General features: G+C 42.6%; 7 protein-coding genes, 1 long non-coding RNA gene and 3 other non-coding genes across 47 annotated transcripts; 6 read left to right on the top strand and 5 right to left on the bottom strand.

Annotated features, from left to right (window-relative positions):
* Nucleotides 1–34,148: 34,148 nt before the first annotated feature.
* On the bottom strand, nucleotides 34,149–34,255 carry LOC114113304 (U6 spliceosomal RNA). The gene has a single exon (XR_003588365.1). It is a non-coding gene; the product is annotated as a U6 spliceosomal RNA (small nuclear RNA).
* A 165,886-nt stretch (nucleotides 34,256–200,141) lies between these two features.
* On the top strand, nucleotides 200,142–602,731 carry MGAT5 (alpha-1,6-mannosylglycoprotein 6-beta-N-acetylglucosaminyltransferase). Of its 17 annotated transcripts, XM_042244930.2 has the most exons (21): nucleotides 200,142–200,516; nucleotides 219,699–219,783; nucleotides 261,671–261,720; nucleotides 318,203–318,448; nucleotides 356,749–357,131; nucleotides 372,789–372,947; nucleotides 430,787–430,863; nucleotides 431,734–431,823; nucleotides 434,095–434,163; nucleotides 448,520–448,591; nucleotides 451,376–451,537; nucleotides 453,718–453,887; nucleotides 459,512–459,646; nucleotides 466,705–466,838; nucleotides 487,808–487,941; nucleotides 544,435–544,584; nucleotides 555,766–555,912; nucleotides 565,918–566,034; nucleotides 574,311–574,385; nucleotides 589,200–589,357; nucleotides 596,944–602,731. In XM_042244930.2, the coding sequence occupies exons 5-21, from the start codon at nucleotides 356,891–356,893 to the stop codon at nucleotides 597,140–597,142; spliced, it is 2,289 nt and encodes a 762-aa protein (XP_042100864.1). In that variant the 5' UTR covers nucleotides 200,142–200,516; nucleotides 219,699–219,783; nucleotides 261,671–261,720; nucleotides 318,203–318,448; nucleotides 356,749–356,890; the 3' UTR covers nucleotides 597,143–602,731. The 17 variants fall into 17 exon arrangements, with proteins under 17 accessions (XP_042100864.1, XP_042100865.1, XP_042100862.1 ...); XM_042244931.2 differs by lacking the exon at nucleotides 219,699–219,783 and having other exon boundaries at nucleotides 356,752–357,131; XM_042244928.2 differs by lacking the exon at nucleotides 219,699–219,783.
* On the bottom strand, nucleotides 532,331–534,992 carry LOC121818827 (uncharacterized). The gene is made up of 2 exons (XR_006058964.2): nucleotides 533,804–534,992; nucleotides 532,331–532,724 (listed from the first exon to the last, which is right to left on the bottom strand). It is a non-coding gene; the product is annotated as an uncharacterized LOC121818827 (long non-coding RNA).
* Nucleotides 602,732–603,706: 975 nt separating the features above from the next.
* Nucleotides 603,707–881,033, bottom strand: TMEM163 (transmembrane protein 163). Its single transcript, XM_027965021.3, has 8 exons — nucleotides 880,600–881,033; nucleotides 874,502–874,621; nucleotides 700,573–700,616; nucleotides 699,094–699,185; nucleotides 650,769–650,865; nucleotides 614,526–614,637; nucleotides 606,012–606,153; nucleotides 603,707–604,685 (listed from the first exon to the last, which is right to left on the bottom strand). Exons 1-8 carry the CDS (start codon nucleotides 880,793–880,795, stop codon nucleotides 604,625–604,627), a joined length of 864 nt encoding a protein of 287 aa, XP_027820822.1. The 5' UTR covers nucleotides 880,796–881,033; the 3' UTR covers nucleotides 603,707–604,624.
* A 29,420-nt stretch (nucleotides 881,034–910,453) lies between these two features.
* TRNAA-UGC (transfer RNA alanine (anticodon UGC)) lies at nucleotides 910,454–910,526 on the top strand. The gene has a single exon. It is a non-coding gene; the product is annotated as a tRNA-Ala (tRNA).
* A 446-nt stretch (nucleotides 910,527–910,972) lies between these two features.
* LOC101107417 (NHP2-like protein 1) lies at nucleotides 910,973–911,566 on the top strand. Its single transcript, XM_042242741.2, has one exon. The coding sequence runs from the start codon at nucleotides 911,029–911,031 to the stop codon at nucleotides 911,413–911,415; it is 387 nt and encodes a 128-aa protein (XP_042098675.1). The 5' UTR covers nucleotides 910,973–911,028; the 3' UTR covers nucleotides 911,416–911,566.
* A 2,756-nt stretch (nucleotides 911,567–914,322) lies between these two features.
* Nucleotides 914,323–914,429, top strand: LOC114113467 (U6 spliceosomal RNA). The gene has a single exon (XR_003588489.1). It is a non-coding gene; the product is annotated as a U6 spliceosomal RNA (small nuclear RNA).
* A 20,169-nt stretch (nucleotides 914,430–934,598) lies between these two features.
* On the bottom strand, nucleotides 934,599–1,044,402 carry LOC132659133 (craniofacial development protein 2-like). The gene is made up of 3 exons (XM_060408828.1): nucleotides 1,044,251–1,044,402; nucleotides 953,710–953,880; nucleotides 934,599–934,749 (listed from the first exon to the last, which is right to left on the bottom strand). Exons 2-3 carry the CDS (start codon nucleotides 953,871–953,873, stop codon nucleotides 934,599–934,601), a joined length of 315 nt encoding a protein of 104 aa, XP_060264811.1. The 5' UTR covers nucleotides 953,874–953,880; nucleotides 1,044,251–1,044,402.
* Nucleotides 969,999–1,037,273, top strand: ACMSD (aminocarboxymuconate semialdehyde decarboxylase). Of its 17 annotated transcripts, XR_009599363.1 has the most exons (11): nucleotides 969,999–970,188; nucleotides 977,890–977,934; nucleotides 985,569–985,665; nucleotides 990,408–990,457; nucleotides 991,808–992,044; nucleotides 997,051–997,144; nucleotides 999,685–999,780; nucleotides 1,000,886–1,001,058; nucleotides 1,013,893–1,016,219; nucleotides 1,026,909–1,027,007; nucleotides 1,031,565–1,031,660. XR_009599363.1 is itself a non-coding variant. In XM_042243944.2 (10 exons), the coding sequence occupies exons 1-10, from the start codon at nucleotides 970,132–970,134 to the stop codon at nucleotides 1,029,692–1,029,694; spliced, it is 966 nt and encodes a 321-aa protein (XP_042099878.1). In that variant the 5' UTR covers nucleotides 969,999–970,131; the 3' UTR covers nucleotides 1,029,695–1,037,273. The 17 variants fall into 17 exon arrangements, 15 of the variants coding, with proteins under 15 accessions (XP_042099878.1, XP_042099880.1, XP_004004786.1 ...); XR_006058789.1 differs by lacking the exon at nucleotides 1,031,565–1,031,660 and having other exon boundaries at nucleotides 1,014,105–1,014,188; nucleotides 1,026,909–1,027,008; XM_042243944.2 differs by lacking the exon at nucleotides 1,013,893–1,016,219 and having other exon boundaries at nucleotides 1,029,677–1,037,273.
* An 88-nt stretch (nucleotides 1,044,403–1,044,490) lies between the features above and the next one.
* Nucleotides 1,044,491–1,078,621, top strand: CCNT2 (cyclin T2). Of its 5 annotated transcripts, XM_012139105.5 has the most exons (10): nucleotides 1,044,491–1,044,675; nucleotides 1,045,456–1,045,537; nucleotides 1,061,708–1,061,836; nucleotides 1,063,656–1,063,716; nucleotides 1,065,620–1,065,682; nucleotides 1,068,789–1,068,834; nucleotides 1,070,473–1,070,636; nucleotides 1,073,857–1,073,927; nucleotides 1,074,404–1,075,562; nucleotides 1,075,664–1,078,621. In XM_012139105.5, the coding sequence occupies exons 1-10, from the start codon at nucleotides 1,044,518–1,044,520 to the stop codon at nucleotides 1,075,729–1,075,731; spliced, it is 2,001 nt and encodes a 666-aa protein (XP_011994495.1). In that variant the 5' UTR covers nucleotides 1,044,491–1,044,517; the 3' UTR covers nucleotides 1,075,732–1,078,621. The 5 variants fall into 5 exon arrangements, with proteins under 5 accessions (XP_011994495.1, XP_004004785.1, XP_060266075.1 ...); XM_004004736.6 differs by having other exon boundaries at nucleotides 1,074,404–1,078,621; XM_060410092.1 differs by lacking the exons at nucleotides 1,044,491–1,044,675; nucleotides 1,045,456–1,045,537 and adding an exon at nucleotides 1,046,422–1,047,502 and having other exon boundaries at nucleotides 1,074,404–1,078,621.
* Nucleotides 1,078,622–1,078,875: 254 nt separating this feature from the next.
* Nucleotides 1,078,876–1,150,631, bottom strand: MAP3K19 (mitogen-activated protein kinase kinase kinase 19). Its single transcript, XM_004004734.6, is given in 15 exon segments — nucleotides 1,078,876–1,085,494; nucleotides 1,089,747–1,090,365; nucleotides 1,090,368–1,090,443; nucleotides 1,091,862–1,092,011; nucleotides 1,094,857–1,097,307; nucleotides 1,099,257–1,099,300; nucleotides 1,115,286–1,115,545; nucleotides 1,116,479–1,116,557; nucleotides 1,122,384–1,122,480; nucleotides 1,131,509–1,131,624; nucleotides 1,133,797–1,133,912; nucleotides 1,139,203–1,139,357; nucleotides 1,141,217–1,141,405; nucleotides 1,144,638–1,144,833; nucleotides 1,150,369–1,150,631. Coding segments are annotated over 14 exon segments (4,593 nt in total). The 5' UTR covers nucleotides 1,144,812–1,144,833; nucleotides 1,150,369–1,150,631; the 3' UTR covers nucleotides 1,078,876–1,085,427.
* Nucleotides 1,150,632–1,153,433: the final 2,802 nt, after the last annotated feature.

Genomic DNA, 1,153,433 nt, shown 5'->3' with positions numbered 1-1,153,433 from the left:
AATTAAAATACCGTCCTGTAAAAGCACCCCAAAATATAGAACACTTAAAGGATCAATTTAACAAAAGATACGCAGCACTTTTATACTGAAAACTAAACATCATTGCTAAGAGAAATTAAAGACATAAATGGAAAAAATTCCATGTTCTTGAGTGGGAAGATTCAGTGTGTTACTATGGGAATTCTACTCAAATGCTTTAGAGTCAGTGCTACCCAGCCAAAATAACAGCAGACTATGTGTAGAAATTAACAAGTTGATTCTAAAACTTCAACAAGGGGCTTCACTGGTGGCCTAGTGGTTAAGACTGCATTTCCACTGCAGGGAGTGCAGGTTTGATGCCTGGTCGGGGAAGTTCCTCATGCCATGAGATGCAGCCAAAGGAAAAAAACTATATATATATATATATAACTTACATAAACAAGAAGGATCTACAAGAGTCAAATTTTCAAAAAGGATAAACAAGCTTAGAGGACTTAGCTTCATGTCAGTACTTGCTTAAAAGCTACATTAATCATAACAGTGTGATATTGGTTAAAAGATAGGCAAATAGATTCTTGGAACAAAACAGAGCAACCCACACATAATATAGTGAAATGATTTTTCAACACGGGCACCTAAGAAATTCAAAGAGAAAAGGAAAGTATCATTAAAGCATGATGGATGTACAACTGGATATCTAAATACAGGCATACCTTAGAGATATTGCAGGTTTGGTTCCAGACCATTCAGTAAAGTAAATATCGCAATACTGCAATAAAGCAAATCATACAATATTTTTTGTTTCCTAGTGCCTATGAAAGTTATGCTCATACTAGACTGTAGTCCATTACATGATCAATGTGCAATATCATCATGTCTGAAAATAACAGTTTACATACCCCACTTTAAAAATACTTAATTGCTAAAAAAAAAAAAAAAACCTAACTGACATCTGAATATTGAGGGAATTTCTTTTGTTGGTGGTGTTGGTCTTGCCCCGATATTTGCACCTGCTAACTGATTGGGGTAGTGGCTGTTGAAGTTTGGGATGGCTGTGGCAAACCCACATCTTCCTATCATGGATAATTTCCCTGTAGCGTGAAATGCTGGTTGATAGCATTTTACGCACAGTATTAAAAAACTGGAGTCAGTCCTCTCAAACCCTGCTGCTGCTTTATCATCTAAATTTATGTCATATGCTAAAATTTTTGTTGGCATTTCAATAACCCTATAGCATCTTCACCAGTAGATTCCATCTCAAGAAATCACTTTCTCTGCTCATTCATAAGAAAGCAACTCCAAATCCATTAATCATAAGGGATTCTATTTAGGTCATAACTGAATGGTCTAGTGGTTTTCCCTTCTTTCTTCAATTTAAGTCTGAATTTGGCAATAAGGAGTTCATCATCTGAGCCACAGTCAGCTCTCAGTCTTGTTTTTGCTGACTGTATAGAGCTTCTCCATCTTTGGCTGCAAAGAATATAATCAATCTGATTTTGGGGTTGACCATCTGGTGATGTCCATGTGTAGAGTCTTCTCTTGTGTTGTTGGAAGAGGGTGTTTGCTATGACCAATGCGTTCTCTTGGCAAAACTCACATGCTAGTAAAGTAATGCTCAAAATTGTCTGAGCCAGGCTTCAGCAGTACGTGAACCGTGAACTTCCAGATGTTCAAGCTGGTTTTAGAAAAGGCAGAGGAACCAGAGATCAAATTGCCAACATCTGCTGGATCACTGAAAAAGCAAGAGAGTTCCAGAAAAACATCTATTTCTGCTTTCTTGACTATGCCAAAGCCTTTGACTATGTGGATCACAATCAACTGTGGAAAATTCTGAAAGAGATGGGAATATCAGACCACCTTATGTGCCGCTTGAGAAACCTAAATGCAGGTCAGGAAGCAACAGTTAGAACTGGACATGGAACAACAGACTGGTTCAAAAAGGAAAAGGAGGACGTCAAGGCTGTATATTGTCACCCTGCTTATTTAACCTCTACGCAGACTACATCATGAGAAACACTGGGCTGGAAGAAGCACAAGCTGGAATCAAGATTGCTGGGAGAAATATCAATAACCTCAGATATGCAGATGACACCACCCTTATGGCAAAAAGTAAAGAAGAACTAAAGAGCCTCTTGATGAAAGTGAAAGAGGAGAGTGAAAAAGTTGGCTTAAAGCTCAACATTCAGAAAATGAAGATCATGGCATCTGGTCCCATCACTTCATGGGAAATAGATGGGGGAACAGTGGAAACAGTGTGAGACTTTTTTGCGGGGGGGGGACTCCAAAATCACTGCAGATGGTGATTTCAGCCATGAAATTAAAAGACGCTTACTCCTTGGAAGGAAAGTTATGACCAACCTAGATAGCATATTCAAAAGCAGAGACATTACTTTGCCAACAAAGGTCTATCTAGTCAAGGCTATGGTTTTTCCAGTTGTCATGTATAGATGTGAGAGTTGGACTGTGAAGAAGGCTGAGTGCCAAAGAATTGATGCTTTTTAACTGTGGTGTTGGAGAAGACTCTTGAGAGTCCCTTGGACTGCAAGGAGATCCAACCAGTCCACCCTAAAGGAGATCAGCCCTGGTGTTCATTGGAAGGACTGATGTTGAAGCTGAAACTCCAATACTTTGGCCACCTCATGCGAAGAGTTGACTCATTGGAAAAGACCCTGATGCTGGGAGGGATTGGGAGCAGGAAGAGAAGGAGATGACAGAGGATGAGATGGCTGGATGGCATCACCGACTTGGTGGACATGAGTTTGGGTGAACTCTGGGGGTTGGTGATGGACAGGGAGGCCTGGCGTGCTGTGATTCATGGCGTCGCAAAAAGTTGGACATGACTAAGCGACTGAACAGAACTGAATCCATTAATGTTTTTCATCTTCATAACTTCAGGCTCCACTTAGTAATTTTAGTTTTCTGGCTGTTTCTATGACATCTGCAGTTAATTCCTCCTGTGAAGTCCTGAACCCCCTAAAGTTATTCATGAACTTCTTTCAAACTCTTGTTAATATGGATATTTTGACTTCTTCCCATGAATCACAAGTTTTCTTAATGGCATCAAGAATTGTGAATCCTTTCCAGAAGTTTTAAAATTTACTTTGCCCAAATCCATTACTCTCTATGGCAATGATAACCTTACAAAATGCATTTCTTAAATAATAAGACTTGAAAGTCAAAATTACTCCTTGATCATGGGTTCTAGAATAGATGTTGTGTTGGCAGGCATGAAAGCAACATGAATTTTGTACATCTCTATCAGAGACCTTTAGTGGCCAGGTACATTGTCAGTGAGCTATAACATTTTTAAAGGAATCATTTTTCTGAGCAGTAGGTCTCACAGAGGGTTTAAAATATTCAGTAAACTGGATAGCCTGGACGTATTATCATCTAGGCTTTGTTGGTCCATGTATAGAGCATAGGCAGAGTAGACTTAGCATAATTCTGAAGGGTCCTAGGGTTTTCAGAATGATAAATGAGCACTTGTTTCAAATAAAAGTCACCAGCTGTATTAGCCCCTAACAAGAGAATCACATTGTCGTCTGAAACTTTGGACACAGGCATTGACTTCTCCTCTCTAGCCATGGAAGTCCTAGATGGCATCTTCTTCCAACACAAGACTGTTTTGTTTACAATGAAAATCTGTTGTTTAGTGTAGCTACCTTCCATAGCTCTCTTAGCTAGATCTTGTAGGTAACTTCTACATCAGCACTTGCTGCTTCACCTCACGCTTTCATGTTGCAGAGATGGCTTTTTTCCTCAAACCTTATGAACCAACCTCTGCTAGCTTCAAACTTTTCATCTGCAATTTCCTCACCTCTTTCAGCCTTCATAGAACTGAAGAGAGTTGGGGTCTTCTTCTGGGCTAGTCTCTTGCCTAAGGGGGTGTTGTGGTTAATTTGCTTTTCTGTCCAGATCTCTAAAACTTCCTCCATATCAGCAATAAGGCTGTTTTGCTTTCTTGTCATTCATGTATTCACTGGAGTAGCACTTTTAATTTCAAACAACTTTTCCTTTGCAGTCACAAGTTGGCTAACTGTTTGGTGAAAGAGACCTAGCTTTTTTTTTTTTTTTTTTTTTTAAATTATTTATTTTAATTGGAGGCTAATTACTTCACAATATTGTAGTGGTTTTTGCCATACATTCACTTAGCTTTTGATCTATCTCAGCTTTGACATGCCTTCCTCATTAAGCTTGGGCTTCCCTGGTGGATCAGCAGAAAAGAATCGCCTGCAGTGCAGAAGACTGCCTGCAATGCAGGAAACCCAGATTCAATTCCTGGGTCAGGAAGATACCTCGGAGAAGGTATACCTTGGCAACCCACTCCAGTATTCTTGCCTGGGAAATTTCATGGACAGAGGGACATGGTGGGCTACAGTTCATGGGGTCACAAGAGTTGGACATGACTTAGCGAGAACCACCACCACCCACCTCACTAAGCTTAATCATTTCTAGGTTTTGATTTAAATTGAAAGACATGTGAATCTTCCTTTGACAGAATAGGGTTATTAGTTGGCTTAATATCAATATTGTATCTCAGGGAGTAAGGAAGCCCAAGGAGAGGGAGAAAGATGAGGGAACAGCCTGATCCATGGAACAGTCAGAACACAAACAGAATTTATCTATTAAGTTCACTGTCTTCTATGAGCATGGTTCATGGAGCCTCAACAAAATTTCAATTGTAACATCAAAGATCAGTGATCACAGATCACCATAACAACTATAACAAAATTTAAAAATTTCAACTACTACGAGAATTACCAAAATGTGACACAGAGATCTGAAGTAAGCAAATGCTGTTGAAAAAATGGTAAATGGTCCCAATAGATTGCTCAACACAAGGTTGCCACAAATCTTTAATTTGTGGGAATAAAAAGAGCAGTATTTCCAAAGCATAATAAAATGAAACACAATAAAATGAGGTATGCCTGTAACAAATTACCAATACATGCAACAAACTGAATGAATCTTTAAAATATTAAGCTTAATAAAAGGAGTCAGATACTCAAGAGTATACACTGATTTATTCTATTTGTATGAAGTCCTTTCCACAGTAATAGATACCAGATCAAGGGGCTGCTTCTAGGGCCATTGACTGATTGCTAGCACACACAAAAAAACTTTATAGGGTGAAAAAAATGTTCTGTATTTCAGTTGAGGGGTAGGTATTTGTTCCCTTGTCAAAAATGATCAAAAGCACATTAAAATCGGTATATTTCACTGAATGTTAAGCTTCAATAAACTTTTCCAATAAAAAATGAAGTATTGTTCTGCAAAAGTAGGCTTTAAGTTTCTCAAAAAATTGTAATTTGTAAGGATGGTACAAATTTCATATTTAATATCTTCTATAATATATGTGTTTTATTTTTCTTATTTTATATATGTATATTTCACCAAGACTTATCTAAAGTGCTTCAGAGGACTCTGCTGTTTGTTTCAATGAGCCATGCAAATGCCACGATATGAAAATGCTGGGAAGTAATGTCTACCTGGAGTTGAAGCAGGGAGGATGAATGGGGAGAGAGACAGGTTTGGGAAGCATGATGTGGAAAATGGAAGCAATGTCTATGTCATAGTGTTGCTGTAAGGATTAAAATGAAATGGATTCTGTGAAAGTATAATGAGATCATGCATCTAATGCTTTTAGATTCCAAAGCAGATGCTCAATAAATACTATTTCCTCTCCTTGGGCACTATTATTTTGGGGAGATGTAGATTTTGCCTTTCTATATGGAAACCTACAAATTCTATTTGGGGAAATGTATTTCCTGTACCTTTATTTCCTATAAGAGAAAGGTTGGAATAGTCAGGGGATCCAGTTTTGGCTGCTCTTTGGAAATGAGCTTCTGTTGCTGCTACTGCTGCTAAGTCACTTCAGTTGTGTCTGACTCTGTGTGACCCCATAGATGGCAGCCCACCAGACTCCCCCATCCCTGGGATTCTCCAGGCAAGAACACTGGAGAAGGTTGCCATTTCCTTCTCCAATGCATGAAAGTGAAAAGTGAAAGTGAAGTCACTCAGTTGTGTCTGACCCTCAGCGACCCCATGGACTGCAGCCTTCCAGGCTCTTCCGTCCATGGGATTTTCCAGGCAAGAGTACTGGAGTTGGAAATGAGCTAATTTATAAAAAAGAATATTCTGAGTCTTTGTAGTTATGGCCTTAAACTATGCAAATCAGGGATTCAGAATCCATTAATTGATCTTTTGCAATCATGTGAGCTGTGAAAAGGGCAATATTCCTACAAAATTAAATACTTTGTCATAATTACGATGATAGTAGGAAGCTTTTCAGAAATATAGAAAGACTTTTTTCTAGACAATAGGTGATTACTTAATTTGAAATACCAAAGTTAGAAATTCATTTATTTATTGAGATAACAAGTGTTCAAGAAGAATTGTTTTTAAGTTACTTCAAACAGTCCTATGACTTAATCTCTCAAATTAATTTAGAAAGAGTATGTCACTGATGAAAACATCTTTCAAGGGAGTTTTAGGCCAGTAAAATCTAAATCAATGGTTATTTTTTAAACAGTACTACCAATTTAGACTTGAGGTAATCATCAAAACAATCCACTGGGTGTTATTTCATGCTTTGAACAGGAGGCCTGGAAAGCTCAGGTTTGGTTATGGCTCAGGGGTTTTGTTTTGTTTTTGTTGTTGCTGTTTATGATGTATTCTCTATTTCTCCAACATTTAACATTAATGATTTTTAGACATTTTTGGAGCACCCACAGTACATCATAGCAAACACATTTCTGCGTTTCATTTTCACAGTTCTTATTTTACAGATGGTTGAGTCAGGGAGCAACATAGGGGTGTTGATTTATTTACTTACCCAGGATCCCCAGCTGATAAAAAACTGAGCTGGGGGTTGTCTTATGCCTTCTCTGTTTCCCAGTGGTTTCTGACATCCCACTCTGTCCCTGTGCACCCTATCCTCTGTAAGGGAATCTGAAGGAGAAGGGCTACCACGATGTCAGGAACCACCCCCACTAAGCCTTCTTTAGACTTTAGGTAGGGAGACCTCAGGGCACTGTGGCTGAAGGCATAGGCACCCAGCAAGGTCACATTCCCATCAGGGCTCTCCTGAGTAGTCTCTCTGCTTACCACCCATGACAGAATCTTGGGGATGTATAGTTTTTCCTACCCATTGTGCACTCAAGGGAACTTCTGATCCAGGACCCCTGCTCCCAACCCACCATGCTACTCGCAGCCCCTCCCCATCCCCAAGTAGACGCTAGCTTCAGAAAACCACTCATTTCTCTGCCTGCCACGGAGCATGAGGAGAAGACTCAGCCACTTGGGTGTGATATGAGCAGTACCTCACCACATAGCGTGAATCATGAGGCACAAAATGCACCCTTGAGAAAAGGCATCACACTCAACACTCTGCAAAACCATGAAACGCCCACCATTTTATTCCCTCCTCAAGTGCCTTCTGGAACTACTGCTATTTTAAATAGTTTAAATCATTTTTCTTATAAGCTAAGTCTAATGTCTCAGCAAACTCAGCTGTCAGTGAATGTTGGAGGAAGGCAAAAGAACAACAGATTTTTCTTTTCAACCTTGGGGTTGAGAGCATTTCAGCCATTTAAAAAAATTAGTCCCAGGCAAAGCTGACATCTTTCCTAATCTGTAGCTTTTCATTTCCTTCTGATAGTTGGTTTTACAAAATAGAACATGGGCGGTGGCAGTGGCTTAGTCACTAAGTTGTGTCTGACTCTTGTGACCCCATGGACTGTAGCCCACCAGGCACCTCTGTCCATTCCAGATTTCCCAAGCAAGAATACTAGAGTGGGTTGCCATTTCCTTCTCCAAGAACGTGAGTATACGGAAGCAACTTCCCATCTGGGACCGCATTACTAGCATTGAGACTACTTATCTACACTTTTCTGAATGCTTAGTATTTATCTGCAGATACTCAGTGATAAAAGTCTCTAGGGCACTCTGGACTTGTGAGTTGCCATTTTTTTGGTGCCAGGTACTTTACATACATTTCTTTAATGATTATACTATAATACAGATATCATTTTCCCATTTTACTAATAAAAAAACCAAGACTCAGAGAGGTTAGGAAATTATTGAAAACAATAATAATGAGAGTTAGCATTCAGTAAGCACCCTCTAGGTAACAAGCATGGTACAAAATGCTGTGTCTCTACTGTTTCCTTAAACATTCTTGGTCTCATTTCTTCTTGACAACAACCCAGTGAGGTGGATACTATTATTATGCCTGTTTCACAGATGGGAGAAAGAGGTTAGACAGGACAAGTAGCACATAAGTGGAGGTCACATAATTGGTCAGTGGCAGTGCCAGGCCTGGAACATGGGTCAGATAGATACCAGAGTCCATACTCAACCACTCCACTCAAAAGATCTCCTCTGAAGTTCCAACTCCAACCCAAGTCTGCCTAACTCCAAAGCAGACAGACTTTTCACTACCATGTTTCCTAGCAATAAATACCAGTTTCAGGAAGTTACTCATACAGGTGGTTTGAACAGTGCAACTAATTCCACCCAAATTGTCCTTTAATAACTCCATTTGACAACACTTTCGTGGAATTTGTCAGACCCATTCTTACACTGTCTCTTGTTGGCTGAGTGAACTTGTAAACGTTCCTCAACCTCTCTGAGCCCCCACTCCTAATTCCTTGAATGGGGAAATAATAGTACCCACCTTGGAATATTGTGGTAGGAATTAGATGAGGAAGTACTGGGAAAATCTTAGAATTTGATAAATAATTATTGTTGTTGTTCAGTCGCCCAGTCGTATCTGACTCTTTGCAACCTCCATGGGCTGCAGCATGCCAGGCCTCTCTGTCCCTCACCATCTCCCAGAGTTCACCCAAGTTCATGTTAATTGCATTGGTGATGCCATCCAGCCATCACATCCTCTGATGCCCTCTTGTCCTCCTGCCCTCAACCTTTCCCAGCATCAGGGACTTTTTCAATGAGTCATCCATTCATATCATATGACCATAATACCGGAACTTCAGCTTCAGCATCAGTCCTTTCAGTGAATATTCAGGGTTGATCTCCCTTACGATTGACTGGTTTGATCTCCTTGCAGTCCAGGGCACTCTGAGGAGTCTTCTCCAGCACCACAGTTCAAACGCATCAATTCTTTGGTGTTCTACCTTCTTTATGGTCCAGCTCTCACAACCGTACTTGACCACAGGGAAGACCATAACCTTGACTATATGGACCTTTGTCGACTATATGGACCTTTGTCGACTATATGGACCTAATGTCTCTGCTTTTCAACACACTGTGTAGGTTTGTCATTGCTTTCCTGCCAAGAAGCAAACGCCTTCTGATTTCACGGCTGCAGTCACTGTTGCAGTGATTTTGGAGCCCAAGAAGAGAAAATCTATCACTACTTCTACCGTTTCCCCTTCTATTTGCCATACAGTAATGGGGCCAGATGCCATAATCTTAGTTTTCTTTTAATATTTAGTCTTAAGCTGGCTCTTTCACTCTTCTCCTTCACCCTCATCAAGAGGCTCTTTAGCTCCTCTTCGCCTTCTGCCATTAGAGTGGTATCATCCACATATCTGAGGTTGCTGATGTTTCTCCCACCTGTCTTCATTCCAGCTTATCCAGCCTGGCATTTCTTGTGATGTGCTCAGCATACAGATTAAACAAACAGGGAGACAGCAGACAGCCCTGTTGTACTTCTTACTTGTTCTTGAACCAATCAGTTCTTCCATACAGGGTTCTAGCTCTTGCTTCATGACCCACATACAGGTTTCTCAGGAGACAGGTAAGATATTCCCATCTCTCTAAGAGCTTTCCACAATTTGTCATGATCCACACAGTCAAAAGCTTTAGTGCAGTCAATGAAACAGAGATAGATGTTTTTTGGAAATACCCTTGCTTTCTGTATAATCCAGCAAATGTTGGCAATTTGATCTCTAGTTCCCCTTCCCTTTCTAAATCCAGCTTGGACATCTGGAAGTTCTTGGTTCACATAATGCTGAAGCCTAGCATGACTTTATTAGCATGGGAGATGAGTCCAACTGTCCGATGGTTAGCATATTCTTTGGTACTACCCTTCTTGGGAACTGGGATGAGGATTGACTTTTTTCAGTCCTGTGGCCACTGCTCGGTCTTCCAGATTTGGTGACATAATGAATGCAAAACCTTGATTTCATCCTCCTTTAGGGATCTGAATAATTCTGCTGGAATTTCATCGCATTCACTAGCTTTATTAACAGCAGTGCTTCTTAAAGTCCACATGACTTTGCACTCCAATGTCTGGCTCTGGGTGACTAACTGCACCATCATAGTAATCTGGTTCATTAAGATCTTTTTTATACAGTTCGTCCATGTTTTCTTCCAATCTCCTCTTGATCTCTTCAGCATATACTAGGTTTCTACCATTTTTACCCTTTATTGTGCCCATTTTTGGGTGGAATGTTCCCTTGATGTTTTCAATTTTTCTGAAGAGCTCTCCAGTCTTTCCCCTTTTGTTGTTTTCTTCTATTATTAAACACTGTTCACTGAAGAAAGCCTGCTTGTCTCTCCTAGCTCTCCTTTGAAACTCTGCATTTGATTGGATGTACCTTTCCCTCTCTCCCTTGGTTTTCACTTCTCTTCATTCTTCTGCTAATTGTAAGGCCTCCTCAGATAACCACTTTGCCTTCTTGCTTTTCTTTTTCTTTGGGATGGTTTTGTTCACTGCCTCCTATACAGTATTACAGACCTTTGCCCATAGTTCCTCAGGCACACTGTTGACTAGATCTAGTCCCTGGAATCTATTTGTTACTTCCACTGTGAATTCATATGGGATTTGATTTAAGTCATACCTGGCTGGCCTAGTGCTTTTCCCAGTTTACTTTAGTTTAAGCCTGAATTTTGCTATGAGGAGCTGATGATCTGAGCCACAATCAGCTCCAGGCTTGTTTTTGCTGACTATACAACTTCTGCATCTTTGGCTACAAAGAATGTAATCACTTTGATTTCTGTATGTAACTGATTATAAATAATAGCTACCATTATATTAGTCTACATCATCCATAAAGATAAAATTCACTCAAAGGTGTGTTTAGGAACAGAGTGTCACCCACGTTTTTCATCTTAATCTTGCCCTTATCTAACTGAGTGACCTTGGATACATTTTACATAGAGTCTCTTAACCCCAGTTTATTCATGGATAGGAGTAAAGAATGAGATAATTTTTAAATTATCTTCAAACACTAATATTTGATCATTCTATGAATGTATATGAACCTGCTTTGTATTTTTAAAATTACAGTAAAATGTACTGCATTATTGTCACCAGAATCCCCTTATTTATAATGAGAAAGGGGGGAATGGAACTGATACCTATTGGCAGGCGCTAACTCCTAATGTATTTTTCCACTTCTCCCTCACATTCCTTCTAAGGGATTGGTATTTTATTTTTTAAGTAAACATCTGTGGAAAGTATGTATTTTATTCATTTAAACACGTGTATTTGCGCAGGTAGAAAAAACAAATAGAAGATGAAATAAGTTTTTAAATGAGTTTGTTAAAATTTTTTTCTCTTTTTTTACTGAAGTAAAGTTGATTTAAAATGTTGTGTTGGGTATACGGCAAACTGATTCAGTTATACATACATATATATCTATTTTTTTCAGATTCTTTTCCTTTATAAGTTTTCACAAAATATTGAGTATAGTTCTCTGTGCTATACAATAGATCCTTTTTGGTTTTCTATTTTATATATAGTAGTATGTATGTGTTAAGGGGTTGGTATTTTAAAGCAAATGTTACTGAAGCATTTGGGGGTTGGAGAAATAACACAACTTGCCTCAGTTTGCACAGTTAGACTCTATGATTGCTGAACTATATGGTAAGAGTATGTTTAGTTTTGTAAGAAATCATCAGACTATGTTCCAAACTGATGGTATCACTTCACACTCCCATCAGCAATGAATGAGTTCCTGTTGTTCCACATCCTTGTCAGCATTTGGTATTGTCAGCGTTCTGGATTTTGGCAATTCTGATAGGTGTATAGTGGTAACTCATTGTTGTGCTAATTTGCATTCCCCAATGACAAGATGTGGTATATCTTTCTATTTGTTTGTTTGCCATCTGTATATATTCTTTGGTGAAGTATCTGCTAAGGTCTTTTCCCCGTTTTAGTTGATTTGTTTTGATTTTTTTGTATATGTTGGATTACAGTTCTTTATCAGGTGTGTATTTTGACAATATTTTCTCCAACTCTGTGATTTATCTTCTCATTCTCTGGACACTATAAATTTTACAATTCTCAAATCCTTTAAAGTTATAGCCCAGGCTTAACACCATCTCCATTCTGTCTGATAATAGGAAACTACAAGAACTTTATTGCTAACACTGATGTCTTCCAGCCCCAAATACCAAAAGTGTCAACAAGAAAAATTATCCAAAATTTTGATTCTGTGCCAATATATACCAAGTACTAATAATCCACATAGATGTCCATGGCCTCTTGTCTTACATGTGCTCTTGAAAGAGCCTTGGAAACACCACATGAGCAGACTGCTGACTCACAAAGCACAGAAATCCTACTATAGAGTAACCCTCACATTATATCAGGGGCTGGATTTGAGCTCTAGCTCTGTCACTAACCATTTCTAGACTTATAGATTAGGAGACCCTGGAGATCAAATCTGTTCTCAAATAAAATTTTTTTTATTATATAATTCTTTTATCAGGTGACCATTATGTTTATGACACACATGAGTTAAAAAGATATATAAAATTCTCAAGGTAATTATCATCTTATAGATATTATATGGCATGTATATAAATTTAAATAGCCTTTCTGGTCAGAGAGGCAATAAATCTTGAGAATCACTGTGGTTAATTGTATCCATAAAGTCTTAGATTAGGAGAGAACTTAAAGTTCATCTCATTTTATCTTCTTCCCAATGCAAGAATCAGAAAAGCCTAGACAGGAATCCTGGCTCCAAATTAACTGGCTTTGTGAGCATAGGCAAGTTATTTGATAGCTTTGGGACTTTGCTTTTCTTCTGTAAAATGAGTATCCTAAAATTCTGGTTGGACATGACTGATGGAACACACATGTTTGTCTCCACTCTCTTTAAACTCTTATAAATTGCAGCAAAGAATTTTTTACCCACAAGAAACAAGAGACAGAGAGGGGAAAATGGGCAAAAATGCTTGTAAGCAGAAAGAAGCCAATTTCTTTCAGGGAAAGAAGTAGATTCACAACACAAAGAACCTCAGAGAGTTTCAAGATTTGGAGGGGACATGACACTGTGGAGGGCTTTCCAACTGGTGCAGCATAAAAAAATTCTCCTGCCAATGCAGGAGACACAAGAGATGTAGGTTCAATCCCTGGGTCAGGAAGATCCCCTGGAGTAGGATATGGCAACCCACTCCAGTATTCTTACCTGGCTGAGGGTGGGAGAAGGGGATGGGGGAAGGTGGAGGAAGCAGATAAAATCCTAGGTTCCCTTCTAGCTGCATGTGGTCAGATCTTCCTTCACAGCAGCCAAAGACTAGATGAGAAGTTGAACCAAGGGACTCAGAGACACCAGGAATAGACAAGATAGGCTGTTGCAGTAAATTGAGCAAAACTCTTCTTTTTGGATGGCAACATCCCCATGACGCCTTTGTTAATTGAAACAAATACCTACTCCTCCCCACAAAATATCCACATCCTAATCCTCAGAACCTGTGAATATGCTACACTACATGGTAAAGAGGAATTGAGCTACTGGATAGAATTAAGATTGCTAATAATCCGACCTTACAACAGGAAGAGTATCCTAGATGATTCAGTGAGCCCAAGAAAATCATAAGCATCCTGAAAAATGAAAGAGGGAGGCAGAGGATCTCTCAAAGGAAGATGTGACTACAGAAGAAAAGCACAGTGACACAAGGTTGCTGGCTTTGAAGACAGATGAATGGGGCCAGGAGCCAATGAATGTGAGTGGCCTCTAGAAGATGGAAATGGTAAGGAAGTAGATGTTGCTCTCGGGCATCCAGGAGAAAACAGAGCTGACGGCTCAGTGTTAGCCCAGTCTGGCCAGTGTTGGACTTCTCTTCTGCAGAACTGTAAGACGGTAAGTCTGTGTTTTTTAAGCCACGAAGTTTGTGGTCATTTGTTACACAAGCAACAGAAAACTAAATCATCCTCTCAGGAAGCAATAGTATAGCACACACATGTTATTTCAAAATACAGAGGGAATTCCATGGTAATCCAGTGGTTAGGACTTGGCGCTCTCACTGCTATGGGCCTGGGTTCAATCCCTGGTCAGCAAACTAAGATCCCACAAGTCATATGGCACAGCCAAAAAGCAAAACAAAAATAAACACTATCCATACCAACCATCACCCCCCAACACACACACAGACCCAACTCAGAATAAATTCCAGAAGAAATAGCTAGAAAAATTAAACATAAAAGATCTTCACGACCCAGATAATCATGATGATGTGATCACTAATCTAGAGCCAGACATCTTGGAAAGTGAAGTCAAGTGGGCCTTAGAAAGTATTACTATGAACAAAGCTAGTGGAGGTGATAGAATTCCAGTTGAGCTATTTCAAATCCTGAAAGATGACGCTGTGAAAGTGCTGCACTCAATATGCCAGCACATTTGGAAAACTCAGCAGTGGCCACAGGACTGGAAAAGGTCAGTTTTCATTCCAATTCCAAAAAAAGGCAATGCCAAAGAATGCTCAAACTACCACACAATTGCACTCATCTCACATGCTAGTAAAGTAATGCTCAAAATTCTCCAAGCCAGGCTTCAGCAATACGTGAATCGTGAACTCCCTGATGTTCAAGCTGGTTTTAGAAAAGGCAGAGGAACCAGAGATCAAATTGCCAACATCCGCTGGATCATGGAAAAGCAAGAGAGTTCCAGAAACACATCTATTTCTGCTTTATTGACTATGCCAAAGCCTTTGACTGTGTGGATCACAATCAACTGTGGAAAATTCTGAAAGAGATGGGAATACCAGACCACCTAATCTGCCTCTTGAGAAATCTGTATGCAGGTCAAGAAGCAACAGTTAGAACTGGACATGGAACAACAGACTGGTTCCAACTAGGAAAAGGAATACGTCAAGGCTGTATATTGTCACCCTGCTTATTTAATTTATATGCAGAGTACATCATGAGAAATGCTGGGCTGGAAGAAACACAAGCTGGAATCAAGATTGCCGAGAGAAATATCAATAACCTCAGATATGCAGATGACACCACCATTATGGCAGAAAGTGAAGAGGAGCTAAAAAGCCTCTTGATGAAAGTGAAAGAGGAGAGCGAAAAAGCTGGCTTAAAGCTCAACATTCAGCAAACGAAGATCATGGCATCTGGTCCCATCACTTCATGGGAAATAGATGGGGAAACAGTGGAAACAGTGTCAGACTTTATTTTGGGGGGGGGGGCTCCAAAATCACTGCAGATGGTGATTGCAGCCATGAAATTAAAAGATGATAACTCCTTGGAAGAAAAGTGATGACCAACTTAGATAGTATATTCAAAAGCAGAGACATTACTTTGCCGACTAAGGTCCATCTAGTCAAGGCTATGGTTTTCCAGTGGTCATGTATGGATGTGAGAGTTGGACTGTGAAGAAGGCTGAGCGCCGAAGAATTGATGCTTTTGAACTGTGGTGTTGGAGAAGACTCTTGAGAGTCACTTGGACTGCAAGGAGATCCAACCAGTCCACTCTGAAGGAGATCAACCCTGGGATTTCTTTGGAAGGAATGATGCTAAAGCTGAAACTCCAATACTTTGGCCACCTCATGAGAAGAGTTGACTCATTGAAAAAGACTTTGATGCTGGCAGGGATTGAGGGCAGGAGGAGAAGGGGACGACAGAGGATGAGATGGCTGGATGGCATCACAGACTTGATGGACGTGAGTCTGAGTGAACTCCGGGAGATGGTGATGAACAGGGAGGCCTGGAGTGCTGCAATTCATGGTGTCGCGAAGAGTTGTACACAACTGAGTGACTGAACTGAACTGAACTTAAGGGGAGAGGGAGTTGGTGGTGGGTTAGCATAGATGAAGGTTCTGAATGTTTTTATGGCAAGTCTTATTTTTTTAAAAATGCATGTAACCTTTAAAATGATGTTGTAATATTATGGTAAAAATACTAAAAAATATTAAGTTTCTTAGATTTTGACATAGTCAACTTGGTATGCCACAGGTAGTGAAAACCACTTGGTATGCCAGAGGTATGGTCCTTGGAAGAAAAGCTATGACCAACCTAGACAGCTTATAAAAAGCAGAGACATTACTTTGCCGAGAAAGGTCCATGAATCCATGATTTATCCATTAGGCATGTATGGATGTGAGAGCTGGACCATGAAGAAAGCTGAGAGCTGAAGAATTGGTGCTTTTGAACTGTTGTGTTGGAGAAGACTCTTGAGAGCCCCTTGGACTGCAAGATCAATATTTTACCATAATATTACAACTGAATTAACCAGTTACTATCCAGCCATTCTGTAACAAACAAGATTATTATTTACATTATTCTATTATTGTATCTTTCATTTTATTTTAAGCATATCCCATATCATTTAAATATTCAGTGTTGTATGCTTAAAGTGTATGCATTTGAATCATCATATTTGTGAAATCATGAAATATATGATGTTTACATGAGAGTGATGGTATTTCATTTACAGTTCTATCATTTGACTAATGGGGTGTCCTATGTTCTCTTGATTCCTGCCATGTTCAGCCTCTAATGATAATGACTAACATGAGGACTTTGGACTCAGTGTTCTAAAGGTTTTCAACATAAAAGATGGATTTTAGAGCCAGTTTAAACCATATTAATGTGTATCTTGTTGTAAACCATAGGAAGTCCAACAATGTATCAGTAACAGACATGAAATGTGCTTTTCCTACCTTTTTTAATATAAAAATAATCTGCTGTTTGAAAACTTGAAAGAATCCATTCCAGAATGATAAGCTCTCAGTTCAGTTTAGTTCAGTTGCTCAGTCATGTTCGACTCTTTGTGACCCCATGAACCGCAGCATGCCAGGCCTCCCTGTCCATCACCAACTCCTGGAGTCCACCCAAACCCATGTCCACTGAGTTGATGATGCCTTCCAGCCATCTCATCCTCTGTCATCCCCTTCTCCTCCTGCCCTCAATCTTTCCCAGCATCAGAGTCGTTTCAAATGGGTCAGCTCTTTGCATCAGGTGGCCAAAGTATTGGAGTTTCTGCTTCAACATCAGTCCTACCAATGAACACCCAGGACTGATCTCCTTCAGAATGGACTGGTTGGATCTCCTTGCAGTCTAAGGGACTCTCAAGAGTCTTCTCCAGCACCACAGTTCAAAAGCATCAATTCTTCTGCACTCAGCTTTCTTCATAGCCCAACTCTCACGTACATACATGACCACTGGAAAAACCATAGCCTTGACTAGACGGACCTTTGTTGACAAAGTAATGTCTCTGCTCTTTTTATATGCTGAATAGGTTGGTTATAACTTTCCTTTCAAGGAGTAAGTGTCTTTTAATTTCATGACTGCAATCACCATCTACAGTGATTTTGGAGCCCCCAAAAATAAAGTCAGCCACTGTTCCCACAGTTTCCGCCTCTATTTCCCCCTCTATTTCCCAAGAACTGATGGGACTGGATGCCATGATCTTAGTTTTCTGAATGTTGAGCTTTAAGTCAACTTTTTCGCTCTCCTCTTTCACTTTCATCAAGAGACTCTTTAGTTCTTCTTCACTTTCTGCCATAAGGGTGGTGTCATCTGCATATCTGAGGTTATTGATATTTCTCCCGGCAATCTTGATTCCAGCTTGTGCTTCTTCCAGCCCAGCATTTCTCATGATATACTCTGCATGTAAGTTAAATAAGCAGAGTGACAATATACAGCCTTGACGCACTCCTTTTCTTATTTGAAACCAGTCTGTTGTGTTCCATGTCCAGTTCTAACTGTTGCTTCCTTACCTGCATATAGGTTTCTCAAGAGGCAGGTCAGGTGGTCTGGTATTCCCATCTCTTTCAGAATTTTCCACAGTTGATTGTGATCCACACAGCCAAAGGCTTTGGCATAGTCAATAAAGCAGAAATAGATGTGTTTCTGGAACTCTCTTGCTTTTTCCATGATCCAGCGGATGTTGGCAATTTGATCTCTGGTTCCTCTGCCTTTTCTAAAACCAGCTTGAACATCTGGAAGTTCACGGTTCACGTATTGCTGAAGCCTGGCTTGGAGAATTTTGAGCATTACTTTACTAGCGTGTGAGATGAGTGCAATTGTGCAGTAATTTGAGCATTTTTTAGCATTACCTTTCTTTGGGATTGGAATGAAAACTGACCTTTTCCAGTCCTGTGGCTGCTGATGAGTTTTCCAAATTTGCCGACATATTGAGGGCAGCACTTTCACAGCATCATCTTTCAGGATTTGAAATAGCTCAACTGGAATTCCATCACCTCCCCTAGCTTTGTTCATAGTGATGCTTCCTAAAGCCCACTTGACTTCACATTCCAGGATGTCTGGCTCTAGGTGAGTGTGTGTGATCACACCATCATGATTATCTGGGTCGTGAAGATATTTTTTGTTCAGTTCTTCTGTGTATTCAGCTTATTTCTGCAAGGTGATGGTAGGCAAAAACAAAGGAGACTCCTGTGTGTTGACAATACAGCTGTACATTTGTATTTGCTGTTTGTAATATTGTCTGAAATGTTTTTAAGAGGCTACTTTCTCGTTCATCCATATTATATTCTTAAAAAGTAACTTTTATGAAATAGATGTAAGTGATGACAATGCTACCTTGATAAATACATCTTATGGTAAAATTAGCATCTTGCCTTTATGATAGCTTTCTGAAACAGTGGCAACTTTGGCAATAGCAATATTCACCTGCCCACATCAACCATATATGTGTAAACATCTATCTTAAACACATTTCACAGTGCATTTGTGATGACTTGCTTTACTTGTGTTAAGAAAGCATCTTAGAATGCTCCTAAGGTCACTAGTTTCTGTGTGAAGTCATACTGTGTGGTCAGTTCACTTACTGTAGCCAATTGTAAAGGCATCAACCTGAATTTCAGCTGTGAGATTTTTCAGTAAAGAAATATATTTTTGAGAGAAATTCCATTTCTACTTTAAGTCAGATGAAAAAAATTGATTATTTTAAATATTACCAATCTGTAGGGAGTTGGAAACAGACAATATTATGCTGTCACTAAAGCAAATTAAAGAGGTTTTTCCTTCAGCTATATTATAAATATCAGCATTTGTCCTAAGTATGAGTTTTGAAAAGAAATTTTACAAATTGCAATATTTCCCTTTTGTATAGCTGTGAATGAATGATTTAAGTTAATCTCATTTTTACTCTCATTTCAAACCCTCTTTACATACTTTGATTAAATAATTTATCCAAATGAGAACTGGTTCCTCGAATTTCATCTTTGTATCCCTCGTAAGCACATGTTCCTTTGTTAGGCCAACTCAAACACCTGGTGCTGAATATTTAATTTGAAGAGAACCTCCAGCATCTGGCATTAACTGTCAGTCTCTCTGCATCTGGCTTAGCTGGGCTCGTTGTATGTTTATGTTTAGTCTTTTCAAAGACATTTTATAAAGAAAAAGAATGTGGGACAAACTAAGAAAAGAGATAAGGGCAAACAATACTGACGTAAGGTCGCAAAATTGTTACAGTACCTGGTAAAAAAAAAAAAAGTAAATGCAAAATTGAATAGATGGCTATAGAAAATATTTAAAAACTCAAAAATATATTTTAGAAGTTAGTGTGATGGATAAGATTTCCTTATTATATAAAGAGGATTGTAGGTTGGGTTAGTTATCAAATTTAGGTTATCCTCCAAAAGAAATGATTCATTTCTAGGCTGATGTTAAGCAGTGGTGGGTTTTGGAATTTTCATGTAGCAGATAAGACTTGGAGTTGATGAGCAATAGTAAAGCAGGCAGTTTAACTCCTTATCTTACCCACTTATGAAAGAAAGCGTTTGAACTTCACAACTAGTGAATATTAGGACAACAAAGGTCAATTTTCCTACTATAGAATAAATGAAGACCCATTATCCACTAGGTCCTGAAGACACTACAGGGAGGCTGTTGGGCAAACATATTGAATTAATCATAATGGAGATGAAAGTGCTTTATCTTGTCCATATTTAAAAATCTTATAGGATACTATTTGCTGTAGAAGTGAGTTTAGAACTATTTATCAACTTAAATAACCATGAAATAGTAAAATTACAAGTATTTATGACAAAGATTGACACTACCTGTAGTATAATTCTATACATTATTTTTTACCTTAAATATTATTGAAATATTGCCCTATGTACAATATTTAGTAACTTTTTAAAAAATGGATATGAACTGTCTGTTTTGCTTGATTGTTATAGAGATTAAATGAGTCTTGTCTGTCTTATTAGCCACTCAGTCATGTCCAACTCTTTGCGACCCCATGGACTATAGCCCACCAGATTCCTCTGTCCATGGAATTCTCCAGGCAAGAATACCAGAGTGGGTAGCTATCCCCTTCTCCAGAGGACCTTCCCGACTGGGACTGAACTGAGGTCTCCTGCATTGCAGGCAGATTCTTTACCATCTGAGCCAGCAGGGAGGCCCTAAGAGTACTGCAAAATTGTTAGTGTGTGATAGTCACTCACTGTTATAAAGATTACATGAGTAAATTTATATAAAGCATGTATTAGCCACTGCACTTTACATACAGGAAGCCTGCAACAGATTATAGCTATTAGTTGCTGCCTATTTGTCAAATTACCAAATAAGTGACTGTCCATGTTCAGAGCCAACCTTTCCATTGATGGAGACCTTTATCATTCATTAGGTCATCAATTTCATTGTTGGATAGCTCTAAGGTTTAGAAAGGCCACATTTATTTTTTTTAATAATTATTTATTTTTAATTGAGTGATGGTTTACAATATTGATTTGATTTCTGTCATACATCAACATGAATTAATCATAAGTGTACATATGTCCCCTTCCTCTCTAGTCTCCCTTCCACCTACCGCCTATTCCCAACCCTCTGTGTTATTACAGAGCCCCCATTTGAGTTCCCTGTCATAAGGAAAATTCCCCTTGGTTATTTACTTGCGTATGTTAGTGTATATGCATCCACACTACTGTCTCCATTTACAAAAGGCTATCTTTATATTGAGTCAAAATCTTCATTCTAACTTCGTACTCCTGGGATCAGTTTTGTCCACTGACTCAAATAGAACATCTACTCTGCCTTCCATACGGCAGCCCTTTAAACTTTCCTACTTAGCTGCATCCTCCTCCTCTAAAACTTCTCCCTGTTGACAGGCATTTGTAGAAAGTTGAACCTAGGAATGACCACAACAGTCCATACTAGTGTGGCCAGGACAGAGCTTCAGATTATAGCTACCTAGAGATTTAGTATTTAATGATTCAGTTCAGTTCAGTTCAGTCACTCAGTTGTGTCGGATTCTTTGTGACCCCATGAATCACAGCACACCAGGCCTCCCTGTCCATCACCATCTCCCAGAGTTCACTCAAACTCACATCCATCGAGTTGGTGATGCCATCTCATCCTCTGTCGTCCCCTTTTCCTCCTGCCCCCAATCCCTCCCAGCATCAGAGTCTTTTCCAGTGAGTCAACTCTTCGCATGAGGTGGCCAAAGTACTGGAGTTTCAGCTTTAGCATCATTCCTTCCAAAGAACACCCAGGGCTGATCTCCTTTAGAATGGACTGGTTGGATCTCCTTGCAGTTCAAGGGACTCTCAAGAGTCTTCTCCAACACCACAGTTCAAAAGCATCAATTCTTCGGCGCTCAGCTTTTTTCACAGTCCAACTCTTGCATCCATACATGACCACTGGAAAAACCATAGACGGACCTTTGTTGGCAACGTACTGTCTCTGCTTTTCAATATGCTATCTAGGTTGGTCATAACTTTATCCCACCATTATTCCAGAAACTAGAATTGGAGCTTAAGTTTGTGTATTATTACTTATGACACTTTGTATTATAAATTACAGAAACGTAAATAACTTGAGTTAAAAAGTAATTTCTCAGGTTCTGCTCAGTTATAGGTGGTACTAGTGGTAAAAAGTCTGTCTGCCAGTTCAGGAGACACAAGAGACAAGGGTTTGATCCCTGGGTTGAGAAGATCCCCTGGAGAAGGAAATGGCAACCCACTTCAGTATCTTTGCCTGGAAAATGCCATGGACAGGGGAGCTTGGTGGACTACAGTCCATGAGCTTGCAAAGAGTCAGACACACGTGCACACGTGTGCGTGTGCACACACACACACACACACATTAGGCTAATAGAATAGAATGATGGCAAGAAAGGAGGAATGGAGCTGAGTCGCAGGCACAGCTGACCCAAGGAACCCAAACTTCAACAGAAGTTTCTTTTTTCATCTCTCATCTGATGTTCTCTCCATGGCACATTCCTCTGTTGCCCCAGTGGTGAAAACATGGCTGCCTACAAATCCAGAGCTTTGCCTTTCAAAACCTAGGGTTTCAGGGGGAGACTGGGTTACCATTCTCTATATCAAAATAATCATATCTTTAAATTACTATGAACTTAATAATTATTAAATCAGAACTAAGTGATGGTATCTCATTTTTGAGTCACATGCCCACTCCTGGACCCCTTAACTATGGGCAGGGAACCAGGTCTTGTTGTGGTACAAGTGGGCATGCAAGTGTTTACTAGAGAATACAATGTTTTAGGTTTCTTTTTTTGACTAGCAGTTAATTTCCATTTATATTTAAATTGATGTATAGTCTCATGTGTCCCATTCTGTATTTGTGATATTGTGAACCTATGACATCATTTGTACTGATTGAATTTCAGCACATCTTTAAAGCCTTAAATTTTTACTGGAATTTCTCATCCGACATATATTACTAATGTATTCCAATTGTCTGTCTGAAGTCTGGATTTCATATATTCACGAGTAGATAATAAAATGGATAGAGTCACAGAACCTTGTTGCAATCCATTAGAAACATTTTTCAAGGTTGACTTGAGTCCATTAATCAATACCTTTTGTAATTAACCAACCATGATATCTTGGAAATGAGCCTTACCTGAAGCCCACAGATGTAAATGTCAGAGACACTGAGGTTAGGAGATTCATCATCTCCTCCTCCCCAAGGAGGAAACTGTTTGAGGAGCAGTGTTCCTGCAACACAAAAAAAGAGAAATTCTTTAACAGTGACCTGAAATGCCAATCTTCCCCCTAGAAGCAGAGGTGGCGCCTGAAATATTTTTTAGCATTGTATAGATCATTATCTCAACAAATTGTATTTCTAGTGAAAAGAGAACTCAGAAAGAAATTTCCAAAAAATGCAGTTCTGACAGGAAGGACAAAGGTTCTAAAGCCCCAAGATGGAAGGGCTGAGGCAGATGCCTTGGGTAACATGTCCATGTGCTGGCCCTAATCCAAGCCACCTCCACCCTGTGCTCTAAGATACCCCCAGCACCTAAATGCAAAGTCATGCTTGGAAAGCTCAATTTCCCTGAATATTGTCTCAATAAGTTTGGCTGATACCATCTTATTTTCTGGGTACTTTTTAACTGGTGTGTCAAATTGTGTTATTCATGGAGTAAAAGAACTATGCCATCTATAAACAGTTACCTTTAGCTGAATTTTTAAAAACTTTTTATTTTATATTGGAGTATAGCCAGTTAACAATATTGTGATAGTTTCAGGTACAGAGCAGATAGCCATACATATACATGTTTCCATTCTCCTCCATCCAGGCTGCCACATAACACTGATCAGAGTTCCCTGTGCTATACAGTAGGTCCTTGTAGGTTATTCATTTTAAATATAGCAGTGTATACATGTTGAGCTCCAACTCCCTATCTATCCTTCCCGCCCGCCCCCCTCCACCCCAATCCTGGTAACCATGAGTTCATTATTTAAGCTTGTGAGTCTGTTTCTGTTTTTTTTTTTTTTAATAAGTTCATTTGTATCATTTCTTTTTAGATACTACACATAAGGGATGTCATACAATATTTGCGTTTCTCTAACTTCACTCAGTATGATAATCTAGCTCTATCCATGTTGCTGCAAATGGCATTATCTTTTTCTTTTTAATGGCTGAGTAATAGTCCATTGTATATGTGTGCTACATCTTCCTTATCCAAGCCTCTGTCAATGGACATTTAGGTTGCTTCAAATCAATTTTGATATGAAACTTATCATTTACCCTTTCATTCATTTAACAGATATTAATCAAGCATTTTAAATGTGTCAAGCTCTAGGAATAACTCAGTTCTCACAACAGACACAATCCCTGACTTCACGGAACTTGAAAATCCTCTTCTTCAATCAAACAAGTTGCTTACTGACCACTGAAACTCCCAGGACTTACCTGACCACCTCCAACCTCAACCAAGGATTCTTTCCCCTCCATGGGTTTCCTGTTTAAATCCAATCTGAAAGGGTATCCCCCTCCTCCACACAGCTTCCAGATCAACCCAGCCTGCAGTGTTCTCTCTGCTGTGTGAGTTCCTGTAACTGAATTACTTGTACAGTGAACAGCTATGGGCTACATTTTATGAAAGAAATAAGCTTTAGAGTGGGATAGATCCATGTTCAGATCTCACCCCAGTGAATTGCTAGATTGTATAGTCATAGGTTATTTAATAGTTCTAAGCCACATCCATAAAGTGAAGATAAGGACAATTTCATAGAGAAATAATTGATTCCACATGACCTTTTTTTAAATCAAGCATCCTGTTCTTTAACCATGGTGAACTTCTTTGCCTCTTGTTACCACTTTTGGCCTAAAAAGGTCTAATCTGTGTCATATAAATACAAGTATCTCTGCTTCCATTTGGTTTCCTCTTGCATAAAATATCTTCTTTCATCCTATTCACTTTGTTTCTATGTGTGTCCTTAGAGCTGAAATGAGTCTCCTATAGGCAACACATAGTTGTCTTACGTTTTATCTATCCATCCTTTCTGTGCCTTTTGATTGGTAAATTTAATCCATTTACATTTAGAGTGATTAGTGACATGTAAGGACTTTCACTTTGGCCACCTGATGTGAAGAGCCAACTCACTGGAAAAGACCCTGATGCTGGGAAAGATTGAGGGCAAGAGGAAAAGGGGGTGACAGAGGATGAGATGATTGGATGGCATCACTGATTCAATGGACATGAGTTTGAGCAAACTCAGGGAGATAGTGAACGATAGGGAAGCCTGGCATGCTGCAGTTCATGAGGTTGCAAAGAGTCAGACACAACTTAGCAACTGAACAACAGCAACAAGGACTTACTACTGCCGTGGTATTGTTTGCCTCCTGTTTGTCGGGTATCTCCATTGTTTTGTTTTGTTTTTTCCTTCTGGTAAGCTCTGTTGCCCTATTTTATGTTTCATGAATCTATTATACAGTTTTGTTTTGTAGCTATCTTGAGGCTTATATAAAACATCTTACAGATAAAACATTTGGTTTTATACTGATAGCAACTTATCTTCATTCACCTATAAAGTCTCCACTCTTATACTCATCCCCTTTCATACCTTTGATGTCACAATTTATCTCTTTTTACATTGTATATTTATTAACAAATTATAGTGCTATGCTGTGCTTAGTCACTCAGTCGTGTCTGACTCATTGTGACCCCACGGGCTGTAGCCCACCAGGCTCCTCTATCCATGGCATTCTCCAGGCAAGAATACTGGAGTGAGTTGCCATGCCCTCCTCCAGGGGATCTTCCCAACTAGGGATTGAACCCAGGTCTCCCACATCGCAGGCAGATTCTTTTACCATCAGAGCCACAAGGGAAGTCCATGAATACTGCTGTGGGTAGCCTGTCCCTTTTCCAGGGGATCTTCCTGACCTAGGAATCAAACTGGGGTCTTCTGCATTATAGGTGATTCTTTACCAGCTGAGCTACCAGGGAAACCCAACAAATTATTGTACCTATAGTTATTTTTAATATTCCTTTCCTTTAATTTTTATACTCTGGTTAAATGGTTAACACACTATTTCAATACAGAACTACATTTTTAAAATTCTGTTTTCGCTTACACCAGTGTGTGTTGTATCCCTTCATATATTCTCATGTTGCCAGTTACTCTCTGTACATTTCAGCTTGAAGAACTTTTTTCACTATTTCTTGCAAGGCAGGTCTGGTGGTGGTGTGCTCCCTCAGTCTTTTGGTTGTTTCTTTTCTAATTTTTTGTTAGTTTTAAAAAAATCTTTTCCTTCATAACTGAAGGATAACTTTACTGAAATTATTCTTGCCTGACAAATTCATCTTTAAACACTTCAAACATATCATTCTGCTTTCTACTATCCTGTAGGGTTTCAGCTAAGAGATCTACTGATATCCAAACAGAGCTTTCTTTGTCGGTTACTTTCTTTTATCCCTTTGGCTACTGTTAAGATACTTTATTATAGTTTTTAACAGTTTCACCATAATGTGCCTTGGAGATCTTTTTGCATTGAAATAATAAGGTGTTCTATTAGTTTCATGGAATTTTATGTTCAAGTCTTTCCCCAGGTTTGGGAAATTCTTGCTATTATTTCTTTAAGTATACTCTGTTTCTTTTCTTTCTCCCTTCTTCTTATAAGCTAGTTATTCTTATATTTACCTTTCTTATCAAATCCAATAGATTTTGTAGGGTTTCTTCACTTAAAAAAAAATCTCAGAACTCTTTCCTCTTCTAATGAATTACTTATGTCTCTATCCTACAAGTCACTTATCCTTTCCTCCATGCGGTCTGCCCTCTTACCAGTGGCCTCTATTGTATTATTCATCTCATTCATTGAATTACTCAGATCCAGAATTTCTGTTTGTTTGTTTGTTTTAATTTCACTCTCTTTGGTAAAGAGCTCCTTCTGTTTATTAACTGGGGTAGCCGGGCAGTTACTCATCAGTTTTGCTCTCCAGCTGCTCCATAGGAAAAGTCACTGCTCTTCTCCTCCTTTGCTGGACACGTCTCTCTGCCACCAAAAGTTCAACCCTTTGCAAGAACCCTTGTGAGGGTTGCCACCTTGGCAAGTTCCTCCCTCTCCTCTGCATTCGCACTCACCCCTCTCCCTCTCCAGTGTTACGCTGGGCTCTCCCCCTTAGGCAGATTCTCTCTCATCCGTGGGCATCTGCCTACATGTGCAATCTTCGGGTTTCCTTTCTCCCCGTCATGACTAGTGGGGTGGGACAGGCTTGCTGATGCCTTCGAATCCTCGGCTCTTTCCCAGGCTCGGCACATTTGTTTTTCAAATGCACAGGTGGGCTAGAAACCTGCTGAGTGCCTTGGTGTAATGTACGGAAGCACTTTTGTTCAGTCATGGACGTCTAATTAGTTGTTTAAAAAGGAGACAGAGGGGTAGCTTATGCTTCCATGATGCACATGTCACTCCTAGAGATTCGCTCTTTGTTGCATGTAGCAGTGGGTCATTATTATCACTTGTATTTATTGTATAAACAAACAAAAATTACACATTCAGCTATTGGCAAATACATATCATTTCAGTTCAGAGCTATTTCAAATAGTACAATAAACTTCCTTGTAAGTTTTGGATGCCCTGTGTTTGTATTTCTATTGAATGAATACCTAGGAGAGAAATTACTGGCTCATACAAAATATATACGTTCAGCTTTAGAAGACTGTCAAGCATTTTTCCAAAGTGGTTGTATGAATTTACACTTAAATTGGCAGCAGTGAACAAGAGTTCAGTTCTTCTACTCCCTTGCTAAAATTTGGTAGTGTCTGACTTTGTGTTGGCTATTCCGCTAAATGTGTGGTGATACTACTTTGCCATTTTAAGTTGCATTTCTTGATGATTGATGAAGTTAAACATGTCTCATATGTTTATTGGCCATTTGGCTATCCTCTTTGACTGTTTAAGTCATTTGTCCTATTTTATATTGAATGTTTAGTTGCTTATATATTCTGCATATGAGTCTTTTTATATGAATTACCAATATATTCAATGTTGTGTGGCTTGAGTTTTGATTCTCTTCTTTGGCCACCTGATGCAAAGAGTTGACTCGTTTGAAAAGACCTAATACTGGGAAAGATTGAGGGCAGGAGGAGAAGGGGACGACAAAGGATGAGATGGTTGGATGGCATCACCGACTCAATGGACATGAGTTTGGGTGGACTCAGGGAGTTGGTGATGGACAGGGAGGCCTGGTGTGCTGCATTCATGGATTCAGACACGACTGAGCGACTTAACTGAACTGAACTGAACTGAATGGTGTCATCTGAGGAAGAAGGTCCTAATTTTAATATGTGCTTAGTTGCTCAGCCGTGTTCAACTCTTTGCGGCCCCATGGACTGTAGCCCACCAGGTACCTCTGTCCATAGGGATTCTCCAGGCAAGAATACTGGAGTGGGTTGCCATGCCTCCTCCAGGGGATCTTCCCACCAGGAATCAAACCCATGTCTCCTGGATTGGCAGGCAGATTCTTGCCATCTGAGCCACCAAGGAAGTTATATAGTTAAAGTTAATGTTTTATGATTAGAATATTCTGTATCTTATTGAAGAAAACTTTGTCTACTTGAACTAATAAAAATATTGTCCAATTTTTTTCTAAAAGCCTTTGCTTGACTTTTGCATATCTAAATCTATAATCCACCTAGAATTGATTTGTGAAGGGTGACAGTAAAGAGTAACTATTCTTACTTGGGAATCCAAATAGCCTAGCACCATTTGTTAAAAACAGCAATATTTCTACACTACACCACAGTGCCACCTCTGCCAATCTGAGGTAGCCCTGAGATGTGGAACTCTTTTCTATTGTTTTTTTTAGTCTATTCTTATACTAACTTTAATCTATATTAATTTTAATAGCTTTTTAATTGTTATGACACCTGGCTGTATAAGTCCTCCAGCTTGTTTCTATTTATTAATGATCACCTTGATAGTTTTTGCCCTCTTCAATTCTTATATGAATTTTAAAATCAGCTTGTCAATTTCTACACAGATGTATTGGGATTTTAATCAGAATTGTGTTTTTAATCTAAAAATTAATTTAGGAAAAATTTGCATTCTAACAGTTTTAAATTCTTCCAGTACATGAAAATGAAGGAAAATAATTCATCTATTTATTATGCCTTTATCCATTTCTTTTGACAAAGTGTTACAATTTTCAGTGTGGAGGTCCTGATCATCTATCATCAAATACATTTTTTGACTTAATGGGTTTTATGCTGCTATAAGTGTTATCACTTTAATTTCTTTTCCAAACCTTTTGTTGCTGGTATGTAAAAATGCAATTGATTTCATACATTGACCTTAGATCCAACAACCTGAATAATAAATTTTAATTCTAGATATTTATCTCTAGATTGTTAAAAAGATTTTTCTCTATATAAAATTATATTTTCTGTGAGTAATGAGAGTTTTATTTTTTCTTTTCCTAAATATTATGATTTTTGTTTCTTTTTATTGCCTCATTGCATTGGTTAAGATCTTATTTTTTCTTTTAATGGAAATAGTGTTAGTAGAATCCATCTAGTGTTCCTAATCTCAGGAAGAAAGTTTCAGTAATTTGCCATTAAATTAACTTCTCTTTTTGATTTTCTAAGAGTCTTCATCATAAATCAATATTTTATCAAAAGTTTTTCTCTAGTTATTAAGATCATCATTTTATTTGTTTCCATTTTTCTGTGAATGTTGAATTATATTGACTATTGTGTGTGTGTGTTCAGTCGCTCACTTGTTTCCAACTCTTTGCAACTTCATGAACTACAGCCCACCAGGCTCCTCTGTGCATGGAATTTTCTAGGCAAAAATACCAGAGTGGATTGCTATTTCCTACTCGAGAGAATCTTCCCAAACCAGGGATTGAACTCATGTCTCTTTCATCTCCTGTAATGGCAGGCAGATTCTTTACCAGAAGTCCTATTAATGGTAAACTCATGTATGGATGTGAGAGTTGGACTGTGAAGAAAGCTGAGCGCCGAAGAATTGATGCTTTTGAACTGTGGTGTTGGAGAAGACTCTTGAGAGTCCCTTGGACTGCAAGGAGATCCAACCAGTCCATTCGGAAGGAGATCAGCCCTGGGATTTCTTTGGAAGGAATGATGCTAAAGCTGAAGCTCCAGTACTTTGGCCACCTCACACGAAGAGTTGACTCATTAGAAAAGATTCTGATGCTGGGAGGATTGGGGGCAGGAGGAGAAGGAGACGACAGAGGATGAGATGGCTGGATAGCATCACTGACTTGATGGACATGAATCTGAGTGAACTCCGGGAGTTGGTGATGGACAGGGAGGCCTGGCGTGCTGCGATTCCTGGGGTCACAAAGAGTCAGACACAACTGAGTGACTGAACTGAACTAAACTGATTATTAGCATTCCTAGAATAAACTTCATTTAATTGTGATGCATTATCCATTTTATATATTACTGAATTCCCTTTTCTAATCTATTAAATTTTTATATGTGTATGTTCCTGCTGCATATTGATCTGTAATTTTCCTTTCTTTTAATTTTTGTTACAATTTAGCTATCAAGATAATGCTGATACCATAGAAATATTGGAAAAGGTAGCTTCTTTTTCTATTTCCTGGAAGAGTATATATAGAATTGAAGTTTCTACTTTCTTTACTATTTGCTAGAATTCACCAAAGTAACCATCTGGGCTAGGAGAATACTTTGTGGAGAGGTTAAAATAAAACATTTAATTTCTTTAGTAGATATATGATATTCTGTTTATTCTTTCTTTTTGTGTCAGTTTCAGTACATTATATTCTTTAAGGAATTTATTTCATTTAAATTGGCATAAAGTTATTTGCAGTCTTATTTTTAAAATATCTATAGGACCTATACGAATGTCTCTTTATTCATTAGTGATATTAGTATATTGTTTCTCTCTTTTTACATCAGTCTTTCCAGGGTTTTATCAATTTGATTAATTTTTTTCAAGGAACAAAGTTTTCATTTTGTTGATTTTCTATATTGTATTTTGTTTTCTGTTTCTCTTATTTCTGCTTTTATTTTTTATTGTTTCTTTCCTTCTGCTTTCTCTGTACTAATTAATTGTATGTGCCATTCTTTTTGTTTTGAGATAGAAAATTGAATCACTGATGAATAGCATCCTATTTTCTTTCTATTATATACACTTAAGAATATAAATTTTCCTCTAGGAACTGCATAAATTCTCTCAATTTTTGTTAATCTGAAGATGAAGTTAAAGGATACTTTTGATGATTATAGAATTACAGGTTGGTAGTTATTTTCTTGATCATCATGTAACTATCTTCCAGATGTTTTAATATGCCATATTTTCAATGTCATTTAGCTCAATATTTTCTAATTTCTATGTATTTCCTTATTTGATTCATGGATTGATTGGAATTTTATTGCTCAATTTTAAAAGCATTTGGTACTCTTCTAATTAGCTTTTGTTATGAGTGTTGAGAGAAATTCCACTATACTTGGAGAGCATACCCTGAATGATTTCAATCCTTTGAAATATATTGCAGGTTGCTTTATGACACAGCATACAGTAAATTCTAGTAAATGTTTGATATGCATTTGAAAAACACTGTGTATTCTGTCATTGTTGAATGCAGTTTTCTACATTAAATTTTTAGAATATCTCTAGGTTTTTGCTATTATAAGCAATGATGCAGATACCGTATGTATCTTACTATATATATAACTTTTTGTTCTTGTTGAATTACTTCCTTCAGGTCATTCTCAGGAGTGGCATTATGAGGTCAAAGGGTTGGGAATATCTGTATGGCTCTTCCTGTTTATACGTTGCTGGTTACTAAAAGTACTATATCTAATTATAATGCCAGGTATCGTGCATGAGTTCACAAATTTCCCCATGGTGTTGGGTGTTGTAATTGTTTTGTTAATAAAGTGGATACTAAATTGTAACTGAAAGTTGCAATAATTTTCATATCTTTGATAACCAGACAAGATAAATACTTTTCTAGATGTTTACTTACTACTTCAATTTCCTCTCATATAAATTGCCTATTCATCTGTTTTACAACCTACTGGGATCTTGATACTTTTAGAATAAATTTGAATGGGTAATTTTATAATGTCAGCAATTCACCCTTGGCTCATATTTGTTGCAAATGTTTTCCCAATTTATTATCTTTTAGTTTTAGCTTTGCTGTTTTTCACCATAAACTTATGTTCAGTTTATGCAGATTTGAATCTGTTCCTTTCCTTGTGACTACTCTTCTCTCTCGGAAACTGTGACAGTGTTTGATTCTTTCCTAGCTGAGTATTTCTTTTTGTTCTTGTAACATTTTTGTTAATATACGGTATACAGCAGCACTGTCTAATAGAAATTTAATGCAAGCCACGTATGTGATTTAAAATGTTCTATTAGCCACAGAAAGTAAAAATAAACAGGTATAATTAATTTTAATCATATAATTTATTTGACTTAGTATCCAAAATACAGGCAAATTTTACTTTGCGTGGTTTTGGCATGCATTAATTTCAGTTATCACCATTTAGTTTAATAAAAGTAGTCTTCCAATAACATGATCTGAATCTCTATTATTCTGATATAATAACTGTGAGTAGTTGCATAAAGTACAAACTTCACTACTAGACTTTCAGTCCACAAACAACTACCTGAACAACAAGTGAGCATCATTATCAGTGACCAGTCAAAATATATTTTTCTTTTAGAGTCTGTTGGTAATTGTTCACTGCACACCTGTTATTCAATTCATGCATAGACAGTGAAGCATATAGTTGTGTTGCCTTCTTGTAGCTCAGTGTTAAGCCCACATAACACGTTATAAAAATGGATAATCATTTAGGGAGTTGCCTGACAAAGTGAGAGATCAGCAAAGAAATTTTTAAAAGATACTATTGAAAGTGAAAGCAGAGGTGATGATGAACAATTGCGGGGACTCTGACAATTCTACTGTTCAAAAGACTAGATGAATAGCCTCAGAAACTTAGTGAAGGTAAACTTATTGACAGAAATGAGGAACGTAGTTGTGACAAAAAGGAAAATTTTCTGTCTGGGTGATCTGTCCTTTGGTGTAAATGGGTGTTAAAGTCTCCAACTATTACTGTGTTACTATTGATTTCTTCTTTTTGTGACTGTTAGCATTTGCCTTGTATACTGAGGTGCTCCTACATTGGGTACATATGTATTTACAGTTGTTATATCTTCTTGAATTGATTCCTTGATCATTATATGGTGTCCTTCCTTATCTCTTGCGACAATCTTTATTTTAAAGTCTGTTTTGTCTGATATGTGTATTGCTATTCTTGCTTTCTTTTGGATTTCATGTGCATGAAATATCTTTCTTCATCCCCTTACTTTTAGTCTGTAGTCTGAAGTGAGTCTTTTTATAGACAGCATATATATGAGTCTTGGTTTTGTATTCATTCAGCCAGTCCATGTCTTTTGAATGGAGCATTTAATCTGTTTACATTTAAGGTAGTTATCAATTTATATGTTCTTATTGCTATTTTCTTAATTGTTTTTGGATGTTTTTGTAGGGCTTTTCTCTTCCCTTTCTCCATAGTTCTTTTATGATTTGATGACTATTATTGTGTTTGGATTGCTTTTTCTTTTGTGTGTATGTGTCTATTATAGTTTTTTGGTTTGCAGTTTTCAGTGGTTTTGATATAGCAGTCTATTTATATACAAAGTTGTTTTAAGTTGCTTGTCTCTTTAATTTCACCTTCCACTTCCTGCGTATGTATTTTCCTCTTCTTGTGTTTTCTGGTTTTGATTTCATATTTGCGTGTGGATGCTTTCCTATTTTTACTGTATGTTTTCTTTTATTGGTGAGCTTTCCCGTTTATGATTTTCTTGTTTCTAGTTGTGGTCTCTTTTATTCCTTCTGCCTGGAGAAATTCCTTAATGTTTGTTATAAAGCTAGATTGGTGGTGCTGAATTCTCTATGTTTTCTTAACTGTAAAGCTTTTGATTTCTCCATCGAATCTGAATGAGAGCCTTGCTGGGTGGGGTATTCTTGGTTGTAGGTATTTCCCTGTTATCACTTTAAACATTATCATGCCACTCCCTTCGGGCCTGCAGAGTTTCTGCTGAAAAATCAGCTGATAACCTTTTAGGAGTTCCCTTGTATATCATTTGTTGATTTTCCCTTGTTGGTTTTAATATTTTTGTATTTAACTTTTGTCAGTTTTATTAATATGTGTCTCGATGTGTTCCTCCTTGGAGTAATCCTATATGGGCCTCTCACTGAATATTTCAAGTGGACTTGAGTGAATGTTTCCTTTCTCGTGCTAAAAATACAGAATGCTTCATGAACTTGTGTGTCATCCCTGCACAGGGACCATGCTGATCTTCTCTGCATCATTCCAATTTTAGTATATGTGCTGCCAAAGTGAGCACTAAAGGTCACGTAATAATCATAACTTCCCTCCATTGATTATTGCAATCATTTTGGCTTACTAAGTGTAGTTTTGGCTTACTAAGTCACTTTTGTGGTTTTGCACTGTCTGTAAAGCAAGGACTGCCTATATTATCATTTCCATAATCAACGTAAAAGTTTGGGATATATTGCATTGTTTTTTTCATACATCTTCAAAACGATATGTATCTCACACTTACAAAACTGCTCAGATTAGATTAACTACATTTTAAGTGCTCAGCAGCCGCATAGACTAGTGACTAAGCATATGTGTGTGTATGCGTGGACTTAGTTGCTCAGTCAGGTCTGACTCTTTGCAACGCTTTGAGTTGTAGCCCACCAGGCTCTTTTGTCCATGGGATTTTTCAGGCAAGAATACTGGAGTGGGTTGCCATTTCCTCCTCCAGGGTATCTTTCCAACACAATGACTGAAACCTGCATCTCCTGTGTCTCCTGCATTGCAGGCAGATTCTTTACCCACTGAGCCATCGGGACTATAGCCCCCAATAGCACAAATCGTCTCTAGTCTTTTTAAACCAGAGTTTAAAAGTGTTGGTGTTGATGGGAATATGAGTACCTGATTAGAAACTTTCTGTCCAAATAAATCAAAGCTTAAGGTGGGGAACAATATGGAAATACACTTCTCCTTTGGTGGTAACAAAGATACTAATATTACTTAGCTCCCTTTGGAGAAAATAGGCCTTGAATTATTCTCCAAAACTTACTGAAATAATCAGCTTTGTTGGAACAATAAGGGAAAGGAAGAAAGAACTAGTCTTTCAGGGAAAATAGTGGCTCCTTCGTGCCCCATGTGAGCTGAAGTAGCTTGGCTCATCTTAGCTCTGGGGTGATTTGTGAGAGCTTTTGGCTTAACACATTATCTCTGAAATATCACCAAGAGTCAGAGAATCCCTGAACAGTGGACAATAATCTGCTTGGAGTTTTGAAAATATTTTGCAAGTTAGTGGAGTCAGCAAAGTATTGATTTGATTTCCTCCTCAGCCTCACATTCTGAGAATCCCCAGTAGCCTAATAGTAATGCTAGCAACACCTGCTTGACTGTCGATTTGCAGTCATCTTTCCTCCTAACACTCCCCAAATGACTACCCTGCCTATTGTCCTAATATCTCTAGATTTTTCTTGGGTGAACAAGATTATAACATCAATTCCCTGTTCTTATCCCACCTCTACCTGAAAGTTGGCCCATAGATATTTGTAAGCAGTTAACATCTGAAGTTAGATGAGGGGTGTGTGTGTGCGTGTATGTATGCTTTCAAGCTACTATACTTTCTAACAGATTTCTCATTTATTAGGAAAAGAATACAGCAAAATGGATAAAAGCACAGTCTTTGAAGGTAGACCAAAGTGAGCTCACTTTTCAGTGCTATCACTTCCTATCTATGTAATCTTATTATATGTCACTTAATATTTTTGTGCCTCAGTTTCTTCATCTATAAAGCAGGAATTATAGTGCCACTGACTTCCTACAGTTGATACAAGAATTAAATTAGATCAAGCATGTGAAGTCTTAGTCAATGGCTATCAAATTCTAAATGCCAAAATAGTAACCAGTCTTCATTGTTGATATTAGTATTATCACTATTTTACTATTATTGTTATTACCACTGTTACAACCTTCACTTTAAAGGTGAAAAACAAAATGGAAATAATAAAAGAAAAAGAATCCAACTTCACAAACTGCATTAAGGATGAAGATTTCCTCAAGCAAGGGGCATCTTGGCAAAACAATGGTATACTACTCCAACAGTCTGCAAAACGTCTCAAAAATCCTCTTTAACACCATATCTTCTGACAGTCTCCTTCAGGACAAACCCCCCTGCTTTTCCTCAAAGCTCCAGCTTGTACTTGCATCTTCTTCACTCCCCTGCTTCCCTCACTTGGACTGCAGCTTCTCACCTCTAATTCTATTTATTACCCTTCGGCTCACTGACACCATGTGTACGGCACAACATTGTAAAGGCGCAAAAGGCAACCATAATGTGTTTCTCCCATCTTTATTCCCTATAATCCAGATTCACGGAAGCAACCACCAAGAATATTCTATGAACAGAAAATACACACAACACAGTTTCTTTTCTAAATCACTACACTCTGCCTTTCAATTCATAAAACTTGGGGATTGTACCCTACCAGTACCTCAGAGATTACCTCATCCTCTGTAACAGCTGTGTTTCTTCCATTGGATGGAACGAATGTAATTTATCTTATTCTCTATAGAAAGACATTTAAATTGTTTCAGTGTTTTATTATCATAAATGATGCTGCAGTAAGTAACTAAGTACATATATAATTTTACTCATCTGTAAGATAAATTCCTAGAAATTTAATCATTGGCTCAAAGGTACATTTTTGGCACATTTTAGATCTACATTTTTGTAAATTCGGCCAAATTATCCTCCGTGAAGGTTTTGCTAATTTATCCTCTTGTTAGCAATGTTAGAGAGTGTCAGTTACCCACACACTCAGCCCACATAGCTAGTTTTAAACGGCATGACATTTTCCATGCTTTTTCTTAGGCAGAGTAATCTTAACTTACTCAGTACTACATCTCCAGCCATTTATTCTTATGGGAAAATGTTTTCCCTCAGTGCAATATTTGCAATCTACCTATGGCATCCATACTGTCTTCTATCTATAGCCTTGAACCACCAACCCTCCTTGTTCTCCTCTGTGCTTGTAAGTGTCTCCTCCACATTACCCCTGGGATGTGTCTTATCTGGATCAGTCTGTTTAGTGCTGGGAAACCTCTAAGTGGCCTGGGAGCAAATAGCTTAGGTTGGGGTGGGACTCCCATCTCCCACCTAGAGTCTTAAGCACCTGTCAAGGGAGAAAGACATCCTTCTCCAAACCCATCTCCTTGGCAATTTAGCCAAATATCATTGACTAAATAGAGTCATATGTCTACATGAGAAGACCATACATCCCTGAGAAACAAAAGAACAATTGCATGTGTCAACATGGTTGGATCTCAGAGACACATGCCAAGCATAAAAGCAAGTCACAGAAAACATATGCGGCATAATACCATGTCTACTAACTTCTATGAGCAAGCCAAATGATTCAATGCTTATTAATCTACACATTAATGATAAAACTATGCAAATTGTAACAGAATGATAAACAGAAACTCAGGATTGTAGTATCACGAGAGCATAGGGATGAGGCAAGATGATCTAATTAGGAAGAGACACATAGGAGGCTCAGAGTTGCAGGGATATTCTCCTGTTTAAATTATATGGTGGGCTCCTGGGTGTTCATTTTATCCCTCTTAATGACTTCTATGCTACTCATTCTTTAGTTCAGTTTAGTTCAGTTCAGTTTCTCAGCCATGTCCGACTCTTTGCAACCCCGTGAATCGCAGCACACCAGGCCACCCTGTCCATCACCAACTCCTGGAGTTCATTCAAAATCATGTCCAGCGAGTCGGTGATGCCAACAAGCCATGTCATCCTCTGTCGTCCCCTTCTCCTCCTGCCCCAATCCCTCCCCAGCATCAGAGTCTTTTACAATGAGTCAACTCTTCACATGAGGTGGACAAAGTATTGGAGTTTCAGCTTCAGCATCGGTCCTTCCAATGAACACCCAGGACTGATTTCCTTTAGAATGGACAGGTTGGATGCCCTTGCAGTCCAAGGGACTCTTAAGAATCTTCTCCAACATCACAGTTCAAAAGCATCAATTCTTTGGCACTCAGCTTTCTTCACAGTCCAACTCTCACATCCATACATGACCACTGAAAAAACCACAGCCTTGACTAGACAGAACTTTGTGGGCAAAGTAATGTCTCTGCTTTTGAAAATGCTATCTAGGTTGGTCACAATTTCCTTCCAAGGAGAAAACGTGTTTTAATTTCATGGCTACAATCACCATCTGCAGTGATTCTGGAGCCCCAAAACATAAAGTCTGACACTGTTTCCACTGTTTCCCTATCTATTTGCCATGAAGTGATGGGACCAGATGCCATGATCTTCGTTTTCTGAATATTGAGCTTTAAGCCAAGTTTTTCACTCTCCTCTTTCACTTTCATCAAGAGGCTCTTTAGTTCCTCTTCACTTTCTGCCATAAGGGTGGTGTCATCTGCATATCTGAGGTTATTGATATTTCTCCTGGCAATCTTGATTCCAGCTTGTGTTTCTTCCAGTCCAGTGTTTCTCATGATGTACTCTGCATATAAGTTAAATAAGCAGGGTGACAATATACAGCCTTGATGTACTCCTTTTCCTATTTGGAACCAGTCTGTTGTTCCATGTCCAGTTCTAACTGTTGCTTCTTGACCTGCAAACAGGTTTCTCAAGAGGCAGGTCAGGTGATCTGGTATTTCCATCTCTTTCAGACTTTTCCACAGTTTATTGTGATCCACACAGTCAAAGGCTTTGGCATAGTCAATAAAGCAGAAATAGATGTGTTTCTGGAACTCTCTTCCTTTTCCATGATCCAGCGGATGTTGGCAATTTGATCTCTGGTTCCTCTGCCTTTTCTAAAACCAGCTTGAACATCTGGAAGTTCACGGTTCACGTAGTGCTAAAGCCTAGCTTGGAGAATTTTGAGCATTACTTTACTAGTGTGTGAGATGAGTGCAATTGTGCAGTAGTTTGAGCATTTTTTGGCATTGCCTTTCTTTGGGATTGGAATGAAAACTGACCTTTTCCAGTCCTGTGGCCACTGCTGAGTTTTCCAAATGTGCTGGCATATTGAGTGCAGCACTTTGACAGCATCATCTTTCAGGATTTGAAATAGCTCAACTGGAATTCCATCACCTCCACTAGCTTTGTTCATAGTGATGCTTTTTTGACTTCACGTTCCAGGATGTCTGGCTCTAGATGAGTGATCACACCATCGTGATTATCTTGGTCATGAAGATCTTTTTTGTACAGCTCTTCTGTATATTCTCTTCTTAATATCTTCTGCTTCTGTTTGGTCCCTACAATTTCTGTCCTTAATTGAGCCCATCTGTGCATGAAATGTTTCCTTGGTATCTCTAATTTTCTTGAAGAGATCTCTAGTCTTTCCCATTCTGTTCTTTTCCTCTATTTCTTTACATTGATTGCCGAGGAAGGCTTTCTTATCTCTTCTTGCTATTCTTTGGAACTCTGCATTCAGATACGTATCTTTCCTTTTCTTCTTTGCTTTTCGCTTCTCTTCTTTTCACAGCTATTTGTAAGGCCTCCCCAGACAGCCATTTTGCTTTTTTGCATTTCTTTTCCATGGGAATGGTCTCGATCCCTGTCTCCTGTACAATGTCATGAACCTCCATCCATAGTTCATCAGGCATTCTATCTATCAGATCTAGTCCCTTAAATCTATTTCTCACTTCCACTGTATAATCATAAGGGATTTGATTTAGGTCATACCTGAATGGTCTAGCGGTTTTCCCTGCTTGCTTCAATTTGAGTCTGAATTTGGTAATAAGGAGTTCATGATCTGAGCCACAGTCAGCTCCCAGTCTTGTTTTTGCTGACTGTATAGAGCTTCTCCATCTTTGGCTGCAAAGAATATAATCAATCTGATTTTGGTGTTGACCATCTGGTGATGTCCATATGTAGAGTCTTCTCTTGTGTTGTTGGAAGAGGGTGTTTGCTATGACCAGTGCATTTTCTTGCCAAAACTCTATTAGCCTTTGCCCTGTTTCATTCTGTATTCCAAGGCCAAATTTGCCTGTTACCCCAGGTGTTTCTTGACTTCCTACTTTTGCATTCCAGTCCCGTATAATAAAAAGGACATCTTTTTTGGGTGTTAGTTCTAAAAGGTCTTATAGGTCTTCATAGAACCATTCAACTTCAGCTTCTTCAGCATTACTAGTTGGGGCATAGGCTTGGATTACTGTGATACTGAATGGTTTGCCTTGGAAACCAACAGAGATCATTCTGTCGTTTTGAGATTGCATCCAAGTTCTGCATTTCGGACTCTTTTGTGAACCATGATGGCTACTGCATTTCTTCTAAGGGATTCCTGCCCACAGTAGCAGATATAAAGGTCATCTGAGTTAAATTCACCCACTCCAGTCCATTTTAGTTCACTGATTCCTAGAATGTTGCCATCTCCCATTTGACCACTTGCAGTTTGCCTTGATTCATGGACCTAACATTCCAGGTTCCAATGCAATATTGCTCTTTACAACATCAAAACTTGCTTCTATCACCAGTCACATCCACACCTGGGTACTGTTTTTGCTTTGGCTCTATCCCTTCATTCTTTCTGGAGTTATTTCTCCACTGATCTCCAGTAGCTTATTGGGCACCTACCGACCTGGGGAGTTCCTCTTTCAGTATCCTATCATTTTGCCTTTTCATACTGTTCATGGGGTTCTCAAGGCAAGAATACTGAAGTGGTTTGCCATTCCCTTCTCCAGTGGACCACATTTTGTCAGACCTCTCCATCATCCACCTCCCACCCTCCCCCCCCCCCCACGCCACCCCCACCCTCCCCTACCCCCACCCTCCCCCACCCCCCACCCCACCCCTACCCCACCCCCCGTCTTGGGTGGCCCCACGCTGCATGGCTTAGTTTCATTATGTTAAGACGAGGCTGTGGTCCGTGTGATCAGATTGACTAGTTTTCTGTGATTATGGTTTCAGTGTGTCTGCCCTCTGATGCCCTCTCGCAACACCTACCATCTTACTTGGGTTTCTCTTACCTTGGACGTGGGGTATCTCTTCACGGCTGCTCCAGCAAAGTGCAGCCGCTGCTCCTTACCTTGGATGAGAGGTATCTCCTCATGGCCACCGCTCCTAACCTTGAACGTAGAGTAGCTCCTCTCCGCCCTCCTGCGCCCGTGCAGCTGCTGCTCCTTGGACGTGGGGTGGCTCCCCTTGGCCGCCGTCCCTGGTCCCTGACTTCCGGCAAGGGGTGGCTACGCTTCTGCGCGGTCCCTCGCAGCCGGCACGCTTTAGTCATTCTTTAGCAAGTATAAAGTATAAACTGGAGAAGGCAATGGCACCCCACTCCATTACTCTTGCCTGGAAAATCCCATAGACAGAGAAGCCTGGTAGGCTGCAGTCCATGGGGTCGCTAAGAGTCGGGCACGGCTGAGGGACTTCACTTTCACTTTTCACTTTCATGCATTGAAGAAGGAAATGGCAACCCACTCCAGTGTTATTGCCTGGAGAATCCCAGGGACGGGGGAGCCTGGTGGGCTGCTGTCTATGGGGTCGCACAGAGTCTGACACGACTGAAGCAACTTAGCAGCAGCAGCCGCAAAGTATAAACTGAAGTAAAACCTGAAAAGAAAGTCTGGTCATGGTATGTTAAGTAAGGAAAAAGAGACAACAAAACAATGTGTACATTATGACCCTGCCTTGAACCAGATATGCATACACCCATACACACACACACACACATACATCCACACTAAAATTCTAGCTAGATATTGAGCAAAACAATATTAAGAAGTGTGTGGGTTGTGGAATTATAACTTTTAAACAGCTTTTCTTATTTTTTGATATGTATTTCCTAATTTTTCAACAATGAAGTTTTTTGTAATGAGAAAATATTTCAGAATATTTTTTAAAATAATATAATGTACTAAATGCTATGACTAAGGAGTTAATAATAGTTAACACTTGCTGAGCTTACCCTATGCCAAGTTCTGTGTCAGGTGCACTACAATCATTTTCTTGTTCTGTCCTCATGGAAAAAATCTGTGATTAGCAATAGTAGCCCCATTCCGCGGAGGAGAAAGCAGACAGCCTGGGAGGTTACATACATGTGCATGAGTGTTAAGTCCCTTCAGTCGTGTCTGACTCTTTGCACCACTATGAGCCGTAGCCCGCCAGCCTCTGTCCATGGGATTCTCCAGGCAAGGATACTGGAGTGGGTTGCCATGCCCTCCTCCATGGGATCTTCCCAACGCAGGGATTGAACCCACATCTTTTATGTCTCCTGCATTGGCAGGCAGGTTCTTACCACTAGCACCACCTGGGAAGCTCAAGAGGTTAGGTAACTAAACTCATAATCACAAAGCCAGTCAGTGGCAGAGCCTAGAATCAACTGTCTGTCTTCCTATTTGGTGCATGCCCTAGTGAAACAGCATGCACCCCACATTGGTCCAGGGAAGCCCTAGGAACTATACAGTGTCAACAGGGGTGAAGGTTATGATTTTGCTTTACTTTTAAAGCTAGTAAATTACTTCCTTACTCTTTTCATGGATGTTGGCAGGAGACAGGAGGCTTTTGGGTAAGCAACAAAGGTCATTAGCAGTCACAGCCAGGAAAATGTCAACATTCTGTTGGTTTGTGTCTCTTCTCCTGTTTCCATTCCCAGGCTCCGCAGCACACACAGTTGGATCAAATGAATGTCTGCAAATATGGTAAGTGGTGGTATAGGAAAGGAACACTGAGCTTGGAGGATTCACCACTTTTATAGCACTTGGAAACAAGTGTGCTCTTTATGGAAGAGGTCACCTCATCCCTCAAGTTGCTCTGTGCAAAACAGTCCCGAAAAGTGTATCAAAAAAAGATCAGTCAGGGCCTTGAGGCCTTGGCATATCCAGCAAAAGTGTGCAGGGCCCATGCAGGTTGCTCCCTGACATTACCCAAGACCCTTCAAGCTGCAAATTACAGAAACCCAGCTTAAATTTGTTTAAACAAAATGAAACCAAAAAAAAAAAAAAGGAAGAAGAAGATACAGAGAAATATATCAACTCACAAAACTCCTCTCTCTCTTTTCTCTCTGTTCCCTTTTCCTCTATGTTGTCTCCACTCACCTCTAGGTCCTTCCCTTGTGATTGGAAGAGGGGTACCATCACCAACCCCAAAACAAAGCATGCCTTTTACAACGCTTCTAATAAACATCTGGGAATCAAGTCTTGATGGCTTGACTGGGATTGGGTAATCAGTTCATCCTAAACCAATTACTAGATCCAGGAGATACAGTGCTCTGAAGGCTCATCCCTGGGTCCTGTGCCTCCTTCCAGAGCCAAGGGTGGGAGCAGTCTCACCCAATCATGTGGACCAAGAGTGTGTTCTACCCCGCAGGAAGTCAGTGCTATTAACAGAAGACAAAAGAGTGAATACCTTTGTTATCTCTCAAACATTGCAAATACAAGCAGTAAGCTAAGGTATTGGGCTCACAAGATGAAACATAAGCTGTTCCAATAAGATTCACATAATTCCATATAACTCAGTGGTGTTTCTGCAGAAATGCTGCCTGACTGCTGGTACTCCCTGTGACTTCTGACATTCAAGGCAGTTATCAGAAGATTGGAGCAGTTTGATTGCACCCAAATGCAGTATGTGTGGGGACTTGCCAATACAGAAATGGGGAAAAGAGAAAAAGAACAAGGAAACTGTTTCAAGCTAATGGGTTTATAATTGATATCAATGCCCTCTTTCAGTCTGAAGCTTTTCTTCTGAACTCTCCTCACGTGAAGAGCCAGGAATAATGTTCCAATATGATGACACTCAAGGGAAAAAAAATCAATAGATAGGAAAATGATCTAGATGCCCAGGGCTGCTTTTGTTAGAATACACTATTTGGGATGAAAAGGCAGTTTACCTTGATAGTGGTTTAGGGATCCTCAGCTGTAGGTAGCAGAATAAAAAATAAATAAATAAAACTACTGCTTCCAATGTTTGGGCTAAGTTGAGACTTTTTAGGAGAAATGGTGACTGTCCAATTTCTCGTTCATGACTACCTTCACTTCCACCACCACCCGCTTCCATTTTCAATAAAGTAGTTCCAAAATTGGTTCCATCATTGGTAAATGATTGCAGATGAGAATCACTGACTCAGAGCTCCCATCCATTCTATGTGTTCCAATCACAGAAGAGATGGGGACTAAGGATGTCACTCACAGGCAGTCCTTCCTAGCAAAGATGTCCTCAGTAAAGGCCTAGGGCAGAACATGTGTGAATATATGAAGCAAACACGAGTATAGCATCAACATGCCCCCCCAAATAGATGTTGATTTGAGCTAAATTCAATAGCAGAACAGCCCTGATTTTTCTTTTCTACCACTTGATGCTATTTCTCCAACTTCTGCCACCCAACTGAAAATACAAATATTGTCATTTCAAGTAAATGAACTTTTGTAATTAAAGAGAATGCCTTGTCTAGAGGAAATCCACCACAGACATCAAAAGCCATTATTGCCTGTTCATCAATCTGAGTATCCCCTTCTTCCCATCTCACCACCTGAAGCCTAATTAACCAAATCCATGTCATTCTGCCCAGCTCACATTTATTATCATGGATACCCATTCCAAAGAAATTCTCATCCTAGAGCAAAAGCTATTGGAGAAGAAGGACCATGTACTAGTTATCTATGGCTGCATAACAAATGCCACCCCGCCCCCCCTAAACTTAGCAGCTTCAAAAAGAAAACATTTTTTATCTCATGGTTTCCAAGGGTCAGGAATCCAGGTGGTTTCTCTGGGTTTCTGTCTCAGGGCACCTCCTGCAATCAAAGCTGTAATCAAGGGTCAACTAGAGCTTAAGGTCCAACATGGGAAGAAATCAAGCTCCCTTACATGGCTATTGACAAGACACACTGGATGTTGACAAGAGACATCAATTCCTTTCTGCATGGATCTATTTATGGGGTGGCTCACAACAGGCAGCTGACTTTCTTCAGTAGTCTTATCATAACCTAATATTAGAAATGGCATTCCATCACTTTTGCCATATTCTCTTTGCTAAAAGTAAGTCACTAGGTCCAGCCTATACCCAAATGGAGAGGATTCAGAAGATCATAAAAACCAAGAGACCTGGGAAATTGCCCAAGGAGGTAGGGATCACCTGGGCTTTCCTTGAAGCTTCATTCAAGTCACATGGGTGTGCCTAGCACCTAATACAGAGTTAGGCAAATGGTAGGCTCAATTATAATTGTTTTACCAGAAGTAATCCAGTCCAAAGGACACACACCGAGGAGAGTAGAAATACATATAAGGAATAACCAAAGAAACATGTGATGGGTATGACTTTCATTCCACCAACTCAAGCATGTGAGAAGTACAAAGTTTCCTATAACTCAGTTTGTTTTATTTGAGCCCTCATTCTGCCAGAATGGCAAAGATGTGATCTCACATGATAGCAATCCACTTCTTTGCCCAGGGTGTCATGTTTTTTGTTTTTTTTTTTTAATTCAAGAGATATTACTTAGTGCCAAGGCCATGAGGGTGGGGGTAGAGGGAAGGCATCTGCTGTTCCTTGAGTCACAGGTATTAACCAAAATATGCTTTACTCCACCTGCTCCTGTCACCTGTCCACATCCTAACATTCTTATTCATGTAGCCCCTTTGGGGCTGCACTTCTCTGGTCTATTTATGACCCATTGTGAAGTTTCTGAGCAGAACAGAACACAAGATTCTTAGCCAGGTTTCCTGTGGCCTATCTTGTGGGACATCCTGCTCAGACGTAATCCATCTAGGCGCTTGCAGGCTCTCTGGACTATTGCCATGGAGGAAGGTTGCAAACCTGCTCTCCAGCTTCCCCAAAGTTTCTGTGGCTGCATGGGATCCCAGGCCCTGCCTTTAAAGTAGGGTGCACAAGTCAACTTCTCTGACTTGTTGACTTTCTGCTCTCACCTCTTCCCTCTGAACCTAACCCTCAGCCCAGAGGATCTTTTCCTAGTCTGGAGAAAGGAGAGTAGGTGGAAGAACCTCTTCTCTGTTGACCTTGGGCATTTTTCCTCAGAGGCATTTCCATCTTCATGCTTTCCTATTATCTCCCAATCCTACCCAGGGCACCCTACCAACTCTTGTTCATGGGTCAGGATTCAGAAATATGAAGCCAGTGACTGGCAAGCTAGCCTGCCCTTTCAAGCTGGTCCTGAGGCAATGAACACAAAATGGAACCTGGTTTGTCAGAAGGGGGAAAAGAGAGAAAAGAGGGGAAACTAGAGGGATTTTTTAAATTCTGTGAATCTTTTTTTTTTTTTTTTTTCAAAAAAAGTATTATTTTCCATAAAGGCAAATAGTTTGCACCAAGCCAGAAGCCTAGAAAATACTAACTGATACTGAAAAAGAAAATAGAAGACCCAGGGACCCAAAGGGCACATGAAGATGAAAGCAGTGTCAGTTACCTGGGCAAGTGAGAGGTTGGAGAGAGAAAGATTGTATGCTCCTCTCTCTCTCCTAGCTGTCTCAGTCTCACTTCATATGGGCCTGTGGCCCATTGCTTTGGCAACTCCTGCCATCAGAAAGAAAGAACTCCTGTCCCAAAAACAAACTCCTGGGACCTGGCATCTTGAGCGTTCCATGATTTGGGCGCACTTCTGAGAGTGTGCACACCTCCTACTTGTTCCAGAGGAAGGGAAGCCACATAGACTCATGGCTCTCTGAAAATAGATGACCCTCTAGAAGAGTCTGGGAATCTTATTAGGTATCAGGCACATTAGTATTAAAGAGGGCTTCTGAGGTGGCTCTGTGGTAAAGAATCTACCTGCCAATGCAAGAGATGAGGGAGATGTAGGTTTGACCCCTGGGTTGGGAAGATTCTCTAGAGGAGGAAATGGCAACTCATTCCATTACTCTTGCCTGGAAAATCCCATGAACAGAGGAGCCTGGCTGGCTCAGTCCATGGGGTTGCAGAGAGTCAGATATGACTGAGCACATCCACATTAGTATTAATGTTGAAATGGTGCACTAATGACAAAAACATCCTTAAATTATTGAACTACTTCTCTTCAAGTTTCTCCTTAATTCTCATATCCAAAAGTTAGCTATTACTACTTTTATAACTGATAAAGAAATGTGGACTGGTAAGACAGGGGTTTGAGATGAGCTCAAATATTTTTATGCTAAAATCAGTGATCTTTCAATTAACATGTGGCAAATGGATCTTTCCAAGTAAAAGAGAATAAAAAAACTAAACATCTGGGCAGTTGTAAGCAATCAGCATATTTCATTCTTTTATTCAGTAGAGCTCCTTGACTCATTAAAAAAATGATAATTTTTCATTTCTTCACTTTGTTTCAAATATAAAGAAAAGTGGTAGCAGCAGGAAAGATCAGAATGTTTCGTAAGTTTTGTTTTCTTGTTTTGTATTTTTATAAAGACTGGTAATTGGAGGTGTCAAAGAAAAAATGTTACAGTATCTCTGTGGCTAATTTGTTCATCTGAGTTTTACTGCCAATTAGCTCAATTGTTAGATCATTTTGGGAGCAAGGATTCTAAGCCAGGTGAGACAATCAGCATGGTTGGCCGGAGACGGCAGGGCAGTGGCTCAATAAGGGATTTCCTTCTCCCACAAGAAAATCAGGTTATCACAAGCACTGGATTGATTGTGGACTAATTCTCAGGGGCCAGTACTGGCTAAACTTCCTTCTTCTGTGGCTGAGACATTCTGTACAGAAAGAAGGAATGCTATGATGGAATACATAAGAAGGACTTCTATTCCGACCAGAGGTTCTCAGCATGGGAGCCATTGGGCAAATGATACAACAGTGGCGTAAATATACAGCATATGACTGAAGACAGAGTACTTAGCATTTCTCCATGTTATGGCTTATGACTCTGGATGTTATATAGATGCAACTGTGAATTGATAAAATACAAATTCACATGAAAGCATTATCAAATTCATAATAGTTTTTGTTCTTGTGTACTTAGGCAATACATGATTATTATTAATTTAAAAAGTACAATTCTTACCCTTTAAGGAGCCAACAGTAATAATTTGTATTACAGAGGGACATTGATGTTCAAAACTGTTGGACATCATTGAGGAAAGTTACCCAGATGATCCATTCTCACATTTGGTAAACAAAAGGGTGAATACTGATCCTAGAATTATCCCCAAGCTGATCTGCAGATTAACACAATCTCTATCAAATATCAGTAACCTCAGATGTGTGGATGACACCACCCTAGTGGCAGAAAGTGAAGAACTAAAGAGCCTCTTGATGAAAGTGGAAGAGGAAAGTGAAAAAGCTGGCTTGAAACTCAACATTCAAAAAACTAATATCGTAGCCATTCTGACTGGCGTGAAATGGTACCTCATTGTGGTTTTGATTTGCATTCTCTGATAATGAGTGATGATGAGCATCTTTTCATGCGTTTGTTAGCCATCTGTATGTCTTCTTTGGAGAAATGTCTATTTAGTTCTTTGGCCCATTTTTTGATTGGGTCATTTATTTTTCTGGTATTGAGCTGTAGGAGCTGCTTGTATATTTTTGAGATTAGTTGTTTGGCAGTTGCTTCATTTGCTATTATTTTCTCCCATTCTGAAGGCTGTCTTTTCACCTTGCTTATAGTTTCCTTTGTTGTGCAGAAGCTAAAAGTCTACAAGCAATAAATGCTGGAGAGGGTGTGGAGAAAAGGGAACCCTCTTACGCTGTTGGTGGGAATGCAAACTAGTACAGCCACTATGGAGAACAGTGTGGAGATTCCTTTAAAAACTGCAAATAGAACTGCCTTATGACCCAATAATCCCACTGCTGGGCATAAACACCAAGGAAACCAGAATTGAAAGAGACATGTGTACCCCAATGTTCATTGCAGCACTGTTTATAATAGCCAGGACATGGAAGCAACCTAGATGTCCATCAGCAGATGAATGGATAAGAAAACTGTGGTACATATACACAATGGAGTATTACTCAGCCATCAAAAAGAATACATTTGAATCAGTTCTAATGAGGTGGGTGAAACTGGAACCTATCATACAGAGTGAAGTAAGCCAGAAAGAAAAACACCAATACAGTATACTGACACATATATATGGAATTTAGAAAGATGGTAACAATAACCCTGTATGCAAGACAGCAAAAGAGACACAGATGTATAGAACAGTTTTTGGACTCTGTGGGAGAGGGAGAGGGTGGGATGATTTGGGAGAATGGCATTGAAATATGTATAATATCATATACGAAACAAGTCACCAGTCTAGGTTCGATGCACGATACAGGATGCTTGGGGTTGGTGCACTGAGATGACCCAGAGGGATGGTATGGGGAGGGAGGAGGGAGGGGAGTTCAGGATGGGGAACACATGTATACCTGTGGTGGATACATGTTGATGTGTGGCAAAACCAATACAATATTGTAAAGTAATTAACCTCCAATTAAAATAAATAAATTTATATTTTAAAAAAAACTAATATCATGCATCCAGTCTCATCCCTTCAGGGCAAATAGATGGTGAAATAATGGAAATAGTGACATATTTTATTTTCTTGGGTTCCAAAATCGCAGCATATTAAAAAGCAGAGATATCACTTTGCCAACAAAGCCCCATCTAGTCAAAGCTATGGTTTTTCCAGTAGTCATATACGGATGTGAGAGTTGGACTATAAAGAAGGCTAAGCATCTTGATGCTTTTGAACTGTGGTGCTGGAGAAGATTCTGGAGAGTCCCTTGGACAGCAAGGAGAACAAATCATTCAGTCCTAAAGGAAATACACCCTGAGTATTCATTGGAAGGACTGATGCTGAAGCTAAAGCTCCAATACTTTGACCACCTGATGTGAAGAGACGACTCACTGGGAGACACTGATACTGGCCAGGAAAGACTGGGGGCAGGAGGAGAAGGGGACAACAGAGGACAGGAAAGTTGGATGACATCACTGACTCAAGGGACAAGAGTTTGAGCCAACTCTGGGAAATAGTGAAGGACAGGGAAGCTTGGCGTGTTGCAGTCCACGGGGTTGCAAAGAGTCGGACGTGACTGAGTGACTGAACAACAACAATCAAAAATCCCAGATGGCTTTTTTTTTTTTTTTTGCAGAAATTAACAAATTTCTTAAAATCCAAAATAACCGAAACAGTCTTGAAAAGGAAGAATAAAGTTAGAAGACTCATACAATTACAAAATTTATTACAAAACATCAGTAATGAAGACAGTGTGGTATAAACATAAGGATAGACATATAGATCAATGGAACAGAACTCACAATCAATGAATAAACTCAAATTTGACTTTCAACAAAGATGTAAAGACAGTTCATGGGGAAAGAATAATCTTTTCAACAAACAACATCATATGCAAAAACTTTAAGTTGGGCACCAACCTCACACTATATAAAAAAATTAACTTAAAATGGATGATAGACCTAAAGGTAAAAGCTAAAGTCATAACACTCTTAGGAAAAAACATGGGAATAAATCTTTGTGATATTGAATTAGGCAATGATTTCTTAGATATGGCACCAAAAGCATAAGTGAACAAAAAAAATACATAAATTAGACATCAACAAAATTACATCTTTTTTCTACTTCTAAGTGTATCATCAAAAAAGTGAACAGCAACCCACAGAATGAGAGAACATATTTGCAAGTCATATATTTGATAAATGACTATGATCAAGAGAATATAAAGAACTGAACTCTTACAATTCAACAGTAAAAAGACAAATAACTCAAATTTTTAAATGGGCAAAGGATATGATAGACATTTCTCCAAAAAAGGCATGTGCTTTTCCTTCCATTTATCCAAAGAGAGTATATAATTGTCTAGTAAGCACTTGAAAAGATCAGCCTTATTCATCATGAGGGAAATGCAAATCAAAACCACAATTATATACCACTTCACACCCAGTTAGATGGCTAGAATAAAAAAGACAATAAGAAGTGTTAGCAACATTTGGAGAAATAGGAAATTTCATACATTGCTGCTAAGCTTGTAAAACAGTGCAGTTGCTTTGTGAAACAGTTTGCTAGTTCCTCAAAATGTTAAACATATAGTTACTGTTCCGTTCAGTTAAGTTGACTCGTTCAGGTGTGTCCGACTCTGCGACCCCATGAACCTCAGCACACCAGGCCTCCCTGTCCATCACCAACTCCTGCAGTTCACCCAAACCCATGTCCATTTGTTGGTGATGCCATACAGCCATCTCATCCTCTGTAGTCTCCTTTGCCTCCTGCCCCCAATCTTTCCCAGCATCAGGGTCTTTTCCAATGAGTCAGCTATCCCCATCAGGTGGCCAAGGTATTGGAGTTTCATCTTCAACATCAGTCCTACCAATGAACACCCAGGACTGATCTCCTTTAGGATAGACTGATTGGATCTCCCTGCAGTCCAAGGGACTTTCAAGAGTCTTCTCCAACACCACAGTTCAAAAGCATCAATTCTTCGGTGCTCAGCTTTCTTTATAGTCCAATTCTCACATCCATACATGACCACTGGAAAAACCATAGCCTTGACTAGACGGACCTTTGTTGACAAAGTAATGTCTGTTTTTCAATATGCTGTCTAGGATAACTTTCCTTCCAAGGAGTAAGCGTCTTTTAATTTCATGGCTGCAATCACCATCTGCAGTGATTTAGGAGCCCCCCAAAATAAAATTTGACACTGTTTCCACTGTTTCCCCATCTATTTGCCATGAGGTGATGGGACTGGATGCCATGATCTTAGTTTTCTGAATGTTGAGCTTTAAGCCAAGATTTTCACTCTCCACTTTCACTTTCATCAAGAGGCTTTTAGCTCCTCTTCACTTTCTGCCATAAGGGTGATGTCATCTGCATATCTGAGGTTATTGATATTTCTCCTGACAATCTTGATTTCAGCTTGTGCTTCTTCCAGTCCAGTGTTTCTCATGATGTACTCTGCATAGAAGTTAAATAAGCAGGGTGACAATATACAGCCTTGACGCACTCCTTTTCCTATTTGGAACCAATAGGAAACCAATCAGTCTGTTGTTCCATGTCCAGTTCTGTTGCTTCCTGACCTGCATACAGATTTCTCAAGAGGCAGGTCAGGTGGTCTGGTATTCCCATCTCTTTCAGAATTTTCCACAGTTTATTGTGATCCACACAGTCAAAGGCTCTGGCATAGTCAATAAAGCAGAAATAGATGTGTTTCTGGAACTCTCTTCCTTTTCCATGATCCAGCGGATGTTGGCAATTTGATCTCTGGTTCCTCTGCCTTTTCTAAAACCAGCTTGAACATCTGGAAGTTCACGGTTCACATACTGCTGAAGCCTGGCTTGGAGAATTTTGAGCATTACTTTACTAGTGTGTGAGATGAGTGCAATTGTGCGACAGTTTGAGCATTCTTTGGCATTGCCTTTCTTTGGGATTGGAATGAAAACTGACCTTTTTCAGTCCTGTGGCCACTGCTGAGTTTTCCAAATGTGCTGGCATATTGAGTGCAGCACTTTGACAGCATCATCTTTCAGGATTTGAGATAGCTCAACTGGAATTCCATCACCTCCACTAGCTTTGTTCACAGTGATGTTTCTGAGGCCCACTTGACTTCACATTCCAGGATGTCTGGCTCTAGATGAGTGATAACACTATCATGATTATCTGGGTCATGAAGTTCTTTTTTGTACAATTCTTCTGTGTATCCTTGCCACCTCTTCTTAATATCTTCTGCTTCTGTTAGGTCCCTACCATTTCTGTCCTTTATTGACCCCATCTTTGCATGAAATGTTTCCTTGTTATCTTTAATTTCCTTGAAGAGATCTTTAGTCTTTCCCATTCTGTTGTTTTCCTTGATTTCTTTGCATTGATCACTGAGAAAGGCTTTCTTATCTCTCCTTGCTATTCTTTGGAACTCTGCCTTCAAATGGGTATATCTTTCCTTTTCTCCTTTGCTTTTCACCTCTCTTCTTTTCACAGCTATTTGTAAGGCCTCCTCAGACAGCTATTTTGCTTTTTTGCATTTCTTTTCCATGGGGATGGTCTTGATCCCTGTCTCCTATACAACGTCAAGAACCTCCACCCATAGTTCATCAGGCACTCTATCAGACCTAGTCCCTTAAATCTATTTCTCACTTCCACTGTATAGTCATAAGGGATTTGATTTAGGTCACACCTGAATGGTCTAGTGGTTTTCTCCACCGCCTTCAATTTCAGTGACCCAGCAATTCCACACCTAGTTATATACTCAAGAGGACAGAAAACTTAAACCATACAAACCAAATGTTCAGAGGAGTATTACCCATAATAGTAAAAAAGTGGAGATGATCTTAATATCAACTGATAAAAAGGAATAATGTGGTATATTTACACAATGGAATATTGTTTGACAATAAAAAGAAATAAAGTGTTGATCCATGCTGTAACTGGATGAACTTGAAAAATAGTATACTTGGTGAATGAAAGAAGACAGTAACAAAAGGTCACATATTAGTCTACCTATATGAGATGTCAGGAATGGACAAATGCATAGAGATAGGTATTACATTGGTTGCCAGGGGTTAGCGTGTTGGCTGCTAATAAACACTGGGTTTCTCCTGGGGTGATGAAAATGTTGTCAAATTCAGTAATGGTGATGAGTGTGATAATTCTGTAAATATATTAAAAAATCACTGAATTATACAGAGGTGGGCCAACGTCTTCTGTAAAGAGCCAGATGGTAAATATCATAGGCGTTGTGGGTCATACAATCTTTGTTACAACTCTTCAGCTCTGCTACTGTAGAGGGAAAGTAGCCATCAGTTCAGTTCAGTTCAGTTCAGTTGCTCAGTCATGTCCAACTCTCTGCGACCCCATGAATCGCAGCACGCCAGGCCTCCCTGTCCATCACCAACTCCGGAATTCACCCAGACTCACGTCCATCAAGTCAGTGATGCCATCCAGCCATCTCACCCTCTGTCGTCCCCTTCTCCTCCTGCCCCCAATCCCTCCCAGCATCTGAGTCTTTTCCAGTGAGTCAACTCTTCGCATGAGGTGGCCAAAGTACTGGAGTTTCAGCTTTAGCATCATTCCTTCCGAAGAACACCCAGGGCTGATCTCCTTCCGAATGGACTGGTTGGATCTCCTTGCAGTCCAAGGGACTCTCAAGAGTCTTCTCCAACACCACAGTTCAAAAGCATCAGTTCTTTGGTGCTCAGCTTTCTTCACAGTCCAACTCTCACATCCATACATGACCACAGGAAAAACCATAGCCTTGACTAGACAGACCTTTGTTGGCAAAGTAATGTCTGTTCTTTTAAATATGCTATCTAGGTTGGTCATAAGTTTTCTTCCAAGGAGTAAACGTCTTTTAGTTTCATGGCTGAAGTCACCATCTGCAATGATTTTGGAGCCCCCCAAAATAACGTCTGACACTGTTTCCACTCTTTCCCCATCTATTTCCCATGAAGTGATGGGACCAGATGCCATGATCTTCGTTTTCTAAATGTTGAGCTTTAAGCTAAATTTTTCACTCTCCTTTTTCACATTCATCAAGAGCTATAGGCCATGTGTAAATGAATGAACATGGTTGCGTTCTAATGAAACTTTATTTACAAAAACAGGCAGCGGTCTTCAGCCCTCAGATGTAGTTTGCCAACCCTTTCTCTAGATAGTGAGGTCTTTGAGATGGGCCATGCTTCCTTCACCTTTGTGTCCCCTGATGGCCTCATCAGTATGTGGTACTTCGTATACTCTTACTTGAATTAAACAGAAATTCCCTTTTACCATCTATCTCCTTTCCATGGACAAAAGGAGTTGCTAGAATTTCTTACCCTGTTTGGCTTCTGGCAGCATGTGGAAATGTAGTGACCAGATACCCTCTAGTTGGGTATGGAAGAAGTCCTATAATTTGCAGACAGCTGGGCATAAGATCAAAAAGAAAGGGATGGAAATAGGACAAGAGCAAGTGTCAACGGAGTGATGGAGACTAAAACACGGAATCCATTGAACACTTGAGTTACCTTATTTAGAGTCTTCCTGTAATAGCAGCGCTGCTCAGAGGAAAGAACTCTGGCCTAAATGTCCCAATAACTGCCCTGCTTCCAGCTACAGCCTTAGGGCAAACCCACAGGTTTCTAGTATAGCTACCACACCAAGTGGAAGTAATCTGTTTCTCCTCTGAGAAAGGACCTTGACCTATTGTTCTAAACTTAGTTAATGCTCTGTCATAGTCTTTATGTAGGAAAGTCTTAACCACTCGCCACATTTATCCAACTTCTCCAAAGAGGAATGGCAAATTCTTTACAACATTTGCCATCCTGACTTAATGGGGTTGCTTTGAAGTGTGCACATCCCAAAACTGCTTGCTCTTGCACAGGCTATGGGGAGAGATGGAGCAATGAGATTGTGTTCCATTAAGGGTAGTGAGAGGAAATAGGGCACATAGTCCCTCTCTAGACTTTCCCAGTGATGAATGATGGGGATGCTCCATTGATCACTGCTGTGCCTCTGCATTCACAGGTTTCAGCTTTCTCCAAATAACTCAGCCTTGTTCTTCTCTCTTTAGAAAGACACCCCAGAGTGAGTAATAAGGACAAGCTTTGAGTTTTCACCCAGTAGTGGGGATAGATACGAGTCATTCCCATCCTCTGATTTATTTAGAGCTTAATGACCTCAGCACAGTGACTTATTATAGATACAGTTGAACCTGAAGACAATTACAGATAAATAACTACTAATTTCTATAACAGTCTCTTACAACTTGATACTCAAGTAGATGTTGGGGAAACATTAGGAAATATAATACAGTCTTCTTTGCAGGAGAACATGTCAGATGGAAACAGTGTTATAAGCTGTGCTTTTATTTTTACAGAAGGCTATTGCACACTTTTTTATGTCCAGAAAACCAGAATATGATATTTTGGAAGATACGGTTATTTTAACATATTTATGTGTGTCTTTTATTGCCTTTTTAAAGTTTCAAGCACCAGAGGGAAAAGACAGCAGATGTGTTAGGCACTGAGCAAGAAGGGATAAGAGAAGTGTTTATATCTGTTGTGCCCCCAACGCCCTTTGGAGCAAGGATAAATGGGTATTGCCCACTTGGGTCACAAGATGACAATTGGAACCAAAAAGTCTATCTTAGTTCAAAATGAATACACATAACCCATAATAATTCTGCATGGCTGTGATCCTCTAAAATTACCAGCCTGGCTTCTTGCTGCATCCCAGTGCATTTTAGAAATTGGTCCTGAGGGGACTGGGTAGGAAGAAAGTAAGCACACACTGATAGAGCCTCCCCATTGAAGATGGGAAGTAGTTTGCAAATAGTTTTATTTATAGAATTTCCAGCTTGCAATAAGCACCCATGTCAAGAATTTTATTTCCAAAGATTAAAAAGACAACAAAGCCAAAGCCTATATTGTTGCACTATATTGCACTTTCAGCTACAAGTAACTGAATTTACTGAAAAGCTCACACAAAACGTTAACACATTAACCCATTAACAAGAAGACCAGGGGCAGAGAGGGGACCAGACATGTTGTATTAGAGTTCCAGCCCCACATCTCTAACTTTTTCATTTCTTCCACTCCTCCTATGCTGGCTTCATTAACAGGCTTTGTAGAAAGATGATGATAGGTCGTCAAGTCATGGGGGCAATGACTATTGAGAGGAAAAGGACTTTGTTAGGATCAAGAAACTATAGAGGCAGAGAGCTATACTCAATATTTTATAATAACCTATAAGGGAAAAGAATGTGAAAAAGAACATATATATATATATATATATATATACACATATATATACTGTAACTGCATCACTTCACTGTACACTTGAAAGTAACACAACATTGTAAATCAATTATACTTGTTTAAAAAGTGAAAAAAACTAAAAAGAAACCATATATATCCCCATTGCAGGATCACCCTCATGCTTCATTGGCCAAAACTAAGCCACATATTCCTTCCATAACCAGTATCTACCCCTGGGGACTGGGGTCATCTTTCTACAAATCACCTAGAGTAGAGATGTATACCTGGTCAGAATCTGTTAGGAAGAGAAATAAAAAATAGCAGATAACCGACAACACCCTCTGCAGACAGATCACTATGTCAGGCCTGGGTCAAGTCTCCACCTTTCAAACCCCTAAAGCAACAGTTAATTTACCAACCTGTAGGCTTGACTGAACCCACTAGCTTTAGGGCCAGTTCTGACCTAAGACGGCAACTTTGTAGATAGGAGGTCACCTGTTTTGGTTACCCATTGCTGCATAACAAAGGGCCCTGAACTTAGTAACCTGAGGCAACAACTACTTGCTTTGTTTCCAGTGCTATGCAGCAGGAAATGGAAAGGACACAATGGAGAAGATTCGTTTCTGCTCCATGATATCTGAAGCTTCAGATGGGGGACTGACCGACTGGGGGACCTAGAGTTTGGTTCTTGGCTCAGTTCCTTGGTTGTCCTCCATGTTGAGAGCCTACATGGCGAACTTGGGCTTCCTCACAGCATGGTGGCTTCAGAGTTCAAAGAGGGAGAATTCTAAGAGTGTAAAGTCAATGAGCAAGTGCTTATCAGAGCTCTAATTAATCAGATTTGCTGACATCTCATTGGCCAAAGCAGTTATCTGGCTGAGCCCAGAGTCACTACTATGGGAAGGACCACACAAGAGTGTGAATACTGAGACACATGGCTTCCTAGGGACCATAAGCATAACAGTTACCACAATCTGGCTCATCTGAGAGTCCTGTCCAGACCCAATCCTGTGCCGCAGTTCTGACCATTGTGTGTCTGCTGTCTCCAGTGAACTATTACCTTAGCAGCTTTCTCTGTACTCAAAACCTAAGCCACAGATATCCCATAAAAAGCAGCCACACCTACCCTTTCTTCAACTCAGGAATTTCTCAACTCTACCTCTTTCATTCCTCTTTGAGGGTCTTCCCTCTCATCTGCTTCTCTTCTCTTCTGGGTGTGTGCTCAGTCACCAAGTCTCTTCTGTCTGTTAGGTAGGTGAAGGTAAAGGTGAAGTCGCTGAGTCGTGTCCGACTCTTTGCGACCCCATGGACTGTAACCTACTAGGCTTCTCCGTCCGTGGGATTCTCCAGGCAAGAATACTGGAGTGGGTTGCCATTTCCTTCTCCAGGGGATCTTCCCAACCCAGGGATCGAACCCAGGTCTCCCGCATTGGAGGCAGATGCTTTAACCTCTGAGCCACCAGGGTAGGTAGAACAGGAAAAAGGAGTCCAAAATGGCAGTGGCTACAAGACCAGGAAGGGAAAAGCCCGCAAAAATGAAACAAAAGAAGGTCCGAGGACCGGAGTGAGGACCTCAGGTAAAACAAATAACACTCCTGGCTGGCCCAATTTACATAGGACAGGCTCAGGGAGAGATAAACATATAAATAGAAGAGCCAAAGCTAGCTCGCTCTCTCTCTCCCCACGCGCTCCCCCCCCCGCCCCCCCCTCCACCCGCCGCACGCTGGGGCGCTCTTCTCCTCATGTCTTTAGATAGATGTGCCCTCATGCCTCAAAGATGGATTTTCCTGCTCTCTTCTAAATAAAATAGAGCTGTAACACTGATTTGTCTAAGAGCTATAACATGGTCCATTCAAGACCTGAGAGCTATAACACGGTCTATCCAAGACCTGAGAGCTGTGACACACCAAGGGGGCTTTAATGTCGTCACTCCAAATCTCTGTTGTGACGAGACAAAGAATCGAGGAACATACACTCGTGTGACATCTATAGTACCATGACTCAGATATAACCTGGCTGAAACAACCTCCACGTGGAAGAGGCCAAGCACAGCTGGAGCCCAACTCAGCGAAACTCCTGCGGTAGAGGGGGAACACGAAGAAAATCCATCTTCGAGGCGTGAAGGCACATCAATCTAAAGACATGAGAAGAGCGCCCCAGTGCGCAGGGGGAAGAGAGAGAGAGAGAGAGAGCTAGCTTTGGCTCTTCTATTTATATGTTTATCTCTCCCTGAGCCTGTCCTATGTAAATTGGGCCAGCCAGGAGTGTTGTTTGTTTTACCTGAGGTCCTCACTCTGGTCCTCGGACCTTCTTTTGTTTCATTTTCGCAGGCTTTTCCCTTCCTTGTCTTGTAGCCACCGCCATTTTGGACTCCTTTTTCCCGTTCTACCTACCTAACAGAGACTTTGGGAATGGCTGACACACTTCCATAGTACTCACAACTACCTGTCTTCTAAGATGCCCAACATCCCCAGGTCCAGGGATCTCTGTCACTTTACACCGCTTGACCAGAAGGGCATTCCTGCTGTGTCATGTATGAACAGAATACTTGACCCAGCTTAAGCAGGAGATGAGGATTTGGGAACTCACAAATAATAGATTCCAGGACTGGAACATAGTTAGGACCTGCTTTCTAGTCCTGCCTTCCACCAATGTTGTCTTAAAATCTTGGCTTCATCTTTACTCCCTAAAGAAAGTTTTTTCTAAGGGCAGGAACCATGGCCACCAGCAGCCATGGAATCTCTGCTACTGCTACTGCTACTGCTAAGTCGCTTCAGTTGTGTCCGACTCTGTGCGGCCCCATAGACAGCAGTGCACCAGGCTCCCCCGTCCCTGGGATTCTCCAGGCAAGAACACTGGAGTGGATTGCCATTTCCTTCTCCAATGCATGAAAGTGAAAAGTGAAAGTGAAGACGCTCAGTCGTGTCCGACTCTTAGCAATCCCATGGACTGCAGCCTACCAGGCTCCTCCGTCCATGGGATTTTCCAGGCAAGAGTGCTGGAGTGGGGTGCCATTGCCTTCTCCATGGAATCTCTAGTGGGTATGAATTTCGGTACCTGGACAAAAATTCCTTCTCTTTCTCCTATCAATAAAGAGAGCAGAAAGATGGAGGTTTATAGCTTCTTTTATTTTTTACTGAAGCTTAACTGATCTATAGTGTGTTTGAAGGAGGAATCAGAACAGGCCCTATCTTGAAAGCAGGATTCCATCTTGGGCTGGACTGTGGACTTTGAGCTATATGCCAGTATTATGGAAACAACATACCAACTGGAAAACCAGGCCCCCAGAAGGAAGAGCCCCACTCTTTCTTCGCTAAAAGAACACCCTAATTATCTGTGTAACTGAATAGAATCACACATCCTATTATGCTTATTGGGGTATGACCACAGGCCTATTGATAATTGTCCACTGTTAACTACCTAGGCTTAAGGCGTATGAATCACGGGTTAACTTTGATTGTCAGGGAATTTGGGGATGTGGGTTTGTGCACATACACTTAGGGTATGTAAGGTTTTCACAAAAACTGGTGGGGATCCTTGGCTAAGAGGAGACCCTGCCTTGGGCCTGCTGGTGTAATAGACTGCAGCACTCCACTATCTGCATTGTCCTTCTGAGTGAGTTTGTTTCCTGGAATACATGCCTACAACATGTAGTTTTAAGTGTACAGCAAATTGATTCAGTTATACATGCATATATATATGTGTGTGTACATATATCTATATGTATATACTTTTTCAGATTTTTTTTCATTATAGGCTAATACAAGATACTGAATATTGTTCCTTGTGCTTATATAGTAAGTCCTTTTTATCTATTTTATATATAATAGTTTGTATCTGCTAATCCCAAACTCCTAATTTATCCTTCCCTCCACCTCTTTCTCTTATGGTAACAATAAATTTGTTTTCTATGTCTGTGAGTCTATCTCTGTTTTGTAAATAAGTTAACTTGTATAATTTTTTAGATTCCACATATGAGTGATATCATATGGTATATTTGTCTTTCTCTTTCTGCCTTACTTCACCTATTATGATATTATTAATCTCTAAGTCCACCCATGTTGCTTCAAATGGCATTATTTCATTCTTTTTTAAAAAATTTTGTTCTTTTCTGTGGCTGTAGTTTTGCTTCTCTTCCTATCTTGTTTTGGCCTATAGAGAAAGAGACTGGAGCTCTCACAGTGTTCCCAGGTGGGGCCAAGTCCCATGAAGCTGCCCCACCTTCAAGGGGCTTGGGAGAGATTTTTGCACACTTGGTTACATATGTAAATACAAAAACCTCTACCCAAGACCTTAGGAGTCAGATAAGTTTTATAACTTTTCAGATTTTACAAACATAATATAGGGTATATATTATATATTCCTGGGCTTCCCTGGTGGCTCAGAGGTTAAAGGTTATATACCCCTACCAGTGAAGTGTAGAGCAGTACTCCATCATCCAACTCAAGCAATCTTTTATGGTAAAATGTTTGAAGAGTCATACTTTCAAGATAATGATGTTAATGGAAATTTTCTTGTTAATTCAGATCAGGTCAGACTTTGCCAATAAATGCATAATACAAAACTTTGATTTTCAAAGTAGGAGGATTTCCAAATAAGGGATAAGAGATGGTAGAGCTACAAGGATGTGGACAAAAGATCATTAAAACCTGGATACTGGTTTCTAGTGTTAGAGACCATCTCTGATGGGAGCTGGGGTCTGTGATTGGTTGAATGTGTCACATGCCTGCTCCTATGTTCTACGCCACCATGCCTATCCAGTCATGCCTCCACCATCAGGAACATCACAAACAACCATCCCCAGGACTTCCTCTTCACTGTTACCATCTGCCTGAGAATTTACTTTTAAGAAGAGGATACAAAAAAAGATACAGTCACAATGGACTGTCCACCTCCCAGTCAGAGACCATAAATGCCATTCCCATCTAATCCTACATTCCTGTTTCCCTAAGTCACCACAAGATTCCACAATTCCAGTCTTTCTTTTCCACGTGGACTCTCATCCTCGTAAGCTTCAAAACATCCCCTAATCAAATCCAATTTCCTATTTATTCATAACTCTTTCATTGTGCATTCTGAAACTCATGATCCACCATCAGTAAAATCCCATCCATCCTTAACAGTTGAATGTGTCCTTCTTGGTGCTCTGGCTGAAGCCTGACTCTTCCCTGAGGCCTTTCCCCAACCCCTGCAGCCCTCTCAAGTCCAAGATTTATCTCACTCCTCTCCAACCACTGAGGTAATATGTGGGAAACATATCCTCTTTCCTCTTCAATGCAGCTTTCAGACCTTCATTCCTCCTGTACACACACACAAACAAGCACACACACACATGGCTTCCATGATGCTTGTGCACCATATGGTATCATCTTATCAGAGCCATGTGAAGGTCTTTGTTTCCTTCTCTCTCCTTCTAGTACTCCTGGTACAACACTTGATAGTTCCAGTATTCACATAGATAACAACTCCAGGACTTTACCTCCCAGTTTCCTGATCCTCTCTTCTCCACTTATTTTGTCCTCCCTACTTCTGCTCACCATCACTTTATTCTTCGTCGTTACCATATGCCACACCCTTCCACAATCTGTATTCCAAGTAAACCAATACCAAATCACCTTACCTGCCTCCTGAGAAATCTATATGCAGGTCAAGAAGCAACAGTTAGAACTGGACATGGAACAACAAACTGGTTCCAGTTTTTCCTAGACTACTGGAAAAACCAGTAGTCCAGGCCTAGACAGCATATTAAAAAGCAGACACATTACTTTGCTGACAAAGGTCTGTCTAGTCAAAGCTATGGTTTTTCCAGTAGTCATGTATGGATGTGAGAGTCGGACTATAAAGGAAGCTGAGCACCAGAGAATTGATGCTTCTGAACTGTGGTGTTGGAGAAGACTCTTGAGAGTCCCTTGAACAGCAAGGAGATCCAACCAGTCCATCCAAAGAAAATCAGTCCTGAATATTCATTTGAAGGTCTGATGCTGAAGCTGAAGCTCCAATACTTTGGCCACCTGATGAGAAGAACTGACTCATTGGAAAAGACCCTGATGCTGGCAAAGATTGAGGGCGGGAGGAGAAGGGGACGACAGAGGATGAGATGGTTGGATGGCATCACTGACTCGATGGACATGAGTTTGAGCACACTCTGGCGGTTGGTGATGGACAGGGAAGCCTGGCATGCTGCAGTTCATGGGGTTGCAGAGTTGGGCATGACTGAGCGACTGAACTGAACTGATTCTCAGTCTTTTGTCTCAAGCTTATTCCCTCTGTGCTCCAGTATCACTGATGCTTTGACTACATTGGGATCATGAACCCTGTCATCATTTCACTTGTCCATTCCCTCATTAGATTCCATGGTCCATTACTGGAATAATCCTTCATAGACATAGTCGACTCCTTTGCTCCTCTCTTGCTCTGTCATATTCACTTGACAGCTCCATATCCACACAGCTGAAAGTGGTCAGAGAAAAGCATACAACTAGGATGACTTGTCTCCACTTAGTCACTCCAGTGAGCCTGTAGCACTGATTGTCACACCCACCACGTTCCCTGAGTCAATTCACTCCCCCATTGCATGATGAGTAATTCACACCACCTTCTCTCCTCTCAAGCTGCCCACCTCCTTCCCACAGCTCGTCTCAGCTGAAGACCTCACCTTTCATTTCGCTGAGAAAATAGAAATAATCTAGAGAACTTTCATGTGCTGCCATCTGCTTTTCTCACCCTCTTAGACTTATACCCATTTTCCCTTCATTCTTTATGGTCTTTACGTCAGATTTTCTTGGCTGTTTAATTCAGTCTCCTCCTTTCTGAAGATCATCATTCTCATCTCATTTTCCACCACAGTCACCTCAAAATGGTAACCTGAGCCCCCGAGACTACTTGATTTGTTTCTAAGTGTTCCAATTTCAAATTCCTAGTGTGAAAACCCTTATTGCCCAGCTTGGGTCAGGTGGTTACCTCCAATCCATTTACCTGTGACTGTGGAGGAGGGGTTACACTGCACATGAGGCTTTATAAAGAGATTTTGAGTAGTGGATACAGGGACATAGAAAATACCGGACAGCAAACAGCCAAAACCAAACAAACAAAACAGAAAGCCCCTCCAAAAGTCTGTCTTCCACTGGGGGAAAACCAAAGCCAAGACATTAAAAAATTCAGACAACTGTCAGGTGTAAGATAGGCTCAAGGATGTACAACATTGTACATGTAGAATATATTGTACAACACAGGAAATATAGCCCATATTCTATAACTATAAATGCAAAGTAATATTTAAAAACTATATAAAAACATTTTTATTAATTTATTTATTTTAATAGGAAGCTAATTACTTTACAATATTGCAGTGGTTTTCGCCATACACTGACATGAATCTGCCATGGGTGTACATGTGTTCCCCATCCTGAACCCCCCTCCTGCCTCCCTCCCCATCCCATCCCTCAGGGTCATCCCAACGCACCAGCCCTGAGCACCCTGTCTCATGCATTGAACCTGGACTAGCAATCTGTTTCACATATGATAATACACCTATTTCAATGCTATTCTCTCAAATCCCTCGTCTTCTCCCACAGAGTCCAAAAGATTGTTCTTTACATCTGCGTCTCTTTTGCTGTCTTGCATTATAGGGTCATTGTTACCATCTTTCTAAATTCCATATATATGCATTAATATACTGTATTAGTGTTTTTCTTTCTTTTTAAAAATTTATTTATTTATTTTAATTGGAGGCTAATTACTTTACAATATTGTGGTGGTTTTTGCAGAACATTCACATGAATCAGCCATGGATGTACATGTATTCCCCATCCTGAACATCCTTCCCACCTCCCTCCCCATCCCATCCCTCAGGGTCATCCCAATGCCCCAGCCCTGAGCACCCTGTCTCATGCATCAAACCTGGACTGGCAATCTATTTCACACATGTTTCAATGCTATTCTATCAAATCATCCCACCCTCCCACAGAGTGCAAAATTCTGTTCTTTATATCTGTGTCTCTTTCACTGTCTTGCATATTGGGTCATCATTACCATCTTTCTAAATTCCATATATATGCATTAATATACCATATTGGTGTTTTTCTTTCTGACTTACTTCACTCTGTATAATAGGCTCTAGTTTCCTCCACCTCATTAGAACTGATTCGAATGCATTCTTTTTAATAGCTGAGTAATATTCCATTGTGTGTATGTACCACAGCTTTCTTATCCATTCATCATATATTTTTTTTTAATTCATATAACAAAGCTTTATAGGCACTACTGAGAAAGTGAGGAGATGTTATAAGAAGAATCTGAGGAAAGTATCGCTATAATGGAACATGTATTTCACTTTGCATCCTGTAGACTATATTGAGTAAATGTTCCAGACCCCAGAGCCGGCCCTGCTCATCTTTATAAACCAATGTAACATGGTTCCCAGCATCCAGTATTTGCTGCATTGAAGAGAATCCCCTGAAAGATAATGCAGAGGAAATGACAGAATGATGGGCATTGCAGTTCTCCTCTATAGACAGTCAAGTTTTCCTGGAGAGTCAGATCTTTCTCAGGGACTGAATACCAAGAAGAGAAATCTTTATTTGGGTGACATTTGGTCACACAGCAAACAGTGGCCTCATCTAAGTTTCTGCAAATGATTCAGAAATGCCCTTCAACTCTCTTGCTTGTTTCTCATGTTATCCCACTTTAAGAGCCAAGGGCATAATTCTCCATCATAACTGGGATGGCATTTCCATGGAGAGATGAGCTAGTCTGGCAAAATGAGCTGCTGCCTGACCAAACACAAGGATAGAGCTGAAAAAAACTGGAGATGTGGCTCTGAGCTCTGGGGAGAGGATTGGGAGACAAAGAGGTATATCAAAAATCACCTGAAAGAATGTTTCAAAATACAAATCCACCCTTCACCTTGATTTTCATATTACCTAGGAAGCTGGGGAGTGGGGGTAGGGAAGGATGAGAAAAAAAAAAACTAGAATGTATATTTTGAAACAGACAGCTCCCTTTCCTTTCCCCTCCCTTGTCACTATCTTGAATGTCAATAACCTAGGGGGATGCATTTGTGTTTGATGTCTCTCTCAAATCTCAGCATTTCATTTTATGTATGCATCTATGTATGTATTTATATGCCATCTCATTCCAGAAAGGATGGCAGATGGCTTAAAATGATATATCAAATACCAAAAAAAGGAGCATAAAAAATAGAAACAAAATGCCAAAGAGGGAAAAAATTGGAAATGTAAATGTGAGTCACCCTGAGGTCACTTTCACAAAGTTCAGCTGGCTTCCATTCAGAAGAGACTCAGCTCACAGAGAGAAAATCCAGGATCATGCAGGCTGGGTGTTCAGGGAGCCTTAGGCACTGGATTGTCTGCTGGAAAAACTGCTCATCTGTTACCAAGATGGGGACCCATACTCTTTAGGTCCTCACAAGCTGGAAGCACTTCTGAGTGAAAAGGGAGTGGGCAACCAAGGTCCTGTTTTCTACAACTTGGGATGTTTCAGGTTTCTCAGAAGAAAGCCCAAGAAGGATAACACTTTTAAGGACTTAGTGGGCAAGATCAAGGATTGTTATTAGGTCTTACTATGGCCTTTCCTGACCAGAGAGATGCTCCAGGTTGAAGCATCTGGAATCCAGCCTTTTATACCCAGGTTCCATTTTGACCACTGTCCAAATTACAGATCAATGCTGATTCTAGTTGACTATCTTCTTATGTATACAACAAATATATACTTGGAACATGACCAGGCATTTATATAAGATCCTATGATAGTACTGAAGACATGTGTGGAGAAGTCACATGGAGGTGGCATTTAGGTGAAGGAGAGCAAAGGATCAATTAATTCTATCCCCAGATATTAATAATGATAGTTAATATTACTGAGGACTTTTTAAGCGCTGGACTTTAAGTGCATTATCTCATTTAAGCATTTCAATGACCATCTTAAGAGTACTCTTATTATCCTTCTTACTTTATAGATGAGGAAATGGAAGTTCAGAGAGATAAAATGTGTCACTCAATACAGTTCATCATTTAAGCTGTTGAAACAGGATTCAAGTCTAGCAGTTAGCCTTGTCAAGCAGGACTACAGAGGGAAGGTGTGAGCTGATGTGTAGTCTGTAGTTCATAGAAACCAGGTGGAAAAAAATAAACCTTGATCTGTTCTCCAAAGCTCAGAGAATTCTGCTTTTTTAGACAAGTGAAAGAGCAGAGATCCATGGAAAAATGTTTCTCCAACTCCCCTTCCAATATTGAGTCCTCAATTATCCCATAGAAAAATGTCTGCTAATATTTAGCAGTCATCCCAGTTTGTCTTAGCCAATGGTGGAAGATAGGGAGGTAAAAGTTGTTGAGGGGGGTGGGGGGGCAAATAAGATGTAGGGTATCTGTTGTACCATCTAGTCCAGAAGTTTTCAATAGATTTTCTTCTAGTTACTTGTAAGAATTAATTGTGACTGGAAACAATGTAAGAAAACACAAATGTAATGCCATATTGCTACTTTTAAAAGTTCTATCATTTTAAAAATAAGAAGGGGCTTCCCAGGTGGCTCCAATGGTAAAGAATCTCCCTTGTTGAATAATGACTTCAGAACCACTTATTCTTCATCAGTATAAAACTTCTCTTCAAATTTACCATTCCTTGTGCATTTTTATACTCTACTGCTTCTGCTGTATCATTTGCCTTCAATAAGCTCATCTGCCATTTAATTAAAAATATAAATTAAAATGATTATTAATATATGTTCTTTAATATAAATTTATATATATTTAATAGTTGTCTATATAAATTGTTTTGTGTTTTTATTAAAGTATAGTTGATTTACAATGTTGTGTTAATTTCTTCTGTGCAGCAGATTCAGTTATACATATACATATATATATTCTTTTTGAAATATTCTTTCCATTATGGTTTGTCACAGGATATTGAATATAGTTTCCTGTGCTACGCAGTAGGACCTTGTTGTTGATCCATTCATATATAATAGCTTACTTACATCTGCTAACGCCAACCTCTCAATCCATCCCTTCCCCAAATCCCTTCCCCTTGGCAACTGCAAGTCTGCTCTCTATGTTCATAAGTTTGCTTCTCTTTCATAGACGAGTTTCTTTGTGTCATATTTTCGATTCTGTGTGTAAGTGATATCATATGGTATTTGTCTTTCTCTTTCTGACACACTTGGCACGATAATCTCTAGTTGCATTCGTGTTGCTGTAAATGGCATTATTTTGTTCTTTTTCGTGGCTGAGTAGTAGCCCAATGTATATATGCACCACATCTTCTTTATCCATTTAACCAGTGACGGACATTTAGGTTGTTTCCATGTATTGGCAATTGTGAATAGTGCTGCTTTGAACATCAAGGTGCATGTATCTTCTTGAATTATAATTTTGTCCAGATGTATACCCAGGAGTGGAATTGTTGGATCATATGCTAATTCTATTTTTAGTTATCTGAGTCAATAGTTTTTTTTCACCCATATCACCATTTGATGAGGGGCTTCATCAAAAATCTTCATGTTCCTCCCTAGAGTAGCAAAAAAGACTCTGATGCTGGGAAAGATTGAAGGCAGAAGGAGAAGGGGACAACAGAGGATGAGATGGCTGGATGGCATCACCGACTAAATGGACATGAGTTTGAGTAAACTCCGGGAGTTGGTGATGGACAGGGAGGCCTGGCATGCTGCAGTCCATGGGGTCGCAAAGAATCAGACACTACTGAACAACTGAACTGAACTGAACTGAGAGTAGCAAAAATCACCTGATCAGTAGGGGTTTGGATGTATTGTTCTTTTTTTTTCTTTTTTTTTTTTTTTTACTTTATTTTACTTTACAATACTGTATTGGTTTTGCCATACATCCACATGAATCCGCCACGGGTGTACATGAGTTCCCAATCCTGAACCCCCCTCCCACCTCCCTCCCCATACCATCTCTCTGGGTCATCCCAGTGCACCAGCCCCAAGCATCCTGTATCCTGCATTGAACCTAGACTGGCGATTTGTTTATTACATGATATTATACATGTTTCAATGCCATTCTCCCAAATCATCCCACCCTCTTGCTGTCCCACAGAGTCCAAAAGTCTATTCTATACATCTGTGTCTCTTTTGCTGTCTCGCATACAGGGCTATCGTTACTATCTTTCTAAATTCCATATATACGTGTTAGTATGCTGTATTGGTATTCTTCTTTCTGGCTTACTTCACTCTGTATAATCAGCTCCAGTTTCATAGACCTCATTAGAACTGATTCAAATGTATTCTTTTTAATGGCTGAGTAATACTCCATTGTGTATATGTACCACAGTTTTCTTATCCATTCATCTGCTGATGGACATCTAGTTTGCTTCCATGTCCTGGCTATTATAAACAGTGCTGAGATGAACACTGGGGTACATGTGTCTCTTTCAATTCTGGTTTCCTCAGTGTGTATGCCCAGCAGTGGGATTGCTGGGTCATAAGGCAATTCTATTTCCAGGTTTTTAAGGAATCTCCACACTGTTCTCCATAGTGGCTGTACTAGTTTGCATTCCCACCAACAGTGTAAGAGAGTTCCCTCTTCTCCATATCCTCTCCAGCATTTATTGCTTGTAGACTTTTGGATAGCAGCCATTCTGACTGGTGTGAAATGGTACCTCATTGTGGTCTTGATTTGCATTTCTCTGATAATGAGTGATGTTGAACATCTTTTCATGTGTTTGTTAGCCATCTGTATGTCTTCATTGGAGAAATGTCTATTTAGTTCTTTGGCCCATTTTTTGATTGGGTCATTTATTTTTCTGGAATTGAGCTGCAGGAGTTGCTTGTATATTCTTGAGATTAGTTGTTTGTCACTTGCTTCATTTGCTATTATTTTCTCCCATTCCGAAGGCTGTCTTTTCACCTTGCTTATAGTTTCCTTTGTTGTGCAGAAGCTTTTAAGTTTAACTAGATCCCATTTGTTTATTTTTGCTTTTATTTCCAGTATTCTGGGAGGTGGGTCATAGAGGATCCTGCTGTGATTTATGTCAGAGAATGTTTTGCCTATGTTCTCCTCTAGGAGTTTTATAGTTTCTGGTCTTATGTTTAGATCTTTAATCCCTTTTGAGTTTATTTTTGTGTATGGTGTTAGAAAGTGTTCTAGTTTCATTCTTTTACAAGTGGTTGACCAGTTTTCCCAGCACCACTTGTTAAAGAGATTGTCTTTAATCCAATATATATTCTCGCCTCCTTTGTCGAAGATAAGGTGTCCATAGGTGTGTGGATTTATCTCTAGGCTTTCTATTTTGTTCCATTGATCTATATTTCTGTCTTTGTGCCAGTACCAAACTGTCTTGATGACTGACTTTGTAGTAGAGCCTGAAGTCAGGCAAGTTGATTCCTCCAGATCCATTCTTCTTTCTCAAGATTGCTTTGGCTATTCGAGGTTTTTTGTATTTCCATACAAATTCTGAAATTATTTGTTCTAGCTCTATGAAAAATACCGCTGGTAGCTTGATAGAGATTGCATTGAATCTGTAGATTGCTTTGGGTAGGATACTCATTTTCACTATATTGATTCTTCCTATCCATGAACATGGTATATTTCTCCATCTATTCGTGTCCTCTTTGATTTCTTTCCCCAGTGCTTTATAGTTTTCTATATATAGGTCTTTACTTTCTTTAGGTAGATATGTTCCTAAGTATTTTATTCTTTTCATTGCAATGGTGGATGGAATTTTTTCCTTAATTTCTTTTTCTACTTTCTCATTATTAGTATATAGGAACGCAAGGGATTTCTGCGTGTTGGTTTTATGTCCTGCAGCTTCTATCGTTCTTTTTAATGTCTTAAAAATTATATTCCTGGGTGTTTTCCTCCTGTTTCTTTCCCTTTATGTGATGCACAAGATTATACCATATGTTCTCCATTCTTACACGGGGCTTTATTGGACACCTGAGCCATATACACATGACAAGTAGATGACCTCTGAGGTTCCTAAGGCAAGTGTGTGTTGTGTATATGCACACACACCCTGAACTCAGGCTACTAAAGACTTTTGGCCAATGTCTCCCACTCATAGTTAAACTGGACAGAGTGATATTTCTGTCATTGCTTTTAACTTCTGGGCTTCTCAACTAGAAGTTACTTGCAGTTCCTTCTAGGTTTAATTAGTTGCTCCATAAGTAGTTAACACTCTTCTCTATATGTATAGTTGGACCCTAAAGAACTGTTTGATTAATTTTGCAGTCCTTTAGGCCAGAGCAGTTACTGTAGAGGAACATTTAAGAAATGCCTTTTCCTAATAATGAAGAAAGAGACATCTAAGGATGGATACAGGCTTTGGAGTCAGGAGATTCCCTTTTATTTATATATCATTTTATTCTGAAAGAATTTAAGACACACAAGATGTTACAAAAACAGTGAAAATTATTCCTATGAATCCCTTCACCCTGCTTCCCCTGAAGATCATATATTATTAATACATAGCCACAGTACACTGCAGAGACCTGCTTTCAATAGCAATACTTACTGAGCACAAGGACAGTGTACCAGCAGCTGTTTTAAGGGTTTTAATGTGTTAACACCTTTAATCATCAGAGCAAACCTTGGGAGTACGCACAGTAGCCCCCACTGTACAGTTGAAGAAACCAAAGTACAAAGAGATTTGATAAGCCATGCCTAGCCATGATTCAAACCCTCACCAACTGGCTCTAGAATATATGCTTTGAAACACTCCACTACCCTGGTTTCTGCCCCCACCCCAGCCCCCATGTTGTCAAGCAGCATTTGCACTGAGGTTTGCACAAAATAAACCAGTCATTGGTATGTTTCTAATGCTCCAAAAGAGCACCTTCTCATTATCTCTGTGATGTCAGGTCCGTCAGATAGTTTTCTTAAGCAATTGTATAGGGATATGAAAGGGATAATTTTCTGATTACACAAAATTCGAGATTTAAAGGCAAAAAAGCTCTCCAGAAGTATTCAAGCAAAAAGGATGGGAATGGGATTTATTTGCATGCTTAGGCCTAATGATAAGAATTGATACCAAGTGTTTTATTTCATGCTGACTCTGTGCCAAGCTCTTTACAGTAGTGTATGCATGCTCAGTCATGATCAACTCTTTGCAACACTATGGACTATAGCCCAGCAGGCTCCTCCTGTCCGTGGAATTTTCCAGGCAAAAATACTCCAGTGGTTTGCCATTTCCTATGTCAGGGGATCTTCCCAATCCAAGGATCAAACCAGAGTCTCTTGCATCTCTTGCATTGGCAGGTGGATTCTTTACTATTGTGCCACCTTGGAAGCCAGAACTCAGGTCTTTACAATGTCTCTAATCATCAACACTTCCACAAAACGACACCTCATTCAAAGAGAAAGAAACTAGAATTTATATACTTTTCCTTCCAAAAAGAAGGAGCAGGAATAGAATCCAGGTGACAATAGCATCCTTTCCTAGTTCTGTTGTCTATTCACCTCAACACAAAGGTTAAGAATAGGCTGACAATACAGATAAGCTAATAAGGGTAAAGATAGCTGCCTTGCTAGTTAGGAAGTGTGCCTTATCAATCTCTTGGGGATTCTAAAGAATGTACATCATGGCGTGAATAGTGACCAGTAAGATCATTATATACCATATAGATTCTCTATCCTAGCTTTCTCCTTCACTCCCTCTCCTTTCCTGCCTTAGTTCAGATAGAAGAATTATAAACTGGAATCAATCCAAACTTATTGATAAGGACTCTAAATTGTTTAATTTTCTGTGTTAATTTGATCACAGAGTGCCCAGATGTTTGGTAAAATATTATACTGGATATTTCTATGAGGCTGTTTTTGGGTGAGATGAACATTTATCAGTAGACTGAGTAAAGCAGGTTGCTCTCTCTCTCATGTGGGTGGACAGTCAAAGATCTGAATAGAACAGAAAGGCTGAACTTTCCCAAGTAAGGAAGAGCTCTCCTGCTTGATGACCTTCAAACTAGGACATTGACTTTTTCATGCCTTTGGCTTGAACTGAAACATCAGCTCTTCTTGAATCTCAAGCCTGCTCACTTTCTCACTGGAACCATCCCATCAACTCTCCTGGGTCTCCAGTTTACCAACTCACCCTACAGTCTTAGGACTCACCTCACAAATCTCACCTTGCAGATCTTGGAATTAATCTGTATGGTCATGTGAGCCAATTCCTTGTAATAAATCACACACACACACACACACACACACACACACACACACACACACACACACCTGATTGGTTCTGTTTCTCTGGAAAGATCTAATTAATACAGGCTCACTGAGTAAAGAATCCATAATTGAGGATTTAGCTCAAGGAAATTGGAATAGCTCTCACATTTTGCCTGATTGATTGAGTAAAATTTGTATCCAAAAGTGGTCTATAGTAAATGAGGATGGGATGCCAAAACTTCCTTGCTGAGATTGGGATGGATAGGATGGAGAGATTGTATAATACCACCTCATCCACTCTGGGCGGGATCCAGAGGATATACTTTTCACTAAGGCTGTGATAAATTAATTAGAGGATACCCTCCACCAGCATTGTTGAAGAGTTTTGTGATTGCTCTTCTCTGTAGGTCAGATATTATAGTGTGACTTGTGACTCAACTGTGATTCCTAAGTGTGATGAGAATGATCAGACTCTGGAGTGGCACAGAAGAGTCCAGGCAGTAATCAAAAGTCTGACTCACAGAGATCTTTAGCACTGAATAACTGATCCTGCTCTCCCTAGGACCAAAATAGTTGGACGGTATATTAAAGCCTTATTTTAATTGTATAGTTATCAAAGCTCGAAGTTAAGTGAACAGAATTCTGACTCAAGCTACCAAACTAGAAAGTTTTAGTCTTTCAGTCCATCTCCAAACTTAAGCCAGTTCACCAGCCCAGATTCAGTGGGTCCTTGAAGAAGCCTACCACGCTCTCAAAAATGTTTCTTTTTTATTGAATTATAGTTGATTTATGGTGTGTAATAATTTCTGCTGTGACTCAGGTATCCACGTATACATTCTTTTTCATATTCTTCTCCATTATAGTTTATCACAGGATATTGAATATAGTTCCCTGTGCTATACAGTAGGACCTTGTTGTTTATCCATCCCATACATAACAGTTTGTGTCTGCTAGTCCCAAACTCCCAATTATTCCCTCTCCCCCACTCCTCCTTGACAAACATGACTGTTCTCTATGACTGTGAGTCTGTTTCTGTTTATAGATATGTTCATTTGTGTCATATTTTAGATTCCACATACAAGTGATATTATATGATATTTGTTTTTCTTTCTGACTTAATTCACTTAATTTGATAATCTCTAGGTCCATCCATGTTGCTGCAAATGATATTATTTCATTCTTTTCATGGTTAATAATATTCATTCATATTCATTCAATATTCATATTATGTACAACATAATATGAATATTATATATATATATACATAACACATCTTCTTTATCCATTCATCTGTCAATGGACACTGAGGTTGCTTCCATGGCTTGGTTATTGTAAATACTGCTGCTATGAAAATATGTGTGCATATATCTTTTCGAATTATGGTTTTGTTTGGATATATGTCCAGGAATGGGATTAAAGGATCATATGGTAACTCTATTTTTAGCTTCTTGAGGAACCTCCATACTGTTCTCTATAGTGGCTGCACTGGTTTATTCAATACATTCCCACCAAAAGTGTTAAGAGGGTTTCCTTTTCTCCACACCTCTCCAGCATCAAAAATATGTCTTGTTTAACCCACTCCCATCCTTCTCTCCAAAAATCTCTGACTGTTTACCAAGGAGGCTGTGCACTGGGGAAGGAGACACATTCAGACTTTTCAGGGATTCTGGGACACTGAATCTGGATGTACATGATTTCCTAGAAAGCCTAAAATGTCACCGTGGTCCACCAGTCAGAGCAGGGGTTCTGTTGATCAGATGATTGATGGAATTCTGGTACAGTTACACTTCATAGGGGGCTCAGTGGGTTCTTGAAATCATCCTGCAGTTACTTGCCCAGATCTGGGCTGCATAGTTGGAATAAACATAGCAGAATCCCTAATCTGTAGAATGAGGACTATTGTGCTAGGAAAGACCAAGGGAAGCCATTAGTACTCTCTATATGGAGGAAAATCACAAACCAAAGGCAGTACCACATTTCAGGAGAGATTGTGGGGACTGTTATCACTACTGAGGACTTGAATATGTAGGCATGGTGATTACTACCACATCCCATACAACTAGCCTATAATAGTTCACCTGTGTTGAAAACAGATGGAACTTGAATTACCTTAAACTTAATCGGGTGGTATATTTAGTTGCAGCTGCTCTTCCAGATGTGGTTTCATTGTTGTAGCAGATCAACACATCCTCTGGCACCTGGTATGCAGCTATTGGTCTATCAAATGCCTCCTTCTCTATACCTATTAATAAGATCATCAGAAGTAGTTTACTTTCAGCTGGCAAGGCCAGTAATACACCTTCATCGTTCTATTTTAGGGCTATAGAAACTCTCCAGTCCTGTTCCACAATCTAGTCCATAGGGACATGACTACCTTTCCATCCCATAAGATACTGTGTTTGTCCATTTCATTGATGATATTATAATAATTGAACCTGTTGAGCAAACTTCAGGCATATTGAGGTAACATCTAAGTAAGGTAAGGGAAATAGATTCCACAAAAACCTTAATGAAATCTCATTGTCTGAGGCATGTTGCAATATCTCTTTCAATGTGAAGGCCAAATTGCTATATCTGCCCCATCCTGCATAATGGTTCTCTGGATTTTGGAAGTAACACATACCCATTTACCAAGTGATTCAAAAAGCTTCCTGTTTTGAGTGGGTCCCAGAACAAGAGAAGACTTTAAAGCAGGTCTGCCATGCCAGCTGCTCTGACACTTGGACCACAGAACCCACAGGCCCAATCACGCTTGAAGTGGCAGTGGCTGGTAGGCATGATGTCTGGAGGCTTTGGAAGGCACTTGTATGTGATTCACAGGGTAGATTCTTAGGATGTGGAAGCAAAGTCATGCTATCCTCTGCAGATAACTACTTTCCTTTGAGAAACAACAACAGCTTTGGGCTTTCTACTGGGCACTGATGGGGACAAAATGCTCCTGACCATGCTGCTGCTGCTGCTGCTAAGTCGCTTCAGTCATGTCCGACTCTGTGCAACCCCATAGATGGCAGCCCACCAGGCTCCCCCACCCCTGGGATTCTCCAGGCAAGAACACTGGAGTGGGTTGCCATTTCCTTCTCCAAGCCATGAAAGTGAAAAGTGAAAGTAAAGTCACTCAGTCATGTCTGACTCTTAGCAACCCCATGGACTGCAGCCTACCAGGCTCCTCCATCCATGGGATTTGCCAGGCAAGAGTACTGGAGTGGGTTGCCATTGCCTTCTCCACTCCTGACCATAGGACACTACATTATTATATGACTTGAGCTACACATTGTAAACTGGGGTCGGGGGGAGGGTTGTCTGACCCACAACAGCATTCCATTATCATATGGAAGTGGTACATATGATGTACCCTGCTTGATCAGAGTCAAGCAGGTTTTAAAGATTCAAGTTGCACAAAGAAGTAAATCAGATCCCTACAGCTCCTCTAGGGCTTCCCTCATAGCTCAGTTGGTAAAGAATCTGCCTGCAACTCCAGAGACCTCGGTTCGATTCCTGGGTTGGGGAGATCCCCTGAAGAAGGAAATGGCAACCCACTCCAGTATTCTTGCCTGGAGAACCCCATGGACAGAGGAACCTGGCAGGCTACAGTCTGGGGTCACAAGAATCAGACCTGACTTAGCGACTAAACCATCACCACCACAGCTCCTTTATCTTCTAATCACTTTCTCTCTTTTAACCCCCACCTATGGCCTCATAGGATATTCCCTATGACAATTGGTTGAGGAGAAGAATGAAGAACTTTTGGGTATGGTTCACAGTTCATTCTGTACCTGAAAGCGGGTGGCTGCCTCATTATAGCCTCACTCTTGGATGAGCCAGAAGGACAGTGGAAAAGGGAAATATTCCCAGTGGATATTTATGGGATATTTATGGAATATTATGGAAGAGTAGTCACTTACTCTGGGTAGAAATTTGCCTTTCCTCCCTGCAGGTCTTCTGCCAAAACTACTATCTATGAACCTACAGAATGCCTTATCTACCTTCCTTGTATTTTAATCTCAATATTTAAAGTAGAGGATATAAAAGAGGTGTGCGAATCTCCTGGGGGAAGAAGAAACATTACCCAAAGACCAAAGAAAGGATTCTATATTCTTTTTTGGAGAAATGGCTGGAGTGTTTCTGTTTGCACACTGCTGCTGCTGCTGCTGCTGCTGTCACTTCAGCCGTGTTTGAATGACAGCCCACCAGGCTCCCCCATCCCTGAGATCCAGGCAAGAACGCTGAAGTGGGTTGCCATTTCCTTCTCCAATGCATGAAAGCAAAAGCTCAGTTGTGTCTGACTCTTCGCGACCCCATGGCCTGCAGCCCACCAGGCTCCTCCGTCCATGGGAGTTTCCAGGCAAGAGTACTGGAGTGGGGTGCCATTAAATAGTCATATTATGGTAGCTGGAAGGATGACTTTGCTACTGTCTTTATTTGGAGATTAAAAAGTGTGCTTTCAGGAGTGTGTATGAGTGCCAAATGGTCAGGAAGCAGACTCCAGTATCTGTGTGATGTGTCAGTGTGGTTATGCTACCCTACATTTGCTAGATTCCCTTTTTTGGCTCAGTGTCTCTGGTTAGGATGGGCCACAAGAGATATTCTTGTGGGAGATTGGAGTTGGAGATGGAAGGGATGGAAGCTGCAGGTGTTGAAAAGCTCATGCGTGTGCTCATTTATCTGCTGGCTCATCTCTTTGGTGTGAAGAAGTCAGAGCTGCAACTGCTCTGCCTTCTCCTGAACTCTCCTTCAGCTTGTGCAGTTCCTGGACCAGGAGTGTGTTTCACACCTTGATGAAGAGCCTCAGCTTCTTATGGTGGTGCTCATACCACCCAGTTCAGAGGCAGTGAGAACTGACATGGGCTTAAGTTTATCCTCATGAGACTCCACTCATCCGGTGGGTTCCAGCTTGTCCTTTGTTCTCTTCTACTTTACAGTCACATATATAGGCATATAATGTGTTTCAGAAGTTTGACCTTACCAATAAATAGTATGAATAGAGACCAATAAATAGTCTCCCCCATATAATATTATTAGTCAACCGCAACTATCTATCTATCTATCTATCTATCTATGATTTGTTGCAGGAATTTGACCTTACCAATAGTGAGAACTATCTGTGCAAATATATAATATAAAAGCATTATATTATATTATATGTAATACACACAAATACTTTGTTGCAGGGATTTGGGATAGATATTCTTTTTTATTAATTTGTTTTGTTTTTCTCTATGCTGATCTTCGTAGCTACATGCAGCTTTCTCTAATTGTGGCAAGTGGGGGCTACTCTCTAGTTGTGGTGTGCAGGCTTCTCATTGTGGGAGCTTCTCTTGGTGTGGAGCACAGGCTATAGGAACAAGGACTTCAGCAGTTGCAGCTCATGGGTTCAGGAGCACAGGCTCAGTAGTTGTGGTGCATGGGTTTAGCTGCTTCTCAGCACGTGGAATCCTCCCTTGGATCAAACCTGTTTCCCCTGCATTAGTATGCAGACTCTTGTCCACTGTCCAACCATGGAAGTCCCTGGTATAGATATTCATTCCCAGTGACTCTGCTTCTCTGATTGAATCCTGACCCATATGTTACCAAACCAAACTTGAGTCCACTCACCCTGCTGAAATAAAGCCAGTCTTCTGACACCAGGTTGTGGTGAAGGAAAGTGCAGCGTTTTTTGCAAGGCCAAGCAAGGAGTGTGGGCCACTAATGTTCAAAAGGCCCGAACTTCCCCTTTTATGAAAAGATATTTTAAAGACAGGGTGAGGGAAAGGGTTTCAGGATGTGTGATCAGCTCTTGGCCATTCTTCTGATTGGTTGGTGGTAAGGTAATCGGGAGTCAGCATCATCAACCTTCTGGTTCCAGCTAGTATGGGGTCTATGTGCTTGCGGTCAGCATGCTGTTGATTTCTTCCAGCTCGTGGAGATTTCAACTCAAGGATATGACTCAGAATATTATCAAGAGCCAACGAGGAGGCACTAGAGGTCCTTGACTTTATCTAATGGCTAAACTATTATTGTTTTGTCTTGCTTAACTGTTTTCTTTTGTTTCTGTATTTTCTCATCTCTCTGATTAAATTTGTTCTTTGGAACTCAGGGAAGGCCTAAAAAGCTAAAGTTTTTCATGAAACAAGAAGCAGACAGATCATGGGTGGGAAGTGGTGGTCAAGGGGTGAGGGTGGGTCCTGTCCCTAGAAGATCCCATAGGTTCTTGCTTGGTAGGTCTAGCTCAAAGGATCAGAGATGTGACCCCCAGGTACACACCCTGTGAGACTCTGAAGAGCCCTCAGTCTGCACAATAACCATCCATCATAAAACTCCCAACCCTGGGTCTGGAGGAGAAGTCTTTGTTCCTTTATGGCTTCTTTTCTTTCTAGGCTCATCCTTTCCCCTATTACACCATCTCAGGGAGGGGATTATGACAGGGATGATTCCAGAGCAATAATGCTGGAGGAAATGAGAAATGGCTGCCAAGACCTTTGAACTGTGTCCCAGGCCTGGAATAATTACACATCAGCTATATTCCTCAAGGACTCAGGATTCTTCCCTTATCTCTGTGCATCTGGGGAGGAGGTGATTTCCTGCTCATTCCCAGTGACCTGTGAACCCTCTCCAGTCTTTCACCAAGAAGCACATATTCCTGTCATGTAAAACTGCATGTATTTCTGGCTTCATCCAAGAAGGGTCTACACACTCCCTTTCAAAAGACTTCAGCTCTGCTATCCATTTTCTTGAGAGCTTTCTCTCAAAATCCCACCCGTCCCCCACATAAGCAGTGAATCTGACTTTCCAGGAGGACCAATAACATTGTCCTCCACATTTAATCATCCTGATAACTTCAGAAGTTTCTATCTGATACCATGCAGAACTCTGTGGGGTTCCTGGGCACAAAGGCCTTTCTGTGTTCCCCATTTTTTTTAAATTATAGGAAACAGCCTTTTCTCATCCTCCATGACCCTCCCTGAGTTCCGATAGGCAGATTCAAAGGGTTGTTAATTAGGGAAGGGAGGTGATGCAAGACTTGGGAGAAACAAACAGTCAAGAGCAGCCTTGGGGCAAGGTCCGGTTTCCCCATCAATACATACAACAATATCTTTGAGCTGTTTTACAGATACTGAAATCCCCTCTAGGTGGGAGAAGTTAATGGTATCCTATCCACAAGCATGCAGACCCAGACCAGTTGGACTTGAAGGTTGATGCTGACTCCCACTTACCTCACTACTAACCCATCAGAAGAAATGTCCAGAAACTGATCATGCCCTCATTTACCATAAAATTTCTTATGTTTCCAAAGTGGGAACTAATGGTTTTGAAGGCATTAGCCCACTGTGTCCCCCTTTGCCTGGCAAAGCGATAAAGCTCTTTTACCTCACCCAGGACTCCGTCTCTGAGATTTGATTTGGCACTGCTGTACAGAGAAGCTGAGTTTTCAGCACCATATACAAAAGCTGTTTGTTCTAGTGGGTTTCAGGAGCAGAGATGGAGCTAGAAGACTTCCAATTGAGGGGGTGAAGGGGGAAGCAGGATTCACCCCTGACCCCCTGACCCCGGGTGTTCACAGGGATGAATGATAAGAACTGTCTTACCCTCCAGGACATTTATGCTGCTCTGAATTTTTCAAAACATTTCCTTCCTCTGGGAAAATGCCACCCTGAGCGTGACCTGAGGGACCAAGTAAGGGACCCAGAGTTCAGTGATCCACCCTGCAAGACAGCACTCAACCCCAAAAGTCCTTGAGACAATGGTGCGAGTGAGAGGTGAGGTCAGGAGTCAAGGTGAGACCAAAGTCAAGAGCCCTATTTGAAGACTGAATCCTTGATACTGATTTGCTTAGCAAACAAGTGCCATTAAAAATGTCCTACCTCCCATGGGGGCTTCCCTCATAGTTCAGTTGGTAAAGAATCTGCCTGCAATGCAGGAGACCCCAGTCTGATTCCTGGGTCAGGAAGATCAACTAGAGAAGGGATTAGGGTACCCACTTCAGTATTTTGGGGCTTCCCTTGTGACTCAGCTGGTAAAGAATCCACCTGCAATGTGGGAGACCTAGGTTCGAGCCCTGGGTTGGGAATATCCCTGGAGAAGGGAAAGGCTATCCACTCCAGTATCCTGACCTAGAGAACTTCCTGGACTGTGTAGTCCATGGGGTCTCAGAGTTGGACATGGCTGAGTGACCTTCACTCACTCACTACCTCCCACAGACAAAGATGTCTATATTAGGGTGTTCTCAGCATTCTTTAGAATATTGAGAATGCCAAACAATGGAAGTGTTCGATAATAGAATCTTGGAATAGCTAGTGAAAAAAATCACGTTTTCACTTTTTTTGTATAAAAGAAGTGGCTACAAAATGCTAAATCTTTTTTAAGAGCAAGTGACAGAATGATATAAACCCATTTGTTTATTTTCTTTAAACTTTAAATTACTGACTATGCCTGGAATAAAAAGTCTCAAGCTGTTGGCAGTGATTTCTTCTAGGGAATGAATTTAGAGAAGAGAAAATTTCTCTTTTCTACTATATAAAATTGTGAATCCTTGGGTTTACTTACTATAATTTTTTATAATTAAAAAAATAAAGATGAAAAATTATGGGTATTTTTTTGGTCACACCATTTGGCATGTGGGATCCTAGCTCCTTGACCAGGGATCAAACACATGCCCCCTAGATTGCCAAGGAAATCTCTAAAAATTATGTTTTTGAAGATTGATGGATGACAGAGAAATGTTTACAATGCAAGGTTAATTTTTTTAAGTAGGACACATATAAAGGCTGCTGCTACTGCTAAGTCACTTCAGTCGTGTCCGACTCTGTGCAACCCCATAGATGGCAGCCCACCAGGCTCCTCTGTCCCTGGGATTCTCCAGGCAAGAATACTGGAGTGGGTTGCCATTTCCTTCTCCAATGCATGAAAGTGAAAAGTGAAAGTGAAGTCACTCAGTCATGCCCAACTCTCAGCAACCCCATGGACTGGAGCCTACCAGACTCCTCCTCCTCTGGATTTTCCAGGCAAGAGTACTGGAGTGGGGTGCCTAAAACCCCATAAAATATCCTGCCCCTCCAACACACACATACACACACACATACATGCACGCATGCACACACAAAGTCAAAAAAGACACTGAAAGGAAGAAAATAATTCAGCATGTAAATGCAGGTAATTTCTATGTATGAAGGTTGTAGATAACTTATGTCCTTCAGGATACATTTTGTGTCCTGAAACTTCTAAAATGTAAATTAATTTTTCAAGTCAAAAAAAGTAGACATTATTATTTTTTAAAGTCAACTTTTATATTACTATCCTGTGAAGTGTTAGGCCAGAGCAGCTGTGTAAAGGCTCACATTTCCTTATTTCTTTTCCCAAACTGAAATTCTTTGGGGAAAAGTCTTCTCATGGATGGTGCAGTAGCTTGTGTTCCTGTGGAGAACATTAAGGAACAAATCTTGGAAGCAGCCTACCCAGGAAACAGCTTTGCAGGCCACCTGGGCTCTCAGCTGCCCAGCACGACTACTCTCAGTATCACCAGTGGACACTGCCTCCACCTGATTGATTAACAGGTTATTAATTCACCTTCCTAGGCAGACTTGTTTTTGTACCCAATTCTCTAATGCATATCTACTGTCAAACTTCATTCCCTTCATTTTACCAACATTAGAAATGGATGGGAGAGTATTTAACTCACTGCCAAAACAACAAAGAGCAATAGCAGGGCCAGGACCAGACACCCACCTCAATTATTCTCAAGTTTATTCAAGTACCTAGTGTGTGTTGCTCATTGTGGACAATGAGGATACAAAAACCTCACTGGCATAATCTTTGTCCTTTGGGTGTTCATAATAGGCATGTTGGAGAAAGAAAAGAGGGCCAGGGAAAAGCAAAGAATGGATATAAAATGATCGGAAGTCACAAGTAGTGATGGTAATAAGCAGAGGAAAAACTTGTGGCCGTTGTCATTGAGACAGAAGGAAAATGTAGGGCGGTGACCGTGGAGGGAAGCAGGGTCTCGACCTGTCCCTCTTTTCAGAACACAAGTTTTCCCGGTATGGCCCCCAGACCAGCAGCATCAGCCTCTCCTGGGGCCTTAGCTGACATGCACATTTGAGTTCCCCATCTGGGACCTTCTGGGAATCATAAACCCTGGAGGTGGGGCCACTGCCATCTGCATTTTAACACATCCTTATTCTCCTTTCCCCTCTTCACCTGCCTCTGACCAGCCCTCACCTCCACTGCCAAGTGACTCTGACATCTGCTGAAGTCTGCTGCTGCTGCTGCTGCTAAGTCGCTTCAGTCGTGTCCGACTCTGTGCGACCCCATAGATGGCAGCCCACCAGGCTCCTCCGTCCCTGGGATTCTCCAGGCAAGAATACTAGAGTGGGTTGCCACTGAGAACCCCTGACTCAAAGTTCAGCAAGGAGCAGATTCTAAATAACTCAGGAAGGCAAATGCACAGCAGAAAACTTGACATAGATGAGTTACCCATGTCTCCTGAAGAAACCACCAAAAGATACACCTGACAGGGGTGCTCACAAGACAAGCCCCTAAAATGCCCTCCTCCAGTTGCAAATGGAGATCTAGGGCTATTCGTAGCATGCTACTTCCAAAAGTAAGCTAAACGCCTATGCATGCAACTTTGAGGAAGAACTCCCTGCTGATATTTCAGCCATCTCCAGGAACGCTGAGTGAGAGAGAATCACACAACAGCCAAATGCCATGAATCTAAAGAATCGTGTAAATATGCACCTGCACAGGTGGTAATGTGTGATAAGGGCTTCATTAGAAGTTTGAACACAATGTGATCACACTGCTGACTGCTGATAGAAAAGGAAGGCTTTCCCCAACAGACAACATTCATTGTGGAGCTTGAATCACCAGTAGAATTTTACAAGGTAGAGAAACAAGTTGGAACAAAGGTTGGGGGCTTACAAAAGCCTCCTGGGAAGGAGAGGAGGATGGGAAGGTGGATGACAAAGAGCTCCAGGAGCAACCTGAAGAAGATGAATATTCTTCTGTGGCAAGACCCTTGGAGGCAGGGGGATGATGTGATGAAATAGACACATAAAAGACTAATTGATATGAGTGGGAAGAACCACTCATAATCTTTAAGTTGGAGAGGGAGCCAGTTCAGTGAGATTATGGTTGATTTTTTCAATTTATTTATATTTTATCCTACTATGAAAGTATTTTACTCAGGGCTTCCTTTGAAATTAAGAAGAATAGCCATGAAGAGAAGGAGTAACCCAAGATGGGAAAGCCCTGGAGACCCAGACTTCAAGACAAGGGCAGTGATCAAGCCCACTGGCAGAAGGGTTAGTACTGGCAAAGAGGAGGGGTTGTTTGTCCTTTGAGAGCAACAAGAAGAGGATAAAAATTCATGTAATGCCAAATTTTTTTCAGATGACTCAGGTTTTATTGGGTACTCAATCAATTAAAAACAATCCAAGGCCAAGTGTTGATGTTGTTTGTCTAATTGTAAAATTAACATACACAGAATATAAGATTTGAACTAGAAATATCAATTTTTGTAATGGAACAGAGCTGAGATCATTGGTAGTAGAGGCCTCTATTTCCTCAGTCATGAGACAGCAACACAGCAACACCGTCGCCTGAGAACACAGCTAACACCTCCATAGTGTGTTATGTGTCAGGCACTGTCATCAGCGTTTTATATATATTGACTCATTTAATCCTCCCCACAACTCCAGGAGGGAGACACTATTATCATCACATCCATTTTACAGAAGAGAAAACTGAGGCTTAGAGGTTATGGTCATGTGGGGGAAAGTGGTAAAGCCAGGACTTGAACCCAGGTGGTCACCAAGCAATGTCAGGATTTAGAGAAGAAATACCCAGGGAATGACTGAGGGATCAGAAAGTAGTATTGAAATCTCAGCTGAGTTTAAAACCCACTCATTTGCCATAGAAGGCTGCCATCTGATATCCTACTTTTGCCCGTTCTGGCAAACAGAACCTTAGAAGAGCTAGCATGAGTTCTCCCAAGGAAGTACTTCTAGGGCTGCCCTCAAAATGTTGCCATGAGTTGCATTCACAGGAGGTGACGTGAGCTGTCTGGTCGCGTGAGAAAGCCTCCTTTGGAGCTTTCCCACAGAGGACGCCAGCTGCGGGCCAGTGCACGCCCTGCTGAGTCCAGGTCACCCGCGTCCTGGTGACTCAGGAAGGCGGCAGTGGGAAGGGGTTTCTTCCCAGCCACCTCAACTTTGCCTCATCTGACTGTGAAATTGGAAGTTCTTCAAGTATTTGAGGGAAGAGCAGCTGCCAACTAAGGATCTAAAAATAGTTAAAGCAAACACAAAGACAGAATGTGAAAATCAGATTATTTGGGCAGCCAAGCCAAACTTAGAAAAACTACAAGATGGGAGAGAGAGAGAGAGAAAACAGAACCGCAGCCTCACTCCCCAGCAACAATTACACCCCTCCTTGTTGTGGGCTGGCTGAGCAGCACTCTCTCCCTCCGCTATTCCTTCCCGGTAGAAACCATCTCAGGTCACCTGCACCACACATCAAAGCCTTCAGATCAGATAAGCAAACCGCCTTGTCTAGTACTGTGCTACCATTAAACAAAGCAAAATCCTGGGGCAGCAAGAGGGTCTCCACACCCTTCTCTCCCATGGGATGGACCCACCTTATGCACAAGGGAAATAAATTGCAAACCTTTGTGTCTAAGAAATGCGCAGCCCCCGCACAATATTTTGAGATGCCCCCAGGAGACTCAGCCAAGATTTGGGTCTGTTCAGACACACCTGGCTATCACATCAGGAAACCCTCCTAAACAATGACCTCACCCAGAAGGGTGCATATGTTTTTGTGATGTAATAAGACGGTTGGGGGGAAGCTAGTTCCAGGATCAGTTCAGCTGCTCTGTGTTGTCAGTACATTAGTCTGTGCAGTTTGGGGAGCCGCCCTTGGGGTCTGCCTTCCTACTTGTGTAGAGACAGGTTTGCCTTCTGCTCAACTGATGTCTTCATGCCCCACCCTTCTCAGGGACAGTAATGCGTTTTCCAGCTATTCGTCTCTCTTGCCTTTTCCATCTTCTGGAGACCAGCAGCATCTTTGGCTCGTGACCTCTTCCTCCATCTGTAAAGCACACCACTGCAACTGCTACTATCACCTTCACGTCTCTCATCCTCTTTGATCCTCTCTGCCTCTTAACGAAGACCATTCCAGTTACACTGAGCCTGCCTGGACCATCCAGGACAAACTCCCCATTTCAAAACCTTTAGCTTACTCACCACGAAGTCCCTATTGCCATGAAAGGTAACGCAGCCACAGGTTCTGAGGATTAGGTCATTGTCATCCTTGTGCTGTGCTGTGCTCAGTCGCTCAGTTGTGTCCGACTCTTTGCGACCCCATGGACTGTAGCCCACCAGGTTCCTCTGTTCATGGGGATCCTTCAGGCAAGGATACTGGAGTGGGTTGCCATGCCCTCCTCCAGGGGATCTTCCCAACCCAGGGATTGAACCCAGGTTTCCCTTATTACAGGTGGATTCTTTACCATCTGAGCCACCAGGGAAGCCTATGGTCATCCTTAGGGGACCATTATTCAGCCTACCACAAGGCCTCACAAGTGTATCTCTTCGGTGACATCCTCTAAGCTCTCACTCACTGTAAGGAAATAAACCATTCTTTCTAAAGATTTAGTCAGATAATTCTAGAAATTTCCACATGTGTTTCTCAGTTCACTCAGCTTCCCCAGGTGGTTTGGCTACTCCATGACAGGTATGATGAGGTTAAAGGTAAACCTTTATTTTGGGCCCCTGTGGTGATGTTCCTGGACAGTTAAGAGTTTTTCAAAGCATCATTAGGAGATTAGCTTTAGGTATAGATATAGATATAGATGAAAGGAGTTATTATAAGGAGTTGACACACACAATTCTGGAGTCTGACAAGTGAGTCCAAAATCCAGAATCCGTGGAACCAGGAAGAGCTGACGTCCCAGTCTGAAAGGCGCAGGAAGCAGAATTCTCTCTCAAGTTATGGGTAGGTCAGCCTTTTTGTTCAATTCAGGTCTTCAATTGATTGGCTAAGGCCCACACACATTAAGAAAAGCAACCTGCTTTTTCCCCAATCTCCCACCATCGCCTAGACAAGTTGACACCTAAAATTAAGCACCCCCCCAGGGCTGGCGACAGAGGTGGCAGCTGTGCTGCTTATGTCTGCTGGGGTGGCTGTCCCCCAGCACTGACACTGCCTCTGATGCCACTAAAGCTGCGCCAGGGTACACAGAGTCCAGGGATATCCAGCACCATGGCCCACGCTTCACAGTCAGTGCATCACTTGGAGCTAATGGGGCTGATACAGAGCAGCATGAGGCTTCCACAAAGAAGGCAGGGACACGGCTCACGCATAGTATTATTGTTCAATCGCTAAGTCATGCTCAACTCTGCAACTCTGTAGACTACAGCACGCCAGGCTGCCCTGTCCTTCACTGTCTCCCAGAGTTTGCTCAAACTCATGTCTACTGGGTCACTGATGCCCTACAACAGTCTCATCCTCTGTCTCCCACTTCTTCTCCTGACCTCAATCTTTCCCAGCTTCAAGGTCTTTTTCAATGAGTCAGCTCTTCATATCAGGTGGCCAAAGTATTAGAGTTTCAGCTTCAGTATCAGTCCTTCCAATGAATATTCAGGACTGATTTCCTTTAGGATTGACTGGTTTGATCTCCTTGCTGTCCAAGGGACTCTCAAGAGTCTTCTCCAGCATCACAGTTCAAAGATACCGATTCTTGGTGCTCAGCCTTTATTATGGTCCAACTCACACACACACATAGTTCATGTGGCTGGCACCAAATCTTTACCATGGCTGCTTCTTCTGATGGAAAAAGAGCTTGCCCCACCTCACCTTCATCCCCTTCCTTACCCTTTGAACCAAAGTATGGCTTTAACTTTCTCTTCTCTAAATCTAAGATCCTTCCCCACAAACTCCTTTATTTTTCATATAAGTAGCAACCCACCCCCAACCCCCGCCAGTGGCCTCTCATGGCACCCCACCATCAGCTTTCCACTTGATTAGGCAAGGCTGAATCCTAAGATAAACACAACCCTAACCCTAAACACAATTCAAATTTTCAATTGGGTTGGGAAACCCGAATAAGATCTCACAGGCTTCAAGATGAAAGATATGCATCTCTGCTATTGGTAGAGTTTCTGGGGTTGGAGACAAGTGGGAAGTTTGAGGGCAGCAGGATAGAACCAGGGGCCTCATGTCACACCAGATAGGCCCTGCCCTGCCTCTCAACTGAATGATTTGCCTGAGAACAATCCACTGTACCTGCCCTGCCACCACAGAACCAGTTGGTGGGCAGCCTTTCTGATCCCAAGCTGCCCTCAAAACATGAAGATACTCCAGCCCCTTAATGAAGTGAAAGTGTTTGTCACTCAGTTATATCCAACTCTTTGGAACCCCATGGACTGTAGCCCACCAGGCTCCCCTGTCCTTGGAATTCTCCAGGCAAGAATACTGGAGGGGTTAGCCATGCCCCCCTCCAGGGGATCTTCCTGACCCAGGGATCAAACCTGGGTCCCCTGCATTGCAGATAGATTCTTTGCTGTCTGACTGTTGGTGGAGGACAAACAGCTAAATAAAAAAGTAGCTCTCCTCAGCCTGACTTATCAGCCCACCCAGCTCATCCTGGCAGGCATAGACTTCCCAGAACCATAGGAAAAAGCATACATATTTCATGGAAACCTAATCTGACTAAGAATGTGGAGGTTGGAAAAACAAGCCCTAGGGAGGGTTTCCGTCCTGGCTGGGCAGGTCAACCAGTGCAGTGAAGCTGGCGCTCTGGAAGCTGAGAGCTCAAAGGTCCCAGCAGGGAAGCTGATCCTTAGGCCCGGCCTATGGAGGTAGGGTGGGGGAACTGCAGAGCCAGTAATCAGGCTTCAGGTCCGGGTAGCACACGTCACTCAGGGGAACTTGGCAGAAAACTTCCCGCTGTATCAGGGAAGAGGCTGACCTCTAGTCCCGCCCCAAACAGGCCCCTGTACAACTTATTTCCCAAAGGTTGACCACAAGCACCCTTGACTCAGTAGAATGAGGTAGCAGCTAAGAACATAGGTTTGTAATCAGATGGTTCTGAGTTTCAAGTCCTCTTTGGCCTTTCTTAGGAAAAGGATGTGAAGCCAGTTACTTTATCCCTCAGCATCATGCTTCCTTATCTATAAAGACCTGTCTCATATGAGATTTAATAACAGCATCACTAGCAGCTCCACACTGGCATTAAGGACCCAGATTTCTTATCCTACTGTGTCTGCCTAGTACAAGGCTTCCATTCTCAAGGTCACCTAATGATTCAAAATGCTCTTGGAGCTTCTGACTTTTAGGCTAGAAGGAAGAGAAAAGTTGAAATGGCGAAAAGGAAAGACAGAGCCTTGTCTGGTTTAATCAGCTCCTTTTAAGCAGACTGTGCTGCCCACATGACATGCATTTACGCTTCTCTTTCAGGGAGGACAAGTCAGTTTCATGAACAAGCTGTAAGGTACAAGGGCACCAGGGAAATCTTTTATGTGCTTTTATTAAATTAGGTTCATTGCTCATCCCCTTAAATAAAATCGGGCTCCTATTCCTAAGAAGGAAGGAGAAATGAACTTTGAAGGCGGCAACCAACTGTTGCCACAAAAGCTCCCATTTTCCTGAGCTCCTTTCTAGGTCACTCCCGTCACAGGCATCATGCTCATGTTTCTCTTCAGGTTAAGAAAAGCACCAGATAGCAGTGCTGGGACCAGAGCATAAACTTTAAGGAGGCTCGCACTCTTAGGTTCATGCAAGTGCTAACAGTGTACTTGTGTGAAGCTGGGACTGAGAGCCTCCTTAAATTTTGCATCCTGGGCCACTTGCAGGCCTAATTTTAATCCCTTATTTCCCCCTCACCATGTTGTTCAGGGCAGTGTCTTCCCATTAGATCTGATTTTCCAAAATGAACAAGCCTTCTAAGTGAGCCTCAGAATTTCAGTCAGCTGGGAGTTCTCAGAGACCTTGGACCTCTTCACACCCTCTATAACACACAGGTCTCACCATCAGCCATGTCCCCATCACCCCTAGAGAGCAGGTAAACACATCACAATGGTGAGGCTGAATGCCACTTCACCAGGAAGGGCAAAGCCACTCAGCACCTTGGCACAGCTTCTCCTAGCTTTAGACTTTAGAAATGATGCAGAATAGCCATCTTCAAAAAAATCTACAAACAATAAGTGCTAGAGAGGGTGTGCAGAAAAGGGAACCCTCCTACACTGTTGGTGGGAATGTAAATTGGTACAGTCACTATGGAGAACAATATGGAGGTTCCTTAACAACAAAAGATAGAACTACCATACGAAGCAGCAATCCCACTTTGGAGCATATATCAGGGAAAATCTTAGTTTGGAACCATATATGCACCACTATTTACAATAGCTAGAACAAGGACGCAATATCAATGTCCGTAAACATAGGAATGGATAAAGAAGACGTGGTACATATGTACAATGGAATATTACTCAGCCCTAAAAACTGAGATAGTGCCATTTGCAGAGACATGGAGAGAGCCAGAGACTGTCATACGGAGTGAAGTAAGTCAGACAGAGAAAAGTAAATATCATATAATATTGCTTACATGTGGAATCTAGAAAAATGGTATGCTGCTGCTAAGTCGCTCCAGTCGTGTCCGACTCTGTGTGACGCCACAGACAGCAGCCCACTAGGCTCCTCTGTCTCTGGGATTCTCCAGGCAAGAACACTGGAGTGGGTTGCCATTTCCTTCTCCAATGCATGAAAGTGAAAAGCGAAAGTGAAGTCACTCAGTCATGCCCGACTCTTAGCAACCCCATGGACTGCGGCCTACCAGGCTCCTCCGTCCATGAGATTTTCCAGGCTAGAGTACTGGAGTGGGGTGCCATTGCCTTCTCCAGGAAAAATTGTATAGATGAACTTATTTGCAAAGCAGGAATAGAGATACAGATGTAGAGATCAACTTGCAGGGGATGGGATGAATTGGGGGATTGGGATTGACCCACATACTCTACTATGTATAAAATAGATAATGAATGAGAACCTACTGTATAGCACAGGGAACTCTACTCAGTGCTCTGTAGTGACCTAAACGGGAAGGAAATCTAGAAAGAAGGGGGATATATGTACAATTGATTCACTTTGTTTGTACATCAGACACTAATACAACATTGTAAAGCAACTATACTCCAATAAAAAAATAGTATAAAAAAAAAAAAAGAACTGCCGCAGAGCTTGGAAAAATCAAGGGCTACAGCTGGTACCATCCCTCCCACCCCCTCCTTCCCTGCTTTGAGTTCTTCCAAGAAAGCACCAACCACACTAATGCTAGTGTTTTGCAAACCAGCTGGCCTGAAACAAGTGTGGATGTGTTGTGCGTTCCATACACAATGGGTTAATTTCCAGTCCAGCTATAATAATGGTAATAATTGGCCACACTCAGGCAGCTGGCAATTACCACTATTTTTAACCTGCATCACTAAGGCAAATGGTTTTCTGTACAGCTGTTTCCAAGAAGGCTGGGTTTTCTCCAGCTGGGAAAATTCTGTACCAGAGTCACTGCCCATCTCTCTCTCCCCTGACATTCTTCTTCCACTATGGCAGCACCTGCAAATCCCAGGCTCCTGGGGCCATCAGCCTGTCTCTTTCTTGCCTGTCCTGTCCAACTGGCTCTCGAAACCAACAGAAATCTGATTTATCCTTACAGTTGGCACATGCTCAGTGGCTTTTCAACCCGAGGCCCACTGAGGTCCCCTATCCATACTCCCTCATAGCAAGAGAAATTTGTATTCCTAGTTTTATTTTGACAATGTGCTTTCTGAACCCTGGCGTGGGTGTCTTGGCTCTGGATGTTTGTTTTGACACCATTATGGGCTTGACCTCCTCACTCACAAACTTGGCCAAGAGAGAGGAGGTTTTGGCACACCACCAGGAGGACCACACCTATCAGAAAGCAGGGGGGAGGTAACAAGGCAAAGGAAGCTCTCCCACAGCTCCATCTCTTGTCCTGTGGATGAGAAGGACAAGGTCCAGGGAGTGTTTTGCGAAAGGCCTGGAAGGATCCTTGCAGATGAAAACCTCTGGGGGACTGTGGACCCCACTCTATGCCATCTCTCTCTGTGGTGCTTGTGTCCGTCTCTTATATCCCCTTCTCACTGCAGAGATTCTGTGTTTCAGCGTTGTCACTCAGCACAGTTTCTGACACTGCTCATACCTAGTATTTGTTAAATGAATGAATGAATGCCACTAGGCACATCTATAGCTTGGATATGTTGACCTCACCAACCAGAGGTTCAAATAAAGTTACATTAGTATCAATCATACACCACTGATATGTGGAATCTAAAAAAATGATACAAATGAATTTATTTAGAGCAGAACAGAAACAGACTCACAGACTAGAATCAATATTTAAGGGGGCACACAAAACCTCAGTAGTCAGATAAATACTTTAATGCAATTGTGTTAGTTTCCTAGCACTGCCATAACAAAATATTACAACTGAGTGGCTCAAAATAATGGAAATTTATTCTGTCTCAGTTCTGGGCACTAGAAGACAGAAGTCAAGGTGTCAGCAGATACATGCTCCCCTAAGTTCTCCCTTGCCTCTTCCTAGCTTCTGCTGATTGCAGGTGGTCTTGGGCATCCCTCTGCCTTCACATGGATGTCTTCCCTTTGTGTCTCTGAATCTCACATCGACATGGTAGCCTTCTCATAAGGACACCAGCCATTGGTCTTAGAATCCACCCAAATCTCGTATGATCTTATTGTAACTAATTACATCTGCATAGACTCTATGGATTTCCAAATAAGGTCATCTTCTGAGGTTCTGAATTTGAAGGGACACTATTCAACCACAGCAATATTTCTTAGAGCAATATTCATGCAAAAAAAAAAAAGAACAAAATTTCCAAATTCTAAGTACAGGATCCACCCCTGCACTGGCACAATGCCCTTCATTCACCTCCCGCAGGCCCAGCCCTGATGAGATCATCTCTTTAAAAAGCCTCCAGAACAAGATCAGGGAGCTAGAAAGACACACTCAACAACGACTTCTTCTACCGCTTTGCACTGCATATGCTCTCGCGAGGAACTATCATCTGTGGCTGGGATTTGACCTCTCAGTTGTCAAGGGGCACAAGCACAGTTGAAAATATTTCTTTTCCCTCTTGCACCCACTGTCCATACTGGCATGACTCCATTCTTTTTTTTCTTTCTTTCTTTTCCATTATGGTTTATTGATACTGAATATATTTCCTTGTCTATACAGTAGGACCTTGTTGATTATCTATTTTATGTACAGTAGTGTGAATCTTTTAATCCCAAGCTCCTAACTTATCCCTACCCTCTCCTTCCCCTTTGGGAACCATAAGTTTCTTTGCTATGTCTCGGAGTCTATTCTGTTGTCTAGAGAAGTTCATTTGCATCATTTTTAATTCCCTGTATAAGTAACATCATATGATATGAGTCTCTCTCTTTCTGACTTACTTCACTTAGTATGATAATCTCTAGGTCTATCCATGTTGCTGCAAATGGCATAGTTTCATCCTTTTATGTGCCTGGCCATTCTCCATGAATGACCAGCCATAAAAACCCATAGACAAATCTATGGTTTTTCCAGTAGTCAGTTATGGATGTGAGAGTTGGACTATAAAGAAGGCTGAGCACTAAAGAACTGATACTTTCAAACTGTGGTGTTGGAGAAGACTCTTGAGAGTCCCTTGGACTGCAAGGTGATCAAACCAGTCAATTCTAAAGGAAATCAATCATGAATATTCACTGAATACTCAGCTAAAGCTGAAGCTCCAATGCTCTGGCCACCTGATGTGAAGAACTGTCTCATTGGAAAAGACCCTGATGCTGGGAAAGATTGGAGGCAGGAGGAGAAGGGGGATGACAAAGGATGAGATGGTTGGATGGCATCATTGACTCAATGGACATGAGTTTGAACAAGCTCCAGGAGATGGTGAAGGGCAGGGAAGCCAAGCATGCTGCAGTCGATGGGGTTGCACACCCCATCAAGAGTGTTGTGTCCAAAGAGTCGGGCACAACTGAGGAACTGAACAACAAATTCTCAGTGAAATAATGGTGTTTGAGAAAGAGTCAGAGCCCATCCTTCAGGCTGGATGGGATCTAATTCTTGTCAGTGAGTGTCAGAGAGATGAGCGCATATGGAGGCAAGAACTTCCCCCAGGCTCATGGCTGCAAGACTGAGAGAGCAGACTTGCATGGGTTTGCATGACAGCCTGTCTCCATCATTCTCGTAGCTTGTGCTGCACACTTGGAAAGGTTTCCAGAATTTCCAGAGAAATTCTACCCACCTCTTTATGGAAAACCACACAGCCTCTGCTTGGACATTGAGTTCTCAGCAAGAGAACATGAGAAACAGCACTGCTTGGGCTGCAGTGATTCAAAAAGTAGGTCATAAATATCCTTGAATTTAATTACTGGGGCTAATGGCTGACCGCAGCCACCACAGCAAGCAGGTTATATGTGGTTTATTTTTCTTTCCTTTCTGGAGTTGTAGAGATGAAAGCATTGAAATTTTCATTTCTTTCACTATTAAATTAAAAAAATGGCAGAGAATTCAGTGCTTTTAATATCTATGATTTTTTTTTTAGTGTACATAAAATTCCACACTCTTTCTACGTGTAATTTCCATGAAATCAAACTGATAAGTCTCATATGGAATCATCCTCATTTTATCTTTTTCCTTTTTAAAAAATTTTTAAATTGGAGTATAATTGCTTTACAATGTTGCGTTTGTTTCTGCTGTACGATGAAGTGAATCGGTTATGAGTGCACATATATCCCCTCCCTCTTGGACCTCCCTCCCACCCTGCTGCTACTGCTGCTGCTGCTAAGTCACTTCAGTCGTGTCCGACTCTGTGTGACTCCATAGACGGCAGCCCAGGAGGTTCCTCCGTCCCTGGGATTCTCCAGGCAAAACACTGGAGTGGGTTGCCATTTCCTTCTCCAATGCATGAAAGTGGAAAGTGAAAAATGAAAGTGAAGTCGCTCAGCTGTGTCCAACTCTTAGCGACCCCATAAACTGCAGCCTACCAGGCTCCTCCGTCCATGGGATTTGCCAGGCAAGAGTCTTGGAGTGGGGTGCCATTGCCTTCTCCACCCTCCCACCCTACCCCACCCTTATCCCCATCCCAGCCGCCTAGAGTGTCACAGAGTGCGAGCTGAGGTTCCTGTGCTCATAGCAAGTTCCCTCTGGCTAGCTATTTTCCACACGGTAGTATATATGTCAGTGCTACTCTCCCAGTTCGTTCCACCCTCCCCTCCCCTGCTGTGTGTACAAGTCAGTTCTCTACATCTGTGTCTCTGTTCCTGCCCTGGAAATAGGTTTCCCAGGTGGTGCCCTTGGTTGAGATCCCACCTGTCAATGCAGGAGACATAAGAGATGTGGGTTCAGTTCCTGGATCGGGAAAAATCCCCTGGAGGAGGGCATGGCAACCCACTCCAGTATTCTTGCCTGGAGAATTCCTTGGACAAAAGAGCCTGGCAGGCTACAGTCCATAGGGTCACAAAGAGTCAGACACAACTGAAATTATTTAATACACACACACAGCACCATTTTTCTAGAGTCCACATATATGTGTTTATATGCAACATTTGTCAACCAGAAAAGTCTCAGACATCTGACTCACTTCTGGTGTCCCAGGCCATGGTGTGGTGCCAGAGTCTGAGCCTAGGATGTAGACGTTCCTTCAAACACTAGACTCCTCTGTCTGGTTCACAGACTACATGCAAGGTGCCAGTTCTGATAGACACATGACCCTACAGATGGCTGTTCTTCTAGGGAGTTCAAGGACAAAAGCAAAATTGCTCTACATAACATGCCTTTGAAATGGGCATATCATCACCCACACAATTCCACTTCTAGCATTTTCTCTAAGGATGCAATCAATAATATACCCCAAATTTATCTATAAGGCTGCTTGTAGAAGTGTTATGAATGATAGTGGAAAATGGAGAGGAAAATGTCCCAAATTAGGAAATGGTTAAATAAGTTATATACACTTATGGTTAAAGTGTCCCAGGCTTTCCAACCCTGTGAAGTCACCCTGCTATTTAATTCTCAAATGAATCAACTGGATTTTTTATTCTTTGTGACACTGAGACTCCTGAATGTTTCTAACAAGTCCTAGGAAGTAGCCATAGTAATTGGTGGTGGCTCTCACCCCTTGATTCATGCTCTCTTGACTTCGAGTATCTTTTGGTGGTATCCTTACCCTGTCTCCACTTTACTGCAAACATGGAAATAGCCCCCTTGTTTCATTTCTCAAGGCATCACTTGGGTGTGTGACTGTGAATCTTGATTGGGGAGATCATAGAGTTCAAGACCAAAAACACTGAACTTAAATCTCAAAATCAGACATCAATATTCGTAAACCCATCTTTGGTGCTTCAATACAAGGATCTCCTTGCTGACCTCACCTCTTTGTCCTGGTCCATCCCCTACTGCACCACTCTCTCCCCACCCCCACCCTCAAAAGTCCACTCTTACTTATATCCATGTTCTTCTCACTTTTCTGTGTCCTAAGCCTGTAACCCTGACCCCAAAGGAAGCCAAAAATCAATAACTATTAGAACAACTAAAGAGGCATTTTTAGCTGCCACTTATTTCCTCCTTGTTTCAAACTTTGGCTCCACTGAAGGAATTCGTTCTTAACTGTGCATCATCAAAGACCCATTGAAATGTTTCTTTTGTATCAGTTAAAAAAAAAAAAATTATCCCCCAAATGAATTTTGCTACCACATCCTAGAGAAACCAAGACAAATTGCCAATGGCTTTTAAAATAGCAATTTATTTTCCTTCCCATCACACATTTAATTGAATTCCTCAGAGTCATTAAAAGTCATGTTGTAGAAAAGTATTTAATGACATGGAAACAGTGTTCATGGCATATGGATAAGTCACACACAAAAAAGGCCTATCCAAAAGAATGTGCAGTGGAAGTGGTATGTATGTTTGATTAGGAGAAGCCGGTAAGATTTAGAAACATATTGTTGTGTTTTTCTATTTTGCCTTCCTACTTCTATCTGCCTAGAGGCAAGGCATGATTACAGATGCCAAGGGAAAGAATGACTGTTTAGCTTTTGACATTCAAAAGAGGATTTTACACCTGAGATGGGCTTGAAAGCTGGGAAGCCAATAGCTTTGCATAAGGGATTAGAGAGAAGAAAAATGGAGACAGAGCGGGAAAGCTGTCTCTGCTGAGCTCAGGGGACTGAAGGCAGACAGAATCTTCCCCAGGTCTCCTCCTGAAGAGGGCAAGGCCAAGGTGCAAGACAAGTCCATGTGCACAACTCATAGCAGAGAGATACAGCTGGGTAGAGCAAGCATCCCCGTGGCTGTGGAATCCGAATTAAATGTGGACAGGTGACAGCATGGGTGGATCAAGCTGATCAAGAGTAAATAAGAAGAAAGGACAGAAACTCAGGGGGCTGCAGCACCTGTAGGAGCCGTGGAAGGACCTAGGTTGCAGACGGAGGCTCCCGGCCCCCAGACAAGCTGGGAAAGAATGGGACACATGTCAGCAGCCACACGGAAGAGGCGAACGCCAGCAGAATGTCCGAGAGCCGTCTCTCGCTATCAGCAGGCAGCACACAGGGGACACCAACACAGGGCCAGGGGTCGCTCTGGCTATGGGGACACGAAAGCTTAAGCCTTGTATTTCCCAAATGCTACTTGGAGAAGAGCTGGGTAAGAATCTGAAAGACTCAACTATTGTCCCAAGATGAAGGTAAACCTAAAGAGACTATATAAATAGTCTGGATTAAGTTTCGACTCCAATGAGCTAAGTGGAAGATTTTCTCTAGCAACCCTGTGTAGTTATGGAGGATGTGGTAGGGGTCAGAATGGCACAGAGGATCAGATTAGTTACAGATATAGAAGTCCTCAGGCTTTAGCGTGCATTAGAATCACCAGAAGGGCTGGTTAAATTACAAATTACTGGACCCACCACCAGAGCTTTGGACTCCCGTGAAGTCTGACATGGGGCCTCATAATTTGCATTTCTAAGAAGTTTCCCCAAAATGCTGCTAGTTCAGGAATGATATCTTGAGAACCACTCTTCTAGAAAGTTAAGGAACACCATGGACTGGACATGGCTAAACGTAGTAATGTTAAGGCTCCTCCATCTATCTGTCTGTCTATCTATGACCAGAAGCACAATGTATACCAAACGGTAGTTGTGATTATAACTAGGCTGTAAGATTATGGATGATTTATATTTTTTAACTCTGTCCATTCTGAACTTTTCTAATTACCTAAACCAGGCACTCATTTCTCTTGAAGTTTGAAAAAAAATATATAGGAAATATGTTATTAAAAAGATACTTTTATAGGAAAAGTATTATTCAAAAGAGACTTGCTGGCTGGGACCTCTCTAATATAATCCTAGAAAATGACACTGACCAAGGGCTGGGGCACTCACTCTTCCTTCCAGGCCTAGCCTGGCCCTTCCCTTCTCAGAACCTTGTGCGATAGAAATTTAACAGCAAAAAATGAAACAAGCGAACAAAAACAGCATATTTTTAAAGACAAAGACAGCAGCCACCCAATAGGTGTGATTCAATGGGTAAAGCAAATCCCACAGGCCTGCAGTGACAGATTTTAATTTTCTGCAGACGGTGACTGCAGCCATGAAATTAAGACACTTTGCTCCTTAGGAAGAAAGCTATGATAAACCTAGACGTGTTAAAAATCAGAGACATCACTTTGCTAACAAAGGCCCATATAGTCAAAGCTATAGTTTTTCCAGTAGTCATATGTGTACGTAAGAGTTAAACCATAAAGAAGGTTGAGCACTGAGGAATTGATGCTTTCACATTGTGTTGCTGGAGAAGACTCTTGAGAGTCCCTTGGACTGCAAGGAGAGCCAACCAGTCAATCCTAGAGGAAATCAACCCTGAATATTCATTGGAAGGACTGAGGCTGAGGCTGAAGCTCCAATACTTTGGCCCCCCAATGTGAAGAGCTGACTCATTGGAAAAGATCCTGATGCTGGGAAAAACTGAAGGCAAAAGAAGGGGGCGACAGAGGATGAGAGGATTAGATGATGGTTAGTGTCACCGACTCAGTGGACATGAATTTGAGCAAACTCTGGAGATAGTGAAGGACAGGGAAGCTTGGCATGCTGTAGTCCATGGGATTACAAAGAGTCAGATGTGACTTAGCAACTGAACAACAACAGCGCTAGAAGACTTCAGGAGTCTAAGGAGACAGGTGACAGATTGATTTTGCTGGCCAATTTGGTACCCAAAGTTCCAGGGCACACCACCCAGCCTGGAAGAAACAGTGGGCAGCTGTGCGTATCCAGGAGCACACCCAGGAAGGGGACTTGGAGAAGAGGCGCTAAGGCTGACATGCACAAACAACATTAAGCCTGGACACAGGGCTTCCTGCCTGGGCTTCACTGCAGGGCCACGCTTAAACCGCCCCACCCTGGGACAACTAACATGCACAGCAGTTTGGCAGGGGGGCTACTGTGACGGCCGAATGGCCTAGACAGCTGGGAATAGCACATTTCACACACGATTGTTTGGAAAGCAGTTGGACTCTTTGAATGTCTTAGGACATCTTATTTTCCAAAGGCAAAATTTTGTGTGTTAGAAGAGGTGCAGGAGGCCCAAATCTGGCTCATAATGAAAATGGCAGAATGCATGGTGATTCTTTTTTAAAGGACACCTCAGTTCTTATGAGACCGAGTTTGCCTCTTGCAAGCATCATCGCTCCCTCTGATTTCCAATTTACTGCCTTGCTTGTATAATAAAAGTGGCTCAAATACAGATTCGTTAAACTCTGCTTCAGAGCTGTCCCAACTTAGAGACTAAGCAGGCTGACTTACAGTTCTGAGAAGACCAAAGAGATCCATTTATTTAAGGTGTAGAATCTGTCTTTGCTATTGCCCTTCCCCTCCTCACTCAGGGAGCAGATCCTTCAGCAGCAACAGTGACAGTTCTCTTGAATTCTGCCCCAGAGCTGACAATCCCCAGCCTCTATGCACAAGGGGACAGGAGCAGAAATGGCCAGCTAGCTGCACAGTATCTGTCCTCTCCTGTGTTTTTTCTCCCTACTTGGTTGTGAGCTCCTTGAGAACAAAATATCTGAATCCTCACTGTAACTGTGAATGCCTAACCCTGTGCCTGGTGTGCGGTAGGCTCACTCAAGTTTGTTGCCTGAATGAAGGATTCAGTAAATAGATAGCAATTGTAGCGGTGCGCATATAGAACAGGCATTAACTACGTAATCAACACTATGCTAAAAACTGACATTTTATCATCCCATTTAGTCCTTCTAACAAAGCATTTTGTAGGCAAGAAATGAGGAGGAAGAGAAATGGAAAAAGAAAAAGGAAAGAGGGGAGAAGGATGAAAAGAGGGGATGGAGGGTGGCTGAGGGTAGACGGGAAGGGGAGGGGAATGGAGAGCGGAAAGAAAAGGGGGTGCGATAGGATCACGAGGGGAAGGGGGACTGGGAATCGAGAAGAGGCGCCATGGAGAAAGAGTGAGGGAAGGAAAGATTTAAAGAATAAACAGCTGGCACCTGCAAGTAGCTTTGCCCCAAAGGAAGCCCAGGTCCAGCAGAAGACGTCCAGAGGACCTGGATTGAGCACACCATCCTGAGGGCTGGACCAGAGACACCCAATGCGATACCAAGACAGCAGTCAGCACCAAGATCTGACAAGAGTGACCTGCTGGGACACCAGGCTTTGGCAGGAAGACTCTCCCCACCAGCCAGATTGGAAAAGCAAGCAGGCAGGCTCAACGTCTGGCAGCAACTAGGGAAGCCGGACACGCTGGATGAGAAACCAGAGACTGGACTCTCATCCAATGTCATAAAAGAGATTTAGGACCAGAGGAATTCAGTTACAGAACAAAACACAAGGAGAGACCAGATAAGATGCCTCCTGGTCAGACTGAGGGGGAATGTTTTATAGACTATGCATACATAGAAAATTATTTACATATTCATTTGTTTTCAAAGTAAAATGACTTCACTGTTTTAGGAAATGAACATGTGGTCATTATAACATAAAATTAAGCAATACAAAAAAGAACAGAGACCAAAGAATAAAACATTAAGTTGCATCAGTGAGGAATAAGCTTTCTTCCTGTTAGATGGATGTCATTTCAGACAATTCTAAGCACATATACGCAAAGAAACCTAGACAAATAGATCCAGGGACACATGGATGAACACCTGAACAGACAGGTAGATACTGTTACTTTTAAAGTATTAAAGTTAATTTTATTTGATTTTACTTAGATTTTCTTAAATTTAAATTTTGCTTAAATCCGTACCCCCAGATTCATACTTCTTTATGTTTTAAAAATCTTCAAACCAAAAATAGTTTCAAATCATGACAGACTGTGATACCGCCTTAAGATACAGAGAAGAAATAAACACAGTTCCTCTCTGAAGGGCCCACTCACCCCAGGTCCTGAGAATTCCTATGCATCAAGTTCCAAGAAAAATGAGCAGTGTAGAATATAATGCCATAAAACACACATGAACACCAGTCGCCAGGTCTGCGAGTAAGCCAAAACAAGAAAGAGGGCTAAAGCAACATGAAATATTTCAGATATTAGAATTATCAGACACATAACTTAAAATTGTGTTTATCATGCTTAGAGAAACTGAGGGGACACTTGAAAAATGAACAAGGAACTAGAAATAGCTTTGCTGGGTCTTCCTTGCTGTGGAGGTTTTTCTCTAGTTGCGGTGAGCAGGGGCTACTCTCGTTACGGAGCATGGGCTCTGGGTGCAAGGGTTTCAGTAGCTGTGGCCCCCAGGCTCTAGAGCACAGGCTCGATAGTTGTGCCACGCGGGCTTAGTTACTCTGTGGCATTTGGGATATTCCTGGGTCAGGGATCAAATCCACATCTCTTGCACTGGCAGGCAGATTCTGTACAAGTGAGCCACCAGGGACAGCTCATGTCAAGCAGGACTCTTAACGGGTTCATCCAGCTAGTAAATTTCAGAGTTAAAATTCAAATCAAGTTAGCCTTGTTTCTGAGACTATGCCCTTGACCACTATATTCAATCAATTATCTGTGCTGAGAGAAATATCAGCCTGAATTTTTTACCTGTGAAGATTTCTTTTGATAATAAGGCCATAGGGAGTTTCCTTTCTGGTAATGGCAAGCCATATACTTCAATTAAAAATTTGAAGCTGTAATTTGAAACCTCCCCACAAGGAAAACTCCAGGCCCAGATGGCTTTCCTGACAAATTCTACTGAATAATTAATAAATAAAAAATAAAACCAACCTTATACAAACTTTACCAACGTAAACAAGGGGATATCCCAAATTTGTTTTCTGAAACAAACATAATCCTGATACCCCAATCTAACAAGAACATGACAAGAAAGCAAGTCCATCTAACTCATGAACATAGATGTAAAAAATCTTAACCAAAATATTAGCAAACCAAGTCCACCAGGGCAATTTGGAAAGCTCTGTTCAATGAAAACTAAATATATCCTATGACCTGACAATCACAATTCTGAGAATTTGTTTCACAGATTTAATTCAGTTCAGTTCAGTTCATTTCAGTCACTCAGGCGTGTCCGACTCTTCGAGACCCCAGGATTCGCAGCACACCAGGCCTCCCTGTCCATCACCAACTCCCAGAGTTCACTCAGACCCACGCCCATTGAGTCAGTGATGCCATCCAGCCATCTCATCCTCTGTCGTCTCCTTCTCCTCCTGCCCCCAATCCCTCCCAGCATCAGAGTCTTTTCCAATGAGTCAACTCTTCGCATGAGGTGGCCAAAGTACTGGAGTTTCAGCTTTAGCATCATTCCTTCCAAAGAAATCCCAGGGCTGATCTCCTTCAGAATGGACTGGTTGGATCTCCTTGCAGTCCAAGGGACTCTCAAGAGTCTTCTCCAACACCACAGTTCAAAAGCATCAATTCTTCAGCACTCAGCCTTCTTCACAGTCCAATTCTCACATCCATATATGACCACTGGAAAAACCATAGCCTTGACTAGATGGACCTTTGTTGGCAAAGTAATGTCTCTGCTTTTAAATATGCTATCTAGATTGGTCATAACTTTTCTTCCAAGGAGTAAGCGTCTTTTAATTTCATGGCTGCAGTCACCATCTGCAGTGATTTCGGAGCCCCCCATAATAAAGTCTGACACTGTTTCCACTGTTTCCCCATCTATGTCCTATGAAGTGATGGGACCGGATGCCATAATCTTAGTTTTCTGAATGTTGAGCCTTTAAGCCAACTTTTTCACTCTCCACTTTCACTTTCATCAAGAGGCTCTTTAGTTCCTCTTCACTTTCTGCCATAAGGGTGGTGTCTTCTGCATATCTGAGGTTATTGATATTTCTCCCGGCAATCTTGATTCCAGCTTGTGTTTCTTCCAGCCCAGCGTTTCTCATGATGTAATCTGCATAGAAGTTAAATAAGCAGGGTGACAATATACAGCCTTGACATACTCCTTTTCCTATTTGGAACCAGTCTATTGTTCCATGTCCAGTTCTAACTGTTGCTCCCTGACCTGCATATAGGTTTCTCAAGAGGCAGGTTAGGTGGTCTGGTATTCCCATCTCTTTCAGAATTTTCCACAGTTTATTGTGATCCACACAGTCAAAGGCTGTGGCACAGTCAATAAAGCAGAAATAGATGTTTTTTTCTGGAACTCTCTTGCTTTTTCCATGATCCAGCAGATGTTGGCAATTTGATCTCTGGTTCCTCTGCCTTTTCTAAAACCAGCTTGAACATCTAGAAGTTCACAGTTCACATATTGCTGAAGCCTGGCTTGGAGAATTTTGAGCATTACTTTACTAACGTGTGAGATGAGTGCAATTGTGCAGTAGTTTGAGCATTCTTTGGCATTGCCTTTCTTTGGTATTGGAATGAAAACTGACCTTTTCCATTCCTGTGGCCACTGCTGAGTTTTCCAAATTTGCCGACATATTGAGTGCAGCACTTTGACAGCATCATCTTTCAGGATTTGAAATAGCTCAACTGGAATTCCATCACCTCCACTAGCTTTGTGTATAGTGATGCTTTCTAAGCATCTAAGTGATGCTTTTTTTAAAAAATTTATTTATTTTAATTGGAGGCTAATTACTTTATAATATTGTATTGGTTTTGCCATACATCAACATGAATCTGCCACGGGTGTACACGTGTTCCCCATCCTGAACTCCCCTCCCACCTCCCTCCGTGCACCATCCCTCTGGGTCATCCCAGTGCACCAGCCCCAAGCATCCTGTATACTGCATCGAACCTAGACTGGCGATTCATTTCTTATATGATATTATACATGTTTCAATGCCATTCTCCCAAATCATCCCATCCTCTCCCTCTCCCACAGAGTCCAAAAGACTATTCTATACATCCGTGTCTCTTTTGCTGTCTCGCATACAGGGTTATCATTCTTGACTTCACATTCCAGGATGTCTGGCTCTAGATTAGTGATCACATCATCATGATTATCTGGGTCATGAAGATCTTTTTTGTACAGTTCTTCCGTGTGTTTTTGCCACCTCTTCTTAATATCTTCTGCTTCTGTTACGTCCATACCATTTCTGTCCTTTATCAAGCCCATCTTTGCATGAAATGTTCCCCTGGTATCTCCAATTTTCTTGAAGAGATCTCTAGTCTTTCCCATTCTGTCGTTTTCCTCTATTTCTTTGCATTGATCGCTGAGGAAGGCTTTCTTATCTCTTCTTGCTATTCTTTGGAACTCTGCATTGAGATGCTCATATCTTTCCTTTTCTCCTTTGCTTTTCACCTCTCTTCTTTTCACAGCTATTTGTAAGGCCTCTCCAGACAGCCATTTTGCTTTTTTGCATTTCTTTTCCATGGGGATGGTCTTGATCCCTGTCTCCTGCACAATGTCACAAACCTCAGTCCCGATTTAATTGCCCTCCTATAAAAAGATAGTTTTCACATATAGAGTATTTATTGCTTCATTGTTTGTATTAGGAAAGGATTGGAGACAACCCAAGTCGCCAATGATAAAGACCTTGTTAAATATATTACTATACACTCAGACAGTAGAATATTGTGCAGCTATATAAATGAATAATGACAATCTCTATGTATTTATGGGCCTCTCAGGTGGCTCAGTGTTAAAGAATCTGCCTTTAATGTAGGAGACCTAGGTCTAATTCTTGGGTCAGGAATAGTCCCTGGAGAAGGACTCCAATATTCTTGCCTGGGAAATCCCATGGACAGAGGGGCCTGGCAGGCTACAGTCCATAGAGTCACAAAGAGTTGAACATGACTTAGTGACTAAATGACAACAACCACGTATTAATATGAATCATTTCTAAGGTACACTGTTAAACTTAAAAATCAAAATACACAAGCATTTTACAGTATGCTGGCAGTTATGAAAGTTAAAAAATGAGAATTTATATTTACAGCTGTTTGTACAAATATTAAGAAATACTAGAAGATTATAAAAATCTTCTCTTTGGAGGGGTAAGGAGGTGGGTTGTAGTCAAAAACAAAGGAAGAATTTTTATTAAACTTCCCCTTTAATGTTGTGTTTTGACTTTTTGAACTATGGGCTGTATTATAAAAACCAAATAAATATCAAAGAACAACATGGCAAGAAAATAAAACAAAATTACACTGAAAATAACTGACAAAAACAGCATATAAAGAAAGAGCACATGATTGGAACTGGGGTTTATTGTTTGAGATGTTAACCGAGCATCTTGTATAACTTGAGAATGGAGATGTGCCAGATGCTCAGTCATGTTCAACTGTTTGCGGCCCCTGTGGCTCCACGGGCTGCAGCCCACCAGGCTCCTCTGTCCGTGGAATTCTCCAGGCAAGAATACTGGAGTTGGGTACCATTTCCTCCTCCAGGGGATCTTCCCAACCCAGGGATGTAACCCACGTCTCCTGTGTCTCCTGTATTGCAGATGGATTCTTCACCCACTGAGCAATCAGGGAAGCCCTAGAAGGTAGTAAGTTAAGCACTAATGTTACAATCCTAGGTTAATGACTAACAGAAGAGGAGTAGTAGCGTATGACTTCTGAATCTGTGGACCAAACAATGAATAAAGAAAAAATATTTAATCTTTCAAAAAAAGAGAGAGAGGAAAACCCACAACTAGAAAAATCACAACAGATAGAACACACAACACACAATGGCAGAGATAAATCTAAATACACAAATAATAATATATGTAAATAGATTGCTCATTCATACACAAAGTCTGTCAAACTTTAAAAATCCATTTAAAAATATAAAGACTTTCTAAAAGCAAAGTTTTAATTACATAGCATTTGATATGACTGATGTAATTAATATAGTATTTCTCTAATAATGTAGCCTCAAAAAAATAAAGCAAAATTTGACAGAACTGTTAAAAGATAGATGAATGTTTCACAGTCATAGTGGGAGATTTTAGCATACCTATCTCAGTATTTTGACTTTTTGGACTATGGGCTGTATTATGAAAACCAAATAAGTAACTATCAAAGAACAATATCTATGGCAAGAAAATAAAACAAAATTACAATGAAAATAAATGACAAAAACAGCATACAAAGAAAGAGGACATGATTGGAAGTGACTGTATGATTTCAAGTCGACAAAAAATAAATAAGAGTATAAACAATTTTGACCTAATAGCACATATATAATTCTGGACCCAATAATAAAATAAAACATATGAAGCAAACATTAAGCATTTGTAAGAATGACATTGATATTTGTATTGGGGAATGGTATTTGTACTAGGCTATATGATATATCAGCAAATTTCAAACAACTGGCATCATCAGACTATCCTTTCTTACTGTTAGGCTAGTAATATAGAGATTCACAACTAAAAACACTTATTACATAACAACTAAAGAAAATTAATTCCAATCTTATCCAAACTATTGAAAAAAATACATACTAACTCATAAGGTAAACATCACCTTGATTCAAAAATAGCAAGGACATTATGAGAAAGTAACACTTTAGCTCAAGCAGCAGCAGCATTTATGAATATAAACTCAGAATCCCTGCATTAAGTATCATGCTCTTGTTACTGACAGGGTTCTTGGCCTTCCCCAATGAATAGAAATTAGCTAGAGGCCAGACAAGAAATTCAGGCAAGGCTTACTAGGACCCCAGCTGCAGCAGGGGGTAGTGAGAACAAACACCCATTTCCCTTGTTTGCCCGCTCCCTGATGGTGGGGCAAGCTTGTTTCTTAAGTGGGGTGAGGGTAGGGGTGGCCTAGGTGGTCTGCCCACCCCCTTGGTGATGTTGAGTGCAGGGGGTGTTTGCAGTACCCTGCTTTTGCTCCTGACACTCTGTTTTTGTGCCAGGCTCCTCAAAACTCTCAGCTGGATATTTTGGTCTCTCTGGATTTTGGGGGTCCAGAATTTGATCCAACTGCACAAGCATGCAGTTATTTTTAGTCCTGTGCATTTTTTTTAATGCATTTTGTTGCTCGAGGAGAGGGGTATCCAGGTGCAAGCATTGTAGCACTACAGCAAAGGGTTCCAGGTCCCAGGCCTATCTCACTCTTTCTGTTGGCAGACCAAGGAGATAGAAGTGAGAGTGGCGGAGATACTGAGGTCAGAATATGAGATGGCACAAAGGCAGCAATAATCCAAGGTAAAAGTTTCACAGAGCATCTGCTCATCACCAGAGGGCTTCAACTCTCTGTTTTGCAAGACTTCTGAGTCTAATCACTAAATTCAGCTCTCACATGTGCACGTTGGGGGCTGTGGAGAGGAGTCCTCACTTTTCTGCTATAAAATCAATGTGACTATAAAATCTTTGAGTCACACTTTCTTCACCTGAGAAATTTGTAGACATTATTTCACTGTGTTCTTGCATAAATTGTTCCATTAACCTTTTGTTGTTGTTTTTCTCCTTATGGCCTCTCCATTCATCTCTTGATCACTGAATTTTATTACAAAGTAACTGTTGATTTATTTGCTTCAAGAATGGTTCATATGTGCTTATTCCCTCATTCTTTAATGTGTGTTAATTGCTAAGTGGGGGTTTTTTTTTTCATACTGTCCCTCATATTAATTGTAGGCATTGCTGCATTGAATATTGCTATGGGAAGTCTAAAGATAACCTGATTCTTGTTCAAAAGACTTTTTATTCATGGTGACCTAAAGAATATTGTTTTTCCCTTCTTCAATAAGTTTAAAAGGATACAATTCAGAGTCTACCATCTGGACCAATGATTTTCTACAGCACAGATTATCTTCTATATCAAACTCAAGTATTCTTTGCAGGGACGTTTTTCTTTTATGAAATTTAATAAATGTTATATTCTATTTGATGGATTTTCTGCTTCATCTTTATAAATGTTTGATTATTCTTATCTCCCTTCTATAGCTGTTATCTTCTCTTTCTCTAATTCCTTTAGTTTGTTCCTAAATCATTTAAATTTGTTGAAATTACCTCTAGCTTTTCCTAAATTTCCATAGTTACATTTCCAACCACAATTATTCCATTCCTTCCTGTTTCTAAACTATTCTAAGTAATAACTTCTATAGTGATAGTGGTTTATTTATTATCACCCCTTAGTTGTGCAGCTCCATATCCATCTCATTTAGATATTTTATCAGCTAATTTCAGAGCTCTTCTAAATATTGCATTCAAATTCTCATCTAATTGTTGTATAGAATGAAATATTTGCAGACAATTTTCTTCTGTTTCTTAGGGTTTTTTTCCCAGAATGGCATCTTCAGCTGTCAGCTGCGTTCTATGTTCCTTTCACTTATTGTTATTTCTCTTAATACTATTAGTACAAAGGCCTAAGTGCCATGCATAAGAGGGAAGTTCTGTCCTATAACGGAAGACAAATGAATTATCCTTGACTCCTTCCCACTTGACATCTGTTTCCTTCTGCTCCAAATCAACTAAGTATGAAATTTGATTCACCTGAAGATAGAGGAAGTGATCAGCTTGCACTGTATGCAATCTCCATTGGAAAACTTGGCTCTGACCTCTCAACTCTACTCCTCTCAACTCAACTCCTCTCAACTCACTCTCAACTCAAGTGAGTTGAAATGTCCTGTAAAAGGGCTCCACTTAATAAAATGGGAAGTATTAGTTCTGCACTTCAACGTTGGATTATTTGCTTAATTCAGTATGACTCCCTAGAAACTATATGTCATATGAGATGGTCAGTTCCTGTTGTTTACTTTCTCTTTTCACTCATCTCTTCCTAGCAGATGTTCTTACTTCCCTAGATAGAAAAGATCCTGAGCTTCCTGTTTAACTCTTATTCTTTTTTCCTTTCATATTAGAAAATATTTGCAAAAACTCTCAGGGCTTTGTTGATTAATATTCTTTTTTTCATGACCTGCTTCTGAGGGTTGGAAAAAGAAGTATTTGTCTTCCTGATCAGAAGGCTAGGGACTTCCCTGGTGATCTAGTGGTTGAGACTTTACACTTCGAATGCAGAAGGCATTGGTCAACCCCTGGTTAGGAAACTAAGATCCCACATGCCATGCAGTGAGGTCAAAAAATAAATAAAAATTAAAAAAAAAAAGAATATTAGGTTATAATGATGTTGTGTTCATTTATTTGGTTGCATTGGTTTTATTTTTTGTTTTTGCTTTTGCTGCTTTTATTTAATTAGACAGAGAGAAAAATAAACTCTAAGTTCCAATTTCATTTAACTACACTTATCTGGAAACTAGATGGATATAGACTGACATGGAGAAACAAATCGATAAAAAGGCAGGTTATGAAATAAGCATTTTATTGTTATAAAAATACGTATTTGATCAATGTTTCTGTATCTATCTGTATCTATACTGAAACCTAAAAATATAGATATATATGTGTATATAGGACTGAGGAAGGAGCCTCTTCTGTCTATGGAATTCTTTAGGCAAGAATACTGAAGTGGGTTACCATTCCCTTCTCCAAGAGTTCTTTCCAACCCAAGGATCAAACTGAGGTTTCCTGCATTGCAGGTAGATCCTTTACCATATGAGCCACCAGGGAAGCCCACAAATATAGATATGGAAAACTACAGTGTAGAAATTTTACGTAAAAATTTGTAAGGGCAAGACAACTGAAAAAAATTCACAGCCTAAAATTGTGCATTATGTTTTATTTGGAGATATTATTGAGGACTGTAGCCTGGGAGAGTGCCTCTTAGATAGTTCTGAGGAATGGCTCCAAAGAGGTAAGGAAGGAGCCAGGATACCTAGGAATTTGTGCTGAAAAAAATGTGAAGTAGAACATCAAAAGATTACTGCTAATCACAAAATAGACACTTCAAGTTAATGTTAGTGCTTTCCTATATGTGGAAAGATGCAAGAGTTTGGGCTCATTGAAATTATTCCTTTAATACACATTTTAACTATCTAGGGCTAATATCCTATTTTCTCCATCCTGAATTCCCTTCAAAGTGCACTGTTTGCTACAGGGGGTGGGGCACTGGCTGATGGCTTGATGGTGGGCAGCATTCTTTGTCTACAGGTATTTACCAAAATGTTAATACCGCTATTCTCTAAATAGTTTTTTTTCTTTTTACCTGTCTACATGTCATAAAATTTCTGTAATACAAGTGTATTGCTTTTTTCAAAAGCATGCTATTGTTTCCATTTTTTCTTGGTTTTATTTATAGCCTGCCTTTTGTACAGTATATTTGACATGGCTTTCAGCAACAGAAATATACAATGAGGTTAATGAAATAGAAAATCAAGACCAAGTGAGAAACAAAGAAAGCAAATAAAGAAAGGAGAGAGAAACGGAGGAACTGCAAAAATGATTTGATTCTGTCCTGAAATAAAATGTTGTATGTCCAGCGAGGAAGGGCTCTAGGCTTGCTTAGAGGAGTCAGTGGGATCCAGTTAGGAAAACAGTCAAACAAGGGAATGCAGAAGAGACTGGACCTACACCTGCCCTTGAGCTGACTGGTTCTCTCCCCACATATCCCAGCAGAAAGCAGAATATGCAGGCATATCATAAATGAAGAAACTGCTCCTTATACCTAGAGACAGCCTAGCCAAAGCCATCAAGAAATACACATGATTACGCTTCCAGGGAGATTTCAACAAATCAACGCTTGGACCATTAAATGGGACATTCAGATTGAAAGCTAAGGGGGACAATTCAGAAATTGGCTAATTGTTCTCTTCTGCAAAAATAACGCCTTCACGTGACTGCTTGTGGAGAAGGAAATGGCAACCCACTCTGTATTCTTGCCGGGAGAACCCCATGGACAGTGGAGCCTGATGGGCTACAGTCCATGGGGTTGCAGAGAGCTGGACATGACTTAACGACTGAATAACAACAACACGACTGTTTGTAATGTGTGAGGAAATTATTACTGACGCATGTGGGCTGGGCAGGCAACCCAGCTGCCCTTCCTGCCTCCACGGATACCTGAATTGTTCCTTTGTTTGATGCTGACTTCTTTTGTTAAGCACAGGAGAGCTCATTTTATTACCTACCACTCACCCAGCTCCAATCCTAATGCCTCTCCATTGTCTGCACGATAAACACAACTTCCACAAACTGATATTCAAAGCTCTCAACAACAGCCACACCCAGACATCTAAATTATTTCTAACTCGAAAGAGCAAAGATTACCCAGCCTAGTAGATGAGGATATATAACCGCATAAGCTTCTCCTCAAATCTGACTGCTTAGAAAGAGAGAGCAAGAGAGAAGCAAACAACCATAACACAATGGAATAATTTATTCCTCTGTGTAGGATGAGGGGGCTTTTAGAAAAACCTAAGGTGGCCAGGAGCCATCTGAGCCGGGTCTTGGAGTAAGAAGAGACCCCACCTATGGAAGGGGTCTCCTGGGAACATGAGAAGGAATACAAAGGTGTAAATGTAATTTATTTAGGGGGGAACAGAAAACAATCTAGAGATACTACAGTATAACCAAGCTATTTCACTGCAAAAACTCCAGTGAGTGACATTGCATTTTACAGGATGTCATTTATATAGAATTCTATATGAATGGTGCCCAGAAGCTGCACATCAGTTGGTCCACAAGCATCTAAGTGGGAGGACTAGATGCGTGACTAGAAAGGTAGGTTTGGGCTAGGTTATAAAGGACTTTGTGGTCTAAAGAATTTCTACTCTATTCCTGATAGCTCTCTTAATTCCCATGGAAGAAAGTATAAGTTTAGAATTCAAAGATCCTTGTAACTGAGCCCAAGTCTTGGAGCTATTCAACCATGTTTGACTCTTCGAAATGATATTTATTTTAAAAGATCATTCTTAAAGTAGTAAGTAAAATTGTGTGTGTGTGTGTGTGTGTCTGTGTGTGTGGTGTGTTTCTAGAAAAGAAACAGAGAGAGAGGCAGAGAGAGGCACCAGAGTTCAGTCAGGAAGCTGTTATAATAGTTTGGGCCAGTGATTCCGAAGGCCTTGAGTACAGCAGAGGTAGGGGAGTCAGAGAATGGATTTGTAAGAAGACTCCAGTGAAATGATTATCATAACCCATTGCTAGGATAGAGAAAGAGAAGGAAAAATCAACAAATTTGGGGGTTGAGTGGCTGGGTGGGTGGGGATGGTATTCACCAAGATAGGAAATTCCAGATAGGAGCTGGTGTATTACGCTTTGCAAATGTCAGAGGGTAATAGAATATTAGCATAACTAGAGATAAAGGTCTGGGATTCATTAGCATAATCCTGGCTCAAAATAAACAACTGAGAATCAACAACAGGACAATAGTTGTTGAAATTCATGGAACTCTGTTTCTAGCTTCGGTTCTGACAGAGACAGTTGTAGTGGCTCATCACACTCCCTGTAATAACTTTTTTGAAAAATGGATATGCCAAATAAAATGTACATTTTTAAAGGACTCCAGAATTTGGGAGAGCAAAGAAGTCTAAGGGAACAAAGTACCAGCAAAGGATGGGATCTCCTCAGAAGAGAGGAGATTACAGATTGCTTTTTACCTTTGAGGTATCTGCTGAATCTTGACATAAGTGTATGGAGAATCCATCCTTGTAGGCAGACTTTATAGGGATAAGGAGAAACAAGTGGAGCTCAGAAAGTCTTTGGGTTGGCCAGAGAGCCTGGGATCTGTTAGGGCTTTCAGCGCAGAGCTAACTCTCCATGTCCACCAGTTCTTCCCATCCCAAGCGCTGGGTGTGCAGTGACAGCAGGTGGAGAAACTAGAGCCTGGCTGGAGGGCAGAGAGAGAGGCACAGGCATTCAGAGTTTGAGGCCCAGAGTCCCGCTAGAGGCAAGGGCCTGTAGGATGATACTTCGACCCTTATCTCTCACCATATGCAAAAATTAGTACATAGATATGTGAATGTGAAAGCGGAAATTATGACTCAGTCAAAATAAAACACTTTTACTCATTGACAAGACATGATTCAGAGAATTAACACTATCTTCATATCTGACATAACTTGTACCTGGAATATGCAAAGAACTCTGAGAAATCAAGAAGAAAAACCAAACTGTCCAATTAAAAAAGTAAACAAGAGACTCAAGAAGGCATTTCACAAATGAAGACATCCAATGACCCAAAGGTCCATGCAAAGATGCTTAAAATAATTAATCATCGGGGAAATACAAATGAAAATCACAGACAGAAACTAATGTATGATCACTAGAATAAGCTAAAATGAAAGACTGATAACTGCAAGCCTAGGTGAGAATGTGGGGCAACAGGATTTTCATGCTACGAGTTTAAACTGATAGAACTATTTTGGAAAACTAGTGATTTCAAAAAAAAAAGTGTAAGCATAAGCTTTCTCAAGCAATTCTACTCCAAGCTAATTACCCAAGACATATAAAACTGAATATCCACAAAAGGCTTGTAAATAGGTTTTTCATAGCAATTTTATTCACAATACCCAAAAGCTGGAAACATTCTCCATCAACAGGAAAATGGATAAAAATAATTGTGGTGCATTCATACAGAAGAGTACTAAGCAACAAGGGGGAAAAAGTGAACTACTAATATACACAATATGAAAGCATCTCAAAAGACTATGTTAAATGAGAGAAGTAAAACGTAGAAGAGTAACATGTGTATGATTCCATTTATATGCAGTCCAAGAACACAAAAAACTGATATATATTGACAGAAGAATAGTGGTTCTCTCAGGTAGGGGTGAGAGTGGGCATTGACTGAGAAGGGACACAGGAAAACTTTTTGAGTGGATGGAAATATTTTCAATTTTGACCTTGTCATGTGGGTATATGAATACGCAAAGAAAAATTATCAAACTTTTGTTTACCAAAGGAGAAAGGGAAGAGGAAAGGAATAAATTTGGAGTAGGGATTAATAGATTAAAAACTACTACACATAAAATAGATAAGCAACAAGGATTTACTGTATAGCACCAGGAACTATACTAAGTATCTTGTAATAACCTATAATGGAAAAGAAAAAGAGTCAGAATATATGTATATATGTATGTATTTTTCATATATATTTTATGCACATATATATCTGAATCACTTCACCATATGCTGAAACTAACACAATATTATAAATCAACTATACTTCAATTTAAAAAATACATTAAACTATGCACTTTGGATTCATGCATTTTTCTGCATATAATTTACACCTTTAGATGAAATACTCTGAAAAGACTATAATATCACCTATGCAATATTCTGGGAAGAATAAATAACCTCAAACTAATCACAAGGAAATAGCATGTGTGTGTTCGTGTTTAGTAGCTAAGTTGTGTCCCACTCTTTTGCAGCCCCATGGACTAGCTTGCTAGTCCTCTGTTTATGGGATTTGCTAGGCAAAAGTACTGGCGTGGGTTGCCATTTCCTTCTTCAGGGGATCTTTCTGACCCAGGGATTTGTATCCCACTCTTTTGCAGCCCCATGGACTAGCTTGCTAGTCCTCTGTTTATGGGATTTGCTAGGCAAGAGTACTGGCGTGGGTTGCCATTTCCTTCTTCAGGGGATCTTTCTGATCCAGGAATTGAACCTTGTCTCCTGCATTGCAGGAGGATTCTTTACTGCTTAACCACCAGGGAAGCCCCAAGGAAATATCAAATGAACACAAAATGAAGCATTTTCTATTTTTAAAATGTTAACGTCATAAAGGACAAAGAAGGGCTGTGGAAACATTCCAGATTAAATAAAGCTATGGAAACATGACAGCTAAGCGCAGTCCCTGGCCCTAAATTGAATCCTGTCCTGAGAGGGAAGAAGACTGTGAAGGACATCATTAGGATAGCTGGAAAACTGGACTGTAGACTGTAGGTTAGGTAAGACTGTCATATTGGTATAAAGTTATGAAATTGACAGCTGAGCTATAATCATATAAGAGAATGTTCCTATACTTACATATATACACTAAAGAATTTAAAGGTTAAAGTGAAAATGAAAGTTTAGTCGCTCAGTCACATCTGACTCTTTGCAACCCCATGGACTGCAGCCTACCAAGCTCCTGCGTCCACGGGATTTTCCAGGCAAGAGTACTGGAGTGGGGTGCCATTGCCTGATGTATATTATCTACCTTCAAATGACTCAAAGAGAGAAAGCAAAAGAAAAGTAAATGAGATAAGATAAATCTAGGTTTGCTTTCTTTTCACGGTACTGTTTTTAACTTTTCAAAATTTTGTAAATTTGATATTATTGCCAAATTTAAAAAAAAAACTTTCTAAATAAAATGATTTTAAAAGAAGCCCATAGTGAGGAAAAAAGTAGATTATAGAATACTGTGTATTCATCCCATATTGTTAACAGTGGTTATTTCTTGAGGCTAGGATTAAATGACACTAGGGATAAACACTATTTCTGTATTATTTGAAATATTCATATTTTTAATATTATCAGGGGAAAAGTTATTTCAATTTTTTTCCAAATACAAAATGACAGTTGAAATGTGATTTGACTCATTTTATCTGGTAGCTCAGGCTTGGAGCAAAAGTCAAAACTTAAAACCCTCAGTCCTATTTATTGTTCAAGCTCAAATTTCACCTCTTCTGGAAAGTCTTTAGTTTTAGAAAGGATTCTTTTAGTTGCAAGTGATACAAACCCAACCCTAAGCAATAAATACTGGTGGTAAATATGTCAGCTGTTGAAATATAAGGAAGACTTTACCAGACAATATGACCAAAAAATCACAGCTAGTCTGCAGAAACAGCTAGAACCACGAATGAAAGGCATCAGATTCTCCACCTCCTTCATGCAGGCTCCATTCTCTCTCCCTGCAGCCCCCATTCTCTCTCCCTGCAGCCCATTTTCCCCCACATATCAAGAAACATGCTGCCTACAGCTCCTTGGAACTTTTCCTCTTAAAATGTACATTCTTAGAAAGAAATGGATACTCTAGATTTTAATGTGAAATACTCCAAGGAAGGAAGCAGATTCCTTCTCTACACCTTGACCAGAGGATAGTGATCAGTTTGAATGACATCCCACCATTGGACCAAGAGCTGAAATTATATGGGAACTTCCATATATGGGAATAGGGGAACTCCATCATGAAAGAGGTAGTGCTTCACTCGTAGCAATTCTTAGTTTCTTTTAATAGCTCTCATATCTTCTTGTATTATGGCTATTTGTGTGCTTGCCATAACTCATCAGTAGACCTTAAGTTCCTTAGGAATCAGAACCATGTCTCTTTCTCTGTAGCATTTTCTAAATTGATGGTGCAATGTTTTCCATATAATAGATGAAGTATAAGCTCCAAGAAAAAGGAAATGTTAGCCATCATTTTCACTTAAACTTGAACCATGCCTGGCACATGGTAGACAATAAATATTTTTGAGAGAAGGAATAATACATGTTCACTCTGAGTAAGATGGATGAATGGATGGGCAGGCTGACAGATGATGCCTGGTTAGAGAGATATGTAGGTTTTCCTCTAGTAAAGATAAATTTGTCCTCTTGGGGCCTAGATTGGAGGATCTGACCATGGTCATCAGGCAAACACAATTAATTAACAGTTGAAATGATCAGACTCTGACCTTGACTTCATTACCTGCACACTGGGCAATGCAGCCTTAGGACAATGGGTGAACTGGAGGTTAAATCAGTCTTCTAAAACTTTTCTCTGAAAAATGAAAAGATATCTGAAAACCCTGCTGAGAAGCATTAATGACCATATAAATTCAATTAGCATATGCTTGTATACCTGCTGTAGACCAGACACTATTCAAATTCTGGGAGCTTGGGAGAGAACAAGACAGAAATAAATGTCCTATTGCTGTGAAAGTGAAGTACAGTAGTTACCAAGTTATATAATAGTAGGTCTAACCTAGCCTTGGGATCAGGAAGGCTCCCCGAAGGAATTGATATTTTAGGCTCACAGTTACTAAGTAAAGAGCCTAGAGAGAGGGAAGTGTTACAGACAGAGGGTATAAAAGCCCACATCTCAGAACTTAAGAGGAAATGAAAAATCATCAATACGTGTGTCAAGACTTGGCTTCCCAGGTAACTCAGTGGTAAAGAATCTGTCTGCCAAGCAGGAGATGCAGAAGATGTGGGTTTGATCCCTGGTCCGGAAAGATCCCCTGGAGAAGGAAATAGCAACCCACTCAATTATTATTGCATGGGAAATCTCATGGACAGAGGAGCCTGGCAGGCTACAATCCACGGGGTTGCAAAGAATAGGACGCAACTTAGTGACTAAACAGTAGCAACGGTATCAAGACTTATCTGTAAGGATGATCATTAATATTTATGAGAATGAAAAATAAAGAACAACCCATGGGTCCAATAACAGGGGAAAAATTAATTATGCTATAGAGGATTTTTAGGTCAGTAAAGAAAGCCTATATGATGTTATAATGATGGATACATGTCATTATACATTTGTCTAAATCCTTGGAAAATCCACCACCAAGAACCCTAATGTAATCTATGGATTGTGAGTGATTATGATGTTTCAGTGTGGGCTCATCAGCTGTAACAAATGTACCATTCTGATGGGTGATTTGATAATGGCGGAGGCTATGCATGTGTGGGGGCAGGAGATATATAGGAAATCTGTACTTTCCTCTTAATTTTGCTGTGAACCTTAAACTACTCTCAAAAAAAAGTTTTAAATAAGCTATGCTATCCATGCAATAGAATCCAATGAACTCTTTAAAATAACACTACAGATGACAATGCTCAAGATATATTAAGTTTGAAAAAAACAGCACAAAGATGTGCAATCAATATGATCCAAATTTTGTTCTTATCTATATTTTATTGTATGTATTCATGGCTTGTCCAGGCCAATTACCCTATTATTCTACCTGTAATCATCTCTGAGGAGTAGAATACAGCTGATGATTTTCTACCTTGTGCTTTTCAGGATTTTTCAAATTAAAAAAAAAAAAAAGAACATGCACTTTTGTTGTGGAAAAAAAGTGTTAAAGAAGAATCAGGCCCCGGGAGTGTTGCTCAGCAAAGCTGCCTCCCTTGGATCCCTCTGGTACCACCTTCCACAGGAGGACCCAGCTCAGAGTTACCTGGGGTCAGGAGGTTCCTGCCCTAGCCTCCTCCTATGTGGGTGTTTTCCTCCCTCATGAGGGTTTGTTTTCTCTGCAACACACCAGTGCTAATGCTCTGAAAATGACCTCGCTCAATGAAAGCTTGATTAAGGGGCTTGACTGCAAGAGAAACACAGTGGGTGGAGCCAAGCTGCTCTAAGCCAAGAGTCTGGGAACAGCTGCTCACCCCTGTGGCTGCAGTACCAAGGTGTACCTACGTCTCTGTTTGCTGAGGAATAAGAGACTGCTCTTCCTCTTAAAGGGGCTGCTGTTTCTCCTGCCCACAGCCACTCTGCCCCCCAGTGCAGAAGTGATCCCTTCCATCCCCAAAAATGGACTCCTTCCAAGGTGGAAGATACCATGAGTGAAGCAGGGAGGGGGCATGAGGATGATTTTGAACATGAATGCATCCATGTCTCATTTCAAGCACTTGGTCTCAGCCTTGGCCCCACATTGGAATCATTTGGAATCACTTTCAGGGCTTTCAGAACCACTGATGCTCAAGAACCATGCCTAGAGTCCCTGATTTAACCTGTCTGAGCTGCAACCTGGGCAGAGGATCTGGCACCCTTTTCATTTTTTTTTTCCCCCAAGCTTAATGCCTGCATTGCATTTCCCACCTTGAGCTGTTCCCTAATAAGAAAACTCTTCCAACATTACCATCCTACCAAGCTCTCTCTCCTTTCCAGTGTTTTTATGGCAATTCTGAAAAATTGTTTCCTGGAGGAACTTACAGTTCTGCTCCTAGGGTTGTGTGGTCTGAAGGCAGGCTCTTAACCCTTGTGAGCCTCATTTCTTGGCTCAAAGGGACAAAGGTTATAGTTCTTCCAACCCTTGGAAAACCAGCAGTATGGTGCCCCATCCCTGAAACTCCAGCAGCAGCCAGACTGCAACCCCTCCTCTCTGGTCTCGCTTTTGGCTCCTCCAAGCTTCTAAGTGTTAATAATTCCAACTCTTTCTCTTTGTTCCCACCCTTCTAGAGGTCAAAGTTGCTTCCTGCAATTGCTGCCTCCTTGAAACTAAACATGAGTGTGAGCTCCGTCAGTCATATCTGACTCTGTGACCCCATGAACTGCAGCACACCAGGCTTCCCTGTCCTTCACTGTCTCCCAGAGTTTGTTTAAACTCATATCCATTAAGCCATTGATGCCATCCAACCATTTCATCCTCTGTTGTCCCCTTCTCCTCTTGCTCTCAATCTTTCCCAGCATTAGAATCTTTTCCAATGAGTTGGCGCTTCGCATCAGGTAAAGTATTGGAGCTTCCATGGGATTATCCTGACAAGAATACTGGAGTGGGTTGCCATTTCCTTCTCCAGGGGATCTTCCTGACTCAGGGATCGAACCTACGTCTCCTACAGCTCCTGCATTGGCAAGGGAGTTCTTTACCACTGAGATAAATACTGGGAAACCCTTGATACTGATACTGAGCAGAGGTCCACAAACCTTTCTGGCCAAGAGCTGGATGGTAAATATTTTAGGCTTTTCAGGCAATGTGGTCTCTGTTGAGCTTATTTAATTCTACCACTATAGCACAAAGTGGCCATAAACAGTCTGTAAGGAAGTGAGCATGGCTGTGTTCCAATAAAACTTTATTTTCAAAAATAGGCAGCTGTCCAGATTTGGCCCACAGGTTGTATTATAGTTTTCAGACCTCGGCCTTTTTCTCTGTTTACTCTTTCAGTTACCTAGTTAACCACTTTATACCTAGTTAGCAATTCTTTACATAAAATTTGCTTCATTCAAATAACTATCATTATTTCTGTTTCCTAACTGGACTCAGCCTCACACAGGTTCTTTGATTTTTTTTTTTTTTTAGGTGAGCAAAAAATTTTAAGTATTCTCTACAACACTGCCTTTTGTTTGAATTTTTTATAAGCATTTTCTCTCTTGGAAAAAATTGACCTAAAAATGTGTTCTCCTTTAATAAGCACTTAAGTGCTGTGCTTCAGCAGAAAGGAATTATTTATATGTTAAATATTTCATTTCATTTGAATTTTCTCTCTAAGGAGGGAGCCATTGTATCCTTCTCAGAAATATCACTGTTTATTCCATTTTGAATCTTTGCTCTGATTCTGGTAAATTTGTGTTTTAAATATATCTTTGTAGAAGAAGCGAAAGAGTAAGAACTGCTGTGCCTACACCAGGGTAGTTGTAAACAACAAATTAGATGATGGGGAAAATGCTTTGAGAAGTTAAAAGTGCTACCTAGATATGAGGAGGTGGAAGAAATCACAAAGCCCTTTCAGCAGTCCTAATAGGGGCTCTCAGTGTACCTCGGGGAAATATTTAATCTACTCATTTCCTGTTTTTTAACTACGTTTCTCTTACAAGCAGGTGTTTATCGTGCATTCTTCCTCGCCACCTGCATTGTGCACATACAAAGTGGCAGACAGAGGTCATGTGTTCACCACGAGCAGAACAGAGCCATGGGTTGCTGCTGTTGTTATTGTTCAGTTGCCAAGTAGTGTCTGACTCTTTGCAACCCCATGGACCACAGCACTCCAGTCTTCCCTGTCTCTCATCACCTCCTGGAGTTTGCCCAAGTTCATGGTCATTGAATTGGCGATGCCATCCAACCATCTCATCTTCTGTCACTCCCTTCTCCTCCTGTCTTCAGTCTTTCCCAGCGTCAGGATCTTTTCCAATGAGCTGGCTCGTCACATCAGGTGGCCAAAATATTGGAGCTTCAGTTTTAGCATCAGACTTTCCAAAGAGTATTAAGGGTTGATTTCCTTTAGGACTGACTGATTTGATCTCCTTGCTTTCCAAGGGACTCTCAAAAGTATTCTCCAGCACCACAGTTCAAAAGCATAAATTCTTTGGCTCTCTGTCTTCTTTATTGTTCAGGATTGAGAAACGCATACAACAAGGCTGTTTATTGCCACCCTGTTTATTTAGCTTATATGCAGACCACATCATGTGAAATGCTAGGCTGGATGAGTTACAAGCTGGGTCAAGATTGCGGGGAGATATATCAACAACCTCAGATATGTGGATGATACTACTCTAATGGCAGAAAGCGAAGAGGAACTAAAGATGAGGGTGAAGGAAAGTGAAAACACCAACTTAAAACTCAATATTAAAAACAATAAGATCATGGCATCTGGTCCCATCACTTCATGGCAATTAGATGGGGGAAACTTCAAAGGCCTCACCCAACTCAGCTATACAGAACAACTCACCTGGGGAACTGTGTCAAGGTACTCAGCAAAATGAGGGTCTCTCCAGACACAAAACCCATCTTCCTGTGAAAGCAGTTCACAGGTTATGTTTTTTTGTTTTTTTTCCCCTTGAAGAAGGTCTTGGGTTCCCAGCCACTACATCACAGGCTTCTCAAGAGTAATTTTGATTATTGTAGAAGATAAGTCCTCAGACTTCAGACTTTGAAGAAGACTTTATTACTAACCCAAAATCCTCATACAGGAAGAAATGAGGGAAACACACACACACACATACACACATGACAAAAAGTTTCTACAACACTCACACCCCATCCTTTGACTGACCTTTCTCAGCTTACAAATTAAATCTACCAAAGAAACAATGGATTCTTTTAGGTACAATGGATTATTTTAAATAAGAAGCAAACTGATCTCAGCCAAATATCACAACATGGCAAGGTGGTCTGTGCAGTTCTCTTAAACCGGAGCCTGGGTTAGAAATTTCTAAAGCATACTTTTAACGGACTTTTGAAAGAGGTCACACTATTTGTTCAGTAGAACTAAAACACAAGGTTCTTATTTGTTTTCCAAGGTCTAAACTATCAGTCTCTGTGACAGCAACTTTATTGTTGTGGGACAAAGAGGGAGGGAAGATTTCTTCTGTACAATGATGTCTTTCCTTTTTACTGCACCGAGTTTACAGTGTTTTCTATGAATGACACGGGAAATGTTGCTTGGTAACTATCAGGTCAAGGAATTGCCAGGCAGTGAGAGGACAGTCTTTCCAGGCAAGTAGTAACAAATTGCTGGCTCAGTGGTAGAGAATCTGCCTGCCAGTGCAGGAGATGCAGGTTTGATCCCTGGGTCAAGAATATCCCATGAAGAAGGAAATGGCAACCCACTCCAGTATTCTTGCCTGGGAAATCCCATGGACAGAGGAGCCTGGTATGCTACAGTCCATAGAGTCACAAAGATTCAGACATAACTTAGTGCTTAAACAGCAGCATACAAAGTCTATATTTGAACAATATGTTTTAGAAAAACAAGATCACCCCAAAACATAAAAAATCACCCCCACATATTTTCTTTCTTGAACTAGGACTTTTTATTCCTTGGCTTATGTTTTCTTATTAGCAGATCAGAAGTTTCTGAGCTTAAGACTGTAGTGGAAAAATAGAAGTTTTGTTTTTAAAACAGTTTATTTCATAATTTTTAGTTGTATACAAACAAATTCCCGTATTTTTCCTCGTCATAAAAACACACAGATTTTAGGGAATCTCCAAACAGTACTTACAGCTTTATCAATGGAAACTTTACACTTTCAGTCAAGTGGTTTTTTTTTTTTTTTAATTGTTTGCTTAGAAGGAATGTTCCAAGGGGTCAGGCATTCTTGAGACGTTGCAATACAAAACACCACTGCTATTCAAAAGTATCTGTGTTTGTTTTGCTGAATGTTTGTGTTTAGGGGGAGTTTGTTGTGATCCTGTATGTTCCATCAGTGGGCAGGCACAGGAGACTATGCTCTTAGGCCACTGACCCAGTGATTGGCTGTGGGCTCCTCTTGTGAAGCTTGTGAGGCTCGTATGTGAGCACATTGGTGGCCCTGCAGCCTCCTGCATTGTTCTAACTGTTTTGACCTGGAAGCCTTCCCTTAACCCATAAAACTGCTCCAAAATGAAACATTTATAGTAAGTCTGTGAAAAGGAGGCTCACTATCATTAGGGGGCCATACACATGTCTTCCCTCGTGGCTCAGCTGTAGAGAATCAGCCTCCAATGCAGAACTCAGAAGAAGTAGGTTTGATCCCCAGGTCCGGACGATCCCCTGGAGGAGGGCATGGCACCCCACTCCGCTATTCTTGCCTGGAGAATCCCATGGCCCGAGGAGCCTGGTGGGCTACCAGTCCATAGGGTCAAAAAGAGTCAGGCATGACTGAAGCGACTGAATACATGCACACACCCAAGCCTAGCACTGACTTATTTTCCAGCGCAACTGCCAGGTTTAGGGAACTGGTTTCTAAACCTTCTGCTGGGGTATTGGACACGGATAATGAAGATGGCAGGAGGAAAGGTCTTCCTAGCAGATACAGCAACGGCAATGGTGAGCGACGTAAAGATGGTTAATAATCCTATGGGAACATGGAAACTCAGCATTTTCAAATGCACATCTCAACATCTGGGTTCACATGGCCTGTGGTTCCAAAGAGTTCTTCATGTCTTTGCAGGTTTCCCAGTCTTCACTCAGCAGATGCCACAAGGTAACCTCTTTTCCCCTCTAGAGTAGGGGTCAGCAAATGTTTTCTGTAAAGGACCAGACAGTAAATTATAGGTTTTGTGGGTCATAGTGTCTTCGTTGTAACTTCTCAACTTTGCCATAGACAACACATGCCAAACTGGCCATGGCTATGTTCCAGGAAAACTTTACAGACAATGAAATTTGAATCTCATATAATTTTCACATTCAATGAAACAGTCATCCTTATCTTTTTTTTCCTTTTAACCATTTAAGAATATAAGAACCATTCTTAGCTTGCAGACCATACAAAAACAGATGGCAGGCCTGATTTGGCCTGTGGGCCGTAGTTTCCCAACTGCCGTTCTAAAGAAAAACAGCTGGAACATAAGCTGGAACCAGCCTGAGCTGTTCCCCTTACAATTCACATGGGCTGAGTTCTCTGGCTACAGAACTTCATGTTCATTACGATAATTGGAGAGGACTCAGGCCATTTAAGGTCTTCACTGAAAAGTCTACTTAATTCTTGCTTCACATCATAATCTACCTTGTCAAAGCTTTTCAAGCTTCTGGGTTCTGTGGTTAGAATTCAATGCCGGGGGCTTTACATAAAAATTGGAAAATTTATCCCATAAACCTAGAAACTGGATCAGAGTCTACATTGAGGAATGTGTTTTTGGAGCAAGGTTTTGGCAAAGTCATATGTCTGCTTTCCTCTAGGGCAGTGGTTTTCAAAGTGTGGTCACCAGATTGATAGCACTAGCAGTACCTGGAAAGTCTTTAGAAATGAAGATTCTTAGGCATTACCACATACCATTGAATGAGGAACTGGAGGTGTGACCCAGAAACCTGTATTTTTTAATTGAAGTATAGTTGCTGTACAATATTATATGTTACAAATGTACAATATAGTGATTTACAACTTTTAAAGGTTATGGTCCATTTATGGGCTTCCCTTGTGGCTCAGCAGTAAAAAATCCACCTGCAATGCAGAAGACATGGGTTTGATACCTGAGTGGGGAAGATCCTCTGGAGACGAAAATGGCATCCCACTCCAGTATTCTTGCCTGGGAAAATCCCATAGACAGAGGAGCCTGTTGAGGTACAGTCCATGAGGTCACAAAGGAGTCAGATACAACTCAGCAACTGAACAACAATAAGTCCATTTATAGTTATCATTATAAAAGATTGGTTATATTCTTTGTGTTCTACAATATATGCTTGTAGCTCATTTTATACCCAATAATTTGTACCTCTTACTGCCCTGCTACTATGCTGCTCCTCCCCATTCCCCTCTCGCCACTGGTAACCATCATTTTTTCCCTCTATATCTGTGAGTCTGCTACTTTTTCATTATATTCATTAATTCGCTGTCCTTTTAAAATTCTACATATAAGTTATATCATACAGTAGTTGTCTTTCACTGTCTGATTTATTGCACTTAGCATAATACCCTCCAAGTCCATCAGAGTTGCTGCAAATGGCATTATTTCATTCTTTTTTGTGTCTGAGTAGTATTCCATTGTATATATGTACCATATCTTCTTTATTCATCTGTCAATGGACACTTAGTTTGCTTCCATATGTTGGCAACTGCAAATAATGCTGCTATGAACATTGGGGTGCATGTATCTTTTTGAATTAGTCTTTTGGGTTGGTTTTTTTTTTTTTTTTTTTTTGGATATATACTCAGGAGTGAAGTTGCTAGGTCATATGGTAGTTTTAGCTTTTTGAGAAGCCTCCATACTGTTTTCCTCAGTAGCTGTGATACTGACCAGTGTTCCTGGCCTTCCTTTAATTAATAGAAATTGATAAGAGGTCACACAGGAAATTCAAGCAAGGGCCCCTGCAGCTGCAGGAGGGGGCAAAAACAAGCAAACAAGCAGTAGCTTAACTTGCTCACTTCCCCAGAAGGGAAAAACTGACTCCTTATATGGAGTGAAGGTATGGACAGGCCCAAGGATCAGGCCAGAGGGGTGGCTTGGGTAGTTGGCCCACCACTTTGGTGGTGTTTAGTGCAGGCGGCATGCACAGTACTCTGTATTTGCTCCCAACATCCTGTTTTGCCTCCAGTATTCAAGAAGATAACATGCACCCCAGATGTTCATAGCAGCATTAGTTACAATTGCCAAGACATGGAATTAACCTAAATGTCCATCAACAGATGAATGGATAAAGAAGATATGGTACTCTTGGTTATTCAAGGCCTTTTGTGTTTCCATACAAATTTTTAATTTTCTCTAGTTCTGTGAAAAATGTCATTGGTATTTTGATAGGAATTGCATTGAATCTGCAGGTTGTGTTGGGTACTATGGTCATTTTCAACAATGTTGATTCTTCCAATCCAAGAACACAGTATGTTTTTCCACATGTTTGCGTCATCCTCAATTTCTTTCACCAGTTTCTTTTAGCTTACTGAGTACAAATCTTCTGCCTCCTTAGGTAGGTTTATTCTTAGGTATTTAATTCTTTTTGATGTGATGGTGAATGGAATCGTTTCCTTAATTTCTCTTTGCGAGAGTTTGCTATTTCCCTTTCTGATAGTTCATTGTTTCCAGTAGTTTGGAAACTTTTCTCCTAGGGAAAATCCTTGAAGCTTCTGTAAAATAAGCATATTATAATTAGGACTTGGGGTTATCACTTGATAGGAGACTGTTGATACATTTAATTCACTAGTAGATAGAGGGCATCCAGCTATCAGTCAAGTCCTGGATAATTCCAGCACCAGCTGCCCCGAGCCATAAGCAGAGAGCACACACAATAACAAGCTGCTGTGTTGGATAATGCAGGTGCACACAGGCAGTTCTAATTTGTTCTGTTCCCTCGAATTTCCTGGATGTCCCCTCCAACTGATGTATTAACTGACAGAGGGGACTCAGGAGTTATGAGATGACTGTGTGGATATAAACAGGTTGTAAAAAGGGTGAAGGAGGCAAGCTGCTGTTTTCTGATGGCCTTTTTCTAATCAGAGGCCTCATTCTTTAAGTCATATAGTTGTTTTATGGTTGGTAAGTGGCAAGAGGAAATATATGGTCCTTGAGAGAAGCAGCTTCAGTGGCTGCAACAGCTCAAGCAATTCCCCGACTAATCTCGTTTGTGTAATTGATGTAAGCTATTGGTCATGGTAGAAAGCGTAAGAGGTTAGGAATATACTGGAGAGGAAAAATAATGCTTTGGCCAGGTAAAACAATAGCGACCTGAGTTGGGATACTGGATGGTATTAGAATTAGGAACTGTGGAATGAACTGGGCTGACATACAAATGAATGTGGTAAAGGTTTCAGCAAAGCAATAGACATGTCTGTCATCAGAACTAAAATTCCCCAACCTCTTTCTTCACTAAGTGTCTAGTGGACTCTGGATTAGAACTAAGACATCCTGTTCAAGGAGGTTATTAACGAAGCCCTCAAAACTTCTGCTTCCTTTGAACACGGATTTTAGGGCATCAAAGTGGCCACATAGGCAATTTGACTTTGGCTTTAGCAGGAAGTACTCTGAGCTCATGTCCCATCTCATTAGGGTATCTCTCCACAGACAGATGGGACTTCTACAAAGGTCAGTCCCAAACTGACTAAATCCCAAACTAAACCACAAGTACAGTGCTTCTGATTTAGTCATTGTATTTTCCACTCAAGGTTGTCCAGGTAGGAAAATCTGGTCCATGTGCAAAATGCTATATTTTGCACTATATTTGCAAATATAAATAAACATTGCTATATTTAATTTACAAAGTGAAAGTCAATTCAATACACACACAGGTCAAGGAGGAAGGTATGTTCATTCACCAAGGGTTGAGAGATGGTTTGAAGTCATTTAGTAAAATGATGCTGATTGCTCTTCTTCAGTTCTTATGGCAATAACAATTCAACCAGATAATGGAAAGAAAAAACAAAAGAAATGGATCAGAATCTCATTTTTTTAAAAGTAACTCATCCTTTAAAGACAAATTTCAGAGAATACATGCATTTTGTTGTTGTACAGTCACTCAGTCATGTCTGACTCTTGCAACCTCGTGGAATGCAGCATGCCAAGCTAACCTGTCCTTCATTATCTCCTGGAGTTTGCTCAGACTTAAGTCCATTGTGTATGTGATGCCATCCAATCATCTCATCCTCTGTCGCCCCCTTCTCTTCTTGCCCTCCATCTTTCCCAGCATCAGGGTCTTTTCAAAAGAGTCAGCTCTTCACATTAGCTGGCCAAAGTATTAGAACTTCAGCTTCAGCATCAGTCCTTCCAATGAATATTCAGGACTGATTTCCTTTAGGATTGACTGGTTTGATCTTCTTGCAGTCCAAGGGACTCTCAAGAGTCTTCTCCAACACTTCAATTCAAAAGCATCAATTCTTTGGTGCTCAGTATTCTTTATGGTCCAACTCTCACATCTGTACATACCTGCCTAGGACCTTCAAATTTTTCTATCAAACAAAACTGCCTATAGAATTTCTGTTCAAGCAATAAGACTAAAATAGGCAAGTTCAGTTCAGTTGCTCAGTTGTGTCCAGCTCTTTGCGACCCCATGGACTGCAACATGCCAGGCCTCCCTGTCCATCACCAACTCCCGGAGCTTGCTCAAACTCATGTCCATTGAGTTGGTGATGTCATCCAACTGTCTCATCCTCCGTCATTCCCTGCTCCTCCTGCCCTCAATCTTTCCAAGCATCAGGGTCTTTTCAAATGAGTCAGCTTTTCGCATCAGGTGGCCAAAGTATTGGAGTTTCAGCTTCAGCATCAGTCCTTCCAATGAATTTCAGGACTGATTTCCTTTAGGATGGACTGGTTGGATCTCCTTGCAGTCCAAGGGACTCTCAAGAGTCTTCTCCAACACCACAGTTCAAAAGCATCAGTTCTTCAGTGCTTGGCTTTCTTTATGGTCCAACTCTTGCATGACTACTGGAAAAATCATAGCTTTGACTAGATGGACCTTTGTCAGCAAAGTAATGTCTCTTCTTTTTAATATGCTGTCTAGGTTGGTCATAACTTTTCTTCCACGGAGCAAGCAAGGAAAATAGATAAAACCCATCCCTAATATTTGCCAATACAAGGGGTAAAACTACAAATGGATATTCACATAGCCGTTTCTACACATATTTAAAAGTTACACATCAAGCTAGAAAATTATTAAAGAAAAGATATCCTAATGACTTGGAAGCCCATATTCAAGTTAAAATTCTTAGACTACTTAGAGTTCTGTATCAAAGATGGAGACATGGAGAGAGTCAGTCTCAGGCCAAGCCTTACTCTCCCCAGCCCTTCTCTGTTGTATATTTCCAGGGACTGCTACACCATGCATGTAGACACCCTAGCCACCTAGCTAAGCTTATCCTTATACCTGCAAAGAGTATACCCCTCCCAACACATTCACTGTAGGCATAGGCAAATGAAAACCAACGGCATAATCAAGAGTAGATCCAGGAGGGTGGCTGTACAGTTTCCAGAACTGGTCTTGGGACCATTTGTGCAAGGAATTCTAGGCTTCCAGCACCCAGAGCATGATTTAGGAGAAAGTGGTGGTAAAGTCACGTGGGCTCTTGGAGGTCAGTTTATGGTGACCAAACTGGTTTACCTATGTCTGTCCTGCTGTTGGCACTGAAAGTCTCTTGTCCTGGGAAACCCTTCTTTAGGAAGTTAAACAGTCCCTCTTCTCCATTTTGCACCAAAGGTTAAAGGAGAGTTCAAGGTCCATATGACAGCCCCCAAAATACAGGTTGAAATTATTACTCTTTTTAGCATCATATAGATAGGAGATTCCCAGGTAGCACAGTGGTAAAGAATCCGCCTGCCAATGCAGGAGACCCAGGAGATGCAGCTTCGATTCCTGGGTCAGGAAGATCCCCTGGAAGAGGAAGTGGCAAACTCACTCCAGTGTTCTTGCTTGGAAACTCCTATGGACAGAGGAGCCTGGCTGGCTACAGTTCGTGGGGTTGCAAAAAGTCGGACACAACTGAGGGACTGAATATGCACACACATGCAGTGTCACACAGATATGGTGCACATTGTCCATCCACCATAGTCCTTGTCACTGTCTTTTCCCCCGCCTGGTTGAAAACAAAACTTTCCTGAAGTGATTTTAAGAAGCCTGAAGGCATTTTTCTGACTTCTATTTTTATTACATTAATTTTTAAATAATTCTCCCTAATATAAAACTAATGGGCATACTTCTCTTGTGCCATGCATTAATTCTTTTCATCCCAAGCTAGCTTTTCAGAGCTAAGGAAATTTAAGAGTCTAAAATTTCTTCAGATTGGGAGACAAGGATGTGACTGGTCGGCCTCAGGGGGAATCAACATTCACCATTTTTGAGGCTCAAAGCTACTGCTAGAAGCGTTTTGACCTCCTCCTAAGTAAGATCTGCTACATCAAAAATTCTTTCAAGCTTTGTTGTGAATCTTCCCAGTCCTTTCTGATATTGTCACCATGGCTACTACTTCAGACCCAGGCTGAGAGACATAGTATCCTAGGGGCAAGACTATAGACGAATTTTGACAAAGGGATCCTTGGGGTATAAGTTGATCTACAGAATTATCGATATCAACATAACATTTATTCAGTGGAAGCCTCTACGTCTGTATAATATATACCCAGGAAGGAAGGACTCTGACTCAATCACTGTGAAAAATAAGGCTTCCTAGGGTGAAAAGCCTGGTATTGCGGCTTCATTTTATCTAGATATTATCCTCTAAGGGTCCTGGGGAGTAATGGCCAGAAGGTCTTCAGCTCTTATCACAAGCCAGGAAAGAATCCCAGGGCCTCATTCCGGGGGCTATGGGAATAGACCCTTGGGAAGGGTTTCCAGGGACATGAGAAGTCTTTTCCTTGAGTGTTGATTCAAGTTTTCCACAGTCTAGAGTACTTATGTCAGAGGCACTCAAGAATTTTGTACCTTATAAAAGATTTTCTTCCTGCTTTCATCTTAACTGTATCTGCTCAAGCCAAATATTCCTCAGGTTTTCCCTACAGTATGACCTTCAAAGTGAAAGTGAAAGTTGCTCAGTTGTGTCTGACTCTTTGTGACCCCATGGACTATACAGTCCATGGAATTTTACAGGCCAGAATCATAGAGTGGGTAGCCTTTCCCTTCTCCAGGGAATCTTCCCAACCCAGGGATCAAACCCAGGTCTCCTGCATTGCAGACAGATTCTTTACCAGCTGAGCCACAAGGAAAGCCCAAGAATACTAGAGTGGGTCTCGTATGCCTTCTCCAGTGGATCTTCCTGACTCAGGAATTGAACTGGGGTCTCCTGCATTGGAGGTGGATTCTTTACCAACTGAGCTATCAAGGAAGCCTCATGACCTTCAAAGGAAAGCATAATTTCAAGTTCTCTCTCTTGTGCTTTTTTCGTATTCTAATAAACTTCTTAGACAAGACAGCCTAATGATTTAGCATGAACTAAGCAGTAATGGGAATTTCTTTTTAAACACTGGACCAAGCAGTGTTCCATGGTTGATTAATTTGTACCAGGGATGGAAACAGGAGAATAAAATATTTTATGGGGTATTCCCAAGTGGCTCAGTGATAGAGAATCTGCTTGCCAATGTGGGAGATGTGGCTCCCTGAGTGGGGAAGATCCCCTGGAGAAGGAAATAGCTACATACTTCAGCATTCTTGCCTGGGAATTCCCACAGACAGAGGAACCTGGGGTGCTCCAGTGTACGAGGTCACAAAGAGTCAGACATGATATGCAACTAAGAAACAACATAGGAAAGATACCATAGATAGAAATAGGTGACACCAAGAATGGATCACAATAAACTGTGGAAAATTCTGAAAGGGATGGGAATACCAGATCACCTGATCCGCCTCTTGAGAAACCTATATGCAAGTCAGGAAACAACAGTTAGAACTGGACATGGAACAACAGACTGGTTCCAAATACGAAAAGGAGTACGTCAAGGCTGTATATTGTCACCCTGCTTATTTAACTTCTATGCAGAGTACATCATGAGAAACGCTAGGCTGGAAGAAGCACAAGCTGGAATCAAGATTGCCGGGAGAAATATCAATAACCTCAGATATGCAGAAGACACCACCCTTATGGCAGAAAGTGAAGAGGAATTAAAAGCCTCTTGATGAAAGTGAAAGTGGAGAGTGAAAACATTGGCCTAAAGCTCAACATTCAGAAAACTAAGATCATGGCATCCGGTCCCATCACTTCATGGGAAATAGATGGGGAAACAGAGGAAACAGTGTCAGACTTTATTTTTGTGGGCTCCAAAATCACTGCAGATGGTGACTGCAGCCATGAAATTAAAAGACACTTACTCCTTGGAAGAAAAGTTATGACCAACCTAGATAGTATATTAAAAAGCAGAGACATTACTTTGCCAACAAAGGTCCATCTAGTCAAGGCTATGGTTTTTCCAGTAGTCATGAATGGATATGAGAGTTGGACTGTGAAGAAGGCTGAGTGCTGAAGAATTGATGCTTTTGAACTGTGGTGTTGGAGAAGACTCATGAGTGTCCCTTGGACTGCAAGGAGATCCAACCAGTCCATTCTGAAGGAGATCAACCCTGGGATTTCTTTGGAAGGAATGATGCTGAAGCTGAAACTCCAGTACTTTGGCCACCTCATGCGAAGAGTTGACTCATTGGAAAAGGACTCTGATGTTGGGAGGGATTGGGGGCAGGAGGAGAAGCGGATGACAGAGAATGAGATGGCTGGATGGCATCACTGACTCGATGGACGTGAGTTTGAGTGAACTCCAGGAGTTGGTGATGGACAGGGAGGCCTGGCGTGCTGCAATTCATGGGGCCGCAAAGAGTCGGACATGACTGAGCGACTGAACTGAACTGAACTGAACTGAAGGATAGAAAGACAGCCTGGTTTTATGACCAGAAATTGAAATGACATAGCCTTCCAAAATGAAACCATTCAAGATCAGAGGTAGCTTTTTTGGCCCCAGACAGCAAAGGGAAATCAAGAGCAGAAACTGAAGATTAGATAGCAGGCGGCCACCTCCCCGCCCAGATCCTCATGGGACCAACCTCTTCACTGGCCTCCAGGACCTCAAGTCTACACATCTTGCCTATTAGGCCAGATTGATGGGGGGAAATAATAGCACTTCCTATTTTCAAGTACACTCTGTCATTCATTAAAATCAGCAAGCAGAGTTAAAAAGAAGGAAGCACATACTTCCTAAAAACCAGGGCTTTAATTTTTCCATCTTACTAACACTTAAATCAGAGGTCAGCAAAGTTTTTTCTATGAAGGGCCAGATAGTAAATATGTTAGGTTTTCTGGGCCATACAGTCTCCATCACAACTACTTAACCCTGCTGTTACAGTGAGAAACCAGCCACAGAATGAGTGGGGGCTCTGTTCAAACAAAACTATTTGTGGACACTGAAATTTTTTTTTTTTTTTTGGACACTGAAATTTGAATTTCATATAATTTTTACATGTTGGAAAAGAATATTCTTCTTTTTATTTTTTCAGCCATTAAAAAGCCTAAGAGCCATTGTCACTGAACAGTACACTTTAAAATGTTTAATGGCGCATTTTATGTTACCTGAATTTCAACTCAATAAAAAAAAAGAAAAATTGAGCCATTTTATTTGTGCACTATACAAAAACTGACAGCAGGCCAGATTTGATCAAAGGGGTGGTATCTGTCAACTTTTGCCTTAAGGGTACAAACATTATTTTAGATACTCATGTGGAGCTAAATTAATGTTTAATATAGTATTTAAGATCCACTAAAAGTGTACAGCAAAGTGATTCAGTTTTATATATATTTATATATTGCATATATATTCTCTTTTAGACTCTTTTCCATTATAGGTTATTACAAGGCATTGAGTATTGTTCCCTGTGCTATACATAGGTCCTTGCTGGTTATCTGTTTCATATACAGTAATACATATAATTTATTTAAGATCAACAAAGTAAGCTATGTGTAATAATCAACATTTTTTTGAGATGGAGAAACCAAGGTACTTACATGTCTTTAACTTATATGCAGAGTACATTATGAGAAACACTGGGCTGGAAGAAGCACAAGCTGGAATCAAGATTGCCGGGAGAAATATCAATAACCTCAGATATGCAGATGACACCACCCTTATGGCAGAAGGTGAAGAGAAACTAAAAAGCCTCTTGATGAAAGTGAAAGAAAAGAGTGAAAATCTTAGCTTAAAGTTCAACATTCAGAAAACGAAGATCATGGCATCTGGTCCCATCACTTCCTGGGAAATAGATGGAGAAAAAGTAGAAACAGTGTCAGACTTTATTTTTGGGGGCTCCAGAATCACCGCAGATGGTAACTGCAGCCATGAAATTAAAAGACGCTTACTCCTTGGAAGAAAAGTTATGACCAACCTAGATAGTATATTAAAAAGCAGAGACATTACTTTGCCAACAAAGGTCCATCTAGTCAAGGCTATGGTTTTTCCAGTAGTCACGTATGGATGTGAGAGTTGGACTGTGAAGAAGGCTGAGCACCGAAGAATTGATACATTTGAACTGTGGTGTTGGAGAAGACTCTTGAGAGTCCCTTGGACTGCAAGGAGATCCAACCAGTCCATCCTAAAGGAGATCAGTCCTGGGTGTTCTTTGGAAGGACTGATGCTGAAGCTGAAACTCCAGTACTTTGGCCACCTCATGCGAAGAGTTGACTCGTTGGAAAAGACCCTGATACTTGGAGGAATTGGGGGCAGGCGGAGAAGGAGCCGACAGAGGATGAGATGGCTGGATGACATCACCGGCTTGATGGATATGAGTTTGGGTAAACTCCAGGAGATGGTGATGGACAGGGAGGCCTGGCGTGCTGTGATTCACGGGGTCGCACAAGAGTCGGACATGACTGAGCGACTGAACTGAACTGAATCTTCCCCAAATTAGACCCCACAAACCAGTCAATGACAGTTTCATGATTTGAATCCAAGTCTTTCTATGTACCCTCCCTTCATGAAAATGATAAAAGCCAACATATATGGAGTATCCAACATGTGCCAGGCACTGTTCTAAATGTTTTAGACCAGTGCTCCTGAATTTGGTGACATCTGAAAGTGTCTGGAGTCATGGCTGGTTGCCATAGTGTCGGGAAAAGGTGCTTCCTGGCATGTAACAGGTAGAGGCCAGGGATGAAAACTCCTACAATGTACAGCACAATCCTCCACAATGATGAATTACCCAGCCCAAAATGCCTATCATGCCAAGGTTAGGAATCCCTACTCTAGGGGTATTATCTCATTTAATCGTCACAACAACCCTAAGAGATGTCGTTATAATTCCCCATTTAATAGATGGAGAAACTGAAGCCTTGCAGAGTTAAGTAACATACCAAATCTCACCCTGCCAGAATTCTGGGCTCAAAACCAGGCAACCTGGCACCACCAGGCCATAATTCAGAGCAACCTTTGCAGTTTTTAAAAATACATTCTTTAGTAGGATTATTTTATTAATGCTTCCCCTAGGTTAAAATGGACACAAGTATATTGGTCTCTTCTTACCACCGAATACCCAGTGCCTAGCCTCGGGCCTGCTCCATGCTGGTTGTTCAGTCAGCAAGTCATATCTGACTCTTTTGCAACCCCATGGATATAGCCCGCCAGGCTCCTCTGTCCATGAGATTTCCTAGCCAAGAATACTGAAGTGGGTTGCAATTTCCTTCTCCAGAGGATCTTCCCAACCCAGGAACTGATTCCCTGTATCCTACATTGATAAGTGGATTCTTTTCCACTGAACCACCTGAGAAGCCCCTGCTCCCTGGTAGACACTCAGGAAATCAATGAATGAATGAACATACACTTTCTACATAAGAGACTCCAGAACCTCTGCTTTTACCATCAATGAAACTTTCCATTTCTCTCTCTGTGGATGGATAAAGAGATAGATAGATAGATCAGTACAGTCAGTTCACTCGCTCAGTCGTGTCTGACTCCCTGTGACCCAAAGGACTGCAGCACGCCAGGCCTCCCTGTCCATCACCAACTGATGGAGTCTGCTCAAACTTGTGTTCATCAAGTCGGTGATGCCATCCAACCATCTCATCCTCTGTCATCCCCTTCTCCTGATTTCAATCTTTCCCAGCATCAGAGTCTTTTTCAATGAGTCACCTTCACATCAGGTGGCCAAAGTATTGGAGTTTCAGCTTCAGCATCAGTCATTCCAATGAATATTCAGGACTAATTTCCTTTAGGATTGACTGGTTTGATCTCCTTACAGTCCAAGGGACTCTCAAGAGTCTTTTCCAACACCACAGTTCAAAAGCATCAATTCTCTGATGTTCATCTTTCTTTATAGTCCAACTCTCACTTCCATACATGACTATTGGAAAAACCATAGCTTTGACTACATGGACCTTTGTCAGCGAATTAATGTCTCTGCTTCTTAATATGCTGTCTAGATTGGTCATAGCTTTTCTTCCAAGGAGCAAGTGTCTTAATTTCGTGGCTGTGGTCACCATCTGCAGTGATTTTGGATCCCAAGAAAATAAAATCTCTGTTTCCTTTGTTTCCCCAGCTGTTTGTCATGAAGTGATGGGAATGGACGCCATGACCTTCGTTTTTGAATGTTGAGTTTTAAGCCGACTTTTTCACTCTCCTCTTTCACTTTCATCAAGAGACTTTTTAGTTCCTCTTCACTTTCTGCCATAAGGGTGGTGTCATCTGCATTTCTAAGGTTATTGATATTTCTCCTGGCAATCTTGATTCCAGCTGGTGCTTCATCAAGCCCTGCATTTTGCTTGATGCACTCTCCATAAAAGTTAAATAAGCAGGGTGACATACAGCCTTGACATATTATATTCCTTTTCCTATTTGGAACCAGTCAGTTGTTCCATGTCCAGTTCTAACTGTTGCTTCCTGACCTGCAAATAGGTTTCTCAAGAGGCAGGTCAGGTGGTCTGATATTCCTATCTCTTTAAGAATTTTCCACAGTTTTTTGTGATTCACACAGTCAAAGGCTTTGGCATAGTCAATAAAGCAGATGTTTTTCTGGAACTCTCTTGCTTTTTCTGTGATCCAGTGGTTGTTGACAATTTGATGTCTGGTTCCTTTGCCTTTTTAAATCCAGCTTGAACATCTGGAAGTTCTCAGTTCAAGTACTGTTGAAGCCTAACTTGAAGAATTTTAAGCATTACTTTGCTAGTGTGTGAGATACGTGCAATTGTACAGTAGTTTGAACATTCTCTAGCATTGCCTTTCTTTGAGATTTGAATGAAAACTGACCTTTTCCAGTCCTGTGACCACTGCTGAGTTTTCCAAATTTGCTGGCATATTGAGTGAAGCACTTTATTGGCATTGTTTTTTAGTATTTGAAATAGCTCAACTGGAATTCCATCACCTCCACTAGCTTTGTTCGTAGCGATGCTTCCTGAGGCCCACTTGACTTCACATTCCAGGATGTCTGGCTCTAGGTGAGTGATCCCACCATCATAATTATCTGGGTCATGAAGATCTTTTTGTACAGTTCTTCCATGTATTCTTGCCACCTCTTCTTAATATCTTCTGCTTCTGTTAGATCAATACCATTTCTATCCTTTATTGTGCCCATCTTTGCATGAAATGTTCCCTTGTTATCTCTAATTTTCTTGAAGAGATCTCATAGTCTTTCCCATTCTATTGTTTTCCTCTATTTCTTGCATTGATCACTGAGGAAGGTTTTCTGATCTCTCCTTACCATTCTTTGGAACTCTGCATTCATCTGGGTATATCTTTCCTTTTCTCCTTTGCCTTTCACTTCTCTTCTTTTCTCAGCTATTTGTAAGGCCTCCTCAGACAACCATTTTTCCTTTTTGCATTTGCTATTCTTGGGGATGGTCTTGATCACTGCCTCCTGTACAGTGTCACAAACCTCCGTCCATAGCTCTTCAAGCACTCTGTCTATCAGATCTAATCCCTTGAAACTATTTGTCACATCCACTGTGTAATTGTAAGGGATTTGATTTAATCATTTGATACCTGAATGGTCTAGTGGTTTTCCCTACTTTCTTCAATTTAAGTCTGCATTTTGCAATGAGTTCATGGTCTGAGTCACAGTCAGCTCCTGGTCTTGTTTTTGCTGACTGTATAGAGCTTCTCCATCTTTGGCTGCAAAAAATATAATCAATCTGATGATGTTCACCATCTGGTATTTTCCATGTGTAGAATTGTCTCTTGTGTTGTTGGAAGAGGGTATTTGCTATGATCAATGCATTCTCTTGGCAAAATTCTGTTAACCTTTGCCCTGCTTCATTTTGTACTCCCAGGCCAAACTTGCCTGTTACTCTAGGTATCTATTGACTTCCTACTTTTGCATTCCAGTCCCCTATGTTGAAAAGGACATCTTTGTGTGTGTGTGTGTGTGTAATTTCTAGAAGGTCTTGTAAGTCTTCATAGAACTGTTCAACTTCAGCTTCTTCAGCATTAGTGGTTGGGGCATAGACTTGGATTACTGTGATAGTGAATGGTTTGCCTTGGAAATGAACAGAGATCATTCTGTCATTTTTGAGATTGCACCCAAGTACTGCATTTCAGACTCTTTTGTTGACTATGAGGGCTACTCCATTTCTTCTAAGGGATTCTTGTCCAGAGTAGTAGATATAATGGTCACCTGAATTAAATTTGCCCATTCTGGTTCATTTTAGTTCACTGATTATTAAAATGTTGGTATTCACTCTTGCCATCTCCTGTTTGACCACTTCCAGCTTACCTTGATTCATGGACCTAATATTCCAGGTTCCTATGCAATATTGTTCTTTTTTTTTTTTATTTTATTTTTTTTTTTTTTTAATTTTAAAACTTTAATTCTTACATGTATTCCCAAACATGAACCCCCTCCCACCTCCCTCCCCATAACATCTTTCTGGGTCATCCCCATGCACCAGCCCCAAGCATGCTGCATCCTGCGTCAGACATAGACTGGCGATTCAATTCACATGATTGTATACATGTTAGAATGTCATTCTCCCAAATCATCCCACCCTCTCCCTCTCCCTCTGAGTCCAAAAAGTCCGTTATACACATCTGTGTCTCTTTCCCTGTCTTGCATACAGGGTCGTCATTGCCATCTTCCTAAATTCCATATATATGTGTTAGTATACTGTATTGGTGTTTTTCTTTCTGGCTTACTTCACTCTGTATAATCGGCTCCAGTTTCATCCATCTCATCAGAACTGATTCAAATGAATTCTTTTAACGGCTGAGTAATACTCCATTGTGTATATGTACCACAGCTTTCTTATCCATTCATCTGCTGATGGACATCTAGGTTGTTTCCATGTCCTGGCTATTATAAACAGTGCTGCGATGAACATTGGGGTACATGTGTCTCTTTCAATTCTGGTTTCCTCGGTGTATGCCCAGAAGTGGGATTGCTGGGTCATAAGGTAGTTCTATTTGCAATTTTTTAAGGAATCTCCACACTGTTCTCCATAGTGGCTGTACTAGTTTGCATTCCCACCAACAGTGTAGGAGGGTTCCTTTCTCCACACCCTCTCCAGCATTTATTGCTTGCAGATTTTTGGATCGCAGCCATTCTGACTGGTGTGAAGTGGTACCTCATTGTGGTTTTGATTTGCATTTCTCTAATAATGAGTGATGTTGAGCATCTTTTCATGTGTTTGTTAGCCATCCGTATGTCTTCTTTGGAGAAATGTCTATTTAGTTCTTTGGCCCATTTTTTGATAGGGTCGTTTATTTTTCTGGAGTTGAGCTGCAGAAGTTGCTTGTATATTTTTGAGATGAGTTGTTTGTCAGTTGCTTCATTTGCTATTATTTTCTCCCATTCAGATGGCTGTCTTTTCACCTTGCTTATATTTTCCTTTGTTGTGCAGAAGCTTTTAATTTTAATTAGATCCCATTTGTTTATTTTTGCTTTTATTTCCAGCATTCTGGGAGGTGGATAATAGAGGATCCTGCTGTGATTTATGTCGGAGAGTGTTTTGCCTATGTTCTCCTCTAGGAGTTTTATAGTTTCTGGTCTTACATTTAGATCTTTAATCCATTTTGAGTTTATTTTTGTGTGCGGTGTTAGAAAGTGATCTAGTTTCATTCTTTTACAAGTGGTTGACCAGTTTTCCCAGCACCACTTGTTAAAGAGATTGTCTTTACTCCATTGTATATTCTTGCCTCCTTTGTCAAAGATAAGGTGTCCATAGGTGTGTGGATTTATCTCTGGGCTTTCTATTTTGTTCCATTGATCTATATGTCTGTCTTTGTGCCAGTACCATACTGTCTTGATGACTGTGGCTTTGTAGTAGAGCCTGAAGTCAGGCAAGTTGATTCCTCCAGTTCCATTCTTCTTTCTCAAGATTGCTTTGGCTATTCGAGGTTTTTTGTATTTCCATACAAATCTTGAAATTAATTGTTCTAGTTCTGTGAAAATGTGGCTGGTAGCTTGATAGGGATTGCATTGAATTTGTAAATTGCTTTGGGTAGTATTGCAATATTGTTCTTTACAGCATCAGACTTTACTTCCATCACCAGTCACATCCACAACTGGGCGTTCTTTTTGCTTTGGCTCTGTCTCTTCACTCTTTCTGGAATTATTTCTCCACTTTTCTCCAGTAGCATTTTGGGCACCTACTGACCTGGGAGTTCATCTTTCAGTGTCATATCTTTTTGCCTTTTCATATTGTTCATAGATGGATGGATAGATAGAGATACGTCGATCACGTATGCATGCGTACTCAGTTGCTCAGTCATGTCCAAGATTTTGCAACCCCATGGACTATAGCCTGCCAATGGGATTTTCTGTCCATGGGATTTTCCAGGCAAGAAAACTGGTATGGGTTTCCATTTTCTCCTCCAGGGGATCTTCTCACCCCAGGGATCAAATCCACATCTCCTGCATTTTTCACTGAGCCACCTGGGAAACCCCACACACATTTACTTAAGTGAAATCTTCAAAGAACTGAGAGTCATCCCTTCCCATTCTGGAACTCTTTACAAATCTTCCTACACACATGTCTTCTTAAACATGGAGCTGAATAATTAAACTCAAACATTTGCTTTGTGCTTTTAAACTCACAGAGGACTTTCTATCTGTATTATCTTGTTTTCACAAGAACCCTGTGTTCCGCTATGAGAATGTGAAACTGGGAATCTGAGGGGGACTTGCTAAAGGTCACATGGCTGTTAAGTAGTGGGATTGTGTCTGACCCCTGGTCTTTGGTATCATTCTCTCCTTTTTTTTCCACTTAGGCCCGCTACTCCCTCTCAGTGGTTAACCTCACCTTGACAACTTAGGGTCTCCTTCTGCCCATGGGTTGCCCTACATGCGGTCGAGTGGGCTACAAAGCCATGTCAAGTGATTATACTCTTATTGGGCCCTAGGAGTGGAATTCTCTGTGCAGATGTATTTATTATGTATTAATATAATGTCTCAGTTTCATCAGTGCTTCCCAGGTGGCTCAGTGGTAAAGAATTCACCTGCCAATGTAGGAGACTCAGGAGACACGGGTTCGATCCCTAGGTCAGGAAGATCCCCTGGAGAAGGAAATGGCAACCCAGCCCAGTATTCTTGGCTGGAAGATCCCATGGACAGAAGACCCTGACCAGCAGACTACAGTCTGTAGGGTAGTAAAGAGTAGGATATGACTTAGCAACTGAAAAACAAAACAGAGTATACAATCTGAGAGACTCAATACAGGCATACCTCATCTTAGCGCTGTTTGGTTTATTGAGGTTTTTACAGATTGAAGGTTTGTGGCGATCTGAATTGTAAGATGAGGGTTAGTACTTTTTAGAAAGTTTTGTTAATTAAGGTATATATAGTTAGTTTTTTTAGACATAACAGCATTGCACACTAGACAGACTACAGTATAGTCTAAACATAACTTTTGTATGAACTGGAAAACCAAAACATTCGCATGCTTGCTTCATTGTGATATTCACTTTATTGCAGTGGTCTGGAACTGAATCTGCAATGTCTCTGAAGTATGCCTATATATGATTTTGGGAACTGTGTCAATAGTTATCCCCAGGACAGCAACAAGATTATGCAATGTGAATAAATCTCACACTGGCAGGAAGAACTCCAAAGAGGCCAACACAGCTGCCAAGGCTCACTGAGGAGTGTCCTGCTGTGTCTAGTGTCTAGCTGTCCCCAGAGGGGAGTGGGAGTTGGGCATGGAGGATGGAGGGAAGTTAAATTAGACAAGACCTGCCCTCTGGGGTCTCCTTCCTGAGGATGTGAAGGCTTGAAAGGGCTTCTTTCCAGGGCTGCTGCATTGTACAACTCCAGGGGGCACTAGTTCCCCCACACTCTAAGTAAGTGTACATGGTAGCCCCTGATTCTCTTTCAGAGGAAGCTGATCTGCTGGGAGGGAAGCGGACTAGGTACTTGGGCATGTCACCTCTATGAAGGGCTAGCTTTGCTTTTTCCTCTTGGCCACCGTAGGTGGCAATATAAAGTTCAGTTTTTTAAATGTTTCCCTCCTGTGTCTGCATTGCTTCTTACCTCTCCTCACCCTTCAGTGAAATCAGACCCTCCCACACAGCCTTCAGAGATGGGGTTGTGAGAAGTTGCTGGGGGAGGTAACAGGAAGGGCACTCTGTCCACACTCCTGCCCTCACACTCAAAGCAGTGGCACTGATGCAGGTAAGGATGCAGGGGTCCCGGGGCTACCAGAAGTGACCTGTGGTTAGGAAAGAGGCCTGTGGCTGTGCTGGGGTGGAAAGGAGAGCCCCAGTTCCAAAGAGGAACAGTTCAGGGCAGCACATTCGAGACAAGCTTCCTCCTCCCAAATATTTCAGACAAAGGGACCCTTCCAGGTGAGGCAGTTTGCACATGCCTTTTGGGTCCAAGGGAAGTGAATTTACTGTTCTCATGTCTCAGAACTGTGAAAATTATTTCTGGCTTCTGACTCATAGCTATTTTTTTTTTCTTTTTTAACTTTTTTCTCTATTAAAGAGAAGGGTACTTTAAAAAAAAAAAAACCTGTTATCTTGTAAATAAGAGGGGAAAAACTTTCCAAGTTGTTTTCCCTTGGAAACACATTTACTTCCTGTTCCTACTTCATGACTTCCCTCTTTTATTCATGTATTCATTGAGAAAGACTCAATGCTAATAGGTGCCCCCTTCCTGAGCCTGCTAAGGGCTGGAAACCAACAATGGCAGGCCAGGTCCCTACAGGGGAATTGTTGATGACTTACCCAGGAGGCGCCAAACAAAGGTAAGAACTCTGAAAGCCATAGCTGGAGGGCAGCCCCCGGAAGCTGGAGCTGGTCTCCCTTGCAGGAATTCTCTCCATGGAGGGAGGTGTGCAAAGAATCAGAATCACATATCCCCAAGAAGGTCAAATAGGCCCACCTGCAGGATTGTGTCCCTGGCCCCAGCCACGGAGGACACCTTCAGGGTGGAAGGACCCCAATCCCTGTTGTTTGGAGTAAGTGACGTTTTAACACCCTTAAAAGGTGAAGAACTTCCCTGGCAGTCCAGGGAATGGCCTTCTAATTCAGGGACCACAGGTTCAATCTCTGGTCGGGGAACTAAGATCCCACATGCACGCAGTGTGTACCCTGCCCCGCGCACCCCGTGCCGGTCAAAAATGTGAAGGTGTTTCTCCCGTAAAGAAGGGAGGGAAGACAGGCCTGGGCAGAGGGACCAGCATATATTAAGGGACGGAGACTTGGAACAGTGTGAGCATTTAGGAATCTTCTAGAAAGGTACCCAAGTGAGGGGGACACAGGTAGGAGTGATGGGAAAACAGATTGAGCAGGGAAGGCTAACTATGATCCAGGCTTGGAAAGTTAAGGAATCCCTTCATCTCTAAAGTAGTTTCTCTGTGTTTGTAGCAAGTTAATTTCCTCCTGTTTGGATAACATTAAGTATTAGGCTGTGAGAGAATGGGGCAGGGAGAACTTTCAACAAAGCCAAAAGAAACCCACACCTTGACAATTCACTCCGCTATCTGATAAGCATGAAATTAATTTCCATATTAACACATTATGTGGAGATAACACCCAGAAACAGGAATCACAAAAGACACACAGGGCTCTTATTAGATTTCTGAGACAGTGCGTGAATTAGTCTGAAGCCCAGGAAGCATAACACAGGAGAGCTTTGCAGGGAGCAGCTGTACAGAGATGGATTACCTGGAGAAATAGGTTTGGCTCTGGAACTGATGTTTTCTTTTCCTCTGTGAATGGAACAAGATAAGACACGTCTCTTAACAAAATGTAACTGTTTCTGACACTCTTTCCTCCTGACTCCCGCCCGCACCTCACCAAGTGCTGCCAGGCACCCAAGGAAGCTCTCGGCAAGACCCAAGCGTTCGTTATCCAGCCACGTGGGCCTCTCCAATCCAGGCCCCAGCACACCTTGTGGATGAAATTGTGCAAATCCGGGAAAAAAGCCTGTTTCCGATCCTCTCAAGCTTGGCTCTGTGTTCCGGATTCTGTCAGTCCAGCTTTGTGAAGTGAAAGTCGCTCAGTCTTGTCTGACCCTTTGCCTCCCCGTGGACTATACAGTCCATGGAATTCTCCAGGCCAGAATACTGGAGTGGGTAGTGTTCCCTTCTCCACGGGATCTTCCCAACCCAGGGTTCGAACCCAGGTCTCCCACATTGCAGGTGGATTCTTTACCAGCTGAGCCACAAGCGAAGCCCAAGAATACTGGAGTGGGTAGCCTATCCCTTCTCCAGCCAATCTTCCCAGTGAACCGGGGTCTCCTGCATTGCAGGTGGATTCTTTACCAGCTGAGGTACCTTGCATGATGAATTAAAGAGTTTTCCATGTGGCTGAAGGCACTGAGGAACTGCTACCACTGGGCCTAATACTAATGCTTTTTTAACTTTCCCCCTTTTAACCAGGAGCCGGGGAGAAAAGACAGACTCCAGCTGAATTCTTTCTATGCTAAGACATGGAGAGCCAGAGCTCCCCAGAGCCCTGCAAGTTGCATTTCTCCAGGTTCACTTGGGCAAGACAGAACCCTTCATGTTCCTTCTCTGTTCAATGAAAAAATTGAGCTACATGATTTCTTTTCTTGTCTTGTTTGTCTATTTATATATTTCTGGCTGTCCTGGGTCTTCGTTGCTGTGAGGGCTTGGCTCTAGGTGCAGTGAGCAGGGCCACTCATTAGTTATGGTGCACAGGCTTCTTGCTGTAGTGCCTTCTCTTGTTGAAGAGCACAGGCTCAATAACTGTGGCACAAGAGCTTAGTTGCTCTGTGGCATGTGGGATCTTCCCGGATCAGGGATCAAACCTGTGTCCCCTGTGTCCCCTGCACTGGCAGGCGGACTCTTCACTGAGCCACCAGATGAGCCCCAAGCTGCATGATTTCTAATATCCCTATGTATGTTAACATCCTATCCTTCCTAGGATAGTATTAATTAACAGCAACCTGTGCTTTCGCAGGGCTTCCCAGGTGGCTCAATGGTAAAGAATATACCTGCCAATATAGGAGACCCAGGTTCAATCCCTGGGTTGATAAGATCCCCTGGAGAAGGAAATGCAACCCACTCTACTATTCCTGCCTGGGATATCCCATGGACAGAGGAGCCTGGCGGGCTACACCTCATGAGGCTGCAAAAGAGGCTGTCAGACACGACTTAGCAACTAAACAATGGCAACAACAAATGTTTTCCCGTTGTGGTGGCCATAGTGGTGAGGACCCTTCAGTGAATACTTTATTACTCAGATGTTAGGAATGTCACTGGGGAGAGTTGCCTCAAGCTGCAGAGAGTGCCAGCCTACCCTGGGACAGCCCACCTGGTGGACATGGTGTATAAGCACCCAGCCCTTTCACCTTTACTCACTATGCCAAGGGCATTCCAGCTCCAGAGCTCTCCATGCAACTGGCCAAGTCTTTCATTTGGCCTCACCTTCTCCCTCTGCCTCCTTCTTCTATGACATTGCTCCCGCATATTCCTTAACCAGCATCCTGCAAGCTAACCCCCTTCTCTAAGTCAGATACTTAGGGAACCCAACCTACCATGCCTATTCTCATAGACATACAGTCTGAGCTTCTGAGGGTACCTCCACCCAGGTCTCCTCTCTCATTTTACAAACAAGAAAATGAAGGCTCAGAAAATTATTTACCAAGTTCAACCCATTGGCAGAACCAGGACTAAATCTTCCGCTACCCAAGTCTCAGGGATGTCCTTTTCCTATCACACCTCACTGCCTTCTCTAGCTTATCTCATTTTCCTTGTATGGTGGAAAGAAATGCGTAGGCAGAGAGATAAATTGATTTATCCATCCATCTCCACTGCAAAGGAGACTAATAACCAAACGCATGAATTCCTGAGTTATTCACTGCATCTACTTTAAATAAATAAACCATCTGTTTTCGTTTGAGGATTTGTTTTTAATCTCCTTGTGAAGCCAGATCGCATAAAGACACACAAGCTCTGAATTAGGAACCAGGAAGTGAGTTTTTGTCTCAGATCCTCACTCTTTTGTTGCAAATATGCTGCTGTTTGATATTAGGCTCTTCCATATCCCAAGACTGATTGAGGTTAAGGAGTGGGGATGATGTAAATCATATTATGAAATAATGACCAGTGAGGATGGTTATGTCAGATGCTGTCTTTGGGGGAAGTTGGGTGAAAGATAAACAGGAACTTACCATATTCCTTATGCAATATCTTGTAGTTAAAATTATTTCAAAAGACAAAGGTTAAAAATAATAATAACTGAATGATAGTTTCATTGGTCCTAACAGGGAATGTTTAGGGATGACTTGAGGTGGCGTGAACAGGGAGGAATGGACAGATTATATAAAATGCTTAATTGCAGGGCTAGTGCGTTCTGAATGTCACTCAGTGGGATGGAGGACAATGACTGTTTCACCAGGCATTTTTTACTTTTGTTGTTTAATTGATGTAGAGAATATTTTGCAGCGCTGTGTTAGTATCTGGTATACAGATGTGATTCAGTTTTATACATATATATATATATATATATATTCTTTTTCAGATTCTTTTCCATTTTAGATTATTACAAGATACTGAATATAGTTCCCTGTGCTATATGGTAGATGCTTATAGTTTATTTATTTTAAATATAGTTGTGTGAATCTTTTAATCCCTAAAATTGGATAAACTCATAATTTATTACTCCCCCTTCTTTCCCCTTTGGTAACCATAAGTTTGTTTTCTGTATTTGTGAATCTGTTTCTGTTTTGGAAATAAGTTCATTTGTATCGTTTAGAGTCCATATATAAGTGATATCATATGATACATCTTTCTCTGCCTGACTTCACTTAGTAAAATAATCTCTAGGTCCATCCATGTTGCTGCAAAGACGTGCCATGTCGTCTTTATCCATTCATCTGTTGATTTAGGTTGCTTTCATGGCTTGGCTGTTGCAAACAGTGCTACTATGAACATTGGGGTACATATATCTTTTCAAATTAGGGTTTTATCTGAATTTATGGACATGTGTTTTTAAATTTATTCTATCAAAGTATAGTTGATTTAATTTCTGCTCTCAACAAATGATTCAGTTTTATATACACACATATATACATACACAGACACATTTTTTCACATTCTTTTCCATTATGGTTTATCACAGGATATTGACTATAATTTTCTGTGAAATACAATAGGACCTTGTTTTGTTTATCTATCCTACAGTATATAGAATAGTTTTTGTCTACTAATCCCAAACTCCCCATCCATCTCTCCCACACACCCGCCTTCTTGGCAATCACATATCTGTTCTCTATGTCTGTGAGTACAGGAGTGTGTTTTTAAAAGCATGTCCTCCATTTCTTAAAAAACTTAGGGTCTTGTTACAGAATACAGATTTATCATGTGCCCAATACACAGTGAGCCTAAACAATACAGAAATGTGGGAGTTTGGAGCAGAGAATGGTTTACTGGATTTCCAATCAAGGAGAACAGGTGGCTCATTCCCCAAACACCCCCAAATCCTCAAAGAATTTCAGCAAAAGGTATTAAAGGCAAGGTCTTTAAAAGAAAGGGAGGAGGGGGGCGGGTCTCAGGGTATGTGATTTACGCATCCACGATTCTCTTATTGGTTCATATTGAGGTAGTAGGGCAGTTAATGATCAATCCTTAGGCACCAGTACGTCTGGGAGCTACGTGCTCTTGATCATCAAGTAGTTAATTTCTTCCATTTGGTGGTGGTTTTGAACATCTGAAAAACTCAGGAAATATGGAGGTATGCTACAGGAGAGGATATGGGGGAGAGTTCTGTCCCTGGGAAGGCACCAGAGGGTCCTGCTCCCTTGCAGACTTTGTATCTGCATTTTTTAAACCAGAGCCTTGAAAAACTGCTGCAGCACCTGCTTTCTGTTCTGGTTAAATCTTACAGTTTCTCCCACCTCGAGGGCTATCATCCACTGGGTCTGACCAACTCCTTCATTTTACAGATGAAAAAAAAGGAAGCCCCGATAAGTAAAAAGCTTGCTCAGGTTGCCCAGACAGTGGCTGATTTCATAGAATAAAAACAGAAAATTCCAAGTTATAAACAGACACCTGGCCTGTGGTTTGCAGGGTGTCTTGTCCTCTCCAAGAGCCTAGTGTCAGAGAAGCAGAAGCCACACATAAAATGAGTGCCTGGGACTTCTGCCCAGTGGAACAACATCAGGGATGGTCCCTTTCCAGCCCACCGGCTCTAGCCAAGAGCCGCCAGCAACACAGTCCTGCAGGCTGTCCAAGGTAGTCTCCTGGAGAAGGATCCTGAATGCAGGAGCTGTCCACAACTCACTCAAGAACTGAGGATTTTCTGTTTTGAAACTAACCTGTATTCCTTGGTACTCTCAAGTGTAAATCAAATGTCCCCTTAAAAAGAAAAAGAAACCAATCAACTAACTACAAACAACTGCCTCCCATCACAATGCCATTCCATAAAAGTTCCATTTCTTCTCTGAGTTCTGATGTTTCTCCCAAGAAATGTTTTTGCAGTTACAAGATACAAATATGAACCAAATCTGCTGTTGGTTCAAAATGTATATTATCTTAGAGATGTTTGGCTTCCTATAAAATAGCCATGGCTTCTAGTCATATTTCAATGTTCATAGGAATAAGAAGGACAGTGTGAGGTTTTACCTGTGCACATATTGAAGGCATTTTTAAAATTACTTGTAAACTGCAGTATATACACAACCAAGTGTACAAAGCTGACTTATTCTAGATCTGGTAGCCACCATGCTGACCAAGATAGAAAATGTTTTCAACACCACCACAGTGTTCCTAGGACACACGAATATGGACATGATATTTACATATTATGCAAATTGAGGCCTCCTGTGACCTCTGCCTGGGTGGCCAGCTTATCCCTGATGTGTAATGGACTGCTAGAGGTAGTCAGGGGAGATTGGAGGAAAATCTTCTCTTAAAGGCAATTGCAAGACATTCAGGCACGTAACTTCACAATCTCTCCAAGCAGCCTCATGCCCTTGAGAACATTTTCTTGACAAAATAAAGGAAACCTTAAGAGGCAGCGATCCCCAACATCTTTGGCATCGGGGACTAGTTGTGCGGAAGACAGTTTTCCACGGACTGAGGCAGGGGGATGGTTTGGGGATGATTCAAGTGCGTTACTTTTTTTTTTTTTTTTTAATCTGGCTGTGCTGGTTCTTCATTGCTGCCCTGGGGTTTACTCTGTTCCAGCAAGCAGGAGCTACTCTCCAGCTGCGGAGCTCGGGCTTCTCATTGCGATGGCTTCTCACTGCAGCGGCTTGTCTTGTTTTAGAGCATAGGCTTTAGGCACTCAGGCTTCGATAGTTTCAGCACATGGGCTCAGTAGTTGCCGCTTGTGGGTGTAGCTGCTCCTTAATGTGTGAGATCTTCCCCAGCAAAGGATCGCATCCATGTCGACTGCACTGGCAGACAGATTCTTAACCACTAGACCACCAGGGAACTACCAAGGGCACTACACTTATTGTGTACTTTATTTATGTCATTATTACAGCAGCTTCACCTCAGATCATCAGGCATTCGATCCCATGGGGACCCTGCTTAAGGCAAGGGAAAGGAGAATGGGAGCTGGATGAGGATGGCAGTGAATGTGAAGTCTACGGAAAATTCGACTGTGGCGGACAAGAGAAAACCAGCAGTGAAACCTGATAGGCTTGACTTGTAAATTACAGTTTTCAGTAAAGAATGATAATGCTTGAAGGTTTGTTTAATAGCCACTGAGGGGTGCAAACTTCAGTCTAGAGGCTGAAAAAAAAAGATGCTCCTGCTGCCTTTAAATCCCTAAACTGATGTTTACAGAAAGATGTCTTTTCTCTCTCCTTGACTGTCGAGTCCAGTGCCAAGTATCAGCTTTGATTCTGTTTTTTTCCAGTGGGAAATTTCCTTCCACTCTAAAGTCAGGATTTAATAACATAAATCTGCTGTCAACCAGGGATTTGAGATCTGATTTCACCAACCTTCTTTTTTCTAGGTCACATTTAAAAATCTTTCGTACTTAGAATCTTCTACCCAGAAGGTTTCCTCTGTCAGGGGTATGACAACCCACTCTTCAAATTAGAAACTTTCCTCTATCTTCCAAAATCCAATTTCTAGTCCGAAAGAAGAGTTCCCCAGCTTCATCCACCTCCCAAAAGTACAGCCTTGTGTCCTGCCTGTGTTTTACCCCGGGCCTGGTTTGCTGATGAACTAAGCCAAGCTGTGCTGAAGACAGTTTTATTTAAATAAGTCACTTGAAGCTGTGGGCTGCCTGGTGACCTTTAGCATCAAATGGTGTTAGGATCTCCAGGTGGTGACCTTTGACTAAAGGAAGATAGACAATAATAAATAGAAGGCATCATTTTTCAGAGGGTTCAGCTCATCCTCTGTAATCTATAAGCCTTTTAGCTTTCTTTGCTGCCTAGCATAAGTGAAAATTCTGAGAAAATATTAAATCCCCTGCTGTAGAACTAGTGGGGTCCCATCATGCCTTGGAATTTCTATTTGCCTTGAGTTGATATATACAGAGGATTTGTTTCCTGGCTTCAGGAAGAGAGTTTTGTGCACAGATATCTGGACAGAGAAATCCCATCTTGGCTTCAAGACCTACATTTTTTTCCCCATCATGTATACCCATCTTCTTACAATGTCATCTGATTACAATATGTAACAATCACACATTCATTGTAAATAATCCCAACAACTTATAAAGATATAATACTTTAAAATATAAAAATGTAATAGAATGTTTATTTTATAAAATTTATTTTGTATATTATTTTATTAGTTTATTTTATATATTATTTATTTTATAAAAATGGTACCATCCTGAGTAACACAGACTAATATTTTGGTGACCACTTTTGCAAGCATCTCTTTATGTACACATGCACATATCTATGTAATTTTACAAAAATGGGATCTTATATAAACGATCATTTTTCCTGTGGACACCTTTCCCCACCTCTCTCTGTCCTCACCCCAATCAGCAGCCCATACCCATCTCCATTTTCCCCAATTAACCCTTGTGTCTTAGCCAGAAAGCAGAGCCTGAGACAAGGATTGACACACAAATAGTTTATTTGAGACAGTGACCCAGGGAGCAAGGAGCTGGAAAGAAGAGCTGGAAAGAGCAAAGCAAGGAAGAAAGAAAGTCAATACAAGCGCTCTTTATTGAACTGATCATGGCCATGAGCAACTAGGACTCAGTCTCCCAGGGACCAGCTAAGGAGCTATTGGAATACAACTCAGAATTGTCCACCTGTGGGAGGGGAAGATGGAAGCACTTATTTATTCACTAATTTCTGTCTCTCATTGGTCAAGGATTGCCCCCTGAATATAAATTTCCTTTTATTTCTAGATTGTGCACAAGTGAGCAGCTGCCAGACTAGTTTAGCAGCCATTTCATCAAGTGACTTCAGAGAGAGCTCCAGGCAGAAAGTGAGAAATGAGGTTCAGCTCAGGAAGATGCTGGAAGGTCATACCTGCACGAAGCTGGTCACTTCAGCAATGGACATGGTAAAAGGTAGGCTGAAGGGATACAAGGCATGAGGCATGAGAGGTGACTAATATATTTCACTCCTGACACTACTTGCACCCACTCAAGCCCTTCCTGGAGTCTATTCAGTTATGGTCTTTCCTTTTTCGTTGTTATACTTGACATATAATATTATATTAGTTTCAAGTGTACAACAGTGACTCAATATTTTTATTCACTATGAAATTTTCACAACAATAAGTCCAGTTACCATCCTTCACCATACAAAATAGTTACAATATTATTGACTATATTCCCTATGTGTACGTTACCTCCCTGAGACTTATTTATTTTATAACGGGAAGTTCGTACCTCTTAATTCCTTTCACCCATTACATCTGCCCCCCTGCCACACACCCTCACCCCTGCAACCACTGGTTTGTCCTCTGTTTTTATGGGTCTGTTTTGCTTTAATGTGATGGCCAGCAGCAGTCGCTACAAAAGAGACAGGAGAGTCTGTAGACCAAGCTGCAGTCCTCGCAGCTTTACACGATCCCAATACCATTGTTGACGTGCATTGCTTCTTTCCCCTATGCTCATTCCAGATTTCCCTCACCCTGGCCAGACTTCTCATCCCTCATCTCTGCAGAGTCAGGGCCTTAGTTCTCTTACCCCTATTTAGTCATGGTTGCTGTGATGGCCCATTTCTACTTACCACTTGACATGAAGCACAAGTGTTCCATGGGTTCCAGACAGGTTCCTTTCTTACTCCACTGGTGATCAGCAGTTCTAGCTCCTTATAGTAATCAGGGTCCGTTATCCTCACCAATGTAGCTATTTACAGTCCACTTGCTCAAGAAAGCTAAAATGACTAGGCAGTAGTTATCACTTCAAGTCCAGTAGAGCAAATATGCCTCTCAACCCCTATTCTACTCCATCCCCTTGTAAGTGCCAATCTGACCATGTAGAAGGTCTCAGTGTGGGAAGTGCAAATTCCTCAAGTAGATTCCTGGGAGTATGCTGAGAGTAGCTAATCTTCTTTCACCCCTTGGTACCAGGACCCACATATTCTAGCTATTTGGACACAAACCATATTCTGGCTATGATTCAGTGCATGTAACATATCATGAAAGTTACATTCCAACACCACTGAGTGTTGTGCCCAAGAGAACATCTTACAGGAATCTTTACTAAGTCCGTCATCCTTCTTCTCAGCTGTCAACTTCCAGTGATTCGTATAGCCATGCATCCAATGACACACGTCTTTCGCTATAAACTGGGTCTGAGACAATGTTCTGTAGGCGCTATGTTGGTAAATCAGGCATTCTGTAGACCCTTGGTTGGTGATGCTGACAGCCTGGGGTCATAATCTCATATCCAGAGTAGATGTCACTTCCTGTAAGAACAAACTGCTGCCCTACCAGGGTGAAAAAAATCTGAAAAACTTCACCCACCACCAGGTGACTTATTGGTCTCATTGAGTGATGTTATCCCATCAAGAGCTTCTCTACGATTACTTTGGCTGGAAATCTAGGCACTCATCAGTGTCAATAACTTAATCAACCTCAATAAGAAGCTCCAGGTGCTAGACTAGTTAGATAGCATTTATTTTGGTTTCTATGGCATTCAAGGAGAGGGCAATGGCACTCCACTCCAGTACTCTTGCCTGGAAAATCCCATGGACGGAGGAGCCTGGTGGGTTGCAGTCCATGGGGTCGCTAAGAGTCGGACACGACTGAGTGACTTCCCTTTCACTTTTCACTTTCATGTATTGGAGAAGGAAATGGCAACCCACTCCAGTGTTCTTGCCTGGAGAATCCCAGGGACAGGGGAGCCTGGTGGGCTGCCGTCTATGGGGTCGCACAGAGTCGGACGCAACCGAAGCGACTTAGCAGTAGTAGTAGTAAGGATTAACATGAGACAAAAAAATCTTACACACCATGCCCACTTTCATGGACACAAATGCCTCATCTCCTAACTTCCTCAACTCTCATCTTTCCGTCTTGTTCCTCAGGCCCTTAGCCCCTCAGCCAAGCCACTTACCCCTGCCAGCAGTCTGTGTATAAGACATATCTCAGATTATCTCTGCCCCCATGTAAATTAAATCATCAGTGTACTGCTGTAGCTCTTCCTGCAAACAGGACTTTTCTTCTCACCATCCCGTAGGGCCCCCTTGGGTGGGGCTGTAGTGCAGAGGGATCCAGCAACTTACTGAACTTACCCATCTGTGAACACTCTCCAAGGTTTTTCCTCCTGTGTCAGTTGGTCATAACTCCCTCTCTCCCAAGGCTGCCTGTATTAAGCTGAGGAGGAGGCAACGGTACCACAGAGGCAGGCGACATGGGAGTCAGGGCTGCCTGTTCATGTCACTTACTTGTGCCCTCAGTACCTATTCATATGCAGTTCAAAAATCTACTGTTCTTTCTGGACAAGTACCTGCTATTGTGCCTGTCTAATCACAGGATTTAGTGCAGGCCATAATGCCAAACTTTGGATTGGCAGCTAAGGTCACATAGTCCCTTGATGGTTCATGGCAGATGGTCAGTGTCCACTAGAGCCTAACAGGATACAAAGTAGCATACATTTGCTTTTCAAATGGTGAGTTAATCTCTGCTGCAGAAGGTGTGACTTTGCACTACATCCCTAGGGTTCTATGCTGTGATTTTCCTAAAAGGGTTTTCCAAGGACTCCACACAGCATTCTTATCTACTGTAGATACTTCAGTATCTACAATAGAATTTGCCAAGTCTTATGACTCAAGTAGGAGAACAGCCTGCCCCAAAGCCAAGACGGGCTGCAGAACCTTCTCAAAACAGACAGGACTCTGAGTGACCCAATCAAAGGACAAGAGCTGTATTCCCAAATGTGTTCAGTGTAACCTCCAGAATTGAAAGAGGTACAAGTATAATGTCTCTTAACTGGTATAGGAGCTACAAGAAAAGAATCAGTTATGCTTGGCAACTTGTTGGGACTGTCCTTGCATCTCCCATGTCATCAGGGGCCTCAAACACATCACCAGTGTGCCAGATGCCAGCGGTTGTCATCAGTCTACTTCCCACCAGCAATGGGGTCCTTATCACTGTCTGATCAGTGAGTGAACCAATCCCACAATGCCAGCTGAGGTTCTGCTTTCCAGGGTCACTGCTGCAATTAACTTTGTTCACCTAGATTTTCCCCAGAAAGCAGAGACTGAGACCAGGGTTTACATGCAGGAAATGTATTTTGGGAAATGATCCTAGCGAACAGAAATGGTGGTTGCGAATGAATGAGACAGAGAAGGAAAGAAAGCCAGTCCTTCACTTACTGAGCTTGCCCTAACTGTGGGCAACTAGGGCTAGAACCTGCTCTCCCCCACCCCGCCCAGGAGACTGTTAGCTCCGTTGGCTGCAGTAACAAATCACCACAAACTTATCAGCTTCAAACAATAGAAGTGTATTTTTTCACAGTTCCATGGGGTAAAAATCTGAGATCAAGGTGTCAGCAGAGCCATTCTCCCTCTGAAGCTTCTAGAGAAGATTCTTTCATTGCTTGCCGCAGCCTCTGGGGTTGCTGGCGCTCCTCGGCTTTCGGCCACACCTCCCTCTGCTCTGTCTTCACATCACCTTCTCCTGTTTCTGTCTTTCCTTCTGTCTCAAGTGTGCCTCTGCCTTGCTCTGAAAAAGCCACTTATCGTTGAAACTAGAGCCCACTCAGATAAACCAAGATAATCTCAAGACCCATAATTTAATCACACCTGCAACGACCCTTTTTCCAAACAAGCTAACATTCATAGCGATCTAAAGATTTGACATGGATCTCTTTGGGCAGGTCGTTTAACTGACCGCAGACATCTGAGGAGTTCAACAAAATGCACCTCAGAGTTGCCCATCTCAGGAGAGAAAGAGGAGAGGATTAATCCACTACACCCAAGCCCTGTTGGTCAAGGTTTGCCACATGAGTGTTAACCACTTGGAACCTGCAGGTTGTGTAGGCAGGTATGAATGCTGGGTGCATCCAGCTGGTACCAGAGATCTGGAGTGGAAGAAGGGGAGTTGAAGTGAGATGCGGCCAAGTGATGTCTACTGAAGCTAGTAGCTCCAGAAAGTTTGGCAAAGAAGGTGAACCAGTGCACAGGAAACAGAAGAATAAAATAAACAAATGGGCCTATATCAAAAGTAAAATAATTTGTGCAACAAAAAGGTAATCTATGGAGTAAAAAGGTGGCCCATAAAATGAAAGAAAATATTTAAAAATCATATATCTGATAAGGAGTTAATATCCAGAGTATATGAAAAACTCCTACAACTCAACAGCTACAACAAAACACACAAACAGATGGAAAAAAGGGCAAAGGGCTTGAATAGACATTTCAGCAAAGAAGATAAACAACTGGCCAGTAAGTATATGTAAAGATACTTAGCATCACTAAATATTAGGGAAATGCAGGTCAAAACCATAATTAGATACTCACAGCCATTAGGATGGCTACTGTCAAAAACAAAAATGAAAACAAAAACTAATAAGTGTTGGCAAGGATTTGAAGAAACTGGAAACCTTGTGTACTATAAGAGGAAACACAAAATGGTATAGTCTCTATGGAAAACAGTGGGGCAGTTTCTCAATAAGTTAAAACTAAAATTATCATATGATTTAGCAATACTACTGGGTATACACCCAAAAGAACTGAAAGTAGTCATGTTCAGAACAGCATTATTTGCTATAGCCAAAAGATAGAAGCAACCCATGTGATGATTAACAGACAAATGGATGAAGAAAGTGTGCTCGATACAGATAATAGAATATCATTTGGCCTGAAAAAGGAAAGAAATTCTGATACGTGCTACAACATGGATGAAACTTGAGGGCATGCTAAATGAAATAAACCAATCACAAAAGGACAAATGCTGTATGATTCCACTTGTATATGGTACATAGAGTAGTCAAATTCATAGGCAGAAAGTAGAATGGTGGTTACCAGAGCTGGTGGAGAAGAAACAGTGAGTTATTGGTTAATAGGTTTGGAGTGTCAGTTGGAAAGATACGAGCTTTCTGGAGATGGATGGTGATGATGTATTAGTATATTCACAACAAGGTGAATATACATGGTGCCACTGAACTATACACTCAGAAATGGTCAAGATGATAAACTGTATGTTATGTGTACTTTACCACGTTTCTTAAATTTTTTAATAAAATTTTTCACAGGTGGACTGAAAAAGATGTTGAGGCAAAAGAGGTATTTGATACCTTTGCAAAAACCTAAGTTATGTCTTGTTTCTTAATATTAATGCATCTCATAAATGCCCTATTAACTCCTTTACATATGTACATATATTAAAACATACAGATTGACAGTGTACATTACTGTACAAATAATGTATAATACACTGTACAATGTAACCTGTACAAATACACACTATTTGTACAGGTTACACTATTGCACAGGTTCCATTTTGTACAAAAATGGGATCAAATTTCACATACATTTCTACCTCTTTTATTTGCAGCTCAATCCTTTCAAATCATCTGAAATAGTTCTAGTTCATTATCTTTCATGTCTACCTATAATTTCACAGTATGAATATATCATGACATATTCAGTCAATTTCTTTTCCCGATGGGAAATCAATGTACTTTTGGTCCTTCAGTGCTAAAGCGCATCTGCAATACACATTCTTCTGCCTATTTCTGATGGCCTGTTATTGAGCTCTGTGAACAGAAGAGTTCAAAGTTGAAAGACATAAGGACTTTGTGAGACTGGATACTAGCAGTGATGCTCTGGGGTCTCCACGATAAAATGTAAGGGCTCACCCTGTGGCATTGTCATCTGAAGACACAGGTGATTAAGGGTTCAAGGACCGGTGTGCCAAGCAGAATGCATTCTTGCACATTTACCAGGAGCGGAAGGAGGACATGAGCACAAGCAAGGCACGTCTGGAGACTCCCTTAGATCACTGAGGGATTCTTGCCTAAGCTTTGAGCTTCCACAGTCATCCCATGATTATTTGTATCATCAGCTTGGGTACCTCTGGGTTGATCAGGGAAAGGCTCCCATATTCCTTTTCAAGGTAAAGATGATCCTCACCTTTGCTCTAAGAAGTTCCAGAGATGATGGACTCTTGAAATCATCATATGGATGCTACTCTTTGCAGAGCAAGCTAGAGAATTGCATAAGCAGCTTTATTTCTCCTCAAGGGTAAAATATATCTGGGAGAAGACACTGGGGCTATAAATGGCAAGTGTCAAAATGATAAAAGATTCCATAAAGTGTGTGGTATGCATAAGAGAGAGAGAGAAGCCCTTGGAGTCTTTATCCATTTTCCCTCCCTCTCATTGAATCTTAATTCTCCACTTTATTATCACCCATTTAAAATTAAATTCTCCATGAGGGACTTCCAACAGAAGAACTATATCCAGATGACCCTGCCCAGGGACCCACTTCACCCAAGCACATCAATCTCCTAGATTTATTCTTAAGCTCACAATATGTTTAAGTAGCCAGTGTAAGAATGGTTAAGTGTTCACTCTGGGAACACTGGCTAGATTATTGCTAAGTCATTTACATAATCATTTCAGTGGATCTGTATGCTGTTTCCACCTGGTTCTACTCTTCTTATGTGTTCAGACATAATTACAACATTTTAGATATCTTTAAAACTCAGAGGGTGGAGAAAATGACAAGACAGAGAGAGAGAAATAATTAATTTCTGAAATGGTCACAGGTTTCAGCCCCACCATCTGCTCTGCTATCTCTGCCGCCTCCTTTCAGCTTGAAGCTCCACTCCCATCCCCCTGGGATGTTTACAGGATAAAGTCCATTCTCCCCTGCCAAGTTTTCAAGCCCAGTCCCAACCTCATTCTCCAATTTGATTTCCTGATGTCCCCACCCCCAAGTACAAAGTCACCTTGGCCACTCCCCAAGCCTCCTCATGTTATCTCCCATGTAAGTGTGCCTGAGTTTCATACTAATATTCCCCTCTCTGATGTTGTCTGCTCTCTGACAATCAAGGCTCTGCTTCCTTCTGTAGCCAGCTCAAGTCTCACCCAGCTTCTCTAACAATGTCTCCAAAAAATTGAAACCTCCATGGCAAGGGATGTTTTCATCTCTTTTGTTCATTGATGTATTTCCACAGAGCCTGGCACATCACCACAAAATGAATAAAAAGCTAAGTTTACTCCTGACCAGTCCATCTTACCACTGGCCAACCTGAGGACATTCGTCATTCTTAATGACCTGCACTTAGATCCTTTGTCTTATTTGGCCTCACCTGAACAGTTAATGCCTGTCCACTGGTATCATTTCATCTTCCTTCTAGATGAAACAATTCCAAAGTGTAAGCATCTCTTCCAACTCACCTTCCCTGTCATTCACTCTCCCATTACTAGGTCCTGCTGTTAGCTGCATACTTCACTTTTCAATTATGTGGTCTTAACAATATAATAACTATGTATGTTAATTTTCATCCTTTGCTGCCCCTAGGGACAGAGGTTAGTTAGTTTGAAATCTCCAATCAAGCATCCATACACCATGAGCCTTCAGCCACAGTTATAGCCAATCAACACTGGAGGGTTTCCTGAGAGCTTAAGGGATGCTAGAGAGTATTTTTCATCACTGAGATGTAGAAAGCTCAGAGCATGGGGACTGCATACAAATGTGGTCAGACACCTCTGTCATTGCTCAAGTAGCTTCAGCGTCTCTCTCTTGGGGAGCTGTATCAGCTTCCTAACTCAACTCCCTGACCCCCACTCTCCTATGCTGTTTTCAAGATTAGCCAATTCCAATTGTCTTTTTTAAAAATTTTATTGATGTCTAGTTGATTTACAATGTTGTATTTAACTTTTACTGTACAAAAAAAAATTTAATAAAATAAAAATAATTTCTGCTCTACAAGAAAATGATTCAGTTATACATATATACATTCTTTTTCATACTCTTTTTCGTTATGGCTCATCACATGGTATTGAATATACTGCTGCTGCTGCTGCTCAGTCGCTTCTGACCGACTCTGTGCGACCCCATAGACGGCAGCCCACCAGGCTCCCCCGTCCCTGGGATTCTCCAGGCAAGAACACTGGAGTGGGCTGCCATTTCCTTCTCCAATGCATGAACGTGAAAAGTGAAAGGGAAGTTGCTCAGTCGTGTCCGACTCTTAGCGACCCCATGGACTGCAGCCCACCAGGCCCCTCCACCCATGGGATTTTCCAGGCATGAGTACTGGAGCGGGGTGCCATTGCCTTCTCCGATTGAATATACTTCCCTGTGCTATATAGTAAGACCTTGTTGTGTATCCATTCTATTCAATATATGTAATAATTTGCATCTGCTAGTCCCAAACTCCCAATCCATCATTCCCCCACCCCTCCTACTGCCCTGGCAGGAGTCTGCCTAATGTTCTGTTCTTTCTGTCTGTGAGTCTGTTTCATAAATATGTTCATTTGTGTCATATATTAGATTCCACTAAGTAATATCATATGGGATTTGTCTTTCTGACTTTCTTCACTTAGTGTAATAATCTCCAGGTCCATCTATGTTGCTGCAGATGGCCTTATTTCATTCTTTTATAGCTGAGTAGTATTCCATTCTTCATATGAGGAAGTTACAGATATATAATATATATGGATATATTGGATACCCAGAGAAGATAAAGGATATCTTCTTTACCCATTCACCAGTCGATGAACATTTAGATTGCTTCCATGTCTTGGCTATTGTAAATAGTGCTGTTATAAACATATGGGTGCACATGTCTTTTTGAATTATAATTTTGTCTGGATATATGCCCAGGAGTGGGATTGCTGGATCATATGGTAGTGCTATTTTTACTTTTTTGAGGCACCTCCATACTGTTTTCCATAGTGGCTGCAGCAATTTACATCCCAGTCTTTACCATGGAAAGTGATATTTCCAAAACACAATGCTAACTGTTGTTCACCCAGTCTCTTAAAGCTCTTCTGCAGCCTCTATGTAAAGCACAGCAACTGAAGAGTTTCCGGGCCACTGAGGCTGCCTCCCCTGAATACCTCTCCAGCCTCACCTCTCAACAGCCAGTCCTCACTTCATCTCCTCCCACCACACAAGCACGTGCAACTGTTTGTTCTGCTCTTAGGCAGCTCACACTATCAGATGAACCAAGCTTAGGGACTCAAACCAATATAATTTCCCACTTTATCTGCATTTTCTGCATAAGAAATGGTGAGTTGTGCCTACAAGCCTCTGTGAGGCATCTCATCTATAAAGCAGAAATAATTCCTTTCACCATTAATTCGTCCCTGCAGAGACTGCAATGAATCCACTGAGAATTCTATAATTTTCATTTCTTAAAGGTTGGGAAATAAGGTGACAAGCAAAAAGGAATTGTTGAGCAGACAGAAAAGGCTAAGGACTAACACTGTGCATCTTTGCTTTGATGTGAATTCTTTTTTAAAATTTCCATACAATTTTTAAAGATTACTTTCCATTTATAATTGTTATAAAATATTGGCTATATTCCCCATGTTTTACAATACATCTTTGAGCCTATTTTATTCCAAATAGCTTGTGTCTCCCCCTCCTCACTCCTAAATTGCCTCTTTCCACTTTTCCCACTGGCAACCACTAGTTCATTAGCTGTGTCTGTTATATCCACTAGTTTGCGGTATTTTTAAGCTTCCATATGTAAGTGATATCGTACAGTATTTGTCTTTCTCTGTCCGACTTGTTTCACTTAGCCTAGCGCCCTCTAAGTCCATTCGTGTTGCTGCAGTATGAATTATTTTTAATCTTGAGATGCAGAATAATATATTAGCTAACATATTCAGAGATGAACTCTGAAGCTATATTATTTGAGGTAAAATTCTAACTTTATCACACTCCTACTCTGAGGCCATAGGCAAGTTATTTCATCTCTCGTTGACTCAATTTCTGAATCTATTAAATGACAGCAATAACGGCATCTTCTTCTCTGGATTCTTGAGAAAATTAAACAAATACCTACAAAGTACTTAGCAATACCCAGCACATAGCAAGGACTCAAAAAAGCCTCTATTATTTTAGTCACTCAATTTATATAATCCAAAAATCAGTACATTGTTACCTTTACAGTATTTATTATCATAGGCAGAGAGTCATGGATTGAAAGAGCACTGTCTTAGAGACCAAGTTTAGTCTCAGCTCTGTTATTTACTAACTGTGTAACATTTTGCTGAGCCTCTTTCTAACTCTGGTACTTGATTTTTTCAATAGGAGTGTTGAATGAAACAATGCTCTTCAGATTTTAGCAGTGGAACCCTTTTTCTCTTGATACCCTGTTTTGAGAGATTGCCAATATAGGAGACAGATAGAAATGATGCTACTTCCCCCTGGCTATCCCAGCACACATCCTCTGAGATAACTGGGCAGCCCTAGGGGTCTTAGGTGAGAACACTAGATTCTATGACTTCTGTGGGTCTTTGATTTGTGAATGACTTTCTTTTTCAAAAGCACATTCAGCTATTCTGGCCTCGTATGACAGCAGTCCCCAATCTTTTTTGGCACCAGGGACCAGTTTCATGGAAATCAGTTTCTTCATAGATGAGGCAGAGGGAGGAGGAGTAATGATTTCGGGTGATTCAAGAGCACTACATTAACTGTGCGCTTGTTTCTGTTGTTATTACATTGTGATATACAGTGAAAAAATTATACAGCTCACCATAACGCAGAATCAGATCATCAGGCATTAGATTCTCATAAGGAGCGTGCAACCTAGATCCCTCGCATTTGCAATTCACACTAGGGTTTGTGTTCCTGTAAGAATCTAATGTCCCCACTGATCTGACAGTAGGCAGAGCTCAGGTGGTAATGCGAGTGATAGGGCAGGGCTGTGAATACAGATGAAGCTCTGCTCACTCACCTCCTGCTGTGTGGCCCAGTTGCTATACCAGCCTGTGGCCTAGGGGTTGGGGACCCCTGTCATAGGAAATGCTCAGTAAGGATGAACTTGTTATTGATGAAGATGATAACGAGAACATCGCCATGCTTGTCACCCTGACTGGCCACTTCATCCGTGTATACAATAACAGATATTTTTGAGGTGCCTACACGGTGCTCAGGTGCTAGACTAATGCCAGGTCATTTAAAGCATGCCATCATTCTGCCACAAGAACAATAAATCCTCTCCTTGGCCCATCTGCCATCCTAAGTTGGTAATGAACCTGACAGAGTAACAGGCATCTCTGAGGACCCAGGCTTATTCCACAGCTACTTTACTAACTGTTCTAAAGTAAAATCACTCTCTGCCATCTAGTCATTTCTATGTCTAAGATTAGCACGGTAGGAGGTAATATTGAGCAAAATACCCTGAGTTGTCAACTAAGGAATGTCCTCAATGACTAAGTCTGAGAGGAACAGGTCACCCCTGGGTACCCAAGAGAGCATAAAGAAATACCCTCCTGCTGGGGAGATGATTCCCTCTGGTTGTTCATATACATCAGGGAACTGAGAAGAGAAAAATCAATGACACCCTTGGAAGGGGGATTCATAAGAGAGAACAGACATCCTTTAGGCCGTCATAGTGATTGTCATCAATAAGGATAGATTTCCGGAGAGAAGGATAAATCTTTGGGTCCCAAATTCCAGCCATTTCTGCACACTTGAAATGTCTCCCTTCATTTCCAACCTTGTAGGATTGGCTGGTGGTTTGTTTAGGAAGCCAGTAGGGTTTCCTTACAAGTGTTCCCCCTCACCAGATGTCACCCTGTACCCCCCATCACTGCTGTCTACTCTCCACCTAGTTCTATCGGGTTCACCAAAAAGTTCGTTCAGGAACTTGAAAGACCATTTTGGCCAACCCAATACATCAGCCTGTGTCCTTTCCATTATGTTCTTTAAAGAACTGGTCCATGCAGGTTCAAGGGCATTGGCTGGTTGACCCAAAAGAGAAAAACAAAACTGGGTTCTGTCCAAAGTTTACTTTCAGAAGATTGCTAGGTGAATTGTGTCCACCCTCGTCACACACACCCCCCACCCACTCAAATTCATATGCTGAAGCCCTAACCCCCAATATGATTGTATTTGGAGAGAGGCCCTTTAGGAGGTAACTAAGGTTAGATGGGGCTACCAGGTGTTGTTACTGGAAAAAGACCCACCTGCCAAGATAACCATATAAGAGATACAGGTTCAGTCCCTGATTTGGAAAGAACCCCTGGAGGAGGAAATTACAACCCATTCCAGTATTCTTGCCTGGAGAATCCCATGGACAGAGGAGCCTGGCTGGCTATAGACCGTGGGGTCGCAAAGAGTAGGACACAACTGAAGCGATTTAGCCGTAGCAACAAATTTAGATGAGGTCATAAGGGTGGGGCTCTAATTTAATAGGATTAATGTCCTCAGAGATGCTAGGACTTCCCAGTTGTTAGGAACCCAGCTTTCCCTTGTGGCTCAGCTGATAAAGAATCCGCCTGCAATGCGGGAGACCTGGGTTTGATCCCTGGGTTGGGAAGATCCCCTGGAGAAGGGAAAGGCTACCCACTGTAGTATTCTGGCCTAGAGAATTCCAAGGACTGTACTGTATAGTCCATGGGGTTGCAAAGAGTCGGACATGACTGAGCAACTTTCACTTCACTTCCAATGCAGAAGACTCTAGTTCAATCCTAGGTCAGGGAAGATCCAACATGCTGAGCTATGCACCTCAGCTACTGAGCCCTTGAGCTCTGGAGCCCATGCGCCACAAAGACAACAAAGGTCACGTGTGCCACAGCTAAGCCCCAACACAGCCAAATAAATAAATAATTTTTTTTTTTTAATAAAAAGAGGAGATGCAGAGAGCTTGCCCTCGTGCTCTCTTCAAATGCACGCTTGGAAGAAAGGCCATGTGAGGACACAGCAAGAAGCTGTGTCTACCGAGCCAGGAAGAGAGGTCTCACCAGAGTGCAAATGCTGCCAGCACCTTGATCTTGAACTTCCCGGTCTCCAGAGCTGTGAGAAGATAAACTTTAAGCCACACAGTCTGTGGTGTTTGTATGGCAGCCCAAGCTAACTAAGACAGAGATGTTTGTGTGGTTTAAGGGGATGTCTTCTAAGACTTTGGGCAGCTGAGCTGGCTGAGGAAATGTATCGGGGCATTTGATCACCCCCTAGATGCAGACTTTATGCTGGCAATGAGAAGCGACTCCATTCCACTCTTTATGACTCTCTGGAAGCATCAGAATCCTCTCTGGCGATGCGTTTGTTCTTCTGCCATGTGTCAAATGGAGCTTCAGATGCCTCTAGGAAACCAGGCTTTGGAACACCTGGCTTAGAGTACAAGCGACTCTCAGAAAGGCTCTGTGCTGCATTCCCGCTGCCTAACTCAGAGCCCAGCCCAGGTTCCTCCACTGCAGGGACTGGGGGCAGGAGGGTAGTGCTAGAAACCTGGCTTCCAGTTCAAAACAAACCATGCTTTAAAATATATAGTAATGCATGCACATAGATAATCTGTTATAACAGTAATACATACTTATTGTAGACAAATCGGAAAATTCATGTAAATATGAAGGAAAATGTCAAATCACTCATAATTCCATTCCCTAGATGCATTTCCTTCCATCGTCCTCCTTCCAGTCATGCGTATGTGTGTGTGATTTTTTTTTTTTAACAGAATTGGTATCATATCATACATAGTTGTATATCCTCCATTATAGAACTTTACATCATGGGCATTTTGTGAAATCTTTAAGTCTTCTCTGAAAAAAAAAAAAAGATTATTATAGTGCATTTTTTTTGGCCATGCCACACTGGCATGTGGAATCTTTGTTACCTGATAAGGGATTAAACACATACCTCCTGCATTGGCAGCAGAGTCTTAGCCACTGGACCACCAGTGAAGTTCTTATAGTGGCATTTTTAACATGTAATTTTTATCTAAATCTATAATTTTATTAATATAAAAATGCTAAGGGGTAAAGGGGTAAAGGATGATTATAGCATTATTTCCTCATGCATTATACTCTTTAGTAGAGATTGCCAGAAACTAGGAGTGCTACCAAGGGAACCTGTAGACTCTTTTTTCTCTAGAAGAAATTTGAGGACAGAAGAGTCCCAGGCAGCCAGAGGACCTTCAGCAGGTGCTGAAATAGCAGGTCAGTGAAATTAAAAAAAAAAAAAAAATCAGACATGTCAGTCTTTCGGTGTCATCTTTAATCACTCCAAGGCTTCCCTGGTAGCTCAGTGCTAAAGAACATGCTTGTCAAGGCAGGAGGCATAGAGTCATGGGTTTGATCCCTGGGTCAAGATGATCCCCTGGAGGAGGGCATGACAACCCACTCCAGTGTTCTTGCCTGGAGAATCCCTTGGACAGAGGAGCCTGGTGGGCTACAGTCCATGGGGCCACAAAGAATCAGACGTGACTGAAGTGACCTAGCACATGTGTTGATCACTTCAGTTTTTCACTCATCCTCACTGTTGTGCAGACACAGTCTTAGAAGGATGCTGACAAGCAGATAGATGGAGTATTTCCTTTTTTGCAGGCAGGTGTCTAAAATCCTAGATTATGGAGGCCAACTCTTTCTAGCTCATGGGTTAGAAAACTGAGGTCTAAAGAGCCAAGGCTGAGAGAGCAAATGAGGGATAGTTCCATGGAATAAGAACTCCAGCCCTGCCCGGGTGCTTGCTCACTGTCTCAGTCCATTTGGCTGCTGTAACAAAATACCACGGACTGGGAAATACCACTGACTTCTGAACAGACATTCGTTTCTCAAGGTTCTAGAGGCTGCGAGTTCAAGAGAAAGGCACCAGCAGGTTTGGTGCCTGGTGAGGACCTTCTTCCTGGTTCAAGATGGCATCTTCTTGCTGTATCCTCAAAAATCAGAAGGACTGAGGGAGTGCCCTGGGGCTTCCTTTACAAGGGCAGTAATCGCACTTATCAGAGCTCCACACTCATGACCTAATCACCTCCCAAAGGCCCCACCTCCCAACAGCCTCATATTGGGGCTTAGGTTTTAACATACACAACACAGATTTGGGAGGGATACAAGCATTCAGTCTATAGCACTCTCTTTCTCATATTTTTATTATAATGAATTTTTCCAGGCATATAAAAAAAGTAAGGCAAAAATAAGGCAAGTATCTTGTGGCCACCACTTGACATCAGAAATAAAAATATAAATGAAGACTCCTGCTCTTCCTCCCACCTCACCCCCAAGTGGTGACCTCTATCCTGAATGTGTTGTTCTCTGTCCCCATGAAGATCTTCCTGCCTTTACTGCTATCCTCTATTTGTTGTTGTTGTTTAGTCGCTAAGTCATGTCCAGCTCTTTTGCGACCCCATGGACTATAGCCTGCCAGGTTCCTCTGTCCATGGAATTCTCCAGGCAAGAATACAGGAGTGGGTTGCCATTTCCTTCTCCAGAGGATCAATCCCTGACCCTCGCATCTCCTGCATGGCAGACAGATTCTTTTCTACCGAGCCACCAGGGAAGCCCTACTACCATCTAATAGATAGTATATTTTCTGCATCTTGTAAACTGTATATTTCTGCTGTCATAGTTTGGGACCCTTCTGCAACCGTTTCTTCCCAGCATTTTTTAAAGTGTACCCATGTCTCATTCTCTGTAGTAATCTATATTATGACTGTTTCACAATATTTTTTACCTGTCCTTAGGCTTGTGAACATTTTTAGGACATTTCCACTATCACAGTGGTGCACCTGTGAGCAGAGATCCCCTGATCTTGCTATGCTTTGCCTGCTAAGCTAAGTGGCAAGTACGTGGAGATTATTTGTGATAATGGCTGCTCCCCAGATACATGGAGATGCTAGTTATCTGTGGCTGTGCACTGTTCTCTTGTAACTAAATGCCTATCGTGTCAACCTGGGGAGGGTGGAAAGGAGACAGAGCAATAGTGCAATAGGTGAGCTGGATCCATGACGACTTGGCAGGTGGAGATATATGTAAGGAATACCCTTCTAACAAGTGGAATAAGGAAAAGAGGCCTAGGGAAAATCGTGGCTCTAATGCCACCCTATGATCAGTTCCCAAATTCTTGTCCTTGGAGGAATTCTGAGGCCACTATGAGATGTGGGATCATATATTCAGATATTTATTGGTTGGGAAGCAGTTGAATCAGACTTTGCCTTTTTGATCATTAAATTTTAAAAGGCATGGATTTGAAAGTTATTCAAACACACTTGACTGATTCTCTGGATCTGCAATAGTGTTTTTTCCCCCATCATTGTCTTCTCTGAATTTTTTTAATAGCCATTTTTAAGAAATGGCTCTAGAAGACTTAAAGCAGCACTGTCAAATAACATTTATTCATTTGAAATCCTACCTTCCCTTTCTGTTTTTCAGACTCTCAGAAAAAGTTAAACATTTAGCCTTCCAATTTGGTCAGCTTTAGCAAGTGCTAAGATGTTTGCCCTACGTTTTGAGTTTTTAATGAAGCTGAAGTAAAAATTACTCTCTTGACCCAGCTACAAAGCCTATTCCTTTACGTAATGGCCTTCACTTGCATCAGAATCAAGCTTATTCGTCAACTATCCACCACCGAAAATGAAATTCTCTAAATCTCAATGAGACCGTGTTTATCTTTGGCCCTTCTTTACTAAAAGAGCAAAGGATTTAGATACAAAGAGAACAGATAGTTGAAATCTGGGCTTCCCAGAATGTGCTTGTTCCAAAGTAGGTCAGACTGTGTTGCTATAAATCTCAACAATTCTCTTTAATTCTTTCACTGGCTATAGTTGGGGGTGAAGAGGGAGGGGAACTCATCCAATTAATTAAAGAAAAATCACCCTAGAAAAAGAAAAGCTCCTAAAGGACTGGTGATCTTCATCCCTACCCTCAATGAGTTCATCAACATGAAAATTACCATCAAAAGAAGGACGGGTGGTGAGGCAACTATGCTACAGTGGATGCCTCAGTAGCCTGCCATGCTTGACCACAAGCATTCAGTCTCCCTCCTGCTGTCTGAGAAGGAGGCTGACACAGTGCCAGAGAAAAGCCAAGACTGAGCCCCAGGAAGAGGAGCCTGGAATGAACCTCATCTCTCAGCTTGATATCCTTCCCCAGAAAGCCCAGAGAAGGGCTTCTCACACTGAGGATTTCAGCAGCAGCTTGCTAGAGGGCAGAGAATTTGATGGAAGTATGTGAGTGATGGGAACATACTGAAAGCTTGCATAATCTGTGTGTGCGTATTTTTCCTGAATCCAAATGCTCTCTTTTCTTTGGCCTCTAACTTAGATTCATTCCTACCTTAACCACAGAGCAGTACTGCCATTCCCAAGAACAACCTTGCCAGAAAGTAAATAGCACCATTTTGCTACTTAATCAAAAGGTTGCCAGTTTAAATTTTTTCAGTTACATATTTGTGACTTCAAAGACTTTTCAACTCCTTTTAGAAATCATTTCAGGCCAGCAAAATCTCCAGGTTTTAAGGGGTTTTTAAAGGTCTTCTAGCTTATTACTGTATCTGAGTCTCTGCAAGAAATTATTCTAGAAAAATGACTCTTTATGAGGCTCTTCTGGGAAAAATTTTCCTGTGTTTCCCAATTAACCAATATAGGACAACACAGTAACCATTGACAAATTATTTTTCCTATGAATCTAAAAGCTAGAGGTCCTTTTTACTCTTCACTGGGAAAGGATATTATTCATGAATTATTATATTTTATGTGTCTAAAGTAACTTCTTAAATGTCTTCGTTAGCTGTGCCAAAAAAATGCTGCCTAAGACACAATCTCAAAACTCGGTGGCTTAGCAAAAGCGCTGATTTCTTCATCAGGTATTTGTGGGTTGTGAGAGATTTCTGATCGAGGTTGACCTCAGCTACGTTGGCATCAAGCTGTGGCTGGGACCAGGCATACCCAGTTTGTCCCTCATTCTCCTCTGATCAGTGGTATCCTGAGGCATGGTGTTCCCTTGGGGAAAAGCAGGAGCACAAAGAACCAGCCCAATCCTATTGATGGCTTTAAAGTCTGTCCTCCTTTCCCATCACTAACATTCCTTTGGCCAAAGCAAACCGCACAGCCAAACCCAACATCAATGGAGCCAGAAATTAACTCCTGCTCTTACAGTAGGAGCTGCAAACTCACATGATAAAGGGTATGTACTAGAGGACACATGGGAAACACAAGATGACCATCCTGATCTTTTCTATTTTAAACTAAAGCAGTGGTCCATAACCCTCTTAGGAACCTTAGAAGACCCCAGAGAGAATCTGATAAAACTTCTGTATTTGAATGATGGCTTTTCCAATGATTGGCTCAGTAAACTTGGGAAGATTATTCAGCTTCTTCAGACCCCAGTTCCTGAATCTATAAAATGGGAGAGCACGTTTACTGTTTTTCAAATTGAAGTATAGTTGAATATTGTATTAGTTTCAGATGTGCAACACACTGATTAGGTTACACATATATGTGTGTATAAACTGCTATGCTGTGCTCAGTCATGTCTGACTCTTTGCAACCCCATGGACTATAGCCTGCCAGGCTCTTCTGTCCATGGGATTTCCCAGGCAAGAACACTGGAGCAAGTTTCTGTTTCCTTCCCCAGGGAAGGAAAACCCACATCATCCCAACCCAGGAACAGAACCCACATCTCTTGTGTCTTCTGCATTGGCAGGCAGGTAATTTACCACTGAGCCTCTGGGAAGCCCCATATGTGTATGTATACATGCCCTTATATACATATATGTACATATTAAAATCTTTTCCATTACAGTTTATTACCAGGTATTGGATATAGTTCCCTGCACTATACAGTAAGCCCTTGGTGTTTATTTATTTTATACATCGAGTGCATCTGTTAACCCCATACTCCCACTTTATCCCCTCCCCTACTTCCCCTTTTGTAACTGTTAAGTCCATTTTCTATGTCTGAGTCTCCTTCTATTTTGTCAGGAAGTTCATCTGTGCTATTTTCTTAGATTCCACCTATGTGACATAATCTATTTGTTTTCCTCTGTCTGACTTACTTCACTTAGTATGATCATCTCTAAGGTCATCTACATTGCTGTAAATGGCAATATTTCATTCTTGATTACGTGTGCTAAGTCACTCTAGTTGTGTCCAGCTCTTTGTGACCCTATGGACTGTAGCCCACCAGGCTCCTCTGTCCATTGGATTCTCCAGGGAAGAATGCTGGAGTGGGCTGCCAGGCCCTCCTCCGGGGGATCTTCCCAACCCAGGGATCCAACCTGCATCTCTTTTGTCTCCTGCACTGGCAGGTGGGCTCTTTGCCACTAGAACCACCTGGAAAGCCTTTCTTGTTTGTAGTTGAGTAATATGTCATTATGCATATGTACCACATCTTTATCCATTCTTATGCAGATGGACATTTGCATGACTGTTGACATGACTAAATGCGATAGTATACACATAGAGCTCAGAACAATGTGATGCCCAGAGTAAAATATGCCCAATAAATGTATCTGTTAATACTGGGTCGTTCATTCAGAAGACATTTGTAGAGAGTTTACTACACTCCAGGTATTGTTTTAGGCTATGACGATACAAAGAGAAATGACACAGTCCCTGAAGGCGACAAGTATTAATTATGCCTGAAACAAGTGACAGTCAGTAAAAGTTCCTGGGGAAGAGGCACCTAGCCCAGCCTGGAGCATCAGGAAGAGTTTCTCGAGAGAGATGAGACCTGAATTGTTGTTGTTGTTCACTCACTCAGCTGTGTCCAACTCTTTGCGACCCCATGAGCTACGGCACACCAGGCTTCCCTGATCTTCACCATCTCCTGCAGCTTGCTCAAACTCATGTAAATTGAGTCGATGATGCCATCCAACCATCTCACCCTCTGTCATCCCCTTCTCCTGCCCTCAATCTTTCCCAGCATCAGGATATTTTCCCATGAGTCAATTCTTTGCATCAGGTATTCAAAGTACTGGAGCTTCAGCTTCTCCATCCATCCTTCCAATGAATGTTCAAGGTTGATTTCCTTTAGGATTGACTGGTTTGATCTCCTAGCAGTCCAGGAGACTCTTAAGAGTCTTCTCCAGCACCGCAGTTTGAAAGCATCAGTTCTTCAGCGTTCAGCGTTCTTTATGGTCCAACTCTCACATCCATACATAACTACTTTATAAACCATAGCTTTGACTACAGGGACCTTTGTTGGCAAAGTGATATTTCTGCTTTTTAATACACTGTCTAGGTTTATCATAGCTTTTCTTTCAAGGAGAAATTGTCTTTTAATTTCATGGCTGTAGTCGCCATCTGCAGTGATTCGGGGGCCCAAGAAAATAAAGTCTGTCACTGTTTTCACTTTTTCCCTATTTGCCGTCAAGTGATAGGTCCAAATGTCATGATCTTGGTTTTTTGAAGTTGTTTTGAGAATGACAGTTTGCCAGATAGATGGGGAAGAGGGAACAGGGAGAGCATTCCAGGCAGAGGAATAGCTGCAAAGAACCTGGTCATTGCAGAGAACTGAGTCATTCAGTTAGTGTGTGGAAGAGGGAGAGAAACTGGAAGACTGTGGATGGAGCAGGAGACGAGCTCAGTTATCATAGATTTGCTTTCCTGAGAAGTTAGACTATACCCCAAATTATCCATCCGGTAATGTTCCAGTTAGAGGCATTTTTACAACTTTTTCAATTTACATTAATGCTACATGGTCTCATTTAAACTCCTGTGACCTGGTGCAGAGAGAGTCCTGGCGTCTGCTGCAAGAGAGCCCATCAGTCACAGCTGCTGGAAGGGAAGGAAGACCTTAGCTACCTCTTCAGTGAAAGTGAAGGTCACTCAGTCATGTCCGACTCTTTGCAACCCCATGGACTATACAGTCCAGGGCATTCTCTAGGCCAGAACATTGGAGTGGGTAGCCTTTCCCTTCTCCTTGGGATCTTCCCAACCCAGGGATCAAACCCAGGTCTCCCACATTGCAGGTGGATTCTTTACCAGCTAAGCCACAAGGGAGGCCCAGCTGCCTATTCAAATCCCATGCAATTCAGCTGGGGTTTAGTGGAATGTCCTGTGCCCAGCACTCTACTTGGTACTGGGACGGAGAGGGTCCGGTGGGATGTAATGTGTGAACATCCATGAGCTCGGCTTCTAGAGTTTTCACAGCTAAGAGCTGGGTTCCAGCTAAAGGGAACCCAGAGTGCATTGCTTAGACTTGCTCTGGTTATCACATTGTGCCCTCTTCCCTCATCCTCCAACCTGTTCCAGCTCAGGCCACCACCCCCTTCTGGGGGTCATGCTCCATGTTTCAGTAAGCAGGATGGCCAAGAAATGCTTTTCTGCTTTCTCTCCACAGTCACTTCCCTCTCCCCAACATTTTCCTGGGGGATAAAAGATGGAGTCAGCTGGGGGAATGTTGAGAAATAAAGAGAAGCTTGGACTCATTATGTGTTGTGTTTCCTTTGGGAGAAAAATAAACAGCTTGTGAAGCTTAATTCTGAACCTCCTGAGCACTGAAAATAGAGATTTTTAAAAGCTGATTCTAGGAATGAATTAGTAATGAGTTTCTACTGAATTTTTTAAAGTTGTACTTGTCACACCATTCAGTGGTCATTACCCCTTTCTGATGAATCCACAAGGTTTGGTTTTGTAATCTGCAAGAAGTTCAGAGCTTCAGGAGATACTCTGTGTTGTGTGTCAGTGAGTCCTCCAGGCCAAGGTGGTTCTTTCTGAAGAGTGAATAAGCACCTCTCCCACCAGAGGGCTTCGGTTCCTGGGGACCCCTCGGGCTACAATGTCCTCCTCTGATTCCACTTCACTAGATCCTTACAACCTTCAGGCCAAAGCCCGGTCTGCTTCTGCCACCTGAGGTCGTGCAGTGCTTTCTTACCATGACCGACTTGAACACTTAGTACCTACACCTCTATGCAGTTGCTCCAGTCATCTTCTCTTATGAGTACTGGGCACCATTTAATTTCAGTTCTCCCCAAGATATTGGAAACTAAACGTCAGAGACTCCTTCTCAAGCCTTCCTGCTGCCTTAGCTCAGAGCCAGTGGGTGGAATTCATTTTCTTTTGACCTTCGTCTGTGAATGATGATGATGGAGCTGACTCCCTCCAGGACAGCTTTGGAGGCAGGTCCTACCTCAACCTGAGTCAAGTAGGGTCTGATTTTCTAATTCTATTCATTTCCTGTTGCAGCTGTAACAACTTACCACAAACTAGGTGGTCAAAAACTTATTTTAGGACTTCGCTGGCCATCAAGCAGTTAAGGCTCCCTGCTTCCACCGCAAAGGGTGCAGGTTCCATCCCTGATGGGGAGCTAAGATCCCACGTGCTGCGTGGTGCAACCAAAGAAAAGAAAAAAGGAAACTTATTTTATAGTTCTGGAGACCAGATGTGCAAAGCGGATATCACTGGGTTAATATCAAGGTGTCAACAAGGCTGTGTTCTTTCCTGGAGAGTCTAGGGGAGACTTCTTCTCATTGCCTTCTCCAGCGTCTAGAAGCCACCCACTGGGAAGGGAAATGGCGACCCACTCTAGTATTCTTGTCTGGAAAATCCCATGGACAGAGAAGCCTGGTGGGCTACAGTCCATGAGGTTGCAAGGAGTTGGACACGACTAAGTGATGGAGTATGCAGAAGCCACCCAGAGTCCTCCGTTTGCGGCCCCTCCCTCCATCTTCAAAGCCAGTCATAGCCTGGCTTTGACTCAGTCATAGCCGTCTGAGTCCTCTTGCTGCATCACTGTGACGCTGACTTTTCTTCATCCTTCTTCCATGTGTGACGGAGGGACCACATGATGGAAGGACCACTGGCCCACCTGGACAACCCAGGATCACCTCCTTTCCTCAAGTCAGCTGGTTAACAACCTTAATTCTATCGTCTCCCTTCATTCTCCCTTGCCATGCGAATATCGGATTCATAGGTTTCTGGGATTAAGACAAGGACTTGTTTGAGGGCTATGATTGTAACAACCACATGAATCAAGGTGAAGATGTGCAAGACCAGCATTTCCCAAGCTTGGTTCGGGGATACATGCAGTCAGAGACGGTCACTGGATGGAATGCTTCCAAATAGGAAGGACAGAGGAAACAGCTCAAAGCAGCATTTCATTTCCTCCTCTCAACTCCTTTTATCCTCTCTGTATTTCAAGTTGCCAAAAAGGTGGGGGCTCTTCTCATTATTTACGACTGTTGCTCTGACAGGCTAATGACGGAGAACTTCTCTAGCCTTGAAAAGAGTGGGGAGGACAGACGAGACGGTAGATAAAGCCTGCCTTTCTTCCATCTGCCACGGGCCTATCAGAGCTGTCACTTAACCTTGCTCAGCAGAGGTTTTCCTCATCTCTTCCATGAGGCTGAGGCCATCTGCTTTCCTATCTGTAATTAGTTGCATACTTATGTTCTGTCGCTACTGCACTATGTTATTATGTTCGGGATTTTTTAAGTATGATGTGTGCTTCCCCTATTTGAGTCAAGACTTCCTCAGACAATGGTACATATTTTCAGATTGATTGTTACCTTCTGCCTTACTGGTGCCTGAGAGCAGGCACTGCACTTAATGGATACTTGAGTGGATAGGGCTCTGGGTGGTTAAGGAATCTCTAGGGGATGTTTGGTGTCTTTCTGTTAACAGTGAGGTCACAAGCATGCTCTTAGCTTCTGACGAGGTTGGGGAGTTGCAGCGAATAGGAAATTATCTGCCATCAATTCTGAAAGCAGTACAAGCTTTAAAATCCTGGGTGTTAAAATCCAGGACAGGAGGAAAGTGTTGCCAGCTGTCTAGGAAAGACCAGAAGGGGAAAAGAGGATCTTAAGTTTTTGTGCGTAATTCTCACTGTTTTGTCTTCAAAGAGGAAAAAGCTGACTGTGGGAGCCAAGCAGGGGGATGGACATGCTCTCACCTTGGAGGCAGGGAGGAGGAGGGTGCTAGGGATGACCCAGCCATGTACTTGGTAGCTGACGGAAGAGGGAACTGGTGAAAGAAAAGAGTGGCAACTCCCACCAGTAAGAACCTATTGTACAGCACAGGGGACTCTACTCAATGGTCTGTAATGGCCTACATGGGAAAAGAATCTAAAAAAGAGTGGCTACATGTATATGTATAGTGGATTCATCTTGCTGTACACCTGCAACTAACATAACATTATAAGTCAATTGTACTCCAAAAAAAATTTTTTTAAATAAATAAAAGAGCAGCAACTTCCTTTGCCAACTCTATCGGATATGTTCTCTTGTGAAAAAAATTTTTTATCATTAGTTCTAACAACTAACATATCAACAGCTTACCTGGCTGGAAAAAATACTGAAAAAACACTCTAGAAAACGTGCTCAGGAAAACAACCACTCCCCAGAATGCCTGCCTCGCCCCGATCTCTACTTCTGAGGACTGGAGGGTGGAAGGGGAGTCAGAGCATGTGGCCTTGGAGTCTCCAAGCAGCATGTGGCCTTGGAGTCTCCAAGCGGGACACTCACTTACTGTGCCAGGAGCCATACCTCCTGCCAGGACCAGCGCCTCGTGTGGGCGGGTTTGGGTGGGAGAGATTGACAATGGAGCTGCCCTGGGTCCCTGACTGGGATCCTGCGGCCCTGACATTTTTATTTTCTCTTACTTTATTTTATTTTTTTGTTTTTTGGTGGAAAGTCGAGGGAAACTCAGACTGGGTATTCAGAACTCAACTGTGTCATTAGACTTAGACAAAAGCCGACACTGGGAATGGTCAGGGGTTCTATCACTTAGGTATGTATTTTTTCTTTTATACTGGAGCATAGTTGATTAACACTATTGTGTTGGTTTCAGATGTACAGCAAAGTGATTCAGTTATACATCTACATTTATCTATTCTTTTTCAAATCCTTTTCCTATTTAGGTTATTACAGAATATTGGACAGTGTTCTCTGTGCTATACAGTAAGTTCTTGTTGGTTGGCATGAGGTATTTTATTTTTGAAAGTATTACATAGTCATGAGCTGTAATATTTTAAAGGAACAAAAGGGTACACAGTGAAAAGTCTTCCCCTCATCCCTAACTCCAGGGACCTAATTACTTCCCCAGAAACAATTAATGTAATTAATTTCTTATCTATCCTGCCAGATACGTAATGCATATATAAGCAAACATGTCTAAGTACTCTCTCCTCTCTCCTTTTAACTTAATTTTTTAATTTTTGAGCTTTTAAAAAAATAGACTCTATTTTAGAACAGTTTTAGATTCATAGCAAGCTTGAAAGAAAGGTATGGAGGTTTCCATTTACCCCCTGCACCACACATGCAGTACCTCCCCCATTATCAACATCCCCCACCAGAGTGGTACGTGTGTTACAACTGATGAACCAATGCTGACACGACATTTATCACCCAAAGACCATCATTTACATTAGGGTTCACTCTTGGTGTTGTATAGTCTCTGGATTTTGATATGGGCCTAATATCATGTATCCATCTTTATAGTATCATACAGAATAATTGCATAATTTCAATCATATAGAGTAAAACCCTCTAAAACTACTCTACGTTCCTCCTATTCATCAGTCCATAGTGTGGCCTCTTTCAGAACGTCATATAGTGGGAATCCCATGCTTTCCCTTTTCCGATTGGCTTCTTTCACTTAGCACTATGCATTTAAGATTCCTCCATGCTTTTTTCATGACTTGATAGCTCATTTCTTTTTAGTGCTAAGTAATATTACATTGTCTGAGTATATTAGAGTCTGGTTATCTGTTCACCTACTGAAGTACATCTCAGTTGCTCCCAAATTTGGCAGTTAAGAACAAAGCTGCTATGAACATCTGTGTGCAGGTCCTTGAGTGGACATAAGGCTTCAGCTCACTTGAGTAAATACCATTTGTTGGATCAAATGATCTCCCTTCCCTCTTTACCCAAGCAGTAGTATTCCATAAACAATGTACTGCATCTTGCTTTTTTCCTTTTATTTTGGAGATTGCTCCACATCAGTTCCAATGAATTAAAGGCAGATTTTTTTTTTAATGTATGAAAAGGATCATGAATCTAAGCTTTTAGCAACCAGTATGTTTTTCTATTTGGTGGCCTTCTTACAAGACATGATCATGGAAGATGAAAGTTCCTGCTGAGGGAAAAGAACATGGTATTAATAGCTCACCAGTCTTACATAGGAGCAGTGGTGGGAGTGTGGGTGGAGGGAGACTGGAAGTGGGGACACCATCGTGGGGCACACAGGATGGTTGCAGGATTTGGTAAAAAGAATGAAGGATCTGGAATCAGAAACTTATACCAAAAAAAAAAAAAAAAAAAGGAGAAGCAGGTTCAGATTCTGGCTCCTTCTCTTTCTAGTTGCGTGACTTTAGACAAGTCATTTAAGGGTTAGAATCCTCCATTTCCTCATCTATAAAATAAAGTCAATAAAGATGGTTATCTCATGAGTTTGGGGAAGCATAAGATGCGATAATGCATGAAAGAGCATTGTCAGATGCTTTGTAAGCTTTGTAAGATGCTAAACGCTGGATGGTTCTATTCACTCTCTCAGCAATATTTGCCCAGTGTCTGCCATGCATCACACAGAGTTCCAGGAACCGGGAAACTGGATGGAAAGATGGCAAATCCCTGCCACCATTGGAGTTTATGTTCATATAGTGTGGGGAGAGTGAACAAAGAAGCAAACAAAAGATTTTGATGTATACTGCCATGAAGGAAATAAAACGTGGAGGGTTTCCCTGGCAGACCAGTGGCTAAGACTCTACACTTTTAATGTGGCATGGCCAAAAAAAAAAAAGGATAAAACATGGAGACCTGATGGTGAGTGGTTGGAGAGGGTGCCCAAGTAAGATGGGAAATCAGAAAAGTGACCTGTTCAGGGGCTCCTTATAGAGCCAGTGCCCCATCACACAAGGAAGTAAAGATATGGAGGTCATGAGTAAACCCTCTGTGCCCACCCAGTGCCAAGGGAGGGCCAGCCTTGGGGAGGAAGGATGCTAGAGGGGCAGCTTGCTTTCCTTTCTCTCAAATTACAGGTCCTCTTCCTGGTGCTTCTCTGCCATGAGGCATGCCCAGCGCTGATGGCGCCAAGCAGGGCAGTGAGGGTAATATTAACACCACTCTAGCCCATGAGCAAATCTAAAACAGGAGCCCTGGGGAGGAGCCCATCCGGCTACCTGCCTTTTCTCCGGCTGCCTCTGCAGCTGGGCTAATCTGCTTGTTTGTTGTTTGAACTGTGTTTTCTGCTAACATGGCAGAGCAGCGCATTTGTGTACATATGTGTTTGTGAGATGGTGTGCATTCAAAATGGAAGAAACCAACTTTTATATAAATGTATAAGCTTACATAGCAGTATTTCTAAGCTCTTGCTGTATTTCTAAGTGCAGTGAGAACAAAATAGTTTCTCAAATTCACCCTCCATTCAAAAGAAAGACATAGAGCATCCCCAAAGGAGGCAAAAGAGGTGTCTCCCATGCTGGAGAAAGGTAAAGGAGACTCGACTCACCTGGATTCCTATCCCCAAGTGCTAAGGCTCTCAGCCTAAATGCAAGTGATTCCCAGGCAACCTTGTGAATAATAGTAGTAATAATCATCCTCTGTTGAAAACATAATATATGCAAAGTATTCAGGCTGATTGTATTGATATGCTTCTTCTTTATTGGGGCTTCCTAGGTGGTGCTAGTGGTAAAGAAACCACGTGCCAATGCAGGAGAATCAGAGTTGTGGGTTCGATCACTGGGTTGAGAAGATTCCCTGTAGGAGGGCATGGCAACCAGTCCAGTATTCTTGCTTGGAGAATCCCACAGACAGAGGAGCCTAGCGGGCTACAGTCCAGGGGATCACAAAGAGTCAGACAGGGCTGAAGCAAATGAGCACGCATGCATATACTCAGGCTTAGTATATTCATATACTCCTTTTTTTAAAATTAATTTTTATTGGAGTGTAGTTGCTTTACAATGTTGTTAGTTCCTACTGTATAGCAGAGTGAATCAGCTATTCATATCTCCTGTTTTCTGGATTTCCTTCCCATTTAGGTCACCACAGAGCATCGAGTAGATTTCCCTGTGCTATACGGTAACTTCTCATTAGTTATCAGCTTTATCTAATACTTACAACTAAATTGCAAGTTTGGTACTTCTGTGGTGAGTCTCAGGAACTAGTAGGCAGGAGGAAAGTTAAAAAGAGAATTTGTACCACCCTCCAAGGAAAGCTCTACTTAAATAGATTCACGCAGTTTGACTAGAGACACGAGTTAGCAGAGCTGGGATCCTAACAAAGGTGTATCAGATTCTAGATCCAGTGTCTCTCAGCCTATAGCACGGAGCCCTGCTACAAGGCATGAGAATCCGCAGGTTGCTGGTCTGCTGCTCAGGGCCCTCACCAGAGACCATCAGGCAGACCTGGTTTCCTAGGCAGTGTCTGTGCTCTGGAGGCTGATGGTGAGAAGCCCTGAGTGGTCTCTGACCGCTGTGTGTAGCACACAGGTGGGCCTGGCAATACCTCTGCCACTGCCTTCTTTGGGTTCCTGCCTCCAACTGCCCTCCTCTGACCAGCCTTAGCAAGGTGGGAGCTGCTGCTGCTACTTAGTCGTGTCCGACTCTGTGCGATCCTATGGACTGTAGCCTGCCAGGCTCCTCTGTCCATGCCATTCTCTAGGCAAGAACACTGGAGTGGGTTGCCATGCCCTCCTCAGCAAGGTGGAAGACCAGAACAGCAATCTGTTCTGATCTTTTCTCTTTTACTAACTATCAAAAGTAACCTAATGGTTACCAGTATCTTGTGGTTACCACCTGGAGGACGGGCAATATAGGGTTGGGGAGGGGGAGGTGCAAACTATTGGATGTAAAAATAGTCTCAAGGATTGTACAACATGGGGAATGTAGCCAATATTTTTTAATAATTGTAAATGGAAAGTAACCTTTAAAATTGTTTAAATAAATAAAAATTTTTTAATTAAACTAAAAACGTTTAAAAACTAACCTAATCCTCAATGTAGGTTAGTGGTTGCCTAGGGCTTGGTGAGTGGGAGGAATGGGGAAGGACCATTAATGGGTACAGGCTTTGTTTTTGAGGTGATGTAAATGATCTGGAATTACTGGTGATGGCTGTACAGCCCTGATTGTACTAAAGCCCACTGAATTGTACACCTTGAATTGGTAGATTGTATGGCTATATCAAATATAGTAATAAGAAATCCATTTTTTAAAAAGTTCTTATCTCTTTATGGCTATTAGTTGATTAGCTGTGATGAGTTTCAGACATGCCTACAAATCTCTGATACTCTTCCATTCAAGAGATGGAGCTTAATCATTCTCCCCCAGAATATAGCCTAGGCTTAGTGATTTTATCCCAAGGAACGGGGTGTTGTCAGAAGTAAGACAGCATAACTTCTGAGACTAGATCATAAATGGCATTGTAGCTTCCTTCTCTGCTTCCAGCTCTTAGATCATTCACTCTTGACGGAAGCCAGCAGCCATGTTCTGAGGATGCTCAGACAGCCCCCTGGAGAGGCACGTTTGGTAAGCCTGTGAGGCTGCCTGCCAAGAGCCATCCTGAAAGTGTTCAAGGTTTCAGAGAACTGCAGCTGCAGCCAAAATCTTAACCACATTCTCTTGAGAGGTCCTAAGCCAGAACTGTCAGCAAAGCCACTCCCAAATTTCTGACTCACACAAACTACGAGAGTAAATCCTTACTGTTTTGAGCCACTAATTTTGAGATAATCTGTCTTACAGGGATAGGTGATGTGAGATACAGAAGTATACATTAGTAGATAATTCATTAGACTATATTGGCTAACCATTAGCCATTCTGAGCTAAAATCTGGGCAAACACTGTTGGGTTAATGCTTTATCCTCCCTGAATAACACCTTTCTATTTTAACAGAGGAACCCTGGAGACACAGTGCCCCAATTCAAAAGCAGTGTGACAATGGTGAGCATTCCAGGTTTGGTGGAAGGCCTGTTGGGAGGTTATTTTTGGTCCAGGGCTGGGGAGTTTATGTGACTTTCTAATTATTCCATGCCACCGGCTGCCTGTTCTTCCTAAGAGCGTCTCTACCCATTCCTCAGGCAGCCCAGAGAGACAATTCCTGTAGGAGGCAACTCGGGCAGGGACTTAATAATGTCACCACTATCCCAGTGATAGAAAAATGCTCCTGTCTCTCCAGGACTCTCTTGCCCCTTTCTTCTCAGGGCATCTGCTCTTTTGACTGTATCTCATCTCCCGTGAATAAAGGTCAAGGCATTCTCTGCTTTATCTCCTTCACGGAAGGGGTCTTTCCATTCCTGTTAAGTTCTGTGTTTGCTTCCTGCTGACTTTTTTTTTCTCTCTCTCTCTCTTTTTTCACCTTTTTGTCTCCTTTGACATTTGTTGCCTCTACAGTCCATTGGAAACCCTGGAATTCCACTCACAATGGACAGAAAACTGCGGATTAGAATGGAAGAGGCCTAGGGCCCACAGCAATTATTTCAGTGTTTTTGTGTTTGGTGGAAACAGAAATGAAGTGCCTACATACAGGCAGCACACAGCCACCACAGCGACAGGGAGTGAAGTAGGGGGTCATCAGAGTACACACTGCCATGTTCAAACCTCGGAGGGACTGGCTGACTCGAGTTCACAGCCTGCTTCTTCTCACCCAGGCTGAGGGTCATTACTGGGTAACAGAAACCAAAATCCTTTAGAGAGGCTTAATAATAATCTCTCAAGTGCACAGCATCTCCCTGGATATCATCTCTACCTTCCACTGTTCCTTTATCTCCATCTACATTGCATGTGTCCAAAGAGTTTCTCTTTTGTGTTTGTTTGCTTTTTATTTAAATAACTTTATTTTTTGTTATTTGTTGTATTGGAGTTCAGTTGCTTGACAAGGTTATGTTAGTTTCTCCTGTCCAGCAAAGTGAATCAGCTCTCGGTTCAATTCAGTCACTCAGTCATGTCCGACTCTTTGTGACCCCATGGACTGCAGCACACCAGGCTTCCCTGTCCATCACCAAGTCCTGGAGCTTGCTCAAACTCATGGCCATCCAGTCGGTGATGCCATCCAACCATCTCATTCTCTATCATCCCCTTCTCTTCTGGCTTTCAATCTTTCTCAGGATCAGGATCTTTTCCAGTGAGTCAGTTCTTCACATCAGGTGGCCAAAGTTTTGGAACTTCAACGTGAGCATCAGTCCTTCCAATGAATATTCAGGACTGATTTCCTTTAGGATTGATTGGTTTGATCCTTATAAAGGGACTCCCAAGAATCTTCTCCAACGCTACAGTTCAAAAGCATCAATTCTTCAGCGCTAAACTTTCTTTATGGTCCAACTCTCATATCCATACATGACTACTGAAAAAACCATAGGTTTGGCTATATGGACCTTTGTCAGTAAAGTAATGTCTCTGCTTTTTAATATGCTGTCTACGTTTGTCATAGCTTTTATTCCAAGGGCAAGTATCTTTTAATTTCGTGGCTGCAGTCACCATCTGCAGTGATTTTGGAGCCAAAGAAAATAAAGTCTGTCACTGTTTCCATTGTTTCCCCATCTATTTGCCATGAAGTGATGGGACCGTATGCCATGATCTTAGTTTTTTGAACATTGAGTTTTAAGCCAGCTATTTGTATACATATGTCTCCTCTTTGTTCCCAGAGTTCCTCTATCTTTCACCAACAATGCCAACAATTGCTAAGGATCCCAATATTAACTTCAAGTTTTCCGTTGTGTGGTCTCATTTTTTTATCTCTTTGGGAAACCAGGAACCATATCATGGCCCCAGGATTCCCACACTGGACTCTGAAGTGCATCAGAGTACCTGGAAGAGAACTCACAGGAGAACCCAGGATATTTTACATTTTTGAGGGAAATGCAGCAGTCTTTAACATTGAGGGACACCAGTCTGAGACAGTTCACAATTCAGCATCCCACCCAACTCATTCCTTTAATAACACTATAACTTTGCTGGGTTTTGTGTGATCATAATGATGAAAAGGAAATATCACCCAAAATTCAAGTTGAAGCAGAAAATGATGTGGCAGAGTCCAATCTGATTCCAAGGTTTGAGAAACTGTGCTGGTTCCAACAGGTACCTGAATCTTATTCATAATTCATCATGATCTTTTAAGAACAGAGTGGTAATATGTGTTTTATGTATATTTTTTTGAGTGGCAATAATCATTAAGACGTAAATACCCATTTAATTCCTTAAACCCAACTATTTAATACATGGAACTGTATTATTTCCATATATTTCTTTTGGCTTCAGGGCACCATGAAAAAACAACTCACAAACTAAGAGAGCAGAGAAATGAGCAAGTTTGGGGATCTCTGATGAGGCGCATTTTGACCTGGCTTGGCCTGACTCATCTCTGACTCTCCCTGGCTCCCTCATCCATAGCACTCTGGGTGTGTGTGCTGAATCGCTCAGTCGTGTCTGACTCTGCAACTCCGTGGACTATAACCCACCAGGCTTATCGGTCCATGGAATTTCCCAGACAAGAAGACTGAAGTGGGTTGCCATTTCCTATTACAGGGGATCTTCCAGACCCAGGGATCAAACCCATATCTCTTGCGTTATTTGCACTCTGGGTGCTACTCCTCATGCTTCCTGGCCTCCAGGGCTTCACACATGTCCTTCTCTCTTTCAGTATGGCCTGTTGGGTCTCTCTTTAGTGTATCTTCCTACTTCCCCTGTATTTGCAACAATCAACATACCTGTCACATTGTATTACATTCACTTGCTTGCATAGTAATTTTCCCACTAAACAATGAGCTTCTTGAGAGCAGAGAACAGATTTTGCACACCCAAACCTGACTGATGGAAGGAAAAGTGGTAAGTATGTTACTTAAAACTTTGTTGAGAGTTCTGCTGGCTAGACTGTGCTTCTTACCCTCTCCTCCACAGACATTACTATTATCACTAACCTTAGCTGCATTGTCCGTACTACAAGTACAGAGGACAACTGTGGATATACTGATCTTCCTTCCCTCTGAACATAGTCCTTTGATAGAAGGTTATCTAAGGTCTAGCACATGGGGATTTTGCTGGGATACTCTGGCCTCATTTTAGGACATGTATGTGCTGGGCCTGGGGCTTCCCAGGTGGCACTAGTGATAAAGAACCTGCCTGCCAATACACGAGATGCAAGAGACGCAGGTTTGATCCCTGGGTTAGGAAGATCCCCTGGAGGAGGGCATGGCAGCCCACTCCAGTATTCTTGCCTGGAGAATCCAATGGACAGAGGAGCCTGGCAGGCTACAGTCCACAGGGTGGAAAAGAGCTGGACATGACTGAAGCTGCTTAGTGTGCACATTACACACGTGCAGGGGCTACGGCAGTAATAGAGGTTCTAGAGTGGACTGCCAGACCAGGCATATCTGGTTGCAAACAACAGAGATTCCAAATTCCTCAAGGAAGGAAGAAAGAGCTTTTTGGTTGTTGTTGTTTGATTTGGTTTGGTTGGAACAAGCTTCAGGCTTGTTCTAATGTAGTTAGCCCAGGAGTAGCATCACTAGGATCCTGGGGGCAAATGGGGCTTACCAGAGCCTAGGAATCTAGTCAAGAGTTCGGTTTGCTCCAAATCCAAAGCAACCCCAGTGCCTAGATTATTGTGAGCCTCACTCTAGGGCTCCATTATCTTTGTGACAAAGTTTCTTTCTCCTCTCTCCAAGCCCCTCTCAACTGTCCTCACAATACCAACTAACCACCTTTCTCCTTTCAACTGCAATTCAGAGTCTAAAGACAGGGGGAATCTGATTGATCAGTGAAGTTTCTGTTTGAACAGAGATTTTGCAGAGCCTGTACCCTGGTTGTACTTAGATCAAGTGTCTACTTCTTGCCCAGTTTGCCAAGATTAGGAGGAGCAAAGGCTCAGAGGGAACCAGCATGATGACTCACTGGAAGGAAGTCCCTCAGGGAGTTGTGAGCACAGCAAATGGCCCGAGAATCTACCTCTTTGGTCCATACGGTCTTTCCAGTTATGTAACATCAACTAGCTATCTTCTCAACAAGCATTATTTGTTTCAGGGTTTGTATTCATCACTCTGGAATTGTCAGTTACGGTCTATACCCTGATAATGCTCAGACATCCAGTCATGGAGCCATCAGTATCAAGCACATCATTTAATATTTAATGTGTAACATCCTGACAAGGTGACTCTGTTTCCTTGAGCAAATCTCGTTCTCTTTTGGGTGCTCAGTTGACTTACATATGATGGTGAGCATAAATAGGCCTTCCCTGCCCAAAGAGAGAACAGAGACCAGCTCACCTCTAAGGTGCTCTCTCATACCAAGAGTCCAGGACTTTACAGTGATTTATGAACTTGAAGTTTCCAGGCCACTGAAGTGGGATCTGTGAGCAAGATAAATGGATTGATAAGGTGGGAAAAGAGCTTCTTAATTTGAGCAATGAAACTCATTAAGTAAAGGAAACCCTTTTAATTGGTATGTCCAAATAATTGAGGACTTAGTTCTTTCTCCTTGGCCTGAAACAATAGGTATTTTGCATGAATATACACCAGAATTGAATCTTCAATGAGACCCTTGCAGGATCCAGGCACATTCCCAAGGCTGACTTTGAACCTGAATAATGAACTTTCCCCTATCTCTCCCATGAGACTGTGGTCTAAACCACACCATTCTGCCACTGTATTCTTTGATGTTTTACATTGTTTACTTACAGATTTTACTTTCTTCTGAACTACTCTCTCTTAGATTTTTCTATGTCTGTCTTTGCAGCTTTTGAACCCTGTCCCAGCCGGCTCTTTGGACTACACTTGTACAGATACTTAAGCTTTGTCCAAAAAATAAATCACCATCCTTGGACCTCGCATGATCCTCTAGCTCTCTCTCTACCCCTTACATGCTGGCTTCAGGAAAAAGGTCTGACCTTGTTTTAAGCAGTTACTAGGAGACACCTAATCTCCCTCTAGGCCACACCCTCTTCAGGTCAGAAGTACACTATCCAGTCCAGAGCCTCTAACCTCAACCTCATCTTTCTTCCTCTCCCTGGTACCACTGGTTCTCACAGTTCCCTGGGAGGCCTCATTCAAACAAAGCTTGCTGGGTACCACCTCAGAGTTTCTGGCTTAGTAGATCTGGTTTGGGGATCCAGAAAATGCTTTTCTAACAAGGTTTCTTGGGATGCCAAAGCTGCTGATGTTCAGGTCAGTTGCTGAGAAACCTTACTGGGAGATGATTTGCTCCCCTCCCTCATCCTGCCTTGACCCTTGGCAATACCTGAAGGCATTTTCGGTTGTCATAAATGGGGGAAGGCAAGATGTGGTACTGGGATCTGGTGGGTAAAGACCTGGGATGATGCTAAACATCCTAAAATGTCTGGGACAGCCACACATCTCCTCCTAACAAAGAATTATCTGGCCAAAAATACTAATGGTGCTGAGGAAAGCTTGAGAAATCTTGCTGTGCAGAGTATTTCTCTATGGCTGGCCACAGATTACTGATCACTCCCTCTCTATTCATTCACTCCATCTCTACAGCTCTTTGGGCCCACCTCCGTATACATGTCCCATCTGTCTTTACCTCTATTTTGGCCACGTGGTATTCAGGCTCTTAGTTCCCAGACCAGGGATTGAACCTGCACCCCCGGAAGTGGAATCTTAACACTAGACTGCCAAGGGAGTCCCTGTCTTTGCCTCATCACTTCTGCCGTCCATCCTTTTTCCAGATTCATCGCCTCCCATTTGGATTACTTATTGCAGTAGCTTCCTTTTTCCATAAACAATGTTTTATTGTGTATGTTTTCTAGTAAGTTTTTAAATACAATTTCAAAGGTTGTACCTCATTTACAATTATTACAAAATATTGCCTGTATTCCCTATGTTGTCGAGTACAACCATCTAGCCTATCTTACATTCGGTAGTTGGTACCTTCCACTTCCCTACCCCTAAGACTGCCTTTCCCCTCCCACTGGTAACCACTATTTTATTCTCTATATCTGTGTATCTGCTTCTTTTGTGTTATATTCATTAGTTTGTTGTGTTTTCTAGATTCCACATATAAGTAGTATTGTACAGTATACTTATTTCTCTGACTTATTTTACTTAGCATAAATAGAAGGGGAAAAAGTGGAAACAGTGACAGATTTTATTTTCTTGGGCTCCAAAATCACTGAGGATGGTGACTGTAGCCATGAAATTAAAAGATGCTTTCTCCTTGGACGAATAGTTATGACAAACCTAGACAGTGTATTAAAAAGCAAAGACATCACTTTGCCAACAAATGTTCTTATAGTCAAAGCTATGGCTTTTTCAGTAGTCATGTATGGATGTGAGAGTGGGACCATACAGAAGGCTGAGCACTGAAAAATTGATGCTTTCAAACTGGTGGTGGAGAAGACTCTTTTTTTTTTTTGAGAAGACTCTTGAGAGTCCCTTGGACAGCAAGGAGATCAAACCATTCAATTCTAAAGGAAATTGACCCTGAATATTCATTGGAAGGACCGATGCTGAAGCTCCAATACTTTGGCCACCTGATATGAAGAGCTGACTTACTGGAAAAGACCCTGATGCTGGTAAAGATTGAAGGCATGCGGAGAAGGGGGCGACAGAGGGTGAGATGGTTGGATAGCATCACCTACTCAATGGATGTGAGTTTGAGCAAACTCCAGGAGATAGTAAAGGACAGGGAAGCCTGGCTTACTTTAGTCCATGGGGTCACAAAGAGCATGACTTAGCAACTAAACATCAATACCCTCTGAGTCCATCCATGGTGCTATGAATGGCCAAATATCAATCTTTGTTTTTTTAAATTTTTTTTCAATCTTTTGATGGAAATTTAGAGATATTCAAACAATAGGAAGTGCTGAATGAATCAAGCACCGGATTGGAACCCTAAACTAATTTTGGCCCTACTCTGTGGCTGTGAGTGTGTTTGATCATCCTTGGGACCTTAGTTTTTTCATCTGTAAAATAAGACACTGGATAACTTCTAAGATCCTGTATAGCTAAAATATCATGATATTATATAGTGGGATAGAGGGAATTCATCCCAAGAAGTATCCTCTTTTCCTCTGTAAAAGAGGTCTTGTTAACAAAATCCCAGCATACCCAGCAGAACTGTCCCTTTAACATCAGCTGGCTGTTCATCCTACATAAATGGAGAAGCCTCAGAGAAGAAAACAGTGCAGAGAGGCTCCAGAGATAGCCTTTCCTTTCAAGCCAGAGTCAGGCGGGAGCCTAAACAGACTGGAGATGCCCACTTTGCTTTTGGAAGATGCCAAAGTTGTCTCTTCAATCAAAGAGGAATTTAAGAGGAGCACAAAAATTCTTTAATGTTCTTTGAGCTGCTCTCTGGCCCACGCCCAGGAAACATTGTTATTGTAACTGAGACATCAGGACGTTTGGCAGTGTTATGTTCTTATTTGGCCCAGTACAGCTCTTTATTTATTAAAGCCTCAGGGCCCTTCAAGCCAAGGTTCAGTGTATTAATTTATGTAGCATGCCTCCCTAGAGAGAAGACCAATTTAAATACCCTCAGCTTCACTATGACCCATTTTGCCACCAAGATATTAACTCCGAAGTTTTTTGTTTTCTCTTCTTTCTTATTTTGGCTGTAAAAGGTACAAGGAACCTGCCCCTGGCAAAAAGTCAGGATGGAACCTCCCACCCCTTCCATTTCTATGCCCTTCTCTTTCTTCACTATATCAATGTGAACTGAACCCCCAGTTTAATTCAATCAGTTGTAAATTAATTCAACAAACCCAGTATTTACTGAGACTAGTTATATGCAAGCCATATTCTGCAATGCAGTGGTGTTTAGTTGTGTCTGGCTCTTTGTGGCCTCATGGACTGTACCCTGCCAGGCTCTTCTGCCCATGGAATTTCCCAGGCAAGAATACTGAAGTGGGTTGCCATTTCCTAATCCAGGGAAATTTTCCCATCCCAGGGATCAAACCTGAGTCTTCTATATCTCCTACATTGGGAAGTGGATTCTTCACCAATAGTGCTACCTGGGAAGACCCAAGCAGAAAATGAAAGTGAAAAGTGAAAGTCGCTCAGTCGTGTCTGACTCTTTGTGACCCCATGGACTATACAGTCCATGGGATTCTCTAGGCCAGAATACTGGAGTGGGTAGCCTTTCCCTTCTCCAGGGGATCTTCCCAACCCAGGGATCAAACCCAGGTCTCCTGCATTGCAGGTGGTTTCTTTACCAGCTGAGCCACAAGGGAATCCCAAGAATATTGGAGTAGGTAACCTATCCCTTTTCCAGCAGATCTTTCTGACCCAAGGAAGCATGAATTAAATAAGACCCTATCTTCAAAGGGGCTTCCCTAGTGGCTCAGACAATAAAGAATCTCCCTGCCATGTGGGAGACCTGGTATCAATCTCTGGGTTGGGAAGAGCCTGTGGAGGAGGGCATGGTAAGCTATCCTAGTATCCTTGCCTAGAAAATCCCATGGACAGAGGAGCCTGGTGGGCTATGGTCCATCATGTTGTAAAGAGTTGGACATGACTGAAGCGACCTGGCATGCACAACACGCCATCTTCAAGGGGCTAGGAATGTCCTGTGGAGACAGACCTGGAGATGGCCTCTCCAGGACAGCATGGCGGGTGCAGAACTGGAAGTGAGTGCCAGGGATTGTAGAGGAGGGAGTGGGCCCCCTGCTTGAAAGGCACAGGGAGGGGAGATTTCTAGAAAGGGTACTTGCCTTGGATCCCTGACAAGTGGTAAGAATTTGCCAGATTAGGTGAGTGTGTTTTTCAACCTGGATCAAAGCATGATGGGGTAAAATAGCATTCCACACTGGGGCAACTTCAAATATTGATCATTTCAGTTGACTCAAGCATAAAATGTGTGAGAAGAGGTATGAAGATGAGAAAGGGGCCAGATCATGGTGGGCCTTGTTCTTTGAAAATAATTGAAGCCATTGTCCTCCCAAGGAATGTTTGGAAAGTGGATTTCCTCAAACCAAAACGTCTTCTGAGGTTAAAATAAATTTTAATTATGTCAACCAGAGTTCCAACAGAAAACAGCACTCTCATATTAGGTTACTTTAAAGATAGGGCTTATCATTTCAAAATAATCATATTAATAATATTTTACCCATAAAAATTTGACCTAGGAAAATTTAAGTATCTTTTCTGATTTGACAGTGTTTTCCATGCAATTCAACAATTGTAGCATACCAAGTAAACCTATTTCCAGCATGTCTCTTCAGAAGCTGAAAGAAATTGCTTGTGATTTTCTGGGGGCCCTCTAGGAAATCTTAAAGACAGCTTTAAAAGTAAGATATCTCATTTAGGATTTAATTTGGAGAAGGCAAAATATCAAAAGTTGTCAGGAGATTGGAACACTGGTTAAAAGAGGATCATAGGTTACAGAGAATAAATACTTGGATACCCATTTAATCAAAGTGACAGTAACATTTAAAAAGGAAACATAGGTGGTACTGTGGTGTTCAGGAACACTTACTTAGCTTGTTCAAAAGTGAGCAAGCTTTATTCTCTTACCTAATCGAGAACATGACAGTCAACATCAAGAATAAGAAATTATTCTTATAAAGAATCTTTGGTATCTAGGCAGATTACACAGAAGGTAAAAATTATCTTTTGCAGCCTCTTAAAAGAGCAGACCAATCATCTCAGCAAATTTTGTCATTTTAATAGAGAGGAAACCAAATTCTTGTTTTGTCACAGTACAGCAATTGATACTAAAGCATTTGGGGGGGAAATTCTCTATGTGCTTCAGAGAGCACATATATATATGCACACAGATTTTCTTTTAAAGATTCTTTATATATATATGACTGAATTACTTTGCTCTGAAACTAACACAACATTGTAAATCAACTATGTTGTTCAGTTGCTAAGTTGTGTTTGATCTTTGTGACCCCATGGACAGCACATGCCAAGCCTCCCTGTCCCTCACTATCTCCCAGATTTTGCCCAAGTTCACGTCCATTGAATTGATGATGCCATCCAACCATCTCATCCTCTGTCGCCTTCTTCTCCTCCTGCCCTCAATGTTTCCCAGCATCAGGGTCTCTTCCAATGAGTCAGCTGTTTGTATCAGGTGGCCAAAGTATTGGAGCTTCAGCTATATTTCAACTACACTTCAATTAAAAAAAAGAAAATAATAGATTTCTTAACTGCTGCTTTTTTCCAGGAGTCAGGACTCAACTCAAGTTTTAAAATATCGAGGGCTTATCAAGCAACTAAATGGAAGCTCTAGATATTATTGTCATCTTAGTGGCTTTTGACATTGGCACCATACCACACTGATCATTGTAATCCATTGTAAGATGCATCATAACAATTTCTTTTTTACTACATGTAAGTCAAACACTAATATTGCAAAGGGATTTGTCTTTGAAAAATACAACTTTAGACATAGTCAGTGACCTTCCTATTCACTTGATTTGTTATGGGACGGGAGTAACTTGTGCCAAAGTGTCTTCAAGCAGTGCTGCAAGCTCAGGGCAGTGAGAGTCGGTCAGTGCGGGGAGAGGTGGAGAGAGGAGGGCCAGGGAAAGTTGAGGCTGGAGAGACAGCAGAGGATAAGATGAGGAGGGCCCTTTGGGCCTCTCTGACGAGTTAGAACTCAGTCTGGAGAAGGAGGTAAAGGGTTTGGAGTCAGGGGTGTCTTGCTAAAAGTCTGAGCCCTTGGGGCCAAACTCTCTGGGTTTGGATCCAGATTTTGCCACTAAATGGCTCTGAGATCTTGAGCAGGTTATTTAACCTTGGTTTTCTTCATTTGTAAAATGATGCTAATGGCATCTGTTTTAGAAGAGTTGTGTGATTTAATAGATGTGAAGCCCCAAGAATGATGTCTGGCATGTAGAATTACCTATGACATCAACTAGACCTTCCACCATTGTTATTCTTTTAGGATTTCCTTGGTCAACTGTTGCTCTCTGGGAAAGCCAACATGAGTCGGCCTCCATTGCGCCCCTACGGGAGCTGCTTGGTGGCACCCATCTAGTTGAAAGTTGTGGAGGTGGGTAAGAGCTTAACTTGATATCAGATGGCTATTTAGGTGAAAGTGACTAGTAAATTGATTAAACAGTGAGGCTTTGGAGATGGGGATGCGGGTAAAGTCATGCCAATGCCACCCTCACTGTGTGTGTGAAAGGGTAGAGGTAGGAAATAAACTTGACTAAGGGTTTCTGAGATGGTTAGCACCATATGGCTCCAGGAAGGTGCCTTTTACATCACTATCTATCCCTAGTGCCCCTGTTTAAATTTCTGCTACAGTGAAAGTAGGAAACTCAGTAAAATGGGCAGAGAGGCACCCAGACTCTCAAGTGTGTCTGAGACTCAGGATACACAGAAGGTCATAAAGCAAGAGAAAATATTGGGTATGTTTGTCAAAACATATGATGTTTCATCAAAATATGGAAATTCGATGAAGAGCAACATCTCAGCCTCCTCATCAGGATGAATACACAAAATTAGCTTTTAACATTCTTGTGTTAACACAGAGATTGTTCCAACCTTCACAGGATTTGCTTCAAGTTCCCAGCCCAGGTGAGCTGGTGAATTATTCTTGAGCATAAAGTCTTTCAAATTGCTGGGCAAGGACCTGCAGGATGCAGACAAGGGCCACCAGCATGGTTCAAAGTCAGTGCTGTGCCCCACCTCACTTCTGAATAGCGCTGCTGGGCCAACGGCATGGTCTGAGAGAAGCAGGGAAGGGACCACGCCATCTTTTGAAGTTAGCCAAAGAAAACACCCATTCTTTTCTTATTACTGACATAAATTGTAATTTGTAGCCTGAAGCATTAGGATAAAATATCTACAAACACATACTCTCTGCCCCCCAGCTGCTGCAGCTAGCTAGAGGACAAAGAGAAACTCAGAAACCTAAACACCCATGGCAGAAGCGTCCACAGAAAAATGCCTGTTTCCAAATTAATATGGGTAATGTTACCATTTGCTTTGTTACTGTGTCAGGCTTTGCTTCCAGGGGCAAAAATGTTTTGCACAAATAGATCATTAGCACTGCAGGAAGCTGAAGTTTACTCAATCACTATGGGAGCCATGGCCTTCAGAGCTTCTGACTATGACCCAGTGTAAGAAATACACTTGCTATTATGACTCAGTGCATATGTCCAGAGCCGAAGCAAGATCTCCGTGGTGTAAATGCCCCACCAGAGTTCATTGCTAGCTGTCACCTGATGTCACTGAACTGCTGAACGTGGAGTTGGAAAGAGATGTATACGGTTGCTGTCTGTCAGGACACAATGACTACACCTACAACAGCAACAGCATCAGTTAAGACGGCCAAACTAGGGTTGCAAAGAATACTTTGGGAAACACTCTCTAATTTGCAAAATTTGTGAAACAAGGAAGAGTCAGTGTGCATGACCTGAAGGTGTACTTAACAGAATTTCGGGTCTTTTAGGAAACCTATTTCAGTAAACACCCTCCCTCATAATTTCAACTTCTGTTGGGGATGCTCCAAGATATATGGTCCCTCTATTTTAAATCACGGCCTTCTCCAATTTTTCTCTGATTCCTCTTTGCTTCAGCCCATATGATGTTTTCTTTGGAAGCAGTTTTTATAAAGCATTAAAAGTTTGTTTCATATTCTATAAAATGAAGTGCATGTATGTATGTGTGCTAAAATTCACATGTCTGTAGATATTTTGAACAATTGGATGGGCATGGGTAGTTTTCACTTAGGCCTTACAGTTATTAGGGAGATAAAAAGAATTGTCTTGCTGCTTAACAAATCACCCTGGAGTAAGTGGAATTCAACAATAAGCATTTACTTCTCACATTTGAGGGTTAGTGGCAGAGACTATCCGCTCTAACTGCACTTATTATTTTGTCTGTGGAGCAGCTGGAGGCTCTACCCTAAACTGAGTTTCTTTGGGGCAGCTGTGCCCCACACATTCCTCATCTATCTCATGGGACCACTGGGCTAGACTGATGGAAACATTCCTCCTCATGGCAATGGCAAGAGCTCAAAGGCAGTAGGAAATCTGAAAGACCCGTTGAGGACATCACTTGCCTCTTTCTATGAGTCAGAGCAAATCATATGGCCAACCTCAGAGTCCAAGGGTGAGGAGGACGCCCCCGTCACAGAAAGAGGGCACTGTAAAATTACATGACCAGGGGCACAGTTCCAAGGAGCGGTGAATTGGGGCCTAGGGTAGGCTGAAAAGAGCACCACAAATTTGTCACACTCTAATCTCTGCAAATTTTTAGTGTGACTAAGATGTGATCAAATTAAGGATTTTGAGATGGAGCAATTATCCTGGATTTTGTGGATTTGCTCAATGTAACAACAAAGGTCCTTATAAGAGGGAGGCAAGAGATTAGAGTTAGGAGAAGGGCCTGGGACAATGGTAGCAGAGGGAGGAAAGGTGATCTCATATGGGACCACGAGCCAAGGACAGAAAACAATTTCAGAAGTTGGAAAAGGCAAGGAAACAGAATGTCCTCTGAAGCCTCCAGAAGAAATGCAGCCCTGTCAACACCTTGATTTTAGACTTCTGACTTCCAAACTGTAAGAGAGTCAACTGGCGTTGTTTAAGCCGCTATGTTTGTGGTAATTTGTTAGGGCAGCAATTGAAAACCACTACTGACTCTGGTATCTGGATGTGAGGTGCTGCTGTAACGAACATCTAAAAATGTGGACATGACTTCAGAATTGGATAAGTGGTAGACGCTAGGAGAAGTTCTAAAGAGCATGATAGAAAAAGCCTAGATTGCCTGGAATACGCGGTTAGTAGAAATATGGGTGTTAAAGATTGCTGGTAAGGGCTTGGGAGGAAATGAAGAAAATGTTATTCAAAACCAGAGAAAAGAAGATTCTTGCTATTCATATATAGCAGCAGAAAGGTTAGCTGAATTGTGTCCTACATTTACATGAAAAGAAGAATTTGTCAATCATGAAATTAGATATTTAACTGAAGAGATTTCCAAGCAACATATTGAAGGTACAACCTGGCTTAGTCTTGTTGCTTTTAGTAAAATCCAAGAAGAAAGAAAGAAATTGATAAAAGTACTATTAAGCAAACAGAACTAAGTAATTTTGGAAATTCTCAGCCTATACAAATTTTGGCTAAAAGTAGGAGATTTACAGTTAGGAAAGCATGCTCTAGAGGGAAAGCCAAGGATGTGGCTGGACAGTCTTTTGCTAGTACCTGGAATCAAATATCTATCTCCGGGAGATGGTGAGGGACAGGGAGGCCTGGCATGCTGCAGTCCATGGGGTTTCAAAGAGTCGGACACAACTACATATATATACATATATATATATATATATATGTATATATGTGTATATATATATATTCTGTAGCACAATGGTTTCTTTGAAACAATTAAGCCTGTGATCCATCAATCTCTTTAGCCATCTCATAGACCTATCCAGAAAAAATATGTGGAGAAGCATGTTGTCTAATGGAAGACATCTCTGGGACATGCATGGGAGACCCACGAGGTTTTTGATGTTGTAATATGAGAAGAAATATTGCCAGCTTGAACTGAAGGGGACAGAGAGAGGACAAAACCTAAAAAGACTGTTGAACTCCCAAAATTCCACAGGCATGAAACAGATGGATAAAACTATTCAGGTCAAAACTGGTCTTACTCTTCTTTAAAAAGGAAGCATGACTGAGAGTGGATTCCTGGGCTTAGACAGCAGAACCACAGAAGATTAAAACAGGCCTTGAAATAGTGTTTTCATAGTTGGACTTCAAAATCGCTCAGCACTAATGGCTGCTTCTTCTATTTTATTACTTTTTGAGTGGGAATGTCTCTAACTATTATCCTATGGCTACACCATTCTATTTGGGGGATCAGATAATTTGTTTTAGAATTTCACAGGTCTAGGGACAGAAAAGAATTTTGCCCAGGATTATACCCACAGTCCCACTCATTCTTAATTTCCATGATTTAGTAAAGTGGTTTGGGACTGTCGAACTGATAAATATGCAACGAGATTTTAGACTGTACATTGATGTTGTAATAAGTTGAGACTTTGGAGGATGTTGGAAAAGGGTGATATATTTTGATGTGAGATAGATGTAAATCTTTAGGGGCCAGAAGACAGTCTGGTGAGCTGAATAAGGATCCTCCAGGACTGGAGAAGACTCTTGAGAGTCCCTTGGACAGCAAGGAGATCAAACCAGTCAATCCTAAAGGAAATCAACCCTGAATACTCACTGTAAAAACTGATGCTGAAGCTGAGGCTCCAGTACTTTGGCCACCTGATGCAAAGAGCTGACTCACTAGAAAAGACCCTGATACTGGGAAAGACTGAGGGTATGAGGGGAAGGGAGGGACAGAGGATGAGATGGTTGGATGGCATCACGTACTCAAAGGACACAAGTTTGAGCAAACTCCAAGAAATAGTGAAGAACAAGGAAGCCTGGCTTGTGCAGTCCAGGGGGTCGAAAACAGCTGGACATGACTTAGTGACTGAACAACTACAACAACAAAGATGTTCACAACATAATTTCTGAAGCCTGTGAATATTACCTTATATGGCAAAAGAGACTTTGCAGCTATGACTGTTAAGCATCTTTGGGTGGGACAATCATCCTGGATTATCCAAGTGATCTATATAATCACAGGGCTCTTATAAGACGGAGGTAGTGAGAAAGTGATGTGATGACAGAAGCAAAGATTGGAGTGATGTAGCCAGTAGCTGAAGAATGCTGCAACCTCTAGAAGCTAGATGCAACAAGGAATAGATCCTCTCTTAGATCCTCCAGAAGAAACCAATTCTGGTGACACTTGATTTTATCCCCTTGATACTCATTTAGAACTTCTAACCTCCAGAACTGTATGAGATAATATGGTTGCATTATTTTAAGCTATGAAGTTTGTGGTAATTTGTTACTTTTGCAATTGGAAACTAATAAAGCACCATCAATACAATCATATAGGAAGAAACCTAACTCCCCTGCTTTTACAAATAATGTCATCTTAAGCATTATGGTTATCTTTAAAATATACTCTATCATTTTTAAGGTATGAAATTTGTAAACATTTGACATTCTCAAATGTGATTGGGCTTCATACTGGGACCAACTTGTTTTCCAAGAGGCTTCCCTTGTATCTCTGTCAGTAAAGAATTGGCCTGCAATGCAGGAGACCCAGGTTCGATTCCTGGGTTGGGAAGATCCCCTGGAGGAGGGCACGGCAACCCACTCCAGTATTTTTGCCTGGAGAATCCCATGGACAGAGGAGCCTGGCGGGCTACAGTCCATGAGGTCACAAGAGTCGGACACAATTTAGTGACAACAGACTAGACTAATAGGATCCGAAATACAGAAATTTCCTTTATAAGCAATTATAAACAAGTATAAAAGTTAAAGTTAAAAATTACCTGTGATGGAACAACAATCATTAATGGGAATGTTAGGAGTCACTCAGGATTACATAGTGGGTAATTCTCAAGCCATTAAAGATAGGTCAGGTACTGGGCAGGAAAAAAATTCCTTTACTTTGGAAAGCTGCTCCAAAGACAGAATCACATAAATCTCAGCTTTATAAGGTTTACATGTACAGTCATTATTTTGTTGCTTATAATTTTCAATTTGAAAAGGTCAGGAAATGTGGTTTATCTGTAGTACCTTAGGTTTCCCCCTTAGTTTTCAGTGTATCCTTCGGAGTGGTTTCTGATCTTCATTTCTTCCTGAGGGAGGGCAACACAACATAGTAGAAAGATTCAGGCTCTGGGGTGAGGAAAAATTTCCATTTAATCCTGACTGACTACTCAGTAGTGCCTTCTGGTGAGTATATTAGCTAACTTTTCAGTCTTGGCTTCTTTTCTATAAAATGGGTATAGTAAAATCTACTCTATAAATTGTTAAAAAGCTTAACATAATTCACATAGAATTTAATAAGCAATTCTGAGAAACAATAGACTTGATTGTATGGACAGAGTTGTAGTTTCTAAGTTTATATTTGAGCAATTATCTAAAGGATGGTACCTGGAACAAACATGGAAAGAAATGGAGAACGTTTAGTAACACCAACAGACACTGTTGCATTGTTGTGAATTAATTTCAAACATTTTCTTCTTTGAACCTAACACCATTGTTCACAAGTGATGAAATGCAGAAAATGAATCACTGTTCATCATGTAAGCCTGGGCTTGACCATCAGCTGCCAGGACTTTCACTACTGAAACACCACTGTCTTATTTTCTTCCTCTCTAAACTTGTAATCAATTCTCTCTTGAAAGAACATGATGAAACATACAACTCTATCCTAGTAAGCATCTTTACATCTATAAGTGGTGTTCTTTAGCAATTATTATTATAAGTTACAACCTTAACTCTATAAAGAAAACAACTGAGATAATATAATTTCCCTCAAAAGCATTGAAGTATATTATTCATACAAACAGAATATATGTAATACAAATATATATTATATAAATGCATATGGTATATATACATATGAATATTACACCTAAACATACTTTATTTCTCTATATACACATACCCTTTTGTATAAAAAATATCCTGAAATAATAATCATCTGTCATATTCTTTATAGCAGTGGGTCCTCAGAGTTCAAATAATTGATGTCTTTCAGAAATCACTAGGCAACCAGGTGGTACAATTATTAAGCACCCGCAGGAACTTGGCTTCAAAGTGAATTTATTAGGATCAGAGTCTGTACCATCCATATCCAAGCACAGAAAGTCCTGACCACCAGATGTCACCATCCTTCTATTTCCCTCCCAGTGTCCAGAGACGGAGAGATGTTTTTCTTTCAAGGGACTGAGAGAAAAACGTGACTCCCAACATTCCTGGGATTTTACCAAAAGGTCTCATTAAGAGGAATCATCCTGCCCATACAGATTTCCTTGTGGTTTTCGGTCATTATCCAGACAGTTCCTGACAGCAGAGGATATAAGTGGCTGATAATTTGGGGCTCATCTGGTCAGGAAGTGTTAGAGTCATTTCCTTCAGCTTGAATTAAAAATACGACTGATCGATCTAATGTGCCTAGGGTAGCTCAGTGCAAGAGAGGCTACAGGGTATGTTCTATGGATATTAAGATTCTGGAGACAGGAGACCTCCCTAACCAGCTGGGTGGCCACGACAGCTTACTTACAATGTGAGGCTCTTGGACTAAGTCATTTCTGGGGTCTAAGAACTCCATTATCTTCAGTTTTTAAATGCCTTTGCTGAAGAGGGTGAGCATCAGAGTAGGGTGATCTAAGTTGAAGAAAGAAGACCCTAGGGGGACAGTAAGATGCGGGTGGAGAAATTCTGCAGGGAGGGTAAGGGAAAGTTGAACATAAACCCTCGTACAGTAATCTGATGCAGTGACAAGGGCTTGGAACTCAATGGAATTATTAACCTTGTCATTTCCACCCCTAGGTAATTCACCAGGCCACTCTCCTTCCATTCCAGATACTGCTTAACAAGGATCTATAATACTTAGCGATGTAAATGTACAATGTTCTCTCTCCTGCGGCTTGGTTGGATTTAATATGTCATGTCAGTCAATGTTCCCTTTGGTGCCTTCAGGGCATGGGATGCTTTATTTCTTTTTGAATTTATAACAGTGCAACGTTTGGTTAGGCGGTGCAGGGTGTTCATAAAACCTGGGGGTGGGAGTGGGAAGGAGTAAGAGAAATGGAATTTATTTATTGAACACCTACTATGTGCCACGTATATGCTAAGCACTTTAGGTATATTTTATTTCATCTTCAAAATAACCTCAAGAAACGCCATTTATCATGTTCGTAGATAAAGAAATTGAATTCAGATGGTTAGGTGGCCTGCTCAAGGTCACAAAAACCAGGTTGAAATTTATACTGCTTCATGTAACCCGTTCCCCAAAGTTGGAAATTGAGGCTCAGGGCATCGATTCAAGCAGCCTGTATCTATAGATGGTGGAGTCCCTAATCTTCCCCCATTGGGCTTCACTGCTGCAGGAAGGTCCCTGGTGCTGAGTGGCCTGGACTGCACCTCTCTGGAGGATGCACTGTCACATCAGTATTTGCATACTTGCCCCTGACCTTGCTAGATTATAATTTGTGGCAGCAAAGTATCTCCCTTGCTTCCTTTCCCCTTTGGGCTGCGGAACTGAGGGGTTGGTAGAAGTCCTCTCCGACAGGGTTGGGAGTTTGCAGACGGCCCCTGAGAGGCTGGGGCGTTCCGAATTGGCTGAGCGCTCCGCGGGGAGGGCGGGGAGTTTGCCGAACGTCCCTGGCCGGAATCCCTGCCTTAGAGAGCTGCGAGCTCGGAAGCTAGGGGGAACTTGGAGGGGTCCGTAAGGGAGGGAAGGAAGAAATTGCAGACAGACCCCCAGCCCTGGTCGGCTGAGCCCCGGAGGAACGTCTCTGCAGTGTCCAGGCCGACTGTGGACGCGCCGCGCGCGGCCCCGCCAGGGCTGAGAGTTTGCAGACTGTCCCTGCCGCGGCCCGCTCGGCGGCGGCCCTGCGGCTCCCGCGGCTGCCGCGGCGGCCCCGGGCGCGATCCAGCCCAGGTAGCCGCGCCGCAGGCTCGGGGCGCCGCGACCCCGTGCCCCGCCGCGCCTTGGGCTTCCCCGGGGACAGCGGCTGGCAGGCACTCCCGGCTGCTGCTACTGCTCAAACAAGGAGGTGAGAGCTAGTGGGTCGGGGCGATCGTGTCGAAGCTCTCCATCTCCGCGGGGAGATGAACGTAGAAGGGACCGCGGAGGGCGCGGGGAGCTGCGCGCGGGGGTGGGGGAAGAGTCTGCACCGTGGGTTACGCGTCTGGGGTCTTCCGCCCCCCGCTACCCGCCGCCAGCCTGGGTGCCCTGGCCGGGTTGAGAGACCCGGGAGTGCGGCCGGGGATACGCCTTGAGGCGCCCACCTGCCCGGGGCAACCGCTTCCCTGGGGAGACTGCAGGACTCCATGGCCCTTGGGAAGTGGGGGTTGTGGGCTTTTCAAGGGACTGTCCGGAGAAGGCTTTAGTTGCGCGGACTGGAGGCGAGCGGCCAGGGATGGTAGATGGGCGCTCGGACCGCGGAGGAGCCTGGTGGGGTCACGCTGAGGGTGTGGGCCGGGCTGGGCTCCCCGGGACCTGGGAGCGCAGGGCGGGCTCAGCCACCGGCCGCTGGGGAGTAAAAGAAGGAAGGCTGGCTCCTGGATCCTGGGAGAGAGAGATGTGGGGGGCGGGTGCTCTGGTTCAGGGGACCAGGGAAGCCTGGGGGTGCCCCCCACCATTAAGGGACCTTCGCGGGCCGCGGATCCCGCCCGCGCGCTCCGGAGGCTGCCTGGCCGGAGAGGCTGCGGGGAGCGCAGAGCCCACACCCGCTCACACAATCCCCGAGAGCATGCTCAGTGCAGCCCTGGGAACTTCCTGCCTAGTCGCGAGCCGCCCAGGCCCCCTCCCGGCCCCCCTCCCGGCCCCCCTCCCGGCCCGCGGCTGCCAAACTTGGGGGCGCGGCGCGCGCCAGTGGTCCTTTCGCCTCCTCGTCTTTGCCCGGCTCCCGGCGTTGCTCCCGTCGGTCGTCCCTGCGGCTGAGAACGGGGGCGTGAATGTCGCCCCCAGCTTCCCGAGGCCAGGTCCGAGGCCGGGTGGCCAGAGGCATGGCGGTGAGGCCGCCTGATGTAAGGACCCGCTCGGGATGCGCTCGCCGCGCGCGCGGACCAGGCGCGGTGAGCAGACTGGATGGAAGGGGGTGTGTGAGCCCGGGGACGTTCGCGCGCACACACTTGCTGTCACACACAAAGCCGTGGTTTCGTAGCTGCCGCGCGGAAGAGAAAAGAGGTGGCGCTTGCATTGTCCGGCGGCGTTTGGAGCGCAGACAGGGTGCCGGGCGCTTGCGGGCTGAGGTAACCTGGCGATGCAGAGGGTTTTCAGAGATGCCCCAGTCGAGGTCTGGGGCCCGGTACTCCTGTCGCTGACTGCCAGGCCCGGCCCAGGGCGGACGCCTCCGTCTGCACCCAGCCCTGACGGCCCAGTTAGGAACGGCTGGGCACTTTGGAAGCGGTGAAATTGGGGAGGGGAAGGCTGAGGTTTGTGCGGGGTTCCCCAGGGAATGACAGCACTGCACCTGTAAACAACTCGGATCCGAGTATTAGAGGTGGAATCTCATTCTAAAGAGGGGCGGGTGGGAAGCCGGTGCGCCCCGCCTCCGTTCGTTGCCAGGACCTGAGCGACTCCGTGGGTTTTTATTCCGAGAGACACACCCACCACCCCTCACCTCCCCCTTCCACCCCGCCCTCCAGTTTAGCTACCTACATCCTGATCCTTAACTCGGATTAGAAGTTCTTCGATTTTGATTGGAGAAAATCACCAAAATGTTTTTCACGGACGGGTAAACCATCCCAGGTGTTTCTTAATAAATGAACTTTCATTCCTCCCGCCTACCCCTACCCCCCCCCCCCCCCCCCCCCCCCCCCACACACACACAGCCTAAATTCTTCTCGTTCTTATTGTTCAGGGCTGAGATAGGAAACCCTTAAATTTGGTTAGCTCTGTTAGGATTAGAGCAAAGCTCCGCTTTCTAGACTTTCTTCAGTTACCAACTCGAAATCCATGTAGTCAACTTGAAGTAGAGAGACCCTGAGAAGAGGTGATGGCAGTGGCAGAAGAGGGTGACCTTTTGCCTCTTTTAGGGACGGTGTGGGGAGGAGAAGAGAAGAAGGACCCTGCTCTGCCGGACCCCTGACTGGCAGACCTGGGTTTCTGGATAGAGGTTTGGTCTTTATTGTTTTCATCCCCTCCTTGGTTCCAGCCCACCTTCTGGGAGGCTTGTGACTGGAGTCACCGGGAAAGGAGCCTACTGTACCAGTTTGGGACTTTGCAGGGTTCGAGCCTACACAAGCGGCTGCAGGTTAGTTTGAAGGCGCCCGCAGTGGCAGGCAGGCGGGCTGAGTGGCTCTGCTCAGATCGCCAGTTGCATCTGTGTTCCAGCAGCTCAAGCGTCTCTGAGTTGCCTCAGCTGCGTGCATCTCAAGTGCTTTGTGTTTGGAACTGTGAATATAGTACTCATGTATATATATTCACACATCCGTACATGCGTTTTCATAAAGAAGCGTGTACACGTGTGTGTGCGTATGCAGTGTTCTCTGGTAGCAGCTTGGGGCTGGAAGGGACCTTAGGAAATCATAGGAATTCAAATTTGCTCCCTTCCTGTTCCGTTTTCTCAGTTTAAACATAACCAACCAGCCTTTGCCCAGTTGGCCTCCAAAAGCATTGCAGTGCCAGAATCCCCAGTGATCCTAGCCCAGGGAGTGTCTTTGATTCCTCTGCTGTGAAGTGAGCCTCTTAATACTCCATGTGGCTTTAAGTCATTGCAGAGACTTAATTCTCTAAGTCATTGCAGAGTCACTCTCAGGTTGATTTTGGCAGGGGACAGATGGTGACCACTGTCCCCTGCAGAGCTATCTGGAAACTTGCCGGGAGCATTCATCAGTAAGACCTTGTTTGGGAAGTTCTTGTCCTTTTGCATTCTGGTCCTCCAGGCAGGTAGTTGCTCTCCTCCTTCCCTAGAGGCCTAAAGAGCAGAGGGGATTCATTCTTTTCTCCTCCTCGTGTGTCTTTGGCCTCCTAGCTGTAGGAGGGTGGAGTGGCTGTTGAGGGTGGTGTTCTGCACTGATGTTACCACAGGAGGTCTTGGAAAAGTTGGTCCTGTGGGGGATATGATCTCTGGGGGTTTGTTAGGGGAGATGTCAAATGTTGGGGAAGGGTTTGGTGTCAGGTGAACTGTTAACAGATGGTTTTGGCTGAAGGAAGATGCGTGTGTTTCAGAATCTAGGTACTTTAAGAAAAAGAGAGGTAATACCTTTATATTTGGGAGAGAGTGCCAGGTGGGTGACAGTTGAGAGGCTTATGTGAGAAATAAATTTGGTACTCGCCAGGGCACGTTTTACTAGGCTGCCTTTAAAGTTCAGAATTGCTTTGAAGTACAGAGTCACTCTTAATGGCTGGAAGATGGTTAAACTTAAAAAAAATTTTTTTTCTTTAAATCAGAATATGGTTGATTTACAGTGCTATATCAATTTCTGCTGTATAGCAAAATGACTCAGGCATATCCATATATACCTTCTTTTCTATATTCTTTTCCATTATGGTTTATTCCACGATATTGAATAGATGGCTGAACTTTAAGATTTCTGTTTGAAATTGAGTTATGGTCTCCCCAACCCCATCTTCTTAAAGTTGCTAGTCTAAGCCATGCCCCTGAACAGTCAACACGAAAAGTTTGAGCATAGCTGTGACCTCAGTGCCAGCTGTGGGTTTTCCACTGAGTGTTTATCAGGCAGCCACTTTGAGCCGGGTTTGGTGGGTGCTGGTGCTGGGTATGAAGACGTCCTCCTGCAAAATTATCTTCTCACTTTTAATGCATCTGACCTTCTCTTTCCCTGTGTTAAGGCAAACTAATAGCCCTTGGAAAGTTGCCACGATGGGTCCCAGGAGCCTTAGTCCTATAACAGTGTTCTCAGCTGGAAGAGCTGGGACTTGATCTGTTTGCCCACTTTCTTTGTTTGTGTGTGTGTGTTCAGTCATGTTGGACTCTGCAACCCCATGGACTGTAGCCCACCATGTTCCTCTATCCATGGGATTTCCTAGGCAAGAAGACTGGAGTGGGTTGCCATTTCCTCCTCATTTTTTTCTTTTGTTTTTCATTACCACAGTTAAGTCTATCCTTCCCTGACTTTGTCATATCTGGAAAGCTGTACGTGTGCATGAGAAAGGTCATAGGAATCTTTTTTTTCTTCAGAATCCCACAGTTTTCTTGTTTGAGCACCTAGCCTTCAGGAAACAGGACAGGGGCCTTTCTGTCAGGGCCTTTGTCCAGCCTCAAAAGTCTGGACAGGCAGGGGGGTTAAGCTGTTGTGGCTGGGCTTGTGGGGGGCAGTTCTCCCTTTAAACGGGCACCCCCACTGCCATGCCTGTGTTAATGCCTGCTGGACCTGGGCCCCAGCTGGGGCAGCACCCTAGGATGGCTAAGGAGTATTGATCCCACCTTGTCGCCTATGAACTCAGCAGCCAGATGTATCCAAATACTTCCTTATCTGCAAGAGTTAAGTACTGGTGTTTGCAATTGATTTACTTTGTTTAAAAATGTCATCACTTCAAGGTTATCCATAGAAGAATAACAGCCTCCCTGATTTTGCATCCCTCTCTCATGGGGAAAGGAGGGGTTGCGGGTTGGTGCTGGTCCTTGAAGTAAGGTATACTGTCCAGCGGCTCCTGCCTAAGCCCCGCCCACTCAGTCCTGCTCGAGCTCCATTCCCTAGTGTTGCATTCTCAACCCAGGTGGCCTAGTCCTAGTGTGCTGGTAAGATGCCTTTTTTTTTTTTTTAATAATATCCCACATGGAACAGTCTTCCAGTATAATAGTTGTGGATGTCGTTCATGTCTCTGTCCACCCATGAGAGTGTGTTCTGTTGGTGATCAGCAAAGATTGTATAGTTCAGTTGAGTCGCTCAGTCATATCCGACCCCATGGACTGCAGCATGGCAGGCCTCCCTGTCCATCGCCAGCTCCTGGAGTTTACTCAAACTCACGTCCATCGAGTTGGTGATGCCATCCAACCATTTCATCCTCTGTCATCCCCTTCTCCTCCTGCCTTCAGTTGTTCTCAGCATCAGGGTCTTTTCAAATGAGTCAGTTCTTTGGATCAGGTGGCCAAAGTATTGGAATTTCAGCTTTAGCATCATCCTTCCAATGAATATTTAGGACTGATTTCCTTTAGGATGGACTGGTTGGATCTCCTTGCATTCCAAGGGACTCTCAAGAGTCTTCTCCAACACCACAGTTCAAAAGCATCAATTCTTTGGCCCTCAGCTTTCTTTAATAGTCCAACTCTCACATCCATACATGACTACTGGAAAAACCATAGCTTTGACTAGGTGGACCTTTGTTGGCAAAGTAATGTCTCTGCTTTTTAATATGCTGTCTAGGTTGGTCATAACTTTTCTTCCAAGAGGTAAGTGTCTTTTAATTTCATGGCTGCAGTCACCATCTGCAGTGATTGTATATCTGGGTGGAAAGATGTCCAGAGTGGGTGGGCGAGAAACTTGGAGAGATGGAGATGAAAAATGTATCTTCTATACTTGACGTGATTGCAAAGGCTTCATTTGTATCTTGTTTAATCCTTGCTACAACACTAAGATGGAGACTATTGTTATTCCCAGTTTATACAGTAGGATGACTGAGGTATTTGGGAGGTTATGAAAGCTGGCCAAGGTCATTCAAGCATCTGGCTGAGGATTTGAACCTGGGTGGTCTAGGTCCAGGGTCCACATTAGCTTAGTTTTAGGCTAGCAAGCTCACCCTGTACTGGCCAGCTCCTTCTTTCCAACGAGGCCAAGAAGAGTCTTAGTCACTTGGGTTGGAAGGGACCTCAAGGAGATCCCCCGGGATCCCTTCTCTTTCTAGCTGCAGTCCTGGAGGTGTAGAGTAGCAGAAGGACCTGCTTGAAGTCTCCCTGCTTGATGGCAGTGGCAAAGCTGGACCTTGGTCCCTTAGGAACATTGATAACAACTGATAGCAGATGTGTGCCTGCTTTGTTTATAGTCATGACCCAGGAAGAGAATGTGATGGTTATTTGACATCTGTCCCTCCCACTCCCAGCACCCTGTGTGCTCACATCCAGTCTCACCCTGCAGTCTGGTGGGGAGCAGGTGTGTGTGGCCCTGTCTTTTGTGCATACCCAAGTAGAAGAATCTGAGCAACTTATATGAGGTGTTCCCTTGCTTATGTCACCTTGTAAGTTTCACATCTTAGGGATATAGTCTGGGAAAGCTTTTACATTTCATTCTTAGATATTCATTCTCTGTCTCTGGATCTCTGTCTCTGTGTCTTAGGGCTCCTGGCTGTGGTTTTTTGTTGTTTGTTTGTTTGTTTGGCTGTGCTGGGTCTTTGTGTCATGTGGGTTTCTCTAGGTGCCCCATGGCATGTGGGATCTTCGTATCCTGACCAAGGATCGAACACTCGTCCCCTGCATTGGGAGGCGGATTCTTAACCACTGGACTACCAGGGAAGTCCCCTGCTTGGTGTTGATTTCCACGCTTTCAGGGCATGGGGTGGGCCAGAGGTAATCTGACAGATGAGTTAGGGCTATGCCCCAGCATTTTCAATGAAAGGCCTGTAAGGATGTTCCCCCAGTGTCTCTGGGACCCTAGATAGAGCTGAAGTCCCACAAAATATTCCTCTGACCACCAAGATTTTCATATTTCATGGAATTTTTCCATCAAGTGTACCATTGAGCACTATTTCTCTTCATTTTATTACTTATATTTGACTGGCCTCATATTAGGGACGTCATTGTTCTCACCTGTTCTTGATTCTGAACTTTTGTGGTTAATAGATAGTCCCTAGCTGTTCATGGTGGAGAAGGCAGTGGCACTCCACTCCAGTACTTTCCTGGAAAATCTCATGGACGGAGGAGCCTGGAAGGCTGCAGTCCATGGGGTCGCTAAGAGTCAGACACGACTGAGTGACTTCACTTTCACTTTTCACTTTCGTACATTGGAGAAGGAAATGGCAACCCACTCCAGTGTTCTTGCCTGGAGAATCCCAGGGGCAGGGAGCTTGGTGGGCTACTGTCTCTGGGGTCGCACAGAGTCGGACACGACTGAAGTAACTTAGCAGCAGCAGTAGCAGCAGCTATTCATGGAGTTTAAAGTCTAGGCCTGGGCAGGGCCCACGCAGAAGAGTTAAGTTCAGTTAAAATAAATATGCAAATGAAGAACACATTAATTCAGCCCATGCGACCGCTTTGGGCTTTAGTTTTTACATTAGAGACTAAGCGGGGATTGAACAAGCTCCAAGGTTCCATTTAGTCCTCAAATTGCTACACATGTGGCAAAGGAGGTGTAGAATAAAGAAATAAAATAGCGGTATTGAACAAAAAGAGATCGAGAAGAAGCTCAAGTTGTTTTTTTCCTTTGCTGGCAGACTCTTTAGTAGACAGTTGAATTGCTCACCTAAGAACTAGCCCTCTACCATCACTGTCTTTTGGGATATGTGTTTTTGTATGTTTAGAAATAAAAGGCTGTGGTCCTTCTCAGCCTAAGAATAACCTGCTTCCCCTAGTGAAGCTATTTTTCCCCTCTTGGGAAGTTGAGATTTAAAGAGCAGAGATGACCAGACTCCCAGAGTTCTCTGGTTCTCCGGCACAGCACCCTCGAGACCCGGCACAGCACCCTCAGGAAAGTGGCTAAGTGTTTATACTGCCACAAGCTGGGCCAGAGTCTGTTTACATACATTCATTATTGCTTCCCTGTGAAACAACTATGTTGAAATAATAGAGACTTTGATAACAATCTCCTTGAAGCTGCTTTTCTTTTTTCCTTTGGCCATCTGTTATTTTCAACTTTAATTTTTTCATTTACTAGTATTTATTCTAATGAGTTTCCCTGGTAGCTCAGCTGGTAAAGAATTTATCTGCAGTGCAGGAGACCCTGGTTCGACTCCTGGGTTGGGAAGATCCCCTGGAGAAGGGATAGGCTGCACACTCCAGTAGTCTTGCCTGGAGAGTCTTCATGGACAGAGGAGCCTGGAGGGCTACAGTCCATGGGTTTGCAAAGAGTCGGAAATGACTGAGCAACTAAGCACATTCCAATAAGAAATGTTCTCAATGACCAGTTCTTTCTTTTACACATCTTGTTTAGGAAAGCACTGTCTATACCTCTTGCTAAATACAATCTTTCTGTTTTCCTTCTTTTTTTCCCTTAGTAGTTGTGTTTGCTATACTTCTCTCACCCCGTCTCCTAGAATTTTTCAGAGCCACCAAGATTAGAGACAGTCCTCAGGGGGGATCTTGGAAGGGAAGGGGCGCTTTTCTCCATCTCCCCAGTAATGTTCATCATATGAGGAGTTGTTGTTGTGTAGTCTCTGTCGTGTCCAACTCTTTTGTGACCCCATGGACTGAGGAATCCTTGGTCTTAACTGAGATCTTTGCAAGCCTAGCTTCCAGCCCCTCTGTCCATCAGAATGGCCTACCTTCCTTAACAGAATTCTCAGCTCCAGTGGCTAAGAATGGTCAGTTTCTCCCTCCTCCCCTTTCTATCATATCTAACTGCTGTGCTTGCTAGATTTAAAGGCAACGTTATGTTGGGCCTCCCTGGTGGCTCAGATGGTAAAGAATCTGCCTGCAGTGCAGGAGACCCAAGTTCAATCCCTGGGTTGGGAAGATCCCCTGGAAAAGGAAATGGCAAACCACTCCAGTATTCCTGCCTGGGAAATCCCATGGACAGAGGAGCCTGGTGGGCTACAGTCCACAGAGTTGCAAAGAGTCAGACATGACTGAGGGACTAACACTTTCACTTTCATGTGGGTACTTTTTCACTGTACTAGATAAGTACAGGCCAATGTAATTTTTTGGGCAAATATTATCAGCTTTCTTCTATATGTCCACCATTCCTTATTTCCTATTCTGATGGGAGCTCCAGAAAGGGAGCGTTCCCTGCCCTCCGCAACCCGGGTTGGTTAAAAAATTGCATCTGGCCCCAACGGTTTCTAAGCAAGGAGCCAAGCTCCATACGCATGACTGGAAGCCCCACTGCCTTGCAGAAGGCCTGACCCCAGAGTCGTGTGATCAGCTGGGCAGCACAGGTAAGCTGCTGCTCAGGCAGGGCAGGTCTCTCTGCAGTTAGCCTGGCTATCCTCGGGCAGGTCACCTCACTGCTCTGTGACTCTGGTTTCTCATCTGTTACGTGAGGCATCTTTTAGCGTCTCCTGCATCTGTGGGATTCTACTAGTCTGACTTCTTGGCTGAGCCCAGCATACTCATCTGCTGTAGACTGTTTAATCTATCAAGGGTATTCTTAAGTGTGTCCCTTTTTTTTTCCCCCCATGCCAGCACCACATGAGGATCTCGGTTCCTTAACTGGGGATTGAACTCTTGCTCCCTGCAATGGAAGCAGGAAGTCTTAATCGCTGGACTGCCAGGGAAGTTCCAAGTGTGTCCCTGATTTTGAGTTCCTCTTTGGCTGTGGCTTGGAGTTCTGTGTTTTAAATCTGTCAGTGGGCTTTGGGTGTACACATTGTTCTCCCTCTTTATGAGCATTATTTGTGGGCTCATGAAGTCTCATAAATTGTGAACTGTGTGTGTGTGTTCATCTCCACATACCACTAGGGCTTCTTACCTTATTGTCATATTATCTACAAACAGAAATGAAAGTGATCAGAGTTGGAACTGCATCCCTGAAACAGCCCTCAGTGAAATGACACCTTTAGAAAGTTTCTGTGGAAGGATTTTTAAAATACGGTTTTTCTCCTAGTACATGCTTGTCAGTTATAACCAGGGAACTTTGGAGACAGTGTGGATAAGCAATGATTTTATTGTACTTCCTTGTAGACTGCAGTAACGTGTTTTCCCTGATAATGAGTTGCTTATTCTGTCATACTGCCTGTTTTAATTGCCCTGATAACCAGAATCAGATGCAGCTCTCCTTTGTCATGCCATGCCTGGTTAGTCCTCTCTGGATTCCATAGTTTCTTCCTCCTGGTTCAGGGGCTCTGAGTCCTGTTTCCTCACTGTCAGCCTCTCTATGAAGATGACAAGATTACATCATCTTTCTGTCACTGCTGTAACAAATAACCACAGACTTGATGGCTTAAAGCAACATAGACTATTTATTATGCTGTGGGTCAGAGGTCAACACGGGTCTCACCGGTTAAAACCAAGGTGTGCACTCCTCCTGGAAGCTGTAGGGGAGAATCCTTTTCCTTGCCTCATTTAGCTTCTAGCGGCTGCTCACATTCACAGGCTTGTGCTTCGTTCCTCCAGCATCAAAACCAGCAGTGTTGGGCTGACTCCTTGTCTCTCTGCCATTGGACTGGGACCACAGCTTGGAAAGATTCCTTGACTGCAGTGGCACCCCACTCAGTACTCTTGCCTGGAGAATCCCATGGACGGAGGCTGGAAATCCCTGGAAGGCTGCAGTCCGTGGGATCGCTAAGAGTTGGGCACGACTGAGTGACTTCACTTTCACTTTTCACTTTCATGCAGTGGAGAAGGAAATGGCAACCCACTCCAGTATTCTTGCCTGGAGAATCCCAGGGACAGAGGAGCCTAGTGGACTGCCATCTGTGGTGTCACACAGTGTCGGATACAGCTGAAGTGACTTAGCAGCAGCAGCAGCAAGGATCTATATGATTAGATTGGGCCCACCCAGATAATTCCAGATAATCTCATTTCAAGGTCTTTAACTTCATCATACCTCTCCTGTTAGGTAGCATATTCACAGGCTCCAGGGTTTAGCATGTGAACATCCTTGGGGCCGTATTCCTGCCTGCCACAGTCCCCAAAACTCTTTGCAAAGAAATGACTTTTTAGTTATTATGTAAAGGAACTGTTCTTTTCTGTTAAGAAACTTTACTTCCCAGGAAATTTGCCTATTTCCTTGTTCCTCATCTTTTTGAATATACTTAGCTATTCACAAACATACAGTGTCTAAGGTTTGAGTTCTGAGATAACCAGACACTGACCTACACATGTTCTGTGTTCCAGCTCATGTTATGTTAGTAGTTGCTGTGATGAGGAAACTGAGGTTCAAAGGAGACTTGCCCAGGGTCAGGTAGCCAAAAGTGGCAGAGCCAGGCTGTGAAAGTGGATCTCATTGATTCCAAAGCCTGTGTTCTTTTCACTCTGCCTTCCTGCCTTAGGAGTGATAATGGAAAACCAGAATGAGAAATGATAATGGGAAAACTAAAATAATGTAAAATCTCTGTTTCTGCCAAGGTGGTGACAAACAGTAATAATGTCTGCGGCAGAGTGATTACTCTAATGGCCCCGATTAATGGCCTCCTTCTTTGTGTCCACACTCTTTGCGTTGTAACTTACTAGTCCCCATCCCTCTCCCCTACTACTGGCCTCATGACTACTTTGGCCCCTGGGATGTTAGCTGATGCCATAAACAGAGTTTAAGAGCCTACGCATTTCTATTGCCTTTTGCACAGCTAGGCGAGCTCAGTCAGATCCCTGCCGCCCCCACGAAAGCATGCCCAGGCTAGTCTAAGGGAGGGACTGAGAGATGCAGGGGAATGAGCCAAATTGTTTCAGCTGAGGCCTTTCTGGACTAGCTGGCTCCCAAGTGAATGACCAGCTGCTCGAAGTCTCCTGAGCTTATCTTGCCAAGATCTGTCCCTAGGTCATCAGAACCAGCTAGCTGACGTGTAGAGTTGCAGAAAGCATTGATGATTATTTTAAGCCAGAGTCCTGGGGAAGTGTGTTATGCAGCTCTTGCTAACTGATATACAGTTTCTATCGGATGTTTGCAGAGCGTAGAAGTGATTTTAATGTCCTTTTGAAGACCATTTTGGACTGCTTGTAACTAATTCATATTCTTTTTTCAAAATTTTAATAAATTAAAAAAATATTTTTAAGATTATATGTTAGGCTCAAGAACTTGCCCATTATTTCTACCCTTTTTTCTTTGCTTTTTTTGGGGGAGGGGGGAACATGAAAGTCTTTAAACTCTTACCAGTTTCATTCAGAAGCAGACTTGTGTTTTTCTTTTCAGATTCTTCTATCATTTCTAATATGGTGGCTTTTGACCCTCAATCTACAGTAAGAAATTCATATTTACTAAAAGCTCACATATACAGGTGTGTGTGTTGTTCAGTTGCCAGGTAGTGTCCGACTCTTTGCGACCCCATGAACTACAGCACACCAGGCTTCCCTGTCCTTCACTAGCTCCCAGAGTTTGCTCAAACTTGTGTCCATCGAGTCAGTGATGTCATCCAACCATCTCATCCTCTGCCACCCCCTTCTTCTATTGCCTTCAGTCTTCCCCAGCATCAGGGTCTCTTAAAGTTAGTTGGCTCTTCACATCACATAGCCAAAGTACTGGAGCTTCAGCTTCAGCATCAGTCCTTCCAATGAATATTCAGGACTGATTTCCTTTAGGATTGATTGGTTTGATCTCCTTGCATTCTAAGGGACTCAGGAATCTTCTTCAACACTACAGTTTGAAATGTGTAGCAGCAAGAAAAGTTTCATGAGACAGTAACTACTCTCTGTCCTCATGGCCTCTGATATATCCTACTATATTTTATTTGTTTAAAAAATGCTGGTCAGGAGTCAGCACTGTGGCCTGCAGCCCATTTTGTAAATAAGGTCTGGTTGGAACACAGTCAATTCCCTTTGTTCATGGTTTGTTTATGGCTGCTTTCAAGCTGCAGTGACAGAGTCAAGAAGTTGTAACAGAGGTTATCTGGCCTTCAAAGCCTAAGGTATTACACTTCGGCTCTTGAAGACAAAGTTTTCTGACCCCCTGTTCCGAATTGGTTTCATAACCCATGGCTAACTTGTGATCCTCCATTTAGAAGACACACTGTTTAAGGGACCTTTAGCTCTCCCCATAATGCATCTGGAAGTTACACTAAACAAATCCAGCAGATGTGAAAACGAACCCTTTTCCTGTGTCACACACACGCTCTCTGGATTATTCACTTAGATTCAACAGTTAAGTTTTTGCTATTAATATTTAACGTTATACCTGATTGACTTATATAGGAAACTTTTAAAGGGTTTTGAAAATGTTTCATTATAAGCATGCTCCCCTCTTTCTAATTTAAATGAGGCTTTCTTGTGGAAAGTAGCTGGAATTAAAATGGACACAAATTCTATTCAAGTGCTAGTTATTTATTCATTAGACTCCAGCAGTGCCTCTTTTTGTGATATAATGGAGTCCATTAGTGGGAAAAGGTTGGAAAACAGTCACCCTGGGTTCTTTCAGAACACATGTGGCACCTAGTCTTTACTGTCACATTTCTGAATTAGTATTGTTTTTGAGCATAATAAAATTTAGAGACATCAAATCATGGACTTATAGAACTGAAAAGACTTTGGGAAAATATATATATACATATTTTACTGAGAAATTTGTCGTTGTTCAGTTGCTCAGTCGTGTCCAACTCTTTGCCACACCATGGACTACAGCACACCAGACCTTCCTGTCCATCACCATCCCCTGGAACTTGCTTAAACTCATGTCCATTGAGTCGGTGATGCCATCCAACCATCTCATCCTCTGCTGTCCCCTTCTCCTCCTGCCTTCAATCTTTCCCAGCATCAGGATCTTTTCCAATGAGTCAGTTCTTTGCATCAGTTGGCCATAGTATTGGAACTTCAACTTTAGCATCAGTCCTTCCAATGAATATTCAGGACTGATTTCCTTTAGGATTGACTGGTTTGATCTCCTTGCAGTCCAAGTGACTCTCAAGAGTTTTCTCCAACACCGCAGTTTAAAAGCATCAATTCTTCAACGTTCAACTCTCATCCATACATGGCTACTGGAAGAACCATAGCTTTGACTATATGGACCTTTGCTGGCAAAATAACGTCTCTGCTTTTTAATATGCTGTCTAGGTTGGTTATAGCTTTTCTTTCAAGGAGCAAGTTGGTACAGCTCCAAGTCTAAACCACACCCCTGTTCTCAGATAACTCATGAATATTTCTTCCACCCTTTCCAAATCCTTTTACCTCCACCTTCCTATATATTCAGTGTCTCTGGCCAAATTGGGTTAAATTGACTTCTGAACTGAGTTCCTGCTTCTCTACTTTTTGACCATTGAAGCAGCAATGACTTTATTATTGGCTATATAAACCTGACTAAAAAAAAAAGAACCTAGGCTGAGACAAGGGGCCTCTGCCTAGGTTAAGACCCCAGCCCAGGTCTGGTTGACCAGTTTGGTTACAAGGTGATCTTGGATGCAAAACCTATTTGTTACCTGAACCTAGAGACCTAGCTTACACATAAGGAGTATTTTGCATGTTTCGAATAAATGTTGACTTTTCCAGTCTGTGAAGAAAGATTGTGGTTTGTTTTACTGGGAAATTTACCATGAAGAAAATCATGTGGCATCACCACATCACCTGTTAGTCAGCACTTTTAGCTCACCTGGTTTTTGACACAAGCATCTAACGACTTCTTAAGCCTTCTAGCTTGGTTTTGTCCAACTAATTGCATACTGAAATACAGGTTTAGTTTGTTATAAATTATTTTCCTTTTAGTCTCATTTATACTACTATTAAAGCAGTAAATACATATGTCTGAAAATGTATTCAGGAAGTTTATCTAAGAATTGATTTCAGGAAGTAAAGAGGTGGAAGTTTGCTGTAAGCCTTGAGCTTTGGGGCTTATAGAGTTTATAACACAGCACTAGGTCAAGTGATCTGGAAAGAAATTCCCCTCTACCTAGGAGTCAACTGAATTGAATAACTTTGTTTCTCCACATTTGAAACAATTTATTTTTAATTGGAAGGTAATTGCTTCACAATGTTGTATTGGTTTTTGCCGTACAACAACGTGTTGCTGCTGCTGCTGCTGCTGCTAAGTCCCTTCAGTTGTGTCCGACTCTGTGCAGCCCCAGAGATGGCAGCCCACTAGGCTCCCCCATCCCTGTCCCTGGGATTCTCCAGGCAAGAACACTGGAGTGGGTTGCCATTTCCTTCTCCAATGCATGAAAGCGAAAAGTGAAAGTGAAGTTGCTCAGTCGTGTCCGACCCTCAGCTACCCCATGGACTGCAGCCTACCAGGCTCCTCCGTCCATGGGATTTTCCAGGCAAGAGTACTGGAGTGGGTTGCCATTGCCTTCTCCCACAACAATGTGTTAAATAACCCTTAACACATAGCTGACAGAGAAAAAAAGAACAAGGATGTTGGCCCCACCCTGCTCCTTCTGAGAGACTGTCCTTGGTGTAGATCCTCCCCTCCCCTCCCTTATAGGTGGCTGAGGCTGCTGCTGGATTCAGGTTCTAATGTAGATTTCAGTGATTCTGGAAGAGCCTGAAGAGTAGGGGATGAAATGAAATTATCACCTGAGTTTTCATGTGAACTACTGCAGACCTTTTTGCAAGAGATTCAAGGGGATCTGTGAGCTTGCATGGAAAAATATTACACCTTGATTTTCACACACTTTTGACCAAAACTGAGCAACCCCTTAACTTCTGGATATTGGTCATGACCCACAGTAATATTGGCATTGTTTGCAACTTTTTCACCAGTAGAAGTTTGATATTTTTGTATCACATTTTAGGTATCTAACAGATAACCTTGAAATGTCATGCTCATTATGACTTAGAAATTACAGTGGTTATAACATGCTGCTGCTGCTGCTGCTGCTAAGTCACTTCAGTCGTGTCTGACTCTGTGCGACCCCAGAGACAGCAGCCCACCAGGCTCCCCCATCCCTGGGATTCTCCAGGCAAGAACACTGGAGTGGGTTGCCATTTCCTTCTCCAACGCATGAAAGTGAAAAGTGAAAGTGAAGTCACTCAGTCGTGTCCAACCCTCAGTGACCCCATGGACTGCAGCCTTCTAGGCTCCTCTGCCCATGGGATTTTCCAGGCAAGAGTACTGGAGTGGGGTGCCATTGCCCTCTATGTATTAACAAAGAAGCAAATGTGTTACTATGTTACAATTTTAAAAGTTTTCTCTAATTCTATGAATTTTATGCATTTAAAGCATTTGGAGGAGTACCCCCTCATCAACCTATGTAGGTCTGGGTGGTACAGAAATTGTGTAGTAGAACTGGGGAGTCCCCGAGATGCTACAGCCCCACACTCTGCTTTGTCTCTTGCTTTCACTGGGGAGTTGACTACCTCCTGACTCAGCCTTTCCCCAAGACAGCCAGGTTATGGGTGTGTAGGGGGCATGGACTTTTCTCCAGTTGGCTTTTTCTTCCTAGACCTGGTCAAAGAACGGTTCTTGGTTTGCCCTTGGCTCATTCTCTTATCAGACACGAGGAGGCAAGATTGTCCGAACAGTCTTCAGGGAAGGCTTGCATTGATCAGTACAAGGTACTGATGAATTTAAAGCCAAATGTATCTGGAACAGAAGTGTGATTTCTGGTTGAGCTTTTCAAGTGGAGAAAAACCATAGACATCCTGCAGGAAAGTTCCCTGTGTATAGCCGAACTTCTGTTTTCCTCTTTGTGTGTTTCAGAGTTTAGGAATCACAGGACTCTAAGAAGTAGCCCATTGCTCAAGAAATAGATCATTCAGTTGGCTGCCTTGGTGTTTTCCTAATTTGTGGGGAAAGGACCATTTCCCAGCTAGTAGGGTTTGGGGTGGAGGTAGACAGCTTCATAAGGGGTGTCCTTTGTCCTGGGTGCTACCTTGCTGCCCAGCTTGTCCGCCCTAGAGGGTGCCGTGCCCCAGCTGTAACTGGATTTCTGGGAATGGCCTAAGTCTTTTTCTGTTACTAGAAACTTCTGTGGGGAGGAACTGTCTTGACCTCAGAATAGCCTGCTGTTGTTCCTCGATGTCCTCCAGACGCAGTTACTGCTGTGCTGCTATGTACATCTTTTTTGTCGCACAGCTTCTATATTTAGTTAGAGCCTGAAAATGCTGAAAATTTCCTCTCTAGTTCTTTAGAAGTTAAGCGCAAGAGGGATCTTTACGCGTGCAATACTAATAATACCTTGAGCAACCATATTACCTAATAATGGGAATTGCATTTGTTCATTTTGTGTTTCAGAAAATATTATGATTTAAGATTGGAATCGAATAGTTTCAAATGTTGCGCCTTCACAAAGGCATGTTACAGCTGGGGCATAGCACCTTCTAGGGCGGACTCACTGAATGGCAAGGTAGCACCCAGGACAAAGGGCACCCCTTATGAAGTTGTCAGCCTTCACCCCAAACCCTACTTGCTGGGAAATGGTCCTTCCCCCATAAATTAGGAAAGCACCCCGGCAGCCAGTTAATTGTATGACCTATTTCTTGGGCAATGGACTACTTCTTTGGGTTTACTTGGTGATCATATTTCTCATTGAGTCAAAACCACTACCTTGAAGTAAGATCAGCCCCATTACAAGATCTTATTCCTGCTCATGTGAACATAGGTGTCTTTAACAAGCTGTCAGTGAAGTGATAGCATTTTTCTTTCTCTTTGTAAAAAGGGAACAACACATGCTTCCTGAACTGATGATGCAATTACAGATGCAAGTGTAAGATTGTGGGCTTAATTTTTAAAGTGAGATATGTTGGATCCTTTTATTGAGAAACTATCCTATCATTGGATTGGTAAGTTTTTTTGGTTCGAGAAAGCAAGAAATTCACCGAGCTCATTGGCTGAGGGATGCGGCTTTCACTCAGTTAAAAGGATCTCTTATCCCTCCCCTGTTCCTGTTTTGAGCCACAAGCACTTGGCTTACTTTTCACAGAGGTTTGGTTTGGGGGTAATTTTGGTCTTAATCCTACCTTTGTGCAGAGATTAAATGAAGTCCTGAAGATCTAGAGAATAGGGGCTAAAATCTCCATAAGTGATTCACCTGCTGGTCAGAGATGGCAGAATTGATTGCATGGCTGCTGGACACAGATGCCATTTCCATTTTATAGATATCGTCACAATGAAAAATGGAAAATGCAGGTCCTGTCTTCAAACTGATCATCTAAAGGTGAAGATCTCACAGAGTAACGCCTTTTCCAGAAGGTGGACCTCTTGAGCACATAACTAGTGTTTGCAGGAATACTGGGCCCTCCTGGGAACCAAGCCTTGAGGACACTGTCTAATTTCATGCTCATGACAGCCTTGTAAATTAGAATCTTTTGTTTTCATTGAACAAATGTGAAACCAAAGTATGGGAAAGTTAAATGTTCTGTCTTGAGTGACTCACATAACTATAAAGGTGATCTTATAATTTATCATCCAAACCTGAGAAGTCTTTTTTTATTTTAAATTACTTATTTGGCTGTACTAGGTCTTAGTTGTTACACTCAGGATCTTTGATCTTTGTTTTGGCAGGAGGGCTCTTTGGTTGAGGCGTTCAGACTCTTAGTTGCAGCATGTGGAATCTAATTCCCTGGCCAGGGATCTAATCAGGGCCCTCTGCATTGGGAATACAGAGTGTTAGCCACTGGACCATCAGGGAAGTCCTGAAACATGAACACTCTTGAGAGTGAAAGGGGTGCTATTAAATTAATAATGAAGCTAGGATAACAGCCATAAACGGGGACATGTGGCCCTCTTACTAATACAGAAGGTACAGATTGGGGGTTTAATTCAGATCTGATTCCAGAGCCTGTCTGCTCACCTGTATTTAATTAGATGCATTAAACTGGGCTGCTACAAATAAATTGTTAAGGCACATATTGAATAAACTTCTGAAGGTGAGTTCCGCACTGGTTAGAGAGCCAAAGAGAAATTCCTCTTAGGCTAGGTTAAAGTTCCCTTTGGCAAGAAAAAGGTCTACTAGAGATCTTTGGGGAGAAGGCAATGGCACCCCACTCCAGTACTCTTGCCTGGAAAATCCCATGGGTGGAGGAGCCTGGTAGGCTGCAGTCCATGGGGTCGCACAGAATAGGACATGACTGAGCGACTTCCCATTCACTTTTCACTTTCGTGCACTGGAGAAGGAAATGGCAACCCACTCCAGTGTTCTTGCCTGGAGAATCCCAGGGATGGAGGAGCCTGGTGGGCTGCCGTCTCTGGGGTCACACAGAGTCGGACACGACTGAAGCGACTTAGCAGCAGCAGCAGCAGAGATCTTTTATATAAAAGGTAAAAGGGGTTTTGTTGGAAGGGCAGATGGTTTTTCTCTTCTAGAAAAATGGTTTTTCCTTTTGTTGTTGTTGAAAAAAATGGGTCTGCTGTAGCATTTCCAAGAAAGATAGAGAAAGACTCATAAAATTCCATATGCAGGATAAACATCTTCATAGTCAGTGGTTGTTGCCATAGAGGGTAATATAATGAATTCTCCATGGTAAGGTGTGGAGGTCATTTACTACCCTTGTTTTTAGTACTCTGTCTGTGACTGTTATTAACAAGGCAGATCTGTGTGGTATAACCATTACTGCAAGATTTTAAGATAAAAGTCCTCACATTTAAATATATTGCACTCCCAGGATTGGATACCCTGGTTTGTGACGAGCCTCTGTGAGCCTCAGACATGCGTGTGTGAATACAACTAGCAGAAGTGCAGGCACAAAGGTAGGTAAAACTCAAGGTACTTAAAACTGATAGTACAGCCTGACCACGGAAAATAATAAAGAACGTTACACAGCACTCCAGAATTTGTTTTTTCTCTGTGTCTCATTCTCTTGCCACCTTCCAGGCAAATTGAGGTGTGAAAGCAAAAGTTTCCTAACAGAACACTTCTGTAAATCCCATGGCCTCTGAAAACATCTGCTGGATTGCCGCTCGTCATCAAGTCAGCAATGCCAGAGAATGGCGTGCCATTCAAAGGCCGCTGCTGGGAACCAGAGCTAGCTGGCCCGGTGGGGAAGAGTTATGTGTCTGGCTGGAAATATGGGATCTGGCTTTGAAATGAGAGCTGTTCTTTGGCCTTCATTCCCCTGAGGGATGTGCGTTCTGAAACCTGGAGCATCCAAAAAAGACGGACTCCCAGAGCAGGCAAAATGAAACTTTCTGGCGACGGAGGAGAAGCCTTCCCCAGCTAGTGGGAGCAGGAGCGGAACTGGGAGGCTCAGGGATTGCACCTGCTTGTGATTTGTTTGAGCAGCTAGCTCCAGGAAGAAGACTGCAATCCTTGGTGGGGTGTTTTTTTTGAAGGGCCAGATTTCCCCTTGGAAATAAGAGAACCATGGGTTACAAGACAGAAAAAGAAAACAGTCTTGGACGAGAGGCGTGAGGGGAAGCAAGGGGATAAAAGAGGTGGCCACAGCCTTTCTGCTGTGGGTAATGAGAACCCGTGGAGGATGCAGGGCAGCTGTGCTGTCTCGGGTAACCAGAGTCTTCTTGGAACAGGACAGGAGGCTGGGAAGTCACGAGATCTGGGGGCTGGTGCTTCCCTCCCACCAGTTCACTTTCTTCTGAAAAGTGGGCAAGTTGGGTCAGAGGTTACACACATGACTTCCAGCTCTCAGTCTTTGACACTGAACCATCTTTGCAGGGCTAACCAGAGTGGCCCAGTGAACCTCTATGTCAGGTATAGGGGCACAAATGCATCACCTGGCCCTACATCTAGGGTGGGGCCCTGTCATCAGTTCCCCTGTTGTCCCATCAGCAAGGAAAACAACTAACTCTTAGGAAGCTTTTGTTATATGCCAGGTAGGGTTATATTTACTTTCCATTTATCTTCATCTGTATTAGCTCTTTTAATCCTCCCAACAACCCTATGAGTTAGGCAGACTGCTCTAATTTTTGAGACACTGAGAAATGAAGTAATTTGTCCCAGGTTTCACAGCTAACCATTGGTGGAGTTGGGATTTGAACCCGGTGGGCCTGGCTCTAGAGCTCACACTGTGCAGCTGTTGTGTGTGTGTGTGTGTGTGGTGGGGGTGGGGTGGGGTGGTTGTCACATATTGTGTGCATTGCTGGATGGTCAGCTGCCTAAGGGCAGCAACCTCTTCTGTCTTGTTAACTGTTGTAGTCCTAGTGCCTGGCTGAACATAGGCTCTTGAGGCATTTTTGTTAGATGGATGGATAGATGGATGGTTGGATGGATGAATGGATGTTGGTTGGATGGATGAATGGTTGGATAGATGTATGAATGGATGGTCAGATGGCTGACTGGCTAGATGATTGGATGGATAGATGGATGGATGAGATAAACAAGGTCTCCAGGGAGTTTAAGGAGGAAAACAGACTCATAAACACCCAATACCAGTCATGGTCAGGCAGGAAGGGTGCTTAGTCCAATCTGGGTTATCAGAGACACCTTCCTTCAGGGGCTGATACCTGAACTGAACCTTGAAAGATGACCAGAATTTGGGAGAATCTGGTGGGAGAGGCATGCCAAGCAGAGGAGCCATGTGAACTAACTGTAGCATTCCCCCGGGTAGCTATGCCTGGAACAGAGATGGTCAGGCAGGGGCTGATGGAGATGGGGTGAGGTCAGGAGAAGCCTTCCTGGGGAAGTCATTTGGGCTTGCTCCTGAGAACAGTGGAGACAGAACTCCCAAAAGGGCTTACAAGGGGAGTGACATGGGCAGCTATGGATTTCAGATTGGGGTGTTCCGGCTACAGTGTAAAGAGAGGAAGGAACAAGGGTAAGATTGGGCAGGGGAGAAGTTACTGCGGTGGTCCCAGAAAGAGATCTTGGGATGCCGGTGTGAGTGTGTGGGCGGAGGTGGCTAGAGGGAGAGGAGGGGAAGGTCACATTTAACATTGGGTATGTTGAGTTCAAGGGTCCTGGGCTGCTGACGTGTGCCATATACGTGTTTCTGGGTGAACGCAAACTAGCTGAGCTGGGGGAGAAGATGGGATAGATGGGGGTTTGGGCAGTGCCTGCATCAGGTGCTGGTTAAAGCCAGGAGAGTGGATATCTTCCCCCAAACAGTGTTACCTCGAAAGAGCCAATCCCTGGAAGCTGAGCCCAAAAGAAGCCCCAGAGCAAAGGCCAGAGAGGCCTGGTCCTGCTGGAACAGAGCAGGGCGGTGCAGGTTTTCTGGAACGGATCACCAAGGTGATAGCCTTTTTTGAGCCCTTCCAGTGTGCCTGGCACATGGACGTGCACTGGGAGTGCTTCCACTCAACTGTTCTTTATGAAACCCCTATGAGGTAAGTGTTATACTGATCCCCTCTTTACAAAAGAGAAAATTGAGGAAAAAAGCGTTAGTCACAATTACCCAAGGTCACATGCCTTGCCCTGCCAGACCACCCTGATCGCGTGCCTGACTGCCCTGATGAGATGAGCCCCCTCCTGCCCCCCCACCTCACCCCAGCCTGGTTTTTTTGTATGTGTTTTGTCAGTATGGAAATCTTTGCAGACCTTTGCAAATCCTGAAGCAGAGCTTGAGAAGAGGAGGATGTTGAAACTGTCTTGAGGGCAAGAGGAGTTAAGGTCAAGGTTTGTTTTCTGAAAGAAGGAGCCGGCTCATAAGGAGATTTTGAAGATAGAGGCAGGAGTCACCCTGGGGACTCAGGACCCATGTGTCAGGTGGTGGATGGCAAACACAGAGGAGGAGGAGGAGGAGCTAGCTGGAGGGAAGAAAGCAGGAAGGTCAGAGCTGTTGTCAGAATTGAAGGGGAATCCTAGGGTTCCTTCCATAGGAAATAGCTAGAATAGGTGGGGCTTCCCCTGTGGCTCAGTGGTAAAGAATCCACCTGCCAATGCAGGAGATGTGGGTTTGATCTCTGGGTCAGGAAGATCCCCTGAAGGAGGGCATGGCAACCTACTGTAGTATTCTTACCTGAAGAATCCCATGGACAGAAGAGCCTGGTGGGCTACAGTCATGGGGTTGCAAAGAGTCGGACCTTACTGAAGTCATGGAGCACGCACGCATCCAGAGAAGGTAAATCTGCAGAGACAGAAAGCAGGTTACTGGTTGCCAGGCCCTGGGGGAGGGGTAGAATGGGGTGAGCTGCTGAATGGGTCCAGGATTTCTTTCTTAGGAGACAGAATTGTTTTGGAACTGGACAGAGGTGCTGGTTGCACAATATTGTGAATGTACTAAATGTCACTGAGTTGAAAATTTTTAATGGTTAATTCAAAGTTATGTAAATTTTACCTCAATTAAAAAAAAAATTGGAAGGGGACAAGTGGGAAAAATGCAAAGTGGGTCACATCCGGTGACCAGGATTCTCTGGCCCCTGCTTGCTCCCTGTTATGTAACAGCTTTATTGTCAGCATCTCCCAACAGCTGATGGCAATTTGTTTACTAGAAAGTAAGACAGGGCTGTGAGATTCCATCCTGTCTAGTACGGGAGCAGCGCCCGGCACATGGTGGTGCTCGGAAGATGCTGGAATGAATGAAAGAATGGTGGCCTGGATGGATAGGGTGGAAGGTCATATGGGCTCCTGGATGTAGAGTGCGGTAGGGGCTGCTGGTTTGGAATCTTTGGCTGAGGATAACTGGAAATGGAGCTGAGGATAAAAGCCTGGGTTCCTGATGGTACAACATGGCCTGCAGGAGATGAGGGTGTGAAGACACCTGGAACAAATGCTTTTCCTGGTAGTGTTGAGTGCAGAGGAGCAGGCAGCCTATGAGGTTGAGTTTGCTGCTACAAGGGGCGGGGTGATTACAATGGAAAGACTAGGATTTGGGGAAAGAGAGGGCATTGGTGGTAATAGTTCAGGGAGGTAAGGGATTCTGGAGGGGTCAGCTCTGGACATGGAGAAAATGGAAGCAAATGATCCCTGAACTCCAAGAAATGAAGAGCAGGTCATTGGTGTTGGGACCTGGACAGCTGACCTGAGCTGGAGGCGAGGGTGTGGCTCAGGTGGAGTGAGGTGACAGCCACTGAAGGCCTCCAAGTGGTTACAGTACTGCTGGGGCAGTCATTTCCCAAATTTGGTACTTGGGATAACTCATTAGGATATGGGAAGAAAAGATGAAAACCTTAACTTGTATTTTTAAAAATTTAATTTATTTTAATTGGAGGCTTATTACTTTATAATATTGTAGTGGTTTTTGCCATGCATTGACATGAATCTGCCATGGGTGTACATGTGTTCCCCATCCTGAACCCCCCTCCCACCTCCCTCCCCATCCCATCCCTCGGGGTCATCCCAGTGCACTAGCCCTGAGCACCCTGTCTCATGCATCAAACCTGGACTGGCGATCTGTTTCACATATGATAATATACATATTTCAATGCTATTCTATCAAATCATCCCACCCTCGTCTTCTCCCACAGAGTCCAAAAGACTGTTCTATGCATCTGTGTCTCTTGCTGTCTCACACACAGGGTTATCGTTACCATCTTTCTAAATTCCATATATGCGCATTAGTATACTGTATTGGTGTTTTCCTTTCTGGCTTTCTTCACTCTGTATAATAGGCTCCAGTTTCATCCACCTCATTAGAACAGATTCAAATGTATTCTTTTTAATGGATGAGTAATACTCCATTGTGTATATGTACCACAGTTTTCTTATCCATTTGTCTGCTGATGGACATCTAGGTTGCTTCCATGTCCTGGCTATTATAAACAGTGCTGCGATGAACATTGGGGTACACGTGTCTCTTTCAGTTCTGGTTTCCTCAGTGTGTGTGCCCAGCAGTGGGATTGCTGGGTCATATGGCAGTTCTATTTCCAGTTTTTTAAGGAATCTCCCACACTGTTCTCCATAGTGGCTGTACAAGTTTGCATTCCCACCAACAGTGTAAGTGGGTTCCCTTTTCTCCACACCCTCTCCAGCATTTATTGTTTGTATACTTTTGGATTGCAGCCATTCTGACTGGCATGAGATGGTACCTCACTGTGGTTTTGATTTGCATTTCTCTGATAATGAGTGATGTTGAGCATCTTTTCATGTGTTTGTTAGCCATCTGTATGTCTTCTTTGGAGAAATATCTGTTTAGTTCTTTGGCCCATTTTTTGATTGGGTCATTTATTTTTCTGGAATTGAGCTGCAGGAACTGCTTGTATATTTTTGAGATTAGTTGTTTGTCAGTTGCTTCATTTGCTATTATTTTCTCCCATTCTGAAGGCTGTCTTTTCACCTTGCTTATAATTTCTTTCATTGTGCAAAATCTTTTAAGTTTAATTAGGTCCCATTTGTTTATTTTTGCTTTTATTTCCATTACTCTGGGAGGTGGGTCATACAAGATCCTGCTATGATTTATGTCAGAGTGTTTTGTCTATGTTTTCTCCTAGGAGTTTTATAGTTTCTGGTCTTATGTTTAGGTCTTTAATCCATAATCCATTTTGAGCTTATTTTTGTGTGTGGTGTTGGAAAGTGTTCTAGTTTCATTCTTTTACAAGTTGTTGACCAGTTTCCCCAGCGCCATTTGTGAAAGAGATTGTCCTTTCTTCATTGTATGTTCTTGCCTCCTTTGTCAAAGATAAGATGTCCATAGATGCATAGATTTATCTCTGGGCTTTCTATTTTGTTCCGTTGATCGATATTTCTGTCTTTGTGCCAGTACCATACTGTCTTGATGACTGTGGCTTTGTAGTATAGCCTGAAGTCAGGCAGATTGATTTCTCCAGTTCCATTCTTCTTTCTCAAGATTGCTTTGGCTATTCGAGGCTTTTTGTATTTCCATACAGATTGTGAGATTATTTGTTCTAGTTCTGTTAAAAATACCATTGGTAGCTTGATAGGGATTGTGTTGAATCTATAGATTGCTTTGGGTAGTGTACTCATTTTCACTATATTGATTCTTCCAATCCATGAATATGGTATATTTCTCCATCTATTCGTGTCCTCTTTGATTTCTTTCACCAGTGTCTTATAGTTTTCTATATACAGGTCTTTTGTTTCTTTAGGTAGATTTATTCCTAAGTATTTTATTCTTTTCATTGCAATGGTGAATGGAATTGTTTCCTTAATTTCTCTTTCTGTTTTATCATTGCTCATGTATAGCAATGCAAGGGATTTCTGTGTGTTGATTTTATATCCTGCAACTTTACTATATTCATTGATTAGCTCTAGTAAGTTTCTGGTGGAGTCTTTAGGGTTTTCTATGTAGAGGATCATGTCATCTGCAAATAGCAAGAGTTTTACTTTTCCAATCTGGTTTCCTTTTATTTGTTTTTCTTCTCTGATTCTGGTGGCTAAAACTTCCAAAACTATGTTGAATGGTATTGGTGAGAGTGGGCACCCTTGTCTTGTTCCTGACTTTAGGGGAAATGCTTTCAATTTTTCACCATTGAGGATAATGTTTGCTGTGGGTTTGTCATATATAGCTTTTATTATGTTGAGGTATGTTCCCTCTATTCCTGCTTTTCGGAGGGTTTTTATAATCATAAATGGATATTGAATTTTATCAAAGGCTTTCTCTGCATCTATTGAGATAATCATATGGTTTTTATCTTTCAATTTGTTAATGTGGTGAATTACATTGATTGATTTATGGATATTGAAGAATCCTTGCATCCCTGGGATAAAACCCACTTGGTCATGATGTATGATGTTTTTAATATGTTGTTGGATTCTGTTTGCTAGGATTACGTTAAGGATTTTTGCATCTATGTTCATCAGTGATATTGGCCTATAATTTTCTTTTCTTGTGGCATCTTTGTCAGGTTTTGGTATTAGGGTGATGGTGGCCTCATAGAATGAGTTTGGAAGTTTACCTTCCTCTGCAATTTTCTGGAAGCGTTTGAGTAGGATAGGTGTTACCTCTTCTCTAAATTTTTGGTAGGGTTCAGCTGTGAAGCCGTCTGGTCCTGGGCTTTTGTTTGCTGAAAGGTTTCTGATTACAGTGTCAATTTCTGTGCTTGTGATGGGTCTGTTAAGATTTTCTATTTCTTCCTGGTTCAGTTTTGAAAAGTTATACTTTTCTAAGGATTTGTCCATTTCTTCCAAGTTGTCCATTTTATTGGCATATAGTAGCTGATAGTAGTCTCTTATGATGCTTCGTATTTCTGTGTTGTCTGTTGTGATCTCTCCATTTTCATTTCTAATTTTGTTGACTTGATTCTTCTCCCTTTGTTTCTTGATGAGTCTGCCTAATGGTTTGTCAATTTTATTTATCTTCTCAAAGAACCAGCTTTTGGCTTTGTTGATTTTTGCTATGGTCTCTTTTGTTTCTTTTGCATTTATTTCTGCCCTCATTTTTATGATTTCTTTACTTCTACTAACCCTGGGGTTCTTCATTTCTTCCTTTTCTGATTGCTTTAGGTATAAAGTTAGGTTATGTATTTGACTTTTTTCTTGTTTCTTGAGGTAAGCTTGTATTGCTATGAACCTTCCCCTTAGCACTGCTTTTACAGTGTCCCATAGGTTTTGGGTTGTTGTGTTTTCATTTTCATTCATTTCTATGCATATTTTGATTTCCTTTTTGATTTCTTCTGTGATTTGTTGGTTATTCAGAAGCATGTTGTTTAGCCTCCATATGTTGGATTTTTTAATAGTTTTTTTCTGTAGTTGACATCTAAACTTACTGCATTGTGATCAGAAAAGATTCTTGGGATGATTTCAACTTTTTTGAATTTACCAAGGCTTGATTTATAGCCCAGGATGTGATCTATCCTGGAGAAGATTCCATGTGCACTTGATAAAAACATGAAATTCATTGTTTTAGGGTAAAATGTCCTATAGATATCATTTAGGTCTAACTGGTCCATTGTATCATTTAAAGTTTGTGTTTCCTTGCTAATTTTCTGTTTAGTTGATCTATCCATAGGTGTGAGTGGGGTATTAAAGTCTCCCACTATTACTGTGTTATTGTTAATTTCCCCTTTCATACTTGTTAGCATTTGTCTTACATATTGTGGTGCTGGTATGTTGGGTGCATATATATTTATAATTGTTATATCTTCTTGGAGTGATCCTTTGATCATTATGTAGTGTCCTTCTTTGTCTCTTTTCACAACCTTTATTTCAAAGTCTATTTTATTTGATATGAGTGTTGCTATTCCTGTTTTCTTTTGGTTTCCATTTGCATGAAATATCTTTTTCCAGCCTTTCACTTTCAGTCTGTGTGTGTCCCTTGTTTTGAGGTGAGTCTCTTGTAGACAGCATAAATAGAGATCTTATTTTTGTATCCATTTCAGCCAGTCTTTGTCTTTAAATTGGTGCATTCAACCGATTTACATTTAAGGTAATTATTGATAAGTATGATCCTGTTACCATTTACTTTGTTGTTTTGGATTCGAGTTTATACACCTTTTATATGTTTCCTGTCTAGAGAAGATCCTTTAGCATTTGTTGAAGAGCTGGTTTGGTGGTGCTGAATTCTCTAAACTTTTGCTTGTCTGTAAAGCTTTTGATTTCTCCTTCATATTTGAATGAGATTCTTGCTGGGTACAGTAATCTGGGTTGTAGGTTTTTCTGTTTCATTACTTTAAGTATGCCCTGCCATTCCCTTCTGGCCTAAAGAGTTTCTGTTGAAAGATCAGCTGTTATCGTAATGGGAATCCCCTTGTGTGTTATTTGTTGTTTTTCCCTTGCTGCTTTTAATATTTGTATTTTGTTAATTTGATTAATATGTGTCTTGGTGTGTTTTACCTTGGGTTTATCCTGTTTGGGAATCTTTGGGTTTCTTGGACTTGGGTGACTATTTCCTTCCCCATTTTAGGGAAATTTTCAAGTATTATCTCCTCAAGTATTTTCTCATGGTCTTTCTTTTTGTCTTCTTCTGGGACTCCTATGATTCAAGTGTTTGGGCGTTTGACATTGTACCGGAGGTCTCTGAGGTTGTCCTCAATTCTTTTAATTGTTTTTTCTTTTTTCCTCTTCTGCTTTATTTATTTCCACCATTCTATCTTCTACCTCCCTTATCCTATCTTCTGCCTCAGTTATTCTACTGTTGGTTTGCTCCAGAGTGTTTTTGATCTCATTTATTGCATTATTCATTATTGACTGACTCTTTTTTATTTCTTCTAGGTCCTTGTTAAACCTTGCTTGCATCTTCTCAATCCTTGTCACCAGGCTCTTTATATGTAACTCCATTTTGTTTTCAAGATTTTGGATCAGTTTTACAATCATTATTCTGAATTCTTTTTCAGCTAAACTCCCTATCTCCCCTCTTTTGTTTGGTTTGGTGGGCATTTATCCTGTTCCTTTACCTGCTGTGTATTGCTCTGCCTTTTCATCTTGTTTAGATTGCTGTGTTTGGGGTGGCCTTTCTGTATTCTGGCAGTTTGTGGTTCCTCTTTATTGTGGAGGTTCCTCCCTGTGGGTGGGGTTGGACGAGTGGTTTGTAAAGGTTTCCTGGTTAGGGTAGCTTGCATTGGTGTTCTGGTGGGTGGAGCTGGATTTCTTCTCTCTGGATGCAATGAAATGTCCAGTAGTGAGTTTTGAGATGTCTATGGGTTTGTGGAAGTGGTCAAACAGGAGATGGTAAGAGTGAACGTCGACATTCTAGGAATCAGTGAACTAAAATGGACTGGAATGGTTGAATTTAACTCAGATGACCATTATATCTACTACTGTGGGCAAGAATCCCTCAGAAGAAATGGAGTAGTCATCATGGTCAACAGGAGAGTCCGAAATGCAGTGCTTGGATGCAATTCAAAAATGACAGAATGATCTCTATTCGTTTCCAAGGCAAACCATTCGATATCACAGTAATCCAAGTCTATGCCCCAACCAGTAACACTGAAGAAGCTGAAGTTGAACAGTTCTATGAAGACCTACAAGACCTTTTAGAACTAACACCCAAAAAAGATGTCCTTTTCATTATAGGGGACTGGAATGCAAAAGTAGGAAGTCAAGAAACACCTGGAGTAACAGGCAAATTTGGCCTTGGAATGCAGAATGAAGCAGGGCAAAGACTAATGAGAGTTTTGCCAAGAAAAGGCACTGGTCATAGCAAACACCCTCTTCCAACAACACAAGAGAAGACTCTACACATGGACATCACCAGATGGTCAACACCGAAATCAGACTGATTATATTCTTTGCAGCCAAAGATGGAGAAGCTCTATACAGTCAACAAAAACAAGACCAGGAGCTGACTGCGGCTCAGATCATGAACTCCTTATTGCCAAATTCAGACTGAAATTGAAGAAAACAGGGAAAACCGCTAGACCATTCAGGTATGACCTAAATCAAGTGGAAGTGAGAAATAGATTTAAGGGCCTAGATCTGATAGAGTGCCTGATGAACTATGGAATGAGGTTCATGACATTGTATAGGAGACAGGGATCAAGACCATCCCCATGGAAAAGAAATGCAAAAAAGCAAAATGGCTGTCTGAGGAGGCCTTACAAATAGCTGTGAAAAGAAGAGAAGCGAAAAGCCAAGCAGAAAAGGAAAGATATAAGCATCTGAATGCAGAGTTCCAAAGAATAGCAAGGAGAGATAAGAAAGCCTTCTTCAGCGATCAATGCAAAGAAATAGAGGAAAAGAACAGAATGGGAAAGACTAGAGATCTCTTCAAGAAAATTAGAGATACCAAGGGAACATTTCATGCAAAGATGGGCTCGATAAAGGACAGAAATGCTCCGGACCTAACAGAAGCAGAAGATATTAAGAAGAGATGGCAAGAATACACAGAAGAACTGTACAAAAGGATCTTCACGACCCGGATAATCATGATGGTGTGATCACTCATCTAGAGCCAGACATCCTGGAATGTGAAGTCAAGTGGGCCTTAGAAAGCATCACTATGAACAAAGCTAGTGGAGGTGATGGAATTCCAGTTGAGCTATTTCAAATCCTGAAAGATGATGCTGTGAAAGTGCTGCACTCAATTTGCCAGTACATTTGGAAAACTCAGCAGTGGCCACAGGAATGGAAAATGTGAGTGTTCATTCCAATCCCAAAGAAAGGCAATGCCAAAGAATGCTCAAACTACCGCATAATTGCACTCATCTCACACACTAGTAAAGTAATGCTCAAAATTCTCCAAGCCAGGCTTCAGCAATACATGAACTGTGAACTTCCTGATGTTCAAGCTGGTTTTAGAAAAGGCAGAGGAACCAGAGATCAAATTGCCAACATCCACTGGATCATGGAAAAAGCAAGAGAGTTCCAGAAAAACATCTATTTCTGCTTTATTGACTATGCCTAAGCCTTTGACTGTGTGGATCACAACAAACTGTGGAAAATTCTGAAAGAGATGGGAATACCAGACGACCTGACCTGCCTCTTGAGAAATCTGTATGCAGGCCAGGAAGCAACAGTTAGAACTGGACATGGAACAATAGACTGGTTCCAAATAGGAAAAGGAGGACGTCAAGGCTGTATATTGTCACCCTGCTTATTTAACTTATATGCAGAGTACATCATGAGAAACGCTGGGCTGGATGAAGCACAAGCTGGAATCAAGATTGCCGGGAGAAATATCAATAACCTTAGATATGCAGATGACACCACCCTTATGGCAGAAAGTGAAGAGGAACTAAAAAGCCTCTTGATGAGAGTAAAAGAGGAGAGTGAAAAGTTGGCCTAAAGCTCAACACTGAGAAAACGAAGATCATGGATGGCATCCGGTCCCATCACTCCATGGGAAATAGATGGAGAAACAGTGGAAACAGTGTCAGACTTTATTTTTGTGGGCTCCAAAATCACTGCAGATGGTGACTGCAGCCATGAAATTAAAAGACGCTTACTCCTTGGCAGGAAAGTTATGAGCAACCTAGATAGTATATTCAAAAGCAGAGACATTACTTTGCCGACTAAGGTCCGTCTAGTCAAGGCTATGGTTTTTCCAGTGGTCATATATGGATGTGAGAGTTGGACTGTGAAGAAGGCTGAGCGCCGAAGAATTGATGCTTTTGAACTGTGGTGTTGAAGACTCTTGAGAGTCCCTTGGACTCAAGAAGATCCAACCAGTCCATCCTGAAGTAGATCAACCCTGGGATTTGTTTGGAAGGAATGATGCTAAAGCTGAAACTCCAGTACTTTGGCCACCTCATGCGAATAGTTGACTCATTGGAGAAGACTTTGATGCTGGGAGGGATTGTGGGCAGGAAGAGAAGGGGATGACAGAGGATGAGATGGCTGGATGGCATCACTGACTTGATGGATGCAACTCTGAGTGAACTCTGGGAGTTGGTGATGGACAGGGAGGACTGGCATGCTGCGATTCATGGGGTCGCAGACAGTCGGACATGACTGAGCGACTGAACTGAACTGATGGGTTTGGTGTGACTTCGGACAGCCTGTATATTTCAGGTCAGGGCTATATTCCTGCGTTGCTGGAGAATTTGTGTGATGTCTTGCTCTGAAACTTGTCTCTTGGGTGGAGCTTGGTTTCAGTGTAGGTATGGAGGCTTTTGGATGAGGTCTTATTGATTAATGTTCCCTGGAGTCAGGATTTCTCTCGTGTTCTCAGCTTTTGGACTTAAGCCTCCTTCTTCTGGTTTTCTTATTCTTACAGTAGTCTCAGAACTTCTCCATCCATATAGCACCGCTTTCAAAAACAATGGGCTGCCTTTCTGGGTGCCTGGTGTCCTCTGCCAGCGTTCAGAGATTGTTTTGTGGAATTTGCTCAGTGTTCAAATGTTCTTTCGATGAATTTGTAGGGGAGAAAGTGGTCTCCCCATCATGTTCCTTCAAGGACCGCCCCCTTTAACTTGTATTTTTCCCTCGAGAATAGAGGATTTTTGTTTTAGGTATATTTACATGTTTCTTATTTTTAAATAAATAAATTAGGGGTGCATGCTCATTTTTACTAATGGAATGTGTGGTCAAAATGGTTGTGAGGAACTTATTTACAAAAGATAAACAGACTCACAGAATTCAAAAACAAATTTATGGTTACCAAAGGGGAAAGGTGGGGGAAGGGATAAATTAAGAGTTTGGGATTAACAGATCAGTCGCTCAGTCGTGTCTGACACTTTGCAACCCCATGATCTATCATGCTTCCCTGTCCATCATCAACTCCTGGAACTTGCTCAAAGTCATGTCCATTGAGTTGGTAATGCCATCCAACCATCTCTTCCTCTGTTGTCCCCTTCTCCTTCTGCCTTCAATCTTTCCCAGCATCAGAGTCTTTTCTAATGAGTTGGCTCTTTGCATCAGATGGCCAAAGTATTGGAGCTTCAGCATCAGTCCTTCCAATGAATATTCAGGACTGATTTCCTTTAGGATTGACTGGTTTGATCTCCTTGAAGTCCAAAGGACTCTCAAGAGTCTTCTCCAACACCTCAGTTCAAAAGCATCAATTCTTCGGCACTCAGCTTTCTTTATAGTCCAACTCTGACGTCAACACATGACTGCTGGAAAAATCATAGGTTTGATTAGACAGACATTTGGATTAACAGATGCACCCTACTGTCTATATCTGTGTATCTGTGGGATTAACAGATACACACTACTATGTTATAAAATAGATAATCAACGAGGACCTACAGTATAGCACAAGGAATTATACTCAATATTCTATAATAACCTACATGTGAAAATAATCTGAAAAATAATGAATATATGTTTGTATATGTATAGGGGCTTCCCTGGTAGCTCAGATGGTAAAGAATCTGCCTGCAGTGCAGGAGACCTGGGTATGTACAACTTAATCACTTTGCTCTGTACAACATTGTAAATCAGCTGTATGCTAAAATAAAAGAAAAGAAAAAAGAGAAAATAGTTGTGATAGTGACTGGTTTGGGAGGTTCACAGGCCTGGGATGACATCTTTGGGAGTAATGTCACATTGGAGAGCAGGTCATGTGACTTGCTGAAGGAGAAGTCCTGTGTTTCCTGTGTCTCTCACCATCGCCTGGTTAGCCAGGTATGGGTATTTTCCAGAAAGGGCATAAAATTTCTGTGGAGTCACTGGCTTTGTGCAAACCCATTATGCACTGTGGATCACCTTTTGAAATTAATCACCGACATTTGATGGATATTCCTTGTAATACCTGAATACAAATCAACATCAATTGTTTCTGGAATCCATCCCCAACCCAGTTTTGTTTTTTTTTTTTAAGTTGGACCTTTCCCCCCTTTTCTTCTGATTTCATGAATATTCATTAATGTTGTTCCCCCTCCTCCCAAGAGATTATGACCTAGAGGAGATTTTAAGAACTTGGGATAATGTTTTCCTAAACCTTGGAATTTGAGCTGAAATAACTCAAGATTTGAGGAGTCAGGGGAGGAGAAAGTGGGGTCCTGGGTCTAGGCAATCTTTCTTCCAATCCTGACTGCTGTTATGAGCTCTGTGCTTCCGGGCGAAGTCGCTTAACCTCTCTGACAACTGATTTTATTTTAAAATCGGAGAGGTGATTTTCTATCTGATAAGGTTATGGGAAAGATCAGAAGAGTTAATGACACTTGTGGAAGCCCCTTAAACTTGCTCAGTTCAGTTCAGTTCAGTTCAGTCGCTCAGTCGTGTCCGACTCTTTGCGACCCCATGAATCGCAGCACACCAGGCCTCCCTGTCCATCACTAGCTCCCCGAGTTCACTCAGACAGGCTCAGTAAATGCCAGTTTTTCCTCTTCCTGGAAACTCTTCACCACACCCCCAGTCTCCTGTATTTTTCTGCCCTGGTGGAGGAGCCAGATAAGAACAAAGGGTGAGTCGCTGACTCCCTATTGCGGTGGTTTGAAGGTGTCCTGAACATTGCTGCCTTTTGCCTGGTGGTTTCTTTCCCCAGCCTCTATACTGTCTCAAGGAGAGTTTGGGGCATCCTGAGTTTTCTTTAGGTGTTTAATGTTGAAACAACTCCTTAATTATGAGGCTCCCTCACCTCATGAAGTGCCTTCTTGAGGAACTGATTTCACAGGAAGCAGAAAACAAAATAATACAAATACCCTCCCCCCCCGCCCCCCACTGCCACCCCAGTTTCAGATATTAAGTCAAAGGAAATGAGTTCGGAGAGCATTTCAAACAATGGGTGTTGGAGAAGAGTTGAGAGTCCCTTGGACTGCAAGGAGATCCAACCAGTCCATTCTGAAGAAGATCAGCCCTGGGATTTCTTTGGAAGGAATGATGCTAAAGCTGAAACTCCAGTACTTTGGCCACTTCATGTGGAGAGTTGACTCATTGGAAAAGACTCTGATGCTGGGAGGGATTGGGGGCAGCAGGAGAAGGGGATGATAGAGGATGAGATGGCTGGATGGCATCACTGACTCGATGGACGTGAGTTTGAGTGAACTCTGGGAGTTGGTGATGGACAGGGAGGCCTGGCTTGCTGCGATTCATGGGGTCGCAAAGAGTCAGACACGACGGAGCGACTGAACTGAGCTGAGGGTTGTTTCAAAAGCTGGTTTGTAGTTACAGAACAAGAACTTTCTTTTCTGAAAATGATGACAATGTTGGTGGCCTGGGGACCCTCCCCGAGCTGTTTTCTTGTTACAGAGGCCAGGCTTGCTGGGTGCCTGTCTTAGAGGCTGGGTTTCTCTCATGTCTGGGTGCTGCTTGCGTGGACAGTCTGGATCTGACTATGCTCTTCTCTTCTTGTGCTTAATTAGAGTGCTGTATACTTTGAGAATCGAAGGATGGAAGAAGCTTTAGCAGTCATGCTTCAGAAAAATATGGATATGAAGAAAAAATAGGCCTCTGAATTACTTAGCTCAGTCTGTTGCTAGGATACTAGGTGTGGTAGTCCCTCCCCACCCCAGGAAAATATTTTAAAATATTTTGTTGTTTAGATGAAAATAACTACCTTTTAATTTAAAACTGGAGTTTCAACACAGATATTGATATATTGGGGGCTTTCTTTTCCTTTCCCTTTTTCCTTCCTGAGAGAGTGATTTTATAATATCAAGCTCTGTTGTGAAACTCCTCATTCTTTTATTTCTGTGTTACAGGGTGGGATAGTGGTCAGCGTGGATATGAGCATTAGGACTAATTCAGGAAAAGAGCCCAGTGCTGTGCCTGCAATGTAACAGTCAGTCGATACATGGTAAATTCCATTTTAAATTCAGATGAAAGGAAAAAAAAAAGCATTCAGATTCTATGTAGGCAGCACAGCACAGTATGAAAAAGAACCTATTGATTAAACTCTTAGGAAGTTTCCAAAAACCTCCTTTTAAGTCCCAAGATATTGGCACTCCTGTGATGGATGTCTTGAGGCAGATAAAACAGTGGAGTCTTTTGAGTGGAAGGAACAGGGATCCTTTCACACGAAGTGATACTTGAAAAATACTTCTGTAATTAAAACATACAGTGTAGTTAGTTTTCAGGAAATGTGCATTTTTCATGTCTTGAAGGAGCCTTACAGAGTTACTTTAAAAAAATGGCGGGGGGTGGGGGGAGTTCAGCTTCTACTGGAAATTAGCACGTGATAAAGTTAAAGTTAATCGTAAAGGAAATCAGCTCTGAAGATTCACTAGAAGGACTGATGCTGAAGCTCCAATACTTGGCCACCTAATGTGGTGAGCTGACTCATTGGAAAAGACCCTGATGCTGGGAAAGACTGAGGGCAGGAGAAGGAGACGACAGAGGATGAGATAGTGGGATGGCATCACTGACGCAATGGACATGTTGTTGTTCAGTCGCTCAGTTGTGTCTGACTCTTTGTGGGCCCATGAGCTGCAGCACACCAGGCTTCCCTGTCCTTCACTGTCTTCCGGAGTTTGCTCAAAATTTGAAGCCTGGCATGCTGCAGTTCTGGGGTCATGAAGAATCAGACCTGATTTAGTGGCCGAACAACAAGGTTCAATTTGTTTTTTCCTTGTCCTTCTGTTTGAGATCTTATACCTTATAGTGTAAGATCATATACCATAGCTTATTGTGGTAATATTGATGCTGGTGTAACCTGTCCTCCTCCCTCAATACCTGGGAATCTGTGAGCTTGAATGGGAAAAAAAAATCCATCTTTATGTACAATGAATTCTAACTGAAATTTGGCATTTTCTTCCATTATGAACCTAGGCAGCAAATCAAAGTAGTGTTAAAAGGATCTGGATTTTGTCCCTATATGTCTGTATTGAATTATAGCTGTGCAGAAATCACCAGATGTAATACACACACACACATCACTACTTCAAAATAATGCTAGATCCCAGAGCTATTTTTCCATCTTATTACTTGTATTAATAAAGAAACACTAATTTATTACTGTATCACAGTTTTAACACATGATGACGATGAAATCTAAGTATCCTTTGTTTTGAAATGTTTTGTGTTTTAGGTATTTAAAAACATCATATGGAGGAGACTTCTAGAAGCATCACCTCATTTCCCTGGGGTCTGAGGCATACAAAAGGTTAAGCCCCTCCTCTTTGTGATTTAAATTGTATACCAAGGAACTGGGACTAACAGAGGGACTCTCAACGTCGGCTGCCTATACGAATTACCTGGGGGCTTCAAGTATTGCTGGTGCCTGGGTCATTTGTGCGTGTGTGCGTGTGTGTGAGTGTGCGCGTGTGTGTGCGTGTGTGCGCGTGTGCGCGTGTGTGCGTGTGTGCGTGTGTGTGTGTGTGTGCGCGTGCACTCAGTCGTATCCGACTCTTCGTGACCTCATGGCCTGTAGCCTGCCCTCTGTCCATGGGATTCTCCAGGCAAGAGTTCTGGAGGGAGTTTCCATTTCCTCCGCCAGGGATCCAACTCACATCTCTTGAGTCTTCCTGCATTGCCAGGTGGATTCTTTACCACAGAGCCACCTGGAAAGCCCCACCTGAGTCATAATGCCAGACTATCAGACTAATTAATTCGAATTTATGGAAGTGAGGCTTGTGATCCCAGTGTGTTGCTGCTGCTGCTGCTGCTAAGTCACATCAGTCGTGTCTGACTCTGTGTAACCCCATAGACAGCAGCCCACCAGGCTTCTCTGTCCCTGGGCAGGAATACTGGAGTGGATTGCCATTTCCTTCTCCACTGCAGAAGAGTGAAAGTGAAGTCGCTCAGTCATGTCCAACTCTTCATGACCCCATGGACTGCAGCCTACCAGGCTCCTCTGCCCATGGGATTTTCCAGGCAAGAGTCCTGGAATGGGTTGCCATTGCCTTCTCCCTCTGCCTCCTTTCCGATTCTTTAAATAAGAACTTCAGTTTCATGCTTACGATAGAAAATTCAAACTGTACAAAGAGCACAGCTCACTCACCTTCCTAGATATAACTGTGGCCGACAATTTTTTTTTTGCATAATTAATCCTTATAGACACACACATCCACACATAGACCCACAGTGGGATTATACTATACATGTTACCCCATGCAGACATACTATACAAGTTATTTCACATAGAGAGCTTTCAAAACTAATTTCTGAGCTAAATTGGTCCTTGAGATTAAATTCCTTTTCTTTGCTGTTTTTGATTTGCCTTCAACTAGGGAGCCTGATCCCTATAGGCACAATTCAGAAGTAGCTGGAAGACTATGGATTCTTATTTCCCTCTTTTAAGAACTAGTGGGATGGACAGGAAAGAACAGCATTGGGGTCAGGCCCATCTGGGGTGTGGGCCTTGGGGCAAGCCGCTTATCCTTGCAAACTTTTCTGAATCTGTTTGCTCATCTGTCAGATGGGGACTACGAAAGCTTCCTCTGGGGACTACGAAGGCTTCCTCTCAGGGCTGCTGTGAAATCTGTGCAAGGTTGGTAACAGGTAGCTATTATCAAGTGGACTTCCAAGTAACTCAAATGGTAAAGAATCTGCCAGAAGTGTAGCCAGCCATTATCAGGACTCTCTTTGTAAACTGTATTCCCCAAAGGAGCTTGATGTAGTCCTTGGTCCTTTCAGAGTTCTTTTTTCAATTAGTACACAGAAAACAAGAGGTAAGTTAAAAAAAAAAATCCCTCTGCAACCCCTGCAGACAGTCTAGAGGCCCTGAACCCACATTTTGGGATTGCTATCATCTGGCTGGTTTAGGAGTTGGGTCCAAGGCCACGCTGATGATGAGTTAGCCTTATCACTTCTCAGGGAAGTACTTAGATCAGATTAACATATTCTTAGAAATGGACAACCTGCCCTACCCCCAACCCCAGCATATTGACTTTGTATTTCATCTCACTTGCAAAAGCAATTATGTTTAGGGTGAGAGCCAGTATTTTGGTGTGACCAAAAACAGAATTCACACCAGATGGTTTGAATGAAGGCTAAGGAAAGGAGCAGTTACCGAGGCGTTGGCCAGGTACTGTGAGGCACGCGAGGATGGACAACAGTGGGAAACCAGTGTGTCTGCTAGGCTTGTGGGGGATGGGAGAAAGTAGAGTTACTGGAGCCCAGTGGAATCTGGAACTGGAGAGGAGCATTCAAGAAGAATCTACCCCCAAGATGGTGGCATCCAAGAAGGGATGGCGCTGGGAAGAAATACCCTGCCCTGGTTCTTCTATTCTCCAATCTACTGCTGGGCCCAACCATTGGGAAGCCAGCAGGCAGAGGAGTCCTGGTGATGTAATCCACAGGTGCCAGCTGGTCAGGGCACAGGCTAGGGCTGGGACTGTTTGGAGGCGGCCACAGAAAATAACCAGATAAGCAGCACACACAGTGGCTGTTAGACATCAGAAGTGAATGAAGTGCTCGCCAGTGGGCTGAGCACCTAAATGGGGCCCAGTACATGGTGTTCCCTTCTCCTGGCCTCTTAGGATTTAGATGGCAGCTTGTTCAACCCTGTCTGAAAGAAACACCAGCAAGGTTATTCAGGGAGACAAAGAAGGAGGGAGACCTTCACCTATTAAAAAGCAAACCCTCAAATCAAGATCTGTCCTATTTTTCTGAGCTCTGGCTCTCTTGGTGTCTGTGTAGAGAAGCTATCAATGTTTGTTGCTCCCTAGTTCATGACGGCCACTGGGCAGGTAATACACCAAAGACACAGAGGCCTAGTTGAGAAGATGTCAATTTGGAAACACGCTCTTGTCTTTCTCCTGACACCCATGCCTGGAGATCTCCAGTAGTAGATTTCATCTCTGGCAGCTAGGAGACCACACTGGTGCCCAGTCAGCCTCACCAGCCATTCTGCAGGTCAGCCTCGCAGAACTTAAGAGAAGATCCAGCTGCTTCCATCTTTAGAGCCTCCCAATGTGTTTGAAAAGTGGGAAGATGCATATTAGGATTAACATCACCCTAGAGAATCTTAAATGTTTATATGTAAGAATTGCATGTTTTTAACACAAAAAAACATAATATGACCTAATCATGCTTTCCACGAGATAATTAGAGGAGTTACAAAACGATGGAGAGAGCGCACACTCTGGGTGGTGTGATCTGGTAATAGGATATTTGTTCAAAGTTATATGATAAAATGACTTCCACTTCAGCCCCATCGCTGTATCTCTGTGAGGCTCTGTGACTCAGTGGGAGAAAGTGTCAGATGTCTGGGCCTGAGGCTGTTGTGACTTGGGCTCTTGCCAAATTTAACCCCCATCCCTCCAGGTTCTGTGTGCTTTGATTCAGTTTCCCTCTGTGCCTTCTGAGACCTAGATTTGGAAAGTATGTCTGTGTTTTGCATAATTGTCAGGCTGATAAAACATAAGTAAGGGAGACTTGCAGGAACTTCTCATGGAGCAAGGTGGACTAGCTCACCACCATGGGGATACCTCATCTTTCTGTCTCCAGATGCTGACTTTTGTAGATAGCAGCGAGTCCATAGAAACTTCACCAAAGGAAAACAAAGAAAGCAAATGTAAGAATCAATTAAAAAAAATTTTTTTTAATAATAAGTGCTTGTTGAAAGATTTAGAGGCCAGAGACTTGGGCTGGTGAGCATGGTGAACTCTGTTTTATCTCCCAAGTTACACACAGACGTGATTGAGACTATCATGGTTTTAAAAGAAAAGTTGGGGGACTTCCCTGATGGTCCAGTAGTTAATATTTTGCCTTCCAATGCAGGGGTTGCAGGTTTGATCCCTGGTCAGGGAACTAAGATCCCACATGCCTCACAGCCCAAAACTCAAAACATAAAACAGAAGAAGTAATGTTGTAACAAATTCAGTAAAGACTTGAAAGATGATCCATATAAAAAAAATCTTGAAAAAAAAAAATAAAAGTTGGGATCAGTCTCAGACTTCAGCTGTCCATAGGGCAGTAGTTTACCTATTTCAGTTGTATAAGAAAGGACTGAAGGAGTTTATTAAAAAGGCAAATCTCAGCCCCTGCAACCCTGTCCCAAGACACAGGGTCCACCTTTGTAACCAACACCCCAGGTGGTTCAAGAAGCACAGTTTAGGAAACACTTCCACATTTCCTAAGTTTTTATTTTCTTCTAGTCTTATTGAGATATATACAGATATATGGGCTTCCCTTATGGCTCAGCTAGTAAAGAATCTGCCCGCAATGTGGGAGACCTGTGTTCGATCCTGGGTTGGAAAGATCCCCTAGAGAAGGGAAAGGTTACCCACTCCAGTATTCTGGCCTGGAGAATCCCATGGACTGTAGCCTTCCAGACTTCTCTGTCCATGGAATCACAAGAGTTGGATACCACTTAGCGACTAAGCCACCACCACCATATAGTCCTTGAAGTTGCAAAGAGTCAGACACAACTGAACAACTTTGTTTCACATACAGATATATACTTACACAGTTCTGTATACGTTTCAGTTGTATAGCATAAGGATTATTCATTATGCAGTGATGAGCACAATCAGTTTAGTGAACATCCATCATCTCATATAGATACAACATTAAACAAATGGAAACATTTTTTCCTTGTGAGGTGAACTCTTAGGATTTACTGTCTTAACAACTTTTGAATATGATGTAACAAGTATAACAGCAGTGTTAATTGTATTTCTCATGCTGTATGCTACATTCCTAGTACTTATTTAGCTGATAGCTGGAAGTTTGTACCTTTTGACTATCTTCCTCCTATTTCCAAAACCCCACCCCTGCTTCCCCTTAAGCCATTTTTAAGGTACTGATACTTGATCTGGAGATCTTTGGTCTTTTTTTTTTTTTTTTTTTAAATCAGAATTGTAAAAATCCTCTGGACCTTCTTCCAGACTGTATTTTTTCATTTTGCTTTTTTGACCCCTGCTCGTCAAGCAGCCTGTCTTTGGCAGGACAGATGCATCAGAAGTAAATTCCCTGGAGACAGCCCGGGAGTCCTACTGTCTACTGGGAGGAAGTTCTGTCTTGCTTGAAAACAAAGAAATAAAACCATCTCTTGAATTCAGTGGTCTGCCTGAAGAGGTTGGAAAAATAATCCAGTGGTGTCCGTTGGTTTTAAGCCTGTGTTGTTATTAATCCTGTTACAAATGGTAATGTTTTCCATTTACAGGCCCGCTGTCTCGGAGGAGTTTTGTGTATCTCATACTAGGCCCTGCTGGGTGATTAAGCCATTCACTCGGCATCTTAAAGGCCGCTGGAGGACCATCAGCTCCGAGATCGCGGCTGTACTTCCCCCAGCGCTCCCTGCGTGGTGCTTTACCCGTTGCTTATGTTTCCTTGGGAAGGGAGGCTCCTCAGGGGCTCATGCTGTGGGGGTTCAGGCCCAGAGAGATGGGGTTCTCTTTCCCATCCTGTCTCTTTATGTTTCCTACGTCATCAGAAGTTTGTTGGCCCCTTCAAGTGGAGCAAGGGCAGGGCTGTAACTTTCTCTCTCTCTGTCTTTTTTTTTGGGGGGGGGGTTGTTGTTCACAGATGATATTTTATTTATTTTCAATTAATTAATTAATTTTGACTGCACTGGGTCCCCATTGCTGTGTGTGGGCTTTCTCTAGTTGAGGCACAGGACGGAGGGTAATCTCTTGTTGCGGAGCATGGGCTCTAGGCCCTTGGGCCTCAGGAGTTGTGGCTCCTGGACTTAGTTGCTCTGAGGCATGTGGAATCTTCCCAGACCAGAGATTGAAACAATGTCTGCATTGGCAGGTGGATTCTTAACCACTGGACCACCAGGGAAGTCCACTTTCTCTCTCCCTTTTTTTCCTTTTTTTTTTTTTGGCCGAGTCCCCTACCAGGGATTGAGCTCATGCCCCCTGCATTGGAAGCATGGAGTCTTAACCACTGGACCACCAGGGGAATTCCTGTAGCTCTTTTTAAGATTCACTGTCATCTAGGGGAAAAGATACAAGAGCCCTACAAAATAAGAGGCAGTTAGTTTCATACTTTTGTCAACAAGAGCAAGATGTAGCATTTTTCACTTTCCAGGTTTTACAGTTTCAATGTATAAGACAGAGACATTGCAGCTCAATAAGGCAGGCAGTGCTAAGAAGAGTATGGGACAGAAGAATGGTGGGCGGGGAATGGATGCCAGGGAGGCTTCAGAAGGACAGCTTGCCCACTTCTGTAGCCTTCAAAGACAAAGCTCTTCAGAACTCTGGAATCCACGGGGCCTTTTCACAACTATAGTAAGTGAGGCTGGGACTGATTTATATAAGGAAATGGTCCCCACTGTCTCCTATCAGGGCCCAGCCTCTCCTGTTGAGGTCCGCCGTGCTCCACAGCTGGCCCATCCAAGCTGCATCCACACCTGCGGGTTGGCTGAAGCCAGGCTCATTATGGGGAAATGGCAGCCCCGCGGCTTCCAGACCCGCGGAAGACAGGAAACCCAGAGGCTCTGGAGGATGGTGGGGGTTCCCCACTGCCAACACAGCCCTCAGTCAGTGGTGCTGGGTCTCAGGCTCTGTCAGATGATTCAGTGAAGCCTCACACCCCTGCTCACCCTTTTAAAGTCAGGTCACACCGACCACGCCCCTCGGACTATAAATGGAACCCAAGGAAATGGATGAGTACTCTCTTCCCCAAGACCCATACCATTTCATCAAGTCATAGACAGGACTTTTCTGGAATTGTCAGCCACCTGAAGGATGGGCTGTCTTACTTTCCCTGATGAACTACGAGGCAGTCAAGGAAATTAAAGGAAACTCTGTTCACTCAGATGCTTGCAGGAAGCCTCTATCTCCAGGTCTGAATCTGTTCCTTGTTGATATGGTTCTGTTGCTGTTGGTGACCTTTCCTGGTGGCAAATGACATCCATTCTGAACAAGCAACAGACTTTTTCCTCAGAATGCTAAAGTTTGAGATACAAGTGAACTTATTTAGAAAACAGAAACAGACTCACAGATATAGAAAACAAACTTACAGTTATCAAAGGGGGGTAAAGGGCTAAATTAGGGGTTTGGGATTAACATATACACACTAAAATAGAAACAGTAAGTCCTACTGTTTAGCACAGGGAACTATATTCACTATCTTATGATAAACTACAATAGAAAAGAATCTGAAAAAAATATGCGTGAATGAATCACCTTGCTGTACACCAGAAACTAACACAGCATCAACTATTTGTTTAGTCACTAAGTCGTGGCCAACTCTTTGGGGCCCTGTGGACTGTCGCCCCGCCAGACTCCTCTGTCCATGAGATTTCCAAGGCAAGAAAACGAGTAGGTTGCCATCTCCTTCTCTGGGGGAATCTTCTCGACCCAGGGATCGAACCCAAGTCTCCTGTGTCTCCTGCATTGGCAGGCAGATTATTACTGCTGTGCCACCCATAAAAAATTAAAGAGTGACAGTGGCTCCAGTTGAAGAAGCCAAGTTCTATTTCTGTCACAAGGACAGCCCTGTGTTTTGGGTTTATCTCCCAGGACAGGGAGCCCTCTCAGCTCTTACGGGTTAGGATGCACTGACTTTTGTTCAGGAGCTTGAGAACTAGGCAAGCAGCCCCCAGGAGAGACCACTTTTTCTCTGCACCCAGACATTTCTCTTGATGAACATCTTTTTCTCCCACCACCCAGACCCAGACATGCTATTTTTTCCTGGGAAGATGCAGTGGCCTCTGCATCTGTCTTTTCTTCCCTATCTATACAACATCTTCCACAAGCTTTTGAAATGCAAACCATATCACTGCCATCTGTCTTCTACCACTGAGAGGCTTGGCTCGAGGTGATCCAGAGCTTGGATTCTGAAGTTGGTCCTGTGTGTGTACTCAATCACTTCAGTCTTGTCCAACTCTGCGAAACTCTGGATTGTAGCCCACCAGACTCCACTGTCCGTGGGATTCTTCAGACAAGAATACTGGGGTGGGTTGCCATGTCCTCCTGGAGGGATCTTCCCCATTCAGGGATCAAAACTGTGTCTCCAGTGTTTTCTGCATTGCAGGAGGATTCTTTACCACTGAGCCGCCAGGGAAGCCTTGAAGTTGGTCCTAATCCTTCACTAGCTGGGTGACTTGGGGCAACTTACATTCTGTCCTCATCTGCAAAATGGAGATGATGATGCTAATAGAACCGACTCATGAGTTGTGAGGGTTATCTTTTTACATGGAACATTTAGACCACAACTGAATAAATTATGTTTATTGTCGATGTTCCACCTAAAATTCATGGATCTTCTAAGTCTAGACTCCAATGCAGGCATCTAACCAAGCCTCTGAGATGCAGCAGGATACAAGGCTGGACAGCTTCTCTTATTTCCCAAGGACTCCTCCTGCTCCCTTCTCTGTTTTCTGCCTACCCTGGCTTCTCTCAGCATCTCCAAAGCGCTATTCTTTCTCCTGCCGCAGGGCCTTTGCACAGGCTTTTCTCTATATTGTGAATGTTCACCTCCTTCCCTCTTTGCCTGGCCGACTCCTGCTCCTCCTCTGTGTCTTAGTTTAAGTGTCTTTTGCTCAGGGAGGCCTCCCTTGACCACTGAGGTGAGAAGAGAACCCTGCCATTCTGTATTATGGCACTCCCATTTTTTTCTTTCATAGTGTTTGCCAGTTTATAATTTCTGTTCATCTATAGGTTTGCTTGACTTATGCCTTCAAGCTCTCCTCCCTTGTGTGTGTGTGTTAGTCATGTCCAACTCTTTGTGACCCCATGGACTGTAACCCTTTAGGCTCTTCCATCCATGGGATTTTCCTAGCAAGAATACTGGAGTGGGTTGCTATTTCCTTCTCTAGCAGATCTTTTCAACCCAGGGATTGTACTGGGCCTCCCATATTGCAGGCAGACTCTACCATCAGAGCCACCAGGGAGGCTGTCTTCTCTTGAAGCCAAGGATGGTGCTTAGCACGTGACACAGGCCTGGCCTGCACTGGCTTACACTGCTTCCTAATATGTGATGAATAAATACTGCTGCCCCAGCCAGGCTGTGATCTCCTGCTCTGGGCCTGCAGTTGGTGTATGACATCGTGTTTGCCTGCTGACACAGAATTTTGCTAACACGCCTAGGTTATAGGTCGGCCATGGAGGATCACAGGGGTTATAGAGTTTACTGGTTCTCAAGCTATCAGGCATCAGAAACACCAGCAGGACTTGTTAACATGCTGATTGTTGGGTCCAATTCCCCAGAGTTTGATTCCCTAGGCCTGAAATGTGACCTGAAAACTTGCATTTCTAACAAGCTCCCAGGTGAGGGTGCTGGTTTGAGAATCACTGAGAGAGATATGTAGATAGCAAAATAGTCCCTGACACAGTGCTCTGAGACCTGTAAATCATGGAATGCCACCAAAGAAAGAAAGACTGGGCAAGAATGAACAAGGTGGCTTGTTGTGGGCAGTCCAGGTCAGTTTGCAGTGGTTCCTGTTTCACTTGTGTGTCATTGTGTGTGAGTTCGTTAATGACCGCAGTGGGAAAAGCTCTTCTTTCTACTTTTTTGGACTGAAGTGGTAGAATCTCAGGGCTAAAAGGTTGGAGGTGCAGGATACCCCAGGAAATGAATTTTTTTTTTTAATTGAAATATAATCGCTTTAGGGGGAGGAATGTTTTCAAGGAGCTCATTGTAATCTTGTAAAGGCGCCAGGGCAAGGATCCTGGAGGTCTGATAGAAGTTGGATTCAGGAGAGTCATTGGTGGCAGCTCCTTCTGCTGCCCGATCCTCTAAGAAAGCTCCTTGTAGGGGACTCTCTAGGGGGCCCCTTGGGTTTCTATTTGCTGCCTGAGAGTCATAGTTAACTAGTGGCCCTAGATAGGTAGGCTTTGTCTGGAGGCCTGATCCCCTCCTTTCCCATCACAGCCACCATATTTTATGACTTAAGGAGGCTCTCATGGGCCCTGGCAGCTTCTCATCCCTCTGTGTCCAGGAGGGAGATGGTGTTGCTGGACCATGGTCTTTGGAGTCAGACACCTCCAGGCTTGCTGCTGCTTCTAGTAGCAGGCCTTTGGGTAACTTGCTTCTCCTTGGGCTTTCCTGTCCTATAAAACGGGAATGATGATATCCAGGAGAGCTTATGGTACAGGGATCAAGTTGAAAAGCCAAACAGTGACATCAAGTTGAAAGGCCTTGCTAGTGTTCACTGTTAAGATCATGAGTCAGTGACTGGATCTTATTAAGCCTTAGCATCCTCGTTTATCACATGGCAATTAGAATGGTACTCACCTCACAGGGTTCTCAGGAGATAAAATATTTGTGACAATTGGTGGAATCCAGGGAAAGTCTGTAGTTTCATTAGTGGTGTTGTGCTGATGTTAATTTCTTGGTTTTGACAAATGTTTCATGATTGTGTAAGAGGTTGGCATATTCAGGAAGTTGGGTGAACAGATGCAGGGACTCTGTACAATCTTTGAAACTTTTCAGCAAATTAAAAATTATTCCAAAATGAAAAACGTATTTTTAAAAATGTTGGTGAAGTGATTGGGGTGCTTGTGATTTAGTAAGCCCTCAATACATGGTAGGGGGCTTCCCAGGTGGCTCAGTGGTAAAGAGTCCGCCTGCCAATGCAGGAGACGCAGGTTCAATCCCTGGGTTAGGAAGAGCCCCTGGAGAAGGAAGTGGCAACCCACTGCAGTGTTCTTGCCTGGGAAATCCCGTAGACAGAGGAGCCTGGCAGGCTACAATGCATGGAGTCACAAAAGAGTGTTGGAGACAACTTAGTGACTAAACAACAACAAAAGGTGGCCATTACCATTACTACAGGGACAGCTACAGTTAATACTTCGGACACCTTGCAGGGTCATAACCCGCGTGTGTGTCTAGCTGACCACTTTGCAGGTGGTATGCTAGTTTTCTACTGTTGCTGTAACAAGTTGGTACAAACTTGGTGACTTAATACTGATTCGTTATAGTCCTGGAGACCAGTAGAGGTCTCACCGGGCGAAAATCAAGGTGTCAACAGGATTGCATTCTTTCTGGAAGGGGAGACTCTGTTTCCTGGACTTCTCTAGCTTCTAGAGGATCTTGGCACTCCCTCCATCTTCAAAGCAAGTGATCACGTTACTGTGACTTCTGCTGCTGGGATTCCACGCCTCTCTGATTCTGACTCTCCTGGTGCTGTTTTATAAGAACCCTTTTTCTGAAACCTTGGGCCCATCTGAATAATCCAGGGTAATCTTCCCATCTCAAGATCCTTAACTGCATCACATCAGAAAAGTCCCTTTCGCCAAGTAAAGCAACATTGCCGAGTTCTCAGAGTTGGACAAGGACGTGATCGTGGGCCGATACTTTGCCCACCGCGAGTGCCAAGTCATCTTCTCCTTTCTTCAGCTGCCTGTTGTTTTCTTCCCCTTTACAGCTTGTAGATGGGAGGGCCCTGTTGTTTGATTTCCCTGGGTGGAGCTTATGCCCGCAGGACTTGAGAGGGCAGCTCTCAGCTACTTCCCTTAGAGGCCTGAGCTCTATGTGAGGGAGAGTTCACATTGAGGTTTGAAGTCTAGCAGGTGTGTGTGATGTGCAGCTGGGTGCCATGTTACTGAGTTAACGGACTTTGATTCTTCAGTTTTGGGCTTGGTGCTTTGGACACCCAAAAGGTGACACCAGCTTTCCCTTGGTTAGTAACTGTGCTAACATACTAACTGTTGAGTCTGAAGGTAATTACATCTCACCCCTTATAAACAGTGACTGTGGGTCATGAATGTTACTGGGCACCATACTCCCTTAGTTCTTTGTTCAAGGTTTTATTTCCACCCCTTCTTTTTCCTCTTTACCTGCCTGTGTGTGCATGCTTAATCGCTCAGTCGTGTCCGACTCTTTGTGACCCATGGACTATATAGCCTGTCAGGCTCCTCTGCCCATGGGATTTCCCAGGCAAGGATACTGGAGCAGGTTGTCATTTCCTTCTCCAGGGGATCTTCCAGACCCAGGGATTGAACCTGCATCTCTTGCATTAGCAGGCAGATTCTTTACCACTGAGCCACCTGGGAAGCTCCTTTAGCTGACCATCTCTGTCTAAATCCAGACTGTTGAATGTGGCAGCCGCTGGCCACATGTAGCTGTTTGAGCCCTTGAAGTGCAGCTAATCTGAACTGAGATATGCTGTAAATACACACTGACATTTAGAGACTTACTATGAAGCAAAGAATGTAGAAGATTTCATTAATGATGGCAAGATGCTGATTATATGTTTTACAATACTATTCTAGCTATATTGGGTTAAATAAACGGCATTGAAATTAATTTCATCTGTTTCTTTGGTGAGTGCTGGTCTAAATCCGCGCGTGCGTGTGTGTGTAGGACCTTGTTATTCCTGTCATCTCTCCTTCCTTCCTTCCTTTGTCTTTCTTTCCTCTCTCCCTCTCTCTTTCTCTCTCTCCCCCCTCCCCCCCTTCACTATTTTTCCTGAGCCTGCTAAATGAATCTCTAGGAATGTTACGTCCTTTCAAGAATGATGAGGTTGCTCAGTAGAAAAGGCAACGAGTGCTTTATCCCGGGCCACAAAGCTAGGAAGTCATTCACTGTCTCCCATCTTCCCACCTTACTGTTTATGCCCTGGAAGATTCCAGATTTCTTGGCTTATTTCTTTGGTTTTATTTATGTTGGGGGTCATGGCACATCTCTTTAACAGCTCCTGAGGCGGGTGTCTCTCATTCCCTTCCCAAGTCTGCCTTGAGAACTACCACTCTGGGGAAGAGGGGGCGGTCCAGGTGTTCCTAAGGGGCATCAGAGTCATATGGGGAGTGAAATGCAGATTTCTGAGCTCTGCACGCTGGCGTTTCCCAGGAATGAGGCTGATTTGCACCCAACAAGTCACTGGACACATTTGCCTGACATTTGCTTGACTGGGAGGGGGCAGTGCAGCCCTGCCTGCAGCATAAGCCTCCAGTGTTCATTTCTGCAAAGCGCTGTTTGGCTTTCCTGAGTCTCTCGGGAGAGGTGCTCATGAGGAGTTGCGTGCAGCTGGGGGTTGATGCAGCCAGTACCCCCTGCCCTCCTCCACCCAGCACGCAGCCCCTGATGACGGCGAGTTGGGCTTATTAAGAGGTCATCCGTTCCTCCAATGAAAGAACAGTGAGAGCACAGATGGTGGAGAGTGGCTGGAAGGTACGAGACTGGTCCAGAGGTTATGACGGAGAGCTCTGTGGTTAGATAGTTGGGTTCACATCCTGGCACTGCCACCTGTCAGCTGTGTGACTTGGGGCTGGTTATTTGCAGTCTCTGAGCCTCTGTTCCTTCATCTGCAAACAGGAGGGTGTTTGTAAAAGTCACTGGTCATGGAGATCATGGCTGGTTGGAGAGCAGTGGGTGATGCCTGTTGCTGCTCTGCCCTGGTATCTGAGTACTTCCGGTGAACCTCAGGCTGGGAACATCCAGCTAATTTAATAGGTTTAACGAGGAACACCTATGAACCCCAGGCAGATTTGGGCGAGGGAAAAAACCTGACAACACGTGGAGGAGGAGGTGGTAGTGCAAGGAGGTAAGGAAGCGTGTGGCAGAGAGCTGCTCAGTGGATTCCGGGGCCGTCGGTGGGTCTGCAGCTCTAGACACCTGGGCTCTTGTGAAGCACAGCTCCCTTGCCCTGGGTGCCAGCAAGCCTTCCTTGGTCTGCATCGGGGGAATGACTATCCTTGTACCAGCTGACTGAGCAGGACTGGAATAAGAGCCTGTGAGCCTGAGGGAGCCCAGGGCATCAAGGGGGTGGCCGGGTGGGTGCTTGGGGAAGAAAAGGAAGTCATCTTTCAGCTCTGGGGAGTAAGACCATTGCAGGGAAGACACATGTTTCTGGTGGGAACCTGGTTACCTGCTCACTCCTGTCACCCTGGATGCTGGCTTCTTGCCCTTCCTCTCACCTCCAGCCCTGGAGGGACCTGAGCCAAGGATTCAGCACTGGGGCCTTCTGGGCCCTGGCCTTGAGCTGGGAGGAGGTGGAAGGCATGAACCCCGGAGCTTCATACAAGGCAAAAGTGGGTGCACCAGGCTTCTCTTTGCTCTGACTTCCCGCTCTGAGTTTTCAGAAACTTGCAAATTGATCTGAAAGAGTAGTGTTTCTTTTCAATAGGAGTGTGATTCTGGCTCGGAGCTGCCTTTCTGGGGTAGTATCATTTCAACCACTTGTTTGAATATTCAAACCTGTGGATGGCACATGGGGCTCTTGTTTGGTTAGAATGGCTTCAATTATAGGTTTGTTTTTGATAAGTAGCTTGTTATCTTAGTGAATTTTCCTTTCAGGAAGGACCTTGCTGGTTCTCAGTGTAAATCTGAGTAGATATGACTATTTGGAGATAGGAAAGTGATGAAAGTGAGAACCCAGATACTTGCCTTCAGGAAATGGGTCTCCTTGCAGCTCTGAATGGAATGTTCTGGCATTCACTATGTGAAGACTCTGGCTGATGTCCCCGGAGGTAGGGCTTGGCAGCTGAAATTTTTGGTAAATCTGAGTTCATGTCCCCAACACACAGTGAGGCCAAACAAACAGAACCATGGTTGTTTGGAGTGGAGTAAGGTTGATAACAGGGCCCAGTAAGGAGATCGGGGCAGCTGGTGCTCAAAAGACCTGAAGTCCTTGATGGTTTTGGGGGAAGAGTTTTCATAGGCAGAATTTGGGGTGAGGGCTGCAGGGTGTATGGTCTTCCTCTGATTGGTTGTTGGGGAGGAACAGAGGGGTGGTCCAGGGGTCTCAGTCATCAGCCTTCTGGTTCCAGCCAATCTGGGGTCCATGTGCTTTTGCTCTGAACGTTTCCTTCCACCGGGGAGGGTGGGAGGCTGGTTCCTGTAGAAGAGCTCAGAGTCCTGTCAGATTGTTCCCCACGTCCCCCAGGAGGCACAGAATCAGGCCCTGCACTGTTGTCTGACTTCCTTTCCTTTCTTTTCTGCGTTCCCTCACTCCCTCAGTAGTAGCTGTTTGCCCTTTTGGAGCTCAGGAGGCTGCAGCCCTTTTCCCTCAAATGAAAACAGGGCACTGGAAAGACTGTTGTACCCAAGAGAGCCCCCCACAGGGTCCTGCTCAGTTTCAAAATGCCCAGGGCCTTGTGTATGGGGTTAATGTGACTGAAAGGGGGGTGGAGTGACAGTGATGAGAGGATACATGGATTTATTTTTTCCCCTTTTCAGTGGTGTTTTGACTGAAGTAAAATCATGTTTTGTAAATGACATGAAGTGAATTGCTGACTAAGCACTGGAAACTTGAGGTGTATTCCCTTATTCTTAAACTAGCCCTTTAAGGTGGATTATTAACCCCTTTTACAGCTGAAGATTCTGGAGCTGAGTGAAATAATTTCCCCAAGGTCCTACAGCTGGGATCTGAGCTGAGTTGGGATCTGAACACAAGTTGTTATTACAGGACCATGTTAAAGCAACTATGTTCCATGTCCCGTTAAAGAAGTGAGTGAGTGAAAGTCACTCTGTCGTGTCCAGCTCTTTGCGACCCCATGGACCATATAGTCCATGGAATTCTTCAGGCCAGAATACTGGAGTGGGTAGATGTTCCCTTCTCCAGGGGATCTTCCCAACTCAGGGATTGAACCCAGGTCTGCCACATTGTAGGCGGATTCTTTACCAGCTGAGCCACAAGGGAAGCCCCTTTAAGGAAACTTACTAATAATAGGAGAAAGAGGTAAAGGGAACAGTTACTGAATGCCTGCTGTGTGCTCGGCCCTGTGCTAAGTGCTTTCCCATTGCTTCTAGCCCACAGCTGGCGGGGGGTGTTGATGGTGGTGGTATTGCAGCTACTACTACTGTTAGGGCCTTGGTTTCACAAAAGAGGGTGCCGAGACTTCGAGGTGTTAAGTACATTTCCTGGTGGAGTGGGAATCACAACACAGAGTCCAGAGCCTCCTTGGGCTCACAGTGAGCAAACTGGATATGGAAGGGGTCTTGCTACTGCTGCTGCTAAGCCACTTCAGTCGTGTCCGACTCTGTGCGACCCCATAGACAGCAGCCCAAGAGGCTCCTCTGTCCCTGGGATTCTCCAGACAAGAACACTGGAGTGGGTTGCCATTGCCTTCTCTGGGAAGAGGCCTTAGTGGTCTGAAAATCCACTGTTGAAATGATGGATTTACAAGCGTGGACAGAAGCTATTTTCAGTGGATTATCAAATACTTGCAGAGCATCGATTTGTGTGTTAAGAGTCTGGGTGTGAAATGCTATTCAGAGATACTGGGAAGTGTAGGACAGGCCCTGTTCTTGAGGAGCTGACTGGCTATAGGTCTTACCACACATGGGAGGCGATGGGCATTTCAGGGCCTGCGAAAGTTCCCCAGAGCAGATGTTGTTTATGGAGAGTAAGTTGGCTGTAATGGGGGCAGGGAAGACCTGAAGGCAAGAAGGAGAAAAAGTAGACAAGCTGGCTTGAGCAGAGCCATCCATCCTAATTCAGAACCTTAGAGGCCAAGTTTTGATCTTAGAGATGGTGGCACTTGGTTGATGTGGAATGGCCTGGCCTGGGAGGTGCTTCCCAAGATTCATCAGGCAGGTGGTCAGGAATGGATTGGGAGGTGGACGGATGAGGCTGGAGAAAGGTACCCCCGGTGAGAATGCTGTTGTGAGCTACTGGCCAGGAAAGGGTTAATGCTGGGCCTCTCCTTAGAGTTAGTGATTCAGTAGGCTGTGGTCCTTAAGCAAAGGTGAGTAATGCCGACAGGAGAGGCAGAAGTCGGTCTTACTTGTGATTGAGTCGGGAGTTTAGAGATGAGATGACTTTCATAGGCTCTAAGAGAGGGACATGTTAGTTTATCTTCACCTCCTCCTAACTGAGGATGACTTGGTTTGCATTTTCTTCAGAAAACTCTCCTTCTCAGCAGTGGAGGTGGTATTCAGACATCTGTCTACCACTTTCTGGACCAATGTCAGCAGCCGTGAAGGCTGGCTTGTCTTGGGCATGGCGTTCAATCCTAGAGGTCTGATGATAGTGGGGAAGGAGGAAGGAGAAAGCAATGAATGGAGGGAGAGAAGAAATGCCGCATGCAGGGCATTTGCGGATTGTAACAGTCAAAGGTCAGATTCGTGATTTTGCCTCTTTATCACTCAGTGAGTCCCACCCAAGGCTGTTCTAATCCAACAGTAATGAACACTGTATTTTGGGATCCTCCCCCAAAGGTTAGCTATACCCAGAGTTTCTCAAATTTTTTAATTCTTAGAAATCTTTTAAGTAACTACTTCCAGGACAGGGGTCACTGAGGGGACTGAGGCTCTCTTTTCAAGCCTACTGTTTCTGTCACCAAAAGCTTGTCTCATTACTAATTCTCCAACTTTTAATGAAGCAGTTGAGAGTGATTGAAAAGTGATTTTCTTGCTTTGTGATTAGAAACAAAAGAACAAATGTTGGGCTCTTATCTTGCCCAGGAGAAATAGTGGAGAGGGCTTGGGTGAGGAGGAGCCTAGAGGAACGTGTGTGGGTAGCTGTGCAAGTGTCTGTGTGGTTGTTCCTGGTGAATCGTGACCTGTGCTTCCGTGAGAGTGGCTATTCCTGAATGGAGCGCCTTATAATGATTGCTTCTCAGTGCCTCTAGCGTCTGACACTCTCTATGCTATGAGGTAGGTCTGCTTGCTCTATTTATAAGTTTTCTAAGTGACCTAACTTCTCAGTGTTAGTCCTTAAAAGATGACATCTGAAAACTCATAGGTCTGAAGCCCTTAATTAGTTCTGTGAAGAGGCTGTGTCCTCCTACACAGTGTTGGAAGGATGTTAGATGAAAAAGTGCTGTCCTGAAATAAATCTACCCCTGTGCTGTTTAGTAGAACTTTCTGCCGTGATGGAGATGTTCTGTATCTCTGCTGTACGCTGTGACAACCACTAGCCATGTGAGGCTATGGAACACTTGAAATGTGCCTAGTGTGGCTAAGGAACTGAATTTTACATTTTATTTACTTGTCATTAAAATTTAAATAGCCATATGTAGTAAGTGACAGCTATATTGATGAACCCTGATCTAGACAGTGGCCAGAGATGACTGCTGGCTATGTTTAGCAATGAATATAGGTCCTAGTTGAGCAGGTTTGTTTGTGACGGGAGATGTCTTAAGGGTACTCTAAGGGATATGAGAAAGTCTAAGAGATGATAGTGTAGAATTGTTGAATTTTATTTAAATGTTAGACTTCAGAAATCTAATATATATATATACACAATACATATACAACAAACAATATATATACAAATGAACTTTGTAAATTAAAAAAAACTACTGATGAAACAGGAGTACTTACAGGCTTAGAGAATGAACTTAATGGTTACCACTAGGAAAGGGTAGGAGAAGGAGGGATAGATGAGGAGTTTGAGATTGACATGTACACATGGCTATACTTAAAATTGATAACCAACCAGGACCTGCTGTATAGCATAGGACATTCAGCTTAATATTCTGTACTAACCCAAATGGAAAAAGAATGGATACTTGTCTGGATGTAATTGAATCACTTTGCTGTACACCTGTGACTAACACATCATTGTTAATCAACTATGCTGTATTATAAATTTTTTTAAAAAAATCTTAGACTTCAAAGAAGACTTGGGTCAGTGGAGCTAGAGTAGGCAGGAAAGTTTCTTAGAGGATAATGGCACGCCTGTAGCTTCTAGGTCATTTGGAATAAAGTCCATGCAGGTATATGTGTTCTCTTTCTTTGCACTCCCAGGGAAGCAGTGTGATATGGAAGACTTCAGGCTTGGGGCCTGACAGATCAGTATGAAAATGGTGGTTGCCTATGGAAGATCTTTAGGTTTCTAAGCCTTTACTTGATCTGTAAAATGTGTATAATATCAGTAGTACCTCCAAGAGCTTTTGTTATGTTAGATGACTTATATTAGTGTCAAGCTTCTAGTGTCTTGGCACATAGAAGGTTCTCAAAGAATGTAGACATTATTATTGGAAATAGGATTAGCATATATACTCACAGTTCCCTGACTATTAAAGTGCATCACACAACTGAGTTTATACTCCTTTTCTGTATATCCTCTGAAGGAGATCTGTCTCTTCACATGTTGGGCAAGGAATCCTGAGATTGTCCCAGAGAGATTGGAGAGATGACAAGAAGGGTGTGAAGAGGCTAAGTAATACACAGAGGGACCCTTGCAAAATCAAAAATTATCGTATGATAAATAAACGCATGCCTGCAGTCACTGGTAGGGGCACAAGTTTATCAGTGTGTATTGCAATCTTCAGAATTCCAACTTTCATTTTCCTTACATCCCAGAAGAGTATTAACTGGAGTTCACAGCTCATACACTCCCTGGGGTTGTGGGTGTTTGTTTGCCTGGCACCTCAGTCATCTTTGGGATATGATTCCATTATCATATCCTTATCTGGGTTCTCTGTTTACTTGAACACTTGAAGTTAATTTAGTATCTTACAAGAACCAAACATTGTCTTCCAGACATCATTAATCTCGCCTTTCTTCTCCAGCCTAAGTGTGAAATTAATCAAAAAGGAAAGGGAAATTAATAATAACATCGGTAGTCACAATCCATCAGGAGGCCTCACAGCAGGTAGGATATTAACTTTGAATTAATATACACTTCAACAAATTAAAGGTATAGAAAAGGATTATTTATTATTTCAGAAATGCCCCTTAATGCTTCCCGCTTTGATAATCAAGTTAGATGATGGGTGATGTCTGGTGATAAGACCCTTCAGTACTGAGGTCACCTTAGGGCCCATGGAAAGCCTTAAGTCAACTTTCTTTTTTTCATATTCCATGTAGATAAGTGAGATCAAGCCAGATGGTTAATGCATCCTTGTTTCCTGTCAGTTGAAAGGATTTGCCCAAACACTTGCAGTTTTGATTTCTATTTACAATAAACTAAATTTGATCCCGGGTTGTGTGTTTCCTTGTTATGACATGCGGTATGATCAGTTTCAAAGGATACATTATTATGAACACATTATGGAAAAGAAGGGAGCATTATAATTATAACACTCTATTACAGCTTTCACCGAGGTTGATAAAGGACAGGCTTTTGTTGCTGAATTGTTCTTGTAATTACATCAGCGCTAACAGGCAGCAGTCACCTTCCATTAGGGGTGGGAGACAGGGAGCCTTACTATTTAAGTGATCACATAAGGTGCCGAATGAATCATCTTCAGCCTCATCATGAGGAATTAAAAATAGAAGGGAACAGTTGACATCATCTTATAGCAGGTTTTTAAGGAACAGAAAAACGCCAGATCGTCTTTTAGGGAAAAGAGCTGCCTGAAGTGGTGTCCCCGGGCACATGTGAATAGGGTATTGTCAGCACTTCTCGGACTTGAGGGTACATCCCCATCTCTTGGGGGTGCTCGTACGGACAGATTGCTGGGCCCCAGTTGAATTTCTGATTCGGTAGGTGTGTGGTGGCGGGGTCAGAAATTTTGCATCCCCAACTTCCCAGATGATGTTGGTGTTTCTGGATCTGGGCCTATACATTGAGAACTGTTAGGCTGTGGGAGAGAAACAGGTGTAATGTGGGGATGGTTTCAAAAACAGAATTTTAAGATGAATTTCCCTTGTGCCTCTTAAAATAATTTTAATGAAAATAGCAAGTTTTGTTTGGGATTATGTACAAGTTTTGTAAAGGGGACCTGCTTTTTGTGACACTGTCAATGTTAAAAATAGTTGCAAGCCTACATAAGTGGTCCCCTGACCTGCTATCCTCATGTCTTGATAAAATCTTGGATAAACTTTTTTGGCTACAAGTATTCTCTCTCTAATTCAAGTTAGTGATGAATTGGAACGTTGCAAGATTTGAATATTTTTTTCTAATTTGTAAATCAAGCACTTTACCTGAGAACCATCTACAGGGTAACAGTCTTGTTAAGTAAGGGTATTCCAGGGTCCAAGCCACTGAATCATTGTAATTGTCACACCTGCCTGATAAAATGGTGGTGATGTGGTCGCTAAGTTGTGTCTGACTCTTTGCAAACCCATGAAGTATAGCCCGCCAGGCTCCTCTGTCCATGGGATTTCCCAGGCAAGAATACTGGAGTAGATTGCCTTCTCTAGGGGATCTTCCTGACCCACAGATTGAACCCATATTTCCTGCATTGCATGTGGATTCTTTATTCCTGATCCGCCACCTGCCAAAATAGCTGTTAGCAAAATGAAGATGTAATGCCTTGGGCACCACTAGGCTGTGCTTCCAGACTTCTGACTGGTTCTAGAACTGCCCTTTTATTATCCTATTAGTTTATTATCTTCTGATAGCAGTAACAACACAATAGTAATAATCACTAACATTTGTAGAGGATTCGCTGCCCCTCTGGTGCGGCAGCTGCGCTTTTTGTCTGTGATAGTCTGTGAGTCCCCCCATCATTTCTGACAGAGGCACTGAGGTTGCCTCTGCCTCAGACACAAGAAGATAGAGGCTTTGGTTGTGAGATTGAGCCTTGCGTTTGTGTCCAGGCAGTGGGAGCCTTGGGGGGCGGATTTAGATTGGAGTCTACTTTGGGAAGCTCTCCGTGGAGCCTTGATGAGAGACCTGTGACAAAGCCAAACAAAGGTCAAGATTATGCGAGTTCGTCGTCAAGGCCAGCTCTAGATCTCTGTTACTGGGCAGGATTGCACTTGCAGTACATTTAGTCAGTCTGCCCAACCTCGGGTGACAGCCGTATGAAGCCGGAGTGTAACTATGGGACTTCTTTCCCCTGTGGCTATCTGATGTTCTTTAGGGGAGAGTGAATGACTTAAAACAACAGGGAATTATACTCAATATTTTGCAATAACCTGTAAGGGAAGAAAGTCTGAAGAAGTGTATATACATATGCATGAACTGAATTGCTGTGCTATTCACCTGAAACTAACATGAAGTTGTAAATCAACTACATTTTAATTTTAGAAACTTCTTTAAAGAATTGAAGAAAAAATTTTAAAAAGTAAGGCATATGATGATGGTCATGATTTGTTTCCAATGTGTACCATTCAGTGGTCTTATCATTGAAAATCTTTGTTCTAGGCATGAAAATATTTTAGGCCGAGCAGTAGGCTCCCTTGAACTATTTGCTCACATGAACCTATAGACGAGACAGCTTTGGTGCTCTCAGTGAGTCACATTTGCTTAGACTGTGAAAAAGCAGGGAGGGAAAGCCTGCTTGGAGTTGTATCTGAGGTTACATCAAGATTCTGAGATTCTCCATTTGGAGAGGTGCTGTCCATAGGAAATAAGAAGAGGGACGCTTGAGTGTTGAAAGGCATTAGGGACAGGAAGGTGTGGGATCCACATGCCTGGAATTGGCCTCTGTCGTCCTGTGCCATCAGATGCAGAGTAGACACTGCAGAGGTGGTCCTTCAGCAAGCTGGGCTTGTCGTGGCTCCCCTTTCAAGATGCTTTGAATGGGGAAGGGGCGATAGGCAAAATACTCAGATGCAGATTTCTAATAGAATGCCACTCTAGAGGGCAGAACTCATTAAGCAGGTTATTTTGTTTGTGGGTCATTCACAATATATTTTATCCACATTATAAATTGAGAGGGGTAAATGTCTGAAAATGACGCTCCAGGTTTTCCTAACTACTCTTTCACTGTCCATCCCCAGTGATTGCTGTCTTACTCTTTTTAGATTGAGTTGCACTCCCATGATCTCTATTTCGGGTTTCCCTGGTGACTCAGACGGTAGAGAATCCGCCTGCAATGTAGGAGATCCGGGTTCAATCCCTGGGTCATGAAGATTCCCCGAAGAGGGGAACTGCTACCTACTCCAGTATTCTTGCCTGAAGAATCTATTTACAAGTGCTTTCACAGTTAAGTTTAATTAAGGTGGGAAATCAAAGTATATACCCAAGATGAGATTGAGGGAACTTACAGACAAGATACTTTTGGGTAAGATCTTGATGAAAGCTATGGAGTGGTGCTGTTTGGAAAATGGGGAAGGAGAACGTTTATCTAAGACATTTACCTATAAACACTGCTAAAAATAGTTCTAAACTTTCATTAATATTATATGCTTGGTTCTGTAGGAAATGATATTTAAGATTAGCTGAACTTCAAAGTTTTGCTGACGATAAAGATGACTGGCCTTTGGGCTTCCTGGTGACCATGAATTTTACTAATGTATACTTTCATATGACGCAGGGAGTAGTTTGCCTGATTTTTAAGGTGAAGTCAAGATTGAATTCTTTATTAGTATGAGTATTATGAAAGAATAAAAAATCCAGATTTGAAAGCATTGGGGGAGGTAAAAGATAATGAACTTTTTTTTCCCTTTTGGCACATCATGAACATTTTGACTTATGAATCATACCAGTCTCACTACTGTATGATTCATTAGCCACCACAGCCTGTGCACTTGATCACAATATTCAAAGGCAAACTACTAGGTGTTTATGAAAACATACAGAAAAGAGCACTGAAAGTAAGTTGATTCTATTCAGGTCGGAGGCACACAGGTGTTCATTTTGTTAGCTGATACCACTACAAAAGAATGTATTTTTGATGTTGATGAAGGTGCTTAGGATTGTTTTCTCTAAATATATCTTGGTGTTGCTTACAGGAGATAGTAGCTTTTCCTGTATCATGATAACCCAGTTTCATAACCCATTCCTTCACCTCAAAGCTATCTCAGATAATAGCTGGCATTAAAAGGGTCATGTGATCACTGGCATTGCTTTGGTACCCTTCCAGCCTTCTACCCTTCCTCAGCAAACATTTGAGGCCAGACTGTTTCATGGAAATCATGGTTTTGGAATGATAATAGATTGAATCTGCTCTTATAAGTTGCCCCAGTGCACAGCCCTCTGCTATTGTTCAGAGATTGTTGACACAGACAAAAATGTTAGTACTGTGAAGAAGTTATATGTTGCAGACCATATTTGGAAATAAAAAGCAAAACTTTATCAAATGTTTTTCAGCAGAAGATGGTACATGTTCTTCCACGAGGGGCTTACGGAAGAGGTAGACCTGTTGGCTAGTCTTAAAAAACTTCTGGGTAGTCATCTTGAAGACGGATCTGTGCAGCTTGGTCTTTATTTTCTCTCCCTCCTTCCGTCTCTCTCTATTGAGCTCTCAGTTTTATAATTATCTGCTGATAAATTCCATGAATATCAGAAACACACTGTATGTATCTGTAAAAGGACTGTTTTCCCCCTTTTACTGAACAGGAGTGTTATTTAGGGAAAATATTAGTGATATCACAAGCACATAGTAGATATATTTCTAAAATGGCTTTTTACTGCTCTTCTGGTTTGCTTTCTCAAGGTGAAGCAGCTGCAAGTAATCTGTTATATTTAAATGAACAGGCTTGTCATTCAATTGGTTTTATCACGTATTGCAAACTCCTTGGTTTTTTTGTCACAGAGCTATGTATTTTTAAAGTTGTGTGTATGCATATACTTGAGACTATGTGTATGAATTAATGTAGTCTAGTCCGGAAAGCATTAGGACTGGTAAAAGCTTTGGTTTAATGCCTCCTGAGACTTAGAACAAGAGAGTGGTTTTGTGGAGATGCTCCATCTTTGCCAAATGGAGCCTTACTCCTGCTGAACTAATAATGGATGGATTTGGATCCTAACAAGTGAGATAATGTAACTTTTTAGAGATATGCCTCTGGGTGTTGGAGTGATAGGGAATTCTCATCTAGCTATTTTTAGGTGTTTATCTTAAAAGGCTGTTGGGTTCCAAAATGTGAGGCATAGTTCGTAGAAGCTCTTTGTCAGCCTGTTTGCAGTGGCTCAAGTCCGTAAAGAGGAGAAACTTAAAGATGTCTTTGTCTTTGTGATTGCAGGAGTGATTACTGTTCTAAAGTGGACTTTGGAGGCAGACCCATCAGCCCATGTAAGTACTATAATCAGATATTTAAGCACAGACTGAGATATTTGTCCTTAGGGAGAGCACTGAGTACTGAGTCAGAGCGTTTGGAGCCATCAAGACCCGAAGGGCCAGGGGGTCACTATTCTAGTGCGGCTCAGTCCCACGGGCATGTACATTTCTGGCTATCTGGTTAAGGCCTGGTGAAATGTATTATTTGGGTTAATTGGGCCAGGATATTTTATCTGCTTCGAATTAGTAAAGTGACTGGAGCAGAAGGTCATCTATTACTGTATTCAGTCATTATCAAACGTAACTGTATTGAACTGAATCTTGCCCAGATACTCTTAGATAGAAGTGCGGGCCCCTTCAGACACAGAGGATCGTGGTGTGAACATAACAGAGCCAATGAACTGGAGAGTGTGACTCATGATGACTGCATGATCTCTGAACTGTGTCCGTGTTCAAGAATGTTGTAAAAGAGTATATTTTCCTTAGCCCCAGTTATGAACATATTTTATGGAGGAAGCAATTTGCTAAGTACGTTCCTGTTCTAGTACGAATAGTCCTGAGTGCTTAAAACCATGATCTAAGCTACCTTTGAGAGTCACCTTGGTAAATCAGACTTTCAACTTGGGAACAGAATTTTTGGATTTTACAGGCTGATAGATTTGGGTGTTGAGGTTATGGGGCCAGCAGAATGAAACATTAAGCATTCATAATTGGTGTTTCTTTCATGTGTGTGGGTCTTTGAACAAATTTTGTCCTTAACAACATCACAGAAGAAAAAACCACCCCAGCAACTGACAAGCAGATGAATGTCTGTGAATAAAAGCCTTAGTTAGAACTCAAATCATGTGATCGTGTGACTTTTATCAGAGGCTTCTCCCTGTCACCTTGAGAGTTTGTCCCGCTGGGACAAACCAGAGAAAATAAGAGCTGTCTCCTTCAGAACCTCAAAGAGATTTTGCCTCTCTAAAGATACAGGATTTTGTCTGAGGTGGAACAAGCATATTTAATCCCATCTTACACACCCTCCCCACCCCCACATCACACACATGACTTAAAGGGAATGAGCTTCATTTCAGAGACTGGTTTAGTTAAACCATCTGCCTTCAAGGGTCTGTCTGAAACTAGTGTAGTGTGGACAGATAGGGAAGTTCGTTCACTGCCGTCCAAGAGTTGCCAAGCGTGGCACCTGGGGGCATAGCAGGCTGACATGGTGAAGACTCAGGACTGGGTCTGTGGTCCCCAGTACCCAGGTGCTGTGGCCTGTGCTCTGGGAAGGATGCTCATGTTTCTGGCTCTCCTGTGATATTTTTTGCCCCCCTGTACTGTGTTGGGTTTACAGTCTCCATGGAGCAGGCAGACATGTTGGCATCTCGTGGCACTCCTGGACTGTGCCTGTCTGCCACCAGGAGTGGCATCACCTTCCCCCTTCAGCACACCAACACCTAGCTGCCTTTGGAAGGGCCTCTTGGCTCCTTTTGAAATAACTGCTGAAAGAGCAGCTGTCTGTCGGCCTCCTCCAGAGCCGTGGAATTGGGCCGTTGTCAACCTGTTGGAGGAGTTCCCAATGCAGCAGACTGGCTGTCATTGACATTTATAACTTGAAAGCCATATCACAGATGAGTTTGCGTTTCTTATCATCCTTTAAATAGCGTTCAGGATAGAAAGCACACTCTCCACATTTTGACAACACCCAGGGCTTGGGCAATGGTTGGATCTTCCTGAAGGTAGAAGAAGCAGTTACCTTTGTCCCCTGGCCAGTTTGTAAAACCATCATCTCTCTTCTGACTCAGCTGCGAAAAAGATGTCCCAGCTTTCTGCTTGGGTTTATGTATAATCATATGATCTAAACTAACAGTTTAGATCAGGGAGGTGGTTGGCTTCTGCAAACAAATGACTCTCGAGCTCTGCTGCAGAGTCTGTGGTAAAAAATGCATGTAGGGGGAAAAAAAAGGGGGGTGTTTCTCAGATAGGTTGGTAGATCCCACACCTGTTTTTTTATGCCTTAATTTCTCAAAGAAACATCTTCTCCATTTTGTTTCTGGAGATAGGACTGGAAGAGAAAGATGTCGTGTTTTGTTTTAAATTATTTATTTTTGACTGTACTGGGTTATTGTTGCTGTGTGCAAGTCTTCTCTAGTTGTGGTGTGGGCTTCTCATTGCAGTGGCTTCTCTTGTTGTGGAGCACGGGCTCAACAGTTGTGACGAATGGACTCAGTTGCTCTGCAGCCTGTGGAATCTGCCCTGGCTGGGATGGAACCTGTGTCCCCTGCATTGACAGGAGGACTCCTAACCACTGAAAGATGCAGTGTTGATGATAAAAACATAAAAACTAAAACCATAGCCACCCCAGTAGATCACATGAACACACTGCAAAAGAAAGCAGAGAAGATGCGGGAGGGCAGTGGAAGGCGTTGTATTCACTGTGGGTCTGTGTAAACTGTAAATTTCTTGAGCAGAAGGACTGGCCTTACTCCCTTCACATCATCGGCGGGGAGTGAAGATCCTGGCATGTGGCTTCAGGATGAGCTGAAACAACGAATGTCAGAGAGAAACAGGTCTTAGGTAGAGAAGTTTGGTTTCGTTTTATTTGTATCCTGCTAGTGCAGGCACTGAAGTACAATCATCCAGAAATCCAGATGATGGGGTTTCAAGTTCATGATGTTTTCTTGTTGGTGTCAAAGATGAGTAATCCTGGAAGAGGTGTGACAGAAAGGCGGGTGCTTAGATGGCATGCCTGGGGTGCAATTAAAATGAAACAGCCTTCGCTCTTTGTGCTCCGATTTCTTTCTGTGGTTCCTGGGACATGAGTCTCGTCTTAGGAAATGTCAGTCCTTGACTTTGGCCATGTGCTAGGCAGCTGAGTCCAGTGTGTGGCCTGCCTGGAGTGGGGCAGGGACAGGCTTTTGAGCCAGCTTGATGGTGGCCACGGGCTTTGGGAAGAAAACCAGCTGAGGGTGGTTGTCACCTCCCTGGCCCTCTGCCTGTGGCATGCATGGGAACTCCATCCCAGTCCTGCTTCTCAAAGCCCATGAGGTGCCTATGTTCTATCTAGAGAGCTGCTGCCTATTGATAATAACCACACTGGGTTAGCCCTGCTGGCCTCGGGGATAGGTGGGGGTGCAGGGCGGAGGTCAGGGCAGGGGCTGCCTCTTGTCTTGTCCCTGGGTCAGACAGGGAACAGCAGAGCAGCTGTCTTCGAAAGGCATGCCCAGTTTGGATAGGATCTAATCAGAGCTCCCCGTTCATGGCAAGAAGTTTCAAAACAGCATCATGCGTCTGTTCTCTGGTTTATTTGAAAAAAAATTTTTTTTTAAATTTCAAATATACAGAAAAGTGCAGCAACTTAGCAGAACACTCGCTCATTTACATCCCCCTTGACTCCCTGCCTTTCCGATCCATGGTTGACGCATGTCTTAATAACTGAGAGGTGCTGAAAATTAAAATTACCATCCTTTTGTCTCTGGAAATTCTGAAAAAATGTGGTCTCCCTGGAACTGAGACAGACTCTGAGCCCCGCATAGTGTCCATGCTCTGGGAAGGGGTGGCGCTGCCTGACCCTGCCATTTGCTGGGCTTTCTTTTCTTCCTTCTGCTAGGTCATGGCCATCGTTGTGATCTGGCTGGTTTTCTCTTCATTCGTTTTCAAGGAGATGTATGTGTTTAAATCCTTCTCTCCAGGTCCTCCTCCCCACTAGCTTGGGCTCCCTTGTAAGGGGTTGTTCAGTGGGTCCTGTTGGGCAGAGCTAATGTGGTCTCCACATCCCCTTCCCTTCCCATAATACTTCATCATACCTGATGCCACACACACAGACACACTCTCTCTGATATGCACACTCTCTGTTATATGTGCACACTCTAACACACGCATGCTTACACACACACACTCACACACGACTCACTCTCTAAATAATCTCTCCTTTCTCTCCAAGCCAGTGTGGGATCTCTCCATGTACCCCCATCTCCCTGGAGTAGAGAGGCAAAGTCCCCTTCACTTGTCATCCCAGGTTGAGATAATGGATAGACAGCATCTGTCAGGGATGCTGAGGTTCTCTCCTGGGTTAATTAATGTGGGTAAGTGCCACTGACAGGTTTCCAGTCCTTTCTTCTTATACTGTGACTGCTTTCTGGGACTAGTTGTTTAACTGCTAAGTCGTGTCTGACTCTTCGTGACCCCATGGGCTGTAGCCTGCCAGACTCTTCTGTCCATGGGATTCTCCAGGCAAGACTACTGGAGAGGGTTGCCATATCCTTCTTCAGGGAATCTTCCCGATCCAGGGATCAAACCCAGGTCTCCTGCGTTGCAGATGGATTCTTTACCACTGAGCCAGCAGGGAAGCCTTTCTGGGACCAGGGTCCTGTGTTATTGTAGCTGTGTGGATGGAGGACTGATCAATCTCTTGACTTCCTTCTGGCTTGTGCTCAGGATGGCTCATAGGAATCGGTGTCCACAGTGCACGCATTGGAGGGGCTCCGGGAAACTTCACCTATCTAAGAGGAGGCACCTCCTGGAAAGGAAGGGTGAAGGGTGGGTGGAGGAGACCCTGGGTGAGCCCGAGGCAGGAAGGATTGGGGAAGAGGGTGCAGTGATCTTGGTAGAAGAGTCTGGGGAGTCTGGGTGCCGACAGAAAGAGAACCAGCTTTTAAAATTCTAAACCATCACGGACTGTTTCCATAAAAATAAATTACTAGAAAAGTGAGATAAAAAAAGAAGTCTAAAATACAGGCCTTCAATTTTATTATGAGATTCAAAGACATAAAATTACCCTGTCCACTGGCTGTAAAAGTTAACACTTACCCTCCGTTTTGGTACTTCAAAGACCAGCAACTCTTTGTGGACTGGCCCTGCTCTGTGGATGTGCCCCTACCCCGCTTGGAGTAGCATTGACCTGGGAGACAGAGGTCTTAGCTCTGTTTTTGCTGAAAGGCCCACCTTGACCTCTCTGAATCCTTGTTTTTTTGTACTACACAGCAAAAGCGTTGTTGGTCTGCAGGGCACAGTTCTCCCTAACAGGACCTGGGGAACCAGGAACAGTGCTTATTCCTGTGACCCTCACTCAGATGGTTCTCCCTTTGGAGATCTGTCTGGAAGGGACAAGCTGGGGATTATTTCACATACCCCCGTGGCCACTTTGAGCAGATGTCTGCCCAGCTCATTTGAAAAGTACACATCCAAGCGTTCAAGACCTTCTGTAACAGAAGGACCTCTTGTGTGTGTGTGCACACGTGTGTGTTTCGATATGGATGGTCATTCTGTACCCAGTGCAAGGTTTATTTTTTTCCTCCTCTTTCATAGTTTTAGGCTGGTGGAGATGGGGAAATGATCCCTTTTAAATAAAAGTCATTTAGAGGGTTTGGAGAAAGGGAACCTTCTTATACTGCTGTGGAAATGTAAATTAATACAGCCGCTATGGAGAACATATGGAGATTCCTTTAAAAACTAAGAATAAAACTATCATATGACCCAACAATCCCATTACTGGGCATATACCCTGAGGAAACTGTAATTGAAAAAGACACAGGAACCCCAGTGTTCATTGCAGCACTATTTACAATAGCTAGGATACGGAAGCAGCCTAGATGACCATCAACAGATGAATGGATCAGGAAGTTGTAGTTCATATACACAATGGACTATTACCCAGCTATAAAAAGGAATGCATCTGAGTCCGTTCTAATGAGATGGATGAGCCTAGAGCCCGTTATGCAGAGTGAAATAAGTCAGAAAGAGAAAGACAAATATCATATATTAATATGTAATTATGGAATCTAGAAAGATAGTACTGATGATCATACTTGCAGGGCAGCAAAGGAGATGCAGCCATAAAGAAGAGACTTGTAGACACGGTGGGGGAAGGAGAGTGTGGGATGATTTGAGAGAATAGCACTGAAACATATACATTGCCGTGTGTAAAATAGGTGGCCAGTGGGAGTTTGCTGTATGTCACAGGGAGCCCAAAGCCTGTGCTCTGTGACAACCCAGAGTGGTTGGATGGGGAGGGAGGCGGGAGGGGGGTTAAGAGGGAGAGGACATTTGGCCAATTTGTGTTGATGTATGGCAGAAACCATCACAATATTGTAAAGTAATTATCCTCTAATTAAAAATAAAAAATTTTTAAAAGAATTCATTTAGCATAATACATTCTGGAGAGAGGGGAATCTTCCTACACAGTTGATGGGGACATAAATTGGTGCAGCTACTAAGGAAAATAGTATGGAGGTCCCTCAAGAAAAACTAGAGTTACCATCTGATCCAGCAATCCCACTCTTGGGCATATACCTGGAGAGAACTTGGATTGGAAAAGATATGTGCACCCCGTGTTCTTTGAAGCATTATTTAATTGTCAAGACATAGAAACAACCTAAGTGTCCATTCACAGATGAATGGATAAGAAGATGTGGTACAAATATATGACGGAATATTACTCAGCCATGAAAATAATGAAATAATGCCATTGGCAGCAACATGGATGGGCCTAGAGATTATCAGACTAAGTGAAGTAAGTCAGGAAGTCAAATATTACATCATTTCTATATGGAATCTAAAATATAGTACAAACTAACTTGTTTATGAAACAGAGACAGACTCATAGACAAAGAAACACATTTATGGTTACCAAAGGGGAAGAGAGGGAGGGATAAATTGGGAGTATGGCGTTAACAGATGCACACTGAAAGTGAAAGTGAAGCCGCTCAGTCGTGTCCGACTTTTTGCGACTCTGCGGACTGTAGCCCACCAGGCTCCTCCGTCCATGGGATTCTCCAGGCAAGAGTACTGGAGTGGGTTGCCATCTCCTTCTCCAGGGAATCTTCCCAACCCAGGGATTGAATCCGGGCCTCCCGCATTGGAGGCAGACACTTTAACCTCTGAGCCACCAGGGAAGCCCTTTACCATATATAAAATAACAAGGATTCGCTGTATAGCACAGGAAACAATATTTAACATCTTACAGTAACCTAAAATGGAAAAGAATAAGAATATAGATATATATGTATGGCTAAATCACTTTGCTATATACTTGAAACACAATATTGTAAATCAACTACACTTCAACTGAAAAAAAATGCTGTTTAGTGACCAAGGCTGGATAGGGCTTGACTTTGTGAACCCTTGCCCTCCAGGGTCACCCTGCAGTGCTCATTCTAGCCCCTGGAAGAGGGCACAGATACAGGTCCCCTGGACCCCGCCCCTGCCCCTTGCTGGGACATCTCCTCCAGTTGTGTGTCCAGGGAGAAGAGGAATGTGCGTTCTGTGCATAGCAAGCATTGCCCACAATCCCCCTGCACCACCACCTCCTGCTTCTCTGATTCACTCTTGCGTCCTTTATCTACATGAGCTGGTTTACTTTTTTCATGCTTGTATGTGATTATGGTCAGGCGTTACATTTTTATATGCCCTGGATAAGAAACAATGGGAGGAGAAGATTGGAAATTGCCTCAGGATTAATGGACATTGATTATACCAGCCACTGTCAGCAGCCAGCAGTGGCCAGTGCCAACCAGGACAGTAAATTGGCCATGTGCCCTTGGCTGCATTTGGATTTTTTTTTTTTTTTTAAATCAAGGTTTGTAGGAGTTGAGAGTACTGCTTAATCTTTTTAAAGTAAATAACACTTAAACAGTCAGAAGCCTTTGGTGCAGAGCAGCCAGGAGCCTATGTTGAAAGCTGGGGAAGGTAATATACTTGATAAAAAGCTGAAGAATAGTTCTCATAGTTTAGTTCTAATAGTTTTGTAAGTGCATTTTTTTACCCCTGCAAGCAGTGAATTAAAAAAGAGAAACCAAAGCACCTTTATCTGTCCTTAATCCAGAGAGTCCAGATGTGAGAGGTGAGGTTGCAGGAGGGACGGGGCATCTGTGTGTGGTGGGGCTGGTCTTGGCAGGATATTTGCCTGGTTTAGCGTCCTTCTGGAGTCATGCGTGGTGGCATATCAGGATACCTGGACTAAACATTGTGAACAGAGAACTTTCTACAGAAAGCTGGGTTTGTAGGTGATGGAAGAGGTGAGAGTGACATGCCAAAGAGTCTGCGCAGCCACCAGAAGATACCCACCCTGGGGCTGCACGGGGCATGGGAGTTGGCCATGATACCAGAAAGGACTGGATCCCTGGCAGAGATGCCGGTGGGTGGATGGAAAAGGGGGGACAGACCCCGGCCTTTTTCCAGCTCCTGTTTTCCCAGGAGCTGCTGGTACCCGCCTAAGTGGAAGCTAGTTGGCAGAGAGTTTGATAAATGGAGTTTGCTACAATATGTTGCAAAAAGGACAAGGTGTCCAGAGAATGTATGTCAGAGCGGACAGGTAGAGGGTTGGCCTGGAGAGTGTAACATTTTGGTGGAGAGAAAGGAAGATAATAGATTGAATGGATGACAGCTTTAGGGAAGAAATTTTGTAAAATTTTATTTCTTTCTTCCGTGCCATATTTCTGTGGTTCTCTGTCACCATCTGTAGTCTTTTTTTCACAGTTTTATTAAGCTTTTTCAGTTCAGTTCAGTCAGTCAGGCATGTCTGAATCTTTGCAGCCCCATGAATCACAGCACGCCAGGCCTCCCTGTCCATCACCAATTCCTGGAGTTTACCCAAACTCATGTCCATTGAGTCGGTGATGCCATCCAGCCATCTCATCCTCTGTCATCCCCTTCTCCTCCTGCCCTCAATCTTTCCCAGCTTCAGGGTCTTTTCCAGTGAGTCAGCTCTTCACATCAGGTGGCCAAAGTATTAGTTTCAGCTTCAATATCAGTCCTTCCAGTGAACACCCAGGACTGATCTCCTTTAGGATGGACTGGTTGGATCTCCTTGTAGTCCAAGAGACTCTCAAGAGACTTCTCCAACACCACAGTTCAAAAGCATCAATTCTTCGGCACTCAGCTTTCTTTATAGTCCAACTCTCACATCCATACATGACTACTGGAAAAACCATAGCCTTGACTAGATGGACCTTTGTTGATAAGGTAATGTCTCTTCTTTTGAATATGCTATCTAGGTTGGTCATAATTTTCCTTCTAAGGAGTAAGCATCTTTCAATTTCATGGCTGCGATCACCATCTGCAGTGATTTTGGAGCCCCCCAAAATAAAGTCTGACACTGTTTCCACTGTTCTGCCATCTATTTGCCATGAAGTGATGGGACTGGATCCCATGATCTTCGTTTTCTGAATGTTGAGCTTTAAGCTAACTTTTTCACTCTCCTTTTTCACTTTCATCAAGAAGCTGCTTAGTTCCTCTTCACTTTCTGCCATAAGGGTGGTGTCATCTGCATATCTGTGGTTCTTGATATTTCTCCCGGCAATCTTGATTCCAGCTTGTGCTTCTTCCAGTCCAGCGTTTCTCATGATGTACTCTGCATAGAAGTTAAATAAGCAGGGTGACAATATACAGCCTTGACATACTCCTTTTCCTATTTGGAACCAGTCTGTTGTTCCATGTCCAGTTCTAACTGTTGCTTCCTGACCTTCATACAGATTTCTCAAGAGGCAGGTGAGGTGCTCCAGTATTCCCATCTCTTTCAGAATTTTCCACAGTTTATTGTGATGCACACAGTCAAAGGCTTTGGCATAGTCAATAAAGCAGAAATAGATGTTTTCCTGGAACTCTCTTGCTTTTTCCATGATCCAGCGGATGTTGGCAATTTGATCTCTGGTTCCTCTGCCTTTTCTAAAACCAGCTTGAACATCAGGAAGTTCACGGTTCACGTATTGCTGAAGCCTGGCTTGGGAGAATTTTGAGCATTACTTTACTAGCATGTGAGATGAGTGCAATTGTGCGGTAGTTTGAGCATTCTTTGGCATTGCCTTTCTTTGGGACTGGAATGAAAACTGACCTTTTCCAGTCCTGTGGCCACTGCTGAGTTTTCCAAATTTGCCGGCATATTGAGTGCAGCACTTTCACAGCATCATCTTTCAAGATTTGAAAGAACTCAACTTTCTACACCATGTAATATGTTATGGATGTGTTTGACTCCCTAATAATTACAGAGAACATTTGTGGCGTGCTTATTATACACAGCTTCCCTTGTGGCTCAGCTGGTAAAGAATCTGCCTGCAATGCGGGAGACCTGAGTTCAATCCCCTGTGTTGGGAAGATCCCTTGGAGAAGGGAGAGGCTACCCACTCTAGTATTCTGGCCTGGAGAATTCCATGGACTGTGTAGTCCATGGGGTCGCAGAAAGTAGGACACAGCTGAGCAACTTACACTTTACACGGGGAAGGCAGTGTTTCAGCACTTTATCTGTATTCATTCATTGAATCATCAGACCCACTCAGAGCAACTCAGTACCGTTGATCCTCATTATTTGCACATTTTGTATGTACATGTTTGCTTCCTTGTTAAGATTTATGTGTATAACACCCACATCAGTAGTTGCAGTGCTTGTGGAACCCTTTACAGACAGAGTGGAGGACAGCTTGACCTACTGATGTGCTCATTCCCAGCTCAGGAGATCTTCTGCCTTTTTGTTTCAGGTCTTACGCTTTAAGTAGGTGTCCTCTTCATGGTGGCTCAGAGGTAAAGCATCTGCCTGCAATGGGGGAGACCGGATTCAATCCCTGGGTTGGGAAGATCCCCTGGAGAAGGAAATGGCAACCCACTCCAGTACTCTTGCCTGGGAAATTCCATGGATTAAGGAGCCTGGTGGGCTACAGTCCATGGGGTCACAAAGAGTCGGACACAACTGAATGACTTCACTTTCACTTTCCTCTTTATGGTATAATTAGTGCAACTCTTGGCATTTTTGAGTTTTGTGTTTTTTTTGACTGGTGATTTTGTTGTTTAAAATAGCCCCCAAGCCTAGGGCTCGGACTGTATCTAGAGTTCTTGAGGGCAAGAAGTTTGTGCTGTGCCTGAGGGAGAAAATAGGTATATTCGATAAGCTATATTAGATAAGCAATTTCAGCATGATGAACCAACACTATATAGTAAATAAGGTGTACTAAAACAGAAACACATAAAACACAGTGGTCTATTTTTAAAATAATTTATTTCTGATTTTTTAGAAAAACTAGTAGGTGAAATTAAATATTTGTTTTATTTATTTATTTACTGGGCACACAGAATCTCAGCTCCTCAACCAGGGATTGAACCCACACCCCCTGCAGTGTAAGCAGAGTCTTAACCACTGGACCGCCAGGGAAGTCCAAGTGGATGGTTATGCATTGATCAGATGACCAAAATGTTCTAATTAGAGGTTCATGGAAACCTAAGCCCATATTCCCTTTCCCTAGGAGCACTGGTTTAATATCTGCCAAGGCAGTGTTCACGATTTTTATAGATTTTATAGAGCATCATGACTTTAAATGATGGCCATCATGGTGCCACTGTTTTCCCCAGTTTGTAGATGGAGACCAAGGCGGCATAAGGCCAGAAGGTTGCTGAGCATCACCCAGTGGGATGAGAACCCAGGCAGTCAGGCTCCCTGCCCTTCGCCACGTGTTCTACGCTTTCATATTTGTTTCCTACTCTTTTCCATCTCCTGAATCTGCTGTTGATGCTGTTGGAACCAACCTTGCAGCTCTTTTCAGTGATAAAACTCCTGTGGGTAAGGCCAACAGTTACCTCTGGTTGAGATTCTTGACGTGTATAATTCTACAATAAAGGTAATAATATTTGACATGTGTATGAAAACCTCCACATAGTTCAAATTGAAACCATTTACCTCACACTGGGACTCAAACCCACGTGGCTGGGAGTCGAACCCAGATAAAACCCACGGTACCTGGTTTCAGGGCCTAATGAAGTTCATGTTCTTGATGTCTCATTGCAGAAGAGATAAAGTGATAGTTAAGAAATGAATTTATTCAGATTCAAAGAGAAGCACATTCCACAGACTGTTTGGGCCATCATAGAGGGCGAGTTGTGGTGTGGTTAGTTTTTATAGGCTGGGTAATTTCATATGCTAATCAGTGGGAGGATTGTTTCATCTATTTTGGAGAAGGGGTGGAGATTTCTAGGAATTGGGCCACCACCACCTCCTTGGTCTTTTGACAGTGCCTTGGAACTGGCGCCTCTGGGTGTGTCATTTAGCTTGCTGATTGAGGATCCCTCAAAGTGGACTTGTCCACCATCTTGGACCCATTTGATTCTAATTGGTTTATGTTGTGTCCCTGGACTATGTCATACTTTCAAAAGTTGTGCCCTGCCCCCTTCCGTCCTGTTCAAAATGATTTAGTTCTCAGGGAAGCTCTCAGAAGCATACATCACCCCTGATTTCATAAATAAAAGCTGGCTTCTTGGGAGGTTGTGATTTGGGCAGGGCCCCAGGTTGAGAAAGTGCTAGATAGAACAGAGACTCAAAACCAGGTTTCCAAGCTAGGCTTTTTTGTAACACCCAGGCTGCGTGTCTGCCAGGTTCTCTGGGTACCCAATACTGGCCTTGATACCACCTTTCCGATTGGCTCCTTCCAGGCTGCTTTGACCTGGAGAAGCCACAGCAAGTTAGAACAGGGCGTGAAAGAAGTGATTCCAAGGGAGAATCCAGAAACACTTTATTTAAAATAATCATTTATGTCCTTGTTTACAGAGTATCTTTCCCTGGTTTGAATGGCCTTTTTGGGAAGATGCTAGTTTTGTTTCTGTTCACTAGGGAAATATTTTAAAATAAAGGAAAATAATTCGTGAGGGCTGCTGGTGTTTTTCTCAGTGGCGTACTCTTTGTGTATTTAAATGTGTGTGTTTGAATAAGAAATAGACGTACTTGTTAAGAATTAAAAGGAGGCTATTAAAAAAAAAGTCTCCTTCCCTGGAGTGAGCACTTAGCTTGATCTGTGTGTTGTTCCAAGGTGTTCTAACCTCCACCCCAGGGACTCTCAGCTGTCCAGTGATGGGGGATGACCTTTCTCACCTCTTAGGGTGGAGGGTATGGGAATGTATTGCTGGTCTGTGACTGCAGTAGGTAGGGCCTAGGCATGCAGATAAACACCCTCTGACACACAGGACACGCCCACAACAGAGACTTACCCCGCCCGGATTGTCAGTAGTGCTGATGTTGAAAAGTCCTGTTTTACCCTCACTACAAATGTTGGGGACACAAAATCTTCTGTGTTTGAACTTTTACACTTTTGTGTGTTCAGAAGGCTTCTGTTTGCAGGCTTCTTTTGCTTGTGTGCAGCTGCCTCCCATGGGTGGGGCCATGGGCATGGTCCACTCCAAATGGGGCTGTCAGAGGGCCTAAAACCAATACAGCTGACTTCAGCCTTCTGCTTCTTTTCGTTATCAGCTTGTGTGGGCAATTCTAAACATAGCTAATGATAAAATACTTTCTGGGAAAAACCCTTTTGCTTGTCTAAGTCCTGAATAATTGATGTATATATATGTGTGTGTGCTCAGCTGTGACAGACTCTGTGCCACCCCATGAACTATATAGCCTGCCAGGTTCCTCCATCCATGGAATTCTCCAAGCAAGAATATTGGAGAGGGTTGCCATTTCCTTCTCCAGGGAATAATTTATATATGATTATGTAAATTGTATATATATAATATACATGTAAAAGATTGGGGGCGGGGGCGACAGAATGAGATAGTTGGATGGCATTGCCAACTCAATGGACGTGAGTTTGAGTAAACTCTGGGAGATCGTAAAGGACAGGAAAGCCTGGCATGCTGCAGTACATGGAGTTGCAAAGAGTCGGGCACAACTTAGAGACTGAAAAACAACATATAAATAATATAATCCTTTCTTTACATCTCCATCTCTATTCCTGCTCTGCACATAGGTTCATAAGTACCATTTTTCTAAATTCCATATACATGTGTAAATATATGGTATTTGTTTTTCTCTTTCTGACTTACTTTCAGTCTGTATGACTGACTCTAGGGCCATCTATTAATACAGTATTTCAACTGACTCAATTTTGTTCCTTTTTATGGCCAAGTAATCCAGGTGGCCCAGTGGTAGAGAATCTGCCTGCCTCTGCAAGAGATGCAAGAGACAGCAGATTTGATCCCTAGGCCAGGAGGATCCCCTGGAGTAGGAAATGGCAACCTGCCCCAGTGTTCTTGCTTGGAAAATCCCATGAACAAAGGAGCCTGGTGGGCTATAGTCCATGGGGTCGTGAAAAGTCGGACATGACTGAGCGACTAATACACACACACAGCTGGCTGATGATGTTGAACAGCAGAAACTAACTTTGCAAAGCAATTATATTCCAATATTTAAAAAGTGCCAGAATAACTATATGCAGATGTGCTGTGCTAATTCTCTTCAGTCATGTCTGATGTTTTTATCACCCCATAGACTGTAGCCCGCCAGGCTCCTCTGTCCATGGGATTCTCCAGGCAAGAATACTGGAGTGGGTTGCCAATGCCCTCCTCCAGGGAATCTTCCAGAGCCAGGGACTGAACCCTCATCTCTTATGTCTCCTGCATGGAAGGCGTGTTCTTTACCACGAGCACTACCTGGGAAGCCCGTATATACATAAACACTCAGATGGTAAAGAATCTGCTTGCAATGTGGGAGACCTGGGTTTGATCCCTGGGTCGGGAAGACCCCGTGGAGAAGGGAATGGCTACCCACTGCAGTATTCTTGCCTGGAGGAGAGGGCAGGCTACAGTCCATGGGGTCGCAAAGAGTTGGACACTACTGAGTGAGTAACACTTTGATTTTTCAAGTATATATTTAGTTACACAATCAGATTAGCACATGTTTTTAAAAGCTTTCCCTTTAATAAGCATTGTATTGTACGTGGAAATTAATTTGGGCAGCTCTGTTATCCAGTTGGCCCCGACTCTCGTGGACTAAGTGATACTCCTTGACTTGAGAGTGAGATCCCAGTGCTTTGGCTGTGTTGGAGCTTCTTCAGGAGTACTTCGTGCCTTTTGTCCTTATGGTACAACCTGTTCTTAAATTTAAATAGGACATCGAGATAAACAGTGATAGTGCAGTTTAATGATGAAGAAACAGAAATTGAGCTTCTTCACTTCCGTCACTCTTTGTGACCATTTGGAGGTTTTAATGTGTGACTAAGATTTAAAAGAGAGAGTGAGAACTCCTAGGTGTCATGTTGCTGGGTAAGAGTGTATTTTAGATCATGGAAGAAAAATTGTGCTGTGTTTTAGAAGTTACTTTAAAATTGGCCTTCATTTTATTTTTTTAAACTTTTCATTTTGTATTGTGGTATCGCTGATTAACAGTGTTGTGATGGTTTCAGGTGTGTAGCAGAACGACTCAGCCATACATGTACGTGTATCCATTTCTCCCCCAAACTCCCCGCCCATCCAGGCTGCTGCATGGCTTAAATACTCAGTTTAAAACTAAAGGATGCAAGAGTAGAATGATGATGATTGTGCAGTTGTTGCTGGACATAGTTGAGCTGTATGAAGGAGGGGAATGGTTAAATAATGGTCCATGCTGGGTGTCCCCTGTGCTGGTACACAACTGTTAGGATGGTTCAGATCTATTTTTATTTTTTATTGAAGTAACATTGGTTTATAACATTATGTAAGTTTCAAGTATACAACATCATATTATTATTTCCGTATACCCTATAGCATACTCATCATCAAAAACTTAGTTTCCATCTTTCATCTAACAGTTGATTCCTTTTATCCATCCCCGTCCCTCCTTCCTGACCCTTTCCCCTCTGGCAACCACTACTCTTCTCTGTGTCTATGTGTTTCTTTCTGTTGGTTGTTTATTTATTTATTTTTTGTTCTTTGGATTCTGCATGAGAGAAATTGTACAGTATTTGTCTTCCTCTGTGTTATTCACTTACCTTAATACCCTCAAGGTCTATCCACGTTGTTGCAAGATTTCATCTTTTTTATGGCTGAGTATTGCTCCATTGTGCATATATACCACTTCTCCTTTATCCAGTCATCCATTGATGGGCACTTGAGTTGTTTCTAGACCTTGACAATTGTAAATAATGCTGCGATGCACATATGGTTGGGATCTTTAAGAAAAATGAACGAAAGAGAATGAAAACATGTCTGGTAAAGCAGGTTTTGGTCTTTGTTGCTGCGTGAGGGCTTTCTCTAGCTGCGAGAAGTGGGGACTACTTTTAATTGTGGTGCTCGGGCTTCTCATTGCCCTGGCTTCCCTTGTGGTGGAGCGCAGGCTCTAGTCTCGGGGGCTTCAGTAGTTGGGGCATATGAGTTTAGTTGCCCTGAGGTATGTGGCATCTTCCTGGACCAGGGATTGAACCCATGTCGCCTTCATTGGCAGACAGATTCTTAATCACTGGACCATCAGGAAAGTCTAAGAAAACTGCTTTTTAACCCATCTCTCAATTTTATTTCTGACTGGGAACTTTTGAAGTGTTCTAAATGTGGCAGTTAAGCATCTTGGCAAATTGTAGTGGGAGATGAACAAAACTCCCGAGTTTGTTCCATGTGTGGCTTCCCTAAGAGAAACATTGGCCTTCGAGGTAGTAACATTTAATATGCTTCCTTCCTTCCATAATGAAAAATGTAACCAGCCTAATTATGATGTTACTTGTTGGGCTTTAGAATTTTATTTGGAAGGCAGATAATTGTGTAGTTATCAAATTGGAGTTTGTGGTTGTATCAAAGCTATCAAGTTCATTTGAAGCTAGAATAGCTGGTAGGCTTAAACTTTGGTGAATAATCAGGATACACTATATAGCAACTTTTAATTAGATTTTGATTGGAAACTATAATGTCGCAGTGTGATCTCATTGTTTCAGTGTATTATATTCAGGGTACCATTTTCTGAGTAGTAAGTGTATCTTGTCTATCGGGATGGAATGTTTAACAGTTGAATTTTGGGCTGTGGGGATCTGAAATTGTCCTTCATGTTGTAGAATTGCAGTCCTCAGTCTGAAGGCCCTTAGGAATGTTGAACTATTAAATTAATGTAAAATATTATTTGGAAAAAACAGCCTTCTCTGCAGCCATCCTCTGTGGGGAGAATATGTACGCTCACTCCTTTCTGGATCTGTCAGAGGCTGGCTTTTGCATGACCAGCTTGGCGGCAAAGCTGGGAGGCTGGTGTGGCTCCTACTGAGGTGTGAAGTGGCAGCAGGCCACACGGGACGTGAAGAGCATTTCCGCGCAGCTTCTGTTGGTCCCAGCAGAGATGAAAACGAACAGTTCTAGCAGAATTACTAAGTCAGTACTGTTTGTCTCTGGGAAACTGCTTTTTGCTCACTTAATTTTGGGGGCTTGTGAAAAAAAAAAAAAAAAACCATCCTTTTCATTCCCTCCTCCCCTCCCACCCACTCAGTGGTTTCTAGCCATCTTCTCTAATTAAAACAGGGAAGAATCTTCTATTTTTGGGAATAGAAGATTCTTATTTTTTTGGAAATGTATTTGTATCCAGTTACTTAATCTAAATCTGCTTGTCTTTTGCATTTTCAAGCCTCTGAGGCAATACTTGCAGATAAAAACCATCTCATGATATATCTGAGATGGACGTTGGATCACACCACTCTTGGGATTCAGGCTCTTCAGATTTACTCAACTACAGGAGAGCCCTGTATGGTACTGGAGAAGACTTGAGATTCCCTTGGACTGCAAGGAGATCAAACCAGTCAATCCTAAAGGAAATCAACTCTGAATATTCATTGGAAGGACTGATGCTGAAGCTGAAGCTCTAAAACTTTGGCCACCTGATGCGAAGAGCAGACTCATGGGAGAAGACACTGATGCGGGAAAGATTGAAGGCAGGAGAAGGGTACAACAGAGGATGAGACGATTGGATGGCATCACTGACTCAATAGACTTGAGTTTGAGTAAACTCCGAGACATAGCTGAGGACGGGGAAGCCTGGCATGCTGCAGTCCATGGGGCTGCAAAGAGCTGGGCGCTACTTAGCGACTGAACATCAACAACAGGGAAGTCCTGCTGTGGCATCAAGGTCCCGGTTACCTTGTCTTGCTTCCCAAGACTGCTCTTGGCCCCCTGCCTCCCATTCCAGGAGTGCAGTGGAACAGGCCCTGGGGCGTCCTTGGTCACCTCCCTGCTAGGGATGCCTTCCTCCACCATCTTTTCATCTTTCAGGGGTTCCTTTTTTCAGAGAAGCCTTTCTTGATCCTCCTGGATAGGATGTGATGGATTTCTTCTGTGTTCTTGTTATTATCCTGTGTATGTCCTCTTGGTTTTGTATACCAGCATATGCTTGGCATCCAGAACAGTGCTCAGCAAACATTTGTGGAATCACTAGGTAGATTCTACTTTTATGCTATAGTTGAATGATCCATTGTTGTCTATCTTTCCACTCAAGTCTGAGGGCTGGGATCATACCTACTCATCAGCACATACTGAGTAACTGACAAAAGTACTCAAAAATGTTTGAATTGGGAATTCCCTGGCAGTCCAGTGGTTAAGGCTCGGTGCTTTCACTGCCATGAGCCTGGGTTTGATCCCTGGTTGGGGAACTAAGATCCCATAAGCTGTGAGTGTCGTGGCCTGGGGGTTTGGGGGTTGGGGGTGGCGGGGGATATTTGAATGGCTGGCAGGCAAGGCTGGCCTGATGGGGAGAGCATTTTAGAAGCAAGGGAGAGTTTTCCCTGTACCACATTCACTTGTGTTAAGTCTTGAGTATGGACAGAATCTCATCCAGTGGGTTTGGGATCAGGTGCAAGGGAATCCCAGAATGCTGTGGGGCAAGAACTACACCCTAAAACCCCCCTCCCCTTGCTTTATTTTTCAAAAGGGAATACTTCTCTGCCTACAGAAAAGTGTTGGTGAAAGTGTTCATCTCTCAGAAAAAGCCTGACAGTGATGGCGATCACCCTGCTGATTGCTAATGCAGGAAAACATCAGGAAAAAAGGAAAACTTAAAAAACAGTGGCTTATATAAAGGCAATATTAATTATCACCCCTTAAGGGAAATAACTGTCATTTTTACATGATGACTGTGCAGCTCAACAAAGGCTCTGTGTGTTGCATGTCTTGTTTCTGTAGTAATTTTGGCATGAGTGCTTACCTGGAATCAGATACTTAGTGCCTAGAATCATAGTGGTATTTTTTCAGTTCCCAGAAAAAGATTAAATGATGGCATAGAGCTTTCCCAAAGTTGTCTTTTTTTCCTTTCCTTCCCCTCCTCTAACCTGCTTAGACCTTTGGCAATCACCTATCTATCAGTGAGACCCATGGGTGGTAGAAAGAAGAACCGTAGTAAAACATGCTGTAGGAAAGCAGGCAGATGTGACTTTAACATTAATCTTCCTGTTTCTGAGATGCTGAGGCCTCTGTCCACAGCCTGTACACTGTCCTGCTAGTTGGGTTTTTCCTGGTTCAGAAGGAGGGTGTTCATGTCCCAGAGGCCAAGATGCTAGGGGTCCTGCTCTTTCCCACATTTGGGGGTCCCTGGCTCACAAGCCGAGGCGAGTTGCCTGAGGCTCATGGCTCACAGGGTGTGTCTCCTTGCTGCCTGAAGAGCCTGAATCCCAGGAGTGATATGATGCACAGAGCAGACTCATTGGAAAAGACACTGATGTGGGAAAGATTGAAGGCAGGAGGTTGGTAGGCCCTGTCAGTCACCACAAACTTGTCCTTCGTGTCACTGCCCTTGCCAGAGAAGAGGAGAAAAGTTGTCTTTGACCTCTGTGAACGTGTTGAAGGCAGCCTTAGGGGTGAGATTTCGGGCAGTCTTCTCCCCCACACCCCACTCAAGCCTTCCCACCAGGTCAGAAGGTCTTTCAGTCACCTACTTTTCATCCTGAGGTATAGTTATTGACACCATATTTTCCCCAACAGCGATTAAAAAAATTTTTTTTACATGGACACTGGAAGCCATCTTTTAATGACTGCTGCCATACTTTATCACAGTAATTCCTAGTCAAATATGGTATTTGTGTATTTAAACTATCTCAGAAAGGGGGACCGTACCTGCTAAAGTCTTATTTTGTGCAGTAATATAGTCACTTATTATATTGGCAATTTGAGGTAGTCTCAAAGGAGATTCTGGACTCCCCTGCCAGCTCAGCAGTAAAAAATCTGCCTGCCAATGCAGGAGACACATGTTCCATCCCTGGGTCTGGAAAAGTCCCCTGGAGAAGGGAATGACTACCCACTCCAGTATTGTTGCCTGGAGAATTCCACACACAGAGGAGCCTAGCGGGCTACAGTCCTTGGGATCGAAAACAGCTGGGCATGACTGAGTCAGTGAGTGCGCGTACACACACACGCACACAAAGGAGATTTCAGTTTGGTTGCTGACAGCCATGCTGTTTTTTTTTTTTTTTTAACTTTTAATTTTATATTGGAATATAGTTTATTAACAATGTTTTAGTTTCAGGTGTACAGCAAAGTGATTCAGTTGTACATATAAATGTATATCTTTCAAATTCTTTCCCAGTTTAGGTTATTACAGAATACTGAGCTGAGTTCCTGTGCTGCACAGTAGGTCCTTGTCTGTCATCCATTTAAAAATAGCAGTGTGTACACGTCCATTCCAAACTCCCTAACTATTTCTTCCCCCCACCCTTCATTGGTGGTAACCAAAAAGTTCATTCTCTGTGAGTCTGTTTCCAATAGTGATTTTTGAGAGGACAAAGCACTCAGGCTCATAGTGGCTGTCTGAAGGATGTCCAGTCTTGCCTTTCTCCCATACTAGACTTCATGAAGCCCCCTGCCCCAGGGACTGACTCTTGAGATTCATTGTGCTCTCAGGGCTGAGCTCACAGCCCCCACTTGGAAGGAGTTCAGTGAGTGGTGACTGAGTCTGTGCAAGAAAAGGGAGCCCTGGAGATGGTTTCTACCTCCCCAGGAGTCTTCTCTAGCCACTGCCTGTTGGAAAGGATGAAGATCCTTATTTCACTATTTGGGTGAATGTATTGACCAAGAAGCACTTTGGGGCCATTTGGTAAATGTTGGGTTGTCAGATGATTTTGTAGGACGTCCTTATGCTCTTAGGATCAGAATCACAGAGGGAGGGAATTGGAGCAGTTGGCCTAATCTGGTGGAAAGTGTTGTCTTCTGTGCTGGCTGACGATAAGAGCTGACCCAAGAGTATGTGATCTGGGGGCAGGGGCATGGAGAGCCCAGATCCACCTGGTTGTGGATTAGGAGGTTGGTGGCATCCTCAAAGCCATTCATTCCTCCATCTGGCAGCTGTTCACTGAGCCCCTACTGTGTGCCCAGCATCGGTCTAGGCCTCAGCAGATACAGTAGTGCACAAAGAGGAAGTGTAGAAAGAGGTAAATCATATGTCAGGTAGAGATGAAGGTGGAGAAGAGTCCAGTTGGGTGAGGGATAAGAAGTATGTATTGGGTGCTATATAGGGTTCAGTGGTCTAGGAGGCTGCTCCCGGGAGGGATGTTCCTGCCCAGATGTGAATGACAGTGGAATCCACATATCCGGGGTAAAAGAAGCTCCAGGAAGAGATGGCAGGTGTAGGTGCCTGAGGCAGGAGCAACCTGACTCAGCATGAAGGCTGTGTGGGCAGAGGGGAACAAGATGCTGAGTTTGGAGGGCGAACACTTCTGGAACATGGAGAACCTCGCTGGTGTGGTGCGGAGTTAGTTTTATACTGATTGTTTTGATCAGGGACGTGACCTGATCTGATTTCTGTTTTGTAAAGGTCATTTAGCTTGGATGGAGAACTGGCTGTAAGGAAGCCTTAGAGGTCAGGTAGGAAAGTCAAATGTCCAGTGTAAGGAGGCAGAGATTCAGGGGAGGGGAAGGAGACAGTGATGAGGGATTGGATACCTTAGTTCAGAAGCATCTGATCCCTCTGTGTTTTCATCTCCTACCCTTTTGAATGAGAAATATTGATTTCACTCCAGGAACACACATCCTGTTCTTCCAGACATCTACACTCACTCTATTATTAACATCGTTGGTCTTTTCCCCTGTTTATGCATATGTACACATACAGTGCATGCCTGCCCACACCTCTCCCTTTTTTGATTTTATCCCCTGCTGGCATGTAAGTGCCCTGAGGGCAAGCAGACTTTTCTGATTGCCCAGTCCTGAGTGCCTTGAATGCTGAAAAGAGGACATGAATTATAAGGACAGTCAGCTGATGTCCTTCTTACATCATTTCTGTTTGAAAAATGACCACTGTGACCGCTGAGGTTTTTAATTGTCGTACTAAGCATACTGAAAACATTAACCTTATACCAATTTAATAAAAGTGAAGAAGCATTTATGTAATACTTCTAAGTAATTAGGGGAAAAAAGAAGGGAGAAAGGGATTCATGTCACCTGTGGAGAGGTTCTGCCTGTGGTGAGCGAGATGGTAATGAAAAGGAACAACTTTGAATCTATTCATTTATTGCAGGGGAATTTGTCACAAAATTTAATACAAAATTAACAGCTGGATGGCTCCAGATGTAATCCAGCTGTTAATTTTGTATTTTTGTTGGAAAAGACTTTCAGGGAAACAGTTAATCTTCCCCAGTACTCTAGTGTTCTCAGAATTAGTTTTCCTGAGCTCCAGTCAAAGCTGAATAAATCTATCATCAGAAAGCATGCTGTCTTCCCCAAGGGACTAGGCACATGGCCATAAGGATGGAGAATGGGAGCAACTGGGAGTGGGGCAATGACCTGTGAATCCTTGGAGGGGTGGGACTTCCCAGGTGGCTCAGTGGTAAAGAACCCATCTGCCAATGCAGGAGACATAGGAGATGCAGGTTCAATCCCTGGGCTGGGAAGATCCCCTGGAGGAGAGCATGACGACCCACTCCACTATTTTCGTCTGGAGAATCCCATGGACAGAGGAGCCTGGTGGACTATAGTCTGTGGGGTCACAAAGAGCTGGACACAACTGAGCGACTAAACAGGAGCACGAGTGCTGAATGGGGGAAATTTTCTTTTTTGTGTGTGTGTGTTTTTTTTAAATTAAAATAGTTTATTTACAATGTTTTAATTTCTGGTATATAGCAAAGTGATCCAGTTATATATACGTATATTTGTGTGTGTGTGTGTATTTTTTTTCATGTTTTTTTCCATTATGGTTTATTATAGGATGTGGAACACAGTTCCCTGTGCTTTACAGTAGGACCTTATTGTTTATTATATATATATATATACACACACACATATATAATAGTATGTATATGTTAATCCAAAACTCCTAATTTTCTCTTCCCAACCCTGTTTCCCCTTGGTAACCGTAAGTTTGTTTTCTATCCTTGTGAGTCTGTTTCTGCTTTGTTTTTTGTTTTTTTTTTTTTAAAGTTCCTTCATATCGTATTTTAGGTCCCACATATAAGGGAATATCACAAGATAGTTATCTTTCTCTTCCTGGTTTATTTTACTTGGTATGATAATCTCTAGGTCCATCCATGTTGCTGCAAATGGCAGTATTTGAATGGGGGAAATTTTTCTAGTCATTAGCAGTTTGCCTAAATGGTAGCAGATGAAGCTCTGTTGTGTGGACTCCAGTGCTGAACCAGTGTATAGCACTTGAGTCAGTTGGGAGTGTGTGTTGGGAGGACTATTTTAATACCACATAGTTACAGTTCTGATACTGACCACCTGGAACTGGTGCACCCTTCAACTGGGGTCCCTAAACCACTAACGCTTCTGACTGGCTGCCAAGTCTGGGGGTTCCCGTGACTCCTCAGGTTCAGTAATCTACTGGGATGATTCAGAACTCAAGGAAGTTCTATACTTATGATTAGAGTTTAATTTTAAAGGATGTAGATCAGGCTTCCCTGGTGGCTCAGATAGTAGAGAATCTACTACCTGTAATGCAGGAGACCCAGGTTCAATCCCTGGGTAGGGAAGATCCCCTGGAGAAGGGAATGGCTACCCATAAAGGACATAGATCAGGACTATCCAAATAAAGAGACACAGGCACAGCCTGAGAGGGTTCCAAACGCTGAGCTTTCACACCCTCTCTTTGTGGAATTAGGGTTTGTCACCTTCCAGCTCATAGCTGTATTCACCAGCCGGCAAGCCTCACTGAGTCTGGTGTCCAGAGAGTATATTGGGGTTTCATTATGGTGGCATGATTGATTGAGTCCATCCACATGGCCAATGATTCAATCTCCAGCCTTTCTCCTCTTCTCAGGATTGGGCTGCCTCAAAGCTCCACCTCTCTAATCACATGGTTTTTCTTACTGATGATCAGCCCCCAATCTGAGTCTTCTTATCTTAGATAACCTCAGGTGTGATCCAAGGAGCTCATGAATAACAAAGACACTTCTGTTACTCAGGAAATTCCAAGGATTTATAGTCTCCCTTTCAAGAACCAAGGACTGATGCTGCTGCTGCTGCTGCTAAGTCGCTTCAGTCGTGTCAGACTCTGTGCGACCCCATCCCTGGGATTCTCCAGGCAAGAACACTGGAGTGGGTTGCCATTTCCTTCTCCAATGCATGAGAGTGAAAAGTGAAAGTGAAGTCGCTTGGTCGTGTCCGACTCTTCGAGACCCCACGGACTGTAGCCCACCAGGCTCCTCCCTCCGTGGGATTTTCCAGGCAAGAGTGCGGGAGTAGGGTGCCATTGCCTTCTCCAGAACCAAGGACTAAGATCAGTCAAATTCTTTATTGTATAAAGTGAAGTCGCTCAGTCGTGTCTGACTCTTGGCGGCCCCGTGGACTATAGCCTACCAGGCTCCTCTGTCCATGGGATTTTCCAGGCAAGAGTACTGGAGTGGTTTGTCATTTTCTTCTCCAGGGTGCCGGAGTCTAACTCCAGCAGCCAGGGATTTAACCTGAAGAGATGAACGGTGTCGGCGATGAGACAGCCTCTCAATTTTCTATGGACTGCCTGTTTATTCCAAGTTTAAGATTCTCTTTTATACTTTTACAAAAACATTAGCCCAGAGGTTTGACATTTTCAGTTCCCCCTCTCCCAGATTTATTATCTCCATAAATCATTGTTGTTCCTCAGAGTTCCTGCTTCAGTGATTCTCTCAGAATTAACCTTATCTATTATCTACCTTCTCTAATGTGTCCTATAGTTAACTTGTGATTACATTGTAACTCATGCTACATTCCTCAGTTTGCTACTTATCTTCCTAAGTCCTGTTTGCCCCTAACATCCTGAGCTCACTGTCTCTTAAAAAGGCTTCTAGCTATAGTGTCTCTAAAAATTCCTATAAGCTATAGTAAAATATGCTGCTGCTGCTGCTGCTAAGTCGCTTCAGTTGTGTCGACTCTGTGAGACCCCATAGACAGCAGCCCACCAGGCTCCCCCGTCCCTGGGATTCTTCAGGCAAGAACACTGGAGTGGGTTGCCATTTCCTTCTCCAGTGCATGAAAGTGAAAAGTGAGAGTGAAGTCGCTCAGTCGTGTCAGACTCTTCACGACCCCATGGGCTACAGCCCACCAGGCTCCTCCATCCATGGGATTTTCCAGGCAAGAGTACTGGAGTGGGGTGCCATCACCTTCTCCGAGCAAAATATGCTAACTTTACAACATTCCTTAAATCTTTAACTTCTAACTGTTTTAATTATTTCTAAGCCCTAAATTCATTAAACTCCTTTGCTATAAACATTTCCTTGCAAATAGGCTTCAGATATCAATCCCTCCCATGGCCTCAAGCTACGGCCTATGTGCTCATCTTGGAACACTCTTTTGTAAAAGTCCTTGAACAAATGTCAGTGATTAACTTTATGAATTATTTTCTGAGCAATGCTGCAGAAGGCTTTATGCCTTCTCATGCTTCTCTCAAGAACAATAAGCACCTTAAAGCACCTTAATATTCCTTTTCAGTCAACTCAGCCAAGGAAAGGAAAAGACGTCAGAATTGCAAGGCCTAACTCCTTCATCCCGAGAACTGTGCCTGCGGAATGAGGAGAGGGGGCTGGGGACCGTGCCTCCATTTTGTCAGTAATGCCTAACACGGCTCCTGACACCAGGGGATCTTCCCGACCCAGGGATCGAACCCAGGTCTCCAGCATTGTAAGCAGATGCTTTACTGTCTGAACCACCAGGGAAGATCCCCCCTTATTGTATAAGGGAGGATTTGAGTTAGCAAGATATAGGATAGTGGCCTGGTAGGTGAGCCCAGCCCTTGTCTTGGTGTTGACTATCTAATCCTGTGTCTATAGAGTTGGGTTTGTGGTTAGGCAGTAATATGTGATTAGCCTTGATAGTTCTAGCTTTCCTTTCTTTAGAAGAGCTTTATATAGTCTCATGGTGATTAAGCTGTCTTTGGGAATGTTATAGTGACCTTCTATTACATAAGTCACAAAGACAACAGTTCTGCATTTGAGTCTTTCTAAAACTATTCTGTGATACTGTGTGAATACAGTGAGTTGCTGAGTGTTCAGAAGCTATCTTCCTGACTCCCAGAGGTACCCTTCTTAATAAGCATGCCCCAGTCCTGACTTGTGGATGGACAGTTTTTCTGCACCTGATATTCTTGGCCACTGGAGACCTGAGGTTTGCTGATCTATATAGGCTAGTGGGAACACCTTTCCTGTGGTTGTGCTTGTTATCCTCAGCAGTTAATTAGGGAATGCTCACCTCATTTTCCCATTGGTTCTTTGATTCCTGTACAGGTGTGGTGCTATAGTCCATCCTTTGGAATCCATTTTTTTCTTTTGGTATTCAGACTGCTCACTTATGTGGAAGTCAGAACAAGTTCTTCCATGTAGTTTAAGACTGAGTGTTTCTAGAAGCATTTTCATCTCTTAATAATTTGTATTCCCTCTCAACTTCTGTTGGGTAGCCTTTCCCAGAAAGGTTTATGGGGAATTGATGAGGGCCTGAGTGGCTGAAGCATCCTAACTAGATGCAAAAAAATGTTTTTAATTGTGGTTAAGTACATATAACATAAAAGGTATCATTTAAACCATTTCTAAATGTACAGCTCAGTGTCATTAAGTACATTCCCATCCCTGTGTAACCTTGCCCACTGTTCATCTCCAGAACTGTTTCATCTTCCCACCTGTACCCATTAAAGAACAACCCCTGCTTCCTTTGACTGCCCCCAGCTGCTGGCAACCACCCCCAGGCCCTGGCAACCAGCCCCTGGCAGCCACCCCCAGCCCCCGGCAACCACCATTCTTCCTTCTGTCTCTTTGCCTTTGCCTGTTTTAGGTACTTCACAGAAGTGGAATCCTACAATATTTCTCCGTTTGTACTGACTGCTTTTGTTTAGCTTAATGTTTTCGAGTTTCATCTATACTGTAGCACGTGCCAGAATTTTCTTCCTATTTAAGGCTAAATAATATTCCATTGGACATGTATACTGTATTTTGTTTATCCATTCCTTGTCAATGGAGTCTTCAGTTGCTTCCACCATTTGGTTGTTGTGAACAATTCTGCTTTGAACATAGGTGTTCAGATATATCTGTTCCAGTTCTTACTTTCAGTACTTTAGGGGTATCTCTCTACCCAGAAGTGAAATTACTGAATCCCAAATACTTTATTTTACAAGGAGACAAGTAAGCCACTTCCTTTTATGTGACTGGTATGACCGGGCAAATAGTTACATGTGAAAGAAATAAACATAGGTCACTTTAATGAGTGAGCCAATAGGAAGTACATAGTTTGCTCTCAGATTTAGTTTGTTAGAACAGACAACTCTTGCTTGTCACTTATGGGACAACCTCACCAATGGTGATAATTGAACATGTGAATAAAGGGCAGGGTGTGACAGGCCAGAGATATTTCCAGTGATCCCTTCTCTCCTTCTTCCTGATAGTTCCCCCTGTGGTTGTGTGGTCTAGTGATTAAGAGCCTGGACTCTGGAACTAGATCACATGGATTCAAACCCCCAACCCCTCCACTTACACATTGGCAGATGACCTCACTTTTCTGTACCTCATTTTCCCCATCCATATAGTGGGGTCTAGAATATAGCCATACTTCACACATGTAAACTTCTTAGAACAGTGCCTGGTACCCAGTAAGTGCCTGGTACCCAGTAAGTGCCTGGTGAGTGTCATGATTGTATTATTACTGTTATTATTATCAGTGGTCATGTGCACCTTACTGGTAACTCATTTTTTAAGTGACAAGAAAACATAGATAATAAAAACTTTGAGAGCATTGGGTATATAGGAGCATCCTTGTACCTTGTTAGTGGGGAGTATAAGTTGGCATAACTTTTCTGAAAGACAGTGTGGTAATATTACTGTACCAACAGCCTAAAAATTCTCGTCTTTGATCTGGTTATTCCTTTTTTCTAAGGTGATATCTGAAATTGCGAGGATTGGAGTGAGAGACATTGTGCTGTTGCGTTATTTTCTAACAGAGAAAAATTGGGAGAAAAATAAATGCCCAGTTGTTGTTGCGCAGTTGCTAACTCATGTTCAACTCTTTGTGACCCTGTGGTCTGCAGCCTGTAAGGCTCCTCTGTCCTTCACACTGTCCCAGGGTTTGCTCAGATTCATGTCTACTGAGTCGGTGACGCTATCTAACCATCTCATCCTCTGCCACCCCCTTCTCCTTTGCCTTTAATCTTTCCCAGCATCAGTGTCTTTTCCAGTGAATCTTCACATCATGTGGCCAAAGTATTGAAACTTCAGTGTCAGTCCTTCCGGTGAATATTCAGGGTTGATTTCCTTTAGGATGGTAACATCAGTTCAGTTCAGTTCAGTCGCTCAGTTGTGTCCGACTCTTTGTGACCCCATGAATCACAGCTCGCCCTCTCCATCACCAACTCCCGAGTTCACTCAGACCCACGTCCATCGAGTCAGTGATGCCATCCAGCCATCTCATCCTCTGTTGTTCCCTTCTCCTCCTGCCCCCAATCCCTCCCAGCATCAGAGTCTTTTCCAATGAGTCAACTCTTCGCATGAGGTGGCCAAAGTACTGGAGTTTCAGCTTTAGCATCATTCCTTCCAAAAGAAATCCCAGGGCTGATCTCCTTCCGAATGGACTGGTTGGATCTCCTTGCAGTCCAAGGGACTCTCAAGAGTCTTCTCCAACACCACAGTTCAAAAGCATTAATTCTTTGGTGCTCAGCCTTCTTCACAGTCCAACTCTCGCATCCATACATGACTACTGGAATAGTGGAGTACTATTTACCTTTTAAATTATGGTGTAAAGATATTTTTTATTCTGAGAAAACACTTTAAAATGTGTTATTAAGATATAAAATCAGGCTGTGTGTGTGCTCGGCTGTGTCTCTTTGTGACCCCATGAACTATAGCCCACCAGGCTTCTCTGTCCATGGGATTTCCCAGGCAAGAATACTGGAGTGAGTTGCCATTTCCTCCTCCGGGGGATCCTCCCTGGAATCCTCCCAGAAATCCAACACACCTTTCCTCTGTCTCCTGCATTGCCTGGCGAATTCTTTACCACTGAGCTACCTGGGTAGCCCATAAAACCAGGCTATAAGAAGGCAAATATAATATTATTTTTGTGATACATATATATGTGTGTTCACACATTCTCTGTGTATATATGAAATATACCAAAATCGTAGCAGTAAATATGTGAGTGGTGAGGTGACAACTGATTTTTTAACTTTATTTGTGCTTTTCTGATGATTTGGCACTGAGTACCTTTTTGGCATGAGAAACATAATGTTTCTGTTAAAAAAAACGGTAGTAACTTCACTTGGAAAAAGAAGATCCTGGTTGGTTCTGGAAGACTCAAAGAGCCCCAGAGGGAGAAGACCACAGAGTGGCCAGTCCAGCACCCAGTGATGAGCTGACCGTCCCCCGTGGCTGGCCTTGCACTCAGGCTGAGGTGCCCAGGCAGCCTCCAGAGTCCCGGCTGGGGTGTGAGCCCCTTCAAGTCCTTTGACATCAGTGGCTGCAAGGCTGTGTCCCCTCCCTTCCACTCCCAGGGAGTCTCTAGCTGAGGCGTTGAGGGGTTTGTTGGGATTCCTTGGCGTCAGGAGGAGGGTGTTATTTAATCAAGTTCCATGAAAGCTGGTTCCTGCCAGATCCCATTTTTGGATTCCATTTTCCAGTCTCGTTAAGTCTTTCTGGCGTGTCTAACGCAGACATTTATGTCCTTGTAGTTTTGCGCATGAAAGGATAAAAATAAACTTGCTCGCTGCTCAGCATTGATCCTAAGCAATATATCTTTCACTGGACGTGAGTGCCAGATGGCATGGCACCTCCTACCGGGTAAATGAATAGGCATTTGCTGGGAAACCTTGACTTGCTCTTGAATCGTTCTGTGCACCTTAAACACGAAACTCTGCCAGCGGCAATTTGCTTTTTTTTTTCCCCTCTCCCTCATGGAATTTTGGGAAGGAGATAGAGGTGACATCGACTCTCTGGTTCCCAGAAGTTGAATTAGTTTTATTGCTAGTGTTGTATAGATATGTCTCCCTAAATAAACACATGTGCCAACTTCTGAGGAAAGTACATTTTTTTTTCTCCGAGTTATCTGCAAGGGTAGCATTACAATACAGTTTCGCTGCCTTCTGTAGAATAGTATGCGAGTAGGTATCAGTGTGAACAGGGCAGGAAAGTGGTGTGGGTGGTTATAACATCATTTCTATTGCAGTGTTCATGTCCATTCTCTCACTCATTCCTGGTACAACTTTGGGCAGTAACAAGGAGGCAGGGTAGAATATTAACTCTTAAAAAGTGTTTTTTTAATTGAAGTATAGTTGATCTACAATATCGTATGAGTTTCAGGTGTACAGCATAGTGATTCAGGTTTATGTCGATCAGTTCTGTTTAGTCGCTCAGTCGTGTCTGACTCTTTGCGACCCCATGAATCGCAGCACACAAGGCCTCCCTGTCCATCACCAACTCCCGGAGTTCACTCAGACTCACATCCATCAAGTCAGTGATGCCATCCAGCCATCTCATCCTCTGTCGTCCCCTTCTCCTCCTGCCCCCAATCCTTCCCAGCATCAGAGTCTTTTCCAGTGAGTCAACTCTTCGCATGAGGTGGCCAAAGTACTGGAGTTTCAGCTTTAGCATCATTCCTCCAAAGAAATCCCAGGGCTGATCTCCTTCCGAATGGACTGGTTGGATCTCCTTGCAGTCCAAGGGACTCTCAAGAGTCTTTCCCAACACCACAGTTCAAAAGCATCAATTCTTCGGCGCTCAGCTTTCTTCACAGTCCGACTCTCACATCCGTACATGACCACAGGAAGAACCATAGCCTTGACTAGATAGACCTTTGTTGGCAAAGTAATGTCTCTGCTTTTCAATGTGCTATCTAGGTTGGTCATAACTTTTATGTCTGTACATGTTTATATATTCCTTTTCCAATTTTTTTTCCATATGGGTTATTACAGAATATTGAGTTGAGTTCCCTGTGCTACACAGTAGGTCCTTTTTGGTTATCTATTTTATATACACTAGTGTGTGTGTGTGTGTGTGTGTGTGTGTGTGTAGACTATTATGTCTTAAGTTCACCCCATAATTGATCAACGGCTTTAAGAAGATATGACTTTCTGGGTGCTGTGCAGTAAAAATAAATGTCTGAGTCACTCAAAGCTTTTACTCACAAAATATGCAGTAAGTGCAGCAACATGGATGGACCTAGAGTGTGTCAGCTGAGTAAAGTTAAGTTCGACAGAGAAGGAGAAATATTGTACGACATCCATTATATCTGGAATCTAAAAATAAATGATACAAATGAACTTACTTACAAAACAGAGGCTCACAGACTTAAGAAACAAACTTGTAGTTGCCAGGGAGTGAGGAGAGGGATAGTTTGGGAAGGTCAGGTATATACTGCTATATTTAAAATGGATAATCAGCAATGACCTATTGTATAGCACATGGAACTCTGCTCAATGTTATGGGCCAGCCTGGATGGAAGGCGGGTTTAGGGGAGAAAGGATACATGTATATGTATGGCTGAGTCCCTTCACTGTTCACCTAAAACTACCACAGCATTGTTAATCAGCTACACCCCAATACAAAATATTTTTGGTGTTTAAAAAAATGTAATAAATGATGGGGCGTGTTTAGAATCCAAATGTTTTGGTCCTGCCCACATGAATTCTCTCTGTTCCCCAGGAGGTGTAGATCCCTCTTCAGTACAGTTTTGCTCCAGTCCCTTGAGTGGATTCTGAAATCCCACCTCATTCACTAGCCCTTCTAGTGGCAGGAGCATTCTTCTGTGCTGGCCTCACTTCTCTGGTGAAGGCCCTGGTGGGAGGTCTTCTGTGAGCGTTTATTCCTCTCCTTGATATTGGTTGGTATTCTGTGGTTCGGATGGTCCATGCAACCCCAACAAGACCCTTGCTTCAGGAAGCCAAAGAGAGCGCTAAAGTTGGGAGCTGTTTTACTAATACTCACAAATCTTTTCTCTCTGATCTGAGCCAATTGCTCAGGTACTTAATGTCTTCCAGTATTTTATTAGTGGTTCTGGAAGTGAAGGTCGCATGTCTATTTTATTTTCGTGGTCTCTGACTTCAAATTTCCCCAGAAAGCAGTTGATATTGGGGTCATGCATAATGGAGTTTGTCGACCTTCAAGACAAAGACAGCTTGGGATATTCCTGTCAGTGGTTCAGGTCTATTTCTCACCCACCTGAGAAGGTGACCTAAGTCTGAATTAGAAGATATTGTACTAGAATTGAGTCCTCGTTAGTCTTCCACAAATGCAATACCCTCAATGTTTTTAAACTTGACTTAGAAAAAAGTTTCAAGGATGAATTTCCTCTTCTGGAGAAGGATTCAATCTGTCTTTTCAAAGGTTCTGAAAGAGTCTTTTGATTTTAGTCTGGGCATTGTCTGTAACTTCTTGCATCTTATCCACTTAGCTTAGAGTATAATTTTCTAGACATTACCCTAGAAATTACAGAGGGAAGAAAGATTCAAATAAACATTTAATCATGGAGTCCGAAATGTCCCATAATACTCTGTTTTTATCTCCCATATGGGATGAAGCATGTGGTTTTGTAATTTATGTATGTAGGCCCCTCTGTTTCTTTCGCTTACTGTGAACTCTGTTGGAATGTGTTTCTTTTAGCTTCACTCATTTTTTAATTCCTAGTAAATACCTGCTGCATTAAGTGAATCCCAATGTAAGATTTGCCTGGAGGCTTTTTAATGTGTGTAATTGTTGCTGCATTGAATGCCTGTGTGTGTGTGTGTGTGTGTGTCTGTGTGTCTGTGTGTGTCTGTGTGTGTGTGTCTGTGTGTGTGTGTCTGTGTGTGTGTCTGTGTGTGTGTGTGTGTGTGTGTGTGTGTGTGTGTGTGTGTGTAAGATGGATTTCTGAATGGGCTGGATTATCTCCTTTCCTGGAGTTGGTTTTCTCTGTGTAGATTTTGTTAAGGAGTAGTCTTGATTCTTTATGCTGTGCTGAGAGACCCTGGGTTAGATCTTTGAGGACTGGGGAGTCGAGGCTTTGCTGTGCCCGTAACTGGCTTGTGTTCTCCAGCAAGTCATTTTTTAATTTTTAATTTACTTTTAATTAGAGGATCATTGTTTTACAGTGTTGTGTTGGTTTCTGCTGCGCATCAACATGAATCAGCCGTCAGCACACATGTGTCGCCTCCTTCCTGACCCTCCCCCAGCATCCCACCCCTCTCGGTCATCGCAGAGCGCCAGGCTGAGCTCCCTGCGTCACACAGCAGCTTCCCTCTGGCTATCTGTTTTACACGTGGTCGTGTGTGAATGTCAGTGCCGCTGTCTCCATTTGTCCCACTTTCTCCCTCCCCTGCTGTGCCCTCAAGGCTCTTCACTATGCTGTGCCTCTATTCCTGCCCTGCAAATGGGCTCATTGCTACCATTTTTCTAGATTCCATGTATATGTGTTAAGATATGATATTTGTTTTTCTCTTTCTGACTTCCTTCACTCTGTTTGACAGGCTCTCGGTTCATCCATCCAGCTTCCAGAAAGTCATTAAATATATCTGGGCATCTAGAATGAATGGTCTTGAAGGTCCCTCCAGTTTTAAAATGCTGTGATTTTAAGAATTACCTGCTTTATTTTTCAGGGACTCCAGGGTAAAAGGCTTCAATGATCCTTACAGAATTTGAAGTAACTTTTTCCTCAGGTTATCATTTTAGGTGGGTCCCCTCAGGCTCCTGTTTTCTATTCTGAATGTGGTATTATTTGAGAGTCGCATTTTCTCATTGCCCATATTGTTCTTTAACCTTTAGTTAGACATTTGCTTAGTCCCCAGGCCATGCTGTCAGCAAGTCACAAAAGTGGAAATTTCTACTGAGCATAGAGTTGGTCCAGATTCGCCTTGTACTTGGGAATTGTGACCCATGACCTATTCTTGGTGTTTGTGAAAATACTGTTTCCATTATCTTTGGAAAGAGAGACCTTAGGCTGTTGCTTCCGGCACTTAAGTGCTAGCATATGGAATGTGTATATACTTTTTTTCCGCTTCAGATCTTTAGGTAAAAACAAATCTACATACCATCTAAGGGGACATTTAAAAACGTTGTTTAATGTGTGTATGTTTTTGATTCAATGTAGGATCTGCTTTCAAAGCAAAAGAATCATTGAAAAAAAATATGGCCACTCAGACTTCTTAGTGTACTACCTGTTTTTCTGATAGGTGCGAAACTGTCTTTCCATTAAGTGCAGCTTTTAATAAATGATAGTTGTTGCTCATAAGTGCCATGGATCTTTAACTCCACTGTTATCCTTTAAAATCTTGAGTTGCCTACCTTAAGAGACTAAAGTATAATATTGAATAATTTAAGGGAAATACTTGCGGTTGTTTGATTTACATGGAAATTTCCTTAAGGCATATGCTCTGCTTTTGAATTTTCAACAATTTTGAAATTATTTTCAAGATAGCATTAACACAGTTAATTCAATACCTTTATTTCATTAGTTCACCAAATATTCAATTCATTCATACTATGCTAGGTACTGACATGCATGGAGTTGGTGATGTCGATGGGGTTACCAAGATGAATCAGCTGTTCTTGATATCAAAAACCCAACAGCCTGGAGGATTAACAGGCATGTTTACCACAATATACTCCAATCCATTTTTTTAAAAGTCCTCTAAGCCCTTAGGAGTGGGGACGTTTCTACATTTGAAATTGGCACTGATGTGGAGGAATTTCCCGGTCAGGAAAGGCCTTCCAGGCAGAGGGAACACCATTAGCGTTGGAGAAGTGATATTAGACTTGTTTCAGAAATTGTGAATAGTCTACATCATAATTACTGGTAGAAAATTCACTTCAAAAGGTAGATTGAGACATTAGTTGGGTAGAAGATGAAAGGGTTTTTTTTTTTTCAGGTGTGTCTAGCACTTTAAAAAGTTTGATGTTGGGGATTAAAGAGAGATTTCTGAGTCTCCTGACCTTAACTAGCTATCTTCAGTTCAGTTCAGTCGCTCAGTCGTGTCTGACTCTTTGCGACCCCATGAACTGCAGCACGCCAGGCCTCCCTGTCCATCTCCTTTGTTGCTGAAGATGGTAATGTCTGCCATATTGAAAGACTAAGGAGGAAAAGGGAGTATGAAGGGCAGCAGTTTTTGTGTTCCATGTATGAAAGAAAGCCCTTTTGTTAGAATGCATGAGCAGCTGCTTTAATGCAAAACAGTAGTGACTTAAACAACCTAGAGTTTCAGTTCAGTCTCTCAGTTCTGTCTAACTCTTTGCGAACCCATGGACTGCAGCATACCAGGCTCCACTATCCATCACCAACTCCTGGAACTTGCTCAAACTCATGTCCATCGAATCAGTGATGGCTGTTCAACCATCTCATCCTCTATCACGCCCCTCTCTTCCTGCCTTCAATCTTTCCCAGCATTAGGGTCTTTTCCAATGAATCACTTCTTCTCATCAGGTGGCCAAAGTATTGGAGTTTCAGCTTCAGCATCAGTCCTTCCAGTGAGTATTCAGGACTGATTTCCTTTAAGATGGACTGGTTGGATCTCCTTGAAGTCCAAGGGACTCTCAAGAATCTTCTCCAACACCACAGTTCAAAAGCATCAGTTCGTCAGTGCTAAGCTTTCTTTATAGTCCATCTCTCACATCCACACATGACTACTAGAAAAATCATAGCTTTGACTAGATGGACCTTTTTTGACAAAGTAATGTCCCTGCTTTTTAATATGCTGTTCAGGTTGGTCATAGCTTTTCTTCCAAGGAGCAAGCATCTTTTAATTTCATTGCTGCAGTCACCATCTGCAGTGATTTTTACTCAAGTTGGCTAGAACAGCACTTCTCTTCTGCTAAAGGGCCTGAACTCCTTCCATTGGGTTTCTTTCTGTCATTTGGCCCTGGTAGCTCAGTGGTAAAGAATTGGCTTGCAATGCAGGAAACATGGTTTCAATCCCTGGGTAGGGACAGATTACCTGGAGAAGAAAATGACAACCCACCCTAGTATTCTTGCCCAGAAAATCCATGGACAAAGGAGCCTGATGGGGTACAGTCCATGGGGTCACAAAGAGTCAGACGACTTAGCAACTAAGCAAGAGCAAGGGAGGATAAAGTGTGGGAGGAAGGGCAAGGGCAGTTAGTGGCCTAGAAGTTGCACTCATTTCTTCATCTCTTACCCCTGCCACCTGCTGCAGGAGATCCTGGTGCTCTGCTCAATTTCTGAGTCTTTGGAATGAGTGGAGAATGGTTAGGGGTGAACATTAGCAGTCCATCATAGCCCTATTTAGACCTTGTCCTCTGCAGCTGAAGCTGCTGATAACTACAAGTGAAAGGTTCTTTAAAACCCCTGAGTCATCAAGGAGGTTAGCCACAGCCTACTTTCTCAGAGTGAAAAATGAAACAGGACTTACCCTCTCCGTCTCCCTCTTCCAATTCCCTAAGCCTTATAGTCGGCTTCCAGCTGCCCTCCGTGACCTTCACCATTATGGGCAATACAAGTGCCCAGACAGACATGCACATATCTTGCTCTGAAGATTTCTAGCATTCTGACCCAGTGTTCTTCAGAACTGCCAGGCTCCTGGCAGCAATGCTCAGGAAGTGTACTCCTTTTGCTCCAGAGTCCAGCTGGATGGGAGGCTGGGCTGTCTTGGGCCATCTGGACTCCCTCCAAGATGGCTGAGTTAATGAGATCTTGTGGGCATTTTGGTACAAAGCTGCCTATAGACTTTGAGTTCACATGGTGTGGGTGAGCACAGTCAACTCACCCTTGCCATGCTTCCTATAGCAGCTGCTCCCAAACCTGCCTTGTGATCACATGAGGGAGGGGTTGGTTAAATTTGTGGGTTCCTGCAATCCACCGCAGTAGACCAGCTCTAGCAGGTTCTTAGGTTGATGCCCAGAAATGGACATTTAAGCAACACCGCCTCCTTGTGGGTTTAACATTAGGTCAGGTTTGGGACCCATTGCTTTGCAATTTTTCCCTTAACTACTTACAACTCTCTTGAACTGCATCTCATTTCCCCTTCCACTGAGGGGTTTGTATTACAGCTTAACTTATAAGTGCAAAGCCCTGGGCTGTTTCTGATGCTCAGTAAGTATTCAAGAGACAAAAGTTTATTTTCTGAATGAATGATATTTGTGTGCAGCTCCCAGGCTCCCTTGAAATGTATTCTCATGGCATATTAAGTTGTCTTAAAACATTTTGGTTAACAGAAGGCAAAAATGAGCACACCAGGAAATGTTGCATGTGTACCATTTCAGGGAAATTAAATACTTTCAGATCTTCCAAAATTGGTGATAGATTGGAAAGTAAACATTAAATTCCGTTCTGGAGGTTTTAGACTGTGCCAGTGTTTCGTTAGGGAAATCTTTTGCGCGTAATTTGGCTAGAATCTTAGAGAAGCAAATTCCCTTCCTTTCTTAACTACACTTCTTTGCCCCCCATCCTCTGCCTTCATGGGAAGATAGTATGTTTTCCTGCTTGCTGGTAGGACTCAGAAGCTTGTGTATCTCATGAGACAAAATCTCGCGGGATGGGGCTGGATTCTTGGAGGGAGTCAGGGTCAAGTGGCTGAAGCTGTGGGACCAGCTTTGACAGAAAGCTACTTTTCCTCTGTGCCACCTGTGGACAGTCGGGTTGGTTTCTGATGGAAGCTGGCATTTCAGGGCTGGCTGCAGCTGTCTTTTGTTTGCATGCTCTGTTTTCTTTTTCTAAAAACAGTAGCCTGTACCTCTTTGTTCCCTTCACTCTGTGGGGACTGAAGGATTAAATCTCTGTTGAGAGAAACCTGATGACTTTTACGCTATTCTGCATGCTGGCCTAACAACTCTTTCATGTCTTTATTCTGTGATTTTTTTTTCCAACTGTTTGATCATTCAGATATTCATTCTGTGGTTTTATTCCCTTAGTCATTCAGGATTTTCTTAGGGTTTACCTGGAATCCTTTGCTTTTTTATTCTCCTCCCTTACTATTTGAACTTTCAACTTTGGGAAGGTGACCCAGAAAATCCTCTGCTTGGGAAATGGCTCTGCATAATGGCTGGTATTCATTGTTGCCATTGGCCCTGCTGGTTTAAGGGAGGCTGGTGTTGATTGGGTACATACTGCGTGCTGCTTTTGTCGAAATGGAGCAGATAGCAGAATTGAACATTCTTGCCCACAAGGAACTTCTGTAGTCTGGCAAACATAACACTTCATGCAACATTAAAGCGGTTGACTAGAAGTGTGCTTCTGGAATACCTGAGAATTTGTTTTCTCTGTCTTAGGTAAACTTCCCTGAAACGAAGAGTTGATTATGTAGGACTTTGCACATAACTGCAAGCCTTTTATTTGGACAAAGATGATTGTTTTAGCTGATCCTCTTGCCCCCTTCACTCCCCCCCAATAAGGGCTGAGAAAGTCACAATTTGGGGGAAGTGTTCCAGAAATATGTGGGTGACTGACCTTGATAAGGACACTGTTAATAGTCATGCCTGAAGGATTTCAACAGATTTTCTGCCAAGGGAGTGTAGCTTTCAGCCTGAATGCTTCAGACAGGGCTGTTTGGAGGTCCCCTGACATTGGCTTCCTTTGTGAGTCCTTCTCGAAATTTCTCTCATCTTTGCAGTGTTGTTGCCTTCGCAGGGATGCAGCTGTTGTTCCTGGACCAGGGCTGTCCTTGCCAATTAGCAGTGCCACTGGTCTCCCTCTCTTTTCTGTTTTGCCACTCTTTGACCTTCCCTCTCTAATTATAGTCAGATAAACCCAATTTGGTGCAGGTCAAGTGTCTTTCAATGTCATCTCTGTTGACCGTTAGCCCTTCTCCACATATTTATTTATTGAGGGAATAGTTAAGCACTTACTATGCAGTAGGCCTTGTTCTCATCACCAAAGATGGGGACGGGGAGTGAGGAATGGGATGAAATGAGGTTGGGGAGGTGGCTGATTGAGATAGTCTGCATATAGCCAGGGTAAGGAGCTGCGAATTTTCCCTGCAGTGTAATGGACATCATTGGAATAAGGAAGACAGGCCTACTAAGGAAGTCTGTGCCAACAACCTCACATTTCTGTCAGGGTCAATAGGCTGAGTTACTTATTGTATGTGGGCATTGAGATCCAAGTGCCAGGTTATACACTTGATATCCTTCCTAGAAGTGACATGCAATGCCATTCTCTCTTCCTTGATAACTTCATCCTAACACAACCAAGGGCTTTGTCTGCCACTGCAGAAGCTGTACTTGGTGATCATCTTGACTCATGGAGCTGCCATGGGGAGGTGAGTTCAGGCCAGTCTCTGACTGCCTGTCTGTCCCTATGCTGGCATATTAACTAACGCTCCTTCTTGACTCTGGATTCTGGAGGGAGAGAGAAAAGAAGCTGAATGAAGAGTACCTGGAGCAGATCGTGGGTCTCCACATTCCGGGAGCTGTGGCTGGCTTTCTCAACCCTCCTTTCCTTTACTGTCCCCATCTGGGGCTGTGCCTGGAGTTTTCTATCTCCTCCTCTTATGTTCCTGTCAGTTATCACCAGGGCTCATAAAGACTTTAAAGGTCATGTGTGATATAGGATAATAAAATGCACAGTCTTGGACTTTATGCCATGTCAGTGCCTAGGTGTTCCACAAGCTACTTTGGAGTTTGAACACACAGAAAATGGATTCAGTTTGGGGGAGCTTATCTGTTGTACTTATTTGTTCAATTACTTTTATTAAAGACCTGCTTTGTGCCTGATCTTACTCCTGGTGCTGTTTCTGAAAAATGGAAAGGATGTGGTCTTTACTTTCTTGAATCCTCTCTGACGTAGCTGGGCAGGTGCATCTATGAGTCAGTAGGTACAGTGAAGTCTTAAGTGTCGTATAAAGGCAGATCCAGGGGTCAGTGGGGGCACAAAGATGTGTCTTTTAGGGGGCACCAAAGAGGGGCTTGTCCGCTCTTCTGCGATGATGGAATAATGTAGGGGAGGATTCCTCTCTTAGGTTTTGGCAACGAGCAGCAAATTATTTTCCCCTCTCTCCTATTTTCATGTCCTTCTATGTTAAGTAACCAACTGTTAGGAAAGATGAGATGATGCGGGGGAAGAGCAGGCAGTCCAGTGCCCTTTTGAATCCTGCAGAGGCCCTTGGAAAAGAAGTCGCCATCTTCTGCCATGTCTAGTCAACCTGTGACAGCTCCAGTCTGGGTGAAACAATTTCTATGATTTGTCTTTGGCTCCGTCTCTCCCCTCGCCTTCAGGGCGACCTGTGCTTGTCAGATCCCCCAGGGCGGGTGTTATTGTCTAGTGAGGTAACAGCTGCACGATGCTAATGAGGAAACAGAATGGTGGCCTGTGGTGGCCTCGGTGGCCGCCAGGCGCCAGCGTCTTTATCTGCCTGACACAGTGCTCAGGAGGCCACGATCTGGGTGCCAAGCGCCTGCTGCTGCTGCTGGGTTTTTTTTTAAATTTCTTTTTATTAATATGAGAACAGTGACTACTCACCATCCCTCTCAGAAGCTGCCAGTGAGTTCTCAGGCTTAAAGGGCTCTGTGCTAACGTGTTGCTTCTTGTCTGTTATGCAAGCTGCCAGGGTTTAGTACTATTGCTAAGTTAATCATTTTCCTTTCTATGATACAGTAGTTGATTGATACTAATGAATACATGCAACTAGTTTCATAGCATTGTTATTATTGTTGCTATTGTTGTTGTTATTGAATAACTTTGAAACCACCCAGCCCAAGGACTTGGACTTGCCAGGAACTCATATCTCTCTATTCCTCTTTCTCCCATCCCTTGCCTCCTGCCCCTTGTGCCAGAATTTTATGTTTATTGTTTTTTCATACAGCTTGTCTACCTTGTGGTTGGCCCAGGGGTCAGTTCCTGGATAGAGGTGCTGCTGTAGGAATCTGCAGAGTCCTGCTCATTTTTTTTTTTTTTTTTTTTTGTATGTGGCTAAATGGATGGCTGGGCAATGTCCTTTGGGACCTCCTCTACTTGTGAGACTGGCAGCCACATCTCAAAGAGTACCTTTTAGCCAGGATCTTTTTTAGTGAAATTTTAATCTATAAGGCCCATTGTCTTCTTATATAACAATTCTATTGTCCTGCTCTCTTTGCCTTGTGTAATGCAAGTCACAGATGATAAAACCTACCAGCACACATAATTGGAGGGGGGAAAAAAATCAATGCAACTGCCTAATGTGAAAAAGAAATGAAAGTAGTACATACTCAAATAGGTATTTCATTATCTAAATGCTTGGACCCAACTGTACTAATGAGTTGAGATGACATCGTCAGATCCCTGTAGGTACTGGTAATATTACCAATAAATCTAACAACCCTCAATACCTGCTTGATTGGGTGACTCATATTCCAGGAGTGGTTTTGTCATCAGTGATATGATTCTTTTTTTTTTTTTTTTTTAATGCTTAGTAGCTTGTGGTAAAGTTGAGAAAAAGCAAAGTAAGTCTTGGTTCATTGTACATAGCAGTTGTGTTCTGTGATAATTTAGAAGATGTTGAAACTGTGCAAGGAGTAGCTTGTCCCCATCTGGGCGCCTAACCAGTGGGTCTTAATCTCCACAGCAGATCAGACTCCCCTGCAGTGCTTGTTTATAATGCAGATTCCTAGTCTCTAACCCTGATGGTTCCGCAGGTCTGGGGGTGGGGCCCTGGAAAGTATAAAGGTGAAAGTATTAGTTGCTCAGGCATGTCCCACTCTTTATGACCCCATGGACTGTAGCTTGCCAGCCTCCTCTGTCCATGGAATTCTCTAGGCAAGAATACGGGAGTGGGTTGCCATTCCCTCTCCAGGGGATCCTCCCCACTGAGAGATCAAACCCATCTCCTGCATTGCAGGTGGATTCTTTACTGTCTGACATGCCAGGGAAGCCCCAGGGCCTTGGAATCTACATTTTTAAGGAGTGTGCCTCGTCATCGCAGAGCAGTTATTAGTCCCAGGACAAGCTTTGAAACAAGCTGTTTGAAAACCAGTCTTTATTTGCCTTGAGGGTTCCCTGAAGAAAGTCCTGGGGATAGGAACACTCAGAGCCTACCTGTTTTAATATGTTAGGAACAACTTGTCTTCCAAGCACAGGAGGAATAGTCTGATATTTGGTAAGTCCTGAAAGGTACATTTCTAGGTCTGTGATTCTTTTTTGTTAATTTATTTTATTGAAGTATAGTTGATTTACAAAGTGTTTGTGTTAATTTTGTTAGTTGTGTTAATTTCTTCTTGTTGTTGTTCATTTGCTAAGTTGTGTTTAATTCTTTGCAACCCCTTGGACTGTAGCACACAAGGCTCCTCTGTCCTCTACTGTCTCCCAGAGTTTGCTCAAATTCATGTTCATTGAGTCAGTGATGCTATTTAATCATCTCATCCTCTGTGGTACAGCAAAGTGATTATATATATATATATATATATACACACACACACACATACATACACAGAGAGAAATAGATATATCTGTCTATACACACACACACACACACACACACACATACATTCTTTTTCATATTCTTTTCCATATGGTTTATCACAGGATATTGAATATAGTTCCCTGTGTTATATAGCTCCTTGATTCTTGCATTGAAAAAAAAAATACATTTTCAGGAAGTGATGGAGACATTTTAAAACCTGGGAGTTTTCAGGGCTCCATGAGACATTAAAAGTATGAGTGGTGTTCGGAAAGAGCAGGGCTAGTCTGGCCTTTTCTCAGCTCTTAGCTTCTAGCGACCATAGGTACATCACTCCACCTCTTCAGAGTCACCCTAGGACTCTCGAGGGCCCCGGGTACATTGAGTTTAACAGACACCTTCCTCTGTGAAAGTACTGAAAAACTTAATGATTGCATTCATTTTAATGCATTGCATATATTTTAATGATTGCATTCAGGGTGAACTATATTCACTTTCCCCTTCTTATTAAAGACAAACAAAACATGAAAGTGTTTTCATGGCCCCTAAAAGTTTCCTTTTATGTATGCTGTCGGGCCCTTGATACCATACATGTCATGCCTCCCAGATAAACTGTCCTTACGCCATTGTGAACATCTTTTCCTTCTCCTGAAAAGGGAGGTTGTAGTTCCTTTGCAGGCATGTTGTAGGCATTAGCTCTGATTTGAGCAAAAGCTTCTAGCATGTTTACTACCTAGCACAAATTGGAGTTGCTGTACGTGGGCCAAGAGGAAGCCTTCCACCAAAGAGCAAGCCTTTGTACAGGCATTTAAGGAAGGATCAGACGTGTCCTTGCACTGCTTAATTTTTCTTAATGAATCACATTGTTTACACAGAGATTCGTCTCCCTGCTGATCTTCATGCTCATTTCACATGTCCTCGTGATTCCCACCATCTGCAGGGTTTGACACCTCTCCCACCCTTTTGGGAGGATCCTGCGGTCGCGTGCTCATCTTTCCAGGGAGAAGGAATGGAGATGCATTTGGTCCCACTACTGCTGGGAGGATTTCTTCATCTCAGTACTAGAACTCCTATCTGCCTGGGTGCCCTCGTTCTATACTCAGGCCAGGGACACGGTCTCCCAGGAAGAGGAATTGAGAGATGTAAGAGAAAGCTTTGTTGTTAGCAAGTAGAGTGACCCACTGAGCTCTATGGTTTATCCTGTGATAAACCAGATGGAAGCAGAAACAATGTAAAATGAAAGGTTAGGAAGCCAGCTAGCTGGTAGGAAGCAGAGAATGGGACACAATGTAAGAAAGCAGAGGAGCCGGGAAAGGGGATGGGAATGTTGTGTGGGAAGGGGCTCTTGATGCCTTCCCTGTTGGAACCCAGGAAATCATTCTTTCTCAGAGTCAAAGAGATTGGATAAATTGGGAGTTTTGGATTAACATACACATTACTGTTAATGTATATAAATTAGATAATCAACAGGACCTACTTTATAGCGCAGGGAACTATATTCAGTATCCTGTAATAACCTACAGTGGAAAAGAATCTGAAAAAGAATAGATCTATATATATAAAGCTGAATCACTTTGCTGTAAATCTGAAACAAAGATAGCATTATGAGTCTTCTATACTTCAATTTAAAAAAAGGGAAAATAGTGTAAAAAAAAAAAAAAGCTAAAAGAGACTAAGATGATTTGGTATTACCCTTGGATTGTAAGGGCTTCCCTGTGGCTCAGCTGGTAAAGAATCCGCCTGCAATGTGGGAGACCTGGGTTCGATCCCTGGGTTGGGAAGATCCCCTGGAGAAGGGAAAGGCTACCCACTTCAGTGTTCTGGCCTGGAGAATTCCATGGACTGTATAGCCCATGGGGTCGCAAAGAGTCGGACATGACTGGATTGTAAAACCCTTAGCAGCTTGCGACCAAGTATTTCTTGTGTCCCCGAGACATGCCAGGCACTGGGGAGACTGTGGTAAAGAGTCTTGCCCTCTGTGAGCATGCACTCCCCCAGAAGGGCACCACACTTATATCTGCAAACAGTGAAGACCTATTCGGGTACTCTGTTCTGAAGAGGACAAAGTAGAGTAGTAGAAAAATGGTGACTGAAGGGTCTTTTCCCCTGTGCTCAGGTCTTAAACCTTTGAGGTGAGGCCTCAGCATGGACGAGGACAGTCATGCGAAGATCTGGAGGATGGGCGTTCACAGGTGGGAGGCAGCAGACACCCAGGCTCGGAGATGGGATAAACCTTTCATATTCCAGATGAGGACAGAGGCTAGTGTGTGTGCATGTGAGCAAAGGGGAAGAGAGCCTGTGGGCTAGGCAGTGGCCAGATCGCCACAGGATCAAGGTCAAGTGTGAGTCTGTGTGTAGCTGGAAGCCAGTTTCACAGTGTGGGGTGGATTGGATTTCTAATTTAGAAAGATGACCAACAGCCCTGAGGAGGGTAGAGGGTCAGGTTGGAGGCAACAGGGCCTGGGGCAGGAGGACCAGCTGGTAGCCAATAGCTATAGTCTGAATGGGCCTACCTTGGTGACTCAGTAAAGAATCCACCTTCAATGCAGAATCCACCTTCAACAAACCCGGTTTGTTCCCTGGGTGGGAGGAAATGGCAACTCATTCCAGTTTTCTTGCCTGGAAAATCGCATGGACAGAGAAGCCTGACAGGCTAAAGTTAGTGGGGTCACAAAGGGTCGGACATGACTGAGCAACTGACAAACACACTCATAGTCAGATTGGGAAGTGGGGGGAGCTTGGACTAGATTGAAAAATAATTCGGAGTTGGGAAAAATATTGGAGACAGAGGCTGGTAGACTTGCTGATGAATTAAATATGAGGGGCAAGAAGGGATGAAGAGATCGTGAATGTGAAAGCTGTGGGTTTCATCAGAGCTCTCTGGTGGATGGTGGTGGCATTTATGAAGCCGATGGGTGCTTCTTTGTGCGACTAGCAGCTCTGTTTGGGGACCGGCCAAATTGGGGAGACTCTAAACGTTTTAAGTGGAGAAGGCATTTGGACGTTTGAAACTGGAGCTCTCTCAGGTGAGGGTCAAGGCTGGGTATATGGATCTGAGGTTGTAGACAGGGTACAGTCACTAAGGGAGAGAACCCAGAGAGGAGAGGGCTGGAGACAGAACCTATGGGTGTGCCAGCATGGTGAACTCTGGGATAGGAGTCCGCCCAGGAATTGCTGTAGTGTCCTGAAGGCTGATCCGTGAGAAGGTGCGATCCCGTAAATAGAAACCCCTACAGAGATGGCAGAAATTCAGCAGTATAACCTTCCCTGAGAAAGAACAGTGATGAATGGGTGCTTGAAAGTGTGATGTTCCAGCCCTGCAAGGATAGGAAAGCTATCAGAAGAGGCTGTTCCTAATTGAGGGATACAGTCCTTCAAGGTCTTATATTATCTTATATTTGTGGTAAGGATTATTGGCTTTGTGAGCAAAACCCGTTGACATTTGTGGATGGAGCCTACTCATTATATGATAGAGGAATTCCTGGAAATGAATGGCAGTTCTTTTCTCACCCCTAAGCTTTGCTTTATGAATTACCATAAAGTTTATTTAAGAACCTTGCAGTAGTTGAAAGGAAAGAGCGAAGGGTGATTTCTGAAGCTTCCGTTGGCCACCTGCTGCAGAATCTTAGCAGTCTTTCACATCTGGTGGGGTGAGAGGGGTGTCATCTTTAGATACAAACCCCCCCACCCCCACCCCGGATGTGACTAGTAGGGATGGGCTAGCTCCTTTCCCTCATCCAGGCTGTCTCCTCGTCTGTAGCCCACATTTGAGAGACAGGAGCTTATTAGTTTCCTATTATTGCTGCTGTAACAAGTGACCGTACTTGGTGACCTAAAACAGCACACATTTATCTTAAGGTTCTGGAGGTCAGAAGTCTGAAGTGGGTCTGTGGTAGGCTGAATAATGCCCTCCACACATTTTAGGCTCTGACCTTATAAACAATACCTTATATGGAAAGACCCTGATGCTGGGAAGGATTGAAGGCAAAAGGAGAAGAGGGTGGTAGAGGATGAGATGGTTGGATAGCATCACTGATTCAATGGACATGAACTTGGGCAAACTCCAGGAGATGGTGAGGGACAAGGAAGCCTGGTGTGTTGCAGTCCATAGGGTTGCAAAGAGTTGGACATATAGTGACTGAACAGCAACAAGTATGGAAAAAGAGACAGACACGTTGCAGATACAAGTTAAGCATCTCAACATGGGCAGGTTATCCTGGATTATTAAGATGGGCCTTAAAAGCCATCACAGATACCCTTATCACAGAGAGTCAGGAGAAGATGACACAGACACAGGAGAGGAGAAGGCAGAGTGACTGTGGGGGCAGAGACTGGCCTGATGCAGCCGCAAGCCAAGGGGTGCTTGCAGTCCCCAGAAGCTGGAAGAGCCAAGCAATAAATTCTCTCTTAGGCCTCTGGGTGGTGGGTGGGGGTGGGGGGCAAGTAGGGCCCTTCTGACACCCTGGTTTCCTCCTAATGAAATGGCTTTTGGACTTCTGGACTGTAGAAGTTTGAAAGAATAGATCTCTGTTGTTTTAAGCCACTAGGTTTGTGGTCATTTGTTACAGCAGCTATAGGAGGCTAATATAGAGCCTCTCCGGACTAAATTCATGGCGAGCAGGGATGCCTTCTTTTCCAGACAGCCTGGAGGAGAATGCTAACTTGCCTTTTCCAGCTTCTGGGGCCTGCCTGCCATCCTTACTCGTGGCCTTCTTCCATCTTAAAAATCTGTCCTGATGCTTGTTAGACATTGACTCTTGTGACTTTGACATGAGTCCACATGTAAGGTCCCTTATGGACCCGCTTGCATGATCCAGTCTCATCTTCTCAGTATCATCCTGCTGGCAACCTTAAGTTGAGATACAATTTTGTATTTTCTTTTTAACTGAAGTATCAGTTCAGTCGCTCAGTTGTGTCCGACTCTTTGCGACCCCATGAATCACAGCACACCAGGCCTCCATGTCCATCACCCATTCCCGGAGTTCACTCAGACGCACATCCATCAAGTCAGTGATGCCATCTAGCCATCTCATCCTTTGTCGTCCCCTTCTCCTCCTGCCCCCAATCCCTCCCAGCATCAGAGTCTTTTCCAATGAGTCAACTCTTCGCATGAGGTGGCCAAAGTACTGGAGTTTCAGCTTTAGCATCATTCCTTCCAAAGAAATCCCAGGGCTGATCTCCTTCAGAATGGACTGGTTGGATCTCCTTGTAGTCTAAGGGACTCTCAAGAGTCTTCTCCAACACCACAGTTCAAAAGCATCAATTCTTTGGTAATCAGCCTTCTTCATAGTCCAACTCTCACATCTATACATGACCACAGGAAAACCATAGCCTTGACTAGACGGACCTCAGTCGGCAAAGTAATATTAGTCTCTGCTTTTGAATATGCTATCTAGGTTGGTCGTAACTTTCCTTCCAAGGAGTAAGCGTCTTTTAATTTCATGGCTGCAGTCACCATCTGCAGTGATTTTGGAGCCCAAAATAATAAAGTCTTACACTGTTTCCACTGTTTCCTCATCTATTTCCCATGAAGTGATGGGACCAGATGCCACGATCTTCGTTTTCTGAATGTTGAGCTTTAAGCCAACTTGTTCACTCTCCTCTTTCACTTTCATCAAGCGGCTTTTGAGCTCCTCTTCACTTTCTGCCATAAGGGTGGTGTCATCTGCATATCTGAGGTTATTGATATTTCTCCTGACAGTCTTGATTCCAGCTTGTGTTTCTTCCAGTCCAGCGTTTCTCATGATGTGCTCTGCATTTAAGTTAAATAAGCAGGGTGACAATATACAGCCTTGACGGACTCCTTTTCCTATTTGGAACCAGTCTGTTGTTCCATGTCCAGTTCTAACTGTTGCTTCCTGACCTGCATACAGATTTCTCAAGAGGCAGGTCAGATGCTCTGGTATTCCCATCTCTTTCAGAATTTTCCAGAGTTTGTGATCCACACAGTCAAGGGCTTTGGCATAGTCAATAAAGCAGAAATAGATGTTTTTCTGGAACTCTCTTGCTTTTTCCATGATCCAGTGGATGTTGGCAATTTGATCTCTGGTTCCTCTACCTTTTCTAAAACCAGCTTGAACATCTGGAATTTCACAGTTCACATATTGCTGAAGCCTGGCTTGGAGAATTTTGAGAATTACTTTACTAGCATGTGAGATGAGTGCAATTATGCGGTAGTTTGAGCATTCTTTGGCATTGCCTTTCTTTGGGATTGGAATGAAAACTGACCTTTTCCATTCCTGTGGCCACTGCTGAGTTTTCCAAATGTGCTGGCATATGGAGTACAGCACTTTGACAGCATCATCTTTCAGGATTTGAAATAGCTCAACTGGAATTCCATCACCTCCACTAGCTTTGTTCATAGTGATGCTTTCTAAGGCCCACTTGACTTCACATTCCAGGATGTCTGGCTCTAGATGAGTGATCACACCATCATGATTATCTGGGTCATGAGGATCTTTTTTGTACAGTTCTTCTTTGTATTCTTGCCACCTCTTCTTAAAATCTTCTGCTTCTGTTAGGTCCGGAGTATTTCTGTCCTTTATCGAGCCCATCTTTGCATGAAATGTTCCCTTGGTATCTCTAATTTTCTTGAAGAGATCTCTAGTCTTTCCCATTCTGTTCTTTTCCTCTATTTCTTTGCATTGATTGCTGAAGAAGGCTTTCTTATCTCTTCTTGCTATTCTTTGGAACTCTGCATTCAGTTGCTTATTATCTTTCCTCTTCTCTTTTGCTTTTTGCCTCTCTTCTTTTCACAGCTATTTGTAAGGCCTCCCCAGACAACCATTTTGCTTTTTTGCATTTCTTTCCATGGGGATGGTCTTGATCCCTGTCTCCTGTACAATGTCATGAACCTCATTCCATAGTTCATCAGGCACTCTTATCTATCAGATCTAGGCCCTTAAATCTATTTCTCACTTCCACTGTATAATCATAAGGGATTTGATTTAAGTCATACCTGAATGGTCTAGCGGTTTTCCCTGCTTTCCTCAAGACCAGTCAGCTCCTGGTCTTGTTTTTGTTGACTGTATAGAGCTTCTCCATCTTTGGCTGCAAAGAATATAATCAGTCTGATTTTGGTGTTGACCATCTGGTGATGTCCATGTGTAGAGTCTTCTCTTGTGTTGTTGGAAGAGGGTGTTTGCTATGACCAGTGCATTTTCTTGGCAAAACTCTATTAGTCTTTGCCCTGCTTCATTCCGCATTCCAAGGCCAAATTTGCTTGTTACTCCAGGTGTTTCTTGACTTCCTACTTTTGCATTCCAGTCCCCTATAATGAAAAGGACATCTTTTTTGGGTGTTAGTTCTAAAAGGTCTTGTAGGTCTTCATAGAACTGTTCAACTTCAGCTTCTTCAGCGTTACTGGTTGGGGCATAGACTTGGATTACTGTGATACTGAATGGTTTGCCTTGGAAAACAACAGAGATCATTCTGTTGCTTTTGAGATTGCACCAAGAACAGAGATCATTCTGTCGCTTTTGAGATTGCACCCAAGTACTGCATTTCGGACTCTTTTGTGGACCATGATGGCTACTCCATTTCTTCTGAGGGAATCCTGCCCGCAGTAGTAGATATAATGGTCATCTGAGTTAAATTCACTCATTCCAGTCCATTTTAGTTCACTGATTCCTAGAATGTCCACGTTCACTCTTGCCATCTCCTGTTTGACCACTTCCAATTTGCCTTGATTCATGGACCTGACATTCCAGGTTCCTATGCAACACTGCTCTTTACAGCATGAGACCTTGCTTCTATCACCAGTCACATCCACAGCTGGGTATTGTTTTCGCTTTGGCTCCATCCCTTCTTTCTTTCTGGAGTTATTTCTCCACTGATCTCCAGTAGCGTGTTGGGCACCTACTGACCTGGGGAGTTCCTCTTTCAGTATCCTATCATTTTGCCTTTTCATACTGTTCATGGGGTTCTCAAGGCAAGAATACTGAAGTGGTTTGCCATTCCCTTCTCCAGTGGACCACATTCTGTCAGACCTCTCCACCATGACCCGCCCGTCTTGGATTGCCCTGCCCGTCTTGGGTTGCTTTGTGGGCATGGCTTAGTTTCATTGAGTTAGAGAAAGCTGCGGTCCTAGTGTGATTAGATTGACTAGTTTTCTGTGAGTATGGTTTCAGTGTGTCTGCCCTCTGGTGCCCTCTTGCAACACCTACCATCTTACTTGGGTTTCTCTTACCTTGGGCGTGGGGTATCTCTTCATGGCTGCTCCAGCAAAGCGCAGCCGCTGCTCCTTACCTTGGATGAGAGGTATCTCCTCACCGCTGACCTTCAATGTGGGATGGCTCCTCTCGGCCTTCGTGCGCCCGTGCAGCCACTGCTCCTTGGGCATGGGGTTGCCTCTCCCGGCTGCCACCCCTGGCCTCGGGCCTGGGGAGGCTCCTGGCCGCCCCTGGCCTCAGACGTGGGGTAGCTCCTCCCGGCTATTCCTGCGCCGTCACAGCCTGGCACTCTCGGTCAACTGAAGTATAGTTGACCTAAAATATTAGTTTCAGGAGCACAGCATAGTGAGTCAATATTTTTTATAGATTATGTACCATCCAGAGTTGTTATCATGTTATTGATTACACTCCCTGCGCTGTACATTACATCCTGTGACTTTTGTAACTGGTAGCTCGTACCTTTCATCCGCTTCCCCTAAGTCACCCATCCCCACCCTGCACGCTTTGTGTGCAGCTTTAATTCCCCTTGGCAACATAGTCACAGGTTCTGGGGATTAGGACAGGGGCATTTTTTAGGGGGGTAGGCAGGCATTTTCTGCTTATTATGGATGGTGGGCAGTTACTTAACACATTATTGACTGGAGACGTATTCACGCCACAGGCATTTGTTTCCGCAGAAATCTGCCAGTCAATAATAGTATATAACAATACTATTATTTATATTATTTATAATATAACAATATTGTTATATCAACAATAGTATATAAGGTGAAAAAATAGGTCTTCTCTGGGAAACCTAACTTGCCCACCTGGTGTTATACTCCTCTTCCAATCCCTGAGCCAATCAGACCTTCATGTTTCAGCCTTCAAGCCTGCTTTCTCAAGGCACATGGCAAACCCCAGGATGAGACTGACAGGTTAAAAAAAGATAGTTGCTCACCAGAGATACTGGTCATTTGCTTCTGCTCGGCTCAAAAGTGATCTTGAGAGCCTAGTGATGAATGACTTTGGAACATTCTCTTCCTGGGAATCTTGGGCATGGCTGTCACTGAGATCAGACTCCAGGCCTCAGTGATACGTATTGTTGGTGTGCCACCATCTACCTTCCCCTGCCCACCACCAAGCAGACCTCGGGAGGTCCATGCCTGCAGGCTTGGCAGGATGACTTTCACAGCTCAGGGAGCTTCTACGGAGGTTCAGGCTTTCACTCTCTTACCCTTTCGGTGTATGTTTCAAAACTATATTGGTCCATGAGACTCAGCTGGACAGTAGCCACACCTTAATTGAAGGCAGAAAGGCCTTGTGTTCTCTTTTAGAAGATTTCTTGCTTGTCACTCTGCCCTGACCCTGTCAGCTTCGTTGCTGACATTCTTCTAGCAACGGCTGCCCAGGGAAGGAAGGTGGAGGATCCCCAAGGACACAGACAGGCAGCCGTAGAACCGCAGCTCTTTGAATCTTGGCAGGACTTTTTTCTTTTAAAGAAGATCACTATTTTCCAAACTTCATACATAGTTTCTGCCATCTTCCTATTGCCACTTGTATTAGTTACTTAACGTATTTTTTCTTCAAATTTATTCTTGTTTTAATAAGAATGTATTGTTTATATATAATAAATTTATCATGTATTTTAATTTGGTCTTATCCTAATTCCTAATTGACAACATATACAAAGATACACATTTGGTGTGTGTACGGGTTGAAATAATTACTGAACAACTAGAATCAAAACTGTATTTGGATATTCTGTGTACTCTCAGAGTGCACCTGTGGGACACTGGGAACAAACCTGTATTAGACTATGCTGACTGCCCCGGGGGTTTGGTGCTCTAGGGAGATAGAGTCATCAGCCAGACTTCTGTTAGCTTTAGCAGCTAAGAGGATGGCTGGTTAGCTATTTAGAAGCATTGCAAATAGAATTCCTGTCCACTGGGGTGTGGACAAGCTGATAGTCCCAGCAAGCAAAAGAGTTTAGTTACCGACAGTAGTATTTATAATATAGATAACACAGGAGATGTGTATCCTGCTCCCCTCACTGCCCCCCTCAAAAAAAAAAAAAAAAAAAAAGGCCCAACAAACCTTCATCTTTATCCTACTGGGAATAAAAGCTACAGAAAAAGTTACGTTACTTTTATATGGAAATAGGGTCAGAACAGGGCCCTCACCAGACCATGAAACTCAATATTCAAGTGAAGCAAAAATGTAATAAACAAAACTCTCTTTGACCTTTCTCAACTGGGCTTTAAACTTTTTAAAACTTTTTGTGTGATAGTCTTTGTTTTAATAACACTTGGTCTTACTTTCAGCCTCTGGGGGAAACAAAAGCAATAATAAAGAGAATCAGTAGGGAAGGGCCCCTGGGTTGTGATCAGCATCAGATATCCCCAGGGTCTTGAGAGCAGTGTCGCTGGGTGGCCTCTGTTCTGACAGCTTGAAGGCCTTGTGCATGGAAAGACCAAGGCCTGTCCTGCAATTGTCTGTCACCAGCAGTCACTTGTCTTCCTCTTTCTCTTGCTTTTAGGGGGTCAGGGGAGTTGTATATGGGGTTGGCTTCTTTGTACAACATAAAACACCTTGAAATGATCGCCTTGCTTCCTGGCCTCCTCTTGTCCAGCTTTGAGAGAATGTAGAATCAGAGGTCTCTGGAAATTTGGAGCATCTCCAACTTCTCTCCTCAAAACAAAAGTTTTATTTTACATGGAAAATTGTGGGGAAAACTTGAGTTTCCCTGGTTCTTGCGTTCTGTCCACCTCCCCGCCCACACCATCTTCTCATTCTTCTTCACAAATACTCCTTTCATTATTCAGTTGTGCTGTGTCAAACTAGGGCAAGGGAGGATGTCAGTAAGACCTTGAGACTCCAGAGGGAGCGGTGTGGGTAAATGAACCAGCTTGAGTGCTGGGCCTTACTGGGCGAGGAAGGCTGATTTGCTGAAGTCAGCGCAGGAGCAAAATGTTTGGCTTGTCTTCTCTTTGACATTGAGATAGGTTTTGTTCTTTGGAGGAGCCCTATATGGATGAGCCTTTTGAATATTTGCACTTTATTTTCAGAGGGCCTTTGCTGCTGACTTGTGTAAAAGCATCACTTTGCTTATACCCTATCGACTCCTTTTCCTAGAGGAAAGGAAAGGAGGCAAGTGACAGGTGAGCAGCAAATTGAGCTCTTGGGTTGAAATTGCAGATCCAGATGGTGAGGTGCCATTTTGTCTAATTAGAAATTGGATTGGTTTTGGAAACATCAAATGCTTCTGGATAGTGAGACTTGGGCCTCTGTCCTTTTACATCTTGCATTCTAAGATGAAGAGGGTCAGTTCCAGGTGCTCCCTCTGGTTCTAGCAGGATCCTAAACCCCAGCCACCTTCCCCTGTGATTCCTATCCACCTCGTGAAGGAATGGATGAGGAGCGCAACATTATAATCTTCAAGAATCAGAACTGCGAAGGAATCTGAGCCAGCATTCTGTCCAATCTTATTAACAAGTTTAGGCAAGTGGGGTAAAAGAGTTTGCCCCAGGTCACAAAACCAGCTAGTGCCTAAGCCAGTTGGTTGCCAGTCCCAGAGTAGCAGTCAGCAAGAACCTTAGCTCCACCTACTGGCCAACCAGCGTTGGCTAGTTACTGAGGCAAGCAGGGACTTACCCAGGAAAACACCATCCTTGGTTTTATTTTTAACTTTTTAATTGGCATATAATACACACACACACACACACACACACACACACACACACACACACACACACACACACACACACACACACACACACACACACACACACACACACACACACACACACGCAGGAAAGTACCCATGACCAGTGTACAGCTTGGTGGATCTGGACAAAGTGCACACACCCACCTAACCACCCAGACAGACAAACGGAACATCACCAGCAGTTCAGAACCACCTTGTCTCACCCCTTCTGGTCACTCACTACCCCACTACTCTCCTGACCGTCTCCAGTACGGATGGCTTTGGTCTGCTTCTGTGTACTCTGTATGAATGAGCTCGTGCGGTGTGTGCTATTTGGGGCTTTGCGTGTTTTGCTTAGTGTTGTGCCATGAAATCCATATCATCGTGTGTTTGTAGACCATCCAGTCTCATTGCTATAGAGTCTTCCATTGTGTGACTATGCTGCCATCGATTGGTCCATTCTGCCACAGATGAGCATCTGGATGATTCCCGGTTTGGGGCTCTTCTCAGTAGTGCTTCTGGAAATACTCAAGTATATGGCTCTTGGTGGACATAGGGGCACGCTGCACATTGACTATATACTTAGAAGTGTTATTTCTGGGTCACAGGGAGTATGCATGCTCAGCTATATGAGAAAACTGCCAGTTTCCGTAAATAGTGGTACCAGCTTGTACCTTGACTAGTGTGTGAGAGCTGACCTCCCTTGTGTCCTCAGTACACTGTTTCCTGTCCATTTCACCTTAGCCATTCTGGTGGGTGTGTAGTGGTATTATGTTGTGGTTTTAATCTCATCCTTTGTATTTGATTCCAAAGGACTTAGTTATGTGCTTTTGTTTGGTGCTTATAATGGACTTTGTAATCCTTACTAGTTTTAGATGGCGACCTTAGGCAGGCATAATATTTTAAGTTTCCAAAGAGGCTGATGTTTTCTAATAGATCCCACCATCTCCCAGCTGTTCTGTAGGGGAGAAGCGTGTGAAGTTGGTGTCTTGTACTGAATAACCATTCTGCTCACTGTATGGTTGGTTGCAGTGAGATCAGCAAAAATAAGGAACAAGGTCTAAGTCAGGCTGGCTTAATTTGGTCTAGTTGACTTGATTAGTACCCACCGTGGGCATTTACAACCCAGAGGAGTCAGCGGGCAAAAGATGGAGAAGTCTGAATCTTGTTCAAATCCAGGTCTGGTGAGACCAGACTTGATTTTCAGGTTTTGAGTGGGAAATTCCCCTGTTGTCACGAATACACTTTCAGGATGGAAGGATTCCAAAGAAGAGAAATGAAGATGAAGTAGCTCAAAACCCCTGACAACCTGAAAGCACATTGTAGTATTACTTCCTAGAATGGAGTTCAAGGTTTTCTGTTTGTTGAGGCAATTGCATGATCTAAAGAATGTACCATGGAGATCCTGAGGGGAAATTAAAGGCTCATTAGGAAACAGTGTTGGTACATGAAGCATGTTAGAGACTCAGGTCTCCTTATGTAAGCGGGTTATCTGAGTCATTCTCCGGCTCTTTTTCTGAGAGTTTCACACCAGCAGAGGAAGGTGATTAATGAAGACAGATTTGGCATCGTTTTTTATGTTGCTCCTTTTGCTGTGACTGTTTTTATCTGGGGACCAGCTCAGGTGCTCGGGGAATGAGGAGGTGGGAGTGGGGAAGTGGGTCTCCAGAGCAGGAGGCATGATCCATCTTGTGCTTGACAGCTGAGGGCCGGCTGAATAGATCAGATCCCTCGCCTGGACATGCCGGGAGTCTTGCTTAGCATAAAGATGCTTTTGCCAGAAAATAAAGTCACTATGGACTTGGCAGAATACTGACTTCAGTAGGATAATGAGATGCTGTTTGCTAGGACCCCAATGGCTTGTTTGCTTGTTAGATATTCTGTGGATTGTTCAGGAGGTTGTCATGATCCTTTCTAGTAAGAATAGTCTCCTTGGAGGTTGGTGGGAGCCTCAAGGTTCCCACGTTGATCATACCCAGTGTGATGTTGGGTAAAAGTTGAATGAATGTCTGTGTTTGGGGATCTTTCAGAACATTGTGCTCGTACTGTTATTACCAGTGTGACATGATACTGGGCAGAAGAGGGTACATATGGCCTGAAGGAGTGTGAGTGTGTATATGTTTGTGTGTGTTTTTGTAGCTGAAAGGAAGGAAAGCAAACGTTTGTGAGCACTGATCGGTGCTTGGGACTGTGCCCAGCCTTTGGATTTTCATGTCATATCAACTTATTCAACCTCATTTCTTCTCTGCTTTGTAGGTGTGAAACTAAGGCTTGCAGGCCTTGAGAATTTGCTGGACTAGGGTTCCCTGGAAAAGTGTAAGGGAACGTGGGTATAGGCACCTAAAAACTGAACTGAAAGCTGCCTTCTGGAGGAAATGCGTCGTGGAGAAACACTGCATGTGCCATCAAAGTGTTAGGGGAAGCACACTGACTGAAAGCGCCCACCCTGGCCAGGCCCCACAGTAACCACTCGCGTGAGCTGATTCATGACAGGAGATCCTGGTAAGGAATACAGAACTAATAAGCCACCACCAACCGGAAGAGTTCGGGAAAGCTCGGAAGGAGACACCGTGTGTCCGTCCATTTCCCGGAATCCCTCTTGCTAGTGCCTCCCCTTTCCTGCAACAAAAGCAGCAGTCACCCTCCACAAGAACCTTCTTTATCCCAGAAATGGAATTGAAATTAGAGGCTTTCTACAGCGCCAATGGGACAACCACCATGGTGGGGCGGGGGTGGGGGATGGTCACTAGGCTTTCTCATTTTAGATTGCTGGCCGTAAGACTCACCACCTGCTGTAAATGTCTGATTTTGATAGCCAGAAGGAATAAGGATGGGCCCTTACTAGGCTCTTGTTGAGAGAAGTAGGCCTCTTAGGTCAGTCAGACTGGAGTTCCCTGGGGGCAGAAGACAGGTCTTTGGTTTCCTCAGTGCGGAGCACAGATAGGCAATATGTTGATTGAAGGGGGGAAAACACAGAACGTTGAAGGAAAAAAAAAAAGAACTGTAACTTTGAAAAATGTTTTTATGCCTTGTCCTTTCTCAAAAGGATTTGACATCACCACCGGAAATGGTTGTTTAGACGCATGGGGAGCTGGTTTCCAGGAGAGGGTGGGTAAGACAGGTGTGAATACCTGCTGGCTGTGACTATTGTTACTGCCTTCTAGGAGGCACAATAGGAAGTAGGTTCTTTCCTCTTCTGCCCTTTTCTTTCCTCAAGAAAGCTGATCACAATGCAGAGAGGTAGTGTTACAGAGGAGGCTAACGATGAATCCACACCTAACTTCACGTAAATCCCTTGTAAAATTCAGAAACACTCTGTTCAAATCCCTACAACAGTGTTTCTCTCTAGATGTGAGTGTGATTGTAAAGACTGATATGAAATCAGTATTTTTAAAATATATATATGTATATATATATATGTATATATATATATATAATGTTGGTAAACATCTAAGTGCTCATGAATAAAACTCTCATTCTTTCAAACAAACAAAAAATACCTGACGATAGATCATGAGATAACCTCCTAAGATGGGCCCACAATTTGCTCAATAACGTGGGTGCTCAGCACAGGACAGACACTCACAGCCTCTGCCTTCTAGGGACTTGACTGCCCTAAGTTAGACTGTTCATCAACAGTCAGCCATTGTCATACCAACATGACAAGCTATCCTAACTCTTAGCGGCTTAAAACACTGTCTTTTATTGGTGTTTCCGGGACTTGGGTCAGTTGAGTGGTGGTTCTGGTTTCCCCTGGGTTCACTCATGTAGTGATTAGGGGGTCAGTCTGCTGTTCTTAGCTGGCTTCTCACATGTTTGAGGGGTGTTGGCTGGCTGAGTTTTGTCCAGGATTGTCTCAGCGGAGACTGTAACTAACCAGGGTTCTTGGCCTCCTTAATCAATTGAAATTAATAAGAGGCCAGACAAGAAATTCAGGCAGGACTTTACTGGGGCCCCTGCTGCAGCAGGAGGGGAGTGAAAACAAGTAACAGGTTCCTTTGCTCACTTGCTCCCCGTTGGGAGAGTGAGCTGGTTCCTTTCATAGGGTGAGGGTGGGACTGTGGCCAGAGGGGTGGCTTACCACCACCCTGTAGGTGGTGTTGGGTGCCGGGGGCATGCACAGTACCCTGCTTTTGCTCTGGGCTCTTCAGAAGTGGCAGTTGGGTTTTTTGGTCTTTTTGTCCATAATTTGTGCCAGCAGAAGACCCCCTGGAGAAGGGAAAGGCTACCCACTCCAGTATTCTGGCCTGGAGAATTCCATGGACTGTACAGTCCATGGGGTCACAAAGAGTCAGACACAGCTGAGTGATTCTCACTCACTCACTCATACATTCACAGTTATTTTTAGTCCCTTATAGTTTCTCTATATCTTGTTGTTTGGGAGATATTTGTCTAGGTGCAAACACTGCAGCAAAGGCTCCCAGGTCCCAGCCGGCGTTGGCTGGGCTCCCTTCCACGTGGCCTGCCCTCTTGCAGCCGTTTGATCCAGGTCATAGGGTAAGCAGAAGCATGCGTGAATGTCTTTTGAGGCCCAGGTTCAGAACTGGCATTCCTGACTTCTACCACATTTATTAGCAAAGCAAGGTGCAGCATGTATCCAGATTCAAAGGGTAAGATGGAGACTCATCTTGGTGAGAGTTGCTACGGAGTCTCATTGCAAGGTGTGTGGATAAGGGATTTCCCTAACTGGGGCCACCAGTGCCCTACATCTCCTATATTTATCCTTTTCTTTCATTCACCCCGTAATCCTTCTTATGGTTCCTCAAGCCATCCTTCGCTCTTGTTCCATTCTTTATTAATGAAAACTCAAAAGACTGTGTGCCGTTTACTGTGCAGAGTCATTGAAGAAATCACCAAGATGAGTGAGATACGAGCCCACCCTGCAAAAGTTCATCACCAAAGGGGAGGGGGAAGTACACATGAAGACGGCCAGTTGGAGTCGCCCAGCAAATCTTGTGTGCAAAGTGGGCCTTGACCCAGAGGAAGAGGTGAACCAGGTCTCTCTGTGGGTGGAGAAACTGCTCAGAAGAGGAACTAAGTCACCCAGGAACTGGGAGCAGGAAGTGGCTGGACGGAAGGGAAAGCAGATGGCAGGACCTTAGCAGCTTGTTCTGGAAGGCTTGGGTCCCTGTTAGGGTGAAGTGGCAGGAAGTCGAGTGGGCCGGGTGGACCCTGCAGCTCAGAGCGCTCAGGGCACAGCCATTCCTGACAGCCAGAGGGCAGTTGTTGGCAGACTTCTTTTTCTCTCTGACACATGTACTGGAAGGAGCAGCCAGTGTGATTATTGCAGGCTGATGCCTTTTCCTCACCAGAAGGAGGAAGGCAGGCAAGTGTGGTTCTGTGGATTCCAAATTGTGAGCCGAGGCACCCTGGGGTGCCCCGAGGAAGTCATGAGATTAAGTGAAAGTCACAGGATATTGTGTAACTGTGAGGAAAATAGCTCTCTTTGCCAGATACCACCTCACTACCACCACAAAGTTGTTTGGACCTAATGCTTTGGTAAGTGGAGCTTCCGTTAGTTACTTCTTCTGGCCAAAGGGTGTCCTGAAAAATGACTGAAGACTAAATTTCTAAAGGCACAGTAAAGTGGGAAAGTTTGAGTTTGGGAAAGGCTGAAAGTGTTCGTCATCCAGTCGTGTCTGACTCTGCGATCCCATAGACTGTAGCCCGCCAGGCTCCTCTGTCCATGGGAATTCTCCCATACTGGAGTGGTTTGCCATTCCCTCCTCCAGCGGACCTTCCCGACCCACAGATCGAACCTGGGTCCCCTGCACTGTAGGTGGATTCTTTGCTGTCTGAGCCACCAGGGAAGCCCCTTGAGTTTGGGAACTGCTGGTGAAATTGTTAAGGGTCTTGGGTTCAAATGCTGCCCCCTGCCTCTTATTAGAGGTGTGACCTCGGCAAGTGAGTTGCTTTCTTGGTCCTGCATCTGTAAAGTGGAGATGCTGCCTCCCTCTGGGGTGACCAAAAGGAATAAATGAGCTTGTATAAGTAAAAGGCTATTAGTGGAGCCTGGTAGTGGGTAAACACTAACTGGCTAGCTGCCTTAACATTCAGCATCACGCCTGTAATTGGGCTCTTGCTGAGTCCATTGTCTTTCGTAAGGGACAGAAGCATAGGGTGTCAGTGAGTTTGACAGGACTCAGCAACTGAGCGTGCACCCACGTGCGTGCACAGCTCCCCGCCGCCCCCCCCCCCACCCCGAGTCTATAGAAGCACAGCACAGGTACCAACAACAAGGTACCCCTTGTTGGAAGAAAGGTTTGCAGAGAAATCCACGAGTCTTTGAGTAGCCAGTGGGACTTTCTGTTCTGTGTGACACTGCAGGGCAGTGCTGTGCATCTTCACACCTGGCCATGGGATCCTGGTTCTCCCACAGCCTCTCATTTCAGGAAACTTTACTTTCCAGATGCAGCTCTGTTTCCAAGTTCTGTCCTTAGGCACCTGCATGCATACAGAGTCTCTTTCCCACATCCCCACCTCTGCCCGCAGTGAAATGACCTGTCTCCACCATCAGTGGCTCAGATGAAAGGAGCATAAGAGGGTGTCTCTCTGGCTTGTCGTTTCCTGCATTAGTGAGCAGGAGCCACCTGGCCTGTGATGTGAGGGTGGGGCCCGGGAGGCACCCCTGCAGGTGCCTGCAAATTCTTCCATGTACCGGGTAGGCTTTCATTCGTAATTTTAAGCTGATCTGTGATGGCTTAGGCTGCTCATCGTCCCCTCCCTCTTTTTTCTTAAGAGGGCATTTGATGGCTTTGGTAAGATTCTCTGCTGTTCTATGTGTGTGTGACTGTGATGCTGCCATGTTTTATTTTCTGCAGCAGCTATCTGTCCATGGTCCTCCTTATCTCTCTCTCTCCTTCAGTCCACTCTGTTCACTCCCTTTTCATCCAGGGAACTTTTTCTTTTCTCCTCCACGTAAATGTCACTCTGACTCCTCTCTGTGACTTGTAGCTGGGAGTTGGTCGTGGCCTCATTTCTCATTCTGATCCTGCTCTTTTTGGATTCTGCCAAATCTCTTTTGCATTTGTTTTTCACCTCCGCACTCTAGGCTGTCAGCAGTTCAGTGAGCCCTTTCCAAGCTCGTTTTTCCCCATTTGCTTTTTAATTAGTTTTCCTCTCCGCTTCTCCTCTGGTCCCCTCCATCCTACAGTCCTCTGTGGCTGAACAGAACAAGTCCCACCATCTCTTGCATGCTTTTAAGAAAATGTGGGTGGAGTAGTGGCCAGCACAGTTATTGTTTCCAGGCTGGTGGCTTTGTCTTGAAATTTGGGCTTTCATTCATTTGTCATCTCGCTCTGTAACAAGGCATGACACCTGTTTGCTGGCATTTTATGATCTGCAGAAAAGTTTCCAGAGGCAGGGACATGATATCTCCCATGGAGTATTTGTAGAAAAGGATTTGTTTAAAAATGAAGTGTTCTGAGTAAGTCTTAACCTGTTTGTTTGTTTGTTTGTTTTTTTAAAGTACAGCTTCTAGAAGACAGGGCACAGGCTTCCTTTTATAGATTCAGCACTGTCTATGAAACCTCTGAAATGTTAAATAACCTTTAGTGTCTGGGTATTTGGGAAGCAGAGAGTGTTCATAGCTTTTTTCAGATTCCCCTTGGATTCTGTGGGCCCCCAATATTTAGCTTTCCTGTGACAGAGGATGAGATGATTGGATGGTATCATCAACTTAGTGGACATGAGTTTGAGCGAACTCCAGGAGTTGGTGATGGACAGGGAGGCCTGGTATACTGCAGTCTGTGGGGTCGCAAAGAGTTGGACACGACTGAGTAAGTTAACAACAGAAGAGACTGGAAGTTAACAATGTATGATCTGGAAGAAAAGAATAGAGGCTGCAGGAGCATGTAGATACCTGTTTCTAGTGAGGATAAAGCCCTCACCAGGCATCTGGAGGTGCATGGCCCAGATCACCACAGCTGTGGCAGCCACACAAGGGGTGGTCTGGAAGGTGTTTGAAATTTGTTTTTGAAAGGTTTCTTCCCCCCACCCTATACTAATTTTTACCCATTAGGCATGACTGCTGATAGATTGTCAGAGCTTGAATGAAATAAAAGGGAAAGGTCGTTGCCTTAGGAATTTCCCATCGAAAGCACATCTCATCAGTTCTGCCCTCTGCTGCCTGTCACCCCAGCTCCTTACGGCATGGCGTAGGCTGCAAGGAACCAAGGCGGTTAGGGTCCTTGTTGGAGCTCTTAGATCCCCGTTGCTCAGAGACGCTCCACAAACTGGCAGTGTTGGCAACAGCTGGAAGCTTATCAGAAGTGCGGACTCTCGCAGCAGGAGATCATCATACTAAGTGAAGGAAGTCAGAATGAGAAAGACCAATACCAAATCACTTAGCACTTATTGAAAAGCATATCATTTCTATGTGGGATCTAAAATACAACATAAATGAACTTACATATGAGACAGGAACAGATTCACAGTCACAGAGAACAGACTTGTGTTTGTTAAGGGCTAGGAGAGGGAGGACTGGGATTTGGGACTAGCAGATGCAAACTATATTATATATAGGATGGTTAAACAACAAGGTCTGACTGTGTAGCACAGGGAACTGTATTCAGTATCCTGGGATAAACTATAATGGAAAATAATATAAAAAAGAATGTATATATGTATAATAGAGTCATTCTGCTGTATAGCAGAAGTTAGCACAACATTGTAAATCAATTTTAAAAAGGGAGCTTAGGATTGATGTGTACACACTGCTGTACTTGAAATGGATAACCAACAATATCCTACTGTATAGCACAAGGAACTCTGCTCAGTGTTATGTGGCAGCCTGGATGGGAGAGGAATTTGGGAGAGAATGGACACATATATATGTATGGCTGTGTCCCTTTGCTGTCCACCTGAAACTGTCACAGCATTGTTAATTGGCTATACTCCAATATAAACTAAAAAGTTAAAAAAAGTAAAGCAGAAGCAATATTGTAACACATTCAATTCAATAAAGACTTTAAAAAAATGATCCATAACAACAACAAAAAATCTTTAAAAAACTGAAAAATGTTATTCAATGCAAAAAGAAAAAAAAATGAATAAGTGCAGATGCTTGAGGCCCACAGACTCAGAATCTACAGAATAACCAGAGTCCTAGGTGATTCCCAGGCACATGAATGTTCAGGGAGCAAAGTTCTAGGCTCAGCCTGTTTCATGGGCAGCAGTCAAATCTCTCTGAGGCACTGTGTCATGGGCATGGCCCCTCCCTGCATCAGATGTGGTTCTGATTTTGTATCACTATTATGATAAATTCTAACACAAATATATATAAGCCACTTTGTGTTAGAATTTATCATAAAGTAAATATATATGTATCTGTAATATATATCTGCATGTGATTTGTTTGGTACTTTGCTGTGAGTGTTGAAGCAAATGTGTAGATCGGAAAAAGAATCCTTTTGACTACCTACTCATACCCACCGTAGGAAATCACTGTAGAAGGTTCTGGGGGTTCAAGCAGTAAGACCTTGATTCTGACTTTGAGGAGTCTGGTCCAGGAGGATAAACATTAAAAGAGTGATTTCATCTTGTAGTATATCTTGTGATTCATAAGAACCAGAGAAAAGAGTAGGTAGATTTTTGTCCTACTGCTGAGGTGTCATCCATCTCAGTAGATATTGATAGGTGGACAGCCCTATATGATAAAGTCATTTTTAGACTTTTACCAGAATCTGACCTCTTCTGGGAGCTTCTGTGATGCCTCCTCAAACTCTGACTGCATAGCACTTTTTATGTTTTCTAGCAAGTAGCTTAAATAGCCATTTGTTCAGTTACTGGTCAGCTGGTATGTAGCCCAAGAGAGAATGTTTGTCATTGAGTGCTTGTTCTGGACTCTGCCCCTTGGCTAAGGATCCCTACTTCCTATTCCGTGGAATGACTTCCCGATGTGACTTTTTGTCTTTGTGATCTCACACTGAAGGCATGTTATGTTTCAGCTGAATGCTTTTCCTTCTGAATTGCCTAGCTGGAAGCATGGTCACTAATCCCTATAGCTGAATTAACCCATTTGAAGATTTAGGAGGTAGATCTTGGCTTTCTCTCTCTCTTTTAAACTGGAAGAGTTTATTTAGAGAGATATACATTCTACAGGCAGAGTGTGGACCATCTCAGAAGGCTAAGAGACCATGAGAGAAACACATTCCGTAGAGTGTGAACTCACAGAAGGCTAGAGAGGCTTTGAGAGAAAGCATTCCACAGGGTGTGGAACATCTCAGAAGCCTAGAGAGGCACTGAGAGAAAGGCATTTGATAGGGTGTAGACTGTCTCAGAAAGCTAGAGGATCCTTGAGAGAAAGACATTCCACAGACAGAGTGCAGACCATCTCAGAAAATGAGAGTGGCCCTGAGAGGAAAAGTTTCCATAGAGTGTGGGCCATCTCAGAAGATAAGTGAGACCTTGCCCGCCTCTCTTGGTGCAAGATTAAGAGTTTTCCAGAAGAAAGAAGCAATGACCCTATAAAGTGTGTACTTTCTGTTGACAGATGTAGAACAAAAACTGCATCTGGGAAACCAGAGTGTTTGCCTCTTGCTGTGGTGGTTTTTTCTTTCTTTTTTTTTTTTAAATGAGAAACTCTTTATCTATATCCTTACTTGCTTTTCCACACTCCTTTGTTTTGGAATCACATAAACTTGGGATCAGTACTAGCTGGGTGAGCTTTGAAAGAGCAGTTGGCTAATTCTCTGAACATCATGTAAAGTGATGAGCAATTATTTCAAAAGGATAAGAATGAAATGAAATGCTGTGAACAGAGGGTCTAGCACAGTATTTGATACCAAGTGCCTAGTATCCAGCAGGCCCAGTTGCTGGTCACTGTGCCCCTGGCACTGTGTTGAAATATGCTTATGAATATGCTCTCCTTAGATCTTACAGTCATTTAGTATAAGACTTACATGCTAGGCAGGTAACAGATATATAACGAAGTCTGCATGGTTTCCATGGAAAATTGGAGGGCTATGCCCAACACTATTGCTAAAGTCCTCTCAGAGGAAAGGGTTTAGTGTGACCAGATAGTCCCATTTTTCAGGAGCTGCCAGAAAACTCAGTTTTTTTATATTAAATATCCCTGTTTTCCAAATGTTGTTAAGTCATTAAGGAAAAATGATTTCTTGTCTACTAAGGGTACATCCACAAGGTTTTGTTTGTGTCCTCCAAGACTCTGTTTCCCCAGTCCTGGATTTAGAAAAGCCAGAGGAACCAGAGATCTAAATTGCCCACATCCGTTGGATCATCAAAAAAGCAAGACAATTCCAGAAAAACATCTGCTTCATTGACTATACCAAAGCCTTTTACTATGTGGATCACAACAAACTGTGGAAAATTCTGCAAGAGATGGGAATATCAGATCACCTGACCTGCCTCCTGGGAAATCTGTATGCAGGTCAAGAAGCAACAGCTAGAACTGGACATGGAACAACAGACCACTTCCAAATTGGAAAAGAAGTACGTCAAGGCTCTTTATTGTCACCCTGCTTATTTAACTTGTATGTGGAGTACATCATGTGAAATGCCAGGCTGGATGAAGCACAAGCTGAAATTAGGATTGCCAGGAGAAACATCAATAACCTCAGATATGCAGATGACACCACCCTTATGGCAGAAAGCAAAGAAAAACTAAAGAGCCTCTTGATGAAAGTGAAAGAGGAGAGTGAACAAGTTGGCTTAAAACTCAGCATTCAGAAAACTAAGATCATGGCATCTGGTCCCATCGCTTCATGGGAAATAGATAGGGAAACAGTGGAAACAGTGTCAGACTTTATGTTTTGGGGCTCCAAAATCACTGCAGATGGTGATTGCAGCCATGAAGTTAAAAGACGCTTACTCCTTGGAAGGAAAGTTATGACCAACCTAGACAGCACATTAAAAAGCAGAGACATTACTTTGCCGACAAAGGTCTGTCTAGTCAAAGCTATGGTGTTTCCAGTAGTCATGTATGGATGTGAGAGTTGGACTATAAAGAAAGCTGAACACTGAAGAACTGATGCTTTTGAACTGTGGTGTTGGAGAAGACTCTTGAGAGTCCCCTGGACTGCAGGGAGATCAAACCAGTCAATCCTAAAGGAAATCAGTCCTGAATATTAGTTGGAAGGACTGATGCTGAAGCTGAAACTCCAATACTTTGGCCATCTGATGTGAAGAACTGACTCATTGGAAAAGACCCTGATGCTGGGAAAGATTGAAGGCAGGAGGAGAAGGGGACGACAGAATGTGAGATGGCTGGATGGCATCACCAACTCGATGGACATGAGTTTGAGCATGCTCCAGGAGTTGGTGATGGACAGGGAAGTCTGGCTTGCTGCAGTCCATGGGTTTGCAAAGAGTTGGAAACAACTGAGCGACTGAACTGAATAGCAAGAATGCGTTGTGCTAAGTGAAAGATGACCATCATAAAAGACCACATAATATAGGATTCTGTTTATATGAACCGTCTGCCATACGCACATCTATGGAGACAGAAAGTGAGTTAGTGATTGCCTAGAGCTGGGGGATGGGTAGAGGACTAGGAAGTGAACTGAAGGGTTTTCTTTTCAGAATGATGGAGATATTCTAAAATTGATTGATTTGATAGTTGCACAACTCTGTGGACATTCTAAAAACTTTGAATTGCACACTTTGAAAGAATGGATTGTATGGTATGTGAAGTATATGTCAATAAAGCTGTCACCAAAAACAGGTAACCTAGACAAATGATGGTCAGGTAAACCACATCCCTCAGTGGTGGGTGGTAAATGCTGCTGGTGTGTAAATGTACAGGTGCATTGTCCACAGGTCAGAGGAGTGTCATGAAGGGCTTTCTCTTTGGATGTCCTTTCACATAGAACTTTCCTTTTTAATTTGGAGACCATTTCTTTAAGGGAGATTATTGCAAAATTAACTGAATAACTGTATGATTTCTTAACAGGGCATTCCTCTCCTCTCTAGCTCTCCAGCATAGGAAGCAGTTTGGAGAACCAATGCATTGTCTGAACTTTTATTTCTCCTGGTTTTCCATTACTACTTAAGTGTTTAAGGTCTATTTTTATATCCTTTCTGCTCAGGGTCTTGTGATAGTAGCTGCCCAAGGAATCTGTGAATTAGTAAATTATTTAATTTATAAGTGATGCAAAGCCAAAATGATATCTAGAACTTTAATGGACAGAAACAATCAAAGAAAAACAGTGGGACAGACCAATGGGCCGAATTTAACAATATTAATGTCCTGGGTATGCAGTAGCCTCCCCTTATCTGCGGTTATGTGTTCTGCAATTTCAGTTACACACAGTCAACCACAGTATGAAAATGTTAAATGGAAAATTCCAGAGATAAGCAATTCAGAAGCTTTAAATTGTGCACCATTCTGAATAACAGCAATACACTGCTTCCTGCCCGAATGTGAATCATCTTTTTGTCTAGCATATCCACCTATTAGCCAGTTAGTAGCCATCTCAGTTTTCAAATCAGCTGTGATACTACAGGGCTTGTGTTCAAGCCATCCTTATTTTACTTAATACTGACCCCAGTGCACTGGAGTGGTGATGCTGGCAATTTACATGTGCCAAAGAGAAGCTGCAAAGTGATTTCTTTAACGCATAGGTGAAAGTTCTCAACTAATTGAGGTTGGTAACATCTACAGTAAAAACGAATCTTCTATCTGACATGCTGTAAAGAAGAAAAAGGATGTTTGTGAGAGTTATGCTGTTGCTCCTTAGATTGCAAAAGTTATAGCCACAGCACAGCGTGTGGTATTTAATTAACATGGAGGAGGCTTTAAATTTGTACAGTGAGATATTTTGAGAAAGACTGCATTTATATAAGCTTTCTTACAATGTATTGTTATAATTGTTGATCTTATTAATAGTTATTGTTAATCTTACTGTGCCTAATTTATAAATTAAACTTTATCACTGGTATGTTCGTATAGGAAAAAAAAATAGCATATATAGGGTTTGGAACAATGCACAGTTTCAGGCATCCACTGGGGGTCTTAGAACATATCCCGCAAGGATAAGAAAGGTACCACGGTAAATAAGAAGTCATGCATGTAAACGCAAAACAACTATACCAACCCAGAGTGGAGAAGAGTGGACTTCCCTGGAGGCTCAGACTGTAAAGAATCCACCTGCAATGTGGGAGACCTGGGTTCGATCCCTGGGTTGGGAAGATTCCCTGGAGAAGAGAATGACTACCCACTCTAGTATTCTGACCTGGAGAATTCCCATGGACAGAGGAGCCTGGCAGGCTCCATACAGTCCGTGGGGTCACAAAGAGTCAGATGCAGTTGAACGACTTTCACTTTCACTTTCTTTCAGAGTGGAGAAGACCCTGCTTAATGGTAATTCCAATTATAAATAAAGCTGTGGTGGTTTTAATTCAGTTATGATCAGAAAGAAGGTTAAATAAGAGCCACAGATTGCTCTGAGTTCTAGGAAACTAACCATGAAGTTTCACTGAATCTCAGTTTTTTCATCTGTAAAATGGGTATAGTAGCATCAGCCTTACAGGACTGTTGTGAAAATCAACTGTGTTAATGTTTGTGAAGCCTTAAAGCTGTACCTGGCACCTAGTAGGTACTATATGATGATGATACAGATGATAGAAGATGGTTCTAGCAGTAGGGATTCCAGATTAAGGAAGTTGACAGTGCCAGAACTTGGCAAATGGATCCCACTGGGAACACTGAGATCTCATTAATGGAATCACTGACTTACAGGGCGTGCAGGCAGAGGGTAGCCCTGCTTGGGGAGGGGCTAGTGCAGTTTATCAAATAATCATTGTGTATCTTTACTCACTAAAGAGTCTTTTTCTTCTGGGGACAGCTTTGTGGGAAAACCAGAATTCAGTGTGCTGGGGATAAAACCCTTACATCACATATGTAATGTGGAATAAACTAAGGTTTACAGGGAGAGGCAGCCTGCATTAGGACAGAGAAGTATCACTAAGAGCATTTCTGTACTTTACTACAGAATCAATATCTCTCAGTCTTGGGTTCTTTTCCTGTAAAGCAGATACTATACTGGCTGTGAGAATTAAGATTTACATAAAGCTTCTAGTTGGTGCATGGCAAGCACTCAAGAAATAGTTCTTATAATATAACAAAATAACATAGGAATAATCCAAATACAAAAGTGACCCTAGCACAGACATTTCACAAAAGTCATAAGAGAGAAACAGACGGGAGGAGTCCTGTGTGTTTACAGCCTAACCAGGCAACGTTTCATTTGAAAATGGCCTTTCAGTAGGTAACGATTGGGGTGGAGGATGGGGTAGATGGTGAAGAAGCTAATTTCTGATAATCAGTGATATTGAAAGGATTCATTTAGGTTATAGAGAAGGTAATACAAGTTAACTTTTTAAAATTTATTTTTATTGAGGCATGCGTGCTAAGTTGCTTCAGTTGTGTGTGACTCTTTGCTACCCCATGGACTGTAGCCCACCAGGCTCCTCAGTTTATGGGATTGTCTAGTCAACAATACTGGCATGGGTTGCATTTCCTCCTCCAGGGGGTCTTCCTGACCCAAGGATTGACCCTGTGTCTCTTATGTCTCCTGCACTGGCAGGCGGGTTCTTTACCACTAGTGCCACCTCAGAAGCCCAGTTATTGAGGCACAGTTGATTTTCAATTTTGCATTAGTTTCAGGAGTACAGTTGAAGTAACTATTTTTGAGGTCCTTTCTCCTTCTTATGATTTTTGGTAATTTATTCTAGGAATGTTTCTTTTGTTGCAGTTGTTCTGAAATTTGAATTCTCTGCCTTAAAGAAATGCATTCCTAAATATAACTTTGAGTGGTTGTGGCAGTCCACCCAAGGAAATGTTTGTCCAGAGATCCTTTTCCTATTCCCAATAAACTGTACTCCTACATGTAAAAGAAAATGTAGAAATATCTGTTGTAGGATATTCAATTTTGAAAAAAACTTTTAAGTCGGATTTCTTGTGGTGTTTAGTTCTGTTTATATTAATGCTGGAATCTAACATCTCTAGATCCTGTGGGGGACATCTCGGTTGGGTAGCTCTTTTCCAAGTAGAGGTATGTAGGGTTAATGCTTGGGAGTGTGGTTGACTGTGAGAATGGTCTGTACATGGCCACGTGGCTGATGTGGCTGAACAATGGCCGCCCTCCTCACCCCCTGTGCTAACTTGTCCATCCCCAGTTCTTTATGCCCCATCAGATAAGGAAAAAGGGATTTCTCCACTGCAGAAGATAATACATAAATCTGTTGCCCTGTAGAACACTGTGGCAGCCTTTCTGATCCTCCTTCACACACCAGCTCTTCATTTTCCTGTCTTGATGCATGATAGCCCCTGCTGCCCAAGATGAAAGTCTAGTGGTCATCTGAGACTCCTCCCTCTACCCCTTCAGGTAGTCATTGTTCACTGTCCTGCAGACTTGACCTCTTGATTGTGTCTACCTACCATGTCTACCATTACCCTGTTGAGGCCTTTATCTGACTCAGTCCCCGTCCAGAGTTGCATGATCCTGCCTCCGGAGCTATGGTCGGGCCCTCTTTAGATCCTCCGCATAGCAGCCAAGGTCAAATGTGGTGGTCTCTCTGCTTTTAAAAGTCTCCAGTAACTTACATTGTTTGGGGGTCTTATTGAGCAGGGGAGGTTGTCCAGAAACATCTGCAGACCTTTTCAAAGTGTTTAGGTATAGGTACTGTCCTGGACCCATCAGTAGAAAGGGGGCACTTGGAATGGAGTTTGAGCTTCTGTATTATGAAAAATATTGAAAAATCTCCCCAAACAGGCAGAAACTCAATAAATAATGCTTTGAGAAGCAACGAGGTTTTTTTGTTTGTTTGTTTTGAAATAATTATTTAATAGGAAGTTGCAAAAATAGTACAGAGAGTTTTATGAACCCACCTCCCTCAGCAATGTCATTTTATATGCCAGGACATTGACTACTGTTCAGTTGCTCAGTGGTGTGAGACTCTTTGTGACCCCTTGGACTGCAGCACGCCAGGCTTCCCTGTCCAACACCAACTCCTGGAGCTTGCTCAAACTCATGTCCATCACGTAAGTGATACCATCCAACCATCTCATCCTCTGTTGTCCCCTTCTCTTCCTGCCTTCAATCTTTCCCAGCATCAGGGTCTTTTCCAGTGAGTCAGCTCTTCTTATCAGGTGGCCAAAGTATTGGGGCTTCAGCTTCAGCATCACTCCTTCCAATGAATATTCAGGACTGATTTCCTTTAAGATGGACTGGTTGGATCTCCTTGCTGTCCAAGGGAATCTCAAGAGTCTTCTCCAACACCACACTTCAAAAGCATCAATTCTTCAGCATTCTTCTTTATGGTCCAACTCTCATATTCACACATGACTACTGGAAAAACCATAGCTTTGACTAGACAGACCTTTGTCGGCAAAGTAGTGTCTCTGCTTTTTAATATGCTGTCTAGGTTTGTCATAGCATTTCTTCCAAGGAGTAAGCATCTTTTAATTTCATGGCTGCAGTTACCATCTGCATTGATTTTGGAGCCCAAGAAAATGAAGTTTGTCACTTTTCCCATTGTTTCCTTATCTATTTGCCATGAAGTAGTGGGACCAGATGTCATGATCTTCGTTTTTTGAATGTTTAGTTTTAAGCCAGCTTTTTCATTCTCCTCTTTCAATTTCATCAAGATGGTCTTTAGTTCTTCTTCGCTTTCTGCCATAAGGGTGGTGACATATGCATATCTGAGGTTATTGACATTTCTCCCAGCAATCTTGATTTCAGTTTGTACTTCATCCAGCCTGGAATTTTGCATGATGTACTCTGCATGTAACTTAAATAAGCAGGGTATCATTATACAGCCTTGATGTACTCCTTTCCTGATTTGGAACCAGTCTATTGTTCCCTGTCTGGTTCTAACGGTTGCTTCTTGACCTGTATACAGATTTTTCAGGAGACAGTTAAGGTGGTCTGATATTCCCATCTCTATAAGAATTTTCTACAGTTTGTTTTGATCCACACAATCAAAGACTTTGGTGTAGTCAATGAAGCAAAAGTAGATGTTTTTCTGGAATTCTCTTGCTTTTTCTATGATCCAATGGATGTTGGCAATTTGATCTCTGGTTTCTCTGCCTTTTCTAAATCCAGCTTGAACATCTGGAAGTTCTCATTTCATGCACTGTTAAAGCCTAGCTTGGAGAATTTTGAGTATTAGTTTGTTAGACCCAAGTAATGTTTTTCATTGCCCATTTTCTCTTGCTAGGTTAGAATGTCAAACTTCTCGTTATGTGGACTCATGGGTTATTTCCCAACTTCGTTGGGACACTTTGTTTTTTTAACATTTATTTAAATTTGGCTGCGTCTGGTCTTAGTTGTGGCGCACCGGCTTCGGTGCTCTGTGACGTGTGAAATCTTAGTTCGCTGACCAGGGATCGAACACATGTGCCCTGCACTGCAAGGCAGATTCTTAACCACTGGACCACCAGGAAAGTCCTGTGACACATTTTGATTCAAGATCAGTGTGGACAGTCTTACTTCTGTGAACACTGATGGTCATGGCAGTGGTCCTTGCTATATGTGAATGTCTGTAAGATTTTGATAGCTGTCACTTGTTTATCCTTGCAAAGTGGATTATACCCCCAAGAAATAAATCTGAGCACTGTAATTCTATCTGGTGACCTGAGGGCATAACTTTCTTATGTAAAAAGCCAGAACTGCCACAACAGGTTTTATGCTAGAAGAACAGTACAGACCGTTACTCTTCTTGAATCTAAGATACAGTTCGCTTAGAATGATGTCCGTGTGTGTTGTTTCCCAGGCACGTGTAGATCTTGCATTGTTTTATCTTGTTTAGATGGTAAAACATAAGGGCATAGGGATGGTTTTTTCATTGTTGTTTGGTCTTGTTTTGGTCGTAATTCTAAACTACAGCTGCTTGGAGGGAATGACTCGAGTCTGTGAATCTGAAAGTGAAGTTTTGCTCTAAGTTACAGAGTCCTGCTGAATTACTATGGCTTATAGTAATGATTTTCAGGGGGATGGGTTTCAGGCTTTTAGGTGCTGACCTAGGACATTCTTTGAAGCCGTAATCTTTACCAACACCAGGCTTTGGGCTTGGTGACTGAGCTCTGCTCCCTTCTCCATCAAAACTGACGGGCGAACTAGAAAAATCCTTTGTGTCAGTCATGATGACATTTTGCTGACACTTGCCTCCACTTTCTGCATCTCAGACAGATTAGCTTGCATCTTTTGAAAAAAAGGAACTGAGGGGCAGTAAGGAAACCACTGTCTGATTCAGAATAAAACCTGGTTAGCGGAGGCTGGTGGTGGGTTCTAAAATAAGGCAGTAGTGGAGAGACTTCTCACCTCAGTCACAGAGGCTGCTGGGGAGCCTTATAGGAGTCCTGAGACTTATTCAGTAATACCTCTCATTAAGACCAGCTCTGTTGCAAATGAAAATCCTGCAGATTAGACATTTTATAGGCAGAGACGCTGTATCTCCATTTCTATAACTTACCAAAGGGAGAGGTGTATGTGCGCATGCTTAGTTGCTTCAGTGTTGTCTGACTCCTCTGTCCATGGGATTTTCCAGGCAAGAATACTAAAGTGGGTTGCCATGCCCTCCTTCAGGGGATCTTCCCAACCCAGGGATCAAACCCATGTTTCTTACGTCTTCTGCATTAGCAGACGGGTTCTTTACCACTATTGCCACCTGGAAAGCCCCAAAGGAAAAGGGCTCAGGGCCAGTTCTGAAATTTGAATCTGGATCTTGCTGCCACACCCGATTGCCTTTGCATCCGAGCAAGACACTGAGTTCGTCTGAGAGAGGACCGCAGAGTCTGACTTCTTTCATGGCTGAGAGGCTGCCTTCCGAGTGGAGAATTCAAAATGCGCTAGACACCGTGTCCCTTGATGATGGGTAATAACCTCATTAGGCAGGAAGGAGACTTAGTGGTTTGAGGAGAGAAGGAAGCAGCCAGCTGCAAGTTAGTCATCTGGTTCATTTCTTCGGTTTTCTCACACTGTCAGTGAAGTGGTGAAGCAGTCATCGGGGGCTGAGATGGAAGCTCCTGTGAATGGTCAAGACCTTAGGTTCTGAAAAGAGATTCCCAGAGCAGTGATGCCTGGATTTTCCTGGGACAACACTGGCAGGCATATTTATTGACCACGGAGCTGCAAAGACTTGCCCCAATAAATGTCAAGTACTTAATTTGTAGGACTTGAATCCCTTCCTTCGAGGAGTTTGAATCTTAACAGGGCTACATGAAGCTACAATGTATATATGTATCGAGAATTCCAGATGATAGAGATGCCTTCCCAAGGGACAGCCATGTGGCTTTGTCCTTCATTCAGGGCAATCAACCATCCTGGTTTGCCTGGGTGCTTATAGCAAGATGGGCTTCCCTGATGGCTCAAGTGATAAAGAATCCGCCTGCCATGCAGGAGATGTGGGTTCAATCCCTGGGTGGATCTCCTGGAGAAGGGAATGGCAGCCCACTCCAGTATTCCTGCCTGGAGAATCCCATGGACAGAAGAGCCTGGCAGGCTACAGTCCCTGGGGTCACAAAGAGTCGGACATGACTGAGCAACTAACAGTTTATATGAGGGCAGAGTTGGTCACCCCACCTTCAACAGTCTTTGTGGTCCTCGGCAGGTCACTTACACTTTCTGGATCCTGAGATCTGCATCTCTCTTTCTAGATGGCTTTTAAATACCCTTCCAGTTCTTAGATCTTCCTGGTGGCTCGGACGGTAAAGCGTCTACCTGCAATGCGGGAGACCTGGGTTCGATTCCTGGGTTGGGAAGATCTCCTGGAGAAGGAAATGGCAGTCCACTCCAGCACTCTTGCCTGGAAAATCCCGTGGACAGAGGAGCCTGATAGGCTACAGTCCATGGGGTCGCAAAGAGTCAGGGGTGGCAATTACATGTCACTAATTCACAAGCTTGTGTTGGGTAGTACATGTGGCCTAGAAGCTAGAGCTCTGGAGCCGGTGAGACTGATGATCAGAAATTAGTGTTTGGTTGAGAACAACAGTGGTTACTGTTTAGAAGGTTAAGAATGGTTAGGCGATTAGGATAAAGTAACATACCTGTGATGAGGTGGCCTGAGTAGGTGAACAATACTAAACTCCTTTGAACTTGGGCCCGTCTGAACTTAAGTTAGTGCAGACATTGATACATACAGAGAGATCTGTCATAAGACTTTGGTTTTCTGGTTCTCTGGAGAGACTGAAAGATGTAGCCAACCCCAGACTGTCTTTCTTCCCTCAAGTGGTCCCATGTTGGGATCTGCAAAGTGGTTGCCATCTCTAGATGGGTCTCTGGTTCATCACGACCGCTGTTTTTCCCTCGTCCACCACTTTCTCCCCTCAAACACATTTTCCCCCTATTTTTCTCTCTACCCCATTGAATTATCTGTCTGGTAAGGTGGACACCTTAGCCCAATAGTGCTTAGAATTGGGGTACATGCTTAAAATTATATTGGCTTTACTCGGGCCAATTGAATCATCTTGGGGAGGAGTTGCGCTGACATTTGTAGTTAAAAAGTCTCCCCAGGTGGTTCTGATGCACTGTAAGGGTTGGAACCAGGGCCTTAGCATGATCCTGGTTTCATGTAGGTTTCAGTGAAGAGAAGCACCACGGGGCAGAGGAAATGGGGAAACAGTTTACCTTGTTCTATTGGTTGAGCCCTTCACAATGTGAACACAATGGGAGCTAAAAGTGTTAGTTGCTCAGTCATGTCCCACTCTGCGATCCCGTGGACTGTGGCCCGCCAGGCTCCTCTGTCCATGGAATTCTCCAGGCAAGAATACTGGAGTAGCCATTCCCTTCTCCCAGGGATCTTCCTGAGCTAGGGATGGAACCTGGGTCCTCCTGTATGCAGACAGATTCTTTACTGTCTGAGCCACACACTGAGCTGACTGGGAAAAACTCGGAACTTTTCCTCAAAGCAAATATCCCAAGGGTGTATTCATGGCACATTTTGCTAAGGCATTAGGAAACTCCCCCCAGATCTTGCCGCACTGCTGCAGGCATTTAAATCATTTATAATAATGACCACAGTGTTTTGCACAGAATGATTATCAAAGTATTTTTTAATGGGCTTATAAATCTGGTGGTCCTGAGAGGCAAGTGACATGAATTCAGTGTGTTCCAGGCAAAGGATGGAGGTGACACAGGTAAAATGAACTTTGGTGGTTTCTGTTTTGTGCAATGGCCTCATTTGTGTATAATTCCCTCACTGTAAATCAGGTTCTGCCATCTGATGCCTACTTGCCCATCCCGCTCCTGCCAGGATTGCATTCTAAGTTATGAGAGTGGTCATCCTGAATGATCAAAACATTTGAGTAGTTGGTCATAAACGTATGTTCTTATTTGAATCTTAAAATATAAGGGACTTAGGTAGCACCTATCTGCTGCTTCCTTTCAAGGTCAGACAAAACCATGGTGTTGAGATGTTAAATAACTCAGTTAAAACTCTGTCCCTAGTCTTAGACGTCTGTGCCTCATGGCCCCCTCCCTTTAGTTTAGAGCTGTTCTCCCCGAACCCTTGCGATTGCAGAAAGTGGGTATCTCCCTTGCTGCGTACCCTTCCTCAAGCTTGTGGCTTGCAGTCAGTAGCTTCCAGAACTTTTATTCGTCCTTTATCCCCAAATGACTAGTCTGGAGCCTGGCATTAGTTGGAGCTTAAAAAATGAGGGAAAATGAAGGGAAGAGACCCAATTTATGTCAGGGGGTCTCTGAAACTTTTGGGGGGGCTTCTCTTCATCCCCTATGTCTTTGGGACACCCTGGTGTCGTGCCTTGGACAGAGCCCAGAGTTGGCATGTTCTGCACAGCTGTGTGTGTGTGTGTTGGGGGCGGGGGGTGACACTTGTCTCTGAGGGCAGGCACCATTTCTTGAACCTTTGGTGTCTTCTCTACAACATACAGAACCATGAAGGGCACACAGTGAGCTCCTTCCTGCATGTTTGACTGATGGGGGTCTCTATGCTCTAGTCAGCTTCTCTGGTTTTGTTCTATGGAAAATACTTAAAAAAAAAAAAAAAGCCACCTTAATATCACTCTGATGAAATCACATGAGAAAAAGAGTAAGATTGTGATCTCGTTCTAAATAGGTAACATGATCGTTTATCTCCCATTCTCCTCAGGATAGCCTCTGCAGTGTAAGGTATGTGTGTGTTTCCATCCCCTTTCTATATCTGGCTGCCAAAGCTCTCATATTGTAATTATTTTGCTGATTGTGTCAATTTTGGTTGCGCCTCCTCATACCTTTGTAATTAAGTCTCCACCATGAGGCGGCTCAGTAGTAAAGAATCCACCTGTCAATGCTGGAGATGCAGGTTCAATTCCTGAGTCAATAAGATCCCCTGGAGAAGGAAGTGGCAATCTACTTCAGTATTCTTGCCTGAGAAATGCCATGGACAGAGGGGACTAGTAGGCGTCGGTCCATAGGGTCGCAAAGAGTCAGGCACAGCTGAGCACACACGTATGAGATTCCATACTCAGCCCATTCGGGTTCTCCTCCCTGTCACGGGAGCCAAGACACCTTATAACAGAGATGCTTTGCTGGCTTCGGGTGGAGATAGGAGTGGGTGTTTGCATGATCACCTAGAAAGTGGTTTTCTTTTTTAATCTCCTGATAGAAGCCCAACTCAGGATGACTAAATTGGGGGAAGAGGATGAGGGAGGGCTCTGCTCAAGGCTATATCTTTTGAAAATTTTCTCGATGATTATTATATATCTCCCCAGCTCCTCATTTGAAGAGCTGACTTAGGGTTTCCTTCAAATCAGGGGAAAAGCCTAACACTCAGTGGAAAACAACTGTTATGTATTAAGTACTTATTTTTTCGGCTTCCCTGGTGGCTCAGATGGTAAAGAATCCTCCCGCAGTGTTGGAGACCTGGGTTGGGAAGATCCCCTGGAGGAGGGCATGGCAACCCACTCTAATATTCTTGCCTGGAAAATCCCCATGGACAGAGGAGCCTGGCAGGCTACAGTCCATGGGGTCTCAAAGAGTGGGACACGACTGAACAACTAAGCACAGCTTATTGTTTTGTGTGCCCAAGCAAGTGATTTAATCCCTTTGGTTTTTTGCAGACTCACTCCACTAATTCATCAGGGGGATACCTTCAAGGTGTCAGGCTCTCTGATAGGTGCTGAGGCCATAGTTAAGAAGCCAGATGGCTGGAGTCTGTAATAGCTCTGCCACTTGTAGCTGTGTGGCCTCAAACAGATTGCTTATGGTCTTCCATAGCTCAGTTTCCCCTGCTCTAAGTGGGGATAGTCATCGTCCCCACCTGATCAGCTGAGAGGATGTACGACAGGTGATAACTGACAGCTCTCACTGCAGTGAGGAGGAGGACAGTCCCACCTTCAGAGAGTGGATACCTGCGTGGAAGCCAGGATCAAGTGGGGAAGCACCTTGGTCAGCGTACATGACATTTGACCCCATCAGTGCTTTTCCCATCTCACCGTATGGTCTTCCTCTCTCTATCCTCCATCCCCCATCCATACCTCATTTATCTGTAAGTGAGGAGCTCAGCTATATGAATTATTCTAGAAGTATCCCAGAATTCTGTATCACAGCTTGTTAAAGAGTGAGGCAGTGTCATTATTATGAAAATCAGTTTTGGTCAGAATCACAAGATGATGCTCCTAGGCCCTCCTGAGAGGCTGCTGGCCCTTATACCAAGTGGCCCTAAGTTATGGTCCTTTTCTGCAATTACTTTCTGTCCTGTCATCTCCATTCATGCCCTCCTTATTTGTTTCTCTCACTACTGTAGTAGAACCAAAGGTTACCAGGAGAAACTAAATGACCAAATGTGTTATATCAGTGTGCTTGATTTTATGCAAACAACTCGGTAATCAGTGTGAGTTCTTGAGACTGTTGTATCCTTCTGACCTGTCCTTGTCTCCCTTTTCTACTTTTAAGGATCCTGTGATTACAGTGAGCCCACCAGGATAATCCAGAATCATCTTCCTATTTTAAGGTTATCCGATTGGCAACCTTCAGTAGTTCAGTCACTCATTTGTGTCCGACTCTTTGTGACCCCGTGGACTGCAGCACGCCAGGCTTGCCTGTCCATCACCGACTCCTGGAGCTTGCTCAAACTCATGTCCATCGAGTTGGTGATACCATCCAACCATCTCATCCTCTGTCGTCCCCTTCTCTTCCTGCCTTCAATCTTTCCCAGCATCAGGGTCTTTTCCAATGAGTCAGTTCTTTGCATCAGGTGGCCAAAGTATTGGAGGTTCAGCTTCAGCCTCAGTCCTTCCAATGAATATTCAGGACTGATTTCCTTTAGGATTGACTGGTTTGATCTCCCTGCAGTCCAAGGGACTCTCAAGAGGCTTCTCCAGCACCACAGTTCAAAAGCATCAGTTCTTCAGCACTCAGCTTTCTTTATAGTCCAACTCTCACATCCATACATGACCACTGGAAAAACCATAGCCTTGGCTAGACGGACCTTTGTTGGCAAAATAATGTCTGCTTTTGAATATGCTATCTAGGTTGGTCATAAGTTTCCTTCCAAGGAGTAAGCGTCTTTTAATTTCATGGCTGAGTCACCATCTGCATTGATTTTGGAGCCCAAGAAAATAAAGTCTGTTACTGTTTCCATTGTTTCCCCATCTATTTGCCATGAAGTAATGAGACCAGATGCCATGATCTTTGTTTTCTGAATGTTAAGCTTTAAGCCAACTTTTTAACTCTCCTCTTTCACTTTCGTCAAGAGCCTGTTTAGTTCCTCTTCACTTTCTGCCATAAGGGTGGTGGTATCTGCATGTCTGAGGTTATTGAGATTTCTCCTGGCAATCTTGATTCCAGCTTGTGCTTCATCCAGCCTGGCATTTCGCATGATATACTCTGCATGTAAGTTAAATAAGCAGGGCGACAATAAAGAGCCTTGACGTACTTCTTTCCCAATTTGGAACCAGTCTGTTGTTCCACATCTGGTTCTAACTGTTGCTTCTTGACCTGCATGCAGATTTCTCAGGAGGCAGGTAAGGTGGTCTGGTATTCCCAACTCTTGCAGAATTTTCCACAGTTTATTGTGATCCACACAGTTAAAGGCTTTGGCATAGTCAATGAAGCAGAAGTAGATGTTTTTCTGGATCTGGAACACTCTTGCTTTTTTGATGATCCTACAGATGTTGCCAACCTTAATTCCATCCAATACTGTAATCCCCCTTTTGTAATGTAATATAATAGGTTCTGAGGATAGAATGCGGACATATGTGGAGAACCACTATTCTGTATGCTACAGCTGTCTTGTTCCTTTTTGTTTAATTAATTATTTATATGTTTCAAAAAAGATTAAAATATGTAATACATTTAAAATGAAGAGGAAAAAATGGAGCAGGGAGAAAATTAGAGGAAATGAAGAGTCAGGAATGAGCTTTAAACACAAAACTGACACCAATTTGTTTCCTAGAAGTGGGCTGTGATTTTGGCTTTCAGCTTTTCCTAGGCACTTGAAAGGTGAAGCAATATCGCTTACGTTTTAACATGTCATTGAGTAAAATCCAACTAATTGTTCAGATGCCCAGATGATACTGAGAGAACTTCCCAGGTAGCACTAATGGTAAAGAACTCGCCACAAAGAAGACACAGGAGACACGGGTTCGATTCCTGGGTTGGGAAGATCCCCTGGAGTAGGAAATGGCAAGCCTTTCCAGTATTCTTACCTGGAAAATTTGATGGACAGAGAGGCCTGGAGTGCTACAGTCCATGGGGCCGCTAAGAATCAGACATGACTGAGCACAGCAAAAACATGATACGAAGATGAAAGAACTTTCTTCTCTGGGTCCTTTGGAAAACAAAAAAGGAGAATGAGGAAAACCTTTGCCATGGTTATGGTAAACACAGAGATACATTTTATCCAGCCATTTCCTTTTTACTGCTTTCTATTTAGGTTAAATATACATTCCTTTGAAGATTTCTTCCAAGAAATGTTGTCTAGGGTCAGCGCAAATCCAGGGATTGGAAACGTCTAGAGCAGCAGTTGCCAAGTGATGGATCTTATGCCCTGGGGGCTCTTGGGGTTGCCCTAGGCTTTCATCCTGAATGGTGATGATGTCCTTTTTAATGTTTCTATTTTTGAAAGTCATTAAATATAATATATATTTACAAACATAATCTCCAATTCCTGTTTAAGATGGAATGGTTTGAAAGTCTACCAGCCTTTATGAAGAGCTTATATTGTGATCAGTAGTTCTGAACCAGAAACCCAGGAAGTTTTGGAAGTGATATGTTATAAAAACATTTATTTATATCCCTAATAGGCTGTTGGTTACAGACACAACACATAAGGAACACTGAGGTTAAAGTATAAATTTGATCATTTTACTGATAATTCTGCCAGGTTTCCTCCAGATTATCTTCCTTCTAGCCAAAAGTTGGATTCATCTGATCAGGATTCTTTTGGCATATCTTACAGTATTTTTTTTTTTAATCAATATTTAGAAAGAGAAAATATTTTGACTGTGATAGTCATTTTGTCTTTTAATTTATTAGAATTAAAGATTCATACACCTGCAATGTGTTATTTGTGGAGAAATGCTTCCAAGTAGCTGCTGGAAACCACCTGTCTTACCCTGATATTTAGAAACAAAACAAGGAAAACTTAAAAAATAAACTTATGGGGAGTTGGAGATGCCAATTAATTATACCCTTCCTTCCTTCTGGGTTCTGAAGTAGAGGGAATAGTAGAAGCCAGATGAAGATTACATACCAGCTTTATTAGAGTAAGTTGGGTTGGAAGATGGATCTTGGGTGTAAGACTTCTGACCCATCCTAGATGGAAATCTACACAGCTGCCTGGGTGTTGGCCAAGAAGCCATGAGCGGACTCTGCTGGGTAGAGAAGCCCCGTCTCTTTAACTCCTGGAGGCAGGGAAAGGGGAGACTGCATCCCCACCCCAAGGCAGGAAACCCAGCCGTCCACCCCATCCTCCCTACTGAGATGCTGTCCTTCCTGCCCCAGAAGGCCTGTGAGCACTGACGATAGAGTAGTTTTAGCCCCCTCTGTGGGAAGTGGAACACACATTCTACGTGAAAATGTGTCCAGAGGAAGTAAAGGGTCCTCCTTGTATAAACCATTTGATTTGTTGTTAAATTCATATATAAGAAATTGGGCTGTTTCCTGTCTGGTTTTGTTGCTGGAAGTGGTAATTAGATTGTTTTCTGGTTTTGAATAGGCATTGGGTCCCCACCCCAAATGTGTACTAATAAGACTGTAATTGTGAAATTGATTTTGTTGACTCATCGTGGTTTTTCTCATATAATGAGCCGATTGTGTGTAACAGCCTAAAGAGGCAAAAGGTAATTTGTCATTTTGCACATGAACAAAGACGGTATCAAAATGAATGAATTTCATAAACTAATATCTTGTTTCAAAAATGGAATAGGCATTAAGAAATATTTAGAAAGTTGCTAAGGTATGTGTGCTTGTGCGTATGTGTGTAAGAGAATGAAAGATGATTAAAGAGCTCATTTGTTCCAAAAGGCTGGGCTAAGTCGATCTGTAACAGTGGATGGATGGAGTCATCCTTCAAACAGAGTTTCTTTCAGAAAGAACTTTAGTCATCCTTCAGAAATAGTTTCTTTCAGCAAAACGTTGAAAGGCTTACCGTGGCCATAAAGTCAGTTATGTGCCCTGGAAAATGCCAGAATTAGAGGCTCTTCTAGCAACTTAAATATTGGTTTACATCATCTTAGGCAAAATTAAGCATGCTCTGATAAGGATGGTTACCTGAGTTGAAGACTGTTTCACTTGAAGTCATCTGGGACAATAGTCAGAATTGTTAAGCAAGTTTTCTAAACTGAGCACTTCAGCGATTAAAACACAAAAACCCAGTAACCCCCTTTCCCCTGATGATGGCTAACTTTGAGCAGCATAGAGTATATGTTGGGTTGCTGCATAGAATGATTTGCAGTGTAGAGTTACTTGCTATATCAGAGTTAATGTTGAAAGACATGGATCCAAACCATGTCTTGGATTTTAGCAAAATGAATCAAAATCCTGCAGATGCCATTCTGGATGCATCTTAAAGTAACTAAGTCTATTAGATAAGTGGTTTTCCTGAAATGCCTCCAGTTTATTCAAAAGTAATTTATTGTTGTTTAGTCACTAAGTCGTGTTTAACTCTTTTGTGACCCTATGGACTCTACCCGCCAGGCTCCTCTGTCCGTGGGATTTCCCAGGCAAGAATACTGGAGTGGGTTTCCATTTCATTCTCCCGGGGGTCTTCCCGACCCAGGGATCGAACCTGCATCTCCTTTGTTGGTGGGCAGATTCTTTACAACTGAGCCACCAGGGAAACTCCATTCAAAAGTAATACCAAATCATTCATTTCTTTGCACATTAAAAAAGAATTATGCTGTTTTCTCCACCATACCCCACTGGAAATTAGTGTCTTAGAGGCTCTCATTCTTAGTATCCTGGATGAGATAAAAAGCTACACATCTCAAACTTTAATGTGCAGATGCCTGTACATCTCATTTTAAATGCCAGTTCCAATTCAGTTGCTCTGGGATTGGGCCTGTGATTTCCAACAATCTAGCAGCTCATCTCAGTGCTGCCAGTCCACAAGTCAGACAAGGTTATAGAGGTGCTGGTTACTAGACACATTGGTAGACATTGAGGTCATTATTTTAGCCTCAGATAATCTCTCATCTTTGGAGCCAAATGCCAAGGAGAGATTAATAAAAGCCCTAATAGTCCAACATTCTATTTCAACATGTCCTTCCACAGCACAGAGGTCTAACAGGGCTCTGTAGTCGTCTAGCACTTCCTGAAAGGCTGCCTCCTTGGGCAGGGTGCCTTGGGCATTGACCCAAGAAGATCAGCATGTGATTCCTGAAGGAGAAAACCAAAAGGCCTTGCATATATATTGTCTAGTAAACAGCACACCTGCATTTGTACAGAGAAGATGGTTTATCTTTGTAAATACTGGGTAGACCATGTTTTGGATCCCACTAGATAGGATCCATAGACTTGATAGAAAGGCTATCTTTCCAAAGATGTAATGGTTATCACATCTGCCTGTATATTAAATAAAAATACCCTTGCTTGGGTAACACCTCAAACCAAGTTAACCAGAATCTTTAGGTATGAGACCTGGGCATCTTTTTTTTTTTTCTCTCTTAAGGAGCCCAGGTGATTATTGGACTTCACAGGTGGCTCAATGGTAAAGAATCTACCTGCCCATGCAGAAGACACAGGAGCTGTGTGTTTGATCTTCCTGGGTCAGGAAGATCCCCTGGAGGAGGAAATGGTAACCCACTCCAGTATTCTTGCTGGGAAATTCCATGGATAGAGGAGCCTGGCAAGCTACTGTCCATGGAGTTGCAAGGAGTCAGACATGACTGAGTGACTAAACACACGTGCAGGTGATTTTTAAATGCATCAGGGATGAAAGGCCTGGATTTAGGCAGTTCTTAACTTGGAGGGCAGGGAACTTTTAACTTGAGATAATTCATCATTTGTGTAATCCTGTAACTTGTGACCAGATATTTGTAGTGATTGGGAGAGCTGACCTTGGTTTATATATTAAGGGACAAATAAGCTTATCATCTCGTGTCAGATGGTTAAGTTCTTCTTTAAGAAAATTTAGCCTTGGGGCATTTATGACCCAGGATCTGCCAGAGGCCAGGACTTTGTGCTTCATGGAGATTTGCTATAACCCCATTTTAGAAGTGATGGGAAATTCATTAAACTGCTTATGTTGGATAAGCCTCTGATTGGCCACTTCCAGTGGTGTGTGCATGTTTGCGTGTGTGTGCACTCATTTTCTCACTCACCAGCTAGTCTTTTTTTTTTTTTTTTTAAAAAGAACTTTTAACATGCTGATCTTTATCAGATCCAGTGCTCAGAGAGCTGTGCTGTTTCTGCAGATGGTGCAGCTAGAACACTGTGGTCCAGCACTCAGCCTGTGCTCCACCCAGGTGGAGGAGTAGGGTTCTGGGCTGATGGGCTTATAGGGTTCTGGGAGCACTTGTTGAATAGTGAGCTTTATCTTGAGGCCTTGTCCTACTTTCTGGAAGTAACTTTGATGATCTTTGTGACTCTGTTTTTCCAGGGTCCTCTAGGGCCTGTTGTCATTTGTAGATGTTTTCTACATATAGAGAGCTACCAGAAATCTGATCCTCAGGGGGAAAAAGTACATTTCATACTTTTAAAATTCCCGTGTGGCTTTATTGTCCTTTGGCCCTGAGTGGAAGCAAATATTTGCGTGTTTCATCCAGCGTTGAGATCAACAGATTTACACACTATGTGATCTTCTCACAGACCATTCCTTTTTTCTCCCTAGAGAGTCATTATCGACCTGTCATAATGTGTGTTCATGGTTTCCTGGGCTGGAAGCCAGATGACAATCTTTTTCTATTTAAGACTGTCTGATGTAGCATCAGAGATTGTCTTCTCAAAGGCTTCTTCCCTGTGCCTTGATTTGTAGGCTTGGATCTTTGTGGAGTGGAGCCTGCATGCCATGTACTAATTAGTAAATGGGGGCATAGCCAGCCCCGGAGAAGGCAATGGCAACCCACTCCAGTACTCTTCCTGGAAAATCCCATGGACGGAAGAGCCTGGTAGGTTGCAGTCCATGGGGTCGCTAGGAGTCGCACACGACTGAGTGACTTCACTTTCACTTTTATGCATGGGAGAAGAAAATGGCAACCCACCCCAGTGTTCTTGCCTGGAGAATCCCAGGGACGGGGGAGGCTGGTGGGCTGCCGTCTCTGGGGTCGCACAGAGTCGGACACGGCTGAAGTGACTTAGCAGCAGCAGCAGCCAGCCCAGGCATGAGCTCCTTGGCAGGTACCAGGATAGCATTGGGACTGAAGGATGTGGAGAAAATGAGACTCCTCTGGCAGTCAGCTTGGGACAGCATCAGGAATCAGCCACTACCCCTGCTCTGCCCTGTCTGTCTATGGCCTCTAGTCTTAGCTCAGGCCTCTGAACCTGCGCATCTTTAGGGCTGGTGACTGACTCCTGAGTTTGCTTGGTTTGCTTCTCCTTGCTCTTCAGTATAGTCCTACAGCCTCACCTTCCCTGAGCCTCATCCAGTAGGGTGGGTGATGACCTGCTGGTGCGCTAAGGCAGTGGTTATCAACCTGGGTGCTTTGATCCTTTAGGGAACATTTGACATTGTCAAGAAGCACTTTTGATTGTCACAGTTGGGAGTGGCAGGTTCTAAAGGCATCTATCTAAAGGTGTCTAGTAGCTAGAGGACGGGGTGCTGTCAAATTCCTATAATGCACAGGACAGCCCCTTATGACAAAGAAGGATATGGCCTCAAATGTCAGTTGTGCCAAGGATGGAGACGTCTTGGATTAAATGGGTTTATTTCATTTTTCAGGGACCCATGCTTTTTGTTGTGGCTTAGTAGATGTTTTCCAAATTCTTGGACTTGCCTCGGTTTCATTTTTTGTTGTTGTTGATGATGGGAAATTCTGTCAACTGTGAATAACCTGTGAGCCTGGTAAATGAAACTTACGGAACAAAGATATTATGTGATCCAGAAGTGACAGCTTCCTCCGCAGTCCTTTGTCACCTTTCCTTTTTGTCCGCCTGCCCGTAATGCACAAGAGGGGAAGTCAGAATACAGGTGCCTTTGCAAGTGTTTCCCTTGCCCCTCTGCTCCCCCTAGTGGAGATGGCCACATACACCAGTGGACAGTTGGCGGTGACAGTGGGGAAGGGATGGAATTGAGAGGGTGGGAAGGAGGGCCTATTCTGGATACAGAGTCATCAGCTTTATTACAGCATCTGAAAACTTATTTATTAATGCCAGCTACAGAGCTCCGAACTACTCTTAGTCAACAGTGTAACTGCAAGGCAGATCTTGCCTCAAGTGGGCATGGCCGGCCGTTTCCCTTCTGTCTGTCCACATGGAGGATGCAAGTGCCACCTGATAAATACAAGCCAGGCGCAGCGCTGTCTTGGTTTGATCACTTCAGATGTAAAAGGCATGGGTCATATAAAACCTAAACATCAGAACCACCCCCCGCCCCCCACAGAAAAGATGTGTTGTTTTAGCCATTGTCTTTGGTTAGTGACTCAAAATAAGACTTGTTTAGCTGGTTCTAAAGAGAACAGGCTGTTTTCACTTCAAATGTGTTTTTCCTGTTTATGAAGGACTAGAATGTGTCAGAGGACCCAGTCAAGAAGGTGGATGAAGAGGGCCCTGTCTGTACATGTTCCATCAGCGCCTCCAACACCATTGTTTCCTGGGCTCTTTTGCTCCACAAATTGGGAGGCGAGCTCATGGTTAGCACAGCTTTCAAGGACTCACACCTCAGAGTGGGCCCCGGGACTGGCTTCAGGTTGGTGGCACTGAACCGTGCAGGCAGTGAGTATTCAGCTTTGGGGCATCTTCCTAGGAATTTGGACTTCCTTGGGAGGAAAAAATTGTTTTGCTTGTCCTTCCCTCCTGCTCAGCTTCTCCTTTTAACAACAGAAGATACCACATTTAGAGCAAGACTCCCACCCCAGGCCATCTGCCTGCCTTGCACCAGTAATTCCATGAATGTATGTTTTTCTTCATTTGCTGATTCTCCCAGCTCCTCGAGCTTGGTGCGGCATCACAGTAGACTCACAGGTCCTTACTGTCACTGAACTGTGGTTTCTGGTTGGTGTTTCATTTGATAAGTTTCTTCCCCTTTGAGTTTCCTGCAGGCAGCTGGGAGATACAGCTTGGTGTGGAGCAGATCAAATGGGATCAGGAAGCTCGAGTGACGGTTTGATTCTGACTCTCATTGGAAAGCAGAATGTTTTCTGAACCTCGTTGTCCTTCTCTGTGAATGAAGAGTTTGTACTTAGTTATTATTTTCCTAAGCCAGATCTCACGCAGTATCCCAGTCTGCATACAGCTATTTCATATGCTTTAATTTATCCTACTTCCTTTTAAAGTGGATGACTAGGCCGGTGAGCTACTCTGGAGAGTCGGAATTAGTGAGGTGGTGTGCACTCATGTCTAGTTAGCACACAGTTGATTTCTGTGCTGAATTTTGGCTGTAGAATAGTGGAAGTCCAGATTCACCCTGATAGCAAATGGTAATGGCTACTATTTTTTAACACCAGGCACTCTGAAGTTGCTATTAATGTAAATTCGTACAGAGGCTAGAAAGAGAAGTGGTAGGGAATTGTTTCAGAGTTGAGTCATTAGCATTCTCTAAAGACTGCTATTATTACTTGTAATGAAGAATGATCAGCCAAAATGTCTCTGAAACATACAATTTATGATGGATCCTCATCTGGCATTTAATCTGGGTCTCATAGTATTTGGTATCATGCAATTTTACATGAGTAGATATGTGGACCTGAATTTTATAAAACAAATAAGCAAATAAGACCACTGCCAAGCATTAATTTTCCTACCAAATTAGCACAGGAATTCAAAATTTAAACTCCACATACAGAGATATGTGGAAGTTTTGTTGAGAGTCTATAGTATAAAACTTTTCCTAACCAAATTTTTTTATGCTAAGGAAGACAAAATTCAAATGAAAACATTTATGGAACCTCAGAAACATCTCTGGGGACCCTAAAGTCCTTTGGAACACAGTTTGAAGACCAGTAGCCCCCGTTCATCTAGTTTGCCAGTGTGTTCGGTGGTTCTACAACTTTCCTCATTTTACTTATGCAGAACCTGAGACAGACTTGTCTACAATCCCACAGTGCTAATGGGTGGGACCGGCTGTGGATTTCCAGGCCCTAGATGCAGGAGTTCTTTCAGTTCCCCTTCATCACCCTTCTGATGTCCTGGGATCATCTTGGATACCCGATGATGGAACCAACAGCCTCTACCTAAGTTCCCCCCAAACTTGTTTCCCCACCCATCCCTTGTCTTGGGCAGCTCTTTGGTGCCAAACTCACTGCCCCTTCTAGAATTATTTCCTGAAACTGTTGTCCCTTTTTTTTTCTTTTTGTACCCATCTACCGCCGCATCCTCTTTAGTTTAACCCCCATCTAGTCAAGGGCGTAATAATCGTTCACTGCTATGTGACAAATCTAAGAACTCCTAACAGGTGAGGTTAACTTACATCCTCAGAGTGTCTGGCTTCTTTGCGGTTCACCCCAGGTGGTGGTCCCAGAGGCCACTACTCATTTGTGTTTTGTCATCCCTGTCATCCCATTCTTTCGTCTGACAAACACATAATGACCATCCCCAGTGTGCAAGGCAGTCCCATTCCTGGCACTTCCTGTCTCCAGGGAACTTACAGACCCTATAGGGGAAATGAAAGAGAAGATTATCCTACAGAGAAGTAAAGAAGCTCTTTAGAACGAGCACATACTTCTGGGGGATGCTCCAAGGAGGATGGGCCCTCCTCAGTCCAGGGATCCCGGGAAGGTTTTAGATAGGTTATGGGGTTCATTTGTGAGATAGTGATGGGGTTTTCAAGGCAATGTGGATGAGTACAGTGGACTCAGGATTTGTGTGTGTGTGTTTTTAATAGTTTAATGTATTTCAGTAGCAAACTTAAAAACATGTACTTCGATGTAGGACAACTCAGAAAAGTATAGTGAATGAACGGAATCTACTGTATGATAAAAATGCTACAAATACCATTTAGTTACAGTCAGTAAGAAATTTACCTCTTTAAAAAATCCAAATGCTGGCATTGTCCAGAAAATTTTAACAGGTTTATTTATATTGTTATCAAGTTGAACTGCTGAAACTTGTTCACTGAAACATTTTGACTTGCATTAATGCTTTACATCCCCACATTTATATTAAAAATTCACGGAAATGAAAGTGGAAAAATTGCCAATACTGATTCCCCACCCCCAACCCATTTTCCACTTGCAGTTATATACTTAGTTATCTTTTGACCCTCATGGAGGAAAAATATTTTAACATTCAGAACTACCAGTAATAGGAAGAAGAGAGCTTTTCTTAAATGTTTTTCACCATAGTGGATTCTTAAGCAGGATCTCCAGGGATTTGGTGTACTAGCTGGATACTTTTTGGCATGATGGTTACACATTTGGCATAGATACAATCCAGGTTGATGTGTTTTAAAAGGCAGCAGGTCTTGCTTGCCTCCTGCAGAGCACCAGTAGCTGCAGTCTGGAAACGCAGATCTGTTTTGCAGTCCTGAGCAGTTTCTGGCACCAGACGCAGGAAGGAAAGTTTATGAATCAGTTTCACCAGGCCTGTAACACTGAGGTTTCTCTTACCCCTCTAGTAGAGGGCACACTCTTGTGAGCAGCTTGCATAGCCAGTTGCTTCTTTGATGCTTTGCCATGGGTGGATTTCCTGGCAGTCTGTGTAGAGACCTCTTTTCTTACCTTCTTCTGTCGCTGGAGCTTGGTGAGCTAGAGGGTGCACTGGCTTTGGAGAGCCAGAGTGATGGTGGCGTGGCAGCAGCCTCTGAGAACACAAATAGGATTTCTTGAATATTACCATGGAGGGGGAGGCGAGAGGTAGGCCATGATGGCTGCCATCCAAAGACAGGTGGGAAGATCAGGTGACCCGTAATAGGACAGCAGAGTTGTGGGAATAACTAAGTTCAGGTCGTGCTACCCATGTGCATGTGGTACCTACAGGCTGTGTTGGGACTGCCCTGTGGGCCTGAGGAAAAGGTCAGATCTCCGTGGCTGGGGCTGGTATTGCTCCTGAAGGGACAGGCATTCCTGTCTTCATCCATCCTCCAAAGACACGGGTCCTGGTGTGACAAATGGTCTCCCACTAATGTCAGATGGGCCTTTGAAGGAGCGTCCTCACTGCTTCTTCAGTCTGGTTCTGTTCAGAACAAGGCTGAGTTTGAGAGTTTCCTCAAGTGTGTTGAGAAATTGGCATCTGGCAGGCAAAGCAGGCCTCGCCTTGAAGAGTGAGTGATCCAGAGCTGAGAAGGGTTAGCGGTGTCTGGTAAACAGGTGGCAGATTTCCTTGCGTAACTTCCTTCTGTTGCAGGGCCTGTGGTCAGCCCTTAATAAGGGTCCAGCCTTATCTCGGCTGTGGCAGTAGGGGAAGGGGGGTGGGTCCTGACTGGGGCCACAGTGCACCCACGAGGCTCCTCTGACTGTCTTCGATTCAGCTCTCCCTCCTTCCCCAACTTTGGAGGTGGGCTTGCTTGCTTTTTGTTTTTTGGAAAAGTTTTATAAAGATATGTTTAACATATCATACAATTTTCCCATTGACGTATACAATTCAGCGTTTTTAGTATATCCGCAGAATTGTGCATCCATCACCACAATCCATTTTAGAGCATTTTCACTATCCCTCAGAATAAACCCTGCAAGACTTAGTTGTCACCTACTAATCCCACCCCCACCCCACTCCCCTCAGAACCCTAAGCAACTACTGTGTACCTTCTGCTAGGATTTGCCTGTTCGACTAGACAGTTCATATAAATGGAATCAGTAATATGTGGCGTTTTGTGGCTGCCTTTTTCCACTTAGGATTTCCGAGGATCACCCATGTTGTGGCATGTATCGGTGCTCCATCTCTTTTTCGCTGAACAGAACAAATTTGCCCCATTTTGATCATCCATTTGTCACGATGACCATTTGGGTTTCATTCTTTGTCTATTTTGAATAATATTGCTGTGAAAGTTCACATTTAAGTTTTTGTGTGGACGCACGCTTTCATGTCTCTCAGGAGAATTCCTAGGAGCGGAGTTAGCTGGGTCATCTGATAACTCTGCTTAGTCATTTGAGTAAGTGCCAGACAGTTTCCCACATCGGCTGGGCCATTGTACAGTCCCGCCCACAGGATATAAGGGTTCTCCTATTCCTACATCCTCACCAACATTTGTTCTTATTTGTCTTGTTTGATTATAGCCATCCTGATGGAGAGGAATTGAAATTTCATTGTGCTTCTTATTTGCATTTCCTTAAAGGCTAGTCATTTTGAGTCTCTTTTCATATACTTTTGTTTTTTAAATTAAGATGTATTTCCTTGTCAAATGTGATCACATTTCAAAAGGGAAACCATATTTCAGCATGTTGATGAGTGGACGGGAAGGGAGGAAGTGATCGCTGTTCTTTTAGGAAGTGATTTTACCATGTCTGGGTTTTCAGACGGTCTTTTTGCCCCTGGCATGTATCACCTGGGTGGGTCCTGACTGTCCCCAAAGCCAAGGCAGAGAAGCACCACCTACTATTGGGTCCTTGCTCAGTTCCTGGGCCTGCTCTTTCCTTTGCTTAAACTTTGCAGCCTTGAGTAGCTTCTTCAGGGGTTCATTAGGGAAAGCAAAGCAGGGCTTCTTGTATGAAAGCTGACAGGTAATTCCTATCTGCTTTGGGGGCTCTCCTAAAATAGCAAAAGAAAATTACCAGAGGCTGTCTTTCTTGGTAAGCATCTTGTTTGCTTGCTCTGGGAAAATCCCTTCAGCCCTGGGGTGACATCGACTAACTGGCATGGCTTATTGAAAAGGAAGTGCAGCCACTTCCTGGGTTGGGGGGTGGCTTCTGAGGCCTCAGGCCTTGAGGATCGGAGCCCTGTCTTATCCCTGTTCAGTCCCCGGGGCCGGATGGCTGCACGTGCTCAGTGCATCCTTGTAGCGGTAAACGCAGGTGCCTCTCGGCTGGCCCACGTGAGAAGAGGCTGAATGAAGTGCCACCAAGCCTGGGTAACCAGCTCATCCAGTCTGTAGGAATTTTATTGGTTCCTGGCAGCATCGTTCTCTGAGAACACAAGCGGGGAGTCTCTTAAAGGTGTCATGGATCCCATACAGAAACTGGTAAACAGTCGAGGTAGACAATGTTTTTACAGCTTCAGACTAGGAGGGAGCGTCATGCCCTGCAGGGAGGGGAGGAGTGTGAAGCAGATGGGAATGGAGCGGGGGTGGGGGTGAGGAGGCGGAGACAGGCTTGGTTTGGATGATCTGTGTGATGTGGGGCAGGGTCAGCCAGGTCTGGGGAGCAGCTTGAGGAAAGACAGGGAGACCCTGGGGGTTAAGGGGCTAGTAGAATGGCGGATGTGGAGGGTGTGGTGGACCAGAGAAACTTACGGGATGAGAAGAGGGAGATACTGCCACACGGACTGGCAGCGCCATGGTGCAGCATTGTGAGGGGATCTGCCTGCGTTCGGGGCTCTCAGACTTGAGTGGGCATCAGAATTGCCTATTGAAGCACAGGTTGCTGGTTGCTATTGCTATTGAAGCATAGGTCCACCCCTCCTACCACTTTCCGGCCGCCTCCAGTTGCTGCTTCAGTAGGTCTGAAGTGGGGCCTGAGAATTTGGTTTTCTCACTGATGCTCCTGCTGCTGCTGAGTTGGGGACCACACTCTGGGAACCACTGGCTTAGAATTCAGCAGCTGGTAAGCTTTTTCTGTTAAGGGCCAAGAGTGCATGTTCTAGGCTTTTGAACTAAGGATTTCAGGTACATATTCTTCATTGCTTTTCACAACCCTTTAAGCCTGTTCAGACCATTCTTGGCCATAAACAGATTGGCAGGGAAGAGGAATGGTCTAGGGAAGGCAGGGCCTGCTTTGGTGCCTCCTGGGTTGCATGTCTGTAGATTCTCTCTTCTCTGCCATGTAGCTGACTGACCTTTGTCAAGGTAATCTCCATGTTGTTGTTTTTTTCGTCTATAAAACAGACATAACATTAATAGTTCTACCGTATAGGACTGTTTTAAGAATTCAATGAGCTAAGGCATAAAAAGCATCTATCACAGTGCCTGGGACATCACTAGAATTTATTTATTATTTACTATTAGTATCAGTAGAGGTATTACCAGCTGCTGATGACCGTTGACAGGCGAAGAAAAGAGAGAGGAAGACCAGCACAGATCTGGTTCATTATAGACTCTGAAAGCTAATTGCTCCAGGGTCCCCTATCATTTCTTCTTATGCTGCTCAGGAAGAGGAATCCTTTGACTTGCAACATAGGCACAGTCAGAATACATCCTGGGTCAGTCCCTCGAAGGAGTGGATGCTCAGCTTCTGCTTTCACACCCCTAAAGAATTGTGCCATTTGTGAGCCGGCTGGTTTGTGAGCCCAGGACTCTCAGAAGGGGGCCCACCTGTGCATTTGTAACCCATGCTTCAGCCTCATTTGTTGGGAAGGCTTGATTCAGGACCGCAGTGCAGCCTGTGCTGATACCAGATAGCATCTGCTGCATTGGTATTGAGAGGATGCCTTGTAACCTCTCATTTTGCCCCATGGTGTAAGTAAAAATGAAAACCACAGAAAAGCAGGCTGTCATGTGCCCCACATTTCCTCTGCTGAAGTGTGCAAGTGAGAAGTACTGTGCAGCTTTCACTTGTATAGCTGGCACGGAAAGATAGTCGGGTATCCCTTGCACAGCCTGTTTGTACTGCTGTCTGGGGAGAGGCCACCTGGTGGCCCTGAGAACTTCAGCTTGGCTCCAGACACTGCTACTGAAAGCTGACCATGCTCAAATAATACCGGTTGTGGGGGGCTCTCTCCTTTCCTTGTCTGATTACCCCCTAGGGGGCATCCACTTTCTGGCTCACCTCTCCAGCTGCGGGCTCTAATCCTTGCCAGAGCACAGAATCTTGACTTGGTAAGTTCAAGTTTCACAGGCACAGAAGTGCCTGCTGGTGATACGACTTCACCCTCCTCTTGGGTTTTTGCTGACATTTAATGAAATATCCTTCCATCTCCTCCCCACCTTGCAAAACAAACTTCCTGTTTTGAACTTGGTCCAGACTGGAACAGCCCTGTTACTACACCTGTGAACACGCGCAGACACACATTCCTCCCCTCCGTATTTGTACAGCTTTCTGTCAACCAGCCAGATTTCCCCTCTCGGCTTACAGATCCTAAATCATAACACGAGATAGGCTACCGGCAGATGAAGAAAAAAGGAACTGCACGTTTCAGAGCTGTTTGAATGAAAACAAGGCTCTGGTTTATTTCGCCGTGTTTTGCCACGAGGACTCTGCTAACTTTCCCCCTTCTTCACAGCAGGATGGAACCAAGGCAAGGAAATCAGCTGATGCAGGAGCCAGAGTGAGTCGAGGAAACCCGCAAACCCAGCCAGTACCATGAGCTTGCGTCTCCCCTCTGCGCTGTAGGAGCCCGGGGCAGGCGAAGTCGGCAGAAAGCAATGGCTTTCTTCACTCCGTGGAAGCTGTCCTCTCAGAAGCTGGGCTTCTTCCTCGTGACTTTTGGCTTTATTTGGGGTATGATGCTCTTGCATTTTACCATCCAGCAGCGAACTCAGCCCGAGAGCAGCTCCATGCTCCGGGAGCAGATCCTGGACCTCAGCAAGAGGTACATAAAGGCGCTGGCTGAAGAAAATAGGAACGTGGTGGATGGACCCTATGCGGGGGTCATGACAGCCTACGGTAAGTTCTGCACTGCCGGGGCGCCTCTGTCCAATTCTGCTCTGCCTCCAAGGGACCCCGGAGGCTCTCACTCTTGGTCATGGATTGAGTCTACCTCTTGCCACTCCTGGCGACACATTGCACACAAAGGGACGCCTTGCAAGAGTTAAAGCAGTGCCCTTTGGGAGATTCTGACCTCTTATCCACACTGATGCTTAGTGCCCGGAGCAGTGGGGCTTCCCTCCTGGAGCTCTGTTGGTTGTATTTGCAGCTGGCTCCTCTTCGCTGGACACATGGCTGGACTGTATGATCTCATCTGGGAGGATGTTCAGGGAATGTAGAAAAATAGTCTCATTATTGTTCCCTAAACAAAACTTAATTAGGATGGGTAGGGGGAGGTAAGGACGGTGAGGAGGAATGTTCTAGGCCTGCCAGAAAACTCAGAGCCAAATGTGTACCTCCCTCCGGCCAGAACACACTTCATCAGAGCCTACATGCTGATCAGTAGTTTTAACCTTGGGTTTCCTCACAGTTGATGGCTCTCTTGTTTCTTGCTCGTGTCTCTGATTGCTCTCACTTTGAAAGAGATCTTTTGGTACTCATTGCTTTTTTTGTCAGGTGCTCGAAATCCTTTTTAAAATGAGGTTGACTGAAAAGATATGCATATGGAATATTATTTTTCTTTCAGCAAAAGTTAGGCTTAATATAGAAAAGTTGGAAGCTGTAGACAAACCAAAAAAAAACAAGATTAAGGAAAATCACATATAGATATACTACTGTGGGAAATAACCACAATTAACATTGCAGTGTATATCTTTCTGTTATATATGTATATACATATACACTCACATACAAATATATGTGGACACGAAATATTTACCAAAGCATATACAAATACAGTATGGGGGCTTCCCTCGTAGCTCAGTCAGTAGAGAATCTGCCTGCAATGCAGGAGACCAGGTTTGGTTCCTATGGTCAAGAAGATCCTCTGGAGAAGGAAATGGCAACCCACTCCAGTATTCTTGCCTGAGGAATCCCATGGACGGAGGAGCCTGGCAGCCTTCAGTCCAGGGGTTGCAAGAGACAGACGCGACTTAGCGACTAAACCACCATACACATACAAAACACAAACTGCAAATGAAATTTGGATCAGACCGTGTTTCGGAAAATCCAAGGTGCAGCCCTCCTGTGGTCACTGAGTATTAGAGTGGACTTGGTTCGCAGTGGATGACCTTTGTGAAGTCGTGCAGTGACAGGTCTGGCCATTGAATGGAGACTTAAGTGGCCTCAAGGTTTGGAGCCCGAGGTATAATATAAATCAGATACAAGGGTGGGGTTGGTTGAGGTGGGAAGCATTGATGGCCTTCTTTAGCGTTCAAATGATGATTCCTGAAAATGTGTAGCAACAGGTGTTGAACTTTAAGTTCAAACACAGGAGTTGTTGTTTAGTCACTGAGTCATCTCCAGCTTTTTTGAGACCCTGTAGACTGTGGCCCTCCAGGCCCCTCTGTCCATGGAATTTCCCAGGCAAGAATACTGGAGTGGGCTGCCGTTTCCTTCTCCAGGGGATCTTCCCAACCCAGGGATCGAATCTATAGGAGGATTCTGTACCACTAAGCCACCTCAGAAATCATACTCAATTGTACATATATGTTTTTTTCTTTTTAAAAGAAATCCAAGAAATATGGTTACTTTTTAATTATATATATCTATATTTTTTGGTAAGGAGGAAATGATTGTTTTCCATATACAATGTGAACTTTCTTTTTCAGTGCCCACTATTTGGATGATCACACAAACTGCTTTTAATCCAGTCTTTCAGGATTTGGCAGTGTCTGTTGGCACTGGTTTTTTTAATACATCTAAATGTTACCTTTCTTTGATCTGATGGATCAAAAACTGAGACGAGTTTGAGAGCTGATGTTGAAAAACAGCTAGGTAGTTTTTCAGAGGGTGCATTTTAAATTACGTGTTGACTTGGATCTTCTGTATTAATACCAAAATATAGGTAAACCACCAGAAAAAGCTAAATAAAGCACATTGTCACCATTGGTGTTTCTATTGTGTTATAAGTAAATGTCATGAATAAAACAGGTACTGCTTTCCAATTTCTGGTTCTGTGCTTTCCATGTTACACATTTGTAGAGAAAGGGGTCTAGTCCTGTAGTAATTTCCTCCTGTTTCTCTCTCTCGGATCTTTATCATGGAAAGGAAAAACCACTTGAATGGCAAATGCATAGACTTTTTGTTTTCTAGTTGTTTGCAGTGGTTTTATTTCTTGTGTAGTGCTAAACATCTCATAGCATGAGTTTCCTCCACACTAAAGAGCAATGATTTGGTCTTAGCTTTTCAGCCTCACAGAGACAGTATATTTTTTTTAGAAAGTTATTGAAAACTTCAGAGTAGCCTAGTTAGAATATCAACCACCTTATATGTTTATAATCATAAGACTTTGGAGCTCAAAGAAACTACAGAAATTTATTTCAACTTTCTCCCTTTACAGAGGAATTTTAGCAGAATAATTCTGTTCCTCAGAAACAACAGAGAAACAACCAAATGGCAAATCTAACCTGTTTTTCTCTTTCATCTAATCAACTCAGCCTGCCAATCAAAGTGGTCCTTGGAGCTGAGTTTCAAGAATTTAATTGGACTGTGCATTTGTGCTTGAGGTTTGAGGATCATCATGAGATGAAATCTTACCAAGACATAGGCTCTCTTCTCAGCACCATTGACATTTGGAGCCAGATAATTCTGTGCATGGTGTATCTTGTAGGATGCTTAGCAGCATCTCTGGTGTGTCTATCCACTCGCATCAAAAATATCTCCAGGCTTGGGGGGCAAAATTTCCCCTCTCCTCACCTTAGAGAACCACTGCACTAAGGCTGAAAACAACAAACCCATCTAACGGCATCTTCTCATGGAAGTCCTCAAGCAGATAATTGAATTTTGATATTTAAATTTTGCCAGCTTGGTTCTCCCTGGTTCTCATTTCTGGGCACCAACAACTGGGATTGAGCCCAATGTATAATCCAGGCCCAGTCCTGGGAAGCTGGAAAGCCACTGTGAGGATATGTGCTTCCCCTGGAATCCATCACTACATCACTAGCAGTGTGGGCATGTCGGTAGCTGGGCAGCTCTGCTGGGTGAGGTTGTATGTTGGATGGAGATACGGAGATTGCTGAATGTTCAGTGGTGTAGCTGGGCTGGAGGCATGGGGATGAGGATACATGAGCCATTGGTTTGCTGTGTTTTTCTGCCACAAACACAGCCCACGCACAGAGCATCTCTTGGACATCTGCTCTGGGACAGTGAAGAGCTGACCCTCAGTGGCTGGGACCCGTGTCTGGTTTGAATGAATCCAATTAATAGACCACCTCCCTCTCAAAAAAAAAAAAGTCTTCCATCTCTCGTCCCATATTGGTATAATCAGAGGCTCTCAGTGTGTCTTCAGTAGCTGTAGCAGGTGTTTGAAGAACAGTAGTAGATGATTTGGGGGCTTCCTAGGTGTCACTAGCGGTAAAGAATCTGCCTGCCAAAGCAGGAGACACAAGAGACGTGGGTTTAATCCCTGGGTCAGGAAAATCTCCTGGAGAAGGAAATGGCAACCCACTCCAGTATTCTTGCCTGAAAGTTTCTGTGGACAGAGGAGCCCGATAGGCTACAGTCCACGGGGTCACAAAGAGTTGGACACGGCTGAGCACACAGGCACACAGTATATGACTTTAGATTATTACTGACTTATTAAAATTTGTGACTTGAGATGCTGGAGCAGAAGTATTCAGCAAACAGTGACCTGTGGGTCACATTTGGAACTCTGTGTAAATAAAGCTTGACTGAAACACAAACACTGTCCTTTGTTTATAGCAGCTAATAACAGACAGACGTTGACAATACCAGGGTTTATTTCACATAGCATCTCAAGTGTGCTGACTCTATCTTTCAGAAGCCTCCATAGTGCATTCTGAAATGCTCATCTGATCATACCCCTCCTGTGTCAACAATTTCCCAGGAATCCCATGGCCTTGGGCCAGATCTTCTTGTTTTCATATGGCTTTGGAAGGATTTGGAACCCAGCATTCCATTGTTCTGTATTGTCTGTGGCTGTTTGGTGCGACAGTTGCAAAGCTGAGTAGTTGCTTCAGAGAGTACAAAGCCTAAGATGTTAACTCTCTGGTCCTTTGCCAAAAATGTTTGCCAGTCTCCAACAGGATTGCAGTTGGTTGTCCATTTGACTAATCCTCAGACAACAGTAGAAGAACTTTCAAATGATATCTCCTCCTCCCCCAACCCTGGTCTGGTGATACAAAAAGAGATTTCTGACTTTCTCTTGGGATTTGGTCACTCAGGAGCAGTGCCTGAAAGATGTCCCTGGCAGCCTGTGTGGAACAGTTGGAGCAATCATCCCTGGGGTGTGGAGGGCATTTCTGAGTGCTCCCCTGTCACTGTGGAGAGGAGTGTGTAAGGCCAGCGCCATCCACAGCTTAGCCTCCAGCATGACTGGCAGGGCCATGCCTGTCCGTGCTTTCTCGGGAATTGCATCACAAACAGTGTCATTCGCTCTAGTTAGTGCCGGGCTTGTTCTGAGTTGAACTGATGTCTGTCTCCAATGGCCTGACCCAAATTCTGATGCTCAGTGATCAGCTCTTTTCTAATAGGCCAGGCATGGTCCATCCTGTTCTCAAAGTAATAGAAACCTGGGCTGATGAGACGCACCTCTCCCCAACCAAGGGGTCCATCCTCACCTTATTAGCCTTGACTCCTCTCACTTGATTCTCTGTGCACTGGGACGCTCTGACCTGGATAGGTCATCAGCTCAGGCTGAAGCAGTCGAGAGCCCCGGCTTCTCAGCCAGCCCCCACCAATATCCTGTTTCCGTGCTGCCTGCTTCCTCTTGGCCTCCAGGTCTGTACACATGCTCTGCCTAACCTCCTGTCTCCTGGTTCCCTGAACTCCTTGGGCCTAGACTGTCCCCTAGATTGGTTGTTACCCTTCCAGCCTGCCACTCTGGACCATGTCTGTGCTGTGGGCTGGTATCTGTCAGTGCCATCGAAGCTTCGTATGCACAGCTGGGAAAACACCGTCAGGGTTCCTGCTCTCACAGAGGTTACACTTACTTGGAGGGAGAAGTAATAAACAAGAGAATGACGGATAACAGTAAGTTCCAGGAAGAAAAATTATTAGAGGGAAATTTTTTTTAAGTACTTGTGGAGCTGTTGATACTTTGGAGGAGAAGGTCAAAGAAGGCTTCTCCTGGGAGGTGTCTTTTAGCCCAAAGGATGCCGAGGAGCTACTGGGTGAGGTGGGAGGTGAGAGATGGAGGCAGATCAGGCCAGGCAAGAAGCATGGTGTATGCCAGGTCCTAAGGCCTTGGGCAAATTCTGGGAGATAGTGAAGGGACAGGGAAGCCTGGCATACTGCAGTCCATGGGGTCGCAAAGAGTCAGGCATGACTTAGCTACTGAACAACAGCAGCAGCAAAGCCTCATGTGCAGTCCCAGGGCAGAGCAGAGGCCACTGCAGCTAGAAGAAAGTAAGCACGGAGTAGCTTGGCTGGTGCTGACGTGGGAGAAGCAGGCAGAGGGCGTGGGTGCCATGGCTTTGCAGGCTGCGGTCTCGGTATGATGGGAGTGGCGGGGGTGAGATGGGTGGATGCCCTTCTGTAGAGCTCAGCCTGTCTTGCCCCTGTCCTCTTGCCCACTGTCATTTACACAGCAGGGCAGGGAGGTAAGAAGGAAGGGAGTTCTTTCTGCTTCCTTAGGGACGTGGGGGTGGAGAACTAGGGTGGAGTTTTGGTTGCCGGCCAGTGGGCAGTGGAGCAGTAGCAGCTTTGGGCTTCTGTGGCCCTCCTGGGCCTGGGGATGTCCATTTCCAAGACTAACACCATTTAGTGTTAGAAAAAAAAAGAAACGAACTTGGATTTCATTGGCTAGGCCTGTGAAGATTTGTTGCTTTTTTAAATTTTTTCTTTTTGCCTCTGTTCCTCCAAATTTGATCAAGGGACATTTTTTGGAGGGCTGGGTGATGTGGAAAAACCACCATTGCCCAGGCAGAAATTCTCTGCCCTTGAGGGAAATACATCCTTCTTGGAGTGAACCAGGTAGGGGGTTAAAAAAAAAAAAGAGAGATGAGCCATTTGATTGTCTGAGGAGGCCCTGGTTACTCTACAGTGATATGGCTGGTATGATTCAAGAAAGGGCCCTGCTTTAAAAGCTTGGAACCTGAAAACAGGCCTCTGTGGGGCTTGGGGCTTTTCCAGGGAGCCTGTGGTAGAGGCCTGGCCCCCGCAGCGTGCCCGTCTGAGCCAGGCCAAGTTCGCGGGCACGCCTGCCCAGTCCGGATGTCTGAGGAGGACCTCGGGTGTGTTTGGGACAGCTCTGTAATCAGAATCTGGGTCTCCGGGAGGAACTGGACACTCTTTCTTGTTTTCCCTTTGTCCTCAAGCCCTTTTCTTCACACCACACCGCTGCTTCTGGTCCTGGCTGGAGAAGGGAACACAGGTGTTGAAGGGATTGGCCTCAGACTCAGATCCCGCCCTGAACTGTAGGTCCTTCACCTTCCCTGGGGGCTGTAGCTCCTCCAGCTGTGTTTCCAGATGTGTCCCTGGGCTCTTTTGCTCAGAACTGCTCGGACAGAGCTCCCGGCCACCCTGAAGAGCTGTCCACCTGCTCATGCTGCCTCGTGGCGCAGCCATCCCCCAGGACCAGATGCTGGGTGATGGCCGTGCATCTTCCTGCCTCTGAACCTCAGCAATTGCTCTTCCCTCCAGCTGCATGCCTTTCCTCCACAGAGACGGCTCCCTCCTCTCCTTCCAGGCCCTTTCAGAAGCAGAGCCCCACCCCTGCTTCCTTCTCGTTCTTCATGGCATTTAAACCACCTGTCATGACACTGTTGTGACTTTGTTTATCATCACCTCTCTCCCCCACTTAGATTAAGCTCCCAGAGAGCAGGGCATTGTATCTGTTTTGTTTCCCACAGTATTCTGGGGCCTCGGCACCTGCCTAGCACATAGTGGGGCCCACGGGTGAATAGCAGCAATGTTCCCTCCACTTGGACTCTGTGTAGTACAGCTCTAGCTGAGGCTAATTTGAAAATCACAGTGACTCAGTGATGTTTTCAGTGAGACAGGAAATGAGAAGAGATTCCCTATGAACTGGGTGTCCAGATGCCTCCAAACAGCTATTTATGCAGGATCCGGACATGGGAACCGTTGTGTATTCTGGAAGGCATTGGGAATGTGTTTATTTGTGGCTTGTGGAAGGATTCTTTACTAGATGTGTGACCTTGGGCAAGTCACTGATGTTTTAAAAACCCGCCTCCTCTTTTAAGAAACAGCAGATAAAATATCACTGACCTTATAGGCTTGCTGTAAGGATTGCATGCGACCAAGCTTATCAAATCACTTAGACTAGTAACGTGTATCTGTTATGAATTATTGCTCACTTTGGCCTGCACGGACCTGCAGTAGCCATGAGCCAACGAGAATGGTCAATGTAGGCCTGATGTTGTTTATTCACTTGAATATGGGGCTCCAGGAGCTTGTTTCTGCGGCTGTTCTTAGGGTTTACAGAGGACAGGACCCAACCAGACAAGGGAGGAAATAAGCTGTGGTGTGGAGGAAGCAGGCTTGCCACTCCCTCCTAAACAAGATTGGCAAGGCATGCCCACCGGGACCCCCAGGGCTGCTGTGGCAACACAGATGCTGGGCTCCACCCCAGGGTTGAGACCCGCTGCTCTGGACTCTATGGAGAGTCTGGCGCTGCCCTGGCTCCCTTTTTAAAGGTGTGTTAGCACCACTGAGTGACTTTGGCATCTTTGAAACAGAATGTGTGATTGTCATTGTCTTCCTATTTGAAGATAAGTCTTTCTCTAATGGGTGTGGGGTGGACCAGTGCAGCCTCTCTCACTTTGTCTATGAAGTGGGCACCTTTGGAGCAGTTTCTGGGGGTGGATGGTGAGTGGGGAGGGCTATGCTGTGGCTCCTCTTTCCCGACAAGGAAGATGCCCTGGAGTCATTGGGGACTTCGGATGACAGTGGACTTGACCTTTCAGAGCCTGTGGACTTTTCTATACCAATTGCTAAGTTGTTTGAGTCCTTTTCCATGCAGCTGGCAAAGTGTTAGGAAAAGGGAGAGAGCAGCCCAAGAACTCCATCCTGGCTGTTTACAGATTCCGTAAAGCACTAACTACTGTCCAGAGGCCTAGATAAGATCCAGTCTCAGATTGTGCTGCCTCAAAATTCCTTGAAATCCTCACGACCCTCCCCACGGCACAGGAATAGCGTTCACTTCTAGGTGCAAGTTCAAGTCACAGCTTAATTGCCTACAGCTAACCCAGGAGAGCATGCAGTCAGTGATGCTGAGCCTCTGAAGCTGTTCTTCATTGTGTGGTAATTGTTCCCTTTGTGACCTGGTCTGGCTGTCTGTGACAATTGCAGGGTGAAGGGCGCATTGGTGAGTTTAGATGTGGGTGAGTTGTCCTCTGAATGGCTTGAAGAACTCAGATGAAATGGAGCTTGGTCAGTGACCGAAATGCTTCTCGGAAGGGTAGGGGGTGTCAGGGTACCTGTGGCCAGTGTTTTGGAGTTCTGAGGTAGAATGCATTATTCTGACTGCATTTCCAGATAGCATTTCATACCTTTGTGATGGTCAGAGTGATATGAACATTGATAGAAAGTTCAGAGCATCTGAAACATGAGGCTGACGAAAACCTGCGACCCTCCAGGCACTTTTCCTGGGTCAGCTTCTTTTTTCTTCAATTGTGAAAGGAAAAAAAAATTCATTTTCAATTCCAGCAGCCATGTGAGTCACTATTTCAAAGCTGTTCAACACAAGATAAAAGATACTATTCCATAAAACACACAAGGGCAGAGATAGTCCCAAGTCCATCATCGCATTCTTACAAATAAAGAATAAGAAAGAAAATACTCCTTACCCCCAAACCCAGATAAGTTTGATTTCTCTCTAGTCCTTTATTTAAATGCAGATGGATATATGTATGCTTATTTTTTTTAATTGGAATATTTTATACAGAGCTTTTAAAACTCATCTTTGTTGTATTTCCTCATCCATTAGGTCTTTTTAATGACCATACACTTTTCCTTTTTCATCCAAACGTTTCATTCAGTAAACGTTTATTGAGTTCTTGGGGTCAATAGCTTGTGGCAATAAACAGAGATGACAGGATGGACCTGCTCTCTGCCCTCCCCGGGCTCCAATCTAGTGATTTATTCCATTTTAGGAATAGTTGGACATCATATAATGTAACCTTTTTGCTGGTGTTTGGGTAGTGTCCACAGCTTATCTGTAATAAATAACACTGTTCTCTTTTTATAACTAACACTGCTTCGAATGTCCTTGTACAAAATGAATGGACTGTATTTTGGTCATTGCTCTAACCATATTATCTTTCTGTGGAAAGGTCACTTTCAAATTAATTTTCAAACATGTAACTGATGAAACTTGACATTCCTGGCAGTCAGTGGGAATGGGAGGTTGGGGTTAATTCATTTTTCATTAGCACCTTCCTTTCTCATTATCGCTCTGTCTTTTGCTGGTTTCTCCAGAGCAGTGAATGAATCTGCTCTGTGGTCCTCTGGTTCGAGCTCTGCCCTTGAGGGTGGCCATGGTAGAGAGGGATTTGCGTTAGGAGCAAGCCCAGATATAAATGATTTTTGGCAGTTCTGATGTAAGTCCTTGCTCATTGCACAGTTGGCTCTGTGCCAGTGAATCGTGGCAGCTGCGCCTTAAATATAGTGCTTGATTGTGGCTGGGCCCAGAATCCTTGACGTGTGGATTGTGCAGGTTCCAGTGGAGCGGCTTAAGGATGGAACCTGGTACCTCTGACTCTGCAACTGAGCCTGATAGACTGCAGGCTGGAGAACCCCTGCTTGGGAAGCATGTCGCAGGGGAACGGGGTGGGGTCAGCACAGCCTTGTTTAACTGACTTGCCGATCTGGGCAGTCAGGGTTTATCACCCAATCTCACAGCTTTAGCCAATAGACCTATAAACTGATAGATCTTTTTCCACCAGCAGGACCCCCTCTCTTTAGTTTCCATCTCTTTGGATCCCAGCTATGGGGGAAGGTATAGCTGGCAGTGATAAATCCTTGACTGTTCTGTTCAAGGATGTGAAAACCTCTTCCAGCCTCTCTCACCATTACTGTCATGGTTTTCTAGAAATGAAAACTTACGGAGCTGCCAGGGCACCTGTTCTGAGATTTTGTTGATCTCACCCTTTATCAAAGAACTCCTGGCCTGATAGAAACCAAAGCTTTCTTTCCCCAGAGGGACATTTAAAATGTTTTCACTTACTTTGATCTCATCTTTGTCATGTTCAATAAGTTTTCAGAAGACAGAATTGCAATAGTAATGTTGGGATTAAATTTTTATTACTGAGGCTTTGAAGCACAAACAAAATTTTAAAAGTCTGTTAGTAATTGGAAATTGTAATCCTGCTGAGGATACAGTTTATGGCTGTAATAACTATAAAACACAATGATAAATATGAAGATATTGTACCAGAATTTGGAAGAATATTTTCATTTTCCTTTCTTTATTAAACTATATGAAATTAGTCTTGAGTATTCAGTCTTATCAAATATATGGGTTAACATTAAGACTAAGAATGCATACAGAAATACTCTGTGTTAAGTTTAAAATTGCAATAAAACTCTTTAACAGTTCTCGCAGATTTAGCTGTGAAATACAAAGGTGAGAAACAATTGCATCACCTAGAAAGGTATTGCTTATTCAGCCTTATTTGTGGGAAGACTGTAGTTCATTTATTTGTCGGTTCATTCATTTACTTATCCACTTAGGTAACACACACTTACTGATTACTGTAATGTGCCAGGCACCGTGCCAGTTTGTAAGGACTCAGAGATGAACTTGGGATCATCTTTACCCTTGTATATTTTATTGACACAACTATCCTTTATATTGTGTTGGAATGCCTAGAAATAGTGACTCAAATAGCTGCTTGAATTGAAAATGAACTTTTTTCTTTTTTTCCACATTGAGAGAGAAAACATGCCTACCCAGGTAAAGTGTCTAGAGAGGCCAAGGTTTTTAATAGCCTTGTATTCAATTCATGGAATTTAAGGGAGAAGACACAGAAAAACAAGTTCTTCATTATGTTTAAGTGTTGGAGTTGCTCACAGAACTGCCCCATCAGTGAGTCTTGAGGGAGGTTGGGGTATGATTTAACAGGGACACATTGCAGAAGCCCAGGACTTAATCCCTACTAAGTGTGATCAGAAGCAGCAAGTCAGAGATGCTTGCTGGCTGGAAGGTCCATAAGGTTCCTTAAGAAGCAGTAAAGCATGGTGGGTAAGAACTGTTGGGTCTGGAACCAGGTTGCCTGGGTTTGGACCCCAGATCTGCAGTCACGTGGGACAAATTCGTTAACCTCTATGTACTGTGGTTTACTCATCTGTATGATGGAGGTGGGAATGGCAACAAGTTTCTCATATTGTCTTGGTGGGACCAAATGAATTAATCCATGTAAAATGCTTAGCCCAGTAACTAACACATGAGATTTAATAAATGGTGTTGCTGGTGCTGGTGGAGGAACCGTAGTAGCAGTTGCATCAGTATAGTGATAATAGCAGCAGTAGCAACCTTAGCAGTAGTAGCATTGGAGTAGAGTGATGATGGTGAACATCAGCATTCTGCTCATCATCATGAATTCCTTTATACCGTGTCATAGAGTCACACAAGATCCATCTGTGTAGGTGGGATCAACAAGAGATAGTAAATCACATTTATTGATGGACTGTGTTTTAAGAATCAAGGAAGAATGTCTTCTTAATGCCGATGTGACCACCGTGTATTGTATCCAGGGTGTGTATGCCACCAATAACTATCACCAAAAGCTGTGGGTTGGGAGACTCTCTCCAGGAGTCCTGTTGCCTTTTAACAAAAGGGCAAACGCCTGAAAGGGGTTACCAGCTCTGAGAGACCTGCAGCATGGGCTGTCGGCTCCCGCCTTTCCTCATTGTACTATCCATCATATTTGCAGTAATGTCACCATGGAAGTCATACATAATGCAAGTTTAGTGACTGTCTTTTCACTCTTCATTCCTTCTCCCATAATCCTTGTGTCCAAGTTCTATCTTGATAGCTCTGCAGAAGGGCAGCGCGGAAAACAAGTGTTGGGAGAATGTGCTTAATTCAGTGGTTCTCGAATGGAGTGCAGTTGTACTCCCCAGAAGGGACATTGGCAATGTCTGAAGACATTTCTGGTTCACACAGGAGGATTGCTACCTCTCATTTAGTGGCTAGAGTCCAGGGATGCTACAGACACCTTACAGTACAGGATAGCCTCCTTCCTCCTGCTCCCTACCCTCCTGGCAAGCAAAGAATTATCTGGCCAAAGTGTCAATAGCATAGAAACTGAGAAACCTGAGTAAAGCCAGACTAGCAGATCGGGCCTCTGTGTATGGCTAACTACAATTGCTGGTAAGAGTTAAATGCCCTTTTTACACGTGGATGCCTTGGCTGACAATTCAGGCTCTGGGCAAAGACGTTGAGATTGGGAGGCAGGGCAAGGGAGATGGATATCATTTATCTGAGGAGTGGTTTCTTTAGAGTGCACGCAGCCACCTCTGAGCAGCACCATGGCCCCCATCTGTGTGGCTAGCCTCTGGCAATCTTCAGAGCTCTGGAGAGGCAGTCAGTGCTTCAGAGTCAGTGTAAGACCACAGTTGGTGGCTGACTCCTGCTGTCTGTGCCAGCTAATGATGTGTCAGGGACAGGCTGTGAGTCACGCTGGTTGTCAGGCTGCAGCCCCCGAGGAGCGTGATCTTATCACCCTTTGGATAAAACGATAAAGCTTTGCATCACTCGGGGAGAGATTTCTCTAGGAAGGATGAGAGCGTTTTCCAAAGGTTTTATTTTTTTAACTTACCTATGTAACAGTTATGTAGCACTTATTATGTGCCAGGCAGTGTTCAAAACATTTTACAAATATTAACTCATTACGTCTCATTATAACGCCAAAGAGGTAGGCTTATTCTTTTCACTCTTTTACAAATAAGGGTACAGAAGTGGGGAGTGAGGACTCAAACCTAGGAAGTGATTAGAGTCTAAGCCCTTAATCGCTAGCCTGAAAGTCACTGAATTTCACACTTGGTTTCTTTTCTCAGCCCTGGCTCTTGACTTCTGGCTGGTAGCAGCGAGGCATCTGGGAATTAGGCAGACCTGAGTCGAGTCCCCATTTGTGATTTTGTATGTCTGGAACCACGAGCATATTGCTTCCTGTCTGTGAACCTCAGTTTTCTCATCTGTAAAATGAAGTCACACCTGCTTCATGGAGAATGTGAAGTTATTAATAAATGCAGTTCCTTATATATGTGCATGGCCCCTGATAGACATTCAGGAACTCTTAGTTCCTATTTAACCTTCTTTGTTATAATCTTATTTTTGGCCAATTGCTCTTTTGCATGGCCAGCTTGTCTTAGAATCTGTGGGTAACATCCTCAATGAAGAATAAAAAGTAGACCTGGTCAGATGTTTGTTAGACTGAATGAGCAGACTGCCACAGGTCTTAATGCTGGGAAGAAGTCTTGGGTTTGGTGTTGGGAGTGCTGGGGAGATTGAGATTATGCTAAGCACAAAGATCCAGACTTCCAGGATAAAGGTGTGGGTTCTGTTTCCAGTCTTTAGTGAGCTTCAGTGATGCTGTCTGTTAACCCCGGGAATGCAAACTTGCATGTCCATGTCAGTTATGTGTCTTGTTTCTGTTCAGATGAGTGTTTCTCTCTTGACTGGAAGTAGAAAGGCTGCCTGCTTGTTAGTGGACAGTCATTGGCTGTGCTCTAGGGTTGGTGGATTGGCCCAGTGTGTGCTTTTTTCCTGGCCAGATCTGAGCACCTGTTCATGGCAAGTCTGCTCTGTTCCCAGCAGAATGGAAGGTTCCCCTTTGTCTGAATTCAGGATTTTGCTGCATCCTGCTCCCCTGGCACACTCCCAGTTCGTAAGTGAGTCTGGATTCTGTTCACATAGCTGCTGCCCTGTGGTCCTCCTGCCTTTCTCACATGTTCAAGTCAGACTGACTTTGAGTTTCCAGAGGAGGGGGCTAACTTAATCTCTCTCTGTGTGTAGATTACCTTGTATACAAACTTAGTAAATACTTATGTAGGCCTGAAGATAATGCGTCTGTAATTTATCTGGAGAGAAGTACATTTCTCTGTAACCCATAGCCAGATATGTAAGAAAGAGAATCAACTCTTAAATGTAAGCACCAGAAGAAAACGGTCCCAGCATCTAGAACAATGCTTGGCACATAGTAGTTGTTTAATTAATATCTTGAATGAATGAACTCCTTCTCTGATAGCTCAGTTGGTAAAGAATCTGCCTGGAATGCAGGAGATCCCCATTCGATTCCTGGGTGGGGAGATCCACTGGAGAAGAAATAGGCTACCCACTCCAGTATTCTTGGGCTTCCCTTGTGGTTTAGCTGGTAAAGAATCTGCCTGCCATGCAGGAGACTTGGGTTCAATCCCTGGGTTGGGAAGATCCCCTGGAGAAGGGACAGGCTACCCATTCCAGTATTCTGGCCTGGAGAGTTCCATGGACTGTATAGTCTATGGGGTTGCAAACAGTCGGACATGACTGAGCGACTTTCACTTTGAATAAATGAATGAATCTGGTCTTTAAGTGTGCTTCTAAATTGCATTATAGTTAACTTTGGATTATCCAGCATATCTGAAATCTGAAACTGTAGCTTTTATCTTGTTTTGTTATTTAGCCACTGAATTGTGTCTGACTCTTCTGTGACTCCATGGACTGTAGCCTGCCAGGCTCCTCTGTCCATGGGATTTCCCAGGCAAGAATACTGGAGTGGGTTGCCATTCTCTTCTCCAGGGTATCTTCCCAACTCAGGGATTGAACCCTCATCTCCTATATTAGAAGGTGTATTCTTTACCACTGAGCCACCAGGAAAGCCCATAACTTTTTATTAAGTATTACTATATGTAACCAACAGCAGTAAAGACTTTTCAAAAAATTGGGACTTGCAAGAGTGTGAAGTAAAGTAAAGTTACTCAGTCGTGTCCTACTCTTTGCGACCCCGTGGACTGTAGCCCACCAGGCTCCTCTGTCCATGGGATTCTCCAGGCAAGAGTACTGGAGTGGGTTGCCATTTCCTTCTCCAGGGGATCTTCCCAACCCAGGGATTGAACCCGGGTCTCCCGATCTCTGAGCCACCAGGGAAGCCCAAGAGTATACAGCTCTAAAAAACAAACAAAACAACAACAACAATGAACTTGATCTGGGCGTTTTCAAGGCCTTCTTGCATTTGGGGCTTGTCATTCTGTGCGTTAGTAACCGCCATTGAGAGGAGGAAGAATTGAATGCTTTGGTAGGATGCCAAATAACAGCATCTCTCAACCTACTAGCTGAACAGTTTTATGTCACTGTGAAGCTTGTGTTACAGAGCGAACTGATGTGTTTTGGACTCTCTGGGCCCCTTGAGTGTGGCCTCTGTTGCCTTTCAGGTGGAGTTTGTTAGGACAGGTCTTCATGTGGTGCTTTTTGAATTGCCACATTTTGTTCTTCACATCAGAGGGAGGGAAAGAGAGAGTGAGCGTGAGTGTGCGTGTGTGTGTCAGGCCGATGTGAGGGGGACCGGAGGATGTCTGAGCTGTTGCATTAAATCCTGTGCATGTTTGCTGTTGCAGATCTGAAGAAGACTCTTGCTGTCTTGCTGGATAACATTCTGCAGCGCATTGGCAAGTTGGAGTCAAAGGTGGACAACCTCGTAAGCAATGGCACAGGGACAAACTTGACCAACTCCACCACACCTGTTCCCAGCTTACTTGAGAAAATTAATGTGGCAGGTAAGGACCACGAGTCTATGCCCAGACGTGGAGTCAAGGCCTGCTCTGAACTAGGAAGAGAACCACAGGGGCACAGTGGTTCTTATTGATATAAGATAAATCCCATCAACTTAGTATGGTTCCTATAACCCTAACTTTAAATTTATTTTTGGATAATATGTTCAAAGGCTTTTACAGTCTCATCATGATGTGTAATATTGGGTGGTTTCTGTGATATGTTTCCCATAATGAGCTCCTGGAATTACTTTTAATGAGAAGATTCATAGCAGGGATAAAGGAAATACAGAGGTGATCTGGGAGGCTCACACCAGGTAGATGTTCCTTCCCCTCCCCATTTTCATCAAACAATTTCAAAAGTCTGTTCCACATAATAAATTCTCTCCTCCCTGCTGTTAAAGGAGAGCCATGGCAGACTTGCCTCCTTTGTGTATCCGGGGAAACAGGCGTTCTAGAAATGGCATTCGGGGAATAGATGGCCCCTGCCTGATCTTGGCCTGATGCTGTAGCCTCTTGTGGACACCTGGATGTGTGTGTCTGACCCCCTTCTTGCAACTGGACTCTTGGATAAAAGAAGGGAAATGGATTTAAAACAATCCCCATAACATACCCAATGTGTATTGTCCACAGCTCACATTTGGACCCACCCACCCACTCCTCCGCCGCCGCCTCCCCAGCATTGCTCTGCCCTGACGTTGGCCTCTTGGCTTTTGCGGTTAAGCTAGGCCTTGGCCTTGTTAGGGTGACCACTGTCATTTCCTGGGGACCCAGGACAAAGCAAAGAGCTTTGATGAGGGTAAGGATTAGGTGCTTTGAGTGAATGGCTGTGAATGAGTTGTCTATACTCCTGGTGGGTGGTATACAAGCTCTAGCTAATAGATAAAATAAGTAGCTGGGTTACTTTCGAAATTTTAAAAATCAACTTTAGTATCCTCTCTGGCTTGTTTTTCTCTCCCTTTCTTATAGGAAACTCACAGCCTTAAGTGGAACAAGATTCTTTTCCTTTCCTACCTCCCAGTGTCAAAACATTTAACTGTTTCATATTATGCAAGCTTGTTGTATTACTTTTCTGCTGTGTTCTCTGCCCTTTAGCAAGTTTTAAATTGCAAACTATATTTCTAATAATCCAAAGTATCTGACCAAACAGAGGCATTAAAAATAACTTTTAATTACAACACAGAGGCAGTGTCATCTGGGCCATAAATCCTGTCTTCCTTGCAGTTTCCAGCAGCTTCTGTAATTAGACAAGAAAACCTCCCACTGTGTTGAGCTGCTTATTAATAAATGGAACCCAGGCCTCCAGCCTCCACTCCTCCACCCCTGTTCCCAGTAAGAAGTGCTGTTGAGAAGGTCCTGTCTGATTTCCTGGCAGTTCTGTAGGTTCCTGTTTCAGAGGATTGTGTGTGTAGGGGGCGGGGTAGTGTTCCGTCTCTGGCATCGCTGCGTCCCACTGCCTCTGTCCCTGGAGGGCCCGTGTCCATGTGTCTACCATCATTCTCTTCCCTGATAAGGGATCTTGCTGCCTCTGACTGTCTTGTTTGTGTGCCAGGCTCACAGGGAGATTTCCTGTCTGAGTTTCAAGTCCCAGGGTACACAATTGTGGAATGAAATGTGATGGAGGCGGTGACCGCTCTTTTCAAATGGAGTCCCTGACCCGTGCCTGGAGCTAGTACACTTGGTTAACAAATATCTCTAAGCACATTCTCTAAGTCAAGGGTCCCCAACCTCCAGGATCTAATGCCTGATGATCTGAGGTGGAGCAGATACAATAGTAACAGAAATGAAGTGCAAATAAATGTAATGCACTTGAGTCACCCTGAAACCACCCCCTTTCCCTGTCCATGGAGAAATTGTCTTACATTGAATTGATTCCTGGTGCCAAAAAGATTGGGGACCTCTGCACAAAGTCATTGGATTTGAAAAGGGCTTCTTTAAAAGTGCCACTGGTACTGTGCTTTTACTGATATTTATGGAACCAGAGTACTTGGTTTTTTATCTTTCCTTTTTGGGAAAAGGGAGCTAATTTAAAGTTCTGCCTTTGATAACTAACCTCATTCTTACTTGTTTTCATCTTTCGTGTGTGACACGCTCCATACCTTTGAGATTTTTACTGGCCAATTAGAAAAATAATACACATGCATGGGATAACACAAACTATGGTCACTGTAAGAGGGGCTGTCTTTGGAAGGCTTCTGATAGGAAGGTAAACTTAGAAGGTGGTTAGGACGGAGGCAATTGAGGATTGAGGAGGAGACACAGAGTAGAGATGGATTGCTACCCAGGTAAGAAGTTAGAAGGAAGGAGAGGAAAGTGGCCATTCTCTGCCATTAAACTGTTTCCAGTTCCTGAGCCTTGGAGGGACTTGGAGCCTTGCTTTTGTTTACTCTTCTCAGCATCTCAGAAGTAAGTGCTTTCACAGGTTTTATGAGTTGAAGTATGTGGGATGGGGTGGGACTGAGGTAAAGACCTCGTAGTGCCAAGCAGAGAAGAGAGTGTTTTCCCCGCTCCTGGCTTTCCATTTTGTGAATCACCTCAAACGGTGAGTCTAGAAAAATGTGCTCCCATTTTCTTCGAGGTTCCTAGAGAGCTGACAGTTTCCTGGACTACTTAATATCCTGTCTAAAATGGAAGTTCTTCCTGTCTGAGGGTCTGTTTCTTTGGCTGACCTGTGTGTTAAGCCACAACAAAAAGAAATGTCATCCTTTCGTGTGTGCGTGCGTGCGTGCACACACACCCCTGCCAGACACTGCACTAGCCTCAGTGACTACAGATGTGCCGTGAAGAATGCAGGCATCCGCCTCTATTTCCTCCAAAGGCCGGAGGGGCCGTGATATCTTGTCAGAGAACACACACATATTCTTTATTTGCCAGGTCTGTGGGTTAGTGTACCATGAAGAGGGCCAGAGCACTGAAGTGCCCAGTCCTAGTTTGTGGTCAGCCCCTCATGGCTTCTTTGCCCTCTTCCCTGATCCTTGCCAGGCTAGCAGTTCTCACATCCCTCCTGTCATAGCAGGGGTGGCTTTTGAGCTATGAGAGTTCATTTTTTATAGGGTTCCAATCCTAGTTGAGTGAAGTTGTTCTTCCCCGCTCGCTGCATTAAGACATGTGGTAATTGCTCAGAAATGTTCTCCCTGGTGTGTCTTTAACTGCTTACTCTGGTGTCTTATTGCTAACGGATGTTTCTGATTGCTTACTGTTGTGTCTTATTGCTCGCTGATATATCTTCTGGTTGACTATAAACTGTATCTAAATTGGATACCATAGCAGTTGAAGAAGAATTCTCTAAATTTATTTTCTTTTTAGGGAGATGTGTGTGTGTATGTGTCTCCCCTTTCCTTGCTCTGTTTAACTATGTTGTATGTGATTTTTATCCAAAATGGCTTGTCTTGCCAAATTTATTACTCTAGGGCTTTTTTATTATGTGAAAATGAATGTTCCCCTAGAGAAATTGTGGTGGAAATGGACTTTAGGAAAGTAAAGAACGAGATTTGACCTGCATTTTTGAGCAATCTTTATCTTACTGAAGAGGAAGGTGAAACAAAGAAATGAAAAAATAGGTTGAAAAAAACTTTTCAATCATGAGAAATCATGATTTCTCCAGGTTTAATCAGTGATAGAACTTGTATATTTCCTTGTCAAAATTACTTATTTTGGGAATGACACTTGTGTTTGTTTGTTTGTTTGTTTTTTTGAAAGACCAATTCTGCTTTTCTCCGGATTTGTGATTTTAAATTCTGAAGTGGAGAGAATAGGTCAGGGTTGGTGGTTCTTGGCCATGTATTGACATAGGGGAAAGGTAAAGAGCTACAGGTGTGTGATGTGAAAATGCTGGCCTGCTGAGGACTGTCATTGTCCGCTTCTATCCTTGTTTGGCCATCTGTGTCTTGTTCAAAGCCTGGCTGCTGAAGGTGTTTAGTAAGTACTGTCCACATGGACTGGATTATGCTGGAGGGGAGAGCATTTCACTTCTGCAAGGAATTCCTCCCTGTAGCTCCCCTTCTCCACTTACATGTACAGGGATTTGCTTACAAGTGGGACTTGGCTTCTCATTTTCTTGTTTTAGACAACAGTGGCAGACACCATCTAAGAAATACAACTCCATGTTTCTCGACCATGACTGAACTTCCCGTGGGTGATTTGGTGCTCTGGAGCCCTTATAGTATGTAATGGTTCCCACTCTAGGCTGTAATATTTGTGGGGAGTGGGGATATTGTGCAGCTCTCTGGTGAGGGATGGGGAGGCAGGAGTGTGGGCACTAGTGTGTGCAAATTTATTCATTTATACTCTCAAGGGCCTGTTGTCATTCAGCATCGGCTGAATAACTGGCCAGTGGTGACAGTTGACTAGAAGACAGAACATCATGACCACATCCATCCGCTTGTGCTATGATCGCTTACAGTTGCAAGGTGAATGAATTAGGAAACATTCGCAAAATCGAAAATACAGGCGCAGCTCAAAAGGATGCTTTCTGATACTGAGTCTAAATTGAACGTTAGGCAGCCCTGCGTTTTCCAAATGTCAGTTTCAGCATGCAACATATTCTAGTATTTGGAGTTGAAGTGCGATGTATTTGAACTGGGATGTTGTTCTCAAGAAAAGAACCATAATTGTTATCCTTAGCATTCGAAAATTAAAAAATGTTCCTGCTGAGTTCCAGGGACTGTGTTTGGAAGTACAGCTTCTCCCCTCTTGGTGCTGCTAATGGACCTTGAAATGAAGTCACACCTGTGCTGTTGCCTTGTTTGTGTCCCTGTGACATCAGATATGCTGGCCCAGCACCTGGGGTGTCCCAGCCCCTCCCAGAAACCAGCGCAGCGGATGACTTTCCCAGGATCAGGTTTCAGCCTTCAGTGGCACTCCAGGTGCTGCCTGAGAGAAAGGAGAGAGAGAGAAGACTGGTCTTTATTAATTAAAGAAAGATTTTTTATTAATCTGAGCAAGAAACCAGTATGTTCCTTCTGTCTATCTACCTGTCCTTTTCTGTGTCATTCTTTGCACAGGGGGCAGTAAGTATTTGGCTACTTGTCAGAAACAGTCCCTTTAGTACCATCTCAGAGAATGGATGTCTTTGTTGGTCTGGTTTTCACTTTGTGTGGTCAAGGGCAATTTGATTTTTATCACAAGGAAGGAGGAAAAGGAAGAAAATACAGTTCAGGAGGAGTGGTGCTGACCTGTGTGCCTGGGTATTTTTCTTTTCTTTTTTTTAAGCTTCTTATTTGGATTAGGGTATAGGCTTGTGATAGATTTAGGTAAACAGTGAAGGGACTCAGCCATACATATATGTGTATCCATTCTCCCCCAAACTCCCCTCCCATCCCTGCTGCCACACAACATTGAGCAGAGTTCCATGTGCTATACAGCACGTCTTTATTGGTAATCCATTTTAAATACAGCAGTGTGTACATGTCCATCCAAACTCCCCAACTATCCCTTCCTCCCATCCTTCCCCCTGGCAACCGTAAGTTCATTCTCTACGTTTGTGAGTCTCTTTCTGTTTTGTAAGTTCATTTGCATCACTTATTTTTAGATTCCACATGTAAGGAATGTCATAGGGTATTTCTCCTTCTCTGACTGACGTCACTCGGTGTGACTGTCTCTGGGTCAATCCATGTTGCTGCAGGTGGCATTACTTCATTGTTTTCAGTGGCTGAGTAGTATTCCATTATGTGTGTGCCTCATCTTCTTTATCCATTCCTCTGTCAGTGGACATTTAGATTGCTTCCATTCTTGGCTGTTGTAAACTGTGCTGCGCTGAACATTGGGTGCACGTATGCACCTTTCCGTTCTCGTTTTTCTCCGTATATATGCCCAGAAGTGGGATTGCAAGGTCATATGGTAGCTCTGTTTTTAGTTTTTTAGGGAACCTCCGTACTGTTCTCTATAGTGGCTGCACCAATTTACATTCCCACCAACAGTCTAGGAGGATACCCTTCTCTCCACATGCTCTCCAGCATTTATTGTTTGTGGATTTTTTGATGATAGCTCTTCTGGCTGGTGTGAAGTGATATCTCATTGTAGTTTTGATTTCTCTGTGCCTGGATATTAATATCATTGGTTCTCAACTGCCTGAGGTTTTTTTTTTCCCCCCAGGCAGTTTTGGTTGTCACAACAGAGAATGTTGTGATGTCCAGTAGACAGAAGCCAGGGATGCTGCTGAACAGCCTGCGGTGCACAGGCTGGCCCACAGCAGAGAATTATCTAGCCCCAAATGTCACTTGTGTGGTAGTTCAGAAACCCTCATCTGTAAGGCATTGTTGAAAATTGGTTTTCCCACTTATGATCAGTGGAGAAAGATCTTTGAGACATTGAGGTTTCCTGATCACCAGCTGAAATCTTTAGTCTCCTTCCCCATTCCTACCAAGGCAGTTTGCAAGCCTCACCACTTTTAGCTTTGCAACTGGTCTTTGAAACCTTTGAAAAATGTTATACACTCCCAGAAGACTGTTCTAGGATTCTGACCTTAAGAAGCCTCTTTCCTGGACCCAAACCGTACAATTTTGGCAATTTGCATTTTACTCTGGCTTATATAGAATATAATTATTTCTTTTCATAAAAGAGCCACTAATTCAGAATAATGATGGCAAAGTAGTTGGAGAGAGTGGATTTAAATTACCAGGATGTTTTAGAAGAAATTCCATTTTATTAATTTTAAGTAGAGTATATAATTATCTAGATATGAGCGAGTAAATTAACTAAGTTAAGGGAAGCAAGAGAGGTCCCTAAAGATCTACTTCACAGCATGAAATACCTTCCAGACCTTAACTGGAGCAACATAAAAGAAGATGAGACAGGAAAGGTAGGTTGGGGGATCTGCGAAGAGTTTTTAATGTAGTACTAAGGAGTTTCTGTCTTATTCTGTATGCAGTGATAGCTGATGAAGGTTTAAAGCAGGCAGATGATTAGATGAGGTCTGTATTTTCAGAGAAAAAGGTGGATGCAGAATGCTTTCAAAGGGGGTCATAGAGAAGCCAGGTGAAAGTTTAGTTGGCTTGTGTAGAAGGACTGAGAGTGTGAGGGAGGCTAGGGAGGGGAGGATTTGAGATCCATGTCGGGTGGAGCTCACCTGACGGGGTTGCTGGTGGACCATGGGAGGCAGCAAGGGGGGAGGCGTCATAACGATTCTTGAGGATGGAGCTTGCATGATGGAACACTGGGGTGGTGCATTTATGGAGGAAAGAAGCCAGCAAAGGCACGATTTGGGAAAGACAGTTGCCATGTGTTAATGTGGACTTTGGAGTATAAATTGCTTTGCTGCAAGCCATTTGTTTAGAAATACCAGTTTAAAGGAAGTTGGAGCATTAGTTCTCAGGAGATGAGGGATGTGAAAGGCAGTGTTTGTGCCATGCTGCTGCTGCTGCTGCTGCTAAGTCACTTCAGTCATGTCTGACCCCGTGCCACCCCATAGATGACAGCCCACCAGGCTCCCCCGTCCCTGGGATTCTCCAGGCAAGAACACTGGAGTGGGTTGCCATTTCCTTCTCCAGTGCATGAAAGTGAAAAGTGAAAGTGAAGTCGCTCAGCCATGTCTGACTCATAGCGATCCCATGGACTGCAGCCCACCAGGCTCCTCCGTCCATGGGATTTTCCAGGCAAGAGTGGAGTGGGGTGCCATGCTACCCAGGTTCACACCCTGCTCTACTTCGTGACGTTGGGTCTGTTTCTTAATGTTTCTCTTTTTTTATATTTATCTATTTGGCTGTGCCGGGTCTTAGTTGCGGCACGTGGAATCCTCACTGTGGCGTGTGGGAGTCTTGCGTTGTGGCACGTGGGCGTCTCTAGTTGTGGTGTACAGGCTCAGTGGTTGCAGCACCCAGGCTTAGCTGCCCCACAGAATGTAGGATCTTAGTTCCCCAACAAGGGATGGAACCTGAGTCCCTTGCCTTGTAAGGTGGATTCTTAGCCCCTTGAGCACCAGGGAGTCTCTCTTAATCTTTCAAGGCTTACATTTCCTCTTCTATAAAATTGGGAAGATAATAATAGTGCCCAATAGTCCCCCAATAATAATAATGGGGGTTGTTTATGAGGGTTAAATGAGATCAGCAAACTACATAGAAACATACATGTTGCAAAGTCAGCACTAAATAAACATTGTTAGTTACAGTTTAAAGGCTACACATTTGGAATATTGATATAAGAATGCAGACCAGATTGACTAATTATTAGTTGTTAATCTTATATGTAATATAATACTGACTAGTTGTTAATATCACCAGTGAAACTAATAACTGATACTTGAATAGTGTTTTATGGATAAGAAAATATTTTCATACACGTATATTACTTCCTTGAGCACTTTAAACTTGAAGTTCCCCAACTGACCTTTTTGTCCGTTCTTAGAGACTTTTGTTATCAATACTGAGAGGAAATCCACGTATTTATCAGTAATCAAACAGAAATAGAATTGGGGGCCCATGTAGTTGGCAGGTTCGTAAGATGAGGCCGAGATCACACTGCTGGGTGCAGGCAGGCTTGGAACCATCTCCAGGAACCTCAGCGGTACTTCCATCAGCACTGGCGTCACTCTTTGGCCATCCTCACAGGGTGGTGGCAGAAATGTCGCCGGAGACTCTAGATTTCTGGCAATACTATTTGGGAACAGCTTGGGTTGCAGTGTATGCCTCTCCACGACCCACTGACAGTGGGCAGTAACCTCCTGGGCCTGCATCGCCCTGAGATTTCATGATGGGAGAGTGTCCCTAAAAAGATTCCAAGCAAGCAGATAGACATAGACAATGATCAGGGACTCCTATCATGTTATGGTTTGGATTTCCAGAGTTGTCACAAGCCCAGCTCAGGCTTCTCTCTCCAGCAGGGTTCAGAGGACAAGGCTTCTGGAATGCTAGCCTTTCTGCTCCCCCGTTTCATTTTAGAGTCGTTACTGAATTGTTACAGTGTTGCTTCTGTTTTATGTGTTTGGATTTGGGGCCGGGAGGCATGTGGGATCTTGGCTCCCTGAGGAGGGATCAAACCTTCGCCCCCTGCATTGGAAGGCGAAGTCTTAATTGCTGGATGACTGGAGAAGTCTCTTGCCTCCAATTTAAATGCTGCTGTGCCTGAGTGTGTGCCCCAGCCCTTCTAGGAACTGGCCCAGCCTACAACGTGCTGTTTGTGTGTGCCTAAAATGTTGCTTTGTTTTTGTCCTCAACCTGGATGCCCTCCATTTTTCTGGCTTACCTTTATTTATCGTATTTTTTCAAGACTCACCTGATGCACTGTTTCCCATAAGAAGGCTTCCTTGAGGTCCTTTGTTCTCAGGGATTTCTTTATGCTTTACGTTCCTCACAACTACTATATGATCCCTGGACGTTTCCACAGCCAGGCTCCAAGCCCTTCAAAGGCATGGGCAAAATAGCCTGTATTTTCCCTTTCAGCCCTATAAGCCTGGTATATAGCAGTGAGCGAAAGTTGCTCAGTCGTGTCTGACTCTTTGTGACCCCATGGACTATACAGTCCATGGAATTCTCCAGGCCAGAATACTGGAGTGTGTAGCCTTTCCTTTCTCCAAGGGATCTTTCCAACCCAGGGATCGAACCCAGGTCTCCCCCTTTGCAGGGAGCCTGGTAAATAGCAGGTTCTCAATGAATGAATGTCCAACTGAACGCATGCCTCCCACATCCTGAACGGGAGGAATGTTTGTCCAACTGAACGCACCCTGGCCACACACCAGGTCAGCCACAGTTCTGAAACTTTTAGCACAACACTGGGGTCTGCACTCTCAGTTCTGAATCACTGTGTCTGCTGCCTTGGCAGTTTCCTGAATATTTTAGGAATTCCTGAAAGTACCTAGAAAGTTGACTGCTAAGTTGCTCAGAAGGAAAAACTTTTGCTTTCCTGTGCTTTCTGGAAATTATGATTCCATAATAAGGTAATTTACTTTGTCATTTTTTCACTGGTAATTATGAAAATGTAAGTAGGATTAAAAAAGAATTCTCACCAGCTACACTGTATTGAAAGTGAGAAATATTAGTCATTCAGTTGTGTCCGATTCTTTGCAACCCCGTGGACTGTAGCCCGCCAGGGTCCTCTGTCCATGGGATTCTCCAGGCAAGAATACTGGAGTGGGTAGCCATTTCCTTCTCCAGAAGATCTTCCCAACCCAGGGACTGAACCTGGGTCTCCAGCATTGCAGGTGGATTCTTTACCATCTGAGCCACCAGGGAAGTCTTATATTAGGGATTTCTCTGAATGAAGAGTTTTTGCAGAAGAGAGGTGGGGACCCACCAGTCTTAGTGCTTTTGGACTCATTACTGACACTTCAAAGTGGCTTTTTCCATTTCAGAAAGTGAGAGTGAGTATCCCTTTGGGAGGATCCCATGCTTCCCCAGCTGTTTGAGGGAAGGCATCAGGGGGAACAGCAGCCCTTAGGAGCGTGCATGGCATTGGCCTTGGGAACTTGTGCAGGCTTTACTGTGTTTATGAAAATGCCTCCAGGGTGGTTCTGTGGATGGGAGATAGGACATGCCAAAATTAGACGTGTTTGTTTTAATCAGAAGGCGACAGATCCCACTTGCTCTAATTTGGCTTAATGAGGTATGTGTATACAGTTGTGCTATCAGCTTGCATATGGTATTGATTCAAAAGACGTTCCACAGTGACAGCCCCGCATATGCTTTACCCAAGATGTTCCCTTGTCTTTGCCGCCTCATCCTCTGTCTACCTGTTTAACACATTACTTCAATAGAAGCCACCTAGATCCTGAGATGTACAAACCCAGCAATATTTTGTAATGAAAGCTGTTTGGATGGAAGCAGGGGACTGTCTCTGTCTCCACGTGGTTGAAAAGGATTTTTCCATTCAGAGGCTGTTGCGGTTTTGAGGGATTTTCTTTTAAGCCATGCTTTTGCTTTGCATATCCCTAGCTTCTAAAATTAGGCAGCCTCAATGAAAATCAGGTGCCAGTTCAGTTTTTTCTGTCCTCTTTGGATCTCAGAAAAAGAAGAAATGCAGCCTCTGTGGTAAAAGTGGTCTGAAGTTCTTGGCTGAGTTTAGCAATGAAGGAAAAAGGTGTCCAGTTTGAAACGTGGAGAAGAGGTTCTGAGTTGCCCCATGGTTCAACCTGCTGACCTCATTTCATGGCGGTCTCCTTTTCTGTCCCTCCTTGGCCTGTGGACATTGGGCATATCCCATGGGCATGATCACAGCCTCCCAGGTCCATTCGTGCCGGACTGAAGGTCTGTTGCACTGACAGAGTCAGCAGAGGGGCTCCTGTCACGGGTTGACAGAGGGTTTACGGTGCATTTTGATATGCTTTGTCTGAGGTGACCAGCTACACTATGAACTCCTTTAAAAAAAAAATTTTTATTGAAGTATAGTTGATTTGCAATGTTGTGTTAATTTCTGCTGCACAGCAAAGCGACTCACTTGTACATATATATACATATATATTCTTTTTTCATATTCTTTTCCATTATGGTTTACATGGATCTTGTTGTTTATCCATCCTTATGTATAATAGTGTGCCTTTGCTAATGCCGAACTCCCTGTCTGCTTCTCTCCACCTTCCCCCGCCTTGGGAACCACAAGTCTTGAACTGCTTTAAAGCTGTCTTGATGTCTCATCTTGGTGAACTTCCCAAGTCAGCATCTACAGTGGAGACTTTCCTCTTTGTTGGGTGCAGCTGGAAATGGGCTCTTGAAGCAGAGTCATTATGAAAGGACCATGGTGAACAGCAAGTGAAGTCTAGTGGGAGGGGAGGGTGGTCAAACCGTGGTCATAGGATTCTGGTACAGACCCTGAACCCTGATTGCTTGGGTTCACATCCCAGCTCTTCCCTGTCCTAGCCATGTGTCCTTGGAGAAACCCAGTCAATTTCCTTATCAGTAAAATGGGATTAGAGGACCTGGGCTGTGGTGCTGTTGTGAAGACTATGACTTACTCCTTGGAAAACACTGAAGGCCACACACAGAATAAGAGCTCAGTAGGGTTTGGGCACCAGGACATGCACAGCTTAAGGACGCAGTTCAGGGCTGGACCTGTGGGCCAGGCGGGCAGAAGATGGTCAGTGCCTGGTGAGTGTGTGAACCACCCAGTTCTCATGCCATTTTTCCTGGAGAAAACTGGACCTGGGGAACGAAATTCCTGGAAGCTTCTAGCACTCACAGACTGGACAGTTGGTATCAAATGATCTTGAGCAGAACTCACAGTCCCCTTTCTAACCTGCTGTTGGTGATTTCTTACTATTGCAGAGTCTTAGCTTTGTCGTCAGAGAAGGCGATGGCACCCCACTCCAGTACTCTTGCCTGGAAAATCCCATGGATGGAGGAGCCTGGTGGTCTGCAGTTCATGGGGTCGCGAAGAGTCGGACACGACTGAGCGACTTCACTTTCACGCACTGGAGAAGGAAATGGCAACCCACTCCAGTGTTCTTGCCTGGAGAATCCCAGAGACGGGGGAGCCTGGTGGGCTGCTGTCTATGGGGTCGCACAGAGTCGGACATGACTGAAGCGACTTAGCAGCAGCTTTGTCATAGGTGCCAGAGACATAGTGATGCCCATGTTCTCCCCATGAGTGGCAAGTGTTTGATGAGACAAACGTGTGCTGGGAGCCTGGCATGGCATCTTGTCCCCACTTACCTACATATCCCACTCTTTGTGGTTAGTGCCCTGTTGGAAGGGAGGAGTCCAAACATAATACAGCAAACATTGATGTGCATTTTATACCCAGCCCTGCCTGGAGGGTGCTGGGTCTCGTGCCAGGCTTGGGGCGGTGGGGGTGTGGGGGCGGTTCGGGGGCAGATGGTGGTGCAGCCAGGTCAGAAGCTAAGGCTACTGTGGGCAATACAGGGCTCGCCATGTAGCAGAGAAGGAAGAGAGGTTGATGGTGCTCACAGTACCTATCTTGGCTTTCAGCCTAGAGCTTCTTTCAGGACCTGTTGGCTTTGCCTGGAGAATGACCTTCAAACTCTGTAGCCATCTGGGGATCGGTCTGGGAATGGCCTACAGGGATTGGCGCAGAAGGAATGTCCACTAAACGATGGCTGTCCTAATGGCCTTCGTCACAGCCAAGTCTGGCCTTCTGGAAACTGTGCTGACCCTTCACTGCACCGTCTCACTCCAGAGCAGGGTGGGGAGCTCTTACACTGTAGAGCTCAGCTCCCAAGGGAAGGCAGTCATTAACCTGTCTAAACTTTATGCTAATAGAACTTTCTCAATAATTGCTCTCATTAAGTTTGGTTAATAGGAGCGGTACATGTTATAGCAAGATGAGCTAAAGAACAAAGTAAATATTTAAGACTTTATTTAAGGGTGCAGTTGGGTTGGAGTAAAGAGAAGATTAGTAAAAGCTGAGTCTGATGGTGTCTGATGTGGAAATACAGTGGAGTTCTTGGGTGAGGCTCCAAGGGTTTCTCTTGGGTGGCTCCCCTGCACTGAGCTGGGGGAGGCCAGTGGGTGTCTTCTGGGGGACAGTTGTGAGCTCTGGTCTCTCCTTACATTTCTGGCCCCCATGAGACAGAGTAACATGGCAGTGTAGAGAAACTGCCTTCTCTGTACTCCCAGGCACGCTGTGAGGATTAGGAAGGTAGCTGTTGGCACATGGCTCTGCCATACAGGGAGGATGTTGTTCGCTAAAGCAGAAGGCCATTAGCAGCAGCTGAGCTGGCTGGGGAAGGCCGTGATGAGTGCCTGCCTCTGGCTGGCCATGCTGACCTGTCATCTGAGGGCACCAGGGGATTAATTTAACATGGTTTTCATGCCTCTAGGCTACCAGTGACCAAAAGCAGCCATAATCTCTGTCTTTGAGTTTATGTAATAATAGGGTACTAGTCTCTAAAGGAAAGGCTTTTATAAACAGAACTTTACTTCTGTGTTATAAAAAAGGGATAAAATTTGACTGCTAAAAATTTAGAAATTGCAGCTAAGCACAAAGATAAAAGTACAAAGCAGCACTTATTCTATCACCCAGAGATTAATTGATTTGCTGCTCTCCTACCAGATACTGTGTGTTCTGTGCTGGGTGCTTCCTAGCCACTAGAGATAGAGGGGTGAGCAAAACCAAGTGTCTTCATTCATGAAGGTAACATCCCAGCAGTGAAGGCAGATGATCACCAAATACAGAAACACACTGTGCCCAGTGGCAATAAATGCTGTAGAGGACAACTAAGCAGGGTGAGGAGATGCAGAAGGGGGCTGTTTCAGGCTGGGTGGGTTGTCAGGGAAAATCTCTCGGAAGAAGTGGCATGGATGGAAATCCAGATGAATGAGGAAGCGAGCCACGAGGCCACCTGGGGAAGGTTGGTCTTTGCACAGGGATCCCTGGCACAGCCTTCCTAGGTGCATTCAAGAAACACTTGTGTGCTCTTTAAATCCTTGACTGCAGAAGATGGCTTATTAAAACCCTCAAAGAAAACATTTACTATCAACTGTATCACTTGAGGTTTATGCTTCTGCTAGGCTCAGACTGGGTATCTGTGAGATGGTAATGGAACCATGGTCAGCTATTGTGTCAACGCAGTGGTTTGGTAGGTGATGACCTACGTGTGTGTAGAAGCCATGAGTACAGGCCCCATGCTCGAGCTGTTGCAGTTTGACTCTGACTTCCACCAGCCGTGTGGCTTTGGCTAAGTCATTTAGAGAAATCAAGTCTCAGCCCCCTCGTCTGTACTACAGAAATTAGTTCACTGGGACATTGGGAGGACCTTGTGAGAAGGTGCATATGAAGTAACGGCAAACAGGAAGTGACCAGGAAACACTGGCTCTTATGATGATGATCAAAATGCGGTTTTGGCAAATGGTAGGTGACTTTGTTCCATAGACGCTTTAACCAAATCTAAAACACTCGTTGTCCGTTGTATTGAAAGGCGGGAAAGAGATGGATTGTGAGTTTGGAATTAGCAGATGTAATATGATTTATTAGAGTGGATGAACAACAAGGTCCTACTACATAGTGCAGGGAACTATAGTCAATATTCTGTGATAAAGTGTAATGGAAAAGAATATGAAAAAGAATGGTTTTAAGTATAACTGAATCACTGTGCTATACAGTAGAAAGTAATACAGCATTGTAAATCAACTATCCTTCAATCAAAGTTTCAAAAAATTGTATTTAAGGCGCCAAAGTGGGGACAAGTTCTATTCATTTGCCAAGTAGGCTTAATCAAAGCTTTAACAGAAGGATTATGCATTTGGGGTGGGGTTTGAGCTATCTGTCATGAAGTACATGCAGATTTGGTTGGAGATCAACAACTTCTCTGTTTTTGCCTGTCTCTTCAGATTTAAAACCATTGTTGAATGTAGTGTTTGTTTTTGTAGAAACTGTTCTCAGATTTGGGGATGTTGGTGTGTGACAGAGAGTCTTCAGAAGGACACAGTGATGTCGTCATTGGTCCTGTGTGGTATTTGTGTGGCTTGATCTACACTCAGTTCTTAGCTTTCAGCTTACTGCTTCCTGAGAGATGGTATGTAGATGAGAAGTCATCATGGTGTATCTGGGTCCAAGATGCAGATTTTCTTAGTGTTTCAGTCGCCTCCTCTGCTTTCTTGACTCAAGATGAATTCTTGGACACATGGAGTCATGAGACGAAGGTCTGCCCCGCATCCCAGCTCTGCAAGGATGCCTTCTACACAGGACCTCCAGTCTCTGCCTGCTCTGTTCTTAGATCCAAAGGAGAGAATCGTGTGCATTCCCCTGGCCACTGGGTTTTCTCTGTGTGACGTCAGGGATGCCAAGATGTGGGCATCAATGATGGAAGGTTTCTGAGAATATGTGAGTGGCTCATGATTGACTGGCTAGCATTTAGAAGATTTCTGAATGTAAGCTGGCCACAAGTTTGAGGAATGCCAGGCCTTTTGTGCAGTGAGCTATGGTGAAGGAGTATAGAACCAGGGACCCAGGAGGTCTGGGTTCTAGATCTATTGCTCTCAGAACTGACTGTGATATCAGTTTTTCTGTTTCTTCTTTCATAGACAGATTTTCGTGGACTTTTAGAAATAGAGAAGACTTTCTATTTAGAGCACCCTTTCTAGGCTAAAGGCTACTCTAACCTTTCCCCCACATTGAGTGACTGCAACCTTCTGAAATCCTTGGTGGGCTGCTTTTCTAGCCTAGATCTTATGAAGCATCAGTGGATCTCTGTCTACAAGGGGTTAACAGATTATGGCCCATTGGTCACATCTGGCCCACCACCTGTTTTTTAAATAAAGCATTGAAATCCATTTGTTTCCATATGTGGCTGCTTTTATGTTACAAATATAGAATTGAGAAGTTGTGGTGGAGACCATATGATCCACAGAGCTGAAAAACATTTACTTCCTAGCTAGCTCTTAACAGAAAAAGCTTGCTGCCCCAGCTCTAAATGAGCGGTGCTCCCTGGAGTGCAGTGCACGGCCTGTACTTTATGAGCTATGGCCCTGGTAGGGCTCAGCCAACATGAAAGATAACCGTCTGAGCTTGGGGCCATTCTGATTACTCATCTTAGCTTTGCCTTCTAGAATAACTCCTAATCTTTGAGACGTGTCATGTGACTGCAGAGTATTCCTTTTCAGGCATTACGTCCTCACCCTCTCAGATCTGTCCCAGCCCATTCCTGGATGATGTGTGGCATCTCCATTCCCCCCCAGACCCCATGCTGGCCCCTGAGCATGCTCCAGTTTGCCGGGACTCTGCGCTTACAGTGTGTTCATTCCTCTGGAAACTAGCTGCTTGGTTCAGAGCCTGGAAGAAAGGAGGGGCCTTACCTTCCTCTTGATGCTTTAAAGTTTTTATTGTCTTCTGAATTAATAGTTTTTTCTTCCATTTTTGGCTTTCATTTAAGCAGTGAAAGAGCAGAGGCATGGTGAGAGCACTAGAGACAACTTCCAGGTTGACATTGGCCCAGTGATCAGTATGGTACTGGTATAATTGCTGGACCAGGTACAATGCAACTAGTTAGCCAGTCCCTTTCCCATCTTAATCGCAGGGATATCATTAGGAGTGACGTCAAGATGTCACATCAGAGGACATTTCACCCTTCCCTCCTTTCCCGATCTGGTACCCCTTTACAAAGGGGGAGGGATGCCTTTGTGGATAATGATAGTTTAGTTGGTGCTCTAATTAACTCTTAAGTCATTTGTGTAGTAATCTTCTCTAGAATTTTGCCAGGAATGAACAGGAAGCTTATTCTTTTCATAATCTTATCTCCTCTACCACATTTGAATGGGGGAAACATTTGGCCATCTCTGGTCTTCTCAACAATTTCTAGATAATGGTGCAGGTATTCCCATCCTTCAAATCTATATCATACTTATACTTTGCCACCCTACAGATTTTGGCAGTAGAAATTAAAAGCAAAGTCGTTGAAAACACTATTAAAAATGTTTAAAGCCCTGTATGAAATTACTATGAAAATAATCACCTAAGTATGCCTTGTGTGGCTGTAGCACACTGACCTTGGTACAGCGTAGCTTTTTGTTATTCACCACTGTACATTCCTTGTACCTCTTGAACTTTCATTTCTTATTTGTCAAAAATAAAAGAAACTCACAAATCCTTTGCAAGTTGATCAGATTCCCTTGGAGATAGCTGCTTTCTTAATAAAGGATGAAGTTGTAAAAATTTGACACAGTGAGCTAGTCACTGCTGTGTCGTTCTTTGAAATAAGTCATCCCTTTTCCCACTCTCAGATCAAGCACATGTGGCCCATAGTTAAGTTTGGGAGAAGGAGTCAGTGAGTAGATGAGTACACACTTTGTATTAGTGACTGTGGCTAAACAGATTTGACTTGTGGGGTGTTCATTAAATAAAACAACAAAAAAGCCACCATTTATTGATGGATTGCTATGTCCCACGAACAAATAATCATTTAAAAATACTTTCCTAGTTCTTATCTCAGAGCAGGGCAGCAAAATAATGATCCCAATTTAATAGAGGAGTAGCAGAGTAAGAGAGAGTGTATAATCTGCCTAAATTGGTGAAAACCTGAGCTGGGACTCAGATCCTGTTTGGCTCAGAACAAAACTGCACATCCGGAGACACCCACAGCTGAGACAATAGAATTTCATTGCCCCTCAAGCCAAGGTTATATCCGGGGAGTTTTAAAAGATGAGATCGGTTTAAGCCGTAACAGTGGAAGATAACAGGACCTCTTTTGGTAATTCTGTATTATACATGTGTCAGGCACCATGCATACTTTATTTTGTGGGTCTTTGATTTTGGGAGGGAGGGAGTGTCTTTTTGCTGTTGTGCATTGATGACCCTTTGATTTTCTTCTTAACCATTAAGTGTTCAAATGAGGTCATTTTTCCCTAGAGAAATACCAAAAATTGTTTTCCAATTTTTATATTTTTCCTACTTTGTAAATTAAAATCACTGTAAAAGTGCTTGACCAAGTGATACAAATTTACTGTAGGAAATTTGGAAGATACAGAAAAGTGTATAAAAGAAATAAAAATGACCTGTGAACCTACTATTTAGAGCACCTGACTGTTAACATATGCTTGCTTGTTTCTTTTTTCTATGCAACTATCCTTGCACTCTGTATAGTTTCTAAATCCTTATCTTTAAAGGAGCATTCTAGTATGTTTTCATTGTTCTTCAAAAGCTTTATTTTTAAAATAACACATAATATTCTCTTATTTCATTACCTAGATCTCTAATTTTTCTATTATGAAAGAAATAATATCAATAGATCACCCCGTGTTTTCTATTATGAAGATTGTTACAGTGAACAAAAATCTTCGCATCTCTGATTATTCTCCTGGGAGAGTTCATGGCTATCAGATGGCTAGGCCTAAAGTATAAGCCTCGTCTTAGATTTAATTTTTGTTTTTATCAAATTAGGACATACACTTAATTGATCCCAGGCTTCTACAAAACCAGTCACCTGTCCTGTATTTATTCATTCTTCCCAACACCTAGGAAGATTCTTTCCCTCTCTTTTGCTCCTTTTTAAAATTGTTTTATTACCTCATCCAGGTAAAGCTCATTTACAGGTAGTTTCCTAAGAGAGGGTACATGGGGAGAAAATGTTTGACTGTTGGAACATACCCTTTTTTAACTGACAGGTAACGTCATATTAGTTTTAAGTATACAGTGTAATGATTTGGTATTTGTATATACTGCATAATGCCATCACAGTAAGTCTCAGTAAATGGAAAGTATCTTTGTTCTACCTTGAATGGGAAATTGTTGTTGTTATTTAATTGCAAAGTCGTGTCCCACTGTTTTGCAACCATAGACCTTAGCCCCCCAGGCTTCTCTGTCCATGAGATTTCCCAAGCAAGAATACTGGAGTGGGTTGCCATTTCCTTCTCCAGGGGATCTTCCCAATGCAGGGGTTGAACCTATGTCTCCTGCATTGCAGGTGGATTCTTTGCTGCTGAGCCACTTGAATGTAAAGGTAGTTGAATATAAGATTCTAACTTTGAAAATTGTTTTTCTTAAAAATTTGAAGACCTGTTCCTTTGTGTTATTTTGAGATACCTGGTTGTATTCTCATACCTAGGTGTGAACCTGTGGCCCCTCTGGAAGCTTGTGGCCTTTGCTTTCTGCCCTGCATCTGGTGTGGGCTGTGTTTCATCATGATTTTGGCCCTTCAGTGGACTCTTTCAATTGGGATATTTATGCTTTTCTGTCTGGGAAGTATTCTTAAACTATTATGTTTGATCTCCCTCTTTCTCTCTGTGCCTCCACCCCAGCTCACCATTTCCCCCTACCTTTTCTTCTAAAACATCAGTTGGAATTTGCACTTGTAATTGATTTCCCCTCTCCTCCCTCCTAATTTTTCTCTTCTATTATCCTACTGTTCATCTTTTTGCTCTGTTTTCTGGAAGATTTCCTCAGCTTTATATTCAGCTCCTCTACCGAATGTGTTAATTCTTCTGTTTTAGTCTTCATTTCCAAGACTGCTTGTTCTCTAAGGATTCCTCTTAAAAAAAAAAAAAAAAAAGCATGCTGTTCTTGTTCTGGTTTCCTGAATCAGTGTATTTCTTGGCATCTGTCAGATATTTACTATATTTAAAAAACGTTATTAATAAATCATTTTCTGTTGTCTGTGCTACCTCGGTTTCCTCTGAGTTATTTTTCTTTCCCTTTGTGTTTATGAATTTATTGTGATTTCTTTCACTTAGATATGTTTTCATACTAGAGGGAAAGGTATGGAGACCACAGGGCTTGGCGATAGATGAGTATTGATAGCTGCTGTGCCAGCTCACAGGAACCATAGGGGAAGAAGCCCCCGGGTATCTGATTTTAGGCTTTTCTCTCTCTGGTTGGTTTCCTCAGAGATGCAGGGGACAAAAAGCATCACTTCTAAAACTGTTGCAAAGCTGGAGATTGGGGCCTTTTAAAACTTGGAGTAGGGACCTCTCCCACACTTCTCTATCCCTTCTGTTCTAGATCTAGAAACTTTTTTGGGTCCAGAGAATAAACCATTGCTGTTTCTGACTGGAAATCTCCAGTGTAAGCATCTGAAGGATAGATGTTACAAATGACACTGTTAACCAGTAATGTCTGAATATTCCTGTTTCACATTCTCTGTCTAAATTCTTGATATTTTCCTTTTTTAAAAAAGATGTCTTCCAACATAATAAATGGAAAATGATATTTTACATGTGTTTCTTTGATTACTAGAGAGGTTGGATGTTTTCCATATGTTTCATGGGACTCGTATATTTCATATTCTGTTCATGTCCTTTTTTGGTTTTATTCTCCTGAGAAGCCACTGAAGTTTGAATCCTCGTGTCTGAAAGTGAAGGCTTCCTTTATATTTGTTGGCTTTGTGTCTCCCTGACGCAGCAGCAGCACCCTCATGTGAGGACAGAGCCACCTGAAATACTTACTCTGACCCGTGATGTGCATTTCTTCTCAGATAGGTCAACACCAGTTCAACTAAAAACCTTAAAGGCTATCCAAGACCTGTTTTTGCCTCTTACGAGTTCTATATATAAATTAGACCAGTGGTCGGTAAATGATGGCCCATGGGCCAAAATCGAGCCCACATCCTGGTATGTAAATAAAGTTTTACTGGCACACAGTCATGCTAATTTGTTTACATGTTGCCTATGGCTGCTTTCTTGCTGTTTTCATGGCAGAAGTTGAATAGTTGAGACAGAGACCGTTAAAGTCTAGAATATTTATGATCTGGCTCTTTTTTTTTAAAAAAAGTTCACAAACCTTTGAACTAGATGTTTGTTGGTTGCTTCATACCATACACGTATTTGCAGAGGCTCAGGAAAATTGCTGCTTCCTTGTTCTGATTAACAAAAACTAATCAGTGTCATTTTCATGCCTTCTGCAAAAACTAATAAGATGACAGTGGCAGTCATCTTTCTTCTAGTGATGTATGTTGGTGTAATAGCTGGTCAGTCCACCCTTCAGTGAATTTACCAGATAATTGGTTTCCAAGAATATTGCTTTTTGTTGTTGCTGTTTTATAAATTGAAGCATAGTTAATTCACAATGTTGTGTAAGTTTCAGGTGTATAGCAAAGTGATTCAGTTATTGATACATATATATATGTGTGTGTATATATAACATATATGGGGCTTCCCTGGTGGCTCAGTGTTAAAGAATTAGCCTGCGTTGGGAAGATCCCCTGGAAAGGAAACAGCAACCCACTCCAATATTCTTGCCCAAGAAATCCCATGGACAGAAGACTCTGGCGGGCTCCAGTCCATGGGGTCACAAAAGAGTCAGACATGACATAATGACTATATTAAAATATATATATATATATATATATACACACACATATTTTTATATATTCCTGTTCAGATTCTTTTTCATTATAGGTTATTGCAAGATATTAAATATAGTTCCCTGTGCTATTCAGTAGGTCCTTGCTTATCTGTTTTATATATAGTAATGTGTATCTGTTAGTCCCAAACTCCTCATCTAGTCCTTCCCCCTTTTCCCCTTTGGTAACCTGAAGTTTTTCTGTTTTCGGTGAGTCTGTTTCTGTTTTGTAAATAAGTTCATTGTATCATTTTTTTTTAAGATGTCACAAGTAAGTGATATCATATGATGTTTGTCTCTCTGACTTACTTCAGTTAGTCTGATAATTTCTGGATGCATCCCTGTTGCTACAAATGACTTTCTTTCTTTCTTTTTACAGCTGAGTAAAATTTCATTGTATATATGTATCACATCTTTATCCATTTATCTGCTGATGGACACCTGTGGGTTGTTTCCATGTCTTTGCTATTGTAAATAGTGCTCCTGTGAACACTGGTGTTCATGTATCTTTTTAAATTAGAATTTTTATCTTTTCTGGATATATGCCCAGGAGTGGGATTGCTGGATCATATGGTAACTCTATTTTTAGCCTTTTAAGGAACCGTGTACTGTTCTCCATAGTGGCTACACCAATTTACATTTCCACCAACAGTGCAGGAGGGTTCCAGGAATACTGCTTTTGTAGCCACATCCTACCTGCAAACCATGCCACTTCTTTTTTCTACTCTTCTCCTCCTCACCTCTTACCTTCCGGAAATACCAGATGTAGAAAATTGGCTTAGCCTTCTCAGACCTTGTCTTGTCTATTGTCAAAGCGTTGCACAAGCAGCCAGCAGATGGATGCTGGTGGTTAGCATGTGGAGACTGAATGCCCCTCCATATGTTTGAACCACCAGTCTCTTTTGGATGTCCCTCCTCTCACTTGTCTGTAGCGCCCCAGTGGTCCTCCTGTGGCTTCTGCACACGCCTCCATGGCCGCCCCTTCCAACCCCTCAGGAGCCACGCTCTGGCTGTGCTGGCCCTGGGGCATGCATGGGTGGCTCCGATTGCCTGGCTTTTGCTGGGTGGGGCTTGTCTTCTGTGGTGTAGCCCTGCCTCTCCTTCTCTGACTGTGGAAGGAGAATTACTGCTGGGCTCTGTGCCCTTGGAGACAGCCTCTCTTTTCCTGGTACTCATATCCCCTGCGTGGCTGTTCTAGAGTCCCTGCCAATGACAGTACCCCTCGGTAGTGGCCTGGACACAAAGCTGCCAACTGCTGCTTCCTGCCCACTCTTTTCACACTACGTGAGACACAACCTCTTGGCAGCAGTGCCATGTGTGTTGTGTGTATGTAGAGGTGACAGACTTGGGTATGGTGTAGGGGTGTCCATGCAGAAAGGGTTCACATTGTGATCCTGAGTCTTGTTATCCTTAGACAGGCCTGCGTGAAAGGTTGGCCTGTGACTGGCATCTGGAGGCTCGGAATTCAGGAAGGTCCCTACCATTTCCTCATAGGAGTGGCTCACTGTGCCCAAATCACCTGTGCAGACAATGTGGTTCATGCCAAACACCTGCTTTTCTTCTGGGGGTTTCGAGTCTTGGCTCATGCTGGACAGAGGGTCCCTATGTGACCAGTCCCCAGTAAAAACACAGAGCATCGAGTCTCTAACAAGCTGGATGACATTTCCCTTGTGTGTTCACAGCTCGTGGCAGGAGGAATTAACTGCATCTCATGTGACTCCACTGGGAGAGGACTTTTACCTCGTTTCCTATGACTCAGCCACTTGCACCTTTTCCCTTTGCTGGTTTTACTTTTGCTGAAATAGATCTTAGCTGTGTCTTGGAATCGCCAAACTTAGGAGCAGTCTCAAATACTGACCCCTGACACGAGGAGGTATTTTTGGGGCTGCTGTCAGGATGTCAGAACTCTCACAGGCTATGCAGATTTAAGACAGGCTATCTGGTGTCAGATCATCCTACACACACTTTCTCAGGTTCACCCTCTCTTTCAGAAAGCATACACTTGAACCAATGAGATGAAACTGAGAAGAGCTGTTCCCACCAGCCTTCTCTTGGCCACTTGATATATTTTGGTGCATTCTGAGCTTCAGCTCTTAGCATTTCGACAGTAGCTGTCCCCTTTGGGTTTCTCTGATTGTGTTGCTTTGGTGTATTTTCGGGGATTTGTGGGAGATGAAAACAGATGACTGCGATCAATTCCACTCACAGTACAAGAAATGTGAGACTAGTGGTTTGCCACTCCCCTCCCCCGCCCCGTCACACTCTTCCTTCCTGTGTTCATTCCACGCGAATGAGACATCTCTTCCTGTCTTAGTCACGTCATGCAGTTGAGTTTGTACTGATGTTTGACTATATATATATATATATATTTTTTTTTTTTTCTGAAACCTCTCCCAATCACCCTTCTGTTCCCCACTGATTTTGCATTGAAAGGGGTGCCCCCCTGAAAATGCACACCAGCAGGCTGATCACGCATCGTCGATCCCTGTGACAGAGGGGCTTGCTGCTTCTGTGACTTTTTCTCTACTTCATATCTGTAGCCAGCAGAGAAAGATATACTGGAGGGAGAAAACCAATTTCTTCCGCACTTTACAGTGGTGGCAGAAAAGCATAGCAGAGAACACTTCATCAGTGGAACCAAGCAGGGCAAGACCAGTTCATGATTAGATTGGGTACGCTGAGCCTGAAAATTATTTACATAACTCAGTAGGTGTTTGTGCAGCCTCTTCTAGGTGCTGGGACATAATAGGAAATGAAATGGACAAGGACTTACCTTCTGGGAGCCTACATTCTAGTGAGTATAGCAGGCAGTAGATGAACAAGCTTACATATAATATTAATGTCAAGTAAAAACCATACAGCAAGGTTAAGAGAGAATGACCTGAGGCTGGATGAGAGTACATTTCTGATGGGTGGGAAAGGCCTCTGAGCCAGAAATCTGAATGAAGTGAAGGAGCCACTGCCTGGAGAGGCATTGAAGACAGAGAAAACAGCAGGGAGACAGTCTGGGAGTTGGGACATTCCTTAGCATGTCTGTAGGTCAAAGTGAGGCCAGTGTGGCCACAGAGCCGGGAATAGGGGGGAAAGGGATACAGGCTGAGGTTTGAGAGCCTTGCTGGACATGTTAGAATTGTTCACTGGCTGCTGGAAGACTATATTGATATTGATAGTTGTGACAGTAGCTGCTATGATTATTACTTCTTCAGTCCAGTGTTACTAACAGCTTATAGAACTTGGGCCCTGCTAGAATCTGTGAATGCTCCGTATTTGCTGGTTGCCCAGGCTGGTGGCTCAGTGGTAAAGAATCCACCTGCCAAATACAGGAGATGTGGGGTCGATCTCTGGGTCGGGAAGATCCCCTGGAGAAAGAAATGGCAACCCACTCCAGTATCCTTGCCTGAGAAATCCATTGACAGAGGAACCTGGTGGGCTGTAGTCCACGGGGTCACAAAGAGTGGAGCATGAGTGAGCTACTGAAAACAACAACAGCAACAACAACAGGCTTTATGAAGTATGGTACTCCATCTCTGCCTGTTTACCAGCAGTCATAGAGTCTGGTCCATTCTGGGACCTTCCATGACTGTTTATCTAGAAGGTTCCCCTCTCAAAGGCATTTACCCAGTAGGCTGGGACTGTATACATACATATCATCTTTTTTTTTTTTTTTAATCTGGAGTTTGACATTTTTAACATGTGAAAGTGTTGGGCCCCCTTAAAATGAGTGAGTCAAATGGAAACCTTCCAGTACCTTGGCTGGGAAACATGACCTCATTTAGTGATGAGTTTTCGGATGCTGTGTGTGTCTTCAGAACAGAGTGCCCTGCAGGAAGCAGGCCGAGAATATCCCTGCTAGTTCTCTTTTGCAGGACAGCAGAGAGGAGTGTCCTTTGCTCAAGATCTCTCGTTCTTGTTCTTAACTAGAACATCTGTGACCTGACTCTGAGCTCTTTCAAACAGTCCATCGTATTTGTATCCTGTCACAGGAGACTTTGCTTCTCTTGTCAGTTCTGCTCAGTGGAGTGTTAACCTGAGGATAAAGCCAGATTCTGCTTTGTTTATTTTTGGAATTAGAAGATTTGGATTCTCTCTGAGGTCTTCCAGCTCCAAAATTCTGTGATTTTAATAGAATTTAGGTTTATCTCCCCCCACCCTCCTACCCTAACCAGTCCAGGATCCCAGCCACCACTTATTATGTCTCCCCAACTATCCGCCTCCCCTCACCCACCCCGAGTTAGGATCTGTCTTCCTCATTATTCTTGGCCTTGAACCATAGCTGGTGGCTAAATTTTGCTTTGGAGATTCCACAGGCAACTCTAGTCCCCAGTGGCTGTGCTCTAGGCTCTCCATGCCATGCAGGGACTCTTTATCAAAGCATGTGACTCCTGGTTCTTGCAGCTCTTTGACAAGCCACTGCAGTTGGCCCAAATACCTAAGTTGATAAGAACAGGTAGGTACCTCAAAGGCCATGTTTCATGGTGAGATCTCCAAATAGCTTTCAGATGAGAAATCATCGGTCTCCACTCACCCCTTCTCAGATGGGTTTCAGGCTCAGGGCAAATCCACTGATAAAAGTACATCCACTGATAAAAGTATGGTTGTCACTGGTAAAAGTACAACCATGCATGCCTCCAGGGGAACCCAGGTTCTTACCAGACCTTCACACAGGAGAGGTAGCTACTTCTCATTTAATTACAATTCATTTTGGGCACCACTGTGCACCCTGGCCCCTCCTGCCTGTTTTTATAACATGTATATGATAATAAGTGTTACTATTCATTGAGTGGAAAATAATGAAAATTGAAAATTCATGGTAGATTCATTAAGTTGCAAATGAATCCATTATCAGCTGGCACTTGGCTCCAAGCGCTAGGCTGGTTATTCGTGCTGTGATTTTAGGATAATAAGTTTGGGGGGTGGGCAGTTATAGAAGCCTGTGGATACTGATACAAGTAAGTGGGTATTTTTTGCTCCCTTCTTTTTCTTCCGTCTTCATCCACATATCTACCCCTTTCTTCCCCCTTTCCTTCCTCTTCTCATGCCTCCTCTCTCCTCCTTTCAATCAGAGAAGACCTGAGCTGGAAAAGTGTGTATTTTGATAGTGGCTAAGCCCCTGGATGCTAGAGTGGGCTGACATGGGAATGTGCAGCCTCTTCCAGGTGTGTGATCATGGCTTTGCTAGAATGAGGTAAGACCCCCTTCTGTTCATACTCTCTGTCTCTTCTTGCACAGGATTCCATGGATGTGAAAGACAGTGGGGAGGTGGGAGAGTAGACCACATGGGAGAAATGACTCACTATTTTTCTGCCCCTCCCAGATTCCTGCCTGCTTGTTCTCTGGGTGTTTTAATGGACAGAAGATACATCTAGCAGGGGCTACTTCTTGGACTGCTTCACACAAAATTTCCCATCCAACAAAGAGATCTTCTGCATTTTTTTCTGGGGGCCACAATCCTTTTGCTTCTGAGTGAGGGACACACAGAGGAGAGAGGTGAAACTGTTCTGCCTTCCTTCATGGTGGCCAGTCTGCATTATTTTGGGCATTAACTAAGGGCTACACCTGCTGTCTTTCTTTGTGGCTCAGCTGGTAAAGAATCAGCCTGTAATGTGGGAGACCTGGGTTCGATCCTTCAATTGGGAAGATCTCCTGGAGGGGGGAAAGGCTACCCACTCCAGTATTCTGGCCTGGAGAATCTGTATAGTCCTTGGGTTCACAAAACTTTCACGTTCACACTTGCAGTCTAGGCCCATAGACCTTGTAAGTAGTGAGAGGGTTTCTTGTACATAGTGGCAGTAAAGTATCTGTCTTCGGTTTAAGTTTTTCGTTTGTATTTTCATATGTTTCCAAGTCTTAACAATGGATCTCAACATAAGGATTTTATTGGGATGCTGGGTGACTTTGCTTCAGAAGCCCCTAGGATTAAGTATTCCAAGTATGATGCTCTTATTTCTGAGACAAACTTTAGAAATACCTAGTGTAACAAGGGATTTTTATCCCAGGCATATCTCACTACAGATAAACTTCTGTATTAAGGCCCTGCATGCTGAGAGTTGTGGTTTCATAAAAGGCCAGTCTAGATATATACTTTTGGGTGCCTATATATTGACTGACATTGGATGACTCTTAAAGGGCTTTGAAGATGTCAGAAAAGAACAAGTAGAGACTTGAAATGGATAAGTTATGGGTAAGGTACTGATAAGTTGGATTTAACCATAGTACATTCAGATTGTGCTAGAAGTATCTGCTGAGGCTGACAGCGGGGATGGGGGCGGGGCAGGATGTGGATGGTGAGGGGGAGGTCAGTGGACCCAAGTCCTCTACATGGCTTTCTGCAGTCAGGCAGGGACGATGCAGTCATTTGAATGTCCTCTTTCAGTAATTTTCAAACATCAGCACTATGAAATAGGATGATACTTGGAAAGAAACTTCTTGATGTTAAAAATATTTGTTCCCCTGATTGGCCTTCTCTTTTATTCTCACTCTTCTCTGTCTTAATTTTGGCAGGTAGTTTTAAGATCATTCTACCAAGAATATTCATTCTATTTGAATACAGCACATAGATTCTCTCCAAGAATTACAAGAACCACGTAGTGGCCTGATTGTGGCTTATTGATTATGTCGCTGGCTTTAGCCAAATGGGATGGGACTCTTCAGAGTTTCCGTTGGAAGCGTCAGGAGCTGTCTGCGCAGCTTTGATGCTCAGCAGAGTGGTTTCGGGAAGCTTGAGTTATACCAAGGTGCAGTTCATCTTTCAGGTCGGTCACTCATCCTTAACACAACGAATATTCCTCTGTCTTAATCTAAGTTCTCCTTAAGGATGGGGGGATGGTTAGATGGTTTCACAACGTTCTTTCTGAATCGTAGAAATCTATGGGTTTATGGTTTGTAGTGGGATCCAAAAATGACTACAAGTTTATTTGTGAAGTGGAAAGTAAGGTGAAATCCTTTGGAGGTAAATAGTAGTTCATCTGGTAGTATTTGGCAGCCTCAAGCACATGTGTTTGTTCTTATTTGAATTTTGACCCTTTGGACAAAGAAATATTATGTTCTTGACTGTTTAGGCAAAAAGATGGGGTGGAGGGAGAAAAGTGTGGGAAACAGACTAAATTCATTAAATTTTGTGTAGTATGGTTGGCAAAGCCAACTGTGTTTGAGTTGCTCTGTTTTCCACACAGCTGCGTTTCCGGCAATTGAGAATGGACACCTGGTACTCAAAAAACCCTACACAGTTTTAAAAGTCACTATGATCGTATATAACTGGCTGAACCTGGAAGTCATTTTCTGGAATTTGTGGGTACTAAATAAATACCAAATATTAAATTACTTGGTTTGGTATTGAGGGAGTGGCTGGCTCCTTCAGTTTTTCTGAACTTCCTGTTCTTAATATCTTTGGCTTCAAGTTTTTATTGGTAGGAGTTTAAATATATATATATATATATTCCACCCCCCCGCAACAACTTTGGAGCATAGGACCAGAACTTAAGGTTCTTTTACTTCCTCTTCCTTTTTGTCCTTCATGTTTCTCCATTTTACCCTTTGGAGTTAATTTTAATACTTGAAAGAAAAAAAACCACTTTTCTTATTCTTACAGAGTATATGAGAGACAGTCAAAAATAGAGAATCTTAAAAATTGACCTTATTCTGCAGATGTTGTAATCTATTTCATGTAACCCCTCTTTCTTCTGTTATATCATGTTGCTAAAATAGACTGAAATAGTTGATAGCCTTTGCCTGGAGTTGCTGCTGTTTTCCACCCCAACTCAGTCTAGCGGGGAAAGACAGTGTGAGAAAACCAGCAGCTTGATTGATAGAAAGGAGATTGACTTGATTTGCAGCAAAGCAGAGAAAAATTCTATGTCCAGTCAGTACCAGTAGTGATCTTGGCAAATGAATGTGAACACCACTGCCTCAGCTGGATGGAGGTTGCTTCCTGGTTTGGGGCAAGCTTGAACCAGAAGACTTAGCCAGATATGGAGATCTGGGAAATAAGACAGTCATAAGACGGTTTTATAAGCTTTCCACAAATCTACTCAGGAGATACCAAAGAGGGCTCAAGCTGCCTACTCATCCTTAGCTGACCATAAACCTGTGTGCACATACAGAGGAAACACAAGGGGCTATGGCAGAATATAAAAGCCAGATGGATTTAAATACTGCTGAATATTGAATGCCCCGTCAACAGACCAATCTCTGAACAATGTGCTGATTAAAAAAAATATACAATGTGAGAGTTTCAAGTTAAGTTTTGTTGGGGGTAAAATGAAGACTACAGTTTGGGAGACCACATTTCAGATAGCTCTGAGAAACTGCTCCAAAGAAGTAGGGGGAAGGTCAGTGTATATGTAATTTTGGTGAAGGAGGAATATATGCAATCAAGCATCTTATTTTTTGCATATGTGTTCTGTTCGTTATGAGGAGCGGTTGTCACCATGAAGGATTTTAGTGATTTTCTAGATATGAGGAGATACAAGAATTGGGCTCATAAAATTGGCTCTTGAAAATATCTATCTGAAGACCTGTTTTGCCAATTTTTTTCAGAGCACCAAGTGCCTCATTTCTGCTCTCCACCCTGAACTCCTTTCAGAGGGTATTGAAAATCAGCATGGAAATACATGATTTAATTCTTATAGAGGTAGATAGCAAGGGCCAATGGCAAATGCCAATTTGTAGTGGACAAGTGTTTGGCTGACTACTAAGCTGTGCAGACACAGGGCTGATTCTTAGGATCTTGACTTTAAGAACCAGGAATAAAAAAAAACAAACAAAAAACTTGAGCAGAAGCATCAGCCAAATACCAAGCAGGAAACAGATTTCAGATTTAGTCTAGGCAGATTGCTATACAAACAAAATTTTAGCAGCAACAGCTTCCAGCAGGGGTGAGGCGGTAGTGGTGGACAGACTCCAGAGCTGCTGTGATAGATATCCAAAGCATTGAGCTGGGCAAAGAAACAGGAAGGAAAACTGTACTTGGAGTCCAAGAGAAGCAGTTAATAGAGGCTCTCCGTGAGTGGGCATAGATCTTAAACTTGCCAGAAAAGCACTTCCAAGCAGTTATTTTAAGAACTAAAGGAAAGCATGTTTTAAAAATTAAAGGAAAGCATGATGACAATAACTCAACAATGAGAATCACAGCAAAGATATAAACTATAAAAAAAAAAGAACCAAATGGAAGTTCTGGAATTCTAACATGAAATAACTGAAATGAAATATTCACCAGTGGGACTCATGACAATATCTGAGATGTCAAAAGAAATCATTAGTGGACCTGAAGATAGGTAAATAGAAGTTATCCACTCTGAATTTGTTTTTCGTTTTGGGGAGGTGGTACGGAGCACACTGTGTGGCATGCAGGATCTTAGTGCCCTGACCAGGGATCAGACCTACGCCTCCTGCAGTGGAATTGTGAAGTTGTAACCACTGGACCAACGAGGAAGGCCCTGAAATTATCCAAGCTGAAAAGCAAAGTATAAAAGAATGATGAAATGTACACCCAAGAGACTTCTGAGTTCCAGCATACTAATGTATGTTTCATAGGAACCCCAACAAGAGAGAGAGGAAAAGAGGTCAGAAAAAGACATTTGAAGAAATAATGGCTGAAAACTTTCAAAATTTGATAAAGAGCATTAACCTAGTGACCAAGATGCTCAGTGAACCCAGAGCAGTATAAACAGAGAGATTCACACAGAGGCAAATCATGGGCAAACCACTGGAAGACAAAGATAAATTTTTGAAACCAGCAAGTGGAAAATAACTCATCACATCGGAAACAATAACTAGAAGACACTGTTAATACACAGGGCTGAAAGGAAAAAAAAACAAAACAGCAGTTAATAGCATTTCCATCAAAACTGTTCTTCAATAGTGAAAGCAAAATGAAGACATCCCCAGACCAAGACTCAGAGAATTTTTTGCTAACTATGACTTGCCTTAGGAAAGACAAACAAGAAAAACTTAAGATGTCCTTTATGCTAAAAGGAAATGATACTACATGATAACTTATATCCACACAAAGAAATGAAGAACACCAAAGAAAGTAAATGTATGGGTAAATATGAAAGATTATATCAGTAGATAAATATAGGTATGTTTTTTCTTTTCTTATTTAGGATTTAATGAAGTATTCTTGGGTTTATAACATATGTTGGTATGATTTATAAGTTTGAATCTTTATATTAGAAAAGAATAAGGTTCCAATCAATAACTTAAGCCTCTATACTAAGAAATGAGAAAATGAAGAGCAAAGTAAGCCCACAGCAAGCAGGAATCAAAAAATACTAAGATCAGAGTAAAAGTCAGTAAAATGGAAATCAAAACAACAGAGGAAATCAGTGAAATCAAAGGTTGATTCTTTGGAAAGATCAAGAAAATTGACAAATCGTTAGGCTGATGAAAAAAAGAAAAGAGTAATGTAAACTACTAAAATCCTGAATGAAAAAAGGAACATCACAAATGACCTCACAGAAATTAGAAAGACTATAAGGAAATACTATGAATAAGTTTATGCCATCACATATGACAATTTTGATAAAATTGTGCAAGTTCCTCAGCTCAGTTCCGTTGCTCAGTCATGTCCAACACTGTGACCCCATGGACTGCAGTACACCATGCTTCCCTGTCCATCACCAACTCCCGGAGCCTACTCAAACTCATGTCCATCAAATTGGTGATGCCATCCAACCATCTCATCCTCTGTCATCCCCTTCTCCTCCCTCCTTCAATCTTTCCCATCATCAGGGTCTTTTCCAATGAGTCAGTTCTTCTCATCAGGTGGCCAAAGTATTGGGAGTTTCAGCTTCAGCATCAGTCCTTCCAATGAATATTCAGGACTTATTTCCACAAGTTCCCCAAAAGATGCAAAAAATCCATGCTATCTCAAAATTGTCTAAATATCTCAGCAACAAATGAGGAAATTGAGTTAGTATTTAAACCTCTTCCCACAAAGAGAAATCCACCCTCATATGGCTTCATTGGTAACTTTTATCAAAAGTTTAAAGAGGAAGTAATACCAACCCTTCACAAACTATTCCATAAAGTGGAGGAAGAAGGAATGCCTCTCAACACATTGTAGCAGTCCAGTGTTATTACCTAGACACTAAAGACTGGACAAAGACATCACAAGTAATCCAACTACAAACCATGGATTCCTATGAACATAGACACAAAATTTCTTAAAGTACTAGGAAACCAAATCTAGCAATATATAGATAGGATTATATATCATGACTAGTTGAATTTAACCCAAGAATGCAAGGTTGCTTTAGCATTCAGGGATCATTAATATACCATATTAATGAAACAAAGGTCAGAGGTTATATATCATCTTAATAGATGAAGAAAACCATTTGAGGAAATCTAACTTTGGAAAAATTCTCAATAAACTAGGAAAAATCCTACAAATAATATCTTAATGCACTTAAGTCACTTCCCAGGTGGCTCAGTATTAAAGAATCCATCTGCCAATGCAAGAGACACAGCTTCAATCCCTGAGTCAGGAGGAGCCCCTGGAGAAGGAAATGGCAACCTACTCCACTATGCCTAGGAGATCCCATCGACAGAGGAGCCTGGTGGGCTAGAGAGCATGGGGTTGCAAGAGAGTCAGACATGACTTAGCAGCTAAACAACAACAGCATCTTAAATAGAGAAGAACTGAAGACTCTTCCGCTGAGATCAGCAGAAAGGCAAGATTGTCCACTCTCGTCACTTCTCTCCAGCAGTGTATTGTTTCCTGTTGAAGCTAAGTGATGGGCAGTAAAGGTTTATTAGTTCATTCTACTGTTGGGTTTGTTTCACCTTTTTTTCTAATAGAAACTTAGAAAAAATAACCTAGGTAATTTAAAAAACTTCCAGGACCTTAAATCTGTCTTGTTTTCTGTTTGTCCAAATTGTAAGGTCTCATAAGCAGTTTTTTTTTTTTTTTCTTTTGAGTGTGAATGTGTTGGAGAAGACTCTTGAGAGTCCCTTGGACTGCAAGGAGATCCAACCAGTCCATTCTGAAGGAGATCAGCCCTGGGATTTCTTTGGAAGGAATGATGCTAAAGCTGAAACTCCAGGACTTTGGCCACCTCATGCGAAGAGTTGATTCATTGGAAAAGACTTTGATGCTGGGAGGGCTTGGGGGCAGGAGGAGAAGGGGACGACAGAGGATGAGATGGCTGGATGGCGTCACTAACTCGATGGGCGTGAATCTGTGTGAACTCCAGGAGTTGGTGATGGACAGGGAGGCCTGGCATGCTGCGATTCATGGGGTCGCAAAGAGTCGGACACGACTGAGCGACTGAACTGAACTGAACTGTGTACTTCCTTATGTGTTAGCATTGAATTCTTTGTTATAAATAATGTAATTGAAAATTTACAGTTAGAACATCATTTCTATTTGTAGTAAGTGATGTCTCTTATTTTTTTCCAGCCCTAAGAATGATCAGATAATTGGAGGAGCTATTTATAGTGGAAACTGGACATCATATAAATCGAATCTTGTTACAAATCCTTGTTTATCAAAAAGTAATGTCAACTAAATATAGATTTCCAGTTTCCAGGTGCTGGAAGCTATTTTCAGTATGACCTGTATCAGGACCACAGATAATTTGGGGTAGTCTCTTAGGGGTATCTTACTAGTTGTTATCGAAAGTGTATCAAAGAACTGCATCTAGGCCGGGGATAGGGGAAGGGGTGACTTTTCTTGGTGGTGGTGATGGTGGTTGAGTGTATATGTGTGTGTAGGGCACACATGTATGTTGGTTATGTTGGGTGGCCAGGGCCATGGGTTGAAACTGGGGCTGGTTGGATATAATGTATACAGCTGAGGTGATTTCATAACAGCAGACATGGATGCAGGTTAAGACTATGGCTTCCCTCTGAACGAAAAAGGCAACAGAAGAGGAAAGTGACATTTAGAAAATGATTCTTTCTCTGAAAGAGTGATGTCCTCATTTGAGAATAATATTTTTACCTAGGTCTTTCTGACAGCACTTTTCCATCTTGCTCAGAAACACAGGAACTTATCATTTTTGTTCTCCCCTGGGGTTCCTATCTGACCTTTTCAAGTACAGGCACTACCAACACCATCTTTAATTCACAAACCTTATCAATTGTGTGAGCCATTGTTGTTCTGTTTTTCTGGGAAATAGAAAAGAAGCTGATTTATAGTCACTGACCTTGCAGAAGTTAATCTTACTGACTTTGCAGTATTTTGGGGTTGTGCACACACAAACACACCTCAATTAGAGGGCAAAATGAACACACAACAGTCCTAGATTGTGCAGTACAGATTAAAAGTTTTACAGATGTTCAGAAGCAATCCAGGCTATCTGTTTGAGTGGAAGTGATACTGCCAAGTTTGTAGGTAAGTGAAGCTTTGAGCTCTGTCTGCAGGCTGGCTAAGATTTTGAAAGCTACTTGCGTGACCTTCATTGCACTGAATAAGTGGATACAGGATTTATATTTAAAGTTTTGTAGCTCTTTGATTTTGTTTTAAGTGTGTCTGCGTCAGTTCCGTTCAATTCAGTTGCTCAGTCATGTCCGACACGTTGTGACCCCACGGACTGCAGCTCGCCAGGCTTCCCTGTCCATCAACAACTCCCGGAGCCTACTCAAACTCATGTCAATTGAGTCAGTGATGCCATCCAACCATCTCATCCTTTGATTGTCCCCTTCTCCTCCTGCCTTCAATCTTTCCCAGCATCAGGGTCCTTTCCGCTGAGTCAGTTCTTCACATCCAGTGGCCACAGTATTGGAGCTTCAGCATCAGTCCTTCCAATGAATATGCAGAACTGATTTCCTTTAGGATGGACTGGTTGGATCTCCTTGCAGTCCAAGAGACTCTCAAGAGTCTTCTCCAACACCACAGTTCAAAAGCATCAGTTCTTCGGCACTCAGCTTTCTTTATAGTCCAACTCTCACATCCATACATGGCTACTGGAAAAACCATAGCTTTGACTAGATGGACCTTTGTTGGTAAAGTAATGTCTCTGCTTTTTAATATGCTGTCTAGGTTGGTCATAACTTTTCTTCCAAGGAGCAAGCATCTTTAAATTTCATGGCTGCAGTCTCCATCTGCATCAAGATCTTCTTTATTCCAGCAAGGGGAACTTCAGGTGTTGGTAAGGGTAGTTGCACCCTGTCTTCTAGTTCCAAGTGGGAAGACCAATACAAACAGGAATATCTGTGGCAACTCCTGGAAATTCTTGCCCTCTCTTATGTAGCATTTAGATAATATTTGGATAAATGTCAGTTATTTTTCCCATCTCACCTTTGATTCCTCTGGAACTTCAGAGTTAACATGTACAGTCTCCAAAAAAAAAAAAAAAAAGATTTTTTTTTTCCCCACTTCAAAGCTGTCTCCCTTTAATCCCAAAGGCCTCCTTGGGCAGTGTCCTCTTCCTGTAGCAAACACTGACCCCTGGAACATATAAACTTTGCTTCTTCCCAATGGACTACTCCCTGGGTTTCTCCTCGCCTTGCCCTAAACTTATTTGGCACTCTTTGAATATCTCCAAGCTCATATCCTGCAGTTTTGTCACATAGATGTAGAAATTATTAACGATTACTTCTCTGTCCACAGTTCTGAAGCACTGTGCACTGCGCGTAGTCTCTCAGTTGTGGCTGATTCTTTGCGACCCCATGGACTATAGCCTGCCAGGCTCCTCGGTCTATGGGATTCTCCATGCAAGACTACTGGAGTGGGCTGCCATGCCCTTCTCCAGGGGATTTTCCTAACCCAGGGGTTGAACCCAGGTGTCCTGCATTGCAGGTGGATTCTTTACCATCTGAGCCACCAGGGAAGTCGTCTTTGGCACTTGTTACTATTAAGTTCATTTCTGTGTTCTAGTGAACAGAATGGAAGTCAAGAGTTAGTCCTGACAGTCCTGCTTGTTCACTTTAACTTTTACAAGAAGCCACCGTTCTCTGACCCTTTGGTTTATTATCTTTGTACATGCTGAAAAGTGAAAAATTCCCAATTCTCCCATTTGCCTCACTTAGATCAGTGATCCCCAACCTTTTTGGCACCTGGGACCCGTTTCATGCAAGTAAATTTTTCTGCAGACCCGGGAGGAGATGGTTTGGGGATGATTCAAGTATGTTACATTTATTGTGCATTTCATTTCTATTATTATTATATCAGCTCCACCTCAGATCACCAAGCATTAGATCCCAGAGGTTGGGGACCCCTGACTTAGACCATCCCCTCCTCTCAGTACTTGTTTAGGAGCTTAGCTTGAGAGGCAGAAATCCACATATTACAAATAGACTGAGCAATCAGAGCTGCATGTTGCAAATTGAATTCAAGTGATTTCTGTCGCAGGCTGCAGACGGGAGGAGTGAAATCACATCCTTTCTTCTGTTGAGTGTCTTTTGGGTGATTATTTCCTAGGACTGCTGACTCTTCACTCTGCCTATGTGCAGTTACATTTTAGAGTGTAGGATATTATTTAAACACCTCTTTCAGCTTCATGCTGAGCACTATAAATGCACAATTAACTGGTCTACTCTAAATAAGGGGCACCCTGATGCAGTCAGTAACCGGGGGGAGGTGGGTAAGCACTTTCCCAACAGATTGTGCTTAATTCTGAGATTGTAATTTCTAGAAGAAAAATTAAACATCAGTTCCCTCTGTGCTTGCGTAACCAACCTAAATGAGGGAGCCCCCAGCACAGCCAGCCCATGGTGAAAAGTGTACTAGAGGCCATTGAAGGCACTGGTATTGTGAGATGCTTTAAGATGTGTGTGAGCTCATTGGAGAATGTATCTTTTCTTCTGAAGATGTTTGGCAAAGAATTAATAAATGGAAATTAGCAAAGGAAAATAGTATTCCTTCATCTATAGTCCTAAGCATAGAGAAAGCATACATTTTTTAAAGCAATTTGGCTTATGTGAGAGCCAAATTACATATAATGCAAGACACAGATCTTAAGTGTACCATTTGATGGGTTTGATAGATGTGTACATCCATAAAAGCAATACTGCAGGCGAGATACCAAACCTATTCCTCACCCCAGAATGTTCCCTCAAGTCTCCTTGCATTTATTCTCCCTCCCCTGTAGGAAACCACTGTCCTGATTTTTATCATCATAGATTAATTTTGCCTGTTCTTGAGCATCATAAAAATGGAATCATACAGCATGTGCCTGGCTTCTTTCTCTCAGGATGGTATTTTTGGATTCATCTGTGGTATTGCACTTATCAGTTTGTTCTTTTTTTTAATCACCCAATAGTATTCTGCTTTGTAAGTATAAACATAATTGATGATATCTGTTTTCCTGATAATGGACATATGAATAATTTCCAGCTTTGCACTGTTATGAATACTGCCAAAAATACAGGAGCCCATCATATTTTTCTAAATTCTAGACTATAGTGCCATAAGTTGTTCCTATTCTTACGCTTTGAATATCTGTAGGATTTTTGGCAACATTGCTCTCTTAATTCCTAATATTGCTCATTTAAATTTTCTTTTTTTTTCTTGATCACTTTTGCTAGGAATTTTAAATTCTATTCGTCTTTTCAAAGAGTCAACTTCAGCTTTATTAATTTGTCTGTCAGTCAGGATTAAATCAGAAGCAGAACCACTAGTTTTGTGTGTGTGTGTGTGTGTGTGTAAGCACATGTTTATTAAGGAATTTGTTTTGACCATACACAGCTGGGGGAGTTGGTTTAATAGTTTCTGTAAGGTATTGCTTTTGTGTCTGATGCTGAAACTTGAAATCCGTAAGTCAGACAGCCAGCAAGGGAAGATGAATGTTAAGCAGAGGAAAATAATAGCATGCCGGAATCCGCAAGTATGAGCTGGACCAGATGATGACAGAGTGACACCCTAGTCTTATTTTTACCCTGCTCTGCCCTTGGGATATGAGTGTTCTACAGAGGCTGGGGCTCTTTATCTTGAAAAAGAAACTTGGTGGAAGCAAATCATTACATCCTACCTCCTAGATAGCCCCCCAAAATTTTCTCAGCACTAAGACTGACCAAAGGGTACTATAGCAAAGAGATTACTGAACTAGCTTTGTAAAGCACTAGATGGTAAATATTTTAGCTTAGTGGACATATGATCTCTGGTTCAGCTGTTTAACTCTGACACTATAGTGCAGAAGTAGCCATAGCCAATGCATAAATGAATGGATTGGCTGTATTCCAGTAACGTTTATTTAGAAAAATAAGCAGTGGACCAGATTTGACCTCTAAGTTGTAGTTTGCTGATCCCTGTTCTAAAAATTTCAATAGAGCTTCTTAACATACCACAGTCTACTTGGGGGTTAATATTGCAAACATCATGTTTAATTCTGTTAATCCTGCTTGCTCATCCTTTGCACTGTTGTTGAATATCTTACATCCACGTATATTTTATACCTCACTGTACCCTGTTTTGATCATTGTATTAGAAAGTCAATTAATGAAGAAATTAAGGGAAGGAAAAATGATAGTCTTTAATATTTACCTACATATTAACATTTCTAATGACTTTTATTCCTCTCTGTAGTTCCAAGTTTCCATCTTAAGGTATTTCCCTTTCAATGCAAATAACCACTTTTGTTTATTTCTTGCCACAAAGGTCTGCAGGTGGTAAAATTTCTCATTATTCATTTATCTGAAAACGGCTTTTTGGGAACCAGCATTTTTCAGCATTTCTTGTAGAGAATTCTAGATTGATAGTAATTTTCTTTCAGGACTTTAAAAATGCTGTTTCTTGGTTTTTTAAGCCTCCATCCTTTGTGGCTGAGAAGTCAGGCAACATTTCTGTCTTTGCACTCTGTAATGTAATGTGTCTCATTTTTCTCTGGCTACTTTCAACATCTTCTCTTCGTGTTTGGCTTTTGGCATTTTGATGGTGGTGAATGTAATTGTCTTTGTATTTTTCTTACTTGTGATTCATTGAGATATTGAATCTGAGTTTGGAAAGTAGTTGGCCATTATTCCTTCAAGTTATTTTTTTCCCCATTTTTTGCCTCCTTTCTACCTTTAGGTATCCATTTTTACAGAGTTTAGCTTATATGATGCCCACAGGTCACTATAAGGTTCTTCTCAGTTTTTTCCTCCAGTCTTCATTGTCACTCTTTTTCAGATTGAAGAACTGTTATTTTCCCTGATAGCTCAGTTGGTAAAGAATCCACCTGCAATGTAGGAGACCTCGGTTCGATTCCTGGGTCGGGAAGATACGCTGGAGAAGAGATAAGCTACCTACTCTAGTATTCTTGGGCTTCCCTGGTGGCTCAGCTGGTAAAGAATCTGCCTGTAATGCGGGAGACCTAGGTTTGATCCCTGGGTTAGGAAGATCCCCCGGAGAAGGGAAAGGCTACCCACTCCAGTATTCTGGCCTGGAGAATTCCATGGATTGTATAGTCCATGGGGCCAAAAAGAGTCGGACACGACTGAGTGACTTTCACTTCGAGTTTATGGATCCTTTCTTTTACCATCTTCAAACTGTTGTTAATTTCACTTGTCAACTTTCCATTTTTGTCCCAGAATTTCTGTTTTTAAAAACTGTCCATTTCTTTATCTTTAGTCATATTTATGGTAATTGCTTTAAATTATTTGTCAATTCCAGCAGTACATCATCTTGGGATATGTTTTTTGTTGACTGCTTTTCTTGACCCTGGTTCACATTTTCTGTTTTTCCACAAGTCTAATAATTGTTATATATTTGGCGTTATAATATGTTGTTCAGTGTGTGAATTCTGTTATCATCCTCTGAAGAGCTGATTTTTTCATTCTAGCAGGCAGTTAAATTACTGACCACTTTGAGCCTAAGAGGTCTTGATTTTATGCTTTGTTGGGCATGTCTGTTTCAGTTTTTATCCTAGTCTTAGGAAGTCTGAAGTCCTGGGTCTGATGCAAGGCTTTCTGTGATTTCAGTGGAAACCTTGAAATGTTGGCCAAACCCCTCTGACTTGTTCAGTTTCAAACTCTGATTCCCTACCAGCAAGCAGCAGCTGAATCTCTGACTGCCTTTAGAGCTTTCCTTGGAATCTCCCAGACAGATGCTCAGTGATAGGGTCATTCAGGGATTTTAAGGTAGTTTATATGCCAGTTTGGGGGCTCCCCTTCTTTGGTTCCTTCTTTATGGAAACTTCCTGCCTCAGTTTCTTTGCTATCCTGATTACCCAAACTTAATCCTAAGACTGTAACCTTTTGCTTAACTTTCTAGTGATCCCACCACCACCCAGAGTCCCCTCAAGGCAAAGCTGTTTAACGTGGGTTTTATCCAGTGTGCTCAGCTGCTCAGTCATGTCTAACTCTTTGCAATCCCATGAACTGTAGCCTTCCAGGCTCCTCTGTCTGTGGAGTTTTCTTTTTCTTTTCATGCAATAACCTCCATTTCTACGTTGACAAGGAGGATGTGTTTTTAATGAGGATTCTCCCTCTCCTAGACACCATGACTGAAGAGCAAGTGGGTGAGTGCAGTTTGCTCTGGATACTGACATGGTGGCATGGGTCCTTAGGTGAAGACCTTCAGGTAATCCCACTGCCAGAGGGTCAGCACTGGCAAAGAACTGACTCAAAAACCAACTTTCCTACTTCCTGAAACAGATACCTAGGCCGTTGAAAGCCATTTTTCATACTAGAAAGAACTTGTGTTCAAGTATTTACTAACGTTTTATATTGAGTAGATGACTAGCATTTCAGGGTAAGACATAATGTTTAAGTATATGGACATTAGCCTCGTAATTTCTCAAGCTGAGTACCATTGTCCAAATTTATATGGTCTTAAGCAGACCTGTTTCCTTTCCACAAGAAGAAAAACCTACCAAAGGCTAGGAGAGATAGGAATTAGGTTATAAGACAACCTGGTTTTTGAGAGACAACCCCCTAGCCAAGGACATATCTAGCAGGCAGAGCATGTATGTGGTATGCCAGGGGTCTTGCAGATTTCATGCAACTCTGGATAAGTCAAATGGACCTAAAAATTAAGTAGCTCTCAGCCTGTCTTCTAGCACGCACTCAAAGGTTTGATGCACTGGAGGGTGTTCTCAATATTGTAGACCTTAAGCTTCTTTTTTGGTTACGTTTTGGTCTCACTTTGCTTCTTTTTGTAGTACCTAAAACTTATTATCAGGGTGTCATCCTGACTCTGAATTAATTTACAATTTATTTTTCCATGCTAAAAAGCCAGGAGAGAGGCTATAACCAAGCAACCAAAACAAAATGAAAAACTCAGTTCATATGAGTGAGTGAAAAAATTTATCTTGATCTCCCATTAAAAGGATAATCAAAGAACTTCCTCATTGCCTGTAGATGTCTGATGTCCAATCGTAATTCCTGTCTTTACCAACAGCTACAAAAAGGCTTATGACAGGTGGTTCAAAAGGGGCCTTGTGTGAAGGAGGAGAACAGTAGTTTCTAGATGTACAATCAAAATAGCCTAGGGGTGGGCTTCCCCGGTGGCGCTAGTGGTAAAGAACCTGTCTGCCAATGCAGGCAGACTTAAGAGACGCGAGTTAGATCCCTGGGTCCGGAGGATCCCCTGAAGGAGGGCATGGCAACCCACTCCAGTGTTCTTGCCTGGAGAATCCCATGGACGGAGGAGCCTGGCGGGCTGTAGTCCGTAGAGTCGCACAGAGTCACACACAACTGAAGCGACTTAACACACATAGCCAATCTTCTCATTATTAATTCCGTATTGCTTGCTCTTCTTCTTTAGTTTCAACAAAGAACACACGCATTCATACATTGTGTGTGCATTTCTTTTACTTAACAAAATCCAAACTCCAAACACTTGACAGTTTGATACGAATAGTTAGAAATGTGTGAGCTGTGCCTGACTGTGTTTTAGAAAAAAAATGGAAGTATTTGTTGTTGGAGGGGAGAGGGAAGATTAGTATATTCTTTAAGTGTCAGGGACATGTGGCTGTTACTGTAAGCTGCATGTGAAAAGAGGGACATTATGAAAAGCCCTCTCCTGTTTATAGAAAAAGGAGAATAGGTGTGAGCCTTAAGGCTCCCAACTTGAGAATTGTACAAGTCTGGAATTTTTAATGTCTGCCATCTACTTCCCATTTAATCTTTCTTGAATCTAAGTTGACAGCTGAGAAAGCATTAAAATCTGTCAGTAGTATATCTTATTTTTTATTTGAATGTCAGAATTATTTTTTTATTTAGTAATTTTTTATTGAGGTATAGTTGATTTACAACTATACACCTTCTTTATCAAATTTTCTTCCCTTATAAGTTATTAAAAAATATTGAGTAAAGTTCTCAGTGCTCTGCAGTAGGTCCTTATTGTTTATTTTATATATAGCACTGCTGCTGCTGCTGCTAAGTTGCTTCAGTCGTGTCCAACTCTGTGCGACCCCATCGCCGGCAGCCCACCAGGCTCTCCCGTCCCTGGGATTCTCCAGGCAAGAGCATTGGAGTGGGCTGCCATTTCCTTCTCCAGTGCATGAAAGTGAAAAGTGAAAGTGAAGTCCCTCAGTCGTGTCTGACTCTTCTCGACCCCATGGGCTGCAGCCTATCAGCCTCCTCCATCCATGGGATTTTCCAGGCAAGAGTACTGGAGTGGGGTGCCATCGCCTTCTCCGATATATACTACTACTATACTTAATTGTTTAGTCATGTCTGACCCTTTGCGACCCCGTGGACTGTAACTGGCCAGGCTCCTCTGTCTATAGGGATTCTCCAGGGAAGAATATATTAATCCCAAACTCCTAATTTATCCCTGTCTCCCACCCACCACCTCACCATTCCCCTTTAGTAGCCACAAATGGGTTTTCTATGTCTGTGAGTCTCTTTCTATTTTGGAAATAAGTTCTTCTGAATCTTTTTAGAGTCCACATATAAATTATATCATGTGATATTTGTCTTTCTCCATCTGGCTTACTTCATAGGTCCATCTATGTTGCCGCAAACCACATTTATCTTATTTTTTAAAATATTATATATGGAAACTATTTTTTCTGGATATACAATACCGTTATAACTTTTAATTTTGTTTTTGATGCACAAAGTGACATTTCTCCCAATTTAGTGACTGTTATGTCCATTTATTATGACTGGATACATAATAGCCACATGGAACATTTTATGTCCCTTACATTGTTACTTGAAATGCCAAAGAACATTTTGTTGCAGAAGAAATGATAGTAGAAATGAAGTACAAATTTATAGAATATGATACTTCATGGAGATAAATATAGGTAGATTTATGCATGAAAAGAATGCTGATTGCCTAAATCATATTGCACACTCAGTTCTATCTTCCAGTCCCAGAGCTCTTAGAATATACAGTGTATGCCATTGTGCCATTCATTTAAAAAGACTTTGAACTTTTTTCCTTCCATAAATCCAAAGCATTTTAGTCACTGGCTGTATCTCACACCCCACCAAGCATTGTGACATTAAAATGAATCAGAGATGGGTAACGACACAGAGAGAGAGAGACAGCAGAACAAGTATATTTTACAAATAGGCAAACTGAGTGAATGAGAGCTAGCATGTGAGGTTTCAGTGTAACATATGCGTCTCTCTTCCCTACAGCTCTATCTCCCCCAGCGTTTCTTATTTGACTCTGAAAGCTAAGGATGACGTGAGACTGTAAATGAGTGCCAGGGGCTGTACCTGACACAGTAGAGGTGATAACTCAGGTGTTAGAAAGTTTTACTGACTCCATCTGTTGCAGGAAGAAACAGGCTCAGGAAGGTCCAGTAACCTTCCTAGATGGTAGGAAACTGAGCGATAATCCCAGTGGCAGTCCTCTCCAGCACAGAATCTCTACTCACCTTTTCTACTGTTTCCACTGCTGGGGTGCAGTGTGGTCAAGTACTCAAATACCAGGACATGGAGGGCTGCTTTCTCTTGGAATGTTTTACTGCGTCAGTTCCAGACATAGGTTGCCTCATAATGAGAAGGCATGTACTATGGTGGCTGGGGTGGGAAGGTAGCATTTCGTGATAGGATTGATCTACTAGTTGAAGCATGGATAAGACCAATGTTTTCCCTTTGTTTTATTCAGATACAGCTGGCATACAGCGCTGTGTCAGTTTAAGCTGTATAGCATGGAGGCCTGACTCACATAATATTGTGAAATGATTGCCACAGTAAATTTAGTTAGCATCCATCCATCCTCTCCAATAAGAAAAAGAGGCTGGAGAGGAAAAAAGAAGGCGTTTTTTTGTTTCCCCTTGTCATGAGAACTTTAGGATCTCCTCCCTTAGCAACTTTGAGATAAATTGCACAGCAGTGTTAACTGTAGTCAGAAGACAGATATTTATCATTTTACAACTTGAGAGGCTTATGCCATATCATTTTGGAAAACATTTGAAAATTTGAAAAGAGTTTACCCCTTCCTGCCAAGTAGGCATCAATGAGAATTTCATTAAATGTAAATGGAGGAAGAATGGCATTAGAAATGGCTATAAATCAAAGAAGGGCTTAAACATTCATAATTATCTTTCAAGATCCCGTGTTGGAAAAATAGCATGAGCTTCCTTACCAGCAAAGACAGCTTTCCACTCCTAGACAGTTTACAACTTTCAAGATAAACTCTACTCAACTATAAAGACTTGATGCTGATGAAGTCCACAGGATCAAATTTTCATCCTGCACGTGGCTGTTGCTCTGCTTTTTCCTTGGATTTCACATTTTTGAGGGTGTTGCTTCTCTCCTCAAAGACTGCCTTTCTTCCCCAGTGCCACTGCACGCACGCCCCAAGTGTATGCAGGGTGTTCCCGCAGTGGGAAATTTGTGATTCTGGGAGCTGTGATGCCGGCTTGTCTTTCCAGCCTGTCTCTTCCTGCTCTGAGGTCACTGCTTTAGCCAGACTGACCCCCTTCCCCTCTCCCATACCCTCTCGGACATTGATGGTGGATGGATTGCTCTCACCCACTGAGGGGTGGATTTGCTGTCTCAGTAGGGCACTCGGGGTTAAAACAAGAGGTAAAAATCTGTTTTCCATTTCCGTCCTTTCCTATTTTTCTGGGTACCCATCTTACTTCCCTATTTATTCTATTGTTTCTCAACAGTAACTGCCCATCAAAATCACCTTAGGTAAATGGAGCATAAAAAGCACAGTGACCAAAGCATTCCCCAGACTATTAGAATCTCTGGAGGGTACAGTCCATTTTTCAAAGCCCCCTAAATGATTTTACTATGTGGAAGGGTAGGTTTATTCTGTGACCTTGGCCAGGTTAGTCAGTCTTTCTGGGCATCAGTGTCCTCTGCTGTAGAATGGGGATGGTGTATGTATTACTAGCTCTCAAGTTACTGTGAGGATTAAGTGGGGTGTTCACATGCATGGATTTTGGTCGGTGCTCAGTACTGGTTGTCCTCACCACTGTTTTAGGCACTGTTTATCTTTCTTTTTCCCTCCTGTCTACTCCTACTTCTGCTTTGAAGCTCAACTGAAATCCCACTTGCCTGGGGCTTATTTCAGGAACAAACTAAGCTGCTGTAAGGAAGAGACCCACATACGGTGCTTCAGTGAGACAGTGTCTTCTCTCTCCCATGGTAATCCAGCAGCCAACAGTCAGGCCTCCCAGGCGGCTCTTGTCCACACACTCACTGCCCTTCGAGACTCCCCATCCCTCCCATGTTGCTGAGTCATCACAGATCTATCTTCCAGCCCACAGGGAGGGGATCAGAACTGCAGACTTGGCCAGGCAGAGAGTCCTGAGGTTGAGGACTGTCTGTAACTTCCTCTCGTGTCTCCTTGGCCTGAGCATAGTCTCCTGGTCACATCTAGATGTAACAGAGGCCCTACCTGGCCAGCCAGGGGTTCAGCTTAAAACTGTTACTGTGACATAGAGGAAGATGAGACGAGGAGTGGCGGTTGGCTGCCAAGTCCGGGCCACTGCCGCCTGCTGCTCATCTGCGGTCCTTTATTCTCTAGTGCACCAGGCTGTCACCTGCCTTTTCTAATGGGCAAGTTTTAGGTGTATTCTAGGCTCCCTCAAGGTAAACATTACTTTATATTCCTCTGTATACGTCTTAAAGTGAAAGTGAAAGTTGCTCAGTCGTGTCTAAATCTTTGCGACCCCGTGGACAGTCCATGGAATTCTCCAGGCCAGATTATTGGAGTGGGTAGCCTTTCCCTTCTCCAGTGGATCTTCCCAACCCAGGAATCAAACCAGGGTCCTCCTGCATTGCAGGCGGATTCTTTAACAGCTGAGCTACCAGGGAAGCCCCGGTATACATTTTAGGATGGGGCTAAAAGCATCACAGGTACTCATTTAGGTGCAGTGATTGTTGAATGAGTCATTGGCAGGGGTTTTGGGGTTTTCGTAGCAGCTTTATTGATATATAATTTGTATACCCTACAGGTTGCCTTTTTAAAGAGTATAATTTAAAGGTTTTAAGTATATTCACAGAGTTGTGCAACCATTGCCACAATTGATTGTAGAACATTTTTATCACCTCAGAAAAGATTCTGTACCAGTTAGTTATCATTACCTACAACCTGCCCCCACACCCCCAACCTCCCTTTCCCCCAGTCTTAAGCAGCCACTAAGCTACTTTCTGTCTCTGTTGATTTGTGTATTCTGGACCTTTCATGTAATGTGTGGTAGTTTGTGACTGCCTCCTTTCACTTAGCTTACTTTTTCAAGGTTCATTCATGTTGTGGGATGAATTGGTATTTCATTCCGTTTATGGCTGAATGCTACCCCGTTGTATGGATATACCGTGTTTTGTCTACCCATTCATCCATTGCTGAACATTTGGATTGTTTCGGTGTTTAACTTTTGGCTCTTATGATTAATGCTGCTGTGAACTTTTGTATGGGTCTAAGGTCTTCATTTGTTTTGGGTATCTACCTGGGAGTGGAATTGCTGGGTCAAGTGGTAACTCCATGTTTAACTTGTTAAGGAACTACTAGACTGTTTTCCAAGATAGCTACATCATCTGAGATTCCTATCAAAAGTACTTAAGGGGTCTGATTTCTCCTTGCCAACACTTGTTATGACCTGAATTTTTTATTCTAGCCATTTCAGCGGGTATAGTAATATCTCATTGTGGTTTAGATTGAGTTTCCCTGATGACTAACAATGATGAGCTTTTTTTTTTTTTAAAGTCACTGGCGAGTGTTTAACCCTAGCTGTTTTCTGCCCACTATGCATATATGGTCCTAGGTGTGAATTCCGGGGAATCTGACATGATTTATCAGAAGCAGTACCTGGGGGCATATCAGAATAGGGTGTATGTGTATGTGGACCAATATTCTTATGGACCCTGCCCCTCCTAGAATCTTTTAATTAATTATTTAAAAAATTTATTTCATTGAAGTGTACTTGATTTACAATGTTTTGTTACTTTCTGGTACACAGAACAGTGATTTAGGATTCAGTCATATATATGTATGAATATATACTATATATATATATATATATATATATATATATACACACACATATCATATTCTTTTCCTTTATAGATTATTAATAAATATTCAGTAGAGTCCTTTGTGCCCTTCAGTAGGTCCTTGTTGGTTATCTATTTTATATATGGTAGTGTGTACATGCCAATCCAAGTCTCCTACCTTTGTCTCCCCTACCTTTCACTTTGGTAACCATAAGTTTGTTTTCTGTGTTTTTGGGTCTGTTTCTGTTTTGTAAGTAAGTTCTTTTTTTTTTTTTTTTTTTTAGATTCCACATATAAGTGATATCATATGATATTTGACTTTGTTTGTCTGGCCTACTTCACTTGGTATGAGAATTTCTGGGTCCATCCATGTTGCTGCAAATGAATTATTTCATTCTTTTTAACGGTGTGTATACAGGCACCGTATCTTTATCCATTCATCTGTCAGTGAACACTGAAGTTGCTTCCATGTCTTGATTATTGTAAACAGTACTGCTATGAACACTGGAGTTCATGTTCTCTTTTTAAATTATGGTTTCCTCCAGATATATGCCCAGGAGTGGGATTGCAAGATCATATTGTAGCTCTATTTTTAGTTTTTTAAGGAACCTCCATACCGTTCTTCATAGTGGTTGCATCAATTTACGTTCCCATCAACAGTGTAGGAACGTTCCCTTTTCTCCATACCCTCTCCAGCATTTATTATTTATCAGTTCAGTTCAGTTCAGTTCTAGCACTTATTATTTTAAAGATGGCCAGTGACTGGTGTGAGGTGATACCTCATTGTACTGAGAATCTTAATCCTAGATGCTAATCCTAGACCTTCTTTTTAATTTTGTTTACCAAAAAGAAGATGAAACCTTATTAATGTTAGCTTAAAACCTTAATTAGGTAGAAATCCTGCAAAAATAAATATTAGTAAACAAATGACACAGGGTGTGTAACAGAAGAAAATGTAAATAATATAGGTTTATTTAGCTATTACTGTGATTTGAAATTTTGACATTGATTATACTTGGCAATGTATTTTCATAGTCCTCACTATGTCTTTCTTTTTACACATTAATATCATCCTTGAAAAGCTGTGCATAATTGGAAAGCTTCATCAAATGTGATTTTCCTATTGACTTCCATTACGCCTAGAGCATTTCTTCATGTGCAATACTATAGCTCCAGGTTTTTAGCGAGTCCATGAGGCCCTTGGAGTACTTATTCAGAGAAAAGTGAAGGTTGGTCATTTTATTCTTCAGTGTTGACTTCAGATTTCTAGAATAGAACATGAATATACTGGTGGTGGTGTGCCTTTTAATACCAAGAGCCAGAAGTGGAAACAATCTTGACTTAGAAGACAGAGGCCAGGGTTGCAGAATGCGTTGTGCATGGGAGGTAATTAGTGAATTTTGTTAGATCACTGAATAAGGAAGGCACTTCTTCACTCAGTGCATTCTTGTGAATCAGGTAAAGTCAATAGCTTACTAATATGGCCTCAGAAAGTCCTCTGCAACTCTGAAATTCTTTGGTTCAGTGATTGCATTTCTAGCTTCTTAGGCTGAAAAGCCAAACAAAACCAACAAAATGCAGACAACCCTTCTCAAGGTGCTCCTTGTCCACCCCTGAGAGTCTGAGTGTGTCATGCCCTATTACCCATCATGACTGCCCCAGTTCCTTCAGAGGGCAGAGAGTTTCCTGTTCCTGTGGGCCCTGGGTCTGGAATATGTGTACATGATTCAGTTATAGAAATTAAATCACTTTTTCATAATGCAGATATAAAGTGGCCCTGAATGAATATTTGCCAAGCTGAGAATGACTGGTGAGGTCACCTTTAATGGGAGATTACATTTCACCATGGCTGATTTCTGTCCGATTTATTGCTATTAACTCCTGACACAAGGCCAGCTGATAGAGGTGCTGGCAAGAGCCTGGTCTCCAGGCTGAGCGCAAAGCTGGAGTCGGCTCCTGGCTGGTGCAGTGCTCACGTGGGCGCCCTGCAGGGGCCATCTGATAACTGGGGCCATGTGTTCTATCAGGTGTTCCCAGAGAAGCACTTCCTTGTCTTACACACAAAGCAGATCACTGGAGACTCTTTATCTTTTAAGAGGAAATATGCGTGGGGTACCTTTGGGCGGATCTAGCCCTCACTCATGAAGATGGTTATCTGAGCTGTTGGCAATGGAACTAGACGAGGAGGTTGAACTAGGTTTCCTAAAACTTTGGTGGACAGATGGTCATGTTTTTTGAGGTTTCTGAGAGGCTTCTAAAATACTTTTTCTTTCTTTCTTCCCCTTTTCTGTTAAAATAGTGATGGTGAGGAAATCAGAAACCCTTAATCTATCAATGCCTGTTGAGTTCTAGATTAAAAAATTAATGGCACTGTGTTTTACAAGTTCTTAAAAAGAAATATGTTAGTCACTCAGTTTTGTCCGACTCTCTGTGACCCCACGGACTGTAGCCCATCAGGCTTCTCTGTCCATGAAATTCTCTAGGCAAGAATACTGGAGTGGATTGCCATTCCCTTCTCCAGAGGAACTTCCCAACCCAGGAATTGGACCCTGGTTTCCTGCATGGTAGGCAGATTCTTTACTGTTTGAGCTACAGGGAAGTCTTAAAAAGAAATGCCACATCAAAATACATGTTGTCTTCGCTATAATTAATACTCAGAAAAGTGAGCCTTCACAAAGGAGGCTCTCTTGGGAGGGGCAGCTTTCATTCTGAAATAACTCTCTTCTGTGTGGGGCTCACTTACAACCACACCTCTCTTCCTTTCTCCCACCTCCTCCTCAGCCCCCACCCTCCCCACACACATCCCCTCCCTTCCTCTCCATGTCCTCACTTTATCATCATCAACCAGAAGCATGTAGCTGACTTTCTTACAGGTGGTACCATCCACAAGCATTGACAGAATCAGATTAAGACTGACACCTGGCTGCCAGCCTCTTGTTATGAGCTTCTTTTTATAACTGTATTTCTGGATCACTTTTGTCCCTCAAAATGAACAATGGTTATCATTAACTTAGTGTGAGTTTGAGTAGGTGAGTGTTTTATGATGCTGCATGGTTGATCGTTTACTTTAAAAACACAACAGCATCTCCATGTGTGTGCATTGAACTGGGCAGTTAAAAGATAAAGGTTTCCTTGTGTGGTGCCCAGTGTTTGTGCTCGGTTTGTTAATGTATCAGGACAGTTAGCATAGAACTCATGAAGATCATATCTCACAATACCATAAGCCTCTCTTTTTAAATACTGATAAGGTATGAATATCAGTAGTCCATGCAGGGAATGGGTCCACTTCCTCCCTCTCTGCTTGGGAAACAAGTCTTTTTTTCACTGCTGCTCCTTCTGTCGTTTTCCCTCGTGTGGAACTCAGATTCCTTCGGCTTGTTTAGTGCGTGGTCTGGAACTCAGAGTTGCTGGTTTAGGGATTCCCAGTGAGGACTGCTCACCACCTTCTGTGGCTCATTCTCCTTCTCCTCCCTGCACTTCTCTGGAACCGAGGCTCTTCATCCCTTTGTAACAGTAGTTCATTTATTTGTTTTAAAAAAATTCTGCAGAGTTGCCAGGGTGCCAGGCAGTAGGCGGGGGCTAGCCAAAGAGTGGCTGTCCAGCCTTTCAGGAGGTTTATCTGGGGATGGGGTTCCGCTGATGTGTACTTCGTTCTGCTGTATGTGGTCACTCCTCAAGCCCTGAGGAGCTCCTCGAGGATGCAGACCATATCTTTCAAGGATGCGGCTTTGACATCTCAGCACATGGCAAGCCACAGGCTTTGGGGAGAAATTCCGAGTAACTGTGGGCTGAGTTTGGAGGTAGGTGCTGAGGATTTTGAAGCTTCTTTCCAAACCATAAGATGAGGTAATTGTCTTCCTTGTTCAGGAGGATGCGGTGAGTGTAAAATGTGATAATGCGTGTACCAGCACTTTCAAAAGGCTGGTCGTGTATCTTGAGAGGTCACGATCATCCACCTTCATTTCCTGAATCACCCTTATTCTGTTGTCACCATCCCTCTGAGATTGTCTTCACCATTTACTTCCACCCTGTTCTCTCCCACTTTCCTTCCTTCCTTCCTCAGGCAGAGAAATGCATGAGTTAAAAAGTCTATCTGCCTGATTGCATATCTCTCGGTCTCTGTCACTTGCAAATGTATAGTTGAAATCCCGTTGTGTCTCTCTCAATGTGTATACACATGTTAGGGCTGTCGGGGAGAATCTGTTTCCACGCTTGACAGGAGCACCTTGCTCTGGATGTGTTTATGGCGTCCTTGGTCTCTTTTCCTGCGGTACATGTGCTCTTCCTGAGTCGTAAACATTTTTGATAATAAAACTGTTCTCTTAGATTCAACCTAATATTTGACCTCTTACTGCTCTGATAAAACGATAGTTTTCACGCCTAGATATCCTGCCTTTTTTCTAATACCTGGTCGACAGCACCATAGAATCAGTTCAGAGGTGATGTTTTCAGTGCGGGGCACTACTTGGGCTGGTTATGGGGGTGAGAAATGAAACTGAATCCTGAACAATAGTAAGAGCTGAGTTTCTGCATATGAAATGCTACAGCTGTACCCAGACCTCTTATAATGAAGCAGTTTAAAACTTGAAAGGAAAAAAAAAAACCAACCCTGTCCTCAGAATTCTATAAAAGTTCATTAAGAATGTTTCTTAAAGGTTCAAGAAGCAGCAAATAGCATCTGAAGCCACAGTCTATTATAAATACTTCATTTCAACTAGAAGGTACGATCTCTCAGGGGTTTCATAGTTTGAAAAGCTACAATCACATCATGTAACTACATAAAAAACAGTGCTGTTAAGTGGAACTGCCTGGCCTAGACCATATACATTTCTGCACAGTCTTTATGGAATCTGCACAAAGAAATCTCTTCTCCCTTTGCTCCGATTAATTGTTCTTGTATGTGAGTTTCTTTCTATTCCAGTATATCCAGAGTGGTGAAATAACAAGGCCAGCCACGTAGCCAAAGGTTGCTCCAAGCGTGCAGGAGATGGGCCATTCCTGAGGAGAGAATGTATGAGATCAAAAAGAACAAATGTTTTACTATTACTTGAGCACAAGTGTAACCTAAATATTTCTATATTAAAGCTTAATGTGCTTTCTTAAAAAAAAAAAAAGAGCTGAGTTTCTTTGCTTGCATTAGCATCTTATTCTACATTTGCATTTTATCTTATATTAGTACCTTGCCCTTTCACCATTAAAAAAACAATTTGACATGTGGGGGAGCGTGGGGAAAACAGCAGGAAGAACCTTCTAGTAACAAATCTTGGCAGAATCCTGTCTCCTTTTTTGGAGGGGCCTCATGAACAGTAAGCTAAATGCCCCTTGAAAAGTAGTCATGTTAAAAAGCAGAGACATTACTTTGCCAGCAAAGGTCTATCTAGCCAAAGCTATGGTTTTTCTGGTAGTCATGTATGGATCTGAAAGTCGCACCATAAAGAAAACTGGGCACTGAAGAATTGATGCTTTTGAACTGTGGTGTTGGAGAAGACTCTTGAGAGTCCCTTGGACTGCAAGGAGATCCAACCAGCCCATCCTAAAGGAAATCAGTCCTGAATATTCATTGGAAGGACTGATGCTGAAGCTGAAGCTCCAATACTTTGGCCACCCAATGTGAAGAACTGACTCATTTGAAAAGACCCTGATGTTGGGAAAGACTGAAGGCAGGAGGAGAAGGGAGTGACAGAGGATGAGATGGTTGAAGGCATCACGGACTTGATGGACATGAGTTTGATCAAGCTCCGGGAGTTGGTGTGGACAGGGAAGCCTGGCGTGCTGCAGTCCGTGGGGTCACAAAGAGTCAGACACGACTGAGTGACTGAACTGAACTGAACTGAGATTGGAGGCTCTTCCAGAGGTAGAAAAGTCTTCTTTTTCTGTTAGAAAAATCTAATAAAAACATGATTCATTGGGTTTTTGTCCTCGTGATGGAAGCAAGATGGGGAGCTGCCCTGTGAGGTGTGCTGAGACTCTTCAGGGCCTGGGGGGGTAGTGGAGGGTCTTGTTCAGGTTACTTACTGGTGGTTGGATTTGGGGGGCATTTCAACCCTATGCTCAGAAGAAAGGCTGGCACTTCCTGTGTCTCCCTTTCACAGATCCTGCCTACCTCAGAGCCTTCAGCTGCTGAACTGCACTTTTGGAAGCTGCCATCTATTCAAACCCATCGCTGTGTAACAAATAGCGAAAAAAGCCCTCCTAAGATCACGGAAATGCAGGGGAGCCCTGTGGATGAGCTGACACACTGCCGCTTGGTAGAGGAGTGAAAAACACTGCGGTCTCAGCTTAGTCTCCTGCTTCTTGAGGCAAAGTGCCAGGTGTTGGGGGTGGGGGGGGGGGTCAGGCAGAACATGTGAGTGTTCATTCAGTCCAGCAGCACTTGCTGAATGCCTGGTGATGGAGCGGAAAGACATGACCTTCCCACAATGCTCTCATGTCCTAGGCAAGGGGGTGGACAGATGCAAAAAAGAGAATAGGATTGCTCACTGCCATGGGAGGGCCAGGAGCTGAAGGGGCAGCCCTCAATCCTAACTCAGTCTTGATTGAACATGGGGATAGGGAGGAAGGATCTCGGCTTTCTTCAGGTGGGGATGGATGCTCCAACTCGGCTTTAAAAAGGAGGAAGGGCTGTAAGTGCGTGGAGGAAGGGCACACCTGGCAGGAGAGTACCTGCAGATGTCCTTTAAAACGTCAGTTCAGCAGGTCTTTGAAGAAGTGAGGATCCTCTTTTGGGGGTTCTCATAGCATAGCAAACACCAGGGGCTGAACCTGTTTTTGTAAATAAAGTTTTATTGGAACACAGCCACACACATCGTTCCATTCCCCTGTTGTGATTGCTACATCCCAGCGACCATGTGGCCTGCCCAGCCTTAAATATTTATTGTCTAGCCCTTTGCAGAATAAGTTGGCATAGCGTAGTTTTTTCCCTTGAAACGCTTAGATGAAGTGGGCCCACACTGCCAGCAACCAGGCTTTGCCTGCACCCTTCATGGACCTGCTGGTTAATTTTATCACCTGGCGGTTTCTCTTTGCCCCACACAAGCATACCTCCAACTCATTTAGTTGCAGTAACTTCTGGCTCCAAACACCCAGAACTAGAATAATACCTATTGTATGTAACAAAAGAGAGGTACTGACCGCTAATGCATGCATGCGTGATAAGTCGCTCTAGTCTTTTCCGACTCTTTGCAACTCTATGGACTGCAGTCCAACAGGCTCCTCTATCCATGGGATTCTCTAGGCAAGAATACTGGAGTGGGTTGCCATGCCCTTCTCCAGGGGATCTTCCCGACTCAGGGACTGAACCCGAGTCTCTTACGTCTCATGCATTGGCAGGGGGGTTCTTTACCACCAGCACCACCTGGAAAGCCTACTGACCCCTAAGGATCCCCTTAAATGTTCAGTTACCCCAAACTTCAGCAGTTCTAGACTCTGCTTAGTTTCTCAGAACCTGTGCTGCCTCTTATTTGCTTGTTGAATGTGAGCAAAATTGGAATTAGTCATCGGAGCAGTAGTCATTGGAAAGCATCTTTCTTCTTGGTAAGGCAACCCATCTGTCTGAAGATACTGGAGCTGGCGGTCGCCGTGCGAGTGAGACAGAAGGGGAACTTTCGGGAGATCCAACATTCAAGCCTGCGGTTATTTTAAAAACAAAGAGAATTCATTTCCAGAAGCAGCTGTGCATTTGAAACCCTGCTTTCCTGGATATAGCGATTGAAAGTTGTGTGGAATTATGCAGCAAATGCCAACTCTTAAGCACCTGCCATGGTCTCTGATACCAGCCGATAGGAGTGCCAACCAGGCTTTTTACAAATGTTAACTTATTTAATAAGACCTGCATGAAATAGAAGTGCAGTGATTCTGATTTTACAGATGGGAAAACAAAGACTCCAACAAGCTAAGTGTTTTTTATGTTATCAACTAACTGACAGCCTCCAACCTATGATAAGGAAGATACTGATTTTATGCTCTAGTTATCCTTAGCAGGTGGAATGCTTATTGAAAAGGCTCAATCAGGAGGTCTGAGATTTCTGTTTTAGACTCTCAGATGAACTGAATTTCAAGGAACAGCTACAACTAAAATTCCTCTTTGCACTAACTTCTGTTTTAGCCCTAACAGCCATCAACATTGTTTAAATACCACTGTCAAATGACATTGTAGTTTGGGATCTAATTTCTGACTAGTACTTTGAATTGAAAATGGTCAGCAGTGAGAAATGGGGACATTTTCCAAGCATGTCTGGAATATATAGTTGGTCCCAGAAGAGAAGCATGTAGGTTTAGGATTGTCCTAGTTTCCAACTAAAATGATCATTCCTAAACAAACACCTGATCATAATTAACTTCTCCTTAAAATTTTTCAGTGCTCCACCAGCCATGCCCTTAGCACAGAGGCTGGAGTCTTTGTGGCCTTTCTGGTTTGGGTCCTGCCTGACTCTCAGTTGTTGTTGTTCAGTTGCTAAGTCGTGTCCAACTCTGCAACCCCATGAACTGTAGCACACAGGGCTCCGCTGTCCTTCACTGTCTCCTGGAGTTTGCTCAGATTTCATGTCCATGGAGTGGGTGATGCTATCTAACCATCTCATCCTCTGCCACCCCGTTCTCCTTTTGCCTTCAATCTTTCCCAGCATCAGGGTCTTTTCCAGTGGAGTTAGCTCTTCGCATCTCAGTACCTCACCCTCATTCACTCTCATCAGATCAGGTCCTACATGTGGACGTTTCGCTGAACACCATCTTTACCATGTCCCCCTATCTGGCTCACTCCTGCATCTTCACATCTCAGCCGAGATGTCTCTGGATGCAGGAAGTCTTCTCTGATGCTTAGAGACTGGTATGAGCATCCTTCCCTGGCCCCTCCCTAATATAAGGCCTTTTAAGCTACTGTTCAGTTGTTGACCAGTTTGTCTGTTGTCCGTCACTTAACCGTAAGCTTCTAGAGGGCATTCTTTTTAGTTTTGATTCTGTAGTTACAAGGAATGGGAGTCCACTTGAGCTTGCGATAGAAAGGGAGTTTATTGGGAGGAAAGATTGGAAAAATAAGGAGATCTTGGTGGAAATATAAGAACCGGGTCTATAAGAAGTTGTACCTTGCGCAAGCATCTTGGGGCTTTCTGCACCTCTGCACACCTTCACCTCTCTCTCTCCTGGGCTGCCTCAGCTCAGGCACTTGGTGTGTTTTGTTTTATTGTAGTATAGTTGATTTACAGTGTCGTGTTAGTTTCAGATATGTAGGAAAATGGTTTCTCTTTTATATATATATATTTTTTCATATTCCTTACCCTTACAGGTTATTATAAAATATTGAATATATTTCCCTGTGCTGTAACAGTAAGACTTTGTTATTTATTTTGTATATAGTAGTATGTACCTGTTAATCCCAAACTCCTAAATTATTCTTCCGCTACACCCCCCACTTTCCCCTTGGTAACTGTAAGTTTGATTTCTATATCTGTGAGTCTATTTCTGTTCTGTAAATAAGTTCATTTGTACCACTGTTTTCAATTTCGTAAGTGACAAGCGCACGTGTTCCTGAAGCTGCTCATGACCTCAGTTTGTCCTCGTGGCCCAGCCTGGCTTGACCCAGGGACCCTCCTAATCTCCTGGCTTCATTTCCTGCGCCCCCCGCCCCACCCCTGCCCGCTTGTTTGCTTTGTCAGTTTCACAGTTGCAAGTTTCTAAGTAAGCACTATGGTTGGCCTGACTCTTCCTTTCAAACTTGGCCTCACCCATCACAGGCCTCCGACCACCCTGGAGACTGGCTGTGGTTGGGTCAAGTCCTCACTGCAGACCAGTCAGTATGTCACCAGCTGGAGGGGTCAGAGCCAGCGTGGCTCCCAGGATAGACTTCTCTTTTCTGCTTCTCTTTCTGCCCCGCACTTGCCATAAACTTGATGGTATCCTTTGTTCTTTTCCCTCTTTTTCAGATATCATTAATGGAGCTCAAGAAAAATGCGTATTGCCTCCTATGGATGGCTACCCCCATTGCGAGGGGAAAATTAAGGTAAGTAAAGAGCGAGGTCCTTTCACTGCCTCCTCCTCGACCTGCGCTGACAGCCCCTGGCTCCCCCTCCCTTCTCTTCTCCTTCCCGGCGATGCAGATGGGTGATCGAGCCCTCTTTAAGGAAGTCATTTAAGGGGTGTATCAGCCCTGCCAGTCTGGGGCTGTGGTCATGACAACCATTCCCTGCTTGTGCCAGCTCCATGGGGTTAGTCAGCAGTGACTAACTGGTCAGACTGAAAGCTGGGCCATTGCAGGCACCTGCTGTGTCTGAAATTGTGTTCCCTCTCTTTCCCATCCTCCAGCGGGTGATCCTTCAGGAGCCAAAGACAAGAGGCTTCCATGATTTAGTGTCCAGCTCCCCTCTCCCAAGTCCCCAGGCCTCAGCTGTGAGGTCTCCAGCTTGTTATTTAAATGTCACATTTGCCTGTGCAGTTGAGCGCCCAGACGCTGTTGGCCACTCTGACTCTTAACGTTTGTTTGTTTTTCACTGCATTTATGTGGCCAAACCTTGGGGAGACCACTCCCTGCTCAGTGGTTTTCAGAGGAAAGTTTCTGTTCAGACATCGCTTAGGATGGCGAGAGAAACCCCAGAGCGTTTTAAATGGCTCCCATATGGGACTCAAGTACGCACTGTGCCCCTGCCTTGATTCCCGTGCTGTTTTCCAGGCTCCGTGCTGGGGCTGGTGCAACTGTAGGTCTCCGGGAGGGCACTCTCATGCCAGGGTCTGTGAGGCACTTGCCTTTGAGGAAACATTCCTCCCACTGGTGCTCCTGGGCTTTGCTGCTGGAGCCATCTCACGGCCTCTAGGCCGACGTGCCTGCTCAGGGAATGGCTGCTCACCAGCGCTCTTCCTGCTCTGGTTGTTTCAGTGGATGAAGAATATGTGGCGCTCGGATCCCTGCTACGCAGAATACGGAGTGGATGGGTCCACCTGCTCTTTTTTTATTTACCTCAGTGAGGTGAGCGGCTTCTTGTGTCTTTCGGGGGGTGGAGTCCATGTGTGTAGTTGGTCTGTTTCGTAGCTGAGCCTGGAATTTGAAGAGCTTAAAAATGTATATTGTTTTTACATGAACGGTTTATGATTTCCTTCTTCATTGCTCTCCTCTGTTCCCAAGTAGCATGATTTTTTCCCCCCTTGAGGAAAAAATAGTCTGAGGTCACTAATTTTTTTTTTAACCAATTAAAAAAAAATGTAGTAAAATACACATAACAGAATTTACCAGGTTAATCATAAAGTGTACAGTTCAGTGCCATTAAGTACATTCATGTTGCTCTGTAACCATTGCCACCATCCATCCATCTCCAGAACGCTTCATCTTGCCAACCTGAAACTGTTCCTATCCAACCGTGACTCCACAGCCTCCACCTTCTTCCAGCCCCAGCAACCACCGTTCTACTGTGTCTGCCTCAGATTCTGATTACTCCAAGTCCTCTTATAAGTGAAATGTACAGTATGTGTCTTTTGTGATCCGCTGATTGCACTTAGCATAGTGTACTCAAGGTTCATCCATGTTATAGCAGGTGTCTGAATGCCCTTCCTTTTTGAGACTGAGTAATATTCCATTATGTATACAGACTGCATATTGTTGCCCATTCATCTGTCAGTGGGCACTTGGGTTGCCCCCAGCTTTCATCAGTTGTGAATGGCATTGCTGTGAGCGTGAGTGTACATGTAACTCTTTGAGACCCTGATTTCAATTCTTTTGGGTATATATCTAGAAACAGAGTTGCTGGATCATATGGTAATTCTATTTTTAATGTTTTGAGGAACCACCGGACTATTTTCCATAGCAGCTGCGCCAATTTACATTCCCACAACAGTGCACAAGATTCTAACTTCTCCACATTCTTACCAACACTTGTTATTTTCTGTTTTTTTCTTTTTTTCTTTTCTAATGGCCATGTGAATGGGTATGAGGGAGTATCTCACTCGTTGTATCACTGGTTGCATTTCCTTACTGATTAATGATGTTCAGCATCTTTTCATATGCTTCTTGGCTGAGTGAGCTATTTATTGTACTTACAGACTGAATTATTAACTTTCTCCCTTTTTTCCACCTTTTTATCTGAACTTCATTTTCATTTGTACCCTTGAATTTAAATAGCAGCTTGTTTTTTAAGAGTCACAGGGCATTTTTACAGACCACATGGAATCTGTTACATGCTTCAGTGATTCATTTCACCTTTAGAAAGGTTGATGGAGTGGGGTGGGGTTAAGACTTTATTCAGAGCCAGCTATAGGAGGGAACTGAGCAGGGAATGAAAATTCCATTGGCTCTATCCCCCATCCCTTATGGGCAGTGGCAGTAGCCCTCAGAGCTTGTGGAATGGACGCTGGCTAATTTTTAAGGTTGTGCGCTTGGCAGGCTCTTGGCTTCCATCTTCTTTTATTTGCACCCCTGGTTTTGGTACTGTTGTTGTTTAACCAGTACTTAATAACATCTCCCTGGTGATGCCATGCAGAGAGGAGAATGCCTCCATTCTGAGGCTAAATGAAATGTTTTTGCCATACTTTTCCTTGTGGGATTCAGGTGTCTTTCCCCTGTGGCATAAGATGATGGGGGATGGAAGCCAAACCACTATTGCTGTAGGGCATGTGGCCCTGGAATCTGTGGGATTTGTCCCTCTTGGCACCCTTCTCTTTCCTCTGTAAGAGTCAGACTTTTTTTTTTTTTTTGGATGAGGTTGCTCCATGACCACCCCAGGGCCATCATGGGAACCGTCAGAGTAAATGATAGTCAGAATGCCTCTTGGAAATGAAAAAGCTCTGAGAGCTGGGTGTGTGATGTACCTTATTAGCAGGCTGCTGACAAGTTGATTCTGTAGCATGTACTTGAGTGTGTTTCACGCTTGGGTGGCCTGGGGCCTGCCTCCTCACTTTCTTCTCCAGGGGAGTAAGACCTGGGGCTATGGGTGAACCTTCACTCCAGTGAGAAGTCAACTGAAGGCACCTTTCCTGCCCTGAGCAAAAAGTCCCATTGTTTTCCCATTTCTATTTGATAGAATTTAGCCACCATCTAGCTGGGCTCCCTGATTGACAAGAGCTAATTCCACACCTTCCTAACAGTTTGCATCTTGGGGAGGACTGCTGAAGTGAAGGGAGAGGAAGAGGATTTGAGGTGCCCGCTCCAGCCTGGGTCTTCATTTCCTGAGCTGGGGAGGTGCGGGAGGATGGTTCAGATGAACAGGACTGTGATTACGTATGACCTGGTTCCCTTCCTCTGAAACAGCCCCCCTACCACTACCAGAAGGGAAGGGAGGATGTAGCTGAGATGAGAGAAGAGGGAACTTCTGTGGAGGTAAATAGAGAGGAGTGTGGGATAGACTGGGCTGCATGAAGATGTGATGGATCCTGTAGACTGGACATCGGAGCCTGGGTGTCTTGTTTCAGAACCTTTAGCTGTTTTCTTCTCCTTCCTGGACATGGAATGGTGCTTTGTTTGCCCTTTCTACCTATTCTACTCTTTTCTTATGCAAATGATCAGACTTTTCTTTTTGTTCCACTGAACTCAGTTCAGTGAGCACTTATTGAACATCTGTTCTGTTCATTGATTGTCAACAGTTACTGAGAATTCATTTGCTTGGCACCATGCTATGCATTCATTATCTTTAAAGTCTAATAGAAGAGAAAGCATGGATCCAGGTAAATTGAGCCAGGAAGGGGTCCTGGGAAACAACTAGGAACTTTTTCAAAATTTTAATGTGAAAATTATCTTGAAACTCTGGCACTTAAAGCAATTTTTTTTTTCCTTTTTCAAAGCATCTTAATAGGTACCCTATAAGAGAAGAAATGTAATCAATATGAGCCTTTCAGTAGTCAATACTGTCTTAGAGCCTCACTCCTGACTTCAGCTTCTGTTTCTGATGCTTGCTAAACTCTGTGCTCTTGGAAAAGTTGCTCTCTTTGTGCCTCGGATTCTTCCTTTATAATATAAAAGTTTTAATTTTATTTTTAAAGAATCCTACCTTGAGGATTCCTGAGTCTATATGGGACCATGCTTAGAGTAGAGCCTGATAAATGATAATTATTTTAACTGATGCTTTCATGATAAGTTTTTTTTTTTTTTTACTTTACTTTCGTGGAGGGTATTTAGTTTTTTTATTGAACTGTGGCTGACTTACAATGTTGTCTTAGTTTCAGGTCTATGTGTGTGTGTGTATATGAAATATATATATATTCTTTTTCAAATTCTTTTCCTTAATACGTGCTAAGGTGCTTCAGTTGTGACTGACTCTTTGCAATCCTATGGACTGTAGCCCACCAGGCTCCTCTGTCCATGGGATGCTCCAGGCAAGAGTGCTGGAGTGGGTGCCACGCCCTCCTCCAGGGGGTCTTCCTGACCCAGGGATCGAACCTGCATCTCTTATGCCTCCTGCACTGGCAGGTGGTTTCTTTACCGCTAGCGCCAGCTGGGAAGCCCCCTTTTCCTGTATAACTACAAAATGTTGAGTATAATTCTCTGTGATATATAGTAGGTCCTTGTGGTTTATCTATTTTATATATAAAATAATGTGTGTGTTACTCCCAAATTCCTAATTTATCTGTCCCCCACACACACCTTTCCCCTATGGTAACCATAAGTTTGCTTTCTATGTCTGTGCATGATAGATTTTTGATGTTCCCATTATTTGAGTACAGTTGTGGAGTGTCATATAGCCCGGGACATTTTCTATTGAGACCTTGATTTCTTTTCAGAACTAGAATGAATTTCTGGTTCTCATTCACCGATCTCATTTAATTCTAGATCCCTAGACTTCTAGTAGTATAGAAGAATATAGTTCTCCTTGGCTTCCTTTCTCAGGATGTGATGCTTGTTCATATTAAAATCATGAACCGGATGTATGGAGCCGCAGTGCACCTTTTGCCATTGTTAAAATGAAATTATTAGAGATGTTTCCTAAACCCTGTTAATTCTGTTCTAGTAGTCTGTAAATCCTGGACAACATCTATGGCTTTGTGGTGCTGTGTTTGTCTATTTTTTTTTCCCCCTCTTGCTTTCTTCACACTTTCCTTCTTTTGTTACTTCATTTAACCTGTATCGTATGCCAGCTTACTCTTGCAGTTGGGAAGGTGATTGACAGACATTTTGATTTGATTTTTTTACTTCATCAGTGAATACACTGGTGACTTTGATTCTTTTCTTAATCCTTATTGAAGGGCAGGGGATGAGATGATTAGCATCACTGACTCAATGGACATGAATCTGAGCAAACTCTGGGAGGTAGTGAAGGACAGGGGAACCTGGTGTGCTGCAGTCCATGGGGCTGCACAGAGTCAGACTTGACTTAGGGCCTGAACAACAGCAAAAATTGAAGAAGGGCCAGTTCTCGTTTCCATGTATGTTTAACTTCAGAGCTTTGACGAATATGAAAGAGGACATGAAGCAAAATCTCCCATAGTCAGTCACTAGATGAATCAAGGCGTTTAGATTCAAACCAGTCTTAGAAGACAGCACTCTCCCTGCATTTTTCTTCCCCCGAAACTTCTAATCTTCCTCTCACCAACTAGTAGTCTACCAGCCTCTGACGGGGGCTCTCAGAAGGTAAAGCCATCAGTGTTTATCCTTCATTATCCCCACAGATGCTTGTAATGTGTCTGACACTGTATTAGGGCCTGGGTGTGGTGCTGAAAGTCTCAGCATTGTGCTTCTTGGGTGGCAGGCAGAAAGAGAAGAATGAAGCATGACTGAGCTCTGTGTGTACCTGACACCTCAAATGCACAGTGCTGTTTCAGCCTCTCCCCAGCTCGGAGAGCTGCAGCTTAGGGGCTCTAAGAGGTTTAGTTGCTTAGTACATCTGCGTTCACCATTACTGTTGCCCTTTCACGTCGAGTGAAAGCTGAACTCAAATGAAGCCATTTGTCATCCTTGCCTTTGCGTTCAGTTCTATTCCCAAATCCACCTGTGTTTGAAATACAGCTCTAAGTTGGCTGGTTTCCATTAATCAGTCTTCATTGCTAGTTTTCAAATACTCATAATTTTAATACTTTACTAGCCCCCTCCCCCACCAAAACAGCACCAATTCTCCTGAAGATACAACTCGTGAAAACCAAGTACTCAGGTGGGAGCAAATGAATGATTCATGTCCGTTAACCAGCCTTGCATTTCCAGATCATCGGGCAGTTCATTTTCTATATCTGTTTTTGTGAGCCATGTAACTACTCCCGTTAGAGACAGTAGCCTATAAAGTAATTACTCTGAATGTCATTGTTTCAGGTATTATTAACTTAGCCCTCTGCAGAGCCTTTTACTGCTGTCAGCTTTTACACAATTGAAAATAAATGTCTTTACCCCTATTGATATTATATTGATAGATGGTGCTGATATATTTGATGCCCACACATTTTTGCTGTCTACACAATTATTGTAGCAACTAGCAACCATCACACCCTGCTAGACTTCTTAATTTGTACTATTTTTTTAAGGACTTATATTGCCATTCGATTGCTCAGTGATTGATTGCTAGATCTTAGGATGTGTACAAGCTGTTGCTTCAAATGCCGATTTGACCTGGTTGAGTGAGTGACTGTGTGTGTCTGTGTCTGTGTGCACACCCACCTGTATGTGTGAGTCCCTCATAAAGGAACAAAAGAAGCAATTTCATGCCTTACTCATCAGTCTGTTTCTCATGTTTCAGAAACAACAGGCATAAAGGTCTCCATGTCTTCCTGTTCTCCCTTGGCAATATGTAAAACTAATATTGGCTGAGCGTGCTATTAACCTTGAGTTTAAATTCAGCGCACTTAATCCGTTGATTAATGCCAAGATTAATGCCCAACAGCAAAGGTTGAAAGCTTAAATGTTTGTGAATGTGAGCATGAAATGAAATCCTAATAACCAGTACAATGATTTGGATTTATGGACTGTGTTGGCTGCTAAAGATATCTTGGAAATGGTGTCGCACAGACTAATTTGTCAAAGTGGGCCGCGGTAAAGAATTGACTGTTGAGGTTGCAGGAGAAAACCTGAATGAGAAAATATAACTAACATTTTGGGACAGGGCAGGGAGTACTTTAAAAATACCACTAGACTGTTGCCGGAGATTACCCACACACACCTTTTAAATGTTTGGCCATTTGACACAGGAAATTCTCTTTCTGTGAGATAATATTTTTTGGCAACACAGCAAGTGACAGATTTATGATCTTGTTCTTTTCAGTTCTTGAATTCAGCCTTTACTTTTATCTTCTTTATCTGTGTGTTTTTGTGGCTCTTATTACCTGAATTCTAAGACATCTTTAGAAACCACTTTTTTAAAAGAATCCTGATTTTACGGAACAATGTTTGTCGTCAGCTTAAATGACCTCTCAGTTTCCCTCCACCTCTACCTTCTCCTAAGGTCCTTCTTTCATGACCACTCCTGTTTGTCAGCTTCACATACTACGGCATTTAGTTTAATATCTTTTTTTTGCTTCTTTTTAAAAATTATTATTATTTTCACAAACTACAACGTTTAGACTGAGATTTCTTACTCTGACCTCCACCTTCCAGAAATTAAAAGGGACTTGCCAAACCCCAAACCATTACCCGTTTGCTCTTTGGAAACATGTGGCAGAGTGGGGCTTTGATGCAGTCATCTCCAGTTTGTGTTTTTACAAACTTTTAAACATTGTCTGTGATCATTCATATTATATACCAGGAAGACATTTGTGAAGTTTTATGTTTTAAACTTTTTTTAATGTGGAAAATGTCAAACCTATGTAAAAGAAACAGATATAAGGAAATTCTGTGTCGGTGACACAGATTCAATAAGTGCCAGTTTGTGGCCAATCTCATTCATTGACACCTCTCCCAGATGGTTATTTTGAAGCAAATCCCCCGAATCGCATCATCTGTGAATGTTTCACTACATACCTTTAAAAGAGGCTCTTTTTTAAAACTGTTCCATATTTTTAAAATCACAGAATTCCATAATATCTTCACATATCAGATTACTATTCACATTTTGTAGACCATTTTGTAACCTGAAGTTTATTTATTTGAATGGAGTTTCAAGAAATGACCATAAATTACAACTGTTGGTGCCCCTTGTAATTTTTCACTGACGAAACTTTACTTGCCTTAGAAGCTGTTGTTGTACTGTGTACTCTTAGAAGAGTTTGTTGTACTCTGAGTTTTTATGACCATATCCCCACGTTGTTGAATAACCTGCTTCCCCAGCCCTTGTATTTCCTGTAGATTGATGGTAGATCTGAGGCTTGATCAGAGTCCGGCTTAGTATTTTTTTCAAGATTGTTTCATGGATGGTATTAAATGCTTCTAGCAGGAGATGCATAAATGCCTGGCTCTCTCTCTTTTTGTGATATCAGCAGCCACCGATCATTACTGCCTGGATTCATCAGGATTCGTTCTTAATATATCAGGAATACTCTTTGTAGAGAAGTGAGTCCTCATCTGGTATTTGGTTACCCTAAGGAACAGTTCATAAAGGAAACCTTGATTTCTCTGTTGATTTCCTACCATCTTCCACTGGTGACCAGTAGTTTGTTTGTTTGCTTGCTTGTTTTAATGCTTGTTGTTTCAATCAGCACCTTGTTTCAATCAAGGCTTTGACTGAACTATATTTGATATGTTTGATCCATTCCAATTATTTTCTTGCTAGTTCTCATATTACTCCTTCTTTGACCAGTGGGAGCCAATGTATATTGTCTTCTGAGGCCTTTTGACATAACCCTGGGTGTTTTCTGTGAGTCCCCTTGGTTCCTCTTACTGGGAAATAAGACAATCCATAGTCTGGGTTCCAGGGTAATTCATTGCTACTGGGATTTTCTGGATGCTGGGCATATGACAGTGAGCCAAAAGGCAAACACTTCTTAAGGTTATGTTTTATAGGAGGGGACAGGCAACAAAAAGTAAAATATATGTATTTCAGATTACAGTAGAGTTGTGGAGAGAAATAAAACTGAGGTGGAACTCAAAATGCTCATGAGGAGTGATGGTGTCAGTTTTAGATAGCATGTTCAGAAAATGCCCTACTGAAAAAATGGGAGGAGGATGTGTGAGCACCATATTGAAGGAGGTGAGAGAGGAAGAGGTTCAGAAGTCTGACACAAGTATTTAACAGGTGAGGGGAACAGTCAGTGCAAAGGTCTTGGGGTGACCATCAACATCCAGCATTAAGAAAAAGTATATGAAAAGTCATCTCCAGAGAGGTTTTTGTCTGATTTGTTTACAGGAGTAATAGTGCCTGGCACACATATTTATTGAATGAATGACTATTTAAAGCATTTTTTTAAGTAGTTGATAGCTTTTTTGTCTCTTTGTTCTAAGTGGGTGACTTCACCAGCTATCAACTTTCTAATCTTGAAGAATTGTTTTTGTAAAATTTTAAGATTAAAGTCTGCTAAAAACATTAAGTTTGAGACATGAAGCAAGGGCATTCTGAGCACTTATTAATGATTTTAATACAATGCTCTTTAATATTTTATCTATAGGGGAATGCAGAGGATCGGGTTAGACTGTTAGAATGGAATTAGCCAATTATATTAGAAGGCTCAGTCTTCTGGCCCAGCTTTTATTCTTATTGTCACTCAGCATTATTTGCCTGAGTCGACGCTTCAGGCAAAATCACATACTACTGCAAAAGGAGAGCTGTTCTGCGTGTGTGTGTGTTCAGTCGCTTCAGTCATGTGTGATCTTTGCGACCCTGTGGACTGTAGCCCGCCAGGCTCCTCTGTCCAGGCAGGAATACTTGAGTGTGTTAACATGCTGTTCTCCAGAGGATCTTCCCAGCCCAGGGATCGAACCTACGTCTCTTACATCTACCTACATTGGCAGGTGGGTTCATTACTGCTACCGCCACCTGGGAAGCCCTTTCTTATTGTTACTCAGCGTTATTTGCCTGGATCTACACTTACAGCATGGAGAAGGCAGTTGCACCCCACTGCAGTACTCTTGCCTGGAAAATCCCATGGACGGAGGAGCCTGGTAGGCTGCAGTCCATGGGGTTGCGAAGAGTCGGACATGACTGAGCAACTTCACTTTCACTTTCACTTTTCACTTTGATGCATTGGAGAAGGAAATGGCAACCCACTCCAGTGTTTTTGCCTGGAGAATCCCAGGGGTGGGGGAGCCTGGTGGGCTGCCATCTATGGGGTCGCAGAGTTGGACACGACTGAAGCGACTTAGCGGTAGCAGCAGCACACTTAAGGCAAAATTGCACACGGCCACAGAAGAGGAGCTCTGTCCCTGGTGACTGGAGTGTGACCAGTTTTATCAGCTGGTGACTGTGGCTCTACTGTCCTCAGTGTGAATGCAGGCCCGGTGGGGCCGAGTTTGCCTCTGTGCAGTGTAAGAAGCGTCTCTCTATTATCCGAATAGTTCATGACAGAAGAGTAATTTGTTACCTCTCCTGTTTAAAGGAAATTGACAGGTCTCTTCCCAGAGAGATTTGGGATGAATTTTTGAAACTCTGAAATCCTCTCATTAGAACCCCACTGGTTTGGGGTGTGTTGGAAACTCACAGCAGTTTCTCTTGAAGTCCTATCCCTTCCCTAATATCCTGAGTAGTCCTGTCTCAGGCCTTCCCAGCTCTTGGCTCTCTTGCACACGATTGGTTCCATACTCTGTTTCTGATATTCCTGCCTTCCCCGCCGTGGGGTGGGGGGGGCGGGGGCGGGGGGAGGCAGCACTGCATGTCGCAGAAAATGCTTGGGTAGCTCGGGAGTTTGGGGTTGACATGCACACCCTGCTATGTTTAAAATGCCTTTCCATGAAAAAATAAATAAATAAATGTCTGTCTGGATTCAGCTCCTACCTGTGTGGCCTAGAACATTTCCTTGAGTTTTCAGACTGGTTTCTCTCCAGGAGGTCAAGGTGAAGCCTGCCATGCTTGCCTCAGGGTATTGTTGAAAGAGTCTAATAACAATGATGAAGATACATTGTGCCCCTTAAAAGGAAAAGAGTATCCTTATAATAAATATCTTTAGCACTCAAGTCACCTATTTTTTCATTCAGTATGTAACAAGTAATGATTGAGGACCTGTTGTGCGCCAAGCCCTGTTCTCTGGATTGAGGAAAGAGCACTGAACAGGCCAACTGAAGTCCCTAAGGAGCTTACGTTCGTTGGGGCAGCAAACAGTAGCCATCCCATAGGTCAGATAATTTCTGCATGTGGTGTGTGTGCCAAGGAAAAGCAGAGTAAGCAGGTAGAGTGGCCAGGTAAGCAGATCAGGGAAGGCTTCCCAGGAAAAGTTGGAGCCTAGTGTGTAGGAGGGAAGAGAGGGAGGCATGTGCACTCTGGGAGGAAGAGTGTTTCAGGTAGAAAGGGCATGGATGCCGAAGCCTGAGGTGTGGGGTTACCAGGTAAAATACAGGATGCCTAATGATCATGAATTTCAGGTAGAGTGTTTTATTTTTTGAACTGTGAGTATATGACAAATGGCGGTTCCCTGGTGGCTTAGATGATAAAAAAAATTTGCCCACGATACAGGAGACCTGGGTTTGATCCCTGGGTTGGAAAGATGCCCTGGAGAAGGGGGTGGCTTCCCACTCCAGTATTCTTGCCTGGAGAAGTCCATGGACAGAGCAGTCTGGTGGTCTATAGTCCACAGGGTCACAAAGAGTCAGACATGACTTAAGCGACTACGCTTTCACTTTCACGTATGACAAATACTGCATGTAGCTTACTAAAAAGAAAAATCATCCTTTGTCTGGAATTCGAATTTAGCTGAGCATCTTTTCCCCTCTTCTCACAAATCCGGCAACCCTCCAGAGGCAGGAATGAACCTGGCGGGTGTTTGGTTATGGAAGGAGGTTCTTGTTTGGAGGGCAGGGGGAGTGAGACAGCAGTGCAAGCTTGAGGGTAAATTCTGGGTTTTATTCTAAGGATACGGAGAAGCCCCTGGAGGGTCTGAGTTAGTGTGGGATGTAATCCAGTTTAGGATTAGGTGATCACCTCTGCTGCACAGAGCAGACAGGGAAGAAGGCTGCAGGCAGCAAGTTGTCATCACTGTCACACAGTGGTGACATCTGTCATCACAGCCCTTCCAGCACTGCCCGCAGCGGGAGCGGAGGGAACCCTTTCTGAAGAATTCCGTGGAGAAGGTCTAGGCAGTCCTACTCTGATATTGGAGGCTGGACCGTGCTCATGGGACTGCAGGAACCACATGTCCGGTTTCCCTGCTAAGTGCCGGCCCTGGACAGGACAGATGGCACTTCCATCCCCAGCCATGGGGCCGCCTTGCAACCATGTCTTCATCTGCCATGATGAGCGACCTTGCCCATATGATTACGTGGAAACCAGAGGACACAGTGTGTGTGAAGCGCTTTCCCTAGTGCTTGGCTCTTGATGCACTGTAGGTTTTCTTGTTCTTCTCTGTCATCTACCTGCTTCCCCAGGCACAGCCTTTCCTAACAAGCCACGTGGCCAAAATATTCATCAGCTCAGGTGTTTGATGGAGAGGATGGGGCCAGGTAGTGGGACCACTCACATGTGGAGACATCTTTTACCATGTGCATTTCCTTTTTGAATCTTTAGAAAAGGAAAGTAGGCCTGGGAGGAGCGTGGAGTGGGGTAAAGGGATCTTTTTTTAAATTTTTTAAGCATGTTCCTTAATGAGTAGCTACATTAGATAGGTTATCAGTACAGCAAATATGTGTATACATATACGTGTGTATCATCAGTTTATCTAATGAATATAATCAATCGTATCATTTTGCTAGGTAACCCACATGGTGGTGTCTAACTATATTTTTTAGGTCTCATAGATAATAGAATTATTATAGAGTACCCAAGCCAGCACCTTTATGTTGTAGATGAGAAAACTTGAAAGTCAGATGGTTTAAGGTTATACCCCTAGTTGTTTGTGGAGTTGGACATAGAATCTGTTTTGGTGGATTCCAGATTCAGCAGCCCTCTTGTCCCTACCCTTTAAAGTGTCTCTGACACTTCATGTTCTGGTCCAGGGACGGGATCTCAGTCATCACCCAGCCCCTCCACTCACTAGTGAGTGAAAAGTGAAAGTCAAGTCGCTCAGTCTCCAACTCTTTGTGACACCATGGACTGTAGCCTACCTAGTCTACCAGGCTCCTTCATCCATGAAATTTCCCAGGCAAGAGTACTGGAGTGGATTGCCATTTCCTTCTCCAGAGGATCTTCCCAACCCATGGATCGAACCTGGGTCTCCCACGTTGTCGGCAAACTCTTTTACCATCTAAGCCACCGGGGAAGTCACTAGTGAGTAGACCTCTGCAGTTCTCAGCACCTTCAAGTCTTGCTTTCCTCACGTGTAATCTGGGCATGGTACCCACCTTGTAGGGCACTTCAGGGGATTAAATGATGGGATACAGTCAAGTTCATTTGTTTTTTTCCCAGATGCACTGAACTATAAACCTTCAGTCAATGATTGTATGCTTATATAATGTAATGTCTTTAAAAATTACTCAATAAATGTTCTTTGTAAAAAAAAAATCATAATATGAAAATTTACATAAAGAAGAGAATCCTAAGCATCCAAGACATCAACCTCTAGACGTAATCTTAGACTTTTCTTATGCATTTTGCATATTTACTTTTTGACCACACTTAACTCTTGGAAAAATACTGGTGAAATTCTGTATGTCAGTGATTCATTAAAGCAAAACCCTTCACATTATCCATGAGAGAAGAGGCCATGTCAGAGCCTGATTATTATTCTTTCAAAAGAATAGAATATTACTGCAGAGATTAAGTCTAGTCCTGCAGACGTACACGTAGATATACGTTAAATCTCCTACTCATTTTTGCTGTAATTTTATAATTTCTTTTCCGTGTTTAAAATCCAATTCGCGCTATAGGCATCTCTGTTGGTAGTGTCTCTTTTCTTAAATGTAAGAATTGTCTATCTGAAAGAGCTTGAAAGTAAGTATGACCTACCTGATGTCTGTTTAGGAACTTTGCTTTGATTTACGTTGTACGTTGATGAAGCTGCAAAACCTTCTCGGATCAAAGAAGTTTAAATCATTGGATGGAGGAATGTCAAAAATAAAATTGGTTAATTTTAGATCTCCTTGCTCAAGAAAAGTGATTCTTTGTGCCCTCTCTCTGGAAGATGCCTTCATGTTCCAAAAGTCTAGCCTGGCTGGTCTTTTCTGGTTCTATTTCCTCTTCATGCTGCTACTGATAAATCGCTTCAGACGTGTCCGACTCTGTTCGACCCCATAGATCGCAGCCCATCAGGCTCCCCCGTCCCTGGGATTCTCCAGGCAAGAACACTGGAGTGGGTTGCCATTTCCTTCTCCAATGCATCAAAGTGAAAAGTGAAAGTGACGTCGCTCAGTCGTGTCTGACTCTTCTCGACCCCATGGACTGCAGCCTACCAGGCTCCTCCATCCATGGGATTTTCCAGGCAAGAGTACTGGAGTGGATTGCCATTGCCTCCTTCTTCTTCCTCTTCATATTTTTTTTTATTTTGTTGAAGGATAATTGCTTTACAGAATTTTGTTATTAATATGGATCAGCTGTAGGTATACATATATCTCCTCTCTTTTGAACCTCCCTCCCATCTCCAGCCCCATTCCACCGCTCTAGATTGATACAGAGCCCCTGTTTTGAGTTTCCCGAGCCATACAGCAAATTCCCCTTGGCTATCATATATAGTAATGTAAATTGCCTTGTTACTCTTTCCATACATCTCACCCTCTCCTCCCCTGCCTCTTCATTTTGTAGCCTGGGGCTAGTGCACTAAAAAGATTAGTTCTATAGAAGTTTCACCTTCAAATCAAAGGTTATTATAGTCATGGTTCTGCTTCTCTACTGATTGCTGCATGCATGTTGCCCTAAACTTAGATGATTTTCAATTCTTAGACTCACTGCAGTGATTTGTGAGAGATTTTAAGGCTGCCTATTCCCTTCCCTGGCAGAGGGCTTGACTGAGGACTTGCCAGCTTGCAGGAGTTGGGTAGAGGTGAGGGTAGGCAGTGGGAGGGTCCAGCACCGCAGATTAATCCCAGAGAGAGCTCTGAGGTTGCAGTTGGAAAATTGTAGCCAAGCCAGTAGGTGACCACAGGCAGAAATAGGGCCCTGGGGTTCTGAGAGCCAGAAGAACACTAAGATGATGAGAATGAGTTAAAGTGGAAGAGCTTCCAGATCAGGAAGACAGGGGGCTCTCCCTGGGGTCCAGCTTTCTTAGGTAGGATGATATGCTGGGTGGTTAAACACATTTAGGGAGCCAGAGTAGATTGGACAAAACAGTTAGGGATGAGGAAGTTGAATTACAATCCCTGAACAAGATTTTTCCCTGTGTTGTCAATGATGTTCTTATTTAGGAAAATGTTGCTCGTTTGAGGGCTGTTTTGTTTCAATACGTGGAGTTACTGCCAGCGCTGGCTTTCTTCCAGTCCTGGTAATCCACTGAGATTTCAGGAAGAAATGTGTGTGTTTGTTTTTTACTCCACTCCCCATGGAGTAATTGATTCATGTATAATTTAATTATTTTGTTAACCAGTTAGCTTATCACTGTGTACAGAAACAGCCACCCTGAAAACCCACTGTCCTCATTCTGGGTCAAGATATTCAGAATGGATTTTTCCTCTATTATGAGTGTATATGTAATGGTAAGATTTCTTGCTAAATTCAAAATACACTGACTCCATTTCCCATACCTTCTGAGATGCCCTTGAAATCTCACATGGTATTATCCAGTGATTTAGAGTAAGAGGAACTGAGATAAATGATCAGTTTCAAAGAGGAATTAAAGTCTTGAGTATTTTGTAGGGAACTCATACTTTAGAAGATCACCTTGGACTGTATTTTCATCAGAGTAAATTTTGGAAGATTCTTCGAAGGGCAGAGGAATGAATGTACTCTCCTTTATCTGATCTCACTAATGTGTCTCCTTTTGCTTGATTTTCTTTATTCATAGTCATGTCTCATCTCTCCCTATCATGCTCTTCATGAGGACATTTTTTATTCTGACATGCTGCTGTGTGCATTTTTTTATTTATTTAATATGGGATTGACTATGAATCTTTGCCCTGCTCGTTTATCCTCGTGCTTTTTTGTGCAATGGAAGTTCTCGCAGTCAGGTCAGCAATCTATTTGAATCCTTCATGGTATAAATATGCTTTAAAGCACTGTCATTACTGAGTCCATTTACAAAAATTTAATTTGAATTAAATAATTCAGTCCAGCCTAAGCATACAAGGCACAGATGTGTGCAGTGCTGCTGGGACCAGCTTCATCCCCTTGGAGGCTTCTTTTCTGCTGGTTCTTCCTCACTTTTCTCATTTTTAGAGTGCTTTTCCTTTGTGATTTTTGCCTTTCATGGTGATGCTGCTGTATAAGTACTCAGTGTTCAGACACAGGCATTTCAGGCAAGTTGCTATTTTCTTATGAGTAAAAACCATTGCAACCTTTCTTATGAGCAGTCCTTTTGAGTCTCTGAAGCCATTCACAAAGCTGGTCAAATCTAATTTCACTCCACAAAAAGAAAAGAGAATATGATACTTTTCCTATCCAGGAATTCCACCCACCCCCAAACTTAGCTACCCTCTGCATATTGCTTTCAGATCACTTGCAGCAGCAGAGGGCTTTATGCAAATTGCCCAATTATTTTGGGTCCTAGTCAAAATCACCTTGCCTTATTTCTAGAGTAGTGAAACTGCTTTCTTTGAAAACTCGCCCAGAGCTGGGAGGCTAACCAGCTTGTCTGACTTTGCATTGCTCACCTGAAAGTTTAACTTCACTTACATCCCTGCTTTCTCCATGATCCTCCAAGGATGCCCCCCGCCCTCTGGCTCTGTTCATCTTTATGGGTCCACCTGGCCATAGAAACATTATTTTCATTTCCTGTTTATTAACCATCTTTAATAATCTCATATTAGTGAATGGGTGATATGCTGTCTTGGAATTATATGGCCAGTTTTGGCAAAGAGGGTAGACGTCAATATCAGTCAGTGCATTCTTCAGTTACTAGAAAGTGTAAATCTGCCTTGTTTTTCTTTGGTAACCTTTCCTGTAAAATTTGGTACTTCTGCTTTCTCTTTCCTCCTCTCCTGCTCTCTAAACTCTGGTGCATTGACAGAACAATCAGTCTTCCACAATGGCTCTCGCAAGATTGCTGAAGGGTGTTTTTCTTTCCTCATCTCTCTTTCCAATAGGTTTTATCACCCTGTTCCTTGAGATAGTGTGAAGTGAACAGCCACGAAATTAGGGGAAGCCTTGATCCGTTAGCCTTAAACTCTCAGTTGCATTCCTAATTTGGAGATAAATGATGGAGTTCTGTGCGTCAGATGACTTGCTGTTACCTTTCCAGACATGCCAGAGCAAATAACAAATCATTCCTGTCCTTCTGCTAAATAAATGGCACAGAAGCACCTTTGCATTCCTGTCCCCTGGCGGCAGTGTTCAGATCTTTTAACTTTCTACCATAAGAGCCCTCCTCTCCTTCTGCATAGAATTATGAAGATTAAATGATTAAGGAACTAGTCATTATGAAGTTTTTGAAGGATGGATGTACAGTGTAATCATAGGCTCCTTGGGACCTTGACTGGTTATTGTTGCATCTGAGAGCAGACCTCTCTGGGTTGCTAGCTAAGAGTGTGGGAGTCTGACTAATAATGGTATTAATAATAACCCACTTTCTGTGTACAAGGCGCTGTGCTCCAGCTTGGCACAGATGTTAATTCATTTGCAAATGAACTGGCATACTTAGAGTCTCTGGTTCCTGTTTTTCAGGTTGAAAATTGGTGTCCCCATTTACCTTGGAGAGCGAAAAATCCCTATGAAGAAGCTGATCGTAATTCATTGGTAAGTGGTTTTGGAAACCTCTTACCTGGCTTGTGATTTGGGGCTGCTGCCAAGTGATACATGTAGAGACTTTTAGAGATGCCAGCTGTAATCTGAATTAATAGTAAACTGAAGAACTTCTGTCCCTAGCCCTGTGGAAATTTGAGTGGCCACATCAACCCCGTTAGCATTATGTTTATTTATTGAGCAGTTCTCTGAGGGTTCCTAAGTCAGTAAGACCTGGTACCAGACTTGGAGGTGCTCAGTGATCTGGTAATGAAGGTGGTGGTTGTAAATGGTGACTGCACCCGTGTCGACACTGAAACACAGGCCCGTGGAAATTAGTGAGGAAGTGGCCATCACAGCCTGCGTGGGTCAGGAGAGATGTAAAGAGAAAATGACCTTGGAGTTGAATTTGAAGTGATGAATGGATTTACACCAAATCAAGGAGAGAAAGATGTCTCAGATGTGAGGTAAAAAGGTGCCCATACAAGAGCCTGGCATTTTCAGGAGAAGCGCCTGGGACAAGGCCATAGGGGTCTGAATGAGCTGGAATGAAGAAGAGATGGGAAAGGTAGGTAGGGGCTCTGAAAAGCTTCATATTAAAAACTCAAGCCCTTATTCTTTCCCTCAGAGGTCAGCAGACTTTTTCTGTGAAAGGCCAGATAGTAGATACTTTCCTCTTTGTAGGCCATAAGAAAGTCTCTGTACACCTACTCAATTCTGACCTTGAGCACAGGGCAGCCCGCGCCATATGCAAATGAGTGGGCATGGCTGTGTTCTCACAAAACTATGTAGAAAAACAGGCAGTGAGGAAGATCATCAAGAAAGAAGGAGATCGTCAAAAAAGCAAGAGAATTCCAGAAAAACATCTACTTTTGCTTTGTTGACTACACCAAAGCCTTTGACTGCGTGGATCACAACAAACTGTGGATAATTCTTAAAGAGATGGGAACACCAGACCACCTGACCTGCCTCCTAAGAAATCTGTCTGCAGGTCAGGAAGCAACCATTGGAACTGGACATGGAACAACAGACTGGTTCTAGATCAGAAAAGGAGTACGTCAAGGCTGTATGCTGTCACCCTGCTTATTTAATTTATATGCAGAGTACATCATGCAAAGTGCCAGACTGGATGAAGCACAAACTGGAACCAAGATTGCCGGGAGAAATATCAATAGCCTCAGATACGCAGATAATACCACCCTTACGGTAGAAAGCAAAGAACTAAACAGCCTCTTGATGAAAGTAAAAGAGGAGAGTGAAAGAGTTGGCTTAAAACTCAACATTCAGAAAACTAAGATCATGGCATCCGGTCCCATCACTTCATGGCAACTAGATGGGGAAACAATGGAAACAGTGACAGACTTTATTTTCTTGGGCTCCAGAATCACTGCAAATGGTGACTGCAGCCATGACATTAAAAGACACTTCCTCCTTGGAAGAAAAGCTATGACCAACCTAGACAGCATGTTAAAAAGCAGAGACATTACTTTACCAACAAAGGTCCGTCTAGTCAATGCTGTGGTTTTTCCAGTAGTCATGTGTGGATGTGAGAGTTCGACTATAAAGAAAGCGGAGCACTAAAGAATTGATGCTTTTGGACTGTGGTGTTGGAGAAGACTCTTGAGAGTCCCTTGGACTGCAAGGAGATCCAACTAGTCAATCCTAAAGGAAATCAGTCCTGAATATTCATTGGAAGGACTGATGCTGAAGCTGCAACTCCAATACTCTGGCCACCTGATGCGCACAGCCGACTCACGCAAAAGACCCTGATCCTGGGAAAGATAGAAGGCGGGAGGAGAAGGGGACGACAGAGGATGAGATGGTTGGATGGCATCACATGACTCAATGGACATGAGTTTGAATGGGCTCCAGGAGTTGGTGTTGGACAGGGAAGCCTGTCGTGCTGCAGTCCGTGGGGTTGCAAAGAGTCAGACACAACTGAGCAACTGAACTGAAGTGAGAAAGATTTGGTCAAAGAGCTAGTTTGCTGAGCCTCACTTAGACCATGGGATTCTTGGGACATAACTGAGTCATGGCATGGTCAGATGAGTGTTTAGAATCAATTATGGTGACTGCTGAAAGATGGGTTCAGCATGCTTTCTTTAGATGTTATATGAAAAGAATACTAATGTTATTATTTCTCCCTGTTCTGTCAATCACTGATTACATCCACCTATTGTAGAAAAATACTCTTTCTGACTTTTAAGTTATTCTGGCTTGCATTCAAAATTTTATTCAGTTACAATAGTAAAGTGATATTCCTGGCTTTTAAATTCCTTGTAGAAAATAATAAACTTTTGCTTATTTGGATTGGGGCAAGACTAGAGGGTTAGCATGTATTTTCCTACTTTGTAGATGGATGAGGCTTTGTAGCAGCCTCCACAATGGCAGGTAGCCTGTTAAGGATAAACTTCAGTTTTCCCAAGAGTCTGCTCCCCCAAAGTAGATCCAAAGGGCCAATAAATTCGGGTGCAGACAATTTCAAGATGCATCAAGCACATTTCACTGTAAAATACACATTTTGACCTAGCTCAGGGCTTGGCAATGCCTGTGCTGCTTTTCTCCACTTCTAATTTTTTAATGATGCCCCTTATATAGCAGAGCAGCAGTCAGTGACCCTTTGCCTCAATCTGCAGCCCCAGGACCTTCAAGCAAAGCTCTTCAGTGAACCAGACTCCCTTTTGAAGCCACATGTTTAATTGACTCTCTCTTTCAAGTTTTCAAACGTCACATCATGAAAACCATTATGCTTTTGGGCTTCTTATCTCCTATTCATTTTTATTAAATTTCTGTTTCTAGGCAGAAATTCGTACAGATGTTAGTATTCTCTACAGTATGATGAAAAAGCATGAAGAATTCCGATGGATGAGACTGCGGATCCGGCGAATGGCTGATGCGTGGATCCAAGCAATCAAGTCTTTGGCAATGAAGCAGAATCTTGAGAAGAGAAAGCGGAAGAAAGTGAGTTTCTGATTAATTCACTTCAGCTGAATGCCAGTTTCTTGAAAATTTGATTTTCATGGAGACGAGACTAAGAGAAATGTCATGTCCCCAGTGATATTCCCTGGGGGCGAGTCCACACAGAGTCTTCCTGTACAGCCATTTTTGGGCTTTTTCCCCGGTTTACAACAATCTTAGCAGGAACTAGCACACGGTTTTCTTCAGTGAAGCCAGGCAGAATATCTGCCTGTGAGGTTTTCCTATGTACCCTCTGACTCACTCGCAGTAGCATCAGGAAGTTTAATTCTCTTTTCTTTACTTGAATACAACCTTAAAGAACTTCCTGTTACATCATCATGACAGTTTCATACTCTGGGTATTTGTCCTTTCTGCCATTTGGGCAACCAGCTGGTGAGTCTCACTGCTACTGTGTTTGGTGGCGGTTCTGCTTGTGTTCCTAAGACAGAAATACTGTAAATTGAACTTGAGCAAGTTTGTTTTGATGTTCACGAGATGCTTGGGAAACCCTTGTAATATCCCTGAGTGTGAAGCTCTTATACCCTAGGTTTAGTTAAGCTAACATCACTGTTTTCCTTCAGATTGCAGTCAGTTGGATCACATTAAAAGCTGCCTTGCTACTCTGAATTTACACCTGGAAACCCATACTGAATGCTGTTCTCACTGTCAGCTAAAACATACTGATATGTATTAAATATGAATCTCATGTGAGCATAATATCTTTCTATATATGAAAAAAAAGAAATTATCAAAGACTACTAGAATTTTTTCAAAGAACTTGAAAGCCAACTTTAATAGCCTCCCATTGCCCAAGGTGGCACAATTTGGTAATCAGTAAGAATAATAACTGCAGTGTACTGAAACCCATCAAATATACTTATGTTCATGTTCGTGTATAATAATACACATATTTTTTAAAAAAATCTTCCTTTGTCATCATTAGAGAATGCTAAAGAACAAATCTGTTATTTTGAAAACCAATAAGTAAAAGGAAATAATCAGGTATTTACCAGGTTTTTTCTTATGTAAGCTGTCCATGAGGGATAGTTTTCTCTTTCTAGAAGTACCAATATTACAGCTAATGAATGCAGAAGGGATGATAGAATGTCATCAATGGCAAGCCATAATGGATTAATGCATCTAGTTAGTGATCATCAGTAGCTACAAACACCACAAAGCAGAAATGCCCAGATACTGTTCCTACCACTGGAAGTACACAGCACTACCTATGAAGTAGTGTTGCCCAAAAAATCAAATACAAATTTGATCATGGCTGCAGCTGTAGTTATTGATTTACCGTAAAAACAAGAGACAGAAAAATCTGTTTTACAGTCAGTGAAACCTAGAGGGTTTCTGGAAATACAACCCAGTTTCTTTGACAAGTAAATTACAAGCCCCTCTCCCTCCCAGAAAGGAAGATCAGACAGTTAAGCTACAGTTAGAGAAGGCTAAGAGAGGTATGAGACATTATAGTTTATGCACTTTATTTGAATTCTGGCTCAAATAACTGCTCTTGGGAAAAATAAGGGACAGTTGAGCAAGTGTATGCACTAACTGGATATTGGATGATACTAAGAAATTAATAGCTGTGTTAGGGGTGACAGTGATATTACAGTTGTATTTTTTAAGTGAAAATGTATTTCTTTTAGAAATTCCAGCTGAGATTTTTACAGATGATAGGCTCTCTCAGATTTGTTTCAAGATAAGCTGGAGGGGTTGGGAGAAAATGAGGGGTGTATACTAAATAAGATCTGTCAGGAGTTAATCATTGTTGAAGTCAGTAATTGTTAAGTACATCAGAATTGACTGTATTGTCATATCTGTTTTTGTTAGTGTTTGAAATTTATCATGTTAATAGCTTAAAAATATTCCATCTGTGGCAAAAAAGCCCAGTATTGTTAAAAGATATTTTATTGTCCTGGTTGACTGTCCTTTAATCCTGATTTTTTACCTTTGGAAAGCAGGATTATCTGTCCAAAGCCATACCAAATGCAGAAATGACTTTATTTCTCTAAAACAACAATGAGAGATCATTTCCTTTCTTTCTATTTAACTTCTAGAAAAATTATTTACCCCATGTTGAGATTTTATTTTTGGAATTGGTGAGTGGTTTTTTGGTAGGTTACTGTGGAATTTGTACTTGATCCAATGAGAATCAGTATGTCCCTCTTTTTTTTTTTCAGGTCCTTGTTCACCTGGGCCTCCTGACTAAGGAATCTGGATTTAAGATTGCAGAGACAGCTTTCAGTGGTGGCCCTCTTGGTGAATTAGTTCAGTGGAGTGATTTAATTACATCTCTGTACTTACTGGGCCATGACATTAGGATTTCAGCTTCACTGGCAGAGCTCAAGGAGTAAGGAGATTACTTTTCAATTTTAAAATCAGCATACAAAAAAGAAATTGTAAACTCTTACAGCCCTCTATTAGTGTGTAATTTCTTGTGGAGAAAAATGAAAGTGATAATTCACTAAACAGGAGATAAGAAGATTATTTTCAGGAGCTAAATACATACACTGTGAAAAGGCTAATATGTTTTCATTGTAGCTTCAAGCTCCAGAGGCTTGATAAATGAATGCCAGAAAATTCAAACTAAGGAGCTTATTCTCTGCTGTTACAGGTGCTTCCAACATCTGCAGCACAAAACATTGTTAACTTTCCTAATTCCCTGTCTCTTGCTGAAATGTATACCCTTCCCTCCTCAACATCACACTTCCTAAATCTTCAAACAGGGCAGGTTCCTGTTTGTAATTTAATTTGGAGAAGATGAATTTCTCGAAAGCACTGTTCCAATCCTATTTCAATTAGCCCACTTGCAACTCTGAGTCTGTTAATTCTACCTCGGTTTTTTGGTTTCATTGAAATGTGCTTCTAGCTTGAATCCGCCGTTAATCACTTTTAGACTGACACGGCTGACCAAGCAGAAGTGCTTAGCTCTCCTTTCCTCCTTTTTGGATAACTGCCCATTGAGACTCTACCCAACAGCCAAGTTAGCATGAAGCAATATGTCAACTGTTCCAAAAGAAAACACTTGAAGGGACATTCTAGAGGTGGAAGACGTAAGACAGCATATGTCCCACCTTGCTCCTACATTATTGTCCAGCGAGGTCACTGTGTTAGGTCCAAGGTCCACACAGGAATAGAGGCAGTATTGAGATGAAAAAGCAGTATTATCAATAAAACAATGTCAGCTCTCATTTGTTAAATGGTTTCCATGTGCTAAAACCATGATCTGGGCTTTAGTTATATAGCAGTAATATCAACAGTTATGATATTGATGGTGAAAATATCATATGTCACCAATTATGACAGCCATAATATTGATAGTGCCCATTTAGAACTAACATTTGTTGAACACTTCCTGTGCACCAGATATTAAGCACTTCATATGTTATATTTTATTTAGTCCTTAGTGTAAGCCTAGAAGTAGGTACTGTTGCTTTCTACATTTTAAAGATGAGGAAACTGGGGTTCAAACCAAAAATGGGTTCTTCAAGGTCCTGTTGAAGATATGTGGGAGAGCCAGGATTTGAGCCCTCTGTCTCTCTGACCTCAAAGCCTGTGCTCTTGACCATGGAACCACAATGCTCCTTTCAAAGCTCGAGAAACCCAAGGTCTTTCTGAGCCCTTCACCACTCTTTAGTAGCTGCCTGCCATTGCCTTTGCCCTGCTTCTTTAAAAAAACACATTGGGGACACAACCTCTGGAGTGGGTGTATTCATACATTGTACGGTCATTCCTTCACCTCCTCTGGGCTGGTCCTTGATATGGGACGTAGAGATGATCAGCCTGTGGTCAAGGAGATGCAAACCTTTTGATAATTACAACTGATGCATTATACAATAGTGACACTAATTGCACTGTGATTAGTACTACTTGAGGTGAGGATGATAAGTACAGGGAGTGGAGAAAGTGTGAGTATTGCTCACCACTGTGTATTGAGCACCTAGAACAGCAGGTACTCATAACTGTTTACTGAACAAATTAGTGAAGAGATCAATGGGAGAGAGGGTGGGTGCTCTGGGGATAGGTACTCCCTAGGGAGGCCCGAAAAGTCATATTAGGGATCTACTAGGCAGAGACTTGATTTGCTGGTCAAGAAGATCATGGAGGTCTTGAAGCCCTGGTGTCAAAGCCAGATGTGTTTATTAATTTTGGAGCAGTGGTTCCCACACATGCCTACACATTAGAATCACCTAGAGATCTTTTTAGACTCCCTCAGCCCAGACCATATCCCAGACTAATTAAATGCCAGCTTTTGGGGGTAAGGCTCAGCCATAACTCTCTGTTGATGCTCTCAGGTATAGCACAGGGATCCTCTTTTATTAATCAAGTTTCATAGGCCCACAGCCACACCCACTGTTTGTATATTATCTATGACTGCTTTCCTTCTACAAGAGCAGAGTTAAATAGCTGTGACAGAGAATATGTAGCCTGTGAAGATGAAAGTATTCACTACCTGGCCCTTTACAGAAAAAATTTTTCAAATTCTCGGTAAGAAATTGGTTCTTTCAGAAACCCAGTAGAGAAAAGGGTGCCTAGAGCAGTGTCATTGAGGAGCTGTAGGCAGAGGCCTTTGATGACTCTTGTCCTTTGGAGTAGGGTGTCCATAGTTTGGTTAAGGACTGTTAAGGGATGTGAGCAGGGATAAATAGATAAATGGCCAATTTCTGGGCAGATGGCAGTATGGTTAGCAGTTATATGCTTCACCATGTGAAGCTCACCTACAATTAAGTATGTTGGCTCTGAGTGCGAGCGGGGGTTTAAATAGATGATTAGGTTTATGTTAGTGGATGGATGGAAGGATAATGAAAAAGTATAAACCATAGTGCCAGTTCTTAAATACAGTCTAGTCAGAAGGAAAAATTAGACATAAGAGAAAAAATTAGCAAACAGCACAGAGCAGTATTTTGTTGTTCAGTAGCTCAGTCGTGTCTGACTCTTTGTGATCATGTGAACTGGAGCACACCAGGCTTCCTTGTCCTTCACCATCTCCTGGAGCTTGCTCAGACTCATGTCCATTGAGTCGAAGATGCCATCCAACTATCTCTTCATCTGTCGTCTCATTCTCCTCCTGCTTTCAGTCTTTCCCTGCATCAGGGTCTTTCCCAGTGAGTTGGCTCTGCGTCAGGTAGCCAGAGTACTGGAGTTTCAGCTTCAGCATCAGTCCTTCTGATAAACATTCAAGATTGATTTCCTTTAGGATTGACCAAGGGACTCACAAGAGTCTTCTCTAACACCACAGTTCAAAAGCATCAATTCTTTGGCAGTCAGCCTTCTTTATGGTCCAACTCTCAACATCCATATATAACTGCTGGAAAAACCATAGCTTTGACCAGATGGACCTTTGTTGGTAAAGTAATGTCTCTGCTATTTAATATGCTGTCTAGGTTGGTCATAGCTTTTCTTCCAAGGAGGAAGTGGCCTTTAATTTCATGGCTGCAGTCACTATCTGCAGTGATTTTGGAGCCCAGGAAAATAAAGTCTGTCACTGTTTCCATTATTTCCCCGTCTATTTATCATGAAGTGATGGGACGGAGCACCATGATCTTAGTTTTCTGAATGTTGAGTTTTAAGCCAACTTTTTCACTCTCCTCTTTCACTTTTTTAAGAGACTGTTTAGCTTCTCTTCACTTTCTGCCATAGGGTGGTGTCATCTGCTTATCGGAGGTTATTGATATTTCTCTCAGCAATCTTGATTCCAGCTTGTGCTTCATCCAGCCCAGAATTTCACGTGATGTACTCTGCATATATGTTATACAAGCAGGGTGACAATATGCAGCTTTGACGTGCTCCTTTCTCAATTTGGAACCAGTCCATTGTTCCATGTCCAGTTCTAACTGTTGTTTCCTGACCTGCATAAAGATTTCTCAGGACATGGGTAAGGTAGTCTGATATTCCCATCTCTTGAAGAATTTTCCACAGTTTGTTGTGATCCACAAAGGCTTTAACATAGTCAGTGAAGCAGAAATAGATGTTTTCCTGGAATTCTCTTGCTTTTTCTGTGATCCAACAGATGTTCACAATTTGATCTCTGATTCCTCTGCCTTTTCTAAATCCAGCTTGTACATCTGGAAGTTCTCAGCTCATATACTGTTGAAGCCCAGCTTGGACGATTTTCAGCATCACTTTGCTAGCATGTGAAATGAGTGCAGTTTGCAGTACTTTAAACATTCTTTGGCATTATACTTCTTTGGGATTAGAATAAAAACTGACCTTTTCAAGTCCTGTGCCACGGCTGAATTTTCCAAATTTGCTGCATATTGAGTGCAGCACTTTCACAGCATCATCTTTTAGGATTTGAAATAGCTCAGCTGGAATTCCATCACCTCCACTATCTTTGTTCATAGCAATGCTTTCTAAGGCCCACTTGACTTCTCACTCCAGGATGTCTGGCTCTTGGTGACTGACCACACCATTGTGGTTATCTGGGTCATGAAGATCTTTTTGTATAATTCTTCTGTGTATTCTTGCCACCTCTTCTTAATATCTTCTGCTTCTGTTAGGTCTATACCATTTCTGTCCTTTATTGTGCCCATCTTTGCGTAAAATGTTCCCTTGGAATCTCTAATTTTCTTGAAGAGATCTCTAGTCTTTCCCATTTTATTGTTTCCCTGTATTTCTTTGCATTGTTCACTTAGGAAAACATTCTTATCTCTCCTTGCTATTCTTTGGAACTCTGCATTCAGGTGGGTATATCTTTCCTTTTCTCCTTTGCCTTTCATTTCTCTTCTTTTTCTCAGCTATTTGTAAGGCCTCCTCAGACAATCACTTTGCCTTTTTGCATTTCTTTTTCTTGGGGATGGTTTTGATCACTGCCCCCTATACAATGTTACAAACCTCCATCCATAGTTTTTCAGGCACTCTGTCTGTCAGATCTAATCCTTTGAATCTATTTGTCATTTCCACTGTATACTTGTAAAGGATTTGATTGAGGTCATACCTGAATGGTCTAGTGGTTTTCCCTACTTTCTTCCATTTAAGTTTGAATTTGGCAACAAGGAGTTCATAATCTGAGCCACAGTCAGCTCCTGGTCTTATTTTTGCTGACTATATAGAGCTTCTCCATCTTTGGCTGCAAAGAATATAATCAGTATGGTATAGATATTGAACATCTGTTGATGTTCATGTGTAGAATCATCTCTTTATTTTGTTGAAAGAAGGTGTTTGCTATGATAGTGCATTTTCTTGACCAAACTATTTTCTGTACAGTGCAGTATAGAAAGAAGTTTGTACTGTAGAGGCTTGTATTGAAATAGAAGGAGGTCAGTAAGGGCTGTATAATAAGAACAGACTCTGGGAGAAACTGATAGGTACTGAGTATCCAGTATGTGTACTTGCCGTTCAATACCTATTTCAACTACCTAAAGAATTCCCGGAAAAAAAAAAAAAAAAAGAGAGAATTCCCGAGAGGTTTCTGTCTTACCATCTTCTCCGTATCTAATCCTTTTTGTTTTGTTTTTGATGAGGAAAGGTTCAGAGAAGTTAACTTCCTAAGATCTCATGGCTGCTAGTTTGGAGAGTATGATTTATGTTGTCTGGAATACATATGGCCTGGGCTTAGGAAAATCCACCAAGATCACCGAGTGATTCTAACGTGCAGGCACATTTGGGAACCATTGCTCCATGTTGCTTCCACAATTATCTGTTTAAATAACACATCTGGCCCTTTCACCGATGCTTAAAGACCTCCATAATCGTCTTGACCAGCAAATTAAATAGAGATAGACTGAGACCCAGATCTTTTTTGGTTTCTAAGGCTGTATTTGTATACCACCATTTGCTTTTGCAAGACTCAGAATCGAGGCTTTGGATAGACCTGATGACTGGGCAGAATTTGGATAGGCAGCTGACTGGGAACAGCCATGTCATTCTCCCTGATAAGCATTCTTGGGATGTTTCTTTGCCTATTAAAGTTGCTAAGTGTAGTGCTTGTAGTAAATTGTTTTTCTTTTTTTCTTCTTTCTGTTCTTTCTCTAGAATAATGAAGAAGGTTGTTGGAAACCGATCTGGCTGCCCAACTGTAGGAGATCGAATCGTTGAGCTCATTTATATTGATATTGTAGGACTCGCTCAATTCAAGAAAACCCTTGGACCATCCTGGGTTCATTACCAGTAAGTGCTCTTACTTGTTTTGTTCTTAAATTTTTAGAGCTTTTTATTTTGTTAACAAGAGTTACATGGTTGCCGGTAGAAAAAGCTTATCGAATATTATCTTTTGAGCTGTGTAGAGTGTTTCTCATTCCTAATTGAAGTTCAGATTCTCCATGGTATCTTTTGACTTTCAACATTCTTCATTAGTTTCACTGATTTAAGACTAGAATCCAAATGTCCAGCCTTCTTTTTTCCTCCCCTAACACTTAGCTTGCGTCTCTGTCTGCATACACTAATCTCATCCATTTAATCAAATAACAATTTTGATAAAATATGAACAGTGTCATTTCTTGTGTTCTTTAGATTTGAGATGATGACTCATTTCTCTTTCCCTTTCCTCCATCAGTATTGTTATCATTCTTGGAATAAAAAGCTGGGTGTATCTTGTCTAAATGCTAGGGTCTTATATTTTTAAAGATAAGCCTTATGCTTAGTATGACTAGAGTTCAGTGTTACTCTGTGCACAGTTTCATTATTTCGTAGAAGATCTCACTATTTCCCTATATGTGGATTTGAGACCATGACTTAGTATTTGAAATAGTTTTACATGGTACACAAGCATTGAATTCTATAATGAAGTTTATTAATTTTTCAATTTCCTTACACTCTTTCTAAGAGAGGCTTAGTTTGATGCTACTGTGTCTCAGATACTACTTTTTTAAAATTGGAGGATAATTGCTTTACAACGTTATGTTGGTTTCTGCCATACAACAATGTGAATTAGCCATAGGTATACATATATCCCCCCTACACTACTTTTAACACTTGCATGAGAATAGCTGTAAGTCTCAGTGTTCAGCAGGCAAAATAAAGTATCCAGTTTGACTTGAATAATTCTTATTAATGAGGAGTCATAGGAGGATTGATCAGGATGGTGGAGTAGGAGAATGTGGAATTTGTCTCCTGATACATACACATCCAGAATACATCTAAACATGGAACAATTCTCATTGAAAACTAACTGGAAGCTTGCAGAAAAAGTCCCATATGACCAAGACTGTAAGAAAGACCCACATGTAATCGGGGAGGAAGGAAGGAAAAGCAATCAGGCAGGGATCCCTGGGAGGGGGCTCCAGAAAAGGGACACTGCCCTTTTCTGGAAAGTGGTAAGAGCCAGACTGGGGCCCTGAGTCATGGGATCCTCCCCGAGAGAGAGATGAGCCCCGTTGTTAAGTTGGTGGGCCACCAGCACTAACAGGAGATCTGTGGGAAGCTTAGGCCGTGCTTGTGAGGAGCACGTGTGCCGGGCTTGCCCATGAGGCAGGGCAGAGAGGATGAGCAGAGGCTTCCTGCAGCTGCCTCAGTGTGTGCCAGCCCTAGCTGACTAAATGCTCCAGCCCCTCTTACTCCATGTCACAGCATGGCCCTGGATCCAGGGGGGCCACGATGAGAGAGGGAAAACAGTGGGACACAGAGGCGACCTGGTCCCAGGGTGGAACCTGAGTGGGCGGCAGTGGCTGTTGTTGACGCTTCCTCAAGCAGCATATCAGAAGCAGCCCAGATCTCTGATGCCAGCTCACCCTAAATACCTGGGCACGCAGGCTCCACCTGTCAGCAACGCCACAAATAGGCAGAAACAGAGGAGACTGGGGGCGGCAAAAGGCTGTCTGTGAGCAGCAGAAGGTGCTTGGACCCAAGCCTACATCTCAGTGGAGGAAGGGAAACAGTGCCCACACAGAGAGCATGTCAGAGACAGCTCGGCTCTCTGTGGTTGGCTGACAGGCTGAGAGCCTGCACCCTCTGCCCTTGCTTCAGCACTGCGCACTCTGGGGTGAGGGTCCCAGTGCTGGGACAGGGGAAAGCACACACTTAACAAGGAACAGATGAGACTTCCCTGGTGATCTAGTGGTAAAGAATCCATCTTGCAATGCAGTGGACATGGATTCAATCCCTGGTCAGGGAACTAAGATCCCGTAGGCTGCAGAGTAACTAAAGCTGCATGCTACAACTGCTGAGCCCGAGACGTGACTAGAGCCCACGTACCAGAACAGAAATATCGAATGATGCAGCAAAGATACTGTGCGCTGCCCCATGCAGCCAGATAGATAGGAATAGAGCCAGCTTGACCCGAAATCTCAGGACTTCTGCTCCAGAACCTTAGGATCAGATCACCTCTGATAGGAAGGTGACGGCCGCCTAGCCCAGAGGAAGCCCCGCCTCACCCCCAACTTCAGCTCTAGCCCCTCTATCTCCAGTCCCACCCATAGCAAGGTGATAGCTGCCAGCATTCCGGGAGGAAGGGCGACTTGAATCCACATCAAATCCAGCTGCCGTAAGGTGAATGCCACAATAAATTGAGCCCCACAGTTTTTTTTGTTTTGTTTCTTTTTTGGGAGGGGGGTGGGTTTCCCAGTGCATATAAAAGTTGTTTTTACCCTATACTGTAAGTGTGCAACATTATGAGTAAAAAAGAAAAGTGCATATTTAATTTTAAAAATACTTTCCGTTATGAAATGCACAGTGTGAGAATATAGTCAGTGATATGGTAACAGATGGTAATGAGATTTATCCTGATCGTTTTGTAATGTACAGAAATATGGAATCACTAAGTTGTACACCAGAAACTGCCATAGTGTTATAGGTCAGTTATACTTCAAAAACAAAGATGAAGGCAAACTCATGGAAAAAGAGGTCAGGTTTGTGGTTATAACAAGTGGGGAGTGGGGGAGGAGGAGTTGGGGGATAGTAGTCAAAAGGTATAAACTTGCAGTTGTGAGATAAGTAAGGGGTGTAATATATAATGTGATAAATATTATTAACACTGCTGTGTTACTTACCAATGCTGTTAAGAGATCAAGCCCCAAGAGTTGTTATCACAAGGAAAAGAAACTTTATTTTGTATCTCTACAATGATGGTTGTTTACTAAGCTTATGGTATTCATTACACATTGTATATAAGTCAAATCATTATGCTATACACTTGAAACATTCTGTGCTGTGTGTCAGTTATTTTTCAGTAAAACTGGAAAGGGAAAGGAAACTCTTTTAAATAGGTTATTGCTAAAAATTGCTAACCAACATCTGACAGTGCAGGGTTGCCACAAACCTTTAATTTGTATTAAAAAATTGAAAAAAGAATGAGTATCTGCAAAATGCAAAAAGCGAAGCACCATAAAATGAGGTGTGCCTGTAGTTTCTTAAAAAACAAAAACAAAATATAAATCTGGAGTGGTCCAGGATGGCAGTTTGTTGTTTTCTTTTCAAATCTTCAGACCACGATAAATGTTCTCTGTTATACGGGAGTAGCCATCTTTATCCTTGGTTAATAGGCCTTATCAGTGAATAAGGTTTTTTTTTCTTTTTAGCAACAGCATTAAAAACAAGAAAGAAAGTGCTGTTTTTCTCTGGCTTTTGCGAGTGGCAGGCATCTGATAAACACGCCAAAGGAACTGGGCATTTTGAGAGTCCCTGGACTCACATATTCTCATCATTAAGAAAGTCTGTCTGGATGGAAATATATTCTCGGTGGTAGCATTTAGGTCAATTAAAAAGGATGATTTTATTATTAAAATGGTCACTGCTGATGGGTATTTGATTCTTGTTGGATGAAAAGGCTCTATCTCAGAGGGGATTTTATGGGAGAGTGCAATGTTAATCCCTCCATTCTTTAATAAATCATCTGTGTCAGTGATATTAGCTGGCAGGAGGTCTGTTAGGACTTTAGCATTGGTGTCTTTGAGGTGTGATAAATCTGAGATTCTCATCCAAAGGCCAAGCAGTTTCTCTAGAAAGTTTCTTGCCTATTTCTTTTCCTTTTAAAGATTAGAAATTAGTGGTGCTCCCTGTGTTCATCATGGGTAATGGAAGATGATAGGAATTCTGTTAAATGTAAAGTTTATCATTTGATGTTTTGTTTAGGCACAAACTTATGAGTCTTGTTGATCTTGAAAAAATATAAATTCTGTCCAATTTATGTAGGGACCCAGGGTGTGCTGCAGTTCATGGGGTCGCAAAGAGTCGGACACAACTGAGTGACTAAACTGCACTGAGGGCGTTCAGTTAAACGTGTATTGAATATCTACATGCAACTAGCGTCCTGCTAGGTACTGCGAAACTCATATCTGTTTTGCTTCATGTGAGGCCTTTGCTGGGCATTGAGAACACACAGGAAAGTGAGATGCAAATAGCCCAAGATACACTGTTTCGCATCAACCTCCAAATTAGAAAGTAGATCCTGGCAAGGAGGTTGTGAGTATCCAATCTTGTAATAGCGGGGCTTAGCACAGAGAGAATGTTCCAGGAATCATTTGGCATTGCTGCAGCCATCCCTGTTAGGAAGCCAGCTGCCTCGGGCAGCGAGGCAAATATCTTTTAAAGTCATCAGTCTGTTCCTGATGCTCCAGACACAGAAAAGGCATTAGAGGAACAGCATAAATATTAACAACACAAACCCAATTCCAAAACACACAGATGTAGAAAGTGATTGAAGAGGGAAAACTATAATGTTCAGCCTCCCCTGTCATAGACAGTGATCAGTCTCTTGCCTCTGGTTTGTAAAACAAACCAAGATAAGCTCAAAAAGAAAAGAAAAAGGACAATTCCCAGATCAAAGCTTTGAGTATGTAGAGCTACAAGTTTAGAGACAAGTGGAGACATCCCATCACCAGTCATTCTGTAGTCTTCCATTGAGTAGAAGCCAGCATCACGTAGCATACATTTAGACCACGTCTAAAAGTCCAGAATTTCAAGTGTGAGGCTCCTGCCAGGCATCTTTACTCATCAGGGTTTGTTTTAATTATCCAAATATAAAATAACACCAGCAAAACTCTAAGTTAAAAATAGAATCACAAGCTAGAGAGTGTGAGAGTCCATTCCAAACAAGTGTAGACAGCCAAAGCCTCCAAGGCAAAGGTTTCTGTGAGGAGGGTGGCTGGTTTCTCCCTGCCGCGCCTGCCCAGAGCACTGTCACCTTTGACCCCCAGCTCTGTTCGTCTCTTGGGAGCTGAACCTTCCCCAGTCCCACAGGTCAGTGTGTGTCCTTCCCCTTCCTGTAGTGACCTTCTACAGAGCTGCCATCGTCCCAGCTCTTTTCTTTTCTTTCTTTTTACTGAAGTATAGTTGATTTACAATATGGCGTTAGTTTCAAGTGTACAGCAGAGTGATCCAGTTACACGTACATATAAATTCTGTCCTTAGCTTGATCCCTTGTTCCTTGAGAACCATATGGGGACCTGGAAGGACAGTGTTTCTGTGGTCAGCTTGTATTTTACCTTGTGGTCATGGCCTACCCGCCTTCCACCTTTCCTTCCCTCCTTCTTTTCTTCCTTGTCTAGACAGATAATGCTGCTGTGAGAATCATCACACTAAAATGACAACTTAATATTGCTCTTCCTGGAAAATTCAGTCAGGTGTTTGCATTCTTTTTTTCTGCATCATGCATTGACGTAAAACTGACTGAAAGATGGACTTCTTACTAGTGGGGGAAGGAAGACAGAAACTGAATCAAATCAAAAAGTTATTGTCATCATCTGATTCTAAAATGTGGGCTCTGATCCCTCTTTACTGTTATGCTTATTGGTCCAGTAAGAGCCATTCACAATTATTATTAATACATAATAATAGTGCTGAAATAATAATAGATACAGAAAATAGTGCTGTTTCATTGGCCAGTCGTGAGTTAAATTTACATCGGTGTCTTGAAAATCAGTGGTGATATAAATGTAACCAAAATCAATAAATTCTGTTTTAGTATTGATTTCTTTCTTCTGACTGATCATTCTTTATGTACTCCAAAGCAATGATCAGAAGGCTTTATCTGTAAAGAGCCAGATAATAAATATTTTAGTCTTTGCTTGGTCATGTAGTCTCCCATTTTAGCTACCAAACTCTACTCTTACTCTAGGTAATCAATAGACATACAGAAACAACTAGGCTTGACTAGTTCAATTAAAACTTTATTTTTGACACTGAAAGTTGAATTTCATGTAATTTTCACACCACGAAATATTCTCCCTTTTTTAACCATTTAAAAATGTAAAGACCATTCTTAGCTAGAAGACCACACAGAAACAGGCAATACACTGGGTTTGGTTGGTGCTGTTCTAAGGCTTTGGTGGAATAACCAAATGAAACATCTTCAGTTTCAATTCATTTTGAGCTCTGGGAGAAAACAATAATGTCCTGCTACTATCAAATACATACAAATCACGACTGCCTACTGAGTGAGACTCTAAGCTTTACCAAAAATCTTGTACTCTAGTCAGTTGATGAAAATCTTGAATAATTATTGAAGAAGAGCAAGCTTTGTGCTCTGAGCAGAATAAGACCTCTGTCTCAGTGTGCCTGGGCTACTGAACCAAATCCTGGGTGACTTATAAACAGTAAATGTGTATTGCTCACATACTGGGGAGAGTGAAAGTCTGAGATCAGGATGTCAGCATGGTCAGGAGAGGTGGCAGACTTCATATTGTGTCTTCATACTGTGGAAGGGGCTCTGGAGTTCTATGGAATCACTTATATAAGGGCACTAATCCTATTTATGAGGGCTCCACCCTCATGAGCTTATCACTTCCCCAAAGCCCCACCTCCTAATAACATCTCCTTAGGATTTCAGTATATGAATTGCTGAATTGCCGGTGGTGGGGGGCTGGTGGTGGGGGATGGAGATTAGCATTCATACCATAGTAACCTCTAAAAATGTTAATTCTTTTCTTTTTCCACAGTTGTTCATTAACAGCCAACACTGTATGCTCGGCCCTGGCTAGGGGCGCAGTAGTGACCATGGCCTTCTACAGTTCTAGCTTTAGGGAACTTTTTATTTCACTGGTATTTGAGCATCTTCTGTGATTAGTCAACTTGTCCAAAGCAGATTGTATGGACATCGGCTCTGGCTCACCTGGGGATGTTTAGTAGACAGGCTAGTGTAAGACCTCTCGATTCCTGCCCAGTGGCATTTCTTGCTTAAAGAATTTGTCCATCTTTGGTAGTTCCTGAGAGAGAGAGAGAGAGGGTAGAGCTTTTGGTCTTTTGACTTTGGGGTCAAGGTTGTTATTTTACTCATGGCATCATTTATCTTTCAGGTGCATGCTCCGAATTCTGGACTCGTTTGGCACAGAGCCAGAGTTCAACCATGCCAACTATGCCCAGTTGAAAGGCCACAAGACGCCCTGGGGCAAGTGGAATCTGAACCCACAGCAGTTTTACACCATGTTCCGTGAGTAGTCATGTCTCAGCTCTACTTTCCAGACTCCCATCAGAGACAAATGGGAGAAGAAATGAGGCTGCCATGTGTTTGCATTTGTGATTCCTGGGGTCTTTAGCTGTAGAAAAATGTGTGCTGTGGAACCTTTTACTTGAGAATAACTGGATTTTTTTAAACTAGAATTGAAAGGCTCTGTGAACGTTTTGTGAAAAGCCTTGGAAATGTTCTGGAGAAAAATATTCAATATTAAAGTATCACTGGAAACCACTTGGGAAGACTTTCAGTGGTCTTTGATTGGCAGACACTAAACATGCTTCCTACCGCACAGACCCTGTTTAGGGTCCACTTGATTCAGGAAGAATGAGATCTTCCGTGTCTAGACATTTTTCCAAACACTGTAATTGAACCTTCATTATTTTAGGCATCAAACTTTATTATGAAAGAGCCAGCCTTTTCAAGATGGAATGATTTAAAAATCTGTTTCATACCTTACCGACTTCTTAAACCCTGGGCTCAGGATAAAATCTTACGCTCTCTTGCTCATGTGATGTCTTGTTGCCAATAGCAGTGATTATTTTGCAAAGTGATGTAATGGACAGACTAAAAGATGATGAACACACTGGCCCTGGCTGTAGCCTCTCAGCATTTTTTTGTGTGGGTTTCTTTCCCACACTGACCATTTCTCACTGCTGCCATCAGTCTACCTGCCTGCAGTTTTATTTCATTTACAATTAGTTGAGGACTGTAAAGCCAAATGCCAAGTCTGAGAGTATTCATGCCAGAGATAAATTTATTGTTTCAGTTCAGTTCAGTCACTCAGTCATGTCCGACTCTTTGCAGCCCCATGACCCGCAGTACACCAGGCCGCCCTGTCCATCACCACCCAAAGCCATGTCCATTGAGTTGGTGATGCCATCCAACCATCTCCTCCTCAGTCGTCCTCTTCTCCTCCTGCCCTCAGTCTTTTCCAGCATCAGGGTCTTTTCAAATGAGTCAGCTCTTCAGCATCAGGTGGCCAAAGTATTGGAGTTTCAGCTTCAACATCAGTCCTTCCAATGAACACCCAGGACTGATCTCCTTTAGGATGGACTGGTTGGATCTCCCTGCAGTCCAACGGGCTCTCAAGAGCCTTCTCCAACACCACAGTTCAAAAGCATCAATTCTTTAGTGCTCAGCTTTCTTTATAGTCCAACTGTCACATCCATACATGATCACTGGAAAAACCATAGCCTTGACTAAATGGACCTTTGTTGACAAAGTAATGTCTCTGCTTTTGAATATGCTATCTAGGTTGGTCATAACTTTCCTTCCAAGGAGTAAGCGTCTTTTAATTTCATGGCTGCAGTCACCATCTGCAGTGATTTTGGGGCCTCAAAAAATATAGCCAGCTACTGTTTCCACTGTTTCCCCATCTATTTCCCATGAAGTGATGGGACCGGATGCCGTGATTTTAGTCTTCTGAATGTTGAACTTTAAGCCAACTTTTTCACTCTCCTCTTTCACTTTCATCAAGAGGCTCTTTAGTTCTTCTCCACTTTCTGCCATAAGGGTGGTGTCATCTGCATATCTGAGGTTATTGATATTTCTCCCAGCAATCTTGATTCCAGCTTGTGCTTCCTCCAGCCCAGTGTTTCTCCTGATGTACTCTGCATATAAGTTAAATAAGCAGGGTGACAATATATAGTCTTGACATACTCCTTTTCCTATTTGGAACTAGTCTGTTGTTCCATGTCCAGTTCTAACTGTTGCTTCCTGACCTGCATATAGGTTTCTCAAGAGGCAGGTCAGATGGTCTGGTGTTCCCATCTCTTTCAGAGTTTTCCACAGTTTATTGTGATCTACACAGTCAAAGGCGTTGACATAGTCAATAAAGCAGAAATAGATGTTTTTCTAGAACTCTTACTTTTTTGATGATCCAGCAGATGTTGGCAATTTGATCTCTGGTTCCTCTACATTTTCTAAAACCAGCTTGAACATCTGGAAGTTCATGGTTCACATATTGCTGAAGCCTGGCTTGGAGAAATTTGAGCATTACTTTACTAGCATGTGAGATGAGTGCAATTGTGCAGTAGTTTGAGCATTCTTTGGCATTGCCTTTCTTTGGGATTGGAATGAAAAGTGACCTTTTCCAGTCCTGTGGCCACTGCTGAGTTTTCCAAATTTGCTGGCATGTTGAGTGCAGCACTTTCACAGCATCATCTTCCAGGATTTGAAATAGCTCAGCTGGAATTCCATGAACTCCACTAGCTTTGTTCATAGTGATTCTTCCTAAGGCCCACTTGGGTTTGCACTCCAGGATGTCTGGCTCTAGGTGAGTAATCATACCTTCGTGATTATCTGGGTCATGAAGATCTTTTTTATGCATAATTCCCCTTGATGAGATGAATGCCTATTCTGGAAATGACCATTCCCCCAAGCTAAACAGATCATTCATACACTCAGAGTGCAGATTTCTGTTTTCCTAAATTCTTGGAGTAATTTTAATCCAGAGCTTTCCATCCTAGAATTACTATCTGAAAGCTAATCTGTTTCCCTTGTTAATACCCACAACGCCCCTCTCCTTACCTTTTCCCCGTGTGCTGACCCCTTCCCTTCACAAACAGCCACCTAAAGGTGACCTTTTGTTGGGTTCACTGAGTACAACAACAAATACACTGGACTGCTCCTTGAGTGTGAAGTGAGAGAAGGAAGAAGAATTAAGGGCTGTGGCAGGTGGGGAAATCTGCTCATGTTTCAGTGTTCCTTTTAGCTCAGAGAGGTGTGTGAAAGTGTTCTGTATGCGTCATAAACATTACTGTTACTGCTTCTGGAGCGCTGTCATCCTGCTTCCTAGTCTGTTCCTGGGGCAGAATTCAGGGGGCAAACTAGTATAGGGGTGGTGGGTGACAGGTGGCTGGCAGCATGGGGAGACACGGCCGTGCAACTTGGAGGAGCCAGAATGGGGTGACTTATCTGTTAGTTCACATAAATACAATGTTTAGCCGTGTTGTGCCAAATGGCCAGAACTGCTTAAATGACATGGTATATTTATACCGTCCATGGGATGGTGTTTCCCTACACCTGGGGCATAAACATAGGAGGCTTTTCCAGAAAATAAGTTCTCATTTAGAATGCTGGGATTCAGAGTCCTGAGAAACCTATTTTATTTTCTATGAATGGAGGATTTGAAAGTGTTGGTTGAATTGAAATCCATTCACTGCTTAAAATATAACTAAAGATGGAAAAAAATAGATCAGTTCTTGTTAACCTGGGAAGGAGATAGTTTTCTAAATGACTCAGAATTCAGCAAGAATCAGGGGCAAAGCCAATACATTTGACTGCCTTAAAAAAAAGACCTGTATGCCAAAAACAACAATATCAAAAAAATAACACCATAGCATATTCTGTTCCAGAGGGTTAATATCACTGATATATAAAGAGCTACCAAGAATTGAGATGAAAATGTTCCACAATCCTGTAGGCAAATGGTCAAAAACAGTCCAGAGAAAAAAAGAAACGTATTGCTCCAAATATATGAAACATGTTAACCTCACGCATAATAAGAGAAGTACATTTTAAAATTGCACCAAGATCCCATGTCCCGCACATCAAATTGGCAAGAAGCTGAAAGTTTGCTCATGCAGCTCTTCCTCAGGTGAGACTTCAGGAGAGCACTGGGAATGCAGCCCGGCTGCCGCCGCCCCGTGCCAGGGGATCTGTCACCATCTAGCACAGCTTCTAGGCATCTTTGCTTTGCCTGAGCAGATCATATCTAGGAATCCACCCCAAAGACAAGTGAGCAAAGATCATACATGGCATGCATACAAGGCCGTGTACCCTGACACTGTTTGTACTAAGGAAAGACTGGAAATAACCCAGAGGTTCCTACTAGAGAACTGAGTGAATCATATAGTCCTTTGATAGAGTGAAATCGTGTGTAACTGCGCAGAAGGACTGAGGGAAGATTATACTGTCTGAAGGGAGATGTCTCGTCTATATTAAGTGATAAAAACCAAAGTTCAGGGCAGTGTGTGGAGTCCCTCCTTTCTATGCAAGAAGGGTATGCAGTGGGAGGAAAATGTGTGTATGCCGATGTATGTGAATGCACTTGTGTTTTCAAAAGAAACAATGGAAGATTAAAAAACAAGCTAATAAAAATGATTACCCCTGCAGGAGTGTTTGAAGGGACAGGGATAGAAAATAGATGTCTTTTTTTTTCTTTAAACTGAAGTATAGTTGATTTGCAATGTTGTGTTAATTTCTGCTGTACAGTAAAGTGATCCAGTAACGCATATCTATGTATTCTTTTTTGTAGTGTTTCCTATTATGATTTATCACAGAATATTGAATATAGTTCTCTGTGCTAGATATCTCTTAATGTGCTTTATTTTGACTTTGGAACCATATAAATGTTTTATTTAAAGAGAAATAAGAATTCACTAAAGATTGAAGAGATTAAAAAAACATGAAACACAGCTAGTGATATGTTAGGTTGGTGCTAGTCTCTCACACAGATAAAATGATTATTTCAACTGACTTTAAAACACAGTCTTTGGACCATACATTTGTAGTGGGGAATATTTATTACTATTTGGAACTATTCCAGGTATACCGTGGGAACCAGAATTTGCAGTGTATAGGAAGAGGGAGTGCTTAAAGAAATTAAGACTGTATAATATTTGGCTTGAATAGGAAAATCAATGGGAACTTATATTTTTTCTTTAAAAAGTAAATGTTTCCTAACTCTGTACTTTGAAGAGGATCAAAAGTAAAGACAATCAGGTGGCAATGAGTATCCTTAACACTCGTTTGAGACTTCCTAAGTACATTTCCCACTGAAGAAACCTCCTCCTAAGATAAATGGGTGATCAATGGGTCTAGGACAGCAAACATTAAAAATGTGACATCTTTAATCTGGAAGCAAGGAGACTAAGAAAGACCCCTGGGATGGAGTCAGAAGGACATAGGAGCCAAAGATGAGGTCGTTTGAGCATCAAAAAGAATAACAAGGACTTCCCTGTGGTCCAGTAGCTAAGACTCCGGGCTCCCAGTGCAGGGGGCCCACGTTCAGTCCCTGTTCGGGGAACTAGATCCCATATGCTGCAGCTAACATCCCTGCATGCAGCAGCTAAGACCTGGCACAGCCAAATAAATTAAAAAAAAAAAAAAAAGAATAGCGACTGCATTGGAGGGAATCAAACCAACAGAAAATAATCCATGAGTCCAGAATGACAGTCCAAGCAAGAAAAACCCACAAAATCAATTGATCACCTTTAGAAGTGGCTAGGACACCCACTTCATTACTCTGAATAATAAAGGGAAAGAATCCAGTTTTGATCCTGCTTTCCTAGGACAAATTGTATTTGAAGATAATCAGATAGTTGATGAGAGAACAGTGTTAATTATGGAGAAATCACAGCTAATACATGCAAAAGGAATGAAAAATTAGAAAATCAACATCTTACAACTCTTAATAAGACAGTGGAGCAAGGTGGGGATTATCAGTGATGGCAAAATCCATCAGTGAACAGGTTGATGGAAAGCATCCTTATGGCCCAGGCAGTCTTGAATGGAGGAAACAGGGAAACGAAGCAGTTGGGGACCTTGATCTTGTTGAGGATGTGCCTGAGGTTGGAGAACTTGTAGGAAAAAAGCAGTGACTCCCTGCTCCACCCTATCTCCGGAGCCTGCCCACAGAGAATTTGGCTGCACCCCTCAGAGAGGGTCCTTCCCTTCCCACATGACGAAGGGGCCAGATCCAGTCTAACCCAGTTGTTCCCACAGAACCTTCCATCCCCCGCCCTTTGGGTATATGTGGCTGTTCTCACAACCTGAAGTGGAGGGGGTGGGGTACGGGGAACCATTCCTTTGAATAGAAGATAAAAGTGTCAAAAATTTACTTATCTCCTGTCAATTAAAAAAAAAAGTGAAACAGTTACTAGTGCTTAAAAGATGGAGTGAGGTCACTGAGTCATGCCCGACTCTTTGCGACCCCGTGGACTGTAGCTTACAAGGCTCCTCTGTCCATGGAATTTTCCAAGCAAGGGTACTGCAGTGGGTTGCCATTTCCTTCTCCAGGGGATCTTCCTGACCCAGGGATCGAACCCAGGTCTCGAACATTGCGGGCAGATGCTTTACCGTCTGAGCCACCAGGGAAGCCCTTAAAAGATGGGCTGATAGTAATCTTTACATAACTGAAGTAAATCAACCCTGATTTTCTTTGGAAAGACTGATGCTGAAGCCCCAATACTTTGGCCACCTGATGCGAAGAGCCAACTCATTGGAAAAGACCTTGATGCTGGGAAAGACTGAGGGCAGGAGGAGAAGGGGGTGACAGAGAATGAGATGGTTGGATGGCTGACCAACTCAATAAACATGAGTCTGAGCAAACTCTGGAAGGTGGTGAAGTTCTGGGAAGCCTAGTATGCTGCAGTCCATGGGGTCACAGAGAGTTGGACATGAATTAAGCTGCTGAACAACAGGGTGCACATACACTGTGGATATATTTAGATTGTTTTCTCCTGATGGGATGGTTGCACAGGAAGTTTGGAGACCACCGAAATAATGTACTTGTAAAATCATTGTCATAAATTGTCATCAGCCCCATCTGTCTTAGTGTTTGGCAGGTATGGACTGCAGGGGGAGGGTGGGAAAGGCTAGTTAGAAAGGGCCTAGCAGGAGGATAAGTAGAGAGTAAAACACACCCACCATTGCTGAAGCATCTTTAGGAGCAGGGAAGTGAGACGGATGCTCCTGGCAGATAGATACTGCTGAAGATTCAGAGAGCACCTCCCTTTGAGGCTGCTTATATTTCTCCTCTAGCTCATTTCCTCACCAAGTTGATAGAGTTTCTACAAGTTGGAAAGGCTGGCTTTTCTTTACTGTTTTACCCCAAATCTCAGGATTTAAGAGAACTATCTTTGTGTATTCTGTTTGCATTTGAGCATTTTTATGAGCATAGACTATTCCCAGCACCTTCCTACGCAGCTTCTATAGGGACAAACCAAATGGTCAGAGAATAGTAAGGGCATTTAATTAGATCTTTGAATGATGTTTTTTCCCCAGGAAGCTGAGCTGAGAAGTGTGGTTCCTCCTCCCTCAGGGCAGGCCTCTTGTTCTTGCTTTTCGCTCTTGTCCATACACTCGTATGGCTTTGAGCGTGGCTTCTGAACTGGACTCTGAGACCCTCTTCCTGCCCCAGAGCCAGCTCGGAAAAGCTCAGCTTGGACCAGGCTGTTCCTCCTCACAGACACAGCGCCTTCCCCTTGCCCTTGGGGTTGGATTCAGAGGCCATAGCATAGCTCTTGAACCCTCCGTCTTCCCTCCCCCACCACTGCCCTTCCCCTGAACCTGGCCTCAACCAACAGCCTGCTGCTCTCTGAAGGTGCCCCTGTGATTCCTCACCACCTTTGCCTCCTTTAGATCACCCCAATAGCAGGATTTTATTTTTTCTCTTGAAGTATGATTCCCTCTGTATTTCCAATCAAATAAAATAATACTAATAATAATAACCCTATCACAAAAACAGGGAAAGCCTCCCCTTGGAAGAAGGTTCCCATACCCTAATATAAGCATTATTATCTTTTTTCAGGGGTACATTTTTACATCATTGTAACATGCTTACTATAATTTTGTGTCTCCTTTTCTTCCCATTAATTTCCCACTTAATACATCAAAAGTTTTTCTGAAGGTTGTACTTTTTCTTTGGCCATGCCTCTTGGTGTGTGAGATCTTAGTTCTGCAACCAGGAACTGAACCCATGCCTCCTGTAAGTGGAAGGGTGGAGTCTCAACCGCTAGACCACCAGGGAAGTCCTCAAGGTTCTACTTTTGTTTTTTAACTTTTTGTTTTGTATTGGGGTATAGCCAGTGTTGTGACAGCTTCAGGTGAACAGCAAAGGGACTCAGCCATACATACATATGAATCCATGAATACATATATATGAATCCTCAAGGTTCTACTTTTTAAACTGGTGTTTCCAGGACTGTTTTGGGTAGTCTGTCAAGTAGACTTTTGATTTATTTGGGGATACTTTTGCTATTTCTTGTTGAGAATTAACAGTTGCTTTTTCTGGACTTGCTAGGGACTTGACCCTATATTTAGGCATTATTTCAGTCAGTAGCCTTTAATCTGCTGTCTATACTTTACTAAGCTCCTGAAGGCATGCTCTTGTTTTTCTCAGTCCCAAACAAGGTGCATTATACCCCAGTAAAGGAATGAAAGAAATCTGCCCACACAGAAAAATCAAATAGAGAAGTCATGTGCCTATACCATTTACAAGAGAAAATAAAACCCTGAAGTTGGTGTCTTGCATCTTGAATTATCCCGTGTTTGGATAGTGTTCTGGTTATCTCTGTGACGCCCTCATTCACAGCTTCTTCTGGCTTATGTGAAAACATGAGCAGTGATAGAACATCTTCATCTAATTGCATTATTTTCCTCTCTTGTTGTGGAGGCTATGGATGAAGGCAGCAATAGCAGAAATTACCAGAGTCCTCATTCCTGGTTTCAGGCAAATTGCATCTCAGGTATGTATTTACCTCCTGTCATTGAAAAGTTTCAGTAACATTTATTAGTCTGTTTAGCAATCTCACTGTTCATATCACTGTCCTAGAATATTTCCAGTTCTTGAGGCAAAGTCTTGTTTGCATTAGTTTATTTTTACTTAAGTGATTTTTGAGAATTTGCCTTCTGGCTGCTCATGTCATATAGTCCAGGCTGGGGGATGTTCAGTGTTTCTTGGCACCTGTGGAAATTTGGAAGCTGTGATAATTGAGTGAGGAACAGATTGGAGGGGCTCTGGAGGCATTAATGCCTCCCGGTTTCACCTCCAACCCCTTTCCTTTTGCTACCCTACCTCAGCCCAGCTGACCTCTTTGATGTCGTCCTGCCTCTTCTCGGCTTTTAGGTGTCCCCCAGGACAACATCAGGCCATAGCATGCGCTGTTCCTTTGTCTGGGAGCCCTGTGCCTCCCCCTCGCCCTGCGCACCCTCTGGGGAGGTGCTGTCCTCCGGGAAGCCTTCCCGCCCTGAGCCACACGCTCCTGCCCTGTGTCCTCCCCGCTCCCATGTGCCAGCCCGGATCCCACCTTGTGGTCTCCATGAGCATCATCACTGCTGAGTCTTCCACATCTGAAGCAACATCATAGGTGATAAATGTGTGTTGAAATAATGAATAAAGAACAGATATGTTAATTAATTAATTTTAAAAAAGATTAAAAAAAAGAACAGATAGACACAACCACAGAATGGAGTTGATTAAAATGTCAGTCACATCCTGACCCTCCTATTTCCAGAGTGATGCAGCCTCTCCCTGGAGGGGGAGATGAGTCACCCCAGTAGCCTCAAGGCCTGAAGGGGTCTGGCCCCGCTACTCCCCTGGCCTCGTCTCTTACTCCCTCTTCTCTTCCTCACTTCTCTCTGGCATCCTTGTTGTTTTTAGGTGGGCCAGACACACTTCTACTCTAGGACCTTTGCACTGATTGTTCCATCTTCCGAACATTGTTCCCTTAAATTGGGTCTGTGGCTCAAATGTCACTTCAGTGAGACTAATCCTGACCCCCTTCCCCTTTTTAAAATGCAACTCTTTTCTCCGCAACTTCTTACCCCTTCCCTGCTTTCTTTTCCTCTAATTGCTCTACCATGCAGCATTTATACTTCACAGACTTTTGTTAATTTTCTCTTTTCCTCTGCCGGATTCTGATAGTTGTTGGTACGAGTTTTGTCTATTTTGTTCATCGCTGAGACTCCAACACTTCGAAGACTATCTGGCACATAGTAGGCATTCAGAAAATACTTACTGATTTAATTAAATTGGATGGTAATGTCTGTTCTGTTTTTAGTTCATGCAACAATGTAGGGAAAAATAAGGAAGGTACCAATGTATAAATCTTAAGATTACACTATATATTACACTATATAGCACAGGGAACTATATTTAACATCCTGTAATAACCATTATAGGATATTAATAACCATAATGGAAAAGAATATGAAAAAGAATGTATATATATACATAACTGAGTCACTTGGCTCAGTTCAGTTCAGTCGCTCAGTCATGTCTGACTCTTTGCAACTCCATGGACTGCAGCAAGCCAGGCCTCCCTGTCCATCACCAACTCCCAGAACCCACTCAAACTCATGTCTATCATGTGGGTGATGCCATCCAACTATCTCATCCTCACCTCATTGAGATGGGATGAGAATCACTTGGCTATACAGCAGAAATTGACACAACATTGTAATTCTACAATACTTAAATTAAAAAAAAAAGAAATCTGAGAGTACAGAAGCTTCTTGAAGCTAGTGACCTCAGGTTACTCTCCCTTGTCTTCCCACAGAATTTATTCACATGGTTAGGTTTTCGAGAGTTGTTGAAGTCTTACTGATGGTTGTTGTTGCTGACATTCTAACTCAGTTTCTCCAGGGGCTTGGGGCTTGCAGCTGAGTCAGAATAGTGGCTTGTAGACCAAAACTTTTGCCTGACAAAACAGGAATTTTAGAAACAAGCTAGTTTCATTTCATACAAATGACGAACATGCTGGCTTCAGCCAAGGATGCATTGCTTCCATGTACGACTTTATTTTTAGAGGCTGACAAGCAGAGGAGCTATTTGTGATTCAGACGGCCTTTTTGGCCTTTAACTTGGATCAGGAGGGCTCTTGCCTTTTACTTCTGTGCAGACCAGTGAGTAATAGGATCAGCCTTGCAGTTCCTTCAGTCTGAGTCTCAGCCTTCAGGAATGATGTTCTTCTAAGGGGTCCATTCCCTCCTAAATTGCTTTTTGACACTTGAAAAATTTACTCTGGTGTGCCTTCTGTCAACAGTTCAGTTGCTCATCCTTTTCAACTCAACTGAACATAATAGTTTCCCCAGCCTATATCCCAGCCTCCTATCTCTCAAAGAGCCTAGCATCACTACCATTTGGGGAAAAAACATCAGTTTTGGTGAAATTTGAAGCATCACATCGCTGTGTACAGTTTTTAAAATCAGATGGCTTCTTGTGTGATGTAACTTTATTTTTTTGGTGGAGTTTTTTCTGTCATGTCAGCTTCATCATCATCAGAATGAGCATCAACGTGATGAATGCCATGCAGCCAGTATTCTTCCCCGTTTTGTTATGCAATTTGTGAAATATTTTGAAAGTGGGGGCAGGGCGGGGGAGAAATGTACAATAGAATCCTACAGCCTGGAGTCCGCAGGTACAGTTTGCTTTATTTGTTCCATGACCTGTGCATCCATACGTCTATCTTCTCCCTATCCATCAATCCAAATTTGTTTTTCTCTTTTGCATAAAAGAACACTTAACCCTTGGATATTGCAGCATGACATCATTAACTAGAGTTCAATACTAGTCACCAAACGAGTTGTGTTTATTTTTATGTATTTCACTGAATTACACTGTGTACTTATTTACTTTCTTTCTCCTCAATGAGGGGAGCTTCATCCATGCTTATGCTGTTCACTAGTCCATCTTTAACTCCTAAGCTGTTGCCTGGTCCATAGTAAGTGCTCAGTAAATGTGCTGAATGTTGAATGAATGAGGATATTTAGAAACTTGTGATGTTAGAATTTTAAAAGCCCAAATGACTGATTTGTTTCCTTTCTTCCCAACACTTTGTGACCTAGATTTTAAAAAAAGATATGCTCATTTATCTATTTAATAAATATTCATTAAGCACCTGTACTATACCAGGCCTGAGTGAGGTTCTAGGATAGGGTGGTGAGCTACCTTCGATAATAATGAATCTTGAGAAGAATGGGCTTGGGAGCTTGGGTGCAAAGAGCGTGCTGCTGGAAATGGTTCAGGCAGCATGGCCTCTGCTGCCTAATAATGGAGCTCTGCCTATGAAGTCAGTCACACCAGGTAATTAAACATTCATTATTAATCAACAAGCTTAATCATTTGTGCATGCAAAAAATATTTTCTCAATTCCTGCTATGCTCTGGGCCCCCAAGAGTCAGAGACACACAAAACATGACTCAGTCCTCAAGGAGTATATAGCCATAAGTAGAAATAGTGATGTATGACAAGAACTCTAACTCTTCCTGATCTAAGAAGAAAGTTGCTTAGCTCAGTCTTAGAGAGTCAGGGAACCCTTCACCTGAGCGGTGACAAGAGCTGAAACTTAAAGGGAAGCGGAAGTGATAGACACGCCAGACACATACCAGCGGGAAATAAGATGGAAAACATGGCATTAAAAGCCCAAGTAGGTCGTCACGGAGCAGAGGTGCCCGCGGAAGGGTGACCTGGAATGATACAAATGCTGGGCCCTGCTTCCCCCTGAAGGAAGTGAAACTTTTCAGTGGAAAACTGTCATAGTCACATACTTGCTTCAAAGAATACCTTGTCAGGCAACAGAGAACATGAGCTAGAGTTAGAGGGCAGTGAGAAAGAAATCAAGAGGCCCAGGCAGGAGTTATGGAGACTACTTGGAAATCCACTGCAGAAATTACCAGGGTGCAGTGATGTTCAATATTTGTTGATCTAGACAGTCAAAAATTGGAAAAATCCCAAGTGTGGTAGGGTGTCTTAGAATTTCTGTCAAATTGACTTGGTCTCAAGGGTTTCTTGGTGCTTGTCACTGGCAGTTGTGATGCTGAGAATTGAAACTGGCTTTCAGTTCAGTCAGTTTAGTCACTCAGTCTGATTCTTTGTGACCTCATGGACTGCAGCACACCAGGCTTTCTTGTCCATCACTAACTCCCAGAGCTTGCTCAAACTCATATCCATCGATTTGGTGATGCCACCCAACCATCGCATCCTCTGTCGTCCCCTTCTCTTCCTGTTTTCAATCTTTCCCAGCATCAGGGTCTTTCCTAATGAGTCAGTTCTTCACATCAGGTGGCCAGAGTATTAGGGCGTCAGCATCAGTGCTTCCGATGAATATTCAGGATTGATTTCCTTTAGGATTGACTGGTTTGATCTCCTTGCAATCCAAGGAACTCTCAGGATTCTTTTCCAACACCGCAGTTCAAAAGCATCAATTTTTCGGTGCTCAGCTTTCTTTGTGATCCAACTCTCACATCCATACATGACTACTAGAAAAACCACAGCTCTGACTATATGAACCTTGGTCGGCAAAGTAATGTCTCTGCTTTTTAACATACTGTCTAGGTTGGTCATAGCTTTTCTTCCAAGGAGCAAGCATCTTTTAACTTCATGGCTGCAGTCACCATCTGCAGTGATTTTTGAGCCCAAGAAAATTAAGTTTATCACTGTTTTCATTGTTTCCCCATCTATTTGCCATGAAGTGATGGGACTGGATGCCATGATCTTTGTATTTTCAATGTTGAGTTTTAAGTGAGCTTTTTCGCTGTCTTCTTTCACTTTCATCAAGAGGCTTTTTAGTTCCTCTTCACTCTCTGCCTAAGGGTGGTGTCGTATATATATCTGAGATTATTGATATTTCTCCTGGCAGTCTTCATTCCAAATTGTACTTCATGCAGCCTGGCATTTCTCATGATGTACTCTGCATATAAGTTAAATAAACAGGGTGACAATATACAGTCTTGATGTACTCCTTTTCTAATTTGGTTCCAGTCCATTGTCCCATGTCTGGTTCTAACTGTTGCTTCTTGACTTGCATACAGATTTCTCTTGAGGCAGGTAAGGTGGTCTGGTATTCCTATCTCATTAAGAATTTTCTGTAGTTTGTTGTGATCCACACAGTCAAAGGCTTTAGCATAATCAGTGAAGCAGAAGTAGATGTTTTTCTGAAATTCTCTTGCCTTTTCTGTGATCCAGCGGATGTTGGCAATGTGATCTTTGGTTCCTCTGCCTTTTCTAATTTCAGCTTGAACATCTGGAAGTTCTCAGTTCACATACTGTTGAAGCCTAGCTTGGAGAATTTTGAGCATTACTTTGCTAGCATGTAAAATGAGTACAGTTTGCAGTAGTTTGAGCATTCTTTGGCATTGCCTTTCTTTGGGATTGGAATGAAAACTGACCTTTTCCAATCCTGTGGCCACTGCTGAGTTTTCCAAATTAGCTGGCATGTTGAGTGCAGCACTTTCACAGCATTATCTTTTAGACTTTGAAATAGCTTAGCTGGAATTCCATCACCTTCACTAGCTTTGTTCATAGTGATTCTTCCTAAGGCCCACTTGGGTTTGCACTCCAGGATGTCTGGCTCTAGATGAGTAATCACTCCATCTTGGTTATCTCGGTCATGAGGATCTTTTTTGGATAGTTCTTCTATGTATTCTTGCCACCTCTTCTTAATATCTTCTGCTTCAGTTAGGTCCATACTATTTCTGTCCTTTATTGTGCCTGTCTTTGCATGAAATGTTCCCTTGGTGTCTCTGATTTTCTTAAAGGGATCTCAAGACTTTTCCGTTCTGTTGTTTTCCTCTATTTCTTTGCATTGATCACTGAGGAAGGCTTTCTTCTTTCTCCTTGCTATTCTTTGGAACTCTGCATTCAGATGGATATATATTTGCTTTTCTCCTTTGACTTTCTCTTGTCTTCTTTTCTGAGCTGTTTGTAAATCCTCCTCAGACAACCACTTTGCCTTTTTGCATTTCTTTTTCTTGAGGGTAGTTAGAATCACTGCCTCCAATACAGTGTTACGAACCTCTGTCCATAGTTCTTCAGGCATTCTGTCTATCAGATCTAATCTCTTGAATCTATTTCTCACTTCCACTGTATAATCGTAAGGGATTTGATTTAGGTCATACCTGAATGGCCTAGTGGTTTTCCCTACTTTCTTCAATTTAAGTCTGAATTTGCCAGTAAGGAATTCATGATCTGAATCACAGTCAGCTCCCGGTCTTGTTTTTGCTGACTGTATAGAGCTTCTCCATCTTCAGTTGCAAAAATATAATCAATCTGATTTTGGTATTGACCATCTGGTGATGTCCACGTGTAGAGTTGTCTCTTGTGTTGTTGGAAGAGGGTGTTTGTTATGACCAGTGAATTCTCCTGGCAAAACTCTGTTAGCCTTTGCCCTGCTTCCTTTAGTACTCCAAGGCCAAGCTTGCCTATTACTCCAGGTATCTATTGACTTCCTACTTTTGCATTCCAGTCCCCTATAAAGAAAAGGATATTTTTGTGTGTTTTTTTGGTATTAGTTCTAGAAGGTCTTGTAGGTCTTCATAGAACTGTTCAACTTCGGCTTCTTTGGTATTAGTGGTTGGAGCATAGACTTGGATAACTGTGATATTGAAAGGTTTGCCATGGAGACGAACAGACATCTTCTGTCATTGTTGAGACTGCACCGAAGTACTGCATTTCAGACTCTTTTGTTGACTATGATGGCTACTCCATTTCTTCTAAGGGATTCTTGCCCACAGTAGTAAATGTAATGATCCTCTGAATTAAATTAGCCCATTCTGGTCCATTTTAGTTCACTGAATACTGAAATATCGATGTTCACTCTTGCCATCATCTGTTTGACCACTTCCAATTTGCCTTCATTCATGGACCTAACATTCCAAGTTCCTATGCGGTATTGTTCTTTACAGCATCGGACTTTACTTCCATCATCAGTCACATCCACAGCTGGGCGTTGTTTTTGCTTTGGCTCAGCCTCTTCTTCAGTGGCATATTAGGTACCTGCTGACCTGGGGAGTTCATCTTTCCGTGTCATATCTTTTTGCCTTTTCATACTGTTCATGGGGTTCTCAGGGCAAGAAAACTGAAGTGGTTTCCCATTCCTTTCTTGAGTGGACCACATTTTGTCAGAACTCTCCACCGTGACTCATCCCACTTGGGTGGCCCTACATGGCATGATTCATAGTTTCATTGATTTAGACAAAGCTGTGATCCACGTGATAAGTTTGATTAGTTTTCTGTGATTGTGGTTTTTGTTCTGTCTGCCCTCTGATGGATAAGGATGAGAGGCTTGTAGAAGCTTCCTGATGGGAGGAAACTGGCTTTAGGCAGAGCTGGATTCAGGCTTGGAGGATCTCTTCAGTCTCTACCTTTCTGGCCTTAGCATTTCTCTGTCTTGGCGTTATTCTCAGGCAAGCTGTCCCCTCACAGACACAGGGATGGCATTTGCAGCTCAGGATGTCCACCCTGCCAGCTCAGTGACTGTAGCAGAAAGATGCTGACCCCAAAAGTAGCTGCCACTCATCATGGAGCAACTGTGACGGATGGAACTTGGGTTATAAACCCATCTTTCAACTGAGCCATGGTCAGGCAGTGTCCTCTCGGTCAAGCGCCCATCCTTGGAGGCATGGGGAGCTGGGGAGGCGAGGGATCAGGACTGGCACCAGTTCAGGCTATCTGAATGGAACAGAATTGCATGGCTGATTGGGAAAGGTGGTTAGTTCCACATAGCGATGCTGGAAGAGCAGAACCAGGGGCATTCCATCTAATGGGGAGAATCCAGGCGCTGAAGCACTGTGCTGCTTTAACAAGCTGTGACACTGTGGTTATTACCCCTAGAAAGATACCCATGGCACATTGTGTAAGTGAAAAGAGAAATTCACAAAAGAATAGGTACAGTAAGATCCAATTTTGGTTTGAGGATTAAAAAGGCTCCATGAGTCTAGAAAAAAAGGAGCCTAATAGTAGTTATTTCTAGGTGGTAAAATTGATGGGTGACATCTTTCTTTCCTTCTATCATTCTCTATTATCTGAGAAAAGTCATACACTGAGAATATGTTTCTATTTAAAGAAAAGAAAAACTTATCGAAGTTTTGACAGGACTTGATGAGGTCATAACTAGGTAGGTGAAGAGGAGAAAAGGAGATGATGGGTTTTCAGAAGCTGACATCCCCTGGACCTGGTGACTGACTGGCTGTGCGGCTGCAGAGGGAGGCCAGCTGGCCCTGCAATTTCTGCCCTTGGTGACCAGGTGGCATGGGGTCCCCAAAGCTGCAGGGCCAGCTGCAGTTGGAGACTGGCTGACATCTGTTAGAATGAATTTTTTACTTCTTAGAGATGTTTAGAACTGACTGTTTGAAAAATCAGACCTGGGAGAATTTATGCCATTGAAAGAAGGCTTAGTTTAACTTGATAAAAATTGTGAATTACATTTCCAAAGAGGCCATTATAACTGCCTGGTGAATATGGTGTATCTGTCCCTCTTTTATTAAGTAGTTGGTAAGCTTCATGAGGGCAGAAACTCATTTTTATGTTGTAATTCCTCAATACCTGGCACATAAAATTGGTTTGCAGAAAAACTCCTCTAAATTGTGTGTCAAGTCAGGAAAATCCCCTGGAGAAGGGAATGGCAACCCACTCCAGTATTCTTGCCTGGAGAATCCCATGGACAGAGGAACCTTGTGGGCTACAGTCCATGGGGTCACAAAGAGTTGGATACGACTGAGTGGCTGACACTTTCACTTTTCATACTAACTAATTCTTTTTTTAAAAAAATCATTGCTGGAGTCAGCTCAGAAACAGTGTCCCTTCCAGTTGCTGCATATAGAAAAAATCAGCTTGGTTCCGTATACATACAACATAAGTTGCTCAAGAAACTGAGGAAAGACTCCATATTGCTCTTGTTCAGTTGCTAAATCACGTCTGACTCTTTGTAACCCCATGGACTGCAGCACATCAGGCTTCCCTGTCCTTTGCTTTCTCCCAGAATTTGCTCAAGCTCATGTCCATTGAGTCAGTGATGCCATCCAACCATCTCATCCTCTGTCACTCCCTTCTCCTCCTGCCTTCAATCTTTCCCAGCATCAGGGTCTTTTCTAGGGAATCAGCTCTTTGCATCACGTGGCCACAGTATTGGAGTTTCAACTTCAGTATCAGTCCTTCCAATGAATATTCAGGACTGATTTCCTTTAGGATGGACTGGTTTGATCTCCTTGTTGTCCAAGGGACTGTCAAGAGTCTTCTCCAGCACCACAATTAGAAACCATCAATTCTGAAGACTCCATATATATATTTATACTTTATTGTTCTTTCATGTATATCCTGGTCTGCCTTATAAGATTATTTTCCTGTAAAGCATGTTTACAATTACAGTTCACAGAGTCCGGAAAATAAGATACTTGGCGTCTGAAGCTGTGTATTAAAGTGCTTTAAGGAGGCTGGATTCTGGGAACAGCTGGTCTGACTCTGAATCCAAACGTTGCCATTTCCTGGCATGTCAGCTTGGATAGTTTAAGTGACTCTCTGTTTTCTCATCTGTACAAACATGTTATAAGGTTTTTGTAAAGATATAATGAAATGATCACTATAAAGCGCTCAGATTGTCAGCTATTTTTTTAATCTCATTTGTTTACCTCCTAGGATGGAGTGATTTCCAAAAGTACAGGATTTCCTGTGTCTCATTTATGATGGGATTTCTTTGATTTACCTTGAAATGTAAATACCCTCCCTTTGAAGCCCTCCCAACACAGCTGAAGTTTGTGTTCCCTTCTGAAGGCAAAGCAAAAAACAAAGCTTGGCCTGAGGGTAGGTCTCCATAGAAAGGTCCGTGCAGATCCATCAGCCTGCACTTGTGGCTTGTGGTTTACTATCCTCAGCTTCAGGAAGGAGGCTTGTGTCAGATGGAGGCTCTCGAGGGGCTTGTCACCAGGCAGACACCCAGCTCCTTGGAGGCCAGGCATACCTGCTCTGTGGTTACTTCCAAGTCTCCTGCCCGGCAGATCTCAGGTGAGCATCTGCTTGTGTTGCAGACTCTCAGTGTCCCAGGACAGGTCCACTGTGGCCTGGAAAGAGGCATGGCCAACCTGCCTGGTGCTCGTGAAATGTGGCAGTGTGTTTGTAAGTGCTACCGTATTTCTCCTTAAGTCTCACCTGAGCTGCTTAAATGGTTCCTGCAGGTTGTCAGTCCCCAAGTTTATACCTGGGGACAAGAGAAGAGTTGAAGTAAGGTGTGTGGATGAAAACTTAAGAGGAGAGCTTGTATGTGTAATTCTTTCTTCACACAGTGTCCAAGTTAGTTTAATACCAAATGACCAGTCATAAAATGGTAAAAGCCCACCATTCCCCACAAGTTTTTTTGAGAAGATTGTTTGCTTCCCCTCCTTCTTATTGTTCAAGCTGTGGGGAATCTTTGACACAGAAATATAAACAGACATTTTTTTTTTTCTTCTTGGGTCTTGATGAGCATTTTCTTTTTGAAAGCACCTCAGTACCTGATCTATTTTTCTAACCTGTTAAGTGTTTTAGATGTTAGATTATTTCATTTTTTAAAACAGGCCCGCCTAGAGACTAGATAACGGAACTGCAGAAACAAATATCTAAAGCATGGAGCTTTAGTCACCACATAAATTTTTTGAAGACAAGACCACAGTTTCAAGGTTTAAAGCATCAGATTCTATTTCAGAATTTCTACAATGCATCAAAAGTTTTAGAAAGAGTTGTTGTTTTTTTTTTTAACTGCTTATCAACATTTCAAATGCACACAGGCTGTCTGCCCCTCCCCTAAACCCCATCAAACCCCCTCCTCGCCAGCTCTTCCAAAAGGGGGAGAAATAAAAAAGCGACCATTGCCTCTCATTGGCAGTAGAATTTATTCAGTAATTTACTTTCCAGCCAACTGCAGCCATTGCCATTGCCTCTGGGCACTTGTTCAAAACGCAGAAATGAAATAACAGATTGGCCAGACCGCACACAACTCCCCAGTCACAACCCTATTATCTCCTCGTTCTGTCACCCCCATTAAGCAGCAGCCTAGGAGACAGGATGGTGATCCCAAGTATTTATGCAGCTCGTTCACGTCCACGGCTCAGGGCCCTCTGCCCAGCTCCCTCGTTCATCTTCTTGCGGGTGCCTGAGGGGGACCCGGGCCTTCAGATCCCTGGAGCATCTTAAAGGGCTTCTGTGCCCTCTTCCTGCCTGGGAGACTCCTGAGAAAACCAAAGCAAGACACGGGAACCAGCTTCCGCCTCCGGTTGTAGGTTGTCAGCCACCCACCTGTGACTGAATAGGGTGGGAGCATCGCTGTGTAGATTTTATTAAATATTCAGTCTCTCTCCATTTAAGTTATTTTTAGTTCTGTTCAGGTCAAAGTCAAGCCAAGCAGTTGCTTTTCCTGTGGTGGGGCCTCTGCTGGGTTGTCCTCTTCTGCAGGGTTCTCTGGCCAGATGTTTGGAGAGGAGAGAAGGGTCTCTGTTTTCTTGAGAGAGACTGTTTTCTGATGGTTGCCTTCTGGTGAAATTCCTTTTTAAAATTATGGACATGAGAGATAAATGTTGGCGGAGGCTGTGGGCTTGCTTTCGCTCTTTGTCAGGTGTTAAAGCAGAGAAGTTTTAGGGACTTCTCTAGCAGTCCAGTGGTTAAGACTCTGCACTTCCAATGCAGGGTTGGATACCTGGCTGGGGAACTAAGATTATCCCACACATGGTGTGGCCCCAAAAGAGAAAAGAATAAATAAATGAAAAATAAAATAGAGAAGTTGCAGGATTCAAATGATGAATGATCCAGAGGAGCATGCTTTTCTCTTCCAGAGTTGTCTGTCTTGGAGACTAGACATACTTTCTTAGGTTGGTTGGCTTTTCAGAAGTGGTTCACAGCCCAGTGAGCTTCACCTTTCATTCTGCCTTCGTTCCATCCATCCAATCAGAATTACATCTTTCATTAGTGAATGATTCTTAGAGGCAGTGCAGAGTGCGGGTGATGTTGCCTGGCTCACTGGACGGTGAGTACCGCTGGAGTCGGAGGAGAGTGTGCAGGGTCTGCTGACCCTGATGGGGATCGTGGACTCGGCCCTGCTCCCTCCAGGTTTCCAGCCCCTAGTTGGTATAACCTGGATGAAGGCATTTCTGTCAGGAGCCAGCATCTTTGTGCTGAGGAGACAGGGTGGAGGGGAGGACGCAGCTGAATGGTTTTTAAACAGATGGACTTTCCACTGAGAAAAGCAGGGTTGGGCTTGGGTTAATCCATCCTGGAGAGAATTAGTTCTCTGTGAAGGTGGAGTTGGGGCTGGGTGGGAGCAGGCTGCCCTCTTGAACCCCCTCCCACGTAAAGAAAGAACGAGGTGACATGAAAACATTTAATTATGCTTGCGACAGCTTGAGTGAAATTGGTAATGGTTGGTGTTTGTTCCTGCTGATTGAATTTTAACTGCCATGTCCCGTCCTCTCCACACCAGCTCACACTCCAGACAACAGCTTCCTGGGCTTTGTGGTCGAGCAGCACTTGAACTCCAGCGACATCCACCACATCAACGAAATCAAGAGGCAGAACCAGTCACTCGTGTACGGCAAAGTGGACAGCTTCTGGAAAGTGAGTCAGCCTGTGTGCGTGCCTCTCACCCTCAAAAACTTGCCGTGTAATTTAATTCAGCTTTGATCCAGGGAATAACCAAGCCAAGTGCCCACAGTTTAACAGGGTCCGCTTAGAAATAAATAAGAACATGTGGGGATTTGGGCCAACGGGTATTTGGGTGTCTGATCAAAGCTGTACCTGCTCATCTGCACAGTGGCTGCCCCGCAGGGCCCCTCATCCTTTGCATGTTGAAAGTGACAGGTGTCGGCTCCTCTCCCATCCTAGGCTTGCTCCCGGAAGCCCGGGCCCCTCAGAGGCTGCATGCGCTTCTGGAGCGAGGCATTGCACAGGGAGGCCCTTTGCCACGTGGCTCATTTCCTGTGCCTTCTGTGAGATGGTTCATAAGGGGAGGCAGCTCCCTTTGCCTGGGGAGGACGTTGGCCCTCACATCCTCTTGGCTTTGGTCACTAGTGTGGTCAGTACTCAGCTAACCAGGGAAGGGAAATGCCTGCCTGGGCTGACGGCAGACAGTTTACTTGAGGACATCTTGGTTGAAACAGCATTTTTGGCCACAGACTGAGCCAAGTTTTCCAAGAACGTTGGATTGTTGGGCCCTTGGAGGCCCCTTGGTTCTCCTGGGTGATTTCCAGGCCCCATCTGAAAAAAAATACGATAAAAAAAGGAACTGGATTGGGAGTGTGACCTGCCCACATGGCATGCAAATCCTCTTAGAAGGAAAGCCTTCCTTAGCATGTAGATGTTGCGAGTGTTTTTGGGAGATATGTTTGTACAAGACAGAACAGTCTCCAGGACTTGGAAAATATGCATCTTCCTAAACGTAAAAGTTACTCGCTTTCTGGAATGATAAGGGACTGTGGTCTCATGGTCCCATGTCTCCCTTACTCAGGAAGTTGGACGTCTGACCGCTGAGGGAGCACACGTGATGTATACAAAGAAGAATCCCTTGCTTTCGGTTACTGGACCTCATGTTCAGAAAAGGGAGAGCACTACCACCCCTCTTCAGTTCTAAGTGCTAACTATGTGGAAGGGACAGCATGTCAGCCTATTTCCAGGGAAACTGATTTATTTCCAGATAACTGCCTTTGCTGTAACAGCTAGAATCTTGTTTTGCTTTAGTACAGTGGTTCTCCGGTGGGGACATCGGGCAATGTCTAGGGACAATTTTGGTTGTCGTGACAGAGGGTAGGGACCCCTGGCATCTACTGGGTAGAGGTCAGGGATGCTGCTGAACCACCCAAGAGTGCACAGAACAGCCCCACAGCAAAGAATTACCTGGCACAAAATGTCAGTAGTGCCGAGAAACTAGGGCTGGTTAACAAAATTTATTTCCTAATATATTATTCCATGTGTTCTCCTCTCAAGTAAAATAAAATCAGCTAAGATTATAAATGGTTACTTAAGATGTTCCCCTGAATGTATACATCTTTGTTTCCTTTGTGTCAAAATCAGCCCTTTGTGAATGGGGCATTTTTCAGCTCCTCTGGAGTAAAATAAAATCAGCTGAGATTATAAATGGTTACTTAAGATATTCCCCTGAATGTATACATCTTTGTTTCCTTTGTGTCAAAACCAGCCCCTTATGAATGGAGCATTTCTCAGCTGCCATTCAGGTGAACTTGGGTTTAAAAGTGCACATTGGATATTGTCATTCTCTGCTTCATTGTAAAATAAGTGGATCGTAGTATTAGTTTTAAGACTTTCAAAGCTGGTTTTAGTAAGACTTGAGCTCTTAAAAAAGAAAAAAAGTAACTCCCTTCTCCCTCCTGTACCTGCTCGAAAGAAAGGTAGTTTGTATGTCCACGTGGACTTGAAACTACATTGGTTTTGGACCCAAGTACAGCTTCCTCCTAGGTGCTTCTGGCAGCTTTTTCAGTTTCACAAGGGTCTTCCCAGCTGACTCAGTTGTAAAAAAAAAAAAAAAAAAAAACTGCCAATGCAGGATACTCAGGAGACACAGGTTCAATCTCTGGGTGGGAAGATCCCCTGGAGAAAGGCATAGCAGCCCACTCCAGTATTCTTGCCCAGAGAATCCCATGGACAGAGGAGCCTGGTGAGCTACAATCCATGGGGTCGCGAAGAATCAAACATGACTGAGCCATCTAGCCCTAGAAAAACAAAAGAGTAAATTGGTTCTGAAAGCTTTTCAGCCACCTTGGACAAAGTAATACTGCCACTAAAAGGGTGATTTCCATGATGCCAGTCAGAATCCTAAACTACTAACCATGTTGGCCAAGAGATTTGGGATGTGATTTGGAAATTCCTCCAAAACTCCACAGGTTACCTGACCTCCCATGTGCTGGAAGTATTACAAAAGACGGAGTAGCAGTGTGTCTACTTTAGAATTTGAGTGCCAAAAATCTGGGATGTTGTTTCCACTTTAATGCATTATAACTACCCAACATTCTTTGATGCGAAAGGCCCCAAAAGATGACATATAAATTAACATAAATTCAGGACATCCTCTCAGGCTTTTGAACACGGCACAGTATATGAGAACTGAGCTTCCTCTTTCAAATCTTCCCCATCCTGTAGTGCCTAGTGGATGTTCATAGCAATCACACACACCCTTTAAGTGCAGTGTTATTACAGTCACATTTCCAGAGTCATGTTCAACACTGACTTCAGCAGGAAGGTCAGTGAATTTTTTCGCATCCCTTGTCCCTTTCTCCCCTCCCACCCAGCATTGCTGAGAAGGGAAGTGACGCCGTCAATCCTGCGGGGTTGGGGACTGCAGTGAGTGCTTGTGGGCAGGCACGAGTTTGGACCCGATGACTCAGGAGGTCCTCGCTCACCCTGAGATTCTAGACTCACTGAAACTCTGAAGATAGCTGCGAGGCTATTACTTCTGCTCCACATGCTCCCCACCTTCCGTGGCATGTGATTAGGGAATGCTGCCCCATGACCCCTCCACCCTGGGCTGATTGGCCCAGGGGGTTGTCCTCTGGCCCGAGGCAGCCCCAGGGCTCTTCAGTGGTTGGCTGCCCTGACTCTGGCTCAGAAAGCCATACTGGATCGATGGGATTCTTCACTTGACATTGGAAATTAGAGGGGCAGTGAGCCATGGGGACAGAAATTGAAAGGATGTGTCCAGTGTTGTGATGAGGCCAAGGCAGAAGCTTTCCAGGAGGCCAGCGAGGAGAAGCAGGACCAGTTTAGAAAGGGAGTGGGTGCTGTCGAGAGGATGACGGGGGCAGAACCACAGCGGGGGAGAGCCGTGGGGTGCCTTGGCGGGGTTGGGGGTACTGGGGGCAGGTAGGAAGGCAGATAGGCAGAAACCACCCATGCAGCCTGGAGACAAAGAAGGAGAAAGTAGCTGCTAGAGCTCCTGGAAGCTTTCTTTGTGTGTGTGTGTGCTTGAGCGTGTGCAGTTTCAAATTTTATTTATTTATTGGTTGTGCTGGGTCTTTGTAGCTGTATGCAGGCATTTCTCTGGTTGCGGCGAACAGGGGCTGCTCTCTAGCTGCGGTGCACAGACTTCTCATTGTAGTGGCTTCTCTTATTGCAGAGCACATGCTGTAGGTGCAATGATTCAGTAGTCGGTGGCTCTCGGACTTTAGAGTGCAGGCTCAGTAGTTGTGGAACATGGGCTTAATTGCCCCTCGGCAAGTGGAATCTTCCTTGACCAGGGATTGAACCTGTGTCCCCAGCACTGGCAGGAAGATTCTTTCCTACTGGACCACCAAGGCAGTCCTGGAAGCTTTCTTTTTCTGGACCATGCATCTCTCTCTCATTGTGTTCCCTTGTAGTATTCTGGGTTGTTTCTGTTCCTTATTGTAATGTGAAGGGTATTTTCTAAGATACCCTCCCTACCTTCCAATGCCTGTCAAGAAATAGTCTGTTAAAAATACAGGCAAAGGAGGAGTGGGCTAACTCTTCAGCTCTTCCCTAATTCATGGTGGAGTTACCCTTTGGTCTTCTCCTGATGTTACAATGCATAGTGGAGAGGTGACTGGGAGAGAGAGGACCTTGCTGTCTTGAGTCCAGAATCCCAAAGACGCCCACTTAGAAAGCATCACTACTCAAGACCCTTAGCAACAAATGAGATTGCAAAAGCCTGATCCCAAGTACAAACCTGTTTCTTAGCCCAAGAACCCACAGTTTTAGATTGTCCTCATCTATCTGTGGGGCAGTCTGGTCATTGTCGCCAGCTAATACTTGTGCCAAGAAAGAGGGACATCTGTCCTGTGTGTCTTAATTCAGAGTCCTTCAGCTTCCTGTTACCTTAAGTCATCAGGGAGTAAAAAATAAGGTAGTTTCTTAAAAGTAAGAGATTTTGAAAATTGTAGAAATTAAGTCATTGAAACCTGCTTAACTGAATTTTTCATTTTCATGTTTCTTAACAATTCATCCTGAGCACAATTGCATCTATTGATCTACATCAATTTTCTACTGATGGTAGGTCAACATGTTACATACCATGATATTCGTGTTACTTCTTGATACACATTTGCTGCTGAAGTAAATGTCTTGAAGAACTTGCTTTGAGCCCCTCCGAGAAATAGGAATAGCCCCTAAACAACAAGCTGGAGTTCAGACATAAGCCTGCAGTTCACCAGTATGGGAAGTAATTAACCTCTTTGAGCCTTAGCGGCATGACCTGGGAAATGGGAGCAGTAACAACTGCCATGTAGGGCAGGGCTTCTCAGCCTTCAGAGTGCAAGGGAACCACATGAGGCCTTGTAGAAGATGCTCACTCTGATTCAGACCTTCTGGGGCAGGGCCGAGATCCTGCATTTCACACGAGCTCCCAGGTGATACCCAGGGGAGGCTGATCAAAGCACAGGGCCTTTGGATGCTTGGGGTTGTAGAGAGTGCTTGGCCCTGGGTAGCTGGCTAATCCATGAATAAATCATTCCTTTTTCCTCTTTACTTTGGCCTTCCTGCTCCTCCTGTCAGGCTGCCAGCTCTCATGTTACTTTTTACCCATGCTAGTTACTCATTCCACTAGCCCCCCAGTCTTACTTCCCAGTAAGCACATTTGCAAAGAGTTGCTCCTGCCAGTCTCTGGCACCTGACCCCTTTGAGTGGGACAAGCCCATGGTCAACAGTAGCCTCTCCAAGGAGGTAGAAAGCCCAGTACCTGCCTAGTTATCTGTCATCCTGATGTGTACAGTTGGTACCTGCCAGTTAGTAGGGCATAGTGGTCAAGAACCCAGATGGCAGGGTTCAAATCCTGCCTCTACACCCCAAGGTACGTTGCTTAACTTGACTTGGCTTCGTTTTTCATAGGAATGATGACAATAAGGTTTCTTCAGTGATTAAATGTGGTAATGTAAGTAAAGTGCTTAGAAAAGGGCCTGGCACAGTGTAAGTCTAAATGTTTGCTCTTATTGGCATAATTATTGGGGTCAGATCGGAAACATAATGAGAACTGATGGCAATGTGAGGTCGTGGAGGAGCTGGGGTTCAGGGTGGGACTTGTAAGGAACTGCATTTACAAACCTGCTCTCAGATATTCAGATGCCAGTTTTTAAACTCTGTTGGCAAACTGTGGCCCTTGAGCCAATTCTGTTTTTGTAAATAAAGTTTTACTAGAGCATAGCTCGTTCTGGTTGGGGCTCTGCCCTTCCAGTGCAGGGGATACAGGTTTGATTTCTGTTTAGGAAGCTAGGATCCCACATTCTTGGTGATGTGCCAAGAAAAAAGAGAAAGAAATTTTTTTAAAAAATAGAAATTGTGATTCCCATATGGAAAAGAATATGAAAAAGAAAAAATATATAGTTGTAACTGAATCATTTGCTATACACAAAAACTAACAAGATACTATAAACCAACTATTAAAAAAAAAAAAAAAAAAGACCATAGGTACACCTGCCCATTGTCTATGGCTGGTTTTACACTAAAGTGGCAGAGCAGTATAGTTGCGATAGACACTGTATAACCATCAAAGCCTAAAATGTTTATTATCTGGCCCTTTATAGAAAAGTTTGTTGACCTCTGAACTATACCATGTCCTTTGTAAACTGAGTCTGTCTTGAAGAACACATTTAGCCAACAGCCCTGGCATGGATCTCATCAGGTCTTTTTAGCTGTTTGAGGATTTTTGGTTATGTTCTGTGTAATTAAGGCTGATGGATAAGCAATCCATGGAAAATGAAGTGTGACTTTACTAAGATTTGTGTTACTGTAAAGACGGAGTCCCCAGCCCTGGGCCTGACATCTCTTGATAGTAGGCAGTCTGCTGAGGCTACCACTTATTCAATAACTAACGTGAAAATAAGTGAAACTGAAAGTTGCTCAGTTGTGTCCAACTCTTTGCGACCCTATGGACTATACAGTCAATGGAATTCTCCAGGCCAGAATACTGGAGTGGGTAGCCTTTCCCTTCTTTAGGGGATCTTCCCAACCCAGGGTTCTGACCCAGGTCTCCCTGATTGTAGGCGAATTCTTTACCAGCTGAGCCACAAGGGAAACCCCAACACTATACTGAAAGAGGACCTAATATTAGTGCAGGGTTTACTCTTCTCAACTGTGGTATTGGAGAAGACTCTTGAGAGTCCCTTGGACTGCAAGGAGATTCAACCAGTCCATCCTAAAGGAGATCAGTCCTGGGTGTTCATTGGAAGGACTGATGCTGAAGCTGAAACTCCAATACTTTGGGCACCTCATGCGAAGAGTTGACTCATTGGAAAAGACCCTGATGCTGGGAGGGATTGGGGGCAGGAGGAGAAGGGGACAACAGAGGATGAGATGGCTGAATGGCATCACTAGCTCGATGGACATGGGTTTGGGTGGATTCCAGGAGATGGTGATGGACAGGGAGGCCTGGCGTGCTGCGATTCATGGAGTTGCAAAGAGTCGGTCACGACTGAGAGACTGAACTGACCTGGTGTGAACTGGGCCTTTTGCAGCCATTGTTTAGGGAGTCATGGTGACTCCATCTGAGGCATCAGCTGTCACTCCCTTCACCAGCTTGCTTTCCAGCACAGAAACCAGCTCAGGGAGATGGAGGGGCGTGGCCCATGGCAGGACCAGTCCAGAACCAGGTCAAGGTTCCAGCCTCCCGCTAGGAAACATGCCTCCTGCTAGGGAACATGCCTCCCGCTAGGGAGCATGCCTCCTGGCTGCCACTTGCACTAGGAGCTTGAGCAGGGAGAGTCCATGCTTCAAGCAGGATTCAGAAACCAGGAAGCATGGGTGATATTGGTGCACTGGGCAAACGTTAACAGGTGAACCATTGCTCCTGGGTACTTACCACACACAGAGTCAGCAACAGCCTCACAGCCAGTTCTGCAGAGTAAATATGCCTGATTTGAGCACGTTCAATTGTTTCTGCCTCCAGACCCAGGGGCCTGACTTGCCCCAACCCTAGCCTGCCTGGCAGCAACCAAAGTCAGATAGTCTCATCTGAATTTGGAAACTTCCTTTTTAACTAGCTGACAAAGACTGTGCACTCTTTTTATTATTTTTTTTATTAAGTATAATTGATGTTGTTAAGCATAGTTAAGTGTTTCTTCTGTACAACAAAGTGATTCAATTATATATATATATATGTGTGTATATATATATAAATACACATTCTTTTTCATATTCTTTTCCATTATGTTTTAGGTAGGATATTGAATATAGTTCCCTGTGCTCTATAGTAGGACCTTTTTGTCAATCCATCCTGTATATAACAGCTTGCATCTGCTAACCCCAACCTCGTATTCCATCCTTTCCCAATCCCTGCCCTACTCTTAACAACCATGAGTCTGTTCTTTATAAAAGACTGTGGTTTTAAAACTTCCTCTAAAATGACACATAGTTCAGTACCCACAGGCCCCAGGGTCCAGGGAGTAGGGTGATTTTTTTTTTTTACTTGTAATATACTTTTATTATCACATTTCCATTATTAAACGATGAAATTTCCAAACAGATATCCCATAGAACTACTTTTTTTTTTTTCAATAAAAATGTAATACTACCACAGTTGCTTCTCACACTCAATGTTTACCCCATATTGAAGTTTCTGATAAATCAACTAAAAGTTGAAATTCTGTCTCTGAGGCATTTCCTGGTAATCTTGGCAGTGCATTAGAATGAGATGATACTGCCTTTAATCTGTAATAATCTTTAAATGTCTGTATGTAATAACAGCCATTCAGAACGAATGTGCAAATGAGGGAGAACAAAAACAGTTTCTGAACATGTAATTCATCATCCAGGATATAAATCCCTACAGCTACCAACAGAAATGTGCCACAGCCTTTTCCTTCTCTGTTCTAACTTCCTGCCCTTTTTAATCCGGTCTCCACACAGCAGCGGCCCATGTGATCTTTTTAAAAATATGAATTGGATTGTGTTCCTCCTTTCCTTGAGTCCCAGCAATGGCTTCATTGTAAACTTGGAACACATTGTGTTTCCTGTGAAATCCAGTTTCCATGGGGATTCAGGCTCTACAGGGCAGCTCCCTGCCCCGGCTTGCCCCAACCCTCACCTCCTAGGGCCATCATGTCCCATGTGTATGCTCTATCCAAACGTCACCTCTCCCCATCTCGAATACAGCATCCTCTCCCCTGCTTTTTATGTAAAGCATTTTGTGATCATATACTTATCTTTTTCTGTCAGTCTCTTCTTGACTGCTAAGAAATGAAGCAGTTTGGGGACAGGAATCATTATTGATGTTATTCTACCCAGCACAGTGTCTGGCACACGGTAGGCATGCAGTACCTATTGGATGAATGAATCAGTCTCCTTTTGATTTCTTTTCACATTGATTTATCTGTGCAATTTAGGGTATGACTTGGAAGATTCCAAGTTTCTCTGGCCTGAGGGACACCGGAAGGAGGGATTTAAGGGGAAAGGAGTGGAGGTCCTTGTGCAAGTTCCTCAGACCATCAAGAGGTGTTGAGGTTTTCAAGGGACTTCTCTGGTGGTCCAGTGGTTAAGACTGTGATTCCACTGTAGGGGATGTGGGTTCAGTGCTTGGTCAGAGAACTAAGATCCATCATGCTGCACTGCACAGTCAAAAAAAAATTTTTTTTTTCCCAAAAGCTCTGGTGAAATTAGCAGTGAGAGAGCCTGGGAAGAGGCTGGACTATCTGTGGGAGTTTTTGAGTAGCACTTCCAGCTTCCTTTTCCTGCCCTCTCCCCTGGTGGCTCAGTGGTAAAGAATCTTCCTGCCAATGCAGTGAGATAGGGTTCAATCCCTGGCTTGGGAGATCCCCTGGAGGAGGAAGTGGCAACCCACTCCAGTATTCTTGCCAGGGAAATCCCATGGATAGAGGAGCCTGGTGGGCTACAGTCCATGGGGTCGCAAAGAGTCTCACGTGACTGAGCGACTAAACAACCACATGAATGAAGAAGACTGAATTATTGATATACACAACACCACGGCAGACCTTAAAATGATGACACTGAGTGGAAGAATCAAACTTGAGAAAGAGGCTATACTGTATGAGCCTTTGCATATGAAACTCTAGACAATGCAAACTAATACATGGGGATGGAAGGCAGATGGTTGGTTGCCTGGCGGAGGGGTGAGAGAGGTGGGCATGTCTGCTGTCCTAATGGTGGTGATGGGTCCAAGTTATATCCATATGCCAGTGTACAAATTGCACACTTTAAACATGTGCCACTTTTTTTCCTTGGAGGAGGGGCAAACATTTGAACAGATGACCATGTTGGGGAAAGAGCAGGCTTTTTGAATATGTTATTCTGTACAAGATGTCTCAGAAGCCAAGCTTCTGGGAGAGAAAATGTTCATTGTTACAATGTTGCCCGAAACTATTATATTGCTTTTATTTTTTTATTTTTATATATATATATTTTTAGTTTTTTATTTTTTTTAGTTTTAAAATCTTTAATTCTTACATGTGTTCCCAAACATGAATTCCCCCTCCCACATCCCTCCCCATAACATCTCTGTGGGTCATCCCCATGCACCAGCCCCAAGCATGCTGTATCCTGCGTCAGACATAGACTGGTGATTCGATTCTTACATGATAGTATACATGTTAGAATGCCATTCTCCCAAATCATCCCACCCTCTCCCTCTCCCTCTGAGTCCAAAAGTCCGTTATACACATCTGTGTCTTTTTTCCTGTCTTGCATACAGGGTCGTCATTGCCATCTTTCTAAATTCCATATATATGTGTTAGTATACTGTATTGGTGTTTTTCTTTCTGGCTTACTTCACTCTGTATAATCGGCTCCAGTTTCATCCATCTCATCAGAACTGATTCAAATGAATTCTTTTTAACGGCTGAGTAATACTCCATTGTGTATATGTACCACATCTTTCTTATCCATTCATCTGCTGATGGACATCTAGGTTGTTTCCATGTCCTGGCTATTATAAACAGTGCTGCGATGAACATTGGGGTACATGTGTCTCTTTCAATTCTGGTTTCCTCGGTGTATATGCCCAGCAGTGGGATTGCTGGGTCATAAGGTAGTTCTATTTGCAATTTTTTAAGGAATCTCCACACTGTTCTCCATAGCGGCTGTACTAGTTTGCATTCCCACCAACAGTGTAGGAGGGTTCCCTTTTCTCCACACCCTTTCCAGCATTTATTGCTTGCAGATTTTTGGATTGCCGCCATTCTGACTGGTGTGAAGTGGTACCTCATTGTGGTTTTGATTTGCATTTCTCTGATAATGAGTGATGTTGAGCATCTTTTCATGTGTTTGTTAGCCATCCGTATGTCTTCTTTGGAGAAATGTCTATTTAGTTCTTTGGCCCATTTTTTGATTGGGTCGTTTATTTTTCTGGAATTGAGCTGCAGGAGTTGCTTGTATATTTTTGAGATTAGTTGTTTGTCAGTTGCTTCATTTGCTATTATTTTCTCCCATTCAGAAGGCTGTCTTTTCCTTGCTTATAGTTTCCTTTGTTGTGCAGGAAGCTTTTAATTTTAATTAGATCCCATTTGTTTATTTTTGCTTTTATTTCCAGAATTCTTGGAGGTGGATCATAGAGGATCCTGCTGTGATTTATGTCGGAGAGTGTTTTGCCTATGTTCTCCTCTAGGAGTTTTATAGTTTCTGGTCTTATGTTTAGATCTTTAATCCATTTTGAGTTTATTTTTGTGTGCGGTGTTAGAAAGTGATCTAGTTTCATTCTTTTACAAGTGGTTGACCAGTTTTCCCAGCACCACTTGTTAAAGAGATTGTCTTTACTCCATTGTATATTCTTGCCTCCTTTGTCAAAGATAAGGTGTCCATATGTGTGTGGATTTATCTCTGGGCTTTCTATTTTGTTCCATTGATCTATATGTCTGTCTTTGTGCCAGTACCATACTGTTTTGATGACTGTGGCTTTGTAGTAGAGCCTGAAGTCAGGCAAGTTGATTCCTCCAGTTCCATTCTTCTTTCTCAAGATTGCTTTGGCAATTCGAGGTTTTTGTATTTCCATACAAATCTTGAAATTATTTGTTCTAGTTCTATGAAAAATATGGCTGGTAGCTTGATAGGGATTGCATTGAATTTATAAATTGCTTTGGGTAGTATACTCATTTTCACTATATTGATTCTTCCGATCCATGAACATGGTATATTTCTCCATCTATTAGTGTCCTCTTTGATTTCTTTCATCAGTGTTTTATAGTTTTCTATATATAGGTCTTTAGTTTCTTTAGGTAGATATATTCCTAAGTATTTTATTCTTTTCGTTGCAATGGTGAATGGAATTGTTTCCTTAATTTCTTTTTCTACTTTCTCATTATTAGTGTATAGGAATGCAAGGGATTTCTGTGTGTTGATTTTATATCCTGCAACTTTACTATATTCATTGATGAGCTCTAGTAATTTTCTGGTGGAGTCTTTAGGGTTTTCCATGTAGAGGATCATGTCATCTGCAAACAGTGAGAGTTTTACTTCTTCTTTTCCAATTTGGATTCCTTTTATTTCTTTTTCTGCTCTGATTGCTGTGGCCAAAACTTCCAGAACTATGTTGAATAGTAGCGGTGAAAGTGGACACCCTTGTCTTGTTCCTGACTTTAGGGGAAATGCTTTCAATATTATATTGCTTTTAAAAAACACACCTGGCCATGGGTGCAAGTTTAAAACAAACAAAAATGCAGTTTATTATACACCAATCATACTTCAATAAGGCTGTTAAAAATTAAGTCAAAGTTAACAGTGACCTGTGGGCCTTTGGCCTGAAGCTAAAAATGGTTTTTACATTTTTAAAGTTGTAAAAAATACAATGAATAGTAAATAAAAGCAAAGGGATATATGACAGAGACCATACGTGTTCACACAAAGTCTAAAATATTTGCTACCTGTCCATTTATAGAGAAAGTTTGCTAAGCCCTGGATGAGATCAGTGATTATTCACCTGTGTCCTTCAGAGCCCTGGAGACCAGCTCCTCTGGGCCCAGTTACTACAGCACCTCTGGTTTGTCTGTGGCATAGATTTGGAAGTCCAGTCAGATTTCTCTGGGAGAAAGAGTACAGCTGCTTTAAACAACCAGAAATAAATCTTGAAAGTCTCTCTTCTGAGACTGATAAAATCTCATTCTAGAAACTGTGTCATCATCTAGCTCACTAATTTCGTTGATTTGGACCTAATTTAAATTAATGCAAAATTGGACATGGGAGTTGTTTGGAGAACTGCCATTTTATTTCATAAGAAGATTAACTGCTCTTAGTATGTTGTTTTAATGAGTCACCAAAGACCTTTGTCATTAAAGGATGCATTGAAATCCTTGAAAGGAACATGTTTTTGTAAGCAGGTTAAACCTTGTCATCCTGTTCTTTAAAATACTTGGCCAGACTTTTCTTCCCAGATGAGGTGGAGATAAACCAGATACATTTAAATCTGTTGTTGTTTAGTCTCTAAGTCATGTCCAACTCTTTTGCATCCCCACGAACTTTAGCCCTCCAGGCTGCTCTGTCCATGGGATTTCCCAGGCAAGAATACTGGTGTGGGTTGCCATTTCCTACTCTAGGGGATCTTCCCAACCCAGGGCTTGAACCTGTGTCTCCTGCATTGGCAGGTGGGTTCTTTACCACTGGGCCATGTAGGAAGTCCCTTATTTAAGCCTACCTTAAGTCAAGTTGGCCTATATATTTTGAAATAATGAAATTGGAATCAGTCTTACTGAAGTTTTTCCGGAAAATGTAGGCATTGTGATCATAGGTCCTGGTTTTGGTTTCCATTAGAAGAGCCTTTGGAAGCATCCCTGTATCTCTCCCAGTTTATCCCCCTTGAATGAGCAATCAGAAAAGACCCCATCACGGTCCCTGTGAGACCACCCTTGCCAGAGGCAGGAGTACGTCTCTTCCCCTCAGGGATAACTTCCATGTCCCAGAGTGGACATGCTCCTCCTGGGTGATTGCTGGCCAAGCCTTGGTCACCTGTGTGTGCTGTTCTGTCTGGCCCAGTGCCTGGCCTATGAAAAGGGCAGTCATTCTGCAGAGCCTTTGCCCACATTCAAGTATAAGCTTAGGGGTGTGGGGCAGGGGAACAAGGAAGAGACACCAAACGCAAAGAGAGACATCAGGCATGAATCATTGTCTTTTAAGATTTTAAAGGCTACAGTCCAGAAGATTTACGGACTTTTTGAACAATAGCCTGGGCTGTGTGCTGACTGTACCTAAGCCCGCAGGGCATCTGGCATGAGCCCGTCGGTGTGTAGGAGCTAACCTGTGCAGGACTGAATGCTGAACTCAGAGCTCAGAGAGCCTTGGGTGGCCTTTTCCCTCCCCAGTCTCATCATTGTGGCGGTCTGCCCCTTGTTTCAGCCAGCTCTCTGCTGTCATCTTAAACCCACTGAGGTTTCCTAGTCGACTGGCACATAGAGCACATTTTACTCATCATCCTTCTGTTTAAGCCCAGAAACGTGGGCTGAAAACAGTCTGGAGCAGCTGGAGGAGCCCTGGGTGGGAAGCAGATGCCCAGGTTCTAATTTCGACTGCACCGCTCGCTGCCTGCTTGTCCTTGGAATTCATTTGCCCTCCAGGTCTCACTTTCCTCATCTGTAAAATGAGGTGGAGGCCTGGATGTTCTTTTGTTTGGTTCCCCAGAGTTTCATGATTCTATAATCTGAACTCCTCCTTGGCCTCCTCCTAGTTCTTTTAAGAGCAAGGACGCAGGGAAGAGCACCTCCAGGACAATGTTATGGGCCATCAGAAATAGGGCAGCAGGATGGTAATTGGACCAGGCCAGGCACAGAGTCCATAAAACCCACCGCCTGGGGAAAGGATGGGGTTGCTGGGACTTAGCATTCGTGTATGTAAAAGAGATTTCAGAGAGTCACTGACAGTAAGCTTATGTGAGTCAACAGTGTGGATAATGGACCGTCAGTGATGAAGGATTGGTGTTCCCATCCATTTTAGAACACTTTATGCTCTAGGGTGTGGTGGTGACTTCTGATGGGGTTCCATCCTGGTTCTGCCCTGACCAGCTGTGTGGTCGCAGGCCAGTGCCTTAGGCTCCCTGTGCCTCTCTTTTCTCATCTGTAAAATGGGTGGTAATAACAGCACCCCTCTTTAGCGTTCTTAGGAAGAATGCATGAGTTAATAAATACAAAGCTCTTAAAGCAATGCCTGGTGTTCCTTAGTATTGTTAGGTTTCACTGTTACTGTTATCATCTAGGTAAATTAGACCTTTTGTTGGAAGGAGTACAATGTACGGAGACTCGGAGCTTGCTTTACAAAGACTGCTTGAAGAACCTAGCGTGTTTGGCTGGGAAACTGTGAACGTGATGGAGGCTGTAGGTGAGAACTCCACAGGGGCAGCCAGGAGATGAGGAATCAGACTGGTCCTGGATAATCCACCAAAGGATGGTAAACAGGCTGCTCTTGAACTTGTCGAGCTTTCAAGGAAGATCAGATGAAGTACAACTCAGCCGTCATTGTCCAGAGATGAGACAGGCCACCTGGGAAGCCACCAGCCCCTGCCCCCCATTGCTGCTGGCTGCAGGAACACTGGCAAGGTTTGGGGAGAGGGGTCACTGGTGCCGGGGGACGGGCCACCTGTGTGGTACTGGCAGCCAGAGAGGATGTGTCTAGAAGGTGGGTGGAAAGGGGCAGGAGGGAGGGAGAGGAGAGGGCCCTGCAAGGAGCGAAAGCCCCCGCCGACATCCCCCACCGACATCCCCCACAGACATTTGTTTAATTGATGAATTTTTTTTATTGACATAGTTGATTTTCAATGTTGTGTTAGTTTCTAGGTGTATGGCAAAGTGAATTGGTTTTATATATATTTACATATGTATACATATATATATATGTAAGTATCTGAAAGAGAATACATATATGTATGTTTATATATATGTATATAAGATATGTACATATTCTTTTTCAGATTCTTCTCCCATATAAGTTACCCCACAAACGTTTTTGTTTAGCCAGCACAACATATTTTTTTTCACCACACTGCAAGGCTTGCAGGATTTTAATTTTAGTTCCCTGACCAGGGATTGGGCCCATGGCCCCTGAGATGGAAGCACAGTGCCCTAACCACTGGACTGCCGTGGAATTCCCAGCACATTTTTTAAATTGGGACATTTGCCATTTGGGAAAGTTCATCTGAAAAGCCAGAATCCCCAGATTCTCTTGAAAATGTAGGTGGCAAACTGGACTCTCTTTACACACCATAGGGTGGCTGAGCTGAGTAGTGGCAACTGCCACGTAGGGGTTAGGGGATATTCCAGGGTGACAGTCCTTCCGGGTCCATCTCTAACCTCCATGAGCTGCTCGGCCCCCAGAGGTATTTGAGACTGTGACTTGCCCCTTGGAGGCCAGAAAGAAGCCCCCGTTTCTATCTCCTGCCCTCAGAGAATGTGTTTCTTCACAAAAGGATGAAATGACAGAAGAAACTTTGAATGGGAGAATGAATTCCATGTTTTATCTGGGCCACAGCATCCTTTGAGTGGCCTATGTGGATATCAGGGAAGTTTTGAGAGGAAGATGAAGGCCGTTTTCAGCTGCGGCTCTAGTAGGAAGCCCAGGTTCTTGAAATCTAACTATGAGACTTTGAGTTTTTCTTCTTGTCAAAGCCCAACCCTGATAATACGCTGCCAGAGCTGTTTCTGCCAAGCGGTCTTGTGATTGAAATGAAGTTTCAACTTTTGTGTTGGCGACTGGGGGAGCCCGGAACGAATGCATGGCCATCGTCGACTTTGTGTCTGGGACGTGGAGCCTGTCAGCTCACTGCTCATGTATAATGTAATAAAGTCTTTAGATTCCTTCCCGCCTGGGAGTGAAGACCTCCCCTTTGAACCCAGCTGATAGAGCTTCTCAGGGCTATAGTTTCAAGCAGCAGCTCTATTGTAGGTCTGTGCAGGGAACTGGCCTGGTGCTCTGGGGGTAGCAGAGATTTGTGGGTTTTTTTGCTTTTTTAAAAAAATTATTTCCAGCCTCTGTTCCAAGGAATCACAGGGAAGCTTAAGTTGGTGCTTAGAATCTAGGTCAGTGTTAAACAAACTTGCCCAATTGTACGTTCCACCTGGGAATTTGTGAAGCATCCAGATGTAAGGGACCCTGCTCAGCCTCATCGAATCAGAACTTCCACCAAAGAGACCTGGGAATTGTATATTGCTCCGGGTCATTCTTTTAAACAGGCAAGTTGTACTAGCGAGTCCGAATTTTCCTAGGGGAGTAAAACCTTAATGGCTTCTTTTTCCACATGGTGGATTGGTGGATGGCTGCTACTTGGCTAAGAACCACCCCATGCTCAGAAGACGTGCATGCCCTTGTTTTACTAGGCTGTATCCTGTGCTCATAGCCCAAGGACCCGCCCTCTCATTTCCGTGGTAATAGTCAGTTGCCTAAATTAATCCATGCAAGAGTGCCGAGTTGGTACCAGTTCCAGTGAAGTCTCTCTCAAGAATGCTCGCTTTTTAATCCAGTAATTCAAATACGAATTGCAGGAATTTTAGAAGTTGCAAAGCAGCTTCCACATAGCCTCATGAAGCATGTGTCAGTTTTACAGGTAACAAAACAAAGTTTTGGAGTTGTTGTGCTAAATCACTTCAATCATGTCCAACTCTTTGTGACCCCAGGGACTGTAGCCCACCGTCTCTGTCCATGGAATTCTCCAGGCAAGAATACTGGAGTGGGTTGTCATGCCCCTCCTCCAAGGGATCTTCCCAACCTGGGGACTGAAACCAAGTCTCTTGTTTCTCTTGCACTGGGTGGTGGGTTCTTTACCACTAGTGCCAGCTGGGAAGCCACCTGCTTAGAAGAAACAAATGCACATAAAGTTATGGATGAGTGATAGTTCTCTTGATGCCATGCACTGCAACATGTATTGCATTTAGAGCGGTCACCAACGGTCCAAAGGTGTGAATGATGAATGGTGGAATTTCAGGCCTCGCCGCAGGTGGTTAGGGAGGCATCCGAGGGCCCTCAGGGTGGACAGTTGTTTTCTTGTTGCCTCTGCAGAATCAGCATCCAGTTGCCTATTCTGTCAGTGACTGGCAGCCCTCCCGGAGGATAAACAGCTGAGTGTAAATCATTGCAGCTGGGAGAATAATACAGATCAACATACTGTGGGTGAAAAAAGGTCCCTGGTGCAAAGCATAGGGTCTCCTTCAAGAGCTGGGACTGGCTGGGATAGCAGGAGGCTGAGGTAGCCAGTGATCATCCTGAGGGTGGGGTGTTTCTGGAAGGTTCCAAGCCACTGCCTGCCCGCTCTCATGACGCTGGGATGAGTTCATTTGTAAAGCTCTTAGTAAACACAGCTGTTGTGGTTGTAATTTGCCTCGAGGCTTTTTACTATTACTCCAGCCCTAACAGTTTGGCACACGGTATGGGAACAATGGTGTTTAGGGATGGGAAAAGAAATTGCCGTCTGTGAGCTGAGAGCAACAGCTTTCTGTGGCCAGGAGCCACTGAGCGACACCAAATGTGCGGAAGCTATGCTCCCTGAAAAAGGGGTGGCCAGCGTGTTTCAGGTACCCACATGCTCACCAGCATGGAGAAAAGCCAGAGGGCTGTGTAAAGAAGAGTTACAAAAGCCTTGAGAGATTGTTCCTTTCAAGCGAAGAAAGGGTTACGATAGTTCTTGAAAGGAGAGAGACATAATGCCTGTGAATTTACGATAGTCTGAAAGGCGTGCCTTTCTGAATGTGAGGCCCAGATTTATAAGGACAACTGAGATATCATATTGGTATCATGAATCCCTCAGCTAGAACACTATGCAAGCACAGCTTAGAGGAAAATGGTTTGGGATGCAACTTCGAGGCATCATTCGAGTTCTTCCAGAAGCACACTCACAGCTCTAGGGGACACATCTGTGCTCAGCCATGCCCGGTGGAAGCTGGTTGGGCCAAGACGATGTGGCCACCCTGCGAAACGCAGGGGGACTGAGAGAGGAGGCTGAGCTGGGTGGTGGTCCCACACACCTACTGCAGTGGCTCAGCCCAGCAGAAGACGCTCAGTCCCTGGAGACTTGAGAGCTGTGGCGAGGTCGTGGAGAAGGCAGATCCCTGAGGCTGCCTGGCCACCTCCTGGGAGAGGGAGTTCATTCCCCATCGGCCTTGCCAGAGAGGGGCTCAGACACACCCAAAAGAGGCTGCCTTTACCTGGGTTCCCTGTGGCCTGTTTATCCTCCCTTGTTGAGAAACTCAGTGAAGAAAGCAACCCACGGCAGTAGAAGGAAGTAGAAGTGTGGATTTCTGGCCGTTTCTCAGAGAAAATAGCCAGGTAGACGTGTTGTTTTAAAATGAGATTAGAGGCGACTCGGATTATAAATCTGAGCGTGGTAGTCAAATAAGCCACTTGAGTGTGTTGGGCCAGTTGAAGGAAGTTTGACCTCTTCCTGGTGTTGTGTTCACTGCCTCAGGGACCAGGTATATGAGGTGTCTGTGTGAGCTGGCTCCCAGCTGGCTTCCTAGGCTAGCCTGAATCCCCAAGGAATCATTCTTGGTGAGAACTGACACCATGACCTTCTGCATCAGTGCAAAGCCAGTCACTGAGACTTTGAAACAGGCCCTGCAAGGACAGAGCTGGTTGGTGGAGTTTTATAGCAAAAATACAGATTGAGAGCATCGTTTACAATGTCAAGTGTTTCTGGAAGCAAAATTTATCATTTTATTAAAAGAAGAGGTATTATGACCTTTGAGAAGCCGATAAACCAATTGAGAAGATTTTTATAATGTAGTAATATGTATGCTCCTCAAAATCATATTTAGCATCTATATACAATTTTATACTTAAGTAAAATTCATATAAACAGCATATGCTCATAAAATCTGGCTGTGCAGCCCTTAGCACTAAGTGAGTCTGTCTGTACTCAAGATAACGCAGGACTTCCCCCTCAAGAATCCTGGTCCAACCTTAGGGCTGGAGGGAGCTTCAGGGAAGACTGGAGTTATCTATAGTCAGTTGAAATTTTTACAACTAGCTGGCTTTGCATCTCTCTTCTCTGATTCTGTTTTTAACTACTTTGAGCTCCTTGGGGAGGTGATGATAATAGCTAGTATTTCAGGACTTCTATATACCAGGCGTGATCCTCACAACAGTTCTGTCAAGTCAGTACTGTTAGTGGGGCTTCCCTCATGGCTCAGATGGTAAAGAATCTACCTGGAATGCAGGAGACCCAGGTTCGATCCCTGGGTCAGGAAGATCCCCTGGAGAAGAGAATGGCTACCCACTCCATATTTTTGAGACTCCCCTGGTGGCTCAGACATGTTTGAGTGAGCAACTGAGGCAAACAGAGATTAAGACCCCACACGTAATAAAGGACTGAATCAAGACTGAATTGAAGGGTTGTATACTGCAGCCCCTACACTGGACCATTTCCCAAGAAATGGACTCTCTCCATGACATCTTCCTCTTTCTCCTGCCTATCCCCTCAAATCCCAGGAGCCTGATTATATCTATGATGGATAGATTTCAAGGAAAAGTTTTATGGGATTCTGTGTGGCAACTTAAACTGAATGGGTGAAACCATTTACTTCTGCCCCAGATCCAAAGATGAAACCTGCCTGTTTTCATTGTATTTGAAACAGTTGTTGTAGAACCAGTTATCGGGAACCTACTTGAATATCAGGACTTGCAAAGGCACATCCGCCTTAACAGAGCTTGGTGAGACAAATACTGACCTAGACAAGAGAAACGTGGCGGGGCTGGGGAGGAGTATTTAGAAATGAAGTTTAAAAGGAAGTGGGAGAGTACTCCCATGAGCCCAAATAGCTTTTGAAGATGTCAGGACTTGGAGGGTAAGGATGGGCCCCTATAAGGGGTGAGTGATAGTCCATGTGTGGGTTAGGGGGACTCCATCTGATTTCCTTAATGGAGTCACAGCTCAAGTGAAGGAGGAGGAGGGTGGGCCGGGGGTGGTGGTGGTGAGAGGGAAGGGGCTTAGGAAGCCACCCGCACTGTCTTTCACCCAGTATCTTCATCCTCTGTCCAGACTGCTGGGGAGTTTGAAGACTGCTGGGGGCTTGCAGTGGGAGTCAGCAGGGGGCTCCCCCATAGGATCCTGCAGCTCTTCCTCAACACACCCCCAGAGGTCACGACCATTACCGTTTTAGGGAATGGAGTAGGGCAGCACACAGCCCTGTGGATCCAGACTGACTGGTGGTAGTTCCAGGTCCACAACCTGCCAGGGTCTGGCCAGATCTCCAGACGGTGCCAGTGCGTAATGACAGGCACGCAGGGCCTCCCCACCACCTTGTAAGGAGCACTGTTACCTGCATTTACCAGGAGGAAACTGGGTCTGGGAGATATGGAATTTGAACCCCTGCCAAAGAAGGGATGCAGCCAATTCAAAGATTTTCTTTCTTCTTTCCTGTCTCCTCCGGTCCCTTCCTGTCTCCCTGCTTCTCCCCTTCCCTCTTTCCCTCTTTTCTCCCCTCCCTTTCCTCTCCTTCTTCCTTCTCTCCCTCTCTTCCTTCCTTTGATCCTCCCCTCTTCTTTCCCTCTTCTTCCTTCCTTCTTTCTGTATTTTAAAATATTTAGATCATTTACTAGAGTTGCTATAGCTCATCTGCTGGTATTAGAGACTTTGTCCCAAATCAGACAGTGTCTTTTTCATTTTGTTAACTTAGGCTTGATGTTTACCTGGAATCAATTGGCAGTTGGATGACTTAAACCAGTGGCAGTTTGGTAACAACTTGAAGGAGAAGGGGAGGTGTAGCCACTTTCCTCGACCAATTCCTCACCGTTTGGGCCAGATAATAATTCCTCCTCACTGGCCCCCAGTACAGCATATCTCCTGGTTTGCAGGAACCTTAGGAAGGAGAAAGCTGTTCCCCATCCTTACTCAGTGGCTTGTCCAATGCCATTGTAACTAGCAGGCCTCTTCCCATCCTTCAGCTGAAGCCAGGACACAAATGATTAGTTTTGCTTCCTTTTATTTTGTGATCATGTGCTGACTCTTGCAGGATCATAATCCAAGGATAACTGCCTCCCAAAATAGAACTCAGTTGGCAGCCATTGGCAGGGTGCCTCTTTGTACCAGTGCTGTCCAGGGTGATGTGAGCTCAGCGCACTCAGACCCCAGCTCTGCCACTAGGCATCTTATTGCTCTGACCTAATGGCTTCACATGCTAAGCCGTGTCCTTATCCTTCAGGTGAGCTCACAGATCTGTTTCACCTATTTTAGGGGGTTGACATAAGAGTCAAACAAGATATAGTTGAGAAAATACCAAGACCCATTGCTTCAGCCCCAGTAGAAGTTCATTCAGCAGGAGTGGGCAGGGTACCTCACCAGCAGACAAGAGGTTACTTTTCACCTGGGAGTCAACAACCCATGGCAGGAGCATTTCTCCTCTTGAGGGTCACTAAGGACCTGGGCTGCTTCTGTCTTTCTGCTTGACCACCCCCACCCACCCCCCCTTACCTTAGTGTGCTAGCTGTTGGTCACAAGAACTCATCCTGTCTGTGGTCAAAGCAGAAAGGAGGGTGAAGAGGCTGGAGCCAGCCATGTCTGTTCCTTTCATCAGACACAGAAGCACTCTCTGCTCATCTCCCCTGATGTGTGCTGTTTTCTGATTGGCATCACATGGTCACAAGGGAGTCAGGGAAGGTGGAGGAGCGGATGTTTGTGATTGGCCATCAGTCAGGATTCCAGGGACCTCAAGGGTATTGGGATTCCTGTGACAAGGCAGGAGGAGAGCGAAGTGGACTTTGAGTCTGTGGCATACCCCTTTGTCTTTATCACAGTCAGGTGACACTTCAGAGATAGAACACTTCATCAGCAATATTGAGAGAGAAAAAGTAAAAAGTGTGTGTGCCCCAGGACCTTGCCTGCCCCACCTGAGGCATCTTGGTTGTTCAGAGGCTCTCGCCATCAACACTGATCAGTTTTTCTTGATTTGATCCTCTCTTTCCACCTGTTTTCGGGAACAGACCTGCCCCCAGCTTCTCTTTTACAGAGAACTGTCTCATGCTTATACTGGCTTGACCAGCCAATGAGTCCAAGCAGGGACCGAGGGCTTAATTCCAGCACAGTTCTCAACAAAGTCCATGTGGCGTCTACTATACCCAGCATACACCTGGGTGCTTTTGCTAGCCCTCCACTCCCAACCCCACTTAGGCCTCCAGGAAGTTTCTTGCCCTTGGCAGGAGGGTAAGCCAGTGTGCCAGGTACCTGCTTACTGAGGCTCAGTATAAATTCACTCTTTCTAATTGTTCCGTGACAGTGGATCTGGGCCTTGGAAATATTTCTCCTTTGTAGCTGGCTCTCGAACATTGTCAGTACAGAGTGCATAAAAGACGTAGGAGAAAAAGGATTCTGCATCTGGTTCTTTGTGGCTCCTGCAGCACCCAGGCCCTCGAGCCAGAGAGAGGAAGTGGGGACCATGTCACTGGGGCAGAGTATGTGGGCTCAGGGCTCGTCATCTGGAAAGCAGAGCCTGTGGTACGATTCTCTTCTTCTAAAATTTGTCTGTCTTATTTACCCTGAAAGTCAGATTTCACAGGCTGTTTGACCATAGACATGTCTGTAGAACCTTAGAGGCAGGACCCAGCGGTGATAAGCACAGGCCTCAGAGATGGACCAGGATTCATTTCCAGGGTCTGCCGGTTACTCACTGTGCGCTTTTTTACCTGACACTGAACTCATCTAAGCCTCAGTGTTCCCAGCTGTAAAATGGGGAGAGTAATATACAACTTACAGGGTTATCTGGAATACTGGAGGTCATTGTTAGACATGAAAACATTTAGTGAAGTGCATTGTATATAGTAATCACTCTGTAAATTGTTGGAAGGCTCTCTGTGGGTGATGGGACCAGGTGACTCCTGAGTCCTTCCCACTTTGAATCCTCACTTACGTGTGGGTCCACGTGGCTTCAGGCCTCTTGCCTCACCTCCTCTTCACCTCTGCCTTTCTCTCTTTTTCTGGTCTCTACACTCTCTGATCTCCCCTGCTCATCCATCCTGCCGTCATGCGTCTCTTGATCCTCTCTCCCTATTTTTAGCTTTTGGCTGTGATGAGTTAACAAGGGCTTGATGAAACAGTTTAGAAATATTTGCTCAGGGCCTTGCAGAAATGCACATGTGTTTGTTCTGAGTATTTTATTATCTTGTGATGACTTGCTCGTGTTACTTGTCTCCAGGGTCAAGTGTTCCTTTTCTAGTTCTGTTCTTTCAGGAATAAGATAAGAAGGCAGCATTATTCTGGCCAAGACCCGAAAGATCGATGAGTCACGGCTCGGGATCAGACACAGAGGTCTCAGTCGAAGTAGTTTCTCGTCCTTGGGAGGATACATCTGTAACTCGAGGGCTCCCCTCCTCCAGCTGGATATAGAGTTCAAAGAATTACATTTTGTGCAGGCAAACCAGCAGACAGGGGCAGCCCGCCAGCACCAGCAGACCCAGAGCAAGTGGTTCTGTGGGCAAGTGCTGCCTCCAGTCATACTGAGACTCATTGTACCAGCAAGCAGCTGTGGGCTGGACAGCAGGCTTCCTGAGGGCAGGCACTGTGGGTCTTGTTCACATTTGAACCTGGTACCCAGCCAGACTCAAGCCACAGGAGGCACAAAATAATCTTCTTAGAAGTGAAATGTGAACATGTGGGTGAACTGGCCAGGGAGGTGTGCTGTCTATTCCAGCCCCTCTCAGTAGCAACTCCTGCATTTTACAGTGAAAGAAAAAAAAAAAGAGTGCCATATTGAAGTTGCATTTCTGCAGTGAGTGAATTTACCATGGACTCTGGACTTGCTCTTAACTCCGTCATGTGCTCTGAGCACCTTTAAACCTCCATAAACCCAGCTTTCTCATCTGTAAAACAAGAATGACACCGACAGTGCCTGGGTCATAGAGCTGCAGAGGTGAAATAAGGAAGGTCAGGGAGTGGTTCATTTAGTGTCTGCCACAGAGTTTCAAGGAAAGCTGGCTTTCCTCTAAGTCAAGGAAGGCATCATTCAGACTCAGCGTTTTAGCACCAAGAAAGGGTATATGAGATTGTCTTCTAGTCATCCTCTCCCACATCTGCTCAACTCAAGAAGTTTTTAAAACTTCATCTACTAAACAGGGATGATGATGCTCATCTCAGAGGGTTGTGGGATTCCTCTGAGAGGTAAAGAATCTCCTGCCAGTGCAGGAGATGGAAGAGATGTGGGTTTGATCCCTGGGTCGAGAAGATCCCTTGGAAGGGGAAATGGCACCCCACTCCAGTATTTTTGCCTGGAAAACTCCATGGACAGAGAAGCCTGATGGGCTACAGTTCATGGGGTCTCAAAGAGTCGGAGATGACTCAGCACACACACACAAAGGGTTGTGGAAAGGAGTAAACTAAAAATACACATTGGTGTGGCAGGCACATAGTACTTGCTTAGCAAACAGTAACTACTATTACCTTATGATGTCACACCAATACTCAGCATTTGTGGCTGCACTTAGGTTAGCTTTTTAAGGAAAAACAGTTGTCTCTGTTTTCAGGCACCTAAAATGTACATGCATGCTCCCTAGCCTTGCTTGTGCTTCAGCGAGGGCACACCACCCCCCTGCACCCTTCTCACCTCCCAGCACTATAGCTGTCAGTAAGCCACCTGTCTGCTCCAAGCTTCAATTTCTTCTTCACTACCTGGCACACGTGCTAGATAGACCTCACAAGAGAAGAGTGTAAACGTTGCTGCTGTCTGAGAATGAAAGCCATCTTTTTTTGCGATCATGTCTCAATTCTGTATTGCTTTCGCTGTCAAACATAGAATTAGATGTTGCCACATTCAGCTGCTTTGTGTTTGCCCCACTGCGGCTCAGTGGGTTAGACTCCATTTTTAACTTTCCAAAAGGCAAGAACCTTGTTTCATTCATTCATTTCATTCATACTGAATGCCTGTATGCCAGACATTGTTCCAGGGTCTGATACTGCAAGAGTAAATAGATCATAAGCTTGCCTTCATGGAGTTTATATTTTAATAAGAGAAAAGGCAATGATAAACCACTAAGTAGCTACATAGTATAGTAGTATAGTGATGCATTCTATGAGCAATAATAAGGTAAGAAAACTAAGAATAATGGAAGTTGCCTTTTTTGAGAGGGACTGGAATATTCTTTTTTTTATGTACACCTGCTGCCTCCCTCAAATTCAACTAAAAATCCTTACAAATAGAGGAGCCAGTGTCATAGTTTCGTGGAAACAAGTTTTGAATTCCTCTTGAATCGTGGGAAGTTTGAATTCATGTCTCTGGCTTTATAATGATTTTATAGTGACTTTCTAGAATGACTGATTCCAGGTACCCATATAAATGTCTGAAAAGAGTGATTGGCTTCAGAAATGCAAACATTTATCTAAAATCCTGCCCAGGCTCTCAAATGCATATCTTAGTCTTAGCTGCTTCAAACCTTGCATCAACTCAGAAACTTGGCTTTTAGAGGCTTGTTCTGTCCATCATTGCAATTTGCAATCCTTTACAAGTTGATTTTTTTGCTGTGTGCATTCCCTGGGCCCTGCTTCAGTATGAACATAGGTCTTTTATGGTAAAACACATACACACACACACACACACACACACAAGAAATGTGTATTTTTGTTGAAAACCATTATTTGCCTTCTAAACCCTGGTTGTGTGAAATAAGTTTGGGTTTGGGGAAGCTTAGAAGCATCTTTATGAGCTGGCCCTGTCAGTAGTATTGGAGTGTGGTGGTGGTTCTCAGCCCTAGCTGCTACTGCTCTTAGAGTTACCTGGACAGCCATCAAAACTCCCAGTGCTCAGGACCCATCTGCCCCAGACCAGTTACATCAAAATCTCTGTCTAACCTCCCCAGGTGACTACAGGGTACAACCAAGGTTGACCACCACTATTCTGTCTTATGGGAAGGATCAGGCTGCCAGGCAAGCCTCTTTAAAGGGTGATTTTCCTAAATGGGAAGGAATTCCAAAAAGAGGGAATATATGTATACGTATACTGATAGCTGATTCACTTTGCTCTACAGCAGAAACTAGCACATTTTAGAGCAAATATTTTATTGTTGTGTTGTTGTTTAATCACTAAGTCATGTCCAACTCTTTTGTGACCCCGTGGACTATAGCCTGCCAGGCTCTTCTGCCCATGGGATTTCCCAGGCAAGAATGCTAGAGTGGGTTGCCACTTCCTTCTCCAGGGGATCTTCCCAACCAGGGATCAAACCCATGTCTCCTGCATTGCAGGTGGATTTTTTTTTTACCACTGAAACACCCGGGAAGCCCATAAAGCAACTGTACTCCAATAAAAATTAAATAAATAAACAAATAAAGGATAGTTTTCAAAGGTGCTATGTATCAGAGTCATCTGGGAACTGGGCAAAAGCAAGTACCACATCTGGAGATCTGAATGAAGGAAGGCTGGGCAGGGCCGGAGGATTACAGGTCTTCTGTGTGATTTTGGCAGAGATGGTGGGGGGAACCAGACTTAAATTTTTTTGGCCTGGGCCTGCCCTATATGATTCTAAGGCATTCCAGAGACTTGAGGATATACTGAAAAGTTGAGACTAGTCAGAAAGATCTCTTGACCAGCCGCACTTCTCAAAGACCTGAGTAACCTACATCCGCTATTTCTTTGTCGAACGTGCTGAGCCCAGAAACCTTTGAAATCTGAGCCACCCTCACAGTGGCCAGTACTTCTGGACCCATAGTTTGAATTGTGTCCTTATCTAGCATCAGATATGTCTGTTACCTAACCTGTTAAGGCCACATACATGTGTTGTAATTACATACTTTCATTAAATGTTACATCAACTGATAAAATATAAATGTGAAAATTAAGAATAGTCACTATGTACAAACTTAGGTTGTTACTCAGGAAGGATTTGATTGAAATGAGTCTTCTGAAAAATGATTTGCTATTCAATTATGGATGGTTGAAACAACAGTAAAATAATGGTAAATTCATAAGAGTTTTGAGGCTGTGTTTATATTGCTCTGGGGATTCCCTGGTGGCTTAGATGGTAAAGCGTCTCCCTGCAAAGCAGGAGACCCAGGTTCGATCCCTGAGTCAGGAAGATCCCCTGGAGAAGGAAATGGCAACCCACTCTAGTACTCTTGCCTGGAAAATCCCATGGACAGAGGTATGATCCATGGGATAGCAAAGAGTCAGACACCACAGAGCGACTTCACTTACATTGCTCCACAAGTATTTTTAAGTTACACCAACACAAAGTTTAGATATAGTGTTATAGTTTTTGGTTAAAATAAAACATTGCTGATATATAGGTATCCCCTTTCATTTTTCTCTACTTTTAGCTGACCAACTACTTTTCCCTCTTCTGTTAAATAAGAAACAATGAGCAATGATAGATGCTGTAAATGAAGAGAGTAGGTGTGATTAGCTTTTAACATATTGATACAGCATTAATTTTCTATCTTCTGAAACAACAATAATTTAGTGAACTTTCTATTTTTCATGTAAGATGAATACCTCTAATTTAAATCAGTCAGTAAAAGGAAAATTAGTCTAAGACCAGTTACTAATCTAGCTGTTTATCTGTACTGTACTAAAAGATTTGCTTTTGAAATTGTCTTCCTGGTCACCCCAGGCTCTTGTCAATACTGCCATTGTGTACTTTTGCCGCTTTGTTTCCAACTGTTATTTGTAATACAATGGTTCATCTCATCCTTAATACATCTCAAAGCTCTAAATCAAGGTTGGCAAATTCTGACCCCCAGACCCACCACCAGCTTTGATACAGTACTTAAGCTAAGCTTGTTTTTTTTTTTTCACTTTATTCATTTATTTTGGAGGCTACTTTACAATATTGTATTGGTTTTTTCATATGTTGACATGAATCCACCACGGGTGTACATGTGTTCCCCATCCTGAACCCCCCTCCCACCTCCCTCCCCATCCCATCCCTCTGGGTCATCCCAGTGCACCAGCCCCAAGCACCCTGTATCATGCATTGAACCTGGACTGGCGATCTGTTTCACATATGATAATATACATGTTTCAATGCCATTCTTCCATATCATCTGCCCTCACTCTCTCCCACAGAGTCCAAAAGACTGTTCTATACATCTGTGTCTCTTTTGCTATCTCACATACAAGGTTATCGTTAACCATCTTTCTAAATTCCATATATATGCATATATACTGTATTGATGTTTTTCTTTCTGGCTTACTTCACTCTGTATAATAGGCTCCAGTTTCATCCACCTCATTAGAACTGATTCAAATGTATTCTTTTTAATGGCTGAGTAATACTCCCTTATGTATATGTACCACAGCTTTCTTATCCATTCATCTGCTGATGGACATCTAGGTTGCTTCCATGTCCTGGCTATTATAAACAGTGCTGCAATGAACATTGGGGTACACGTGTCTCTTTCAATTATGGTTTTCTCGATGTGTTGCCCAGCAGTGGAATTGCTGGGTCATATGGCAGTTCTATTCCCAGATTTTTAAGGAATCTCCACACTGTTCTCCATAGTAGCTGTACTAGTTTACATTTCCACCAACAGTGTAAGAGGATTCCCTTTTCTCCACACCCTCTCCAGCATTTATTGCTTGCAGATTTTTGGATCGCAGCCATTCTGACTGGTGTGAAGTGGTACCTCATTGTGGTTTTGATTTGCATTTCTCTAATAATGAGTGATGTTGAGCATCTTTTCATGTGTTTGTTAAACATCTGTATGTCTTCTTTGGAGAAATGTCTATTTAGTTCTTTGGCCCATTTTTTGATTGGGTCATTTATTTTTCTGGAATTGAGCTGCAGGAGTTGCTTGTATATTTTTGAGATTAATTATTTGTCAGTTGCTTCATTTGCTATTATTTTCTCCCATTCTGAAGGCTGTCTTTTCACCTTGCTTATAGTTTCCTTTGTTGTGCAGAAGCTTTTAAGTTTAATTAGGTCCCATTTGTTTATTTTTACTTTTATTTCCAATATTCTGGGAGGTGGTTCATAGAGGATCCTGCTGTGATTTATGTCAGAGAGTATTTTGCCTATGTTTTCCTCTAGGAGTTTTATAGTTTCTGGTCTTACGTTTAGATCTTTAATCCATTTTGAGTTTATTTTTGTGTATGGTGTTAAAAAGTGTTCTAGTTTCATTTTTTTACAAGTGGTTGACCAGTTTTCCCAGCACCACTTGTTAAAAAGATTGTCTTTAATCCATTGTATATTCTTGCCTCCTTTGTCGATGATAAGGTGTCCATAGGTGTGTGGATTTATCTCTGGGCTTTCTATTTTGTTCCATTGATCTATATTTCTGTCTTTGTGCCAGTACCATACTGTTTTGATGACTGTGGCTTTGTCGTAGAGCCTGAAGTCAGGCAGGTTGATTCCTCCAGTTCCATTCTTCTTTCTCAAGATTGCTTTGGCTATTCGAGGTTTTTGTATTTCCATACAAATTGTGACATCATTTGTTCTAGCTCTGTGAAAATACCGTTGTTAGCTTGATAGGGATTGCATTGAATCTATAGATTGCTTTGGGTAGGATACTCATTTTCACTATATTGATTCTTCTGATCCATGAACACGGTATATTTCTCCATCTATTTGTGTCCTCTTTGATTTCTTTCACCAGAGTTTTATAGTTTTCTATATATAGGTCTTTTGTTTCTTTAGGTAGATATATTCCTAAGTATTTTATTCATTTCGTTGCAATGGTGAATGGAATTGTTTCCTTAATTTCTCTTTCTGTTTTCTCATTGTTAGTGTATAGGAATGCAAGGGATTTCTGTGTGTTAATTTTATATCCTGCAACTTTACTATATTTGTTAATTAGCTCTAGTAATTTTCTGGTGGAGTCTTTAGGGTTTTCTATGTATAGGATCATGTCATCTGCAGACAGTGAGAGTTTTACTTCTTCTTTTCCAATCTGGATTCCTTTTATTTCTTTTTCTGCTCTGATTGCTGTGGCCAAAACTTCCAAAACTATGTTGAATGGTAATAGTGAGAGTGGGCACTCTTGTCTTGTTCCTGACTTTAGGGGACATGCTTTCAGTTTTTCACCACTGAGGATAATGTTTGTTGTGGGTTTGTCATATATAGTTTTTATTATGTTGAGGTATGTTCCTTCTATTCCTGCTTTCTGGAGGGTTTTTATCATAAATGGATGTTGAATTTTGTCAAAGGCTTTCTCTGAGTCTATTGAGATAATCATATGGTTTTTATTTTTCAATTTGTTAATGTGGTGTATTATGTTGATTGAGTTGTGGATATTGAAGAATCCTTGCATCCCTGGGATAAAGCCTACTTGGTCATGATGTATGATCTTTTTAGTATGTTGTTGGATTCTGTTTGCTAGGATATTGTTAAGGATTTTTGCAACTATGTTCATCAGCAATATTGGCCTGTAGTTTTCTTTTTTTGTGGCATCTTTGTCAGGTTTCTGTATTAGGGTGATGGTGGCCTTATAGAATGAGTTTGGAAGTTTACCTTCCTCTGAAATTTTCTGGAAGAGTTTGAGTAGGATAGGTGTTAGCTCCTCTCTAAATTTTTGGTAGAATTCAGGTGTGAAGCCGTCTGGTCCTGGGCTTTTGTTTGCTGGAAGATTTCTGATTATAGTTTCAATTTCTGTTAAGCCTGGTTTTTATGATTTTAAATGGTTGAAAACAAATTTTAAAAAATACATGATTTTAGATTCTACGTATGGGAGAAGGCAATGGCAACCCACTCCAGTACTCTTGCCTGGAAAATCCAATGGACGGAGGAGCCTGGTAGGCTGTGGTCCATGAGGCTGCTAAGAGTCAGACATGACTGAGCATCTTCAGTTTCATGCATTGGAGAAGGAAATGGCAACCCACTCCAGTGTTCTTGCCTGGGGAATCCCAGGGACGGGGGAGCCTGGTGGGCTGCCATCTATGGGGTCGCACAGAGTTGGACATGACTGAAGCGACCTAGCAGCAGCAGCAGCAGATTCCACATATAAGACAGATCAGACAGTATTTGACATTTTCTGTCTCTCTTACTATTTCACTTAGCATAATGTCCTTAAGATTCATCCATGTCGTAAGGTGTCAGAATGTCCGTTTTTTTAAAGGCTAAATAATGTTCTATTTTGTGTATGTATGTGTCACATTTTCTTTATCCATTCACCCATCAATGGACATTTAGGTTGCTTCCATATCTTGGCTGTCGTAAATAATACTGCCATAAACATGAGAGTGCAATACATTTCAAATTAGTGTTTTTGTTTTCTCCAGCAAACACTCAGAAGTGGAATTTTTGGATCATGTGATAATCTTGAGGGGGAACCTCCATACTGTGTTCCATAATGACTGCACCATTTACATTCCTGTCAACAGTGTATAGGGATTCCTTTTTCTCCACATCCTCTCCAATACTTCTTATTTCTAGTCTTGATAATAACCATTCCAATAGGTGTGAGGTGTTTTTTATTTGTGTTTTTGATTTGCATTTCCCTGATTATTAATGATGTAAACATCTTATATACCTGTTGGCCATCTCTATATGTTCTTTGGAAAAATGTTTCTTCAGATATGCCCATTTTCTAATCTGATTGTTTTGGGGGGGTTTGCTATTGACTTATATGTGTACTTTATATATTTTGGGATATTAGCCGCTTATCAGTTATATGACTTGCAAATACTGTCTCCCACTCAGTAGGTTTCCTTTTCATTCTCTTGATAGTTTCCTTTGCTGTACTGTTTCTTTTGCTATACAGAAGCTTTTCAGTTTTGTGGAGACCTGCTTGTTTACTTTTGCTTTTGTTTTTGGTGTCAAACTCAAAAAATCATTTCCAAGACCAGTGACAAGAACTTTACCGCCCATGTTTTCTTTTAGGACTTTTATAACTTCCTTTGTTATGTTCAGGTTTTTAATCCATTTTGAGTTAATTTTTGTATATGGTGTAAGATAGTGGTTCAGTTTCATTCTTTTGCATGTGGCTGTCCAGTCTTTCCATCACCATTTATTGAAGAGACTCCTTTCCCAGGTGTATATTCTTGGTTTCTTTGTCATAAGTTAATTGACCATATATGCATGTGCTTATTTCTGGGCTCACTATTCTGTTCCATTAATCTCTGTGTCTGTTTTTATGCCAGTACCATACTGTTTCAATTATTAGAACATTGTAATATAGTTTGAAATCAAGATGTTTGATACCTCTAGTTTTGTTCTTTATCAAAATTGCTTTGACTAATTGGGGTCTTTTCTGATTCCTTACAAACTTGAGGACTCTTTGTTCTATTTCTGTGGAAAGGCCATTGCAATTTTGATAGAATTGCATACTGTCTATAGATTCCTTTGAGCATTGTGAACATTTTAACAATATTCTCCCAACCCATGAGGACAGGATACCTTTCAGTTTGTGTCTTTTTCAGTTTCTTTCATTAACATGTTGTCATTTTCAATATACAGCTATTTCTCATCCTTGCTTAAATTCATCCCTAAGTATTTTATTCTTTTTTGATGCAATTGTTAATGATATTATTTTTTTAATTTCTCTTTCTGATAGCTCATTATTAGTGTATAGAAGTACAACAGATTTTTGTGTACTTATTTTGTATCTTGCAACTTTACTGAATTTATATGTTGGTTCAGAGACCCTAAAATATTTATTATCTGGCCCTTTAAGAAAAAAGTGGTGGACCTCAAACTGAAATGCCAGCTCTCCCTGAATCACTTGTCTGTTTAGCTGTCCCTCTGGGGAACCACTGCTTCTAGTCCTACACTTTTCCACTGTCCTTGAGGGCTTGCCTATAGTCTGGCTTTAAAGTAAAGGTGCTGAATGTAACTGGGTCAGTTTTTCAGGGGTTCTTTGTTCACCTATTTAATTCTGGCCAATCCTCTGGTGTATAAGACCTCAAGCTCCTAGATCTTCTGAAGTATAAAATATTTGTAAAGTCAGATTTCAGCTTTTAAAAAATTTTTAATGAATCAATAACTAGTATCTACAAATACACATTTATTTTAAATTCCTATTTATTTTGGTGCTACCATTACCTCTTTGAGGCTGGATGTGCAAGCACTGCTGCTATATCATATCTATATTCCCAAGACATCTCCAACTGCAAAATCACAGACTGAAAATAACAGAACTTAGGAGAAAAAAGGGTCAGAGCAGACGGCTACAAATCTGAATGCTGTGAACCACAGCCACAAAGATAATACTCCTAATAAAAACTGCAGCAGGGTTGGAAAAGATACATTTAACGCCTAAGAAGTAAATACTATAATAAATATATAACTTTACCTTTAAGAAGGTCAAATCAGTATGCTTGGGAAAGAGGGGAGGTTAAGGTGACTGGAGGTTCCTTCCACTTCATGGGAACAGGATCAGATGCACAGTGATGGAGGAGAACCCCACGGGAGTACTTCCCAGATGGAGCCTATGGCCACACTGAGCCAGGAGGGAGAACATTCATGATGTCCAGTCCTCTGTCCCTCTGTGGCTTGTGCATACAGCTGAGTGAGTTTTCTTTTGCATTCATCTGCTGTTTCTGATTCTATAGAACATTAATGTACTTGGGGGGAAATCGTGTATGAACGCCACTAACATGCTGTGTTCACATCACTCCTTATCCCTCATGTAGAAGCTTATTGGCATTGAGGAAACGTGTGTTAGCAGAACTGACTGTACTTTTCTCCTTTAGACTCTGTCATATCTTCCCTTTCTCAAAATAATTTTATGTATTAAACAACAGTATGGGAAAAGAATCTGAATCCCAGTAACTGGCCAAAAAAACAAGCAAAATGAACATTAAAAATTCCAGGTCAGCATTTATGTCAAGATAGCATATATATACCACAGTATATATTAAATCCAAAGAGAATGAAGAATAAAAGGTTGACTAGAAGGTTATTAATCACCTGATCTTTCCCTGTGCCAGGTAAAGGCCCTCACTTCTGGCTCCCCATTGGAGAAATTATCAGCTGCTGATCGAGTAGCATGTTTATTTATTCATTTTTGGCTGCACGGGTCTTTGTTGCTGCACATGGGCTTTCTCTAGTTGCGGAGAGCTGGGGCTGCTCTCTAGCTGTGGTGCACAGGCGTCTCACTGCAGTGACTTCTTTTGTTGCGGAGCACGGGCTCTAGGCACAATGGGCTTAAGTAGTTGCAGCGCAAAGACTCAATAGTTGAAGACCACAAGAAGCATAGGCTGAGAAGCATAGGCTTAAAAGCATAGGCTTATAAGCATAGGCTTATGCTTCTAGAAGCATAAGCTCTAGAGCATAGGCACCATAGTGTTGGCTCATCGGCTAGGTTTTTCCATAGCACGTGGAATCTTCCTGGACCAGGGATTGAACCTGTGTCCCCTGCATTGACAAGCAGACTCCCAGCCGCTGAATCACCAGGGAAGTCTCTGTGAATAATTTTTTTATAAGACACATGTAAGGTTGGGTATCTATAAGTATCTATCAACACATGAATAGGGTATGACAATAAGAAATGAAAAACCCATAATGATGTAACACTAGAGAAAAATAATAAACCCGCTGGAGTTGAAGAATATTGAACATTCTCAGGAGGAAGAAGAAATACAGAGAATTAGACTTTGAAAAGTATTGTTAAAAGAAATAAATCTAGTATTTTTTTGCTTGGGGCATATACAATGAGGTCATATTGGTCTTAACAGAGAAAATAAAGAACAGTTCAGCAGAAGCTGTGCTCAGCAGCAGCAGTCTTGTGGAAGGTGAGATAAGGTATAAGGAGCACCTTGTTATCAGCCAGGATCACATAATAGTAAGCACTGGGAACATTTTGGTATGCTGGCAGAAATCCTCAAAAGGGTGTCAGAGCAAAAATTTGAGGCAAAGTAAAATAATGGGTTATTTCTAAATGTGCAGAATTAGCTTGTGACCAGACTATAGAGAGCCAGTTAAGTGTCAGGGTTTGAGCAGCTATCAGAGGCAAAATATGAAATATTTGAACAAGCCATTGATGGAAAATGCAAAAGGGAAGAGTGACCTCAGCAGTGTTAGAAGAAATGCCAGTCAAATGAGTAACTGCATAGATAAAATGTTGGCATTAAAGTTTCCCCAAATTGGAGTGTTGCAATGGCTGGTTGTGTTAACTAAACTTGGAACTGCTTTCAAATGTGAATATTAGGTCACACAGACAGAAATAATTTCACAAATAAATTGAGGGTTTTACTTTCTCTTATTTGAGAGTGACAGGCAACTCGGGGTTGCTTAGTGGCCTGTCATCTGGGATCCAGCCTATTTTTGTCTTCCTGCTCTGCCACAGTGATGTGCATTCGTGCGTGTGTGCTCAGTCGCTTCAGTTGTGTCCGACTCTTTGCAACCCTGTGGACTGCAGCCCACCGGTCTCCTCTGTCCATGGGATTCTCCAGACAAGAATACTGGAGTGGGTTGTCATGCGTTTCCTGCCTTGCAGGCAGATTCTTTACTGCTGAGCCATGGAGGAAGCCCACCCATCCTCAAATTTATCTTTTGATCCAGTATGGATGCTGAAACTCCAACCATTAGGTCCTCAGTCCACTTAGGATGCAAGAGAAAGAGGGAAGGATAGAAAGAAAACATCTCTGGTGAGGCAGCCCTCTTTATTTTTCTTTAACTATTTATTTTGGATTGGGGTCTAGCTGATTAACTATGTTGTGACAGTTTCAGGTGGACAGGGAAGGGACTCAGCCATACACATACATGTGTCCATTCTCCCCAAATTCCCTTCCCATCAGGTGAGGCAGCCCTCTTCAGAGTTTTCTTGAGAGTTGTACACAGTCCTGACCTACCCTAATTGCTAAGGAGACTGAGAAATGTAACCTTTTATCTGGAACTATTTTTGCCCTAAATAGAAGTGGAGTTTTGTTCATAAGAAGAGGAGTGTGACTACCAGCTGTCTCTACCACCAGAGGGATATGTGCTGAGCTAATCTTTGTATTAAAAGAAGGGTAGGGAGGATGCCCAGTAAATATGCCTGTGTAGGACAACGTCTCAAGATAAACTAAAGTTGGGATAGAGGTAAAAATAAAGAACAATAAAGATGTTGCCCCAACAGGAGTATGTCAAAGAGCACTTGGCCAGGAAAAAAAGATACATATGATAGAGTCTCTTTACTAAATAAGCTGTCAGAGACATTCACTTTCATAGAGTGATGGTGAAGAGCTTTGTTCCAATCCTGATTCTGCCATGTAATTTGCAAGATGACCTTAGGCAGGCGTCTTGATCTCTCTGAGCCTCAGTTTGTCCATCTGTAAGGTGGCAACAGCAATCCCTTCCTCCTAAAGTGGTTGTGAGGATTAATTGAAATGCTGCATGAAAAGTCACAGCACAGACTGAGAGCCCAGCACACAGCGCACCACGCCCACTAATGTGGCTGCTAGGAGTCCTGTTCAGCCGAGCACAAAGCAGCTGGCAAGGTCTTTTAACCTCATGCTGGAGGGTGAGGGAGGGATCACTTTCATCCTGACCCAGTCCTCAACAGTTGTCTGCTGAAGAAGAATGAGAAGGACCAGAAATATTGGGAGGAAGGAGCTGACTTATAGACAGGGAGAATTGTGTATTCAGTGTGTACCTGAGAGCTCCAGAGCCAGAAGAAATACCATGTCTGTGAGTGGATAACTTGCCTGGAAATCCCCAAGATAAGGTGACTGATTAGGTGACTGTTGAAGAATCAGGATTATTCCCCTACTTACAATCAATCCTATGATTACAGCAATCTGAGTGATGAGAAATTAGGAAACATCAAAATCGTTACCTTGGACAGCAAAAAAAAGAAAAAAACGTTTGAACACTTCTGAGTGTTTGAAAGCTTTTCTCAGAATAAAGTATGATGACTTGTGTATATTATCATGGAGAATATCTAGTAAAAGATTACTATAATGAGCCCCTCACCCAGCTTCACCAGTTATCAACTCATGGCCAGCCATATTTCCTCTTTGTCCCCCACCCCCAGATTATTTTGAAGCAAATCCAAACATTTCATTATTTCATCCCTAAGTACTTCATTGTGTACCTCTATCAAGTCTCAAAACAGTTTAACCATAGTACCATTATCACCCCTGAAAATAATTATTAAGTTCTTAACATTGAATACAGATTTCTTAGACTACACTCATAATCTTTTTGAGTTTATTCAGTCAGGATGCAAATAAGATCCACACATTATGATTAGGTATGTTCTATATAAGTCTCTTAATGGAGGTTCATTTGTTGAAGAAACTGGGTTATTTATCCTATAGATTCCCACAGTCTGAATTTTATTAATTGCATACTCATGGTGTGATTTGCCATCTTTCTCTCCCTACTCTCTTTTCTGAAATCGGTTGATAAGAGATTCCAGCTTGATCAAATTCAGGTTTGACTCTTTGGAAGGCCACGTTGGAGGTGTGGTTGGGGACCACCATCAGGGGGTACAGAAGTCTGTTTATCTTGTTTTTCTTGATGTTCTCAGCTATTAAGAATCATTGCCTCGATCCATTAGTTCATCAGTGCTTGCAAATGGCGATTTTCTAATTAAGTGTTTTTACAAACTCACTTAATTTAAATATATTAGATGTTTTTCAGTCTGCGAAAGTTATTCCTACTAATATTATACTGTTTTTTTAAATTCAGCCTATTTAAATTTCGTGAATGCTCAGTTTGGGAACATCTGAAAATTCATCTAAGAGACCTGCTAACATCTGCACTGTGCTGGCACCCTCTGCCTTTTCCAGATTTTCTCCTTTTTTTAAAGCTTTCTCACTTTAATGTTTTTAAGTGGCGTTAAGCCTCAGCCCTGTGTTATGTCCATATGCTTTACCAGCTGAACTTTCAGACCTACCAGTTAGATAGGTTCCCTGGTGATTGATTTTTTTCCTGGAGACGCAGAGGCCCACAATGGTGCACATATGGTATCTAATGGTGAGTAACTGAGTTAATGGTGTGTGAAGGTGACCTGAATAAATATGAATCAGAACTAATGTGGAATATGGCAAGCTGTCCTACAGTTAATGTGGAATATTTCTGTTTATGCCTAAGTGGATGTTAGGTAACTCCCTTGTGGGGAAGCCATATAGCCCTGAGCTCAGAAATTCTGTCTAGGACACAGGAGATCAAAGGCCTCCTCTTCTGAACCTTTTTAAGGAGGACATTCACTTTCCCTTTTTTACATTCTGCTGGGATTTGGAAGACCATGCCATTCTTTTATGTTTCCTCTTTCTAAACTGAGAACTGCAAATGACCAAGACCAATGAGGCACTCGTGTGGTTTATCAGCTTTTCCCAGCCGTTCCTTCTAGGAAAATTTGACCTGCCAGATTTTTTTCTCTGTAGGAAAGGGGTTATTTGCAAGCATCTCTTCAGAGCTGGATTGCTCCTTGGCCTCCAGCTTGATTTTAATTGTTACAGCCATGTCAATGAAAAAAAAAAATTTGAGCAAGACCACCACCTCCCCCTGTCAGTCTATGGATGTTAATATATTGATAAAAAATGAACAGGACTATAATAATGTTATGTGTATTCTGAAAACCTTGAAAACTACAAACATTTTCACTTTTTTTTTTTTGTCTTACATCCCACTGGATTTCCTTGCAAATCCCATTTTGGGTATACACTTCATCAGTTAGGGTAGACGCCGTATGAAGTTCCAGTGAGGCAGTGGTAACCTCCAGACAAACGATACCTCAAAGGCAAAATTTAACTAATTTTTAAAATCAGGAAATACAGTAAGAGATTATTTTCAATGTAAAAATTTTTACTGTCTTCAGAAGTGAAACTTTATTTTGAATCATAGGGCCCCATAATCACAGGCAGGGCCCCATAACCATTTCAAAGGTGGAACTTCTTGAAGGACTTGAATCTGACCTTACGTCCACTCATACATGAAATAATGTGACTACTGCCGAGGCCAAAGTGAAGTTACATGATATGTATTATAATATGTGAAACTCCTATCACCACCCACCCCCCCCCCCCCCCCCCCCACCCCCCACCCCCGCTGATCTATGATAGTGGTCACTGATTTCTGTTAAAATAGTCAGTGCACAGTTCCTTTAGAACATTAAGTTATTTGTGGGCCAGGTCTCCCCTGAAGCAGGCCACTTCCCACCATTTTCCACAGTTTCCTTTGCTGGATAAACACCCCCTTTTCAGTGTCAGTTACACCAGTCCTCACACTTGTGCTGCTCTGTGTCCCGTGTCAGACTCCAGAGGTCTTTGCCTTTTGCACTCCTGACTGTTTATTTTTACAGATGCACGTTGAGCAACTTCTTTTTTATTATTTAATTTATTTATTTTAATTGGAGGATAATTACCCTATGACATTGTGGTGGTTTTTGCCATACATCGACATGAATCGGCCCCAGGTATACACGTTTACCCCCCCAACCCCAAACTCCCCTCCCCTGCCTCTCTGCACCCCATCCCTCTGGGTTGTCCCAGAGCACCAGCTCTTGGCGCCCTGCTTCATGCACGGAGCTTGCACTGCTCATCGGTTTTACACATGGTAATGAACATGCTTGAGTGCTACTCTACCAAATCATCCCACCCGTTCCTTCTCCCACTAGTCCAAAAGTCTATTCCTTACATCTGGGTCTCCCTTGCTGTCCTGCATACAGAATCGTCGGTACCATCTTTCTAAATTCCATAAATATGTGTTAATATACAGTATTTGTCTTTCTCTTTCTGACTTACTTCACTCTGTATAATAGGCTCCACGTTCATGCAGCTCATTAGAATGGACTCAAATGTGTTCCTTTTACAGCTGAGTAATATTCCGTTGTGTAAATATACCATAATTTCCTTATCCATTCATATGCTGATGGACATCTAGGTTGCTTCCATGTTCCAGCTACTGTAAATAGTGCTGCAGTGAATGTTGGAGTTCATGTGTCCCTTTCAGTTCCGTTTTCCTCGGTGTGTATGCCCAGCCGTGGGATTGCTGTGTCCTGTGGCAATTCAATTCCCAAGTTTTTTTTCTTCCCTATATTTTAAAATTAGTTAATTATTTTAATTGGAGGCTAATTACTTTACAATATTATGGTGGTTTTTGCCATACATTGACATGAATCAGCCGTGGGTATTCCCAGGTTTTTAAGGAATCTCCACACTGTTCTCCATAGTGGCTATACCAGTTTGCATTCCCACCAACAGTGTAAGAGGGTTCCTTTTTCTACACACCCTCTCCAGCATTTATTGTTGTAGACTTTTTGATGGCAGCCATTCTGACTGGTGTGAGATGATACCTCATTATGATTTTGATTTGCATTTCTCTGATAATGAGTGATGTTTAGCACCTTTCCATGTGTTTATTAGCCATCTGTATGTCTTCTTTGGAGAAATGTCTGTTTAGGTTTTTTGCCCACTTTTTGATTGGGTTGTTCGTTTTTCTGGTATTAAGCTGCATGAGCTACTTGTATATTTTGGAGATTAATTCTTTGTCAGTTGTTTCATTTGCTATTATTTCCTCCCATTCTGAGGGTTCTCTCTTCAGCTTGCTTATAGTTTCTTTCATTGTGCAAAAGCTTACATTTAATTAGGTCTCACTTATTTATTTTTGTTTTTATTTTCATTATTCTAGAGGATATGCTGTGCTTTCTGATGGTGTTGATCTAGACTAGTGCTCAGAGACATATTTGACTAAGTCTTTGCCTTCCCTGGAAACTGGGAATCAAGTTGGGGACATAGATACTGCATCCTCATCACTGTTTAAGGAGATAGGAAATAGTAGGCAGGGAGGACAGTGGTCCGTGGGCTGGGGGAGGCAGCTAGAAGAGTAGGAGAGGAGGTGGTGCCATTAGTGATTAGCTTGAGGAAAGTGGGAAAAAGAAGGTGCCATCGGGGTGCATCTGAGCCGTGAGGCCGGGATGGAAGAAAGGTTTGACAAGGTTGAGAAATCCTAAGAAGAATGCTAACCCTGACACAGCTCTTTATAGTTTGAGTCACTTGTCCACATCATCTCATGTAATTTTTTTGGACCTCTCTGGAAGGGATGGTGGTTATGACCTGAATAATCTGGGTTCAAGTCGGTAAAACAACTTGTACAAGGACACAAAGCTGGTAAATGGCCAAACCCAGGATGAAACCCAGGTCTCCTGACTCCTGCTCTCTCACCACTTTCCCTTTGCCTCCCTTGGGCAGGTTATGATGAGTGCTGGTTTGGTGGCAGATCTTTGGAAAGGTGTGAGAGGTGGGGGAAGAGGTGTGGACTGAGGGGGAGAGAGGGGGTTATAGAAAGCCTGAAGGAGTTTCCAAAGTGATGGGCAAGCGTTAGACCTCAGCTTTGTATTCCCAGTGTATTTTAATTGTTTCTGTTTTCAAACTCTTGCTTCTAAATTAGATACTTTGGCTGTTTTTCATTTCTAAATATATTTATTTGTGGCATTTTAGATTCAAATGTGTGTGATTAGGCTAATCACTTGTATTTTGCTAACTTCATGTTTTCAGAAAGTGAGGAATAAAGGGAAGAGATTTCAAGAGACATGTGATTTACTTCAAGGAGTGGAAAAGAGTATTTTTAGCTTCCCTCTTAAAAATCAGTCCTTCACTTAAAGACCAGTGGTTAGCCATCATCAAAGGGAACATTTTCTGCCATGCCAAAGTCAGAATCTGTATGCTCTGACTTCCCCAAAAAGCACAGGGTATTATGCCTGTGCCTGGAATTGGGAAGGTTGTTCTTGGTTTGATTGGAGCAGGACAAGGGAAGAGTCTGAGACAGAGAGTCTTGTGTTTTAAATGGCCTGGTTCATCACATGTCAGGTCCCAGCCTTTACAACAAAGATGTGTTGACACTTGCTATTCAGAGGGGAGAGATTATGCACATTATTACCAACTGACACATCCATCATCATGAATTCCTTGGTATTAATGCATATGGTGCTGGGCTGAATGCCTTGGAGAGGAAATTTAACAAGCACAGCCCTGACACAGTAGAGCTTAAGCCTAGAAATTTGAAACTGCAGTGGAAGCGAGCCTGTGCAGACCCACCTAGAGGTGGGATCTCCTCCATCATGGGCCTAATATCAAGGACAAAAGACCCGTCTGTGAGTGAAGGATATGTCCTGTTCCACAGAGAGGCACTGCACCCTCAGGGTCAGTGGGGTGCCTGGTCTCAACCTGGAGAAAGCTGGGTGTTCTTTCAGAGGCCTGTGGAGAGTGGGTTGCATGACTCTGCCTGTGTGTCAGATAATATGGTAGGAATTGTGACCCTGTCATGTAGTGATAAGAGTCATTTGTTTCTGCAGATGCTCCTAGGAGATCATAGGGCAGCTTTGCTGTTGCCTTATTTTACAGATAAGAAAACCAAGCTCGGGAACTTGCCCAGAGGTCCCATAAGAAGTTAGTTATAGAGCTGGCATAAAAGCCCAGATTGCTTCTTTTTTGACCCCAAACTGCCTACTAAATTTTACACAAGTGTGGGTGGGTCCCCAGAAGGGACCAAATGACTTCAGATCAGAGTAGGGGCTGGCCTGCCCATGGAAAGGCTGTCTACAGGCAGACAGCAGTCCCCTCCCCTCCTTACTCCAAATAATGAAACAAGGCCGGGACAGGTGGCCCACGTCTGCCATCCATTCTGGGAGATGGCGTTTACGCTGAGTGCCAACTGCTGGTAAGAACCCCAAGCATAAGGATCTTCAAAAAGCCCTCAGTGTTTTTGAAACAGTGTTGTTCATCATCCAACACGTAACCGGCCCAACAGTGAGAGCCTCCTGGACATGTAATTATGTCTTATTCAGAAATGTCTCCCTCCTGTGCAGGCTTCGCAGTCAGGATCTGGGACAGCACCGCTGGCCACATTTGTGACCTGCCTGATCTGTGTGGCTGTCCTGGTCTCCCAAACAGGGTACTTTTGATTATTCATTAAGGCTTCAAAGAGAAGATACCTCCAGATACTACCACAGAATCAAATCATTTTTTTAATTCTCTGAAAATCAGTGAAACCATAAACAAGGCTTTTTTTTTTTTCCCTAAAGGAAACTTTTCAGTCCCAGACTGTGTATTGCTGTTTGTATACAACGCAGCAGCCTGGTCTTGTGGTTGTATAACTCAGAATTAAATTAATGGAGCCCATCTTCCTGTGCCCCCTCTCCTCCCATCTTCGCAAGGTTCAAGAATAAGCACACACGTATTCAGTGCAGTGTAAATCCTGTCTTTGTGTGTGTGGTTCAGCAACTCGAGCTTTCTTTCTCATTCAGAGCTGAGAGAGGCTCGCAAGACAGTGAGGCCCGTGGGAAACCCTCCCTGTTTAGAATGAAGGATGCAAGTGTGCAGTCTCCCGTAGATGTGTGTCATATGCTACCTTCCCTTCCTGGTTTCCCAACCAGGGCTGTCTCTGTTATTCCACCTCCCAGATCGCTACACGGTCATTTCATTGAAAGTGTACCCTCCAGGGCTGCCCCGTGTGATTTTGGAGACAGTTTCCCTCCAGCCACCCCCCCGCCCCCCCCCGCCCCCCGCCCCCGCCCCCCGTCTGTAATGTGGGAAAGTCAGAAATTGAAGAAAAGCAGTTTCCTTTCATCCTGTGTACATCCAGGTTAGGTTTGTATTCCGCCAGTTACCTTGTGTGTGCTTATTCATGTGAAAGAAACTTTTTGAAAGTAATAAAAAGTGTTTCTGTATAAACTATGAGTAAAGTTAGGTGGATAGATGTGGCTACGCTGTAACATGACAATATGAAAAGCACCGATCTTGGTGGAGTCAGTGGCAGATCCATAGAAGCTGCCACTGGAAACCAGAAAATGGCATCTTGTTATTCATAACTGAGAGAGACCAACAGAGAGGTTTTTTTCTATAAGGAGATCAAACCTAAAAATCCTAAAAGAAATCGACCCTGAATATTCATTGAAAGGGCTGAAGCTGAAGCCGAAACTCCAGTATTTCAGCCACCTGATACAAAGAGGTGACTCATTGGAAAAGACCTTGATGCTGGGAAAGATTGAGAGCAGGAGGAGAAGGAGGTAAGAGAGGATGAGATGATTAGATAACATCGCAAACTCAACAGACATGAATTTGAGCAACTCTGGGAAATAGTGAAGGACAGGGAAACCTGGCATGCTGCAGTCCATGGCATTGCAAAGAGTTGGACACAACTTAGCAACTGAACAACAACAACAAATAGAAAAATACAGTAAGTGATTTAAAAGTATTATTCTATCACTTGTTTTTGCATGGTCATATTTTTATTCTTAATTGACATGATTATATAGATCTTATTACAAAGTTCAGAAAAGAAAATATTCACAGTCTCTGTGTCTTTTCTGACCATTATTACTATTTATTTCATTTCATGGTTATTACTGAAAATAATCTTTGATCCAGAGAAGAGGGTGTTAACAAATGATCCCCTTCAGGTGTCAGGTGGTCCAAGGATACTGAGGGTTTTTGGCTAGAGACCAGCCTCAGTCTGATTTTTTGGTGGGATTATTGGAGAGGTGACCCGCCTTGCGACAAGAGGTCTGCCTTTTGGAACCCTTGACAGCCTCTAGCCTTCTTCAGTGCAGAGCTGCTCTCTAGAGATAGGGTAGTTGTGAGGTTAATGGTCAGAGCCAAACACCCAGGGATGGTGGGATGGTGGGGAAGGGGGACCCAGTTGGCCGCCAGCAGTCACCACACCTCCTTTCCTTTGCAGACGAATAGGTATCACCCCTGGGAAAGCAGAGAGGAAGGTGCTTTAAGTCATAAATTTAACAGTCTTGCAACTTTAGGGCTCAAAGAACCTTCAAACCATTGGCTCCCTCATTTTAAAACCGAGGAATTTGACGTTACAGTAGATAAAATAGGTTGTTCAGGCTCTCTCAGTCGTTCCAGAAGAGCTAGTAGTTCCAGAAGAGCTAAGCTTATACCTAGGTGTCCTGCCTCCTAAACACTTCATTCTGAATAGCCTTGCCTGGCCTCACTCAAGACTTTTCTTTGGGGTGAACTTGAGAAACTCACAATCCAGACAGAGGGGAGGAAATTCCTGTGTGATGTTTGCAGTTGACAGCTGCTGTAGGGTGAGAGTGTCATTGATGAGGAAGCTTTCCATCCCTGGACTTTTGCAAAGCAAGAGAACATTAAGGGAAAGTCGACCACTTCCTTTTTCTCTTCACTCTGTGACCTGCCACCCACCTTTTCCCTCCTTGTGCACTTTCCCTGCTCAGAACCATTTGGCTTGGTTCCTCTTGCCTTCCTCTGTTCCTGCCATTAGATAAAGGGAGTAAAGAGAGTGATCTTGAGTGCCTGGGCCATGGCCTTGCTGCCAGTGTGCGTGGTGGAATGACGGTGTGACCCTTCCTCACTTGTCTGTGTCCCCACACACACACATCACTGGCAATGCCCCCTTGGACTGCTCATGTGGCTCCCTCTCGGCACCAGTCTCTGGTAGCCCACACTGCCTGTGGCCCCTTTTACAGAGCTCTGCCCAGTGGGACCCAGTTGGGCACCCTTCAGTGGGATTCACACCTGCAACAAGAGAAAACAGCATCTGTTCCTTTGAGAAATTGTGGGAGCTCCTGCTGATGCACACGCGGACTCTGCTCAGGAATCCTCCTTCCAGGCATCCTCTCGACCTCAGTCTCCACCATGAGGCATTGCAGGCTTTGGCCCTGGCACTGATCTGTGTGCCTCAGAAATTCCCAGGGGTGCAGTGAAGCTCTGCAAAGTAGTCCCCTCAAGGCCCTTCTCACCAGCTTAGGTAGCAGAGGGAAACAAGTCCACAGCTCCCTCAGGACAACCTCCCTTCTTACCTCTCAGGGTGTGGAGATGGAGGCTGGCTGCTCACTTTGAGAGATGTGTGGTACCCCTGTTCAGTAGCCGGCCTTTGGGGCCTCGGTGTAATTGATAGGGCAAGCCCACGTTCACACGGTCACACCTGCCATGCGTGTCCTGCTGCTCTGCTGAGGCAGCACCCAGCCCCAGCACTCCAAAGCCTTCCCTGGAGACGCACACAATACTCCTTTGTCAGCCAGGTCTCCTTTGCCATCAGACAGCATCTGATTGCCGGTCGCCAGCCAAAGCCCACAGGGTAACATCGCCTCCACTTTGTCAGGAGTGGATGCATCTCTTGGGTCAAATCCGTTCCATCCTCAAGTCCCTGATCGTGTGGAAGTTCCATAAAAAAGGCAGCTCCATGTTGCCAGGCAGCCTCCTGGTTTTCTGACCTTCCCTCGTGATAGCTCTCTGCCACCGGCCAGTCTTTCCGCCAGTTACTGATTAGCAGAGCTCCTGAAGGAGCCAGGTGACACATTTAGGCTGCGGAGGTCTGTTTTTAACCTTTCAGCCTGTTTTCTGAGCACAATCGCATAGCTGGGGGGCTTTGTTTTTCTCAGGCTGGAGCCGAGTGAGGGGTAACATTATCCCTAAGTGACTCCGTCTGCACTGGTGAGGAAACAAGCCAGTTTTACAATTTGAAGACCTCCTGCCTATCTCAAAGCAGAAAGGAGGTCGTGTCAAAGGGCTTCTTGTTTTCACAAACTGGCTAGCGAGTCCCCAGGGTCCTTTAAAAGGCATTCGTTAAGTAGCAGAAAGCTCCAGTGCAAAGGCGGAGAAATCCCAGAAACATAAGAGTGCTGGGAGCAGGGAAGCATAGCAACTAACCCGCTGGTTCCCAGAGAACAGTTTGCTCTGGGTGTGGCCAGTGGGGTGAAGGCTCTAACCATCTCCAGACTCAGCACTTGTTTGTCCCATTGGACGGCTCAGGGTAGTATCTGCACTCTGTTTTACACCAAGAATATGTATTAAAAACAGCTTTTACATACATTTCATTATTCCCATTTCTAGCTCAGCAGTTAGTGGGTGTCTGCTAGAACTGGGAGGTGATATTATCCCGTTTATAGATCCATCAGGTGCAAAAACAGGACTGATGGCTCTGTCTGCATTACTCATATATTTAGCCTCAGAAATCTCCCAGTTTCTTTTTTCAAGCTAGAGACCAAATTCTTCACCTGATCAGATAGTAGAGAATAATAGTTCAGTTCAGTCGCTCAGTCATGTCTGACTCTTTGTGACCCCATGGACTGCAGCACACCAGCCTTCCTGTCCATCACCAACTCTCTGAGTTTACTCAAACTCATGTCCATTGAGTCAGTGATGCCATTCAACCATCTCACCCTCTGTCGGCCCCTTCTCCTCCCGCCTGCAATCTTTCCCAGCATCAGGGTCTTTACAAATGAGTCAGTTCTTTGCATCAGGTGGCCAAAGTATTGTAAGTATAATAAGTCAAGGGCTCCTGAAAATTCTTCCTTTTCACTCCATCCCAAACTCAAAGGTAAGTAAGAGAACCACTCATGTCATACTTTAGGGCAGACTATTCACAACCAGCTATTGCACCTGCTGCTCTAGGTGAGTTGTAATTTATACCAAGTAAGGTCCAGTCAAGAATAAATATTTAAAATAGATAACCAACAAGGATCTACTGTATACCATAGGACCTGTGTTCAATATTCTGTAATAATCTAAGTAGGAAAAGAATTTGAAAAATAATAGATATATGTATATATACATATAAATATGTGTGTATATTTGTGTGTGTGTATATATATATGAAACTAAATCACTCTGATGTTTACCTGAAACTAACAAAACATTGTAAGTCAATTGTACTTCAATATAAAATATAAATTAAATAAAAAGAGTTTAAGTATAGAATCCACTACAGCCAAAGAAAGACCCCCTTTTAATTACCTGTGGGCCCATAGCTGGACCACTAGCCAGACTGGAGACAAGAGAACAATTATTCCCCTTGTAATCACTGAGCACCATCTTGTCTCTCAGAGAGCTAAGGATTCGGAGAGGAGTCAGAGGTGGGTAGGCTTTAAGAATCTTAGCTGCCTGGAGTCTTCAAGAGCCCTAGTGGCCGGAGTGGGACAGAGCAAGGACTCTTCAGCTGGGGAGCAAGGACTCCCCAGCCCCCACACACACCTTCACCTTGGGAAGTTACTTGAAATCAGCGAGCCAAGGACTCACCCAGAAAAAGCCAAGGACTTACATATTTTGTGATGTAAATTGTTTCTGCTTCACTGCTGAAATTCACAGAGATTTGCATTTTAGAACTCGACTTCTAATCTTGGAATAAAAGAATCTTTGTTGAATTTTTGACTCCAGTAACAGGCAGATGAGGTCGTTTCTTTTTGTCTCTCTCTCGCTCCCTCCCTTTCTTTGACCTCACAGCTCCTAAGTGAGAACCTCATACTTGATTGCTACGTTAAAAGGAAGATGAATCAACCATGAAATAGATCATTTAAGGTTTGCAGCTCTCTTTTTATTTTATTTTGATTCAAATACACCCTTAGGTAAAGTCACAGACATGAAGCTCATTGGCTGAGAGCAGGCTTTGATATAGAAGAAATTGGCCCCTGAGACATCTCTTCCCGCAAATGTCTTGTGTTTCCTGCGCTCCCTTAGTCTTCCTTATGCAGCCGCCAGTCTGTGCCACACCTACAGACGTGGGACCTACAGTGTCCTTCCCCAACATTTGCATACCCACTGGGTGGACACCTACAGTGACAAGGGCTCAGAGGAGGTAGCAGCTGACCTCACCTCGGCAAGCCCAGGAAGAGGGGGGAGGAATCCATTCAGGAGAGAAAAGTAGGGAGGGAAGAACGGTGTCTCCGGGGAAGGCCATGGCAGGTCAGACACAGGCGAGAGAGCGTGAGAGGTTCGGGAATACGGGATAAGTGTAGGTGGACCTTAGGCAAGGGAGGAGAGGGCATGGCTAGTGATGAGCTGCAGAGCCCGTAGAAACCCAGTTAGTGAAGATCCCCGTGTGTGCAGAGCTGGGGAGATGGTCTTTCACCTTTGAAAACTTTTATACAGGGGGACTAAATCTTCAGTTTTGAAAACTGTGGCACTGGGGAGGGTGGATTGAAGGGTTGGGATCCTAGAAACAGTGTCTTAACCCAGAGCTTCTAGAAAGTAGGGCCTTCAGCAAAGGTTGAAGTAGTACTACCTGAAGTAGTACCACTATTCTGCTTTACCAGGAGCCACGCAGACACTGGGCACTCTGGACGCCCATTAAGGTCTGCAGGGAGGGTCTGACTCTTCTTTTGGCATAGCCTGTAGAAGAGAGAAAAGAGGCTCCCTCCTGCTTCTTGGCTCACATCACAGGGAACTGGTGTCCCATACTTCTGGAATGCTGTTCTGGGATGGGGGCCTCCACAACCTAGCCCCCCACCCATCCCTGGTGTAGCTTCTTCCCAGTCTGACAGCAGAGGGCAGCCTTGTGTTTGTGAGCTTGAGCTGAGAAAGAGAAAGAACAGGCAGTCTGGGGAATCTGAGAGGTCCATAGGGGGTGCCACCAGTCAGACACCGAGCTCCTCTCAGAGACTGTCGCATCAGTCCAGGAAGGAGGGGATGGATGCCAGAGTGAACAGAGGGGGCCCGTGTAGAGAAAGGTGTGCAAGATCTTCATTCAATAGAGTCAACAAGCCCCAAGGGGATGAAAATAATGAACCTGATCACAAGTGTACCTATCAGAATTCTTTCTACGGAAATGGCAGACACCCAGCTCTCCTAGCTTAGGATTGGGAGACTCTCAGCACCCATGCACTGGGCAGAGATATCACTGGAACTAGGGACCATGACCCCGCCGGGACATACCCCCTCTCACACTTGGCCTTCTCTGTGAGGGACTTTCTTCTTCTCCGTCTGGAGCCTGACCTTCATGGGACAGGACCCACACTGGCTTCAGCAGCTGGTTTCCTAACTGATTGCTTGGCTCAGAGAGCATGACTCTTCACACCACTCAGCCCCTCCTGGGGAGGATGCCTGCTAGCTCAGCACTCACCAGGCACTCTCCATGGACCAACCTCCTCTGCGCAGGGTGGCAGAATTATTACAAAGTGCCGTGTGGATGAGGCGAAACATGGTCCAGGAAAAGGGGTATGCCTATCTGCCCTGGGGGGCAAGGGTGTTGATGAGGAGAAACACACATAAAGCCCCTGCGGCCGAAAGCTCAGAACCATTTGCCATTTGCCAAAGAACCTTCCTGAACCCCTAATTCGCCAGCTGGAGAAGAAAAGGGCTCCTGATTCTGTGGTTCTGCCTTCTACCTCTCCTCCTGCTAAGGACTCGGGCAAGTGTTGCTTTATTGAATTGTTTTCCCGAAGCTCTCTATTAAACCTCTGAGTATCTTCCTACCAGCTCTGCAAACAGAGCTGCCTCCAGCTGCAATCACAGCCACTGAAGACGCACTGAAAGCCCGCTCCAGTGTGTTCTTTCCTTCTCCTTTCCTTGGCATCGTCCCTTCCCCCGCCTCCTAATGAGTTTGCTGCTGCTGCTGTTTGGTCGCTTCAGTCGTGTCCAACTCTGTGCGACCGTGGACTGTAGCCCGCCAGGTTCCTCTGTCCAAGAAATTCTTCAAGCGAGAATACTGGAGTGGGTTGCCATGCCCTCCTCCAGGGATCTTCCTGACTCAAGGATTAAACCCGGTTCTTCTGCATTGCAGGCAGATTTTTTTTTTTTTTTTCCCCACTGAGCCACCAGGGAAGACCCCTAATGAGTTTAGGTAGATCTAAATGAGCTTAGGTAGATTGAAATTTTAATCAGTTTGATTGTTTTTTTTTTTAATGGGAATTTAAATTGAACTGGAGACTGAGGGCTTTAAGGGGCTGCAGGCTGCTTGGTGGGGCATTTTGGAGGCACGGCTCACCCCTGAGACAGGGGTGGTGGCATGCTGCAGTGTGGTGACTGTGCAAGCCCCTTCTGACTACGTCTCAGCAAATTTGTAGGTAATAGGGATTTATGAAAGAAAGTGAAAATGTTAGTCGTTCAGTCATGCCCGTCCCTTTGCGACTCCCTGAACTCCTTGGTCCGTGGAATTGTCCAGGCAAGAATACTGGGTTGGGTTGCCATGCCCTCCTCCAGGGATCTTCCTGACCCAGGGGTTGAACCTGGGAATACTGCATTGCAGGTTGATTCTTTATCATCTGAGCCACCAGAGACGCCCGATAGGGTTTATGGAGGCGGTAATTTTCTCTGACCTTGTCCTCTTAAGTCAGAGAAGACAACTTTCTAAGGAGTGATACTGATCTAGTTCTTGGATCAACAGGACTCCTATTTCCGGGGTGTCACCTTGACCTTGAACCTGGATGTCCAAAATCAGGAGGCGAGGGGTCTGCTGGAAAATATTCTTCCCCCTGCACACACATCCCTCCCTGCTGTGGACCTTCGCGTGGGTGGAGAAAGGCAGGCCAGGACCATGGTTGACTTACAGAAGAACTTCAGTACCTTCTTTCTTTCTAAACAACTTTTATATTATTTTTATAGATTAAAAAACAACTTGTATTTATATAATTATAATCAATTTACAATGTTGTATTAGCTTCAGGTGTTGGGCAAAGTGATTCAGTTATACATGAACATATATCTGCTCTTTTTCAGATTCTTTTCCTATAGGTTATTACAGAATATCGAGTAGAGTTCCCTGTACTATATAGTATATCCTCGTGAATTACCTAAATGGCAACCCACTCCAGTACACTTGCCTGGAAAATCCCATGGACGGAGGAGCCTGGTAGGCTGCAGTCCATGGGGTCGCAAAGAGTCGGACACCACTGAGCGACTTCACTTTCACTTCTCACTTTCATGCATTGGAGAAGGAACTGGCAATCCACTCCAGTGTTCTTGCCTGGAGAATCCCAAGGATGGGGGAGCCTGGTGGGCTGCCGTCCATGGGGTCGCACAGAGTCGGACACGACTGAAGCGACTTAGCAGTAGCAGCAGCAGCAGCAGCAGTCTATATATATTAATGCCAGCCTCCTAATTTATCCTTGTTCCTTAAACACAAAAGATAGCATTATCCATTGAAGAGAAAAGAAGATCCTTTGAACCTCTTTATGGAAAGAACTGAGCCCAACAAGGGGACTTCCCTGATAGCTCAGTTGGTAAAGAATCCGCCTGCAATGCAGGAGACCCCTGTTCCATTCCCAAGTGGGGAAGATCCACTGGAGAAGGGGTAGGCTACCCACTCCAATATTCTTGGGCTTCCCTTGTGGCTCAGCTGGTAAAGAATCTGCCTGCAATATGGGAGACCTGAGTTTGATCCCTGGGTTGGGAAGATTCCCTGGAGAAGGGAAAGGCTACCCACTCCAGTATTCTGGCCTGGAGAATTCCATGGACTGTATAGTCCATCGGGTCGCAAAGAGTTGGAGACGACTAAGCGGCTTTCACAGGTACAGGTACAAGAGCCCAGCAAGAGATGTGAGATGGCAATGATGTAAGCCTCAGTGTCATACAGACTGGTTTCTATTTTTTGTTGATTACATGCATTTTAATTTTTCTCTCTTTTAATTGTGAAATATATAAAACATACCCACCACCCAGATGTACAGATGTTGATACTGTGCAATAGTTTTCTTTACCAGAAAAATGATATAGTTCAAATATCGTTCAAGCTCCATCCACTTCGCCAAACCCTCCCTTTTCTTCTCAGTAATCAGTAGCCAGAAGTTGGTATCTATCATCCCCATGCATATTTTTATAGTCAACTACAAATATCCATGTAAAGTATTATTGATATGCATACCATTGAATAATACTGCTCTTCATGGTTAAAAAATGGCATCAAGCCATACAGATTCTTTTGCAATCTGTCCCAGGGCTGCTGGACCGTGGACAAGTTGCGTCATCTTTTTGAGCCTCAGGCAGGTTGTTAAGATACTGGTTGTTTTCATCCTAGTCCAGTCCAGGTGAGGGGAGGAGACAATTTGATATTACAAAGGCAGAATCAGCAGGACTTTATGACTAATTTGATGGTGGAATGACAACTGTGATTCTGGTAACTGGCTAGCAGATAATGCTAGTCACTGAGATGGGGGGTGGGAGGGGGCAGTGCGATGCTGGTCTGGGAAAGTCAGGCACTGCACTCCCTTTCTGGCCCATTAAGAGTTGGAAGTGTCTGTGGCAACACAGATGGGGAGGTTCAGGAGGCAGCTGGATTTTTGGACCCCAAATTCAAACAGTGGTTGGGAAACTACGGAGATGCTTCTTTGGGCTCCCTGAGCATCCAGTGAGCATTCACTTGGGAGGGAGGGGGCCAGGGCACTCAGCATGCATGGTTCAAATTCCTTTGCCTGGAATCCATAGTGTGCTTCACCCTCAATTTCTGCAGAACAAGTGATAACATGAGATGGAAATTTCTTCATTGTCATGTCAACTTGAAAGGTTACAGTTAGTCGGAAAGCTTTTTTTCCCCCTCAGAACCTGTTGTGAAATTAACAGAATCATCTCTGAAGGGTACTTCTGCTTTCAGATTTTACCATGCTTTCATAGACTTTATTGACCTTGGCAAATACTTCTTCATATTTGCCTAAACTTTCCCCCTGGTGAAACTTCAAGGCACCACAGCCTTTTCTGGGATGAGTGGCAGAGCTCCTGTCTACTCCTGCTCCCTTCCCCAGAGTTCGGTCTGGGAACCCAGTGAGTGCTCTTCTCCAAGTTAGGACCCGGGTGATCTCTCCCTGCTCTCCTTTGTGGTTCACGGTGGACCTGGTCAGAGGCTGTGGATCCATCCTCACTAGTTAGCAACTGGCTCTTCACAGGGAAATGTATTTTTTTGCTTTATTAAAGGAAGGATGCTTGCCCCCCACCTCATCCCCAGCCCAGTCCCATCCCTGCCAAAAGCCCAGCTTGATGTCCAAGCAGACCTCCTTTTGGATGGTAGGAATCTGCCTGCAGTGGCCCAGATACAAGTGCTGGGAAGGTGTTGCTACTATAAGGATCCAGAAAGACCTGGGGCAGGGAACAGCAGCGGACGGGGTGGTGCCCAGAAGCACCTCTGGCCCTGCTTTCCGCTCTTCCATCTCCCTGCTTTCTTTTCTCCCTCACTCCTCTCGCCGCCTCCCTTTGTCCCTCTGCTCTTCCCTTTCTTCCTCGTCCCCTCTTCTAACTCTCCGCTGTCCCTCCCTCCCTCTCCCTCATCAGTCTGTCTCCCCCTCCCATCTGTCTCTCTTCCTCCCTCTCCCCTTTCTCACTCCTCCTCCTCTTTCCTTGCTCCTCCTCCTCCCCCCTTCTCTCTCCCTCCTCCACCTCCCCCCCCCCCGCCCCGCCCTTTCCCTGTCACACTTACAGGAGGACTGTCTAGGTCTCAGGCGCTCTGCTGCTGCTGCTGCTGCTAAGTCGCTTCAGTCGTGCCCGACTCTGTGCGACCCCAGAGATGGCAGCCCACCAGGCTCCCCCGTCCCTGGGATTCTCCAGGCAAGAACACTGGAGTGGGTTGCCATTTCCTTCTCCAGTGCATGAAAGTGAAAAGTGAAAGTGAAGTCGCTCAGTCATGTCCGACTCTTTGCAACCCATGGACTGCAGCCCACCAGGCTCCTCTGACCGTGGGATTTTCCAGGCAAAAGTACTGGAGTGGGGTGCCATTGCCTTCTCCGCTCAGGCACTCTAGGTCCCTTTTATTATTTTCTCTTTGCTCCATCCAGCTCTTATCTGTTTCCCTTCCCACTCCCATCCCCCAGAACTGGCAGCTGACGTGTATCTGGTCTATAATTGCCCAGACTCCAACACCACATGACCTTGGTGCTCTAAAGCCCCTGGCCATCTGGCAATCATCTCTCTGTGACTAGGATTCGAAGCCCCCTAGAGAGGGTCCCGACTGGCGCAGCTCATTTTCCTGAGTCCAGCCACTCTGTCCCAGGCTGGCAGGCAGCCTGGGGATGGGTCCCCCTCAGGAAAGACACACCTGGGCCCATCAGCAGTGGCAGGGGGTGGGCCAGGGTTACAGAAGCCCCTGCCTACCTAGCAAGGGCTAGGGGAGAAGGGTAGAGCCCCTGAGAAGGAGTGATCAGGTCATCAGGTCCCTCTAGCACAAAAACTATGCACAAAAACAGGACCCCCTCCTGTTTGCTCACACCAGGAAGGTGATCCTACATTTGGCTCAAGCTGTGAGTGGGAGTCATGGTTTGTAAACTGTTCCTAGCCACCTCTGCACGAATGGAAGGGTATACATCTCTCAAGTAATGAATTTAGCATTTTCTGGCCTCACCAAACATGGCATGAAATTATACTTTCAGTTGGAGTGTTCATTTTATTCATACAGTGGGGTGCAAGGTCGACTTGCTTATTCCCACACAAATTTCTTCTCTGCATAAAATAGAGACTGTGAAGTGTACTGTTTCTCCATCATGAAGACATTGGATGCCTGATTTGAAACATGTATCCCCCAAAGTTGAGTGCTTTGTAATATCCTCACTGAGCAGTCAAGCAGGGGCAGACACTGAACAGGGCTCAGGATGCTGGTTTGGTGGGGGGAGCTGCCCTCCTCAGGTCAGAGTGCAGGTCCCACCCCAAGGCTGCTGCTTCTCATTAGAGCTGCTTCCCATCAGGGGCTCTCTGCTTCCCCTCCCTCCCTCTCCCGCATCAGGGACTCGGGCTCAGTGGCCATTGATGCCACAACCCCAGGTCCTTTGTGGTCCTAAGTCACAAAACTGGCGATTATTATACTTGCCTGGAGTGCGTGAAAACAGGCTTCAAATGGGAAAAACCTTGTCCCACTCTCCTACAACTGGAAAAAATTACAGACCTTGAATCTTTCAAATGTCCAAAAAAAAAAAAAAAACACCTCAAAGGACAACCCACAGAATCCGGCTTCTATAACTTAGTCACACAGAAAGGTAAAGAGGGAGAGAGGGCCTACTTCCTCCTCGTAGGTGGTTTTGATTTAGAAAAGGTGCCTCAAATTCAATGCTCATGAATAACAGACGAGAGGTTCTGTTTTGCCTCTAAGAAAAGTAAGACTACTCGTGAATGTTTCAGGACTCATCCGAGTCTACATTTAATCTTTCTTCCACCTTTTGTCTACCTGAATGTTCTCATTATTTCTCCTATCTGCCAAGTCAATCAGTGTATACTGTGGGAAACGCTCATCTCCCCATGATCCGAATTAGGTGGGATCCAGTTCTGAAAACATGAGTTAATCATCACTAGAAATATTGGCAAGAGCTGGGGATGTTTGTGTTCCTCGGGGACAGCTTACCATCTCCAGATAAGTATTCCAGTCCAACTGACTGCCTCCTCTGTGCTTTCCTTCCCCCAAACTTCCTCCCTCATAAGGAAGACAAGCCAAAAGCATAGTGTTGGATCTGGTAATTTGCAAGGCAAGGACGGTACTTGAAAGAGCAGTCAGCCTTGAGCCATCGTTGGTATTCAGTAGTAGGTCACTATATAATATATTTCTTCTTGCAAAGTTATATAGCACCCATGTGACTGTTTTTGCCCTTAAAATCCAGCCAGATTACTTTTAAAAGAAGTTTTACGAGTTGGATTGCCAAATTTGTGCAGTCTCCATGTTAAGAACTCCTGTCTTGGTGGTCTCCAGCCATGAGACAGGTTTATATGAGAATGAAAAGAGAAATGCCTTCTCCTTGTGTTCCCTCTTTAGAATAAGAAGGTCTACTTGGACATCATCCACACCTACACGGAAGTACACGCGACTGTTTACGGTTCCAGCACGAAGAACATTCCCAGTTACGTGAAAAACCATGGGATCCTTAGCGGACGAGACTTGCAGTTTCTTCTCCGAGAAACCAAGGTGAGTTTTTCATTGTTGTTATAAAAATGCATCCATGATGTTGGGCAGAGGCTTGTTTCTGTTGGTGTTGAAAATGGGATCAACATCTTCCATGCTTTATTTTCATTGGTGTATTGATCTTCTGGTCAACTCTGGGTAGTGATACTTTCAACCAGGTATAGCTTAAAAGGTAGTGAATTGTGGAAGGAGGTTGCTACCATTGAAGGCTTATCTGCTGAGGACCTGCTTTGTGCCAGCCATTAAGTGAGGGGCTGGAGACGCGGTGGCAAGCAGGAAAGGTGAGGCTGTCACACTTTCTCAGAGAGCAGCAGCTTTCTCAGCAAGCCTGCAGTGCTTAATGCCCCCACCTCCCCAGGCACCTCTGTTAGCATTTCATCACATTTGCTTGTACTGGGCAACAGAGAAGTTCAGATAAGGAGAGAGTCTCTGGGGCTCAAGGAGCAGAGGAAGCGTCAGGAACGGTGTGAGAGATGAAAGATGGGTGGGGTGTGGATGAGCCTGGCATTTGGCACAAACAGGAGTGAGTCAGATCACAAAGGCGGAGATGATACGCTCAGGAGAGTCAAGAGACTAACCCAGTGAGCCTGTGTCGGGAAATAGTGGAAGATAAAATTTGACAAGGAGCTGAGGGTCTGATTGTCACAGATGTAGAATTCAGTTTATGTGTGTGGATAGGTGGGAGAGCCACTGATGGAGGGCGTTTTTGTGGCATGATAAGCGTGGTTTTGACACCATAAGGGCATCCACTTGGCAGTCTCTGTCCTTTCTGGATGCACCCAGTGAAGTTAGGGGGCCTGCAAATAGGTCACTGCTGGACCTCTGAGGGTTGGCTGACACTTTGGTGTATTCCTCATGTTTATTAATCTTTTTTTAATCCAACATATTTAGTATTGAAAATATCCAGAGTAAATGTGTATGTGTGTTTATGTACATGTATAAATATATCTTTCCCTATCAGAAATTGCTGGGCTAAAGGATATATATATTTTTAGTTTTAAAGGTTACAGCCAAAATGACTCCACAGATATTATGTAGTCTGTCAGTGTTCATACTTTTCTCATTTTTTGAGCGAGATAGACTACCTTTTCACACGTTTATATAACATAGATTCCCGAAGGCTGCCTAAAAATGCTGCACGTTCTTTAGGTAAAATGCTACAATCCATTAAAGGGTTATAGTATTGAACACAATAGCATCACAGGTATAAGATAGATACATCAGGCTACAGTGAATTGTTTAGATAATAAAAGAATTGAAACTGCAGAATATTCAATAACCACAGAATTGCTAGGTAATAAAATTGCAATGCATATGAAGATCATCTTTATTAATTAACACATATATGTGGAAGTTAGAACAATGGAACAGATGAATCTATCTGGCAGGGCAGGCATCGAGATACAGATGTAGAGAATGGACATGTCAGCATGTCGGATGGGAAGTGGGGATGGGGTGACTGGGAGGTTGGGATTAACATACACACACTGCCATGTGTAAAATAGCTAGTGGGAACCTGCAGTGTAGCAACAAGGAGTTCAGCCCCGTGCGCGGTGATGACCTAGAGAGTGCGGTGGGGTGCGGTGAGGGGTCCGAGGGGAAGGGGATATACACACCCATGTAGCTGATTCACTTTGTTGTACGGCAGAAACTAACACAGCATTGTAAAGCAACTACACCCCAATTTTACAAACAAAATAGGAAAAAACTAAACTCCTCTGTGAATTTTACACACATGACTCAAGCAGCTCTTGCACGTCAGGCATCACACACAGGACACAAGAGCAAAGAACCAAGCATGCTCTCTGCCCAAATGTTTCTTCAGGCCGAGGGAAGCACGTTGTCAACAGTGAAGTGTTCAGCGCTGGTCCCTGCCGGCTGCATTTTCGTTTCCAGGGTAGAGGACAGAGGCCGGGTGGACGAGCGTCTGTGGCATCACAGCATTTCTGATCTGTGTGTATGATACATCAGTGTGGGAAAGCATATTCACAAATGCTGTCCTGTTCACTTCTCGTAAGTAAGCAGAGGCAAGCGGGGCAGGTATCACTATTAACTTTATTCTAAACAGGAGGAAACAAGACTACGGAGTTGGGCTTATCCGCAGTCACTGAGGTCACCCTGGAGATAACCATGACTCAGGAATTTTTTTGGTGAGAGGGTAGCAAATGAAAGCTCTGCTAGGCCCTCCATGAACCATCCTAATGAATAAACACATGAACATAAGAATATTCAGTGGATACTCACCAGCTGAAAGAATCTGCATCTCCTATCTGCGTTTGAACATTGCTGCCTCCTAAGTCATGCATGTGGTGCTGTGAATACATTCATTTGATAGTTTTCTCTTCTTGGCCAAAGATCTGGTTTGCTTAAGATTTTATTTCCATACGAGGTCATCTGCAGGCTGATGACGGGGGCCATTCCAGAGTGAAGTGTGCTCACCAGTTTCTACTGTTGACTTTGCGTTCACCTTCTGTGTTAGGAGGACACTTGGACGCATTAGAATGTCAGGGCTCTTTGGCAGCAGTATTTTTGCCTCATTTTACTTTCCCCCATATCAGAATGTGGAAGCAGCTCAAGCTCCTTTAAAAGTACATCTGGCAGCCCTGGTTCTCCGTCGTCACTGTCTCACATGCTTATGTTAACCTAGCCACATGAATGTCTTACTCAGCTTTGTAAATCTTAAAAGAACCCTTCCTTACTGACCATCCACTTACCTTGTTAGAGAATGGGAAATAGGCCGAAGCTGGAGTCCCTGATATTTGGGGAGGAGCAGAGAGGGGGTCTGGAAGGCCTAGGCCATGATATAAGATATTGCCCAGGAACCAAGGATCACATTGGAGTTTTGATCTCAAGAGCAACTGTTTATCCTTGAAAAACTGATACCTTCAGAGGATGTCGCTGATCCCATTTTGTATTGCTTGTTCCTCTGACTAGCACATGTGAAAGCTCTTCAAGTAGAATTACGGCTAAAACAGTTGGTAAATGCGATGAAAATGAGGCAGTGTATCACTGAGCCTCCCCGTATACCCAGAACACAGCAGCAGGCAGTGAAATGAATGAATCTTGGGCTTTGGAATAATGACACTAAAGACTAGTCAGGCTTTGCATTTATAACCCTTTCTGCCTCTAACTCCTTCCTCAGTGTCTCTGAGCAATTTAAAAACGATTTATTCCAATCCACATCGAAAGTGGAGAACTGGGGATGCAGAGAAGCAAATGCGCGTGGAATGAATGGGACTTGCATGCTCCTCAGACTTGTTATGAGAGCGGGAAGTGGGGCGGGTGCCCCTCGAGGTCTAGACACAGATTGAAATGATGGATGCATAATCAGCTTCTGACTCATTATTTTTCTTTATGAACCATTTTTGAATCTCTGCATCAAGCCAGGAGACCGTCTGTTCAGCAGAATTTTGTCCTGGTATGCCAGGAGGGGCCCAGGTACCCGGAGCCTATGGAGACAGGATGGGATCTGTGTCACCCTAACGTCAGGGCTCAAAGAGCCAGGAAATTGTTGAAATCTGGAAGAGTCTTCTAATAGGCATATACATGTGGATGAACTCATGACGTATCAGAAGACTGTAGACAAGCCATTCAGGCCAGCAAAATCCAGAGCAACTTAAGCCAGCGGTTAAGGGCTGAGTGGGGTGGCACATTTTAATTTTTAGCTTCAATCCCATCTCTGTTATTGAGGTTTCTTTCTTCCGTTTCCTAAATTTCATCTCCCTGTGCCCACATACCCCGCTTTCAGTCTCACCAGGGAATTTCCTTATGAAATGGGGCGCTCACATCCCGTACTGGATTGGAGAACCATTTGAAGTGAGCCCAAACAGGATCCCCCATTTCTGACAGGGAAAGTCAAGAACATATTGTGCCTGTGCGAACGCAGAGGAAGTAGCAGCTGCTGCTCCTGCTGTTGCCACGTGCCTTTTCTACCAACACCTCTGGCCATGTCCCCCTCCAGCCCTTGGTAGGGTGTGACAGCCCTGTTTCCCTACCAGGTCAGCTGAGCAGCTTAGCTGTGGGGCTCCCCAAGAAGCCTAGACAGGGTTGGAAGACAGGCAGTGTGCACTTCTGTCCCTGCTCTAATCCATCCTTAAGTCTGGCCTCCTCAATCAACTGTGGCTCATCCCATGAACTTGGATATGGTTGCACAAGCTCTCTCAAAAACCCAGGGCTCCAGCCAACCTCTATCCAGGGACCAGAGATGGAACAGACTCCTTGCGCAGCTCCAGGAGAATTCAGGGGCTCCACTTGTTCTGTTGGCAGATGCCTTCTCAGGGCCTGGCTTGTAGAGGCCTTCGGGTAGCTGTATAAAGAATGATGAAGGAGACAAAGAGAAGTCCACTGGTCATCTGGGATCTTGGAGCCATGCCCCTAGGAATGATTTCTTGCATTTCTCAAGAATCGTGTGCCTTGATCTCCAATATCTCCCCAGCAGGGGACTAGGTCATTCTGATACACAATGCCTGCCTGCCTCTCTGTGCTATGCCCACATCTCCAGGCCCTGTTTGAGAGCCCAAGAGTGAGCTTACTGATGGAGCAATCCATCTTCTATGTCTATTTCAGATACTGAAATATTTACCCTCAGGCAGTCAAGCAAGTGACTGGTTGCAAAAGCCATTCTCTTAACTGGATGGAGAGTATTTTGTGTACACATGCACACACGCTCCATCCTCTCCCCTCCCCTCACACATATGTATGTAAAATGAAGAATGTTTTGGACATAGGATTCAATTAACCTCTGGGACTTCAAGAACAAAGGTACCTCCTCACACACAAATAGCACACAACAGTTGCTCGTCCTCTCCTTATGGAGATGCTTGATTGCTGGAAGATCTGGCAATATTGATTATTTTGCTCATTTATCTGCCAAATGTTGGTGAAGTAAAGAATATATCCCAGGACTTGTGCTAGGCCTTCTGGATCTGGGGCTGACAAAGGCAGTTGTGCCTACAGGAGGAAACGACTGTGGCAGAAGAGGCAGACAGGTAGATAGGTGACGACTTAACTGTGTGAAAAGTACACAGGAGGAGGGGTAATAATGGAAAGAAAATAGTGATCCCAACAGGAAACCTCACTGAGTGGGACCCCTCCTATGCAGGGTCAGCCATTCGGTTGTGGAAAATGTTGCCCTGTGATTGGTGACATCAGGAAAGCACTAAGTTGAGCCCACGTGGAGGGCAGGAGCCAGCTGTAGCACATTTAACTCGGTCATGTTACCATGGTACACATACCACGGGGTTTTACACCCATTTTCTCTAACCTTTCCTTGTGCTAAGGCCTTTGCATGAATTATCTCTTTATCGCTAAGGTCCTCTGACCTCAGAACCATTAGAGCCCATCTTACTGTGGTAGTGAGCAGGCCTGTGATGCCTCCTCACTGTTGAGAGCTGAGTGGTTGGCCTGGCGTGAAATTGGGGTGAGAGAGGTGCACGAGGGAGGCTTCTCCAAGGAGGAGCACCTGAACTGCCTTTTCGTGTAGACAGTTCACACAGGCACAGTTGAGGATGGTCAGCGTCTGCAGTTGTACATATATCTGAATGTTCTGTTACTCCTCGTCTTTAAAGTCACGGATTTGCAGTGCAAATTGTGATGTGTTTGATTTTGTGCTGGGGCTTCCAAATGACCAAAGTGCAGAGACTTTGCACAAACCAATCGTGTGGTTTTGATGTTGCTGTATGTTTTGTTTTGTTTCTGGAAGGCTGCGTAAGTAGCTGGGCATAGTCTAGGAGTCCGCCCAATGAGCTGGTCTCTAGGAAACAGACTTGGATTTAACATCCAACTAACCTTGGGCACTTAAACCTGCTTGGCAAATATTGCCTTTGTCTCCTGTGTCCTTGTGGATCTTTAGGAGACAGTTTTCAGGTAGTATCAGTTAGGGGCTTATGGAGGTCAGGAGAAAGTGAAACTGTAGTCACTCAGTCATATCCAACTCTTTGCAATCCTATGAACTATAGCCCGCCAGGCTCCTCTAGCCATAGGATTTTCCAGGCAAGAATCCTGGAGTGGGTTGCCATTTCCTTCTTCAGGGGACCTTCCAGACCCAGGGATAGAACTCTGGCCTCCTGCATTGCAGGCAGAGTCTTTACCATCTGAGCCACCAGGGAATCCTGGAGATCAGGAGAGGAAGTAGCTAAATGTATAGCGGAGAGATTTGGCCACTGTTGTCTCTTCTTTCAGTACTGAACGAAAGACAGCTGCCCGGAGAGAGACCCTTTGGGTTACATGAAAGCATCACTTATCAGGAAAATAAAATTTCTCCATACCTAGCCTTGTGTGGATTCTTTTTAAAAATATAAAAGGGATACCTGTTACCAAATAATGATTCCCAATCATTATTTGAAAGGTAAACAAATTAAGACTTAGCTACAGCATGTGGCCCATAGGGGTACCAAGTGGAACTTGGGTTTGAACTTAGTCAGTGTTCATTAAACACTGTATTCCAAGAACCAAACCTCGGAATACATCCTTTCTGTGAAATATCTCCTTGAATCCTCAGAGCAGCCCCATGAAATAAAGCACTATTACTTTCAACCATTTTACACATGAAGAGACAGGTTCAGAGAGCTTGTGTTACCTTGACTGAGACCTATAACTAGAGAAAATGCATTATCACTGGACCTCAGATAATCTGTGGAGAGAGGCGTATAACAGTTTCTCACAGTTACAGAGCTAGGAGATGATACAGTCAGGCTTAGAAACCTGGTCGGCCTGACTCCAGAGCTTGTATTCTTAATCACTTTGTTGTCCTGATCACTTTGCGTTGATAATCTATTTATTGGATAAACTGAGGTTGACTGGTTGCTCAGACTCCATCCTGAGTGGCTCCATCAACTTGGCTAATGAGAACAAGTCAGAAAAGTGTCTGCTGGGCATGCAGTCTCCTGGTTTGGGTTATCCTGGATATTCTACGGGAGAGAGAGCCTGGAAACTGACCACAGCCCTGGAATCTGCCTAATGACTACCTTTTGAAAAACAAACAGAAATTTTTTAAATTGGCGTGTGGTCGCATCACATTGTTGTATTAGTTTCTGCTGCTGCTGCTGCTGCCAAGCCGCTTCAGTCGTGTCCAACTCTGTGGGACCCCATAGACGGCAGCCACGAGGCTCCCCCGTCCCTGGGGTTCTCCAGGCAAGAACACTGGAGTGGGTACATCAGAGTAAATCAGCCGTGTGTATACATGTATTCCTCTTTTTTGAATTTCCTTCCTGTTTAGGTCACCAAGAGCACCAAGTAGAGTTCCCTGTACTATAGAGGAAGTTCTCATTAGTCATCTATTTTATACATAGTATTAATAGTGTATATATGTGAATCCCAATCTCCCAATTCTTCCCACCTCCCACCCCTTTGGTGTCCATATGCTTGTTCTCTATGTCCATGTCTCTATTTCTCTTTTGCAAATAAGTTCATCTGTACCATTTTTTTTTCTAGATTTCACATACATGCACTGATGTCTAAGAACTACCTTAATCTACTCTTAAGGGATTCTTTGTCAACTACTCCACTTAGGGGTTTAAAACAATTTCTTTCCTCCTTTCACACAGAGTGAAAATCTGAGTAGTTTAACTGAACTCTGTCGATACCTAGGGAATTCCCAGTCCTGGAGCTTCATCTGTTCTCTCTTCCTTAGTATTAGTTCAAAAGTTAAATTTTAGAGCATGTAATTTAGAGCTCTGTTTAGAAACGCTCATTGATGGAGTCAAGCTGCAGCCATGGAGATGTTCTGTCATCTGGAATATCCTCATTACAGTCTAGGCTTCTGAAGACAAGATGAAGTATCAATAAAACATGCTGCTTCCTCCTGAGTTGAGCCTTTGCACTTGAATGCATTCTTGCAGTGTCTCTCTTGTTCCTGTGCTAAGGAAATCTAAGTGGGCAGAATGATGGGGGAGTGGGGAATTGGGGGAAAAGCAATTCAGTGTGGTTAAGTGCCAGTGTGTGGCAAGACCATAAGCCCTCACAAGGTCACAGAATGCCCTTGGTGGTGACAAACTCTCTGCCTATCCTGTTGTCATTCAAACCTCAAGTATGCTATTTGACCTTAATACATCTGCTGCATTAGAACGTCACAGGTAATGAGGACACAGGAAGCAAGAAGAAAAGTTGTTTGTTGACAGAAGTGACAAAGAACTGTTGTTTTGGTGTTTGCAAGTAGTGCATTTCCTGCAATCCTAATTAGTGTGACGAAGACTCTTTGCCAAGAAGTTGTGTGGTATTTGCTTAAGATTCATTATGAACTGGTGAGGTTTTGGAGAGTTAGCCCAAAGTGTTTATTTTATGTGTACTGAGATACTCAGTTGCCAGCAGGGCAGAAGAGATGGTGCAAATTGTTATTCAGATATAATTAAACCTAGGTCACATTCGAGTCCATTAAGCAACAGCCTCAAATCCTTTTAATTAATGGGTTCAGATTGGTAGGTCTGAAGGAGCTAATTAAATTTCTTTTTCCAGGATTTTCTGTTTAAATAGACAAGCATTATGGTTCCTGCATTTCCTCCAAAGTTATTCTTTGTAGTTTAGTGTTGATGACAGTGTCAGCGCTTCATGGCAGGCCCTGCTTTTTCAGAGGTTAGGAAATACTATGGTCTCTGGTTAAACCAATGGAGACCCCTGTCTGCATCTTTCAGTATCTGGAAGCCCTGTGTTTCCTGAGTTCAGCCACAGCCTGATAGAGGTCCTCTTTTCCCTAGAGAGCCAGCACCTCCTCCCCTAAATCCGCCGGAGTGACAGATTGCAGAGATCAAAAGCCTTAAGGATAGTATCCCGGATTCTTCATGTTTAATGAAGCTGGGATGTCTCGGAACTAGATCTCCCACCCATTCCTTTGTTTCTTCTACTGTTGTCAGTTACACCCGCCCCCGGTCCCGCTAAGCCGCATGCACAGGCCATACCCTGTACACAGAAGTTCTTTCTGACAGTCTAACTCCTATTAGCTACATGTTGTGGTTCAGTCGCTCAGTTATGTCTGACTGTTTGGGACCCCATGGACTGCAGCATGCCAGGTTCCCTGTCCTTCACTATCTCCCAGAGTTTACTCAAACTCATGTCCATTGAGTCGGTGATGCCATCCAACCATTTCATCCTCTGTCATCCCCTTCTCCTCCTGCCCTCAATCTTTCCCGACATCAAGGTTTTATCCAGTGAGTTGGCTCTTCACATCAGGTGGCCAAAATATTGGAAATTCAGCTTCAGCGTCAGTCCTTCTAATGAATATTCAGGGTTGATTTCCTTTAGGATGGACAGGTTTGTCTCAAGAGTCTTCTCCAGCATCACCTTCAGAAGCATCAGTTCTTCGCTCCTCAGCTATCTTTTTGGTCCAGCTCTCACATCCACACGTGACTACTGGAAAAACCATAGCTTTGACTAGATGGACCTTTGTCGGCAAAGTGATCTCTCTGCTTTTTAATATGCTGTCTAAGTTTGTTATAGCTTTTCTTCCAAGGAGCAAGTGTCTTTTAATTTCAAGGCTGCAGTCACCATCCACAGTGATTTGGGAGCCCAAGAAAATAAGATCCAAAATCAGGGGCTCCAGATGGTGGGGGAGATGCCCTCATACCAGACAGCTTCTAGGTTCCAGCTGCCGTGTTTCCTTCCCCTCCGTGTCTCTGGTTCTTCTGCTCCAGAAGAAATGACCCCCACCAGCAGAGGGAGCTCAGCTGGCTTCTCAAAGCTTTTCCTCCGCAGTTCCTTCCCCTGTGGATATCTCTCAGAATCATCTCAAGGTCTACAAGATCTGAAAGGTTATTCTTCCAAAACAACAAAACACTTCAGTACGCTGTTCTGTGCAAAAGAACATACAGTTATAGGATGTCTCTGCAGAAAACCTGAGATTTTAGTTTCTTGCCCCAGAAAATTCCCTGCGGGGGCTTCCTGACTCTTCAGTATGGCCAACATGGGCCACGCTGGGTTAAGCCCTGGAATTGGGTGCCCAGCACATACATGCTTCATCTTCCAGTGTTGCCTGGGGAACCCAGCAGCTTGTACTCAGGGCTCTCTAGACAGAACCATTCCAAATCATCATTCAATTAAAGCTGCAGAGATAGGATGGCTGGGGAGAGGACCCAGGAAAAGAGAACCAGGCATCCAGCCACGTCCAAGCCAGCAGCTTCCTTCACTTTGGGGGCCTGGCCATGTGGTTGTTCCCCAATGTGATGGCAGAAGGAAAGGACGCTCTGGGGCCCAGTTGTGCTTTGCCACTGGACGTGCCTCAGAGACTGGAGAGGTTTCAGGAGCAGCTCCTTCATGTGGCTAGGGAGATCTCACGTGTCACCAAGCCCAGACTCAGACCCTTCCCGTCAGGAAGCACAGCCCCCCAGCGGTGTGAAACGCCCTGGGAGGCGGGTACACAGGGAGGCCTTTCTATGCGATGATGTTTCATTTCTGGTCCCACGAATCAGTGCCACTGAACTGCAGCAAGTCCCTTTTGTCACAGGGGCTCTGGGCCGCAGCGTTCTCTAACAAGGACTCTGAGATGTGTTTTTGCTGCCATCTGTTGTCTGCTGTGGGGACAACTCAGGGTGTACTTGATGGAGAGGGAAAGCCTTGCCCAGTCACAGCTCCGAACCCTCTCCCCACATCGAGAAGAAAATAAAAACCAAGATGTTGATGTCCCCCAGTGAAAACCCCATTATGAAAACCCATGTTTGCTGACCTCCCATCGCTTCCAAGCAGCTCCATGTGAACTGCAGTCACACTGCCGAGCGACCTTTCTGTCCCTGTGCCCAGCATCCCTGAAAGGGCCTGTTGTTCCTTTGGTTCAATGAAGAAACCTTCTGTTTAGTTAAGCAAGTGTTTTTCCAGTCATGTCTCCTGTTGCATTACAGAAAGATTATTGTGAAGTCTTGAGGTTTGTTGTTGTTATTCTTTGAATACCCCCACCTCCCTACCCCCTCAACTACCCACCCCCGACACTTACTCCTTTCCTTTTTTTTTTTTTTTTTTCTTCCACAAAGAAGTGAAATTCCTGATGACCTGAGCACCTGCCTGGGCCTTTAAAGGTCCCTGGTCTTGGTTTTCAGGTCCTCTTGTAAACTGGCTTCTCATCACCCCAGCTCGCCCGGGCCTTGGAACTTCCCAGCCTCAGAGATGTCTGCACAGGCATGGAGCCCAGAAGAGGCCCCTGGGAGCCAGGGACGCCAGTCCTGGTCGCTCTGTTTACGTGTGGTGTGTTTCTCTGTCTTACAGCTGTTTGTTGGGCTTGGGTTCCCGTACGAAGGCCCAGCTCCCCTGGAGGCCATCGCGAATGGATGTGCTTTTCTGAATCCCAAGTTCAACCCACCCAAAAGCAGCAAAAACACAGACTTTTTCATTGGCAAGCCAACTCTGAGAGAGGTAAGCATCTATAAAACGCATTCTACTTTCACTCGTATGAATGGTACCTCTTTATGGAGTGCAAGGAGCCCGTTTGAACCTCAGAGCCTTGGACGGTGGGTATTGCCAACTTCATTTCATGTACAGTAACTCCCCTACATACGCACCTTCAAGTTGTGAACTTTCAAAGATGCGAACGTATGTGCACTAATCAATCACATTAGTTCACGTGTCTGGGAGGCATCGCCATGTGCTTGCATCCTCTACAAGCGGTTGTGGTTCTGTGTACTTTGCAGTATTCTATTGAGTACAGTAGGACAGTACCTTTATTTCAAGCCCAGGATGTCCAGAAACAGGCATAAAAGCAGCAGTGATGTAGCTGGTACTTGCCTGTTCACTTGATGTCAGCCCCTCTATGCGAGCTGTTGCACTATGCTACTGTGCTTTCTAAGATACTGTACTGTAAGATTAAAAATGTTTTCTTTACTTTTTGTATTTGCTTTTACATATTATTTGTGTGAAAAGTATTATAAACCTATCACAGTACTACCGTATAGCCGATTGTGTTAGTTAGGGACCTCGGTTACCTTTGTTGAACTCAGAAACAAACTAGATTTTCGAATGTTCTCTCAGAATGGAACTCATTTGTATGTAGGGAACTTAATACAGTTGGGTGGAAGGAGGAGGGTGTACAGGGATTCAGACATGGATGGTTTGATTACATCCCCTCACTAGGTAGTTTCAGAGCCAAGATCCAGTCTAATTTCCATCCATCTACAAAATATAGGTTCCTTTCACCCTACCCCATCTCCATCTTAATTTGAACAGATATCTCCAGCCTTCTAATGGGCTGGACTCTTATTTTTCTGAATGATTAGTTTATGGAATAAAAAGAAAATTAACTGGTTAACAGGTTTGTTTTTTTTTTTAACTTTTTATTTTGTATTGTGATATAGGCAATTAAAAATGTGATAGTTTCAGGTAAACACCAAAGGGGCTCATGTATCCGTTCTCCCCCAGACTCCGCTCCCATCCAGGCTGCCACATAACATTGAGCAGAGTTCCATGTGCTATACAGGAGATCCTTATTGGTTATCCATTTTAAATATAGTCATGTGTACATGTCAATCCCAAACTCCGCAACTATCTCTTTCCTCCCTCCTTTCACTCGGAAGCCATAAGTTCATTCTATAAGTCTGTGAGTCTCTTTCTGTTTTGTGAATTCATTTGTAACATTTCTTCTTAGATTGCACATATAAGGGATGTCATAGAATATTTCTCCTTCTCTGACTTCCTTCACTCAGTGTGACCCTTTCTAGGTCCATCCATGTTGCTGCAAATAGCATTATTTCATTCTTTTTGGTGGCTGAGTAATATTCCATTGTATGTGTGTACCACATCTTTATCCATTCCTCTGTCAGTGGGCATTTAGATTGCTTCCATGTCTTGGCTATTGTAAACATTGCTACAGTGAACATTGGGGTGCATGTATCCTTTTGTATCATTAATGGGTATTTTTAAAGAACCTACTCTCTGTGATGAGCTTTGGGGAATAAAAAGTGGGCTGTGGGGTCCTTCCTTAAAGAATCATCATCCTTAAGAGAAATGATGTATCAGGAGTGACTAAATAGCATGCCTGGTATTTTAGCTGTCGGCCAGCACCACCCTGAGAAAAGCAGTTCTGCTGTTGCTTGAACTGTTTGTAGAAGCCTTATCTGAATTGACTTCAGGGGTTCCCTTGAAAATCCACAGAGGGGAATGAATCACTGTTGAAGGCAGTTGGATTCTATTTGGGACAATAAACGAAAGTGCATGTGAGTGACCAAGCTGGGTATTTCTATATCTGCTTAGAAAACAAGCATGTGCAAGGGACAGTAAGATCAATTTCTTATTATTTCGTATTTATTTAGTTAGTAAGTGGCTCTGTGGGCTGCTTGCGAGGAGGAAGCCTTTAAGTGTTGAGTTATCCCAGTGCCCTATCATTCAGGACAAAAGGATGATTCTGCTGTCAGCCCTCCCCACCCCGACCCCCAGACATGTTTTTAAAGCATACTGTTTTCAACTCTGCTACTTTCAAACCTTTATAGGACAATGCTCCTGAAACGCCCCCAGTGAATAAAGCACATTTTCCATGATTACTCTTTACCAGTCAGAGAGCTGACCAGTTAATAGAGTTGATTATTCTGAGAGTTCTTTTCTTTGACCCTCCCCATCATTGGTGAAAGGGCCAAAGGAGATGGGGGGAGATCAGCGGAACCACAGATTATCCTGAAAAAAGATGGACCTGTGACCCAGATAACCTCTGACACAGGTTAACAGGTTGTGTGAGTCAGTGAGTGAGTGTATGTATGTGTGTGTGCGTGTGTGCGTATTTGCCTGCTTTTTCCTTCTGCTAATATTATGAATTCGAGTTCTTTGTTTTGGAGGGGTGAGTGAGTGGACTTCACATGCTGTGGGAGGCACCAGGGCACAGATCAGGAACCTTCAGTCTTATTCTTTGAGAACTTATTCTTTGGAAAACTTTGAAAAGATGCTCTCTGGCAGTGAGAACATCTCAATTTAGGCATCTGTGCTTTAGCCTGTGACTGATTTTGAAACTTTGGAGCTCTGGGAAAAAAGTGTGGGGTATCAAATCATTCCTCTGTGTTTATTTGAGTGTAGGAAACCTGAAGTTTTATGTCTGCCTAAATTGGATAATTATTTGTAATTTTCAGTGTTTTTTTCCACTTTTTGCAATAAATTATACACAATGAAATATTAGGATTTTCACCTTTTTTGAGTGGGCAGTTCACTGGAATTCAGCACATTTGCAATATCATGTAATCATCACCACTCACTACTATCTTTTAACATTTATTGTTCCAAACAGAAACTCTGTACATTACTAGTAACGCCCCATTCTCCATTGCCCCAGCCCTGAACAGAATAGTAACCACTACCCTGCTTTCTGTCTCTTACCTCTCTTGCTGCTGCTGCTGCTAAGTCCCTTCAGTCGTGTCCGACTCTGTGCGACCCCATAGACGGCAGCCCACCAGGCTCCCCTATCCCTGGGATTCTCCAGGCAAGAACACTGGAGTGGGTTGCCATTTCCTTCTCCAGTGCATGAAAGTGAAAAGCGAAAGTGAAGTTGCTCAGTCATGTCTGACTCTTAGCGACCCCGTGGACTGCAGCCCACCAGGCTCCTCTGTCCATGGGATTTCCCAGGCAAGAGTCCTGGAGTGGGGTGCCATCGCCTTCTCCATTACCTCTCCTAGTTATCCCGTATACGTGGAATCATGTAGCATTTGTCCTTTTCTGACTGGCTTATGTCACTAAGCAGGTCTTCAAGGTTCATTCCTGTTGTAGCATGTGTCCAAATCTTGTTCTTCTGTAAGGCTGAATAGTACTTCATTGTATGATTGGACCACATTTTATGTATCCATTCATCTGTTAATGGACACTTGGGTTATTTCCATTTCTTGTCTGTTACAAATAATGCTGCTGTGAATAGGGGGGTACAGGTATCTGTCTGAATCCTTGCTTTCCGTTCTTTGTGGTATATATACCTATGAGCAGAATTGTTGGAACTTGCTTTTTGTTTATTTTGAAATAATTTTAGTCTTATGGAAAAGTTGCAAAAATTGTACAGAGTTTGGTTATGTGCTTCATGCAGCTTCCACTAATGGTAACATATTGTAAAACTACAGTGTCATTGTCAAAACCAAGACATTAACATTGGTACCCCAGCATTATCTAAGCTAGACTTTGTTTGGATTTCACTAGTTTTTCCACTAATATCCCTTCTCTGGTGCAGGATCCCACGTGGGCTTTGCTTGTCGTGTCTCTTTAGTCTCGTCCGATCTATGACAGTTCTTTAGTCTTTTACTGTCATTTATGACCTTGGCATTTTGAGTACCAGTCAAGGATTCTAAACACTGTCCCTCAGTTTAGATTTGACTGGTGTTTTCTCCTGATTAGTTTGAGGTTAGACATTTTTGGCAAGAATCCTGCAGAAGTGATGGGACCTCAGTGTATCATATCAGGAGGTTAGTGATGTCAGTGTCTTATTACTGATGATGTAACCTCGATCACTTGGTCAAGGTCATGTTGGCCAGCTTTTCTCCACTGTGAAGTTACTCATTTTTTTCTATTTGGGGGGAAGTACTTTGAAACCATGCAAATATCCTCCAACTTTTTTTTTTTTTAATTGAAGGATAATTGCTTTACAGAATTTTCTGGTTTTCTGTCATACATCAACAAGAATTAGCCATAGGTATACCCATGTCCCTTCCCTCTCAGACCTCCCTCCCATCTCCCTCCCCACTCTACCCTTCAGCCTATTGTAGATGCCCCAACTTTTGACCATTTATTTTTACCATGTGTCAGTAGCTGTTGCTTGCAACCATTATTACAGTGGTGTTCTAATGGTGATTTTTCTGTCATCTTGATTTTTTTTTTTTTTTTTTTTTTAGTGCATGGAAAGCAAAGAAACCCATCTCTTCTTATTGCAGTTTCTATAACAAGCCTTTGGGAAATGAGTTATTAAGAGTATTTTAGATTGGTACCTTCTAGATCATTAGAATTAGATAATAATTTAAATTTTGATTCATGAAGATTTTGATAGCACTGTGTTGCAACTGACTACTTTTTCCTGGGGGAAAAAAAATGTAGGCCCCCTCTTAAACACAGTCTAACCCTTTCCCAGTATGTGATGTGACGTAATGTGATGATGCATAGATCAGATCAGGCTGCATTTGCTGAGGGTGTTCATCCTGTCAGTTGCGTTCCTTTAGTAATTTACTTCTCTGTTGAGATGATAGAGGGTTTTCATCCTTCACAGCGTAAAAAGGGAATAGGTGCTGGAGCTACCAGCCAGGCATGTGCTTCCCCCTGTTCCTTCACATAGTCCGACCAGTGCTGGAATGAGACTCCAGTTAGAATGGCACTGGCAGAGCCTTTCAATAGCTGCTCAATGAGTGACCTCCCACAGGTGGCTCCATCAGCCATGGGCCCCCACAGGAGGGCTGGGATGCAGAGGTCAGCTAACGGATGTTCACTGTATCCCCACAGGATCTGTGGTACTAAGTCACTACATTAGGGGAACTTATCAAGACACATTTCCTGTTCCCAGGAGCTCAGACTGATTTGGAAGCATGATAAGAATGATGCTTAATCAATGGGAATGCATAAGGAAATAACCGAGTACATTAAAGAAGGCTAGTTAACTTGGAGTGTTGCCAGGGGGTGGGTAGGCTGGGTTAGGTGAGATGGGGCTGGTGGAGGAGCTGTGCTTTAAAGGAAAAGAAGAGGTGGGTTTTTCGAGTTTGAGAAGCATGAACATTGATGAGTTGGAGGGAAACCCCAAGCAGGTCACTTTGCTTTATGCAGGAAGGCAGGTTCCATCTGATGTCCATTTCCTTCTCTGCTGGAGACAGTGCAGAGAGCAGGCTGATGGCCAGCGACGTGACTCAGCTTTGAGAGGAGCCAGTGAACCTGACCTGAGGGGCATGTGGGCTACCGCACTCTGCTCTTTCAGCTCACAGAATCCCCCTGATCAAAGATGCTTTTAGTGTCCACTTCGGCAGCACATATACCAAAGATGCTTTTAGTGTCCACTTCGGCAGCACATATACCAAAGATGCTTTTAATTGGGAAAGAGCTATCAACACTTGTACAGATTTCTAAGGGTCAGGAATCCCGAGAAGGTATCATTTTTTTCCCCTCAACAAATTGAAAAATTCTAACCGAAGCATGTATAATTACATAGCCATCTTTTTGTGCCCTAGCTAATCTGAGCTAAGCAACAATTGATCCATATAAATGGATCCATATAAATTGTATCTATGTCTCTTCTTTGCCTTCATTTGAAGAGAAGTCTAAATTTGTCTTTGTATTTAGTGGGGAAAAAGCTTTGTTTTTTAGTTTTGCATTGGACCCATTTTTATTTTTTTGGCTGCTCTGGGCCTTTCTTGCGGCATGTGGGCTCTTTGTTGCTGCACGGGAGCTTCTGTCTATTTGCTGTGTGCAGGCTTCTCTTGTTGTGGAACATGGGCTCTAGAGCTTATTATGGGCTCCATCACCCTGAGGCATGTGGGATCTTAGTTCCCCAGCCAGGGATTGAACCGATATCCCCTTCGTTGGACCCCTTTTTAAAACCACGCTCTACATACTCAGGAAGAGAAGTTCCATGTGCCTTAAGTATAGTGTGGTTCATTCAAGTTATACTTGAAATGTACTATGGATTGTATTTTAATCTTTATATTGGGAAACATATTAGCAGGTTTTTGATCATTATTCTGACATTTTGTAAACCATTGGAAATTCTCTGGCTCCAGGGTTTCCTCTTCCATAAAGAGAACTCATGTTCTTCCTGGAGATTTAATGGCCACTCTGAAATAATGTCTCATAGTTAATAAGATTTTCATGACTTTTACAAACTATATACTTCAGTAAACATACTAATGGATATACAATGAAGTAGCTCAAACCAGATGGTTCTCAATAAATTAACAAGGAGGAATGTAACATTCAGATGGGGAATAACGCATCACAGAAAGCCTTACTCATAAAATTAAGTAACCCTCCATAAATGTAAATGAACATGATAATAATGGCTCAGCATTTTGTATCTTCTAAGTACCTAGAGCAACCTTGTAAATAAGCAGGGACCTTAAGAGGCAGAGGGGAGACAGACTGCGAAATAGTGACATTGATGGCAACTTTCATTTACCCTGATTCAATTGGAAGAATTAATTAGTTGGTTCTCCAGGTCACAAAATGAAAATGGTATGACTTCAGCTTCAGGGAAGGTCTTCTACAGACATACATTCAGTCCTGTAATTTTTCTTTTTTTAGCAAGTTTTTAAAAAATGATGAAAAGGCTGGTGTTTACATTGAACTTCTTTTGGTCTTTGTCTTAAGAACTCAAGACCATCTTTTAAAATTGTCATCTTCCTTTTTTGTCAAAAGGTCAAAAGTTGTTGAAGGATCTGTTGAATCGGCTCTGTTACTTTCTGGCCATATAGTCCTGAGGAATTGTAAACCCCTCTAAACCTGAGAATCCTCACTGTTACATGGGAAACCTGATAAATAGATAATGCATGGGTGATGAGCACAGTGCCTGGCCCAATGAGGGGCTTCGATGATAAGTGCTCAATCTACAATATGTGCTGAAAAAAAGAAAAGGATGTTCCCCCAGCTCTAAGAGCCTGCAGCCGCTCTCCTTCTTTCACTGAGCACACAGATGAGCAAAAAGAAGAGGGTGCACATCAGACGGATGGGGAACTGCAGGCCGGCAAGAGGTGTGACTCTGGCAGAGGAGGCGAAAATAAAACCTAGGATCCCTGCGTCTAGAAGCGTATGAGTGGAGGCCAGCGAAGGCTCAGCGTGGATGCCCAGTAATTTATCTTCTCCCCCATTCCCCACCACCAACCATTGCATGCACATCATTCATGTGGTAAGACACAAAGAACAGTGGTCAAAAGCAAGATGGAGAGCTGCCCATTGAATCCTCCAGTCCTCTGAGCATACAGGGGTCTGAAGGAAAAAAGAGAACCCGCCCCTTCTTTTAAGTGTATCATTGCATCTACTTTTCTGTCCTGAAATGAATTCATAAATAATATGCCCTGCTAACATATATAATTTTTTAAGAGGCTAATTCTCTAATTCTAATATGAAAGAGAAATGAAAATACTTTGCAAAAAGGTAAAAGATATTTTGTATATTCATAGTCCGGAAATGCTGTACCATACGGACACGAGTCTGAGTGAACTCCGGGAGTTGGTGATGGACAGGGAGGCCTGGCGTGCTTTGATTCATGGAGTCGCAAAGAGTCGGACATGACTGAGCGACTGAACTGAACCCACAAAGCACACTGGAAGGCAGCAGTGGTGTCTCATGCCTCCTTGCAGTGAATATGTTTGTATTTAAGAGGAATAAGACATTGAGTTGAAGCTGCTCAGCCCTTTTTGCTTATAACTGCCATCAGGAAAGATAAGCTAAATAGAAAGGTGCCTACACATAGATACGCAGATATACACAATTGGCATTACTGTGACAGCTTCAAATATGGACTAGTTAGGGTACATTGTCCTGGAGACCCAGAGCTTCTGGGTGGCATTGACTTTACGCCATGGTTTTTCTGAAACAACAATGACTTGTTGGTGAAATTCGAATAAAACAGAGTAGAAAGGTTATTTGATTTGCATGGCAGTTATATTCCTGGAAAACTCAGTGTGTATTCAAATTGTGCCAAAGAGTAGATTCTGTGAACCCACATGAGAACTTGGGAGGCATGTGAAGGCCTGTGGGGAGTGGACAGCTCTGCCCCATGCAGGACTGTTATCCCATCTCAAGGCGTCTGGCATCCTTGGTCCTCAGCCAGGGGCTAGGAAAGCACTCACAGCCCAAGAACTGAGCATGTGCTCACAGGGTCTAGAATGCTGTCTTTATATCACACCCTTATAGGGATACAAGAATAAAGGTGGGGATAAGTCTCAGGGGTAAATTTAGTTTTCTTAAAAACTGGATTTTTCAAGAACTGAGAGTTACCAGTCTTCCTCTGGGTCTCTTTGGTTGCTGTTTTTAAAATAAAACCTCCTTTAGAACAAAAGCTGCCTTTCCTTGCTTTTCTGATCACAAATTGTCTTTGTGACTGTTATGGTTTCAATGTTCTGCTGATGCTTATTCCAAAAATTCTGTTTTTTCTGGTTTTCTTGTTTCTCTTTTTGTCGCCTTTCTTATGTGCCATTACGTGTCCTTCTATGACTTTAAAACCTGTAATGACTTTACTGTAATTTCATTATGCTTATCTGTCCTAACCAGTATTGTGTAGTAGATACTAGTTCCATCCAGGTGATTTTCAGGGCTGGGATATAATTGAGGAAATAATGTTCATTATTTCTTGATGTGATTTGAGGGATTGAACAGCCACTTGTAACAGCCTCCACATCACCCGGTTATGACACTGTAACTCTTTCCCCGAGGGATTTTCATGGTATGGTATCCAGACATCACTGGGGCTGCCCTGTGGGTTTCAGGCAGGGCCATGGTGCACATCTCACTCTCCAGGGACCCCTAGACTCCTAGGACCCCTCTAAAGTGCCCAGGATCCAGGCCCAGAGGATCTAAGACAGCCTGGCTGTATGTCTTTTATTTTTTTATATATATATATATTTTTTTAATTAAAAAATATTTTTTCTTTGCTCGAGACAGCTCTCAGTTACAGCACTCGGGACTGCTGATCTTTGTTGTGTTATGTTACGTCTTGCTTGTCAGAATCTTTTAATGGTGACATGCACACTTTTAGCTGTGGCATGTGGGATCTAGTTCCCTGACCAGAGACTGAACCCCAGGTCCCCTGCGTTGGGAGCTCGAAGTCTTAGCCACCGGACCACCAGGGAGGTCCCCATGTGTCTTTTTAAATGTTCCATGTGAACCTGATGGGCACTCACAGGCACTAAGGGTGATACCAGCCGGGCACACCTTACAGCCTTGGTTTCCTTACCTGAACCCATCAGTGCTGTGCGTGCGAATCCAGAGGGTATACTTATCCAGCCCTGACTTAGGAGGGCCCAGTGGATGTCCTGCTAGGTCAAAAACAGAGAAGCTATGGAGCGCTCCCCCTTTTATTATCATCTGCTTATGGGGTTGACTTGGCTTCCCTGGTGGCACAATGGTAAAGAACCCATCTGCCAGTGCAGGAGAGGCAAGAGACGCAGGTTCAGTCCCTAGGTCAGGAAGATCCCCTGGAGGAGGGCATGGCAACCCCCTCCAGTATTCTTGCCTTGAGAATCCCATGGACAGAGGAGCCTGGCAAGCTACAGTCCATCGGGTTGCAAAGAGTTGGACACAAATGAAGCGAGTTAGCTTGCACGCATGCTTATGGGGTGCTTAGGAGGTTTCCATCGTCAGGAGGAAGAACAGAAAATGACTCGTTACCTACACAAGTCCGACTCTGAATCATATAAAGCATTACACTTCACCTGGCACAGAAGGCTGAAAAAAGTCAGCGTTTGTGAGACTGAGGTTCTGTTTTTCCTTTTCCAGCTGACGTCGCAGCATCCTTACGCTGAAGTTTTCATCGGCCGGCCACACGTTTGGACCGTTGACCTTGGCAATCAGGAGGAGGTCGAGGATGCCGTGAAAGCGATTTTAAGTCAGAAGGTTGTTTCTTTTATTCCATCTTCTCCATTGGTAATGTGAACGGGATGGTGTGGAAAGCATCCCAGCCCTTTGTTTGGGTAGTTAGAACGTTTCCATGTCTGCTTAACTCTGGCATTAGAAAACAGCCCAGCTAAAGGGCTGGCCTGCGGATTTGGTGGATGTTCTATGACATGGAAATGGAGCTGGTGTCCAAATGAGTGCGGATTCTGCAGATCTTTCGACACGAATCCTGGGTCCCGTGTATGGTAATAGAAGCTTGAATTGTTACTTGAGTCTTCAACCTGATTATATAGCTTTCCTAAAGATCATAAAAGATAGTCCTGCTCCCCTGCAAAAAAAAAAAAAAAAGAAGAAGTGAGAAGGATAAGGAATAATTAAGGAATTACTGGGAAATATTTTTCTATAGCATCTATTTATTTGGCTTTTCTACCTATACATCTTATAGAATTTTATATAAGAAACTAACTTCTCTGGACTTTTCCTGATCAGTTCAGCATCATGTATTAAATACCTACTGTATGCGCAGCACTTTCTGAACCACTGTAGGGGATGCTTACTTCATAAACATAAAGGAGGCTTGTTCCACTTAGGATCTCACGGCACCCCCTCAGGCAATTACTTAACCTCTGAGTTACTAACCTTCCTCATCCTTGATGAAGGATAGTTTCATCTGCTTTACGGGTGCTTGAGAAGATTCGATGAGACAATGAATATAAAGTGTTTAAAGGCAGTGTCAGCATCACAATAAACATTTAGTCAATCGTATGAAACCAGTAGGCTTCCCAGGTGGTTCTAATGGTAAAGAACTCACCTGCCAAAGCAGGAGACATGAGAGACACGGGTTTGACCCCTGGGTCGGGAAGATCCCCTGGAGAAGTGCATGGCAACCCACTCCAGTATTCTTGCCTTGAGAATCCCATGGACAGAGGAGCCTGGCACACTACAGTCCATAGGGTGGCAAAGAGCTGGACATGGCTGAAGTGCCTTAGCACACACGCACACGTGAAGTCAGGGTTAGTATCACATATGCCATAGTATTCTTTTTTATTGAAGTATAATTGATTTACAGTGTTGTGTTTCAAGTACACAGCAAAGTGGTGAAGTTATCCATGTATAAATTCTTGATCATATTCCTTTTCCATTATGGTTTATCGCAGGATATTGAATATAGCTCCCTGTGCTCTGCAGTAGGACCTTGTTTGTCCATGCTATCTGTAATGCTTTGCGTCTGCTAGCCTCGGCTCCCAATCCAGCCCTCTCCTGCAACCACGAGTCTATCCTCTGTGTCTGTGAGTCTGTTTCTGTTCTGTAGACAAGTTCATCTGTGTTGTATTTTAGGTTCCACAAATCAGTGCTATCATACAATGATATGCCTTTCTCTGACTTGCTTTACCTGGTATGATAGTCTGTTGGCTGTTGGTCCATTCATGTACCTGCAAATGGCATTATTTCATTTTTGTGGCTGAGCAATATTCCAGGGTATGTTTCTGTGTGTGTGTGTAAGTAATATATATATAGACCATGTCTTCTTTATCCATTCTTCCATCAGTGGACATTTAGGTTGTTTGTATGTCACGGCCATTGTAATACTATAATATTCTTATTTTTGTTAGTGATAGTCTTGATTTTCACTAGATTATAAGCAACATAGGCAAGAACTATATCTGTCTCACTGCTGTGTTCTCAGGACCCAGCATAATGATGTACCTAACAGGTGGATGGGAAGCATGGAGAGAGTGAGGATAGATATTTGCAAATCACCACACTAAGGTAGAGTATGTTTGGTGCCAAGACCAACATGCCAGAGATTGAGGAGTGTCTGTCTTCTCTGCTTTTTTTTTTTTAATTGAAGCATAGTTGATTTACAATATTTTGTTAGTTTTCTGTGTACAGAAAAATGATTCAGGTACATGTGTATATTCTTTCTCATATTCTTTTCCATTTTACTTTATTACAGGATATTGAATATAGTGCCCTGTGCTATACAGTATAGGAGCTTGTTGTTTACCTACTTAATATATAGTAGTTTGTCATCTCAAATTCCTAATTTATCCCTCCCTGCTCCTTTCCCCTCTGGTAACTGTAGGTTTTTCTGTGTGTCTTCTCTGCTTCTTATAAGGACATCAGGAGAATGCAGCGTTGAGTTAAGTCTCAGAGGATGAGTAGGGATCTGCAAACCTAAACTGGGATGTGGGTTCAAGAAGAAAAGAGTTGGAGGAACAGTGAGAGTCATGGGGAAGAGTCTAGAAAGACATGTATCCTGGGAGGAGTCACCAGTTGGCCATGTAAAGGACCATTCTGACCCCTTTGAGAAATAAAATGTGTACCCCACAAGAGCCAGTTTCAGCTTACTAAGAACATCTCCAGGGAATAGGAGCATTCCAGTGTTGTCCATGTCCCTTTAGAGGGAATATACTTATTGAGCTCTGGGGTGACTCCTCAGAGCTTCCCATCAGTGACGTGTACAATCACATCTCTGCCTCAACAGTTTAGGGCAGAAGTTCCCCAGACCTCTGGTGGCCAAGCTGAGAGATGAAGTGCCTAGTGAGGCTGGCTGCCTCAAGTGTCTGCTGCACGTCTGAATCTTCCCCACCAGAGGGTCCTCCTCGTAAAGATTGAAAGCTCTTTTTTCTTCAGTCTCAGAGTCCTCTAGGTGTTAGCTTCGAGAGCTGCCATAACAAAGAACCACAGCTTGGTGGTTTAAACAACACGGATTTATCCCCTCGCAGTTCTGGAGGCTCCAGTCTGAAGTTAAATGTTGGCAGGGCCATGCGCCCTCTGAAGTCCCTCTGGGAGGGCTCCTCCTTGTCTCGTCCACCTTCTGGTGTTCTTGGCTTGTGGCTGCAACACTTTAACCCCTATCTCTGTCGTCACGAAATGGTCTCCATATGTGTGTCTGTCTGTCTTCTCCACTTCTTACCGAGACATCAGTCATATTGGATTAGAAAGAAAGAAAAGAAAGTGAAGTTGCTCAGTCGTACCCTACTCTTTGCAGCCCCATGGAACTGTAGGCCATCAGGCTTCTCCATCCAGGGGATTTTCCAGGCAAGAGTACTGGAGTGGATTGCCATTTCCTTCTCCAGGGAATCTTCCCGACCCAGGGATCAAACCCAGGTCTCCCGCATTACAGACAGACACATTACCCTCTGAGTCATCAGGGAAGCCCTTATGGGATTAGAGTACAGCCTAAATCAGTATGACCTCATCTCACTTGATTGTATCTATTTGCATCTCTAAATAGAATCCCATTCATAGGGTTAGGACTTCAACATCTCTTTTTGGGGGGACAGTTCAACCCACAATACTTAGTTAAGTGTGCATGGCCTCAAAGAGGAATAATTGAAAATTAATGTACAGACAGAAAATCTTGGATCATAAAGTTCAAAACCTTATAGCTAATAGATCCCTTTTGTCAGACAGAAATCTCACGGGAATGCCTGATACATAAAGCGATGAGTGGGTGCTGAGTTCTGTCCACTCCTAAGTGAGGCTCTGTTCACTCCATGGAACATCTACTGTTCCACGTTTTAAAACCCTTTCCCTTGGTGGTTTAAACAACACTGATTTGTTTAAATAATTTTAAACTAAGGCCACTTAACTGGGTGGGGGGGTGGTAATTATAATGGATGATACGTAGGGAGAAGCTCTTTCTACACATGTAGAATCTCTCTATACATCTTTATGAGCCTTATCTCATTTAATCATTCTACAGATAAGAACATTAAGATTTAAAGAAATTCAATAATTTACTTAAAATTGCACAACTAGTAAGTAGTAGGACCTGGATAGAAACTAGTATTTTGACTGGTTTATTAAGATAAAAATTTAAAAGAAAAACAGCATGAAATGAAGTAAAGGAAACGGTGAGAGTGAGAGAGATAAAATAAGGGATGAGTGTAATACAAAAACGATTGTCATTATAACCCTTAGTTCAGTTCAGTTCAGTCGCTCAGTCATGTCGAACTCTTTGCGACCCCATGAATTGCAGCACGCCAGGCCTCCCTGTCCATCACCGACTCCTGGAGTTCACCCAAACTCATGTGTATCGAGTCAGTGATGCTATCCAGCCATCTCATCCTCTGTCGTCTCCTTCTCCACCTGCCCCAATCCCTCCCAGCATCAGAGTCTTTTCTAATGAGTCAACTCTTCGCATGAGGTAGCCAAATTATTGGAGTTTCAGCTTCAGCATCAGTCCTTCCAATGAACACCCAGGACTGGTCTCCTTTAGAATGGACTGGTTGGATCTCCTTGCAGTCCAAGGGACTCTCCAGAGTCTTTCAAGAGTCTCAAGAGTCTTCTCCAACACCACAGTTCAAAAGCATCAATTCTTCAGTGCTCAGCTCTCTTCACAGTCCAACTCTCACATCCATACATAACCACAGGAAAAACCATAGCCTTAACTAGACGGACTTTTGTTGGCAAAGTATGTCTCTGCTTTTGAATATGCCGTCTAGGTTGGTCATAACTTTCCTTCCAAGGAGTAAGTGTCTTTTAATTTCATGGCTGCAATCACCATTTGCAGTGAGTTCTTATAGCCCTTAAGCTTGTTATAAATGTGTCAGAAATTTGGTACCAAGATTTCTCATATTTAATTACAAGATTTTAGGTTACATGACACTCAAAAAAGCAAGAAAACAGGATGCATCATGAAGAGAGGACTCTGTCAATAAAACCAGACCCAGAGATGACCCAGATGTTAGAACTATCAGACAGCAAATTTTAAATGCTGAGACAAATATATTAAAATGTTTAATGGAAAACGTGGACAGCGTATGTGAACAGATGGGGGCTTTTAGCAGAAATGGAAAATGAAAAAATATTAGAACCAAAGGTACAGACAGTATCAGAAATGAACTCTTTCACTGGATTTATCAGCATATGTACACAGCAGAAGAAAATAATCAGAAGAAAATAATCAGTGAACTTAATGACTTGTCAGTAGAAATTATTGAAATTAGAGAAACAAGATAAAGAGAGGGGGCATATGAGATCTGTGGAACAGCATCAAACAACCCAACTGATGTGTGATGAGAGTCTCGGAGGAGAGAATGACCAGAAGAAACATTTGTGAAAAGATGATGGCTAAGAATTTTCTAAAATTGATGAATGACATCAACCTACAGATCCTGGGAGCTCAGTGAAGGCCATGCAGGATAAATATGGAGAAGAACACAGTTAGGTACATTGTAGCTGAACTGCCAAAAATGAAAGATAAGGAAAATAATCTTGAATGTAGCCAGAGAAAAATTTATTACCTTCAGGGGAATAACAGTATGAAAGACGACCAACTTCCTATTGGAAATAATGAAGACCATAAGAGATTCCAGAGGAGCCAGATTGTGTAGAGCCTTTAAAGAGAAAGGCTGCAGAGCCTTTAAGAAATCCCCCCTTAAAGAGGGATTATGGATTTTATTCTAAGTATGGTGGGTAGTTTTGAACAGTGGAATGGCATGACCTGTCTTACATTTGAAATCATCAAGAGAAATTACATGAAGTGTCTAACTTAAAATTCTCTACCTAGTAGATAGAGAAGATAAGACTCAACCCGTGGTCTTCTGCCTTCTAAGACCATATCTCATTGACTGGTGCCAAGGCACGTGTCAGGTGGGGCCATGCAGGGGTTAGCTGATCTCAGATTGTAGTTCCCATAGAAATCCCACTCTGACTTAGAACACTGACTAATGCTAGAGGAGAGAGGAAATCCCACAGGAAGGAAGAAGGTAAAGAGGGGAAAATGTGGGGGATAGGGAAAGTTTCCAAGGCCAGGAGGGACTGCATGGTGCAGTCTGCAGGCATCCTTCCTGTGGCCATGACTAACAGTTTTTCTTCCACCAGGCAGGATGATCGAACAGCCCCCCCTGCTTCTCCATAACTGGCCCCATCTGGGATTCTCAGTCACTGTGGTTTCACATTCCCTTTCCTTCCATTCCCTCAAAGAGGCCTTGACTTTCCCTGAAGGACTGTTATGCAGAAAACTCTCTCTGTCTCACTGACACACACACACAAAACCTGTGCAACAGATCTAACATTAGAGACTAGCCAGCGCCCAATATTTCTTAAGCTGCAGAGCTTTCCCACACAGAGGGACCCTGTTCCCATCCACAGCAAGATGGCTCATGGAACTTACTGGCAGAGATGGTGTAAGAATATAGTTTCTTTTCCTTTTGGCTCTTCCTTTGTAGGAAAATTGGTTCCTTATCTTTTAGAACAGTGAACTGGCCACAGAGCAGGTAATGAGTCAGCATCCCTTTGGTTAACCTGGGTTTGGATGGTAGGGTGACATAGGAAGAGCCGTTTTTCTGTGTTTATCACATGAGCTCTTGACTTAATTCACTTTCATTTCTAATGGATGCCCTTTGGAATAGGTTGTAGGAATGCCCTTTGAGTGTTTAGTATGCTTCCTACCACATGGGATCTGTTGGTGGCATGACACATGCCGACTGCTGTTTGTTTACCTCACCCTAGAAACCCTCTTATCCCTTTATAGATGAAACTGATATGCCAAGTCCTCTATTATATGTTTTTTGTTGTTGTTCTTATTCCTCCATGTATTTTCCCACAAACATGGGGGGAGACATATTCTCTAGCCAATTAGAGAAAGCTTCTGGAATCACTCACAGGTTGGTTAAATAAATATTCTTTAAAAGAAAATAAAAAGTATACATTGGGTGTAAAGGACTATGTTTGGGTTAGAGAGGGCACAGCAAGTGCAAAAGCTTGGGATGAAAAGATGCCGGCTTGGAAGATGTGAGTCAGTTAAAGAATTTTGTGCTTGTCAGAGATGAACTATCTCGGGACAAAAGGACCTCAGTTCTTGCAGAATAGTCCTGCCCTGGTATGACAGTGCTTATGGCTCTGCCTCTCTTGGCTCTCTCTGGGTGGATGTGGGCAGCAATGGCTGTGTGATATGTCATCTAATTTTGTATTCAAAGACACGTTATGAAAGTAACAATGATAGATAATGAAGATTTCAAATGTAATGTATGAATCAACACAGAAAACGGGAGAATATGCCTTGAGCCCAACTGCTTGGCTTCCCACAGATGAGTATCTTCTCTGTCAATTTCCCATTTTCATCAGGCTTCACCTCACAGATGTTTTGTCCAGGCTTCCACCCTGCAGATTTGAGATAGGCAAGTGCAGACTTAAGAGGGAAGTGGTTAACGTGCCAACTGCTGTTGGGTTCTCTGAAGCTGTGAAAACTTGGATTACTGGTGATTTTCTCCCAAGTGTAATGTCCATTTCAGGTTAATAATCCCAGACGGCTGCCCCTGAAGACACAGGCCTCAGAATGTTGGCATAGGCAGTGCAGAACTCCAACCCACTTTTCTTTCCCTTCCATCAGGTATCACAATATTGATCAGATTGCCTCCCCCACCCCAGGGAGGCACCTTCTGCTTTATTTGCACCCTCTGATAAAGTCCAGGCCCCTTAGAGTAGAAATCTCAAGTCCTTTGTGGAAATCCAGTGAGCTGCTTTCTAGCCTAGCTCATTAGCTTCCATGATCCTAGTTCTTTCAAGTCTAATCTCCCACTACTTGCTCCCTCTAGAACATCTGCCATATCTTGGTCCTCCCTCAGTCTTGGCTTGCTAGAATCATAGATGATCTTAAGAGCCCAACATTTTAGCAGAAGTTGGCTTTGACCTTCTAGCCTCCTGGGACCTCTTGCTGAAATCTCTGTGATGCGTGATCACTGTGTTTTGATCCTTGAGTTCTTTGGGTACATATTCACCTACCAGTGCAAAAGGAAGTTTTTCACTGTCATGAAATAACTCATCACATGCCTTTCTCAGGGTAGGAGGCCTGCATTCATTTACCAGATGTTTGCTGGTTCCAGTGTGTGCCCTGCTGCTCAGCACCAGGGTATACATGATCCCGCAGCCATGGACCCTGCCCCATAGATCTTACCTTCCAACAACTGACCCTCTCTGTCTTTGCTTGAATGCCTGCCATGTGTTAGACACTGAACTAAGCACTTGACTTTTTCCCTCGATATAATATTCACCACAGATTCCAAAGCATGGGTATTTCTTATCACCATTTCACACATGAAGGATCTGGGGCTCAAAGATAGTAGTTCATTTGCTCTGGGTCCCACAGCTGGTAAGGAACAGGGAGGTTGTGAAGATAGGTCTGCTGATTTCCAAGTTCATATTCTTAGCCCCTCACCTGACTGCCTGCAGGCAGTGGCACCTGAGTGTGGGTGAATCAGTAGAGAACTGTGTACAGATTACATGTCTCATGTCCTCTTTCATGATCTGTTCTGTTTCTGCAGATTGAGCCATACATGCCGTATGAATTCACATGCGAGGGGATGCTACAGAGAATCAATGCTTTCATCGAAAAACAGGTAAGACTCTCCCAAGTCCATCTGCCCTCGCCATTCCCTCCCTGCTGGTACATACCCCAGGCAGCTCGTGAATATGTAAAAGCTCACCATGATTCTGTGGGATTGTCCCAATTTGGAGGATTCCACGAGCTAGATGAGGGCTTCTTGTAATTCTAACATATGAATTGCCGTGGTCACCCAGAGGAGTCTGGCTGTCATTGGAGTAAAAATGTTCCTTGTGGGTGGAAGGTCAAATGGATACTGAAGGGAGGGACTGGATGGTCAAGATGAAAACCTCCTTCACCATCAGACCTGTGCCTTGTCCAGGAACCACACAAAGACTTGGGTGGGGAGGGGGACAGATAGATGGCTCAAAATATGTCAGTAATTCCAAATAGGTAGGACTCTTTAGTGGTTTTCAAACGTTTTTAAAAATAGGATTCCTTTTCAAATGAAACTTTACTTGAAATCCAAGTATATAAAACAGATAAAAGCAAAACTTTACTTCCAAAGCTGGGGAGGGCTCCTAGGGTCCCACCACCCCCAACAGAGTTGGGACACTGTGTCTTGTGCTCAGAGAAGTAAAGGCCAAGAGTGTCATTGCCATCATTTTAAAACCTCTTAATTCCTTAGCCTTCAAAAATAACACAGAGCTAGAAATAGGCAGGCCAAGAGCCCCGGTGGGTAGGGGAATATGAGGTCCTGGACCAGGTGCAAGAGATGAGGAGCTCTGCTTCAAAGCAGAGCATCTTAGTGCGATCAAGAGATCTTGACATGTAGGCAGGGAGGACTCTGAAGGCTGAAAGTAGAAATGGTGTGTTCAGAGTGAAAGTAGGCGTGGACTGTAGGCCAAGGCAGGTTTCCAAGGAAAGATTTGAGGCCACAGACTGTGGTAAACCATGGACAACCCTGAATGCAGCCGCTGGACAGGGCCAGCCGGAGACAGAGGCTTCAGGGGCCCAGGCCTGATGTTCTGAATGCTTGTTAATGGAAAGAGGGACTACAGTGCAGCCATCCACTGGTGTTCCAGCCCCTCCGCTGAGGCCTTCTGGCCATATGACTTGGATGTGTTAGTTTCCTCCCCTGCAAAATGAGGATGATACTAGAACCTCAAGCGGCTACTGTGAAATGAGCTAGTACATATGAAGTGCTTGGAACAAGGCCGACACATATGTTCAATAAAGACACACTGTTGCTGTTGATTATTTAGTATACATTATAGTATTATTATGTGACAATGTATTCTACAGTAGTATTCATCAGACTTTACCAGGAGAGCTGAGCATTTGAATCACTATCTCATTCACTCTTTATATGACACTTAACTCAAGAATGACAGTATCATTATCCTAATGGGGGCAGCCCTTTTCATACAGACTTTACATCCCAACTCATCATCTCATTTATCCTCACAGTAATCCTGGGAGGTAGCAATCATCACCCATTCTCTGGATAACAAGAACCAAGAGTCTCGGCCATAGGGCTCAGGGTTGGAATGATTCCATGCTCTCGGCTTGGAATCAGGGTTGGATGCTGGGTTGGTTTGAGCCCATGCAGGCTTGTGCCAACAGCATTGCCGGAGCCTCAGGCGATGACACTTGTCCCAGAGCTATACTTCCCATCTTCTTTGATCTCAAGAAGCTGCCAGCCCTTCCCCAACGGTGCAGACGGGGATGCTGTGGCCTGTGGCAGTGAGATTTTAACACATCACAGACTTTATACTCTTCCCGGAGGCTGAGATCTTATCAGGATCCCTGCCAAAACCCACTTCCACCTTTGCTGTCTCCACTTCCTCTCACGGAAAATGGTTACTCACCACCACACTGTAAAAAGATATTTTGGATTTTATATCAGAGTATAGATGGTTTACAATACTGTAGTAGTTTCAGGTATACAGCAAAGTGATTAAGTTATACATGTGCATTCTTTTTCAGATCGTTTTCCCATATAGGTTATTTCAGAATATTAAGTATAGTTCCCTGTGCTATACAATGGGTCCTTGTTAATTAGTATATATATATACTAGTGTGCATATGGCTTCCCTGGTGGCTCAGTTGGTAAAGAATCTGCCTGAAATGCAGGAGACCTGGGTTCAATCCCTGATCGGGAAGAGTCCCTGGAGTAGGAAATGGCAACCCACTCCAGTATTCTTGCCTGGAGAATTCCATGGACAGAGGAGCATGGCAGGCTACAGTCAATGGGATCGCAAAGAGTTGGACACGACTGAGTGACTGTCATTGTCACTTGTGTGTATATGTTAATCCCAAACTCCTAATTTATCCCCTAACCACCACCACCTTTCCTCTTTGGTAACCATAAGTTTCTTTTCTATTGTCTGTGAGTCCGTTTCTGTTTTGTAAAAAAATGTTCATTTATATCAATTTTTAGAATCCACATATAAGTGGTATCATATGATATTTGAAAAGACTATCATATTTATTTGAAGGCCATTTTTCTTTCTTCCCTAAAATTCTTGAATGCCAGCCAGTCTTAGAAGTTATCATGTAACCCATTCTTTTCAAACCTATTACTAGATTTCCCTTCAAACAGGAAGGTCCTGTTACGCAAATAGACCTTGTTAAATGTTCAGTGATGCAGGGCCACACCCAGTTTGGTCCCCTTGACATCCAAGTGCCTAGCCCTCTGCCTGTCAGGGAGAAGGTGAACAAAGCTGAAAGAATGATTAAATGAATGGGAGGGTGATGAGTGTGCGTGCTTTTCATTCCTGTGTGCCAAGATCCGGCAGGCTCATCTTGACCCTAATGACTTGGAGAGGCAATTCATAAAAGGGCCTTTCCACACTTCTCCTGGGTAGAGATTTTCTTCTGCAGAGCTCTGCAGCTCACAGAAACCCAGGGGTTTCTTTTCTGCCTGCTGTTATTCATGCATCCGCTCTGTAAGTATTTGTCAACTGGAGGGGACTGCAGACTGTTCCTGGAGTTGGGGAAGAAGAGGTGTCAAAGGATGAGTCTCTGTCCTTAAGTAGCTTCAAGGTCAAGATGATAGGCAGTGCTGCCGCCATTGATTACATCTGTCGCAGCGACTCCCTGGGTGTGCTCTGGGATCGTGTAGCTCAGGTGCAGGGTGGGGACGGGGGAGGGCGGGGAGAGTGTCTGGAAGCACTTTGCGGAAGATGAGTCCTGAAGGCAAAGTGGGGGTCCCCGAGAGGTTGAGATGCAAAGGCCTGGGGGGAAAAAAGGAAATGGTGGTGAATTGGAAGATTGGCTGTGACTGAAGAGAGAGAGAAGATGCAAGAGGAGGTCGGAGGAGACGCATCCTGAAAAGATGCTGAGGCTCAGCTCAAGAACTCAGAATTTGATTCTGGGACCAGAGGAGGCTGAAGACAGGTTTTAACTCAGGAATAGGGCAGCGATGCTATCAGACTGGTGTTTTAGAAAAGTGACTCTAGGAATCGCTTGTGTTTAGGGGCATTTCTTATTCAGCATTCTGTCAGTGCTGCTAATGAGCAATAACGGGGCCTATTTTGAGTTTATCCTAGGCCTCCGGGGAGGGTTTTCTTGAAGCCATAATGTTCCCCAACTCCAGAAGGAAATTAGGAAGCCAAGACCCCATTGGTTCACAGATCGGATCTTCTGCCTCTTAACGATTAGCTCCAGGCTCTGGTGTTTCAGAGCTTCGAGTGTTCATTACTATCTTCAAAGAGCAGTGAGAGGGGAGAGGCTCTTTCTGGTGTGAACAGGAAAGCCTCAAGCTCTGAAGGGTGGCGGCAGTGCACGCTTGCTGTCTCTTAAATCGTAGGAGCACCACAGCCCTAATTAGGCTGATCTCTGCCTTCAGAGCCCTCCGTGTGATCTGCTAAGGGAATAAGGAAGCTTTTATCCCAGAACCCTTTCAAGGTTGTTCATCACACTCACGCCAGGCAACAGGGGCCAGAGGATTCCATTTGACCGCAATTGAGAAAGCCCTGGGCCTCAGTGTGCACTCTGTTCAGAGTGCTTGACAGCAGGCAACCTCCCTCTCCAGACCAGGTAGCACCCAAAGGGAATGAATCCCGGCTTTAGGAAAACCACTTGCTTTTTCCCTTAATGCCCCCATTCCCTCTACTGTGCTAATAGTGTCAATTTGCATAGCAAGCCCTATTGCATTGCTCTCCAAAAGAAACACCCTCTCCAGCAGCAGGAGCGAGGAGAAAAACCCAATGTATTCTAAGATCCAGAGCACTCTTCTCCCCTAGTCTGGGTGTGTTCAGGCTTGTTAAGTTTCTCGTTATGCATTTCTTGGGAAAGACTTCGGTGCTTGCCTCAGGCCAGAAAGTAGAGCAGGTTCTTTTGATGGAATGTCAATACTCAGGTTAATTTCTGAAAGCCATGCTCACGTTATTTTGCAAGGAGCTGTATCATTTATGAGAAAAGCACTCTGGAGATAGGGAGAGGGAGAAAAGAGTTAACTCCAAGAGCCACAGTGGAATCAACTTTAGCTCCTGGGAAATCTGGTTCATGGGGGCCCATCCTGACCTCCAAGGGGGCATGTTCTAGATGCAAGAACAAACCTGGCAGGGAACCTGGATAGCTCCACGTAGAGGGGAGGGTGGAAGCGCCAGGTCACAGGGAAAGAGGAAGAGGAACCGAAACAGGGAGAAGATTGGCAGTTGCTTAAGAAGTATTCACTGTTTTGAAAAATTGGTGGTTGCTGTTTGCCCAGCCATTCCTGAACCCAGGAGGGTTAAATGGGTAATGGTTGAGTGCTGGGCCCTAGAGTCTAACAGCCAAGTTCACTTCCTGGCTTAGCCCCTACTCTCAGTGACCTTGGTCAAGTTTCCTCTTCTGTACAGTGAGGATACTACTACCTACCCCATGGGGTTGGTAGAGGAATCAAGAAATGAATACATTTTTAAGGCTGAGAAGGTACCTCGCACAGAGTAGGTTCTCTGAAAGCCTTAACTTCTGCTGCAGGAGCCCAGAAACCAATTTACTTGGTTTTCACATAAAAGACACAGCTTCTTGCAAAACGATGTGAGCACAATCATCCTGTATAGTATTTATAGGGTTTTTACAGGAAGTAGAAAATACAGCTGAAGAGCATGTTGTAAGACCATTTCAGGTGGTTTTTTTTTTTTTTTTTAGCAACTTTATTGAGATGTAATTTACAGACCCTCAAATTCACTCTATGTAAGGGTACAATTCAGTGGGGCTTTTTGTTGCTGTTAATCATTAGGGTTTGGCAGTTACTACCGCGACATTTCCATCACCTAGAAGACTCTTGTGCCCCTGTGCAGTTTCTCAGCATAATGTTTGTAAGGCTCATGTATACTGTAGCATGCTTTAGCATTGCATTCTTTTTCATTGCTGAATAGTATTCCACTGCATGGATAGACCAGTTTGTTTACCCATTCTCCAACTGATGGACATATGGGTCATTTCCACCTTTTGGCTTTTGTGAAGAGTGGAGTGCTACCTTGAACATTCGTATGTATGTGCACATGTTTTTGTTTCTCCCAATAGTCTCCTCTGTAGAAGAGTTTGAAATGTGGGAGGTTCATGTCTAAATCTTTGCAACATGAACTTGTTGGCTTGCAGTGTAAAGATTACCATAGAGATTAGTCACCACAGCTCAGCTTCATGACCACCTTCTCTGTTGCCCTTGTGGAAATGTAAATTTGCACCTGCTGCTGGGAATCAGCCCCAGGGGCCACCCATGGACAGAGTTCACTCTGAGGACAGGACAAGTTGAGAATGGCAGGTACCGGCAAGCAACTGAAATGTGTTTAATCCAATCGGTCATGCATGATGTATTGAACACTTTTTCTGTGCTTGGCTCTGGATTCTTCTGCTATAACATAAATAACAAATATGCTCCTTACTCCTTACCTAGCTGGCTAAACTTGGCCCAAATCCCAATTTCATAGCCTTGAACCTGCTTCCCACTCCCCACCCTTTTTTTTCCTTTTGCAAATTCCTGACCTTACTTGCTTTAGATCCTGCTTCCAGACTTGTATCTGAATCCACCTGCACCTGATATGTCATGGTGTAATAACTCAATCAGAGATTTAGCCAGACGTCCACTCAAGGTGGAGGGTTTATGGAGGAGATCCCAGTGCTTCACTCCAAGGGAGCAGCGTCCCCCTCTCCCCACCCCGTCTTCTCCACCTCTTTGGGTGTTAGGTGAATCACATTTTCTCCAAACTGTTACTTAGCCTTTGTTACAAAGGCAGCACCCTTACTTCATTTTCATAGTACGTTGTGTTCATTGGTTCAGAACATTACTTCTCATAAATGTGTTGATTAATAGACCTTTCTTACTATTGTTACTATAGGGAAATTTCATGCTGAAGCAAACTTAGGGAAATTTGGTGACTGGCTAAAATCATTATTAGAGAGGAATGCAGATGTTCTCTGTCTAAGTGAGCTTGTTAACCAGATTGGAAATTACTGTTTATGTCTCTTCTGGTTATGTAAAGCTTCTGGGTTAGAATAGTATCTTTTTCTATTTCTAGCAAAGCCCCAGGATGCCAAAACCATTCAGTGGTTCTTTCTTGAGCACCAATTATCTGCAAAACACTGTGTTTGTGCTAAGCCGCTAACTCCTATTTAGCCTACCAAACCCAGCCCGGAAGTCCCTATTTCCTGGAAGCCTTCACTGACACTACTCCCACCCCTTCCCGTCCCCAGAGTTAATTCTCTCTCTCCTCTCAGTGGCCTTTACATCCTGGTTGGACATCTGTTGTGTACTGTTCTGTAATTTTTTTAAATGTGGGCTTTTGTCCCCAGAGAGACTCTGTCTCATTCACATTCAGATTTCCAGCACCCAGGGCAAGTTTTAATAGTTGTTTGTTAAGTTTTGAATGGATGCCTGAGAGACCCTTCAAAGCCACCCTATGAGCATTTCAGGGAGGTTTGTTGGAAAAAGATGCCTGAGGCTGTCCTCTCTCTCTCTGAGTCTGCACTGCTGCGTTGCTTCCTAACTGTTTCTCTGTTTCTGCTTCTGCTCCTGTCTACTGGTCTCAGCTCAGCAGATCCTGTCACTCCTCTGCCCAGAATTCTCCAGTAGCTTCTATCTCATTCCAAGGAAAAGCCAAGGCTTTATATGGGTAACCACCCCCCACCCCCCGCCCCAAGCTCTGGGTGCTCTGACCTCCCAGATACCATCTCTTCCTACTTCCAACCCCCAACGCATGCACACACACGCATATGCACACCACACACGTATGGGCACACGCACACACACAGAGCTCAGGCTGTGTGGAACTGCCCGCTCCTCCTGGAACCTGCCGGACCCTTTGCTGTCACGGCCTTCGCGCTTTGTTTGCTGCTTTCTGTTATGTCCTTCCCAGACACTTGCATGGCCCATACTTTTCCTTCCTCAGGTCTTTTCTTGAATGTTGCATTCTCAGTGATGCCTTATCTGAATACCCTCTTCCCCAATAGTCCCAATTCCTTATCTTCACTTCATTCTTACTTAGAGAAATTACTAGCTTTTAACATTACATATAATTTATTTATTTTGCTTCTCTGTCTCCCTCACTGAAAAGAAGCTCTATAAAGGCAGGTGTTTTAGTTCCTTTTTTTTTTTAAACCAAGTCATCCCCAAGGGCATAGAAAAGTCCCTTGCTTATAATAACAGTAAGAGCCAACCCATGGTGTTTGGTCATGCACATTTCTGAGCACTTTACACAGTATAATTAATTTACTCCCGCTCTCCCCACAGCTCTCTGAGGTGGTTGCTGACATTTTCATCATTTTACAGTTGAGGAAACTGAGGCAAAGAAAGGTTATGGGGCTTGCCAAGACCACTCAGCTGCTCGGAGGAGCTGAGATTCAAAGCTAAGCAATCCAAACTCCAAACCCTTATGCTTTCCTGCTTCATAGCAAGTACAGTATTTGTCAAATGAACAAACAAGTGAGTTGAATGAGTGAACAAGGAGACGAGGCCAGTTGGTGTTGCCCTGTTAGCTGATGCTGAGGTTGAGTGAAACAGAGGACCTCTCACTTTCTGTGAGTACCCAGTGGGGCTGGGCACTTGGGGTGAGAAGAGGTTTATGACAAATTGTTAGTTGTGCCCTGCAAGCAGCTGGACAAAGAGATGGCCCTTGTGGACGATTGTCATAGGTAATCCAGGCAACTCGACGTTTCCCTCTGAACCCTGGCAGCAAATAATGTTCTACCTTGGGATATTTAACATCTCTCGGTGCCCTCTTGCCTTCCCTGGTGGCTCACATGGTAAAGAATCCACCTTCAGTGCAGGAGACCTGGGTTCAATCCTTGGATCGAGAAGATCCCCTGGAGAAGGGAATGGCAACCCACTTCAATACTCTTGCCTGGAGAATTCCATGGACAGAGGAGCCTGGTGGATTGTGTTCCATGGGGTTGTAAAGAGTCGGACATGACTGAGCGACTTAACACTTTCATGGGCACCCTCTTAAGGGTCACTTCATTTTTTATCTCACAGGAGTTATATAAGGACCAAAGACAAATGGTATTATCTGCATTTTAGATGTGAAAGCAGGCAGAGGGAACTTGAGGGGCATTTGTGAAATCCCGCAGCTGGGAGCCAGAACCATAACTCAGATCCCCACTCCCTCCTGCCTTACCTGTTGCCACATTGACTGGGGACACTTTCATTCTCCCTCTCTTCAAGCCTGTTCACCTTCAGGCTTTCCACATGGTTCACCAAGCCTTAAAAAGGGCCTGCTGCTATTTTCCCTATTTCTTTCTTTTTTTATTTTATTGAAGTATAGTTACTTACAAGGTACTGTGGTTTCTGGTGTACAGCAGAGTGATCCAGTTTTACATATATATAATAGTTTGCATCTGCTAGTCCCAAACTCCCAGTCCAGCTTTCCCTCACCCCCCTGCCCTCTTTGGTAACAGTAAGTCTGTTCTCTGCTTCTGTGAGTCTGTTTCTGTTTCATAGACAAAGTCACGCATCTTATTTTAGATTCCACATATGAGTGATATCATATGGCAGTGATCTTTCTCCTTCTGACTTAACATGACACTCTAGGTCCATCCCTATTGCGGCAAATGGCACTGTTTCGTTCTTTTCCATGCCTGAGTAGCATTCCATCATGTATATGTATGTATATCATATCTTCTTTTGCCATTTGTCTTTCCATGGACATTTAGGTTGTGTCCATGTCCTGGCCATTGTAGTGCTGCTGTGAACACTGGGGGGCATCTGTATCTTCAAATTAGCGTTTTCTCCAGGTGTGTATGCCCAGGACTGGGATTGCTGGATCATGTGACAACTCTAGTTTTAGTTTTTGGAGGAACCTGCATACTGCTTTCCACAGTGGCTGCACCTGTTTACATTCCCACCAATGTATCTTCATTATTTCTGGTCCTACTGGTACCCAGAACAGACTAGTGAGAGGATACCGGACCAGCCCCTGCTGAGCCAAAGCAAGGGTGACCGGGACCCAAGAGTTCATGTGGAGTTGAGTTAAGCTCTCCTGATAAAGGGAACCTGCACTGGGGGCTGCAGGGATTTATTACGAACTGAGCAGGTGGGCTAGGTCTGCCCTGCTTGGGACAAGGCACAATGCTCCGTGTATCCAGCGCTGCCCCGCTTCTGCCCATGCCAGTGCTGCAGTGCCTCCAGAGTCCAATACAGGGCACAGGCCCCGCCTCCACAGAGGGACCAGAGGAGGGCGATGAGCATTAAGGGAGTGCCTGCTGTTTGCCAGCCTTCAGCTTAGCTGCATCACCCACAGTCTGGCAGCATCACTCCGTATGGACCAGCAATGGAGGCAAGACCAGGCTGAGCAGTGTGCCGGAGGCCCTGCCCTGGTGAGGCCAGGCCTCAAATCTAGGTCTCAGATCGGAAGCACATTCCCTGGCCCCACCACCTCCTAGTTTAACATGGAAGAATCTTTCTCCCCGTTTCAGTTTTGTCCCTTGGACAGCGTCACATAACCACACGAGGCTCAGAATGAATAAGAAGTAGTCTGTTAAGAGTCCACCAGACTCAGTAGGTGTAGACACCACCCTCAGCTCTCACTGCCTGTAGGAGGGACATTCTGCAGTGTTCTCACCAAGCTGTAAAAGCCAGCGTTTGCATCTTCAGCTGTCATGTCCAGTGATCTAGGTTTCCTAGTTGTTTGCCTGTTGTGTACAGTCACACAGTAGGCTTTGGTGTCCATTAGACTTTGAATCTCTTTATTATAATACTTAAAGGCTATAAATGCTATCAGATTTCTCCTAAAGAATTATAGGCAAAGTTGCTTACAGTTGGTCAGTTCAGTCACTCAGTCATGTCTGACACTGCAACCCCATGGACTCAGCATGCCAGGCTTCCCTATCCATCACCAACTCCCAGAGCTTGCTCAGACTCATGTCCATTGAGTCAGTGTTGCCATCCAACAATCTCATGCTCTGTCGTCCCCTTCTCCTCCTGCCTCCAATCTTTCCCAGCGTCAGGGTCTTTTCTAATGACTCAGCTCTTCGCATCAGGTGGCCAAAGTATTGGCGCTCCAGCTTCAGCATTAGTCCTTCCAGTGAATATTCAGGACTGATTTCCTTTAGGATGGACTGGTTTGATCTCCTTGAAGTCCAAGTGACTCTTAAGAGTCTTCTCAAACACCAAAGTTCAGAAGCATCAGTTCTTTTGCTTACAGTAGCCAGCCAGAAAAACAAACCAAAAAACCAATGCTTAACCTTTTCCAAATATCCATGTACATGCTCAGCTTTGATCAGCAATAACTATGTTGATCATCATGTGTCTTCCTTTCTATTTGATGGACATATTTTCAAAGTTCAGCCAGTAAGTTTCCATACCCTGCCTGGTTAGAGAGTGACAGCCACCAGGGAACACTCAGGGTTCCCATTCAGGGTGCCTGGGTCTGCCATCATGCTGTCACCCTTAGTAACGGGGTCAAGACCGAAATAATTGTGTTACACAGGCCTTAGCAACTCCATGGATTATGCTGAAGATGATCACGAATCTGAAGAACTAGACGAGGTCTTCCAGCCCTAGGCTGTGAGACAGCAGGACACTCTGCATACTGTCCTGCTCTGTGGGCTATCAAAACCTTAAACTAGATCCTATTAAACCAGTGCATTTCTATCATCTCTGAATTATTAGACCCTTCTGGAGTCTTCTATTTTCAGCTGATACAAATTAAGGCTCTAGGTTTCCTGACCTCATGCTGTGAAATATTTGTTAAGCCCCAAACTCACTTGGGATTCCCAAGTGGTGCCAGTGGTAAAGAACCCGCCTGCCAATGCAGGAGATGCAGGAGGGTTTGGATCCCTGGGTTGGGAAGATCTCCTGGAGGAGCAAATGATAACCCACTCTAGTATTCTTGCCTGGAGAATCCCATGGACGGAGGAGCCTGGCGGGTTGTAGTCAGTGGCACTGCAGAGTCTGAAGCCACTGAGCACACACTCACTCAGGCTCAAGCACGTGCATCCTCACATGACAGGATGTAATGTGGGAGCCGACAGCAAGTTCACCTTGCTGGTGGGATCGCAAGCCCTGATGAGGAGACTGGAATAGAAGCCTTCTTGCTGGTTACCTTCCTCCACGTGTAATAGCATCACCTCTTTTTGGAAGGAAATGGGGAGAAGCAGGAACCATAAGATACCATCAGTTTCATCACCTACATTTTTCTAATGAGGAAGCTGAGGTTTGAAAGAGGAAAAATGCAAACAGCACAGAAGGGCCCCCTGGATGCAGCTCTGGCCTGCATTCTGGGGCTTTACCCACCTCACTGCTCAGGGACCCTGCAGGGCCCAGTCCTCCTGTAATGCTCCACGTGACCAACAGGGGGAGCATGGAACCTGTCCCTGCTGGCTCCAGTTCTGAAAGCCTGAGATGGTTAACCAGCTCCCCATCCACAAAGAGGATAGACAGAAAGCAAGAGGAAAAAGAATATTCCAGAAGGACGTACATTGAAAAGCAAATTCTCTGATGATCCCTGACCCCATTACCCATTTTTCTTTGTGATGCCAGAGATATTCTTACAGGAACACAGGCCTGATTATGTGTATTGACACAAATGGAAACACATTATATACCAGCATTCGACCTATTTTTTTCTCTTCTCAATTTGTACTGGGCATATTTCCATGTCAGGGCATAATAACCTGTTACATTGCTTGGTTTTCTTTGTATCTGAACAGTTACCTGTTTAAATACAACCTTTAGATTGTTTTACTTCAGTTCAGCCCCTCCTGTGGACTGCAGCACACCAGGCTTCCCTGTCCATCACCAACTCCCAGAGTTTGCTCAAACTCATGTCCATCGAGTTGGTGATGCCATCCAGCCATCTCATCCTCTGTTTCCCCCTCTCCTCCTGCCTCCAATCTCTCCCAGCATCGGGGTCTTTTCTAATGAGTCAGCTCTTCCCATCCGGTGGTCAAAGTATTGGAGCTTCAGCATCAGTCCCTCCAATGAATATTCAAGACTGATTTTCTTTAGAATTGACTGGTTTGATCTCCTTGAAGTCCAAGGGACTCTCAAGAGTCTTCTTGAATGCCACAGTTCAAAAGCATCAATTCTTCAGTGCTCAGCCTTTATGGTCCAACTCTCACCTCCATACATGACTACTGGAAAAACCATAGCTTTGACTAGATGAACCTTTGTCAACAAAGTAATGTGTCTGCTTTTTTATGCTGTCTAGATTTATCATAGCTTTTCTTCCAAGGAGCAAGCGTCTTTTAACTTCATGGCTATAGTCACCATCTGCAGTGATTTTGGAACCCAAGAAAATAAAGTCTGTCACTGTTTCTCTTGTTTCCTCATCTATTTCCCATGAAGTGATGAGACTGGATGCCATGATCTTAGGTTTTTGAATATTGAGTTTTAAGCCAGCTTTTTCATTCTCCTCTTTCACTTTCATCAAGAGACTCTTTAGTTCCACTTTGCTTTCTGCCATAAGGGTGGTGTCATCTGCATATCTGAGGTTGTTGATATCTCTGCCAGCAATCTTGATTCCAGCTTGTGCTTCATCCAGCCTGGCATTTCACATGATGTCCTTTGCATATAAGTTAAATAAGCAGGGTGACTATATACAGCCTTGACATACTCCTTTCCTGATTTGGAACCAGTCCATTGTTCCATGTCCGGTTCTAACTGTTGCTTCTTGACCTGCATGCAGCTTTCTCAAGAGGCAGGTAAAGTGGTCTGGAATTCCCATGTCCTTAAGAATTCTCCATAGTTTGCTGTGATCCACACTGTCAAAGGTTTTGGCTTAGTCAATGAAGCAGAAGTAGATATTTTTCTGGAATTATCTTTTCTTTCTATGATGCAATGGGTGTTGGCCATTTGCTCTCTAGTTCTTCTGCCTTTTTCTAAATCAAACTTGAACATCTGGAAATTCTTGGTTCACATACTTTGAAGCGTAGCTTGGAGAATTTTGAGCATTACTTTGCTAATGTGTGAGATGAGTGCCATTGTGCGATAGCTTGAGCATTCTTTGGCATTTCCTGTCTTTGGGACTGGAATGAAAACTGACCTTTTCCAGTCCTATAGTCACTGCTGAGTTTTCCAAATTTGCTGGCATATTGAGTGCAGCACTTTAATAGCATCATCTTTTAGGATTTGAAATAGCTCAGCTGGATTTCTATCACCTCCACTAGCTTTGTTGATGATAATGCTTCCTAAGGCCCACTTGACTTCACACTCCAAGATGTCTGGCTCTAGGTGTTTAAACACAACCTTTTAATACAACCTGTTTATATACAACCTTTAGGTTGTTTCAAGTCTTTCACTTCTCCTCTCGACAATATTGCATAGGTTTCCTCGTGTCCTGAGTATGTTTCTTTGCCCCATGTGTCCCATATGTTTGGGGTGCATTCCTCCAAGTAGAACTGAGAGCCCAGGATCCTAACCATCACTGGGTACCCCAAGGTCTAGCCCACCCCCAAAGAAGTTAAACACAGCTTGTCTTCTGCAGGTTGGATGGCCCAGAGATTTGGAAGGCTTTGACTAGGGTTCCATCAGCAACATTCAAGCAGAGCGGGCTCTGGGTGCCAGTGGTATCTGAGTTCCCACCCCCGGTACCTGTTCAGACTTGCTCCTGGCATGGCTGAGATGAAAGCTGGGGTCCCAGGTCGGGGAGAGTTCCTGCTGCTCACCTGCCCTGTCCCTGGTCCCACTTCACCTTTCTCCTCTCCGCTCAGCTTATCCATGCTGCCCGCGTTTCCTCCTGGTCCTCCCCGCCCATGACTCCCTTGGACGTGTGCATTTCCCCCGCTCCCTGTAGATCCTGGGAATGACCGACCAGCCCCACCCTGAGCACACCCCCACCTCCCCTGCCTCCGGGTGCCTCTCCTCTTAGGGGTACCAGGTGACTTCACCTCCTATCCCACATCCTCAGACAGCTTCTCTAGCCATTGAATTTGTGTTATAATTGTTTCAACCAACTGAGCTTCTATCAAGACCATGTCCCCACAATAGGTTCTATTCCAGAGACCTACAGACCTCTTTTGCTTCCCTGAGTTGAAACTAGCACTCACAAAACAGTGTTATATTAGGTAACCGTTGTTAAATTCTATGTCAAATTAGGTAGTCGCTGAAAATGTCTTAGGAATTAGGGCAGAGGGAACAGAACAGCTGGTGAACGTGGGCCTGGAGATGGGCCTTCAAGGGCGGAGACTTTAAATAGCTCGACTGTATCATCATGGACAGTGACATGAAGGGATAGCTCCTGTTACTGCAGGCGCGGTGCTGGGCATAGGAAGCTGGTGATTAGAGGTGTCAAGGCCAAGGCCGTGTTCTAGCTGAGATCCCAACCTGAGTCCATCTGGCTCCCATCCGCTGACCCTCTCTGCTCTCGCATAGCCGGTGCCCCAGCTTGTTGGGACTGTTTGGCAGACTGAGGATCCCCCGCTTGCATCCCTGGTCCCTTGACTGACAGTTTCATTGTCATTCTAGGACTTCTGCCACGGGCAAGTGATGTGGCCACCCCTGAGTGCCCTACAGGTAAAATTTGCTGAGCCCGGGCAGTCCTGCAAGCAGGTGTGTCAGGAGAACCAGCTCATCTGTGAGCCGTCCTTCTTCCAGCATCTCAACAAGGACAAGGACCTGCTGAAGTAAGTGCCGGAGCACGGAGGGGCGGCTCCGCATCCAGTTCACCTCGGGCTTACAGTTGGGTTGACAGGGATGAAGTTTGCGTTTCTAGGCTCTAGGTTCAGGGGCTGTTGGAATATATTGTGGAGAAGGAGCAGGTCACACCACGTCTCCCCCTACCCAGAGAAAGTTGGCCTAGCATTTTTACTGTTAGGTAGATGAGCTCACCTGGCCTGCTGATACATTTAGAATTCAAATGGGGGTGTTGTATGTGCATAAATAATGCCAAGTCTGGGCTTGGAGATGGTGGGAGGTGTCAGTTAGCTAATTCATACCCAAGAAGCGTAAGAGCCAAGATGGGCCCCGAACCTCAAGCGTGGATGGACCCGCCCCTGAGGTCCCAGGCTGAAGCCAGGTCCCCAGATGGCATCTAGCAGAGTGATTCGACCCTGGAGTCAGGGAGGAATGAAAAATATGGGCAAGGACCTGGCACAGAACTGCCCACAGCAAATCCCCTGCTGCCCTCCCCTCCTGCAGCCCCATCCCCTTTGCACTTTATTCCAGCCCTTGTGGAATGAGTGCATCACAGCGGCTGTGAGCCTGGCCCTGCCAGGTCCCTGAGGGTCCCCGAGCAGGGTGGCGGGCACAGCCCTGGGATCACAGCCCAGAGTCGCCCAGTGGGGTCTCTCTCTCGCCAGTGTTGCTTCCCTGTGCTGCTTCTGTTACTTACAGTTGTCGTTGTTGTTGTTTAGTCAATAAGTCATGTTCAACCCTGCCACCCCGTGGTCTATAGTCTGCCAGGCTCCTCTGTCCATAGGATTCTCCACGCAAGAGTACTGGAGTGGGTTGCCGTTTCCTTGTCCAGGGCATCTTCCAGACCCAGGGAATGAGCCCACGTCTCCTGCACTGGCAGGCGAGTTCTATACCACTGAGCTACCGGGGAAGCAGTTACTGTCAGGAACACCGTTAATTTCCTTTTGTGGTGGCATTTTGAGTTTGGCATTTTCCAGATTTTCATCTGAGGTTTCTTCTGGCCTCTGACTCATGACCTCAGTCAGGGCTAAATCTGTGCCTCAATATTTATCACACCCACCCTGGGCTTGTGACTCGGCTGGTAAAGATTCCACCTGCAATGAGGGAGATGTGGGTTCGATCCCAGGTTGGAAAGATCCCCTGGAGAGGGGAAAGGCTACCAACTCCAGTATTCTGGCCTGGAGAATTCCATGGACTGTATATGGGGTCGAAAAGAGTTGGTCATGACTGAGCGACTTTCACTCACTGGGTCACAACCTAGTTAATTACTCATCACCTCCCTCCCAACCTTAATAGCTCCAATGTGGTGTTTTCCCCTAGGGGATTTGTTCTCCCAACCCCAGATATTCTGCAGAGCAGTCATTTGGTCCCAGTCTTTTTCTTTAACTTATTTATTAGCTGCGCTGGGTCTTTGTTGCTGCACAGAGTTTTCTCCAGTTGCAGCGAGTGAGGACTACTCTGGTTGTGGCGCATGGGCCTCTCATTGCAGTGACTTCTTTTGTTGTGGAGCATGGGCTCCAGGCACTTAGGCTTCAGTAGTTGTGGAGCCTGGGCTTAGTTGCTGTGTGGCATGTGGGCTCAGTAGTTGGTTGCTTCCAGGCTCTGGAGCACAGATCAGCAGTTGTGGTACACAGGTTGGCATGTAGGTTCCTCCCCACCCAGGGATCAAACCTGTGTCTTCTGCAACGGCATGTAGATTCTTTACCACCTGAGCCACCAGGGAAGCCCCTGCCCCAGTCTTAGGGAACAACGTGGACTCAGGGCTCCAGGCTTACAGGTCTCCATTCTGGCTTCACGCCCTGTTAGAGCACAGTTGGCCACTGCATTTATCTGGGCACAGTGGTCTGAGCTGGCCTGGCCCTGCCTGTAAGCCTTATTATGCTCACCTCAAGTAATAAGGTGTAAAATCTTTTTCAGAGAGGAAACGTGATCTCTAGCATCTTGCCTGCAGGGCTCCTTTCCTGAGTAGGGACTCGGGGGATTCTATTTTTTCTCTTTTTTTTTTTTACATGAAGACCAGGATCAGAGGTGGCCTCAATTCCACCAGCAGAATAGAGGCCAGACCAGCAGAGTTGGTCGGCATCCTGTTCTGCAGCCGTGTGAGAGGCAGCGCTAGTCTGATGTCTGTGATGCTAGAAGCTTCTACCTCCAGAGTACATGTCCCCAATTCTAAGTGCAGGAGGAGCTTCCCACTCACCCCGGTTGCAGACCACTCCTGTACCAAGGTGGCTTCCTGAGAACCCTGAGTGTCTCCCTCTGTTTGACAGGAAGTCTGGCGTCACTAGGGACAGACTGCTAGCCATCCACACCCAACTGTCCACATGCAGCCCCGCCTACCTCTGGAGGAGGCAACCCTGATGGGGCTGCTCAGAGGCGTGGGCCTTCCTGGCCAGGCCGGGGGCTCAGAGAGCCCAGCGCCCCAGCGAGCCTGTAGGGGAACAGGAAGGGGAGCCAATGGACCCATTTCCTCTGTTCTGTCAATCTTCCCACCTGTAAAATAGGGACATCCCCAGTGATGGCTAGCCAGTATACAGCACAGTCCTTTCCTCCAGGATGTGGGCCACAGAGCAGGCCTGAAGTCGCCAGGCCTGAAGTCGCCAGGCCTGAAGTCGCCAGGCTGCGACCAGAAAAGCCAGTCCCCCGCCCCCACCTCAAACCCCACCCCACTCCTCACCAGCAATCCCAGCAATCCCAGCAATCCCGTACACCAGGCTGAGCCCAGGGGAGAAGAAGGACTGGGTGAGGGGCTACCTTGGGCCAGGCCCTTTGCCAAGGCATTACCTAGCAGCCCCCTGCCACCTATCCCCTTGTAGATCTGTGGGTTTTCTCCCTAGAAGGCTGCTGCAAATGCTAATTTTGCAATAGAGCTGCCTGAAATTAATTTTCTGAGCATAAGAGCCCTATTGAATGCCTTTGTTTCTGCATTTGTAAATACTGATAATGTCGTAGCTCTCTGGCGGGTCTGCTGAGTGCCTCCTCAGCACAGCCATCCTGGTTGATCCATGTTCATGGCCACTTAGCAGTGAGCGGCGCCTCCCAGCCCTGCTGCTGCTTCTCCCCCAGCCTGGGGCCTGGCTCTGAGTTTAAGCTCCTTTCCGCCTCCGGGTGTCCCCGGCCGTGCAGCATGCCTTGATGTGGCAGATGTCCAGGGTCCCGTGCTGTCACTTTGACTTGGGGAGTCAGGCAGCTGGTCTTGGGGCTCCTGCTCAGGCGGGGCTATGGGAGTGACCGAGACGAGACCACAAACCCCTGTGCACAGAGCACACGTGATTCAGGTGCGACCTCACTTGACCCAGACCAGGCCCTGTGAGGTCAGAGGACAGAAATCCTAGAAACAGCTGGAGTCCATGCTGATGGGGTCCGGGGGGAGCACCTCACCCCCAGAAACAGAAACACACGTTAGTGGAAGACCTCCTTTGTAATGTTGCTACCTTTACCAGTTGTATCCTCTAGAATATTAATGTATTGAGTTTGGGGTGGTTTTTTATTTCTTTGAAGAGGAATATCTTTGAAGCCATGAGGCCTGGACTGTGAGCTCTGTGGTGCCTTAGTGCCTCAGAGCGGTGACAAGGGAGCTTGGGGAGACTTGGTGGATACGGGGCTAGGATTAGCAAGGTGGAGCGGGGGAGGAGGTGGGGAGGAGGGAGACCAGCAGGTGGGGCCCGGCCTCCTTCCTTTCATCCTGCATGGGTGTGTGTGGAGAGGGCTGCAGGGCTTCTGTCCTCTTGGGAAATAGGCAGCCCCATGGGAAGGAGGAGGCTTGGCCTTTTTCTTGTTTCAAGAGCTCTAAGCTCTCCAGTGAGGGCTGAAGGGCCTCAGAAGCCCCAGTTCCTATCCTGTGAGAGAAGACGTTGAGGGCAGTTAGAGAGAGAGAGGCGAGCACCCCAGGGCTGCAGAATGGAAACAGCACAACGGGTGTGTGTGTGGTGTATGTGGGTGTGTGTAAGAATGGAAAGAGCACAACAGGTGTGTGTGTGTGTGTGTGTAAGATGGAAACAGCACATGGTGTGTGTGTGTGTGTGTGAGATGGAAACAGCACAAGTTGTGTGTGTGTGGGGGGTGTATGTAAGAATGGAAACAGCACAACAGGTGTGTGTGTGTGTGTGTGAGATGGAGACAGCACAAGGTGTGTGTGTGTGTGTGTGTGTGTGTGTGTGAGAGAGAGAGATGGAGACAGCACAAGGTGTGTGTGTGTGTGTGTGTGTGAGAGATGGAGACAGCACAAGGTGTGTGTGTGTGAGATGGAAACAGCACAAGGTGTGTGTGTGTGTGTGTGTGAGAGATGGAGACAGCACAAGGTGTGTGTGTAAGATGGAAACAGCACAAGGTGTGTGTGTGTGTGATGGAAACAGCACAAGGTGTGTGTATGTGTGTGTATGTGAGATGGAAACAGCACAAGGTTGTGTGTGTGTGTGTGTGTGAGAGAGAGGTGGAAACAGCACAAGGTGTGTGTGTGTGTGTGATGGAAACAGCACAAGAGGTGTGTGTGTGTGTGAGAGATAGAAACAGCACAAGGTGTGTGTATGTGTGTGTATGTGGGATGGAAACAGCACAAGGTTATGTGTGTGTGTGTGTGTGTGTGAGAGAGAGGTGGAAACAGCACAAGGGGTGTGTGTGTGTGTGAGAGATAGAAACAGCACAAGGGGTGTGTGTGTGTGTGTGTGTGAGATGGAAACAGCACAAGATGTGTGTGTAAGATGGAAACAGCACAAGGGGTGTGTGTGTGTGTGTGTGAGATGGAAACAGCACCAAGATGTGTGTGTAAGATGGAAACAGCACAAGGGGTGTGTGTGTGTGTGTGATGGAAACAGCACAAGGCGGGTGTGTGTGTGTGTGTGATGGAAACAGCACAAGGTGTGTGTGTGTGTGTGAGATGGAAACAGCACAAGGTGTGTGTGGCAGGACAGACATGTTAGGGACAGAGGCGGGACAGCAGCACACGCCCTGGGGGCAAGGGGCCTCGTGGGGGTGAGGATGTGCTCTAGCGATTGGGAAGGTCCCTTCCCCCTGCTGAGCTCAGCAAGGATGCGCGAGGGGCCTCTCTGCAGGCCTGGGCGTGGGACCGAGACCCCAGGCCAGGGATTGGGTCGCATCGGAGGGTGGCCCCACCACCACTCAGCTGAGCCTCTGGGCCCGGTCACCCATGGCTCTGGGGAACGCTCGCTGTTCAAGTGCTTTGCGGTGGTCTTTGGACATCGGCCTTGGACAGGCTGCTGCTGCTGCAGCCCCGTGGCCACAGGCACATGTGCTCACACCGTGGTACGCTGGGCCTGGAGTCTGAGGCCAGGAGCAGGCGTGTTTCTCCCTGGCTCTTAACAGTCCCTCCCACTCACCACGGGGTCCGAGATGAGTTCTGGAGGCTTCACGCCCCTGATGAGCCGTGTGCCAGGCAGATGGCTTGAGTTAAGACACAGTAGCTGCCGTGATTCACCTAAATACATAAATAGCATAAGCACAAATCTGGATCCCAAGGCTACATTCCATGTGGAAACTTCATGCCCAGCTGGGCTGCGGAGACCCCATTTCAGTGTCGGCCAGGAAATGGGACCAGGTGGGCCCTGACTCTGACTTGAAATCCGTAGAGCCCCCAACTCCTTGCCTTCACCATGACCCTAACCCTCTAGATGCTTCCATCTCCCAGCTGGCACACCTAACATCAGGAAGTGTTAGGCCACTTAGAGAAGTCACAAAGCTCCCTGGTGACTGCCCAGGACAGGAGGGGGTGCTGCCCTCCTGAGAGCCAGGAGCTGGGCTGGCAGCCTCAGAGAACTCACCAGAAGCCCAGGAGATGCGCTGGAAATCACAGATTAATGCTGGCAAGGGGGCAAGTGGGCCCAGGCTGTTAGTTGGCTCAAGGAAGACGAGCAGGCAGGAGTAACACTGGGAGGGGGTGGGGGTCAGATGCTTTTCTCCCAACATTTGGAAGCTTTCCAGAAGTGGCAGGAAACCTCAGGCTCCCCGCCCAAATCCCTTCCCTGTCAGCAGGAATCAGGACTTCTGTGAACAAAGCAAAATGGAGACACTTGCCATGTGTGTAAATTCACAGTGTGGGGTGAGGGCAGAAGGTGGCAGTCCACCCAGCATCTGCCAGCGGGAGTGATCATGCTAGTTCTCATGTGTTGAATGCTTACTCAGAGCTGGACTCTGCCAGCTGCTCTGTAAACATTAATTTCATCCCTGTACCGTCCCCCTGTGAGTGGGTAAAGAATCTGCCTGCAGTGCAGGAAACACAAGAGATGCAGGTTTGATTCCTGGGTCAGGAAGATGATCTGGAGAAGGGAATGACAACCCACTCCAGTATTCTTGCCTGAAAAATCCCATAGACACTAAGCCCCCGGTGGGCTCCAGTCCAAAGGATTGCAAAGAGTCAGACATGACTATGCGACTAAGCACATGACCTTCGCTGTGAGTCAAAGGTTATTCATCCCCATTTCACAGAAAAGGAAACTGAGCCACAGGGAGGCTCAGGCATTGGTCCAAGGCCACACAGCTCATAAGAGATAAAGCCAGGATGCAAACCCCGATCTGTCTGGCCCTCCTACACCACCTTCTCTGAGCTGGTCCCCACCAGGCATGTGGGACAACGGGGGACAAGGTGGTGGGACGCGAACACCCCATCTAAGAAGAGAACTTACATGGCTCTTCTTTGAGATAAGAGGCCAACACTGTTCTCCTGAGCCCCCTAGGTAGGGGTTTCAGCCTGAGGAAGCAAGACCCCAGGGGTCTGCAGCCCACAGCCAGACGGGTGGGATAAGATGGGGGAGCAGCAAGAACCTGGGCTCGGGATCAGGGGCTGGACTCAGTCCCTGCTCTGTGCATCCACAACCCTCAAGGGCTGGGGACCGGGGTGGGTGGTAGAATGTTCTACGGCCACAGTCGTGGAAGGCGGCTGCAAAGGTCCCATGAATTGAGGCCCCAGGACACACCATGCCCGGGAAACCATCTGATTGCTCTCCAGCGGGAAACTAAGGTCATATAACAGAGATCCCTCTAAGCATTAGTTTTAAAAATAGACATAGTTTTAAAATGTTCTAAAATGCGTTTAAATAATGCATATCATTGTCCCAGTCCCACTTCTCAGAAGTAACCATTGTTAAGTCTTTAGGATACCTGCTCTTTCTTTCCCTCTTCCTATCTCCCTCTCTTTTTCTCTCTTCTCCCTTTCTCTCCCCCTCGCTCTCCCTCCCACACTCACTCACACACAGCTGGATACACTGCACCCCTGTTATTACTTGCTCTTATGCTGGTGCTCACATTCCTACCTCCTTGTCAAGTGCTGCGTGTGACTCTGATAACACAGCTGAGCCATTCCCCACCTGCTGAGTCTTCAGGTTATTTCCAGTTCTTCTCCATGACAGGCAAGGCTTCACTAAGCAGCCTTGAACACATACCGTACCCACATGCACATCCAGGCACTCGCACGCCCTTCTCCAGCCCGGGTTCCCCGAAGTGAGGGTGGCTGGGTCAGAGGGTAGCCAACAGGAGCCCCAAACAGCCTTCTCCACTGGAGGGCGGCAGAAGGGGCCAGGGCTGAGGACAGTCCCTGCCTCTCCAACCCCTTCCTCTTGCTCTTCAGGTACGAGGTGAACTGCCAAAGCTCAGAGCTGGCCAAGGACATCGTGGCGCCCTCCTTCGACCCCAAGAACAAGCACTGTGTGTTTCAAGGCGACCTCCTGCTGTTCAGCTGTGCCGGTGCCCACGCCCACCACCGGAGGATCTGCCCCTGCCGGGACTTCATCAAGGGCCAGGTGGCTCTCTGTAAAGACTGTCTATAGCGGCCACCACTCCACCCGCACCCACGCTCTGCCAGGGGGGAGACAGTGGCTCCAGCCCCATCAGGGTGGGCCGGGGACACAGACGCCATTCAGGGACTCTCCCCAGAGCCTGAACATTTTGGTGAAAGGATCACAGCGGAGCTCTCACCAAAACAAAACGAGAGCCAACCTCAGGCCGGGAACCTGGCTTCTCCCTGGCACAACTTCGTCTTTAATTTTGGAGGAGCTACTGTAGGGAGACTGTGCAGCTGCTCCAGGGTGAAAAAAGAGAATCTCAATATTCGTTTAAACAAAACAAAACCAGAGGAGGAGTTGAGCTAGTGGGAAAGAACTTCCTACGGGAACATTCCTAAACCCATTAATTTATTTATTTGGGAGGGAGGGAGGGGGAGCTGGGGAGGGCAAAGAGGGGTTGATTGCGCGTCTTGCTACTTCTCTGATTTTCCTCTGTGGGCCACCCCTCTTCACTATAACATGACTGTTGTCTGCTTTGGGCAGGGTGTGCCGTGGGGCTGGTGGCATGATCAAGGGCAGCTGTGGGTGCCTAGCTCCTCAAAGTGGATGGTGGCAGAAGAAAAGAAATTCCTTGTGCTTAGCAGGTGGCAGAGGCTAGGGGATAGGCACCCCCTGGTTGTCCGGGGAAATGCCTGTGTGGTCCAGGGAGCCCAGCAGGGACCAGAGATGGGCTGCTTTGCAGTGACAGGTTCCTTTCCTCTGTTCCACCCCTGCGCCCGAGGTGGAACACACCCCCACACAGCTTGGCTGGCATTTCTGGTTAGGATTAAAAGCTACCCTTGCACTTGGAGGTGGTGCTCTTTACCCCCTTGAGAAGGGGTGTCTTTGAACTGCGATTTGGACAGGAGTGAAGCTGGTCCCTAAGAACTGGTGGCACCACCTGAGCTGGTCTTGTGTTATATTCACTCGGTCCGATGTCACCAAAGTCCAGGGGATGGGGCTCTCAGTGAACTTTTGATGTTGGCTGGGGGAGCAAGGGCAGGCCAGGATCAATGTGCACTGTCTTGGCTGCTGACTATGAGTGTGGGTGTGGTTTGCAAAGGGTAGGAATCTGATACTGGCTTTTACTCCAGGCAGAAATACTGGGGAGGAGGGTGTTGAACCGGTCAGCAGGTTGGACCAAACCCTGGCGTCCCCAGGCTCTGCTCTTGTGCAAGTTCCCCCCCAGCGCCTTCCCACTGCCCTCCCCCCATGCCGTGCTTCAGTGCGTTGCGAGCGCATGTTTCCTGTGATGCCCCTGGCATCTCCGTGCTGGTGAGAGTGAGCTCCCTTCTCCCTGGCAGAATGTCCCCCTTGAAAGCTGTCCCATGAGCCACCCAGCCCTCACTGAAGATTCCAAGTGGCCTGGTTGCTGAGCAGAAAAGCGGGACACGGCTAGTGGCTGGGTGAGCCTTCCGGACGCAAGGTTCAGGTTAGAATTCTCAAGTCTGAGGCCCACCCCCACCCCAGGAGGAATGGGAGGTTAGATTCCACCCACTCCTCGATTCTTCTTCTTGGGTATAAAATTGATATCAAATACACAGCCAGCCTTCTTTCCTTAGACTAACCTCAGTGGATCTTAGAGAATGGAGTGGGGGAGTTAGGGCAGCCAGGGTCTCCCCCGCCCCATAGGTGGCCCCCGAGTACCCATGCCGGGGAGAATTCCTATGGGGACACCTCCGCGCTGAGCCTGGGTGCCAGGGCCCAGCTCTCACAGATTGGCTGAGAATAGAAACAAGGGCAGAAGTTGAAAGGAAACTGGGCGAGAGGGTGTGAGTGCCAGTGTGCTCTTGAGTGCTTCCTGCAGGGGGAGGAAACGGCTGCCATCCCTGCTGTCGGGAACCACTATTTGCTACGAACGGGCCTCCTGGCTGCAGCCTTCCTAGAAGGAATTCGCTTTAGCGCCCAGACCTGCAGTTCCTGGGCCAGTGCTGCCCTCTCCTGGGCCCTTCTGGCCGTTTCTGGTGCTGAAGGTGTGAGTGCCCGTGTTTGACCAGCAGGGGGAGCCTGCAGGCCGAGACCAGTTTCCCATCTGGCAGAGATCCGTTACAACAAGCACAGGAACTCTGAAAGCAAGGTTGGAAAGCCCAGTTCTCAGAAACACGGTGTGCCGGCCTTGTGTTCCAGAAGCTGCAGGGATTGTTTGCCGGCTGCGCCTGAGCTCAGGGACTCTGCCTTCTCAAGAATTCCTCTTCTCTACGCCAGGACCCTCAGTCAGGCAGCCCAGGGAGCACTTCCCCACCTTAAGATCCTTCTTGCTCCCCCATCCCAGTACTGACAGGAAGTAAGCCAGAGTTCTGCCCCGGCGGTGGGCGTGGCTGCTGCTCCTGGTGCAAAGAAACCCACACTCCAGTTGTTGAGGGCAGAAGGGGCGACACCAAATGTATACTGGTTCCCAGGCCTCCACAGACTTGGCCCCAGTCTGGTCAGTGACCCCAGAGGACATTAGGGTGGGGCCTCTATCTGCCCTGTGCGGGAAGGGCTGCAATTGCTGCCTGCTGTGTGAGAGGAAGGCGCCTTTCAGGGTGTGGGCTAGAAGCCTTGGGTGGTTTTGCCAGTGCCAATCTTGATAGACTCCTGAACCACCTTGTAATCGATGACAGTTCCACAGGGAGCGATATCCCCAGTCAGGACTAGCGTCTTCCTGTGCTCTGAGCATCTCTCACCTCTTGCCTGGTTTTTTAGTTTTTTGTACATTTTTTCCTAAAAGTTTGGATTTATTTTTTCTCCACTGTGATCCTAAGTTCTTAAAAAACTTGAGGGAAAAGGTTTAATTTATTAAAGGAGAGAAAGCTTTCCTTTGAAATATAAACACTTTCAGGAGTAAAGATTCCTGAAAGGGAAAACACACTTCTCATGCCAGTAAACACCTCATTTATTTCTGTATGCAGTTTGATTTGCACATGCACAATTGGGAGAAGCTTTTCGCATTTTTGCTTAGATTGGGTTTTTTACTTTGTGTTTGCTATATGTTTGTAAGTATTAAGCAATCTTTTCTTTGGTGATATTTATTGTTTCTCTGAGGTGCCTTTTCACTTTTCTTTGGGGTTGGTTTTTGGAATCTGGTGTCGGTGTTTGGAATCGGGTTTAGTTGAAGGAAGCTAGCAGACTCCTCCAGCTTGGAGATAGATAGGACCTGTCCTTGCGAGACTGAGGGCAACCCAGGTTGGATGCCAGACATGCCCTCCAAGCTCCTCAGGTCGCAGCATATGTGTGCAGATTCCCCCATGCAGCCACAAGGGCCCTGAGAAGAGGGTTGACTTCCTCCAGATCAACCTTCACCCTCCCAGGCTGCTCGGCCAGGTCTCTGGGTTTGTCTGGAGACAGATGGTTGACAGGTGCCACCCTGGGTGCTTGGTGGAGGGTGGCAGGGGCAGAGAACCAACCCTGTGTGAGGGGTTGCAGTGAAGGGAAGCAGGCCCTGCTGGGCTCATTGGAAGCACTGGCCCCAAATCATTCTATCTCCCTATCATGATGAAGGGGAAATAATATGCACCCCCTGTTTTTATTTCCTTGGCAAACATCAGCCTCCCAGTAAGCTCCCTTGGCGCCCCAGTGCAGCTCACTGGTAGTAAAACTGTGATTGTGAGCAGTTAGGCAGAGACTGCTGTTATGGGCGGGTTTGGGCTTTTGAGACCAGGCCAATCAGGCCACCCCTTCCTGGGGTGGTTTCCCTACTAGATATGTATATAAATGGGACATTGCCACCCTCGCCCACCCCCGACACACACACCAATTCTTGATTTTAAAAAAAGTTCTATTAACGACAGGCTGTGGTTGTGTTACTCTCCCAAGCCTGGAATATTTTATTTATTGAAGAATATCTTCATTTCCACAGTGGTTTCATTCTAATCCTGCCCATCCCCTAGGCTGTAGACCATCTTCATGTGAAGAGATGGACAGATGTCAAGAGATTCAGGCTGCTCTAGGAAGGTGGGAGTTGCCTAAAGCGGAGGGTGGGTTCTTTTTCTTCTTGTTGGCTTCAACAAAAAAATGGAAAACCCAAGTTTATATGGCAAAAGGCCAAATTAGCTGTCTAGTGTCAGATGCAGAAAAAAAAAATTTACCCTAGCTTTCTTAGCACTTAGGGGTTTTGTGAGGATTCAGTGTTTAGCAATGTCTGGCATATAGTAAGTCCTAGTAAATGTTAAATATTGTTGTTTTTCACATTTCATAAAAGTTGAGGGAAAGAGCTGAGCTCACTTCCTATCATTGATTCCTGTAGGTGCAGGAAGATACTCCAAGTTGATAGAATGTTGTAGGAATTACAGGTTTAAGATGCCCAAGTCCTGTGTCCACCCTGCTGGCTAAAATGGTACTGTGTCCCTGGATGCACTGACTGATTTGAAAATATGCCTGACTTCAGCCCCAAGTGGAACTGGGCTGCAAAATTAGTCAGCTTGACATAGAGTGGCCACATGCCAGACCCTACCCCACTGACATCTTTTGAACCCTTCCAGGGTGTGTGCAGAACCTTTTGAGCTGGAAATTAAATCCTCTGACAGTTCCCTTAAAGTTACCCATCTTCCTCTGAAATGCAATAATAGAGGTGTGTCTGTTTTTTTTTATTTAAGGGAAAAGGAATGACCTCTTGAACATATTCATTCCCCTGGAAGTCCCTTTGCTGCCCCCTGCTGGCCAGGGTGGCTTCTCCAGTGTCCAGTCCAAGAGGATCAGACTCCCAGGCTGGTTAGTTATGTTTCTATCAAATTAAAGGTTAGTTCCGTGTAGAGAGCGAGGGGTCTTCAGAACTCCAAGAGGCTGCTCCTAGCTTAGTGATGTTTTTCCAAATCACCTCAATGTCAGTTGGCTTTTTTTTGGGGGGTGGGGCACGGTTGGTGTCAGCCTCTTACTTCCCTAAATAGGCTTTTTTATCTCCTCTCCTATTTTGGTGCCATTCTGGATAGACGCATTTGTGGAAAATGGAGGAATTTGTTGGTGTCTTTTTAAGATCTTTTGCATTCTCTTCAGCTGCATCAGCAGTCTTACATGTCTGTGGATGTAAGATTGGAACACACCTTCTTCCAAGCACTTCCTCGATTTTCCCCAGATCTTGTGGAGCCCTATCCCCCTGCAGCTGGTGAGACAGGGCAGAGGGATGGAGGGCAGCTGTGTGCTCATGCGGGGACCAGGGCCCCGTGTCTGGGGAGTCAGGGGGTGCGGTCCTGGGTGCCCAGACCACTTGCAGGAGGTCTCCCTGGGACAGCCGGACAGGAACCTAGTGCAGTCGGCCACCTCTGCCCACCTCTGAGATGGCGCAAACTTGGGAAGCATTTGTTCCCTGTCTTGCCCAGGTATGACCAGGACAAGTGGGAGTGGGACAACCGATGCCAAAGGAGATGGTAACATCTTTTCTGCCGTAGTTGCTGTCGCAAGCTCAGTGTCTGTACGCTAACGGCCATCCGCGTCTGTGTCTTCAGCCAGCTCCTGGTGCGGCCGTTTGCTGCTGTTCCCCGGGATTAAGTCGTGCAAGGTTCTGCCAACGAGGTGTTGCTGTTAACATGTACTGGCGTAGAGAGCACTGCTTTGTTTTCCACTGTTGTAGAGAAAACTAGGGAGAACTTTATTTTTCAATAAACTTTTCTTGTGTGACAAGTGGACCTACTTTGTGGGGGGTGGGAGGGTCCAGGTGGGTGCACGAGGTGCGATACAGCCACTCCCCCAGCACTGGCGGTTTCACCGTCTGCAGACACGCTGCTGGAAACCTTGATGGGAAGGTAGGTTTAAGGCACTGGGGGAGGGGGTACGTGTTCACTGTGTAAGACGCTTCCTTCGATCGCATCCACCAGTACTGACAGTGGAGCGCTCCTCCTCCCCTGTACACACCTAGAGGGGAACTAGATTTGTCAGTGGATTCCTAGGCTTTTCTTTTTTTAGATAACCGGGGTCTACAATGGATGTTTAAACTCCTTCAGGATATACTAGTACGGTAGCCCTTAAGAGGCTGGCTGTGGGCTTATTAAACCTGGACCACATTACTCTGCCTCAGAAAGAACACCCTGACTCCAGAGCTCAGTGGTCCATGAGCACTTGGTTAGGCACGTGCCCCGGAAGGTCAAGTTCACGCTCCCACTAGGGGCTTGTTGTAGGTGATGCTAGAGGGCCATGGTGCAGCCTCTCTGAAGACTGCAGAGTGCCTGGATGCTGCCCAGAGCAGAGACTCCATGGGAGACACCTGGCATCTTTGATGGGACACAAGTCCCCAGAAAGGTGAGCATAACTTGAGTGCTTAAGTTTTGAGGATGCTACACAAAGATTCCACAGTGGGAACTACATTAAACATTAAATACAGGAAGAAAAACCTGCAGCAAAGGAACCTGTTGCACCTTGTATTTCCCAGACCAGAACAGTGTCTGTTTTCTGTGTGTGCGACATGGTAACAGCCCCTAGAACATGCTGCAGAATGCCGTTGGAGAAAAGCACTCTCAAAAGCATCAGACTGAACCAAGGTCAGTGACCTCTTAGAATAGACCACCTGCCCTTCAGGGGCTCTACCCGGGCACAAGTCGTCCTTCACCCATGACAGAAAACCTGCCCACAGCAGTGACAACTCTGGCGATCACCTCCCCATACCATACAAAACAGGAAAAGGTCTTTATTGGTCACCGCTGCCTGGACAAGCAGCAGTGCTGGAGGACAGAATGTTGCACGTGGGGGCTGCTTTGTACAGAGTCTACAACTAACGCTACATAAACCGAGAACATCTAATTCCTTACAGAGGAGGAAGCCATCACGAGAAGACTGTGATGTACCTACCATTACCACTTCACACAGCATGTAGATCTATGCATCTATGGATAGATTATATAATTTATTACAAATAAACTGTAGTTTCACATCTCTCCAAAAGGGATCCTGTGTTTACACATATATGTTTGGGCTCTGAATGTACAAGAAAGGATTGGGGCTGAGTTTGATACATGCAAAGCTCATACATCTATCACTAAGTACTTTAAAAATAGAATGGTCTCCTTTAGAACAAATCCAGTGTTTAGACTGAGGATTAGTAAAACAGTATGAAACAAATGAAACACACGGATAGAAATTAGGAGGTGATCTACACGATGGTTCTGGAAAGGGGTGTGGGACCAAAGGGTGCGGTCCTCTCTTAAAATCTGCCAGGAGACCAGAGGAGGTGGGCCCCGAGGAGGTGGGCCTGGCGAGTCACTATCCATGTCAGGCTGGGAGCACCACAGAAGGGCGTGTACCCTCCCCACACGAACCTGTTTTATAGCAGAAGGAGGACGAGGTCAGTTCCCATGGAGGGTCCCCGCTCAGTGAGTGTTGTCCTACGGTGTCGGGCGGGGGCGGTGGTGGGAGGAGAGCAAGGCAGTCCGACCTGCGGGGTAGACCTCGTTCCTGTGAGCACAAGCTTTCCGAGAGAGAAGCTGATGTTCAGTTAAACATGGGCACCATCTGCCTGCGTGGAAACGTCTCCTGGTCCTGACAGTCTTCATGCGGTGGCGGGGCAGCCAGTGCGGGCCACCTTCACTCAAACATCTCGTAGTGGCGCGTCTGCCTCACCCTGGGCACCATGTCGATAAGCAGCCTGCAAGGAGGAAGCAGACCGGTCACCCCAACAAGGACCCTCCACAGCCCTGGGCTTGGGGAACAGACAGGGGCTTTGTTTCTATAAATACAATTCACATACCATAAAACTCCTGTGATTTGGTGCTTTTTAGTGTACACACAGGTGGCACAACTGTCACCACCTAATTCTAGAACATTTTCATCACCCCCCTAAAAACAAACTCACTAGGAGTCACTCCCCACCTTATCCCCCACAACAACCGCTAATCTACTTTCTCTAAAGATTTGCCTATTCGAAGTATTGACTGTAACTGGAATCATGCACCATGTAGCCTTCCGTAACTGGCTTCTTCCATTGGGCGTGTTTTCGAGGTTCATCCCTGTGGCACAAATCAGTATTTCATTCTTTTGGCTGAATAAATCCTCCACTATGTCTCTACCACCTTTTATTTAATCAATGGACATCTGTGTTCTTTAAAACCTGCATATGGGTTGTATGTTGGGCATATGGGTTGTATGTTGGGCATACGAGTTTTTTCTACCTTTTTGCCCACTGTGAATAATGCCACTATGATCATTCGTGTGTAAGTTTTTACATGGATATGTTTTCATATCTCTGGATTATGTATCAAGGAGTGGAACTGCCAGGCCAAATAGCAACTCTGTTTAACACTTTGAGAAACTGCTAACCTATCCCTGAAATGGCTAAACAATTTTATATCCCCACCAGCAGAATATGGAGATTTGATTTCTCCTTAACCTCACCAACACTTTCTGTCTCTTGTATTAAAGCCATCCTGGTAGGAGAGAGAAGTGTGTTAACATTTATAAGCTTGAGAAACTGTTTTCAGAGGCTGACTCCAGCCTGGATGCTGCATACAGAGCCAGTGATGCCTACAGGGCACTTTAGTGAGTGGCCTCAGGCTGGACTAGAACCCAAGGCCTGGGTGGGTTTTTCTACATGCAGCCCTTACTGCACAAAGTCCCTTTTATAAAAAGTTTTCTCAATCTGGGTGCTTTAGCCCCCTCTACCACCTCCCCACTGACTGCCCCAGGTGGCAGAGGGAGCTAACAGGTGAGGATACCACACAGGCCTGCCTGGTGCATCATCATGACCCTCACTGTAGAGGAAGGAAGGGGCACTGATCTGGCACCAAGAGTTGAAGGCAGGACCACTTACCTCCCTTCTCTCCCAGCCACAAGGATGTGTGACGGCTGCTTGGGGCTGTTCCAGTCCCCGACCTCGCCCAGGAGCAGGAGGGTCACAGGGACAGGACGTAGTTATCAGAAGTGGGGAATACAGCACCCCTGGCAGCCCAGAGGGCAAAGAGGAAGCAGTACTTACTTGACCCCATAGGCGAATATGGTGAGGCCGATCAGCACGCCGATGCTGCCGTCCAGGTACCAGACAGCCGAGTTGTGCTTGAACACCTCGGCGCTCAGAAGGATGGAGAAGCCCATCACGCCCCCCACAAGGGAGTTAAACCCTGCAAGGGAAGCAGAGAGAGGCTGAGGCCAGTGCCCAGCGTGGCCACAAGGAAAACCCCCCAAATGCCAGGTGTGCCTCTGCATTCCAGAGCATGCGCTGGAAGGAATATTCCAGAAGCACTTTGCAAGCGGCAGCGACCACCTCAGACACCTACGTGGCTTGCCAAGTCTCCACTCAGATGTCACCAGAGACCCCCTGGATAGTTATCACCCCCATTATCAGTGTCCATCCCCTGCCAGGCACTCCTGCTCAAGTGATGTAGCCTATGTGTGGTTCCCAATGCTCCCCTCTCACACGCTAGGACGCAGGCCTTGAGAGGGGAGGGGCACCAGGCCTGCTGAACACACGGGACACATTCAATGCTCAGGGACTCACATCTGTCTGATGTCTGCTGGGCAAGTACAGAGTTGGGATCTTCTCAATTCTGTCAAGTCAGATTATCACCCCCATTTTACCAACAATAAAACTTAAGTTAACAGAATGAATGCGGGAGGTTCAACAAACTGACCAGGGTTACATGGATTGAAAGGAGCAAGGCTGGGTGATACCAGAACCCACATCCTTTCCCAACAGTCTCCCTAAGCCACCTGAGGCTTTTCATTTTCCAGGAAGGACATGCAAAGTCTCGAATTCGCTACAGAAACAAGAACTGGACACAACACACCTCAATCACCTCCTCATGTCACCTCGGTGGGTCCCTACAACTTGGACATCACACTTCCAGTCTACGTGTAGCTTTTCCAAGGCTACACAAGAGGGAACGGCTTAGAGGGGCTCACTGAGGCGTGAGCCACAAGGCTCCTTGCCTGCCTTAGTGTAACTGAGCCCCAAGAGCAGCCGCAGGCAGGCCCACACTGCTCGGGAAGGCCAGGAACCTCTCCAACAGCAGGTCCTGCTCCATCCTCAGCAGCTCGGCCTGTGTGAGGGCGCCGTGCTTCTGAACTCAAAAGCGGTTAACTCCAGGTTCCAGCGGGAGAATTGAGATCAAACAATCTTAAATGCATTCAGTGGGGGCTGTACCACTAGCGGACGTTCTAAATGAAGAGCAGGGGAAAAGGAAGAAGAGTGTAGGGTAGAGATGACTTAGGCCAAATCCCTTCTCAAGATCCACAGGGTAGACCTCAACAGGCTGCCTCCAACAATGGGACCCAGATGAAGCTAGGCCTGCAAGGTCATCTCTGGTCATCACACACGCTTCTCTCCCCTCAGACCTCCATCACCTCCCTGCTCCAGTTCGCAGCTGAGGACTCGGCCTTGCACATCTTAGAGCACATAGGTTCAGATCACAATACCTCATCTTGCTAACACCAAACCCATCACTCATCTGGGCCCGCTGCCCCCACATCCTCAGCTGCTTCTCCAGTTACCCCTGTTCCTATGTCGGACCAGTGCCTTTGTCTCTGTTCACTGAAGGACTTTGTTCTTGAATTTCTTCTCCCTCTCCTGGATCACTCCCACTGGGATAAACCTCCACCTCCTCCCTTGATTCCATGCCACCCGCAACACAATCCCCATTCACTACCTCCCTTTGCAAAACTCCCTGAAGAGCTGTCTACCCCCGTTAAGCCTACCTCCCATTCTCTTTACCCTACCCCACCCTTACATCCCCCCTCCCCTGAGCTCTCCCTGGTCTTGGATGGCTGCAGGCTGCCACGTGCCATGGTTGCCTTCCCACCCCTCAGGTCCTCCCATCCCCTGAGCCCTCCCTGGTCATGGATGGCTCAAGGCTGTCACAAGCCATGGTTGCCTCCCCATCCTCATCTTACGCCCTCCTGGGAATGCTTCTTTCCAGCCTCACGTGACACCGCCCTCTGCCACTGTCTCTCTTCCCCCTCCAGCTGCTCCTCCTCACTCTCCTTCACTGGATCCTCCTAGTCACCTCCATCCGAGTTCCTGGCTTAGTCCCCCGAAATCCTCCTCCATCAACATTCTCCCCGCAGGTTCTCACCTCCATCCCATAAGCCAGCGTCTCCCTAGCTCTGTTTCATCCTGACCTTCCCCCTCAGCTGCAGACACAGAAGCATCTCAAACTGAACACGTTCAGAGCAAAAAATTCTGCCTCCAAATGACTTACCTTTCAGCCACCTTCTGTGTAAACAGCGTCCCCATCCACCCAGCTGCTGAAGCTACAACCCTAGGAGTCTATCCTGGACTTTCCTCACATGCAAATCTAATCCATCCATCAAGTCATTCTTGTCAACTGTTCCCTCCAAGAGTCATGCTCCATCTACCCCCAGGCCAAGCCCCCTTCCTTCCTCCTCCATCCCCTTCCCCTCCTGCCCACATCTCCCTCCTCACAATGACTCCCCCTCACAGCAGCCAGTGACTGTGGTAGTGCACAGCAGCCAAGACCCTCCAGCAGACAAGCTGCCCGCCCTGGAACCTGTGCACTCTTCACGGCCGACAAGCCCTGCCGTGCGCGACCAGCCCCTTCAGCCTTGTTCACATCAGGTCCCCTGACCTCCCCACCCCCTGTGCTCCGGCCACACCGGACTTGACCACCCCCCCGCCGGACCCCTGCTTCTGGGGTCTCCCAGGCCGCCTCCTCCCCGGCCTGCACTCAGCCCCGACACACCCTCCTACCTTCTCATCATTGCCCCTCCTTCACTGTTTTCCAGGGCTCTTCATCACATGGTGTTTTTCGCCATTTTTCTTTTTACAAACATCCCTCTCTTTCCCACCCGAAATGTAGCTTATGGATAGGAGTTTTGTCTCTCTCCTGCTGTATTCTGAGTCCCAGAATGGAGGCTGCTACTGCTCAGGGCCTCTACTGACTGCTGCGTTCATACTGACCTCACAGATGGACAGAAGGGCCTCAGTCTTGCTAAGAGGATGCCTACTCGCCAGGCTGAGCTATCCCAAGAGAGATGAGGCCTCTACAGCCCAGGCCCTGGGGTCTCCCTACCAAGGCAGAGCCTGTAGCTAGAGCTCCGGGCGGACAGCCACCAAGAGGCAGAGGGCTTACTCTGAGACTTTGGGGTGTGGTTGGGGGCCGTATGGAGAGTCAACTTCCCCACTCCACAAGGTTCACACCTAGTGGACCTCTCCAAACCAGTACCACCTCAATACAGGCGACAAGGATGAGGAAAGGCAAACCCCTCCACCTTCTCCCAACCAGGTCCACATCCTCGGGAGGCCAGTCCAAGGAACTGTGTGGAAAAGGAGGCCAGGACTTGCTGGGTGCCTGCAGCTGGTGAGGGCTGTTCCAGGCGGGCCTCTCCTGCCCCTCTCTGTGTACCCGGGGATCTCTGTCCACCGCCCACTGTGAGCCTCCCATCCCTCACCCACTGAGGCCTCCTTGGTAGATAGCCAGTCTGACAAGGAGCTTCCTCTGGGTGTCCTGGGGGGAGCGGGAGGGCAGGGCTGGCATGAGCTTCACCAGAGATGTGTCCCACCACACCAAGTCGCAAGGCCAGATCTCTCAACCTTCCACCTCCCCGCTGTGGAGGCCAGGGGCAGGTAACTCCCTGGGTGCCCCTTCTCAGGGTGCCTGGGGCGAGGCTGCAGCCCAGGCCCCTGTAGTGTGAGTTTCTGGGGCTCCTCCACACTCGCTCACCTCTAGATAACGAGGAAGTGGACTCTGCTTCCCTTCTGTCTCTGTTCTCCACGCAGCTCATGGAGCTGATGCCCCTCCAGCCTTCTGCCACCTCACGCGAAGCTGGGTGCCGGCCGAGTCTTTCCCAGCTCCTTGCATGTAGGGCACCTGGAGCTTCCTCCCTCTCTGCCCTGCCCCTGGTTTCGGCCTCTGCACATCACACCCTCCATCCTGCCTCCAGTCTCCCCAAGTAGGGGGACAGCAGGTCCACTCTGAGAACGGCAAGGTCATATTTCCCTCCTGTCTTCTGACACATGGAGATCGTCAGTGTTTCCCCTCTCCCATCATAAGAGGCTGGCATTCACCCCCTTGCCTCTGGCTGTCCCTTGGTTCCTCCTATTCTTTTTATTAATAACAAATGGAATCAGACCCTAGATGGCGCTAGTGGTAAAGAACCCACCTGCCAATGTGGGAAATGCTGGAGACAAGTTTGATCCCTGGGTCGGGAAGATCCCCCAGAGAAGGGCATGCAACCCACTCGAATATTCTTGCCTGGAGAACTCCACGGACAAAGGAGCCTGGAGGGCTACGGTCCACAGGGTCACAAAGAGTCGGACATGACTGAAGCGACTTAACACACAAGCACGCACAGAATCAAAAAAGTCTCTGGAGCCCACATCTTCTCACAGAGGGCCACACAGAGCATCCGCAGAAGCCGTTACTCTGTGCAGGGGCTACCTGGGCTGGAATTGACCTCTCAAGCAACCTCAAAGTTGGGGGAGTTCTGTGTTGAGGGGTGGCCGGGGAAAGGCAGAGACAGGAAGAAGATGGCTGCGGCCCTCGCAGACTAGAATCCTACACCCCACTTTCTCCACCTTCATTGTGGGCACAGTGGCCCTGGAGCCCTCAGCCAGCCCGCTGGAGCTCAGAAAGTGTAGAGAGTGAGGTTCCCCCAGACGGCCACTAGATGTCCACTCGCTCCACCAAATCACCAGGCTCAGCCAGCCCAGGACAGTGCGAGGACCCACCAGCCCCTACAGCGGGTGGAACTTTGACCTTGTTCACCCATCCCCTCCAGGAGCATCTGACCTTCTCCACCCACCTTTGGTTACGGCTCATTTCAGCGGCACCTCTTGTGAGCCTGGCGGAAACACTGGAACCAGCACACCGAACCAGGGGACAATTCTGTATCTGCCCTTCCACATCCTTCAGGATTCTAGAGCCTTCCCAGTTACAGCCATTCCTCATGAAGGACCCTAACCTCACAGCCCCAACCCACAGACCTCCCAGTTTACCAAAGCAGCCCACAAGGTCCCATCAGTCCCTCACCTCCGGGGCCCTGCCCTCACCTCCTATGGGGCCCCACCCCGAACTCCCATGCCCACAAGCTCGTTCCCATGTTCCCTGTCAAAAGGCAAGGGTGGGATGATTTGAGAGAATAGCATTAAAACATGTACATTATCATATGTGAAATAGATCGCCAGTCCAGGTTCAATGCATGAGACAGGGTGCTCAGGGCTGGTGCACTGGGATCACCCCAAGGGATGGGGAACACACGTACACCCATGGCTGACTCATGTCAATGTGTGGCAAAAACCACTACAATATTGTAAAGTAATTAGCCTACAATTAAAATAAATAAATTTAAAAAAAAAAAAACACACACCAGAGCAGCTGCAGAAAGTAAATGCTGTCATCACCTTGGAAGACATAAGAACGTCTGAGGCGATCTTGATTAGAGGCTCTAACAGTCTGGCTTTAATGACTAGATAAGCATCTATATAATTAAGCACATATTGATTTTATGCAGAAAATTCTCATTCACAGTTATTCATGTACTTGAAAACCACCACAGGCTCTGGGCAGAGTCAGCCCAGGCCCCTCATCTCAGAGAGGCTTCCAGCTGTCCTGCGGGCAGCTCTGGAGCCAGAACCCTGGGCCCTCAAGGGTTCAGAACTCCCCCCAGGGACCTTGCCACAATCTTCCTCTGTCTGATTTGTAGTATTAACTTCCTGCACAAAATCATTTTGTCTTAAATAATACAAAGCCAGCTTCAGCCTAGTCCTGATAGCGATGATCGCACGCTATCACATCACTAAATACCCAAAGCAAGAAAACCCAGTTAGACACGATTTCCTGCACAGCATGGGGAAGCCTGGAATCCACCTGCACCCTGCTGCCCCTCTTTCCCTGGAGATATGCTTCCTGACTGTAAGAACAGGACCCAGGGACACCGGATCTGGTGGAGTCAGCCTGGCCTAGTACACACACGGCCCCACCCATTTCACACATAACTCCAGCTTGGGAAGCAGCTGCCTCACCAGGTGACAAGTGAGACCTGCCTGGCCTTTCCGCAACAGAAGCAATTTGCTGGACTTGCTTCCTTCTTGGAGAGAAAGCACTTGGCCTGCTCCCCTGCCCTGGGCCAAGTCAACAGGAAGGGCAGGCTGGCCTCCTGAACCCTAGCCTGCCCCCTACCTCCCCAAGTAAGGACATAATTACAGATTGTTCTGCTAATCAATGAATGAAGAAAATCAGGATCCCAGACAATGCAATTAGCAGGAGGCTGTAATTACTGCTGCATATTTTGCTGATACGCCCACTAAGTGAGGGATTGCAGAGTGTGCCAAGCCTCCCCCCACCCCCAGGCCACGAGGCTCATGCGGCGGGCCTGGGGTGGGAGTGCTGCCTCCACGCTTTGCAGCAGCCTTGCTCTGTCTCTCCTCAGCCTCCACGGCCTGTCTGTCCCTGAGCTCTGCCCATTTTATAAACATCACCGACATTTCCTCAGTTCCCCCACATCCCACCTCTCTGCCCTCACCTTCTGAGGCCACCACCCTCTGGGATCCCCAGAGACCTCTCCCTCCCAGAAGTTTCTCTGCTCTGTTCTCCACCTTGTTGGCCAGAAGGATCATTTAGAAACATCCACCATGTCACCCCCTCATCTGTTTAAATATTTAACAAAACATCCAAAAATCCCGCACTTGACCTGGCATATTGAATGGTCCACCCTTTCCCACTTGGCAAGGCCCCTCACCCTGTGACCCTTCCTCACAACAGCCCCCCAATCCCCTCCCGAGGCCACAGGCTCCCTCCCACCTCGGTTCCCTCTCCCTGAGGAGTGCCTGTCTCCGCTTTGCCTGTTTGTGGGACAATTTTCCCTTAAACTATTCACTCCTCCTTGTAATGACCCCTTCCTGAGGGTTCAGGAGGCAGATGGGAAGACCATTTATGTGTTTGGATGGTTCTGTAGGTGAAAACTATGGACTCCGGAGTCACTTCGTTAGAAAATACATGCTTATCATCAGGGGCTTCTCTTAAAATGTTAAGGAAGACCGCCTGTCATGGGAGAGGTCCCACTATTCTGAGAAGAAACGGGTCAAGCTTCAGGATCATGGGTGTGGAGGGGACAGGGCCTCCTGCCTGGCAGCTGCGGGGCATGGTCTGACTGCTGGGGCCTCCAGTTCAGCATCTCAGCTGTAGTCAACTGAACAGAGAAAGTGCTGATGCTGTGTCAGCACAGAGGCTCTGTGACTTTAGGCTGTAATGTAGGACAGACTTACAGGAATAATGCAGGCCTTCCCAGGTGGCACTAGTGGTAAAGAACCTGCCTGCCCATGCAGGAGACGTAAGACACATGGGTTCAATCCCTGGGTAGCGAAGAACCCTTGGAGAAGGAAATGGCAACCCACTCCAGTATGCTTGCCTGGACAATTCCATGGATAGAGGAGTTGGCTACAGCCCACAGGGTCGCAAAAAGTCGGACATGACTGAGTGACTTAGCATGTAAGCTGTGTTGACCAGTACAGCCTCCCCCCAGGCCCGCCTTCCCATCCTTCATGTTAAGGAACTGCAGCTGCCCACATATGTTTGCATCCCCATATTTTACATAGGCGGGAGCTCTGAGAGTCTAAGGAGCAGGGAGTGGTTCTTTAACAATAAATCATGGGAATTCCCTGGTGGACCATGGTTAGGATTCAGTGCTCTCACTGCCAGGGACCTGGGTTCAATCCCTGATCAGGTAACTAAGATGCCACACGCCTCGTGGTATGGCTAAGGGGGGAAAAAAATCTTACGATCTCTGCTCTATTTTGTGCAGGTACAGCCACCAGCCCACCAGCTAGGACCCTGTGACCTCTCACCCCAGGGCACAGGGGCACACGTCTCTACTCCCAACCCTCAGAAACTTCACACGTTCTGGGATAAAGAGAAAGAAAACAGCCGGGAGGCTGTGTTCATCACATTTCTAGTTTACATGCCAGCACCAGTGTGCAAAAACTGAAACGTGCTTTTCCTACTTCCACACACCCTTCTCCGTCTGCCCAAACGCCACACAGGAGGCTCCTCCTGACCCACAGGACACAGAGGGGCACGCTGACCTGGTTCGGGTCTTGAGCAAAGTACACGTGGCTCATTTCCCCAGCAAAGCCCTGGTCACTGCTACCTGAACTCCCAGGTAAGGGGGAAATGGGTGTGGAACACGCACCAGACCTTCATAGAATCCAGGGAATATGCTTACTTTTTATTTGCAGTGATGCACAATAAACAAGACTCTGGGAAGCCCTTTGTGCTCTATGATTAGGAGGCAAGCCCTGAGTTACCCTGTTAGGAGGTCCGGGTGGAGGTGCTTTAGGAAGAGCGTATTCAGCTCCCAGGCGCAAAACATCTGCCCTGATAGGGAACCCTGAGAATCATGAAACAGCCTGGGGAAGGGAGAACAGTGGGGAACAGATTCCAAGCTGTTCTGCAAGATGAGCAGCTGAAAGTGACCCAAACAGCACCTTCCCTCACTGTGAGCTCAGCCCCCGGAGGCCAGGCACACTGGCCTTACTCACCATCTGTTATGAGTGCTCTGCTGGTCAGAACCTTCCCCAGCATGAACTTCAGCACAGCCAGGATGCTGCATAGGATCCCACTTAAAATGGAGACGCTGAACAGGAAATCATCCTAGAAGAGGAAGTTCCAGATTTCAATGGTTCAGCTCATGCCAGAGCAGATCATCGGCAAACCACTGGCCTTTGCTCCCAGAATTTACAGTTGAGTATGCTGCCACTCGGCTTCCCCAGTGGCTCAGCAGTAAAGAGTCCGCGCACCAATGCAGGAGATGTGGGTTTGATCCCTGGGTGAGGAAGATCCCCTAGAGGAGGGCATGGCAACTCACTCCAGTATTCTTGCCTGGGAAATCCCGTGGACAGCGGAGCTTGGTGGGCCACAGTCCACGAGGTGGCAGAGTCACTCAGTGACTGAAGAACAGATGCTGCCACCAGGTGGGAGTATATTGCTTGCTTTCGTACCTGTTACCTGTGTCACCAGAAACTGAAAAGGAGGATCAGAAACACACGATCCAGATTTATATTTCTTTAGAAACCTCAGAAACCCATTACATTTTCTTTTCCTGTAGGAGATTTCCCTTCCCACTATTCCGCCAAAATGGTTGGCAATCATTGATCAATCACGGAGTTGGTCAAAGTGCTAACAATAGTAACTTCTATGTAGAGTTTTCCAAGGATAAGTCAAAAAGCAGCTGATTGCAAAGTTTGGAACAAGTAAGTAGACCAGCGGCTTGAGAACAGGGCCAACTGAACTTGCCACAGGGTCAGTTATGGCTGATCAATATGGCTACTTCTAGCCGTATTCTTTCCTTAACTTCACAGAAGCCACTGGAAGTTCAAATATAGCTTTCAAGGTGGGACAAGGCATCTAAAAATATACTTTGCTGTTGATGTTATCTTAGCACTTCCTCTAAGTTGTTAGCTCACCTTTGGAAGCAAGTGAGTGAGTCGCATGCCAAAGCGAGTAGCACTGTGTCTACTGCCTGACAGCAGGGCCCATGGAAGCTCTCAGCTTAGGGCTCCCAGGCACCACTCCCATGAGACACAGCCTCCAGATCCCCCAACATGGAAAGGCACTGCCAGCACAAATCTGATGAACAGCATACGTGCTCGAAGAATGGGTTTCCTAAGTGCCGCAGTGCTAAAGAATCTGCCTGCCAATGCAGGAGAAGCAGGAGATGCAAGTTCAATCCCTGGGACAGGAAGATCCCTGGAGAAGGAAATAGCAACCCACTCCAGTATTCTTGCCTGGAAAATCCCATGGACAGAGGAGCCTGGCGAGCGATAGTGCATGGGATCACAAAGAGTTGGACATGACTCAGCATGCACACACACATACTCAAAGAACAGAATTCCTTAAGCACTTTATTATTCAAATAACCAAGTAATAGAAAGCTAGGAAGACAGCCTGCTTACCCAGGTTCAAACCTGAGTAAAGTGATTTGAAAAATCACCTCTCTAGAAAGAGGGTATCTGCAAAGCACCTCCTCCACAACACTCATCAGTGGTGGTTGGCTTTAACACATGTCCACAAATCCTTCAATGCATCCCCGCAAAAGGCACAGCCTAATCCCCTGGTCCTTTGCATGTCAGCTCAACTCATGACTCGAATCTAACAGGATACAGAAAAGAGGAAAAACAAGTTTGGCCAGAAAGTTCATTTGGGTTTTTCCATAACATTTCAAAGAGAAACCCAAACAAGCTTCTTGGCCAACCCAAACATAACTTTATAGGGTAGAAACCAGGTGAGTGAGCAAGGTGAGCATGTCCACACACAATGATACTGCTACACATGCCTCCTGATAGGATGGGACGTGAGAAGGACACCTCTGGGTGTCCTACCCCAAATCCATAACCTCAGCTGAATTGTGAAAAAACATAAACAGCATTGAGGATGGTCTATAAAACACCTGAGTACTACTTTTCATACATGTCAAGATCATGAAAGACAAGGAACCACCGAGAAACTGTCACAGGTTGGAGGCTAAGGGGATGTGAGGATAAAACGCCACAGAAACAGAAAAGGTCATTAGCAGGAAATCTGGGGAAATCAGCGCAGAGGCTGGCGTTCTGTTAATAGTGTTGTCATCTCATAGCGTTTTTCCCAGGTGGCTCAGTGGCAAAGGACGCACCTGCCAATGGAGGAGACGTGAGTCGGTTCCCTGGTTTGGGAAGATCCCCTGGAGAAGTAAATGCAATCCCACTCCAGTACTCTTGCCTGGGGAATCCCATGGACAGAGGAACCTGGCGGGCTACAGTCCACAGGGTCGCAAAGAGTTGGACACGACTTAGTGGCTGAACATCATCATCATCTCGCAGTGTGAGTAAAGGCACCTTGGTTATCTGCATGAGATGTTAACGTTAAGGGAGGCTGGAGGAAGGGCATACGGGACCTCTCTGTAACGTCTTTGTAAGCGAAGTGAAAGTCACTCAGTTATGTCCAACTCTTTGCGACCCCATGAACTATATAGTCCATGGAATTCTCCACGCCAGAATACTGGAGTGGGTAGCCTATCCCTTCTCCAGAGGATCTTCCCAAACCAGGAATTGAACCAGGGTCTCCTGTACTGCAGGTGGATTCTTTACCAACTGAGCTATCAGGGAAACCCTGTCTTTGTAACTGATGCATAAATCTAACACTATCCCAAATTTTGCAGTTTTTTAGAATAGTCACTGTATTAAAGTTTCAGTTCCTCAAAAGATCAGTAAGGACTATGCCAAACCTGGCCTCTTGGCAGATCCCAAGTCCCTGCTGTGCATGAGGTTACATAACAGGGGGATAGGGGTGGTGTTGGGGAAGGATCCCCCCCCACTCCCCAAATCAAAGCTTTCTTCATGTGGGAACTCAGTCTAACTATGCGAGATGGTAGCAATAACTAGAACCAGACGTGGAACAGCAGACTAGTTCAAAATTGGGAAAGGAGTACATCAAGGCTGTATAATGTCATCCTGTTTAACTTCTATGCAGAGTACATCATGAGAAATGCCTGGCTGGATGAAGCTCAAGCTAGAATCAAGACTCCTGGGAGAAATATCAATAACCACTCTAATGACAGAAAGGAAGAGGAACTAAAGAGCCTCCTGATGAAGGTGAAAGAAGAGAGTGAAAAAGCTGAGTTAAAATTCAACTTTCAATAAACGAAGATCATGGCATCCAGTCCCATCACTTCTTAGCAAATAGATGGGGAAACAATGACAAACTTTATTTTCTTGGGCTCCATAATCACTGTGGACCCAGAGTGCAGCCATGAAATTAAAAGACATTTGCTCCTTGGAAGAAAATCTATGACAAGCCTAGACAGTGTATTAAAAAGCAGAGACACCACTTTGCCAACAAAAGTCTATAGAGACGAAGCTATGGTTTTCCAGTAGTCATGTAGAGATGTGAGAGTTGGACCATAATGAAGGCTGAGCACCAAAGAACTGGTGCTTTTGAACTATGTTGCTGGAGAAGACTCCTGAGAGTCCTTTGGACAGGAAGGAAATCAAACCAGTCAATCCTAAAGGAAATCAACCCTGAATATTCATTGGAAGGACTGATGCTGAAGCTGAAGCTCCAATATTTTGGCTATCTGATGTAAAGAGATGACTCATTAAAAAAAAAAAAAAAAAAACCCTTATGCTGGGAAAGACTGAGGGCAAGAGGAGAAGGGGGTGACAGAGGATAAGATGGTTGGATGGCATCACTGATTCAATGGACATGAGTTTGAGCAAACTCTGGGAGATGGTGAAGGACAGGGAAGCCTGGTGTGCTGAGGTCCATGGGGTTGCAAAGAGTGGGACACAACTGAGCAACTGAACAACAACAATGCATAAGAAAAAAATGCAAATATGATAAGGAATCACATACAAACACAGACCCACATGAAGACAGGATTCAAAAAGCCTAAACTGGGAGATTGAGACATTCAATTAAGTATGGTGAGACCCCAGATTGAAGAGCTAAATTCTCACTGTGCTCACCCCCTGCCTGAAACCTTTCTAGCTCCACTCAATCTGCCCACAAAACCCTCATCCCTACCTTTTCAGAGATAGAGAAAGACTGTGTTCACCCCATCTAAGCCCCAGGGAGCTGGGGTTTAGGGTACCCCTCCCACCCCCAGATGCATCTCGAGAAGAGCAGTGGGCTTTGCTGGTCCTCCCCTGGTTCTGCTCACCTGGGGAGCTCACTGCTGCATGCAGGCTTGGCTGACAAAGGACCATGAGGCACCAGCAGATCTTTGCTCAAACTAGACTCCACTTCTCACTGGGGAAACAAACTGAGGCTCTCAGATCTCAATTTTCTCTTCCACAAAGAGCAGTGTCATACCCACAGCCCCTGGCAGGCAGCTGGTATGCAGTTAAATGTAGTAATTGTTGTTAGAGGCACAAGATGCATTATCCACAAGCTAACTTATCTCACCAAACAGCCACATTAGGTGCTAATGGTGAGCCCCAGACACAGCATGGTAAGTACTCCTATACAGGAAACACAAGGAATTCATTACCTAGAGAAAACCACACTCGGCGCAATGTAAAGACGCATAAGCGAAACTGGGGTTGGTATCCGTGGTGACTTAACAAGGGCAAAGGAGCGCTCAGGACCTACCCTTTACCCTGGAGAAGCTTTCCATGGACTGGAATACTGGAGGAATAGGGCAGGGGGTTCCTGATGTAATAAAGTAGAAGCATCATATGATAATTAAAGGCACCCAAGCAGAAGGCTCACTTAATAACTGTATGACTCTGGGCAAGTCACCAAACCTCCCTCCCTGTAAGCACTTGTAAAATGCAAAAAAAAAAAAAAAAAAAATCTACCACCCCCGGTGGCTGTGTAGTATGTCCACAAGGGTCAGCTAGAGCTACGTTTCCCAGAATCCCCTTGTTAGGTGTTTCCAAGCCACACTCGGCCAGCAGAGACATCTGCGGGAGATCTGGAAAGTGGAGGTGATGCGGTGGTCCCTTGTCCCTGAAGACAGCTGCGGGGCACATCTTGCTGACCCACTGGCTCCTCTTAGTGGAGGGAGAAGGGCCACACCAGGCCCTCAGCTCTGCCAGCTCCCCTGGCTCCCCTCCTCCAGCGTCTGAGTCCTGGGCCAGGTGCTCAGTGTGTGGTTTCATGCCAAAAGCTTCTTCTGCAGATCAGATCACCCGTGTCCTTGAGGCTGAGACCCTGAGACTCAGATGCAGCTCTTTCAGGGTCTCTGGCAGTCCTGCTCTGCTCCTCTCTTGTTGGGGAGCCCCGCTAACTTCAGGCCCAGACTCTGAAGCAGGAGCCTCCTGCCATTCTGAAACAAAGCCCCATCCAGACCAGTTAAGAGTAGTTCTGCTTCCCTGCTTAAGCTTCACATATTACCTCAAAAGGATATTCCAAAGTGCTCCAACAGGGCCTGGCACAGAATAAATGATATATTTAAAAGTGCAGAAGCCAAGGTGCCAAACTCGGGGTTTTCGTGTCTGTGGATTATTCCCACCAACCAGTCTGCTCCCAGCTCGGAAAGAACATCTGCCTTCCTCAAGTCTGGGAAAACAGAGACTGGGGCCACCTCAAAGCTTCATCAAGAGCTACAAGGCTTTGCCCACCATAGCTGCACTGATCTACTTCAGACAAAATTAACTTCATAGCCAGTCTCATGGAGGACTGGACTGGCACAGACCTGCCAATGCCCTCACCCCAAACCAGCTTTCAACATCCTAGAAGTCTAAAGGGAGTCTCCCAGCCAGAGCCCACCTGGGTCTTCTCTCTTCCCCCAGCCTCCATATCTATGGTTAGCACGAGCATAATGTCACAGAGAAGTAGTCATCCGCCTGCTCAAGACATCAGTCCCTCCTACAGACCTTTGTGTCCTCCCCATGTGAGAGCCCTAACTTCACTGTGATAGAATCTGGAGATGGAAATGAGGGAGGTGATTAGAAGTAGATCAGATCATGAGGATGGGGCCCTCATGGTGGTATTAGTGTCCTTATAACAAGAAGAAAAAAATCTCTCTCTCTCTCTTGTTCTCTCCACCTACACACATTGAAGAAAGGCCAGGTGAGGTAACAGTGAAAAGGCAACTATTTAGGATTCAAGGAGCAATCCCTCACCAGATACTGACCCTGCTGGCAACTTAATCTCAGAGTTCCAGTCTCCAGAAGCATGAGAAATAAATTCCATAAGAAATAAAAGCCACCAAGTTCCTAGCATTTTGTTATGTCATCCTGAGTTAAGGTGATTCTGACTGTAACCTTCCCGAGAGTCGGGAAGCCAGATGAGACGTGGCTGGTACATAAGGTAAATGCTACGTAAGGAAGAGAAGTTGCAAACCCGAGCAGGTATGCACCGCTGATGGCTTCTCTCCAAGTGCAGCCGCGCCCGTCATGTCCCACTCAATCCTCACTGCCCAGACAGGCATCTGAAAGGTGGAGAGACACATGCACAGCAGTGAGACGACCTGCCCAAGGTCACTCAGCTGGAAGCAGGACCTGGCTGTGTTCCCAGCTGTAAACCTCACCAAGCTGCCTCGACCACGGCCGCCTAAGCATCTCTCACAGTGCTGACTGTGGACCCTGCACAAACAGGGGGACAGGCATTCCCTCATTAGGCACTCTGTCTCCACTGCTGCAGTGCTGGCTGACTGTGGTTTCTCACAGTTGGGTCATCACTAAATGGTTAGAAATTAGTGAAAAAAGGTTCCAGACAACTAGCCACTCACTCAGAAGCTGAGGGTAAATGTATATTAAAGGTGAAAGCGACATAAGTCATGTTCACTCTGGTAAGTTTCTTTATGACCTCGTAGTGGTGAAGGGCTTTATAACCATCTCAAAGGCATAAAAATTGATATATTTGACTACATGGAAAATTGAAACATATGCAGAAGATAAATTATACATGCTTGGAAAAAAATGTTATCACAAAGGGTTAGTCTCCCTAATCTAGAAATCCAAAAGAAGACCAAGAAACTAATAGAAAATGGGCAAAAGACAAGCACAAAAATTAAGCAAATGTTAAACATATGAAAGATGCTTAAACACACTAATGAAAGAAACAAAAATTAAACCAAGATACCGTTTTTCCTCTCATCAAAAGAATTAAAAACTTCTATTCCTTGAAAGACACTATTAAAATAATTAAGGAAAGCCACAGATTGGGGGAAAATTTGCAAACACATTTGTTAAAGGACTTGAGCATGCACAACTCAATAAGAAGAAAACAGATGACTCAATTTTTTTTAATGAGTAAAAGCTTTGAACAAACACTTCACCAAGAAGATACATGACTAGCAAATAAGCAGATGAAAAGACAGCCAACATCATTAGTCAACAGGGAAATGTAAATCAGGACCACTATGAGATATTGCTACATACATATTAGAATTAGTAAAACTAGAGAAAGAACATCAATTGTGGTACAATTTGCAATAACAAGAACTCTCCTGGACTGTGAATAAGAATATAAAATGGTATAGCCACTTTGCAAAAGAGATTGGCCAGTCCTTATAAAGTTAAATATAGACTTACCATATATTAATATTAATCACTCAGGCATGTCTGACTCTTTGCAACACAATGGACTATAGCTCGCCAGGCTCCTCTGTCCATGGAATTCTCTAGGTAAGAATACTAGAGTGGGTTGCCATTTCCTTTCCCACGGGACTGTCCAGACCAGGGATTGAACCCAGGTCTCCCACACTGCAGGCAGTTTCTTTACTGTCTGAGCCACCAGGGAAGCCCATAGGACCCAACAATTCTGCTCACTGGTATTTATCCAAGAGAAAAAAAAAAAAGCCTAAGTCCACACAAAAATCTGCACACCACTGTTCTTAGCTACCATGTTCATAGCATCCAAAAACTGGAAACAGCTTAAATGCTCAACAAGCGATGGATAAACAAACTGTGGATACACAAATATCTGTTTGATGGATAAATTGCCAGGCAATGGAATACTAGTCAGCAATGAAAAAGGACTAGTGGTGCATTCAGTAAGAACACAGCTGCACTTGACAAGCAAATGCTGCATGAAAGAAAGCAGACATGAGAGAGTCAACAGGTCATGAGTCATTGCTACTACATTCTAGAAAAGGAAAACCATGCTGGCAGCTAGAGCAGTAGCTGGGAAGAGGAATTAATTGATGACCGCAAAAGTATGTGACGGCACTTATTGGAGTGACAAAAATATTCTCTATCTTCATTATGGTGGTAGTTCTGTAATTATAAACATCTGTCAAAACCCATCAAAATATATGAGCGGTAGTTTACTGTATGCACACTGCATCTCAATAAAACTAATTTTTTTTTTAAAAATAGCAATTTAGCTCAGGGATCCTGAGGTGATTACTAGTATTTACGCAATTCAGCATATGCACATTATTATAAAGGACATAATGTTCACTGTCAGGACAGAGATCTAATCTAATCAAATAAAGATTAGATTAGAGGCTTGAGAGGTCAGTGGTGGAATATGTACCCAGATGGACTGCCTTTGAGTCTCATGAATTTCTTGCACTGATGTGTTTCTACCATCTGGGTGAGTAAATTTCCTTTTATAGACTCATCTTGAGTGTTTTCTCCTCTATTAAGCATTTCTTGACAATGTTTCCACTCCATGAGCCCCTGGAACCATGTTCTCCCAGGTCCTATGACCCCTCCTTCCTTCACTGTCCCCCTCTCCTGTGAGCTCACTGTGTGGAGAGGTCCTTTCTCATCCACCCCAGGAGCTATACCCATTGCAAAAAAAAAAAAAAATCTGTGCTGTGAACTACTATGCTGCAGAGAGAGACACCAAAATCATAATCAACAAAGTCTTTTACAAGCAGTTTTAATGGAAGCTGCAGAAGCATTTATCCACATAGCTGTCATCCTGACCCTCCATGGAAGTAAGGAACATAAGCTTAAAAATCTAAGTGGTAAATGCTTGCCTGGGTTGGTGGGGGTGGGGAGAGGAGAGGGTTAAGCTGGCTGATTTCCTCATGATTAAATGAGATGCTGGAATGTACCTCGGAGTGGGAAGTAACACCACCCCAGTTCCTGAGCACCAACTGTGACTCTGGACTGTTGGACAGAGGACATCAGTGAGGGCAAGCCTGAAATTCTGCGACATCAGAAGAATCCTGGTTTGACAGACACTCATGGCCTCACTCACACTCGAAGATGCCAGATATGAGCTGGGTCTGCAGCCAGGGATGTGGGGCACGAGGACTTGACAGTGGCTGCCACCCCAGGCCCGCCCCACCACCCCATGGCCTACCCCAGACCTGCAGAGTGCCTCCTGCCTGTCTGAGCAATCACCCACGATTCCCAACCCAAACTTCAGACCAGCCTAGGAGAAGGCACCCCCTCCTCAGCCTGTCCTCCTCAAGGCCTCTACCTTCCAGAGAGCATGTGATAATGGCCAGTCCATCTGAGGGGCATGTCTTTTATAAGAGCCAGTAATGCCTTTACTCTGTAATGGTCTAACTTTGTTGATCCCCCAATGGAAAAAGAAACACCTTTACTCAGTGGGATGAATCATTTAGAGAAGAATTCCAAAAACCTGATAGACCCCTGCAGTATGAAAAACTCTTCACCACAAACCCTGATTTACACCAAGACTAATCCTGTCTCAGCCAAGAGATCAGGCCGTAGAGATCATGCTCCTTCCCCAGCAGCCCCTCTCCAGCACCCCCCACACCAGCCAGCATCACCACCACCAGCCCCCCAACTCTGGCCTGCCACCAGATAAGGGAGGGCATGCTGTTTGTATAAATATGAAGTGGTCTAAAAAATACAGAGCACTGGAGTCGGAAAAGTATGGGTCATATAGCCCATGCTTCAGGAGGGGAAACAGGCTTGGGAAGAGCAGGTGGCTCCCCAAAGACAGCAGAGGCTCTCACCTACTCTTTGCCTCCTTCTCAGCAGCCTGGCATCACCAACCCCTTCCAGTTCTTTAAGTCTAGGCTAGAATATAGCAACAGGGCTAATTTTAAGATTCAAAAGCAATCAGGGCAGAGCTGATAAAAGCTGATCTGGGGAAGATCTTTGTGCTGACGTGTGACTTGCACACTATCTCAGGAGACTGTGGTCAGCCAGATCTGGGTCTTGGTCAGCTTTTTCCGGAAAGACACAGGGTCCTTGCACTGCCCGCCACACATAGCCTGCTGACCTGGTAGATAAGCATACTGACAACCTGATGGATGTTGATAGCATGATGGTCTTTTCTAGCTCATCTCAGTGAAATCAAACCAAATTAAACCCATTGGACAAAGCTGACCCCTCCGCCCTCACCTTTATCACTTGCTCCTTCTCTCACCCAGCTCCCGCCACTTCAGCTTCCTCTCTGCTCCTCAAACACACTGAGTGTGCTCCTGCCTCAGGACTTTTGCACATGCTGTTTCTACTCACTCCCCTACTTCTGTCATATCACAGCTCACATATCACCTTCTTGGTGAGATTGTTGTCTAGTCACTAAGTCATGTCCAACTCTCTTGCGACCCCATGGACTCCAGCACATCAGGCTTCCCTCTCCTTCACCATCTCCCTGAGTTTGCTCAAATTCATGTCCATTGAGTCAGTGATGCCACCCAACCATCTTATCCTCTGTTGCCCCTTCTCCTCTTGCCCTCAGTCTTTCCCAGCATAAGGGATTTTTCCTAATGAGTCGGCTCTTCACATCAGATAGCCAAAATATTGGAGCTTCAGCTTCAGCATCAGTCCTTCCAATGAATATTCAGGGTTGATTTCCTTTAGGATTGACTGGTTTGATTTCCTTGCTGTCCAAGGGACTCTCAAGAGTCTCAGTTCCAAAGCATCAATTTTTCAACACTCAGCCTGCTTTATAGTTCAACTTGCACATCTGTACATGACTAATGGAAAAACCACAGGTTTGACTAGACAGCCCTTTGTTGGAATAGTGATGTCTCTGCTTCTTAATACACTGTGCAGATTTGTTACAGCCTTTCTTCCAAGGAGCAAGCCTCTTTTAATTTCGTGGCCAGTCACCGCCCGCAGTGATTTTGGAGCCCAGGAAAATAAAATCAGTCACTGTTTCCACTTTTTCACCTCTATTTGCCATGAAGTGATGGGACTAAAAGCCATGATCTTCATTTTTTAAATGCTGAGTTTTAAGTCAGCTTTTTCACTTTCTTCTTTCACCTTCATCAAGAAGCTCTTTAGTTCCTCTTTGCTTTCTGATGGTCCCTGACTAATAATCCTTCCCTATATTCTAACCTGATTTTTCTGATAGTGCTTTTCACATTTAAACACATATTGACTATTTGAATTTAAAGTTAATATAACTGAGGCTTCCCTAGTGGTCCAGTGGTTAAGAATCCACTTGCCAATGCAGGGGACATGGGTTAGATCCCTCATCTGGGAAGATCCCGCATGCCTCGGGACAACAAAGCCTGAGCATCACAACTAGAGAGTCTCTGAGCCACGGTGAAAGTTCCCCCAACAGGGAACAAAGATCCCGCATGCCACAACTAAGACTGAAGAAAGCCAAATAAATAAATACTTTTTTAAAGAGTCACTGGGTCAGTTACAGCATACAGCATACTGTAACTGACACACTGTTACAGCAGCCAGAATGGCTAGGGCCCCCACCCTCATCGGCCCACCAATATCCTATACATCAACAGGGAAGTGGGGGTGTGCATCAACACCTGAAAATCCAACTCATCTGACAGATTCACATCATCACATGAAGCGGACCATCCTTGTCTCTGGCTGGCCAGCCGCCAGCAGCAGTCTAACACTGTAACACTGAGTTTCTCTGTTCCCCCCTGCCACCCCCCACATTTTCCCATACAGTCTCATCTCAAAGCATTTGACTCCTGGCATTGCTCACAGAAGAACATTTGGCAGCACTGACATTTTTCTCTGCAGTGCCACTTGTCACCTCCTATATTCAGTTTATGCCTTATCATAGGTGACACTATTAGCTGCAATGCCAGGTCACAGGGAGCTGTGGCCACTAACACCAACCAGAGGTCATGTCTGGAAATTCAGACTGCCTATTCCCCCGGAGACCAACACTCTCCCTTTTCATAAGCTGTGTGACAGCTGGGGGTGGGGGAGAGTGTGGAGAGTGTGGAGTCTCACTTGCTATGTCTGAAAAAAAAAAAAAAGTGTCCTTTGCTTTCCTAATGAGGACAAATTTCAAACCCTCCTGACACTACATGTGTTCTAGAATTACCCAGGGAAATGCGAGCGCTGGCTGAATAAGAAATGTGTATCGATTTATGGCCCCAGGTGAAATTAAAAGTCACTCTCATCCCTAGATCTTTTCATTGCCCCCTTCCCCGCCCCACCCCAGCCGATGAGAGAAGACGGCAGATGTGGAGGAAACGACACCAAGCACGAGCCTGCAATTTCCCCTGGTTATTAAATTATATTGACAAATTGCCACAGAGTCACATTAAATGACTTCACAATTTTTAAATTAGCATCAAGCCATTTTGATGTTGGGAGGGTAGAGAGTTGGTGTTTAGATAACCAGGTTAGCAGCCAGGAGGTTCTGCAGAGAGTGGATGTCGGGGTCGCTGGCAAGCTTACAGGACAGACTGGGAGCTGGAGTCCTGGCAGTTCCTGGCTGCACTGGCCAACCTGACCGTGGAGTCCCTGCAAAGGCTTGGGAAGGACGCAGATGTCTGGCTCTATGGGCATCATGAAACTGAGTTTGGCAGGGTCACAGGATGGACAGGCAGCGTTGACTGAGGCACCATGACTGCCTCACACTCCCGGACGCAGCCTGGCTTCTGTTAAGCGAAGCATCTGACTGTCTGATTGTCATTTTCTTTTTTTTCTTGTCTTTCTTTTTTAGGGGGGGGGCCACACCTTGTGGCTTGAGGGATCTTAGTTTCCTGACTAGGGATTGAACCTGGGTCCACAGTAGTGAAAGCCGAAGTCTTAATAACCACTGGACTGCCGGGGAATTCCCTGATTGTTCTTTTCTGATTCAAGATAGGAGCACAAGGCTCACTGGGGAACAAGCACTCTAATCCCTGGACAAAGCCATAGAATCTGAGATGAGCCATCCTGCGGGGCTCACAATCTTCCTGCCCATCATCACCAGGTATTTTAATAACTCTGGGGTTCCCTAAAACCAGGACCAAGTTAACATCCCCTCAGCTAAACCCTCAGGACAGAGGCACTGCCACCCTTGAAAAGCTCTGTTCTGCAAAGGAAGCAGAATCTGCTGGCTGACTGCTTTTGCTCCCTTTGTTAGTATGAATACCATGCCAATAATGTCACATCAACACTCCAGGATCAGACTAGAGAGTTCCTTAAATAACAGTCATATAAAAAAGGAAAAGTGAAGCTGCTCAGTTATGTCCAACTCTTTGCAACCCCATGGCCTGTAGCCTACCAGGCTCCTCCATCCATGGGATTTTCCAAGCAGGGGCACTGGAGTGGGTTGCCATTTCCTTCTCCAGAGGATCTTCCTGACCCAGGTATCGATTTCGGGTCTCCCACATTGCAAGCCGATGCTTTACCCTTTGAGTCATATAAGCACATATTATTATCAATGCCCATTAGAGGCAATGCTCTTTTCCTAAGGCTTAATAAATTACTTTATTTTAAATCATCAGAAGATACCTGCTCAGTTGAAACTATGGCCTCCAAACTGAAAGGTTAAATTCATGCTCCTATGATCAGTTCACACAGCTAGTCAATGACATTGATAGTATTCAAACTCCTATCTATCCAATCGAAAATCTATCACCCTTCACCTGAAGGAATGGCCCTGGATCTCAAGTTTGGCTAAATAAAAGCTGAGTTCACAATGCTGATAGGACTGCTTCATATATTTGAAAATGCCTAAAAAATCAGAAGAGATTCCAGTTAAAGATGGTGGATTGAAAACACATACTCAGCTTTTGTGGCCACTAAATGGTAGCACAGGAGTTTCTTCTCTTTTTAAGGGATGAACCCACAAGGACCAAGCAAACAGGAGAAGGGATAACAGAAGAATGGTAGCTGCCTTAGAGGTGCAGGGAATGGTGCACTCTAGCACAGAGGGGGCGGTCGAGAAACAAGATGTCAGAACTCCCAGAGGCTCAAAAATCAAAGCTGCTCACTAGGCACTCCTGGGAACGGCGTGAGAGGCCTGAGACTAAGAGCAGGAGGATTCACTGACTAGGTCCTTCAGAGGCCCACACCCCTCCCCCACTTCCCAGAGGGTGATGACATTGCTCCCTAGCAGGAGAGAAAGCGCATTCACTGCAGAGAGCAAGATAAAGGGTCTCTGCACTGGGCTCACCAGGCTCAGCTGAAGGACGGATTACCACACAGAAAAGACAGAGTTGAGGGAGTGTACCTACTGCCTTGGGAAGTTGACTAGCCCACGAGAACAGAGAAAATGACTTTAGGAACATAAGATAAAATACATAACAGATCATAAAGGAAATCAATTAACAGACATTTAATAAAATATTTTAAAAACCTGTGGTTTGATAGATTTCCCAGGTGGTGCTGGTGGTAAAGAATCTGCTTGCCAATGCAGGTAGATGTAAGCAGAGACAGGGTCGATCCCTGGGTTGGGGAGATTCCCTTGGAGGAGGGCATGGCAGCCCACTCAAGTATTCTTCCCTGGAGAATCCCATGGACAGAGGAGCCTGGTGGGCTACAGTCCATAGCGTCACAAAGAGTCAGACACGACTAAAGCAACTTAACGTGTACCCACAGCCAGATGACACGTGAAACTGACCATGGCGATGGGTAACACACTCTCATCAGAGAGTTACCCCAAGAGCAGCTATTGGGCGGATCAGCCGCTAAAGAACCTGAGCTGTTCCTCACACTTAAGCGTGCTGGGGCTACATCAGAAGGGCTCACTAGGCACAGTTTCCACGGCAGAGGGTAGCCAGAAATCTGAAAGTTTAACACCTAAAAGAGACAATGTGGAAAAGAGCCATGCAGAACACCTTTCCAAGCAAACAGACTTTGCTTGCTCCTTACATGAACGAATGTTTGTCTCTCCCATAGTTTGGAAAAAGAAAAATAATATGCCAACAGCAAAACCTAAAAAGGAAAAGAAGCAAACATGAAACTCACTTAATCACCCCGCAAAAGTGAGCCTGAACAAAATAAAGATGAGAGCGTAACGAACTAGAAAGCAAATCAACTGGATCTACATAATCAAAAGCAGATTTTATTTTAAAGGCAAAACTTTTGGCAAGCTAGCTTCAGAGACAAAAAGAGCATCAAAAAACACAAGCAATAAGAGGGTACAGAAGTACTGATGAATTAGAGACCTTTAAATTATATGAGAATAATACAAACAACTTTAAGGCAGTAAATTTGAAGGCCTAGATAAAATGGGCAATTTTCTACAAAAAACAAATTTTGAAAAATGTTCCAAAAACAAAAAATATAAAATATTTGAGATGGTGAGAAATAAGCCTCAATAATAACAATAATGATGATGCTGATAATAGAAGCCACAAACACCTATCATTAAGACTGTTTCTATGTCTATTAACTGAATTAAGTCTTACAATGATATGAAAGAGACACTAATGTTTATTTTACAGATGAGAAAACTGGAACCAGAGGTAAGGTAAGTGGTTCCAGGGCCACTAATTTATGAGGGCAGCCTGGCCCCGGAGTTTACCATCTTAACAGATGACATCCTTCACTGTCTCTCCAAAGGGCAGCAGCCCCAGTTTTGCAGATCAGCTCGACTAAAACCTAAAGGAACAAGTAATTCCTACATTATAATCAGTACTCCAGAGCACAGAAAATGAAGAAAAGTTTACTCAATTCATTATATGTGACACACAAGGACAGGAGCTTTACACCAATGTCACTTATGAGCACAGATGCAAAATTCCTAAATGAAATAGTAAGTGGAAACCAGCAATAGACTAAAATGATAAGAATATCTGACCAAGCAGTATTCACTTGAAAGTGCAAGGATGCCTTAATATTAGAATACTAATTAAAATATGAACATGTTAAAGAAAAGAAACATCTCAGAGTACACAGAAAAGATACTCAAAATTCCACATTTCTTTGTGATTTAAAAAACAAACAAACAAATCCTTTGCAAATAAGAAGTGTAGCCATTGCTCAGAAATCAGCAGCAAATCATTCAATATTGTACTAAAGATTGGCTAATAAACAACATAAGACAAAAAGAGAAATATTAGAATCGGAAAGAAAAAATAAACTGTCATATGATATAGCCAAAATAATCAACTGAAAAGCGAAACTAATTTTAAAAATCAGCAAGGTTACAGGATAATGAAATCACTATTCAAATATCATTACCTCTTTAATGCAGTAATAATTTAGAAAAGGAAATAAATATAAAGCAGCAAAACTTACAAACTATAAAGGTATAGCCCTAGCAAAAAGGTCTAAGGTCCTCATGGAGATGGATGAAATGGAGGAGAGTTAGTTAAATAGCTAAAAAAAGAAAATTTCTCTCAAAATTAATGAATTGAATGCAACTCACAATACTCCAAAAGGATTTTTCATCCCACTTGTCAAAATGACTTCAAAATTCATATGGAGTATTACAAATGCAACATTAGTCAAAACCTCTTCGAAAACCCTAGAAGAGAGGGTGACTGAATGTTAAGACTTACTGTAATTACAGAAATTCTAAAAGTATGGCACTAGAACAGAATGAACTGACGGATCCACTGAACCTCAAGAATGAAATTCAAAGCCAGCCACACACCCATGGGAATGTGTCATATGATGGATATGGTGTTTGAAATGGTATTGGGAAAGTAGTATAATCATCTCAGGTGGGGGCAGGGTGAATCAACAAAATTGAATATCTGACGCATACCAAACACAAAAATAAACTCTAGATAAACTAAAGGCCTAATTTTAAAGTCTAATTTCTTACATATATTAAAAGAAAATAAGGTAAAGATATCTTTACAGCATCCAGGCAGTAATGTATTTTTCTTTCTAAACCAAAATGTAAGCTTTATTACCATTAAGGATGATGTTGGAGAACATGGCTTAGACATGTGCCAAACTGGTTTCCAAATCTGAGCTCTATTAATTATTCAGACAAGAAAAGCACAGGTCTTCAGTAAAGCATACACCTGCAACGCAGGAGACGCGAGTTCAATCCCAGGTCAGAAAGATCCCCTGGAGAAGGAAACGGCAACCCACTCCGATATTCTTGCCTGGGAAATCCCACGGACAGAGGAGCTTGATGGGCTACAGTCCATCGGTGGCAGAGTTGGACACACTGAGCACACGTGCATTCAGGTGCAGGAAGAGCCTCTGCATCAAATGAGCAAAGGTTAAGAGAACTTGTGCTGTCCACAGAACTGCAGGTCTCAAACAGAGACAAACAACATAAGACACCGACCAGTGTATTCTCCCTAATACACCGATCAGATAAGAAAGCCACTTCTTCCCTGGGGTAGAGACAGGCCAAAATTGTTTTAAAAGAATATTCGTTCATATAAATGGAAGGAGCAGGAATGAGGAATAACTGTTTACCCTAATAAAACCTAATGCAGACTCTCAGGTTCTATTATTGGAGGATTATGCATAAACTGAAGGATGGATTTATTCATTTATTCACAGTCACACATTATTATTATCTAATTCACAGGAGTAAAAGCATTCTTAACCCCCTACCTTCTCCAGCAAAACACAACCAGCACAATCCCACAAAGGAAAAGACTGGTAAATTTCATGACACTTAAGCAAGATGAGGGCAAGGGGTTACTTCTAAAATTGTATACAACTGCAACTTGTATACAACAAGACTGGTACACAGAACATATAAATAACTCCTAAGAAGGAATAAGAAAAAGACAACAACAGAAAAATGGGCAAAGTAGCAGTTTATAAAAGAGGAAACAGAAAATATACTTTTTAATGTATCGTTGATTTCACCAATAATCAAGGGAAAGCAGACTAAAATGAGATATCATTTTTCTCTCATTAGACTGGAAAACTGGCACGTTTGAAGGTTATCAAACACAGTGACAACTGAGAATGTAAACTGGTGCAGCCACACTCAAGGGCAAACTGGCAGTACCTATTAAAACACACACACATCCTCTACCATCCAAAAATTCCTCTCCAAAATACTGTTCTCAAGAAACACCATCTGGAACCGATTTGCAGGGCAGGAATATAAATGCAGACTTAAGAGAATGGACAGGTGGACACGGTGGGGAGGGGAGGGCGGGATGAACGGGGAGACCAGCACCAGCGCGTGCACACTCAGCTCAGCTCAGCCCGTGTGTGACACAGATGCCAGTGCGGAGCTGCTGCACGGCACAGCCGGCTCAGCTCGGCGCTCTGTGACGGCCTAGAGGGGCAGGCTAGTGTCTTTGGATGGGGGAGTAGGAGGGAGATTCAAGAAGGAGGGGATATACATACTGACAGCTGATTTACTATGGTGTATGGCAGAAACCAACATAACATTGTAAAGCAATTATACTCTCTATTTTTTTTGAAAGATACAAATGAACTTACAACACAGAAATAGAGTTACAGATATATTATGGAAGGTAAATTTATGGTTACCAGCGGGTAACAGTGGGAGAGGAATAAATTGGGGATTGGGATTGACATATACACATTACTACATATAAAACATAACTAATAAGGCCCTCCTGTAGAGCACAGGGAACTCTACTCAACACACTGTAATGATCTATATGCAGAAAGAATCTAAAAGTGAGTTGGACATAAGTATATGTATAACTGATATATGTATACGTATAACTGATTCACTTTGCTGTACACCTGAAATTAACACAACATTGTAGATCAACTACACTTTAATAAAAAAATTTTTTAAAGGAAAAGCAAAAACAAACACCACCTGCCCACACTACATAGTACCACGACAAGGTTCATTATAACAGCTTTGATATAGTGACAAAGCTGGAAATTACCCAGTGTCCACCAATGGAAGAGAGGTTCATGAATATATATGATGGGCAATTAGCATCATCAACGGTCTAAAGGAGCCAGAGATATGGAGTGCCTCACCCTTGTATCACCTCTTCACATGCATCTCTAGCACCACAGCACAGGAAACTCTAGGATATAAATGGATGGCGGCGGCAGGGGTTTGAGACAAGCCAGCTTTGCAAGCAGAGTTTCTTTCACAGAGATCAGTAAGTGCCCAGAGCAAGGTCCCAGGTAATCTTTGCTTGGATTTCCTTGAGAGATAAGCTCCTCTTAGTTACAACCTTTTGCTACATGTGGCTCTAGCCTGTTGCCTGGTAGGGACAATAGCCTCATGCATGCAGCCCATTTACTGAGTTTCTGCTACATGCAAGGCTAAGTCATCAAAGAGCCGACAGTCTTCTCAGGGAGACAAGCAGACAGGAAATTACACTATAGTGTGCCCGGCAATCAACAGGAGGTGTCATGGGAGCAGGGCGCCTATACTGGAGTGGGGTGGTATTTGGATAATGCCAAATGGAGATGGGGGAGGGTTAGGCAAAGCAGAAGGAGAGCAGGCAGAGCCTAGTGCAACACGGTCACCAGCAGAAGGGGGACCGTGGATGACCACAGCTCTCCACAGTGAGAGCCTTAACTCAGCTGCTTCCTCTTGTAACAGTCTCTGCACACAGCCTCCCTCTGTGAACAGCCACTGTACAGAAACAAAGGAGAAAGTCCAGGGTCCCTCCTATAGCAGCTGACCTTCATGAGCGCCCACAGTCAGCTCAGTTCTCATGCTTTATCTCTGTTCAGAAAGTTCTTTAAAGGTCCTATATTGAGTCTATGGAGGCTCAGATGATGAGAGAGCCTACTTTCAACCAGATTATTTAATAATTTGTACCCAATGCGCCCAAACTATTGAGTTGGCCAAGAAATTTGAGTTTTCCCATAACATGTTTAGAGTAAAGGTCCTCTAAAGGTCCTATATATTGAGTCCATGGAGGCTCAGATGATGAGAGAGCCCACTTTCCACAGGATAATTTAAGAATTTTTACCCAATGTGCCCAAACTATTGGGTTGGCAAAAAAGTTTGATATGTTTGGGAAAGCTTGAACGAACTTTTTGTCCAACCTAATATTTCCCAGTATCAAATGTTTCCTTAACAACCCAGTAATGTGTGGCTTTGTCACCAAATACATTCCAGTCACAGGCAGACTATTCCAAAGTATCAGCACTGCTCATGTGATGGGGGAATGGAGCACAAGTCATTTACAGAAGGCACTCTCATCACTGTGGAAACGGTCCCCATGGCTCTGCTGTACTGGGATGTGTTGTGTGCCCCAAATATACAGGCATACTTCAGTCAAAGCTTGAGAAATAAAAGGCATTCAGTACGATTCTCTCCATTAGCTAAACAATAAACAGAAAATCAGAAATGTTATGAGGACTGTACTGTCCAAGCTATACTTAGGGAAGTGAATGAAAAAACTAACTACCTTAAAATGTTAAGCCACTTTTGAAAAAAATGTTATTCTTGCAAAGATAAAAACACTCTCAGAATATTACAAAGAATAAGAAGTGCTAAGTTAGCATGATAAATTCTCTCATTCTAGTTGGGAAAACAAGTACCAAGAGATAAACTTTCCGAGGTCAAGTACAGATGCATCTAAATAGCAATGTATTCAACCTTGACCCTGCAACATCCTCCTTTGATAAATACCCAAATCTTTAAATATACAGATGTTTCTAGGAGATGAAGAATGAGTACATTTCCCTTTCTCCTTCCCTTCCTTTCTCTTCTCCATTTTTGTTCCCATAACCCAGAAGCCTCCTAGACAGCTTTTCATAGCACATGTCATCTTGGGATCTTCAGGCCACAGGGAAGATGGCAGGGGTGGACAGAGTTCACCCTCATTGAGTTGAGTGTGGGAAACCCTAGACAAGGAGCTGATTCAGAATCTCCTATGAGGAGTCTGTGGGCTGCATTTTGTCAGCCTGGAAAGCAAGTCAGCTAGCTGTATTAGCTTTTCTGAAAGGCTTGCTTTTGGGTCTCAAACTCTGTAGTATTCAGCAGGCAATCCATGGACAAGAAAGAGCCCCCAGCCAGTCCAGGTCCTGGTTTGCCGTGTGTGTCTCTGACACTGGATACTACACAGTCATTTTAATTTTTTTATCTGAAGATCTGTTTCCTTGTTGTAAAATGGTGGTATCTCTGCCCACTTCGGAAATACTGTGAAAGTCTAATGAGCCTCAAGCTAAAAAGTGCTTTTACGAAACAGAAAGCACAAAGAGGTGTAATTGAATAGAGCAACATGGCAGACTGCTCACAGACATCACATTCTGATTAAAATCCAAGGCTTACACAGCAAGGAAAAGAGAACCTAACAGATCCTTCAGAGCGATTTCCTAGGTAACACCTGAACTGACAAATCTCACTGCATGCAAGGAACTGAAAAGACAGACCACCCACATTTTTGGGTTTAAAATGGTTAATACCCTCACTCAAGAGACTGATCCACCAGCAGGCACTTCAGGGGTATTTCTGGCAACTACATGAGATCAGTCATTTTCAGCAGAAGCTCCTCTTACTAGCTACCTCTGATGACAGCTGTTACATTTAGCCTACTGTTTGCACTTTCCTCTCTCATCATTTATTTTGTCTTCATAGCATTGACTATTTACAGGATAAATTTTAGCAGTGCTGTCTATATTCTAGGTATGGGTTACAGTCAGAAAACTACACTCTCACTTCATAGCAACTTAAGATATTTATCCTGTTAGATCTGAGCAGGATTCCTATCTGGTGTGGCATTGTGAGGTCACTTGTGTTCAAGCGTATCATCTGGATGTACCTGTACTGTATATATTTAAAGTGGGCAGCTTGATCAGTGTTGACATATCTTTATGCCCGTGAAACTATCACCAAAAGCAAGAGGATATTTTCCATCACCCTCCAAAGCTTCCTTATGACTCTTTAATAATCCCTCCTGCTTCTAACACCATCCTCTGGCAACCACTATCTGCTTTCTGTCACTATAGATTAGACTGCACCTAGAATTTATTTTATTGATGTATAGTTGATTGGCAATGTGCTAATTTCTGCTGTACAGCAGTGATTCAGTTATACTATATATACATTCTTTTTCACATTCTTTTCCATTATGGTTTATCACAGGACATGGAGTATAGCTCCCTGTGCTAAGTAGGACCTTGTTGCTTATCCATTCCATATATAACAGCTTGCATCTGCTAATCTCAAACTCCCAGTCCTTCCCGCCCCAGCCCTCCCTCCCTCCCTCCCTCCGGTAAACACAAGTCTGTTCTCTATGTCTGTGAGTCTGCCTTGTAGATAAGTTCATTGTGTCATATTTTAGATTCCACATATAAGCGATATCATATGGTATTTGTTTTTCTCCTTATTACTTACTTCACTTTGTACGATAATCTCTAGGTCCATCCTGCTGCTGCAAATGGCATTTTTTCATTCCTCTTTAATGGCTGAGTAATATTCCATTGTGTATATATACCACCTCTTCTTTATCCATTTATTTGTTGGTGGACATTTAGCTTTTTTCCATGTCTTAGCTACTGGGATTGCATCTAAAAATTTATATAAGTGGAATGATACAGGCATCTCTCCTTTTACTGTGCTTCACAGCTACTGTATTTATTATAAATTGAGGGCTTGTGGCAACCATGCATTGAGCACGTCTGTCAGTGCCATTTTTCTAACTGCATTTGCTCACTTTGTGTCTCTGTCACATTTTGGTAATTCTCACAGTGTTTCAAGCTTTTTTATTATTATTATTTTTGTTGTGGTGATCTGTGATCCATGATGTTTGATGATACCTACAACTCAATGAAGGCTAAAGATGATGGTTAGTATCTTTAGCAATGAACTATTTTTAAAATTAAGGTATATATGTATATATTTGGATATAATGTTACTGCATACTTATATACAGTGTAGTGTAAATGTAACTTTTCTATGTACTGGGAAATCTAAAAATTCACATGACTTGCTTTATTGCAATATTTTGCAATGGTATAGAATGAAATCCACAGAATCTCCAAGGTATGCCTGTACACTATTAATGCACTTCTTTTGGCTTTGCATCTGGAACCCACCTTAATTATTCTGAGTTTCATCCATGTCACTGTATGAGTCAGCAGTGCCTTCTTATTGCTGAGTAGTGCTCTACTGTATGGATATATGACCTTTTCACCTATTCATAAACACCTGGATTAGTTTTAGGTTTTGATATTAGAAACCCAAATGCAATAAACATTTGTTTGAGGGTCTTCCTACAAATGTATATGTTCATTTCTTTTGGGTAAATATCTAGGGAAGGAATGGCTAGGTCATATTGGAAATGGATGTTTATGTTTTAACAAATCTCTGAACTCTTTTCCAAAACACATGAACCATTTTATCCTCTCATCATCAATGTATGAGAGCTGTAAATGGTCCACATATTTTTGTTTTTTTCAAGTGAAGACATTCAAATGTGTATGTAGTGGTATCTTACGGTGGTTTTAATTTGTAATTCCATGGAGACTAATAATATTGAGAAATTTTTCATGTGCTTACTGGCTCTTCATTTATCTCTTCTCCTAGGAACTGCCTGTAAATCTTATGCCTGTTCTCTTATCAGATTGTTGGTCTTCTTATGTTGTTGTATCGTTCAGTCGCTAAGTCATGTCCAACTCTTTGAGAGCACATGAACTGCAGTATGCCAGGCTTCCCTGTCCTTCACTATCTCCCCGAGCTTGCTCAAACTCATGTACATTGAGTCAACCATCCAACCATCTCATCCTCTGTCATCCCCTTCTCCTCTTTGCCCTCAATCTTTTCTAGTATCACGATCTTTTCCAGTAAGTCAGCTCTTTGCATCAGGTGGCCAAAGTATTGGAGTTTCAGCACCAGTCTTTCCAATGAATATTCAGGGTTGATTTCCTTTAGGATTGACTGGTTTGATCCTTGTAGTCCAAAAGACTCTCAAGAGTCTTCTCCCTCCAGCACCACAGTTGCAAAGCATCAATTCTTTCGTGCTCAGCCTTCTTTATGGTCCAACTCTCACATCCGTACATGACTATTGGGTCTTCTTGTTAAACTGTTCTTTACGTGTTCTGGACACAACTCTTTTGTCTGATCTATGTATGCTGTCTGTGCACTCCTGTCATAAATGGTGCCATAGCAAAGGTTTCTTACTTTTATAAAGTACAATTTTAAATTTTTTAATTTTATGGTACAAACTTTTACTGCCAAATCTAATAAATTTCACCTAAATACCTAAATGTTCTGTTTTACTTTCTGTTAGAAGTATTACGGTTTTAGATTTTGCACTGAGGTTTTTGATTCATTTTGAGCTAGTTTTTATATAAAGGTAAATGTACATTTACCTTACAAATAACTGTGAAAAGAAGAGAAGCGAAAAGCAAAGGAGAAAAGGAAAAATATAAGCATCTGAATGCAGAGTTCCAAAGAATAGCAAGAAGAGATAAGAAAGCCTTCTTCAGTGATCAATGCAAAGAAATCGAGGAAAAGAACAGAATGGGAAAGACTAGAGATCTCTTAAAGAAAATTAGAGATACCAAGGGAACATTTCATGCAAAGATGGGCTCGATAAAGGACAGAAATGAGATGGACCTAACAGAAGCAGAAGATATTAAGAAGAGGTGGCAAGAATACACAGAAGAACTGTACAAAAAAGATCTTCATGACCCGGATAATCACGATGGTGTGATCACTCATCTAGAGCCAGATAACCTGGAATGTGAAGTCAAGTGGGCCTGAGAAAGCATCACTACGAACGAAGCTAGCGGAGGTGATGGAATTCCAGTAGAGCTATTTCAAATCCTGAAAGATGATGCTGTGAAAGTGCTGCACTCAATATGCCAGCAAATTAGGAAAACTCAGCAGTGGCCACAGGACTGGAAAAGGTAAGTTTTCATTCCAATGCCAAAGAATGCTCAAACTACCGCACAATTGCACTCATCTCACATGCTAGTAAAGTAATGCTCAAAATTCTCCAAGCCAGGCTTCAGCAATACATAAACCGTGAACTTCCTGATGTTCAATCTGGTTTTAGAAAAGGCAGAGGAACCAGAGATCAAATTGCCAACATCTGGATAATCAAAAAAGCAAGAGAGTTCCAGAAACACATCTATTTCTGCTTTATTGACTATGCCAAAGCCTTTGACTGTGTGGATCACAATAAACTGGGGAAAATTCTGAGACAGATGGGAATACCAGACCACCTGACCTGCCTCTTGAAAAATCTGTATGCAGTCCAGGAAGCAACAGTTAGAACTGGACATGGAACAACAGACCGGTTCCAAATAGGAAAAGGAATACGTCAAGGCTATATATTGTCACCCTGCTTATTTAACTTCTATGCAGAATACATCATGAGAAACGCTGGACTGGAGGAAATACAAGCTGGAATCAAGATTGCCAGGAGAAATATCAATAACCTCAGATATGCAGATGACACCACCCTGATGGCAGAAACTGAAGAGGAACTCAAAAGCCTCTTGATGAAAGTGAAAGAGGAGAGTGAAAAAGTTGACTTAAAGCTCAACATTCAGAAAACGAAGATCATGGCATCCAGTCCCATCACTTCATGGGAAATAGATGGGTAAACAGTGGAAACAGTATCAGACTTTATTTTGGGGGGCTCCAAAATCACTGCAGATGGTGACTGCAGCCACAAAATTAAAAGATGCTTACTTCTTGGAAGGAAAGCTATGATCAACCTAGACAGCATATTCAAAAGCAGAGACATTACTTTGCCGACAGGTCCATGTAGTCAAGGCTATGGTTTCTCCAGTAGTCATGTATGGATGTGAGAGTTGGACTGTGAAGAAGGCTGAGCGCTGAAGAATTGATGCTTTTGAACTGTGGTGTTGGAGAAGACTCTTGAGAGTCCCTTGGACTGCAGGGAAATCCAACCAGTCCATTCTAAAGGAGATCAGCCCTGGGATTTCTTTGGAAGGACTGATGCTAAAGCTGAAACTCCAGTACTTTGGCCATCTCATGTGAAGAGTTGACTCATTGGAAAAGACTTTGATGCTGGGAGGGATTGGGGGCAGGAGGAGAAGGGGACGACAGAGGATGAGATGGCTGGATGGCATCACTGACTCGATGGACGTGAATCTGAGTGAACTCTGGGAGTTGGTGATGGACAGGGAGGCCTGGCGTGCTGCGATTCATGGGGTCGCAGAGTCGGACACAGCTGAGCAACTGAACTGAACTGAAATGTCCATTTTTGTCCATAGAGCTTTCCAGTTGCTCCATCTGTTGAAGAGAGAGTCTTTTCCCACCTAAATTGCCCTGGCACCTTTGTTGAAAGCCAGGTGACCAGATATGTATGCATCTATTTCTGGGCTCTATTCTCCATGAGTTAAAAGTCACTCAGTCATGTCTGACTCTTTGAGACCCCATGAATTGCAGCACACCAGGCCTCCCTGTCCATCACCAACTCCCGGAGTTCACTTAAACTCACGTCCATTGAGTCAGTGATGCCATCAAGCCATCTCATCCTCTGTCATCCCTTTCTCCTCCTGCCCCCAATCCCTCCCAGCATCAGAGTCTTTTTCAATGAGTCAGCTCTTCACATGAGGTGGCCAAAGTACTGGATTTTCAGCTTCAGCATCATTCCTTCCAAAGAATACCCAGGACTGATCTCCTTTAGAATGGACTGGTTGGATCTCCCTGCAGTCCAAGGGACTCTCAAGAGTCTTCTCCAACACCACAGTTCAAAAGCATCAATTCTTCGGCACTCAGCCTTCTTCACAGTCCAACTCTCACATCCATACGTGACTACTGGAAAACTATAGCCTTGACTAGACGGACATTTGTTGGCAAAGTAATGTCTCTGCTTTTCAACATGCTGTCTAGGTTGGTCATAACTTTCCTTTCAAGGAGTAAGTGTCTTTTAATGGCATGGCTGCAGTCACCATCTGCAGTGATTTTGGAGCCCAAAAATAAAGTCGGACACTGTTTCCACTGTTTCCCCATCTATTTCCCATGAAGCGATGGGACCAGATGCCATGATCTTCGTTTTCTGAATGTTGAGCTTTAAGCCAACTTATTCACTCTCCTCTTTCACTTTCATCAAGAGGCTTTTGAGTTCCTCTTCAGTTTCTGCCATCAGGGTGGTGTCATCTGCATATCTGAGGTTATTGATATTTCTCCCGGCAATCTTGATTCCAGCTTGTGCTTCTTCCAGCCCAGCATTTCTCATGATGTGCTCTGCATAGAAGTTAAATAAGCAGGGTGACAAGCAGCCTTGACATACTCCTTTTCCTATTTGGAACCAGTCTGTTGTTCCATGTCCAGTTCTAACTGTTGCTTCCTGACCTGTATACAGGTTTCTCAAGAGGCAGGTCAGGTGGTCTGGTATTCCCATCTCTCTCAGAATTTTCCCCAGTTTATTGTGATCCACACAGTCAAAGGCTTTGGCATAGTCAATAAAGCAGAAATAGATAATTTTCTGGAACTCTCTTGCTTTTTTGATTATCCAGAGGATGTTGGCAATTTGATCTCTGGTTCCTCTGCCTTTTCTAAAACCAGATTGAACATCTGGAAGTTCATGGTTGAACTGAACTGATTCTCCATGAGATCACTCAAGTCAATATAACTCACTTTCATTAGAGCTCAGTTCTCTTCTGTTTAGAAACTTGTGGGCTGTAGCTCTAGAATAAATGCAGAGGTCAATCTTGCTGAGGTGATGGAATAAAATTCTGTCTAAAGTAGTAAGAGTGGGACATCATTGGTGATCTAACAGCAGGAATTTTCTGCCTTTCTCTGTGCAGTGCTGGGGTGATGTTGGCAGGTTGGATGGATGGTGAGGACCTTGACTGTGTACAAGTGTCTGTTTTTAAGGTATTTGGGAGTCAATATAACTTCCAAATTAAATTCAGAGTTATGCTTGAGGGCATGTCATATGGGACTATGAATCTATTGCTCATAGCAGATTCAGGAATTATAGGCTATTGCACAAGAAGGTGCCTACACCATTACCCAATCTGAGCTGAAAATAGGATCCCTGAATGCATTTCCTGGATGGTTCAATACAGACTAAGCTTCCAGAACAAAAGGCATCAGAAGGTCCACCAACTTCCTTAGAAACCTCTTCTCTGGTCTAACAACCATACTATTAGTCAATGTTCACTCAACAATTATTTATAAATGCATCATCTATATTGCTTTATTTTCTTTCTTAGCAAGCTTAGCAAGAAGACTGCTATTACTATTTCCATTTTACAAAAAAGAGACTGAGACATAGAAAGCTGGGACTCCTGCCCCATCTTTTTCTAGTCAGGAAGAGGCAGAGTTGGACTCTGTCTCCCTGACCTCAGCGTCCACATTTTTTTTTTTTTTTTTTGGCTGCACCGCAGGCATACAGGATCTTACTTCTCCGATCAGGGACCAAACCCATGACCTCTACAGTGGAAGTTGTCGCTGCTGTTCAGTCACTAAGTCATGTTCAGACTGTTTGGGAGCCCATGGACTGCAGCTTCCCAATCCTTCACAGTCTCATAGAGTTTGTTCAGATTCATGTCCATTGAGTCAGTCATGCTAACCATCTCATCTTCTGCCTCCCTCTTCTCCTTTTGCTTTCAATCTTTCCCAGTATCAGGGCCTTTTCCAATGGTTCGGCTTTTCACAACCGGTGGCCAAAGTATTGTAGCTTCAGCTTCAGTCCTTCCAGTGAATATTCAGGCTTGATTTCCTTTAGGGTTGACTGGTTTCATCTCCTTACAGTCCAAGGGGATTTCAAGAGTCTTCTCCAGCACCACAATTCAAAAGCAACAATTCTTCAGTGCCCAGCCTTCTTCATGGTCCAACTCTCACATTCTTACATGACTACTAGAAAAAAACCCATAGTTTTTTTTTTTTTTTTTCCTATGGATCTTTGTCAGCAAAGTGATGTCTCTGCTTTTGAATATGCTGTCTAGGTTTGTCACAGCTTTTCTTCCAAGGAACAGGCATCTTTTAATTTCATGGCTGCAGTCACCATCTGCAGTGATTTTGGAGCCCCAAAAAATAAAATGTCACTATTTCTACTGTTTCCCCATCTATTTGCCATGAAGTGATGGGACTGGATGCCATAATCTTCGGTTTTTGAATACTGAATTTTAAGCTGGCTTTTCCACTCTCCTCTTTCACCCTCATCAAGAGGCTCTTCAGTTTCTCTTCACTTTCTGCCATTAGAGTGGTATCATCTGCATATCTGATGTTGCTGATATTTCTCCCAGCAATCTTGATTCCAGCTTGTGACTCATCTAGGGCAGAGTCCTAACCACTGAATCATCAGGGAATTCTCTCCCTCATCTTTAACCACAAGGTGACATGCCTCAGAGTACTCACTCAGTACAAGAGCCTCAAGAAACTTATTCCCATGGATGAGACACTTGCTCCAGAAGACCTGAGGTGGACAAGCTGACTGGGTAGGCAGCATCTCTGTGAACCTGTTCACCTGGCCCCAAGCCTTCACTCCTGGCCCCTCCATCCCCTCTCATGTCATCCTGTTAACCATCTCCTACCTCCCAAGGGAGGTCATACAGAATGGATTTGAAAGACTGCTGGGGCAGGCTGGGTTTGAAGCTGAGGGGACAAGAGGAATGGGAAGGAAGCGATGAGTCTCTTCAGATAGAGCATCTGTGAGAGCAACAGGGGCTAGAAGAGGGTGGGAAGGACTTGAAGGGATCTGCCTAAGGAGGAGGAGGAGTCAGGCAGGCAGTGACTGAGGGTTCCAGGAGGAGGAGTGAGTGCAGAGGCTCAATTTCCAAAGAAGTGGACAAGGTGGGAGCTCAGAGGGGAAGGGAGAGGCCCTGAGTGAGAGGGGAGGAGGGAGGGGAGGAGACAAACAGGGGAGTGGGGAGGGGGCAGGCTAAGCTGGTTCCATCCTCTCCACCTGGTAAAGATGGACCAAGAGGTGACAAGCTACTGAAGAACTTAAGGAACTCTTCCTAGTAACTCCTGAATGCTAAACACCTCACAAAAACAAAAGCCTACAAATCCAAGAGTCACAGTCACTGTGAAGGAAGATCCTTGGGGAATGTTTTCACCTGTGGACTTGCAAGTACAATCTTAATATATCCTTTACCAGAGTTATCTCTCTAGCTTTGTTCCTGAGAGTGAAATCCCATCTGGGGCCCGTGCAAGGACACCACTGACCGCCCCCAGCTCTGCAAAGCCAGCCAGGCCTCTGCGTGAGGGAGATATAGCAACACTGTGGGAAGAGATGTGCCCAGAAAGCAGGTGGCCACCCCGCACTGTGAGCCACCTTCGTGTCCCACGAGGCCTGGAAATGAAACAGCGCTGACGACTGGTTGCCTGAAAGAACACAGTTGTGAGGGGGGCTCCCTCCTCTTGGCGGAAGCTCCTTTGTTCTGGTGGGTGGGATGGAATCTCAGGCAAGAACTTAGCTGAGAGAAAACAAGGGGAGATTTGAAAGCAACCCTGCGACTCAAGGAAGAAGAATCAAAACGATGCCAAGCAACCACTCCTGACCCACAACAGAGTTATTTTTCCTTTCTTCCTTCTCTGTTTTCCTTTCTCTATTCCTTCCTCCTATCCAGACACACTGGAAACAAACAGGAAACAAATGCCTGAGAAAAAGAAAGCAAGCTCACATAGATCCCTTGGTCCCTGTGGCTGCTCTGCCTCTAAGAGCCTTCTCCTCCCTGGACCTCAGCCTCAGAACCTCCTCACTCAAGCCTATCTCCCCAGTGTCCACTCTTCCTTCAGATCACAGTGGAGGCCCCAGCACGCCTCCCCCATAGCAGGCTTGACTGTCTCTACTACACCCCTCATCACTGAAATCAAATGTTTAAGCTCTCTGGGTCTCTCCCCAGCTGTGAGCTCCTGGAGAGCAAATGCCAGCTCCTAGGAGAAGGAAATGGCAACCCGCTCCAGTGTTCTTGCCTGGAGAACCCCAGGGACAGTGGAGCCTGATGGGCTGCCGTCTATGGGGTCGCACAGAGTCGGACACGACTGAAGCGACTTAACAGCAGCAGCAGGAGAAGTCAAGGCCTTTGCAAAGCAATGAAGAAACACTAACCGTTAGTGCTAGTTGACTTTGAATCCCCTAGACAGTAGGCACAGTAAGGATCAGTAGGCACTCACGCGGTAGCAATTATTATTATCAGCATATGACTATATGTTATTCATTGCCAACTGGGAACAATGCATCATTTTAATTATAATTGTTATCACTTTTAGTGCATGTGACTTAAGGAGGAGGTTAGGCCCAGACACTGTCAAGTCCTCAAGGTAAACAAGTGTAATGAGCCAGTACAACTCAAGAGGTCACTGAGAGAAAGTACATGCGGAAGGATGAGACTTCCTGGGTCATGGGATCTGACATAATACCTTTTGCTTTCACCAAGCACACAACAGCTGATGGAGCAATTCCACGTTCATCGCATCGTTTAGTTCTCACAATGTTTGTTGTGGAGCAGGGGGCATGACACCCATTTACCAAGAAGGAAACTGTCTCTCAGAGAGAAGACACAATTTGCTGGAAGTCTCACAGCCAACAAGTGGTGAGTTAGACTTAGAGGACAGCCTGCCTACAGTGTGCTGGGTGTTTCCCAAAAGGAAGGGGCCCAGAGTTGGCTGTGGCCACCTGAAGCCGGAGAGAGACAAGCCTTAGTCCTGTCCAGCCAGAGGGAGGGGGACCAGGAGGCAGGAAAGAGGGATCAAGGGGTCCATCTGAAAGGCACTCAGGCCATGAGCAGCTCAGAACCTTTAAAATTGGAACCTTCCGAGTAGTTACCACCATAGTAGCACTGTCTCCTGTTAATAATATTATTTTAAATAAACGGCTCACTTGATCTTTATCATAAACCCCTGATGAAAATATTGTCCCCATTTGGCATATCCGGAAGCCCAGAGTCAGAGAGATGGAGCAATTTGCTTGCAGTGGTCACTTGGATACTGGGGCGGGGGGAGTCACTCAGCCTCCACACCCTCCCCTCTTTCCACGTGACTCCATGTAACCCCTGAATTCCCTCATTCCCTACTTCTACTCTTCCAAGGCTTCTCGGTACACCTGCCTGCATGCTTGTCAACAGACACCGCAACAGGAGCACACCCTGGTCAGCGGCACAGATGGCAGGGGTCCCGCGCGGCGGGAGCAGCGGTGCCAGCCAGAAAAGGCCAGGGACGGAATCAGCTGGGGGCCGGGCACCTCCACCTGAACGTGAGAAGTCAAGAAAAAGCAAAGCAAAAAACAAATGGAGGGGCTTTAAAAAAAAAAAAAAGGAGAAGAAATAAGACAGAAGGTTCAGACTTGAAAAGCCAATGAACCGTGGGACTGCGGAATCCCACAGTATCAGGAGCCAACACAGCCGGGACGAGGAGACAAGGGTTCAAGTCCAGGCACTGCCACCAGCCAGCTGATGACCTCAGGAAGTGCACTTCTGCTTTCAGAGCCCCCAGGTGCCACCACAAGAGAGAAGTGTGCCACCGGCCCCTGCCTTCCCTTCTAGGGCGTGGTGGGTGTGAAAACAGCCACACAATGATGCTCATATCAAAGCAGCCACAGACAACACCAAACGATTGCCAGCACATCTGCGGCAGCACCCACACTCCCCGGCTTCTAGAACCATAGTTCCTGCAGAGTTTCTGAGAAGGCTCTTTTGGAACATGCTTCATCAGTGATCCAATGAGACCCCATGCAGGCCATGAGGGAGCAAACAAGCCATCTGCCCAAGAAGCCCTTGCAGGAGACACTGTGGGATCCTTCGGGGTCCCCTGAGAATGGGCTGGCCTGTCTCCTCCAGCACGAGGCCACTGAGGAGCAGGCGACACCATGGCTCAGAGCCAGCTGACTTCACAGGAGGGCGATTCCTAACCGCATGGCTTTCTTTCAAAACTCACCCATTCTCACAAATTACTCACACTCTAAGAATTGTGCCGGTGACATTAAAAAGAAAGCTGCTAAAAAAATAGGCCTGGGGCGGGGAAAACATTGCTTCAGACAAACCCATGTAACAACTAGATGGAAATCACACATCAAAAGGTAATTCTGGGGACTTCCCTAGTGGTCTAGTGGTTAAGACTTTGTCTTCCAATGCAGAGGGTGCAGGTTCGATCCCTAGTTGGGAAGCCAAGATCCTACATACATCATGGCCAAAAAACCAAAACATAAAACAGAAGTAATACTGTAACAAATTCAACAAAGACTTCTAAAATGGTACATATAAAGAAATCTTTTTTAAAAAAGGCAGTTCTGCAGATGAGGGCAAGGGTGAAGCTGTAACTCGGACCTAAAATTTAGGATATCAAAACCCTAAACTCCAATCTCCCTGGTTTCAACCACCACAAACTATAAGCCACCAAGAGGCACAGACTGCATTTGGTCTGCCGGAAACTAATCACCTGCTCCTAACCAGGGTTCCCCAAATATTTTAAGTATAAATATGCCTTGGTTACTTGGTTACATAAATATGCCAGAGTTTCCACAACACTGAAGGTTTAAAAAAATAAATACAACAGACCACCTTACATCTTTCCTTAGAGTTCTGACAGGATGACCATAAATGGGTATGATTTTTAAATCCCACACCGGGACTAATAACATACAGTGGGTGTGAACCCTACCAGGACAGGGACAGTCTTGGTTCAATCACAGAGGTCTTCACCCTCTCTGATCTCACCTAGGCTGGGCATGAGACATCCTAGCAACGATGTGGATTTTAACTTGGTGAGCTTCTTCTCTTAGGAATATTTGTACCATAAGATATAAGGCTGCTTCCAGTTAAAACCTGTTCAGCTTTCAAGACAAAAACAAGGAGGGCAACAAACAAGGGTCTATGAGCACAGCTATCCATTCTACATCAAGTAAGCCCTGCCTCACATTAATTTTTAACACCTAAATAAATGAAAATGTCAACGAGCCCAGTGCTGAAAATTCCCACCAATAAACATTTCTTAGAGTAGAGTCAGATTTCCATTCCTTGTAAAATGCAAAGATGTTATCTGACTGGCATCTTAATTGATCACACAATACTTTTATGTCTAGATGTGGCTCAGACAGTAAAGAATCTGCCTGCAGTGCAGGAGACCAAGTTTGAGCCCTGGGTTGGGAAGATTCCTTGGAGAAGGGAATGGCTATCCACTCCAGTATTCTTGCCTGGAGAATTCTGTGGAGAGAGAGGCCTGGCGGGCTACAGCTCATGGGTTTGCAAAGAGTTAGACACAACTGAGCAACTAATTTTTAAAGGGCTTCCCTGGTGGCTCAGACACTAAAGAATCCGCCTGCAGTGCAGCAGACCCAGGTTCAATCCCTGGGTCAGGAAGATCCCCTGGAGAAGGGAATGGCTACCCGTCCAGCATTATTGCTGGGAGAATCCCATGGACAGAGGAGCCTGGCAGGCTGCAGTCCATAGGACTGCAAAGAGTCGGACACGACTGAGAAACCAACGTGCTCACTTTCACTTTTTTCAAGCTTCAGATTCTGATGGAATGGAACACATGATGGTCAGTCTGATGAAGGAAGATGATGAACAAGTCCAGATTCAAGGTAACCAGGAAGACCACGGCAAGATAAGATATAATATATGGAGTAGAAGACATGGGATTATTTGCTTGAGCCAGCTCTTCTCAAAAAGATGAAATCCATAGGTAGGTACACTACTACCCTGCTATCCATCTTTCCTCCGTGTCACTGAGCTGTTAGTTGCGATGATAAATAACAGTTAAGATCCTGAGGAGGTACCAAAGGAATGGCTCTAATCTCAGGTTCAAGTTGGCGAGGGGTGGGGGCCTTAGATACACAGGACAACTTAAGGCAGTCACTTTAACAGCTCTACTAAATACAGTGCAATGCCCACTCCATTTTCATCTTCCCCATAAAAACACACACACAAATGTAATACATTACCCCCAAAAGATTAACATGCGTTTTTCTAAAAGTGAAACTAAAGGTCTCATAACTTAGGCCTTTTATAAGATGGTGCACATAGTCGAGCGCAAACCAAGTCACACCCTAAAAGAAGAGCCCGTAATTTTGCATTACATCACTATCCAACTCATAAACAGGCGTACCTCATTTCACCGCACTTTGCAGATAATTATTATTATTTTTACCAATTGAAAGTTTGTGGCAACCCTGTGTCCAGTAAGTCTATTGGCACCATTTTTTCCAACAGCATTTGCTCACCTTCTATCCCTGTGTCACATTCTGTTAATCCTCAAAATATTTCAAACTTTTAAAGACATCTGTATTGGAGGATAGTTGATTTACAATGTTGTGTTAGTTTCAGGCATACAGCAAAAAGAATCAGTTACATATAAACATATAGCCACTCTTTTTTAAAAGATTCTTTTCTCACATAGGTCGTTACAGAGCACTGAGTAGAGTTCCCTATGCTATACAGCAGGTCCATATTAGTTATCTATTTTATATAGACTCATGTATATATGGCAATCCTGATCTCCCAATTTACTACCCACCCCCCTCCGCATTTTATCACATTTCTTACAGTGGTCAGTGATCTTTGATGTTACCATTACAAACAGACTGTGACTTGCTGAGGTCTCAGATGATAGTTCACATTATCTTTGTAATAGGTATTTTTAAATCAAGGTATGTACACTGGTTTTGTTTTTTAAGATATAATGGCATTGAACACATAATAGGCTACATATAATAGACATAGTATTAACATAACTTCTATGTGCACTGGGAAACCAAAAAAATGGATGATTTGCTTTATTGCATTAATTGCTTTACTGTGATGGTCAGGAACAAAACCCGTCATATCTCTGAAGTAAGTCTGTAGAGAGAATCATTGTAATGGCAGTATCTTCATCTCCTGATAGGTAAATTAGCCTCCAGGAGACTGCAAAAATCTTTTTTTAATCAGTATTCATAAGATGCGGGGCAAAAATAGAATCAGAGTGCAAAAAAACAACAACAAAAAAGAATCTGGTGCCTCTCACCAAGAAAATGAGGCAAAAACACACTTTAATATGAAATTGTGTCCTCCAGTTTCTGCATTTGAATGTTAGTTGTGTCAGAAAATCTAATGTGAATAGATTTAGTACTGAATTGAGGTGCAAAGGCAAACAGTTCTTACTATAAGTCATTGAGTGGATGCAGAACAGATGCAAACAACACAGGTTGGAGCACTGCTATATAAAAATCACCTCATTTCTCTTAATATAAAATACATTAAAAGTAGTCCAAAGACACAGAACACGCACCAGCTCAACTAGCTTTTTGTCTTGCCCAGTGCTTTTCTCTGCTGAGTCATTTACATTCTAATATGAGGTCTTCTGGACTCCTAAGATACTGTTTATTTTCTCTCCACCTGCCCAACTTCCCCCAGTAAATCTGGGGTGAGAGGTAATACAAGAGGCTGGTACCCTCAGGAAAGACTCATAATAAAAAAGAAGAAACTTACAACTTCCGGGAGCAGCTTAGTCGAGAGGTCATGGATGGCTTTGACCACTATACACACAGATGACAGAAGGAATATCACCCCCAAGATGACACAGGCTCTGCAAAGAAACAGAACATAGGGAATCAACTGGGAGAACTCCATCTGGCTAGTTTACACAATGCCAGTGACGATTATACAAGCCGAGGCCCTAGGACCCACCATACTTTGCCATAGTCCCACCATGCCCACCCGCAGCATCAGAATTAATGCTGAATCATTTCTAGAACACAGTTCAGTGATTTATCATCAAAACCAACCCCACGGGAAAGGGTCTCACCATCCTACATGACCTCGCAGCATCCCATGAATGCTGGTACAGAAGGGTCTTCAAGGCCATGAAATCCATTCTCCTGCCTGGCAACACAACATGTCACTCCTCCTCTAGCTGGAGTACAGAGGTTAATAGCAAAGAGTGGAGGTTCTGAAGTGAGACTTTCCAGGTTCTACCATTTAACCTGCTGCTTGATCTTGGTCAAGCTACCGAACTTCTTTTAGCCTCTATTTCCTCATCTGTCAAGTGGGAGTAATATTTCCTACCTGAAGATAAAATAAGATAATGCACAGAGCATAAAAAATTAATCCATTAATGCTGGCTTAAATGATGGAAGAGAAAAGCACACCCTGGATATCTCTTGCTGATAGGACAGGCCAGACACTTTTGGATTTTCTCAGACATAAAGAGGAATGATTCAGTAATGAGAAAAGAAGAGAGTTCATCTGCTGTATTTAAAATGGGTAATCAACAAATACCTACTGTATAGTGTAGGGAACTCTGCTCAATCTTATGTGGCAGCCTGGATGGTAGGGGAGTTTGGTGGGGTTGGGGGTCGGGGGATGGTTCATATATATGGATTGCTGAGTCCCTTCACTGTGCGCCTGAAACTACCATAACATTGTTAACTGACTATATTCCAAAATAAAATTAAAAGCAAAAAATAGAATGTTCACGGCAGGATGAAGCAATTCTTTTAAAAAATAAATGAGAGGAGAAAAGGAAGGATGAAGTCAACCAAGACACCATGCACAGGAGAGGAAAGAGCAAGTTAGGAATGAGGTCATGGGAAAAGTCAGAGGACACCCAGCCAGGGGAGTGGGATGGAGCCGGAAGGATGACTATTGGGCTTGGGATGCACCAGCTGGCAACCCAGACACTCACAGGAGGGAAATATACAGAAAATGAAAGTAAACCTGAGGAAATGATGGTAGAGATACAAGGGTCAAACTACTAAATGAAAACGAAGAGAAACAGAAAAGAAACGAATACAAGAATAACTGCAGTCAGCCCTACATCATTCCTGTCCCAACCTGAGGTCACCATCACTTAGAAGCCTTCTCAGCCCTCCTCCCAAGCCACAAAATAAAACCATTTTTCACTGCCCATGCTTTAATTACCATGTTCTGGACTACCAGAAGGACCCAAAGTGGCACCGACTTAGAATCCTAACCAGCCTATAGACAGACACCTTTTCCCAAACCTAAGGGTCAGAAATAAGTGGGTAAACAGGCTGCGTGGAGTTCACTCCAAAGGCTTCTTATCAACACATTAGTTGTAGGTTTCATTCTCTCAAAAACACAGATGGGAAGGTACTTCAGTGGTGATCCAGTGGCTATGACGCCACTTTCCAATCCAGGAGGTGTGGGTTCGATCCCTGGTCAGGAAATTAAGATCCCACATGCTCTAGCATGAGGCCAAAAAGTAAAATCACAAAGTCAAAACACGGAAAGAAGTGATCAGTGTGGGCTGGGGTGAAACACAAAAGAAAAAAGGAAAAGTAATAAGCAGGCGGGGGCTCTTGGTACAGACCTGAGCTAAAGAGAATCCTGGACCTATAAACCACGCAAGTGATCCACCCCAGGTGCCATATATCCTCATAAGGAGCCTGGGGGGAAACATACACTCAAGGTGGGCGATGGTGGGGGAGTGGTGGGGTGAGTGTATGTGCTGGCATGTGTGTAGAGAGATTACAGGTAGGTGTGTGGGGGTTGGTGGGTGGGAGGGTGGGTGTGGGCGTGTAGAGATTACAGGCAAAAAGCACCCAGGGACACAGCAGCAGAAATGAAGAAGGCTACAGTAGGTGAAGTGCCTGGCGCTGGTCACCACAGTCCTGGCAGGGTAATCAGGGTGGAGGGGACCACAGCCAAGAGGGGCATCATGCAGGAAAGAGACGGCTTCCTGGAGGGCCCTTTAGTGACCAGACACTGGGGCAGGACCAGGGATTCCAGGGCTTGGGGGATCAAAGCTCCCAAAGCAACTGGCCCAAGGCCCAGCTATCCCACAGGACAAACAACTATGGACCCACTGTGCCCAGCACTTGAAGTAACCACTTCTCCCTGCTAGCAAATGGCACCGTGAGAGGTGCCATTTCAGGAAAAGAGCCTAAAAGTCAGGCCTCCACTCAAGTGACTAGCACACATGCTCTCTCTGCTTCACCCTTTCAGATAAATTTAATCTCCAACTCGGTTTTGTAGCCCTCACACTTTACACCCCACTGAGGAATTTTTTGGAACAGTAGCCCAGGGACTGCTCCTCAGGGTCAATCTTATCAGAATCTCTAGGGGTGAATACAGACATCTGTATTTGCTTTTTAAATTGCTTCTCAGAAACAGAAGTAGACCCACAGACATAGAAAACAAATTTATGGATACCAAAGGGAAAGAGTGGGGGAGGGATAAACTAGGAGATTTGAGATTAACATACGCACACCACTGTCTTTCTTGGACAGAGGAGCCTGGCGGGCTACAGTCCATGGAGTTGTGTCGAGTTGGACGCAGCTGAGCACCCATGCTATACTATATATAAAGTAGATAAACAGAAAGGTTCTACTGGACAGCACAGGGAACTCTACTCAATATCTTGCAATAACCTATAAGGGGAAAGAATCTGAAAAAGAATGTATGTATGTGCATATATGAAGTGAAGTGTTAGTTGCTCGGTCGTGTCCAACTCTTTGCGACCCCCATGGATTGTAGCCCGCCAGGCTTCTCTAGAGTCCATGGGATTCTCCTGGAAAGAATACTGGAGTGGATTGTCGTTCCCTTCTCCAATATGCATGTATATACCCATACGTGAAAAAGTGAAAGTGTTAGTCACTCAGTCATGTTCAACTCTTTGCAACCACATGGACTATAGCCAGCTGGCTCCTCTGTCCAAGGAATTCTCCAGACAAGAATACTGGAATGGGTAGACATTCCCTTCTCCAGGGGATCTTCCTGACCCAGGGATCGAACCCAGGTCTCCCACATTGCAGGCGGATTCTTTACCATCTGAGCCACCAGGGAAGATACACACACGCACACACACACACACACACACACACACACGTGCGCATAAAACAGAATCCCTTGCTGTATACCTGAAACTAACAGAACACTGTAAACCAACTATACTTCAGTAGAAAAATAAAGCTCCCCAGGCAATTCCCTGAACAATCTCTCAGGGCTGAGTCCCAGGCCTAGTTCAAGGGAAGGCCCTGTCCTTAGCGAGCTTCCACTATGGGGGAAATCCATCCTTCTCTGAACAGAAGGGACCCCCCCCACCCCCAGCTGCTGAGGAAGGAGGGGTCTAATGTTCCTTGAGAAACCTGCAGCGCACCCGTTACTTAATCAGTCTTCTCTCACTGAGGCATGAGAGAACCCAAGTGAGAGGCACTACTTGGGTGCTAAACCTTCTGTAGAGCATTTACCACACCATCCTCAAGAAGCCTCCATCTCCAAATTCCTCAGAGCGGGCATGAACAAATGTCTGAGCTCCTTCCTGACAGGGACCAGTGATGCTGCAGGACTCTTTCTTTCTCCCGGTCAACACAGGCACACCTTGATAATGCACGAAAAGTGGATTTGGGTTTTGTTGGATTCTGTTAAGGAGACAGGTATAAGAGACGCAGTGGTCTCCTTACATAATATCTTGCTCATATATCTTTAACCAAAACTACCTAGAAGTTCCTTAAGGGTGAGAACCACATTTTCACATCTCAGTATCTATAGCAGCACCTGGCAGTTGCCCCTGCAAGCATCTGTAGAGTATATATAATCATTAACTGATTGGAGCCACAAATGGGGTCCACCCAGGAAGGTTTGACTCCCTGAAATGAAGTGTTCGTTGCTCAGTCATGTCCAGCTCTTTGTGGCCCCATGGACTGTAGCCTGTCAGGCTCCACTGCCCATGGAATTTTCCAGGCAAGAATACTGGAGTGGGTTGCCATTTCCTTTTCCAGGGAATCTTCCCAACCCAGGGATCGAACCTGGGTGTCCTGCATTGAAGGCAGAGTCTTTACCAGCTGAGCCACCTCCCTATATTAACCGATTACCTAACTACTGACTGATTTGTAAGTTTCCCCCCATAGAGTTTAAAGGGGCATCAACCACTTACCATGGGATGGGAAGAGGAAAGAGACTCCTAACACTTGAGCCAAAATGCCTGTGGAATAGCCCACACTGTAAAACACCTCCAAAATGTAATGAAAAAGAAAAATCCAAAGAAATCGATGATTTGTTTATTCATGTTGAATTTTACAGATTTGTCATCATATTTCCCTCAAAAATACACCTACAAATATGCTCCAAATGTTTTAAAAACCTATTTTCATCTTCTTTTAAATGTGTTGCAAATTCAGAAGCCAGTCACTCTTTCATCAACACTGCTGGAAGCCTGTGTGTCAGAGCTCCCCCATAGCTGAAAGTAGCTATTATTAGCTGAGCGTGTGATGCTATTTTTTTAACATGTTATTAATAATATATTGTGTTTACACAGCAGCTTTCTCCTCAGGCACTCAGAGTTCTGCACATCAGCTCCTAAATGCCCTGGTGGCCACTGACCAGACCTAGGTTTCTGTTTTTCTGTTATTTCATGGACTGGAGGGGTCAGGGGTGGGGAGAGGTTTGTTTCACAGACACAAGGAGCCAAAATGGGATTGTGGAGGATTGGCAAGTTTCCCCAAGGTCACCCCAGGAATCTGAAGTCCACCCAGAAATAGAAGCCAGGTCTCCTGACGTCCTCCCAGTGGTCAGCCTCCCTGGCCACTCAAAGGCTCTGGGCCTTCACGTGACATCCTCACGCCACCACTGCCCTGGGACTGCAGCGATCTCCCAGAAGCAGAGATTTGGGTCAGGAGCAAATGCTGCAAATATGGCTGCTTCCTAATGGGCAAGTGTGGGCTGCTTCCTGGTTTGTGGGGAGGCGGTGAGGGATGGGGGAAGGGACCTGCTCCATCAGAGCACCACGGCCTTCACCAGGAGAGGCTGGCCCGGCAGGGAAAGAAGGCAGTGTAGAGCCAGGTCACCACAGCGAACACAACTCCTCCCTCTAGCCCAAACCCTACAGCAGGAAAACACTGAGCCAGAAAGAAGCAAAAGATGGCTTTTATAATTGTCTGGATTGTTTCTTAATCCATGTACTGGCTTATTTAAGAGCTCTTCCATCCTCACTATACATTTGCCTTCCCTATTGTAGTTTTCCCTTTCCTAGATACAAATGCCCATACATAAAACTGACAAGTAACAAGGATTTACTGTATAACACAGGAAATTATTCCAATATCTTGTAGTAACCTTTAATGGAATACAATCTACAAAAAAAAAATCGAATCACTATGCCATATATCTGAAACTAACATGATATTATAAATCAACTATATTTCAATTAAAAATAATAAAATTTGGGGTGAGGGATAAATTGGGAGATTGAGATTGATGTATACACACTACTAACTAATAAGGACCTACTGTGCAGCGCAGGGAACTCAGCACTCTCTAATGGCCTATACGAGAAAAGAATCTAAAAAAAACAGTGGATCTCACAGATTCACTTTGCTTACACCTGAAACTAACACAACCTTATCAATCAACTATAGCATGCTCAATACAACTTTTAAAAATACAAGATAAAAGAAATAAAACTTAATTGAATAAAAAAAGAAAGAGGCAAATGAACTGCTTGTTGTTATCCACTCACTCAGTCGTGTCTGACTCTGTGACCCCAGGGACTGCAGCACACCAGGCTTCCCTGTCCTTCACTATCTCCTAGAGCTTGCGCAAACTCATGTCCAAGGAGTGGGTGATGCCATTCAACCATCTCAGCCTCTGTCGCCCCCTGCTCCTCAAATGAACTGCTGCCCCCTCCTTGAACACAATGTGCCAATCCAGACTGAAGCTGCATTTAAATTCTCACAGAACCAGTGATTATAAAAGCATGGTCCATGGACCAGCAGTCTCCACATCACCTGGGAACTTGTTAAAAATGAAAATGCCGGAGGTCAACCCAGACCTACCGAATCAGAAACTCTGCAGACGGGGATCCAGCAATCTGTATTTTAATAAGTCCTATGAGAAACACTGTAGTATCAATCTTGTCAAAGATATACTTATTAATAATATCTGAAAGATTAGCAAAATCCAAAGAAATAGTTGAAGCCACTGGTATTTTTTTTTTTAATTCTCCTAAAAGCTGCAAATTTCTTCAGCATTGTAAATCTATCACCTTGCAGTCAGCATTAATTTTTGCCTCTGAAATTGTACAGGACACCAACTGGCAGACACTCTCACAGCCCAAATGATAGAAGGTTGGAAGTTTGGTCCCCAGTCAACTATAGGCTTAAAGGCCTGAAATCATATGAATAAAGCCTGGGTCTTATCATATCAAGTCTAAGTTATTTGCCAAAGAGAAACTTCTTCTAATCATCCCCTAATTTACAAAAGCCTTAAAACACAGTTGCTCTGGCACTTTACCAATTCAGTCCACAGCTTCAAGTGTAATGTTTTATCATTTTCCACCCCAGCCTCCACAGCACTTGTAATCTGGGTCCATCTTCAATCAAACATGAAATAAAAAACGAAAGACAGTCAAGTGGCAAGTACACATGGTTCTTAGGGATGTATGATTTCTAAAGCTGTTTCATTCTAGCTCGTCCTCTTTTACTCCATGTAGTCTGCCATTTTAAGTAAAACAACACACAAAATCAGCTAGGAGACAAGAGAAAGTGCGCCAGGAATGCCACGAGCCATTTCTCATTCTCTATAATGCCTTTGCCAAACAGCCAACATTTGATTCAAGACTCCCTGCCTCCCTTGATGCCATGACCACCAATACCAACCTCCTCTTCTACTGCAGGAGTTTGCTCCCCTCCGCTTTCTGTTCTTCCTCATCTTACCTGCTTGACTCTCAGAGGCTCTCAATCTCCATCTCCTCTCTCTACCTGTGTCCTCCTCTCTCTTCCCTCTCTAGCTCTAACCTCATCCGCCTGCTGTTTTGTGAACAGGCTGTGGTGAGGGGGACAGTGGCTTGGACCAGGGATGGCTCTCAGGCTAGGGCTCCACAGGCACATGGTCAAACCCTGTCCATGATAAGATCATCCATCTCAAGACCGAATCACTAAGAACCTCTCCTTACTCAACAGATGAACAGTAAACAAGCTGACTAATCCTATCCAAGTGGAATCTCACTGACATGGGACTTTCTTCTTGGCTTCAATTGTAGGGACAAAAATCAGCATGGGGGATTTATTAGACTCAGATTCTAGAGCAGTGCAGACCAATAAAATTTTCTGTGATGAAGGAGATGTTCCATTCCGTTCTGTTCAAAAGGGTAGCCACTAGCCACATGCGGCTACAGAGACTTCAAATGTGGCTAATGCAATAGAAGAAATTAAATTTTAGTGTTATAAATTAATTAAAATGTTAATTAATTAAAACAAATGACCACATGTGGTTAGTGACTACCATATTCAACGGTGGAACTCTAATGGCTGGGTTGAAAACACAGACATCCACCAAAAACTCTGTTTAGTTTAAACGAACAATCTGTTTAGACACAAATAATCAGCTAAGTTGATGTGGGCCAGCAATAGGTAGTGGTAGTGTTAGTCGCTCAGTCGTATCTGACTCTTTGTGATCCCACGGACTACAGCCTGCTAAGCTCCTATGTCCATGGAATGCTCCAGGCAAGAATACTGTAGTGGGTTGCCACTGCCTTCTCCAGGGGATCTTCCCAACTCAGGGACTGGACACGGGTCCCCTGCATAGCAGGCAAATTCTTTACCATCTGAGCCATCAGGGAAGTCCAGCAGGTTCTACTCTGAAAAGCCTGGTGAAGGGACATCACGCCTTTGTTGCCTTTCTCAATCAATGCATCCCCTCTCTCCGTCCGGTTAACCCCCATCTCCCAGGTTCACGTGCCTCACTCTTGATCTCACCTAATCTCAAGCGATCCTAGAACATCTGCTGCTCCACTGGGGTAACTGCATTCATTCACATTTCAAGGTGAATGGAATGCCAAGGTAAGAAAATAAAACCTAGCCCCAGCCTCCCGAGAGCACACACCTGGGACAGGAAACCTGAAAACCATTACGCGACAGTGAATGTGAAAACTGATAATGGACAAAGAACAAAATGAAGAAAGAAATCAAAGCGATGAAACACAACCTGGGGACTGAGTGGGAAGGAAGGATGGCGCTGTGGTGTGACAGGTAAGCTGGGTCTAGAGGACTAGACATGAGCCACCAAGTAGAGAAACTGAAAAGCTATGGAGGGCACTCCAGGCACAGGGAACTTCATAAGACCCCACATTGTCGCTCCTGCTTCTACGGAAATCCAAAGTGGAGAGGCTCTGCCTGGAGCATCAGGCTAGGGGAGCAGCCGTGCAACAGCCACACGAGGAAAGGCCCTCTGTGTCCTGGCAGTCCCCTCGAGATGGCAGGCACAACATCACCCACGATGTGCACAACGCTTTTTCTGCATCTACTGAGGTGATCATGCAGTCTTTGTCTTCCCTTTCGTTTGTGCGGTGAATCACACTGATTGATCTGCATGTATTGAACCAGCCTTAGGAACTTGGGATGAATTTCACTTGGTCATGGTGTATGAGTTTTTTTATATTGCTGGATACAGTTTGCTAAGAAATTTGTTAAGATTTTTTGCATCTATATTCAAAAATATTGGTCCATAACTTTCTTTTTTGGCAGTATCTTTGTCTGGTTTTGATATCAGACTGACGGTGGCTTCAGAGAATCTCTTTAGGAGTGTTCCTTCCTCTTCACAATTTTTTGGAAGAATTTGACAACATGATATTTACAATGCATCTTAGACAGTACATAGACCAGTGTATTATATATAATAGTTATGTACTTTAATATACATTAGGAAAACTGATTTTTACTCCATGCCTACAAGGATATTATTTCTGAAGGAAAAATGTCAAATATGATTATATTTAAATAAATGTTAAGTAAGCAATGGCATAGGTGGTGCGGCACAAACCATCAAGGTGGAACACACATGTCTAAGGCTGAGGAAGCCTGTAGTGGGGACAGGAAGTTGTTAAACAGTTTGAAGCAAGGGAGGCACATGATGTGATCTGCGCTTTACAAAGACCTTCTAACTGGGGGGAGTTTGGCAGAGTTGAAGGGAAGCAAACTAGAAGCAAGGAAATCAGCTGGGAGACAAGGCTAGTAGTCAAGGAGACGAGTGATGACCCCGTACAGAGTAGCCGTGACAGCTGAGAGGGATCAATAGGAAAGACCCTGCAGAGGCAGAAGGGATGGACCCTGGTAACCAACTGAACAGCAGAGAAGGATGCCAGGAAAACCTGACCTTCCTTTCCAAAAGGAAAGAGGTAGTGACAAATCTCAAAGGAGGAGGAGTGAGACCAGGGTGGGGAGCTGGTGGGGAGTCTAGTCTAGGACTCACAAAGCTCAAGAAGCAATGTCCAGACAGCCAGATACCTGGAGCTTATGGAAGCATCATCACCCAAGCCTTGCTGCCCAGGCCACTTTCCTGGGCCCCTATGTCTCAGGATGCTGTTTCTTGGGTATAGAGAGATGCAAGGAGAGAAAGGAACTGGGAACGACCTTCCTAGTGACTGCCAGACTCCACCAGTACCTCTGCCTCCCATATATGCTGCAAGGGGGCTGTATGCTGAGACCCAAGCCTCATCAGTCTCCTTGAATCCACAATTACCAATTGACGCCTTCAGTGTTCGGTGCCAGGGTTCAGCACCAAAGAAGCACATGAATAACAGCCTGCCCTCATGCAGCTTACACGGGGAGGGGCAGACAGACAATAAGCATGTGAACAAACAAGAACATCCTACAGATGTAAAGGAGGAGAGTAGCAGGCCTGTATTCTACACACAGTCCTCTCCCTTCTCTAAGGAGGGGGTGTTTAACCACAGACCTGAGAGATGGAGAATGAGCTGAACAGCTACCCGGGGACGAGCATTCTAGAGAGCGAGCACGAGGAGCAAAGGTGCCCATGCAGCAGGCGAGGCAGGAAGATATGAGCACAGCCATTCCGGAAATAAGGCCAAGAAACAGCCTTGGGCAAAACAGGCCTTGGCAACTAAAGAACAAACGCCCAAGTCCCAGAGACAAAAGCCAGACTTGCAGAATAAAATATTAAATTTACCTGTGTTACACCCAAGAATATACTTAGTTGCCAGAAGACAAGAAGTTCAACTATAGAAAAAAGTTTAATAAGACTGCCTTACTTATTTAGGCATGCCATGCAGCACGCAGGATCTTAGTTCCCCAACCAGGGATTGAACCCACTGCCCCCTACACTGGAAGCATGAAGTCTTAACCACTGAACTGCCGGGGAAGTCCCTCAACTCTAAACTTTAGACACATCTGCTCAGACGTTTTCTCGCAGAAAATTCTCTTACACTCCTTTCCCTTCACAGAAACGCTCCCTATTCCCAATATCCAATTGGAGCCACCTGCTGCTGATCAAAAAAGGTGGACAATTTCTGGAAATTATCAGTGATCATGAGGCAAACCCTCCCTTTTGTTATAAAAGCAGCTTGTCCCTTCTACTTAGGGAGCTGGCACTATTTTTTTCTGCCTTCTCCCTTGTGCACAAGCTCCCTCTCTCAATAAGAAAGGTTTGCTTATCTGAGGGTCTAAGGGTCTGATGGAAGTGATATTCATTTCTATAGTGTTGCTGCTGAAGGATCTGGCAAGGGCCTGGTAACGGAGGGAACCCAGCATTTTCAATGAGCAGCGATGGAGCCTTCCTGACTGGCATACATGGTCATACTAGGACTCGGCTTTTAGTTTGAGTAGGATGGGAAGCCAACAATGGATTGAATAGAGAAATGGCTCACATTATTTTTCGCAGGATCAGTCTGGGTGCTCTGTTGAGAGCAGACCAAAGAGGGTCACTGGTGGAGGCAGGGAGGCCAAGGGAAGATAATGCTGCCAGAACAAGGACCAGTGTTCGTGCTCAGTCGCTAAGTCATACATATCCAGTTCTTTGTGACCCCATGGACTGCAGTCCACCAGGCTGCTCTGTCCAGGGAATTTTCCAGGCAAGAATACGGGAGTGTGTCGCCATTCCCTTCTCCAAGGGATCTTCCCAACCCAGGGATCGGACCCACATCTCCTGTGTCTCCTTTATTGCAGGTGGATTCTTTTACCCGCTGAGCGATCGGGGAAGCTCCCTTTCTCAAAATCCACCTGTCCCCACATTTAACAGGCGTTATCATAAATCTTTAAGAGACAAGAAAGGAAGCTATAGGAAGAGAAAAACAAAAACCAAATGGGACCAGTTGGAACCAAGATGGTGACATACCTGACCTCCAACACAGTCTCATTATGCGCCGACTTTATTACATTAGCATGACACACCCACCTGCATCATGATCAGAAATCCAGGACCAAAAGAAGATGAGAGAGGGTGGTATCCATGCCATCAAAAGCGCTGCCCTTCCCCGATGCACTGGTACACATGCCTCCCCTCACCAACCTCACTCCTCCTCCCTTTGTCTCTGCTGTTTAAAATCAAATCCCGTCTCACCAAGGGACGAGAAGTTGATTTGTGAACAAAGTTCCTGCCTCTCCATTCTCAGACCACTGAATAAAGCCTCCACTGCTTCAGTCTCAGCTTTGGTTTCGTTTTTGGCTACAGGAACTGGAAGAGAAATAAAGCCTTCGCCACAGCCCTGGGTCCTAGCAGAGCCCACAAGACTTAATTCTGTAACAACAATGATTTTGGAAAGAGATGCTGCTAGAATAGGGCAGGAGATGTGAAGATGGGGAGAGAGGGCTGGTTTCTACAGCTCTTGAGAGATCCAAGGCAAATGTACTGACAGTCACTGTTTTCAACCTAGGGAAGTACAAAGTGAATTGATGGGCTTTAAAGAGATTTAAAAAGGACTTTCAGGGTAATACTTGTTTTTCAGGAGAATAAGAAATCTTACTACTTAAGCAAACTGGTTACCCAGAGTGAACCATTTAAGTATATTGAAGTCAAGTTTATATTTAAGATTATATTGTCAATTATCTGTGTACCAACCTCAATTTTTTTTTCTTAAACAAATACTGAATGTTAGAGCTTCCCTGGTAACTCAGTGGTAAAAGAATCCACCTGCCAATGTAGGAGATGTGGGTTCAATCCCTGGATCAGGAAGATTCCCTGGAGAAGGAAATAGCAACCCACTCCAGTATTCTTGCCTGGAGAATCCCATGGACAGAGGAGTCTGGTGGGCTACAGTCCATGGAGTCACAAAGAGGCATATAAGACTTAGAGAGTAAATAACAACAAATACTGAATGTTTAATTGCTTGTCTATGCATAGAATATATGCAGGGAGATACTCAATAAGAGGGATGACAGTCTCTACAGAAAATATGTGGAGAACAGAAGCTTGCTTTTCCCTATATACCCTAGCATGTATGTTATGTATTTTGAAAACGATGTACGGGTACCACCTATTAAAATAAATACTGCATCAATGTTGAGATTGAGGGAAATACTTTCTGAGAGTCAACCAGATGCAAAGAAACCTGTGATACACTAGATACAATGACAAATAAAGACATAGTCCTTTTCCTCAAAGAGTAGAAAAAGGGGATATATATTAATAAATCACAGGAATAGTCCTAGAGAAGCTGAGATTTAAGTTGACTGAAAGAACCAAAAGAAGTCAGCTTGATAGAAGAGTATGTTCCCAGGAAACTATGTCCAAAGGCCTGTCAGAATTCATTCATTTAGCACATTACCCTACAAGCCTTCATTGTGTCAGGCACCATTCTAGGCAGAAGCCACACAGACATATGGGGCAAGAACCTTCCAGGCAGAGGGAGGAACAAGGCTCTGAGGCAGAAGTCTGCTTGACTGGATGGAAGAACATCAAGGCAGCCAGAGGGTTAAAGATGAAGCAGGAAAATGGGAGGTGAAGGCAGAGGCCAAGGGTCATGTCAAGTCTTAAAGCCACTGTAAAGATTTAGGTATTTACACAGACTGGAAGCCACTAGAGGCTCTGACTTGGAGAAGACATGATGTCACATGTTTTAACAGGATTGCTGCTGCTTGGCAAAGGCAGAAACAGGGCTAACAGTTATCATTTCCTGAGATGGGGAAAAGTACAGGAGAAGCAGGGTTTGGGGTGGGGCAGGGAGGTAGGGGTGATCAGGATTTGGGTTTTGGACTCACTATTGGGGATGTCTGTTACGTCCCCAAGTGGAGATGCTGAGAAGGCCGTTGGAGACAAGAGTTTAGTTTCAAAGTCCAAGTCGGGACATATACCAGGAGTCATCACACAGATTGTACTGAAAGCCTTGAAAGTGGATGAGATCATTTGTTTAATTACAAGTGCCTCAGTAAGACTGGAATCAAGGTTCCATGAGGGATCCTGTCTGGGAAGCTGGGGAGAGAAGGGGCCAAGAGCCAATGCTGAAGAAACTCACAGACCAATCAAAGTTGTATAAACTTTCTTATGAAAACCATACAGAGCCCCTAATGGCTTTGAACATGCAGTAAGATGATTAGATTTGCATTTCAACAGCTGACTCAGTCAGTAGCCCCCATGAACTACTGGAGCAGTTCTGCTGGCTCTGACTTACATCATTCCACTTTTAGGCCCCACTCTTCTCAAAGATGGAGAGGAAATGGCAGCCCATTCCAGTATTCTTGCCTAGAGAGTCCCAGGGACAGAGGAGCCTGGTGGGCTGCCATCTATGGGGTTGCACAGAGTCGGACACGACGGAAGTGATGCAGCAGCAGCTCCTCAAAGAGAAGACTGACAATCACTGCAGCTGGCCTTGAACCTAGGCAATTAACCCAAGCTTGTGCTAATCAGGTATTCTTTCCCTGGTCTTTGAATCTAAGATGAATAATAACAAAGACTGAACACAGAGATGATTCACCCCCCAGCAGGGGCGGTAGAAGGCTGAGGTCAGTGGGGACTCTAGACCAGAGAGGTTAACCAATATCCCTCAGGGCAGTCAGGTTTTCTTCATATGTGGCAGCTGACTTCCCCCAGAGCAAGCAATCCCCAAGAATCAGGCAGAAGACTCCAGCATCCTTCCAGAACATTCTGTCGGCTATGAGTGACTATATAGGCCTGCTGAGATGACAGAGAAGAGATAGAGACATCATCTCTTATAGGGGAACGACAGGTCACACATTCAGGTAGCAAATCCTTTGTATCTTGAGACCCTCTCGTATGGGGGCAGTCAAAGCAGTTCACACGGAGAGCCAGGTTCTGTATTGCAGCAGACAAGGGGATGGAAGGAGATCAGAAGAAAACAAGGAAGCCAGTTCCTAGTCGGTAGGCTGCATCTTTGTTCACAGCAGTTTCATCTCAATTACACATTCCTGCCCTTGCCATGTGCTTCACAGCACCTCCGAGGAGGGGAAGTGCGCATCCTGCCCACGTTCAGGCGTGGACGTGTGACTTCCTTGGGCCAAGGAAATGTGAGTGGAGATGATGTACAACACATACACCACACCTGAGCAGAAGCTCTGTCTGGTTGGCCTCATTTCTGCCCTTTGCCAGAGGAACAGCAATCCTCAGAGAGGAGCCAGTCCCCTGGACCAAGACCTGGAATGAGAACTAAGGTGGAAAAGGACCAACACGAAACCTCAGCTTAAATGGAAAATGGCTTAAAGGGACTGAGATGAGGGGGTAGTTTGTTATTGCAGCAAAACTTACAGTAATAAGGTTCCTGAAAGAGAAACCTCTTGTGGCAGTGGCAGCAAAAGGCTGTCTCCAAAAAGCAGCCCTGGAACTGGAGTGCGCCATTGGCTACTTGAGGATCGCTGTACAACACGTCTGACGACAGTTTGCTTACAGCAGAGAGTAAAGTGGAAAGAAAGTGTTAGCCACTCAGTCACGCCTGACTCTTTGAGAACCCAAGAACTGTGGCCCTCCAGGCTCCTCTGTCCATGGGATTCTTCAGGCAAGAATACTGGAGTGGGTAGTCATTCCCTTCTCCAGGACATCTTCCTGACACAAGGATTGAACTCGGGTCTCCTGCATTTCAGATGGATTCTTTACCACCTGAGCCACCAGAGAAGCCCGATAGCAGAGATTTCAGTCTGTCTTGTAAAGCAGGCAATCCTGGTGTCACAGATATGCAAGGAAAACCACTTCTTAATGATTACTCTTACAGCATCAAAAAGGGATACAAGAGTGGAGGCCTCTTAGATTTCTGGAAGGCCCGCCTCTGCATTGCAGGTATTTGGCACCAACTCCACTCCTCTGTCTCTGCGGGAAATGAAAGGCTCTGAGCCTTCAGGAGACATGCTTATCAGCGTGACTTGGTTAATTGAATCTTCTCTTTCTTTTCATCCCTACAAAAATACTGTATCATTGCCTTGGTAACCTATTCTCCAGTGTTTCCAACCTTCTTGATTACTGTATTTAAAGTAATTGGCTTAAATTGTTCATTCTCTTTGATCCACCTCTGGGAATGTATCCCTAAAGAAAAAGCTTTCTACAGAAGAATGTCTGAATTCTTTATTGATAGCATTCTTCATATTTAAAAACAGGAAGTTAAATGTGCCACCAAAGGAGGGTTTAAGTACAGGTGACATGTCAATTCAGAAGACTATTAAGTGCTACTTAAAACTGTCTCTACCAACAAAAAAAAAGTGTTCAACAGATAAAATATTAAATGAAAAACATAAAATTATATCCATGGAGATTAGAAATATGTAAAAGTAATCTAAAGCATGGGGGAAAATTTTTAGTAGGAAATACAGTGAAAAATAACAGTAGTGAGAAGGTGGACTTTTCTTCCTTCTACTTTTCTGTGTGTTGTACTTTTATAATGAAAAGAAAATGTCTAAAAATGCCTTCTCCAGTTGTATCATTTTTAACATTTCCTTTTATTGTATCTTCATAAGAGAGCAAACACTGGTCTTTGATGGTACAAACTAATCAGGTTTTAACTGAGCATCTACTCTATGTCCTGCAAAGTGAGGGGCACACAGGTAGAAGGCATGCTTTTTGGTGGGTTACAGTACTGTTGCTTGAACAATATAGTAAGCTTTCACCCAAGCTCTGTGATTCATGCCCCCTTTTCTAAGACTCAGTTTACTTATAAGTAGAATGGGGATGATAAAAATACTACTTCCTTTCCAAAACTGTTTTGAACACAGAGAAGACAGTGGATAAAATGGTATGGTATTAAGATGATACTGAACATATGTAAACTAATAAAAATAACATTTCTAACTTAATCAATCCTATGGCATTTTCTTCCATATCTGGGACCCACTATTTAGCATGGCCTGTCTGTAGCAGAGTCTTAGGGCCAAATCCAATGGGTATGAATTCCTGCAGGGCAAACACCCTTTGGCATGTGGCTAAGAGTCTAGTTTACAGAGAACTTCCATGGACTTGATCTCGAATCAGGGCTGCCATCTGATAAATTGAAAGGGCTGAGAGAGCACGATTCAGGCAGAGAGAGAGCTAGGCAAGAGCTCGTGACCTGCTCACGATTATAAAGCTAGTCAGTAGCTAACTTGAGACTCAAATCAGACCTGAGCCTTACAACAGACAAGCTAGAGTTGTATTTATTGGATGTTCTGTCAGTTTTGACACATAAGGTATTTGTACATGGTTTTGTTTACAAAATTTTCTAACTTAAACAGCTCGGAAGCTCTGGGTTCAAGATCTATCCTTGTCATGAACTTGGAGAAGAATAGAATGCGTGACACCTCTCCAGACCTCACCACCCTCATATGAAAATCAACAACGCCGATTTAAACACCAAGGTCCTGACATTCTACAATTCAAGTCTAAATGCAGCAACGGGAATTCTGGCTCATTACGGCTCTTTAGTTTAAATCAACAGGTTTGAGGCACAGATTGATTTGCAGAGCTGAAATGTAAGAACTGAACAGTAGGTATTATTTACCTACTGGCAAGTTAGGAGAAAAAAATATGAGTCTCCCACTGAGTGCTGTATAAATTATGGGCTTCCCTTCATATATTACGACAGAGCTGTCAGACAGCAAGAAAAATTCACCACGTTTTTGGCTCTTACTTATTTCTGCAACTTCTCTGTGACCTACACACTCTACTCTTTTGAAAGGCTGACATTTCCCACAGTGAGAGAGAAAAAAATAGATAATACCGCAAGAGAGCACTTTAAAAGACAATGTTATGCATCCATCGAGTTGGGCAACTAGTTTTCCAAACAGAGTGACAGTTTTAAATTATTTGAATAACGTGAAATATATTGTAGCCTCACTAACGTATATGTGGAAAAAGCACATTAATAAGTAACCCTAAAAGTATTCTGGAGAAGGCGATGGCACCCCACTCCAGTACTCTCGCCTGGAAAATCCCATGGACAGAGGAGCCTGGTAGGCTGCAGTCCATGGGGTCGTGAAAGTCAGACACGACTGAGCGACTTCCCTTTGACTTTTCACTTTCATGCATTAGAGAAGGAAATGGCAACCCACTCCAGTGTTCTTGCCTGGAGAATCCCAGGGATGGGGGAGCCTGGTGGGCTGCCGTCTATGGGGTCACACAGAGTCAGACACGACTGAAGTGACTTAGCAGCAGAAGCAAAAGCATTCACCTGGAGGAGCTAGTTCCTAAGAACTCTGGAACTTTAAGTTACATTGATTTCTCTCATTAGAGTCGCAAAATGCTAACACTTCCCTATAAAATATACATCTGCCTAAAAACAGGCTACTGATCTGGGACCAAATCAGCAGTATAAGCTAAAAACATCACACATTATACCATCTTAAGACGGAAACGCTAATACTCACACATGCATCATCGCCTTGCCCATTTCCGGAATGGGGGAATTAAGGAATCTGTACACAACTTGCTGCAGTGCCGAATAAACACCAGGACATCTCGGAGTAAACAGGTGGGGTTAAACCACTGATGGGGTGGGGCGTGCGGGTGTCACCTGACTGCAGGAGGCTGGGAGGTATAGGAGATGCGTCTAGAGCCCACCATATCCCCAGGTCAGATGATGGCTGGTGGAAGGCTCTAGGCTCTCCGACAGAGTCTGGGGAGAATCAAGCCCCCACGACAGAAGGGACCATAATTCCAAACCTCTATACTGGCTTCTCCTCCCTCCCTAACTCTCCCTTCCTCCTGCCTCCTGGGATCACTCCAGAATCACTTCCCCATCATTCCCCTGCAGCTAGCTCCTTGCCTGAGGCCCCAGTCTGAGACAGGAGTTGTTCCAGAAAGAATCGAGAGGAAAGACGGCCATGGTATAATGTCAAAGAGAAAGTAAGATAACATGGCTAAACTCAGTGTCTGATCACAAACTTCCATGGGAACAACCCAACGTAGACTCAGGACAGCCACTTCAACATTCTCCTGGTTTTGCAGATTAAATCTGGGCAAGGCCCCCAGAACTGGGCTGTTCTCCCAGGCTCAAACATCCAACCAAAAGCAACAGTCTTGAGCACAACTGTTGTAGAAGCCTATAACTCCCCATTACCATATGAGAAACTCACAGAAGCAAAATCATTTAGTTTATGAATAAACTAAACCAAATAAAGGAGATCAGAGAGCCAAAGAGAGTGAGACTTCGCCCTTCAGATCATTATATATTTTGCCTCTGAAGTCCTGTGATTTTTCCCCCCTCCTTTGAAGGGGCAGTCTTTAAAATCTGGACCAGCTCCATAAAAGAAGGCCTTGCTGAGTTAGGGCTGAGGTCTGTGCCACAAATAAGCGCCAAGAACAGAGCTGCATCTGGGTGTGAACTAGGAGGTTGGGGTGAGTTTGAAGCAGAAAGAGACGTGAGCTTCCTAGCTTCCTCTGGTCAGATGAACACAAGAAATTTGGCCACAAGACTCTGAAGACTCATACCATGGTTCTGGAGAAGACTCTTGGGAGTCCCTTGGACTGCAAGGACATCAGACCAGTCAATCCTAAAGGAAATCAACCCTGAATACTGACTGGAAGGACTGATGCTGAAGCCGAAGCTCCAATACTTTGGCCACCTGATGCGAAGAGCCAACTCATTGGAAAAGACCCAATGCCAGGGAAGACTGAAGGCAAAAGGAGAAGACGGTGGCAGGGGATGAAACATTGAATGGCATCACCGACTGAATGGACATGAACCTGAGCAAACCCCAGGAGGTAGTAAAGGACAGGGAAGTGGGGCGTGCTGCAATTCTTGGGGTCGCAGATTGGGGCACGACTTAGCGGCTGAACAACAACCGTCCAGGATGCAGGGGAGGACCTGAGTGTGGAGTCATCTGAAAAGGTTCAATCAGAAAGGCAGACAAAGAGAGTGAATCGTAAGACACACTTTTCAGGGCTGTCCCTCTCGATCTTCGAGGCACTGGTTCCAGGACCGCTGTGCTGTGCTTAGTTGTTCTGCTGCTGCTGCTAAGTCACTTCAGTCGTGTCCAACTCTGTGCGACCCCAGAGACGGCAGCCCACCAGGCTCTGCCACCCCCAGGATTCTCCAGGCGAGAACACCGGAGTGGGTTGCCATTTCCTTCTCCAATGCATGAAAGTGAAAAGGGAAAGCGAAGTCACTCAATCCGAGCCTCAGCGACCCCATGGACTACAGCCAGGCTCCTCTGTCCATGGGGGTTCTCCAGGCAAGAATACTGGAGTGGGGTGCCATGTCCTCCTCCAGGGGATCTTCCCAACCCAGGGATCCAACCCAGGTCTCTCACATTACAGGCTGATTCTTTACCAGTTGAGCTACCAGGGAAGCCCTCCAGGACCTCTGCAGATACCAAAATCTATGGATACTCAAATCCTTTATAGAAAATGGTGTAATTAATACAGTCTGCCCTCTGTATCCACGGATGCAGAACTCGCTGATGCGGAGGACCAACTGTAGAGGACAAGATAGTTCACATCACCAGTCCTATACTCCATATTTGTCTGGAAACCAAACTCGTACAACCAATACAATGGTAAGGGTGGGATTTCCCTGGTGGTGCAGGGGTTAGGGCTCCATGCTTCCACTACACAGGGTACAGGTTTGATCCCTGGTTTGGGAACTAAGGTCCTGCATGCCTCATGGAGGAGTCAAAAAAAAAAAAAAAGAAAAGAAAAAAATAAGGGTGAGGGGCATCAAGAAAATCTTGCTTGAATTTTGCTAACTATACATACTACCAAAGGGAGGGAGGGACCATTTTTAAAAGGCCTCCTGTCTTTGATGTATTCTCACTTCCTCCAAATAACCAATTCAATGTCCTAAAAATGACTGATTTGTCAACTCATTAATTAAGGATGTGGACACCTCTAAAAAGGAATTATTCATTTTCAATTCCAATTTCAGTTCTGTGAAATCAACTCTAATGCCCCAACTATTGGCAACAACAGTGAAAGCTCTAGTTGAAACTTCATTCTTTGTTTTTTCTATTTTCCTTTAAAAAAATTTTGAGGGACTTATGCTTCTTTTTTCTAACCTTCATTCTTGATACAAAAAGAGGGAGTAGAAAGCAGTGTTCAAAGCACAGGCTCGGACCCAGGGTCTGGCTACATCGTGGTGACAGTGCTTATTAGCAATATATGACCTCAGAAGAGCTACTTAACCTCTCTCTGCCACAGTTTCACCATCTGTGTAATAGGAATAATTACCATGAATCAATTCCCATACAGAGCTTATTGGCACAGAACCTAGGCACAGAGGTTTCTTTGTTTTTATTTTAAGAGTATGATGCCAATGCAGGAGACACAGGCGATGTAGGTTCAATCCCTGGGTCAGGGAGATTCCCTGGAGGAAGAAATGGCAACCCACTCCAGTATTCTTGCCTGGAGAATCCCATGGACAGAGGAGCCCAGGGGACTAGAGTCCATAGAGTCAGACACAACTGAGAGACTACACAGGCACACGCATATAGCTGGATGATGCAGAAAACGTAACTGATTCAAACAAAAACTTTTCCCTTGGACCACATGCCCATCTTCCTATGACAGGGGACCTATAACTCACCACATGAAGTCCAAAGTGCCTCCTCATCTACAATCTTCCTTTACCGTTACTAATTCTTTGATCCAGCAAGGCAGACAGCCAACTCATCTTTAGAATGAGATTGTAACAGGCAAGTCCACCCAGAGCTACCGGCAAGGGGACTGCAACAGGTGCATCTCTTGGTCCCCAAACCAGCTGCTCATCAGAGTAATCTATAGGGTTAAAAAAATTCAGATTAGTAGGTACTCCTTGACATTTCTGACTCTGTAGTCTAGGGCTTCCCTTGTGACTCAGCTGGTAAAGAATCCGCCTATAATGTGGGAGACTTGGATTTGATCCCTGGCTTGGGAAGATCACCTGGAGAAGGGAAAGGCTACCCAATCCAGTATTCCGGACTGGAGAATTTCATGCACTGTATAGTCCATGGGGTTGCAAAGAGCTGACTCTAGCCTACAGCAGGGCCTAGGCAGGTGGTGGTTGTTTTTGTTTTTGTTTTTATAGCGCTTTCCTGGTATTTTATGAAGCAAGAGGCTCGGGACATCAGTTTTAAGGAAGTGGCAAGGCTCTGAGTCTGTATGGTTTTCAACTGGGGTGATTTTACCCTCCAGTAGATGAGGGGACATTTGGCAATATCTGGAGATACTTTTTTTTTTTTTGGCTGCACCATGAGGCATGTGGGATCTCAGTTCCCCAAGCAGAGATCAAACCTGCGCCCCTTGCAGTGGAGACACAGAGGCTTAACTGCTAGACCACCAGGAAAGTCCCTGGAGTTTTTATATTGTCACAGCTTGGGATGATGCTACTGGCATGCCATGGGTAGAGACGAGACATGCAGACAGCATTCTACAGTGTAGGACAGCACCTACAACAAAGATCTATCCGGTCCAAAATGTCAACCATGCCAACACTGAAAAACCCTGCTCTCAATCATTTCTAGTGTGTGACTTTCTTTGGGCAATGCACAGTGCATGGACTTCAGGTTTCCAAGTTCATCAAACTGAGATAAGAGATCTAAGTTGGGTAACACATGTTGGACTGATGCAGGGCAAAACCTTTGGAAAGAGCAGCAATTAACTCAGAGAAAGGCTGCCATAACCTCTGTGCACGAAAGGTGAAGCTAAACTTCCTTAAGAAGGACATACCCACAATAAGAGACACATCAGACAAGAGCGATTCCTTTTGATCCATGGGTGTCAGTTTCAACATCCAACTAACTCCACCCCGTGAATAATCCTACTAAGGGGCAGGCACTGGGCTCGAGGCTTTGCTACACTATCCCATTTAAGACAGATGTTATTGATTGGCTTAAGCAGACGAGGAAACCAAGGCTCAATGGGTTTCAGGAGCATGTTGAAGGCTTTCAAGCTGAGGTGTGCTCTGTGTTCATCTGCATCACTAGAAGCCCATTCTCTGGCCACCCACCATGCTGCTTCTCACCTCATTCTGGATCTTCACTTTTCCAAAGCATGATCTGAAGCTCCTGTTGCACCTAGCATTTCATGGCCCCATCTCAAATCTGTAGAAAATTTCTCCAGTGGACCCACACAACTCTGGGGTCTTATAAGCTCCACTGATGACTCTGGAGTGCCCTGAAATCTGGGACCCAGACACTGTACTTCAGTGGCCTTCATCTGAGCCTCTTACTGACACTGACTGTTGCGGGGACTTGTTTCCCATAGAGAGTGGAGACAACTTTGTTACCAAAAGACAGAGGTTCCCCTGAGAATCAAAACTAAATAAATAAAACAAAACACCAGCTCAGTGGATCAGTCAGAAGGGAATTTGCAGCCCTTCTTGTGGGGAAGCCAGCTCCTAAAACAGGAAATGTGTTTCACCTAAACGGGTTAGTCTCCTATACTATTTTGGTACTAACAGTGTCAGAACCTAGAGCTTCTTGGATACACATACTAGATAATCTGCCCTCTTAAATCCCACAAGCAGAAACTACAGGGGCCCATCTGTGAATAATACACTCTGCCTGTGTTGGGGGCCTCAGATCTAACAGAGACTTTATCAACCACCGACATAAAGATCCTGGTAGGGACAGGTTGCCAGCCACATGGAACGAATGATCATGGGAGCAGTAAAGAGGAAAGTCATTTATTATTCCCATCATAATTATTCTACCTACTGTTCCAAGTATCCCATTTTGCTCTATTTGCCTGCCTAGTGGTTTTGAATTACAGTAAACTGTCACTGCCTTCAAAAAACAAAAACGGTTTAAGAAAGATACGGTCCTGTACATGTTGAAAGAAAAATGCCACGTGGCTCTGAGCAGCCCTTGCAATGCCCATTCCCTTCCTAATTACCAGCCCAATGGTTTCCTGACAGATGGAAAAGAACGACACCACCCCTAATGGAGCCTGTATAAAGAGGCCCTGGGTAATCACTACGTACATTCAATCTGCACCATTAATGCCAGAGGTGGTTCAAGCAATTAGAAAATTAGGGTCTTGTAGATAAAGACTGATGTCTGTGTACACAGTAGTTTTATTAACCATTAACAGGCTTTGTGTAAGAAAGGATTCCAATTCAAAAGCATGAAATAGATATGCAATTTGCACCCTTGGCTGATCTAATAGCTTGTCAGTGGGTGTGTATGTCGGGGTGGGAGTGTGTGTTCTGTCACTGGACTGCTACTGACATGGCTGAATAAAAACATCACCAGCCAGTCAATTAAGGAAATTATTCATGGGCTTGTTAAAAGGTCACATGCCAAAAATTTCACTTAACAGAAATGAGCTGACATGTGACGTTCAAAATGTTTTTAAAACTCAGAGATGACTGGAATGAGGAACAAGCAAAATTTCACATGGAAATATACATAAAGCAATTACTGATACCTTTCAAAATCCATTACTGAAAAAATTATTTGGGTACCTCTGTGCCCCACCCCAAGCCCACCAGCCCTGCAACTTCTCAGGCACCTACTCCTTCATCATAATTCTGCCATCTTCCCCTGCCTTTGGCAAAAGAAGCTGAAGCTTAATTCATCTTGCTATGAATTACTCCAGTCACTGTGTGGCCTCTGCCAAGCACTTAGGATCAGTCTACATGTGGATAAATGGTTTTTCTCCAGTTCAAAGGAACAAAATTTCCTTTCAAGAAAAAGAAATGTGAAGAAGGGAGATGGGGCCCTTCCAACCTCAGTTAACTCCCCTTACTCCAGTGAGTTCATCCCTAACTCTACCCTCAGGTAGCATTTGGCACCATGTGGAGACATTTTTAAAGACTTCCCCGGTGGCTCAAATAGTAAAGAATCTGCCTGCAATACAGGAGACCTGGGTTTGATCCCTGAGTGGGGAAGATCCCCAGAAGATGGGAATGGCAACCCACTCCAGTGTTCTTGCCTGGAGAATTCCATGGACAAAGGAGCCAGATGGGTTACAGTCCATGGGATCACAAAGAGTCAGACACAACTAAAGGAGACACTTTTAGTTGTCATACGTGCATGGTGGGTGTTAGCAGCGTCTAGTAAGTAGAGGCCAGGGTCACCGCTAAACATCCTACGATGCACAGGACAGCCCCACAACAAAGAATCACCGGACTCTACATGTCAACAGCACTGAAGCTAAGATACTCTGTTTTACTCCAATATTTTTGCCCCTTGCCACCCAAAGTGTGGCTCATGGACCAGCAGCTCACAGGTCCATTTCCAGTCCTGAACCATGGTCTGCATTTTAACCTCCCAGAGCTATTTGTAAATGTATTAACATTTGTAACCCCCAGAAGTCTTAGAAAAATGGTTCTCAAAGTTGGCTGCTCCCGGGAATCACCAGGCCACAGGACATGTGGGTCCCATGCTCAGACATCTGGGGGAACTGGTCTGAGGGGCAGTCTAAAGTGATTCTGATGTGCAGTCAAGTGTAAGAACTGCTGTCTTCAAATACAGTTTATCAGGGCTACTCAAAGTGTGGTCCCTGGACCATTAGCATCAGCACCATCTGGGAACTTCTTAGAAATGCAAACTCTCACCTTCATTCCATTCCTGATCAGAGACTCTGGGGTGGGCCCCACAGGTTAGCTCTGGCAAGTCCTCAGGCGGTCCAGGGCCCCTGAACGTGAGCAGCGCTGCAGTAAATGACATGTCCCCAGCCACCCATCAGTCTCTGATCGCTTGGAATTGTATCACTGTGTTCTTCCACTTATTCCAAAATCACCCACTGAGCAGCCCTTTGAAGGCCCTGGTTTCCTTCCTTGTGGCCCTGCAGGCATTGTATGAAGGTGTGCCCAGTGGATTGGAGAACGTGCTTTTGAGACTGACCTCTGGGGTAAAGGAGCACATATAGACAGTTTGGAACCGTGCAAATGAACTCTGACTTCCAACTCTGTAGTTGGGGAAGGACCCACTGAAATCTGCCTCCTGACAGCCTGAGCGCAGGGTGGGCACCACTTGCGAACCATCACAGAACCTGCCCTGGTCCCTGGCCAGACTTTAAGGGGCCTTTCCTTCTAATCAACCTGCCACACCCAGTATATGTATAGAGTCCAGAAAACCTTTCCAGAGGAGGCTGTGACTTTCAGGGGAGTCAGGTGAGGATAAGTGGAGGGAGGAGGGAGCAGGCTGGAGAAACACAGGAACACAAGCAGGTAGGAAGAGGTATTTAAAGTGCACAATGAATTCACCCCTCAGGCTAGGAGAGGCAGTTCCTGCAGAGAGTATGCTGGAGAGATGGTTGGGGCCAGGTCTCTTCCAGTGCCAACCACAGTCCTGGGCATAAAGCTTTCATAGCTAGATCTGCTCTGCCTGCAACAGGTCCCAAAACACAATGACTATCACTTCAGAATTAATACACTTTTTCCAAAGCCAACAGGGAGAAACAAAGGCATTGTTCCCCCTCCTATTTAGAGAAAGAAATGGGAAGGGATGTTTCAGGACCATTTAGCATGACAAGAGAATTTTATAAAACCACCCAAGATTTGTAAAATACTTTAAGGAAAATAGTTACCCATGTCAAAAGGCTGTCGGGGAGGAGTTGAATTAAAATCCATGCTACACTATGACAGACAACCTGCTTGCCTGACATGAACCCTTGTGTAATTCATGAAGCTTCTTCATCTAGGTTACCTACTTCTAAAACTGGAGCTCACACTGCCTTAGAAACAGCACAGAACACCACCCAGCAATGCAGTGCACTGATAGGTCCTTTAGGAAATCTACTTCCAAACATCATAGTTTCTGAAGTTCTGTGTCTGCTTTTGTCCTAACTGGGCCATGAGAATTTCAGAAGGACAAGGTATACACATATCCTCCACACTTTGTCTTTTACCAGCTCCCATCAAATTTTCACTGGAAAATCCAATAATAAAAATGTACACAAGTCTTCCCAGGTGGCACAGTGGATTAGAATCTGCTTGCCAATGCAGAGGACGTGGGTTCAGTCCCTGGTCTGGGAAGATCCCACATGCTGCAGAGCAACTAAGCCCATGCACCACAAGTACTGAGCCTGAGTGCTGCGACTGCTGAAGCCCACACACCTGGAGCTTGTGCTCTGCAGCAAGTCACCGCAATGAGAAGCCCGCGCACCCCACAAAGAGCAGCCCCTGCTCACGGCAGCTGGAGAAAGCCCCTGTGCAGCAACCAAGATCCAGCACAGGCAAAAATTGATTCAAAAAAATGCACAGAATACCTCTACCAGACAGCGAGGCCCAAAGTGCCTGCTGGAGGCAGATGCAGAGATGGAGGTTCCCACCATTCACCCTTTAAGCTTTGAGCCCTAAACCATGTTTGCTAAGTCCTCTGTCCATGAGATTCTCCAGGCAAGAATACTGGAGTGGGCTGCCAGGCCCTCCTCCAGGGGATCTTCCCAACCCAGGGATCGAATCTGCGACTCTTCTGTCTCCTGCATTGGCAGGCAGGTTCTTTTCCTCTAGTGCCACCTGGGAAGCCCCTAAGGCCTTATAAAAATGTCTCACCTCAAAACAAAATGGGGGCAAATAACTGTCTTTCTAGAGTGCTAAGTATTTCTAGAGTTTTATAGAGTTTTAAGTATATCTCCTATTTCCTCATTTCCTTTCCAGTCATCACAGACCATTTTCAGACATGACTATGAGTTATAATCAGGAATAAATCTCACATCCATTGTCATTAAGACATTTGTCTCACTTTCATCCTCTCATTCTCACTCCTCCTGGCTCCTTTGCAAATCTCTACCTGGATGTATACATGTGCGTGTGTGTCTACATACATGTGCCATGTACATGTTTGTGTGTGTGCGCGCACATATGGATGTACAGATATACTAGACAGACGGACAGACGAAGGAAGGGGAGAGAGCTTGGAAAGTTTGTTAAAAAAAAAAAAAACTTTAGAAAGTAACAGAAAACCTTCCAGAGGGGAATAAAACAAATTCTGAATATCTGCAAAGGATATTAAAAACTCCCAGAGTCCTAAATCCTGCTCTAACATAGCTCAAGGCCGAGCGAGAGTGGAGAGGAGGTGGTGTGGCAGGCAATTTTCAAGGGACAAGGGCTTTATAATTTCCAGAGAAGCATGTAGCAATGAGACCAACATCTCAGAGGTTTTCCAATTCCTGTCCTTGCAAAAACCTGAGCGAGGCTACCAGAGTTACCTGTCCTAATCTTGGGAGTCATTTCTGGTCCAGGAGCACGGGCTTGGAAAACATCAAGATCGAAAGAAAAGATGCCCATAAAAGAAAAGATGCCCATAAATTCATCACTGTGACAGCATGAGAAATTCTCTGATGAGGTGAGATTTTAGAGGAATGTAAGAAAATATTCAACCAATTAATTACTCAAAGACATGATCAAATGCATAGTGCAAATACGTATATTAAACATAGGTCCCACATGAGCTGAGCCTTGAGAACATCTTTTTTATTTTTAAGGCAAAAACGAAACCTTTTCAAGTGCTATTCAGAGAAAACCTCTCAGGCGGGTTCCAACCCAAGAAAATGGTCCATGTTAAGAGAAGACCCAAAAAAACAGAATGAGCACCACTTCCTCTTCATTTCATCCTGACCTTCCAAGTGGACAAGGCACAAGCACAGAAAATGAAATTCATGAAGACACACACACGCAGCCAGAGAGACTCAAGAAAAGTGCTCAGTCACACTAACAGCATCCAGGTCCCAAACCCCATCATCCCAAACACTGAAACACCATTCAATGTTATTATGGAAAATTTGCCAGCAGCCTTTGAAAAAAGAATAAGGGCAAACAGAAAATATTTCTATAGGTCTGAAAACAAGTCTTACTATTTTTAAACAGATCTTAGAAATTAAAGATTGGTAAAAAAGCTTTACTGCAAACTCTTAGTTGACTTATTCAACAGATTTATTAGAAACATTCCAAAATGAGCAAGACTTTGTCCATCTGAATTGCACTGGCTGAACTTCATCTCTTTCATAGATGGTTTTAGAAGTCTGGTAAACCAGCATATTGCTTTGGATTAGAGATTTTTATTTCATGAAGGCCAAGAGTTTTTTTCTTATGACAGTCTTATGAACAAGATAGAGAAATGAGGATGCAGTTAAGTGAACTAAATTCTGGTTGGATAACCCTTCTGGAAAATCTTGATTAGCTAAACACAATCAATTTGGAGTGAGGTCATGTCTTAGAAAAAAATTGAAAAGCAAACAAAGTTGTAACGGATACCACTTTGCCTCTTAAATTGCCCATTTTTTAAAAAAGAAAAACTTCAGTGTCAGTTGGAATATAAATGACCATAATCCTCTCAGAGGACAATGTAGTCATATGTATCACATCAGATTACAAATTCCATTACAGGGAATTTTCTCCCTAAAAACTAATCAGATACAGGCAAGAATGTAACACACTCTTTGCTGCTGGATTATAATAGAAAAAGAAAAAAGAAAAACAAGTATTTAACCAACTGGGAACAGTTACTGATGGTGCATCCATAAGACCCAATACTGACACTTAACATGAAATATCAGGGACTTCCCTGGTGATCCAGAGGCTAAGACTCCACGCTCCCAGTGCAGGGGGCTGGCGTTCGATCCCTGGTCAGGGAACTAGAAACCATAAGCCGTGACTAGGAGTATGTATGCTGCAACTAAAGATCCTGCAGGTGGCAACTAAGACCCAGCACAGCCAAAAATTTTTTGAAGTTTACTTTTTGGAAAAAAAAAAAAAGTTTACTTTTTGCAAACAAAAGTAAATAAATTTTTTTTAAATGAAATATCAAGTTTTAACAACACAGAAATGCTCACTCTCTAGAAAATTCAGTTGGAGAGAAACAGTACACAGAACATTAACTCAGCTTTGTAAAAGTAGCCACAAACCTGTGCATGGGTATCAAAGAGGTGGAAAGAAAGTTAAGCATTTTCTCTGGGGGGAGGGATAAGAGGTAGTTTTTACTTTTACACTTTGAGATTCTTTTTCAATTTTAAAATAATAAATATATATTAAAGTCATAAAACATCTTTTTTTTTTTACCCCTAATTTTCAAAAATCTTAAAATGGTAAGTTGTGAGAATCCAGGCAGGGGCTGCAGGGCCCCCACCCAGGATTATATTGGAAACACCATAGGGAAGATTTCAACACTGAGGAAGAGATGCATTGGGGGCCTCAAGGTCCCTTCCAATCTAGTGGCCTGTCCAGGCCTTCACGGGAAAATTAAAATCACAGGCAAGGAAGTCCCATATCCCCATCTGAATCCCAAAGTAAAATTTCATCCTACAAATACCCATTTGCTCAGATGCTCAAGAAACAGCTCCTTCATCCATGTGGATTCCCCCAATTCTACTTTCTAAGAGGCAGAGGGAAAAAAGACTGACTTCCCAATATAAAATGGGCCCTCGAGAGATGCAAAAAGTGTCCTCCTCAATAAATCTATCCAGATACTTTTTATTCTATAAAAAGGAAAAGAATGTGAATTACTAGTTCAAGGCTTTTTCTCTAACTCAGTAACATATGCCTTCTTTGGAGCTAAACCTAATAACCTGGGCTTCCCTCTGGGATTGGAGGGGGAATGAATCAAAGCAATTATTTCTGGAAAGTAACTAATGTGCAAATACATTTCCTCCCACAGTACAATTTCCCAACACATGTGCACACACACACTCTCCCTCTGAAATGGGCCAAATACAAAAATGCTTAGGCCCCAAAGAGAAACCCGTTGACAGACTTTGCCACATTTCCTTCTCTGTGCTTTGATTCCTTCTGACCCAAGCACCTATGCCTTTCATCAGCTTATACCACAGTCTGATTCTGATGTGGAGAAGGAAGTAACAACATGTACATTTGCGCTGCTCTGCCATAAGAAAAAAAAAAAAGCCCCCTTTTAAAAGGCCATTGAGATATGTACTCTGGCTAATATCCTAAGCCCATTCACCTTCTGGGGGGGGAGGGTTGGCCTCCCTGCTGGTGACTGGGCACAGAGAGGCAGTGGAAAGAGACCATAGGAGGGGGATGGGGGTGGATTTGGACCTCACGTCCAACTCACACACAGCAAGCCCCAAGGGCTGTGCACTTCCTTCCCAAAAGTATTGGTGAGACTGGTCTTCAGGGATGGTCACATCATAGGGAATGGGTGGGACCACACACGCAGAAAATTACTCTTAAGTCATTTCTTTCTCCCAAGACTTTGCATCAGCCCAATCTTTCTTCCTAAGCTCCTTTGCTTTTAATAGAATGTGATATTTGCAAGATGCAGATTAGAGAATAAGAAACTGTATTTGATCCTGAACGGGCTTGGCACTCCTTCTGACCATCACGTTTCTGGAAATGCAGAATCGCAGGTTAATTATGCAAAGGGCAGACCTAGCTTTGTGTAGTTGATTGTTTGTAAGCCTGTCCCCGGGCTTTAGTTACTCATGATACTCGGGAAGACATGCAGACCTGCAGCTGGGCCCACACAGTGAAGGGTGCCTCGGGAATCCTGCCAGCTTGACATGCATATAAAGTAGGTGAGCTTACCAGCCCCTGCATATGTTCCTCATTCTCCCCTGCATTTGTGGCTGGCACCGTTTCCAATCACATTGGCCACTCCAAGAACTGCCAAGGTTACGAAGCAGGGGCAAACAACAGCCCCACCATACGTGAGGACTGACAGGTCTCCTGTGTAAGGCATGCTCTTGCCAACAGACAAGCATTCACCCGCATTCAGAAAACAGACTTGGCTAGGATGCACTACAGGACTTTTCAACTCACAGTCTGCTTCTCATTAAAGAAAAAAAGCACCCCATATTTCAGACACAAAGAGGTATGTACAGATTCACACACAAGCAGTAGATGGCATTATAGCTTACAACAGAAAAGCTGGAACAACTCAGATTTCTCAATAGAGTGCAAAATCAATTCTGGTATAGTCAACAACAAAACTCCATGAGGCCATTAAAAAGGGTAGGTTAGATCCATAGGTAGGGGATTTTAAAATGTCCTTGGGTTTTATGTTGAAAAAGGAGGAAAGTTCCAGAATAATATGTACAGATTCTATTTTCATTTACACCTAGTCGTGTGTGTGTGTGTGTGTGTGTGTGTGTGTGTAAAGCATATGGGTGGTGTATTATATTGTATTCACATAGAAAATATTCTGGAAAAACATACACACAACTGTTCAGTGTAATTCTCTTTTCAGGGGGAGAAAGAGGAAAGGATGAAAGTAAGTATGAATGAGATGAAGTTTCACTTTAAAATTTATATGAACTAACATTTTGTTTAAAAAAAATCAATTATTATTTAGGGAGTTTGGGATCAATATGTAACACATTGCTGTATTAAAAGGGATAGCCAACAAGGACCGACTGTATAGCGCAGGGAACTCAGCTCAATGCTATGCGGCAGTCTGGGTGGAGGGGACTTTGGGGGAGAATGGATACATGTATGTGTATATATATGTAAGGCTGAGTCCTTTTGCTGTCCACCTGAAACTATCACAACATTGTTAATTATCTATGCTACAATATAAAATAAATCTTTTTTAATTCTCAAAAAAATGTTATGAACTGAAACATAATTGACCCACAAATATGTGTAATTACAACTGGTGAAATGAACATAAATATTTTCATTTTTAAAGAAACAACAAACAGCTTCACACATTTATAAGAACGGCCAAATTTCTGTATGACAAACCACTTGAGCTCTCTGACATCAATTCTATAATCAGATCAATTCACGCCCCTCCCAGCTGGCTTAACTTGCCCAAGGCTTCCCACTGCTCTTATCAAAATTCCTCCCAAGGGCCCCAAAGTCCTGTCCACCTCCTGGGTTCATCTCTCCTCCCACCTCCCACTAACTGGGTCCAATCACAAGAACCTTTTTTTCTGACCTACAAACACACCAAGCTGGTTCCCACATTCAGGCCTCTGTTTGCAGCAATCACTCTGCCCAGAGATGTTTCTCTTCCAGGCCCTTTCCTGCCATCCGAAATACAGTTCTGGGACCCTCTTTGACCCCCAACTTCAGAGAAGCCCTTAACACGTTCTCTGTCACAATACCTGGATGATTTTCTTCATGGCTCTTACTTCTCTATACAATTACGTTACTCTCTGTCGCCTCCTTTCAGGTCCATTAGAGCGGAAGCGTGTTTGCCTGTTTCTTGGTTTTTCTCAAAATGTACCTGGCCCCTGGTGTGCACTCAACAAATCATTTGCTGAGTCAATGAGTACATATCAGTCAGGTGTTACAAGATACGTCTCCTGATAGGAAAACTGGACTTTTTCGAAACAAAGTTTGGAGTGGAGTATGTATACTCAGTCGTGTCCAGCTCTTTGCAACCCCGCTGACTGTGGCCCGCCAGGCTCCTCTGTCCATGGAATTTTCCAGGTAAGAATACTGGAGTGGGTTGCCATTTCCTCCTCCAGGAGATGTTCCCAACCCAGGGATCAAATGCCCGTCTCTCGAGTCTCCTACACCGGCAGGTAGGTTCTTGACCACTGCGCCACCTGGGAAGCCCAAAGTTTAGTTCCTCACATATGAGGTGAACAAATAAATAATTTAGTTTAGCTCCTCACAGTTGACAGAACACATATCCGACCAGAAACCAGATGTCTAGATCATCACCCAAAAATGCAAATGAGCTACAGAATTCAAAAGAGGGATGAGGTTTAGAGTCACTCATAATTCACAGAAGTCTCTTTATCCATGAATCCTTCCTACACAAACAGAAGTCAGGAAGGAGCCCCTCCAGGACCACCTTTCCTGAACTGTCAACCCCAGCAGCCAAAGAAGCCCTGAGGAAGGGCAGGTCCATAGCCAAACTGGTCTTAGCTGGAGCAAACGAAATGCTTACTCCATAGAAGGATAAAAGAGGGTATTGCAATATGCAAATACGTCATTTGTCAAATTTCCATCCATTCTTAGACAGGACTTGTCAACAGAGCCTCTGTACCACTACTATTTTTGAAGGGAATGTAATTTTAGACTCTGGTATATAACTTTACATCCTGGAAGAACTGCACCTTGGACAGTCTGGTTTTCCCAGCATCTTAGCCTCACTCACCTTGGGACAGAATGAGGATTTGAACTTTGATCTAAAAGTAGGTAAAGTCAGGCTTGTTTTTAGGGGGTGAATATTCGTTGGAAGGACTGATGCTGAAGCCGAGGCTCCAATACTTTGGCCACCTGGTGCGAAGAGCCAACTCACTGGGAAAGACCCTGTTGCTGAGACAGATTGAGGGCAGGAGGAGAAGGGGACGACAGAGGATGAGATGGTTGGACGGCATCACCGACTAAATGGACATGAGTTTGAACAAACTCTAGGAGACAGTGAAGGACAGGTAAGCCTGGTGTGCTACAGTCCATGGGGTTGCAAAGAGTCAGACATGACTGAGCGACTGAACAACATCATCATCTTAAGTGTTCTTACTACAATAAAATAAAGATTGTTTTAAAGAATTTAAATTTATTAGTTTGATTGTATTTAAGGATACATATAAAATGTTATGTATTTACTTATATATTATGTATACATGTATGTATATGTACATACACATGTATACACAGACAACATGTAACACTTTGACTCTTCAGAACACCCCTTCTTTTCATATTTTACTGGATACCCCCAAGGCAGGTATAAAGATTAATCTTTACCTAATAAATGAGGAAATAAAAGCAAAAGGGAGTTACATTATATGTAGCAGAAACAGACCTGAAACATGGTTTTGGTTTGGGGGCCTCTTAAATTTGAAAGGTGACTTCTTTCTGAGCTGCTGGGAAAAATAAAGGAGATCCATTCACCAACCCTTTCCAACTCACTGTGAAGCCCTGAGACATTCCTGTGGGTGCTGATGAAGATTTGGGGTTGTTTCCAGCTGTTCTCTCCTGACTCCCGCTTACTTCAGGACCCAAGTCATTCCTGCCATCAGCACACAAGGAATCCACGGGGCTTCTCAGCCGAGCAAAATCTACAGGGAGCCATCTCAAAATGAAGGCAGCACCAGGTTTTGGAGTCCAGCAGGGCTTGGCGCAGATCATCAGCATACATCCCAGCTCTCCAACGCCGGGCAAGCATTCCCTGACCAGCTATGAAAGTCACAGCTGTATGTTTAGGGTCTATAGGCACTCAAAACACAGAATTAAAAAAGGAGAAGAATGGGAAGTTCTCCATTGCTACCAGATGGTGACACTATTGACATAACTGAAGAAAAATCTCATAAAACAGAAATGGGTTGGTCAACTAAGGAAACACAAAGAAAAATTAATCATGAAGACAAATATGGTAAATCCCTCCAAAGTGTGCTTTTCAAAGGAGACAGACTCTCAGCCAGTAGACTGGTCTCAAAGGTGGTTCCTTTTAGTGTCTCCGATGATGGCACAGTTGGTAAAGAACCAATGCATGAAATGAAAGAAAACTTGGGTTCAATCCCTGGGTCAGAAAGATCCCCTGCAGGAGAAAATGACCCCCTCACTCCAGTATTCTTGCCTGGAAAATACAATGAAGAGAGGAGCCTGGCAAGCAGGCTATACAGTCCACAGGGTCACAGAGTCAGACACAACTGAGCACGTACTACAAAATATGTCAATATCAAGGTCTCAGACCTCTACCCACTAAACACTGATCCTTCTAACCCCTGCTTGTTCCGATGCCTGGGATTTCTACACTATAGGGACACTATAGGATCTACCTATAGGGACAAAGATGGAAAAAACCACATGGATACCCAGACAAGGTCTTATGATGGAGACATTTTGCATCCACCAATAAACTGGCACCTTATTTTTACAGTCAGTTCTACAAGCTTGATTAAACTGAGTCCCCTGTCCTTGTGCCATTAAAACCAAACCTCAGCCTGGAAGGCCAAAAGCCAGACTCTGCAGAGCCGGAAGGAGGCCAGAGGACATCATCAGTGGGATGCAGGACCTCTCAGAGGAAGGCTTCTCTGGACACAAGCCACCTGACTAGCAGGAGTAATGCAACTTCTAAAGGGTCTGCGGGAATCAAGACCAAGACTAAAACAAAGGAAGAAAAGGGTGCTTCTTCCAAAGCATGTGAACCCTCAAATATAAATCAAAACCACAAAGATATTACTCACACCCACTAGTATGGCGAGAATCAAAAAGACAGATAATAGCAAGTGCTGGCAAGGATATGGAGGAATTAGAACTCTCATAATTGCTGGCAGGAATGTAAAATGGTACAGCAGTTCTGGAGAACAGTTTGACAATTCCTCAAATGTCACCATGTAACACAGCAATTCCACTCCTAGGTATAAACCCCCTTAAAATGAAAACAGGTCTCCATGCAAACATCTGCACAGAAATGTTCACAGCAGTATTATTCAAAAGGCCAAAATGTAAAACAACACATATGTCCATCAATGGAGGGAGGGAAAAATTAACTGTGGCACATCCATACAGCGGAATATTTTACAGCAACAAGAAGGAAACACTGATACCCACTATGGTATGGAGATGTGGAAAATACTATGCTAAATGACAGACTAAGTAAGGGATGAAAACATGCTAAGTAAAGAACCACACAGGGTATGATTCCACTTACTTGAGAGGCTCTGGATGGCAACCACAGGGGCAGACAGGAGATCACAGTTGCCAAGGACTGGGAGGGGGCGAAAGGGGATTAGGAGAGGTTGGAGTGGTAAAAGTTAAAAAGAATCAGGCTTCTTTGGGTGGTGGTAAAAATGTTCTAAAATTGATTATATTGATAGATGTGCAGAACTGCAAACATAGTAAAAGCCATTGACATGTACACTTCCAGTGCATAAACATGTATGCTGCTGCTGCTGCTAAGTCGCTTCAGTCGTGTCCAACTCTACGCGGCCCCAGAGATGGCAGCCCACCAGGCTCCCCTGTCCCTGGGATTCTCCAGGCAAGAACACTGGAGTGGGTTGCCATTTCCTTCTCCAATGCATGAAAGTGAAAAGTGAGAAGTCACTCAGTTGTGTCCGACTCTTAGTGACCCCATGGACTGCAGCCTACCAGGCTCCTCCATCCACAGGATTTACCAGGCAAGAGTACTGGAATGGGGTGCCATTGCATTCTCCTGACATGTATGCTGGGTGAACTATATTTTAATAAAGCTATTTTTAATATTTTTACTGAAGTATAGTTGCTGTACAATAATAGATAAGTTACAGGTGTATAATATAGTGAATCACAATTTTTAAAGGTTGAGCTCCATTTATAGTTACTATAAAATATTGGCTATCTTCCCTGTGTTGTACAATATATCCTTGTATTTTTTCTTTTTTATATATAATTTGTTTTATTGAAGTATAGCTGATTTCCAGTGTTGTGTTAATTTCTGCTACATAGCAAAGTGATTCAGTTATATAAATATATACCCTTTTCCATATTCTTTTTCATTATGGCTTATTACAGGATACTCAATACAGTTCCCTGTGCTAATACATAGGTCCTTGTTGTCTATTTTGTAGCTTACTTTATACCTAATGGTCTGTACCTCTTCCTCCCCACTCCTTTATTGCCCCCTTCTCTCTCTCCACTGGTAATCACTAGTTTGTTCTCTAGATCTCCAAGTCTGCTTCAATAAAGCCATTAAAAAAAAAAAAACCTATCTCTATTTTGCCTAGAAAGCCGACTGTTAAAAATAACCCTATTTATCCAATACCTACTGTATGTAACAAGCAATACTATGACCAGAAACTTTACCTATATTATCTTACTGGCTCTTCATAACCATTTTATGTGGCGGGTAGAAACTATTCTCAACAAACAAACAAACAAAAAAAAACTGAAGTATCCCTTTAGCTGCTTTCTATTTAGTGATATGAAGAAGCCAAATGATATAGAGATGTTGGTAAAACCTGTGCTAATTAAAAGCTCAAAAGGGTGTATCTATTTAGAGAAAGGAGACAGGGAGAAAAAAGTTACCAGAATTACAATCAAGGCAATTTCACTGACTGACTCCCACCACCCTCAACCCGCAGAGGAAGGCTACATGAACTGTGCTGGGTGCTGGGTAGTATCATAGCTAAAAGCACCCTGTGACATTGACGGTGAGAACAACAGCACCCATAGGATAATCATGGCAGGGAAAACCAACAGAGAGGAGAGGAGAGCTTTATTCTTTGTTCCCACACTGGCTTGCCTTTTATACTCCCCCAGAGGAAAAATAGTGAGCTTGATAGGATTACAAAACTAACACATGTACCTTGTAAAATATTTTTCAGAAAAATCAGAAAGCATAAAGAAGAAGGTCACCACCAGCTATCACCAACATCAACATTTTAGTGTTAACTAGTCATTAGTGGCAAGTACTATACAAAATTTAATTTTACATGTTCAACAGCTAACACACAGGACAAGCTCTAGAGACTGAAGGGAGAAGAAATACACATAAAAATTCTGACCCTGAACCTTCAAAGAAAACTGTGAAGGAACCAAGCCCTCAGAGCTTTCCTCTGAAAATAGGACTCCTCAGAGGAAGGAAAGTATGTACCAAGGTCTCCTGCCAGCAAAGAGACAGGCCTCGTTCTCAAAGGCCTCAAACCTCCCCGCTGCAAAGAGGGCTCCTGAGCTAAGTCCATTCACCTCCAAGAACAGGCGGCGGCTTAGGCTACCGCAGCCCGGCGTGGAAGATAAAGGGCTGATAGACAACGAGACTTTCAGGCCCAAATTTCCAAAGGTGACCACCTGAGGGTGAGACTAAACAGCAGACACCCACCCCGCAGCAGGCGCCAGAGAAGAGGCTACAGCAGTGGACCAACACGGGCTCCTACTCCTCAATGGCAAAGCCCTCAGCCCAGGATCCAGAAAGCCCTACTCAGCTGCCAGCCGGGCCTGAAAACAGCAACCGAAGCTGCAAAGAGCACGGCAGCTAAGGCGAATGATCCTCATTTGCAAGGCTTTTCAGATACCAAGGGCTACAGTGCCTGTCACGGCCGTCCTTTGCCAGGTGACCCAGGACATGACCACCTGCTCCTGGGAGAGCCACTCCAGTCCTTAGCCTTTCCCAAGGTGGCCTGGGCAGTTTATCCTTGTCTGGCCAACTGCCAACCATCTCACCGCCAAACACAGAACCAAAGCCCAGGACGGCACTTCACGTTGCCTAATTTTATAGTTCTTAATCCCACTTTCCCTCTCCCTCCATTTATTTTAGGTTGTAGTTAATTGCTAGCAAGGGTCATTTCTGGGGGTGGAAGGGATTTTTTTTTAAAGTGGTATAACTAAGACACACAAATGTTCATTTGGAGAGACAGGGTTGCATAATGGAGACATGCAAATGTCCAGGCAAGCAAGACCTAGGTTCAAACCCCAGGTGCATCCATTTATCAGCCATGAGCCTTCAGAAGCAATATTCACCATTTCTATTGTGTTAAATAATATCTGTACCTAACGCACGTCCTGGCATACCTGGCACAGAGCAGGTGCTCAGGGAATATTTATTATCCTTTTAATAAAGGCTACGAAAATTTTACATAACATGAAGCAGTTCCACTGGGTGATCTTATTTGCAAAGCAGAAATAGAGACACAGAGAACAGATGTATGAACACCAAGGGGGAAAGGCAGGGGTGAGAGGAACTGGGAAACTGGTACTGACACGTACACACTATTGATACTACGTATAAAACAGATAACAAATGAGATATATGTTCCATCTATCTGTAAAATAGTTAACAAACTTCTAGCACAGAGAACTCTGCTTAATGCACTGTGGTGACTGAGTGGGAAGGAAGTCCAAAAGGGAGGGGATGCGTGTAAGTGTACGGCCGACTCATTTTGCTATACAGTAGAAACTAACACAACACTGCAAAGCAACTATACTCCAATAAAAATTAATTTAAAGAAAGATGCAGGGGTTCCATAGCTCAATTTTTTATTTCACAACTCTTTAACCAGCACCTACTAAATGCCAGGCATTGTTCTAGGAGATAAAAAGAACAAGACAGTGAAGGAACACCCTTATTTTTGTGAGTATAAAATCTCGCGAGGGTGATGGACAATAAACAAATTTACTAATACATCTATTAAATACATCATAGGTAATTAGATTTATGAAAGAAAAAAATATGGCACAGCAAAAGAAAGCAAAATAATTATGAGTGACGGTGGCCAGAGCAAGAAGGAAGTTGTACTTCCTCAGTCACCAAAGTTCTAGCAGCCAGAGTCTGGGCAATGTCCCAAAACGGAAATAAAAGACTTTTAATCCTATTTGAAATTCTGGCAACCCATTTTCCAAAAGAAATACAAGTGCCAAAAACACATATGTGAATATGCTCAGCTAGACTGATAACTAACATTTGTTTTAAATGTACTTTAGCATAGAGAATGCAATTTTCCACCTGGACAGAGGGCTATGATCAAAAAGAATGAGAACACAGTGCTGGCAAAAGTGAGTAAACACACATCCTCACCCCTGCCAGTGGGAGCGTAAATCAGGATGACCTTTTTGGAGCATAGTTTAACACCAGGTATCACAATTGTAAGTTAGCATATTATTTGACCCAGATGCCTAGTAATTTATCCTTAAGAAATAAGAGGACAAGCATAAAAATAAAAATGTGTAAGGACAGTTATTTCAGGTTGTTTCTAACCCCAAGACTTTGAAAACAACCCATGTCTTCAGTAGAACATTGCTTAAACAAATTATGTTAAATCCATACATAGAATACTGCATAGCTATAAAAAAAAAAATGACATATCTCTGTCCTAAGATGGAAAGATGTTCAAAACATGGTGGTAGCAGAGAAAACCCAGTTTTCAAAGGGGTAAATATAGACCATCTCAATGTGGGGGAAAAAAAGGATGTATATGTAATGATGCACATGAGTGCTTTAGTGCACACACACGCCAAACACACACACACACACCATCAAAATGTTAGCTCCAGGGGGTCCTATAGCTAGTAAGTTTTATTGTATTTGTGCCACTGGAAATTACCTCAACCTTTTACAATGATCATGTATTGCTTTGTCCTGTTTCAGACTTTGGGGGAGGTGGGGGTGGAGTGTATGGGATGAAATCAGGAATAATCTTTTATCACTTCACTACACTGCTACCCCATAGCTCAAGGCTGACAGCAACTTTCTACATATGCCAAACCATGTATTTGAGTTGTTCCCATTTTTCTTTGCAGAGTCTTTTATTCCACACTCTTGAAAAGGAAAACAAAACAATAGAGAAGACAAGGAAAAACTATCCCAGGATGACTGGAAAAAAAAAATTCAAAACTTTCAAGATGGAACATAATGACCCGACATTTTTGAGCATATACTGACATCACATTCAATATCGTGTTTAAGCTTCATCTCAGTGACCTTTGGTAGCTATCATGGCCCTCCCCTTTTCACACAAGAGAAAACTTAAATTTCTTTTTTTTTTTTTTTTAATTTTTGTTTCTTTTTTTTTTTTAATTTTTTAAATTTTAAAATCTTTAATTCTTACATGCATTCCCAAACATGAACCCCCTCCCACCTCCCTCCCCACAACATCTTTCTGGGTCATCCCCATGTGCATGTGTCACTGAAGCTCAGAGCAAAGGAGTGCAGGCCTGATAGAGAACTCTTCTCAGGGAGCGTATTAGTTTCCCGAGTTGCTGTGATCGAAGCACCACAAACCAGGGGGCTTAAAACAAAAGAAACTTATTGTCCGACAGTTTTGGGGTCTCAAAGTCCTGAAATCAAGGTGTTTGCAGGCCCACACTCTCTCTGAACTCTACAGCGCAGAAGGCTTCCTTGCCTCTGCCAGCTGCTGGGGTTTACCGACAACGCTTGCTCCCCTTAGCTCTGAACTCTGCCTCACTGTCACACAGCCATTCTCTCCTTGAGTGCTGCTGTCTCTGTGTGTCCACTCTTCTCACAAGGACCCTAATCTTACTGGATTCGGACCTTGTCTAACTTACTGACATCTGCAAAGACCCTGTTTTCCAATAAGGTATCATTCTGTGGTACAGGGAGTGAGAACATCAACATCTTTCAGTGACACACAATTTAACTTGTAACAGGGATCAAACCTACCCTCCTTCTTCTAACATACATCCTGCCCACTGCATAACAACCCATCAATATCATGTCTATGTCTGGCAGGTTTCATATGTTCTTTTCCTGACAGTGGAACGCAACTCCCTTCTGCCTTCAGGCAAGACTAAACCCAAATTCCTTCAGGCAGATGAATAAGCTCATGTCCTGCTATCAGGCCCTCCCTTCTACATTAGCTCTCATCAGTCACAGAGGGCATCTCCGAAGTTATTTATTTTTCTAGTTCAAGGTCTGCTCTTGAGCTAAAACACACTCAAGAGCTTTGTAAAGTTAAGAGCACTAGACAAATGTGGGGGAAATGCAATTCGCCTTCCCAGAGCCCTCAGTTTATGATCAGATAGGATGCCTGAGAAGGTGGGGTGGGGGGATGTGGTACTATTTTATGTTCCTGGTACAACACTCGCCTTTGCAATCCACTTAGACCAGATGCCAAAATCAAATTACCAATCCATCCTTTCTTGACTGCATCGGTTTTCTTTCTCATTTTCTGGGACTGGCTTCAAAACCAGCAAGGATGCTACTGAAACCAGGAATCAAAAGACTATCAAGCTATCCTGTCAACTGGCAGTTTTCAGGCCAAGCAAAATGAAAAGAGAAACAGAGTGAATACCCTGCCTCCTTGAGAATCAGCGTGTCCCAGCTTCTTCACAGGAGAAGACACACAAAAGATTCTGTCTAAGAATACTTCTCCATTCCTCACATTTGCCTCCCGAAATGCTGCAGAGCATAATGCCATTTGGAGGTACATTTGGCACAAGAGAACAACCTTCCAGGCTGCGTTTTTGCTTCATTGTAGCAGGATGAGAAGCCTGTAAAGGTGCACAGCCTCCCATATGCCTCCACCTCTCCATCTCAGGGAGCTGATGGATAAATGGCCCAAACAGACAGCTGGCACTGGGGCACCTTCAGGGGGCCTCCCACCTGTGCTGCAATCATATGCAAAATGTCACCGGCCCCCAGCGAGCATCAAGCTGTACCTTCCAGGGTAAGCATCCTGATGGCCCTCCACAGCAGACGGCAGCGGGAGGCTGTGATACTTCCCGTGGACTTACACGGTACCCAGGGCTGGGCATGGCTAGGAGAGGCGTGAAATTCTCCATGTCTTCCAACCTTGCCAAGTTCCTCCTGCACTAATTTCCCCTACACCCTCTGCCTCCATCACCTCCTCCCCGCCATATCTTCCTCTCATTTCCAAATTCCTTGGACACTGATTTATTAATGACTTTGTTGGTTTTTTTTTTAATAGATTAAAAATGATGCTGCGATGCAGGAGACCCAGGTTCAATTCCTAGGTCAGGAAGATCCCCTGGAGAAGGAAATGGCAACCCACTCCAGAATTCTTGCCTGGAGAAACCCATGGACAGAGGAGCCTGGCAGGCTACAGTCCACGGGATCGCAAGAGTCGACACAACTTAGCAACTGAAACACCACAAAAATGATCAAACTAGTTAAAGAGGCTTTGTTCAACACGGTAGCCACTAGCCACAGGTATGACTATTTAAATTAATTGACATTAAATAAAGTTTAACATCCAGATCATCCATCATTCTAGCCATATGTCTAGGGCTCAAAGGTCACATGTGCCTAGTGGCTACCATACTGGACAGTACAGAGAACATGCCCATGATCACAGAGAGTTCAATGCACAGCTCTGGTCTAAAGGATACAAAGTAAGTGTCTGCCCTCTTTTTCTGTCCCCAGTCCCCCTCCCAGAGGCGACCCTGCTGCCAGTCTCCTTTGTGTGCTCACAGAAGTTTTTTTCATATGTCCAAACAGTCTGTGTGGATGCAAATCTCATTTGTTAAAACCAAAGAGAAAATACTTTAAGCACGATTTGGTTCCAGGCTTTCCTCACTTAGTGAACCTCAGAGATGACAACGTAAGTGTACAAAGAGCGCTGCATTCTTTTGTGTGGCCTCACAGCCCACAGTCACCAGGACAACCGTCACCACCCCACCCTATAACCACACTCCTGGGTGCCCTCCTGGGTGGCCCTGCTCTTTTCCTCACTAACACGTTCATCCTATTCCCAGTTTCCACCTACCCAGACTTTTCTGCCTCTTTCCCTCACCCCTTGCCCTAATGAAACCTGGCTGAGACAGAGCAAGATGAATATGTAAATATGGTATCATTCATATGTGGAATCTAATTATTTTAATGACACAAATGAATCTATTTATAAAACAGACACACAGATTTCAAAAATAAACTTATGGTTATCAAAGGGGAAAGGTGGTGGGGGGGAGGGGTAAGTAGGTTATCAGCCACCTACCTCAGCCACCCACTCCCACCCTAAATCCACACCAATAAATGAACCACTTGCGAAATCCTGGTTCTTGGCATCCCATTGTCAAGACAGTGCCCCACACCAACAGCCACCAACAGAAGTCGGGTTCTAATCCAACACGACTACTCACTCACCTTGTCTGGTCCTCCCTCCCAGCCCTCAGCCAGCTGGATGTCCTGGTATGTTCTCAGAAGCCCTCCCTTGCCCCTGCTTCTATCAGGGTCTCCTGTTGAAAACCCTGACAACATGTAAGCCAGACGGTTTGCTTTCCCCATGTACATACTCCCTGTGACAAGATGGTAACCGATTAAACTTGGAGCTTTTCAAAATAGATAACTAGTTGGTGGAATTACAAAATGGAGCAATTGCCATGGCAAAACAGTATGGAGGTTTCTTAAAACATTAAAAATAGTCCTACCACGTGCCTCACCAATCTCACTTTTGGGTATGTTTCCAAAAGAATTGAAAGCAGGGTCAATGAAGAGATATTTGTACATCCATGCTCACAGTTCATTATTTATTAAGGCTGAGGGGAAAACAACCCACATGTCTATTGGTTGATGAAAGGATACACAAAATATGGTCTATACATACAATGGAATATTACAGAGCCTTCAAAAGGAAAGAAGCTCTGACACATGCTATAACATGGATAAACCTTGAGGACATCATGCTAAGTAAAACAAGCCAGTCACAAAAGGACAAAAACTGTATGATTTCATTTATATGAGGGACCTACCTAGAGTCATCAAATTCATAGAGAGAGAAAGTAGAAGGGCGGTTACCAAGCTCTGGGGGAGGCGTAATAGGAAGCTGTGTAACGAGTATGGAGTCTCAATTTGCGACATCTGCTCACAACACTATGAATACACCTAACACTGCTGAATTGCAAACTTTTTTTTTTTGAACTGTAAACTTAAAATATTTAAGATGGTACATATGATATGCTTTTCCCCACAATAAAAAAGTGTGACACAAAACGAAGCTTATCGGCGCTCTGCTCTGTGGCGGTGCTGAAGGCACGCTCTCGCCCTCTGAGTATCAAACAGCCATCACACCCACAGTCAGTGCACACAGTCATCAGGCAGAAGGCTGAGCAGGGTTTCTATCGCTTTGCACTGGCAATTCCAAGCTCAAGATTCACTCTGAAGCTTAGAAATAAAAGAGGGAAAGTCAGAAGAGTTAACTAAGCACTGGTTGGATATGTCCTCATTTTCTCAAAACTAATTCTCCAGCAACTAACTGAAAACCAGTAGTTTTTCTAGCTATGCCCCTTATAATTCATTCATGCTCATTAATATGCAGACACCAGTTTCTCAGCTGGCAGTGATTTCATGAATTTTTAATTTACACGGGATGAGCCAGGGATTGAAATCTAAACTAAACCAACAATACAGAGGATTCTGAGTGTTGTTTTAATTTCTAGATTAAGAATCTCCAAATGAATCCATGGGCATCATCACATGGAACAATCATCCGGGAATTATCAAAGCAAATTGGTGAGTTTCTGCCTTATGGGTATTATCAAAGACACACTTTTAAGGGTATATATTTGGGGATCATTAAAAACAGTGAAACCAATGACATTTCTTATCATCAATCAATGTTGGATAACATGCTGGCCACCTGGTAAATGTTCACCAAGATCCCAACACTATAGAAAAGCCACAATAATTTGTGGCTTTGTGACTAATATGTAAGAGACTCACTTTAGCATAAAGGAAATCAGATATAAAAAGCAAATTAGAAAACAGAAATTGAGAAACAGTGAACACAATTCCTTCTAGAACTGCAAATCAAATTCTGGATTATTGATTCTAAAACAAGCAAGGCAGACGGAAGAGCTTTCTTTTCAGAGGGCAAGGCCCAACAGAAGTTTAATACATGTCCCATATGTCATTTTAAATTTCTAAAAGCCACATTGAGAATGTAAACAGAGGTAAAACTGTAATAGTTTATTTAACCCAATATATCCCAAATATTCTTATATCAACAAGTAATCCATATTGTTTTCTAAATATTAATAAAATGTTTGTATTCTTTTTTCTTACATCTTCGGGATTTGGTGTATATCTTATTAACCTCTGTTAATAGTGTATTGGTGTGTGTATTAACCTCTCAGGAGCAGCCACATGTAAATGCTAAAACAGCCTCTAGTGGCTGCCCTACTGGTAACAGAACTATGGATCCAAAGAATGTGTTCATCTGACAGGACAGGGACTAGCTCTTGAAAGTCGAGCATATCTCTATACTTCACTCTCTAGACTGTTCTTACTGTATTCCTCAAAGACCAATCAGCAACATCCTGGGTAGATGCATTCACTGTTCCTTTGGCTAGATAGCTGGTAATTCAACTTTGATCACTATGGAACCATCAGTATCTTTTGCAAAATCAGTTTACTACTATCGCTTCTTGATTTTTCCAACCAGTAAACTGACTCACTTTTTCAAAATTTAACTTTATCCTAAATAACATCATCTATGACGTCACAGATTTGATATTTTAATTATATTTCTTAAAAGGGCCAATTTAACACTTAAAAGCAGCTTTAGTGCTCTATCTCAAGCCAACAACTAAACTAAAGTTGGCCCTCATTTGCGAGTCAGTTGTGGCATCATCTTTCCATCTGGCACAAGCAACCTCAGATATATTACTATTTCCTGAGTCCCCTGACACTCAACATTTATACAGCTGAGTGTGACGCAGCATCTCCCTCCAGAACACCTCTTGTCTGGGCACTACCACCAGCAACAGGGCTTTTCCTCGGTTGTATTCAGCTGTCCAAAAGCTATAGAAGTAGAGTAAAGCTCTTGCTCTAATGACAAGCCACGGTGACTCAGTCTCAGGGGAATCCCCTTAATAATGATGGCAGCTCAAGTTTACTGAACTACATGCCAGACACTGTCATGTTTATATATATATAATATGATATTATGTCATATATCATGATGATTAGTATCTCACGTAATTGTCAAATACCTGCTTTTTTCCAGATAAGGAAACAAAGCATAGAGCAGTTAAGATAGCTTCTCATGGTCACAAAGCTGACAAGTTGTGGAGCTGAGATTCAAAGTCAACAAATCTGACCTTGGAACATGGGAATTACCAAGAATATAAAAAATGGAAATTGAAAAAGACATGCTTTATGGTCACAAACACAAGTACTTCAAAGACAAATAATCACCCAAGAAACACGGAGACCGAGGAAGCAATATTTTCTAATACACAGAAGGACAGAAGACAAGTAGAATAATTTAGAACGCTTTCAAAATGTCCTCTGTAAATCACAGTGGAGAACACATCTTACTTAAAAAGGAAGGGAAAACAAGCATGAAAATTCAAAGGAACAAAAGTTTTGGTAACACAAAGAGAAAGAAGATGGAAGGATGAATGTTAGATGGATTTGAAACAGGAGGGAAGGAGGCAGGGCATGACCTTTAAAAGAATGACATAGGCATATGTCATAGGATATGGGCATTGGGCATTGACATAGGACATGTCAAAAAATGGTTAGAGCCAACTAGGTCCAAGATGGTGAAGAGCCAATGCCCAGTAGACCTGAAGCCTCATTATACATACGCTCACTGTTAATACACTAGCAAGCTAAATGACGTACCCACCAGTGTCATGACAGTTCTGAGGCAAACCATGAAAGGCCAAAAAGTGGGTGGTGGCCCTAGTTCTAGAAGTCCTGGTCCCTTCTCCAAGCTAGTTGGAGTAATCCTCCTACTGATTAGTCTATGAAATTATCCAGCCCATAAAACTAACCACCCCAGGACTTCCCTGGTGGTCCAATGGCTAAGACTGCACGCTCCCAATGCAGGGGACCCAGGTTTGATCCCTGGTCAGGGAACTAGATTCCACATGCCACAACTAAGTTGTTTTAAAAAAAGGAAACAACTAGCCACCTCATATTTCAGGATCTCTCGCCTTCCGAGATGGCCCACACTATCGTCTGTGGAGCGTGTTTCTCCCACGGCCACTCTAGCCTTTCGAGACAGACCACATTCTGTCTATGGAATGTGTATCTCTCTAAATAAATCCACTTCTTAGCTGTCACTTTGTGTCTCTTACTAAATTCTTTCTGTGCTGAGCCATAAAGAATCTGAGCTTCACTAAGTCCTGAGACTGAGTGTATGATTTCAGTTAAGACAGTGGGTTCAAGTCCCAATCTGAGCTGTGCAGTTTCAGATTGATCGATGAATAGATGAATGGATGGACAGACAAATAAGCACACAAACATTCACTCCAGGCTCAAGAGCAGAGAACAGGGAAAATTATAAGGGCACACCCCATCTCTCTGAGCATCCCAGAAGGGGCCAATAATATACGTGATATCACACCAGCCACTCTCAAAGGCAATTTGGGGACCTTATTCTCATCACTGTACCAAAGCTGCAAGGTGAGCCATGCTGACAGCCTGATTATGTGGCAAGGGTTCTACAAAGTGAAAGAAGATAAAAATCCACTTACATGTACTCCCTATGGGCAGAGTGTACAGCGGCCGCGTTGCTGTAACGCCATAGGACAATTGCTGATGACAGGACATCGAGGATGGCATCAAACTAGAAGGAGGAGACACAGTGTTAGTGGTTTTCCAGAGTTAATAGGTCACAACCGTGAAGACACAGGGCAATTGTTCTGTGACTTGGAACAGCTGAACCAGTGACCTTAGAGCAAAGAGGCTTCACATCATTACAATGCTGGCCACTCAGCATCCTCAAGGTGGAGCTCCTGGGAATTCTAAGTCAGGGCACCCAACACGCCCATGTGGTGCTAGGGTCATGGCTCCTCCTGGTCGCTTGCTGCCAGGGGTACGGGGAGAGCCACACTCCATGTGCGCTGAGCTCTGCTCCAGGGGCCCCTGACTGCCAGCATGCTGGCGATGGGGGTGGGGTGATGACACTTATGACACATGTGAAATTGGTCTCCCCAGGGCAGGCAAGATAATTTCAGCATTTTCCTGTACATCCCAAGCAAAGGATTTGGCCCAAGGACTCTGTGTTTCTGGCTCTCAATAGGACTGTTCTACCTGGGGTCCAGAGGTGAGGGTGGCGTCACCCAGGGTGCTCCATGAAGTCTGCCAACACTGTGAAATTGGATACAAAAACCAATGCATTTGTTCGAATGAACAAGTGAATGTGTAAGAAGAGAGTGAAGAAAGGAGGGAAAGGAGAGAGGAGTGTGAGTGAGAGAGGTGGGCAGAGTAGGAGGGTGACGTGTGCGTAATTTCTGGAGAGACAGTCCACACCTTTCAAAAGATTCTGAAAAGAATCTGCCAGCCTCAAAACATTAAGTCCTCAAAACAACAGGAAAAGTGGCTTTGGGAACAGGAACACACACCATCAGGTACAGGAAGCCCTGAAGCAGGAGAGCTGTTGAAATGAGCTTTCTTTGCATGAGTCACCTCACCCCAACACACTTCTCGTCTGGAAAACTACAAGCACTAATGCTCTCTCGAAGATGTGGGGAGACTTTACCCAAGTTTTCAGTATCTGAGACCCATCTTCTCTAACTAACTCCCATCAGGAAGCAGAAACCAGGGTACCCCTAGTCTGGCTGAAGACTGACATTCTACTGACGGCAGCCCCATCTTAACTCACATCACCTTTGCCCATACCAGCAACTGCTTCACTTCAGTATGTGCCCATTTTCAAACCTACAACCTTAAGTGGCTGGGGAAAGGGCTAAACCCTTTAAGAAAAAAATCCTCTCAAGGATTTGCAGAAAACATGGTGGCCCTGATCGGCTGTTGAGAATTATACACTGTTGTTGCAGTTTATTTCTATCAAATTATAATTGTTTGCAGAAGCGACTTCCATAAAAGGTATATTTGTCACGCTCTCTCTCTCATCTGCTAACCACCCTCTTAAACCAGAGGCCCCAGCATGAGATTTGTGGGCCCGGGAGAAACGTGCAAAACTTCATAAAAGTACATTTCAGGTTACTTACTGCAAACCCAAAAGCAGAGGCGCTGTACCTCATAACGGAGACAGCTAAAAAGAAAGAAAATAGTATTCAGAATATTTTAAGATCTTGTGAATATTTTCTCTCATTTGTGAGAGTATCCATATATTTGATATGGCCTTTTAAACATCACTGGAAAAGTTCTATGAGAATGAAATTAAAAATTAACTGTACTTGTCATATCTGAGAATTAAAAAAAAAAATTCAAGAGTGATATGAAAAGATTCCAGACTTCACTTTCAAGGATCTCCCTTCCCAGTGTATCCTGAAGCACCAAAGGGCCAGCTTCTGAATGAAAACGCTCAAGTGATTGTCAATCAAATGACTGCTGAGACTCTGAGAATTTAACAACTGGGAATAGAGGGCTAGGAACCATCTTAAACTTTGAAAGTGAAACTGTAACCATCTGAACTGTTCTCATAATAAGGTATTTACTGATACACACACCATTGCTAGCACAGTTGGAAAAAAATCTCTTGCCCTCCAGAGCTTAAAATCCAGTGTGGACCTCAATAAAACTGTTTAGGAAAACAAGAATAAATTATCTTAAACAAGAGATGTCTACAAAAGTAGGTGCCACAATTATAATTAAGACATATTTCATCCATACTCAAAAACCAATCTACCTTTTGGGGGGCAAGTCGATTGGGTAGCATTTTTGTCTGATTCTGTGATCTGTTCTGTGCCAAAACCATGTACAGCTTCCAAGACAGTTCTCAATTTGACTTAATAAGGCAAGGTTCCAGGCAAAAGCCGTATTAAACAAGCACATGCCCACTCGCTAATAAAGAATGAAACCCAACCCTGAGGGTCAGCAAGGCTGTGAAGTGGATTGTTCCAGGCACAGGTGTTACAAGCACTCACTCAAGGAATAAGGAAGGCGTGGATACAGAGCATGGAAGTCAACATCCCTTTGGACTCCCACTCAACTCAGCACATGTCCCTTCTCTGAGAGCTGCTCTATGCTTATTCACATGGACCCCAGGCAGCCATACTGGGCTTTGTACTCCTGCCCTCAGCTACAGGGTGGGGGCGGGGGGACATCCAACTCAGGGCAACCCAAACATGTTTCATTTTCTATGTATAAGGAATTCCTCTGTGTAGCAGAAACAGAATCTAAGAATTTTATTGTTATAAAGGATGTAGCTGATAAATACACTAAGAACTCATTTCTCCCAACTCTGACCAAGTTCCTGGTAGACCTAATCTAGTATGTCAATATACCAATCTTCTTTGCCTAGCAACAATTTGATGGATTTTTGAATGCTGCTGTTGTCGTTCAGTCACTAAGTCACGTCCAGCTCTTCACAACCCCAGGGACTAGCCCGCCAGGCTTCTCTGTCCATGGAATTTCCCAGGCAAGAATACTAGAGTAGGTTGCATTTCCTTTCCCAGGGGATCTTCCCAACCGAGGGACTGAATGAGTCTCCTGCATTGGCAGGCAGATTCTTTACCACTGAGCCACCAGGAAAGCCCCTTTGAATGTTATAGGCAACCAACTACTGACTTGATTTTTATAGATAATTGGGACACGTGATTGGCAAGTGTTCTAGTAAAGTTTCCAACTAAAAATTAAACGAATAATTGAGACTGGGATTCTAGTTGGTCAATGTACCCTGTTGGAATTGAAACTTGGAAACATCAGAGCTAGGGTTGGCCATGGTTTGTTACACAGATTGAGGAGCAGAGAGACAGGCATGGGGTATAAACACAGCTCCTCTGTCCGTGGAATTTTCTAGGCAAGAATGCTGGAGTGGGTTGCCATTCCCTTACTGTCTGAGATACCAGGGTAGATTAAATAGAGTGGGTATTTTACCTAATATGGGGTCAAGGAATTGGCAGGTTTAGATCAGGAGGCTCATGGCAACAGTTGCTATGGAACCTGGTTAATTCCAGAGATTTTTGTCCTGTGACCTTGCTATAGGTCTCCACACCTGTGACATTGACATAGGGCTCCACAAGTGACAGATTTCAAAGTTGACACCCACTTGATTTTATTAAGAAACACAAGGAACCTTGTCTCAGGGACTCTAGAATCCAGCAAAGGATACAGCCACTGAAGGGGATTTCCCTGACTCCATGGCAGTCAAGGCCCATGATATCATGTACTTTCAGAACTATGCTATAAAATTCTGCTTGTGTGGCTTAAGCCTGCCCAGTGGATGAATCACTGTTAGGACAAGTGAAATCTTCATGTTGTTCTACACCCCCCATGCATCAAGGAAAATGGGAGCAGGAGGGCTCCAGGACCACCTAGAGTCCTGAAGAGAAGGAAGGCATTCCCATGTCCCATTTACTTCTAAATTGGTTCCATCTAATCTTCTAGATGAGAAAGGCTGAAGATTGTGTGGGGAACTGAGGGTGCACTGAAGGGCCCTCCACTTGGCCACAGCTCTGGCAGCTGTCCTGTGGGAGCAATCCCCAAGCTTCTGCGACGACAGAACAGCAAATAGTCATTAGCACAGGACCCACTGGAAGAGATCAGTCAGCTTTTTAGGAGTTTCTGAAGAGTAAATGACTTTTGGTGGGGGCGGGAGTGTGGGGAGCCATAACTGGACAAGACATACTCTAGTTCTGGGATAAGAAGGGCCTCAAAGGTGGGACTAGTTTAGACAGCCCCTGCTCCCACAGAAAGAGAGCCACCTGTGGGGTTTTCATCATGGCATTTTCAACCTCCCTCACACTCGGAACGAGTTCCATTTGAAGAAGTCCTGGGCCAGAACGACCCACCGAGGCAGAGATTACAGGAAGGCCCTGCAGCCCACGTGCACCTGGGTGAGGGGAGCTGTGAAGCCAGCAAAGATCCATCAAAAGTCCAGTGGTGCCTTTCACGCAAGTGCTAGACTCAACGCTGGACAACAAAGAGGAAAAGGCCCTTTTGACCTCAGGCCATTACGCTGCAAGCTGTCAAGGTCCAACCCATTGCAAGGGCAAAGCTCTCCTAGGAAGGCTGTTCCTGGTTGATGCAGAAGTCCAGCTGAAGGTAATGAAGCCTCTGTGGCTCTCAGCACGTGGTGTGACGCTGTTTAACACTGCAGCTGTTCCTGAATAGAGCACCTGAAACTGAGCAGGACCCTGCATACAAAACCCTTTCTGCGTCACTCATTCTCTTGTTTGCAGGAAACAGGCTTCATTCAGCCTCCAAGGCCTTCCCCGAGTTCCAAACAGCAGATTCTAATAAGGGAAGGGAGGGGATGTAGAGACAAGGGAGGAGCAGCCAAGAAACAAAAGTTCAGGCTTTACAACAGGATCCTGGTTTCCTCTCAAGGGATATATACAGAGCAGTATCTTAGTGACTCCATGGACTGTAGCCCTTCCAGGCTCCTCTGTTCATGGGATTTCCCAGGCAAGAATACTGGAGCGGGTTGCCATTTCCTATTCCAGGGATCTGTTAGCAGTTTTGTATATACTGAAACTCCCATGAGGTGGGAGAAGTTAACTGTATGCTATCCATAAGCACTCACAGCCCAGACCAGTAAGGACCAGAAGGTTGATGATGCTCCCTATTACCTCACCACCAACCAATCACAGAAAGTCCATGAGCTGATCACGCCTTCCTCTTTGAACCACTGCAATAAAACTCCTCACTACCCACTCCAGGTTGGAATTGACAGTTTTGAGTGCATTAGCTGGCTGTATCCCCCTTCACCTGGCAAAGCAATAAAGCTATTCTTTGCTACTTCACCCCAAACCTGTCTCCACATTTCAGTATGATACAAAAATGTACAGACAATGAATCTTGGCTACACATTCCAACTGTCAGCAGCCTCCAGATTCATCTGGATACCACTGGTACCAGTGGGGAAACTGGGGGAATTTTCAGCAATGTTTCTGGTCCTCACATTCAGAGACTGTCTCTAACATTCATCACTGAACCATGCACTCAGGGAAGCAGTACTACCTACAGGCCACTGAGTCTCATTCCCTAAGGAGCTGAGACCTAGACTACTCCCCACCTCTCACTTCCCCGTGATGAGAGTGAAAACAGGCTGCCATCTGATTAGGCTGACCTTACACACCCAGAAACGCACACATAGCAATGGGGCTCCTCTCACTTTCCCTGCTTTCTTGTTTTTGTTTTTGTTTTTTTTAATATATTAAGACTCAGAGTCCTTAGGATGTTCCTAAGTCAAATGAAGATCTGCAGCTTGGGGCCTGCCTAGCAGCCATTCCCCATTTGGGTAGAAGGGCCCTCAGACTCCTCTGGGAAACAGGAGGTCACCTACCCTCAGACTATGGGGTTTGGGTGGGATGTCACCATGACCCCCACTCTAGCCTACCCCCTGTCCCATGGCCAAAGTCAATGATTTAAAGATGGCACAATTCAATTTGAGCCAGTGAGAACCTGTCCTGAGATTCTGCTGAAAATACTGGGAAGAGGATGTCTCTATCTAAGAGGGGACACAGAGCTGGCAGCATGAAAACAGGAGCTGCCAGTAGCAATTTTGCACTCAATGATGAAGGCCAGCTTAGAATGAGGCCAATACAGAGGAAAGCGGATATGAAGATAACGAACCAAAGCCACTTCAGCCAGTCTGAGTTGAGTGTGTATCACTGGATATAATACATCTTGACCCAAATCATCCCTTTCCAAAAATCTCTTTTAATGCCTAAGAAATGGACAAACACTTTCTACCAAAAGGTTCATAGCAGGTTTACATGATTTATAATAAAAAAACACTGGACACAATTTAAATATCCAGCAGTAGGGTAATGATTAAAGAATGATCCATCTAAAGAATAAGCTATATATATATAGCTGTTCAAAAATGCTTAGGAAGTGTGCTGCTGGCTAATGCTTATTTTAGCATACAAGAAAGAACAATAATATTGATAATAAATAGCTGGTGTACTGGTGTCATGGGAAAGGAATGGGTCCAAGTCAGGAGCAGTTCTGGCTGAAAAGTGAAAGTGTTAGTCACTCAGTCATGGCCAACTCTTTGCAACCCCATGGACTGTAACCCACCACGCTCCTCTGTCCATGGAATTCTCCAGGCAAGAATACTAGAGTGGGTTGCCCTTCCCTTCTCCAGGGGATGTCCCCAACCCAGGAATCAAATCCATGTCTCCCGCATTGTAGGCAGATTCTTTACCGTCCAAGCCACTAAGGAAGCCCCCTGGCTGGTACAGATGCAAACTGAATGGAGAGGTCAGAAGGGGCTTCACTGAGAAGGTGAGATTTGAACAAAGATCTGGAGGAGGTGAGGGAGTGAGTCACACAGTCATCTAGATGAAGAAACGTCCAGATAACGGGAAGAGTCAGTGCAAAGGCCCTGAGGTGGAGTACCTGGAACGTATGAGGCCATTTGGTCTGAGACAAAAGGGAGTAAGAGGGGAGCTATGTGAGATAATAGATCTCCTTACTGTTTGAGAATAGGTAAGCAACAAAATGATATATGTGATACTGTCCATTTATACACTGAAATGCACTAAAAACAACTTTTAGTTAAAAAATCCATCAAACGATAACAGCAGTTAATCTTTGGTGGGTGGGAATATTTGAGTAGATTTCTTTCTACTTCTTTGTACTGCCTATATTTTCCACAACCAGCCTACACGTCCATTCAAATTAGAAAAAGAAATACATTTTATTTGAGGGAAAAGTCACCCAACTCATAACAATGCAGCAGAAATCATATTTATGACGCACACCAGGGAGCAGGCGGCATTGTGAGCTCATGAGCACACATGAGCTTCTGGTTAAGAGGAACACGAGCTACCGGACACATCTTCATTATGTCTCTGTTTCTGAAACCCATTTCCCCAAGGCTACATCACCTAATTGAAAAGCCTGGAAACGCCTCCAAAGAGTTCTCAGAAGCACAGTGGGGGCAGACAGGCCAGGGACACAAGCAGAATGTCACCTCCCCCCTAAGGGCCCTCCAGCCTCCCTAGTTTTTGTGGGTCCTACACTCTTCTTTCATTGACATGTGAAGGGGGTAAGAAGAGCTACACTCCCAGAAGCACACGTGCAACAGAAGTCCTAAATAAATATTTATACAGGTCTAGTTAAAGACCAGACCTTCTTTAAATAAATCCCACTCAGGCCAGAAATCACTTCAGCTGGAAACTCCAATTCAAACAGAAGGACAGCTGGAAAATGGATCAGACCCAGGCAACCCATTGTCAGGGGCCAACCGCATGCAAATCACGCAGCTGAGTAAGCAGCAGGAGCAGTGGGCTCCCGGAGAGGCTTCGGGAGGAGCAGACAAAGTGCCTTGGAAATGCAGAGAGGTGAGAGAGCCAGCGAGGCAGCTGAGGGTCAAGGCCTGGAGCCCCTCAAGGATGAAACAAAGAAGGCCATTTCAACTGCAGGCAAAATTTAACCAACAATGAGGACCCATCTGTCATTCTCACCAAAGCCAGGCAATAATTGTCTTGAGTCTTAGCACTCTTTTAGTAATACCCCAGGCCCCATAACACCTCTGGGTTGCTAAATTATGTACCCAGTAAAGCTCCATTAATAAATCAATCCCACTTTAATTAGACCACCTCTGTCACTCAGATGCCTAGCAACCACCTCACCCACAGCCATGGAACTAACTCGACTTGTGAACCATCCAGTTTCATCATACTGGCTGCAATCTAGGCAGCAGGAGGAGACAAAATTGACTGATGTTCTGACTCACTTAAACAGAACCTCCGACAGCTTGCAGACGCTCCCTCCCACTCAAACAAGAATATAACGTACTACCAAAAACGAGTGACAGGATGTTGAATTCAGTCATCACTGACGGCAAAGAGGGAACGCAGTTAGAAAAACAAATCAACAACACTGTTGAACCTGTTCAGCTACTCCTCTTCAGTGGCAGCACAGTAACAACCTTGTACTTTGTCTAGACCAGCATCTGCAAGAGGGCCACCTGAGGATGAAATTTAGAAGTTTTTGTTTAACCCATATAGTATGATTCAAGTATCAGAAATATGAAAATTTTTAATTGAGAGACTTCACAAATTAGGAAAAGAAAAGGGAGAGAGGGAGGAAAGGAAGGAAGGAATGGAAAAAACCACCTGAATTTTTGGCTTGTCTCAAAAACCTGAGATCTGCTGGTGCTGAGCAGTCCCTTTCAGCAGAGCCAGTGCTGCGTTCAGACAGGACGTGTTCTTGGGCAGCTCTCTTTCCTGCAGCATCGGACCTGGCTGGCCTCGCTCAACTGGCCGCTTTGGGTATGTAGCTGACCAGGCAGGCTTGGTGGTGTAGCCCTGAGCAGCTTAAGGGAAGCGATAGCAGTATCATCCCCATGCCTGCAATACCCAGCAAAATGCCTGCTAAATATTCACGTGGGCTTCACAAACACTAGCGTCTGACATCTCCAGTGTCAGGTGTGGCTCTTGGCAAATTACAGAGAGCTGTATCATGGGTCAGTTCCCAAAGCCTACACCATTCTTTGAGAGCTTCATCTTCCCTGGAATCTGAGAAGCTTTCATTAGCCCCGTCAGGCCATGGGCACTGACCACCCACCATCCAGGGCTCTGCCTATCTGCAGAGAGTCCTTGCCAAGACCTCAGGAATGACTATGAAGGTTTCTCTTTCTTCCATGTGACCAAGAGACAGAAAGCAGCCATCAAGTTCCTTCCCCCATCCCATCACACAATAACCTGTGTGACCACAGCAAGAATGTGTATGAAGACGTTAGAAATCACTGCTCTTGAGCAGTGCTCTGGGGCAGGGAATGTCATTTGATGGTGACCTGGGCAGCTTTGCTGTAAACGATGCACTTGCATTCAGGTTTATAACAGGAGGAAAATCCCAAAGTGTCTTGCCTGGACTTCCCACATCCTCCTAACTGTCCCCCTGCCTGCACCTCTGCCCCAGCCCATTCTCAACATGCAGCCAGAGGGGTTCTACCTGCCCCATGCCCAGGAAAGGCCTAGGTCCTTTTGATGGATGAGGCCCCAGGCGCTGACCTCCTCCCCTTATAGCTGCACCTGCTCACTGACCTCCCCTGAGCCAGGCACACTCCTGAAAGCCTGGGTTCTAGCTAGTACTTCCACCCAGAGCATTCTTACCCCAGAATCCAACTGGTCCAGTCCCTCATTGCCTTCAGGTCTCTGCTCAAAGCTCAGTTTGTAGGCCTGTCCTGACTTCCCTACTTAATACTGCAACCTTCCCTTTACCAGGCTCTAGGGTTCCTTTATCCAGAACACATACATCTACCACACCATCCCATTTACTAATCTACAAATATTGTATACCATTTGCCCCATTCACCCACTAGAATGTAAGCACCACAAACGCTGAAGGCTTTTCATTTTTATTCCTTGATGTCTCTCACATACCCAAATCACTGCCTGAACACATGAAAACACTCAGGTTGATAGGTTGATTGAAATAATACCTTCCCCTTACCTCCAACTTGCAGTGAATAGAGTCTTTAGGGAAACAGCAGACAGGACTAGGATTCCACATGCAGAGAGGCCTCGATGGGTGACCAAGCAGCCATTCCCTTAGCAAACAGGAGTGGCAGCCTGCACTTTGCAGGGTGTCACAGAGAAAGCAGCCTCTGTAAGGCCCATTCCCTGAAAGAGAATTTGGAGCATCTGGAAAGAGCAAAACTCTAGGACTATGGGAAGGGCCAGAATAGTCTTGAACTCAGAAAGTTAAGAGCCAGACAGAATAAGGAGTACACATATATTCAAAAGCAGTCAGAATGAAAACAACCCAGGGAGAGTCTCCACCCTGCACCAGGGCATCTCACTCCTTCCAACACACAGCAGATGGTCATTCTCTCGGCTTCAGTGAATGTAACATGAAAGGCACTCAACCCCATCCCAGAGCGGGAATCAGTCTTCCTAGAATGTGAATGGGACAACTGCCACTTAATAGGGAGAAATAGCTTTTGAGAGGCTCTCAGGGGTTCTAGGCACAAGAAGCACTAGCTCAGGGATGAAAAGCCCAGAGCCCAGTTTTTCAAGCTAGAGTTTCTTCAGCAGCACATTTTCACTTTCCTTCTTCTACAAACCAGGAATAAATAGGCAGAAGAGCTATTGGAAACACAATTACCCACCTCTGATGATCACTTACAGACTGTTGTCAGTGGAGTAACCCGTCAACCCTCACTGGTTGCTACGTTCATTCCAAAGTTCTCACTTGCCAGAACTAAGGGGAGGAGCTGGGTTCTTGGGGGAACATCATCTGCACGTTTCTAACAATCCTCCTTACATATGATTTTACTCCCGCCCCCCTGTGCTTTGGTTATTGGGATGCCAGCACAGCTCTATTGCCTGTGGGCAACAGGCCTGGCCAGGGGTCCTCAGATGATACTTAGACCCTAACCTGCAACCCTCTCCAGAACAACCAGAGCAGCCTGAGCTCCTTAATCTTCCTTCATTCAATAAACAAATACTTATTGAGCATATACTATGTGCCATTCACTGCTGTGATGAGCTGGGGATACAGCCATGACTTGCCCAGTGATTTGATAAAACGTGCCTCTAAAAGTCCTAACTATCCCTTCATGACAGAATGCTGCTACTTTTGCCTCATAAATAAAGCATTCACTGAACAGAAAACAGAGGTGGGAGAGTTTCATAAAACAGAACCCTGACAGTTTGTTGTCTCTAGACTACTGTTTGAGTGTCTACTCTGCTCAGTCATGACTGACTCTGCAATCCCATGGACCATAGCCTGCCAGGCTCCTCAGTCCATGGGATTCTCCAGGCAAGCATACTGGTGTGGGTTGCCGTTCCTACTCCAGGGGATCTTCCCTACCCAGGAATCGAACCTGTGTCTCTTGAATCTCCTGCACTGGCAGGTGGATTCTTTACCACTAGCACCACCTGGGAAGCCCCTGTTTGAGTTTGGTTGCTAGAAATTTGAAGCTTGAATGCTCATTCTCAAATCCTTATTTCTTAGCTGGCTTAGCATCTCTCCTCTGGCACCCAAAGCCCCTGTCCCTGCTGCCCTCATCTTTCACCATGCAGAAGAGATCCTGGTGTCTTCTCCAACCAGCCTGTGAAAACCTGAAGTCAGGCTCATTTCATAGTATTCAACTTTCTATCCCCAGGGTCTGTGAAAGCACCAGCCCATAGTGGCTGCATAATAAATGCTTACTGAGCAATAAATGCTTGCAAAATCCCTAAACCTAATAATAATATCTGGTTTTTAATTTAACATGCAAGGATTAATCAAAAGCTAATGCCATGGGCAATGAGAGTTGGCAAGGGGATAGATCCTGCCACCCCAGTCCAGCCTTGTCAGATGACTTAAGATGCCCCTTAGTCCAGCACCTATGACACCATACCACACACTGGACTTCTTTGGTAAAAACAACTGCTAATGGAACTTTTTTAAAAAACAACATATTGTGGGGAAGAAGAATACACTGAATAAGACTTTAAAGACTTGGCTTTAAAAGAAAATTGTGCTGAAAAATATGTGCTTAATTGAGCTGAATCAAAGTCATTAGAAAACCATTAACACTATCACTCAGAGAATAAAAGTTAAACAAGGTAGAAAAAGCACTTTTCTCCTCTCCTTCCCTACCACTGTCCTCTATAAAACCCACCAAAGCAACACGAAGCAAAGAAAACTAGAGAAAGAATATAATAACCAGAGACACTAAGAAATGACCAACCCAAACCCCAAATTTAAAGAGTAAATTTAATGCATCTGAACCAGAGATCAAATTGCCAACAACCGCTGGATCATGGAAAAAGCAAGAGAGTTCCAGAAAAACATCTATTTCTGCTTTATTGACTATGCCAAAGCCTTTGACTGTGTGGATCACAATAAACGGGAAAATTCTGAGAGAGATGGGAATACAGACCACCTGACCTGCCTCTTGAGAAATCTGTATGCAGGTCAGGAAGCAACAGTTAGAACTGGACATGGAACAACAGACTGGTTCCAAATAGGAAAAGGAGTACGTCAAGGCTATATATTGTCACCCTGCTTATTTAACTTATATGCAGAGTACATCATGAGAAATGCTGGACTGGAAGAAACACAAGCTGGAATCAAGATTGCCGGGAGAAATATCAATAACCTCAGATATGCAGATGACACCACCCTTATGGCAGAAAGCAAAGAGGAACTCAAAAGCCTCTTGATGAAAGTGAAAGAGGAGAGTGAAAACGTTGGCTTAAAGCTCAACATTCAGAAAACGAAGATCATGGCATCTGGTCCCATCACTTCATGAGAAATAGATGGGGAAACAGTAGAGACAGTGTAAGACTTTATTTTGGGGGCTCCAAAATCACTACAGATGGTGACTGCAGCCAGGAGGTTAAAAGACGCTTACTCCTTGGAAGAAAAGTTATGAGCAACCTAGATAGCATATTCAAAAGCAGAGACATTACTTTGCCGACTAAGGTCCGTCTAGTCAAGGCTATGGTTTTTCCAGTAGTCATGTATGGATGTGAGAGTTGGACTGTGAAGAAGGCTGAGCACCGAAGAATTGATGCTTTTGAACTGTGGTGTTGGAGAAGACTCTTTAGAGTCCCTTGGACTGCAAGGAGATCCAACCGGGCCATTCTGAAGGAGATCAACCCTGGGACTTCTTTGGAAGGAATGATGCTAAAGCTGAAGCTCCAGTAGTTTGGCCACCTCATGCGAAGAGTTGACTCATTGGAAAAGACTTTGATGCTGGGAGGGATTGGGGGCAGAAGGAGAAGGGGACGACAGAGGATGAGATGGCTGGATGGCATCACGGACTCGCTGGATGGCATCACAGACTCAATGGACGTGAGTCTGAGTGAACTCCGGGAGTTGGTGAAGGACAGGGAGGCCTGGCGTGCTGCGATTCATGGGGTCGCAAAGAGTCGGACACGACTGAGCAACTGAACTGAACTGAACTGAACTGATCAAATACATTAAACCTTACATTATAGGAATATAGAAGGAATGTGCTGAGAGCTGATAATATACCTCAATCAAATCTTATGCAGAGCTCAGAATTTTCCTCAGTTCAATAGTACAATCATCAGGATACAACTGATGACCCCTTACAAGCAACAGCAAGTTTTGGAGTGAGTCCTAGCATCCATGCCTGATCCCTTTTCCCACATTTCACACACCAGAGAGCAAAGAAGGTGAAACCAAAGGAACAGTTGCTTAGAAAGCACTGGTACAAGATTCAGGCAATTGGGAAATCAATGGCATCTTCAGGGAAAGGAGCAGAGGTTCCACTATCAGCCATGCAGTCTTCTCTTGCTCACAAGGCAGGAAGATGCGCCCTATAACTGAGACTGGATGGAAAATGTACAGAGAAAAGGTACTCAAAGCTGCATGCAGCTCTGCAAACATCCCCAGATATTAGGACAGGGATGTATGGCAAACTGGCAGACAGAACCAGAGAACCAAAGGGAAATGAGAAGTTAATTTAGCAAGGCCATTAGACATTAAGTCAATGTACAAATACCAGTTATTTCTATACCAGATAGTAAGAAGATACAATTTTTAAAGATACAGCATTAAAATCAAATATCTAGAGGGGAAACTTATAAAAAATGCATAAGAGCTCTACCAAGAAAAATAATAAGACATTGCTGAGAGAAATTAGAGTAAGCACGCCATGAAGAGACAAACCATGTTCGTGGATTAGAAGAGTTACTGTTAGCAATCAAAATTCTAGCAGTTTTTTAATGAGAATTGATAAACTGATTCTAAAGTTTAAACAGAAAGCAAAGAGTCATGAGTAGTCAGATAGTACTGAACAACACAGAAGACAGTCACTGCTGCTGCTGCTGCTAAGTCGCTTCAGTCGTGTCCGACTCTGTGCGACCCCATAGACGGTAGCCCACCAGGCTCCCCTGTCCCTGAGGTTCTCCAGGCAAGAACACTGGAATGGGTTGCCATTTCCTTCTCCAATGCATGAAAGTGAGAAGTGAAAGTGAAGTCCCTCAGTCGTGTCCGACTCTTAGCGACCCCATGGACTGCAGCCCACCAGGCTCCTCTGTCCATGGGATTTTCCAGGCAAGAGTACTGGAGTGGGGTGCCATTGCCTTCTCCGAAGACAGTCACTACCAGATATCAAAATTTATTTCAAAGCTATAGTAATTAAGACAGAATAGTACTGACACATGGATAAACAAAAAGATCACAGAATGAAAAGATCCACACATATAGGGTGACAATAAAGGTATCCTAAGGTACAGTGGAGGAAAGAAAGGTCTTTTCAATAAATGGTACTGAGCCATTGACCCTACCTCACACCATACACAAAACACAATTGTAGACGAGCTATAGATATGAATATGCTAAATAAATGATAACATAGGAGATATCTGAAACATAATATGGGAGGATATTTTCATAATCTTGTGGGCAATAAACAATTTCTTAAATAGGACATAAATATACTCATCATAAAGGGAAAGATCATTAGATTAAACTACATGAAAAGACCCTATTAAATGAGCAAAACAGCCACAGGGTAGAAGATATTTATAACACTGATAACTACTAGCAGACTTGAATCCAGAATATGTTAAGTCTAACAAATGAATAAGAAAGAGAAAAACAACCCACTAGGAAAATGGGCAAAAGACTTAAGCAAACTCCTCATGAAAGATGATGGATATGTGACCAATAAACATTCGAAAATATGCTCAACTTTGTTAGTCATCCAGGAAAATAAAACCCACAGAGAGATACCACGACAAAAGAAAAAAAAGGCTGACCATTCTAATGTTAGTAAGGAGATGATATAGCTGGAACTCTAAAAACTGCTGTAGAAATGTAAATTGGCACACTTCAGAAAACTGGTTGCCAGTATCTATAAAAGCTAGTCGTGCTCTATGGCCCAGTCATTCTACTCCCCTGTACCCAAGAGAAATGCACACATATGGATACCAAAAGATGCTTACCAAATGTTGACAGTAGCAGTGTTCCCAATTGTCAAAACTGTAAACAACCCAAATATTCAACAGTAGAGTGGATAAGTGGCTGGTGCTGTATATTCACCCAATGGAACACCACACAACAGTGACAATAAACAAATTACAGCTACTCACAATTACATGTATGAGTCTCAACAAATAACGGTGAGATGGAAAAGAACATAAACAAAAAGCCTTCACTGGACAGATAATCTACTTATGATTCTGTTTGCATAACTTTGAAGACAGACAAAGCAATGTACGGTGGTAGAATTCAGGACAGTGGATACCTCTGGGGCAGGAGCAATGACTGGGAGAGGGCAGGAGAAGGGATTCTCAGGTGAAAAGATGAGTGAGTGTGAGTGGTGGTTACACAGATGTGTTCATTTCATGAAAATTTAAAATGTATAATTTTGATCAGGACACTCTAATGTATATCTATTATACTTCAATTTTTCACAAGAATACTTATAAATCAGCATTTTTTTAAAGTCCAAGGAATAGATAAAGAAGACGTGGTGCATTTATAATGGAATATTACCCAGCCATAAAAAAGACTAAAACAATGCCATCTGCAGCAATATGGATGGACTTAGAGAGTGTCAGACTAAGTGAAGTAAGTCTGACAGAGAAAGACAAATATCTTATGACATTGCTTATATGTAGAATGTTAAAAAAAAAAAATCACGGTACAAATCAACCTATTTCCAAAACAGAAATTGAGTCACAGATGTAGAAAACAAACTTATGGCCACTGAAGGGGAAAAGGCGAGATACAACGGGAGATTGTGATCGACATATACATACTACTATATATAAAATAGATAACTAATGAGCACCTACTGTATAGCATAGGAAATTCCACTCAATACTCTGTAATGACCTATATGGAAATAGAATCTAAAAGAGTATGTATATGTATAACTGGTTCTATTTGCTGTACAGCAAAAACTAAAATAACACAACATTATAAAGCATCTATATTCTCCAATAAAAATTATTTTTTAAAAAGTTTAAGTGAAGAAAGGACATGAACAAGCAGCTTCAGAAAAATGAATCTAAAACAGCCAATAAACATAAGACAAAAATATTGAATACAAGAACACATCAGTTCTATTTCACCTATTAGAAGGGCAAAAATAAAAGGATGTTTTAAAAGCTGAGTGTTGGTGAGGGCATAGGATACAAATCCTCTCATTCAATACCATGGGAAAATCTCTTCAATGGGAAACCTTGGAAATGTTTAGCAAAATGTAAGCTGCACATACATTGAACCGAGCAGTTATACGGTGAGAAATATACGCTATACTTGAACTGCCACAGTTTCTGAAAGAATAAATACAAGAGTATTTATTACAGATGTAAAACAGCAAAACATTAACCATTTAGGTATCCATTTCGAAGGGAGTGATTTAATAAATTATCACACATTCATTCTATGAGATGTTTTCATTAAGCTCTCTGAAAAAAGTTTGTAATGCTGCAAAATGTAGTGAGTCAGTAACACAAAGTAATAGACTGTATGTACAGAAATAAATGCATGCATACATGGATAAAATTTCAGAGAAGTTACACAACAAACTGTAGATGATGATGACCTCAAGGGTACTGCAAACGTGAAGTTGAAAGGATGCTCTCATTCCACTGTACATCCTTTTGGCTTTTTACTCTCTACTTATACTTAATGTCCCACATGTATTTCCAAGGTTCATTCACCAAAACCAAAGAAAGAAGCATTACCACTTTAGATATGGTCACTGCAGATCAGTTACTACAGTTATGTGCCATCACACACTTAAACTGGATTTGGCCAAAAAGGCTCTGCAGATGGAGATTAGAGTTGCTAGGCTTTGACTTTTGAGACCACCTGGGCCCACTCTCCAGTTAAAAATCATCTGGGAAATTCTCTGGTGGTCCAATGATTATGACTCTGTGCTTTCACTGCCGAGGGCCAGGCTTCCAGCCCTGGTTGAGGAACTATCCTGCAGGCTGCATGGTACAAACAAAAAAACAGAAAAAATAATCACTTAGACCCGCTATTTGTCAACATTCAGAAGTAAATGACAAACCTAGATGGTGTATTAAAAGCAGAGACATCACTTTGCTGACAAAGGTCCATATAGTCAAAGCTATGGTTTTTCCAGCAGTTATGCACGGATGTGAGAGTTGGACCATAAAGAAAGCTGAGCATCAAAGGTGCTTTCGAACTGTGGTGTTCGAGAAGACTCTTCAGAGTCCCTTGGACTGCAAGGAGATCCAACCAGTCAACCCTAAATGAAATCAACCTGAATAATTGGAAGGACTGATGCTGAAGGTAAAGCTCCAATAATTTGGCCACCTGAGGCAAAGAGATGACTCACTGGGAAAGACCCTGATGCTGGGAAAGATTGAGGGCAGGAGCACAGGGTGACAGTGGATGAGATGGTTGGATAGCATCACCAACTCAATGGACGTGAGTTTGAGCAAACTCCAGCAGATAGTGAAGAATAGGTAAGCCTGGCATGCTGCAGCCCATAGGGTCACAAAGAGTTGGACATGACTGAGCAACTGAACAGCAACAATAGCAACAAAGTAAAAATACAGGTCAGAGGTTGCCCAAAATTAATGGCTCCAGGACAGCACCTTTTCTCCATTGCAACAAAGCACTGCCTTCCTAGTTGGGGATGATGGTAATGGAGAACCAAGAAAAGGAGCACCAAATACAAACATCCTCAATCATACAACTGTCCCGGACACTCACTTTGTGTCCTAGACACAAAGGTCAGAGAATATATTCTGCAGTAGCTAAAAAGGTTAGGATTCCGCTTGGCTACACTGCCCCCTCTGTTAAGGGTTGAAAACTTTCAGGGACAAACAAGGTCCTATTGTATAGCACATGGAACTGTATTCAATATCCTGTGACAAACCATAATGGAAAAGAATATGGAAATATCTATAAATATATGTATAACTGAATCACTTTGTTATACAACAGAAATTAAGAAAACATTGTAATCAGCTATACTTCAACAAAAGTTAAATTTTTTAAAATTAAAAAAACTACCAAAAACACATATATTTTCTTATATAAAAGCCACCGTCACATCTGAAGTAGTTAATTGCATGAGCTTAGCATTCTTATTACTCAAAACAGTAAAATGAGATTCAAATAAGATTTATGCTAGAATAAGGCAATTTACTCAACAAACAGTATTCACTTTACTGTATTTGAAACCTTGTGTTAACTGTTATATTTGGGGGTCAGCCAGGTCTATTATGTTTCAGTAAAGTATTGTCAGCTTTCATTAACCTCGAGCATGAATAGTCACAGCCTATAAAAAGGTAGAAACAAGAATAAAGGAAAGAAATCTTAAGTTTGGTTTCCAAGTCAACAAATGCATCAGCTGTACATGTGCCCCATGAGCATTCTAAAGTGGAGAGAGTACAACAGCAAAAAAAAAAAAAAAAAAAAAAAGACATCAGCAGACCCATCGCACGATCAATACAACTTCACAGGAGAAGCCTAGGCTCAGTTCCAAGAACAAACATGGACGATACAAGCCTTGAATGTGAAATATAGACACTCCATGATGTCACTAAGCCAAAGACTCACAGCTACCCTGAGACAAACAGCCTGTGCTGAGCACTGGTTGGATTTTACATGTAGAGAGGTGTGTGTTTGGCATTTTACATGAACCAGGACAATCTCCCAGTGATATTGAGTTATGAATCAAAGACGGATCAGTGCTGATTTCCCCAGAAGAAAGTAAAACTGAGGAATCATGGCTTTTTCTTGATCCTATGACAATATTTCTTCTGATAGGACCAGCTTTATTTCCATTCAGTGCTGATAAATAACTCATAACTATGTATCAGGATAGAGAATGAAATATTTTCAAACTCTTAACCGTGGCTGGCCCATCCACCTCAGGGTTTTTCAAAATGAATTCCTTAGGCTCTCTAGGTTTACAACCTTTAGGGATAATACAGATCTCCCAGCCCACTCCTACCTCATTTCAAGCAGAGCAACTTCCTTTTTGGCTATTAAGAATTAGGGTTCAGGAACCCTCTTGCATTGTTGGTAGGAATGTAAATTGATACAGCCACTATGGAGAATAGTATAGAGATTCCTTAAGAAACTAGAACTAAAACTATCATATGATCCGGCAATCCCACTACCGGGCATTATACCCTAATAAAACCATAACTGAAAAAGATACATGTACCCCAATGCTCATAGCAGCCCTATTTAGAGTAGCTAGTACATCACTTCATGGGAAATAGACGGGGAAACAGTGGAAACAGTGTCAGACTTTATTTTGGGGGGCTCCAAAATCACTGCAGATGGTGACTGCAGCCATGAAATTAAAAGACACTCCTTGGAAGAAAAGTTATGACCAACCTAGATAGCATATTCAAAAGCAGAGACATTACTTTGCTGACTAAGGTCCGTCTAGTCAAGGCTATGGTTTTTCCAGTAGTCATGTATGGATGTGAGAGTTGGACTGTGAAGTAGGCTGAGTGCTGAAGAATTGATGCTTTTGAACTGTGGTGTTGGAGAAGACTCTTGAGAGTCCCTTGGACTGCAAAGAGATCCAACCATTCTGAAGGAGATCAGCCCTGGGATTTCTTTGGAAGGAATGATTCTAAAGCTGAAACTCCAGTACTTTGGCCACCTCATGTGAAGAGTTGACTCATTGGAAAAGACTCTGATGTTGGGAGGGATTGGGGGCAGGAGGAGAAGAGGATGACAGATGAGATGGCTGGATGGGATCACTGACTCGATGACTGTGAGTCTGAGTGAACTTTGAGAGTTGGTGATGGACAGGGAGGCCTGGCGTGCTGCGATTCATGGGGTTGCAAAGAGTCGGACACGACTGAGCGACTGAACTGAACTGAACTGATAGAACCTAGAAAACTGGTACTGATAAAACCTATTTGTTGGGCAGGAATAGAGATGCAGACATAGAGTACAGACTTGTGGACACAATGGGGGAAAGAGAGGATGGGACAAATTGCAAGAGTAGCATTGAAACATACATCTTACCATGTGTAAAATAGATAGCTAATGGGAAGGTGCTGTATAACACAGGGAGCTCAACCTGGTGCTCTGTGACAACCTAGAGGGGTGGGATGGGGTAAAGGGGAGGTTCAAGAGGGAAGGGATATATGTATACCTCTGGCTAATTCATGCTGTTGTACGGCAGAAACCAGCAGAACACTGTAAAGCGATTATCTTCCAATTAAAAATAAATTAAAAAAAGATTTAGGGTTCTGTCAAAATTTAGCTGTAAAGAGTTAATTAATATAAAAAACACTTGAAAATGCATGTAACTGAAGGTTCCCTTTGCATAATAATAAGGGGATGGGACTTCGTAGGTGGGCCTGGTATTCTAGACAATGCCCAGCCCCTGGCCCATATCAAGCCTCTAATACATTCATTACCCATCAGGGAAAATAGTCATATTTTATTCCCATATTCAGTGATGGTCCTTAAAGACGCAACCAACCAAGGGGCCGCATAGACTCAATTTTGTGGACACCATGGAACTGTTATATGGGATCCAGTTACATAAGACAGTTATTTTTGCTCACTCTGCTCCTTGCACAGGTAAAATTAATTTTTTCTTTTGAGGACATCTGCCCTTTCCCATTGAGGGTTATTGCTACTAGAACGGCTCTGACTCTGGGGATAACTCAAGGCCACCATATATTGGAGAGTCGGCTTGAGAAGAGGCTGACACAAAAGAAAGGAGAGAGAAGAGAGGATGAAAGAGGCAGGAGGAGAGAGCGCAACAGAATTCTAACAACATCACGTGAGGGCATGGATCCAGCGAACAGCACTCGGTAATGTGTTCTCAATTACTTTGCTTAAATTAATGAGGGATCTCTCCTGCTTGTAACTGGAACAATCTTGACAGCTACAACACATGAATGCCTTTTTCAATCAGGACACAATAATAAACAAGACTCCCCCACTCGTATTGGCTTCACTTCAAAGATAAATTAGGAACCGATTCTCAGGAGGATTTCTGTAAGCTCCCCTCAAATTTTAAACAGCCTCAGTCTTCAGAATCCAACTATATCCAATTCAACAACAAGAAGGATGCACCAACATGTAAAACACACAGCTAACAGGATGATGGCTGAAATGGTCTTGCCCACTTAACTCACTTCGCAGTGATCCTTTCTCACTGGTGCTTATTTTCTAACCAACTAGGCTATGGTTTGGGCTTCCCTGATAGCTCAGTTGGTAAAGAATCTGCCTGGAATGCAGGAGACCCCGCTTCAATTCCTGGGTTGGGAAGATCCCCTGGAGAAGGGAAAGTGTTCAGTATTCTGGCCTGGAGAATAGTTCACGGGGTGGCAAAGAGTAGGAAACAACTGAGCAGCTCTCACTTTCACTTTCAGGCTGTGGTTTAACACAGAGCAGGGGGATGTCTCCCAGCTCAGTTCAGGACTGGGGAAAGCCTATGGTATGGGAGAAAAATATCCAAAGAATGCTACTGTATAGACTTTGGAAGAGTTTTAGAGTCCCTATGTCAGCAGCCCTTCACCAGAAGGGCTCACGGCAATCAGCATTTAGTCATATTCACAGCTAAGGCTGATTACAGCAGAATGACACAAAGTCAAATCAGCAAAGGGAAAAGGTGCTTGGAGAGAACTCCAGGGAAGACCCAGCTTCCAGAGTCCTCTCCCAGGCAGATGGAGAAGAACGTGCTTAATTCCTCCAGCAACAAGTTGGGAAACACAGGGGATATGCTGACTCCTGGAGAAGTGCATTAGAGACTCAGCACCTGGGGATTTTATCAGGATCGTCTTGTACATACCTTCTGTCTGTGTGTGCATGCATGCCAAGTTTCTTCAGTCCTGTCCACTCTTTGAGACACTATGGACTATAGCCCGCCAGGCTCCTATGTCCATGGGATTCTCCAGGAAAGAATACTGGAATGGATTGCCAAGCCCTCCTCCAGGGGATCTTCCCAACCCAGGAATCAAACCCACTTCTCTTATGTCTCCTGGATTGGCAGGTGGGTTCTTTACCACTGAGCCACCTGGGAAGTTAGCAGATACCAAAACCTCAGATTCTCAGAAGGCAAGCAGGTGCTCAGCATAAACCACACTGTTTGTACAGACAGTTTATGTTCAGTGAGCCATTCTGATCACTGAGAGACAGTGTGATATGCGTGCTTTACTAGTCAAGTCCCCACATGTGCCATCCAAGAAGCAGCCTTTTCTACAACAGCAGTGGCCCACCTGCTAAGTTAATAGTTTCTATAGTTTCTGCACAGGACGAAAGCTTAATTACTCATATCAAAGTGAGAATGGAGCCCTGAGACACAAAGTGGCTTGCCCAAGATCACAGAGGAAAGCTAGAACTGGTACCCAGGTCTCCAGATTCATAGAGACAAAGAGTCAGTCCCACCCCAGGCCTCCAGACACATATAGTCCAAAGATGTTTGCTTCAGGGCAGAGACTGCAAATGAAGAAGATGCAAAGAGAGCTTTGATTTTCCAGCCACAAATTCTCCATGGTAACATTAATTACATCCATTACTTGAAAGTTTCACTGATGGAATACATATAATTTTTTAATACTGTAGCACTAACCCTCCTCTTAGAAAAGACACCTCTCTGACTCAATCTAATTATATCTGAAAATACCAAGCTCATTATCACTTTAATTAAAATCATTCATTTTCACTTAAAGCTGGAAGAGTCCTTAGAGATGGTCTGTCTAGTCCAACATCTTTATTTAACAGAAAAAGCACTGGGGTCCAGAGAGGGAGGCAACTTGACTGAGGCCCCATCATCAATGTGTCTAAAAACTGGAACCAATCAGGGGGTATTATCCCCACGAGTCCTTCCTTAAGAATCGACTAGAAAATGAGCTTTAGACAACCAAAACAACTAGAGAGACATCAACTGATGTATAAACAGAATAGTTAATAAATAAAAATAATAAACATTAAATTTCTTTTAAAATTAAAAAAAAAAAAAAGAAACCTGGAACCAGACCCCTCTTCTCCCAACTCTTCTCCCAACTTCAAGTAACATGACCTTCGAGTGCCTTTCGCTATTCTATCAGCCCAGGGCCATCGCTCAGAAGACCATATATGTTTATTATAGGCTCTTAAGTGCTTAATGATTTGAAATAAAGTCCTCTTCATGACCTGTGCAAATCTGTACAGCTCTGCAAAGAACCAACAGAAAATTAGAAAACTAATGAAAATCACTGCTGCACTGGAAGATATTTAATACGACATTTAGATGCTGTATACACATCCTCATTTAAATATTTATGATTACCCCAGAAGTACAACACAGTGCTGAATCTGCAAAAATTTATGCCCAAGACACCGATGGCCCAGAAAAACAGTCACTAGATTGACCACCAAGGGGCCTTCCACACCCAAACTCCTGAGGAAGGTGTGTGCTGAAGAAAGAACACCAAAGGGCTTTTCCTGGCCAGAGGAAACAGATTTCAGGCACCCCAGTACATTATCATCATCACAAGACAGGAAGAGAGCCCCAAGGCACACAAAGACAGAAAACCGATCATTTCCCTTCAGAACAGATTCTTGTCGTATGCAGTCCACAACTGCGAGACCCAAATGCTGAGAATGCTTCCATATTCTAATGTGAAATACATGTCAAATTAAAAAAAAACTGATGGATAGAAGGGGCTCAGTCTAGAAAGTGACATTCAAGTTGCATGAGAAAAGTATAAACCCCGTGCTTCTCACCTGGAGGCATGGACATCTGGTAATGTCTGGAGACATTGTTGTCACAGCTTGGGAGATGGGACACTCCTGGCATCTTGTGAGGAGAGGCTAGGGATGCTGCCGAACATCCTACAAGGCACAGGACAGCCTCTCCCTCACCCCACCAACAAAATTTAACTGGACCAAAGTATGAACAGCGCTGAGGACAAGAACTACTCTAAAGAGGTAAAGGCCAATTTGCAGTTCTAAGAATGTGTAGACAGATCGATTCTAAGAATTCTGTGGTACTCTAGTGTGAAGCATGATGATACATAAATATAATTTCAAACATTAAAAAGGAATTTAAAACATAACTTAATTAACCAGAGGATTCACATTGCAATAAATATTTAGAAAGAGTTTTGGTTTGTTTATTTCACTGTTTTAAGGCTTGTATCCTTTCATTCTGCAAAACTTGAAATGTGTTTTGCTAGAATTTGCTCATTATACTTGAGATGCCAGCTTCAGTTTTGGCTTCCTTGTCAGCACTCAGGGAGTTAAGACCCTCAGGTGAACTTGGAGAGGGGCCCACAGCCAGGAGCTTGTCCGGGCTGCTATCATCTGTTACGTGGCCTGCATGCCAGAGCTCCTGGTTACCACCCAGCAGTTTGTATTTTTAATTACGTTTCTAAGGGTTTAGAGTAAAATTTTCTAAAACCACTATGAACACACTGGTGAATCCAGACAGTAATTAGGAGTGAGAAATAAAATGCACATTGCCAAGCAGTCAAGAAGCAGCAGATCCTGGTAACTTAGGAGACAGAGTGGGAGAATACAATAAAAATAAATAAGATCTGCTTATCATGTGTCTGGGGGGGGGGGTGGGGATGGCCAAGTATGAAGAGAGTAAAATAGAAGCAGGGTACCAACTATTTACCAAAGAGCCAGGCAGGTGTGTTCAAAGGCCCCCACCCCAAAATTACTTAGTACATGTCAAGATCTTTCAGTGTTCTTCAAATCTGCACCAAGAGAACACCGATTTGGGACTTCCTGGTAGTCCAGTGGTTGAGAATATGCCTGCCAACACAGGGGACACGGGTTCAATCCCTGGTTCGGAACAATCCCACATGCCACATGGCAACTAAGCCTGCGTGCTGCAACTTCTGAGCCCGCGCTCTAAAGCCGGCGCCCCAACCACCGAAGCCTGAACACTCTAGAGCCCGTGTTCTGTAACAAGAGAAGCCACCACAAAAAGAAGCCCATGCCCCCCACCGAAGACCCAGCACAGCCAGAAATAAGGCAAAACTTTTTTTTTTTTAAATACAAAAAAAGAAAACACCGATTTGGATGAAGAAATTCTCTAAAGACCAAATGGTAGGGTAGACTCATTAACAGGAGCTGTTGTGCTTGTGGGTTTCCCAGCAGCAAGATGGGAAGAGATCGCATGATAGCACAGATTGATGTAAAGCCCCGTACAGCTGTGAAGGTTGTTCACTGTGCAAGGGCTTCCTGCCGAGGGGGTTCAGTGAGGGCTGGTGGACTACTCAAGCTGAGCACTTTGCTATGGGGCCTACATCCAGATTCAGGAAAGAGGGCATTTTTCTAACATGCTCAAAGGTATCCCATGGCCTAGCGGCAGAGAGTGAGACAGGAACTATTTGTTTAGCCAGGCCATTCCAGACCTGCTGGCTCCGGCGGAAAGGAGGTAAGTCCTAAACATGCAGCCTAGAAGGTCAGACAGAGCAGAGAGGCGGGGAGGGAGAAAGGTGACCTCCTTCGCCCTGGTGGATTTTTTTTTCAGCACAGCTTAAGGGGAAAGAATCAAGAGGAAGGAAATGACCATAAAGCACACATACTGGCAGCTGGGATAACTTTATAAAGATGCTCGGCCTTAGTTTTCACTTACAAAATGATTAAGCACCTTGGAAACCAACCCATCTAAACCATGGTCCAACCCCACCCTCCTCCTGTCCCCTCTAGCTTCCCATCATTCCTGCTTATGTTCATCCAGGAGCTGAGGCTTAGAACTGCCTCTGAGGGTGTCAGACAATCCCCTGAGGTAGTGCTCACATCTAACTTTATTTCAGCTCCACACCCTTTGCCTGAGGGCCTGCCATGTGAGCAGGGTTGTGAAACCAAGCAGGACCCAGTGGGGCTCCCTTGGGCACAAAAGCCTTTCTGTATCCCCCCATTTCTTGTTTGCAGGGAAAAGACTTTGCCTCCTAGACCTTCCCCGAGTTCCAAAGGACAAGTCAAGCAGTTACTAATTAGGAAAGTGCGGGAATGCAGAACATAGGAGAGGCAGTCCAACAACAGTGTACCATAAAGCAGGATCCCAGTTCATCCTCAAGGGATGTGGTAACAATCTGATAATACATCTTACAGCTGTTCTACGGGAAATAAGGCCCCCACCCAGGTGAGGATGACAACTTCAGGCTGAGCAAAGGATTCTTGGAGAATCACCTTGTTACCTCACCACCAGCCCATCAGAAGAAAAGTCACCCATCCTGCTGCCCTCACTCCAAATTTCGTCCCTAGAAATAATCTGGGAGTTCCAGTCTTTTGAGCACAAGGCACCTTGTTCTCCTTGCTTGGCCCTGCAATAAACCCTTCTCTGCTCCAAACTCGGACATTTCGATTTGTCTGGCCTCACTGTGACTCAGGCACAGGGACTTGAGTTAAACAACAGTTTCAGGCACAGAAGTGAACAGAAAAATCCCTGCCCCAGGGCTCACAGTCTGGTGGGCGAGACAGACACATAGGCGGTGTTCTTGGGATTTTTCCTAGCTCCACACCATCTCTCTGGGTCACCCTCTAATGAGATAGGTCTCTCATTAATAGGGAGCCATGCCCAGCCTCTCGAAGGCAGAATGAATTTCCTGCAGCTGCACAGTGTCAAATTGGGCTGGGAGAGAATACAAAAGATTTCACAGATGAGCCTGGTTCTATTTTAAGTTGAGGCAGGATTTCAACAGGTGAGCCAAAGAGAATATTCCAAGTCACAACAAGACACGTTTTGGGGAAACAATCTTCAAACAGCAGAGGCACTGAAACCAAAGCAGGACCCTGTGGGGCTCCCTGGGCAAAGAAGCCTTTCTGTCCCCTGTGCCTTGTTTGTAGGGCTCCTTGACTTTCCCTGAGTTCCAAAAGGCAGATTAGGTCAGTTAAGGCTATGGTTTTTCCTGTAGTCATGTATGGATATGAGAGTTGGACTGTGAGGAAAGCTGAGCGCCAAAGAATTGATGCTTTTGAACTGTGGTGTTGGAGAAGACTCTTGAGAGTCCCTTGGACTGCAAGGAGATCCAACCGCTCCATTCTGAAGGAGATTGGTCCTGGGTGTTCCTTGGAAGGAGTGATGCTAAAGCTGAAACTCCAGTACTTTGGCCACCTCATGCAAAGAGTTGACTCATTGGAAAAGACTCTGATGCTGGGAGGGACTGGGGGCAGGAGGAGAAGGGGACGACAGAGGATGAGATGGCTGGATGGCATCACTGACTCGATGGATGTGAATTTGAGTGAACTCTGGGAGTTGGTGATGGACAGGGAGGCCTGGCGTGCTGCAATTCATGCGGTCGCAAAGAGTCACACACAACTGAGAGACTGAACTGAATCAACACAGCAATGTTATTTTCTTGGGCTCCAAAATCACTGAAGATGGTGACTGCAGCGATGAAATTAAAAGACACTTGGACTTTGGAAGGAACGCTATGACAAACCTAGACAGTCTATTAAAAAGCACAGACATCGCTTTGTTGACAAAGGTCTGTATAGTCAAAGCTATGGTTTTTCCAGTACAGCTGTGAGAGTTGGGCCACAAAGAAGGCTGAGTACCGAAGAATTGATGTTTTCAATGCTATGATGCTGGAGAATACAAGAGTCCCTTCGGACAGCAAGGAGATCAAACCAGTCAATCCTAAAGGAAATCAACCCTTCATTGGCAGGACTGATGCTAAAGATGAAGCTCCAATACTTTGGCCACCTGATGCAAAGAGCTGACTCAGAAAGATGCTGGGAAAGATTGAGGGCAGGAAGAGAAGAGGGCAACAGAGGATGAGACAGTTGAATGGCATCATTGGCTCAGTGGACATGAGTTGAGCAAACTCCAGGAGATGGTAAAGGACAGGAAAGCCTGGCGTCATACAGTCCATGGGGCTGCAAAGAGTCCGACACAACTGAGCAACAACAACCATTAGGGAAGAGAAGGGATGGAGAAACAATGGAGGAGCAGTCAAGAAACAATAATGCAGCCATGAGGCAGGGTCCTGCTTCCTCCTCAGAGGATACACAGAACGGTGTCTTTCAGCTCTTTACAGAACTCCGTTCAGTTCAGTCGCTCAGTCTTGTCCGACTCTTTGCGACCCCATGAATTCCAGCATGCCAGGCCTCCCTGTCCATCACCAACTCCCAGAGTTCACTCAAACTCATGTCCATCGAGTCAGTGATGCCATCCAGCCATCTCATCCTCTGTCGTCCCCTTCTCCTCCTGCCCCCAATCCCTCCCAGCATCAGAGTCTTTTCCAATGAGTCAACTCTTCACATGAGGTGGCCAAAGTATTGGAGTTTCAGCTTCAGCATCATTCCTTCCAAAGAACACCCAGGACTGATCTCCTTCAGAATGGACTGGTTGGATCTCCTTGCAGTCCAAGGGACTCTCAAGAGTCTTCTCCAACACCACAGTTCAAAAGCATCAATTCTTCGGCACTCAGCTTTCTTCACAGTCCAACTCTCACATCCATACATGACCACTGGAAAACCATAGCCTTGACTAAACGGACCTTTGTTGGCAAAGTAATGTCTCTGCTTTTCAATATGCTATCTAGGTTGGTCACAACTTTCCTTCCAAGGAGTAAGCGTACTTAATTTCATGGCTGCAGTCACCATCTGCAGTGATTTTGGAGCCCCCCAAAATAAAGTCTGACACTGTTTCCACTGTTTCCTCATCTATTTCCCATGAAGTGATGGGACCAGATGCCATGATCTTTGTTTTCTGAATGTGGAGCTTTAAGCCAACTTTTTCACTCTCCTCTTTCACTTTCATCAAGAGGCTTTTGAGTTCCTCTTCACTTTCTGCCATAAGGGTGGTGTCATCTGCATATCTGAGGTTATTGATATTTCTCCTGTCAATCTTGATTCCAGCTTGTGTTTCTTCCAGTCCAGCGTTTCTCATGATGTACTCTGCATATAAGTTAAATAAGCAGGGTGACAATATACAGCCTTGACGTACTCCTTTTCCTATTTGGAACCAGTCTGTTGTTCCATGTCCAGTTCTAACTGTTGCTTCCTGACCTGCATACAGATTTCTCAAGAGGAAGGTTAGGTGGTCTGGTATTCCCATCTCTCTCAGAATTTTCCACAGTTTATTGTGATCCACACAGTCAAAGGCTTTGGCATAGTCAATAAAGCAGAAATAGATGTTTTCCTGGAACTCTCTTGCTTTTTCCATGATCCAGCAGATGTTGGCAATTTGATCTCTGGTTTCTCTGCCTTTTCTAAAACCAGCTTGAACATCTGGAAGTTCACGGTTCATGTACTGCCGAAGCCTGGCTTGGAGAATTTTGAGCATTACTTTACTAGTGTGTGAGATGAGTGCAATTGTGCGGTAGTTTGAGCATTCTTTGGCATTGCCTTTCTTTGGGATTGGAATGAAAACTGACTGTTTCCAGTCTTGTGGCCACTGCTGAGTTTTCCAAATTGGCTGGCATATGGAGCGCAGCACTTTCACAGCATCATCTTTCAGGATTTGAAATAGCTCAACTGGAATTCCATCTCCTCCACTAGCTTTGTTCGTAGTGATGCTTTCTAAGGCCCACTTGACTTCACATTCCAGGATGTCTGGCTCTAGATGAGTGATCACACCATCATGATTATCTGGGTCATGAAGATCTTTTTTTGTACAGTTCTTCTGTGTATTCTTGCCACCTCTTCTTAATATCTTCTGCTTCTGTTAAGTCCCTACCATTTCTGTCCTTTACTGTGCCCATCTTTGCATGAAATGTTCCCTTGGTATCTCTAATTTTCTTGAAGAGATCTCTAGTCTTTCCCATTCTGTTGTTTTCCTCTATTTCTTTGCATTGATCGCTAAAGAAGGCTTTCTCATCTCTTCTTGCTATTCTTTGGAACTCTGCATTCAGATGCTTATATCATTCCTTTTCTCCTTCGCTTTTCACCTCTCTTCTTTTCACAGCTATTTGTAAGGCCTCCGCAGACAGCCATTTTGCTTTTTGCATTTCTTTTCCATGGGGATGGTCTTCATCCCTGTCTCCTGTGCAATGTCACGAACCTCATTCCATAGTTCATCAGGCACTCTATCTATCAGATCTAGTCCCTTAAATCTATTTCTGACTTCCACTGTATAATCATAAGGGATTTGATTTAGGTCATACCTGAATGGTCTAGCAGTTTTCCCTACTTCCTTCAATTTGAGTCTGAATTTGGTAATAAGGAGTTCATGATCTGCGCCACAGTCAGCTCCTGGTCTTGTTTTTGTTGACTGTATAGAGTTTCTCCATCTTTGGCTGCAAAGAATATAATCAATCTGATTTTGGTGTTGACCATCTGGTGATGTCCATGTGTAGAGTCTTCTCTTGTGTTGTTGGAAGAGGGTGTTTGCTATGACCAGTGCGTTCTCTTGGCAAAACTCTAATAGCCTTTGCCCTGCTTCTTTCCATATTCCAAGGCCAAATTTCCCTGTTACTCCAGGTGTTTCTTGACTTCCTACTTTTGCATTCCAGTACCCTATAATGAAAAGGACATCTTTTTGGGTATTAGTTCTAAAAGGTCTTGTAGGTCTTCATAGAACCATTCAACTTCAGCTTCTTCAGCGTTACTGGTTGGGGCATAGACTTGGATAACTGTGATATTGAATGGTTTGCCTTGGAGACGAACAGAGATCATTCTGTCGTTTTGAGACTGCATCCAAGTACTGCATTTCGGACTCTTTTTTTGGCCATGATGGCTACAGAGTATTCTTCATTCCAGATTAAAGGAACAAGAGAAGCTCATCAAGATTAGGAAGACAAGATTAAAGCGTGCAGGCCCTGTACAGACCCTAATCTTAGCCACACCACCCTCGGCTACTGCTATGAAACTCCTCACCCAATCCTCCTGAGTTGGGACACATAGTTTTCAATGGCAGGAACCCACTGTGTCTCCCTTTGTCTGGCAAAGCAATAAAGCCATTCTTCTCTTTACCCAAAACCCATGGCTTACAGAGGACTCCGGGTATGGAAGGGGAATTCACCATGCAAAGGTTGAAGGTTGGGGGACTGCCTACACTTAAGAGGTAGGAAAAAATGGAAGAGCCAGTGGGGAAAAAAAAAAAAAGAAGCCAAGGGGAAGGGGAAAATGAGGGCTAGGACGTCTAGTGCCTGAAGTGCTTAAGGGCTGTGCTGGCATGTCCCAGTGAAAAGGGAAAAAAGAGGATTGAGTTTTTTTCTTTCCCTTTCCTGAGAACTGGAGAAGGAAATAGCACCCCACTCCAGTATTCTTGCCTGGAGAATTCCACGGACAGAGGAGCCTGGCAAGCTACGGTCCATGGGGTAGCAAAGAGTTGGATACAACCGAGAGACTATCACTCGTGAGAACCAAGAAGATAAAGAGAAGAGTGAGCAGGCCTGAGCGTTCCTAGTTTGGTTTTGTTTTGTTTTTTACCTGCTCCTAGCTCTGCAGGTCTGTAACTAAGCTTGCTTTTGTGCCCCCTAACTCTGCAGGAGCTACACTTCACACCTATTTTCCTTTGACTCTATGCTAAATACATCCTGTATCTGGTGTTTACCCTTAGGACACTCTTCCCCTTGTAGTTATATATCAGAAAGAAGGCCTCAGAGCTACCTGCCAGACACAATTACGGGTTACTGTCACCAGCCTATGACTCTTTCTGAAAGAAGAAAAGAGGGAAAAAATCATGATCCTAACAGCTCTGCTCATCACCAGCTCCTGACCGTGAGTCCTCATCTTATCTAAGCCCCTAGACTTCTAATGGAGTAGGGGCACAGTTCTTGAGGCCTGAGCCTACTGTCTTCCCATCTACGCCAGCTGAGAATTAAAGCCACCTTTCTATTACCTTCAAACTCTGTCTCTGAACTTTTTATTTGCATTGGGTGGGGAGGGACATCAACAGTGGACAAACCTCTGAGAAAAGGACACTTGACTGCTCACCTGAGTGGGTGGAATGAGGGCAAAAGAGACAAAGGAAGAACAGAGGGAATGTGATGACTTTGGGAACTCGTGGGCGATCTTAAAAAGAAAGTCACTAAATACTAAGTAGGAGACTATGACCTCTCTGTGAAATTCTACAAAGTGGTTTTAGTCATTGGAGGGCCAGTTGCTGTTATGTTTCTCACTAAATCCTAAATTAGGAAATTGAACAAATGCCAATAGGGCCGTTGGTATTCCTGTGTACAGGGAAAGCTGCACACTCAGTTATAAGGGTCTGACCCCAGAGGAGCCTGCAAGGTCAGCTCTCCCAGAATGAAAGTCCACCAAGGCCACCCATTAAGCGGCAGTGAGAATGTTAACTCTCAACAAAGAGCCCAGCAGGATTCCCTACCAATTGGGCTGAATGCCTCTCAGAGGCCAAGGTTTTCTTTTCTAGGAGAGAAAGGTCTCCCACACAAACCAGCAGGAGAGGAGGATAATGGCTGAGCCGAGCCTGAGCCTCTCTGCTTACAAAGCTGAGGGTTTAGGGCTGGCAGGGGACACGCCTTCCCCCAGATCTAATACATCTGCAAGCATTTCAAGTTTTTGCACTTGCAAGCAGGCCCACCTCCGTTCTTCTAAGGCACAAGGGTTCCTTTCTTTCAGTTACAAATGCTGTCTGAGGATAGGAGGTAGGGACAATCCTTTGAAGTCTGCTAAAAATGAAATTATCATTACACAGAGATACTATTAATAATAATCCTCCCTGCTGATATGCTCTGCAGCCAGTGCTTTTTAAATCTTGTAAATACCTTGATCTGTGCACCACCACAGCCCACACAAACCAGTTTGCTGGTTCTGACATCTCCAGCTGGGAAGCTCCCCAGGGGCTGCAATTATTGATACCTTATTCCCATCTGTAAGCCCCTTCTCTAACCTCACCCCAGGGCTAAGCAAAGAGGCTGACCCAAAACAGGCATCCCATAAATATTTCCTGAACTTCATGAAGGCAACGGCCATTGTTTTTAGCATTTCAGATAGCCAGATATATGTATGTCATATATACATGAAATAGAGTAAGACCCTGCGAGGCCCTCCCTGTGCAAGTTCTTTCTTTATCCCCTATTCCTTATTTTTTAGGAAATGGGCTTCATTCACCTTCCTTGACTTTCCCTGAATTCCAAAGGACAGGTTCAAACAGTTGCTCATCAGGAAAGGGAGGGAAAGCAGAAACAAATGAGGAACAAACAAGAAACCAAACTGCAGCCTAGGCAGAGTCCTGGTTCATCCTCAGGAAATATACAGAATAGTATCTTTGAGTTCTTCAGCAGAATTAAGACCCCCAGCAACCTGGAGGATGGTAACTTCAGGCAGGACACAAGAATCCTGGAGCACCGCCCTGTTATTAACACCTCAGCACCAACCAATCAGGAGAAAGTCACACACCCTTCTGCCCTCACCCCAAATTCTGCCTATAATATACATGCAAACATATATGCACGACACGTTTCAATACACCACACACACGATAAATGTACGGCATGGACTTTAAATCAACTCCTCTGGAAAACCAAAATCTCTGTTCTTTCTCTAAGGGAATCACATCTTCTCTCTTCTGGATGGTCCTCTCCTTTCCCCAAGAATCCCTTCCATCCACCAAGGTCCCAGCAGGGAACAGAAGTCACCCTAAGTGGTTCAAATGAAGTGACTTTCCCTTGCAGGGTTAAGGGAGCAAACTCAGATGGTGAGTCACCCACAGGTGAACATTAAGTTCCACTTCAAGGGCTGGAGTGACAAGGGGTGGTGACAGTGTCCCCAGAGCCAGCAGGAGCCTAGAGTCCAGCAAGAGGTGCTGCTCTTGAAAGAAGTCCCCACAGGGTTGCTCTGCCAGAGGCTCAGAGCCAGGACAGAGGGACCAGGGAAGTGTCCCAGCCTCCCTCCCTACCTGCAATTGCCTGCAGGAGGCTCCCAAGTACCCAGGTCACACCCACATCAGCTGGAGGTGTTTCCTCCTCCTCCTCCACCTGCCACTGTGAGCCTCAAGGCCCATAGGTTACCTACTGCTGTTCTAAATGAGGGGAAATGACGGCTGAATGGTTCCTTTAATCCTCCAATTTTCCTGATTTTGGTAATATATGAGTTTCATAATTTAAAAATAAGAGAAGGGTAGTTTTCCAATGAGATATGCAATATCCTGGCAGATTTACATTAAAAGTCTTAATTACAGGATTTAACCAGAAAAAAAAAAAAAAAAGTCCACATATGGATTCTGCTCACATTCTGTGTTCTGGATTTGCTCATTTCAAAACAATTACTCTCACCAAAGTCAAACAGGAGAACCCAGATAGACACACCAAAGGGAAGGGCAGGGCACTTTGGTGATGTTAATACCTCCACTGCATTAGTATAATCTCTCTAGAACCAGAAATGTCATGGGTGACATTCACATCAGCCAATTATACTTCCACCTTGCTACACAAGTGAACAGTCACGCATTTACCACTGCCATTACGTTACCATGGCTGTTGCCCTAGAATCATACCCCTGCCCCTCCCTAGAATGAAAAATAACTGGTCTTATCTGAGTTTCAGGTCCAATTACGAAAGAAGGAAGACGCAAAGAGAAAAGCAAAAACTAGTTAGAACTCACCAGGGGCCCAAGATGGCAGGAGACCCCTGAGCCTCATTATACACTCATTGTAATGTATTAGCATGCAGATCAAACCAGTCAATTGTAAAGGGAAATCAACTCTGAATATTCATTGGAAAGTGTTAGTCGCTCAGTCTTGTCCAACTCTTTGGAGACCCTTCTGGACAGTAGCCCACCAGGCTCCTCTGTCCATGGAATTCTCCAGCAAGAATACTGGAGTGGTTTGCCATTCCCTTCTCCAGGGGTTCTTTCCGACCCAGGGATCGAACCTCATCCACCTGCATTACAGGCAGATTCTTTACCAATTGAGCCACTAGGGAAAGACTGGATGCTGAAGCTCCAAGACTAAAGGACATACACCCTACCACCAAGACAACAACAGGAAGAGCCCATATAAGGACTGAAAAGGAGTGATGCCATATTTTCCGGGGCTCCTAAATCACTGCAGATGGTGACTGAAACCATGAAACTAAGAGACACTTGCTTCTTGGAAGAAAAGCTATGACAAACCTAGACAGAATATTAAAAAGCAGAGACACCACTTTGCCAACGTGTATAGTCAAAGCTATGGCTTTTACAGTAGTCGTGTACGGATGTGAGTTGAACCACAAAGGCTGAGCACTGAAGAATGGATGTTTTTAAACTATGGTGTTGGAGAAGACTCTTGAGAGTCCCGTGGACAGCAAGGAGATGAAACCAGTCAATCCGAAAGGAAATCAACCCTGAACATTCATTGGAAGGACTGGCGCTAAAGCCAAAGCTCCAATACTTTAGCCACCTGATACAAAGAGCCAACTCACTGAGGGCAAGAGGAGAAGAGGGTGGCAGAGGATGAGATGTTGGGATAGCATCACCAGCTCAATGAACATGAATTTGAGCAAACTTCAGGAGGCAGTGAAGGACAGGGAAGCCTGGCATTCTGCAGTTCATGGGGTTGCAGAGTCATACGTGACTTAGCAACTAAACAACTCAGCTCTGGATCCAAACCACACCCATGTCCTAAGAGAATTCATGATATTCCTTCTTCTCTTTACTCAATTCCCTCCCTTTTGTCTGGATCTGTGTTATATAGATATATACACACATATATGTATATATATAGTGACAGCCCAAGTCAGGTTGGGAACTTGATTTGGGAACTAAGTTCCCACTTCTCCATTCTTTAACCATTGAATAAAAGCTTGTGCTCTCTAAGTGCTGTGCAAATTCAAACAGAAAAAGAACCTCCCCAACCAAGGCAAGGGGTCCCTGCCCAGCCTAGGACCCTGGCACAGGTCCAGGTGAGCAATGTGCTAACAGATTCTGCATGTGTAATGTTGCATGCAGCTATTTTGAGAAGACTAATTTGGTAACAAACTGCAAAAGGCATCAGGTAACACTTCCCAATTGTACAGTTAATATGAAAATACTGTACACATCCAAAATGACACTAATATGACGTGAAGCCTAGATGAGGTAATTCTGATCACGTGAATACATAAATAACTCGTGCATGTGTGTGTGTGTGTCTCCACGTGCATGTACATAAGAAGCAACCTTTTTTTTTTTTAACAGCTCAGCCAAGTGGTACCTGACCATGTTCTGAGGAAATAAAGAGGAAAAGACTGCTCTAGTCCCCAACAACTTAATATATTGCATTCCCTCCATCCCCAAATCCCCTACCACAGAGTTACAAACCTCTATGCTCAATCCATCCAATATCTAAATAGACAATCCAAAAGTAAATAGCATGGTTCGATTATTCCTAGAGGATATCAAAAGGTGGAGCAGAAATTTCCAGCAGGTATAGCGCTTGGAAGGAGTCCAGCAGGATGGGGGATGTCCCTGGTGGTTCAGTGGTTGGGGCTCGGTGTTTCCAATGCAGGGGAAAGAAAAGTGAAAGTTGCTCAGTCGTGTCCAATTCTTTGCGACCCCATGGACTATACAGTCCATGGAATTCTCCAGGCCAGAACACTGGGGTGGGTAGCCTATCCTTTCTCCAGGGGATCTTCCTGACCCAGGAATTGAACCAGGGTCTCCTGCACTGCAGGCGGATTCTTTACCAGCTGAGCTACCAGGGAAGCCCAATGCAGGGGACCCAGGTTTAATCCCTGGTTGAGGAACTAAGATTCCACACATGGCTTGATGTGGCCATAAATAAGTGAACAAACAAACAAACAAAAATCCCAGCAGGATGGTATCAAGCCCTCCTAGACTCGGAGGTAGGTGGGTGAGGGGTAGCTCTGGTCCATCCAAGCCCCACCCCGCTTTTCAAGAGCAGCCCCAGCTGCCCTGTAACTGTGTCCTTGGGAACCCCCCGCTGACCCAAGGCCATTCAAGGGGGCGCCATTGTATCTACAAAAGGGCAGCTATCCCTATAAGAGCTTTCAACACAAAGATTACTGATAAAATTTCCAGTTTGCTAAAACATACATAGTGTGGACACAGAATTCTTTTTCAAAACTCCATTTGTTTTTCTCACAGTACAAAACAAAATGGATTTAAAACCACACCACCATAAATCTGTTTAACTACAAACAGGACACTGATCCTCTAACTGACTCAGTCTTTTCAGGGTGATTCATTCCTCCATGTTTTCTTTTTAAGTAAAATTAAAGTTTCTTTCACTAAGCACCTTTCCCCCTAATTGTTCCCTTACAAGGAAGAATAGGTGTTCTTTCAGGGGTAGTGGGGTCAAGCTGTCTACACAAGGCACTAAGACAGATTTGGATTTGAATCCAGTTATAACCTTACATCAGCTATTCAGTTCAGTTCCATCGCTCAGTCATGTCTGACTCTTTGCAACCCCATGAACTGCAGCACACCAGGCCTCCCTGTCCATCACCAACTCCCAGAGTTTACCCAAACTCATGTCCATTGAGTCAGTAATGCCATCCAACCATCTCATCCTCTGTCATCCCCTTCTGCCCTCAATTTTTCCCAGCATCAGGGTCTTTTCAAATGAGTCAGCTTTTCACATCAGCCAAAGTACTGGAGTTTCAGTTTCAACATCAGTCCTTCCAATGAACACTCAGGACTGGTCTCCTTTAGAACCAACTGGTTTGATCTTCTTGCAGTTCAAGGGACTCTCAAGAGTCTTCTCCAACACCACAGTTCAAAAGCATCAGTTCTTTGGCGCTCAGCTTTCTTATAGTACAACTCTCATATCCATTCATGACATCAGCTATAAGTAAGAGCAAATTATTTAATGTTTCTAAACCTCAGTTTTCACCTCTGAAAAGTTAGATACTAACTCACAAAGTTCAAAAATTAGAAGGAACATATATAAAATATCAATCATGTAGTACCCAATTTACTTATTTATGGATATTGCTTTTAAAAAAACTAATTCTTGGCAATTGGTTAATGCTAAGAATTTCTTTTCCTATATATGATATAAAAGATCTCATGTGATACCAAATTGAAAAACCTAACCTTACAAAAACAATATAAAGTCACAGGAAAAAAGCACATTATTGACTATTAAACCAGGGAAGATTTGGTACTTAAATCAAAACTCCAGGCTTTCATCAAGAGCTTCAATAAGCAAAGCAGAAGTATTTCACTTGTCCAATCACATGTTAATAAAGGAATTCTCTTCAGCTGAGAAGATGAATTTTCACAGCACATTAAATGCTGTTGTCTGGACCTCAATGTGAAGGAAACAAAGGTGAAAAGAGTTAGAATTCATTAAGAATTGAAAATTAATTAGCCCATCTCAACCCCATGAGTCACAGCCATCAATTTAAGAGACATAACACCGAACACTGGATTTTAATTAGGAGGGTTACAAAACTGTTTAAGAACCAAAACCTAATTGTCAAGCCCAATTAAGCAGGTTGGTGGGACAGACTACATGACGCTATAAAGTACTCCTTTTACAAAAAAGAAAAAAAAAAAAGAAGAGTAAAACAAAATCCTGTTCAGCTCACCAGCTTTCCCTCAAACTACACACTAGTATACATGTAATAAAATGGTTTCATTCATTCACTATGCTAAGGATGCCCATCTTTGGGTCAACAACCTTAGGACACAGGGAAGATGCGGATAGTATGCGTGTGTGCTCAGTCGGGTCCAGCTCTTTTGTGACCCCGTGGACTACAGCCCACCAGGCTCTTCTGTCCATAGGATTTCCAGGCAAGAATACTGGAGAGGGTTGCCATTTCCTTCTCCAGATGTGGATAGTGGTTCTGGCCGACCAGCCTTTCCAGGAAAGGTTTCATGAGGTAAACACTAAGATTCAATTTAGTCCCAAGATGCTGTAATGAAGACAAACTGGCTGACCATTGTAGACATTGGTGCCAGTAAGAATGGAGTCAGAGCAGGGAGATGCCACATTTAGGGTTAGAGACACACTGGGCCAATCCGGCAGAAAGAACCTGGAGTCCAGAGGTACCAGGAGCATCTTGAGGCAACATTTCCAGTTGGTTCTGTTCTTTCTTTCCTTTGCCTTTTTTAAAGACCAACCTTCTATCACCTAAAGTAGCTATTTGAAAAGTAACTCAGCCTCTGTCCTCTTAAAAAAACAATTGCTTTTCTTTAATTAACTAGAAAATACACACTACAGAAACAACCTTCACATCCTCTTCACAAGTGTATACATGCACATAGACTCAACAACACACCTTGCTTGTCTCTTTCAGAAATACCTGAAATTCTCCACTTTACTTTGGTAAGAAAAACTGCATGTCAGCAATTCACACTCATTCCGGAACTGGGGTCCATTTTGGCTTCTTATTTTGTTTTATGTATTTATTTATTTTTGGCTGTTCTGGATCTTCACTGCCACAAGGGCTTTCCTCCAGCTGTGGCGAGCGGGGGCTATTCTCTGGCTGTGGTGCTCAGCCTTCTCATTGCAGCGGTTTCTCTTGTTGCAGAGCAAAGGCTCTGCAGTACATGGGATTCAGAAGCTGTGGCTCCTGGGCTCCAGAGCACAGGCTCAGTAGTTGTAGCGAACGGGCTTAGTTGCTCTGTGGCATGTGGGATCTTCCCAGAGCAGGGACTGAACCCATGTCTCCTGCCCTGGAGGTGGATTCTTTACACTGTGCCACTAGGGAAGCTCAGACCTGGGTCCATTTTCATCTAAATATAAAAAGCAGCTACCAGCCCACTCTGGCTGCTTTGCTATATGGAGCCTCCCCCAGCCCACCCCCTAACAATCTCCCAGGTACAGGAGTTTAGAATATTCTTCATACTCTTTGGGGTAGGGAGAGCTTCTTATGACCTTGATGAAGGGACATTCTATTAATACTTTTAGTTACCTCATCCTTTCCCATCATACATATCAACACATGTACACTAATTATTCCATATCAATCATAAAGAAGACACCTTTAAAATGAAGCACTAGAACCAAAAAGGTAACTATCCCTCCAACCTCTGGGCCACTGATTCTCCATTAAATATTTTCAATGGAAAATAGTCCTGTAATTGAGGACTCCCCCCTTCCAAATGGTGTCATGAAGCTCCATCACCCTGAGTGTGGGTAGAAATACCAAGAGATACCTTCATCAGAACCGCTCAGATTTGCGCACATGTGCACACACAGACACACCAAATGCAGAGGTCCATGACAGGACACAAGAAATGCAGGAGACTGAGGAAACTTTCAAAGGGCTTCTGCCAAGTATGATCATTTCAAAAAGGGAAGAAAGAAAGAAAGCTGTGTGCTATATAGACAGATACCTATTGAGAGAGAAAGGAACTAAAGCGGGGAGCAGACATATGATCCAGCAACTCCACTCCTGGGCATATACCCGGAGAAAACTGTAACTCAAGAAGATACACGCACCCCATGTTCACTGCAGCACTATTCACAATGGCCAAGACACGGAAGCAACCTGAATGTCCACTAAAGGATGAGTGGATAAAGCAGATGTAGTACATACATACAATGGAATATTACTTGTCATAAAAAGAAATAATGCCATTTGTGGATGAACCTAGAGATTATTATATTAAGCGAAGTAAATCAAAGACAAATATCATCTGATATCACTCCTATGTGAAATCTAAAAAAAATGATACAAATGAATTTATTTATGAAACAGACTCTCAGACTTTGAAAACAAACTTATGGTTACCTACTCAGAGCTTAAAGCATCTGCCTGCAATGTGGGAGACCTGGGTTCGATCCCTGAGTCGGGAAGATCCCCTGGAGAAGGAAATGGCAACCCACTCCAGTATTCTTGTCTGGAGAATCCCATGGATGGAGGAGCCTGGAGGGCTACAGTCCATGGGGTTGCAAAGAGTCAGACATGACTGTGTGACTTCACTTTCACTTTCAAGGGGCTGGGGAGGGGGTACAAATTAGGAACTTGAGATTAACAGAAACACAGTACTAAATAGCATAGGGAACTATATTTGGTATCCTATAATAAACCATAATGGGAAAGAATATGAAAAAAATGTATATATTGGAATCACTTTGCTGTATACCAGAAACTAATGCAACAATGTAAATCAACTATATTTCAGTAACAAAAATAAATAAAATAAAGAGAGGGCAGAGGCTAGGTCAGGGATAGTAAGTTTTGCAAAGGCATGCAACTGGATTAGTCAGAAATCTCTGCTTAACTTGGTCCTGCCTCTAGGACAACCAGGTGCATAGAACCAATTAATCATAATAAATAGTCTCTGGAAGAAGGAGCAAAATATAATCTTGTATCAAATTGATACCTTATTTTATAGCAACATTAAGTCACTGGCACCCAAAGAAGAGGAGGTGGTGCTATCTCAGGTGGAGGTGGAGGGGCAGCCTCCACATTGAGAGGAGGCAGAGGGGAGTGAGGAAAAGGCGATGGCACCCCGCTCCTGTACTCTTGCCTGGAAAATCCCATGGATGGAGGAACCTGGAAGGCTGCAGTCCATGGAGTCGCTGAGGGTCGGACACGACTGAGCAACTTCACTTTCACTTTTCACTTTCATGCATTGGAGAAGGAAACGGCAACCCACTCCAGTGTTCTTGCCTGGAAAATCCCGGGGACAGGGGAGCCTGGTGGGCTGCTGTCTATGGGGTCGCACAGAGTCGGACATGACTAAAGTGACTTAGCAGCAGCAGCAGCAGCAGCAGCAGAGGGAAGTGGGAGAGAGGAAGTCAAAAGAATCACTCCTGGGGATTCAAAGAGCTTAACCCCTTACCTGCAATAAGTAGAAAAGAATCCATCTGCTGGAACATGCCTCACATGGTAACTACACATCTCTGCTTCCTATAACAATGGCACTAAAACATACTTCTCTATTTTAGGAGGCATCTCAGTGTGCAATGATTGTTTGGAAAAAAAGAAAATATTATAATAGCTTCACTTTCATTTACAATTGTGGGAGTGGAATCTCTGGAGCTCCCTTGGAATGTTACTATTGGCAAAGCAATTACTCAGAGCACCAGCTTTGAGAATCCAGTGGTCTGGATTTGAATACTCAGCCCACCCCTGCTTGGCATTGAAAAGTGAGCCAATTCTTTCATGTCTTTGTGCCTCGGTTTCTTCACTTGTAAAATGAGAATAATAATTTCCAGCTCATGAAGTTGCCATGTATGGAGGGAGTTGACACGTGTAAAGCATTCAGTGAAAGTGAAGTGAAAGTGTTGGTCACTCAGCTGTGTCCAGCCCTGCAACCCCATGGACTATAGCCTGCCAGGCTCCTCTGTCCATGGACTTCTCCAGGCAAGAATACTGGAGTGGGTTGCCATTTCCTTCTCCCAGGGATCTTCAGGGATCGAACCCAGGTCTCCCACGTTGTAGGCAGATTCTTTATGGTCTGAGCCACCAGAGAAGCCTGACATAAAGTAAACACCTACTGGCAGGTAAGATTTTAATAATTAGCTCTCATCATCATCACCCTATTGATGCTCATATTTGTTACTCAGTGACAAAATTTTCAGAGGACAAAAACCCTCCTACAGAATGAAGGAAAAAACAAACCAAATCGAGGGCTAATAAGGCCTCTCACTTAACCCCTGTATAGAAGGCCACAGACCCTCAGATGCAGGAGGCCACATGTCTTCAACTGAAGTGGAATTCAAGGGCCAACAAGGGAGCTGGAGCCTACGGAATTCCAGGAAAGGAGTCTCACCACACTCACGGGCACTACCTTCAACCCACACTCTCAGACTTCAGCAGGCTCCTATTCTGTGCTCAGATTCTCATACGAACTCATACCTGCCCCCATGCCCCACCCCTGCTCAGGGCACACTGGCTGTGCAGCTATTCTGAGAAGCCCACTGCCCTGCTCACGACCTGCTGCCTTGTCCATCCCTGTATGTGGAATGCACCTCCCCAGACACCTGCATGCTGATTCCCTCACATCCTCCTCACATGTGTAATCTTTTCAGTAAGGTTTTCTCTCCCATTATTTAACATGGAACTGCTATTTCTGTGCTCTAGTCCCTTTTCATTTTCACTTTTTTCCATAGCACTACTAACAACTGCATATGTATTTTATTTCTTTTGAGCTCCATAAGGATCAGGATTTCTGTTCGTGGATCTAGAACAGCATCTGCCACGTAGTTGGTGCTACACAAATGGGCTACAAGATTGCTGCCCAGAAAATGCATGCTATTGTTAGAAATAAAGGTTTAATGATAAACGGAGGCACCATTAAACTCTCCTTGTTTGTCTACGATGAAATCACATTTTTGGATGCCCTTATTGATATATCCTGCCTCTTGAGAAACCTATATGCAGGTCAGGAAGCAACAGTTAAAACTGGACATGGAACAACAAACTGCTTCCAAATAGGAAAAGGAGTACGTCAAGGCTATATATTGTTATCCTGCTTATTTAACTTCTATGCAGAGTACATCATGAGAAATGCTGGGCTGGAAGAAGCACAAGCTGGAATCAAGATTGCCGGGAGAAATATCAATAACCTCAGATATGCAGATGACACCACCCTTATGGCAGAAAGTGAAGAAGAACTCAAAAGCCTCTTGATGAAAGTGAAAGAGGAGAGTGAAAAAGTTGGCTTAAAGCTCAACATTCAGAAAACAAAGATTATGGCATCTGGTCCCATCACTTCATGGGAAATAGATGGGGAAACAGTGGAAACAGTGTCAGACTCTATATTTTTGGGGGCTCCAAAATCACTGCAGATGGTGATTGCAGCCATGAAATTAAAAGGTGCTTACTCCTTGGAAGAAAAGTTATGACCAACCTAGACAGTATGTTGAAAAGCAGAGACATTACTTTGTCAACAAAGGTCCATCTAGTCAAGGCTATGGTTTTTCCAGTAGTCATGTATGGATGTGAGAGTTGGACTGTGAAGAAAGCTGAGCACTGAAGAACTGATGCTTTTGAACTGTGGTGTTGGAGAAGACTCTTGAGAGTCCCTTGGACTGCAAAGAGATCCAACCAGTCCATTCTGAAGGAGATCAACCCTGGGATTTCTTTGAAAGGAATGATGCTAAAGCTGAAACTCCAATACTTTGGCCACCTCATGTGAAGAGTTGACTCATTGGAAAAGACTCTGATGTTGGGAGGGATTGGGGGCAGGAGGAGAAGGGGACGGCAGAGGATGAGATGGCTGGATGGGATCGCTGACTCGATGGCCGTGAGTCTGAGTGAACTCCAGGAGTTGGTGATGGACAGGGAGGACTGGCGTGCTGCGATTCATGGGGTCGCAAAGAGTCGGACATGACTATGCGACGGAACTGAACTGAACTGATTGATATACCCAAGTAAAATTTCTCAACTGTCATCAGGAGAAGAGCTGAGGAACAAGACAATTGCCTTGAAATCAAAAGCATAAACATAGAAGCCTGTCAATAGAGGGCTGGATCAGAGAAAGGCAACAGCCTTCAACAAAAACCACAAACTCATGACTCAGCTATGGTGTTCAAAGCAACATCTGCAAAGGCATGTATTCACTGAGCTCCTCCCAAGTCATGGAACACTCACCCAGAGAATGTATAGTAGGGTTGCTTGGGGGTCTACACAACCCCTTCACTGTTACCCAGGTAAAAATCACAGGTGAAAAATTCCTCCCACAAACTAAGTTTCAAGCAAGATACATTCCTCAGGGTTTATTTGGAAGACAAAGTACCCAGAACCACAGATTTGTTGACCATTTCATTCTAAAAGAACTCTCTGAAACTGCTTTATAAAAAATAGTTGAAAAACACAGGATGAAAACCCAAGACTCTTGCTAGGGAAAGAAAAAACAACCTATATTGGATTCATATTGGAAAGTTTGTCAAAACCATCTATAAGGTGAAAGTATCAACAACAGGCTCAGGCATGAGCCTGTAAACATAAGGTAGTATTTCCATTTACAGCTACGGAAGCTCAGGCAACCACAGGCCATGATTTGTCCAGAACCGCAGAGCTGGTAAGTTGCAAAGTTCAAGGCCCTGCTCTGGACCCCAACTGCACACAGGTCTCTGCCCACTACCTGCTCACTACCCTACAGATGCTCATGGTCAAGACACGTCATGGAAACTTGGATGTTCTTTAGGAACTTAAAGGACAGGCCCTAAAACTGATGCTCTGCCTGCAGACATATTCAGTCTATTATAACTACATCACATGGAAAGGCATTTGTTAAAGTGATACATTCAACCCTTCCACCCACCCCTCCTCAGAAACAATAGAAAGAGATAGCAACCTCTTAACCTAATTCATTTTCAGGTGAAGGCTGCAAATTGAATATCTCTAAAACTCTTTATCATCTCACCTCCACTTCCTTGCTGGGCAATTTTAGGCAAATTACTTGATCTCTCTGTTCCTCCATTGCCTCTTAGAGGGTTGAAGTGAGAATCAAATAAATTAGTACAATAAGGTGCTTAGAAGAGAGCCTGGCATAGTCAATGCCCAAAAAATGTTAGCTATTCTTAACATTTCTTATAAACATGATGTAAAATTAAGATATTTCATTCACAAAATGCAACCATGGAAAGAGAAGGATAGCTGCTTTTTCATTTATTAAATATAAAAAAAGCCAAAACTGTGGGCTTTCCTGGTAGCTCAAACAGTAAAGAATCCGCCTGCAATGTAGGAGACCTGGGTTCAGTCTTCAATGTAAGAGACCCGGGTTCAATCCCTGGGTTGGGAAGATCCCCTAGAGAAGGGAATGGCAACCCATTCCAGTATTCTCGCCTGGTGAATTTCATGGATAGAGAAGCCTGGTAGGCTACAGTCCATGGGGTTGCAAACACTCAGACATGACTGAGCAACTAAAACTTACTTACATAAAGCCAAAATTTTAGTACAAACACCTTATCATAGTAATGAATAGCAAGCAAGGCCCTAAGGATCTCCAAAGAGTGTTCAAAATCTGGGTCATCAGTTGTAAAAAGCTTTACATTAAGGTATTAAATGCTGTATAAAGGCTTTGGATGACACTTGTTGCAGAAAGGGCTGTTTTGAGGGCAACTTCCTTTTCTTCTGTTGTTGTTCAGTTGCTCAGTCATGTCGACTCTTCTATAACCCTGTGGACTGTAGCCCACCAGGCTCCTCTGTCCATGGGATTTCCCAGGCAAGAATACTGGAGTGCGTTGCCGTGCCCTCCTTCAGGGGATCTTCCTGGACCAGAAATCGAACCTGCATCTCCTACATTACTGGCAAATTCTTTACCACTCAGCCACCAGGGAAGCCCCTTCTTTTCTTTGGGGATCCCTTAATCTCAGGCCAAGTCTGTATTAGTGTGCCAGGGCTGCCGTGACAAAGCACCATAGACTTGGGGCTCAACCAACAGATATGTATCGTCTCACAGCTCTCAAGGCAAGAAGCCTTAGATCAGGGCGTCTGCAGGACTGGTTCCTTCTGAGAACTGTAAGAGGCAACGGGCTCCATGCCTCTCTCCTAGCTTCTGATCGTTTACTGGTGAGCTTTGTCCATTTTGGCTTTGGCTACTTTACCCTTATTCTCTGACTTCGTCTTCACATGGCATTCCCTCTGTGTCATGTACAAATTTCTCCTCTTTATAAGGACACCAGGCATACTAGATTAGCAGCCCACCCTATTCCACTATAACCCCATCTTAACTGAATAATTACAACTGTGGATCTTACTTCCAAATATGGTCACACTCTGAGGTACTGGGGGTTAGGATTTCAATGTATGTATTTTGGCAAATACAAGTCAACCCATAACAGCTATTCACAAGAGTCCAGGCCTGTCCTGCTGGTGGCATTGGTGTTGCAGCCCCAACAGAACCCCAGACCCCATCACAAGCTGGTGGTAGGTCCCAGTGGCAGCCGTTATGAAGGATTTAATTAACCACATAAAGGTAGTGGAGCAGCAGGGGTTATTATAGCAAGTCATCTTAAAGCAAGCATCACCAACATTTAATTCACCAGAAAAATCCAAAAGGATCCTTTTATCCTTTCCACACCTAAGAACAGAGGACAGAGTAGCACTTCCTTTCCCATGAGACTTGGGCAAAATGAAAAGGTGGGAAAAGAAGGGTTGATTAAGGGTCAATTTTTTATTTAATATCTCCTTCCAGAGTTCTGAAAACCTATGGTCTTTAAAGTCCTTTAAAAAAAAAAAAAAGATTTACCCTTTATCTTGAACCAAAATATCACCTCTACCTGGGAAGCTGGGTTAAAAGAGCCATGTACACAAAACATGTTGTCTGGGCATATATGTTCCTGCTGATGAAGACACAGAAGAGACAGGAACTCCTAGATAAATCACAGCACAGGGACCAAGGAACCCTAATTCTGGAATGCTAAGACTCCGAGTAGGAAAGCAGCTGCTTAAGCAGAGAGGCACAAATGCTGCCCCAGGGTTTCCGACTGGTGGGACTCCTTTCCTGGGTAACAGAGATTCAGTTAAGCCACGCGGTGATGTTAAAAACCTAAAGGCTCCAGAGACCTCCCAGGCACTGATGAAAAGGTCTTCAAACATAGAACAAGAAGGGATGCACTTCAAATCCAATGACCACAGTGTTTATATTTAATTTACTTTCAGGAAGAAAGCAACTTCATTGTGTTCCCTGTTGTGCTACCAGAAAAAATAACCCTGTAGTTTACAATGCCTGTAAATTGCCACAGCTAAAGGGAAATAAAATGTTACAGAAGCCCAGGGGGGAGAAATGAACCCAAATCCCTTCAACATCAGGTAGACTCGTACCAAACTTGTAGTATCTCCCTAAGTCCAAGTCCGCTTACCTTGGGGTCCTAAGTGAACACTTCTGGAGCCAAGTGAATTCATGCTATGAATGAGGACTGTTGTTTTTCCAAAAAACCCTACTGTATGGAGAGCTGAGAAGAACCTGGAGAACCAGTCAGCCCACAGACCTGGAAAGCTGTTAAGTTGTGAATGAAATTAAAAAGCCATTCTCTGGCAACTCCAAGAGAAAAGAGTGAATTAAAGAACAAGAAAGAAGGAGGAAAGAGCGAGGACTTTGCAGTGAAGGCATCTGCCTCCACAGCCTACCTATGCCAGTCACCTCATATCACAGCATCATTCAGGGTTTCCCAGGTGGCGCTAGTGGTAAAGAACCTGCCTGCCAATGCAGGAGACACAAAGAGAGGCACGTTTGATCCCTGCATCAGGAAGATCTCTTGGAGAAGGAAATGACAACCCACTCCAGTACTCTTGCCTGAAGTATCCCATGGACAGAGGAGCCTGGCAGGCTACAGTCGATGGGGTCACAAATAGTCAGACATGACTGAAGTGACTTAGCATGCAAACACGCACAGCATCATTCAGACCAGGGAAGCAAAGCCAAAAAAGTACATAATTACCACCTTAGGGTCCAATCTACAGTCCATAAATTAGATAAAACTGGAGGAAAGTTTAAAATTAGATGATATCTGAGGGAAGACAAGACCCTCTCAGGACACTGACAAGACCCTCCCAGGACACAGGGATGGCACGTACCATTAACCAAGGCTACACCACAGCTCCTCTCAGAAGGAGAGTTTTCCATCCAAATGTTCATTAGACACCTTCGGTGTACAAAAGACATCTACCAGATGAGGTGGTGAAGAACCTACCCACGTGCATACCCCAGGATATACACATGGACGCTGACACCTGGAAATTCACAAGGCAAATGTACCACAAGGTAAAGCTTGTCCTAAAAGTCCAAGAGGCCATAAGATTGCTTGCTGATGGTGGAATCAAGAAGGGCTGCAGGTGACACTTGAGCTTTAGTATTGCAGGATGGTAATCAGATATACAAAAAATCAAGAGAAAAGGAGGCCATTCCTGGTGGAGGACAGAAGACCAGTTAGACTGAAGGGTAGGGTAGGGTTCATCTAGGGCCTTAAACAGAAGACTAAGGAACATGGGCTTTATTTTCCAAGGAATGGGGGTCACTGAATATTAGAGGGAACACAATATTAGAGGGAACACACACGTGTGGTCTAGATCCAACCAACTCTTGCCCACTGTTTCCAGATAAGTCTTTTGAAACGCAGAGCTTCCTCATATCACTTCCATCTACAAAGGTTCATAGCTCCTCAGTTCAGTTCAGTCGCTCAGTCGTGTCTGACTCTTTGCAATCCCATGAATCGCAGCATGCCAGGCCTCCCTGTCCATCACCAACTCCCAGAGTTCACTCAAACTCATGTCCATCGAGTCGGTGATGCCATCCAGCCACCTCATCCTCTGTCGTCCCCTTCTCTTACTACCCCCAATCCCTCCCAGCATGTGCTTTAAAAAGTTTATTCTATTACCCAGGAATCCCCAGGAAGGACTAGACAAGACAAAGGTTGAAGGCAGAGTGTAATTACGAAGTTATTGCAGTGGTCTGTGTACAAGTTCTTGATATTCAGAAGCAAAAAGCAGCAGAAAGAGCAACCGAGGTACAAAACGCACAGGACCTGGGCACTGGAAAGAGAAGGCACAGATCAAAGAAGAGGCCAGCACTCAGCACTCACTGAGTACCTACTGCATGCAGTGCATTGGCAATGCAAATAAGACTAACACACAGCACCAAACCCTCAAGAAACCTGAGGGAGGTAGAAAATCAAGAACTACATTATTAACAGCAACAGTCATACAATCTGAACTTGAAGGATAAAGATAACTTGCTCTTATTCATCAGTCACTTAGACTTAAAATTTCCATCATCTGTCAGGCTTTCCACTATCCTCCAAGTCCCAAGATCCTCTGATTCTTATTTCTTCTAAGAGTTACTGATGAGCTACACCTAATCCAATCCTATGAAGTTTAAGGTTAAGGACCCCATTTTCAGACCAGGACCAAGAAGAGATACAGAAAGGTTAAGGAACTTGCCCAACATCACACAGCCAGTAGCCAGACCAGCTTGTCGTCTCTAGCCCTATGTTCTTACCTGCCTCCCTCCCTGAAATTTTCCACCCAACCCTCCCCCCCTTGCTCGCAGAGTCCCCAACTCAGGCTGGCCGCTGTCACACGGCATGAGCACCACTGCGACAGCTCCCTATCTCACACCTGTGGTCTGGCTCCAACCAGCTCTTGCCCACTGTTTCCAGATAAGTCTTTCGAAATGCAGAGCATCCTCACACCACTTCCATCTACAAAGGTTCATAGCTCCTCAGTTCAGTTCAGTCGCTCAGTCTTGTCCGACTCTTTGCGACCCCATGAATCGCAGCATGCCAGGCCTCCCTGGCCATCACCAACTCCCAGAGTTCACTCAAACTCATGTCCATCGAGTCGGTGATGCCATCGAGCAATCTCATCCTCTGTTGTCCCCTTCTCCTCCTGCCCCCAATCCCTTCCAGCATCAGAGTCTTTTCCAGTGAGTCAACTCTTCGCATGAGGTGGCCAAATTATTGGAGTTTCAGCTTCAGCATCATTCCTTCCAAAGAACACCCAGGACTGATCTCCTTTAGAACGGACTGGTTGGATCTCCTGACAGTCCAAGGGACTCTCAGGAGTCTTCTCCAACACCACAGTTCAAAAGCATCAATTCTTTGGCACTCAGCTTTCTTCACAGTCCAACTCTCACATCCATACATGACTACTGGAAAAACCATAGCCTTGACTAGATGGACCTTTGTTGGCAAAGTAATGTCTCTGGTTTTGAATATGCTATCTAAGTTGGTCATAACTTCCCTTCCAAGGAGTAAGCGTCTTTCAATTTCATGGCTGCGATCACCATCTGCAGTGATTTTGGAGCCTCCCAAAATAAAGTCTGACACTGTTTCCACTGTTTCCTCATCTTTCCCATGAAGTGATGGGACCAAATGCCATGATCTTCATTTTCTGAATGTTGAGCTTTAAGCCAACTTTTCACTCTCCTCTATCACTTTCATTAAGAGGCTTTTTAGTTCCTCTTCACTTTCTGTCATAAGGGTGGTGTCATCTGCATATCTGAGGTTATTGATATTTCTCCCAGCATTCTTCATTCCAGCTTGTGCTTCTTCCAGCCCAGCATTTCTCATGATGTACTCTGCATAGAAGTTAAATAAGCAGGGTGACAATATACAGCACTGACATACTCCTTTTCCTATTTGGAACCAGTCTGTTGTTCCATGTCCAGTTCTAACTGTTGCTTCCTGACCTGCATACAGATTTCTCAAGAGGAAGGTCAGGTGGTCTGGTATTCCTATCTCTTTCAGAATTTCCCACAGTTTATTGTGATCCACACAGTCAAAGGCTTTGAAATAGTCAATAAAGCAGAAATTGATGTTTTTCTGGAACTCTCTTCCTTTTTCTGTGATCCAGCAGGTGGTGGCAATTTGATCCCTGGTTCCTCTGCCTTTTCTAAAACGAGCTTGAACATCACGAAGTTCACAGTTCACATATTGTTGAAGCTTGGCTTGGAGAATTTTGAGCATTACTTTACTAGTGTGTGAGATGAGTGCAATTGTGTGGTAGTTTGAGCATTCTTTGGCATTGCCTTTCTTTGGGATTGGAATGAAAACTGACTTTTTCCAGTCCTGTGACCAGTGCTGAGTTTTCCAAATTTGCCGGCATACTGAGTGCAGCACTTTCACAGCATCATCTTTCAGGATTTGAAATAGCTCAACTGGAATTCCATCTCCTCCACTAGCTTTGTTCATGGTGATGCTTTCTAAGGCCCACTTGACTTCACATTCCAGGATATCTGGCTCTAGGTGAGTGATCACACCATCGTGATTATCTGGGTCATGAAGATCTTTTTTGGAGAATTCTTCTTTGTATTCTTGCCACCTCTTCTTAATATCTTCTGCTTCTGTTAGGTCCATACCATTTCTGTCCTTTATCGAGCCCATCTTTGCATGAACTGTTTCTTGAAGAGATCTCTAGACTTCCCCATTCTGTTGTTTTCCTCTATTTCTTTGCATTGATCACTGAGGAAGGCTTTCTTATCTCTCCTTGCTATTCTTTGGAACTCTGCATTCAGATGCCTTTATCTTTTCCTTTCTCCTTTGCTTTTCACTTCTCTTCTTTTCACAGCTATTTGTAAGGTCTCCTCAGACAGCCATTTTGCTTTTTTGCATTTCTTTTCCATGAGGATGGTCTTGATCCTTGTCTCCTGTACAATGTCATGAACCTCATTCCATAGTTCATCAGGCACTCTATCTACCAGATCTAGTCCCTTAAATCTGTATCTCACTTCCACTGTATAATCATAAGGGATTTTATTTAGGTCATTCCTGAACGGTATGATTGACAGAAAACTAGTCAGTCTAATCACACAGACCACAGCCTTGTCTAACTCAATGAAACTAAGCCATGCCATGTGGGGCCACCCAAGACAGGAGGGTCATGGCGGAGAGGTCTGACAGAATGTGGTCCACTGGAGAAGGGAATGGCAAACCACTTCAGCATTCTTGCTTTGAGAACCCCATGAACAGCATGAAAAGGCAAAATGATAGGATACTGAAAGAGGAACTCCCCAAGTCAGTAGGTGCCCAATACGCTACTGGAGATCAGTGGAGAAATAACTCCAGAAAGAATGAAGGGATGGAGCTAAAACAAAAACAATACCCAGTTGTGGATGTGACTGGTGATAGAAGCAAGGTCCAATGCTCTAAAGAGCAATATTGCATAGGAACCTGGAATGTTAGGTCCATGAATCAAAGCAAATTGGAAGTGGTCAAACAGGAGATGGCAAGATTGAACATCGACATTCTAGGAATCAGTGAACTAAAATGGACTGGAATGGATGAATTTAACTCAGATGACCATTATATCTACTGCTGTGGGCAGGAATCCCTTAGAAGAAATGGAGTAGCCATCATAGTCAACAAAAGAGTCCAAAATGCAGTACTTGGATGCAATCTCAAAAACAACAGAATGATCTCTGTTCGTTTCCAAGGCAAACCATTCAATATCACACAGTAATCCAGTAATGCTGAAGAAGCTGAAGTTGAATGGTTCTATGAAGACCTATAAGACCCTTTTAGAACTAACACCCAAAAAAGATGTCCTTTTCATTATAGGGACTGGAATGCAAAAGTAGGAAGTCAAGAAACACCTGGGGTAACAGGCAAATTGGAATGCAGAATGAAGCAGGGCAAAGACTAATAGAGTTCTGCCAAGAGAATGCACTGGTCATAGCAAACACCCTCTTCCAACAACACAAGAGAAGACTCTACACATGGACATCACTGAAATCAGACTGATCATATTCTTTGCAGTCAAAGATGGAGGAGCTCTATACAGTCAGCAAAAACAAGACCGGGAGCTGACTGTGGCTCAGATCATGAACTCCTTATTGCCAAATTCAGACTTAAATTGAAGGAAGCAGGGAAAACCGCTAGACCATTCAGGTATGACCTAAATCATAGCTCCTCAAGTGTCTACCAAATAAAGCTCGAATTCCACAGTCTGACATTCTAGGACTCCCACAGCCAGTCAAATGCCATGCCTTATATGTGTGGCTGCCTCCCATTTGGCTCTTAGGAGAAACCACCAGGTTATGTTTTCCTGAAGCCTTCACAACCCAGAAATGTGCACATATCAGACAGGCATGACATAAATATCATATATCCTTGGAAACGAGAGGAGACCAGTGTTATAATATCATCTAATCTGCTTCCAAAGTTTAGGCTCCAGGGGCTTCTGTTTCATTGTGAATAAAAATATGAAGCTTTCAGGAAGATGAGACAAAATAAGTGATGAATATCTGGGCTGTGTGGTACAGATTAAGCTCCTATGAGCTCAGAGAAAGGAGAAATCCATGTAAACAGACAGGACCTGCCATCAGGCCGGACTAGAACTTGAGGTGACCTTTAGAGGTGAAGGTAGGGACTTCCCCGGTGGTCCAGAGGTTAAGACTCCATGCTTCCAATGCAGGGGACACAGGTTTGATCTCTGGTTAGGGAACTAAGATTCTACATGCCACACAGTGCAGTCAGAAAAAAAAGGAACTAGAGGGGAGGGCAGAATTGAGACACAAGGAGAAGAAAAAGGTGCTCTCAGCTTTTCAGAGGACACAAAAATCCCCTAAAAGTCCCACTGTGATTCTAAATGCATTCACTTAAGATGACATGAGGAACCCCTTTCTGAGCACTGAGCCGACAGTCAATGAGGAAGCAATGCAGGACACCACGCTGTTGCCCGCAAGACTGACTGCTGAAAAGAGCAGCCCAGGCAGAAGCAGACAGCCCCCTCACCACTGCCCTCTGCACCTCCGAGGAGCTATGCAGGACCAGCCAACACTACGCTCTTCAACAGACACATGCCCTGGTGCTGTCTGCAGTTCTCTTTGGAGGAGATCACCTAAGAAACACTCTGATGAAAAGCCTTGGATGTTCAGCCCTTGAGTGGTAAGAACAGAGCCCAGTAGGGAGGGGGCTGGAGCGGATGGGACAGGGTGGGAGGTAACCCAAGTCCAAAACCAGCCGTTAGTCACTGCTTCTCCAATCTGGACGCAGGCCCTTCAGAACGCCTACGACTGCAGGGTTGATGGTTTCGAGTGACTAAAAGCGTGATTCATAAAATATTGAAGATGACTCTGATTCTGGGGTGGTTTTTTACACGGAGAGATTTAACTCAGGAAGATGCTGGCAGTCTTGTAGGGATTAACCCCTATGAAGGCTATTCTGCCAGCACATAGCCTGTCTGGATACAGAACAGGAAAGTCATTTAATGAAGACTTCAGGTTCTCTAGATGGATAAATTTAAAGGCTGTGGGCAATTATGTAAATAAAGATGCAAAGGGGAAAATCCACTTATAAGTACAACCCTTGAACAATGGGAGAGCTGGGATATCAGAAAACACATGCCATCTAGCTCACTCCATAAACAGCTTTAAGCAGCATAATTCCAATTTATTAAAAATGAAGGAAGGAAGGGAAAAAGGGAGGCAGAGAGAGAGAGGGAAATAATGAACATTAAAACAGCCTAAAGGTTATCTGTTTCATTACCAGGCTTATTTTATTCTATTATACATGGACTTCAATTTTACTGAGAGTTGCAAATCAACGTGATGCATTCTGACGAGGTGGTAATTACACTCCAGAATGTATTAAAAAAGAAATCACATTTCAAAAAAAAAGTCATTACCACTAAAAATAAAAATGGAAGCTAGCTATCTATATGCTGCCTGTCACCATGCCCTCTCACACACACAGCAGGATAAAAACAAAGACATATGTGGTGCAAAAAGTTACTCTCCCCATCACAAGAGCCGAGGATGCATGCGGCAGAACTGTAAACCAGGGAGGCACGCCCACAGCAGATATCCTGCTTGCTGAGCTGGTTACTTTCAGTTTATTTCCATCTACTAGTGTAGCTAATCAGCAAGTAAATATTTCCTCAAGCACACAGTGTGCCAAATTCAGAAGAGAGTAGTGGCCAGTTCTCTGGATCCCAAAGAGTCTGCACAATATTAGCTCTACAGCGTGACATGGAGTATGACCTCAAGACCAGTCTCTCTTTCTCATTGCCCCTCTGAGAGAATGGTTTTGTAACTAGGTAATGGCTTTCACTAAACAAAATAAAAAGATGGACAGCATATTAACACGCAGCTCAATGCATGTTCTGAATTACAGGATTTGCACATAGATGATCAATAATACACTGAGCATAAGCTCTCTCAACTCATCTCCACTTACATACTTGCCAGAGTTGCAGCCACTAGACCTACTATAAGATGCCCAGGGATCTAGACTATTCTCCCTGGATGCCCGCTCCATTCCAATTTCACCAGTTTTTAGCCAAGAAATGCTGTTGCCTGCTCCCAGTCCTGTAAATGCCAGTTGAATTTCTGAATACAATTACTTAATACTAAATATTTACAGTAATCATAAGAGTTAACACATACTATGTCCCGGATATTGCTCTAAGGACTTTGTTTGTATTAGCTGATAAAATTCTCTCAGCAATCCTGTGAGATATGTCTGATAATTAGGCTTATTTTATCAATGAGAAAACAGGCCACAACCCAGTTTCAAGCTAAATGCTGCAGAGCTATGATAGAACATAGGCAGTCTGGCTCCACAGCCTGCACTTTTAACTACTAGGCTAGCCGACACAAATATTAGATGGATTGGTATTCATCAGGATAAAAAAGAAAACATGGTTTCTATAAATTAGGTTAAATGCTTTAGAAAGACTTGCTAAAACCATTTTGTTGAAAAATAACCAACTCACACCAGGTATGGACAAGATATTTGTGAAAGACTGGGAAGAAAGGAAAAAGTCATAAAAATGTAAAATCCTGGGCTTGGATGACCTGACATGTCTTGACATGTACTGCTTGCTCTGCATTAACCCCAGGCAACTGGAAATCAGGGGCAGCATGTTCTGGATACGGTTCATAACAAGCTCAATTCAAAACACCAACCACTCAATCCATATTCAAAAAGGGGACATATTTTAGGTGTAGATGCATAAACTTCATACACATAAAATTACAATTAACACTGATGATATCTCTAAGTTCCCAGGTTTACTCTACTTTTTCTTAAACAAAACACCCAGTCTTAATCAGATCTGGTAAAAAAGGCTTCTGCTATGTGTAGGAGTATTTACACATACAAACTCCCCACACACACATCAGAGCTATCGAGAACCTCAAAATTTAAAACACTGTCAAACAAATCTAGCGCTGCCCACACTGGACATCAAGCTCCTTGAGAGCAGGGTTTGCCAGCTTTGCTTACTTCTGCATCCCCAGCGCCTAGAAAATTGCCCACCACCTACAAGGCAATCAAATGACATTTGTTGAATGAATGACTGTACAAGTGATGAATGAGAATGAAATGCAGCTGTCATATGGGCTAGGTGGAACTCAGTCTAGATGAGCAAAACAGCATAGGGAATTGAAACAGTAATGAAGGTGAATGCGGTCTTTATATGTGACTTAATTGTTTTATATGATTTAATTCTTTACTTGTCTCTGACCCAACAGGATAATGAACAAACAATAGCATAAAACACGATGCATGCAGAAGACTAAAAATGCTGCCTAATGGAAGAGAAAGGAAAGGAATCAAGTGATTCCTGACTACTCACAACCAGAAGCCCCCAGATGCATTTTCATTTTAAAACACAAAAATCTGTACAGCAGGTCTCCTCCTCTTTAAGAGTAGTATCTGTGGACCTAATGGCCCCTTAGCTTACTCTCCTTTAAGACTTGGCTTATTAGTAACAGTAAAAAGTTTTATCTAGCGTGATTGAAGAGTGATTGAAACTACACAGCCACTTACTGATGACTTCCTTATAAATGACTAAGGAATAGAGTGTCAATAATCATCTGTTGAAATAATTAAAATAAATGAAATATACTTGGAAATGATATCTATCTAAGTTACTTCTTTGAAAGGTTTTTCAGGCAGACGGGCACGGCACACAGGCAAGAAGCATTAGCCAGAGGTTTAAAAGACTTACAAATGACCTCAACAGCTCAATAGTGTGTGGTTTTCAGCCTAGCACAGCCTCTTTAGGCCCCAGTTTCATAGGAAAGGGACTTGAAAGCAATTTTAGGCCTAAGTCCACCATATTCTAGCTGACCCCAGGCAAGTCACAGCCAGGGGTCTGACTTTTAAAAGCACTGGTCATTTTTGCCTCTTGGCAATGGCAACCCACTCCAGTACTCTTGCCTGGAAAATCCCATGGACAGAGGAGCCTGGTGGGCTGCAGTCCATGGGGTTGCTAAGAGGCAGGCACAACGGAGTGACTTCACTTTCACACATTGGAGAAGGAAATGGCAACCCACTCCAGTAATTCTTGCCTGGAGAATCCCAGGGATGGAGGAGCCTGATGGGCTGCCATCTATGGGGTCGCACAGAGTCAGACACGACTAAAGTGACTTAGCAGCAGCCAGCATTTATATATTAGTTACATAGCAAGGACCTATTAATTACATATTATATTTTCCAACTTCGTATATGAGTATTCTATTTTAGATGAAAACTTTTGCTTTAACCTAAAAGTTCTACTTTTCTATTGATTTTTAAAGAAATTAAAATATTTTTATGGGTCTTTTTTATTTTTTAAAATATTGTTAAATATTTTAAATTTTTTAAAATATTTTTATTTTTAGGCCCTCAAGACTACCTTGAAGAAAGTAGGGAAAACCACTAGTCCATTCAGGTATGACCTAAAACAAATCTCTTATGATTATACAGTGGAGGTAACAAATAGATTCAGAGGTTATATCTGACAGAGTGCCTGAAGAACTATGAACAGAGGTTTGTGAAATGGTACAGGAGGCAGTGATCAAGACCACCCCCAAGAAAAACAAATGCAAAGCCAAAATGGTTGTCTGAGGAGGCCTTACAAATAGTTGAGAAAAGAAGAGAAGCTATAGGCAAAGGAGAAAAGGAAAGATATACCCATCTGAATTAAGAGTTTCAAAGAATAGCAAGGAGAGATAAGAAAATCTTCCTCAGTGATCAATGCAAAGAAATAGAGGAAAACAATAGAATGGGGAAGACAAGAGATCTCTTCAAGAAAACTAGAGATACCAAGGGAACATTTCATGCAAAGATGGGCACAATAAAGGACAGAAATGGTATGGACCTAACAGAAGCAGAAGATGTTAAGAAGTGGTGGCAAGAATACACAGAAGAACTGTACAAAAAAGATCTTCATGACCCAGATAACCATGATAGTGTGGTCACTCATCTAGAGTCATACATCCTGGAATGCGAAGTCAAGTGGACCTTAGGAAGAATCACTATGAACAAAGCTAGTGGAGGTGATGGAATTCCAGTTGAGCTCTTTCAAATCTTAAAAGATGATGCTGCGCTGCCCTCAATATGCCGGCAAATTTGGAAAACTCAGCAGTGGCCACAGGACTGGAAAAGATCAATCTTCATTCCAATCCCAAAGAAAGGCAATGCCAAAGAATGCTCAAACTAACGCACAATTATACTCATCTCACACGCTAGTAAAGTAATGCTCAAAATTCTCCAAGACAGGCTTCAACAGTACATGAACCATGAACTTCCAGATGTTCAAGCTGGTTTTAGAAAAGGCAGAGGAACCAGAGATCAAATTGCCTGGATCATTGAAAAAGCAAGAAAGTTCCAGAAAAACACCTGCTTTATTGACTATGTCAAAGCCTTTGACTGTGTGGATCACAATAAACTGTGGAAAATTCTTAAGGAGATGGGAATACCAGGCCACCTTATCTGCCTCCTGAGAAATGTCTATGCAGGTCAGGAAGCAACAGTTAGAACTGGACATGGAACAACAAACTGGTTCCAAATAGGGAAAAGAGTACGTCAAGGCTGTATATTGTCACCCTGCTTATTTAACTTATATATACAGAGGACATCATGCAAAATGAAGCACAAGCTGGAAATCAAGACTGCCGGGAGAGATATCAATAACCTCAGACGTGCAGATAAGTGAAAGTGAAGTTGCTCAGTCATGTCCGACCCTTTGAGAGCCCGTGGACTGTAGCCTACCAGGTTCCTCCAACCATGGGATTCTCCAGGCAAGAATACTGGAGTGGATTGCCATTTCCTTCTCCAGGGGATCTTCCCAACCCAGGTCTCCTGCATTGGAGGCAGACACTTTAACCTCTGAACCACCAAGAAAGCCTCTATGCAGATAACACCACACTTATGACAGAAAATGAAGAACTAAAGAGCCTCTTGATGAAAGTGAAAGAGGAGAATGAAAAAGTTGGCTTAAAACTTAACATTCAGAAAACTAAGATCCATCCATCCAGTTCCATCACTTCATGGGAAATAGATTGGGAAACAATGAGAAACTATTTTCTTGGGCTCCAGAATCACTGCAGGTGGTGATTGCAGCCATGAAATTGAAAGACACTTGCCCCTTGGAAGAAAAGTTATAACCAGCCTAGACAGCATATTAAAACAGAGACATTACTTTTGACATTACTTTGCCCACAAAGGTCCATCTAGTCAAAGCTATGATTTTTCCAGTAGTCATGTATGGATGTGAGAGTTGGACTAAAAAGAAAGCTGAGTGCTGAAGAATTGATGCTTTAGAACTGTGGTGTTGGAGAAGACTCGAGAGTCTCTTGGACTGCAGGGAGATCCAACCAGTCCATCCTAAAGGAAATCAGTCCTGAATATTCATTGGAAGAACTGATGCTGAAAGTGAAACTCCAATACTTTGGCCACCTGATGCAAAGAACTGACTCATTTGAAAAGACCCTGATGCTGGGAAAGATTGAAGGTGGGACGTGAAGGGGACGACAGAGGATGACATGGTTGGACGGCATCACCAACTCGATGGACATGAATTTGAGTAAGCTCCAGGAGTTGGTGATGGACAGAGTGCTGCAATCCATGGGGTCACAAAGAGTTGGACATGATTGAGTGATTGAACTGACTGACTGCCTGTTACAAAGAACAAGTCAACCTAAACCTATGTCATGGGAACAAGGAACATCAGGTTTCTCTTGACCCATCCCCCAACCCACATCCCACAAACCAAACCGTGTACAAGAACTGTGTTCATACAGTGATCATGGGATCATTGGGGTAGTACAGAGTTGGACATGACTGAAGTGACTTAGCAGCAGCAACTAAACCATGAGCATGCCAGGGAAAAGAGGCCACTGCAATAACAACTCTGCTGGACTGGACGGCCAACCAGACCCTCACTGTGTTCCTATCTTCTATACAGATTCCAAGATTTTTTGGTCTAAGCAATTCAAATGCAATTCACTCAACAAATATTTATAGAGGGCTTCCTATATGCCAGATACTGTCTGAGACACTTGATCTATCTGGTTAAGAAATGAAAGCAAAACTCCCTGCCCTGGGGCTAATATTCTTCTGGGACAACTATATAAAACTAAGTATAATAAACAAGCATACTGCACATTTGAAGGTGTAAGAAATATAAAGAAAGAGGGTAGAATGCAGAGGATCAGGAATTCTAGGTGGGGGTGGGTATCACAATAATAAATAGACCCGACAAAGCAATCCTAGCTAAGGTGAAGTTTCACAGAGACATGAAAGCAGTGAGATAAATACCTAAAGGAAAAGCATTCTGGCAAGAGGCAATAGCTTGAGCAAGGGCTTGGACATGGGAATGTACCTCTCTGACTCCCTAACTGAAAGGAACTTAAGGAGAAAATTAAAGGAGAAAACTAAAATCTGTTATCAGCCACTGAAAGCAATCTCTATTATAGCAGGAAGAAGGGAGTAGTAAGATCTACAGTTGATCCTGGAACACAGATCTGAACTGCAAGGGCCCACTTATATGCAATTTTTTTTTTTCCAATAGTAAGTACTACAACACCACACCATCTGAGGTTGGGTATATCCAAGGATGTGGAAACTTGCATACAAGAATCATGGATATGGAGGAACTCCATACACAGAGGGTCACCATAAGTTATACATGGATTTTCAACAGCTCAGAAGGTCAGTGTCCTAACACCCGATTGTTCAAGGGTTGATTGTAATTCAATCAAGTAGAGCCTGAAATGCCCACTAAGAAATTAGACACGTGGACCCTGTAACTAGAGACAGAGGTGAAGGCTGTAGGTATGCCTTTGGTATTGTGACAGAGAAGGGTTAAATGCTCACCATTTGCCAGTCTAGACTTTCCTGTGCAATTACGTACAGATCATGTGACTCAGTTCCGGTCAAAAAAATATGGATGGAAGTTAATCACGCTCCTTCCAGAGCTAGCCATACAGCTCTACAATCCTGTCCATGCTCTCTCTTGCCTTTCCTCAGCAACTACAAACAGTTAACAGTTAGTTGCTCAGTCACTGTTTGACTCTTTGCAACACCATGGAATATAGCCCACCAGGCTTCTCTGTCCATGAAATTCTCTAGGCAAGAATACTGGAGTGATCTCATTTGAAAGATGGCAGCATCATAAGATAAAAGGGTCTCAGTCCTCCAAATCACTGTTGGAGGGCTGCTGCCAAGGAGGGCTGCCCTACCCATATAGTGTGTGGTACCCCATATGTGCCCTACCCATATACAGTGAGAAACTATGAGTTAATTGTGTCGTGCCCCTGAGATTTCTAGGACTGTTATTACAGCAGCTAGCTTGAATTGCCCTAATGCAATAGACACACTGAAATCTCTGAATGCCACAAGAGAACACCATCGAAGAACAGATCTGTCTGTGTCCATGCTCAATTGTGTCCAACACTTTGTGACCCCGTGGACTGTAGCCTGCCAGGCTCCTCTGTCCAGGGGATTCTTCAGGCAAGAACTGGAGTGGGTTGCCATTTCCTCCTCCAGAGGGTTTTTCTGACCCAGGAATGGAATTCATGTCTCTTGCATCTCCTGTACTGGCAGTCGGGTTCTTTTACCACTGTGCCACCTGGGAAGCCCAACAGAGCAAATACTTAAAATGGAAATGACCAGCACCCTCTTTTGAAAAGGGTGAATGAAGATGTCCTGATTTCCAAGGACACTAATCAAATCTCATCTTAGGGGAATGCCTAAATTAGCTCATCTTTTCCTCCCTGAAATTATGTCCTCTTTAGACTTCAAGAACCCATTTCTTCCCTGATTTTCTGCTTGTCTCACTAGCTATTCCATTTCTTCTGCCTGTCCTTGACACAGAGTGGTCTAACTTGACTGACACACCCTCCTGAGGATCCCATTCACTCTAAAATCTTTGTTTCACTTTCACAGTCACCTGCGCACCTGTACCTATGCAGGTACAGTGTACCTGTAGTCCTCACCTGTCTTGAGTTGTAATCCCTATTAGACACATCTATCTTATGGAACACAATGGTTAACTTTATGTATCAACTTTATTGGACCACAGGGAGAGCGAATATTAGGCTAACATCATTTCTGGATTATGTCTATGAGGATGTTCCTGGATGAGATTAGCATTTGAATCAGTAGACTGAGGAAAACAGACTGTTCTCTTCAATGTAGGTGGACATCATCTAATCTACAGTGGGCCTGAATATAACCAAAAGGTTGAGAAAAAAGAGAACTTGCCTCCCCACCTGACTTTGGAGCTGGGATGTTGTGTTCTCCTGCCTTCAGAGTGAGATTTACACCACTGGAACCTTGGGTTGCAGACTCAGACTAAAGTACTCCGCCTCTTTCCTGGACCTCGAGCTTGGGGAATTCTCAGTCTCCATAACCACAGGACAGCATATTAAAAAGCAGAGACATTACTTTGCTGACAAAAGTCCGTATAGTCAAAGCTATGGTTTTTCTAGTAGTCATGTACGGATGTGAGAGCTAGACCATAAAGAACGCTGAGCCCCAGAGAAATGATGCTTTCGAACTGTGGTGTTGGAGAAGACATTTGAGAGTCCCTTGGACGAAAGGAGATCAAAGCAGTCAATCCTATAGGAAATCAATCCTGAATATTCATTGGAAGGAGTGATGCTGAAGCTGAAGCTCCAATACTTTGGCCACCTGATGCAAAGAGTCGACTCATTGGAAAAGACTCTGATGCTGGGAAGGATTGAAGGCAGGAGAAGGGGACAACAGAGGATGAGATGGTTGGATGGATGGCATCACTGACTCAGTGGACATGAGTCTGAGCAAGTTCCAGGAGATAGTGAAGGACAGAGGGGCCTGGCGTGCTACAGTTCATGGAGTAACAAAGTGTCAGATGTTACTTAGCAACTGAACAATAACCGCATGAGCGTCTGCGTGAGCGTGTGTGTGTGTGTGTTCGTGTGTGTCTACGTGGGCGTTTCTCCTATTGGTTCTGTTTCTCTGGAGAGCCCTGACTAATGTGTGGGCTATGGGCACTGTGAACTTAAATCTGTATTCTAACACAGATGCATTTTGCTGTCCCATCTATACATTATCCTTCTGGTCACCTGAATTACAAATTCAAAGTCGCTCTTGACTCTCACTTTTCTTTCCCAGCCCCATATCCAACAGCAGGTCATTTCAACCTTCTATCTTTCTGCTGGAAGTGATTACCCAGAAAATTTCCCTTCTAGGCACAGGGCCATAGGTATATTTTATCTTTTAACAAGGCTTTTGCCCTTTCCCTACCAGGCTCTCCTTTAAATTAGTTCAAGTTCAAAGGTTCTATATATTATTATAAAAGATGATGGAATTTCATTAGGGTTTGGATTTGGCCCTAAAGGGGACTCAAATCTTGAACTGAAGATCATGAGAGATTTTAGCCAAGTAATTTGAGATAGTGAGTGAATATACCCCATATATTCCCAGATGCTCCACAAAAGCAGCAGTCTTCCAGCGCTCTGCCCATGGCTAGACAAAGTGACTACTATGGCACCTTCTGGAAACCACTCACACAGCTGCTGTCCTTTACCTGACAAAAGAATATCAAGTAGCACTCCTTAGGATTCCAGGTCACTAGGACCACACACACACACACACCCCTGACCTAAGCACATACTGGGGCCTGCCTGACAGAGTGACAGGCATCACCTATAACCCTCCCTGGGCTAAAGGCTCTCTCCTTCCCCAAGGACTAGCACTGCAGAAGACAACGCTACAGCTGGCACTGTTCTTCTCATATCTGCCAAATCCATGTACCAACTTAATCAACGATAAGAAAGCAGCTTTGTTTCAATTTTCAAACACTGTCTGTGGGCAGTCTAAACCACTCCACACCCATCTCACAGGTCTCCTCTTTCTCCAAACTTTGCATCAATTCAGATTCATTTTCTCTTTCACCTGGACTATTGCAATAACCTCCTAACTGGTTCCAACCTAGCTGCCTTTCCTTCACTCTGTTGTCAGAGTGGCTCCTGCAGACACTTCTGATCCAAACTTTCTTGCTTTAAACCATTCAGGACAAACACTGGAGTGATCAAGGGGGAATGCACAAGGATTATAAGTGTGGCACTGTTTATAACACAGGATAGACTGGGGAGGAAGGGGGCAAGGTTAATCCATGGGGGATATGGTTAAATAAATCCCGTTACGGCCACATACAGAACATTATGCAGCAGGTAACCATGATAGCTGGTTTTATATGTATTGATAGCAACAAAGAAAGATGAACTAGACATACTGCTCATGAAAAAGTTTCAGAACTTGAAATGTATCTTCAGCAGCTAATGAAACACAAAACCCTCAAGATATTTTCTCTCAATACAAAGGTGTCTAAAGGGATATAAAAGGGACTGAAAAGTCACTCCCCAAACTGGTAAGAGCCCTGGGGCAAAGGGGACACAGAATAGGATTGAGGGAAGGAGATGGAGCGACTGCCCTCATGAGTATTCAAAACGTGTATCTACAAGTATTCACAAACTGTATATTAATTTAAAATGGTAATTAAATGCCAATGAAAAAATAATAACTCAAATCTTCTTAAAACCTCCCTGCATCAGTAAGAAAAAAAGCAGCCCAGTAAGAAAACAGACAAATGATACACACTTCACAGAAGAAATTATTAGTCAACATACATAGGAAAATATTCTCAGTGTTGCTCATAAAAGGGATATCTACTAAAATATTACGTGCCTCTTTTTCACCCATCCGTTTGGCAAAGTTTCTCTTGGCTCCAAGCACCTTGGAGGGACATGAATGAGCTTAATCTTGGGCTTCGCAGTTTCCCCTTTGTGTTTCCTCTGAAGTTCCTCAAAGTTTACTGGAAGAACTCGAAAGAACAAAGAAACATAGACAAGGATGTGTGCTGCTATGTGCGTGCGTGCGTGCGTGTGTGTGTGTGTGTGTGTGTGTGTGTGTGTGTGTGTGTGTGCGCGCGTGCGCATGCGCACTGTTACACAGTCACAAGAGTGAACACTTGACAACTTCAATGCTCAATGCCCATCAATAGGAAAGTGGTTAAACAAAATACAGGACATTGGTATAAGGAAATGCCACAGGTCTTAAGAAGAATGAGGCCGATCCAAACATGCTGGCGTGTAAAGACGACAGCAATGTATTATTCAAGGGACTACAGCAAGTTTTATATTTATAAATATCTGGAACACAGAAACTGGTAACAGAAGTCGGCCCCTGGGATAATTCTGGTGGGGGAGGGCATTCACTTTTCCTTTTAAATACTTGAGTACTACAGAGGGGATACTGTAGATGGAGATATAGTGAGAATGGGTTATTTGGGGCAAAAGTTAAATTGGAAACGTATATGTGTATTTTTTTAACTCACTGCTCTCAGGGTAAATTACAAATGTCTAAACACAGCATGTAATGTCTTTATCTGGCTCCCCAAACCCCTCCAGGCTCAAATCCCAACACTTGCTGTCATGAATCCCACGATCTAACACTAAAACCGCTGCTCTCGGAAAATGGCATGCTCTTTCCTCTGTTCACAATGAATGTTTTCTTCCCTGCCCTTGCCACGAGCAAATTCCTGGGCATTCCTTGAGCCAAAGTCCCCTCCTCTGAGTCACTCCTGACCAGGCCTGCAGAATCATCACTCCGCCCAAAGTGTTTCCAGAGCCCATCTCCCTGGAAGAGTCAGGCTGGGGCACCATGGCCTCCAGGAAGGTGACGGCTGTGTCTTGTGTGTTATGGTATCCCCAGGACCAAGCAGAGCGTCAGACACAGCATGGATGTCAACATCAGAGGAATAAGTGAGCAGAGGACAGAATTCTGGGGCCAAACTAATGGAAGGCAGGGAAAATAAAATTAAGAGGGTGACACACAAATGGCACAAAGTATCTATCAATCCAGAAATGGTGACCAAGAACATCGAACAACACAGAAAATTCAAAGAAGACTATGATTAATGGTGGGGGGGAGGGAGGGTTTAGATTTGGTAAACTTTAATTCAGTGAAAAGCAGTTTCACTAGAATAATGAAAAAGTGAGTGAGTTACAGGTACATAGGCTTGTATGTGGCGCAGCAAAAAGTATAGACTCCTGGGCACTCCGGTGTTGAAAACGCTGGAAGGTTTTATGGGTGAGGCTAGCAGGGTCTGCAGGGGACTGGGAAGGGGAAAGCAGAGAGAGAAAACCCAAGATGCTGAGTGAGGGGGAGGCAAAAGGACTGAAGATCCTGCAAGAAGCAGGAAGGGTAGGTGGGCTAAACAAAACACCCCAAGGCACCATCTTTACCAGAAAAAGGAGGTCCGATACCTATGAGAGGAGGGGTAAAGGCTGCTGAAAACAAAACTAGCCCAGGATAAGGCTCTCTGCTCTGTTGAGGGTACAGGTGAGATAGGAAGGGAGTAGGGCACAACCTTGAAAAGAATGACAGCCTTTGAGGACAACATAAACTGGTTAGAACCGATTAAATCCAAGGTGGTAGATGAGGTGACTTCCGCTAGACTCTGAGCCTCAGTATACACTCATTGTAACTCCTATCAGCAAGCTGAATGACACACCCACAGGGCCCATGACAGTTCCCGAGGCTGACCAAGAAGGTCAAAAAATGTGCAATGGCCCAACACCTGGAAATCCCCACCCCCTCACCCAAAATAGTTGGAATAATCCTCGTTCCCTAGCCTACGAAATTAACCCAGCCCATAAAAACTAACTACCCCATATTTCGGAGCCTCTCGCCTTCTCAGATGGCCCACACTATGTCTATGGAGCCTGTATCTCCTTGAATAAACCTTCCTGCACTGTACTATGGCTCACTCTTGAATTCTTTCCTGCATGAAGCCAAGAACTCACATTTGGTGGTCATCCCAGGGACTCACCTAAGACCTGGGATGTGACCATCCTCTTACACGCCACATTACCTCCTGCAACACAGGAGGCCTGAGGAGTGCAGACGCCCACCTCGGGGACCATCGCCAGCTGTGGTCTAGCCTCATGCCTTACAAGAACAGAGGTCTGGTTTTTTTTTTTTTTAACACAGTAGTTCTCAGACTTCAGAGCATATCAGTCATCTGCAATGCTTGCGAAAGGAGCCTGCTGAGCCCCAATCCTGAGTTTCCGATCCAGCAGGTCTGGGGTGAAGGTCCAAGGACATACATATTTGAATGAAGTTCCAGGTGATGCTGATGCTGCTGATCTGCTGACCCACACTTTGAGAATCTGCTTTATTTCATCTTCCCAAAGAAGGTATTTGTACTCAAAAGTTCAAACACATACTGCCAGCATCATTCTTGAAAGACCCCCAGAATGCCCACAGAGTTTGATTCTCAACACTGTCTGCACAGCAGTTGCCTCACGGCCAAATCCAAGTCTGTGTGCCTGATGCTGAGTGAAGCCAAACAAACTGAAACTCAGAGTTTGGAGCAGAGAAAGGCTTATTTATCGCAAGGGCTAAAAGCAAGGAGAATGGAAAGCTCATATTCAAAGGCTCAAATTCTCCAACACTTTATTTAAAAACAACATTTGAGATTCAGGGTATATGACTTTCTTCTGATTGAAGGTGGTGAGGTAACAGAGCAGTGCCCCAGGAATCTTGTACTCATTATGGAATCACCATCCTCCACCTGTTTGGGGGCCTTAGTTCTGGTAGAAGAACCCTAAATGTGTATCAGATTGCTAAGTACATCCCTTGAAGGGGAACCATGACTTGGCTTTGTTACTCTACTATTCTTTCTTGACTGCTTTTCCTTTGTTCCTTCATTTCCTCACTTCCCTAATCACTAACTGCTTGAATCTGCCCTTTGGAACTCAAGGAAGGTCTGGGAGGATGAAGTCTTTTCCTTACAAACAACAATCAGGGAACACAGAAAGTTGCTAAGACCCAGGAAGGCCCCACAAGAGTCCTGCTTAGTTTTGATCTGGAAGTTTTACAAACGCTATCCATGCTTGGGTCTCATCCCTAGAAATTTGGAGGCAGTTTGTCCATGGGAGGGGATAAGAAATATTTTTTTAAGCTCCCCTGGTGAATGCAATGAGCAGCAGGATTGAGAAGTACAGCCTTAGGGAATCATTGGAAGGAATGGGAGTGAGTGGAAGGACCCTAGGGCTGGGGATAATTATACAGATTGAGCAAAATCCTTAAATCCAAAGAGCTTCTTTACCAAGAATGTAATTTCAACTACCCCAACTGTCTTCTACAAGAGGCAGGTCAGCCATGTTCAAATAACTAGTTCACAGGATGCTGTACACAAAGCAGACAAACAAGACATAATTTAAAACAAATGATTTTGATATAAGTATTTTGAAAAATCAAACAAACAACAACAAAAAAAAAACAAGTTAGGGGAGGGATAAGCTTGGAGTTTGGGACTGACATATACACACTGCTGCTGCTGCTGCTGCTGCTGCTAAGTCGCTTCAGTCACGTCCAACTCTGTGCGACCCCATAGACGGCAGCCCACCAGGCTCCGCCATCCCTGGGATTCTCCAGGCAAGAACGCTGGAGTGGGTTGCCATTTCCTTCCCCAATATATACACACTACTATATTTAAAATAAACAACCAATAAGGACCTACTGTATAGCACAGGGAACTCTGCTCAGTATTCTGGAATAACCTGAATGGGGAAAGAATTTGAAAAGGAACAGATACATGTATATGTATACCTGAATCACTGTTGAATACCTGAAATTAACACAACATTGTTAATCAAGCACATTCCAATATAAAATAAAACAAATATGAAACAACCAAAAATTTAATGGGCAATTACCCAAAATTTGTACCCTGTGGTCAAAAGTCAGTTACTATTTCTCTTCATTCATACACATACACTCACACACATGCTAAGTAGCTTTAGTTCGTGCCCAACTCTTTACAACCCTATGGACTGTAGCCAGTAGGCTCCTCTGTTCATGGGGTTCTCCAGGATTCCTGGAGTTCTCCAGGAATCCTGGAGTAGGTTAGTTGCCATGCCCTCCTCCAGGGTATCTTCCTAACCCAGGGAGCGAACCCACATCTCTTAGGTCTCCTGCATTGGTAGGCAGATTCTTTACCACTAGAGCCATCAGGGAAGAGCACACACATACCACACACACAACACACACACACACACACACACACACACACACACACACCCCTATAATTTCCACAAAATAGAATCCAGGCTATCCCAGCACGAAAGGGACCAAGATCACTCATCCATACTTGATTTCCCCTAAGTCTCCCACATATCCATTCAGCATTTGCTGAAAGCCTGCTACATCCCCAGGCACAGAGGTAGGGATGCAAAAATTAATAAGACCGAGAAACATAGTCTCTACCTATAAGGAATTGACAGGCCAAAAGAAAGCAACAAGTATCTAAACAAACCAAAAGTATAATGAAGTGTTGAAGGTGCTGTGACAGCTATTTCTATAGGGTACAGTGAAGCCAGAAAGGAAAGTGAATCTTATTTCACCAGGGGAGCAGGGATTAGCAAGTATGATGAGATACAGACGTGGATGTATTTCCAGTTATTTGGATCTTCTTTATTTTCTTTCAACAGTGGTTTGTAGCTTCAAAATTCAAGTTTTGTACTTCTTTTCCTAAGGAAACAAATTCCTAAGGAAAAATGTTATTTCTAAATATTTTATTTGTTTTGATGCCATTGTTCGTGAAATTGTTCTCTTAACTTCCTTTTCAAACTTTTCACTGCTATTACATAAAATATAATTGATTCTGTATATTTAGTTTGTTTGTATTCTGCAAACTTGCTGAACTCATTTATTAGTTCGAAGAGCTTTTTAGTGAATATTTAGTATTTTCTGTATGGAAGACTAAAGTAAAACTGAAAAAAGTGTTAGTCACTCAGTCATGCCCAACTCTTTGCAACCCCATGCTTTGTAGCCCACCAGGCTCCTCTGTCCATGGGATTCTCCAGGCAAGAATACTGGAGTGGGTTGCCATTCCCTTCTCCAAGGGAGCTTTCCCACCCAGGGATGGAATCAGAGTCTCCTGTATTGTGGGTAGATTCTTTACCGTCTGAGCCAGACTTTGTCACTTACAAATACAATTTTACTTCTTCCTTTTCAATCTGGATACATCTCTCCTTCTAGCCTGATTGCCCTAACTAGAACCTCCAGAACCACACTGAATAGAAATGGTGAGAGTAGATATCCTGATCTTAGGGAAAAAGCATTCAGTCTTTCATTGTTAAGTACGATGGTAAGCTATAGGTTTTTCATAAACATTCTTTATCAGATTTAGGGTAACTATTTCTAGTTTGTGGAGGATTCTGATACAGAAAGGATGAAATAAAATGAAAGTGAAAGTTGTTCAGTCATGTCTGACTCTTTGCAACCCCATGGACTATAGTCCATGGAATTATCCAGGCCAGAATACTGGAATGGGTAGCCGTTCCCTTCTTCTCCAGGGGTCTTCCTAACCCAGGAGTTGAACCCAGGTCTCCTGCATTGTAGGCGGATTCTTTACCAGCTGAGCCATGAGGGAAGCCCCCAGAAAGGGTAGATTTTGTGAAATGCTTTTTCTGTGTCTATTCAGATGATTGTGTGGCTTTTGTTATTTTATTAATAAGAAGTATTACATTAATTGATTTCCAGATGTTAAACTAACCTTGCATCCCGGGATAAATCTCACTGGTTATTGAGTATAATGCTTTTACATATTGATGGATTCAGTTTGACAATACGTAGCCTACATTTTAACTTTGAAAATAAAATAATCCTGCCTTCTTGAGGAATGATCTTTGCTATCACTGTTAAAAACAGAATACTGGGGATTTCTCTGGTGGTCCAGTGGTTAAGAATCTGCCTGCCAATGCAGGGGACACCAGTTTGATCCCTAGTGGAGGAAGATCCCACACAGTAAAGAGCAACTAAGCCTGTGTACCACAACTATTGGGCCCGCACTCTAGATCCCAAGGGCTGCAACTACTGAGGCCTGGGCACCTAGAGCCCAAGCTCCACAGTAAGAGAAGTCACCACAATGAGAAGGCTGTGCACCACCACAGAAAGTAGCCCCTACTCACTGCAACTAGAAAAGGCTGGGGTGAAGCAATGAAGACCCAGCGCAGCCAAATATAAATAAGTTTTTAAAGAATATAATGCTGCACTGAAGACTGACCAACTTGTCTTAGAAATTTAAAAATAATATTGCTTGTGCTAGGCGATTAATTTGTGTGACGCCTCAGAACTTTAAAGCTCACGGTAACCTTAGAGTTTTGTCCTAAACCTTTAATGATAAACTAACAAATTACTAAAAATCAGTATTAATTATATTATTATATTATTTACCTAAATGGCATTGTTAAACTGGATTATAACCTGTATTTTCTTCTGTAAATTCTATTGAAACTCAAAGTATAGTAGACTTGAATACTGAAGTGTTAATATCTGTAGCAAACCAACCAAGTCTAATTTTACTAGTATTTAAGTCTCTCTTGGGCTTCCCAGGTGGTACAGTGGTAAAGAATCTGTCTGCCAATGCAGGAGGTGCAAGAGAAGCAGGTTTGATCCCTGGGTCAGGAAGATTCCCTGGAAAAGGAAATGGCAATCTGCTCCAGTATTCTTGCCTGGAAAATCCCAGTGACAGAGGAGCGGGGCAGGCTATAGTCCACAGTGTCTCAAAGAGTCAGACACCACTGAGCACACACATACACAAACAAGTTTGTCTCATTTAACCTCCATCAACACGTCATATCTTCATAAGATTATCACATTGGGAAAATAAGTAAGATTTTTTTCTGTTTCTCTAAATAAGAAGAACACTATGACAGAAGGAGAACTGTGATGGAGGGTCCCATCAACACAAGGTGTTGTTGTACACTCACTTTGAGCTCGTATTACTAAATGATCACAATATATATAATTGGGAATGCCAGAAGGAGGTTCATTATAAACCTTGTTTTTCTTCCACTAGGCTTTCACACATACTCCACCATGCCTTACATATTCTAGACATTTAAGATCATAGGCAGGACTTCTGGTAAGGAAGGAAAGGAAAGAAGACGTCAATAAATCCCTTCTCTAAAAATAACCCAATACATGGATAAAATTGTCAAAATAATCATTTCAGGTCTCTGGAAAATAATGAAAGGCATATGATAAATTGGGATGCATATGTTCATAAAATAATGCTCAGCTTTGGTTAAGTACACTAGGACTCTGACAAGAGTGACCACCCAGCCCAGTTCAATGAATAGGATGGTGATACAAGAGCCAAGTTGAATGTGAAAACTAGTAGCACCACTGCCAGAAAAGACTGTTGATATGGACCAGAGGTTGGAAAAACTATGCCCACCTCTTCTCGGCTGAGGTTGCAATCCCAGTTGCAGAGGAGGTAGATTGGGCTTGAGGCTCCTTAAAAAGTCGCATCCCCAGAGTACTGCCACTTTCTGACCCATGTCTCATCACATCCTCAGCACTAAACAGAGTTCTGGACACAGAGCTGGTGTTCAATGTTATTCTATATACACTATATTCTACAAATGTACAATCTGAAAATGGTATGAAGAAGACAACCTCATTCACAATGGTTTGAAAAGAATGAAATACCTAGGAAGAAAATTAACGAAGAAGTGCAAGGTTTTTACACTAGAAGCTACAAACATTACTTAAAGACCTAAATAAAAGGGAAAATGTTGTACTATGATAGCCAGTAATGCCAAGGCAGAAATTCTACAAAAATCAATCTATTAATTCAATAGATACACTATGAAAATCCATATATATATCCATATATATATATATATATATATATTTTTTTTTTTTTGGCTGCACCTAGCCTTAGTTATGGTATATAAGATCTTTTAGTTGCAGCATGTGGGATCTAGTTCCCTGACCAGAGATTGAACTCAGGCTCCCTGCTTTGGGAGCCCAGAGTCTTAGCCACTGGACCAATAGGGAAGTCCTGAAAATCCATATATTTTTATAAAAAGAAAAGGACATGCTGTTCATGGCATTTATATAGAAATTCAAAGGCGCTAGAAAAGTCAAAATAATTGTTTAAAAGACACACAAAGATGGAAGATTTACACTATCTAATTTCAGCAGCAAAAGACTATAATAATCAAAACAGTGTGATATTAGCATAAAAGCAGATACAATTATTAATCAAACAGAACTCAGAGTCCAAAAAAAAAAAAAACAAACTTAAGTTATGGTGAATTAAGTTTTGATAAAAGTGCCAATGCAATTCGAAGGGGATATGACAACCTTTTCAATAACGGCACTGGGAAACTAAATGTCTACACACAAAAGAAGAAAAATGAATATAGACCCTTACCCTTATACCCTATACAAAAAAAAATTAACTAAAATGGGAGATACTGCTTTGGGGATCATTTACTTGCTCCAAGTAAAAAATCTTTCCTATTCCTGAAAAAAACATTAACTAAAATGGACAGTTGACTAAAATAGATGGAGAAGACTTGTAAAACTGTAAAACTTGTGGAGGGAAAAGTAGGAGAAAATCTTTATGGCCTTGGATTAAGTGTCAAGATTTCTTAGATATGATACCAAAAGCACAATCTATAAAAGAAAAAGTTGATAAACTGAATATGATAAAAATGTAAATCTTCTGTACTTCAAAAGATACCATTAACAAAATGGAAAGACCATCCAATACTGGGAGAAAATACTTTTAAGTCATATTTCTGATCAATGACTGATATATACATATATATATATATATATATATATATAATAATACTCAATGTCAAACATGTCAATTAAAAACACAAATAATTTAAACAGTATTTTACCAAAGAAATGGCTAAAAAGTACATGAAAAGGTGCTTAACAACATCAGTCATTAGGAAAACACAAATTAAAACAATGAGATACTACTAAATACCCATTTGAATGACTAGCAATAAAAAAACAGTGACAAATGTTAGCAGAAGATTTAGAAAATATAACTCTCATATACTGCTAATAGGAATGTAAAATGATACAGCCACATTAGAAACCAGTTTCAGTTTTTTAAAAGGTTAAACAAAGAGTTACCATTTAATTCCATATATAACCAAGAGAAACGAAAACCTACATAAAAAAATGAAAATACACACAATATATAAGTATTCATAGGCATATTACTAATAAAGACCCCAAATTGGAAGCAATTTGAATGCCCATTAACTAAATGGATAAATTAAATGCTGGGGATCTGTACAATGGAACACTATTCAACGCTTAAAAAGAATAACCCCACATATACAGTCAATTAATGTTCTAAGAACACTCAATGGATAAAGGATAGTCTTTTCAACAAATGGCGCTGGGAAAACTAGAAAGTCACATGCAAAATAATGAAATGAGACCCTAATACCACTCACAAAAACTAACTTACAATGGATCAAAGACTTAAACATAAGACCTAATACCATGAACTCCCAGAAGAAAACAAAAGGAAGACGCTCCTTGGCGCTGGGTCTTGGCAATATTTTTTTTGATCTAACACCAACAGCACAAGCAACAAAAGCAAAAATCAAAAGTGGGACAATATCACACTAAAAAGCTGCACAACAAAAGAAATAAAAAACAAAATGAAAAAGCAAACCATGGAATGGGAGAAAATATTTGCAAACCAAATGTCAATAAGCAGTTAATATCCAAAATACATAAATTATTCATACAACTCAATAACAATATGATTTTTAACAGGCAGATTAACTATATAGACATATCCAAAGAAGACATCCAAATGACCAAAAGATACAGGAAAAGATGCTCAACATAATTAGTCACTAGGGAAATGCAAATTAAAACCACAATGAGATATCACCTCACACCTGTTAGAATGGCTATTATTAAAAAGATAAGCATAACAATTGTTGGCAAGGATGTGTAGGAAAGGGAACATTATTGGTAGGAATGTAAATTGGCTCAGCCATTATGGAAAACTGTATGAAGGTTCCTCAGAAAATTAAAAATAGAATCACCATATGATCCAGCAATACCACTTCTGGGTGTATATCCAAGGAAGTGAAAACAGCATATGGAAAAGATGTCTGAACTTCCATGTTTGCTGTAACATTGTTCACAATAGCCAAGATGTGGAAACAAGAGCCCATCAATGGATTAATGGATAAAGAAGAAATGGTACACACATACAATGGAATATTACTCAGCCATGAGAAGGAAATCCTGCCATTTGCAACAATAACAAGGTACCTTGAGGGCATTATGTTAAATGGAGGTAAATCAGCCAAAAAAGGCAAATACTATAAGATACCACTATATGAATAGTCACTGTATGAATCTTTAAAAAGCTAAAGCCATAAAAACAGAGAACAGAAGGAATTTCCTGGCAGGTCAATGGTTAGGACTCTTTGCTTCCACTGCAGGAAGCACAGACTCAATCCCTTGTCTAGGAACTAAGATCCTGCATTCTGTGCAGTGTGGCCCCTCCCCCCACAAAACGTCCAATGAACACAATGATGGTTACCAGGGGCTGAGGAACTGCAGACCTGGGCAGATGGTGTTACTACAAACTTACAACTAGTAGATAAATAAGTCCTGGAGATCTGATGCTCAAAAAAGAAATAATAACTATACAACATGATAGAGGTGTTAGTTAATGATAAAATGATAAGCGTATCACAGTATATAAATGTATCACATTAGCACATTGTACCTTAAACCTATACAATATTATATATCAAATATATTTCAATTAAATAAAATGAATAAAATACTGACACCTGCTACGACATGGATGAAACCCAAAACCATCTGAAAGGAGCAAAACATGAAAGACTACATGTCACATGGTTTCATTTATATGAGATTTCTAGACAAGGTAAATCTATAGAAACAAAGATTTGTGGTTACTTGGAGCTAGGAACAGGCACTGAATGCGAACAGGCGTTAGAGAACTTTGGGGGCTGAGGCAATGAATCACGGTTCATAACTCAATAATTTTACAACTGTCAGATCTTCTACGTAAATTGTACCTCAACAAAAATCATAGCTTGGATAGCAAAGCAAATACGTTTGTTTTCCATCCCTACACTGCCTCTGTCACTCCCGCAGCAGGAAATCCATGGTTTCACTCCCTAACAGGGAGAATGCTAATTGTGGAATGAAACTTGCCAAGAAGATCTTTTTGCTAAATTACAGCAAAGGCTAGTCTTTGCATCGCCAACAGGCTGTGCTGAAACTGGTACTAAAGCATTTGGCTTCCAAGTGCCTAAGACACTAAGAGAGTGCGGTATGTCCTTCAGTACTGGGATAAATGATACTGGTTTCTATTAACCCCCATTGACTTAAAAGTGAATTCCCAGCAGAAAGTATTACGAGAAGAAAACTCCAGATGCAGATGTTTAAGTTATGGTGTGTGTTGATTCTTATAATATTAAATCGAGCAATCTTCTCAAGTTCTGAAAAACTATTAGCCTGCTTGCTGAATGGAGCACTGGTTACACAGAAGCACAGGGGAGCCCCTGGAATATTTTAGCACTAAACAAAATCTATTCTCACCAAAGGAAGAAAACAGAAAGAAGGTAGAAGCAGAGAGGTGGTATCAAAAACACAAATCAGCAAGCATGTTTTCTAACCTCTGCCCATGCATCAGTTTCTTAAGCAGGACTTTCAGGGGACCGCACCATTTCTTTCCTCCCATCCTGTTTTCTATCCCTCTTCTGATGATTTCTGGTGGTAGTGAAAAAGAACAGAAGAAAAAATAAAGGGACAGAAACTTGACCTTCTCATCAACACTGACTTCATGTGTTCTTTTTCCTTTGTAACCATGCAAATCCCAGCCATCAATTAAGTCTATGTACCCAGGCGTATACAATCAGCCTTCTGTATCCATGGGTTCTGCACCTGCAGATTCAACCATCCTTGATCAAATATATTTCAAAAAGGAGATTTCCTGGCAGCCCAGTGGTTCGGACTCCGCACTTCCACTGTAGGAGGCACAGGTTCAATCCATGGTCAGGGAACTAAGATCTCACATGCCTCGACATGGGAAAAAAATTCTAAATAAAATTCCAGAAAGTTCCAAAAAGCAAAACTTGAATTTGCTGTGCTGGTAACTATTTACACTGTACTATGCACACTGCATTTGCAATTATTTGCATAGTATTTACATTTTATTAGGTATTAAGTCATCTCTAGGTGATTTAAAGTATCCCGGGGGAGGTGTACAGGTTGTATGCAAATCATATATCATTTTACAAGAGACTAGAGCATCCAGGGATTTTGATATCTGCAGGGGGAGGGGGAGGGTGCACATCCCCCGCAGATACCAAGGGGCAACCATATTAAATTCATCTTGTGACCTCCATTTACACTTTGTGAAAGTGGCACTCACATCTGAGGACTAGATTCAACTAAGAATTCTAGAACGTTCAACATAGAAAGACCAGGAAGTTCCCAACATCTAAACTCACCTATTTTTTATTAAGGGAATATAGGCATATGGGGCCCAGACAGGTGAAGCAAGTTTCACAAGGTTTGGTTAGCAACATTTCTTGATGGAATTCGTCCGCACATCCGTACTTTCCTGGGGTTGGGGGAGGGGGGGACTTTGTGATCACAAGCCACGTGCCGTCTTGGCCAGAGTCACTATACAGAACACTATAAGGAGATGAACATTCAGAGGATTTGAGAGGTTGGAAGCAGAGATACCTGGACATGATTCTGAATTTTCCTTTACGTGAGATGTCACCTGGCTGATGCTAAGATTAACTCAAAAGTGAGATAGGTCCTGAATGGCTGCGGATATCGTGCACTGAAAAACAGATCATGGGACTTCCCTGGTGGTCCAGTGGTTAAGAATCTGCCTTCAGTGCAGGGGCATTGGGTTCAATCCCTGGTTAGGGAACTAGGATCCTACATGCCTCAAAGCAGCTACTGAGCCCGGGCCACAACTACTGAGCCCATGCACCACTACTAAGACCCGAAGCAGCCAAATTAATATTTTTTAAAAAAGGAAAAATGGATCATTTCATACGTCATTCCTAAACAGTAATACAAAAAAGACTGTGACACAGGACAACATTAAGCCTAAAGTTGTCTAATCCAGCAAGTGTACACTTTCAGCAGACAGGGTCAACAGCTTATCAGAGAGTCTGTTGCAGAGGCTGCACCACCCCCCAACAACCACCTCACTGTGGTGACATCCTGTCTCCCCATCCCACTGACACTATGTGAGCTTTCCACTAGAGTATGACTTTCCTACTGCTGCCATAACAAATTATGACAAATTTAGTGACTGAGAACAACACAAGTTCATTATTTTATAGTTCTAGAGGTCAGAAGTCCATAATCAGTCTCACTGAGCAACTAAGTGAGCAAAATTCAAGGTGTTGGCAGGGCTGCAGTCTATTGGAGGCTCTGTAATGTTTCCTTGCCTTTCCAGCTCCTAAAGGTGGCCTGCATTCCCTGGCCCCTGGCCCCATATTACTCTGACCTCTGCTTCTGTCATTACATCACCTTCTCTGACCTTGACTGTCTTGCCGCCCTCATAGAAGTAGCTTTGTGATTCCATAAGACACACTCAGAATACCCAGGATAATCCTCCCATCTCAATATCCCTTACTTAATCACACCTAACTCTTCAGTGTTCCATTAGCCGTGTAAGGTCACCTATTCACAGATTCCAGGGACGAACATGGGTGGAGGGTGCGGCTTATTCTGCCTAAAACACACCTAGTAATGAAACACTCCTCAGGGATATGAATTTTAGCATGTTTAATGTTCCCTCTTATGGGTAAGTAACATACTCATGTATTGTTTCTAACAAATTGCTTCTAAATATTTTGGTGTTTTCAATATGTTGAAATAGATATGTTAAGAGCATCGAATGTTTGTGTTCCCCATTAAATTCATACGTTGAAATCCTAACCTGTGATAGAATGAGGAGGGGGGACCTCTGGGGTAATTAGGTCATGAAGGTGGAGCCCTCATGAATGGCATTAGCACCCTTATGAGAAGGGACACAAGAGCTGGCTCTGTCTCTCTGCTCTCTACCATGTGAAGATACAGGAAGAAGCTTACTACCTGTAACAAGGAAGAGGGCCCCTGATCAGAAGCCAACCAGGCTGGCACCCTGATGTCAGATTTCCAGCCTCCAGAACTATGAGAAATAAAGTTCTGTTATTGATAAACCACTGGGTCTACAATGTTTCGTTACAGTAGCCCAAGCTAAAACACAGATTGTATCGTTTAAATCATTCAGCATTCCTGCGGTTATTTTCAGATCTAAGAATCTGAGCTCCTGATTAAGGCTCTTGAGATGAGCTTTGCAAGCTGTCCTTTGGAAAGACCTTTTATTTACATGCCCAGCAGCAGCATATTAGAGTGCTCATTTCACACCACTTGTGCCATCATGAAATATTACTATTTTATTCAATCATTGCTAATTTGGTTGGAAATGTTAGCCTAATGTTTAAACATGTATTTCTTTTCTTTCCAGTGACAACGTGTTCCAGGTGTCATATTTACTAGTAAACTGAATCTCTTCCTTTGGAATTGTCGGGCTGTGTCCTTTGCCCATTTTCTGATATGACAGGACTTTTCTTCCTGTGTGTGTATTAGTGGCTCAGCCGTGTCCGACTCTTTGAGGCTCCATGAACTGGACCCCGCCAGGCTGCTCTGTCCATGGACTTTTCCAGGCAAGAATACTGGAGTGGGTAGCCATGTCTGTCATTAAGATTGTTACACTGGTTAATATCTTTTATAAAGGCATTTTTAAAATATCTAGTTCTTCACCTTCTTTTTGCATTGCATTTATGGATGTTTGGGACTAAACCGTTAAATCCTCATTTAAAAATTGTGTTTAGTCATCAGGCTCTTCCCTTTGGTACATTATTTTCCCTTATGTTGACTTTGTTTATTGCTTATAATTGGAGTATAATAGAACACTGAACTGCAAGTAGAAAATGTTCTATATTCGGGTCTTACTTAATATAAAAATATTCTCATACTAACCATGTAAGAATCAGATGACTCACTTCTTACAGTAAATTGTTTAAATACAGGGCCAGCAAACTATGAGACTTGTTACTTATTTTTTTATGGCCCATGAGCTGTTCGAGAAAAAAGAAAGGGACATACAACAGAGACAGTACAGCCCACCAAGCCTGAAGTATTTGCTACCTGGTCCTTTACAGAAAAGCAATTCATCCGAGATGTACTTTATTGCATATTGAGAAAAATATAAACCTACTCTTTTTCAAAGAAATTTAACCAACTGTCCTGACTCTATTGTAGCCTTCTATCCTTTAAATTTGACAGGCCACTTCAACTCAAACAAAGAAATTAAAAATGGACAATCTCTCGTATCACAATGAACTGCAAATTAAACTGACATGTTGTCATGATCAGTTTGGAAACGATCACCAAGGTTTAAGATATAAAACACTCTAGAGGGTGGCAGGGTTGTGGCGGGGGAGCGGAATGCCACCACTGATTTCCTTGGTCAGAGTGTGAGAGCAACCTTCTCATGGATAAAATCACACAACTGTCAAAAGCTGAATTCTATATGCTCTTTGACTCAACAGGTTTATGAATTTATACTATAAGAACACTCACAGAAATCCTTAAGACAATATGTATACAGCTACTTCTTCAAGTATTCTTTACATACAATATTTACAAGATGCTAGAAAGCTCCTAAATGCCTATCTGTGGAATAGGGTTAAATCAATAGACCCATACTGATCAGACTCTGTACATTTCCAAGGAAGGCCCATCTTCAGGACTGATTCTTGACTAGCTCTGGGGAGATAAGCTCTGAGCCCCTGGAACATTCTGTCTGATAAGAGTGTTTCTGTATGCCTGCAGTACCAATTTGATCAGATGGTTTATGCTAATATGATATATGGCTGACACCTGCTTTTGCTCTGAAAGGCTAGAGTGTGGCGAGCTGAGGCCAGTCACACAGGCAATGCATGCTACCTAATGACTCCCGATAAATATCCTGGCTTGGTGAATATCCCTGCTTGGCAAGACGTCACATGTGTTGTCACACATCATTGCTGGAAGAACTAAGTGCATCCATGTGACTCCATTGGGAGAAAATCTGGAAGCTGATTTCTGGTTTCTATTGACTTGACCCCATTACCATGTGCCTCTTCCCTGTGCTTATTCCGGTTTATATCCTTTCACTGTAATAAACCATGCATGCGTGTGTGCTCAGTTGTGTCTGACTCTTTGTGACACTATAGACTATAGCCCATCAGGCCTCTCTGGGATTCTCTGGGCCAGAATACTGGAGTAGGTTACCACTCCCTTCTACAGGGGATCTTCCTGACCCAGGAACTGAACCCATGTCTCTTGCATCTCTTGTATTGGAAGGTGGTGTTTTGTTTTTTTTTTTTAAACCACTGAGCCATCTGGGAAGCCCTGTAATAAACCATAACTGCAAGTGTAACACCTTTTCTACATCTTGTGAGTCCTGCTGGTGAACCAGTAAGCCTGCGGATGGTCTTGGAAACACCCACACACTACCAACAGGAGTCTGATAAATTGGTGCAATGGAACAATATACAGTCAAGGAAAGGAATGAAACACACATACATGAAAGAGTATCCACTCGCAGTATACGCCTACAACAAACATAAATTAATTGCAAAACATACCTGGTACAGCCTTACACTTTTAAAAGCTAACTTTCATTGAACATTTATGATGTTTTATGTGCTTATCTTTATCTAGGCTTTATCTAAGAGTTTTGCACATATTATGCCATTTGACCCCTACAAAACCCCTACAAGTACTTCTATTACCATCACTGTAAAGATGAGAAAAACTGAGGCACACAGTTTTAATAACACATCCAAGGGCACACATCCATACATGAAACTAACTGTCCTACCTCAAAAGTCAACATTCTTAACCAATACAATTGCACTTTCACATGCTAGCAAAGTCATGCTCAAAATTCTCCAAGTTAGGCTTCAACAATACATGAACTGAGAACTTCCAGATGTTCAAGCTGGATTTTAAAAAAGCAAAGGAACAAGAGATCAAATTGCCAACATCCACTGGATCAAAGAAAAAGCAAGAGAATCGCAGGAAAACACCTACTTCTGCTTCATTGATTACATTAAAGTCTTTGACTATGGATCACAACAAACTGTGGACAATTCTGAAAGAGATGAGAATACCAGGCCACCTTACCTGCCTCCTGACAAACTTGTATGTAACTCAAGAAGCAACAGTTACAGACAGACATGGACAATGGACAGGTTCAAAATTGGAAATTGACTACATCAAGACCATATATTGTCACCCTGCTTATTTAACTTATATGCAGAATACATCAGGAGAAATGCTGGGCTGGATGAAACACAAACTGGAATCTTGACAGTCGGGAGAAATATCAATAACCCCAGACATGCAGATAACACTACCCTTACGGCAGAAAGCAAAGAGGAACTAAAGAGCCTCTTGAAGAAGGTGAAAGAAGACACTGAAAACACTGACTTAAAACTCCACATTCAAAAAACTAAGATCATGGCATCTACTTCCATCACTTCATGGCAAATAGATGGTGAAACAACAGAAACAATGACAGACTTTATTTTCTTGGGCTCCAAAATCACTGCAGATGGTGATTGCAGCCATGAAATTAAAAGATGTTTGCTCCTTGAAAGAAAAGCTATGACCTGCCTAGTTCAGTTCTGTTCAGTCGCTCAGTCGTGTCCAACTCTTTGAGACCCCATGAATCACAGCACACCAGGCCTCCCTGTCCATCACCAACTCCCGGAGTTTACTCAAACTCATGTCCATTGAGTCGGTCATGCCATCCAACCATCTCATCTTCTCTCATCCCTTTCTCCTCCTGCCCTCAATCTTTCCCAGCATCAGGGTTTTTTCAAATAAGGCAGCTCTTCGCATCAGGTGGCCAAAGTACAGGAGTTTCAGCTTCAGCATCAGTCCTTCCAATGAATACCCAGGACTGATTTCCTTTAGGATGGACTGGTTGGATCTCCTTGCAGTCCAAGGACTCTCAAGTCTTCTCCAACACCACAGTTGTCTAGGTTGGTCATAACTTTCCTTCCAAGGAGTAAGTGTCTTTTAATTTCATGACTGCAATCACCACTGCAGTGATTTTGGAGCCCCCCCCCCAAAATAAATCAGCCACTGTTTCCACTGTTTCCCCATCTATTTCCCATGAAGTGATGGGACCAGATGCCATAATCTTCGTTTTCTGAATGTTGAGCTTTAAGCCCACTTTTCACTCTCCTCTTTCACTTTCATCAAGAGGCTTTTGAGTTCTTCTTCACTTTCTGCCATAAGGGTGGTGTTATCTGCATACCTGAGGTTATTGATATTTCTCCTGCAATCTTGATTCCAGCTTGTGCTTCTTCCAGCCCAGCATTTCTCCTGATGTACTCTGCATAGACGTTAAATAAGCAGGGTGACAATATATAGCCTTGACATACTCCTTTTCCTATTTGGAACCAGTCTGTTGTTCCATGTCCAGTTCTAACTGTTGCTTCCTGACCTGCATACAGGTTTCTCAAGAGGCAGGTTAGGTGGTCTGGTATTCCCATCTCTTTCAGAATTTTCCACAGTTGATTGTGATCCACACAGTCAAAGGCTTTGGCATAGTCAATAAAGCAGAAATAGATGTTTTTCTGGAACTCTCTTGCTTTTTCAATGATCCAGCAGATGTTGACCATTTGACCTCTGGTTCCTCTGCGTTTTCTAAAACCAGCTTGAACATCTGGAAGTTCATGGTTCATGTACTGCTGAAGCCTGGCTTGGAGAATTTTGAGCATTACTTTACTAGCACGTGAGATGAGTGCAATTGTGTGGTAGTTTGGGCATTCTTTGGCATTGCCTTTCTTTGGGATTGGAATGAAAACTGACCTTTTCCAGTCCTGTGGCCACTGCTGAGTTTTCCAAATTTGCTGGCATATTGAGTGCAGCACTTTCATAGCATCATCTTTTAGGATTTGAAATAGCTCAACTGGAATTCCATCTCCTCCATTAGCTTTGTTCGTAGTGATGCTTCCTAAGGCCCACTTGACTTCACTAGACAGCATGTTAAAAAGCAGACACATTACTTTGCCGACAAGGTCTGTAGAGTCAAAGCTATGGTTTTTCCAATAGTCATATATGGATGTAAGAGTTAGATCATTGCGGGAGACCCAGGTTCGATCCCTGGGTTGGGAAGATCCCCTGTAACCCACTCCAGTACTCTTGCCTGGAGAATCCCATGGACGGAGAAGCCTGGCAGGCTACAGTCCACGGGGTTGCAAAGAGTCGGACACGACTGAGCGATTTCACTTCTTCACTGTATAGGGAACTCTACTCAATACTCTGTTATAATGGCCTATATGGGAAAAGAATCTACAAAAAGTGGACATACATATGTGTATAACTGACTCTGCTGTACCTCTGAAACTAACATTGTAAATGAACTATACTCCAATAAAAATTATTAAAAAAGAAAAAAAAGAGTTAGATCATAAAAAAGGCTGAGCACTGAAGAATTGATGCTTTTGAACTTTGGTGTTGGAGAAGTCTCTCGAGAGTCCCTCAGACTTCAAGGAGATCAAACCAGTCAATCCTAAAGAAAATCAACCCTGAATCTTCATTGGAAGGATTAATGCTGAAGCTCCAATACTTTGATCACCCAATGAGAAGAGCCAATTCAATGGGAAAGACCCTGATGCTGGGAAAGATTGAAGGCAGGAGAAGAAGGGGACAACAGAGGACCAGATGGTTGGATGACATCACCGACTCAATGGACATGAGGTTAAGCAAGCTCCAGGAGATGGTGAAGGACAGGGAATCCTGGTGTGCTGCTGTCCATGGGGTCACAACGAGTTGGACATAACTGAGCAACTGAACAACAACGACCAACGCACCATGCTGCCTGTCTCCCAAAATGTATGCATGTCTGTAGGCACATTTGTAATATACATCAAAAAACATATATTAATAATCTCTTCTTAGGAGTGAGATTACAGGAAGAAAAGATATTACTTTTACCTTGAACTTTCATATATATTATATTTTGATGTAAAAGCATATACGAACATAATAATTTTTGGTAGTTATAAGATCTGCCTTATCATATCTCAGTTTTTATAGACACATAGGGGTGGTAAGGGGATGCTGTTTCTGGTCTTTCTGTTCTCTCTCACTGACCAAGCCTGCACCATTCTTTCTTAAAGTCTTCAATTTAAACTTCATTGTAATTCTGGTTATATCCTAGTCCTTTGTCACCAATCTCTCTCCCAAGTCTGGGTTATTTCTGCGTATTTACTTTTCTAAATAAACTTCAGTATCACTCTTATCAAGTTCTCCAATAAAACTCTATCAGTATATTCATTAGAATTATTTGCATGGATTTCACACAGAAGCAAAGCCTTATCAATAAAGGAAACAGTAATTTTCCCAAAACAGTAATTCAGAATTTGTGATTCTAAGCTGGGCTGGCTCAAAGTTGACATCTGTTGCTTGTGAAGAAAGGGTTTGATGGACAAATTGATCTGTGTTGACTGGGCATTTCAGGTAGACGTCCAAACTAATGGAAACAGCTACATCTGAATATCAGTGAGCTACTTATTTTCTAATGAGAGGACATGTTGACTTGTACATCAATATCAGTATTCACAGACCTTCTGAGGCTCTTGTCAGTAGCAACTGAATTCAATCATGCAACCTACATTTTAAGTGCCTACTATGTCAGGATTGTTCACGATATTCAACGAGTAACATCCTGGGTTTAACTTCTGTCATGTAGTTGCTGTGTGATCTTAAGGAAGTTATCTAACCTCCCTGATCCTATTTTTCTTATCTGTATAGTGAGAATAATAATTATCCACATTTGAGAATTGCTATGAGGAGCAAATGAGACAACACGTGATAAGTTTCTCGAACACAGTAGATACCTAATAAAAGAAAGGTATCATCACTCCTAATGCACCTACCACACAACCAGCCCATTTCAAAAAGCAAGAAAAAAAAACCCTCTAAATAATATTCCTTTCATTTCCAGCATTTTCAAGTCAGTGATGGCTTAATATAGCTGAATCTTCTTTATAAGGCCCTTCATCTCCAATGCAGCACTGAGCAGAGAATAAGAGATGCCGAAAGAGGGGAAAACACCTGATACTGGAATGTGACAGAAAGGCACAAGGAAATAACCAAGATAAGGGCACAGTTGACAAAGCCATCTCCACACGTCCACATCCATCGTGCACTTGGAGAGTCGAATGTCAATCCCAAGAGTGCGGTAAGAAATAAGACATATCTGAGGGGCTGAACAAGGGTCTGACCGCTAGACCCCCTCCCCCTTTCCCAGGACGCCTTAGCTTGCACACGGTTGCCATGGCAACCCTCCATCAAGAAGACACACCACCTCCAGTCAGTGAGGCAGGCAGCCTGTCCTCTTCAGCGATGTGAAATGTCTAGGATGCTTTTTGAAACTAATTTTTTATATCTGTGTTCTGTATGGGAGATGTGTGAGGGGAAGAGGGGGAGGTCTGGCTGTTAATCTGTGGCTCGGCAGATTAAACAAAAACCTACCACAAACACACACAATACCGAGCTAAGATAGGCTATGCTAATGATAGAAGGAAAACATTTTGACAGCCTCATTCAGCTAAGTGTCAAACACTTGAGAAAAAGAAAAATTGGTTGAAAAAGGAAAATCAGCAACCAAGTACAAACAGGAACCTAAAAGAAATGGATTAAAGGCAGCCCAGAGTCTCTTCAAGGTATAGAGAAGGACATACCAATAAAAAGGAAAAAGCCCCAAAGGAGGTTCATCAGATCTCTGACTCAAATGGGCCAGCAGTAAATCAGGGTGGACACTGAGGCTCTAACTGTCGCAGGCAGTTGACATAGATCAAAATATAAACACGCCTTGTTCAGTAATCACAGTGGACAATAAAGAATAATAAACCATCTGGGCAGGCATGTGTCTGTATTCGCCTTACAGTCAGCATACAGCATATAAGCCAACATCTGTGTGGCCACCACTGCTTACCAGTTTCCACAGAACTGCCACCCACTCATGAGTAGAAAATTCCAGAAACACAGGTAACCTGAACAGCCGGCATCTTCCTCTGAAAGAACATTTCACCATACACTTAACCGACATGAAAATAGAAAGGGGTTCATGCTCCTCTCTCTAAATTAAAACACGCCCATGTTCTCCAGCCTCTCTCACCGGAGCAGCATTCAAAGGCCTTTAAGCTAGCCTTTATGCCCCAGCATGGGAAGTGAACATTTCAGTCCTGGCAGGGAAATCACACAATGATGCTGCACATAGCAAAGGATAATTTTAAAGTCTTTCTGGCAACAAAAAGGAATCAAATACAAGACAAACTCTCAGCCCAGCCACTGAAAGAGAAAGGCAGCAGGAAAACATGGGGAAAATTCTTTTCCCGGATCTATTTCTCCTAGGCCAATGAAGGAATGAGCTTACAATCCTTGAGGTCTACTGGACAAAAGCACTGAGCAGCAGACACTCCTCAGGCCTCTCTGAGATTCATTCTGCTTTAGCCTGTTCAATGACAACTCCACTTCTGGAAAGACAGCAATATCCTGATTCAGGTTGCCTGATTCCCAGGCTCCTTTGCAACAAAGGTGGCCATGTGAACCAGAACCAGCCAATCGGGTATGAGCAGAGCACGCTCAGACTTTTTCCCCTCTTCTGTCTGCCAAGCATGTGGGATGTCAAACCTGGAAGCGAAATAGCAATCCTACGAACATGACAATGAAACTCTAATGCTACTAAGAACAGAGAAGTAAAAGCTGGAAAGTCTGGGAGCCTGGCAGGATTCTCAACTGCCTTCCTCTGGATTCAAACTAGAAGAATAACCTCCCATTCGGCTAAGTCACCCTAGTCAGGTTTTCTACATGTCTTCCTGCAGGAATTCTGCTGGAATCGTGGCGTCTCTCTCATTATTGGTTAATGGCACCACAGTAAAATTAGGTGTAATTACCAAATCATCTAATCCTTTTAATTAGTGAACAGTTTCATTTCACTCCAATATATTTCAATTATTTTTGTATTTTTGCCATTCACTACAACTGTTCCAACTTCACACTAATTTCTTAGAATGCGATTCTGAGTTCATTCCAAAACTGATTCTCCATAAACTACGTTTTCTCTTCTTGTACCTGGTAGCATTCCAAAGCTCATCCGTGGAGAGATGGATGAAGAAAAGGAAGAAGCAAGAGAAAATGACCTTATTCTCCCAACTCACTCCAAACACATCCATGGTAAGAGGGTATCCCCTTTGGTTTCTACAGTTGGCAAGGGGCACACAGACTGGGTCCCTGGTATTCCAAGGGAACAAGTACTTAAACAACACTGGACTTGGCTGCTACTTCCACACCAGCTTTATTCCTTTTCTGGGCTTTGGGGTTTTTAGCGAGATAAACTTTCCATATTACAAAGCAATATTAACTGGGTACTGGTCCCAAGGAATAGCAAATAGTCCCACCTTCAAATTACCCAGGCCCCGCCTTCATCAGGCTTCAGGAACTTCCCCAGACAACACCGGTAAATGTGGTACTTAGAGGAATAAGAGGGCGAAATGTTTCACTTTTAATTCCTCCATTTATGTTCAGCCCACATACACATGGTTTCCAATTTTTTTTAAACTTCTTCCCTGCAAATTCTTTCAAATGTTCTAATAAGACAGAAACCTATAGAATTAGAGACCCAATGTGTTGAAGGTGGATATGACTTTACAAACAGTTTAAGCCTCCATTCTGACGTTTAATCAGGGCTTCCCTGGTGGCTCAGGTAAAAGAGTCTGCCTGTAATGAAGGAGACCCTGGTTTGATCCCTGGGTCGGGAAGATCCCGAGGAGAAGGGAATGGCAACCCACTCCAGTATTCTTTTAAAAAATAAATAAATAAATAAACTCCCCACCCTCCCTCCACCACTCCAGTATTCTTACCTGGAGAATCTCATGGACAGAGGAACCTGGCAGGATACAGTCCATGGGGTTGCAAACGGTCGGATACAACTGAGTAACTAACCCACACACATACATTGATGTTAATTATCCCCATTTGTTTAAACACTAAAAAATGAAAACAATCTTAGATCTCAGAACACCTCTGAGAAAAGAATGTCTCCCATTAAATTATAATTAAAATATCAGATTTGTGATACTTATTCAATTAAAATAAGATTTTGAGTCATAGTATCCTCTACCTTAGGATTTCGTCAACACTCTTGACATTTTGGACCAAATAATTGTTTGTTGGGTGCTGTCTAGTACAATGAGGGAGTTAAGCAGCATCCCTGGGTAAGGACTACCCAAAATGTACCGACATTAACAAATGTCCCCTAGGAAACAAAATCATCCCCTGGCACTGCTGCTCTATCAGAAAAGGATCTTGAGACTTCCCCAGTGGTACAGTGGGTAAGAATCCACCTGCCAGTGCAGGGGACAAGGGTTCGATCCCTGGTCCAGGAAGATTCCACGTGCCGTGTGCCACAACTACTGAAGCCCACATGCCCAAAGCCTGTGCCCCACAGCAAGAAAAGCCACAGCACTGAGAAGCCCAAGCCCCACAAGGAGGAAGAGACACTGCTTACAGGAACTAGAGAAAGCCCAAACGCAACAGCGAAGACCCAGCACAGTCAAAAACAGAGTAATTTTTTTTTTAATTTTTAAGAAAACAAAAGGATCTTCATCCACACCCAGTTTACAGATGAGAAAACTGACGCCTAGAAAGGCCAAGAGGCAGGCTCAATGCCACAGAGCTGAATCAGAGACCAAGACAGGGACGTGCCATGAAAGCTGCTCCTTGGTGCTTTGTGTTCTGTCACAATGAACTGACTCGTACTGGGGCTTAAACTGAAGGTGACAGTATTTCAAAACTTGAATGTTACCAAAGGCATATTTTGAAGAACTTAATAGTATATTAGAGATACTGGAATGAGAAGCTATTAAACTTCATGACCAACCTTATGACTTTTCTCCTATGCTCCCATTCGAACTGATTCAACAAATACTTATTAAGCATTTTCAAGGGATCTTGAATGTTAGTTAAGTCAAGAAGAGTCCCTGCTTCAGTGCATCGGCAGCGCAGTTAAGGCAGGACAGAGGTGGGCTCCAGGCTGAGCAGCTGGAATCCGTCCCCTGTGGACAGATACTCCAAGACAAAGATAATAGCAGAGGCAAGGAGAAGTTGAGTCCTGCTCGGATAAAAGATAAAGAGGTCACAGATTTCTCATTCTTGAGGTTAAGGAGACCCTCCCCTGACTCCTTCAAGCTAGGCATGTGCAGAAAGGATCCTCAGGGGAAGGGGCGCCATATGATACTATATTCTGTCAGCTTCCCAGAGACGCTTGCACTAGAATCCAGCTTAGCTAAAAGATAGGGGTGTACACAGGGGAGGGCCCTGAGTCAGACCAAAGGCAGACTCAAAGCCAGACAAAGCAAAATGATTGGCCAGAGGAAACCCAGAAGAACTGCCCCCATATAAGTGATTTAAATACAAAAGCACACAGCATCCCCCTCTCTCTAAGCCTGCCCATGCTTTCTCTGCACATATCTTTTCTCCTAATAAACATTTTACTTGCCTCACTACTTCTCATTTCTTTGCTGAGTTTTTTCTTCAGAGCAGACAAGAGATGGGGCCCTGCTCCTAGCCACTTATCTCTGGCAGTCTAGTGGTTAGGATTCACTGATCCAACTCAGGTTCAGTCCTTGATCAGGAAACTGAGATCCCCTTTCAAGCTGCTGCATGCCACAGTCACCCCACTGCCATGGGTGACCACAGTAAATAAACAATTAGATAAGTCCACCGGTCACAACACATGTGTAAAAAGCCAAGTTCCATAAGAAAGTTTTAATCAAAGCAAAATGGAGTCTTGGAAGGGAGAAAACTCACCTTAGCTTGGAAATCAGAGAAACCACAGAAGAAACAGCAACTGAGATGAGCTTTGCAAGATGAGAAAGGCATTCTGAGAAGAAGGATTAGCTTGGAGGTGGGAAGCAAGGAACCACTGGGACCTTTCAGTTGCCTAACTACTAAGCAGATCAATGATACAAATGGCGCTGCACTTCCAGGAAATTATATCACTGTAACTGCATAAATAAATCAGAGAAGGGATGGACAGGAGTGCCATCACTGACTGTGTTAAGAAGGCTTCTGAGGCCCAGTCTGGCCAAGAGAAGACAGAACCATGAAGCAGACTGTCATTCCTGGCCTGAAACATTAAAGATAGGCAGAAAGAGTCAGTCTACCAGTCTAAGCAAAAGGCATTGTGAGGGCTGCCGTGGGGTTGATGTGGCAGAAATGCGGCAAACACACAAGATAACGCAGACACAAGAAGCACTGAGAGAAAAGAATAAGATGAAACCTGACCATTACATTCTGAATCTCAATGAGTGAGAGAACAACAGTGCCATGTACAGAAACCCAGGGAAAGAAAATGAGTTCATGATCTCAGGGGGACACCCAAGAAAAGTCCACCAAGACAATAGAAAGAAAGGGATAAACTTTTGGGAAAAGAACAGGACCAAGGTTTAGTTCCAAAAGTTTCAGGTTTAGGGTTTTCTGTAGAATGTTGGCTCTTCAAGCTTCAACCACAAATAAGATCCCTAAGAGACGGGTGATGAAGAATCTGAAAGAGTGCCTAGATTTAAGATGCAAAAGTAAGAGGAAGAGTACGGTAAAGAAACCAAGAAAGAACTTCTATCTCTAGGCAGAAGAGGTAGGGAAGCCAACAGTAGGCAGGCGTTCAATCGCACCAGAGAGATCAAGTACAACCAGCTGGAACGCAAGCCTGTGGCGCCTCAGGCTGGGTTTGGTTTCAGTGAGGCAGCAGCCAAGCACAGGAGGTGAGACACTGCTCTCTGGAGTCAGACAGACCTTAGACTTGATGCATATTCAGGCTTGGCCCTTGCCCATCATGTTCTGCAGCAAGTTAAGAAACGGCTCCATGCCTCCTTTTCCCCCAGTAAAACAAAGATGATACCATTCTCTACATGTAAGCGGTGGGAGGTTAAGCATGGAAAGGGCTTTCCTGGTGGCTCGGATGGTAAAGACTCTGCCTGCACCTGGGTTTGATCCCTGGGTTGGGAAGATCCCCTGGAGGAGGGCATGGCAACCCACTCCAGTATTCTTGCCTGGAGAATCCTATGGGCAGAGAAGCCTGGCAGGCTACCATCCATGAGGTCGTAAAAAGTCAGACACGACTGAGCAACTAAGCACAGCCCAAGCATTGGAAGCACTGAGCCTAGCGTCTGCTTCCTTAGCAGCAGCAGCGGTGTTCAACACCTCCTCCAGACCCTCTTCCATGGGCACCAGGAAGGCCAGTGACTTAGTCCCCCCTGCAAGGACAGCCAGGTGAAGAGCAGGTCTGCTCTCTACCAGCCAGTCCTGTCTGCTGAATACCTGAATACTTGCCATGACCTGAGGGGATTCCCTAGTGACTCCCTGGTAAAGAATCCACTTGCCAATGCAGGAGATGCAAGTTCGATCCCTGAGTCAGGAGGATCCCCTGGAGAAGGAAATGGCAACCCACTCCAGTATTCTTGCCCAGGAAAACCCATGGATAGAGGAGCCTGGCAGGCTACAATCCATGGGGTCACAAAAGAGTCGGACATGACTTAGCAACAAACCAACCAACCAACATGGTCTGAACGCTGGAAAAGAATCAACCAAGAAGAAAACATGATCACGGGGTAGAGGTGGGGAGAGGGAGTGGAAGACAATTTAACACAAATCAGGATCAGAAAACAAGGATCAGAAAACTTCTGAAAAGAGCCAGAGAGTAACTGTTTTAGGGTGTGAGGCCCATATAGTCCTCATCACAACTGCTCAACTCTTTGCATCAGGAGAGCAGCCACAGACAATCCATAAATGAATGGGTGTGGCTGTATCCCAATAAAGCTTTCTCAGAAACAGCTAGTGACTGAGCAATCAGCCAGAGATCACTGACTCTGCAATAAAAAGATGGAATAGAACCAAACCAGGCACACGTTCTGAAACTTCTAACTCTAGCAGCTAAGTTTAGAGAAGATAACAGAGATATGAGAAACATATCAAGACAAAGTAAGATCAAATGTTCAGGTATCTCACCTAGCAGAATTTCCAGTGTTGACAACTGGCTTCACAAGTTTAGTGCTTCTTTGTTCTTGAGAAGAAAGAAAAGGGAGGACAAAAGGATTGACTAAAAAACATGAAAAAGTCTCATGGAAAATAATAAATCAGAAGGACTTCTATGGAGATACAGTGGCCAAGATTCCAGGCTCCCAATGCAGGGGGTCAGAGTTCAATTCTTGGTCAGGGAACTAGATCCCACAACTAAGAGTTCTCACACAGCAACGAAGGATCGGCATGCTGCAACAGAGACCCAGTGCAGCCAAAGAAGTTAATTAAAAAATTAAAAATAAAATACCCTTTGAAAAAATAATTAGAGAAACACATAAGTAAACACATTTATGAAAGTCCATTTACACTGCACATTGAGAGAAGTACCATCTGATTCCTTGCTAAGCTTCTTGGACTGATCTGAAAAATACCACTACTACTACCTTACTTCCTGGTGACAGGAACTTGCACCTTACTTCCTGGTGACAGGAACTTGCGCTCACTGCCATGGAGGAGGGCTCTTCCAGCCCTTGGTTCAGTGCATCCTTGAGCGCCCCCACTCCCCCCACACACCCCAGAAAGGGCTTTGCTAATTTCCTTTGCTAAAGGAGCAGAAATACCATTCATCCTTCTCCCTTTCTCTTAGCCCATCATTCAGGGTCCAAATCTTCCAAACAAGAAGTCAAGACTGTCGACTTTAAAAAACAGTCACAACCTAAATTTTGAGAGTTATGCTTTATTTGGTGGGAACTTATAGGATTTCAAGCCCAGGAGACAGCATCTCAATGACCCTGAGAGAACTGTTCCGAGGAGGGGAGGGGAGGACTCAGGTTATATAGAAGTTTCCAACAAGGGGCACGTCGCCTGAACATCAAAAGATCATTGTAAATAAGGAAAACCAAGTATCTCGAGTTAAGGAATTTAGCACTTTTCTATGTATGGGAAGATACAAGAGTCTGGGCTTAAAGGAAATCACTCCTTTCATATGCATCTCAGCTATCTGGGGCCAGCATCCTTCGACTTCATTTTTCACATCCTTAATTCCTGGCTCACCCTTCTCCTTCCTGGTTGCCCTCGGGCTCCGAAATTCACATTTGGAGGGTCGGAATGGCTATTATGACACACTTGTTTATTGCTATGGCAGGAAATATTCCATTTCACAAGACCACTGGACTAAGGAATATCACTCAGTTTAGAGGGGACCAGACCAAACATTCAACACCACAGGAATCCTGGGAAACCTCATTTGGCAAAGAGAATACAGTGATGAATTACTCTGGTCTTATCAGCATGTCATCAGCAGGGGAGGCAAGGCAAGGAAAGATGTGGAAAAGAAAGAGATAAATGTGAAAACCCAGACACATAAAAGGCTCAGAGCTTCAGAGAGCAGACCCTGATAACCTACAGGGGAAGCAGAGATCAAATTGCCAACATCTGTTGGATCACAGAAAAAGCAAGAGACTCCCAGAAGAACATCTACTTCTGCTGTGACTACACCAAAGCCTTTGATTGTGTGGGTCACAACAAGCTATGGAAAATTCTTCAGAAGATGGGAATACCAGACCACCTTACCTGCCTCCTGACAAAACTGTATGCAAGTCAAGAAGCAACAGTTAGAAACAGACATGGAACAATGGAGAGGTTCAAAACTGGAAAATGGGTAGGTCAAGGCTGTATATTGTCACCCTGCTTATTTAACTTATATGCAGAGGACATCCTGAGAAATGCCGGGCTGGATGAAACACAAACTGGAATCAAGATGGCCGGGAGAAATATCAATAACCCCAGATATGCAGATGACACCACCCTTATGGCAGAAAGAGAAGAGGAACTAAAGAGCCTCTTGACGAAGGTGAAAGAGGAGAGTGAAAAAGCTGGCATAAAACTCAACATTCAAAAAATGAAGATCATGGCATCGGGTCCCATCATGTCATGGCAAATAGATGGGGAAACAATGGAAACAGTGACAGATTTTATTTTTCTGGGCTCCCAAATCACTACAGATGGTGATGCAGCCATGAAATTAAAAGACGCTTACTCCTTGGAAGAAAAGCTATGACCAACCTAGACAGCATGTTAAAAAGCAGAGACATTACTTTGCTGACAAAGGTCCATAGAGTCAAAGCTATGGTTTTTTCCCCAGTAGTCACATATGGATGTGAGAGTTGGCCCATAAAGAAAGCAGGGTGCAAAAGCTGATGCTTTTGAACTGTAGTATTGGAGAAGACTCTTGAGAGTCCCTTGAACTGCAAGGAAATCAAACCAATCAACCCTAAAGAAAATCAGTCCTGAATATTCACTGGAAGGACTGATGCTAAAGCTGAAGTTCTAATACTTTGGCCACCTGATGCAAAGAACTGACTCACTGGAAAAGACCCTGATGCTGGGAAAGATTGAAGGCAGGAGGAGAAGGGGACAACAGAGGATGAGATGGTTGGATGGCATCACTGACTCTATGGACATGAGTTTGAGCAAGCTCCAGGAGTTGGTGATGGACAGGGAAACCTGGGGTGCTACAGTCCATGTGGTTGCAAAGAGTCAAACACGACTGAGCAATGAACTGACTAACTGGAGGGAATGAATATGAAGATCTTAGCACGCCTTGAAGGGTGGGTGCATCTGCAAAGGCAGAGATTAGGAAGGGTGTTCCAAGAAAAAAAGATCAAAGGATACAGGCACATACTTAGCTAGCAAGCAGAGGTCACAGAAAAAATGCCTTGCGGTGATATTTGAGGAGAGAGAACAGAATGGTTGGCCAATTGTTTAAAACCCCCCAAAGGTCCATATCAGAAGGTATATGACTATCTCCCCAGGCCACCCTCTCCTGTCTTACCCAACTCAGCTACCATAACCCTGGCTACCCTCCCCAACTTCTCACTTGTGCACACAATCTACTTACTAAAGTGAAAACATGACACCCAGTGGCGACAGCCCCTCAATTGGGGCTGTGCCCAAATCACACCTACCAAACCTATGGTGAGAGGTCTACACCTTTCTTCAGTAGGCTCAGGTTGGGATAAAGATGGTACAAAAGGAAGGAATACATACGAGACTGGCAACACCCACAGTGCCATATCTAAAAGCATTTTCATTGAAAGCTGGTTCAGAAATTCAGACTTGCTTCTATAGCCCCAAGAAGTGCCTGAAGGGTTTTGTTTATTTATTTTCTAAATTTTCTGTAGGAAAAATGCAATATATACACACAGTTTAAAAATAAACTGCAAAACTGTCCAGTAAACTTCCACAAATATTTTATGAATATTCAAGTGTCTATATAAACTCATCCTGCCTTTTAAAAAACACAAATAGAAACATATTAAAATACATACTTTTTTTGTCTCTTCATACCGTTTATGGGGTTCTCATGGCAAGAACACTGGAGTGGTTTGCCATTCCCTTCTCCAGTGGAGCACATTTTGTCAGATATCAAACCAAGGAGATCAAATCAGTCAATCCTAAAGGAAATCAACTCTGAATATTCATTAAAAGGACTGATGCTGAAGCTCCAATATTTTGTCCACCTGATATGAAGAGCTGACTCACTGATAAAGACCCTGATGCTGGGAAAGGTTGAGGGCAGGAGGAGATGGGGACGACAGAGGATGAGATGCTTGGATGACATCACTGACTCAGTGGACATCAATCTGAGCAAACTCTGGGAGATAGTGAAGGTCAGGGTAGCCTGGCATGCTGCAGTCCATGGGGTTGCAAAGAGTTGGACATGACTTAGTGACTGAACAACAACAACTATCATGTCCCTTACCCTTTTTTTTAACTGACCAATGTGTCTTGGAGTTGTTACATGTCAGCAAATACATACATACCTCACTATTATTAATCGCCATAGAACATCCTATTCTCTATACAGCTCTACCGTTATTCATTCAAGCAGTGCTCTATTGATGGACAGAGGTTATTACCCCCTGTTGCTGTAGAGAAGGCAATGGCACCCCACTCCAGTACTCTTGCCTGGAAAATCCCATGGATGGAAGAACCTGATGGGCTGTATTCCATGAGGTTGCTAAGAGTCAGACACGACTGAGCGACTTCACTTTGACTTTTTACTTTCATGCATTGGAGAAGGAAATGGACACGACTGAGCAACTTCACTTTGACTTTTTACTTTCATGCATTGGAGAAGGAAATGGCAACCCACTCCAGTGTTCTTGCCTGGAGAATCCCCGGGACGGGGGAGCCTGGTGGGCTGCTGTCTATGGGGTCGCAGAGAGTCAGACACGACTGAAGTGATTTAGCAGTAGCAGCTGTTAAAAACAAGACAGCAAACAAACAGAGTGTCAGTCTTGGCATGCCCGTGTCTATGTAAATTTGCAAGATAAATCCTAGTAGAAGTGGAAATGCTGTGTCAAAGTGTATGCACCACTGAAGGTTCCTGAGTGAGTGGCAGAGACAAGAAAAGAAAGGGAGACAAGATCAGAGACATCTGTAGGTCAAGGTGAGACATCTGGACAGAAGAGCGTAAAGGATTCAAGGAAGGGGGATGACAGAAAAAGAGTAGTTAAGGTGCAGGGATGTGCAGGTGGGAAGATGTGATTGAGGGCAAGGAGAGAGACAGGGGAGGATGTGAGGTAAAACATAACCATAATTATTGCTGCCGCATGCTACATGTAAAAGGTGTTGAGAGAGCAAAGTCTAAGAGTTCTCATCATAGAAAAAATTTTCTAGTTCTTTAATTTTGTACCTATATAAGATGATGGATGTTCACTAAATTTATTATGACAATCACTTACTTCATGATGTATATAAGTCAAATTACACCTTCAATTTATGTAGCACTGTATGTCAACTACATCTCAATAAAATTGGAATTAAAAAAAGAATATGTAACCAAAAATAATAAAGGAAAAAAGTATTTGGGGCAGTTAAAGATGCCATGTTATATTTTGGGAGTCTGTGATGTTGTCCATTTCTAAAAATTCCTAATTTGCTGTGATTTCTTTTCTCATTCTAAATAAATACATTTATGGAAAAGGAAATGGCAACCTACTCCACTATTCTTGCCTAGAGAATCCCGTGGACAGAGGAGCCTGGTGGGCTACTGTCCATAGGGTCACACAGAGTCAGACATGACTGAAGTGACTTAGCATGCATGCATGCATTGGAAAAGGAAATGGCAATCCACTCCAGTATTCTTGCCTGGAGAATCCCAGGGACAGAGGAGCCTGGTGGGCTGCTGTCTATGGGGTCGCACAGAGTCGGACATGATTGATGCAACTTAGCAGCAGCAGCAGCATACCTTGAAACATTAAAAAAAAAAATTTAAAGGGATTTCAAGACCAGTACAGGAGGACATGGGTAGCAAACACAACCCTTAGTGTGGGTTGCACTCTTCTACTTGAAGGAGAGTTCCATGCTGCCCGTGGTGATGTGGAGAGTCTATGGCACAACCAGGTGGACTTTACTAACCTTATTGACGAAAATGTCTCACCAAGCTCAAGAGAGGAGACAGGAATGGAAATAGGAATTTAGGGCACCCAGAAAGATGGCTGGAATCAGACAGAACCACCCAAGGAAAGAAGCGTGCAGGCTGCCACCTCTCTTGTGTCACCAACAGTTAGGAAGCCAAGACAAGGCAATCGAACAGAAAGGACAGGAACAAAAAGCACAACAGTGTGTCATGAAAGCCAACAGAGGGGTCAGTCAAGCAGAGAATAGCTGAAGGGAGAGAGAAGCCCGCAGCAGAGGAGTAAAGGGATGATGCGGCATCCTGGCCCAATCTTCAACACGACAGGAAAAGACACCACAGAAATGCAAGGAAGCAGAGTGGAAGCTGCGTTCAACCAAGCAGAATGGACACAGGGTTCAAGAACAGCAGGAAAATGAGATTTTTCTAAGGAAAACTGGAAGACAGTCAGAGTTCCCATGTCAAAGAAAAGGCTTCACTGAAAAAAAGGCAGAGAACTGAAGACAAAGGAGGCAACTGACATGCAGAATCTCAGGACTATTGGCCCCAAACACCTCAGTATCATGACAAATATGACAGTCCCACCATCTGAAAATCAGCTCGCTGTCACACTGCTTAGACACTGCCATGGTTACTTTTATTTTTGGTTTCTGGTTCCAAGTCCAATTTCTCATTTTCTGGTAGCCTTTTGCTTCCATTGGAGATGCTGTGAGCTGCTAAGCGTCTAAGAGGCTCACAGCAAAATGTCACTAACACAAGCTGCCATCTAAATGTGCTGTATTTGTGTATAATCTTGTCCGTGGAGGGCTCTTTTGTCTAGTTACAGCAATTCGTCTGCTAAATCAGAAATAAAGACCTAGAAAATGTCACAAAAACAAGCAGCAAATCAAAAGATGACATATAACTCTTCCCAAAGCTTAGGGTATTAGATACTACTGTTGGAAATGAAATGAAAATTAGTTTTTCTGAATACGCCCCATTCTTCCAGGGAAGGAAAATGCTAAAGTCTCTTTGGTTCATTCCTTTACTATCAAGTCAGTAACATCATTAAATTCAACAAATTAAATTTAATTATAAATGAATAGCAAATTAAATTTCAGACATTAAATCATTTCCTTACTTCTCTCTCAAACACAAACAATGCCTAAAATTTAACTTCCCTTAAAAGAATCAGTGTTCCCAGGTTGTAAGAACCTAAGAATTTGCTTCCCTTTACTGTCACTTCTATTTACCATAAGAGCTCCAATTTTTAAAGCACCAGCTCTGCAACCAGTACTAAGGTACAGGTTAAAACTCATGTCAATAAAATGGGCATAAAATGCAAAATCCATAAAGGTAAAATTTATAAAGGTAAAATTATAAAGAATCCAGGAAAAGGAAAAATGAATGATTCTTTCAGACAACTGGGTAAAGATGGCAAAGCTTAAGGACCAGCACTCCTTCCCTTCATTAATACCTAACAAAATGGTGAAAAATAGAAGCCCAAAAAGAGAAAAAAGAAAATGGGTAGGTTTTCAAAAATGAAGCAGTATGCTTTTGCAACACATGGAAAATGTCTACCAACACCCATCAATTTAAAGAGAAGCAAGATGAGGAAATGGATAATAGCTAAGAAGTATCAAGCACAGCAGCATGAGCAGGAATGAGTTCTAACCATCACAGTAGTATCTCGAGATCTTAGAAGTCAGGAACACTGGCAGAGCTTGTTACTTGGGAAGTGTCATGGGAACTGGGAAAATGCTTCCAAGCCTGCACGTACTCTCACCTCATGGGAACAGGCATATCTGCAACTCTGAGAGGGTAAACCCAGGTTTAAAACCTTTAACCAAGTCTCAGAAGAGAAAGCACAGCTCAGGTCATTCAAAATGGCTGTACCCAGCTTTAACCAAGCTCCATTCCCAACCCCTTTCACTTACAGTGTATCTTCAGGGAATAAAACTTTTTTAATACTAAGAGTCCTCAAATTCCAGTTCAGTGAGGAAGGCAAGCAAGTATCGTTTCAGATGGAAAGGGTGTCATGGAGAAATTAGCTTCACGTTATTAAAATAAAAAATAGGTCTAAATAGAGCTATACATGCTGAGCTGAGCCATATGACAAGCAGCAAGCAAATGTGCAAACATACTACAAACATGGAAAAGAAAAGCTGCATAGCATTGTTTAGAAAGTTCATAAAGGGCACAGTGAGAAAGGAAAAATAACTAGAAAACCAGTGGAAACTGCCTATGAGCGCAAATGCTCAATAGTAATCAAAATTGCTATAAGGACAGTTAAATAAACAATGCATAGAACATAAAAAACAGAAACAGACACACACATATATATATGATCAACTGATTCTCAACAAAGATGCAATGCCCGGATATTTCAAGGGCAAAAGGCATATCAATTTAACAAATGTTGCTGGAATAAATGAATATCCACTTGAAAGGAAAAAAATGGACTCTGACTCCTATCTCACACCATACATAAAAATTAACTTGAAATACTGTAGGCATAAACATGAAAGCTACTATATAACTCCTAGATGAAAACACGAGAAAACATCTTTGCAAATTGAGGATAGGCAAAGATTTCTTAAATATAACACAGAAAGCAATATCATTTTAAAAAGAAAGAAATTAAATTTTAAGTCTTCTCCTCAGAAAAAGATATGATTAGAAAATAAAAAGTCAAGCAGCAGGCTGAGGGAGAAAATATGATATGTAAATGAATGAAACTACTAGAAATACATACATGTTCATATATATAGAGAGAGATCATCAAAAATTCAATAGTCAAAATAGAATACTAAAAATTAGTCAAATAACTCAAAAAGGGCAGAAGAGAAGACACAGGAACAAAAAGCAGAGGGAACAAACAAAGCAAATAATAAAATGATATGCTTAAAGGAAAGTATGGCAATAATTACATTAAATGTGAATGGTCTAAATATCAATTTTAAAAGATAGAAAAAAATGTTTAAATAATCTGATTATCAGGACTTCCTTGGCAGTCCAATGGTTAGGACTCTGCATTTCCACTGCAAGGAGCACGGATTCCATCCCTGATCAGGGAACTAAGATCCCACATGCCATGCAGAGTGCCCAATAAATAAGTTAATTAAATAAATAACCTGATTTTCTGATACCTGGGAAAAAATTATTTCTAATAACACATATCAATAAGTTTAAAGTGAAAAGTCAAAGAGATACGCTAGTTAACATGAATCAAAAGTAAACTGAAGAAGATATATTAATATCAGATAAAGTAGATTTCAAGGCTTCCCTGGTGGCTCATTGGTAAAGACTCCGTCTGTGATGCAGGAGGCCCAGGTTTGACCCCTGGGTTGGGAAGATTCCCCTGGAGAAGGGTGTGGCTACCCACTCCAGTATTCGTGCCTGGAAAATCTCCATGGAAAGAGGAGCCTGGTGGGCTACAGTCCATGGGGTTGCAAAGGGTCAGACATGACTGAGCAACTTTCACTTCACTTCAAAGTAGATTTCAGAACAAAGAACCACGAAGCATAAAGATGGACATTATGTAAGGATGAACTGGTCAAGTCATCAAGAAAAAATAAGATCCTAAATGCATAGGCACCTAACAACAGAAATTCAAAACACATGAAAGAGGAACTGAAAGGAGAAATAGACAAATTCATAATTACAGTAGAATACCTCAATACTAGTCTCTCATTAACAGAACTAGTAAGAAAATGAGCAAGGAAGTAGAAACTGGATAACACTAGCATCTAATTGGAACTAACTGACATACATAGACTAACCCATTACAGTAGAACAAATATTTAGGTGCACACAGAATATTCACTAAGAGACACCATATTCTGAGTCAATAAAACAAATCCTAATAATAAAAAAATTGAAATCATACAAAATATATTCTCTGAGCATAACAGGATAAAATAAAAATCCATGGAAAACTGACCCAAAAACTTTAAATATTTAGAACTTAAATAATATAATTCTAAATAATTTATGAGTTAAACAAGATATCTCAAAAAAAATTGCAAAAGGAATTTTTTAACTAAAATGAAAATGCAACGTATCAAAATTTATGGGATGCAGACAAAGCAGTGCCTCAAGGAACATTTGGATTATTAAATGCCTATATAGAAAAGTATCTAATCAATAATCTTAGCTTCTACCTTTTAAAACTAGAAATAGATGAGCAAAATAAGCAAGGTAAACAGAAGAAAGGAAATAATAAAGATCAGAAATCAATGAAACTGAAAGAAACGAAAGAGAAAAAAATCAATAAAACTAAAAGCCAGTTCCTTGAAAAATAAAATTTATAAACCTCTAGCAAGATTGACCAAAAAAGAGAGAAGACACCAATTATCAACACCAGGAATGAAAGAGGAGACATCATTATAGATTCCACTAACATTAAAAGAATAAGGAGATATAAGAATAACAGAAAACTCTATACACATGATTCTTTCAATTTATATTGCATTGATCAATTTCAAATAAACAACAAACTACCAAAACTCACTCAAAATGAAAAAGATAAATTGAATAGCCCTATCACTATTAAAGGAACTGAATCTGTAATTAAAACCTTTCTGCAGACTAAATCTCCAGGTCCACATAATTTCACTAGCAAATTCTACCAAAATTGAAAGAAATAACTCCAATTCCACATAAAGTCTTCCAGAAAATAAAAGAAGAGGGAATACTTTATAAGGCCAGTATTACCCCGATGCCAATCAAAGAAAGTATAAAAGGAAACCACTGCAGACCAATATTCCTCATGAATACAGATGCAAAAATTCACAACAAATGTCTAATTATATGAAACAGAACAATACATAATGGGCAAATGAGGTTTATCCCAGGAATATAAAACCAGTTAAATATTCAAAAATCAACAAATGTAATCCAACATACTTATAGTATAACGAAGAAAAACATCATGATCACCTCAACGGAAAATTTTGAAAATTCAATATTCATCCATTCATGTCAAAAACTCCACAAACTACAAACAGAAGGGAATGTTTACTCTCAATATTCCTATACAACATTATACTAGAACCCTTAGCCAGCGTAATAAAGCAAGAAAAAGAAATAAAAGACAAATAGATTGGAAAGAAAGAAAACTGTTTTTGCAGATGACATTGTCTACATACAAAATCTCAAAAACAGCAAAAAAAAAAAAAAGAATCCTTATGTAACTAATAAGTAAGGTTAGCAAGAATATGGGATATAAGATCAACATATAAAAATCAACCAAATTTTTATGTACTAACAGTGCATAATTGAAAACAACTTTTTGAGTACTGGAGGAGCCTGGTGGGCTGCAGTCCATGGGGTCGCTAAGAGTCGGACATGACTGAGCGACTTCACTTTCACTTTTCCCTTTATGCATTGGAGAAGGAAATGGCAACCCACTCCAGTGTTCTTGCCTGGAGAATCCCAGGGATGGGGGAGCCTGGTGGGCTGCCATCTATGGGGTCACACAGAGTCGGACCCGACAGAAGCGACTTAGCAGCAGCAGCAATTGCGCTAAAAAAGTAAATACAGGTGAGTATAAATGGCACTCCACTCCAGTACTCTTCCCTGGAAAATCCCATGGACGGAAGAGCCTGGTAGGCTGCAGTCCATGGGGTCGCTAAGAGTCAGACATGACTGAGCAACTTCACTTTCACTCTTCACTTTCATACATTGGAGAAGGAAATGGCAACCCACTCCAGGGTTCTTGCCTGGAGAATCCCAGGGAAGGCGGAGCCTGGTGGGCTGCCGTCTATGGGGTCCCACAGAGTTGGACAAGACTGAAGCGACTTAGCAGCAGCAGCAGCAGCATAATAAAACATGTCCAGTAGCAGTACGTTCAAACTACAAAATACTGATGAAACACGTCAAAGAAGAACTAAATAAATGGAGAGGCACTGTATATTTATGGATTGAAAGACTAAACACAGTAAAGATGCAAATTCTTCACAAGCTGATCTGTACATTTAACACAGTTCCAGTCAATTTTCAGCAAGATTTTTTTTTCTACATATAGACAAACTGATTCTAAAATTAATTTAGAAAGGCAAAAAAATTAGTTAAAACAATTTTGAAAGAAATATACAATATTAAAGGAACTATACTACTAAATTTGAAAATTTGCTATAAAGCTACAGTCATTAAGGCAGTGTGGTATCAGCAAAAAGACAAATAGATCGATGAAACAAGAGTCCAGAAACAAACTCACACAAATGTGGCCACTTGATCTTCTACAAATTAGCTATATGAACAATTCAATAAAGGAAAGATGGTCTTTTCAACAAGTGATGTAGGAATAACTGGACATTCACATGTAAAGGAAAAAAAATAAGCCACAACCTATACCTCACACATGGTACAAAAATTTATTCAAAATGGATCATAAATGCAAAACATGAAACTATCAAAATTTTAAGAGAAATCTTTGGAGCCCTGGATTAGCCAGAGAGTTCTTAAACACACCACCAAAAGCAAGATCCATAAAAGAAAAAACTGATTAAGGCCTTTGCAAAATTAAAAACATTTTTCTGCAAAAGACACAATAAAGAGAATGAAAAGACAAGCTACAGACTCAAAAAGCATATTTTCAAATCATATATCAAACAAAAGGCTTATATTCAGAATTTATTAAAAAAACTTTCAAAACAGTGAGAAAATTCATTTTTTAATGAATAAAAAGACACTTCAATAAAGAGGATATAGAAATAGCAAACAATCACATGAAAAGGTGCTTGTCACCATTACCCAAGAGGAAAATGCAGTCTAAAATCTTGGTAAGATACAACTCCATTAGAATGGCATTAAAAAAAAAATATTGCTAATACCAAGTGGATATGGAGCAACTGGAACTCTTATCAGTGTAGGAATGCAAAATAATAGAACCACTCTGGGAAAGAATTGGACAAGTTCTTAGAAGTTAAACATAAACTTGCCATTCAGTCCAACAATCCTGTTCCTAAGAATTTACCATCATGTAGATTACAGCCCTCAGGCCAAATTCAGCAGCATCCAGACTGGACCAGACACATTTGTTTTTGTATTGTTTCTGGCTGCTTCTGACAACAGTGGAGTTGAACACTTGCAACAAAGACTGTACAGCTTACGAAGCCAAAAATATTTATTAAAACTATCCATCCCTTCACAGAAAAAGTTTGCCAATATCTGTCCTAGAGAAAAGAACGTCAATTGACACAAAATGCAGATGTTCAGAGCAGCTATTTATAATCATCAAAAACTGGAACCAACCCAAATGTCTGTCCTTCAACAGGTTAATGGATAAATCAGCTGTGTTATATCCATACAATGGTATTCTAACCAATGATAAATAGGAATAAACTGTTGACACACAATTTTAATGAATCTCAAAGAGATTAAGAGAGTGAAAGAAGCCAGGCACAAAAGGTTACATACCGTAAAATTCTACCGTATGACATCCTCAAAAAGACAAAGCTATGGTGAAAAAGAACAGATTAGTGGTTGCCAAGGCATAGCTGGGCTTCCCTGGTGGCTCAGCGGTAAAGAATCTGCCTGCAGTGCAGGAGACCCAGGTTCGATCCCTAGGTCAGGAAGATCCCCTGGAAGAGGGAACAGCAACCCACTCTAGTATTCCTACCTAGAGAATCCCATGGACAGAGGAGCCTGGCAGGCTGCAGTCCATAGGGTTGCACAGAGTTGGACACAACTGAAGCAATTCAGCAGCAGCAGCAGCAAGGCTTAGCTGTGAGAGGCAGGCACAATCGGACTTTTGGGGAGTAATAAAACTGTTCTGTATCCTGGTTATGGTGATGATTACACAAATCTGTACATGTTTTAAAAGTCATAGTAGTATATATACCAAACAAAGTCAATTTTACTCTATGTTAACTTAGTAGAGTTTTCAAAAAACAGATTTTGCCTCTAATATTAAGTTTCTCCTGTATGTTTATTTACTTCCAGTATGTGAAGATTAATATATGTAATATAGTCTCAATATGTACATGCACAGAATAGCTTTTTTTGATGATCATCTGTTTGTTTTTAGCATCAACGCCTACTCTGCTTCTTCTAATTAAATGAAAAGACTGGGTCATTAGAAAGAGCCTGAGGACTTAAACACATTGTGGTTAGATTCATGATAAATCCACACAAGAAACTGTTCATGATAACTCATATTTACAAACAATTCATCTTCATAATTTGCATTCACCTGGAGTTATATAATTGCTAAAGGCAAATCAGCTAAAGTTTATTCCCAATTCGGGTCCTTATTTCCAGACCCAAATTACTCAGAAAGTTCTGTCAACACTGACAAAAAGCATAGTGCAAATTTTCAACTTGAGAAGGAAAAGAAAGACACTAGATATGTCTCAGAAAAACCAGACCTGTCTTCAATCAGTTGTGGGTTCTTGGCCAAGCTACTTAACCATTCCATGCTTTAATTCCCTCACTCACAAAAGGAAGACCCCTCCAATATTCCCTTCCAACATAAATTGAGTTTATATTATTATTATTATCCACTAACTCATTAATCAAAATGTCTAGGAAGCATATTTATTAAGCACTAAAAAGAAAACTGATAAAGAAGAAGCATTTATACACAAAACACAGTCACAAATGAAAGAATCTCATTTATAAAATTTTAACTATAAAAGTTAGTTCTCCCCACCCCAGCATCTCTCATCTATCAAACAGAACTAGAATCTAACAGTCTCTGAATGTTCTACCAATCCCTAAAATTACCTGTGAAAGATTCTCTTCAATAATTTCTGAGCACTCGTGTACAGTGGGAATAATATTTAAATTCTCATTGGATAGAGCAGCCAAGTTCAATGTAAATTGTGGAGGTGGCAGACAAAGTCACCTGATAGAAGGATTTATGTTCTCTATATCCCACAGATATTGAAAAGTCGCCAACACATCAAAAACACATTGCCGGGGACTTCCCTGGTGGTCCAGTGGCTAAGACTCCATGCTCTGAATGCAGTGGGGGCCAGGTTTGATCCTTGGTCAGGGAACTAGATCCCACATGCCACAACTCAGACTTTGCATACCACAACTAAAAATCCCATGAGCTACAACTAAGACTGGCACAGCCAAATAAATAAATCAATCTATTTAAAAAAAAATAAACACACACTGCCCACCACCAGCTTTGAATATTTGGAAAACCAACTGATGCGTAGAGGAGACACAAATTAAGTATGTGAGGAAGAGCCAGTGTCCAACTGGCAACAACAAAGTATTGTATTTACATTTCTATTTCAATTATACACTCAGACATAAAAGGAAAGGACAACAATCTCATACAAACTTATAACTAAGCAATCTGTGTAAGCATTACTGCTTCTAATTATAATAACCTTTCTGAAATCAGTCTCATGATTCATGGTGCTAAGAACTTACTTCCTGCCAACAGTATTAAATTGTGATATTTCTTATATTCATTCAACCCTCGCTAATATGGGACATAAATGATTCACTTCAACCAGAAGTAAACACTTCCTCAGGATATTACTACAGTGGATGGCTCATGGCTAAAAAACAAAATATGATATTTACAATACATAAAATTCTCAAACTCATTAAAAAAAAATCAAAGCTTCAAGAAATAAATGGGCAAAATACATGTGCACAATTCATAGAAAAGGAAATAAACACTTGAAATGTTCAGTTTCAACCAGTACTGAAAAGTTTAAGGAGTCTCATGCTCAGTAGAACACAAACACTCACTCCCCTCTAAACCCCTCTCATGCCCAGTACTCAGAACTAATACCAGTGACCGATACATCCCCCAAGTCCTGCTGCACTGGAAGTGTTTACAGTCCCTTCTGCAAACAACAGTGCAGCATAATCCACTGAAGTACTCTCTATAGTAATGAAGAGGCGGAATTTAGAAGCATTACAAAACGTTGGGTAACGTTTTGGCTGAAGGGTGTCCATTTTAGACAGTAACTATACAACAAAAACATGGATAAATGTGTATAAATGATTTAAAAAGTTGAAAGTACCCTGAAATTACATTAAAATGTGAGTGCATATTTTAACAATTAAAACTCTGGAACCATTGGAATGGGTGAAATAACAAACTATTGCTATAGAACACTGTGTATGCCATTTGCAGCAACATGGGTGGACCACGAGGTTGCCGCACTGAGTGAAGTCAGCCAGACAAAAACAAATACCGCATGATGTCACTCATATGTGAAAACTAAAAAAAAAAACAAGATACAAATGAACTCATTTACAAAACAGAAATAGACTCACAGATACAGAAGTGGGGAATGGGGAACGGGAAGTGGGGAGAGGGGAGGTAACTTGGGAGACTGGGATTGACATATACACACTACTATGTATAGAACATAATACAGACCTACTGCATAGCACAGGGAACTTTGCTCAATACTCTGTAATGACCTATATGGGAAAAGAATCTAAAAAAGACTGGTATATGTATAGCTAATTCACTTTACTGTACATGTAAAACTAACACAACACTGAAAATCAACTACTTGTTGTTGTTCAGTCACTAAGTCTTGTCCAACTCTTTGCGATCTCATGGACTACAGCATGTCCTTCACTGTCTCCCAGACTCGCTCAGATTCATGTCGAGTGAGTCAACGATGCTATCTAACCATTCCATCCTCTGCTGCCCTCTTTCCCTTTGGCCTTCAATCTTTCTAAGCAGCAGGGTCTTTTCCAATGAGTCGGCTCTTTGCATCAGATGACCAAAGTACTGGAGCTTCAGTTTCAATGAATATTCAGGATTGATTTCCTTTAGGGCTGACTCTTCTCCAATGAAATTAAAAAAAACTTACATAAACTCTACTGAGGAAGCACCTAACATAACACAAAATAGAACACTATGTGCAGCCACACTAAGGAATGCAGTCAGTCTTTATGTGGCAGCATGCAAAGATGTCCACAATGTATTACTGAGAGTAAAAAACGAAGGTGTGGGACACTATAAGGCAGGCTTCCTAGGTGGCTCAGTGGTAAAGAATCCACCTGTAATCTAGGGGCAGTGGCTCAATCCCTGGGTCGTGGCTATCCCCTGGAGAAGGGAATGGCAATCAACTTCAGTATTCTTGCCTCGAAAATTCCATGGACAGAGGAACCAGGCAGGCTAGAGTTCATGGGGTCACAAAAGAGTCGGATGACTTAGCAACTAAACAATAAGGCAATATGCACAGTATGACCACATTTTTATGTAAAAAAAAAATAAAGATTTATATGTATTAAAAATCTAGAATTACATATTTCAAACATTAACACCTAAAAAGTACACTTGGAAACTATAATTTTTAACTATAATATATAATTTTCTCTATAATATATACTTTTTATCAACCTGTGTTACTTTTAAAAGAACCCAACTGTCTGTATATTCAAAATCAAATAAGTGAAATAAGTGAAAAATTAAAATAGTGTTGAAGCAGTGAAATTATAGGTGTTGACAAAGTTTCAAATCAAGATTGAAAGGTTTATTTCTAAGTAAAAGCCTACATGAAAAGATGCTCAACATCACTCATGATTAGAGAAATGCAAATCAAAACCACAATGAGGTACCACTTCACACCAGTCAGAATGGCTGCGATCCAAAAATCTGCAAGCAATAAATGCTGGAGAGGGTGTGGAGAAAAGGGAACCCTCCTACACTGTTGGTGGGAATGCAAACTAGTACAGCCACTATGGAGAACAGTGTGGAGATTCCTTTAAAAATTGCAAATAGAACTACCTTATGACCCAGCAATCCCACTGCTGGGGCATACACACAGCCGATTATACAGAGTGAAGTAAGCTGGCGACCCTGTATGCAAGACAGGAAAAGAGGCAGCATGCTTGGGGCTGGTGCGTGGGGATGACCCAGAAAGATGTTATGGGGAGGGAGGTGGGAGGGGGGTTCATGTTTGGGAATGCATGTAAGAATTAAAGATTTTAAAATTTAAAAAATAAAAGACTAAAATTAAAAAAAATAAAATAACAGAAAAAAAAATAGAAACAAGTAGCTGTAACAGGTAAGAACGAGAATCAAATATTATTGTTACTTTTATTACTCAGTAGGCTGGTCATAGCCATCCACATGCAGATTCCTACAGACTTCAGGAAGCTTTTAGGATGTGTGGGTGAAAGGCTATGAGGACACAAAGCAACAGCCCAAAACATGAGCAGCCCTTGCAGAAAGAAAACTGCTAAGAAAAAATTCAGCCATGAATGTTCACTGTTCCAACCCAACAGCTCTAAGGTCACAGAAAGCCAGTTTTCGATTCAGAATTCTATTTAAGTCAAAGAACAAAAATAATATGAAAGGCCTTTATGAGTTTTGTTCAAATTACAAGTTCTTCCCCTGCCTCCACCCCCAGATGATACAGAGACACAATGCATAAATCTGAAAAATTACGTATTTTTTAATGTTTTCAGAACAAATACACTGGCTTTGTTCTGAGTACTGACATGAGCAAAACAACTGTATTAGCAGATGCAAAGCAGAACGCATATTCCAAAGAGAAGATAACATAAAAGTCCTTTACGTTTTTATGAAACTCTGACCTGCAAAGAAGCTTAAAATGCTTCTAAAAGAATAAGGACAACAGACTTTAAAGTCTGAGAGATGAAAAGAAGATCAAGGGCCTCACCCCACCCTGACCCCGCTCCCTGCCATCCCTGTAAAGCAGTGGTCCCCAACCCTCTTGGCACCAGGGACCAGTTTCCTGGAAGATAAATTTTCCTTGGAGGGGAGGGTAGGGATGTTTTTCAGGATGATTCTCACAACCTGAATCCCCTGAATGCACAGTTCACAGCAGCACACTCACGATCCTATGAGTATGTAATGCTGCCGCTGATCTGGCAGGAGGAGCTCAGGCAATAATGCGAGCGATGGGGAGCAGCAATAAATATAGATGAAGCTTTGCCTGCTTGCCCGCTGCTCACCTCCTTCTGTGCAGCCTGGTTCCTAACAGGCCATGGACCTGTACTAGTCCCTGCTTTGGGGGTTGAGGATCCCTCCTGTGAAGGACCTCTCAGAACACATCATAAAGTGACTGAAGCATCTCGGGGCTTGCCGCCATCCACACTATGCGAGGAACAGTAAGGCCTGCTCCTTGGCTGGTACCATCTCCTGTGGGCATGCTAGCTAATTCATTCCACAAACATTTGCCAAGTACCTTCTGTTCTAAGCCTTGAGGGTGTCCTGGTGAGAGAGAAAGACAAGTCCCTACCACTGAGCTTACACTGAAGCAAGGGAAAGAGTCAGCAAAGACAAGAGAAAACCTTTGGTGATGTCTAACTTACAAAAAATACAAAAGAAGGTGATTTGATCAAGTGATATGGGCAACAGGGGGCTATTTTAGACGAGGATCAAGGAAGGCCTCCACAGAGGAGATTTTTGAGGCAAGATGTGGATGAGGAATCTGGGTATGCTGGATAACCAAGGAAAGTGGCTATAGTCTGTAGGGAGTAAGTCATAGGAGTCCACCCATGAGATCTGAAGGGCCAGTACGGTCAGACCACTGCAGACCTCTAGGCCAGGGGAAAGAATTTAGATTTTCATATAACAGAGAAATGGAGAAGCAATGGAAGAGTTTAAAGTAAGACAGTGGGAAGGTTTAGTTTATAGTTCAAAAAAAAAAAATGATCTCTCTGCTATTGAAAGGGAGAGATAAGGCAGCTGGGAGGGGACTGGAAGCAGGGTTGGTCGGAGGCCACTGGAATGGTACCCACAAGAGAGGACGGTGGCCTGGAACAGCAGAGATGGTTGAGGATTGGGCAAACAGGGAACATTTTGGACAACTGCTAATGGAATTCAGAGGGACTGGATGGATGGATGGATAAGAAGAAAGAGTAAATCAAGAATGTCACAGCTAGGGACTTCCCTTGTAGTCTAGTGGTTAAGAATCCACCTGCCAATGCAGGGGACATGAGTTCAGGAAGATTCCCCACGCCTTGAAGTAACTAAGCCCATGAGCTACAATTACTGAGACCATGTCCTGCAACCACTGAAGCCTATGTGTCTATAGCCTGTGCTCTCCAACAAGAGAAGTCATCGCAGTGAGAAGCCCACGCACAACAACTAGAGAAAGACTTTGCACAGCAATGAAGACCCAGCGTGCCAAAAATAAATCAATAAGTAAATTTTTTAACTTTTTTTTTTAAAAAAGCATGTCCCTGGTAGAAACTCAGACTGCTTTGAAAGGAATTGTTTTTGTTTAAATAAAACAAATTGATTTAAATAAAAACAATTCCTTTCCTGATCCCCAAATCAGCAGTGCATCCTTAGAGACATCTCTCTGTAGTGGTACTGATTTACCTGAGCTTCCAAACAAGGTCCGCCAGGCAACCCATGGCCAACGTTTGAAGTCAGCCAGCTAAGGTCTACCATGGGGCCAGTCTATGGCAGAGAGGAGCAAGAGAAACTAGGCCATTAGACAAACCTAAATCAGATCTCCAGCAGCTCTGCACTTTAAATAGTTGAGCCAGGTAGTCACATGCATGCATGCTGGTTTTGCTGGAGATCTCCAAAACAAGTGCCCCATGGCTGTGTGTGTGAGACAGAGAGAGAGAGAAAAGAAAGAGAAAGGGAGAAATAGTGTTTTCCTGATAGCTCAGAAATGGAAGGAGACCCTAGGAAAAAAGTACTTTCACATACCAAGGCATCATTTTCACTTGGTATTTATCAAAGGAGAACTTCCTTCATTTAACTGGCAAGTGAAATCTGTAGCCATTTTCATGTTCCGAAACAACAGCTTCACCCAGCAGCACAGCATCATCCCTAAGTAATCCTCTATAGCCTTTCTAGACAAAACTTATGCAACTAGATCTGAAGACTTGGCAAGTCCTTAATTTTTCAGGTAGGACACAGCAACATTTGTTAAGTTTCAAGAGGCTTATGATGACCTCAGTGAGTCATTCACAATACAGAACTCATGCAAATTCTATAGAATAAAGACTAATTTAACTTTTCTTCATTCAGACATTAAGCAAATGTGGCATAGCTCACACAGTCTTGAAAAAATATTTTGCCAATCCAAGATTAAGCACTTGAAGGCTCTGTGTATTTCACAGAGAATCATGTGATTTAAAAAATGGTGTCTTCAGATGTATAGAATAGTCTTTTGGACTCTGTGGGAGAGGGAGAGGTGGGGATGATTTGGGAGAATGGCATGGAAACATGTATAATATCATATAAGAAACGAATCGCCAGTCTAGGTTCAATGCAGGGTGCAGGATGCTTGGGGCTGGTGCACTGAGATGACTCGGAGGGATGGTGTTGGGGGAGGGAAGGTGGGAGGGGGTTTCGGGATTGGGAACGCATGTACACCCGTGGCGGATTCATGTTGATGTGTGGCAAAACCAATACAATATTGTAAAGTAAAAATAATAATAATAAGTAAATAAAAATAAATTAAAATGGTGTCTTGTTTTTTAATGGAGTCAGAATTCAAAATGAATAACAAAATTTTAGCCTTTCAAGGAAATATTTGGGGGTTACTTCTTTCATTCATTCACTTTCCACCCTGGAACCAATGCGCAAATATATGATATAGTCTCCCCTTCTTTAAGATGGATATTTGAAATGGGTAGAGTTCATACATAAAGATGTAATGAAAAATATAATGAAGGGACCAAAATGATATATGGCAAACTCACAAAAGTGGCCATCTTTAGATACACTGGAATCAAGGCTAGAAAGGGAATATTGATCAAAAACAACTTAATGCGTGATGTTCTGTTCATAATTTTTCATATAATTTCAATTTCTGGACAGATACAGAAAAGACTAGCTACAAATGTAATTAAAATGTTAATAGTGACTCATTCTGGGATTTGAGAAGTGAGTGATTATTATTCTCTTCCTTTGTATTTATCTCCTAAGAAAGAAGAAATGAAGGGAGAAAGGGCGTAATTTATTTGTTTTAATAGTCGGACATGACTGAGCAACTTCACTTTGACTTTTCACCTTCATGCATTGGAGAAGGAAATGGCAACCCACTCCAGTATTCTTGCCTAGAGAATCCCAGGGACAGGGGAGCCTGGTGGGCTGCCATCTATGGGGTCGCACAGATTCGGACACGACTGAAGCAACTTAGCAGTAGCAATCTTTTGACACCACTGACCTGAAATCCACCAGAACCCCAGACAGTTTTCTAATCATGTGCTTCCAAAGAATGAGGAAGAACCAGGGGCTTTCCAAGACCTCTCATTATACTTTATGCCTAATAACCAAGTTACAGTTTCTCTGTGCCAGGCCTGGTAGACTTGGGCGACAGTATCCTCCAGACCACCACTGATGACATGATTTGTATAAAGCACCCACCGCAGGCCAATTAGCCCATCTGGCCAGAAAACCCTGAACTGGATCTGCTGGACTCTTCTCTCCCTTTGTGTGACCAACCCTTTCTTATAAGCAGAAGCCCTTACTTCACCCAGTGGCCTGGGCAGTGAAGAAAGCCCAGCTGCAGCAAAAGAAGAAATTAAATAGATCCAGAAAGAGGCACGAAGGTGGGAGATGAGGGCTGTAGTCCCAGCAGCTTCCTAGGACCTGGTGACAGTCCAAGCTCTGAGCTCCAGGCCCCGCCTCCTCTAGGAATAAGCCTTAGGATTCAGCCCTGATTTTGGCTGAAGACACTTCAGGATGGTTTCTGCTTCTTAGAAATTCATTAGTCCTAACATTTTGAAGCCTGTGGGGTGGCCCCTGAAGTTCTCAGTCTGGTTCATGAAGCAAACACGCAGGACAGAATTCAGCAGAGACCCCAGAAGCTCATAAAATCAAAATTCCTTTTAACTCCTTGCCACTTCCTTTAAAAAATCAAACTAATAAGCCCTGTAGGAGGCCCCGGCTTGGCTGTATGGACCAGTGCTGCACTGCATTCTGGGATGAATCTGAAGGGTGACAGTTTAGAAGATGTGGTCAAGTGCTCTAAACACTTGCATCACAGGGCGCTTTCTGCCTGAGCACCCCTGCTGTGGTCTTAGTCTGAAGCATCATCAAGAGGACTGCACTGATCTTCTTTACCTTGGGCAAGGATGTGGATGTTCCATGCACACAGCCTCCTGCATCTCCCCACACCTTCCTCCAACCCTGCAAGGCAGGAATTGCCTCCATCCCACAGCTGAGAGGAGATGTGGGGACAGGAGGTAACATGCCCAGGCTACCCAGCTCAAAGGTAACAAAACTGAGACACTCAACATTTGAATCCTGCCCTTTCCACCACACCTGTTCCTTCTCAGATGCTCTAAAGTGCCCGAGGCCACGTTGTCAGGTAAACATCCAACCTGGCCAACCTGCTGACCCTCAGTAACCCTACAGATGTGATCTAAAGGAACCAACCAACGTAATCTCTCCCACTTTTGTTCTGTGGCTCCTCCTCCTCTCCCACCTGCCTCACGGCATCTTTATGTACACCATGTAGCCCTCTGCTGTCTCATAAATTCCAGGTCTAGAATCCTCAGAGCAGGTTCCCTAGCAAGCAGCAAAGTCAGGCTCTCATCATGCCTAGTGCATATTGGTTCCTGTTAACACTCACACCCTTGTGGACATCAATAAGGAGTAACACAAGATCCCTGTAGCCCTGACTACCCTTTCCCTGACCCCTGATTCAGCAGTTTCCAATTACCAGCTGAGCTGTGTGAGCTCATTGTCAACTTCAGCATCCAACAAAATCATCTGGAGGACTTGTTAAGACATGAATCAGTGGCCCCACCCCTAGAGTTTCTGTGTCTACAGCAGGGGTCCCCAACCTCTGGGATCTAATGCCTGATAATCTGAGGTGACGCTGATGTGATAATAATGGAAATAAGGTGCACAATGAATGTAATGCACTTGAACCATTCAGGAACCATCCCCCACATCCACCCCACGGGTGAAAAAAATTCTCTTCCATGATACCAGTCCCTGGTGCCAAAAACATTGGGGACCACTATTCTACACATCTGAGGGGGTCAAAAAATTCCATTTCTAAAAGTTTCCAGTATGATAGGCTAAATAATGTCACCTCCTCCCTCCCATACAAAGATATGTAGGTTTTATGGCAATAGAGCCTTTGCAGATGTGATTCAGTTAAGGATGCTGAGATAGGAAAATTATTCTGGATTGTCTGGTAGGTCACAAATGTAACGTCAAGGGTACTTATGAGAAGCAAGCTCGGGAAGAGTCAATGACAGAAGAGGAGAAGGCAATGTGACAATGAGGAGCAGAGACTGGGGTGATGTGGCCACAAGCCAAAGAATGCTGGCAGCCACCACCAGCTGGAAGAAGCAAGAACAGACTCTCCACAGGCTTCAGCATCATAAGACTCAGCCTAGACTCCTGGCCTCCAGACTGTAAGAGAATACATTTCGGGTTTTTTGAGCCACTAGATTTTGGTAGTTTGTAACAACAGACATGGGAAACTAATACGGCAGTGTTGCTGATATAGCTGGTCAGGATCCACACATTGAGAACTCTGCACTCCATCTATCCCTGGCCACACCACACCTAATGCCACTTTGAGGAATGGTCAGTCCCCTGGAAGATCTGATGAGGACTCAGAACACTATGAGTACTGCAAGTTGAGTGAGTACACACCGTTCCCACCCCCTCCCTTCTCTTTAACTTACAGAGAGGGAGAGAGCACAGCAAAGTGGTTACAGAGCCCAATTCAACACAAGGCCCCACCATTCACTGGCCCTGTGGTCCAGCCAGTCACTTAATCTCTCTGTGCCTTGGTTTCTGCATCTGTAACTTGGGGACACCACCAGCAGCCTCTGTCAAGTATTAAGGCACTATTGAGAGCATTATGAGATGATGTGTGTTAAGTTCTGCTTGGCTGATAGAAAGCACTCAAACATTTACTTCTGTTATTTTTGTGACTTGAAACTGCTTTTAAAGTAGTTGAATGGACATGCCCTGCTCTGATCAACAGAAGCCTCCTTCTTGATAATATGTTTACTGACACATTTGTAAGCAGCTCCCTCTAAGATCTGATCCTGTTCTTAAATTATTAGAAATAGCAACAAAAAGAGAGTAAGAAGATTTTTGATAGCTATATCCTCTGGCTTCCCTGGTGGCTCAGTGGTAAAGAATCTGCCTGCAATTGCAGGAGACACGGGTTCGATCCCTGATCAGGGAAGATTCCGCATGCTGTGTAGAGCAACTAAACCCACGGGCCACAGCTATTGATCCCAGGAGCCAAAGCTTCTGGGCCCACCTGCCATGGGCCTACGCACTGTAGAGCCTGTGCTCAGGAATAAGAGAAGCCACTGCAATGAGAAGCCTGAGTGTTGCAACTAAAGAGTAGCCCCCACTTACTGCAGCTAGAGAAAAGCCCTCGCAGCAATGAAACGCAGCACGGCCACAGGGAAACAAATAAAAATTGTTTTAAAAAAGAACCATACTCTGCCCATCCAGCTCCTCCATCAGGGGCCCATCTCTCCATACTTGTCATCATTCATTCTCATCCACACAGACCATCTACTCCAAACTTACGGAACTGCTTCCTCAAATCCATTCTTGTTTCTGCCTCCACCTATGCCGCATCTTCTGCCTTGAAAGCCCTTCCTTGGTGCCCACCTTCTTCACCTCTAGCAAAGCCAGGATAGGCTGAACTGCTGAGGTAGGAGCCCTCCATGCTCCTGCCTGGGGGGTGTATGGAATAACCCTGGCTCTCTGGAGTAAGTAGAAGACTGCACTTCATCAGCTTCACCATCCAGAGGGTAGACTTTCACTTCAGGATGCAAAGTGGGACTCTGGAGCCAGATTACCTGGCTTCAAAACCTTATTTCACCAGCTTCTCATTTTATGACCTTGGAGAATTTACTCCAGCTCTTCATCTATAAAAAGGAGATTATAATAGTATCAGGCTAAATGGATCAAGATGTGGTAGATACATGCAACGGAATACTACTTGGCCATAAAAAAGAATGAAATAATGCTATTTGCGGCAACATGGATACAACTAGAGCTTATCAGACTAAGCAAAGTAAAGAAAGTGAAACTGAAATTTGCTCAGTCATGTCTGACTCTTCGCGACCCCATGAACTGTACAGTCCATGGAATTCTCCAGGCCGGAATACTAGAGTGGGTAGCCTTTTCCTTCTCCAGGGGATCTTCCCAACCCGGGGATCGAACTCAGGTCTCCCGCATTACAGGCAGATTCTTTACCAGCTGAGCCACAAGGGAAGCAAAGTAAGCCAAAGACAAATACCATATGATATTGCTATATGTGGAATCTAAAATATGATACAATGAACTTATTTACAGAACAGAATCAGACTCACAGACATAGAAAAGTTGTGGTTACCAAAAGCAAAAGGGGATGGGGGTAGGGGAGGGAGAAATTATGAGTTTGGGATTAACAGATACAAACTACTATATAGAAAAGATAAACAACAAAATAGATATAAGTTCCTTGCACAGGACAGAGAACTATACTCAGTATTCTGTAATAAACCATAATGGAGAAGAATATGAAAAAGTTTACACACACACACTTTGTTGTACACCAGAAGCTAACACAACACTGTATATCAACTATACTTCAATGAAAATATAGACAGTATCGTCTACATAAAGATTTTACATGGATTAAATGAGATAACCCACATAACAAACAATGTCTAGCATACAGTAAGTGTTCACTAAATGTAACCTGTTACCAGAATTTACATACTCTGATGGTTTCCCTTCAGAGATGTCACTTTGGGAGACCACAGTCTTTTCTAGCAAAGCTTCCATCCTCAGAACATCACTGAAAGCCCTCGATGACACTGTACCTTTCTGACCCAGAGTATAAGCCTTACTAGGGAACTCCATCCAGCACTCATGATGACCCCCTGTTTATCCCAGCACGAATATGACCTACTGCTTGAACACTCATATTCGCCCATTTAGCTCAAAGGGTCTAATATTACCCCAAATCAAACCCACACCAAAAACAGTGCTCCATGTGAGAAGAATTAAAAGCCAATTGTGGCAGAGGCTGCTGGTCATCTTCAGTATCTATTCCCTCTTTGTTCTTCTTCTGTAGAAGCCCAGTTTATAGCTGGCCATATGACATGACCTTTGCTGACAAAGGTCTCCATAGTCAAAACTATGGTTTTTCCAGTAGTCATGTATGGATGTGAGAGACTTAGAGAAGGATGATTTCTGAGGGATTGATGCTTTCAAGTGCGGTGCTACAGAAGATTCTTAAGAGTCCCTTGGACTACAATGAGATCAAATCAGTCATTCCTAAAGGAAATCAACCCCGAATATTCACTGAAAGGACTATTGCTACCCTGGCCACCTGAGGTGAAGAGCTGACTCATTGGGAAAGACCTTGATGCTGGGAAAGACTGAAGCAAAATGAGAAGAGGGTAGCAGAGGATGAGATGGTTAGATAGCATCACCGACTCAATGGACATGAATTTGAGCAAACTCCAGGAGATACAGTAGAGGATAATATCTACTCCAGTAGAGGACAGAGGAGCCTGGCATGCTATACTCCATGGAGTCACAAAGAGTCAGATGCGACTTAGTGACTGAACAACAACACAGTACCCAGATGAATACTCTATTTCCGGCATTCCCTACCACTAGGGATGGCCCCATGAGGAACTTATGGCCAATAAGAGGACTGTGGCCTTGATCTTGTGGTGTTTCCCCTGCAGAAAAAGGATAACCCTTCCCCACCTCATTCCCCTTCCCACTGACTGGCATGTGAACACGAAATCTGGCCACGGAAAGCACATCTCGCCATGTGGAGGCCCATCTCGCCATGTGGAGGCAATCAACATGCTAGAGAAAGCAGAGCGCAAAGAAAGGAAACAGCATCTCTGGTACAATGGAGCTGTCACAGGAGCCCTGGACCGCTTATGCCTCAGCAGTGTGCTTAAGCCACGACCAACTGGGGTCTCTCAGAGCAAACAAACCTATAGTCCAACTAATTCAGACATGTAATCGTTTCTAAATGTAATTGCAAAAGAAAAGTTTAAAATACATTTTAAGCAAGGAAAACATTCTGTGAAATATCCCAAAGTGACTCCTTAGAAGGGAACACTCAGTCAGCTAGAGTATTAGAGTGTTATTTGTTTAATGAGTCACACACTGTACAGTTAATCATTACATCTCTTGAGATGGGAAGAAAAATCAATCCAATAGTCTAAATCTGACAATTTCAGCCAAATGCATTCAGTGACATTTACAATGTTTTGCCAAGTTTTTGAAACCACACAGTTGGAACTCTAGTGGACAAAGCTCCAGACCTGCTGCTACGGGATCTGGGCTGTGGGTCCAGCCCCACCCAGGAGGGCAAGACCATGGGGACTCACCCTCACTTTGCATCTTAGTAGAATACTCAGGCTGAGACTCTCGGGGGCAGAGACCAAAACCCTACAACCAAAGGAAGAAACAGCCTGACAGTAGCCACTGGAAAGAGAAACAAAACTAGTAAAGACACAAAATGAAAACCCCAAACCCAAAAGAATAATCCATCAAACCCATAAGCCATTGGCACATTACCATTCAACCCCAGTCGGCACACAACCCTCGTCTGGAATAAGCGGAGAGTTTCCGTCTGTGTGTCTGCGTGTGTGCTCACTACTGGCCACATCTTCCTCTCACCCAGGTAACTGATGGAGTCGGGGTGGGGCAGGGAAGGATACAGATTGTGGTATACAAAGTCTCTTGATCATTGGCTGATCATGTCAATGTATGGCAAAACCCACTACAATATTGTAAAGTAATCAGCCTCTAATTAAAATAAATAAATTTAAAAATAAATTAAAAGTTAAATTAAAAAAAAAAAAGAATATTGGAATGGGTTGCCATGCCCTCCTCCAGGGAATTTTCCGAACCCAGGTTATTCCCTTTGTCAAAAATCCATTGCTTAATTATTTGTTAAGATGTTTTTGTTGGTCTTCTAATCCCTTTTCTCTTCGAAGCATTACCTTTTGGAGAGTTTTCCCTGTCTCCCCTATGTATACGCCCCAGCAGTAAAAGTAAGACACCTCCTCTACCCTGTTCATTCCCTTGGAACCACAATATGATGAGTTGTTGCTATTGTTTCATTTATTCATGTATTGTCTGTCCCTAAACTACTTTGTAAATATGTACCCTGTCCTTTTTATTGGCAACTATATAATAGAGATGCATGTTAATTGAAAAAAATGTTTAATTAAGTTCTTTATAAAATGCAAAAAAAAAAAATTTCTTCCAAATAATCAGATCCCAAATTCAATCCCCAGGTAGCAGATCCTCACCTTTTTTTTGTTTGTTTCTGCCATTTCTGGTTCCTCTCTCACTATTAATACAGAGGTTGTGCAAAACAAAAAAGAAAGAAAAGAGGCAAAGAGGTTTCTAGTGGCCTTTCTCCTCTTTATATCCTGTAATGGATTTACATATGATAAACACAGAGTTTATTAACTTTAAACAAATAACTGATCCATTAAAAACGCAACAGAAGCAGAAGATATTAAGAAGAGGTGGCAAGAATACACAGAAGAACTGTACAAAAAAGATCTTCACGACCCAGATAATCATGATGGTGTGATCACTCACCTAGAGCCAGATATCCTGGACTGTGAAGTCAAGTGGGCCTTAGGAAGCATCACTACGAACAAAGCTAGTGGAGGTGATGGAATTCCAGTTGAGCTATTTCAAATCCTGAAAGATGATGCTGTGAAACTGCTGCACTCAATATGCCAGCCAATTTGGAAAACTCAGCAGTGGTCACAGGACTGGAAACAGTCAGTTTTCATTCCAATCCCAAAGAAAGGCAATGCCAAAGAATGCTCAAACTACCAGACAATTGCACTCATCTCACATGCTAGTAAAGTAATGCTCAAAATTCTCCAAGCCAGGCTTCAGCAATACGTAAACCGTGAACTTCCAGATGTTCAAGCTGGTTTTAGAAAAGGCAGAGGAACCAGAGATCAAATTGCCAACATCCGCTGGATCATGGAAAAGCAAGAGAGTTCCAGAAAAACATCTATTTCTGCTTTATTGACTATGCCAAAGCCTTTGACTGTGTGGATCACAATAAACTGTGGAAAATTCTGAAAGAGATGGGAATACCAGACCACCTGACCTGCCTCTTGAGAAACCTATATTCAGGTCAGGAAGCAACAGTTCGAACTGGACATGGAACAACAGACTGGTTCCAAATAGGAAAAGGAGTACGTCAAGGCTGTATATTGTCACCCTGCTTATTTAACTTATATGCAGAGTACATCGTGAGAAATGCTGGGCTGAAAGAAGCATAAGCTGAAATCAAGATTGCAGGAGAAATATCAATAACCTCAGATATGCAGATGATACCACCCTTATGGCAGAAAGTAAAGAGGAACTAAAAAGCCTCTTGCTGAAAGTAAAAGAGGAGAGTGAAAAAGTTGGCTTAAAGCTCAACATTCAGAAAACGAAGATCATGGCATCTGGTCCCATCACTTTATGGGAAATAGATGGGGAAACAGTGGAAATAGTGTCAGACTTTATTTGGGGGGGGGGGGGGCTCCAAAATCACTGCAGATGGTGATTGCAGCCATGAAATTAAAAGACGCTTACTCCTTGGAAGGAAAGTTTTGACCAACCTAGATAGCATATTCAAAAGCAGAGACATTACTTTGCCAACAAAGGTCTTCTAGTCAGTTCAGTTCAGTCACTCAGTTGTGTCCGACTCTTTGCGACCCCATGAATCGCTGCACGCCAGGCCTCCCTGTCCATCACCAACTCCTGGAGTTCACTCAGACTCACATCCATCGAGTCCGTGATGCCATCCAGCCATCTCATCCTCTGTCGTCCCCTTCTCCTCCTGCCCCCAATCCCTCCCAGCACCAGAGTCTTTTCCAATGAGTTAACTCTTCGCATGAGGTAGCCAAAATATTGGAGCTTCAGCTTTAGCATCATTCCTTCCAAAGAAATCCCAGGGTTGATCTCCTTCAGAATGGACTGGTTGGATCTCCTTGCAGTCCAAGGGACTCTCAAGAGTCTTCTCGAACACCACAGTTCAAAAGCATCAATAGTCAAGGCTATGGTTTTTCCTGTGGTCATGTATGGATGTGAGAGTTGGACTGTGAAGAAAGCTGAGTGATAAAGAATTGATGCTTTTGCACTGTGGTGCTGGAGAAGAGTCTTGAGAGTCCCCTGGACTGCAAGGAGATCCAACCAGTCCATTCTGAAGGAGATCAGCCCTGGGATTTCTTTGGAAGGAATGATGCTAAAGCTGAAACTCCAGTACTTTGGCCACCTCATGCGAAGAGTTGACTCCCTGGAAAAGACCCTGATGCTGGGAGGGGTTGGGGGCAGGAGGAGAAGGGGTCGACAGAGGATGAGATGGCTGGATGGCATCACTGACTCGATGGACGTGAGTCTGAGTGAACTCCGGGAGTTGGGGATGGACAGGGAGGCCTGGCATGCTGCGAATCATGGGGTTGCAATGAGTCGGACATGACTGAGTGACTGAAGTGAACTGAACTGAACTGACTGAAGAACCCAACCAGAAAATAATTTACAAAGGAGGTTGGGTGTTTCCATCATTTTCCTTTGAGACAGGATGAGCCCATGTTTGTTTCACACTTGGGAAGTGAAAGTCTATCACATGAGGTCACTTGCCCACCTCACTGACTAAATGACATTTCCGAGGGGAACTCATACCAAGGGATGCAGCACGTCAGGCCTCGTGCCACATGAAAGAGACCAGCACAGGGGAGGCAATCAAAGAAGTGGCAGGGTGTACCCATGGCCACTTCCCAACCACAGCAGCATCCTGCTCAAGCAGAGCCTTGGGCTCCCTGCCCTCACTTGTGAAAAACAAGACAAGGGAGTGAATGGAAAGTCTTCTGACCACTTCCAGGATCTGCTCACTCTATAAGGACCAAAGTCCCTCCCCAAAAACTAACAGAAACCCCTTCTGATGCCCAATCATATGTTTCTGAGCTGTTTCTTCCCTTTGAAAGTCCCTCCAATCTTGGCGATGGCCTAGGGAGTCTTTTCAGATCTAGTCTTATCCTCCAATCACACAGGAAAAGAAAATATAAGAATAAAGAGCCCTAGTCACCTCCATGCCCCCCAGCCCCACTTTTTAAACTTTTATTTTTATTGAAGAATAATTGCTTTACGATGTTGCACTGGTTTCTGCTCTACAGCAAACTGAATCAGCTGTATGTAGACACACATCCCCTTCCTTTTGTACCTCCCTCCCAAACCGCCATCCCACCCCTCTAGGTCACCACAGAGCACTGAGCTGAGCTCCCTGCGCTTCAAAGCAGTTTCCCACTAGCTAGCTTACACGATAGTGTATATATGTCAACCCTAACCTCCCCTTCTCCCACTGCGTCTGCATGTCCATTCTCTACGTCTGTGTCTCTATTCCTGCCTCGAAAGTAGATTCATCAGTACCATTTTTCCAGATTCCACATACATGCGTTAATATGCAGTATTTGTTTTTCTCTTTGACTTACCTCACTGTATGACAGACTCTAGGTCCATCCACATCTCTACAAACGACTCAGTTTCATTCCTTTTCATAGCTGAGTAACATTCCATTGTAGACATGAACCACATCTTCTTTATCCATTCATGTGTCAACGGACATTTAGGTTGCTTCCATGGTCCTGGCTATTGTAAACAGTGCCTTCAGTTGGAAGAAAGAAACTGGATCCCTAATGAAGACTCTCTAACACTGCAATTCCAAAGCTCATCAGCTCTGACAAGCCAGCTTCCAAAGACAGCTACACCAGTAGCTCTCTCATCCCAGTTCTGCATCTCACAACGTAACACCGACAAATGTAACGTTGACACTTACCACCAAGAGGTGGGTCTACATTCCCTTCACTTGAACCCGGGTAGAGCTCTGCGACTTCTTCAACAAAGAGAACGTGGCACGCTGCTAAGCTACACTACACAAAGTACATCCGCTTCCAATTCTTTCTCTCTTGTGACACATACCTTCAGAGCCCTGAGCCAACAAAGAAGTCTGGTGACCCTGATGCCACCGTGCTGGAGAGGTAACATGGAAAGACTCCATGGGAGTGGAGAGAGATGTGCACGAAGTCCCCTCTGTGCCAGCCCCCAGCTGTACAAGGGTCTCCTCACAACCCGAAATGTGAGCAAACAAGCCTTTGACATGACCTAAACCACAACCATTCTCTGATGGCAACCTCACCAGGGGCCCCAGCCCCAAACCACACGGTTGAACTGCACCCAAATGTCTGACCCACAGAAACCACGAAATGCAGGTCATTGTTGGTTTGGAACCACTATATTTTTATGCAACATAGTGACTAGAACCCAGGATCTTTATCCCCCAAGATAGCTATTTACCATCTCTGGGGTATGTTTAGAACATCTTATCAGCATGCAGTTTCACAACTCAACTTCTGGTAGGCTAAATGGCACTTTTAAAAAAATGAGTTTAAATTTTCACTTTAAGATGTTGACAATACCTCTTTTAGGATTCCTTGAGAGACCTCAAGGCCTCTCAAACTGGGGTTAGGTAATCCTCAGAGCTAGAAGGGAAGGGACCTCCTGTGCTCCCCAAGAGCAGACCCACAGCAGAGGACCCACAGAGGTGGGTGAAATGGGGGCCTCTCCACACCATCTTAAGCATTCTTGCCGTTACACCATCCTTCCTCCACTACAACAGCTATAGTGAGCAAGCCTCTGACACTTGGAATCAGGCTCACTTGTCAATCAAAAACAAAACAAAAAAATGGACTGGTGACACTCAATTGGCTAGAGTTGCTACAATCCAATGGTTGTGGGCAGCAACAGGAAGTGACGTGTAAGGGGAAGAAAGGCTTACTGGGAACAGCTGGGAGGAAGGGAGCAGGGCATGCCCTGGGATCAGGGAGGTTCCATTTCAGGAAACCAGAGGCCTTTAAACCGAGTTTGGCTGGAATGCGAGATCGATCATCTGTAACTAGATACTTTCCCACAGAGAGCCAAATACTTGACATCAAAGTCCTCGATTTTAGAGGCCTTTGAAACCAATACTGTGTTAGGTGCCTACATAAATAAAACCCGTCTGGGATGTTTTTGCTCATTTCTGGCTCATTTCTTTTTTTCAGCTGCTGATCCCTTTGTCCTTACAGAAGGCTCATCTTTTTTGAGTAACTCAGTCCCTGTCCTGGGAAAGGCCTGCCCTCCATACACCATGCTGTTTGCAAAGGCTTCCCTCTGGAGAGGTTTTCCATCAACCCACGAAGCCTTGTCTGAAGCCTGGTGAGTGGGACCACGTGCCCTGTCTGTCCTTGCCAGCGCTTCACTGGCCCTCAATAAAGACTAACAATGCTGAGACTGGCACCAGACCCAAGACACTCAGGTCCCCAAAGTTTGAGAGTACTGCCTGGGTTGCAGAATCCTCACTATTAGCAAAGCCAATTCAGAGGCCCAAACACACTCAGGTGATTCTCTGCTGAAATCACCCAAGCTGCTCCACCAGCGAGGAGGCCCACCCCTCCCCAACTCCTGGTCCCTGAAAGCCTCTAGGATCAGTCACTACTAACTCTTCCCAAACTGTTTTGGCTCCACCAGACACCAATACACATGCCCCTCCTGTGTCTGGAATCACTCTCCACAGCCTGACTCTCCGGGAACACTAACCTCCCAGGGTTAAAGCCCCAAACCAAATCCTCTGTCCAGAGCTGGGGACTGAGACTCCTGCTTCATCCTGCTGACCCCTGGAATGCTGCTCCTCTCCATCCTGACACTGCCCCATTCACCCTCTCCTGGGGCACTTTCCTTCCCATCACCGGCTATAAAACTGAAACGCAATTGTCATCTCCCCCCGTCCTTGGAGAGACAGGATGGTGAAGTGCAAGGAGCACAGGAAGTGGAGATGATCAGCAGGAATGCAGGCTGAGCCCCACTACTGAGAGGCCTGACACAGAATTGAAGAGTCACACCTGGGCTTCCCTGGTGGCTCAGCAGTAAAGAATTCGCCTGCAATGCAGGAGACACAGAAGACCTGGCTTCGATCCTTGAGGCAGGAAGATCCCCTGGAGAAAGGAATGGCTACCCACTCCAGTATTCTTGCCCGGAGAATTCCGTGGACAGAGGAACCTGGCGGGCTACAGTCCATGAGGTTGCAAACAGTCGGACACAACTGAGCGACTAACACTTCCACCCTGAATTCAAAGCCAAGCTCCATCCATCACTAGCTTGTGACTCAGGGCAAGTGACCCAACTTCTCTGGACCCTGGCTGCCTCCTCTGTGCAATGGGATAGTGAAAGAAACCATCTTAGAAGGCTACTGTGAAGCTGAATTAAGCTAATATGTATGAAATACTCAGAACCTAGATTGACATGGTAAATGCTGGATATATGTGATCAACAATTAGTCATTATCATTATCCTTACATCACTTACAGTTCATCTACTGCCACCCTTCATAAGATGGATATAAAGATAGAAGGGTATTCTGTTTGTGAAAAAATACTCTGTAAATTATAAAAGTATGAAAAATTTATAGCCATTGCTACTTGTCTCCCCCACAAAATCCCTAACCTTAGGATCCTGCTCATTTTAAGGGTTTAACTCTACCATTAAGGAACAGAGTGGATGGTATTAGATAGGAAGAAATTAAAATATAGAAACACAGTTAGTGAGTATCTATACCCCTGTACAGCAAGGAGATAAAACCAGTCAATCCTAAAGGAAATCAACCTCAAAAAATTCATTGGAAGGACTGATGCTGAAGCTCTAATACTTTGGCTACCTGACACAAACAGCCAATTCACTAGAAAAAGACTGTGATGCTTGGAAAGACAGAGGACAAGAGGAGAAGGGAGCAGCAGAGGATGAGATGGTTAGACAGCATCACCAACTCAATGGACATGAGCTTGAGCAAACTCCGGGAGACAGTGGAGGATAGGGAAGCCTGGCGTGCTGTAGTTCATGGAGTCGCAAAGAGTCAGACACGACTTAACAACAACACCTCTGTAATCCAGAAATCTCTGTGCTTATATGTTGTATACTACTGACTTCCACTTAGATAGACCACATAGGCCACATGACATGAATATACACAAAACTGAATTTATCATCTCCCTACCACCCGAAAATGAATGACCCCTAATCCTGACCATCATCCTACATTCCTTAAGCCCACTAAAGTCATCCATCCTGCATACTGGCAAATTATGCTCCACCCTCCTCAATCAAAGTCATCCTGTTCCCGTCAGTTTTTCCTTTCTCACCTACCATAGACCACTACTGCTGCTCTGTTCCATCATCTGCCCAATCTCACCATCGCTAGCTGCCATCCCTGGGGGGCTTACTGAGGATGTCTCTGCCTCTATCTGTGCCCCCCAAAACCCCACAGGGACCAGTTTTCCAAGGTGCAAATTAAATCACATCATCATTTCCCTGCATGGAGTCCTCCAGGGTCCTACCACAGCTGTGGTCCTCCTGAGCTTTTGGTTTACAAACCCCATGAAAAATCTAATAAACATCATCAACCCCCACCACAGGAAAATGCACAACACCTCAACTTTCACACACAGGTCAGGTGGTACAAGAGACTTCCGGTGTCCTTCCATTAACCTAGGATAAGAAGCCCTGATCGAAAAGTCAAGGCCCACATCATAGATTCACACCAGCACTTGCTGGTCTGCCTCTGAAGAACTTTCATTTCCAACTCTCTCTCACCTTGTACTTGAATGACCCACAGACCCTCCAACAGCCCATATTCTTTTATGAGTTGCCTTCTCCGTTCAGTGCTGTAACTCCCTGAAAAGTCCCCCACCCCCAAGAAAAACTATGCCATTCATTTCTGTTTTCCTAGGACCGAGTGCTCAGATATGAAAATGACTTGAACAACATAAGCAAGTATAAGCTAGTAGTTTGTTTTAAATCATATGACAGAATAATGCCCCCCAAAGATGTCCATGTCCTGATCCCCAGAACCTGTCAAGATTTTACCTTTAATGGCAAAAAGGATTATGTGAGTATGATTAAATTAAGGATCTTGAGCTGCAGAGATTATACTGGATACTTCAGGTGGACCTCATATCATCACAATAGTCTTTATAAAGGAAACGAGGAGAATGGAAAGTGACAATGGAAGGAGAGAATGAAGGGATATGATTGCTGGATGAATGGAGGCCCCACAGCAAGAAGTGGGAAAGCCTCTAGAAACTGGAAAAGGCAAGAAAACAGCTCCGGGGAGACCCAGAGAAACCAGAAAGAACAAAACCCTGCCAAGAACTTGATTTTAGCCCACTGAAGCTGACTTCAGACTTCTGATCTCAAGAGCTGTAAGATAATAACTTTGTGTGGGTTTTAAGCCACTAGGTTTGTGGTTGTTTATTACAGAAGTAATAGGAAATTAACACAAATTACTATACACAACTATTTGTTGTTTAGTCGCTAAGTTACGTCCAATTCTTTCACAACCCCAGGGACTGTAGCCCACCAGGCTCCTCTGTCCATGGGATTTTCCAGGCAAGAATACTGGAGTGGGTTGCCATTTCTTTCTCCAGGGGATCTTCCCAACCCAGGGATCGAACCCACATCTCCTGCACTGCAGGTGGATTCTTTACCGCTGAGCCATCAGGAAAGCCCATATACACAACTATATTGTAGGATATTCTCATTACGTCACTGTTCAGAATTCTAAAACTGTGTTTCTGAGCATCTATCAACAGGGGACTAGTTTAAGTATCTCACATTCATTAGGAAACAAAAGGTTGATATATTTATCATTTATAGAAACATACAAACACACTTTTATCCAGGATATAAATTCTTCCATATAGATATATTAGGGGTGTATTAGGGGTATACTTTCCTGTACATAAATCAGATAGTACTATACACAACAGTCTCTAATCTGCCTTTTTCTCACTTAATATATGCTATCACAGGCATTTTCTCGATACAAAAATATCTCTTCCTCATCTGAGGGAGGGACACCTCTGAGGACAAGATTAAACATTAGCTTTTACTTTCTATGTACTAATCGTATTTTATAAATATGTATTAAAACAAAAAGACATATATGAAGAAATTTCTATTTCAGGGAAAAACTCATTTCCTGAAATTTCATGTCAAAATTTCATTCTGATCATCACACAAAGAAAAAAGACCAAGTATTAATATAATTTAATGAAATACATCATTCCACTACTTTTCTGATTAATAAAAAATGATGAACCAATGAAAGAAATGTGAACCATGTAGGCATGAAGATAACTGTACCTGGGTTTCAACTTCAGCCACTTGGATCACCTGAGGTTTTCCAAAACCCTTTATTATTTCCACAATTTCCAGCATGGCTGGCTGTCTAATTACTAATCTCACTGAGAGATGTTGACAAACTACCACAGGGGAACAGCAGTAAGATACGTAGCTCTGATTTCCCAGGGGACCAATATGCACAGTTCATAATGGGGACTGTATGAATAATTCAGATATTTCCTGCCTGGAAAAAATTACTTTTAGATATGTAAGCCTAAATCAGATTGAATTAATTAAAGAAGATGAATATGAAGGAAAGTAGATTCTTTCCCTTAGCTTTACAAGTCATAGTCAGAAATTTTATCTAGAGCCACAACAGGGCCACCTCCATGGGAGAATGGCACTCATTAACTGATCAGGTCTTGGAATCTGGGAATCAAATTGTCTTCTTTCTCAAAAGCCAAGAAGCCAGGCAAAAGCAATCACTGATGATTTCCTAACATTCCACAGAGCACAGCTCCCCCAGAAGAGAAGACCCCTCAGGTTAGTCACCAAGGGCAAAGAAACATGTCAATTAGATGCTTTCAGACAGAAGGGATGTGAGAGCTTAGCAAGGACCCAGGACAATGATTCTCCCAATCACACCATTCTCACCCTCATCAATATAATTCTCCTAAACTTATCTCTTAATTCAACGGCCAGGAGGAGAGCTGACTTGTGTGTCATGCAAGGTACAATGAAGGTGCAGTCTTGTGGTGGCTCCCTGGAGGGAGAAAAAGCCCTGATTTACAGCATTTGCCAATTTCCATGGTGTAAATATACATATTGTTGCCAATTCCAAGCTACTAGCTCAATGTCAGGAATTTACAAAAATCCTGAAAATTTAGCAACTGGCTCTCAAAAGCCAGAAGACTCCATTGAGTACCTCTTCACCCATTCTCAAAAGAACAACAACAAAAAAAAACTGTGATATCTCACAGACATGCCTGAACCTCCATGAATTCTTACATATAGAATTGGGTTTTTTGTGTGTTCTCTCTTCAAACACATATCTTTCTGTTGGGTTATATTAATATACTGTTTAGTACTGCACTGAACATATATGTATTCATATTTTTTTCAAACAGTGTTATTGAGACATAATTTACACACCATATAATTCACTGCCTTGGAAGGAAAGTTATGACCAACCTAGATAGCATACTGAAAAGCAGAGACATTACTTTGCCAACAAAGGTCCGTCTAGTCAAGGCTATGGTTTTTCCAGTGGCCATGTATGGATGTGAGAGTTGGACTGACAGAATGTGGTCCACTGGAGAAGGGAATGGCAAGCCACTTCAGTATTCTTGCCTTGAGAACCCCATGAACAGTATGAAAAGGCAAAATGATAGAATACCAAAAGAGGAACTCCCCAGGTCATTAGGTGCCCAATATGCTACTGGAGATCAGTGGAGAAATAACTCCAGAAAGAATGAAGGGATGGAGCCAAAGCAAAAACAATACTGTGGCTTAGTTTAGAATATTATAATAGAATATTGTCACCCTCCCCAAAACAAACTCCTTACACTCTAGAAGTCACCTTTAACTTTCCCCCAACACCTCCAGCCTTAGGCAAACATTTATATACTTTCAGCCTCTATACATTTGCCTATTCTGGTATCTCACATACATGACATCATGTAATTTTATACATATATTTTTAAACATAAAAATATTTGGGAATGGGACTTCCCTGGTGGTCCAGTGGTTAAGAATCTGCCTTCCAATGCAGGGGATGAGAGTTCAATCCCTGGTTGGGGAACTAAGATCCCACATGCCTCGAGGCAACTAAGTCTGTGCACCTCAACAAACTAGCCCACGTGCCATAATTACAGAGCCCACACACTTGCAGGTTGGGAACCCTCTTGCCACACACAATGCAACCGAAAATAAAATAATTTTTTAAAAAGAGAGGGAAAAAATACTTGGGATGAACAGACTATAGTGAGTTAGTGCTACGTGAGGCAATGCGAAGTGAAAAACTTAACCAACCTCACTGTTTTCTCCTAGAACCAACTGATAAGACATCGTAAATAGGGCAGGAAAAACTTGAGGGGAGTATCCATGTTTTCTGTTGTCAATATTTTTCCACAGACACAGGCCCTAGGCAGAAGGATGTAAAATACCATGAATGTGTCCACATCCCCTTAGTGTAACTTGTGAGGGCTGTACAATCAAAGCTCGTGACCCTGCTCTTTGCCTTCCTCCCACAGACACCCTAGCCTTGACCATGCAGAAGAAGGTTGCCTTTGAAGCCAGGATTCTCATATGTGAGGAAGGAGGCTGCAAGGAGAAGCCTCAGGCCCACTGGAATGCCGTGATGGGGCTTTTTTTTTTTTTTTTTCCCCAAAAAAAATAAATAAATAAATGCTTTTTTCAAAAGCATCTCCCAAGTTTCTGCAGCTCATCTGGCTGCCCTTCCCTCGATGAAATCCCACTCCTCGTAAGAGAAACACTACGGACAAAAACCTTACTGCAAAATCCATGTAGGAAAAGCATGGGGAAGACAGAAGAGGAAGGTGCTGGTAGCCTTTTAAAACAAAGAAACCACCATCTTTCAGCACCTTTCTTAAAACACATACCATGGTTTAAACTCTTATAAGTGAAAGAAAGACTTCACTTCAGGGCAGGGGCAGCATAGAAAGGAGATAGTTTCAATTTCGGAAGGTCTGTTTATAACAAAGTCGACCCAAACCACAGAATACAAAACTGTATTTATAATACGACCACAGATATATGATTCTTAAAATAGATTAAGAAAGTTCAGGGGTGAACAAAAATATTAAAATGGCTGTCCCTGGGATATGGGAGAAGAACAGAGGAGTACTTTTTTTTTCCCCCCCAAATGATGTGTTACTGTCATAATATTACTTGGTAATAAATACCCAAGTAGCCTTTTATCTTTTTAATTTAAACACAACCCATGTTACATCAATTCATAATGCAATGGACAGCAGCTCTTCCCACGTTGCTGGACACCTCGGCAAGAACAAGCAAGGTCATTATTCTCCTCGCAGGGTTTAACAGCAAGGAGAAGCTCTGGCCGTGAAAAGCTCCTCCACCTTCCAGAAAACTCACCTGCAGCCAAACCAGGAAGACATGCGGGCCAGCCCTGCCCCAACAGGACTTGCCGTGCGCTCTTGGTCAGGGTTACTTTTTCTCTCTGGTCTCAGGACTGATTCTGCTGTTGCAGCTCCAGAAGGCATATTTTCTAGAACTGCACTGAGCCCTTGAAAATCATCTTTAACATCTGCCCTTTCCCCGAGCCACTAGCAAACACCCAAGAGTAAGGGGAGCTGGACAGAGACCCCAAGGAGCTCTGAGGTTAAAGGTCCACAGGCTACACCAGGGCAGGGAGGAATCCCACTATTCTGGAAGCTAGACATGAGTTGAGGCTCACCGCCAAAACAATACAAAAGGTGCATCCTGCCTCGTCCCCCCTCCCTTGATGTGAGCATAGGGATGTGTTCCTCTCTTTGGCTGCCTTTCCAGGCCTTATGAATTACACAGGAAAAAAGGGGGACAAGGTTTCTTTTTGTAAGTAACATGGTGCTGTGGGAACTATTTATGTTTACATCTAGATCTTTCTCACTAGAATGAGCTCCTGCAGCAAAATCCAGAATCATCTATCTCACTCAGCCTTCCGGTCACCCCAGTAGGGGCAAGGCTGCTGGGCATCAAGGTGAGAGCAGTGGTTCTGGAATCTTCAGACCTGAGTTTACACCCAGTCTCTGCTATTCAAATCACCCCCAGAAGCTCCTTCATTTTCCACACCTGTAAAACCAAACCACCGGAGGTACCCGGGGCAGCAAGGATCCAGAGCCATCACAAGCTGCGATACATTCACTGAGCCAAGCCAATGGTCACTGCTTGGGATATGTTATTATTTTTCCAGGCGATCAATAAATGCCTGCTGAATACACTAATCTTTCAAGTTATTCGTTTTTAATTGCTTTAAAATGAATTTTTATTGAGCTGTTTTGTTCACCTCTAACTCCAAGTAGATAAGCCACATTTTAATGAGGCCACTGTATTTGAGAACAACTGTTTCCTCAAGAGATGACCATGCCAATCTTTCGCCTAGTGAAAAACACTGTCAAGATCTATGTATGTACGGAAAAACGATAGCCTTGTACACAGAGATGATGATCATCGTATTTGACAACAGAGCTCTGGCCTCCATCAGCCATAAAGAACAGCATCTGTTCCTGGGCTGAGGTCAGGCCTGGAGGCCCACACCCTTTCAGCAGCTGGTTAGTGGGTATGTCCACAGGATCTCGGCAGGGGGTAGGGGTGGGTGCAAGGGTGGAGGCAGGGAGATTGGGCCAGTGGCTGCTCACCAAGTGGTCTTTTAACAACCAGCAAAGCCATCCTGGTAGGGACTACTGACCCCCACCCCCTCGGCTAGAGAATATGTACTTATGACCAAACATGTTCCATACATGTATACAACTATATTTATAGCTTTACTTGTTTGGTCCATCAGCTGTAGAACAAACTCATTCATTTTCAGTTGTACATATTAGAAGTGGTCTCCTCAGGATTTCCCTGGTGGTCCAGTGGCGAAGATTCTGTGCTCCCAGTGCAGGGGGCTCAAGTCGACCCCCAGTCAGGGAACCAGATCCCACATGCCACAGCTAAAAATTCACATGCTGAAACTAAAGACCCTGCATGCCATACTAAGACCTGGTATTGACAAATAAATAATTTGAAAAAAAAAAAAAAAAAGAAGCGGTCTTCTCCTCCACTTAGGGCACAGTGGCATTTCAAATAGGTGACAGGTGTGTGCCATGGACCCCACCCACTGTGCCCACTTCACTCATTTTCATGCCTTCCTGGCTCCTGTAAGAATTTACACTTAGAAAGAACGATTTCATCCAAGTGATTGAGTGGAGAAGAGCTCTGCACTGGAAGGAAGAGCAGTGTAAGGGGCTGTAAAATGATTCCAGAGCAGACCAGGACTTTCTATGGCATTTAATCTGATTCATATACCTGCCTTGGAAAGGGCCAATGGTGAGCATCACTGTCCCTATTGTACAGACAGGTGGGGAGGCTCTGAGAGACTCAAGGTCTTGCTCAAGGTCACAGAGCTAGTAAGTGGTGCCCTATCTAGAAACAAGTTTCCTAACCCCAGAAGCTCATCCCCAGCCCCACCACCACCCCACAATTGAGTGATGCCACTGGGAGGGGCTCACCTACAAGGTCCTCTTCCACTCTGCCCAGAGACTTGCCCAGCCTCCCATTCCCCTAATGACTCCACCCTGGAGCTGCATAAACCTAACTTGCTCCTTAAACGGGCTTCCCTGGTGGCTCAGTGGTAAAGAATGCACCTGCCAATGCAGAAGACCTAAGAGATGTGGGTTCGATCCCTGGGTCAGGAAGAGCCCCTGGAGGAGAGCACAGCAACCCACTCCAGTATTCTTGCCTGGAGAACCCCATGGACAGAGGAGCCTGGCGGGCTACAGTTCATATGGTCACAAAGGATCGGACATGACTGAGGCAACTTGGCACGCACACTTCTTGAACACCAGTTCCTCTGAAAACACAAGGGAACCAATGTATCCACAGAATAGGGACAGAAATACCTTGGATTCCGTGGCTCTGTGCCACTCAGCATGAGAGCTGGCGAAGGAGGTTGCTAGCTTAGAAGTCTAAATCACGTAAATGGCTGCATGGGAAAATAAGGTTTTCAACATAAGGTTTTGGAGCAAAAAATGTTAATGAGATCTTAAAATTTTTAATCATTTTCTAAATAATTCATTACTGTTTTCATGGAATTTTCATTTAAATGGATGTTTACCCACAAGGGAGTGATAAAAGGATTAAATTAAAAGACTAAATCAAAGGCAGGATTTAAGGCACAAAGAAGAAACCTATAAATAGTAGCCTTTAAAGTCACTAGTCACATTTAACCAAATGTCCACCTCCCACATATTTTTCACTTTTTCATTAACTAAACCACCAAAACTTGCATTTCTCCTCTGGTGGTGTATTCCCAAAGGCCCGTTACAAACTGAGTGGCAGCACCGCCTCCCATCAGTCCTTCAGACGGCCGGTCTGCATGACAGACAGTTCCCTACCTGCTGCCCATTGTCCATTTCACGAGAGTGGGACCAGCCTCCCTTTCCTGTTCAGAAAATCAGACGTTTCAGGCCAGCAGGACGTCTCCTCGGGGCTCATGCAGAAAGAATGACCTTCTCGCTGGAGCTGGGGGGCCCAGGGTTGGAAGCCAGCCCCATCACATGTGGGCAGCAGGACCTTGAGCGCATTGCTAACCTCCACACTCCGCCATTTCTACACAGAGTTGTTACGAGGATCACACAAAAACATAAGAAAGGCTTAGAAGACGGCCTGACATACAGGAAGTGCTCAACAAAGATTCGTTTTATAATGGTTACTGCTACAACCGCCATGGATTAGTTAATTTAAAAAAAAGAACTAAAAAAAGCAAAAACTTGGTTAAACAGGGTGCATTTGATAATACAGAATAGAGACTGGATAATAAAGGTATGTCTTCACCAAACTTAGATTAACTGCCTGAGATCCTTGGGTGGTTTAAGGGCACTTCGACAGCAACCCTAACTTCCTAAGTTATCCTTTCCTGTCCATTCAGCACATCATCCATGAACAATGAAGCCCCTCCTTTCTTGCCCAAGTGTCCGCCACAGCCAGCTAGCAGGGCACCCTCCTCCACCCCACACAGGCCACGTGGTCGTCTCTGACACACACACCAGGTTGTACCACACTCTCGTGTGACCTCCTTCAGTGACCCTGCTCAGTACTACTAGATAGAGCCTCCTCTCCCTGCCAGAAAAGCCAGCCCTGCATTCCCTGCCCCTACTTCCTCAGCTTGACTTCGCGTCGCTCCTCTCACATAAACCCCATCTCTGTGCTCCTGCCAAACTGATCTAACCACCTGCAATTTCCCAAAGGCACAAGGCTTTTGAAGAACTCTTTCTCCCTACTGCCCCCACCAATACATGCACACAGTCTCCTAACCAAAGAGGAACATAAGAGCTACCTGGAAACCCCACTATCCAGCCTCCACGACTGGATCCAGGCACCATGCCTTCCCTGAGCAGAGCATCACCATCACACACAGTATTCAAGTCCTCCTGCCTGACAAGTGATGACCCTGGCGTCCAGCACAGAGACATCAATCAAGGTCTGTGGTTGATCAACAAGCACCTTTTTCCTCGAGGAATAAAACAACCTGATGTCCATATGTGGCCAGTATAGTTTTCATACTCCCCAAAGCACCCTCATGGTAGGTTTATGTTCATGAGTGTAAATGAGGAAACCAGAAATAAGGGGAACTTTTAAAAGTAATAACTAAAAAGCTAGTGCTTTAGGAAAGAGGTACACACCTTACAAAGGAAAAACCACTTCAGTTCAGTTCAGTCACTCAGTCGTGTCCATCTCTCTGCAACCCCATGAAACGCAGCCCGCAAGGCCTCCCTGTCCATCACCAACTCCCAGAGTTCACTCAAATTCATGTCCATCGAGTCGGTAATGCCATCCAACCATCTATCCTCTGTCGTCCCCTTCTCCTCCTGCCCCCAATCCCTCCCAGCATCAATCTTTTCCAATGAGTCAACTCTTCACATGAGGTGGCCAAAGTACTGGAGTTTCAGCTTTAGCGTCATTCCTTCCAAAGAAATCCCAGGGCTGATCTCCTTTAAAATGGACTGGTTGGATCTCCTTGCAGTCCAAGGGACTCTCAAGAGTCTTCCCCAACACCACAGTGCAAAAGAATCAATTCTTTGGTGCTCAGCTTTCTTCACAGTCCAACTCTCACATCCATACATGATCACTGGAGAAACCATAGCCTTGACTAGACAGACTTTTGTTGGCAAAGTAATGTCTGCTTTTGAATATGCTATCTAAGTTGGTCATAACTTTCCTTCGAAGGAGTAAGTGTCTTTTAATTTCATTGCTGCAGTCACCATTTGCAGTGATTTTGGAGCCCAAAACAATAAACTTGACCACTGTTTCCACTGTTTCCCCATCTATTTGCCATGAAGTGATGGGACTGGATGCCATGATCTTCATTTTCTGAATGTTGAGCTTTAAGCCAACTTTTTCACTCTTCTCTTTCTTTCACTTTCATCAAGAGGCTTTTAGTTCCTCTTCACTTTCTGCCATAAGGGCGGTATCATCTGCATATCTGAGGTTATTGATATTTCTCCCGGCAATCTTGATTCCAGCTTGTGCTTCTTCCAGTCCAGCTTTTCTCATGATGTACTCTGCATAGAAGTTAAATAAGCAGGGTGACAATATACAGCCTTGACATACTCCTTTTCCTATTTGGAACCAGTCTGTTGTTCCATGTCCAGTTCTAACTGTTGTTTCCTGACCTGCATATAGGTTTCTCAAGAGGCAGGTCAGGTGGCCTGTATTCCCATCTCTTTCAGAATTTCCCACAGTTTATTGTGATCCACACAGTCAAAGGCTTTGGCATAGTCAAGAAAGCAGAAATAGATGTTTTCCTGGAACTCTCTTGCTTTTTCCATGATCCAGCGGATGTTGGCAACTTGATCTCTAGTTCCTCCGCCTTTTCTAAAACCAGCTTGAACATCAGGAAGTTCACAGTTCACATATTGCTGAAGCCTGGCTTGGAGAATTTTGAGCATCATTTTACTAGCGTGTGAGATGAGTGCAATTGTGCAGTAGTTAGAGCATTCTTTGGCATCGCCTTTCTTTGGGATTGGAATGAAAACTGACTTTTTCCAGTCCTGTGGCCACTGATGAGTTTTCCAAATTTGCTGGCATATTGAGTGCAGCACTTTCACAGCATCATCTTTCAGGATTTGAAATAGCTCAACTGGAATTCCATCACCTCCACTAGCTTTGTTCATGGTGATGCTTTCTAAGGCCCACTTGACTTCACATTCCAGGATGTCTGGCTCTAGATGAGTGATCACATCATCATGATTATCTGGGTCATGAAGATCTTTTTTGTACAGTTCTTCTGTGTATTCTTGGAACCTCTTCTTAATATCTTCTGCTTCTGTTAGGTCCATACCATTTCTGTCCTTTATTGAGCCCCTCTTTGCATGAAGTGTTTCCTTGGTATCTCTAATTTTCTTGAAGAGATCTCTAGTCTTTCCCATTCTGTTGTTTTCCTCTATTTTTTTGCATTGATTTCTGAGGAAGGCTTTCTTATCTCTCCTTGCTATTCTTTGGAACTCTGCATTCAGACGCTTATATCTTTCTTTTTCTCCTTCGCTTTTTGCTTCTCTGCTTTTCACAGCTATTTGTAAGGCCTCCGCAGACAGCCATTTTGCTTTTTTGCATTTCTTTTCCATGGGGATGGTCTTGATCCCTGTCTCCTGTGCAATGTCATGAACCTCATTCCATAGTTCATCAGGCACTCTATCTATCAGATCTAGGCCCTTAAATCTATTTCTCACTTCCACTGTATAATCATAAGGGATTTGATTTAGGTCACACATGAATGGTCTAGTGGTTTTCCATACTTTCTTCAATTTAAGTCTAAATTTGACAATAAGGAGTTCATGATCTGAGCCTCAGTCAGCTCCTGGTCTTGTTTTTGCTGACTGTATAGAGCTTCTCCATCTTTGGCTGCAAAGAATATAATCAATCTGATTCTGGTGTTGACCATCTGGTGATGTCCATGTGTAGAGTCTTTTGTGTTGTTGGAAGAGGGTGTTTGCTATGACCAGGGCGTTCTCTTGGCAAAACTCTATTAGCCTTTGCCCTGCTTCATTCCGTATTCCAAGGCCAAATTTGCCTGTTACTCCAGGTGTTTCTTGACTTCCTACTTTTGCATTCCAGTACCCTATAATGAAAAGGACATCTTTTTTGGGTATTAGTTCTAAAAGGTCTTGTAGGTCTTCATAGAACCATTCACCTTCAGCTTCTTCAGCGTTACTGGTTGGGGCATAGACTTGGATTACTGTGATACTGAATGGCTTGCCTTGGAAACGAACAGAGATCATTCTGTCATTTTTGAGATTGCATCCAAGTACTGCATTTCAGACTCTTGTTGACCATGATGGCTACTCCATTTCTCCTAAGGGATTCCTGCCCACAGTAGTAGATACAATGGTCATGCCCGATACTTAAGAGATGTCTGAGAAAATGAACACAGAAGACTCTGCATGTGATTAACCCAGAGATTGCCACTTGGCCTTACAATCCATTCCAACCAGGATTCCTCATCTCAACCACAGGCCCCAGAAAATGGTGGGCTTGAGTTTCCTCACTCACGGTGCATGGCTCCCATTCTTCTAAATGCACAAGATGGGCATTAATTCATTGCACTCAGCATGCCTCCTCAGGCAGTAAGGCTTATCGTCTTGCAAAGCTGAGGCTGAGAAAGGCTGGAGGATGGGGAACTTTCTTGCAAATTTGTATTTGTTTTCCTCAGTGGCTTCAGACAGCTTAAATTTTCTCTTCCTGTCTGTGGAAGCCAAGATCACACTCAGCTCATTCTGGGGGGCAGGGGGGGCAGTCAAAGCCACATCTCGGTCAGCTGATCATGTCATGCCTCATCACCACGCAAAGTAAACCACAGGGAACGGCTGTCCCTCCCTTCAGGGAAGGCATACGGGGTTAGAATTAATGGAAAAGGTGTCCTCAGTCCTCAGAACCACAGGCTGCTAGAGCTGGAAGAGCCCCCAGGGAGTTCTTCACTTTCAGAACTTGCCAAAGAGTGTGGAAGCCAAGGTTCCAGGAACAGCAGCGACTGCAGAGTCCCAAGCTGGGAGCCCAAGCCTCCTGACTTCCCATTCCATACTCTGTCCACTGCACTCACCCCTAATTTCAAACCAAGCTCATTTGTTAAGCTCCAAACAACAGGAATATCTTTTCTTTCTTTCTTTTTTTTTCTTTTTTGAGAACATTTTTTTTTTTTTCTGAGAGAGCAAACATCAGGGGGAATTCCAAAGTCTGAATCACTTGACACTAGAACCTAAATATCTGCTCATAAAGATTTTGCAAACCTCCTGATCCAATCTGTAATAAGCCCTGCTCATTTCTGGACACACTGAATGGCAGATGGCACGTCTTCCTTACTCTATCCTGGGTTCCCAGCACAGTTCTTGGCTTCACGCAAGTGCCTGATAGACATGGGGGTGTGGAGGGGAGTTGTTCAGATTGTGCTATGAAAAGAAATGTGGCCAGTAACAGGTAAAAGGACAATGGGGGCACTAAAGTGACTTGATCAGCAATTCCCTAAATTTGCTAAGATGCTAAGATCCTCACCACTGGGAACACAGAAGGAACCCTTTTTCACACTATGCCCTTGATTTTTCAAGTGGTCTCTGAAGAGTACAGTTTAACTTACAGAAAATTCAAAGCAGTAAAGTGGGCAATTTATTAGCAACGACTGATGACAATAGTTGCCACCTGTGTATGTGCTCCCACATCCTAAGCAGTGGCATGCATGAGCTCCAATACTCTGATCAAGTATCATTATCTCAGTTGGGGAAAGCAAGACACATAAAAGTTCAGCGCACAGTCCCAGGTCATGGAGAGAACACACAGCCTTTGGTCTCTGCCTTATTACACACACCGCATATCCATTCATTCTCTTAACAAATGTTGAACTCAACATCTTCTATCATCTAGCAACTGAAAGAATTTATCAACTACAAAGCTTACTCTAGGGGCTCCTCTAGTGAAGTTTATAGATACATTCAACTACAAGGCAAGATGAAATGAGCATCAAGTAAAACCATAAGCAGCAGTAACGTAGAAGCATAAGTGGGAAGAAGCATGGCCATTAATTCTGACCATGAGCAGGAGGGAAGGCTTAGGCAGGGCCTTGAAGGAATGGAAAATTCTCTCAAGGCTAGGGACGATGGGAAGGGCATTTTCTTCCAAGGGAGGCCCCTGGGAGCTGGGCCATCAGATGGCGAGGCTGGACTCTACATGTACCAAAAAAGGGCGCGAGAGCAAAATGGTGCCCTACAACTCCAGCGTTCTGGCAACACCAGAAAGAAGACATAGAGCAGAATGAATTAGCTCCCAAGATCAAGGTCCACATAAAACCTAGCACTGCAGTACACATGAAATTAACACAACACTGCAAATCAACTATACTTCAGCTAAAAAACAGATAAACAGAAAAAGATGGCACTCCAACAATGCCCACTCTCTCCAATCTAAATCTCAGTCTTCACATTCTTACCTCACTGGTGTCATAACTAAAATAAAACAGGAGTGCTTCTCCAGACTTTCCCTTGGATTCCAAGTTGACAAGTAATTGGCTGAATGTGCACCCACCCCAAAGTCAAGCACAGTGTTTAAAGATCATGGCTGAGTAGGTTCCTGAAGCCACTCATTACATCTGGGGGATGTCTGATCTTTAAAAATAACTGCTTCCAAAATTCTCAATTAATTGCTCTAGACTTCCACTATAAACCTACCACTTAGGACTCTCTTCCTCTACACATATCATTGAAACATCCTGAATAATACATAAATTTTTAATCCAAGAAGACCTCTGGGTAGTGTTGACTGAAAAAAAATACACAACCTAAAAGATGAGTTGTGTTTTATTTGGTGGACGAAACTGACATCTCAGAGAACTCTGAGACACTGCTCAGAAGAGGCAAGTGCGGAGCCAGGATACATAGGAGTTTTTGTAATCAAGACCAGGTAGTTGGAACATCAAAAGATTACTGTGAAAGAAAATCAGACATCTCAAGAAATTTACTGCTTTTTTATCTATGGGAAAATGCAAGAGTCACTTGCATTCAAGTGACTGAATGATTCATTGAACTCATTCCTTTGAAATGCCCCTCAGCTCTCTGGGACCAGTATCTTGTGTTTTCTCCTCTTGAATCTCTGGGTGCACCTTGGCAGTGGGGGAGCCGCAGCTGTTGACTGCTAGATGAGGGGACATCCTGCCTCCATCCTGAGTTCCCTCATCAGGGCGTCTATAATGCAATGGCTGCAACATCGTTTGTTTACTGACAGGGCGGGCAATATTTTTTCAATCACAGTAGGTAGAAAACAACAAATCAACAACCCAATCAGTAACTAGAAGTTTTTATCATGAGCAATTTGGGGAGAAATTTTGCCCTTTGCTAAAAATAGCAGTTGAGAATGCTAAGAATATCAAATTAAAGAAATGAATTATTTATGAGTAATAAAGCATAATTTGGCATCAGGTTACATCTATATGTTATAAAATTAGGGATTTTCCAGAAAAGTCACTGAAAGGTCCACCAGGAGCTTAACTGGATCCAGAACACCCACCACAGGCCCCACTTCCCATCTCTTTCCATCAGCATTTCATGACATCGCTATAAAACTTTTATAAAGGAACATGGCAGAAGGAAATACAGTCAAAACTACGAAAGGATTCTCTGTCTACAAATCAATCACATAGTCATTAAACCCATTTTCTGCACCTTAGAGATTCCTGAACACGATCATACTCTCCATTACCAGGTCAGGAATAATGAAAAGCTTTTGCAATCATTTGGAATTTTTCATTATTAGAGTTGGAAAATCCAAACCATACTGGCCTAAGCAAAAAAGAGAAGTATTGACTCATGTTACAAAAAGAAAATCTAGAGCAAAACTAATGTTAGGTGTGGCTTAGGCTAAGGACCCTACTATCCTATAAACCCCTGTGTCCTTTTCAGAGAAATGACTGTCACAGGTCCTAGTATCATGCCCACCATTGAGCATGAGGAAAGGAATACCACCTGAGTCCTTCTTGTCCTTTTTATCAGGAAAGTAAAAGTTTTCCCTGATAAACCCCTGCTCATATATCACTTGCCAGAAGTTTTACATAGACACCCCAGACTGCAGAAGCTAGGGAAGAGAAAATGTAACTTACCCAGCCTCTAATCAGATGGAAGAATGGGGAAGTAGTTTGGATGGGGATTTGGAAGCCTGCCACAGGCTCAGCGAAAACAACTATAGAGCCCCTAAAAGTAATAGGTACACGTGAGAACAGGATGGTGGTTGCTCCAAGAGGTAGGTCTATGGTTAAAAAGAACTGGTAGATTATCTGACAGTCTATCTCTCAGCTGCTGTCTTTTTTTTTTTTTTAACATATTATAGAGTTGTTAGAAATCACGGGAAGATGTGACGAGAGATTAAAGAAAACTCACCAGGGACTTCCCTGCTGCAACTAAGACTTGGTGTAGCCGAATAAATAAATACTTTAAAAAAAAAAAAAAGAAAACTCATCAACTGAATATCTTTAAAAGGCAATTAGCAACTTTAGGAGCAACAAAAATTATAGAGGAAAGGAGGTATAATCATAGATGCTCCTCGCCTCATCAGTGTACAATTTTTATATAGTCAAAATTATACCTAATACAGATTTAATCAAAAACCTTAATTCTGGGAAAACTGGAGAGGTTAAAATGAAAAGTTGTGAAGGGTGCCAGATTTTACCTGACTTTAAAACTAACAAGTTTTCCTGACAGGTTCATGGATGCTGGAAGAAGACATGAGACTTTTGGGTCAGAGACAAAGGATAATTTATTACTCACGGCAATAGCAGTAGCCAGGGTGACATCTTTCCCTTTTTAAATATTTATATTTATTTATTTATGTGGCTGCACCAGGTCCCAGTCACAGCACTTAGGATCCTCAATCCTCACTGCAGGTCATGGGAGCCCCAGCTGCGGCATACATGATCTTTTTTAGTGGTGGCACGCCTCTTGGTTGTGGCATGTGGGATCCAGTTCCCTGACCACTCAGGGGAGCATGGAGTCAGCCACTGGACCAGCAGGGAAGACCCTCATTTTCCCCTTGATTCTAAAAGCCTCTATCCCCCGGCCATACACATTCATGATACCTGTACACATCATGAGTTGTGTTGCAAGAGAAGAACCCCAGGTTTCTGAAGCTGAACCTTTCCTCACAGGCAGTAGGCAGACCTGCTCTTATCTCTGGAGGAAAACACTCTCTCCCTCCAAGACTGTAAGCAAACTGCTCTCTGCTCTGGAGGAGATATAACTGCTAGCTTGAAGGCTGTATCTTTCAAAAGATGATCTGAAACACAGGAGTTAGCACCTCTGCTTGCAAGACATGTGGAAATACCCAAGACCCAGAGAGAATTATCTCCCAATGGGGAATAAAGTTAAAATCTCCATAATGTGTTCATAGAAACGCCAAAAAGAAAAGACTTTAGAAACACAGGGTTTACAGAAAAGCACAGAAGAACCATTGGGAAGTGGCTGTCTCTGGGGTAAGCATAGCTATGTGAGGAGGAAGGAGGGGAGTGGACGCAGAGGGAACAGTTTTTTGTTATCAAATTTAGCACTCTCTGACTTCAATCATCAGCATGTATCATTTTAACAAATAAAATTCATCTTAAATACATAAAAATTTAACAAGACGCAACCACTGTGTATTCATTCTCTGGATACATCTCAACAATGTACGCAAACACTACAGACCACAGACCTCTCTAGAAGTGACGCATGTGGCTGTGACCACGCATACAGCAGAGATGGTAATATTGGGTCTTACGTAACTATGAAATGCATGATCCAGCTGACAATTAAGGAAAGCTATTCCAAGTGGAGGTCAATTCTTCACAGACTACACACACCATGATCAACATGTATGTACCCAGGGTTATTTCACCAATGAATCACTAGTGAAAAGCAGAACTCAGTTTATCTGATTACCAGATGATGAGCCATGTTCCACAGGATGGTACAAAGAAGTGTGGAAACAGCTCCCAAACTCAAGGAGCTTAATTCTTGGTTGCTAACACCATTCAGCACCTCTGATTAACACAGAGAGATGGGGGACATCCCTGGTGGTCCAGCGGCTAAGGGCTTCTCACCCCCAATGCAGGGGGCCTGAGTTTGATTCCTGGGCAGGGAACGAGATCCCACATGCCACAACTACAGATCCCGTGTGCCACAACTAAGACCTGACGCAGCCAAAGAAATAACTTTTTAAAAAAAAGAAAGAGAAGGGATTTGCCCTGGAAGGAGTTCTGAGTTCGGAAGACAGACCGGAAGGATGACAAAATAAGCACTGGTGGAAACTGAGCAAGACAAGGTGCTGAGAACAGAGCCAATAACATGGCCAGGTGACTCTGGTTACAATGCCACTAGTGGTCACTCAGCACCAAGCTACCTGACTCCTGGCCAGGAAGGAACTTAAAGGACAGCCTCACTGGACTCAAATCCCCTGCAGGCTTTGTGCCTCAGCCCTGGGAAAGCAACTTTCTCCTAGAGCCCTACTGGTCCCACCAAGGACCAAATGGTGAGAGTCTCCAAAGACAGGAGAGGGGTTGAGAGGCTGGCAGACAGAAAATAAAATAAAAGGAATGTCACTGCAGTAGATACACAAGACACACTACGAAAATACAGCAATCAACCAACGGCAAAGGAGAAACTTAAAAATCTCTGTGCTGTGCTTAGTCGCTCAGTTGTGTCCAACTCCTTATGACCCCATGGACTGTAGCGCGCCTGGTTCCTCTGTCCATGGGGAAATCCCCAAGCAAAAACAGTCACCATGCCCTCCTCCACGGGCTCTTCCCAACCCAGAGATAGAACCCAGGTCTCCCACATTGCAGGTGGATTCTTTACTGCCTGAACCACCAGGGAAGCCCAAGAATACTGGAGTGGGTAGCCTATCCCTTCTCCAGGGGAACTTCCCAACCCAGTAATCAAACCGGGTCTCCTCCATTGCAGGTGGATTCTTTACCAGCTGAGCTAACAAGGAAGCCCCTAACAATTTCCTCTTTATACAAACTCCTATGTTCTCCCAGTCTTTCTATATGGGTATGCTTAATCCTCCAGATATTCTTAAATATAAAAAATAAGTTTGTAATTTGGGGAGGAAATAATTAGTTCTCCCATCACCAAATCTCTCAGCTAAAACAGTTTCTCCACTAGACGCATTCATAGATATTCATTTCCAGGGAAACAACAGGTGTTTGGCAGTAATAGAAAATCTGACCTTCAGTTTTCATCAAAGTATTAATCCTACTCAAATATCTCATAATACTGAACAATGGAATATCTTCGCTCCCAAGACACAAACACACCCACTCTTGAGAAGGATGCTGTCCAGTATGATACCCAGGAAACACATCTAACTACTGAGTATATGAGATATAGTGTGAATAAAATAAAATGCGTTGTAAGTACAAAACACACATTGGATTTCAAAGATTTAGCATGAGAAAGGGTAAAACACTTCATTAATGATTCTTACATTTTATTATAAAATGCTGGATATTTTGGATATATTAGGGTAATTAAAAATATCAATGAAGTTAATTTTACCCATCTCTTTTTATTTTGCTTAATGTAGCTCCTGGAAATGTTTTAATGGCTTATGTGGCTCTCATCCGGAGGAGGCAATGGCACTCCACTCCAGTACTCTTGCCTGGAAAATCCCATGGACGGAGGAGCCTGGAAGGCTGAGTCCATGGGGTCGCTGAGGTCGGACACAACTGAGCGACTTCACTTTCACTTTTCACTTTCATGCATTGGAGAAGGAAACGGCAACCCACTCCAGTGTTCTTGCCTGGAGAATCCCAGGGACGAGGGAGCCTGGTGGGCTGCCGTCTATGGAGTCACACAGAGTCGGACACGACTGAAGCGACTTAGCAGCAGCAGCAGCAGTGGCTCTCATCTATGGCTCAAATTCTATTTTGTTTCCATTAGACAGTTCTGCTGTAGACACATGGGCCATCCAGATCACATTCCCAAACAATCAGTGCTATAACATCCCCTCCAAGATGATGCCGCCTAAGAAGCTTGCCACCACTTAGGAGGAAATGGGGGCCCAGGGGCTTTCAGAGAGATCTGCTCCCAGGCTAGAACAAAGAGAGGAAAACATTTGCAGTTCACCTTTGCCCAGTACTTATGAATGAGTTAAGCAAGACAGATGCGGATAGAAAAGCTAATATCTTGAGCTAGTCTAACTAAATATGGCTGATGCTGCTGCATGTGTGCTTGCTGCTGCTGCTGCTGCTGCTAAGTCGCTTCAGTCGTGTCCGACTCTGCGACCCCATAGACGGCAGCTCATCAGGCTCCCCCGTCCCTGGGATTCTCCAGGCAAGAACACTGGAGTGGGTTGCCATTTCCTTCTCCAATGCATGAAAGTGAAAAGTGAAAGTGAAGTCACTCAGTCGTGTCCGACTCTTAGCGACCCCATGCGTGCTTAGTCATGTCCAATTCTTTGTGACCCCATGGACTATAGCCCACCAGGCTCCTCCGTCCATGGGATGCTCCAGGCAAGAATACTGGAGCAGGTTGCCATTTCCTCTTCTGGGGATCTTCCGGACCCAGGAATCAAACCCACATATGTCTCCTATGTCGGCAGGTGGATTCTTTACCACTGAGCCACCTGAGAAACCCAACCAAATATTATGGCTTCCTAATTTGAACAGTTCAATATAACATAAATCACAACAGATGGACTTTCTTTCAAATGAATGCCTAAGCAAGTATTATAGCCGTCCCCTCTTAAAAATGAGGTTCTCCAAAGAACTGCACATACAGCCCAGAAGTAACATTCAACCTGCCCCTCTGGCTTTACATTAACTGAAAATCCATCCATTTATCTAACAAGCTACATCAGCAATTCATAAAAAGTCACTAATCCAGGTGAAGGATAGATTTAATTCATCAGAGGAAAAGCCACTGAATTCTTCAGAGCCTTGAACAAACTAGTAAAAAAGCTTACTAACCTGACCCAAGCTTAGACAATTAAAATCTTTCTGACCTCAGCTTTCTTTACACTGAGGGTCTCCAGGTTAACCCATTAGACCCTGTACAATCAAAACTGGAGCTGTTCCACCAATGCAAAGGCTGCTGCTGCTGCCGCTAAGTCGCTTCAGTCGTGTCCGATTCTGTGCGACCCCATAGACAGCAGCCCACCAGGCTCTGCCGTCCCTGGGATTCTCCAGGCAAGAGTACTGGAGTGGGGTGCCATTAATACTAGCAAAATACAAATGTCAAAGTAACCCGAATAAACTATGAAAATAAAGAGGGAAGAAAATAAAGATGCAAGAATACTGGAGTGGGTTGCCATTTCCTTCTCCAATGCATGAAAGTGAAAAGTGAAAGTGAAGTCGCTCAGTTGTGTCTGACTCCTAGCGACCCCATGGACTGCAGCCCCCCAGGCTCCTCCGTCCATGGCATTCTCCAGGCAAGAGTACTGGAGTGGGGTGCCATTAATACTAGCAGAATACAAATGCCAAAGAAACCCAAATAAACTATGAAAATAAAGATGGAACCCTGAATTGTACAGGGTTTCTCTGACTCTGAAAAACAACTTACTCTTATTCAACTTACTCACTGAATCAATGAGTTCAATAAACCCTGACCACCCGGCTACTGGCTCCAGGCAGGCAGTGTCACGGTGCTGGCGAGACCCAACAGAAGAGAACAGGTGCCTGCTGCTGAGATGTTTCACTGTGATGGGGTGGGGGGAGATACCCTGACCACCAAGAGAGACACATTAGGGTGCTGGTCTGTGCAAAGGAGAGTGAAGACCCGACCTACAATGGTAATTTAGATATGACGTGCCTGATCTATGGTGTGAGTACTGGAGAACTGAAGGACTAGTGTCCTTGGCACAGTGACTTCATCACTTAAAGGTAATGAAATCTATTTGCAACTAAGAAGTTATTCTTATTTCATCAGAAATAAATTGCATCTGTCCCTGCTTAGAACAAAAAGATAGCCATCTTTTGTATAAAAATCATTCCCTAAGAATGCTCTATTTATGGGACATGTAAAGTTTAAGCCTCTGCTTTCAGGAGGTTGGTACATCAATTACTCAATAATAAATATCTCTTCAGTTCTGATACCAGATTTCCTCATTCCCAGTAAAGAATAACCTGGGATTAGATCCAAACGCTCACAAAATATATATACACATTATTCTTTAAAAAAAAGAAGTCAAGAAGTCTCCATTTTGAAAATGTACTTCATCAAATAAACAAAGTTCACTTGTCATAGAAAAATGCTATAATGTTTCTAAATGTAAGTAACAGAATGCCAGAAATTTCCTTGGATTAAAAAAAGCACTATGCAAAACAGACCCAAGTAAGAAATATAAACTCCAAGGGTTTTGTTTTTTTTTTTTTTGGAAAAATGGAAATGGCAGTAAGTAGTGTTTATTAATCTCTCTGAAGTCCTCTAATAAAAACATCAGAGAAAGTAGGATAAACATAAAACAAAAACTCAAACACTGACAACAAAACTAGCTGAAAGGCAATGCCAGAAAACATAAAATACAAACACTGACCTGAACACTGTGATCAGTATTTATCTGAACACTGATCAGAAATTATCAAGAAAACAGAGGGACTTCTCTGGTGATCTAGTGGCTAAGACTCCATGCTCCCACTATAGGGGGCCCAGGTTCAATACCTGGTTAGGAAACTAAGATTCCACATGCTACAACTAAGACCAGGCACAGCCAAATAAATAAATAGAATTTTTTTTTAAAGAAGAAACAGGGAAAAACCACCAAATTAAAACAGATAACCACTGGAATTAGTAGTAAGTCAATCTGAGAAGGCAGTCCAAAGTGCAAGAAAGTCTTTACAAACTCCAACTCATGGACACGGGACAGCAATTAAGTCTGCTAAAGCTATGTGTGCTGAACTAAAGGCAAAGCTCTCTCTTAGGATTGAGCTCCACACTTAGGAGAAATTACTAGAAGCAGAATTCAAACTAAATAGGCCACAAGCAACTGGGGCAAAGAAAAGCTCTATCATAATGACAGATGAGAAACAGGAGCAAAACCAAAGAGGCAAATCCGGAGAAGGAGGCCATATTTTTTTAATTGCTTTATAGGAAAAAAAGATCTAGAAGCTCTTGTGCTCAAAAAGTTCTCCAGACTAATCCTTCCTCGTAGATGTAAAGGAGGTCTTGTTTTACTTAAACATGAGTCACAGAAAAAGATTGCACTCAAATATTATTCAAGTAAATAAAAGAAGGAGAAGCAGGAAAATATCCCTCTATGTGGTGAGCACACTAGAAAAAAGTGACACAAAGCACACACTCACCAAAGTGATGCAAACTCTAACACAGGATCTCAAAAAGGAGTACACCGTAACAAAGAAAGTGGCATGTGTATGGAGAAACGTGCATGCTATGCCAAGTCGCTTCAGTCACGTCCGACTCTTTGTGACCCTGTGAACTGTTGCCCACCAGGCTCCTCTGACCATGGGATTCTCCAGGCAAGAATACTGGAATGGGTTGCCATACCCTCCTCCATGGGATCTTCCTGACCCAGGGATCGAACCCGTCTCTCTTATGCCTCCCCCACTGGCAGGTAGGTTCCTTACCACTAGTGCCACCTGGGAAGCCCATATGGAAATATATACATACCAGAATTTTAAAATTTCAGCAACATGTGGCTGGAGAAATAAAACTTCTAAAAAAGGTGAGAGAACTCAGCAAAGGCTTAAAACCAAGAGAAAATTTTCATGTCAGCAATGAAGAGAACACTAGAATGACAAGAATAAATAAACAGTAATGCTATTTTCTAGAAAATGGAAAGGAAGAAAATCTTCACACTCAAAAAGAAGTGAAAGATAAAATGAGGAAAATTAGGAGATATAGAGGCCTTCCCAGGTAGCTCAGTGATAAGGAATCTGCCTGCAAATTCAGGAGACACAAGTTCAATCCCTGGGTCTGAAGATCAACTGAAGAAAGAAATGGCAACCCACACCAGTATTCTTGCTGGAAAAATCCCATGGACACAGGAGCCTGGAAGGCTACAGCCCATGGAGTCATCAAGAGTCGGATATGACCGAGCAAGCAACTGAGCAACAGATATAGATGACAGGTAAAGAAGATAAAACAGACCTACCCCTGAAGTTTCTAAGGTATAAAACCAAAGCAATCAAATAGAATACTAAAAATGATACTTTAAGAAACGTTTCTGAAATAGAAAGACATCAAGCTACACCTTCTATCTGGGAAAAGTTGATCCAGAAAACAATCACTGAAATATAGTTTGGGAAGATTCCTAGTCATTTTTTGAAAGTTATTATTTACACATCTGAGAAAATGGCCAAATCACTCTTAAGAAAGAAAATCAATGTCGTTAAACATTAACAGGAATGCCTTATGTCGTAAGACAATGATGTAACATATTTAAGATATTTGGCGGGGATGCGGGGGAAGTGAACCAAGGATTTTATATTTAGCCAAAATGAGCTTCTCCTGGCAATCTTGATTCCAGCTTGTGTTTCTTCCAGTCCAGCATTTCTCATGATGTACTCTGCATAGAAGTTAAATAAGCAGGGTGACAATACACAGCCTTGACATACTCCTTTTCCTATTTGGAACCAGTCTGTTGTTCCATGTCCAGTTCTAACTGTTGCTTCCTGACCTGCATACAGATTTCTCAAGAGGCAGGTTAGGTGGTCTGGTATTCCCATCTCTTTCAGAATTTTCCACAGCTTATTGCGATCCACATAGTCAAAGGCTTTGGCATAGTCAATAAAGCAGAAATAGATGTTTTTCTGGAACTCTCTTGCTTTTTCCATGATCCAGCGGATGTTGGCAATTTGATCTCTGGTTCCTCTGCCTTTTCTAAAACCAGCTAGAACATCAGGAAGTTCACGATTCACGTATTGCTGAAGCCTGACTTGGAGAATTTTGAGCATTACTTTACTAGCATGTGAGATGAGTGCAATTGTGCGGTAGTTTGAGCATTCTTTGGCATTGCCTTTCTTTGGGATTGGAATGAAAACTGACCTTTTCCAGTCCTGTGGCCACTGCTGAGTTTTCCAAATTGGCTGGCATATTGAGTGCAGCACTTTCACAGCATCATCTTTCAGGATTTGAAATAGTTCAACTGGAATTCCATCACCTTCACTAGCTTTGATGAAAGTGAAAGAGGAGAGCGAAAAAGTTGGCTTAAAGCTCAACATTCAGAAAACGAAGATCATGGCATCCAGTCCCATCACTTCATGGGAAATAGATGGGAAACAGTGGAAACAGTGTCAGACTTTATTTTGGGGGGCTCCAAAATCACTGCAGATGGTAATTGCAGCCATGAAATTAAAAGACGCTTACTCCTTGGAAGGAAAGTTATGACCAACCTAGATAGTATATTCAAAAGCAGAGACGTTACTTTGCCGACTAAGGTCCGTCTAGTCAAGGCTATGGTTTTTCCTGTGGTAATGTATGGATGTGAGAGCTGGACTGTGAAGAAGGCTGAGTGCCGAAGAATTGATGCTTTTGAACTGTGGTGTTGGAGAAGACTCTTGAGAGTCCCTTAGACTGCAAGGAGATCCAACCAGTCCATTCTGAAGGAGATCAGTCCTGGTTGTTCTTCGGAAGGAATGATGCTAAAGCTGAAGCTCCAGTACTTTGGCCACCTCATGCGAAGAGCTGACTCATTGGAAAAGACTCTGATGCTGGGTGGGATTGGGGGCAGGAGGAGAAGGGGACGACTGAGGATGAGATGGCTGGATGGCATCACGGACTCGATGGATATGAGTCTGAGTGAACTCCGGGGGTTGGTGATGGACAGGGAGGCCTGGCATGCTGCGATTCATGGGGTCTCAAAGAGTCAGACATGACTGAGCGACTGAACTGAACTGAACTGAAATGAGCTTCAGGTATAAAGGTAAAAAAATACTATATACATGCAAGAGTTCCAGAAATGTTCCCATGAATTCTCCCTGAGGAATCTAGCAGAGAAAGAACTGAAATGAAACATCAGTATAAGGACTGGCAATGACTCTCAACAATAGACAATATACAACAATATAGTATTTACTTGTAAAACTAAGACTAAATGATGGCTATAAGAAACACAATATAGTGGTTGGTGATTTAATCGCTAAATTGTATCCGACTCTTGTGACACCATGAACTGTAGCCCGTCAGGCTTCTCTGTCCACGGGATTCTCCAGACAAGAAGAGTGGGTTGCCATTTCCTTCTCCAGGGGATCTTCCCAACTCAGGGATCGAACCCAGGTCTCCTGCACTGCAGTTGAATTCTTTACCAACTGAGCTGCCAGGGAATTCGCTACACATTGATCTGACAATGTGAATACTACATAATATTTTAAAGAGAGAAGAAGCAGGGAGCTGCTGCTGCTGCTGCTGCTGCTAAGTCACGTCAGTCGTGTCCAGCTCTGCGCGACCCCATAGACGGCAGCCCAACAGGCTCCTCTGTCCCTGGGAAAGAGTATATGAAAAAAACATGTTTACTGACTGCTTATGGGTATATGCTGTGAGGAAAAGGGTATTTCAAATTAGATGCTACGGAAAACAGTGGAGGAGAAATAAAAGGTTACTAATTCATAGTAAGGAATCAGTAGACAATGGCAAAAAAGTGGGGAGGGATGGAAGCAAAAATTAAGTACAGATAAAACCTTAATCCTTTATCTGACCTTTATCTTAAGTCATCCTCTTTTTTGTCTCACTTCACATTATATTGCAAGGATCCAACAATAAAAGAATGAACACCTATACACATACCATCAGTTTTGAGAAATCTTAACACTTCACTACATTTACACCAAAAGGGTATTTTTCGGGGTTAGTTATTGTTTGTTACTTTTGGTTTGGTGGGGGGATTGTGAACATTACTGTTACAGATAAAGCCTTCTGTATATCCTTCATTGATCCCTTGTGTCCACCCACTCCAAGCAAGACACCATCCTGAGTTTACCCTACCATTCCCATGTTTGTTACTACACCTCTGTATTCACAAACACTGCAGTAGTTAACAATACATTAGTATTGGTTAAGATTATATCATTGGTAGTCTTCCATTCTTAAGCACTGTTTTCCAATGAATCCACATTAGTTCTAGTTGAGACATTTTCAATATAACAGTAGGGGTAATGTTTGAAATGTGTTGGGTTGTCACTGGTTGTTAAATGTGGGCCTGGGGAGATGGTAGTATTTAGTGACTGAGAGGGAGCCAAGGATCTTAATATTCTAAAATGTTGAAGAGACTCCTGTGCAATGAAAAATTTTCTCTTTTCCCATAGGATTTCAGAAAACCCACAAGATACTCATTTAGGTGAAAAAGTATCTGAGCCTAGAACTCAATTCTATTTTTACCTCTACAGGAAACTTTTTGTTTTCTTTTGCATAGTTTTATATATACACTGATTTTTTACAGGAAATACCATGTAAATGAAAAGGAGAGCATGATTGGTTTTAGTGAGACTTTAACAAAGAGTTATAAACCAGTTCAAAATATTATGTCACGAATAGCAACTCCACTCCAGGTTCTCACACGTGTATCAATCTGTCCTCATAGGCATCACACTTGTCATGACTCAACATGTCCACGTCAACATCATCAACCTCTTCAGTCCTTCTTTCAAAATGCCCCACCTTTTGTAGACATGTATAAAATGTAAACAACGAAATCTTCTCTCTTAGACCCCAATTTCCTCCTTATACACAAGTGTAAATAACTGCTTAACTGTATCTAAAAATATCATCATACCAAGCATTTATACAGTCACATATGCACGATTTTCTTCAAAACTATCTTGCTTTCATTTTTCCATTACTTTGCATTTAGGATATAATGTTATTTTTATAAATTGTATGTATAGATGGGAGTTTATTTTAAGATAGTAGAATGGGTATGGTAACATATGAGTAATAGGACTTCCTTGGTAGTCCACTGGTTAAGAATCCACCTGCCAATGCAGGGAACATGGGTTCAGTGCCTGGTCTGGGAAGATCCCACATGCCTTGGGACAACTAACCTCAGAGCCACAACTACTGAAGCCCCCATGCCCTAGAGCCTATGCTCCGCAACAAGAGAAGCCACTGCAATGAGAAGCCTGTGTACCACAACTAGATAGTAGCCCCTGCTCTCTGCAACTAGAGAACATTCCTGCACGGCACTGAAGACCCAGCACAGCCACAGATATATAAATAAATAAATAATTTAAATATATATATATACATATATATATATGAAAACTATAAAAAAGGGTACCCTGGATCTTACAAAGCTGAAAAGTGATGCTATGTAGAGAGAGTCACAGAATTAAGACATGGAGTTTATCAGTTCTCCTGTTAGTGGACATCTGTCTCCCTCTGAGGTTTTGCCATTACAGACAAAAGTGCTGTGAACAGTCTGTGCATCTCCTTGAATACATATGAAAGTTGCATGCTTTGTAAATATCTTCTCCCAGTTGTAGGCTCATCTTTCATTTTATATAGTTCTTTCTTATGCACAAAGATTTCAGTCTGCTTGTAGACAAATTTATGAATGTTTATTTTACTGTTAAATTTATTCATTTTTTATGGTTGTAGTTAAATTAACTGATGCTTGTGCTCTCTGTGTCTTAAATTTTAAAACTTTCTTTACTGCCAGGTCATACGCATATTCTCATACTTCCATTTAAAAGTTTTAGATTCCTGCTTTTCAGTTTAATGCCTTAACTCACTTGGAATTTGTATTTGTCTGTGGTGGGAGATAGAAATTTATGTTCATTTTTTCTGCACAGACAGCCAATTGTTCCAGTACGGTTACTTCCCTCCCCAATCTGTGATGCTACTTCTCTCAATATCAAATTTCCATATGTGTGGTACTAATTCTGAACTGCCTACTTTACTTCCTTGGTCTGTTTGTCCCTAAAAATATCATAATCTCAACTGCTCTAGTTTTTTTTTTTCATTGTTATTTTTGGCCATGCCATGCAGCATGGATCAGCCTGCAGGATCTTTAGTTCCCTGACCAAGGATTGAACCTGCATCTCCTGAAGTGGAAGCATTGAGTCTTAACCAGTAGGCCATCACAGAAGTCCTCAACTGCTCTACTGTTTAAAGATTTGACAAGTCCATGTACCTTGTTCTTCAAAATCACTTTAACTATACTTAGCCCTTTATTCCCCCACATAAATTTTACAGCTTTACTAGAAAAAAATTATTGGAATTCTTAGCAAAATTGCATGTAATCAGGTTAATATAAGGAAAATTGATATCTTTATTGTCTTCCCAACCATGAAAACAGGATTTGTTTCTTTATTCAGATTTAATGCACTTTGATATTTTAAAACTTAAGGAACTGTATATTAGATTTATTCCTTTTGGTTAGTATAAGACATGGCATTGTGATGAAAATTAAAAATTCTACTCCTGGGCAGAAAGCGAAGAGGAATTAAAGAGCTTCTTGATGAAAGTGAAAGAAGAGAGTGAAAGAGCTGGCTTAAAACACAACATTCAAAAAATGAAGACCATGGCATCCAGTCCCATCACTTCATGGCAAATAGATGGGAAAACAATAGAAACAGTGACAGATTTTATTTTCCTGGGCTCCAAAATTACTATGGATGGTGATGCAGTCATGAAATTAAAAGATGCTTGCTCCATGGAAGAAAAGCAATGACAAACTTACACAGCATATTGACTGGCTGGATCTCCTTGCAGTCCAAGGGACTCTCAAGAGTCTTCTCCAATACTAGTTCAAAAGCATCAATTCTTCAGCGCTCAGCTTTCTGTATAGTCTAACCCTCACAACCCTACATGACTACTAGAAAAACCATAGCTTTGAAAAGACAGGCCTTTATTGGCAAAGTAATGTCTCTGCTTTTTAATATTCTGTTTAGATTGGTCATAGCTTTTCTTCCAAGGAGTAAGCATCTTTTAATTTCATAGCTGCAGTTACCATCCACAGTGATTTTGGAGCCCAAAAATATAAAGTCTGTCACTGTTTCCATTGTTTCCCCATCTATTTCCCATGAAGTGCATGGAGATCCAACCAGTCCATCCTAAAGGAAATCAGTCCTGGGTGTTCATTGGAAAGACTGATGTTGAAGCTGAAACTCCAATATTTTGGCGACCCTGATGCGAAGAGCTGACTCATTTGAAAGACCCTGATGTTGAGAAAGATTGAAGGCAGGAGGAGAGAGGATGACAGAGGATGAGATGGTTGGATGGCATCACCGACTCAACGCACATGAGTTTGGGTGAACTCTGGGAGTTGGTGATGGACAGGGAGGCCTGGCATGCTGCAGTTCATGGGGTCGCAAAGAGTCAGACAAAACTGAGCAACTGAACTGAACGGAACTGATGGGACTGGATGCCATGAACTTAGTTTTTTGAATGTTGAGCTTTAAACCAACTTTTCACTCTCCTCTTTCACTTTAATTAAGAGGCTCTTTAGTTCTTCTTCACTTTCTACCATAAGGGTGATGTCATCTGAGCCTGGTATGCTGCAGTCCATGGGGTTGCAAAGAGTCGGACACAACTGAGCAACTGAACTGAATACAGCATATTAAAAATCAGAGGCATTACTTTGCCTCAAAGGTCCACACAGTCAAAGCTATGGTTTTTCCAGTAGTCATGTAGGGATGTGAGAGCTGGATAATAAAAAAGACTGAGCACCGAAGAATTGATGCTTTTGAACTGTGGTGCTGGAGAAGACTCTTGAGAGTCCCTTGGACTGCATGGAGATCAAACCAGTCAATCCTAAAGGAAATCAACCCTGAATAAATATTCATTGGAAGGACTGATGTTGAAGCTGAAACTCCAATGTTTTGGCCACTTGATGCAAAGAGCCAATTCACTGGAAAAGACCCTGATGCTGGGAAAGATTGAAGGCAGGAGGAGAAAGGGACGACACAGGATGAGATGGTTGGATAGCATCACTGACTCAATGGACATGAGTTGGAGCAAGCTCCAGGAGTTGGTGATGGACAGGGAAGCCTGGTGTGTTGCAGTCCATGAGTTCACAAAAAGCTGGACACGACTGAGCAACTTAAAAACAACTTTAAGCAACTGTGTTGCTATTGTACAGGAACACACTTGATTTCTGTATGTTAAACTTCTACTCATCCACATCAACCTTGCTGAAATTTCTCATTTCTTTTAATGGTGTCTGCCAACTGTCTTCTTTTCTATGTAGAGTAGACTATACTATCCATGGACAAAGCTGGTTTCTTATTTTCCCCATCTCCAGTCTATGTATGTACTTTTGTTTCTTTTCCTTGCCTTACTGCACTGGCTGGAACATCAAAAATAATGTTGGAGAAAAGTGATAACAGCAGCATCCTTATCTTCATTCTAGATTTTACAGGATTGCTTCTAATATTTACCACTTACAATTGTTAACATTTTAAGTTAGATAGTCTTTATCAGGGTAATTCCCTTCTTGGCTAAAGTTTTATCTTGCCTTGAATTCTATCAAATGCCTTTTGTATATCTACCGAAAGACACTATGACTTTTCCTCTTAATTTACAAACATGGTAAATTGCATAACTCTTCTGACTACACCATCCTGCATTCTAAAATTAACACAATGTGGTAAAGATGGTTATTTACTGTTTTGTTATATAAACACAGATTCAGCTTGCTTATCTGTAAATTCTTCTCTAAGGTCTTTCGTTTTTGGTATCAACGTAGTACTACCCTCAAAATAACATTGAGGACTTCACTGGCAGTCCCTTGGTTAAGACTCCAGTGCAGAGGGTGTAGGTACCATCTCTGGTTAGACAGACCCCCCATGCCACATGGCCTGGCCAAAATTCATTAACAATAAATTTTTTAAAAATTATATGGGAAGTATTCCTTTTTTTTCAGTGAAACAGAATACATAAGAATGGGATTATCTAACCCTTATGTATTCATAAAACCACCTATAAAACCATGTTGGCCTAGATCAGAGTTTCTCAACCTTGCACTATTGACATTTTGAGCCAGGTAATTCTTTGTTTTGCAGGAGACTGCCGCACGCATTTTGGGATGTTTAGCAGCATCCCTGGCCTCTGCCAACCAGATGATAATAGCATTCCTTGCGCCAGTTGTGACAACCAAATGTGTCTCCTGACATTGCCAAATGTCCTCTGGGAAAGGAGGGGGCACAGAGTTAGGTGTAAAATCATCCCTGGATGAGAACCAATGGCTTAGATTAACTTTTTTAACTTAAATCAAGCATGAAAGTGAAGTCGCTCAGTCGTGTCCGACTCTCTGTGACCCCATGGACTGTAGTCTGTACACTGTAACCAGGCTCCTCCATCCGTGGGATTTTCCAGGCAAGAACACTGGAGTGGGTTGCCATTTTGGTCACTTTTTCCCTTGAGTCAATCATAACAGATTATGATTCTAGAAAACTATGCATTTCACCTAAGCTTCCAAATTTATGGGCATAAAACTGTAAATAGTCTGATTGACTATGTTTTTCTTTATTCCTAGTTATTACTCCTCATTTAACTTGCAATTACTTTTCCTTTCTTCCTTTGCTGTTATGATTGGTTTGTCTAGAGCTGAACCTAATTTTATTAGTCTTAAACAGCTTTTAGTATTATTGATTCTATTTTATCTTTTTCTCTTTCATTAATTTGTACTCTTAAATGTACTGTTTTCTTCCTTTCACCTATTTTGGATTTACTGCTTTTCTGTTTCTTAGTCTCTTGTTTTACATAGTATAGATGAGGAAACAGTGTCAGACTTTATTTTAGGGGGCTCCAAAATCACTGCAGATGGTGACTGCAGCCACGAAATTAAAAGACGCTTACTCCTTGGAAGGAAAGTTATGACCAACCTAGATAGTATATTCAAAAGCAGAGACATTACTTTGCCGACTAAGGTCCATCTAGTCAAGGCTATAGTTTTTCCAGTAGTCATGTATGGATGTGAGAGTTGGACTGTGAAGAAGGCTGAGCACCGATGAATTGATGCTTTTGAACTGTGGTGTTGGAGAAGACTCTTGAGAGTCCCTTGAACTGCAAGGAGATCCAACCAGTCCATTCTGAAGATCAGTCCTGGGTGTTCTTTGGAAGAAATGATGCTAAAGCTGAAACTCCAGTACTTTGGCCACCTCATGCGAAGAGTTGACTCACTGGAAAAGACTCTGATGCTGGGAGGGATTGGGGGCAGGAGGAGAAGGGGTAACAGAGGATGAGATGGCTGGATGGCATCACTGACTCGATGGACGTGAGTCTGAGTGAACTCCAGGGAGTTGGTGATGGACAGGGAGGCCTGGCGTGCTGCGATTCATGGGGTCGCAAAGAGTCGGACACGACTGAGCAACTGAACTGAACTGAACTGAAGTTCTAAATATTTTTAAATATTTAGCACCTCTCCCCCTTGTGATACTCAGAAAGGTGTTAATTTCCCACATATGTTGTGACATACAGAAGCATTTTAGCTACATGCTATTTCAAATGTTCATTGCATTGTGAATAAAGAACACTGTAAAATACAAATTCTTAGTAACTGAGACTTCTTTCATAACCATGGAAGTGGTCACATTTATAAACGTTCCATAACGTTAAACAGACTTGTTGGATGCATGGTTCCATATTGACCCACTGGGTGAGTGTTCTTTAAACTGAAAGTTACAACCCATTGGTGGCACATAAAATCAGTTTGATAGGTTGTGACCAGCACTTTTTTTAATGAAAGAGACATGTTTTTAGTGTACTTTTCTTTCTTATTTTAAAATCTCTGACATCAAGTCACTCACACAATGGTCAGCATGATATAGTTCAAAGACATCAATTTTTAAATTTCCATCAATTCCAAAACAGTCTCAGACACCTCTAAAAACAATGACTATTCTCCATTTCCTCTTTTTTCTACTTTTAGAATTCTTATTCATTTACATTAGAAATTTTCATAATTTCATGTCTCTTAGAAAACATGAAAGAGAAGTATCACTCTGGGCCACATTCTGAGTAAGTTTCTCAGACTATATTTTGGTTCACTATTTCTGATTGGTTTCTAATTCACTTCATATATTTTCACGATAAACTGCTGTGTGTGCCACTTCCAGGAAAATATGGCAGGATGGTTCCTCACGGTTACTTTTGTTTTTCCTGAAGTCACTCAGTTGTGTCCAGCTCTTTGCAATCCCATGGACTGTAGCCTACCAGGCTCCTCCGTCCATGGGATTTTTCCAGGCAAGAGTACTGGAATGGGCTGCCATTTCCTTCTCCAGCAGATCTTCTGACCCAGGGATTAAACCTGGGTCTCCTGCACTAAAGGTTTACCATTTGAGCCACTAGGGAAGCCCCTCTGCTTCTCCTAAGAAAAATTCTAAACTAAGAGTAGAAAGATTAAAAAAAAAAAAAAAAAAGACAAACCCATCAGAAAAAGAAAATGGAAGAAGCAACAAAAACAATTTTTAGATGCTAGAAAACATATGGGCAACTAGTAATTGATTTAACAGACTCCAGAAAGCAAATTCCTAAGACAGCAGTGTGAAAGCAAAAAGCCAACTCAATTTACATTCAGGGCACTGAAGAAAAAACAGAATTGGTAGCACAGTGTAACAAAGAGAAAACTGAAAACAGAATGACTGGTTCAAAGTCTATTTTAAAAGCCCTTTCCAGGTTCCCTCCCCAACTCCTGTCAGACATTAGAGATCTATGCTCTGAAGAAGGTACAACAGTTTCTTATTTGAGGAACACCAGACTCAGCTAAAGGTGGGAAAATCAAACTGAACTCTTACCCAGCAGACCAAGTGAAGAACTGCAAATAGAATGATGAGATCTCAATCTTCCACCTCAACTCAGCACACATAATTCAAGCAGTAAGTGTCTACCCTCCATGCAGATCAGAAAGCCCTTCTCTGGGCAACTTGGGAAGCCCAGGAGGAAGGACCAGGAAGCATTAAACTGGGATCCACCCAACAAAACAGTCCACCACAAAGTCCACCCATATATTCACAACTCCAATCAGCTTTTAAACACCTACTATTTTTGTCTTTTAATTTTTTTATTATGGTTTATCACAGGATACTGAAATTAGTTCCCTGTGCCTTACAGTAGGACCTTGTTGTTTATCCATTCTCGGTATAATAGTTTCAACCTGCTAGTCCCCAGCTCCCAATCCATCCTTCCCCCACGCCCCTCCCATTGGCCACCACAAGTCTGTTCCCTATGTTTGTGAGTCTGTCTCATATGTAAGGTCATCGTGTCATAGTTTAGATTCCACACAGAAGTGACAGCACATGGTATTTGCCTGACTTCACTTAGAATGATAATCTCTAGTCCACCCATGTTGCTCCCAAATGCATTGTTTCATTCTTTTTCGTGGCTGAGTAGTATTCCATTGTAGCATATACACATACCTTCTTTATCCATTCATTATTGATAGACATTTAGGTTGTTTCCATGTCTTGACTATTGTATTTTTGGGGGTTTTTTGGGAGGGATGGCTAACATAAATAGTGTTGCTATGAACATAGGGTACACATCTACTTTTTTTAACACCCACTCTTAATATGAGCAGACCTATCAAGGATCACCGCTCACAGGACTCCTCACAAAAACAATAAACCCAAGGAAAATGGAAAAAATAGCGCCTCAGAGAAAGACAATATAAGAACCAGAAAAAGATTTTTTTTAATGTCATTAATATTTTCCCAAAAAGATCAGAAAAGGTCTACGAAAAAGATCAGTAACACAAGAGTTGGAGGACTTTTTAAAAGGCACACTCAGGCAATTAAAAATAAACTTGACAGTAAGAATGAAAAGCTCAATACAAACATAGGAGTATAAAGTAGAGGAAATTTCCCAGAATGTAGAGCAGAGAGACAGAAAAAGATAAATGGGAAAAAAAAAATAGAAAGGAGGGGCATACATTTATGAAAAAGACCCTACCACAGCAAGTCTCATACAAAGGATTATGATTTAGAAAGGTTTAGGACTTAAATAGTAACCCTAGAAATAAGAGCTTCAAAACTCTTAAGGAACATTATTTGTACTGAGAATTTTCCATTAAGCCATCAGTCAAGTGTCAGGATATATTAATGACATTTTAGGCTTGAAAAAGCTTCCCTTCCCATGTGCTTCTTCCTAGGGGAGCTAAGAGAAGATAAGCGTGTCAACCAAAGAAGAGAAAAACATGGCATCCAGGAAACAGGGGACTCAACAGAGGAGAAATACAGGGAATGCCCAAATCCATGGTGAAGGGTGATGCTAGGATGCAGGATGTTAGGATGCCCATCAAATAGAAAGGGCAACCAAACAGATTAACAAATGTCAAACAGCTCTGAAAGAGATTTCTTCAAGAAAACACTGACAGAATTATTGATGCATCTGAAAATATTACAAAGCAGCTGAGGTTGACATAAAAATGCTGAATTATAACTTAATAAGAAAGAGATGCAGAGGGACTTCCCTGGTGGTCCAGTGGTTGAGAATCTGCCTGCCAGTGCAGGGGACACGGGTTCAGTCCCTGGTTGGGGAAGATTCCACATACTGTGGGGCAATTAAGCCCGTGTGCTGCAACCACTGAAACCCACATGTCCTAGACCCCGCACTCTGCACCAAGAGAAGCCACAGCGGTGAGAAGCCTGCACACCACAAACAGAATCGCCCCTCTTGCCGCAGCCAGAGAAAGCCCAAGAGCAGCAACGAAGACAAATAAATAATTTTTCAGGAACAAAGAGATGCAGGGAAAAGTAAACATAGGAACAAACAAAGCAGAACTTACATATCAAATACTAAAACCGGAGAAAATAAAAAATGGTGCAGGAAAGAGGCAATCATTCTTTGCCATATAGCTCAGTGAGCAAGATTTATGTAGGCATAATAATGCAAACCATAACTATTATGCAAGGATGGGAATTCGGGAAGTCAGCATGTCTCTGTGGGGCCAGGAGGAGAGGAGAGAGTAAATTATCTTCTTCCCTGCTGGGAAGTCAACAAGCAATACCTTAACAACAAAAATTCAAGAACTGGCATTAGAAGCCTGTTATTTTTAAAGGTATAAGAAAAGAATCAACTAGAGAGGCCAAGTGATTGCCAGCATGGAGATGAGGAGGAAACAGAGAGGAGAGTTGCGGAGGCAGGGCGGGGATGGGGGGGCGCGGTGCTGTTACAGTTCTTAACTTTAAAGACCACACCCACATGGAACTTCTTTGGTGGTGCAGTGGTTACAACTCTGTGCTCTCAATGCAGGGGGCACAGGTTCAGTCCCTAGTCAGGGACCTAAGATCCTTCATGCTGTGCGGTGCAGCAAAAAACAAAACTACATTCATGCTATGGCTTCCATAAAAACAACAAAAATACATATTTATTTGTTTCCCAGTTGTTCTTTTCAGTGTCCTTCACATGCTTGATTCCTTTTTTTATTGTCTATTCATTAAATATATGCATTTTGCAGATTCTATCAGAGTCTCTTCTCATCGAGTTCTAATCATGCTGTTGTATGACTTAGTCATCTAGTTAAAATCCTTTCTCAGGAGCTTCCTAATGTTGGATTATGAGCTCAGCATTGGTGGCGTGTCATCCATGTGAGGCTACTGGGACTTAGTGGAGGTTCTACACTTGCTTCTTTCAGGCATTCCAGGGGTCTTTACAACATGGAACCATATCCATGTCAGTATCTCAGCTTGAGGGTTCCTAGGATATCCGGGCAGGATGAGCACCTATATAGGACACCATGGTGTACCCCCTGGATTCTCCCTCAGGGACTCCCCATTCATTCCTTCAGCTGCCAGGAATGAGGGCTGCCAGTGGCTCACAGCTCATCCCTCTCCTGGATCCGCCCTCTACTGAAGGAAGCTGCCTCTCCCAAGGTCATGCTTCTCCATGGGGCAGCCCATACCAATGACGAGTCTAGCAACCTTGCTTCAATAAGACAATTCTGAATGGCCATCCCGGCTCCAAGTCCCCATGGGAAAGTCTCTGAGATAACAGCGCTGTCGTTCAACTTCTCCCCCGGCCCAATCCTGCTTCCTTTGCTTCCTTTCAGAAATTCTCCTGAGAGCCTCTCCCAGCCCCCATTCCTAATAAACCTCCTGCAGTGACTCTCCGAGTCAGAGTCTATTTCTTAGGAAAGCAACCTATGAAAATTTCAAAAACAAATGAGCACAAGTCATTCCCATGGTTACAAATTCTAGTAGAAGCCTCCCCACACACAGAGTTGAGTGGTCTTCCTGGGTTGATTGGGGGGGGGGGGCGGTATTCTGGTCCATCTCTTCACTGAAGGTAAAATCCTCTAGTGCATTTACTTTATTCCAAAACCTTAGTTTCCAAAGCCCCTCCTAAGTCTTCCTGCACTCCGGCCTAGGGACAGCCTTAGCTTCTGCATTCATAGCTCTGATTTTCCTTTAATTCTTTCTTGGGGAGGCTGCAGACTGTCCTTTCTCTAACAGACCAGCGATATCTTTCTTGAGCATCCTATGTGTCTGACAGGTTATCTGCCCTACCCCACTACCCTATCACTTGCTCCAGCGTCCACAGAATCCCCTCCCCATTAGACCCAAGCTTATCAAGGGAATGACAAACTGTCCCAGGCCCTAGTGTTCTCTGTGGTACCCAGGACACCAGACAGGCAACAGGCTCTCGCTAAGGACTGGATGGACACAGCCACAGCCTGGAAGGACACGCAGGAGGAAACAGCAGAAAGTGAGAAACAGCTTCCTTTACTGGGAAAAGGAGAGTCCTCTCAGTCCCTTCAACCTCATCTTCAGCCCTCAGGATGAGGCTCCAGGAAATAACCTCTCGTCAAGGAGGACTCTGCCAGAAACTTCACCTTCAAGGGGAAATCCCCAGAGGACCAGATCACAGTCATTAAGCACAAGCAGACCAGAAAACCCCTTCTTGTCCCACCGGCTAACAACTGTGCCTGGAAAGAGCCTGAGAGGCAAAAGGAAAAGCCCTCAGGAGTTTCCCACAGGACTCTGGAAGGCTTGTTAGCAGAGCCCAGACACAAGCAAGGAGGGGGCAAGGACCCACCCAGCCTAATGAGTCCAGAGGGCTCACTGCCCAGCTTCCCTGAGTCAGCGCCAGGGCTGTGCGACAAGGACACCTCTGTGCTAATACACCCTGGCCACATTTTAATTAAAGGCTGTGTGCGGAATGCAGGGAGACGGGAAGCAGAACAAGCAGGCAGCTGCTAAGACCCCTCCTCTACTGTGGGCTGGAAACAACAGCTCGTTGTAAGCCTGGGGACTGGGAAGACGCACCCTCCTAACAGCCATGAGTGAGTCTGGATCAATGGAACCCTGGATCTGTTGGCCCAAGAGGAGGCAGAGGGAGAGGGGAGGGTGGGGGTGTGGGGGGAGGGAGAGATAAGGGCCCTGCATCCCCCATCCCCACTGGCTTTCCCACTTGTTTCCCTTCACTTGAAAAAGCTGCCATTCCTTTTTCTGAGATTTTCACCTACAAACATACATCCTCAACCTGCTGCAGCCACAGTAGCCTCAGCAGGGAGATGTTAAAACCTACTCCAGTCCAACCAGTATCTGAAACATCAGTATCAGAAGCAACAGTTAGAACCGGACATGGAACAACAGACTGGTTCCAAATTGGGAAAGGAATACATCAAGGCTGTATGCTATCACCCTGCTTATTTAACTTATATGCAAAGTACATCATACAAAATGCCAGGCTGGATGAAGCACAAGCTAGAATTAAGATTGCTGGGAGAAATATCAATAATCTCAGATATGCAGATAACACCACCCTTATGATAGCAAAAAGCGAAGAGGAACTCAAGAGCCTCTTGATAAAAGTGAAAGAGGAGAGTGAAAAAGCTGGCTTAAAACGTAACATTTAAAAAACGAAGATCATGGCATCCAGACCCATCACTTCATGGCAAATAGATGGGGAAACAGTGAAACAGTGTCAGACTTTATTTTCTTGGGCTCCAAAATCACTGCAGATGGTGACTGCATCCATGAAATTAAAAGACACTAGCTCCTTGGAAGAAAAGCTATGACCAACCTAGACAGCATATTAAAAAGCAGAGACATTACTTTGCCAACAAAAGTCCATATCGTCAAAGCTATGGTTTTTTGAGTAGTGATGTATGGATGTGAGAGTTGGGCTATAAAGAAAGCTGAGTGCCGAAGAACTGATGCTTTTGAACTGTGGTGTTACAGAATACTCCCAAGAGTCCCTTGGACTGCAAGAACAAACCAGTCAATCCTAAAGCAGATTAATCCTGAATATCCGCTGGAAGGACTGATGCTGAAGCTGAAACTCCAATATTTGGCTACCTGATGCAAAGAACTGACTTACTGGAAAAGACCCTGATGCTGGGAAAGATTGAAGGCAGGTGGAGAAGGGGATGACAGAGGATGAGATGGTTGGATGGCATGGACATGAATTTGAGCAAGCTCTGGGAGTTGGTGATGGACAGGGAAGCCTGGCAAGCTGCAGTCCATGGGGTCCCAAACAGTCGGACACGACTGAGAGACTGAACTGAACTAACTGAACCAGCATCTGAGCGCCAACTGTGTTAGGGGCTGAGAAGGCAGACCAGAGAAAACGGGGCCCTGCCTTTGAGGAGGGTTCACCGAGTGACAACACAATGATGTAAGTATCGTGTACCACGCTCCTGATCCACTGCCCAGTGCCCACGAAGCTCTGGAAACCAAGGGCATTTTTTTTTCTTTCCATTTTTAAATCATTCTTATTGAGGTATAGTTTACTTACTTATGTACATTTCAGGTATACAACATAGTGATTCACAATTTTTAAGAATTATATTTCCTCCATTTATAGTTGTTATAAAACATTGGCTATATTCCCAAAATGCATTTCATCAGAAAACGGAGGGTCAGAGGAGGCTTCCTGGACTAGGGGCTCTTTCATCTCAGTTTTGAGGGATAAGTAAAATTTGGCTAGAAAAGAAAACATAGGGGTCAGGAACACAGGGCCTCTGACACCAAGGGCAGAGCAGGTGCATGGATGTGGGGGCGAAGAGCAGGATGCAGTGTCTGGGGAACTGCAGGAAGCATTTGTGGGCAAGCTTGGCTGGGGGGATGGGAGGAGCCGAGTTCAGCCAGGGAGGAGGGGCAAGATCACAAGGGGCCTCTAGGTGAGCAAAGGGGCGGAACTAAGATACTAAGCATCCCTGAGCCGGCATCAGCTGTGAGCCGGCATGCCTGGGGTGGGGAGATGAGGCATCACCCTTTGAGTCCACAACCCACAAGGACATGAGGGCAGGAAGGAAGAACCCAGAGGCAGGGCGTGTTGTCAACATGAGGTGCCCAAACCGAATTTCAGCTGTTCCTCCCTCCTGGTTTCCACCTCTCAGAATCAGCATCTCTGGTTATCATTTGTCCTGCGCTCTCCCGGGTAGCAAGTTATCCCCCTAAAGAGGCCCAGGATGTGGCTCACAAACTTCCTGCCCACATCCTCCCCGCTCAGCTCAGCAGCCCAGACCGGCAGTGGTTGGGAAGTTGTTCCGGAAAACTCCCCACCACACTACCCTGGGGAAACAGCAGCTTGGAAAGAGGCCGGGCTCCTCGAAAGATCAGCAAGAATAAGACCATATCTAACCTAAGTAGCAACGGGGACTGTACACACAGGGACCATACCTGCATTTCCCATGCCCAGAGAACGTCCAGAAGGAAATACAAGACCCTGGCAACAAGGCTTGTCATTGGTGAGGGGTAACTGAGAAAAAGTTGAGGATGGGAAAGAGATCGGCACTGTGTACTTCCGGCCTCATGGACTTTCATAATGTGCACGTCCTTCTTTCATCAAGAAAAATAAGCAAGAACAGCGAACGACAGGAAGGAGCGGAATGGAAGCCCCCTAAGTCTTTAGGGAAATGGTGTAGGGGCTGAGTCTTAGGTTCAGCCGCAGGAGCAGTGAGGGTCTCACAAGCATCCTGACCTAATGCAGGTGGGACACAAAGGGGAAAACTGGCATGAAGAAAACACACTTAAGAATGAATAAAACTACTCTGGGAAATGAGTCCTTATGGCTGGTGAGGCCCTCAAAGGATTCAGCCACATGAAGGTCTACCAGAAGATGAGTTCTGCTGAAAGATGCCAGCTCCAGTCCTGGGAAGTTGGGATGTCTGAGTAAGGGGGGGCAAAGGCCAGGTCAGGCCACACATTTTAAGCCACTGTAACTCTTTAGATGTCTCTCTCAGGGCACCAGAGGGCCACTGGAGAGTCTTTTGCCTTTCCCACCTCACACACGTGTCAGTTGAGAGATACCATAATAAATTCCTAGACATATTTTGCTGAGTTTATAAAAGCACCTATAATTTCATTTTATCTATCTCTCAACTCTTGGCTGCTGCTGCTACTAAGTCACTTCAGTCGTGTCCGACTCTGTGCAACCCCATAGATGGCAGCCCACCAGGCTCCGCCGTCCCTGGGATTCTCCAGGCAAGAACACTGGAGTGGGTTGCCATTTCCTTCTCCAATGCATGAAAGTGAAAAGTGAAAGTGAAGTCGCTCAGTTGTGCCCGCCTCTTAGCGACTCCAGGGACTGCACCCACCAGGCTCCTCTGTCCATGGGATTGTCCAGGCAAGAGTACTGGAGTGGGGTGCCATTGCCTTCTCTGCTCAACTCTTAGACTCACAAATTAAAAATAAAAAGAATAAGTATACTTATTCCACCATTTTTAAGGGTTAAGAGTTTATACAACAATCAGATACATTATTTTAAAACCCCCAAGTATAGAAACCACTCCTTTCAGAAAATTTTCCAATTCTTAACTCTACTGATTCACAAAATTTTTGAGAGAACTTTTTCTGAGAAGATCTTGGTTTGGATTTTCTTTTCAAAGTGGAACTGTGTATCTTAGGAAAGGTTTTCCCCTGAGAATGTTTCAAATAGATCTTCACTTCCCACAGAACATGTATTGAGTGCCTAAAAATTAACTCACACTCATTTAAACCTCAGAGTCAGAATGCACTTTCCTAAATCATTCTAACAAAGACATCAATGATGTCAAAACCCTGAATTGTGAAACAGAACTTCTGTTCTCTTTCTAACCTCATTATTAAAACAGATTTTTTTAAGGTTTGTTCATAACAGGATTGCCATTTTCCATGCTGCCTACCGATTATAAACAGAAGTAATTTTAAAGCCAAACTAAAACTCTCTCTGAAATATTCAAGATGTATTACCATCTGGTTTTATATCAGCATTTGAGCAGGTCCAAAAACCACTACATTACCAAGGATTCCCAAAAATAGTTCATCTCCCTTTCAAAGCACATATTCCTCTCAAAATACTTTCAAAGTCACAAACTTTGAAAACTCACCTAATTTTTCAGACTATACCAGACATCCATTTACATCATCCATTGTATGTCAGACATCCTGTATCCATACTTACATGTGTAAGTGATTTATCACTGATCACTCAGTAATACTAAACAAAGCTATTTTTATCTTTGGGTCTTTTAGAAACTACTAATTTGTGAAAATAAAGTGTACCTGGTTACTTGGAAGCTGGTAGGAAGTGAAGGATAATAGTCTTTATTTGCAAATGTACACACTGTGTAAAAATATGAATCTTTCCAGTCCTGAAAAAAGAGGCATCCCCAAAACTTACATATATCCATCAGCCTCATTTCCAAACACAAAAGAGACAACAGCATTTCTCCAGAGGATGCTCAGCTCAAAATCAGCATGTACAATTAAAGAGGAAATGGCAGGTAAGGAGATAAAGATGGGTTTCTAACTGAACCAGCCACAGAGCTCCAAGAAAGGCCCTTAGTAAGAGAATGGCCATAGGATTATCCAATTGTCTTAAATAGATTTCAATTGTTTATAAAATAAATAAGACCTAAATCTGGTATCTAAACAAATCTTTAGATGAAATTTATTTCTAAGAAATCTTTTGCTTCCCCCAACTTAAAAAAAAAAATTACATTTTAGAAAATGTTTCTCAGTTCATTCATTCAACAATCTTGAATACTGATTTCCAAGTAAAAATGGATGTTCATCCTGCCCCAAAGAGTTTACCATCCAGTAGTAGCAAGAAGTCGTGACAATAAATACCGTCCTCTACTCTTCACCATGACTATCACCTCCTGGCAACACACACCACCACACTCACACACACCACACACATATGCACACACGGGCACACACTCCACACTTCTCTGCCATCTCACAGCACTGCATTCCACAGCAGTTCTCTTTAAAATGTTAACTGGTTCAACCTGACCATTTCATTGGATACAACAGCTGTTCACCAAGCCAGCCTATTCCATTTTATCCCATCTCTCTGTCAACCACCTCCTTGCAGAATATTGAGGGCTCCTTCCGAGCCTTTTTAAAAAATACATTTACTGTGCTTTCTGAAACATACCATTTTCCTTTAAATACTAATTTAAACAATTTCAAAAGTCAGCTTATATTGCTTAATCTCTATTGACTTTCTTCCCCTTCAAAACTGTGAAAAGGATTGAGCGAAAGTCTATCAACATGTAAGTGATGTTTTAAAAGTTTTTAATATTTCATATTACAAATAGATTTAGGGAACTAAAGAATAAAACCAACAACCCTAACAATGCAGCCACAGACCACCTCGAAGGTCTAAAATATAAAACACACACATGTGCACACACAGTAAAGTTACTCTAGTTAAAATGAGAAAATACATCGTTTAGCTTTTACATTTTTTGGTTTAACTGTACCAAAACAAATTGGAAGCAACTTGGGAACAAATTAATGTACCACAGAAAGCAACAAAAATCATGATGCCATGTATACCCCAATGCCAACATTTTATAGGCAAGAAATTACAAGAGTTAAATTACTTGCTATAAAAAGGGGATAAAATCATTTTAAAGAGAAACAGAACCCTTTTCATAAAGCAATATTATAACTGCACATGCATTATGCAACAGTCTTTTCCTATTATAAGAAATGGAACAAAATTTTTAAGATAACCCAGCTGAACAGGCATAATATGGAAACCCAAAATTTCCTAATTTTTTTCTTATTCTGATTAAGCACATCAAATGTAGGATTCTTCCCCCAAAGGAAAAACTTGCTCAGTATTTCTCCACATTCAGGTCCTCATTCAAACAATCACATTATAAAGTCATAACAGCTCTGTCAGTCAGAGTAACTATTATGCTGTTTGTAAAGCACTTCCCTTCCTGCCATTCCTCTTTCTTTACATATGTAAATCACAGGGTCAGATTTGGAGCCCACCACCAGCCACCGCAACCAAATTATCCTCCAGGGATGTCAGTAGGGCTGTTACTCTTGTTTCAGGATTTTTTTTAAAAAAAAAAGGAAGGAGTAGCTATTTTCAGGGATCAGAATCCCTCTTGATCAGATTTTTGGCTCACTGATAAATGCTTCTACCCTGAAATTATCCTTGGCTGCTAAATAAGTGGCAAAAAAAAAAAAAAAGCCAAGATGTGGTACAGTGTTTCCAAATAGATATTGCTTCAAGGAATATACACTGAGTTTTGCAAGGAACACTTGGTCAAATTCTAATATTCCCCCATGGGAGCCAACACCAATTTGGTGTTGTACAGTTTGCTGCTGTACAGTTACAGCAGCAGCTCTAACTGTGCAGAATGGAATTTTAAAAACACACAGGGTAGTATATTCCAGCAGACACAGCCCTTCCTTCTCCTACTCTGCGGTTGTCACATGAGACACTTTGTATGATACTCATTACTTAGAATATAAATCTGTTAAGGCCATAAATTAATCACAAAATGCATATAATACATTCTTTTTCCTAGCATTAAAAAGAAAAAAATCACTGTGGATTCCAGCAAGGTTGAGCTGAAGCTGAATGTCACTGCTTAAGCTTATGAATCACTGCACATTAATAAGAATAAAGAGCACATGCACATTTCTATAGGCTGCAAATGTTAGTAGAGAAAATGCATGTCATGGGGCTTCCTAACAGGGAAACTGGACTATCCATGGGCAGAAAGCGGTCAGTTTTCTTAGTTCTTCTTGATTATGATAAATATTTTTGTTTCCAAGGCCACTGAAAACTTGCAAGGGGATCCTCCCATTTTTGTTTCATTAAAATGTTCAGATGATTTTATTCTAAACCTCAGGCAAATATAATTCAGGGGTGGGGTGGGGTGGGGAGGAGAGGTCGTACTACAATATTACACTCATCTGGTAGCATGAGGTTCAAAATACCAGTCTCCAGGATATATATTTGTCACATGTCAGCCCAGGCTGAAGGCATCCACCAAGAGAATATTTTCACTATTTCAGCTGGCAGCCAGAATTGACTGCCACAAACACGCATACTGATTAGAGCCTAGACTCCCAGTCTTCTTCTTAACTACCTCTCGCCTCTGCAGAGGAGAGAAGCCATTTTACTAATTTATAAGCATGTGACTATGTAACCATCGAAAAAAAATTTACTCATCAATAATAGTCAACTAAAAGCAAAAGTGCATCCCGTAGGAGTCGAGAATAAAACCGACAACACCCATAAACTACATCAATCAGCAAGACTGAATACTCACTAAAGGCAGCCACCGCCAGGGCCAGTGTGACAATAATGGAGAACCAGGAGACCCACAACGCCTTCTTTCTGTAGTTCTGGGCTTCATGAGGTTTTAGCCGAGTGCTGCTTTCTAGTAAGCCTGACAAATACAAGGAGAAAAGGAAGTTAGGCATTTCCTTATTAAGAAAACCACAACTAGAGCTATATGTTCTTATCCAAGGATTATAAACCGACAGCCTGTGGGCCAAGATGGGGGGGGCTGTTAATTGAAATATAATTGATTTATAATACTGTGCGAGTTTCAGTGTGCAGCAAGGTGAGTCAGTTATCCAAGAGGTGTTTTAGGAGAGTGGCATGGAAATCAAGCTTTGGGGCATCTCTTGAAAGATCGCTGGCTCAAGTGTATCTGGTTCATGTTCCCACAGGGAAATGCCAGCTGTCTTCTTTATAAAGGAGCCTGCCAGCCCACCAACCTCTGACCTGGGACATATGACCCCAGCCATGCCCCTGCCCCTGTGTTAACTCCCTTGGCTCACTGACTCAAGCAGGTGCAGCTCCTTCTAACAAAGCCTTTCGTTAAGAAAAGAGCATGAATAGCCCACATCTGGTTGGGCTTTTGGGCTCCTCAACTGCAGCACCAATTTGCGTTGATCCACCATCCTGGCCGGTACTGGTGGACTGGGTTTTGCCCAAAGCAATGAGTCATGGAATACAAATACCCTCGTGGCTCCCCTCATCAATTAACAGAAGGACCATTTCTCTTTAACCACAACTAACAGCCAGCTGACCTAAATTACATGCCATGTTTTCTTCTCTCCTCTTTCTGCTCTATAGTATCTATTCCTTTGTATCAAGCTTATGTCAAAAAATTCTCAGACTAAGTGGGGTAAACCTACTAAAACTAGGGGTCTCTTCCCAGGCATGCCACATACAATAAAGGTTTGATTTCATCTCCTATGCTTTCGACACTGAGTCCTCAACAACAGAAATACAGGATGCCTCTGAGACAATGCCCAAGTTTCAACAGCCTTGAGTCAAAGTATAACATCAGTATGATCTTGATGGACATTTTTTCTTCTCCTTTGAAAAGAGATCATATACGGCATCTCTTAGTTGCATGGAGAACCAAATTCTCAGCCCAGCATCCCACTGGTAGCTAAAATGGTAAAGAATTTGCCTGCAATGTAGGAGACCTGGGCTCCATCCTTGGGTTGGGAAGATCTCCTGGAGGAGGGCATGGCAACTCACTTCAGTATTCTTGCCTGGAGAATCCCCATGGACAGAGGAGCCTGGCGGGCTACACTCCATGGGGTTGCAAAGAGTTGGACACAACTGAGTGACTAAGCACACATTCCACATAAACAGGATACCATCTCTAGCCAAATAACCCATTATATACTTCGTAGAGGTGGAACAGCCTTATCACAACTGCTCCAAATGATGAAGAAACTGGTAGTCAGGGTTTAAGCACCCATGTGTAAAATACTACACAGCATGCAACAAATCACACTTACACATTGTGTAAAAAGGCATCTTCCCACTAGACTGACTGGGCACCACATTAAGCACTGGGCTACTGAGAACTGCATCATGTTTGAAATATAACAAGTTCAGTTCAGTTCCGTCACTCAGTTGTGTCCGACTCTTTGCGACCCCATGAATCACAGCACACCAGGCCTCCCTGTCCATCACCAACCCCCGGAGTTCACTCAGATTCACGTCCATCGAGTCAGTGATGCCATCCAGCCATCTCATCCTCTGTCGTCCCCTTCTTCTCCTGCCCCCAATCCCTCCCAGCATCAAAGTCTTTTCCAGTGAGTCAACTCTTCGCATGAAGTGGCCAAAGTACTGGAGTTTCAGCTTTAGCATCATTCCTTCCAAAGAAATCCCAGAGCTGATCTCCTTCAGAATGGACTGGTTGGATCTCCTTGCAGTCCAGGGACTCTCAAGAGTCTTCTGCAACACCACAGTTCCCAGTTCCATTAACTACTCAGATCACAAGTCCTGAACAACAGGGAAAAGTCATGAAGCCTGGTTAGTGAGTCCAGTGTACAGCCGGATTTTTTAGTCACTGAAACCTGCAGACACATTTACAACCAAAAGGGAGATGAATTTGCAAAAGGTAGGTATAAATTCCATCACCTCACTGTAAAAATCTCACCAAACCTTCCTTTAAAAAATGCACTTGGACAGAAAAAAGAAAAACCTCCCATCACATTATGCCCTGGGTACAAATGATTTCAAACTGTCCCTTGGTCTACTTCTTTTTGTCCCTTTGCCTATTTCCCTAGCTGCTAAAAACACCCATTTTAATTTTCAACTGCAATCACCCTTGATTCCAGTTTAAGCTACAACCAAAAATATTATGCAAGTCCCCCTGACTCCCTATAATTTATTTCCCTTTTCCCAAATGACACAGAAATCTTTCTTTCATCCTGGCCAATTGATTTTCAAGAGAAGTGAAGCTGTAACATTTAAGTACTGACTCAAGTAAGCAGTTCATTTGCTGGGTACTTTGACAGCAACAATCTCAAGAGGTTATCCACTGGGGGTGAAAAAACAAGGTTCCTTCTAGAAGATTTAATTTTCTAAGAGAAACAACCATGATCTGGGTTTCTGATTCCAACACATGACATTTATTTTTTCCTTCCAAAGCCAGCTGTTTCCAACAATGTGACTGGAGCTGACTGCACGGCCAGTGAACACACCTCACCCCTGAGGGGGCCAGCACTCCCCTTGGAGGAGTGTGGGCTGCCAGCTCACCTGGACTGCACTGTCCTGCTAAGGTGGTGCAGGATTGCACCTAGTCAGCAGGATTGATAGTTCTTCCCCAGACCTGATCCTGTATGTGCTTCCTCATGAGACGTTTCAAACTTTAAACACCGGAGTAAATGTAAGGGAGACTGTCCAGGAAGGGAGAAACTTTCCCATTCCTATTCAACCTTCACTTGCTTCCTACTAGTTTTCCTTCCTAAAAATAGAGCTAAAACCTAGAGTGGATGACTCTCCACTCCTCAAAGGGAAGTGGGATATAATGATCTATGAAGACCTGGCTTATAAATGAATTGTCTGCACACAGGTTCCTCTACCTCCCCCCTCCAACCTGTGTTAGCTGCATGCACATGTGCAAGCCAGAGATGTGACGAGAATTTCTAAAATTTTCAGGAAGCTGTGTTTCTAAAGTAGAAGAAAGGTAGCACAGCCTACCGAACCCAAGGCAGGTCTCACATTTGCACACATGGCTGGCTCCTACAAGAAAGAGGCCTTTAGTTGGCCTCCACCTTCAAATTGTTAATCTCACTCAAATTTCACCTATTTATAATTTGGACCCTGGCATAAGGTAAGCAGAAGTAAGCATAAGGGTTGTATTAATGAAGGACTGATACTGGGGTTGAGGAGATACAAATATACACAGGGAGGTTGAAGCCATCAGTCATTTCCATGCTAGTATGAATTAGTTCCCCGCTTTCTCCTAAGAACTGGTCATGCTTGGATTCTCAGAAAGAAGGAGAATATTCGTTAGATAGGAAGGCAGTAGAAAATGCTGAAGCAGATAACACTCTTAGGGCCCTAAGCCTTGGGGCAGAATGATGGGAAACACTTGTGGGGAGAAGAGTGGGCATTGAAAGGCAGGGTATGGAAATGCCTAAGACAAACTTGGCCTATGTTTTGTTTGTTTTAGTCAGTCTTGGACCACAAAGCTCTTGCTCCCTGAACTACAAGGCTCAACCAAATGGCACTGCAGTTACTGACAATATGAGCTAGCTAGGTTTCTGGGAACCAGCCACATCACTTCTATGGAGGGGAAAAAAAAAACCTCTAAAGTTCCCAAACACTAGATTTTTATAAGCAAGCCTTTGATCAAAGTTAGACTGAGAGTGTTAACAGGGTCCTGACAGCTCAGAAGGAATTTATGGCAAGAGAGAAGGCCAAATATGGGTACAGAACCAGGAGTCCACCCTCCCACACACCCATAGGTAGGTATTTAGGTTTAGAAGACAAGCAAGCCAGGCATGATGTAGAGATACATAGCAGGCAGCTGCCGAGGCCTCCTCCTCCCCAAAGCCTCTCACTATTAGGAAAAATATAGCAGTAGTAGCAATCGAACCATTCCCAAGGGATACAAAAAAAAAAAATCGATATTGAAAAGATGCAGCCCCATAAGAAAAAATAACACAAAAATATTTTAAGAAACCTCCCTAGATAAGCTTCTGATTTATTTAATAGAAACGACTCATTCAGCATTAACTCTTGGCTACCAGGAACGGGTCAAACAGAATAATGTCACACTGACTTTCAGCTTTCAAGGCCACACCAAGCCGGGTTCTTTGGGGGACAGGACTCATCTTAACAGACTGGCAGTGTGTGACAGCAGTGCTTTTACACAGTGACCGTTTATGAACAGTGAATGCTTTCATGCAATAACATAATGGAAAATAAAATTCAGTTGACCAGTGAAAAATAACCTTAAGAATGAATTTAGATGGGCTTTTTACGCTTGAGCCCGAGCTACAAAATGACCCTAAATATTAACTTGCCCTAGCACGTTTTTCCCCTCCTATTCTTTTGTGAGATAGGGAGAAATAGGCCAGCTTGATACAGACGACCTGCAATGCTACAAAAATAAGCCCATCCCAGAGTTCGATCTTTCTTCAATACAAAAATTTTAAATCCTACAGCATCAGTTGCAGAGAGAAAGGTAATTAACACGATCTACAATAAAAATGATAGATTTGGTTGGGTGCTTGTGCTGTCACCCATCATCAGCTCGAAAATGATAATCGAGTTAGGTGAGAATAGGAGGAGAAACCGCAACATAGGTGCGGAACTCGTTGCAACCGGAGTGGCTCCAGTTCTCGCCCGAGCATCCCGGCCGATTCTCTGGGAACTGCCGCTTCCATGTCATTCTGTTTTTCACATGCTACAGTTTAAAATTTCTAAGGAACGAGATCGTGCCTCCGAACACTAAACCGGAATAAAAATGTACAGGAGATACCGAGAATATACAGAAACCTGCTAAGACTGAAATATACAAATCCGCCACAGCCAACAAAATAAGGCTTCCAAGAACAGGGGGTGGAGGTGGCGACGAGCCGCTCCCCCCGGAGCCGCCGGCTGTCAGAATCCCGTTTCGGCCACTAACCGGTTTTAGCAGAGCCATTGAGTCTTTCTGAGGGGGCCGACTTGGATTCGATTCTGCAAGAAACAAAAAAGGTGCAGACGTGGCCAAGAAGCGGGCTGAAAGGGAACTAGGGAGGGGAAAAGAGAGAAATGTAGGAGGAGATAGACATAGGAATGAATAGGGCAGTCTCTCGCGTTTTATGTGGGCAATTCAAAGGGGTAACCGGCTATCTGTCGGAGGGTCGGGCTTGGCCTCCTGGGATAGGGACGTTTGCCAGCATCCAGGGATTTTGAAGGGGCTGGGATGCGCGCTCCGAGAACCACCAGGTTCCAGCGGCATCCATCCAGGATCAGTGGTCCAAATCCAAGTGTCCCAGTCCTCTGTATCGGCAGACAGCGGGGCAGCGACCCACGATAAACTGGGTCTCTAGTAAATGAGGGTCGGAGGTCACCCGACTCCCCTTCGCCGGGGCAGTCGCCCCTCGAAGCTGAATCCGCATAAGTTAGTTCTCCCTGGTTAACCAACGGAGCCGAATGGGGTTTGGGAAGGAGCATGCTCTGAGCTCAGGACCCTCCCAACTGAGCGCGACCCGCAGTCAACCGGGAGCGCTCGGCTCGGAAAGCGGAGGGGGGTAAAAAAAATCACACACACACGCCTGCGGGAAACTTTTCCAGTGGGCGCTGGAGGAGCCAAGGCTGGCCGAGAGGAGGGTGCGGGCCCCGGCGGGGTCTCCCAGGAGGCAGTCGGGTTCTCGGGTTCCGGCGGAGGCGCCGCGACTCGGGCGGTGCCGGCCGCGGAAGGTGGGGCTGCCGCCCTCAGCTCTGCACGCTTTCGCGGGAAGTCGGAGCTCCGCGCCCCAGCGCGCTCCGAGGCGCCGAGCCCGGCCCCACCCGCCAGCGGAAAGGCGGGCCCCGAGCAGCGGCTCCTCATCGCGCCCGCCCGGCCGGGGAAAGGGGCCGGGCCAGGGGAAGGGGCCCGGGGCGGCGCGCGCTCACCTCGGTCCTCCAGCCCGTCGCTGAACTGGCCGCTCTCGCTGATGCGCAGCTGCCGCTCCTCCTCGGGCTGCGGCGGCTCGCGCGCCGGGGAGCTCAGCGGGCCGGAGGCGGCGGCCGAGGGCGCGTGGCCCCTGGGCGGCGGCGGGACTGCGGGACCCGGGGTGCTGCGGCGCTCGCTGCCCGCGGCCGTCTCCATGGCGCGCGGCGGCGGGTCCGGGCGGCGACGACGAGCGCGGCGGGGACTCGAGTTAGAAGTGCGAGGCGCCGCGGCTGGGAGCGGGCGGAGGGACGGACCGACCGCGCGGGCGCCGCGGAGTGGAGGTGCGGCGGCGGCAGGGGGCGGGGGGGGTGTGCGGGAGCCGCGCGGCTCGCGTGGCCGGTGGCAGAGACTCGGGCCCAGCAGCAGCTGCCGCGCTCCGCCCCCGGGGGCAGGTGCGTGCGGCAGGGACCCGCCCCGAGGCCCCGGCGCCGGAGCCCGCGCCCCGAGGCCGGTGGGGAGGGAGGGATCCGGCCAGGCCTGAAGCCCGGAGGCTCGGGGGTGTGGGCTGGGCTACCGGGAAAGCCGGGCAGAAACCCGGGCAGGGCCTGCTGAGGGTGTGATGGGAGACCCGCCCCACTCGTGCCGCGGGATGGTGAGCAGAGGAGATCGCCTCGGACCCGCTTCCTTTACTGTCCGAGAAGGCTGCGCCCGCGCTTGGTTAGGAAAGCGGTCAGCGCCCTAATGTGGCACCCTTCTCTGGCGCTGCACGGGCTTCGCAGACTAAGCAGGGTCTCCTGCCTGGGCTGCCATCCTCATCGCCCATCTCAGGAGAACGAGGTTCACCTGCCTCCACCCCCACCGGTGTTGGGTCTTCTTCTAAGGGCGTCGATTACCCTCCACACCAACTTAAAGAGACCGGGTGTCTTAGGACCACAGGGCGTTCTATAGAAGTTTGGACCCTAACCGCGCCCCACCACCACCAGCACTACCACTGAGACTGCCCTTGGACCGTGGATCCAGCCTGTCCGCCACCAGCTATTTCCTCTCTGAGTAGCCAAGTCTTGCTGATACTTTAGGCTTCAGATCGAAGCCTCCCTCCTACTGGAAGCCCTCCGCTGGCTTCCTTGGCGCGGCCAGCTGTTCCCTCTAACCGCGCGGAGCTCGACCCCTGGCGAGCGGTCCGGCTCGTCTCCGCAGGGAACCAACGAGGTGGGTGCACCCTGGGACCCACGCCCTGTGGTGTAACCCGGAGAGGCGCCAAAGGGGACCGGCCATTATTCAGATTCGGCTTGAATATAATATCCGTATCCAGATTCACAAAGATAGATTTCCTCTTCCTATGTATATCAGTCTTAAGATTTAATGAGTCTTCTAAAATGCCAATTCCTTATTTAAAGCCTGCCTACTGTTGGGGAGGGCACCCTGTTTTTTGAAGAGTAACCAGTTTCTCATTCTCGGTTTGCCTGCGATGGAAATCCGAGTGGGATTAAAATACCTTTGTCGTGCAGTGGAAATATCACTAGCACTGGGAAGAGGGTCTCATTTTGTTGCTGCCGTTGGGATGGGTTGAGAATATCTGAGTTGACCTTGGCCAATTTACTTTACCTTTTTTAAACAATAACTACAAACTTTAAGAGGTGGACAAAGGCATTTCAAAGGCCCCTTCTTGCTAGGAAAGGGGGAAATGGAGGGGGGAAAAGAAAAACGCTATGATTATTTGAGCACACACACAAAAATAAATAAACTTTACCCACTGGTCTTGCTTCTGTCTTCTGAGGCGCTTCCCTGATGGCTCGGTTGGTAAAGAATCTGCCCGCAATGCGGGAGACCTGGGTTTGATCCCTGGGTTGGGAAGATCCCCTGGAGAAGGGAAAGGCTACCCACTCCAGTATTCTGGCCCAGAGAATTCCGAGGACTAAAGAGTTGGCGAGACTGAGCGACCTCTAATTTGGGGCTTCCCTGATAGCTCAGTTGGTAAATAATCTGTCTGTAATGCAGGAGACCCAGGTTCGATTCTTGGGTTGGGAAGATCTGCTTGCGAAAGGAAACACTACCCACTCCAGTATTCTAGCCTGGAGAATTCCATGGACTCATATTCCATGGGGTCGCAAAGACTCGGATAAACTGAGTGACTTTCACTTTCACTCTGAGGTAAACAGCCTTCAGGTATTTGCAGACACCTCTTACTCCCTTCCACCCAGACTTTTCCTCCAGGTTTTCCCATTTAATTCCTGTCCCTAGCTCACAAACATTAGAATCACCTGGGGAGTTTACCAACAAAAATACTGCAGGAAATTCTAATACCACAGGTGAAAATGTGGCTAGTTTTTAAAACTCCCCATTTTTAACTCATCTGGAGAAGTTTTTTCTTTTTTAAATTTATTGAAATACTGACTCCTTGTTATTTGAGATTCTGATTCAGTAGATCTGGGATCTGGCTGAGAATATTTATTTGAATAATACAAATTCTAATGTAGATGATTTGCTGTACGACCACCTTTGAGAATCTAACTGCCCTCCATAATCTTGACTAACCTGCCCCCTACTCACTCATCATCTCTCCCCACCTCCTCCCTCTCCCTCCTTCCCTCTGTCAGAAACACACCCAAGATCTGTGTTTTCTCAAAGGATAAAGTATCATTGTTCTTTCCTCTGGTCCCTCAATTGGTTCTCTAGTCCATCACATCACAACTGTAATGTGCAATTGAACACCCAAGATTCTTGTTAAAATGCAGATTCTAAATCTGTCTGGGGTACAGGCTAAAATTTCTAACAAACCCCCAGACACTGCTGAAGCCGCTGGTCTGAAGACCACACTCTCAAAGCAAGGATCCAGGAGTTATTTATTATTCATGGGATAAATATATTTCCTTCAAGTTGCAGCTGCCCTGGCTCAATAAGCCGTTCTTGTCTCCTCCAGAAAGATTTCTCTGACTCCAGCTCTCCACGGGCTCTCCTTTTTGCGGACTGTAAGTGTTTAATAACTCACTGCTGATGCAAGCAGGGGATGTGGTGCGTGCCTGATTCCTATCTTCACTCACCCACATCTACCTGGGGGAACAATCTCTGCTGACTGGCTGGGAGATAATATTAGCTTACATTCTGGAGCATGTACTGTGTGCCAGGCACCTCACTAAGTGTTTTACATGAATTGTTTCCATCCCTTTACTACTCTCCTCATTTTACAAAGGAAGAAATCAAGGCAAATCTCCTGTTTAAAAAACTATACTCCAATAAAAGTTAATTAAAAAAAAAAAAAGATGATAAGTCTCCTGTTAAACTCTAGCACTACAGCCCACAACAATACCGCCCCCTAGGGGGTATTTTGGAAATTTACAAATGCTTTAATTGAGTCTAACAAGGGGCAGAGGGAAGTGGCATTTAAGCGGAGGGTGGAGGAGGTTGCAGGACCTGCCAGGCCAGGATTTTGCAACACAGTGATTGTTTGTGTCCTGCATGGGCTTCATATGTCAGATTGGACTTTTGGGGAGTTAAAATATGCTTCTATTACATTAGAACTTCAACTCTGTTTTCCATATAAACAAAATATTTTTGCACCACTTGAATACACAGTGCATTTTCTGTAAATGCAACTACTGTATAAATCTAGGGAAGACTACTTTGTTCACTGTTTTGAAAAATCAGGACAATGACACCAGTCCCACTCGTGGCTTGTGAGTCAGCAATCAATACATCAGCACCTGTCAAATGTGTAACTGTCACAGGCCCAGTAATTCCAGACATGTATCTAAATATTTTCATTTAGCTCTAACCTCAAAATGTCAAAAATAAAGAAAAAGTGTTAATAATATACCAGAGTCTTGTCTTACTGCTCTTAAATTTAAATGGGTATAAATACCTAACTACAGAGTTTTGTGAGGAGAATGCACTGGCCATAGCAAACACCCTCTTCCAACAGCACAAGAGACTACTCTACACATGGACATCACCAGATGGTCACTACAGAAATCAAATTGATTATATTCTTTGCAGCCAAAGATGGAGAAGCTCTATATGGTCAGCAAAAACAAGACCGGGACCAGACTGTGGCTCAGATCATGAACTCTTTATTGCCAAATTCAGACTTAAATTGAAGAAAGTAGGGGAAACCACTAGACCATTCAGGTGTGACCTAAATCAAATCCCTTACGATTATACAGTGGAAGTGAGGAATAGATTCAAAGGATTAGGTCTATTAGAGTACCTGAAGAACTATGGATTGAGGTTCATGACATTGTACAGGAGGCAGTAATCAAAACCATCCCCAAGAAAAACAAATGCAAAAAAGGCAAAATGGTTGTCTGAAGAGGCCTTATAAATAGAGAAAGGAAGAGAAGTGAAAGGCATAGGAGAAAAGGAAAGATATACCCATCTGAATGCAGAGTTCCAAATAGCAAGGAGAGATAAGAAAGCCTTCCTCAGTGATCAATGAAAAGAAATAAAGGAAAATATTAGAATGGGAAAGACTAGAGATCTCTTCAAGAAAACTAGAGATACCAAGGGAATATTTTATGCAAAGATAGGCACAATAAAGGACAGGAATGGTATGAACCTAACAGAAGCAGAAGATGTTAAGAGGTGGCAAGAATATGCAGAAGAACTATACAAAAAAGATCTTCATGACCCAGATAACCATGATGGTGTGATCACTTACCTAGAGCCAGACACCTTGGAGTGCAAAGTCAAGTGGACCTTAGGAAGCATCACTATGAACAAAGCTAACGGAGGTGATGAAATTTCAGCTGAAATTTCAAATCCTAAAAGATGATGCTGTGAAAGTGCTGCACTCAATATGCCAGCCAATTTGGAAAACTCAGCAAGGGCCACAGGACTGGAAGGGCAATGCCAAAGGAAGTTCAAACTACAGTACAACTGCACTCATTTCATATGCTAGCAAAGTAATGCTCAAAATTCTCCAAGCTAGGCTTCAATAGTACATGAGCTGTGAGCTTCTAGATGTTCAATCTAGTTTTAGAACAGGCAGAGGAACCAGAGATCAAACTGCCAACATCCATTGGAACATAGAAAAAAACAAGAAAATTCCAGAAAAACAGCTGTTTTTGCTTCATTGACTAAAGCCTTTGACTATGTGGATCATAACAAACTGTAGAAAATTCTTAAAGAGATGGGAATACCAGACCACCTTACCTGCCTCCTGAGAAACCTATATGCAGGTCAAGAAGCGACTGGACATAGAATAACGAACTGGTTCCAAATTGGGAAAGGAGTACATCAGGGCTGTATACTGTTGAAGGAGGAAAGGAATAGGCTGAGCTGACACCATCTTGAAAAAGAAGGAAATTCCATCTTACATTCCCAGTGAACTTTGGACTATATGCCTGGTAGCAATGGAGATCACATACCTACGGCTGAACAGGCCTCCTGGACTGATAGACACCAGATTCCATACTAAGTTTTCCCTTCGCCATAAAGAATGTAATAATCCCCTATGTAGTCAATCACTTTTGCAATCTTTATGGCACCCACTGGTGTGGGTTACAATGTATAACCAGCTGACCCTTCTGATTATGAATCATGGCTATAACCTGATTGTATCTCCCTTTAACATTTTCCAGTCTAGATTTAAGGAATTTGGGGATGTGGACTTAAGAACCTACACCTAAGGTATATAAGGTTTTCACAAAAGTTGGTTGGGGTCCCTGGCTAAAGAAGAAACTCTGCCTCAGACCCGCCGATGTAACAAACTGCACTCCACTATCCACACTGTCCTGAATGAGTCTGTTTCCCTTGGCTTTAACACTGTCACCCTGCTTATTTAACTTAAATGCAGAGTACATCATGCGAAATGTCGGGCTAGATGAAGCATAAGCCAGAATCAAGATTGCCGGAAGAAATATCAATAACCTCAGATATGCAGATGACACCACCCTTATGGCAGAAAGCAAAGAGGAACTAAAGAGCCTCTTGATGAAGGCGAGAGAAGAGAGTGAAAAAGCTGGCTTAAAACTCAACATTCAGAAAACGAAGATCATGGCAACCAGTCCCATAGCTTCATGACAAACAGATGAGGAAACAATGGAAACAGTGACAGACTTTATTTTCTTGGATTCCAAAATCACTGCAGATGGTGACTGCATCCATAAAATTAAAAGATGCTTGTTCCTTGGAAGAAAAGCTGTGACAAACGTAGACAGTATATTAAAAAGCAGAGACATAACTTTGCCGACAAAGGTCTGTCTGATCAAAGCTATGGTTTTTCTAGAAGTTATGTATGGATGTGAGAGTTGGACCATAAAGAAGGCTGAGCACTGAAGAATTGATGCTTCTGAGTTGTGGTGTTAGAGAAGACTCCTGAGAGTCCCTTGGACTGCAAGGAGATCAACCAGTCAATCCTAAAGAAAATCAACCCTGAATATTCACTGGAGAGATTGATGCTGAAGCGGATGCTCCAATACTTTGGCCCCCTGATGCAAAGAGCTGACTCATTAGAAAAGACCCTGATGCCGGAAAACATTGAAGGCAGGAGAAGTGGATCACAGAGGATGAGATGGTTGGATGGTATCACCGACTCAATGGACATGATTTTGAGCAAGCTCCAGGAGATGGTGATGGACAGGGAAACCTGGGGTGCTGCAGTCCATGGGGTCACAAAGAGTCGTACACAACTGAGCAACTGAACCGAACTGATCTAACTACTATGTTTTGACTTCTGATGCAGATATGAGCATTTACAAAAGCAAATACATGTTAAATATTATTTTACTTCATTTTTATAATTTGTCATTATATTGATGTTAAACTATGTGTGGAGGTACTATGCATTCTATTTCATGATCAAAATGGTGACTAATACAAAATAACTTACAATAATATAATAATTTAACTTATATGCAGAGTACATCATGAGAAATGCTGGGCTGGAGGAAGCACAAGCTAGAATCAAGATTGCTGGGAGAAATATCAATAACCTCAGATATGCAGATGACACTACCCTTATGGCAGAAAGTGAAGAAGAACTAAAGAGCCTCTTGATGAAAATGAAAAAGGACAGTGAAAAAGTTGGCTTAAAGCTCAACATTCAGAAAACTAAGATCATGGCATCCAGTCCCATCACTTCATGGGAAATAGATGGGGAAACAGTGGCTGACTCTATTTTTCTGGGCTCCAAAATCACTGTAGATGGTGATTGCAGCCATGAAATTAAAAGACTCATACTCCTTGAAAGGAAAGTTATGACCAAACTAGATAGCATATTAAAAAGCAGAGACATTACTTTGTCAACAAAGGTCCGTCTAGTCAAGGATATGGTTTTTCCAGTAGTCATGTATGGATGTGAGTGTTGGACTGTAAAGAAAGCTGAGTGCCGAAGAATTGGTGCTTTTGAACTGTGGTGTTGGAGAAGACTCTTGAGAGTCCCTTGGACTGCAAGGAGATCCAACCAGTCCATCCTAAAGGAAATTAGTCCTGGGTGTTCATTGGAAGGACTGATGTTGAAGCTGAAACTCCAATATTTTGTCCACCTGAAGTGAAGAGCTGACTCATTTGAAAAGACCCTGATGTTGGGAAAGATTGAGGGTAGGACGAGAAGGGGATGACAGAGGATGAGATGGTTAGATGGCATCACCGACTCAATGGACGTGAGTTTGGGTAAATTCCGGGAGTTGGTGATGGACAGGAAGGTCTGGCGTGCTGCGGTTCATGGGGTCGCAAAGAGTCAGACATGACTGAGTAACTGAACTGAACTGAACTGTTATAAAAGGGAAGGCTTAACTGTCACAGCCAAGAGGAACCTAAGGAGACATGACAATTAAGTGCATTATTTCCTAGATGGGACCCTGGGACAGAAAAAGAATATTAGGTTAAATTCTAAAACATCTGAACAACTGGGGCCTTAGTTAATAATAATGTATCAATTTGTTGTTGTTCAGTCACTAAATTGTGTCTGATTATTTGTGACCCCATGGACTGTAGCATGCTAGCCTCCTCTGTCCTCTACTGTCTCCTGGAGTCTGCTCAAATTCATATCCAAATGAATCAGTTATACTTCACTAATTAAAGCAATGTACCATGCTAACATAAGACGTCAATAATAGGGGAAATGGAGTACAGGGTTTATGGCAACTTGCTATACTATCTTCTCATTTTTCCTGCAATCTATCAAAAAAATCTATCCTAAAAATTAAAGCCTACTTTAAAAAAAAATAAAGTGGGGGGAGATGAGAAGGCTTGAGTCTGAGAGGTAGACATCCTAACCTTAAATTTTGCCCATTGCTGAAGCGAAACCATGGAAAGACAAAGTACATGAGGTACTTTAATAATACTTTAAAGTTTCTTGGAAATTTTAATATGGTCATCAGGAGTACAATGTTCATAAATAATGGTGAGAAAGGATTTTGTTGTTCGACTCTTTGCAACACCATGGACTGCAGCATGCAGGCTTCCTTGTCCTTCACCGTGTCCCATAGTGTGCTCAAACTCATGTCCATTGAGTCAGTGATGCCATCCAACCAACTCATCCTCTGTAGTCCCCTTCTCCTCCTGCCTTCAATCTTTCCCAGCATCAGGGTCTTTTCCAATGAGTCAGTTTTTCACATCAGGTGGCCAAAATATTGGAGCTTCAGCTTCAGCATCAGTCTTTCCAATGAATATTCAAGACTCATTTCCTTTAGGATTGACTGGTTTGATCTCCTTGCAGCCCAAGGGATTCTCAGTAGTCTTCTCCAATACCATATTTTGAAAGCATCAATTCTTTGGTACTCTGCCAAGAATTAAACTAATAGTCACAATTTTAATCCAGTTCCACTAACTTTTCCTGGGACTTGTTAGTATATTTAAGGATTTTGGAAGTTTTGTGAATCTTCTGAAATCTCAAATTCTTAGAACAGGGCTTCCACCAGGACACTCTGGAAAGTCACATTTGGGTAAAAGCACATGAACCTGACTACTGAAATACACAGATTGAGCGGTGTCTTTTTTTGTTATTTATTCCCTTTTACATGTTCAATACAGGTATGCCTCATCTGGGGGCTTTTCTGGTGGCTCAGATGGTAAAGAATCTGCCTGCAGTGCAGAAGACCTGGATTTGATCCCTGGGTCAGGAAGATCCCCTGGAGAAGAGAATAGCAACCCACTCCAGTATTCTTGCCTGGAGAATCCCACAGAGGAGCCTGGCAGGCTACACTCCATGGGATGGAAAAGAGTCTGACACAACTGAGTGACTTTTACATCACATGCCTCATTCTATTGTAGATAGCATTTTTTTAAAAAACTGAAGGTTTGTGGCAATCCTGCATTTAGCAAGTCTGCATGTATCTGCATGCTAAGTCACTTCAGTGTTCGACTCTTCAACGCTATGGACCGTAGCCAGCCAGGCTTCTCTGTCCATAGGATTCTCCAGGCAAAAATACTGGAATGGGTTGCCATGCCCTCCAGGGGATCTTCCCGACCCAGGAATCAAACCCATGTCTCTTATGTCTCCTGCATTGGCAGGCAGGCTCTTTACCACTAGCACCACCTGGGAAGCCCATTCACCAAGTCTATTGACATCATTTTTCAAAAGCATCTGCTCATTTGTGTTTCACTTTCTTCTAATTCTCAAGATATTTAAAACTTCAAAAATTATTATTATGTTTGTTATGATATGTGATCAGGAATCTTTGATGTTACCATTGTAATTGTTTTGAGTGAGTGAAGTCACTCAGTCATGTCTGACTCTTTGCAACCCCATGGACTGTAGCCTGCCAGGCTCCTCCGTCCATGGGATTTTCCAGGCAAGAGTAATGGACTGGGTTGCCATTTCCTTCTCCAGGGGATCTTCCCAACCCAGGGATCGAACCCTGGTCTCCCGTACTGCAGGCAGTCTCTTTACCATCTGGGGCTCTACAAACCAAGCCCACATAAGATGGTGACCTCAACTGATAAATGTGGTGTGTGTTCTGACTGCTCTGTCACCAGCCATCAGGCCAATTAATAACCCTACACTGGCCTCTAAGTGTTCAAATAAAAGGAAGATTGACACCTCTCTCACTGTAAGTCAAAGACTAGAAATGACTAAGCTTATGAGGAAAGCATTACAAAAGCTGAGATAAGCCAAAAAGCTAGACCTCTCTCCCTAAACAGTTAGCCTCCTTGCAAATACAAAGGAAAAGTTCTTGAAGGAACTAAGTGTTACTCCAGGGAACACATGAATGGTTAGAAAGCAAAACAGCCTTCCTGCTGATATGAAAAAAGTTTCAGTGATCTGGATAGAGAATCAGACCAAACACAATATTCCCTTAAGCCAAAGCCCCACTCAGAACAAAGCCCTAATTCTCTTCAATGCAATGAAGGTTAAGAGAGGTAAGGAAGATGCATAAGAAAAGTCTGAAGCCAGATCCCTAATCCTAGGTATTTATGCAAGAAAGAGAAGAAAGGACAAGAAGCCCCAAAAAACAAAGCAGGCAATAAGAGCCTTAGTTGCAGTTACCTCTGGTACAGCCACTTGCTAAGGTCATGACTTCTAAGGATATGGCAGGAAAGAGTCCACTTAGCCCTTACTACCCTGTAAAGCTGGTATTAACAGTATTTCCATCTTAGAGATAAGGTTAAGTACCATTGCTAATGAACCCATGAGTGGAGCTCCCTGAGCCCTGCTCTTAATCAATACACTGTTTGGCTGCTATTGTTGTTGTTGCTAATTTGTGTCCAACTCTGCAACCCCATGGACTGTAACCCACCAGGCTTCTCTGACCATGGAATTTTCCAGGCAAGAATACTGGAGCAGGTTGCCATTTCCTTCCCCAGGGAATCTTCCTGACCCAGGGATCAAACCCACATATCCTGCGTTGGCAGGCAAATTTTTTTACCACTGAGTCACAAGGGAAGCCTACTTTTAAGGGACTTAAAAGAATAGTCTAGACCTGCATCCCTATCTTTGACATCTGCTCTTAAGCAATGCATCTTAACTCTATCTGCATGTTATAATCTTCAGGTCTAGAGTGACCGACTTGCCCTCATTTGCTAAGGATATTTCTGGTCTTAACATTAAAGAAAAAAAAATTCTAGGAAAAATGGGACAGTAAGGATATACTTTAGAATCCTAAGGTCCAAATCAACTCCCTGATCAATTGGAACAGAAGCACTAAGGGTGGGACCTAGGCATGAGTGTTTTTGGAAGACCCCCAGGTTATTCCAACTTGTAGCCAAGTTAAGAAAGCGCTTCTCTAGGAAAGTGCTTCTTAACTTGGAATGTGCACAAGAACCACCTGGTGATCTTGGTAAGTTGCAGATTTCAATTCAATAGGCCTGGTGAGGGGCCCAGTTTTCTGCATTTCTAACCAACTCCTAGGTGATGCCAATACTGGCATATGACCCACCCTCTGAATAGAAAGGGTCAAGGGTCTGGAATGCATGAGCAGTAGGTTTGGTTTCTACTTCAAAAGACTTACAATATAGTCAGGAATGGGGGACATACAGGGAAAAAACTGACAAAAGGGAAAAAAATCGAATCAACAAAACATGAGTAACTAGTAATACAGTACAGAGAGGGAGCAAGACCTAGGGCATTACCCTCTGGGATTCACTGATGCTCAACACACACACAGTGGTCATTCAACACAGAGAAAACGGCAATCTGGACAAGTTTCAGGGGGATGAACACTAACAGTGATACATAAAGGGGCATCCCAGGAAAGGGCTTCCCCAGTAACTCAACACTCAAGAATCTGCCTGCCATGCAGGAGACATGGGTTCCATCCCTGGGTTGGGAAGATGCCTTGGAGGAGGGCATGGCTACCCACTCTAATGCCTAGAGAATCCCATGGACAGAGGAGCCTGGAGGGCTACAGTCCATACAGTCACAAAAAAGTTGGATGCAACTGAAACAACTTAGCTCACACACACTGTCTGATTCCACTGCTGCTGCTGCTGCTGCTGCTGCTTCTACTACTGCTGCTGCTGCTAAGTCGCTTCAATTGTGTCCGACTCTGTGCGACCCCATAGACATCAGCCCACCAGGCTCCCCCGTCCCTGGGATTCTCCAGGCAAGAACACTGGAGTGGGTTCTGATTCCGCTATCTCATGCTAATTCTTTTCAGTTCAGTTCAGTTGCTCAGTCGTGTCCAACTTTCTTTGACCCCATGGACTGCAGCATGCCAGGCTTCCCTGTCCATCACCAACTCCTGGAGCTTGCTCAAACTCATGTCCATCAAGTCACTGATGCCATCCAACCATCTCATGCTCTGTAGTCCCCTTCTCCTCCTGCCCTCAATCTTTCCCAGCATCAGGGTCTTTCCAATGAGTCAGTTTTTCACATCAGGCCAAAGTATTGGAGCTTCAGCTTCAGCATTATTCCTTCCAATGAATATTCAGAACTGATTTGCTTTAGGATTGACTGGTTGGATCTCCTTGCAGTCCAACAGACTCTCAAGAGTCTTCTCCAACACCGCAACTCAAACGCATCAATTCTTCAGTGCTCAGCCTTCTTTATGGTCCAACTCTCACATCCATACATAGCTAATTCCCTAGCCAGGTATTTATACCTTGCCTGTTTGTGGGAATTTTCTGAGGCCTACCTATGTCACCAGAATATTCAGAGCTTCCCTGGTGGCTCTGACAGTAAAGAATCTGCCTGCAATATGGGAGACCTGGGTTTTATACCTGGATCTGGAAGATCCCCTGGAGAAGCGAACAGCTAGCCACTCCAGTATTCTTGCCTGGAGAATTCTATGGACAGAAGAGCCTGGTGAGCTATATATAGTCCACGGGGTCGCAAAGAGTGGGACATGACCGAGTGACTAACACTTTCACTTCATCGCAGGAAAGGGCAAATATAGGCATGAAGATTCTGTGATAAAATTAGCTCAAACTTTGTGTAAATATATACAGACCTACAATTCTCTCCATATAGTGCTTACCTAGGGGAGGAAGGGGGTTGGAGTGAGGATGAAGACAGGCCCTGTTAAACAGGCTTCTGGCGTGGCTGGGGAAGTTCTAGTTTTTGACCTGGGGAGCACTTGCTTTATAGTAATTTACTACACCACACTTTGTGTGTGTGTGTGTGTGTGTGTGTGTGTGTGTGTGTGTGTGTGGTTTGCAATGTGTGTGTTTTATTTTGCAATCAAAATATTTTTTAAAAATTCTCTCCAGAATATCCATCTGGATTGTGAGGATAGGTCTTCCTTGGCAGAAGCAGACTGTACTGTACTGAACCCCATCAGAAGTTGCCAAGGGACACTGAGCAGGACTAATGAGACATTGCAGCTCAATGGGCCATCAAAGATAGGGAAGAAGAGGGAATTAAAAAGAATGAAGTACAAAGGGGAAAATGGAGTCATATAAACAAAAAAAAAAGAAAAAAAAAACACTGTTGCATTTTCTTTTGCTAATGTAAAAAGTAAAAGTTATGGTGTCTCAGTTCAGTTCAGTCGCTCAGTCGTGTCCGACTCTGCGACCCCATGAATTGCAGCACGCCAAGCCTCCCTGTCCATCACCAACTCCCGGAGTTCACTCAGACTCACGTCCATCGAGTCAATGATGCCATCCAGCCACCTCATCCTCGGTCGTCCCTTTCTCCTCCTGCCCCCAATCCCTCCCAGCATCAGAGTCTTTTCCAATGAGTCAACTCTTCGCATGAGGTGACCAAAGTACTGGAGTTTCAGCTTTAGCATCATTCCTTCCAAAGAAATCCCAGGGCTGATCTCCTTCAGAATGGACTGGTTGGATCTCCTTGCAGCCCAAGGGACTCTCAAGAGTCTTCTCCAACACCACAGTTCAAACGCATCAATTCTTCGGCGCTCAGCTTTCTTCAGCGCTACTTTCCCCCAATTCTCCTCTCATCTCCGCAGAGCCCTGAGATACAACTCCTCCAAGTCAATAAAGGTAGGTTGAAGATTCTCAGGTTTTGGGGGGGGAAAGATAACATGTTCTGCCTTGGACATGCTGAGTTTGGAGAATTACAGCTCCATCCACTGTCAGCTTGAGCCAGCCTCCTAAAAACATCTCCTCTTGACTTCACTCTTGCTCACACCTTACAAGCAGCAGGTAATTGTTGACTGACCTCTTCCACCTTCTTGACATTCATTATATCAGACCTACCTTTTCTATCAGGCTCCTGTTGTTTTATTATAGGCCCCCACCATCTCTTGCCTGTATCATCGCCGTGGTCTCCCTGCCAATGTGTCTTCCTCTGGTCCAACTCCCTCCACCTTCTGTTATACAGCACTTTTCCCAAAAAGTTACTCTGACCATGCTGCTCCTCTGCTACTGTTTATAGAATAAAGGTTTTAAAAATCTGTTTGGTTGGTAGGGAAAGCCCTCTTCATCTGTGTCCTGCTGCTGTTCTCTCACGACTCTCCCCATTCCTCTAGTCCCTGTGTCTTCAACTAAGCAAAATCTCCTTGGTTTCCCAAACTTGCCTGGATAATTCATTCACACCTCTGTGCTTTTGCTTTTGTGATTCTCTCTTCCTGGAAGAGCTTTCTAGATACTCTCTCAATCCCAGCCAAATACAGGCACACCCAGTTACCCTCTGTTCTTTCTACAGTTCCATTCTCTGCACGCCTTTCCTGATACACCCACCTGCTAAGGTGTTCTGATCTTTCCTCCTGTTTCTCTCCCACTATTCATAAGCTATCCATACTTCTGTTATAGCCTGAATAACACTTTATTTCTCTAATTTTGTTTATACACCTACTTCTCTCTGCTTGATGGGAAATTTCTCAAGGCAAGAACACAGTTTTTTCATCCTAGTGTTTTAGGCATTTATCACAATGCATGCAGAGAGGTTTTTTTTTTTAAGTGTTGAAGGAATAAATGAATAAATTCAGCTACTCCCATAACAAGCGCTTGTGAAAGCTGCTCAGTCATGTCCTACTCTTTGCAACATCATGGACTATACAGTCCATGGAATTCTCCAGTCCGGAATATGGAGTGGGTAGCCTTTCCCTTCTCCAGGGGATCTTTCCAACCCAGGGATCGAACCCAGTGATCTGGCATTCCAGGTGGATTCCTTACCAACTAAGATTTCAGGGAAGCCCTATATCAAGCATTAGTTAACTGCTAAAATAAGGGGAAAAACATATCATTTGTACCATCCCCTTAAAAGATGGCAGATACCCCCTCGCACCTAGGTCTCAATGGCAGACGCTTTTGAATTTACATGGTTTTAAACTTGGCAGACCCTCTTCCTGAAAGTCTGCATTGTTTTTATGTAAATCTTTTACTGAAGTTTAACATATTGCTTTGGCCAAAAAGGTCATTCTGGTTTTTCTGTAAAATATTGTGGGAAAACCTGAAGGACCTTTTGGATCAACCCATTACATGTAGGAGAGTACACACATCCTAAGGTGAAAGCTCAGTTTTCACAAAGCAAACTCCCACATGGAGCCAATTCAATAAACAGAATATTATCAGTCCCCTCAAAGTTTCACCACTGTCTGCCATCAGCCACATAGTTTATGATTCAGTGGTTAGGACTCTGTACTGGATGAATCACAAGCTGGAATCAAGATTGTCAAGAAAAATATCAACAACCTCAGATAAGCAGATGATACCACTCTAATTGTAGAAAGTGAAGAGAAACTAAAAAGCCTCTTGATGAGGGTGAAAGAGGGAAAACTAAGAAAACTAAGATCATGGCATCTGGTCCCATCACTTCATGGCAAATAGATGGGGAAAAAGTGGAAACAGTGACAGATTATTTTCTTGGGCTCAAAATCACTGTGGACAGTGACTGCAGCCATTAAATGAAAAGGACACTTGCTCCTTGGAAGAAAAGCTATGACAAACCTAGACAGTATATTAAAAAGCAGAGATATCACTTTTCCAACAAAAGTCCGTCTAGTCAAAGCTATGGTTTTTCCGGTAGTCATGTATAGATGTGAGAGCTGGGCCATAAAGAAAGCTGAGCATTGAAGAACTGATGCTTTCTAATTGCGCTGGAGAAGAATCTTGAGAGTTCCTTGGACTTCATGGAGATCAAACCAGTCAATTGTAAAGGAAATTAGTCCTGAATATTCTTTGGAAGGACTGATGCTGAAGCTAAAGCTACAATGCTTTGCAAAGAGCCAACTCTTTGGAAAAGAACCTGATGATGGGAAAGACTGAGGGCAAAAGAAGAAAGGGGCAACAGAGGATGAGATGGTTGGATGGCATCACTGACTCAAAAGACATGAGTCTGAGCAAACTCCAGGAGAGAGTGAAGGAAGGGCAGCCTGGCACGCTGCAGTACATGGGGTTGCAAAGAGTCAGACATAACTTAGAGACTGAACAACAGCACAGCTGATTTGCAGTGTGTTAGTTTCAGGCACACAGTGAAGTGATTCAGTTAGACACAGAAGCTACGCTTTTTGACTGTGTCGAGTGGCATGTGGGATCTTTGTTCCTTGACCAGAGATTGACCCCAAGCCCCCTGCAGTGGAAGTGCAGAGTCTTAACCACTGGAAGGCCAGGGAAGTCCCCATGGCATGTGGATTCTTTTGAGGTTAAAGTAATGGAGACTCTGTGGGGTCAAGAGAAACTTCTACCCTTCCCTAACTACCTAGAAGAATTTGTTTGTTTATTTTTGACTGCACCGTGTAGCTTGTGGGATCTTAGCTCCCCAATCAGGGACTAAAAAGGCATTTGGCAGTGAAAGCACTGATTCCTAACCATTGGTCAGCCAGGGAATTCCCTAGAAGAATTTAAATTGGAGATCTTTCCCAAAATAAGTATCATCATCTGAGTGACCAATCTGTATGAGAGGGCGAACAGGTAATCACCCACCATCTGCTCCCCTTCTTATCGTCCTGTGAATGACACTTCTGTCCTCAGAAGCTCCAGAACCTACCCTATTCCTCAGCTTAGGATGGCCACATCCCTCATTTTACCTTTCTATCTTTGAATCTCCCATGTATGTGGGGTTCCTGGATGTGCAAAATTTATTTTTTCTTGTATTAATCTGTCTCATATCCGTTTGATTATTAGACCAGCCAAAAGAACCATTGGAGGGTAGAGGAAAATTCTTTCTCCCCAACACTGCCAAAAGGGCCACATGCTTCTTCAAAGAGGGGAGAAGGGAGGGAAAGAAAAGCAAGACAGAGAGAAACTCAACAACCATGGAGTGAACGTCACAGGCTTCATTCTGATCGGACCAAATCTGGCCACATGCTTATTTATGAACACACCACTGAGGCCTGGGGAATGCCAAGTATTGATTGGGTCAATTCCCATTCCTGAATTCAACCTTTATGGCAGAAAGTATGAAATTGTCCTAGCTGGCTCCATGAATAGGGCCAATTTCTAGAGGTGGACATAGGGTCCTTTCCATTCAAACTCAAGTCACTAGACAATGGGGCATGCAACCATGGATGGATGCTAGGGAGGACACCATATTATTCACTACAGTGAACATCCTTTTAAAAAAAATCCTTTGAGTCTTTTTTTATTTTTTTGGTCTAAACATACACTCATCTATACATAAACTTACCTAATTTTAAAATAAAATGGGAAAATTAACTAAAAAGAAAAAAATGAGATCACAGTATTCTATAACACATTATTCTGCATCTTTATATACATATAAATCTACCTCTGGTTTAAAATTACAGGATATTCTATCATACTGGTAAGCAATAATTTATTTAACCATTTCTCTTATTGGTAAACATTTAAACTGTTTTAAACATTTCTTTTACAAAAACTCTATGTTGACCATTTCATTCTGAACAATATCGTAAACTGAAGATGTAATTTTTAAAAATTTATTTGTTTTTACTTGGAGGATAATTACAAGGTTGTGTTGGTTTCTTCCATACATCAACATGAATCAGCCATAATTTTTGAAAGCTATTTTTAAATGATTTTTATAAACACAAGAGGACACAGTGTTCTTTAAAGGTCAGCAGGTACATCTCTACCAGTCTCCATCCAAAGAACAATTTCCTTTTCTTTTATCATTTTGTTTAATATAGATGTGAGCTATACTGCCTCTGTCAAGGGCATAGTAAATATTTCATTGTTGATTTATATTGAAAGGAAATAAAAGTCAGATGCAGAAATAAAGTTCAGACTGGGAGATATAAAACTGTTATTGGACCAAAGAGGAACCTGAAATTGATGAAACTGGAGGATTGAAATGAAGCCCAGGAGTTACCCAGCCATCCCCCTGCCTTCACACCAGAATCTATTCAAACACACCCAGACACTTTGCTAGAAGGTTACCTGGAAGGGATTTGAAGTCTTAATACAAAGTATTTGATACAAAGAACTTTCCTTCCCATTGCCATCAACCATAAGCACAATTTTTGTTCTCTCCTCCATAATATTTTTCTAGGTTTTTTTTTAATCATAACTCTGTCCCTTTTATTCACGACCCTGATGAGCTGACTCAGTCTCTGAATGAGGTCTCCCAGTGATCTGCTCCTTTCTGCCAGAGGCTTTCTGAGGTGTAATCTAAAACCCTCTTGCTATATCTCAGACCTGTGTTCTCTCGGCCTGCCTTTGAGAAAAAGGATCTATTTCTGTGCTCTCATTTCTTATGGGTGTCAGAGCCTATCAGTCTCTCTCCCTTTCCAGCTCTGAGATGCCTGTTACAGGTTGCCTGTGTTGCCCCAAAATTGATTTGTTGAAGACCTAAGTCCCAGTACTTCAGAATGTGACTGGAGGTGGGGGCCTTTTAAGAGGTAATTAAGTTAGGGTGGACCCAAGACACAGGAGACATGAGTGCCATCCCTGGGTTTGGAAGATCCCCTGGAGAATGAAATGGCTACTCACTGCAGTGTTCTTCCCTGAAAAATCCCATGGACAGAGAAGCCTGGCAAGCTACAGTCCAAGGGGTGGCGAAAGGTCAGACATGACTGAGCAACTGAACACTCACGCATGGACCTGAATTAAATATGACCAGGCACTTACGAGAACAGGAGGTTAGGAGACACACACACACACACACACAGAGGGAAGACCGTGTAAAGATACAGGGAAAAGGCAGTCATCTGCCGAAGAGAAGGGCCTCAGAAGAAGCCAACCCCCCCCCCAACACTTTGATCTTGGACTTCCAGCCTCTAGTACTGAGAGAAGACAAATGCCTACTGTTTAAGCCAACCAGTCTGTGGTGCTTTGTTACGGCAGCCCAACTAATGAATGCAATGCCCAGGCCCAAGCATTCGATGGGAACTCCTGGCTGGACCGGAGGGAGCTCCCTTCACCTTCCATCCCTGTCTGGGTGATCCCTGGGTCCCTTCTCCCTTGTGTCCTCTTGGACTTCTGCTGGCAGGGCTCCCAGGAGCAGGAAGACCTCTGCTCCTCCCAGGTTCTGTTGGCTACCACCCTTACTATCCCGTAGAGCGCTTTTCCAACCTTGGAGCACTAAGAATCATGGTTTTGTGAATGCAGAGTCCCAGATCAGGACTCCGGAGACTCAGATTCACTCTTGAGTGATGGGACTAGGAGGCTGTACTGCTAATAAATGCTCCCAGGTGATTCTAAGAAACCCCATCAAAGATATTTCCTCTCCTCTATCTCTCTAATCCAGTGGTCTTCCCCCCTTGACTGCCCATTACAGTCACTGGGGGAACTTTAGAAACCTATGGCCAAGCCCACCCAAGATAATCTAAGTTAATTAATTTGGGGTGGAGCCTTGATGTAAGTGTCTCTTTAAAATTTGTTTAAGTGATTTCTATGCAGTCAAAGGCAGAATGACTGGTCCAGCTCCATGGCTGTTTTCCTAAGGTCTGGCCACTGTCATAGTCACCAGAATTGAGCAAGAGCCTCCTAATGTCTCCCACCCAACTCACTCTCCACAATGCAGTCTGAGAAACAGCTTGAAAACATGAGTTAAGGGAATTCCCTGGTGGTCCAGGAGTTGGGACCTGGAGCTCTCATTGCCAGGGCCCTGGGTTTGATCCTTGATTGGGGAACTAAAATCCTACAAGACATGTGGCTCTACACACACACACACCCCAAAGAAAAGAAATGAGTCTAGTCATGTCTTTCCCCAGTGAAAAGTCCATCAACAGCTCCTCGTTATGTCGGGCTAGTATTTCCTAGCTCCTTAGCCTGACAACCAAAGCACTCCATGTTCTGACCCCTGAAGGGCCTCTCCCCGCTCAATGCCTAAACTCCAGCCACACTCACATCTTGGGTTCCCCTGAATCACCATGTTCCCTCACCACTCTGCCTTTGCTTTTCCACTGCCTGGAATGTGTTCCCATCTGGCTAATGCCCTCAGCTCAGTGGTGATGTGGCCTGGGAAACTTTCTCTAACACTCTCCCCATGGCAAGGCTGGGAGGTGAGCCTCCTTTTTGGAAGCCCACCAGTGCCTGCCTCTATCAGAGCATGTATGACACTGTATTGGAGTTGCTACTTGTCTGTCACGTTCACCTGACTGTGAACATCTTTCCTTTCAACCTCTCTGGGTCTCAACACAGTGTACAGGTACATAGGAGGGCTTGGTGAACATTGTTTGAATAAACAAATGAATGAATGCCTTGCCCTCTCCCAGCTATCACCAGTGCCCCCTGTCTGCCCTCTCAAACCCATCCACAAACAGGCTTGTCTTCCTCAGTTCTGCTCAAATCTCAGGCTAACTATTTGCCCCAGGGCTCATCCCAGCCCAGCACTAGAAGTGCAAACAGGTAACAGAATCAGGGATACTCTGGGGCAAGAATTTTCCAGTCTTTAATACTCATATGTTGTTGTTGTTGTTGCTCAGTTGCTAAGTCGTGTCCAACTCTTTGTTGACCCCTAGACTGTCCACAGAAGAATTTATCAGAGAAGAATACTGGAGTGGGTTGCCATTTCCTTCTCCAAGGGATCTTCCCAACTCAAAGATCAAACCCATGTCTCCTACATTGGCAGATGGGTTCTTTACCACTGAGCCACCAGGGAAGCCCCTTAATACTCATGACCACTATAGAAAGTCATCCTCACATGGCTCCATTTTACAGTGGAGGAAACTGAGGCTCAGAGAAGTTGAGAGTGACTTTCCCACAACCACATAGATGGGGAGTAGGGGCTGGGAGCAGTTAGCCAGGACTGAAACCACAGAATCTGATCTGGCACCACAAATGCCCACCCTTCCATCTGGACCATGTGTACAACCACTGAAAGCAGAGGCAACTGCATAGGTGGGAGGGGGAAACAGCTGCCCAAGACTCAGCGTCAGTGACTCAGTTCCCATGAATGGTCCTTGAGCAGTCCCCCTGTCCCATAGCCCTCAGTGTTTCTGCCATTGGTCATGGCGTACGCAAATGACCTGTCTGTAATTTGGGTCACCAAACTGTAATTTGGGGGTGGTGTAATTGGAGCCACCCTCCATCAAATATATTTATAATGTGTGACCCATAGGGACAAGGGCTTTTGCCCATTTTATTTACTGATGCATCCCAAGGGTCTAGGATAGTAGCTGGCATAAGGTACTTGTTTAATAAAAATATTCCTTAAGGGACTTCCCTGGTGGTCCAATGGGTAAGAACCCACCCTGCAATGCAGGAGACACAGGTTCCATCCCTGGTCTGGGAAGATTCCACGTGCCACAGGGCAGCTAAGCCCACGTGAGGCAACTACTGAGCCCATGTGCCTAGACCCTGTGCTCCACAGCAAGAGAAGCCAGCACAGTGAGAAGTCTGCCCGCTGCAATAAAGAGTAGCCCCTGCTCACCGCAACTAGAGACAGCCGGCACACAGCCACAAAGACCCAGCACAGCTGACAATAAAATGAATAAATAACATAAATTTTAAAAATATATATGTATATATTCCTTGCCTGGAGAATCCCAGTGACGGGGGGAGCCTGGTGGGCTGCCATCAATGGGGTTGCACAGGGTCGGACACGACTGAAGCGACTTAGCAGCAGCAGCAGCATTCCTTGGTTTAATGAAAGAAAGAGTGAATAAACAACCACCCTATTAAAAGTACTCAATGTAGTTTTTCTCTGAACTATGCAGGATTTTAGAAGCCAATTCTCCAAGCAACCCATCTATAATGGCTGAAATATTTGTTCTTCTCGTTTGTGATATATTCTTCCATTTTTCTCATGAAAAGACTGAAAATTGTAAGTACTGATAAGGTAGAAAACAGAAAGATTTTAATAAAAAGTCCCTTAATAGGTTAAAAAAAAATGTCCTGATTTCATTCCAAAATAGTAGTCCCAGCGGCACTCCCTCATGGGACCATGAGGCTTTGTAGCTGTTTATAAACTTGAAAATTGACTTTAATTCATCACCCTGAGCTGTTCCTCATCACCTTGACTCTGACTTTCAAGTCCTGGTCCGACCTTGAGCTCTCATCTGGAGATTCCAACACTGTTGAAGCAGGCTCAGATTGTTCTATATCCAAATGCAATACATGTAAGAAAGACCTCTTCTATGACTCTTTGATCTAATGGAAATGAAGAGACAAGTGACTGGGTTCTAGTTCACCCTTAGCCAGAGCAGTGTATCCTCATACATCACTAGACCTTGATTTCTTAATATCTGTAAAAGACATTTGGGCTTCCCTGATAGCTCAGTTGATAAAAAAAATCTCCCTGCAATGCAGGAGACCACAGTTTGATTCCTGGGTCTGGAAGATCCCCTAGAGAAGGGATAGGCTACCCATTCCAGTATTCTTGGGCTTCCCTGGTGGCTCAGACAGTAAAAAATCTGCCTGCAGTGCTGAAGACCTGGGTTCAGTCCCTGGGTTGGGAAGATCCCCTGGAGAAGGGAACAGCTACCCACTCCAGTATTCTGGCCTGAAGAATTCCATGGACAGGGGAGCCTAGCAGGCTACAGTCCACGTGGTCACAAAGAGTCGGACATGACTGAGTGACTTTGACTTCTGTGTAAAAGACATAGTTACTTATTGTGCCTAGCCAAAAAGAAAGCCAGACTAATAATTGTGCAAAACTGAGAGAGTTAGATGAGGCCACAGATGTCATCTAAGTTTGGCTGAGGTTCCATGATACAGATGAGGAATTTTTTTTTTTTTTTTGGTTGCACCACATGGCATGTGAGATATTAGTTCCCCCACCAGGGATCAAACCTGAATCCCTTGCCTCACATGTGAGGCTTCCCTAATGGATCAGTGGTGAAGAATCCACCTGCAATGCAGAAGACACTGGAGATCCAGGCTCAGTCCCTGGTCAGGAAGACCCCCTAGAGAGGGGCATGGCAACCCTCTCCAGTATTCTTGCCTGGAGAATCCTATGGACAGGGGAGCCTGGCGAGCTACAGTCTATAGGGTCACAAAAAGGCAGACACGACTCAACATCAGTACCACTATCTTCATATATGAAAACAGAAGGTTCTGGAGAGATACTTTTTTCTCCATTCCCACCAAAAAAAAAAAAAAAAGCCTCATATACCTATCACTCCCTGAAGTCTTTTAATGGGAAACTATTACCCAAATTTATTTTTTATTACCCAAATATGTATCTAGCTTCCAAAATCTCCTAGAGAAGAAGATGCAATGTGTCATATTCACATGGAGGCATGTGTAAGTGTTAGTTGCTCAGCTGTGTCCTACTCTTTGTGACTCCATGGACTGTAGGGCCCTCCGTCCATGGAATTCTCCAGGCAAAAATACTGGAGTGAGTTGCCATCCCTTCTCCAGGGGATCTTCCTGACCCAGGGATCAAACCCAGGTCTCCCACATTGCAGGCAGTTTCTTTACCATCTGAGCCACCAGGAAAACCCACATGAAAGCATAGTTACAGGATATTCAATCCCCTCCTAAGAAGAGACTTTACTGCAGGGAGGGGCATGGCCACAGGAGATGCAGTCAGGTGATGTGGAGGAAGACAAAGAGGGAAGTTGGTGTGTACTTCCCTGTGTCCCCCAGAACCAGCCAGACCTGGGGTGGCTCATATCTGCAAGAACTCTAATCAGAACTCCCAACCACACAGTGAGAAGATTCCTAAAACTTCCCTGGAGGAATAAACATAGTAGCAAAAACCACAGTAAGACAGAAAGTCCCATGAAGACACCCTGCCTTGCTGGGGTTCAGCAAAGGCCAAAAATATCCCTGAGATATCCCTTTTAGCAAGCTCCTTTCCCGACTTCAGATCCTTGCCTGTTGGAAAGACCTGGGGGAAGATGGCTCTGCTGGGGGATTTCTGGCTGGATCAGATTCTCTAGACCAGGGGTCCCCAACTTCTGGGATCTAATGCCTGGAGATCTGAGGTGAAGCTGATGTAATAATAATAGAGATAAAGTGCACAATAAATTTAATCCTCTTGAATCATCCCAAAACTATTCCCCGTCCCATCTATGAAAAAGCTCTCTTCCATGAAACCAGTTCCTCATGTCAAAAAAGGTTGAGAACCATTGTACCTAGACATAGTTACATCTTCAGAGCTTCTTTCTCGCTGATCTGCACCCTGATCATTCATTACCCAGGTGCAAGGGCTGGTAATTCTCTCACTGGAAAAACTGGAAGGTTGGAATAAAAGGAATAGGACCCAGAATCAGGAGAAACTGATTTCTGATGTGCTAATTCTCACCTTCTGATGATGGGGCTGGTGATATGCCCTTGGGAAATCTCACCTGTCTCCTGGAATGCTTCCTCCTGCAAGTTATATCTAGCTGTGCTCAGTGCAGCTGAGAAGTTTTTCAAGTGCAACAGACAGAAATCGATGACAGGCCTGCCCCGGCTTGTGTAACTGGGAAGGACAGGATGTATCCTGCATACAGATCCAGGACTGCACCATGTTGTCAGGACCACTGCTTTCTCTCCAGCCACCTCTTGGTGCTGCTGCTCCCTGGATGCTGGCTTAGTCTCCTTGACCTCAAAATGGCTCTTTCCACATCGCAGGGAAGATGGCCCCCCACAGACCCAGGTTCAAATCCTTCCAGCATCTCAGAAGCAGATTTTTCTCTTGGTTTCCAAAAAACAGCCCCAGTAAGGGCTCTGATTGGCTGTTATTGGGGCCAATTGGCCTGGCTTGAGCACGCACTCACTTCTGAACAAGTCTCTGCACCCTGAAGGAGACGGTGCACTGGCTCAGCCGTGTCATGTGCCCACATGTGGCTGAAATCAGGTGGGGGTGGGGAGGCAAGCTGTGTTATCAGTGGGAAGGACAGGAGGAAAATCATCAGTTCAGTTCAGTTCAGTCGCTCAGTCATGTCCAACTCTTTGCGACCCCATGAACCGCAGCACACCAGGCCTCCCTGTCCATCACCGACACCCAAAGTCCACCCAAACCCGTGTCCATCAAGTCACTGATGCCATCCAACCATCTCATCCTCTGTCGACCCCTTCTCTTCCTGCTCTCAATCTTTCCCAGCATCAGGGTCTTTTCAAATGAGTCAGCTCTTAGCATCAGGTGGCCAAATTATTGGAGTTTCAGCTTCAACATCAGTCCCACCATTGAACACCTAGGACTGATCTCCTTTAAGATGGACTGGTTGGATCTCCTTGCAGTCCAAGGGACTCTCAAGAGTCTTCTCCAACACCACAGTTCAAAAGCATCAATTCTTCGGAGCTCAGCTTTCTTTATAGTCCAACTCTCACATCCATACATGACTACTGGAAAAACCATAGCCTTGACTAGACGGACCTTTGTTGACAAAGTAATGTCTCTGCTTTTTAATATGCTGTCTAGCTTGGTCATAATTTTCCTTCTGAGGAGTAAGCGTCTTTTAATTTCATGGCTGCATTCACCATCTGCAGTGATTTTGGAGCCCAGAAAAATAAAGTCAGCCACTGTTTCCACTGTTTCCCCATCTATTTGCCACGAAGTGATGGGACCAGATGCCATGATCTTAGTTTTTGGAATGTTGAGCTTTAAGCCAACTTTTTCACTCTCCTCTTTCACTTTCATCAAGAAACTCATTAGTTCTTCTTCACTTTTTGCCATAAGGGTGGTGTTATCTGCATATCTGAGGTTATTGATATTTCTCCTGGCAATCTTGATTCCAGCTTACACTTCCTCCAGCCCAGCATTTCTCATGATGTACTCTGCATATACGTTAAATAAGCAGGGTGACAATATACAGCCTTGACGCACTCCTTTTCCTATTTGAAACCAGTCTGTTGTGTTCCATGTTCAGTTCTGACTGTTGCTTCCTGACCTGCATATAGGTTTCTCAAGAGGCAGGTCAGGTGGTCTGGTATTCCCATTGCTTTCAGAATTTTCCAGTGTATTGTGATCCACACAGTCAAAGACTTTGGCATAGTCAATAAAGCAGAAATAGATGTTTTTCTGGAACTCTCTTGCTTTTTCGATGATCCAGCGGATGTTGGCAATTTGATCTCTGGTTCCTCTGCCTTTTCTAAAACCAGCTTGAACATCTGGAAGCTCACGGTTCATGTATTGCTGAAGCCTGGCTTGGAGAGTTTTAAGCATCACTTTACTAGCATGTGAAATGACTGCAATTGTGCAGTAGTTTGAGCATTCTTTGGCATTGCCTTTCTTTGGGATTGGAATGAAAACTGACCTTTTCCAGTCCTGTGGCCACTGCTGAGTTTTCCAGATTTGCTGGCATATTGAGTGTAGCACCTTCACAGCATCATCTTTCAGGAAAATCATGCCAGCAGATAAAATCCATGACTGCCTCAGCCCCTAGCTTGCCTGCATGTGTCTGATAGCCTTGGTCCACAGCAAATGATGCAGGACAACGCTGAGACAGAAGCCAGGGAAAGGATGAAATAAGAGTGAACCCAGACAGTGGAGAGCCTGTGAAGGTGAAATTTTTCCTCTTATACTTGGGAAGCAGTAGTTTCAAAGAGGAGAAACCTCCCCTCCCTGGACAGGGAGCCCAAAGTCATGTCACACCTCCAGAAGCTATGTGAGGTGACTTTACTGGGACAGCAGCTCCACAATTTCACTCTGCAAAAATACAAAGAGTAGCTGTGGACTCATAGGGCTTGTCCGAGGTTCTACAGAAGCAAGACCTGAGTTGGAGATTCTCGGTAGGAACACTCTGGGGAGAAGAGGAATGAGGGACGTGGAAGAGGATAGAGGAAGAAGCAGAGAAAGAAGTGGCGCATCTGAGTTCTGACCTCAGTCTGACCCCACAGGGAGCTCTGTAGCACTGATGGCACCAGACTTATCCAGCCTTGAGACAAGGGACTGGGCTTCTGCAGCCCATATCTGTCAGTCCTTGGCTGACAGAGGGAAGCAATCATTTCTAGGCAGCCCAGGCCTCAGAAGGAGGAAACAGATGAGAGCTGTGAGAAGCCAACATTCCCAACTGTCGTGGAAAGGGTAGCCAATTAAAAGTGATGAGTGTGGACCCAACAGCACCCTGTAGAGGGCCCTAGTGAGATAATGTAGCCATCAAAATGCCGCAAACTGTCATCACCATCGTTTTCTCTCTGTTGTATAAAGGTAAGAGAAGGAATGATGCTAAAGCTGAAACTCCAGTACTTTGGCCACCTCATGCGAAGAGTTGACTCATTGGAAAAGACCCTGATGCTGGGAGGGATTGGGGGCAGGAGGAGAAGGGGACGACCGAGGATGAGATGGCTGGATGGCATCACTGACTCGATGGACGTGAGTCTGAGTGAACTCCGGGGGTTGGTGATGGACAGGGAGGCCTGGCGTGCTGCGATTCATGGGGTCGCAAAGAGCTGGACACGACTGAGCAACTGAACTGAACTGAAACATCACATAATGCCTGGTTCTCTGCCAGATACTGCACTCAGTGATGTAAGCATGTGTAGGCAGTAGCAGTCTAGACAGACATAGGTTCATATCCTGTGCTAGACCTGCCCTGGACTAGTTATGTGATTTGGGGCACATAATTTAACCTCCTTGAGCCTGAAAATGTTCCTGCATCCAATTCCAATGAGTGTGTCTGTGTGTGTGTGTGTAGGCTTCCCACACTAACAAACTCAATATGTACCCAGAGACACAATCAGATTCCACAGGTAAAGGGTTCAGCCCCACAAGACTGCCCTTCACCTCAAATGCCAGGTGCAAGCTGAGGTTGTTACCTGTGCTTCTTACTGACTGGCTATAAATCAGAAGTTCCCATGACCTGCTCTTTGGGTCTGATGAATTTTCTAGAACAGTTCACAGAACCATTTACTCACTAGATTGTCAATTTCTTACAAAGGATGTCAAAGGATATGAATCAACAACCAGATGAAGAGATACACTGGGTGAGGTTCCCAACAAAGGAGCTTTTGTCCTTGGGAAGCTTGGAGCCTGGCCCCAGCAGCACGTGGAAGTATTCTGGTTCACCAAGGTAGCTCTCCAAAAGCCTTCTTTTCTTGTGTGTGTATTTTTTTATGCAGGCTTCATTACATAGACATGATTGATTAACTCATCGGCCACTGGGTACTGAATCAACTTCCAGCCCCTCTTTCCTCCCTGGAAATCATGGGTGAGACTAAAAGTTCCAATCCTTTCTGCCTATGTGGTTGCTATGGCAACACCCTCCCCACTTCGATGCTTTACAGAAGTCGTCTCATTAACATAAACCTAGTTGTGGTGGAAAGGGCTTGTTATAAGTAACAAGACACCAATTTAACCTTCTTGGCTCTTTTTTTAGGAATTAAGGACAAGAGACCAAATATTATAACAAAAGATGTTCCCATTCCTCTTGTTGCTCAGGAAATGTCAAGGGTTTGGGGAACTGTGGATGAAGACCAAATATATCTGAGAAATATACTCTGATCATCTGGTAGATCTAATTGTATGTATTTCTTATAAATCATAATGTTGTATAGCCTCAGAGTTCTAATCCATAGAATGGGATAATAGTCAGAATTACCCCTTGGGGCTGTTGCAAGGATGATGTGAGGTCATCCCTGAGATGTTCTTGGTGCTTAGAGCAGAAGACCTCTCAAGTAATTCTTAGTTATTATTAATTTCTGGGACCAGCCTGTCTAAAAGACCAATGCTTTAGCTCACAGACATGTGGAGGTCACTAACTGATTTCACAAAAGACAGGGGTAAGAATTTGCATTATGCACAATATGAAAGCCAGCTGTGATTAAGGAAGCGAATCTGTTTTCAAAAAGAGGATGTGAAAGCACAGCCTGAACCTGTCTAGGGAGGGGGAAGGGGGCCCTGGTAGCAGTTCCTCTGGTCCACACAGATCACTGCTTGGAACCAAGGGGCCTCACCCTGGGCTTCCACAAAGACTTGTCAGCCTGAGGTCACTACCTGTCATTTGTTGGATCACCTCTTTCTGTCTATAACCAAAGAGGAGGTATGTCTAGGCACAGATTGGCTCGGGCTCTTCCATCAGACAAAGTGGGGTGCGCCCTCACTCTGCACCCTAACTGGCGGGGGGCCAGGACCGTGTTACTTAGTGCCTCTAAGTTTCATTTCCTTCTCAGTTAATGGAGGAAAATCATTTCTGCGTCTAGGGTTATGATAATTACATATCATTTGTAAACACTTCAATCAGTGCCTGCTCCCAAAGAGCAGCTGTTAGAGATGTTTATTTGTTCAACCAACGTTTACTGACCCCCTACTATGTGTCAGTACTGTTCTTGGTAGTGGGAAGTCTTTGCCAGGAAAAAAAAAATGAGGTTTCTACTCTTACGGAGCTTACATTCCAATAAAATGGTTAATAATATAACCAAGAAATGGTTAATAAATAGCCAAGAAAAACTCCAAGGTAGTTGTTACGTAGGAATTAAAACAGGATATGGGGTAGAGAGTGATGAACTAGATCCTTTAGTCTTGAGAAAGGCCTCTCTGAGGAGGTGAGGTTCAGGCTGAGATCTCAAAACACGATGGCACCAATGATGACATCATGTAGGGAAAAGGAGGTTTCAGGACCAGAAGGCAATGGATGCAAAGGTCCAGAGGTAGAAACAAGTTGTGTGTGGTTACAGCAAGCTCAGTATGTTTGAGGGACACACAAAACTCAGGTGGCTGAAGTACAATAAGAGAAGGTGGCAGACAGGTAAGTGGTGAGTTTGGAACAGTAGACAGAAGGGGCCACTTAGGATTTTTATAAGTCAGGTGACGAGGCTGGGTCTTGATCTAAATGGAATAGAAAGCAACAGTATTTGGGGAATTTGCTGGTGGTCCAGTGGTTAGGACTCTACACTTGCACTGCTGAGGGCCCAGGTTCAATCCCTGGTTAGGAAACTAAGACTTTGCAAGCCACACAACCAGAAAAATGAAAGAAAGGAAGCCAACAGGATTTTAAGCCAAAAAGAGACATAATTTGAAATAAGCTTGTAAAAGTTCACCTGGATAATTTCATTCAGTATTTAAAATAATAATACCTCCTACATATCTGTCAAAAAATTGAGGATACCGGAACACTTCCCACTTCATTAGATCAGGCTGGCATTATCCTAACAACAAGGCCAGATAGACATCACAAGAAAACTAAAGGCTGATCCACATGAACATCAATGCAAAAATTCTTAATAAACAGTAGCAATCTGAATCCAGTAATATGCCTTTAATCACTTTTCCTCTGATCCTCCAGCTGCAGCCTTGAGACTCTCCTCTTCCAGCTCCACCCACGGTCTATTTCCAATATTAGGTCTATCAAATCTCAAACACTTGTAAAAAATGCATTTGACCTTTTCTGACGTCGCCTGTGCTTCTTGAGGAGGGACGGTACCACTGAACCGCAGCTATGACCGAGGCGGACGTCAATCCAAAGGCCTACCCTCTTGCAGATGCCCACCTCACCAAGAAACTACTGAACCTTGTTCAGCAGTCATGTAACTACAAGCAGCTTCGAAAAGGAGCCAATGAGGCCACCAAAACCCTCAACAGAGGCATCTCTGAGTTCATCGTGATGGCTGCAGATGCGGAGCCCTTGGAGATCATCCTGCACCTCCCACTGCTGTGTGAGGACAAGAACGTGCCCTATGTGTTCGTGCGCTCCAAGCAGGCTCTGGGGCGAGCCTGCGGGGTCTCCAGGCCTGTCATTGCCTGCTCCATCACCATCAAAGAGGGCTCACAACTGAAGCAGCAGATCCAGTCCATCCAGCAGTCCATCGAAAGGCTCTTGGTCTAAACCGGTGGCCTCAGCCGCACTCCCAGCTGACTCCTCTGCACCCCCACCCCGAGTTATGTGTCATATTGTCTGTTAGCATGTAGTGTTTCCAGCTACCTTCTGTTGTTATAAAGTATTTTAATGCTAAAAAAAAAATGCATTTGACAAATGCAACACCATTCATGATAAAAGTTCTCAATAAAACAGGAAATGAAGGGAAATTCCTCAGTCTGTAAAGGGGTATCTGTGGAAAACCTACAGCTAACTTCATACTTAATATGAAACACTGATTGGTTTACCCTGAGATCAGGAACAAGGCAAATGTCTCCTCTCATCAGGCCTATTTCATGTTGTACTTGAGGTTCTAGTCACTGCAGTAAGGTAACAAAAAGAGATAAAACAACTCTATAAAGAAAGCTGAGTGCTGAAGAATGGATGCTTTTGAACTGTGGTGTTGGAGAAGACTCTTGAGAGTCCGTTGGTCTGCAAGGAGATCAAACCAGTCAATCCTAAAGGAAATCAGTCCTGAATATTCATAGGAAGCTGAAGCTCTGATAGTTTGGCCATCTGATACAAATACCTAACTCACTGGAAAAGACCCTGAAGCTGGGAAAGATTGAAGGTAGGAGGAGAAGGGGACAACAGAGGATGAGATGGTTGGATGGCATCACAGACTCAATGGACATAAGTTTGAGCAGGCCCCGGGAGTTGGTGATGGACAGGGAAGCCAGGCATGCTTCAGTTCATGGGGTCGCAAAGAGTCGGACACGACTGAGGGACTCAACTGAACTGAAATTAGAAAGAATGAAGTAAAAAAAACTGTCCTTATTCATAGATGACATGATTCTGTGTATAGAAAATCCTAAGGAATCTATCAAAAAACAAACATGCAAGCAAACAAACTCAAACTCCTACGGCTAATACAGTCATGACTAATACATTAATTTTTAAATGAGCAAAGGATTTGAATAGACATTTCACCAGAAAAGACTTCCAAAAGCCTATTAAGCACACAAAAACATGCTAGTTGGTTCAGGAGCTATTGAATGGCACAGGGCACTCTTTTCAACACACCGTAATAACTTATATGGGAAAAGAATCTAAGAAAGAATGGACACATATATATGAATAACTGATTCACTTTACTGTACAGTTGCAGTTAGTGCAACATTGAAAATCAATTATACTCCCAAATTTTTTAAGTACATGAAACTGAAAAAAAAATAAAGTTTTAGAATTCTTAACTTTGTTTTTTGTTCCTATAAACTTTCCCAATGATTCCCTTTAATGTCATAAGCAAAGGTGTCCTGTTCCCATTCACATTCTTCAGCCTTGGGAATACCAAGACCAACACCAGCATTCTCCATGAGCTCTGTTCTTTCTCACTTGAACTCTGTTACCCAGAAGGGTGAGCACCAATCCCAAGGGAGGGTATGGCTTTGGAGGAGAAAGGCTAACCAGGCTGTTGTCTGTGGTTGCCCATGCCATGCCCTCTCACTGGGGTACATATTGAAGTGATCTAATCACAACTCTTAGATGAACCACAGAAATTATCTACTTTCAGTGAATTCACAAGCATTCCCACCAACCTTCTAAATAAGTTTGCCTCTCTTTTCTCTCTGGCTATGCCTCCTTCTTCTTGAGACCATTGACAGAAGATGTGCAAAGCCTGAGTTTGAAACCTCATATACTACCTCACAAACCATGTGGCCTAGAAGTTCTGGGATTCAGTGAGCTTTGTTCTCACTGGGAACAAAGTCAGTGGTTCTTAACCCAAGCTGTGTATGAAAAACACTGGAGGAGTGTTTAAAAATTACTGATGTCCTGGCTACACTCCCAGATACTTGTGTCAAAATCTGAGTGGTAGGAGGCAGGCCTTAGTGTTGTTAGAAGATCCCCAAGGTGATTCCCATTGCAGGCCAGGCTCAGAATCATTGATCTGTGTGATCATTAAGGGTTCTTGAAGCTCTTTCTCTGATCTATATTTTCCCTGGCTTCCCCATCTCCCCCCATGACCACCATTACAAGGCCAAGATAAGTAGCAGTCTATGACTGGCCAGTACCCAGGGAGTGAATCCACTCAGTTTGACAAGGACACATCTGGCCTGGCTGCTGAAGAACCAGTAAGTATTTAAAAATGTATTTTTGAGCAAGTAAGGAAAACCAAATTCCATGGATGCATTTAAGACCTTGCCTTTAGTATCTCCTTAACCAGCTGTCCCCAGCCTTTTTGGCATCAGGGACCTGATTTGTGGAAAACAAATTTTCCATGGATGGGTGGGCAGTGGATGGTTTCAGAATGATTCAAGTGTATTACATTTATAGGGCACTTTATCTTTATTATTATTACATCAGCTCCATGTCAGATCATCAGGCATTAGACCCTGGACATTGGGGACCTCTGCCCTAATGAAGAAGAACTACCACTCCTGGGGATCAGGAGTTATATCTCTTAAAGACATTGTCCAGAAGTCTCCAAACACTACAGAAAGGCAACAATGGGCTGTTTTCTCATCTTTTGTTTCTGCCCAGTGAAATGAATCAAAGGGAGAGTACATTGGCTTTGCAAAACGAAGATTATTTCCAAATATTAATTGACTTTTTGGATTGATCAGATGTCAACATTAGGCAACAGAATCCTGTGAAATTTGAGGAAGCTAAATTATATGGAAATCTTTAGCTATCTTTTCTATGGATTTAGAAATTACCCATTACTCTTTATGTTATAAATAATCCCCAAATCTGTAAAACAAAGAATGTAAAGACAAAGTTTGAAAGCTTCAAGTTGCCTTCTTCCTGGAATTCCCTGGAGGTTCAGGGAAGACTCTGTACTTTCACTGCTGAGGGCTTGTTGGGGAACTAAGATCCCATAGGCTGTGCAGCACAGCCAAATAAATATAAATAAATACAATAAAACAAACTGACTTCGTGCTCGCTTCGGCAGCACATATACTAAAATTGGAACGATACAGAGAAGATTAGCATGGCCCCTGCGCAAGGATGACACGCAAATTCGTGAAGCGTTCCATATTTTTAAGACAGCCTTCTGAATGGGAGAAAATAATAGCAAATGAAGCAACTGACAAACAACTAATCTCAAAAATATACAAGCAACTTATGCAGCTCAATTCCAGAAAAATAAACGACCCAATCACAAAATGGGCCAAAGAACTAAATAGACATTTTTTCCAAAGAAGACATACGGATGGCTAACAAACACATGAAAAGATGCTCAACATCACTCATTATTGGAGAAATGCAAATCAAAACCACAATGAGGTACCACTTCACACCAGTCAGAATGGCTGCGATCCAAAAATCTGCAAGCAATAAATGCTGGAGAGGGTGTGGAGAAAAGGGAACCCTCCTACACTGTTGGTAGGAATGCAAACTAGTACAGCCACTTTGGAAAACAGTGTGGAGATTCCTTAAAAAACTGGAAATAGAACTACCTTATGACCTAGCAATCCCACTGCTGGGCATACACACCTAGGAAACCAGAATTGAAAGAGACACATGTACCCCAATGTTCATCGCAGCACTGTTTATAATAGCCAGGACATGGAAACAACCTAGATGTCCATCAGCAGATGAATGGATAAGAAAGCTGTGGTACATATACACAATGAAGTATTACTCAGTCATTAAAAAGAATACACTTGAATCAGTTCTGATGAGATGGATGAAACTGGAGCCGATTATACAGAGTGAAGTAAGCCAGAAAGAAAAACACCAATACAGTATACTAACACATATATATGGAATTTAGAAAGATGGCAATGACGAGCTTGTATGTAAGACAGCAAAAAAGACACAGATGTGTATAACGGACTTTTGGACTCTGAGGGAGAGGGAGAGGGAGATGGTGGGATGATTTGGGAGAATGGCATTGTAACATGTATACTATCATGTAAGAATCAAATCGCCAGTCTAAGTCCGATGCAAGATACAGCATGCTTGGGGCTGGTGCACGGTGATGACCCAGAGAGATGTTATGGGGAGGGAGGTGGGAGGGGGGTTCATGTTTGGGAAAGCATATACACCCGTGCTGGATTCATGTCAATGTATGGCAAAACCAATACAGTTAAAATAAATAAATTTTTTAAAAAAAAACTGACTTCTTCCCATTTTAGCAAAAGTAATTCTAACCTTCCTGTGATGTTCTCCACCTCAGCACAGGGCACCATCTAAAAACCCTGAAGTATCCTCAACTCTGCTCTTTCATGCTTATATGCCTAAGCCATCAACAAATCCTGTTGGCAAGACTCCATAATATAGCCCCAGTCTGACCTTTTCTCATCATTCCTTTTTTAAGCACATCTCTTTCTTGGATCTGGTTCAACACCCATTTGCTTTGTTGTTGTTGTTCAGTCACTAAATTTTGTCTTACTCTTTGAGACCCCATGGACTTAGCACACCAGTCTCCTCTGTCTTCCACTATCTCCCAGAGTTTGCTCAAACTCACGTCCATTGAGTTGGTGATTCCATCCAACCATCTCATCCTGTGTCATCTCCTTCTCCTCCTGCCTTCAATCTTTCCCAGTATCAGGGTCTTTTCCAATGAGGCAGCTCTTTGCATCAGGTGGTCAAAGCATTGGAGCTTCAGCATCAGTCCTTCCAATGAATATTCAGGCTCAATTTCCTTTAGAATTGACCCATTTGCTTTGTGACCCACCAAAGGAGGGGGCTGGCCTAGCTAACCTCTGAGGTCCCTGCTAGACCCAAGAGTCTAGATGCCTAACCACAGAAGGGAATGGACACTGAGCAAGTGTGCACCGTGTACCAGGTGCTCTACCTATGTTGTTCACTCATCCTTCTACCAATGCAGTGAGGCAGGTATCATTATCCCCTCTTTGAAGAGATGAGGTAACTTAGACTGATGCTTCTGGTTGCCAAACCACGGCCTCCACAACTTGCCTCTTCATTAACCAGGCCTGATTTTGTTGGGGATGACAATGAGCCTAGACAAAGTCCTAGTGAATCAGACAACCAGTTTTGGTGACCATGTGCTGTTTTACTCATGGCTGGTACTGATGCAGGCATGAGAGATACAAACAAGACTGTTGAGGGTTCCTGGGAAAGTGTTTTCTCCTTCATGAGATAAAAAGGGATAGAAGAGAAAGCCCTTTATGCCTCACTCCTGCTGCTTCAGGCTTTAGATATTATCAGGAAAATAAGTGAAGCTGGAGGCGTCGTCAGTCTATGACAAGCAAGAGGCAGAGATGGGATGCATCTAAGGATGCAGGAGGAAAGGATAAGTTAGGTCGTTGATGGTCTCACTGAGACTGGTAATGCCTATCTCTAGGCTTTTTCTCCAGCAAATCACAAATATCCTTATGAATGAAACCAGACAAGTTGACAATCCTGTCACATGGAACTCAACGCATCCTGACACAGAAGTAACTTACCAAGGACATGCAGCTAGGAAGTGGCAGCACCAGGCTGCAAAGCCAAATCTGTCTCTGAAATTACATACTTTTTAAACATGATTTCTTGTTGTCTGTTTCTCTTTTTCAACATTTGATAAGCTCTATGAGTGTGAGGGAGCTTATATTTCTTTCTACTTTCTATTGTGGTCTGAGCAGCTAGTGTGGTGCTGGCATTTAATAGGTAGTTAATAAATATACATGAAAAGAATAAATTACTTAAAGTATAACAGAGAGGGAAAGAAAGGTAAAGAAGTGGAGACTAGTATAACAACTCTTTTAAAAAGCCTGACTTACAATATCACTGATGAACATAGATGCAGAAATCCTTAACAAAATTCTAGCAATCAGAATCCAACAACACATTAAAAAGATTATACAACATAATCAAGTGGGCTTTATCCCAGGGATGCAAGAATTCTTCAATATCTGCAAATCAATCAATGTAATACACCACATTAACAAATTGAAGAATAAAAGCCATATGATTATCTCAATAAATGCAGAGAAAGCCTTTGACAAAATCCAACATCCATTTATGATAAAAACTCTCCAGAAATCAGGAATAGAAGGAACATACCTCAACATAATAAAAGCTATATATGACAAACCAACAGCAAACATTATCCTAGATGGTGAAAAATTGAAAGCATTTCCCTTAAAGTCAGGAACAAGACAAGGGTGCCCACTTTCACTGCTACTTTCAACATAGTTTTGGAAGTTTTGGCCACAGCAATCAGAGCAGAAAAAGAAATAAAAAGAATCCAAATTGGAAAAGAAGAAGTAAAACTCTCACTGTTTGCAGATGACATGATCCTCTACATAGAAAACCCTAAGGACTCCACCAGAAAATTACTGCTGCTGCTGCTAAGTCACTTCAGTCATGTCCGACTCTGTGCGACCCCATAAACAGCAGCCCACCAGGCTCCCCCGTCCCTGGATTCTCCAGGCAAGAACACTGGAGTGGGTTGCCATGTCCTTCTCCAATGCATGAAAGTGAAAAGTGAAAGTGAAGTTGCTCAGTCGTGTCAGAACTTCGCGACACCATGGACTGCAGCCTACCAGGCTCCCCCATCCATGGGATTTTCCAGGCAAGAGTACTGGAGTGGGTTGCCATTGCCTTCTCCAAGAAAATTACTAGAGCTAATTAATGAATATAGTAAAGTTGCAGGATATAAAATCAACACACAGAAATCCCTTGCATTCCTATACACTAATAACGAGAAAATAGAAAGTGAAATTAAGGAAACAATTCCATTCACCATTGCAACGAAAAGAATAAAATACTTAGGAATATATCTACCTAAAGAAACTAAAGACCTATATGTAGAAACCTATAAAACACTGGTGAAAGAAATCAAAGAGGACACGAATAGATGGAGAAATATACCATGTTCATGGATCGGAAGAATCAATATAGCAAAAGTGAGCCTACTACCCAAAGCAATCTATAGATTCAATGCAATCCCTATCAGGCTACCAATGGTATTTTCCACAGAGCTAGAACAAATGATGTCACAATTTGTATGGAAATACAAAAAAACCTCGAATAGCCAAAGCAATCCTGAGAAAGAAGAATGGAACTGGAGGAGTCAACCTGCCTGACTTCAGGCTCTACTACAAAGCCACAGTCATCAAGACAGTATGGCACTGGCACAAAGACAGAAATATAGATCAATGGAACAAAATAGAAAGCCCAGAGATAAATCCACACACCTATGGACACCTTATCTTTGACAAAGGAGGCAAGAATATACAATGGATTAAAGACAATCTCTTTAACAAGTGGAGCTGGGAAAACTGGTCAACCACTTGTAAAAGAATGAAACTAGACCACTTTCTAACACCATACACAAAAATAAACTCAAAATGGATTAAAGATCTAAATGTAAGACCAGAAACTATAAAACTCCTAGAGGAGAACATAGGCAAAACACTCTCCGACATAAATCACAGCAGGATCCTCTATGATCCACCTCCCAGAATACTGGAAATAAAAGCAAAAATAAACAAATGGGACCTAATTAAAATTAAAAGCTTCTGCAGAACAAAGGAAACTATAAGCAAGGTGGAAAGACAGCCTTCTGAATGGGAGAAAATAATAGCAAATGAAGCAACTGACAAACAACTAATCCCAAAAATATACAAGCAACACCTGCAGCTCAATTCCAGAAAAATAAACGACCCAATCAAAAATGGGCCAAAGAACTAAATAGACATTTCTCCAAAGAAGGCATACTGATGGCTAACAAACACATGGAGAGATGCTCAACATCACTCATTATCAGAGAAATGCAAATCAAAACCACAATGAGGTACCACTTCACACCAGTCAGAATGGCTGCAATCTAAAAGTCTACAAGCAATAAATGCTGGAGAGGGTGTGGAGAAAAGGGAACCCTCCTACACTGTTGGTGGGAATGCAAACTAGTACAGCCACTATGGAGAACAGTGTGGAGATTCCTTAAAAAACTGGAAATAGAACTGCCTTATGACCCAGCAATCCCACCACTGGGCATACACAGGAGGAAACCAGAATTGAAAGAGACACATGTACCCCAATGTTCATCGCAGCACTGTTTATAATAGCCAGGACATGGAAGCAACCTAGATGTCCATCAGCAGATGAATGGATAAGAAAGCAGTGGTACATATACACAATGGAGTATTACTCAGCCATTAAAAAGAATACATTTGAATCAGTTCTGATGAGATGGATGAAACTGGAGCCTATTATACAGAGTGAAGTAAGCCAGAAAGAAAAACACCAATACAGTATACTAACGCATATATATGGAATTTAGAAAGATGGTAATGAAAACCCTGTATGCAAGACAGCAAAAGAGACACAGATGTATAGAACAGTCTTTTGGACTCTGAGGGAGAGGGAGAGGGTGGGATGATTTGGGAGAATGGCATTAAAACATGTATAACATCATATATGAAACGAATCGCCAGTCCAGGTTCGATGCATGATACTGGATGCTTGGGGCTGGTACACTGGGATGACCCAGAGGGATGGTACGGGGAGGGAGGCGGGAGGGGGGTTCAGGATGGGGAACACGTGTATACCTGTGGCAGATTCATGTTGATGTATGGCAAAACCAATACAATAATGTAAAGTAATTAACCTCCAATTAAAATAAATAAATTTATACTAAAATAACAAAAATAAATAAATAAAAAGACCAACACTTAAAAAAAATAAAATAAAAAGCCTGGCTTAGAGGACAGAGAATAAGTGATGGTTACAAAGGACGAAGAGAACAGCGAGACTGTTAATATGACAGATGGGAGTAAAGGATGGGAGAGAAATAGGATTTTCAAGTCAAGACTGTCTATGGTCAACACCAGGTGGCATCATTTACATGGCATTCCATGTGAATGACACCTCCTATGGCTGTGTGATGCAGCGGCCCAGCTGCATATAAGAAAGAAGCGATCACTGATGGAAAAGAAGACAGAGCCAAGGCTTAGAGCACAGGTTAGCCCTAATTGGGGTACTCATCCTTTGAGACTGGACAAACAAATATATTAGGGATAAAGTGAAAGGGAGGAAATAAGAACAGTTTTTGCCAAACAACCTAATTTTTTGGTCACATAGGAGATGAAGCCACCTGACTATGACAGAGCTGGGTTGTGTGAAAAGCTTAAGGGAAGTGATGAGGATTTGGAAGGGAAGAGGAAATTGACTAAAGACAAGTAATAGGATGTAACTAAACCCCCGGCTACTCTTGAAGGATCATGGACCTGATCTGGCACCAACAGAGGGCCCTGGCAGACCTGGGATCATCACAGAGAAAGGAAAGGAGGCACCAGGATTAAGTGGTGAAGGCTAGAAGGGTGTCTTCCATCACAACTTCTGATCTACAAATGGTTTCAAAACTAATTTTAAAGTAAGTTGTCAGGATTCAGAAAGCATTGTCTTATTGTAATTATTGTTTATACTGGTTCAGTTCTCCAGCCAACAACCTGCCAAAGCCCATTTATCCTTTAAGGTTCCTGAAGTCATGAGCTAATGCTGTATTAATATTTGAATGTCACCTCTCATGATTGCAAATTAACAGTCTTTTAAGGGAAGGGAAAAGGTATTATTCCAAGTTACAGAACAGTAAGCCAGGAACACTTCTGCCCACTATCCATCTTTGAGTCTCTCCCACAGTATTCCTGCCTAACGTGTAGTGAGAATTTCGGTCAGGGCCAGCCCCTTTGGTAGAACGAAGCCTCTATGCACCCAGAACTTGTTAGTTGGCATTCACTGACCAGGCACTGGATGGTATACATTTGTAAAGGGACCAAGAGCTCCCCCAGGAGTTCTGAATTGCACACTACATACAATGCCCTCACTCAGGCTTGGGGGAATGCACTGTTGGAGGAGGGCACACTCTCAGACAAATCTCTCTTTGGTGGAGAGGTCATTTCTATGTCATAATACTTGACCAATGAAAGGGTCTTTAGAGTTTGACCTAGCAGTTCTGTTGCTAAAAATCTACCAGATTAAAATACCTGCACAATTTAAAGTTTTAAACTAATTTCAAAATGATATTAGGTACCATAAATATGTCAGTGCACCATAAATTAACTATAAATACTCTCCCAGTGAAAATACCAAAGGATCTTTTTTTTTTTTTTTTGGAATCTAACAAGCTGATTCTAAAGTTCACATGGAAAAAATAAACATACTAAAATAACCAAAAGTTTTCTGAAAATGAGAAGAAATGAGAGGAGACAAACCCTAGCAGATATTAAAATGCACTATCAAAACTACAATAATTAAGTCAACTATATGCCAATAGAAATTTATTTTAAAAACTATAATAATTAACAGAATTACCTGGAGAGTAACCTGTGAATAGACATGCAGTTCAATTCAATAGGCAAGAGCCTAGAAATAAACACAAATGCTTGTGAAAAAATTGCTATTGGATCAAGGATGTCCCTTCAAGCCAGTGGGGAACAGCATTGGAACAACTGGGTTGTCAGGGAGAAAAAAAGAACTGAATCTCTCATCTGATCCCTATATCTAATAAATTCCAGATGACTCTAGATATAAACAATAAAGAGAAAAACTCTAAAAGTATTAGGATAAAGTACAAGAGAATATCTTATAATAAAGGAGTGGAGGCAAGTCAGAAACAGAGACAAAGATGTAGAGAACAACCATCTGGATGCTAGGGGGTGAGGGGGGTTGGGACAAATTAGGAGACTGGAATTGACATCTGTACACTAATATGTATAAGTAGATAATTAATGAGAATGTGCTTGGTGCTCTGTGGTGACCTAAATGTGAAGGAAATCCAAAAAAGAGGGGATATGTGTACACATATAGCTGATTCATTTCACTGTACAGTAGAGACTAACACAACATTGTTAAACAATTTTACCTCAATTTAAAAAAAAAGGAATCAGGGGTTTTCCTGGTGGTCCAGTGGCTGAAACTCTGAGCTCCCAAGGTAGGGGGCCTGGGGTTCAATTCCTCACCAGAGAACTAGATCTCGCATATTGCAACTAAAAATCCCACATGCCACAAAGAAGACCTGGCACAGCCAAATACTTAAAAAATATATATATATATATATCCATTACAAAGTTCTTCCTTTCTTAAAAACTTAAAAGGAATGCAGAGTAGGACTCAGTCATCTTTGGGGGTCATTACTCTACCCATCACTAAGCTGATGCCTCTTCTGTTCCAGCCACCAAGGATGCAGCAGGACCACAGACACACAACCCTTGCCTCATAGAGTTCACATTCCTGCTGGGGGTTGGGGGGAGGGAGACAATAAACACAAATAAAATAAATCCTGTGCAATGGTGATTAGTTCTATGGAAAGGAGCAGAGCAAGAAAGGATTCAAAGGCAAGTTGAAGCTTGGTGGAGGGATTTAGAGCCAGGAAGCTTCCCAGGTGGCTCAGTGGTAAAGAACACACCTGCCAATGTAGGAGGCTTGGGCTTGATCCCTGGATCAGGAAGATCCACTGGAGAAGGAAATGGCAACCTAATCCAGAATTCCTGCTTGGAAATCACATGGACAGAGGAGCCTGGTGGGCTCCAATCTGTGGAGTCACAAAGATTCAGACACAGCTGAGCAACTAAGCATGCACACACAGCCCTCACTGGAAAGGGGACACTGGTGTGAAGATCTGGAGAAGGTAAGGGACCTGCTGTGCACACACCTGGGGAAGAGCATTTCAGGTGGAGGGGCAGCAAGTGCAAAGGCCTGGAGGCTGCTGTGCATCTAATACGTTCACAGGGTAAAAGGTGACCAGTGTAAGTGGGGGAGGGTCAGAGAGACGTGAAGAAAAAAGGCCAGAGACAGTGGGGTTTTTTTTTCCTCCAAGTAAGATAGAGCCTCTGGACGAATCTGAGCAGAGATGTAACAAGATCTGCCCCTAAAATTCTATTCAAATGCAAGGGAGGAAGCCAAGACACTATCATGGTAATCCTGGTAGAGTGATAACCTGGTTCATGGTGTATCAGTAAAGGTAAAGAGAAGCAATTTAATTTTATGATATGACAGGATATGCCACATATGCTAGGCAGGTCTACAGACAGTTTGTAGAATGGGAGAGAAATGCATAAGTCAAGGATGACCCTAAAGCTTTAGGTCTGAGAATTGAAAAGATGGAGCTGCCATCACTGAAGAAAGAGGGCCGTGAGAGAAGCAGATTGGAGGGTGATGATTAGTTCAGTCTTGGAATATTAATCTCGAGAGTCTGTGTTAATGTTAATCAGTTCAGTTCAGTTCAGTCGCTCAGTCGTGTCCGACTCTTTGCGACCCCATGAATCGCAGCACGCCAGGCCTCCCTGTCCATCACCAACTCCCGGAGTTCACTCAGACTCACGTCCATCGAGTCAGTGATGCCATCCAGCCATCTCATCCTCTGTCATCCCCTTCTCCTCCTGCCCCCAATCCCTCCCAGCATCAGAGTCTTTTCCAATGAGTCAACTCTTCGCATGAGGTTAATGTTAATAAATGTTAATAAAAATGTTAATTTTGAGACTTCCAAGTAGAGCTACTGAATGGGCAGTTGTAAATCCAAATCTTGAGTTCAGAAAAGAAGGCTAATTAGAGATACGATCTGGGAGTCAGAGAAATGGCATTTAAAAACATGCAGTAGGGCCCTCTCTGGTGGTTCAGTGGCTATGACTCTAAGTTCCCAATATAGGAAGCTCAGGGTCAATCCTTTTTCAGGGAAAGAGATCCCACACGTTGCAACTAAGAGTTTGCATGCTGCAACTAAAGACCTGCCAGAGCCAAATAAATAAATGAATATCTTTTAAATAAAACAAATAAAATAAATAAAAACACAAGCTTGAACAACGGGCCACCCGTTGGCAAAGCAAATGTCTGAACCCAGATCTTGCTCCTGCCTTTCTACATTGGAAATTTGAGGTGGAGAACTGGCTATCTTCCTTATCCTTTGTCTTGCTTAGAAGAATTCATTTCTATTTTTCTTTTTTCTTTAAGTAGGAAAGTATTTCATGTTCGATTTAAAGACCAAAAACCAGATAATAAACACCAAAAATGTAAATGACTTCTAATCTTATTAACCATAATCACTCTTAGCCATTTGATAGATTTCTTTTCAGACTCTTGCTGATGTCTATATTTTGTATGTTGCATGATGCCCAGAAAGTATTAGCTACTTTTACCTTTTAATAAAGAAATATGGGGCTTCTTTGATGGCTCAGTGGTAAAGAATTCACCTGCCAAGCAGGAGATATGGGTTTGATCTCTGGGTTGGGAAGATACCCAGGAGAAGGAAATGGTAACCCACTCTAGTAGTAGTGAAGTTGCTCAGTCATGTCCGACTCTTTGCAACCCCGTGGACTGTAGCTTAGCAGGCTCCTCTGTCCATGGGATTTTCCAGGCAATAGTCCTGGAGTGGATTGCCATTTCCTCCTCCATGGGATCTTCCCAACCCAGGGATGGAACCAGGGTCTCCCGCATTGTAGACAGACGCTTTACCGTCTGCGCCACCAGGGAAGTCTATTCTAGTATTGGTTCCTGGGAAATCCCATGGACAGAGGAGCCTGGTGGGCTAGAGTCCATGGGGTGGCAAAACAGTTCAACATGACTTAGCAACTAAACGACAACAAAGAAATATGAGAAAGGAAACGCAGGGCCCCTTGGGAGAGTCACCTGGCGAATATCCATCCATGAAATATCGTCACTATCCGAATGCAGGCTCTCTGCCAAAGATGCTTCATTTTGCAGAAGTGCCTCATCCTAGGCAGAGCAGACAAGGAGCCTAGTTCTCTGATGTGCAGCTGTGGCACCTGGTGGATAAACACACAAATGTGCGCTTGGTTTGTGTGACTCTTATGGGTAACGTGCCTCTCTGCCACAGGACTTTTGCCCACAGTTGGGTGAGAGGCTGGTTCTGTGGCAGCAGGAAATTTACTTCCTTATACAAACTGTTAAGTTCAGGAAAGGTTATTCAGCAGTGGTTTCATGGCGGAAAGACAAAACCCATGGGAATTCATTTTGTCTTTTTAGTTCCCAGAACATCTCATTCAGAGAGGAACTGTCATCTTTCTATTCCTGACATGGTACAAGGCTCAGAGCTGCTTGCATTTTGCCTGAAATCTTGGAAAATGTGAGACCCAAAGAGAGAGCAGCTGCTCCAAATACTGATTTGCAAAGGAAGTAGAGGGTGTGGGGCAAAACTTGCTGGCCCCTCTCCTACTCCCACCCTCCCCACTCCCTCCCCCCTCCCTCCCCCATCCTTCCAGCTGCTCCTGCCAGGACAAGGTGAAACTGTGACATGACCACAGGGGCCCCAGAGTCAAGGTTTTTATCACCATGGAGGTCAGTGATCTCTTGCCACAATGCCCGCAGGACACTTAACCTCATTCAGTCCTGCTAGAGGCCGGCAGGATGTGCTGGTAAAAGCACAGGTTTTAAAAGCAATACATCTGGGCTTAAATACCACCTTGATCAAGTTACTTAATCCCAGACTAAGTTTTCACACCTGCAAAATTGGCATGATAATATCCACAAGTCTGTGCCGCAAGACTAAATAAAGTGTCTGCAGATCCCCTGGCCCATAGGGCTCACAGCAAACGTATTTCCTGTTTCTGTTCATGAAGACCTGCCTTGCTGACATGGACACTCTCTTTCTCTCGGCATGCTCTTTCTGGGGACCTCAGGAGATCATCTGACAACACACTTCCTCTTTAGCATCTTCAGTAGGGCTCTAGAAAGGGAATCACGAGTCACAACCTTGACATTTTTGTCGATACTAAAATAGACGGAAGGTAAAGTGCCAAGACTCACAGTCACAGTTCAGGGCATAAAGAGGGTTCAAAATGAAAATGACCTGGGGGAAGAAATTAATCTGGGAAAATGCGAGTAACTCTCTTTGGGGGGAAGTGTAGTTTCCCATCCAAGTTGTCCCCACCGTGACAGTTGGTGAAGAGGGTGGCATGCCGGCAGTCTAGGTATAGAAAAGTCATTCCTATCCTGGGGTCTGAGGGGTCTCGTAGGGTGAGAACTGCTGCTTGGGTCCAGGTGAGGCCTCTAGAAGAATCGTGTGTGTGGGTCCCGAGAGGAATGCCTGAGCCCTGCTATTATGAATGGCTTCTATCAGATATCTCACTGACACTTCACAGAGTCCTCCCAGAGGAAATGGGGAAGCAAGAGATAAGCCACCTCATCCTTCTCCACTTAGGCATCATTAGAGGATACACAGCAGAGAGCAGTGCAGAATATAAAACCAATTTCAACTTAAAGCTTCTAGTTTCAAGAAAATTTCTGCAAATGAGTATTAAATGCCTCAATGTGACAGGTGGGATAAAGGCTGACTCAATACAGAACTGTATTCACATCCTAGAATACGTGTCTCTTTCACACTCGTGCACCTCCTCAAAAGCCCTTCCTTCTTCCTAATCTCAGCTCCCGGTGTGAATAGTGGTTGTATCCATGGTCAATCCTAGTGTCCCAATTCCATGCTGGCCATTGATGTGGTTGTGAGCATGTAACACAGTTCTCACAAAAAGATGGAAAGCAAAGGTGCTAGAGGAAGAGGAGGTTCTGGGAAAAGTTTTTCCCACTAATTAAATTTCATCTATTTAACTACCTTTTTTTTTTTTTGGCTGTGTTGCAGGCTTGTGACCTTAGTTTCCCGACGAGGGATTGAATTCAGGCCCTCAGCAGTGAGAGCACAGAGCCCTAACCACTGGACAGACAGGGAATTCCCTTTTCCCACTAGTTAAACAAAAAAGAACATTAAACAAAAAGTTCCTTTTATTCTGCCAGACACTGTCATGTCTGTGTGCGAAACCTGGAACCATGGCAGCCACTTTGTGACAGGGAGGGAGCTAAGCTGATATGAAAAGGACTGCAAAGTGGACAGAATCTTTTTTTTTCTTAATTAATTTACTTATTTTTGGCTGCACTGGGTCTTTGTTGCTGTGTGAAAGCTTCCTCTGGTTGCAGCCAGCAAGGGCTATGCTTCATTGTGGTGCACAGGCTTCTTATTGTGGTAGCTTCTCTTGTTGCACAGGCTGTAGGTGTGAAGGCTTCAGCAGTTGCAGCTCTCAGGCTCCAGAGCACAGGCCCAGTAGTTGTGGCACACTGGCTGAGTTGCTCTGAGGCATGTGGAATCTTCCCAGACCAGGGCTGGAATTCAAGTCCCCTGCATTGCCAGGTAGACTAGGGAAGTTCTTTTTTTTTTTTTTTTTTTTTTTAACTACATGTTCCAACCTGGGAGGATTTGATGAGAAGTTGTTTTTAACAATTTATTTACTTATCGGGCTGAACTGGATCTTCTTGCTGGGTGTGGGCTTTCTCTAGTTGCTGCAAGCGGGAGCTACTCTCTACTTGTGGTGCTCAGGCTTCTTAATGTGGTGGATTCTCTTGTTGCAGAGCATAGCCTCTAGGCGCGTGGGCTTCACTAGCTGCAGCACAAGGCATAGCAGTTTCAGCTTGTGGGCCCTAGATCGGGGGCTCAGTAGTTGTGGCTTGTGGTCTCGAGAGCCTGGGCTCAGTAGTTGTGGCTCACCGGCTTAGTGGCTTCACAGCATGTGGGATCTTCCCAGACTAGGCATCAAACTGCAGTGGCAGGCAGGTTTTTAACCACTGGACCACCAGGAAAGTCCTGAATCCGGGGTTTTGACAACACTCTTGAAGGCAATGAAATACTCAGCCCTGGCGGCTATTCTATCTCAAGATTTCTTGCTAAGTAAGATGATACATTTTCCTTATAGTTGTAGCTACTCGGGGTTTTCTGTGCATTGCCATTAAAAGCATACTGAGTGTTCTGATTTAATCACATAAATAGTCACAAGGCTAAATTGTCTTTCTCCGAATCTTCTAGTTTGCTTTGTGAAGGGTTGGGGGAAACAGAGGGCACTGTAAGGGAAGGGAAGCACAGTCTCTCTTGACTGTCCATAATCTGAGACCAGCGTTTGCCTGAATGATTGTTTGTTTCTCTGGAGATGGGTGGTGTCTTTTCTACATTTTACTAGGATGCATGTATGTGTGTGTTTTGAAGATGAGGATACACTTGGACAACTTTTGGTAAAAGATGAGGACACGAGGGAAGAGCTAAAGGAGTACTTTTGTTGTTGTTTGGTTTGGGTTTTTTGTTTTGTTTTTGGTTTTTGTGAGAGGTTTTTGGGAAGTCTGTACTTAGAGAGTCAAGGCCTTTTTTTTTTTGCCCTGCTCAAGAGCACCTGGCCAAGGGGGTGAGTGGCCACAATAATCCAGTCCATTTCTGGCACAGCCTGCACCCACCTGAGAGAAAGGATGCATTTTTCCTAATCCATACAAAGGCCCCCTAATGGCTACTGAAAGCCTTATGGGTGATACTGTTCAAGGCCAGTAACAAAGTGTGGCCTAGAGGTCATGAAGCAGATAAGAGGATCCATGGCCATATTTGCTCACAGCTGCTCTGGAAGTCCAGGAAGCAGACTTTAGCAATAGCAGGAGAGAGCTCTTTGAAACAGATGTTCTTGATAATTCCAGGCACACACCACTGTGTCTGAAAATTCCTTTAAATATTTCATCACTGACCAGGTGTGATTACATGTGTGCTAGTTAGTTTAGGCATCATCTCTAAGCACATCGGCTGTCCAAAGAAAGAATATATGCTCAAGTGGTGATCAGTTGGCCTTACATCAGAAGGACCAAAACAGAGTGTTTCTGATGTCAGTCTTTTCTTCAATAGTTTGCTAATCACAACCGTGAACATCAGAAATTGCTTTTCAAGGATGAAATTAGCAACTTGTTGATGAACATGATTCATGCTTAGAAATGCATTCTCATTTGGTAAAAGAAATTATATTTGAGATATGTAGGCTGGGAAGATCCCCTGGAGAAAGAAATGGCAACCCACTCCAGTATCCTTGCCTGGGAAAACCCAAGGACAGAGGAGCCTGGTGGGCTATAATCCATGGGGTTACAAAGAATTGGACATAATTGGGTGACTGAGCAGGAGCACGCGGCTGGACATAGTATTTTAGAGACATTTCCCACTCTTAACAGTCAGGAAGGAAGAATCTTACACACTGAGGAATGATTGTTCCAAAATGATCTCATATCCAGCCACTGCTTCTGAGCACTACTCGTTGCCAAAGCCCACTCTAACCCAAACTGAATTCAGCCTCTAGGATGTTGGACTCATCAGAGCAACTTTAATAGCAGAGAGCTGGAACCTCCACTGAAGTTACAGAAGTGGTTTTGGGGACCATTTTGGTCCCTGCTGTTTGCTAGTAAATGTTCATGTAATAAGTGTCTGAAGGGGTGGCAGAGTTGATCTGAGGCTTGTTTTTATTGTAATAAGATTATGAGTGTCCACTGAAATCTCCCCAAACCATCCCTGAGCTTAGTTTGCAATAGGCACCATCCTCAATGGCAATATAGAGTGAGGTTCCTTTAGGAAGTTTTGAGAGCAACGGATTTCATCCTGGGGAATCCAACCAGAACATGAAAGACAGAACATGGTGAGCACTGCATGGTCACCTAGTGGACAAACAGGTCTCTCAGCACTTGTGAGGCACCCCTTTAAAAACCTCCAGAAATAAGGAGAAGGTAAGAGCTTCTGGTATCTCACAGTACAGCTGGCTAAGGCTCAAACTATCTCAGTCTGGGCATCACACGCAAATGTAACTTTATTTCCTACCTATACACTAGAAAAGCTTGAAATACTAGTTATATTCAGTTATAGTACTAGTTATATCCAGAAACTAAGCACAATTGTATACAACACATCATGTAAAGTGGGTAATGGTTGCCTCCTGTAGGGGGGGTGGGGGGAGAGGAAAACAGTTGGAACAATCTAAAAGCAGATGTCTTTTCAGTGCACCTTTCTGGCTTGCTACACTCTGTATAATCGGCTCCAGTTTCATCCACCTCATTAGAACTGATTCAAATGTATTCTTTTTAATGGCTGAGTAATACTCCATTGTGTATATGTACCACAGCTTTCTTATCCATATGTCTGCTGATGGACATCTAGGTTGCTTCCATGTCCTGGCTATTGTAAACAGTGCTGCAATGAGACGACCCAGAGGGATAGTACAGGGAGGGAGGGGGGTTCAGGATGGGGAACACATGTATACCTGTGGCGGATTCATGTTGATGTATGGCAAAACCAATACAATACTGTAAAGTAATTAACCTCCAATTAAAATAAATAACTTTATATTAAAAAATAAATTTAAAAATAAATAAATAAATAAAAGCAGAGGTCTTATCCAAGATATGGCTTCCATGAGGTTTATGGGGGCATGGTTCCTTTTCCTGTACTGGGCTTATGAAGAAGTTTTATCTACTACTTCTGATAGTTTTTGGTCCTATTTTCCTGGGAAAGGTGGAGGAGGGAAGAGGGATGGTAAAACCTGTTGTGTCAAAGTCTTGTCCTGGGACCCTCTAGCTGGTGGCATCACATGACAATTGTTTAGAAAACAGGGAGATTTGGGGATTCTTGGGTTCCTGTTTTACCTTGCAAGGCCATTTTAATGGGGTGACTTCAGGCGCACGGATACCGCATGGAATGAGAACATTTACACAGGCCTATGAGGGGGTCACAACCACAGATTGACAGAAGGGCCCTGGTTGCCTGTGTCCTAGACAGCAAAATGAAAAGTTGGACAAGTCAGTTCACCGATAAGGTATTGAGGTCTTGTTGGGTGCTCGGCAGTACTGTGCTAGTCTCTGTGACCCAGTCTTGCTAGAAATACTCTCGTTAACAGTAAAGGCAAAACAAAACATGTTAGCAGCCTCAAATAAAGAGGGGGAACAAAAGCCGATGCCTTCGGGTTTGTCATGCTAGCCAATTTGTTAGTGCTAATAACTAGAACAACTTCAAGTTAATGCTTACTTCTCCTGAGCCTTGATGTACTCTAAATTCCCTCTTCCTCCCTTTCTTCTTCCCAGTAATGAAGAATTTTGAGCATATAGTGCGTTTCAGGCACTCGTGCTAGATTCTGAGAATACAGAGATAAAAACACAAGTTATGGCCTTTTGGAACTCATGATCTTATGTGTCTGTGTGTGTGTCTATGGGAGGGTGGTGGCAGAAAGGAAAAGATTAACAGACAATTAAGATACAACTTGATAGGGAATTCCCTGGTACTCCAGTTGTTAGGACTCTGCACTTTCACTGCTGAGGGGGCAGGTTCAATCCCTGGTCAAGGAACTGAGATCCCACAAGCTGCCGTGCACCAAAAAAATAAAAAATAAAAACCACCCAACTAGATAAATACTAGGTTAGTGAGGCCTCTGGAGAAGGCAATGGCACCCCACTCCAGCACTCTTGCCTGGAAAATCCCATGGACAGAGGAGCCTGGTAGGCTGCAGTCCATGGGGTCGCTACTAGTCGGACACGACTGAGCGACTTCCCTTTCACTTTTCACTTTCATGCATTGGAGAAGGAAATGGCAACCCACTCCAGTGTTCTTGCCTGGAGAATCCCAGGGACGGGGGAGCCTGGTGGGCCGCTGTCTATGGGGTCGCACAGAGTCGGACACGACTGACGCGACTTAGCAGCAGCAGCAGCAGTGAGGCCTCCAGTAGCTCAAAGGAGACATATCAAACTCAGAAAATATGTTGAGGCCATAAATAGGCTCCCTGGAGATGATGCCACTTGAGCTAGGTCTGAAAGGACAAGCCAAGTGCCAGGGTGGAGAAGCCAGTGGAAAGCCATCAAGTCAGTTGGCAGCACATGCAGCATTTGCTGCTGGGACTGCAGGAGGCTCAAGAGGGGTCCAGGGAATTTGGCTTTCAGCGGGCAGGACATAGGACGATTAGGAAAAAGGATGGCATCAAAGTAAGCTGGAGCACTGGGCTGAGCCTGGGTCACAGAAGAAATTGAACTTAATCCTGAAGGTGACAGAAAGTCAAAGGATTTAAAACAGAAGAAACAGAATACGTTTTTGTTAAAGGAGGTAGAGGAGAGCCTGAAGTAGAGAAGAAAGGGACAGGGCCATGATGGTGGCTTGCAGTGTACATTTTAAACCTTGTATAAAATAGATAACTAATGAGAACCTACTGTACAGCACAGCGAGCTCTACTCAGTGCCCTGTGGTGACCTAAACGGAAATCCAAAAGAGAGGGGATGCGTGTATATGCATAGCTGATTCATTTTGCTGTACACAGACATTAAACACAAAATTGTAAAGCAACTATACTCCAATAAATTTTTAAAAAACAAAGAGCCCATTCAGGTATATTTATTCATAATATCAGTTTACTCTTATAAGTAGTCTATAGATTAAGATTTTTAAGTTGGAGCCTCATTATTCTCTAATACTCATACCTGAGTCCAGGAATGTTACTTTTCATTCCTGGGAAATCATGTTGCTGGGCAACTCTCCATCTGTGGCTTCAACAATTCTTCAATGGTTCTTTGCTTCAGAGAGAAGGTGACACCACTGGGATCAAAGAAATCAGCTTTGATCTCACCTTTAAGTTTCAAACTGATTTGAAGTCCACAGCAAAGATAATAATCTTGAAAGCTGGGTTTTCTTGAATGACAACAAGTGATTTTCTAAATTTGGAAACTTTCCCTTAAGTAAGAAGAAGTAAAGTTTGGATGATAGGCAATGGAAGAGCTTGGATAAGGGCAAAATATTTGAAAGGGGAAAGGGGAGAAGGAGCAAAAAGTTCAGATGCAAATGTCCTAGCTTGTCTTGTGGGGTGGAAACTTCCAGAAGGGATATAAGGAACCCACTCTTACATTTTGAAAAACCTGAGAACACTGGAGTTTTAGGTCAGAGGAGACTGCAGGGCACTCAAAGAAGTCCCATTCTGGGCAACGGCACTGCACTGAGGCTCCTAAGAAAGGGTGGAGAGTCAGTGTTCCCAGTGGACCCCCATTTACATGCCACATGTAAGGCTTGAGAAAAACCCAGAAGTATCAATAGGGGATGAGAGAGTGCTAAGAAAACTGATGTACCAGAGGAAGCTTGGCATCATGAGGAGGAGACCACAGAGTATAGAGCCTTATGACTAAAGACTGTATCAGGAACTTTCAGCTTTAGCAATGACACCCAAAATTCCAGCCAAGACCCATTACTTCTCAGCATCATGGGTAGAGAGGCCCCAGAGACCCTGCAGGCTGAGGGTCATCTTGTAGAAGGCAGGAGAAACCCAAAGGACACTCCTTTCTGCACCTAAGTGCCTGAGGAGAAGGGGGACACAGCCCTGAGATAGGATGTGAATTTGAATCCACTATTTACCCCCCAGCTGACAGTTTTAAACTGGAAGAGATTGAGTTAAATTTAATAAAGAAACTGTAGGTGTCTTTATCAGCATGAGCAAGAAGAGAGTTAGTCTGAAGCAGGATGGACTAATTTCATATATATAAGGTTACTTGGTTTTCTATTTTGCATCTGAGTTGTAGTGTGTAAACTTCTATTCTGCTTCATCTCTGTTTATCTCATACGTACACACACACACACACACACACACACACACACACACACACACACACACACACACGTGAGTTTTTGAATTCCTTCTCTGAAAAAAAATCATGTCAAAAAATATGCTCCAAAGTAGTAGACAACAGAAGACCCTAGGGAAGGTTGGCTTTCAAAGGGAAAGGTTGAGGATTCATTTACTTTACAGTATGTAAGGTAACCAAGTGCAGTGGTTAAGACCGTGCAGCCCAATGTGCAGTCTTCAAACCCAGGTTTCACTTGGGCAAGTCCTTTGTATCTCAGTGACTCCGTTTCCTCCTCAGGAAAATGGAAATAATAGTCATGCCCACTTTATATGGATTGACATGAATACTAGCTGAGTTTTATCTGGAAAGCACTTAGAATAGTTCCTGGCATATGTGTAATGCTCTTTTAGTGTTTAACAAACAAACTCTGAGGACTTTCTTGGTGATCCAGTGGTTAAGACTCTGCCCTCTCAATGCAGGAGACACAGGGTTGAACCCTGATTGGGTAGCTAAGAACCCTCACGCAACTCTGGTCTCAGAATGTCAAACTCTTGAGGGCCTTGTAATTGAAGGCAGGGTCACATGTGAGATGGTGACTTAGAATAACAAATGTCAGCTTTTCATCCAGAATTCCAAATCTGGACAGGTCCTTTGGCCATAGCCCTTCTTTCTCTCTAAATCTGTCTAGTCAGTGGGTAGAAGATTGTTTTGTCCAGGGACTTCCCTAGTGGTCCAGTGTTTAAGACTCCATGCTTCCAATCCAGGGGCTGTGGGTTCAATCCCTGGTCAGGGAACTAAGATCCCACATGTCACACGGTGTGGCCAAATTTAAATTTAAAAAAAGAATTGTTTTGTCTGTTTGTGATACTAAAGGACTGTGAAAATTAATGAGGACAAAAGTCTGTGAAGTGCTTTGAATTTTTTAAAGGAAAAGTGAGTAAAAAATAATGTAATTTTTGAGGCACTTTTTCACCATCTTTGACATTCAGCTGTTTCATCATTGTTGCATTTCTTCTAGGGCTCTCCATTGACTTGCTGCCTGGGAAAAAAAAAGAGAGAGAAAGAATAGTAATCACAAATACAGTATGTTTCATGAAATGTTTGGCATTTAAATCACTCATAAAATCTAGCGCTGAATGGCCTACAGTATATTTTAGATATATTTGCTGGTAGACTTTTTAAAAATTTCATCACAGTGGTAGCATTCAACCCGTGTGAAGGAATTTCTCTAGACCTGAATCCGGAAAATTAATCTAACACCTAAGTAAAAATAGAGATGGTTACTTTCTTCTATGTCCTTTTCTCTATTTTTAAATGCCCGTTACTTGCTCATTCGCCTTCCCCAGATGTTAGCTGGGAAAAGGAAATCTTTTTTTAAAGCCTATCTAGAATTCACAGACACACAAAAGTGTTGATAGCACCAAAGGTGCAACTTACATCAAAATCTCACAGAATTCAAAATTTTAAGGATCTGTTGTTGCCACTTCATCTCCCATTATTAAATGCATAGAAATCACAAGGTGTATACCTGTGAGAATTCTGTGAATTAACAGACATCTATAATGGATGTTATAATGGAGATGACATTTAGGCTTGGAGGTAGAGCTAATTCAGGTTTTCCAAAGTGTGATCAGCTGTTTAATACAAATATTATTTTTAATCTACTGCTATGATCACATCATCATATAAGCATGTTTCTTGAAATGGCAGGAAACGAGATTTGAGATACTTTTAGAAGGCATAGTTCCTATGAACCTTCTAGATGCAAATATGAATTACACTCAGCTATATCTACCACCGTGATCTAAAGCAGTTTTTTCAAACTGGGTCGTGGCTCACTCACTGGCATTGAAATCACCTTATGAATCAAAACTAGCATTAAAAAAATGGAAAATGATAATAGAAAGTATAACATCATAGTGGTAGGGCATCTTACGTTGAAAGAGAAATCTTTGTTTCTGTGTGTGTGTATGTGTGTATTGGGTTATGATACATAGTGGGTTATTTTTAGAGTGAACCAATAAGATATATTTGAAAGCCACTGATCCGATTACAATATGCATATTTCTCAGCCAATATAAACTACTAATAAGAGGAAATTAGTACACACCTAACGGAAAAATAATTTTTCAATAAATTTCATAGACCTTGATATTATCCACAGCCTCTAAAGCAGGTATTCTATCTTTGGATATTTATCTTAAGCATAGAATCCAAAATTCAGACAATGATTATTATATAGAAATATTCACTGCACATCTTAAATGCTCAGTAACAGCACTGGTAGGTCACTTTAGAATATAAATTGTAGTTGAGCATGGCATCAGCATTAAAAGCAACATTTTTAGAGAATTTATAGTGACATGGGGAATGCTTATGATATATTAAATAAAAGGATTCAAACTTATACTCTGTAATCTTAGGAAGTGCAAAACTTGTTAAAAGAGAAATGTTAAAACAGTGGTTTTCTGAGTTGGGTTACAGATGATTTTCATTCTGTTTTTCTACACTTTATGTTTCTACAGTACACCTGTAGCCTATCTACTGTCTAATGAAAAGGGGTATTTCTTTCCAAAAAAGTTCCCCCAATAAATGAAACATTAAAACAGGGTCAATCCATGCGAAGGAAAACTAGAACAAAATAATCACCACTGTTTCCTCTTTGGTTAATGTTTGGGTACTGATTATATCAACATGAACGTAAAAGATAAGGAGCTATTTAGGAAAATATAAGCATCTGTTCTACTTAGGGTATTGTTTAAGTGTTTATACAGTTCAGTTACAAATATTTGGACTTTTACTATGTTATTTTTATTTTGCATGGATACATTATTCTCTTTATTTATTTTTGTTACCTTTATTACTTATGTTACTTTGTTATGTATTTACAACTCCATTTTTAAATAGTGTTTCTGGAACTTAAAAAAAAAAAATCCCCCTTTCTAGCATAATATATATTCTTATCTGCCAAGTAACAATGCTTTTGAAGGTTACCACCTTTGCAGACCACCTGTTGGGCCCGAAAGAGTAATATTTTCCTTCTTTCACATGCAGTTCATAGTGTAATGACTTTGAAGATTCCAGTTCACGCTATCCCTGGGTGATTAGTGCCTGTCCATGAGTAACTTTCCTTTTCTCAAGACCAGCACTTCAGTGACCCATCCCTGCTATAACAGATTACCACTAACTTGGCAGCTTAAAACAAGCCTAACTTCCTATTTTACAGTTCTGAAGATCAGGAATACAAGATGGTTCCCACTGGGCTAAAATCAAGGTGTCACCAAGCCTGAGATCCTTCTGGAGATTCTAGGCAAGAATAGGCTTCCTTGCCTTTTCCAGCTTTTACAAACTGCCTGCTTTCATGGCCCCTTCCTCCACCTTCAAAGCCTGCAGCATAGCATCTTAAACTCTCTCTTTCTCTGCTTCCATCTTCAAGTTGCCCTCTCTGCCAACACTGAAACTCCTGCCTCTCTTTTAACAAACACTTATGAGATTACACTGGGTCTGCCTTGAAAATCCATGGTAACTCACAATCCTTAATCTAATGATATCTGCAAAGTCCCTTTTGTCATGTAAGTAATTTACAGGTTCTGGGGATTAGGACATGGACATCTTTTAAGGAAACCATTATTCTTTCTACCATCACCCCATTGCCAGGCTGGACAAAACAGCTTAAAATAGGGGTGGATGCGGGGAGGATCATCTCTCTTACGTTGCAGGTAGAGTGATTTGAAACTGCACTGTGCCTGTAGCTGCCCCCAATGGTGTGTGGACCAGTGATTTTCCACTTAGAGGACAACATCCATTAGTAACAGGATCTGTCACTGAGTCACTGGCAATAGCCAAAGGTTAACCAAAGAAGAGATGGTTTCTAGCTAGCCTGTTACTAGTCAAGTCTAAGCATCACAAAAATGTAGATAAGGGGCAAAGTACACATAAATAGACACCAAAGAACCTGCATGTTTCCTTTCTATCACTGTCTCTTGGGCTGCTGCTTTGTAAATGGCAAATGAGCCAGAGATGATGGGCTCAAAAAAATTCAGAGGTTATTCTAACTTGTGTTTGTTTTTATTTCAGAACTTTTAAAGTTCCTCAAGTAATACCACATTGGGGAAAAAACAATTTAGAAAATACAGTTAAGCAATAATAAAAAGAGTGTTATTTGTATGTCCCATCTGGTTCTCCAAAGCTAAATACAAAACAACTAGGTGCCAGGGTTTTTGTTTTTAAGAACTTTTTACTGAGTTGTGGAATTAGAAGATTAAAATTCACTTAAACAACTCAATTAAACTTCAAAGCAATAAAAACTTTTGGGTATGAGCTTAACTATCTCCATACCTACTGCTTTTGTTTTGTTATAAATGCAACAGTGTGCTATTTTTTAAAATGTAATTCCACTGAAATTATAGTCAGTTTTCTCCAGATTTGAGCAGACCCCTCTGTCCCCAAGCTTTTCTTTCATAGTTCAGGTCATGTTTTTCTTGCTTTCCATCAAAACTGATAGATGAAGTAAAATGCCAGCATTCACAAGCCAATGAGACTTTTAATTCCTTTTTGTGGACAATAAAGATACGTGATTCTTTCCTGTCTGTCTCTTCATTTCCTTTAAACTATTTCTTCCCAAGCTATTACCCTGCCTGAAATATTCCAGCCTCCTCCCCACAAGCCTAATATCTGCCCATCCGCTCAGAGTGAAAGTGCTCAGTCATGTCCGACCCTTTCCGATGCTATGGACTATACCTCACCAGGCTCTCCATCCATGGAATTCTCCAGGCCAGAATAGTGGAGTGGGTAGCCGTTCCCTTCTCCAGGGGATCCTCCCAACCCGGGGATCAGAACCCAGGTCTCCAGCATTGCAGGCAGACTCTTTATCATCTGAGCCACAGGGGCTTGCCTGGAGCCTGGCATTTTTGTCATCTTCTCCAGCTTACAGGACCTCCTTTCACAGAAGTTAGGTACCTGTTGCTGAGTCTCCTATGGTGTTCAGCAACCAACCTGGACACTTCACCCATGTCTCCTGACCCTTTACAGGGCTGGAGCTCTCCTCCACCCTCACTGCCCCTTGTGCCATCATAATCCAAAAATAGACCTTTACATTTGTTGATGGGATTGACCTTTCAGATACTTGTATTCTTTTCACCCTAGACGCATTATAAACTGCATGAAGGTAGAGATCATACTTATTTATGAAAAAATATAGCAAATATATACTGAGCTCCTACTCTTTGCCAGGTACTAGGCCAAGGACTAGAAATGCAAGGGTAAATTAAGACAATTTTGTTGTAAATTTCTAAGAGTCTGGTGCAGAACACAGAAGTAAACCAACAATGACATGTTCATGTGAAAAGTGTCCTAAAATAGAAACATGTGGGATTGGCCCAGACAGCCTAGATATCGGGAAAGCCTTTGAAAAGGATAAGTCCTCCGACTGAGGCATGAAATGCAAGGAAAGCAGGAGGAAAGAAAATTAGTATACATTTAGCAGGCACTGAGCACTTGACACGGACCAGGTGTCACTCGTATATCACTTCACTGGATCCTCACAGCAATCCTAGAAAATATGTGGGGCGGGCAGAAGACATCAGACAGGTATGATTCATTTACTGTCTCATCATCCATCGCTAATATCAGCAATATCTTCCCTGGTCAGGAAGCTAAGATTCCAAATGCCTTGGGGCAACTAAGCCTGTGTGTCACAACTAGAGAGAAGCCTGCACACTAAGACCCAAAGCAGCCATAAATAGATTGATATGTAAATGTTGTTTTAAAATTCAATACTATGTAACCACTTAAATTAAAAAATAAAAAGTGGTCACAGAGTGGGTGTGGAGGTTGATGATCAGTTTTCAAGACCACAGCAAGGCAAAAGCAAGTGAGTTTGCCATTAGGAGGCCAGGCCTGGGAAAAACTGCAGAAGTAATAGGTATTTGTTTTAGAGTTGAAAATCTTGACCAAGACACAGGACCAGGACAAGGGAACCCACTACAGCAATAATTCTGTAGAACTCTCTGGAACTCAGAGTCAGCAAGCAGACTCACTGCAGCATCTATTCTGGGGTTTCCAGACGATTTTTTCTGGCTTAACAGCTCAGATCTACCCTGCTAAGTCTGAACCTGACAGTTTTCTGGACTTGATGAGAATGCTGATAGGAGCAGAGTAATTACTGGCCAGCTAAATGGTCAAAATCCAACAAACGATAAACAAAAGGGAGACAGCTGTTTGTGTTCAGTATAGAAGTCTTTGAGCCCTAAGGAAGTCACTTCAGTGAAAACCTGTAGTGTAGTAAGGGTGATGCCACAAACTATTTTATGTTTAATATTATCATTTTACCTGGCAGTGAAACAAAATGTTTATCCAAAAAATTTCCACCCAGATGCCTAGAAATTCTAATTTGTGTGCTTAATGGATAGATTTCAGGTCCTTGGAAAACTCACTCCTCACATGCTAGGAATAGATGCTGGGAACTTGTCTATTTACCACTTTCTCCCAGTTCTTTTTCTTTTGGCTATACCCCACTGTATGTAGAATATTTGTTCCCTGACCAGGGATCCAACCTGCATCCCCTGCATTGGAAGCATGGAGTCTTAACCACTGGACCACTAGTGAAATTATTTGTTTTCCTTTTTTTTTTCTCTCCCAGTTCTGGCCCAAGGAGAGACCACCCATCTGAAACTGCAGAGAAATGTCCTTAGGGCAGAACAAGACTGTGGACTGGCCCAGGCCCCACCCAATGGCCTGCAGAGGAGAGGCTGGGCTGGAGGAAGTGGGCAGTACCTCCCGTGGTGCCCTGTGCACTCCTTGAGAAACCCAAGGCACTGGAAACTGGGGGTCCACAATCCTGACCCCCACCTGGATAGACACTAGAATATCTCTGCCCTCCCCTTCATCGACAAGTCTCTGTTTCCTATGATTTCCTTCTGTCCAAGCCTGCCCCTGATACTCATTCATCCCATTTCACTGGGATAAATAGCACACAGAGGATGGTTTCTCAGACCTGCCCTTGATGGAAGAGGTAAACCACACCAGGAGTTCCAGACTCTCATAAGTGTGAAGCAGTCAGCTTCCAGTCAACATTTGGAAGTAGGGACATCCTGTAATCCTGGTCATTTCAGCTCAATGTTTGTTTCTTGGTGTCACCATCCTAGTCAAACAAAATATAGTTGATCCTCACTATTGCAGGATTCTGAATTTGCAAATTTGCCTATTCACTAAAATGTATATGTATTTGTAACCCCTAAAGCAATAACGGGTTCCTTCAGTAGTCACAGGTGAAAAAGTGAGTGTTTGTCACTCAGCCGTGTCTGACCCCATTGACTGTAGCCCACCAGCTGCCTCTGTCCACAGGATTCACCAGGCAAGAATAGTGGCTGCTACTGCTGCTAAGTCGCTTCAGTCATGTCCGACTCTCTACGATCCCATAGACGGCAGCCCACCGGGCTCCCCTGTCCCTGGGATTCTCCAGGCAAGAACACTGGAGTGGGTTGCCGTTTCCTTTTCCAATTCATGAAAGTGAAAAGTGAAAGTGAAGTCGCTCAGTTGTGTCCGACTCCTAGTGACAACATGGACTGGAGCCTACAAGGCTCCTCCGTCCATGGGATTTGCCAGGCAAGAGTACTGGAGTGGGTTGTCATTGCCTTCTCTGAAGAATAGTGGAGTGGGTTGCTATTCCCTTCTCCAGGGGATTTTCCCAACCCAGGGATCAAACCTGGGTCTCCTGCACTGCAGGCAGATTCTTTACCGTTTGAGCCACCAGGGAAGATAGTAGTCACAGGGGATTAGTTCAAAGACATCCCATCAGACACCAAATTCTATGGATGCTCAAATCCCTTTTATAAAATGGTGTAGTGTTTAAATGGAACCTACACACATCTTTCTGTATACTTTACATCATCTCTAGATTACCTATAATACCTAATACAATGAAAATGCTATATAAATAGTTGTCATTCCAAGTAAATTCAACTTTTGCTTTTTGGAACTTTCTGGATTTTTTTTTTTTTTTTGGTATTTTTCAACGACTGTTGGTTGAACCTGCGGATACAGAGGACTGACTGGACGTGCAGCACTTTTATAGTAATTTGTACATAAATGCAGAGTAGTGAGAAATTTGAGTCTCTGGGCACTTAGCTGAGATTAAATAATCTGATATTCTGCCTTCTTGTTTCAGCTCTCACACTGTAAACAGCATTATTTGCACAGGCTATTTAGTGCCACACTTTTCAAAATTTTGAGCTTTTTGTTGGTGATTTTGCTATTTAAGGGGGCTTCCCTGGTGGCTCAGATGGTAAAGAATCTGCCTACAATGCAGAAGACCCAGGTTCGATTCCTGGGTTGGGAAGATACAGTGGAGGACGGCATGGCAACCCACTCCACTATTCTTGCCTGGAGAATTCCCATGGACCGAGGAACCTGGTGGGCTATAATCCATGGGGTTGTGAAGAGTTGGAAATGACTGAGTGACTAACACTTCATACACTTGCTGTTTAAAATGACTCCCAAGCATAATGTTAAAGTGCTGTCTTTTCCTAAACTCAAAATGGCTGTGATGTGTCTTATGGAGAAAATATATCTGTTAGATTAGCTTCATTCAGGCATAAGTTTAGTGCTGCTGGCCATGAGTTCAATGTTAATGAGTCAAAAATATACATTAAGTAAGGTGTCTTCCCTGGTAGCTCAGGTGATAAAGAGTCTGCCTGCAGTGTGGGAGACCCAGGTTCGATCCCTGAGTCCAGAAGGTCCCCTGGAGAAGGAAATGAAAACCCACTCCAGTACTCTTGCCTGAAAAATCCCATAGACAGAGGAGCCTGGCAGGCTACAGTCCATGGGGTCACAAAGAGCAGGACACGACTGAATGACTGACTAGGCGGTTTTGAGTTTAGGAAAAGACAGCACTTCAACATTATGCTTGGGAGTCATTTTAAACGGCAAGTGTATGAAGCGTTAGTCACTCAGTCATTTCCAACTCTTCACAACCCCATGGATTATAGCCCACCAGGTTCCTCTGTCCATGGGAATTCTCCAGGCAATTCTGTGGTAGCGAGGTTATGCTCAAAATCCTTCAAGCTAGGCTTCAGCAGCATGTGAAGTGAGAACTTCCAGGTATAGAAGCTGGGTTTCGAGGAGGCAGATATCATATTGCCAACAACAATTTTTAATGTACACATACTAAATGCTCTGAAGGAAAAGAGCTTGATGTTCTGACTGCTTAGGACACAAGACCATGACTTGGACAGGGAGTGAGGGGAGGCTCCCCAAAAGGAAAGCTTAAGATAAGCCCTGAAAGACAAGTAAGAGGCAAGCATCCCAATTAGAACATGTACAAAGGCGCTGAGAAGGAAGGGGGCAGGATGCTGATAGGGAGCTGTTAACAAAAGTGTAAAACCTATAGTGTTTTGAGGGGAAATTTGGAAGTTGCTACAATAAATATATATATACTTTAGCCATGCCACCTGGCTTACAGGATCTTAATTACCTGACCAGGAAATAAACCTATGCCCCCTGCAGTAGAAGCGTGAAATCCTAACCACTGTGCTGCCAGGGTATTCCAGGAAGTTGCTATAATATTTTAAATGTGCACACTCCTCAACTCAGCAAACCTATTTGCACAAGTAGCATTAACCTGATGGTGAGGAGAGCCATGCTTGTTATAAAAAAAACTCTGGAAACAGCCTAAGTTGAAAATGCCTAGTGCAGTCCACGAGTTAGACAACAGTAAACTAAACTGCGGCCTGGAGTGCTGTAGTCCATGGGGTCACAAAGAGTCAGGCACGACTTAGCAACTGAACAACAAACTAAACTATAGAACATCCATTTCACAAAACTCCAGACAGCAATTAAAAAGAATAAAGTAGTGGAATTCTCTGATAGTCCAGTGGTTAGGACTCTGAGTTCTCAATGCCAAGGGCCTGGGTTCAATATCTACCTGGTAAGGGAACTACGATCCCACAAGCCACATGGCACACCCAAAAAATAACATACAGTCTAACCTTTTAAAAAATAAATAGGACACATTTTTTTTTAAAGGAATGAATTAGGCAAAGATACGGTAGCTTGGGAATACCACTAAAAGATTTAGTGGTTAGGGAGAAGAAGGTCATTGGCAGCTCTGTTCCAGTAGGTACTCGGCCCCTGAGCAAAGGCAATTGCAAACAAGGGCTAATCCTTCCTTGGCATGTTTTTCAAAAACTAAAGGTAAACTTTCATTGCTTTCATGACACATCAGGAAATCCATGGAGTTATACATTAGGGGAGCCTGACATATTTATTTTCTATTAATAAATCTGAGCTTCTCTTGAGGCACCAAGGTAAGCTTGATTAAAGTTCTCTTTCAGATGATTCCCGAGTGGGAGCTTTCTCTCCTGTATTTCAATGCCTAGTGCAGCTCCTTGTCACACGGTTGCCAGGAGATAGCAGAAGAGCCAACTCCCCATCTCCTCTGCTATGGTAACACGCCACTATTTCCTGATCCCTCTTCTTTCAGAGGGAGTCCATATTTCTGAGAGTGGTATGCTACCCTGGATTATTCAGTCAATCTTGCGGAGAGAAAAGAATCCTTCTAACCCTCCTTCTGCACAAAGAGACCTCCTCATGCGGAAGCAGCCTGCCACTGACTGTTCCTTTGGGATCTTGCATTGCAGCTGCCATCATGCTGTCTTATCCTTCCAAGGTTTCCGTGAGACACTTCTGGAAACAGAAATAAACTTTGGACCCTTACAAGTACAGTAACTCACTTAATTGGTGACTTCTCGAATAGAAGGCAAGGTCTTCATAGGTTTTCCCTAACCTACGAGCAGAAAGTATGTTGAACACGGGCTTGATGGAAATGGGGCTCACCAAGTGTCTCAATTTCTTCATCAGCAAGATGGAGATGTAGCCCCTTATAGGCTCCTGTGAGGATTAAATGAATGAGTGTACACGATGCTCCTAGAACAGTGACTGGCACACAGAAGAGGCTCAGGAAACATCAGCTATTATCATCATTGTAAGTAAAATGGACTCCCATTTGTTTTGACCAGGAATTTTAATCAAATTTATAGAAAAAAGAACTAAAATATAAATTATTAGGACTGTTTCATTTGCAAGTGGCCAAGGCTTCTCTTATTATTGCACTTCACTTTATTGTACTTGGCAGATACTGTGCTTTCAACAAATGGAAGATTTTGTCAACCTGGCATTGTCAGATGATGGTTAGCATTTTTTTAGTAATAAAGTATTACTACATTTTACTTATTTGTTTCTTTATTTTTGTCTGCCTTGGGTCTTCATTGCTGTGCACTAGCTTTCTTTAGTTGTGGCGAGGGGGGGCTGCTCTCTAGTTGTTTTCTCATTGTGGTGGTTTCTCTTGTTGCAAAGCACAGGCTCTAGGCGCACGGGTTCAGTAGTTGTGGCACATGGGTTTAGTTGAGCCAAGGTGTATGGAATCATCCCGGACCAGGGATCGAACCTGTGTCCCCTCCATTGGTGGGCAGATTCTTAACCACTGGCATCGAGCGAATCGGCAAGAAGAGTTACGGACTGGAGGAGGGAGAGGAGGTGGGAGATGGTAGAGCCGAAGGATTATCAGCAATAGGAGACACAGGGCAAGCTGCAATTTCACTCATGCCTGAGATTGACAGCACAGGTTCTGGTTCCTTGTTGGATTCAGTTCTACCTAGCCTCTTGAAACAAACAATCCAGTGATGTCCAGGTAGTAGCTCCTTTTTTCTCATCACAGATGACATGGTAGCATTGGGTTGCATTCTGAATGGCTGCTGCAACCTTTGTGTACTGTTCTCTGTTTGGGTCCTGTGCCTCCTCAAGTAAAGAAAATCCCCTTGCCATTTCCTTGCATCGTGCATCTCTTTGGTTCTTCAGTTACTTCTTCCTATTGTCTCTCACTGTCCTTTCTCTGAGCCAGTGCATTTTCCTCATCACTGCTGCTTTTTGCTTGCTTCCAGACATTCTGGGCTTGATATAAAGATACTGTACTACTGTACTTTATACAGTATTCAGGCTCTTTAGTTCCTCTTCACTTTCTGATATTAGAGGGGTATTATCTGCAATGACTAGATTTGTCAGCCAATATTTGATATTAATTTCTCAACAAACACAGGAAAGAAAAATGATCAAATGAAGACTGCTTGTGAACAGGAGTGTCTAAACCTTGACATGATGCTGACTTTGGTTTCATTGGGCCTGCCATTGTTGCAAAAGGAGTACAACAAGGTTGTATATTGTCACCCTGCTTATTTAACTTCTATACAGAGTATATTATGCAAAATGCCAGGCTGAATAAATCACCATCTGGAATCAAGGTTGCCAGGAGGAGTATCAACAACCTCAGATATGCAAATGATATCACTCTAATGGCAAAAAGTGAGAAGGAACTAAAGAGCCTTTTGATGAAGGTGAAAGAGGAGAGTTAAAAAGCTAGCTTATAATTCAACTTTCAAAAAACTAAGATCAGGGCATCTGGTCCCATCACTTCATGGCAGAAAGATGGGTAAAAAGTGGAAGCAGTGGCAGATTTTATTTTCTTGGGCTCCAAAATTGCTGCAGACAGTGACTGCAGCCATATAGTCAAAGCTATAGTTCTTCCAGTAGTCATGTACAGATGAGTACATGTACAGAGAGTTGGACCATAAAGTAGGCTGAGCACCAAAGAATTGATGCTTTCTAACTGTGGTGCTGGAGAAGACTCTTGAGAGTCCCTTGGACGAAAGGAGATCAAACCAGTCAATCCTAAAGGAAATCAGCCCTGAATATTCATTGGAAGGATTGGCTGAAGCTGAAGCTCTAATACTTTGGCCACCTGCTGTGAAGAGCTGACTCACTGGAAAAGACTCTGATGCTAGAAAAGATTGAAAGCAAAAGGAGAAGAGGGCAGCATAGGATGAAATGGTTAGATAGCATCACTGACTCAATGGACATGAATCTGAGCAAATTCCGGGAGATACTAAAGGACAGGGGAGCCTGGCATGCTGTAGTCCATAAGATTGCAAAGAGTTGGACACAACATAGGGACTGAACAACAACAGCCCTCCTTGTACGACTGTCTTTGGTTTTGAAGGCTGGGCTTACACATTGACCAGAGGATCACTGACAGTGCCAAATCAAAGCTGAGAAGGAATAAATCTGTGTAGGCAGCTGCACACCAATATCAGTGGACAAGATTTGGAGTTTCAGTCTGTCGAAAATATGTAAAGACCTTGATACCCAGTTAAACCCATCAGGCCCCAGCTGAATCCCATTTGTTACTGTAGCTAAATATCCATTGATCCCACTGCTTTTTTTTTTTTTTCCTAGAGAAGTCAACAACTATTCTTTAATTGAAATACATCCCACTCATATCCTGAGGTCTGGTATGAAATTCTCACTGGCAGACCTGGCATGGGAGGCTGGGCATGGACAGTAGGAGTTTTGACCTTATTATGTTTCCAATTTGATTTTCCCCAAGAGGGTGATAAAAATAAAGGGATGGTCAGAACAAGAATATATTTAGACAATTACTTGCCTGCTAGTTTCTGGGTAAATTGATTATCTGCTCTGTTACCAATGTAGTCAGCAACATATTATTTAAATGTATTTATCTGAGAAAGGTTGCCCGCTGATAATGAAATATAATTTTATCACAGCCTCTTCACTGACCCAAGTATGCCCTGACTTTCTGGGTTAGGGTTATGTTACCTATCTTGCATTATATTGTAATTCCCAAACTTTTTGGCCTCAGGATCTATTTACATGCTTAAAAATTGTTGAGGACCTCAAGGAGTTTTTAGTTATGTGGGCTAAACCTATGAATATTTACCAATTTACATAGAAATAACAATTCCATATCATGTTAATATAACATTTTCTGAAAAATAAACATCTTTTCCAAAACCACAAGAGAGAGGGAGAGGGAGCGAGAGAGAGTTAATTTTTCTAATCCCTTTAGTACATGGCATAGTACAACACTGCAGATTTTACATCTGTTTGTGTGCTAAATAAGTTGTGATGACTTTGGTTGAAGGATATGAAGATTATCTGGGCTCATAAAGACACAGAGTTGGAAAAGAGAGGGCTGTTATAATAGCCTCTTCAGATAATTTTGGATATTCTTCTTTGATACTACACTAAAATTTGACAATTGGTACTTTCTTAAAAGGTTAGCTGCAGTATAGAATCTGAAATCATATCAATGACTTTTTTTGTACTCTGTGACATTAAAATTCATTGGTTTATCTCACATTTGGAAAGATTTTGTATCATCATGCATTCCAATACCCGGAAAATACTGGTTTTCTGAATTAGGCAGGTCTCCCAAATGTTGACCCAATTCATTACACAATATTTAAAAAGTTACAGTCACTACCAGCTTCATCAGGAAAGCTGCTGATGGAAAGCTACTGAATTCATGGACATGGATGCAAGTTTTTCAAAGTTCTATTTCTGAAAAGTTTGAAAGCTAGAATTTTATCACTAGCAATAAATACTGCTCATTGTTTACGTTAAAGTACCAAATCCATTTTGCTAATTTTCGAGAAACTGTCTGTCAGATATCCAGGTCTCACTAGCCACAGATTGTCTGACAGTTATTCTTTCAGGTAAAAATGGCATTTCATAAGGAAGGCGGCTAGTTTAGCTAATAACTCAGATAGTCACCTAGGATATGCATCCTTCAGGATATGCAGCCCCAGATCTTTATGAAGATATTTCATTTTGCCACACTGAATATTAAAAAGGTATATAATCAAGAGTTAAGGTTTAATAAAATTAATAACTTCTACAGTTTCACTGATGACATTCTTCAAGTTAAACTGACTTTTTTTTTTTAATGCAAGGGTGTAATGATGAAAATACAGTCACTGCTAACGTAATTCTGTGCCCTTGCCTTGGTTCTTACTGACGTCTCAGCAGTTCTTCTTGTGATTACTTTGGCACTATCAGTGCATATTAACGGAATTCCTCAGTGTTTGTGTGTTTTAGCTTTAATCCAGTCTGTTCTTTGATCCGTGGACTCAGTGACACAAGCTGAGAAAAAGTGGGACAGACTTTTTGCATGGACAGACTATCTGCATGTTAAGTTTAAACTGGAAAACTGAAAATCATTTTTTTTTAGATATGGGTAGATATATTTTCTTCATTGAAAGATAAAACACATTTTGAATAGGTACAGGTTGTTTTACTGATTCACAAAATTTGACAAAATAATGGCTCAATAATTCATGGTGGTCTTTACCACCATTCTCTGTCTAGCAAGACAAGCTTTCTTTCCAAAGAAGATACTCTTTTGAATTAAAGATTTTAAAATTTAAAAAATAAAAAACTAAAATAAAATAAAATAAAATAAAATAAAATTTAAAAAACACTAAAAATAAAAAAAGAGTCTTCTCCAAAAAAAATAAACAATGTAATTATTTTCAAAAAAATAAAAATAAATAAAATAAAAAAAATTAAAAAAATAATAATGGCTTTTTTGCATATGCTTTATATTTTTTCTAAGAATTTCATTCACTCTTTCATATAACTTAAATATAATTATAAAATATAAAACAATTATACTGAAGCGCTGCCCAGTGACCACAGTATCAAGCATAAACAGAGACTAAATAGTTGAACCAAAAGCACCTCCATTCTTACATTCCAGTTGGGGAGATTAACAAGGAAACAGCAAATTTATAACTTTCTACAGGTAATTACTCTGTCTTGACTCTCCTGACATCCCATGTGGTAGGTAATTGTAGTAGGCAGAATAATGCCTCCCCCAGTCTTAGAGAAGGAAATGGCAACCCACTCCAGTGTGCTTGCCTGTAGAATCCCAGGGACAGCGGAGCCTGGTGGGCTGCTGTTTATGGGGTCACACAGAGTCAGACACGACTGAAGCAACTTAGCAGCAGCAAAGAAGTCTATCCTAATCCCCCAAATCTGTGAATATGTTGCCTTACATGGCAAACAGTGATTAAGTTAAGGATCCTGAGATATGAAATCATCCTAGATTATCTGAGTGGGCTGAATGTAATAACAAAGGTCCATATAGTAGGGAGACAGAAAAGTTAGAGGGAGAAGATGTGACAATGGAAGCAGAATTGGGAGTAATGCAGAGCCATGGGCCAAAAAACGTGGGAGCAAATTCTCTCCCATAGCCTCCACAAAGAATGCAATCCAGTCAATAGCTCACTGAGACCCAGCTTGGACTTTAGATCTCTAGCAACTATAAGATAAGATTTGTGTTGTTCAACTGTAAGGTTTGTGTTGTTCAAAGCAACTAAGTTTGTAAAAAACTAAATATAGAACTATTATATGATCCAACAATCTCACTCCTGGACATAATAACCAGAGAAAACCATAATTAGGAAAATACAGGCACCCCAAAGTCCATTGCAACACTATTTATAATAGCCAAGACACAGAAAAATCCTAAATGTCCAAAAAGAAGACGTGGTACATATATACAATGGATTATTACTCAGCCATATAAAAGAATGAAATGATGCTATTTGCAGCAACATGGATGGACCTAAAGATTGTCATACTGAGTGAAGTAAGTCAGACAGAGAAAGGTAATATCATGATATTTATATGTGGAAACTAAAAGGAAAATGGACTTATTTATAAAACAGAGTCACAGATGTAGAAAACAAACATCGTTTCCAGGAGGAAAAGGGGGAAGGGATAAATTGGAAGATTTGGATTGATATATACACACTGCTGCTGCTGCTGCTAAGTCGCTTCAGTTGTGTCCAACTCTGCGCAACCCCATAGATGGCAGCCCACCAGGCTCCCCCGTCCCTGGAATTCTCCAGGCAAGAACACAGGAGTGGGGTGCCATTTCCTTCTCCAATGCATGAAAGTAATTAGTGAAAGTGAAGTCTCTCAGTCGTGTCTGACTCTTCGTGACCCAGTGGACTGCAGCCTACGAGGCTCCTCCGTCCATGGGATTTTCCAGGCAAGAGTACTGGAGTGGGGTGCCATTACCTTCTCTGATATACACACTACTATATATAAAATAATTAATAAGGACATACTGTATAGCACAAAGAACTCAATACTCTGTAATGATCTATATGGGGAAAGAGTCTAAAAAAGAGTGGATATATGCATATACATATATATCAGTTATATATATAACTGATTCACTTTGCTGTATATCTGGAACTAACAAAACATTGTAAATCAAATATATTCCAACAAAAATTATAGAAAAAATCAGCAACTCAGTTTATGGTAAGTTTATTACAGCAGCAGGAAACTAATACAGTTGGGCATCATTACTGGTCCTGTTTGACAGATGAAAAAAATGAGTGAAATGTTCACATGACCTAAACCACATACATTGTGGAGAAAGTACAAAATGGTATAACTCCCATGGAGGACATTTTAATATTATCTATCAAAATTATCAATGCATTTACTCCAGTTTCCTACCTAAGGCAGATATACCTACTTGCATGAAATGGCACGTGTTCAAGTCCATTTACAGCAGCATCATTCATTAGAGCAAAATATCAGATACAATCCAATTAACAGAATAGAGAGCCCAGAAATAAACCCACACATCTACAGACAATTAATCTTTGACAAAGGAGGCAAAAATAAAGAATGGAGAAAAGACATTCTCTTCAGCAAGTAATGTTGGGAAAGCTGGACAGACCTCACATCACACACAAAAATAAATTCAAAATGTCCTCTCAGTCTAAGTTCAGTTGCTCAGTCGTGTCCGACTCTTTGTGACCCCAAGAATAGCAGCACACCAGGCCTCCCTGTCCATCACCAACTCCTGGAGTTTACTCAAACTCATGTCCATTGAGTCAGTGTTGCCATCCAACCATCTCATCCTCTGTCATCCCCTTCTCCTCTTACCTTCAATCTTTCCCAGCATCAGGGTCTTTTCAAATGAGTCAGCTCTTCACATAAGGTGGCCAAATTATTAGAGTTTCAGCTTCATCATCAGTCCTTACAATGAACACCCAGGACTTTAGGATGGACTGGTTGGGTCTCCTCGCAGTCCAAGGGACTCTCAAGAGTCTTCTCCAACACCACAGTCCAAAAGTATCAATTCTTCGGCACTCAGCTTTCTTTACAGTCCAACTCTGACATCCATACATGACTACTGGAAAAACCATAGCCAAGACCTGATTGACCTTTGTTGGCAAAGTAATGTCTCTGCTTTTTAATATGCTGTCTAGGTTGGTCATAACATTCCTTCCAAGGAGTAAGCGTCTTTTAATTTCATGGCTGCAATCACCATCTGCAGTGATTTTGAAGCCCCCAAAAATAAAGTCTGACACTGTTTCCACTGTTTTCCCACCTATTTGGCATGAAGTGATGGGACCAGATGCCATGATCTTCATTTTCTGAATGTTGAGCTTTAAGCCAACTTTTTCACTCTCCTCTTTCACTTTCATCAAGAGGCTGTTTAGTTCTTCTTCACTTTCTGCCAAAAGGGTGGTGTCATCTGCATATCTGAGGTTATTGATATTTCTCCTGGCAATCTTGATTCCAGCTTGTGCTTCTTGCAGCCCAGCATTTCTCATGATGTACTCTGCATATAAGTTAAATAAGCAGGGTGACAATATATAGCCTTGACGTAGTCCTTTTCCTATTTGGAACCAGTCTGTTGTTCTATGTCCAGTTCTAACTGTTGCTTCCTGACCTGCATACAGGTTTCTCAAGAGTCAGGTCAGGTGGTCTGGTATTCCCATCTCTTTAAGAATTTTCCACGGTTTATTGTGATCCACACAGTCAAAGGCTTTGGCATAGTCAATAAAGCAGAAATAGATATTTCTCTGGAACTCTCTTGCTTTTTCCATGATCTAGTGGATGTCGGCAATTTGATCTCTGGTTCCTCTGCCTTTTCTAAAGCCAGCTTGAACATCTGGAAGTTCATGGTTCATGTATTGCTGAAGCCTGATTTGGAAAATTTTGAGCATTACTTTACTAGCATGTGCTGCTGCTGCTGCTGCTAAGTCACTTCAGTCATGTCCGACTCTGTGCGACCCCATAGAGGGCAGCCCACCAGGCTCCCCCGTCCCTGGGATTCTCCAGGCAAGAACACAGGAGTGGGTTGCCATTTCCTACTCCAATGCACAAAAGTGAAAAGTGAAAAGTGAAAAGTGAAAGGGAAGTCACTCAGTCGTGTCCGACTCTTAGTGACCCCATGGACTGCAGCCCACCAGGCTCCTCTGTCCATGGGATTTTCCAGGCAAGAGTACTGGAGTGGGGTGCCATTGCCTTCTCCGCATGTGAGATGAGTGCAGTTATGTGGTAGTTTGAGCATTCTTTGGCATTGCTTTTCTTTGGAATTGGAATGAAAACTGACCTTTTCCGGTCCTGTGGCCACTACTGAGTTTTCCAAATTTGCTGGCATATGGAGTGCAGCACTTTCACAGCATCATCTTTCAGGATTTGAAATAGCTCAACTGGAATTTCATTACCTCCACTAGCTTTGTTCATAGTGATGCTTTCTAAGGCCCACTTGACTTCACATTCCAGGATGTCTGGCTCTAGGTGAATGATCACACCATTGTGATTATCTGGGTCATGAAGATCTTTTTTGTATAGTTCTTCTGTGTATTCTTGCCACCTCTTCTTAATATTTTCTGCTTCTGTTAGGTCCCTACCATTTCTGTCCTTTATTGATCCATCTTTGCATGAAATGTTCCCTTGGTATCTCTAATTTTATTGAAGAGATCTCTAGTCTTTCCCATTCTATTGTTTTCCTCTATTTCTTTGCATTGATCACTGAGGAAGGCTTTCTTATCTCTCCTTGCTATTCTTTGGAACTCTGCATTCAGATGCTTATATCTTTCCTTTTCTCCTTTGCTTTTCACTTCTCTTCTTTTCACAGTTATTTGTAAGGTCTCCTCAGACAGCCATTTGGCTTTTTTGCATTTCGTTTCCATGGGGATGTCTCCTGTACAATGTCATGAACCTCATTCCATAGTTCATCAGGCACTCTTATCTATCAGATCTAGGCCCTTAAATCTATTTCTCACTTCCACTGTATAATCATAAGGGATTGGATTTAGGTCATACCTGAGTGGTCTCGCGGTTTTCCCCATGTTCTTCAATTTAAGTCTGAATTTGGTAATAAGGAGTTCATGATCTGAGCCACCGTCAGCTCCTGGTCTTGTTTTTGCTGACTGTATAGAGCTTCTCCGTCTTTGGCTTAACAACTTTAATATAACACAGGACACCATAAAACTCCTAGAAGAGAACATAGACAAAACATTCTCTGACATAAATCATGGCAATGTTTTTCTAGGTCAGTCTCCCAAGGCAATAGCAATAAAAGCAAAAGTAACCAAAAGGGACCTAACCAAATTTACAAGCTTTGGCACAGCAAAAGAAAACTTATGAACTGGGGGAAAATATTTGCAAATGGTGTGACTGACAAAGGCTTAATTTCCAAAATACACAAATAGCTCATACAACTCAGTAACAAAAAACAAACAAACGAATGTAAAATAATGAGCAGAAGACCTAAATAGACATTTTTCCAAAGAAGACTTACAGATGGTCAATTGACACATGAAAAGAGGCTCATTATCCCTAATTATTAGAGAAATGCAAATAAAACTGTGTTGTGGCACCACTTTACATTAGTCAGAATGGCCATCATTAAAAAGTTTATAAATAATAAATGTTGGAGAGTGTAGCAAAATGTGAACCCTCCTACACTGTTGGTGGGAATGTAAATTGGTGCAGTCACGATGGAAAATATTATGGAGGTCCCTTAAAAAACTAACAGTAAAGTTACCATATGATCTAGCAATCCCACTCTTGGGCATATATTTGGAGAAAACTCTTATTCGAAAAGATACAAGTGTCCCAATATTCATAGCAGCACTATTTACAATAGCCAAGACATAGAAACAGCTTAAATGTCCATTGACAGATAAGTGGATAAAGATACGGAAAATATATACAATGGAATACTACTCAGCCATAAAAAGAATGAAATAACACCATTTGCAGCAACATGGATGGACCTAGAGATTGTCATATGAGTGAAGTGAGTCAGAGAAAGAGAAATATCATATTTCTCTTATATCATATTCCATTTATATGTGGACTCTATGATGGAAATGAATTTATTTACAAAACAGAAATAGACTCACAGACATAGAAAACAAATTCATGGTTACCAAAGAGGAAAGGAGAGTGAGAGATAAACCAGGAGGTTTCGGATTAACAAACTACTATATATGAAACAGATAAGCAACAAGGTCCTACTATAGAGCACAGGGAACTATATTCAATATCTTGCAGTAATCTATAATGGAAAAGAATATGAAAAAGCATATATACATAGCTGAATCACTTTGCTATACACCATAAACTAACACACTGTAAATCAACTACACTTCAATAAGATTGCTTTTAAAAAGAAACAATCCAGTTGTTTATCTCTAGGGGAGGAAAAAGGCATAGGAACCAGAGATCAAATTGCCAACATCCGTTGGATCATCAAAAAAGCAAGAGAGTTCCAGAAAAACATCTATTTCTGCTTTATTGACTATGCCAAAGCCTTTGATTGTGTGGATCACAACAAACTGTGGGAAATTCTTAAAGAGATGGGAATACCAGACCACCTTATCTGCCTCCTGCAACCTTATCTATCTCCTTAAAAAGCAGAGACATTACTTTGCCAACAAAGGTCCGTCTTGTCAAAGCTATTTTTTTTTTCCAAGTAGTCATGTATGGATGTGAGAGTTGGACTATAAAGAAAGCTGAGCACTGAAGAATTGACGCTTTTGAACTGTGGTGTTGGAGAAGACTCTTGAGAGTCCCTTGGACTGCAAGGAGATCCAACCAGTCCATCCTAAAGGAAATCAGTCCTGAATATTCATTGGAAGGACTGATGCTGAAGCTGAAACTCCAATACTTTGGCCACCTGATACAAAGAGCTGACTCATTGGAAAAGACCCTGATGCTGGAAAAGATTGAAGGAGGGAGGAGAAGGGGACGACAGAGGATGAGATGGTTGGATGGCATCACTGACTCAATGGACCTGAGTCTGAGTAAACTCCGGGAGTTGGTAATGGACAGGGAGGCCTGGTGTGTTGCAGTCCATGGGGTTGTAAAGAGTCAGATATGACCAAGCGACTGAACTGAACTGAGGGGAGTAAGGAAATAAACTTCACAGTAGAATAGTATGCAGCTATAGAAAAGAATGAGGAAGCTCTCTACATACTGATATGGAAAGATCTCTAAGATACACTGCTAAGTGAAAAAAATATATAGTGTGCTACCTTTTGTGTATGAAAAGGGAGAAAATAAGAATATATTATTTTTATTTGCTTATTTTTGAATAAAATACTGGAAGGACACACCCACAACTAACACAGAAAATAAGGCGGTGTGAAATGAGGAATGGATGGGGAGAGGGGTGGGGGAAAATTTTTTTCAATATATATATTTTTTTAATATCTGGTTTTAACTATGTGAATGTGCTATCCTATGTTTTTCTAATTAATTTTGAAGTGAGTTTAAATAACTAGCTGGTGGAAGGTTGTGCAATCAATTATAACAATAAAAGCAACAAAAACACAGTGGTACCAGTTACCCCTTACGCACCAGGCACTTTCAGGTGTGTCTTATTAAACCCTAACAATACCCATGTCAGGCAGGGATCCTTATTCTATTTATAGATGGAGAAACTGAAGCTCAGAGAGGTTGATACTTGCTTGAGGTCACTCAGCTTGTAAGCAGAAGAGTTGATGTCCCAGCTTGTATCTCTCTGATTCCAAAGCCCACACTTTTGGCCACCAGGCTGCAGTGTCTAGAAACCATGTTTTTTAATTCTAGCACTAGTGCTCTCAATATGACAACATAGCTTGTTGTACACAAATTGTTGACAGATTAAAGTGAGAGACACAAATTGGCTAAGTGAAATATAAGCATTTACCCTTTTTCTGCCAAGCTCTTTTGCGAGGCTTTGGAGAACCTGATTTGGGGACAACTCATTGTTTCTTAAATCTGTAAAATTTGATAGTCAAAGCAGATTCATCAGTATTTGCACCACAGAATTATATTGACAGGTGCTTCCTTACTGCCCCAGGCCACGATCTGAGTCCTGACCTCCTGAGTTCTCCACCTGCCCTCCAGATCAGTCTCTAACATTTACAGGGCCTGGGGCAAGGGAATTCCCAGGTGGCGCTAGCATTAAAGAACCAACCTGCCAATGGAGGAGACAAAGAGACTCAGGTTTGGTACCCAGGGGGCCCTGTTTCCATCCCTGGTCAGGGAACTAGATCCCACATGCTGAAACTAAGAGTTCACATGCTACAATTTAAAAAAAAAAAAAGGATTCTGAAAAAAAAAGATCCCATGTGCTGCAACTAAGACACAGTGCAGCCTAAATAAATACATATATAAATAATTTTAAAATTAAAAAGATAAATGGAGATCTATGCGCCATAATTATGAATATTTATAAGGAAAACCAACCTAAGAAACTGTGGAATATATTCTATCCAAACTACTTTTACAAATATACCTTCAGAACCATGTGGAAAGCCAAGTTTGAAGTTAAAATTCTTGGGTTCTTAAAGGTTCTGTGCCCAATCATGATACTGCAGAGAGCCCTGATCCCCAGACCATGAAATATGCCCCTTTCTCTTCTTACCTCTAGGTCCCCTCCTGGTCTCAGACTCCCAGCCCACATGCCCAGGCTCCATTTACACACCTCCAAATAGCCACTCCTTGGTCACACTTTGGGCCTAGAGGTATGCATGCAGTGGCACAATCTGTGCTACACAAGACCCAGGAGGAGACCCACACAGACCCTAGAAGCAAGCTCAGAACCCTTGGGAATTTCAGGACTGTGTCTAAATGGTGAGAAGGAGGCCTACAGCGGGGCATGGCCCCTTGATCTCTGGGAGTCCTCACTCTGTAGGGGTGCTGAGACCAGAGGAGAGACAGGAGCCAAAGTCCATTAAAGCATGGAGCCCAGGGAAGGAAGCCCTCTTTCTTGAGCCCCAAAGAAATACTGCCTGCCCTAGAAGTGTACACAGAAGTGATCCTAGGACTTGGACCAAATTCAGAACTCAAGCCCAATCAGACATTTACTGAACAGGAGACAGCAGTAAGGAAAAAGAATCACAGGTTTCACGATAAACTCATGTGTTAGACAAGCAAGCAGTGTGGGAAAACGACTCGGCAGACCCCAAATTTCACTGCAGTGGGGCTGTCTTGGACATGACTAAGCTCGATTTCAAAACATGAGCAGGTGAGCAATGATGAAAACTTACCTCTTTCCTTCTTGTTTTTAACGTTTTCAGAACAGTTAAGCCCTGCACACACATTGTTCACACTGGAAATCATTTACTCCTAGTATGAAAGTTCAATTTGTTTGGACTCTGTAAGTAAAAGGAACTAGATGTCTATCAGTTTCCTAAAATAATGGGGGTTTGTTGTAAGGTTTTGTTGGGTCAGATTATTAACGTAAGTGGATCTCTAAACCTTCCTCTCTTCCAACACCACACACGAGTCCAGCTGGGTCTGCTTACACAGATCCCCACCCCTGTATTGCTAAATCAGATTTTGCAGATTTTGAAATGCAGAATGGGGAGAAAAGGAAAAGAAGGGGAAAAAACTAGAAATCCAAAGACTGGATCTGGGGCAGAATTAGAGTTTTATGTAGGAAAAACATTTTTTAAAAAAATTAACTGGGAGTTTGGGATTGACATGTACACACTGCTATATTTAAATTAGATAACCAACAAGCACTGGGAATTCTGCTCGATACTCAGCAATAACCTAAATGGGAAAAGAATTTGAAAGAATAGATACATACATACGAATAACTGAATCATTGCCATGCATCTGAAACTAACACAACATTGTTAATCAACTCTATTGCAAAATAAAATGAAAATTTTTTTGAAAAATTGGGATGTTTGTGGGCTTCCCCAGCAGCTCAGTGGTAAAGAATCCGCCTGCAAATGCAGGAGATAATAGGTTTGATATCCGGCCTGTGAAGATCCCACAGGCCTCAGAGCAATTAAGCCCGTGTGCCAGAACTATGGAACCTGTGCTCTAGGGCCCAGGAGCCACAGCTACTGACGCTCACGTACCCTAGAGCCTGTGCTCAAAACAAGAGAAGCCACGGCAATGAGAGGCCCATGCACCACAACTGGAGAGGAGCTCCTGCTCGCCACAACTAGAGAAAAGCCCATGCAGCAGCAAAGACCCAGCCCGGCCACAAATAAATAAATGAAACTATTTTTTAAAAATTAAGATGTTTTATTTTGGTCTACGTGTCCACTTCACAGTGTTTGAGATCTGCAAGTTGCAGACTCAAGTCATGTTGAAATTAATTTAATTGCTGGGACACATTCTCTTGGTTATCTGATGAGACCCTATGGGAGAAGGCTTCATGAGCTTACAGGTGTCTGTAGGAATAAGCATTTGGGACTCTCACATAGATGTATGGGAACATCTATATTAATACATCCATGGTTATCAGAACATAATGCAACAATTGTAGAGGTGGTTTAGGATCAAAAGCAGCTTCAATAACTCTCATCAACTACTATATGACTCTATATACCCACATCTTGTCTCTAATCACCCCTGCCACTACCAACTGACCAGCCAGGGTTTTCCTCAGTCCCTGGCTCTGATGATTTCATGCCTTCTGCATGCTAGTCTCTTTCTGTGTGTATTTTTTTGGTTCCAGCCATTGGTTGATAATTAAAGCAGTTTGCAAATCCTCTAGTTCTCTTCCTTCTAAGAAAATAAGATTGTGTTTACCAGCCCACTAGAAGTTATGTGGGGCCGTATGATTCTCTTTGGCCAGCGCAATTGAGTAGAAGTGACACATGTCAGCTCCAGGGGTAACTTTAAGAGTCAGGGTGTGCTTCACCACACACTCCCTGTGTCCTCTGCTGTGATCATGGCCAGGATGTCCCAGACAGGGGCTGCTCCATCAGGCTGAGTCTCAGAGTGAGGAAGCTGACATTGACATTGGAAACTGAGCACCTAGACAACCTACAACAAACACGTGGCCCAAACAAGAAATAAACCTCTGTTTCCTTCAACCATGGAGATCTGGGGCTTGTTCGTTACTGCAGCAGAAGCTAGCCCAATTAGCCCTATAAATTATTCTAACGTTCACTGAAGTCTGAGCACCACTGACCCAACCTTATCCCGTTTGATTCTGCTTCCTTCCATTATTTGGAGCTCTGTGTACAGAAATAAAACACAAGAGAGAATCTGTTTGGTCCAGTTGAATCACCATCAATCTACTGGGCAGAACTCTTATACCACAATACTTTACAGGCCACTGTCCAGACCATAAAGTGATTGACTTGGGCCGTGTGTCTCCTCCAGGTTCAGCCAGCCCTGTTGCCAGAGGACACAGTTGGAGGGGGCAGAAATGATCAGTGACACAGAGCATGGCTACACATGCCTACATAAACACCTAGAACTCCCCACTCAGCATCAGTCAAGGGTATAGTAATCCAGAAGGGCCTGTATGTGTAGCATGAATATCCTCCGCAGTAAATTATAACAAGTATAGAATATAGGACAACAAAACAGAAGACTTCAAAGAAGTCGTGATGGATTCTATGGAGCTGTCTTAACAATCATTTCCCATCTTCCTCTTTCCTATTTTAGTTTGCCTTCTGCCAACTGTCAGCTTCCAGAGTTTTACAGCTTAAACCTTTTATGGTTTATTAGCCCAGTGTTTCTGAATCTTGGTGCACATTAGAATCACCTGAGGAACTGTTTAAACTACCAGACCTTTCACTTCTGAATCTTGTTTGGGGATTTGGGAGGAAGGGTATTTGTATGAAAGCTTTATCAAGGAAGAAGACAGGGTATACAGCTAAATTCGAATTTCAGATAAATAATGAATTTTTTAGTATAAGTATGCCCCATGCAATATTTGAGAAATACTTATACTATAAACATTATAAATTCAAATTTAACTAGACCTCCCTGGACAGGGAAACCAGGGACAAGGGCAGCGGCTGGAGGGAGGTAGAGCAACATTTTTAAAGTTCCCCTAGTGATTACCACTTGGGAATTAAGATTGAGAATCTCTGGTCTTTCTCAATCCATCCTCAACCTCGTGGGATAAAAGTTATTATTTTCTATCATTAGAGCTCTGAGTAAGTCTAGAATTGAATTATTCTTTTTCAAATATACTTTAGATGATGGATTTCACATTCATTCACTTCTGCTTCTCTCCTCCATAGCACTGTGAAAGCATGCAATGACTGACAGCCGTAGCATTGACTTTATGAGTGGATAACACATAATCTCCCAATATGGAAATGCTTACCACCTCATTTCTGAATTAGGCATCAATTATGGCAATTGTGAATGAAGAGAGAGAGGAGAGCTGATCTCTGAGTCAAAGTCACAGTAGGGGAAAAAAAAAGAATAAAATCCAAGTGTACCACTAGATTTTAGGTTGACACTCAATAAATCTGATTTAGAGTGAGCCAATCATTTTTCCTGACTTCCATGAGACATAGCTCTCTATGAATGTGGAATCTTACTAGGTTACACTGATCTGGCAAAAGCTAATGTAATCAGAGGAGATCCTGGATTGAATCTTAATTTTTGGTTTCTGCAGTTGATTTGAAAAATAATTCAGGGGGCAACTGGAGTAGAACATACAGCACTGTGGGATTACTGACTCAATCGTTTAAGGAAACAGGTAAGCTACATGCTAAGGTTATCAAAGTGAGACGAAAATATTAGGTAACCTATGATAAAATTCCCTAGATAGGACAAACCACTGTGATTCACAGAAAAAGATGACATTAGTTATAGCGACTTTTGAGACCACATTATAAATTCCTTTAAAATATATTTTTATAAACCTTTCCAATGATTAGAGTATTATAACTTCATTATGAGATATTTTGAAAATACAGAAATTAAAAAAACAATTCAGAATTTCACTACTCTAATAGAACCACTTTGTGCATTTATATTTTTTCACCTTTAGGAGTATCTTTATTTGATCTAATGCCTCTTTTTTTTTTTTTTTTTTTTTGGCCATGCCACACGGTTTGTGTAATCTGTTCTCAGACTAGAAACTGAATCTGAGCCCCTAGCAGTAGAAGGTCAGAGTCCTGATCACTGGACCACCAGGGAATTCCCTTTAATGCTTTTTAAAAATATTTTTTAATTATTTTAAAAGATTTTTATAGTAGTTGATTTATGGGCTTCCCAGGTGGTGCTTGGAGAAGGTGATGGCACCTCACTCCAGTACTCTTGCCTGGAAAATCCCATGGACAGAGGAGCCTGGTAGGCTGCAGTCCATGGGGTCGTGAAGAGTCAGACATGACTGAGCAACTTCGCTTTCACTTTTTACTTTCATGCATTGGAGAAGGAAATGGCAACCCACTCCAGTGTTCTTGCCTGGAGAATCCTAGGGACGGGGGAGCCTGGTGGGCTGCCGTCTATGGGGTCGCACAGAGTCGGACACGACTGAAGCGACTTAGCAGCAGCAGCAGCAGGTAGTGCTAGCGGTAAAGAACCTGCCTGCTAATGCAGGAGCCACAGGAGATATGGGTTCAATCCCCGGGTCAGGGAGATCCTCTGGAGGAGGGCACAGCAACCCCCTCCATATTCTTGCCTGGATAATCCAGTGGATAGAGGAGTCTGGCGGGTTACAGTCCATAAGGTCCCAAAGAGTTGGAAACAACTGAAGCAGCTTAGCAAGCATGCACCCATATTTGATTTTGAATGTTGTGTTAGTTTCTGCTATACAGCAAAGAGAATCAGTTATACCTATACCCACTCTTTTTTAGATCCTTTTCCCATATAGTTCATTACAGAACATTGAGAAGAGTTCCCTGCGCTATACAGTCAGTTCTTATTAGTTATCTATTTTATATATAGCAGTGTGTATATGTCAATCCCAGTGTCCCAATCTATCCACCCACCTCACTGTGTGCATTTATAGCTGTATTTTCTTCCAGACTAAAAATTCCTTTGTGTGCTTTCAAGTGGTTTTCCATTAAATATTCTGAAGGTCCAACTTCACTATAGCCTCTATGCTGGTGTTCATCCCCTAGCAACAACTCAAATGCTGTTCCTTTCTTTTCTTTTCAAACTTCTAGCCCTGACTCAGTAGATGATCTCAATTCTCACTTCAGAAAGACCAGGTATATTAGCAGCCCTTGATGGCTGAGGCTTTGGACATCGCAGCCCCATTGTATCCCCTCCTATCTCCCTTCACCCTAAGAAGAAGGGATTCCCCATCTTCAAAGCTAACCCCCTACCTGTACTCTGGTCTTTATTTCTTCCTGTCCTCCTGAGCTAAACTTCCTCCTAAACTTTGATCTCCATTGCTCCTGGCCTCCTCAGGTGGCTGATGTGCTCAGTCACTAAGTTTTGTCTGACTCTTTGCGACCCCATGGACTGTGGCCCACCAGACTCCTCTGTCCATGGGATTTCCCAGGCAAGAATACTGGAGTGGGTTGACATTTCCTTCACCAGGGGATCTTCCTGACCCAGGGATTAAACCCCTGTCTCCTGCTGCTTCTCCTGCATTTCAGGCAGGTTCTTTACCGCTGAGCCACCAGGGAAGCTTGCGTCCATTGATAATATGGCCTATAAATCAAGAGATTATCAACCCCATCTTGCACCCCAAAACCTCCCTTCACACATAACACCTGGAATTCTAAGGAGAACTTGCAAAAACTTCATGTGTCGTCATATAAATATACGTAAAATGTAAGTTTCTCTACTTTTCTATAATCTCTCTCAGTTGTTAATACAAATCCTAACGCCATCAGATGGCAGAAACTTAATTACAGTTATTTCAGGTTTTCTCTTACCACACATTTTCCTTGAGGTTTTGTCTAAATTCTGAAGGGCTTATGTGATGACAATAATATGACAAATGACAACTAACAATTATATACCACTTATCTATGCTATGGAGAAGGCAATGGCACCCCACTCCAGGACTCTTGCCTGGAAAATCCCATGGACAGAGGGAGCCTGGTAGGCTGCAGTCCATGGGGTCGAGAAAGAGACGGACATGACTGAGCGACTTCACTTTCACTTTTCAGTTTCATGCATTGGAGAAGGAAATGGCAACCACTCCAGTGTTCTTGCCTGGAAAATCCCAGGGACAGGGAAGCCTGGTGGGCTGCCGTCTATGGGGTCTCACAGAGTCGGACACGACTGAAGCGACTTAGCAGCAGCAGCAGCAGTAGCAGCATGCTATAGTCCATGATCTAAACCATTACCCCAGGCTCTCCTTACTCTCTTTTGTTGCCCAAGGCATTAGCAGGCAGAAGAGGCATTACCAAACCAAACTTGGGTCTGCTCACCTGCCAGGCAGAAGAGCCAATGTACTGACACTGGATTTGGGCAAAGTAAAGTACAGAGTTTATTGTAGGACACCAAGCAAAGAAAATGGGCAGCTAATACTGAAAAGACCCAAACTCCCTGAAGGCTTTCAGGGAGGAATCTGTTGTCAGCCACACTGCGGGGCAGGCAGGATCTTAGTTCCCCAACCAGGGACCAAACCTGTGCCCCTGCAGTGGAAACATGGGTGTCCTAACCACTGGACCACCAGGGAAGTCCCAGGGAAGAGTTGTTAAGAGCAAAATTAAGGATCAGGGTTGACTTTCTTCTGATTGATTGGCGGTGAGGTGACAGGGCACTGTTTTAATCATTAAAGTGTTTTAGTCACTTTCTGGTTCCAACCAATCTGGGTTCTATGTGTTTGTGATCAGCAGGCACCTGTGTGCACTGATGATGGGAGGAATGTGTATCAATATACACTAGCATAAAGAGTGATCCAAATGACTCTTTGGAACTCAGGGGTGGCCTAGGAAGCCGAAGTCTTTTTCTACAAGAAACAGGGGACACAAAAGGGGCTTTTGTAACGGGGAGTGCCCCACAGAGTCCTACTAGGTTTCAGTCTCCCCTTCTCTTTGATACTGTTCAATCCTGAAGGGAACAGGCACAGGATAAGCAGGAGAGTAAAGTTTTGGATAGAGAGGTTAATTATAAACTCAGCAGGGAAACTCAGTTTCAGTGGTATTTCATTTGGGTCACTGTTCATGCTGATGTATATTGAAACATGTTTTTGTTTTTTTTTTTTTTCCCATCGTCAGCACACACAGGCGCCTGCTGACTCATCACCTCCCTCCCCCAAAGCCCCTTCAAGACTGGCTTGCTTTCAGCTACTTCCACCCTCCTCTTTGGTTCATTCTGCAGCTCTCTTGCTTTACGGAGCCTCAGGCACTCTGCTTACCTATATAACGCCTTCTCTGCTCAGCTACAACATTCTACCACATTTTCTTGCCGCCTTCCCAAGCAGTGCCTGGGAATCCCCTCTCCTACCAGATCAAGATCTCACAACCAATCTGAGATTTCTCCTCCTATCCCACTCCCAGGCTTGGCCATGGGAGGCAGGGCAAAGGGATGATCTCCTCAGGGACCCACAGTCTCAATACACTCCCTTCTCCTTCTCTGATTCCCCTCTGCCTGCTCTGGGAGGTCTTTATTTCTCGGGGAGGAGGTCTTTATTAAATCAGAGGTGGGTGAAAATTTCATCTCAACCCCAGATCCTCCTAAGCCTATGGTTCAAAGTCAACCATTGAGGCTGAAGCTTTTAAAACTCAAAATCACATACACAAAGAACAGACTGGTGGTTGCCAAGGAGGAGAGGGTTGGGGGAAGGACAGGGTGGGAGGTTGGGGCTAATAGATGTAAGATTCTACATAGGATGGATAAACAACAAAGTCCTGCTGTATAGCACAGAGAAACATAATCAATATCCTATGATATACCATAATGGAAAAGAATGTTTATAAAAAGAATATATATATATATGCATATCTGAATCACTTTGCTGTACAGCAGAAATTAACACAACATTTTAAATCAACTATAATTTAAAGAAAAAGCTCAAAATCCAAAAGTTGGCTTCTGTTTTTACCCTTGAATACCTTCATTTTCCAAAAATAAAAAGTGCCAGAGAATTCACAGAAATACTGGAAATGATATCTGTTGCTGCATGTTGTTGAATAAAGGCTGAAACCTTTCACATAACAGTTCATACTCATAACGTGAGGCTCAGACAGTAATGTTCCGGAAAAATACATCTTATCTACCTATTCATGTGTATTTAATTAATGATGAATTAGTTAATCAAATATTTAATGAGACGCCTATAAAACACTGTATTTTTTGAGGTTTCTCCAAAGAAACAGAACCAACAAGATGTGTGTATATGTATATATAGAGAGAGATTTATTTTAAGGAATTAACTTCATGTAATCGTGGAGGCTAGCAAATCCGAAATCTGCAGAGTAGGCCAATAGGTTAGAGAGCCAATAAAGAGGAGGTGCTGCAGTTCAAGTATGAAAACCATCTACTGGTGGAATTTCCTCCTCATCCAGGGTTGTCAGTCTTTTTATATTAAGGCCTTCAAATGATTGGAAGGGCCCACCCCCATTATAGAGGGTACTCTGCTTTACTCAAGGCTATTGATTCAAATGTTAATCCCATCCAAAAAAAAAAAAAAAAAGAAACAAAAGAAACAAAAGCTTCAAAGAAACTTCTAAAAAAAGTGTTCAATCAAATATTTGGGCACTGTGGCCAATCTGACACATAAATTAATCATTACATCACCTACTCAGTTGCTTTTCACTGAGGTTGTAACAGAAAAGACAAACATGGTCCCTGACCCTATGGTATTTTCTCAAAAATTCATTAATTCAACAGTTCCACAATGTAGACAAATTCAAACTCAAGTGCAAAAGACTGAAGCCAGATCCTCTTCAAATAGCAAATATTGATAAGAAAGAAAAAGAGGTAAAAACGTCTCTGGGTGCCAGAAGCAAGAGGCTGGGTAAAAGATGGCAGAAAGGGATTCTGTTACCCTTGAAGATGAACTTTAAAACAGCCACAGCTTTATTGGGGTCATTTCTATTCACTCACTCCCTCAACTAACTAAGTCTTCCAGGAGTGGGTAGCCCTCCTTTACCACTTGTGTATTGGAGTAGTCAGGAGAGGCTTCATAGAGGAGTGGTGTTTAAGCTAAATGTTCAGTGACCGCCAGAGAAGCCATACGTAAAGACAAAAATGGAAATGCATTCCATCTGGGGAGGCATAAAGTGCTCCCTAAGCCTAGGGCACAGAGAGCAGTGGCACAGTACAGGCACAAAAGAGGTAAAAAGTAGATATGGGACCCTGCTTCCATGCACGCTTGAACTTAGAGTGAGAAACCATGGAAAACATTCAGCTGGAAGGAAGTGAGATCACATAGAACTTTAGAGAGATCACACTGGCCAAGAGTCCCGGGGATGGATTACAGCGGGCCGAGATCAGAGTCAGAGACCATTAGTAGACGATTAAACTGTCCTGGAGAGAGACGATGAGGGCCTGAAGATGACACTGGAGAGGAAGGAACAAGGTTGGGAGACCCATGGGGTTAGAATAAAAAGAGTTGAAGCCTTATTGATTATGGGGAAGAGAAAGAGAGAGGCAAAGAGGGAGAAATTCGGTTTGGACAGTGTCATCCACGGAGAGAGGAAACACAAATAAGAGCTAGTACAGGAAGAAAGAAGAATTCTAATTTGGAGTGGGAGCTTCCAGGAGAAGTCCTTTTCTACCAGTGGAGCTGCCTAACTTCAAGTGGATCACAGGCCTGGCCAAGGAGAAATACAATCAGGACCACCACAGAGAGGGTATTTCCACCCCACAGTCCTGCATCACATAAACCCAGGGTTCTTATATAATCCACCATCAGACTTCCTGTCATTCTGCATGTGGTAGATTAAGAAATAATTGAATTACATGTCATCATCTAATTCATAGCTGACAGTTTTGTATTATTCAAGTTAATGCTTAACACAACTTTATGAATCAGTTCTTCTATAGTCACTAAGTCGTGTCCAACTCTTTGTAGCCCCATGGCCTGCAGCACACCAGGCTTCCCTGTCCTTCCCTGTCTCCCAGAGCTTGCTCAAACTCATGTCCACTGAGTCAGCGATGCCATCCAACCATCTTATGTTCTGTTACCCCCTTCTCCTTCTGCCCTCAATAATTCCCAGCATCAGGGTCTTTTCCAGTGAGCCAGCTCTTTGCATCTGGCCAAAGTATTGGAGCTTCAGTTTCAGTATCAGTCTTTGTCATGTATATTCAGGGTTGACTTCCTTTAGGATTGACTGATTTGATCTCCTTGTGGTCCAACGGCTCTCAAGGGTCTTCTCCAGCACCACATTTCAAAAGCATCTACAGAGAGACTAAGTAAATTTCCCCAGTGATATCTGGCTAAAAATCAGTAGAGTCAGGAACTGAACCTTGGTAAGTATTTGAGCTGATTCATAGCCATAAGATTAAGGCCAGGAGAAAGCAACTACTCAGACTTGGTCTAAGCCATATTTTATTTTTAGACAATGAAACTACTGAATAATTTAAGGATCTCTTGCCTTCTTCCACAAAGTAATGCCAGTATAAAGCTCATCTGATTCATAATTCATTTTCTAGATGTGAGATGAGATGTTATACAATTTTCCTTTTGCTTTTTTTCCTTAGTGTTATAGTAGAAACTGAAAGAGTACTTTCTTTAGTTCATGAGGACACTGTGACCTCCTGCCCTTTTAAGCCAAAATGTTTGCTTGTTTTTATGAGCAGAAGTAAAAGCATTGCTCTTTTCTGAACCCCTGGTGGCCCAGTGGTTAAGAATCCACCTTGCAATGCAAGGGATATAGGTTCGATCCCTGGTCTGGGAAGATCCTACATGCCTAGAGCAACTAAGCCCATGTGCCACAACTACTAAGCCGGAGTGCCCAAAGCCCATGCTCCACAACAAGAGAAGCCTGCTCACTGCAACAAAGAATAGCCCTCATTGCAATGAAGAGTAGCCCCTGCCGCAAACACAGAAAGCCCGGGTACAGCAACAAAGACCCAGTGCAGCCAAAATTAATTAATTAATTAATTGCATTGTTCTTTCCTTCTGTTACATGTATGCTGACGGGACTCACTGGATGTATTGCACATGTAACATTTTAAATCTCTTACGTTCCCTTCTGCTTGGGAAAGACTACTGCTTGGTAAAGATAGTCTTTCTCCTCCCTCTGGATGAAAACCTAGGCAGTCTCCTTGACATTTCCACTCATTTTTAGCTAATAAAAATTCCTAAAGCCACTTTAAATTGCAAACCCATCCTTAGGTGAAGAAGTGAAAATGTCCAGTACAATATATTAATAATCTCTTCAATCCTTATTGAAAGATTTGCCTTCTCTTCCTGAAAGTGAACACATGGTCTTTTCTACTCCTTCCTAAACTGGCATTTCTGCTTCTCCTTGAGCTTGATCTCTTTGATTGGCAGAGTCAAATCAAGGAAAGAGAAGTGGAAGCCCTCCCCAAACTGCTCTGACAACCCTCTATTTCTCCCAACACTTATACTCTGTACAAGTACCTATAACAATGTATGTATCATTCTAACTCTTATACAGCCTTATATCCTCAGCACACAGTAGTTCTCAATAAAAATTTGTTAAATGAATGAATGAATAAATAAAAGAGGACTTCTCTGGTGGTCCAGTGGTTAAGACTCCGTCTTCCGATGCAGAGGACATGGGTTTGATCCCTGGTTGGGGAACTAATATCCCACATGCTACAAGGTGTGACCAAATTAAAAAAAAAAAAAAAAGCAATGGAGGAAACTGCATATACAAAGTATGAAGTTCTTTCTATGATTTAAAAGTAAATTATATTGGCTATACTCCAATAAAATATAAAAAGCTAAACAAAACCCCACATAATACACAACCCAAGGACTGGACCCTAATGTAAACTATGGATTTTAGTTAATAAAAATATATCAATATTGACTAATCAAGTATTAAAAAAAGAGTAAAGATGAAACTTCCTCCACAACTTTTCAACATCCTAGATTATCATGAACAAGCCAATTGCTAAGTATGATTTAAAGACCTGGCGGTAACTATGGTACAAAAAGCAAAAGCATTACTTGGTTTCTTCTAAGGAATGAAACCAAGAATAAGAACACATGAGTCAGGGATCTATTAGTTTTCTTTAAAAGCCTTCTGATACTTGATTTCTAAATATGTATATCGTTATAAAAATTAAGATATTTAAAAACAAAGATTAGTCAGTTTTAGACCTCCTGTACTCAAAAGCAGCCTGCAAGTATGTTTGACCTCAGAGGCTTTAGTAGTTTGGTTTTGGTTTTTTTTTTTTTTTTTTTTTCAAATTTTGTGCCCTGAGTCCTGATTACCAAAGAGTTGTTGACTCAAAGCCAAGTAGACAAACAAACAGAGCTGTGGACTTTAAAAAGGCAGTTCCAGTGGCTCTAGACCAGTTAAGCAGGCATACTGAGTGGTGTGGCAGCCGTAAAGAGACTAACTAAATCAATTAACTCGATGGTTTTCATGAAGACCTCTTCATATCAAAACTTCTTTATTTATATGCATCTCCTCTGATCCTGTGGCAATGAAGATTGACATCCACACTCATATTCTACCAAGAGAATGGCCAGACCTAAAAAAGGTAATGGTGATTAATTTGCTGAATTATTTCTAAAGCTTCTCCTAGAATTATTTCTAGGGTTTCTCAATGCCTCTGTTACAGAATGATGTCTTCTTTTGGGAATTAGATGTTAAATTTCTCTGCTTTAGGAAGTTTTTAAGTTATTTGGTAGCTCTGATTTCCTAGTTTTTTAGATTTCATATTTACTTTGAAAGAAACTTGATTTTAAAAGTAAATGTTCTTTAAAAATCCCTTTTCCCCTCAAACGAAGCATTCTTTAAAACTTCTGGACAATATAAGTCAAGCAGTTTTACTTCCATTTAAGTCACATATTCAGCTGCTAGAAAGATAGGCGCCACTTACAGAATTTAAAGGTACAGTTTCAAGTAGGAGACTATTAAAAACTAAATGTGATAGGTTCCCAGGACTTCTAAAACATATTTCCTTTCCAAGATGTTGAAAATAAGTTTTGGAAGCACCAAATGATAGCTTTGTAGAATTTTTTTTAATCTATTTTAAAACACTGTCTAAAACCTTCCCTTTTTGATCTTTAAGCTGTAAATTCTTGTTATGAACTAGAGAGTAGGAGCATTAAAAAAAAAAAAAACCTAGGAAATGACATGAAACCTCTGCACAATGAATGTCTCTCAAGACTTTTCTCTGTGTTTCTCAAAAGATGGCAATTTCCTTTTGCCATTAAAAACTTCTAAATGAATACTAAAAAAGAAAGTGGAGAACACGAAAGAAATTTAAAATTGGTTTGAGTTTTACTCAGGCTAAGTATCAGATTTTACCCATTCAGCCTTCTCTAGTACTTTTAGATGACTCATAATGTTTCACCTATTTTTATCCCAAGTGAGGAAAAGTGAATGAACCCAAACTCTAATTAAAATGTGGTTTCACTGTTTCATTGTGCAGACAGAAGAAACTCTTTTCTTCTCATAGCTGTCTCCTGGGAGAATGGTCATTTTAAGTGTTTCTTCGTCCATTGGTATTTTAGGTAAGATGAATAGTGGATGTTATAGATCAAAAATCACAAGTGATGCTAAATCATCTTTGAAAGGTTTTCCTATTACAGTTAATGGTAAGAACTAACCCTATTGGCTCAGTGATAAAGAACTTGCCTGCCAGTGCAGGAGATACAGGTTCAATGCCTGGGTCGGGAAGATCCTCTGGAGAAGGAAATGGCAACCCACTCTAGTATTCTCACCTGGGATCTCCCATGGAGAGAGGAGCCTGGAGGGCTACAGTCCATGGGGTTGCAAAAGAGTTGGACATGACTTAGTGACTAAACAATAACCCTATTGAACTGCTGCTGCTGCTGCTGCTAAGTCACTTCAGTCGTGTCTGACTCTGTGCGACCCCATAGACGGCAGCCCACCAGGCTTCCCTGTCCCTGGGATTCTCCAGGCAAGAACGCTGGAGTGGGTTGCCATTTCCTTCTCCACCCTATTGAACTAACCCCTCCAAAAGGAGCCCAAGTGCCTGCATGGGAACTTGATGTTCTGAATGCTGTTGTCCTCGTTATATTTTATTATTAAAGTGTAGACATTGCTCCACAGTGTTAGTGATGGTCAATCGTTAGTAGCCTAAAAAGGTACCTCTTTTTGCTGAGGGGAGAAAACTTTCTACCTAGTATCCCATGTCATAACCCCACCTCCCATGACCTGCCTCCCACCAGAAGACTGCCTCCAGTTTCAGCAGAGAACTGGTCACCAAGAGCTGCAAATATCTAGGTGTCCCACCTAATGCCAGGCCCTGAAGGCACCGCCGAAACTGCTCCGGAAGCGCCAGGACGCAGAGCATGGAGAGGCTATAAGCACAAATGCATGCGCTGTAGGCTCCCCACACACAAGTTCCACTGTCTCTTGATGTTATGCCTTCCTATCTTCCAGTTATGCCTCAGAAGAGGGGAGGGGCATTCTATACCCGTAAGCCAGGATTTTATCTAGCAGTCTAACATCCTGCAAGCAGATAACTGATGCACTTTTTTTAAAGTTACTGAAGTACAGTTGATTTACAAAGTTACATTAATCTCTTCTATACAGTACAGTGACTCAGTTATACATATATATGCTTTTTCATATTCTTTTCCATTATAGTCTATCACAGGATACTGAATATAGTTCCCTGTGCTATACAGTAGGACCTTGTTGTTTATCCATCCTGTATATGACAGTTTATATCTGCTAATCCCAAACTCCCAATTCTTCCCTTCCCTACCTCCCCCCACCCCCCTGCTTAGGCAACTACAAGTCTGTCCTCTGTGAATCTCTTCTTGTTTTGATAATTGATATACGTGATGATGATGGTGGTGGTAGTAATAATAATCATAATACTCTTACACTTCCAGAGAGCAACAGAGACACGTAATTTGATTCACATAACATCTTGTGAATTGCAGATAGGATTTCTATCATTAGCCTGGCTGGACAGATGAAGTCACTGAGACTCAGAAATGAACCTAGAATTCCAGAGCTTCATGGGGCTGTGGCGGCCATTCCAGAGCTCTTCGTCCACACCCACCCACCCTCAGAGAGCTGGTCCAGGACTGCATTACTGCTGGGTGGGATGTCCCTGCTCCCTTCCCTCTGCGCCCCAGCCCCCAAGGCCACCCTTGACAGCAGTCCCCTTCCCAATTTCCCACACCCACGTAAACCATTGAGGGCTTCCTCACAGCAGATGATCTGTTATGTGGTAGGCGTTTCCATTGGAATGTAGGCAAGTTAGTCATGAAACAATTTGCAGAAAACAGATTCTCTATTTTCGAACCGGGAAGAGTGAGATCAATACATCTAAGTCATCCTGGGATCCTTCTCTCTCCCTATTCCCAGTCTATATGATCAACTATATCATCAGTCTATATGAATATTAAAGTGACATGAGTGAATAGCAGATATGCCTTGGTGTTCATAGAGTTCAACGGTTCTAGCAGATTTTCCTTTGTCTTCAAATAGTTTCTTGTAGGTAAAATGTTATTTCAGAGCATCAGTCTCTGATCTTTCCTTAGCACTTTTTCAAGCTTTCCAATAAAGAATGAAAAAAATAAGCCAGCCCTAGTTTCATTTTAGAAGATGAAGCCCCTCTGGAAGAACGGATATCTCTTTTCAAACCTGCCTTTTCTTGTTAAATATTAATAGACACGCTTCAAATACCTTGACCTCCTTAGTCAGTGAAGAAATAGAAAAGCAGAATCAAACGCTTGGCTTGACGATTAACCAATGATTACAGAGGACTAGGATTTGAGAACTTTTTTCATTTTCACTTTCTAATAATGAGTGTAGTCAGAGTTAGAGTTAAGATCCTTGGCGGGGGTGGTGGGTGGAATCCGAGGTGGAGAGAGAGCAGATTCAGGAGGGCGCACTTGATTAAATTGTTCCTGATGAATCAGGGACCACACTCTGGCTCAAGAAACCTGTGTAAAAGTTATTTGGGGTTGATGCACAATGATATTATTCCTAACAACAAGAAGGATAATAAGATTTCAGCTTTTTCCTTCAGTAAGGCTTTACTGCCCACCTACTCTGTGCCTGACAGTAGGGCTTGCAAAGATTCTTTTAATTTTAAGGGGGCCTTTACTTTAAAATTACATATTTACATCTGCTTTCATTAGTAATGATTCAATTGCACTCAATCACTGTAATGTTTTTAGGAGAGAAAATCCCAGACAAAACTTGACTTTTAAATATCTCCTCTGAGAAAATAGAGATCATCACCCGGGAATTCATTAGTCACCTCATGAGTGTGAGGTCCCCAAGACATTAAACGTGTCATTCAGTTCACCAGCCTCTGATTCACATCTAGCCACTTCAGACACACAACTCGTGTATATAGAACTTGATTTCCTTGAATTTAACTTTTTCTTTTTGTCATGGCCATAAATGCCCATGGGACATTGTTCAGACTCAACATTTTCAGATGGTACATGCCTCCTTGTCATTTGCTCTGACAAAAACTACTCCCAAGGTCATAAATTTCAACTTTAGCCTCTTTCAACCTAGGATGAGACTTGGGGGATTGTGTGCAGCCCAGATTTGGAACAGATAAAGTTGCCCCAAGTAGATTAGGCCTTTGTAAAGTTCAAGGGGAGTATAAAGTGTTCCAAAGTGTTCCAAGTGCTTTCCAAGACAGGGAAGGGAGGAACGCAGAGTGACAAAGGGCTCCTTCTTTCTCTCCTTAGCGGAGGGTGTGCCTTATTTCAGAACCTCAGGACGGAACAGGCTGTCACCACCATGCCACCCCCACTGCCATCATTGCCTGTCACCACCCCCACCATCATCACTGGTGCCACCACTGCTACCAAATTCACCTCCACAACCATCACCACTGCCGCGTCATGCCTCCAGTACCGCCGTGCCTGCCGAGACCACCACCACCTCTGCCTCCCCCTGCCATCACCAGGTCGCCGCCATTATCATTGTCGCCATCATTATCACTGTTAGCATCGATGAGGCCCTTTCTATAAGCCAGGTCTGGTGTCGATAGCTTTCTCTGAATTGTTTCAGTTACTTCCCTCAAAACCTTATGTCACTAAGACTCCCGTTAGCCTCATTTTACACCTAAGAAAACAGTGACTTCAAGATGGTAAGTTGCTCCAAGAAAGTAAAGGATCTTGTAAGAGGAGGGTTGTATGTGTGGCAAGGTCCCCCCATTCTGCCTCTGCCTGCCGTTCTGCCCTTCCCCAATGCAATGTCTCTCTCACCTGTGAACTAACGGGTTAACATTCCAGAGGGGATGAAGGAAAAGTAAGAGCGTGAGGAAGGAGGGGAAAAAGGAAGGAAAGAAAGAAGGAAATAAAATCTTTTCTTTCACATTAAAGTAAGTTTTCAATGGCGAATTTCCAGTTCAAGAGTGTATTTAAGTTTACTCTAAAGTGTAACTGATTGAGGCCATTCCAGCCCTTCCTCCAACACATTCTGGGCAGCTTTATCCAGGGGAAGACAGAAGTAAAACACAAGGGGACTGAACGCATGAAGACAGTGGGAATGCACCACAAAGGAGAAACGGGGTGCAGGAAGGAGACATGCAAGGGGTCCAAGGTAGACAGGGCCCCTGGCATGCCCAGCCTACTAAGCCAGCTCCTCCTGTGGCACTTGGGAAGCAGCAGGTAGATTTCCACAGCTAATGTGATTATTTGGAGCTAAAATTCAAGAACAGACCTTCTACCCAGGTAGAATAAAGTTGGTAGAGAATTGACCAAATCTGAAGTCTCCTGGGGAAGAATCCAGGGACAGACTCAGAAACACATGAATGCCTCTGTGCTTCAAGCCCAGACCTCCCCTCTCAGTCTGGAGGTGAGAGGGAAGCCAGGAAGGAAGAGATCTCTCAAAACCTGGCTCCCTCTGTACACAACCTCCCTGCGCCCTGACATAAGAACCAAACTATCGTCATCTGTTCTCATCCAACCACAGCAAGCTAGGATCCTTGTGGAGTTCATTAACTCTGCCCGTTTTTGCTGACAAGAGCTGTTGACTAAGCCCTTTACATCATGGTCGCTGGCCTCCATGCCCTCCCTGTGACCTCACTCTTTGGGAACCATTGCGTTAGAGCATGGAAATACTGCACACTGGAGGTTACACTCCAATCCAATCCCAGATTTCCTTTCCAGGCCCCCTCCCATGACACTGCCTGACCCAGGCTGAGTGTTAGCATTCTCCTCCAGGCTCCCAGGGAACTTGTGTGTCGCTCTGGCACTGCAGGTCTCACACATGATGAGGCTCTTCAGTCATCCGCCCAGCCCAGCCCAGCGTTGGCCTCTCAAGACTGTGTTCCCTTCTGTTTTATTTTCTCTGCCCTAGAAAGGCTGGTCATGGTGGGACTCCATGAGGGTTTGACAAATGAATGAATGAATGAACACACAGAATGAGATTTTAAAACGTATCATTAACATGAGTCATATATACCTATGTTCTTAGGCAAAGTTTTTCAGATTTTTTTTATTCATGATCCCCAAGAAAAAATATATTTCATATTGTGACTCAGTACAAAGATTCACATACATAATGGAAATAAGAGTTTCCAAAACTAATAGGCATAGAAAGCATTCTATCCTATCCTATTTTATCCTATTCTATGCTATTGTATCCTACTTTATTCTATTCTATTTCATTATATTCCACAGTTTACTATCTTAGCTTGAGTTTTCCAAGAAGCAGACTTTGAGATAAGGGTTTAAATGCAGTTAGTTTACTTTGGAGGTGATCCCAGGAAACACCAGTAGAGTGGGGAGATGAGACAGAGAAAGCAACATAGCTCATGAAAGTGCAGAATGTGTGCCTCACCTCAGAGCCACCCTGCCCAAGGGGCTGAGAAACAGTGTATGCTGTTTATATACAAATGCCCTCAGTCATGACTGAGGGATCTGGGGGACAGGAAAGAAAGCGGTCACTAATTTCCTAGTATTTCTGATCCTCTAGAAGTTGGTTAATCAAAGTTGGCTCCAATGGCAAAAGGGAAAAACTTGTCCAAAAATTGTGAGTGCTTTTGCTTGAAAGAGGGCTGGTGTTCACAGAAGCACTACGGGGAAGGAATATGGGTAGGACACCAGTGGCATCTGTTACACATACTGTTTCATGTTTTCAGAACATCTGGGTTATTAACCACTAAACTGATTTCATGAGCTACTCACAGATTGCATCCCACAGTTTGAAGAGCAGGGTTAATGTTCTAAGATGGTATTTCCTGAAGAGTGGTCCTTCTAGCCTGTACTGCTAGTGATCTGAAAAGGATTTTAGGTGGTACACAAGCAAATATTTTTTAATGTTCATCCTTATTCAGAAATTGCAGGGACTTCCCTGGTGGTTCAGTGGTTAAGACTCCACACTTCTACTGCAGGGGGCATGGGTATGATCCCTGATTGAGTAACTAAAATCCCACATGCCGCATGGCCAAAAAAATAAAATAATGTGTATAGACCAACCTAGATAGCATATTCAAAAGCAGAGACATTACTTTGCCGACTAAAGTCCGTCTAGTCAAGGCTATGGTTTTTCCAGTAGTCATGTATGGATGTGAGAGTTGGACTGTGAAGAAGGCTGAGTGCTGAAGAATTGATGCTTTCGAACTGTGGTGTTGGAGAAGACTCCTGAGAGTCCCTTGGACTGCAAGGAGATCCAACCAATCCATTCTGAAGGAGATCAACCCTGGGATTTCTTCGGAAGGAATGATGCTAAAGCTGAAACTCCAGTACTTTGGCCACCTCATGCGAGGAGACTCATTGGAAAAGACTTTGATGCTGGGAGCGATTGGGGGCAGGAGAAGAAGGGGACTACCGAGGATGAGATGGCTGGATGGCATCACGGACTCGATGGATGTGAATCTGAGTGAACTCTGGGAGTTGGTGATGGACAGGGAGGCCTGGCATGCTGCGATTCATGGGGTTGCAAAGAGTCAGACACGACTGAGCGACTGAACTGAACTGAGCTGATAGATGAATTAAAATTTTAACAAATAAAACTAATTTTTAACATGCTGTAACATGCATTAGGGAAAAAAAAAAATAAAACTAGCACTTCTGTGATAAGGGATTTTCTTCCTGAAAATTTCAGGAAACAATCACCTGATCTGAATATAAACATGGAATAAGTGGTCATGGGCATGGGGAAGGAAATGGGAAGTTGTTTGAAAGGATGGCACTTGGATGCTCTGGCCCAGGGACTCCGCTTTCTTGCAGGCCTCTCTGCTGTGGTCTTCTAGTCTGATTGTTCTCCCCTTTCCCCACAGAGATTCGGTTATGGAGGCTGGGTGCAGCTCCAACACCATGGCAAGGTGAGTGTCTCCCAAAGAACCACTGTGCCTCAGACCCCTGGACAAACTGAGTCTGAGACCTTCTTGCACTTGGTCCTCCAGGGACCCCCAACTCTTTTGCCCTCCAAATGAGCTTTATAGTAGGCAGCACTGAGGTTTCCCCAAAGTATTTTGAAAAATGGGTGTAACTTCAAAGAGCAGCATTTAGAAAGACAAAATTGAAATTGGAGAAGCCATGAAAAAATCTCCCTCTCTCTCTCTTTTTTTTTTTTTTTAATTTTTTGCCCTGGAACCAATTTTAGCATTGCTCTGTCTCAAGTAAGCGACCTAGCTCTCTCCACAGTTATGACAGTATATTAAGGCCAACCAAATAAATGGAAGAGCTTAGGTTAGAGCACAGGTGGAGAAATTAAACATGGAGACAAAAGCAAGAAGAAGCCACTGTTATTAAGGGTGGAGTTTAGCCTGAGGAAAGAGCAAGAGGATGAAGGCTTGGGACAAAACATTTAGCACATAATGAGGCCTGAGAGTGAGCTGCCAACTAGGGGTCCAGGCCAACTTCATTCTCAGAGGCATCACATGCCCTCGTGGAGAGCAGGGGAAACCTTCCTGAGCTTCCGACAAAGCACAAACTTGACTAAGTCAGCCCTGAAGGACTGCAGGTATGGGAAGACCAGGGGTAAGGCGCTGTGACAAGATAAGGACCAGGTACTGGAGGATATAGATTTGGGCACCAAAGATTTGGAGAAGGCCTCCTGGAAGAAGTGATGCTCTTTCTGAGTCTGGAAGCAGAGGTGAAGGTTTGCCCAAGGAATAAAGGGAAAAAGAAAACAAAGACAGGGAGCAAAGGCATAGGGATATTAAACATCTGTAAGCTCAGAACTCAAGCACTTGGCTAGGGCTGGTATCAGCATCTCTCAAAGTATGGGCTACAGTCCAGCAAATGTGTCACCTGGGAACTTGGGAGAAAGGCCAGTTCTTAGGCCTCATCTCAGACCTACAAAATCAGGAGTGCTAAGGATTGGGCCAGCAATTTGTATTTCAACAAGTCTCCAGGTGATTCTGATATTCACTCAAGCTTGAAAACCACTGGCTCTATCCACTCATTCACTGATTTTTATTGATACCTATTTGATGCCAGGCCCACCAGGTTAGACACATGGAATATGCTGGTGAACAAGACAGACATGCTCCCTGCTCAAATTCTAGGGGCAGCAAACAAACATAATCGCTTCAGCGGATGGAATAAAAGCAGTGCTGGAACAAAGGGTGACTGGGAGATTTATCTGGACTGGCTGGTTGGGGAGGTAGCAAAGACTTAAGATGATGAGAAGGAAAACCCTGGAAGAGTGTCCCTGGATGAGGAAATAGCAGTTGCAAAGGCTGCCATGTGAGGAAGGGCTGTATTCAAAGAACGAGAAGGAGGGCAGTTTGGCTAAGATGTAGTGCAAGGGGGAGATGGCAGGAAAAGAGGCAGGCAGGGACCAGATCATGGACAGACTTGAAGCACATGCTAAGGAGGCCAGATTTTCATCTCAAGGCAATGCAAATTCCTTGAAAGTTCTTAATGGCTTAAACAGGTCCCCTGGAGACTTCCCTGGTGGTCCAGAGGCTAAGACTCTGCACTTCCAATATGGGGAGTGCAGGTTCGATCCCTGGTCAGGGAACTAAGATCCCTCATGCCATGCAACATGGCCAAAAAAAGAAAAGCATTAAAAGCCCACCTAGTGTACTCTGTAGGGGTCAGATAGAGTCATATAAGAGTTTGGGACACAAGGTGGTAGGAAGAAGCTGGAGAGGTAGGCAGAAGCCTCATCAAACGGGGCCTTGGGGGATGGGCTTAGGCCTTTGTACTTGATCCTGAAGGCAGTGAGGAATCATTAAAGAGTTTTTTTATACATCAGAATCTCTGGAGCAGCTCATTCTCACCTTCATCAAAGACTGCCCACTAAGTGCCAGTTTAGACACCAGACTGCACTTCTCCCATGAAAAGTGCCAGTTCCTAGCCTGGGAGCTGGTGATCTAAGCTGGCCTTCTGCTCATGCTCAGTCATCAAGTCATGTCCAGCTCTTTGCAACCCAATAAACTATAGCCACTAGTCTCCTCTGTCCATGGGATTTTCCAGGCAAGAATACTGGAGTGGGTTTTCATTTCTTCCTCAAGAGGATCTTCTCAACTTAGGGATGGAACCTGTGTCTCCAGCATCTCCTACATTGGCAGGTGGATTCTTTACCACTGAGCCACCCGGGAAGCCCTAAGCTGGATCTCAAGTCTGCCCAAAAGAGAAAATAAGCTGAGTGGAGATGATGACAAGGCCACTAGGAAGCCCCAAGTGAAGGATGAGCAGCCTGTAACTTTTTTTTTTTTTTTTACTCCATGTCCCAGGCTGCAGTTTCTACCCTTCATAACTAGATCTGAATGGCCTTCATTTCGTTTTTGTGTCAAGAAAAGTTTGGTAAACATAACAGCAAATCTCAAAACAAAAGCAAAACAAACAAAAAACCTCAAACAAACAACAAGAAACCCAAGAATGAAAATATTTCAAATCAAATCTTCCACTTGCATAGTTCCAGCAAAATCTGATATAACAGTAGTCTAATCAAAGTGATATTCTCCTTTCCTCCATTTCAAAAACAAAACAAATCAAACCAAAGCAGAATTAAATTGCTATTTTTTTTTATAATTACAGTGGTCAGGGATCACAGTCACTGGAAAATAACATAAAAATACATACAAATTGCAAATTCAGCTTAGAGCAATTCCTTTTTATTTGCCTGCATTCCTTTTGTGAATAATATTTTCTGTCCCCCATCCCATGACTGATTTACCTCAGAGACTCCTATTTCCCGAAAGGTATTTCCCAAACACATCTTTGGTCTGCCCTATTTGTTTCTCTTCTTAACCTTTGATTTTTCAATGCTTTTGGAATGAATCAAGGGGTATTGTTTGCCATGGTAAAGCCTTGTTCAGAACTGGAAAACATCATTTGTCCTTGGGTTGAAATATTTGGTTGAAAATTTCTAAAACTATGTACACCCTCCTCTCAGGAGCAGCATGGGGTAGGGTAGAATTAAGTGCTGATGGCAGGAACACCCCGCAGCGTTTAAGGGAGGCCAGATCCACGGCCCAGTTCAAATACATGGGCCATCAATGTCTGAGCGTTTTTCAGGCCCTTGAAATACAAACACACACACCATTGCGATCACACTTAGTATTTTCACCCACATTATTCTGTGTGATCGTCAATCATCAGGTTCCTGCTCTCAAAATGACTTCCCTCTCACTGGGGAGCCAAGAAGACACTCAGATGAATAAAGAACATACAGACAGACAGTGACAATATTGTGCTGTGTAAAAGAGTGAGGGAATTCAGGGGGTGGGAAGGGCAAGACAGCGGGCAACTTTCATGAAGATAAAAAAACCATAGGACTGTAGGCCTAGGGATCGTCTAGTTCAGTGTTTAATGGGTTGCAACCCATCAATGAGTAATAATATGAATTCAGTGGGTTACGACAGCTTTTAAAATAAAATACATTACAAAAGAAAATAGCAGAATGTATTGTTCACGGTGAGGGTAAGTGTTGTTTCATGAAACTGTTGTCTCAAGTTTGTGTCTTTATAAATAGATATATACAGATGTACTGGGTCACTTTGGAAAATATATTCCTTATAATATGGGGTTCTCAGCTAAAATCGACTGAAAGCCATTCATTTTTCCCAATGTCCTTATTTCATGTTTTTATTTTTAAGGTTAATTTTCCATTACAAAAGTAGAATCTGAGTAATTTCTCCTTCTTAAATTTAAGCTGTTGAAGATAAAGCTATAGTTTTGTTGGATCAGCATTCCCCATCCTCAAAAGTAATTCCTATTAACAGTTTGGTGGGTATCTTTCCAGACATCTTCCTATGATTCTACTTATATATACATGCACCTATATAAAAGGACATAGGATTATTTAATATGTTTACATATATATATTTTAGCTAAGTCAATCAGGTTCCAAACAGAAAACAAACAAAATACTTAGGGTATTCCGAACAGAGTTAACAAAGAGCCTATTTATAAAGGTGTAGACACATGATTAAGTTGTGGGGACAAGCAGGGGTTAGATGATGAACCTACTTAGGTCAGGTTAAGGGCTTTGCGTTTTATCTTCAGGACAATAGAAATCCATTCAAGAGTTTCCAGTGGGGAACTAGGAAGATCTGATTTAGGGTTTTAAGAGTTTACTCTGCTGCTTTGTGGGGACTGGGTTAGAGAGGAACAAGAGTGAAAGCAGAAAGAGATCAGGCTTGAGGCTGCAGATTCTTTCAGATGAGAGAAGATAGGGCTTGGACCAAGGCTGGAGCAGTGGGGATGGAGAAATGTGGATCACGGCAGGGTCTGTTTTGGAGACATATTGGGAAATGGATGGGATGGTGATATGTCAAGCAGAGGGAAGTGAGAAAAATGATGTGGTCTCAGAGGGGTGAGAAAGATAATGCTGACATCAAGGAGAGATGCAACAGAGCCAGGAGGACAAGCAGATCTGAGCAAGAGATGAGCAGTAGCAGGTTGAGTGAATACAGCTGGAAGTGGTTGTAACATAGCTTCCCATGGAGCTGTCGTTCAGAAACTTTAAAGGGACAGCTGCAGTGATTACGGAGGCTGCTTCCCAGTGACACTGTCTGGGTTATTTCTGCCAGCTCTGCACCTCAAGCCCAACCAGTCTAGCAGCTTACATGGTCTAGAGGTAGAGCTTGAGTGGGCACCTGGGGAAGGGGGAACAGAATGGAAATCTGTTGATAAAAGACTGAATTTTAAAATACATATGTTTTTCTTTTTTTCCCCTGTGCTAATATTTTCCTTCTTGTCCACTGATTCTATAGGTAATAGTTTGCAGCTCCTAAACCCAAACTCCCAGGCCATCCCTCCTCCATTGTCCTCCCCCTTGGCAACCACAAGTCGGATCTCTATGTCTTTTAGTATGTTTCTGTTTCATACGTAGGTTCGTTTGTGCCAAATCTTAGATTCCACATATAAATGATATTATATGGTATTTCTCACTCTCTTTCTTGCTTTACCTAGTATGATAATCTCTAGTTGAATGCATGCTGCTGCAAATGGCATGATCTCATTCTTTTTATGACAGAGTAGTATTTCGTTGTACTACATCTTCTTTATCCATTCATCTGTCAATGAACATTTAGGCTGTTTCTATGTCTGGGCTATTGTGGGTAGTGCTGCTATGAACATAGGGGTGCTTGTATCATTTTGAATTGAAGTTTTGTCTGGATATGTGCCCAGGAGTGGGATTGCTGGATAACATGGTCATTCTATGAAATACACTTTTTAGTGGTACACAATACCAGACATTTGAAATATCAGCTATATTTGGACTCATTTGTAGACAGTATTAAAACTAGAACTTAAGAATCAGAAGCGTCACAGGTGAGGTTCTGAGGTTCCTTGGGAATCAGACTCTGAGATGGAGATGAACACACAGAAGACTTAATAGGAAGTGCTCTCAGAATGGACATCAGTGGAAGGGGAAAGGAGGAAGTTGGATAAAACAGGGCAATGTTGAGCTGTGATGTTTTCAACAGAGGTCTAAGCTGACCCTATTAGACGCTCAAGAGCCAGCCTCCACAGGGGTCCCAAGTTGGGGCTGGGGGACAAAGAAGAGGGGCCTTTTGCTCCATAGTAACCAGTATTTGGAAATGGGCTTCCCTGGAAATGAGGCAGGACTTTGAGGGAAGTGGTTCTCTCCACCTAAGGCAATCTTCCTATTTTCCCCATAGGGACTGACAACTGAGAGCTGTCTGCCTGCAGTACTCCCTGGCAATTCTCAGAAGCTAGGAGAAGAAATTCTCTTTTTTTTTGGCCATGTTGCACAACTTGAGGGATCTTAGTTCCCTAACCAGGGATTGAACCCAGACCCCTGCAGTGAAAACACAAGAGTCCTAGCCACTGGACCACCAGGGAACTCCCAACTCCTCCATTCTTGAAGGAGGGTCTTGGTGGCACATTATACCATCTTGGGAAGGATAGCTGAATCACTTTGCTGTATAGTAGAAATTAATAAACACTATAAATCAACTATATTTCAATAAAACACATTTTTAAATAATAAACTACTAATATCTACAAAAATAGTAGGCTTATGGAACCTCTGCCCAATCAACTCAAGTAGTCTGTTCTTCATCTCCATGGGTGGGAATCTGTGCCTTAATTTCTTCCTTTTCTCAATCCTTCCAGTCTCCATGCTTATAACCTAAATTTTAGTGGTAGATTATTAACTTTTCTTTTTTCCTCAACTGTATATCCTTTCTTTTTCCAACTGTATATCCTTAGAGTTTTTATATCAGTCAAAGAAAGTAAAGTAGGTGCTAAATTAACATGTTTTATAATGAAAAAAAGAGCAAACAAACAACAAAAAAAGAGCAAACTGAGGTTCAGAGATGTTTAACTTGCTTATGGCTACACAATTAATTGCAGAATAATGATTTGAACCTGAGCAGTCTGACTTTAGGGACCTGATCAGAACTTTTCCCTTTCTTTAGGGATCAGCAACCCGAAGCTCAATTTAGAGCCTACTGCCATACTTTGAGAAGCCATTTAGTTTGGCCCCCCTTCCCTGAGTATTGAAAGGTAGTGTACAAGGCAGGCATGATGCCTGGGAGAAGCAGCAGCTCAGCACCAAACTTTACATGCCCTTCTAGACTGAGTCACCGCATGGCCTGCCTCGCCCTGCAGGTGCTGACACATCAGCGGGCCCTGCTCTGCCAGACAAATTATTTCCTCTCACTATCCATCTGTTGCTCCTTTATAAAACAAGCAGTTGGGGCTTCCCTGATGGTCCAGTGGTTAAGAATCCACCTGCCAATGCAGCGGACATGGGTTCAATCCCTGCTCTGGGAAATCCTACACACCATGGAGCAACTAAGCCCACGTGCCACAGCTTCTGAGCCTGCACGCCTAGAGCCCGTGCTCCGCAACAAGAGGCCACTGCAATGAGAAGAGTAACTCCCACTCGCTGCAACTAGAGAAAACCTGAGTGCAGCAACAAAGCCCCAACACAGCCAAAAATAAATCCGTGATAAATATTATTTAAAAAAACAGGGTTGGACAACATGGCCTATCTCAGAGGTCCTTACCAGTTCTAAAATGTTATAAATCTAGAGTTTTCCAGATCCTGGGCCATCCTCTCAGCTTTTGGAGCCAGCAGTTTAGAATGGCAAGGTAACTAACCTACACAATCCTCAGATGTATAGTCCCAAAAGGTCATGACCACGACCTGGTTCTCTCTGTATCCGGCCTCTGACACCCACAGAGCACACCCCTTCAAATCCAAGTTAATATTAAGGCAGGGGGAAAACAAGTTGAGTTCTGCTAAACAAACAGATTTGTACTTCTTCAAGGATTAAGGAAAAATGCCTAAAAAGATTAGAGGAGAACCACATTCCCAAGCATACAAGGAAGAATTAATCTAAGTAAGCTTGTGTGTGTTAGTCGCTCAGTCATGTCTGACTCTTTACAACCCCATGGACTGTAGCCCACCACGCTTCTCTGTCCATGGGATTCTCCAGGTAAGAATACTGAAGTGGATTACTGTTCCCTTCTCCAGCTAAGTAAGCTTAGGTCACCTTTTGCTGATGTGAATTTTCTGTCCTAGGGAGAAGCAAAGATGCTGAAAGATGGGAAGGTCTTCAGAGTGGTCCAAGAGAACTGCTGGGATCTAGAAGCTCGTCTTAGAGAAATGGACCAAACAGGTATTTACAATGAGAAAAGGTATTAATGTTTTCATCTGATGTTAGAGGCAAGTCTGCCCTTTGATTACCTTACATGTTTTATGTGATAGCACCCCCGATCCCATTTTCTCCACTGTTCCAGCTTCGCTGGGGGACGGATGGCACCCCCCACTATAATGTTTTTGGAGTGTGTGTTTAAAATTTAGGTATGTGTGTGCTCAGTTATGTTTGACTCTTTGAGACCCCATGGACTGTAGCCCACCAGGCTCCCCTGTCCATGGGATTTCCCAGGCAAGAATATTGAAGAGGGTAGCCATTTCCTTCTCCAGAGGAATCTTCCCAACCCAGGGATTGAACCCAGGTCTCCTGCATTGCAGGCAGATTCTTTACCATATGAGCCACCAGGGAAGCCCCCAAATTAGGTACATTTGTTTTAAAGTAGAATGCTGTGTTATAGGGGCTTTCTAGGTGGTGCTAGTGGTAAGAACCCTCTTGCACAATACAGAAGACATAAGAGACTCAGGTTCAACCCCAGGGTCGGGAAGATCCCCTGGAGGCAGGCATGGCAACCCATTACAGTATTCTTGCCTGGAAAATCCCATGGACAGAGGAGCCTGGAGGGCTGCCATCCACACGGTCGCAAAGAGTCAGACACGACTGAAGCAACGTAGCACACATGCTATATTATCAAAAAGATAAAAGTAGTATTTTATTCTTTTAAAATTTTTAAATTCAAATGCATAGTATTTACTTATAGAGGAAATTAAAACAGTAAGAATTAGGGATTTCCCTGGTTACCCAGTGGCTAGAACTCTGGGTTTCCAGTGCAGGGGTCCTGGGTTCCATTCCTGGTGAGGGAATTAAGATCCCACATGATATGGCATGGCCAAACACACACACAAACAAAAACAATAAATATTAGAATTCACAGATTAAAGATGCCAACTGCTTTCTTAGTTAGAGTCAGGATCCAACTTGTTTCTGCAGTTTGCTTTAGCACAGTATGCAGACCATCCCCACGGACACACAGGGGGTGGAAGCTGGAGCAGCTACAAAAAAGTAACCATGTAGTCCCACTATACTCTACAATAAAACCAATCCAGACATTTGAAAGGGGAGAGTTAGGAAATTTTTATTTCCTAGCTAAATCAATAACAATTTCTAATAACTGCTTGCATTCCTTATCTTATATTTAAAAATTAAACAAAAATCCCCCCAGTTTAAAAGAATTGTGAAAGCCTATCTAAAATATGATATGATGGACGGGGATGAAGAATAAATAAAATTTCATTTTTTAAGTATGGTATGACAGCCATATTGTGCTTTCACTTGTTATTACCTGGCTGGCTGTGCCACCAAGGAGAGCATGCTCCAACAAGGGCACCCAGCCTTCTGGACACCCATGGGCCATGCCCAGGGGCTGTGATGAGGAACCCCCACAATAACACTGTCAGTCAGGCCTAAATTTTAACATTAGTGGTCTAGATTTAATCCAGAAAACAAACAGTTCATACACACAAACCAAAGAGTTTGTATCTACCACCTTTATAACCAAAGACAAATGCATGAGAAGTTCAAAGACGTACACAGAGATAGCAAGAGATATTTTATTCTAAGGTCTACACAAATTGAGTTGAACTATCAGCCCCCAAATGAGCAGGCGGTCTCTGGCAACTCTAAGCTAGATGGGCTTCCCCGGTGGCGCTAGTGGTAAAGCACTCATCTGCCAATGCAGGAGACATAAGAGATCCCTGGGTTGGGAAGATCCCCTGGAGGAAGGCATGGCAACCCACTCCTGTGTTCTTGCCTGGAGAATCTCATGGACAGGGGAGCTTGGCAGGCTACAGTTCGTTGGGTTGCAAAGAGTGGGACACAACTAAAGCAACTTAGCATGCACACACACAGGCACTCACTCTAGGCCAGATATTGCTTTATAGTTTTTTTTAAATAATTAAAAGTATGTCTAAATTGCACTGACATTGAACTTTGTGGAAAGCCTGAAGCACCTCTATAGGCCATTCCAGAGAAAATGGTATATATGCCCCTGTTTTAGAACAGGGATGGGAGGGGCACTGGAAAGAGAACTGGCTTCCCAGACTGATAGCCGAGCCCAAGCTGAGCCAGAGCTCCCACCTCTCAAGGGGAAAACTATTGGAAATGATGACTAGTGTCAGAACCATTGTTTAAGACTGCAGTTTAGATAAAGAATGTCCTCTTTGGCTTTGGGTGTGTGTTTCATTCCATGGCTATCCTTAAGAGAACTGTCATGGCTAACTCTTGCTGAGCATTTATTTTGTTTCCAGGCATTGTTCTCAGCACCCAACATGTATTGAGTCAATTTCTATAACAACCATAGGAGGTAGCAACTATTATTATACCCATTTTACAGATGAAGAAACTTAGGGACAGAGGTTAAGCAATCTGTCTAAGATTACATAACTTATAGGGGGCAAAACAGGGATTTGAACCCAGGCAGTCTGGCCACAAGGGCTTAACAGTGTATCCTTCTGCCTCCACCAAGGTAAGAAAATACAATGATAAAGACACAACACAGAAGATTTCAGCATACCATTCCATTTTCACAGGGAATTGAAATTGGTAGCTCCTGGGTTACTTCATCACATTATGTGGCAGGCATTGTTGTACCTATTCCCACCTGAGGGATGCAAGGAGTTTAAATGACTTGCTTCGGAACACACAACAGTAAATGGTAGAGCTGGGACTGTACTTGGGACTGTCTCTCTTTCCATCACTCTTCCAAGAGAGCTTTTCCCAAGCCTCCCTCAGGATAAGAATTGCCTGGGGTGCTTACTAGGAATTTTTTTCAGGCCCCATCCACTGAGTCAGATTTTCTAAGGGAAGGCCTCTGAATTTGTTTTTATGATGTCACTTCTCTCCACCCCTGGCCTCTGCCCACTTTACTCAAGGTAAAGTGGTAAATTTGGGGAACACTTGGCAACCCACTCCAGTGTTCTTGCCTGGAGAATCCCAGGGACAGGGGAGCCTGGTGGGCTGCCGTCTATGGGGGTCACACAGAGTCGGACACGACTGAAGCAACTTAGCAGCAGTAGCAGTGCTATGCCAAACTATGTTTTTTAAATATCAGCTCTAATTGGATTAGACTTGCTTTTTCCCCTCTCAATTCCCAGAGACTAAAGAATAGCTATCCAAATAAACCAGCACATAAATAATGCAATTTACTATGTTAATATGAAATACAGAGACAAGTGATGGCCACTGGAGTGTAGGGAAGGAGCCAAGCTGGACAGGAGCCTCATCCCACCACTGGCAGGCCATGTGACCTTAGATCCAATCTATAAAGTGGAGAAATTAAACAGAATAATGTAAGCAAAAGCATTTGTATAAAATGTGAAGATTTTACAGTTGAAAGGGACTTGTCTGTTGCAAACTAATCAATGGACACAAATCCTGACCTGTGGCAATGTTTAACGATGCTCTGTAATCAAAAGCTGTAGGGTCTAGTCCTCACTAAACAATGATTTATTTTTTCATATATGGGTATGTTCAACACGCCAGGCACTATTCTGGACACTAGGAATGGGATATAGACAGACAGGCTCATGTGGTGTTTATGATCAAGTAAGAAATGGCACAGAATAAACAACTAACTACAGTCATGACAGACTATAATAAGTAGCAGAACATTAAAAAAACAGAATGGTGAGAGAGAGAATGCACGGAGTTAGGGAAAGCCTCTCCAAGGATCTGATGCTTGAACGGAGATCTTGGGGTGAAAAGGTGAAAAGGAGCGCATCCTGTGATGAGCCAAAAGAAGAGCATTCCAGGCAGATGGAATAGCCGTGCAAAGGCCCTGGGGCAGGAAAGAGCTCCAAAGAACGGGCAGGAGGCAAATGAAGCTCAGTGTGAGCAGGAAAGACTATGGAGCCTTATACCATGTTCAAGTCTGGATTTTACTCTAAGCGTGATTACTCTAAAAGTACTTGGAAGTTTTGAATAATAGAGTGACTTGATCTAAGTTTTAACACTTACTCTGGCTTCCAAGTGGAGAACAAACTGTAAGAGGACAAGAGTGATGGTAGGAGACCAGCTTGGAGGCTTCTGCAGCAGTCCCCATAGGAAATGCTGGTGGCTTGGGCCAGGCAGTGGCAAGAGATGGGGAGAGGTGAGTGCATAAAAGGAACTGGAGCAGAGCAAACAGGACTTGCTGTTGGGTTGGAAGTGGGTATGAGGGAAAGAGGGCCCATCCTTGGCTTGGCAGCATCTCTCCCAATACCCCAGCTCCAGGAGTGTGACTATCAGACAGTTTAGGCATGCTGGATGCTGGAATCTGGAACCACACTCAGGGCCTCATTCTGGGCATTCCAGACAGTGGGACTCTACCCAGACTCACTTAGATGAATTACAGGGCCAGGAAGGTAACTGAGAAATATACTCTGTCATGCATGACTTAAGATGAAACACCTTAAAAAAACTGATGGGAAAATGCCTTGCTTAAATACAACTTCACAGTTGCTGAAATAACCTTTGAAAAATGGGCATTTTAGTTTTCCTTCAGTGATCTCATTTTTGTCCAGCCTTTCCTCCTCCTCTTAGAACTGAGGCTGAGGGATGAGGGAAGCCTAGGCCAGAGACCCTGAGAGAAGGAGACAGGGAAGACACAGTGAGGGCGGGGAGAGCAGAAGGAAGTTGGGACAGAGACTTGCTAGGCTCCAAGGCCCTGGGAAATGCAGAGGTGCCTGGGTCATTCTTCTCACTGGCTTTGCTTTTGTGTCTGTGTCTAGGAGTGACTGTGCAAGCCCTTTCCACGGTTCCTGTCATGTTTAGCTACTGGGTGAGTGTGAAGTCTCAATCCATCTCCTTGGTGAGCAAAGGCTCACATCCAGTTCCCTAGCAAGTAGACAGATGCCTCGTCTTGACATTGCCCACCCAACTCTCCTTTAGAGATCAGCAAGGCGCCTCACACTCACACTGTTCTCTCCCAGGCCTGTCCTCCTAGTCATGTCCTTGCTCTAGGACGCCATAGTCCAGTATGGTAGCCAATAGCTGCATGTTACTATGTAACTTGAACTGTATTTCCACTCAACAGCACAGTTCTAGACTCCATCTTAATCTCCATCAGAATGACCTATTGACTCATTCCTGCCAAGCGAGGCTCAGTAACTGACAAGACAGTTTATTCTAAAGTGATAAAGATTTTGAGGTGATAGGAGTGATGGTAATGGCCTAATATGTTGCCTCTCCCATGGAAATATACACAATTCGAAACAGGATTCCTTGAGTTGAATGTCTTTCCCCAGGAGATTAAATCTTGAGTGCTAAAAGTTTCAGGCATGATGGCAAGCCTGCAAAAGGACGCTTTTGTAAGTAGTTGGAGGTACACTAAGTACCCACTCAACCAGATATATATTCAAGCATGTGGTGATTTAAGGAACAATGGAAATACCACCTATTCTCACCTCCTCCACCTATGCTCATAATTCCAATATTAGTGATTCAATACTTATCTGTTCCTATGACGAAATTCACTGCTTAAAATAAAAATACCCTAAGACCTCAAGATACCTGAATTTACCTGATTGGGTGCTGTTCTAACTGGACAACCGGCATTGCTGGAGAGTACCAAATTCTTAGCAGTGGGGTGGGATGTTGAAAAGAAAGACAGAAAGGAAGGAGGGAGAATTAGGAGAACAGAAAGCAAACTTTTTCTGCATCAGCATCTTGCTAACAAGGTAATTCTTTGAGTGTCACCGCCAACAGGAAGGACAAGGAGAAAGACAGGGACAAGAGAGGTTCATGAGCAGCCTGACATCCCCAAGGAGGTGTGACAAGGAGGTGCCCTGATATCCGGCTCAGTTCCTGGTGTGGGTAGCGGGGAGCCCTGCAGGCTCCTGTCTGGGTTGCTGGATGGTCTGCCCTCATTCTATGTCTAGTGTAGGATTCCAGGCCCTGATTACATCAGTTTTCTAATTAATCAGCAATATCCTGGCCATTTTCTTTACCTTGGTAATGACTGGCCTCTGGGTCTTCTGTGGCCAAGTGCCTGTCCCAAACTGTGCTTCAGGTTTACGAGGTGTAAAGCCACTGGGAGGGACAAGTGACTGAGCCTAGAGGAGGTGCTGAGCAGAGTAGATATCTAAAGTAGGTTTTGAACCATGTGCTTTCCCTTGCCTGTCTCCACCAGGCCAAACCTCAGGACACTTTAGACCTGTGCCAGCTACTGAACAACGACCTAGCTGCCACCATTGCGAGCCACCCCAGGAGGTTTGTGGGTCTGGGGACATTGCCCATGCAGGCCCCTGAGCTGGCAGTTAAGGAGATGGAGCGCTGTGTGAAGAAGTTGGGCTTTCCTGGGGTTCAGATCGGCTCCCACATCAACGAGTGGGACCTGAACGCACGGGAACTCTTCCCAGTGTACGCGGTGAGTACGAGATGCCCACTCAGCCAGCGTGGAGCAGGCACCATGCTGGGTGTCCCTGGGTTGGAGAAATGCCTGATGACTTGCTGGATGCAGGGGGACTGTGGAAAGAGCCCCCCACAGGAAGGGCCATCCTACTAGAAAAGGGACAAGTGCAAATGCTTCCCAGGTCAGCCTTAAGTTAACTCAGTGAAATCTCTCTTCTTTTGAGCCCTCTTGCTCTCCTTTTAAAGTTTAATTTGGAAATAAAATAGATAACCAACAAGGACCTACTATAAAGCACAGGGAACTCTGCTCAATATTCTATAATAACCCAAATGGGGAAAGAATTTGAAAAAGAATAGACACAAGTATATTTGTAAACAAATCACTTTGCTATACACTTGAAATACAACATAGTTAATCAACTGTGCTCCAATAGAAAATAAATTTTTTTTTTAATTTAAATAAAGAGGTTTCATTTGGAAGCCAAATTATTACCCACATCACAGCCACTGTGCCAAAGGGTCAGGTTAATGACAGGCCCCAAAGTATTTACTTTTGCTTTGGAGAAAAATTCTTATCATTTTTCAAAATTATGAAGTAATCCAATTGTGGAAAATATAAAAAAGCATAAGGAGAAAAATAGCTATACATAAAATTTAAAAAGCAACAAGGATTTACTGTACAGCACAGGGAATTAAACCCAATACCTTGTAATAACCCATAATGAAATATAATCTGCAAAAAAAAAAAAAAAATCACTATGCTGTACATCTGAAACTAACACAATATTGCGAATCAACTATGTTTTAACTAAAGAGGAAAACAAAAATAACCCATAATTCTGCCACCCAAAGATGATTAACCATGGTTAATAGTACATTTATCTTTTTATATGCATACATCTGCATATTTTATATTTTAATGGAATTGGAATTCTATTATACATGTGATTTTATATTCTAATTGAGAATTTCTAACCTAAGTGAAAATTCTCTCAATGCGTGACTTAAAATAAATGCATAGTATTGCAATATGTCTTGTTTTATTTAACCGACTCACAATTAAGATACTTTTAAAACAATTTATTTTTTAAATGTAGTATAATAAAAATATGCAACAAAAATATACCATCACAATGTTAATATTTGATGACACTAGATAGTAAATGTATAGCTGTTCATTGTACTATTGTTTACAACTTTCTATACTTGAAACATGGCATAATAAAATATATTTTCAAAAATGCAGTGCCAGCCATTTCTGAAATATCCAGCAGAAGAGTCCACAATCCCATGGTCCTCTCTACTTTGGGAGGTTCTTTCTGTACCTAAATCTGCTTTCCTTAATGCCAGAATTCAAGATGCGTAATTCTTTATTCCATTGCATTTTTTAAAAATGTCTTCTCTCCTAGAATTATAATAGTATCATTTTTGGTTATTTTCATTATAAATGCAAAATATTCAGTAATGAATTAAGTAGATGTTGGTGGCCCCATCAGGTACTATAATCACTGATCATTTATTTCATTTATTATTTATTAAGCTCTGACTACATGTAGGATGTTTTCCATGTCTGTGCCTATGGACACTGCCCACCAGTTGGGGGACTGCCTGTTAAACTGCCTCCTAATAACCTGAAAGATTTAATGCTCCTCTAAATACTGAACTCCCAGAAGATTATTGGCTGCAGTGGCTGAACTGATCCAGCATATGTTTTCTAGAAACTTTAATGAGCTCTGAAAAGAGGATTTATTTACTTGTGTAAAAAATTGTTTCAGCACAGCGTGAGCAAGCCTTCAGCTATAGTCATTTTATCATTCATTGGACTTAGCTTTATGAATTACTAAGGTGCTCAGAAAGCAACAGCAGCCAGTTGGGGTCCAAATGGATATTTTCATTTCTGTGATCAGTTCAATTAATCATTCTAACTAGGCTGTTTTGGGGTCTGCCAGTCTCGGTGGGGATTCAAGAAAGCATCCTGGCCCCATTTGACTTGTGATGTCCTGGGGTTGACAGCACATTTGTTTGGTTAGCAAGACTTGCCAGCCTCACCACTAACTTGCTGAAATGAATGAGAGGAGTTTCTGTGAGCCAAACTGGCTTTGTCATTGCGAGGTCAGCCAGAGCTCCAGAGCACCTGGTTGTCCCCCTAATCTCCTAGACCTCTGTTCTCAGTGAAGGAACCCACCAACATGCTCATATCAGTTTTCAGGTATAAAAATGACCTTGTTGTATGAAGCAGAGTGGCAGTGGAAAACTGCCTACCATTTATTAGCCAGAAGACCTCAGTAACTTACTTAGCCTCTATCTGCCTTATTTCCCTCTCTGTAGAATGAGAATAATAAAAAGTACTCATCTCCTAAAGGATTAAACTAGTTAACAATTGTGAAATTGCTATATATATAATACCTACATATATGCATGTGTGCTAAGTCAAGTCAGTCATGTCCGACTCTATGCGACCCTATCGACTATAGCCCACCAGGCTCCTCTGTCCATGGGATTCTCCAGGCAAGAATACTGGAGTGGGCAGCCATTCCCTTTTCCAGGGGATATTCCCAACCCAGAGATCAAACCCACATCTCTTACGACTCCTGCCTTGGCAGGCAGGTTCTTACCACTAGCGCCACCTGGAAGCCCATATATAATATATATTATATACATTTACATATACATAACAGCTCTGACACACGGTCAGTCAGTTCAGTCGCTCAGTTGTGTCCAACTCTTTGTGACCCGATGAACCACAGCAAGCCAGGCCTCCCCGTCCATCACCAACTCCCGGAGTCCACCCAAACTCATGTCCATCGAGTCGGTGATGCCATCCAACCATCTCAGCCTCTGTTGTCCCCTTCTCCTCCTACCCTCAATCTTTCCCAGCATCAGTGTCTTTTCAAATGAGTCAGCTCTTCACATAAGGTGGCCAGATTATTAGAGTTTCAGCTTCATCATCAGTCCTTACAATGAACACCCAGGACTTTAGGATGGACTGGTTGGGTCTCCTCGCAGTCCAAGGGACTCTCAAGAGTCTTCTCCAACACCACAGTTCAAAAGCATCAATTCTTCGGTGCTCAGCTTTCTTTACAGTCAAACTCTCACATTCATACATGACCACTGGAAAAACCATAGCCTTGACTAGACGGACCTTTGTTGACAATATAATGTCTCTGCTTTTTAATATGCTGTCTAGGTTGATTATAACTTGCCTTCCAATGAGTAAGCGTCTTAATTTCATGGCTGCAATCACCATCTGCAGTGATTTTGGAGCCCAGAAAAATAAAGTCAGCCACTGTTTCCATTGTTTCTCCATCTATTTGCCATGAAGTGATGGGACCAGATGCCATGATCTTAGTTTTCTGAATGTTGAGCTTTAAGCCAACTTTTTCACTCTCCTCTTTCACTTTCATCAAGAGACTCTTTAGTTCTTCTTCACTTTCTGCCATAAGGGTGGTATCATCTGCATATCTGAGATTATTGATATTTCTCCCAGCAATCTTGATTCCAGCTTGTGCTTCCTCCAGCCCCACGTTTCTCATGATGTACTCTGCATAGAAGTTAAATAAGCAGGGTGACAATATACAGCCTTGACATACTCCTTTTCCTATTTGGAACCAGTCTGTTGTTCTATGTCCAGTTCTAACTGTTGCTTCCTGACCTGCATACAGGTTTCTCAAGAGGCAGGTCAAGTGGTCTGATATTCCCATCTCTTTCAGAATTTTCCAGTTTATTGTGATCCTTTTAGCACACAGTAAGTGCTCAATAAATTTAGAGTTATCATGATTTGGAAGGTGTGATTTATTTTCATATTCTCTACAATGTCTCATATACCAAAGGTGATCAAAAAATTTGTTAATTTTAACTGAATAGAAATGAGCCATCACAATTACACAAAATGAAGTTTTATCCTCATGAAGAATGAAATCCCACCAAGATACCATGCTCATGTGCCTTTATCAAGCACAAACCATCCCAAGAAGTTGATACTCTCCAGCCTGCATCCACTAGTAGAAACCAACTAGCTCCTCTCCCTTCAAAAGATTTATATCTCTTCCACCCTCTGGAACCTGTTGAATTAGAAGTCCTTTCTTCAATCTACACTTTGCCTGCCACTTTCAGAATCACCTGTTGTCCCAGGACTATTTCTCCATTTTGAAAATGCCTATGCACACAAGTCACATTGCATCAGCCTGGTTGGCCCAGATGTTTATTTGTAGACATAGGATGAATCATCCAAGCACCTTAATATATTTGGAAAAGAAATGCTTCAAGGAAATTTGTTTTGAACCATGGCAAGCCACTAATATAAAAAACCTGTTGAGAGGACTTTTTCTAATTAAACATTGTGTTAAGTAAAGGTCATGCCCTCCAGATGGTATTTCCAGTTCCCAAAAGGTCCTGGAGCAGTTGTGCTCATGACATTCTTTTCAGTACTTGCTTCGCTGCAGCACTGAGAGCTCTTCCCTTTCTCAAGTCATCTTGCTCACAGCAGCTCAGCTGTGGTCCTGAGGCCTTGTGAGTGCCTGTAGAGCCCATAAATTCCCACCTAATGTCAGACTCAGAGAGGCCAGATGATATATAGGTCAGGCCAACTTGCTCCAGGACAGTCATGAGCCCGTGGCTCCCAGCCCATCAATTCCTTACTTTCCACATCACTGGGTTTCCAGTAGGGGCAGAGAAGGGAACATGCCAACTATGACTCCAATGATACAATCTGAGCAATCCTTCTGAAAGAGTGGACCAAACAGGAACCAGCAGGTGAAATTTCCTTGGCATTTGAGGTGTGAGATCAATCCTTGAGCATTTTGCCAATGCTATTTTTGATTCTAACCAACACCCTTGTTAATTCTAAGAGTTCTTTTTTAGTTAGTTTGTCAATGATTCTGTTATATAGATCAGATAAAACTTCAAAAATAGTTTATTATTCAGATCAATATAGACCCAGAGAAAAGCAATACCCTAAAAGAGTGCCCTATATTTGCTGGCTCATCCCAATAACCCCCTCACCCTCTGATTGCTTCTTTGAAGGAGGCTGAAAGGCTGAACTGTTCCCTATTTGTGCACCCCTGGGACATGCAGATGGATGGACGGATGGCCAAATACTGGTTCCCTTGGCTCATAGGTTTGTGTCAGCTTGTGATCTGGAAAAGAGAGTCAAGCCTTGGTGTTTTCCAATTATCTATGGATGCTATTATGTCAAAGAGAGAAAATATGAATAATTGACAGGATTGTAAGTTATTGAGTTCTTATTGCTGTATGTATTATCTCATTTAATTATTTTAAATTGAAGTACAGTTGATTTATAATGTTCCAAGTACACAGCAGAGTGATTTAGTTAGGTTACTTCATTTAATTTTGATCTTATTCACACAAAACTTTATGAGGTTGACATTATAATAGCCTTTTTTGCCATGCCACATAGCTTGAGGGATCTTAGTTCCCCAACCAGGGATCAAACTCATGTTCCTTGTAGTGGAAACTCAGGATCCTAACCACTGAACCACCAGAGAATTCCCTAAAATATCTATTTTAAAGATGAAGAAACTGAAGTAGTTAGGTAAGCTGTGCAAGTCACATGGTTAAAAAGCGAAAAGCAAATCTGTCTGACTCCCAAGCTACCTCACTACACGGACTCCCAAAAAGTCTCTGAAGAAAAGCAGCCATGCCTATCTAATAGACTTTTTAGAAGCCAGTGATAGCATCAGCCTTTACAAATGAGAACCCTGGAACTGTGAGTGGAAGGTCAACTGCCCCCATCGAAGGACCAGGCTTTCAAGTTCCCTGAAACATGCTCTTCCCCACCTGCACTGTTCACCCATGGTTCCACCTGAGGATAAGAGGAGAGACCACTACTAGGAAAAGGAGGTGAGATCTCTACTAGGCCTACCAGACCCAGAATAAGAGTTGGTCTGGATTCTCTTTCTGCCCTGACATTTTATGCCCCTGTTACTGCTTTTGGAGACCAACGAATTTAGTAAGGCAGCTTCCTCCCCATCCCCCACCAAATTCTTGAGCAACAGTTAGGAGAGATAACCTAAGAAGCCCCAGTGCTCTGCAGCTTCAAAGAAAATCTCTTCGCAATTCACACAACACACTTTGACAAGTCCCACAAACATATTTGTATTACAACTTCCCACAGGAAAAACAAAGGAGAGCATTTACACAGAGGATCATCTCATAACTTATTTTGCAACACAAATATATATTGATCCTTTCCAGCATGTCAGGCCCTGTACCTGACACTAAGGATATACCAGGCATGGACAAAGCCTCTGCCCTTCTGAAGCCAGAGGTGACAAACAAGTCCACAGATCATAAACAAGCAGACTACTTTCAGTATTTTATTCTGGATGTAAAGGAAGTCTTTAACAGATTGGAGAATTCCCATCAGGACAGGGTCATGATCCAATTCACATTATAAATATTCCACTTTGGCTCCTATATGGACACTGTACATGGGGTTACTGTGCACATATGATGCTACTCATCCCCCCACTGGAGGGAAACTCTGCCCACAAACCACTCCCAAATAGAGATGAATAACATCATACTTCCAGAATTCTCAAGAGGCTAAGGATTGAGGGAGCCAGAGGCCTCTCTGTCCATGGAACAGTGACAGACCTAAGGCAGGATGAGCAACCAGTAAAGCCCCATTCGGCAGCCAGAGAGTCAGCTTTTCCAGAAGGCCCAGGGCTCATTCATGGAGCCTCCAGAGAGCTCTTTCTTTCTTTTTTTTTTTTAACATGAAACATGCTCTTTACTAATGACCCCATAGACTGTAGCCTACCAGGCTCCTCTGTCCATGGGATTTTCCAAGCAAGAACACTGGAGTGGGTTGCCATTTACTTCTCCACCCCAGAGAGTTCTTAATCACAGACTGAAAGACAGTAATCTGGAAATATTGCCCAGATTGACTCCATGGACATGAAAGCATCAGGTGTGGACCAGCTGCCTCTTCTAGAAGCACAAAGCACTTGAAATCACTCATTTTAATCCAGTTACTTTCAACCTCAGCTCTAAGGGGGCAGCAAAGATTTGGCAGGAATATTAATATTAGTTGATACTTTCTGAGCACTCACTAACTGGCAAGAACTAACCATTATGATCCCCATTTTACAAATGAGGAAAACTGAAACACAGGGAGGCAATTCATATTTGTTGAGCACCTGTCATGTGAAGTTCTGGCCAAGAACTTTCCCAATATCATCTTTGCAAGGCCTTGCATAGCCTTGCAAGATGGGCAGTACTGTCCCCATTTCACAGGTGAAGAACCCCAGACTCAAGGGCATTATATCAGTTTCAAAGGCCAAGAAGCAAAAAAATGTGAAAGAAGAAGGGTTCAGCCTAGACTCACTGTACTCTACATGATCCACTGAATCCAAAATGGAAGCTGGAAGAATCAGGACAAAAGCCAGGTCCTCTCGCTCCTTGACGGTTCTAGCCATTAGATGACTTCACTTGCAAGTGGCAAATAGGAAGTGTCCCATGGTTTCTGCTTGCCAAAGTCAGGCCTGCATAAAACCAAGCCATGCTGGGGCACAGGGAAACTGTGTTTCTCAGCACTGACAATTACAGTAAGGTGCTATTCCCCTGCCATTAGCATCACTGAACTTCTTGCTTGTGGTGACAATCCCTATACATCATGACTGCTTCCTCTTCCAGGAATGCCAGCTGAGACCACTGCAGCCATCTGTTCCATGATCATGGGTGGAGTGTTTGAGAAGTTTCCTAAACTGAAAGTGTGCTTTGCACATGGAGGTAAGACCCTATCTGGATTGGTCAGCTTGGGCTGCCAGAACAAAATACGACTAGTCTAGGCAGCTTAAACCACAGAAATGTGTTTTCTCAGAATTGTGGGTTTCCAGGATCATGGCGCCAGCACGGTTAGTTTTTGGTGAGATCCTTTTCCTGGATTACAGAAGGCTGCCTTACTATGCCCTCACCTGTCCTTTTCTGTGTGTGTTCACAGGAAGAGAGAAAGAGAATTTAGGTGTGTCTTCCTTTTCTTATGAGGACCAGTCCAAGCTTATGACCTCATTTAACCTTAATTATCTCAGTAAAGGCCTTATCTATAGATACAGTCACATTGGGGATCAGGGACAAAATTTTGGAGGGATACAATTTGGTCCTTCTAGTCACTGTTCTAGTTATAAAATATATGATGTTTCAAGGACCAAATCCCACTTTTGCAGACAAATTTAGTTTGGCTGGCACAGTTTACTTGATTTTGCTTTGGTTTTTATTTAAATGCCTGTTAGACCTTAAGCTCTCCAGTTTGCAATAGTCTTTACCATTCACTATTGTTTAGAAATAGGCCTGTTTCATTTCTTTACATTTCCTGCTTGGTCCCTATAGGTAAATGAGTTTGGAACTCTTGGTTACATACACACAATATCCAACTGTACATACTGTTCTCTAATCTGTTTTTCCTTCTCATCAGCATATAGAGACATCTTTCAATGTCAGTGAGTACAGACCATCATCATTTTTGATGGTTGTATGCATAGCAATATGTTTTATGGATATGCCATCATTATTTAAATATTTCCCAACTGATAGGTTGCCTCTGTATTTTTCTATCATAAGACACTTCATTTTTAAAATCTTGACTACATATCTTTACATACTTGGCTTCTTTCCCTAGGATGCATTCCTTAAATCTGAATTTCTAGATGAGTTAACTTCATTCTATATTCTTGCTCCTTTATTCTGGGTCATCTCTCAGCATTTGGAACCCAGTAGGTCCTCTGTAAATAAAGTTAACTAGCTGGGCTATAGGAACTTCTCCTTGCATACAACATGAGGATTGAAAAGAATCCTTTTCAAGTAACACTAGCCTCTCAGGAATGCGTTTTACTTGCAGGTGGTTCCTTCCCCTTCACAGTTGGAAGAATCTCCCATGGATTCAGCATGCGTCCTGATCTGTGTGCACAGGACAATCCAACCAACCCAAAGAAATACCTTGGTTCCTTTTATACAGACTCCTTGGTTCATGATCCTCTGGCCCTCAAGCTGTTAACAGATGTCATAGGAAAGGTAAGCCAGAACTGCTATTCAGATAACTTATGGGGAGTAGAGTGCAGGATCAGCAACCAGTTGCCTGGTCTCTCTCCAAAAAAGGGGTATGGGAGAAGAGGCATTAGAAGAAAAAAAGGGACATTAAAGTATGGAATTAAGTTTGCTCACATGAGGTATCCTATCCAGAATCTCCTTCAACACAAACCATGTGTCACCAGAAAACTATCATGGATGTATGCCAGGGAAAGCCCAGATAACCCATGTGGCTAATAGCTCCCATGTGAGTTCCTCTTCCTACGGTCACCTGTGCAGTGATCCTGAGCAAGTGACACATCATGATGAGGTGAGCAGGAAAAGGCCACCAGTTTTGAAGTCAAATACACCTGAATTAAAATCCTGGCTCCACGTCTTATGAATTAGGTAAAGTGTGACTCTGCCAGGTGGTGCTGATGGTAAGGAATCCTCATGCTAATTCAGGAAACATAAGAGATGTGGGTTCAGTCTCTTGCTTGGGAAGATCCCCTGCAGGAGGGCATGGCAACCCACTCCAATATTCTTGCCTGGAGAATCCCATGGAGAGAGGGATCTGGCAGGCTACGAGTCCACGGGGTTGCAAAGAGTCAGACATGACTGAAGTGACTTAGCATTCATGCAGAGGACTCTTAACTGTCCTCATCCGCTAAATGAAGGAAACTGGAACATTAAAGGGACGGGATGGCACTGGTCAGGGAGGCAAGGGAAGATGCTGAAGGGTCTTAGGCACTATTTGAAATGTTTCTCTGGCCTTTGTTTTGAAAATAAGTCTCTCATTTGGCCAAAAAGATGAGCAAGGTAGTGCTTTACATCTCACAAGAGAAAGTCCTTCCTCTGTTGTGGTCTGCTAGCAGCTCTCCTGTTGAGAGCATCTACATATTTGAAGGCTGGCAAGGTGGTACTTGGATTGAGAGTAGATTCCGAGGCATTTACAATCTTGTTTAGCAGAGAAAGAGGTCCACTATTTGAAAGTTGCAAGTAGTGTTCCATCTCCAGAATGGAGACTACATCTCACTTTAAAGCTGTTTCTCTGGCTTGAGAAGCTCACTAGAATAAAAATGTTGAACATTCCGATTTGGGAATGAATTATGTGACTGAGCTCTGTTTCTGAGCCTTCTGGCTTTTGCGTTGCCCCTTCTGAAATGGAAACTTAGCTAGTTGTGACTTCTGATTATTACTGGTTTGGACAAAGGGGCAATGGACAGGTGTATAAGTAGGAAACTACAGGAGAAACTGAAAGATAATGTGAGCTCTGAACTTCAGGCAACAGAGGACAGGGACTAGGAAATTGATGTGGAATTGGGGAAAGGGTCATTCTCACTACCTCCCATCAAGTGTAGTATCCCTGGTATTCCTGACAATGGCAACTTCAGGAAAAAACACCCTCAGCAAATATTAATACAACAACCATCTTATGAGTAATATCATTAGCACCTTTTAACAGAATTCAGGGCAATATACATTGGCCAGGAGGTCACAGCAGAAGAGGAAGAACATGGAAAGTGCCTTGTGGTAACCAGTGGATAGCCTAGTTAGTAAGTACATCCCTTTTATGGACTCTTAGAAAAACTCAGAGGGGACTTTGCAAAACTGCAAAGGTGCATTCAAACTGTGAAGACTTGAGCCGCAGAAATGTGGGCGTCAAGAGCAAATGTGACCTCATTTTATGTGACTTCACATGCTGGTGAATCTAGGACACAGAGGCAGTATATATTAATAATTTAGGATTCTCTTTAAAATATTAATGTTTCTTCATTTTGGTTATATTCACATTATCAAAATCTTTCAAAAACAATCCCCAAACCAGAACAGCAAAGGAAAGTCCTAGCATGACAGCCAGTCTAGACAGAAACTGTCCAAATTAGAGCTAGAGGAGGGAGATTAGAGCTATCGAGCTGTAGAGGGAGGTCCAGGACAGATAAAATGAAATGGATGGATTATTTGATGTGTTTGAATTTGAAACAATGATCACCAGCCAGGCATTCAACAGATCTATTTATGCATTAGGAACAAACAAGCTGTATGTATATAGAAAATATAGCAGATGAAACAAAAGGAAAGAATGGATGGATTATTTGACGTGTTTGAATTTGAAACAATGATCATCAGCCAGGCATTCAATAGATCTATTTACAGGAACAAACAAGCTGTACATATATAAAAAATATAGCAAATGAAACAAAGGAAATAACTCCAAGAAAACAAACATCCATACAAAGAGAGATAATCACTGCATACTACTTGACTCAACAGTGAACAATATTTATATTTCTAGTGCAAATATTAAGCATTAACTTAACTGAAAATTGTAATTCCGCTAGGAAAATGGAGGAGGGAAGTTGGGGTAAGAAATTCTCCATGATCATAACGGGAAGTCAGTAAATATTCTCTAAAGCTAATATACCAAGAAACAATATTATAATCTTATTATCTGGGTCTGTGAGGGTGATTATCATGTTAAAAGGTAAAAGAGGCTGCTTTCAGCAACAAGAGCTGGGAAAGTGGACCCAGGACTGTATTTTATAAGAAAGACATTAGTAATAGTTAATTGTTTAACTATGTATTAAACATAGTTTAAAAACCTTCTTTGGTGGCTCAGACAATAAAGAATCTGCCTGCAATGCAGGAGACCCAGGTTCGATTCCTGGGTCCAGAAGATCCCCTGGAGAAGGAAATGGCAACCCACTCCGGTATTCTTGCCTGGAAAATCCCATGGACAGAGAAGCGTGGCGGACTACAGTCCAGGGAGTCGAAAAGAATCAGACATGACTGAGCGACTAATACTTTCACTTTCAGTTAACTATGTATAGGTGTTATTTTGATAAATCAAAATTCTAAATAATACCTTAAAGATAAATAGATATATGTCATATATACACCAAAACCATTTATTGCACCCCAAAGGAAATGGCAACCCACCCCAGTGTTCTTGCCTGGAGAATCCCAGGGATAGGGGAGCCTGGTGGGCTGCCGTCTATGGGGTCACACAGAGTCGGACACGACTGAAGCGATTTAGCAGCAGCAGCAGCAGCAGCAACTACTTCTAGAGTTCCCTCCAAACAGAAGACTTAAATTATATAATCTCTTAGCTTCCTCCCATCTCTAAAATTCTTTGCTTTTTCTCTGTCTACTTATTTTTAAAGACAGATGCAAAGAATACTGGTTATATTTTACTGGTCTATCACTGTGAAAAATATGAAAAAAATTATTGCTTCCCAGTTTTATCATGATCAGGGCTTCCCTTGTGGCTCAGCTGGTAAAGAATCTGCCTGCAATGTGGAAGACCTGGGTTCAATCCCCGGGTTGGGAAGATCCCCTGGAGAAGGGAACAGCTACCCACTCCAGTATTCTGGCCTGGTGAACTCCATGGTCTGTATAGTCTATGCGGTAGCAAAGAGTCAGACACGACTGAGCGACTTTCACTTTCACTTTAACATAATCATAGAAAATTCACTTTCTATATTTAGGTAGATAGATTTTGAGAGGTCTGTTATCCTCCCCTTATGATTGCATCATAATTTTGGCTAGATCCAGTGCTAAGCTCTTTGCTGCAAAAGAAATTGCCCCAACTCAGTGGATCAAAACAACAATGAACATTTATTATCTCATATGGTCTCTGTGTCTGGCATTTAGGAACAGCTGAGCGGTCTCAGAATTTCTCACAGGGTTGCAGGCAAGTTGTCAGTCAGAGCTGCAGTCACCTGAAGGCTCAACTGGGGATGACAGGTTTATTTTCTAGGTGACTTTTATACATTACTGGCACATGGGTGCTGGACTTTGGCAAGAGGCCTCACTTCCTCCTCATCTGGGTCCCTCTAACTCTCCCTCTGGGTCCCTCTAACTCTCCTTAAGTATCCTCACAACATGGCACCTGGCTTTCCTAAAGAATGAATGATCTGAGAGAGAAACGGGTATAGGACAGGAAAAGAGAGCAAGAGAGAGAGGTGTACCAGGCAGAAGCTGCCCTTTTATGACCTACCCTCAGAAGCAAGTCACTAAATCAGGCCCACATTCAAAGGGAGTGGAATTCAGCTCCACCTTTTGAAGGGAGGAGTATCAAAGAATTTGGAGATATATTTTTAAACTACCACACTATACACTCTGGTGACAAATTATTTACGAACTACGTAATTCCTCCTAAATGCAAAATATCTTTAGTCCTCCCACAACCACCTCAAAGTCTCATCCATTTATAGCATAAGCTTAAAGTGTAGTATCTCAGCATTTAAAGTAACTTGTGGATGGCACTCCTCATGTGGAGTTTCTCTCAGTCTGAGAGTACAGAGCTAACTTCTTTGCCAGCACATACTCAACTATAAAATGGTGAGACAGGCGAAGGGTAGGTGCTTCACACCCTCCTTTCCAAAAGAGGGGAATCAGGAGATTTAGAGGAGTTACTCATCACCAGCAAATCTGAAATCTATCAGGCACGTGTTGACAATTCCTTGATTAGAACTCAGAGGGTAGAATGATTCTCCAGTCTTGGTTCTACTCTCTGAATCATCCCTCCTTTTCCATGAAAGGTAGCCCATGTTTGTGGCTGAATAGTTTCTACAGACTGCTTTATGCTCTCCACAACATTTGAGGCCCAAAGGCTTCATTTAGTTCTAGCTGTTCCTTTAAATCCAAGTTGGTGGTGTTTCTGCAAATGCAGTTCTCTTTGCAGGTCTTTTATGAATCTTATTAGGCTTCAGGTGTGTGTGTGTTAGTCACTCAGTCATGTCTGATTCTTTGCAATCTCATGGACTATAGCCCACCAGGCTCTTCTGTCCATGGGAATATCCCAGCAAGAATACTGGAATGGGTTGCCATTTCCTTTTCCAACATTAAGCTTCATACCATTGCGCAAAAGCCTTACCCACAAATTTCTGAGAAAAGACTTTCTCTACATTTTCTGCACAGGCTGCTGAAGGACAACACTCTTAAGCTACGTAGAAGCCTTTATTGTCTGATGGTTGTTCTTTGAGGCACTGTCTTAAATCTTTTGAAGTCATAACAAACATATTGTAGTTACATCTTGGCTTCATTTTTAGACTATATCTTTCAGATTGCACCCTGCTCTAAACGTTTGCTGGAAAGCTACCTCTAATTTTAGCATCATTTGCCATCAGAGGGGCTGAGAAATTTCAAACCCAACAATTCCTTTATTTATAATGGTGTTGGTTTAGTTGCTAAGTCATGTCTGACTCTTGTGACTCCCTGGACTGTAGCCCTCCAAACTACTGTCCATAGGATTTTCCAGGCAAGAATACTGGAGTGGGTTGCCACTTCCTTCTCCAGATCTTCCCAACCAGGGATCTCCTGCACTGCAGGCAGAATCTTTACTGACTGAGCTATCATTCCTTCCTTTAAGGCACTCCGCTTTGCATTTTACTATAGGCAGCGAGAAGCAGGCATGCAGCACTTCCAGCACTGTCTGGAAATTTCCTTTGTAATGTCACCCAGTTGATAAATATAATTTCTACTTTGCATATTACTGTTGGTAACAATATTGCTTTTTTTTTTTTTTTTGGCCACAACATAGCAAGGATCTCCTTTCCTCTAGTTTCCAATAACATTTTCCTTATTCTCCCAAAATCCCTGCTGGTAACTTTCTCACAAGTTATCACGCTTTTAATAACAGTCTTAACAAGAGTCTTCAGTCTTTTCACTGTCTCAAGATCTTTACAACTTCCTCCGACCGATCCGTTCCAAAACCACTCCCATGTTTTTAAGTTTTCATTATGGCAGTGACCTACTTCCAGGTACCAAAATCTATATTAGTTATCTATTGCTACATGCTACATTAACCAAAAACTTAGGTTAGGTTTGGGGCTTCCCTGTTGGCACAGTGATAAAGAATCCACCTGCCAATGCAGGTGATGCAGGAAATGTCAGTTTGATTCCTGGGTAGGGAAGATGCCCAGGAGAAGGAAATGACAACCCATTCCAGTATTCATGCCTGGAAAATTCCATGGACAGAGGAGCCTGGTGGGCTACAGTCCATGAGGTCTCAAAGAGTCAGACACAACTGAGTACGCACAACCAACCAACTAGGTCAGGTTTAAAACCACAATGAACATTTATTATCTCATTCATTTCCTCTGAGTCAGGAATCCAGGAATTCCATGGCTGGGCAATTTGGATTCAGGCTTTGTTATGAGGTTCAATGAGACAACTACAGCCCAACAATATCTGTCTTTCATTCTTTCACCTTTTAATTTTTTTTGCCCACTACTTTTTACACTAAATTAACCCCAAACTCTCCACCAATTTTGTAACTTTCTTCTCAGAACATTTAAACACATTAGATACGGTAAGTCTATTAATTCTTTCTTTTTGGAAAAATATCTCAGGAGTTTCTGACTTGCTCAAATATGGACCGGGTTGCTATGTAGACCTGTTGCTCAGCTGCCATCTTGAGATCCCCCCTTTGCATGCCTCATGTTCTCTCTCTCTCTCTCTCTCTCTCTCTCATTGGGTTCCCAGCTTCCTGAGACCCACAATTTTCCAATTTCTTGCTCTAGTCCTTCATCTTGGTAGAGAACATCTTCTAATAACTTTCTAAGAAAGAGAGTATGGGAGATAAAATTTTTGAAGCCTTGATTATCTCAATATTTCTTTCTTCTTCCCCTGTTATTCGGTTGCCAAGCCATATCTGACTCTGCAACCCCATGGACTGTAGCACGCCAGGCCTCCCTGTCCCTCACTATCTCCAGGAGTTTGCCCAAGTTTGTGTCCAATGAATTGGTGATGCCATCCAACCATCTCATCCTCTGTCACCCTCTTCTCCTTCTGCCTTCAATCTTTCCCAGCATCAGGGTGTTTTTCCAGTGAGTCAGCTCTTTGCACCAGGTCGCCAAAGTGTTGAAGCTTCAGCTTCAGCATCAGTCTTTCCAATGAGTATTTAGGATTGATTGGTTTAATCTCCTTGCTGTCCAAAGGACTCTCAAAGTCTTCTCCAGCACCACAGCTCGAAAAATCAATTCTTTGACACTCTGTTTTCCTTATGGTCCAACTCTCATATCTGTACATGACTACTGGAAAGACCATAGCCTTCACTATACAGATTTTAGTCAGCAAAGCGATGTCTTTGCTTTTTAATAAACTGTCTAGGTTTGTCATAGCTTTCCTTCCAAGAAGCAATCATCTTCTAATTTCAGGGTTGTAGTCAACATCCACAGTGATTTCTGAGCCCAGGAAGAGAAAATCTGTCACTGCTTCTACTTTTTCTTCTTTCATTTGCCATGAAGTGATGGGGCTCAATGTAAGTTACTCTTCACTTTCTGCTATTAGAATGGTATCATCTGCACATCTGAGGTTATTTCTCCAGCAATCTTTATTCCAGCTTGTGATGTGCTCTGCATATAAGTTAAATAAACAGGTGACAATATACAGCCTTGTACTCATTTCTCAATTTTGAACCCATCAGTTGTTCCATATAAGGTTCTAACTCGCTTCTTGATCTGCATACAGGTTTCACAGCAAACACGTAAGATGGTCTAGTATTCCCGCCTCTTTAAGAGTTTTTCACAGTTTGCTGATTCACATAGTCAAAAGCTTTAGCATAGTCAAGGAAACGGTAGATGTTTTTATGGAATTCTCTTGCTTTCTCTATGATCCAGCGAATGTCAGCAGTTAGATCTCTGCCTTTTCTAAACCCAGCTTGTACATCTGGAAGTTCTTGATTCAGGTACTTGCTGAAGCCTAGCCTGAAGGATTTTGAGCATATTCTTCCCTTACAAAGAGTTAATTGTTTAGCGAAGTATATAATTCTAGCTTGGAACCTGTTTTCCTGATGAATTTTAAATACATTTTCACATTATATTTTGACTTCTAGAGTTGTTATTGAATAATAAAATGCAAGTCTAATCTCTGAAACTTCATATAAAACATACTTCTCTCTCCTTCACTCTCTGTTTCAAAGACTATAAGATTTTCTTTTTGTCCTGAAATTTCTTAGTAATGAACTGTTTCTGCCTATTATGTTAGCCATTTGGTGAGTCCTTTTATTCTGTAAATTTTCTTAATTTACTTCTTTAATGACTTCCTCCCCCCCCCCCCACCCCCTGTTTTCTCTTTCTGGAGTTCCTATTCTAAAGTTGAATCTTTTTTTTTTCTTCTATCTTATATCTCCCCTTTTTGAGCTTTTGTTTTACTTTATGGGAGATTTCCTCAACTTTATTAATAAATCCTTCTATGTAATTGGCTTTTAATGTTTAATTTGCAAGATCTTGATGTTACTGTTCTTGTTCTGTAAACTTTTTTCAAACATCCTGTTACTGTTGAGTGAGTGCCATACCTTTTAACACTCTAAAAATATTAATAATTTTGGGAAATATACTTCTCCCCACAAGCCTTCCTGCAATTAGTTTTTTGTCTTTTAAGTCTCAGTATTTCATATTAAATGCTTTCCTTAAATGTCCATAATCCCTGGCTATCTACTTATACTTAAGAGTGGTCACTAAAAAGATGATTGGAAGTCTCTGCATATGGATGGCACCTGTCAAGTGGGGCTTTCTCTACAGCAACCCAACTGGGCCATGTCCTTTGGAAATTCTAGATATTTGGTCTTTCCTTTTTGATTTATCACATTACCAGAGAAGTTCTTTCCATTTCTTACCTGAATGGTAAAGTCCTCAGTCACTCAGTCATATCCGACTCTTTGCGACCCCATGGACTGTAGCCCATGAGGCTCCTCTGTCCATGGAATTTTCCAGGCAAGAATACTGGAGTGGGTTGTCATGTCCTACTCCAGGCAATCCTGATCTAAGGATTGAACCTACATCTTCTGCATCTCCTGCGTTGAAAGGCAGATTCTTTACCACTAGCGCCACATGGGTTAAAACCAGTAAAGGCCTGGTTGCCAGTATTCTAGGAACTGAGAGGAGAATAAGGGCTGGGATGCTCAATTTTTAATAAACTTTTGCTTTCAGAACATGCCATGCTTTCAACTGTGCCTGGTGTCTTCCAATTTAGAGACTCTCTCTTTCACCCCCTTTTGAGACTAACTGACCAATCTTTTGTCAGAATGAGGGGAAAGCAGACACTGGACTAAGCAGTGAGGGAGGTGGTCTAGGGTCTAACTGCTTCTGCAACAGGCTTGCAATGAATCCTCCTGCTGTTAGTTCAGTCTTTGTCTTGACTTCCAGAGGTACCTGATGCTGTCTCTTATTTGGGGGCTTGGTGATATAAGCCAGATTACTTTTTGGCCCATCTCATACTAGCTAGGAATTTCTCTTTCTTGGTCTTCTAAAGTTAGTTATTGTCCACCAGCTTTCCAGTTTCTGAAATATTCTTATTTCTTCTGTCTTGTTCTCTTTGTCCTTGTGGGTGTACGCTTTTTAAAATCCACTTTACCATCTATTTCATGGGATTTCAAATTGTGATTCTTAGATCAATTCCAGGCCACAAAGATTTTGTTACCAGTCTATGATAAGAGGAAGAATTTGTGCGCCAGAATATAAACTGATTTACTAATGACACAGTTTAGTTTAACTGACTTTTGTTTTTTTTTAATATTTTATTTATTTTTAATTAATTATTATTTATTTTTAACTGCACTGGGGCTTTGTTGCTACACTTGGCTTTCTCTAGTTGTGGTGAGCAAGGGCTACTCTCTAGTTGTGATGCATGATCTTCTCATTGCAGGGGCTTCTTATTGCAAAGCACAGGCTCTAGGCCAAGTGGGCTTCTGCGGTTGCAGCACTAAGGCTCAATACTGTGGCTCTTGTGTTCTAGCACACAGGCTCAGCAGTTGTGGTCCATGGGATTAGCTGCCCTGCAGCATGTGGGATCTTCCTGGACCAGGGATACAAACAGTAACCCCTGCGTTACAAGGCAGATTCTTAACCACTGGACCATTAGGGAAGTCCTGATTTTGTTTTTAACAGCAAGACTTCTTCAGTAAAGGAAGTGGTGCATTGATTTACATTCTAGGGTAAGTGCCTTATGTCATCATGCACAAGTGGAAGACCAGTTTGGATACATGTAATAATACTAGTCTTGAGCTTTCCTCCTTTTCTCTAACGAAATTTATCTTACCTATATCTCATCCTCCTATGGCCCAGCTTCCAGTTCTCTGAAGTCATATTCATGGTTACATGCAGTAATAGGTTAGCAGAAACTACAGTTATAGAAAGGATCTGGCCAGATTTTCAGAATTTAAAGAATATTCTAGTACTCTCTCTGGCTTAGATTGAAGGTAGAAGGAAGAAAGATGATATGCCTCTTTCTGAAGTAATGATGTAAAATAAGGCTTGGATCTTCTCTGGCAACATCATCAAAAATGAAGAGGGAACAAGATAAAAATAAGGAAGAAGCTAGAAAGTCAAGCACATGCCCAGAGCAGGATGCTTTCTCAGAAAAGACACAATAGGGCCCTGTGCTTTAATCTCCCCCTGATCTTTAGGTTCAGCATCAGCAGCAAGTGAATGCCAAGGCGAGGTTGTAAATGGCCTGGCCAAGTTTTCAAGGAAGGCCCATCACAGAGCCAATCTACAAAGACCAGGAGAGGTTTTTTTCCTTGTCTTTTTTTCATTCTCTTTTTGTTCTGGGAATTCAAATAACTTTTTGTCCAAACATGAGCTGACACAAGCTTAAGTAACAGAGACTTCAGAGAGCATATATAACAAAGAATGTATTTCAAAATAGTTTGAAAAGTCACTAAATAAACAATACAAAGCACACAAAGAAACAACAATGAACCCTGAGAAGAAGGAAGAATCTGCTTACCAAAGTTACCATATCACGATATTCAGAATGTCTAGTTTTCAGCAAAAAAATTAAGAGGCATGCAAAGAAAAAAGAAATTGTGGCCCATTCCTGTGAGGAAAAAAAAGAAATTAACAAACTGTCTTTGGAGAAACATTGGACTTACTAGACAATGATTTTAAATCAACATCCTTAAATATGATCAAGAAATAAAGAAAAATCATAGACCAAGAACTAAAGGAAACCAGGAGACTAATGTCTGAACAAAAAGAGACTAACAATAAATATATAAAAATTATGAAAAGAAAACAAACAGAAATTTTGAACCTGGAAAGTATAATAATTTTAACGAAAAACTCACACAAAGGTCATGCACCCAACAAGAGACTTGTATTCAAATATATAATAATCTCATATATCTCAAATTCAAATATCTCATAATTCAATAATAAAAAGGCACATCACTCAATTAAATTGAGCAAAGGATCTGAATAAATATTTCTCAAAAAAAGATATTAGTATCTAAATGGCTAACAAGCACTGGTAAAGATGTTCAACATTACTGGTTATTCAGTTCAATTCAGTTCAGTCGCTCAGTCGTGTCCAACTCTTTGTGACCCCATGAATCACAGCACGCCAGGCATCCTTGTCCATAACCAACTCCCAGAGTTCACTCACACTCATGTCCATTGAATCAGTGATGCTATCCAGCCATCTCATCCTCTGTCATCCCCTTCTCCTCCTGCCCCTAATCCGTCCCGGCATCAGAGTCTTTTCCAATGAGTCAACTCTTCTCATGAGGTGGCCAAAGTATCGGAGTTTCAGCCTTAGCATCATTCCTTCCAAAGAACACCCAAGACTGATCTCCTTTAGAATGGACTGGTTTGATCTCCTTGCAGCCCAAGGGACTCTCAAGAGTCTTCTCCAACACCACAGTTCAAAAGCCTCAATTCTTCGGCACTTAGCTTTCTTCACAGTCCAACTCTCACATCCATACCTGACCACTGGAAAAACCATAGCCTTGACTAGACGGACTTTTGTTATTAGGGAAAGGCAAATCAAAACCATAATGAGATAACCTTCATCCTCATCAAGATGACCATAATTTTTTTGAAATGGAAAATATTGACAAGAATGTGAAGACATTGCACACTGATGGTTGGAAGATAAAATGGTTATCTTCCGTAAGCTGCTGTGGAAAACAGTTTTGTAGGTCTACAGAAAGTTAACCATAGAATTAGTATGTCCCAACAATGCCATTCCTGGGTAGATATCGAAAAAGACTTGAGACCAAGTATTCAAACAAATTCTTGTATACAAATGTTGGTAGTAGCATTATTACAAGAGCCAAAAGGTAGAAACAAACGTCCATTGACAAATGAATGAATAAACAAAATGTTGTATATCCATACAATGGGATATTATATTCAGCCATAAAAAGAAATGAATTACCAATATAAGCTACAACATGGATCTTGAAAACATGCTAAGTGAAAGAAGTCAGACTCAGAGGTCATGTATTGTATGATTCCATTTCTTTGAAGAATCTAGGACAGATCACAGAGACAGAAAGCAGAATAGTGGTTGCCAGGGGGTGGGTAGGAATGGAGAGTGACTTCTTAATATGTACAAGGTCTCCTTTGAGGGTGTAAAAATGTCTTAGCACAGGATAGAGATGATGGTTGTACTTCACAAGAAAACATCAGAGTAGAAACGTACTAGATGTGAATGTACTAGATGTCATCACAGTGTACACTTTAAAATGGTTAATTCTATGTTTGCAAAGTTCCCCTCAATTTTTTTTTTTTTTATGAAGAGGACTCTGTCTGCAAGAGAGACTTTCAATCACCCAAACTAAAGCATCTATTTATATGTTATTTTGTATATTTTTAAAAGAGAAACCAGAAACACCTGTTCTGCAAAATAGAAAGTATTTTATCTGACAGCAAAATAAATGACTCACTTATAGAATAAAATGTTATTTGGGGGCATTTTACAGACCAGTTTTTACAGTGAGCATACGTGTGATCTTGTCTTGGGCATTTGAATCTATGGGTTAAAAAATGGACCAAAACTAGAGACCAGTCAGGTGCAAAAGCCAAAGCTTTTTCTTCATTCATTTTCTAGGTCTTCTGACTAACATTCGGCACTGCTCCATTTTAGGATTCTAAAGCAATGAGAAGGTCCTGTATCACCAAAGATGTGATTATATCCATTGTAGGTGGTGGAGTATACCATATGTATTAGAAATGTTTCCACTCTGACTTGAAAATTAACTGTATTTTAATACTTCTGTCTGTAAGTATTCTGGATAAGTGATGTTTTCTTGTGCACTGCAGTCCTCAGTAGAGTGGAACCCTTTTTGATGCCTGTAAGCTTCCCGAGAACAAGAGTATAACTTACTACCTTCTCAAGAAGTTATGGTAAGTGAGAGACAGTTCAAGTCCTGGCTCTACTGCATGTTAGCTGGGTGAACTTCAGTATCAGGTCACTGATTGCCCTCAACCTCAGTTTCCTCAACTGTAAAACACAGATGATAGCCAGACAGAGTTCATGTGAGGAGCTAATATAACACAATGCCAAAGGACTCTCCAAATGTCAGTGCTTTTTTGCACAGTGGGTATAAAGTTAATATTTGTTTAACTGAGTTGTGTAATGATCTTGTGGATATAAGGCTAATCTTGCTTTGCACTGATTGAATTAAATCAGGCCATTTCTCTAGGAAATTATGTCTCAGGAAACAAAGTGAATCCTTGATAAACTAGGATTTTTGTAATAAGCTATGTTGTAATAGAGGTGTGTTGTAATTACCGCAAATGCTACTAATGAAACATGCTAATGAGAAGAGAGTTAATTGTTCCTTTTCCAGAAGACAAATGAATTCTCTTCCACTATTTGAGTTTCTTTAGTAAGTCACATCTTTCAGTGTTCACAGCATTCCCTGAGAATGTGAAAAGTTAATGCATCCCAGCAGGTGAGCAGTTTATTTCTTTTCCCTGGCAGGAATATTAATCACTATTATTATCGCTCAGTAAGTCTTTGACTTCATAGGGAACGTGTGCCACTAGCTTTGGGGAGGGCAATTATGTTGGGGCAGTGTTGGTGTGGAGAAATCAATCAGGATTAGCCACTGCTTTCCTGCCTAATAAAGAAAGCCAGTACCTGTTGAGAAGGTTTAATTTTAGAATCCTAGAAGAGTTAGCCACACTACCCAAAATATCAACTATTAGAATTATTCCTTTGAGTTTAGTAGAGTCTTTAGAAAGGGCCCACTAAAATGTAGATGTTAATAAATACTACTGTAGCAAATATCACAGATATCCTTAAAAAAATGGTTCATAATTATGGCCAGTGCCAAAGGACTAGAAGTCTAGATCACAGACAAGAAGGAAAAAGAAAGAACAAAGTTCTAGCTTTTGGAAGGCTAGGACCAGGTATGTTACTTGCAAGCCTGAGATATCACGAGAACCTTGGATATCCCACAGAGCTTGTATCAATGGGAAACGAGGCAACAGTCATCCAAGACCATATCCTATGCTTCCTTAACCAGACTGTGCATCCATTTAGAACACAATCAATTTGCGGTTTTAGTAGGTGATAGAAATAGCAATAGGGGCTGTCCTGGTGGCTCAGTGGTAATGAAAGTGCCTGCCAATGCAGGAGACGTGGGTTCAATACCTGGGTCAGGAAAATCCCCTGGAGAAGGAAATGGCAACCCTCTCCATTATTCTTGCCTGGGAAATCCCATGGACAAAGGAGCCTGGAGGACTAGAGCCCACAGGGTCACAAAAGAGTTGGACATGACTTAGGGAACAAAACAAGAAATAGCAATATAAAAACTATTTTTAACTCAATAAGTATTTATTAAGCATCTATCAAGCAGAGATTGGTATCAAGCAATGGAGCAAGTGACCTTCATCCTACAGGACCATTTGACTCTGAAGGAATCTCTTCTCCCCATCTCTTCCCTGTACTATCCCTTCTCTGAATAAGAAACCCAATTAACAAGAACTTTACCTCCAGTTTTTTTATGCCTACTTCCCTCTCCCTTAAGAAATCACTAACAAGTTAGAAATGGTCAAAAGTTTATCAGAAGGTATCAATAAAAGGTGTTTAAATGGATAATAGGTATGAAATATTTACAAACTAGATTATCACAAATGGATAATTAATCACCTATAGAGAGGAATTATGAGCAATAGCTATTAAATAATAATTAAATACTGCCAAACCATAAGTTGTACCTTCCCTGGTGACTCACACAGTAAAGAATCTGCCTGCAATATGGGAGATTCAGGTTCGATCCCTGGGTCAGGAAGATTTCCTGGAGAAGGGAAAGGCTACCCACTCCAGTATCCTTGCCTGGAGAATTCCACAGCCAGAGGAGCCTGGCAGGCTTCAATCCATGAGTCTCAAAGAGTCAAGACACGATTGAGCGACTAACACAGCAAACCGTAAGTCTGGCGTTCTGCAACAGGCTTCCAAAATCAAGTTAGGCAGGAGAACAAAGAAGTGCCTTAACCAGGAAGAATGAATTGCAGAGGAGTGATTCATTTCTGCTTTAAAATCATTTGCTTCCTTTGCCATAGAACAGAACAGACTCCTCTGTGCTTAAACCATATTTATATCTGAGAAGGCCGTAATACTTGGAATGGAAGAATTCCTGACTAGAATGAAAAATCATTTTCTAGGTTTCAATTTCATGTTAATGTGGTTGACAAATGTAATATAAGCATGGGACTTTTTAAAATTATGTTATGTTTTGCAACTGTAAACAACTTTAGCAAGAGGAGTAGAGATAAGGACGAATGAACCTCCAGTGAATACCAAGCTGGCAGTTCAGATCAAGATCAGCTGTTGGCACAGATGTGAGGAGACATAACTTTGGGTCTTTAGGGTTTCCACCAGCAGGTGTATTTATTTGCTTGGTTTTATATAGTACATGAATACAGGAATCTAGAGATAGAATTGTGAGTCTATCAAGGCCTTCCTCTAAACTTTAGTATATACTTCTCCACATTATTTCATGTAAATGTAATCATAAAACCTAGGAAAATCTTTTTTCTGGTAGAAATCAAAGTGTCATTTATCCTCACAATAACTCAGTGTGAGAGTACTTGAAATACATTTAATATATTCTGTATGAATGGTGGACAGATGTCACAACATTTTTGTCAAAACCCACAGAATGTACAACACAAAGAGTGAGCCTTACTGTAGAGTACAGACTTTAGTTAATTATTAATAATAATATTTAACTATGGACTCATGGAAAAAACACATTTAATATTTAGGCCTAGTAACAATCTGACTTCCCTCTTTCATATATTCAAGCCTTCATCCCTTCAACACACAAAACCACTCTCAAAACTGATTATAAGCATAGGTCAGAGTTTTATTTCAAATGAAGAAGATTTCTGAAAAGCCCAATTCAAAGATTCTATCTTGGCAGAGTCATTTTATAGGGGAAAAATGGTTAGACAGTTATTATTAGACTATATTTTAAAAATGGAGATGACTATCTAGTTAAGGACAATTAGCCTCTTTGCCTCTTTTTATTGGTTAAAGTTCTTAGATTAGTTTCAAGACTAATAGTCAACTGAATGGATTTCCTAGGAGGGGATTTTGGCTTCCTTGGTGGCTCAGTGGTAAAGAATCTGCCTGCCAGTGCAGAAGACCCAGGTTCAACCCCTGGGTCAGGAAGATCCCCTGGAGAAGAAATAGCAAACCACTCTAGTATTCTTGCCTGGAAAATCCCATTGACAGAGGAGTCTAGAGGGCTATAGTCTATGGGGTCACAAAAGAGTCAGACACAAATTCACAATTAAACAGCAGCAAACAGCAGCAGGAGGGGCTTTTAAGCTCGATAAAGTCTATCAGAAAATTGCTCAAGTAGTTTATCAAGAATACTAAACTATATATGTAGAAAAAGCACTCAACAAACTCCAACAGTCTTTCATGATGAAAACACTCAAAAACTGGTAGAAAGGAAGTTCCACTATCTGATAAAGGACATCTATGAAAAATCCACAACTACCATCATCAGTTCAGTTGCTCAGTCGTGTCTGACTCTTCATGACCCCATGAATGGCAGCACGCCAGGCCTCCCTGTCCATCACCAACTCCCAGAGTTCACTCAGACTCACGTCCATTGAGTCAGTGATGCCATCCAGCCATCTCATCCTCTGTTGTCCCCTTCTCATCCTGCCCCCAATCCCTCCCAGCATCTGAGTCTTTTCCAATGAGTCAACTCTTCGCATGAGGTGGCCAAAGTATTGGAGTTTCAGCTTCAGCATCATTCTCTCCAAAGAAATCCCAGGGCTGATCTCCTTCAGAATGGATTGGTTGGATCTCCTTGCAGTCCAAGGGACTCTCAAGAGTCTTCTCCAACACCACAGTTCAAAAGCATTAATTCTTTGGTGCTCAGCTTTCTTCACAGTCCGACTCTCACATCCATACATGACCACTGGTAAAACCATAGCCTTGACTAGACGGACCTTTGTTGGCAAAGTAATGTCTCTGCTTTTGAATATGCTATCTAGGTTGGTCATAACTTTCCTTCCAAGGAGAAAGCGTCTTTTAATTTCATGGCTGCAGTCACCATTTGCAGTGATTTTGGAGCCCAAAAAATTAAAGTCTGACGCTGTTTCCACTGTTTCCCATCTATTTCCCATGAAGTGATGGGACAAGATGCCACGATCTTAGTTTTATGAATGTTGAGCTTTAAGCCAACTTTTTCACTCTCCTCTTTCACTTTCATCAAGAGGCTTTTTAGTTCCTCTTCACTTTCTGCCATAAGAGTGGGTTCATCTGCATATCTGAGGTTATTGATATTTCTCCCGGCAATCTTGATTCCAGCTTGTGCTTCCTCCAGCCCAGTGTTTCTCATGATGTACTCTGCATAGAAGTTAAATAAGCAGGGTGACAATATACAGCCTTGACATACTCCTTTTCCTATTTGGAACCAGTCTGTTGTTCCATGTCCAGTTCTAACTGTTGCTTCTTGACCTGCATACAGGTTTCTCAAGAGGCAGGTCAGGTGGTCTGGTATTCCCATCTCTTTCAGAATTTTCCACAGTTTATTGTGATCCACACGGTCAAAGGAGAAGCTGAAGTTGAATGGTTCTATGAAGACCTACAAGACCTTTTAGAACTAACACCCAAAAAAGATGTCCTTTTCATTATAGGGGATTAGAATGCAAAAGTAGGAAGTCAAGAAACACCTGGAGTAACAGGCAAATTTGGCCCTGGAATACGGAATGAAGCAGGGCAAAGACTAATGGAGTTTTGCCAAGAAAATGCACTGGTCATAGCAAACACCCCCTTCCAACAACACAAGAGAAGACTCTGCACATGGACATCACCAGATGGTCAACACTGAAATCAGATTGATTATATTCTTTGCAGCCAAAGATGGAGAAGCTCTATACAGTCAAGAAAAACAAGACCAGGAGCTGACTGTGGCTCAGATCATGAACTCCTTATTGCCAAATTCAGACTTAAATGGAAGAAAGTAGGGAAAACCACTAGACCATTCAGGTATGACCTAAATCAAATCCCTTATGATTATACAGTAGAAGTAAGAAATAGATTTAAGGGCCTAGATCTGATAGAGTGCCTGATGAATTATGGATGGAGGTTCGTGACATTGTACAAGAGACAGGGATCAAGACCATCCCCATGGAAAACAAATGCAAAAAAGCAAAATGGCTGTCTGAGAAAGCCTTACAAATAGCTGTGAAAAGAAGAAAAGCGAAAAACTAACATCATACTTAATGGCAAAAGATTGAAAAGTCCTGCTCTCACCACTTCCATTCAACATTGTACTAGAGATTGTAGCCAGGGAAATTAGGCAAGAAAAATAAATAAAAGGCATAAAAATTGGAAAGAAAGAAGCAAAATTATTTGCAGATGACATGACTTTGTATATACAAAATCTAGAGAACCCATAAATAAAGCATCAGGGCTAACAAAGAGATTCAGCAAGGTTCTAGAATAAATACATAAAATGTATACAAATATATAAGATAAATATACAAAAATTACCCACATTTCTATATACTAGCATTGAATAATCCATAAATGAAATTGAGGAGACAATTCCATTTACAATAATATCAAGAAGAATAAAAATACTTAGCAGTAAATTCAACTAAAGAAGTGAAGACTTGGACACTAAATTACAAAATACTGTTGAAGAAAATTATAGAAGACCTAAATAAATGAAAAGACATCCCATGTTCATCTGTTGGAAAACTTAATGTTAAATGACCATACTCCTCACATTGATCCACAGATTGAATGCAATCCCTATCAAAAATCCAGGGTTTGTTTTGTTTGTCTTCACAGGAATTGACAAGCTGATGCTAAAATTCATACAAGGGACCCAGAATGGACAAAATGATTTTTAAAAAGAACAGAACTGGAGGACTCACACTCTCAATTTCAAAAGTTTCTACACAGATATATAGGATAATCAAAACTGAGTGTTGGTGGCTTAAAAACAGACATAAAGATAACTTATTCTGAACAAAAGTACCAATACAAGTCAATAAAGAAAGAATAGTATTTTCAATATATTGTAGTGGCATAATGGAATATCTGCTTGCATAAAAAGAATAAGTTGGATCTCTTCTTCACACTCAAAATACACAAAAGTTAACTCAAAATGGACCAAAGTCCTAGAGGAAAGAGCTAAAACCACAAGCTCTTAAAAGAAAACTTAGTTGCAAATCTTCATGATGTTTAGGCAATAATTCTTGACTATGACACCAAAAACAAAAGCAACAAAAGAAAATAATTAAATTCATCAAAATTCTAAAATTTGGGCTTCAAAGGATACAACCAATGAAGTGAAAAGACAAGCCACAGAATGAAGAAAATATCTGTAAATCATACATCTGGTAAATCTCTAGTATTTAGAAACTATAAAGAACTCTGGCAACTCAACAATAAAAAGGAAACACATGGGCTTGAATAGACACAAAGGACATATAGATATTCCTTCAAAGACATACAAATGGCCAATGAGCACATGGAAAGATGTTCAACATAATTTGTCGTTCAGTTCAGTTCAGTTCAGTCGCTCAGTTGTGTCCGACTCTTTGTGACCCCATGAATCGCAGCATGCCAGGCCTCCCTGTCCATCACTAACTCCCAGAGTTCACTCACACTCACGTCCATCAAGTCAGTGATACCATCCAGCCATCTCATCCTCTGTCATCCCCTTCTCGTCATGCCCCTAATCCCTTCAAGCATCAGAGTCTTTTCCAATGAGTGAACTCTTCACATGAGGTGGCCAAAGTACTGGAGTTTCAGCTTCAGCATCATTCCCTTCAAAGAAATCCCAAAGATGGGCTCAATAAAGGACAGAAATGGTATGGACCTGGAAAAGGTCGGTTTTTATTCCAATCCGAAAGAAAGGCAATGCCGAAGAATGCTCAAACTACCGCACAATTGCACTCATCTCACACTCTAGTAATTTGTCATTACAGAAATGCAAATTGAAACCACAGTGAGATATCACTTTACACCTACCATGATAGCTGTAGTTTAAAAAAATGGACAATAACAAGCGTTGGTAAGGATTTGGAGAAATTGGGACCTTCACACATTGCTGTTGAGAATGTCGAATGCTGCAGCCACTGCGACAAACTGTTTCTCTAAATGTTAAATATGGACTTATCATATGATCCAGCAACTCCACTCCTAGGTATATACCAGGAGAAGGGAAAAGGTTTTCATATGAAAACACTTGTTCAGAGAAGCGTTACCATAATGGCCAAAAAGTAGAAACCACCACATATCCTTCATCTGATGAATGGATAAACACAATGTGGTATATCTATTCAATGGAATATTATTTGGCCCAAAACAGAATGAAGTACTGATTCAGGCTATAGCATGGATGAATCTTGAAAATGATATTCTAAATGAAGGTGACATACCGCAGATTCTATTTACATGAAATGTCAGAAGAAGCAGTTCCATAGACACAGAAGATAAATTAGTGTTTACAGGGGCTAGAAGCAGGAGGTAACAAGGAGTGCCTGCTAATGAGTATGCAGATTACTGTAAGGTGATAAAAATGTTCTGAAATTAGTGGGAATGAGAACACAAATTCATGAATATACTAAAACACACTGAACTGTACAGTTTTAAAGAGTGAATTTTGTGGTATGTGAATTACATCCCCAAAAGAGAAAAAGGGGCATCTCCTGCAGCCCTGAATCCTAGTCTTCATTTGTGGAGATACCTAATATTACTTGTTTTTCGGCTGCTGTTGCTGTTGTTGTTCAGTTGCCCAGTCATGTCCGACTCTTTGTGACCCCGTGAACTGTAGCACAGCAGGCATCCTTGTGCCTCACCATCTTGTTTCTCAAGAAACTATCTTGTTTCTTGGCTACCGTTTGTGAAATAGACTTTACCATACAAATATATTTGTGTTTCTATAGGTTCCTTATTAGAAACAGAAATATGAGCATAGCAAATACATTGTCCTAGACTGTTTTCCCCTCTTTATAACTTTCTCTTTTTTCTTATTAATTATTTTTATAGGAGTATAGTTGCTTTACAATGTTATGTTAGTTTCCACTGTCTATTAAGTGAATCATATTTCATTATATACATATACATTATTCATCATACATATACCTATATCCATTCGTTTCTAGATTCTGTTCCTATATAGGTCATTACAATACAGAGTAATGAAAGGAGTTTTCATTCCAATCCCAAAGAAAGTCAATGCCAAAGAATGTTCAAACTACTGCATAAATGCACTCATCTCACACACTAGCAAAGTAATGCTCAAAATTCTCCAAGCTAGGCTTCAACAGTACCTGAACCATGAGCTTCCAGATGTTCAAGCTGGATTTGGAAAAGGCAAGGAACCAGAGATCAAACTGCCAACATCTGTTGAATCACTGGCAAAGCAAGAGAGTTCCAGAAAAACATCTACTTCTGCTTTACTGACTATGCCAACTGACTATATGGATCACAACAAACTGTGGAAATTCTTCAAGAGATGGGAATACCAGACCACCAGACCTGCCTCCTGAGAAATCTGTATGCAGGTTAGGAAGCAACAGTTAGAACTGGACATGGAACAAGATTGGTTCCAAATTGGGAAAGGAGTACATCAAGGCTATATATTGTTACCCTGCTTGTTTAACTTTTATGGAGAGTACATCATGTGATATGCTGAGCTCCATGAAGCACAAGCTGCAATCAAGATTGCTGGGAGAAATACCAATAACCTCAGATATGCAGATGACACCACCCTCATGGCAGAAAGCAAAGAACTAAAGAGCCTCTTGATGAAAGTGAAAGAGGAGAGCAAAAGTTGGCTTAAAACTCAACATTCTAAAAACTAAGATCATGGCATCTGGTCCCATCACTTCATGGCAAATAGACGGGGAAACAATGGAAACAGTGAGAGACTTTCGGTTTTTTGAGCTCCAAAATCACTGCAGATGGTGACTGCAGACATGAAATTAAAAGATACTTGCTCCTTGGAAGAAAAGCTATGACAAACCTGGACAGCATATTAAAAAGTAGACATTACTTTGCCAACAAAGGTCTCTATAGTCAAAGCTATGGTTTTTCCAGTAGTCATGTACAGATGTGAGAGTTGGACTATAAAGAAAGCTGAGCCCCAAAGAATTGATGCTTTTGAACTGTGGTGTTGGAGAAGACTCTTGAGAGTCTCTTGGACTGCAAGAAGATCCAACCAGTCAATCCTAAGGTAAATCCGTCCTGAATATTCCCTGGGAGGACTGATGCTGAAGCAGAAACTCCAATACTTTGGCCACCTGATCCAAAGAACTGACTCATTTGAAAAGACCCTGATGCTGGGAAAGATTGAAGGTGGGAAAAGAGGACGACAGAGGATGATATGGTTGGATGGCATGACCAACTTGATGGACATGAGTTTGAGTAAGCTCCCAGAGTTGGTGATAGACAGGGAAGCCTGGCATGCTTCAGTCCATGGGGTCGCAAAGAGTTGGACACGACTGAGAGACTGAACTGAATGGAATGTGTATATGCCAATCCAAATCTCCTTGTCTTCTACATCTGTGACTCAATTTCTGTTTTGTAAAAAGGTTCATTTGTACCATTTAGATTACACATATAAGCAGTATCATATGATATTTGAATTAACTTTAGTAAATTCCATTTGACAGCTATTACACTGTATTTTCTCATTACAAGATTCATTCACAATGTAGTGTTAAGTGTCTGCTGTGAAGATCATTCCTCTTTACAATATAACTTGGTGATTATTTCATTTCAGCATATGCAATTATCCTTCATTCCTTTTTATTTTGGGATATGCTATAATTTAATTTGATAGTGTTTTGCTACTATAATAATGTTGCAATTAATTTCCTTGAAATATTTCTATTACATGCATATGAGTGGGATACTTACCAGAAGTAAAATTTCTAGTTGAAAATATGTTCCTCTTATTTTATTTCAATAGATGGATTTGTTATTGATTATTAATTTAGTGTTCTCTTACTAGATCATGAGGTTTCTGAGGAGAGGGATTATTTCTGTCTTTTTCTCCAAAATTTGTTCATTGAACACTGTATACTATGCCATTACACAAATATATCATATTCTTATCCATTGTATTTTTAAAAATTAAACTACAGTTGACTTACAATGCTATATTCATCTCAGGAATACCTTTCATCACTTTAATTACATCATGCCATTCTTTTCTGGCCTGCAGATTTTCTGATGAAAAATCAGCTGATAGCCTTATGGGATCCCCATGTATGTGACTAATTGATTTCCTTTTGTTGCCCTCAAAATTCTTTCTTAACTTTTGCCATTTTAATTATGTCTTGGTATGGATTTCTTTGGGTTCATCTTGTTTTGGACTCTTTATGTTACCTGGAAAATCCCACGGATGGAGAAGCCTGGTAGGCTGCAGTCCCTGGAGTCACTGAGAGTTGGACACGATTGAGTGACTTCACTTTCACTTTTCACTTTCATGCATTGGAGAAGGAAATGGAAACCCACTCCAGTATTCTTGCCTAGAGAATCCCAGGGACGGGGGAGCCTGGTGGGCTGCTGTCTATGGGGTCGCACAGAGTCAGACACAACTGAAGCGACTTAGCAGCAGCAGCAGCAGCATGTTACCTGGACCTGGATGCTTGTTTCCTTCTTAGGGAAGTTTTCAGCTATTATTTCTTCAAATACTACTTCTATCCTTTCTCTCTTCTCCTTCTGGGACACCTATAACGCAAATGTTAGTACACTTCATGTTGTCCCAAACGTCCCTTAAACTATCCTCATTTTTTAAAATTATTTTTATTTTTCCTGTTTGGCTTAGGTGATTATTACTACTCTGTCTTCCATATCACTTACCCATTCTTCAGTATCATCTACTCTACCAGTGACTCCCTCCAATGTATACTTCATTGCTGTTATTGTATTCTTCAACTCTTATTGGTTCTTTTTTATAATTTCTAACTCTTTGTTCAAGTTCTCATTTGTTCATCTATTCTTAGCCTGAGTTTGGTAAGCATCTTTACAATCATTACCTTAAACTCTTTCTCGGGTAGATTGTTTATCTTCATTTCATTTAGGTCTTTTTCTTCAGTTTTGTCATGTTCTTTTGTTTGAAACATACTCCTCTGTCTCCTGAATTTGCCTAAGTCTCTAAGTTTACTCCTGTGTATTATGTAGTTGGTTACAACTCCCAATCTTGGAGAAGTGATTTGTCCTAAGGAAGCCCAGCAGCATGTTCCCCTTCGATCACCGGGGTCAGATTCTCCAAGAGTGTCCCCTGTATGGGCTGCATGAGCCCTTTTATTGTAGCAAGGCTGGGTGTTGCAGATGTGCCGGTACTTGGGGCTAACCCGGGCGCTAACAGGCTAGAGGGAGAATTCCAAAAAAGCAACCACCAGGGCCTGCGTCAGCATGGTAGAGAGAGATAATGAAAACAGCTGCCACAAGCATGTCAGTTCCCAAGGGGAGTCCCAGCTGCCCCCTGTTTCTCCACAAGACTCTCTAAGATCAGCAAGTATGTCTGACCCAGACTCCTTTTAAACTGCAGCTTCTGAATAGGGACTTGGAGCAAGTAAGTTTTTGCACATGCCCTTTAAGGATGGCCCTCCAGCCTCTAGTTCTAAACATAGGCCCCACTGGTTTTCAAAGCCAGACATTCTGGGTGCTCATCTTCCCAGTGCAGGACCAGGCTGGTGACCTCAGTGTGGGACTGGGACACCTGGCTCCCCAGGTAGGACCTCCACAGTTGATTTTCCTCCTGCTTGTGAGTCACCATGCCAAGAATGTGAATCCTGACAGCTAGTGTCTCCACCCTTCTGTCTGTCAAGTTGTGGTTCTTTATGTCTTTTCTACTAGCCTTCAGGTCATTCTCAGAGATAGTTGCCCTACTCAGCAGTGTAATTCAGGTGTGACAGGGGGTGAACTTGGGATCTTCCTATTCTGCCATCTTGACCCCTCTCTGTCCCCATTTCTGTTTTGTTGACCAGGGCAATCTAGATTTTAGTACATTACTTGACATACTGCTTTATGTATTTGTAGACAGACAAGCCTGTGTGCTTTCTCATACAAAGTATCAAATAGAACTTCAAAGCTACATCATTAAAAAACACAATCTAGTTTACAGAGATAGTAATTGTTTGGGGGAGGGTGGGAACTGGTTAGTTTTTGTTTGTTTTCTTTTCATTCATTTCATCCAGTTATTAGTTTTTTATGTTTTCCTTTCTAACCCTAGTATATTTTCAAGAATTGTGGAGTCAATTGCAATGCATCATTTTAAGAAACATAGAATCATTAATTTCATCTGAAGACATTAGCATGTTTTATTAAATAAATGCCTGCTTCTTAGATTTCAGTATTCTGCAATTCAGTTCCTTAGGAAAAACAAGGGAGGATACAGGTTTATTTGCAGTTTTAAGAGACCTAATAACGCCACCTGCTGGACAAAATGTCAGAATACGATTTGAAGCCGTTAAATCCTAAAACTTCGAAATCAATTTGCTTCCATTAATCAGGGAAAAATTTGTTATTTTACCATAGGAGTGTTTGTAAATATAATTAAGTTTATAAGAGGTTCTTTGATGCTTTTAAAAAAGGTAGGGATAAAATTTTTCTTTTTTTAGGATAAAGTCATTTTGGGAACTGATTACCCCTTCCCACTAGGTGAGTTGGAACCTGGGAAACTGATAGAATCCATGGGAGAATTTGATGCAGAAACCAAGGTACGTGCCTTTTACTTCATGATCTTATTCCTGAATTTTCCTGATCTAACCGTGTTTGGTTTCAGAGCACTTTGATACGGGATAGCAAAGGACAGAGAAATTGTTGCACTTAGTATTTCTAGAACTGTTGCTTGATCTTTAGAATCGGCTGATCTATTAAAGAACAAAGGAAAGTTAAAAAGCTGGAAGTGAACCTAGTACAACTAATTCATAAAGACAAGAAAGAAAACGATAAAGAAGCATATTATAATAATATATTTAGATTTGCACGTTAGATGAATAAGAAAACATGTTTCTATTATAAATCTACCAATCTCCAAAGTTGTAATGATTCTAGTAATTTGGATATCTAGACTCAAGTCTTGATTAACAGGACTCAATGATGCAGAACCCTCAAGCAACTGGATTTTTGTTTTTCATTCAGCATGTGACTTTTAGGGTGGCTAAATGTGTCTTAATGCTGACACTTCCTATTCTGCCCCTTAGGTTCCTGAAACAAAATGAGCTTAAAATGAGGCACTGTGTCCCCAGATTTCCTCTCCTTTGCCATCCCCTTCACATCCCATGGGCTTCTCTGGTGGCTCAGACGGTAAAGAGCCCACCTTCAATGCTGGTTTGATCCCTGGGTCAGGAAGAACCTCTGAAGAAGGAAATTTCTACCCACTCCAGTATTCTTGTCTGGAGAATTCCATGGATGGAGGAGCCTAGCAGGCTACAATCCATGGAGTTGCAAAGAGTCAGACATGAGTGAGCAACTAACATTTTGACTTTCCCATCCTACAGTGGTGAAGAATCCACCTGCCAGTGCAGGAGACAAAGGAGACAAGAATCAGACCAACTGAGCATGCAAATCCCATTCCACACCCGCTCACGATGAAACAAGTTCTTCCTAAGACTTCACCACTAGGGGCCAGGGATGCCAAAATGAAAACACGGAGATGTAAATCCTTAAAAAATTTTACAAAAGTCTCAGTCATAACCCTTTTGTATGAGACTTGACTCTCTTCTAAACTAGGATCCAAAAGTTCTCTTCAACTCTAATTCTTTACTCTAATTGTTAGGGATACAGCTCATCACATCTTCTTAGACACTTGAAGCACATTAACAGATGCCAAGAAGAGGACATTTTGATATATACTAGTCACAAGTTATTAACTGGGAAACCTTGGACTGCTTTAAACAAGAAGTGTCTCCTTTGGCACTTACCCACCTTAAGGAACTAAAAATCCTGAATTGTTAAACGGTAGTGGTGGTTTAGTCACCAAGTCGTGTCCTACTCTTGCAACCCCATGGACTGTAGCCCACCAGGCTCCTCTGTCCATGGGATTCTCCAGGAAAGAATACTGGAATGGGTTGCCATTTCCTTCTCCAGGGGATCTTCCTGACCCAGGAAATTAACCCAGGTCTCCTGCATTGCAGGCAGATTCTTTACCAACTGAGCTCATATAATTGTTAAATATATACTTATTAAAGTAGAAAGCAATACTAAGATTTTCTCTACTTTTTATATTAAGAGTTGAAAATGAAAAACTACCTATAACATTAATGAAAATTAAACTAAAACCAGACTGCCCCAAGTATCCTGTTGTTATTGTTCAGCTGCAAAGTTGTGTCCGACTCTGCGACCCATGGACTGCAGCATGCCAGGCTTCCCTGTCCTTCGCTGTTTCACAGAGTTTACTCAAACTCCATGTCAAATATCCTGATTAAGACTTTAGCGGAATAATAATAATTACTATTATATGCCTTTTGTTATTTAATTTTACGTCTATCACTTTCGAGTTTTCAGAAAATCTTGAATAAAAATTGCATGCAGTCATAAATACATGATATTCTGTAACGTTACATGTTACTCATCATAACATTGTAATAAAGACTAAAAACAATCTACAGGGGAATAGTTAAATAAATAATAGTATGTCTATACAATGGAGTCTATATAGCCATTCAGTTCAGTTCAGTTCAGTCGCTCAGTCGTGTCTGACTCTTTGTGACCCCATGAATAGCAGCAAGCCAGGCCTCCCTGTCCATCACCAACTCCTGGAGTTTACTCAAATTCATGTCCATCAGGTCAGTATAGCCATTAAAAAGTATTAAAAATCAATTTCTAAGATATATTAAGAAAGGTACCAAAAATGCACATACTTTCATTTGTAAATAGCTCACTATCCATTTGTGAAAAAAATTATAAACCTACATATAAGAATTTGCTTATATATGAATAAAATATCTCTGGAAGAACAGATAAGAAACTTATAAGTCTGGGAAGAAAAAGTAGTGGTTGGGCAGTACTAGTAAAAGGAAACACATTTCTTATCTTTTGAATTTTGAGCCACATGAAGGTAAAATTTCACTTAAAATTTTTTAATGAAATAAATAAATCCATTTGATGAGCACAACAACACTGGGAGATAGGTAAATGCATTCCACCAGGCAGATGCAGAGGAGGAAAATGAGACTTGGGTGTTAAGTGATTTGCCAAAGGGATATAATTGCTGGATTATAGCACATAAACTCAACTCCAAATCTCCTAACTCCAGGATCAGGTCTCTATCCAATACACCAAAATGTATCACCTTCAAAGGATACTTGGTACCAACATATTTTAAAAAGTAAAGTAAATAGTTTTTCAGAGCAGCAGCCATTATTTCTGAAGTCTTCCTTTACAGAAGGATGACCCAGGGTGAATCACGGAAGAACCCCAAGTAAGAGCTCCTTGCCTCAAATTACCCACTCTGCAAGCCTATGTGAGAACCCTGACGTGGTCAGGATACACAGATACACACTAATGGTATGGATGTTACACAACCCCATACATGTTTCCTTCTACTCTCAGCTGCATGCCTGTCCTTTGCAAGCTAGACATATATCAATTAGGGTATCACAAAGTTAACTCTCAAATCACAGCTTTTTCTGTGGAGCAGATCTAACCTATAGCTGGGGAGAAGGTGAAAAAAACTTGGCAGTCTTTTTCTCATGTGAAATTTATCAATGTACATAGTTGTACAATATTCTGAGACTCTTATTCAGGGTCATGTGAAAGGACAACACATATACAGAGAAGGTAGTGGTACCTAAGCTATACCTTTTCTCTGTATTTGACTCCAAGTAATTCTTAAAACTCATTGAAGGGTCCTGTAGAAGTTACCAAAGAAGTCATTTTCCTAGGAGGGTTTTCCTTGTTAAAAGTCTCCTCCCCTCCTTCTACAACCAAATTTCAAAGTTAGATTTCAAATAAAGGGACAAAGGGCGAATTAGAGAAGGCAGTCAAAAGGTATGCATTTCCAGTTACAAGATAAATAAGTACTAGGATTGTAATCTTCTTATGCTCATTCAGTCGTGTCCGACTCTTTTGTGACCTCATGTACTGCAGCCCACCAGGCTTCTCTGCCCATGGGATTTCCCAGGCAAGAATACAAGAGTGGGTTGCCATTTCCTTCTTCAGTGGCTCTTCCAAATCCAGGGATTGAACCCATATCTTCTGCATTGACAGGCAAATTCTCTACCACTGAGCCACCAGGACTGTAATATACAACACAATAAATATAATTAACACTGCTATATGTACATATGAAAGTTATTAAGAGACTAAATACTAAGACTTCTTATCCCAAGAGAAAAAAATATTTTTTCTATTTCTTTAATGTTGTGTCCATATGAGATGATGGATACCCACTAAACTTATTATGGTATTCATTTCATGATGTATACAAGTCAGATCATTATGTTGTACTTTTTTTTTTTACTTCTATGTTATTTTATTTTTAAAACTTTATTGTCATAATTTTTTAAATTTATTTTTTTAATTGAAGGATAACTTGTTCTACATCGTAAACTTATACAGTGTTGTATATTAATCATATCTCAATAAAACTGAAAGAAAAAAAGAACATTCCTTTTGGGGGCTGAATATTCCATTTATGTGTATACCGCGTTTAAAAGCCTACTCATCTGTTGATGTATACTTGTGCTGTTTCTTTCAGCTGCTATGCAGAGTACTATTATGAACATTCCCTTTCAAGTATCTGTTTGATACTTTTAAAAATTCTGTTGGATATATTTAGGAGCGGAATTGTTGGGTCATAATATAATTCTGTTTATAATATGCTTAAACTTATCATTGTACTATTTAATATAAAATTCATTTGCAGAAATATTTCATTAGAAACTGCTACTATTAAAAAATATAAAATTATACATTTTCTACATTAGCTATAATGAAAATAATACATTATTTACATGTTCAAAAATTTAAAACCTCTACCATGTTTTGTTGATGATTGTCAACATATTTGAGAAGTAGAGAAAATAATAAAGCACAAATATACCACCTGTCATTCATTTTTTGCTTTTAAAATATTGTTCAAGACAAATATATGAATATAATTTTTAAAATAGTGTGGCAAAACATGGGTCAAGAGATCATTGTTTAAACACCTAGTATTCTTCTCTCACATTGGGGAACTGAGTTTTTAAAAACCTGAAGACAGTTAGTAAGTACTTTAAAACAGCCATTAAATAATGCTTTAAAGTAAAACCTTTTCTTTTCTTTTTCAGGATAAACTCAAAGCTGGCAATGCCCTAGAATTTTTGGGTCTTGAAAGGAAACAATTTGAATGACTGAATTTATTACAAAGGCAAATTTCAAGAAGACCTTTTACTTTTGCTTTTAAATACGTATCACATATGCATTATTGAAATCCTATTTTGAACTCTTTTATCCAGAAATAGAATATATTCAAATACCCTAAACTATTCATAACAAAAATGATTCTCATGTTTTTATCCTGAAAAACAGTACATTATTTCATGTACAAATCAAAAATTATTTTCCTACAGCCTTTAAAATTAATGGCAGAAATAAAAAGCAAAATGCCATTAATGATTCATATGAAAAAAATAACAGATTCATCCTAGAGGGTTCATGTAGGTTCTCTACCTTGAGCAAATATTTGTTCAGTTCAGTTCAGTTCAGTCGCTCAGTCGTGTCCGACTCTTTGAGACCCCATGAATCCCAGCACTCCAGGCCTCCCTATCCATCACCAACTCCCAGAGTTCAACTCTCAGACTCACTTCCATCGAGTCGGTGATGCCATCCAACCATCTCATCCTCTGTCGTCCCCTTCTCCTCCTGCCCCCAATCCCTCCTAGCATCAGAGTCTTTTCCAATGAGTCAGCTCTTCGCATGAGGTGGCCAAAGTACTGGAGTTTCAGCTTTAGCATCATTCCTTCCAAAGAAATCCCAGGGCTGATCTTCTTCAGAATGGACTGGTTAATAGGTTCCAAATAACCTATTTTTATTCACTTTAAATACCTTCCATTAGCTCAGAAGTGGGCTGGGAATGCTTTAGAGTCCAAAAAATATATATATACATACACATTTTCCATAATCTCTAGGAACTTACAGCCCAATTAAGGAGGCAAAATACATGTTTGTGGAATAATTACTAAGCAATAAAAAACGCATGTCACAGAATTTCAGTTAAGAAAAATTCATTTGATTCCAACTTTGGGCACATCTTCACAGAAGCTGGAACTCGAGATGAGTCTATAAAAATGAATAAAGCATGTTAAGAGTTGCAAGATGGTAAATAGGAAGGCAAAACAGTGGGAACATAGTTTCCATATGAATAAGAACTTATCTATTCTGGAGAGAAGTTTCAGTATGTAATTTATTTTTACCAGAAACTCTTTCCATTTGAAATACTGAGCAGACTGTGTAAAGCAAGCTGTGGAGGTTGAGCAGGGCAATACCAGGGTAGCCTGTTATACTGACTGCATTTCTATTTGTTCTACCTGGTCTGCTGAAGATGAACTTGGTTCTGGGAGGGGTGATGAACATCTGCGGTTCATGTACCTCTGGCTGAATTCTAAAACGTAATTTTTCAAAATTACCCACTTGCTCTAATTGTGGTTTTCTGGCTTGTTTTTTGTTTTTGTGTGGGGTTTTTTGGCCTCGCCATGGCATGAGGGATCTTAGTTCCCTGACAAGGGGTTGAATCCATGCCCCATGCAGTGGAAACACAGTCTTAACCACTGGACCACCAGGGAAGTCCCATCCTCTTGATTCATTCATACTTCTTTTCCCTCCTATTAGTCAAGAGTTGAGTATGACATGTAAATTGTACTGATTTAATCTTTGCTAAACTACACTCATCTTATTATTTTCTTTATTTTAGTCTATAACTCCATTTCCTTCTTGCTTCTCCTGTTGCTTTCTAAGACTTTACCCACCCAACACTTTGCTTGTTACTCCAGTCTGCTTTAAAAGAAAAAGTTGAGTCAAACAGCAACATGAAGCATATGTTATTATTTTTCACTTCCCCATTCTTTAGGGGAAAATGTCTTGTTTCTTTTTAAATATTCCGTATTTGAGCACTTTAAACACAGTGTTTGATGACTGCTTTATTATGAAAAGCAACCATAAATACATAGTTTAAATAGATTTGGGGTATATTCATATTCACAGAGTACTTATGTGATATGCCAGGGTTGTAAGGCAGTTCCACACACTGGGGACATAGAAAGTTAACAAAAAGGATAAAATCTGTTCTCTGATGAAACCTATAACCTGTAGGTAAGAAACTGTAAATAAATAAAGGAGGGAGGACAAAGAAAGGAGAAATGGAGAGCAAGAGAGAAGGAGGAGGAAGGAAAGGAGGAAGGGAGGAAACTTTTCTTATACTGATAAACATTATGCACAAATTAAAACAAGAAGATGTACAGAATGACTCGGGGAAGGATGCGAGATAAAACATTAAGTTGTAGGGCCAGAGAATACCTGTTTAAAGAGGACTTTGAACTAAGACTTGAGTAACAGAAAGAAATGGCCATGGAGAAGAGTATTCTGGGGAAGGGCTAGAGCAGCAAAGGCTCTGAGGCAGAAAAGAGCTGGGGCAGAGCTTGTGAGCAAGGGAGAAACAGGGATGAAACTGAAAAGCTGGCCAGAGAAGTAAGCTGTGGTCGAGAGTTTAGATTTTCATATTAAGTTTTTTAGTAAGCCAGTGGAGTTTTTAAAATAGGTTTGTGACATGCTCTGTCTTATGTTTTTGGAAAATCCCATGGATGGAGGAGCCTGGTAGGCTGCAGTCCATGGGGTCGCTAAGAGTCGGACACGACTGAGCGACTTCACTTTCACTTTTCACTTTCATGCATTGGAGAAGGACATGGCAACCCACTCCAGTGTTCTTGCTTGGAGAATCCCAGAGACGAGGGAGCCTGGTGGGCTGCCGTCTATGGGGTAGCACAGAGTCGGACATGACTGAAGCGACTTAGGAGCAGCAGCAGCAGCAGAGAATTATTTTAAGGCGTCAAGAAACGATGGAGACTTGGGCAAGAGTAGTAGAACAGGGACAGTGACATGGGGTTGTAGGGAGAAGCAACAGCACTTGATAAATGTGAGGACAAGGGCAAATGGGAAGAAAAAAATCAAGGCTGATTCCCAGGTGTCTGTGTGTGTGTGCACCATAGTTTGTTCAGTCTCTTACATTTGGACATTATACGTAATTTCCAATATTTTGCAATTACAAATAATGCTGCAATAAAATTAGGTACATTTGTCATATCACACATAAGGATAACTCCAAAATAGATTCGATCAAAGATTTAACTCTAAGATAAGGTGAAACTATGCAGACACTAGAAAAGATGAGAAACTTCCTCTTTAAACCAAATATAAAGAAGGGCTTTCTAATGATGTCCTTTCTGTGCAGTAATTCTAGGGACATTTAGCCTCTGTAATGTAGCTAAGGCTATTAAACTCATCCATACTTTAGACAGGTGCCTTGACTCCTAGTTTTTTTCACTTGAGCATCTGGGTTGATTTCTTTTACCATCGTGAGGAAGACTGACAAAAACAGGTTTGGGAAGAAAGAGAATCAATAGCTCTGCTGTTGGCTGCTGCTGCTGCTGCTGCTACTAAGTCACTTCAGTCATGTCCGACTCTGTGTGACCCCATAGACGGCAGCCCACCAGGCTCCCCCGTCCCTGGGATTCTCCAGGCAAGAACACTGGAGTGGGTTGCCATCCTTCTCCAATGCATGAAAGTGAAAAGTGAAAGGGAAGTCGCTCAGTCATGTCTGACTCTTCATGACCCCATGGACTGCAGCCTACCAGGCTCCTCCGTCCATGAGATTTTCCAGGCAAGAGCACTGGAGTCGGGTGCCATCGCCTTCTCCGTCTGCTGTTGGACTTACTATATTTCAGGTGTGTCTTAGACATTTGAGTAGGAGTGTCCATAAGCAGTTAGGTACACTATTTTGGGGAGTTAAAGAGGGAAGTTGGGAAAAGGGCATCAGTGTATAGAAAGTATTTAAAGAAATGAGACTGGATGAAATCACCAGGAGAAAAAGTAAAGCAGAGAACCAAAAGAACCTAAGACTAATTACTAGGATTCACCAGCACTGGACACTAAATAGTGCTCAGTGAAGTAGGAAGAAAACCAGAAAAAAATGTATTCAGAAGCAAGGGGGAGACAATGTTTCAAGAAGGCCTAATAGCTTTAGGCATTAAAAAAGAAAAAATATAAAATACTATGGTACTGGGCTTCTTTGGTGGTACAGGAGCTAAGAATCTGCCTTGCAATGCAGGGGACACAGGTTGGATACCTAGTCTGGAAAGATCTCAATGCTTCAGAGCAACTAAGCCCATGAGTCACAACTACTGAAGCCCTTGCACCTTAGAGCCCATGCTCCACAACAAGAGAAGTCACTGCAATGAGAAGCCCATGCACCACAGCAAAGAGTAGCCCCCGCTCACCACAACTAGAGAAAGCCCATGCACAACAATGAAGACCCAGTGCAGCCAAAACTAAGGTTTTAAAAAAATCTTTTCACTACATTGGTACTTAGTACTTGGGGGCAGAATCATATGCTCTCAGTATAACTCAATCCCTTTATCTCAAAATAGTTCCAGTTCCTATAGTCCCAATACTGATCAGTGGCATCACCCAGTCACTTAAATTTTCTCCTTCACCCACATCAAACCTGACATTAAGTCTGATAGATTCTGCCATTTTTATATCTTTCACTTCTTATCTATTCTGTCTTCCCTAATGCTTCCAACTAGATTCAGGTCCTCAACTCTCATCAAGATTATTGATATTATCTCTTATGTATATCCCTGTTTCTTGGCTTAGTCTGGCATAATCCACTTTCCACCCTATGGCCAGAAAAAATTTTCCAAGCATGTATCTGATAGCATTGCTCTTTCTCTAGCTCTCTTTAAAATTCCTCAGGACCTAGAATGATGGTTTTCTAGGCTTTGAGATGTCATTAATCAGTATCGTCCACTTTTAAAAGTTGTACTGATATTGCTAATAGCAGACACTTCTCAATTTGAATTGCATTTGCTATCTTCCCACTAGACTGGAACTTTCTTGAGAGCAGAAACTATGACCTAATTCATTTGCATTCAACAGTATTTACTGAGGGTACACTATGTACACTAGCTGCTGGGATAATATAAGTAAAAACAAACATGGTTCCTGCCCTCAACTGCGCTTATAATCTAGTTAGGGAGACAGGTATCAAACAAGCAACAAATTAATGTAAAATTGCTACTGTGACAAGAGCTAGGAAGGAGACACACATAGTGTATAGAGAGCTTAAAATACGGGACATGAGCCCATTAGAGTTAGGGAGAGAATTTTCAGAACTGTTGCTTCAGCTGGGTTCTGAAGACCAGACAACAGCTGAAAAGTAGAGAGGCAAAGAGGAAAGGGAAGAGCAGAGAGGGAAGAGCACAGATGAAAGCCTTGTGGCAGGAGAGAACACAGCAGGAAAGGATACCCCTGGGGCTGGAGGTGAGAAAGCAAGCCCTTCTTGGTACAGAGACAAGATCACATGGGGCCATACACTGGTTTGAGGAATTTGATCTATCAAAAGGCTGTGAGGTTTTTAATTAGGATATGTCAGGGAAAGTTTAACAGTAGGATTCCTGTGTGCTGTTTCCTGTCTCTCTTGAGTCCTCTGTTCCTTATCTGTTCCTGTCAGGAACAAGCGGAGTGGCAAGCCGCTCCCAGGACTGAGATCAAAGAGATGGGATGCTTGCATAGGATTTCCTTCATTAGCTTCTCCATATGGCGAAAGGGATGGTTTATGATCCTCTTTTGATATGGATTGTCTTTTGGCTTTACGGCCTCTGTTACTCCTTGTTTCCTTGGTAACTTGTAAAGTCTGGTCTTTTGATCTTTATCTGAAGAAGCTACCTTGTAATAAGGTATATATACTCACACAGAGTTCAATAAAGGACCCTTGTTCCACTAGAGACTTGGGTTCCCGTGTCCTTCTTCATCTTTTTCTCTTTCTCTGTCTCTCTTTCTGGCTGATTCTCTGGAGCGTGGAGCCTGCCAAGCTCATTTTCCTGCCCAGGCTTTCAAGACCTCTCAAGACCTTTTGAGAGGGTGCCCTGTGCCTACGTGAACAGTACAAGCCTTGTCCTGGGGTTTTATTGGCTTTCTGCATAACCCAGGGAATATTAGCCTCTTTCCTTCTTTCACTTTCTTATCATTGACTCCAGACCACCAGGTTCCAGTCCATTAAAGGACCGCAACAAGGATATAACTAGTTGAAATTTGAAAAGACTCTCCTGGCCCTAAAACGGCACTTCAGTTCAGTTCAGTCGCTCAGTTGTGTCCAACTTTTTACAACCCCATAGGCAGCATGCCAGGCCTCCCTGTCCATCACCAACTCCCAGAGTTCACTCAGACTCACATCCATCGAGTCAGTGATGCCATCCAGCCATCTCATCCTCTGTCGTCCCTTTCTCCTCCTGCCCCCAATCCCTCCCAGCATCAGAGTCTTTTCCAATGAGTCAACTCTTCACATGAGGTGGCCAAAGTACTGGAGTTTCAGCTTCAGCATCATTCCCTCCAAAGAAATCCCAGGGCTGATCTCCTTCAGAATAGACTGGTTGGCTCTCCTTGCAGTCCAAGGGACTCTCAAGAGTCTTCTCCAACACCACAGTGCAAAAGCATCAATTCTTTGGCACTTATCACACCCAAAATCTCAAAAATCTCTCAAGAAAATCCCCCTTTTAGGCTTTTATCTCCCTTCTTATCTAGTATATGTACTTCGCCAAAACATACCCCTGGAGGGAAAAAAAAATCCCACCACCATCAGATTCCAAAGGACAACTCTTCATAGTCATCCAAGTATTTCTCTTCCTTGGACTGGACCCTTCTCCAAATTTTCTATCTCCCCTATAAAGGAAGCCAGTTCTAATTCAACCCAATATTTATTACCCAACCAGCAAACGTACACCTATATTCATCAAAAAGAATGACACAAATGAATTTACAAAACAGAAACTCACAGACCTAGAAAACAAACTTATGGTTACCAAAGGGGAGAGGGATAGGTTGGGAGATCGGGACTGACACATACACACTATTGTATACTAAACAGATAACCAACAAAGACCTACTGTATAGCACAGGAAACTATATTCAATATTTTGTAATACCCTATAAGGGAAAATAATATGAAAATGAATATATAAATATAAATAAAATATTATATATAAATAAAATGTTGTTGTTTAGTTGCAACATTGTATTTTACTTAGGACTCTTTTGCAGCCCCATGGACTGTAGCCTGCCAGTCTCCTCTGTCCATGTGATTTCCCAGGCAAGAATACCCATGGAGTGGGTTGCCATGCCCTTCTCCAGAGGATCTTCCTGACCCAGAGATCAAACCCATGTCTCCTGCATTGGCAGGCACATTCTTTACCTGGGAGGCCCAAAATAAATACATACAAACATAAATAAATATTTATTTATTTAAAGGTGATTGGGTAGACCAAAGTTTGTTCAGGTTTTTCCATAACATCTTATGGGAAAATCTGAACAAATATTTTGGCCAACCCAATATATAGCTGAATCACTGTGATGGACACTTGAAACTAATCAACTAACTAATCAGCTATAGTTGATATCATAAATCAACTATACTTCCATTTAAAATATATATATTCAATTACTTAAGATGAATTTAATTAAAATCAATACCAACTTCATATTTGCTTAGCTTACAACGATTCTGAGGCTTTTTCCAAATCAAAATTGGACAAAAGTGAATAGGTTTCCATTTCTGAATGTAAAACACTGCTCACTTTTATCAGATACCTAATAAAAAATTTTAAGTTCATTTTTGAGAAGTCAATCCACAAACATGGTAGAAGAGTCCAAAAGCATTAAATTCAATGTATGTCACCCAGAGGGAGCCAATTTTATCTGTTGCCTGTATATGTGTATTCTCATAAAGGTAATCTATAATTATACAAGTACTGACTATGCCAAAGCCTTTGACTGTGTGGATCACAATAAACTGGGGAAAATTCTGAAAGAGATGGGAATACCAGACCACTTGACCTGCCTCTTGAGAAACCTGTATGCAGGTCAGGAAGCAATAGTTAGAACTGGACATGCAACAACACACTGGTTCCAAATAGGAAAAGGAGTACATCAAGGCTGTATATTGTCACCCTGCTTATTTAACTTATATGCAGAGAATATCATGAGAAACGATGTGCTGGAAGAAGCACAAGCTGGAATCAGGATTGCCGGGAGAAATATCAATAACCTCAGATATGCAGATGACACCACCCTTATGGCAGAAAGTAAAGAGGAACTAAAAAGCCTCTTGATGAAAGTGAAAGAGGAGAGTGAAAAAGTTGGCTTAAAGCTCAACATTCAGAAAACTAAGATCATGGCATCTGGTTCCATCACTTCATGGGAAATAGATGGGAAACAGTGGAAACAGTGTCAGACTTTATTTTTCTGGGCTCCAAAATCACTGCAAATGGTGACTGCAGCCATGAAATTAAAAGACACTTACTCCTTGGAAGGAAAGAGTAACCCAGTAAGTAGTAAGTTATGACCAACCTAGATAGCATATTCAAAAGCAGAGACATTACTTTGCCAACAAAGGTCTGTCTAGTCAAGGCTACGGTTTTTCCAGTGGTCATGTATGGATGTTAGAGGTGGACTGTGAAGAAAGCTGAGCACTGAAGAATTGATGCTTTTGAACTGTGGTGTTGGAGAAGACTCTTGAGAGTCCCTTGGACTGCAAGAAGATCCAACCAGTCCATCCTAAAGGAGATCAGTCCTGGGTGTTCACTGGAAGGACTGATGCTAAAGCTGAAACTCCAGTACTTTGGCCACCTCATGCGAAGAGTTAACTCATTGGAAAAGAGCCTGATGCTGGGAGGGATTGGGGGCAGAAGAAGGGGACGACAGAGGATGAGATGGCTGGATGGCATCACTGACTCGATGGACATGAGTTTGGGTAAACTCTGGGAGTTGGTGACGGACAGGGAGGCCTGGAGTGCTGCAATTCATGGGGTCGTAAAGAGTCGGACACGACTGAGCAACTGAACTGAACTGAACTGAAGCTAGCTTAGGGCTTTTTAGATGGTGTGAGCAGTAAAGAACCCATCTGTGAATGCAAGAGACTTAAAAAATGTGGGTTCAGTCACTAGGTTGGGAAGATTCTCTGGAGGAGGGCATGTTAGCCACCCACTCTAGTATTCTTGCATGGAGAATCCCATGGACACAGGAGCCTGGAGGGCTCCAGTCTGGTCCACAGGGTCACAAAGAGTTGGATATGACTCCAGTGACTTAGCAAGCAAGCAAACTTCAGTTTGGATGTATTATAAAACTCTGTAGTTATATTCCCTTCCCCACCGATGTTGTATGTTTTTGATGTCACAATTTACATATTTTTATCTTGCATGTCTCTGAACAAGTTTTTGTAGTTATAGTTATTTTTACTACTTTGTCTTTTAATCTTCAAACTTTGAAAGTAATTAACCTATCACTTTTACAACTTTATTCTGATTTTTCCTACATAACTTACCAGTGGTATTTATCCTCTGTTTTCCTGCAGCCAATTAACACTCTTTTGTTCCAGCCTAAAGAAGTCCTTTTAACATTTCCTGTAAGGCCAGTCTAGTGGGAACGAACTCCATTACCTTTTGCTTGTCTGGAAAACTCTCTCCTTCAACTCCTAAGGATGGATTTTCTGGTAGAGTATTCTTGATTGGCAGCTTTTCTTCTTTCAGCATTTGATGCCTTCTTTTTAATAGGGGACTAGTATTTCATTGTATAGATATATCAAACTATTCAGTCCTCAAATCATGAATGGTCATGCTTCCAGTCTTTTAAAATTGCAAACTACTACTTAAATGATGTTGAAGTGAAGTGAAGTTGTTCAGTTGTGTCCGACTCTTTGCGACCCCACGGACTGTAACCTACCAGGCTCCTCTGTCCATGGGATTTTCCAGGCAATAGTACTGGAGTGGATTGCCATTTCCTTCTCCAGGGGATCTTCCCAACCCAGGGATCAAACCCAGGTCTCCTGCATTGTAGATAGACGCTTTACTGTCTGAGCCACCAGTGAAGTCCTTAAATGATGTTGAACATCTTTTCAAATGTTTATTTGCCATCTGTATCACTTCTTTGTTAAGTATCTGTTTAGATCCTTTGCCTTTTTTATTTTTAAGCCACTTAGCATGTGGGAGCCTAGTTACCTGTTGAGAAATGGCACTCATGTCCTCCTGCATTGGAAGTGCAGAGTCTTAACCACTGGACCACCAGAGAAGACCCCTCCTCCCTTTGCCCATTTAAAAATTGGGTTCTTTGTTTTCTTATTGAGCTTTAAGAGTTATTTGCATATTTGGAACACAAGTCCTTTATTAGAAAGTGTTTTGCAAAGACATTTTCCTTGTATTTTCACTCTCTTAACTGTCTTTCACAGAGCAGAAGTCTTTAATTTTAAAAGTCCAACTTAATTTTTTCTTTCATGGATCATCTTTTGGTGTTATATCTAAAAACTCACTGCCAAACAAGGTCACCTAGGTTTCCTCCTGTTATATTCCAGAATTTTTAAAGCTTTGCATTTGACATTTAGGGATATGATTTATTTAAAATTAATTTTTGTTAAAAGTGAGGTTTTTGAGATTTTGTGAGATTTGTGGGGGGTTTTTTTGCCAGATGGATGTCCATTGTTTCAGCACTATTTGTTGAAAAGATGATCTTTTCTCAATTTAAGTGCCTTTGCTCCTTTGTCAAAGATCAGTTGACCATATTTCTACAGGTCTATTTCTGGACTCCCTATTCTGCTCCACTGATGTATGTCTATTATTTTGCCAATATACACTGTCTTTCATACTGTAGCTTCGAAGTTAGGTAGAGAAGGCAATAGCACCCCACTCTAGTACTCTTGCCTGGAAAATCCCATGGACGGGGAGCCTGGTAGGCTGCAGTCCATGAGGTCACTAAGAGTTGGACACGACTGAGCGACTTCACTTTGTCTTTTCACTTTCACGCATTAGAGAAGGAAATGGCAACCCACTTCAGTATTCTTGCCTGGAGAATCCCAGGGAAGGGGGAGCCAGGTGGGCTGCCGTCTATGGGGTGGCACAGAGTTGGACACGACTGAAGCGACTTAGTAGTAGTAGTAGTAGAGCCCATTCCACTTCTTTGGTATTGTGTAGGCTACTTTGGGTCTTTTGTCTTTCCATATAAACTTTAGAATCAATTAGTACTTATCTATAAAGAACTTGATAAATTTTTTATTGAGATTGCATTGAATTTATAAATGAAGTTGGGAAGAACTGACATCTACTGATGTTAATTCTTGGAATCCATGAACTCACAATATCCTTCCACTCAGATCTACTTTTTTAATCACAGCTTTATAGTTTTCTATAAACAGATCCTGTACATATTTTAGATTCACACCTAAATGGTATTGTTTTTAGCTTCCAATATCAATTATACATGGGTGATACACAGGAAAGCAACTGACTCTTGTATATTATAATCCTGCTATAGTCACTTACTAGTTTCAGGTTTTTTTTAATACTCTTTAAGATTTTCTACATGAACAATTATGCTACTAGGAACAAAGTCAGTTTTCTTTCTTTCTTCCTGATCTGCTTACTTTGATTTCCTTTTCTTACAAGACTTCTATCTAGGACAACTTTGAAAGGAGTGATGAGATGGGAGTCATGCTTTAGTTGGAAAGTTTCTCACCATTAAGTATGATGCTAGCTCTAAGGCTGTATCAACTTGACTAAGTTGCAAAAGTTCTCTTACATTCCTAGTTTGTTAGAGCTTTTATCACGAATGAGCGTTCAAGGTACACACTTTTTAAGTGTTGCTTTCAGTCAATCTGCCCTGGAACTTCTAAGCAAGGTAGGTAAGAAAGTAAGTTATTTAGACAACCGTTCACGCCAGGTGACTACCAAAATACCTCAATACTATGTGTGACAGGGGGCCGGCAAAGCCAAGATAGATCAGTACACTGAGCATCGGAGCCCCAAAACGATGACAAAAGCCTGGAGATTTAATCAAGAACTCAATGAAAGTACCAGTTGCCTTTAGAAGTATGTCTTCCCGTGCTCTAATCTTTGGCAAATAGGAGCCTCGTGGGGTTACCGTTCAAGAGGTCGCCAAAGTCGGACAGGACTTAACAACAAAAATTTAAAACTTAGAAAATTATTCACACACAGTAGGCTTTGGGTCAAAGCCAGAGACGCACCCACTCCCAGGGTGGAGCTCTGCGGAATTTTCTTGCAGGGACAGGAGAAAGGGTTAATGAATAGTGTTACCATATTTAACACTGATAACTTTTTTCCTCAGCTGTTTTTACAACATCTGCTTCTCTTCAAACTTCTCTTTAAAATCACAGATTTTAAAAAACCACTACCGAAACGGACTGGAAACCTAGTTTGGAAATCAAGATACTCTGATTGCTAACTGGATAACCTTTGGCAGGCAATTAAACCCTCAGCCTGCGTAGTCGTGGAATTCAAACAAGATAATGTAGAGGAAAAGCACTGAAGTGCAGCACAAACGTGGAGCGTCATTTCTTCTGCACCCTTTCTCAGGTAGGTCCCTGCCAGAGCCACCCGTTGAGCTAAGGCTGTCCACCTACCACTTGAAAGTAGGGAGCCTACGATATTGCGCAGACCGATGCTGTGAAAAATAGAGGATGTGCCGAACGACTGCGACACAGAAAGGTTTTGTGGGTTTTTTTTAAGCGCTGCCAGACTCCAGATTCCAGCATCGCCGGGATTTGAGAGTTCACGCCCAGGACACAGGGCGCAGCCGCGTGCCCGCCTCTCCCGTCACCCGACCCGAAACCAGTCTCTCCCTTCCTCTCCACCACGCCCTTAGCCCAGCCAATCCTAGACCCGGCATGCACTGCGCCGACCTTTTCCTTCCAGCCGACCCCCACCTCTGGGCGCCTCCAAATGACAAGGGGCGCGGAGCATTGTGGTCCCGTGCGCGAGAGCGAGGATGGAGGCAGGAAAGAGAAAGCAAAAGGCTGGACGAGCCGATAGAGCGGTCCCCGCGCACGCGCACGCACGGCGACGGAGGTGAAAAGAGGCGGTGCCTGGTCTACGGCGAGCGGAGTGGGGCGGGGTCGCGCGGCCTTGGCGGGGAGTCCGCGAGCCCGGAGGGGCGGGGGGTGGGTGAGGGAGCGGGCGGAGGAGGAAGTGTCATGGCGTCGGGCCGTGGAGCTTCTTCTCGCTGGTTCTTTACTCGGGAACAGCTGGAGAACACGCCGAGCCGTCGCTGCGGAGTGGAGGCGGATAAAGAGCTCTCGTACCGCCAGCAGGCGGCCAACCTCATCCAGGAAATGGGACAGCGTCTCAATGTGTATCCTTTCTTATTCTTGGCCTTCCGCCGCTCACGCCCTGTCCCTCTCACTACTCGCCCGGTCGCCGGGCCTGGTGCCGCGCGAACATGGCGCCGTCGCCTCGGCCTTTGCTGGGCCTCGGCCGTGCCGTAAGGGAAGGCAGGTTCGGGTTCGGAAGGCCGCGAGCGACCGGCGGAGAGGTGGAGGAGGAGGGGAGACCGGGAATGCGGGCCGGGAGGCTGCGTTGTGTAATCTGTTTGGGGCCGCGCGTGGTGGCGGCGGGGGATGGGAGTGCCGCCCAGACGAGAGGGGACTTTTAGGGATTATGGCAGAAAAAAGGCGGTTGCTTCGACTTCTCGTCCGAGAAGGGCTTGCGAACTAGCTCTCAGCAAATTTGATGGCGGTTTTCTCGTACCTGGGGAGCGCACGGGAGGTCTTTATATTGACAAGGTTTTGTATGGGTGTGCGCTCGCCTGTTTTAACTCTGATTTGGGGTTTAGTCAGCCATAGCCATTGATCAATCCTTCCTGGGCTCGCTTAATTTCAATATTAGAGCGAAATGCTCGGCATTTGTTGTTACTGTTAGTATTACCATTTCGGTCTGGAGCCTTTTATAACCGCCAGCCCCCACCCCACCATCCTGTGGGTATTTATTTATTTACTTATTATTACAGTTTGGGGATTGGTTTTGAGTGAACGGGTGGCGTTGGAAAAGGACCGTAGATCGGATATTTTCCTTCAAAATTGTTTTGGAAAGAGATCTTGTTTTTCTCCAGTATTTCCTAAATGTTACGTTCCAGCTCTCAGCTTACAATAAACACTGCGATTGTTTATATGCACAGGTTTTACATGCACCATTCTTTCACCAAATTCAGTAGATACGTAAGTACTATTTTATTGCACTATTTTATTGTTTGTTTTTGCTGCAACCAAATTTTAAGGTACAATCGATACGTAGAAAGGAGTTGGTCGTGGATTTTACTACCGTATTTAGTGTTCCAAGTTAACAGTGAAGGTGAATGGCTTGATGAACATTTTGCTTCAAATGCGCGGTTTCTGGTTCGTTGGTTTGTTAGTTTTTTAATTTGGGATGACAAGCTGCCAGGCTCTGTGTCAGGCTCTGCCGGCTCTTTTGAGCTGAGAGATAAATCAGAAGCATTTATTTTCTCAAAGAGTGTTTATTACATTTGTATGAATTTAAGTTTTATGTTCCACGTTTAAACAATTTCAGGTAGTAATGTACAATGTGATGGGGAGACGCGGTCATCTGGACGCATATTGTTTCAAATAGTGGGAATTGGGCTTAGTGTAATTGCAGCGTTGTTTTGTAAGAATCCTTTGAGAGAACTATTTTGCTTTTTAGAAAAAGTATTTCGTTTGTTAACACAATTTAAGTTTTCAAACGTTATTTATCATAGTTTAGCATTAGTTGTCTACTTAAATTTTTGGTGATTTGAATTGTATCTTGCTTCAGACAAAACTATGTCGTGTGTGTGTATAATTAGTTTGAAGTGCATCTTACCTTGCAATACTAAGGTACTGATTTGGAACATATGCTGTAAATCTGTGTGTCACAAATTGAGTAGTGGCTTTTAGTTGCAATTTTAAATTATGAAACAGGGCTGTTGGATGTGTGCTCTTTTCAGCGAAATAAGCGTACTGTGTTGTACCTGTTAACAAAGAAAACTACATATCATTTAGAAATACTTAACTCTGAGGTAAATATTTTACCTTATTTCTCACCATGTTTTTTGCTCACAGCTATTATTTTAGAATGTTACTCTGAAAGGTATGTGGAAAAATTGACCATGGAAGACTTCACGCACGGATTGTTATTAGACCTTTTAAGAAAGCAGTTTTTGAAAAGGTTCTTTCTTTGAGTTGGAAGAAAGGAAAAGCTTCATAGTTTGGATTGATTCCTATATTAATCTCTTCTGATCGTAAATCTGACTTGGTTTATCAGATTGGCATATAGGTTTATCTTAGAAACAATATACATTTCTTATATACATTTTGGTCTCTTGCAGTCTCCATAGCTTCTACTTCTACTTCTCCATCTTTTAAATCTGTGTGATTCTTGTTCTGTTTTTATTTCCCTAGTTATTTCTTGTGCATAGAACTTAGATCGGTGATAGTGTTGGGAAGAGAGAGGAAACCTTTTTGATAGTAATATTTAGATTGAGAGAAATAGCAGTTTTATTTAAATTGTCTTCTAAGGCAGTAGTGAACTGATAAATACTAATATGAGTATGACTTAAGTAGCCCTGGAAAATACTGGTAGGAGTCAGTAGTTCTGGAAAATAGTTCTGGAAATTCTCTGTGTGGCTGCAGATGCCCATTTGCTTGCTTTTCTACTTCAGTAATGATTTCACTACAAGACTACACTTCTCATTTTGAACCGTCCCTCTTTCATAATTTGTCTCTGTGGCCTGTTTGGTATGCTTTAAAGCAAATGCTTACAGCCAAAATTCACAGCTGTAACTTTAAATTGACTGGTGAAGCCCAGGTCGCTGGCATTCTAACCCTTGTTAATTTATTTAAATGCCATCATTTAATAAGAAAGCCAAAGTACTCATTTTTATTACCCTACTTTCTGTCTTATGTGTATATAAAGGCAAACCTCAATGTTGTACAGAGTTGTTATTAGCAGAATAATTGAAATCTGATGTTTCTGTTTTGAGAAGTAAATTGCACTCTTCATTTCTAACCATTGTCTTTTTTACCTTTGCTATTGTATCAAAAGTGGTTTTAATATTTGTGTTGGTGCACTTGCAACATTTGCACAGCCTCACTCTTTTATCTTTTTTCCTATTCTTTTAGGGTGAAGGGGGTGGTCTCAAATTGAATGTGAGTCACTTTTAAATTCATATTCTGCCACATTATTGGGAAAAGTTTTCTTATAAGGCTATAATGGAATGTCATAGTAAACTTTAAGTCATTACAAAGTAAATTAAACACCATTTGGTCAATTAAACCAGAACAAGCTTAAATTTAAAGATGTTGGTGATAAAATATATCCGATTTTGTAATAAATATGCCTTCATTATACTAAAATATTTATGTGGCTTTATTTTTTCTCACATTGACAAATTTAAAAGTAAAAAATCCCCTAAAGGTCAGGTTGCTCTTGTGTTAAAAATCAGTGTCAACAGAGCTGTCTTTTATCATTATCAGTTTCTCTTTTTAGAAGGTTGGCTTGCTGTCAGCAGGAAATGAGTTTTTTACGTAACCTAATTACATAAATCTATCTTTTGCTCACTGGATGCAGTAAAATTTATGTAATTAAGATTAGTAATTGAAGAATGGCCTTGCTGGATCAAGCTCAAGATGAATCTAGTAAAGTGTATGAAAAAAAGCTCTGGAGCCAACAGTGCCTCCAAAGTATATCCTGTGGGAGAGCCTTGTCCCCTGTGTCAGTCATAGAGCACATATTGACTCAGCTTCTCCTAGAAACTCTGTTCATTAGTTTGTTTGGTTAGTCAAGCTTACAATGCACTTGTTTCTTGTATTAATTCCAAATCTTATGAGTTCTCTTAAGATGAAGTTGTAAAGAGCACATTCTTAGTATTTTTATTGGTCATTGTCTAGTTTCCTAGCATTTCTCCAGTTCGTGGGGTCATTTTAATCTTCTCTTTGCTTTCTTTGGATATGTTGCCTCTTAATTGAACTTCAGCAATTGAAACATTTATGCCAAACTTAAATGTATTTTATTAGTTTAAGGTATCAAATACATGGTTAGTTAAGGGCAGTATTCAGAACTAGTGATTTTTGACTTCTAAGAGTGCATCATCAATGTCATATCTGAGTTTCACTGAATACGTCTAAAATTAGTCAGCTGATAAGCATAAAAGACCTTGTATTTGCTTGTGCTGAAAAATGATTACCACTTTTTGCCTTCAGTCTTAATGATTCTCAGTTGGCTTGGCTCTTGACAATTGATAGCATTTGAAAATTTAGAGATGTTCCTTTAGCATTCTTTTTCTTCTCTGTAAAGACTTAAATGATTTAAAGGAAATGCATTCTTATATCTATCTAGAAAGTTGCCCATAGTCCCAGTTGTTTGTCCTATAATAAAGCATTCTCCCATTCTGATTTTTAATAATTTTGCATCAACATTTATTCAAGATGGCCAACAGTAGATTTCATCCAATTTACAGCAACTGTTGCTTACTTATACTAAAATTGCTCATAAAATCACCATAAAAAAATGACATTTGTGAAAGAAAACCAACATTTTGGTAGAATTGGTTAGCTAAGGATTTTGTTTAAATTTTTATTGTGAAAGCTGTAAATTTCTGTCAAGCATAGGAATATAAATAAGGTTAAATGTAAAAATTCACCATTACCACCCCTCAGCATTCAGGCTAGAAGGTGAGCACCATAAGGACAAGGGGTGTTTGTTTATCTCTTTTCTTTTTTGGTTATATTCACCATTACCTCACATGAACTAGATATTCAGCAATGGTTTGTAAACAGAATGGATCAAATCTTGCTGTTTCACAGGTGTGTTGAATGAATTCTTCTGCATTTTCTTCTATATACATTCTCCCTATGTATACACTTAAAGTGTTTTATTATTTGAAAATTAACAGACACGTGCTAAATGAAAATGGTAGAAACGGGGATGTGATAAACCTCCCTTCCAGCTAAGTGTCTAAGCCCCATGCCCTATACCATTTGCTGTTCATTGTTTTTGTGTGCCCTTTCAGAAATACTTTATGCTTGTGCAAACATTTGTGTGTATCTTTATCTGCAGAGGAAAGGGTTTTTGTTTGTTTTTTCACAGGCTTTGGATCCAGCACATAGCAGCAAATATAAAAACATACAGAATTGGACTGATCCCAGTTGGGGACAGATGTGGCTGTTTCTGGAGAAGTAATTTTTAAGGTGGCACTAGAAAAGGATGGTATAGATTTACCTAGTGGTTCTCAGCCAGAGGCAGTTTTGCCCACCACCCGTTTAACAATGTTTGGAAACATTTTGGTTGTCACAACTAGGGGAAGGGGTGCTACTGATACATAGTGAATAATAGAAGCCGCACATGCTGCTAAACATCTTAGAGTGCACAGGGCTGCCGGCTAAAGCCAAGAGGTACCTGGTACAAAACGTCAGTAGTGCTAAGGTTAAGAAAACCATGGGTTAACCTAAAGAGTTAAGGAGACTAAAGCTGTGTTATCCTTACTAGATTAATTTTGAGTGTTTGGTGAATTTTATATGTTCTAGTAAGAAATTGCCTATTCATCTTAATTCCTCAAGGACCTTAAGAACAAAGATCAATTTGTGATCTTTTTCTAATTCAGGGCCTAAGGGAAACATTTTTGATATTCCTAAAATTTAAAGTTTAAATTTAGTTTGCCTTTCTGTGAAGTACTAATGTGTTCCTTAGCCTCTTATTTGAGCTTTTTGTGAATTTCTTATCATATTAGCAAATATTTTAGTAGTTTGTCTTCTAATTTTGTTTATGGTGGTTTTTGACATAATTTTTTTTTGTTATTCAAACATATCAGCCTTTAATTTTGCTTTATTTCATTACTTTTATTTTTATCTGGTGATAAGTGTCTACTATATTCATTTATTGGTTTCATGGGAAGAGTTTCTTGGGCTTCTGTGTTTTGTTTTTCCTCCTTAGGTTAATTTTGGTGTGTTGTTCTTAAATATTTATCTGAAGTTGGTTATCCTCTTATTACAAATAAGGAAGAAAAGAGTCATAAAGGTTAAACACTTTGTCTGAAGTCACACAGCAACAGAGTGACAGAAGCAAAAACCTCACCCAGATCTAGACTCCATTGTTCATGCAGTTATCACTATTTCTGCCTCAAGTATCTGTTGTTGGGAATCTTTTCATAGCCTTGAAGTTTATCACTGAAAGCAGTATATATAAAGCTTTTGCATTGTGCCAGTAGTGATTCACCAGCTTCGTGCGTGAGAATTACCAAAATGTTCCTTTAAAATATGCTTTAGTGAACTATATCTTAAACCTGTGTAATTAGGATACTTGTGGTGAGACCTGGGATCCTCTCTCTTACTGTTAAGGTAACACTGACATCTGCTAAAGTTGAAGATTGTTCATTTTAATTTTGATTTCTCCTCTGTGTCTCATAGTCCATTATACAGTCAGCCCTCTGCCTCTGTGGGTTCAACCAACCGTGGATTGAAACTATTTGGGAAAAATTCAGCATTTCCAAAAAGCAAAACTTGTGTTTACCCCACACCAGCAGCTCTTAATATTTACATAGGAGTTGTGTTACATTAGGTATTATAAGTAATCTGGAAGTGATTTAAAAAATAGAGAAGGATGTAGATAGGATACATGCCAATACTATACCATTTTATATAAGACTTGAGCATCCCTGGGTTTTGGAATCTGTGGAAGGGTCCTGGAACCAGTCACTCCTGTGGCTACTGAGCAATGACTGTACAGTGGCCATATATTCTAGGATCTAAATCAGCATGTATTTCAATTCCTTTAGCTACTAGAATAAAATGTCTTTGAAATCTGAGTGGTTGTTTATATTATAGCTCACTTCTACTTCTGCCTTTAAATTTTGTTTTTTAAGATTTATTTCCTTGGGTGCACCGAGTCTTAGTTGCAGTACTTGGGACTTTTTTTTTTCTTTTGCTGTGTGTGGGATCTTTAGTTCTGGCATGTGAACCCTTAGTTGCAGCATGTAAGATCTAGTTCCCTGACCAGGGATCGAACCCTGGGCCCCCTGCATTGGAAGCGAAGAGTCTTCACCACGGACCACCAGGGACATCCCTGCCTTTTAATTTAATAAGCAGTTAGTCCAAGAATAATCTTATGTTCAAAATCCACTAATAATACTGGGAAAGATCTCACTGTATAATATGCACTTCACTTAGGGCAGCTGAAATATTACCCTTCTGAAGAAACAGATGTGGTTACTAAGTTACTTGTCCAGAAAGAAAGCAGCCATTGTGTGATCGGCATTTGAACTCAGATCTTTTGCCTAATCCCATGCTGTTCTCACTTTTGTCTAATACGTTGAAGAAATGTCCCTAATGTGTTTAAGAACTAGGGTGCAGTAACTATTGATGCTGATGATTTCTAAGGAGATGAGTATACAAGTGAATAATGAAAATACTCAGATTTTTATTTACTTACTGTATTGTACAAAATCCAGTGAAATCCTCTTTTGAACTAGGTGGGACATTGTTCTTTCAGCCATACATCAGTCTTGGCGTTTGTGCCTTGCACATCCCTGCTTTCCCATGTGGTGCATTCCCTTCACTTTTCATGCGGTCCTGACCTGTCAGGTGGCGCAACCAAGCTAAAGTTCCAACTCTGTAAAAACATTCCCCGGATAACGCTGCTCTTTTTTCATTCTCTGGCCTTATCCTTTGGGTCTTATTCACATCCTGTTGCATTTTACCTATTTGGTGTCATTTAGTTCTGTAGCATAACTGCATATATGGAATGAAGTGAGTTTCTGTTTTGCTTTGGGGGTCGGTTTTGGCCACATGGCACTTGGGATCTTAGTTCGACCAGGGATCAAACAACTTGTGTCTCCCCCACCCCTCAGAGGAAGCAGGGAGAAAGTGGGTTTTAAAACAATTAAAAATTGTTATAAAATGAAACACAAACATATAAAAGCACTAAATATATAGCTTAGTGAATTATTATAAGGCAGACAACTTTGTAACTATTACTCAAGCAAGGGAGCTTTGATAGTTAGCCCAGAATTGCCTTCATGTGCCCTATCCCAGGGTCAGCCCTTTCCCTCCCTACACAAAGGGACAGAAACTCTACAGTCCTTGACTGTTATTAAAGATTTGACAGGTTTCCTGTCTCAAAGTACAGATTTCCCCTCCATCCCTTTCTTTTACTTGAATTTTGTCTGTTGAAGGACCTAGGACATTTAACCTATAGAGTCTCCACCTGTCTGAATCTTGCTTATTGTATGTTCATAGTACAGTTTATCGTTTTCCTTTGTTCTTGTTGTTCAGTTGCTCAGTCATGTCCAACTCTGTGTGACCCCATGGACTGCAGCATGCCAGGCTTTCCTGTCCTTCAGTGTCTCCCGGAGCTTGCTCAAATTCATGTCCATGGAGTCGGTGATGCCATCCAACCATCTCATCCTCTGTCATCCCCTTCTCTTTCTGCCTTCAGTGTTTGCCAGCATTAGGGTCTTCTCCTGTGAGTCAGCTCTTCACATCAGGTGACCAAAGTATTGGAGCTTCAGCTTCAGCATTAGTCTTTCCAATGAATATTCAAGGTTAAATTCCTCTAGGATTGACTGGTTTGATCTCCTTGCAGTCCAAGGGACTCTCAAGAGTCTTCTCCAGCACCACAGTTTGAAAGCATCAATTCTTTGGCACTCAGCCTTCTTTATAGTACATGACTACTGGAAAAGCCATAGCTTTAACTACAGTGACCTTTGTTGGCAAAGTGTTGTTGTCTCTGCTTTTTAATATGCTGTCTAGGTTTGTCAAGATCTTCCCTGTAGCTCAGATGGTAAAGAATCTGCCTGCAATGCAGGAGACCTGGGTTCAATCCCTGGGTCAGGAAGATGCTCTGAAGAGGGGAACGGCAATCTACTCCAGTATTCTTGCCTGGAGAATCCCATGGATAGAGGAGCCTGACAGGCTACAGTACATGGGGTTGCAAAGAGTTGTACACGGCTGAGCGACTAACACACACACACACACACACACACACACAAGGTTTGTCATAGCTTTTCTTCCAAGTATCAAGCATCTTTTAATTTCATGGCTGCAGTCACCATCTGCAGTGAGTTTGGAGCCCAGGAAAATAGTCTGTCTCTGTTAGCAATATTTCACCATCTATTTGCCGTGAAGTCATGGGACCGGATGCCATGATCTTAGATTTTTGAATGTTTAGTTTTAAGCCAGCTTTTTCACTCTCCTCTTTCACCTTCTTCAGGAGGCTCTTTAGTTCCTCTTCGCCTTCTGCCATAAGGGTGGTATCGTGTGCATATCTGAGGTTATTGATATTTCCCCTGGCAATCTTGATTCCAGCTTGTGCTTCATCCTGCCCAGTATTTCACTTGATGTACTTTGTTCTTGTCCCTGAAAATTGCCAGTTGGGTCCAGAAATTTGATCAGACTCATTTAGATCCCTTTGGCAAGACTACCAGTGCTGTTACATTCTTCAATCAGCACACTCCTAATATCTGGTTTCTTTTTGTGGTGTTGATATTCAGTGCCTCGATCCTTTAATTCATTGATACTCTTAACTCTCCATTTCTTCATTTTTAAGCTGTAATATTTTTTATAATGAAATGCTGTGATTCATCTACTATTTGGACACTTGCTGGTACAAGTTTATATGGGAAAGGTAGGATAAATACTTGATTTTTGCCCTGTGTTTACCGCCTTTGTTGAGATAAAATCCCCACACTGTGCTTCACCTTTTGAAAGTGTACAGTTCAGTGGGTTTTGTGTACGTTCATGAAGTTGTGTGCATCAATTTAAGAAATTGTTATTACCCCAAAAAGAAACCCCACATCCTTTAGCCGTCTCTTCCCATTCTTCCCCCAGGCCTATTGGACAGTCTCTATAAATGGAATCATTCAGTCTGTGATCCCTTGTGACCGACCTCTTTTACTTAGTACATGATGTTTTCAGGGTTCATCTGTGTTGTACTGTGTATCAGTACTTAATTTATTTTTCATGCTGAACTACCATTATACTACATTTTGTATGTATATTCATCAGCTGATGGACATTTGTGCTGTTTCTGCTTTTTGGCTGTTATATTACCACTATGAACGTTTATGTGTGTTTTGTGTTTCCACATAAATGTTTTGAAACCAGAACCATGTTTTGGTTGCCCTTGTATTTTCCCAGGAGTAGAATTGCCAGAGTGTATATAATTCCATACCCGTATAATCTGGGATAGTTTCCTCAAATATTTTATTATAACAAGATATTTCAGGTTCATCTTTTACTCTTCCTTTTAATCTTCATTCATGCTTAGTTCTGCAGGTAACTTTATTTGTATTGTTCACTTGAAAGTGAAAGTATTGGTCACTCACTCCAACCCTCTGCAACCCCAATAGCCCGTCCAGGCTCCTCTGTCCATGGAATTCTCCAGACAAGAATACTGGAGCAGGTAGCCATTCCCTTCTCGAGTGGGTCTTCCCAGCCTAGAGATTGAACCCAGGTCTCCCGTATTGCAGGCAGATTCTTTACCATCTGAGCCACCAGGGAAGTATTGTTCACTGAGAGTTGAAAATATAAGTCACTCACTTGGGTCCTACTCTGCAACCCCGTGGACTGTAGCCTGCCGGGCTCGTTTGTCCACGGGACTTTACAGGCAGGAACGCTGGAGTGGGTTGCCGTTTCCTCCTCCAGGGGATCTTCCTGACCCAGGGATCGAACCCAGGTCTCCTGCATTGCATGCGGGTTCTTTACTGTCTGAGCCTTTGGTGCTTATGTTGAAATCTCTGAGTCATTTGTTTGAAGTTCTCTTAAATATCATGGAAACAGTATTGTCTGAATTCTTGCATGATAATAGTTTGTGCCCTTTATACCCATGGTCAGTTTGGGGGTGTAAAATACTTGGCTCTTGCTTGCTTTTCTTGAGTATCTTAAATTTATGTAAACTTTTTTCTTTCCTGGTATAAAGCATTGCTGGCAGTTTGGGTGGTGATCTAATTTTCTTTCTTTCTTTCTTTCTTTCTTTCTTTCTTTCTTTCCCTAAGTAGCCCAGGAGTTTATTTTTCCCTTTAAAATCCGTAATCTCAGTACAGTGTGTTTTTGTGTTGGTTGTTCTAGGTTGATATGATCAGGTGTGTGATGTGCTCTTTGAATATGTGATTTCATATCCTTTTTACTTAGATTTTATGTTACGAATTGATTTTTTAATGTCTGTCTGGAGGTGAGTTAGCTTTTTGGTGTTTTTTAATTGTGGTAAAATATAGCACAAATGTGACATTTAAGCCATTTTTAAACTGTATTGGTTCAGTGGCATTAAGTACATTCACATTGTTGTGTAGCCATCACCACCATCCATCCATCTCTAGAACTTTATTATCTTCACAAACTGAAACCATTCATTAATCAAACTTCACATGTCTCCTTTCCCTCAGCAACCACCATTCTACTTTGTCTATGAATTTCACTCTTTTTGGTACCTCTTATAAGTGGACTCTTAAAATATTTGAACTTTTGTGTCTGGCTTATTTCACTTTATGTAATGTTTTCAAGATTTGTCTTTGTTGTAGCATGTGTCAGAATTCCCTTCCTTTGCTAAAGCTGAGTATGTACCACAAATTGTATTATAATTTGTTGATCCATTTTAATCTGTTAATGGGCAGATGTATAGCTATTATAAACATGAGTGTACAAATTACTTTGTTCCTTACTAACAGTACTTTGGGGTGTGTACGCAGATATGCAATTACTGAATCACATTATAATTGTTTTAATGTTTTGAGAAACTGCCATCCTGTTTTCCCCAGCACCAGCACCATCTCATGTTCTAGCTAGTAATGCACACAGATGCTAGCTTCACATCCTCTAAGGCTTACCTTTTTCTGGTTTTCTGATAATAACCATCCTCATGGGTGTGAAGTGATTGAAGTTTTGATTTACAATTTTCTGGTGACTACTGACATTGGACACCTTTTCATGTGTTTATTGGCCATTTATATGTATTCTTTGGGGAAACATCTGTTCAAGTCCTTTGTCCATATTTCAGTTGGGTGTTGTTACTTTATATGAGTTCTTCATATACTCTGAATATTAATCCATTATCAGATATATGATTTGCAAGTATTTTCTCCTGTAGGCCAACTTCTCTTGTTTTCCTGATGCACGAAAGTCTTTAACTTTGATGACGTGCAGATTACCTATTTTTCTTTTGTTGCTTGTGCTTTTGGTATCATACCCAAGTAATCATTGCCAAATCCAGAATTATGAAGTAATTCCCTTCATCTTCTAAGTTTTAGTTCTTATATTTAGGTCTTTGGTCCATTGTGAGTTAATTTTTGTGTATAGTATAAGGTAAAGGTCTCATTTTTTCATGCAAGTATTCCATTTTCTCAGTACCTTTTGTTGATTTTTTTTTAAAGAAATTGTTTTGTTGCTGTTTTGGCCTCTCTGGGTCTTCATTGCTTTTGTGGAAGTTTCTCTTGTTGTAGAGCACAGGCTCTAGATGCGTGGGTTTCAGTAGTTGCAGCTGCTGCTGCTGCTAAGTAGCTTCAGTCCTGTCCGACTCTGTGCGACCCCATGGACTGCAGCCTCCCAGGCTCCTCCGTCCATGGGATTTTCCAGGCAAGAGGACTGGAGTGGGGTGCCATTGCCTTCTCCGAGTTGCAGCACGAGGCCTCAGTAGTTGTAGTGCTTAGCTGCTGCAGGGCATGTGAACTCCTTCCAGACCAGGGATCAAACCCATGTCCCCTGCGTTGGCAAGTGGATTCTTACCCACTGTGCCATGGCGGAAGTCCCTGAAGCACTTATTTCTAGCATGATTTTTGATGCTACGGGACAACTCATAGTTTTTTTCTTACAATGTCTTTGTATGACCTAGATAATTTTTATCGAACTCTTGAGAGCTTTAATAAGTAGATGTGCTTCAGGGGAGCTTTTCTAACTTCACTGTTCCTTTGTATAGTATTCAGAAATGTAGCAGGTTTCTTTTTCTGTTCTGGAATCCTTTTTCTGTGAGTCTTTGCTGAAGCTGCACCATTACCATTTTTCCTTAACTATAGACATAGTCCCAAATTATAAGCTGCAATACCTAGAACTAGTTGGATATTTATTAATGAAGCATCTTCAAGGCACAGAAAATAGTTAATTCTAGTCTTAAGGAACAGGGAGTGTTGGGGCAGTTAAGGGATATGGGAGAAATAGCCTCACCAGCCTGTGGGACCTAAAGATGAAACCTAAAAATATATTAGAACAAGCTTGTTGATAATGTATTAACAAATAGAAAACAGACTTGGAGTTCTTTGCTTCTGTTAGGGCTTTTTTTGGATTAGGAGATTGAAGAGTAACAAAATGACCATGGCTCTTTCTTAAATACAAATGTATGCACAAAGTTTATGCAGTAAATTAATTACTTAAAGAATAAAGACAAAAATGATTTATTTGAAACTGATGGTGATATAACCATTTTTGGTGACTTAAACAATCACCTAAGCTTTTTGTTAATGCAGACTGACCTTGCCTCCAACTATCAAGGTTGAAACCAGCAATGAGAGTGAGGACTGTCAGTAGCGAGAGCATCATGAGCAGGCGGGGGAGACAGTGGCCAGGAATGGGCTGGAGGAGGATAGAGAAGGGAGGGAGTCAGACTGAGAGGGAGAAATCAAAACATACAAAGGAATACAAAAAGAGAAGTGTGGAAAAACAATTGGAGCGAGAAGAGAAAAGAAGAGTTACAAGTATAATCATTAAAGTAAAACCAGCTGTCATCATTTCAGTATTTGAATCTGTTTATTATAATAGTTAAATAGTTAGGACTGCAGTGATCCCTTTAAAGAACTGAGTTTGTACAAGGAAGAAGATGAGCAAGAAAGGAGGGAATTTTAAAGAGCGTGTTAAATCACTTTTTAAATTTAAAATCAACAGTAAAAATACACAACTGTTTTATTTTGCAACATAGTACACTTAATCTTAACCAAAAGGCCTAGAAGCACTATAGTAATAGTAATATTTGAGTCTTAATACACAGCTGTGGTTTTATTTTGCAACATAGTACAGTCAGTCTTAGCCAAAAGGCTGAGAAGGGGTGTAGTAATAATATTTGAGTCATATTAACTGTGAGGCACTATTCCAAGTGCCTTACGTATATTGATTCCTTTCATCCTCAGCACAACTTTATAAGCAGATACTATTTCTCCCATTTTACAGATGCAGAAACTGAACCACAAAGAAAATAAGTAATTTTCCTAGGCTAGTCAGATAACAGAGCCAGGATTCCACTGAGACAGTCTGACTACTATGCGACAGCTGGCGTCATCACCTCCACCTTCCCCTCTCCATCATTTGTATGGTATATTTCTGTAGAAATTTGTCTTGTTTTGAGAATGTAATATCCCCGTGAAATAGTTGTACATCTGCTAGAGTGACAAACTCTGGACACTATTGAAAGATCAATTTTTATTACCTTTAGTTAGAGTACCTTGAGAAAGTTTATTAAACTAGGTACCAGAGCACAAAAGATGGATAGTACATGGTCCCTGTCCCCAGTAAACTGAACCAGCCAAGTGTCTACTCCAATATTGGTATAAATTCTTTGACTTTGAACCAAGTTTGGTAATGAATGTTTGTTGCCTTCAGAAGTGTGTTCACCTTTAAAAGCCACAGACCAACTAGAAATATTGTTATTATTTAAACTTTTGGAGTTATTTTCGTTTTAGTAAGCCATACAACAAAATCAGCTTTTCATACGAAAAGCAGTAGTACCTAGTTTAATTACCTTCCTTAGTCATCCTTAAAGCCTCACATGGATATTCACTAAGTATTTATCTACAAAGGTGTTTTGTTTTGTTTTGTTTTTACAGCCCTGATGGAGTAAGATGTTTGCAGGCAGTAGAGGAGGAAATCTAAATGGAGTTAGTGGATTTCACCAGGAACTTTGAAAGAGTGTTGGGTATTACTGTTGCTTGAAGGAGAATGAGACTTGAACGCTATTTAGAGGGAGAACAGAAAGACTTCTGTTAGGCATGTGGGTAAATAAACAAGGAACCTACCCTGAAGATCAATGTTAAGCTCCTCAAATGCCTTTTTTTTTTTTTTTAATTCTTGTAGAATTTTAGAATCATTCACTAGTATGTGTATTGTGATTCCATTTGAGACTATCTTCTAAGGTGAAGAGCTGTGTGACTTGAAAGTTCTTGTTGATACCAAGGTTTACAAAAAGTCTGAAGAGGATGGAGCTGTTACTAGGAGTCCTAAGAGAGTTTTACCAAGAAAAACTCACTGGAGATTTTCAGAAGTGCCTTTTAGTAAAGTTAAGATAAATTATCTGGCAGTTAGGCAAACAGTTTATTAAGTTCAGCCTAATTTGACTTTTCACTTGAGCCTCTATGCTTCATTCTTCGACAGATAGTTCTAACATTTGAATTTTGGTGTAGCCATTCCCCTTTTAGACATGAATGAGATAATAAATGAGAGATTGTGGGAAAGTGAAAGTATATTCACTTTATTGTTTCTTGCATTTCATACCTTGTCATTGGCTCTTAGATTTTTATTATGACATTTGGAATACTGTGAACTTAATGTTGGTGCCTTTATGTGGATTTTCCACATGTCATTAAGTATTGTGAACAGCAGCTGCACAATGCTAGATAATGGGAACACAAATGAATAATTTAGTCTCTGTTCAAGCTGCTTCTAGACTGGTAGGGCAGGCAAATATAATAAATCAGAAGTTAGAATACAGTATAAGTACAATGGCAGAGGAATATACTGTTTCCTGTTGAATAAAGAAGAGCATTTCGCTCTGATTCCAGAAGTTGGGAGGATGTGATCTTTTGAGGTAAGCTGTTAAATAGCAAAGGAATTAATCAAACTAGGTAACGGTGGTAAGAAATTTTCAGTATGTAGAAAAAATGACAGAACAGATGGAAGATAATTGTCTACTCTCAGTTATCTTACACTTTTTACAATTTAGAAAGCCCCCTGCCCTGGATCACTGCTATATAACTGATATTTCAAGAATACTGACTAATTTTGATATTGCTTGACTAAATCAGCATTCTCAAGTTTTTAAGCCTGCCTTGTCATTTTAATTTTAAATGACTGAAATAAATTGAAAGTCCAAGGTGGAATTATTCAGTCTATTTAAGGTAACATTACTTTTGGTTGTTTAGAGCCAAACTCGCTTAATTTTAGGTCTGTTTTAAAGATTTTTATGTAGTAAGACAACTTCATGAAGTCATTTTTACTCCATTTACTTATCTGCAAATGCAGTTGGATTAGAGAAGGCCCTGTCAAAGCCAAAATGCAAGGATTAAGTTTTATGTCTTAGGAGTGATATTTGTAAGTTGTTTGAAGAGCTGTCAGAAGAAAGGGTCCATCTTCCCTCTATCAAGTTTTCTCTTTATTTTGACTACCCAAAACATGTAATGGGATTTATGCCCTCCTTTCTCCTCCCGTCCTTCTGTTGGTATTGTTTCTGTGTAGGGATTGATTACCCGTCTCCACACAATTAGATGTTCATCTCTTAAAAAATAATGTACCTAAATCTTGACATTTAGAAATGATCCTTTCATGACCGATTTCTTGTATGGAATCTTAGAATGTTACTTCTAGTAACATTTAACATATGCCAGTTTTCTGACTCAGCAATTATTTGGTTTAGTACTAACTTTTTAGATAAATAATTGCTCAAAATGGTGTTCTTTTAGTCAATATCTCTATAGTGCTATGTTCTTACATTTCTGTTTGCAGTAGATAACTTACTAAAGGTAAAACAAATTGATGATTCCTTCGTCTCCAATTGGCAAGGTTTCTACGCTATTGGTTTGTCTTACATGAATTTTCAGGGTATTTTTAATATTGCTTTATTGAAGTTATAGAGAAATTAAGTAGCAGTTTCATGTTCAGAATCCTATGATTTCGTCTAGGAGATTTCTTTTTCTCTCTTAAGTAAGAGGGTATAGCTCTTAACCAAACAATGAAGCATTGATTAAAAGAGTACCAGTGAGTGGTGACTGCCTCAAAAGAGGGAAAATCTGACTATACTTTACCACTTTTTTTTTCTTTACTTTCTTCCTTCCTTTCTTTTTAAAGAGGTTCGGCTTTATTATTTTGCTTTAGTTTTTTCCTCTACCTCCCCAGTGTGCATTATTATTATTTAAACTTTCTTTTAAAGTGTAAGTCTTTTCCTTTTAGATTTCTACTTGCGAAGCAAGTAAAACAGATTTTATAGACTGAAGTAACAAGTTATATCTAATAAAATATCTAATCTTTCTAAAAACTTATATCAATCTTGTCATAGCCCAGCTTCAGTTCATACTGTAAATATTACATTCCTTTTTTGCATCCCCCTCTTAGAAAGTAGAAGGTGTTCCCAAAATGTGTGTGTTTTTAAATCACCAAATTTTGTCTTCTCTGCAGATGATATCACCTACTGCATTATTCTTGGCTGCAAAAGTAGAAGAACAGGCTCGAAAACTTGAACATGTTATCAAAGTAGCACATGCTTGTCTTCATCCCCTAGAGCCACTGCTGGATACTAAATGTGATGTATGTAAAAATTCGTTGTTTTGCGTTTTCTTTGTAAATTTGAAACCTTTTCATCATTTAGACGTAATGTAATTCAATTAGTGTTGCTGTCCGGTGCTGCTTATTTCTGTTATCACTTAGGAAGGTAAGTACCAGGAAGTGATCTGACAGAAACACATTTCATGTTATGTTTGTGAGGTTTTTGTCTTTCTGAATCATTTAAGTCCTTGACTCAAAGGTACTCTTAAGTGTTTCATGTTCTGTTTATTCTCACAGCAAATCAGTGATACATGTAGAAGGGACATCATCTCATCTTTGGATGTCTTAAATACATCCATAAGACCATAGATAAATATTTAAGACCATAGATAGATTTTTTTTTTAATTGTCAGCAAATGTAGGAATAGAAAAATCTCTGGATTTATCTCTAGACCAGTAATTAGTCTTTTTACAAAAGTGTTCTATTATCAATACATATATACTACTGCTTTTCTCTGATACGTAAAGATGCATTTTACTATGCTTACATGAGTGGCATTTCAAAAATATTTTTATTTTCCTAAAATAGTCTGGAGGGGGGAAAAAAAAGTAATACTAGTTTCCAAACAGCTTGTTCCTCATCCACATTTCAATAGGTCTAGTTTCATATCCCCATTTTTAAGTCTTCTGATGTCTTAAAACAGAAGCTGTAGCATTCTGGGCTTTTGAAATCCTTTTTCTAGCACTCCTATGTAATTGAATTGCTTTATCAAGAACTTCTAACTACTGAATGACTACCAGTATTCAGTTCGATTTGGATCAAGTTTAAGGTCCAGATTAAATATATCTGATTCTATTAGTGACAAGTATTTATCCTACGTGTTGGATTTAAGAGACTAAAATATTAATGTGGCCATTCAGTATAGTGAATATGAGATTATTTAAAATTATTTCTTGTAGTTTCTATTAACTGTACGAACTCAGAATTATTTCTTGTGATTACTTAGGGTATTGTTTAAATAATAGAAAAGACTGTTTCAAAATGAAGCTCAGTGATCTTCTCAAAGTGGGCATTAATAAAATTAAAGGTGCTTTCACTCTGAGTTTAGCAGTATGTCCTTACATAAATGAATATTTATATAATATGGTTTTCTTATCACCCTAGTCATTTGTCATGATGTAAAAATGAGATGGTAGAAAATTTTTCATACCTTTTCTTCCCTGAGTGATTACACTTGAATGATTTAGTGAAGTTGAGGAAAAAGAGTCTCTATTTTTGTCCCCTCAGGTGTTCGGTACATTGTTTCCGTGTTTTATAGCTTAAAAAAAATTTTTTTTTTTAATCTAAGGGTTTGAGGGTTTGTTTTGATTTTGTCTTTTCTGAAGAGAAAAAGTTATTCTAAAAAATAACTCACTGACCAACTGTGGAAGCCAAGGAATTAATACATGAAGTATCCTGTAGTGAGCTAATGAGCCTTTTGTTTAAAGGCCAGTTTGAATTTGGTCTTTCTTGAGTTGGTGCTTCCTATCCTTAATGGGACTCGAAGTGCCAATGCCTAGGTAAAGTTTTACCTTACAGACTGGAGATCTCTTTGTTTTCAGTTAATCTACCCTCTTTTGTATTATTAGCGTTAGATTGGTTTTATTTTGTTTTGCTTTAACATTTCTTATAATTGAAGTAACTGAATCTGTTTATCACAGAAATAGGTTTTATCTGTCACCCTCAGTTCATCTTCATATTTCCGAAAGATTTTGTTGGAGTTTGTAATGGATCTGTGATTTAATCTTAAGAGATTTAACATTACCGTGGTCTAGCTATGTTATGTTTATTAAACTTTTTGATATTATTTTTACCTGGCAGACTTATCTTCAACAGACTCAAGAACTGGTTTTACTTGAAACCATAATGCTACAAACCCTAGGTATGTACTTACGTCAAGTATTATTTGTGTATGTGTTGATCAATGCAATATTCTAAATAAAGGAACAGATTTCTGAAATAATTTTATCATTGAAGAAAGTTTCAATTTTATCATTGAAGAAAATACAGCTTGGAGCCAGAGTAGTAGTGCTTGGTTCTGAGGAAACCATTTTTTAAATTTTAACATTTAATTGAATGGTCAACATAGCTTTCAGTGTGATTTCTCATATTTTCAGATAGTTAAGACTCTGGTTCATTCTGGATTTGCATTGGGTAATAAAATGGTCCTTTAGGGCTGTCGTATATGATTATAATGTTATAAACATCTGAGGCAGTCCTGCTATGCTAGAGCCTATAAATTTATCGCATCATTTTAAATATGACAGTAATTTAAGTGTCCATCATCCTGGTCTAAAAGTTAATCGTCTCTAAGATTTGTACAACTTAAATCATCTTTGAAGATCATTTATTCTAATCTTTTACTTTACTCATGAGGAGATTGAGCTTTAAGCAGGTGTGGACTGTGTAAAGTCATGTATTACTTCTGGAAGGACCTAGCAGGGTGTCATGGGAAGAATATAGGCTTTATTGAGATCTGCACTTAAATATATACTCTTTATTTACTTTGTAAACTTGGTCATAGTTCCTTTACTTTTATCCTGTGTGTGCAAGGTGGAATAATAATTCTGCTTTAAACACTGTGAATTTGAAGATGGAAGATATTTTTAATTGCCACAGTGTTTCATAGATAATCATTGTTTATTATTAGTTGTTTTTATCTTATTTATACTCAATTCCCAGATGTTGAATAGAAGTCATAATCGTAGCTTTCCATAAGTAGGTTGTTTGAAACACATATAACTTCTTGAAGGTTTTTATAATATAAAAAGATAGAAGAATGAAAGTGAGAATCTGGATGCAATTAAACAAGAAAAATAAAAGTGAAAATCTTTTTATTCTCTCCAAATCTAGGGATTTAGCATGTTACTGTTACTATATAAATCTGAGATTTGACAAATATTCATATAATGAAAGTTGAAGGGGAAAACATTATTGTTAAAAGTTATTTTATCATATAAAATCCATCATATTCATATTACTGATGACAGATTTCTTAAACACAGAATGAACAGCATTATTTTAAGGGGAACATTAGAATTTACAAGATACAACTCATGGCTAAAGTGTAATTTTTGCAAGTTTAATAACAAATATGAATAGACCACACACTAACTTTGAAAATCGAGATTACCTGCTTATTGAACATTATTCCTTTACTACTTCTCATGGCACTATACAACGACCTCCACTTCTAAGAAAGGAAAAGGAGAAACTATGCCCTACCTACAGGGTTCACTTGCCTTAACAGTTTTTTTATTATTAATAATAAGATATAATTACAAGCTAACTGATTGAAACTCTTTTATCTAAGGTACACTGAGAAAATAAGAGAACTGTATCATTTAAAAGATCACTTCTCCCACTGTGGCCCAAAGATTATATTTATGAAAAATGTTCTTACATCTTCTGAAAGAAGGAGTTGGAATATACTTAAGAAATATGTTACATAGTTGAATTCCCTGCTTAAATTGTGGGGCTGCTTTAATAATTGTCATGATTGTAGTTTGTAACTTAAGGATAATCTCAAACTAATTGTAATTCAGAATTCTGAATAAATACTATTTATCTCTAAGTAACTTTTTCAGTTTTCGTAATTGGAATGCTTTTCGAGATATTACTTCTTATGATTGAAGGTATAATAAGCATGTCAGTGATGAGAAACTAACTTTTGATTTTTTTTAATAATGAAAAATTCATAATTACAGTTGTATGATGAGTGGGATTTCTCAGGCAAGTATTGTACTGGTATAAGTGATTGGGAAAAAAAGTGCTTTTCATTTCAGGTTTTGAGATCACCATTGAACACCCACACACAGATGTGGTGAAATGTACCCAGTTAGTAAGAGGTAAGTGATCTTTGAAACTTCTAAATTACCAGTGCTGCTTCTTGTCTATATTTGAAATGACTGCTGTTTTGTTCTCCTAGCTTTTGGGGGGTTTTATTATAAAATGACAAGAAATGTCAGTTTGAAGCATTATGTTTCAGTGTTCTACACCTGCCTATTCATCTGCTTCTGTATTTGGTCCTTCCTGGTGAATTAACTTCCTTTAAATTTAGGTGAGAGTCTCTTTTCACTAAAAAAATAATAATAATTAGAGAGCTTCCAAATACTAGAACTCTTTATTTTGGGCTATACTCATCCCATTTCATTTAATATTTTAAGATGTGGGCCATTTAACATATAGGTGGAGGAAATAGTATTAATTTCCAATTTATATCAAACTTCATTGACTTCTTGAAAACCGATTACAGTTTTTGAATTTGGAGGTCACCTTCACATCTTTCAGATAAAAATTGCCTTTAGATTTGTCATTTTAGGGAATGTTAACGCCTGTGTTTATTTGGCCAAAATTGGTTTAAGTTCTTTAGCCTTACTAAAAGTGGCTTCCTTTTTGTGTATAATACCTAACAGCATGTGGTATACCGATTAAACAGTTTATAAACAAGAGTACAAAGTTTTGTACTGTTTCTTTACTCCTTATAAAGCATGTGGTGTATGTTTTTCTACTCTGGTTAATGAATCCTGCATATCATTGTATCTCTAGAAATAAGTTTTCACACAGATGCATGCTGTACTACTTTTCCTTTCCTGTTTACCGTTTGAAGTGGTATGCACTTGTCACTTGGAACTTTTAGTGTGCCTTCTGTTACTTCTTTTTGAAAATGAAATTTTGCGATTTTATTCCTTTACCACTAGACTTCTTTAGGTTTGTTCTAAACAAAATGGGTAAGACTTTTGAAAGCCTTGTTTCTAGTGTTTACCTGAATGTTCTCTTATTTTATTCATTCTAAATTGAATTCATTTTATCCCTAGGTAGGATTTTATTTTGTTAATGGCTATATTGAAAAAAAAAAACCTATTGTCTGGTAACTGAGTTGTCATTGTTAAGAAATGGACTTAGATTTTTTTTTTTAATCTAAGAGCAGATGTTACTTATATTTAATTATGGTTCCTATTCATGGTTATATGTTTTGTAGCACTTTCTCATCCTTAGTATTACAGCATAGTATAGAATTGTATGGATAAACTAGTGTAGACATGGAATTAAGAAATAAAGCTTTAAAGAAGTTTTGTTTCCCTGGAAACTTGAAAGGTTGAGCTGTTTTTTTTGAATAATGGAGAGGTACTTAATTTGCCCTAAGTTGAGCTTAGCAAAGAAAGATGTTGAAGAAAGATATTAAATATAGGTTAAGAAATATACACACACACTTAGTAGAAAATGAAACTGAATTTTCAGCCTGGTATTGTGAAATTTGAGTCAACTTCTCTTAAATCCTGTCTAAAGAAGCTAGAGAGATTAAAGTCCATTTATTTTGCAGAACTGAATAGTAATATATAAACATTCACAAAATCTATAAATTGGATATATCATCCAAAGCAAAATATTTAAATCTGATTTTTTTGTTACTGTTATTAATGTTTAAAATGTGACGAATTCTTAAATTTTTGTAAAAATCTCGTTTAATGTCATTTTTGTCTGACATTTACAAGTAACTATAATTTGCATCTTAGTCCATTTTTAAGATGTTCTTTCATGTTTGGTATATATTTTTTTCCTTTGCCCTAAAACCACTTTAAGCTAACAAAAGAACATTTTCCTTACGTTTTTCTCTGTCGCAATGACTTTTAATAGGTTACTGAATTTACATATATTCTGAGGTGAAGAGTACAATGGCAATTTAAAATTATTTTTACTTATCTATATATTTTGATTCTTTTGTGGGATGGGGGTGGGGGTAAATTGTTTGATTTCTTTGAAGTTCTCCCATGCCCCCCATATCTGGAGATGAGAAAGTTATTATGCTCTTTGCTGCACAATTGGCTAATGTCATTTTACAGGGACCTTTCATTTCTGTGATTTCTCCTTCCCTCTCCACCAGGAAAGAATGCCTTACTTAAGTCACAATGCCTCCAAGACATCCGATGCTTTGACACTTCCTTAGCACAGCTCTGCTAAGCCCAAATCCCTTTTGTAAACCTTTATGTTGATGATCCATGGGGCAGCGGGGGATTACACGTGCCACGAATAAAACTAGGAGAGGGCAAGGAACTTGAGTCCTGTTAGAGTGGGGTGAGTGGAGGTGAATTAATCCTAGGTGAGAAGAGGGGAAAGGTATGTCAGTGATAATAAATGTAACTGGGGGAGAAAGGGAAACTGTAGCAAAGGCATCCCTGTTGGGAAGAATAAGAAGTAGAAGAAGGGAGATGGGGGCTGTTTTCAATGCCAGTGTCTTAAGAAACTAGTTCTTAAAAATTGCTTTTCTGTTGAGGACCAGTATTGAAGTATCCTGATTCCCTCTAAAGTACTTATATCTTTTCTAAAGTTATCATTAATTGGATTATATAATTTAAAAATGATTACAGTGGTTTCTGTACATCCTTGTGATGTTTTTAGGTGGTTTATTCTGTTGATGCTTAGTAACATGATGAAAAACTGAGCAGGTTGTCCTCTCTGAGTTTGGGGGTTGGGGGTTTATTTTTGATTTTTGTTTTTTGTTTTGTTTTTTTGGTGGAAGTACTTAAACCAACTTAAATGTGATGACTGAGGATTAAGTCTGGCAGGCAACTCTTTGTATTTTGTATTAGACTTCAAAATCTTTTCTTCTTCTTCTTCTTTTTTTTTTTTTAAATCCAGGAGAATGCTTTATTGCAACTTTTAGCTGACTAGATGCTTAACTTAGTAACAAGTTTAGCCCTTGTAACTGGCTAGCTAAAAGCAAATCGGCTTGTTTCTCAGATCTTTGGGGGATAGCAAGAAACATTTGAGTGAATGTTGTTGAAGATTTTCAGTAGTATAGAAAATGATGGCGCTCTTGTGATATTTGTAAGTAGTAAGTAAAATTTACTTTTTGTGTACAAATCTTTGAAGTTTTTGTTGTGTTGAGAACTTTTTGATGGTAGCATGTTAAAGCTGATAGTATTGTCTTCGTTTTTTTTTCTTTTCTTACAGCAAGCAAGGATTTGGCACAGACATCCTATTTCATGGCTACCAACAGGTTGTTATCCTGACCCTCTTTGTTGCACTGTTGTAGCACACTATAGCTTCCTTTAATGCAGGGCCCCCTCAATGTGTCTCTCACCCTTGTTGCAGCAGGAGACTGGACCATCTACTGTGGTGGTACCTTCCTGTCTGCTTTGCGGTGTATTGTACAAGGGACTTTTGGCACAGAGGGGTTAAATGCACAATGTGAAGTGTAGTGGTGCTTTCTGGTGACATATTCTCGATTTGTGAGTGCATAAGTCTAAAATTGGTAGCCTGAATAGCAGCTAAAGATTACAAAGAGCTAAACTTAACCTAGAAATTCGAGCAACTTGGTAAGTATAAAGCTATTTCTAGTTTACAATTATAGTTAAATGACAATTTTTAAAAATTTCACTTTGATCCTATATTAACTTTAATCATTAAAGTTTTTTTAATAAATAAAATTTATATAACTTGGGTTTTTTTTTCCAGATAATACCCACCAGTAGTAGATTAGTAGTAGTAGTCACATCCTATCAGTGCCTTGATTTGCATAAGTGTAATTTTTACTTAAACGTTCAGTACTTTCTCTAAAGAACAGTATGGGTTTGTGCTTGACCAGTAGACATTTTCATCAGTTCTGAAATTGAACTGGAAGAATAGTTTTTAAAAGCCTTTCATATCTAATATGTAATTTTGTTCTGGATTGATTATAATAATGATTTAAATTTGATTTTTTTAATGAGTCATTGGGGAGGAGTGGACTAAACCAGCTTTATGTGGTCCTTAATTTCTTGTGATACTGTTATGTTTTGTTTAAAACTTTGAATTGCCAAAAAAGCCAGTATATTTTCTTAGGTATATATTGTTGGGATTTAACCTCTGTCCCTAGAAATACTGAACAACAAGGCAAGAACCACTTAAATTTAAAATTTGGGTTAGAAAAAGCTAGCTGTGACATGTTGCAAGTGCAGTTTTTGGCATGTCATGGAAGGAGAGAGGTAGTATTTTTGTAGATTTAGCAGCATTGGGCCTTGAAGCTATTCAGCAAAAGGTAAGTTTTCTCTGTGGCTTTGCTGAGAAGATAGTTTTACCTAAAGAAGTGTTAAATATATGAGTTACTTCAGAATGAATGAATGTTAAGCCACATGGAATGGTAGAATCCCTGATTATAATTATAATGTGGTATTGAAATTACCTTGTCAGTTGTACAGTTTTCTGCTTTTTTCTTTATTCTACCATGACATTACAAAAGAAACAAAAATACCACCAAAAAAAGTTTTAAGTCATTTTACTTATATATAATAATTACTGGAAATGTACTGTCTTCCTCTACTTTTATAAAGAAATAGTTGTAATTTAGATGTAAAAACAAAGTTTAGAAATACTGATATATTAGTATTAGTAGTATTAATAATATACTCTGGGAAGTAAGAGTATGAAAACATTGATAATCTATATGGGTTTTTAGTGTTTGAGTTTTTGTGACCATAGTCATAAAAAGTATCATAATGTTAGCTTTTAATTTTATAAAATAAGGTTTTGTACTCTAGACATAAAAAAGAAAACTTAAATAATTTTATTTTTCCTCTAATCTTATTGGTAAATGTTTTTCTTTGTTTTACATATTTGAATTTCTATGACTCTTCGTTCCAAATCTGCTCTACAACAGTCTGCATCTTACAACCTTCTGTCTTCAGTATAAACCAACAGTGATAGCATGTGTATGCATTCATTTGGCTTGCAAATGGTCCAATTGGGAGATTCCTGTGTCAACTGATGGAAAACATTGGTGGGAATATGTGGATCCTACAGTTACTCTGGAATTACTAGATGGTAAGTAGAGAAAATCTTTTTGTTACAACAGAATATTTTCTTACTTTTTATCATAGATTAAACATTCTGTCTGCTTCTGTATAGGTTTTAAAAAATATTGAGTTCCCATATATTCATGGTCAGTTGAACAGTTTTGGCCAGTCTAGGATCCTCCTTCACCCTGTAGTTACTTGATGCCAATCCCAGGTATCATTTCATCTACTGGTATTTCCTCTTTTGAAAAGATAAAAAATCTTTTAAAACAGTTCTGTTTCAACAAGTTGGCAATAGGATTTAAAAGTACAATTACATGATCACATGAAGAGGATGAGAATAAATTGATTAGCCTAAAGGGGGAAAAATGAACATATTATTAACCACTATTCAATATCTGAAACCCTTTCATGACTTTTCAAAGAAATATCATTTAATATAATGCTGCAGGTTGATAATACAAGCATACATAATTTTAAAGTATACTAATTTTGTCGGGTTTAAAATGTATAAACACAAAGCATGTATTAACTTACTGTAGAAGATGTGAAGCAGTAAGCTAATGATATTTTCATGGTAATATTCCTTGTTCTGTTGTTCTGCTGGTGATAAAGTGTGTCATTGTTGCCGTGCATTAATAAGTATGAATTGACAAGGAAAAATTGGGAGTATAAGTTCTATAAATTATGAATCTGGCATTTAGGGGTCTCCTGAAAGGAAATTTTTCTGGCAGGCCAGAGGTAGAATATCTTGCAGATTAAGACATTTTAACCAGGAAGTATAGATTACAGAAAGGAAATAGATAACACTTCTTAGATCTAAACTGATACGTTAGGTTTTCAGCTTCTTTTTGTGTGCTTTCCCCAGCTTCCTTTACAAAATTGAAACTGATGAGAAAACTGGATTTATAGGACATCTGTTAAGTAAAAGTGAGAGACCCCTAAGGCTTTGGAAATTGGTTTTCCATTAATATCTCAGATGCTTCTTTAAGGTAGAAATTTATTTAAGGGTCTGCACCCTTTTCTGTGAAGGGCCAAGTAGTAACTGTTTTAGGGTTTGTGGGCTATACTGTCTGTGCAACAAGACAACTCTGCCACCAGAGCTAGAAAGCAACCACAGGCAACTATAAGTATATAGCTGTGTTCTAGTAAATCTATTTGCAAAAACAGGATACAGGTCATATTTGGCTCACTAGTGATAGTTTAAAGTTTACTCAGAGTAGTAGGAAATCTTCAGCGAGTTGAAATATAACATCTTCTAAAAACTAATGGGAACTTTTTATTTTCCCATTTGTGACTTGAAATTATCTGTGCCACCATCTTATTTTAGCAGTCAACAGGTAAGATAAAATAGTTGTCTTATCTATTGATAGATATGATAAGATACAAATAAGATAAAAACTTAATAGAAATAGTTTCTATACATGTCTCTAAAATAAAGTTTATAGAAAGCAAGTAATCTGCCTTTTATCCTGCTCTTAAATTGTAGGTAAAGTCTTTTTTGACACAACACGAGCCATCTAAATATGTCTTTGCTTCTATTCTGAAAAAGCTCAAGTTCATATTCATTTGAACATTGAATAGGAATCTTGGACACTTAACACATTGAAAATTTCAACATATTATGTAGCAGCCTTTTCTCTATTTTGATTACATTAAAAAGTAACAAAATTTCAGATGTTAACAGTATCTGAATTTTACATTTAATGACTGTCACCAGAACAGCATTGATTGTGTTTGGCCTACCTGTAAGAGGGTTGTGGCCGGGCGGTTATTGATTAATAACAAACCCTCATGTGTTTTTTATAATGTGAATTTTTCTGAAGCTGAATCAGAATGATTTATTGTTAATTTTGGACCCAGGGGGATTGTGTATCTGCTAGATTTACTACTATGTCCAAGTAGAAAAGTGGTCTTTTTTTTTTTAATGAAGAAGTGGTAGTATAGGCATTAGATCTTTTTTTCATCTAAACTGAATCAAAAAGCTCCTGAGACTTTAGCAGGAACTACTTATCACAGATTATGAGCACATAATGATGCCAAATTTTTATCAGTCTCTTTATACTAAATTGGCATTAATAATATTACATGACATTCTCATTTGATATTATTAATACTTGTGTTGAGAGTGGCCAGTAACTTTATTAATAACACTATTTTTCTATGGAGTTGAAAACTAGAATTCATCTTAACCATACCACTTTGGAAAAGTGAATCATCTCTTATTTCATTATAATTCTAAATTTAAGAAGAAAAATTGTAGAAATGTGACCAGGGTGGTTTACTGAAATGTTAATACTGTGTTGATCGCTAGGAAGTTACAAGTATAGGTAAAGAAATTTTTTCATTTTAACTTTGAAATGGTTTTAAATTTAAAGAAACTGTGAAATGGTACAAAGTCTGTGCTGTTATACCCTGTACCCAGTTTCTCTAATATTAGCATCTTACGTAATAATAACATCTAAGATCCCATGTTCCATTTAGTTGCCATGCCCCCCTTTAATCTCTTCCAATCTGTGATAATTTTTCAATCTTTTCTTTCATGTCCTTAACACTTTGAAGAATAATTGTCAGTTATTTTATAAAATGTTCCTCAATTAGAGTTTGTCTGATGTTTTCCCATTGTTAAATTGAGGTTTTACATTTTGGGCAAGAATACCACAGAAATGAGTTGTCCTACTCAGTGCATTTCATCAAGGTATATCAAGTTGATATGTTTTATTACTGGTAATGCTAGTCATGATCACTTGGTTAGGGTCGTAAAGTTACTAATTTTCTCTTTGTAATTAATATCTTGATTATACAAATATTCTCTTTTTTCCTTGAACTTTCGGGCACTGATTGTAAAGAATCTAACGATGGACCTTCCCCACCACGATTATTCCTGATGTTTGCCTGATAGCAGTTTTCTGTTTGGGAGCAATTTTTTAAATGTGACTAAATTTTTCAGAGATTCTAAGTAAGCATTTAAAATCAGGGAGATGTGGGAGATGGGGTTTTTGTTTGATTATTTTTTGTTTGTTTGTTTGTTTTGTTTTGTTTTTTTTAATCAAAAAATTTTTTTTTAAGATTCTTCTTTGAAAATACCAGTTCAAAGCTGTGTGTACTTCTGTATGTGCTAATGGTTGAATTAGGAAGGTGGTCATGAAGTAGATGAACTCTTGTGCTTTCTTTTTAATATTGCCCACTTGAGAGAATTCTAAATCTAAAGGCACCTTCTAAGTTTTAAATTTAAATTTTATTTTTAGAGCTAACACATGAGTTTCTACAAATATTGGAGAAAACGCCTAGTAGGTTGAAGAAGATTCGATACTGGAGGGTAAGAGAATTGACAGGGTTTATCAGAACATCAATTTGCTAATTTGAATTTTTATGGTTAAATATTCTTATTTCTAATATTTGAAGTAATTACAGTGTATCATAAGCTACATGCGCTCATAATTTATCCAACTACTGTGTCCAGTATACTTTGCTATAAATATGGATTTCTTATTCTCATAGTGATTACTGTGGAAATAGTATCCTCACGTTACAAGAAGGGGAATTAAAGCTAGACAAGTTAAATTCCTCTCTCAGATGCTGGGCTGGAATTTATTCAGTATTTAGTTTAAAGCCAATGCTTTCACTATATATAGTCTTATTTTATGGCTCTAAATAAGATGTTTGTTTACTGGCAATAAAGTCCAACCCCAGGTGATTTTATTTTCATATATTTAATATAGAATTTTTATAAGCAAAGAAATTTATATTAAATTCCTTTGCTGTCATTGTTTCTTTTGTGTTTTATTTAAATAGGCTAACCAGGCAGCTGGGAAACCAAAAGTAGATGGACAAGTATCAGAAACGCCTCTTCTGGGTTCATCTTTGGTCCAGAATTCCATGTTAGTAGATAGTGTTACTGGTGTGCCTACCAAACCAAGTTTTCAGAAACCATCTACATCAGCTTTCCCTGCACCAGTACCTCTAAATTCAGGAAATATTTCTGTTCAAGACAGCCATGCATCTGATAATTTGTCAATGCTAGCAACAGGAATGCCAAGTACCTCATATGGTTTGTCATCACACCAAGAATGGCCTCAGCATCAAGAGTCGGCAAGGACAGAACAGATATATTCACAGAAACAGGAAACATCTTTGTCTGGTAGCCAGTACAACATCAACTTCAAGCAGGGGCCTTCTGCATCATTGCATTCAGGATTACATCACAGACCTGACAAAATTTCTGATCACTCTTCTGTTAAGCAAGATTATACTCATAAAGCAGGGAGCAGTAAACACCACGGGCCAATTTCTGCTACTCCTGGAGTAATTCCTCAGAAAATGTCTTTAGATAAATATAGAGAAAAACGTAAGCTAGAAAGCCTTGATCTGGATGCAAGGGATCATTATATAGCTGCCCAGGTAGAACAGCAACACAAACATGTACAGTCTCAGGCAGCCAGCAGCAGTTCTGTGACTTCTCCCATTAAAATGAAAATTCCCATTACAAATGCTGAAAAACCTGAAAAATACATGGCAGAGAAGAAGGAAAAGAGTGGATCACTGAAATTACGGATTCCAATACCACCCACTGATAAAAGTGTCAGTAAAGAAGAACTGAAAATGAAAATAAAAGTTTCTTCATCAGAAAGACACAGCTCTTCTGATGAAGGCAGTGGGAAGAGCAAGCATTCCAGCCCACATATTAGCAGGGACCATAAGGAGAAGCACAAGGAGCATCCTTCCAACCGCCACCACCCCAGCAGTCACAAGCATTCCCACTCATACAGTGGCAGCAGCAGTGGTGGCAGTAAACACAGTGCTGACGGAATACCGCCCACTGTTCTGAGGAGTCCTGTTGGCCTGAGCAGTGATGGCATTTCCTCTAGTTCCAGCTCTTCAAGGAAGAAGCTGCATATCAATGATGCATCTCACAACCATCACTCCAAAATGAGCAAAAGTTCCAAAAGTTCAGGTAGTTCATCTAGTTCTTCCTCCTCTGTTAAGCAGTATATATCCTCTCACAACTCTGTTTTTAACCATCCCTTACCCCCCCCTCCCCCTGTCACATACCAGGTGGGCTACGGACATCTCAGCACCCTCGTGAAACTGGACAAGAAGCCAGTGGAGACCAACGGTCCTGATGTCAATCACGAGTACAGTACAAACAGCCAGCATATGGACTACAAAGACACATTCGACATGCTGGACTCGCTGTTAAGTGCCCAAGGAATGAACATGTAATCATTTCTTTAGGTCAATTTTTCCTTTTCTTTTTTAATTTAAAAATTGTTAGAATGAAAAACTTCCTCCTGATCTAGCAGTGGTAACACCTGCTGTTACTACCACTGCTTCAATATTTGTAAGTGCTGCTTTATTCTTCATTCTGAAAAGAAGAGATTATAGTAAACAAGTCTTTATCTCCACATATGATAGTGTTATAAATACTGTAAAAGCATGGAAGGTGCAAAACTCAGTATTTCTACAATTGCAGCTAAGAACATTAGGGTGAATGGCTGGCTGCTTCTAGGAATATAAGATGCCTCAAGCATTCGTTTATTTATAATTTGAATACTGTAGCTATTTTTTGTTGTTGCTTGGCTTTTGAATGAGTGTAAATTGTTTTCTTTTGTGTATTTATACTTGTATGTATGATTTGCATGTTTCACTGATAAAGGGATAAAACAGTATACTGACAACTGTTTACAAGAAGGTGGAGAAAAATGTACATACATTTTTGTATGTTTAGATATTACCATAAATACTCAGGATTGGAGCTGCTTGTAAGTATAACAATATACAGAATAACTTTATTTTATCTTGTCAGAGTCCATCACTAATCTAAAACAAAGGTGGCACTTTTTCATGTTAACCTTAAACTCTAGGCCTTACTGGAAGCCACTGAAGGGGGACACTTCACTACCGGATGGGTATGCAGTGCCACAGATGGTTGTTTTCTCCATGAGGCACTGATTCTGCCTTCAGAGGTTCTGACCAGACTGGCTGCTGAAAGAGCCCCTGAATTTCTGAAGGCTTGAAGAGGAAAAAATAAAGTTTACATACTCTTGATGTGAAGTGCATTTAAGTGTTTGTTGGCTTGTTGCAGTACTATAAACACAGAGGTGTTAATAATGGTTATGTAGATTACTGTGATTTGAAAACTAAATTCACAAAAACTTACATTAGTGCAGAATTAGTAAGTTTTTTTCTTAAATAAAGAACTTTAACACTACATATTTTAACCATAAACAGAATCGCTTTTCCTTTGGCATTCAGAATGACACCATGTTCTTAAACATACCCCTCCCTTGAAGTGTGTTTGTGTGTGATGCCATATTTCTTTTTCAGGTAAATGCAGTCTTCCTTATAAAAATGAAATTAAACCTATTGCTCTCTCAGTTGTTTTATATTCTAACAATAAATTAAAAAGGTCACTGACTGTGCATTGTACCTGTATTTATATCTTACGGTTGTTAACAGGAAGCTCTCTGAGGGGAAGAAAAAAGGTAAGCCTCCAGATAAAACAGCTAGTGGAGGTTTTCCATTTGTTTGCACATCTCAGTATATTCCTGTTGAGGTCAAGTTTGCACAGTCTTCTGACTTCTGAGCAAATGATAGACTTTAACTTGTTTAAAATTTGTCTTAAATGCCAGTAACGTGGCTCTGGTTTATCAGCTAATCTTCAATTCTGTGGTAAATCTTTGAGCTGTTGAGTATCTTTGAGATGGGTTGAATTCAACTTCTGTTGAACTGAAAACTGTCTTAATTTTTTCCTCTATGTATATGAATTATTTTTGTTACAAAGCCACTGATATGTGCACAATTGTAATTTTACTCAAGTATGTTGCAGTTGTAAATATTAGAGTTTAATCTTGTGCTCTACTTTTATTTAGCAATTACCTGATTTGCCGATAGCTTTATAATTTTTTTTAAGATAATTATTCATTATTTTGTCAATGTTATTTGAATTTAGGATACTAGGAGTCTCTTTCTAGGGACTTGGCTTAGCTAGCATGTCCTAACTTTGTTCTTGTCTTGCATAACTTTAGTAATCTTTGTCATTACATGTAACTTTGTTGCTCTGTATGGCATACTATTGTATCCATAAACATGGTAATTTTGATACAGTTATACTTTTACAGTGGTACATAATCCAAGGACTAGTATAGAATTAAGAAGAGTGCAAGATGAGGGAGGGAAGGGTTTTTTTTGTTCTTGGTAATTTAGATGTGAAACCTCTACGGAGCTATCATGTGAAATGATACTGGGTGGTTGTGCTACTGTATAATGGGGATGATAATACCAGGAATTTTAATAAGATTTTGTAAAGAATATCCAGAAAAGTAGTGAACTTATTTTCAGTATGACATAGAAAACAATGTGAATATTTAAGGTCTGTGACTATACTTAAACTTCACTAAGAATTTGCAGAATTGTTTTGAGATGTGAGAATAAAGGTAATTTTGTTGAATTTTTTGGTGCTAATGATGGACAGTTAAAAAGGTAGCTAGTGTATATTGTTATGGGGAAGTACTTATTAGTTACTTCCAAAATTGATAATGCTATGTATTCACTTTTCACTCTGTAAATGTAATTCTTTACAATGACTTTATTTATTAAAGGGCAGACAGTTGTAATTTTTACAGGGTTGTGTGAGCTATTCAAACTCTTTAACTTCTAAACAGGATATTAGCTTCTAAAACCACAGTGGGGATAAAATATGGAAATTCTTTTAAGTTTCATTTCCATTAAATGAGAACCCTTATAATTCATAATGCCATGAATTTGACCATCTTATTTGCATAAAATAGTTCATCAGCCTGGTCCCAGTAGGCTCAACCAAAGAAAAAGACTCCAATGAATGGACATTATTACTGAGTCTTCTTGTAAGTAGCCATAAATAAACCAAAATAGTATCAAATTTAGGTATGAAATTCCACATGTGCAAAGTACTGTTAAGGTGATACATTTTTGATGAGATTTTTTAAAATATTTGAACTATTAAAAACCGTTATCTTTAAACATCCTATAAAAGAGTGATTCATTTTGCAGTTGTGTTTTCCTTAGATCAGAGATCATTGATTTGTTACCTTTATGCAGAAGCACATTACATAGAAAGGCTTTACTTCTACCTCTTTGAACTAATTTTTTGATATTGAGCTGTGCCCCTAAATATTTGCCTTAGCTGTTTTAAAATACACTGTTTTCAGAACCAAAGCAAAGGAGTGGTTTTTTCACAGAAACAGTCTCAGAGGCAGACATTATCCCAGAAAACCGGTGGTAGCATCTTTTAGTGGTAAGACCTTGCAAAATGTCCTAGTTCCCTTTTTTTTTTTTCTTTAATAAATGCTGAGGTTCATTTTTTGTTGCAGGTATTTAAATACTGAAAAGTCATGTAGTCACCCCAAGGTTTATCTTTGAAAACAGTACAAGTGCATCTAGATCTCTGTGTATGCAGATTCATTCTTGTTAGAGTTCTTAAGAATCAAAATTTCTACCATGATAAATGGTTTCATGCAAAATGTCATAAGGGGTGCTTACATTACTTTGTGCAAACATTATAATTATGTAGGATATGGTATTTCCTGGCCTGTCTACTTTGAACTAAAGAAATGACTAGTTAAGGTCAATTTCAGTTAATCAAATTTGAAATGTTTCTGTTACCGAATGTCCTGCCTTAAAAGCATTTTAAGCACAAATTTTTGGTTATATTTGAGAACTTAAATTATTTTTATTCCTTAACTAATCTTTAAGATTAATCTTAACTAATAAACCACTGCATATATATGCATGACTATTACATACTCTTTAGGTAGTACCCTTGGTTGGTTAGATTTTCTTAGGGTTTTACATTTACTATGGAAATAGTTTTAAAAAACATGGTAATATCTCTAAGGGAAGATAGTTCTGTCAAGATATTTCACCATTCCCAAGTTTTATCTAAACAGAAAAGCAATTTTTTGTGACCTACTACTGGCTTAAATAGCTAGGTGATTTTTAAGATCTTCACTGAGAAAAATCATAGCTTTTGTTACAAAGAATTCTTTATTCAGCAGTCTCTGCTTTCTTGGAAGGCAGTAGGATTTCCTAACCACATTTATCCAGAAAAATGATTAAGTCCCACAAGTGAGAAAAACTTGGTGACAGACACTAATTTCATGGACCAGTTTGTTTGTTAGGCTAATTTAGGAGTTTATGGATTGGAGAAGCAGCACATTCTGCCCCGTCCTTCTCAGGTGTCAAATTATAGTACCAGTGCATTAATTTGAGGATTCACAACTAATAACCTGAAAATTTTTTTCCTGTAAGCCAAATAGTCAGAAGTTTGTCTTGGTAAGAGAAGTTTGCCTCTGAAACATCTGTATTCCAAGCATTTTAGGTCTGATACTATGCATCCATTTTTTATTCTGCAATGTTAATTTGGGCACAGCCACCTTTTGCTTCTATGACTCCTCTTCTGTTCATTTACCAGTATGTGTTCTGCTTCAAGTTTCTTAAGGTAGCTTGCTAAATAAGCAAGTTACATTGGAAGGTTGTGTGGCTAGGAGTAATTCTGGTCTCTCAAAAGTGATTTACCCTGTTCTCCTGTGATCCATTAATCGCAAAAGTAAATTCTGAGGGCTGATTTCCTTTATTTCCAAGTTTGGGGGAGAAATCTCACTTAAAACCTGTTTAGTGGTTGATTTAACTTGATTTGCCTATTGTTAATTAATGAGTACATTCTTTTTTTTTTAAGTTGTGTTTTTCAAGCAGTTTCACCCACCTAGTTTGAAAAACTTATGTACTCATTTGTTGGCAGCAATAATTGGGATTTCATTTTGTGAATGTACTCAGAACCCCCAAGGACTATTGAACAGGATGTTTGCCAATAGAAAATCTAAAACAAGAGTTTGTGTATATGGCATGAATTCAATTAGACATTGAATTTCATCTCAATATCTATTACAAGGAATTATTAATAAAGTTTGTTTATTGACAACATAAATCCAAGGCTCCAACATGTCTTGTTAATATAAATCAGAAATAACTTCCTGGGAGATGTGGGAAATGAGGTCTCTAATATAAAAGTTAGTCTTTAATTGAGTGACTTCATGTATCATCAAGGAGTGTGTGGCCACGAGGATCAGATTGTCCATATTCCAGTCTCAGCCCCATCCCTTAATGGCTGGTGTCTGGGTAAATGTCTTGACTTTGTGCCTTGATTTCCTAATCTACAAAATGTCAGCAATAGTACCTATTCATTGCGATGTGAGGCTTAAGGTTAATGGATGGTGTTGAAGAGCATCCATTAGAAGCAGGTTGTAGATAATTCAGGAAACTGGTAAAGGCCAGGCCAGGTACAGTAAACTTGTGTGTTAGTGCAGGCCTATGGTTTACAGAATTTGAGTTGTTCATTCAGACTCATACTTTGGTATTTTCTTGTGTGCCTTCTTGCATCACCTCCACAACTAGTCATGTGAAATTTAATCAAATTGCTTTACCCTTGCTGCTCTTTCCAACCCCTTTCCCCTCCACACTGGTTTTCCTGCACTTAATACTTGAAAGAAATTGGAAGCCTGCAGTGCCTTTCATAAAAGAGAACTAGGATAGAAAAGTTACTTTCTCTAACAGGCGTTTTAAGCCTAAATATAAAATAAATGTCTTGAAATCACATTAGATTTGTCTTTATTTCATGTTGATAACACCAGTAAGGAGTGAAAGTCACTTAGTGGTGTCCAACTCTGCAACCCCATGGACTATACTGTCCATGGAATTCTCCAGGCCAGAATACTAGAGTGGGTAGCCTTTCCCTTCTCCAGGGGATCATCCCAGCCCAGGAATCAAACCCAGGTCTCCTGCATTGCAGGCGGATTCTTTACCAGTTGAGTCACAAGGAATAAGGAGCCAGTAAGGAGTAAGGGTTTGTTGTTTTGTGTTTTTTTAAGAATATAATAAATTACGAGTTTTATTTAAGAACATAAAGTCAGAAATTCCCCTTAACCAAAGTTAGTAATCTCATTTAGCAATTCACCCTACTTAATTGTTCCTTCACTTCCCCACCCCCAGCCCCCTGCTGCTTTTAGTATAATGGAGAAAATTGTTCATTTTTGTTTCAGGTCTTGTATGTGACCTACCTGTTCCCTCCCCCACAACGCTACCTCCCAAAGCAATGTAGAGCTTCACTAAATGAGGATTTTTAATCATACTGCCATGAAATTAACAGGCTTATTGAGACCTTAACCAGTGTCCAGGCATATCCCCAAGATCAGTTTTCTTTAGTCTTTCAAGTCATAGGAACAATTGCTTTAGAGACAAGTCAGCCGTGGATTTTCACAAGTTCAGAGTCATAACAGTACGAGTGCTACAGCTCTTCATCAGGGCTGTATATGTAGTTCAGCTTTTCACAGCACAGTGCTGTACACAAAACTCTTCTTGTTAACGATCAATGAAGATACAGACTGCCTACACCCAGTATTTTCAAGTTGAATCACCTGGAAAGCTTTTTTAAAACAAGTTGCTTTAGTTACATAGCTGCTTTCAGCTGAATACTTGGAAGTACACCAGGTATGAGGAATAAAGATGGCCTGGTACATGATGGGAGGCTTTTCATGGTCTTTTTAAGTGGCTTTTTATATAGGAAATAGTACACTAAAGGCCCAGGACTGTTACATTGGTCAAGCAGGAGAGTGGATAAAGTAGGCAGAATCCTGCATGTCCTCCAACCCTGTGCTCTGGCTTTTCCACAGTGGCAACTCTCCTAATTCAGCCATTGAAAAGTGTCCGCAGCGTAAGAGCTAGAATAAGGTAAAGTTAAGGAGGTTCTAGAATTGGAACTACATGGGAAGTTAAATTTCCTTTGGTTGAGCTTAAGACCCGTTCAGTATGTAATGAAATTCGCTTCTGAACATGCTTGAAAACAGGTGGTGTGCCTGGTCACAAGGGGTATAGGCATAGAAGGAAATGCAGTGTTACTAAATGAAAAATGAGAAGCTTTTGAGACCAATTAAGTCATCAGAATCATTGTACTGGTGAATTTATCAGCATCTTGAGGGTTTTTTTTTCGAGTAGTAATAATTAACTGATTTCATTCATAAACTACAAATCTGGGAGGCAGCAGGAAAAGACTAAAGTCAGATCTGGGTAGCAGCCCCAAAGTCACTCACCAGTTGGATGACCTTGAGAAAGTTAACGTGCTTCTGAGCCCTACTTTCTGTTAATAAAGTCAGACTACCACCAACCCAGACAGCCAGAATTAAATGATGTGCCTTCCACTATCAAGAGCTCAACGAATGCTTGCCCTCCCAGCCTTCACCTTTCTGAAATCCCAGTCTTCTTCCAGGACCTCTACCTCCTAAAGGGAGCAGTAATATAAGCTTAATTTCAACATTATTAAATGACAAAACACAAGCTCTTAGGATCAAGACTTGCCTATTAAAAATGTATACATTTTGAAGGTTCTGTTAAATTAGTGTTCAGTGTTTTCCTGTATGGGAAGAGGGGTAGGTTTATTAACACCAACTTTGTGTGTCCTTTACTGTGGTCTGTATACATAGTATAAACATTTCTTAGTCCCTGCCCTTTCTTCATCGGAGAAGGCAGTGGCACCCCACTCCAGTACTCTTGCCTGGAAAATCCCATGGACGGAGGAGCCTGGTGGGCTGCAGTCCATGGGGTCGCTAAGAGTCGGACACGACTGAGCGACTTCACTTTCACTTTTCACTTTCATGCATTGGAGAAGGAAATGGCAACCCACTCCGGTGTTCTTGCGTGGAGAATCCCAGGGACGGGGGAGCCTGGTGGGCTGCCGTCTAGGGGTCACACACAGTCAAACATGACTGAAGTGACTTAGCAGTAGCAGCCCTTTCTTCATAGGCTTTTTATAGTTAATTGCTCCCAAGTCAGATATAATTATTCAGACTGTAAAGAATGCTAAATCCCATACGAAGATTAAAAAACCCTACTTAAGATGATTTTGATACACAAGTGAAATACGCAAAGTATCCCTTCAGTCTTTATCAAATGTGAGGGAAGAACCCTACAAACCAGAGAGAGAGAAGGAAGGTATAGCCTCAAAGAACCTTCTAAACATGTTGGCCAAAGTAAGCTCCTAACTCAGCTGGACCGTGTTTCACATATCTCAAAAACTTCTCAAGAAGCAGCTTGATTTTGACAAAGCTTCACAACTGGTGAGAATAAGATTCCCCTCAAGTTAGCTTGTAGTTATAACATCTTCAAATGATACCAGCTAGTAAATATCTGTAGACCTAGCTTAAGACAATAAGTGTCAATGAAACGTAGATGAATGGAGTCACAGCAAACTTTATCAAGAAGCCCACCAACTTAAGACTTTGTAATAATTCTGACAACTTGTCCCCATTCACTTTTGCAAGGTTTTCTCAGTGTCCTGGAAAGAAGAGTGACGTTAGCAGGGATGTCCTTCCATCAGGTGACGTGAGCAAAATGTCTTAGAAAAAAGTTTACGTGCTGACCCACTCTCCCCTTATCAGATCAATGAGCTTTTATCCCACCAGCTGGCTTATATTCAGCTAGTTCTCAATGCAGTAATGATTATATTAACCGTAAACAAGTGAAGACCTCAAATCATAGCACAAAGCACAGGGAAGGCAGCCTGAGGGTTATGGAGCCCACCTTGTAGAGCCCAGCTTCTTGTAGGTGGGAACTTAGGAGGAGTTGGGGGACCCTCTGGCAATGAAATGCCAAGACCCTTAGCTCTTCCTGTCAATGTTGAGGCCCCTGTAATCTCCAGGGTTAAGACTGCTGACTACGCAATCTGAGCCTAGTGCCTTTCTCCTCCTCTACCTTCTCACCTTCCTCCACTCTCCTTTGTAAGAATTAAATAAGTGCCTTTGCCCACCAAGCAAGAAAATACTTTTTTATACAATTTATTTTGAGCTAATGACATTAGAATTAACAGGCCAAAAAATAGAAGGAAATAGCATATAAAGCAAGAGAATTTGTAGTTCTTGGATAAAGCTGTAAACACTGGAATTTTTCTCTTTTTTTACTGTTTAAGACAATTTGCTCATCAGTTCAGTCGTTCAGTCGTATCCGACTCTGCAACCCCATGAATCGCAGCACGCCAGGCCTCCCTGTCCATCACCAACTCCCGGAGTCTACTCAAACTCATGTCCATCGAGTCGGAGATGCCATCCAGCCATCTCATCCTCTGTCATCCCCTTCTCCTCCTGCCCCCAATCCCTCCCAGAATCAGGGTCGTTTCCAATGAGTCAGCTCTTCCCATGAGGTGGCCAAAGTATTGGAGTTTCAGCTTTAGCATCAGTCTTTCCAATGAACACCCAGAACTGATCTCCTTTAGGATGGACTGGTTGGATCTGCTTGCAGTCCAAGGGACTCTCAAGAGTCTTCTCCAACACCACAGTTCAGAAGCATCAATTCTTTGGCACTCAGCTTTCTTCACAGTCCAACTCCCACATCCATGCATGACCACTGGAAAAACCATAGCCTTGACTAGACCTTTGTTGGCAAAGTAATGTCTCTGGCTTTTGAATATGCTATCTAGGTTGGTCATAACTTTCCTTCCAGGGAGTAAGCATCTTTTAATTTCATGGCTGCAGTCACCATCTGCAGTGATTTTGGAGCCCAAAAATAGTCTGACAGTGTCCACTGTTTCCCCATCTATTTCCCAATTTGCTCATATACATGGGCAGTTGTGCCTGAAGCTAGAGAAGGCTAACTTGTAACTACAATTTTTCAGTTAGTGACATTGCAGGATCTGGTTAAATTGGATTAGATTGACTTTCGAGTCCCTAAACCATCATTTCCACACTGAAACAGTAACAAAGTATCTGTAGTGGAGCTGGGAAAGTCCTGATGTCTGTTCAGTGACTTCTCTTCAAGAAGGAGTGCTTCAGAAGCTGAACAGCAGAGGGTCGCTCATGCTGGTCCCTAAGAAGGCAAAAACATATTAGAATAAGCACCCAGCAACGTGCCTGCCAACTACATGACTCAAAATACCTACTGTAACAGTGGAAGTACAACCTGTGCCTGTCAGACAGACTTGGGTTGAGTCCAGACTCCAGATTTTAGCTGTGTGATCTTAAACCAGGGACTCCCAACTCTTCTCTCATGTTATCCCCGTGTTACTGATAACATGGAGATAACACCTAACTCATTGGGACAATTTTTTTTTTAATGTATATACAGCTTTTAAAGTATAACATAGTAATAATACAAAAATTACCTGATTCAAAACCAGTCCCTACATTTCCATAGTACTTTTGTTCAATTTGTTGGGGTATAATTTATACACAGTAAAATACACTTTTATATGTACAGTTTAATGCACTTTTAGTTAGCATGAAACTTATTTTTAAATTTAGAGGAATCCAGGATTGAAAAGCCCTTTAGAAGTAGACGTTTAAATATGCTTTGGTGATTAATTTAAATAACCCCATTTGGGGTACTCTTAAATATACGTAAAGGGAGACAGTTTCTTAATTACCAAGTGGCGCGAGTGGTAAAGAACCCGCCTGCCAATGCAGAGAGACATAAGAGAAGCAGGTTTGAACGCTGGGCTGGAAAGATCCACTGTAGAAGGAAATGACAACCCACTCCAATATTCTTGCCTGGAGAGTCCCATGGACAGAGGAGCCTGGTGGACTACAGTTCACAAGGTGGCAAAGAGTTCGATACAACTGAAGCAACTTAGTACACATGTGGCGTGGGTTTTTTTCCCTTGCCTCAAGAAATCAAAATGGGGAGGTATGTTCAAGTGGGAGGGGACATAGCTAAACCTATGGCTGATTCATGTTGATATTTGGTAGAAAACAATGCAATAGTGTAAAGCAGTTTTCCTTCAATTAAAAATAAATTTAATAAAACGCTTTTGACAATGAACTGGTCAATGAACTAATGAACTAGTCAATAGTTTTCTGCAGTAAATTATTCCTTGGGCATCTTTTGATTAAATTTGCTACCTTGATCATTTTGGAAGCAAATGACCACGAAGAACAGCCCAGGCAAAAATGAAAATAAAAGTAAAATACTTTTAAAAGAAAGTGATCGTGAATGATTCTAAAATAAAAAATCTCTTCCCTTCCAGAGGCTCTTTCTCCAGTCTTCAAAATATGCAGAAATTTCCTCTCCAAAATGTCCTTAAATGACCGTCATTTCTAGCTGCCATCCTATTTCTTCTATTCTTGCCAAATTTCTCTAAGTTGGGTGAGTCCAATAACTTGTTTTCAACATTCACTATCCTAAATCCTTACGATTTGGCCTACTTATCTCTCTACAAATTGTCCTTTTAAAATTAATCCTGACCAGGAAGGACTTTCCTGGCAGTCCAGTGGTTAAGACTCTGCATCCAGTGCAGGGGGTAACTGGTTTGATCCCTGGTCTGGGAACTAAGATCCGACGTGCTGCACAGTGCAGCCAAAAAATTGAGGGAAAAAAAAGGGAGTAGTCCCTGTGAAACTAAGCATAACCTTCTCCTTACCAGATTCAGTGAGCTCAGCCTCCTTGTCATTTCTGTAGCACTTGAAGTATTCACTACCCTGCTTCTTTCTGAAACAATGTCTGCTTGGTCTTAAGAGAAACTGTTCTCTTTATTCTTCCCCCATGGGGCAACTCCCCTCGCTCCCTTTCTTCCAGTTGAGTACTAGAATTAATTCTATGCATACTGTGTTATCTTCTCCCATGAGAATTTTCAAAAACATTTTCCTCAACCCTCTAATTTTTTCATGATTATAGCTACCAACCTTTTGATTTTCAAATACACATCTCCAATGTTCACTGCTTTCCTGAGCAACAGTTCCTTAGCTTCAAATATTTCCTTCAACTTCCTCCACTGTTCCTCATTCACAACTTTCTATTATTTCTCCCATTATCCAGTTTAAAACCTTGAAATCCTATCATCATCCACCACCAAGTCCTGATTTACCTTCCTCTAAAATGTCTTGGAATCCCCTTTACACTCCCACTGCTTCCATTACCATCAAAGTCCAAGCTCTGAATTCTAGAATGGCCTCCATTCGAGGACCGTCTACAAAATCCACTACCTGACCTTCCTCCCCAAAGACCTTTCTTTTCATGCCGTCCTTTACCCCAAATTCTTTGCAGTTCCCTGCTCTCCACTGCCTATTGCAAAAGTTAGACTCCTTGGCCTGACTCCCCAGAATTTCTGAAACCTGCCTGTAGTAGTACCCCATCATTCTTCTGACTGCTTCCCCAAATTCATTTGTTATATTCAGTCCTTGTTCCTAGTTTTTAACCTGATCATGTCTACTTGTGAATCTTTGAGTGTCTTTCCCTTTATTTATGAATATCCACACCTCCAAGGAGTTATTTTCATAGACAACAGGCAAGATTCTAGAGTCCTTAGGGTCTTTGGCATAGAATTTCAGGAGATAATTACATGCTTGCATGACACTCATTAGGTAAGGTGTATTAACATTCTCCCATGGGTTATTAATGGTGGAGCCCTAATTATGTACTCCATGCTATGCTAAGCAATTACACACACCGTTTCACTTAACCTTCACAATAACCCTGTTAATTGATTATGAGTTGTGTATTGCTTAGTTTATGAAGCAATGGTTCAAAAGGAAAGTAAAAAGAAAAAATTCCACCCTTTCGCTTTAAAGTGGTCTGTGTGTATAATGAGAACTTGAAAAAAAAAAAAGAGTAGCAAGCAGTTGTTGTGGATCAATAATAGATCATTGTTCAATTCAGAAGAAAGTAACCACAGTAGTTTTAAGAGGTAAGACCAATCTCCCAAACTAGTACTGGTCCATATGATATTCCTAACAAATTTGTGTCCCTTTTGTGAGGTATTTTGGCAGACAGGAAGGGGTAGCTCTGTGCCCACAGCTCTGCCTGCAAATCCATCCTGGGATACCTAGGGCATCTCTGCATCTGGGGATGCCCAGAACTGCACCGCTCCCCACCCCAACCCTGGAGTATGTGGTGCTGTCCTAGCCTCTGTGATTCCCTGAAATCAACCAGGTCAGGCTGATTGATATACAGGTGCTGGAAGAAGAAGACAGAGGGCTAAGAGAGACACATCCATCGGCAGACAGATCTTTGGGTTCTGAATATTCATTAACAGTGACAAAATGAACTCGTTCCGGGAGGGACCTGGAGGTAGCCATATTTGCTGAAATCTGGGGCACTAGAATTTTTCATCTAGGAATAAGAAAGCATATCTGTTTGAAAGGCAAGAATTTGTGTTTGGGTATCCGGCCTCCTTATCCTGCACATGCAGCTCAGTGCTGAGACCCCTCGAAGCTGCTCTACATCAAGAGTAGGTAGGTGGGCTTGAGCACCCCTGCCCTTCTCTTCAGCCCTCCTCCACCACACCCATTCATGCATAGAGATACACACACTAACCAAAGCCATCTCTCTGCCTTCCTGCTTTATTCTTCGAATTAAGATTTCATCTAAGCAGAGAGTACCTGGCTAAGAAAAGTGAAAACTACACAAGTGGGTAGTCTCTCAGCTCCCTTACAGTCCTTACACTTTAACCAGAATTTTATTCCATAAATACCAGGAAGCCTCAGGACAGGAGAAAATAGGTGACCTTCTGGGACTTTTCTGCTTCCCCAAACACTACCCACTTGATGCTTGAAATACTTCAATTAGAGATTTGTTCCTTTGACTCAAAATGTTTCCTCTCACTTTAAATGCAAGTGTTTCTGGGGGAACAATACATTAAATCTGTCAATCATTGATTAATCAATTCATGTCATTTCCTTGATATGAATGAATTTCTCACATACTTTCCTGAGAGCCAGTTTTAGGGAGGAATGAGAACACTGGTTCCCCAAAAGGGGAGGGAAGCTAAGCACAGATGATGCCATTTCACCATGGCTAGTCCCTGGGAAGATGTCTCTTTGGTAAATAAACAGATCTTACAAATAAGTAGCAATTCTTGCACATCCATTGATTTGAGCAAGTACTATCTGGACCTGATAAGACATTTAATTGAGACACTTCCCACTTGAAGCATTACCCCCACACCCTGGTACAACACAGAACACATCACCCAATGTGGCTACTCATGATTCTTTTCAGAGCAAAATCACTCCCCACTTGATTTTATAACCTGAGCAGAGCTAAAAATGGGCCATAAATCTCAGGAAATGTCAACTGCTTGGAATCCCTGGGGATTTATCCTCCTTTCTTGCTTTCAGTTTCTTACCTGGTGAGGCATACACGCACAAAGTCTGCTGCGTTTTCTGAGAAGCAATCTGGTAAAGGAGGCATCAGCCCTCGGTGTGCACCAATGTAAAACATGGCTGCCATCCTGTCCATGGAAGCCAGTGGAGGCTTCCCGGTGGCCATCTCAAACACAGTGCAGCCAATGCTCCAGATGTCTGACTTCCGTCCATAGCCAGACTCATTGATGACTTCTGGGGCCATCCAATATGGAGTCCCATGCATGGACTTGAGCATGTCACTGTGGGTGCCATTTAGGCCAGCCCAGGCCAAACGCTTGGCACAGCCAAAGTCAATCAGCTTTATGATTCCAGTTGGCATAAGCATAACATTATTTCCTTTGATATCTCTATGCACCACACAGTTCTCATGGAGATAAGCAACACCTTGCAGAATTTGTTCTGTATATTTACAGAACACCATCTCAGGCAATGGCCCAAAACGGTTTATAATACTAGAGATGGAGCCACCAGGAACAAACTCCATGAAAATGCTTAAGATGTTTTCCTCCAAGCATGTCCCCAAATAGGCCACAATGTTGACATGTTTCAAGGCTTTCAGCAAATCGACTTCTTCCTGCAGTTTCTGATATTCTTTTCTGTAGCTAATTTATCAGAGGTATCCAAAGCCACCTGTTTTACAGCTATTAGCTGTCCTTGGCTAGTAAGACCACAATATACCTAGAAGCAAACCAATACCTTATTATTAAAGATAAACGGTGACTCATTCACAAAATGCCTCCCAAACCCTGGTTTTTCTCTAAGATGATACATCGTTATGTAAATGTGAAGTACTATACTTAAACAAATTGAAAGTTGCAGGGAAGCAAAGATTGGGATAAGTAGCATGGTGAATGCATATCATAATAGCTTAGATTCAGTCGTCTCTAGCAATCTGTGCAAATATTGGGTTGGCCAAAAAGTTTGTTCGGGGTTTTCCATACCATCTTACTGAAAAACCCAAACAAACGTTTTGGTCAACCCAATACCATGTACAGTGCTTGGGCTTTTAAAAACATTTTTTGGAGTAATAATTTTTATTGGACTGTAGTTGATTTACAATATTGTGTCAGTTTCTAGTGTACAGCAACGTGAATCAGCTATGCATATACATATATCCCAAATGGCAACCCACTCCAGCGTTCTTGCCTGGAGAATCCCAGGGACTGAGGAGCCTGGTGGGCTGCTGTCTATGGGGTCGCACAGAGTCGGACACGACTGAAGCGACTTAGCAGCAGCAGCTGGGACTTTAAACGGTATTTTATGCAATTCACAAAATATAAGATATGTCTTTTGTTTTTGCTTCTTGGCAATGGCTCTCCCAACTTTGGGTAACATAACTTGAATTGTTGAACAAAAAGACCTCTTTCCCACAGGACTTGACCCTCAGAGAAGGAGAGGCGAGAAATGCAATGAGCGCCAAAGAATTGATGCTTTTGAACTGTGGTGTTGGAGAAGACTTTTGAGAGTCCCTTGGACTGCAAGAAGATCCAACCAGTCCATCCTAAAGGAGATCAGTCCTGGGGGTTCATTGGAAGGACTGATGTTGAAGCTGAAACTCCAATATTTTGGCCACCTGAAGCGAAGAGCTGACTCATTTGAAAAGACCCTGATCCTGGGAAAGATTGAGGGCAGGAGGAGAAGGGAATGACAGAGGATGAGATGACTGGATGGCATCACCAATGGGCATGGGTTTGGGTGAACTCCGGGAGTTGGTGATGGACAGGGAGGCCTGGCGTACTGCGGGGTCGCAAAGAGTTGGACATGACTGAGCAACTGAACTGAACTGAACCACCCCATGAAGCCTGAGAACGAGAGCCAAAAGGAGAGACAGAGAGGCCAGACTCTGATGACGTTATTTGACCTCTGAAACCAGCTGTGCCCTGAGTCAGACCTACTCCAGACCCTTCAGTTGCATAAAACAATGGACATCCTTTTCTTCAAGCTGGTTTGGGTTGGGTTTCCTATTACTTCCAACTAAAAGATCTCTAAGTAAAAGTGTATATGGAGTAGGGAGGGCAAACAGGAAGATTAGGAAAGAGGGAGGGGTCGAGGAGGAATGGGGTTTTCTATTTTAGCAAGCTTCCTGTTTCACTTACTGTGCCATATGCTCCCTTCCCGAGGATCTCACCCTTGGTCCACAGGATAGATTCTTCATACTTTAAACTATTTTCAGAAAATGTCTTCTTTTCATGTGAGTTGAAAAATCTCTCCTCTTTGTCATATCTCCTGAAGCCATTACTATATCTCTGGAAGAATGAGACAAAAAAAATAAATAAATAAATGTCATCATTACATTGAGTCCTTGGGACAGAGAGAAAGGGCAGATAGGAGAATCTTCCTTTTCTAACTTCGGACCAATCAGAGAAGGCCAAATATGCACCCTTAACCAATCACATAGGAGCCCCCTTCTAGTTAACCGTCTGCCCCAACAACCTCCCCAGAACAACAGCCTCCAATCAGGGCACACCTGAAGGCTTTTTTCCACTAAAAATCTTTCTCACTCTGCCTGCTTTTGAGTCTCTACCAAATGCAAATGATGGTGGTTGACTCCTTTGCTATTATGAGCTCTGAATAAATAGCCTTTGCCTGTTCTATTTCCACAACACACACATACATGCAAACACACACACATAAAAGAATTTATACCTACATTTCCATACACATCCACATTTATACACAAATATACATACATAGGGATATTCTCTCTCTCTCTCTTCTTTTTTTTTCTTTTGGCTGTGCCACATATCTTGTGGCATCTTAGGTCCCCAATCAGGGGTTGAAGCAGAGCCTGTGGCAGTCTTGACCACTGGATTCCCAGGGAATTCCCCAAACCTTCTTTCTTACATACATGTCATGCATGCACAAGCATAACAAGCAAGTATGAAGGTCAAGACCAGCTGCAATAGACTGAAGATCCACGGTCCTCTAGACCCTTGCTACTCAAAGGAGAATCTGCAAACCAGCTCCATCAATATCCCATGGGAGCTCGTTAAACTTGCAGAATCTCAGACCCTGGACATATGGAATCAGTTCTACATTTCAGCGTGATTCTCAAGAGATATGTATCCACAGTAAACCTTTAGAGGCCCTGCCCTTGGGAAATAAGTATCTTTGTAGAGCTTACACCAGGTTTTCCAGCTGTTTGATCAGAACCAAAAATATTTTGTCCTGATCTCCTCTATGAGTTCTTAAAAATAAACGATGATGGTGATGTAGAGGCACAGAGAAGGCCCTTAAGAATAAGACATGGCACAGGATCACCTTTCCTAGAAATGACCCCAGGTGCCTTCAAAGGGCCACATGGTTTCCTCCTCCTCCCCAGCCTTTCATGTTTCTATTCAAACTGAAATTTAAGGACTGCTTGGAAATGAAAGATCACAGAAGGTCAGTTTTTTATTCCAATTGCAGGGTAGGGTTGTGGGCTGATTATATTTACCAGCTTGTTAGCTTTTCTTGAATGTGAACTGGCAGACTTGTAGACCCATCTCAGACACACAGGCGTGTACACATGTACCCCTGTCTCCCACCCAAGCCTGGCAGCCATTCTGCATCACTATCCACCTCCCAGCAGAAACCACGCTCACCATGAGGGTGGAGGTAGCCTTTTATGGCAAGGAATATTCCCACTGTACAGTGATTAAAGGTGTTGGGCTGGAATCAGGATGCCCCTCCCCACCGCTCACTCCCTGCGAGACTTTCTAAACCTCGATTTCCTCATTTGCAAAATGGAGACTTGTTATTACCTCCAGGACTGACCTCATGGAGCTGTTATGAAGACAGAGGGGAGACAGTATAATGTGTTTCACTCACATGTGTCAAGTTCTCACCTTGTGTATTCTTCTGTTCAATTATTTAAAATAATTATTTCTGATCCTGAAAGAGCGTGATATAACCCTAGTTAGCGTTTAGTGAATAATGTTTCAGCTAAACCGAATGCTTCTATCTTTAAAATTTAGGAGAAGATAGGACTTCCTGGTGGTCCAGTGGTTAAGACTTCACACTTTTCCAAAGCAGGGGTTGCGAGTTCTAATCCTGATCAGGGAGCTAAGATCCTGCATGCCGCAAGGTACAGCCAATAAACAAACTCCAAGTCTGTTGAGGTAGGTAAGAACAAGCAAACAAACAAAAACTTTCATCTTAAAAAAAATTTAGTAGAATAGGAGGGTGATATACTTCAGTGAAAACTAAAACAGGCATAACCCTACCACCTGTTAATATTCTTCTTATCCCAACTCCAATGTCAAACAAAATTTTTTTAATGAATTCAGGATTATTGCTTATGTTTTCTTGAGAGCAATGGCTGTGTCTTGTACCCTATCGTGTCTCCAGTTCTTATCCCAATACCAGGAACACAGGAGGCATCAATAATATTTTTGTATTAAAGCAAACCATTTGGCAACAAATGCTCAAGTGCAGGGAGTCTTTGAGAAAAGATCTTTTCGTGTCTTCATTTGTTTTTTGAACTAGATGGTGAGCTACTTCAGGGGCTGTGTATCTCACATACCACCTAGAGTAATGCTTTACCCATAATTATCTCCCAGCTGTTAGTTGTTGATTGAAAATATCATCACCAAATATAATATCTACCTATTTTAGCAAGTAGTTTTGCTACAATAATGTGCCCAAAGTGATTCCAATGCAGTGTCAGGCTAGCTAAATTCTAGAAGTGAGGCAGCATAATGAAAACAGCATGAGAGTCAGGGGACCTGGATTCCAAACTTGCAACCAAACAACGAAACCTTGATGAAACTATTTAACTCCTTAGGGTTTCTGATTCCCCATATGAAAATAAGGGTTTTGAAGCAGAGTGTCTCTGAGGTCCCTTCCCGCCCCAATGAATCTCTGATTATTAGTTATGTGATGTGCGGTGCTTAGTTGCGCAATTCTGTCTGACTCTTTGCAACCCCATGGACTATAGCCTGCCAGGCTCCTCTGTCTATGGAATTTTCCAGGCAAGAATACTGGAGTGGGTTAATATGCCCTCCTCCAGGGGATTTTCCCAACCCAGGGATCAAACCTAGCTCTTCCGAATTGCATGCGGATTCTTTACTCTCTGGGCCACTAGGAAAGCCCGATTCTAGTTATACCAACCTGTATTTTGACATTTGTTGTCTCTCTACCTAATTCTTTCATGGTATTTCCTCTCTTGCTGAGGACAAAATCTTGGCTTTCAGGATCTGTTTCATCTGCCATTATTTGGCAAGAGCTGTTATCTTTCTCATCAAGAGCTAATAGTTCTGCAGCTAGACAACCTAAGAGTTCATCTGTCAATTCTTCATTCTTTACAGAGTCTAGAATTTCTTGGGAAATTGAATCTGCATCATTTAAAGTTTTTCCAAGTGTTTGATATGGAATTGACTCATTAGCTAAACTATCATGATCCAAAAACAGGGCCCAGTGTTCATATGCTTGAGAAGTTACACTTTCTTGTTTCTCTTGGGAAGAGAAACTCCTAAGAGTTTTCGACTTATCTGAAAAACTATCAAAGTCTACATCATTAGTTAAAGTTTGGTTGGCATTTGTTTCGCCGGGAGATGCTACCTTCTGCTCCTCTTGAAGTACATGCATGTTGGAATTTTTCTCACTGGGTACTGCCCAGCTGTTTTCTGAAAGAACAAATGGGGTCTGGTGGCATAGCTCTTCAAGTTGATGCAGATCTCTGAGGCTCGTGGCAAGTATCTGATTGTTAGAAATGTCTTCTTCATCAACAGACTCTTCCATAGAGACTTCTTCAACAATGGACAAATCTGAGACAGGAAAGAAATCATTCTGTTCAGTGAACTGCTCATGAGCCTGAACCAAGTTCATGGGCTGAACTTCTTCTTTGGAAGATAGAAAGTCATTTCCTGAAGACTTACTCTGCCACCCTGGTTCTGAAATGCCATCATGATTTTCAGCAACTTGTAGGGTGCTATCTACAGCCTGGAAATCCTTTTCTTTGGAAATTAAACTTCTGTGCTTTGGTTTAATGCCAAGAGAAGATTTGGGGGGTTTACTATGCGGTCTTTTCTGAGAAAGTCTGTTTCGGCTATTGCTGCTCCTCTCAGTGTGTGAAGATCGGCATTTATTGGTGACACATCTGCCTGATGGAGCTGAGCATATCTCTCGGTGATACTTGTTTTCACGCCGTTCAGCCTCTCGCATGTGACAATAAACGGGAGTTCCAAACATTTCATAGATTCCAGGCCCGTTTGCAGTTGAATCGATCTCTTTGAACATGTCACTATACTTCAGATCTAAGTAATTCAGTCTTGGCTCTGCTGGTTGAGCAGAGAGAGGAACAGAAGACTTTTTTATTCCTGGATTTTTATAGAGGCAAGGGAATGACGGTTTTTTAGGTTTCAAAGCCTGGTAAGCAGATTGCTTCCTTTCTGTCTGTGGCATTCTCCTTTGAAACTTGGGTGGTTGCCAAGGTCTGGGATCCACAAGCCCCAAAGCAGGAAAAACTTGAGTTTTTATACTGGTTTTGTGCATGGTAGTCTTCACGGAAACTTCAGTGGAAATCATGAAATTTTGAGGTGTCCTGTTACTGGTCTTGGTCTTTGAATCTAACTTAATTCTCTGGGTTTTCACCTTATGCCTGTCATTTTCTTGGTGTGCAAGTATGTTGAAGCTACTATTGCTACGAAGGATGCCCTTTCGTTTTTGGAGGCTTGGTTTGGTTATTGCTGGTTCCTTGGGAGTTTCATCTCCAGGGAAATTGATGTGGATAAGAGGCACCATCCCATTCATTTCTGGTTTGGTTGTTTCTGCTACTGATATTTTTGTGCTTGTCTCCGTGCTGCTATGGTCTTCTGAAAGCTTTTCAATGGGGCCATCAGTGACTATATCGGACAAACTTTTAAGAACAGCGTAATCTTCTGAAATATGGTCTCGTTCAATTGCTCCACCTTTAAGTGCTGAAGCACTTTTTGAATCAGCTTTATCATTTTTAGTCCCTTCATCCTGGCTTAGACCTATATCTGATGGCAGGGCTTCTTGGAACTTGATTGGCTTGATATATCCAACTTCTGAATCTTTTTCATAGTTTCTGGCTACTGAATCCTCTTTCTTTCCTGATGAAAGAGATGGAGCGTTCTCTTCTGCTCTTCTCAGTTCATTACCATAGCAGTCAATATCCTCTTCCCTATCTATAGGAAAACTGCCTTCCTTGAAATTCTCCAAGGACACTAAAGATTGTCCTTTTTCAAAGTGAGAGACTTCAATGTTGACACATTCTTCTCTTTCCTTGGATTTCCTACTCACTTCCTTTTCCAGGTGTTGTCTGTGATGGTGAGCCTTCCAAAAAGAGCACATGTTTCTGGACCAAATAGAACCGTCAAAGGATCTGAGAGTCCGATCTACTAACACCTTGAACGGTGCTTCCTTCTGCTTATTTGATGGTCTAAATTCATCAGATTGACTAATAGGCTCTGAGAGCTTAGGTATGAAAGGTACGAGGTGTGGAATATTTCTTTTTCTCGCTTTTTGATCCTCGTGACTTAGGGGTATAGTAAGGAGACCAGATCTCATGGGCAGAGATGATAGTGGTGGCAGAGGGAACTAAAAGGAGAGAAAGAAAAATTAATGAGTGTAGAAACATGCATTTCATGTTAACTGGTTTCAAGTAATGTGAAGAGATTTTAAGATTCTCTTTAGGAAGGGCTTTAAAGTACAAAGTTATTCTGGAGATCACAATTTTAAAAACTAAAATCTCATTCCTGGTGTTTTCTTAGGACCAAGGTAAGATAATACTTTTATAAACTAATATTAATATTAACATTACAAGATTCATGCTTATCTATTAAAAATAAAGCCTCTATCATATAAATTATAAAACATTTATGTTTTTAAAGATTTCTGTTGTCATTTCTGTTTACATTCTATTTTGTTTCTACTTTGTATCTATTCTCTTTTCTGTTTACTTTCCGTGGAATTTGTCCAAAACTTAAAATTCCCACTTGCTGCTGCTGCTGCTGCTAAGTCACATCAGTCGTGTCCGACTCTGTGCGACCCCATAGACGGCAGCCCACCAGGCTCCTCCGTCCCTGGGATTCTCCAGGCAAGAACAGCGGAGTGGGTTGCCATTTCCTTCTCCAATGCATGAAAGTGAAAAGTGAAAGTGAAGTCGCTCAGTTGTGTCCGACTCTCAGCGATCCCATGGACTGCAGCTTACCAGGCTCCTCTGTCCATGGGATTTTCCAGGCAAGAGTACTGGAGTGGGTCGCCAGTGCCTTCTCCAAAAATTCCCACTTAGAACAGCTTAAAATTGCTGTTACATTTATTTACTCTGTGATCATTCACAACTACTCCTCATTGCTTGGCTGAATTGTTTTGCTGATGGTGGCTTATAAATCTGCCATGCTATACACTTCAAAGTTAGCTCCTGGGACTTCCTGGATGGTCCAGTGGCTGGGCCTCTGTACTTCCACCGCCAGGGATGTGGTTTGATCCCTGGTTGGGGAATTAAGTTCCCACATTCCTTGAAGTGTGGCCAAAAAATCTAAAAAGAGAAATTTAGCTCACTACATTTTTAAATTTTCCTTGGCCTTCCAACTATTTTCAAATTCAGTTCAGTTCAGTCTCTCAGTTGTACCTGACTCTGTGACCCCATGGACTGTAGCACACCAGGCCTTCCCTGTCCATCACCAACTCCCAGAGTTTACTCAAACTCATGTCAAATTAATTTTCAAATTAAGCTAGTTTATATTATTATCAGCCTGTAGAGGTCAGTGTAACCCAATATATAATATTCATCTTTTTGCTCAGTTAAGCTATAAACTCTTTACACGTTTCACTGTGGCCTTGTGTATATAGATTTGATACCTAATAATATAGCATAGAAAAGCATAGATCATGAGTGGTAATTAAGAGCTACATGTTTAATTTTCATTCTGTTGCCACCCGCGTGTTAGAAGAAAGGAAAAGAAATCTGACTAGAAATAGGCATTAAAAACAGGAAAGACGCAGTATAATTCCCCAGTTTTATTGCCTACATGACTTCTCAAAATTAGAAGCAGATTCTTCCAGTGCTTTAAACATCTCCCTAGTAGCAGCATTTTTTTTTTTAGGCCAATGAACTTTTTTTTTTCAACACTAAGCAATATATATGTGTTTTCTCAAAGACTTATAGGATACAGAAGAGTCAGACAGTTGGAGAACTGCAATGCTCTTTCAAAATGCTTCACTTACAAATGAGACAACCAGGAAAATCTTTCTACCATGGAAAAAGAATCACCTAACTTCTCAATGCATTAAAAAAAGAAAAATTAGGTATATCCAAAAGAGCTACTCACTTCATTATGTGCAGAACTATACCCAGAAAATATATATACATGTCAAGATATAATTTTCTCAGAAATGATTTGCTCTTCTATAAACTATATGTGAGTTGTTGTTTTCCCAAGATTATATGCTGAGGATTTGGGTTCTGAGTCTTTTGATAGAATTTGTCTCTGACAAGATTCTTTGGTTTTAATTCGTAAGTCAAAAATGCTCAAAACTACTCGTACCTCAACTCTTCGGCTACTATACTTCATGTCAGAGATAGAAAACCCTGTAACAAGAAAATAATAGTAATTATTATTAGGTATTCTTAGTAGTAGAGTGAACACAGTCAGCCCTAAGCCAGGGGATGTGGATGGAGTGATCCTGGCTCTGAGGTTTGAGGAAAAGTTGGTAAAATGAAGTTTTTCCAGATGTGATTTACATGGAAGTGGGTGCAGAATCACCACACAAAACTACTGCCACTGTTGGGGTGGGGGGTATTTTAACCTACTGTTTTTATATAAATACATGTTGTACATATGTTTTATATTTATAACATTTGTACACACATCGTGTGATATTTATTTACTTATTTTTATTTATATTCCTTCTGGAAACACATGCCCTCTGGATCGGAAAATAGAGCTTAGCACCCGTGAGTCACCCCAGTGCCAGTTCCTTGCACCCCACTTCCCTGCAAGCTGGTGCAATGAGAACCAGATATTTCCCTGCACAGGTGGTGAGGTTGTCCCACAGGAGGAGACCCTGAAATTATGAGACTCAGAGCTTACAGAGAGTGTTGGCAGTTCGAACCATCTTTCCCTTCCAAGAAAGAGAGACCTTTACCATGAAATGTATGCTAATGTCCCTAGGAGAAAGGGGAAATGTGTCTCTCAGTCTTGTTTGTTTGTTTCTTACCCTAGAAAGTTAAGCAAATGGCATTTGGCAAAATCAGCCTTGATCTTTCTGGAGCAATATCTTATCTCTAATTTCCAAGCCATATTTGTCATTCAATCATTTTTTAAACTGGTCTCCCAATGCGTTTTACTCAGAAAACCCAGACTTCACAGAAATGTGAAAATATTTACGTATTATTGTCTCGCAACTGTTGTTTGAACTCAAATATGGGATAGAGCATAAAGTCTGAAGGGGTGCAGGGAAGGGTGAGATGGAATTTACCAGGAAGGGTAAAACCTAATTGTTTTCTTACGAAAACACCAGAATGGTCCCTAAAACCCCACTCACCATCGCAGCTTAAAGCTGAAGCCGAAGTCTCCAAACGTATTCAGGGTTAAAGTGAAAGTAGCTTAGTCATGTCCGACTCTTGTTGGAGACTCCATGGGCTGTACAGAATACTGGAGTGGGTAGCCTTTCCCTTCTCCAGGGGATCTTCCCAACCCAGGGATCGAACCCAGGTCTCCCACATTGCAGGCAGATTCTTTACCAGCTGAGCCACAAGGGAAGCCCAAGAATATTGGAGTGGGTAGGAGAAGGCACATACATAGATGAAGTGGGGCAGGTAGGGACAGTGTGCCCCAACCACTGGGGCATCCATTTCCCAGTTTCAGATGGTGTTGTCCATTCTGGCTGGGTAATCCAGCACTGCTAGATCTTCCCATTGCCAAGGGAAGCCAGAGGGCTGGAGACTTTATGTTAAATCTCCCTCGCTTTCTTTTTAAAAATACTCTGAAGGCAAAAAAAAAAAAAAAAAAGTCTGTATGTCCTTATTTAGGCACAGGCTGCCATTTTGAAATTTCACTTCAAGAAATCTCTCTGAGATGTATCACAGGGAGAGAAGCCATTCTCAAGCAAAAAATGGTCACCTAAAAAGAGGATCCCAAAGATGGCGGAGGAATAGAACGGGAAGATCACGTTCTCCCTCACAAATTCCTCAAAAGAACATTTCAACGCCGAGCAAACTCCACAAAACAACTTCTGTAGGCTGGCAGAGGACATCAGGCAACCAGAAAAGCAGACCATTGTCTTCAAAAACAGCATCCCCCCTCCCCACAGCGCGACTGAACTAGTGAGCCTAAAAACCAGCAAACAGAAGAAGTTAATCAGAGGGAACCACCTTGGAAGTGAGCCCACACGGCCCATAACATCAGAGAAGAGCCAGATATATTTTTAATTTTTAATATTTTTAAAATCATTCTTTTTTTTTTTTGCTTTTTGCTTTTTTTTGCTTTTTTTTCCGAGCTTTTTTTAATTGTTAAGTCTTCTATTTCTCCTCTAATTTTTATTTCTATAACATAGTATTACTACTTTTTAAAAAAAAAAAAAACTTTTTTTTTTTTTTTTAAGGCAAACACCATATATACTCTTTGGATGGTTGTTGGTGTTTTGTTTTGTTTTTTTTTGTTTGTTTGTTTTTTAATAATTCTTTTTTTATTTCTTTCTTCCTTTTACCTTCTGCTTTTCTTTAATATTGTATCTTTGAAAATCCAACCTCTACTCCAGATTTTTAATCTTTGCTCTTAGGTATTTGTTGTCAATTTTGTACATTTAAAAACCCAAACTTTACTACCCAAGTTTACCTGAGAGCGAGATTACTGGCTTGACCACTCTCTCCTCCTCTGGACTCTCCTTTTTCTCCACCAGGTGGCCTCTGTCTCTTTTCTCCCCCATCTCTTCTCTATCCAACTCTGTGAATCTCTGTGTGTTCCAGACGGTGGGGAACACCTAAGGAACTGGTTACTGGCAGGATTTGTATCTCTCCTACTCATTCCTCTCCCTTATCCTCCTGGTCACCTCTGTCTACTTCCTCCCTCTCCTCTTCCCCGTATAACTCTGTAAATACCTCTGAGCGGTCCAGACTATAGAGCACACATAAGGAAGTGACTACTGGCTAGCTTGCTCTCTCCTCTCTTGATCTCACCGCATCTCATTCCAGTTACCTCTAACTACCCCCTCCATCTTCTCTTCTCCTTGTAACTCAGTGAACCTCTCTCAGTGTCCCTCAATGTGGAGAAACTTTTCATCTTTAACCTAGATGTTTTATCATCGGTGCTGTATAGATGGAGAAGTCTAGAGGCTACTGTAAAAATAAAACTGAAAACCAGAAGCAGGAAGCTTAAACCCAAAGCCTGAAAACATTAGAGAACTCTTGAATTCAGGGAACATTAAGCAATAGGAGCTCATCAAATGCCCTCATACCTACACCGAAACCAAGCTCCACCCAAGGGCCAACAAGTTCCAAAACAAGACATACCACCCAAATTCTCCAGCAACACAGGAACACTCCCCTGAGCCTCAATATACAGGCAGCTCAAAATTATCCCAAAACCTTTGATGTCTCATAACCCATTACGGGTCACTCCACTGCACTCCAAAGAGAAGAAACCCAGCTCCACCCACCAAAACTCCAACACAAGCCTCCCTAACCAGGAAACCTTGACAAGCCACCGATAGAACCCCACCCAAAGTGAGGAAGCTCCATAATAAAGAGAACTCCACAAATTATCAGAATATAAAAAGGCCACCCCAAACGCAGCAATATAACCAAGATGAAGAGACAGAGGAATACTCAGCAGGTAAAGGAACAGGAGAGTTGCCCAGCAAACCAAACAAAAGAGGAAGAAGTAGGGAATCTACCGGAGAAGGAATTCCGAATATTGATAGTGAAAATGATCCAAAATCTTGAAATCAAAATGGAAACACAGATAAATAGCCTAGAGACAAGGATTGAGAAGATGCAAGAAAGGTTTAACAAGGACCTAGAAGAAATAAAAAGAGTCAAAATATAATGAATAACACAATAAATGAGATCAGAAACACTCTGGAGGCAACAAATAGTAGAATAACGGAGGCAGAAGATAGGATTAGTGAAATAGAAGATAGAATGGTAGAAATAAATGAATCAGAGAGGAAACAAGAAAAACGAATTAAAAGAAACGAGGACAATCTCAGAGACCTCCAGGACAATATGAAACGCTCCAACATTCGAATTATAGGAGTCCCAGAAGAAGAAGACAGAAAGAAAGATCATGAGAAAATCCTTGAGGAGATAATAGTTGAAAACTTCCTAAAATGGGGAAGGAAATAATCACCCAAGTCCAAGAAACACAGAGAGTCCCAAATAGGATAAACCCAAGGCGAAACACCCCAAGACACATATTAATCAAATTAACAAAGATCAAACACAAAGAACAAATATTAAAAGCAGCAAGGGAAAAACAACAAATAACTCACAAGGGGATTCCCATAAGGATAACAGCTGATCTTTCAATAGAAACTCTTCAGGCCAGGAGGGAATGGCAAGACATACTTAAAGTGATGAAAGACAATAACCTACAGCCCAGATTACTGTACCCAGCAAGGATCTCATTCAAATACGAAGGAGAAATCAAAAGCTTTACAGACAAGCAAAAGCTGAGAGAATTCAGCACCACCAAACCAGCTCTCCAACAAATTCTAAAGGATATCCTCTAGACAGGAAACACGAAAAGGGTGTATAAACCAGAACCCAAAACAATAAAGTAAATGGCAACGGGATCATACTTATCAATAATTACCTTAAACGTAAATGGGTTGAATGCCCCAACCAAAAGACAAAGACTGGCCGAATGGATACAAAACAAGACCCCTCTATATGCTGCTTACAAGAGACCCACCTCAAAACAAGGGACACATACAGACTGAAAGTGAAGGGCTGGAAAAGATATACCACGCAAATAGAGACCAAAAGAAAGCAGGAGTGGCAATACTCATATCCGATAAAATAGACTTTAAAACAAAGGCTGTGAAAAGAGACAAAGAAGGCCACTACATAATGATCCAAGGATCAATCCAAGAAGAAGATATAACAATTATAAATATATATGCACCCAATATAGGAGCACCACAATATGTAAGACAAATGCTAACAAGTATGAAAGGGGAAATCAACAATAACACAATAATAGTGGGAGACTTTAATACCCCACTCACACCTATGGACAGATCAACTAAACAGAAAATTAACAAAGAAACGCAAACTTTAAATGATACATTAGATCAGTTAGACCTAATTGATATCTATAGGACATTTCACCCCAAAACAATGAATTTCACCTTTTTTCAAGTGCTCATGGAACCTTCTCCAGGATAGATCACATCCTGGGCCATAAATCTAAACTTGATAAATTCAAAAAATCGAAATCATTCCAAGCATCTTTTCTGACCATAATGCATTAAGATTAGATCTCAATTACAGGAGAAAAACTATTAAAAATTCCAACATATGGAGGTTGAACAACACACTTCTGAATAACCAACAAATCACAGAAGAAATCAAAAAAGAAATCAAAATATGCATAGAAACTAATGAAAATGAAAACACAACAACCCAAAACCTGTGGGACACTATAAAAGCAGTGCTAAGAGGAAAGTTCATAGCAATACAGGCATACCTCAAGAAACAAAAAAAGTCAAATAAATAACCTAACTCTACAACTAAAGCAACTAGAAAAGGAAGAGTTGGAGAACCCCAGAGTTAGTAGAAGGAAAGAAATCTTAAAAATTAGGGCAGAAATAAATGCAAAAGAAACAAAAGAGACCATAGCAAAAATCAACAAAGCCAAAAGCTGGTTCTTTGAAAGGATAAATAAAATTGACAAACCATTAGCTAGACTCATCAAGAAGCAAAGAGAGAAAAATCAAATCAATAAAATTAGAAATGAAACTGGAGAGATCACAACAGACAACACAGAAATACAAAGGATCATAAGAGACTACTATCAGCAGTTGTATGCCAATAAAATGGACAACGTGGAAGAAATGGACAAATTCTTAGAAAAGTACAATTTTCCAAAACTGAACCAGGAAGAAATAGAAAATCTTAACAGACCCATCACAAGCACGGAAATTGATACGGTAATCAGAAATCTTCCAGCAAACAAAAGCCCAGGTCCAGACGGCTTCACAGCTGAATTCTACCAAAAATTTCGAGAAGAGCTAACACCTATCCTCCTCAAACTCTTCCAGAAAATTGCAGAGGAAGGTAAACTTCCAAACTCATTCTATGAGGCCACCATCACCCTAATACCAAAACCTGACAAAGATGTCACAAAAAAGAAAACTACAGGCCAATATCTCTGATGAACATAGATGCAAAAATCCTCAACAAAATTCTAGCAATCAGAATCCAACAACACATTAAAAAGATCATACACCATGACCAAGTGGGCTTTATCCCAGGGATGCAAGGATTCTTCAATATCCGAAAATCAATCAATGTAATTCACCACATTAACAAATTGAAAAATAAAAACCATATGATTATCTCAATAGATGCAGAGAAGGCCTTTGACAAAATTCAACATCCATTTATGATAAAAACTCTCCAGAAAGCAGGAATAGAAGGAACATACCTCAACATAATAAAAGCTATCTATGACAAACCCACAGCAAACATTATCCTCAATGGTGAAAAATTGGAAGCATTTCCCTAAAGTCAGGAACAAGACAAGGGTGTCCACTTTCACCGCTACTATTCAACATAGTTCTGGAAGTTTTGGCCACAGCAATCAGAGCAGAAAAAGAAATAAAAGGAATCCAAATTGGAAAAGAAGAAGTAAAACTCTCACTGTTTGCAGATGACATGATCCTCTACATGGAAAACCCTAAAGACTCCACCAGAAAATTACTAGAGATCATCAATGAATATAGTAAAGTTGCAGGATATAAAATCAACACACAGAAATCCCTTGCATTCCTATACACGAATAATGAGAAAGTAGAAAAGAAATGAAGGAAACAATTCCATTCACCATTACAACGAAAAGAATAAAATACTTAGGAATATATCTACCTAAAGAAACTAAAGACTTATATATAGAAAACTATAAAACACTGATGAAAGAAATCAAAGAGGACACTAATAGATGGAGAAATATACCATGTTCATGGATTGGAAGAATCAATATAGTGAAAATGAGTATACTACCCAAAGCAATTTACAAATTCAATGCAATCCCTATCAAGCTACCAGCCACATTTTTCACAGAACTAGAACAAATAATTTCAAGATTTGTATGGAAATACAAAAACCTCGAATAGCCAAAAGCAATCTTGAGAAAGAAGAATGGAACTGGAGGAATCAACTTGCCTGACTTCAGGCTCTACTACAAAGCCACAGTCATCAAGACAGTATGGTACTGGCACAAAGACAGACATATAGATCAATGGAACAAAATAGAAAGCCCAGAGATAAATCCACACACATATGGACACCTTATCTTTGACAAAGGAGGCAAGAATATACAATGGAGTAAAGACAATCTCTTTAACAAGTGGTGCTGGGAAAACTGGTCAACCACTTGTAAAAGAATGAAACTAGATCACTTTCTAACACCGCACACAAAAATAAACTCAAAATGGATTAAAGATCTAAATGTAAGATCAGAAACTATAAAACTCCTAGAGGAGAACATAGGCAAAACACTCTCAGACATAAATCACAGCAGGATCCTCTATGATCCACCTCCCAGAATGCTGGAAATAAAAGCAAAAATAAACAAATGGGATCTAATTAAAATTAAAAGCTTCTGCACAACAAAGGAAAATATAAGCAAGGTGAAAAGACAGCCTTCTGAATGGGAGAAAATAATAGCAAATGAAGCAACTGACAAACAACTAATCTCAAAAATATACAAGCAACTTATGCAGCTCAACTCCAGAAAAATAAACGACCCAATCAAAAAATGGGCCAAAGAACTAAATAGACATTTCTCCAAAGAAGACATACGGATGGCTAACAAACACATGAAAAGATGCTCAACATCACTCATTATTAGAGAAATGCAAATCAAAACCACAATGAGGTACCACTTCACACCAGTCAGAATGGCTGCGATCCAAAAATCTGCAAGCAATAAATGCTGGAGAGGGTGTGGAGAAAGGGAACCCTCCTACACTGTTGGTGGGAATGCAAACTAGTACAGCCACTATGGAGAACAGTGTGGAGATTCCTTAAAAATTGCAAATAGAACTACCTTATGACCCAGCAATCCCACTTCTGGGCATACACACCGAGGAAACCAGAATTGAAAGAGACACATGTACCCCAATGTTCATTGCAGCACTGTTTATAATAGCCAGGACATGGAAACAACCTAGATGTCCATCAGCAGATGAATGGATAAGAAAGCTGTGGTACATATACACAATGGAGTATTACTCAGCCGTTAAAAAGAATTCATTTGAATCAGTTCTGATGAGATGGATGAAACTGGAGCCAATTATACAGAGTGAAGTAAGCCAGAAAGAAAAACACCAATACAGTATACTAACACATATATATGGAATTTAGGAAGATGGCAATGACGACCCTGTATGCAAGACAGGGAAAGAGACACAGATGTGTATAACGGACTTTTGGACTCAGAGGGAGAGGGAGAGGGTGGGATGATTTGGGAGAATGACATTCTAACATGTATACTATCATGTGAATTGAATCGCCAGTCTATGTCTGACGCAGGATGCAGCATGCTTGGGAATGGTGCATGGGGATGACCCAGAGAGATGTTATGGGGAGGGAGGTGGGAGGGGGGTTCATGTTTGGGAATGCATGTAAGAATTAAAGATTTTAAAATTTAAAAAATAAAAAACAAAATATTTAAAAAAAAAAAAAGAGGATCCCAATAAGAAGGTGTGCAGGCATTCTGCTTAGCCACAACTGGCCAAAGAACCACCCCAATTCTTTATCCATTTATTCAGCCAATATTTATTGAGTTCCTATTGAGTAGCCAACACTGTCCCAGATGATGACAATATAATTGTGAATGACAGACTAAATTCTTGCCCTCATAAGTTCAGTTCAGTCACTCAGTCGTGTCCAACTCTTTGTAACCCCATGAATCACAGCACACCAGGCCTCCCTGTCTATCACCATCTCCCGGAGTTCACTCGAACTCATGTCCATTGAGTCGGTGATGCCATCCAGCCATCTCATCCTCTGTCGTCCCCTTCTCCTCCTGCCCCCAATCCCTCCCAGCATCAGAGTTTTTTTTCCAATGAGTCAACTCTTCACATAAGGTGGCCAAAGTACTGGAGTTTCAGCTTTAGCACCATTCCTTCCAAAGAACACCGAGGGCTGATTTCCTTCAGAATGGACTGGTTGGATCTCCTTGCAGTCCAAGGGACTCTCAAGAGTTTTCTCCAACACCACAGTTCAAAAGCATCAATTCTTTGGCACTCAACTTTCTTCACAGTCCAACTCCCACATCCATGCATGACCACTGGAAAAACCATAGCCTTGACTAAACAGACCTTTGTTGGCAAAGTAATGTCTCTGCTTTTCAATATGCTATCTAGGTTAGTCATAACCTTTCTTCCAAGGAGTAAGTGTCTTTAATTTCATGGCTGCAATCACCATCTGCAGTGATTTTGGAGCCCAAAAAAATAAAGACAGCTACTGTTTCCACTGTTTCTCCATCTATTTGCAGTGAAGCGATGGGACCGGATGCCATGATCTTTGTTTTCTGAATGTTGAGCTTTAAGCCAACTTTTTCACTCTCCTCTTTCATTTTCATCAAGAGGCTTTTTAGTTCCTCTTCACTTTCTGCCATCAGGGTGGTGTCATCTGCATATCTGAGGTTATTGATATTTCTCCTGGCAATCTTGATTCCAGCTTGTGTTTCTTCCAGTCCAGCATTTCTCATGATGTACTCTGCATAGAAGTTAAATAAGCAGGGTGTCAATATACAGCCTTGATGTACTCCTTTTCCTATTTGGAACCAGTCTGTTGTTCCATGTCCAGTTCTAACTGTTGCTTCCTCACCTGCATACAGGTTTCTTAAGAGGCAGGTCAGGTGGTCTGCTATTCCCATCTCTTTCAGAATTTTCCAGTTTTGTGATCCACACAGTAAAAGGCTTTAGCATAGTCAAGAAAGCAGAAATAGATGTTTTCCTGGAACTCTCATGCTTTTTCCATGATCCAGCAGATGTTGGCAATTTGATCTTTGGTTCCTCTGCCTTTTCTAAAACCAGACTGAACATCAGGAAGTTCACAGTTCATGTATTGCTGAAGCCTGGCTTGGAGAATTTTCAGCATTACTTTACTAGCGTGTGAGATGAGTGCAATTGTGCGGTAGTTTGAGCATTCTTTGGCATTGCTTTTCTTTGGGACTGGAATGAAAACTGACCTTTTCCAGTCCTGTGGCCCCTGCTGAGTTTTCCAAATTTGCTGGCATATTGAGTGCAGCACTTTCACAGCATCATCTTTCAGGATTTGAAATAGCTCAACTGGAATTCCATCACCTCCACTAGCTTTGTTCATAGTGATGCTTTCTAAGGCCCACTTGACTTCACATTCCAGGATGTCTGGCTCTAGGTGAGTGATCACATCATTGTGATTATCTTGGTTTTGCCCTCATAGAGGTTGTATTCTAGAGGTTGAGACTTTAAAATAATATTACAAAATAATACTAGAAATATAACTGAATATGATTTATAGTTGCCTGCATAGGTACAATCCTCTGAGCTAAAAAATCTTTCAGTTATTAGAAATATTTAGAGGGATACTCTCCAGTATTGATGAAGAACGACATGAGATGGAAAGGCACTCTTTATATTTCTGATGAGAATGTAGAAGTAAGATCTTTTCAGTAGGTAATGGGATAATATTTATCGAAAGCCTTTTAAAATGTGTATCAAAACTTGCCTCCCTAGGGCAGTAGGTAGCATGTCAGTCTCATAAAAAGAGTATTGAATTAAAAGTATGAGTTAAAGGATTGAATGTACAAACTTTCCACCTCTCTCTCCACAAACTCCACTGAAACGATGGTAGACTAATTTTTTCTAAAGGTAAAGAAAGGAGCTCCCTTATGTCCAGTGGTTAGGGCTCAATGCTTTCACTGCTGGGGCTCTGGTTGGGGAACTAAGATCTTGCAAGTCGCCCAGCCAAACAAAAAATAAATAATTAATTAAAAGGTAAAGAAGAACAACAACAGAAACCCTGACGGTAAAGTAGCACATGCATGACACCAGTGAAATTTCAGACAGTGAAAACTATATGGATAAATAATATCCTATTGAGTTGTCAGCTTTCTCTGCAGCAGGGAGAACTCAACAAGAAATGAGAACCCCAGAAAGGAGCAGGAATTGAAGATATTAATACCAGACACCTCTAAAGGTGGGGATGCGAGTGAGACTGAAACAAGGGGTTGCTTCAGTGTGTACAAGCAGTAGATTCCAGATTCCCTGTCCTGCCCCAATAGTTGAGGGTTGCTCTTCTCCATTCCTGGCTGGAAGTGCATTCTCTGAGGAGCCTGAAAGATGCTAAGGTGCTGGGTAAACCTGAGAGCAGAAACGGGGTGCTGGAGTGAAAATGTGAGGATAAATGAAAGCCTCAACCTTGACATGTGACACTCCAGTCTTATAACCTACAGGCAGGGGGCTGGATTCTTCTTCTCACTGGAAAACTAGCTGAGAGAAATCCCTCACCCGACCATTCACGTCTCTGCCCATTCCACAAGTCCCTGTGAGCCCCTGGCACTTTTTAGACTCCCCGTCTTAAAAACTGATAATCACCAAGGGTCAACTGACATATGGGAATAGCCTCTAACATGAAAATGTATAGAACAAAACAGAAAGAAAGGAAAGAGCTCAGAGGAAACAGAGACAGTGAAAAACTACCACTAATATAATCCAGGCATCCTCTGCAGGAAGCTACTGAAATGTACCCCCCCCCCGCCCCCCGCCAAATGAGGTATAAACCAAGGGAGAGGAAGCTGTGTACCCAGCACACAGGGGTCAAACACAGAGAGCCAAGGCACTTCCAGGATCACAGTGAGGAACTCCCAGAGAGACAGCTGGTCAGGAGGTCCAAGGACCAAGGAACAGAGTGAAACAAGAGGGCAGTGTTCCAGGAGTAACGTCTCCAAAAACAAAAGAAACCAATGAATTACCTGGTGTGCAGTTGCCTGTATTGAGGTGCATTTTTCAGGTCCATTAGACAGGATGGGGATGAATTAGTGACAGATATACAGAAAGTAAACAAATGCTGAAATGAAGCAGTTATTAAAGCCAGGATAAATAGAATGTCTCAAAAGAAAAGCAATGCCATCAAAGCATAGTCTGGGGCTCAGCTCTGAAAGATATTTTACCTAGTCATAATAAGGGAGACATTGAATATTAATTTTTTAAAACACAAAGATTGCCTTGTGTGCAGATAGTAATGTGAAATTGTTAAATACTAATATCTATGCTAAATCCTAATGTCTATATTGAGCAATCAAGCACTGTAGTTAGAAACATGTTATTTAAAAATGTGGAATTACATTCTAGAAGAATATTACATTCTAGAAGAAACAGTATTTGTGCTTCTTATTTCTTATTTTTTATTTCTGCTCATCTGTCTTTTCTGACTTTTTCTTAAACAACATTTATTGATTATCTTAAGATTACATTTAAACAAAAAAAAAAAATTGAGAAAAAACACCAGCTGATTTTCTCAGACAAGATCATAACACCTATGGAGCAGATCCCATTACAGAATACTGACCTAACCCAGTTTGTTTTTGTTTGAATGTGCTGCTTTTATTACATCTTCAAGATTCTCTGTGGTTTGGCCAAGAGAAATGCTATTACCACAATGTCCAATTCAGTCTCTCCATCTATCCTTTCTCCACCTGGTGTACCAACTGCCCTTCCTTTTCTCTGAACTCACCTCCTCTAGAAAACTATGTTTCTCCTTTTTTTCCCCTCATAATTAAAATGGGGCTCAGACAGGAGTTGTGAGCTCTGAACACATGTGACATGTTGCTTAAATACGTTGGCTTTGGAGATGGGGGTCCAGGTTTGAACCCAGCCTCTGTAATCCACTAGCTATGTATCCTGAGCATATACTTTACCTCCTGAGGCCTCATTTCTGAAACAAGCATGTTAATATTAGCTATATCAGTGAACATTTGTGCCTTGAAGTAACAGGCACTCAATAAATGGTTATTGCTGTTGTTGCTACTAATTCAATATATGTTTTAAAATAGTTATGTGTCAGATCTGGAGCTTTGTGTGGGGAGGTGTGATGGTTTTTGCCTTTGTTATCTGGTGAAGACCAGCACATAAAAAGATAGTGACAATTTAGCATGATGTGTGTTGGTTGGAGACAAGGTTAGGATCCTATGGGAATCCAAAGGCATGGTGACTCACCCAGTCTTAGAGACATTCAGGAAGACTTCCCAGAGGAAGGCATATCTAAGGGCATACCTGAAGGATGGCTTAATGTTCCAGTGGAAAAAACGGTGTGTGAAAATATTCATATATTTGTTCTGGGAATGGAAGGCATTTGGCGGTGCTGACGTTTATCATCTGGTGAGGAAGAGTGAAAAGAGAGGAGGCTGAAGAGAGGCTGTGGAGAGCTGGGGGTAAACTTTGCAGATTTCAAGGACTATGACCCTTGGGTCTACATCACAGTCCAGCTTGATGTTGACTTTTACACACAGCCTCTTGAAACACAGCTTCAACATCAGGTCAACTGAAATCAGCCAGACAGGGAAGGACAACTATTCAATGATTTCACTTATATGAGGGATCTAGAATAGTCAATTTCATGGAGATAGGAAGTAGAACAGTGGCTATCAGGGGTAACAGGAGAAAGGAGAGTTTAAGTTGAATGGGTGTTGGACTTCCCTGGTGGACCAGTGTTAAGAATCCGCCTGCCACTGTAGGAAACATGGGTTTGATCCCTGGTCTGGGAAGATTCCACATGCCATGAGCAACTAAACCTGTGAGCTGCAACAAGAAAGGCCCTGCAGTGAGAAGCCTGAGTACCACAACTAGATAAATCCCCACTCTGCAACTAGAGAAAGCCCTGACACAGCAATGAGGAGCCCATACGCCGCAGCGATGACCCAGCACAGCCAAAAATAATCCATATATGAATAATGGAAGTATAAATCTTAAAAAAGTCCTGTGGCTGTAGAGCTTCAGTTTTACAAGATGAAAAGTTTTGGAGATGCAGTGATGATGTTTGTGCCACAATGTAAATGTATTTAAAGCCACTAAACAGTATGCTTAAAAATGGTTAAAGTGGTACATTTAATGTTATGCACATTTTACCACAATAAATTTAAAATTTAAAAAAATTTAAATGCTATTTCATTTAAAAATTTCATTTAAGCTCTACTCTTACACCCTAATGCTTCCCTGGTGGCTCAGATGGTAAGGAGTCTGCCTGCAGTGCAGGAGACCCAGGTTCAATCCCTGGGTCAGGAGAAAGACATGGCAAACCACTCCAGTAATCTTGCCTGGAAAATTCCATGAACAGAGGAGCCTGGCAGGCTATAGTCCACGGAGTCACAAAGAGTCAGACACAACTGAGTGACTTCACTTTCCTTGCACCCAAATCCTATCATAATCATGCTTTTTTTTCTCCTTTGTTTGACATTTCCTCTGTTGTGCAATGCCCTTCATTGCAATAAGCCAATAAATGCAAAATTTGGGGCTGCAAGTTTGTCCCTGGTGGTTTAGGCCAATTGGTTTAGGACAGTGTTAGAGCCAGACATCCTGGAATGTGAAGTCAAAATGGGCCTTAGAAAGCATCACTACAAACAAAGCTAGTGGAGGTGATGGAATTCCAGTTGAGCTATTTCAAATCCTGAAAGATGATGCTGTGAAAGTGCTGCACTCAATATGCCAGCAAATTTGGAAAACTCAGCAGGGGCCACAGGACTGGAAAAGGTCAGTTTTCATTCCAATCCCAAAGAAAGGCAATGCCAAAGAATGCTCAAACTACCGCACAATTGCACTCATCTCACATGCTAGTAAAGTAATGCTGAAAATTCTCCAAGCCAGGCTTCAGCAATACCTGAACTGTGAACTTCCAGATGTTCAAGCTGGTTTTAGAAAATGCAGAGGAACCAAAGATCAAATTGCCAGCATCTGCTGGATCATTGAAAAAGCATGAGAGTTCCAGGAAAACATCTATCTCTGCTTTCTTGACTATGCCAAAGCCTTTGACTGTGTGGATCACAATAAACTGTGGTAAATTCTGAAAGAGATGGGAATACAGACCACCTGACCTGCCTCTTGAGAAATCTATATGCAGGTCAGGAAGCAATAGTTAGAACTGGACATGGAACAACAGACTGGTTCCAAATAGGAAAAGGAGTACATCAAGGCTGTATATTGACACCCTGCTTATTTAACTTCTATGCAGAGTATATCATGAGAAATGCTGGACTGGAAGAAACACAAGCTGGAATCAAGATTGCCAGGAGAAATATCAATAACCTCAGATATGCAGATGACACCACCCTGATGGCAGAAAGTGAAGAGGAACTAAAAAGCCTCTTGATGAAAATGAAAGAGGAGAGTGAAAAAGTTGGCTTAAAACTCAACATTCAGAAAACGAAGATCATGGCATCTGGTCCCATCACTTCATGGGAAATAGATGGGGAAACAGTGGAAACGGTGTCAGACTTTATTTTTGGGGGCTCCAAAATCACTGCAGATGGTGACTGCAGCCATGAAATTAAAAGACGCTCACTTCTTGGAAGAAAGGTTATGACCAACCTAGATAGCATATTCAAAAGCAGAGGCATTACTTTGCCGACTAAGGTCCGTCTAGTCAAGGCTATGGTTTTTCCAGTGGTCATGCATGGATGTGAGAGTTGGACTGTGAAGAAGGCTGAGCGCCGAAGAATTGATGCTTTTGAACTGTGGTGTTGGAGAAGACTCTTGAGAGTCCCTTGGACTGCAAGGAGATCCAGCCAGTCCATTCTGAAGGAGATCAGCCCTGGGATTTCTTTGGAAGGAATGATGCTAAAGCTGAAACTCCAGTACTTTGGCCACCTCATGCGAAGAGTTGACTCACTGGAAAAGACTCTGATGCTGTGAGGGATTGGGGGCAGGAGGAGAAGGGGACGACAGAGAATGAGATGGCTGGATGGCATCACGGACTCGATGGATGTGAGTCTGAGTGAACTCCAGGAGATGGTGATGTACAGGGAGGCCTGGCGTGCTGCGATTCATGGGGTCGCAAAGAGTCGGACACGACTGAGCAACTGAACTGAACTGAACTGAACTAAGCAGATATCAAAGACAGAAGTGCCCTAAGGGGAAATGCTGGCATCAGTGTGCTATCTAGTAAATAAGTTTTGGGCTAGATAGAACAGCTAACTCAAATCTTGAATGAAAGTATCCTCACTGTATGCCCCCAAAACTCCCACAGATAAAGATCAACCAAATATGAATTCCCTGTAAAGATTTTCAAATTCTCAAGAAAAAGATGAGTAAAGAAATATTTATTGACCAAAGAATAAAGGAATCACTGCGTAATTCAATGAACTCACCTTCAGATTTTCTTGGCCGCCCCTTCAGAAAGTGAGGAACATCTTCCCTGGCTACAGACTTGGAGGTTATTGTTTCTAAGTAAGGTCTTGGCAACAAAAAGCCCAAGTTCGTATTGAAGAGTTCCTGGGAACGTTCCTCTTTCTTTGGAAGTAAAGGCTCCGTGGTCACCACCTTTGTCCTGAAGCCCACCATCTCAATGTTTTTTGGGAGTGAAACAGAATGTGCTGGTGTCCATTCCTGATGCCCTGAGGTTATCTGACTAAAGGGGGGAGGAAATAGTTTAATTTAAAAGGCATTCCCCATGTCTTCTGGATCTCCAGTTCTTAGCCCACCTGACACCACTGGAAACTTTGGAGGACTAAATCCAAATGGTGCTGCTGAGTGGAATAGCTGTGTTGTTGAAAGTGCAAGACCTCCCCATTCTCTGACTTGCTCCCCACCTCAGCAGCCCTCTGCCACTCACACTTTGGTTTTCCCAATCTCTGTTTCCTCAAGCAAAGAAATCAGAGGAGGAAAGGACAGAGACAAGGGGGTGCACCCTTGTACTTCTCCAAAGGCATTGACTAGAGGCCTTGGACCATTCTCCAAAGGCCCAGTACTTCTCAAACTATCTTTGGTGAAGAATCCATTTAAAATTTTACATTGCATCGTGGATTGAAACTTTTGTAAAATGTAATCAAAATGAATGACTATAAAAAACAAAAATTGAAAACATGAAAATAAGCCTCAAATTTTCCACCATCAGATCAATAAATATAAAATTACTTGACTAAATGGCTACACACCTTTTTAAAGGTTTAAATGTCCAAGTTCTATACTGACTTCATTATTGACCGGTAACAGAAGGACCTCAGAACTCTGTTTTGAGTAGCACTGCTGCAAAGTCAGCAAATGATGGTCCTTGGCCCAAATCCAGCCTCCAGTCTTGCTTTGGGAGTTTGACTGGAACATACCACCCCCATTTGTTTATATACCATCCATAGAGGCATTCAAGTTACGACTGCAGGGTTGAATCATTGGAACAGAGGCCATATGGCCCACAAAGCATAAAACATTTATTATCCAGCTCTTGCCACAAAATTATTTATTATGACCCCTGCTTGGGGATGTTTTTCTGAATTACTAAAAAAGTGGGTTGCCACACAAGTATATACTTTAATTCCAATCTAACCTTTCAAAGAATACTTCTTACTTGTTTTCTTGTAAATCTTCTCGGCCCATTTCTTGGGGATGGCTGACATCTCTCAGAAAAGTAACAGTAATCTCAACACCTATGAAAGTGCAGGTCAGTAATAATAAGAAGAAGAAAGTAATGAATTCCAGGGGTGATCAGGAATCAAATGTTTTATTTTTGGTTATTTGGCTCATGTATTCTTAGTAATTACAGGATGAACATTCACTAGGAACTGAGTTTTAACCATCTTTGTATCTTTCCTGTTCTATATAAATGCTTGCTTAAAGGGCAGAGAATTTGTATAACAAAACATTCTAGAAGTAAAATAAAGCTTTATGACTAGCAGTGTTTTCTCCCTGAATGGAAAAAACAAGTCCTCCTTCTGTAAAGTGTGACTGATATCATCTACTTCGCAGGACTGTTGTGAGAATTAAATGAGATAATTTAAGTTGCCCCATCGGAACTTGCTTGTATCTGTCGTTTGGTCATCTCTTATCTGATTCCAAGGAGTGACTTCTGGTATAACCCTTAAGACAGAAAATTCCAACTTATAGAATGGATGCATGCCCACAAAATAGCACATTAAACAAATTGACATGAAAAACTAGTGTGGGGACTTTCCTGGTGGTACAGTGGATAGGAGTCTGCCTGCCAAGGCACAGGTTCAATCCCTGATCCAGGGAGATTTCACATGCCACAGGACAACTCAGCCCATGCACCACAACTACTGAAGCCTGCACGCCTAGAGCCTGGGCTCTGCAACAAGAGAACCCATTGCAATGAGAAGCCTATGCACTGCAGCCAGAGAGCAGCCGCCCCTCACCACAGCTAGAGAAAGCCCTTGGGCAGCCGTGCAGACATAGCACAATCAATATATAAACAAAAATAGTTCAGAAAACCTAGTGTGAACCATACCAGAATTGCCTGTCCTTTAAGATTTTCACTTATTCACTTTTTCCTATTCAACAAACTTTTATCAAGTGTATGCCAAATGTAACTCATTGTGCTTAATATAAAGAAACAAAGAAGGTACAGCTGTGGCCTTAGCAGAGACTATAAATAAGAAAGCAAAGAGCATAGCCAGATAAGCACTGTGAAAGAAGTGTGCAATGTGTGTGTAGAACATAGAAGCATATCCTTCCAGGAAGATGTAGGGCTTGTCCCAGTATTCAGCTTATCCATCTATCTGTCACAGCCATTCATTCAGTCTGTGGATGCTGGAGGAGCCATGGTTTTAATCAGCTCCATTGATCGAAGTATAGTAGAGAAGATTTAAGCAGGTCGTGAATCAGAGAGATCTGGGTCTCCATCCTCTTCTGCCACTTCCGGGGGGGACCTTGGGAAAGTTACTTAATAGCTGTCATCATCAGTGTGTGCATGCTATGTTGCTTCAGTCATGTCTGACTCTCTGTGACCCTATGGGATGTAACCCACCAGGCTCCTCTGTCCATGGGATTCTCTAGGCAAGAATACTGGAGTGGGTTGCCATGCCCTCCTCCAGGGAATCTTTCTAACCCAGGGATCGAACCTGCGTCTCGTAGGTCTCCTGCATTGGCAGGCGAGTGCTTTACCACTAGCACTACCTGGGAAGCCAATCACCATCAGCGTATCAATTAAAGTTTTTATTATTTTTAAAGGACATTGGGTATTTTGTCAAATATATAGGAACCACCATAAGGAAAACATTTTTAATGTGAAATGTTTATGCTTGTGTTATTTATAAGAGTGGTGCATTTAAAACAAATAAATATTTCCAAAAGGAGTTCTGTGGTTTGTTTGTTTTTTTTTTTTTTTTTGCAATCTCTAAAAATGAGGTTTCCTCGGAATAGTGGATTTTCTTTTTAACTTTTCAAATATCCTATCACCACACTATGTAGCACAAAATGACAGGCTTGGGATTACAGAGCTGGGAGGAACTCAGAGGTCATCCAAACCCTTCGTTTTAGAGATGAAAAAACTGACAGTCATGAGGTTGTGAGATGGCTCATGGCCACTTTTGTAGTGAAAGGCAGATGGATGTCTTTCATACCATTTTTGTAGTCATCCTTGAGGGCAAACACCTAGCTGACATGTTAGAGTAAGAAAAACAAACAGCATACATTCCTAATGACTCAACTGTCAGTGAAAAGGATGCTCTGTAAGACTAGGCACAGTTAGACTTTGCTGTAGAAGTTATTCTACAGTATATTCATGTGAACATGTTCTTAACAATGACTGTACTTTTAGAATCATTGAGGACTAATAAACCTAGATGATTTTTTTACCAAGAATGTTTTTAACTAGATTTAATAAGCTAAAAATCTGTTAATTGGTTGATTTCTCTTTTCTTAAACCAAGAAAGTAAGATGCAAGTATAAGAAATTCCTGACATTTTAGACATTGTGAAAGTTAATGGTTCCTAAATGGGGAAAAAAATTTGGTCCTAATTGGCGGGCTGGGGGAGGGATATTATAAAACCTTCTGACACTGAAATCATCTTGGAACATATATATTCTCTGTTTTATCTTTTAAATATTGTGAGTGATCATAGGAGCCTCTGAACCTAAGAGTGGTCCAGGAAAGAGGATGCACTGTCACATGTGAAAATAAAACACTTGCTCCTATCTGAAAGCATATTTCCAGTAAGAAGATGCAAATTAACCCAACCAGAAAATGTTATAGTAGAGCGAAACTAAGAAGCATCATTTACACACAACCAGAAACATAAACTTTCTTGCAGAAAACGGGCAAATGATATTCATAAAGCCAGAAAATGATGATTAATTATTAATATAAGTGCTAAATTTTTAAAACAAAAACTTAATCGGCCTAGCCTAATTCAGTCAATGAAGAGAAATTATTTTCTCCAGAAAAGTCTTACTTTTCTGTGTTTCTACTTGCTTTGTTTAAATGGATGGGAATCGAGGTTCAAAATATTTTGATAACCTCTCTACCTTTTGATAGTTTCCTAAATCGTGATTTTCAACAGAATTTTTTACAGCTACATGTTCCAGTCTTTTTTTGCCACTAGTTTTCAGAAAACTAACTTGAGAGATGGATACCCAGGAGTTACACAAGAGAAGATAAGATGGCTTTATCCTTTCGCTGATATGAATATCAACAGCAGAGGGAGGGTCTAAGGTCAATGTAGAAGCATTGTGTATGCTGGTTGTGGCTGAGGCAGTGTGATCTGGGGGTCAGTGACCAGTTTTGAGATGTAGCTACAAGAATTCTTTATGACAATCCAACCTGGGATCTGTTCTTCTCCTTTGTGTTTCAATCGTCTATGAACTCTTCTAGTAACTTTTAAAACTTCCTTTCTTTTCACTCAAGTAGAACAGATTTTGTTATTTGCACAGAAGAATCCTGATAGATATACACCATATTTTTTAAAAATTAAGCCTAGTAATTTTAGAAAATAGGTTCTCATTCACTCATGAAAAGAATAATTTACATGCTCAATTTCCAGTCTACAAGGTTTGCATCTGATATGTTCTGGGGAAATAGCTGATTAAGGAATGCAAGAAGATTTATATAATAAGGAAAAGGATGAGGGATTAGGGTGAGGGGCAAATTGTATTTCATAAATTACCATCTGTAAAAGTCCATAAGAAAGCAAATGTGTGTTGCAGGAATATTTAGCTGCTATGAATGTGAGAGTTGGACTGTGAAGAAGGCTGAGCGCCGAAGAATTGATGCTTTTGAACTGCGGTGTTGGAGAAGACTCTTGAGAGTCCCTTGGACTGCAAGGAGATCCAACCAATCCATTCTGAAGGAGATCAGCCCTGGGATTTCTTTGGAAGGAATGATGCTAAAGCTGAAACTCCAGTACTTTGGCCACCTCATGCAAAGAGTTGACTCACTGGAAAAGACTCTGATGCTGGGAGGGATTGGGGGCAGGAGGAGAAGGGGACAACAGAGGATGAGATGGCTGGATGGCATCACGGACTCGATGGATGTGAGTCTGAGTTAACTCCAGGAGTTAGTGATGGACAGGGAGGCCTGGCGTGCTGCGATTCATGGGGTCACAAAGAATTGGACACAACTGAGTGACTGAAATGAACTGAACTGAACTGAACTGAAAGACCAGGGCAGTGATCCAAACATTTGAGTTTATATATATTTTAGTTAGTGAAGCTTCCTTTTTAAAAGAATAATACAATAAACAAACAGATATAAATTAAATGATTAAATGTGCATATCTACTATCAAATAGTCACATGGATGTGCATAAAGTCTTTATAAAGTGTGCAAACACTTAAACATTAACAACCTGGGGTATGTTAGAAGCATGTAAATGGAATTTAAAGAGATTTATTGTTATTTAAGATTAATACAATGCACAATAATTCTCCATTTTTATTTCAGACTTTGTGACTTGAAAGAGTTACTAGCTTACTGAAGACTCTTATCAACTATGAGAAGAAAACTTAGAAACATAATTTCTTCTTTAGAATGTATAACTGAAGTTATGAAAGCTTAAAACTGCAAGAACTTAGTTGAGATGCTGCCTAAGTGTTATGGTTCCTACATGAAAATCTAAAATATTACATACAAATTGATTTTTAAAGTATTATTAATATGAAGGGGCTTTCCTGGAGGCTCAGATGGTAAAGAATTTGCCTACGATTCAGGAGAACCAGGTTCAATTCCTATAAGCACCTCAAATGCAAGCCATCTCTAAATTGAGCTGAATTAAACTTAGTATTTAATCTCTTAAAAGGTGACTGGGACACAGTTGGACTTCTGAGAACTCAGAGTTGAAGGCTTTGAAAGTCAAAGGCAGATGACAAGGACTACTTGGAGGGGATCAGGACTTGTTTATTTTAATTAGGTCTTTCAGGGTTCATGATGTTTATAATTTCTTCCCTGCCCTCAGCCAGGAGAAAGGAGGTACCGAGTGAGTTTGGGAAAGATGGGAGGCTCCCCAGAAGAGGGCAGCATTGCATAAGGGGTCAAAGGAGACAGTGGCTGAGCTAGCACTGCAGCCTTCAGGGTGGTTAATGGGGATGAGAAAAAAGACATCCGAGAGGGCAGCTTCCCTGGCATGTTAGAAATGCAAGTAGGAAAATTACCAGAAAAGAGATCGGAGCAGTTCAAATAAACATTTCATTTAAGAAGTGTATAGGGGAGTAGATGACAGACAAATGTGATCGCTGTGATGATTATGTTCTGCAGTGAGAATCTGTAAATACCTTGTGATCTGTTCAATGCAAGGACGTTTAAGAATAGGACAGGATGACGCATTTGGAATGGGTGCTGTTTTGGGAAATTCCAGACTTATGGCCTCCTAGAATACGAGAGTGCAACTTGGGCCTTTAGTTCTTGGTTCAGTCCCCCAACTCCCTCCTCAAGGGAAGAGGTCTGGGATGACAGCTAATGGAGAAATGCTTGGTCCTGGAAGAGAATAAGGCTTCCCAGGTAGCACTAGTGGTAAAGAACCCACCTGCCAAGGCAGGAGACGTAAGAGAAGTGGGTTCAGTCCCTGGGTTGGGAAGATTCCCCTGGAGGAGGGCATGGCATACTCACTCCAGGATTCTTGCCTGGAGAATCCATAGGATGGACATGGTAAGCTACAGTCCATAGGGTCGCAAAGAGTCGGACACAACTAAAGTGACTTAGCACACACACATGCATGGAAGAGGACAGATCCCTGTAGCTGCTGGAAGATTCTGAGAGAAAAGAAGTGAGGGACAGGATGCTACCAGACAAAAGAGAAAGGAGATGAGAACAGCACGTTGAGCTAGAGTAGGGTAGAACAAAGGAGAGACTGGATAGGTTGCCAAGACTCACTGATTCAAATATGGACCAGAGGATAGGATTTCTTTTCCTCTATGCTTGTCTGAGAGTTCAAAGCTCTGCACTGAGCATGACTGAAATTAGGGGGAAAATCCAAATAATCAATATTGTCTTTGTAAACACATCAAGGACAGAAGATGGATACCTTCTGCCCTGGGTTGCCAGTCTTGTCCATCACCACTTGGATCTCCTTCTTCACTAATCAGTATGGAATGAGAGCAGTCATCATCTTGGTCAGACTCCTGAAATATCATAAAATAGAAACTCAGTTTTTCAGTGTAATACTTGGTTGGCAGGGTGAATGTTGTTGTTGTTGTTGTTGTTGTTTTTCTAGGCTAAAGTTTCACACTGCTGATTCCTTTTAAATCGGATAAAGTATCCAGGACTAAAGTAATGGGAAAATGTTTGTCTCCAGAGCACCAGGCTTAGATAGACGTGAATGTGATTAATTGCATAATCAAAGATGAAGATCAAAGCTGAAATTGCATATACACAGAGAAATTCAATATTTTATACTTTATCATGTCTATATTCAGGCTGTTAAGCTGCTACCAATTCCATCCGAGTGGGTAACTGGAAAGAATCCTTTGGCCACAGCCAGTGAACAACCCCAAAGGAACATGGTCTTTTCCATAATGCCTCCTTGGGGCATCATTTACAGATGGTGAGGGTGGAAATCCTTGCCCCACATGGAAGCTGCAGCTATATCCTTAGACTGAAAGGCAGCAAAGCTGATTAAAGTTTTCACTATGACAGCCTTCTGATCTAATCGTGTTAGGCAACTTCTCAAACTTCCCTTTTACAATCTAGAAAATGATCAAACTGCTGAAAAACATGGTTGAAAAACAGCTTAACTTAAAGAAAATCAACCAGCTTGACTTACAAAAAGTATTCCTGACTCTCTAAAGAAGAAATGGTTTCTATGAGAGTGCGTTGTTGTTGATAGGCTCCTCCGTTAGAAGTTGTTGCTGGTGATTTTGCCCCTTTTAGTGGCTAGAACAGTGATAGATGCAAGTAGTAGTTAAAATATCCCATCCTACCTGGATGTTATAATTGCATTCTGGCTTCTGTGGTCCAGATGAATGGCCTGGTTAAGCAGACTATCGGATAAAAAGTCTTTGCCCTAAATGCAGATGTTTGTCGGAGAAGTGAGCAGACTTTATCATAAAGCCTCTGATATTTCATTCACTAATTCCCCAGAGAGTGTGGGAATCTTTTCACTTTGTTCATTTGACTTATCACTACCATTAAAATATTTTAGGTGTTCAATTTTTAAAAACTTTTTCTTTTGTGTTGGGTTGAAACCGATTAACAATGCTGTGGTAGTTTCAGGTGAACAAGGAAGGGATTCAGCCACGCACATACATGTATCCATTCTCCCTCAAACCACCCTCCCATTCAGGCTGCCACATAACATTGAGCGGAGTTCCATCTGCTATACAATAGGTCCTTGCTGGTTATTCATTTTAAATATAGTAGTGTGTACCTGAGCATCCCACACTCCCTAACTGTCCATTCCCCTTGGGGGAAGGTGTTCAATTATAATAGCTTAGTTATCATATTTTACTTTATACAGCAGTACATGCTTTGTAAAGCATTCTCTACCTCCCAGCACAGGTTAGGGGTCCTACCTCAGCCCATCCTGGTTGTCAGTGGCAGATGGGACACCTGGACAGGTTTGCCCTGATCCTAGACTGTTGTCAATTTCACTGCTTATTCTTTGCATTTCAAAACTTCTACCACTCTCTGGCAAATTTCTTCTCTCTCCCATCCAATTACAAAGTGTGAGCAGTAGGGGATTACTATTTTATAAAATGCATGGAAATACCAAAACAGCAGTTCTTTAAAGAGCAGGAGAAGAAATCACCTATAATCCTACAAATAAAAAGCAAACTCTGTTCACACAGACAGGATATTTTCTTTTTCTTTTTCCTAAGTGTTTAATATAATAATAGAGTTGTATCATGTCATTTCATATCTGGCTTTTTTACTTATGACAGGTATAAATTACATAGCAATTTACTAAGTAAATATAATTTTAATGGAGTTTTATCAGAGGGTCATAAAGATGTTTAGTAAGTCCCATAAGTGTTATGATATAAACCCCATCATGCATAGTAGGCAGTTTTTAATTCTTCATTATCACACATAGTGCTGCAAACATCTTTACAAGTAATACCCCAATTTTGTATTATCTCTTTAGAGTAGATTCTCAGATATGGAATTATAAGGAATTATTGATCTGAAGAATATTCGAATTTTTTCTACATATGTTGCTTTAAAAGTAAATTTACAATTACTACTTACTCTCCACTAGCAGTGCATAAGCCTGTTTCACTACCTTCTCCCTTATCAATTATCAATTTTCATTTTTAGTAATGTGATACATGATCCGATTGTTTGAATGTGCATGCTTTTGTTAGTAGAAATGTTGGAGAGAGTTTCAGATGTTTAGTGACCACTGAAGTTTCCTTCTTAGTATATATAATTTTTATTCATATCATGTCTAGAACACTCTATGAGACTTCAGAATATATTTCTTCCATTTCATATAATTAGAGTGTTTCAGTGAAATTTTTATGCTGAATAAAACTAATTAACACTAAATTTAGTGTTAAATATATAACTGGTTCTCATTTCAAGTTTCTATGTTGATTAATGATCTGCGGTTGGTCTCAACTGCTTAGTTCATTCATTAGTTGGTCCTTGAGGAAAAGTTGGAAGATGCAGGGTATGGGCAAACTAGCTGCAAAACCCATAACAATGACTAGCATTTATCCATACAGTGCCAGACACTGTTGGACCTTTCACACATTAGCTGACTTAATCCTCACAAAAACTCTAAAGGCAGAAACTGTTATTCCATTTATACATGAGGTTCAGAGGAGTTAAGTAACTTAACCAAGGTCACCTAGCAAGCCAGATTCACACCCAGACTCTGAAGTCTGGTTACAGAATTCATAATCACTCTGCTTTCTTGCTACTATGAAAATTTGAAACAAGAGAGTCTCAACAAGAACCAGAAGGAAAATTAATAATCATGAGAAAATTAAGAGAAAGAATATTCAAACATAATTTATAATTTTTGCACAGGAAAAAATTAAAGATGTGTGATCCCTACAAACTCCCGACAAAAACTTCTTCCTTAAAAAAAAACTGAAAAACCATAAGCATCACAAACAAAAAGGATGTGGGAATAATACCTACTTTGAAGATTAACATGAAAATGAAGACAAAAACAGCAACAGCTCAGAATTTTCTGTTTATTTTAAAATCTTAAATATGAATGACTTTAATGGACTTCACTTGTGGCTCAGCTGAAGAATCCACCTGCAATGTGGGAGACCTGGGTTTGATCCCTGGGTTGGGAAGATCCCCTGGAGAAGGGAAAGGCTACCCACTCCTGTATCCTGCCTGGAGAATTCCATGGACTGTATAGTCTGTGGGGTCGCAAAGAGTTGGACATGACTGAGTGACTTTTACTTTCACTGGGTGAAAGAGGAAACTGAAATAATGCAGTCGTGAGTGAAGGAGAGAAAATGTTAGAATAGCACATCCCAAATAAACGGAGCCCATCAACCATTCACGGTAATGCAAGAGGCAGCAACAGACGACAGCATAGCATTCTAATCTGCAAACAGCAGAATGCCAACCACACAGAAAAGAGGAGCAGGAATCGTACGCAATTCAATTTGGAAAGAAGATTCTTCTTAGATGAAAAAAAGATTGGCAGAGGCCATGAAGAGCCTCTCAGGTGCAATCCTACAAGCAAAGCAGCTGCTTATATTTGTAAACTATAAAAACCTACTGCAGATAACCCCCAAATAAAGCAAGCTTTCATTCAAAGAAAAGAAGTGAAAAAAAGACCTTGGGTTTTTTTTTTTTAATTTAAACCCTAGAGAAAGCACTAGAAAGAAGCAAATTCAATAGTGAGAGTCTCTCTCTCCCTCAAAAACAAGTTCAAAGTTATTTCAACCATAATAAGAAAAATATAGAGTGAAAGTTCAAAAAATATCTTAGAACTGCATAAAAAATGAACTAAATATGAAGGGATTTTTTTTAGTCTTAAAAAAAAAGAAGCAAGTTTCCTAACTATATCACAAAAAATGAAAAGTAAGTGTGTTTTCTTTTATCAATTTCTTTCTTTTTATATGTATTTTATTTCTATGTATTTGGCTGCAGTGAGCATATGGGATCCACCTCCCTGACCAGAGATCAGACCCAGGCCCACTGCACTGGAAGGCAGATTCTTAACCACTGGACCACCAGGGAAGTCCCCTCCTGCTGTCTCTTGAGTTACTAAAGTGATACCTTACCTACCCCTTAGCTCATTCATCTGGCAAATCACTGGAGCAGTCAATCTGGGGACAGACTCAGTGTGATGAAGTCAGAGAATGGGTACCGTGGTCCTGGTGGGGTTAGTCTATGAGCCAAGGTTTGGGTGGGATTAGAAAGAGGAAAAAGTAAGGGACACTGGACTTGGAGCTGTGAGGGTTTAAGGCCAAGACTGACATTTTCATCCTGATCCTGTGATCTGCTCTATGTGCTGTGTTGTGCTGTTCAAGTCACTTCAGTCATGTCTGAATCTGGTGACACTCTTGTGACCCTATGGACTGAAGCCCACCAGGCTCCTCTGTCCATGGTATTCTCCAGGCAAGAATAGTGGAGTGGGTTGACCTGCCCTCCTCCAGGGGATCAAACCAGTGTCTGACCCAGAAATCAAACCCTTGTCTCCTGTGTCGCCTGCATTGCAAGGCAGATTCTTAACCACTGGAGCTTCAGTAAAGTCCCAAAGCTTTGATTTTTAGATCAGCTAGGTTCTATCACTGGAGTGGTTACTGTTTCTCCTCCCTGCAAGCTGAGAAGAACAGAGGCTACTTTGCAAAGCAGTTAACCATAATCACTTCTCTTGGTGGCAATTCTTGGGTGAGAGTCTTGTGTGCCGCTGGGCCTTCCCTGTGGAGCCTGATGGGAAATGTGTGTCCTGAGAACAGGGGGAGAGAGTGGGACAGGTGGATTTTGCAGTTAGTGAATGGGCCGGAAGTAGGTAAGTACTCTTAAATGGTGTGATAACAGCCATCTATGCATGCTAAGTCCTTTGGTTGTTTCTCTTTGTGACCCCATGGATTATAGCTCGCCAGGCTCCTCCATCCATGGAATTCTCCAGGCAAGAATACTGGAGCCTGTTGCCATGCCTTCCTCCAGAGGATCTTCCTGACCCAGGAATCAAACCCATGTCTCTTATGTCTCCTGCTTTGGCAGACTGCTTGTTTACCACTAGCGCCACCTGGGAAGCCCCATCTGCTCTATTCATCTGCTATTAATAACTTGGCCAGAGGAAGGAGATGAAATGTTAGGCTGGGCAAGAAACGGGGAAAGAAGAGTCACCTCTCTTCTCGTTGACATATTGACTCACTCGTGACTTGGGAAAAAAGCAAGCCTCTTTGGGGAGTAGGTTGGGATCTTTTTACTGGTGATAAAAGTGAAGAAGGTAAACAACCCCCACCTCCTGCCCCCAAAAGATAAAGTGATACATTACCTTCTGTCTTATTATTGCAGTTGACAATTGAATATTCTTATATCCTGTCCCCATCCTTCCAATAAACTCACCCTTTTTTTCTTATAAAATCAATAGGCAAAGTGTAAATTATGACTATTTGAGTATTGTACTATACTGTATGTATTGCACTATAGTCATGCAATAGAAATATAATGTGATTATACTTTCTTTCTTGCATAACTTTTTTCGTACATAAACCCCAAATCCCTATTTTTATTTCATTCACAAATTTATTTAACATTTAATTAATTTTCATATATTTTTAAAAATCTTAAATCTTCCCAACCTCCAGTGGTCTTTCCACATGGTTAAATATATCAAATAATACACCAGTTCCACCTTCTTCATGGAAATCCCCATTATCCTGTTCTTCCTCACCCCTCCCTTTCCCCAGTGATTGGATCTCTTTGTTCTCTAGACTTCATACACGGTTTGAAGCCTTGGGACTTGCTTTCTGCTTTATACCAAGGATATCCTCCTCTCTTGTGTTGGGTTCCAGATCCCCTGAATCATGGATCCAATTTTCCCTTCTATTTTTATCTATCCTCTTAATTAGTAGAGTACATAGTAGCTTCCTTAAAAGGCATGTGAAATGTAAAACGTTTTCTCATTTGCATGTCTGAAAAATGTCTTTATTCAACTCTAATATTTGATTTATAGTTTTCTGAATATAAAATCCTAGATTGAAAACCATATTCTTTGCTCAGATATTTGAAAGCATTTACTCCTTCCTTTTAATTTACTTTTTAAAAATTTTATTTTTTAATTGAAGGATAATTGCTTTACAGAATTTTGTTGTTTTCTGTCAAACCTCAACATGAATCAGCCATAGGTATACATATATCCTCTCCCTCTTGAATCTTCCTCCCATCCCCTCCCCATCCTACCCCTCTAGGTTGATACAGAGCCCCTGTTTGAGTTTCCTGAGACATACAGCAAATTCTCATTGGCTATCTACTTTACATATGGTAATTTAAGTTTCCACGTTACTCTCTCCATACATCTCACCCTTTCCTCCCCTCTCCCCAAGTCCATAAGTCTGTTCTCTATGTCTGCTTCTCCATTGCTGCCTTGCAAATAAATTCTTTGGTACCATCTTTCTAGATTCCGTATATATGCGTTAGCACATGATATTTATCTTTCTCTTTCTGACTTACTTCACTCTGTACAATAGGTTCTAGTTTCATCCACCTCATTAAAACTGATTCAAATGTGTTTCTTTTTATGGCTGAGTAATACCCCATTGTGTATATTTACTTTTAAGAATAGCATATACTCAGGAATGTGCATATACCAAAACTATAGAGATTCATGAATTTTTATAAACTGAACACACTCCTGGAACCAGGGCCTAAGTCAAGTAAAAGTCTTCTTAGACATAATATAAAAATTAAGACCCATAAGGGAAAAAATGGATAAATTGATTTTCATCAAAAATAAAAACTTTTGTTTGGTAAAAGAGCTGTTAAAAAGGTGAAAAAAGCAAACCAAAATTTTCTCATTGACTAGCAGAAAATATTTGTGAGTTACACATCCAGAATATATAAAGAATTCTCTAAACCCAACAATAAGACAAAGAATTCAATCAGAAAATGGACAAAATATTTGAATAATTGTAGCTGATGGCAAATAAATTTTTTAAAAGGTTTAACATTGTTCATTAGGGAAATGCAAATTATAACCACAATGAGTTGCCATCATATACCTATTTTGGTTAAAAAATTTTTAATGGTTAAAATAAAGAATACTGATAGTACCATATGCCGCCAAGAGTATAGAGACATTGGATCTCTCATTTACTGCTGGTGGGAATATAAAATGGTTAGAGCCACTCTGGAAAATTGTTAGGCAGCTTTAAAAAAATTAAACATACATTTATCAAATGACCCACTAATTGGATTCCTGGGCATGTATCCTAGAGAAATAAAAACATAAATTAACACAAAAATTTGTACATAGATGTTCATGGTAGCTTTATATGTAAATAGCCCCAAACTGGAAACAACCCAAATGTCTTTCAACAGATGAACAGCTAAATAAACTGTGGGACAAAATAAAATTGTAATAGAATACTACTTAGCAACATAAAGAAACTATTGATACATAGAACAACTTGGATGTATCTCAGGAGTGTTATGCTCAGTAGAAAAAGCCAATCTCAAAAGTTTACACGTATGATAATGCCATTTATATGACATTCTGGAAGTGATAAAATAATAAAGATTGAAAACAGATCAGTGGTTGCCTGGAGTTAGCGGAGAGACCATGGCAATTAAGAGTGTAGTACCGACTCGATGGACATGAGTCTGAGTGAACTCCGGGAGTTGGTGATGGACAGGGAGGCTGGCGTGCTGCGATTCACGGGGTCGCAAAGAGTCGGACACGACTGAGCGACTGAACTGACTGAACTGAAGGGGGTTCCTTTGTGGTAACAGAACAGTTTTGTATCTCCACCGAAGATTCGGGGGATAAAATGTCACAGAACTATACACACAGGCAGACACAAACAGGAGAAAGAAAAAGGAATGCACGTTTAAAACTAGTGAAATCCGAGGAAGGTCTGTGGTCTAGTTCATTGTGTTGTTGGGTTAATGTCAATTTTCTAGTTTAGACAATCAGCTATAGTTATAATAATTCCCGTTGAGGAAAGCTGGCGAAGGTTATACAGGAATTCTCTGTACTATTTTTACCAGTTCTTATGAATCTATAGTTATTTCAGACTACTCTTTTACTTAAATTTTTGGTTTTTGTTTTCTTTATTGTTTTAGAATAATTTTTGGAACGAGAAAGGTACAAAAGATCTTACTACACTATCTCTAAAACTCTTCATGTTGTTTCTATCTATTATAGTCCATACCTCATCAACTTGTAAAAATAAACACATTTGTGGGTCATATTATTTTACCAATAAAATACAGAGTAGTAATTTTTAAAAATTGTCACCATTGTGCAGCATGTGGGATCTTAGTTTCCCAACCAGGGATTGAACCCAGGGCCCCAACTTCACTCCCACTCCCACCCCTGCAGTGAAAGCACTGAGTCCTAACCACTAGACTGTCAGGGAATTCCTATAGAGTTGTTAATATTTTTAACTGTTTGCACTATGTTAAATTTTATAAAAATTCAAAAAACCAAATGTGTATACAGTACAAAGTTCTCCATTTTGGTCCTTTCAGGCAACCACTGTTAACAGTTTATTATACATTTAGGAAATCATTCTATCATTTTCTATGGGTCATGATGTTTATTACTAGTACTATTACTATACTTTGTGAAGTTATTCATCATGGGCAGGGTGTAATGACCAGGACCAAGACGAGGCCCCTCCTTTGTGGTATCCTAGGATGGATTTGACATGAACAGAATAATGATTTTCTCTTCTTTCACATTAACATGCATAAAGACTAGCTACATTTTATTATTTAGCATGGATTCAGCTGCAACAATATTCTGTGGTATACACATACACGCATAATGTATGAGCCTCAGAACTGACTAGCTAATTACTGCCTTGAGATTAAACTCATGAAGTACTATGATTAATTGTGCTTTAAGTTTCCTCATAATCACATTTAAATATATAATTATAATATGTTTGTTATAAATATTCAAGCAACCTAAATGAAGTAGGTATAAATGAAGTAAATGTAGATGCAGTAGGTTATCCCTTTTTCTGTTAGTTTTTCTATTTAAAGATTAGAGCATCTTACCTCACTGCTGCTGATGCTCTGTAAGATTATATTTTGATTTTTAGTAACTGTCATCATATCAGTTGGAGAAGAGTTTGTATCATGACAAATGTCAAGCAATGATTCAGCATGTCTTTCTGCCAAAGGAAACATAATAATGTGTTTTGATAAGCTGCATCTCCATCAATTTCACAGCAACATCTAGTGCTAGGTTCTAAAAATGAGTTCCATTTTGCTTAAAATTTTCTTGAAATAGTGATCTGGGATCCTGAGGAAGCTTTGGGCCATAATTTTCACTGGAAAAGATGTGAGGACAAAAGGAGTCCACAGAATGAATGATTTTGTTTGTTTGTTTTTTTAAAAGGGGACAATGTTGCTAAGTGTAACCCCTAATAAGGGGCTGGGAATTATATTTGCGCTCTAGTCGCCGAAGATAAAAGTGCTCAGCTGCTTGGAGCACCGTTCCTGTCTAGGGCTTGAAGCCACATTAAATTGACGGAGTTCTGAACACCAAACAATGAATTCCCAGTTAGTTCCTGGGGACACTGTTCTCTTACATATCCTTCTCCTGCTATCTTGACTTTTTCAGATAAGCATGCGCTCTACCGCGAAAACTTCTTCCTCTTGCATCTCTTTCTATTTCATTGATCTTATGAGTGATACAAAATTGAATGAGTGATCTTTACTCATAGCCTGCATTTCTTCACCATATTTTCTTTCTTCACGCTTTGCAACCCTTCTACTGCCTCCTTCCTGCCATTGAAACCCTCACTTTCTTATCACATCTGCTTTGTAAACTCTTTTCCAACTTGATGCTGCTTCCCACCCCTTCTTTCTTGCAGTTCTCTCCTAATTCTCCTCCTGCCTTTCTTATGCCTGAGTCCATGTGTACCTTCTCTGCCTGGCCCCTGCAATTTTCTCACCATCATCGCTCCTTTAGAGATCTCATCGACTCTCAGATCTTCACAGTCTCCTTGTAGAGAACTTGCAAAGAAACCCATCAATCCATCCAATCCTTTCCCACAAGCCCTGGCCTACAGAAAATTGCTACTTTGAAGGTCACAAGTTCTCATCAAATGAGTGTTTTAGAACCTATTACCTTCAACATCAGCACCAAGCCATAGTGTTCTCCTATTTTGTTAATTGTATTTCTACCTCCCCACTTCCTAGCGCTGAAACTTTGGAATCATGTTTAACTCAAGCCTCTCAACCCTTGTCTGTATGTCTCCTCTATCAACTTTACATCACTGTATTCTGTGAATTCTTTCACATTCTCTTAAACTCACATACCTAGCACCTCTCAGGCCCACTACACGCCATGTCCAAAATCTCTTTTCCTGATCCTTGCAACCACGCATGGGTACTTCTATAGTTTCTTAATAGAGCTTGCTTGGCATGAGTCTCTTCCTCTCCTAAAACATGGTTTTCATGGTTCCCTGTCTTAAAATTCTTCAGTGACTCTATTTCATTGAAAAAAAAAAGTTATGTCCTTCAGTCTGACATTTAACGAGTCTTTGATGGACTCAGTCTCTTTGTGTATCTAATCTTCTGTATTCCTTTCCCCTGACATGAACTGTTGGTTCTAGTCTTCAGTTCGCCCCTGGGATGAGCCATGCTCACTTACAACATGATGCCTCTGTCCACAAAATCAAATCTCATGATTTTTTTTAGAATCAGATTGAGTCTTACCTCTTCCATGAAACCTTCCTGGGGATAGCCTTGTTCCCTGTCCAGAAGCTCCCAACAGAAATCCAATCAGACAATAAAGTCGAGTAGTTTTCACAAAGTCACACGCGGCTCAGTGGCACCTTTTCCATTACACTTTCTTCTGTGGCAGTCTCTTCTCCTGCTCAGACTCTTTCTCCATGCCTATATCACACCTTTTCGCTTCCTTCCTATTTTATCCAGCATTAGAGAACCACAGCAAGCCCTTCTTCCCCTTTCAAGTTTATAACAACCTCTTTCTCCTCTGACTGATGTGGTGTGTCCCTGACTGTACTGAACACTTTAAAAAGTTTGGACCACATCTTAGCCTTCTTTGCCTATCTCAGAGTATCTAACTTTGGGTCTTGTACAAAGTCCCTGGTCTATAAATAGCTATTCACTTGATTTCTTTTTTTAAATTTAATTAAAGTATCTATTTACAATGTTGTGTTAACATCTACTGTACGACAGAATGATTCAGTTACACATATATATACATTTAGCTTGACTTCTTTAAGAAGATCCATCAAACACATGTAAAAAACCAAAGGTTTCTAATAGGGCTTTTATAGTTAGAGAATTTAAAAGTGAAATAAAAATATTACCTGGTTTTGGCATAGAATTCATTAAAATGTCCAATAACTGCTGTTTTCTGAAACTCTCTATTTGTGACACATAGTGTATTGCTGATTTTCCACTAAAATCACAGAGTTTAGGATCTCTAGGAAGAATAGAATCAACATCAAAGATTACTGAGTTAAATCTATTGAAAAAGAAAACCAATATGAGAGGAAAAACATTGACATCAAATAAATAAAAATAATTTTACATAGTTTGGGGATAGCAATAATGAATTCAAAATGCGTGAGAGACAGAGAGAGAAAATTTTCAAGATTTTTAAGGAATATGAAAGGAATATGTTGCATATTTTATGCCCCTTATAGTCTAAAAACATTCTAATAATTTGCTGAAAATTTTCAACTTTGGACAAGAAGTTTCATAATTCTTTAATAATGCATAAAGCAAGTAAAAATAAAAACATCTTGATAAACTGTTGTCCCAACTAGCTGGCTTCACTGAATTTTTCTTCTCAGTGCTTTAGCTAACTGCTTATTCTCAATATTTCTTTTCCTAATGCTGATAGCGAGCTCTTTTATTATTCAAAATAGAATAATGCTAGTAGAATGGCCTAGCATTTCACCTTGAAATTAAACTGACATACTTATTTCTCAGGCTCTCGGTTGAGTGGAGTGATCTTATCATAGAGCCTCTCTGTATGATTTTTTCGTTCCTCTTGTCCTGTGATTGTTAAGCCCCATGGCTGATCTTAGAGTTCCTTGCATCAGTGCAAATCTCCTGTCTATGCTGCCATGGATCCTAGAATTAGACATCAGTTCAAAGAGGTCCAGAAGGTAAATGATGGGAACTCTGTTTACAGATTATGGTGAGGGAAACGATGGCCAGACTTGCTTCACTAGTCACATTCTGTTTCTATTGGCTGTGTGGCATGTGAGATCTTTGTTCCCCGACCAGGGCTTGAACCACATCCCCTGCAGGGGAAGCACAGAGTCTTAACCACTGGGCCACTAGAGAAGTCCCAGGTTGATGTTTTATGATCTATAGTAATATTCTTAGGGCTTTTTCTCCCTCCATGCTCATGGTTCAAAAGAATTAGCGTTGGTCCAAGAATCAAGGGACTGCCACTAACCTTAATACATGGCCCTAGGCAAGTCACTTAGCTCTCTGGGACCTTAGTTTGCTCAGTTCAGTACAATTCAGTCACTCAGTCCTGTTCGACTCTTTGCAACCCCATGGACTGCCCCATGCCAGGCCTCCGTGTCCATCACCAACTCCTGGAGTTTACTCAAATTCATGTCCATTGAGTCGGTGATGCCATCCAACCATCTCATCCTCTGTGGTCCCCTTTTCCTCCCTCCTTCATTCTTTCCCAGGATCTTTTCAAATGAGTCATTTCTTTTGCATCAGGTGGCGAAAGTACTGGAGTTTCAGCTTCATCATCAGTCCTTCCAATGAATATTCAGGACTGATTTCCTTTAAGATGGACCAGTCGGATCTCCTTGCAGTCCAAGGAACTCAAAGAGTCTTCTCCAATACCACAGTTCAAAAGCATCAATTCTTTGGCACTCAGGTTTCTTTATAGTCCAACTCTCACATCCATATATGACTGCTGGAAAAACTATAGCTTTGGCTAGATGGGCCTTTGATGGCAAAGAGATGTCTCTGCTTTTTAATATGTTGTCTAAGTTGGTCATAACTTTTCTTCCAACTTTTCTTCTTTTAATTTCATAGCTGCAGTCACCGTCCTCAGTGATTTTGGAGCCCCCCAAAATAAAGTCTGTCACTGTTTCCATTGCTTCCCCATCTATTTGCCATGAAGTGATGGGACCAGATGCCATGATCTTAGTTTTTTGAATGTTGAGTTTTAAGCCAAATTTTTCACTCTCTTCTCTCACTTTCATTAAGAGGCTCTTTAGTTCTTCTTTGCTTTCTGCCATAGGGTAGTGTCATCTGCATATCTGAGGTTATTGATATTTCTCCCAAAAATCTTACTCCAGCTTGTGCTTCATCCAGCCTGACATTTCGCATGATGTACGATCAGTTTCAGATCAATTGCTCAGTCATATCTGACTCTTTGCGACCCCATGAATCACAGCACACAGGCCACCCTGTCCATCACCAACACTTGGAGTTTACCCAAACTCATGTCCATCTAATCAGTGATTCCATCCAGCCATCTCATCTTCTGTCATCCCCTTCTCCTCCTACCCCCAATCCCTCCCAGCATCAGGGTCTTTTCCAATGAGTCAACTCTTCGCATGAGGTGGCCAAAGTACTGGAGTTTCAGCTTCAGCATTAGTCTTTCCAGTGAACACCCAGGGCTGATCTCCTTTAGGATGGACTGATTGGACCTCCTTGCAGTCCAAGGGACTCTCAAGAGTCTTCTCCAACACCATAGTTCAAAAGCATCAATTCTTTGGCGCTCAGCTTTCTTCACAGTCCAACTCTCACATCCATACATGACCACTGGAAAAACCATAGCCTTGAACAGATGGAACTTTGTTGGCAAAGTAATGTCTATGCTTTTTAATATGATGTCTAGGTTGGTCATAACTTTCCTTCCAAGGAGTAAGCGTCTTTTAATTTTATGGCTGCAATCACCATCTGCAGTGATTTTGGAGCCCCCAAAAATAAAGTCTGACACTGTTTCCACTGTTTCCCCATCTATTTCCCATGAAGTGATGGGACCAGATGCCATGATCTTAGTTTTCTGAATGTTGAGCTTTAAGCCATCTTTTCCACTCTCCTCTTTCACTTTCATCAAGAGGATGAAAGTTCCTCTTCACTTTCTGCCACAAGGGTGGTGTCATTGGTATCATCTGCATATCTGAGATTATTGATATTTCTCCTGGCAATCTTGATTTCAGCTTGTGCTTCTTCCAGCCCAGCATTTCTCATGATGTACTCTGCATAGAAGTTAAATAAGCAGGGTGACAATATACAGCCTTGACGTACTCCTTTCCCATTTGTTGTTCCATGTCCAGTTCTAACTGTTGCTTCCTGACCTGCATACAGATTTCTCAAGAGGCAGGTCAGGTGATCTGATATTCTCATCTCTTTAAGAATTTACCACGGTTTATTGTGATCCACACAGTCAAAGGCTTTGGCATAGTCAAGAAAGCAGAAATAGATGTTTTTCTGGAACTCTCTTGCTTTTTCCACGATCCAGTGGATGTTGGCAATTTGATCTCTGGTTCCTCTGCCTTTTCTAAAACCAGTTTGACCTCTGGGAGTTCACAGTTCTCGTACTGTTGAAGCCTGGCTTGGAGAATTTTGAGCATTACTTTACTAGCGTGTGAGATGAGTGCAATTGTGCGGTAGTTTGAGCATTCTTTGGCATTGCCTTTCTTTGGGATTAGAATGAAAACTGACCTTTTCCAGTCCTGTGGCCCCTGCTGAGTTTTCCAAATTTGCTGGCATATTGAGTGCAGCACTTTCACAGCATCATCTTTTATGATTTGAAATAGCTCAACTGGAATTCTATCACATCCACTAGCTTTGTTTGTAGTGATGCTTTCTAAGGCCTACTTGACTTCACATTCCAGGATGTCTGGCTCTAGTGAGTGATCACACCACATGGTTATCTAGGTCATGAAGATCTTTTTTGTACAGTTCTTCTGTGTATTCTTGCCACCTCTTCTTAATATCTTCTGCTTCTGTTAGGTCTATACCATTTCTGTCCTTCATTGTGCCCATCTTTGCATGAAATGTTCCCTTGGTATCTCTAGTTTGCTCATCTACCTTGATTAGTGTTTCTCCAAGTGGTGTTCTTTGATTTCGTGCTTTCTGGCCCCCACTTCAGGCTTATTGAACACCACCTCTGGGTTGATGTCCAGTAATCTCCATCTTTAACCATCTCCTCAGCTATTAACACTGAAGTCTCAGGTCACTTCCCTGATGGCTCAGCAGTAAAGAATCCACCTGCAGTGCAGGAGACTCAGGTTTGATCCCTGGGTCAGGAAGATCCCCTGGAGGAGGAAATGGCAACCTGCTCCAATACGCTTGCCTGAAAAATGGACAACATTCCATGGACTACAGTCCATGGGATCACAAAGATTTGGTCACGACTGAGCGACTGAGCATGCACAGGAAGTCTGAGGTAGCTTCTAACTTCCATCTTCATCCTATTACAATAACTGATTCTTTTAAAATAGATCATGTTCTTGATTATATTTTTGTCTTGGAAGTTCCTTCTTCTTTTTTTATTCCCCTCCCCCAAATGTATATGAAATACTGAGGAAGAGCTTTGGCCATCTCTTCTTTTCTGATGACAAGATAAACAGGTAGCAAGAAGCGTGCACGCACGCTCAGTCGCTCAGTCGTGTCTGACTCTTTGCAACCCCATGGACTGTAACCTGCCAGGCTCCTCGGCCCATGGGATTTCCCAGGCAAGAATACTGGAGTGTTGCCATTTCTTCTTCAGGGGATCTTCCCGACCCAGGGATCAAACCCGTGTCTCTTACATCTCCTATATCGGCAGGCGGATTCTTTACCACTGTGCCACTTGGGAAGCCCAACAACAGCATTAGGAAACTGCACTTCTGACATGAAAGAAGTACAGTTTCTTTCTGCTTATTAGCCCTCTAATTAAAAAAATGATTTATCTCCCTCCTCCTAAAAGAGGGTGTTGACATGTAATTTCTTTTGGCCACAGGATGAGGTATGTAAGATCTTAGTTCCCCGACCAGTGATTGAACCCTGGCCCCTGGCGCTGGAAGCTTGGAGTTTTAACCACTGGCCTGCCAGGAATTCCCAACATGTAATTTTCAGATAACTGGAAATCACTACTATAATTTATTTTTGATAATTGACAATGCTTTCTGGAATAATTAATAACCTTTTTGGGGTAAGGAGTTACATACTCAAGAATTATTTGACAGCCTCAGAAACAACCAAAGAGGAAGTATTTAAACAAATAAAATAAAAGGCCAATATAATAAAAATAATAGATAGCAACCTCTAATATCTGTACATCACTTTGCAACTTTGAAGTCCCATTTATGAATATGCATGGGCATTTCATATATATATTTATATACATTATATTTATCTTTGTATACATACAGTATTTTATAATATACGCTATATATATACATGCATAAGGGGCTTCCTAGGTGGCACAGTGGTAAAGAATCCACATACAAGAGACACAGGTTTGATTCCTGGGTCAGGAAGATCCCTTGGAGTAGGAAATGGCAGTCCACTGCAGTATTTTTTCCTGGAAAATCCCATGGACAGAGGAACCTTGTGAGCTATAGTCCATGGGGTCACAAACAGTCAGATGCGAGTGAGCACATATACATATACATATACAAATAAACAGTATACATATACAAATAAACAATCTATATATCTAGGTTTGCAAATGACTTTGTAAGTAACAATGGCAGAGACGCCCTTCCATGGGTAGTGGCTAACCACATGATACTCACGCATGATGCCTGAGAAGCTCAGAGAGAACCTCTGCGGGTCTATAGAGCGTTAACATATCAAGCCTTTCAAACAGGTCCACATCTCTCACAGCCAGCATCAGAGCGGTCAGGCCATGTTGGTTTGGGAAATTTATATCCAGGAACTCTTCAGATGCCTTTAAAAACATGAAGCTTTAATTGTTTATTATGTCTTTACTGCATGTCCGTTAATACTAATCTTCACATTTTCATCGCCTGAACAGAAACCTGAGACAGACAGATTGGTGTTTTAATTTGACCTCCTTAAATTGGTTATTTAACCTCCCTAACAAGGTTATATCAAGGACATTCTGTTAAAAGTTGATAAAATCACCCAGATGAAATGAGGGACAGCTAGTTAAATACCAAACAGTTTGTATTTACTCGAAATTCAGCTTTTTAAATGAGTGTCCTGTATTTTCATTTGCAAAATCTGGCAACCTTTTTCCCTGAACTTCAGGGTCTTCAGGCCCTTTCTTACATGATTGTTTGGATGACTGGAGTTAGAAAATGAAAAGCACTGAGCAGAGTGTCTGACACATGCTCAGAAAACATCTGTGGAGTGAATGAATGGTTTACAATTATAAGATAAGTTATCGAACAGGATTTATACAGTCAAATGGAGGTGGATATATATATATGCTATTTGTTGTTTCAGTAAAATTTAATTCGGAAAATTCAAAGCTGAGAAGCTACTGGAAGGCCAAATTATCTGAATTGTTTATTTTACAGGTCAAAGTAACTCACGAATTTCCATCTGTATTTCACTTTATGCCATGTCAATATAGTCAGCATCTACCTCAGTTTCTCCAGGGACAGACTAGAGGTAACGATATTACCTCAGAGGGGTGCTGTAGGAATTAATTAGTTAGTGGTTTTTTTTTTCATTCTCTGAAAAGACATCACCTCTTATATCAATGTTTATTATTAGTTAGAACCAGCATAAAAGCTTTGAGCTGAGAATAGTTTTGCAATAGCACATTAGTTGAACATCTGTTGATTAAGCTCTGGATCCAGTTATAGGTATATGTTTTTAAAACTTGGAGGCTTATCTTTAGAAGTGAAAACTATGGTTATGAAAAAAAGACATTGAATTACAACAACGATTGTCAAAATGCCATTAAAATGAAATTCAAAGTCTTCCAAAAACATTTCTAAGCCTCACTTTATGATGTATGGCAATTTTAGACTATCATTTAGCACAATAGAAGAATTTAGAGTCCTTTGGATTTTGTTGTCCATTTCCCTGAACTCTAGGTGACCAGAATATCTTTCACTTCTTTATCTGTTTGTGTCTCTACCATAAGGGAATAGAAGAAACTGTTTCCTAGCAGCAATTGATTTTCTTTCAGATGGAAGGTCATGTGGTCTGACAGTACCTCGGAAGGTAAATGCCAAGAGCCTGTTCGCCAATAATGAATGTCCTTGCTTATGCATGTGGTTTCTCAAGTTACTTTGGAAAAGAGTCTCTATGGGCAGAAAAATCTAAATAAGAAGAAGATCAATACCCTAAAAAGACAGCATTTTGAAAAATGTATTCTCTTCACTTTCATCCCGGCTAAATATTATGCAAAGCATAGTCTCTCTGATTCCCTTTTCAGGATAAAGATAATAACTGCAGATGGTCCGAAGGGATCTAAACAGCAATTGTACAAATGGCAGTGATGTCAAGGGAACACCTCTGAGCAAGTTGACAGTGGTTCCTCAGGGGCATCTTTGGGAGGACATCATTTCTCAGGGGTGCTACATGACTTCTTCTCCCATCCAGCTAGAAAGAAGGTGTAAATAGGCTGCTGCTGCGTTCTTTTATTATCTTGTTTTCCACCCCAAGTGTCCCATTTAATCCTGTTTCTGTCTCATATGTCCTGCCTGAAACTTTCTGGGACTGCATTTGGAAAGAACTTATTTTTCTTTAAAAGGAGTCATATGTAGTCCATTCCCTTTTCAAGTCTTACCCACTCACCCAAAGACAGAAGCAAACACTTAATTAACTGACCAGCAAGTGTTGAAGCTGTTCAAGATCACCTTGCCATGAGCTTTGCAGAAGTTGCATTTGGGGAGCTTGGATTCCATTGATGGCCAAGAGTCGTCTTTGGACTTCACAATTAGCCACATGGACTGCGGTTTGATTGCTGTAATTGCACAGGGTGATATCTGCTCCTTTTTCCAGAAGAAATCCAACAACCTGCAAAATCACAGCATTCTCACAATCATGTCTTCTGAGTTGGGTAGAAAACTTATTTAGTTGGACACAGCTCTGATTCAAGATATAAGAAATGAGAGTAAGATAGGCATAAAAATGGTGGCTCTAGTGGTAAAGAATCTGCCTGCCAGTATAGGAGGTACAAGAGACACCAGGTTCAACTCTAGGTCAGGAAGATCCCCTGGAGGAGGGCATGACAACCCACTCCAGTATTTTTGCCAGGAGAATCCCATGGACAGGGGAGCCTGGCAGATTTCAGCCCATAGGGCTGCAAAGAGTTGGACATGACTGAAGTGACTTATAGGCACATACAACTGCCATTTGCCTTTTTTAAAATTTAAGAGACAAAAATCTCCAAGATATTGATAGTTTGGAGATACTATTTTTTTTAAACTAAAAGTCTGTGAATATTTTATGTTAAACCCACATAAAATGTTGAAATCTTCCTGTTACTGTTATCTATAATTTAGAATATAGAACCCCCAAATTTAGGCTTATAGATTCTTGAATGTTTCAGGTATTTCCACAAGTATTTTTAGGGAGAGAATAAACTCTATTCAAAATGGTAATGGGTTAATTTATTCACGGTTAATGGGTTAATTTATTTACAGATTGAGGGACTCATGTGTGTCAAGACCTGACTTTGGTGCTGAGACTTCAGCAATGAACAAGACAGGTAAACAGTCTCAGAATTTTTTCCAGTGGGTTTTAGCTACTTAAAGGGAGCTCTAGCTCTTTTGGGGGGATTTGAGACAGACAAATGTTTGTGGTAAACCACAAATGAGGAATTAACACTCGTTCAGTTTTTTCCTGGCCTGAAATGGGTTACAATGCTGATAGTTACCCACTAAAGAAAGAGAAACAGATGCAAAGAAATCTAGACAAATTCTTGTGATTAGTCCTGCTACCCCAGAAAACTTCTCTAGCCTTTATGTTAAAACTGGGTGAAAATTTACAAAATGCTATTGTCACAATGGGTCAGCAAATTATTCAGATCAAGGTAGAACCCTTTTTTTTAAAAAAGGTCCTGCTGTGAAAGTTAAGCCTGAGTCAGCCAAAGGCTACAAACCCCAGATCCAGTCAGAAAGCAATATGGCTGTGGCCTTGAAGACAAGGAATCTCTGAAGGGGAAATAGATGGTGTCAATAATAATGACCTTGCCACCTGATCTAAGGCTTTGTATGACCCCAAAACACTGGGAGTTCATTTGGCTGAGCAGCATGTTTCTGGAAATTCAAAGTATATGCATCTTTTTTATTGGCCTAGAGCCACTCTCTCTTACCATGTTCCGAATCCTTCCCTGCACCTATACCTCATCCTCAGTTGCCCTATCTCACGGGGATTGAAGTTTGCAGCCACCCACATTAAAATATTGGTGAACTTTGGGGAGGTGAGAGACTCAAACTTTCATGGCTCACTTGGATTCAGATTCCCAAGTCAGCATCCTGCCCAGTCCCTTGGTGGAACTGAGTCATCTGAATTCAGCTAATGAGGTTTGGGCAAGATTCACAATGAAGAGGGAAATATAACATGATTGGCCCTTTGAGCCATTCAATGTACAGTGATTTTTAAGGCTTCTATCTCTAGATGTATGCATGCATGCCTGCTAAGTCGCTTCAGTCGCGTCTGATTCTGTGACCCTGTGGACTGTAGCCCACCAGGCTCCTCTGTCCATGGGGATTCTTTAGGTAAGAATACTACAGTGGGTTGTGATGGCCTCCTCCAGGAGACCTCCCCTACCCAGGGATGGAACTCTTGTCACTTATGTCTCCTGCATTGGCAGATAGGTTCTTTACCACTAGCGCCACCTGGGAAGCACCCTCATATAGGAGGAATTAGTGTAATATCTATGTATACCTAAAATTCAAGATTATGAAGTGTGGGGGCACAATTCATGATGAGCATTTAGAGGGCTTCTGAGGCACTGCAATGATTTAGTTTTTTGTTTTGGATGGTAGACACAATGGTGCTACCGTCATGGTTTTCCTTTTTTTAAAAAAAGCATGTATGCTGAGTCCTCATATTCTAACTACTGAAGCCTGCACACCCTAGAGTCCATGCTCTAGAACAAGAAAAGCCACTGTAGTGAGAAACCCCTGCACTGCAACTAGAGAAAAGCCAGCAACAAAGACCCAGCACAGCCAAAAATAAATACATAAATATTGTTATTTTTAAAAAAGCATATATGTTATATTTTATAACTTGTTTTAAAAGTGTTAATAGAAAGGAGTCAATATAGAAACAGAGCTAAGAATAAAGTCAAGAAAGAGGGTGATTGAGGAAGCAAAGATGGCCAAGCAGAGTTAACAGTCCACTTCCATTTAGCCCCCCAAGAACTTGTAGAGGCACTGAGGTATGCAGTTGGGTGAAATTTGTCTTGAATTTTCACTCATTTCTTCTCTTCCCCTTGAAGCCTCCTCTTTGCTGCCCCTCCCCAATTCCAAGTGCCCATATCGCACTTTTACCTGCATTCTTTTTTTTTTCCAGGCCTCATTGTACGGCATGCAGGATCTCAGTTCCCCAACCAGGGATTGAATCTACGCCCCTCGCATTTGGAGTGCAGAGGTCTAAACCACTAGACTGCCAGGAAAATCCTTGCATTCTTTAAAAGAATCTTAAGTTCCCATACAAAATTTTGTAAATGATCAATAAGACACAAATGAATTATTTATTCATTAATTTATCCATTACTTAGATGTGTCAGGCCCGCTAAGCTGGATATATAACAACAAAGAGGACGATTTCCTGCCCCTTTAAGTCTCATTATTTATTCACTCCTCTTCCCCTACTTTCAGGATTTTGTGCACCTGTTGGACCAGGGGATAAATTTCCAAGTACTGATGGAGCTGGGTGTGGGTTGTGGGGAAGAGGGGAAAAATTCAGACTCCATTATGTGATCCCACTAGACCATAAGCTGCTCTTCAAGGGTGATGTCTGTATTTGATTCACCCACCATGGTATGAATCTTGAAGTCTGGTATATTGCCTTGGGTATTTTGGGAGTATCTGTTGACTGAGTGAATAAATGAATAAAGATGGTGCTGTCTGGATTATTTAGGGTCTCTCAGTATTCTCTCCAGCTGCTACCCCACCCCTGCTTTGTGCTCTCAAATATTCCTTTTTGGAGGTAGGTGACTATGCTATTCCTAACCATTTCATTCTTGGAATCCTTCACTTAGAAGACCATCCAAGGGCCCCTGTACACCACTTATTACCTCTGTTAGATTTTCTTCTGCTGCAGTAATGAGAGGTGTATTCCCAGTCTTTGGATGCTGAAAGTCAAGGTTTCCAAGGATGGAATGGACTTTAGCAATATGGTCACAGATGAGTTCCACATCACCTCTTGAAACTACTTCCAGAAATTCATGAATCAGTTTATTTTTATTCATCTTGCTAGTTCCATGTAATTGCCTGCAAGAGGAAAGAAACCAATTAAATGAGATCCAACAAAGTAGTGGGTGGTTTAAATGTAACATATTCTATCTTTAATGTCACCTGTTCTTTTTTTTAATGTGTGAAATATTATAACAGATTTAAAGACAATTTTGAAAAAGAGGAAAACTGTCAGTCTTGGTTCTTTGCATACATTAAAAAAATTTTGCATACATATTTTAAATTAGGAACAATAATAATTTCACTGTCACTTTGCAGATCTGTTGTGGTACAGAAGAAGAAAGGATGGGTCAACACCAGAATGGAAAGAGTACAGGCTTTGGAGTTTGAGAGAACCTGGGCTCAAATCCCACCTCCACACTGTGACTTTGGGCATGTCACTCAACTTTTCTGAACTTCCTTTTCTCATCTTCCAATATGGAAATGATAATCCCCCTTCAAATGGTTGGTGAGGATCTGAAATGCTATATACAAAGCATTGGCACATTCTATTGGTGAAAATTATTATAGAATTTTATTTTCTTTAGTGTTGTTTATTAAAACTCCTGTAATTACTTTCTTTGTTAGAGCCCCTGTCTTCCCAATAATACTGTCAACTCTTCAATAGCAGGGAAATTACATGTCATAGGTTTGTGTGTCCTCCATAATTCTAGCACAGTGTGAGTCATAAAAGAACATGGTTAATACCAATCTAGATTTTCCAGGAAAGCCCTAATTTTAAATATCCCATCTCAGATTTCCAAATCATTGAAATATCTCTTAAATTGCAATTTCTGGAGTCACTAACGACCTCCTGGTGGAGCCTCTTACTATTGGAAATAGCACAAAATCTTTTTTTCAGATTCTATTTTCCAGCTTCAAATTCTGACACCATTGTCATTGTCTGTAAGCACCGGCTATTTCATTGAGTGGGCAATTTACTTACAATGCACTGATATCTAGTACAAATAAAAAGAACAAAAGGCATTTCATAGCGCAACTTTATAGTGAAAAGCTAAGAAAAATAAATAAGGAAATGTCTAGAATTGGTCCTCAATGTCCTAAATATTTAACTGCCTTCAGCATTCATGGGCCAGACTACTTCAGTCTTCTCTCTTTCTCAAAGAGTTCATGTACTTCACCCCAAAAATAATTCAATTTGAGAAATTTATCCATTCGTTTAAAAGGGATACTTAGCAGCAGCATACATCCTTCAAGAACTTTTACTGACCTGCACAATACAACATAGCCTAAAATCGTTAAGATAAAAATTTTTTAAGTGTCAAAAACAACAAATAATGGAGAAATGGAATGGCCATGTGGACTGGAATATGATGTGGAAAGAAGGGTATTAATAATAACTGGAAAACCAGAATAAAGGAGAAAGAGTAGTTTTGACCAGGAAAAGAGTATGACCAAAAGTCTGTACCTAGAAACAATGAAGAGAAAGTGGTCCAGTGGGAATTTACTCTTTTACTTCTCAACAGGTTGGGAAGCCCATGGAATATTTTGAGTAGTGCTTTTTAGGAACATGGTTCTTTAAAAAAAAAAAAATTGGAGTATAATTGCTTTACAATGTTGTGTTTGTCTCTGCTATACAACAAAGTGAATCAGCTAACTATATATATATATATATATATATATATATATATATATATATATACACACACATGTATATCCTTTCCCTCTTAAGCCTCCCTCCCAGCCCCTATCCCACCCTCTAGGTCATCACAAAACACTAAGCTGAGCTCCCTGTGAGCAGCTTCCTACTGCTGCTGCTGTGCTCAATCATGTCTGACTCTTTGCCACCCTATGTACTATAACCCACCAGGCTCCTCTGTGCATGGAATTTACCAGGCAAGAATAGTGGAGTGGGTTGCCATTTCCTCCTTCTGGGGATCTTCAGGACCCAGGGATCATACCCAGGTCTCTTCATCTCCTGCATTAGCAAGCAGATTCTTTACCACTGTGCTACCCAAACAACTTCCTGTTACCTAGCTATTTTACACACAGTAGTGGTGTAGGAACATAGTAACTTTAGTAAGATTCCTGTGACAAAGAACGGAAAGGAAGAAACAAAATTTTGAAAGTAAAACTTAACAGGAATGTGACTTATTGGCCATAGAAAATGAAACATGAGTCCAAGAGGATATTATTGGGCAATCAGGGAAGACTTGATGTTGGGAGAGGCAGGCATTTGCTTTTACAGAATGGTAAGAGATGAGGCCAGCAACAGAGACAGCACAGCACGTAAGAAGAGCGTCTTGTCTCCTTCGATTAAAAAAAAAAATGTGCCCTTAGCTTAGTGCAGTTTCCTAAACTAGCTTGAATATAAGAATTATACTGTCCACTGGTTTATAAATAGGTTCGTAGGTTCCTTTTGACTGGGTAGGTCTGAAATGAAGCAGGGGACTCTCTTCATTTTTTTAATTAAAAAAATTTAATAGTTTATTTTAAAATAGACTTTATATTTTAGAGTAGTTCAACCTCACAACAAAATTAAGTGGAAACCACAGTGAGTTTCCCATATGTCTTCTTGACCCTCCAACCACTCACAACACACACACACACACACACACACACACACACCCCACCATGAACATTCAGCACCAGAGTAGCACCTTTGTTATACTTGATGAACCTGCATTGATGTATCATTATTACCTAGAGTCCAGAATTTACATTAGGGTTCAGTCTTCGTGTGGTACATTCTAGGAGTTTGGACAAATATACAATGACATGTATCTACCATTATAGTATACAGTAGTTTCACTATTTTTTATCTCACCTATTCAAGCTACCCTCCTTCCTAATCCCTGGCAACCATTTATCTTTTTACTGTCTCTAGTACATACCTTTTTTGCTCAAGCTTTCAGGTGATTCCTAATATTAGACCAGTTTGGAAACACTGACCTAGTAATCTGAATACAACCCACAATTTTCTTTGCAATTCACTTTATTTTCTAGTTGACATTTATTATTACCACTTATTCCTTTTGATTTAAAGTTCTTAGGATAAATACTAGCTTTTCCTCCAAGTTTCTGATAAATAATACATGGAAATAGAGAAGCAGTTTCTCAAGTTTTCTTCTACTTTTTCTCAAAGTGATGTTACATACTAAGGATAATATATCAGCAATAATCTCCAACATTTATTGAATGCTTACCACATGCTATAGTAGTAGTAGTGTTAGTCGCTCAATTGTGTCCGACTCTTTGCGACCCCACGAACTGTAGCCCACCAGGCTCCTCTGTCCATGGGATTATCCAGGCAAAAATACTGGAGTGGATTGCCATTCCCTTCTCCAAAGGATCTTACCAACCCAGGGATCGAGCTTGGGTCTCCTGCATTGCAGGCAGGTTCTTTACCATATGAGCTACAGGGAAGATCCACATGCCATATTCTCTTCTAAATGCTTTGCATATATTTTACTTTTACATTTCAAACACCACCATCAGAACAGTAGCACTGTTACCCGTATTTTACAGATGAGGAAAACTAGACATAGGCATAAATAAAACGGGATCTCATGCTGGAGAGATGAGAGCAGGAGGGCCCAAAACATTTAACTCAACTAGCATATATAGGAACATTTGTAAAATAGGCCTATTTTCATTTCCTTGTTGGACCTTAAAGGGATGTGAGTTAATCATAATCCTAATTAGCAGTATTGGGCCATGTCTGACCTTTCTCGTTTCATGTTTTTCCACCTTCATCTCTGCTCCGTTCTGCCTCTCCTCTCTGCCTCACAGGAGCCCAGTCTAACGTGCCCAAGCGGTATCCTCAGATATGTATGTATCTTTGCAAGGCGAATGGTGCTGTTATGTGTGTGGGCATATTTTAAATTTCACAAACCATAAAGTACTAAATCTTGTTACTTATTTTTTAACTTGACGTGTTGTTCTTAAGCTTTAGCCTTACACTTATGTGTACCTCTGGTTGTTTGTTTCTAACAGCTGAATAGTAAGGATCATATTCAGTGTCTCTTCCCTTGGTAATGGACATCTAAGTGGCCTCCAACTTCCCACTCCACAAGCAACGCTGTGATAAGTAGCCCTGTTTAGGCCTTATTATGCACTGCGCCTGTGTTCCTCTGAGGTGAATGGTTTGAGTATATTTAATTTCACTGATACTACTGGATTATTTTCCACAGTGGCTATACCAATTTCCACTTCCACCAGCAGTGCCTGTCAGTTTCCTTTCAGTTCTTCTAAATAAAGCAGGCATTTGGTTGATTGCTGTCACTTAAGCATCATTATCCTAATCATTAACATTGAATAAGCAGGGTACTTGGAATTTTAAAAAAAAGCTGATGAGCAAATGATACCCTCAAAATCAAGCCACAGAAAAATTCGAAACCCATATATATGTTTGTTCCAGCAAACTGCTTTGCAAGTTGCACTTAATATACTTATTACTGAAACAATATTTGCAGTATCATTTCAGTTAAAAGAAATGCATTCAGAAACAAAAGTTAATTAAAACCTGTCCTTCAATAAAGCTGAAAATTAGATATTCAAATAACAACTAGATAAGAAATACATATTTATATCACCAGCTAACTGATGAAGTGGAAATAAAACCTCAAAGGTATTTTTTCCCCAGGTTATCGCATCTAGCAATGAAATGACAATATATGTTATGGGATTGTAGTTAAGCTCTTAAGTGAGAGTAGAATTTATCTCATAAATAAAAAATAAAATTAAGATTTAAGCCAACTGCAGTCTGAGAGTTATCAAGTCAAATCACTATAATACTGGGCAGTGTGGTCTTAATTTCATCGTCTACCATTGCACTCTCAGTTGTGACTGAAGGAAAAGGATGATTGAATCAACATATAGCAGTGCTCTTTCAATTATCATGGACAGACCCACTTTGCTTTTTATTAGTGAGTTCCATTTCCTCTTCTGACCTTCACTCTGTACATTCACAGCTCAAATTTTTTTATAAAGAAGCTTTTCTCAATTTTTCTTTTAGGATTGTTAGGACTGATGATATTTTTAAGCAATAACATTTCACTCCACAGGGATTTCTGGCGTAGCATCTGTCGAAGCCCAGTTTTTCATTTTTTATTTTTAATTATATGCATGGTTAACCTACCTGTAAAACAAAATCTTTTATTATAATATACATTTGATTTGGAGTCTTATGTAATTAAGACTTAAAATAATGAGAATCCCCTTTCGTGTTGAGAAAATATGACTGAGGATACATACAATACCGAGTAGTTCAAGGTTTATACCAAATAAAATTAACAGATATACAGGTGATTAAACTAAAATAAAAGGTTGTTCCTGGGTATAATTCAATGAACACAAGTATTTTTGTATACTTTTTTATCCTTATGCAGTTAGCCTATGGTGTAGAGTCATTTTTATAAAGTATTAGAAGGGATTATCTCAATACTTGAAAAGTCAAAAATAGCTTATTCCAAGAACTCTGAGGATATAATAATTTGAGATTTGGATATAGTTTCCTCTATCAGTTTACCTAATGTTCCTCCACTGGGACATCCCTGGGGAGAAAAAAAAGTTGCAACATAAAATGTGGTGAAAAGTGGAGATTCGGCTTACCTGTTCTGTGTTTTGCTGAGGAAGTTGGTACACAGTTGAGACACCAAGACAAACAGCAGTCAACATCATCCTAATTCATCAAGGCACTGATTTCTAAAAACAGCTGTCAACCCACACTTCAGCAAGGGATCCATTTAGAAGCAGCATATAGATTTTTTTCTTTGATTATTTTCCAATGTTTCACAGCTCCAAGTACTTGTAAAATAAAAAGATAATTACAACTGGTTCTGTGTGTACAAACTCTTCAGTTAGCTGCAGAGACTGTTTAGTTTACGGACTGTCACCTGGGCAACCATCCACTGTGCATTTAACTTGGAGACTTGAAACTGGGACAGTCTTATTCAAGAAGGGAAATAAGTCTTGCACATTCTTCAGAGTTGCTGTTTAAATGCTTGAAAGAGTTAGACTCCTATGCATTTGCATGTTTGGCACAAATGTTGTTACCTTACCCACTGAGGGTTTTTCCAGGAAAGTTGTACCTTTATAATCACTGTAATGTGCCAAATAGGTCCCTTTCCAAATCTGAATATAGGTTACGGGGAGGATGCCATAGATTATCCCCAAACTGGTTGTATCCTTAGAATCATGCTCGAGAAAACACTAGTAAATGGAAATTCTTATATGAGGTCATATTTCTTGTCTGGACTTGTGCTGCTGCTGCTGCTGCTGCTAAGTCGCTTCAGTCGTGTCTGACTCTGTGCGACTCCATGGACGGCAGCCCACCAGGCTCCCCCGTCCCTGGGATTCTCCAGGCAAGAACACTGGACTTGTGCTATTATCAAGCAAAAATTTCAATAAATAGACTGCATTTTTGTCTGAGTCATTAGTGGTAATAAACCCAGGTGAAAAAGACTTTAAAATTATGGTCTACCAAAGCATACTCATGAGGAAGTAGACTCAGGTCAGTCCAAAACATAAGGTCATCTGACATCTGTGTGCTGCCAAATTCTTTCTACCACTTCCTGTAGCATGAGAGGGTTTCTCTTCTAACCGTGTACTTCACACTACATATACTCAACTGAATAGAGTTCAGATAGTTTATCATAGCAACAACTAACATTTATTAAATGCTTACTAGGTTCATCCTTCACATGAGATGCAGCCCTTTCTTTTGCTGCACTGCATGACATGTGGAATTTCCCCAAACCAGGGATCGAAACCATACACCTAGAGTGGAAGCACAGAATCTTAACTACTAGACCACCAGCGAAGTCCCTGTCCTTTACATTAAAGACGTCATTTAACCTTCACAACAACTCTATGTAATAGCTAGTATAATCACCATCATTCCCATGTTACAGATGAGGACATTGAGGCTAAGACATTTTAAGCTAATAAAAGGTAGAGCTGGGGATTAAATCTGAATAGCCTGACTACAGTGTTGAAATATTCACCACTTTTACTAAGCTAACATGCAATACACACACACATACACACACACGCTCATATACTCACATACTCACTCACACACACACTTCAGGGTAAAAACCACTGGGAGACTGCTAGGTTTATACATACTGTTTCATCACCCAATTCAGCCTGACCCAGTTTGACATGAATCCAAGTACACATAGGTTGTTACTCTGTTTTCTCTTCCTCTATCCTCCTTTGTTTCTACTCTTTTAAACTTTTATGTCAAGAGAATGTTTCAAGTACTGTAGTTTCTGATGTTTAGCATTTCTGTAGGTTACCCTTGGGTTCAAACTGGTCTGCAATCCATGAACCTTTCACTTAATTCTCCAAAGAGTAATCCTCTTCTTCAATCTCATTTTCAGAAATAGTCATTCAGATCATGTTTTGTTTTGTTTAATAGAAACTCAGTTTTTCAGAAACAGTAATGGGATGAGCATGCAAAACCAGGACCATATTAGGTGATAAGGCCAGCATGGAGCTGTGTAAAAGCCTCTAAGGAAACTTGGGAGAGGAATGTCTAATTTAGGGGGATATGTTAGTTTGCTAAGGCGTCCATAACAAAATGCCACAGTCTGGATGTCTTAAACAACAGTAATTTAATTTGCCACAATTTTGGAGGCTGGAAGTTCAAGATCAAGGTGTCAGTGGGTTTCTTATCTCCTGAGGCCTCTCTCCTTGGTTAGCAGATGGATCATTCTCATTGTGTCCTCACATGGCCTTTTCTCCCTGGTGTCTCTCCATGTGTCTTACTTAATCTCCTCTTTTCATAAGTATGCTTGGATTAGAACCCATTTTTGTTGTTGTTCAGTTGCTCAGTCATGTCCGACTCTTTGCAACCCCATGGGCTGCAGCATACCAGGCTCCCCTTGTCCTTCACTATCTCCCGGAGCTTGTTCAAACTCATGTCCATTGAGTCAGTGATGTCATCCAACCATCTCTTCCTTTGTCATCCCCCTTTCCTCCCGCCTTCAATCTTTCCCAGAATCAGGGTCTTTTCCAATGAGTCAGCTCATCACATCAGATGGCCAAAGTATTAGAGCTTCAACTTCAGAATCAGTCTTTCCAATGAATATTCAGGACTGATTTCCTTTAGGATTGACTGGTTTGATCTCTTTCCAGTCCAAGGGACTCCCAAAGAGTCTTCTCCAACACCACATTTCAAAGGCAGCAATTCTTCAGCGCTCAGCCTTCTTTATGATCTAACTCTCACATCTGCACATGACTACTGGGAAATCTATAGCTTTGACTATACAGATCTTTGTCAGCAAAGTGATGTCTCTGTTTTTTAATATGCTGTCTAGGTTTACATAGCTCTTCTTTCAAAGAACAAGCATCTTTTAACTTCATGATCGCAGTCATCATCTGTGGTGATTTTGGAGCCCAAGAAAATAAAATCTGTCACTATTTCCATTGTTTCCCCATTTATTTGCCATGAAGTGATGGGACCAGATGCCATGATTTTAGTTTTTTGAATGTTGAGCTTTAAGCTGGCTTTTAAAATCTCATTTTAACATAATCACCTCTTCAAAGGACTTATCTCCAGACCTAGTTACATTCTGAGCTTCAGCAATACGTGAACTGTGAACTTCCAGATGTTCAGTCTGGTTTCAGAAAAGGCAGAGGAATCAGAGGATCAAATTGCCAACATCCGC

The sequence above is a fragment of the Ovis aries genome, chromosome 2 (assembly GCF_016772045.2).
Source record: "Ovis aries strain OAR_USU_Benz2616 breed Rambouillet chromosome 2, ARS-UI_Ramb_v3.0, whole genome shotgun sequence".
Classification (NCBI taxonomy): Eukaryota; Metazoa; Chordata; class Mammalia; order Artiodactyla; family Bovidae; genus Ovis; species Ovis aries.
This window is presented reverse-complemented; position numbering and strand designations above follow the sequence as displayed.

Bases quoted from the DNA above. Each gene is read 5' to 3' on its own strand.
- MGAT5 (XM_042244929.2), top strand. From the start codon at position 356,891: ATGGCTTTCTTCACTCCGTGGAAGCTGTCCTCTCAGAAGCTGGGCTTC. The intron at 372,948-430,786 runs GTAAGGACCACG...CCTCTTTTTCAG, and splicing joins TGAGAAAATTAATGTGGCAG to ATATCATTAATGGAGCTCAA. The intron at 589,358-596,943 runs GTAAGTGCCGGA...CTTGCTCTTCAG, and splicing joins AAGGACAAGGACCTGCTGAA to GTACGAGGTGAACTGCCAAA.
- CCNT2 (XM_004004736.6), top strand. From the start codon at position 1,044,518: ATGGCGTCGGGCCGTGGAGCTTCTTCTCGCTGGTTCTTTACTCGGGAA. The intron at 1,044,676-1,045,455 runs GTATCCTTTCTT...GTTACGTTCCAG, and splicing joins ATGGGACAGCGTCTCAATGT to CTCTCAGCTTACAATAAACA. The intron at 1,045,538-1,061,707 runs GTAAGTACTATT...TCTTCTCTGCAG, and splicing joins TCACCAAATTCAGTAGATAC to ATGATATCACCTACTGCATT.
- TMEM163 (XM_027965021.3), bottom strand. From the start codon at position 880,795: ATGGAGACGGCCGCGGGCAGCGAGCGCCGCAGCACCCCGGGTCCCGCA. The intron at 874,622-880,599 runs GTGAGCGCGCGC...TGTATTTGTCAG, and splicing joins CGACGGGCTGGAGGACCGAG to GCTTACTAGAAAGCAGCACT. The intron at 650,866-699,093 runs GTAAGTGGATTT...GTTTCTTTGCAG, and splicing joins TCTGCCCATAGGGAGTACAT to AGCCTGTGTCATCTTGGGGG.
- ACMSD (XM_060410095.1), top strand. From the start codon at position 970,132: ATGAAGATTGACATCCACACTCATATTCTACCAAGAGAATGGCCAGAC. The intron at 970,189-977,889 runs GTAATGGTGATT...CTTTCCCCACAG, and splicing joins AATGGCCAGACCTAAAAAAG to AGATTCGGTTATGGAGGCTG. The intron at 997,145-999,684 runs GTTTGTGTCAGC...TTCCTCTTCCAG, and splicing joins CTGGTTCCCTTGGCTCATAG to GAATGCCAGCTGAGACCACT.
- LOC101107417 (XM_042242741.2), top strand. From the start codon at position 911,029: ATGACCGAGGCGGACGTCAATCCAAAGGCCTACCCTCTTGCAGATGCC.
- LOC132659133 (XM_060408828.1), bottom strand. From the start codon at position 953,873: ATGGTGTCCTGTGTTATATTAAAGTTGTTAAGCCAAAGACGGAGAAGC. The intron at 934,750-953,709 runs GTATGACCTAAA...TTTCCCAGGCAG, and splicing joins AAAACCGCGAGACCACTCAG to CAAGTCAATGGAGAGCCCTA.